General features: G+C 34.5%; 1 protein-coding gene across 6 annotated transcripts; it reads left to right on the forward strand.

Annotated features, from left to right (window-relative positions):
* Window positions 1-279,489: 279,489 nt before the first annotated feature.
* Window positions 279,490-806,557, forward strand: CCDC91 (coiled-coil domain containing 91). Of its 6 annotated transcripts, none has more exons than XM_051961141.1 (13): window positions 279,490-280,666; window positions 393,674-393,716; window positions 406,088-406,166; window positions 461,895-462,037; window positions 463,948-464,151; window positions 491,944-492,048; window positions 547,510-547,587; window positions 566,666-566,773; window positions 640,424-640,516; window positions 640,605-640,673; window positions 644,796-644,972; window positions 686,666-686,779; window positions 805,418-806,557. In XM_051961141.1, exons 2-13 carry the CDS (start codon window positions 393,687-393,689, stop codon window positions 805,562-805,564), a joined length of 1,347 nt encoding a protein of 448 aa, XP_051817101.1. In that variant the 5' UTR covers window positions 279,490-280,666; window positions 393,674-393,686; the 3' UTR covers window positions 805,565-806,557. The 6 variants fall into 6 exon arrangements, with proteins under 6 accessions (XP_051817101.1, XP_051817100.1, XP_051817103.1 ...); XM_051961140.1 differs by lacking the exon at window positions 279,490-280,666 and adding an exon at window positions 281,182-281,306; XM_051961143.1 differs by lacking the exons at window positions 279,490-280,666; window positions 644,796-644,972 and adding an exon at window positions 281,182-281,306.
* The last annotated feature ends 346,876 nt before the right edge of the window (window positions 806,558-1,153,433 follow it).

Here is a 1,153,433-nt window from a genome sequence, read left to right on the forward strand (position 1 = left end):
CCATATAAAAATGTAAGCATATTAACCTTATCAAGTCCCTTATGATTTTCCTGTCCTAATTACCTTCTTATGCCTTACCTTCTCCTGAGTCCTGTATTTGAAAGTCAAATTTTCTAGTCAACTCTGGTCTGTAGAGGACCCCAGATAGTGGGAAAGGGATACTTACAGTAAAGAGCAGAATCAATATCAATAGCAGAATGGTATAGTTAGCACTTGCGTAGTGTGCTGTGGTGATGTGGTGATGTAATGGTTCTACAATTGGCACATGCTCAGTGTGCTGTAGTGATCTAATCCTACTAAGGTATTTGAGGACTAAGAGAACTTGAAATAAGTGGACTCTATTTTTTGACCATCCTCATGGTGGCTCTCCTGCCTTCATCACTCCTCCACCTAAGACCAAGACTTGTGCAGAGATCCTCTAGAAAGTTAGTCTGGAGACTACACTGGTCTTTTCATCAAGAATGCTTGAAAATCCTCTATTTCATTGAATTTCCATTTTTCTCTGACTCCATTTTTCCTTGAAGGATTTTACTCAGTTTTGCTGGATGTATGATTCTTGGTTGTAATCCTAGCTCCTTTGCATATTCCAAGCCCTTAGATACTTTAAATATAGAAGTTGCTAAATCTTGTGTTATCCTAACTGAGGCTATTCAGAATATCAGAACAGTTTTTCGTGGAAGTTTTAAAAAATATACTCTCTAGGCTCTTTTTTTGATCATGTCTGTCAGATAATCCCATGAGTTTTAACTGATCTCTCCTGGATCAATTTTCCATGTCAGTTGTTTTCCAATGAGCTATTTAATATTGTTTTATATTTTTTCATTTCTTTGGTTTTGTTTTATTGTTTCTCATAAAGTTATTAGCTTCCATTTTCCCAATTCAAATTTTTAAAGAATTATTTTCCTCAGTGAGCTTTTGTACCTCCTTTTTCATTTGGCCAATTTTGTTTTTGAAGGCATTCTTTTCCTCATTGACCTGTTGTCCTTCCTTTGGCATCATTCTTATTTCTCTTCCCAGTTTTTCTTCTATTTCTCTTACTTTACTTTCAAGATCCTTTTTGAGCTCTTCTGTGGTCTGAAGCCAATTCATTTTCTTAGAGGCTTTGGATGTAGGAGCTTTAATTTTGTTGTCTTCTGAGTATGTGTTTTAGTCTTCCTTGTTATCATAATAACTTTATATGATCAGACTCTTTTTATGTTGTTTGCTCATTTTCCCAGTCTATTACTTGATTTTTAAAATAGGAATCTGTTTCCAGGGTGGAGGGTGCATTGCCCCAAGTTCCAGGACTTTTGTGCAGCTGTTTTCAAAAATCCTTCTAGGAATCTGTAAGTTTTCAGTTATTACAAGGTGGTATAATTCAAGAAGTATGCTTACCAACCTCTTGGTCTGTGCTCTGGTGTATGAGTGACTACAAGCACTTTTTTCTTCCCTGAAACTGTGAGGTGAGAGGAGCCCATGCTCCAATATAGCTGCAAGTGTTATTGTTTTTCCTTGCCCTGGGACTTGTGGCACGATAAAATAGGCCCCATCAGGACCCTTTTTAGTTCCTGCATGGGCAACTAACTGCAGGAGCCAGAAAAACAACATGCTGTTGCCCACTTGGTAAGATGTAGGAAGTTTAGGTAATGGTTTGGGCTTTGAAAAGAGCCTTGTTGGTCCTAAGCAGCAATTGAAGGATTACCTCTTCTGAGAGGAAACAATCCTTTACTTATAAATATCCATTACAGGCAAGTTCTTCAGACCTACCAGTTCTTTGATGCTGCTTGGTTCTTCTGTCTGCTTTTAGAAAAATAAACCCCCTTCCTTTGAGAAACAAGTCTGTTCTGAGCAATTTTTACCAATTGAACCTACTCTCCTATATTTATCATGACTGGAACACAGATCTGAGTATGGACAAAGCAACAGAGTCCTGCCTCAGGAAAGTAGTAAAGAAACCTTCTTCTGACAAGCTATTTAATCCCTTACTGTCTATTGGCTGAGACTTCCTGAAGCTCCCAACGCTGTACTGATGTAGTGGTTTTCAAGGACTTCTCTTAGTTTGCTGGGGCTGGAGCTGTATTTTAGATAATGCTCTACTCCTACACTAATGCAGTGGACCTTTCCTGCTAACTTTCTAAGCTGTCTTTGGCTTAAAAATTGTTTCACTGTCTATATGTGGGTTTTGATGCTCTAAAGTGTGTTTAAGATATTTGGAGGGGTTTCATAGAGATCTTACAGAAGTTCCTGTTTTTACTCCACCATTTTGGCTCTGCTCCTGTAAGCATTCTTTTGAGTGGCTCATTTTCTAAACAATAAATTTAAATGAGAAATATTGAATACTTCTCTATTTATTAAAAAAAGTTGAATAGTAGCCTATTGAATTGTTCTAAATCATCATTAACACAACTAACGTTTACATAGCATTTATTATGTGACAGTCATTGTGCTAAGTTATTTGAAATTGTTGTTTCATGTGATTCTCACAACTCTGAGAGGCAGGTGTTATTATTTTCCCTATCTAAAAATAAAGAAACTAAGACAAATGAGGTAAGTGATTTGGCCAAGGTAACATAGTAAGTATCTGGGGATCAGACTTTAATCCAGATCTTTCTGACACTATATCCAGTACTCTATCCACTATAATAACTAGCAACATATATATCTGAGACAGACAACATAAATTAACAATTAATTGAATCTAGTATTAAACAGAATGAAGATAACTGGGTTCAACTGTCTTCAAGAAATTGCAAAGATATTTTAATGATTCTGAGTTTCTCCCAGAAAAAATGCCCATCTTTTCAATATTATCATTCCACCTGTGTTACATGGTGGTGAGACATTGAATATATTGAATACAATGGTCTTTAAAGAATTGAAAATGAATATTAAAGGGAAAGGAAGATATTTATGGTGGGTATTAACAGGCTGTGACATATCCTGTAAGAAATAAGAAATCACAAAGAAGAATAAAAGGTGTTATCAGTTAAATTATGATGGAAAAATGTATAGGGATATATGCTGTGTTCAGGGATGTACTTCCGGTGTGAGGGATTCCAATCTCTTCTTAGGACTATTTCCCCACTTTGGGGTCTATCTGATTCACCTAATTCTCACATATGGCTTCAAGAAACTGTGCAGTGGTAACACCTCCCCATTAAATGATTTTGGTAAATGGCTAACCCATGAGGGTGATCAAGGCATCTCAAACCCTTCAGTGAGTTAAGAGGGTATTTACTTCAAGCATGTAAAGACCTCCTCTGGTAGAATAGGCAGATGAGAACAATTTATTCCAGTAATCATGAAGGTGACTGAAGCAGGAGTTGTGAACTGAAGTCACTAAGATCAACTAACACATCCCAAACCATCACCAGATGTTGAGTTTGCCTTACCACTGTACTGAGATGACTCTAGAAGACAGAGAGAGAGAGAGAGAGAGAGAGAGAGAGAGAGAGAGAGAGAGAGAGAGAGAGAGAGAGAGAGAGAGAGAGAGAGAGAGAGAGAGGGAGAGAGAAAGGCCATTGACTTCATGCAGCTCTGATTCACTTAAATAAAATTTATGTGAGGATAAAAAGACTTAACCCATACCATTTTACCATTTTTACCTATTTCAAAGTCCTGTGGCAATAGGCAAGTGATAAAGTAATAGGTATGAAAACAATGGGAATCGTAACAACTCTACTCACAGGCAGTCCAAGCCATAGAGTCATTTTCCTACTGGAAGAATCAGTAGGATTAGGAAAAGCCCTGGATGTCTTTTAAGGATTGTACTGATTACCTTCTGGCATGAGAAAGTGGCTAGAAAATGTTCTAGAAATTATCTCCCTTACCCAGTCCTGAGCTGTTTACCATAAGAAGTGGGGATCCTATTATGCTGGTGAAATACACACACACACACCCCACACACATCAAATACAAAAATTTCTGTAACAATTATTCTACTCAACATTAGTACATGGAATGTGTGTACATTTATGGACAACATGAAATCTAATTGTCCTGAAAAGTGAACAGTTCTTGTGAGAGAACCCAGCAGATAATAAGTCCATATAGCAGGAAAAAAATCACTGGCAAAACAATACCAACTTATAGAAGTCAGATCTAGACACATGTTTTTCTGGAGTGGCTGCAGCTGGCATAAATTTTGCAATCTAACCTAATCTAATCAACAAACTTGTATGTCTACCAAAAGGATTAAATGAAAGTTTCATGACAATGTGATTGCTGCATTGCAAGAAAGCACTACACCACCATTATCAATGCATATGCTCCCAACATGACAAACCCTGATGAGATCAAAGAAAATTTTTATGAAGATCTAGAGACCTCTTTCACCAATGTGCCAGAAGAAGACAAGCTTATAATTCTGGGTGACATTAATGGCAGATTCTGGATAATGAATGATGCTCTTGAGGTTTTCCCAAGTGAAACCAAGATGTTTTCTGGCTACCCTGATTTTATAGCAGGATATTTTCAACTATGATGTCAAGTGCCTTCATTGAAGATGATAGTATATTCTTCAACTTGAAAAGGCTATGAACCAAAACTAAAGCGGGAGGAGAGTTGATTCATGATTTTTTGCTTTTGGATGATTGTGTTCTCAATGTAGCCTCTGAAGTGGAGATATAACAAAGTAAGGATCAATTCTCTGATGCTTGTGTTAATTTTGAACTAATAATTAACACCAATGAAACATAACTTCTCCACAAGTCAGTATCCTACCATCCATACATGGAATCATCAGTTACAAAAAATGGAGTTTTGAATACTGTGAATAAATTCTTAGTAATGGCAGTACACTTTCCAGGAATGTTAACCTTGATAATGAAGTTAAAGCATGCATTGCCAGAGATATCTCAGTGTTTATGGAAAGAAAAATACGGTAGGAAATAGGTAATAGGCTACCTAGCAAACTGAAGGTGTACAGAACCATAGTACCAAGGCCATTGTGGTATGCCTGTGACACTAGGATAGTATGCCAGCACTATTCTAGGAAATTGAATCACTTCTATTTGAATTGTCTTAGGAAGATTCTGAAGATCACCTGGCAGAATAAGGTATTAGATACTGAGGTCTTTTCTCAAGCTAAACTGACAAGTATTAAAACTATACTGGCAGACAATGCAACTCTGATGGGCTGGCCTTATTGTTTGAATGTCAAACAAAAGTTTGTCTAAAAATTTATTTTCCAGAGAACTCATGAAAGGAAGGTGCCTACATTCCACTCAGAAGTGATAAAGACATGCTTAAGATTTCGCTAAAAAACTTTGAATTACATGATATGGGTGATGCTGACAAAGAACTACTCAGGATGGTGTGTCCACATTAAAAAAGGTGTTGGGCTCTACAGAATTGTAGTAGATCAAAAGAAATATGAAATGTGCAAATTTAGATACTTTCATCCCAAATGTTTACGTGAACTATATATGATAGCGCATTCCAAGCTTGTATCAACCAGAGTTGTACGCTATGTACCTTGAGTCTAACCTAGTAATGTCATTTTGGTCCTCTTCAAGAATGGACAACAGTCAACTAACCAACCAATTTTTTTTTTTAATTTTTTATTTAATAATTACATTATATTGACACTCGTTTCTGTTCCGATTTTTTTCCCCCTCCCTCCCTCCACCCCCTCCCCTAGATGGCAAGCAGTCCTTTATATGTTGGATATGTTGCAGTATATCCTAGATACAATATATGTTTGCAGAACCGAACAGTTCTCTTGTTGCGTAGGGAGAATTGGATTCAGAAGGTATAAATAATCCGGGAAGAAAAACAAAAATGCAGATAGTTTACATTCGTTTCCCAGTGTTCTTTCTTTGGGTGTAGCTGCTTTTGTCCGTCATTTATCAATTGAAACTCAGGTCTCTTTGTCAAAGAAATCCACTTCCATCAAAATATGTCCTCATACAATATCGTTGTCGAAGTGTATAATGATCTCCTGGTTCTGCTCATTTCACTTAGCATCAGTTCATGTAAGTCTCGCCAGTCCTCTCTGTATTCATCCTGCTTAACCAACCAATTTTTAAAAAATGAAATAGACTAGCCTTACTCTGAGAGTAAGGGATAATGGACAATCTGTGCAATTGTTTTGCTTGTATATGGCTTTTCTTTCTCTTCAAGTAAGTTATTATTAATTTATTTTTAGTATTCTTTTCTTTTAAAGTTTTGAGTTCCAAATTCTCTGCTTTTCACCCTTCCCCTGTCTATGTAGAGGGCAAACAATGTGGCATCAAACATTTAAAATCATGTAAAACATTTTCATATTAGCCATATTGCTAAGAAACAAAAAAATTAAAGAAAACAAGGAAATTATACTTCATTTTGCATTAAGAATTCATCACATCTCTCTCTAAGTAAATACCATCTTTTCATCATGTCTTTTTGTCTTGTACCATTATATTGATTAGAGTACCCAAGATATAGCATTGCTGTTAATTGCATAATGTTCTCTTCCTTCTCACTTCCCTTTGTGTCAGTTCAGATCTTGCCATTTTTTTAAACCACCCCTCTTTATTGCTTATAGCACAATAGTACTCCATCACAATCATAAATTACAACTTGTTCAGCTATTCCCCAATCAATGAGAATCCTCTTAATTTCCAATTGTTTACCACTACAAAAAAGAACACATAAATATTTTTGTATGTATAGGTCTTTTTTCCTTTTCCTTTAATTTTTTTTTAAATATACAGAACTAGTAGTGGTGAGTCAAAAGGTATCACACAAGTTTATAGCTATGGTCACATCTTTTGACCATTTGATATTTGATATTATTTTTATAAATTTGACCAGTTTGCTATATGTTTGAGAAATGAAGCATTTTTCAGATAAACTGGCTGTAAAATATTTTCATATTACTTCATTATCTGTGGCATTTTTTAGCAAAATGTATTTCCCAAGATTGTCTTTTTTAATTATGTCTATTTTTCTTTTCACTTTGAGATCCTGATTGCTACCCCTGCCTTCTTTAATAGATTCTACCTTAGCTCCTTATTTTGATTCTGTATGTGTCTATTTCATAAATGAAATCTGTAATTATTCAAAAAAATTGATCCATCTATCCAAATAGGAAAGATTACATATATTAAAATATTTTTCCATATTAGGATGTGTACAAGCATTGTCTGCTCCTTCAGCATTTTTCTCTAAATTATAAAAGCTCTTTATTGTATACCTTTTTCATGTGAAAACTTTCCCATTCTATCTCTCTTCCCCTTTCTCTCAATGTATTTCTCTCTCTTTTTTTTAATTTTTGAGTTAAGGTGCCCGATTTTTTTTTTTATTAAAACCTTTTTTTCAAAACACATGCATGGATAAGTTTTTAACATTAACCCTTGCAAAATCCTGTGTTCCAATTTCTTCCCCTTCCTTCCACTTCCTTCCCTAAATGGCAGGTAATCGAATATATGTTAAACATGGTAAAAATGTATGTTAAATCCAATGTATGCATATATATTTATACAATTATCTTGCTGCACAAGAAAAATCAAATCAAAAAGGAAAAAATGAGGAAAAAAAAATAAAATACAAGCAAATAACAACAAAAAAGTGAAAATGCTATATTGTGACCCACACTCAGTTCTCACAGACATCTCTCTGGGTGTAGATGACTCTCTTCATCACAAGATCATTTTTGGCACAAATGTTTGTGGTAGCACTTTTTGAGTGGATGCCCATCAGTTGGAGAATGCTGAATAAGTTATGGTATATGAATGTTATGGAATATTATTGTTCTATAAGAAACAATCAGCAGGATGATTTCAGAGATCCCTAGAGAGACTTAGATGAACTGATGGTAAGTGAAATGAGCAGAACCAGGAGATCATTGTATGACAATCACTTCTGATGGACATGGTTCTTTTCAACAATGAGATGATTCAGGCCAGTTCCAATGATCTTGTGATGAAGGAGCCATCTACATTTGCATTTCTCTGATCAATAGTAATTTAGAGCATCTTTTCATATGACTAGAAATAGTTTTAATGTCTTCATCTGAAAATTGTCTGTTCATATCCTATCAACTGGAAAATGGCTTGAATTCTTATAAATTTGAGTCAATTCTCTATATATTTTAGAAATGAGGCCCTTATCAGAACCTTTGAATGTAAAAATGTTTTCCCAGTTTATTGCTTCCCTTCTAATCTTGTCTGCATTAGTTTTGTTTGTATAAAACCTTTTTAACTTAATATAACTAAAATTATCTATTTTATGTTTAATAATGAATTCCATTTCTTCTTTGGTCACAAATTCCTTCCTTCTCCACAGATCTGAGAGGTAAAGTATCTTTTGTTCTCCTAATTTGCTTATAATATCACTCTTTATGTCTAAATCATGAACCCATTTTAACCTTATCTTGGTATATACTGTGTTAGGTGTTTCTGTCATACTAGTTTCCAATTTTCCCAGCAGTTTTTGTCAAATATCCCAAAATCTGAGGTCTTTGGGCTTGTCAAACACTAGATTACAATAGTCATTGACTATTTTGTCCTGTGAATCTAACCTATTCCACTTATCAACTACTTTTTTTCTTAGTCAGTGCCAAATGGTTTTGATGATCATTGCTTTGTAATATAGTTTTAGGTCTGGCATAGCTAGGCCACCTTCATTTGCATTTTTTTCATTAATTCTTTTGAAATTCTTAACCTTTCGTTCTTGCAGATGAACTTTGTTATTATTTTTTCTAGCTCTGTAAAATAATTTCTTGAGAGTTTGATTGGTGTAGAACTGAATAAGTAGATCAATTTAGGTAGTATCATCATTTTTATTATATTTGCTCAGCCTACCCATGAGCACTTGAAATTTTTCCAATTGATTAGATCTGACTTTATTTGTGTGTAAAGTGTTTTGTAGTTATGTTCACATAGTTCCTGACTTTGCCTCTGCAGGTAGACTCCTAAATATTTTATCTTATTTACAATTATTTTAAATGGATTTTTTCTTTGTATCTCTTGCTGCTGGACTTTGTAATATAGAAAAGTGCTGATGATTTATATGAATTTTTGTTAATTTGACTATTGATAATTAGACAAGTATGCTAATAGTTTTCCTATTTTCTTTTTTGAAATTGATTTGATTGATTGAAAATTGAAATTTTCCCATTTCCTATTGAGCCAGCCCTGCTTTCTTGGTAGGGAAGTGAATAGAAAAGGGAGAGAGGGGTGGCTAAAAAAAGAAATAAGAAGAAAAGGAGAGATGATAAGGTACAAAGATAGAGTGAAAAGAAAGGCTGAGAAGGAAATTAGTGAGTAAAAATAAGATTGAGGGAAATTCACAAATAGTAATTATAATTTGGAATGTGAATTAGAAAAAATAATTACAAAATTCATTTGGAAAAACAATTAAGTCAAGGAAATAAATAATTTTTAGCAAATACATGGGAGATATCTTAATGGAAGAAAGTCTTTAAAGAAGCATTTTGACTTACAGAATAAAATTAATTTTTATAGTTATAAAACAATAAATAGTTCAATTTTATACTCATTTATTTTAAAATCCCATACCCCTTTTTCATACTTTAACAAATGACATCCTTGTATTAATATAACCATCTCCCTCCTTTACTCTTATTCATGTGCTTCTGAATGGAGCTAAAATAAATTACTAACCTGAATTGATTAGGTCCAATACATATTTATTTTATGTAAGCTGAATTGGGTTCTCATTATAGCAAGTCAATGATTCTACTCCTTCCTAATTACATTGTTATCTCACTGAGGAAATAACTTACTGGTTTCATGTCTAACATCCCCTGCATCCCCAACTCTCACCTTCTCTGCTGATCATCTTGCCTCATATTTCATAGGGGAAAATTTTTTTTGAGGCCATTCACATCTGAAGTCCCCTGTTTTCATTTCTTTATCTCATATCATTAAGATGTCTTATCCTATCTCTTCCCTATCTTCTGTCTCAGATGAAATGATGATTTTAACCTCTTTCTAGGTCAATCCCTCTCCATGTATCCTTGATTTCATCCCCTCCTTTCTCTTCCATGGCTCTTTTTGATGACTTAGAAATAATTACTGAAGTTTGCATGGGAGAGCCAGCCTCCTCTTTAATCTTCATATCACTATCTTAACAGGAAATCTGAGTCCAGTTATTCTTAAATTATCTCCACGTCAGTTGTTCTAGACCTTATATGTTCTTCTAATTTTTCAATAAATCAAATAATGTTTTCAAAAATAGGACAAGATGTTGTTTTAATTCTATTATTGCATTGTTTGCTCCATGCTATCTTTCAGAAACTCTACTACTTAGCTATGAGTTTCTATTTTCTTTTCTAAGCTATTTTTTGTTGTTTAGTCATTTCAGTCACATCTAACTCTTTGTGACTCTGTTTGGGGTTTTCCTGGCAAAGATTCTGCAGCTTCTCTAGCTCCCTTTATAGTTGAAGTAACAGAGATTAAATGATTTGTTGAAAATCACACAGCTATTAAGTGCTCATTTGAACTCCAGGCCTGGTGTTCTAGCCATTGTGCACCTGTTTTTCATTTCATTTTTCCTCAAGTTTGTTGTTTTTATTTTTGTCTCTGGCCTCATTTTTTTTTCCATTTACTATACTTATTTTTCTAGCCACAGTCCTTGTATTTTTATGCTAGGGCCAGACTATATCACTTCCTACCCTCTTGGATAACTTGAATGGACAGTATTGGGTCTTATTCCCTGTGTATTTTGAATGCCATTGCCATTGTAGTCTGGATAGGACAGGCTAGCAAGAGTACAATTCATTTTTTTAAGTCTTTTTACTTTTTGCTTTTCTTCTGACAAATTTTCCTCTTCTTCAATATTTTATCTCAATTTTAAAATTGTGCTTTAAATCTAATTGTGCTTTAAATTCTGCATTGAGAGCTCTAATTTCCAAACTATGTGCATTTCTAAGGTTTCAGTTTGTATATATTTTTAAAACCATTTTAGAGTTTATTATTTTTCTATGCTCTCTGGGGATTCAATAGAATTCTTCATTTTGTAATATTTGGTAAGGGAAGTTTTACATTATTCCTTCTATTCTTAAGGTCATTTCTATTAATTTGTCATTTTTATTAATGTATCTACTTGTATATTGAATATTTGCTGAATATTTTTCTCTTAATATCTTTGGCATGTTATCCTTTTTCTGTATCATCCAAATATTCACTTTCTGACCCCTCTTGCCTTTTTTTGCTGATGGGCAGATCCCAAAAGCTAGGTTGCAAAACTTACTGAATTTCCTCTGATTGGTCTCTGTCCATGTAACCTCAGGTGAAGGGGATGAGGAGTAGATAAATGTCCCCAAATAGATTTCTAGGGCCTTTTGCATGAATTCTGTTGTAATCATGTAGGCACTTCCCTTTTAATTTTATTAATTCTCCATTCCTTTCTTTCACATTGTCAGAAATCAGTACTTTCCATTTCTTATGTTTTGGAGGAAAGGAAAGGGTATTCAGACAGAGTCACTGCAGCAGAAGGTCTCTACATAAAGGATAGATCCCAACCAGAAGGACATACGTTTTTAGTCCTCTTGATTCTTCCTCACTTTTCCTTTTTCACATGATAGGCAGAATATGACATCCTTGTAGAAAGAAGCTATGTGTGTGGGGGGTGGGGGTGGGGGAGGAACAGGACACAGGGTGGACTTATACATAGCTACTAGAGTAGCAGGCCTCTCTTTGGATCATACATTTCTGTCATTGAACTCATAGATCCTGGTGGGTGAATGGGGCTGAGTTCTCTGATGTTACTTTCCAAGTTTCTGTCATCATGGTTTCCCTCATCTGAATCCTTTAGTTCATCAGTGTCCCTCTTAAAACATATTACAATCAATGGGGAGTGGCTGAATAAGTTATGGTATATGCTATTATTATTTTATTAGAAATGAAGAATAGGATGATTTCAGAAAAGCCTGGACAGACTTACATGAACTGATGCTGAGTGAAGTTAGTAGAATCAAGAAAATGTTGTACATAGCAATAGCAAGATTGTGTGATCATCAATTATGATAGACTTAGCACTTCTCAGCAATTCAGTGATCCATGACAATTCCAATAAACTTTGGATGGAAAATGCCACTGACATTTAGAGAGAGAACTATGGAGATTAAATGTGGATCGAAGCATACTATTTTCATTTTTTTTTCTTTCTTGTGTTTTTCCCCTTTTGTTTTGATTTTTCTCTCCCAATAATGATTCATATGGAAATATGTAAAAAATAAATGTGGAAATATAACATAAAAAATTAAAAAAGAACTGATGGCATCTGAATACAGATTGAAAAATGCATCAAGAAAAATAAAATAAAACATGTTACAAAGAAATGAATACAATGATTTGCCAAACAGATCTAATAGATTCTTTAGTGGGATTGAAAAATGATAACTGATAATTCTGGACATTATATTCTCTTTAATGAAACTTTAATGCCAAAATAGCTTTCTTGTTTGTTCATTTTTAACATTCTCATAATATTGTCAATTCACATTCAGCTTTTGTAGTTCTCCTACAACAATAGTCTTCAAAATGAAGTTAGCCTGCAGGAGCCCAGCCACCAACCACAGTGGTGTGAGATGAAGATGAATCTGGTTGTCCGCTGAACTCTCCACTCGTAGCTTCTTCCTCTGAAAACTCTTTTTCTGCCACCAAATGGAAACTATTCTCCCTTGTCTCGGAGAGAGGGCTTCTGGCGTAATTCAGCTGAAATCTCCCAAAGTGCTCTGTGTCTGCACCAGAGTGCTCCTCTCCAACCAGCTGAACTCTCTTCTTTGACCAGCCAGCCAAGTGAAATATATTCTGGAATAGATCTTTCTTCACTGGCCTTATATCTTCTTATATCTTCTGAGAGAATGGGATTATGGGTTTTCTCCCATAGTGCTCTCTGGCCCAAAGAGCTTCAAGGGAGGTGTGAACTCACAAAGTTACAAAGTTTACTTTGTGAAGCTGGCATACTTGTGAACTCCAATGAGTAAAGGTGCAAACACAAGCATTGTACTAATTAGTTCTACTTAGTACCTTGTTTCAGGTTCTGGCCCAAAACATCTTCTTGTAAGATCAGATCAACTCTAATTAGTCAGCAGTTTGTAAAGATTCCAACATTAGCCTAATCAGGGATGTCAAAGAGTGGAAAGAAGATTCACATCGATCTTCCCTGCTATAGATAATTTTGATGCTTATTTATGACTCAACCAACTGCTTAACCCACTATATCTCAACAACTACTCACTTTATTCCATCCCACTACCAAATATCCTAGTTCCCTGGACATTTGTCCCTGAGGGAAATTATTAAGTTAAACCCATAGCACCTGCTAAAGGCAAAACTACTGACATTCATCTTTTCCTACACATCAGCCTATGTCTGCCATAATCACCCCTTAGAAACAGATAAGTATGCCCCCTTTCCATTTGTTTTTCATTGTGATAGAGGAAATAGAACAAAATGAACCAGCATGAATTGACTATAAAACCTAGTGAAGATCTCATAACACACATTTACCCTTTCTCAAAATTCCTTGTTTTCACTAAGGGTACACTATGTTTCAAGTCTCCCAGATTTTCAATCTCATTATTCTTAACTATTCTTTCAATAGAACCTGATCTCTTTGTAGAAAGAAGCTATGTGTGTGTGTTATATGATATATTTTTTAAAAGATAGATTTTGATGTTTTATTTTTATATCACTTATATTTTCCTCATATTTCTTATAAATTTTTTAAAAAAGAAAGCACATTCAGCAAAACTAAACAGTATACTACATGAAAAAAAAATTGACATTATATGTAATGAGGCTTTCCTTCATTCCTCTGAAAAGGAATAGGGAAAAATATCTTCTATAGAACAAAGCTTATTCTTTTTAAATTTCATAATATTTATTTTCTATTGTTTCTTTGCATTTATATTGCTATCATTACATATACTAATTTTTTTGGTTCTGCTTCCTGTACCCCAGTTCATATATATCTTTCCATTTTCTCTTCTCTTCATCATATTCATCATATTTTAGCACATAATAATGTTCCATTATGATATTCCCAAAATTTGACTAACTGTTCTCTATTTGATGGGAATCTATTTTATTTACAATTCTTTGATGGCACAAAAAAGCTGAAACCAATATTTTGATGTAGATGGAGCCTTTCTTTTTATCAGTATAGATCAAAAGGTATAGACAGTTTAGCCACTTAATTTTAAATTGCTTTCCAAAATGTTTATTAATTCACAGCTCCACCAATAACAATGTGCCTCTCTTCCTAACTCCTCTTCTAGTGACTGTGCCCATCTTTTGTCATTTGTGAATTTACTGAGTATTAGATTAAACTTTAAGGTTGTTTTGTGTAATGGGCTGAGGCTTGAGTTGTGCACTGAGGTCCCAAGCACATGAGGCTAAATAGTAATTGGACCATACTCTATTAATATATAAGCTTGGAGAAAGAATGGCCCCCACCCACTCTTTGTGCAAGTCCTGATGTGTGTATAGGAAATGACGATTTTGGTGGGTGGAGGCAGGGGAGTGGAAAGGGAAGGGGAGGAGAGACTTTTGGGATTGCCATTGCCATGGTTGGCTCGGCTCCCGTCTCTCTCTGTTAGCTGGCTTCCTGTCGCAACTGCCTATATTTGCTATCGCAATCTTTCTTGCCTATATTTGCTATCGCAATCTTTATTCACCTCTTCACTTCAATAAATATTGAAGATTTTCCCCTTAACCTGAATTCCTGACTCCGGCTGATTTTAAATACGCGGTCATTACAGTTTTGATGTGTACTTCTCTTATTATTAGATATTTTATTGTTAATAATTTGCAATTTTTCTTTTGAGAATTCTTTGTTCATATGCTTTGAATTTATCTAACAAATTATTATTATTATTAATTGCCAAATCTTCCTAAATTCAAATCCAGCCTTAGATACTTACTAGCGGTGTGAGTCTGGGCAAATTACTTAACCATTTTCCTCATTTTCCTCATCTGTAAAGTGAATTGGAAAAGGAAATGACAGAACACTGCAGTATCTTTGCCAATAAAATCCCAAATGGGGTTATAAAGAGTCAGATGTGACTGAAAAATGAAACCACAAGCATTTGACCATCCTTGATGTATTCCTAGTTACTTATTCTCTTCTCTTTGGTTCAAAAATTCTCATATCTGCACACTTAAAAGAAAGTTTGAAAATAGAATTTGGTAGCCTACTGAAAATTTTTCCCAAGGGGGAATTTTAGTGGATTTTGAATCCAATGTTGAATATATAACACTTTGTGTTTAGTTTGCAAGAAAAATTTATTTTATTGAGATTAGAAAACTTGAAAATTTACTGATCAAACTTAAACAAAAACCTCTGCTTAATTGATGGGACAGGCTGAAAGTCAAGTATCATGCTTGAGTAAGCAGAGTCAAGGATGAACATCTTTTATTTGTAACAATATATTTTTGCAAAGCTCTTTTTCAGTTAGGACAACCAATAAAACAGAATTGAAATGAACTGAAATCAAAACCAGACTTCCCCTTTCTGTATCATAAAGTTTTAAAACAAAGTTTCAAAAACTATTTATGCATTTTTCAATCACCTTGCTCTCACTAAAAATATCATAAAATTATTTTAAAATATTTTAGTAAGAACAAAAAATTGGTACTATTAATGAATCAAATACCTTGTGATTTTTATTTCATCATCTTTTAACTTAAAAAAAATTTATGATGCATCTAATTAAAAGAGTAGACTATTAGGGGCAGATAAGTGTATGGAGCAACAACTCTGAGGTCAGGAGGACTTGAGTTCAAATCTAGTCTCAGACACTTAACACTTCCTAACTATGTGACCTGGGCAAATAATTTAACCCTAATTGCCTCAGAAAAAAAAAAAAAAAAAAAAAAAGGACTGTTATGGACCAGAACTCTGAACTTGAAACAAAGGATTCTTACTAGGTGTTAAGTAAGTGGAATTGATAAAGACAATGGTAGTTCAGTACATGTACTTAGTACTTAATAAAGCTCTACAAGATTCACACCTATGATAAGAGAGCATTTAAGCTTGGACAAACTCAGCCAGAATCAGGACTAAGGAAGACAGAGACCTTGGTGGTGGTCCTGCTGCTTCCCCCCCTAGAAACCAAGACACATTCAGAAGAAGTTCAAGAAAGCTGGCCCCGGCTCCAGGCAAGGAGACAATAAAGGATTTGGAGTTTAATCCCTGGCTTCTCATGGTGATTACTGAACTGAAATGAAGGTTGCTCCCAGAGACCTCCAGGAAACCAAACCAAAGAGAACATTACAGTGGACTATTCACATAATTTGTAAATATATATTTGGAATGTGTTTAAATTTTTTATAGATGAATTCTTGATAAAAGTGATTGAAGTCCTTTGTTCTAAAACACTTAAGATCTCAGCCTCTTTTCATGTAAATTGCTTTCTACTCACTTTTCCAGCAGGAAGTAAATTCCTTGATTTCTGAGATCACTCAATTTTTTTTTCTTTGTTTCCTCAGTATAATATTTCACATATAGTAAATATAGTAAGGGCGTAATGAATATTTGTTGATATTTTAATGACCTGGAAAAAATAACAACAAAGTTCATATGGAAAAACAAAAGGTCAAGAATTTCAAGGGAATTAATGAAAAAAAAAGTCAAATGAAGGTGGCCTAGCTGTACCAGATCTAAAATTATATTATAAAGCAGGGATCACCAAAACCATTTGGTATTGGCTAAGAAATAGATTAGTTGATCAGTGGAATAGGTTAGGTTCAAAGGACAAAACAGTCAATAGCCTTAATACTCTAGTATTTGACAAACCCAAAGACCCCAGCTCACTGTTTGACAAAAATTGCTGGGAAAATTGGAAACTAGTATGGCAGAAACTAGGCATCGACCCACACTTAATACCATACACCAAGATAAGGTCAAAATGGGTTCATGACCTAAACATAAAGAATGAGACTATAAATAAATTAGAGGAAAACAGGATAGTTTACCTCTCAGACCTGTGGAAGAGGAAGGAATTTATGACCATAGAAGAACTGATCACAAAATAGAAAATTTTGATTATATCAAACTAAAAAGTTTTTGTACAAACAAATCTAATGCAGACAAGATCAGAAGGGAAGCAATAAATTGGGAACATATTTTTACAGTCAAAGGTTCTGATAAAGGACTCTTCCAAAATATATAGAGAATTGACTCTAATTTATAAGAAATCAAGCCATTCTCCAATTGATAAATGGTCAAAGGATATGAACAGACAATTCTCAGATGAAGAAATTGAAACTATTTTCATAGCCATATGAAAAGATGCTCCAAGTCATTATTAATCAGAGAAATGCAAATTAAGACAACTCTGAGATACCACTACACACCTGTCAGACTGGCTAGAATGACAAGGAAAGATAATGCTGAATGTTGGAGGGGATGTGGGAAAACAGGGACATTAATACATTATTGGTGGAATTGTGAAAACATCCAACCATTCTGGAGAGCAATTTGGAACTATGCTCAAAAAGTTATCAAACTGTGCATACCCTTTGATTCAGCAGTGTTACTACTGGGCTTATATCCCAAAGAGATCTTAAAGAAGGGAAAGGTATCTGTATGTGCAAGAATGTTTGTGGCAGCTCTCTTTGTAGTGGCCAGAAACTGGAAACTGAGTAGATACCCATCAATTGGAGAATGACTGAATAAATTGTGGTATATGAATATTATGGAATATTATTGTTTGGTAAGAAATGACCACCAGGATGATTTCAGAGAGGCCTGGAGAGACTTACACGAACTGATGCTGAGTGAAATGACCAGGGCCAGGAGATCATTATATACTTCAACAACAGTACTATATAATGATCAATTCTGATGGACCTGGCCATCTTCAGCAATGAGATGAACCAAATCAGTTCCAATGGAGCAATAATGAACTGAACCAGCTACGCCCAGCGAAAGAACTCTGGGAGATGACTAAGAATCATTACATTGAATTCCCAATCCCTATATTTTTGTCTGCCTGCATTTTGGATTTCCCTCACAGGCTAATTGTATAATATTTCAGAGTCTGATTCTTTTTGTACAGCAAAATAACAGTTTGGTCACGTATACTTATTGTGTATCTAATTTATACTTTAATATATTTAATATCTACTGGTCATCCTGCCATCTAGGGGAGGGGATGGGGGGAAGGAGGGGAAAAATTGGAACAAAAGGTTTGGCAATTGTCAATACTGTAAAATTACCTATACATATAACTTGTAAATAAAAAAGCTATTAAAATTTTTTAAAAATGTTGAATTAAATTGAATTATACCTGGATATGCTTTTTTTTTTTTAAAATAGAACTTAACATTTCTCCAAATTAAGATTCATATTGTTAAGGTTATAGGGTTGTTTTGTTTTAATTTCAAAGAAACCTGTGCATATTTTGAGGACAAGAGAACTGGACCAAAAGAGAAGGGATGATAAGAAAGAAGTATGATTCAAAGATCACAGAGGAGGTGAGATATGAGAAAATCAAGGCACAGGTGAGGAGTTAATATTTATCAAAAGAAGAACAATTTCATACTCTTAAAAAAAATATGAATGAGGATATAGACTAGGGATGAGACTTGTGATTTCACTGGATAGGGAATGCCCTGTGAAAAAACTTCCTCTATCAATATAATTCAGCATCTAGAAAACTGAAAAGCTAAAATATTGCTCAGAATCACACTGTTAGTTGACCAGTTTGTGACAGAGGCAGAACCTGAATTCAAGTCTTCCTGGTCATGACCTAAGTTCTAAATATATTATGCTATGCAAAGTAAAGGAATTGAGAGACATTTCATTTGATCTTTTCAGTTAAGGAGATAATGTCATATGCTGAAAATGAGAAGAAGTAGTCAAAAAGGAAAGATATGACAAACTGTATTACTGGGAACTTCTTCTTTCTGTTTGTTTATTATCCCCGAGAAACGTAATGGATTCTTCAGTATAAATAATTGGAAATAACTTCTTGGTCTTCACTGTTGAGGACCCTCTACCTTTTATCTTCTTATGTTATCAGCATAACTTCCTCAAAATTTGGATTTTAGGATTAGTGTTTAACCTTAGATTTATCTGAAACATTAGGGATTCTGGGTTAGGATCCTTTTTATCTCTCTTATCATATAGAGTTTTGGAAGGCTGTTCAGAGATTCAGGCCACAGATTATATCAAACTGTGCATACCCTTTGATCTAGCAGTGTTACTACTGGGCTTATATCCCAAAAAATCTACTCTAGAAAGGAGATTGCCACAGATAGTAGTTGGTCATAAATTGAATATGTTTTCCTCAATGCCTGGGGTATTCACCAGGCTTCACCTTATTAGAAATGTACCAGAGAAGCAATGAATGTCTTCACATGTTGTAAAATTCACATACCCATTTAGAACAGGGATAAATCACAGGATATGATTTTCCTTTGTATAATGTTACTACTAAGTCAATAAACATTTATTAAATACCTGCTAGGTGCAAAGCTCTGTTCTAGTCTCTGAGGAAAATCAAAAGTTTGGAAAAATGTAGTCTATGCTCTCACAAAATTTACTACCCGACAGAGTAGGAAGATGAGTCATAAACATTATTGTCTTCAATATATAATATTACATGGTAAGTTCATTAGAAAAGTGCAAAAAATTTACAAGGGAGAAGGTTATCACTTGAATGGGGAACCAGAAAAAGTCCCAGACTTTGAGTTATGCTTTATTTTGGCAATTTCCAGTCTTTTCCCAATCCTGAAGATGAATTAGAAAGTGTGAATAATTCTTGGAGTTAGAAAAAATGGTCATGATCGTTATTGCCATCAACAAGTCTTCACTGTTTTTCATTTCATTATTATATACATATAGATTATATGATAAATAAGTAAATAATCTGTTAGAAAATGTTTTTGTGAACTTAGACTTTTGAAGCATTGTTTTATCTTTATTAGCTATAGCCTGTAGGTAGAAGGAGTGGGGAGATAAGGTGGCTTCCCAAAAGAGGGCTCATGGACATGAGTCCAAGCAGATCAGTTTTAATTCTGGGGAAATTTAGCTTGTTGCCTAAAGTCATGAGAGCTTTTCTTGAATTTTCTAGCTCATTATATTCCATACTTCAGAGTCCTGGAGAAAATCTCCACAGAAAAAGCTTAAAGAATTTAAGTAGGCAATGTCTGGAAAAAGACACAATATATAAAATGAATATCAAATACAGAATAGCTATTTAATTACTCTTCCACACACACAAAAATGTTTAAGGTACAAAAGATTCATAATCATATGTTAATTAGTACTATTAGCACTTATAGAACTATAATCAAATTTTATTGTCTACTCTTCTAGAAAGCAAAGCAATTTTGAGGGACTATTATAGTTATTTCTCTTTTACCATTTCTCTTTTACAATATTTGAACAATTGACAAATCCTGATTTGGCAAGTCAGGTTTGACAGGAGGTTTCTTGTCCTTTTCTCTGAATACGCTGAAGTCAGGACCTTCCCCAAAATCTATTCTCTTTCTTATTCTTTCATAAACTTATAATGGAGTGGCCACTTCTTTCCAAAGTTGCTAGCCTTTTTATCCCAGCAAACAGTATGACTGACAGGAGGATGTTACATAACTGAAAGGACTAAGAAAAAATTTGCTTTCTCCCAAATGCAAAATTCTGCAAATTATTTGAAGAATCTATTGAAATTTTTAAAAGTCTAATTTAAAAGATCAGAACAGCCAGTTAGATTTTTAAAAATCCTAAGAGTCATCTGGTCCAAGCCTCTGAATTTATAGTTAATAAAATTAAGGCCTGGAAAGGTTTAAAAATATACAAAGTCACAAAGGTAGTAAATAGAAGAACTACATTTTGAATCCAGGTCCTCAAACTCCAAATCCAATGTGCTTTTCTTGGATGTTTATAATTATCCCACACACACTTGTATAAAACCAAGTATCAAGTTAAAAGAAAATTAGATCAATGGATTGAAAAATCAAAACATATGCTCATTTGATTTGTCCAAGGCAGAATTAATTCAACCTTTCATATTTTGTGGGAATTGTGTTTAACATCTGCAGAACAAAGCAAATGCATTTAATTCACCACAACCTCTCATTTATCGTTCAGATGTGGCCCTTCAGACCTATTATATTTGTGTTTAAAAACTTAGGAAATAAGTTATGAGAACAGAAAAATAAAAATATTAAATTTTTTTCTGGTCCAAGATAATAATTTTTTCACTTGATATAAACTTGGGTACTTTTTTGGTATAGAAATGGTATAGAATTGGAATTACATACTTTTATTCTTCATCAACCTTTGTACTTTCTAAAAACCCATTTATAGCCCAAATGACCTCCAAATTAATAATTTGAAATTATACCAATGAGTGAACAATACTAATTGGTTTAACTCCAAGATGTATTAATAATGAAGTATTTTATTTTGTACATGGGATATAAGGATCCACTGTATATTGACATTAAGCATACTAAACTAAATAAACCTTAAAACAAGTTTTTGAACTCTCTTGTTGGGTTCACCATTTCCTGGCATTTTAGTTGTCTATTATCATAACCACCATCATTAGTCTGCTTCCTTACTCTCTCATCCTTAACCTTGGGCAACTTTTCCACATTATCATACTATTTTTATTGACCTGGGAGAAATCCATCCCTTTTAATATTTAAATCAATTCAACAGATACATATCCATGAAGAACAGTTCTACAAAAAAATTTTTGCCCAATGGTTAATAAGTCATTGTTACTAAGAGAAGTAAGCTATATTTATATTGATATAGTCATATAAATGAAACCACAAAACAAAAAAGTTTTAAATAAGTAAATATCTGTATCATAATTTCTCCTCAGAGAAAGGAATAAATAAGTTATAGGAGTTGAATTCATTTTGCACCCAAGGGCAACAAGAAAAAATTATTTCATAGGGCAGCTAGATGGTGCAGTGGATAGAGCACCAGACCTGAAATCAGGTTGACCTGAGTTCAAATGTGATCTCAGACACTTACCACTTCCTGGCTGTGTGACCCTGGCAAGTCACTTAACCTCAATTACTTCAAGTAAAAAAAATAAATAAAAGAAAAATTATTTCATAAAGCACTTGATTATCTAGTCTAGAAGTATACATTGTAAGTATAAGTCAAGCCACCAATACAAAAACACCAATATTTATCACAGAGATTTTGTGGTTGTGGTTCAGCAAGATCAGAATCACAGAATTCATAGTTGCAAAGTTCATCAGTTGAAGCCATGCCTGATAAAAGAATGGAACCATACATCCAACACAACCATCCTTAGTTTTAAGATCATTGTGGAAGAAACTGTACTCTTCATTTTAGCCCAAGCCTATTGGAGACAATTGTATTAATATACCAACATTACTACTTAGAAGGGATACAAATGGGCAAAGTTCCCATTGTTAATTGGGATTCTTTTTCTTCTAAGCAATTTCCACTCACATTTTACAATTATCATGAAACAAAAGAGAAAATTTCACAGTGAAGCAAAACAAAGATACATAGTTTAAATTTAGATTTTTTTTTGCTTACTTAACAAAGAATAGTAATTGTTAATGTTTGCTTACCCTTGGAGAACATATGTTCCTGGAAACTAATTACTTCCTCTTTAATCATTCATCCCAAATACCCATCTTTCAATCTGGTAAAAGGTGAATGAAGAAACACTCATCTTAATTAGATTAATCAAAAGATGTTCCCACCCTTAGTTTGGTTTTAAAAAAACCTGGAGCCCTGGGTTTCAGGAAATTAAAATTCAACCTTCTCCTCCATCCCATACCTCTGTTTCTATTAAGTCTTTTATTCAAGAAAGATTTTATTAGATCATTAATTCAAGTGAGACAAAGGACTTAAGGTCAAGATACTATCATAATGTTATTTCTTTTAAAAAAATCACTTAAATTTTTTTTTGTTTTTCTGCCTTTTGCATTTTCAACTATATACTCCTCCTCCTACCCTCCCCCAGAAGATAACTTTTTATAATAAAGAATTTTAAAAAGGAGAAAGAAAAATTTAATAAAACTAATCAACATCAAAAAGGTTTGAAATTATATGTAGTATTTCATATCCTTGGCCATCTACTTCTGCACATTTCTCTCTTGGAGTCAAGCTTATTACTGATCATAAGTTCATAGCATGCAATTTAAATTATTTTCCTGCTTGTTTCATATATATGATTGTGTGTATTGTTTTCCTGGTTTATATCAGTTCACATATGTATTTATATTTTTCCATGTGTCTTTGTATTTCTTATAGCAAAAATATTCAGTTTTTTCAATGTACTATAATTTGTTTAGCCACTCCCCAATTGAGAAGCATTTACTTTGTTTCCAACTCTTTGTCATCTAGTCAGTCAACTAGCATTTACTAAACAACTAAAATATGCCAGGCAGTGTTCTAAGTGCTGGGGCTACAAAGGGGAAGCAAAAACTCTACCCTGCCTTCAAGGAGATCACAATCTAATGGGAAGACGGCATATACATACCTATGTACAGCCAAAAAATATATGTCTATGTAAGTAGATATAATTTTCCAGAAGACTTAGTGACAATCTAGGTTACTTTCCTTTGGTTAATTTTGAAGTGGGTTGTCATGAAAAATTCAAAGTTTACTTAAATGAAGCTAAATTTCAAATATAGATAGACAACACTCCACTTACATCAGAAGTAGTATAAAATTCATAAAGACTATCTATTGCCTTTTGAAGAGTTAATTACATTCCGTGAGGACCAAAACAAAAAGTAATGATGAGTCAAGGAGTCTTTAAATACTATTCATTTATGATAACTGGACTGCCTGAGTTAAATAATAGCCCAGATAGTCATGCTTCTAAAGAAAAAGACACTATGAACAGAAACCAAAAAACTATTGCTTAGGCAGACCCTAGTTTGGACAAAGGGTAAGATTAAACTGTAATCAGTGCCTTCTTATCTAAAAATTTCCAGAAGAAGGACTTCTGGGGGTGAGGTGAGGAAAGAAGGACAACATATACACTTAAAAATAATAGTACAGATCATCCATAAGATTATTTATACATATATACATGTATGTGTGTGTATAAATATACACACAAACCCACACCCACAAAAGCCAGAACTATATGAATTCTGACAGGTTAATTGATGATATTTTAGGAAAAATAGGATTTAGTCACACTTATTTCCTATTAATGAATTATACTTTTGGATTCATAAATATAATGTTATAGGCATATTTTAGAAAATAATTCGATTACTTACTATTCCTACTATTGTTTTTATTATTATTATTGTTATTGTTATTATTTGTGGATAGCCCTCTCAAATCACTTATAGTCTTAACACTCTAATGACTTTCTAAGACTATATAATGCAGAGAAGATATTGATCTAGAAATTTTCCTCACCCAGTAGGTCACAGTAGCAAAAAAAACTTACAAGCCCAATTCCTGTTCCTATCCCTACTATCATGACTCTATTGGTAATGTTATATTATTTTTTTCTCATTTAAAGCAGCTTAGCAAGTGACATTTTATATTATAGATAATATCAACATAGACTTGATGAAACTTCATATGTTTTTCAGGAAACTGGAAGTTCTTTAGCCTGAGGGGGAAATGTAATAACTCTTCAATAGAATAGCCTTTCATCAGAAATTATATCTCTTATTACTATATCTTGGGATATGGTATATCCAGTCACTGCCTAAAGATTTTACTGACAAAGAATGTATGTACTGCCTCATAAGGCAGCCTATTCTGTTCCTCACAGTTCCAATTATGAAGAAATTTTCTTGTATTGAGACAGAATTTGTCTCTCTGACCTTAATTTTGCCTTTGTGACCAAACAAAACAAGTGTCATTTCTCATTCATGGGACAATCCTTTACATATTTCACGATAATTGTCATGATGCCCTTAGGATTTTTGTTTTACATGCTAAGCATCCCCAATTTTCCCACTAATTTTTGATATATAGTTCTAGGTAGGTTATATCAGAGCCCAATTCTTCCACATTTACTTCAGCAGTAATCTAGAAAGATCATCAGATTGAACAGTGACCAAGAAATCTAAATGGAAATATCAACAAACTCCTTTGTCCAATCAAAGAGGAGGTCCTTCCAGAGAAACCAGCATGAAACTAGAAACCCATGGCAGTGCCCCAACTGTGAAATGTCCAGGTGGGACAGAAACTACTAAACAACTTGGAGACAAAACAATATCCTGCTAGGGGACACTTAGAAGGGGCAAAGGTCACTCATGGCCCCGATTGGGAAAATCCCAGAAGGGAGAGAAGTGGAAGAACTATGACCAAGGGAGTTCCAGTGTAGTTGAGGAGGAAAAGGAAAAGGAGAGGGGGTTGACCAAGAGGAAAACTCAGGAGATGAAAGTAATTCTACAACAACGACAAGCAGAGTTTCAGGGGGTAAAATAAATACCTTAGCCATAAGAATATAAGAGTGCCTAGGAGAAATGAAGCATTTTTATAAGAAATTATAAATTAAACCAAAAAGGAGATTGAAAAAATAGAAGAAAATGTATCAACTATCAAATAACTGATCTAGGAGATAAAATGAGATGTGAGGAAGTACAAAGCTAAGAAGCACGCATTGAACATTAGAGTAAATAGAGAGGAGAAACATATTAGAAGACTAGAAAGATAGCAAGAGGCCAACATGCAAAGGAATTATATGTCAAACAAAAGAGTTTATATTTGATCCTAGAGAGTAATAGGGAGCCTACTCAGCCTACTCACTAAGTATGGGAAGAAGTGAACCCACTCACTATGGGTGTCTAAATAGGGTTCTAGGCTGGGCTCTTCTCTCTCAATACTATTTCATTTGCTGGTTTCATCAGCTCCCAAGGATTAATTGCGTTTTCTTTAACTATTATCTGAAATATTTCTCAAATCTACTCTTCCAACCCTAACGTCTTTGCTGACTTTCAGTCACACATATCCTAGTGTTTTTCAGACATCTCTTGTAAACATATTCAACATGTTCAAAAGTGAAGTAATTATTTTTTCCCTAAAATGCTACCTCCTTCAAATTTTCTCTATTCTTCTTGAGAGCACTAGTTTTCTCAGTCTTTCCAGGTTTGTGACTTAGATTACATCCTTGCCTCTTCATTACTTCCCACTTCCTATATCTAATTTATTTCCTAGGCCTAGAGATTTTATCTTTGCATCATCTCTCAAATACATTTCATTCTCTCCTTGGATACTGCTACCACTCTGCTGCAGACCCTCATTACCTCATGCCTGAAATACTGCAATGGTTTAATGGTTGGTCTACCCGTAACAAGTCTCTACCCACTTCAGTCCACTACCATTTAGCTACCAAAATATTTTTCAAAAGTACAAGTTTGAGGGATATTAATACATTGTTGGTGGAATTGTGAACACATCCAGCCATTCTGGAGAGCAATTTGGAACTATGCTCAAAAAGTTATCAAACTGTGCATACTCTTTGATCCAGCAGGGTTACTACTGGGCTTATATCCCAAAGAGATTTTAAAGAAGGGAAAGAGACCTGTATGTACAAGGATGTTTGTGGCAGCCCTCTTTGTAATGGCCAGAAACTGGAAACTGAGAAGATGCCCATCAATTGGAGAATGGCTGAATAAATTGTGGAATATTTTTGTTTGGTAAGAAATGACCAGCAGGATGATTTCAGAGAGGCCTGGAGAAACTTACATGAACTGATGCTGAATGAAATGAGCAGGACCAGGAGATCATTATATACTTCAACAACAATATTCTATGATGATCAATTCTGATGGACATGGCCCTCTTCAACAATGAGATGAATCAAATCAGTTCCAATAGAGCAGTAATGAACTGAACCAGCTACATCCAGCTAAAGAACTCTGGGAGATGACTATGAACCATTACATAGAATTCCCAATCCCTTTATTTTTGTCTGCCTGCATCTTTGATTTCCTTCACAGGCTAATAGTACACTATTTCAAAGTCTGATTCTTTCTGTATAGCAAAATAACTGTTAAGATATGTATACTTATATTGTATTTAATTTATACTTTAATATATTTAACATGTATTGATCAACTTGCCATGGCGGGGAGAGAATGGGGGGAATGAGGGGAAAAAGTGGACAAAAGGTTTGGCAATTGTCAATGCTGTAAAATTACCCATGCATATAACTTGTAAATAAAAAGCTATAAACACACACACACACACACACACACACACACACACACACACACAAAGTACAAATTTGACTATGTATCAAATTTATATTCATGATTCCCTATCCTCTCTAGGATCAAATACAAAATGATATTTGGCATTCAAAGCCCCCCCTTTTTTTTTAACTTTGCAGGCTTCTTACACTTTTTTTTCTTTCCCACCACATACTCTGATCCACTGAATGTCTTCCTTGTTGTTCCTTAAAAAAACTTTTTCTTTGGATTCCTGGCTTTTCTTGAGCAGTCCCCCATATTTAGAATGCTAACCTTCCCTATTTTTGCCTACTGGTTTCCCTGGCTTCCTTCAAGTTCCAAACAAAATACTTCCTTCCCAATCTTTCTTAATTCTTATGCCTTCCCTCTCTTGATCATTTCCCATTTATCCTGTATGTAGTATGTTAGCAAACAAATGTTTGCTTATCTTCTCCATTGGATGACGAATTCCTGGGGGATGGGGACCACCTTTTGCCTTCTTTTATCCTTAATACTCAGCACAGTGCCTGGCACATGAGAAGCAGTTAATAAATACTTGACTGATTGATTTACTGATCAATCAGATCTTTTCTTTAGAAAGTCCCTTTGGTGACACAGTGGAGAATAGATTGGAGAAGAAAGAGGCTTGATGTAGAGAAACACATAAAGACTAGTGTGGCAATCCAAGTGAGAAGTAATGATGTTCTCAATCACTGCAAAAATTGAGAAGGGCATATCATTACTATTATACTTGTCCTGTCTGATCTCCAAACTCTTGGGGAAAAGAAGTGCCATTCCAACATACCAATCTCCCACTGCTATAATGAGAATGAAAGATAATATTTCATCCAATTTCTGGCCGTGGGGGTGGATAATATCACTGTTCCTCTGTTCTAAGTTCTCATTCTTTCACCTGAATTGCACAAGATTTACAAAGGACTTTCCTCACTATCACAATATTATGGAATTTGAAAATTTTACTAAAATTTTTATAATGATTAACTGTCCATCCCTCCATATCCCAGTGATTATGAAACCTTAGAGATCCTAACCTAAATAGCTTGATCCCTTATTCTCATTGTCCTTAATCCATCCATTTCTGAAATCACAACCTAAATCTACCCATCCCTTTCACTGTGCCTTCTGTAACGTCTTCTTTACAGGCAACAAATTTGCTTTTATCTAAAATCTTTTCCTTATCTCCTCCTTCTCCTTCTATCTGGCTGCCCATTCATGCATTTTTCCTGACTCATATTGTATTTCCATATTTCTGTCTTCCCATACCAAATCTTGTTTTTCATCCATATCATAAGTTCTAAATCCTCAAATCCTGATTTCTCTCCTAAGTCACCATCAACTTTCTTCTTTTTTACATCCTGACCCCTTTGGTGAACCAGTTCAACTTTATACTTGTCTTCTTAAGTCCCTTGCCTTCTTATCATGTGACAGCTATTACTTTGCCAAGTCACAGTCTTGAATCACTCTTGTCATCAACTGTTTTTATTCTTATACATAGACTGCTGTACAAAGGTAGAGAAAATCTCATAATTGATCTGACTAGATCCATTAGAAAATCATATTATAGAGCAGCTAAATGGTGCAGTTGATAGAGCACTATCCCTGAAGTCAGGAGGACCCGAGTTCAAATCTGACCTCAGACACTAATATTTCCTAGCTGTGTGACCTTGGGCAAGGCTCAGGAAAAAAAAAAAAGTCATATTACATAACCTCGACTGGATCCTCACTACTACTAGGCAATCCTTTTATGCCTCCATAATTAACTCATTATCTCTCCCTCCACATAATTTTTTCAAACCTTTTCCTTTCCACATTAAACTTCCCATGGCTCACCCAACTCCTTTACTTAGCCCAGAACATATACTGAAAAAATTGAGACTATTCTTCATGAGCTCACCTCTTCTCTCCTTCTTATCTCATGTCATCGAAATGTTTTCTGCCACTATCTCCTTTTTCACCTCTGTCTCACATGATAAGGTGGTTTTTGTCTTTGCTAAAGCTAATCCCTCAATTAATGAAAAAAAAAATCAAATGAAGGTGGCCTAGCTGTACCAGATCTAAAATTATATTATAAAGCAGCAGTTACTAAAACCATCTGGTATTGGCTAAGAAATAGACTAGTTGAGCAATGGAATAGGTTAGGTTCAAAGGACAAAACAGCCAATAACTTTAATAATATAGTGTTTCACAAACCCAAAGACACCAGTTTCTGGGATAAGAATGCATTATTTGACAAAAATTGCTGGGAAAATTGGAAATCAGTATGGCAGAAACTAGGCATTGACCCACACTTAACATCGTACACCATGATAAGGTCAAAATGGATTCATGACCTAGGCATAAAGAATGAGATTATAAATAAATTGGAAGAGCATGGGATAGTTTACCTGTCAGACCTGTGGAAGAGGGAAGAATTTATAATCATCAATTGGAGAATGGCTGGGTAAATTGTGGTATATGAATGTTATGGAATATTATTGTTCTGTAAGGAATGACCAGCAGGATGAATACAGAGAGGACTGGTGAGACTTACAAGAACTGATGCTGAGTGAAATGAGCAGAACCAGGAGATCATTATATACCTCAACAACGATACTGTTTGAGGACATATTCTGATGGAAGTGGATCTCTTCGATAAAGAGAGCTAATTCAGATCAAAGATGGACAGAAGCAGCTACACCCAAAGAAAGAACACTGGGAAATGAATATAAACTGCTTGCATTTTTGTTTTTCTTCCCGAGTTATTTATACCTTCTGAATTCAATTCTCCCTGTGCAACAAGAAAACTGTTCGGTTCTGCACACATATATTGTATCTAAGATATACTGTAACCCATTCAACATGTAAAGGACTGCTTGCCATCTGGGGGAAGGGGTGGAGGGAGGGAGGGGAAAAATCGGAACAGAAGTGAATGCAAGGGATAATGCTATAAAAAATTACCCTGGCATGCGTTCTATCAATAAAAAGTTATTAAATAAAAAAATAAATGAATAAATAAATAAATAAATAAATAAATTGGAAGAGCATAGGATAGTTTACTTCACAGACCTGTGGAAGAGGGAGGAATTTATGACCAAAGAAGAACTAAAGATCACTATTGACCACAAAATAGAAAATTTTGATTATATCAAATTGAAAAGTTTTTGTACAAACAAAACAAATGCAGACAAGATTAGAAGGGAAACAATAAACTGGGAAAACATTTTTACAATCAAAGGTTCTGATAAAGGCCTCATTTCCAAAATATATAGAGAATTGACTCTAATCTATAAGAAATCAAACCATTCTCCAATTGATAAATGGTCAAAGGATATGAACAGACAATTCTCAGATGAAGAAATTGAAACTATTTATAGACATATGAAAATATGCTCCAAGTCATTATTAATCAGAGAAATGCAAATTAAGACAACTCTGAGATACCACTACACACCTGTCAGATTGGCTAGAATGACAGGGAAAGATAATGGGGAATGTTGGAGGGGATGTGGGAAAACAGGGACACTGATACATTGTTGGTGGAATTGTGAACACATCCAGCCATTCTGGAGAGCAATTTGGAATTATGCTCAAAAAGTTATCAAACAGTGCATACCCTTTGATCCAGCAGTGTTTCTACTGGGCTTATAGCCCAAAGAGATACTAAAGAAAGGAAAGGGACCTGTATGTGCCAAAATGTTTGTGGCAGCCCTGTTTGTAGTGGCTAGAAGCTGGAAAATGAAAGGATGCCCATCAATTGGAGAATGGTTGAGTAAATTGTGGTATATGAATGTTATGGAATATTATTGTTCTGTAAGGAATGACCAGCAGGATGAATACAGAGAGGACTGGTGAGACTTACATGAACTGATGCTAAGTGAAACGAGCAGAACCAAGAGATCATTATATATCTCAACAACGATACTGTTTGAGGATATATTCTGATGGAAGTGGATCTCTTCGATAAAGAGAGTTAATTCAGATCAAAGATGGACAGAAGCAGCTACACCCAAAGAAAGAACACTGGGAAATGAATATAAACTGCTTGCATTTTTGTTTTTCTTCCCGGGTTATTTCTACCTTCTGAATTCAATTCTCCCTGTGCAACAAGAAAACTGTTCAGTTCTGCACACATATATTGTATCTAGGATATACTATAACGTATTCAACATGTAAAGTACTGCTTGCCATCTAGGGAAGGGGGTGGAGGGAGGGAGGGGAAAAATCGGAACAGAAGTGAATGCAAGGGATAATGCTGTAAAAAAAATTACCCTGGGTTCTGTCAATAAAAAGTTATTAAAAAAAAATAAAGCTAATCCCTCTGCATGCATATGATCTCATTCTATCCCATGGCCTCCAACAGATTGTCCCCTCCATCATCCCCATTCTCTCTCTTCTCTTCAATCTTCCTTCTCTAGTGGCTGCTTTCCTGCTGCCTTCAAATTGTAGTAAGTTTATTTATTTTTAAAACACATTGCTTTATGAGTTAGTTGGAACAACAACAACAAAAAAAATCAGAGCAAAAAGGATAAACCATGGGAGAGTAAAAAAAATGAAAAAAAGAATTGAACATAGCATGTGTTGATTTCCATTCAGTCTCATTAGTTCTTTTTCTGGATGCAGATAGCATTTTCTGTCCAAAGTCTATTGAGATTGCTTTGGATTGCTGCCTACAAATCTATTCATGTTACCCCCATCTCCAAAAACTTTTTCACTTGGTCCTTCCATCTTTGCAAACTATCATATTATATTTCTTCAATTATGGCTAAACATCTTGAGAAGGTCATCTGCAATAGTGTCTCTACTTCCTCTCCTCTCACTCTCTTCTTAACTCTCTACAATCTGAATTACAACCTCATAATTCAATAGAGACATTACTCTATTCAGTATTACTGGTAATCTTATAATTTCCAGATTCAATGTTTTTTTTTTTCTCAATTCTCAACCTTTTTGATCTCTCTGTAGTATTTGACAACAGTTGAGCACAGTTGACACAAGAGTTGAACCAAGAGAATCTTCTTGATACTCTCATCTCTGTAGGTTTTGGGACATTACTCTCTTCTGGTCCTTTTTGAGTACTTCTCAATTTTTTTTTTTTGGATCTTTATCTAGGTTATGCACACTAATTGTGGGTGTCCCATGGACACCCTACAGGGACCCACAAAAGGTCCCTGGACCTTTTTCTCTGCTCTCTCCATATTATTCCACTTGGTGATGTAATCAATTCCCATGAATTTAATTATTAATTCTGTACTAATGATTTTCAAATCTTCTCATCCAGTCCTAATCTTTCTACTTACTTATTTTGCATCTCCAACTGTCTTTCAGAAAACTCATGTGATATAATCTGAAATTGGACATCCTGTATACATCTTACATTCAACATGTCCAAAACTTAACTCATATTTCCCTTAAAACCCTCCATCCACTTCAAATCTTCCCTATTCCTAATGAAGGAAACTACCATCTTCTCAGTCTCCTAATCTTGAAAACCCGAGATCATTCTTTCATCCCCATAAATCTAGTCTATTGCCAAGGACTGTTAATTTTACCTTTGCAACATCTATCAAATATTTCTCTCCTCTGATGCTGCAACTATCTTCAGACAACCCTCGTTTCCTCATAACTGAACTATTGCAATAGTCTGCAAGTTGTTCATCTTCCCAGAAGTCCATTTGCCATTTTGGTCTTTCTTCCATTCAGCCACCAAATAATTGGTCATATTAGACTGATCCAGCCACATCACTCTTCTACTCAATAAACTCCCAGTGGCTCCCTATCACCTCCAGAATCAAATAGAAAACCTTCTGGCATTGAAAACTCTTTAAAATTAAGCCCATTCCTATCTTTGCAGTCTTTTTACACTCTATACTTCTCTCCCTTACGTACTCTTTAATCCAAGACAGTATCTTCCTTTCTCTTCCTTGAAAAAGAGACTTTAACCCTGAACTGTGGGACATTTCACTGTCTCTTCCCTCGGAAATCCCTCCTTCTTTTTACTTGTTAGACATACTTTCTTTTTCCACTTCAATCTCCTCTTAACTTTCTTGGTTCCTTTCGAATCCCAGCTTAATCCTTGCATTCTATAGGAAGTCTAATAATTGCAGGGACTTCTCTCTCTTAATTATTTAATTTTTATCTTGTATATAGCCTGTTTGTACACAGTTGTTTGTATGTTGTCTTCCCATTAGATTCTGACTGTATTTTACCTTTCTTTATATCCACAATGCTTAGCAAACTGCTTGTTACATGTTATGCCTTTAATGCATATTTATTGACTGCCTGACTGAATATCATAAAGGAAGAAATTATAAGGTTTGGCAAGTGTAGATATGTGAACTGAAAGAATGGAATTGAGGTAGGTTGTACAACTCACAAATATATGGGTTTAAATCCTGCTTCAGACACTTAAAAGTTGAGTGTCAGTTATCTTCTTTGTGTACTAGGCAATGCCCTAATTTACCTTATTATAGATGAGATATAAAATCTGTATTGATTGAGGGATTTCCAAAACTGGGAATTGTCTATACTGATGAAATCACAGATTATTTTATTTTCCTATGGGACATTTGAAAACAATGGCTAAAGAACCAAAGGAATGACAATTTAAAGAGCTATGAGATGTCATTTTGGGGAAATAACTTTATATTGTTTTTCCAATGACCCTTTATAAATATCTATAGCCTCTGGCTTTCTAAAAGATGACCTCTGCTTAAAAATATCCTTAAAAAAATAATTTCCAGACTGAAAAAGTTTGTCATTTTTTATAAACCCTTTGTGATCCAGCAATTGTGGCATAGAAAGAACACTGAGTTTATTGTAAGAAAATCTTGGTTTGGGATCCAAGTTTCATCGCTTTAATAACTATGTGAGCAGGGCCAAATTACTTAAACTCTTCTGAGCCTAGTTCCTTCATCTCTGAAATAGAATTAATTATACTATACCCCTACTTGCCTCACAGGGTTATTTTGAAGATCAAATGACAATGTATGTGAAGCACTTGTTAAGTCTCAAACAAGATGCAAATGTAAACCATTATTATTCTCAATTTTTCTGCAAACAAAAATAATCAATGAACCTGATGAAGATGGTATCGATCATAATTTGAGCTGAGGCTGATTTATCAAACAACAGAAGTGGAACAAGTCACCTATTACTGACCTGGGATAAATAATGTGTTAAAAGACTTTTTTAGACAGGGGTTCTTAACCATTTTTTATATCATAGACACCTTTAGAAAAATGGTAAAGCCTATAGACTTTTCAGAATAATGTTTTTAAATGCATTGAAAATACATAGGACTACAAAGAAAGCCAGATCTACTGACATACTGTTATCAAAATATTAAAAACAAATGCAATACAAAAACAAATTCACAGATTCCAAGTAAGAACTTCTGCTAAAAGCAAAAAGACTCCCTAACTTCTTTTTGCCCATCCCTGGTTTACCATGTCAGCCTTAATCATTCTCCTTTTCTTGAGGTTTTATCAAAATTGTTTAGCTAGGATAACAGCTAATAATTTGAGTCTGTGGGAAGAAATTAAGTGGCTTATGTTGTTCCTTGGCAATAATACATTTTAAAATGACTGAAAATGCTTGGATTAATATAATGAAAACATTCTCCTTCCTTCAGTGAATTGTGCTTGCCTCCTTGGCAAACTTCTTCCTAAGGCTGCATAATGAATCTAAGGATTTTTACTTTTAAGAACTTCATTCACTCACTCATTCATTCATTCACTTATTTTTAAAAATACGAACTGGACTATATTTTTAGGGCAACTTTCCTGTACTGAATTAGTCTCATTCTTTGAACTCCCTTTGATCTAGTGATGTTGGGGCTGCCCTCAGGGTGTGAGCTGAGCAGCTGCACCTAATTAAATAATACACAATTTGATGAAACTTATCCCATGTGATACTTTGCTTACTCATAGATTTGAGTTTAGAACCTACCACACTATACTGCACACTCTTAAAAAGAAGAGACCCAGTCATAACTGATTTGCACATTAGGTGATTATGAGAAACATGGTAATTTGGCCTGTGTAGCTGCTGCAGTTATGACTAAATTTTCCCAGATGACATGAGAAAACTGAATTACAAATAAATAGACTGGAGGCCAGGCAATCTAAGCATAATGAATTACATAAATCACAGGAGTTAAGGAATCTTGTGCTATAATTCCAGTGGCAGTTTCCCAAATGCTCTAATTCAAGACATGGTTTCTATTTTTTTGGTTACCAATTCATAGTCCATGAAATTCCTTTCAAAAATAAGTTTAAAAAAAATCAGTTAAGGAGAGTAATGTTGCATTGTCATATCAAGAGTAGACAGAAGCATTAGCACATCTCTTTGGATACTGAATGACTTAGTAGGAGAGAAATTAAACATCAAGTCTCTTATGATTAAGTCATCCATTTAATTTCAGTACAATCAGTAGGAGATAAATGTCACTGACCTACATGGGCTTCTTTGGTGACCTGAAGAAATTAGTGGCTTATTTCTTATTTCTGGTTTTATAGGGCAAAACATTAGCCATATTATAACAATAATAGTAGCTGAAATTTATGAAGTATTTGCAGAGTTTATCTGATTTGAATTATGTTAGATTTTTGAAAATGATGTAATATGATTTTGTGGTCCCCTGACCTTGGCGGTGGAGGGGTTTCTGTTCTAACAATAAATCAGTAGTTTTAAATCTTCTAGCTTTGGAATCTGCCTCAGGAAACTCCTATACCAATCTGTCTGATTCTGAGGACTTATCTTAGTCAGATAGTTTCTGGCTTCAGGAAACTCCCACAGATCCGACTCCTGTAAATAAGTGAATAAGACCACTCCTCAATTCACTGCTGACTGGTAATCTTGTCAGTAATAATCTGGTCAAGAGAATCAAATTCTGGAAATCACTCCTTTCTATAACTGAAAGCTGGATAAAGTATCTCCTTGCTCCCGTTTCTCTGCTGAATTCCCTTAATATTCAAGCCTACTTTTGTAATGGCATTTCTATTGCAATAAAGCTTTGCCCTTTGACTAGGAGATGGATTCAAGCTTGCAAATTCTTTTAAGACACCTTGCAATACCAGTCTGGGACCTCAAATTTTTGGGATCTATGTTTTCTTTTTATTTTATTCTGTGTATTTTTAAAAAAGTGTTTGGTATTCTTTTTTTTTTTTTTTCCTATTTCTGTTGTTATCCACTAATTTAATCTCCTTCCATAGAACCTTTTAAAAAATAAGTATAATGAAGCAAAACAAATACCACATTGGTCATAACTGAAAATATATGCCTCATTCAGCACCTATTATCCATTATATCTTTGCCTAGAAGTGAGTGGTATGCTCTATCATCAGGTCTCTGAAGTGCTGAATCAATTTAAAGCTCTACCCCCAGTACATTATTATGCTTGTCTTGCCAAAGTCCTTATAAAGCCACTCATTTTCCTCTTTTTTTCATCTTTGTCAATTTTTTGCATATAATTTATGTCTCAGAATTGCTTTAATTTTCCTTTCTTTGTTTACTCTAGTGATTTGGAGCTCTTCCTCCTTCCTCCCCCTCTCCCCCCCCCCCCCCCCCATTATTGTTGATTGTACTTTTTCAATTGTACATTCCCAGACTCTATTCCTTGGTCATTTATCTTTTGAAGAATTGCTTACCTGTAGATATTTGCTTCAATTTCCTATATAATTTTTATATCAAATATTTATCAGAAAAATTTCATATAAATATTTACCACTTACTAGCTATTTGAACTTGATGAATTCATTTAACCTCTCTTTTTTTTCTTTTTCCAATTTTTTTATTATAGCTTTTTATTGATAGAACATATGCATGGGTAATTTTTCAACAATGACTCTTGCAATCACTCCTGTTTCAACTTTTCCCTTCTTTCCCTCCATCTTCTCCCCTAGATGGAAGGCAGTCTCATACATTTTAAACATGTTAAAGTATATTTTAAATGCAATATATGTGTACATATTTATATAGTTCTCTTGTTGCACAAGAAAAATCATATTTAGAAAGGTAAAAATAACCTGGGAAGAAAAACAAAAATGCAAGCAGTTCACATTCATTTCCCAGTGTTCTTTCTTTGGGTGTATCTGGTTCTGTTCATCACTGATCAATTGGAACTGAATTGGATCCTCTCATTGCCGAAGATAGCCACTTCCATCAGAGTTGATCCTCATATAGTTGTTGAAGTGTATAATGATCTTCTGGTTCTGCTCATTTCACTTAGCATCAGTTCATGTAAGTCTCTCCAAGCCTCTCTGTATTCATCCTGCTGGTCATTTCTTACAGTACAATAATATTCTATACATTCATATACCGTAGTTTACCCAGCCATTTTTCAATTGATGGGCATTCATTCAATTTCCAGTTTCTAGACACTATGAAAAGGGCTGCCACAAATATTTTTGCACATACAGGTTCCTTTCCCTTCTTTAATAGCTCTTTGGGTTATAAGCCCAATAGTAACACTGCTGAATCAAAGGACATGCACACTTTGATAACTTTTTGAGCATAGTTCCAATTGTTCCAATTGCTCTCCAGAATGTTTGGATCCATTCGCAGCTCCAACAATAATGCATCAGTGTCCCAGTTTTCCCACATCCTTTCCAACATTCATCATTATCTTTTCCTGTCATTTCAGCCAATCTGACAAGTGTCAGAGTTGTCTTAATTTGCATTTCTCTGATCAATAGTGATTTGGAATACCCTTTCATATGAGTAGAAATAGTTTCAATTTCATCATCTGAAAATTGTCTGTTCATATCTTTTGACCATTTATTAATTGGAACATGGCTTGATTTCTTATAAATGAGAGTCAGTTCTCTATATATTTTGGAAAGGAGGCCTTTATCAGAACCTTTAATTGTAAAAATGTTTTCCCAGTTTATTGTGTCCCTTCTAATCTTGTTTGCATTAGTTTTGTTTGTACAAAAGTTTTTTAACTTGATATAATCAAAATGTTCTATTTTGTGATCAATAATGATCTCTGGTTCTTCTTTGGTCACAAATTCCTTTCTCCTTCACAAATCTGAGAGGTAAACTATCCTACGTTCTTCTAATTTATTTATAATTTCATTCTTTATGCCTAAATCATGAATCCATTTTGATCTTATCTTGGTGTACAGTGTTAAGTGTGAGTCTATGCCTATTTTCTGCCATACTAATTTCCCAGTTTTCCCAGCAGTTTTTGTCAAATAGTCATTTAACCTCTCTTGACCTCAGTTTCCTCATCTATGAAAAGAAGGAATTGAATGATATGGCCTTTCAGGGATTCTCAGCTCTAGTTCTATCATCCATATCTGGATGCACCATAGATTGGGAATAGAGAGGGTTTATATTGGCATATTTCCTTTCTTTTCAAATTTGTTGCTAACAAAGAGAATGAGGATAAGGATGGCTCTTATTGTAGGCTCTTATTGTCCCTTATCAACACACAGTGCTTGCTGCTATTTCACAGACTTTCAAAATCTTAATCACCTGGGAGTTTCAAAAATCTGATGTCATTCGAGTTCCACCCATCAGACACTGCCCACAGTCAGAAAATTGGAGAAGGGATTGGGTGAGTCATAAACAAACTTAATACAAACAAGCAAATAGAAACACACTTGAACAAGTTTCCCTTGGACTCTGAGAGGGTTGTTTACTTAAGTTGTGATTTTTTTTTTTGAAGATATCTAATTTTGTCAAAAGCAGAAAACCTGTCAACTCAAAAAAATGTTCTTAGTTTAGAAAGACAGATTGAAGAGAGAAAGAAGTGTGTCTGTTTTTTTTGAAACCTGAAATCTTGTGTGGGCATTTGAGAGTATTATGCCTAACGAAGACAGGAGAAACCTGCTAGGATAATTGGTTCTAAACATGCCCACACACTTAAGCAATCAGAGTGCTAATGAATCAATAAATAATCTGGGGAGAAGTGTCTCTACCACTTCCCTCACCACAGATCCACTGTGCTAGAAGCAGGAGGCACGAAAGCAAAAATGAATCAGTATCTGCTTTCAAAGAGGTATAGAGGGGGAAAAAATATATATACATATATATATATATATATATATATATATACACACACACACACACACATATATACATATATATGTATGTATGTATGTATGTATAGAGAGAGATAGACAGACAGAGACAGAGATCAAAATGAATCTTAGCTGAGAAGTCACATACTAAGAAATATCTCAGCCATACTGTAGCGACTTTGGAACCATTCAGTGCTAGTTATAAAAGGTGAGGTTCTTTTGGTTCCCTGAAAGAAAAAAAGAAACCTCTAAATATTTGCTATTGCCTATATTCTGCAAGTAGCCCAGATCAGTGGGACTTTGTCTTGAACACACCAAACACAGGAATCTCACTTATACACATTAGCTGCCATTTTGAAATAGTAAAAAACTATTCCACATCAGATTTTGAAGTTTCCAGATCAAGCATCCAAGATTATCATGAAGTGTATGTATCAGTAGACTTGGGCACTACTAACTGATTTCTAACATCTCGTATAGGATTGAATATAGTCTTATTACATAATTGCATGTAGGAATGTCAGCTTCTGATATTCTTACAGTGAGGTCACACAAGAAACATTTATTAAGTGCCTATTATGTGGCAGGCACTGTGATAAATGCTGAGGAATGAAAAAAAATGCAAGACAATTCTTGCCCTCAAAGTGTTTACAATCTAATGGGAGAGACAATATGCAAACTAATAAAAACAAAACAAAGTATATACAGGTTAAATAGGAAATAATTAACAGAGGAAAGGCACTGGAATTAAGAGGGATTGGGGAAGGCTTCCTATGTAAAATAGGATTTTCATTCGTTTGGAAAATAGGATTTTCATTCGTTTGGAAAATAGGAAGCCCAGGTGGTCAGTAATCTGGGCAAAAAAATGAAGAGAATTCTTGGCATGGAGGACAGCATAACAAGAAATGCCTGGAGTCCAAAGATTAAAATAACTGGCTCCAGGCATTCCCTCTAGTTGTCCCTCATGAATATCCCTTAATATCCCTTTGAATATCCATTAATCTTAGTCATTATCTTTGATTATACACTACACTTGTTATCAGTTGTTCAATCTGCATAAGAACAATTCATTCAAAGCTACACTTTGTGCTTTGCCTGGGTCCCTAGGTCCCTGGGCATTGAATGAGCTTTCACCTTATCTTGCTGGGAATCAGGCCTATACCTTATTTTCCAATCATTTGCAAACCATACCTCTGACTCAGTATACTCACCAATCATCCTGTTTGGATCTCTTTAGTCTGTTATATTCCCCCACTAGAATATAAACTACTTCACTCTTTCCTATTACATCTGTAATAGATGTACAAACATTATTTATTTATTTTTTAATTGAAACAATTTATTTAAAAACTATGTGTTTGAAGACTTTTGGCAATTGAAAATGGATCTAAAGCTGTATTGCTCATTCCTGTCTCTGTTTGCTCCTTGACAGTGTCAGACCAAATTGGAATCTTTTTTTTTTTTTTTTTTTTAATAATTTTAACTTTTTATTGACAGAACCCATGCCATGGTAATTTTTTACAACATTATTCCTTGTACTCACTTCTGTTCCGATTTTTTCCCCTCCCTCTCTCCACCCCCTCCCCTAGATGGCAAGCAGTCCTATATATGTTAAATATGTCACAGTATATCCCAGATACAATATATGTTTGCAGAACCGAACAGTTCTCTTGTTGCACAGGAAGAATTGGATTCAGAAGGTAAAAATAACCCGGGAAGAAAAACAAAAATGCAAACAGTTTACATTCATTTCTCAGTATTCTTTCTTTGGGTGTAGCTGCTTCTGTCCATCATTGATCAATTGGAACTGAGTTAGATTTTCTCTTTGTCAAAGCAATCCACTTCCATCAGAATACATCCTCATACGGTATTGTTGTTGAAGTATATAATGATCTCTTGGTTCTGCTCATTTCACTTAACATTAGTTCATATAAGTCTCTCCAAGCCTCTCTCTATTCATCCTGCTGGTCATTTCTTATAGAACAATAATATTCTATAACATTCATATATCACAATTTACTCAACCATTCTCCAATTGATGGGCATCCATTCATTTTCCAGTTTCTAGCCACTACAAACAGGGCTGCCACAAGCATTTTGGCACATACAGGTCCCTTTCCCTTCTTTAGTATTTCTTTGGGATATAAGCCCAGAAGTAACACCACTGGATCAAAGGGTATGGACAGTTTGATAACTTTTTGGGCATAATTCCAGATTGCTCTCCAGAATGGTTGGATTCATTCACAACTCCACCAACAATGCAGTTTTCCTGCATCCCCTCCAACATTCATCATTATTTTTTCCTGTCATCTTAGCTAATCTGACAGATGGGTAGTGGTATCTCAAAGTTGTCTTAATTTGGGGCAGCTACAAAGCTTAGATAAGACATCATCTTTGTTGTCATATAATTAGCAATTTATTGTGGGAGAGAAATAGACATAAATGACTGTAATTCAGAATGGATAATATGCCTTAGAAGTAAAAACAAAACTATCAATATAACTTTTCCAAGATTCCAGGGAAAGGATTTTTATCAACAGGGAAGGCTAAATGGAAGAGCTATCACTTGACTTGGGACTTTAAGAATGAGAGGGAATCAAAAAGTTATCAAACTGTGCAGACCCTTTGATTCAGCCCAGTAGTAACTGGGCTTATACCCCAAAGAGATACTAAAGAAGGGAAAGGGACCTGTATGTGCCAAAATGTTTGTGGCAGCCCTGTTTGTAGTGGCTAGAAACTGGAAAATGAATGGATGCCCATCAATTGGAGAATGGTTGGGTAAATTGTGGTATATGAATGTTATGGAATATTATTGTTCTGTAAGAAATGACCAGCAGGATGAATGCAGAGAGGCTTGAAGAGACTTACATGAACTAATGTTAAGTGAAATGAGCAGAACCAGGAGACCATTATATACTTCAACAACGATATTGTATGAGGATGTATTCTGATGGAAGTGGATTTCTTTGACAAAGAGATCTAACTCATTTTCAATTGATCAATGGACAGAAACAGCTACACCCAAAGAAAGAACACTGGGAAATGAATGTAAACTGTTTGCATTTTTGTTTTTCTTCCCAGGTTATTTCTACCTTCTGTATCTAAGATATACTGTGACATATTTAACATATATAGGACTGCTTGCCATCTCGGGGAGGGGGTGGAGGGAAGGAGGGGAAAAATCATAACAGAAGTGAGTGCAAGGGATAATGTTGTTAAAAAATTACCCTGGCATGGGTTCTGTCAATAAAAAGTTATTAAAAAAAAATAAAGCACTTGCATAAAAAAAAAAAAAAAAAAAAGAATGAGTGGGAATTCAACAGCCAAAGAGAGGGAAAAAGAACATTTCAAGCATAAGGAATAGTATGACTTTTCTACATCTGATGATTTAATAGCCTAAGTGCTCATAGGAGATCTGAACAATTACTACAGAAAAGGGGTCCATCTTCCTCTCACCAACTTTAGCAACAAATACTAAACAACTGCCATGTACTGATAGGTAAACCCAAGAGTCCAAGGGTAGCAGCATGCCTCAGAACACTGGTTCTGGTTCAACAGAGATGGCTGAGGAAGCAATTCCTTTGGAAAAGGTGATGGGTCATCCACCAAATGCTAATGAACTGTTTTCTATAAGAAAGGAAAGGTATCAAGGTACCCTAAGGAAGAGTCAGGAAAAGGCATGCTTGGCAAGTAAAAATCACCACCACTAACTTAATCTCTGCCTCCCCTTAGACTCTGATGGAAATAGCCCAGGACTCTGAACATGTCTCCCAGGCCACAAGCCCTAACATTGCAACTATCACTCGACTAGTCACCACAGTGACTATTCCAGATGAGTAGTCACTGGAATCACAAGGAACCACTTTCTTTGCCACCACTAATATAACATCAACTTCTGACTTACTGTCACTAATAGTCAAGTAATCTCAAGAATGGGAATGGTAGCATCTCCAGCCCAAACCTCAAAACCATCTTCCTAGGAGGCAACCTGTTGTGAATACTCAAAGTACTTGTCACTATCAAAGGTTCAATATCAGAAACCAAGATGTTTTTATCAGTAGAAATGAAATGAAATCATTATTATTTGTATTGCTATTATATCCTAATGACCATGGGACTTTTCCACCTGACTTGTAGCTGAAATCTTTCCTATTCTATCCCAACTCCCCCTTCCCTATGATAATGTGAATTTCTTAAAAGCAGGAACTGTCTCTACTTTTCTGTTTGTATTCCTAATACTTAATATAAAACTGTTTTGTGAACAGTGAGTTCTAAATAAATATTTTTTCATTCATTTGTCACATGATCAAAAGCAGAGGAACATAATTACAGGTTATATTCAGGAACAGAGACTTCATTTAGTTTGGCTAGAATATGATAAAAGAGGACAATAATAAAACAAGACTAGGAAGAAAAGTTGCCACCAGATAGTGGAAATGCCAGGCAGAAAAGCCTGACTTTATTAATGAGACATTCTAGCACCTTATAACTATCTTAATACTTTGCCATATCTACTAATATGGACAGTATGGACAATACTTTGTTCAGTTGCTGAATGGTAGCACTTATTTGTTTTATTTTTTGAATTTTAGCAAAATATTTGAGAAAAACAGTACTATGTCGATTTGGAATGCACAAACAATTGTGGAAAGGATTTTTGAAAACAATCCCTGGAAGAGACAGTGTTTATTTAGATAAGGTACTCCAAAAGTCATGCACCATTTTGGTAGCTGCTTAAAGCAGTAATTTCTATTGTACTTATGAGATCCTGAAGCAGCTGGATAGAGTTTTGTTAACATTCTACAAAATCGGAGTAATCATCTCAGCATGATATGTAAATTAGCTTGGAGTTTCATGGATGCCCTAGAAATACAGTGACTATCATGTCCCCAAACCTGTTACCAGCTATCTGAGCTATTTAGGTTCCCCTTCTGTGACCATAACACAACATGGGAAGTAAGAAGAGACTAGTCAAAGGAAAGTAGGGAGAAATACTGATCTTCAACTTGGTAATGAAAGAGCAAAGGGTGAAAAGGTATACAAGGTTCTAACTTGAAATGAATGGTGAGGAAGGGGGGACACAAATGAAACAGATGGTTTGGGGATTAAGATGAAAGTAATCTCTATGTTTTGTGTTGCTTCTTCATATTATGCTTTTCATAATGTAGATAAACTGCTTTGGATTACAATAAGAGGTCTAAATTACAGTTAGGTTGATTAGGTTAACTATGAATGGATTTAAGAGAAGGAACTTTTCCATGCATTAAACAAAGTATATATTGAATCTAGTTCTGAAGAGACTTGGTGTAGAGGACTGAAACTCTGAATGAGTATACTTGAATCTGAGAATGCAGAGCACTTAAGGCTAATTATCTATTTGATGTAAGACAATGGCTCTATTAGCATATATTTAGACAATGGCTCTCCTCACCACTGATGCTAGCTGAATGGGTGGCAGTGAGGTAATCTTGGAGGACTGGGGGAGAGAAGTCGGAGTCACTTGGCAGCAGGATGATGAGGAAAGAAGCTGGAAACTCTGGACTCTAGAATCCAGGATACATCTTTGGTAAGCTGCATGGCAGTTTGCCTGCCTCTTTCACTTCTCCCCCTAAAGACCAAGGACTTTGATGTATACTGACTCTGGCTGACCCTGAAGCCCTACAGAGTACTAGCTTGTACTTTACATTTGGCACCCAACGTGGACCAAGGACCCTAATTTCACTGAAGAAGTCCTTGTGACCTAGAAAAAATAACAACAAAGTTCATATGGAAAAACAAAAGGTCAAGAATTTCAAGGGAATTAATGAAAAAAAAAATCAAATGAAGGTAGCCTAGCTGTACCAGATCTAAAAATATATTATAAAGCAACAGCTACTAAAACCATCTGGTATTGGCTAAGAAATAGACTAGTTGATCAATAGAATAGGTTAGGTTCAAAGGACAAAACAGCCAATAACTTTAATAATATAGTGTTTGACAAACCCAAAAACCCCAGTTCTGGGGATAAGAATGCATTATTTGACAAAAATTGCTGGGAAAATTGGAAACTAGTATGGCAGAAACTAGGCATTGACCCACACTTAACACCGTATACCAAGATAAGGTCAAAATGGGTTCATAGCCTAGGCATAAAGAATAAGATTACAAATGAATTAGAGGAAAACAGGATAGTTGACCTCTCAGACCTGTGGAAGAGGAAGGAATTTATGACCAAAGAAGATCTAGAGATCATTACTGATCACAAAATAGAAAATTTTGATTATATCAAATTGAAAAGTTTTTGTACAAACAAAACTAATACAGACAAGATTAGAAGGGAAGCAATAAACTGGGAAAACATTTTTTCAAAGGTTCTGATAAAGGCCTCATATCCAAAATATGTAAAGAATTGACTCTAATTTATTAAAAATCAAGCCATTCTCCAAATGATAAATGGTCAAAGGATATGAACAGACAATTCTCAGACAAAGAAATTGAAACTATATCTAGCCATATGAAAAGATGCTCCAAGTCGTTATTAATCAGAGAAATGCAAATTAAGACAACTCTGAGATACCACTATACACCTGTCAGACTGGCTAGAATGACAGGGAAAAATAATGCAGAATGTTGGAGGGGATGTGGGAAAACAGGGACACTAACCTTGTTGGTGGAATTGTGAATACATCCAGCCATTCTGGAAAGCAATTTGGAACTATTCTCAAAAAGTTATCAAACTCTGCATACCTTTTGACCCAGCAGTGTTACTACTGGGCTTATATGCCAAAGAGATCTTAAAGAAGAGAAAGAGACCTGTATGTGCAAGAATGTTTGTGGCAGCCTTTTTTGTAGTGGCCAGAAACTGGAAATTGAATAAATGCCCATCAATTGGAGAATGGCTAAATAAATTGTGGTATATGAATAATATGGAATATTATTGTTTGGTAAGAAATGACCAAGAGGATGATTTCAGAAAGGCCTGGAAAGAGTTACATGAACTGATGCTGAATGAAATGAGAAGAACCAAGAGATCATTATGTATTTCAACAACAATACTACATGATGATCAATTCTGATGGATCTGGCCATCTTCAGCAATAAGATAAACCAAATCAGTTTTAATGAATCAGTAATGAACTGAACCAGCTACACCCAGGGAAAGAACTCTGGGAGATGACTAAGAACCATTACATCAAATTCCCAATCCCTATATTTTTGCCCTCCTACATTTTTGATTTCCTTCACAGGCTAACTGTACAATATTTCAGAGTCCAATTCTTTTTGTACAGCAAAATAATGGTTTGGACATGTATACTTATTTTGTATTTAATTTATACTCTAATATATTTAACATGTATTGGTCATCCTGCCATCTAGGGGAGGGGTAGGGGGAAGAGAGGAAAAATTGGAACAAAAAGTTTGACAATTGTCAATGCTATAAAATTACCCGTGCATATAACTTGTAAATAAAAAGCTATTGAAAAAAAAAAAAAAAAGAAGAAGTCCCTGTGACCAGGAAATAGGATGAGTATTAAAATAGGCAAACAGGGAATTTACTTTGTTAAAAACCAAATTAGTAACTTTCCTTTTCTAGCTGAAATGGGGAAGATATTAGGAAAAGATTCTCCTCCAACTCACTCCAAGGGAGTTCTATAGAAGGCATACTTAGACTAATAAAGAGACAAGGTTTGCTTGTAACTTGGAAACATTAGAATGCATGTCCCCTTGGTTCTTTAAGGAAGAAGAAATAGAGGCAGATAATTAAAAACTAGTAGAAGATCAACTATGTGAATATTGCAATGATAAAGGTCCTGATTCAGTTTCTAAGGAAACATTCTATATGTACAACATAATACAAATGGCTTTAAAGAATCCCACAAGTTCTAGAAAAAAAGAAAAGTTCTAAGGAGAACAGTCAAACAAGGAATCAGGAGGAGAAAGAGGAAGAGAAGGGGGGATGGTACTGATGAAATAGCTGAAGGGAATGGGGAACTTAAAAGGTGTGGTGATTCTCATTCTCACACCCCAGCTTCACCTCTACCTCCACCTAGCAGGCTCTTGACCTTCCCCCATCAACTTCACCTTCCTAGGTGGAGGGAGGAAGAGAAGTGGGAGGGGCAGTGACAGAACTGGCACCCCCCTCAACAAGTTTCCCCCAATGCCTCCATTGCAAAAGGCACTACTTAAAGCCAAAGAGAAAGGGTAGAATACAGTTGATTTGAGAATAGAAATGTCCCCTGTGATTGAACAGCTTGACACTTCAGGTCAAGAAAAGAGAAGATACACTCCTTTTAATCTAGAAATTGTCAAAGACCTAAAAAAGGCTTGCAGTCTTTACGGGTCTACATCATTTTATGTTAAAATGTTATTACAGAATTTGGCTTATGAAATTTTAACCACTAGTGATTGGAAATCTATAGCAAGGATATGCTTAGAACCTGGACAACACTTGTTATGGCTTTCTGATAGTGAACACTGTAGGATACAAGCCCAATGAAATAGGCAAACTGGAGTTAATATACCAGTCACCTATGACCAACTGACAGGTGTAGGTTCTTATGCAGACATTTCAGAACAGATTAATTACCCCATAGCAGCATATGAGCAAATTGCTTCTGCTGCTATCAAAGCATGTGGCTTTCTCCCAGGTAAACAAGACAGAGGAGAAGCCTTCACAAAAATAGTACAAGGTCCAAATGAACACTTTGCTGATTTTGTGGGATGTCTAGAGACAGCTGTCATACAAACTATTGGTGAAAATGCAGCAACAGAAATTATGATAAGGCAACTTGCTAAAGAAAATGCTGATGAGGTTTGTAAAAGAATTATACTAGGACTACACAAGGATGCTCCTTTAGAAGAGATCATAAGATGCTATGCCACAGTGGACACAAATACCTTTTATACCCAGACTATGATGCAGATTTCCCAAGATCCGAGCATGGGGAGACATGGTCCCTTTTGGCAAGGAACTTCCAGAGAGACTTGTCAATGCTTTCAATGTGGTAAAGTAGGGCATTTGAAAGCTCAATATTGCCATAAAGACAGAATGAGAAAACAGGGTGGGAGAACAAGACCCAAAACCCCATGTCCAAAATGCAACAGAGGCTTTCATTCAGCATCAGAATGTAGACTGTTTCGGGAAACAAGATGAGGGGCCCAGTCCCAGGGTCCAAGGCAAAAAATACTTGGGGCATGATGGCAGCTGATGCTACACCCAGAGAGTCTTTAGAAGTTCAGTACTCAGATATAACCAACCAGCCAAGAAGCAACCTAATGGGAGAAAGGGATTACAGTTGGGGAGAATAGAGTTGTATGCAGCTGGGACTACTGAGATATCGCCTGGAGAGGTGAAATCTGTTCCCCTCCAATCTATGGATTCCTTGCCTCCAGGCACAGTAAACCTGACCATTTCACTTTGTGGAGAGTATTTACAAAACAGTGTTCATCCATACACTGATGGGGGAAACTGGGAAATGTGTAGATAATATCCCAGTCACTAATACAGGTAGATAATGTGTGACTTATCAACCAGGAGAAGTCGTAGCTTCGGGTTTACTGATACAGACTCCTAATCAGCAATCTGTTGCCGATTCTGCCCAAGATCTGTTGCCCAGATTCTGACTCCAAGCAACAGAATCCAGGAATATTCTAGACAACAGCTGTGACAGCTGACTGACCTATGCTCACTATCTATATAAATGGCATACCATTAGAAGGGTTGGTAGACACAGGTATAGATCATACAATAATTAGAGGTGCCAACTGGCCGAGTCAGTGGCCAAAGATTAAGGCAGACACCTATATATCTGTCGTAGGAGGATCAATAGCAGCTGAAGTGAGTGCTACCCCTTTGAGACCAACATTTGAAGGTGAAACAGGAGTTTTTACTCCTTTTATACTTGAAAAAAATCCCCATCAATATGTGGGAAAGAGACAATTTACAACAGTTAGGATTACAAATGAGTACTTCAGATTTTTAGACAGGCCTGTTGTTGAAGGCCTCTTCAACTGTTCCTATTCAATGGAAAACTGATACACCAATGTGGATAGAATAATGGCCCTTAGCTAGTGATAAAATTCAGGCCTTATTAAATATAGTAGAGGAGTAACTTGACCAAGGACACTTACAGACTTCTCTAAGTCCTTGGAATTCCCCTGTATTTGTTGTAAGAAAGAAATCTGGAAATCTGGATGTTGACTGATTTAAGAAAAGTAAATGAACAGATGGAAACTATGGGAACTCTTCTGCCTGCCTTTCCATCTCCTATTGTTTTTATATTGTTTTTATTCTATCCCTCTGGATAAGGAGGATATGAAAAGATTTGCCTTTTCAGGGCCCAGCATTAATTTAGCTGAGCCTTATAAAAGATTCAAATGGACAGTTTTGCCACAGGGAATGAAAAGTAATCCTACTATGTGTCAAATGTATGTTGCTGCTGCTCTTACTCCAGCAAGAAAAGCATTTCCAAAAGTTAACTTGTTACATTACATGGATGATATGTTGAGGTATGCATCTGGAGGAGCAAATGTTAGAAGCCTGTCTACAAAAGACCATAGAAACACTAAGGAACTACAAATTGCAGATAGCTCCAGAAAAAATTCAAAGACATGTTCCTTTTCAATATTTAGAATATGAAGTATACCCTAAAGTGCTTACAGTACAAAAATTTTCCTTAAGAACAGAAGCTAAATACCTTAAATGACTTTCAGAAATTGATAGGAGATATCCAATGGATGTATCCAGTATTAGGCTTAATTACCTATCAATTGCAACCATTATATGACATTTTAAGGGGAGACACTGCTTTAAACTCACCACACCAGCTTACAAAAGAAGCTCAAAAGGCTTTGAGAAAAGTTGAATTGGCTTTATCCAATGTGGTTGAAAGAGTCACTCAAAAATCCTTGGAAATATCGGTTTCTGCTACAAAAGAGGCATCCACAGCAGTCCTTCATCAAGGAGACAGTGTGATAGAGTGGGTGAACCTCCTAGCACAACCAGACCAAAGCCTTACTCCTTACCCAGGGGTTGTGGCTAGTATTTTATTAAAGGCCATTAAGTGAGCAGTACCATTATCTGGGATAAGACCTGATAAAATATGCACCTTTTATACCAATGCACAAATTAATGTATGGTGTGAAACCATCCCAGAGTGGCAAATTTTATTGGCCATGGCTCCAAATTTTACACATGGGTCTCTATTAAAGATAACCAGGCTATTAGATAATTGGCAATGGAATCTTGAAAAAAAGATTTCTAAAATTCCTCTTCAAGTACCAACTATCTTTACAAATACATCCAAACATAATATGTGTGCTGTATACTCTCATGACTTAACTATAAAGAGTAGTCAGAACTCCTTTTGAGTCCACTCAGCAGAATGAATTGTACACAATCATTCTAGCTCTCACTTATTATCCAGGAGATATAAATATAATATCTGATTTGGCCTATTCAGTAAATGCAGTACAAAGAATCGCCACAGCCCAAATAAAATATGTAGCGTCTAATATATATCAGCTCTTTAAGGAACTTCAAGAGCAAGTGAGAAAGCATCCGGGTAAGAGTTATATTTTGCATGTCCACTCACATAGTGGACTTTCAGGTCTATTTTGGGAACATAATTCAAAGGCAGATAGCCTTCTAACCATGTTGACCAATACTCCTTTATTTCAGGCAGCTCAAGAATCTCATTCTAAATATCATCAGGCTGCTTGAGCTTTATGTTTGCAATTTGGGATAACAAAAGAGGAAGCTAGGAGCATAGTAAAAGCCTGTATAGTTTGCCTTCCTTTCCATGCTCCTACTCTCCCTCCAGAGAAGAACCCTAGTGGTTTGAGACCGAATGAAATTTGGCAAATGGATGTGACCCATTATAAATCTTTTGGTTGTCTGACTTTTATCCATGTTGTGGTAGACACCTTTTCAGGATTTACTTTTGCAATGCCAAAGACAAAAGAAAGGGGGAGCCATAGGTAACCCTAGAGAACTTCTAAATTTAGCTCTTTATATTATTAACGTCTTGATTTCTGATAAAGATGCACTGGCTCCAGCAGACAGGTTTTATAACCCACCAGAAGGGCAGTGTGCAGTGCGAGCAGCTCCACTGTTTTAGATAATCTTCAGGTGATGTGGAGAGATCTCTCCACATCCAGAAAGTGGTGACTGGAAGGGACCAGATAGGTTAATTGCTTAGGGGAAAGTGTTTGTTTGTATTTCTATAGATGGAGAAGGAATCAGATGGGTGCCAATGAGCCGTATTTGCCTTGTCCACTGGAGAGAGATGGAGCAGACCTTTGAAATGAAGGAAAAGACCCAAGAAACTTCGGGAGATTCCATCGCTGATTGTGCCCACCACTGAAAGAGGATGGCAGTTATGGCAATTGACTCATGGACATCAAAATTGTTAATGAGACTGATGCAGGACTTCAAAACCCTCAGGAATCAATGGAATCCCTGAGATAGCATAGAATTGTTGTAGGACCTGAAAACACTCAGGAATCATTGATTTCTCTGAGACATGATGAGACTGTTGCATAACTTCAAAATCTGCAGGAATCGTTGGATTCCCTAACACATAAAAAAATTGTTGCAGGACTTCAGAAACTTGCGGGTATTATTGGATTCCCTGACACGTGAAGCAATGGACAATAGATTGATTTTGGACTATCTTGGCTGCTAAAGGAGGCGTATGTGTGATTGTTATTTATATACCCTCCTTCTAGGACTTCTAGAAATCTTTTACAATACTATGTTGATTCATATTGTTTGTTATATCACTATTTGCATATACAATTCATGTTTGTTACACCACAATGAGCCTGTGCTGGCTATGAGGAGAGTCATCACTACCAGCCTGTGCTTTATTGCTATGTGCTTGTGTAATACCTCCCATGTTGATGGGTTTGTATATATCTATTTCTAGTAAGACCCTTCAGCGCAGAAGCTAACACTATCTGGCTTGACTCCCCACTTCCCTTTGGTGTTTTTCATCTCTCTACCTGAGAAGTCAGGGAGGGCAAGATCATTTCCTTTTTTAGTGTTTTCACCTCCCTTCCTGAGAAGTCGGGAGGGAGGAGGGGAGGGGGAGAGGGCATGATCACCTCCTATTTTGGTGTTTTCACTTCTTTTCCTGAGAAGTCAGGGAGGGCATGGTCACCTCCTTTTGGCGGGTCTCACCTCTCTGAGAGTCAGGGAGAGTGAGACCACCTGTGTTCTAAAACAAAAGAAAGTGGGAGATGTAGAGGACTGAAACTCTGAAAAGGTGTGCTCGAATCTGAGAATGCAGAGCACTTAAGGCTAATTACCTATTCAATGTAAGACAATAGCTCCATTAGCATATATTTAGAGAATGGCTCTCTTCATGACTGGAGATGGCTGAATGGGTGGCAGTGAGATAATCTTAGGAAGGATTTTAGGGCTGGGGGAGAGAAGTCAGAGTCACTGGGAGGCAGAATGATGAGGAAAGAAGTTGGAGATTCTGGACTTCAGAATCTAGGATACATCTTTGGCAAGCCACATGGCAGTTCCTTCACTTCTCACCCTAAAGATCAAAGACTTTGATTTATCCTAACTCTGGCTGATCCTGAAGTCCTCCAGGGAGCTAGCCTGTAGCAACTTGGGAGCAACAGGATATGATAGTTTGTATATAAATCCTTAACAACCCTGTTTTACTCAACAGCTAATTGGAAACCATGATCTCTCTCTCTCACACACACACACACAGACACACAGACACACACACACGATAATCAGAGGCAAGGAAGAAAGATTGTATAGACTAGAAAGGGGAGAAAGGAATGAGCAGGTATGAATACAGATAGAAAGTCAACAGTATTTAGCAACTGATAGGATACAATGAGTGAGAAAAAAGAACAAGTTAAGCAGAAATCTTAGGTTTCAAACATGGAGGTCAAATAAAGATGCCACTAACAGCAAAAATGAAGATAGAAGGAAAAGGAAGTTATTGAAATAATCTCTATCTTTCTTCTCTGTAATTACTGTTCTCTTCTCTCTAGTTGTATTGTTTTTGAGCATTAGAAATTAAATGGTAATGACTAGAAGCCAGAATAGTTTCACTAAGAATAACTCATGGCAAAGTAATCTCATTTTCTTTTTATTAGACTTCTATGACTAGTACTTTATGATGGGGGCATAACATATCCGAATTTTAGCAAAGTTTTTTTTTTTTTTTTTTTGATAACAGAGGTTTTCATGGTATTATTGTGAACAAGATGTAAAAATGGAGGATTGAATTATTGGATATCTGAATTTGTAGCTATTATTTAAAAATGCCAAATATGAAGGTAGCTAATTATTGATTGCTACAGAACTTCATTCAAAATTTGTATTAATGAGTTGGCTGAAACTTTGGAAAGCATAGTATTAAGAAAAATATATATCCAAGATGCAACATAAGAAAAGAAGGAGGGAAGGGAGGAGGGAGGGAAGGTGAGAAAAAAGGAAGAAAATAAGGAAAATCTTCCTTCACACCTTCCTTGCTTTCTTCCTTTCCTCCTTCCTTCCCTTTTTTCTTCCCTTCCTTCCTTCCTTTCTTCCTTCCTTCCTACCTACCTACCTTCCATCCTTCACTTCTTCTTTCCCTCTTTTACTCCTTTCTTTCTTTCTTCTTTCCTTCCCTCCTTCCTTCCCTCCTGCCTTCCTTCCTTCCCTCCCTCCCTCCTTTCATCCCTCCTTCACTCCTTCTTTCACTTTTTCATTCTCTTCCTTCTTTTTTCTTCCTGCCTTCTCTCCTTCCTTCGTTCTTTCTTTCCTTCCATCCTTCTGTCCTTCCTTTCTTCTTTCCTTCCTTCCTTCTTCTCTCTGTTCCTCTTTCCCTTCCTTCTTTCCTTCCCTTCCTCCTTCCTTCCCTTCTTCCTTCCCTCCTTCCCTCCCTCCTTCACGCTCTTTCCCTATTTCATTCTCTCTTTCCTTCCTTCATTTTATCCTTCCTTTCTTCTTTCTCACCTTCCTTCCTTCCCCCATTTTCCTTCTCTTCTTCCATTCTTCCTTCTTTCCCTTTTTTCATCCCCTCCCTTCTTTTTTCTTTCTGCCTTCTCTCTTTTCTTCTTCCCTTCTTCTTTCTTTCCTTGCTTCCTTTCGTCTTTCTTTCCTTCCTTCCTTCCTTCCCTTCTTCTTCCCCTCCCTCTCTCATTTCTTACTTCCCTCCCTCCTTGTTTCCTTCCATCCTTGTTTCCTTCCCTTCTTCCTTCCCTCCCTCTCTTATTTCTTACTTCCCTCCCTCCTTCTTTCCCTCCTTCCTTCCTTCCATCCTTGCTTTCTTCTCTCCTTCCTTCCTTCCCTCCCTCCTTCCTTCCTTTCCTCCTTCCTTCATTCCCTCCTTCTTTCTCTCCTTCCCTTCCTCCATGCCTTCCTTGCTTCCTTCCCTCTCTCCCTCCTTCCTTCCTTCCCTCTTTATCTTCTTCCTTCCCTCCTTCCTTCCTCCCTTTCTCCTTCTTTCCCTCCCTGTTTTACTCCTTCTTTTCCTCTTTCATTCCCTTCTTTCTTCCTTCCTTTTTTCCTTTCTTCCTTCCTTCAATCCTTCCTTCCTCCCTTTTCCTCCCCTTTTTCTTTATTTCCATCCTTTCTTTCCTCCTTCCCTCCTTCTTTGTCTCCTATTTTCCCTCCTGCTTTCCTTCCTTCTTTCTTTCCTTTCTTTCCTTCCTTCTTTCTTTCTTTCTTTCTGTGCTTCCTTCCCTCCCTCCCTCTTTTATTACTTCCCTTCTTCCTTCCCTCCCTCCTTTAATCCTCATTTCCCTCCTTTGTTTCTTTCCTTCCATCTTTGTTTCTTTCCTTCCATCTTTCTTTCTTTCTTTCTTTCTTTCTTTCTTTCTTTCTTTCTTTCTTTCTTTCTTTCTTTCTTTCTTTTCTTCTTTCTTTCTTTTCTTCTTTCTTTTCTTCTTTCTTCCATTTTCTTTCTTTCTTTCTTTCCTTCTTTCTTCCATTTTCTTTCTTTCTTTCTTTCTTTCTTTCTTTCTTTCTTTCTTTCTTTCTTTCTTTCTTTCTTTCTTTCTTTTTGTGCTTCCTTCCTTCCCTCCCTCCTTTATTACTTCCCTTCCTCCTTCACTCCTCATTTCCCTCCTTTGTTTCTTCTTTCTTTCTTTTTTTCTTTCCTTCCTTCCCTCCCTCTCTACTTTCTTACTTCCCTTCCTCCTTCTTTCCCTCCTTCCTTCCTTCCTTGCTTCCTTCTCTCCCTCTGTTCTTCCCTCCCTCCCTCCTTCCTTCCTTCTTTCCTTCCTTCCTTCCTTCCTTCCTTCATCTTTCCTCCCCTTTTTTCCTTCCTTCCTTCCCTTCTTCTTTCTCTCCTTCCCTTCCTCCTTTCTTCCTTCATGCCTTCTTTGCTTCCTTCCCTCCCTCCCTCCTTCTTTCTTTCCTCTCTCCTTCCTTCCTTTCTTCCCTCTTTCTTTCTCTTTTTCTTTTCTTCCTTCTCTCCTTCCTTCCCTTCTTCCTTCATTCCCTCATTCCTTCCATCCCTCTTTCTTTCCCTTTTTCTTTTCTTCCTTCCCTCCTTCCTTCTCTCTTTCCCTCCTTCCTTTTTTCCTTCCTTCCTTCTCTTTTTTCTTCCCTCTTTATTTTCTTCCTTCCCTCCTTCCTTCCTTTCTTTCTCCTTCCTTCTCTTCCTCCTTCCCTCCTGGTTTACGCCTTCTTTTCCTCCTCAATTCCCTCCTTTCTTCTTTTCCTACTTCCTTACTTTCTTCCTTCATTCCATCCTTCCTTTTTTCTTTCCTTCCAACCTTTGTTTCCTCCTTCCCTCCTTCTTTCTCTCCTAATTTCCCTCCTTCCTTCCTTCTTTCTTTCTTTCTTTCCTTTCTTTTTATCCTACCTTCCTTCTTTTCTTCCTTCCTTCTTTCCTTCCCTCCTACCCTCCTTCTAACTTTTTCTCCTTATTTCTTCCTTTTTTCCCTCTCTCCTTCCATCTCTCCTTTACTCCTTCTTTTCCTTTTTAATTTCCTTCCTTCTTTTTTCTTCCTGACTTCCGTCCTTTCTTCTTCCTTCCTTCTTTCTTTCTTTTCTTCCTTCCTTCTTTTCTTCTTTCCCTCCTTCCTTTCTTCTTTTTTCTGTCCTTTTTCTCCTGCATTTTTCTTCCTTGCCTTCTTCCTTTTTTCCTCCTTTTTTCTTCCATGCTTCCTTTCTTCCTTCCTTGATTCCTTCCCTCCTTCCTTCCTACCTTTTTTCTCACCTTCCTTCCCTCCCTGCTTCCTTCTCTCCTTCTTTTCTTCCTTCCTTCCTTCTTTCCTTCCTTCTCCCCTTCATTCCTTCTTTTCCTCTTTTTCCTTCCTTCCCTCCCTCCTTCCTTCCCTCATTTTTTCTTTCCCTCCCTCCTTCTTTTCCTTTATTCCTTCTTTGCTACCTTCTTTCATTCCTTCCTTCCCTCCTTCATTGTTTCCTGCCTTCCCTTCTTCCTTCCTTCTTCTTTCTCTCCTTCCCTTCCTCCTTTCTTCCTTCATGCCTTCTTTGCTTCCTTCCCTCCTCCCTTCCCACTTCCCTTTCCTTCCTTCCTCCCTCCCTCCTTCCTTTCTTCCCTCTTTCTTTCTCTTTTTTCTTTTTTCTTCCTTCTCTCCTTCCTTCCCTTCTTCCTTCATTCCCTCATTCCTTCCATCCCTCTTTCTTTCCCTTTTTCTTTTCTTCCTTCCCTCCTTCCTTCTCTCTTTCCCTCCTTCCTTTTTTCCTTCCTTCCTTCTCTTTTTTCTTCCCTCTTTATTTTCTTCCTTCCCTCCTTCCTTCCTTTCTTTCTCCTTCCTTCTCTTCCTCCTTCCCTCCTGGTTTACGCCTTCTTTTCCTCCTCAATTCCCTCCTTTCTTCTTTTCCTACTTCCTTACTTTCTTCCTTCATTCCATCCTTCCTTTTTTTCTTTCCTTCCAACCTTTGTTTCCTCCTTCCCTCCTTCTTTCTCTCCTAATTTCCCTCCTTCCTTCCTTCTTTCTTTCTTTCTTTCCTTCTTTCTTCCTTCCTTCCTTCTTTTCTTCCTTCCTTCTTTCCTTCCCTCCTACCCTCCTTCTAACTTTTTCTCCTTATTTCTTCCTTTTTTCCCTCTCTCCTTCCATCTCTCCTTTACTCCTTCTTTTCCTTTTTAATTTCCTTCCTTCTTTTTTCTTCCTGACTTCCGTCCTTTCTTCTTCCTTCCTTCTTTCTTTCTTTTCTTCCTTCCTTCTTTTCTTCTTTCCTCCTTCCTTTCTTCTTTTTTCTGTCCTTTTTCTCCTGCATTTTTCTTCCTTGCCTTCTTCCCTTTCTCCTCCTTTTTTCTTCCATGCTTCCTTTCTTCCTTCCTTGATTCCTTCCCTCCTTCCTTCCTACCTTTTTTCTCACCTTCCTTCCCTCCCTGCTTCCTTCTCTCCTTCTTTTCTTCCTTCCTTCCTTCTTTCCTTCCTTCTCCCCTTCATTCCTTCTTTTCCTCTTTTTCCTTCCTTCCCTCCCTCCTTCCTTCCCTCATTTTTTCTTTCCCTCCCTCCTTCTTTTCCTTTATTCCTTCTTTGCTACCTTCTTTCATTCCTTCCTTCCCTCCTTCATTGTTTCCTGCCTTCCCTTCTTCCTTCCTTCTTCTTTCCTCCCTTACCTTCTTTCTTCCCTTCCTCCCTCCTTTTTTCCTTCCCTTCTTCTTTCTTTTCTTCCCTCTTTCCTTCCCTCCCTTCTTCCTTTTTTTCTCTCCTTCATTCCTTCTTACTTTCTTTCTTCCTTCCCTCTTCTTCCTTCCTTCTTTTCCTCCTGCATTCCTTTCTTCCTTGCCTTCTTTTCTTTTTCCTCCCTTTTTCCTTCCATGCTTTCTTCCTTCCTTTTTTCTTCCTTCCTTCTTTTCTTCTTTCCCTCCTTCCTTTCTTCTTTTTTCTGTCCTTTTTCTCCTGCATTTTTCTTCCTTGCCTTCTTCCCTTTCTCCTCCTTTTTTCTTCCATGCTTCCTTTCTTCCTTCCTTGATTCCTTCCCTCCTTCCTTCCTACCTTTTTTCTCACCTTCCTTCCCTCCCTGCTTCCTTCTCTCCTTCTTTTCTTCCTTCCTTCCTTCTTTCCTTCCTTCTCCCCTTCATTCCTTCTTTTCCTCTTTTTCCTTCCTTCCCTCCCTCCTTCCTTCCCTCATTTTTTCTTTCCCTCCCTCCTTCTTTCCTTTATTCCTTCTTTGCTACCTTCTTTCATTCCTTCCTTCCCTCCTTCATTGTTTCCTGCCTTCCCTTCTTCCTTTCCTTCTTCTTTCCTCCCTTACCTTCTTTCTTCCCTTCCTCCCTCCCTTTTTCCTTCCCTTCTTCTTTTCTTTCTTCCCTCTTTCCTTCCCTCCCTTCTTCCTTTTTTTCTCTCCTTCATTCCTTCTTACTTTCTTTCTTCCTTCCCTCTTCTTTCCTTCCTTCTTTCCTCCTGCATTCCTTTCTTCCTTGCCTTCTTTTCTTTTTCCTCCCTTTTTCCTTCCATGCTTTCTTCCTTCCTTTTTTCCTTCCTTGCCTTCTTTCCTCCTTTCTTCCTACCTTCTTTCTCTCCCTCCTTCCCTCTCTCCTTCTTTCCTTTCTTCCTTCATTCATTTCTTCTTTCCTTTTTTCTTCCTTCCCTCCTCCCTTCCCACTTCCCTTTCCTTCCTTCCCTCCTTCCTCCCTTCTTCCCTTCTCTATTTCCCTGCCTTCCCTCCTTTCATCCCTTTTTCCTTCCCTCTTTTCTTCCTTCCCTTTCTCCTTCCTTCCTCCTTCACTCCTCCTTTCCCCCTTTCATTCCCTCCTTCCTTCTTTCCCTCCTTTGTTCCTTCCTTGATTCCTTCCTTCTTTTCCCCTCCTTTCTTCCCTCCTTCCCTCCTTCTTTCCCTCCCTCCTTCCTTCTCTCTCTCCTTCCTTTGATCCTTCCCTCCCTCCTTCACTCCTTTTTTCCCCCTTTCATTCCCTCCTTTTTTTCTTCCTTGCTTTCTTCCTTCCTTTTCCCCTCCTTCCTTCCCTCCTTCTTTCCTTTTCTCCTTCCTTCTTTCCCTCCTCCCTTCTTCTTTCCTTCTTTCCTTCCTTTCTTCCTCCTTCACTCTTTCCTTCCCTCCTTCCTTCCTTTTTTCTTCCTTCCTTCCTTCCTCCCTCCCTCTCTTTTCCATTCTTTCATTCTTTCCCTCCCTCATTTCTTTCTTCCCTCCTTCCTTTTCCTCCCTCCTTCTCTTCTTCCTTCCTTCCCTTTCTCTTTCCTTCCTTCCTTTCCTCCTTTTCCCTCTCCCTTCTTCCCTCCTTCTGTCCCTCCTTCACTTGCTCTTTCCCTTTTTCATTCCCTCTTTTTTCTTTCTTCCCTCCTTCCTTCCCTTTTTCCTTCTTCTTCCTTCCTTCTTTTCTTCCTTCCCTCCTTCTTTCCTCCTTTCTTCCCTGTGTCCTTCTTTCCTTTCCTCCCTCCTTCCCTCTCTCCTTTACTTCTTCTTTCTCTCCTTCCTGCCTTTCCTACTTCCTTCCTTCTTTCCTTTTCTCCCATCCTTCCTTCCTTCTATTCCCCCTTCCTTCCATCTTTCCTTCCTTCTCTCCCTTCTTCCCTCTTTCTTTCCATTTTCCTTCCCTTCTTCCTTTCCTTTACCCCTTTCCTCTTCCATCTTCCTTCTGTCCATCCTTCCTTTGATCCTTCATTCCTGTCTTCCTTACCTCCTTCCCACTTTCCTCTATTCTTTCCTTCCCTCCTGCTCTGCTTCCTTCCTTCTTTCCTTCCTTCCTTCCCTCTTTCCTTCTCTCCTTTCCCACCTTCCTTCCCTCCCTCCTTCCTTCTTTCCTTCCTTCCTTCCTTTCCTCCTACCTTTCTTCCTTCCCTCAATCTTTCCTTCTTTTTGACCTTCCTTCCTTTTTTCTTTCCTACTTTTCTTCCTTCCTTCCCACCTTCCTTCTCTCCTTCTTTCATTCCCTCCTAACTTCTCTCCTTCCCTCTCTCTTTCCTCTCTTTACGCCTTCCTTGCTTCCTTCTTTCCCTCCTTCTTCTTTCCTTTTTTCCCTTCCTCCTTCCTTTCCTTTTTCTTCCTTCCTTCCATCCTTTCATCCTTCCTTCCTTTTTTCTTCCTTCCATCCTTTGTTTCCTCCTTCCCTCCTTGTTTCCCTCCCTCCTTTCTTATTTCTTTCCTTTCTTTTTCCCCAACTTCCTTCCTTTCTTCTTTCCTTCCCTCCTACCTTCCCTTCTTCCTTTTTCCTTTATTTCTTCTCTCTCTTCTTCCTTCCTTTTTTCCCTCTCTCCTTCCATCTCTCCTTCACTCCTTCTTTCCCGTTTTCATTTCCTCCCTTCTTTTTTCTTCCTGCCGTCTGTCCTTTCTTGTGGTGTTCTCTTCTTTAATATAATATAATGGTTCTCTCTGGGAGGAGGTTTCTTGGGGTGGTTTTCTGGAGGCAGCCTTAGTTTCAGTTCAGAGTAATAATCACTCCAAATACAGCCAGCTGATAAAATCCAAACGTTTATTTCTTATCTCTTTCCTTGGGCCGGGTTAACTCTCTTAGAGGCCTATCTCTCTGCTTGGTTCCAAGAGCTCTTGCAGCTTGTCCTTTGCCTCTGCTTTCTTCAGCTTCCAGCCAGCACAAAGGTAGAAGATAAAATTAATCTGACTCTGCCTCCAAAAGTGGGCTTCTGTATCTCCCAGAGTGCTCTGTGGCCCTGAGAGCTTCTTGCTTATATGCTGTACACTGATTACACAACAATCATTATATTACGGGGAAACCCTTATTTGTTGTAGAATTAAATCAATTCTAAACTAGATTTAAACATTGTCTCCTCAATTCCACTTAGTACCTTGTTTAAAGTTCTGGCCCATTAACATCTGCTTGTAGAATCAGATCAATCATACTGAACCATGCTAAATTAGATAATTATTGTCTCTATCAACTCTAATGAGTTAACATTTTGTAAGGATTCCAACACTTTCTTCTTTCTTCCTTCCTTGTTTCTTTCTTTCCTTATTTCCTTCTTTACCTCCCTCCTTTCTTACTTCCCTTCCTCCTTCCTTCCTTCCTTCACTCCTCCTTTCCTTCTTTTCTTCCTTTCTTCCTTCATTGCTTGCTTCCTTCCTTCCCTTCTTTCCCTCCTTCCTTCCTTCTTTTCTTTTTTCCATCCTTCTTTTTCTCCTGCATTTTTTTCTTCCTTGCCTTCTTCCCTCTTTCCTCCCTTTTTTCCTTCCATGCTTCCTTTCTTCCTTCCTACCTTTTTTTATCTTCCTCTCCTCCCTCCTTCCTTCCTTCTTTCTTTCCTTTTTTCCTTCCTTCTCTCCTTCCTTCCTTCTTTTTCTCTTTTTCCTTCTTTCCTTCCTTCCCTCCTTTTTTCTCTCCCTCTCTTCTTCCTTCCCTCATCCCTTTCTTCCTTCCTTCTTTCATTCTTTCCTGCCTTCCCTTCTTCCTTCCTTTCCTTACCTCCTTTCTTCCCTCCCTCCCTCCTTCCTTCCTTCTTCTTTTCCTCCTTCTTTCCTTTTTTCCTTCCTTCTCTCCTTCATTCTTTCTTTTTCTCTTTTTCCTTCTTTCCTTCCTTCTCTCCTTTTTTCTCTCCCTCCCTTCTTCCTTCTCTCCTTCCTTCTTTCCCTCCTTCTTTCCTTCCTTCCTTCATTCTTTCCTGCCTTCCCTCCTTCCTTCCCTTCTTCCTTCCTTTCCTTACCTCTTTTCTTCCCTCCCTCCCTCCTTCCTTCCTTCCCTTCTTCTTTCCCTCCTTCTTTTCTTTCTTCCCTCTTCCCTTCCCTCCCTTCTTCCTTCTTTCTCTCCTTCATTCCTTCCTACTCTATTTCCCTTCTTCTTTCCTCCTCCCCCTTCTTTCCTTCCTTCCTGCCTTCCTTCCTTCTCTCCTTCCTTTCTTCCTTTTTTACATCCTTCCCTCCTTCCTTTTGTCCTTCCTTTAATCCTTCCTCCTCTCTCCCTCCCTCCCTTCCTCCCTCCTTTCTTTCTTTCATTCTTTCTTTTTTCCTTCTTTTCTTTCTTTCTCTTTCACTTTTTCTTCCTTTCTTTCCTTTCTTACTCTTTCTTCTTTTCTCTCTGTTTTTTCTTTCTTTTTTCTTTCCCTTCCTTCTGTTCTTTTTTCTTTCTTTCCATCTTTTTTTTTTCCTTGTTTTTTTTTTTTGGGGGCATTAATAAGGCCTGAGATTTTTGTATAGCTTTGTTAATTTCTCCTCTTTCATGTATCTTTTGAATGAAATCCTCAATGTGGTCATAATTATTTTGACCCCAATATCTCTTTTGGATACATTTGGTTCAATCAGACAGCTTTTTCTATGGTCTCTTTAATGAAAATATATACTTTTTTCTGTAAGTAGAGAGGTCTGTGATTCTTCAGTTGGAGGTCAACTGTGACAGTTTTATTGCCTTTAAAAATGAAAGCAATTTGTTGTTACACAACTTTATACATAGTTGCTTGTAAACCTAAAACTGAGTTGTTCCATTTTCATTTAAAAAAGAAGTGGTGCCAGCTATTTTTGTCAGTGTTTTAAAAAAATAGTTCCTAATTACCAAAACCTGCCTTTAAGGATAATATTAATGTTTTTCTTTAATTGATTAAATCATTCAAAGCTACTTCTTTCCTCAGAGTGCAGTAATTTAATCTTTTAAAAATGGCACAGCATCTTCAGTATTCTTTATCTGAAAAAATGATTGAAGGCTTGATCTTGCAATAAGACAGCATGGTGGTAGAATGGATGGAATGCTTGATCTGGAATCAGGAAGACCTGAGTTCAAATCTGATTTAAGACACATATTAGCCAGGTGATCTTGGGGAAGTCACATAGCTTCTGTTTTGCCTTGGGATCCTCATCTATAAAATGAGGGACAATAATAGCTTCTCCTTCCCATGGTTGTTATGAATATTAAATGAAATAACATATGCAAAGCATTTTGCAAGCCTTAGAGCTATGATGATGCAAATAATGTGTAGAATTTGGAGCTTCAGCCAATAAAATTTGCCACTTCAGGATATTTTCACTTTATACCTTAATTTGTGCATTGGTATATATCTTCTCAGGTTTTATTCCAGATAATTGTACTGATTGCTTAATGGTCTTTAATAAAATTCTAGCCACAAGCCCTGGGTAAGGAGTAAGGCTTTGGTCTGGTTGTGCTGGGAGGGTCACCCACTCTATCACACTGTCTCCTTGATGAAGGACTGCTGTGGATGCCTCTTTTGTAGCAGAAACTGATATTTCCAAGGATTTTTGAGTGACTCAACCACATTGAATAAAGCCAATTCAACTTTTCTCAAAGCCTCTTGAACTTCTTTTGTAAGCTGGTGTGGTGAGTTTAAAGCAGTGTCTCCCCTTAAAATGTCATGTAATGGTTGTAATTGATAGGTAGTTAAGCCTAACCCTGGACACATCCATTGGATAGCTCCTATCAATTTCTGAAAGTCATTTAAGGTATTTAGCTTCTCTGTTCTTAAGGAAAGTTTTGGTACTGTAAGCACCTTAGGATATACTTTATATCCTAAATATTGAAAAGGAGCGTGTCTTTGAATTTTTTCTGGAGCTATATGCAATTTGTAGTTCCTTAGTGTTTCTATGATCTTTTGTAGATAGGCTTCTAACATTTGCTCCTCAGGTGCACACCCCAACATTTCATCCATGTAATGTAACAAGTTAACTTTTGGAAATTCTTTTCTTGCTGGAGTAAGAGCAGCAGCAACATACATTTGACACATAGTAGGATTACTTTTCATTCCCTGTGGCAAAACTGTCCATTTGAATCTTTTATAAGGCTCAGCTAAATTAATGCTGGGCCCTGAAAAGGCAAATCTTTTCATATCCTCCTTATCCAGAGGGATAGAATAAAAACAATATAAAAACAATAGGAGATGGAAAGGCAGGCAGAAGAGTTCCCATAGTTTCCATCTGTTCATTTACTTTTCTTAAATCAGTCAACATCCAGATTTCCAGATTTCTTTCTTACAACAAATACAGGGGAATTCCAAGGACTTAGAGAAGTCTGTAAGTGTCCTTGGTCAAGTTACTCCTCTACTATATCTAATAAGGCCTGAATTTTATCACTAGCTAAGGAACATTATTCTATCCATATTGGTGTATCAGTTTTCCATTGAATAGGAACAGTTGAAGAGGCCTTCAACAACAGGCCTGTCTAAAAATCTGAAGTACTCATTTGTAATCCTAACTGTTGTAAATTGTCTCTTCCTCACAGATTGATGGGGATTTTTTCAAGTATAAAAGGAGTAAAAACTCCTGTTTCACCTTCAAATGTCGGTCTCAAAGGGGTAGCACTCACTTCAGCTGCTATTGATCCTCCTACGACAGATATATAGGTGTCTGCCTTAATAACTCAAGGGAGATGTTAGAATCCTAGTGTTAATTCAATGGAATTGATACAATGCTTATTGGTTCAAACATTAGGCGAATCCTTACAAGGTCACTAATATTGATAGAAACAATGCTTGTGTTTGCACCTTTAAGAATTCACACATTAGCTCACACATTGGAGTTCACAAGTATGGGAGATTCACAAAGTTAACTTTGTAACTTTGTGAATTCACACCTCCCATAATCCCACTCTCAGAGGAGGAGTCAACCTCTGAGAAAGTATAAAAACAGCTGAGCTCAGTTAGCAGGGTTAATTGAAAAGATTCAGAGTGGAGTGAGTCAGTTTAAAAGAAGCCACGAGTTGGAGTTGAGCTAGAGCCAGAAGGCACTTCGGAAGATTGACAGAGTGAGAGTTCAGTTTAGGAGATTGAGAAGCTAATCTGCAGTTGGGCAGAACCAAGATTCAGAGAGAGGCTGAAGCTAGCAACAAGAGCTCTCGGAACCAAAGAAAGCTAACTGGGCTATTTTGGAAGAAACAATAAAGAACGTGGTTATTACTTTGAACTGAAACTAAGGCTGCCTCCAGAAAACCTCCCCAAGAAACCTGCTCCTAGAAAACCATCATATATATTATAAAAAAGAAGAGAACACCACACTTCCCCATAGATTGATGGGGATTTTTTTCAACTACAGGAGTAAAAACTTTTGTTTCATCTTCAAATATCCACATCAAAGGGATAGCACTAACTTCAGCTGCTATTGATCTTCCTATGCCAGACATATAGGTGTCTGCCTTAATTTTTGATCAATGATTGGGCCAGCTGGAACTTCTAATGACTGTATGATCTGCACTTGTGTCTACCAACCTGTCCAGTAGTAGGCCATTTACGTAGATAGTGAGCATTGGATAGTCAGCTATAACAGCTGCAGTCTAGAATATTCTTGGATTCTATATTATTGGGAGTCAAAATCTGGGTAACTATCACCAAATTGCTTATTGGGAGTCAGTATCAGTAAACCTGGTGCTATTACATCTGGGTGATAAGTCACACATTGTCTACCTGTATTAGTGACTGGGATATTAGCTATAATAAGAATAACATCAAACATTTCTAGTATTTCTCTACTACTGAAGCTAGGGATGGGTCAAACTCAAAAGAAATGATGTTTAAATTCAAATGTAAATAGTTAAAAGTTGAACGAGATAAAATGAGATCTTTCAAGACAGTTGTGAAAATCGAGTAAGGCTTCATCTATTTCAAAGTTTGAGTAGGCCTGAAGGACTTTAAGGTCAAGGGCATACTTAGTGTCTCCTCGCTGCAAAGTGTCTCCTCCCTGCTATCTTAAGGACATACTTAAAGTGTCCCTGCAATCCCCTCCCTGTTAGCCCCCTAAGGGCATACTTAAGTCCCCTTCTTGTTATCCTTCCTATTTCAGCCAAATATGGGCAACTATGTACTTGTTGGTCAAGTTCAATTTCTTGGATAGTTCCCGCGTTTAGAATGTAAGATCCTCAGCCAATAAGGATGAGGGTCAGTGGTGGGAGGGGGAATTTGCGTTAGGGATAAAAGCACCGACCCTACCCCCTACGGTGCCTCCTCCCTTCGATTGTCTGCTCGATTGGTGGGACACGCGTTCTCGAGAACGTAAATAAACTTTGCTTTGCTTCTAGTTGTTTTATTAATGGTTTCTGACCCACACAAAGTCAAAAAGGGGAAGGTAGATGGTATAGTGAATAGAATGTGTGGGGCTGAAGTCAGGAAGATTCATCTTTCTGAGTTTAGATATTGTCTCAGATACTTATAGTTGTGTGAATCTGGGCAAGTCACTTAATGCTGTTTGTTTTTATTCGTCATCTGTAAAGCAAATTGAAGAAGGAAATGGCAACTCACTCCAGGATTTTTGCAAAGAAAGACCCAAATGCAATCATGAAGATTCTGAAATTACTGAACAACAGCAAAAATTCAGAGAGGAAAAACTTTCCAAGTTTCCTTCATTCTCTCATTTCTTTGTCTGAAAATATTTTTCTTCTTATTAGTCTTCATGAATTCTTCCCCTCTCTCCTCATTTGAATCTCTTCTTGGAAATACATGGAAAATGGAGCTAATGGATCTACCTGATTCCTCAATACAAAGTATTTTTTTACCCTATGAAGCTTTCACCATAAGAAATCCAGTGGTAATGCTGAAGTCTTATGATAGTCTTTGAAAGAAGCCAGTAAATTGAGACATCTCACCACTCTGTGGTCAAAAAATAACCAAGAATACAGTTCAGGATGTAAATCATTCTATACAAGTGGTGTGTATGTGGGTGCACACATGCGTACTGATGTTCTGTGATGTGCTGGGTGATATACTCAAATTAAAATTTTTGACCAGTGTCTGGTGATGAAGTGACTCCATGATCTGAATAGTAAAATAGGAATCTTTATAGTCATGATGCAAATGGTTCCCCTTGACTTTTGGGAGTGAGCTCTGAAACTCTTCTCTGACAGAGACCCACCCTTCAGGATAGTTAAATGATTTCATTAAGATTAACCCAGGACCACTCCCAGTAGCTGGAACTTAAGTTCTCATTCAGCTGGAGATTTGGACCTGATATTTCTATTGAGTGGATTAGCCCAGGACCACTTCCAGAAGCTGCAACTCCCAGTTATTGAGTGGCTTGAAATTCTCAAGATAAATACTTTCTGTTCAACTGGAAATCTAGGCCTGGGGGTAGTGACAACATTGAAGGAATCTCATTCAATGAAAGCTCTACCCACAGACAGCCAATACAAAGACAATTTTGAACCCCAAATCACTGCAGAAGTCTGAAATAGGATTATGTTTTGCCAAATGACTTCTCCTCTTGGCACAGCTGCCTACCAGGACTCTTGCCCACTGTGAAGACATTTTCTTCTCAGGGATAACCTTTATTATTTCTCTGACAGGACCTCTTGCCACTGAGGAGTTCGTCTTCCTAGAAAGCTAGCTTCTCAGTGCCAATAAAAATTCTTTTTGCTATTCAGACTTTTTCACGTTGGACCTGTGTGCCAATCAGAGGGGATTTTCACCTCAATTCTCTACCACTAGACACGCATCAGTCATACCTTTAACCTGCAAGTACCTTCACCTCCTTATGTCTTAATTTCCTCCTCTATGGATTGAGGATAATTATCTATCAGGGCTCTTGTGTGGAACTGCAAATAAAATAGTTGCAAAAATCTAATATCCCAAAAACACTTAATCAGAACAAGAATCACTGCTGGGGTTAATTACAACAGGCTGGTTCTCTCTACAGTTAGTTTGCTAACGCAAAAGAATGATTTGCCAATAGGACAAAATTAATTTTATATTTTTTCAAGCCACGACTGAAGAGATTATGCTGGACAATACTTTAAAATTTTTGCTATCAAACAACCTGGATTAAGGAGGATTATCCAGAACACAGGCTGCCATTGTGATCAAGCTGGCATTTGCAATACCTATTAAAATGAGAAGTCTGATTTTAGGATTTTAAAAGCAATGCTTTAGATTAAATCAGGTGAAATTTTGCAATATGGGATTTCCTTTCTCTACTTTCTTTTCCTAAAGTCTTCTCCCATGCCAATACAGATTTTTTTTTTTTTTTAAGTAAAAGCTTACAGAAAGTATCTGTTTTTCCTGTCTTCCTTCAGGCTCTCTTTCAGGCTAGAAATATTATTAATATTTTCACTGAAATTGGTATACCAATGAAGTGGTAGGCCATAGGAAACAGGGTGTTGAGTGATGGATAGAGTGGGCCCGAGGCTAAATTAGGAAGTAAACAAAAATAATTTTTGATTTTAATGAACTTCAGCCTTCTCTTCCAGTGTCTCTATGTATTCCATTCCAGATGCTCATGATCCTCTTATTGACTGGCACTTCAAACTCACCAATCCCTTTTCTACTCAGTATCATTGCAAGTTATATTCCCTCAGAACTTTCTTTAAATGAGGCTAGATGGTAGTCAGCCCTTAGGCACCAAAGCCAATTTCTCAATTAAAGAGGGAGAATATCATTTCCAGGTAGGATGGTGTGAAGACCGAGTTAGCACCCTGGATATCTTAGAATCAGCTGGAGTCAGGATAAGCAAAAATCCTTGGTCTTTATTCTTGGTCTTTAGGGTAGAAGTGAAGGGGATGGACGCAGGATCTTCATGACCTCCTTTATCCTTGTCTACTGCCAAATGACTCTGGCTTGTCTTACTCCACCCCCTAATCCCTCCCACAATTCTCTGTATACACCAAAAGATAGAACCAGCACAGAATAGTGGGAAGGGCCATTTTCCAAGCATATGCCAATAGAGTATTGTCCAATGGTAATTAGCCTTAAGTGCTCGGTTGTCCAGCTCCAGTGCAACAACTCAGAGTTTCAGCCCTCTACAGCATGGGGACAAATTGAATTGGTGTCAGTTACCAGTATTAATGCATGAAGGTAGGGATTTTACATAAAACAACTTGGCTTGGATTTAAGAAGCCTAGTCACCAAAGGATTTATTCCCTTTTTGGGTTTGTGAATTCTTTCATGTTGGACTGTGCACAGAGCAGAGGGGATTCTCTATCACTAGACATGCATCAGTCATACCTTTAACCTGCAAGTATCTTCACCTTCTTATGTCTTAATTCCCTCCTCTGTGAAATGAGGATAATTGTCTTTCAGGGCTCTTATTTTCCTGATAAACAATTAAGTTCAAGGAGACAACTAACTAGTAAAAACTTAATAATATTCAAGAATGGGTGTAGAAGGAACAGCACCTGTTATAATGTAGCCCTGGCTGGTTTTCCTTTTGGGAGGATTAACACTGGTTTGGCTTCTTTGCTGCCTCAGGCTTCAAAGGCCCACCCTATGGGGAATTTTGTTTCAAAGGTTTTATCTGAGTTTCTACTGCCTGTGGGAATGTTTCTGACCATAGTTATTCTGGTTGCTGTGGTGAATGCAGAGGTGGAAGGGAGTAGCCCTTTATAAAAATCTAAATCACTGTCTTTTTAAACTGAGGAATTGGATCCTTTTTAATCTTTGTCATTCTTAAAGCTATTTTCATTGCATTTTGTGGTTCAGCAATGCCTCAATCAATTCTACCCTTTTCCCCTGAATCCCTCCTTCACACCCCACCCCTGCTATGCTTCATTCAGGATACTCAGTGTCTTCCAATTTTACCCTTACCTGGTCTCTGTAATTGAACTCAGGATAGTCTGTATCCAGGAACATTTATGAGTCTCATTTTCTCTGAGCCCTTTTCTAGGTGAGGCTAGCTGGTAGTCAGTTCTTAGGAATTAAAGTTAGCTTCTTGGAGTAAGTAGAGATCCTATCACTGGGAGAATGTTATTCCCAGGTGTGATGAAACCAAATTAAATTGGAGTTATCTATATTACCATTATCTGTATATAAGGTCATAGGCCTATCTCAGAATAATGGGGAAATCTAAAAAGCACAAATCTACTACATTTTAAAAATTCCTTCCTTCCACCTTATCTTCCTTCATTGAGAGTCCAGTATGAGCTCTTCTTTGGTAGCAGTTTGGTAGTAGAAAGTATATTGCTTTTGGACTCATAAATGCTGACTTTGCTATTTATTAGCTATATGTCCTTGGGCAGATAGACTCAATTTCTCATCTGTATAATGGAGACAATAATACTTATACTATCTGCTACTCAGAATTATGAGAAAAGCAATAACACAAATGTGAACTACAGCATTATTTCTGGTGCATTATCTTCTACCTCCAAATCCAGTATTCTTTCCATTACCCACTTAAACTTCTCTAGACTTCAGTTTCTTAATCTATAAAATAAAGAAGTTCAACTAAATGATCTTCTAAATTCTTTTCCACTTCTAATACTGTGACCTTTATATTCTGTTGTTATGTTACTGTGAGAAATATTCACTTGAAACTACTAACGTTAGATATGTGACTTTTCACAATTCCCTTCCAAAGTGACCTTGACTAACACCAGTGATCTTTTCTGGCCCAGAAGGTATAATATTTTTCTTGTTTCTTCAGCCTTTTCCTGAACTCCCCACCCTATTTTCCTTCAGTGTTCATCTTCTCCTTCTTCCCAAATTCCCTTCCCCACATTTTCCTATCATACCTCCCTTTCCTCAGATTATTTATGCTTCACAAATATTTTCCCTCTTTTTCCACCACTCTTGCCCCACCCTCTCTGAAGGAAATAAGATTTCCATGCTGTTTTATCTTGCTGGCTGGCTCACTTGCCTCTTCCAATGCCATGAGATCCTAGAGACAGACAGTGGGTGAGGCATAATTTTCCCTGCTTCATTTTCACCATATAGTCACTGAGACAGAAATGGAACAAGAAGTCCAAATGTTGATGTGAGCTTTAGGCATCAGTAAGTCTTGGCCTGCTATTAGACACACCTTTCTTAAGTTGGTCAGATCAAATGTGTGGCCTTAGAGGGCACCCTCCATTCATACTGCAGTTACCATCTTTCTTTGCTTTTCCTGCATACCCACACATGGGCATGTGAACACATATGCATAGATGAGCATATACCTGTGTGTTCATTCCCACTTGCAAACCAGATTTGACAGTTTTTATGTATGAGGACAGCCAATGAAATGCAGTGTTTTTGACTATACTTTACCCAATAGAATCAAGGCAAGGGACATTTCATTAACAAATTAAACATATCTAAATAAAAAATAAAGAATCTTTACAAACTTGCTAAAAACAAATAATTTGTTGGGATGAATGTAATGCTCTGGGAAAAAATGCTGGTGAAACCTCAACTAATTAAGTTAGAAGGAACCCCACCTTTGGAAGGCATCTAAGGTTTACAGATCTATTGCTCCACCTTGTCCTTGAGAAATCATGGTTCTAGTCAACCAGGTGATGTACATCAAACAAGAATTCCAAGATGTTGTGAGACTAAGAGAAAATAAATGTCTTCCCGGTCCCCAGAGGACACCAGGGAAGACAGTACTATAACTTCATCCATATATACTTGTCAGAATGTGCCTTTCAAAACATGGCAGTCTGATACTGGTAATAAATTGTCCTCATCAACTTCATATCACCAACTTATTAAAAAAGTCTACTATGAAGATAGTATAGGAGCATACTCCTATTTGCTTTTTTGATAATTGGACAAGAGAAGGTTTGGAGCAAGGCATAAAAAATGTTCTTCCTTTAAATATCTGAAATGGTCTTCTATGGATGAGGGATTAAACTAACTCTGTGTAAAAACAGAGACAGGAATAGAATTAAAGGACAGAAGTTATAGAAAAGAAAGTTGAGTCTTATAAAGAAGAATGGCATAACAATTAGATATATATAAAATAAGACATTTTTTGATAGGTAAGGTAGTGATCTTGCTATTATTAGAGATAGTGAAGAAATAATTGTTGTACTAGATGAGAAATTGTATCAGCTTACTTTTTTAAGGTCCCTTTATCTCATAAATTTGATAAGCTAGTTTTTCATTGAGTATGGCTTAAATGAACACATATTATGGACAAAAAAAGCTTGCCATCATATTAATATTGGCACTGATAAAATAGACATTTTCTTGTCCCAAATTCTTTATAGGCTTAGAGCCTGACTCTTGGTTGGAGGAAAATTAATAACTTTATCCTGAAGTTGGACTGAAGTTTTCTGACCTATAAATCATGAAGTGGTTTGATTCTTGGTTGTATGGTGAGCAATCACTTACATGAATCTGGTAATGGTAAAAGATTTCCCACAGAAAATGTACAGTATACTATAATTTAGGTTCCTTGGTTCATTTTTGAGTGCTTTTAAAGGTTTGGGGTAAAGTCAGACAGATTAGGGCAGTTCTTCCTTTGATTCATTAAGTCTAGGCTAAAATTGCCTTAAACCATTAACATTAGCAGAAAATCAGGAATTGTGGCAAGATGTCCTTACCAAAAAAGGTTAAAAAAAAAAATGTGTGTCTATTGTAGACAAAAATGAATCCTACTATAACAAAGGAGTCACTTTTTTTTTTTTTAAACAGGACTGAATCATGCATGGCTAAAAGCCATTCCCCACTATAACCCCAAGCTTCCACAAAGTTGTTTAGAACTAAGAATGAAGACTAAGCATACTTTATAGAGGGACAGGAAGGAAGACTCCACATATATCTCAAAGAATCTATTTTTGAGACAGGTGGCTGGGACTAGAGGGTGCCATCTATAACCATGAAACAGAATTTACCTCTATATAAGTTATTAAAGAGTTGGTTGGCTTACATAAAAATTATAACCTTAACCTCAAATGATCTAGTAATATGGTTTTTTCATCATTTCTTATATTCATAGTCAACTTTATCTTCATGGTAATGAAGTGGAAGGGGAATACAGAAAATAATACAAAAGAAAAGAGACTAATATACAATATTCATATTGACTTTGAAAATAAAGTCAGTATAGTTGTAGTATCAAATCTAAAGAAAATTTTTGTATAATTCTATGTACAAGTAATCAATTTATAATTCATATCTATAGGCATCATATACACATAATGTGTAAATACATATAGAATGACCAAGGCATAGCTTGTTTTATACATTCATTCTATTTACCTTGAAAACAAAAACACTATATGATTGATGAGACTACAGTAATTACTATGATGATATAGATATGGTAATTTTAGAACTATCTTGTATTATCTTGGAAGGCAATGGGTATCTGCCATGGAAGGTTATTAGGTATAGACTTGAAGCTAACAGAGGGTTTCATGATCCATTTAAGGGTTATAACTAGATAACCTATAAGTTCCTTTACAATTTTATAATATTAGTTTTTTAACATCATTTGTAAAGATAGCCTGAATGTATGGATCAGCCATGCCCTTGATTATTATGTTCTAGACCTGGACTAAATTACTTCCTTTATTCACCTCATCAAAAAGTCATTTCTCTTAGACTCATCAGATGGTGTGACTAGTAGAAGCCTTTCAAAACAGTTATTAATTAATTTGATAAGATTACAGAGCAAAGGGCTTTGAAGTTAACCAAGATCCCCATTTCCTTTCTGAGAAGTTAAATTAAACTGAATTCCTTATATTCTAACTGAAACTTATGAGAGAAATCACCCCTCCTCATGAGCCATGAGTTTGATTGGCCCTTTTTTGCACTATCAGTCTATATCTTTTTCTCCATTTGTCTCTGTCTGAATTTGCCCCCTTCACTTTTTCTGTTATGCTTTCTTCTGTAGTACAACAGAGAGAAGAGGGAGAATAGGAGTGGGTTATCTTCCTGATTCTACCTCAAGAAAGCAATTGATAGCTATTTGCAGAAAAAATTCATTTTGCTCCTCTTCTCCTCCCCCTCCCCCCCCCCCCCACTTTTTTTTTTTTTTTTATTCCCAGTGGTCAGTACAGTGCCTGGAATATAGCTGTTGTTTAATAAATGTTTATTGAATTAATGCACTATCACTCCATGTGTATTTGGTACCTTGAATGCTTATATGAGGACCAGAATCCTCTTAATCATTTTAGAAATACTCTTCAGGGGGCAGCTAGGTGGTGCAGTGGATAGAGCACCAGCCCTGAAGTCAGGAGGACCTGAGTTCAACTCTGGTTTCAGAGACTTAATCTGAGCAAGTAATTTAACCCCAATTGCCTCAGGAGATGAACTACAACTATTCTAGGAGACATTTCTGGAGATACTTTGAGTAGGACCAATGCTTCAAACAGACTCAGTTCATAGGACTCAAAGTTTTTGGACCATTGATTACACTAGTGAAGTCTATTAAAAAAAAAAAAAAGCAGCTAAAAAGAACAAAATGCTTTAGTGCTTAGACAATCTTAAATTCTGCAATTTTATATTAGAACAATGGGTGGAAGTTTCAAAGGGAAATATTTAGACTTGTTGTAGGAATGTGTATGTGTAAAATCCTAACAATTAAGAGTTACCAAGATGTTGAATGAATTGTCTTGAGGAATAATAGGTTTCCCTCTTCAGCACAGGTCTTAACACAGACCCTGCATAATAACTTATTAAGTATGTTGTATTACAGCTTCTTTCTTGAGGCATTGACCACCATCAGAAGATGACTACCAAGTCTCCTTCCAACCCTGAAATTCTATGATTCTGTAATATGCTTGGTCTTTCATTCCTGTTCTTTTGTCTTTCTTCCATTTGGATGATGCACTCAGAAACACTATTGTTTCATTGTTCCTACATGCTCTGACTGCTTAGCTAAATTATTGCTAATAGCAGAGTGATAGGCTGCCAGGTATTTGGAGTGCTTTACAAGGAGCCTTTCTGACCTTTTTAGTGTATAAAGGTGCTAAGCCACAGTCATTAAGGTGAGAAGGAGAATGAAAGGAAAGCAGATGAAAGATAAAATAACAACACAAACATGTTTAATAAACTCACCGACCTTTAATTATCTAGGAAGTAAGAACTTCCTCATTATGAATGATGGAGAAAAGAATGTCTTAGGCTTATCACCTAATGATAACCCTGTTTTGGCATGAGCTCCAGGGTAGGTTTTCTGATAATGTATTGGGATCTTTATTTCAGAATTCAGACTCAGACATAGGTAAATGAAATGGAGTTATTCATAGCAAGAGTCATAAAAGGTAATTGAAAGGGCATTAGCAAGTGTGGACTTTACCTGAAAAGGGCAACACTGGTAAATTCAGATCTTGGTCTTCATTCAAATAGATGATGTAACCTCAGACAGTACAAGATCTGACATGTAGTTGAAAATGTATGCACTAAGGATTAGCATTTATTCTCCCTCCTAAATGAATTTCCCATTAAAAGTTAAACTTTTAAAAATATTCTCCTTTTCCTTCTGCTTCCCCATTACTTACTTAACATAGAGTAAATATTTTATTTGAAAAATATCAAACTTATTTCCACAAAGGATGGGAAAGGTTCTTTTGAATTTTTTAAATGAAACTCACTCCTACCTTTTGAGCTTTCACCCAAAACACTTACAAAGCTAAATATTTGAGGTTTGAATAGATCTGGTTCACTTTTTTCTCATTTTTTTCTTTGGGAACACCCCTCCATTTCAGTATATATTATTATAAATATTATTATTTCCAGGCAAAAACACAAACAAGAAATCTTGGATGAACACAATTTTGTAGACTTACATCTTTCAGAAAATCTGGATGCTGTGTTCTAGCATTGAAACACAAGAGTGCTTAAAATAGAAAGTATCAAACTGAATCAAGAAGTAGAAGCACAGTGCATATTCTCATCTGACTCAAGCTTCAAAATGGTGGCAGATATCTAAGGTTATCCTTTAGGAGGGTGTCAGAGGCCCCCCACTCCGTTTCCTTTTCAGGAATACATAGTTTATATTAGATAGGTAAAGATCCACTAAGGAAAGCAATGTTTTGCTCATTATATGCCACTAGCAAAAGGACAAAGCTGTATATCAAAGAAGGAAAAACAGAGTGTTGCCAGGTATTTTCACATGCTTATTGGCACTAGTTTCTTGTACATTTTGTTTTCATGTGATATCTAGGTTACATGAATAAAACACTGGGTGGTTTTTGTAATTTCTCAAGCAATATTTTCAGTCACAGCAACTCAACTCAACAGGAATGTATGTTTGTGAGCATTTTATGATTTTTGCTGTGGGCATAATAAAGGAAAGCATCCTTTAATCACCTTCTCTGCTTAAAAGTACTTGTTAGAATAAAGCTGTCCTTGAACTGACCCCTTGGAATCATTTTTTTTTTTTTTTGTTAAGCTCTGTAACCTTTCTGACACTGTCATTCAAAAATATTTTGTATTCCCTTCTTTTTCTATTTATCTGATTTGTTTCCAGTCCATTTTGTGGTGTTGGCTGAGTTTAGGGGTTGAGTCAAATTTTCCATACAATCCAAAACTCATTTGCTCTTTCTTTTCTTAGTGGTCTTTGAGACAAGAATAGAAGGATGAGGAAGAACTTGTAATAACCTGTCTGCAGACTACATTTGGGTCTTTTAAAAAATAAAGCTAATAACCACAAGTCTTAGTTAAAAAAATAAAGAAGTTAAAAGTAGAATTGAGAAAACACATGATGGCTACTAAATGTACAGTGAAGTTTTTAATGTTACACAAGTGAAATACTTTTTAATGATTGGAACAAACCAGAAAGAGATTTCAAGACGTGTTATATACCTAGATCTACATGGCTCAGGAGGCTAAAATTTGTATTGGGTAATAAGAAATGATCAGGTCTGCTTTTAAGAGGTTTCTTTAAGCTATAAATACAATTTAGCTATTTGCTAGGAAGTTAAAGCATGGAGTCTAACTATAGAATAAAGAAAACACCAGTAGAAACTATTGTTTCTGAAATCTTATGCCAAATCTTATTTGTTATTTAATTCTAGTCACAACCTGAATCCAATCTATCTTTTGGGCCTTAGTACACATTAATTCTCTTTATGCTATAGTATAGATGAACTAAGATTTGTTATTTCTCATGTGAAATATACTGTATTTCATTTCTGCTTCTTTACATCAGCTATATTTCCTCTTTGGAAGACATTCCCTTTTCACTTAGAATCCATAGTTTCCTTCAGCTTAACTCAGATGCTGCATTCTATATAGTTTTTCCTAATCTTCCCCAAATGTACCTTCTATTTACTTGGATAAATTTTGCATCCAGTCTGGTAAACCTTGCTAACATGAAGTCCTCTCCAGAACTCAACTTGTTGATTTGTCAAGATTTAAAGACTGAAGAAAGGCCGAGTGATTTTTAAAGAATCTTCCCTGGAAGAGAAACATAGGTAGAATTAGGACACAGCATTAGAAAGGATGTTGGGCATGCCATTGGCATTGGAGTTAAAGCAGCCATTGGGGTAAGAAAAGAAGCTCCAATTAACTGATGTTTGAGACCTAAATAAGGTTATTTTTCCTAAAGAGATCTGTGAAATAGCTTGAAGATGTGTTTGGAATAGAATTATTAAAGAGATGTTTTCTCTCTACGAAATTTCATAAAAGAAGCTCACATAACTGTTTCTCTTTCCCCTTCACCATTCTGGTTAGGGTAGGGACAGAGGGGAGGGGAAGAGGAAGGGCATATGTTAAACCCAAAGTTTTCTTATTTCTTAATATGTCAGAGAAATTGATCAATGAGAACCCAGGTCTTAGTAGTATGTACATCATGCTCTTCTGTGGTGATCCTTTTCTTCTCAAAAAGCAGCCAGGTGATAAAAGTTCAGATCTTTTATTATTTCCAATATAGCCCGGTTAGCTTAGAGGCCTATCTCTCTGCTTGGTTCCAAGAGCTCTCTCCGAATGTCTTTAAATCCAAAGGTCTGGTCCTTCAGCCTCCAGCCAGCTCCAGTCTTCATGTCATTCCAGTGAAATCTCGACTTGTAGCGTCTTCCTCTCCAGAACTCCTTCGACTGGCCCATTGGCCTATTTATCTCCTTCCAGAGAGAGGGATTATGGGTTTTCTCCCATAGTGCTCTCTGGCCCAAAGAGCTTCAAGGGAGGTATGAACTCATTGAACGCCAATGAGTAAAGGTGTGAACACAAGCCTTGTATTGATTAGTTCTACTTAGTCAGGTTCTGGCCAAAACATCTTCTTGTAAGATTAGATCAACTCTAATTAGTTAGCAGTTAGTAAGGATTCCAACATCTCCCCCTTTCTTTTGTTTTAAAACATAGGGGGTTTCTGAGGGGGTACACATAAATCCATCAATATGGGCCAGAACTTTGTAACAGATATACATGGTATACATAAATCCATCAATATGGGAGGCATTATACATAATTTACATAAGCACATAGCAATATAACACAGGCTAGTAGTAATGTAACAACATAAATCAACCTGAAAATTTACACATGTCCATAAGTCCTAGAAATAGTCCATAAGCAATCCATTGTCCATGAGTTCATGTGCCAGGAATCTAATAATTCCTGTAAGCTCTGAAGTACTGCAAAAAGTCTCATCAACAATTTTTCATCTCAGGGAACCCAATGATTTCTGAAGATTTTAAGAATCCTTTTGACAGTCTCATTGTCAGCCATCTGATTCTTTCTTCATCTGTGGAAATATAAGCAGATCCTCTTCCCCAAGCAGTTAATCTAATTCCCTTCTATTTACCAAGTTTGGGATTTCTCCTCATCATCTGGTAATTACATTGGAGTTGTTTGCATTGGATATTGTCTTGTTGTCTTAAAAGGCCTGTATTCTCCCCAACTGTAATCCTGATTGCTTTTCTGTTGGTTGATGACATCAGAGTTCTGAATTTCTAAAGTCTCTCTGGGTGTAACCGGCTAGCTCAGTCGGTAGAGCATGAGACTCTTAATCTCAGGGTCGTGGGTTCGTGCCCCACGTTGGGCGCCAAAATGTGGTGATCCTTTTCTTCTCAAAAAGCAGCCAGGTGATAAAAGTTCAGATCTTTTATTATTTCCAATATAGCCCGGTTAGCTTAGAGGCCTATCTCTCTGCTTGGTTCCAAGAGCTCTCTCCGAATGTCTTTAAATCCAAAGGTCTGGTCCTTCAGCCTCCAGCCAGCTCCAGTCTTCATGTCATTCCAGTGAAATCTCGACTTGTAGCGTCTTCCTCTCCAGAACTCCTTTGACTGGCCCATTGGCCTATTTATCTCCTTCCAGAGAGAGGGATTATGGGTTTTCTCCCATAGTGCTCTCTGGCCCAAAGAGCTTCAAGGGAGGTATGAACTCATTGAACGCCAATGAGTAAAGGTGTGAACACAAGCCTTGTATTGATTAGTTCTACTTAGTCAGGTTCTGGCCAAAACATCTTCTTGTAAGATTAGATCAACTCTAATTAGTTAGCAGTTAGTAAGGATTCCAACACTCTTCCTCATATAATACCTATATTGTTGTTTGTCTTTTGTTCTCAAAGAAGACCATGACATCAGGGAGATGATGCCATGTCATGCAAGTGAATTGGATTTAAGGGAGAGAAGGATGGGTAAGATCACCTGCCTCACTTTCCCTTCTAGAGCCATCTGGGTCTAGTGGCCAGATATAGAGCAGGAGGACTAGAGAATACCCTGGATGAAATGGGAGACGTTGGCCTTTTAAAGCTATTTTTGTAAGTCCACTTCTAGGCATTGATAAAGAAGTATACTGCTCTCCATTTTGGAGCTTGTGTGAGTATTCTATGGTTATTTTCTGTCCTTTTATGCGTGTGAGGGAAAGGGTTTTGCTTGTCTACTGAACCAAAATTGAGTATAAATACAAAGAACTTCAAACACTGAACCTCTTGCTCTTTTCATCCCTGTAAAAAGAAAGCACTACTGTAGATCTTTGGATGAAGGAAAAGCCTCTTTCATCCAAAATCACCACGAATCCCACAAACATAAAGTCTCCTAGATAAAGCTGGGATCAATCAAACCTCCTTTATGTTTTCTTTCCTTTGGTACAAGATCTTGTAAGATTTTAAAGGTCAGAAGTTTATACCAAGTTTGCCAGCAGCCAAGCCAAGCGACATGCCAGCATTGCCCTGAAGAATGACCTCTAGTATCCAGACCAGCAGTAATTCAACATTTTAACAGAAATACTCTGTTAAAAAAGCTAAAAAAGATACACCCCCTGCAAACAAGGGGGTGATTGCTCTAGTGGCTACATTCAGAAGTAAACCAGATAAGATAGACTGTCAAAATGTTTTTCAGTTTGAACCCACCCTCCTTAGGAATGAAGGTAATATAGAAAAAAAACATACCATTGATTTGAAAGGATGTGTTTATACTTTTGTGCTTGCTACATATTCTCAATAAATACCACATTTTAAAAAGCTAATGAATATTAGTCAGCCAAATTTATATTGGGGGATTAAATGCTGGATCAATCAGTGATAATGAGATGATTGATATTATAGAGAACACACTGAAATGGGAGCTTGAGTTAATAGCATCAGACAAAATCTCATTTTGTCTGATCTCTAGAGCCCTGAAAGACAGTCCTCTGGTGACCTGATTTAGTGTGTATGAGAATAGTTAGTAGCCAGTAGCATTTGAGATAATGAGTGCAGAATTTTACTATATTAAAGAATGCTTACAATTTCTGTTTAATTAGCTTGACCACCAGCTTAGATATAGATTCGATTGATTATCACTGTCTTTAGTTTCTTTGTTTTATAATTTGTGAATAGTATATTATGGAGAGAGAGAAACCAAAATAGAGAGACAAAGACAAAAACAGAGACAGTGAAACAGAAACAGAAAAGAAAGGGACACAGAGAGTTGTTATGTCTTCTTAACAAAGAGAGAATAAGAGAGAATCTTATTGTTTTATTTTATAAACTCTTCAAACCTGAGTAACAAACCACATGAATCCAGACCATCAATCCTAGATAATGTCTGAATCATAAGAAAACAATGAAAGTAGGGGAAAAGAAGCATTGTAAGCAGGAGGATGCTTCCTTTTGAGGTAATTAGCTTTGGACAATTTTACTCTCAATTTTCAATTTTACCCTCAAATTTCAATTTGGTAAAGTCATTAGCATTGAGTGAGAAACTCAAGAAAGGTATTGATTAAGGGAACTTGATGTGCTTGGACTTCTCTTCCCTTTAACAAAGATAGATTAGTACTCATTTGAGCTGACAGAATTTCTGTTTAAGGAGAAGCATATTCAACTATATAGTCTTCTCTCTATCAGTGATCAATAATTGCTTTGGAGAAGGAGTACAAGGAAGATACAAGAATGTCAACAGATCTTTAGAGTATTGGAGCCTGTCAAATTAGCCCCCCATCCCCAGTCCAAAAAAAAAAAAAAAGTCCTGACTCATGGTCATTTAAGGCTAGAGGTTAAGATCTCTAAGGAAAGTGGAGTAATAAATGGGAGTGGCTCTAAGCTGCAGACCCCAGATCCTGTAGGGATCAGATCATAAGTCGCAGAACCAGAATTCAAACAAACAGATCCTCTAATTCCAAATGTAGCATTCTTTCCACCATATCATGTTGTCTTGGACATCAACCCTTCTCCATAGAGTAGGGGCAGCATGGTACCCAAATCCAGTTTTTTTGAGAGATAAGGGGAAAAGTTTTATGACAAAATATGATCCTAGAAAATACATTTTAAAAAGTCATAGAGTCAAATACTTTTGGAGCTGGAAGGAACCTTGAAAAATTAATCCGTATAAGCCATTCACTTCACAACCTTTCACACACAAAACTGAATCATTTAGAGATTATATGATTTATCTACTCTCACACAGTTAGTGGAAAAGTCAAGACCAGAAACGAAGTCTGACAATTACTAGTTCCATGACATTTCCACACACATGATAGTCTGATTTTAAAATAGATTGAGCATGTATTGTTATATTTATCTGATCAACCATATTTAATGGTGAAGGTAGATATCAGGTAGTTAAAGGCAGCAAGAAATAAAGTATAGAAGCTAATTAGGAAACTAAATGGTGAAAAGTAGGGACTACATTTTAAAAATTATGTATGTTGATATGTGGTAATCTGCAACACATGAAATATAGCTCTCGATTGGTGTGCATTAAATTAAAAGGAAATAGAGAGTTCCTTGCAGTGTAAGCCTCAGTATTATTTCATTAGCAATCTCTTGTTTAAGTGTTCTGGAATCCAGGTTTCAGCAAAAGAAATGAAAAATCTTAACTCCTGCATGGAAGAGAGAAGCAAGGAAAAATGAAGACAAGAGAGGAGAGGAAAAGAGAACAAAAGAGAGCAGAGCAGAGGTGAGAACAAAATGAAGGTAGGGAAAAAGGAAAGGGAAAAGAAAGAAAGGGAAACAGTGAGTCAAGAAATAGGGAAGGAGTTAGGAAGCATTGGGAAAGATAGAGAGAAATGGGGAAAGAGAAAGAGAAGGAGAGAGAGAGAAAGGAAGAGGAAGAGGGAGAAGAACATGCCTGTAGTCCTCAAAGCCAGAAGAGTAACAAAGCCACCTTGAGGGGGGAGAAAAAGATTTAGAAATATGCTTGTCAGTATTATTATGTCATTACATAGTGTAGGTATAACTGGAAGTTTTAGGGATCACCTTTTTATTGATGCTGAGTTCGTTTCCCCCCTCCTCTCATTTAACTTTTTTTGTTTGTTGATTGGATTGTTGATTTTTTAAAATTATTTTTTCTAAGAAGGATTTCTTGTTCTCTTTATTAATTTTCTTCCTTTCCTGTCTATTCCAAATTTTATTCTTTGACGATATATATGAACATACACATATGAAGAGAGACAGAGACAGAGACAAAAAGACAGGGAGAAGAGAAAGGGAGAGAAAAGAGAGGGAGGGAGACAAGAGACAGACAGAGACAAAGACAGAGACAGAGTCAAGGTGGGGGGAAGGGAGGGTTTTAAAGCTTCTTTTTGATCTTTACCTACCTGAATCTTTTAAAGTACCAATTGTGAATTCCCTCTTCTAATCAATTTCTATGTTCCTGTACTCTCATATCTTTTTCTGTTATATTTTATTCTTTAGAAGTATTGATTAATGGGAAAAGTAATGAAGATAGAAATATTGTTGAATGGTAGAAATTTTCTCACCTTTTCTCACCTTCCTCACAATGATTTTCTCTCTTTCTTGTCATTCAGTGTCTTTTCTGAGTCCATATCCTTCCACCCTAAATGGTATCCATACCATTTAACCCCAGGAACTATCATTTTCCTTCTTCTGAACCAGGACATTGTCCATGGAGGTATCATACTTTCTCAAAAGTCACATTGTGTATCAGTTTTCTTTAGATTAGACTTATTTTTCCATTTTTTAATTTCTCCAACACAGGTCACATATCTTCCTCTCCCACTTCGGAAATATTTTTAAGTGGGACCTCTTACCCCCATTCAATCAAGATCTCCTTTCCTGTTTTTTTTTTTTTTTTTCTGTTATAACCCATCCCTTAGCCACTTTGCCCATTCATGAGACATGTCAGGAATTATTTTTTTTCCATTTTATTTGATTGTTTAATCCATTTTCTTTTATAGTTAAAATCGTTTGGCTTGTGTGTGTGTGTGTGTGTTTTTTCCCCTCCATTTATTACTTTCAACATTTATTTTTAAAATAATCTCTTTCCTCTATTAAGTCAGTATGTTGCTCCTGGGATAAATTTTACTTGATTAAACTATTTTTATTCTATGTGCTTGACATGGTTTTGTGACTGAATAGCAGAAGTTCTAAATCCTTAATGGAGTGAGAGATGACAAATCCTATACACAAAAGATCTCACAATATCCTATAGAAATTAATCAATGCATTCTAGTAGAATCACACTATTATAACAGACAGAATTTTTATGGACTACAAGTTTACAAACAAAATATTGTTTCAGAAAAATTACATAATAACATTTTTAATAGATCTCATTCTCCTAAATGCAATATCTAACCTACATGGAATTTTAAAATTCCAAAGTATAGAAGCAAATTAAGTCATTAAAATCACATGAAAAAAAACTGAAGAATACAATATCTGTTGTCCTGTCTTATACTGGAGTATACTAAGGAAGCTTTCAATAAGCTTACCAATGAGGAACATATATCCTATTAGCTTTATTTGGCTACAAAAACAGTTATTTTATACAATTAAACCATAATTTATAGAATATTAGTTGTAAGGGAATAATAGCAAGATTGTGATTTATACCAGGAGAGTTTGACTGAACTACAATGAAAAAGATGTATACAAGCTAGCATTAACAAGTGAAGATAACAATATGCTTCAGTAGAGTAGAGAGGTGATCACAGGTCATCAAAGGCTATAACTGACAGAGATCAAGCTCTAACAATTTTCTGTCAAGATATAAAGACTTCTAGCAACATCCTGTATTTGAAATAATCACTCAGTTTGCCACTACGTAATAAAGTCTTTGGTTTTGGCATCCATTTGAAGATTTATTCATTAAAGGAAGACAAGACAATACAATAAAAATGACAGATAATATAATAAAAAATTAATCTGCTCATTCAGTGCCATACCAAACTGCCAAGAAATTACTTTATAGAGCTAGAAAAAAATAGCAAAATGCATCTGGAAGTACAAAAAGTCAAGAATTTCAAGGGAATTAATGAAAAAATGCAAATGAAGGGGGCCTAATTGTACAACTATATTATAAAGCAGCAATTATCAAAACCATTTGGTACTGGCTAAGCAAAAGAGTAGTGAATCAATAGAATTAGGTTCAGAAGACACAGTAGTCAATGGCTATAGTAAACTAATGTTTGATAAATCCCAAAATTCAAGCTTCTAGGATAAGAATTCATTTAACAAAAATTTCTAGGAAAATTGGAAAATAGTATGGCAGAAACTAGTCATTGACCAACACTTAACACTCTATACTAAGATAAGATTAGAATTGGTTCATGATTTAGACATAAAGGCTGATACTATAAGCAAATTATATGAACAGGGATAGTCTACCTCTCAGATCTGTGAAGAAGGAAGGAATTTATGGCCAAAGAAAAACAAGAGAACATTATGAAATGCAAAATGGATAATTTTGATTACATCAATTAAAAAGGTTTTGTTTATATAAAACCAATACAGCAACATTAGAAGGGAAGCAGAAAACTGGGGAAAAGTTTTTATATCCAAGGTTTTTGATAGAAGCCTCATTTTAAAAATATAGAGAGAATTTACTTGAATTTTTAAGAATATAGGCCATTCTCCAATTGAAAAAATGGTCAAAGGATATAAACAGATAATTTTCAGATGAAGAAACTGAAGCCATTTCTGGTCATATGAAAAAAATGCTGCAAATCATTATTGATTAGAAAAATGCAAATTAAGACAACTCTAAAGTACCACTTCATACCTTTCAGATTGGCTAAGATTACAGGAAAAGATAATGATAAATGTTGGAGGGCATGTGGAAAATTGGGACATTAATACATTGTTGGGGAAGTTGTGAACTGATCCAATCATTTTATTTTATTTATGTATTTTTTTAGATAGCTTTTTATTTACAAGTTATATGCATGGGTAATTTTATAGCATTGACAATTGCCAAAACTTTTGTTCCAATTTTTCCCTTCCTTTCCCCCATCCCCTCCTCTAGATGACAGGATGACCAATACATGTTAAATATATTAAAGTAAAAATTAAATACAAAATAAATATACATGTCCAAACCATTATTTTGCTGTACAAAAAGAATCGGACTCTGAAATATTGTACAATTAGCCTGTGAAGGAAATAAAAAAAATGCAGGCAGGCAAAAATATAGGGATTGGGAATTCAATGTAATGGTTCTTAGTCATCCCCCAGAGATGGGAGCTGGTCCAGTTCATTACTGCTCCACTGGAACTGATTTGGTTCATCTCATTGCTGAAGATGGACAGGTCCATCAGAATTGATCATCATATAGTATTGTTGTTGAAGTATATAATGATCTCCTGGTCCTGCTCATTTCACTCAGCATCAATTCGTGTAAGTCTCTTCAGGTCTTTCTGAAATCCTCCTACTAGTCATTTCTTACTGACCAATAATATTCCATAGTATTCATCTACCCCAATTTATTCAGCCATTCTCCAATTGATGGGCATCTACTCAGTTTCCAATTTCTGGCCACTACAAAGAGGGTTACCACAAATATTCTTCCACACACAGGTCCCTTTCCTTTCTTTAAGATCTCTTTGGGGTATAAGGCTAGTAGAAACACTGCTAGATCAAAGGGTATGCACAGTTTGATAACTTTTTGAGCATAGTTCCAAATTGCTCTCCAGAATGGCTGTGATCCAATCATTTTAGAGAGTAATTTCGTACTATGTCCAAATGGCTATCAAATTGTACATATCTTTTGATCCAACAGTGTCTATTGAATGTATGTATTTTGAAAAAAAAATATTGTTATTTTTTTAAATGAAGACAAGAAGAGTGGAGAAAAAATATTAGGTGTAAGGGAAGATTTCAGACTTCCCACTCCAATCTCCCCCCTCCCCCATGCCATTCCAACATTCCCACTCTACCTCTCCCAGGACTAAGGAGAAACCTAAGCAAGTTTAAAAGATGAAAAGGAGGAAGCAATGGAAAGAGAAGAAATAGAACATGCTAAAGTTGTATGATTGTTATGAGCCAGAACTCTGAACTTGAAACAAAGGATTCTTACAAGGTACTAAGTCAGTGGAATTGATAGACAATAGTTATCTAATTTAGTATAGGTCAGTATGATTGATTTAATCATACAAGGAGATGTTATGGGCCAGAACTTGAAATAAGGTACTAAGTTGAACTGAGGAGACAATGGTTAAATCTAGTTTAGCATTGATTTAATCCCACAACAAATTCCTAGTGATATAATGATTGGTATATACTCAGTGTGAAATGTATAAGCTAGAAGCTCTCAGGGCCACAAGAGACACGTGCACTAGAAGCTCTCGGAGGCTGAGACAGATTCATTCCATCTTCTACCTTTATTGTGGCTGTAGACTGAAGCACAAACCTTTGGATATTCAGAGAGATTCAAAGGGCAGAGGAGGAGTCAGGAATTCAAGTTCATGGAACCAAGAAAAGAGGAAGGCCTCCAGAAAACTAGCTGAGCCCCAAGTGAAGAAGATAGGACTTTGAAAAAGACAATAAAGGATTTGGACTTTAACACCTGACTACTCTGTGGTGATTACTCAAAGTGAAATGAAGGCTGCCTCTGGAGACCCCAAGAAAACCTCAACAGAGAACATTACATTTTAGAGAGAATATTACATTTTGGTCCCAGACATGGAATAGACATGATCTTGATTTCAGTGGAAAAGTCTCTGATCCTGATTTCAGTGGAAAAGTCTCCTGGACCTAGGAAACTTTGTAAAGGGCTAAAGTAGTATTAAAGTAGTATAACACTTGAATGGGACAGATGTATAGAAAACAGCCTTCTTTTCCAATTCAAGGAAAATGTGTAGAGAGCATTGTCAGATTTATGAAAAACCAAGGTTTGATTGTAACTTGGGAGTAGATCATTGAACTTTTAGAAACAGTACAATACACATCTCCTTGGTTCTCTAAGGGAAAAGAATTGAATCCAGATGAGAGGAAATTAGTAGGAGAGCAACTAGGTCAATATTACAATCATTATGGACCTGACTCAATTTCCAAAGATACACTTTATACATATAATTTAATATAACTGGCTTTAGGAAATTATATGTTATAGAATAAGGAAAAATAAGAAAAAGCAGGAGAGGGAGAATCCAGATAAACTAGGTGAAAACGATGAAGAAACATATAAGAATGGAATTAAGAACAATTTTGAGTGCCATGCTTCACAGCAGGAGAAATTAGGTCATTCCCCATCCCCTGACCTACTTTCCTAAATTAACCCTTCATGACTGGAGGGAGAAGGAGGAGGGGGAGAGGCAGCACCTCTCAGCACCACCTATGAAGCAGCCTATGACAAGATTACAAAAGGCACTGGTTAAGGCCAAAAAAAAAAAAAAAAAAGGACAGGATATATCTGATTTAATAAATGCATACCCTGTGATTGAAGAGCTTGACTCTTCATGTTAACAAAGGAGAAGATATACTCCTTTTGATTTGGAATTGGATTCCCTGAGATGAAAAATTGTTGATAAGACTATTGCAGGACTTCAAAACTTGTGGGAATTATTGGATTCCTGGCAAATGAAGTAATGAACAATAGATTCTTTTTGGACTTTTTCTAGGATTTATGTCTATGTATAATTCCTCTTGTTGATTCATGTTATTTGTTACATCACTACTAGCCTGTGTTATATTGCTATGTGCTTATGTAATTTACATAATTATGTGTAATGCCTCCCATATTGATGGATTTATGTATACCTGTTTTAAGAGTGAGAACCCTCAGAAACCCGCTAAATCTGATTTGATTTCCCATTTCCTTTGGTGTTTTCATCTCCCTTCCTGAGATGTTAGGGAGAATGTAATCACCTCCTTTTATGGTGTTTTCACCCCTTTTTTGAGCAGTCAGGGAAGGAATCATCATCTCCTTTGCTGGGGTTCTCACCTCTTTGAGAAGTCAGGGAGGTCATGACTACCTATCTTCTAAAAACAAAAGAAAGCGGGAGATGTTATGGGCCAGAACTCTGAACTTGTAACAAAGGATTCTTACAAGGTGCTAAGTCAGTGGAATTGATAGAGACAATAGTTATCTAATTTAGCATGATTCAGTATGATTGATTTAATCATACAAGGAGATGTTATGGGCCAGAACTTGAAATAAGGTACAAAGTGGAATTGAGGAGACAATGGTTAAGTCTAGTTTAGCATTGATTTAATCCTACAACAAATAATAGTTTCCTAGTGATAAAATGATTGGTGTATACTCAGTGTGAAATATATAAGCTAGAAGCTCTCAGGGCCAGAAAAGACAAGTGCATTGTCACTCTCAGCTCTGGGAGGCTGAGACAGATTCATTCCATTTTCTACCTTTATTGTGGCTGGAGGCTAAAGCACACACCTTTGGATATTCAGAGAGATTCAGAGGGCAGAGAAGGAGTGAGGAGATCAAGAAAGGAAGGCCTCCAGAAAACTAGCTGAGCCCCAAGTGAAGGAGATAGGACTTTGAAATAGACAACAAAGGATTTGGACTTTAACACCTGGCCACTCTGTAGTGATTACTCAAAGTGAAATGAAGGCTGCCTCCAGAGACCCCAAGAAAACCTCAGCAGAGAACTTTACATTTTAGAGAGAATATTACATAAAATCAAGGTTATAGAATAAGGAAGATGAATTAGGTTCCAGAACAACTTGAGGCAAGTTTAGAGAAACTTTAGATAAGCTCTTTTTCTGAAACTGGAGAGAATTGCTGAGATTATTATGGAGTTCTTGACTTTTTTAAAAAATGGAAGGTGAGATAGACTGCTAAGAGGGAAGACTGGGATTAAAGAAAAGAAGAATTAATGGCATAAGGAAAACCAACAAAGGTTTTCTTGGTAGCAGAATGTAAAAATCCTTGAAAGCAGGAACTATTTCTTTTTCTGGTCTTTGTATTTAAAGAGTTTGGCACAATGTTCACATATCAGGCACTTCACACCTTTTCAATGAATTGATGTGGGGGATTTACACAGGCGTGCACAGAGAGTAAATAAAAAAAGATTGACGAACCAAAGGCAGGTTGAAGTTAGAGTGTGTAATGGATCATATTTGTACAGTTTTTCCTCTACTGTCTAAAAATTAGAGTGGAGAAGCAGGTTTTGGGTATAATTCATTCAGTATTAGGATTTGGCAGGAGGCTGAATCAAAGGTCTGGATGATGTGTAGGAAATAATATTTTAGAAACAGTTTGTAGTAAACATAGAACTAATTCCTCCATGAGGGAAATAAAAATAAAACAAATGAAAACAGTTTTTTACCTTTATATATACATATATATAGTCTAATATCTTCCAAAGAAAAATAAACTTCTAATATTCAAAAACAATTGCCCACAAACTGATCTCTTGATGCTAGATTTATTGGAGTGAGTGGACCATTTTCCTAACTCAGAAATGGTGGCAGGTTTTTTTTTTTTAAATATTCCTGTGATTATTTTTGTTGTGTTTTAATCTTCACTCCTCAAAAAATCTTTAAATTCAAATCTAGCCCCAACACTTACTAGTTACATGACCCTAGGTATATCATTTAAGCTCTACCTGCCTTAGTTTTCTCCTCTGCAAATTGTGGATAATAATAGTACCTATCTTGTAGGATTATTATTAGGATCAAATTAGATAATACTTCTAAAGTACTTAGCAAAATTATTGACAGGTAGTAGGTGCCTAAATGCTAATTCTTTCCCTTCTCCATCCTCCCACCTTTTAATAGAAGAAAAGATTTTTTTTTTTTTTTGCTATGCTAAGCAATGTCAAGTATAACCTTTTTTGCAATAATATACTCCCAAAATGGTCATTCAGTTTATGTTTGAAGGCCTTTGATGAATGGAGACCCACTGGATTTCAATGAATCCCATTTAACTTATATATGGTTAGGAAATATATCTGTAAAAGTGAGATTTTTCTCTTTGAAACTTCTAGTCATATTTTCTATTTTTGTTCCTTGGGAGAAACATTCACTAAGAGAACCCTGTGAATATCTGAAAACAACTATTCTGACTAATTCAATAATTATTTTCTTTAGGCTAAATATTCTCATTTCCTTTCATCAGTCCAGGGCATAGGCTTATTATATCTTCTCACAATTAGAGATGTGTCCTAGCTTATCACTTTAAAATTATTTTTAATAATAGCTTTTTATTTTTAAAATACATGCAAAGATAGTTTTCAACATTCAGCCCTGCAAAATCTTGTGCTCCAAATCTCTCTCCTTCCCTTCCCCCAATCCAACGTAGTCTAAACACATGCAATTCTTCCAAACATACTTCCACATCTAGAAGAAAAGATTCTTAAGGCTCCAGGCAAGAGAGGTTTGGAGATCATTTCAAACATATGTTTCCCTAAAAGGGCTTCTTAAATGCTTTGGCCACACCCCAAGATATCCATATTCCTCAGGTACTTTGCCATGCCCACCTCTTCTTCCTCACTTGGCAATAGGATGATCACAAATACAGTTCTGGAGGGAGAACATGTTTTCTCTACAGCAGTTCCTGGGAAGTAAAGAGTAGGGGGAAAAGCTGGGTAAGGGAGGGAAAAGAATCCCAAACCCCAAATACTGAATTTTGCAAGCCCTGCTGCCTGGAAACCTGTTTTTGTTGCCAACTCTGATTTTTTTCATAGAAAAGAATACTGTACTATGAATATATAATAATAATGATAATAATTGTGAGCCACTGTTCTAGTCATTATTTATTCCAATTTAGAAGTATATTAATACTAAGTTTGATACAAAAGTAACCAAAGAGGGAAACAACTTTATAAGCTAGAATTCTGTACAATAAGGGAAGTGAAATAGATTTAGCTCTAAGGTCTTTTCCAACTCTAAATCTATGATTCTTTTTTCTGCAATTTAGTTATGCTGCTGATTTGGGCTGACTAAGACAAAGAAAGAAGAACTTAGGTTAGTGTTTGTGGACCATAAATTGTTTTTATTTTGTCTGTATTTTGAGGCTTTTTGGCTGTTGTTGGATATATCAAAATGAAACATCTCCAGGAAAAAAAAAATCAAAGAATGATAAATTTAATGTGTTATTTCAGTTTTCTTCTAAGCCAACAAAAGTCAACCTCCCTGACTAATGTCTGATAATATAAACCTCCAAGATCGTCCCCTTTAAAGTGCTGTTTTAGGGCTCATGCCCATTTTCCCTCTTTTCATCTCAATCTCTCTGATACAATCAATATGCTGACCTCAAACTCACCTTAAGCTATTGTTTTTGTTGTTATTGTTGCATGTGTCAGTTTTTCCAGTGAAGAAAAAAATTAAAGTACATTTCACAGAACCCTCGTTTTTAGAGTTTAGAAGATTTGATTGGAATTTTGTGTCATAGGAATCCATGTTATATAGATATCCTCATACTCCTTAATCTTTTGAGGATGGTGTCACAGAATTTAAAGATAGAAAGGACCATAGAGACTATAGAGTCCATCTATTTCATTTTATAATAAGGATACTGAAAGAATAAGTGATTTGGTTGAAATCACATAGGCTTTGACACTAGTTCTTACTTTAGAGCTACAACACCTGATTGTGTTTGAAGACAGAAAATACAGAAAGGTAAAAATGTTTTAGCTACTCATAATGTCTAGTAAAATTGAATTCAGTTAAAAAGAATATATTTAATGTATAGCAATATGTTTCAGGATTTTAAAAAATTAACTAACAATTTTTGAAGAGGCAGACTGCAAATGAAGGATATAATCATAAACTTCAAATTTCATGATTTTGAAAATTGTTGATAATACCTTTTCATTTTATAGCTGAGAAAATGGTGAAGTGGAGGATCCAGAGTCCTAGTGCTAAAAAGTGCGATAGTTGGGATTTGAACCAATGTCTTCTGACTAAAACTTAATCACAACCTATCATGATGTCTCCCATCTTAAGTCTTCAGCCAGCAATCTATATAATAAGTCACCTTCCACGAATATTCCACAAAGAGGAAAAAATTCAATTGGATAGTTTTAGTGATTAGCTAGGTAGACTATTGAAAGTGGAGTCAGAAAGTCTAGAGTTAAAATCCTCCCTCAGACATTAATTCTTTATGTGATCTGGAATAAGACACTTAACCTCTCTCAACCTCAGTTTTTTCATCTATGAAATGTAGTTATAGTAGTACTTACTTTACAAGATTGTTGTGAAGATTTAGCAATGTAAAATACTTTGCAAACCTTTTTTTTTTTTTTTTTGAAAATAACATGTTGAATTTATTTTAGTTTTACTTTAAATTTTAATTGCTTAAAACTGCATTCAGACTTTTGGATCACCCTGTATTTTTTATTTATTTTATTTTATTTTTATAACTTTTTATTGACAGAGCCCATGCCTAGGTAATTTTTTTACAACATTATCCCTTGTACTCACTTCTGTTCCGACTTTTCCCCTCTCTTCCTTCATCCCCTCCCCTAGATGGCAAGCAGTCCTATACAAGTTAAATATGTCTCAGTGTATCCTAGATGCAATATATGTGTGCAGAACCGAACAGTTCTTTTGTTGCACAGAAAGAATTGGATTCAGAAGGTAAAAATAACTTGGGAAGAAAGACAAAAATGCAAGCTATACTTTGCAAACCTTAAAGTTCTGTATAAATGCTAGCTATTATTATTGATATTAATTTCTAGACTACTAGACTTATCCTGAAGTTTGACAGATCCTGCAGCATTGGACTTTTTGCTGTTCTTGCACAAAATAATCCATCTCTCTGAAAAAGACATTCCATATTCCTGATATGCTTTTTCTCTGAGCTTCTATTTCCTGGTCTCCCTGTCTTTCTTTTAAGTTACACTCAAATCTCACTTTCTGTAGGAAGTTTCCCTGTTTGCTCCCTAATCCTTATCCCTCCCAGTTATTGCTTTCCCTCTGAGATAACCATCCACCTTCTCTCTCTCTCTCTCTCTCTCTCTCTCTCTCTCTCTCTCTCTCTCTCTATTCTATCTGTCTGTCTTTTTCCTTTTACCTCTCTTTTTTATTCTTTCTCTCTGTCTTGTGTGTGTATATATATATATATATCTGTCTCTCTTTCTCTCTATGTGTATGTGTAAATGATGCTCTCTGGTCTACTTATCCAGTTTGGGAACAGTTTGAAGAGAGGGCTGATTTATTTAATCCTCCATAAAATTAGGTTTAGATTATTTATAGAGTTAGAAAAAATAATCTTTATAGCATTACAACATTTTCTAAACCTCTAGGTTTTAAAATACTCTTCAGGACAAAGGATTTTGACTATCGACCATTTTCTGGGAATATGGTAAAATGATAATAAGGTCAGAAGGTTAATCTTCCTTATAGCATTTGTTTAGCTACTAGATCACACTTCTACAGATGTCTGCATGTTTAAGATACTTACCATATATTAGTACAAAAAATGGAGATGTTTGACACTGCAGTGATATATATATATATATAATATATATATATATATATATATATATATATATATATATATTATATATATATATATATATATATATATATATATATATATATATATATATGTAAGTCTGCACAATGCTAAGTTAGTGGAAAATAGTTTTGGAACACAAAACTTAGTTTCCATGTCACAAAAATATTTCTCTCCAATATTTTAACCTGACAGCTCAAGCAAACATAATATGAGACTAGTACCTGTGGCTTTTTTTTTTTTTTTGGAGGGAAAGGTCTTTGATGCTAAATTTATAATCTTATTTAATGGATGTAACCACACATATTTTAAATTCCTATATTAATTTGAATAGCTGCCACATTTCCCTCACTAGTGAAAAGAAAGTTTAAAGTCCTCAAGTAGCATTTACAGTTTGGTTGATAAGTAAGCTCAGTATATGGAATATCAGATGGCTCATTTCAAGATTTCTCATGGGCTCTGTATTAATGATTCTTCCATTTGGGAATCTTTTCATTACATACCAAAAAAACTTTGAGTAAAAAAGGTCTGATGTGAAGGCAGGCACTAAGATGCCAGTAAGTCTCATAGCTGATTACAATCCACATCATTCCAAAAGGGGGAACTGAGAGCAAGATAGAGGATAGAGGGATAAAAACAAATTTTGGCAAAGGCAGGCTTAGAAGAAATACAATACTTTCATTAAAGTCAGCCTCTGCTCTCTGTCATAAAACTTATAATAAGTACAAGAGAATTGCATTCAATTTTGGTCAAGTATTATTCTTGGAATACATATTAGTCAGAACTGGCTTCATTAGGAGGGCCCTTTTTGAATAGGGCTGTTACTTTTCACAAAGCATGTGGACTCCTGAGACTGGGGTGAAGTCGAGTTAAGTAAGTTTACTTTGTTTCTGATCTCATCTAAATTTTAATTTAAGTCTGTATTCTTATATTTATTATACTTTGAAATATAACACATATCACGTAACACTTTCAGGTTTTTAAAGCACCTTCCTTACTGCAACTGTGAAAGGTGAACAATAAAAGCATAATTTTTTTTCATTATTATTATTTTTTTAATAACTTTTTATTGACAGAACCCATGCCAGGGTAATCTTTTACAACATTATCCCTTGCACTCACTTCTATTCTGACTTTTCCCCTCTCTCCCTCCACCCTCTATCCCCAGTTGGCAAGCAGTTCTATACATGTTAAACAGGTTATAGTATATCCTAGTTACAATATATGTGTGCAGAACCGAACAGTTCTCTTGTTGCACAGAATTGGATTCAAAAGGTATAAATAACCCGGGAAGAAAAACAAAAATGAAAGCAGTTTACATTCATTTTCCAGTGTTCTTTCTTTGGGTATGGCTACTTCTGTCCATCCTTGATCAATTGAAACTGAATTAGATCTTTTTGTTGAAGAAATCTACTTCCATCAGAATACATCCTCAAACAGTATCGTTGTTGAAGTATATAATTATCTCCTGGTTCTGCTCATTTCACTTAGCATTAGTTCATGTAAGTCTTGCCAATCCTCTCTGTATTCATCCTGCTGGTCATTTCTTACAGAACAATAATATTCCATAACGTTCATATACCACAATTTATTCAGCCATTCTCCAATTGATGGGCATCCATTCATTTTCCAGCTTCTAGCCACTACAAACAGGGCTGCCACAAACATTTTGGCACATACAGGTCCCTTTCCTTTCTTTAGTATCTTTTTGGGGTATAAGCCCAGTAGAAACACTGCTGGATCAAAGGGTATGCAAAGTTTGATAACTTTTTGAGTATAGTTCCAAATCGCTCTCCAGAATGGCTGGATGTGTTCACAATTCCACCAACAATGTATCAGCGTCCCTGTTTTCCCACATCCCCTCCAACATTCCGCATTATCTTTCCCTGTCATTCTAGCCAATCTGACAGGTGTGTAGTGATATCTCAGAGTTGTCTTAATTTGCATTTCTCTGATTAATAATGACTTGGAGCATGTTTTCATATGGCTAGAAATAGTTTCAATTTCTTTGTCTGAGTAAAAGCATAATCTTATCTCCCTATAACAGATAGAGAAAATGGGACTTGAGAAGATAAATGACTTTGCCCATTATCATAAAGTCATGAAGCATCTGAGACAGGATTCAAACCCAGGTCTCCAAACATCAAGTCTGGTGCATTTTACACTCTGCTCTACCACATTTCTTTACAAATGAACAGAGACCGAGGAAAATAAATATAAACACAAATAGAAATTGCTAGCTGTTACAGAGCATTTAAGACTTCCAGAATTGATTCATCAGTCTCCATCATAAGCAGCTATTTGTTTTTATTTCATTTTTTTCCCCAATGAGTCAACATTTTTCATTGAATCTGTAAATATATATAAATTCATTTGCCAGGGCACACTGGCATTAAATGTTTAATTTTTTTAATGTTTTCTTTCTTTCTTTAAAAATGAAAAAAAAACCCAAATAGTTTTAACATAGCTTGATTTTATGTAGTCAGAGAATAACCTTTTCTTTTTGCAAACTGAGCAGTTTGAATATCTCTTATCATTTTCTATTTTGCATTTTGATTTGACTTCTATTTAATTGTGAGGACCCAGAGACTAGTGATTTTGTTTTATTCATTTTTGTATCTTCCCTGGTACTTGCATTAGTACATTGTATATAGGGAATGGACTTGGGATCTTGTTTATATAGAGAATTTTCTCATAAGGAAGCTCTATCTATAAATGCAAGTGGGTGCCTTTTCTGCAGTTTAAAGTTTCAGAGAGTTGTCTAGAGCACTAAGAGGCAAAAGGCTTATCCAGGATCACATTACAGTTTTTTGTTTTGTTTTGTTTGTTTTGTCTTGTTTTTGCTGAGGCTAAGGTTACACAGCTAGGAAACATTAAGTGTTTGAGGTCAAGTTTGAACTCAGGTCTTTCTGACTTCAGGACTGGTGGCTTATCCACTGTGCCCTCTAACTGCCCTCACATAACAGTTTGTGTCAGATCTACTAAACCACATTGTCTCTCACTTTGCACATAGTCAGTACTTAATAAATGTTTGTTGAAGTGAATTTTGGTGGAATAATAATATGACTTTTAAGATCTTGAAGCATTTTCATATGTGCATCTCACTTTCCTTCCTACCATCAGGACAAATATTTATAACTATTTCATATAAAGGACCTAAAAGTGGCTGTCTAGATCTTCACAAACAAGCCACTCTAGGTTCAAGGTACTCTGTGAAACTGTATCCTCTCAAAACTCATAGTTCAATGCTGTCTTTATTTTTGGTCATCAGGTGTGGGTCCACACACACACACACACACACATTTGGGACAAAAAGAGCTACCCAAACTGACTATTCAGAGATCACTCATAGAAAGCAGAATTATTTATTTAGAATCTCCAGAAGTGGACCCCATCCTGGTCTGCGAGCAAAATTTCACAGCAGGATCGGGCCAGAGCCTTGAAAATGCTTACAGCTTTTATACATTTCAGACAAAGAACCTCCAAAATCCCACTCTTTATATGTTGTGATTGGTCACATAAGTCTACTGTTTCCTTAGTTGATCAGTGGAATATAGCAGACAAGGTGATGTACAGCTTCTTCGGCCACTCCCTTAGTTGGACAATGGAATGTAGTCCAGGCCTTATCTAAAATCATGTGACTCTGGAGAAGCCGAAACTGAGGCCTATAGGTTTTAGCTAACAGTCTTTGATCAATATGTACTTAATCTGTAAGTTCTTCACCTTTTCCCATACACATATCATATATATGTATATATAGTGTATATGCCTATTTTATGCTGTTAGATATATTTCATTTTGTCTATCTGTTCTCAGAATCTAACAAAATGTCTGGTACATAGTAGTCACTTAACTGCTTTTTGATTGAGATGTAGCTTATGTCTTTTAATAATACCATCTGCTTGATCTCATTGATCCCCAATGCCTTATGGTCTCCTAATGATGTATACTTTGTACTGTGTACAGTGAATTGGGACTGCTAACCTCAACAAAAATAGAACTATTTTTGGAGGAGGAGGAGGAGATATTTGTAAATGCTCAGTTTGAAATGTCACCAGGACATAGACCTATATTTTAAGAGGATATAATAGCCAGGACCTATAGATAACCTGATATCCTATAGATATCTGAGGTTATGTATGAAGTTAAAAGTCATTTCCCAATAGATAAGTTTTCAAAAGATTAAAACTTTCCAAAATAGGAAATGAAAATAACCAAGTGACCAAAGAAATATATATGAGGTTTAACATTAAACTCATTAAATAGGCAAATATAAGAAAATAGGAGGAAAAAAATCAGTGTTAGATATAATTACTTCATTCCTGATGTATCTTGTTAATTAGTCCAATAATTCTAGGAATAGATTGGATTTATGAAAGAAAAGTTATGAAACTATTTATTCCCTTTGATCTGGTTGCCATTTCTGGGTTTACACCAACAGAAAGCTAAGAAGTAAGTTCAGTTGAAGAGATTGAAAGCCAGAGTCAATCAGTCAGTTGAGGGGATTGAGAAGCCAGGAGTTGGAGTTGAGCTAGAGGCAGAAGCTGGCAGAGACAAAAGACTAGAAACAAGAGCTCTTAGAACCAAAGAAAGCTAACTGGGCTATTTTGGAAGAGACAATAAAAGATTGGATTTTAACTCCTGGCTGCATTTGAGGTGATTATTGATTGGAACTGAAACTAAGACGGCCTCGAGAAGCCCCCCAAGAAACCTGCTCCCAGAGAGAATGATTATATTTTTTAAAAAAAGAGAATACTACACTATGTACAAAATTTTTCATGGTAGCATTATTTTTTAAATAATAAAAAGCTTTAATTTTGGAATAATTGAGGAAATGCTGAATATGATTATGCTATATGACTTTCTAAAGATTTCAGAGAAGCATGGGAAAATTTGTATGAATTGATGCAGAGTAAAATAATGAGAACTAGAATAATTTATAAAATGGTTACAATAATAATGAGCTTTAAAAACTACTTTGAAATGCTCCCAAACATCAACATGCTTTTTAAAAGAGATTTTCTCCCAAATTGTCTTCTAGGGTAATGCTGTAACAAACTGAAAAGGTTTAAGAAAAGCTTTATTCCATTCTTTTGATTCACATTCTCCCAAGGATGAACCTGATCCCTATAAGTCCAAATAGAGGGCTTTTGTGTAATTTTTTTCCTTTTTTTTTTTTTTTTTTTGAATAGAGATTGAGCCATCATTCATCTCTATCATTGTTGATTTGTTTTATTTGAATACATACAAATAAACATACCACATACATATATGTATATACATATAAATGTATGCATTTAATTGTTTATTTATTTTATTTAATGCAATTTAATTATATGTATACATGTAAATGTATATACATACAAATGTGAGGTTTTTTTGTGTGTATGTATCTATATCTATATATCTTACAAGGGCTTTTTGGAAGTAGAAGTCACTGGTGAGTGAGTAATAATAGAAATTTGTTTAAAAGCACGAATAAAATATTTTAATGCATAGAAAAAAAATCAAAATGAAGCAAAAAGAGCACAAGCAAAGCAATTTTGTACTGCTGGGAAGAATTCTGTGAAGATAGAATTGTAGGTCAGAAAATTTTGAGCTTTCCAGCTTTCCCCCAAGAACAAAACAAAATTACACCTCAGGGTAAACACAAACTGGTAAAAAAACAAACTTGAGGCAACTGGGTTGCCCCAATCTTAAAACAATGAGAGAAGACTGAACACTACAGGACTGAGGTTTAACAGAGTATGAAGTGTAAACATCTCAAGGATAGCTAAGCAGAAACAGCAAGTAGGAACCTTAGGGTTCCTTGTTAACCTTGCGGTTAACAAGCTAAGTTAAAAGGTAGCCTCATTCTCAACTACAGGAACTTTCACCTCCTGGACAGAGGACAACAGGGAGAATCTGGGAAGAATGAGGGAACCTTGGCTGATAAGAAATACCAGGCCAAGCTGTGTTTCTGAGACATGACCCTGAGCAAGAAGGGACCAGTGCATGCAGTGAGTGCAGAAGCAGTGGGATAGAGATGCTGCTGCCTATGGATACTTAACAGGAATGTGGAGTTCTTGGCTTTGAATTCCAGGCCATTGGAGAGAACCAACGTGAAGCCAGAGGCACTATCTCTCCCCCTTTCCCCATGCCAGGACTAGAGGTGGTTATACTAATAAATTCTCATTAAAAAATAATGAGCAATCAAAGAAGAAACACTCCAATTATACAAACTTACTATGGGAATAGGGAAGACTGGGGTTCCTCTTCAGAGGTGGATGTTGAAATTTTAAAAAATCCTCTTCTACCCTAAAGAGTAATGCTAAATAGCTACCTTCTCAGAAAGAATTTATAGAACAAACAAACAAACAAAAAACCCTTAAAAATCAAATAAGATTGAGAAAAAACTAAAAAGAAATCATCCAAAAAAAATAATATTATAAAAAAAGTTAACCAACTAAAACAGAAGATATATAAACTTTAAAAAGAAAATTATTCTTTGAAAATTAGAATTGAGAATGAGAAAGCCAGTAAAGCTGTAAGAGACCAAGAGATAACAAAACAAAATATAAAAAATTAAAAAATAGAACAGAATATGAAACATCTTATAAGAAACACAACAGATCTGGAGAACAGATCAAGAGAAAATATAAAAACAATTGGACTACGTGAAAGCTATCACCTAAAAAAGAACTTTGAAACAATAATACAAGAAATAATCAGAGAAAATTGTTCTGGAGAATAAAAGAGGAAAGTAAAAATAGAAAAGAAATCCAACTATCACCACCTCAAAGACATCCTACAAGAAACACATAGGAACATTATTGCTAAATTTTAAAACTCCCAGACCTAAGAGAAAATTTCTACACCAAACAAACAAAAAAACAATTCAAATATGTGGGAACTACAAAAAGAATTATATAGGATTTATTAGTATAAATAATAAAAGACCACAGTTCTTGGAATATTACATGTCGACAATCAAAATAAGGAGGCCTGTGGCCAAAAATATTTTATCCAACAAAATTAAATATAATATTGAGCAACAAAATGAACATTTAATAAACTTGTAGATTTTCAGGATTTTGTTTCAAACAAATCTGAACTCAATAGAAAACTCTACATATAAGAGTCAACATCAAAGAATAATTTCAAGAGATCAAATAAGGACAAACTTTATGTTTTACATGTAAAAATGTAAACCATATGTCTAAGATTGACATCAGTAACTGGGTAATCCAAAAGAAAGATTTGGGTAGAACTGAGTATGCTCTGACTCTTAAAAAAGCAAAGCCATCTAGGAAAAGGTAAAAATAGTAATTATGCTATATGAATGAGGAAAACTTAACATTTTCACATTGGGAATGGGTTAAATAGGGAACAATGCAAATATATGCTATGAAGAATATAGCACCCTCTAAAATCTATAAGGGAAAAAGGAATAGGTTAAGGTAGAGTTAAGAAGTATATATATTTGTGTATAGATTTACAATAGTGACACAAAGTGAGTAGATTAAAGGGAAAGGGATAAAGAAAGAATTATTATATATATATTATATTATACACACACACACATACACACATACATATATATGCCCAATCTTTATATAAAAAAAAAGTCTCTGAAATGGCAGAAGGTAAGGACGCCACCATGATAGGAATAGCAGGGGACATCCTAGGGATCCTGGACTCAAATGTGGAAGAAAAACAGGTTTTACAAAACAAAACAAAAACAAACCAGGGAGTCAATTTGAACATCTGTTAAAGTGAATAGGACACCAAGAAAAGAATGCTTCAACAGAACTAAAAATTAGGTGTTTGGATGTAAATTCATCTCTTCTTCATTTACCAATCAATAGACTGATGATCTAAGAATGACAGAATTCTGGTTCTCATCTTTAACTCGGGAACCAAAGGAACATTTTAGGGGAATCAGCACCCAACCTATTCCTGAGCTGCATTTGCTGCATTAAAAGTGTTTACAGCAGAAACTTAAGTTTAATAGCCCAGGTTTTGTAGAATATGTTGTGGATCGTTCTGTGGAACATGACAAAACTTCAAAAGATGCCAAATATGAACTAGAGAAAGCCCTTGCAAACTCAAAATAAATTGTAAAAATCTTTGGAAACCAATATTATTTAAGACTGAGAGCTTATCTGAGTGAAGGCTCATACTTAGTGAAATCTGTTTCAACTACAGCCGTGTAAGGAGCAAATTGAGTTCCACAAAATTCAGTTTAGGCGACCAAACTTGATGACCAAGACATCTTCCAAAGATCTTTGGATTTTATTTGTTTTGCGAGGGGAGAGATTTGTGTTTAATGTAACAGAAAGAAAATACTTCTAGCTATAATTGCACTTCAAAAAAAAATTATCATGGTAAGTTTAAGGTAATCAGACTAACAATTATGCATTTGTTGCTGTTGTATTTTAAGTATATTGTGAAACAGGGATTTGGTGCTCTTTGCAAAAAGAAAATATTCCACATTACAGGGGATGTATATAATGTATTGTTAAATTGGTTAATGAAGAAGAGATGAAATTACGTCCAAACACCTAATTTTTAGTTCTGTTGAAGCATTCTTTTCTTGGTGTCCTATTCACTTTAACAGATGTTCAAATTGACTCGCTGGTTTTTTTTTTTTTTTTTTTTTGTTTTGTTTTGTTTTGTTTTGTTTTGTAAAACCTGGTGTTTTGTTTTGGGTTTTTTTTTTGTTGTTGTTGTTGTTGTTTCTACTTTTTTGCCCAAGCATGGAATCTGGGAGAACCTGAACCTTCATCATTGTGTAGGTTAAGAGGTCAAAAGAGCAGAGATGGATACAATATAGAACAGGCTATGGTTATGGTTAAGAGAAAATGGGAAGGAACATGAAAGTGTTCACTATGATACCAGAAAGGACCAATTGCCACAAAGTCTGGGAGCAGGAAAGGAACAAAGAAAAGCCAAGGATACAGCAGTGGTGTTTTGTTTGGTTTTTGTTGTTATAATCCCCTGTCACCAACAGAGGAGAAGAGGGGGTGTTCTGTAATTTTCTCTCTATACCCCATTTGAAGATTAAGCCCTACTCCCTTCGAAAATGTGGAAATAGATCAGGCTGCAGAAGGAGCAAAATAAATTAATATTTTCGGGGGGAGTAGAAAGTCATCTTTCCAAAAACATCACCTACCCAATCTCAACAAATCTGTTCTTTTTCCCTTCCCTAAAGTCACCATTCAACCAGATATTATTATACACACATATTGAAATGATTGTGTTTGTTGATTATCATTAAATTAATAAAATAGTAGATAATTAAGAAAAAAATTTCAGAGAAATTTGGGAAGGTGCATAAAGTGATGCAGAATAAAGAAAACAATCAAAAGAATAGCATATTAAATAACACAATACACAATACAAAAAGACAACAAAACAAGTTGAATATAACTGAGTATTGATAGTTAATTATGAAAAATAATGCCTTAAGCTTTTTTATGTTAAAAATAGGTTGAGTAATAAGGTGATGTTTATATAACTTCTGTTTCAAATTTCTCTTGTACAGACACTAGATATAATTGCTGTACCTTTAAGAGCCAAATGAAATGTTGCATAAAAGATAGTTTGTATTAATGGGTATGGTTGAAAAATGTCTTGCTATGAAGCAATTCTTTTTGTGATGTCAGAGAGAAGCTGTGTATTTTATATAAGATCCATGAGGATCTATGAAAAATATGTGAATAAGACAGTGGATAAGATGAAGTAAAATGTCTTCCTTTTCAAAAATGTTTTAAATGATGTGTCATGAATAATTATACAGAAAATATTGTGAAAAGTTTGCATGGTATATTGCATGGTATATATACTTTTTCCTATGGTTACAAAAGAGAAGAGAACAAACTCTATCTCTCTTGGCTGGGAGTAACATTCATATATTCAGTAATTTTAATGTGTATTTAATCATAAGAAATTAGGATTTTTTTTTTACTATGTAGAGAAGAGTAATAACTTTTAGAAAAAAAGAAGGTTCTCTAGTCTAATAACTGAATAATATTTATTGAACTGAGATAGAGGATTGAAGTGGAGAAAAATAACAATTTTCTTAAAGAAAAAGAAAATATCAAAACATATCCTTGAATTTCTCTAAAGCTTGAGATGATAAGAAAAAATAAATAAACAAGTCATATGAAATGGTAAAAGATGAGTGTGGTTTACCTACACTCCTACCTTGCTGCTATCAATGTTAATCATTCTCTTAGTTGAGGTTTTATTTTAGTTATTTATGAATAGTGCTGTTATAACAAGACATAGGATCCAGATCTGTGATTTCACAAGGAAACTCCCAAATGAAGAAAATCATTCTTCCAAGATAAACCATCACCTTCTTTGCAACTTATGATCACTCTTTCAATACATAGTAAGTATTTGTTAAACACCCACTCTGCCAGGTACTGTGCTGAGCACTGGGGATACAAAGAAAGACAAAAGTCAGTGAGACCTTCCTTGAGCTCACAATCTAAACAGGGTAGTCAACAAGCAAACAAATATATACAAACAGATATGTAGGATAAATAGGAAATAATTTCACCAGAGGAAAGACAAAAAAATTAAAGGAGTTGAAGGAAGTCAAAGAAGCCTGCAGGCAGAGATGACTGGGGAAAATATTTCAGACATGTAGGAACAGGTAGGAAAAAATACCCAGAACCAAAAAAAAGTGTCTTGTTTGTGGAACAATAGGGAAGCTAATGTCTCTGGATAGAAGAATTCTTAGAATATAAGCTGTATTTGTTGTTGTTGTTGTTGTTCAGAAATGCCTCTTCATGACCCTGAAAAAGTTATGTATTCTGAGTTTGTCTCAGTTTCCTCTTATGTAAAATGAACTGGAGAAGGAAATAGCAAACCATTGCAATATCTATGCCAAAACAAACAAACCAACAAACCCAGAAGGAGTCAGAGAATTGGACTGAAAATAACTATACAGCAATAACACCAATAACAATCTTGCCTAGAGTGCTTCTAGAATAAGTGATTCTTCGAGGTAATATAACAAATATGTCTAAGAAGTAGTATTTGAACGAAAATCTTCTTGACAGAGGCCAGCTCTCTATCCACAGCTTTTTGTTGCATTAAGATAAAATATTAAAATACTTTTTAATGATTAAGATGTGACTTTAGAATCATAATTTGATGGTTTCTTCCCTAATTAGAAATCTCATATTTCATTGGGTGCCAAGTAGAAAGACAACATGTACATAAACAAGAATATACAAAATAAATACAAGACCATTTGGTAGGGTAGTAGGAGCATTAGAACTTGAGAAATCAGGAAATGTTTCATATACTAAGATGATGCCAAGTAGAAAGACAACATGTACATAAACAAGAATATACAAAATAAATACAAGACCATTTGGTAGGGTAGTAGGAGCATTAGAACTTGAGAAATCAGGAAATGTTTCATATACTAAGATGATGCTTAAGTTTTGAAGGAAACCAAATATTCTCAGAAAGAGAAATAAGAAAAGATATGTAATGTTCAGGCTAGTTTTCTGGAAGTCCTGAAGAAAGGCCTTGGTCTCAGCAGGATAGACACCATAAGAATGGACAAGAATAGAGTCCAAAGTCTTTATTGTCTCTTGGACAAGAATAGAGTCCAAAGTCTTTATTGTCTCTTACACAGTCTGCCTCTGTCATAGTCTGACCCAGTCTCCCTCAACAGTCTGCCAGTCTGATTTCTGTCTGACATCCTGTCCCCAGTTCTTACATACCCTATTACAATTACAGCATTACAGCATACTGAATATGTGTGAACTAGAGAACTATTACATCACCATGCTAAGTACTAAGTATATGTAAACTAGATAACCATTGTATCATCAATTCCTCTGAGTTAACACTTTGTTTCAAGTATACTTCTTTCCAATATACTTCTCCAGAGTTCTGGCTCTCTACAGGGATAGAGTACATTCAAGACACAGCCTATAATTTACCTGTAAGATCTTTAGAAAAAAGAAGAATTTATGTATACCCTTTGATCCAGTAGAATCACTATTGGATCTATATCCCAAAGATATTATTTTAAAAAGGGAAAAGGAAGCACATATACAAAAATATTTATAGCAGCTCTTTTTGGGGTGGCAAAGAATTAGAAATTGAGGGAATGCCCATCAATTGGGAAATGACTAAATAATTTATGGTATATGAATATAATGGGATATTATTATGCTATAAAAAATGATGAGCAAGCATCTTTCTGGGAAAAAAAAAAAACACCACTAAAGATGTATATGAATTGATGCTGAGTGAAGTGAGAAGAACCAAGATAATATTGCACACAGTACCAGTGACACTGTATGATGACCAACTATGATAGACTTATCTCTTCTCAGCAATACATTGATCCCAGACTATTCCAAAAGACCCATGATAGACAATGCATCCATATCTAGAGAAAGAACTATGGAGTCTGATTGCAGATCAAAGCATACTATTTTCATTTTTTCCCCTCGAATTTTTCCCTTTTATTCTATTTCTTTTTTCTCAACTAACTAACTAACGTGGAAATGTGTTTAATATAATTGCACATGTATAACCTAAAAAGAAAAAAAAAAAAGAAATTCTATCAAAACAATACAGAAAAAAGATCATCTGTGAAAGAGCAAATCTTTATTACTTACACCTTGCTTTATTACTTTACAGCTTGTTGCATAACAAATACAATTTTTAAAAAACTTGTTTTAAAACTATTTTTTAGCTTTTTTTTTTTTTTTTTTTTTTTTATAATAAATTTTATTTTATTTAATAATAACTTCGCATTGACAGAATCCATGCCAGGATAATTTCTACACGACATTATCCCTTGCAATCACTTATGTTTCGTTTTTTCCCCTCCCTCCCTCCTCCCCCCCCCCCCCCAGGATGGCAAGCAGTCCTATATATGCTAAACATGTTGCAGTATATCCTAGATACAATACATATTTGCAGAACCAAACAGTTCTCTTGTTGCACAGGGAGAATTGGATTCAGAAGGTAAAAATAACTCGGGAAGAAAATCAAAATTGCAAATAGTTCACATTCATTTCCCAGTATTCCTTCTTTGGGTGTAGCTGTTTCTGTCCATCATTTCTCCAATGAAACTCAGTTAAGTCTCTTTGTCAGAGAAATCCACTTCCATCAGAATACATCCTCATACAATATCGTTGTCGAAGTGTATAATGATCTCCTGGTTCTGCTCATCTCACTTAGCATCAGTCCATGTAGGTCTCTCCAAGCCTCTCTGTATTCATCCTGCTGGTCATTCCTTACAGAGCAATAATATTCCATAACGTTCATATACCACAATTTACCCAGCCATTCTCCAATTGATGGGCATCCATTCATTTTCCAGTTTCTAGCCACTACAAACAGGGCTGCTACAAACATTTTGGCACATACAGGTCCCCTTCCCTTTTTTAGTATCTCTTTGGGGTATAAGCCCAATAGAAACACTGTTGGATCAAAGGGTATGCACAGTTTGATAACTTTTTGGGCATAATTCCAGATCGCTCTCCAGAATGGCTGGATTCGTTCACAACTCCACCAACAATGCATCAATGTCCCCGTTTTCCCGCATCCCCTCCAACATTCATCATTGTTTTTTCCTGTCATCTTAGCCAATCTGACAGGAGTGTAGTGATATCTCAGAGTTGTCTTAATTTGCATTTCTCTGATCAATAGTGATTTGGAACACTCTTTCATGTGAGTGGTAATAGTTTCAATTTCTTCATCTGAAAATTGTCTGTTCATATCCTTTGACCATTTATCAATTGGAGAATGGCTTGATTTTTTATAAATTTGAGTCAGTTCTCTATATATTTTGGAAATGAGGCCTTTATCAGAACCTTTAATTGTAAAGATGTTTTCCCAGTTAGTTACTTCCCTACTAATCTTGTTTGCATTCGTTCTGTTTGTACAAAGGCTTTTTAATTTGATATAATCAAAATTTTCTATTTTGTGATTGGTAATGGTCTCTAGTTCATCTTTGGTCACAAATTTCTTTCTCCTCCACAAGTCTGAGAGATAAACTATCCTATGTTCTTCTAATTTATTTATAATCTCGTTCTTTATGCCTAGGTCATGGACCCATTTTGATCTTATCTTGGTATGTGGTGTTAAGTGTGGGTCCTTGCCTAATTTCTGCCATACTAATTTCCAGTTATCCCAGCAGTTTTTATCAAATAATGAAATCTTATCCCAAAATTTAGAATCTTTGGGTTTGTCAAACACTAGATTGCTATAGTTGACTATTCTGTCTTGTGAACCTAACCTTTTCCACTGATCAACTAATCTATTTCTAAGCCAATACCAGATGGTTTTGGATTTTTTAGCTTTTAAAAAATAAAAAAAATAACATTTAATACAGTTCTGCACCCACACAGCAACTAATAGATATGAGCTAGATTATTAGACACGGAATGAGGAAAAACCTAGTTTCAAACATGGACTTGGGCATTTGTTGTATGTGTATCCTTAGGCAAATCTTAATTTTTCCATGTCCATAGTATTAATTTCCATGGTAAAATGGAAATACTAGAACTTGTTGTAAGGATCAAATAAAATAATGTATGCACAGTGTTTCACAAATTTTAAATTACTAAATAATTGTGATATACAAATGTGGGTCTTTCAATTCCCTAGGCCTTGATTTCCTCATCTATTAAAAGGGGACTTTGGACTCATCTAACAGCTGAGATTTCTTCTAAATCTACAAAACTTGATGAGCAATGGTTCCTTTTTCAGGAAAGAGGCAATGTTGTTCTGTGTAACCGGCAAAGAGGATGTAGACAAAATAACAAGAGCTTCTATTCTACTCTGTGGGCAACCACTCCAGTTCTTTTTAACTCAAAACGATTTTGAAAACTAAGTGAGACTATTTTCCAACTCCAATAAATGGTTCTGCCCCAAATTTATTCATTTCTATTCAACAAACATTTAATAATTGTCTATGAATTGCAAGATACTAAGGATACAATGAAGAAAATGAAATTTTCCTTGGAGGTGAAATTTGCCCCAGAGGTTCTTATGAAATTTAAATTTGGACAAATGATAAACCCAAATTAATAGAAGAAATCATTCCTCCTTTTTGCACAAGAGAATGTGCTCTCCCAGACATGAAAGGGAGGTCAACCATGGTAAATATTTTATGTATTCTGGACCTCATCTACTTGACCTTCTCTCACTAATGACCCTACTAATGTCCAGGTTCCACTGGGCTATATAAACAGGAAGTATGTTCTACACAGCATTGTAGAATCACTTATGAGAATGAGTTTCTTCTCAGTTGGTCTAGGATCCTGTTGATGTTCTTTATACGAGGTCCAGCAAATTGACAGCCATTAAAATTCAATGCTTTTTGTCCAAACCATTACTCCAAACTTCAAGTTATTGATTACTTCATATTCAGTCAGTCAGTAAACTAGTATTTATTAAATTCCTGCTATGTGTCGAACACTATGCTAAATGTTAGGGAGAATTGTGGGGGACCGTGTGTGGATCCCTTTTTTGTTGTTTGCTTTCATTTTGTTTTCTTTCTCAGTTTTTTTTTTTCCTTTTTGATCTGATTTTTCTTGTGTAAATGTGGAGAAGAATTGCACATATTTAACATATATTGGATTGCTTGTCATCTAGGGGAAAGAGTGGGGGGGAAGGAAGGGAAAAAATTTTGGAACAAAAAGTTTTGCAAGGATGAATGTTGAAAACGATCTTTGCTATATTTTGAAAATAAAAAAGCCTTTAAAAATAAAATTAAAAATGCTAGGAACATAAAGAAAAGCAAAAGACAGTCCCTGCTAATTATCTAATAGGAAAGACAACATGCAAACAATTAAGTATAAAGACAATTGATGTGGTGCTAACTTCTCATTGGTAGAGACCAATAATCTAATCTTGCATGACCAATGCAACTAATTTGAAGAGAGCAAGAGAGATCCAGGATCTTCAGCCTTTTAATTTCTTGTCCTTCAATATTAATCAATATATTCAATATTAAAAGAAAAGATCTTCTCTGAGAAGAATCTGACATGTAGAACTTTAATCATATTCTTATTCTCATTCTCACATTAAACTTTTATAAGGTCCTGGTTAGCTTTCTGGAGGTTTTAGGATCAGGCTTGGTTTCAGCAGAATAATCACCATGAGAATAATCAGCGATAAAGTCTAAAGTGTTTATTATCTCTTTCAATCTGTCTCCTTTACCTGGGGCCCAGGCTAGCTTTCTGAAGGCCCTCTGGAATGGGTCTCAGTTTTAGTGGAGGAGGCAGAAAAGCCACCACAAGGGTCTCTTTCTTGAAGTCTGAATTCTTCCCAAATCTCTTAGCTCTTAACTACATCATCATAGGTTCAATCTTGTAGAATAGGTGTCAACTTGTAGAACTATACTAAGAACTAAGTGTGTGTAAACTAGATAATCGCATTATCTTAATTCTTTGTTGTAAGATTAAATCAATCATAATGAATTAGAGAACTATTAATCACCATGCTAAACTAGATAACCATTTTCTCATCAGTTCCAATGAGTTAACATCTTGTTTCAAATATACTTCTCCAAAGTTCTGGCTCTCTATAGACTTTAGGGAATTTTCCTTTTTAAGTAATATCTGAGAGAAGTCCTTCATTCTGTACTATCATATACACACATTTATGTAGTCTTTCCCTATATATTCTATACATAGATAGATAGATAGATAGATAGATAGATAGACGTTCCCATATGTACCGTCTCTGATTGGTTTTGTTACTGATTTGGATAAATTACTTTCTTTCCTATTTGCTATATGTATTCATTATGGAACTGGGATGTCAAGCCTTAGATATAAAGCTTGGAATCCTCTTCCTCCCAAGAAATAGAAATTAGGAGTTTATCTTAAACCTTAAAATCTTAAAATTATATTCTGGCTTGATATCCCTTTAACCTAAGGAGAGCCTCTGGCCCCAATCTCCTATTTCCTTTTATGATAGAAATCAAAACTAACTCTTAGAGATGGAGGAGGGTGGATGTAACGGTCTGAAGAAGAACCTAGCATGGAGCAACAAGGAAGTAAAAGGGCTTTAGTGCCTGAGGCACCCAGATGGGACTTATATAGCTAGCAGGAACTGCCATGAGTGTGGCAATTCTGGCTGCATTGAGGATGCATCATTAACAGGACACATTTCCTTCTCTTATTGGCTGCGCACGTGACCTCATAGACCCAATATAAGTAATAGGGACCAGGAAATAGAAGAGTTCAGGATGTGATCCATACAATAAAGACTTTTGCTAGCAAACTTCTGTGTCTGGGTGCTCTGTTGAACAAAGAACTACTGCTCAAGGAGGCAGTGACCAGAGATGGCTGAAGACCTGGGATAAGATAAAACCGGAGACCATTGACCTGGGTGGTCACAAGTGGTAGTCCATCGTGAGGGCAGCACTTTCAGGGTCCTCAGGTCCCATAAGGGAAGTTTCAACAGACTTGTTGAGAGACAGGAAGGCAGGGAAGCATAATGGAAAGTTTACCTGTGATCAAGCCTGAGGACACAGCCATGCACGCAAGTCAAGTATAAAAGAGAGTCAGATGGGTGATTCTTTAGCAGAAAACACAAGCAAGGAGCTTGCTCCCAAACTTCAAGGCATTTATACCCTTCTTTATCATTTCTAACAGGGTAGAAAACCCTTTTCTGACCAAGATAGTGGAGATGGAAAGAATGCATTAAGAGTTGAACAACAGGAAATTTGGCTTCCACACCCATTGAGTACAGCTCAATAAGAAAAAAGGCAGGAAGATGTGGGGGAAGGGCTTAAACAGCTAGAATAAAAAGTACAAGAACTCTGCCTATAGGCTGAGTCAGAGAAGAAACAATAAGTTACTTTACAGCAGTTAGAACAAAAGGAAGTGAAAAGTTAGTGGGAGTACTAACTGAATACCATGGATTAAAATTGCTTTTAAGGAATCCCACCACTTTTAAAACTAGAAAAGATTTTAACTTGGGCAGCCAGACAAAAAAATATGAGGAGAAAAGCAAGCAGAGAGTTGATAACTTTAATCCGGGAGAGTGTAGCACCTGGGGCAGAGTTAAAGAAGTCTTTTTTTTTTTTTTTTTTTATCATTTTATTCATTTATTTTGCTTGTTACTGCTCTAGGAGATCTGCAGGGCACCACCAGTTGGGTGAGATAAAAGTTAAGTATCTTAAGTATGATGGTGAGTTGGGCAGAAAAGGAATTAAGTACATTAAGTACCTTGCTGAAGAGAAGGGATGTGGTGCTTTTCACATTCTCAAAGCTCAAATGCCCTTAGGGTATTCCCCATTTCCTGACCCTCTACTCCACCTTTATGGATTGGAGGAGGAGGAGGAGTGGGAGGGGCAATAATACCATCAGTGCCACCCATGAAGCAGTTTTGCCCTCCCTCTATGTCTTCGTTACAAGAGGTGGGGCTTGGCTCCAGGGCCCCAGGCAAAAAACACTTGGGGCTATTGGCAGCCAATTTTACATCCAGAGAGTCTTTAAAAATTCAGTATTCCAACATGATCAATCAGCTGAGAAGCAAGTTGATGGATGAAGGGGATTGCAATTAGGGAGAATAGAGCTGTATGCAACTGGGGCTACTGAGAGATACCCTGGAGAGCTGAAACCTGTCCCTGTCCAGTTTATAGACCCTTTGCCTCCATATACACTGGGCTTGACTGGGCACTTCCTGAGAGTGCTTACAAAACAATGTCTATCCATACACTGATTTAGGAAACTGGGGAATGTGTAGCTAATATCCCAGTCATTAATATAGGTAGACAATATGTGATCTATGATCCAGGAGAAGTAGTAGCATCAGGCCTCCTAATACACACTCCTGAAGTGCAATTAGATGATATTTGCCCAGATTTTGACTCCCAACAACAGAAAACAACAGGAATATTCTGGATTGTAGCTGTTACAACTTAATGTCCTATGCTTACTATCTATGTAAATAGTATACTATTGAAAGGGTTGGTAAACACAGGTGCCAATCATACAGTCATTAGAGGTGCCAGTTGGCCCAGTCATTGGCCAAAGATTACAACAAACACCCATATGTTTGGCATAGAGAATCAATAGTAGCTGAAATCACTGCTACTTTGAGATGGAAATTTGAAGACAAGACAGGAGTTTTTATTCCTTTTGTAGTTTAAAAAATCCCCATCAATCTGTAGGGAAGAGATTGTTTCTATTCTATCCCTCTGGATAAGAAGGATATGAAAAGATTTGCCTTTTCAATGTCCAGCATTAATTTAGCGGAGCCTTATAAAAGATTTGAATGGACAGTTTTGTCACAGGGAATGAAAAATAGCCCTATTATGTCAAATGTATGTGGCTGCTGCTTTTACTCCAATAAGAAAAGCATTTCCAAAAATTATATTGTTACATTACATGGATGATATCTTGGGGTGTGCACCCGAGGAGCAAATGTTAGAAGCATGTCTACGACATTAAGGAACTACCAATTGTATATAGCCCCAGAAAAAATCCAAAGACATGCTCCTTTTCAATATGAAGTATATCCTAAGGTGTTTTCAGTACAAAACCTTTCTTTAAGAACAGAGAAGTTGAACACCTTAAATGACTTTTGGAAATTGATAGGAGATATCCAATGGATATGTTAGGCTTAACTATCTATCAATTACAACCATTATATGATATGTTAAGGGGAGACGCTGCTTTAGACTTATCATGCCAGCTTACAAAAGAAGTTCAAGAGGCTTTGAGAGAAGTTGAACTGGCTTTATCCAATGTGATGGAAAGAGTCACTCAAAATGCCTTGGAAATGTCAGTTTTTGCTTCAAAAGAAGCACCCACAGCACCCTTCATCAAGGAGACAGTGTGATAGAGTGGGTGAACCTCCTAGCACAACCAGAACAAAGCCTTACTCAGTGTTTGTGGCTAGAATCTTATTAAAGGTCATTAAGAGAGTAGTACAATTATCTGGGATAAGACCTGACAAGATACACACTTTTTATAATAATGCACAAATTAATGCATGCTGTGAAACCATCCCAGAGTGGCAAATTTTATTGGATACAGCTCCAAATTTTACACACATGTCTCTCTTAAACATAACCTGGCTATTACATAATTGGCCATGGATTTTTGAAGAAAACATTTTTAAGTTTCCTCTTAAAGGACCAACTATCTTTACAGATGCATCCATCTGTATGCATACAAACATAACATTTGTGCTGTATATTCTCATGACTTAACTATAGAGTAGTCAGAACTTCCTTTCAGTCCATCAGCAGAATGAATTGTATGCAATCATTCTAGTTCTTAATTATTGTCCAAGAGATGTAAATATAATATCTGATTTGGCCTCTTCAGTAGGTGTGGTACAAAGAATTGCCACAGCCCAAATAAGACTTACAGCTTCTAATATTTATCAGCTCTTTAAGGAACTTCAAGAGCAAGTGAGAAAGCATCCAGGTAAGATTTATATTTTGCATGTCCACTCTCATAGTGGACTTCCAAGTCCTATTTTTTAAAATGAAAATTCAAAGGTAGATCGCCTTCTAACCATGTTAGCCAATACTCTTTTATTTTAGGCAGCCCAAGAATTTCATTCTAAATATCATCACACTGCTTGAACTTTACATTTGCTGTTTGGGATAACAAAAGAGAAAGCTAGGAGTATAGTAAAATCCTGTACAGCTTGCCTTCCTTTCCACACTCCTATGCTCCCTCCAGGGAAGAACCCTTGTGATTTGAGCCACAAGGAAATTTGGCAAATGAATGTGACTCATTATAAATCTTTTGGTCGTCTGTCTTTTATTCATGTTGTAGTAGACACCTTCTTAGGATTTACTTTTGCAATACCAGCAGCAAAAAAGACTCCCCAAGTAGTCACTAAATTCTTTATATAAGCTTTTGAAATTATGGGTGTACCATAAGCAATAAAGACAGACAATGGGCCGGCTTATACATCTTCTGCCTTTTGGTCCTTCTGCATTGAATTTGGCATTGCCCATTCCACTGGCAGCCCATATAACTCTATTGACCAGGCCATTGTTGAATAGGCTAATCATACCCTCAAGATGCTCCTGTATAAACAAGAAAAGGGAATATTGGGGTTTATTCAACCTTCCACCCAACTCATACAGGTTCACTTAGATGCAGCAATATATATATACAATTACCTGAAATTTTCATATTCCCTGAATCTTACCCCAGCAATGCACTTCTGGCACACACAAAAAGCACTGCTAACTAACAAACTGGCCAACAAGGACAAGAATCCTCTCTCCACAGCTGGCATCCGGAAAGGCCCAGGTTGGGTCAAAGTTTGGGGTCCCAGGTATGCTCTTATCATCCCAGATGCAGACCCAACAGCACAGGAGTGGATCCCAACCAGGAACATCCATGACTTGGGGAATCAAGAAGAGAAGGACCAGACGAGGACATCATCCCTGATGATGGCCCAGAAGGATCTACCAGATGTCAGCAGCCCTTCAGATACTGATGACAGCCATGTCCCTCCTGACCATGACACCCAAAATGAGTCTGGTTGATGTGCAATGCCTAGAGGCTGACAAAATTGTACAAGGGACTTGGGTGCTTCTCCCACGGCCTGCCACTCCTCATATGATAGGCTCGGGGGAAGCTTTGCCCTGTTTTTCCACTTGTTGGCAGTGCCTCCAAACTAGGGGGTGAAAAACCAACAGATCCACCTGCCAAAATTAGTGAGGAAGTGCTGAAGAATATGACCTTTGGCCTTACTTTGCTGGATGTTGAGGGGTATATACAATTGAAACCACAGAACCTTACCTTTTCTTGATTTTGGTCCCTTTTGGGCCCAGCTCTTACTATTTTACTTTTTGTTTGCCATTATCCTATTTTTATACACCTTGTAATCTCACTAATTAAGTGAGCTGTTGTTGATGTTATAGCCAGCCTCTGCTAAATAAAAAAAGGGAGTTGTAAGGGTTCGAAGAGGAACCTAGCATGGCACAACAAGGAAGTAAAAGGGTCTTGGTGCCTGAGGCTCCTGGATGTGACTTCTGTTGCTAGCAGGAACTGCCATGAGTGTGAAAACTCTGGCTGCATTGAGGACACATCATTAATGGGACACGTCTCCTTCTCTTTTTGGCTGTGTGGTCCCCAATATAAGTAGTGGGGACCAGGAAGTAGAGGAGTGCAGGATGTGATCTTGTACAAAAAAGACCTGTGCCCGCAAGCTCCTGTGTCTGGGTGGTCTGTTAAAAAAAGAAGTACTGCTCGATGAGGCAGTGGCCAGAGACATCGGAAGACATGGGATAAGGTAAGACTGATGACCAGTGACCTGAATGGTCACAGGTGGGGAGTAGAAGATATTGGAGATATGTATTCTGGCCTCCAGGTGGACTCTACATACAAAATCCCATACTACATATGGAGGATAGTCATATTACATATAAACAGGATAATCAACTGAAGAAAAGTACTGGCACTAAGGGGGATCAAAAAGTTCTAAAACTATAGCTTTATTACCTCACAGGAAAGAGTATAATGTACTTGACCTTGTAGGTGCTTATTAAACATTTGCTGACATAAAATGAACCACAAAACTATTTGAAATTTGAAATACAGCTTTCAGGTATATGTGTAAACATAAACCTTTCTGGGTTCTGAAGCAGCAATAGAACGAAATGCAACTTTGTTGAGAGATTTTGAGGGCTTTCTTCCAGCTCAGACTTTCTCACAAGGTTTTGGCATTTATATTTCTTTCTTAAGCCAGGAAGTGCCCAGTTGTGTATAACATTGTATAAAACCCCACATGAAAATTAACTCAACTGCTGAGGACCTCAAACTGTAGGTTGGGTTTTAATCTGAGACAAAGTTTCATTCAGGTTCTCATTTCTTTTGATCCACTTTACCCTCCCTTACTTTTCAGCAAGGAATGCAACAAGTCTGATTTTTAAATTCTCTGACACTCAGCTTGCTGAACTACCCACCCTGTCTTAATGCCTTGCTATTTTGTTCCACATAAGGACTTGAAATACACCTGAAAACATGTAGTTGAAGTAGTGAGTTGCCAAGTCATTCAGAAATCTGATCTCCGGTAGTTATGGTAGAAGGTCGGTCACACCCAGCTTGGGAAAAATATTGTCACACAGCTCTTATCAAGGTCATCTTTTTATAAGGTTTTTTCTTATTTAGTTCTGATTTTATTTCTTGGTTTTTCTGGGAAAAAATGCTGCAGCTATGTTGCTTCTACAGCCAAAAATCTGCACTTAATTGGGCACATAAAAAAATAGCAGACAGGAAGTCTATTTCCTTACAGAGAGATATTGTGGTTTATGAACTCAGTTTGAATATTGCAAAGTCAGTGCATTATATTTTTTTTATGCTGTCCCATTTGAGATGTACTTGGCAAAATCAAGCTGATTTGGCTGTCAGTCCAGAATGTGTACCAAATCAGGTAAGTGTAGCTACTTCTAATCTTAGCTAAATCTGGGTTTTTGTTTTCTTCAGTTTTTGTATTATCTTGGATGTTACTGTAACAGGATGTTTACCATATTATGAACATATTTCAAAAATTTTATGTACATTTACAAGAAAGAAAAACTCATGACCTCCTACAAATAGGACTATTTATCCTGGGAAAACATTTAAATTAAATATATAATCAGCTCACTCCTTATCCCCCAATCTTCTACTAGTAAGAGCCAGTTTTCTAATAGCTAAAAGATTTATTTATAATCTTTAATTATTCTACTGTCCTTTTTTCACTCCATCACAAGTTCATGCTTTTTTTGGTTTATGTTTTTATATGTTTATATGTTAATAACAATTAGAATCTGAATATAATAGGCACAGAACATTAGCACTGACAACGGTTTGAATTTGTATTATACTTGAGTATGAGAACTCTTTTTAACATCAAAAGAAATCTCATAGATTTCAGCATAGAGATGAATTATACTTACATTCATGCACTGTGAAAATACAAAAGCAGTATGAATTCAATAATGCTTTTAAATGAACATATATATTTTATTATTCTCCCAATTACATATCAAGACAATTTTTAGCATTCATTTTTACAAGATTTTGAGATCCAAATTTTTCTCCAACCCTTCCTCCGCTTCCCTTTTCTAAAAATAGTAGGCAATTTGATATAGCTTACATATGCACTATCATAAAACAAATTTTCATATTACTCACAGTTGTAAAAGAAGAAACAGATCATGAGGGAAAAAAAACATGAAAAAGAATAAAGTGAAAAATATTTTTCAATATGAATTCAGAATCCATCAGTTCTTTATCTGTATGTGTATCAGTCCTTTGCAATTATCTTGGATCATTGTGTTGCTGAGAAGAACTGAATCAATCATAATTGATCATCACACAATATTGCTGGTACTGTATATAATGTTTTCCAGTTCTGTTCATTTCACTTTGCATCAGTTCATATGAATCGTTCCATGTTTTTTTTTTCCCTTGAAATGTGTCTGCTTATTTCATAGTATTCCATAATGTTTGTATATCACAACTCCTTATTTAGCCATTCTCATATTGATGGGCATCCCCTCAATATCCAATTCTTTGTCATCACAAAAAGAATTGCTATAAATATTTTGATACATGTAGGTCCATTCCCCTTTTTAATGATCTCTTTGGGATACAGACTTAGTAGTGGTATTGCTGGATCAAAGGGTATTACAGTTTGATTATCCTTTGGGTATAGTTCCAAATTGTCCTCCAGAATAGTTGGATAACTTTATAACTCCACCAATGATGCATTAGTGACCCAATTGTCCCATATCTTCTCCAACATTTTTCATTTGTCATTTTTTTGTGATATTTTATCAATCTGCTAGGTGTGGGGTGCTGTTTTAATGTTGCAGTGTTGTTTTAATTTGCATTTCTCTAGTCAAAAGTGATTTAGAGCACTTTTTTTTTATAAGCCTATAGGCTTTGATTTCTTCATCTAAAAACTGCCTGATCATATCCTTTGACCATTTATCATTTGGGGAACTCAGTTCCCTACATAGTTGAGAAATGAGGCCTTTATCAGAGACACATTTTGTAAAGATTGTTTTCTAACCTTCTGCTTTTCTTCTAATCTTGGTTGCATTGGTCTTGTTTGTACAAAAGTTTTTTTTATTTTAAAACAATCAAAATTACCTATTTTTCATTTTATAATGCACTATATCTCTTATTTGGTCATTAATTTTTTCCTTCTCCATAGATCTGATAGGTAAACTAACTATTCCTTGCTCTTCTCATTTACTTTGGTGTCATCCTTTATGTCTAAATCATGTGCCCATTTTGACTTTATCTTAGTATGGTCTATACCTAATTTCTGGCATATATCCCAGTATTGCCAGAAATGTTGTCAAGTAGTGAGTTCTTATCCCCAAAGCTGTAGTCTTTGAGTTTATTAAACACTAGGCTAATATAGTTATTAACTGTGCCTTGTGTACCTAATCTATTCTGTTATAGGTCAGAACTCTGAAACAAAGATTCTTACAAGATGTTAAGTTAGTGGAATAGATGAGACAATGTTTATCTAATTTAGCATGGTGATTAATAGTTCTCTAAGTTCAGTATGATTGGTTTATTCTTACAACAAATAATGGTTTCCTAGTGATATAATGATTGATTTCTATTCAGTGTAGAGCATATGAGCTGGGAGCTGAAGCTCTCAGAGCGAAGAAGAGAGAGATTCATTTTCATCTTCATCAGCCTTGTGGTGGCTGGCCTGTCCTCCTACTTAGCTTCTCCATTAAAACCAAGTCCCCTCTGAAAGCCACAAGAAAGCAGACTGAGCACAAAGCAAAGGAGATAATAAAGGATTTGGACTTTAACATCTGGCAATTCTCATGGTCATTAATCTGCTGAAAAGAAGGTTGCTTCAAAGATCTCCAGAAAACCACCAAGAACATTACACTATTCCACCAACTCACCACTTTATTTCTTAGCCAGTACCATATAGTTTTGATGATTACTACTTTATAGTTTGAGATTTTGTATTGCTGGTATATAGTCCTTTGTCGTCTTTTTTTTTTTTTTTTAATTCCCTTGATATTCTTAACTTTCTGTTCTTCTGGATAGATTTTGTTGTTATTTTTTCTAAATCTATCAAAGAATTTTTTTTTGATAGTTTCATTGGTATGGCACTGAATAAGTAAATTAGTTTTGTCATTTTGTCATTTTTATTATATTGACTTAACCTACCAATGAATAATTGATATTTTTCTAGTTGGTTAGGTCTGATTTTTATTTGTGTGAAAAATGTTTTGTGACTGTGTTCATGTAATTTCTGAGTTTTGTCTTGTTAGCTAGAGTCCAAAGTAGTGTATATTGTCCACAGTTATTTTAAATAGAATATATCTTTCTAGCTCTTGCTTTTGGACTTTGTTGGTCATATAAAAATGCTAATGATTTAGGTGTGGTTTTTTTTGTGTGTGTCCTGAAACTTTGTTAAAATTGTTCATTATTTCAAAGTTTTTTAGTTGATTACTTAGGGTTCTTTTAGTATACCATCATATCATCTGCAAAGAATCATAGTTTTGTTTCTTCATTCCCTATTCTAATTCCTTCAATTGCTTTGTTGTCTCTTACTGATATAGCTAACATTTCAAGTACAACATTGAACAATAGTGGTGATAAAGGGCATTCTTGCTTTACTCCTGATTTTATTGAGAAGTGCTCATTAAAGATAATGTTTGCTGATGATTTTAGATAGATTCTGCTGATTATTTTAAGGAAATTTTCCTAACCACTGCAGCACCTAGCTGCCCCTAGTACACATTTCTTTATGAATCACTGAGGATTTTTTCTCAGGGAGTTCACCAATAGCTTGTTCAATTTCTTTTTCTAAGATGGGATTATTTAAGTATTCTATTTCCTCTTCTGTTAATCTGAGCAATTTATATTTTTGCAAATATTCTTCAATTTTGCTTATATTGTCAAATTTATTGGCATATGATTGAACAAAATGTTTCCTAATGATATGCTTTAATTTCTTCTTCACTGGCAGTGATTTTACCTTTTTTGATATGGATATTTGGTTTTCTTCTTCTTTTCTTAAAGTCAGATTAAGCAATGACTTGTCTGTATTGTTGGTTCTTTTTCATAAAACCAGCTCCTAGATTTATACTCAGATAATTTTTTGTTTGCTTTGTTTAGCTTTGTTTTTTACTTTCAATCTTATTGATGTCACTTTTGATTTTCAGAATTCTCAATTTGTTTCTCAGTTGGAAAATTTGAGTTTGGACTTTTTCAAGCTTTTTTTCCTTTAGTTACAAACCCAATTCATTGATCTGTTTTTTTGTTTGTTTGTTTTTGTGTTTTGTTGATGTAAGAATTCAGAGAAATAAATTTACCCTTAAGTACTACTTTGGCTGCAACTCATAAATTTTCATATGTTGTCTCATTGTTGTTATTCCCTTTAAGGATTTGTTCTTTGACCCACTTATTCTTTAGGATTAAAGCATTTAATTTCTAATTAAATTTAATCTATCTTTACACTGCCCTTTTATTTAATGTATTTTTTTTATTGCACTATGATCTGAAAATAATACATTTAATATTTTTGCTTTTCGATGTTTGATTTCAAGGTTTTTAATGTACTAATACATGGTCTATTTTGTGTAGGTGCTATGTGTTTTTGAGAGAAAGATGTATTTCTTTTTGTTCCCGTTCAGTTTTTTTCCAAAGGTCTGTCAAATACTCTACTTACCACTTTAGTTTCTTTCTTGCTTATTTTTTTGTTTGACTTTTTTCAAGTTCTGAGAGGAAATACTTAAAATTCCGGACTTGTACAGTTCCTGCAACTCACTTAACTTCTTTAACAATCTGGATGCTATATCAATTGGTATACATAAGTTTAGTATTGCTATTGCTTAGATTTTTCATACCTCTTCATGTAACATAATTTACTTCTCTCTCTCCTTTCTTCTCACACCAAGTATATTTCTCTTCATCATACTGATACAAATTGTGTATCCCTTGGCTTTTGAGGGTGAACTCTGAAACTCTCCTCTGACAGAGACCCACCCTTCAGGGCAGTTAAGGGGTTTCATTCTGTTGGAAATCTTGGGGGGGGGGGAGGGACTAGCTACACTCTCTATTGAGTTGAAAATTAGCCCAGGGCCACTCCCAGTAGCTTGAAGTTAAGTGATCTCATTCAGTTGGAGATCTGGGCCTGTTATTCCTATTGAGTAACTTGAAACTCCAAGATAAGTATCTAGGCCTGAAGGGCATTGATTTTCTTTTGTACTGGAACCAAGCCTCAGACTGTCAATAAAAGACAATTCTGAACTCCAAATCTCTGCAGAAGTCCGAACAGGACTATGCTTGCCAAGGAACCTCTCTCTCTTCTTGGCACAACTGCCTACTAGGACTCTTGCCTGCTGTGAAGATAATAACCTCTTCTCAGTGATAACCTTTTGTTATTTCTCTGACAGGACTTTGCCACTGAGGAGTCTGTCTTTCTAGCAAAACTGGCTTCTCAGTGCCAATAAACTTCTCTTTTCTGCCATTCAGATTTCAGGTTTTGTGAATTCTTTCACACTGGACCTGCACTGGCCAGAGGGGACTCTCCACTCCAACTTTCACATCTCTAGAGACCACTATACTCACATCAAAACCTTAATTATTTTTATGTCATTCTCTCAAATTCACTTTACATCCTTATCCTCTATGTCTATGAAAGTATAGAAGATGGTCTTAAAAGTCAAGAAGACCTAAAGTTCAAATCCAGTTCTGACAGTTATTAGCTTTGTGACCCAAAGATCCAGAGGTAGTCACTTTTGTCATCTATTTACTTCAGGAAAATCTCTAATTCTTATCTAATGTCATACATTAATTAACAGAATGAGCACCCTAAGCACTACCTTTTGGAGATATATATATATATACGATATCTACAGACATTCAAAGAATCTGAAAATCTCAGTTTATCAATCTTATCTTTAATTCTCTGCCTGGGTCTTCAAAGTATAAACCCAATAAGGAATTAAGTAATATATCACTGTGGCTGGCAATTTCTTAAGTTGAGAACCAATTCTCATTCTTTTCTCAGGTCTGCTAAATGTAGAGATATCAGATATAGTTCCTAAAATTTTGATCAATTGAGTTTTGTATGAGAGAGTTGCAATTGGATTGTTTTTGAATATTGGTTATAGCTGGCTCACATAGACAAATTGAATTGAACCTGCCTGATTTATACATTTCTGACTATCTAATTAACTGCTTTTACTTATAACCCAGGTTTGTGGGGGATTTGTTTATTCATTTGGCTAATTTACATGATGTACGTGGTTTTTTTTGGGAGCAAGCTGAAGAATAATCAGATGATGTTTTGGCAGCTCCAGGACAGCTGGGGTGTGGTTCTTAGGATAAGGAACTAGTCCAATCCTGTATTGAGGGTGATTGGAAGGCTAAGGAGTCTGGAGTAAGTAATAATACATCTGTATCCCCACTCTTGAAACTCTCAAATTCTCACAACAAAGGCCATTTGATTCTTCTAATCCTTACCTGTTCTGCTTACTAGGCTCCCAATACATATACTTGTAGTTTACTCTGGAATTCAGGTCCTGGGGTTTTTCTGGTTTTAGCTAGATGAAGTAGAAGGACTGAGGCTCTATAGATCCAAGATCTACTGTCAACTCAGATTTGCTGTTTCTATGGTTGCTTTTTATCCCACTTTGACATTGTACTCTGTTGCTTATAAGGTACAAACAAGCAAAGATTATCCTGAACATCAAGTCAATCATAACAACCTGCAGTGACTGCATAGAAGGATATTATTATCAATTTCTACAATTTTGAAACTGGAAGGGACTTTAGAAATAATTTATTCTTATTACTTTCCTTTTAAGATGAAGAAAGTAAAATTTAAGAGAGCAATTAAGTGATTTGTTTAATCTCACACTGATCATTTAAGGAACTTTTCCCATATGTGAAATGAAGAGTGTGTATTGCCTTCATACCTATGGCTCTAGCTGTGATAAGATTCTCTATCTCTCCATAACCAACCCAGTAGCTACACACTACAAGAAGTCCTTGACACTAGTTCCTGACCATAACCTTTGAAAGGCAGATGCCTACAAAGTAATGGGGGGAATTCTCTTCTTCCAGATCAACCTATAACCCTCTGCCTTCCTCATCCCACAAGTAGGTATAAAATAGAGTCATCCTAAATGATTTATATAGAACTAATTTTTTTGAGAAGAGTTATGGAACACAGAGAGAGTCAGCATTAATCCTGGAAGGTAGATGGAAGATTGGAGGACTTGAATAATGTCAAAGGTGTCTGATACTTCATCAAATGATACTTGATAGTCATGGATACTTCCTTGGTACACATCACAGAAGAAGTATATCAGTCACGTTGGCCTTCCTTGACTTCTGGACCTACTCTATCCTTTTGGAGTAAAATTGGATGAAACAGATATTTATCAGAAATATCCTCTCCTAGATCACTTTATAGTCCAGGTTTGACCCTTAATCCTTTCTCCAAAACTAATGAGGAATGGAATAGTTACATGGATTAGGAAAAAGTGATATTATTAATAAAAACAGCATTTAAAAGCTTCATTTAGATGGAACAAATTCTTGTTATGACACTCCCTAACTCTGGGGCATTAGTCCACAGAATGTATTTCAGATCCTGGGGAAAACAATAAGGGGCGCAGATTTACTGCACGAGTACATGAATCTTTATGCACACTAAACTATTATTTAAATTTTTCTTTAAATGCAACATGAGTAAATTTGCAAATGTATCTGAATAAATAACATTTAATACATATAATATTATTTTGCATATATAAGCATGTGTGTGTGTATGTGCTATCATGATTTATAGAATACAAGTTCAATGGTCATCTTAAGCCAATGGATACTACTAGTAAAACTGCAATCACATGAAAGGTTTTTTGAAATGTTTTTATATTTAAAGGTCATATATAAGAGAGTTGGGAATTGTTAATAAAGTTCTTTCCATAGGCCTTTCAGTGGAAGTTAGCCACAAGTGAATCAGATGACTCTGTTCTTTACTTGGTTTGACACTCCAAGGCATATGGTCGTGATGTCTGTGCTCTTATGAGTGCTTTGCAGAGGGGCTGCAAAGGGGCCAATTTCATGGCCACCATGCACCATTCAGTAATGATGATGAATATCAATCATCAGCAGCTAAGTGACTCCTTTACCCAACAATGCATGGCTGTCCTAATTAAGAACACTTTCTCCCCTCAAGATAATTACATTATTGGACACTTTCCCTTCCACCTAAGTATATCTCTCTGAGTTGCATAAATCAAGGCACTATCATTTTGTTATAACACTACATCAGGGAATATGGAAGTATAATAAATAAGCAATTCAGTCAAGATTTCTGATGTTCTCAGGTTTGTCAATTAGTTTATCTCAACAAGTGAGGTGCCAAGTGATGACCCAGTTAGGAAACTATCATGACTCCTATCACCATTTACTTTCCTTAACATCCTAGGTAGAAATCTGTAGATTTCAGCACCAATTTGCCCAGGCTAGGATTCTAATTTGATGTGACTGGGTGTCTTCTTCAAAATGATATACTTTCCAGAGCAAAGCAAGCCCTATTTCCATTCTCTTAGAAGAACTTTTACCGCTACAGATTAGTTAATCATATGATTTCAGATATTTGTTCACAATTTATTTGTCACTTTATGACTATTCCAATATTTTTTCAAGTCAAAATTACCTATGTAAGCTACATTAAAGATAAGAACTATCTTATTTTTTGTTTCTGTATCCACAATCCTCTTCATAGAGTGCTTTCGTGTTTAATGTTTATCAGATCAAATAATTAGTTTCTGTATCACATACTGCTATAATTATGAGATATAGACTAGTAAGAACACTGCACAATTCAGTAGTATCTTAGTTGATAAGTGTTCTCATGTAGTAAAACTGGTTTTTATTATTACCCACAATAGTATTTTGCTTTAAAAAGAACATATTTTCCCCCCCAAACCATTTTTCTACCTGAGCATTGGATTTCCTTATGGTTAATTTCTACATAACTGTTCTCCAATCAGTATATTATCTGGAAAAATTAGATGTTCAAAAGGTAATCTTGAAAGTCAACCTGATGCCCACAAGGCCATTTATGGGTGGACCACAAAAGCATTTCCAGATTTTTATTAAGATTCTAAATAAAAGAAATTAGTGTGATTACCTGTGAAGCAATTCAAATCTGACCAAACCACTAGAAATCACAGAATTTAATCATTTCTTTTATGATCACACTGGCAATAAATCCAGCAAGATTTCAATGGAAAGACCTTGCATCAATGAAGAAACATCCTGTTTCACTATTCTTTGAAATGAAAAGACCATAAGGAACTCATAATTAATTTGCTCATTTAATGACTTTTCCCCTCCAATTCCCAATACCAGTAGCTGGTTAGGAGGAATTTGTAGTCTAGGCAAATCTTCAACAAGAAGTCTTGGTTGGCAAATAGTTGACAAATCATTGATTGGCAGTGGGAAGTGGGAGGGAAGCAATGGTGATGTGGTCTAATGGAAATAGGAAGCAAAGTGAAAATTGAGAGAAAAACCCAACTTGCAAAAACCAGTCATAAATCAAGATAGTGTGTGGCTGCCTGGGATTGTGGCAGAAAAGATTGGTCTGGGATCTGTTAATCATTCAGCATCCCTTTACTGAATGTTCATTATGTATTAGTATTATTTCATGAGTGAGGGATATCGAAACAAAATTAAACAATCCCCACCTTGGAAAACTTTACATTTTATAGGTATAAGCAAGATGTACACATATGAGTAAAACCAGGGAGTAGATAATGAGGTCTCTGTCCTAGGAGCACAAGTGGTGAGCCTGTTTTAGGAAGTCCCTAATGATAATGATGATGATGATAATGGTGACGGTAATGATGGTGATGGTAGTGATGATGGGTGTTGTCCTTCGTTCTCAAAGAGAACCAAAATGATATCACTATGCTATAGTCAAATTACAATGTGTTCAACTGTGGCTGATCAGACTAATATAAGCTTAGAATGCTCTACTACAGATTGGGCACAAATAATCTTTGTGAATATTTAAATGGATTCTCTAAATTTGCACATCTCATGTTTCTTGTAAGCTTTGCTCAATTCAATTCAGTGTTGCTCATGCAGCACCTACTTTGATGAGCATGTCATGCTGGAATGATCTTGTGCCAGTGTCTTCCATGTCACACAATCAATTCCAAAGAAAGACTGTAGGAATGTCCTTGCATACTTTTTTTTTTTTTCTGATGACTCTGTGAGAGTTCTCATAAAAGTCTTTTTGGCAAGCATATGGTTTAGCATTCAAATAATGTGGCCAGCTCAATGGAGTTGTTATCACTGTAGCAGAATTTGAATACTTAGCAGTTTAGCTCAAGAAAGAACCTCAGTGTCTGGTATTTTACCCTGCCAGATTATCTTCAGAATCTTCCTAAGATAATTCAAGTGGAAGCTATTCAATCTCCTGGTATGGCACTGGTATATTGCCCAGGTTTCACAGGCATATAACAATGAGGTCAACATAATGACTCTGTAGAACTTCAGTTTGGTAGTCAGTCTAATACTTTCTCTCCCACACTTTCCTTCAGAGTCTGCCAAACACTTAGCTAGTCTGGCAATGTATGTGTTCATTGATTATCAATGTCTACATCCCTGGAAAATATACTATTAAGAAAAGTTAACATCCCCAGCATTCAAAATTTCCTCATCTGTTCTAACTGATGGTTCCACCTATGGCAAATTCAGCTCTTAGAAGTCTTTTTGTTGTTCTTCTCCTCTTGTCACTCAAGATATTTCCCTTAGGTATAATATATCTAAGTATAATATACCTATAAGTATAGTTTTTCTTCTGAGATTATAGAGCCTTGAATCTGCACGTTGTCCATCCTTGATTCCTGAAGCAGTTAAACAGCTGCCAGCATCTGCTATTTTGAGGACATCCCTGCTATGATGTCAGTGGGGAAAAGAAGAAACTAAAAATCCTCCAGGATCTTCAAAAACCACAAGATCTTCATTTAAGATAGTGGGAATTTGAGGTAAAAAAAAGGGAGAATAAAAATATACTGAAAGGAATTACTTTTCAGGAATTTGTTTAAATGGAATGTTCTTGCCTCTCTGTTGCCTAGCATACTAAGCCTATCATTCTAAGTAGCTTGGTTATTTTACATGGGTCTTCTTAAGTGTGTGACTAAACTTCTCATCCAATCAAAACAGACTTCCTGCAGAATGTAGAGTGGTGTGATGGAAAGTGAATGACTGAGATGTTCAATACTGTATCAGGGTTAAGGGAAGTAGAGTTGTTTTATCTCCACTTTTATACTAACAGTGGATATACAACTTTTGCTTGAAAAATTCAAGTGTGAGGGAACATATGACCTGACTTTTGGACAGTCCTAATATTTACATGAAGCATAAATCTGTTCTTCTACTTTTATTTTTTAAGAGTAATGACTGTTGGACACTGATACATTGTTGGTGGAATTGTGAACACATCCAGCCATTCTGGAGAGCAATTTGGAACTATGCTCAAAAAGTTATCAAACTGTGCAAAAGTTATCAAACCCTTTGATCCAGCAGTGTTTCTACTGGGTTTATACCCCAAAGACATACTAAAGAAAGGAAAGAGACCTGTATGTGCCAAAATGTTTGTGGCAGCCCTGTTTGTAGTGGCTAGAAGCTGGAAAATGAAAGGATGTCCATCAATTGGAGAATGGTTGAGTAAATTGTGGTATATGAATGTTATGGAATATTATTGTTCTGTAAGGAATGACCAGCAGGATGAATACAGAGAGGACTGGCGAGAATTACATGAACTGATGCTGAGTGAAATGAGCAGAACCAGGAGATCATTATATATCTCAACAACGGAACTGTTTGAGGATGTATTCTGATGGAAGTGGATCTCTTCAATAAAGAGAGCCTTAATTGATCAAAGATGGACAGAAGCAGCTACACCCAGAGAAAGAACACTGGGAAATGAATATAAACTGCTTGCATTTTTGTTTTTCTTCCTGGGTTATTTATACCTTCTGAATTCATTTCTCCCTGTGCAACAAGAAAACTGTTCGATTCTGCACACATATATTGTATCTAGGATATACTGCAACCCATTCAACATGTAAAGGACTGCTTGCCATCTGGGGGAAGGGGTGGAGGGAGGGAGGGGAAAAATTGGAACAGAAGTGAATGCAAGGGATAATGCTGTAAAAAATTACCCTGGCATGCGTTCTATCAATAAAAAGTTATTAAAAAAAAAAAAAAAAGAGTAATGACTGTTGGTTCTTTCCTCTAAGAATACACAGAACAAGTTTGCTGTTCCCTCTTTCACATGAGAACTCCTCAAAAAATTAAAGACAAACTGGATTTGTGGATCAGATTTTAAGTTCTAATCAAAAGACAAAATTAATATTCGTCTAGAAGGACATTTGAGTTAAGCTCCCCTCCCAAAAAAATAACCTACAGAATGAGATAATATATTGAATGTCATTGAATGACTTTTCCCAAATCAATATAAATTTTTTTTGGGTTATTATTATTGTAATTTGGTAAACAACTACAATTTTATCTCTTTCTAGATGCCATTTTAATAATTACCTAGTCTAAGTTTTTCTTATTTTAGGACTTAGAATAGCATTTATCTATGAACTGAATTTTCAAGTGAGAAATATCATTCTTAAATAATGAATATTTCCCAAAATTTATTGAGCACTCTCTTTATGGGTTAAGTGTTACAAAAAGAATAGATTAGAATTCAAAATTTATCTTCCTTTTCATGGCACACAAACTTAACTTTTGAATTTAAAACTACCCACAACCAGAATCTTACATCTCTTTCTATTAACCTCTGTAGACCTTCATATTTTACTTTTCTGACTCTTTGCCCTCTTTATCCTCTTCCCTGAAAGGTGCTTAATCCTTTTTTGCTGCTTTTTTCTTTACACTAAAATTACTAGATTCTAGATTTGGTCAATGATGGTCATTTGTAACTCCTTGAATCTATATGACCTCTCTTCCAAATCCTTCCCCTAACAAGACCCTCTGACAATTCAATTCTCTTGAAAAAATATTTATGAAATAACTCTGGGTGTTGGAGTGTTGGGGATCAAAGGTATGAAACAACACATAGTATATTTATCCTCAAAGAGATTCATTGTGAGAGGAGGAATAAAATGAATATACATGTAAAAGGTTTTAAGATTTTGACAGGTTTTCTCATTTAAAGGGTGAAAAGATGAAGACAAATGAGCTATGTGTATATTTAGGCAGAACTTGAAAATATAGCCCTCAGATTCAAGAAAGTTGTTGAGGGAAAGGAAAACCATAGTCTACAGCATTTAATTTGCATGTAACCAGCAGGTGAACTTTGTTGTTGAAAGTTGAGGAATAATGAATCCCAGAAATGATTTGAGATTACTGGACAAATGTACATTTGAAGTTCATAGATAAATGCTACCAGTGCCCTGAACTTGGAGTAAGGAAAATTTAAATTTGAACACAACTTCAAATTCTAATGAATTATTTGACCTTGGGTAAATCATATAATTTCAATTGACCTCGGTTTTCTCACCTATAAAATGGAAATAATAATAGTATCTACCTCCAAGAATGCTGTATAAGATTAGGAAAAATAACATATGCAAAATGGTTCGTCAAAGTGCTACATAAATAATATCATTACATTGCTTAATTATTGCTTAGCTGGGAAACATGAGGATGTGGTGAATCACCATGAGTTGGAAGTAAGATCTTTTATTGAAGAGACTCAGCTTATGTCCAAGGAAAGGGATCTACAAGAAAACTTCAGAATTTAAAGAAATAGATTAATATTTTCCTGCACTATCACCAGCTGCCAGACAAGGAACTCAAACTGGAAAAGCTCTAAAAATCACAAGTTAAGGATCTTTGCCCTTTCTGAAAGAGAATAGCACTTCCTTAAGAGGGAAGAAAAGTGATCCTGCAAAGGAATGGTCTATGTTAGCAATGGAGCAATCCAGTCTTAAATGAGTTCAGTTTGTCAATGTATCACTTTTTGATCATCCTGATTTAGCTGCAGAACCATTCAATTAATGACCTTTTGTACTTACTGCCCCTGAGAGAAAAAAAGGATATCAGGACCTTCTGGATCAGAATTATGAATTATCCTCGGCAAATATGCTCCCTATCCACAGACTTCACCATCATGGTACTTCAAATTGGTGACAATTCTCTCCAATGGAAACTATGTGCATTGGTGAATGCCTGGTTTTTGGATTAAATATCATAGTATAATTATTTTTGTTTTGTCTGTTTAGTAAATCACTCATCTTTCAAGTAAGAAATAAAAGTATGTATTATAATAAATAGAAACTGAAGTCATGGGATTTAGAGATGAAAGAGACCTTATAGATTGTCTGGTTCAAGTACCCCATTTTTCAGATAAGAAAGTTGAGGCCCAGAAAAAGGGAAATGACTTGTGGAAACCTACGCAATCAGCAAGTAGCAGAGCTGTGATTCTGAGTTTGATTTCCTGACTTCAAATCTAATATTCTCAAACCATGTTGCTTCTCAAGCAATTGGGAAACAATAATTCTTTCAGGCTCAGAACAAATCCTCATGTCTTTCATAAAGATATTTCTGATTCTTTTAAGAATAGAATTGTCCAAATGGGAAAAGATGTACAAAAATTCACTAAAAAGAAGAAGTTGTTAAAAAATAGGAGAGACTCAATGAAAAAGGAGTTATACTTCTGGTTATACTCACTAAAGAAAATAATTCCTTAAAAATTAGAATTGAGCAATGGAAACTAATGACTTTATGAGAAATCAAGAAGCTATTAAATGAAATCAAAAAATGAAAAAGTAGAAAACCATGTGAAATATCTCATTGGAAAAATAACTGACTTGGAAAATAAATCCAGGAGAGAGAATTTAAGAATTATTGAGCTACCTTAAAATCATGATTTAAAAAAAAAAAAAAAAAGACCTTGGACAACATTGTTGAAGAAATTATCAAGGAAAATTTCCCTGAGATCTTAGAACCAGAAGGTAAAATCGAAATTGAAAGAATCCACCAATCATCTACTTTAAGAGATCCCCAAATGAAAACTCCCAGGAATATTATATCCAAATTCTGAACCTCCCAGATCAAGGAGAAGTCTTTGCAAGCAGCACAAAAGAAACAGTTCTGATATTGTGGAGTCATAGTTATAATCACACAAGATTTAGCAGTTTTTACATTAAAGAATCAAAGGACTTGGAACATGATAATCCAGGAGGCAAAGAAGATATAATTATAACCAGGAATCAACTTCTCAGAAAAGCTGAATATAATCCTTCAGGATAAAAAAAAAAAAAGGAATTCAATAGAATTTCTGTGACTACCATGCTAGCACCCCTGACACCCCAGAATCAGCCGGAGTCAGGATAAGCAAAAGTCCTTAGTCTTTATTCTTGGTCTTTAGATGCAGGATTGAACAGGATGGAAGCAGAATCTCCGCGACTGCCTTCTCCCTTGTCTATGGCCAAAATGTGGCTCTGGCTAGTCTTACTCCACCCCCTAGTCCCTCCTACAATCCTCTGTATACACCAATCATTGAGCCAGCACAGGATAGTGGGAAGGACCATTTTCCAAGCATATGCTCATAGAGTATTGTCCAATCAGTAATTAGCCCTAAGTGCTTGAACTGACCTCAGTGCAACAACTCAAGAGTTTCAGCCCTCTACAAATTTCCACTTTCAAGCATTCCTTATGAAAAGACCAAGGCTTAATAGAAATTTTGACTTTTAAATACAACACCCAGAGAAGTATAAAAAGGTAAACTGGAAAGAGAATTGAAAAGATTTTCAATAAGCTTAAACTGTTTATATTCCTACATGGAACAATGATATTTATAACTCCTAAAACTTTCTCATTATTAGGGCGGTTAGAAGGAGTAACATAGATAGAAAGAGGAGATATGAGTTGAATCTGATAATATGATTATCTAAAAAAAATTAAATTAAAGGTTGAAAAAAGGTTAGGAAAAAAAGTAGAAAAGAAGACGTAGAATGGGATAAATTATGTGAGATAAAAGAGACATGAAAGAGTTTTTACAGTGGAGAAGGAAATGGATGAAGTATACAGGGGAGCACAAAAACCTTATTCTCATCAGAATTGGCTGAAGGAGGAAATAATAACACTCAATTGGATGTAGAAATCCACACAAGAAAATAAGAAAGGAAGGAAATAAGAAAGGTGAGGGGGGAGAGGGGAGAATAGATTAAGAATAGATTTGTCAGGAGCAAAACATTTTTGAGAATGGACAGAGTGAATGGAGAGTGAGAGAATAGGATAAACACAGGGAAAATAGGATAGAGGGAAATATATAGATGATAATCAATACCATGAAAAGAATTTTACAACAAATTTCTCTGATAAATACTTCATTTCTCAAACATATAGAAAATTGAGTCAAATTTATAGAAATCACTATTGATGAAAGAAATGAAAAATTAAGACCTTACATTTGCATTACATTGTCAGATTTGCTAATATGACAGAAAAGAAAAATGACAAATGTTGAGATCAATTTAGAACTATCCTCAAAAAGGACTATAAAATTAATGCATTACCTTTGACCAAGCAGTCTGTATCCCAAAGAGATTAAAAAAGAAAAGACCTATGTGCATAAAAATATTTATAACAACTTTTTTGCTGGTGGCAAAAAATTGGAAAGTGAAGGGATGTCCATCAATTGGCCGAACAAATTGTTGTATTTGATTTTGATGAAATACTATTGTTCATTAAAAAATGATAAGCAGGATACTCTCAGAAAAATATGGAAATACATGCATTGATGCAAAGTGAAATGAGAAGAACCAGGAGAACAACATACACAATAACAACAGTCTTTTTTGATGATCAATTATGCTCAGGAACACAATGATTGAAGACAATTCTGTAGAATTTATGATGAAAGATGCTGTCCATCTTCAGATAAAGAACTGGTAGAGCCTAAATGCAGGCTGAAGTTATTTTTTTTCTTTATTTTTCTTGTGATTTTCTTTTGTCTGTGTTTTTTTTTTTTTTTCACAGAATAACTGGAAATATGTTTTGCATAACAGGACATGTGTAAATCCATGTCAAATTGCTTGTCTTCTCAGTGAAGGGTAGAGGTAATGAAGGGAGTGAGAGAATTTAGAACTCAAAATTTGGAAAAAAAGTTAAAATAATTTTTGCATATAATTAGTAAAATAAAATAGTAAATAAAATTTTAAAAATAATTTATTCTCAGTGTGGTAACTGATCTTGATACTGTTTTCATCCTTGTTGAAGACTTCTGACAACACTGAAGGAAACATCATGCTAAAATGTATGGAAACAAGCACCTGCCCTGCTTCATTTCACTGCTGATCGGAAAAATGAGAGCATAGTCCATTATTGAGATAATATATACATATAAATGTATGTATGTGCACATATAAATATAATGAAACATCTACGCATATATGTAATGTACAGATCCATTTTAGCAACAGGGACACTGATCCAATTAAATAAACATGAATTAAATACCTACATGGGTAAAGTAACTGTTTTGAGTTCTGGGGATACCAAAAAAAAAAAAGTTAGACCTAGAATTCAAGGAGAGTGAAGGGACACACCATGGGGTAGCTGGGGCAAAATATTTCTTTCTTTTTTTTTTTTTTTTTAATAACTTTTTATTGATAGAACGCATGCCAGGGTAATTTTTTACAGCATTATCCCTTGCATTATTCTGTTCCAATTTTTCCCCTCCCTCCCTCCACCCCTTCCCCCAGATGGCAAGCAGTCCTTTACATGTTAAATGGGTTACAGTATATCCTAGATACAATATATGTGTGCAGAACCAAACAGTTTTCTTGTTGCACAGGGAAAATTGAATTCAGAAGGTATAAATAACCCAGGAAGAAAAACAAAAATGCAAGCAGTTTATATTCATTTCCCAGTGTTCTTTCTCTGGGTGTAGCTGTTTCTGTCCATCTTTGATCAATTAAGGCTCTCTTTATCGAAGAGATCCACTTCCATCAGAATACATCCTCAAACAGTATTGTTGTTGAGGTATATAATGATCTCCTGGGTCTGCTCATTTCACTCAGCATCAGTTCATGTAATTCTCGCCAGTCCTCTCTGTATTCATCCTGCTGGTCATTCCTTACAGAACAATAATATTCCATAACATTCATATACCATAATTTACTCAACCATTCTCCAATTGATGGACATCCTTTCATTTTCCAGCTTCTAGCCACTACAAACAGGGCTGCCACAAACATTTTGGCACATACAGGTCCCTTTCCTTTCTTTAGTATCTCTTTGGGCTATAAGCCCAGTAGAAACACTGCTGGATCAAAGGGTTTGATAACTTTTGCACAGTTTGATAATTTTTGAGCATAGTTCCAAATTGCTCTCCAGAATGGCTGGATGTGTTCACAATTCCACCAACAATGTATCAGTGTCCCTGTTTTCCCACATCCCCTCCAACATTCCCCATTATCTTTCCCTGTCATTCTAGCCAATCTGACAGGTGTGTAGTGGTATCTCAGAGTTGTCTTAATTTGCATTTCTCTGATTAATAATGATTTGGAGCATATTTTCATATGTCTATAAATAGTTTCAATTTCTTCGTCTGAGAATTGTCTGTTCATATCCTTTGACCATTTATCAATTGGAGAATGGTTTGATTTCTTATAGATTAGAGTCAATTCTCTATATATTTTGGAAATGAGGCCTTTATCAGAACCTTTGAGTGTAAAAATGTTTTCCCAGTTTATTTTTTCCCTTCTAATCTTGTTTGCATTTGTTTTGTTTGTACAAAAACTTTTCAATTTGATATAATCAAAATTTTCTATGTTGTGGTCAATAGTGATCTCTAGTTCTTCTTTGGTCATAAATTCCTCCCTCTTCCACAGGTCTGAGAGGTAAACTATCCTTTACTCTTCCAATTTATTTATAATCTCATTCTTTATGCCTAGGTCATGAACCCATTTTGACCTTATCTTGGTGTACGGTGTTAAGTGTGGGTCAACGCCTAGTTTCTGCCATACTGATTTCCAATTTTCCCAGCAATTTTTGTCAAATAATGCATTCTTGTCCCAGAAACTGGTGTCTTTGGGTTTGTCAAACACTATACTATTAAAGTTATTGGCTGTTTTGTCCTTTGAACCTAACCTATTCCATTGATCAACTAGTCTATTTCTTAGCCAATACCAGATGGTTTTAGTAACTGCTGCTTTATAATATAATTTTAGATCTGGTACAGCTAGGCCACCTTCATTTGATTTTTTTTTTCATTAATTCCCTTGAAATTCTTGACCTTTTGTTTTTCCATATGAACTTTGTTGTTATTTTTTCTAATTCATCAAAGTAGTTTTTTGGGAGTCTGATTGGTATAGCGCTAAATAAGTAGATTAATTTAGGTAGTATTGTCATCTTTATTATATTTGCTTGCCCAATCCAAGAGCATTTAATATTTTTCCAGTTGGTTAGATCAGACTTAATTTGTGTGGAAAGTGTTTTGTAGTTTTGCTCATAAAGTTTCTGATTTTCCCTTGGCAGATAGATTCCTAAATATTTTATACAATCAGTAGTTACTTTAAATGGAATTTCTTTTTGTAACTCTAACTGTTGGGTTTTGTTAGTGATATATAAGAATGCTGATGACTTATGTGGGTTTATTTTATATCCTGCAACTTTGATGAAGGTGTAGATTGTTTCTAATAACTTTTTGGTAGAATCTCTGGGGTTCTCTAAGTATACCATCATATCATCAGCAAAGAGTGATAATTTGGTTTCCTCATTGCCTATTCTTATTCCTTTAATCTCTTTCTTAACTCTTATTGCCAAAGCTAGCATTTCTAATACAATATTAAATAGTAACAGTGATAGTGGGCAACCTTGTTTTACTCCTGATCTTATTGGGAATGGTTGCAGTTTGTCCCCGTTACATGTGATACTTACTGCTGGTTTTAAATAGATGCTACTGATTATTTTAAGGAAAAGTCCATTTATTCCTATACTCTCAAGAGTTTTTAATAGGAATGGATGTTGGATTTTATCAAATGCTTTTTCTGCATCTATTGAGAGGATCATATGGTTTTTGTTAATTTGATTATTAATATGGCCAATTATATTGATAGTTTTCCTAATATTGAACCAGCCCTGCATTCCTGGTATAAATCCTACTTGATCATGATATATTATCCTGGGGATAATTTTCTGTAGTCTTTTTGCTAATATCTTATTTAAGATTTTAGCATCAATATTCATTAGGGAGATTGGTCTATAATTTTCTTTCTCTGTTTTCAACCTACCTGGTTTAGGTATCAGTACCATGTCTGTGTCATAAAAGGAGTTTGGTAGGACTCCTTCATTCCCTATTTTTTCAAATAGTTTATAAAGCATTGGGGCTAATTGTTCTTTGAATGTTTGGTAGAATTCACATGTAAATCCATCTGGTCTCGGGGATTTTTTTTTAGGGAGTTGGTTAATAGCTTGTTCTATTTCTTTTTCTGAAATGGGACTATTTAAGCAATTTACTTCCTCCTCTGATAATCTGGGAAGCCTATATTTTTGGAGGTAGTCATCCATTTCACTTAGGTTATCAAATTTATTGGCATAATGTTGGGCAAAGTAACCCCTTATTATTTCTTTAATTTCCTCTTCATCAGTGGTTAGTTCTCCTTTTTCATTTTTAAGACTGCCAATTTGATTTCCCTCTCTCCTTTTTCTAATCAGATTTACCAAAGGTTTATCAATTTTATTGGTTTTTTCATAAAACCAACTCTTAGTTTTATTTATTAGTTCAATAGTTTTTTTTACTTTCTATATTATTAATTTCTCCTTTTAATTTTAGAATTTCAAGTTTAGTAATTGATTGGGGGTTTTTAATTTGGTCTTTTTCTAACTTTTTAAGTTCCAGGCCCAATTCATTGATCTTCTCTTTTTCTATTTTATTCAAGTAAGCCTCTAAGGATATAAAATTTCCCTATTACTGCTTTGGCTGCATCCCATAAATTTTGATATGATGTCTCATTGTTGTCATTATCTTGAGTGAAATTATTGTGTCTATAATTTGCTGTTTCACCTAATCATTCTTTAAGATGAGATTATTTAGTTTCTAATTAGTTTTTGGTCTATTTACACCTAACTTTTTGTTGAATGTAGTTTTTATTGCATTGTGGTCTGAAAAGAAAGCATTTACTATTTCTGCCTTCCTGCATTTAATTTTGAGGTCTTTATTTCCTAATATATGGTCAATTTTTGTGTAGGTTCCATGAACTGCTGAGAAGAAAGTATACTCCTTTCTGTCACCATTCAGTTTTCTCCAGAGATCTATCATACCTAATTTTTCTAATATTCTATTTATCTCTTTAATTTCTTTCTTATTTGTTTTGTGATTTGATTTATCTAAATCTGAGAGTGCAAGACTGAGATCTCCCACTATTATAGTTTTGCTGTCTATTTCTTCTCGCAACTCTCTTAGCTTCTCTTTAAGGAAGTTAGATGCTATACCACTTGGTGCATATATATTTAATACTGATATTGCTTCATTGTCTATAGTACCCTTAAGCAAGATATAGTTTCCTTCCTTATCTCTTTTAATTAGATCAATCTTTGCTTTTGCTTGATCTGAGATAAGGATGGCTACCCCTGCTTTTTTGACTTCACCTGAAGCATAATAGATTCTGCTCCAGCCTTTTACCTTTAGTCTGTATGTATCTCCCTGTTTTAAATGTGTTTCCTGTAAACAACAGATTGTAGGGTTCTGACTTTTGATCCAGTCTGCTATCCGCCTCCTCTTTGTGGGAGAGTTCATCCCATTCACATTTGTGGTTAAAATAACCAATTCTGCATTTCCTGCTATCCTAATATCCCCAGATTATACTTTTCTTTTTCTTGCCCTCCTTCCCTTCTTCCCTATTGGTCCCACTAACGTCGCGCAGCTCTCTGTCTTTAGTATCCCTCCCTCCTCCCTTTGAATCCCTTTCCCTTTCTTGTACCCTTCCCTTATTACTCTTTTTCCTTCTCACTTTTCCTCTCCCACTTTTTAATGAAGTGAGAGAAGAATCTGTGTAAAACAAATATGTCAATTGTTTCCTCTTTGAGCCAACTCTGATGAGAGTAGGATTCATACAATGTTCCTCCCCCTCTCTAAGTTCCCTCATATATGATAGGTTTCTTTGCCTCATTGTCGCATGTAGTTTCCCTCTTTTTATCTCCCTTCTTCCTTTTTTCTGACACTATTCCCTTTTCATTTCTACTTCCCTTTTTTATGTTATATCTGTAAGATCAAATTATATATATGGTTTTTATGTATATTCACAACAGAAATACAGTTCTCAAGAGTCCCTTTTACCTTTTTCTACTTCTCTTGATTCCTGTTGTTGAAGATCAAATTTTTTGTTTAAGTCTGGTTTTTTCCTTAGAAACAGATGGAATTCCTCTATTTCATTAAATGTCCATCTTCTTCTGTGGGAAAAAATACTCAGCTTAGCTGGATAGTTTATTCTTGGCTGCATTCCAAGTTCTTTTGCCTTTCGGAATATCGGATTCCAGGCCCTTCGATCCTTTAATGTTGAGGCAGCCAGATCTTGCTTGACCCTTATTGTTGCATCTCGGTATTTGAACTGTTTTTTCCTGGCTGCTTGTAAAATTTTTTCTTTAGTCTGGAAATTCTGAAGTTTGGCCACAATATTCCTTGGAGTCTTTATTTTAGGGTCTTTTTCAGAAGGTGTTCGATGAATTCTTTCAACACCTATTTTCCCTTCCGGTTCTATTACTTCTGGGCAGTTCTCTTTGATGATTTCCTGTAAAATAGTATCTAGGCTCTTTTTTTCATCATAATTTTCTGGTAGTCCGATGATCCTCAGGTTATCTCTCCTAGATCTATTTTCCAGGTCTGTTGTTTTTCCAAGTAAATATTTGACATTTTTTCCAATCTTTCATTTTTTTTTTTTTTTTGGTTTTGCTTGACTGATTCTTGATGTCTCAATGAATCAGTCATTTCTATTTGTTCAGTTCTAATTTTTAGCGAGTTATTTTCTTCATTAGCTTTTTTTACTTTTTTTTGTATATGTCCAATTGAGTTGTTTTGGTCTTTGGAATTTTTTTCCATTTCACTATTTTTTTTTTTTTTTAGTGAGTCATTTTCTTTTTCCAATTCGCAAACTCTGTTTTTTACCTTTTCCAATTCACATTTCAGGAAGTTGTTTTCTTTTTCCACTTTATCAAATTTTTCTTTTAGTGAGTTATGTGTCTTTCCCCATTTCTCTTCTAGCTCTCTTTTAAGGTTTTTAATAGTCTCTTCTAGGAGAGCCTTTTGTATTGGAGACCAACAATTGTCTGGAGACTGTCTGCTATTAGTCTCTTCAGGATTGAAAAGCTGTTCTCTTTCTGTGTAGAAACTGTCAATCGTTCTTTTGATTTTTTTTTTTTACTCATTTTGTTAAAGACTGTAAAGTTTGCCTTCAGAGCCAGGAGGTTACCAGCTTCCTCTGCAGAGCAGTGAAAGGTATATGGATGGGTAGCTGTCCTGCCAGCCAGCTACAAAAAGCAGGGAGGTACTGGAGTGCTCTGGGAAAGAGTTCCCCACCCGAAAGTAACTCAGGCCTGCAGGGCTGGGCTGGGAAAGTGCCTTTCAAAGAACCTCAGCTGTGTGAGATAACGACTGCCCTGGGGTTAGACACTTAGCAGTGAGAGTTTCACTGCCCCAAGCCAAACCCTGCCCTGGGGCTATGGGTATTAGCAGCTGAGCAGTGAATGGATTTGCAGGGGCCGGAAGTGTCTGCCAGGGAAGCACAGTCAGCTGGGTAGGTTCTATTGTCCCAGGCTGAGCCCCCCACACTGCAGATTAGAGGCTGCCCAGGCTGTGCCCCACTCAGATTAGTAACAGCCCCCGCAAAAGCCCCGAACTGCCGGATGTGGCCACAGGGCTGCGGTAAAGTCTGCCTGAGTCATTTCTGGGTTTGAGAGGTTACAGCCAGATCTCATTAAGTTCTGGCGTTTTTTAGAGGACCCTCTGTTTTAGGCTTTAACTTCTCTGCCACTTTACTGCTTTGTAATCAAGGCAGAGCAGTTAGCCTATAGCAGAGTGGTCCCTCTAACTTCTCCAGCCACAGAGATCACCCCCGCCCCTGGTCTGCTCAGGACGCTAGTCTCTTGCTGCCTGTGCTAGTCTGTTCCTGGCCCCTCAGGACAAACCTTTCCTGGTGAGCTTCCGAATTGACTTCAGCTGGTAAGTTGTAGTGCTTCTCATCTTCATGAATTTAAGCAGTGAAGAGTTACTTTTGAGGCTGGATTAAATAGTTGGTTATGAGGGTAATGAGAGGAGCTTAGAGAGTAGTGTGTGTGCCTGCTCCGCCATCTTGGCTCCGCCCCCAAAATATTTCTTAGAGTTCAAACCAAGTAGAGCTGCAGATGGAAAAGATAGAATTAGTTGGAAAATCTAGATCTCTGTTCTCTATGAAGGAAAATTTTGGGAGAAGTTTAGTGCCCCATCCTTTCTATTCCTATAATCAGAGGGAAAAGGAGGCTGAAGGACTTGGAATATATTGAGTATCCAAAACCAAGTTAACCACATGATGATGAGACTTCAGGTGATTAATTTATCCTGGGAGGGGCATCATGTTCCATGAAAGCCAAACCAAGAAAAGCTACAGATGGAAACTTTTGTAGTTCTGTTCACTATTAAATATATTTTATTAGTCTTATGACATTTTTCAGAAATTGTTCCAATACTATGGTAATTGTTTAAAAATTTATATTTACATCTATAACTATAGCCTTCATTTATAGGATGTCTCATTGAGATATGGAGACAAACTTGGGTTCTCAAGCAGAACAGCAGCCAGTAGAACAAAAACTCTAGGAAATACTACAGAAAAATGTAATTTGTTTCCCATTACCTACTATACCAGGTCTAAAATGCTCTACTTAGTTTTCCTTTTCATCTCACCACTCTGACTAATTCTCGAAATTCTGTGCTGTATTCTTCATTTCACTTCACATATAGAAATATGCAACTTTAATTGGTTTGAAATTCATAGAAAAAAATTTTTTAATAATGTAGATTAAACTTAAAAGTGTGGTAGTTATTTTTCTCCCAAGAGACAGTTATTAAACAATAAGCAGCATACACCTGGATCTATTCAGCCCTCCTTTGGGAGACAAGAACCAAGAAAGAATTTAGAATGAGCAACACTCTCAATTCCACAATAAAACTAGCACATAAATCAATGTCATTTCTATTGATCATATCAGCTTCTAGTATTGAACTTTTTGACATACCTAGGACTTTGTTGACAAAAACTTTTCCTTCTGAGACTTTAGGAGCTGGGGCTATGACAGCTACAAGAGTAGTTGCCAGATTCTCCATAGAGGTTGGTTCCCAGGATGATGACTAAGGATATTGGGCTAGAAACATTGTTATTCCTAAGGTTTTTTGGTTCAGGGTCCTGGACTGCTTCCATTCGAATATGATGGTGGTCTGACTTGAATAGTACATGCTGCTTTTTATTTTTTTGTTAAGTTCACGTTGCTCTTTCAGATAGTTTTGTCCTATATGTGGCATTTGATTGACAGTTATTGGGGATGGATGGCCCATTAATCCAGTGGCATTGCCTTCCTAGGCAATGGTTGTGAAGGCTGGATCCGAAGCAATTGTGATTATTATAAGGCGCTGTCATTTTTAGGATTCTTGATCTATATAATTATCTGTGGCAGTTGACCAATCAGTAGCTGTTACTTGTGGTGATGAGGAAGGTGGGCTTCCCTTCCACAATGATCTCTTTTCAGTAATCACTGTGGAGGCTAGGTTGGACATGGATCTCGTTATTTGGGAAATTTTGCTTTTAGGCTGCAAGTCCTGGACTGTTTTCTATCAGGTTCTGATAAATGGTTTGTAATTGATTCATTACAAACAATGCTAGCTTTTGGATACACACATATACACACATGCATTAACATATTTATACATAAGTACATAAAATAATATTCAACATTTATAAAGTGCTTACTATGTGTTAGGCACTGTGTTAAGTGCTTTATACTATTTCATTTTATATTATCTCGTTGTACCTTATTTATTTTATTTATATATCTTTATTTGATAATTTATGTACATGTACATAAAATCAAATTAAGAAATGACCCTTCTATATCTCTAATTTTTTGAAAAAATAAATGAATGTTCCTTTTGTCAAAGAATTCATCTTTATATTATTATTTGGGAGTGATTGTTTTTATTTTTAATATGATTATGTTAAATATTTTTTAAATGTTGAGTTATTCTTATATCTCTGATATCAGTCCAACTTATTTAGTAATGAATATTGAGTTCAATAACCTTTTGGCTAAGATTCTATTTAAAAGTTTGGAATCAATATTCATTAAATCTTGGTGGAGTTTTTTTGTTTGTTTTATTCCTCCCTAGTTTAAGTTTCAGAAAGATATTTGTCTTACGATACTAGTTTGGTAGATTTTTCATTATAAAATATTGAGAATAATACACTTCTAACTCTATCCTCACTAGAATTGTCTTTTCTTTGGCAATTCATTTCAAATTCCATTCAATTAAATAAGTGTTTATTGTGCATAAGCTATGTGCCAGGGATTTAATTTTTTTTAATTGGATTATTTAAGATTTCCATCTTATATTTTGTTCTTAATAAAAAATCCTTCTAGACCTATGTTTTGTTGGATTCTTAGCACAACAATTTAATCTACATTGACAAAGATTTTTTATGCATCTATTTATATACTGTACTTTTGTTTAGATTTATTCATTTCAGAGAAATACTAGTCTCATACTTATATTATCATTTATGTCTTTTTTCTAAATCAATTAGCTTTTTTCTTTGTGAATTTAGATGTTATGCCATTTATTATTTTTGATAGTATTTCTGTGTTTTCCCTATTTCTTCTTTTTTTTTTTTTTAGATCAGAATAACAGTCACAAAAAACTTGTTACTGCTGTTGTTGTTGTTGATTTCTTTTAATTTTGTCCAACTCTTTGTTATCCAATTTGGAATTTTTGAGGCATAGATACTAGCCAAAACATAGATACAAAGACAAAACTAGGCAAAAGTTACTTGCCATTTCCTTCTCCAGTTCAATTTATAGATGAAAAAACTGAAATAAAAAGGGTTAAGTGACTTCCTTAGGGTTACACAGCTAGTCAGTGTTGAGAGCAGATTTGAACTAAGGATAATGAGTCTTTTTGAATTTGCAGGAACTATATTCTTTTTTTTTTTCTTTTGTTGGTGCATCTTGATTTCTTCAATCAACCTAAAGGCAAACTCTATCCTTGAAACAAATAGCTCATCTTTTGTAGAATAAAATGTTCAAACTTTCCCCAAGGCAGCTTCTCTTACACTGGAGATGACTTTCTAATTAGTAGCATAATATTTACCCCCAAAGGAGAAACAGTTGGTGATTAGAGTTTAATGACTATAGGATTAAGCATTCATTATTTTATTATTACTCATATCCTTTCAAGGAAGTATAGCAGTGACCAGTACCATGGTTTCCCTTTGTTGTTTGAGGAAAATGAGACACCCAATTTATAATCTGAGTCATTGGCTATGTTATCACACCAAATATATATATATATTATATATATATATATATTATATATATATATATTATATATATATATATATATATATATTACTAGGTTACTTTGTTTAAATTGCTCATAAGGATAATATGCTAGGCAGAGTCATTTTTATTTTATATTTTTATGAAAAATAAATTGGTCATTAGTTGTTAATTAGCAGTAAGTACTGCACCCTCTCCCACAGCACTGGTTTACAATTTGTGTTTTTATGCTCAAAAGTGATGTGAAAATGTCACATGGCTTAGTGGTTCATCTGGCATAAGTAACAGAAACTTTGAATGCTTATCTGAACTTTATCTGAACTATCCTCAGTTTCTTGGGCCAGCAAAATCGAACCTGAAATTTCATGGAAACTGGCTTTCTCTAGAAAGTTTTGGTGAGCCAGAAATACTGTAAGAGCAGTCTTTCCCATGCTCTCTTGGCAATTTCGGCTTTGGCCTCAAACAGAACCAGGAAGTTCAGAGGTGAAAGAGAATGAAAAATAATAAGATGGTAACTGATGTTTTTTTTAAAACCTCAAAAAATGTTTTAGTTCAAGATTGGGGTAAAGGTTTAGGTTGATTTTTTTTTGGACATATTCAACACGTCATATCTATAGGCTACTAAATATATAATTTATGTAATTTTGAATACATTAAGAGGGATTTGGAACAAGATGAGAGAAAGGAAAAAGGAAAAGAGGGAGGGGGAAGGGAAGAAGGAAGGAAGGAAGGAAAGAAGGGAGGGCGGGAGGAAGGAAGGAACCAATAACTATCATGTTTCTTCTATTCTTTTTTTTAAATATCTGCATGTCTTCATTTCTATTTCTATTTATATATGTTTTTATATATACACACATATATGTGTGTGTATGTATATGTACATATATACACATCAAGAATCTATTTTATGTAGCTATAAAGTAATGGAAGTTTGTGGATAATTCTGTAGACCTGCTCCAAGAAACTAGAGGACTGGAGCATGTGTGGATATTCTTCATTAGTCTATTATATGCTAGGAAATAGTCTTTTTACATTGGCCAAAGCTGTCTTTCATACCATTTTTCAAAACTCCTGTCTGAGCATTCTTAGGCTTTCTTCCTCTTTCCTTCATTTGAGTCTAGAGAAAAGATATAGTAAAATGGGAAGGGCCTGAGGGCTGTCTCCTCATTCCCTGTAAGCCATGTGACCCTAAGAAGGGAATTTTGGGGTTTGACCTTTCCCTTGCTCCTTTTTGATTCTAGATACATGGAATGGAGTCTCCAATCTGGTAGGTTGAACCGTAGGGATCCAGTAATCTAAGAATACAGGCTGGCTGTTGCTGTAAGGACAGCAGTAAAGCCCCTGGAACTCCTATCCAGACGAACTTTGAAGTTGAACTTGGTAATACTAAAGCTATTTTCATATCTACTAAAACTGTTTGCCAAATTCCCCTCCATTTCATAGACTGAGATGATATGTGTATGGAGAAATTTGATTGTGTCTTCCTAGGTGTTAGGGAAAATTTTGTATATTTATTCTTGACATAGTTCAAGGTAAACATCCCTTTATAAAAACTAATCAAGTTTAAGTAGTTAAATGAAAGTGGGTTACAAGTCACAGGAATTGAGCCTTAGTAAAAAAAAAAAAAAAAAAAAAAAAAAAAGGTTCTTTAACCTTTCTAAGACAATAGAGGTTATGAAATGTAGCATACCTGGATCTGAGAAAGTGTGATAGCAGCATAAAAAATTCACCCATAAAAAGCCAAGTCTAACTTTATATCATATCATGATCCTTCACTCAATCAATCAAAAGAGCATTGTAGATGTAAGAATATTGAGTTTATTGAGTGGTAAACTATGTATTGTCATCTTTTCACCAGACTGTAACTTATAGAAAGGTAGGAAGAAAGGGTGTCTAACAACAACAACAACAAAATAACATTATCTTACATTTGTTTAGCTAGACAGCTTACAAAATGACATAGGTATTAGTTGATTTGCATGATTATCCTTTGGGAAAGGTGATATACTAGTATTGTGGATAAGAAAAATTGAAGTGGATACTAGCTAAGTATCTAGCCTAAGATCATACAAGTAATGAAGAATAATTCATATTCTGTTTTGGTGAAAATTTGTAAACATTTTGCTGCTCAAGAAGAATATTGAGCCAAATTGAATAAAATTTTTATTGAGCACCCTTTCAGCTTGTGGAGAAAACATTGAACTTGGAATCAGGAAAATCCAGGTTCAAATCTAGCCTCTGACATTTTCTAACAGTGAGATCTTAATTTTTATGAACTAAATTTTCATTATTTATAAACTGGAGAGAACAATAATTGTAAATATTTCCTTCATTAAATTCTTATTATGATGTTCAAGATGTAGATGATCATTTAATATCCTTGTAATTAGCTTGTAGATAGCATAGATAGGCACCTGATCTGTGATCTGGCCAACCAACTCTCCAAGAAAGACTGAATCATCACCAATATGACAAAATGAGAAAAATTGTGCCAGCAACCTTGAGGTTGCTATTTCCCCTGATTGCTTTGAAGGAAGGAAAAATTAATTTCCGAATTTGATATCTTCCTTCCTTCCTAAACACAAATGAGAGTCACATTAAAATTTTTTTTAATCAAAGTAAGCAGTATAGAAATTAGAGAAGTTATATAAATGAAGATAAATAACAGAATACAGTAACAGAAATGGAGTAAACAATAGAATAGAGCAAATGAGCTCTTTGATTTGGAAGTGATATAAAATCTCAACTCAGCTGAGAAGATAATGAATAATGTGACACAGGGAGTCCATTCTTAGCAGTATTTGAGAACATAGGAATATGTTTAGGGTTAGCTTCCCTGATTTGCCAGCTCAGAGAAATCTATATTCAAAAGTTTATTGCCTCTCTCCTAGAAGTTTTTATTATTCATAGAATTGTCTTCTCCACTTATGTAGGTATAAAACACTGGTTGCTCAGGTCTCTCAGTCAATCAGAAATCTCATCTCCCCAAGTAAGGAGTACACAGCACCACAAGGCTATCACTCAGAAATTTCCTCAAACAGTGGGGGGTGAGGAGGAGGAGAGAAAGGAGTGGAAATGGGTTACATGTGTAGTTATTTACAAATTTTAAAGTTGTTCAAAAAATAAGTCATTGCTGCTGCTGCTGCTGCTGCTGCTGCTGCTGCTACTACTAATACTACTACTACCATTAATAGTTACCTTAATGGTCCATAGCTAGACTTCAAAGTTCTGCGGCCTTCCTTATTAATTAAAAACATCACTGAGGGCAAAGATTAGGCCTAACTTTTCTCAGGGACCTAGAATTTTGCTTTATATCTCAAAACATACTTGTTGACTGGCTGTTGATTCCAAAGGGTTCTTTCTCCTTCTTTTTCTGTTCCTACCAGCAAAGATACTAATTAAAAGACCAATTTTGGGGATTGTTTAAGAAAAGCAAATACCTGTCCACTAAAAACTGAGCCAAATGTCATCAATTTCAGTCAACTTCTCAATTCTTTTTTCATTTTTGAATTCATGCAAATTCATTAAGTTTTAATATCCCCAAAGAATAAACTGAAGCTAACTTTATAAATGCATAAAACATCAAAAGGGGCCAGAAGGCATTTAAAATTTTCCCATTCTAACTCAATGATCTTGAATTTTGTAGCTAAGTTAGATCATTGTAGAAGTTGGAATATAGTAGAAGACAGTTAAAATTGACAAATGTTTGTCTACAATTCCAGTACAATTTAAAGAAACAAGTGCACCAGCTTGTATTAATAAAATAATCTATAGTGGGTGAAATTAAGCTTCAGATTTTGTAATGAACTTTTGATAATGAGTGTCTGTTTTACAATGGATAGATCTGGCATTCAGGACTGTGGCATATACTTCACATACTCCTTTTGAGTGGGGTTTTTGGTGAGGTAAGGGGAAGCAGAAAAGGATGATTTCCACAAGCCAAACTTGAAAGACATTTGGAAGGAAAAGTTGAAACTAGCAAAAGAAAAAAGAAAAAAGAATGTTTGTGAATAACAGAAGAGAAATGCATAATGAATTCTGAAAAGTACTTCAGTATGCTAAGTTCTAGCAGACTACCTTTAGGCAGATTGAACTTGTGTAATTGGAACAGGGACAAAAGATAACCTAACTTGACACTGACCTTGCCAGAATTTTCGGGATAATATTTTCACTAGGATGAACTGTTCTTAAACTATTGCTGAAATTTATTTGGTGCAAACAGGCTTTCCTTCAACATCAGACATACACATCTTATGGCCACCCATTTGTTTATTGTAAAAACAGATTTAATATAGCCAATGCAAGCAAAACTCTCTTTTCCACTTGTGTTTGAATTCCCTCTGTGGCCTTCTCATACTGTGTACCCTAGCCCTGATGATGAAGTATACTAGATTGTTCCAAACCACGTTCCATATTGGTTTTGGACTCATCCTCAAAAATCTGTTGCTAAAGAGCAGCTCCTAGTGTTTCATGACCTTTTGCTATGATAGTGCTTAGTCTTTCGGATTTATATGGATTTTCCTTCTTTAGCAAAAGGAAACTCTGATTGAGTACTGTCTAAGCAGATAGCAAGCGGCAAGTGAATATATCAAAAAGTGTCATATTTTAAATCTCTCAAGAGGGACTTAAGCTGTTCCAATGTTGACAGTTATAACTGGGAACTTTTGCCTCCAGGGCAAGTAAGCAGTGCACAGTATACCCTGAGGTTTTTTTTTAGAGGAATGGTAGAGGAAGAAGTTCATTCAAACCTGTCATTTAATAGTTTCTTGTTTTAATGAATTATTCTAACTGACTGATGCTAAGCACTGTTGTTGTAAAAGAACTGTGAATCCTGGTGCCTTCATGCTAACCCCAGACAACTCCATTGTGACTTTCCCCTTGGTTTGCTCTATCCAAGTAACATTTTCATACTAATTTTTCTCCCATTTGAACGTTTACCTCTCCTATATTGCATTCTGTAAGAACTGTGCTTGATGACTGAGTTATCAGTCAAATGTATGGGAGCTAATGTGCTGAAAAGACAATAAAGTATTAATATATTACCGAGTCCTTACCCAACCTGATGCGTGAATGCTTCAACGGTATCACTCCTGGTAGTTCAGTTTCTATTTCAAGTTTAGATTTTAGTTGATTAGAAATGTTTCCTTTTACTGAATCAAAATATCCTTCTGTAATTGTCATCAAATGGTTCCAGTTATATTTTCTAAAGTTAAGCAAACAATTCTAATCAGTCTTCCATCTGATGACCCTTAAAATATTTAAGGTTATGAAAATGTTTTTCCTGAGGCTTCTTTTCTCCACACTAATCATCCCATGCCTTCAGTTCCTTTAACCAATCTATTTTTAAAAATGTATTAATTAAGTATTCATTGTGTATAGAACATCATACTAAGTGTTGTGTCATGAAGCTTCCAACTTAATGGAGTGGTATGTCACAGACACAGATATCTATAATTTAAAAAAGATTACTCCTTAATATTTCAGATGACCAGCTGCAAAATGAAATGCTATTCTGAGACTTAATATAAAAGTTGCTATGACTTGAAGAATCAAGGAAAATTTCCTGAAGGAGGTAACATTTGTGTTGTGTTTTAAAGCATGGATAGAAATTTAACAAAGAGAAGGAGGTAGGAAAACATTCTAAAAGTGTGAACAAAGACTTGATAGGGAAAAATGCAGAGTGTGTTCAGAGACAGAAAGTAGTAGTTTAGCCAGAAAAAAGAATATAGGAAAAAAATAAAGTCAAAAAGTTAGTAAGCTACCAGATTGTGAGGGATATCCAATACCAAAGAATTTGAATTTATTCAGGTGATATCTTTTTACAAAGTACTAGCCCCTTAAGCTGGTTTGCTGAAAAGGACATAAAAAAAATACTTTTGTCTGAAGAAGAAATAGATCAGCTAAGAAGAGTGCAAAGTAATGTCCTTTTCACAAGAGAATGGTTTCAATGATGAAAAGAACAGCAAAATAACTTTCATTTAATATAAACTCCTAAAAGTCCAGGTGTACACAAACAGATGTCAGCTGAGATATGAACACTCTGGGTGCTAAAAGGGGTAGAAAAATGTACTTTTATATAAATATGAGGGTTTAAATTACTGTTAAAATACATATGGTAGTTAACAGTTTGGTGGCTACAAGAGGCAGAAAAAGAACTATTATTTAATTGAAAATTATAAAATGTAAGCATGAAGAAATGGTTTTAAGAAAATGTTAAGAAAACTTGTGGTCTCTCAGCTATATGCAAATAACTGGTTTTTAAGGTTTAAATAGTTAAAACTCACAAAATGATATATCAAATAATTCTTTCAAAATTATGGAATAGTTAAATAAGAAAAGTTGGTTTTATAACAAATAGAAAATGGGCGTTCCTGAGTTTTCCATTTCCTAAAGGAAATGTGAGTCACTGAAAACCAAAAGGCTTTGATTTGAGCAATTAACTTAGATGGTGAAGAACCTGGCTGGTGTTGTCTGGAAGCAATCAGTTAGTCACCTAACATCTATTAAGCATCTACTATGTTCTAGGAAATGTGCTAAGTGCTGGGGAATACAAGAAAAGGAAAAAAAAATTTAATCTGTGCTTTCAAGTACTCAAAGTTGAATTAGCAGTGAAATAACATCCCCCCAAAATCTATGTATAAACAACATAAACACAGGATAAACTGGAGATAGTTTCAGAATAATAATAGATAATATTTATGTAGCTATTTAAAGCTTGAAGAGAATTTTGCAAATATTGTCCTATTTTTACCCTCACAACAACATTGGGAATTAGGGGCTATTATCATTGCCATTGTATAGATAAGGAAACTGAGGCAGCCAAAAAATAAGTTGTGATTTGTCCAGGATCACATAACTAGGCTGTATCTAAGTTAAATTTCAACTCAAGTTTACCTCAGGTATTTCTTGACTTTAAGACTTTTAATTACTGTGCTGTGAAAGTGCCTCAGAAGAAAGGCAGGAGCATTAAGAATGCTTATTAAAGAAGTAAAGGAGAACTTTAGCTGAGATTTGAAGAAAGCCAGGTGAGCCAAGAGGCCTCTAAAGAGTGCATTCCAGGCACATGGGCCTGTGAAAACCCTTAGAGTAGGAAGATGGATGTAGCTTGTGTGGGATATAGCTAAGAAGCCATTACCACTGGATTGAAGAGTAGACTAAGGTATAAAAGATTGGAAAGATAGAAGGGTACCAGATTATTAAGAGGCTTTTTAAAAAAGCTAAACAGAGGATTTAATATTTGATCCTGGAGGCAACAGGGAGGGTTATCGATAGAAAACATGTGACATGGTCAGACTTGCTCTTTAGGAAGACCATTTTGACAAGTTTAATGGAAGATAATTGGACTAAATACTGATTTGAGGCAGGGAGAGCAAGTAGCAGGTTATTGTAATAGTCCAGGATTGAAGTGATGTCAATCTGCACTAGAATGGCAGAATAGTGGCTTATATGAGAGATGATATGATAGTAGAAATGAGAGGAATTGGCAACTGATTGACAATGGAGGGAGACCTAAGAATGAAGAGCATAGAAGACTGGGATGTGCTATCCACAGGAATAGAGAAGTTAGATAGAGATTGGGTAGGATCTGGAGGGTAAGAAAATGAGTTAAATTGTGAATTTGTTGAGTTCACCATGTTTTTGGGACATCCAGGTAGAAATGTCCAGTAGGCAGCTGGGTATGTGAGACTGAAGGTTATAGGGAGATTAATGATAATTGTGAGAATCATAAGTATAGATATGATCATTGAACCCACTGGAACTGATGAGATCACCAGGTGAAAAAGTATAGAAAGAAAAGAGGGCCCACCACAGAGAGCTGTAGGACACATGATTTTAAAGCACGACTTGGCCGAAGATCCAGCAAAGAAAACTGAGAAGTATGGTTAGACAAAAGAATTGAGAGAGAGTAGTGTCACAAAAATCTAGAGAAAAAAATGTTTCAAAGAGGAGTGATTAACAGTGTCAAAGGTCAAAAAGGAGGTCAATAAAGATAAAGATCGAAAGGACATTGGATTTTACAATTAAGAGACCCTTAGTAAATTTGGAGAAAAAAATTTCACTTGAATTAAAAAAAAAAAAAGAGAGTGGGAAGATGGCCTTCTCAAGTTATTTAATAGTGATCAGCAGAAAAGAAGAATCCTAATGGGAATTTTCACAGAAAAGCCAGATAATGGAGCTATATGAAGAAACTAGGAGGGGGTTAATCAATTGACAAGAAAGCTTCAGTTGCTAATTCTTGATTGGATGGATACAGACTGATTTTTCAGAAGACAGCTGAATTGCTCTTTTTAATATCATCTACAATGCTAGAGAGATGAAGCCTCTCACATGAGTCTGTTATTTTCTTTTTTTCTCTCTAGTGAGAAAGAAAAAATCCAGACTTTGCAGCTGATTTGCTTTTGGATGGGCTGGTTAAGAAATGATTAAAAGATGTATTCTGTAGGGTGAAGATCTGGCTAGAGTTGTTTGCCTTGCTAAGAAAAAAAAAGAAAGAAAGAAAGAGGAAGCCCTTTGATCTCACAATTTTCTGGCTTATACTAATCAATATAACATGTCACACTTTTTCCCTATCCTTTTAAGGATCATTGTAAATTAAAATAGTCTCTCAATGCTTCATTAGTTTGAGAGTAGAAGAAAAGAGGATTTGCTCTGTAGGAGAAGCAGTTGACAGAAAAGTGGCTCTGTGTTATACAGATGTTTCTGAGTGAATAGCCACTGAGGCATGGAAGTAGCTAGGTGCTCTATTACTATGTCTCCATGTGAGTCATGTAAATATATGTTCAGTTTCCCCCATAGACATTGAATGCATTGGTGAGAGAATGGGATCCAAGTTTATGTGTGGATCATATGTGTTATATTGCTTATTATTGCTTTTGTTTTACAGTTTCAGTTGATGCATTATTATGGTAATTATTGTGGTATTTTTGTGTTATTGTTAAATTAAGAGTTATGTTTAAGATTTTAATGTTGTTACTATTGTGTTGTCTGGTTTTAGGTAAATATAGAAAGAAAAGAGATACAATACAGAGCCCTATGGGAGACATAATTTTAGAGCATGATCTGAATGAAGCTCCAGCAAAGGAAACACAGAAAAAAATGGTCAGACTGGAGAACTGAAAGAGAGTAGTATCACAAAAATTTATAGAAAAGAATGTTTCAAAGGGAAGAGGGTTATTAACAATGTCAAAGGTCACAAAGAAAGATAAATATTGAAAGGACATTGGATTTGGCAATTAAGAAACCCTTAGTAAATTGAAAGCTATATAATTAAATAAGGGCTATTTATAGAACCCTAAGAAACTTTGTCTAACCACATAGTAATAGAACCTAGACCTCCTAATGTGAAGGCAAGTTGGATTAAATAAATAAGAATCAAGAGAAGTGAGTGGCTCATGTAAGTAATTACCATGTTTCCCTGATAATAAGACCTATCCCGAAAATAAGCCCTCCTCTTACTGTGTAAGATTCTTTTAAAATAAGCCCTCCCCTGAAAATAAGCCCTATTGAGATTGCTACTGTAGTGAAGGTGATCCCTTGCGCTGCACGCTACATTACGGTACCCTCTGTATGCACCGTTTCCCCCTCCTCTCCCCCCCCCCCCGGGGTGAAACGCACACCGTGCTCTGAGCTGCATCCAATCAGAGCTGTAGCAGTGAGCGCGTCATCCTGTTCGTTCCCCAGTGATTTGCTTGCTGGTGCCATTGAAAGCAGTGCCGCGGAGGAGAGCTGAGGCAGGACAACATAAAAACCCGGTATGTAAGGGGGAGTGAGGGGGCATGATGGAGGATAAAGGGGGCATGATGGAAGATAAAAGAAGAACTCAGGGGGCATCATGCACTCAGGGAGCATGATGGGGTTAAAACATTATTGAGGGGCATGATGGAGTGAAAAGAAGGACTGATGGTCATACTTTTATTATTCTGTCTGTTTTGACCCCCAGACATGAGTACAAAAAGGAAGAAAGAAAGCAATTGTAGAGGAGTCACGTGGCAAGAATTTTGCAATTTTCTATAAAGAAAAACTTTTGGATCTTCGAATGGTCAGAAAATGGAAAGCAGATTATAATAACCTCAATCAACAGGTGGATGAGGGAAAAGGGAAAAAGCGCAGGTCTGGATCAGGTCAGCAACCCTTATATCCTGACTTGGAGATCCTCATTGGTGAATGGATTGCTGACAGGAGAGCAAAGGCTGTTGTGCGCAGGGCTGATATTCAAGCATTTGCCCTTTCAATGGCACCAGAGTTTGAAATGGTCTCAGAAGGATTCAAAGCATCACAACACTGGTTGGATGGTTTCCTTCAATGGTATGAACTGTCCCTAAGAAGATCAACAACACTGTTTAAGCTGGAAGATGCTGAAGTTATTAAACGTGCACTTGCATTCAAGTCCTTTATTGATAGGATCGACATTTCCAAGTACCAAACCTGCAATATGATTGCTATGAATGAAACTGCAGTGTTTATGGGACAAGGATCTCAAACAACAGTTCATCACAGGGGTGCAACAGCAATCTACATTCCCACCACTGGCTATGAAAATGCACGGGTCACCTGTGTTTTGGCAATTAGTTTGGATGGAAAGAAAGCCACACCTCTAATCATCAGTAAGGGCAAGAAAGATAAGATTGTATCAGGCATTTATGTTCTTGAAACTGAAAAAGCCTGGTGTACACAAGCCGTTATAAGAAAGTAGGTTGATTTAATGCTGCCACTTGTTATGCGAGGTAACCAAAGAGGTCTGATAATCTGGGATTCAGCCAACACTCACCACGCTAAAGAAATGAAGAACTTCCTTGCAGAGAGAAGAATAGATCAAGTAATGATTCCTGCAGGAATGACTGCCTATCTCCACACCCTTGATATTGCAATAAACAAGCCATTCAAGGACCATTTGCGCATGGAAGTCAATGACTACATTGAAAAAGAATGGAAAGGAATCAGCGTGGAAACTTTGTGAAGCCCTGTCTGCAAGAAGTCTTGACTGGGGTGAAGAAGTCATGGGATAAAATTACTGACAGCTGTGTCACCAAGGCACTACGAGCAGGTTACCTGGACAAGACATGTTTCATTTAAAGAGAGCTATATTGCTGGACATGACAGATTGGGTCCATTTCTTCTGAAGGAAATAGAGGCGCAAGACCTCCAGGATGGAATTCAGGGAATGGACACTTATGAGGATGTTGTTGAAGAAGATGACATAATCATTATTGAATAAAGGTACTTTTTTTGGTTCACATTTACCTGTTTATTAAAATTGCTGTCAATGTTCATTAAAATAAGCCCTCCCCTGAAAATAAGCCCTCTGGTGTTTTTCTGTCCAAAAAAATAATAAGACAGTGTCTTATTATCGGGGAAACATGGTACAATGTGAGCTCACCCTAGGCACACCACATCAGATATACTTATGTAGCATGATTTCTAAACTAAACACATCCATCACCTTCCTCTGAATCTGTTGCAGCTTGACTATGTCTCTGTAACATCCCTGTAATACAGAGCTACTATGATGAGGAAGAATATAGCTAGAATATAATTTCTTAATTTAAATAATAGATACTATTTACATGATCTTTTTAAAAATCATGTCACAGATTCATATTGATCTTAAGGCCAGAGGACCAGATCTTTTTTAACTTGCTATTATGTCTCACATCATATACATTTATAGTTGATATTTTTGAGCCCAACTACATGAATTTATACTAATCTATATTAAATATTCCCATATTAAGTTAGGCCCATTAGTCTACATTGGTGAAATTCTGTTTATACTACTCCAGTTCTGTGTCATATACAAACTTGAAAAACATGCCATCTATGCTTAAGACAGTAAGAAAAATATAACAAGAGTAACAATATTGTAAAAAACAAAATACTTTGAACAATTTAAGATTTCAGAGCAACACAATAACCAATCATTAATCTAGATGATTGATGATGAAATGCTGAAAAAGATATCCATTTTCTGACATAGACAATTGGTGAGTAAATTTTGCTTAACTATGTATATTTGTCACATAGTTCTGTTTCTATTTTTCTTTTCTTTTTCTCTCTTAAGGAATTATTCTCTTCATTGGGTTTTTGTGCCTCTTTTACCATCTGGCCCACTATTATTTTCTTCAGTATTTTTTCTGCTTCCTTTACCAAGTTGTTGGCTTTTTTCCCCCATGATTTTCTTGCATCACTTATTTCTCTTCTTAATTTTTCCTCTGCCTCTTTTATTTTTAAAAAATTCTTTTTGAACTCTTCCATAGCCTGATACCAATTCATATTTTCCTTTGAGACTTTGGATGCAAGAATTTCGACTTCATCATCTTCTGAGTGTGTTTTGATCTTCCTTGACACCATATAACTTTCTATGATCAGAATTATTTTTTTCTGTTCTTTGCTCATTTTCCAGACTATTTATAGACTTTTAACTCTATGCTCTGCTTTCTAGTGGAGGGGCACTACTTGAAGGTTCAGGTTTTTTTGTGCAACTGTTTTCAGGAGTAATTCTGGGGATCTGTAAGTGTTTGACTCTTCCAAGGTGGTGATCTAGGGAGAGGTGTGTTTACTACTCTCCTGTACTGTGAACTGGTTTGTGAATAATTGTTAGAATCCTTACAAAGAGTTAACTCACTGGAATTATAGAAATAATGCTTATATACTTAAGTTTACACCTTTGAGAGTTTACACATTAGAGTTCACAAGTTTGGGAGATTCACAAGTTACACCTCCCACAATCCCACTCTTGGAGGAGGAGTCAATTTTTGAGTTCACATCTCTAAAAGAGCAAAAAAAGGAGGAGCTGAGCTCAGTCAGGGTCAGTGGAGGAGATTGACAGAGCCAGAATTCAGTTGAGAAGATTCAGAACTGGAGATTCAGAGGGAGCTGGAGGCTGAAGCTGAAACTAAAGCTGGAAGAGACAAAGGACAAACTGCAAGAGTTCTTGGAACCAAGGAGGAAGATAGGCCTCTAAGAAAACTAACCGGGCTATTTTGAAGAAACAATAAAGGACTGAACTTTTAACAGCAGGCTGTGTTTGAGGTGATTATTGATTAGAACTGAACCTAAGGCTGCCTCCAGAAGCACCCCTCCCCTCCCCCACCAGAAAACTCCTCCCAGAGAACCATTATATTTTAGAAATGAAGAACACTACAAATAATCACAAGCATTCTTTTCAAGCCTGGAACTATGACCAAGGTTCCTGCTCCTCTGGGGCCACAATCTCTTGTGCTAAATTTTCTCCTCATATTGGGACTAAGACCCAGGATCGCAACCTAAACTAGTTAAAGGCAATGTAACCAAGTCCTGCCTTTCATACCAGCAAAGGGACCCTCATGAATCTCCTTTGGACCTATTGTCTGGGCTGAAAGATCTGGAAACCATTCAATCTCCCTGAAGCCTGCTTCTGATTTGCTGGGATTTGATCTAAACTGGCATGGCACTCTCCTCTGTTTTTGTTGCAACAAACCTTCCTTGCTGACATTCTAAGTTGCCTTGGACTCGAATATTGTTTCATTCCATATTTTTTGTGATTTTTGCCACTTTAGAATTCATTTAGAATCATTATTTAAAGGTATTTGGAAGAGTTTGGAGGAGAGCTCAGGCATTAAAATGTCTTTAATCTGCCATTTAAGTTCTACCTTTTCTTTTTTTTCTCAGTGAGAAAAGTGGTAGAAGGCAAAGAAAATAAAATTTATATAAGTATTGTAATGAGATTTTTTTTAATACCTTAATTCAAAGGAGTGTTAGAGAGGTGTTAATCTTATCAACTGGGACTTATCAACAATGTGAAGAAATTTAAAGGATATTTATGCTGATCTAAGAAAGAAGGTGGGGATAAAATCTGATGGCAGGTGGAGTCATGGTAGATGAAGAACAGCTGAGAGTGAGTTCTGTTCCACTTGGGAGAATGGTTTAACTCCAGCTTGGCTTGTTCCAGTTGCTTAGGTAAAGAGGAAAGAAGAGCAAAGATGCCATGGCTGGGGAAATCAAGCTTTGTCCATGGTTAAAGTTCAGAGGAACAATTGATTCGGACCTTAACCTGTTATGTCAAATGAATTCCCTCAGTGTCAGCATCACTGGCTATTCAGGAAAAGGGATGTTGAGCATAGTTGTTGGGAAGTTCAAGAGCCAGTAGTAGATTGTGGTGAAGTTTTCAATTCAATTTTCCTACAGAGGGCTGAGTCTTAAGGCAGTGCAAGGCTTAGGAAAGAAATCAAATTTCCCAATAAATTTAGAGGAGGAGGATTGGACTGAAAGTAGAGTGGGCCTCCTTATGAACTTAAAAGTGTCTCTTTAAGGCCTTTACAAGTAGAAGGAGAAAATGGCATGGTTAAGACTGAAATGAAGGTAGAAATTCTTTGCTAGTTTTTTCAAAATGATTCTTTCTGGGGAAGGAATAGAGATAAACATTTTTAGGCATGTTAGGACAAAATTAGTAAGGGAGACAACACTTCAGACATGGGGAGTTTAACTTTCCTCCTTAGTTTTGCTCTCCCTAGTTTTCTTAAATTTTCTACTTGATGGATTATGGAGAGTCTTAGCCATTGTGTGAGCTGGGATAGTAGGGTCTGTTGCTCTAGAAGGTCCAGTGCTCCAGTGGGAAGACAAATTTTAATAATCTGATTGAAATAGTATATTAGAGCAAAAATCAGTAGACTTGGGTTCTAACACTAAATCTGGGCTTACATTTCCTCCCAGAAAAAATGTAGGAGCAGGAAACATAGTTTCTTAAGATCTTTTTCCAGCCATAACTGTTTTTCAATTTTCAAATTTTGGGCTCCATTTAATCTTTAATTTCAGTAAAAGTTAAATGAGCCTTCCTCTGTGTTCTGGGAAAAGCAATTTTTACTCTCTGTAAAATGAGTTGATGGGCCATAAAATCCCTTGGACCTCTAATGTCAATGTGGAGGAGGGTAGCTTCTCAACCATTCCCTTGTTAATACTATCCCCAAAATATTTATCATTTTATTGTAAAAATAATTTTTATTTCCCCTCTTCCAAAATCCAATAATTAGAATTCTTAGGTGGCAAAATGAAGAAGCAAAACCACTTTTATCTTAATGTCTAGTGAAAAGCCTGGGAGTGGGGTGGGGGACAGGTGCCAATGTATGTTCCTGGCTGTAAGAATGGGATAAGATGGAATTATAATGACTTCCCTTTGGTAGTCCTGACCTCTCTATTCACAAATCATCACATATTTATCCAGAATTATCCATTAATATAAGAATCTACCAAGTACTTCTAAAGTGAAGTTGGAAGATAAGACTACTCAGCAATAGTCTTATGATAACTCAGTTCTTTTCCTTTTCTCACACAGGGTTTATACTATGCCCCTAATTGAGGATATTTTTCATTCTGCTAGCCCATGACAACAATCATAATGCTTGATGCCAGATACAAAAATTCTTACAGCTCTGCAAAAGTATTTTAGGTCTTGTGGCCAGCCTGTAAGTGAAGTAGCTCTGAAGCCAGGTTACTTTTTAGTAACCTTAAAATTATACAATGTAAATAGCTGCCTAATACTTCTTGTAAAACTATCATTGAGAAAATATCAGCACCCATTAATCTGATATCTTTATTGAAATGAATGCATTAAAAGCAATAATTACGCACCTATTATATGTCAGGTACTTTGCACCATAAATTGAGTCAGTGACTTCAGAAGTAGGTCAGATAGACAGAAAACCACAAAAACACTCCTATCATGTTTGAGAAACTTTAAAGTCCTTTTGACTTTCAAAACCAGTTAAGAGACTGAATCCTGTGAACTTAAATTTAGGAGAACAATAACAATAATTCAAATGCAGGAGAACAATAACAATAATTCAAATATAGGAGAACAAAAACAATAACTCAAATGTAGGAGAACAATAACTCAAAGTTATTCCCATGATGTACTGCAAACATTCTTCTGATATTCAATCCTCATGACAGTCCTGTAGGATGGATAGTATTTTAATTTTTATTTTATAAAGTTTACCCAAGATCACACCCAGAATCAAATCTGAATTTGTAAACAAGTCTCATTATCCTTAATCTATAATTCTCTTAAAGCTGTATGGTGCATTGGTAGGACAGAATAAAATAAACTTGGCCTTTATAAATCTAAATATCACAGATTTTGTTCAGTTACTGAGAGATCCTACCTCTATGACTGCTTATATCATTTCTTTTGCCAACACCAAGTTCACTCCAAGTGAAATAAAAAGAAAATAAATGTCAAAACAATATTCTGCATTATGACTTTCACAATCCTCTCAGTGCCTGGGACAGGAAGAGTTTAACTATTGGCTTAAGACAGGCTACAGCTGGAACTCTTCATTGCCTGAATATGAATTGTCTCCTGACACTTCCCAGGTATAAAACTTGATGTTCTCTGGCTTCTGATGGTTGCCAAAAGATTCTCTTGTTCCTGGTTCTTTGCCTGGTAGCTTGTGACCTAGCCCTTTATGAAGTTTTACTTCTTGAAAAATTGCATTATAAATTTTCCAAGAAATTCAACTTCAAGTCTTCAAACAACCCAATGGCAATAACAGTTAGCTCCATTAACTCACTTGGATTTTTCATCTCTTTTTGCATAAATATTTGGCCTTGCTATGCCTAAATGAACTTTTTAGATTTTTGTATTATTCTAATTCATCCTTTTTAAGGGGCAACAGGAATTGTCAATGCAAGAAAACAATTCAGAGAATATGCAGGCCTACAAAATAAGGAAAACTAAAACCTTTTCTCCTCCGAGTTCTCACAAGCTTCTCACCAAGGTAAAGGCTTATCTTTTTCAAAGTCATATTCTTCTAGTTAAGCTGTATAGCAGGGAGTAATGGATAGTATCCTAAAAATTAAAGTTAAGAGTTGCTTAAACATAAGAAACAAGCAGGGTAAAATACTCTATCAACTCAGAATTTCACAAGATACATAGTAGAGAGAATTTTATTAAAGAGATGAATCACAAGAATAGAATCTAGGCTGGTTATGTGGCAAATGAATGGGATAATTAAAACATAGGCTGTATGTTCTTCAGTCAGCATTCATGAAATGTCTTTTAAATTCAATTTTATTTTATTTTCAGTTCAAAATTTTCAGTTTTTCTCCATCCATTCCCCATTTATCAAGAAGACAAGAAACATAAAACTCAACAAATAAAGTCATGCAAAAAAAAAAAAAAATTCTGCAGTATCCATGCACTGGACGGGAGGAGGAGCAAAAAAAAAAAAAAAAAAAAAGAAAGAAAGAAAAACCTTCACTATGCACTCTGAATCCATCAATTATCTATCTGGAGATAGGTTTTTTCCCATCATAAATCCCTAGAATTATGAGAGATTATTATATTGATCAGATACAAAATCCTTGACAGTTTATTATCTTTACAATGCTACTGTTGCTGTAAATTTTATTCCTGGTTCTGTTTACTTGACTTTGTATCATTTCATATATAAATCTTTCCAAGTTTTTCTGAATAACTTCTTATATCATTTCTTTTTTTTTTTTAACTTAATAACATATTTTTTTTTTCAATTACATGTAAAGATAGTTTTCAATATTTTGCAAAATTTGGGGTTTCAAACTTTTCCCTCTCCTTTGTTTTCCTCTCCCCTCCCCAAGATAGCAAGTAATCTGATACAAGTTATATATGTAAAATCATTTAAAACATATTTCCATATTAGTCATGTTGTGAAAGAAAAGTCAGAACTAAAGAAGAAAAAGGGAAAAGCACAAGAAGAAAAAGGAAAAAACAAAGTAAAAATAGTATGCTTTTATCTGCATTCAGTCTTCATAGTTCTCTCTTGGGATGTGGATGTCATTTTCCATCACGAGTCTACTGGAATTGTCTTAGATCACTGTATTGTTGAGAAGTTGATCATAGTCGATCATTCTACAGTGTTGTTGTTGTGTTCTCTTGTTTCTGTGTATGATGTTCTCTTGATTCTGCTCACTTCACTCAGTTCATGTAAGTTTTTCTAGGTTTTCCTGAAATCTACCTGCTCATCATTTCTTATAGAACAATAGTATTCCATTACATGTTTATAGCATAGCTTGTTAAGCCATTTCCTACTTGGAAGATTATCCTTCTAATTTGTAATTCTTTGTTATCACAAGAAGAACTGTTATAAATATTTTAGTATATTTAGGACCTTCTTTCCTCAGTGATAACAGTAGCAGTATTTATGGGTAAAGGGACATACATAGTATAATAACTTTTGAGCCATAGTTCCAAAATGTTTTGCAGAATGGTTGGGCTAATTGACAGGTTCACCAACAGTGCATTAGCGTAAGTCTTTTCCCACATCCTCTCCAAAACATTTCATTTTGCCATTTTAGCCAATCTGAGGTGGTACCTCAGAGTTGTTTTGATTTTTCTTCTGTAATTAGTGATTAAAAATTTTTTTTTTCTCATGTGTCTACTAATAGCTTCTATTTCTCTGAAAATTGCCTGTTGATATCTTTTGAGTTTTTATCAACTGGGTAATACTTTTTCTTTATCTATTGAAAGAATTTTAGTATTTTTGTTATTTTTATTATTGATATGGTTAATCATTCATATAATTTCCCCAATATTGAATTAGTCCCAAATTTCTGGTATAAATCTAACCTGATCACAGTGAAAATCTTTGTGAAATATTGTTGTAATCTTCTTTCAATTGTCTTATTTAGAATTTTTGCCTCAAAATGGAGCCAAGATGACAGAGTAAAGGCATGAACTCATCTTAACTTTCCTAATTCTCCTTCCAAACATCTTTAGAATAATGCTTAAAATAACAGTCTAGAACAACAGAATAAAAAAATAAAAAATAAAAAAGGTTGGATGAAACACTTTTTCTAGCACAGCATAATTTAGGAGATTTACAGAAAAGCTCTGTCTCAATGGGGTAATAGCTAACTCTTTAATTCAGTAAAGACCATCGTAGAGTGCCATCAATTGGCTAGGACTTGGAATCAATTCAGCAGCAGTAGCAGCAGTGTCCAGTTCTTTAAACCCATAGCTTGTAAAGGGGTCAGACAACAGAAAAGAAAGAAATTACAGAGAACCCTGTGCTGGGATTGGGTTAAGAATCCCAACACATTGCTCATACCCAATTCCAGGTCACAGTCCCAGCTAAGAGGAGGACTAGCTCACTTGTGCTTACTTCTCAAAGAAATATAGGGATACTGATCACTGTTTAGTGATAATAATGCTTGTGATTACTCACAGACTGGAACACAGGCCAGGAAAGCAGTGACCATTCTTTTTCTTAGATCATATAACTTTTAAAGATCTGAAAACCTACAGATCTCCAGAACTAGAATTGAAAACAGCAGCAAGATAGGCCTGAATCTTAGGACAATGCACCCTCAATTACAGAAGCAGAGGCCAAGTTTATCATAACGTTCAAAGTCATGAAATAGAATGGAAAAATGAGCACAACAGCAAAAATAAAACCTGAGTACAGAAAGTTACAGGGACAAGACACAAATTCAGAAGATAAAAATCAAAACAGCTACATATAAATCTTCAAAGAAAATTGTGAATTTATTACAGGCCTAAAAAGTATTTCTAGAAGAGCTCAAAAAGGATCTTTTTAAAAAAATAGCTTTTTATTTACAAGTTATATACAAGTTATAAGTTGGTAATTTTATAGCATTGACAATTGTCAAAACTTTTGTTCCAATTTTTCCCCTCCTTCCCCTCACTCCCTCTCCTAGATGGCAGGATTACCAATACATGTTAAATATATTAAAGTATAAATTAAATACAAGTATATATGTCCAAACTGTTATTTTGCTGTACAAAAAGAATCGGACTCTGCAATAGTGTACAATTGGCCTGTGAAGAAAATAAAAAATGTGGGTGGACAAAAATATAAGGATTGGGAATTCTATGTAGTGGTTCATTGTCATCTCCCAGAGTTCTTTCCCCGGGTGTAGCTGGTTCAATTCATTACTGCTCTATTGGAACTGATTTGGTTCATCTCATCGTTGAAGAGGGCCACATACATCAGTATTGATCATCATATAGTATTGTTGTTGAAGTATATAATGACCTCCTAGTCCTGCTCATTTCATTCAGCATCAGTTCGTGTAAGTCTCTCCAGGCCTTTCTGAAATCATCTATCTGGTCATTTCTTACCAAACAATAATATTCCATAATATTCATCTACCACAATTTATTCAGCCATTCTCCAATTGATGGGCATCTACTCAGTTTCCAGTTTCTGGCCACTACAAAGAGGGCTGCCACAAACATTCTTGCACATACAGGTCCCTTTCCCTTCTTTAAGATCTCTTTGGGCTATAAGCCCAGTAGTAACACTACTGCATCAAAGGGTATGCACAGTTTGATAACTTTTTGAGCATAGTTCCAAATTGCTCTCCAGAATGTCTGGATGTGTTTACAATTTCACCAAGAATGTATTAGTGTCCCAGTTTTCGCACATCCCCTCCAATATTCCACATTATCTTTCCCTGTCATTCTAACCAATCTGACAGGTTTGTAGTGTTATCTCAGAGTTGTCTTAATTTGCATTTCTCTGACTAATAATGACTTGGAGCATCTTTTCATATGGCTAGAAATAGTTTCAATTTCTTTGTTTGAGAATTGTCTTTTCATCTCCTTTGACCATTTCTCAGTTGGAGAACGGCTTGATTTCTTATAAACTAGAGTCAATTCTTTATATATTTTGGAAATGAGGCCTTTATCAGAACCTTTGACTGTAAAAAATGCTTTCCCAGTTTAATGCTTCCCTTCTAATCTTGCTTTTCAATTTGATATAATCAAAATTTTCTATTTTGTGATCAGTAATGATCTCTAGTTCTTCTTTGGTCTTAAATTCCTTCTTCTTCCACAAGTCTGAGAGGTAAACTATTCTGTGTTCCTCTACTTTATTTATAATCTCATTCTTTATGCCTAGGTCATGAACCCATTTTGACCTTATCTTGGTGTACATTGTTAAGTGTGGGTCGATGCCTAGTTTCTGCCATACTAGTTTCCAATTTTCCCAGCAATTTTTGTCAAACGGCACGTTCTTATCCCAAAAGCAAGGGTCTTTGGGTTTGTCAAACATTAAAGTATTAAAGTTATTGACTGTTTTGTCCTTTGAACCTAATCTATTCCACTGATCAACTAATCTATTTCTTAGCCAATACCAAATGGTTTTGGTAACTGCTGCTTTATAATATAATTTTAAGTCTGGTACAGCTAAGCCACCTTCATCTGATTTTTTTTTTTTCATTAATTCCCTTGAAATTTTTGACCTCTTGTTTTTCCATATGAACTTTGTTGTTATTTTTTGTAGGTCATTATTGTCATCTTTATTATATTTGCTCACTCTATCCAAGAGCATTTAATATTTTTCCAATTGGTTAAATCAGACTTAATTTGTGTGGAAAGTGTTTTGTAGTTTTGCTCATAAAGTTTCTGATTTTTCCTTGGCAGATAGATTCCTAAGTATTTTATACTATCAGTAGTTACTTTAACAGGAATTTCACTTTGTAACTCTAACTGTTGGATTTTGTTAGTAATATATAAGAATGCTGGTGACTTATGTGGGTTTATTTTGTATCCTGCAACTTTGCTAAAGGTATGGTTTATTTCTAATAACTTTTTAGTAGAATCTCTGGGATTCTCTATGTATATCATCATATCATCTGCAAAGAGTGATAATTTGTTTCCTCATTACCTACTCTAATTACTTTAATCTCTTTTTCAACTCTTATTGCCAAAGCTAGAATTTCTAATACAATATTGAATAGTTATGGTTATAGTAATGGTTATAGTGGGCAACCTTGTTTCACTCCTGATCTTATTGGGAATGGTTGCAGTTTTTTCCCATTACATATGATGCTTACTGGTGGTTTTAAATAGATGCAATTGATTATTTTAAGGAAAAGTCCATTTATTCCTATACTCTCAAGTGTTTTTAATAGGAATGGATGTTGGATTTTAGCAAATGCTTTTTCTGCATCTATTGAGATGATCATATGATTTTTGTTAAAAAAGGATCTTAAAAAGCAAAGAGGTAAAGAAAAAATTGGGAAAAGAAATGAGTGATGTGAGAAAATTAAGAAAAGATAGTTAACAGATTGGCAAAGGAGGCACAGAAATACTTAAGCAAATAATTATTTAAAAAAAAAAACAACAACAAATTGTCCAAGTGGTAAAAGAGACATAAAAAAATCTCCTGAAGAGAAGAGCTCCTTTAAAAGTAGAATAGAACAAGTAGAAAAAGAATTACAAAAACCTAACAAAAGAAAATAATTGCTTAAAAATAAGAATTGGATAAGTAAATGCTAATGACTTCATAAGACATCAAGAAATAAAACAAAATTGAAAGAATGATAAAAATGGAAGAAAATATGAAATATCTTGTTGGAAAAACAACTGACCTGGAAAATAGATCAAGGAGACATAATTTAAGAATTGTTGGATTACCTAAGAGAAAGGATCAAAAACACATTAGTCATCATTTTCCAAAGAATCATTAAAGAAAACTATCCTGATTTCCACTAACTAGTGAATAAAATAGAAATTTATAGAATCCATTCTTCATCACCTCCTGAAAGATACCCCAAAAAGAAAACTCCCAATAATATTACAGCCAAATTCCAGAGCTCCCAAGTCAAAGAAACCATATTCAAACAACCAGAAAGAAACCAATTAAAATGTTGTGGAGCCACAATCAGGCTAACAGAAGATTTAGTAGCTTTCATATTATAGTAGAGAGCTTGGAAAGTGATATTCTGGAGGGAAAAGGAAATAGGATTACAACCAAGAATCACCTACCAGCAAACTAAGTGTAATTCTTCAGAGGGGAAAATGGATATTCGATGAAATAGAGAACTTTCAAGCATTACTGATGAAAAAATTGGAACCAAAAGATTGGAAAGTCAAAATATGACTTTCAAATACCAGAATCTAGAGAAGCATAAAAATATAAACATGAATGAGAAATCATAAAGGTTTCAATAAAGCTAAATTACTTATATTCCTACATGGGCATAATTACATTCCTATATGAGTCTAAGTTGACTACAATGGGGTGTTTTTAGAAAAATAAAATTGAGGAGTGAGAAAGAGGAATGCACTGGAATAAAAGTGAAGGGAGAAGCAGAATGAGGTAAATATTTGTCATTAAAAGAAACATGAAAAGAAAAGCTTTTATCATGAAGGGAGAAAAGAAGTGGCAATGCTTGAATCTTCAGAATTGGTTCAATGAGAAAATCATATAAACACATATTCAGGTATAGAGATCTATTTTGCTCTACAGAGAAATAGGAGGGGAGGTGGATGAAAGTAAAGTGAGAGGTGATAGAAGAAATGGTAGATTGTAGAAGGTGGGGTCAGAAGCAAAACAGATTTTTGTGGAGGAACAAGGTAAAAGGGGAGAGAAGAAGGATAAATAGAATCAAGAGAAATTCACAGTTAATAATCATAACTTTGAATGTGTATGGAATAAGCTCACCCACAAACAGGAGTGAATAGTAAAATAGACTAAAAACTAGTGTCTCACAATATGTTGTTTATCAGAAACATTCTTGAAGCAAAGACACAGAGTAAATTGCTAAAAGATATCCACAGATGATGAAATGAGAGCAACACTAAACCATAGTTCATCATTTATCATTATGTACAAGAAAGATCAAATCAAAAAGAGAAAAAATGAGAAAGAAAAAAGCAAGCAAAAAACAACAAAAAGGTGAAGATATTATTTTGTGATCCATATTCAGTCCCCATAATCCTCTTTTGGGATGCAGGTGGCTCTCTTCATCACAAGTCTATTGGAATTGTCCTGTATCATTTCATTGTTGAAATGAGCCAAATCCATTACAATTAATCATCATATACTCAATATGACTGTGTACAATGTTCTCTTGGTTCTATTTACTGCTAGCGTCAGTTCATGTAAGTCTCTCCAAGCTTTTCTGAAATAGAACAATAATATTCCATTACATTCATATATCATAACTTATTCAGCCATTCATCAATTGATGGGCATCCACTCAATTTCTAGTTTCTTGCTACTACAAAAAGGGCTGCTACAAACATTTTTGTACATGTAGGTCCTTTTCCCTTTTTGATGATCTCTTTGGGATACAGATCCAGTAGAGACACTGCTGGATCACAGTATACTGTGTGGATGCACAGTTTGATAGCCCTTTGGACATAGTTCCAAACTGCTCTCCAGAATGGTTGGATCAATTCATAATTCTACCAACAATGTATTAGTGTCCCAGTTTTCCCACATCCCCTCCAATAGTTATTATTATCTTTTCCTGTCATCTTAATCAGTCTGAGAGGTGTACAGTGGAACCTAAGAGTTGTCTTAATTTGCATTTCTCTAATCAAAAGTGATTTTGAGCATTTTTTTATATGAATAGAACTGGCTTTAATTTCTTCATCTGAAAATTGTCTGTTCGTGTACTTTGTCCATTTATCAATTAAATAATGGCTTGTATTCTTATAAATTTGAGTCAGTTCTCTAAATATTTATTAATGTAGTTAATATATTAATGTATTATTTATAATATTATTATATGATATATTTTGCTCATGTACAATGATGATCTCAGACAAAGCAAAAAAGGAGACCTAATTATTATTTTTTTTTTACTATTTTTTGCTAAAAGCTATGATAGGCAATGAATTAATATCAATACTGGACATATGTTAACTGTCAAAATTTTGACTTTAAGATCATCATTGCGCTTGATCAAAATATAATATATTATTAATTACAATATTTGATACAAATTAATATTACATAATGTATATTTGTAAATATGTATATTTAGAAATGAGAACTTTATCAAAACCCTTGAATGTGAAAATTTTCCCCACTTTTCTGCTTCCCTTCTAATCTTGGCTGCATTTGTTTCATTTGTATAAAAACTTTTTAATTTAATATAATCAAAATTGTACATTTTGCATTTCATAATGTTCTCCAATTCTTCATTGTCCATAACTTCCTTGCTTCTCCACAGATCTGAGAGATAGACTATTCCTTGTTCTTCTAATTTAGTTATAATATCACCCTTTATGTCCAAATCATGAACCATTTCAACCTTATCTTAATATAGGGTTGCACTTTGTTTTTGATGAAATTAAACACTGTCTTCTTAGAAATGGATGAATTATTTTACTGGTATATCCTTTTAAGGTTCTTATTTTTCATTTAGCAGCTTCTGAATTTCCCCATCGTGCTCATTAAACTAATCATGATCTTTGCAAGTTTTATGGCCTAGATGAATAAATGCTGTACACGAGATCTCTGAAAGTTGTCCATTCTTTTTTTGTTCCAACATTGTCAACTATTTGTGTTGACTCAACTCTCCTTCCAAATTAACTACAAAACAGTCCGTCTGCTCTAATTTATTAACAGTAATTACTTTGATAGTCATCTAGCCTTTGAGCAATATTCTCCAGATTTCTTTTATATATAACATCTAAACTTGTATTCATCTTCTTAATTTCTTTCTTCTTTCTGCTTAGATTTTTCTAGGCATCAAAAGGAGTAAATTGAGGTCACTCACTATTATGGTTTTTCGGTCTATTCCCTCTTTATTACTCATTTAACTTTGTCATTAAAAATTTTGGATGATATGCTATTCGGTTCATATATGTTCAGTAGCTTTTAGCAAAATAGCACTTGAGCAAAATAGATTCTGTTTTAACTCTGTAAGTTTCTGCTTCATGTATGTTTCTTATAGACAGCACATATTGTTAGATTCTGATTTCTAAACCATTGTTAGCCTCTTCTCTTTTATATTGAATTCATCCTATTCACATGGATGATCACAATTGCTAATTGTATCTTTCCTTCCGTCCTATTTTTTATATTTATCTTTCTCTTTTTTTACCATGTATGTTCCTCAAGTTTCTCTTTTGCTATTCTCCTTATTCTGTTACCTGTTTCTCTCCATTCTCTTAATCCTTTTTTCCTCCTATTTCTCTGTGTAAGATATATGTCTGTAACCAACTCGTTTTCTTCTGTGTTGTGTTCCTTCCTTAAATCAGTTCAGATGAGAATGTGGTTTTAAGTGTTGTCCAATCTTTCCTCTGTTGTTCTCTCCATTGTATAAGTCTTCCTTGTGTATTTATTTACATGACACAATTTTCCTATTCTTTCTTTCCCTTCTCTCCTTTCCATGCCATTACATCCTTTTTTCTTACCTCTTCCATTCTTTGGAGATTATCTTAATGTAACAGAATCACGGCCAGGACCTTTGTCTTAGTAAACTCCTCCTAAGATGATTTTGATGACATTGATGAGAGTTCTGAGGGATTACATGTATCATCTCCTCATCTGATGTGTAAATAGTTTAATCTTGTTTAGTTCTTTATGATTTCTCACTCACATTTACCTTTTATGCTTCTCTTGATTCTTCTGTTTCATTGTCATATTTTCATCATGAATGCTTAAAAGTCCTCTATTTCATTAAATTTCTACTTCCCCTTTGTATACATAGTTTTAGTGGTTATCTTATTCTTGACATGAGAGTTCTATGGTTTTCTTTAAAAAAAATTTTTGTTTTGTCCAATCTTCATTTTTCTTTGAACTTTGCTTATATATATTTTAAAGAAATTAAAAACTTCAGTGTTTGCATCTTGAAGTTCCTTATTAATATTTTAAAGATTAGATTCTTTTATTATTTGCTCTTTTTTCCAGGTTATTTCTTGATTTTAGACTTTTTGTTAGAGTTGAGAATTGTGTACATCTGAAGGAGAAAGGAAGTCTGTCCTGGGTTTCTGTCTTTTACAATCTTGCCCCTGTTTTCCCAGCTTAGTTGTGAGGCCTACAAGTTTTTGGTACTTCTGAAGTGGTATGATCCAGGAAAAAGGTCTGTTAATTGCCCTCCTGAAGAGAACTCTTGAAATTCTTAATCCAGTTTTGGTTTGTTAGATTGAGTTTCCAAAGAATGCTATTGGACTTAGACACAAATAAGTCATAGGGACATTCTACATACTCTGAGCCCCTGAACTACTGATTCCCTCTGGTTTTGGTCTCATGTCTGCTATTATTCCAGTATGGATTTATATTTGGGACTAAAGATTCCCTACTCTGGTCTTGAGCTGAGAACTACATGGAAATATTTCTGAAACTTGTTCCTTGAGTCTTATATGGGTAGGACCTCTGCCCCTAAGTGACCATCTCTACTCTGGAGCTATGATGCAGAACTGATCAATGGACAACACAACTACTAAATGATACTTGTTAGGGCTCATTTTTAGTACAGGGGTCCCCTGGGATCTCCTTCTTTCCAGCTATTCAGTCTCTTTACTACCTCCAAGTGATGACTTACTCCCCAGAATTATTGCTGCCATCATAACCTATTGCCACTCCTATGCTAAGCTAGTAGGCAGTCCCACTTTAATGTCCACAGACTTCTCCATCTTCATAAGCTGCCTTGTACTGAAAAAAAAGATTTACTGTGACTTTACTGGCTTTCTTAATCAGAATTCAGTCTGGCATGCTTTCTAGAGCATTGTGGATAAACCAAGATAAAAATGCTACCTCTCATTCTGTCATCTTAACTCTACCAACTCCCATGCAATAACAGGAGAACATAAGAAAGGCCCTGAATGTTAGGTGGACTCCACAGAGAAGATATAGAGGTGACATTGACCAATGTTACACAGGATGAAAGACTGTACATTGATTGAAATCTGCATCAGTTGAAGAAGTACCTTGATGAATAAAGACTATGAATAATCTGAAATACTAAAACATTGTGTTAAGTTCCTCATCAGTCATCTAGTGATGGAAATCTACCTCCTACACATCTCTGTGTTCTAAAGAGTCCTCTTGACTTAAAGGACCACATAATAAAAAAGAAAAAATCTAACAGCTTCATACTTAAAAATATAGTCCCTAGGGGCAGTTAGATGGTGCAGTGGATAGAGCACCAGCCCTGAACTCAGAAGGACTTGAGTTCAAATCTGGCCTCAGATACTTAACACTTCCTAACTGTGTGACTCTAGGCAAGTCACTTAACCCCAATTGCCTTAGCAATATATACATATGTATATATATATATATATATATATATATATATATATATATATATATATATAGTCCCTGGAAAAAATAGAATCCCAGATTTATGGTCCTTCCCAAGAGAAACAACAAAGGAAATAGTGAAATAGTGAAGTATAAACTTTTCTTTACATTTCCTTTACAAACCAAATAAGTCATTTACAGTATCACACACTTCAACCTGGGACATCAAACCATGGGAATTTGGTCATACAGGAACCCAGAGTGAGTCTAGTAGCCAGCCCAGCAGCAAAATCCTGAAGAGCAAGGAGTCCCTGACCCAGTGGGACTTGGGATTTAAACTTGGTGACACTGATGTTATATAGGACTTGAGATAAGTTGTGATTCAAACTCCCCTCCTCTCTTAAGTGCTTATTGTATTTGAAAGGGATAAAACTTTACTGTTATGGGCCAGAACTCTGAATCAAAGATTCTTACAAAATGTTAAGTCAGTGGAATTGATGATACAAGGGTTATCTAGTTTAGCATGGTGATTAATAGTTCTCTAAGTTCAGCATGATTGATTTAATCTTACAACAAATAATGGTTTCCTAGTGATATAATGATTGGGTTATACTCAGTGTAGAACACATAAGCTAGGAACCTCAGTCAAATTCATTCAAAGCCAGAGAAGACAAAGGACTAGAGGCTGAAGCTCAAGCCCTCAGACTCAGATTCATTCCATCTTCATCAGCACTGTAGCTGGCCTGGCCTCCTGCACTTCTCCATTGAAACCAAGTCTCTGGAAGGCTACGAGAAAACTCCATCTGAAGGCCATGAGAAAACTAGCCAAGTCCCAAGTGAAGGAGATAGGACTTTAAAGGAAATAATAAAGAATGTGGACTTTAACACCTGGCTATTCTTGTGGTAATTACTCTGCTGAAAAGAAAGCTACCCCAAAGACCTCCAGAGACTTCCAAGAAAACCGAACTAAGAACATTACACTTTACCACCTTATTGTTCCTTGTTCCCTTTGACCAGGAGTCATTTTATCAATTTTGCACCCTCCCCTTTAAAATATTAAAAGGCAACTGAACTCAGATTAAATACAATTACATTTGGTTCCAGAGCACATATGATGAAACATACATTCCTCCTCTTGGTAGAGAGCTATCTGATGTGGTGACTGTTTCATTTGGCTTTATTTAACTGTTCCTTTTTGTGAAAAAGGAGAGTGGATGGGTGAAGCTAGTGGGGAGGCAGATATTAGGAAATGTCTGCAGCATAAAAAAAACATAAACAAATCAAACCAAAAAATTCAAAGCCACTAACTATTTTGCCATTCTGTATAATTCCCTTCAAGTTTCTTTTGAATTGAATGTTCTGCTGTTTGGATTCATCTAATCTAATTTTACCCATGAATGTTCTATAACCAGTTTGGTCTGGCTAAACTCTCTGGACTTGAGAAACTTACTACAAGGAACTGAACTGTTATATTATAGCTATCCTATTACTATGTCCAAGTAATCACTATAGTATTCTTTACACTATCAATATGGTAAAAAATAAATCCACTTTGCAAAAGATGAATGTCAAAAAAACAAAACAAATGGAAGAGATCCTAGTCAGGAAGTTGATCCTCATTTCTGTCATATAATACATATATGAATAAATAAATGTATTACTTAATCTCATATTTAACAATGAATGAATGTTATCTCCTAGAATGGTTATGATTTTTATTTTCTCACTTATCTCTAAAGTCACAGTTCTAGAAGAAACGTGGCATTCAGAAAACTATTTATTTCATGTCAATAATTTCAAATCAGTTTTTAAGGCAAATAGTAAAGTAATTTTGATAGAGACTTAGAATGAATAGACTATTCAGATTTATTTCATATCTGCTTTCTGAATACATACATCTGGATCCACAATGTCTGGTCTGTCCTATATTTGGTAGCGCCTTTTCATATTCACATAGGAAGTTACTTCTGGAGGGGAATAATAATAATTCTGCTTCTATTTTCCACTTCAAGATTCTCTCATTTCTTCATTGTATCTCCCTTCACTCAGTAACCTTCTTTCATTTGAAGTTCATTCTATTCAAATTTATTAGTCAATTCAGATCTTGGTGTCAGTTATTTACTGGTTTCCAATTCTTTTCCTTCTTTTCTCAAAGAGCTCAGTATCTAGTTCAGAACTTTCCCCTTTATCCCAGCTCCAGAAAAAGCTGGGATATCAGACAACTTATGTTGCTTGTATAGAGGGTGGTCATGCCCTTGATCCCACTAACACTCACAAGTGTTTAAAATTCATTATCAAAGATTCAAAAATTGATTTATCTGATCATTACCTCCTATATTTCCATTTTTCCTACATTTATTATTTGTCCTCAGGATAATATCCAAATCTCTCTATCCTTCCATACTTCATCTCTGTCTCAAATTTACTTTCCTCCCTTTCTAATCTTGAATACATGATTAACTAGTTCAATATTACAGTCCTCAATTGAAGTTATTTTTCCCTTTTCTTATCACTATTTCTACCTTGCTAATCTTCAACTATGAGTTTTCCAGCCATTGGCCTCCTAAACTCCTACTCCCATGTTCCTGAATGGAACTGTCAGAAATTATTTAATCATGCTCAGTTCATTTAAAAAATAGATATTATTTAGTCCTAAATAGTCCCTTGCTGAAGAAAGAAAAATATTTTCGTTTTTATCTTACTACCTAGAGGCATTGTTCCTAGTCTTTTATTCTCAAGCCTTTCACATTATTCCTTCCCTTTGCCCTCTCAATATAGGATCTTGTTTCACCTTTTACTGAAGAAATTAGGCCTTTCAAGTGAGTTTTTCCTTCTCCCTTTCTCTAGATCTCAAAATCCTTTGATAGAATCCACCAATCTCTCCTCCTTTTCTTCAGTCACTAATGAAATAGTGATTGCCCCAAGGCCAAGGTCTCTATATGTAATTTTTATCTCAATCTCTTTTGTCTTTGGTGTGGATTGTTCCCATTATTATTCTCATCTCTAATCTCTAGTATTTACCTATTTTATTGGTTTCTTCCATGTAACCTTAAAAATAAAAAAATAACCTTAAAAAAAAATGAGATATCCCTCATCCTTCAAAAACTCTCTTAGTCCTGCAGTCCTGTTAAGCTGGCATCCTATATCTTTCTTGCAGAAAACTCCTACAAAAAGCTATTTGTACTTCTTGCCCACTCTTGTCATTCACTTTTCCAATCTCTGAAATTTCAATATTGAACTAATATACATAACAGAAATAGCTCTCTCTTCAAAGTTATCAATAATCTCTTGTCAAATATTATGGGCTTTTTTCTTTTTGAGTTCTGAGGATCCTTAATGCAGTTTCTTTACAGCATTAATTTTACTGAGTCTTTGTCCAAATATATCACTGATGCATGAGTTTCTTCTCAGCTCCTGACAGAGTAGGGCCCTTAAAGTGATTCCTTGTCTCAGAACCATGATGTTAGACTGGCTGACTATATATCTGATATGGATTCAATTACCACACCTTCTAATAATGGCTTGCTCTCCTGTCCTTTTAAAGCTCACAAGTTCATATACATGTGATATTTTTTTCAACTAAAAGTAGAAAAGAATGGTCATAAGAAATAGAGAAATAATAGTAGGACCATATGCTTTTGATTTTGTGCCAACTAAAAGTGGGGAAAGGCACAAGACTCTTATCAATTTATTTTCTTTCCCCAAGAACAGCAAGTCTGAAAAACTAATATATACAAGAACATTTATATATGTGTCTCAATTATGCATACCAATGCTATTAAAATGGACCATTTGATAATTTATAAAAATCTCATAGGAAAAAACATGAAAAAGAGGAATATTAAATTCTTCATATACTACAATGCAATAAAATACTGATTAATAAAAGATGGGGGACTAAATTATTTAATCCTAAAAAATGGTGGAACAAAGAACAAATTATAAAACAATAAATTATTTCATCAGAAGAACAATGAAATAATATCTCAAGACATTTGGTATGTAGCCAAAACAGTCTTAGAAAAAATTTTACATATCTAAATATTTTCATCAATAGAGAAAAAGATAAATCAAGAAATTAGGCATATAACAAAACAATGCATAAAAAATCCAAACAAATATAAAATTAAGAATTCTAAAACTCAAAGGGGAGTTAAATAAAATTGGAAATAACAAAAAACTGAATTAATAAATAAAACTCAGCCAAATTTAAGGGAAAAATAAGTTGTTGTCTAATCTAATATTTCTAAAGAAGGGGAAAGCCATATTACTAATATTAAAAATGAAAATGATGAAATTACAAGAAATTGAGGGCAAATAAATCATTAGAAACTATTTTGCTAGTTATATACAATTGATCTAATAATGTCAATTAAATAGATGAATATTTGCAAAAATATAAATTACCCAAATTAGCAGAACAAGAAATAGAGAATTTGAGAATCCTAAACTCAGGGGGGAAAAAAGAAACTGAAAAGCTATAAATTAATATCCAAAAATAATTTTAAGGTAAGACAAATTTGAGTGAATTCTACCAAACATTCAAAGAATAATTAACTCTATAATTATATGAATATATATATCAATACATGTTTACCAAAAATAAGGAAATAATAGATTCTTTCTCCTCATAGAAGGATTCAAATTCTTTTATGAGACAAGCATGTTCTTGATACATAAATCCAGGAGAAAGAAGACAGAGGGGGGAAAAACAAAACAAACCTATAGATCAATATCTATAATGAATATCATTTAAGAATATCAACAAAGATATATACTTAACAATATATGTGCAAATATAACATTTAACACATCAAATATAATTTAAAAGACTATAAACTAAGACCAATTTGAATTTATTTAGTGATGCAAGTTTAAGTCAATATTTGGAAGATTATAAACAAAATGGAACATCTTTAAAATAATAGGGGGGAAATACTGGGAAAAGTCTAGATCTGTGATTTTATTGGTACAAGGAATTCCTAAATGAGGAAACTTCTCCTAACAATGAAAACCAGTACTCTCTCTGCAACTTTTAGCCTTGGAGAATTGTCCAGAGATTTAAGAGGTTATATGACTTATTGAAGATCATATAGTAAATATGTGTCAGAGATGGGACCTGAATCTAGAAGTTACAGGTTCTAAGACTGGCTTTCACTTTATTATGACATCTTTCTTTTTTTTTTTTTTTAGTAGAAAAAAAACAACAATAAAAATACATGATTATATCAATAGATTAAGAAAACAGCTTTGACAAAATATAATACCCTTTAATACATATGCATATATGTATATATGTATATATTAAAAATATAAGAAAAATGAACCATCCCTTAACATGGCAAATTCCTCTCACTCTCTTAACTCATTACAGTCTGGCTCTTTACTACTACATTCAACCCAAACTGGTCTCTCCAAATCTCTATTATTGATTCTTTAGTTGTCCAATCTAATGGCTTTTTTTTTTTTTTTTTTGTCTTCATCCTTCTTTATCTCTCTGTGTAACCTTTGATACTGTCGGTTAATTTCTTGATATTTTTCTCTCTGAAATTTTTGTGACACTACTTTCTCTTTTTTTTTTTTCTACTTTTTTTTTTTTTTTTTAGTATTCATTAGATTTTTATTTAAGTCATACTTATAAACCAAGGTTGTCCACAGGACTCTTAGGCCATGGATATGATCTCTCTCTTTCTCTCTTCTCACACACACACACACACACACACACACACACACACACGTATGTATTTCGCATATCCTATACTGAACTCACTCTCTTGTTTTCCAATTCTTCCCACATTTCTAACCGTGCCCTTCTGCAATTCAGTAAATTCCAGTGATTCCCTAACACCTCCAAGATCAAATATAAAATCCTTTGTTTTGAAAAAGTCTCTCTTCCACATTTCCTTCCACCTCCTCTCTTCCACCCCTCATGGTTTATAATACTGTGGCACTGGGCTCCTTGCTATTTCTCACACAAAGTACCTTATCTCCAAACTCCAGGTATTTTTACTTACTACCCTCTTGTCTGGAATGCTCTTCTTCCTCATCTCTACTTCCTGACTTCCCTGGTTTCCTTTGAATCCCAGATAAAATCCTACCTTCTACAGAGAGTCTTTTCTAATCCATTTCTGATGACTTTTTGTTTTTCATTATTTCTATTTATCCTTTATATATCTTGTTCATACATAATTATATCCATATAACTGCCCTCATTCAAGGGTGTTCTAGAGCCAATTGTTAAATTTTTAGTGTGAGCATTTATACTTCAAAAATGCCAATATACTACAAATTAAGGTTTAAGGCTTAATTTACTTTTGATTGAATGTCCAAACTTAAGAAAATGTCTACAATACAGATTAAACTTAAAAGTCTGTGGATACATTTTCTCCTCTCCCCACAGACCAGTTATAAAACACTTAACAGTATTATCTTATATTGCACTATGATCATTGCTTTAAGTCACTATCAGATTATAGATAACTGCCTGATATTTGTAGGCTAATAATAATTGGCTTTTATATATATATTTAACCTTTTCAGGGTGCTTTATATCCATTGTCTTATTTAAGCCTTATTTCACTTCTGCCCCAATTAGACTATGAGCTCTTTAGGAGCATGGACTATCTTTCATATTTCTTTGTGTCACTGGAGCTTAGTATGTAGTATATGACATATAGTATTATACTTAATAGATGCTTATTAATTGAGTATTCTGTGACATAATATTGAACTAGTCACTGTTAACATACACATAGGACAACACACACACACACACACACACACACACACACACACACACAGAGGCACACACACAATAGCCTATCCTAAGAAATAGAAGAAAAAAAGGAAGACAAGATACAAATGCTAGGGGAATGACTATTATTAAAGAACAAGACAATCTAATTTAAAAGAATTAAAGAAAAATAGTTGCTAGAAAACATCATGACGAGGACTTTCCCCTTTAGTGCCCAATTTTGTTGTAAATTTGTAGCAATTTAATAAGCATTTATTCCTTTAAAAGTTTTCCTTCTTTTAAAATATAATAGTTTCTAAGAATTCATTTTGTTCTTAAACCATTTTATCCTAAATTCAAAGGTATAATTATTAAGAGGGTGCTAAGGAGGATGATCCGGAGATTTAGTATAAATGACATTTGTTAAGTCAAAATAATAGGTACCTCAAGAAAAGCTTTCTAACATATCCAGTCCTTCCAGTTCAAAGATTAGGCCTCATCTTGTATTAGGGAATATCTAAGAATTCTCCTTGGTTAATATTCATCTCACTCCCATCACCTCCTGTGGAAAGTTTTCCAGGAGTCCAAACCAATATTTAGACTATCTACACAAACTCTCTAAGGTGGTATACTATAACTTGTAAAATTAAGCTGTAGAGAAACAAAAACATATTCAGATTTCCGATAATTTTATCTTTCATTTTATGCCAATGATATAAATTCACATCCAGCTTTTGCTATAATCATATGACTCTCCCACAGCTTACCAGGCAGCCAGAAGAAACAGGAAATGTAATAAAATCCTATACTTCCATAAAATGTAATATAAAATGTGTCTTTGACTTAAGGTATCACTGATAAACTGTCTAGATTTAATATTTTTTAAAATGCTATATATGCTAAATGAATTATATTATTTGATGTCTAGCAGAAAATGTACTTCTTAAAGTTGTACTTTGTGACATAGAAATAGATATTTAATTATTCATTAATTTGTATATATTTTTATTGTACTATAACATAATTTTAACTTTAAAAAATGTTCTGACCTGTTATTTCATCAATATAGAGAACTTTTTATGTGCAAACTCCCTTCACCTATGTGAATTAAATCCTTATCTGTAGCTTATAGTCTTGAAGAATTGTCTGCATTTGATAAATTAACTTTCCCAAGATCACATAGGTAGTATGTATCAGCAGTAGAATTTCAATTGTATACTATACCATTCTGCCTTTTTTTGCTTGCTTATTTAGGTATAGGGACTAAATCAGCAGTTCTATTGATAGATAGTTCCTAGAAGAGGAAGAATCTCAAGCAGTGCAAATTGGTATTTTCTAGGCAACTAAAGTCTAAGAGAGTTGGTTAGATAACTGAGAGTTTAAGTGACTTGCTCACTGTTAACACAATTATTCTATGTCAGACGTCATACTCAAAACCAAGTCTTCCTGTACCTAAGGCCAAATCTCTTTTCACTATTCTATGATTACTTGTCCTCAAGGGAAATATACATGTTTGCATAATGTTCAATATAGTATTGCTGATATGTATTTTGGAATGACCTGTGAAATTTTATTAACAGGTACAGTATCATGTTGTTTGCATATCATTTTGACACTATATAATATGTTCTCAAGGTTTCTTTATGATGTTTTGATTAACAGTAAATTTATAATCCCTACTTAATCAAGAGTCTAAAATAAGTTGTGGTGATTTTTAATGATATACATATAAAACATAACTAAACTAAACTTTCTTTTATATTCAAAAGTGATCAGATTCTTAGAACTAGAACTTGATAAAATAGGGATGCAAAGAATTAGAGTAGGTCTACAAGAAGAGAATTAAAATGTTTAAAGAGTTAAGAGAATAGGAACAGTGTAGAAATTCAAGAAAAGAGGTGAACATTTAGAAGTCTTAGTAGTTCTTTGAAAAATTGTAGTAAAAAACCTGAATCATCATAAATATTTATTTACATTCATGTAGAGTCTTAAAGCTCATAAAAACCTTCGATACTGTCTATTCCAACCCTCTCATTTTCCACCTTTACAGGTAAGGAAATAGAGATTCAGAAAGGATAATTAACTTGTTAAATTTATACTACTCCCTAAATCCTCTGCCTAGAAAACACACATATACCCACCCACAAATCCACTTCTTTTTTCCAAATCCTTTTTTTCCCCTATGTCCTCAAGTACATAAAAATATTTTCCTGTGAGCTACTACTACCATTACTGAAACTTGCTGGTTCCTGTCAGAGAGTAAATGAGGAATGAGGTAGCTATTAGTATGGAGACAGCTAGCATTCAAAAACCACTCTCTTGCCTAAGCCATTAGAATGCACATTGGAAATACAAGTTGGTATTTTCTGTATCATAGTGTTCTTGCTTTGGTAAAAATTATTGTTTGCTACTCTTAAGAATATCTTTCTGCCATGAGGAACCTTCCTGGCTTTTGAATTTGAATGCGTAGAATATAATGACCATGTTTTTTGTACACTCTTTTTCTTCTGGCTTTCATAAACTAAATCCTTCTCCCTGTTTCTGCATCTTCCACTAGAGAAAGAACTGACAGCTATCTTAACTTTATACAGAATGGAGTTCTAGCAACCCCAAAATTGGGTTAGGTGACCTGGAATTCTTTATTTGACAATAGACTTCTTTTGCAAGGCAATCCAGGATCCATAGATTAATATTTGATATATAATTCTTTATTACTGGAATACACTCATATAGAGACTAAGCATCATTTCTGGGTTAATCAGAGAACATTTCTGAATCTCCTAATAGGAGCTTATTTGCTAGGGAACCAAATACTTCAGCACATCATTCAATTCTTTTAAATTAATTTTTATATTAAAGATTCTAAGATGATAAGTTATATAATAAACATTAAACATTAAAATAAAATAAACATTAAACATTAGTTTTTAAACATTAAAATAAATATTTCTAGAGGTCATATTTCCTTTTGTTGCTATTGTTTTTCTTGTTTATTTGTATGTTTATGTTCAAGGTTTTTGAGATGTCTTATTTCTGGAATCCTTGGTACTTTCAGCTTTTTCTATTATCTTCTTTATTATCTTTATTGCTCATTTCTTACTACTCTTCTGGTTGTGGTTTTCTCAGGGGTTGGCTCTCAAAGCATTTCAATCTCTTCCCATACTGAGCAATTCACTGTTTACCAGCCTATATCTCTGCCCCAACTGACTTTTGGATGGTCAGAACTGGCCTCAGCTGGATATTGTGCTCTTATTTTAGGCTTCATGAAATATTGCCCATGCAGAATACATGTTCCCCACATGCAGTTTCCTACCCTGGTTACCTTCCCACTCCCTCTGTTTCTTTGCTCTTTGGCCTGGCACTGGCAGTTTACCTAAAATTTAGAGCTATTGGATGTTTAGAGCTTCATACCTTTGGTTCCTCTAGGATGCCATCCCTGGCAACCTTTTACTCTGGTTGGGAATTGACCAAACTGGATGTTGCAGTTCAACAAAACTTCCCCAGCATTAAGTCAAAATCTCTTTGGCAATGGAAAAAGATAGGGAGAAACCATAGTATAGTGTTATGAGCCAGAACAAGGTGTTAGAATCCTAGTGTTAACTCAATGGAATTGATACAATACTTATTGGTTCACATCTTAGAACTAATCCTTACAAAGTGATGTCAGTTGCCTAATTTAGCATGATACTTAGCAAATTCTCTAACTCATTAATGTATTTAAGTATTCATAGGATTTCACAAGTATGGGAGATTCACAAAGTTAATTTTGTAACTTTGTGAATTCACACCTCCCTTAATCCCTCCCTCAGAGGAGGAGTTAACCTTTGGGAGATCATATATAAAGAAGCTCTTAGAGTTTCAGGTTAGTTAGTTGGGAACATTGCCAGGAGTTGGAGAGGAGCACTCTGGGAGATACAGAAGCCCACAAGCTCACTCTTGGAAGCAGAGTCAGATTCATTCCATTTTCCACCTTTTTTGCTGGCTGGAGGCTGAAAGACAAACCTTTGGATTTGGAGACATTTGGAAGAAGAGAAGCTGAAGCATTCGGAGGGAGCTCTAGGAACCAAGCAGAGAGATAGGCTACCAAGAAAACTAACCGGGCTATTTTGGAAGAAGCAATAAAAGATCTGAACTTTTAACACCTGGCTGTATTTGGAGTGATTATTACTTTCAACTGAAACTAAGGTTGCCTCCAGAAAACTTCCCCAAGAAACCTGCACCCAGAGAACCATTATATTAAAAGAAGAGAACACTATGGTATAGGGTGGATTTTGATCTAAGTCTGTATTGTGTCTTTGGGTCTGCTGGAGTAACCTCAATGCCAATAGGATGGGAGGTAAGGGAGTGGCACTCTGTGAGCTCAGAGTCAAAGAGTGTCAGTTGCTGGGTTTGGTTTCAATTACTTTGTTCTACCTTGTTTTGGATTCTTGGTATCCTAAACCATGATATTACTTTATCTTTGGTGAATAATTTCTCTTTTGAGGAGTTTTCAGTTGTTGTAAGGATCAGAAAAAAAAAAAAAGTTCAATCTACTATCTTGTTCTTCATGTGACCTGGAAGTTGAGGTGAAGCTTTATAAGGGTCTGCTTCTCTCTGCTGCCTCCTCTGCTCTGAGAGAGAAAAGCAGAAGGAGTTCTGTTGCTATGAACTCCATTCTTACTGGAAAACTCATATGTGGTTGAATCTGGCTGGGATTTGTATATCCTTAGAGATTGCCAGATTGATGAATTTTGCAGTTGTCCAACTTAAATACAACTGCTTTTCACATTAAGAGGTAACAATTTCTAAATGCCCTTTTAGGATAATTATAAATTGAAAGAGTTTTTATGTTCAAAAGAGAAGAGAGGTACATTTTCCTAGCGGAAGAGAGGTTAAGACTAATAGTCAAACAGTGAACAAAGAAACAATTTCATTTGATGCCAGTGTTCCTGGATGGGCTGATGACATTAAAGCCTACAATGCAGATTTGTGAGTTACCCTTAAGCCTAAGAGCTTTCCTCCTTCATGTGCTTCCCTACCAAGTTCTTATAAATGTGTGCCAGCTTTTCACCATAATTATTAAATGCATGGATTGAAGAATATGTCAGTTTTACATGTGTATCATGTGTTTTATTTACTGAGCTTAATATATTGGAATCTTGTTGTTGTTAAATAAATGGAGATTTTAAGATCTAAAAGTGGTCTTTTTTGTGAGTGTCTCATTTTGTAAATACTGCACAATGAATGAGTATATTACATTGTGAGTGACTATTTTTGTAAATAGAAATTATATAAGATGGGAATTCAAGAGTTAGAATGGTGAGTAGAGGAAATGTATTGCCCCTCAATAAAGTTTCTTATAAGAACTAAGAAAATCTGAACGTAATGGTATGGTGGTGCTCTATTTCTGGAATCCTAGACCTACCAATGAGTCTTTGAATGAATGAACTGATATCTACTGAGTAAGTCCCTCATAAGGGATATTTCAGATATGTTCTACAACATTGATAGGGGCTATTTTACATTACAAAACATATAACGTTGTATTATATATCACCACTTACCAATGCCCAAACACACTATCAGGTGCCACTGATGGTGTTAAATATATATTCTGCAGCTATTTGCAAAAATGTTTAGTTGTCTTATATTGCAGAATAGCAACAGAGAGAAATGGGATGAGGAAGGAAAGCAAATTCATGATAAAATAAAAATTCTAGATGCTAGAATTACATTAATTAAATCATTTAAAGCTTTCTAGTAAAATAATTCAGATGATGTTGATTTTAACCATAAGATTTATAATCAAACCTAGAGTTGAAAAGAGAAAGAATAAAGATTAGGGATCTACAGAATTTGACTAATGCTGGAAGATTAAATGAGTGAATATTTTGTCAGTTGCTAAGGAGATTCTCAAGGAGGTGCAAACACCTGAAAGGATAAAAAGGGGAGGGGGGAGAACAAAATTTCCATACTATCAGAAAGGAAAAAAGAGATCAAGACAAACGCTACAGGTGATGAAGACTGGAGACATGGTCAATGACAATTAGGGCAGCACATACTCCACAAAATAGTAGGAGGAAAAATTTTTTAAAAATAAAGCCTCTGAAAGGGACCCACATGTGCAAAAATGTTTGTGGCAGCCCTTTTTGTAGTGGCAAGAAACTGGAAACTGAGTGGATGGCTATCACTTGGAGAGTGGCTGAATAAGTTATGGTATATAAATGTTATGGAATATTATTGTTCTATAAGAAATGATCAATAGGAGATTTCAGAGAGGCCCGGAGAGACTTACATGAACTGGTGCTAAATGAAATGAGCAGAACCAGGAGATCATTATACATGGCAACAGCAAGATTGCAGATCAATTTGGATGTCCGAGGCTCTTCTGAACAATGAGATGATTCAGGCCAGTTCCAATGGTCTTGTGATGATGAGAGCCATCTACATCCAAAGAGAGAACTGTGAGAACTGAATGTGGATCAAAACATAACATTTTCACTTTTTTTGTTGTTGTTTGCTTGAATTTTATTTTCTTTCTCATTTTTCTTCCTTTTTGATCACACTTTTCTTGTGCAGCAAGATAATTATATAACTATATATGCCTATATTTAATTTACATATTTGTTTTTACCATGTTTAATATGTATTGAATTACTTGCCATCTAGGACAGGGAGTGGAGGGAATGGGGGGAAATGGGAATACAAGGTTTTGCAAAGGTCAATGTTGAAAAATTATCCATTCATATGTTTTGAAAATAAAAAACTTCAATTAAAAAAATTTAATTGGATATAGAAAGATCTGGGCTCATCTTCATAGTCATAATCATTTAATCCATGAAAGCTGATGAAATCACCAAAGTATTTCAGATTTTAGCAAAACTTTATTACTTACCTTCCATGATCATTGTGAAGATAATATGGAATAGTGTTTGTAAAGTTCATTGGAACTCTTAAAGCACCATATACATGTTAACTATTATTAAGTTTTATTATTTTAAATATCCATTGATTTTTGTCAGTTCAATAAAAAATAATTCTTGAAAATTACCACAAAAAATAAAAATGAAAATAGAACATTTCACTTTGACAATAGTGTGCTAATGATAACAATAATAGTTAGGATTTATGTAGCATTTTGTAATTTGCAAAGTGCTTTACAAATATTGTCTAATTTTAGCCTCATAATAACCATTAGGAATAGGTGCTATTATCTCCATTGCAGAGAAGGAAAAAAATGTTTCTTGCTTAGGATCATATTGCTTCTATCTTTGTGAGGAAGGGTTTGAACTCAGGTTTTTCTTATTCTGGGTTTAGCATTCTATCTCCTGTGTTATCTAACTGCCAAGTGGTCATGTGGAATGAAGCTTAAATACTAAATTCATCATTTTACTTACTTTCTTGTCCTATACATTGAGTGATATTTTAATTATTGATTACCTTGTCTTCCTGCATTTCTTTCAGTTGTATTGATCCTATTTTCCTGATAAAAAATGTGGGTGGGTATACCCAATACCAGTACAAACACAGAAAATGTTAATGAGATTTGCAAAGATTATTTATTTTGCAAAGAATTTATATCAGCAAATAGTTTTCTGTATAATATGTAGTTGATGGGCAGCTGGACAGTGTAGTGGATGGAGTGTGGGGCCTAGAATCAGGAAGACTCATGTTCCTGAGTTCAAATTTGCTCTCTGATGTTTATTGGCTGTGTGACCTTGGGCAAATGTCTGAAATCTGTTTGCCTCCTTTTCCTTATCTGTAACATGAGCTAGAAAAGAAAATAGCAAATGACTCCAATGTCTCTGCCAAGAGAACCCCAAATAGAGTCACCAAGAATTGTATATGCTTGTAAAACGACTGAACAACAACAGCAAATGTAATTTATAATTATGAATATTCATTGTAGATTAAATCAACTCATAATAGTTCATTTTAATCTCTTCTTTTCAAAATCATTATGTTGTATATTAATGGTCTTATTATTAATGTTATATTATTATGTTTACTATTGTCATTTAATTCTTATCATTTTGGTGGGATTCAGAAAGAATTTTTTTAGGACAAGTCACTATTCTGCTCTTATTCCTTTATTTTGAGTATTCTATGGATTTTTTCCATGCCTTTCTAATTAATAAGCTGAGCATTCAGAGTTTGTGTGTTTCTTTCCATTTAAGGATAAGTTATAACAATGTATTCCTGATAAGGCGCTCCATCAAAACAAAAACTTCTGAGTGAATTCTAAAATAATAGTTACTACACTTTCTAATATATAAATAGAATTGTCACTTTCTTTCCCTAATATATGAAAATGAAAAGTCAATCTTAGTTCCATTCAATAAATATCTACTGAGCATGTACTATGTTCCAAACATTGTGCTGATCCCCAAATGATATACAAAGATAAATCAGATTTAATTCCTTTCCTCTTGGATCATATAAAACAGTAAGAAAATGTGACAAATATCCAAATGATTTTAGTACAAAATATAGCATTCCAATTGCATAAGAGACATGCAAAGAAAATGCTGTATCAGTTTCTCATAAAGGAAAGAGTTAGGAGAAGGATAGAAACTAGAGATTTCATAAAAGAGGTGGCCATTTGATTTGGGCATGAAGAACAAATAAGAACCCATATTGATAATATATGGAAATTTGGGGAAAGTCAGAAAGACGTTTTTAGGGGGGAAAATGACATAACATATTCAAGGAGACAGAAAAGTGTAAAATACATTTAAAAAATGGCAAAGAGTTTATTACCAGAGTTTGTGAAGTTACAGCTATCAATGAATCAAAGACTCAATCTAGGTAATCAGCCTCAGTAATCATCAAATGTAAATTTATTTCCACTTCCATGATCTCAGACTGTGGTTCCATGAAACAGATTCATGGCTCTTCCTTGACATAATCCAATTTTAAAATATGCCACTAGAATTGTGGTCTATATGTTGATATTTGAGATTATCATGTAATTAGGAATAAAAATACAATATTTTGTTAATATATTTAATTTATTATAATTTAATTTTTTTCCTTATTTGATTTTATATTTATTCTTTTTTACTTATGTTCAATATATGTATATTTTAAATTTCAAAACCCAGTTTTGTTTCATATCTTTATATAGTCTCTGGATCTCATAGAATTGATTTCAAATGGCAATTTCCTATCTTGCCTTGCTTTTGCTACTTTGAAAACTGGAAACATGTGAAGCTAATTCAGGCCTAGGTCTTCAGCGATTTACAACATTAAATAAAGAACAGCACTGAAACAATAAACTATTTAATTAAGACAAAAATAAATAATAAAGTTACTAAAAACAGTATCAGATGTTTCTAGCAAAAATGACTAAAAAGAAGCAGATGGGTAAGAGGAGAACCAAAAGATAGTAATATCAAGAAACTCAAGGACGAAAGTGTATCCAGAAGGAAGTGAGAAGTATGAGGAATTAATAATACTAAATATTGTAACAAAAAACAAGGAGAAATAAGCTGAAGAATAGAAAAGTGCCATCAGATTTGAAAATTAAAAAGTAACTTTGGAGAGAGAAATTTCAGTTGAATGATAAAGACAAAAGCCAGATTTTAATGGGTTGAAAATGAGATGAGAAAATAGAGGTAAATTAGTAGAGACAGTTTTTTTCAAGGAGTTTGGGATAGAAAAGAGGAGAGATATAAGATGGTAGAATGGGAAGGAATCTAGGATATAGATGGGGAGAAAATTAGGATAACTGGAGATGTTTTGGACTAGAAAGTCACAACATGTGAATGACAGGTACTTTTTAATAATGATAGTAGCATCCACTTGATTGTGGTCCCCAGTACAAGAGTTAAAGTGCAGGTGGAAATGAATCCATGTAAGGATCACGCAATAAGTAATAAGATAGCCAGGGAACATGGCTGAATGTGAAGCATGGTCTGATTGATATGGCAATAGCTAGACATGAGTTTATGCTTGCTTACTCACCAACAGGGCAGCTTGGTCCATAGATGGGAGTTCCTAAACCAAATATATAAAATTGTCCAAGACATATGGATGGTCTCTAGAAGTTTAGAAGGTTCATCAGCAGGGTGAATGCTACAAAAAATTGAGTGATGAGTGATTGGATGGGATACTTGGAAGGAAGAGAGATTTCCTTCAATCTATACCCTAGATTCCTCGTAATCTCCTCCAGAATGCCATGGTCCCCTTTGAGAATGAAGGACAAACAATATATGTGAGTAGCAATAGGAGCTGCCCCACTGGGGACCCAACTGGATTTGTCTAGTTAGGAAACATAGCTTTTCTCCTGTCCTCTTTTCTCTTCTCATCTGCTCCCTTCTCCTCTTCTTTTTTCTCTTTTTTTCCCCTCTCTTTTCCTATTCTCTTCTTCCCTTTCCCCTCCTCTCACCTCCTCATTTAGGGTATAAATGCCTTAAACCCAGATCACTCTGGCCACACCCCTCTCCAAAACTAGAATAATGATGAAAAAGTAAGGGATGAAGTTTGGGGGATGTTGCATTTATAAATGGGCAGAAAATTGAGTTTATATCAGATTGATAAGGAAAGAAAAGAAGGGATTTGGTTGTTTTTTTTTTAATATTCTATTTTTAATTGATATCTTATTTTCCCCCAGTTACATGTAAAACAATTTTAAATATTTGTTTTTTAACAGTTTTGAATTTCATATTTTCTCCCTTTCTCCCTCCCTGCCCCATTGAGAAGCCACATATAGTTATGCAAAACATTTCTATAAAAGTCATATTACAAAAGAAAACATAGATCTCTTCCTCCAAAAAAAAAAACCCTCAAGAAAAATGATTTTTTAAAAGTATGCTTCAATCTGGATTTAGATGCAATCAATTCTTTCTCTGGGTATGGATAGCATTTGAGAAAAGAAGTTTTGAAGCAGCTACTATGGAGTTATAGAGAATTAATCAAGGAAAAGTAAAAGGATTGATATACAACAGTGACATAGTATTTTACAAGATAAATTTGTGTTATAACTAGGCAGCACAGTTGTATGGCATCCTCTATGTGTATTCAGCAACTCATGAATAGGAACAGAGAAGGTGAATGATGAGAATAAAACCTTGGAAAAGGAGAAGCAGTAATAGGACAAAGGGAAAAGGCACTTAAGGGCAATGTAAAGTGAACTTCATAATTATAGGGTCAAGATTTTGAAGGGAAGAAAGTAAAATCATAGGAATAATGGCAGCTTGAGGAAAGAGTATCTATTGTTTTTAAAGGAAGATTACTCTTTGCCTGAAGAGGTGACTGGGTTAATAATAAACTGCTAACAAAAATGGAGAATTGAAAAAAGGAGCAAGACTTGGGTGAAGGAAATGAAGATTTGTTCTGATTTGCCACTGGGATATCTATATAGATATAGCAAATAAAAGGTAAAGTTTTATGTCTGAAACATTAGATCTGTGAGTTATTCACATGTAAATAAAAATTCCAGCCCGTCATAGCTGAAATGTAGAGCTTTCAAGTCAAAGAAAAAAAGAATCACAAATATAGAAGGCAAGAATCCATATAAAGAAAAGATCAATGAATTGGGCATGCAACTAAAAAAAACTTAGAAAAAAGAAGAAATTAAAAATCTCAAAAGTTCAACATCTTGAAAATCAAAAAAGATTAACAAAATTGAGAGCAAGCATAAAGCACTTCAACATAGTATTAACAAGTAAAATTAAATGGTTTTTTAAATAAAAGGATCAACTATTTTGTTTAAAGAAAAAGAAAAAACAAATTACAGAATCAAAAATAACAAGAATTAATAACAAATGAAGAAGAAATAAAGGAAATTTTTATATATCATTAATTATAAAATTAAATAGTAAAATGCTGAAACTCAGAAAAATAAATTGAATGTCATAAATTAATTCCTAAAGGAATAAAAACCTGTTATTTATAAACAAACTCTACCAAATCTTCAAAGAACAATTAATTCCACTATTATGCAGTGTTTTCAAAAACAAGAAAACCAGATATTCTATCAAATTCTTTCTCTGTTACAAATACAGTTTTTGTAACTAACACAGGCCAAAAATAGGGTGTTGGGAAGATTTCAGATCAATATCCTTTATGAGCCTTAACACAAAGATTTTAAATGAAATAATAACAAAAATAGCAAAATCTCACAAAGATTATGTACAGGTAGGATGTACATCAGGAAGGCGGGGTTGGTTCAGTATTAGAAAAATAGTTACTATGGTAGATTGTATTGATAATAAGAAAATAAAAAGCACATGATTAAGCCAATTGATGGAAAAATATTTTGACAAAATACTGTACTCATTTATGTAAAAAACAACAACAACAACAATAATATGGGGTAGCTAGATGGTACAATAGAGTCAAGAGAACCTGAGTTCAAATCCAGACCCTTATCGTTTTCTAGTTATATGACCCTGGGCAATTCACTTAACCCTAATTGCACCACATACAAAAACAAAACCAAAATAAAACAAAAAACAAAACCAAACTCAAAAACCTCCAACATATCCTATATCCTGTATGTGTATGTGTGTATATATATATATATATGTGTGTGTGTGTGTGTGTGTGTGTGTGTGTGTGTGTGTGTATATAACATATCCTATAGATAATATAGAAATAAATAGATCTTTCTTTAATGTGCTAAATAGTAACTATCTAAAACCAAGAGTCAATACTACATATAATCTTATATATAGTATATAAAGTAGATAAACTAGAAGCTTTTCTAATAAAATTGAGATAAAGTAAGGATGCCCATTATGACAACTCTTATTTGATATAGAACTAGAAATGTTAGCTAAGACAATAAGAAAAGAAAAAATAAATTGACAGAATAAACATAGACAAAGAGGTAATAAAATTACTGCTTTCTAAGATGATATGATGGTTGACTTGGAAAACTCTAGAATTAATTAAAAAGTAATTTAGACAATTCACAGAGTTGCAAGATACAAAATAAATACACAGTAACATTTCTATTTATTACGAACAAAATCTAGCAGGAAGAAATAGATAAATTTCACTTAAAATAATTATGGAATATACAAAACAATTAATAGTCTACCTACCATGATATACACAGAAATTCTATGAACACAAATATAAAATACTACTTACAGAAGTAAAAATAAACCTAGATGCAAAATAATAAAATGAAAATATTATCTAAATTAATTTACCTATTCAGCTTTATACCAGTAAAAGAAACAAAAAGTTTTACTTTAATCAAAACAATGAAGATAAAATTAGAAGGCAAACAAGTAACTGAGAAAAAATATTTGCTGTACATTTCCCTGATAAAGATCTTATTTCCAAAATATATAGAGAACTAACTTAAATTTGTAAGATTAAATCCATTCCTCAATTGATTAATCTTCAAGAGATTTTGAACATTCAATTTTCTAAGGAATAAACACATTATTGATTAACTATATCAAAACAAAAAAACAGTTTGTACATGAAACCAGAACATATTAAACCATTTAAATGAATAAAATCAACTTAAAGGGGGAAGATGTAAAGATGAAAGAAATTCAGAAGCATTGAAAACAATTAGAGAATATTTAATTTAAAAGAAAAGAAATGCACATGAGAAACAGACTCTGTTAAATAGTTCAATGAAACAACCATTTATTCAATTCAGCAACATTTGTAAGTACCTTCTATATCTAAGGCAATGCACTACATATTGGGGACACATAAATATAACACAGATTCTGCTTCTCAAGAAACCTACAATCTAGGGAAAAACATGAACATAAGTAATTAGAATATAACAGAGCTAGAGAATGTGAAGGTAGGGTCCAGACAAGGTGCTTTGAGAAATTTGAGAAGGAAAATACCCATTTAGTTCTATGGAATCATGGAAGAGATAGATTTTGTGTTTTGCTCTGGAAAAAGGTTGAAAATATAAATTTAAGAGTCATCTGCATCATATTACATGTTTCTATTTTGATTTCTACACAAATAACTTGACTTTAAAATCTAACTTTTAGATATGATATGCTCCATTTGACAGATTTTTTAAAAATTTTGATTGTTAAATATGCTGCCTGTAAAGTTTTGAATACTTGTAGTATTGTGTTAGCAAAGAATGTAATATAAATTTTAAAAATAAAGTAGAAAATGTGATTAACTATTATAATGATGTTAATTTCTCATGAATAAGTAATCATAACAAATGTTTCTTAATCTGTACTCTGTGACAAATATATCCTTTATTTTAGTAAATTTGAAATTTGTCTTATGACAATTGTCTTATTCTTTTAATTCTGGAAAAAATTTACTAAATAAATATCCTATCTCAGTTCTTTATTCTATTTGCAACATACAAGTTTTACCTTTTGAGGGCCTTCTTGAATATTTTTACTTTATTTTGCTAGATTATTTTCTTTCCTCTTAAATATCATACATATAAATAAGACCTATTACCCAACTTTACTAAATGTTATGATCCTCCTAAGGACCAGTATTTATTATATTTCTTTTTATTATTTCACTCTTTAATAGATCAAAATAAATATTGCTTGACTACTTCTAAATCCCTAAGAATATGCAAAGGCAATATATTTTATGTACTGTTATATCATATAATTAATTAATTATATTGTATTATTAATATATATCATGTAATTAATAATGATTGTATAATGTAACAACAACAATATTATACATACACATACATACATAAGTATATATCTATAATATATGTATATATATATATATATGTATATGTATATATGTGTATATATGGCTATTCCACTAAGCATGTGTGGAACCTTCTGATAAAGATGTTCAGGATTCTTGCTAAAATATGTGCTTAATCAACTATCTCTGAATGGTCCTCTGATCTCCGTGGAGAAGAGTGATGGTATATCAAAGGTGATAATTACCTGAACCTAAAAGATTTGACTATTCAAGTGTGATGCTTCTGCAAATTCTCCCTTGGACTTTCTTACAGGGGCAGTGAAAGGCTTCCCTTCTACTTATATTTTGGTAGTCCAATAATAATAACTGATGTTTACCTAATGCTAAAACTTGTAAAGTATATAGTAAGTATTATGCCATCTGAATCTCAAAACAATCCTATAAAGTAGGTACTAATTGTAGATGTAATTAACCTTATTTTACAAATGAGGAAATTGAGACTCAAAGAGTTAAATGACTTATCTATGTACATAAAACTAGTGAAGGAAGTGACCTATATCAACTGGAATATTAGAAAAGGAAGATAATTATAATAAAAATTATTCATGCTGATATTTGGCCATTAACATAGTATAGATTTGAGTGGCATTTCCCCCCAAAAAAGTATATGTAGATCAGTTTCTGTTCCCAGAACTTCCGTTTTAAACTTCACCCCTTAACACAGTATTTTTCACAGAGAAGGCAAAATTTATTAATGTTTAACTTATTAACCAAATGATGTAAAACAGGTAAAGACCTTTTCAGACTTAAGGTCTCATCTGTCTCATACTTAGTCCTATATAATTTAGAGATAATAGACTAAATTACAGAATAAGACATACATTTTCAGACATACCAAATAGTCAATTTGATTTACCTGTGTAATATTAGCAGTGAACATTGGCCCCTCTGCCTGATTCATACTCCTGTCTAAGTCTCTGAAAAGTGGTATGGAACAGTTATTTATTTCACAGCTATAAAAGAAATGCTAAAAAGACATAGGAGACACAGAGTTTTCTTTGGTAAAATAAATTTCAAAAATTCTTTAACTTCTAACCACTGTTACAATCATTCAAAAGACTGATATTTAAATCTCTTTGGCTCTTGTGAGCCTACTGAATAGGCACTCTGCATTTTGCCTAGATTCTCCATAGCTCAAACTACTCCCCATCCATATCTTCTACAATTATTTTCTCCAAAAAAGAAATTTCTCTTGCCAATATCTCCACAAATTAGACTTGGGATCTGTCAAATTCACAAGGTCAACCTTGGTATGTCTAACTTGAGAAGGATATTTGAGTAAAAGGCAGACAAGGATGTTGTTTAATCAAATCCATGCGCCACCAAACTAGTGTCAGAACTAAGTTCAGCATTAAAATAGTGAGACCTCTCCCTATCCTGAGGAATCCCAGGTAATCTAAGAAGTTGTAAACTGACTAAATAGAGTAAAAATAAAGCTCCTATGCAATCAGCATGAATTTGGGAATGACCATTGTACTTTCAGCTAAGGCATCACTTAATCTCCCCAACAATAATAAATAAATAAATATGAATTATATCCAGAATTAAACAAGAGGAAAAAAGATATAATAATCTTCAGAATATTGCAAAGCTCTTTTAAGGATGTGAAACTACTACTTTCAGAAACAAAGGTCCAGCATTCTCTTGGTGTTATTTTATGCTTTTGAGACATGGAGCACAATAGTCTCCAAGAATTACAGACCAACTGTATGCAGACAGTTCTCACTTTAAGTAAATTCACATTACACCAATTTGGCTTTATGTAAAGAATTCTGAAAGAAATTCCAAAACCAAACTCCACTTGTATTATTAACTTTGCTGTACTATGCATCTTCTCTTTCCATTCCCCCTTTCCCACTCTTCTTCTTGATGCTCCCATAACCATAACCTCTCACCCATTTAATTAGAAAACAATCAAACAACTTCAAGTGAAAGTAGAAGAATAAATCTTGGAGAGATAGATACTGTTGTGACTCCCCATTGGGGTTTTTGGCTTGGGAATGACTCTGAGAGAGATGCTCTTTGCTCCATTCTGACCACTCACTCATATATCTGCCTTTTCTATCCGACATGATTCTCTTGCTTTTGTTTCTCTGTCCCTAGTTTTTACATATCCTTGAACCATGTTTCAAACTTCTCCTACCACAAGTCCAAGGTTCCTTATTTTCCTCTCCCATTCCTCTATCCCTTCCCCATCTCCATGGACAAATTCACATTATATAAAATCACTTTAGAAGTCTATGGAATGGTTTGATTACATAAAGCAAGATTTTTAGATGAATCTGAAAGTAATTTGCATAAAGATGATAACTGAATGCATATGACAATAGAATAGCTATTTCTATAACTATGTTTAAGACATAAATATGACTATATTTTAAAATTTACAAATCTTTTTACAAATATTATCTCTTTTTTTTCCAATAGTGCTGAGAGTCAGATACTATTATTATTCCAGTAGTGTCCTATGATTCAGAGATATCAAGCAGGATGAAAACAGAAAAAAAAAAATGCCATAATACTTGGCAATTAAGAGATCATTGGTCTGCAGAGAGAACAATTTTAATTATATTATTAATTTGGAATCCATATTATTATCGGTTAAGAAATGAATGAGAGGAAAAGAAACAAAGGCAAAGAGGAAGCTTGGAGAGAGAATTAGGATGGTGATTGTTGTTTTTGTTGTCGTTGTGCAGTTTGGCTAAGAAAGGAAGTAGAGTTATAAGATAATAGTTTGAAGCATTTCAATACGCAAGGCTGGTAGATTTTAATATCATTCATAGCCAAAATTGAAAACACAGAGTTCTCTGCAAATTAAAATCATGTCCTTAAAACTATAATAAAGCTACGGTACAAGATTCCCAAACTTTGGATTCATTCTATTTGACTCCGAAATGGCAGAGCCAGGATTTCTTAGAGGAAACATTTTTAAAATAAAAAGAATGAAAATCAGGGGTAAGATTTTATATTGCTTCAATATGACATGTTATTGAATAAGATTTTGATTAGAACATCATATTGAACAATTTTTTTCCTTTTGCTGACTTTGCAAAAAGATGCACTATTTCTCTCAGCAGTGTATAATTATGTTTGTTGGGAATATGCTGGCCTTCTTTAATGCTGTGACCATGAAAAAATGCTTCTTAGATATGGCTGCATAATCTTCAGAGAAAAATTAAAAAGAAAAAATCCATTTTTTCAGTTCCCTAAATAAAGGACTGCTATTTCTAGCTTTTAACATATATACAGTTACACACTTCACTTACCTAAGAGTCAATGTGCCCTATGTACTCTGAGGGCAAGGAATATATTTCTTATTTTAAAGACAATTACCTAAGATTCAAAAATGCAGAACAGATATCGATTTTTGTTAGTGAAGGAAATTTTTTCATGGGGAATATCAATAAAATTATGGGTTTGATTAAAAAAAAGTTTGAAACTTTTTGATAGTAATTCAAATTGACTCTTTGACAACCATCCAAGCAATCAGGTATTGATTTATGTATCATCCTGGTACAATACTTGATTAGGCCACTTCTTTCTTTCTACTGTCTCACGTTTGGCCATTTCATTTCTTGTTAACCTTCCATTGTAATAAATATAGACATACACATACAACCCCCATATATATGCATATGTACATATGTATATATGTGCATGTATAAATGTGTGTAGGTGTATACATAGATACACTTATGCATATATATACACACACATGTATGCATTATACATATGTATGTATATATTATATAATGTATGTATGGTATAATCTGGAGTGGGGTTAATACAGGAAAGAAGAACAGGGGAAATTTTAAATCATTCCATTTTATTAACTAAAAATTGCTCTTGGTTGGAGAGAAGGTTAAAATAATTGACTAAGATGAAGTTTGTATTTATTTTACCATTTTCATAACTATGTGGCATAAAAATTAGATGTTGTAAAGCATAAAATATTAAAAATTTAAAAGTATTCAGAATATTTTAACCCCTATCCTTTGCCCATTTTTGTTCCAGTCAAAGTATTAAAAAAAAAAAAAAACAGGCTGTTTTCTGATTCTTCATCTTCCTGAATTCAAATCTGCCCTCAATACTCACTAATTATATGATACTGGAAAAGTCACTTAACCTTATTTGCCTCAGCTTCCTCATCTGTAAAATAAGCTGGAGAAGGAAATGGCAAACTACCCTAACATCTTTGCCAAGAAAACCCAAAATGGATCCTGAAGATTTTTAGACTGACTAAAGTAATACTAATACCTCATTGTCAGAAAAACAAAACAAAACTATTCTAAATTCCTTCATGAAACACATATCTGGGTTTACTTTATAAAACATTTGCTTTTTATTATATCAATGATTAAATGAATCAAAGATTTAATCAATATCAGTATTTCTTCTATCAGTGCAATCATAACTCATTCTATAAAATTCTTGTTGAAATTCTTTCACAGATCATCCAAAGATGAGCTACCCAACGTGAAAGAAGTATTTTAAAAAAAATTTCATAAGAACAAAATATATAATCAAGATTTCTGTTATTCTTCATTCTTGCAACATATATGGCAGACCCACCTTCTATCACACATTGTCATCATTTTCTTTCTATGTGGATTCCACTCCCCCAATAATCATGGATCTCATTGAAGAGGCCTATGTGAAAACATGTCTTTATTATCTTCCACAGATACATATTTGAAATTGATTTATTGAGTTTCTTTACAATTTTTAGAGATGGAAGATGTTGTATTACAACTTTATTTTTAAAGAAACTGGGTCCCAGAGAGTGACTTACCCAAAATTGCTCAACTAGTTAGTGGCAGAATCAGATTCCCTAATCCCAATAACAAAGCTCTTTTTAATATATCACATATGTTGTACATCCTCATTGTTTTACTGACAAATCATCTTCTCTACATTGGAAAAGTAACTTGTTTTACTCTTTTCCTTTACTCGCATATATCTTATAGTCTGAATAATAGGATTAATAAATCTGTGTCACTTATATTAGAGCAAGGGATTCTTAATATTTGGGGTTTTAAAAGTTTTTGATATAGTGCCTAGTACATAGTAGTGCTATATACTTATTCTCTTTTCCTATTTCCTCCCTTTCTGCATCATGGATCTTTCTGACAATCTCTTGAAGGGGACTTGTGGATCCCTTCTCAGAATAACATTGTTGTTGTTTTATGGAGTAAAGGGGCAATGACTATGTGGTTCAGTGCACAAAGCATTGGTCTAGAGTGAGGAGGACTTGAGTTCAAATTTGACCTCAGGCACTTGACACTTAATAGTTGTATGACCCTGAGCAAGTTACTTAACCCTGTTTGCCTTGCCCTCTACCAATATGGAATAAAAATACAAAGTAAATCAATTATATTGAAATAAATTTATCAAAATATTTTTAGAAAGCAAGCTTATGGATTTCATGTTGAGAACATTGTCATTAATTCATTTTGTAACAATTAGGAATCCTCCTTTTTCTATTAAAGGCCTACTAAAGAACTTTTCTTCTCCATAGTACACAATGAGAGGATTTTTAGAAACGTGAAATACAGGAGGGATCTTTTTTCCAAAGTTGTCCACAAAATTTGAGATTTAAATTTATGCTACAGCAAAAATAACTTAGCAAAGGTGAAAAAATCTAGATATATAGTATATCCATAAAGCCTTATTTTTTGTCTCACATTACCCCATTTCATAACCCATTATGTTACCTACTTATATTAACATGCAAGAAATACATGATTACAAGGGAAAATGGATCAATCATACATACAAAAAAAGCAATTTAATAAAAAATAATTTTACAAACAGTCTTTTTTTGCTGAGTATGATTTCTTTCCTCTCATAAAGAGGTCCTTATATTCAGAGATACTTATTGTTTGGTGTCTCTTCTTTTGAAAATGTAACTTTGTTATTTTAACTAAAAGTTCCCACTGGGCTTTGAAAAATTTTTAAAAGCAGTTTTTTCTGGGGAAAATAAAATTGTCTGAGACTTTTTATGAATCTGCTGACATCTTTGAAAAGTCTACACAAATTACATAAAATCTCTTATCAGTACAGCAAGAAGAATGGAGAGTTTCTGGGAAAAGTAGAAGAAAGAACAAGAAGCTTCTCTTGTACACATGGGGATTTCCCTGAGATGTTACCATAGCTATAGGAAACAGCTAAACTGAGAGCACCTTCTTTTCCACATAATGGGGCCAGAAAATTGAAAGCTGGCTGATATAACTCTTGGATTCATTTGGCTTATGTTTGTAATAGAGAGTATGAAGGAAAAAATTAGTAGCCACTACCATAAAGAGTTGATTGTTCTGTAAATGTTTAGAACTGATTTTTAAATAAATTTGGTTCTTTTTTCCTTTTGGGAGTTCATTAAGTTTATTTTCCTAAGTTAGGGTTATTTAAGTATTTTATTTCCTGTTCTGTTAATTTGCCTGAATGGTATATGAATGTGATGTATGGTATACAGTGGGTGAAGGAGATTGTTTCAGAAAAAAACCTGGGAGACTTATTTGAATTGATGCAGAGTAAAGTAAGCAGAACCAGGAGAATGATTTATACAGCAACAATAATATCATAAGGACAATCAAATCATAAAGATTTTGAAATTGATTTACACAGTGACCAACCACAATTCCAGTGTTGCACTCAGAGTACAGATTGAAGAATCTATCCTTTTCTTTCTTTCTGACTTGACACATAATGAAAATTTGTTTGCATGACCATGCATATTTATGATGGCTGTGTTTTTCTTGCCTTCTTCCCTTGATGAGCAAGAATTTGAGACTTAAGCCCAAGTATCAGAGGTACGACTTTAATGCCAGCATGTTCTTAATTCAAGTTTAATTTGGAGATGAAATAAGACACTCATGAGTCATTGAATATTTTTAAAAAATGTTTATTTTGCCTTAATAATGCAATGATATGTAACAAGGATACAATGACATTTAGCTTTCATGGATATAATCTCCCTCATCTCCATCTAGAAATGAATCTGGTCAGTAGGTTATCAAGATATTGCAACTCATGTGGTTTTACACATTCACCAAGTCTGAGAATCCATCTGGGAACTTTTTGACAATTTTAGCTAGGAAGCTACATTGAGGAAGCTGAGATGAATCAGGCTAGGGCTAACAGGAATAAGGGTAGGGGGAAAGGGAAAGCATTCTAGCTTTATTTTCTTTTAGGTAAAAATCTTCCTATGTTGTGAATGGGAAGAAAGAAATTGCTTCAGGTAAATAACAGCCCTATCCCATTTAATCTCTCTCCTAAACTCTAGTCTCATAATACTAATGACCTATTTGTTGGACATTCCTAACTGGAAGTCACATAGGCATCTCAAACTAATATTCTTAATCCTAAATTCTTTTCTCATAATCACTTTTCCTAAGTTTCCTATATATGTAATAATAATTATGTTTAAAATCTTGGAATTATTCTCACCTTTACACTCTCTCACCAATATTTAATCCATATACACATCTTGTGGAATTTATCTCCATATCTCCCACATTCATCTCCTTTCCACTCTCCATATCACCTAATCAAGTCTTCATCATCTGTTCTTTGGAGAATTGAAATTTCAAATTCTTGTCTCAACTAACTAGAAAACCAATTTTTAAAAATCAGATGAGTATTGTAAGAATATGACCATGAAAAAGTTAGAAGTAAACTATGTATCCAGAATTTAGAATAATCATTCCACATGAAGTCAAAGGTGATCTAGTGGTCATTTTGCTCCTTTATTCAATAAACTACAATGGTTTCTTATTATCTCTGAAATCAGAAATAAGCTCCTGAAGCTCTATTTTTCCAGACTTATTACATGTCTTTTCCCCCTCTTTTATACTCTATTATCTAAAAACCAATCTATTTATTATTCCTTATATTTCATTCTAGCTCCTATCTCTGTGCTTTTCCAGACTATTCCCCATGCCAAATAGTAATCCCTATTCACTTTTACCTCTTAAAATTTATGTCTTTAAGAGAAATCCTACTAAAATAACCATAGACTATATAAAATATTTGGGAGTCTACCTGCCAAGACAAACCTAGAAACTATATGAACACAACAAAAAAACACTTTTCACATAAATAGTCAGATTTAAACAATTGGGAAAAAATATCAATTGCTCCTGAGTAGGCCAAGCTAATGTAATAAAAATGACAACTATACCTAAATTAATTTACTTATTCAATACCATATCAATCAAACTGCCAAAAATTACTTTATAGAATTAGGAAAAAATAATAACGAAACTCATCTGGAAGAACAAAAGATCAAAAATATCTAGGGAATTTATGAAAAAATTGTAGAAAAAGGTAATTTAGCCATACCAGACCAAAAACTATATTATAGCATTTCTATCTTTTTCTGAAGCCTTTGAAGTTCAACTTCACACATGAAACCTTTCCTGAACCCTGAGTTGCACACCTCCCTTCACATAAATTAGCTTGAATCTAATTAGTATGCATGTTAACTTTACTTATATGTGTACTTATATGTATACTCCTCAATCAAGTATAGGCTTCTTGAGTCTAGGAAATAATTCACTTTCTATCTATTCTGAATATGTAGCATAGTGCCTGCTAATAAATAATTTATGAGAATCATGCTATATCCCTCACTGTATGTAGTTCAGATTTTGAGAAATATTAGTTTACAAACTGTTAGAGTACTAAATTGAATCACTATTTTTAATGTATCTGTTCAAAACAGTTCTCCTGAGAAAATCATTGAATGTGTTTTAATATGTTTTAAGGATGTCAGAATATTTTAATCTGGATTTCACATGAAGTCATTATGAATGACTATATATTTCTATATATTTCTTTCTTTGACTTCAATATAGGCCAAAATACGAAGAATTAAATTTGAAACGCGGGAGTCAATTCACAGAATTCTCTCCACTTAGATTTTTTTCAAGCAGATAAAGGGAAAAAATTAACAACCAAAAAGTCCCCTGTGTTCCTTTACAAAGAGGATTTAAGAATCTTCATGTAATTTTAGCCACTCCATATGTATGCAGGGTGATTTTGTATTTTTTTGTATCAAAAAATGAACAGTGACATAAATGTAAAAACCTAAATCTCCTTGTAAATGATATAGAATGATATCTCATTGGCTTTAATAATTTGAAGATAGCAGAAAAAGAATTTTTATTTATCAAAAATTGAAAAAAAAGTAAGTATGAAGAAACTATTTCAACAATACAAAATGAGAGGCAAATCTTTGCCTCATTTGTATAAAAATGTATATAACTAAGAAGTAAGAGCTAAAACTAAAAAAAAAAAATCATTTAATTGTGGAAATTAAAGAGTGATTTTTTTAAAGGTCTGTTACTTTCATAGGGCAAATTTGATGAGTTTTTAGCCTTTAAGCAATTAAAAACATAATTGAATTAGGAAGATAAAGCTGAAGAGCGAAGAATATGATGAGAAGTTCCACCGATATGGCGGTGGTGGAGAAGGATGATAATTAGATCCATTAAGATGGTTTAAAAAGGAGCACAGAAAAAAGGTGGTAAAGTAAGAGAAAGGGCCTATGGGGCCCTGTTTTAATTATTATATTTAAAAGTGGGTGACAATTTGTCAGATATGCTATAGAAAGCATTTTTTGTTTCAGGTAAATTGGACTGGATAATCTCCGAGGTCCTTTTCAGCTCTGAGATCATGTGTTTACCATCTAGATTTACAGTGATGTATGGAGTGTTTGTTGCTATTGCTTTTCATACTGGCACACATTTGTACAAGGATTTTCTTCAACTCTAGAGCCCTCTGCTATGCCAAATTCAGTGTGTAGAAAACATAATTATGCAAACATGACTTTAATCCACATCCAGTGCATTCTCTACCAAGAGATTTGGAAGAAACCATTAATCAAACAGCAAATAATTTAATCATGACCAAATGGTAAAGTAAATGAAAAGGGAAAAATAAAATGAATACTTTCCCCACTCCCATCATACCTTCTCTAAACTAATACACAAGTACAATGTCACACAAATAGCATACCAACAAAAAAAAAGAAAACACTCCTTGGAAAACTCAAGCTCCTAAAGTGGGGAAGCTATGATCTGGTGAAGTTCTACTCTTTATTTGCAGCTGCTGTTCTGTTTTCTATCCAAAATTCTATCCAAAATTTTCCACCAAACTTTGCTGCCATCTTGTGGATGTGTCATTTGTTTTTATGCCTTCTTCATCTCTAAGATTGGAGTGGAGGGAAAAGGTGGGGTAGGGGAGAAGGAAAATTATTGATTTTTTGTGAGTTTCCCCTAGGCCTTATGCTTCAGTAATAAATCAACACATTTTTATTTATTTAATTAAACAAACCTTTTCATTTCTGTATAGATATTTAGTTTTGTACCCTAAACCTCTTTTAATGGAAAGTACCCCATTCTCATTTCAAACTGGGTAAGAGAGAGTTAATTCCTTTCAAATTTTATCATGCCCTATTAGTGCTCAAGCAATGAAGCAACTTGTGCTCAGGCCATGAAAATTGCCTTTAAATATTTATAAGCTTCAAGGAAGACTTTAGAAACATAAGAGAATGAAAGAGTACACCTGGTGATTTATGTTTTATATTCTTGCTTCTATGGCTAAAGCCTCTAATTCCTTATACTCCCCACTAGTAAAAAAGATTACAGTCCCTGCAAACCATACCAGATGCACATCAAACATCTATTAATTCCCATATAGTAGGATTATATATACATTAGAAAATTACATTTTGATAACGAACAGAAAGGTTAGATGTAATATTTAATATTATGTCCCTTTGTTATTTCACTTTTTCATATTGAGCAATTTAATGATGAAGCAAGCAGAAAAAGCATGTTTGGGGGGAAAGAGTCAAATCAACTGTTAAAAGACTTAGGATATGTTAAATGAATAGTTTGAAGCCTCATGGAAGGAATAGAAAACGAACTTAGGTTTACTAAGAATTATTAAAAACTGTGCAGGGTGATTTTATATTTTTTGTATCAAAAAATGAACAGTGACATAAATGTAAAAACCTAAATCTCCTTGTAAATGATATAGAATGATATCTTATTCGCTTTAATAGTTTGAAGATAGCAGAAAAAGAATTTTTATTTACCAAAAACTGAAAAAAAAGTGAGTATGAAGAAAAAATGAGAGGCGAATCTTTGCCTCATTTGTATATAAATGTATATAACTAAGAATTAAGAGCTAAAACTAAAAAAAATCCTTTAATTATGGAAATTAAAGAGTGATTTTTAAAAAAGATCTGTTAATTTCATAGGACAAATTTGATGAGTTTTTAGCCTTTAAGCAATTAAAAACATAATTGAGTTAGAAAGATAAAGCTGAAGAGCAAAGAATATGATGAGAAGTTCAAAGAAACAATATGGCAGTGGTGGAGAAGGATTATAATTAGATCCATTAAGATGATTTAAAAAGCAATATCTCAATTCTCTTCCACTACTCAAACAAAGATTGAGGGAAAGTACCTCACTTAATAGTGATTTACTACTCAGAAATAACAGTGGATTATTGTTCCAGACAAGCAGGGAGCTGTCCAGAGGTCAGGGGACAGTGAGGAATGAATCCAGGGAAAAAGGTTCATCCAGGATCTCTTCTACCACTTGAAGACTGGTTAAATTCTGCACATATAATAGATGCTTAAAAGCATGAGAGATAATTAATAACAATGCAACATATTTGTACCACATAGCATAAAAATTAAAGGAAAAATTAAATGAGCTAAATTATAGTAAAAGCTATAATTGGGGACCTCATTATACTTCTTTCAGACCTTGACAAATTTAATGAAAGAACTAAACAGGAACAAAATTAGGATTTTAGGAGTGTTAGATGTACTAGATCTCTGGCTTCTTTTTAATGAGAACAGAAAAGAGTATACATATCTTGGTACTGCATGGCATATTTACAAAAATCAATTATATTTTAAGACACAAAACTCCACAAAAGTACAAAAATAAGTCATATTAAACACATTCTTATTAACTATAATAAAAGCAAAAGTGTTAAAAATTAGTGACGGAAAGAATTTTTTCTTTAATAGTATTTTATTTTACCAAATACATGCAAAAATAGTTTTTAACATTCACCTTTTCAAAACCTTGTATTCCAAAATTGTCTGCCTTTCCCCTTTCTACTTCCCTCCCCTAGACAACAAGGAATCTGATATAAGTTAAACACGTGTAATTCTTTTTAACATATGAAATAATTTTTTAAAGAAATAATAGATAAATTTCACAAAATAAAATGACAGCAATGTGACAGTACAAAATTTTTGATGTAACTAGATGTTACAAGAAAATGTAACTTGAAAAATCCTTAGGGAAAAACTTGAAGAAAGAAAGCTCAATGAATTTGGACATGCAACTAAAAATACCAACAAGTAAAAAACCCAGCAAACTAAATACCCTCATTAATTAGGCTAGAAGGTCAAAAAATTAAAAAAAGATATTCTAAAAGTTGAAGGCAAAAAAACCCCATCAAATTAATCATTAAAAGCAAAAGCTAAAATAACAATAATAATAAAATAGCAAATTATTGCAAAAATTATTAGCAAATCAAATCTGATTAGCTAATTTAGTTAATCTGATTTTTTAAATGAAAGAAATAATTATTAGCATCAAAAATGAAAAAGAAGAATGCACAACAATTGAAGATGAAAGAATGGATTGCTAGACTCTTTTGCCTATCTATACAACCAATAAAACTGATGGCTTAAATGAGGTAGGTGAACAGTTACAAAAATACAAATGCTTAGATCAGCAGAAGAAGAAATAATTTAAATAGTCTAGCCTTAAAAAAGAAATGTAATAAGCCATAAATTAAATCCTAAAGAAACTCCCCCACATGACAAAATGGATGTTCCAGTTAATTTTATTAAGAATTCAAAGAATAATTAAACATGTATTTAGACAATAAACAATGTGTTAGACAAATTCTTTGAAAAATACAAGGGATCCTATCAAATTATTTCTCTTATCCAAATATTATCTTGATATCCAAATCAGAGAGAAATAGAAAATTCTAGATCAATATCTCAAATTAATATCATCTGAATAGAAAACATTTCAAATGAAATTATTTTTAAAAACACTACAGTAATATTTAAATAAGATTATACCCTAGGAACAGGTTAGATTTATGTTAGGAATACACAGTTGGTTTAATATTAAGAAAATGCTAGATATAATAGACACTATTAATAACATAAGTAATACAAATTACTTAGTTATGTTTGCAGAGGCTTACAAATCTTTTGACAAAATTTTAAGACCCATTTCTGTGAAAGATACTAAAAAATACAGAAGTAAATAACCTTTTCCCCCCTCTATGGTAAATAGTATGTATCTAAAATAAAAAATAAAAAAAGTTTATAATGGGAATAAATCAAAATCCTTCCTAATAGATTAGGGTAAAACAAAAGTGTTCATTGTAACCACTATCATTTGGCTTATTTCTAGATATGCTAATTATAGCAATGTAAAAAAGAAATCAAGGAAATAAAAGTAGAAAAATAGGAATAAAAATAATTCCTTTTGTAATGATATGATTCACTTAAAATTCTTAAAAATGAGAAAATAACAGATGAAAGAATTAAAAGGTTTATAGATAACTAGGAGATTTTGAAAGTTAAATGTTGACTTTATTTTATTCTTAAAAAGAAAAGTAAGCTCTATGTAATAGAGTTCATAATTTCCTTTACAATCCTCTACTTTCTGCTCTGTATATGGCTTGATATTTATTAAGTTCAGAATAAAAATGAAATTTTACAAAAACTAAAAGATGGAACAATAAATGGATAGAAGGCTTTAGCTATATGATTCCTGATTGGATAGAGAAAGGTTCAACATTATGGGATTATATCTTCAATTCCAGATATTTTCTTTGGCTCACCCCATGGCCTAAGAGAGCTGAATCCTCTCAGAAGTGGCTCTTACTCCTTTCTTACCCTAGTTGTAATACATGGCGGTTGTCCTTCATTCTTGAAGGGAGAAATACTATCACTATGTTAGAAGCAAGTTACAATGTGTTAGACTGATATGAGCTTGGAGTGCTTTATCACAGACTGGGCACAAATGGACATTTGCAGTGAATTCTCTAAATGTGTACATCTTGCATTTCGTTAGGGGTTCTTCAATTCTGCTTTATGCATAGAGCACAACATGTTCTTTGATGAGGGCATGGCATACTAGGCAGTCCTATGACTGCCTGGGTTGTTCTATGGTATCCAGAAAGAGCATATCCTATAAGTTTTTTGTTTCCTGACTTAGTGAAAACTGATTGTAAATTAAGATGTAGTATTTTCTCAGTGACGTTTTAAAAGTGATGGTAAGTTGAAAGGGTTTATAAATACTATATCAATCAGAAAGCAGGAAAAGATTCTGATCATTCAGATTTCTTCAAGAATCAACAGATAAGCATTTAGCAGAGAATTAGATTCAGGTTGTGCGCCACTGATCCAGATCAAGCCTGAAACCAGAGTTATTAATTCCAGTCACATGAATTTTTGTACTAAGTGTATTTCTCTATTAGGGTCCTATAAGTGTGAATCCACTTTCCTCTACAAGTATTAAATGTATTAGTGGGTATATGACCAAGGTTAATTTGGATTTGATTTAAAATGTGAGTACTTCTGATATTGTTATTATTTTGTTTTTCTTGTTAATAGTTTTCTTAGTTGCTAACTAGTTGATATCTAAATAGTTAAGATCTAAAAGTGTCATGATCATATCACATTTGTGAAAATGAAATTTGTTAGTGGGAATTCAAAAGCTAAAGTGTCTAGTTGAGGGAGAGTATACAATCCTAAAACAATTTAAATTGAATAAATGTGCTCTTTTTCTGGAAATTTAGACAATTCAATGTAAGAGCAGATTGGAATGAGTCATCTCAGAGAGTAAATAGGTGTTTAAACTTTCCACGTGAGAGACGTGAAACACTACAGAGTATATAGTGGTACTATATCACTGGTCACTATATATACAAAGTACATATACTTTATATACATTACTAATGGATCTCTGGCAAGTTATTCAACTTCCTCATCTTTAATCCCTGAGAAGTCATTTGTCAATTAGGTCATACTGGATTTAGAGTTAGCCTTAGTCTTTGTCTAAGTTCAAGTCTAGACATACACTATTATCTATGAGCAAGTCATTTTATTGTTATCTGCCTCAGTTTCCTTATTTATAAAATTCTAAAAATAGAAAATATTTTCTAGCCTTATTGTGAGAATAGAATGAAATATTACTTGTAAAGTGTTTTGCAAATATCAAAGCAGTATATAAATGCTATCTATTTTGCAAGCTATTATTGTCATCTTAATTACTGGTGTTTAATCCTGGCAATAGTAGTAAACAATAAATTGTATATCCTAGCTCTCCTCAGACCCACTGGTCTTGTCCTGAATTCATTGATTTTTGAAGTCTGTCCTATAGTTTCTGAGCTAAATACTGTATGATCACTTGGATCACTACCCAAAGTAATGTTTAGATTTAGATTGTTTAGATTATTACTGGAATGCTGATTGTCCAGGAGAAAAATGGATTCCTTCCTTTTGAAAAGGGCTCCAGTTCCATTTTCAGACTTTTTATATCCTCTTCATGCTATCCTGCTCTTATCATGATGATTCTAAACTATCTCATCACATCCCAGTCAATAGTAGAATGTTGGACAAAGATTCTTAGTAACCATCTCCTAGATTTCCTTTTACCTATTGACACTTAATTCATCTTTTTTTTAGGATCTAAAGATAATCTCTTAGTCCTAGAAGGTTTACAGGGTTCAATGATTGTATCATCTTCTTCTTTGCCTATTTTTTCTAATACTCTACATTCCCCAAAGCATGGGGTAAAAATATCTTCTGAGTCTATTATCTACTTCTCTCTACTGTGCACATCTTACAAATCAACAGCCACTGATGATGGTTTGCCTCTGGACACCATCTTTACTCTGGGTCCTAGTGAGTCCTTTGAGTAATCTAGCTAATGCTTTGATGTTAGTCATGCACCATTTCTCTCTTTTGTTTTTTCCTATCCTGAGTTCTCACTACTTATTCAAAATATTCTCCAAAATCCTCTAAAACTTCAAGTCTATGTCACTATATCACAATGATATCATTTAGTTATTTATATTTCTATTTGGGTTTTTCTTGGCAAAGATACTAGAATAGTTTTTCATTTCCTTCTCCAGCTCATTTTACAATTGTGGAGACTCAGTCAGATAGTGGTTTAGTGATTTACCTGAGGTCACAAAACTAAGTGGTATAAATCTGGATTTGAACTCAGGCCTTCCTGATTCCAGACCCAGTGCTCTATCCACTGGGTCTACCATACTACAATATCACACTCCTATTCCTATCATACTCCTATTCCTAATTCTAATTATCTGCCTAGATATAATTAAATGGTGCAGTTTTTAAAATACTGGACCAGATACTCAAAAAGCCATCAAACTGTGCATACCCTTTGACCCAGCAGTGTTACTACTGGGCTTATATGCCAAAGAGATACTAAAAAAGGGAAAGGGACCTGTATGTGCAAGAATGTTTGTGGCAGCCCTCTTTATAGTGGCCAGAAACTAGTAACTGAGTGGATGCCCATCAATTGGAGAATGGCTGAATAAATTGTGGTATATGAATATTATGGAATATTATTGTTTGGTAAGAAATGACCAGAAGGATGATTTCAGAAAGGCCCAGGGAGACTTACATGAACCAATGCTGAGTGAAATAAGTAGGACCAGAAGATCATTATATACTTCAACAATAATACTGTATGATGATCAATTCTGATGTATGTGGCCCTCTTCAACAATGAGATGAACCAAATCAGTTCCAATAGAGCAGTAATGAACTGAACCAGCTACACCCAGGGAAAGAACTCTGGAAGATGACTATGAACCACTACATAGAATTCCCAATCTCTCTATTTTTGTCCCCCTGCAGTTTTGATTTCCTTCACAGGCTAATTGTACACTATTACAAAGTCTGACTCTTTTTGTATAGCAAAATAACTGTTTGGTCATGTATACATATATTGTATTTAACTTATACTTTAACATATTTAACATATATTGGTCACCCTGCCATCTTGGGGAAGGGGTGGGGGGAAGGAAGGAAAAAGTTGGAACTAAAGGATTTGCAATTATCAATGCTGAAAAATTACCTATGCATATATCTTGTAAATAAGAAGGTATAATAAAAAAAATAATAAAATAAAATACTGGACCAGGAATCAAGAAGAATTCAAATCCAGACTCAGACATACTTTGCATGACCCCAGGTAAATCACTGAATCTCTATCTGATTGAATTTCTCAACTGTAAAATCAGGTTAATAATGGTACCTCTTCTCCCTCCTTCCCCATTCTCCATGGTTGTTGAGAATTTCAAATGAAGTCATTTTTTAAAGATTTAGCACAATGCCTGGAACATAATAGACAATTAATGAATACTTATTTCCTTCTCTATCTCTCAAGAGCCTTTGCCTCATAGGCCTGATTTGAAATTTATACAATTGATGTATTACTGACCACTAAGCACTTTAGGACTTGATTGAAACATATGTAATTCAAAATACATGCATACTATGAAGTACAAAATTTATCAAACTTTTTAAATGTATTAATTTATTAAAAGCAATATTTAACTGTTGGAATCTTTACAAAGTGTTAAGTCATTAGAGTTGATAGAGAAATAATTACCTAATTTAGCATGGTTCAGTATGATTGATCTGATCCTATGAGGAGATGTTATGGGCCAGAACTTGAAACAAGGTACTAAGTAGAACTGATAGAAACAATGCTTATGTTCACACCTTTAGAGAGCTCATATAAGCAAGAAGCAGTTAGTGCCAGAGAGCACTCTGGAAGGAAACCCATAATCCCACTCTTGGATCCCACAATCCCATAAGCATAATAGAGCTTCAGTGAGCCAGTCGAATCAGCTCAGGAGAAGCCCTCTCTCGGAGGTGCAACCAGATTCATTCATCCCACTATGGTGGCTGGCCTCCTGCACTTCCCCCACTGAGACCAAGGCTGGTCTGAAAGGCTCTTCAGAAAGCTGCCCAGCCCCAGGCAAGGAGATAAGACTCGGAAGGAGCACTCTGGGAGATTGAGAGCCAGAAGCCCTCTCTTGGAGGCAAGAGAGATTCATTCCAACTTTCTCCTTGTTGCTGGCTGGAGGCTGAAGAAAGCAGAGGCAAAGTACAACTGCAAGAGCTCTTGGAATCAAGCAGAAAAATAGGCTCTAAGAAAAACTAACTGGGCTATTTTGGAAGGAGAAAATAAACGTTTGCATTTTATCAGCTGGCTGCATTTGAGGTGATTATTACTTGAAACTGAAACTAAGGCTGCCTCCAGAAAACCTCCCCGAGAAACCTGCTCCCAGAGAGAACTATTATATTTTAAAGAAGAGAACACCATATTTAACTATTTATATCCCTTGTTTTTCAGTCATATATTGATCCCTACATAGCTGTCTACCTCATCTATCCCAAGTCTTACCTGTGGCTACAAATATTCCCTTCATCACCTTCATCAACTTCTCACTGCTTGAGTTTGATAAGTTGATAATTTGATATGGGCTGTGTAGAATTATATAAATATCCAAATGGCTTTTAGCATAAAAAAAGATTCCCCACCCTTGTCTATTAGGAATTATAGAAATTTTCCTTGGCATCCAAATACAGGGAGTTTCCCAGGGTTGTTAAGTGAGTTCTTAAATCAGAAATGTTTTTTTCTCCTCCTCTTCCTTATCCCAACTAGTTGCCTTAAGACCATGATGTAGGCTAGTGGGTGGGATGGGCTTATATTATTAAATATAGAGCCAATTGTTAAATTTTTAGTGTATTTACACCTCAGAAATGAACAATATTATAATACAAATAAGCAGAAATAGTTACAAAACATCTTGATTTATTGTTTATTAATTATCTAAATTTAGGGAAAAATTAACAATACAAATTAAACTTAAAAGTGTGTGTCCATACATTCCTTCTCTCCTCCTCTTCCCCTGGAGAGTCTGATTGTTAAACATTTACCAGCAAACCCCTATATTATTCTACAAAGCATGACTACTAGAGAAAGCTTGGGGAATGAAGTCATCACCAGACTTGAGACCTAGTGACTGGAGGCTAATAATAATGGCATTTATATTGCACTTTAAAGTTTACAAAATGCTTTACATTCATTATCTCATTTGAGTTTCATAGCATTCTTGGCTGGGGGTATCTTCATAGGCTGTGACAATATTTATTATGAAGAACATTTTTTTTAAATAATTTTTTTCTCTAGTTACATATAAAAAACAATTTTAAACATTCTTTTTTTAAAAATAAATTTTGAGTTCCGTATTTTCTCTTTCCCTATCTACCCTCAACCCTCTCTGAGATAGTAAGCAATTTGTTATAGGTTATACATGTTCAATCATGTAACCATATTAGTCATAACCCCTAATTCTGCAATGTTTTATTATGTGGTTCATGGGTATTCATGTCTAAGTATACCAACTCTTAATTTTACTCTTGTAACTTCAAGTACTGTAATTCACAGTTCTCAGCATTACCAGATCACTTGGAGAATTCTTTTGGTAATGAAAAAGATAGTTCAGTTTCTTATTAAGTATGTACAAAATTTGTCTTAGCATAAGACCTTCAGAGATTGGGAAAAAGAACAGAGTTCTGTTCTTTGGATTATCCTTCTTTTTATCATATAAACAAACCTTGGAGATTTCATTAGAGAATTGTCTTTTTTTGAATTATTTTGGCTTTTGCTTTTATTTTCTGTTGTAATGCCTGGTGGTTGCTTTTGAAAAGAACAGGAAGAAAGATGATGAAGGGAATGATTGTAGCCACAGGCAAGACTTGGGATAGACAAGCTAGACAGCCATGAAGGGAGCAATATGTAAGACTAAGAGGTAGAAGTAGTTCTAAATATTACTTTTAATAAATTCATGCATTTTAAATTATCAACAAATTATGCACTTCATAGTATGCATGTATTTTGTGGTAAATTGAGTTACATATATTTCAATATTTCAATCATTTGCTTTCAGCTGCAGTTGCCTTAACAAATGATTTCAAGGGTTTTTATGCAACCCATGAGCTGATGTTCCCCATCCCTTCACTAGACCTTCTCAAATTTGTCCAACCTCTTGATTGTAACTCTGCAACCAAAACTCAAAAATCATTTTGAAACTTTTAAGATTTATGTCATTTGAGCACATAGGCTGTCTTCTGAGAATTACCTGGACAAGAATACTAGTTGTGATACATAAAATATTTTTTGCATGTTAGATTGTCAAATCAAAAATAAATTTGAATTGCATGGCTTGCATCACCAACTAGATTGCAAGTTCCTTGAGTGAAGGGAGCCTAGTAGTCCCTATGTCACCTTAAATTTGTGACTCATTGGAGGCATTTTAAAAGTATTTAAAGGTTAATGGATGTAAGTTCTAATTTAACTTCTGCCATGAAATCTATTTTTTAGAATAATTCTTTGTTCTAGACAATATTCAATTCAGTGTCCCAAGGCCAATTCTTGTGACTCCACATGAATATCTGACAAAGATACTGGGATGCTTTGCCATTTTCTTCTCTATCTTATTTTACAAATGAGTCAAACAGGGATAAGTGACTTGCCCAGGATCATCTAGTAAGTGCTTGAGAGCAGATCTGAACTCAGTAAAATATATCTTACTGACTCCAGGCCAGGCACTCTATCTACTGCCCCCAGTGTCTCAAGTACTTACCCACAAAAGAGCCACATTTAATTGTGAGTTAATCTGACATCTATTTTCATACTTCACACCAAGTAATGACACTTACCTCCTTCCTAGACAATCTATGAGGAATAATGAGCAAGAAGTTGCAATTTACTTTAAAAGTGTAAAGTGTTATGTAAGAATTAGGTGAGGTAGGTCATTATTATATAATGTGGTTCTTGCTATAATGGTTTGGCTGTAATGTATGAAGGCCTTGGAGGCAAGCCACAGAGTGCAAACAGTATCATCAACATGCATCAGCTATAAAAGATTAATACTTACTACTTATAATCATGGGTACAGCTGAGCCCACAGGAAATACCTAACCTGCAATCTCCTCCTCAGTGTGGTCTGGCAGGACAAGTGATTCTAGTATTATAAGTATTTTATTACTCAATGGAGATGAAAAATATAACAAAAATTGGGGTGGGTGGGGGTGAGAAAGACAGTTAATGGAAAAAATCTCTCAACAATAGAAAAGTTTTCATAGCTAAGCCTGATGGGATGAGATTTGGATGAGAGAAGAATTTGGCCCCAGAAAGTGTTTTTGCTCATTTTGCTTCCTGACTTCATGGCAGGATTCAATCTTTGAAAACTTCAGTGGGAAATTCATTTTTTATTTAGAGCTATCCAAAAGCTCAGTAGGCCACCACCAGAGAGAGGAAGTTTCCTCTTAAAGAAAATCTTCAGCATAGATTGGATGACTATTAATTGTTTTGTTGTATTGGGTATTCTTTTGGGGATATGGGTTGGGCTAAATGTTCACTGAATTCACTCCCAGCTCTAAAATTCTGCGATTCTATTTGTTTGTGCCACAACAATAATAATAGAGCTAGCATTTACATAATACTTTCAGGTTTGCAATGTAATCTATATGTATGATTTCATTTGATCCTCACAACCATCTTTTGAAACCCAGGTCTTGCTGATTCTAATTTCAGAACTTTTCACACAACTTCCTTTATTATATATTCAATTGCTTTTGTATTCAGAGTGCAGTGTAGACTCTGGGCAAAGCTCTCCTAACTTAAGACTTAAACTAACAGGTTGGGTCCCCAAAACTCAGCAAATTCCTATTCTCCTAAAAATTCTATGGGTAACTCTGAAGCACTGAGGTTTCCAATTCTAGCACTCATGAGTATTCATCCAGTTGTTCTCTTAATTTTATTTGACTAGCTTATCTCCCTAATATCAATTAATTTTTACAGAGGGATATTTACTGTGAAAGATATATTACAAGGATTGAACATCTTCCCAAATAACATCTTCCCAAATCAGGGGAATACTTTTTTCCCTAGACTCACTCAATTTTTGGGAACAGTGGACTCAAATTTAAAGTGGTTGCTTTTTAACATATTTCTGACTCTTCCCCATAAGAGCAAGGGACACTTACTGACTCTAGAAGTTTTTTTCTCTCTTTTTAGTGTCCTTACCAAAGTCAAAATCATTTTGGGGTGCAATAGAGTTGATGGACAAATAATTCCCTTTTCTTTTAGAGTATGATGTCTCAATATGATTTACTGTTGGGCTGGCTCAAGCACGTTACTTCTCTAGTACTGGCTCCTCACCTGATTTAATTACTGCACTATCACCTCTAGTTATAATGTGGATTTTTGATGGCTTTCCTAACTTTTAGAAATATACACAGTTATAAACATGTCTTTTTATCTTCAATACTAATTTATTCTAGAGCAGGAAAGAATAGATGCTAAAAACAGAAGCACCATGAATTCACATACCATGTGGTGGGAGAATAAGAAAGAAAGGGCATTTAGGCATCCATTCATTTCCTACATGACTATTCTCTATCATGTTCTCCAGATTCTCATTATCAAGAAATTGATCATTCTGCGGAAGCTCATCATCCAACTCTGCATCCTATAGATTACATTAACATTGATACTCACATTTCATTCATATTCTCTGCCCATATGATTGGAGGGTAAGAGGCAGAGCAAAGAACTCCTTCCAAAGTCTTCATTTAAAGTGGGCTCCTAAGGCCAATCATGTCTTCCTTTCCCAATTAGCCTACATTCCTTTGAAATGAACTCTAGGTACTTTCCATTCCTGCCTTCTCCATCTTTTCAGCTTCTTATGTGTAGCCTTTTCCCATTAGATTATAAGCTCCTTGAGAAGGCACTATCTTTCTTTTTATATTTGTATCTCTAGCACTTAACAAATTATTATAGTGTTTATTGACTGTCTGACTAATGGCCACAGCTAGTACTTTTCTTTCCACATGGAGGCCTACAGTATTTCTTCATCCTCATTCAAATGCTACCAAGGAAGAGAGAAATTTTCATCCATTTAAACCTTTTTTATACACATTGAAAGTTTATCTACATATTGAGCTCTGGTTCAGCAGCCAATTAAAAAGTTTTATTTTGTTTTGTCAGTTCTAAGTTATGTCAACAAGAAATAGAGGAAATCTATATGTACTTCAAAGTAGAAAGGAAAAGTCCCCCCCTCACAAATTTCTAAAATCAGGCTATCTAAAGCCTTCTTATGGATTGGAATTAGACAAAGAATATAGTACATACCATTGAACAGTTCCCTCTTTATAGAAGTAAGATTTTTGTGATCACTATTGTTCATTTATGTAACAATTATAAGCATAAAAAAGTTCCATTCTTTCAAAAGTATCTTCAAAAATTTCAAAAATATCTAATTGATCAGTATTTAAAATATGCTATGAGATGACAAATTTGCTGGGATTTTTATTAGATATAGAGAAATTTAGGTTGATTTTCCAACATTAGGATGCAGTGAATGATTAAATACTGGATAAGGTAGTTTTGAATATTGAGAAAAGCTTTCCAAAAAGTGACATTTTAGTCCTTTCTGTTAATGGTCACTGAACAGAGATTTGGAGAGAACTTTGGAGGTTATTTAGCTGTTTAACTATCAATAATTTATAACTCTTTAATCTACAGCTAAGTCTGGTTACATGTTCTAAATCTGGTAAGAATATTGAAATAATGGGACAAACTTTATAACTATGCAGGTCTAAGGAAATAAATTAATCATTTATAAATTTATTAGAAATTTAAAATTCTTGAGAAAAGGGGATTCTGACAATATAAAAATCATTTATAAGCCACGCTGCCACTGCTATAATTTTTAAGCCACTAAAAAACATAGGAATCAATAAACCTTTCTTAATGTACTAAACCAAGATATTATACTATATATAATAGAGAAACAGTAAAGGTTTTTCCATTTAGATAAACAAAATTGTCCACTGCTACCACCATTATTTTATAGAATTCTGGAAATGCTGTAACAATAAAACAAGATAAGAAATTGATGGAATAAACATAGGCAAAGAAGGAAGAAGATTAGCACTATTTGCAGCTAGTATAATTGTTAAGAAACCAAAAATTCTATTGAAATTCATTTAAATAATTGATAACTTCATCCTTTAAATATATTAATAAAACTGAGAAGAAAAAAATCCATTCAAAATAAGTGTAAAATATATAAAATATCTTAATCCACCCACTAACATTCAGGACTTTTATGAAAACAACTATAAAACATAATATGTAGGAGTAAAGGAAGACTTCAGTAATTGGAGAAATTCATAATTTCTGCTAACATAATGAAAATTCTTTAAATTAACTTACAGATATACTGCCATACCATTTGAATTACCAAGAGATTGGTTTATATAATTAGTTGTTATTGAGTAGTTTCAGTCATGCTGACTCTTTGTAACCCTATTTTAGGGTTTCTTTGATAAAGATGCCCCCGTAGTTTGTCATTTCTTTCTCAAGCTCATTTTATAGATGAGGAAACTGAGGGAAATAGAATTAAGTAACTTGCCCAGTATCACATAGCTAGAAAATTAAGGCCAGATTTGAACTCGGTCTTTCTGACTACACATCTAATAACTTACCTTACAGAGATGTTGTAGGAATCAAATCTAATACCATATGAAAAGAATTTTGCAAACCTTAAAAATGCAATAGAAATTCTACTGCTATAAAAGAGGGCTTTTAGTTGAGAGTATATTAGTAAAGGTGCAAAAAAATGAAATATCTAAAATATGTAGAAGAAATGAGAAGGAAATTCAGAAGAGGATAAAGATAAGTTAGACAATTTTGTTATTACCATGTTAAATTTACTATAGACTAAAAAAAACAAACTATATGCAAGAGAAGTTCATGATTTCACATAAAATGCTCTTTTTTGTTCTTTATATATTGAATATTCATATTTGTCAATGCTTATTAGGTTATTAATTTAAAAAAAAAGAAAGAAAGAAAACAAAGAGAGCATGAGAAAATTGTCACCAGATTCACATTCCAGGAATGAAACAGACTCTGTTAGAATATTTTAAAGTATTCATTAAACAAATCAAATTATTAAGTGGAAAATGGTTCTTCCCTGTATTGTTTAATGCTCATATGGACTTGCTGAACATTTACAAATTAAGGCCAAACCATTACAGAATATTCTCTGCTGAAGAAAGGAGGTAGGGATTATTTTATACTCCTTAGCCCAGGTGCTATTCTAGCCAAAAAGGCCAACAAAACATTTAGATATTACAGAATCATAAACTCTTGGCAAGAGACCTCATCAGAAAGGGCATTAGAAACAAAACAGAAAAATATTATCTTACCCTTTTTGGACTTGGAATAGTGTGTGCAGTTCTAGTTCAATCAAGAGGGGAAAATCCTGATGCTAAGTGAAATGAGCAGAACCAGGAGATCATTATATACCTCAACAATGATACTGTTTGAGGATGTATTCTGATGGAAGTGGATCTCTTCAATAAAGAGAGCTAATTCAGTTTCAGTTGATCAAAGATGGGCAGAAGCAGCTACACCCAAAGAAAGAACACTGGGAGATGAATATAAACTGCTTGCATTTTTGTTTTTCTTCCCGGATTATTTATACCTTCTGAATTCAATTCTCCCTGTGCAACAAGAAAACTGTTCGGTTCTGCACACATATATTGTATCCAGGATATACTGTAACCTATTCAACATGTAAAGGATTGCTTGCCATCTGGGGGAGGGGGTGGAGGGAGGGAGGGGAAAAATCGGAACAGAAGTGAATGCAAGGGATAATGTTGTAAAAAAATTACCCTGGCATAAGTTCTATCAATAAAAAATTATTAAAAAAAAAGAGGGGAAAATCCTTTCCAGTACACATTTTTCAGGTAAATTAATCATAAATAAACATTTATTCATTCATTATGTATTAAGCACTATGGTAAGATCTGGGAATTAAAGATGAAATAGTTCTTGTTCTCAAGATTACATTCTATTAGGGGAAATAATAATATAAGAATATACAAAAATGCATATTTTAAAAAGACAATTTAATTTTAAGATAAGGAGAGACATTAGCAGCATTATAGAGAGACACTATTTCCATATTACTGAGAAAAAGAAAGGCCTCATGTAGAGAGGAGATAGCTCCTGAAGAAGAGACTATGCTAGACCCTAAAAGCAACAAAGATGAAAATAAAACAACTCATTTCCTGAAAGAGAGGAAAGGGTTAGGAATAGGGAGATGGCAGCATGAAGAAAAGAGGTAGACTGTGAAACATAAGGAAACTGGAGACAATCTCAAGAAGGAAATTTGAAATTGCCTTGAAGATAAATTAGTTTTTGTACAAGAGACCAAAACATTTAGGACTTCATTCGTGCCTTTGTTTATTCAACAAACATTTATCAGTGTCTAATAAACATGGGGCATTACATAAAGCACTATCAGAACCACAACAAAAAATGAGGTACTACTCCTGGGCTAATGGAATTTTCAATTTGGTAAGATGATTTTTAGAATTCAGTTTTATTTTATTTTTAATTCAGAATTCTTTCCTTCCCAATTCCCCAGCCCTTGAGGAAGCCAGAAAGATAAAATCCATTACAAATATATATGGTTAAGTGAAATAATTTCCATTGTTAGCCATGTCTCCTGCTTACTCTTTCCCCCCAAAATGCTTCAGTCTACCTACCTCTCGGGAGGTAGATAGCACCTCTTATTTCTTCATGAGTCTTCTGGAACTGTATTGATTCCATTGTGTTTTATTAGACATCCTAAGTCCTTTAAAGTTTATTTTTACAGCACTATTTTCACTGTACAAATTATTCTCCCTAGATTTTTTAAAAAAAGATCATCCCTTTCATCATTTCTTAGAGCACAATAGTATTTTATTACACACATATACCATAGCTTGTTCAGTGATTTCCCAGTTGATGGACATCCCCTCCATTTTCAATTCTTTGCCAAGACTAGTAAGATGATGATTGACAGATGATATTGATCAAAGACACCATAAAAGATATGGATAGATATGGAGATACTGGACCAAAGGATTTCTTAAAGATTGAAAGAGACGACTTTTGCAAAGAAGAGCTATTTAATGCAAGTACTACAGTTATCCCTTCCAGATTGTGACTTTCCGCATCATGGTTTCTTTCATATTGTGGGCCAGTATAAGAAATTAAATGGGATTTTGGGGGGGAATTTTACAAAACCCACAGATGACAAACACTTAATCCAAAATTTTATAATAAAGTACTGCAAATACCTCATAAAAGAAAAAGAAAAAAATTCAGACTTCTCTGGAGTGAAGGGAAGGCCAAAAATTTTACATAGATTTTTCAGATCATATAGGCATCACATACATACATCATAGGGATCCACAATGTGGAAGGGTTAACTATATTTACTATCTCTATGATCTTATATACTTGACAGCTTTTCTATATTTCAGTTTCCTTATCAGTAAAATGAGGATAACTTCTGAATGACTCCTATGATCTCTTCCAGCTCTAAACTATGATCTAACTGACACTGTTCTGAGACAATGTATAGTAACATTAAACATTTTTAACAGAAGAGGGATTATTAAGTGAAACCAGGTAACTCCATCGGGGAAGAGCATGACAACATTTTTGAGCTAGATTATAGAAAAGAAAACTATGGTCTCTTTTTCACCATGGAGAGTCCAAAGTCAGGAATGATGAAATATTCATAGGTAATTAGCAAACACTAACTTTGGTAAAATGATAGAAAAAGATAAGTGGAAGAGTTTTCCTTATTTCTAATAACCAGGGGAGGCTCAAAAAGATTACTGAGGATGAGCCAGGTTTATGAATTCTCACCAATGTAAATTCACTGAGCTGGCCTAGAACAATACTTTTTTTTTTTAAATAAGAAATTCAATTATTTGTCTATGAACTTTCTTAGCAATTGGATTTTGCACAGGTGGTGTTATCCAGTGGTTCAGCTTTTACTAAACTTGTGCAATCCATAAGGACAAACAAAGGAGTTTACTGAGCCAGAATCAGTCAGAGGTCACTACTACTGGTCTGAAATGGAAAGAAATCATATGTTTAATCTGCCTCTCCAGAATAAATTCTTCCACAAAATTTCTTTCTCCTACAAACTTCAACCAAAAAAATAAAAATAAAAATCAGAGATGGACTATCTCTTTTAGGACATAGATTATTTTTTTTTTCTTTGTATCCTTAGCATGTAGTCCAGTGCCTTACATATGATAGATTCTTAATTCATGCTGGTTGAATGAATGAATGAATGAATGAGTGAATATTTAAAATAGTCTAAATTAAATATTTTGAAAGATGTGATTTGATTAGTGTGGATACTCCTATCTTGATGCAAATTGTAGTCTCCTCTCATTTTTTCTCCTTTGAGAAATCAATGTTTTCCCAAGAATTCTCTTTAGTAGATTTACTCAATGTGCTGAATAGAAACTTTCTTCTCTTCCTTTTTTGTATCTTGGTGATATAAATGTGTTGCTTGTCTTTTCTGTCTGTCTTATTGTCATTGGCACTATATGAAAGACTCAGCTTCTTTTCTAGGCATTTATATCATCAATAATTTCTCTAAGTAAATACTTATACACAGCTGGTTACCTACTACATCCAGTATTTTCCTTCCTGTGGATTATTCAGTATTTTAATTTTGAGATTACAGCATTCCATGATGTATAGCTTCTAAAGAGCTTTTGTGGTATTTTAGATTTCAATGCAATTAGTTTGGTGTCAACTATCAAAAAAACATCTATTCCTTCATTTAACAGACATTAATTAAGTACTTACTGTGTGAAAGGCACTTTGCTAGAACTTGGGGAGATAAAGATTAGAGAAAGTATAAGCTGCACTCACAGAGTTTACAATTTAGGCAGGAAAAAAAGAGTAACACATGGCTATACTATATAATAGTACAAGATAAGTGTGTTAGGAAACAGAGCTCTTTATACCAAATAAGGGCTTAAATATTTGTTGAATTGAGTAAGAGACTTATAAAACAAAGGGCTAAGTGAAGTCTGAGAGAGGAAATCCTAACTGTTAGGAAAGATGACTTAGAGCTTAATGAAGAGGATCACATTTGAGTTAGGTTTTAAAACATAATTAGAAACTCAATGAAGAGGAGAGAAGGCATTACAAGTGTTAGTAATAAGTAAGAAATAGTATAAGAACATTAAAAGTATTTGAGTAGTAGGAAGTAGACTAATTTGTCTGGAATACAGACTACATGGAATGAATGGATAAATAAAACATTTATTAAGAACTTATGTGCAAAGCACTGGAAATATAAATAGAAAAGTCTAATAAGGAAAACAACATATATTGAAGATGTCAGCTATAAGTCAAATGAAAAGATCTCATGGATCATTTCCACTTATAAAATCATATCAGTTTCTGTTCTTAAACCATTTCACACTTGGAGAGGAGAATTTCTATTCCCAAAGTTCTTGGTTCTTGGTTCTTCAGTTAGGTCTTGGATTGTCTTCTGGTTTGAGTCTAGAAGTCAAGATGGTAGTGGAAGCACATACTGCTTCCAGTTTCTCCCTCAGGGTGCCTTTTGGCTAGGTTGGCATGCTTGCCCCGAGTTGCTTAACCCATTTTGGGAATGGCTGTCCCATTTCTCTATAGCAGCTATCTCCCCAGATTGGGGAGGGTGGGCTGTGAAGATCTGGCTAGAAGCAGAACCATCGGTTTGAAGGGTGCTGTCACCGTCCAGAATCTTGTTACTATCTACCTCTTGGTAAGAGTTGTTATGCTGTTATTAGTGTAATAAAAAAAGATGGTCTGCTTCTTCTTAATGATTTTTCCTATCATTTTCTTCAGCTAAGCTGAAAGCAGATCTGGTGGTTTACGGAATACTACTCTTGGGTTCAAGATACAAGGGAAAATGGTGATTAAGTGATGGTGTAGTGCTTCAACTTGCCTGATATATTTGCCACCTCTTTCCCCATCGGGTTGTTTCCCTCCTTCATTTAGGTTGTCTGGCTTCACTGGGAGTGCAGGGACCAGCTGTTGAGATGTTTTGATGTTTTCTGTAATTGGGCAATCAGATATCAGATTATCCCAAACAAAATATGGATCAAAGGGAATTTTCTTAATTCAGATGAAAATGACTCTTGCAAATCAATTTCAGTGGATAATTCAACAAATATTTACTAAGCCTCTACTCTATGATAAGGATGGCTTTGGATCTTTGAATACAAAGATGTATGTCATGTAGAACAGTACAGATTGATTGGAACATAGAATAAAGTTGGAAAAGGAGATAAATCTGAAAGGAATGATTAAATGTTACAAATAAGGAAGGGATGAGAGAGAGAGATTGAACTCTGTCATTTTACAAATAAGGAAACTGAGGCCTTGGGAACTTTAGTGATTTGCCTAGTCTAATGTTAAAGCACTCAGTTCTAATCATCCCAAATACAGTGCTCTTTTTACTATCTCATGATGCTGCCTTTATAATGCCCATATCAAGAGAAAATCTTTTTTGAGGGGTAAACAATGAGAAATAACTGTATATTCCTGAAGCAACTTGATGCAAGTGGTACATTTGAAAGATTTTCCTTGCAGATTGTAGAAGGGAATAAACTAAAGGAAGAAAACTAGTTAGCTCCATTTAAGAAGATATAAGGACTTGAACTAAGGGATTTGCTAGAAGTGTATAAAGATGGGGAGGGAGTTGAGAGATATTGTAAGCATAGGATTATAGAATTTGACAACTGTATGGATACTGAATAAAAAAGAATATTTTGAAATGACTAGGCAGTTCTGAGATTGGATAAGAGATAAAAGGAAGAGAAAAGTAAAAAAAAAAATTACTTTTCAACAATCATTCCTTATTCCAGTCTCCTCTAAGAATCGGTAGCAATCTTCTTCCTGAAAAGTCACATTCATCATTACTTGCTGATATATAAGCATGTATTCATTACCCTAGAACTTCCCAGAATTAAAACAAATCATTTTGTTAGTTAATTCTTGGTACTACAGTTATTTTCTATATTTCTCTTTCCTTGTTCCTTTACTACATGCAAATGCAGTATATTTCCTGTTGTGTAATTCACCCAATTTATTGTCTCCTTTCCCACAATCCCACCTCTACTGAGGTCATCAGTCTCTGAATACGACCTTGCAATCTTGCCTTCCTGTTGGTGTGTTTATTGTCATGTACAGTATCTTATAAAATCATCTTTATACATGTAGTTGCAAGTCTGCTGGAGGATTTTGCAAGGTATATAGTGACGCAAATCTATATTTTGTTCATTAGGGCAGAAATGACCCCACAGGCTTTACAATTAGTTATAACTCTTTGAATATTCCTAATAGATTAACTAATGATTAGAAAATGTTAGTCTTATTTAACCATTTAGAATTGCCAGGTAACATCATATCCCATGAATTAAATTTAGTTAAATTCAACATTTAACACCAAACATACTTTGTATGCTTTTACTTTATGATAATTCTAAAACTTTTATAACTTTTAACTTAAGAAAACTATGCCACAATACAATGACCAAAATATTAAGGAAAAAGAGGCACAACAAACAGTTTTATTCCTTTCCCTTTTCTAATTGTTCTCCAGAGCCTTCACATTTTTTTTGATTACCCCATTACTTTTGACATGTATTTTTTTTAATTAAAATAAGCTTTGGGAAATATTTGCTTATACCAAAACTGTGCTTTATCAAGCTCTTAACATACATAGTCATGCATGAGAAAAAAATGATTTGACTCACAGCATATCCCAATTCTTGTGGTAACCATCAGTTTTACCATATTTACCAATAACTGAATTTTCATAAATCCAATGAAAGCCAGCATCCAATCCACAATATCTACAGTCCCCAATGAGATAAATTTGAAATCATCTCAGCTATATGTATATATGATATTTGTCATGTTATTTTGAAGTTGGAACATAAGATTTGGGAGTAGGAAATTTTATCCTCAGCACCTATCTAATCCAATCCAAACATGAAAGGAATATAAATATCAATATCAGTACTCATTTACTAAGTACTATGCACCAGACATTTTACCAGGTACTAGGCAAACAAAGACAAGAGTGAAAAAGTTACATATAAAGTATTTGCAAGGGAATTTGAAAGGGTAAGGTACTAATAATGATTGGGAATCAGGAAAGGCACCCTCCATTTGAATACAAATTTGAAGGAAACTAGAAATTCTCAAAGTTGTAGGTGAAAAGGAAGTATATCCCAGGAAGGAGAAAGAATCAATGCAAAAGAAAAATATAGTTTGAATTTGAGTTTGAATGACATATATAAGAAATAGTAAGGAGGACAATTTGCTTCACCATAGGATATAGAAAAGGGAATCATATATTTTTTCTGAAAAGGTAAGTTGAATTGAGGTTGTATTGTGCTGTGCTTTAAATATCAAATAGAGAAGTTTATATTTGATCCTTAAAGCAGTAAATCCTTTCTAAACTTGGAAGCAACATGTCCTTCTTAAGTTGAGGTACCCAAGAGCAGAATTCAGATCATTTCCTTCTATGCTTCCTAATGAAGCCCAAGATTACATAACTTTTTTTTTACTTCCGTATTGATCACACTGCTGATATATATTGAGTTTGTTATTATTGTTGTTTGTCCTTCATGGGACTTGATGCCATGATATGCAAGTGAATTGAACTGAAGTAAGAGAAGACCATGCAAGGTTACCTCCTTCACTTTCCCCTCCGGAGCCATCTGGGTCCAGTGGCTAGATATTTCTTCCTTAAGGACCAGGCCTTAAACCAAAACCAAGTTGATTCTAATTGACCAACAGGTCCTAGGCCAAAACCCATTTAGCCATTGTTTGGGTCCTGACTTAACTGTAAATAGCAGTCATTTATACTTTAGCCAGAAACCCTGAGGGTCTTTTCTTCCTAGATTCATTCATTCATTCATTTAGTTTTTTTTTTTTTTTTTCTGGATTAGGCGAGAGAGGAGATTCTTTGCCTCAATTGCTACCTAGCTTAAATCACTGAATGGGTCTACACCTAGTCAACACCTCAGTCAAACTGAGACCTTAAAGATCTTAGCTTAAAAAAAAACAAGGTCTCCCATTTTATCCAAATACATACATACATACATACACACACACACACACACACACACACACACACACACACATATATAGTTTGCAAATTATTTAAATCTCTTCCAGCTTTGAGTTATCTGAAAATTTGGTGAGTATATTCCCTATGTCTTTATCCAAGTCATCAATAAAACATTAAATAACATAAAATCAAGCATATATCCTGAACTATACCACTGGAAATCTACTGCCATGTTAGCATAGAACCATTAATAATGCTCCTAGACTTCAATTCTTCACTTGTTTCTGAATCTAACTTTATTATCATTTAGTTCCCATTTCTTTATTTCCTCTATAATAATATGATAATTTATCAGAATTTTCCAAATTTTCCAAAATCAATTAAACTATGTTTATATATACATATATAAATATATAGCTTTATAATATATAATATATATGAAAAGACTTATTTCTTCTCATCTACTAATTTATTAATCTAATTAAAAAAGTGGAGATAAGGAATGAGATTAGTCTAACATCTATTCTTGATCAACCTATTGCTGATTCTTTGTAATCAATCAATTTCAGTTTTAGAAATTCAACCATTTGTTTAATTACCTGTGTAGTGTCTCCTACAGCAACCTTTCAATTTGAACTCACAACTAGCCCATATTCAAGATACATACAGATCTATACTTGTGTCATGCATTTTACTAGGCCTCAATCCTTAAGTGATAGACAAAGCTATATGGCCTAGATATAGGGGGAGATGTTTTGTTACTCCTTATTTATTATGCCATTGCATTAAAAGTCCTTGAGTTACTTGTATCCTGTGTCTGATTGGGGGGAAAAAGTCTTATTGCAAAAAATTCCCTAATGTAATGTTCTTTGTTAGTTTTCTGGAGGTCTTGGAGCAGCCTTCATTTCAGTTCAGTAATCACCAGGAGAACAGCCAGGTGTTGAAATCCAAATCCTTTATTATCTCCTTCATAATCTTGTCACCTTGCCTGGGGCCCGGGGCTAACTTTCTTAGAAGCCTTCTGGAGTCTTGGTTTCAGTGGAGAAGTGCAGGAGGCCAAGCCAGCCACCATGGAATGAATCTGTCTCTCCCTGACTCTGAGAGCTTGAGATCCCACCACCAGTCTGCTTGTCTTCTCTGGCTCTTTCTCTGGCTGAGGCTCCCAGCTTATATGCTCTCTTATAATTACATTATCATAGGTTGAATATTGTAGAACTATCTTAAGTACTAAGTACATGTACTGAACTAGAGAACTATTAAGCACCAGGCTAAACTAGATAACCATCATCTTATCAATTCCCCTGAGTTAGCACCTTGTAAGAATCCTTGTTTCAAGTTCAGAGTTCTGGCCCATAACATTCTAATAGTGAAATCAAATGTAGAACATAATTTTCCCTCCTTGCTTCTGATGATTTTGAAGGATGAAATGATCACAAAGGTAAATCAAAACGTTATTAGCTGTTCTGCTGTTTACAGAGGGAAACCTACAATGCCCACCATACTTCAGTGTCAGTTTTATGATCTGATTTGCAATCTTTTCATCTGAACTCGCGATATGTAATATAGTCTAATAACAAGATTACTTCCATTCTGTCTTTCATCTGTACATCTACTTTCATCTATCTTTCTTACACTAATACTCTACCATTTTCACCTTCTTTAGTTAAGAGAGTTCTTCATGTGAAGATACCTTCTTATTATATGATGTTTACAATCTTTCCCCTACCTTACTTTTACTTACTCTGTTTTTTTTTTAATAACAATATTCATTCAAACTCATTGATTTTATAAGCTTCAACCCACCTAATGTCAGTGTTCAAATAACTTTATTGACTAAATGGATACATTTAGGATTTTAAATTCCTTTTTACTTGTTGCCTAAATATCTGACATTTTTATGTAGAACTTTGAAGTCACAAATTGGGGATGATTTCTTAGATTTTGTCTCCTAGGAAGACAACTGGGTGTCTCAACTGATATTCTTCTTCTTCATTGTGTCCTTAAAAACATTATTGAAATAATTTGGTCTTTGTTTCTCACATACCCTAAACTGAGACCTGTTAGAGATCTTAACTTTAAAAGTTCAAGGTCTCTTACTGCATTCATCTCTAGTCATCCTGATCTGTACCTTGCCATTGAAACAGATGTGACTTTGCACATTCCTTCCTCACTTAGATCCAATTTACTTACATAATATCACCTCCTAATGTCATGATCCTCCTCAAGAACAAAGGACAAACAACAACTCTCTCCATATCTAACCTGAGAGATTTATATGAATGTCTGTATATGTATACTGTGCACATAGACACATAAACATGTTTATATGCCTACATTATATACATATGTGTACACATTTAATGATACAATATTTTCTTATTCTCCATTTTTTTTTTTTAGTTTAGACCCCTTTTGATTATGCAACAGAACTATCTATTATTGTTAGGTCAATAAATAGCTACTTCAGTATCCCTGAACAAGCAATCACTACCATTTCATATTTCCTCTCACTCTTATTATCAGAGAGTAAACAAATACTTATTAAACACTTGCTACATCTAAATGGACAGCTATATAGCACAGTGGATAGAATGCCAAGCTGGAAGTCACTGAGTCATCTCCTGGAGTTCAAATCTGACCTTTAATAGTTTTATGACATTGGGCAAGTTATTTACCCTTTTGTCCCAGTTTATCCTAAGCTGGAGAAAGAAATGTTAACTATCCGGGTAGCCTTTACCAAGAAAACCTCAAATGGGATCATGAATTGTCAAACATGAGTGGAGCAGCTCAACAATGAGAACAACATGCTAGACATTATATTAAGTGCTGTAGGTTTAAAAAAATGAAATCATAATTCCTGCTCTCAATCAACTCATATTTCTAATACAGGGGAGAGCACAGGCATTTATCTAGCACTTTTTATATATCAGTCACTGGACTAAGCACTTTACAAAAATCATCTCATTGGATCCTTATTATCTCATTTGACTTCCCTGGTTGGTAGGTGTAATTACTATCCTCATTCCTGCCTCAGGAAAGTGAGGTAGACAGACATTAAGTGATTTTCCCAAAGTCACACAGTTTAAACATCTGAGGTTGAATTTGAACTTAAGGGTCAATGCCCTATACACCTAGATGTCTCAAGAGATATTATGAAAATAATAATGACAAGATCTGACAATATTTTGGATATGAAAGTTGAAGGGGAGTGAGTAGATTGTGAGCCTGAGTAATTAAAAAGATGGTGGCAGCCTTGACAGTAAGAAAAGTTGAGAAATAGGAACAGGAGGAAGATGAAGATAATGAGTTCTATTTTTAATTAGTTTTTACAATAAAAAATAAAAGATTTGTCCAATCCAAAAGATACTGAAAAAGTAAAATAGTATAAAATTGGTGAATGATCCACTATATAAAATACTTAAAAAAAAAAAAAAAAGCTAAATCTAAGGTTTCAAGCTAGATGAATAAGGATAAGAATAAAGAAGTGGGAGGTGGCCAAAATAAACATTTTGATGCAATGGTAGTAAAAGCAAATTTGTATTTGCTTTGTATATTAAGACAGTGCTGCTACAATTATATCCATTAGTTTATTTCAAGTCCATACATTTGCTGGCTTTAGCCATTTGACCATGTTGCCTGTCACGAAAAGAACAAAATCATATGGGGATATTTTGTATTGTATTCATTATAAGCTCCTTGATTTGTTGTTGTAGATTAATTTACTAAATCATTACAGATGTTTCAGATTACAATACTAACAAGAAAAATATGAATAGATGCCCAAATCCTTTAATGTCTGGTGGAAATGGAAACATTCTCCCCTTTGCCTGTTCAAGTTTCAGTTATGCTTTTTTTTCAAGTAGTGACTTGAAGTGTATAGTGTTATTCAAATTATAAGCAGAAGGAAAACAAATTTTAAGTGAAGATTTGAAGAAATCCTGCTTTGAAAAGACCTGAGGAAATCTGTCAATATGAGAATATTAACACTTGAAGAATTGCCAGATTTATTATTCTTAGCTATTAACTATTATTATAATAATTGCTGTCTATTAATAAACATAAAAATATCTACAGCATACCAGGTATTGAGTGAAACTTACAAAATATTTAATTCCTATTCTCACAAGATGATATGGGAAATGCAGTTCTTTTAGAAAAGAGATTTCAGTTAAGTTCTATTTGCCTAAGAAAGATCACAACAAAGATGAAAAAGGTGTCAGATGACATAAAGATAAATCAAATGATAGAGAAACAATAATAATTTATTTTATCCAGTCTAGGACTATTAAAGACTTCCAGAAGCCTCTGCGTGCTCTATTAGGAGATACACCAAGGGGGCCTGAAATCAGTGTGATTACCAGTACTTCCGTCCTAAAGCCAGGAGGAATTTCAGATATGGCCTGTTCCAATTACAGAAGAGAACCTAGTCAAGAACCCAGTAAGCGATTACACAAAGAAATAGAGGGTTTGAAGCACTCAGAACTCTCTAGGGAGCCTAAAGCTAATTTTTCCTCTGATTTTCTGTCCTAGCCCAGCAAGGGAAAGAACTAGATCCTTGACTAAGAGGATAATAACCAGAGTAAGTTGTGGGATCCATTAGGAAGCCAGGGAAAGGCTGAGGCCTATCAGAACTATAGCAAGAGAGAAACAATACAGGAGTAAGAGAAGCTTTAGCCTAAAAGCTGTAATGGAATCACTCAGGATATGAGGAAAAATAACTTTCTTCTCCTTCCTTTATTTTTAATCATTATTTTTTCCAATTATATGTAAATAGAATTTTTTTTAATAAATAGAATTTACTTTTAATAAAAATTTTGGTTTTCTCCCTCTTTCCATCACCACTTCCTCTGTAAGACATTTATCACCTATCACCTATTTTATAAAAGTGATGTTTGTACAATCATGTAAAACAAATTTCCATATTAGTTAGATTGTGAAAGAAGGAGGCCAAAGGAAAAGAACCACAAATAAATAACAAACAAAACCAAATAAATAAATAAATGAAGTAAAAATAGTATGCTTTGATCTGCATTCAGACTCCATCAAATCTTTCTGTGCATGTGGTAGCATTTTCCATTATATGTCTTTTGGAATTGTATCAGATCATTAAGAACCAAGTCAATCATCTCACAATGTTGCTTGATATTGTATACTTTGTTTTCTTAGATCTATTCATTTTACTTTGCATCAATTCATGTAAACCTTTTTAGATTTTGCTGAAATCTACCTGCTCATCATTTCCTAGGATTTCTTAGTATTTCATTATATTAATGTAATAACTAAAATAATGTAAAATTAATGTAATATATAATATATGATTTTATTATATCAATAATATTTCATTATATAAATGTTCAGCCTTTCCCCAATTGATGGGCATTCCTTCATTTTCTAATTTTTTTGCTACCACAAAAAGAGGTACTATAAAGATTTTTGTTCATCTAAGTCCTTTTTCCTTTTTTATGACCTCTTTATGATACAGTAGTAGTGATATTGTTGGATCAAAGAATCTGCACAGTTTGAGTGCCCTTTGGACCTAGGTCCAAATAACGCTCCAAAATGGTTGGATAAGTTTATAACAGTACATTAGTGTCCCATTTTTTCCCACATTTTCTCCAACATTTATTGTTTTTCCTTTTCTGTCATATTAGTCTAATGAGTGAGTGTGTGGGGGGTGACACCCCAATGTTTTAGTTTTCACTTCTCTAATCAGTAGTGATTTAAAAGATTTCTCATATGATATACATAGCTTTGATTTATTCATCAAAACTTCCTATTCATATGATTTATTGGGGAATGACTTGTATTCTTTTTTATTATTATTATAGCTTTTTATTGACAGAACATATGCATGGGTAATTTTTCAACATTGTCCTTTGCAATCACTTCTATTCTAACTTTTCCCTTCCCTCCTTCCACCCTCTCCCCTAGATGGCAGGCAGTCTCATACATGGTATACATGTTAAAGTATATCTTAAATATAATATATGTGTATACATACATACAGTTCTCTTCTTGCACAAGAAAAATTATATTCAGAAAGGTAAAAATAACCTGGGAAGAAAAACAAAAATGCAGTAGTCCACATTCACTTCCCAGCATTCTTTCTCTGTGTGTAGCTGGTTCTATCCAACATTGATCAATTGGAACTGAATTGGATCTTCTCATTGTCGAAGATAGCCACTTCCATCAGAATATATCCTTAGTATTGTTGAAATGTACAATGATCTCCTGGTTCTGCTCATTTCACTTAGCATCAGTTCATGTAAGTCTCTCCAAACCTCTCTGTATTCATCCTGCTGGTCATTTCTTACAGAACAATAATATTCCATAACATTCATATACCACAATTTACCCAACCATTCTCCAATTGATGGGCATCCATTCAATTTTCCAGTTTCTAGCCACTACAAAAAGGGCTGCCACAAATATTTTGGCACATACAGGTCCCTTTGTCTTCTTTAATATCTCTTTGGGATATAAGCCCAGTAGTAACACTGCTGGATCAAAAGGTATGCACAGTTTGATAACTTTTTGAGCATAGTTCCAAATTCTTCTCCAGAATGATTGGATCCATTCACAACTCTACCAACAATGCATCAGTGTCTCAATTTTCCCACATCCCCTCCAACATTCATCATTATCTTTTCCTGTCATCTTAGCCAATCTGACAGGTGTGTATTCATAGCTCAGAGTTGTCTTAATTTGCATTTCTCTGATCAATAGTGATTTGGAATACCCTTTCATATGAGTAGAAATAGTTTCAATTTCATCATCTGAAAATTGTCTGTTCATATCCTTTGACCATTTATCAATTGGATAATGGCACGATTTCTTATAAATTAAAGTCAATTCTCTATATATTCTGGAAATGAACCTTTAACTTAAAAATGTTTTCCCAGTTTATTGTGTCCCTTCTAATCTTGTTTGCATTGGTTTTGTTTGTACAAAAGCTTTTTAACTTGATATAATAAAAATTTTCTATTTTTTTTAAATCAATAATAATCTCTAGTTCTTGTTTGGTGACAAATTCCTTCCTCCTCCACAAGTCTGAGAGGTAAACTATCCTATGATCTTCTAATTTATTTATAATCTCGTTCTTTATGCCTAAATCAAGAACCCATTTGGATCTTCTCTTAGTGTATAGTGTTAAATGTGGATCCATGCCTAGTTTCTGCCACACTAATTTTCAGTTTTCCCAGCAGTTTTTGTCAGATAGTGAATTCTTATCCCCAAAGTTGAGATCTTTGGGTTTGTCAAACACTAGATTGCTGTAGTTATTGACTATTTTGTCCTGTGAACCTAACCTATTCCACTGATCAACTAGAATGACTTGTATTGTTATAAAATTGACTCAGTTCTCTTTATATTTCAGAAATGATGCTTTTATCAGACATACTTCCTATAAAAACTGCTTCCGAGCTTTCTGCTTTCTTCTAATCTTGATTGCATCAATTTTGCTTATGCAAAAACTTTTAAAATTTAATATCAAAATTGTTCATTTAATATTTTGTAATGCTCTTTATCTTTTGTCTTATTATGAATTTTACCCCTTCTCACAGATTTGACAGAGAGACTATTCTTTGCTCTTCTAATTTGCTTAGAATATCACTCTTTATGTCTAAATCATGAATACATTTTGAATTTATCTTGATATATGGTGTGAAATGTTGGTCTATACCTTGTTTATGTCCCATTGTTTTCCAATTTTCCCAGCAGTTTTTTCAAAGTAGTAAGCTTTTATGCCAAAAGCTGGGTCTTTGTGTTTATCAAATAGGTTACTTTTGTCATGACTACTCTTTCTTGTGTACCTAGTCTATGTCATTGATCCACCACTCTTTTCTTAACCAGTACCAGATAGTTTTTTTTAAAATAACTTTTTATTGATAGAACTCATGCCAGGGTAATTTTTTACAACATTATCCCTTGCATTCACTTCTGTTCCGATTTTTCCCCTCCCTCCCTCCACCCCCTCCCCCAGATGGCAAGCAATCCTTTACATGTTGAATAGGTTACAGTATATCCTGGATACAATATATGTGTGCAGAACTGAACAGTTTTCTTGTTGCACAGGGAGAATTGAATTCAGAAGGTATAAATAATCTGGGAAAAAAAACAAAAATGCAAACAGTTTATATTCATTTCCCAGTGTTCTTTCTTTGGGTGTAGTTGCTTCTGCCCATCTTTGATCAATTGAAGCTGAATTAGCTCTCTTTATTGAAGAGATCCACTTCCATCAGAATACATCCTCAAACAGTATCATTGTTGAGGTATATAATGATCTCCTCAGTACCAGATAGTTTTGAAGATTACTGCTTTATAAGATAGTTTGGGATCTGGTATCATAAGGTTACATTTCTTTGTATTTTTTTTTCATTAATTCCCTTGATATTTTTTATTTTTTGTTCTTCCAGATGAATTAGTTATTGTTTGTTTTTCTATCTCTGATAATTTTTTTGGTAGTTTAATTGGTATGAACTGAATAAGTATATTAATTTAAGTAGAATTATCATTTTAAAAAATTCTATATTTTTCTTTTTTTTCTTTTTTTATTATATCTTTTTATTTGTAAGACATATGCATGGGTAATTTTTCAGCAGTGACCTTTGAAAAACCTTCTGTTCCAACTTTTATCCTCCTTCCCTCCATCCCCTCCCCTAGATGGCAGGTAGATCAATACATGTTAAATATGTTAAAGTATATGTTAAAGGCAATATATCTACACACATATTTATACAGTTATCTTGCTGCACAAGAAAAATCAGATTTAGAAGTAAGATAAAAATAATCTAAAAAGAAAAACAAAAATGCAAGCAAACAAAGAAGAATTGGAACTGATTTGGTTCATTTCATTGTTGAAAAGAACCACATCCATCAGAATATATCCTCATATAGTATTGTTGTTGAAGTGCATAATGATCTCCTGGTTCTGCTCATTTCACTCAGCATTAGTTCATGTCAGTGTCTCCAGGTCATTCTGAAATCATTCTGCTGATCATTTCTTACCGAACAATAATATTCCATATTATCATATACCACAATTTATTCAACCATTCTCCAATTAATGGGCCCCATTCAATTTCCAGTTTCTAGCCACTACAAAAAGGGTTGCCACAAACATCCTTGCACATATGGGTCCCTTTCCCTTATTTAAGATATCTTTGGGATATAAACTCAGTAGTAATACTGCTGGATCAAAGGGTATGCACAGTTTGATAACTTTTTGAGCATAGTTCCAAATTACTCTCCAGAATGGTTGGATGCAGTCACAATTCCACCAACAATGTATCAGTGTCCCAGTTTTCCCACTTCCCCTCCAATATTCATCATTATCTTTGGAATTATCATTTTTATTATATTGGTTCAACTGACCCAAGAGCAACTGATATTTTTCTAATTGACTGGCTTTATTCTTGTGAAACATGTTTTTTAATCATGCTCATATAATTCCTTGGTTTGTCTTGGCAGCTAAATCCCAGGTATTTTTTATTGTTTCCAATTATTTTAAATTAATTTTCTCTTTTTATCTTTTGTTATGGGACTTAGTTGATAATATGAAGAAATGCTGCTTTATTTATTAACTTGTTAGTTCTCTTTTCATAATTTTCTTGTCTCACACGCTTGGCTTTTCCAAATTTTTCCTCTTCTATTTTTATCTCTCTCTTTAACTCTTCAAAGACTTCTTGTTAGGTCTGTGTCAGATTAATAGGTTTTTTTTCTTTGAGGCTCACTTGAGATATTTTTGTGTTATTGTCTTTTTATGATTTTTTATCTTGATCTTCTTTGTTTTTAAAATCAAATTCTTTTTGTTATTTGTTCATTTCCCAGCCTTTTTCTTGACTTTGAACTTTATATTAAATTTGTTTCTGTTCACCTCAGGGTGTGGAGATACTGTCAGGACTTTTAGGCTTTTTTGAGCTATTGTTTTTAGAGATAGTTCTGAGGGGTCTACAACTTTTTATTGCTTTTAAGGCATAGGATCTTTGGAGTGGTGTGGTCATTTCTCACCTAGTCTTTTCTCATTTTTATCCATGAAGGACTATTATTCCCCTGAAACCTCAAGCACTAATACTCCTCTCTGCCCTAGAACTGTACCCTACAATTGATTATGGGCAATGGAATTACCAATCTTCACTATACCTGCACCCAATGCTCCAATGCTTTCCCTGTAATCTCTTTTTGACCACTGTTGGGCTGAGAGTTACCGCTGTTGCTGCTGCTGCTACTGATGATGATGATGATGATGATTACTGTTTCTACTTGTCCATATGTATGCTTCAGACAGTTTCCACCTGGTGTTACAGACCTTTCTTTTTAATCTCCTAATTTTTCTTAGTAGAATTGTCTCACATTGATCTTTAGTTTGAAGCAGGGACCCCGAAACTCAAAAACTCCTTGAAGGAGAAAATCTCCTTCAACTCTGATTCAGCCAGGGACCCCACTGAGGGAAACAAGACAAACAGTTTCCCTTTGTTATCTAGCAAAAGAATTCCAATCTATTCAAGAAACTGATTCCATTCAAATTCCAGCTCAAGCTGAAACCCAGCTAGTAGATAGCCAACTTGGGACTCCACTCACTAGCCCCCTTCAGTTTGTAGCCAAAGCTCCTATCATAAAAGAGTCAATCTAAAATCCTCTCTTTGCAGAGGTTCCAAACATGCCATGCTATGTCATGCCATGCCAAGGAGGCCTCTGCCCACTGGAATACTATTCTATAACCCAAAGAGGCCATTCTCTAGGCAATTGAGTAGGAGATGGAAGCCCAGGCTGAAGAATTCCCATAGTTTCCATCTGTTCAGTCAACATACTCCATATTCCAGATTTCTTTCTTACAACAAATACAGGGGAATTCCAAGGACTTAGAGAAGGTTGTAAGTGTCCTTGGTCAAGTTGCTCCTGTACTAAATCTAATAAGGCCTGAATTGTATTGCTACCTAAGGGCCACCGTTCTATACACACTGGTGTATCAGTTTTCCATTGGATAGGAACAGGTGAAAGTGTTGGTAGGCCTTCAACAGGAGCCCTGCCTAAAAAAACCAAAGTACTCATTTCTAATCTTAACTGTTGTAAAATGTCTCCCCCATAGGTTGATGGGGATTTTTTCAGCTATAAAAGGAGTCAAAACTCCTGTTTTGCCTTCAAAAGTCCATCTCAAAGGGGTAGTACTAACTTCAGCTGCTATTGATCCTCCTAAGCCAGACATGTAGGTGTTTGCCTTAATCTTTGGCCAGTGACTGGGCCAGTTGGCACCTCTAATGACTGTATGATCTGCACCTGTGTCTACCAATCCTTCTAATGGTATGCCATTTATATAGATAGTGAACATAGGATGGTCAGCCATCACAGCTGCTGTCCAGAATATTCCTGGATTTTGTTGCTTGGAGTCAGAATCTGGGCAACTATCATCTGATTGCTTATGAAGAATCTGTATCAGTAAACCTGATGCTACTATTTCTCCTGGTTGATAAGTCACACATTGTCTACCTGTATTAGTGACTGGGATATTATCTACACATTCCCCAGTTTCCCACATCAGTGTATGGATGGACACTGTTTTGTACGTACTCTCAGGAGGTGAAATGGTCAGGTTTACTGTGCCTGGAGGCAAGGGATCCTTAGGCTGGAGAGGAACAGATTTCACCTGTCCAAGGGGTATTTCAGTTCAAGCTGCATACAACTCTCTTCTCTCCAATTGTAATCCCTTTCTCCCATCAGGTTGCTTCCTGGCTGATTGGTCATGTCTGTGTACTGGACTTCTAGGCATTCTCTGGGTGTAGCATTGGCTGCCATCATGCTCCAGGTATTTTTTGCCTTGGGCGCTGGAGCTGGGCCCTTCATCCCATTTCCCTGAATCAATCTACATTCTGATGCCCAATGGAAGCCTCTGTTGCATTTTGGATATGGGGTTTTGGATCTTGTTCTCCCACCCTATTTTCTCACTCTGTCTCTATGCCAAAATTGAGCTTTCAGATGCCCTACTTTACCACATTGAAAGCTTTGATGAGTCTCTCTGGAAGTCCCTCGCCAAAAAGAACTCTGTTTTCCTATGTTTGGATCTTGGGAAGTCTGCATCATAGCTTGGATATAAAAAAGTATTTGTGCCCATTGTGGCACAGCGTCTTATGATCTCTTCTAAAGAAGCATCCTTGAGTAGTCCTAGTATAATTCTTTTCCAAACCTTATTAGCATTTTCTTTAGCAAGTTGCCTTATCATAATTTCTGTTGCTGCATTTTCACCAATACTTCACCAATACTGTCTGCAAACATCCCACAAAAATCAGCAAAGGGTTCATTTGGCCCTTGTGCTATTTTTGTGAAGGCCTCTCCTTTGTCCTGTTTACCTGGGATGAAACCCCATGTTTTGATAGCAGCAGTTTCCATTTGCTCATATGCTGCTATGGGGTAATTAATCTATGCTGAAATGTCTGCATAAGGACCTACACCTTTTAGTTGATCATAGGTGACTGGAGTATTCACTCCACTTTGACTATTTCATTGGGCTTCTGTCCTACAGAGCTCACTATATTTAGAAAGCCACAAGTTTTGTCCAAGTTTTAAGCATGTCCTTGCTATAGATTTCCAGTCACTAGGGGTTAAGACTTCATAAGCCAAATTCTGTTCTATTAACATAAGATGGTGTAGCCCCATAAAGAGTGCAACCCTTTTTCAGGTCTTTGAAGATTTTCAAGTTTACTTAAATCCTCATGCCCCCTGGTAATATTGCCATTAATCTGTCCTTAGTCTTCCTCTTTTTCCTCACACTTCCTCAGTTGGCTGTTCTTAAAACTTTTCTTTTTTCTATAACTTGTGGGATTCTTTAAGACCAATTGTATTATGTTGTATATATAGAATCTTTCCTTAGAAATTGAATCAGGACCTTTATCATTGTAGTATTCACATAGTTGATCTCTTATTAGTTTCCAATTATCTGCCTCTATTTCTTCTTCCTTGAAGAACCAAAGGTATAATGGGCTGAAACTGAGCAGATGCACTGAGGTTGGACAAGCAAGCACTTAAGGCTAATTACCAATTGGACAATACTCTATTAGCATTTGCTTGGAAAATGGCCTGCTCCAACATTCTGTGCTGGCTCGATCTGTTGGCCTACATAGAGAGATTTGGAGGAGGGATTAAAGGGTAGAGTAAGAAAGCAGAGTGACTCCTGACTGGATTCGTGTAGCCATTCCTCTCACGTCCACAAAGAATAAAGATAAAGGACTTTTGCTTATCCTGACTCTAACTGATTCTAAAGTATCCAGGGTGCTAACATGGTCTTCACACAAGGGAACATGCTTTCTAATGTATACAAGAGTCTACCAATCTGCTCTCAAGTTACAAGCAAACCTTGTCTCTTGATCAGCCTAAGTAGGCTTTTTATAGAGCTCCCTTGGGGCAGGGGTGGAGGTAGAGTTGGGGGTGGGGGAAAATCTTTTCCTAATATCTGACCCATTTCAGCTAGAAAAGGTTACTACAAAGTAAGTTCCCTGTTTGTCTATTAAAATACTCACCCTATTTCCTGGTCACGTGGGACTTCTTCAATGAAATTAGGGTTCTTGGGTCCTACGTTGGGCACCAAAATATAAAGTCTGTGCTAGTTCTCTGGAGGCCTCAGGAACAGCCCGAGTCAGGATAAGTAAAAATCCTTGGTTTTCAGGGAGAGAAGTGAAGGAGACAGACAAACTGCCACAAACTCACCACCAACCTCCCTTCTCCTAGTCCTGCTTCACAGTGAAGTTCTCTCACCTCTCTCACCCACCCCTTAATCCTTACCTACAATTATCTGTATACACCAAACATTGAGCCAGCACCAGTCCTTTTCACTTTTCCAGTGTTATCCTCTCTATATCCTCATCTATCTCCCTAATGAGTGCCTCTCTGTCAGGATTTCTAACCTTACTTCCCAATCCCTATAATAAATCTCTTTTATTAATCTAGATTTTTGGGTCTGTAAATTCCTTTACAGAGAATCTCTGTGCCACCAGAGGGAGTTCCCCCAAACTCCCTATTCTTGTGCCGAATCCCAAGGGAGTGTAGGGGAGCCAAACCTCTCCATTTGGTTCCCTGAACCCCAAACCTGCCACTAGACCTTATCATTTAACTCCCTGGCCACCAGAAACCATAATCTCATTTTGGTCCCCTAAATCTAGACCTTGTCATTTGGTTCCCTACTAAAGGGAACCCCAAAACCTAAACCTCATCAAGTTGGCTCTACTGCTTCAAAATTTGCTGTAAGATTTTATTTTCAAGTTGTTTGGAAGGGAATATTGAAAAAGTTCAACCAGGTTGTTGTTTCTACTCTCTTGGCTCCACTTTCAAATACCTATTTATAATTGCTAATTAGACCTAACTGACTAATAGATATTTATGGGGAGCATACCAGAAGAAAACCCATCAGCAATAGTACTAGAGAAACTCTCTGACTCCTCAAGATTAAGTCAGAGGCTTAATTAATCAATCTGTGTCTTGCAAGGAGTCAATTCAACTTAACAGTGGAATCATTAGTCCTTTTTCAACACTGATGTCCTGTTTTTTAAAAGAGAAAAGTCACTGATGCTCCATGGTTGCAAAGGAAGATACTGCCTTGGCCACATGTGTCTCATTATTATTGTACTTTAAGTTCATATCTACCTTCCTTCTTTGGATTTTTGTGAAAGAATGAGCCCCAGATTTTAGGGGAAAGTAATTTTTAATTACTGACCTCCTGTTAGTTTAATTCTGATATCTATAGAGATAATTTACATATCTATTTTTTTTTAACCCTACTCCTTCTCCTTAGACAACAACATATCCAGACCAGAACTCTTCCCTCCCCCAGACACATATACCCTTCCCTTTTCCAAACTTTCCTATTCCTTTCAAGGGTAGTATCATCATCTTAGTCTTTTTAAGATACAATGTTTAAGTTTTGTAGTGTGCTTTCTAAAGCCCTCAAGTTGGGGTGCCAAAATATACTATGCTTTCTAGAACTCCCATGCTGGGGTGCCAAAATATACTATCTCGGGACCAACCCAAATCCTTGGTCTTAGATGGAGGAGTGATGAGGCAGAGACTCATGAGGATGGTCAAAGATGGATTTTGTTTATTTCAAGGCCTCTCAGCTCCTTAATACCTTAGTACAATTACATCACTACAGCACACTGAGCATGTGCTAACTATAGTACCATTACATCACCACAACACACTGCACAAGTGCTAACTATAACCATCCTGCTATTAATATGTAAATGCCTCTTTTTACTGTAAGTATCCCTTACTTCAATGTTGGAATCTTTACAAACTGCTAACTAATTAGAGTTGATCTAATCTTACAAGAAGATGTTTTGGGCCAGAACCTGAAACAAGGTACTAAGTAGAACTAATTAATACAAGGCTTGTGTTCACACTTTTACTCATTGGAGTTCACAAGTATGGGAGTTTCACAAAGTAAACTTTGTAACTTTATGAGTTCACACCTCCCTTGAAGCTCTTTGGGCCAGAGAGCACTATGGGAGAAAACCCACAATCCCTCTCTTGAAGGAGCATAAATAGAGCTTCAATGGGCCAGTCAAAGAAGTCCTTCAGAGTGAAGAAGCTACAAGTCGAGATTTCAGCGGAATTATGCCAGAAGCCCTCTCTCTGAGGCAAGGCAAAATATTTTCCACTTGGCTGGCTGGTGGCAGAAGAAGAGTTTTCAGAGGAAGAAGCTACTAGTGGAGAGTTCAGTGGACAACCAGATTCATCTTCATCTCACACCACTGTAGTTGGTGGCTGGGCTCCTGCACTTCCCCCACTGAGACCAAGCTGGTCTGAAAGACTCACCAGAAAGCTAGCCGAGCCCCAAGTGAAGGAGACAAGAGATTCATTCCATCTCTGTGCTGGTTGGAGGCTGAAGAGAGCAGAGGCAGAGGCTAAAGGACAAAACCTTTGGATTTGGTGACATTCGGAGGGAGCTCTTGGAATCAAGCAGAGAGATAGACTCTAAGCTAACCGGGCTATATTGGAGATAATAAAAGATCTGAACTTTTATCACCTGGCTGCGTTTTGAGAAGAAAAAGCTCACAACATTTTGGCGCCCGAACAGGGACCGACAAAATCCTGATTCCAGGGAAGGCACCCAGAGAGAACTTTTATAATATTTTAAAGAAGAACAAGAACCCAACATTTGAACTCCAACACTTCAAGTAGAACACAAGTGGTCATGCCCCCCCTGACTTTTCAGGAAGAGTGAGATGTCCCAAGAGGAAATTTCCTCTGAGCTGAAGGGTTTTCACTGAGAGTTTCCCCAGGGTCTGTGGCTCTCTATAAAGTTTAATCTGAATATTTAACATTTTCTCCATCACTTTATTAATTTCAGACAATTTATTTTTTATTTTTTCCTAGTTTTTTTATTACAGTTTTTTTATTTTCAAAACATATGTGTGAATAATTTTTTAGCACTGATTCTTGCAAAACTTTGTATTCCAGATTTTTCCCTCTCTTCCCCCCACCCCCTCCCTAGAGGGCAAGTAATCTAATGTATGTAAAGCATGTTAAAAATATAACTAAATCCAATATATGTATATATATATTTATAAATTATCATTTAGCATTCATTTTAAACAAGATTTTGAGCTCCAAATTTTTCTCCTTCTCTCTGTTCCATCTCTTTTTCTTAAAATGGCAGGCAATTTGACATAGGTTATTCATGTACTATCATGTAAAATGTATTTACATGTTAGTTAGAATTGTGAAGGAAGAAACAGATCAAAGGGACAAAAGCCATACAAAAAAGAATAAAATAGGTGAAATAATTATGCTTTCTTTTGCATTAGGAGTCCAGCAATTCTTTATCTGATCATGGAGAACATTTTCCTTCATGAGTCATTTGTACTTATATTGGATCATTATATTACTGAGAAGAGCTGAGTTGTTCATAGTTGATCATCACACAATATTGTTACTATTGTGTACAATTCCTGGTTCTATTCATTATACTTTGTATCAATTTGTAAAAGCATCTCCAGGTCTTTCTGAAATCTGCCTGCTCATCATTACTTACTGCACATTTGTATTCCATTACATTCTTATACTACAGCTTATATAGCCATTCCACAATTGATGGTTATCCCTTCAACTTTTGTTATAAACATTTTTGTACATGTAGGTCCTTTCCCCTTTTTTATGATCTCTATGAGATACAGACCTAGTAGTAGTATTGCTAAGAGTAAGCACAGTTTAGTTGCTTTTTGGGCATGATTCCAATTGCTTTCCAGAATGGTTGGATCAGTTCATAGCTTCACCAACAATGTATTAATATCCCAATTTTTCCACATCCTCTCCAATATTTATCATTTCCCTATTTTTATCATATTAGCCAATCTGATAAGATATGACGTGACATTTCATAATTGTCTTAATTTGCATTTCTCTAATCAAAAATGGGATAGAACACTTGTTTATATATAATCATCCTATTCACATTCTTAGATATGATTACTAACCGCATATTTCTCTTCATTCTATTTTTCCTCCTGTTTGTCCTCTCTCTCCTTTCACCCTTTCTCTCCTCACTAGTGTTTTGCTTTTGTCTACCACCTCCCATGATCTGTACCCCCTTCTGTCAATCTTTCTCCCTCCCTTTTACTTAATTTCTTCTCTCCTACTTTCCTGTAATGATAAACTAGACTACCAAATTGAATTGATTGTATAAATTATTTTAAATAAACAATCCTGGGCATAAGAAACCTGACATAGTGCCCCTTCCATGGTCAGATTCTTTTCTTGTTTTTTGCTCTTTTTTTTTTTTTTTCCTTTTCCTTTCTTTTAAATTTGACTTCTTCCCCAGGATGGAAGAGGCAGAATGTCAGTTGTGCCTAGAGCTGCATGCCCCAGCTGTTTACTTGGTGCTATAGTCTTATTGCCTTGCAGTCCATTATAGACCCTTGTGTCTGGTGCTGAATAATGGGATAAATTGGGAATGAAGGATTGATATTGCTGGTAGCTGTAGCTTACCTGGTACTGAGTGATGGTATCTGGCATGTGGCTGGTAGGGCGTTTCTGCATTTCCTGGGGCTACATTAAGCAAAGGTGGTCTGGCTGTTGAAAGATGCCTATTTGCCCAGGGCTAGCATGCAGAGGTCCTTGGAGCTGGAGTCTTCTGATTCCTCTGGCTATGCTAAAGCACATGGTGGATTCTGTTGTTGCTTTTCATCTAATCCACCCCACTAGGCTTAAGATTTACCTCCTGAGGTGGGACTTGCTGGGATGCTTCTTTTCACAGACTGTTTCTACTGAGCCCATATCCTGTAAAGGTCAGGAACTCAGTATGATTGATTTAATCCGACAACAAGATGTTAACTCAATGGAATTGATAAGACAATGGTTATCTAGTTTAGCATGTGAGTTCTCTAGTTCAGTATGATTGATTTAATCTTACAATAAATAATGATTCCCTAGTGATATAATAATTGGTTTATACTCAGTATATTATAATGATGTAATTGTAATAGAATAAACTGGGACAAACTCAGCCAGACACAGACTTCAAGATAGAGACCTTCGAGGTGGCTCTCCTGCATTCCTCCCCTGAAACCAAGACCCATTCTGGAGGGCCTTCATAAAGCTAGACTGGGCCCCAGTCGAAAGAGACAGATTGTGAAGGAGATAATAAAGACTTTGGACTTTACCCCTTTCTATTCTTGTTGTCATCATTCTGCTGAAACCAAGGTTGGTCCCGAGACCTCCAGAAAACTAACCAGAACCTTACAGTATCCCACAGAGATCATAAAAAAGGGAAAAGAACCCATGTGCAAAAATGTTTGTAGCAGCCCTTTTGTGGTGGCAAGGAATTGGGAACTGAGTGGATGCCCATCAGTTGAGGAATGACTGAATAAGTCATGATATATGAATGTAATGGAATATTATTCTTTCACAAGAAATGATCATAAGGAACTTTTCAGAAAGGCCTGGAGAGACATACATGAATTGATTCTAAGTGAAGTGAGAACAACCAAAGAACATTGTACACAGCAACAAAAAAGACTATAATCAACTCTGATGGATTTGATTCTTTTCACCTCATTGTTGAAAATGGCCAATTCCAATACACTCGTAATGAAGAGAGCCATCTACATCCAGAAAGAGAACCAGGGGACTGAATGTGGACCACAGTATAGTATTTTCTCCTTTTTTTGTTGTTGTTTGCTTGTTTTTTTAAAAATTCTTATTTTTTCTTTTTTGATCTGATATTTCATATACAGCTTGAAAAATGTGGAAATATGTTTAGAAGAATTGCATATGTTTAACCTATATTGTATTACTTGCTGATTAATTAATTAATTAATTAAGGGGAGATAAGAAAGGAGGAAAAAAATTGGAACACAATGTTTCATAAGGGTGAATGTTGAAATCTATCTTTCATGTATTTTGAAAATAAAAATCTTTTATTAAAAATTTTAAAATAGTCTGTTTCCCTTCAAGAAAAATGTACCTTTCAAGCATTTTCTATACCTACAATATCATAATGGCATATATCTGAATGTTTGGGATTTTAAAATTTATTCAAATTTGCAGAGGAATATTAGTAGAGAGTCAATTCACAGTTGTCAAGAATGACCACACTAATTTTAATGTTTTCTGCTAAAATATATTCTACAAATTAACTTTAAAAAACATTAAACATATTTTCACCACTTTTGAAGGTCTGGTAATCACTCAAGCAAATGAAAAAAGTGTACATTTTCCAAACATGCACAAGTTGTTCCACAAATGACTAGAACAAAACTAAAAGTTGTTAGATTTCAAGCCAACACAGATGTTTGCTGCAATAGCTCAAGAACTCGACAATTGCCTACAGTAATTTGTTGCAACTCGTATTGACATTTTTATGGTTTTGATGATGCAAAGGGTCATGACATCATATATTAATGTTATTAAAGTTCTGTACATTCAGTGTGTATATCCATCAATGAAAGATTGTTACTGAAATTGACTACATAGGTGGTCATTACATTTTGCCAAATGAAACATCTGGGCACAAAGTTAATAGTTGTTCAACTTGTAAATACATTAAGTAAAAATTAACTGCCAAAAATTTGAACCAGCCTAAGTAGTAAATAAGTAACAAGATTTTTCTTATGCTGTATTTTAAGTCCCTAACAGTCTTATATTTTCAAATACTTTTACATGTTAATAATGAAAAGTATAGACTGAAACATCAAAGAAAATTATTTGGAGATTCATATAAACAAATGATAGTGTTTCCTCATGGTAGTGAAAACTGACAAGATCAATTTCTTTGAAGGATAAAAGCTATTCTGTTCACAATGTAAATGGTTAAGATTATAAATGATGCTGCCACAATGAGAAAGAACTTAAATGATTTTTCATTAGAAAATTAAGTGTTAAACAGGCAGTAGATTTGAACAGTTAATTTAACTATAAATAGAGGTCAATTGCTAGGATGCTTCCTCTCACAGACTGTCTCTACTGGGCCTGTATCCTGTATCAGTATGATTGATTTAATCCCACAAAGAAGTGTTAACTCAGTGGAATTGATAAGACAATGGTTATCTAGTTTAGCATGTGAGTTCTCTAGTTCAGTACGATTGATTTAATTTTACAACAAATAATGGTTCCCTAGTGATATGATTGGTTTATACTCAGTATACTGTAATGATGTAATTGTAATAGAGAATATAAACTGGGACAAACTCAGCCAGACACAGACTTCAAGATAGAGACCTTCGTGGTAGCTCTTCTGCATTCCTCCACTGAAACTAAGATCCATTCTGGGGGGCCTCCAGAAAGTTAACCCGGGCCCCAATTGAAGGAGACAGACTGTGCAGGAGATAATGACTTGGGACTTTATCCCTGTCTCCTACAGGCTTAATTAAACTGTAAGTGGAAAAAATCATTTCACTTGTGTAGTAGAAGTTATATTTGTTTTACATTCACCATAAATAGGGTGCTGAGGGCTATCATTTGGGGAGAAACAGGTAGCTGCCTTGCCTAAGAGCTAATGAGAGCAAGATCCTGTTCACATTCCTACTGTAGTCAGAACTGAAGTTTCCCTCTTTCTTCTTTCCCTTTTCCCCACTATCCACTTCTTCTTTCCCTAAAATAGAAACTCTGAATCAATTTGGATCCAAACAATACTCAACTGGGGCTTGGTCAGTTGGGAAACTCACTCCTCCTTCTCTTTGTTTCCTTCCTTTTCCTTCCCTGCCTCCTTCCCTCCTGTGTCCTTTTCTTCCTTCCCTTTCTCCCTTCCCTCATCCCTCCCCTCTCTCCATTCCTCCATTCCTCCCTCCTTTTTCCCCTCCTTCTTTCTTGTTCTCTTTTCCTCCTTTCCTTTCTTCCTTCCTCCTGTTCTCTCCCTTCCTCCCTCCCTTTCTCACTCCCTTGTTCGTTTTCTCCCTTTCCCTCTTCCATATTCCCTGACTTCTTCCCTTTCTCTCTCACTTCCTTTTTTCTTCCTCCTCTCCTTTCTTCCTTCTTCCTTCCCCCTGTCTTTCCTTTCCTCCCTCTCTTCCTCTCTCCCTTGCTCCTTCCCTCCCTCTTCAATGATAAAAAAAAAAAAAACAACTTTTTTAAGAGCATGACATCTATAGATGTTCTTAAAAAAATTTTTTTTGACCATTGAATCTTCCCAAGATGTCTTGGAGCTTTCAGGCTAGATTTCTTTTTTAAGGATCATGATATAAAGTAAAGCTTCTCTATATTACTGATAAAAGTGAAGACAGAACAAAATGAACTTTTGATCTTTAAAGACCTTGCTTGCCATGGAAAGAAAATAATGATTGATAGTTCTGATAATTTTTCAAGTGAAAAAAGTAGTGCTAATGACAGTGGGGCTAATAGCTCACAATGATACTGTCTTTTTCTTTCACAAAAGAAGTTTAAGTCATTTGGAAAAGAAGTGTAGCTTCATCTTTTTCAGGTTCTGGAAGTTTAGATTATGTTAGATGTAAGATGCACTTGAACTACAAGTACACAGATAAGCAATTTTTCCAAGAGGAAAAATGATAAACACAGTCAATTGAGATGGATATCAATAAATGCAAATATATAATACAATATGACAAAGCTAAAACACCAAGGGAACCCAAAACATAAGTTTGTCTTGAGGGATAGAAGATATGGGAGATCTAGAAATTCCTTGTAGCCATCTCCAGTATTGCTGGGCAATATTTTGAATTCAAACAATCTCTATTCACATGCAGTTAGATTTAAAGAGTATAATGATATTTTTCTATCAATATCAAAAAACATTTTTCACATCTTTGACTTAGAGGTTTCAGTGGAGAAACTCTTTCCAGATGAGAGCTGTAAGAAAGAAAAATTGGAACAAATTTTTTTGTTTGTATTTTTCGTTTTTTTTTTTTTTTTTTTTTTTTTTTTTTAGTGAAAACTAGAGTATTTGTTCAGAGAACCTCAGGTTTATCTTCTTATTAGCTTCCAAGATACTATTTTTTAGGGGGTGACTTTTCTCCATGGGGTAGTCAGAAGATGGATGAGCTTTCATCCCAAAGGGACCGTGATGCCAAACTGCATATTCCATGAGACCTTACGATCTCCTTAACTAAGGACAATTCAGCTACTTTGGCTCAAAGATTTTTCTCATGCCAAAAGGCTTTCTTTTTTGAATATTTTATTTTTCTCAATTTACATATGTAATATTTAACATTAATTAAAAAAATTTGAATTTCAAATTATTTTACACTATCTCTCCAACCTCCTGGAGATAGTAGGCAATTTGATACAGATTATACGTGACACAAAATAAATTTCCATATTAGTCATGTTGTAAAAGAAAATAGCAAAAAAAAAAAAAAAATCCCACCAAAAACTGAAAAATAGTTTGGTCTGATCTTCAGATTCCATCAGTCCTTCATTTGGAGATGGGTAGCATTTTTCATTATGAGTCATTTGGAATGTCTTGAATCATTAAATTGCTGAGAATACCTAAATCATTCACAATGTATCATCATACAGCATTACTGTGTTTTATGTTTATTTTATATAACAACTATATACAATGTTCTCTGGATTCTGCTCACTCACTTTTCAATAGTTCATGTAAGTTTATACAGTTTGTTTTTTAAGCACCCAGTTCATCATTTCTTTATACCATGATAGTATTCCTTCACAGTTATATACAACTTGCTCATCCAGTGCTTAATTGATAAGTATTTCCTCTATCTCTAATTCTTTGTAAACAGAAAAAGGACTGTTATAATTATTTCTATGCAAATATTTCCATTTCCCTTTTAAAAAATCTCTTGGGACATGGAGCTAGTATTGGTATTGCCAGTTCAAAGGATACAGACACTTCTTATCAAGTTTTAAGTATTAGTTCCAAATTGCTCCCCAGAATTGTTAGATCATTTCACAATGTTACCAACAGTGTATTAATCTCCCAAATTTCCCACATTCCCTTCAATATTTATCATTTTCTTTTTCTGTTATATTAGTAAAGTCTTTTAGGTATGAAGTAATGTCTCAGAGTTGTTTTAATTTACATTTCTCAGAAGAAAATTTCTTCTTTTGCTTATAGATAACTTTGATTTTTTTCATCTGAAAACTCTCTGTTTATTTCTTTTGATGATTTATCAATTGGAGTATGACTTGCATTCTTATAAATTTAACTCAGTTTCCTATGTATTAGAGAAATGTGACCTGTATGAAAGACTCTTTCATTAAAAATATTTTCCCAGATTATTTTTGCTTTTCTTCTAATGTTGGTTATTGATTTGTGTAAAACTGTTGTTGTTGTTGCTAAGGCAACGGGGGGTTAAGTGATTTGTCCAGGGACACACAGCTTGGAAGTGTTAAATGTCTGAGATCACTTTTGAACTCAGATCCTCCTCACTTCAGGGCTGGTTCTTTGTGTACTGTACCACCTATATGCCCCTAAAAACCTTTTTTAAATATAAAATGAAAATTAGACCTTTGACATCTCATAATTATCTCTATCTCTTCAATGGTCATAAATTGATTTTCTCCATAGATCTGACTCTTCCCTCTTCTACTAATTTCTTTATGGCTAAATCATGTATTCATTTGGACCTTGTCTTTAGTATGTGGTGTAAGATTTAAGTCTATATCTAGTTTCTGCCATTTTATTTTCTAGTTTTCACAGCAGTATTTATCAAATAGCAAGTTTTTCTGCTCAAGACTTGGGTATTTGGATTTATCAAACACTCAATTACTTTAGTCATTTACTAAGGTGTATTATCTACCTAATCTATTCCATTAATTTTTTCATTTGTTTTAATAAAAATAGCTTTTTATTTTTTCAAAATACATGCAAAATAGTTTTTAACATTCACCCTTGCAAAATCTTGTGTGCCAAATTTTTCTCCCTCTCTCCTCCCCTAGACAGTAAATAATCCAATATAGGTTAAACATGTGCAATTCTTCTCAACACATTTCCACATTGATTGTATTTGCTGTACAAGAAAAATCAAATGAAAAAAAGAAAAAAAGGAAGCAAATGATAATAAAAAAAGGTGAAAATATATGTTATGACCTACATTCAGTCCCCATGGTCCTCTCTCTGAATGTAGGTGGCTTTCTCCATCACAAGACTGTTGGAATTGCTCTGAATCAACTCATTGTTGAAAAGAGACAAGTTCATCACAGTTGATCATTATATAATCTTGTTGCTATATATAGTGTTCTCTTGGTTTTATTCGCTTCACTTAGCATCAGTTCATATAAGTCTCTTTAGGTCTTTCTAAAATCATACTATTATTAATTTCTTATAGAACAATAATATTCCATTACATTCATATATCATAACTTATTCAGCCATACTACAACTTTTGAGCATCCATTCACCTTGCAATTCCTTCCCACTACTAAAAAGGCTGCTGCAAATTTGCATTTCTCTAATCAATAATAATTTAGAGCATTTTTCATATGACTAGAAATGGCTTCATTTCTTTATCTGAAAATTGTCTGTTCATATCCTTTGACCATTTATAAATTGCTTATATTCTTATTTGAGTCAATTCTCTCTATATTTTATAAATGAAACCTTTATCAGAAATCTTGGATGTAAAAATGTTTCCCTAATTTTCTACTTCCCTTCTAATCTTGATTGCTTTGGTTTTGTTTGTACAAACCTTTTTTAATTTAACAAAATTAAAATTATCCATTTTGCATTTTAAAATGTTCTCTAGTTCTTCTTTGGTCATAAATTCTTTCCTTCTTCACAGATATGGGAGATGATAATAGATTATCTCTTATTCTCCTACTTTGCTTACAGTATCACTCTTTATGTCTAAATCATGAACCCATTTGATCAAGGCCTAGTTTCTGCCATACTATTTTCTAATTTTCCCAGCAATTTTCCTAACATTTGTACTTTGATCTTCTCATTCTTTAGGATTAGAAAATTTAATTTTCACTTAATTTTTAATTTGTTTCCATAGCTCTTTATTGAATGTAATTTTTAACTGTATTATGATCTGAAGAAGACAGTTAATATTTCTGCATTTGAGTGTAAAGCTATTATGCACTGAGACATGGCTAAATTTTGTGTATGTACAAACTACTATTGAGAAAAAAGATATATTCCTATTTCCATTTAATATTCTCCTGAGTTCTAGCATATCTAAATCTTTGAAAATTCTATCCACCTCCTTAACTTCTCATTTTGTTTACATTTATCTAGTTCTGAGAGAGGAAAGTTGATATTCTTCAGTAGCATAGTTTTACTCTTTATATCTTAACTTTTTTTTTTAAATTTGGATTCTATATTATTTGGTGCATATATATTTGTGCATAAATCATAGTCTATAGCATATTTTAGCAAGATATAGTTTTCTTCCTTATTACTTTTAATTAGATCTATTTTTGCTTTTATTTCATCTGAGGTCATGATTGCTACCCTTACTTTTTTTTCTCTATAACTCTATAACTGAAGCAGATTCTTTTCTGGTTCCTTATCTTTATTTTGTGTGTGCATTTCTGTTTCAAATGTGCTTCTTATAAATATATTGCAAGACTTTATTCCATTCTGCTATCTGCTTCCATTTTATAGGTTCATCTCATTCACATAACAGTTATGATTGCTAACTGAATTATCCTTCATCCTATTTTCCCTTAGTATCTGTCTGTGTCTCTGTCTCTCCTTTCAACCTTTACCTCCTAACCAGTATTTTACTTCTTATTACTACCTCTCCCATCCCAGTCTCTCATGCCTTTCCTCAGCCCCTTCCTCTTTTATCATATCTTCCTTCCTGTTCTCTTATAGGTTAAGAGACATTTCTTTTTCTGACTCATATGTTATTCCCTCTTTGAATTGATTCAGATGAGAAAAGGTATTTGACAAGTGTAATGACTTACTATTTTAGGATAAGAATTAATTATTTGGTAAAAATTGTGGGGAAAGCTGGAAAACAGTATAGAAGAAACTGGCCATGGACCATTGTTTCACACCATTTACCAAAATAAGGTACAAATGATATATGACTTACATATAGAGATTTTACAAGAAAATTAGAACATGGAACAAATTACTTATCAGACATATATAGATGAACAATTTATGAACAAAAGATAGCAAAGTTAGATGTAAAATGGATAATTCCAATCGCATTAATTTAAAAGGGCTTTTGTCTAAATAAAACAAATATAATCAAGATTAGAAGGAAAGCAGAAAATTATGTGAAGGGAGGAATTTATAGGCAGTTTATCAGATAAAGACCTCATACCTCAAATATATAAAGAACTTTGTCAAATCTACTTGAATATGAGTTATTCCCCAGCTGATAAATGGTCAAAGGACACAAACATGCTGTTTTTCAATGAAAAAAAATCAAATAATTTATGGTCACATAAAAAAAATGCCCTACATCATTATTGATTAGAGAAATGCAGAAGAAAACAACTTTAAGATATCATTTTTACATCTTCTAGATTGGATAAAATAATAGAAAGGTACAAATGTTGGAGAAGGTTTGGAAGAATTGAAAAACATTTGTTGTGAACTAATTCAATCATTGTGGAGAACAATCTGGAATTATACCTATACCCTTTAATGCAGCAGTATCACTACTTGATTTGTTTCCAAAGATGATTAAGGAAATAGGAACAAGCTTATATGTTCTAAAATGTTTATAGTTGCTCTCTTTGCAATGACAAAGAATGGAAAACTGTAGGAATACCCATCAACTGGGGAATATTTGAAAAAAATTGTCATATGTGATTATGATGGAATACTACTATGTTATAAGAAATGATAAACTCAATGATTTTAGAAAAACAGGATTTGCACAAAATAATGAAAAAAAATGAGCAGAATCAAGAGATTATATAAAGCAAATATTGTTTTAAGAATGACTTTGAGCAAGTAAGTTATACAAATATATTTATATATATTGTATTCACACATATGCAAATAATATTTCAATATTTATATTTATTTATATGTAAATTATATTCACATATATTTTTACATATATGTAAAATACAAATAGGTATGAGTATACATATATATGTATTTGTTTATATGGAGAGAAAAAGAAAAAGGAGAGAGAGAGAGGACAGAAGAGGAGTGGGGAGAGAGAGAGAGAGAGAGAGAAAGAAAATCTCTTATGACAGATATGTCTAGAGTGGGGAGGGGGAGGGAAGAAAAAAAGAAAAAAGAAATTTACATAATTTTCTTGTATATTTAAAAGAAATAGTAAGTTGTGTATAACACCTGTAGTTTCATGTGCAATCATCTTTTTATCGCACTATGTTATGAAAATGTTTGTTTTATTCTATAAATTAAAAAAATTAATTAAAACAATAAAAATATATATATTAGAACATTGAACTTGGAATCAGGAGACAGTTTTTGAATCCTATTGGAGACATTTACTAGCTAAATTATGTATGAATAATATCATTAGTATTTCAGAGCTTTAGTTACAGATTCAGAAACAAAACTAGTATTTTGAGAGAAACAGGAACTCTTTTCAAGAATGCTGACATGGATAGTGTCCCTTTAGATAAGTGTTCTGTCCTTATTAAGGGCAAAACAACTCTAAGATATTAATTGGTCTTATAGCAAAAAGCAAAAGAATACAAAAACAAACAAAATCCCAAAGAAATCAGTTTTTCTAAAGTATTAAATAATTTCCCAGAGGCCCTACCAGAGATATAATTAATGACAGCATTTATATCTCAGAAAATCCTCTAAGATTTTATATTCAAGACCAAAGATACATATTTTAAATTGTGACTGCCATTGTTCATAATTTTTTTCACAGGGAGGAGATTCCAAATATTCCCTTAGAGATTTCCTGTAGAGCAATAACTTCCTCCTGAACAGAAGAAAATACCACACCTGAACTCTAAGCAATTAAAAGATGATTCATAAAAGAGACATGGCCTAGGTTCAAGCACAAAGAGTTCTGAAATTCTACACAAATTTAGAAATTACAGGTTGTAAACGATGTAAGGAAACAAATTTTTTAAAGAAAAAGAACATAAAAGAAAGTATTTTGTAGAAATTTTTATCTTTATTAAGTGCCCCATCACATAAACATGGTAAAAATAAGTTAATATTACCTTTTTGCCTTAAACACTATTATTTTTAAATTTAGATTGTCTGGTAATTTTCTTTTAAATTAATATTATATTCCACAGTTATTAAGCTCTGATTTGCTTTAACTCTAATTTGCTTTTATTTATAAACCAGAATGTAAAGTATATAAAAACTTCTAATTCTTAGATGAAAAGCAATCATTGTGGCTACCTAAACTATTTCAGAATTTCAAAATCATAATAAATGACATTTTTATACTGTTTCAAGGTTTTCAGAAAAATGTTTCATACATTATTTTATTTTATTTTTACAACAATTTTATAGGATAAATACCACAGCTATTTTTATTCTCCATTTTATAAATGAAGAAACAGATTCATATGTGACCACTGGATGGTTCTATGTCATCCTACTAGAAAATGGCAGAGAGGATTTTAGACTAAATTTCTTCTGAGTCCAAGTCCAGCTTTCTTTCCACAGCAACTTGTCTATGTACAAAATACCTTGTTTGTTGATGATTAAAAATTTTATTCAATGTCAACAAAGTTTCTCTCATATATATCAAAATTATACATGATTCTTTGAAAGAAATAAAAGCAGAGATTATCTTGTTTGGGGGTCCCCTGATAATTAATATACAATTAACAGAACAATATGTTGTTTATAGGAAACACACCTGAAGCAGGGAGATACATGCAGGTTGAAGGTAAAAGGTTGGAGCAAAATCTACTATACTTCAGGTGAAGTCAAAAAAGCAGGGGTAGCCATCCTGATCTCAGATCAAGCTAAAGCAAAAATTGATCTAAATAAAAGAGATAAGGAAGGGCACTATATCTTGCTAAAGGGTAGCATAGATAATGAAGCAATATCAACATTAAACATATATGCACCAAGTGGTGTAGCATCTAAATTCTTAAAAGAGAAATTAAGAGAGCTGCAAGAAGAAACAGACAGGAAAACTATAATAGTGGGAGATCTCAACCTTGCACTCTCAGAATTAGATAAATTAAATCACAGAATAAATAAGAAAGACGTCAAAGAGGTAAATAGAATACTAGAAAAATTAGATATGATAGATTTCTGGAGAAAACAAAATGGAGACAGAAAGGAGTACACTTTCTTTTCAGCAGTTCATGGAACCTATACAAAAATTGACCATATATTAGGACATAAAAACCTCAAACTCAAATGCAGTAAGGCAGAAATAGTAAATGCATCTTTTTCAGACCACAATGCAATGAAAATTACATTCAACAAAAAAGCCAGGGGAAAGTAGACCAAAAAATAATTGGAAACTAAATAATCTCATACTAAAGAATGATTGGGTGAAACAGCAAATCATAGACATAATTAATAACTTCACCCAAGAAAACGATAATAATGAGACATCATACCAAAATGTATGGGATGCAGCCAAAGCGGTAATAAGGGGAAATTTCATATCTCTAGAGGCCTATTTGCATAAAATAGAGAAAGAGAAGGTCAATGAATTGGGCTTGCAATTAAAAATGCTAGAAAAGGAACAAATTAAAAAACCCCCAGTCAAACACTAAGCTTGAAATTCTAAAAATAAAAAAAGAGATCAATAAAATTGAAAGTAAAAAAACTATTGAATTAATTAATAAAACTAAGAGTTGGTTCTATGAAAAAAACAACAAAATAGACAAACCCTTAGTAAATCTGATTAAAAAAAGGAAAGAGGAAAATCAAATTGTTAGTCTTAAAAATGAAAAGGGAGAACTCACCACTAACGAAGAGGAAATTAGAGCAATAATTAGGAGTTACTTTGCCCAACTTTATGCCAATAAATTGGACAACTTAAATGAAATGGAATACCTCCAAAAATATAGCTTGCCCAAACTAATAGAGGAAGAAGTAAATATCCTAAACAGTCCCATCTCAGAAAAAGAAATAGAACAAGCTATTAACCAACTCCCTAAGAAAAAATCCCTAGGGCTAGATGGATTTACCTGTGAATTCTACCAAACATTTAAAGAACAATTAACGCCAATGCTAAATAAACTATTTGAAAAAATAGGGATTGAAGGAGTCTTACCAAACTCCTTTTACAACACAGACATGGTAATGATACCTAAACCAGGTAGGTTGAAAACAGAGAAAGAAAATTATAGACCAATTTCCCTAATGAATATTGATGCTAAAATCTTAAATAAAATATTAGCAAAAAGATTACAGAAAATCATCCCCAGGATAATACACCATGACCAAGTAGGATTTATACCAGGAATGCAGGGCTGGTTCAATATTAGGAAAACTATTAGCATAATTGACTATATCAATAACCAGCCAAACAAAAACCATATGATTATCTCAATAGATGCAGAAAAAGCATTTGATAAAATCCAACATCCATTCCTAATAAAAATACTTGAGAGCATAGGAATAAATGGACTTTTCCTTAAAAGAGTCAGGAGCATATATTTAAAACCATCAGTAAGCATCATATGCAATGGGGAAAAACTGGAACCTTTCCCAATAAGATCTGGAGTGAAGCAAGGTTGCCCACTATCACCATTATTATTTAATATTGTATTAGAAACACTAGCCTCGGCAATAAGAGTCAAGAAAGATATTAAAGGAATTAGAGTAGGCAATGAGGAAACCAAACTATCACTCTTTGCAGATGATATGATGGTATACCTAGAGAACTCCAGAGATTCTACTAAAAAGCTATTAGAAATAATTCATAACTTTAGCATAGTAGCAGGACACAAAATAAATCATAAATCCTCAGCATTTTTATACATCACCAACAAAATCCAACAGCAAGAGATACAAAGAGAAATTCCATTCAAAATAACTGTTGACAGCATAAAATATTTGGGAATCTATCTACCAAAGGAAAGTCAGGAATTATATGAGCAAAATTACAAAAAACTTTCCACACAAATAAAGTCAGACTTAAATAATTGGAAAAATATTAAGTGCTCTTGGATAAGCCGAGCGAATATAATAAAGATAACAATACTCCCTAAACTAATCTATTTATTTAGTGCTATACCAATCAGACTTCCAAGAAAATATTTTAATGATCTAGAAAAAATAACAACAAAATTCATATGGAACAATAAAAAGTCGAGAATCTCAAGGGAATTAATGAAAAAAAATCAAATGAAGGTGGCCTAGCTGTACCTGATCTAAAATTATATTATAAAGCAGCAGTCACCAAAACCATTTGGTATTGGCTAAGAAATAGATTAGTTGATCAGTGGAATAGGTTAGGTTCACAAGACAAAATAGTCAACTATAGCAATCTAGTGTTTGACAAATCCAAAGATCCTAACTTTTGGGATAAGAATTCATTGTTTGATAAAAACTGCTGGGATAACTGGAAATTAGTATGGCAGAAATTAGTCATGGACCCACACTTAACACCGTATACCAAGATAAGATTAAAATGGGTCCATGATCTAGGCATAAAGAACGAGAATATAAATAAATTAGAGGAACATAGGATAGTTTATCTCTCAGACTTGTGGAAGAGAAAGAAATTTGTGACAAAAGATGAACTAGAGACCATTACTGATCACAAAATAGAAAATTTTGATTATGTCAAATTAAAAAGCCTTTGTACAAACAAAACTAATGCAAACAAGATTAGAAGGGAAGCAACAAACTGGGAAAACATCTTCACAGTTAAAGGTTCTGATAAAGGCCTCATTTCCAAAATATATAGAAACTTGACTCAAATTTATAAGAAATCAAACCATTCTCCAATTGATAAATGGTCAAAGGATATGAACAGACAATTTTCAGATGATGAAATTGAAACTATTACCACTCATATGAAAGAGTGTTCCAAATCACTATTGATCAGAGAAATGCAAATTAAGACAACTCTGAGATACCACTACACACCTGTCAGATTGGCTAAGATGACAGGAAAAAATAATGATGAATGTTGGAGGGGATGCGGGAAAACTGGGACACTGATGCATTGTTGGTGGAGTTGTGAATGAATCCAACCATTCTGGAGAGCAATCTGGAATTATGCCCAAAAAGTTATCAAACTGTGCATACCCTTTGACCTAGCAGTGTTACTTCTGGGCTTATATCCCAACTAAAGAAGGGAAAGGGACCGGTATGTGCCAAAATGTTTGTGGCAGCCCTGTTTGTAGTGACTAGAAACTGGAAATTGAATGGATGCCCATCAATTGGAGAATGGCTGGGTAAATTGTGGTATATGAATGTTATGGAATATTATTGTTCTGTAAGAAATGACCAGCAGGATGAATACAGAGAGGCTTGGAGAGACTTACATGAACTGATGCTAAGTGAAATGAGCAGAACCAGGAGATCATTATACACTTCAACAACGATACTTTATGAGGATGTATTCTGATGGAAGTGGATTTCTTTGACAAAGAGACCTAACTCAGTTTCAATTGATAAATGATGGACAGAAGCAGCTACACCCAAAGAAAGAACACTGGGAAATGAATGTAAACTATTTGCATTTTTGTTTTTCTTCCCGGGTTATTTTTACCTTGTGAATCCAATTCTCCCTGTGCAACAAGAGAACTGTTCGGTTCTGCAAACGTATATTGTATCTAGGATATACTGCAACATATCTAACATATATAGGACTGCTTGCCATCTAGGGGAGGGGATAGAGGGAGGGAGGGGAAAAATCGGAACAAAAGCGAGTGCAAGGGATAATGTTGTAAAAAAAAAAAATTACCCTGGCATGGGTTCCGTCAATAAAAAGTTATATATAAAAAAAAAATTAAAAAAAATATACAATTAATAGAAAATGAGGTAGATCTACTGGGAGGTAAAATCTCACCACAGATGTTTGCTACTATTTGAGAAGATGCAGCACATAGTCAGACTCAGAGGGATTGCCAATAGATGGTAAAGTTCTTTAAATGCTCATGTTGGCAAATGACATTGTGTTGATTGTATTGAGACCTAGAATACTGAGGAGACCTCTCTATATGTTCCATAATCACCAGTTTGACCTAATTATTCACCTTAGAAAAACTAAATGGATGAAAAATGTTGAATGTCCATACTGTGACAGGCAATCTATCAGCAGCTATGTATATTACAAATTATGAATTTGATGAAGAATTGAATAAAAGAAGAAGAATAGGTTGAAATGCCTTTGGTAAGTCGTAAAATTCTTTTAATGACTTTTTTGAATTATTCTGAAACAAAAGCTTATTTTTAAAATTTTTATTTAATTTTATTTATCACTAGTGTTCTTTGTTTAGGTTAAACATATGCAATCCTTTTAAACATAGTTCCAGATTTTTCATACTGTACAAGAAAAATCAGACCCAAGGGGAAAAACACCACAAGAAAGAAAAAGCAAACAAACCAAAAAAAAAAAAAAAAAAAAAAAAAAAAAAAAAAAGCGGTAAAAATACTATGCTTTAATCCACAGTTCTCTCTCCGGTTGCAGATGGCACTTTCCATCCCAAGACTATTAGAATTCTTTTGAATCACCACATTGCCAAGAGCCAAATCTATCACAATTGATCATTATATAATCTTGCTGTTACTATCTATAGTGTTCTCTTAGTTCTGCTCATTTCACTCAGCATCAGTTCAGGTAAATCTTTCCAGGCTTTTCTGACATTAGCTTGTTCTTCATTTTTTACAGAACAATATTCCATTATATTCACATATTATAACTTATCCAGCCTTTCCCAACTGATGATCATCCACTCAATTTCCAATTCCTTGTCACTATTAAAAAAACTTATACAAACATTTTTATACCTGTTGATCCTTTTCCCTCTTTGGACACAAACTACTTCATCAAAGGGTATGTATAGTTTTATAGTACTTTAGGCATAGTTTTAAATTGTTCTACAGAATGTTTGGATCATTTCACAACTCATGAACAATGCAATCCCAAGCATTAGTGTTCTTCCAGTGATTTTGAATAGTTGTAAATTTGGGAATACTACAGTATTTAAAGGATTGAAGCTGAGAGTCACCCAAGCGGCAGTTGAGAAATATGAGGTAAATATGAAGATACTGTGTACCATTACAAATAATTCTGAAGAAAAAAATTCATAGATTGTATTAATGGTTTGGAAAGGCTAGTGAGGTAGAGTGGAAAGATCACTGAATTTGAAGTCTGAAGTGGCTTTGAACCCTGGCTCTGCTACTTACTACCTGAGTAATCTTGGGTAAATCTCTTTTCTGAGACTTAGGTCATTTATTAAATGAAGCTATCAGACTCAATGACTTTGAAGGTATCTTCCATCTTAAAGCCTATGATCCTATAAAAAATAGACAGGGTTAATCTTCTAGTAAGGAGTGAAGTAGTGGGAATTTCTTGAGGGAACTGATTTAATTGTGAGTGAAACAAGAAAGAGAAACACTGAAGAAAGGGATTAACAACTGACCACTACTCAAAGTAGATGATAAACCTCCAGTATCAATTCTTCCTTTAATTAAGCATTTTTTGCGATATTCCTCTACTGCATTGGTTAAGTAAAACAATTAGCTACATTAGTCAAGTAAAACAGTTAACTACATAAAAACAAGAAGAATCAGGTAGTGGGCATAATAAATAATAGGTAAATCAGTAGTCCTTTCAACTCCCACAGATAGGTTTACATATATATATGTATGTATATATATATATATATATATGTATATGTATATATACATGTGCATATATATATATATATATATATATATATATTTACAGAGAGAGAGAGAGAGAAAATATATAAAATATATATATCTTTACTTCCAACAAGACTAAGGCTTTTCCCTCTATATTTTTGGGGAAAAGTGGTTTTATTCTTATATAATGTAACATATAGTGAGGTAGATTTATAGCATAGGACCCAAATTCATTGTGATTCTGCATTTAGAAATATAGTTATGAAATGGTTCATATTGAGTTCATGTCCTGTTCATAGAAGTAAAGTTTCTGAGGTTAAATTCCCAATCCTGTATTAAGAAAACACTCTTTTCTGTGAGGCTTTCATTTTGCTCCTAAAAGCACATCTGTAAATATAAGGATTGAGTTGACCACAGTTGTTTATGAAAAATAATATAACATCCCTAAAATGTACTCTTTAAACAAATGAAATTTTGAAAAAAAGAAGTGCAAGTAAGGCTGGGGCAGTGTAGAGAAGGGTCCATTCATTTACAGTTCCTGTCTTCTATTCCAATGGTGTATCGTAATATAGAGGTGACCTTGGATGTTTATGCCTTGAGCATAAATAGGTGTAGCGCTTACTGTGTTTCAAAGACTTTGATTATGGGCTCAGAAACAATTTGCAGATCTGACCAAGATGAAACCCTAGAACTAGGGGAGGTTGTGAACTCTCTAAAGTGTAAATTAGTAGAGGGAATACTTATACCGATAAAATCACCAGTCTCTTAAAATTTTAGAGTATATATTGTCACCAGAAGCTTAAACATTCAAAATGAAACATAAACTGGAAATATGAAACAGTCAATAAAAGAATTAGTTTAACAAAAACTGTAAGACCATGTCATGTCGATTGTAGTATTTCTTAACATAGTCCTTAGGTTCCTCAACTGGTGTATATATACTTGAAATCTAACAAAATTCATATGATTGGCTATTGTCTGGTATTTGTTATATGACTACTCTTCATTTTATCACAGGAGAGGTACAATATGGGAGAAGCATAGCATTTGAAAGTTACAGGAAATTTATGTTATCCTATGATGTCACAAAATTCATTAGTACCAGAGTACCCCAGTGTGTTGGAACCACAAAGGTGCCAATTAGAGCTAAAGAATTATATAATATTTGTTATATGATTGTCTTGTCTCAACTCTGTTCTATGCGGAGAACATTAGTTGTTTACACATAGGTCAACAAATGTCAACAGTAAATAATGATCTTTACTTCTTATTGTACTAAGATAGATTCAGAGGCAGTTAGATTGTGCAGTGGATAGAGTGTTGGCCCTGAATTCAAGAGGACCTGAGTTCAAATTTGGCCTCTGACACTTAATATTTCTTAGCTGTTTCACTCTGGGTAAGTCACTTTACTTCAATTGCCTCAAGGGAAAAGATAGATTCAGAATGATTATACCAAGCCTTATTGTTTCAGTTTCTTTTAATTACTCACACAAATTTCTATTTCCAAGCACTCCAAAACATTTCATAAAAATAAATTTATACCATTGCCCTTTTATCCTTTCAGTATAGTATCCTGTACTAGGATCAACTAGAAGAGAATTCAGATGTTCTTATTCTTATAGTTTAACATGCTGAATTTACATCCATATAAACAAGTTATATGTAATATATATTCCATGGAGCTTGCTCATTACTCTCAAAGAGAAGGTTAAAAAAATACCCAATCCAATAACATTAGAAGTACTGCTTGATTTGGAAGAACCAAAAGTATATCTGGTTTTGGACAACATTAAAACTGCCATATTGCTGGGTGATATTACCCACTTATTCATAACCATCTGACCAAATGCTATCCATGGATGAATCAATAAATAAAAAAAGTACCAGAGCAGACATGAACTCACACAACTAATACTCCATGAAGTCCACCAGTAAACTAAGGTACAAAATGAGAAGATGTATTAGCTTATATAACCAAATTGATGTGCTGTTTGTCCATAGGTATCCTTTTAAAAATTATTTATTTAGAACCATCCTTTTCTTTTTAAATTTCAAGTTCCAAGTTCTCTCCCTTCCTTCCACATCCTCCTCAATCCATTGAGAAGACAAGAAATATATCAGTGATACATATGAAATTATACAAACCATATTTCCATATTTTAAAAAAACCCAAGAAAATAAGGAAACTGAGAAACTGATACATTAATTTGCACTGAGTTCATCAGTTCCTTTTTGGGAGATAGAAAGCATTTTTTCATCATGAGTTCTTTGAAATTGTCTTAGATCTATATTGATCAGAGTAGCCACAACTTTCACAATTGCTCATTGTTACAATACTGCTAATTTCTCTGCCCAGTATTTTCCTGGTTCTTTTCACTTCACCTTGAACCAGTTCATATAGGTCTTACCATATTTTTCTGAAATCATCCCCTTGTCCATAGCACAATAGAACTCCATCACATTCATATGTCACATCTTAATCAACCATTTCCCCAATCGATAAGCTATCCCCTCAATTTCCAGTTCTTTGCCACTAAAAAAAGAGCTGCTACAAATATTTGTGTATATGTAAATCCTTTCCCCCTTTAAAAAAAAAATCTCTTCCAGACACAGATCTGTTAGTGGCATGGTTGGGTCAATGGTATGCACAATTTTATAGCCTTTTAAATCTAGTTCCAAATTGTTCTCCAGAATGCATGGACCAGTTCATTATTACAGCCAACAGTTCATTAGTTTACCTATTTTCCTCATCCTCTCCAGCAGCTGTCATTTTAAATAGGTGTGAAGTGGTATCTCAGAGTTGTTTTAATTTGCCTGTTTCTAATCAATAGAGATTTAGAGCATCTTTTGAAATAACTATAGATAACTTTGATTTTTTTTCTTCTGAAAACTGCTTATTTGTATGCTTTGACCATTTAACAAATGAGGAACGGTTTTTATTTTTATAAACTTGATTCAGTTTTATATATAGTATATGTCTGAGAAATTAGGTCTTTATTATAGAAAACATTTTTGAAATTATTTCATTGTCTATGGTACCTTTCACCAAAATGTAGAGGCCCTAATTATCCCTTTTAATTAGATTTATTTTTGCTTTAGTGTTGCCTTGCTATATCTGTCCTATTTCACCCCATCAAGCTAAAGGATCTCAGATTCTCAGTTCTAGCCCTTTATTTGAATTCTATGCATGTTTTTCTATTTCAAGTGTTTCTCTGGTAAGCAAATGTTGTTGGATTATGGTGTCTAATCCATTCTGCTATCCACGTCCATTTTATGAGATAACCTAATCTATCCATAATCACGGTTATCATTACTCAGTGTGTATTTTCCTCTCTCTTGTTTTCTTCTGTTGCTTGTTTTCTCTCTCTTTTTATCCTGTCCCTCCTCAAAAGTCTATTTTGATTCTAAACATTTTCTCTGCTGAGCTTAGTCCAGTGTATCCTGAAACAAATCCTGGAACAGTGAAACCAGCAAAAAAGATGGAATAAAACAATTTTTCAACCCCAAGAAACTTGGAAGATCAACAAAAAATGTCTGTCTCACTTGAATAGAAATTCATGCCAGAAAGCACTTCAGCAAAGCAGCACCAATCCCTGACTTAGTAAATCAGTGGGAGATCCTGAGCCGATATTAGGCCCACACATGTATCTGCATAACCAGGGGAAGAGGTAGCCTCAAATTCCAAAAACTACTGTGTGCTTCAGCACAGCCCCAGGCAAATGAGGATATGCCAACTCTACCAGTGCCTAAGCAAATGCAAAGACACCAGAGCTGGGCTCCATCACTTCTTTCAGTATATCCCTAGACCAGTTATAGGACCACCACGTGCTTCATCATAGATTGGGGAAACAGGCAGAAGCTTCAAGATACATTAGATACCAGCACTGGGACTGCTCAATACCAGGTAAACTGCAAGACCTCTACAGCCCAAAGTAGCTCCAGCTCCTCCTAAAACTGCCCCTTGAGTATAGCATCGGACACTAGGGTCCTTGCTGGATCTCATAGCAACATCATTGCAATATAAGGTAAATAGCCAGGACCTAAAGCCCTAGGCATAAAAAGTCTGATGTAGTGCCTCTTCTAACTCAAAATTAGAGTTCAAATAAAAAAAAATTGGCCATAGAAAGTTATTTTGGTGATAAGGAAAATCAAGGATTGATATCAGGACCACAAAAATGGTAAATGGTCTCAAGCCCCTAAAGACTTCATGAAAGAGCTCAAAATGGAATTTAAAAATAAAATAAGCAGTAGAAAAAAAAATTGAGAAGAGAAATGAGTGATGCAAGAGAATTATTTTTAAAAAGAGTCAACAGTTTGGGAAAAGAAAACAACTGCTTAAAAAGGAAAATGGAAAAATTAAAAATTCACTAAAGAGAAGAACTCCTTTAAAAGTAGAATTGGTCACATGGAAAAGGAGGTATAAAAGCTAACTGAGGGGGAAAAAATCTCCTTAAAAGTTAGAATTAAGCAAATGGAAGCTAATGAGACATTAAGAACTAATCAAACAAATACTAAAAAATGAAAAATAAAAGAAAATGTAAAATGCCTTCTTGGAAAAAGCAACTCACTTTGAAAATGAATCCAGGGGAGACAATATCAGAATACATGGACTACCTGAAAGTCCTAATCAAAAGGATGACCTGGAAAGCATCTTTCAAGAAATTATCAAAGAAAATTGCCCTGATATACTAGAACCAGAAGGTCAAAATAGGCTTTGAAAGAATCCACTGATCATCTCAGGAAAGAGATCCCAAAATAAAAACACCAAAGAATATTAAAGCCAAAATTCAGAACTAACAGGTCACAGGAAAAAAAAAATATTCCAAGTGACCAAAGAAACCAATTTAAAAATTTGGGAGCCACAATCAGGATTTTACAGAACTTAGCAATTGCAACTTCAAAAGATTAAAAGTCACAGAACATGATGTTTTGAAAGGTAAAGGAGCTAGGACTATAACCGATAATCACCTATCTGGTAAAATTAAGCATAATACTCCTAGGGAAAAATGGTTATCCAATGAAAGAGAAGGATTTCAAGCTTTCATAAGGAAATGATCAGAATTAAACCAAAAATTTGATTTCCAATATTAAGACCCAAGAGAAATATAAACACATAAAAAGGGAGAGGAAAACATAAGGGATTCAATAATTAAACTGTTTATATCTCTACACAGAAAATGATACTTGTAATCCTTAAAATTTGTATCACTAATTGTACAACTAGAAGGAATACACATAGATAAGGAGTATGGATGTAAGGAGAATTTGAGGGAATGATATGAAAATTGTGTAAGAAAGAGGAGGTGCAGAAGGAAGAGAGAGGTAGAATGGTGTAAATTATTTCACATGAGGAATCACAAAAAACCTATTACACTAGAGGAGAAGATGTGAGAGTGAGACATGAGCATAATTTGAACCTTACTCTTATCTGTATTGGCTCAAAGAGGGAATAATATATACACAATAAGTTGAATGTAGAACTCTATCTTACATGATAGAGAAGTAAGAGGGAGCATGGGGGGAAGGAGAGACTGAAAGAAGAAAGAGCAGATCAGATAAGAACAAAACATGGGCAAGGAGGGAAAGGATGAAAGGACAAAGAAGACAAATTGGAAGAATAGGATGAAGGGAAGTATAAAGGTAATACCTGTAATAGTAGATGTGAATGAGATGAACTTACCCATATAACAAAAGTGGAGAGCAGAGTGTATCGCACACACATAAAAGAATCCTACAATATGTTGTTTATAAGAAACACACTTGAAGCAGAGAGACACACGCAGAGTAAAGGCAAAGGGCTAGAAAAGAATCTGTTATCATTCAGCTAAAGTTAAAAAAAAAAAAAAGCAGTGGTAGTAATCCTAGTCTCAGTCAAAGCAGAGGCAAAAATAAACCTAATCAAACACAATAAAGAAGGAAAGATAAAAAAGTTACCTTTTAGCAACATAAAACAATAATAATAATAAATATATTTTTATTAAGTGGTCTAGCATCCAAATTTTTAAAGGAGAAGTTAAGTAAATCACAAGAAGAAATAGCAAAACTTTACTAGTAAGGAACCTCAATTGTCCTATCTTTGAACTTGATACATCCAAACAAAAATTGAAGAAGATACTAAGGAAGTAAATAGAATATTAGAAAAGATAGATGTGATATACCTTTCTAAGAAACTGAATGGTAACAGAAATGCCTTTTCTCAGCAGCACATAGCATATGTTCTAAAATATACCATGTGTATTCCTTCTAGTTATACAATTACTTTTTAATTAAAGAATAATATTTCTGTCTTTTTACACTGATTTTGAGTGCAAAAAGACAGAAATATTCTTTTCAAATCATAATGCAATAAACATTACAGTCTACAATGGACAGTAGAAGAATAGATGAAAAATTAATTGAAAACTAAATGATTTAATCATAAAAAATAAATGGGTCAATAAAAACAAACCATAGAAATAATCAATTTCATTAAAAAGAATAACAATGAGACAACATATAAGAATTTATAGGTTGCAGCCAAAACAGTACTTAAGGGGGGAATTTATTTCTCTAAAGTCTTACATCAGATTAATGAATTTATTAATTAATTAACAGATTATTGCAACTAAAAAACCAAAAACAAAAACCTTAAAAAAGAGCATATTAATAATCCCCAACTGAGCAACAAATTGGAAATGTTGAAAATCAAAGATGAGATTAATAAGATTGAAAGTAAAAACAAATTATTAAACTAACAAATAAATCAAGAAGCTGGTTCTATGAAAAAACCAATAAGATAGATAAATAATTAGTTAGATTTTTAAAAAGAAGAAAACCAAATACAATCTGATAATTTGAGTAAAATCAATGTATACTTATGAAAACATATATTACTTAGATTATAAAAAGCCTAAAGAATCCCATTTTAGAAAAAAAAAAATGGAACAAGCAATAAACTCTCTAAGGAAAAAATCCCCAGGGTCAGAGAGGTTCATGAATGAATCCTACCAAAGATTTAAAGAACAATTAATTCCAATACTGCATAAAGTATTTGGAAAAAAGGTGAAAAAGAAGCCCACCAAAGTTCTTTTATGACACAAATATAGTCTTATATTTAATTCAGGATGATGAAAACAAGTGCCACCATGTGTGAAATACAATTATTTGATTGGCTGTTTGAATTACAAGCATCACCATGAGTTTAATCATCCAATTTCTGCTTAAAATTTAACCCCTTTGACCCACATGTGCAAAAATGTATGGCAGCCCCTTTTGATGTGGCAAAAATCTGGAGTCTGAGTGGATGCCCATTAGTTGGAGAATGGCTGAATAAATTATGGTATGTGAATGTTATAGAATATTATTGTTCTATAAGAAATAACCAACAGGATGATTTCTGAGAGGCCTAAAGAGATTTTCATGAATTGATGCTAAGTGAAGCGAGCAGAATCAGGAAATCATTGTACATGGCAATAGAAATTATATGATGATCAATTCTGATGGACTTATCTTGTTTGAACAATGAGATGATTCAGGCCTGTTCCAGTAGTCTTGTAATGATGACAGCATCTGCACCCAGAGAAAGGAGTAAAAAATGAGTATGGATCAAAACATAGTATTTTCATTCTTTTTATTGTTGTTTACTTGCATTTTGTTTTCTTTCTCATTTTTCCCTCTTTTTTTGATCTGATTTTTCTTGTGCAGCATGATAATTGTGTAATTGATGCAGAAGAATTGCATATGTTTAATATATATTGGATTATTTGCCATCTAAGGGAGGGGATGGGGGAAAGGGAAAGAAAAGATTTGGAACACAAGGTTTTACAAGGGTGAATGGTGAAAATTATCTATGCATACGTTTTGAAAATAAAAAGCTTTAATAATACATAACAAAAAAATCTAATCCCTTTAAAATATCAATGTAAATATTTTTAAAATTGTTTAAATTTATATTTAATATCTTTTTACAAAATGATTGCAGCTAGTTTTCATCTTTATGACACTGGGTGTGAACTTAATGGGCCATAATTCACGTATTGATGGATCTTGTACCTGAGTAATGCTCACCGATCAGATTGCATTTTTTTGATTGAAGAATCATTTATTTTATTGTGATGGAATCTGATATAGTAGTTTTTGTTATTTTTATGTATGAAAGCTTAGATTTTAATAAAATAAAATTGAATGAATGTTCATAATGTGAAAAAAAGTTTTTTAACATAATATTAGCAAAATGATTACTGCATTAAAATTGTTAGAGAAGTTAAGTGAGTTACAGGAATTAACAAACAGCAAACTTATAAGAGAAGAGGATCTTAACTGTCCCCTCTCACAAGTCAAAATATCCAAACCAAAAAGAAATTAAGGAGGTAAATAGAATATTAGATAAGTTGTTAGAGAAAAATGAATGTGAAAAGAAAGGATATACCTTTTTCTCAGCAGTATATGGCACCTATACAAAATTTATCTGTATTAAAGCAAAAAAAGCATAAAAAAACCAAATGCACAAAGGCAGAAACATTGTTTTCTTTTCAGAGCATAAAGCAATAAACGTTATATTCAACAAAAGGAAGTGAAATAAATTATAAATTAATTGGAAACTAAATAATCTAATCCTAAAGAGTAAATGAGTCAAAAACAAATCATAGAAACAATCAATGATTTCATTAAAGGTTATAGCAACAAAGAAACAACATACCAAAATTTATAGGATACAGCCAAAGCATTACTTTGGGGAAATTTTATTTCTCTAAATTATTACATCAATAAAATGGAAAAAAGAACAGATTGATAAACTGGGTGTGCAACTAAAACAAAAACTTGAAAAAGAACAAATTAAAAATCCTCAGCTGAGTATCAATTTGGAAACCCTGAAAATTAAAGGTAAAAGTAAAAAGATTGAAAGGGAAAAAACCCCACCACCACAACAAAATTTTTGAGCTAATAAATAAATTGGGAATTGGTGTTTTGAAAAAACAAAACAAAACAAAACAAGATAGAAGAGTCATTGGTTTATTTGATTAAAAAAATTAGGAAAACCAAAGATCCAGTATCATTAATGAAACAGGTCAAGTCACCAGTAATGAAGAAGAAATGAAATCAATCATTAGGAAAGATATTTCCCAATCATATGTCAATAAATCTGACAATCTGAACGAAATCAATGAAAATTTATGAAAATATAAATTACCCAGACTACCAAATCAGGAAATAAAATGCCTAAATAACCTAATCTTAGAGGGAAAAAAATTGAATAAGCCATTAATGAACTCTCTAAGAACAAATTTGCAGGCCCAGATGGGCTCACCAGTGTATTCTATGAAGTATTAAAATAATAGTTATTTCAATACTATATAAAATATTTGGAAAAACAGGCAAACAAGGAGTTCTACCAAACTTCTTTAGTGATATAAACATGGTGATGATACCTAAACCAGGAAGAGATGAAACAGAAAGAAAATTATAGAGCAATTTCCCTAATAAGTATTGATGCAAAAATTCTGAACAAAATGCTAGCAAGGCAATTACAGAAATATTTTTCCTGTAATTTTCCATTATGGGCAAGTGGGATTTGTACCAAGAATACAGGATTAGTTCAATAACAGAAAAACTTTTTTTTAATAATTAAATTTTTTTATTTTAATAGTACATTATATTTTCAATTACATGTAAAGATGGTTTTCAACATTCATTTTTGTAATATTTTGAGTTCCAAATTTTCCCCTTCTTTCCCCCACATTTGCAAGCATATGGGACAGATGTGTACATTCATTTTGAAATTATATTTCCATATAAGTCAGGGAAAAATCATGAGAAAAAAAGTAAAAGAAAAAAGAAAGTAAAAACAGTATGTTTCAATCCACATTTGGTCTCCATAGTTTTCTCTCTGCATGTGGATGGCATTTTACATCCAAAGGATGTAAGGCAATTGGAATTGCCTTAGATCACTGAATTTCTGAAAAGAGCTAAGTCTGTCATGGTTGATCATCACACAATTTTGCTATTTTTGTGTAAAATGTTTTCCTGGTTCTATTCTATTTACTCAGCATCAGTTCACATAACAGTCTGTTCATTATTTCTTACAGAACAATATTCCACTACATTCATATACCATAATTTATTCAACCATTCCCCAGTTGATGGGCATCTACTCATTTTCCAATTCATTGCCACTACAAAAAGAGCGATTACAAGCATTTTTGCACATGTGGTTCCTTTCCTCTCTTTTATACAGACCCAGTATTCTATATGCTATAGATGCTATATCAAAGGATATTGACAGTTTTCTAGCTGTTTGGGCATATTTCCACATTGCTTTCTAGAATGGTGGATCATTTCACAACTCCATCAACAATGCATTAGTGTCCTAGTTTTTCCACATCCCCTCCAATATTTATCATTATCTTTTCTTATATCATAACCCATCTGAAAGTCTGAGGTGATAATTCAGCATTTCTCTAACCAATAGTTAATATTAGAACAATTTTTCATATGTCTATGAATGGCTTTAATATCTTTATCTGAAAATTGTTTGTGCTCTTTGACCATTTATTAACTAGGGAATGACTTATATTATAAATATAACTCAGTTCTCCCTATATTTTAAAAATGAAACATTTATCAGAAATACTGTCTGCAAAAATTGTTTCCCAGCTTTCTGCTTCCCTTCTCATCTTGGTTGCATTAGTTTTGTTTGTGCAATGACTTTTTAATAAATAACTCAGCTCTTCCCAGCAAGACAAGTGTGTTTCAAGACAAGTACAAAGAACTCATGAAAGAAGTTGCTATCCAGTGAGATAAAGAACTGATGAATTTAGACTACAGATCAAAACATAATTTTTTTCACTTATTTTATTCTTTCTAGTGTGTTTTTTCCCTTTTGATATTTCTTCTTTCACAACTGTGACTAATATAGAAATATTTCACATGTTCGCACATGTATAGGCCATATCAAACTGTCTGCCATCTTTGGAAGAGGAGACTGCAGAGAGAGAAAAAAAAATTTGGAACTCAAAATTTTGTAAAAATAAATGTAGAAATTTTCTTTACATGTAACTAGGGAAAAAAAAAATACTTTTCAACAATAAAAAAAACCAACAAAAAAACTTGGCAAGAGAGCAAAACGGCATTCCAAAAAGTTTCTGAAGCATAAAGAACAACTTATTTTAAAATTATTATTGTTGAACACATGCCCAAATTTTATGGCACTTTGGACATATTTATATTTCATGTTCATATCTGATGATTACAAAGCCTTTGAATTAGTCAAGTATTCGTGATTTATTTAAGTATGGCAAATATATAAAATAAACACAAATATAGTCAGACCACTGTAGTATTTCATGCAGAATCTGTTCTCTATTTACAACATATTGCTTACATAATAGAAGTTAAGAATAGTGTTTTTTTTGAAATGTGAATTTTTGGGAAGGTAAAAATAACTCTTAAGTCTTTTCCCAAGTGGAATTAAATAGTGTTTCTGAGTTAAAGAAGTCCAACCAAAACATCTTATTAATTACTTGAAGTTATACAATGACATGAAACTATCTGGTCCCACAGAGAAACACTGGGAAATTTAAATTTATGGAATCTTTCTTTTATGATATGTCATTTATAATCTATGTATATAATATTATCAATTAATTAATTGATTGGTATAATCTAAAGGGATAAAAAATGTGGTGTTTTTCTTCTTTAATAATATAATGGTTCTCTGAGGGAGAGCAGGTTTCTCGGGGAGGTTTTCTGGAGGCAGCCTTAGTTTCAGTTCAAAGTAAATAATCACTCTAAATACAGCCAGCTGAAAAAATTCAAATGTTTATTTCTTATCTCTTTCCAAGCGCGGTTAGCTTTCTTAGAGGCCTCCTTTCTGCTTGGTTCCAAGAGCTCTTGCAGTTGTCCTTTGCCTCTGCTTTCTTCAGCCTCCAGCCAGCACAAAGGTGGAGGATGGAATGAATCTCTCTTGTCTCCCATAGAGGACTTCTCTCTGAACTCACTTGACGCCCCCCTCTCAGTCTTTTCAGCTGAACTCCCGACTGAGCCTCTGTCTGCTTCTTATATGTGATCTCCTCTGAGAGAGTGGGATTATGGGATCTGAGAGTGGGATTATGGGTTTCCTCCCAGAGTGCTCTCTGGCCCTAAGGGCTTCTTGCTTATATAGCTCTCTAAAGGTGTGAACACAAGCATTGTTTTTATCAGTTCTTCTTAGTATCTTGTTTCTTCTGGCCCATAACATCTCCTTATAAGATCAGATCAATCATACTGAACCATGCTAAATTAGATAATTATTGTCTCTATCAACTCTAATGACTTAACATTTTGTAAGGATTCCAACAAATTTAATGTATTGCAAAGAAAGGTAGAGTCTAAATGCTTCATGAAGAGGAATGTGGAGAGCACAGTGAACAAATGGATGAAAACAATACCTCTATTCAAGGAGAAGGCCATGGGTAAATATGTTTAAAGACTTACAAGTATTCTAAAGTTAGAGCTGAATGGGAAAAACATATATGAAGCAATTAAACTCTGTGCAGTAGCAGTCTTAATATACACCTTAAGAATGATAAAATGGACCACAAACCTTTTGGAAAGCATCCTAATAAAATCCATAAATTGTTTTTCTCAATAACCATTGAAACATCATGACCAAAATAGGAGTAGTGATTCAACTTAATCCACGCTTTTTCTTTGTTGACTATCTTTTCCTTTTTACAGCTAAGTAAATCTCCTTTTATTTGTTTATTTTTATTATAGCTTTTTATTTACAAGTTATATGCATGGGTAATTTTACAGCATTAACTATTGCCAAACCTTTTGTTCCAATTTTTCCCCTTCTTCCCCCCATCCTCTCCCCACAATGGCAGGTTGACCAATACATGTTAAATATGTTAAAAGTGTAAATTAAATACAATATAAGTATACATGTCCTAACAGTTATTTTGCTGTACAAAAAGAATCGGATTTTGAAATACTGTACTATTAGCCTGTGAAGGAAATAAAAAATGCAGGCGGACAAAAATATAGGGATTGGGAATTCTATGTAATGGTTCATATCACCTCGCAGAGTTCTTTCACTGGGCATAGCTGGTTCAATTCATTACTGCTCTATTGGAATTGATTTGGTTCTTCTCATTGCTGGAGATGGCCATGTCCATCAGAATTGATCATCATATAATATTGCTGTTGAAGTATATAATGATCTCCTGGTCCTGCTCATTTCACTCAGCATCAATTCATGTAAGTCTCTCCAGGCCTTTATGAAATCATGCTGCTGGTCATTTCTTATCGAACACTAATATTCCATAATATTCATGTACCACAATTTATTCAGCCATTCTCCAATTGATGGGCATCCACTCAGTTTCCAGTTTCTGGCCACTACAAAGAGGCCTACCACAAACATTCTTGCACATACAGGTCCCTTTCCTTTCTTTAAATAAATCTCCTTTTATTAACTTAAATGATGGGTAAATTTTTCATTTCATTTCAATTCTGATCCTGAAGCACCAGGCCAGCCTGAATCAGACCTGATCTTCATTACTCCAACAATGATCCCTCTTTTTCCAGTCTTTCTCATTTTCCAATCTATTACTTTCTTCTCAGTCTCTGCATTATTTAATATTATTAATTACTTTGGATTTTTAAGTCACTGCTTTATTTTAATTTCTCTTAATAGTCTTACTCAGTTTCTTCTTCTTCTTCTTCTTCTTCTTCTTCTTCTTCTTCTTCTTCTTCTTCTTCTTCTTTTTCTTTTGCTTATTGTTTGTTCAATTATTTCTCATTCTGGAAAAAAAAAATCAACCTTCATTAAACCCTTTTTTCCCCTCAATTTACCATCCTGTTCACAGCACTTCCTAAAAAATTGCCTAAATTAATCATTTCCAATCTTCTGTCAGTTCTCAATCCTTTCCAAGATGACATCTGATCTCATCCCTCAACTCCAATATCTTTGTCCAAATTTATCAATACCTTATTTGTCAGATCTAGTGTCCTTTTTTCAATTCTTGTCCTTTCCAATATCTGTAGCATTTAATTTTGTTAACCACTTTTGTTTTGATACTAGCTCTTTTTTAGGCTTTTGTGATATTTTTCTAACTTGGTTTCTTGCTTTAGACCATTTTTTCTTAGTTTCTTTTGCTAGTTATTTATTGCTATCACCTATATTTCAAAATGGTTATCTCATAGGCATCTCAATTTCACTATGTCCATAGTGCATTCTTTACCTTTCTCTTCCATACTATCCCCACTTCTAGCCTTATCTATCTCTTTTCACGGCATCATTACTTTCAATAACCCAGATTTAAAACAAAAATTTATCCTTGCCTTGTCATTCTTACTTAATCCACAAATAAAATTAATCGTCAAATCTTGTTATTTTCTACTTCCCCAATATCTCTTGATTCTGTTCTCTTCTTGACCAACATGGCTACTACTCTAGTTTAGACCCTCACCAGATATCATCTAAATTATTACCATTCTTAAAATTGGTCTCCATGAATCATCTTTCCTTTCCAATCCAACCTCCAAACAAGTGCCAATTTGCTTTTCCTAAAATGTAGGTCTGACAACTCAATTTCAAATCAAATAAAAGCTCATATAATTAACTTTTAAAGCCATTCACAATCTGACATCACTCCATTTTACTTCACTCTTTGGTTCAGATAAAGTGATTCATATAAGGTATTCCATTCCCCTTCTTTGTAGTTTTGCATTGCTGTCTTCCATGTCTGAATTGTATTCTCACTTTACCAGTAGAATATTTCCTTCAAAATTATGTTGTTTCTACATAAAATTTGCATTTATTTTATATATGTTTGTTTGTATACATGTTTTCTCTTTGAATATATAACCTCTTTGAAAGTAGGGACATTTTTTTTCCTTTTTGTATTCTCAGCACTTAGAATTCTAAGTTTTGCCATATAGTAGGCATTTAAATATTTTGTGTTTATGGAGGTAGAATTGACAAGATATAGCAACTAATTTCATATAAGCAATAAAGGAGAGAAAAGAGCTGAGAACAAATCTGAAGTTACTTTAGATCATCTCTCACCTGTCTCATTATTCTGTCTCATTCTCTTTTCCTATCTCATCATCTACATCATAGCCCCCAAAATGTGGGTGTTTCTTAACGTTCTGTTTTATACTCTTGTATTCTTTTCCTCTATACTTTTTTGGTGATTTCATCAGGCCTCTTGGGCTTAACTATCATTACTAAGCAGATAATTCACCAATCTATATATCTAGCTCCAATCTGTTTTCTGAGCTTCAGTCCTTAATGAACAATTGCACATCTTAAACTGGATATCTAAAACAAAACATTATCTTTCCTTGCAAATCCTGTCCTCTTCCAAATTTCTTGGTTTCTCTTGAAGACACCATCATTCTTTTATTGTCTCAGGTTCATCTCAGCATTATCCTCCATTTTTTTCTTTACTACACAATTTCCAGTCATTTGTTAAATTCTGTCATATCTATCTTCACAGATCACTGACATATGAGAATTTCTCTCCACTCACATAGCTACTACTTTGGATCAAGTCTTTGTAAATTATTGTGACAGTTTTCTAACTGCTCTTTTTGCCTTGTCTCTTCTCCCTTGAGTTTATCCAACTGTTGCCAAAATAATTTTTCTTATGCATTGATCTGACCATATGTGACTCTCCCAATCAAGTCCTATTGCCACTAGAACAAAATATAAACTTCTCTCTTTACCTTTTCAAGTCCTACACAATCTGACATTCCAGCCTCAATGGATAGTAAACCTTTCCTTAACTCCTCAGTCCAGCTGCACTGGCCCTCTTTAAATTATACACACATGACACTTCCATTTCTCATCTCTAGGACTTCAAAATGGCTACCCCCTTGGTAGTCTTGGAATGTTCTCCATTTTTATCTTTGATTCAGCCAGTCCCTTTGTTTTCTTTTAAAAATTCAATTCAGGATTCATCTCCTGCGTGAAGCCTTTCTGATCATAGCACCTTGTATACATTTGTATTTATTCACTTTATGTTTATATTGTCTGTATTTATATAAATACAACAACCCAGCTTCCAAACAAATTTGAGAGATTTTTTTTCTAACCTATTTACTGAATTGCTTTCAGAAACATTTTCACAGAGTCATTTGGGCCAAAGACACTACAGAAAGGTGGCAGAGAAAGACAGAAAGACTGGAATGGAAAGATATGTATGATAGAATGGTCTCATTGTATTCCTGGACAAGTTTGAAATTCTAGAGATTGTTGAAAATGGACCTCTTCTGGATGTGATTGTTTTTTATCCTCATGATTTGAGCAAAGTTCTTGCTCTTAGCTGAAGAGCTAGTTAATTTTTTTTAAATTTAATTTAATTTTATAATAACTTTTTATTGACAGAACTCATGCCAGGGTAATTTTTTTTTTACAACATTATCCCTTGCACTTGCTTTTGTTTCGATTTTTCCTCTCCCTCCCTCCCTTCACCCCCTCCCCTAGATGGCAAGTAGTCCTTAAGTTAAATATGTTGCAGTATATCCTAGATACAATATGTTTGCAGAACCGAACAGTTCTCTTGTTGCACAGGGAAAATTGGATTCAGAAGGTAAAAATAATCCGGGAAGAAAAACAAAAATGCAAATAGTTTACATTCATTTCCCAGTGTTCTTTCTTTGGGTGTAGCTGCTTCTGTCCATCATTTATCAATTGAAACTGAGTTAGGTCTCTTTGTCAAAGAAATCCACTTCCATCAGAATATGTCCTCATACAGTATCGTTGTTGAAGTATATAATGATCTCCCGGTTCTGCTCATTTCACTTAGCATAAGTTCATGTAAGTCTCGCCAGTCCTCTCTGTATTCATCCTGCTGGTCATTTCTTACAGAACAATAATATTCCATAACATTCATATATCACAATTTACCCAGCCATTCTCCAATTGATGGGCATCCATTCATTTTCCAGTTTCTAGCCACTACAAACAGGGCTGCCACAAACATTTTTGCACATACAGGTCCCTTTCCCTCCTTTAAGATCTCTTTGGGATATAAGCCCAGTAGTAGCACTGCTGGATCAAAGAGTGTGCACAGTTTGATAACCTTTTGGGCATAATTCCAGATTAACGAGCTAGTTAATTTTGTGTATTATTTTATTTATTCCAGTATATGCCACATCTTTCAGTTTGCTGTTTTGCATGAGAAAATGAGTATGTTTCATTTTCGCTATTTTTGATGGGCTCTTGTATAACCAGTGTTTGGTGGGATAGAGTTAAGTAGTAAATGGAAGCTAAAACTATTCATCTTTTTAAGAGAGAATAGGGAAGCAGCTTTTGTTCTGAATTTATTACTTCTACGATTACCAACATTTAAGGGGGTTGTTAGATATAATTCTAAGTTGTACCCTTTGAAAGAGCACTGAACTTTTGCTGCCTTTGTTGGGCCTATATGCTTCTTCTCCCTTTCTTCCCCCCACTCCCTCCCTCAGCTAGCAAGCTGGTCATTTCTACAGAAGTTGGGCAGATTTCAGATCATATAAAGCCTTGCTATCCATGACCTATGGTCACATAAACACACACACACACACACACACACATACACACACACACACACACATTTTTATCTTTCTCTAAGTAATTTTCTTGTGAATAGGGATTATTTAATTCTTTATGATTGTATATCCACCCTAATACATTGTCTGGCACACAGTTCAAACTTTGTCTGGTGTGTATGTAACAGAGGATTTATTGAGATTGGATAATGTAAATTTGCATTGGATCCAGGCAGAAAAATTGTATGACATCTTCCAAAGAAGTACATAGACAAGGTGATGACAGTAGTAATCTAGGGATGCATGTTGGCAGGACAAAGGGACAAAAGATTGAAAAGCCAAGGAAAAGACAAAGTTGAACTTTATTAACTAACAAAAGTGGAGTTTATGAAGGGATGAAACTGAGGCCATAACAGAGTAAAAAGATTTCATAGCTAGTTAAATCTGAGCTGCCTCAGGAAAGGGTCAGAAAGTGATGCAGGAATGTCATTTTATAGATTAGGAAATTAAGTCAGTGAGTGATCTCATAAGTAGTAGGTAGCTAAGTCCAGGTTCTAACTCAGTTCCTGGGAATGATTTCAAGTGGAGTATCCCAGCTATAGTACTACACTGATTCTCACTGGGTGGCATGGGAGAATTTTATGTGGTCTGGAATAAAGAGGGTCAAAACTAGAGTTACTTAGTTTGAAAGAAAGGAAGCCAGGGAAGAAAAAGGAAAGGAGCCAAGAGGTAATATAGTAAATTAATAAGGGAGGGATTATTCAAAAATATCTTGAGGAAATACCTCCTCCCCCCCAAAACAAAACTTTTAAGTTGTGGCCTGGAGAGCAGGGAAGGAATGATTTTAGGCCTGGACCTATTGGTATCATATGATACTTCAACATGGTGAATATTAAATTAAAAATGGGGTTGGGTTTCTCTGGCTGGATTCCCCACGGCCAGGGATAACCTAGACTAATAAGGACTGTGAGGCCAAGGAGGAGGAACATCAAGTTCTATGAACCAAGATGATATGAAGATAGGTATTGAAGATAGAGAGTAGGAAAGAGTATGGAAAGGAGTGAAAGGGGGGGTGGGGAATCGGAGGGAGCATTTAGGAATACGTGTGTTAAGGGTGGAGTTTCAACACAACATCACGTGACATGCATTGGTGCGGTGAATGACGGGTTCTGCGGAGGGCGGGCCTTGAAGGGAAAATCAACTTCCGGGAAGCAGAGGTTGATTCAAGGACCTTCATTACCCCTCCCCCCACCTCCACTACCCGTACATGGGAACAAGGAAGACAGCTCTCCCTGAAGGGGCCTAGACTGGATGCGTAGTGAAGGCTGGGGCAGGGATTGGACTAGGGTTGGGGGAGGTAAACGGCCCAGACCCCAGTGACAGCAGTGGCAGCGCTCGCGGCATCTGGGAGCAGGTAAAGAGACATTAAGCCCGGCCTTCTCGTTCCACGGGTTTCGGAAGTGAGGGGTGAGGCGGGGCCGAGGCTAGCCTAAGGGGCGGGGTGGGAGAGGACACTGAACGTAGCTCCTTCCTGGAACTCCTGCTCCAGAGCCGGGGAGAGGAAGGGGGCGTGCCCTCTTCACCTTTCTGCCTTCGCACTTTTCCCAGGGGCTGTGGCGATCTGCGGCGAACCGGGGCGGGCTGAAGGGCCGAGCCGTGTGCTCTCCGAAACGCAGGAGCGTCGCACCTCGGCGCCCTCCAGAGGCGAGCCAGCTTTTGGAGGCTCAAACGCCGTGCGCATCCTGTACTTTCCGGACTTTGCCCGATCTCATTCACACTCGCTGTGAAGCGACAGTTGTGGAACATGCCTTTCTGTGGTGTATCTCGCTTCTTGTAGTTCATGAAGTGTTACTTCGAAGTTCCCCACCCCACAAGAAAGACGTTTCTCCATTGGCCAGAAACCCTGGAGGTTTTGGAAATTTATCCAATTTTTGGTTTCGATATAAAGAATGGTAACTATTAAAAGCAGCGCCTAATGACTTTGGGCAGGATGGTGCTGCTTTTGCTGTTGCCCTTATTTCTCTGATGCAAAATGGGGCTGGCCACAGCTGTAGGTGAGTCAGCGGCCTCCAATGGAGGGACGAATTTCCTCCTCTTCCTTTTTTTGTCCCTTCCCCCTCTTAACACTGCAGATAAAGATCCTGCCTGCCTTTCCAAATATTTATTCAGGCTGCAGCTGGAAGGTGGCCTTTGGAAACAAGTTTGGTCATGGGGTGGGCTGACATTTCATCCGAAAGGCAAAGGGCAAAAAAGCAGAATGTTTAATTGAGTAAGCTGATAGGTCTTGACTGCTAACTAAATTGAATATTCCTTGCCGCTTGTGAGCTAGACACCGATTTATCCCATTTGCTAGATATGACTTCTATTTGTGAAGTCTTTATCTTGCGGCACCTGTTTATGAAAGCCAGCTGGGTCGTTAGGGATAGCCCCATATGGTACCATCTGTAGCAAAGGAAAGCCCTGGTTACAAAGTGTGATGTATTTGATGCAAGCCAGGAGTTTGCTCTGTGGGCTGAGAAGTTCTATGATTATTTTGTTTCCTGGCAACAATATAAGCCAAGTGAATAAACAGAATAGAAAGTGGTGAAAAGTTATAACATAATTTTCCCTTTTTTAAAGAAAAAAAGCTTTGAGAAGTCAGTTCAAAACTAATAAACCTTTTTTATTTATCCTTTTAGACAAAGGAAAATGAGAAATGCATCATGTTGTCCATGGCTACAATGCTAGAGTTTAGGTATTTACTGATAATTTGTGTGACCCTGGGCAAGTCACTTAGTCACTTATCCTCCTGGGCTTCAGTTATCCCCTCTGTAAAATGAGGAGGCTGGGTCAGTGATTTTAAGGTCCTTTCCTACTCTTCTGTTATCCTTTATTGTCCTTTCATATTGTTTTTCTCCCTTCATTTCACATAACTAGCAAAAAGTAGCTTAAATAAAATTAGAATTTTCTCAATCTAAAACTTGATTTAGTGTTATTAGAGATTAGTCAGTTTTCTTCATTTTACAGATGAATTCTAGAGAATCTAAATTACTTGCTCAAATTTAACCTGAGTTGAGTTTGGATCTCAACTAGGCCTTTTAAATTAGGACCAGTGCTTTTTTCAGTAAACTACAATGCCTATGATATATAGTGGTGCATATTTACATTTTGAAAATATGTAGAATTATGGCATTACTATGATTAAGTGGCTTAAGGTAATTTTTAGTTTTTCTCTGGATGGCCATTGTATTGGTGATGTGCCTTTTAGTACATAGCAAGGTTGATCTTTGGACAACAATTTGTCTGTTGCAAGAGTTAAACCTTCCAGAGCTCATACTTTGTTGACATCACTATGAACATTATGTTGTAGTGACATAATAGTAATAAGACTTTTTGTAAAGTTGATCAGGAGAAAGAATAGATTGAATCCCCTTTGGGAAGTTTCAAAGTTCCTGTAATGACTTCAAGGTTTCCATGAAAGGGAAGTGAGTATTCAGCTCACTTTGAAGAATAAAAAATAAATATTACACAGAAGGCAGTGGAAATGCAAATGATTGTTGCATGCAGACTGCAATATATAGCCTCTAAGGAATTCTAAAGAATAGGAATGTTATGGAGGAAGAAGGTGGCTTGGTCATATGATAAGAGCAAGGAATGATGAGTAGTTAGTAGTGTTCTGGTACCCTCTTGATGTCAGAAGAAATTAAGGAAAGCTTCTAGCACATTAATGAATCCATTTGGATGAACAGAAGTGAGGACTTGGACAAGAGTCACCAATTTTGAAATACATATTTGGAGAAAAGGAGAAGGGAATAAACATTTATATAGCACTTATTGTGTGCCAGCAACTCAACCAGGAGTCTTAGAATTATTTAATTTTCCTAATTATTATTGATTTCTCCTTTGAAAATTGCTCATCCATAGTCATTGGCTATTTGATTTTTTGTGGCTAGATCCTGTTCTTATAAATTTGAATTAATTCCTTTTATCTTTATAGCAATATATTGTTGGTTGTCCTTCAATCTCCAAGAGAACCATGCATGACCAGGGAGGTGTTGGTATGACATACAAGTGAATTGGATTAAAGTGAGGGAGGGCTGTGCAAAGTCATCTGCCTCATTTTCCCTTCCAATGCTATCTGAGTCCAGTGATAAGATACAGATCAGGATCACTAGAAATAGTCTCGATGCAGTGGAAGACCTTGGCCAGTTTAAGCCAAGGTCTTGAACAAGTCTCAGTTTGACTGAGGCAACTGCCCAATCAGTGATTAAAAAATATGGCAGAGTATGACCTCTTTTACCTCATTAAAAAACAAAAAAACAAACAACAATCAAAAAAAAAAATTCCCCTTCTCAGGGAGGGGAAGATCCACTGGATTTCTGGCTCAAACAAATAATTGCAATTTATGTTCACTTTGATTCAGTTGGATCCCTAACAGTTTTCAACTGGGGCTTAGCCTGGGACCTATTTATGGCCAATCTATGAGAGCCAGAGTGATTTACATTTAAGCATTGGTCTTAGCCCCTAAATTCCTACATATCTTGGGAGGTTTCAACGATCAAATGTACATTACTTTGGGCAGAGTACCCACAGGTATGAGACCCTATGTGGACAGAAGGAAGGAATGGCAATGAAGAGAGGTAGAGAGGGAAGAAAAGGTGAGAGCCAGTGTATTAACAGTGTTTCCCAAACAGTTGGGTCCCCCCTTCTAGTATTACTCAGGAGGTTCAGTTCTTTCTTCTTTCGCATTCAGAGATTTAGTTCAGGGTCTTAGCCTAGAAGTGTATGTGTGCGCGTGTATATATAGACACACACAGATAGATATATATATATATATACATATATATATATATATACATACATATATATATATACATATACATGTTTATGTATATATGTATGTGCATATTTATTTATTTTGACTAGACAAAGGAGGCCATTTTCTGTCTCACTGCTTACTTAGCCTTAATCATTTATTGTCACAGTCAAATTGAAACCTAAACTTCAATTTAAAAAGTCCAAGGTCTCCCATTGCCATCCTCAGTTCTCCTGATCTGTATGTTGCCATTGGACCTAGATGACTCTGGAGGAGTAAGTGAAACTGTTGACTTTGCATTGCCCTCCTGCACTTAAATCCAGTTCATTTGCATGTCATTCCATCACCTCCCTAATGTCATGGTCCCAAATATTTTTCTAGTTAACCTGCTTCTCTTGCATTTTTGACTCCGTTGGTTTTGTTTGTATCAACATTTTTACATTTTATCCAATCAAAATTGTTCATTTTATCTTCGGTTATTAACTGTTACCCTATTTGTAATTTTAATGTGTCTTTTCCTCCTTCTTTCTGTAATTAAATTACTTTTAATCTCATTAAATGTGGACCTTTAATCTCCAAGTCATGCAGTCACTTGGAACTTGGTTTATGATGTGAAATATTTGTATACACCTAACTTCTTCCACACTGTGCTCCATTTTTCCTTGTTGTTTTTCTTGAATAAGTGAGTTATTATGCCAGGTATTGGGTCTTTGGGTTATTGAACACTCTGCTACAACATTTGTTTGCTTCTGTATGTTATCTAATCTCTGCCATTGATCAACCTCTATATTTTTAAACCAGTATCATAATATTGTTTTAGATTAGCTATTGCTAGATTGACTTCTTTTTCACTTTTTTCATTACTTCCCTTGAGATTCTTGATTTTTTTGTTTCTCTGGTTAAATTTTCCTATTTTTTTCCCCAATTATGTATGATAAATCATTTTTTGGGCAGCTAGGTGGCACAGTTCAATAATTAGGTCCTTAACATCAGAAAGCTTTGTCAGGGTGCTTGTATTATGTAGCTGCGGAGTATCTTTGCTGTGGTGAATGGGAAATTCTTGCTTGCCATTTGTACATTGGTCATCGCAAATGTGTTTGTGTACATGTATTGTACATATATAAATGATTGTATGTGCAATATTGAAAAAACTTTCTTTGACCAACAAGCTGAAATTGATTGCTAAAGTAAAAATGATGGAAATTTTGGAGACAAGTCACTGCTTTATCTTAGGAAGCATGATGAAGAGGAGGAATGCTAGAAAGATTGTGCTGTGTTCTATAGATTTTGGGAAACCACATTTTGAAAAATACAAAGAAAGTATAGATAAGATCCAATGGTTTAAAAATTCTTAACTCAATTTACTCTCTGGACTTTTTCCCATTTCTCTCCTGGTATCTACATTCCTGACTGATGGGTCTTTGGCCTATATTGCCATTCATTTCATGTTAAATTATCTACTATGCTCTCTTTACTATTAGATAACTCTCTCTTCTGGCTTTTCCAACTTCCTTTCCCCCTTCTCCACTTCTCTCCACACTTATAATTTTCCATTTTCTATTAGAATGTAAGAGTGCTTTGCACATAATAGATGCTTAATATATAATTTTTAAAAATTGTATTGAATTAAGCTATGCTTAATATATAATTTTAAAAAATTGTATTGAATTAAGCTATTCAATTAAATTCAAATTCAATTGAATTAAGTTGTGTGACAACACAACTGTTAGAAGTACAGTTCACATCCATATTCCCTAGACTTCAAGTCTAGTCTTCTTTCTACTCTGTCCTCCTATCCCAGCTTTTTTTTTTTTTGAAGAAAAAAAAGAAAATCTGATTTTGAATATTGGTATATGAAGTGAAGAACAAAAGTAAACTTTATTGTTTTAAATCTATTTTAGCACAGATTTAGTGTCTACTGAATAACTTAGTTATTTTCCTAAGGGATATGGTTTGAAGTTTTTACTTAGTTTATTCTAGTAGACAATTAAATTTCTACGAAATTGACATCTGTCTTATCTTGAAAATGTCAAATCTTATTTTCTCCCAGTAGGCTCTCTTGACATTGGCTTTTTTCTTTCCTTCAGTCAACTATGTGGATTCTCTGTTAAAAGCAGGTTGAGGTAGTGAAGGGGCTAATTGCTTGTTGTGTTTTATCCTATGGTAAAAGGGTAGGTTCTACATAATCATTTCAAGTTATTTAATTTTAACCTTGCAGTAATCGTGGTGTATTATAAGATTCCATAAGATCTTGTGCAGCAGTTGCATGGACTGGTGCTACTGTGATATTGCAGAAGATTTTTGAATCTTTTGAGTAGTGTAGACATGGCGTTACATGAACAGCACCATAACACTGCATATGTACACATCAATAAAAGATAATAAGAGGTGACATTAAGTAAAGGTGAGATTAAGATTCATTATTTTAATTGTGAATTTAATAAATATTATAATATGATTACACCTTTCATTTATAGTTTGCTCAAATTACTCATGAGAAACAGTAAAAGAAAACCCGATGAAAACTATATCATATTAAATGGACCACCCTGATTCAAAAGAATCTCTGAAAGGAATTACTAATTGTTTCCTGTCCTATTTTTCATCTATTATTATATGGAAGAAAATGGACTTAAAGTTGGTACTAGTGTTCATAGCATAGTTAGATATTTTTATTTTTTTCATGAAAATTATTAATGAGAGGATGGAGCATAGTGAATAGAGTTAGAACTTTGGAACTAGGAACACTGCTCTGAGAATGGAAGCAAGCTTTCTTTGAGAACCACTGGGGTAAGAGAATCTTGGTATAGAGGATTATCCCTTACTCCCTCCCTCTCCATTTCTTCTTCCCTGTATCCTCTCTTCCTCCCTCCTTTCTTCTCTCCTCCTCCCTACTTTCTTCCCTCCTCCCTCCCTCCTCTCTTCCTTTATCCCTTCCTCACTCTTTCCTTCCCTCCTTCTCTCCCTCTCCTCCTTCCTTCCCTTCTCTTTCTTTCTACCTCCCTTCCTCCACTCTTCCTCTTCCTTCTTTTCTTTCCCTTTTCCTTCCCTTCCTCCTTCCCTTTCTTGTTATCTTTCTTCTCTTCTCCCCTTCTTTTAAGACAGAGAGAACAATTCTAGGAATGGATTTTTTTTTTTCTTTTTCCAGTTTGAAGTTCATTCCTGATGACTTTAGCAGTGAACTATGGTGTTTGTGGTAATAGCACCTTCCAAGGTGTCCAAAGGACATCTTCCTCCCATGGATAGGCCTTTATGAAGATCCAGTGATAGGATTGAAGATTATAGTAGGGAATATGAGTCATTATGGGCAGAACTTATAATACTTATTGTTGAACAGACAATATATTACATTTATGTTTCATAGAATTCCAGAGTAGTTCATTTATTAATTAAATATAAGTTTGTTTTTATTCATCAGTCATTTGAGTTGTGTCTGACTCTTCCTGATCCCATTTAGGATTTTTTTGGGAAAGATATAGAAGTGGTTTTGCCATTTTCCTTTCTAGCTCATGTTACATAAGAGGAAATTGAGGCAAACAGGGTTAAATGAGTTGCCAAGGTTCACACAACTAATAAGTGTCTTAAGCTGGATTTAAACTCATGAAGATGAGTCTTCCCGACTTTAGCCCAACACTCTATCCACTACATTACCTAACTGCCCAAAGATAATGTATGGGGCAACTGGAAGACTAGCCAACATTGTCTATTTTATTGTCCCTGAACACTAAGGATATGATGGGTAGCAGAGATGCTAAAATCTGCAAAAACTTGAAGATTTCTTTTATAATATGTTCTATAAACTGATAGATATCAAATTTAGGAACATATTTCTTTAGAAGTTCTGGTAATTATAACAGTATATGTTTTCTTGCAAGGAAAAGCTCCATTCCATTATGAAGTAAATGATTATGAGTATATCTTCAAAAGAATATATTCTTTGACCCAGCTCTATAACTTTTAGACTTAATACCCTGGAGAAATCAGAGAAAGTAGAAAAATTCTTACATACACACACACAAAATGTATATTTATACAAAAGTATTTATGTCAGCTCTTTTTATGAGTCAGAACTTGGAGGCTAAGGGGTTACCTACTTATTGGGGTATGGTTAAAAACACTGTGGTACATGAGTATAATGAAATATTATTGTACCACAAAAAGTAATAAAATAAATAGTTTTGGAGAAAATGGAGACCTCTGAATTGCTGCAGAGTAAAGTGAATAGATTAGGCTAACAATTTCTATGATAATAAAAACATCATAGAGAGAAGAGTCCGGAAGACTCAAGATGAAACACCTCACTCACTTCCAGCCAGAGAGATGATGGACATAAAATATATAGAAAGAACTATGTTTTTGGATCTAACTCACATGAGAATTTGTTTTACTGGACTTTGCATATTTGTGATGAATTTTATTTTAAAATTTTTATAATTTTATTTATCCTTAATTATTTAATTTTTAATTTGATTTATTTTAAAATTTATTTTATGATTTTTATTTAGTGGGGGACAGTATTAAAGAGAGACTTGGGACAGAACAGGGCCCCTCTAGGAGGAGAACAGGGGTCCTCTAGGAACAACCCACAAAGATCTAAAGAAAGACCCCAGGCCAGGGAGTTACCCTTGTGAAGTGTAAACATATCCTGGTGAGCTTCACAGAAATGGGAGTCCTGGGATGGACTGGACTGGGTGTGGCTGGAGCCTCAGCAGGAATGGCAGAAACCTCTGCCTCCTAGACAGCTTGTGGAGTTGGTGTCCAACCCGGAAGACAGTGAACTTTGGCTGATTAGGAACAGCAGGCTCAGCTATACTGTGGGGAAGTGGTCCTGGGCAAGAAGGAATGAGCATACCCAGTGAATGCAAAAGCAGAAGGGCAGGGATTTTGCTGGCTGCAGACACTTGCCAAAAGGTAGAGTTCTAGGTTTGGGGTTCTAGGTCAGAGAGGAGAGTTCAGGTGAAGCTAGAGGCACCATACCCCCATCCCATGATTCCTGTGATTCTGGATTAAAGTGAAAAATCTTTCTGGAATAGCCAATTCTATGCATCATAATTTCACATTATTTGAAGATAGGCCCATGGTCTGATGGGTAGAAAAAACAAGAATCCGAACAGTGGGAGGGGAAATGGGTTTTGGGTGGTGGGTAAACTCCTGTCTCTCCCTTTTCTAGCATCAAATATAAACTAATTTGAATTTTTTTTTAAAGGCCCATAATTTGATCCTTTGCGATATGTGTGTGTGTGTGTGTGTGTCTATATATATATGTGTGTGTGTGTGTGTGTGTGTCTATATCTATATCTATATCTATATATTCCTGTTTTCCTTCAATATTTAGCTTGGCCTTTACCTTCAACAAGACTTCTCCTGGTCATTTTTGCTAATAATGTATTCCTTCTAAGATTACGTTCTAGTTATAGTCTCTGTGTATATGTACACATACATTTATTTATATATATGTCTATAAAGTAAATTTATATATAGATACTTGCATTTTTTTATTAGAATATTAGCTTTTTGAGATCAGGGACTGTTTTTTTTTTTTGCTTTCTCTTCTGTCTCTATTACTTAGTATAGTATCAGTGACACATAGTAAACATATCGAAATACTTATAACTTCTAGATGACTAAGTGATTGCTAACCTAATCCCATATGAAGCACTCAGAAAAACTTCAGTATTTAATAAAATATTTTCCCATTATGGTTTACAAAGCTATACTCAACCACTTGTGCCTATTTATTTGTAGAGTCATGAATTCACTGTTTTATTTTCAGTGCAATAAATCTTAGGAACAGGAGAGACTTTTCCTTGTGTATTTCTTATCTCCTTTTTACTTTAATTGGCAGGGTCAGAATAAAAAGAGTAGACTAAATAACTGCTCAAAATCCAAATATTTTTGAAAACATAGAAGCTTCCAAAAGATAAGCATTAACTCCTTTTAGAACTGATATTGAGGGACAGCTAGGTGGTGCAGTGGATACAGCACTAGCCCTGAAGTTAGGAGGACCTGAGTTCAAATTTATCCTCAGGCATTTAACATTTCCTAGTGTGTGACCCGAGCAAGTCACTTTACCCCAATTGCCTCAGTGAAAAACAAAATAAAACAAAACAAAACAACAACAACAACAACAAAAAACGAAGAAGAAGAAGAATATCCAGGGCAGCTAGATGACCTTTCCCTTAAAAGCTGTTCTTTCTTCTCACATACTAAATTTTGCCATACAAACAATGAAAAAATAAAAACAAATACTTTTGCTGGCATTCATGCATTCTCATATAAAATTTACTCCAATATATAAAATTTGCATTCTTTGGAAGTCTCCATGTGTTAATTAAAGAGGGAATTTCCTTGCCTCTCAGTTTAGTGTACTGTTATTTCAAGTGTTTTCCTGTTCTGTTTAATTCATTATTTTTAGGATAATCTTCAGGAAATTGAATGGGTTGGTCTCTAGTTCTATTTGTCCAGAAACTTTTGAGTCTTAGGAGAATAATTAAATTACATATACTAGAATTCCCTTGGAGGAAATAGAACTTACTTAGTTGTTCATATTGCAAATACATGAAAATGACTAGAAGTTTATTCAAGGTGTCTGTTTGTCTTAGATCCAAACCTCCTTGTCAAACCCTGCTCAGGTTAAGACTGTTGAGATGAGATTTAGAGTCTTGACCTATAGAAACAAAAGTGACAGGGAGAGAAGGAATGACAAACCTAATCATTTTAGTCTTCAAAAAAGCATACTACCTGAAGCTTTTGAAGACTGGCTACTTTTCTTTTTCAGAAAGACAACCTAATGGCTTATGGGCTGCACCTAGATAAAGTCTGAGTGATTTCCAAACCCATTTGAACTTTTTAAGGATGAACATATACATACACATACACATGCCCACACTTTTTCATTTTTCTTCCTCCCCCCCATCCCCTTACTCAATTCTTAGAAAAATAACTTATTTTTGAAGTTTTTTGCATTTGGATTTTCAAGCATAAAGCAGGGTGATTTCTTTTTCTTTTTCTTTTTCTTTTTTTTTTTTTTTTGTATATTTCAAAATATAGAGAGAAGTCAAGAGTTTGAATACTCTCCTGTTGATCATATATCAGCCTCTATAATATGAACATGGTGAATTTTCCCAAGTTCATAGCAGTAATGGGTGTGGAGATAATTTAAAAAATTAATTGTCTAAGGGCAGCTAAGTGGCACAGGATAGAGCACCACCTGAAATCAGGTGGACCTGAGTTCAAATCTGGTCTCAGACACTTAACACTCCCTAGCTGTGTGACCCTGGGCAAGTCACTTAATCTCAATTGCCTTAGCAAAAAAAAAAAAAAAAAAAAAGAAAGAAAGAAAAAGAGAAAAGAGAAGTATTTGAGACATTTACTACTAGGATGAAGCCACTTTACAATGTCATGGAAATCAGAGCATTGGGGAACAACTAAATGGGGAACAAGATTTGTTTTTCTTAGTTGACAATCAGATTTCAGCAGTAGAGTAGACCTTTTACTAAAAATACAAACAATAAGATTCTATCATTGTATGTGTGTCTTAAAATGACAACTTTGATTCCAAAGAAATGGTATGTGATGATTGTTCTTAAAACTTAAAACTGCTTTTGGCTCAAGAAAAGGAAATGGAGAATTTTAAACTCAAAATTTCTTTTAGAACGTTTGATTTTTTATTTTTATTACTCAAAGGCTTTAGGAGTCTTTTATTAAGCATTTGCTAAATCATGTATAATTAAAAAAATTGTCTCTTTAACACCTCTCTTCTTTCTTCTTGGTTGCTTGCTGTATTTTATCTTTGACCTAGAAACCCTGGAATTTAGCTGTTGTGTTCCTGAGGGTTTTCTTTTTGGGATGTTTTTCACAAGGTATTTAGTAGGTTTTTCAGTTTCTAATGTATTCTCTGGGTCTAAGATATTGGAACAGTTTTCCTTTATAATTTGTTTAAAAAATGATGTCTCAGCCTCTTTTTTCCCCCCCTGATCATAGTGTTCAGGTATTTCAATAAATTTTAAATTGTCTTTTCCTCATTCTGTTTTCTAGGTCAGTTGTTTTCCAATGAGATGTTTCACATTTTCCCCGTTTTTTTCCCCATTATTTTGATTTTGTTTTATTGTTTCTTGATGTCTCATGGAGGTCTTCAACCTATCCAATTCTAATTTTAAAGAAATAATTTTCTTCAGTGAAATTCTAAAATTTTTTCTTTTAAAAAAGTTTTAATTTTTATTTTTTCCCAGGTACATGGAAAACAATTTTTTTCTATTTGTTTTTAAAATTTTGAGTCCCAAATTCTCCCCTTCCTCTGTATACCCCACCATTGAGAAGGCCAATGTGAAGTTATGCAAAACATTTCCATAAAACTCATATTTCAAAAGAAAACATAGATTTCTCCCCCTCTCCGAAAAAAAAAAAATCCTCAAAAAAAAGAAAGATTAAAAAAAAGTCTGCTTCAGTTGGTATTCAGACACAATCAGTTCTTTCTGAGTATGCATAGCATTTTTCATCATAAGTCCTTCACAGTAGTCTTGGATCATTGTATTACTGAGACTAATTGATCATCCCATAACTTTGCTATTACTGTGTACACAATACATTTCACTTTGCTTAAGCTCATGGAGAACTTTCTAGGTTTTTCTGAGAGTATCCTAGTCATCATTTCTTATGAAACAATAATATTCTTTCATTATCGCATACCACAATGATTCAGCCATTCCCCAATTGATGCACATCCCTTCAATTTCCAGTTCTTTGCCCTTAAAAGAGAGCTGCTATATAGTATTTTATATATATATATATAGGTTCTTTTCCTTTTTTAAAAAAAGTCTCTTTTGGGATTCATACCCAGAGGTGGTATTGCTAGGTCAAAGGATTTGCATGCTTTTATACCTCTTTGGACATAGATCTTTTGTTTTGATCATTTATCAAATGAGGATTGGCTTTTTTCCTAAATAAATTTGATTCAGTTCCCTATAGTTTGAGAATTGAGGCCTTTATCAGAGAAATCTCTTTCAGGAAGTGATTGTTGGATTCTTTCAATTTCTATTTTACCTTCTGGTCCTAGTATATCAGGTTAGTTTTCCTTTATAATTTCTTGATGATATTCAGGTTTTTTTTTTTTTTTTTTTTTTGATCATGGTTTCAGGTAGACCAATAGTTTTTTAAGTTCTCTCTCCTGGATCTATTTTCCAGATCACCTGTTTTTCCAGCGAGATATTTCACATTTCTATTTTTTCATTCCTTTGATTTTGTTTTATTGTTTTCTTGGTTTCCCAGGAAGTCATTTGTTCAATTCTGATTTTTAAGGAATTATTTTCCTCAATGATTTTTTTGGCATTTCCTTTTACATTTGACTAATTTTTCTTTTTAAAACATTCTTTTTATTGGCTTTTTATATTTCTTTTTATATCACTCTCATTTTTCTTCCTAATTTTCCCTCTGCCTCTCTCACTTGATTTTCATAATTCTTGTTGACTCTTCCGTGGTCTGAGAACAATTCTTATTTTTCTTGGAGGCTTTGGATGTAGGACCTTTGATTTTGTTTATCTAAATGTGTGTTTTGATATTCCTTATCTCCATATTAACTGTTTTATGATCATTGTCTTTTCCTGTTGTTTGCTCATTTCCTCAGCCTCATTCTTTTCTCTTAACTCTGTTACAGTAGAGCCCTGTTTCTTTTCTTTTCTTTTTTTTTAATTGAAGGTTTTTATTTTCAAAATATATGCAAAGAGAATTTTTCAACATTGATGCTTAAAAAATCTTCATGTTCTAGTTTTCCTCCCCTTCCCCCATCCCCTCCCATAGATGGCAAGTAATCCAATATATATTAAGCATGCATATTTATACAATTTATACAATTATCTTGCTGCACAAGAAAAATCAAAAAGGAAAAAAAATGAGAAAAAAAGTAAAATTTAAGCAAGCCACAACAAAAAGAATGAAAATGCTATATTGTGATCCACCCTCAGTTCCCACAGTCCTCTCTCTGGGTATAGATGGCTCTCTATCTCTATCAAGGTCATTGGAACTGGTCTAAATCATCTCATTGTAGAAGAGAGCCACGTCAATCAGAATTGCTCATAATAGAGTATTATTGTTGAAGTTTATAATGATATCCTGGTTCTGCTCATTTCACTTAGCGTCAGTTCATGTAAGTCTCTCCAGGCTTCTCTGAAATCATCCTGCTGGTCATTTCTTACAAAACAGTAATATTTCATAACATTCACCTACCACAATTTATTCAGCCATTCTCTAATTGATGGACATCCACCTGTAAAGTGTGGATGGTGTGATGCCCCTAACTTTACAGATTTTGTGCAGCTTTTTTTCAGAGATCCTTCTAGGGACCAGAATGTGAGCCAGCACTGCTACCCAGATCTCAGTATAGACAAAGCAACAGAGTCTTGTCACAGTGCCAGCAAAGAGGCCCTTACAATCCTGAGGATTCCTCTTCAATCCCTCCACCTGGGTGCTGAGATCTCTAGAAACTACTGCTGTTATTGCTATATAGTGGTTGCGATTACTGTGCTATCATAATAGCACAGTTGTTGATTCAGTGGCTCCCAAAGTCTGATCCTGGTCTGGGGCTCCCTTCACATCTTAGTACACCAAATCTTTCCTACTGAGTTGTCCTTGGCCTCTGTGGGCTGAAAGATCTGGGAATTGCTGCCAATTTAGAGATCCCATGGACTGTTCCTGGTTTCCTGGGTCCCAAACTGATCTTGTGCTCCCAACCTACCCTGATGCAACAGACCTCTCCTGCTGACCTTTCCAGCCATCTTTGTTTGGAAAATTGTTCCACTCTGTGTGTTTGTGGGTTCTGATACATTAAGGTTGTTTAGAGTCATTATTTAAAGATATTTGAAGGAGTTTGGAGGTAGTACATTGCATTGTTCTCTTCTCCCAAATATAATGTTCTCTGAGAGCAGGTTTCTTGGGGGCCTTCTGAGAGCAGCCTTCCTTTCAGTTCAAAGTAATAATCACCTCAAATGCAGCCAGGAGTTAAAGTCCAAATCCTTTGTTGTTTCCTTTTAAGTCTTGCCTTCCTGGGTCCAGTTAGCTTTCTTAAAGGCCTATCTCTCTCCTTGGTTCCTGAGAGCTCTTGCTGCTAGTCCTTTGCCTCTTCCAGCTTCAGCTTCTAGCTCTCTCTGAATCCAAAGCCTCTAGCCAGCATAAAGGTGGAAGTTGGAATGAATCTGGCTCCTCCTCCCAGAGAAGTGGTCTTGTGGCTTCTGACTTGTGAATCTCCCGAAGTCTCTAGTGGGCTTGTCCTTTAGTGGGCTCCTCCTTATATATGCTCTCTAAAGGTGTGAACTAATGTATGAATATTGTATAATATTGAACTAATGTATGAACTCTCTTAAAGTTGAGAACTCTAATGTTTGAACACTCTTAAAGATGTGAACTCTAAAAGTGTGAATGAACTAAGTACATAAGCATTGTGTCCATCAATTCCGGTGACTTAGAACCTTGTTTCAAGTTCTGCTCCATAATAGTACATGAGTGATTCCCTACCTTCTTTTCATCATCTTGACTTCACCTCCCCTACCTGTTATTCCATATCACTAATTCTCCTTTTTAAATAGTTTTTCTTCAGTCAATTTTTATGTTTCTTTTCTTTCCCATTAGGATGAATTTTTAAGATATTATTTTTTCAATATTTTCTTTGTGCCTCTTTTACAAGGTTATTATTATTATTATTTTTTCATCACTCTCCTTTCTTTCCCCAATTTTTCCTCTATCACTTTTTAAAATTCTTGCAGGAATTTTTGTTGGACTTGTGTACAATTAGCCTTTTTCCTTTAAGGCTTTACTTGTAGCTGATTTTATGTTACTGTCTTCTTCTGAGTTTATATCTTTATCTTCCCTATCACAGTAGTAGCTTTTTATGCTCATTTCTTTTCTTTCTTTTTTTTTTTTTTTGTTGTTGTTGTTTACTCGTTTTCTCTTCTTATTTCTCAACTTTAAACTTTGTTAAAATTAGACTTTGCAATTTCGAACTATGCCGAAGGGATATCAAATTGTACATACCTTTTGATCCAATAATATGTCTACTAGGCTTGTATTCCAAAGAGATCATAAAAAAGGGAAAAGGACCCACATGTGCAAAAAATGATTGTAGCAGTCCTTTTTATAGTTGCAAGAAACCTAGAAATTGATGGGATGCCCATGAGTTGGAAAATGGCTGAATATGTATACATGAATGCTATGCTGTAATATTGTTCTATATGAAATGATCAGCAAGATGATTCCAGAGAGGGCTGGCGAGACTTACATGAACTGATATTAAGTGAAATGAGTAGAACCAAGAGGATATTGTAAACAGCAACAAGAAGATTCTGTGATGATCAGCTGTGATGATCAGCTGTGGTTCTTTTCAACAATGAGGTGTTTCAGGCCAATTTCAATGTTCTTGTGATGAAGAGAGCCATCTACACGCAGAGAGCGGACTGTGGGTGGATCAGAACATAGCATTTTCACTCTTTTTGTTGTTTGCTTGCATTTTGTTTTCTTTCTCATTTTTTTCTTTTTTGATCTGATTTTTCCTGTGCAACATTATACTTGTGGAAATATGAATAGAAGAATTACATATGTTTGACATATATTGGATTATTTGCCATCTAGGGGAAGGGTAAGGAGTTTGAAGGGAAGAAAATTTAGAACACAAAGTTTTGCAAGGGAGAATGTTGAAAATTATGCATATGCTTTAAAAATAAAAAACTTTAATAATTAAAAAATTAAAATGGGCTCTGATTACCTTGGAGTAAGGGAGGCACTGTTCCAAACTTCAGGGTTTTTTGTATTGCTGTTTTCACAGGCAGTTCTGGGGATTTCTAAATTTTTGGTGCTTCCACAGTGGAGTGATTTAGGGAGAGACCTAGTCACAGCTCTTTTGGTCTGCACTCTAATCTTTAAGCCAAGAAGTACTATTATTGTTTTTTCAAGTATTGTATTACTGTTATGAGTTCAAATGTTGGAGTTCTTGTTCTTCTCAAAACACAGCCAGTTTAGCTTAGGGCCCTCCGAATATCTCCAAATCCAAAGGTTCTGTCCGTTAGCCTCTGCCTCTGCTTTCTTCTGCCACAGTGGTGTGAGGTGAAGATGAATCTGGTTGTCCACTGAACTCTCACTCGTAGCTTTATCCTCTGAAAGCTCTTAGTCTGCCACCAGCCAGCCAAAGGGAAAATGTATCCTCGAATAGCTCTCTCTCCTTATATGCGAATCTTCTGAGAAAATGTGATTATGGGTTTTCTCCCATAGTGCTCTCTGGCCCAAAGAGCTTTAAGGGAGGTGTGAACTCCCTTGAAGTTAGAAAGTTTACTTTGTGAAGCTGGCATACTTGTGAACTCCAATGAATAAAGATGTGAACACAAGCCTTGTATTAATGAGTTCTACTTAGTACCTTGTTTCAGGTTCTGGCCAAAGTCTTCTTGTAAGATTAGATCAACTCTAATTAGTTAGCAGTTAGTAAGGATTCCAACATATTACCATTTTATGTTTTTTTTTAATTCTAGGATCTAGGGTACTGCTCAGTTTAGTTTTCTTGGGACCCAATGCAGTCTGATTAATTTTACAATCTGAGCACTTGTCTTTTGCCTGAGTTCTTTGTTCCTTACTTGAATTGGGTCAGAGCAATATAAGTGTAGGCTTATCCCTGTTTGCAGTCAGTGAAACTCAGAAAAACCTCATTTCAAACTCAGTATTAGACACTTTATTGGGTATGTGGTTCTGGTTAAGTCACTTAATCTCTGCTTATCTCAGTTTCCTCATTTGTAAAATGGGGTTAATAATTGGATCTATTTTGCAAAGTTATGAGAACCAAATAAAATAAAGTGCTTAGCACTGTTTGTCATGTAGTAAGTACCATATAATTATTATTATTAAATAGGCTACTACTAGACTGAGTCACTTTCAATTAGCAAGTAATAGAATTATATGCTTCTTTTTAGTTTGGTTGAAGGCTGAATTTGAGACCCCCTTTTTGATTCTGAGTTATAAGCCATATAACTACTGCTTGCTTCTATATTTGCTCCTCATCCATTACAAATTTTTTGCCTAGAAATCATTCCTTACCCTGACAGTCATCACTCTCCTAACCTCATCTCCAAGAACATGTCCCTTCTTCACTTTGCACAGGATCTGTGACCCAGGAATAGATAGATAGCCATGTATTGGAACCTTTTTCTGTTCCTTGTACAAGATCATGACTTTTGTTCCAGATCTGTGGCCTCTTTCTTGCTGTAATATAAGGCAGACTGCCAGGCTCTTCATTCCTTGTGTTGGAAATCTTCATTATTTCTGAATAGATGGATACAATTACTTCTGGATAGATAGATATAGTTTCAAGTGTCTGTAGACTTCTAAGTATAAGCAAACCTGAGCTTGATAAATGACTGTGATTTTTTCCCCCTCAGTGTTGTGTTATTTTCTGGATCTTTGTGGCATAGTTGTGAGTGACACTTTGGGTGTACTACTGCCTTCTTTTTTCAAGTCCTGGCTGATCTTTCTATCTCTTCCATCCTTAAAAAAAATCCATTTGATTGGACCATTATCACTTGTGTCATCCAAATCATTCCTCCTCTTTTTGGCTAAACTCAATGAAAATGCCATATACAGTAGCTGCCTCCACTTTTTCTGCTCTGACTTGGGATTTTGACTAAATCATTCAACTGAAACTGTTCTCTCCAAAATTCTGATCTTGTAATTGCAAATTCTTTTTTAAAAATTAAATTTTAAAAAAATTTTATTAATATTTTCCAGATACATGCAAAAAATAGTTCTCAATATTCATCTTTGCAAAACCTTGTGTTTCATATTTTTCTCCCTCTCCTCTTCTCTTCCCCCTCCCTAAGGTAGTAAGCAATTAGATATAGGTTAAACATGTGCTAATTGCAAATTCTAATGGTCTTTTCTCAATCCTCATCCTTTAAGGATGCATAAAGACATGAAACTGCAAATTTGGTATTCCTTCCAAATATACAGTGAAGTTAACATGTAAATTTCTATTTCCCCCCCTCAGCTCCTCACCTTCTTCCATTTCTCTTGTTGAATCTTTATTTAGTGTTGTTTAGAGTTCTTTTCTGGATATTCATCCAGGTCACTTCTAATCAATATAAGTATTGTTTAAGGGTCAGTTCTGAAGCCTTTTCTATTCTTATATACTACCTCATTTGCTTATTTTATTTTCTTCTGTGGATTCACTTATCTCTGAGCAGATGATTCTTAGATCTTTTTCTTTAATGCTAATCTCTTAATTTTTCCATCACCATTTGCCATTTCAATTATATGTCCTATAGGTATCTCAAACTCATCATTTCCAAAACAAAACTCATTATCTTATCTCCTCTCCCAAATTCATTTTCTTTCTACTTTTAAGGATAGTATCATTTTTCCAGCCTGGAAGCATCAGTTTTATACTTGTCTTCTTCTCACTCATTCCTCATATCTAATCTGTTAAATTTTACAGCTTCTGGCTTCATAAAATATTTTGTATGTCTTTCTTTCTTGCTACTCATTTAGTCATTATCACCCAGCTTTCTGGTTGGTCTCCCTGCCTCAAATCTCTTTATTTACTCTAATGTATTACCCACTCAATTACCAAGTGATTTTCCTAAAGCAGCTTGACTGCACCACCTGTTTTCAACACCTCCATATCTCAATGAACTGCAGTTGGCTTTTGAATTAGATATTGTACCTTTTTACTAGCTCTCCTCCACACTCACCTTTGCTTCCTAACTTCCTTGACCTTCAAGACTTAGCTCAAATCTCAACTTTTGCTGGAGGCCTTTTTTTGGACACTGTTTCTTTGCTTTTTTTCCCCAAACTTTGTGTCCACCCATCCCCAACCTGACTCACCAACCTCCCAAGTCCCTCATGACTTCCTTGTTAGATTTCCTTGCTATACATTAATAAGTATACATTAATAAGTTATTTGCATGTTGTCCCGTTAAAAGAACATATGCTTTTTGAGGGCAGGAATTGCCTTTCTTTGTGTCTCAGCTTTTCAGAGAGTGCCTGGCATAGTAAATACTTAGTAAATTCTTGTGGATTGATTGAATATGCTAATATGTGTGTGTGTGTGTGTGTGTGTGTGTGTGTGAATATGTATATGTTTTTATATATGTATGTGTACATACATACATATTTATATTTGATTTTTTTTTTTTAAAGAGAAACTTTCTCAAGAACAGTTGTGAAAAACCATAGGATTTCCTCTTTTGCAGAAACAGTTTTTATGGAGAAGAATAGATATTTGATTACTTTCAGCATCTAAAGCTTGTTAATTACCACAAATTCTTTCCATTATGATTGTATAACTATTCTGAGGTCTGGAAGCATCCAAATCATCTTAGAGTTTTGTTTCATTGAGTTTCCACTAGGATGTCTTTTGTTTGCCTCTTGTTGGAGAATGTGGCAGCAAAGTCTGTGTTTGTTCTCCATTTTGGTAATGCATAACCTCTCTCCAAGCACAGTGAATCTTCATGTACTTTGCAGTTTAGTAACTCTGACAGGCCTTGATAGTTTATTAAAATAGTATCTTCTTTGAAAAGTCACAACACAAAATCTAGCCCAAGTTATTCTGGCTTACTTTGCCATCTTTTTGAAAATCTATGTGTAATTGATAGTCTGTTGGCTTCATAAGAGGGAAGCAACTACATCCTTATAACGATAATTACCATTGGAAATGCTGCTGATTGGCCAACATTAGAGAGGCCTGAGTTAGGGAAAACTGTAGTTTTCATTTTTTATGGTGTCTCTTGTACTTATCCACATTTAAAATAAGATAGTGTTAAGACAATGCTATTTCAGTAATTTTCAAACCCAGAAACTAGAATTGTTTGGTTATGTTTATTTTTTAAAAAATGATGCATTAAGGAAAGATAATGAAAAAAACCCCATCATTTTAAGTTTTTATTTTCTGCCTCTCATCACATCATTTCACAGTATTAGAGAACTAGAGTTCAGTATTTTTTTTAAATAACTTTTTATTGACAGAACCCATGCCACGGTATTTTTTTACAACATTATCCCTTGCACTCACTTCTGTTCTGACTTTTCCCCTCCCTCCCTCCACCCCATCCCCCAGATGGCAAGCAGTCCTTTACATGTTAAATAGGTTACAGTATATCCTAGATACAATATATGTGTGAAGAACTGAATAGTTGTCTTGTTGCACAGAGAGAATTGGATTCAGAAAGTATAAATAACCCGGGAAGAAAAACAAAAGTGCAAGCAGTTTATATTCATTTCCCAATGTTCTTTCTTTGGGTGTAGCTGCTTCTGTCCATCCTTGATCAATTGAAACTGAATTAGCTCTCTTTATTGAAGAGATCCACTTCCATCAGAATACATCCTCATACAGTATCGTTGTTGAGGTATATAATGATCTCCTGGTTCTGGTCATTTCACTTAGCATCAGTTCACATAAGTCTCTCCAAGCCTATCTGTATTCATCCTGGTGGTCATTTCTTACAGAACAATAATATTCCGTAACGTTCATATACCACAATTTACTCAACCATTCTCCAATTGATGGGCATCCATTCATTTTCCAGCTTCTAGCCACTACAAACAGGGCTGCCACAAACATTTTGGCACATACAAGTCCCTTTCCCTTCTTTAGTATCTCTTTGGGGTATAAGCCCAGTAGAAACACTGCTGGATCAAAGGGTATGTACAGTTTGATAACTTTCTGAGCATAGTTCCAAATTGTTCTGCAGAATGGCTGGATGTGTTCACAATTCGACCAACAATGTATCAGTGTCCCTGTTTTCCCACATCCCCTCCAACAGTCCACATTATCTTTCCCTGTCACTCTAGTCAATCTGACAGGTGTGTAGTGGTATCTCAGAGTTGTCTTAATTTGCATTTCTCTGATTAATAATGATTTGGAGCATATTTTCATATGTCTATAAATAGTTTCAATTTCATCCTCTGAAAATTGTCTGTTCATATCCTTTGACCATTTATCAATTGGAGAATGGCTTGATTTCTTATAAACTAGAGTCAATTCTCTATATATTTTGGAAATGAGCCTTTATCAGAACCTTTGACTGTAAAAATGTTTTCCCAGTTTATTGTTTCCCTTCTAATCTTGTCTGCATTAATTTTGTTTGTACAAAAACTTTTCAATTTGATATAATCAAAATTTTCTATTTTGTGGTCAGTAGTGATCTCTAGTTCTTCTTTGGTCATAAATTCCTTCCTTTTCCACTGGTCTGAGAGGTAAACTATCCTATGCTCTTCCAATTTATTTATAATCCCATTCTTTATGCCTAGGTCATGAACTCATTTTGACCTTATCTTGATGTATGGTGTTAAGTGTGGGTCAATGCCTAGTTTCTGCCATACTAATTTCCAATTTTCCCAGCATTTTTTGTCAAATAATGCATTCTTATCCCCTAAACTGAGGTCTTTGGGTTTGTCAAACACTAGATTATTAAAATTATTGGCTGTTTTGTCTTTTGAACCTAACCTATTCCATTGATCAACTAGCCTATTTCTTCGCCAATACCAGATTGTTTTAATAACTGCTGCTTTATAATATAATTTTAGATCTGGTATAGCTAGGCTGCCTTCATTTCATTTTTTTTTTCATTAATTCCCTTGAAATTCTTGACCTTTTGTTTTTCCATATGAACTTTGTTGTTATTTTTTCTAGGTCATCAAAATAGTTTTTTGGGAGTCTGATTGGTATAGCGCTAAATAAATAGATTAGTTTAGGTAGTATTGTCATCTTTATTATAGTTGCTCACCCAACCCAAGAGCATTTAATATTTTTCCAGTTGGTTAGATCAGATTTAATTTGTGTGGAAAGTGTTTTGTAGTTTGGTTATAAAGTTTCTGATTTTTCCTTGGCAGATAGATTCCTAAATATTTTATACAATCAGTAATTTTTAAAAATAACTTTTTATTGATAGAACCCATGCCAGGGTAATTTTTTACAACGTTATCCCTTGCATTCACTTCTGTTCCGATTTTTCCCCTTCCTGCCTCCACCTCCTCCCCCAGATGGCAAGCAATCCTTTACATGTTGAATAGGTTACAGTATATCCTGGATACAATATATGTGTGCAGAACTGAACAGTTTTCTTGTTGCACAGGGAGAATTGAATTCAGAAGGTATAAATAATCCGGGAAGAAAAACAGAAATGCAAGCAGTTTATATTCATCTCCCAGTGTTCTTTCTTTGGGTGTAGCTATTTCTGCCCATCTTTGATCAATTGAAACTGAATTAGCTCTCTTTATCGAAGAGATCCACTTCCATCAGAATACATCCTCAAACAGTATCATTGTTGCGGTATATAATGATTTCCTGGTTCTGCTCATTTCACTTAGCATCAGTTCATGTAAGTCTCGCCAGTCCTCTCTGTATTCATCCTGCTGGTCATTCCTTACAGAACAATAATATTCCATAACATTCATATACCACAATTTACTCAACCATTCTCCAATGGATGGGCATCCATTCATTTTCCAGCTTCTAGCCACTACAAACAGGGCTGCCACAAACATTTTGGCACATACAGGTCCCTTTCCCTTCTTTAGTATCTCTTTGGGCTATAAGCCCAGTAGAAACACTGCTGGATCAAAGGGTATGCACAGTTTGATAATTTTTTGAGCATAGTTCCAAATTGCTCTCCAGAATGGCTGGATGTGTTCACAATTCCACCAACAATGTATCAGTGTCCCTGTTTTCCCACATCCCCTCCAACATTCCACATTATCTTTCCCTGTCACTCTAGTCAATCTGACAGGTGTGTAGTGGTATCTCAGAGTTGTCTTAATTTGCATTTCTCTGATTAATAATGATTTGGAGCATATTTTCATATGTCTATAAATAGTTTCAATTTCATCCTCTGAAAATTGTCTGTTCACATCCTTTGACCATTTATCAATTGGAGAATGGTTTGATTTCTTATAGAGTCAATTCTCTATATATTTTGGAAATGAGGCCTTTATCAGAACCTTTGAGTGTAAAAATGTTTTCCCAGTTTATTTTTTCCCTTCTAATCTTGTTTGCATTTGTTTTGTTTGTACAAAAACTTTTCAATTTGATATAATCAAAATTTTCTATGTTGTGGTCAATAGTGATCTCTAGTTCTTCTTTGGTCATAAATTCCTCCCTCTTCCACAGGTCTGAGAGGTAAACTATCCTTTACTCTTCCAATTTATTTATAATCTCATTCTTTATGCCTAGGTCATGAACCCATTTTGACCTTATCTTGGTGTACGGTGTTAAGTGTGGGTCAACGCCTAGTTTCTGCCATACTGATTTCCAATTTTCCCAGCAATTTTTGTCAAATAATGCATTCTTGTCCCAGAAACTGGTGTCTTTGGGTTTGTCAAACACTATACTATTAAAGTTATTGGCTGTTTTGTCCTTTGAACCTAACCTATTCCATTGATCAACTAGTCTATTTCTTAGCCAATACCAGATTGTTTTAGTAACTGCTGCTTTATAATATAATTTTAGATCTGGTACAGCTAGGCCACCTTCATTTGATTTTTTTTTTTTTTTCATTAATTCCCTTGATATTCTTGACCTTTTGTTTTTCCATATGAACTTTGTTGTTATTTTTTCTAGTTCATCAAAGTAGTTTTTGGGGATTCTGATTGGTATAATGCTAAATAAATAGATTAATTTAGGTAGTATTGTCATCTTTATTATATTTGCTCGCCCAATCCAAGATCAGACTTAATTTGTGTGGAAAGTGTTTTCTAGTTTTGCTCATAAAGTTTCTGATTTTCCCTTGGCAGATAGATTCCTAAATATTTTATATAATCAGTAGTTACTTTAAATGGAATTTCTTTTTGTAACTCTAACTGTTGTGTTTTGTTAGTGATATATAAGAATGCTGATGACTTATGTGGGTTTATTTTATACCCTGCAACTTTGCTGAAGGTGTGGATTGTTTCTAATAACTTTTTAGTAGAGCCTCTGGGGTTCTCTTAAGTATACCATCATATCATCAGCAAAGAGTGATAATTTGGTTTCCTCATTGCCTATTCTTATTCCTTTAATCTCTTTCTCAACTCTTATTGCCAAAGCTAGCATTTCTAATACAATATTAAATAGTAACGGTGATAGTGGGCAACCTTGTTTCACTCCTGATCTTATTGGAAATGGTTGTAGTTTGTCCCCGTTACATATGGTACTTACTATTGGTTTTAAGTAGATGCTACTGATTATTTTAAGGAAAAGTTCATTTATTCCTATACTCTCAAGAGTTTTTAATAGGAATGGATGTTGGATTTTATCAAATGCTTTTTCTGCATCTATTGAGATGATCATATGGTTTTTGTTAATTTGATTATTAATATGGCCAATTATACGGATAGTTTTCCTAATATTGAACCAGCCCTGTATTCCTGGTATAAATCCTACTTGATCGTGGTGTATTATCCTGGGGATGATTTTCTGTAGTCTTTTTGCTAATATCTTATTTAAGATTTTAGCATCAATATTCATTAGGGAGATTGGTCTATAATTTTCTTTCTCTGTTTTCAACCTACCTGGTTTAGGTATCAGTACCATGTCTGTGTCATAAAAGAATTTGGTAGGACTCCTTCATTCCCTATTTTTTCAAATAGTTTATAAAGCATTGGGGCTAATTGTTCTTTGAATGTTTGGTAGAATTCACATGTAAATCTATCTGGTCCCAGGGATTTTTTTTAGGGAGTTGATTAATAGCTTGTTCTAGTTCTTTTTCTGAAATGGGAGTATTTAAGCAATTTAGTTCCTCCTCTGATAATCTGGGAAGCCTATATTTTTGGAGGTAGTTATCCATTTCACTTAGGTTATCAAATTTATTGGCATAAAGTTGGGCAAAGTAACCCCTTTTTATTTCTTTTTTTTTTCCATTTTAATTTTCTTTTTCTTTTTTTAAATTTTTATTTAATAATTACTTTATATTGACAGAATCCATGCCAGGGTAATTTTTTTACAACAATATCCCTTGCACTCGTTTCTGTTCCTATTTTTCCCCTCCCTTCCTCCATCCCCTCCCCTAGATGGCAAGCAGTCCTATATATGTTGGATATGTTGCAGTATATCCTAGATACAATATATGTTTGCAGAACCGAACAGTTCTCTTGTTGCACAGGGAGAATTGGATTCAGAAGGTATAAATAACCCGGGAAGAAAAACAAAAATGCAAGCAGTTTATATTCATTTCCCAGTGTTCTTTCTCTGGGTGTAGCTGCTTCTGTCCATCTTTGATCAATTAAGGCTCTCTTTATTAAAGAGGTCCACTTCCATCAGAATACATCCTCAAACAGTATCATTGTTGAGGTATATAATGATCTCCTGGTTCTGCTCATTTCACTCAGCATCAGTTCATGTAAGTCTCGCCAGTCCTCTCTGTTTTCATCCTGCTGGTCATTCCTTACAGAACAATAATATTCCATAACATTCATATACCACAATTTACTCAACCATTCTCCAATTGTTGGACATCCTTTCATTTTCCAGCTTCTAGCCACTACAAACAGGGCTGCCACAAACATTTTGGCACATACAGGTTCCTTTCCTTTCTTTAGTATCTCTTTGGGGTATAAGCCCAGTAGAAATACTGCTGGATCAAAGGGTATGCACAATTTGATAACTTTTTGGGCATAATTCCAGATTGCTCTCCAGAATGGTTGGATTCGTTCATAACTCCACCAACAATGCATCAGTGTCCCAGTTTTCCCGCATCCCCTCCAACATTCATCATTATTTTTTCCTGTCATCTTAGCCAATCTGACAGTTGTATAGTGGTATCTCAGAGTTGTCTTAATTTGCAATCAATAATGATTTGGAATACTCTTTCATATAAGTGGTAATAGTTTCAATTTCATCCTCTGAAAATTGTCTGTTCATATCCTTTGACCATTTTTCAGTTGGAGAATGGCTTGATTTCTTATAAATTTGAGTCAGTTCTCTATATATTTTGGAAATGAGGCTTTTATCAGAACCTTTAACTATGAAGATGTTTTCCCAGTTTGTTGCTTCCCTTCTAATCTTGTTTGCATTAGTTTTATTTGTACAAAGGCTTTTTAATTTGATGTAATCAAAATTTTCTATTTTGTGATCAGTAATGGTCTCTAGTTCGTCTTTGGTCACAAATTTCTTTCTCCTCCACAAGTCTGAGAGATAAACTATCCTATGTTCCTCTAATTTATTTATAATCTCGTTCTTTATGCCTAGTCATGGACCCATTTTGATCTTATCTTGGTATATGGTGTTAAGTGTGGGTCCATGCCACCCCTTTTTATTTCTTAATTTCTTCTTCTTTGGTGGAAAGTTCTCCCTTTTCATTTTTAAGACTACTAATTTGATTTTCCTCTCTCCTTTTTCTAATCAGATTTACCAAAGGTTTATCATTTTTTTTGGTTTTTTCATAAAACTAACTCTTAGTTTTATTTATTAGTTCAATAGTTTTTTTTTTTTTTTACTTTCTATATTATTAATTTCTCCTTTTAATTTTAGAATTTCAAGTTTAGTAATTGATTGGGGGTTTTTAATTTGGTCTTTTTCTAGCTTTTTAAGTTGCAGGCCCGATTCATTGATCTTTTCTTTCTCTATTTTATTCAAGTATGCCTCTAAGGATATGAAATTTCCCTTTATTACCGCTTTGGCTGCATCCCATAAATTTTGGTTTGATGTCTCACTGTTGTCATTATCTTGAGTGAAATTATTAATTGTGTTATAATTTGCTGTTTCACCCAATCATTCTTTAAGATGAGATTATTTAATTTCCAATTACTTTTTGGTCTATTTACACCTAACTTTTTGTTAAATATAGTTTTTATTGCATTGTGATCTAAAAAGAAAGCCCTTACTATTTCTGTCTTCCTGCATTTAATTTTGAGGTCTTTATGTCCTAATATATGGTCAGTTTTTGTGTAGGTTCCATGAACTGCTGAGAAGAAAGTATACTCCTTTCTATCACTATTCAGTTTTTTTACAGAGATCTACATACCTAATATTAGAAAAATTAAATAGAATTTAAATATTGGTATGTAGATCTCATATCTAATTTTTCTAATATTCTATTTTCCTCTTTAATTTCTTTCTTATTTGTTTTGTGATTTGATTTATCTAAATCTGAGAGTGCAAGATTGAGATCTCCCACTATTATAGTTTTGCTGTCTATTTCTTCTCGCAACTCTCTTAGCTTCTCCTTTAGGAAGTTAGATGCTATACCACACTTGGTGCATATATGTTTAATATTGATATTGCTTCCGTGTCTATAGTACCCTTTAGCAAGATATAGTTTCCTTCCTTCTCTCTTTTAATTAGATCAAATTTTGCTTGAGATAAGGATGGCTACCCCTGCTTTTTTGAATTCACCTGAAGCATAATAGATTGTGCTCCAGCCTTTTATCTTTACTCTGTATGTATCTCCCTGTTTTAAATGTATTTCCTGTAAACAATAATGTAGGTTTCTGACTTTTGATCCAGTCTGCTATCTGCCTCCTCTTTTTGTGAGAGTTCATCCCATTCACATTTATGGTTAAAATGACTAATTCTGTATTTCCTGCCATCCGAATATCCCCAGATTATACTTTTCTTTTTCTTGCCCTCCTTCCTTTCTTCCCTAGTATTAAACTTATTGGTCCCACTTGTGTCACGCAGCTCTCCCTCTTTAGTGTCCCTCCCTTCTCTCTTTGAATCCTTCCTTTTTCTTGTACCCTTCTCTTAATACTCTTTTTCTTTTTCCCTTTTCCTCTTCCACTTTTTAATGAAATGAGAGAAGAATCTTTGTAAAACAAATATGTCAATTATTTCCTCTTTGAGGCAACTCTGATGAGAGTAGGATTCACACAATGTTCCTCCCCCTCTCTAACTTCCCTCAGATATGATAGCTTTCCTTTGCCTCATGGTTGCATGTAGTTTCCCTCTTTTTATCTCCCCTTTTTCCTTTTTCTGACACTATCCCCTTTCCATTTCCACTTCCTGTTTTTATATCGGTAAAATCAAATTATACATATGGTTTTTATGTATATCCACAACAGAAATACAGTTCTCAAGAGTTCCCTTTACCTTTTTCTGCTTCTCTTGAGCCCTGTGGTTGGAGATCGAATTTTTTGTTTAAGCCTGTTTTTTTCCCTAGAAACAAATGGAATTCCTCCATTTCATTAAATGTCCATCTTCTTCCATGGAAAAAAATACTCAGCTTAGCTGGGTCGTTTATTCTTGGCTGCATTCCAAGTTCTTTTGCCTTTCAGAATATATGATTCCAGGCCGTTTGATCCTTTAACATTGAGGCAGCCAGATCTTGCATGACCCTTATTGTGGTTCCTCGGTATTTGAACTGTTTTTTCCTGGCTGCTTGTAAAATTTTTTCTTTTGTCTGAAAATTCTGAAGTTTGGCCACAATATTCCTCGGAGTCTTTATTTTAGGGTCTTTTTCAGAAGGTGTTCGATGAATTCTTTCAATGCCTATTTTACCTTCCGGTACTATTACTTCTAGGCAGTTCTCTTTGATGATTTCCTGTAAAATATTATCTAGGCTCTTTTTTTTCATCATAATTTTCGGGTAGTCTGATGATCCTCAGGTTATCTCTCCTAGATCTATTTTCCAGATCTGTTGTTTTTCCAAGTAAATATTTGACATTTTTTTTCCCAATCTTTCATTTTTTTGGTTTGGCTTGACTGGTTTTTGATGTCTCAATGAATCAGTCATTTCTAGTTCGTCAGTTCTGATTTTTAGTGAGTTGTTTTCTTCATTAGCTTTTTTTTTTTTTTTTTTTAACTTCTTTTTGTATATGTCCAATTCAGTTGTTTTGCTCTATGGAATTTTTTTCCATTCCACTAATTTTTTTTTTTTTTTTTTAGTGCGTTATTTTCTTTCTCCAATTCACAAATTTTGTTTCCCTGCACTTCTTGGGAGTTTTTTTTTACCTTTTCCAATTCACATTTCAGGAAGTTGTTTTCTTTTTCCACTTTATCAAATTTTTCTTTTAGTGAGTTATATGCCTTATCTGTACTCTCTTGCATAGCTTCTCTTTCCTTTCCCCATTTCTCTTCTAGTTCTTTTTTATGGTTTTTAATAGTCTCTTCTAGGAGAGCCTTTTGTATTGGAGACCAACAATTGTCTGGACACTGTCTGCTATTAGTTTCTTCAATGTTGAAAAGCTGTTCTATTTCTGTATAGAAAGTATCAATTGTTCTTTTGATTTTTTTACTCATTTTGTTAAGAGCCTCTAGGGTCTGCCTTCAGAGCCAGGAGGTTACCAGCATCCTCTGCAGAGCAGTGAAAAATGTATGGAAGGGTAGCTGTCCTGCCAGCTGGCTACAAAAAGCAGTGAGGTACTGGAGTGCTCTGGGAAAGAGTTCCCCACCCAGAAGTAACTCAGGCCTTCAGGGCTGAGCTGGGAAAGTGCCCTGCAAAGAACCCCCACTGTATGAGTTAATGACTGCCCTGGGGCAAGATGCTGAGCAGTGAGAGTTTCACTACCCCAAGCCAAAGCCTACCCTGGGGCTGTGGGTTTTAGCAGTTGAGCAGTGAATGGATTTGCAGAGACCAAGTGTCTGCCCTGGAAGCACAGTCAGCTGGGGAGGTTCTATTGCTCCAGGCCGAGCCCCCCACACTGCCGATTAGAGGCTGTACAGGCTGTGCAAAAGCCCTGAAATGCAGGATGTATTTGCTGGGGGCTGCGTTAAAGTCTGCCTGAGTCACTTCCGGGTTTGAGTGGTTACAGCCAGATCTCGTTAGGTTCTGGCGTTTTTTAGAGGACCCTCTGTTTTAGGCTTTAATTTCTCTGCCACTTTACTGCTTTGTAGTCAAGGCAGAGTAGTCAGCCCATAGCAGAGTCGTCTCTATAATTTCTCTAAACACAGAGATCACCCCCGCCCCTGGTCTGCTCAGGATGCTAGTCTCTCGCTGCCTGTGCTAGTCTGTTCCTGGCCCTTCAGGACAAACCTTTCCTGGCGAGCTTCCGGATTGACTTCGGCTGGTAAGTTGTAGTGCTTCTCATCTTCATGAATTTAAGCAGTGAAGAGCTATTTTTGAGGCTGAATCAAATAGTTGGTTATGAGGGGAAGGAGAGGAGCTTAGAGAGTCGTGTGTGCCTTCTCCGCCGTCTTGACTCTGCCCCCCCCTAGAGTTCAGTATTGATGTGGCGGATATAGACACCAGATGCTGGTAGGTACTAAACGTTAGGCTTTGGTCATGTGAAGATCATTCTCTTTGAGAAAAGGTAGGTTTATTTGGAAAAGGTTACAGACAAAATGAAGGTATACAATAGACACCAGGAATGAAATAGAATGGGAGAACATAGAAAGGAGTTTTGTCAAAAGGGCGAATTTCTTTGTGGAACTTGTCATTTACCAAGAGAAAGGGAACATCCATGAGTTTGGGACATGCCCTTAGCTGGCAGGCTTCATCCTTAAAGGAACTTAACACCCTAAAAGAGTTAGTTAAGTAGAAAGAGGAGAAGTGAGGTCAGGAGCATTGTGGAGTTAGTGGAGATATTAAGTTGCATGGGGGAGGAGTAAGGAAAGACACTGTAAGACAAAGTGTTATGGCGGACTGACTCAAAGGAGGACAAAGCATAGCATAGGCCTTAAGTAGATTTATAGGGAAATTTTTACCTCAGAGCTATGACTTGGATTTCTGACAGGATATGGCAAGGTGAGGCTGCTTGTGATCCCTACAGAGTATGGGCCTCAGGGGTTTGTTATAACTTGAATTTCTAACTGGTCGACTAATATGGGACCATGGATATAAACTAATCTCGATCAAAGTCTTCTTTTTGCCTGTCCCAGAGATCAATTTGATCAATTCTTCAATTTCTCATTGCCTACCACACTCACCATTTAGGACCTCATCAAATATTCTGTTTATTCTTGATGTCTTTAAAATGTGAGTAGATTTGAAATCAAGAGTGCAATATTTTTCTTGTTAAATTGTATATGCTTCTTAAGTTGTAAAATGAGTTATTTTGATAAATGTTATAAAATGAATAAAATATTTTGTTCATATTCTATATTAGCATTGTAAAGAAAAATGCAGTTACATTTTATATGTAAGTTCCACCATCTGGGACAGTCAGTAGGCTATATTTCCTTGATTGATTGTTGTCCTTTGTTCTTGAACAGGATCAAAATGACATCATTGTGTTGGAGATGATGTCCAGCTGTGGCTCATCAGACCAATAGTAGTTTGGAATGCTCTGTGTGTCTGTTGGACATAAATACTCCCTATGAACAAGTGGGATGGATTCTCTCTAATTTTTTAAACCTTTCTTCTGAGCCAATTCAGTTTTGTTTTGTTCATAGAGCACAGGACCTTCTCTGATGAAAGCATGCCATGGAGGACCTGTGCCAGTGTCTTCCATGTCATACAATTCATTTCTAAAGTTCTTGAAAGACTGTGTCTTTGTATCTCTTTTTTCTGATAACCTTGTGAACCCTTGCCCTGTGTTAGTTCTCCATAAAATAATTTTTTTGGCAAATATAATTTGGCTTTTGAACAATGTGGCGATGTACCAACACCATATCAAGAAACTGAATTGCTTACATTTGAATTGTCTTAGAAAAATTCTGAAGATCATCTGGCAGAATAAAATACCAGACACAGAGATCCTTTCTCAAGTAATGTAGCCGAACAGTACAGAGGGGAAATTTTTATTAAGCTTTTAAAGATGTAAAATTTCCCCTATGTACTGACTACATCCTACAAGTTTTATTATATTGTCTCATTAGTGTCATTCTCTTTGATGAAATTATTGTTTCTATGATTTGTTGTTTGACCTATTTATTTGTTAGGATTAGATTATTTAATTTCCAACTAATTTGTAGTCTCTCATGACCCTTTATTTCATGCACATACTTTTTTTTTTATTGCATTATGATCTAAAAATTGATGCATTTAATATTTCTTTTTCTTCCTGTACTCACATAACTTCCCCTCTAAGAATTTGGATGCTATTCCACTTTGTGCATATATGTTTGGTATTGATATTACTTCATTGATTATGGTACCCTGGTACTTTTTAGCAAGATGTAGTTTCCTTCCTTATCTCTTTTAATTAGATGTACTTTTGCTTTTGTTTTGTCTGCAATCTGGATTTCTAAACCTGATTTTTTTTTTTTTAAACTTCAACTGAAGCATAATAGTTTCTGTTGCAGCCTTTTGTCTTTACTCTGTGTATCTCTGCTTTAAATGTGTTTCTTGCAAGCAGTATATATAGAATTTTGTTTTTAAATCCACTGTTCTATCTCCTTCCATTTTATGGGAGAGTTCATCCTATATTCTATTCACAGTTGTGAATAACTGTGTATTTTCCTCAATCCTATTTTCCCCCTTGTTTATACATTTCCCTCCTTTCACTTTTGCCCCCTCATCATTGTTTTACTTTTAACCACAGCCTCTTTATCTGTTTTCCCTTCTGTCAGCCTTCTCTCCCTTTTCCTTTCCCCTCTTACTTTCCTTTAGGGTAAGATAAATTTCCATACCCAACTTAGTATATATATATTATTCCCTCATTAAGGCAAATCATATTGAAATTCAAACAATGTTTACCCCTCTATTTTTTTCTTTTACTGTAATGGGTCTTTTTATGCCTGTTCATATGATGTCATTTACCCTATTCTGCCCTCCCCCATTCTTCTTCTTTCAGTATAATCCTTTTTCATCTATTACAGTTTTTTAATATTTTCATATGGATGTCAACTTATCCCCCGCTATTTATGTATATAGATCCACTACCTCTTCCTCTCAACTGAGAACCTTGTCTTATATTTTACCGAAAAGATTGAGGCTATTTCCTAAGATTTTTATCTTCTCTCCTTCTCAACTCACATTTCCTAGATAACCTTGACCATTATCTTAATCTTCACTTATCTTCAGTTTCTTTTTATCTACTGGCCACTTACTAACTGCCTATAAATATACCCATATCTTTATCCTTAACTTGTTCTGGGTCTTTGGCATATATACCTGGGTTCTATTGTTTCTCGAAAATTGGCAGTTCAAGGAAAGAGGTTAAGTTGGCTTCAAGAACATTCTTCACTGAAGTTTATTGAGTATGGGGACAACATAGTCAGACCTACATTTTATAATGATCTCTTTGGCAGTTTAGTGTAGGATAGAGTGGAATGGGAAGAGTTTGTGATAAGGAAACCACAATCAGCAGACTGTCATAATAATCCAGGTGATTACAGTGTCCGAAGAGAAAAAGGGATACTTATGAAATTTGGGTTGAAGGAAAAATTAAAGACTTAACAACAGATTGTATGGGTGGGGGAGGGGAGGAGTGAGAAAAAATAGTACAGTATGACACCACAGCAATAAGCCTGAGTTGAGAAGATAAAGTGCACTTCCTAAAAAAGGAAGTAAAGGAAACAAAAAGATTTGGGGGAGAACATATTGAGTTTAGATTGGGGTACATGCTGAATTTAGGCTGTTTGTAGAACTTCCAATTAGGGATGGCCAATTGACAGTTGGAGGAATGAGATTGGAGGTAAATAGAGAGAGTGGTATGGTTATATAGATTTTAGAACCATTCACTATGAATATGATAATTGAATGATTGCAAGTTGATAGATCACTACATGAAATAATAACAGAGGGACAAGGGAAGAGTCCTCAGAACAAAGCTCTGTAGGAAATCCACAATTGATGAGTGAAGATAGATTTGATTTGGGAGAAGCAGGGATAACATTTAGAATGCAATTTATTTTTTTTTAACTTTTTTTTCCAATTACATGTAAAAACAATTAAATTTCAAAACTTTTCCCCCAAATATTTGTGCAGAAAATTCAATATTGCTTTTCAAAATTTTCAGTTCTAAATTTTCTTCTTCCTTTCCCTACTCCTTCCTTGAGAAAACAAGCAATTTGATATAGATTATAATGGCAGTCATGCAAAACATTTCCACATTAGCCTTATTGTGAAAGAAAAGACAGACCAAGAAAAATAAAAAAATAAAAAGAAGTAAAAAAGTGTGCTTTGATTTACATTCAGACTCCATCAGTTCTTTTTCTAAGGATGGATAACATTTTTAATCATAAATTCTTTGGAATTGTCTTGGATAATTGTATGACTGAGAATAGCTTAGTCATTTGATTGTTTCTCATTGCTATTTCTGTGTATAGTGTTTTCCTGGTTCTGATTTCCCAGATATTTCTGAAATCATTTTACTTGTCATTTATTATAATACAGTACTATTCTATCACAATCATATATCACAACTTGTTTTTTTAAAATAGTATTTTACTTTTTAAATAGATGCAAGGTTAGTTTTCAACATTCACCTTCCAATTTTTTTTCCCTCAGTCCCTCTATCTCTTTCATCCAAGATAGCAAGCAATCTGATACAGGTTTAAAATATGCTGTTCTTATAAACATATTTTTATATTTGTCAGACTGTATAAGAAAAATCAGATCAAAAGGGCAGAGAATCCAAGAAAGGGAAAAAAGCTAACGATAACAACAAAAAAAAGGTAAAAATACTATGCTTTGATCTACATTCAGTCTCCATAGTTCTATCTCTGGATAAAGATGGTATTTCCCAAGTGTATTGGAACTGCTTTGTTCCTCATTTCCAAATCACCTCATTGTAAAAAAGAGCCAAGTCCATCATAATTGTTACTATGTGCAGGGTTCTCTTGGTTCTGTTCACTTAACTCAGCATGAGTTTATTTTTCTGAAATCGCCTTATCATTTCTTATAGAACAATAATATTCCATTACAATCATATACCATAACTTATTTAGAAATTCCCCAACTGATGGGCATCCGTTCAATTTCTAGTTCCTGGCTTTTATAGAAAGGGCTTCTGCAAACATTTTTTGCACAGGTGAGTCCTTTTCCCTCTTTTATATATATAGGATATAGACACAGTAGAGAAATTGCTGGATCAAAGGGTATGAACAGTTTAATTACCACAACTTGGTTGTATTAAACTGCTTTGATAGGTACAGTGCCTTAGAGTTGTTCTAATAGGCTTTTCTCTAATCAGTTGTGACTTAAGAGCATTTTCCCCCCATATAACTCTAGATAGTTTTCATAGCTATCCTGTTCATATCTTTTGACCATTTATCAACTGGGAATAACTTGTATTTTTTTTTTTTTTTTTTTTTTTCTCTCTCCATCACACATTTATTGTTATTGGCCTGAATCACCTTACTGTTTTTTTTTTTTTTTTTTTTTTTATTTATTTAATAAATTTTTTTATTTAATAATTACATTATATTTACACTCATTTCTGTTCCGATTTTTTTTTCCCCTCCCTCCCTCCACCCCCTCCCCTAGATGGCAAGCAGTCCTTTATATGTTGGATATGTTGCAGTATATCCTAGATACAATATATGTTTGCAGAACCGAACAGTTCTCTTGTTGCGTAGGGAGAATTGGATTCAGAAGGTATAAATAATCCGGGAAGAGAAACAAAAATGCAGATAGTTCACATTCGTTTCCCAGTGTTCTTTCTTTGGGTGTAGCTGCTTTTGTCCGTCATTTATCAATTGAAACTCAGGTCTCTTTGTCAAAGAAATCCACTTCCATCAAAATATGTCCTCATACAATATCATTGTCGAAGTGTATAATGATCTCCTGGTTCTGCTCATTTCACTTAGCATCAGTTCATGTAGGTCTCTCCAAGCCTCTCTGTATTCATCCTGCTGGTCATTTCTTACAGAACAATAATATTCCATAACGTTCATATACCACAATTTACCCAGCCATTCTCCAATTGATGGGCATCCATTCATTTTCCAGTTTCTAGCCACTACAAACAGGGCTGCTACAAACATTTTGGCACATACAGGTCCCTTTCCCTTCTTTAGTATTTCTTTGGGATATAAGCCCAATAGAAACACTGCTGGATCAAAGGATATGCACATTTTGATAATTTTTTGGGCATAATTCCAGATTGCTCTCCAGAATGGTTGGATTCGTTCACAACTCCACCAACAATGCATTAGTGTCCCAGTTTTCCCGCATCCCCTCCAACATTCATCATTATTTTTTCCTGTCATCTTAGCCAATCTGACAGGTGTGTAGTGGTATCTCAGAGTTGTCTTAATTTGCATTTCTCTGATCAATAATGATTTGGAACACTCTTTCATATGAGTGGTAATAGTTTCAATCTCATCCTCTGAAAATTGTCTGTTCATATCCTTTGACCATTTATCAATTGGAGAATGGCTTGATTTCTTATAAATTTGAGTCAGTTCTCTATATATTTTGGAAATGAGGCCTTTATCAGAACCTTTAACTGTGAAAATGTTTTCCCAGTTTGTTGCTTCCCTTCTAATCTTGTTTGCATTAGTTTTATTTGTACAAAGGCTTTTTAATTTGATGTAATCGAAATTTTCTATTCTGTGATCAGTAATGGTCTCTAGTTCATCTTTGGTCACAAATTTCTTTCTCCTCCACAAGTCTGAGAGATAAACTATTCTATGTTCCTCTAATTTATTTATAGTCTCGTTCTTTATGCCTAGGTCATAGACCCATTTTGATCTTATCTTGGTATATGGTGTTAAGTGTGGGTCCATGCCTAACTTCTGCCATACTAATTTCCAATTATCCCAGCAGTTTTTATCAAATAACGAATTCTTTTCCCAGAAGTTAGGGGCTTTGGGTTTGTCAAACACTAGATTGCTATAGTTGACTATTCTGTCTTGTGAGCCTAGCCTTTTCCACTGATCCACTAATCTATTTCTTAGCCAATACCAAATGGTTTTGGTGACTGCTGCTTTATAATATAATTTTAGATCAGGTACAGCTAGGCCACCTTCATTTGATTTTTTTTTTCATTAATTCCCTTGAGATTCTCGACTTTTTATTGTTCCATATGAATTTTGTTGTTATTTTTTCTAGATCAATAAAATATTTTCTTGGAAGTCTGATTGGTATAGCACTAAATAAATAGATTAGTTTAGGGAGTATTGTCATCTTTATTATGTTCGCTCGGCCGATCCAAGAGCACTTAATATTTTTCCAATTATTTAAGTCTGACTTTATTTGTGTGGAGACTTTTTTATAATTTTGCTCATATAATTCCTGACTTTCCTTGGTAGATAGATTCCCAAATATTTTATGGTATCAACAGTTATTCTGAATGGAATTTCTCTTTGTATCTCTTGCTGTTGGGTTTTGTTGGTGATGTATAAAAATGCTGAGGATTTATGGGGATTTATTTTGTAGCCAGCTACTTTGCTAAAATTATGAATTATTTCCAATAGCTTTTTGGTAGAATCTCTGGGGTTCTCTAGGTATACCATCATATCATCTGCAAAGAGTGATAGTTTGGTTTCCTCATTGTCTACTCTGATTCCTTTTATATCTTTCTCGACTCTTATTGCCGAGGCTAGTGTTTCTAATACAATATTAAATAATAATGGTGATAGTGGGCAACCTTGCTTCACTCCAGATCTTACTGGGAAAGGTTCCAGTTTTTCCCCATTGCATATGATGCTTACTGATGGTTTTAAATATATGCTCCTGACTATTTTAAGGAAAAGTCCATTTATTCCTATGCTCTCAAGTGTTTTTATTAGGAATGGATGTTGGATTTTATCAAATGCTTTTTCTGCATCTATTGAGATGATCATGTGGTTTTTGTTTGTTTGGTTATTGATATAGTCAATTATGTTAATAGTTTTCCTAATATTGAACCAGCCCTGCATTCCTGGTATAAATCCTACTTGGTCATAGTGTATTATCCTGGTGACAATTTTCTGTAATCTTTTTGCTAATATTTTATTTAAGATTTTAGCATCAATATTCATTAGGGAGATTGGTCTATAATTTTCTTTCTCTGTTTTCAGCCTACCTGGTTTAGGTATCAGTACCATATCTGTGTCATAAAAGGAGTTTGGTAGGATTCCTTCAATCCCTATTTTTTCAAATAGTTTATATAACATTGGAGTTAATTGTTCTTTAAATGTTTGGTAGAATTCACATGTAAATCCATCTGGTCCTGGGGATTTTTTCTTAGGGAGTTGATTGATAGTTTGTTCTATTTCTTTTTCTGAGATGGGACTGTTTAGGATATTTACTTCTTCCTCTGTTAGTTTGGGCAAGCTGTATTTTTGGAGGTATTTTTCTATTTCATTTAAGTTGTCGAATTTATTGGCATAAAGTTGGGCAAAGTAACTCCTAATTATTGCTCTAATTTCCTCTTCGTTAGTGGTGAGTTCTCCCTTTTCATTTTTAAGACTAACAATTTGATTTTCCTCTTTCCTTTTTTTAATCAGATTTACTAAGGGTTTGTCTATTTTGTTGGTTTTTTCATAGAACCAACTCTTAGTTTTATTAATCAATTCAATAGTTTTTTTACTTTCAATTTTATTGATCTCACCTTTTACTTTTAGAATTTCAAGTTTAGTGTTTGACTGGGGGTTTTTAATTTGTTCCTTTTCTAGCATTTTTAATTGCAAACCCAATTCATTGACCTTCTCTTTCTCTATTTTATACAAATAGGCCTCTAGAGATATGAAATTTCCCCTTATTACCGCTTTGGCTGCATCCCATACATTTTGGTATGATGTCTCATTATTATCGTTTTCTTGGGTGAAGTTATTAATTATGTCTATGATTTGCTGTTTTACCCAATCATTCTTTAGTATGAGATTATTTAGTTTCCAATTATTTTTTGGTCTACTTCCCCCTGCTTTTTTGTTGAATGTAATTTTCATTGCATCGTGGTCTGAAAAGGATGCATTTACTATTTCTGCCTTACTACATTTGAGTTTGAGGTTTTTATGTCCTAATATATGGTCAATTTTTGTATAGGTTCCATGAACTGCTGAAAAGAAAGTGTATTCCCTTCTGTCTCCATTACATTTTCTCCAGAGATCTATCATATCTAGCTTTTCTAGTATTCTGTTTACCTCTTTGACTTCTTTCTTATTTATTTTCTGGTTTGATTTATCTAATTCTGAGAGTGCAAGGTTAAGATCTCCCACTATTATAGTTTTACTGTCTATTTCTTCTTGCAGCTCTCTTAGTTTCTCTTTTAAGAATTTAGATGCTACCCCACTTGGTGCATATATGTTTAATATAGATAGTGCTTCATTATCCATGCTACCCTTTAGCAAGATATAGTGTCCTTCCTTATCTCTTTTAATTAGGTCAATTTTTGCTTTAGCTTGATCTGAGATCAGGATGGCTACCCCTGCTTTTTTGACTTCACCTGAAGCATAGTAGATTTTGCTCCAACCTTTTACCTTTAACCTGCATGTATCTCCCCGCTTCAGGTGTGTTTCCTGTAAACAACATATTGTAGGATTCTGGCTTTTAATCCATTCTGCTAACCACTTCCTCTTTATGGGGGAGTTTACCCCGTTCACGTTTATGGTTAGAATGACCAATTCTGTATTACTTGCCATCTTGTTAACCCCGGTTTATGCTTTCCTCCCTTCTTTCCCCTTTCCCCCCCTTCCAAGTAATAAGCTTGTGAGCACCCCTTGCTTCTCACAGCCCTCCCTTTTTAGTGTCCCTCCCCCCGCCTTAGAGTTCCTCCCCCTATCTTACCCCTTTCCCTCCCAGTTCCCGTATTCCCTTCCGCTTAGCTTATTCCTTCCCTTTCCACTTTTCCCTTCTCACTTTTCAATGAGATGGGAGAAGTTTCACCATAGATTGAATATGTCTTAAGATTTTTCACTTAAAGCCAATTCTGAAGGCAGTAAGATACCCACTATATTCATCCCCCTCCATTCTTTCTCTCAGATATAATAGGTTTCCTATGCCTCTTCATGAGATGTACTACCCCCACTTTACCCTTTTTCTGGTACAATGTCCTTTCCACATCAATTTCTAGAACAAGGTATACATGTATTCTTTATACATCTATATAGTCAAAATATAGTTCCCAAGATTAATCTTTACCTTTTTAGATTTCTCTTGAGTTCTATATTTGTAGATCAAACTTTTTGTTAAGTTCTGGTTTTTTCATCAGAAATAGATGAAATTCGCTTACTTCGTTGAATGTCCATGTTCTTCCCTGGAAAAAGATGCTCATTCTTGCTGGGTAAGTTATTTTTGGTTGCATACCAAGTTCCTTAGCCTTTCGGAATATCATATTCCAGGCCCTTCGATCTTTTAATGTGGATGCTGCCAGATCCTGGGTGATCCTTATTGTGGCTCCTTGATACTTGAATTGGGTTTTTCTAGCCACTTGCAATATTTTTTCTTTCACCTGAGGGTTCTGGCATTTGGCCACTATATTCCTTGGTGTTTTGATTTTAGGATCCCTTTCAGTGGGTGATCGATGAATCCTTTCAATGTTTATTTTTTCCTCTGTTCCTATGACTTCTGGGCAGTTCTCTTTGATGATTTCCTGGAAGACAGTGTCCAGGCTCTTTTTTTCATCATGTTTTTCTGGGAGTCCAATGATTCTCAGATTGTCTCTCCTGGATCTGTTTTCCAGGTCTGTTGTCTTCCCCAGAAGGTATTTCACATTTTTCTCCATTGTTTGATTTTTTTGGATTTGCTTGACTGATTCTTCTTGTCTCCTCGAGTCATTCAATTCCACTTGTTCAATTCTGATTTTCAGTGAAGTATTCTCTTCACTCACTTTTTTAAAATCTTTCTCTAATTGTCCAATTGAGTTCTTTTGTTCTGTGGAATTTTTTTCCATTTCGCCAATTTTGTTTTTTAGAGAGCTGTTTTCTGTTTCCAGTTCACTAATCCTATTTTTCAAGGATTTTACTTCTTTATCCACTCTCTCTTTAACTGACTTCTCCAGGCTCTTTTCCCATTTTTCTTCTAGCTCCCTTGTGAGAGCCTTTTTAATCACTTCTATGAGGTTCATCTGTGCTGAGGAACAGATGATTTCCTCCTTTGGGGAATCACCTGGGGACTGCCTGTTTTTAGTCTCCTCAGGATTTAGAGTCTGTTCTCTATCTGTATAGAAGCTGTCAAGGGTTAAAGTCCTCTTCAGCTTCTTGCTCATTCTGTCTATTAATCAGAGATAAACTACCAAAGAAAAACAGAAAAAACTGGAGTCTTTCTTTGGGGGGGGGGGGGGGGCTGGGTGTGTTATCGAGCTTCCTCTACAGACTGCAGGTGGCAGCAGTGAGGCACTAGCAGGACTGTGCTGCGCCTGCGCTCTGAGATCCCAAAGCGTGCTGAGTCACTGAGGGGGGGGAAGGGGGGGGGCCAGGTCCTGAGAGAGTCCAGCTGTTTGCGGTTGTATTCTTCAGCCCCGGTGTTTTTAGCTTCTCTGCTGGGCTGTTGACTTGCTGCAGGTTCCAAACCTGTAGCGAAGCTCTCCCCGCACAGACAGCTACGATCACTCCCCACCCCCTCTCAGCTCTGCTCCCGTGCTCTCACTGCCGCTGCCCTCAGCCTGCGCCCGATCTAAAACCGCCCCAGCCCTCCAGTAAAGACAGACCTTTCTTGGCGGATCTCAAGGATGGCTTCTCTTGGTAACTATTTGTGGGTTTTTTTCAGTCAAGCATTGATTCAGAGGCTTGTAATGAAGTGGATAGTGAGAGAAAGCGCGGAGCTTATGCAACTGTGAGCCTCCTCTCCGCCATCTTAACCGGAAGTCCAACTTGTATTTTTTTAAGATAGATTTGATTTAGCACGCTATATATTTGAGAAATGAGGCCTTTATCAGAGGAACTTGCTGTGAATTCTTCTACAAAGGAGAGAGGGGCAGTTTTCTGCTTTCCTCTAATCTTGGCTGCATTGATTTAATTAGTGCAAAAACATTTTGTTTAATTATAGCTTTTTATTGACAAAACATATGCGTGGGTAATTTTTCAACATTGACCTTTGCAAACACTTTTGTTCCAACTTTTCCTTTCTTTCCTTCCATCCCTTCCCCTAGATGGCAGGCAGTCCCATACATGTTAAGCATGTTAAATTATATGTTAAATACAATATATTGTAAACTATATACATATTTATACAGTTATCTTGTTGCATAAGAAAAATCAGATTTAGAAAGAAGGTAAAAATAACCTGGGAAGAAAACAAAAATATAAGTAACCAACAACAGAAAGAGTGCAAATGCTATGTTGTGGTTCACACTCATTTCCCAGTGTTCTTACACTGGGTATAGCTAGTTCTATTCATCATTGATCAATTGGAAATGATTTGGACCCTCTCATTGCCGAAGATAGCCACTTCCATCAGAATTGATCCTCATATGCTATTGTTGTTGAAGTTTATAATGATCTTCTGGTTCTGCTCGTTTCACTTAGCATCAGTTCATGTAAGTCTCTCCAAACCTCTCTGTATTCATCCTGCTGGTCATTTCTTACAGAACAATAATATTCCATAACATTCATATACCATAATTTACTCACCCATTCTCCAATTGATAGGTATCCATTCAATTTCCAGTTTTTAGCCATTACGAAAAGGACTGCCGCAAACATTTTTAGTGTAAAAACATTTTAATTAATATAATAAAAATCATCTGTTCTATACACTGTAGTATTCTCAATTCCTTGTCTGATCATAAGTTCCTCTCTTATACATATATCTGACAATTTACTGTTCTTATGTTTAATTTGCTTATGATATCATCTGTTGTATTTAAATCTTGTACCTGTTTTGATTTTATCTTGGTATATCATATGAGATCTTGGTTTATATCTACTTTCTGTCAAACTACTTTCTAGCCTTTTTGTTTTGGTCAAATAGTGATTTTGTATCTTAAAAGTCTGTATATTTGCATTACTCAAACACTAGATTACTATGGTCATTTACTGATATGCATTGTGTACCTAATCTACTCCATTGGTCCATTATATTTCTTAGCTAGTACCATATTATTTTGATGATTACTACTTTGTAATAAAGCTTGAGATTTGGTACTGCTAGGCCACTTTGCTTAAATTTTTTTTCCCAGTAATTTCCTTGATATTCTTGACCTTTTGGTCTTTCACATGAATTTTGCTATTCTTTTTTCTAGCTCTATAAAATATTACTTTAGTAGTTAATTTGGCATTGAATAAATAAATTCATTTGGGTAGAAATTATTATATTGGCTTGGCACTCAGTCATGACCAATTAATATTTTTACAGTTGTTTAGATCTTACTTTATTTGTGTGAAAAGTGTTTTGTAATTGTGTTCATATAGTTCCTTTGTTTGTCTTGATAGATAATATAAAATAAAATAATTGGAATTCTGCCTATCATTATTTTAAATGTAATTTCTTCTGTCACTTGTTGCTAGATTTTGTTGGCTATATATAAAAATATTGATAACTTATTTGGATTTATTTTTTATCCTGCAACATTGCTGAAGTTGTTCCTTAGTTTTTTAGTTGATTCTCTAGGATTTTTTAAATGTAGTATTATATTATTTGCAAAGAGTGATTTTTTTCTCTTATTGCCTATTAGTTTCCTTCAATGTTTTTCTTCTCTTCTTGTTACAGGTTGCATTTCTAGTTTAGTATTGAATAATAGTGGACATCCTTGTTTCACCCTTGATTTTAATGGGAAGGCTTCTAGCTTACCCTCATTACAGATAGTACTTGTTGGAGGTTTTAAATAGATATTACTTATTGTTTAAAGGAAAGTTCCATTTATTCCCATGATTTTTAGTGTTGGTTTTTTTTTTTTTAATAGGAATGAGTATTGTATTTTGTAAAAATTAAAAAAAAAACCTTTCTGCATTTATTGAAAAAATCAAATATATATATTTTTATTATAGATGCTATTAATCATTTTAAGGAAAACTCCACTTATTCTTCTGCTCTCTAGTGTTTTTAATAGAAATGGTGGTTGGCTTTTGTTCAATACTTTTTCTGCATCTATTGATATAATCATATGATTTCTGTTTGGTTATTGATAGTCAATTATGCTAATAGTTTGCCTGATGTTGAACCAGTCCTGCATTCCTTGTATAAATTCTACTTGGACATGATATATTATCCTGGTGATAAGTGGCTGTAATTTTTTGTAAGTATTCATGCATTTCACTTAGATTTTGAGATTTATTGTCATACAGTTGGGTAAAATGGCTCCTAATTATCACTTTATAATTTCCTCTTTATTGGTATAAGTTAATATTTTTCATTTTTCATACTGGTAATTTGTTTTTTTCATTCCTTTTTCTGATCAGATTAATTAAAAGTTTATCAATTTTGTTAATTTTTTTCATAAAAGCAACTCTTAGGTTTTTTTTTTTTTTTTTGATTAGGTCAGTAGTTTTCTTACTGTTAATTTAATTAATTTTCATTAATTTTCAGAATTTCAAATTTGGCATTTAATTGGGAATTTTTAAGTTGCATGCCTAATTTTTTGATCTTCTATTTCTCTATTTTATTCATATAAACATCTACAGATATAAAATTTCCCCCAACACTGTTTTGGCTGCCTTCCATAGGTTGTGGTATGTTGCCTCATTATTGTCAATCTCTTGGATGAAAATATCACTTTTTTCTATGATTTCTTATTTCACCCACTCATTCTTAGATTATTTAGTTTCTAATTAATTTTTGATCTATTTTCTCTGGCCCTTTATTACATGATTTATTGTCATTCTGTATTTGGTTGTGAAGTTTTTATGCCCTAATACATAGTCAGTTTTTGTATAGGTTCCATGTAGTGCTGAGAAAAAAGTATATTCATTTCTGTCCCCCTTCAATTTTCTCCAAAGATCTATCATAACTAACTTTTCTTTCTTTATTTAATTTGTTTTCAAGATTTTTGAGATTTAGGTTCTTTTCCGTATCCCCACTCACAATTAAGAAAAACCATATGTGAAATTATGTAGAACATTTCCATAAAAGTCAAGTTATGAAAGAAAACATAGATCTCCCACCCTGATGAAAATAAAAACCCTCAAGAAAAATTAAATTAAAAATAAAGAGTGAGATGGAAAGAGAAAATAGAGAATGCCTCAATCTGTATTTAGACATGATCAGTTCCTTCTCTGAATATGAAAAGGATTTTTCATCATAAGTCCTTCAGAGTTGTGGATGATTTTACTTTTGAGAAAGTAATTTACAGCCGAGTATCTCAGAACATTGCTATTACTTTGTATAAAGTAGATTTCCTTTTGTTCATAGAGGACTTTCCAGAACAATAATATTCCATCAGAGAAACTTACTTTGAAAATTTTTTTTACAGTTACTTTTGCAAATTGTATTTACCCCCATTTATTCTCTCTCTCCTTTTAACCTGTCCCTCCTCAAGTGTTTTGCTACTGATCACTCCTTCCCCCAATATGTCCTCTCTTAGATCACCCACTCTTCCTTCCCATATCCCGTTCCCCTCTTATTTTCCTGTATGGTAAGATAGATTTTTATACCCCCTATTGGATATGTATGTTATTTCCTATTTGAGCCAATTCTGATGAAAGTAAGGTTCATTCACTCTTCTCCTTCTCATTCCCTCCATTATAAAAGCTTTTTTTGCCTCCTTTTTTATGGCACATAATTTGCACCATTCTATTTTTCCTTTTCCCCCAGTTCATTTCTCTGTCATCCCTTAATTTCATCATTTAAAAAAAAAAAAAGATACTATGCTTTCACATTCAACTCATATCTGTGCCTTCTGTCTTTTAAGTGCCATAATGAGATCATTCTAATGAGTTAAAAGTATACTCCTCCTATGGAGGAATGTAAACAGATAAATCTTATTAAGTCCCTTATGATACCACTTTCCTGATTACCTCCTTATGCTTCTCTAGGGTCAGATATTTGAAAACTAAATTTTCCATTCAGTTCTGGTCTTTTCATCACAAATGCTTGAAAATCCTCTGTTTCATTGAATGACTACTTTTTCCTGTGAAATACTATACTCAGTTTTGCTGGGTAGGTGATTCTTGGTTGCAATCCTCACTCCATTGCTCTCCCCATTTCTTTTTTTTTCTTTTTTTCCCTTTTATCACATTTCCATGATTCAGCTATTAAAATAACTTTAAACTATTAAAACTTAAAACTGCACTAAGACTTTTGGGATTTGCTGTATTTTTAACATCTAGAAATGTCCTGGATTCATGTATAACAACTTCAATCCTTTGATCAATCTAGTGCTCTCTATATTATACTCTATCAGGGGTCCTCAAACTTTTTAAATAGGGGGCCAGTTCACTGTTCCTCAGACTGTTGGAGGGCCGGACTATAATAAAATCAAAAACCTTGTTTTGTGGGCCTTTAAATAAAGAAACTTTGTAGCCCTGGGTGAGGGGGATAAACATCCTCAACTGCTGCATTTGGCCCGCGGGCCGTAGTTTGAGGACCTCTGCGTCCTGGGTCTATTACATAACTACATTATAGTACATTTCAAGATTTCTTTTCATAATTAATGAAACTGTGAGCTGAGCAATTGTTGGCATTAACATATAAGATAATATAACAGAACACTAAAATCACTACACACGATGCTCACTTGTTGTGGATTGGACAATATAAATCTACTCAATTTATTAAAACATGCCTTAAGAAATGAGGTTGTTGGTCACAAAGCATTTCTATTGTTAATCACTGAATTTTAATTATAAGAGACTTGGGGGTCTAGTTCAATGTGTACCTGGACAAAAATTTCATTGACATTAGGCCTGAATACTAGTCATGAAACTTTTTCTTAAAGATTTCTTATTATTAAGTTGAATATAATATTATATTTAGTTTTTGTGACTTGGATTTGAGATTTTCTGGGCAATGATGCAGGAGTGGTTTCCTTCTCCTTTCATTTTTATAGATGAGGAACTAAAGGATACAAAGTTAAGTAACTTGACTAAGCACAGCTAATGTTTGAGATCAGATCTGAATTCTGGAAGATGAGTCAGTACTGATTTCACATTTGGCATTCTACTTACTGTGCCTCCTAGTTGCCTATTTCTGCTGATAAGGAAACTTGTGCTTCCTTAGACAGGCGCATTATAGTTTTGGAGAACTGAAATTTTTATCATATTGGCATAGCCTACTCATAAGTATTAATTATTATTCCAATTATTTAAGTTCTTTATTTCTTTAAGGATACTTTTGTAAATGAATCTATAGAAATGTTTGGCTTCTTTGATAGACATATCCTTAGATATGATATTTTAGAACTTTTGTAGCTGGAGCTTTATTGAAGCTTTTTTCTCTGTTAATATTTTTACTGATTCCCTAAATATTTTTTTAAAGCATACATCAGAAAATTTGGATAGCTTTATTGCCTCTTTACCTATGTTTATTCCTTTAATTTCTTTTTCTTCTTTTATTGCTTTTGCTGGCATTCTCAGAACTATATCAGATAATAGTGGGAAAGTGGACATTGAGTCATTCACTCATTAGAAAAGATTCTGATGTTTGTCTTCATTGTATATAATAATACTTACTTTTGATTTGAGATAGATACTATTCATGATATTTTATGAAAAGGTCCCTCCTTACATGAACTGATGCTAAGTGAAATGAGCAGAACCAGGAGATCATTATACTATACAACAACAGCAAGATCACATAATGATTAATTCTGAAGGACATAGCTCTTGTCAACAATGAGGTGATTCAGACCAGTTCCAATGATCTTGTGATTAAAAGAGCCATCTGCACCCAGAGAGAGGACAGTGGGAACTGAATAGATATCACAACATGGTATTTTCACTCTTTTTGTTGTTGTTTGCTTGCATTTTGTTTTCTTTCTCATTTTTTTTTCTGTTTGATCTGATTTTTCTTGTGCAGCATGATATTTGTATAAATATATAGGGATTGCACTTGTTTGAGAGGTGGTGGAGGAAAGGGAGGGAAAAAAATTAGAACATGGTTTTGTAGGGATGAATGTCAAAAATTATCCATATATTTATATATTTTGAAAAGAAAAAGCTATATTTTTAAAAAAGGTCCCTTTCTGCTCACAGTTTTTAGAAATTTTAGAAAAATGAATGCTTTATCTCAAAGGATTTTTTTGGGGGGGTATCTGTTGATATAACCATATGGTTTGGGAAGTTTCATTTTAAAATATAATTAGTTATATTCATACTATTCATATCTACCCATAAGTGTTGTCATTAGATCCCTCTGTCATTTCCCTTACTTCCTCAATTTGTTGCCTTGATTACAGTTTTTATTTTCTCTCCAATATCTGACCTCATACTAGGGAACTTCAACATACAAGTTTATTGTCCCTCAAATACCTTCCCATTTGGTACTTTAACCTATTTACTTTCCATCATCCATCCAAACTTAGCCACACACAAAACTGTTCATATCCTTGCACTTGCTATTGTCCACAGATATATCATCTCAATATTCAAGAATTCTGAAAATTTCTTATTTGACCACAATCTGTTGGCTTTTCACCTCTCCCTCTGCCTTCCCTTCCATAACACTAATTTTCATCTGTATTGTGACCATTAATACTTTAATCCCTCAATTCTGTTTCAGGCCATCTCCCATGCATTAGCCACTCTTTCCTCTTCTTTCCATCTTAAGTTGTTGGTAAATCAGTTCAGTACTCCACTTTTCTTTTTTGAATTTCTAGCACTCTTATTATATTATTGATTATGCTATATCACTCCTTTACTGCTGCTGAATAAAAATAGAGAACACCACTCAACCATTTTGACTGTGTTCATTATAAATTTATGGTACATAAGTTTAATTTGACCCTCCCTATTGTTAGTCAAATCCTACAATGCCTCCCTTGTCAACTCATGATCGCACTCTCAGTAAGGCTCTTCTAAAACTTAATAGCTCTTCAAGTCTCCTATTCCTTTCACTTGTCCTACTTTCTGAGCTGAAAACCTTGCCTCATATTTTACAGAAAAAAATATATTGAGGCCATTCACTGTGTGTACTCCCTCTTCCCTCTTCCTCATATCACTCAGTCAGTTTTCTACTATCTCTCACATCTAATCTATTTCCAAAGCCCATTGCTTTCACTTTGACAACAATTCTCAAATATGTCCCCTTCTTTTTTCTGTTGGTGTTACCACTCTGGAACAGGCATATATTACCTCATATCTGAATTATTATTGTAGTCTGCAGGTAGATCTACTTATCTAAAGTCTCTTCCCACCCCACTCCATCCTCCCATTCAGCCACTTACAATGATTTTCTTAAAAGTAGGACTGATCATGCCACTCTATCCTACTTAAATATCAGTGGCTTTCTATTGCCTCTCGGATCAAATACAGAATATTAGTTAAATATTCAGTGCCTTCATAACCTAGCCCTTTCCTACCTTTCCAGTTTAATTATATCCTCTTGATATGTAATATTTGATATGGTGACACACTCGTCTCCTGGCTGTTACAAACAATATACTCCCATCTCTCTGCCCCCCGCCTTCTCCTTGTCTCTCATGCCTGGGAAGCTTTCCATCCTTTGCTATGATTGCTGACCTCCCAACTCAACTAAAATCCCATCCTTTATAGGAAGCCTTTTCCAGCCTTTCTTATTTCCAGTGCCTCTCCTCAGTTATTATTTATCCTGTTTTATAGCTTTCTTTGTTTGTATTTTCTTGTTTTCTCCTTCATTAGATTGTAAGCTCTTTGGGGACAATGCTTACACAGTGCTTTACACATAGATACTTAATAAATGTTTTTTTGGTTGATTAATATAAATAAGTACTTCTTTTTATAAGTGAGTAGAAAGGAGCCCCATAGAATATAATATTTTTTCTATTGTATTTCTTTTCTGCCTTTTACTCCTTTGAAAAGGCTTTAAAAATGATACATTCCCTTCCCACATCTATCTTTAGTTCTTTTTTGTTATTTCCTAACTCAATTGTTCTGCCTTCATTGAATGGGTATGAACTCTGTCCATTTTAATTAACAAAGAATACTGAATAGTACTACTTAGCATATCATTATTGGCATATTAAGGTTGTAAAAGAATATGCTGTATCAGAGCTTGACTTTTGGAACCATCCCTTTTTCTTTCTTTTAAAAATATCTCCTATCTATAGAGAAAAAGTAAGAAAAATTTTAAAATACTTTTTTTCCTGAAGACTATTATATATCACATAGGCATAATCTGGTAACCTGCTTTTTAATGTGTAATAAATAGTAAACTTTTCACTTATAAAGTGAAACAAGTATTTAAATGTCTAAATGAAGAAGGGACCCCAAAACTCTTAAAACTCCTTGAAAGACAAATTCTCCTTGAATCCTGCCAATGTGGGGGCAGCTTCATTCTGTAACAGGTGGGACTGGTTGAGTCTAGAGCTGGAGATACCAATCCTATTGAATTAAATACTCATTCAATTCTATTCAAATTCAGCTCAAGCTGAAATCCAGTTTGTAGATAAAAAGGGTCAACTTGGAACTCCACCCACTAGCCCCCACTAGCCCCCACTAATCCCCTTTAGCTTATAGCCAAAGCTTATAAAAACTGCAACTTGGAACAACTCTTTGCAGAGGACCTAAGATGCCAAGGAATCTCTCTTCCTGGCATAGCAAGCCTTTGCCCACTGGAATAATATTCTCTTCCAGTGCTGCCCTCTCTTTATCTCCCTCATCTGTTTCCCTAGCGAGACTTTGTGCCTCTCTGTCAGGATTTCTCTACTAGAAACTTTACTTCCCAATGCCAATAATAAGCCTCTTTTATCAATCTATCTTTTTCGGGTTTGTAAATTTTTTTTACAGAGAATCTCTGCGCTGCCAGAAGGAGGTTCTCCAAAACTCCCTACCCATGTGCCGAATCCCAAGGTGGGGGTGTAGGGGAGCTAAACCTCTCCATTTGGTTTCCTGAACCCTGAACCTGCCACTAGACCTTATCATTTAACTCCCTGATCACCAGGAACCCTAATCTCATTTTGGTTCCCTAAATCTAGACCTCATCATTTGGTTCCCTGACAAAAGGGAAAACTTCAACTTTATCATAAAATAATCAGTGGCAGTGTTTTTTTTTTTTTTTTTTTAAAGCACTCCTGATATGACAATATTGAATCTTATGGAAGAATACACAAGTCTATATTTAACCAGGTCATACTATAATTGAGTATGAAACATCGGGAGTAAAACTGATAAAGGATAGAATGCTGGTGGTAACTTGATTACAATAGAACTTTCTGTGAAGTTCTTTCATATTAATCCACTTTTTGTTTTCCCATTAGGTTTGAATTGCAGATCTACATTATAAAAAAGAGAGAGATATGGGTAGAAAGAAAGAAACAGTGTGTACAGTTGAAATTAGTTTTACTTGTTTGACAGATTTCAGCTTCTATTCAGAATCGCAGAGATATTTAGCCTGCAGTGTGAGCAGATTTTGTTAAGTGGGGCAAGTTTAAATTTTATCCTTCAAAAGGCAACATTTATAACTGAAGTTGACATTTTTTTAAAGTTAAAAAAAAAACCCCAACAAACTTTTCATTTCACAGAAATGTGTCATTCTGTCATCGTGATTTACTGAAGAAGGGTAGCTAGTTTTCTTTAGTAAGAGAACTTAGTGGTATAGTTGTCTGGTAGAAAGAAGAATAGGCAGGAGGCATTCCAATTATTATAGAGAATCTTTAAATATATATTTTTTCATGAGAAACCCATTTTAAATACCAGAATTTTCCAGAATGAATATTTGAGTATCTTAGAATATTTTAATGATTTTTATTCTAGTTTGTTGCTAGAAGTAAATAAAAGTGAATTTGGAAAAAGGGAAAGACATTTTGGCAAATAGTATGGTTAGGGTAATCTGCTGTAATTCAAGTTTTGTTTCTGACATACATGTGATCATAGACTTAAACTTTACAGCAGGAGGATATACATAAAAAATGCTCATCTATGAAATCACAGGTCTTTCCCTAGCTCTCCCTCCAAAAAGCCAAATTAAATTATTCGTTGAACAAAGCAAGCATAGGAATTATTTTTCTCTCCTTATAGTTGTTTTTAGGATACTGATACGAGCTTTCCCCCTGTCACCAAGAGGAATTCCTTTCAGATGTTAAATTTATTACATATTTTCAGTGGTGATTCTCTTTAAGCAAATCTACCTTTTTTCCAAATTGGTAAAGCTTGATTATTGGGAATGACTCATTAATTTGCTTGTGAACTTTTATTCTGTTATAACTCTTGGCAATAAAATTAGGATTCTTTTTAGTCATTTTGTTTCCTTTGTGTACATAAAAATATTTATTAGAAGCTATGGAAATGATACAAAGTTTTCTTAATCCTTAGGGAATGAAAAGTATTCTTGGTTATTTGAATATTTTATGTACAATTTTTGAATATTAGGATGAAATATGCATTGCATGCTTAATAAGGTTTTAATATTACAATTGTAATATACTTGTATGATTTCATTTCATGTCTTTGAGAAGTATAGCAAAGTTGATGGTGTTAGATTTGGAATTGGGTAAGATCTAGGTTTAAATCATATCTCATCCTATCTTTGAGACCATAAGAAAGCCACTGCAATTTCAAGAGCCTTAAGTTTTCTCATCTATAAAGTTAATAATAGAGATACTATGGTAGGCATTGGGGATATAATAGCCCCTCCTCTCAAGGAACTAATAATCTATTGCCACTTAATCATATAATCTTTTTTTTTTTTTAAATAACTTTTTATTGATAGAACCCATGCCAGGGTAATTTTTTACAGCATTATCCCTTGCATTCACTTCTGTTCCAATTTTTCCCCTCCCTCCATCTCCTCCCCCAGATGGCAAACAATCCTTTACATGTTGAATAGGTTACAGTATATCCTAGATACAATATATGTGTGCAGAACCGAACAGTTTTCTTGTTGCACAGGGAGAATTGAATTCAGAAGGTATAAATAATCCGGGAAGAAAAACAAAAATGCAAGCAGTTTATATTCATTTCCCAGTGTTCTTTCTTTGGTTGTAGCTGCTTCTGTCCATCTTTGCTCAATTAAAGCTCTCTTTATCGAAGAGATCCACTTCCATCAGAATACATCCTCAAACAGTATCGTTGTTGAGGTATATAATGATCTCCTGGTTCTGCTCGTTTCACTTAGCATCAGTTCATTAATCATACAATCTTTATATTTGGTTTCCTCCTTTATAGTATTCAGCTGTAGAACTCATACCACAAAGGAGGAAGCTAAATACAGATAGGTGACTTTGAACTTGTGTTTGTCCTCATTGAAGGCATCTGAAAACATTGATGAAAATATCATGCTAAAATGCATGGGAGCAACACAGCCTTGCCTCACTCCCTTGGTAATAAGGAAATAATGAGAGCATTGAATTGTTTCTTTTTGACTGCTTGCAATATATTTTCTTTTACTTGCAATTCTGGAATTTGTCTATAATATTATTGAGAGTTTTCATTTTGGGGATCTTATTCAGGAGGTAATTTGTAGATTTTTCCAATCTCTACTTTACATTTTAGTTATAGAATATTTTGATAATTTCTTGAAAGATAATTTTAGGGTCATTTTTTTATTATGGCTTTTAAGTTCAATAGTTCTTAAATTATCTTTTGTGGATCTGTTTCCCAGGTCAGTTGTTTTTCTTCTTTTTTTTTATTATAGCTTTTTATTGACAAAACATATGCATGGGTAATTTTTCAACATTGACCCTTGCAAAAACTTCTGTTCCAACTTTTTGCCTTCTTCCCTCCACCCTCCCTCCCCTAGATAGCAAGTAGTCCCATACATGTTAAATATGTTAAAGTATATGTTAAATACAATGTATGTATGCATATTTATATAGTTATCTTGCTGCACAAGAAAAACCAGATTTATAAAGAAGGTAAAAATGACCTGAGAAGAAAACAAAAGTGCAAACAAACAATAACATAAAGAGTGCAAATGCTATGTTGTGGTCCATTCACATTTCCCAGTGTTCTTTGGCTGAGTGTGGCTGGTTCTGTTTATTACGGTCACTTGGGATTGATTTGGATCCTCTCATTGTTGAAGAGAGCCACGTCCATCAGAATTGATCCGGATGAGATACCTTTTGAGTCATCTTGCAACAAGTCTTTCGGGTTGGATCTTATGTTGCTTATAAGCATGCATATATTCCATATACTGATGGTGAGTAGAGAATCATCTTTGCCAAAATTTTTGTGTGTTTTTTTAATGTTTTGACTTCAGGGTTAGATGAAGCAGACAATTTTCAGGACATCTTTTCTAATCACCTTATTTATACCAAGGGGTGAGCAGTAGTCCTTCAAAAAGGCTGCTCAGACACTTGGGAGCCTGCTAAATGCCACTGCTATTTCAGTTCATTAAAGAGACAACTTTATAGGCAGGCTGGACTGCCTGTATACTATGACTACAGTTTTCATTATATCCACACCTGCTGGTTTGTCACTTGTCTTTCACCACAGGACTTTGAGATAGGTAGAATTGATAAAATTGTATGAGGAGTATCTTGATTTACTCAAAAATAGGATTTAAGTGAGACAGAGTTCTGTGAAGTAATTGGCTTCATTTTTCCAGTCATTGAAGTTTAATGGCAAGATAAAGATGATTGATGACTTCTAATGTCTCAAGATTCTATGAATAACCTTGCTTCATTTGCTGGGGTCAGTCTTGGAGGTAGATACATATCTTATTCACCTATGGGTATGAGACCAGTTACTCTCAACCTAATTTAGCCAATCTGATAAAATAATTTACCAGTGTATGGCTGCTACTCATGCTATCTTGGAAACAGAGGTAAGAGTTGGGTGAATCAGGTGGATGGTAAAGGTAGAAAGCTGCCTTGAAAAAGGAACAGCAGCCCTCATCCCAGAAGTACTAGTCTTCCCTGAACATATCCTATATCTCTAACTAAACAAACACACAAACAAAAAATCAGCATTCCTACTTCAAAGAGAAATGTCAAATGATCAGAATTCAAAACGAATTCTTAGAAGAACTTAAGAACTTCAAAAATAAAATGAGACAAAAATATAGGAAAAAAAGAAAATACAAAAAATCAAGAAAATTTTGAAAAGAAATTCAACCAAAAAACAACCAATTGGAAGAAGAAAAAAAAAAAAAGGAAAAAATAACTTCTTGAAAAATAGAATTGGGCAGGAAGAACCTAATGAAAACAATAAGAAACAAAATCTAAAGAAGGAAAAATATGTACAATGTGAAATATCTTATTAGAAAAACAACTGTCCTGGAGACCAGATTCAGGAGAGACAATTTAAGAATTTTGCAAAGAAGCAGAGCCAAAATAAGTGTGATGGGTGGGACTCACCTGAGCTCTCTCCCAAACCTTTCCGAATACTTTAAAATCATGTCTCTAAACAAATTCTAGGGTAGCAGAATCTACAAAAAGACAGACTGAAACACTTTTCAAACCCAAAATATCTTAGAAGATTGGCAGTAAAGGTCTGTTGCACCAGGGTGAGAGTGGAGCACAGTGTAGCTCAAGGTATACCAGCATGGATCAAATCTCAGCAAACTAGGATCTGACCTTGGGACAAGTGATTCAGTAGTAGTTTCTAGACTTTAGCCCACATATGCCAGAGGCAACTCAGAAGGTCAGCAGGAAAAATTGATCACACCTAAGCTTGAGAATGGAGGCATCACAGCCAAATGCACCAGCAAACCAGGAGGAGGCTTTTGTAGAAACTCAGCCCACAGATAGTAAGAGAATCAAACGACTGATTAGAAAGAGATTATAAAGTATTTACTAGCACTGATACAGGACATTGTTACTTTACCCAGAGTTGAACCTGGCTTGCAATCCAGGGTAGTAATCCCAGGAGAATGAGGAACACTAATAAACCAGAGCTTTCAGTCAAGGGTCAGGGACCTGCCTCATAATTTCAGGGCAGGAAAAAAATATTTGTGGTCATTCACAGACCAGGGCATAGGTCAGGAGAGTAGGAAAATTTCTCCTTGGATTATGCCACCTTGGATGAACTGAAAATTTCCAGGTCCCTAGAAATATCTATGAAAACAGATGTACAAACCTCCTGAAACTTGAGACAGTGCAACATTCAGCTTAGAAACAGCCTTACTTTTCAACAAAAAGTTAAAAGTCAAATAATAACCTGAAAAAAATGAACAAAAACAGAAAAAAAATTCTGAACACAAAATTACTGTTTGAGAAGGAAAATCAAAACACATTACTGAGAAAATAAAGTCAAAGTTCCTACATTCAAAGCCTACAAGAAAAATATGAATTATTTTCAGAACATGGAAGAGCTCAAAAAGGATTTTGAAAATAAGAGTAGTGAGATAAAAAATTGAAATGAGAGTGCTGCAAAAAAAAAAAAAAAAATCATGAAAAGAATGAATCACCAGCTTGGTAAAGAAGAAAATAAGACAACAGAATAGGTCAAATGGAAAAGGATGTACAAAAACTCGCTAACGAAAAAAAATCACTAAACAAAAGAATTGATCAAATGGAAAAGATACATAAGCTCATTGGAAAAAATTAATTCCATATTATTGTTCTGTAAGAAATGACCACCAGGATGAATACAGAGAGGCTTGGAGAGACTTATATGAACTGAGCTGAGTGTGAAATGAGCAGAACCAGGAGATCATTATATATTTCAACAACAGTACTGTATGAGGATGTATTCTGATGGAAGTGGATTTCTTTGACAAAGAGATCTAACTCAGTTCCAACTGATCAATGATGGACAGAAGCAGCTGCACCCAAAGAAAGAACACTGGGAAATCAATGTAAACTGTTTGCATTTTTGTTTTTCTTCCCGGGTTATTTCTACCTTCTAAATCCGATTCTCCCTGTGCAGCAAGAGAACTGTTCAGTTCTGCACACATACATTTTATCTAGGATATACTGTGACATATTTAACATATATAGGACTGCTTGCCATCTGGGGGAGGGGGTGGAGGGAGGGAGGGGAAAAATTGGAACAGAAGTGAGTGCAAGGGATAATGTTGTAAAAAATTACCCTGGGATAGGTTCTGTCAATAAAAAGTTATTTTAAAAAAAACAAAAAAACAAAAAAAACAAAAAAAACAGATAATACAAAAAAAAAAAAAGAAAAGAAAAGAAAAGAAAAAAATTAATTCCATAAAAATTAGAATTGAGCAAATGGAAGCTAGTGATTTTATGAGAAATCAAGAAACAATAAAACTAAACCAAAAGAATGAAAAATTAGAAGAAAATGTGAAATATTGCATTGGAATAACAACTGGCCTAGAAAATAGATCCCAGAGAAGTAATTTAAAAATTATTGGACTACCTGAAAAGTATGATCAAAAAAAATCTTTCAAAAAATTATCAGGGATACCTGCCCTGATTTTCTAGAACCAGAGGATAAATTAGAAATTAAAAAAAAATCCACCAATCACCTACTCAAAGAGATCCCCAAATGAAAACTTCCAGGAATATTATAGTCAAATTCCAATGCTTACAGGTCAAAGAGAAAATATTTTAAGCAGCCAGAAAGAAACGACTCAAGTATAGTGCAACTAAAGTTAAGATAATACAAGATTTAACAGCTTCTACTTTAAAGGATTGGGAGTATTGTAATACGACATTCCAGAGAGTAAAAGAATTAGGATTGCAACCAAGAGTCAACTACCCATAAGAACTGAGTAATCATTTAATGAAACTGAGGATTTTTAAGTATTCTTATATTTGTTGTCCTTCACTGGGTTTGTGTTCTGATCTTTCCTGTCTCCATAGTAGCTCTCAATGATCAGCACTCTTTTTGCTTTTTTGCTCATTTTTAAAAGTTGAGGTCTGCTCCCCTTGTACAGGGGAGATTGTCCCAAGCTTCCTCTTCAGGACAGGTTACTTATTGATTGCACTGGGGTTGGTGCTGCAGACGTCTTCACTGTGCTCAGTAGTCTGGTCAAGTCTGGTCAAGTCTCATCTGTTATGCTGGGATTCAGAAGCTCACAATTTGCTTTCTATGATTGAGTTGGAGTTTTCATTGGTCTAGTCTACTGATCTGGCCTTCTGAACCAGGACAGAGTAATCATAATCAATGCTGCTGTATTTTGGCTGAAAATCTCCTGTTAGATTCTCTATACTGGGCTGAGTTTCCCCCTGCCCATTTAAAACAGCTTTTTCTTGAAGTCCTTACAAGATATTTTAAGCTGGAAAATTATTACACTCTGGATGTTTGTATGTTGTCACTCCTAAATCTGTTCAGAGGCCTGATCTATTGTTGATTCTGAGGGAAGTCAGGAAGAGCTTAGAAATGTTCTGTTTATCCTCTGCCATCTTAACTCTGTCTTTGGCTTTCAAGCATTCTTAATGAAAAGACTAGAGCTGAATACAAAATTTGACTTTCAGATACAAGACTCAAGAGAAGCATTAAAAGGTACAAAGAAAAATCATAAGGGACTTAATGATGTTAAATTGTTTATATTCTTACATGGGCATATGATACTTGTAACTTAAAAGAACTTTTTCATCATTAGGGCAGATAGGAGTTTATATAGACATCTTGTATTATTGTGATATGTATGATATCTAAAAAAGTAAAATTAAGAGGTGAGAGGAATGTACTTGGAGAAAAAAGGGAGAGGTTGAATGGGGTAAAAAATCTCTTATTAAAAGAGCAATTGGAAGAACTATATAGGACATGGGTATGAATTTAATAATGGATAACATGTAAAAATAATATTAAGGGGTCAGAGAAATGCATTAGGAGAAAGGGAAAGGTAGAATGTTGTAAATTATTTCATGTAAAAAAGGCAAGAAAAAACAGTAGAGAAGAGGAGGGAATAAGGGATGGTAAGTGAACCTTATTCTCTTCAAAATTGGTTCAAAGAAGGAGTAACATGCACACTCAATTGAGTATAGAAATCTACAGGAAAGTAAGAGGGGTAGAGAATAAGAGAATGAAGAGAATAAGAGAATTGAGGTGGTGATGGAAGGGAGGGCAGAGAGTGAGAGTGGCATAGTCAGAAGCAAAACACATTTGAGGAGAGACAGGGTGTATAGAGGGAGGATGGAATAAACAAGGATGTGGGAAATAGGATGGAGTTAGCAATAGTAACTGCCAAAAATTTTTCAGCAAGTTTCTTTGATTAAGGTCTCATTTCTTAAATAAGAACTTAGTCAAATTTATAAAAATAAGAGCCATTCCCCATTTGATATGTGATCAAAAGATGTGAACAATTTTTAGATGAAGTAATCAAATTTAGATGTAGCCATATAACTATTTCTATTTCTAAATGTTTATAGCAATAAATTACAGGAATAAAAGGAGAATTCTGGAAAGATATTGGTGTAGACCAGTAAATTTCAAACTTTCCAGATTTTCATCACAAATAGACCAAATTCAGGTTACAGGCTGAACATAGACTAGTGAAAGATCTAGATGACTTAGGACAGAACAGGGATCCTCTAGTTCCAACCTAACAAGATCTGCAAAAAGACCCCACTGTCAGAGGAAGACAGTTAAATTAAAAAAAACCAAAACTGCTTCTGCCTCAAAGAGTAATATTGAATGGCTACAGAGAAAATTTAGAGACCTCAAAAGAGAACTTAAAAATCAAATAGGAGAGGTTGGGGAAAAACTACCCTTCCAAAAAAAAATACCCCAAGAAAAACAAGATTATAGAAAAAAAAAGTTAACTTATTAGAAAAGGAGATAGAGTCTTAAAAGAATCTTTGAATTGAATTAGAATTAATTAGGATTAAAGTCTTAGAATTTGGAAAGAAAAGGTCAGTGAAGCTGGAAGAGAACAAGAAACAGCAAAGCAGAATATAAATAATGAAAATGTAGAACAGAATGTGAAACATAAGGAAAAACATTGATCTGAAGAACAGATCAAGAAGAGAAAATATAAGAATTGGACTACCTGGAAGTTGTGACCAAAAAAAGAATCTTCACAAAATAATGCAAGAGATGATCCAAGAGAATTGTCCTGACCTGATAGAACATGAGGGGATGGTAGAAATAGAATAAAATCTGCTGATTCCAATCTCAGATACATTGTTTGTGGAAAACACATAAAAATATTATTACCAAATTTTGAAAACCCCAGATCAAAGAGAAAATTATGCAAGAAATGAGAAAAAAACTATTCAAATATGCTGAAGCTACAATTAGAATTGTATAAGACTTAGCAGCAGCCATAATAAAAGACTGCAGGTCCTGGAATCATATGTATCAGCAATCAAAAGAATTAGGCCTGTGGCCAGAAATATCATATCTCACAAAATTATCTATAATATTAAATTTAAAAAGGACATTTAATGAACTTGCAGATTTTCAGAACATTTTTTCAACCAAACCCAAAATTAATAGAAAATTTAACATATAAGAGCCAATGTCAAAGATTAGCTTCAAGAAACTTAATATGAACTAATGTTTATGTTCTTTACACTGAAGTGTACACCATATGTTTAAGATTGACATCAGTAATTGGATAGTTCAAAAGAAAGATTGGAGAAGAGCTCAGTAAATTCTAAAACAAAACATCCTAGAGAAAGGTAAATCTAGTAATGTTATATAAATGAGGAAAGAGAAAGAATAAATACAGAGGTATATATTATGTCATAATGTGTGATATACATTAATATATGTGTTAACGAACATGGATGCAAAAATCCTAAACAAAATAATAGGAATTTACAACAATATAGTACAAAGAAGATATATTGTAATCAGGTAGGATTTATACCAGAAATGGAAGGATAGCATAACATAAGAAAAATAATGTTCTCTAATCAATATTGACTTAGAACATTTTTTTTTCACATAACCGTAAATTATTTTTATTTTTTCTTTGGAAAACTGACCATTTATCAATTAGTGAATCACTTATTCTCATATCCTGTTTTTTTTTTTTTTTTTTTTTTTAACAATTACTTTATATTGACAGAATCCATGCCAGGGTAATTTTTTTTACAACATTATCCCTTGCACTCATTTCTGTTCCGATTTTTCCCCTCCCTTCCTCCACCCCCTCCCCTAGATGGCAAGCAGTCCTATATATGTTGGATATGTTGCAGTATATCCTAGATACAATATATGTGTGCAGAACCGAACAGTTCTCTTGTTGCACAGGGAGAATTGGATTCAGAAGGTATAAATAACCCGGGAAGAAAAACAAAAATGCAGATAGTTCACATTCGTTTCCCAGTGTTCTTTCTTTGGGTGTAGCTGCTTCTGTCCGTCATTTATCAATTGAAACTCAGGTCTCTTTGTCAAAGAAATCCACTTCCATCAAAATATGTCCTCATACAATATCGTTGTTGAAGTGTATAATGATCTCCTAGTTCTGCTCATTTCACTTAGCATCAGTTCATGTAAGTCTCGCCAGTCCTCTCTGTATTCATCCTGCTGGTCATTTCTTACAGAACAATAATATTCCATAAAATTCATATGCCACAATTTACCCAGCCATTCTCCAATTGATGGGCATCCATTCATTTTCCAGTTTCTAGCCACTACAAACAGGGCTGCTACAAACATTTTGGCACATACAGGTCCCTTTCCCTTCTTTAGTATTTCTTTGGGATATAAGCCCAATAGAAACACTGCTGGGTCAAAGGGTATGCACAATTTGATAACTTTTTGGGCATAATTCCAGATTGCTCTCCAGAATGGTTGGATTCGTTCACAACTCCACCAACAATGCATTAGTGTCCCAGTTTTCCCGCATCCCCTCCAACATTCATCATTATTTTTTCCTGTCATCTTAGCCAATCTGACAGGTGTGTAGTGGTATCTCAGAGTTGTCTTAATTTGCATTTCTCTGATCAATAATGATTTGGAACACTCTTTCATATGAGTGGTAATAGTTTCAATTTCATCCTGTGAAAATTGTCTATTCATATCCTTTGACCATTTATCAATTGGAGAATGGCTTGATTTCTTATACATTTGAGTCAGTTCTCTATATATTTTGGAAATGAGGCCTTTATCAGAACCTTTAACTGTGAAGATGTTTTCCCAGTTTGTTGCTTCCCTTCTAATCTTGTTTGCATTAGTTTTATTTGTACAAAGGCTTTTTAATTTGAAGTAATCAAAATTTTCTATTTTGTGATCAGTAATGGTCTCTAGTTCATCTTTGGTCACAAATTTCTTTCTCCTCCACAAGTCTGAGAGATAAACTATCCTGTGTTCCTCTAATTTATTTATAATCTCGTTCTTTATGCCTAGGTCATGGACCCATTTTGATCTTATCTTGGTATATGGTGTTAAGTGTGGGTCCATGCCTAATTTCTGCCATAATAATTTCCAATTATCCCAGCAGTTTTTATCAAATAATGAATTCTTATCCCAAAAGTTAGGATCTTTGGGTTTGTCAAACACTAGATAGCTATAGTTGACTATTCTGTCTTGTGAACCCAACCTTTTCCACTGATCAACTAATTTATTTCTTAGCCAATACCAAATGGTTTTGGTGACTGCTGCTTTATAATATAATTTTGGATCAGGTACAGCTAGGCCACCTTCATTTGATTTTTTTTTTTTTCATTAATTCCCTTGAGATTCTCAACTTTTTATTGTTCCATATGAATTTTGTTGTTATTTTTTCTAGATCATTAAAATATTTTCTTGGAAGTCTGATTGGTATAGCACTAAATAAATAGATTAGTTTAGGGAGTATTGTCATCTTTATTATGTTCGCTCGGCCAATCCAAGAGCACTTAATATTTTTCCAATTATTTAAGTCTGACTTTATTTGTGTGGAGACTTTTTTATAATTTTGCTCATATAATTCCTGACTTTCCTTTGGTAGATAGATTCCCAAATATTTTATGGTATCAACAGTTATTCTGAATGGAATTTCTCTTTGTATCTCTTGCTGTTGGGTAATGTTGGTGATGTATAAAAATGCTGAGGATTTATGGGGATTTATTTTGTAGCCAGATACTTTGCTAAAATTATGAATTATTTCTAATAGCTTTTTAGTAGAATCTCTGGGGTTCTCTAGGTATACCATCATATCATCTGCAAAGAGTGATAGTTTGGTTTCCTCATTGCCTACTCTAATTCCTTTAATATCTTTCTCGACTCTTATTGCCGAGGCTAGTGTTTCTAATACGATATTAAATAATAATGGTGATAGTGGGCAACCTTGCTTCACTCCAGATCTTACTGGGAAAGGTTTCAGTTTTTCCCCATTGCATATGATGCTTACTGATGGTTTTAAATATATGCTCCTGACTATTTTAAGGAAAAGTCCATTTATTCCTATGCTCTCAAGTGTTTTTATTAGGAATGGATGTTGGATTTTATCAAATGCTTTTCCTGCATCTATTGAGATGATCATATGGTTTTTGTTTGATTGGTTATTGATATAGTCAATTATGCTAATAGTTTTCCTAATATTGAACCAGCCCTGCATTCCTGGTATAAATCCTACTTGGTCATAATGTATTATCCTGGGGATGATTTTCTGTAATCTTTTTGCTAATATTTTATTTAGGATTTTAGCATCAATATTCATTAGGGAGATTGGTCTATAATTTTCTTTCTCTGTTTTCAGCCTACCTGGTTTAGGTATCAGTACCATGTCTGTGTCATAAAAGGAGTTTGGTAGGACTCCTTCAATCCCTATTTTTTCAAATAGTTTATTTAGCATTGGAGTTAATTGTTCTTTAAATGTGTGGTAGAATTCACATGTAAATCCATCTGGTCCTGGGGATTTTTTCTTAGGGGGTTGATTGATAGTTTGTTCTATTTCTTTTTCTGAGATGGGACTGTTTAGGATATTTACTTCTTCCTCTGTTAGTTTGGGCAAGCTATATTTTTGGAGGTATTTTTCTATTTCATTTAAGTTGTCGAATTTATTGGCATAAAGTTGGGCAAAGTAACTCCTAATTATTGCTCTAATTTCCTCTTCGTTAGTGGCGAGTTCTCCCTTTTCATTTTTAAGACTAACAATTTGATTTTCCTCTTTCCTTTTTTTAATCAGATTTCCCAAGGGTTTGTCTATTTTGTTGGTTTTTTCATAGAACCAACTCTTAGTTTTATTAATCAATTCAATAGTTTTTTTTTTACTTTCAATTTTATTGATCTCACCTTTTATTTTTAGAATTTCAAGTTTAGTGTTTGACTGGGGGTTTTTAATTTGTTCCTTTTCTAGCATTTTTAGTTGCAAACCCAATTAATTGACCTTCTCTTTCTCTATTTTATACAAATAGGCCTCTAGAGATATGAAATTTCCCCTTATTACCGCTTTGGCTGCATCCCATACATTTTGGTATGATGTCTCATTATTATCGTTTTCTTGGGTGAAGTTATTAATTATGTCTATGATTTGCTGTTTCACCCAATCATTCTTTAGTATGAGATTATTTAGTTTCCAATTATTTTTTGGTCTACTTCCCCCTGGTTTTTTGTTGAACGTAATTTTCATTGCATCGTGGTCTGAAAAGGATGCATTTACTATTTCTGCCTTACTGCATTTGAGTTTGAGGTTTTTATGTCCTAATATATGGTCAATTTTTGTATAGGTTCCATGAACTGCTGAAAAGAAAGTGTATTCCTTTCTGTCTCCATTACATTTTCTCCAGAGATCTATCATATCTAACTTTTCTAGTATTCTATTTACCTCTTTGACTTCTTTCTTATTTATTTTGTGGTTTGATTTATCTAATTCTGAGAGTGCAAGGTTAAGATCTCCCACTATTATAGTTTTACTGTCTATTTCTTCTTGCAGCTCTCTTAATTTCTCTTTTAAGAATTTAGATGCTGCCCCACTTGGTGCATATATGTTTAATATAGATAGTGTTTCATTATCCATGCTACCCTTTAGCAAGATATAGTGCCCCTCCTTATCTCTTTTAATTAAATCAATTTTTGCTTTAGCTTGATCTGAGATCAGGATGGCTACCCCTGCTTTTTTGACTTCACCTGAGGCATAGTAGATTTTGCTCCAACCTTTTACTTTTAACCTGCATGTATCTCCCCACTTCAGGTGTGTTTCCTATAAACAACATATTGTAGGATTCTGGCTTTTAATCCATTCTGCTAACCGCTTCCTCTTTATGGGGGAGTTTACCCTGTTCACATTTATGGTTAGAATGACCAATTCTGTATTACTTGCCATCTTGTTAACCCCGGTTTATGCTTTTCTCCCTTCTTTCCCCTTTCTCCCCTTCCCAGTATTAAGCTTGTGAGCACCACTTGCTTCTCACAGCTCTCCCTTTTTAGTATCCTTCCCCCCGCCTTAGAGTTCCTCCCCCTATCTTACCCCTTTCCCTCCCAGTTCCCGTATTCCCTTCCGCTTAGCTTATTCCTTCCCTTTTCATTTTCCCTTCTCACTTTTCAATGAGGTGGGAGAAGTTTCACCATAGATTGAATATGTCTTAAGATTTTTCACTTAAAGCCACTTCTGAAGGCAGTAAGATACCCACTATATTCATCCCCCTCCATTCTTTCTCTCAGATATAATAGGTTTCCTATGCCTCTTCATGAGATGTACTACCCCCATTTTACCCTTTTTCTGGTACAATGTCCTTTCCACATCAGTTTCTAGAACAAGGTATACATGTATTCTTTATACATCTTTATAGCCGAAATATAGTTCCCAAGATTAATCTTTACCTTTTTAGATTTCTCTTGAGTTCTATATTTGTAGATCAAACTTTTTGTTTAGTTCTGGCTTTTTCATCAGAAATAGATGAAATTCGCTTACTTCGTTGAAGTAAGTACTTCATTCAAAAAATAAGTACTTCTTCCCTGGAAAAAGATGCTCATTCTCGCTGGGTAAGTTATTTTTGGTTGCATACCAAGTTCCTTAGCCTTTCGGAATATCATATTCCAGGCCCTTCGATCTTTTAATGTGGATGCTGCCAGATCCTGGGTGATCCTTATTGTGGCTCCTTGATACTTGAATTGGGTTTTTCTAGCCGCTTGCAATATTTTTTCCTTCATCTGAGGGTTCTGGCATTTGGCCACTATATTCCTTGGTGTTTTGATTTTAGGATCCCTTTCAGTGGGTGATCGATGAATCCTTTCAATGTTTATTTTTTCCTCTGTTCCTATGACTTCTGGGCAGTTCTCTTTGATAATTTCCTGGAAAATAGTGTCCAGGCTCTTTTTTTCATCATGTTTTTCTGGGAGTCCAATGATTCTCAGATTGTCTCTCCTGGATCTGTTTTCCAGGTCTGTAGTCTTCCCCAGAAGTATTTTACATATTTTCCATTGTTTGATTTTTTTTGGATTTGCTTGACTGATTTTTCTTGTCTCCTCGAGTCATTCAATTCCAATTGTTCAATTCTGATTTTCAGTGAAGTATTTTCTTCACTCACTTTTTTAAAATCTTTTTCTACTTGTCCCATTGAGTTCTTTTTTTCTGTGGAATTTTTTTCCATTTCGCCAATTTTGTTTTTTAGAGAGCTATTTTCTGTTTCCAGTTCACTAATCCTATTTTTCTATCTGTGTAGAAGCTGTCAAGGGTTAAAGTCCTCTTCAGTTTCTTGCTCATTCTGTCTAATAATCAAAGACAAACTACCAAAGAAAAAAAGAGAAAACTGGAGTCTTTCTTTGGGGGAGGGGTTCGGTGTGTTACCGAGCTTACTCTCCAGACTGCGGGGGGCAGCAGTGAGGCACTAGCCCGACTGTGCTGGGCCTGTGCTCTGAGATCCCAGAGCGCGCTGAGTCACTGTGGGGTGGGAGGGGGGCGGCCAGGTTCCGAGAGACTCCAGCTGTTTGGGGTTGTATTCTTCAGCCCCGGTGTTTTTAGCTTCTCTGCTGGGCTGCTGACTTGCTGCCGGAGCAAAGTATCCAAACCTGTAGTGAAGCTCTCCCCGCAGAGACGGCTGCGATCATTCCCCACCCCCTCTCCAGTCTGCTCCCGTGCTCTCACTGCCCCTGCCCCCCGCCTGCGCCCAGTCTAAAACCGTCCCAGCCCTCCAGTAAAGACAGACCTTTCTTGGCGAATCTCAAGGATGGTTACTCTTGGTAACTATTTGTGGGTTTTTTTTTCAGTCAAGCATTAATTCAGAGGCTTGTAATGAAATGGATAGTGAGAGAAAGCGTGGAGCTTACACAGCTGTGTGCCTCCTCTCCGCCATCTTAACTGGAAGTCCCCTCATATCCTGTTTTTAATTAAAGTCAATAATTGTTCCTGTTAAAAAATACTTGAAAGCAGAGGTATAGTTGGATTTTTCCTTATATTGATAAGTCATTTACCTAAAATCATCATCAGCTATTATTTGTAATGGGGATAAAGCTTGAGGCCTTATTAATGTGATTAGGAATTAAGAAGATGCTTATTGTCACCAGTATTATTCAACATTATATTGAAAATCCTGATAATTACAGCAAGAGAAGAAAAAGAAATCAAAGGAATCAAAATGGCTAATAACATAAGAAAACTATCTCTCTGTGGATGTTATAATAATATACTGGAAAATTCTAAAGATTCAACTAAAATTAGTTCAAGAATTAATAATTTTAGCAAAGCAGCAGCATATAAAATACATCCCAATAAATCACCAGCATTGCTATGTATCACCAACAAAACTATGTAAGGAGAAATAGTAAGGGATACTCCATTTAAAGTAACTGTAGACATTATACAGTACTAGGGATTGCACCTGCCAAAAGAAATCTAAAAACTATATGAACAAAATTATACAAAGCTTTTTATTCCAAATAAAAGCAGATTTAAATAATTGGAAAAATTTAAACAGTACACAAGTAGACAGAGCCAATATAATAAAATGGCAAATTTAAATTGTTCTATTTATTCAATGTCATTCCAATTAAATTACCAAAATTTTATTTTACTGAGGCAGAAAAACATAATAATTCATTTGGGAAAGCAAAAATTAAAAAATATCATAGGAAATCATGCAGTAGATGATCCTAATATTGTATTATAAGGCATATCAAAACTATCTGGTGCTGACAACAAAATAGAAAATTGGATTAATGGAACTGAGTAGACTACCTAGCAGCTATATAAGACAACTAAATGAGACAAATGTAAAGACTTTACTTTTTTAAAATAAGAATTCATTATTTGATAAAAATTATTGGGAAAGCTGGAAAGCTAGTCTGTCAGAAATTGAGCATAGAATAATGTTTTACACCATTTAACAAAATAAAGTGAGCATGTAAATATGAACTAGATATAAAGGAAGAAAATTATAAAAACATGGCACATAGTATCTAACAGACTTAGAGATAGGAGAAAAATTCATGAATAAATAAGAGACAAGGTGTAAAGTTAGCTAGAAAATGAATAATTTTGATTATATTAAATTAAAAAGGTTTTATGTAGATAAAATTGATGTAGCCAACATCAGTTGGAAAACAGAAAATAGGCAAAACATTTTTATGAGACAATTTCTTAGATCTTAAGCATATTAAAACTGTTGTCTGATTTATAAGAATATGAGTCAGACAACAGTTTATAAATGGTCAAAGGATATTACCAGGCAGTTTTACAATGAAGAAATAAAAAAAAAAATGTTCAGTCAATATGGATTAGAGAAATGAAAATTAAACAATTTTGAGATTTTTTATAACATGATAAAAAAGGAAAGTGACAAATGTTGGAAGGGTTACAGAAAAATTGGGACAGTAATTCTCTGTTCAAGGCACTGTTAGCCAATTTAACCATTTTAGAAGACAATTTTCAATTATGCCAGAAGAGCTATTAAATTGTTTTTAATCTTTGAACCAGAAATACGACTATTAAGTCTATTTTCCAAAATGATTAGGAAAAAAGGAAAAGAACTTCTATGTTCTAAAATATTTGTGATGGCAAAAAAAAAAAACCATCTAGAAATTACTAGAATGCTTGTAAATTGGGGAATGGCTAAACAAGTTGTGATATAAGATCACGATGGAATAGTACTGTGCTATAAGAAATAGTAAATTTATTGATTGATTTGGTCAATCTTTGATTTCCTTGGAAATGAATATATAAGTTAATAGCTTTGCAAACATGTCTGTTGCAGTGGAATATTCCTTAGTTCTTAATAACAGTTCTGGGACCTGGTCCCACAATATCATTGCGACCAGCATGTAAGCTTTGTAAGGTTATATTCTCTGGTCAACCCCAATCACCAACTTTTAAAATGCCCATTGAGGAGCAGGTTGGAGAGCTTTGGGTCCTAGAAAAGGATCCAGTAAGCATGAAGATTCTTCACCTTTCATAGAATCTGCATCATCAGTATCTTTATTTCCCCTCGTAGGAAAAACTGTTTATTGTTTCCATGATGCTCTTGAGATTACACTCCACATAATTCACCATGATGTAGAGCTTGTCCATGTTACTGCCCACAACAATCTCCCATTCAGTGACAAGGTTTGGGTGCTGAGCTTTTAATATGGTATTAATTTCTCTAGGGAAATAATCAGGAAGGCTTCATTCTCCTTTTCCATTTTCAACCATTTCAGAGGCATAATTTCATCTGTCTTTTTATTTGGGGAGCTTCATTGGGAGATAATGCTGGAGAGTTGAGATTTAATCTGCTTCCTTGGTATTGGATTGCATCTCCTTCTCCACTTCTCTGTCTCTCCCAAATCTCAGTCAAAATTTGTGACAAGTCTCTTTCCATTCTCTTGCTCTTCTCTTCCTCTTCACTCATTTGTTCATCAGATTTGCTCAGACATTTCATCAGAATTACTTTTTTCTTCCTCTTCTGATTCCTCACTGTTGCTCTCTTTCTCCTCAGAGCTTTCCTGATGAAGACTCAGCTGAGTTGGTCTTCTTGCTCTTGAAAATATCTTGTAGTTGGGGCAGCGAGGTGGTGCAGTGGATAGAGTACCAGCCCAGAAGTTAGGAGGACCTGAGTTCAAATTTGGTCTTAGATACTTAACACTTCTAGCAGTGTGATGCTGGGCAAGTCACTTAACCCCAATTGCCTCAGCCAAAAAAAAAAAAGAAAAAGAAAAAAGAAAATGTCTTGTAAATCAGAAAGGGGATCCCTGAATTCCCATTTCTTGGCTTTCTGCCTTTCCCTTCAGAAGTCTTTTTGTTCTGTTTTATGAGCAGAGTGGACACTCTTCTGGTGTTTTGCTCTTTGTGTTTCTTCTTCAAAGTGTTTCCCATTCCTTTTCTTCCCCTTTTTCTTCTGCTGTCCTCTCATCTTCCATTCTGATTGTCTTTAGTTCTAGCTACTCAAGATGATAACTTTTCATTTTGAATCTTCTGAATCCATTTTCTTCCTTTTCTGCTTTCCCTATTCTCACCAAGCTTTACCCTGCCCCTCAGATCCTTTTTTCACAGCTCAAATTCTCATTCCTCTTTCATCCTTGCATGCTTCATTCTGCTGAATGATGGGGATGCCCATCTTTCTCATTCTTTTTCTCATCTTTTATGTAATGAACTTTTTTCCTTTTATGACATTTGCTGGGGTGGTTTGATAGTTAAGGAGTCACCTTCACCCCTCTTTCATAGAATCTGATTCTCTATAAGGTGAATTCCTGATTATTTTCAACATGAGAAATTATACCTGTCCATAAGTCCTAGAAATAGTCCAAAAGGAATCTGTTGTCCATTAGTTCATGTGCCAGGCATCCAATAATTCCTGCAAGTTTTGAAGTCCTGCAGTAGTCTCATCAACAATTTTTCATCTAAGGGAATCCAATGATTCCTGCTGGTTTTCAAGTCCTGCAACAGTCTTATCTTGGTGTTAGGGAATCTAATGATTCCTTCAGATTTTGTTCTTAGGTCTTCTCCTTTGTTTCCAGATTTTTCTCTTTTTCTGTCTCTCTCTGATGGACAAGGCGAATACGGCTCGTTGGCACCCATTTGATTCCTTCTCCATTTGTAGAGATACAAGCAAATCATTTCCCCCAAGCAGTTGACCTATCTGGTCCCTTCCATTCATCACTTTCTGGATCTCTCCGTGTTACCTGGCCATTTTCTATGGATATTGGAACTGCTTGCACTGGACACTGCCCTTCTGGGGGTAAAACCTGTCTGATGAAGCCAGTTCATTTTTGTCAAAAATCAAGAAGTTAGTAGTGTAAAGAGCTAAATTTAGAAGTTCTCTAGGATTACCTATGGATCCCCTTTTCTTTTTGTTTTGTTGTTGATATCTGTTTCTCCTCTCTACTATTGCAGATCCGTGAGGACTAATTTTGAATCAGTGGTGTGAATTGAATGCCAGTGGTGTGTAAAATCTTATACTGTGCATAAAAGTGTGCAAAATGTTTAGAAGTACTTGCAGGTCCATTATTGCTTGTGTCACATTCATAATTGCAAATGGAATCAGTGACCACTTAGGCTGTCTCTTTTGCTGCTGGTATTGCAAAAGCAAATCTTGAAAAAGTGTCTACCACAACATGGATAAAAGATCGATGATCAGAAGGTTTATAATAGATCACATCCATTTGCCAGATTTTACTGGATCTCAAACCATGAGGTTTCTTCTCTGGAGGGAGCGTAGGAGCATGGAAAAGAAAGGCAAGCTGTACAGGCTTTTACTATGCTCCTAGCTTCCTCTCTTGTTATTCCAAATTGTAAACATAAAGTTCGAGCAGCCTGATGATATTTAGAATGAGATTCTTGTGCTGCCTGAAATAAAGGAGTATTAACCAACATGGTTAGAAGGCTATCTGCCTTTGAATTTCCCTAAAAAATAGAACCTGGAAGTCCACTATGAGAGTGGACATGGTAAAATGTAATACTTGGACATTTTCTCATTTGCTTTTGAAGTTCCTTAAAGAGCTAATATATATTAGAAGCTACAAATTTTATTTGGGCTGTAGCAATTCTTCGTACCACACCTACCAAATAGGCCAAATCAGATATTATATTTATATCTTCTGGATAATAAGTGAGAGCTAGAATGATTGCATACAATTCATTCTACTGAGTGGACTGAAAAGGAGTTCTGATTACTCTCTTTATAGTTAAGTCACGAAAGTATACAGCACAAACATTATGTTTGGATGCATCTGTAAAGATAGTTGGTCCTTTAAGAGGAATTTTAGAAACCTGTTCTTCAAGAATCCATTGCCAGTTATGTAATAGTCTGGTTATCTTTAATTGAGACCCCATGTGTAAAATTTGGAGCTGTAGTCAACAAAATTTGCCATTCTGGGATGGTTTCACAGCATACATTAATTTGTGCATTTAGTTTAAAAGGTATATATCTTGTCAGGTCTTATCCCAGATAATTGTACTGCTTGCTTAATGACCTTTAAAAAAGCACTGGGTAAGGAGTAAGGCTTTGTTCTGGTTGTGCTGGGAGGTTCATCTACTCTTATCACACTGTCTCCTTGATGAAGAACTGCTGTGGTGCCTCTTTTGTAGTAGAAACTGATATTTCCAAGGGTTTTTGAGTGACTCTTTCAACCATATTGGATAAAGCCAGTTCAACTTCTCTCAAAGCCTCTTGAGTTTCTTTTGTAAGCTGGCATGGTTTAAAGCACTGTCTCCCCTTAAAATGTCATACAGTGGTTGCAAATGATAGGTAATCAAGACTAACATTGGACACATCTATTGGATATTTCCTATCAATTTCTGAAAGTCATTTAAGGTGATTAGCTTCTCTGTTCTTTGGGAAAGTTTTTGTACTGTCAGGACCTTAGGATATACTTCATATACTAAATATTGAAAAGGCATGTCTTTGAATTTTTTCTGGCGCTATATGCAATTTGTAGTTCCTTAATGTTTCTGTCGTCTTTTGTAGACATGCTTCTAACATTTGTTCCTCAGGTGCACATCCCAATATATCATCCATGTAATGTAATAACATTACTTTTGGAAATGTTTTTCTTACTAGAGGAAGAGTAGCAGCAACATACATTTGACACATAGTAGGGCTGTTTTTCATTCCCTGTTACAAATCAGTCCATTCATATCTTTTATAAGGCTCAGCTAAGTTAATGCTGGGCACTGAAAAGGCAAATCTTTTCATATCCTCCTTACCTAGAAAGAATCCTTAATGTCTATAACCCAAAGAGGCTATTGAGGCAATTGAGTAGGAGATGGAAGTCCAGGCTGAAGAGTTCCTAGAGTTTCCATCTGTTCATTTACTTGTCTTAAATCAGTCAGCATCCTCCATTTCCCAGATTTCTTTCTTATAACAAATACTGAGGAATTCCAATGACTTAGAGAAGATTGTTAAGTGTCCTTGGTCAAGTTGCTCCTGTACTATATCTAATAAAGCCTGAATTTTATCTTTGGTTAAGGGCCACTGTTCTATCCACACTGGTATATCAGTTTTCTATTGGATAGGAGCAGGTGAGAACATTGGCAGGCCTTCAATAGCAGCCCTGCCTAAAAAAAAAGAAGTACTCATTTTTAATCCTAATTGTTGTAAAATGTCTCTCCCCACAGATTGAAGGGGATTTTTTCTACTATAAAAGGATTAAAAACTACTGTTCTCGCCTTCAAAAGTCCATCTTAAAGGGGTAGCACTAACTTCAGCTGCTTGTGATCCTCCTATGCCAGACGTATTGGTGTCTGCCTTAATCTTTGGCCAGTGACTGGGCCAGTTGGCATCTCTAATGACTGTACAATCTGCATCTGTGTCTACCAATCCTTCTAATGGTATGCCATTTATATAGATAGTGAACATAGGATGGTCAGCTGTCATAAATGCTGTCCAGAATATTCCTGGATTTTGTTGCTTGGAGTCAGAATCTGGGCAACGATTGCTTATTAGGAGTCTATATCAGTAAACCTGATGCTACTACTTCTCCTGGTGGATAAGTCACACATTGTTTACCTGTATTATTGATTGGGATATTATCTACACATTCTCCAATTTCCCACATCATTGTATAGATGAACACTGTAAGTATTTTCAGAAGGTGAAATGGTCAACCCTACTATACCTGGAGGTAAGGGATCTATAGGCTGGAGAGGAACAAATTTCACCTGTCCAGGGGATTTCTCAGTTGTTCAAGCTGCATACAGTTCTATTCTCCCCAATTGTAATTCCTTTCTCCCATGAGGTTGCTTCCTGGCTGATTGATTGTGTAATCCCTTTCTCCCATCAAATTGTTTTCTGGCTGATTGGTCATGTCTGGGTATTGAACTTGTAGACACTCTCTGGGTGTAGCATTGGTTGCTATCATGCCCCAAGTATTTTTTGCTTTGGGCCCTGGGTCTGGGCCACTCATCCCGTTTCCCTGAATTAGTCTACATTCTGGTGCCCAATGGAAACCTCTGTTGTATTTTGGACATGGGGTTTTTGGTCTTGTTCTTTCTCCCTATTTTCTCACTCTATTTCTATGCCAATATTGAGCTTTCAGATGCCCTGCTTTACCACATTAAAAGCTTTGATGAGTCTCTCTGGAAGTCCCTTACCAAAAGGGACCCTGTCTTCCCATGTCTTCTGTGCGGTAAACACCCTCCCCGCCTCCGCCTGCTCGTTTCTTCAACTAATCATTATAAAGCATAGTCTCTCTAGTCTTCTCACTATCTAAGTGACATATTTCTCTACCTTCTCCATCCTATCAATGTCCTATCTAAAATAAGATACCCAGAATGGAACACACTATTCCAGATGTCAACTGATTAGAATAGAGAACAGAACTAATATCCCTTATTTTAGAAACTATGGTTTCATGCAAACTTTTTGGATACTATATCACACTAATATTGATTTATATCCAGCTTGCAGTCAACTAAAAATTCCCAGATATTTTTCCATATATAAACTGCTCTTTAGCTTTGCTATTGACGTGGATGGACTTTGTAAAAAAATTAATCACTGAAACTATGTATGTCCCCTTTGATCTGCAAAAGAATAGAGATAAGGATCTCCCAGGATCTGGAGAGTCTGGAAAGAAGGTACATCCTCCAGATAGAGATAAGCTGTATCATTCAAAGGCAAATCAACCCCCATTGATCCTTTGGAGAGTCACATCATCATTCAGGAAACTCGAAAACCTTTTAAAGGGGTTTTCATTCAATTGAGAGATCATGGTCTGATCATCAGTTAAAACTGCCCCCAGATTTGCTCATAAAATAGGTTTTTGCCAACTCATTCTTTGTAAATTTCTTCATTAAGAAATATGCCCACCTCACTGTGAAGCCAAGATGGTGGAGACAGCACAGGTTTCTCTCTGACCTTCTGTACAATACTCACACTAATTATGTAATCCAGCCTCTGAATTAGCTCTGGACTGACAAAACCCACAAATATTGGGAGTGCAACAAATTATCAGCAGAAGATAAGTCCAACCAATTGGGTATAAACGCCAGTGCAGGGTCCTGCAGTGGTGCAGTCTCTGTATAACGGTGCAGACTCCGTGTGGCAGAGAATCTTCAGGAGGAAACAGACCAGAAAAGGTCTGTTTCAATCAGAACACAAACAGCTGACCACAAACACCAGCGCAGACAGCACAGAGTCTGAGGTATTGCTAAGGTATTGCCTCGGAACAGTGATGGCAGAGAATCTACGGGGAGGAATCTACAGGAATCTACGGCAGTTTTGGCCACTCTGCCCTGGTTGCAAGACAGAGAACTTATAAAATATTCAACACAAACACAAAAAATCAATAGTGAACCCTAAAATGCCAGAATCTCATAAAACCTGGCCATACCCACCCCGCACAGGGAGTGAATCAACATTTTTGACCTAGCACAGTTGCGGCTGCTTGGAAAACCTCCTCCTATATTTTAGCTTTAAAAAAAAAAAAAAAAAAAAAAAAAAAAAGTAAAAAAAGTAAAGAGGACTCTGATGAGAGAAAGCTTTTATGGTGAAAGAGAAGATCACATTTCAAACCTTGAGGAGATTAAAAACAAGATTGTTTCTAGATGAAGCCCCAAAAGGCAATATAATCGTGTTCGCATCACAAAAGACTCTCCTAGAAGAAATTAAAAAGGATCTTAAAAAAGAACTAGAAGAAAAATAGGAAAAAGAAATGAGGAAATTTGCAAGAGGGTTTAGAAAAGGCAACACAAAAACTAAAGAAAATTCACTACAAAATAGACTTAGTGAAATGGAAAAAGCATATCACTCATTAAAAGATACGTTGGATAAAATGGAAAAAGAAGGCAACTCAGAAAAAAAAGAATTTTTGAAACAGAAAAAAAAAAAAAAAAACTCCTTAAAAAAAGAATTTGTGAAATGAAAAAAAATTCCATAGGACAAAACAACTCATTTAAAAATTCAATTGGTATGGAATATTATTGTTCTGTAAGAAATGACCAGCAGCATGATTTCTGAAAGGCCTGGAGAGACTTACACGAACTGATGCTGAGTGAAATGAGCAGGAGATCATTATATACTTTAATAACAATACTATATGATGATCAATTCTGATGTATGTGGCCCTCTTCAACAACAAGAAGAACCAAATCAGTTCCAATAGAGCAGTAATGAACTGAACTAGCTCTGCCTAGGGAAAGAACTTTGGGAGATGACTCTGAACCACTACATAGAATTCCCAATCTCTCTATTTTTGTCTGCCTGCTTTTTTGATTTCCTTCAACGGCTAATTGTACACTATTTCAAAGTCCAATTCTTTTTGTACAGCAAAATAACTGTTTGGACATGTATACATATGTTGTATTTAACTTATACTTCAACATATTTAACATATATTGGTCAGCCTGCTATCTAGGGGAAGGGGCGGGAGTAAAGAGGGGAAAAGTTGGAACAAAAGTTTTACAATTGTCAATGCTGAAAAATTACCCATACATATGTCTTGTAAATAAAAAGCTATAATAATAATAAAAAGAAAGTTCAACTACAACGAATGTGCAATTAATATATAAATTTCCATTAATACTGGTGATATAGAACTTGGTTAGAAAGATAGAATTTCCCCCCCAAAAAGTTCAAAATATCAGTCATGACCATATAGTAAAAGAACTTATTTTCTAAAAACCAGTTGTGTAATGTCAGGGGCTGAGACCTAGTCACAGGGAACCTTAACAGAGACTGCCTCTTCCAGCTTCCCCGAGCCGGACGGGGCTTTGGACGTCTCCGGCCCTCCTCGTGGAGACAGGAGGAGGGAAATACCAGACAGAGAACCGAGGTGGATAGATGCAGTGATGTTTATTGGTGTTACAAGTCAGCGGTGTCTCCCCCAAGCCATCCCGAGTCCATTCCTTTTATAGTCCTTTTCCCTCCATCTGTAATTCATCTATTGGGGCAGGGACTCCTCCCCAATCCCTCCCCGAAGGAGGAGTCCATTCTTTCTGTGCCTCCCCTGCACTGGCCAGGTTCCACCACTTCAGCGTGGTAATCAAAGAATCCTGGGTTAGGGTGGGTCCTGGCACAAAGGAGTCCTCGACTCACTTCAGGAGGTTCAGGTCCAGGGCCCCCAACAATTCCCCCTTTTTGTTTAATAATAGGTCAATAATCCAATTCAAGGGCTGGTGGAAGGCCTGTCTTAGGCTATGTGGCCTGTATCCATATCCAGTACCTAAATAACTAGGTCCTCAGGGCCAGGAAAAGGCAGGGCCCCTGTCTTAGGCTATGTGGGCTGCATCCGTCCCAGCACCTCAGCAAAACCTGCTGGGGTGTGCATCTGGAGAACAGACCCACAATAATCCCGTCATTGGGTGTCCCTGCAGCCATAAGGTATGATGTTCCTGGATCATGGGACCACAATATTCCCGTCATTGGCTCTTCCACAGCAATAACCTGAAAATTATAAATGAGATTGTGTTTCCCAGAAATGTCTCCACACCCTTAAATACTATGGAGACTAGAGTTTGTGGAAATATCCTTCACCACTAGGGAAGGAGCTACTAAAGTGGAAGTAAAGATGGTTCTGTTTCTCTTTTCCTTCCCTCCATCTCAGCTTCAGTGATTGATGATGGCATTTGCTGGATTTCTCTGACATTTCGTAACGGGATCCATTTCTTTTCTCCTTCTCCATTCTCTGTCTCTCTGTAGAGACACAAAGATATCCCCTGCCCCTCACAAGGACCTTGTGAGGGCCATTCCAATTTCCTTTCTCGTCTTTCCACCACACAGCACTGCCCTCCAGGCAAGTCTGTGGGTGTAATCCATTGTCTTGTTTTATATAATTGTCATTTTTAATTGGGGAAATAGTATAAAATTTCATGGCTGGTGTTGTACCATCCTCTCTGACTTGTAGATAGTTCAGAGTAAATACTGCTTTGGCTACTTGTGCTCTAGTCAGTCGTCCAGCTATTCCTCCTTTTTGTTTAATGAGCATGTTTTTTAAAGATTGATTAGTACGCTCCACTACTGCTTGTCCTGTAGGGTTATAAGGAATACCTGTAATATGATAGATGACAAATTCATTTAGGAAGGCCTTAAAGCCTCGAGAAGTATATGCAGGGCCATTATCAGTCTTTAGAGTAAGAGGTACTCCAACAACTGCAAAACATTCTAACATATGTTGTATTACACTTTTTGTGGCCTCACTGCTCTGTAGAGTTGCCATTATAAAGCCAGAAAATGTAGGTTCCTTTCTAGTAAGGAGTAGACTTTGGACTTGTTTAAACAGTTCCTTAATAGAGGATCTTGACATATCCAACTCAGCATCAGCTATGCGTTGAAGAGCATTAGCACAATGTAGACTGTCAGTGATTAAATTAAAGGGTTCATGAGGCAATAGCCTCAATGCAAAACAAATGGCTGCTAGCTCATTCTTTGAGCAGAGCTAGTACTTTCCTTTCAGGGATATACACAGCAGCTCTATTGGCTTTAGTGGCATCTGTAAACACATTTACACCATCTACTGGGTATTGTGAAAGAGAACTTCTAGGTTATGGGCATCTCTTTCCATCCCCGAATGATGGGGGGAAGAGGTGAAGAAGTGAATGTATGGGTGATATATATCACAGCCCAAGTTTCATATTCTTGAGCTAACTCTCTAAGGACCTCTAGAGGAGTTGATGAATAAATGATTGGACGTTTCCCAAAAAGTTGTATACACCTTTCACTAGTTTTCATTATTATTGCTGCTTGTGATTCTTGGCGGTCTCTTAAACATTTCTTTACTTTGTTTCCATTTACCCACTCTAAAGCTCCGCATGATTGAAAAAGGACAGCAATCATTCCTTCACTATCAAGTATAGTTAACCCTATAGGTTCTTTTATATCCACACGTGTAAGGGTTTGTGAAGTTCTCTGTGCTATGATGTCCAGGACCTTTAAAGCATCCTTAGACCATTCTCGGGGTGAATTTAAATTTGGGTCCCCTTTAAGAATTGCATAGAGGGGTTTCATCTCCTGATCTGTTATAGGAATTGAGGTTCTTATCCACTGAATTGAACCTATCAATCTTTGGAAGTCATTAAGTGTCTTTATCTTCTCTAAGGTCATTCTGGGAATTTGCTTAGATACTTGATTCCCATCGATTCTATAGCCTAAATACTGAAAATTCAATCCTCTCTGAATCTTTTCTGGTGCCACCTGAAGATGATTATTATTTAATGCTATAATAGTTTGTTCTAATATTTCATCTATAATCTTTTGTTGAGGATGTGAGATCAATACATCATCTATGTAATGGATTATTTTTGCTGTAAAATATTTCTCCCTAATAGGGTCAAGAATAGCAGCTACATGTATTTGACACAAGGTAGGGCTATTAGCCATTCCTTGAGGGAGCACTTTAAATTGATAACGCTCTGTGGGGGATTCCAGATTAATAGAAGGAACAGAAAATGCAAATTTTTCACAGTCATCTAAATGCAAAGGAATTGAGAAAAAACAGTCCGCTAGATCTATTATAACAATTTTCCATCCCCTTGGGATGGCAACAGGTGAGGGTAAGCCAGGTTGAAGTGCATCAAATGGCACTATTACCTCATTCACCTTCCTTAAATCTATTAACATTTTCTATTTCCCTGACTTCTTTTTGATGACAAACACTGGAGAATTATAGGGGCTTGTTGATGGTTCAATATGTTTCTCCTTTAATAAATTTTGAACTATCTCGTGGAGGGCTTGTAACTTCTGTTTTGTTAGGGGCCACTGGTCCACCCATATAGGTTGATTATGTTTCCATTTCAAGGGGATAGCCCTCGCTTCCCAGGTGGCCCCAATCAGTTTAAATGATGACCTTCAGTACTTAGTTGTGCCCCCATACTATTCAAGATATCTCGTCCCCATAGATTTACAGGAAGCCCAGTCACACAGAGTGGTTTGAAAACACCCTGTCTATTCTCATACTCCCATCTTAAATATCTTGGAGTTGTATATGCAGCCTGGAGACCACCCACTCCAACTATTGGCTGAGGCTTCCGTCTCTTTTCCCATTCTAAAGGCCAATCTTCCTCTCTTATTACTGAAACATCTGCTCCAGTATCTAACATACCTTCTAAATGATGTCCTTCTATCCCTAATATAATCATGGGACGGTCTGCTGTGATTTGTTGTGCCCAATTTATTAAAGTTCTAGGAGTTGTCTTTACATAATTCTTATCTATCCATGGAAGTGGAATGGCCTTTGCCATTTCCCTTTCAATTGGCCATGCATGAGGATTCATAATCCAGATATCTTTTTCCCCAGGATTTAGTAATTGACTATGTACAATAATAGAAGGAAAATACTCAGACCCGATAACTAAACGAGGGTAGTTTTCTTCAATTACTTTTACAGTGACCGTGCTCCATGGGGAGAGCTTGATCAGGGGTTCGTTTAATACGATTATCTCTCCTCTTGCTTGGTTCGAAAAAGTTCTGCTTGGGGGTGGAATTTGCCGGGATGGCTCATCCCCCCTTGGCCTCCCAGTCTCCTGTTTCCCGCCATCTGTCGCTGTTCTGACCTGCAATATTTGGTAATATGTCCTGGTTTTCCACAGGAACGACACTGTATTCCCTTTTTTGGCTGTCTGCAAGCTGACTTATAATGACCTGACTTCCTGCAATTAAAGCATTTCCTCTCATAGGTTGATTTTTGCATTCCTTTCACAAGGTTGGTCATTGTCTCAGTGAGCATAGTTATAGGATCCTTCTCTGGAATATCTAATAATTTATCAATCAATTCCTCAAGGGTAGGGCTGGATGGAAGGGCAGCTAAAACTGTTTTGTATTCAGGGCGGAGGCCCTCTTTAATCAATTGTAAAGTTAATTGAGGACTGGTCCCAGTTCTTCCAAATGTACTTTCTACTGTCTCCTGTACTCTAGATATAAACTGTAGAGGCTTCTCACTAGGTTTCTGTTTAAGTCCTGAAATTTTATTTGTCCCGTTTTGAACACCCATTTTTTCAAGGGCTCTAGTGTGAACTATCTGCACAGCTCTCAGCACTTGATCATTAAATTGGAGCTGGGCTTCAGGAGTAATCCAATTCCCCTGTCCTGTAATCATATTTATGGCCTCTTCAGCATTAGCTATATTCATTTCCTCCACATATGCTCTCGCACACCTTTGTGCATAGGCCTTGAAGGCAACAAATTCTGCTGGGCCTAAAACTGTCTGCATGATTTCTGCATAATCATAAGGAAGCCATGGTGCAACTGTAACAGAGGCAGAAATACACTTCTTTACATAAGTAGAACCTGCCCCATATTTTTTTACAGCTTCCTTCATATCCTTCAAAAATTTATATGGCAACGGCCGATGAGCGGGTACGCGAGTCCCATCATTTAAAACTTGTGTAAACACTGGGAACGCTCCAGGTTTTAAACCCCATTCATCTAGATCCACATTCTCCCCTTCCTTTAGGGCTGCTCTCAAACTTGTGGTTAATACACTTTGGTATGTACTTCTTTTTGTTTGAGGGGGTCGCGTAGTGACAAGGTTTTGTCTTTCTCGTTTCTCACTTCCTAATTCTCTAGTTTGCATACTTATGGCTTTTTGTTTACATCCCTCATTGCCTAATTCGCTAGAAAAGTTTTTATGTAGGCTAAAGGGTGTGTCTTTGTTTACTTGTTCTTCCTCAGGTTCCTCGTGAAACTTTTCATTTCCTGCCTTTCTTAAACTACCCCACGGGTACATTAGCGAGGGATCACAGGTGAAATCATTCTCATCCTCACTATCCATACCACAAAGGGAATCACCTGCCTGGGTCTCTAAAGAGTTTGCAAGCAGTGGGTGTGTAGGATGCAAAACCGCACCCACTACCGTATATATCACAAAATCTTGTTTAGAAAAATAAGATGGGTCTTTTTTATGGTAGGAGGCCATCTGCTGGCCAACCACTCCCCATCAGTCGGGGTCTAAACTGGTGTGCTCTAACCAAGGGCTGACTTGAAATATTTTTCTGACCCATTCCTTACAAGCTCCTATATTGATCTCTACCCCATTATTCTGACACAATTCATACAATTGACAGGTGAGTACGCCTGCTTCCTGCGGCTCAATACCGGCTTTCTCTTGTTTCTGTCCCATACTTCTGCCTTCTAGTTGAACTATTCTCTGTGTTCGTTCAACTAGGCTGTCTGGTCTTCTCAATTACTGACCAGCAGCAATATGAGGTGAAAGAGCGCAGCACTTACCACTTCCTGGTTCCACGGTGAGTAGACTCTTGGTCCGACTTCGTCTTTCAAGTTCAAGTCCCACGTTCGGGGCGCCATTTGTCAGGGGCCCGAGACCTAGTCACAGAGAACCTTAATAGAGAGTGCCTCTTCCAGCTTCCCCGAGCCGGATGGGGCTTCGGACGTCTCCGGCCCTCCTTGTGGAGACGGGAGGAGGGAAATACCAGACAGAGAACCGAGGTGGATAGATGCAGTGATGTTTATTGGTGTTACAAGTCAGTGGTGTCTCCCCCAAGTCATCCTGAGTCCATTCCTTTTATAGTCCTTTTCCCTCCACCTGTAATTCATCTATCGGGGCAGGGACTTCTCCCCAATCCCTCCCCGAAGGAGGAGCCCATCCTTTCTGTGCCTCCCCTGCCACGGGCCAGGTTCCACCACTTCAGCGTGGTAATCAAGGAATCCTGGGTTAGGGTGGGTCCTGGCACAAAGGAGTCCTCAACTCACTTCAGGAGGTTCAAGTCCAGGGCCCCCAACAGTGTAAAAATCTTTTTCAACTTTAAATAAAATGGGAGTCTTTCAAGAAACTTTCCCCCATACTTTTAAATTTTATTGATTAATGACATTCTATAAAACCTTCAAAATTCAGAGGAATTTAGATATATGTTGAATTTCAAATAAAATACTGAGTCAGTAGAAATAGAAGAAATGTGGTATGTGATTTAGAAAATAGTAAACTGAAATAGGATTGTTGTATATTTTTTCCTAAATTCTATGCTCTCAGCACCATATGATTGTGTGTAATGTTTTAAGATAGTTATCATATATCCTGACCTGGTAAAACCATGCGAAATGGCTAGTATAGGAACTGTTACTAATACAGTGATTGCAGTTTCTTTTTATTGTAGGACTATCATATAGTTACTGGACTAGAGAATATTTGATTTAAATAAATAACTATTGATTGAGTGTCTATTATAGGATGCACAGAGTTGTGGACAATAATGTTTGCACTAACTACCGCACTGTTTTTGGGTTTTTTAAATTAAAATACTTGAAAATGTTAAAAAAAAAATTTAAAAATGCAATTGGACAAATACAAAAAGTAAAAAAAAAAGTAAATGAAGAAAATAATTCACTAAAAATCAGAACTGAACAAATAGAAATGAATGATTCCATCAGACAATAAGAATCAGTCAAGCAAAACCGAAAAATGAAAATAGAAAACAATGTAAAATACCTAATTGGGAAAACAACTCACATGGAAAACAGATGTAGGAGAGACAATCTAAGGATTAATGGACTCCCTGAAATACATGAAGAAAAAAAGCCTAGACGCTTTCTTTTAGGAAATCATCAAAGAGAACTGCCCAGAAATCATAGAAATAAAAGGTAAAATGAACACTGAAAGAATTCACCCAATGCTTCCTAAAACATATCCCAAAATTAAATTCTCAAAGAATATTGTGGCTAAAGTTGAGAACCATCAGACCAAGGAAAAAATATTGCAGGCAGCCAGAAAGAAACAATTCAAATACCGAGAAGCCACAATAAGTATTACTCAGGGCCTAGCAGCTTCCACTTTAAAGGACTGAAGGGCCTGGAATCTGATATTTTGAAAGGCAAAGGAGCTTGGAATGTAGCCAAGAATAAATTACCCTGCTAAAGTGAGCATCTTTCAAGGAAGAAGATGAACATTCAATGAAACTGGTGAATTCCATTTATTTTTAATGAAAAGACCAGAGCTAAACAAAAAATTTGAACTGGCTTGCATCACCTTTATGTTGAAAAGAGCCAAGTCCATCTGAATGTATCATCATATAATCTTGTTGTTACCATGTTGTCTCTTGCTTCTACTCACTTCACTAAGCATCAGATCATGTAAATCTCTCTAGGTCTCTCTGAAATCATCCTGCTTATTGTTTCTTATATAGAACAATAATCCACAACATCCATTGTGTTGTTCTACAACTGATGGGCATCTACTCAGTTCCCAGTTTCTTGTCACTACAGAAAGGTACAAATATTTTTGCACATGAGGGTCCTTTTCCCTTTTTTTAATGATCTCTTTGGGATATAGACCTGTAGAGACACTGCTGGATCAAAGGCTATGCACAGTTCCATAGCCTTTTGGACATAGTTCCAGTTTGCTTTCCACAATGATTGCATCAGTTCACAGCTCCACCAACAATGTATTCGTGTCCCAGTTTTCTCACATCCTCTCCAACATTCATTATATTTTTCTGTCATCTTAGCCAATCTGAGGAGTAGTATCTAAGAGTTGTCTTAATTTGCATTTCTCTGATCAATGGTCAATCTTTATTTTTCAGTAGGCTGTGGTGTTGGCCTGTCCTTTAAAAAACACACCATAAAAAACTTATCTAACTCTCATCTCTCCTTCTGTGCTGGGGAAAAACCCCAATAATTCATATTTTATATTTAATGTCTTTTCATCATTCTTCAAACCCTATTAATTTTGCTCATGTCTCCTGTTCTAAGTTTAGTTTATCTTAAAGTTAATAAATTTCAAGTAAAATGAACACTTCCTATGTCTAGTAGAGCAGAAAAAATTATATATGAATTGTGAATCTCTGTTATGTACAGTTTGTTTTTCATTGGATGTGTTAAAATCAGTTGTACTAAGGCTGGAGCAGAATCTATTATGCTTCAGGTGAAGTCAAAAAAGCAGGGGTAGCCATCTTTATCTCAAATTAAGCAAAAGCAAAAATTGAATCAGTTGTACTTTATAAGCTACTCTTGTTTTCGGTGATTTTTTCTGAATCCATTTCCCTTTCTTCTTTAATATGACTTTATAAAAAATGCTTTAATAAATGTCCAAAATATATGTCTTATTCTGTGATTTGAATTCATCAGCTTTTTGTCACAAGATAGGTTTTGCCTCAGTGTTCTGGAATCATTTTTGGGTATTTATTGATCAGACTTTAGTATTTCAAAGATGTTTGTCTTTACAGTATTGTCATCGTATAAATTCTTCACTCTTATTTATTTCACTTCTTCCTGATAATCCTTTTATGTCTTTCTTTCATAATTTTTGATGGCATAATAATATTCCTTTAATTCATTTAGTATAATTTAGTTATTTATTTTCCAATTGATGGGCACTTCCATAGTTTCTAATTCCTTGACACCCCTCCCCCCAAAAAAAGAGCTGGTATAGATATTTTTGTACAAAATAAATTTTTCTTCTTTTATTTTGGTTTTTCTTTAATTTCTTTCAATTAAAAATATCTATTTTCTCTTCCCCTCCTCCTATTGAGGTGAAAAAAAGAAAAGCTAAACCCGTGTGACAAATATACATAGTAAAGAAAACCAGGTTTCTGAATTGTCTAGGTCCTACAATATATGTCCCACTCTTTACCCTGAATGTACTTTGTCATGAGGTAAATGACATGCTGGAATTGTGTTTGGTTATTGTACTGATCTTAATTTTTAAATATCTTAAGTATGTCATAATATTGAACTATTTTTAAGCATTTTAAGTCATTTTAATCTATTTTATTATACAAATTATTTTTCTGGTTCACTTTGCTTTTGCTTCCTAAATTCATTGCAGTCATAGATTGCAATTTTAAAATTTTTAAAATTCTCTTAAATTAAAAAAAAATCTCTCCCTTTCATTTTATCTTATAGCCCAATAGTATTTCATTTCATTCATGTACTACAATTTTTCAACTATTCTCCAATTGATTTGTACCCCTTTAGTTTTTAGTTATTTGTCTCTTCAAAAAGCTGCTGTAGTACAGGAGACTTTGGATGAATAGCAGTAGCACCAAACAGGCTTAGCATTTGCCAAAACTTATTACTATTTAGTAGCTGAGGAAATAGAACTAATGCTATTGGGAAATACTCTGGCCATATGGTCTCCATTGTCCTTTATTTGTTAGCAACAGAGTGAGGCGGTTCTGCATTTGGAACTCGCTAGATGGGAAGCCCACATTCTTCTGAAAATGTTATTGATATTTGAAATATGTTAACTGTGTCAATGGAATTGTCCTCTCTTTCTTTAAATCTTCATACACATGCTGGTAAGGGCAGAGAACCTTACCACAGCTTGGAAGATTTGCATGCTTCAGTCAAAATTAAATTCAAATATTCATCATGTTTTGCTTCACAACTTCTAAAGTTTAAATGATGTCTTTGAATTCTTTGAGAGTGAACTCCTATTTCCACATTATCTGCTTCTTTAGCATCTTCACTTTCTTCCAATACTGTTAATTTAAATAAAGATCTTCAATAAGTTCTGCTGACTACAAGTTGAGCAATTCCTGGATGTTGTCATTTTCTAGTTTATAAAAACCAAGTTTTTTTTTTTTTAAAGTTTACTTTTTCTTCTATAATAGTCTGCTCTTGAGAGGAATGATCTTTCCTCCGTGCACAATATGCAGTTGTAGTTATTTTTTGCCAAGTATGGTTAATATTTCTTATTGTGACTTTGATGGTTTTTCAGATGTCACTTAAGGAAATTGCATTGTCACCTGTAGTTTTAACAATTGCTGTTTGAAAAGCTTTTCTTATATAGTAGGCTTTAAGTGTTTAATGGCTTATTTAAAAAAATCATGGATTGCAATAAAGATGTGTTTGGTGACAAAAACAGACTTATGTTCTCATGTAATTAATGAACTGTAATTGGATAATCTAGGGCATTATTTAAAATCAGTAATGCTTTAAGTGTGATTTAAGTATTATCTTTGTGATATTTTTCAACAGCAGAACTAAAATAACTTGAAAATTAGTCTTTTGAAAACAGCTTTAGTAACTTATGCTTTTCTGTTTGACTAATAAAGAATTAGAAGAAATCGATGGTTGTGGTATCTCAGTGTGAAGATTTCAAAACCAGTTAACAAGCATTGGTTTTCATTTAATTCCATTTATCAGTAGAATTATAATAGAGGCATAAAGGTGTTAAATGATTCTTAGACACTTTAAATATAGGTTGAATTTTTTCTTTGGTAGAAATGTAAGTTTTCCAAAATAAGTCTGTTTATTCTACATTAAAAAAAAAATTGATTAGTTTTCAAAATTTCAGATTATTTAACTACAAATGAAGCTATCCAACTGACCCAAATTCCTCTTCTATACTGGGTGCCTCTCAGGCAGTTTTAGTATTATGCAATTAAACTAGAATTTTAAGTGATCAAACTAAGTAATGTTTGTAAGTTAAATTACTTTACTCTCCACCTTCATTTCCATTTTCTTTCACTACCTTAAATATACTTAAAGCTTTTGTCTACATGACTACTCTTCTAAGAGGAATACATTTTTTAATTACAGTCATTAGTCTTTGTTACTGTTGTTGTGTTTGAAATAGTTTTGTAAAAAATTTTACTAAATTGTTTGTAGAGGAGCCCACACTTGAACCATATTTCAGCTGATAAGCACTTTTGCCAAGAGGGCAACTAGAATGAAACAAAAGCTCATCAGAAGTTTTGGGTGTGATAACCCAAAACAAGAACAAGACAGGAAGAAAACCTTGAGAAAATCTAGAGAGAAAATAGTATCTAGAAAAACGTGATTGACAATATTAAAACTGCAGAGAAGTAAAAAAGGATGAGGAATAAGAAAAAAAGGCTATTGGATTTAGAAATTAAGAACTGATCATCAACTTTGGACAATTGAGATTTCAGGTCAGTCAAAACATAAGTAGTCATATTAATATTTGCCAAATTCCCATTTTCTTTTTTGTCATCTTTGACAATCTGATGGATATTAAGTGGAACCTGAGATCTGCTGTAATAGTCATTTTTCTAGTTATTTGTCATTGGGAGTGTTTTTCATGTAGTTGTTGATATTTTAAACTATCCTTTGCCCATTTACCTAATGGGGTATGATATTTGTTCTTAAATTTTTGAATCTGCTCCTTATGCATGTTAAAGGTGATAGCTTTATCCAGAAGTTTTTTTTTTTTCCTCCAAAGGTTTTTTTCCTTCTATTTTAACTGCTTTGTTTCTTATTTCAACTGCATTGGTTCTATTCCTCTACTCACTTCCCCCAATTTTAATTTTATGTATCAATATTTTCCATTTTGTCTTTTGGGATCCTTGGGATCTTTTGGAACCCTTGTCTGATCATGAACTCTTCTCTGTTTTGACAGGTAATTTCTTTCTTACATCTTTAATTTGATTATGGTATAACCTTTTATATCTTTATATTCATTTGGAACTTATCTTGATATATGGTGTGAGGAAATTCTTTACACTAATTTCTACCACATTATTTTGCAGTTTTCTTATTTTTAAAAACACCGAGTCCTTATTCCAATAGTTGTTGCTGTTATGTTCATTTGCTTCTCTGTTTTATGTGCCTAATCACTTCTTCTGGTTTACTTCTTTATTTAAGAAATTTTTTTTCTACTTTTTTAGGAGAATTTTTTAGGCTAATTGTGTTATAGCATTGAATATGTAAATTTATTTTGATAATTTCACTTTATTATGTTTTCTGCCAATCACCCTCATGTTCACTTAGTTAAACTAGCCTTTATTTCTTGTAAATAGTGTTTTGAATTTGAATTCATATATATTTCCTCTTTTTGTCTTGGATGTAGAATTCTAAGTACATTTTACTTTGTTATGGCCAAGTTGAAAGGAAGACCTGAAGTTTAAAATGTGACTTAAATCATGAGTTTTTATGGCAGAATTTAAATTTGCATTGAAGAAATTAGGGAAAACCATCTGACTATACATACATACACACACACACACACACACACACACTCTCTCTCTTTATGAACATGAAATAGAGGTTATATCTTGATTTAAGGGATTAGATCTGGTTAGTGTTGGAAGAACTATAGACAGAGATTCACAGTATTGTTTGAGAGGTAGCAACAACAACAGAAAAAAATGCCAAAGACAAAGATCAAGAAAGAAAAACAACTGTCTGATGGGACTTTGTAACTCTCTCAGAAAAGAAGAAAAGGGAAAAGCAAAAGGAAAAGACAGACCCATCTGAATGCAGAATTCCAGAGAATAGCAAGGAGTGATAAGATGATCTCAAATGAGAATGCAAAGAAATAGAAGAAAATAATAGAATGGGAAAGAGGAGATCTCTTTCAAAAAAATTAGAAATATCAATGGAATGTTTCATGCAAGAATAAAGACAAAAATATAGGAAGTTAATAGCAGTATAAAAAATTAAGGATGAATTGCAAATACACACACACACACACACACACACAAGAACTATACAAGAAAAATCATAACATCATTCCACTATAATATAATTATTGATCTACAAGCCAGGAATCCTGGACAATGAAATCAAGTGAGCCTTAGGAAAAATAGTTAATATTAAGGCTAGTGGATCTGATGGAATTATAGCTAAGTTATTAAAAACCCTAAAGATGATGCTGATTAAGAATGCTACATTCAATATGCCAGCAAATTTGAAAACCCCAATTGCCATTGATTTGGAAAAGATCAGTTTACATTCCAATGCCTAAAAAAGGATAATGCCAAGGAATTTTCAAAGTACTAAATAGTTGCACTCATTTTACATTATACTTAAGATTTTGCAGTCCAGCCTTCAACAATATCTGAACTGAAAATTTTTATAAGTCAGATTTTCAGAGGCAGAGGAACAAGAGACCAAATTGCCATTATTTGCTGGACTATGAAGAAAACAAGGGATTTCTAAAAGAAATCCACTTCTGCTTCTTTGACTAAACTAAAGCTTTTGACTGTGTGGATTATCCCCAAATGTAACAAGTCCTCAAAGATTGGTAATATCAGATTACCTTGCATGTTTCCAAAGGAACTAATATGTGGATCAGTAAGAAACAGTTAAAAACAAATGTGGAACCCACCCCACCATCAACCTGTCCTCCCTTCACCCTTCCTCTTCTATTATTTCTGCCCTCCTTTCTATCTAGCTTCTCCCTTTTCTTTCTCCTTTTTTATTTCCTATTTTCTTGGAGCATACTATAAATTTCTAAATGAATGTTATGCCCTTCTAATCTAAAACTGATGATATTAAGCTTCAGATAATACTCATCCCTCTCCCTCCTTTCTCTCTATTGTAATAGAATTTTTGTGCCTCTTCATGTGATCTAATTTGTCCCGTTTTACCTCATCTTTCCTCTTCTCCAGTACAATCCTTTTCCCACCCTTTAATATCTTTTTTTTAATATTATCACAGCAGAGTCCATTCATATCCATACTTTCCATCCATGTATATACCCCCTTAACTGCCCCAATAACAGATAAAGTTCTCAAGAGTTACAGATATCATTTTCTCATTTAGGGCTGTAAACAGTTTAACCTTTAAATAATATGTTTCCCCCTGTTTACCTTTCTATAATTTTTTGAGTTCTATTTTGAACATTAAATTTTCTGTTTAGTTCTGGTTTTTTCAATAGAAATGATTAAAGACATTGAAGAGCTATCTCCTCCCCTGAAAGATGATGATGTTCTTGCTTGCTGGGTAGTTGATTCTTAGTTGTAATCCCAGGTCCTTTGCCTTCCAGAATGTGGTCTTCCAGGCCCTCTGACCTTTTATTGCAGAAGTTGTCATATCTTGCGTAATCCTGACTGTTGCTTCTTGATACTTGAATTGCTTTTGTCTGGCAGCTTGTAGTATTTGTTCCTTGAGATTATCATTTTAGAGTTTTGCAATAATGTTCCTTTGGATTTTCTTAGGGAACTCTCTTTTGAGGTAATTGATAGATTTTTTCAATGATTATTTTTCTCTCTGGCTCTAATATATCAGAGCAGTTTTCCTTGATAATCTCTTAAATAATACTCTCACGCTTTTTTTTTTTTTTTTTTTCTTTTTTTCTTTTTTTTTTTGATCGTGGCCTTCAGGTAAAGCAATAAATTTTAAATTATCTCTTGTGGATCTATTTTCCAGATTGACTATTATTCCAATGAACTATTTTACATTTTCTTCCATTTTAAAAAATTCTTTCTAACTTGTTTGACTGATTCTTGATGCTTCATAGAGTCATTATCTTCCAATTGCCTGGTTCTAGTTTTTAATATGTGATTTTCTTCAGTTAGTCTTTGTATTTCTTTTGATTCAATTTGATTAATTCTACTTTTCAAAATATATTTGTCTTCAGTGGATTTTGTTTTTTGTTTTTTACATTTGACTTAATTTTTTTTAAGGAACTGATTTCTTTAGTGGATTTTTTTTTTTTTTTAATTTGTGCAATTGTATTTTTTAAGGAATTGTTTTCTTCATTTTTTTTTTTTTTTTTTTTTGTTGTTGTTGTTGCTTGGTGTCACAATCTGGTCAACTATCACCAGATTGCTTATTAGGAGTCTATATCAGTAAATCTGATGCTACTGCTTCTCCTAGTTGATAAGTCACACATGTCTTACTATATTAGTGACTGGGATATTATCTACACCAGGGGTCCTCAAACTTTTTAAATAGGGGGCCACTTCACTGTCCCTCAGATTGTTGGAGAGCCAGACTATAGTAAAAATAAAACCTTTGTTTTGTGGGCCTTTAAATAAACTTAATAGCCCTGGGTAAGGGGGATAAACATCCTCAGCTGCCGCATCTGTCCCACGGCCGTAGTTTGAGGACTCCTGATCTACACATTCCCCAATTTCTCACATCAGTGTATGGATGAGCACTGTTTTGTAAGTATTCTCAGAAGGTAAAATGGTCAAGCCTATTATGCCTAGAGGCAAGGGATCCATAAGCGGTAGAGGAACAGATTTCACCTCTCCAGGGAGTATATCTCAGTATTCCCAGCTGCATACAACTCTATTCTCCCCAATTGTAACTCCTTTCTCTCATCAGGTTGCTTCCTGGCTGATTGATTATATAATCCCTTTCTCCCATTAGATTGCTTCTTAGCTGATTGGTCATGTCTGAGTACTGAATTTCTAAAGACTCTCTGGGTATAGCATTGGCTGCCATTATGCCCCAAGTAGTTTTTGTTTTGGGCCCTGAATCTGCCCCCCTTCACTCCTCAATCCCGTTTCCTTGAATCATTCTATATTCTGATGCCCAATGGAAGCCTCTGTTGCATTTTGGACATGGGGTCTCACTTTGTCTTTATGCCAATATTGAGCTTTCAAATGCCCTACATTACCACATTGAAAGCATTGACAAGTCTCTCTGGAAGTATCTTCCCAAAGGGACCCTGTCTTCCCATGTTCGGATCTTGGGAAATCTGCATCATAGCCAGGGTATAAAAGTTATTTGTGCCCACTGTGGCACAGAGTCTTATGATTTCTTCTAAAGAAGCATCCTTGTATAGTCCTAGTATAATTGTTCCACAAACCTCATTAGCATTTTCTTTCACAAGTTGTCTTATCATAATTTCTGTTGCTGCATTTTCACCAATAGTTCGTGTGACAGCTATCTACAAACAGCCCACAAAATCAGCAAAGGGTTCATTTGGATCTTGCTCTATTTTCGTGAAGGCTTCCCCTCTCTCTCTCCTTCCTGGAACGGTGCCCCATGCTTTGATAGCAGCAGCAGCAATTTGCTCATATGCTGTTATAGGGTAGTTAATTTGTGCTGAAGTGTCTGCATAAAGACCTATACCTGTTAGTTGGTCACAGGTGATTTGTGTTATGGGCCAAGAACTCTGTACTTGAAATAAGAATTCTTATAAGGTGCTAACTCAGTGGAATTGATGAGACAATGGTTATCTAGTTTAGCATGGCGATCAATAGTTCTCTAGTTCAGTATGATTGATTTAATCTTACAACAAATCCTGGTTCCCTAGTGATATAATAATTGGCTTATACTCGGTGTGATGAATAGATTTAAGTATAATAAAGCATATAAGTTAGGACAACCTCAGCCAGATTCAGAGTCAGAGAAGACAAGAGGACTGGAGGTGGGAGCTCAAGCTCTTGGAGCCAAGCAGAGACAGATTCAATCCATTGTCCACCTTTGTGGTGACTAGAGCCTGGAGCACAAGTCCTCAGACTCAGATTCATTTCCTTCTTTATCAGCCTCGTAGTGGCTGGCCTGTCCTCCTGCTCCCCCTACTCAGACCAAGGCCAGTCTGAAGGCTTCCAGAAAGCTGTCCAGCCCTAGCCAAGGAGAATAAAGAATTTGGACTTTAACACCTGGCTATTCTTGTGGTGATTATTTTACAGAAAAGAAGGCTGCTCCAAGACCTCCAGAAAACTGTCAAAGAATAACATTTGTATATTAACTCCAGTTTGCCTACTTAGTTGGGCTTGTATCCTACAGAGTTCACTATACTCAGAAAGCCACAATAAGTTTTGTCCAGGTTCTAAACATGTTCTTACTATTGATTTCCAATCACTAAGGTTAAAATTTCATAAGCCAAATTCTCTAATAACATCTTAACATAAGATGATGTAGCTCCATAAAAAGATCTTTTTCAGATCTTTGATAATTTCTAGATTGAAAGTAGTGTATCTTCTTTTGTCTTGATCTGAAGAGTTAAGCGGTTCAATTACAGGATAAATTTCTATTCTCAAATCAGCTATGTTCTGCTTTTTCTCTTTGACGTGAAGTAGTGCCTTTTGCAATTGAGACATAAGAGGGAATAGTTGCTGTGGGGGGGAGGTGCTGGTAGTTTCACTGCCCTTTCCACTCCTCCTCCCTCTACCTAGGAAGGTGAAATTGATAGGGAAGGGTCAAGAGCCTGCTTAGGTGTAGGTGGAGATGAAGCTGAGCTGTGAAAGTAAGAATCACCACACCCTTTAAATTCACTCAACTCCCCAAGCCTTTTGGGTATTTTATCAGTACCATCCCCCTTTTCTTCCTTTTCCTCCTCACTCTTCCTTGTCTGGCTATTCTCCTTAAAACTTTTCTTTTCTTTTCTTTTTTAAAAAATAACTTGTGAGAGTCTTTAAGGCCAATTGTATTATGTTGTATATATAGAATGTTTCCTTAGACATTGAATCAGGACCATTATCATTATAATATTCACTTAGGTGCTCTCCTACTAGTTTCCAATTATCTATCCTATATCTTCTTCCTTGAAGAACCAAGGGGACATGGATTTTAATGTTTCTAAAAATCCACCAATGCGCTCCCAAGTTACAAGCAAACCTTGCCTCTTTATTAACCTAAGTATGCTTTCTATAGAGCTCCCTTGGGATGGGGCAGAATCTTTTCCTAATATCTGCTCCTTTTCAGCTAGAAAACAAAAGTTACTAGTTTAGCACTTAACAGAGTTCCCTGTTTTCTATTTTAATACTCACCCTATATTCTGGTCACAAGGACTTCACTGAAATTACGGTCCTTAGTCTACATTGGATGCCAATTGTAATGTCCAGCCTAGCACCCTGGAGGGCCTTGGGATCAGTCAGTGTCAGCATTAATCAAAGTTCTTAGTCTTTAGGGGGAGAAGTAAAGGAGGCAGGCAAGCTGCCCTCGGCTCGCCAAAGAGGTATCCTGGATTCTGCAGTTTGGAGTCTCCAGCCTCTCTCCTCTTCATTCTGCCACCAAGTGACTTTCACTTCTCTCCCACAATCCTTGCCTACAATTATCTCACCATCACAATTCAATAAGTGCCAATGGTGAAGAGAGCCATCACATCACCATTTTATCTAAATATATATATAGAGCCATTATCTCACATTGAATAGGTAATTAGCCTTAAGAGTTCTGCTGTCTGATTCAAGCATACCTTTTCAGAGTTTCAGCCCTCTACAGAAATGGAAATTTATTGTTACATATTTTGAATCCTCCTTGATTTTCTGCTGGGCATATGACAAATTTTTAAAAAATTATCAGATGTGACTGACTATCTTAATAACAAAATTATAGGACTTCCGGTTAAGATGGCGGAGAGGAGGCTCACAGCTGCATAAGCTCCGCGGTTTCTCTCACTATCCACTTCATTACAAGCCTCTGAATTAATGCTTGACTGAAAAAAACCCCACAAATAGTTACCAAGAGAAACCATCCTTGAGATTCGCCAAGAAAGGTCTGTCTTTACTGGAGGGCTGGGACGGTTTTAGATCGGGCGCAGGCTGAGGGCAGCGGCAGTGAGAGCACAGGAGCAGACTGGAGAGGAGGTGGGGAGTGATTGCAGCCGTCTCTGCGGGGAGAGCTTCGCTACAGGTTTGGATACTTTGCTCCAGCAGCAAGTCAGCAGCCCAGCAGAGAAGCTAAAAACACTGGGGTTGAAGAACACAACCCCAAAAAGCTGGAGTCTCTTGGGACCTGGCCGCTCCCCCTTTCCCCCACAACAGTGACTCAGCACGCTTTGGGATCTCAGAGGGCACAAGCAACATAGTCCTGCTAGTGCCTCACTACTGCCCCCTGCAGTCTGTAGAGGAAGCTTGATAACATACCCAGCCCCTCCCCCAAAGAAAGACTCCAGTTTTTTCTGTTTTTCTTTGGTAGTTTGTCTCTGATTATTAGACAGAATGAGCAAGAAGCTGAAGAGGAGTTTAACCCTTGACAGCTTCTATACAGATAGAGAGCACACTCTAAATCCTGAGGAGACTAAAAACAGACTGTCTCCAGGTGAATCCCCAAAGGAGGAGATCATCTGTTCCTCAGCACATATGAACCTCATAGAAGTGATTAAAAAGGCTCTCACAAGGGAGCTAGAAGAAAAATGGGGAAAGCAGAGTGAGGCTTGGCAAAAGCAGAGTGAGGCTTGGGAAAAGGAGAGGGAGGCTTGGCAAAAGAGCCTGGAGAAAGTTAAAGAGAGAGTGGATAAAGAAGTAAAATCCTTGAAAAATAGGATTAGTGAACTGGAAACAGAAAACAGCTCGCTAAAAAACAAAATTGGCGAAATGGAAAAAAATTCCACAGAACAAAAGAACTCAATTGGACAATTAGAAAAAGATTTTAAAAAAGTGAGTGAAGAAAATACTTCATTGAAAATCAGAATTGAACAAGTGGAATTGAATGACTCGAGGAGACAAGAAGAATCAGTCAAGCAAATCCAAAAAAATCAAACAATGGAGAAAAATGTGAAATACCTTCTGGGGAAGACAACAGACCTGGAAAACAGATCCAGGAGAGACAATCTGAGAATCATTGGACTTCCAGAAAAACATGATGAAAAAAAGAGCCTGGACACTATTTTCCAGGAAATTATCAAAGAGAACTGCCCAGAAGTCATAGGAACAGAGGAAAAAATAAACATTGAAAGGATTCATCGATCACCCACTGAAAGGGATCCTAAAATCAAAACACCAAGGAATATAGTGGCCAAATGCCAGAACCCTCAGATGAAGGAAAAAATATTGCAAGCGGCTAGAAAAACCCAATTCAAGTATCAAGGAGCCACAATAAGGATCACCCAGGATCTGGCAGCATCCACATTAAAAGATCGAAGGGCCTGGAATATGATATTCCGAAAGGCTAAGGAACTTGGTATGCAACCAAAAATAACGTACCCAGCGAGAATGAGCATCTTTTTCCAGGGAAGAAGATGGACATTCAACGAAGTAAGCGAATTTCATCTATTTCTGATGAAAAAACCAGAACTTAACAAAAAGTTTGATCTACAAATATAGAACTCAAGAGAAATCTAAAAAGGTAAAGATTAATCTTGGGAACTATATTTCGGCTATAAAGATGTATAAAGAATACATGTATACCTTGTTCTAGAAATTGATGTGGAAAGGACATTGCATCAGAAAAAGGGTAAAGTGGGGGTAGTACATCTCATGAAGAGGCATAGGAAACCTATTATATCTGAGAGAAAGAATGGAGGGGGATGAATATAGTGGGTATCTTACTGCCTTCAGAATTGGCTTTAAGTGAAAAATCTTAAGACATATTCAATCTATGGTGAAACTTCTCCCACCTCATTGAAAAGTGAGAAGGGAAAAGTGAAAAGGGAAGGAATAAGCTAAGCGGAAAGGAATACGGGAACTGGGAGGGAAAGGGATAAGATAGGGGGAGGAACTCTAAGGCAGGGGGAGGGATACTAAAAAGGGAGAGCTGTGAGAAGCAAGTGGTGCTCACAAGCTTAATACTGGGAAGGGGGGAAAGGGGAAAGAAGGGAGAAAAGCATAAACCGGGGTTAACAAGATGGCAAGTAATACAGAATTGGTCATTCTAACCATAAACGTGAACGGGGTAAACTCCCCCATAAAGAGGAAGCGGTTAGCAGAATGGATTAAAAGCCAGAATCCTACAATATGTTGTTTATAGGAAACACACCTGAAGCGGGGAGATACATGCAGGTTAAAGGTAAAAGGTTGGAGCAAAATCTACTATGCTTCAGGTGAAGTCAAAAAAGCAGGGGTAGCCATCCTGATCTCAGATCAAGCTAAAGCAAAAATTTATCTAATTAAAAGAGATAAGGAAGGGTACTGTATCTTGCTAAAGGGTAGCATGGATAATGAAGCACTATCTATATTAAACATATATGCACCAAGTGGGGTAGCATATATTCTTAAAAGAGAAACTAAGAGAGCTGCAAGAAGAAATAGACAGTAAAACTATAATAGTGGGAGATCTTAACCTTGCACTCTCAGAATTAGATAAATCAAACCACAAAATAAATAAGAAAGAAGTCAAAGAGGTAAATAGAATACTAGAAAAGTTAGATATGATAGATCTCTGGAGAAAATGTAATGGAGACAGAAAGGAATACACTTTCTTTTCAGCAGTTCATGGAACCTATACAAAAATTGACCATATATTAGGACATAAAAACCTCAAACTCAAATGCAGTAAGGCAGAAATAGTAAATGCATCCTTTTCAGACCACGATGCAATGAAAATTATATTCAACAAAAAGCCAGGGGGGAAGTAGACCAAAAAATAATTGGAAACTAAATAATCTCATACTAAAGAATGATTGGGTGAAACAGCAAATCATAGACATAATTAATAACTTCACCCAAGAAAACAATAATAATGAGACATCATACCAAAATGTATGGGATGCAGCCAAAGCGGTAATAAGGGGAAATTTCATATCTCTAGAGGCCTATTTGTATAAAATAGAGAAAGAGAAGGTCAATGAATTGGGTTTGCAACTAAAAATGCTAGAAAAGGAACAAATTAAAAACCCCCAGTCAAACACTAAACTTGAAATTCTAAAAATAAAAGGTGAGATCAATAAAATTGAAAGTAAAAAAAAAAAACTATTGAATTGATTAATAAAACTAAGAGTTGGTTCTATGAAAAAACCAACAAAATAGACAAACCCTTGGGAAATCTGATTAAAAAAAGGAAAGAGGAAAATCAAATTGTTAGTCTAAAAAATGAAAAGGGAGAACTCGCCACTAACGAAGAGGAAATTAGAGCAATAATTAGGAGTTACTTTGCCCAACTTTATGCCAATAAATTCGACAACTTAAATGAAATAGAAAAATACCTCCAAAAATATAGCTTGCCCAAACTAACAGAGGAAGAAGTAAATATCGTAAACAGTCCCATCTCAGAAAAAGAAATAGAACAAACTATCAATCAACTCCCTAAGAAAAAATCCCCAGGACCAGATGGATTTACATGTGAATTCTACCAAACATTTAAAGAACAATTAACTCCAATGTTATATAAACTATTTGAAAAAATAGGGATGGAAGGAGTCCTACCAAACTCCTTTTATGACACAGACATGGTACTGATACCTAAACCAGGTAGGCTGAAAACAGAGAAAGAAAATTATAGACCAATCTCCCTAATGAATATTGATGCTAAAATCTTAAATAAAATATTAGCAAAAAGATTACAGAAAATCGTCACCAGGATAATACAGTATGACCAAGTAGGATTTATACCAGGAATGCAGGGCTGGTTCAATATTAGGAAAACTATTAGCATAATTGACTATATCAATAACCAACCAAACAAAAACCATATGATCATCTCAATAGTTGCAGAAAAAGCATTTGATAAAATCCAACATCCATTCCTAATAAAAACACTTGAGAGCATAGGAATAAATGGACTTTTCCTTAAAATAGTCAGGAGCATATATTTAAAACCATCAGTAAGCATCATATGCAATGGGGAAAAACTGGAACCTTTCCCAGTAAGATCTGGAGTGAAGCAAGGTTGCCCACTATCACCATTATTATTTAATATCGTATTAGAAACACTAGCCTCGGCAATAAGAGTCGAGAAAGAAATTAAAGGAATTAGAGTAGGCAATGAGGAAACCAAACTATCACTCTTTGCAGATGATATGATGGTATACCTAGAGAACCCCAGAGATTCTACTAAAAAGCTATTGGAAATAATTCATAATTTTAGCAAAGTAGCTGGCTACAAAATAAATCCCCATAAATCCTCAGCATTTTTATACACCACCAACAAAACCCAACAGCAAGAGATACAAAGAGAAATTCCATTCAGAATAACTGTTGATACCATAAAATATTTGGGAATCTATCTACCAAAGGAAAGTCAGGAATTATATGAGCAAAATTATAAAAAAGTCTCCACACAAATAAAGTCACACTTAAATAATTGGAAAAATATTAAGTGCTCTTGGATTGGTCGAGCGAACATAATAAAGATGACAATACTCCCTAAACTAATCTATTTATTTAGTGCTATACCAATCAGACTTCCAAGAAAATATTTTATTGATCTAGAAAAAATAACAACAAAATTCAATAAAAAGTCGAGAATCTCAAGGGAATTAATGAAAAAAAAAATCAAATGAAGGTGGCCTAGCTGTACCTGATCTAAAATTATATTATAAAGCAGCAGTCACCAAAACCATTTGGTATTGGCTAAGAAATAGATTAGCGGATCAGTGGAAAAGGCTAGGTTCACAAGACAGAATAGTCAACTATAGCAATCTAGTGTTTGACAAACCCAAAGCCCCTAACTTCTGGGAAAAGTATTCATTATTTGATAAAAACTGCTGGGATAATTGGAAATTAGTATGGCAGAAATTAGGCATGGACCCACACTTAACACCATATACCAAGATAAGATCAAAATGGGTCTATGACCTAGGCATAAAGAACGAGATTATAAATAAATTAGAGGAACATAGAATAGTTTATCTCTCAGACTTGTGGAGGAGAAAGAAATTTGTGACCAAAGATGAACTAGAGACCATTACTGATCACAAAATAGAAAATATTCCCTTAAATACCTCAGTATGATCACATCATTATAGCACACTGAGTATGCACAACCATTACATCTCCATAGAGAATCATTGTGTCACAATGAGTAAGTACTTAATTGTAAGCATTGCCCTTGATTCAAGTATACCTTTTCAGAGTTCCGGTCCTCTACACTCTCCCATAGTGAAATTTACCTATGAAAATGTTAAAATGATTTGTTAAGCTCTTTATCCATTATAATAGATCATAATTTGTTCATGATTGTATTAACTAATTTTGTCATCCTGTTGCTTGACATTTCATTGCTAGTGTTTTATGCAAAAGAAATATTTATATTTATTTATTTTTATTTTTATTCCAAAGACCTGAATTTTGGTTATTTATTTGAGTTATTGCTAATATTCTTTTTTAAAATTTTTTTAAATTATAGTTTTTTATTTGCAAAACATATACATAAGTAATTTTTCAACATTAACCCTTGCAAAACCTTCTGTTCTAACTTTTCCTCTCCTTCTCCTTTCCTCCTCCTACCCCCTCCCCTAGGTAGCAAGTAGTCCAATACATTTTAAATATGTTAAAATAGATATTAAATACAATATATGCCTATAGAAATATTTATAAAAGAACTCCTGTCAACCCTATTCTACTGACCCTAAAGACCAATTTATACTGAAATTTAGACAAGACAGGAAAATACAGTCTAATTGTTCTCCTGAGCAAGAGCACATGTTCTCCAGAGCAAGAGCAAAAGCAATACTGAAAGTTGCTAAGAATCCAGTTTGTAAAGTCTTTTAGAGGAAGCAACAAAATAACCACTGATGCTGAGTGTAACAAAATAATCACTCTCTTACACATTCTCTTTTCTGATAACAGTTTAATAATGTAGATATGGATTATGTCATTGTACCACTAAATGCCACTGTTAATAGAAGCAGCTTTGGTTTTACATGGTTAACTGGCAGAAATATCTCACTTCTGAATGTGGACTAGGTCATAAAAGGATCTTGGTCAATAGAAAAGAAGTAGAGTTAATGTGTAGAGATAAATAGTGGCTATATTCTTTTGTATACTCCCTGTTATTAGTAACATCTTTTATTTAAAGTTGATTTTTTATTTAAAAATATGGTATTCTGGGACTATATGTTCTCAACTCATATCTTTTTGTTTTGCTTTGGTTTGCTAAGGCAATTGGGGTTAAGTGACTTGCCCAAGGATCACACAGCTAGAAAGTGTTAAGTGTCTGAGGTCAGATTTGAACTCAGGTTTTCCTGACTTCAGGGCTAGTGCTTTATCTACTGTACCACCTATGTGCCCCATCGACTCATATCTTAATAGGTTGTGTGTGTATGTATTTTGTATTATGCTCATAAATATATTGGCTAAGCTATTTGGAGCTTACAGCTACAACCAGTTTTTTCCCCAAAAAACTTACGTAATTTGCTATTCTAGTTATGTTTAATTGAGAAATGACTAAGAAGGCTGTTCTGGATTGAACAGCTGGAATGAAGCACATGATAGTAAATTATACCACTCCATTGAATATGCCAATTTTCCTTAATAGTTTTCGAACTCTCCCATAGTTGTGGTTTTTTAACTTTTTGTAATATGTTTTTCTTACAAAAAAATGGTCTTCTTCCTGATTTCATAAAACAATTATACAAATAATTCTCTTATCTTTAAACATGTTTCTGCCGTCCTTAAATAACCATACTCTTTTCCACTTAGCTAAACTCTTTGAAAAAGCTGTTTGTGGAGGACTTTAGGCCAAGATGGCGGAGAGGAGGCACACCTCTGCTTAAGCTCCGTGTTTTCTCTCAGAATTTAATTCATGACAATCCTTGGAATTAGTGCTTGACTGAAACCCCCCCCCCCAAAAAAAAAAAATTACCAAGGGAAGACATCCTTGAAATTTGCCAGGAAAAGTCTTTTTTTTGCTCGAAGGCGAGGATCATTTTAGATCGGGAGCAGGCTGAGGGCAGGCAGCAAATTTATTATTGTTCTGTAAGAAATGACCAGCAGGATGAATATAGAGAGGTTTGGAGAGACTTACATGAACTGATGCGGAGTGAAATGAGTAGAACCAGGAGATCATTATACACTTCAACAACAGTGCTGTATGAGGATGTATTCTGATGGAAGTGGATATCTTTGACAAAGAGAATATCCAACTCAGTTTCAGTTGATCAATGGTGGACAGAAGCAACTACACCCAAAGAAAGAACACTGGGAAATGAATGTAAACTGCTTGCATTAGAGGCCTATTTGTCTAAAATAGAGAAAGAGAAGCTCAATGAATTGGGATTGCAACTAAAAATGCTAGATTGGGTGAAACAGCAAATCATAGACATAGATGCAGCCAAAGCGGTAATAAGGGGAAATTTCATATCTCTAGAGGCCTATTTGTATAAAATAGAGAAAGAGAAAATTGGGTTTGCAACTAAAAATGCTAGAAAAGGAACAAATTAAAAACCCCCAGTCAAACACTAAACTTGAAATTCTAAAAATAAAAGGAGAGATCAATAAAATTGAAAGTAAAAAAACTATTAAATTGATTAATAAAACTAAGAGTTGGTTCTATGAAAAAAACAACAAAATAGACAAACCCTTAGTAAATCTGATTAAAAAAAGGAAAGAGGAAAATCAAATTGTTAGTCTTAAAAATGAAAAGGGAGAACTCGCCACTAACGAAGAGGAAATTAGAACAATAATTAGGAGTTACTTTGCCCAACTTTATGCCAATAAATTTGACAACTTAAATGAAATAGAAGAATACCTCCAAAAATATAGCTTGCCCAAACTAACAGAGGAAGAAGTAAATATCCTAAAGAGTCCCATCTCAGAAAAAGAAATAGAACAAACTATCAATCAACTCCCTAAGAAAAATCCCCAGGACCAGATGGATTTACATGTGAATTCTAACAAACATTTAAAGAACAATTAACTCCAATGCTAAATAAACTATTTGAAAAAATAGGGATTGAAGGAGTCCTACCAAACTCCTTTTATGGTACAGACATGGTATTGATACCTAAACCAGGTAGGTTGAAAACAGAGAAAGAAAATTATAGACCAATCTCCCTAATGAATATTGACGCTAAAATCTTAAATAAAATATTAGCAAAAAGATTACAGAAAATCATCCCCAGTATAATATATTATGACCAAGTAGGATTTATACCAGGAATGCAGGGCTGGTTCAACATTAGGAAAACTATTAGCATAATTAACTATATCAATAACCAACCAAAGAAAAACCATATGATCATCTCAATAGATGCAGAAAAAGCATTTGATAAAATCCAACATCCATTCCTAATAAAAACACTTGAGAGCATAGGAATAAATGGACTTTTCCTTAAAATAGTCAGAAGCATATATTTAAAACCATCAGTAAGCATCATATGCAATGGGGAAAAACTGGAACTTTTCCCAGTAAGATCTGGAGTGAAGCAAGGTTGCCCATTATCACCATTATTATTTAATATCATATTAGAAACACTAGCCTCGGCAATAAGAGTCGAGAAAGAAATTAAAGGAATTAGAGTAGGCAATGAGGAAACCAAACTATCACTCTTTGCAGATGATATGATGGTATACCTAGAGAACCCCAGAGATTCTACTAAAAAGCTATTAGAAATAATTCATAATTTTAGCAAAGTAGCTGGCTACAAAATAAATCCCCATAAATCCTCAGCATTTTTATACATCACTACCAAAACCCAACAGCAAGAGATACAAAGAGAAATTCCATTCAGAATAACTGTTGATAGTATAAAATATTTGGGAATCTATCTACCAAAGGAAAGTCAGGAATTATATGAGCAAAATTATAAAAAAGTCTCCACACAAATTAAGTCAGACTTAAATAATTGGAAAAATATTAAGTGCTCTTGGATCGGCCGAGCGAACATAATAAAGATGACAATACTCCCTAAACTAATCTATTTATTTAGTGCTATACCAATTAGACTTCCAAGAAAATATTTTAATGATCTAGAAAAAATAACAACAAAATTCATATGGAACAATAAAAAGTCGAGAATCTCAAGGGAATTAATGAAAAAAAAATCAAATGAAGGTGGCCTAGCTGTACCTGATCTAAAATTATATTATAAAGCAGCAGTCACCAAAACCATTTGGTATTGGCTAAGAAATAGATTAGTGGATCAGTGGAAAAGGTTAGATTCACAAGACAGAATAGTCAACTATAGCAATCTAGTGTTTGACAAACCCAAAGCCCCTAACTTCTGGGATAAGAATTCATTATTTGATAAAAACTGCTGGGATAATTGGAAATTAGTATGGCAGAAATTAGGCATAGACCCACACTTAACACCATATACCAAGATAAGATCAAAATGGGTCTATGACCTAGGCATAAAGAACGAGATTATAAATAAATTAGAGGAACATAGGATAGTTTATCTCTCAGACTTGTGGAGGAGAAAGAAATTTGTGACCAAAGATGAACTACAGACTATTACTGATCACAAAATAGAAAATTTTGATTACATCAAATTAAAAAGTCTTTGTACAAATAAAACTAATGCAAACAAGATTAGAAGGGAAGCAACAAAGTGGGAAAACATCTTCACAGTTAAAGGTTCTGATAAAGGCCTCATTTCCAAAATATATAGAGAACTGACTCAAATTTATAAGAAATCAAGCCATTCTCCAATTGATAAATGGTCAAAGGATATGAACAGACAATTTTCAGAGGATGAAATTGAAACTATTATCACTCATATGAAAGAGTGTTCCAAATCATTATTGATCAGAGAAATGCAAATTAAGACAACTCAGAGATACCACTACACACCTGTCAGATTGGCTAAGATGACAGGAAAAAATAATGATGAATGTTGAAGGGGATGCGGGAAAACTGGGACACTAATACATTGTTGGTCGAGTTTTGAGCGAATCTAGCCATTCTGGAGAGCAATCTGGAATTATGCCCAAAAAGTTATCAAATTGTGCATACCCTTTGACCCAGAAGTGTTTCTATTGGGCTTATATCCCAAAGAAATACTAAAGAAGGGAAAGGGACCTGTATGTGCCAAAATGTTTGTAGCAGCCCTGTTTGTAGTGGCTAGAAACTGGAAAATGAATGGATGCCCATCAATTGGAGAATGGCTGGGTAAATTGTGGTATATGAATGTTATGGAATATTATTGTTCTGTAAGAAATGACCTGCAGGATGAATACAGAGAGGACTGGCGAGACTTACATGAACTGATGCTAAGTGAAATGAGCAGAACCAGGAGATCATTATATACTTAGATAATGATATTGTATGAGGACATATTTTGATGGAAGTGGATTTCTTTGACAAAGAGACCTAACTGAGTTTCAATTGATAAAAGACAGGTAGATGCAGCTACACCCAAAGAAAGAACACTGGGAAACGAATGTGAACTATCTGCATTTTTGTTTTTCTTCCCGGCTTATTTATACCTTCTGAATGCAATTCTCCCTGTGCAACAAGAGAACTGTTCGGTTCTGTAAACATATATTGTATCTAGGATATACTTCAACATATCCAACATATAAAGGACTGCTTGCCATCTAGGGGAGGGGGTGGAGGGAAGGAGGGGAAAAATCGGAACAGAAACGAGTGCAAGGGATAATGTTGTAAACAAATTACCCTGGCATGGATTCTGTCAATATAGTTATTTTTAAATAAAAATTAAAAAAAAAAAAAAGAATGTATAATAAACTTTGCTTTGCTGCTAAAAAAAAATTAAAAAAAAAGATTTTTTGGATAGATGAATCCATTGAATTTTTTTTTTTATGTCAAAAAGTTTCTAAAGTATTACTATTTCATTTTTGTTTTTTAAAGCACTTTGTAAGGTTTTTAGTACAGATGAGTGCCTCTGTTAAGTGCTTGTATGTGGTTTTGGATGTTTAGCTTTTAATATGATTATGTTGATTATTTTTAGTGTTAAACCATCTATGCATCCTTGATATAAATCCAACTTTGTAGTAATGGATGACTTCTTGAATAAATTGCTTTAGTCTTTATCATTTTTTTTTTTGTTGTTAAAATAATATAGTGAGGCACTATTCATTATTTATATTGCCTATACTTTTCCTTCTGTGTTTTATTTTCCCCTGCTTTTAAAATTTTGACTATATATCATAAAATGATTCTGATAGAATTCTTTCTCAATTATTGAGAATAATTTTTGAAATATTATTAATTGTTCTTTAAATTTTCAAAAAATTCTTCCTTGAATCCATCAGGTCAAGGATTGTTCATAAAGTAGAACAGAATTGATCAATGCTGTATCTGGAGGTAGATTGCATTTTTCATTATGAATTCTTTGGAATTGTCTTAGATCATTGTGTGTTTAGAGTAGCTAAATCATAGTTGATCATTGTTATAATCTTGCTCTTTCTGTGTTCAGTATTTTCTTTCTGCTCATTGCTTTTGCATCAGATCATACATAACAGTCTTTTAGCAAAAATAAAAATTTCTTCAGGTCTGATTTTCTTATAAAAATGTTTCAAATGTCCCTTTATGTATTTTGTATTTTTTAAATAAATAAAAATGTGCTTTTTTTCCCTTCCATGCCAATCTCCTCCCAGCTTAGAATAAAATAAAACCAGAACCCCTCTTGTAAACATGAAGAGTCTAGGAAAGCAGTTTTCAATTTGGCTATGTCCAAAATATGTCTTATTCTACACACTGATGTTTATTAGGAAGTAGATGGAATATTTCATTCTTAGCCCTTTTATTAGCTCATCAAATTTGTAAAATCTTTCATAGTTGTTTGTCTATACCATATTATTATCATTGCATAAATTTCTCTTCATTCTGATATTTCAGTCTCCATTAGTTCATATAAAGCTTCTCAAGTTTCTCTGAAACCATCTCTTCCTTTTTAATTTTTTACAGCATAGTAGTATTTAGCCATATTATATACTATAACTCATTCAACTATTTCACAACTTATGAGCAGCCCCTAAGATGATTCAATTCTTTGCCACTTTGAAAAAAAGCATATATATATATATATTAGATGGTGTTAAAGTGCCAGCTGCTTCCTTGCTTCCTCTTCTCTTGTTGTCTAATTGTGTATCCTGGTTATGTAAGATAAAATTTCCTTACTTTTTTTTTCCCCCTCTCCCTTTGTATTTCTTGTAACTTCTTTTTCCATTCTTAAGATCATAAAAAATATAAAGATAAAATAGTCCCTGACAAATCTTGTTTGATTGTGATTTCTGGTGATGATGTAGTTCACATAGAGAAAGCATATATTGTCTCCTTGTATTTCAATGTAAGCAATTTATCCTTTACTATTCATAAATAGAAAGACTGAATTCCTTGATGGCAAGGAAAGTTTCTAGCGAAGGAGTCCTGGCAGAGAGGTAGAGAATTTTTAGCAGAGAAATCCCGACAAGAGAGGTATAAAGTCTTGTTAGGGAAATAGGTGAGTAAGATAAAGAGAGGGTAACACTGAAAGAAAATATCATTTCAGCAAGCAGAGGATTGCTGCTATGCACATCATGGCATATTAAATTCTCTGCAAGGATTGAGCCCCAAGTTGACTCATTTTATCTACAAGCTGGGGTTTGCTTTTAATGGGGGATTGTCAGTGCAGCTTAAGCTGGAATTTGAATAGAGAATATTAGAATTGAATGAGTGTTTTTCAACTAATCTCCAATTCTGTGGGATTAGAATCTGCAACTCCAATTCAGCTAGTCCTGTTTAGATAAGGGAATGAAGCTGTTTGTCATGTTGCCCTGGGGCAGGGTCTTTTATAGAGGCCAGGATTCAAGGAAAATCCTTCAAGGAGTTTTAGAGAGTGAGTGTTAATTTTTTTTTTCTCCTTTATCTGTTTTTGCTATAAGATATTTTACTTTTTCTTTTCATTTTGCAGGCTTTAGAATTAGTATTAATGTTTCTTGTTGTCTCCTAGAGTCATTGGTATTTATCTGACCCACTCTAATTTTCAGACAGTTTGTTGTTTGGTCAAGGTTTTGTACTCATTTCAAAATGTTAATTCTCTTTCTATTTCTTTCTTCCTTAGTTCTCATTTCTTTTCTAATTTTTTCCTTCAAGTTCTCTCATTTCATCTATAGAACCATTTTTTTTTTTTTTAAACTCTGACTTCATCTTTTTGAGGAATTTTGTTAAATTTGTGACCTAGCTATGTTTTTCTTTGAGGGTTTTTTGTTGTTGTCAATGTTATGAAATCATTCTCTTCCTTTGGTTTATATCTTGAGCATCCCTGTTATTATAGTGTTTATGGTGGGTTTCTTTTTTTGTTTGTTTATTCATTTTTTCAATCTACTTAACTGTCTTGGACTTTATCTTAGGACAGGGCGCTAAGTACTGGAGAGAATGTCTAGGCTGTTTGTAATGCAGTTTTTTGTTTTTTGCTTTTGTTGGGGAGGTATTAAGAATTGTGGCTTTTTGTTTCTTTTTTCTTTTTTTGGGAACTTTCCTTTCATTAAAAAGTTGATGTATTTTATGTCAGTTATGATAAAATTATTCAACAATTTTGATTATTGCTTCATATTAAATCCTAAGGGAGGGTATCTTATGCTTGTAAATTGGAAGTGGGTCTCAATCTACAATTTGCCTTGTTTTAGGCAGAAGACTAAAAATATGATTACTCTTATGGTATTGCATCCTTTGTTACATAGCAATATACAAAGTTATACACAAGTATTTCCTATCCTTTTTAAAAACAATGATAACTGATAATATTATTTGGTTAACTTGCTATGGAAAATTATATTGGAGCAAGAGGAAGTAGTTTCTTCTGGTAAATGTTTAATAGAATAGAATGTTAGTTTTTCTAACAAAATAGTTGAAAATCAGCAACATTTATTAAATAGCCCCTAATAGAAGGCTGTATTTAGACTTGATTTTATAAGGGCTCTTGCCTTGTGGGAGTTCAGAAGGTATTGTTGCTTTCTTGATCTTGCCTCCTTAGACAATATTTCTTGGTTGCCATAGCATAGAAAGAAGTTGGAATTCTCTTTTCCTGTTGAGTTTTTAATGGGTCCATTTGGAATACTTATGGTTGAATTGCATTACTTATTTTGAGAGAAGTAAAATTAATTTCTCCTCCAGTTTTTTCTCTTCCCATAATTTTTTTAAAGTTTGATTAACTTTGAATTTAGGTCCTTAAAGATTATATATATTTATATAATACAAGAACACCAGTTCTTGAAAGGACTTAAACTGATGACAGTTTTTCACATGGGAATCAAATGTGAAATTTTTCTTAACTTTTTTTTAAAGAAATAAAGCTTTTGATTCATGTTTTTTGATAAAGTTTTCCTTTCATTGATGATTAGTGGTACTTTTACATATTAAATGCTCAGTGAATATTTATTGAGTGACTGGTAAGTTAATACAAAGGACTACCTTGGGAAGTGGGTTAAGGTCAAATTGACCCTGCATTATATAGCTGATGACTTTTTTTTTTGGCAATACTCCCACTCTTCATTCACAGGAGTACGCATGTGTGTGCACACCCACACATGACTAGGACTAAGAAACCTTTTTAAAGTAAGAAAATTATTTATTATGAGGTTTTATTTTGGCCTAGAGAAATTGTAGATGTTAGACATTATGACATTGACATTGAATTTCTAAATAAGTTTAATCCTTCCTGCACATTATAGCATATGCAAGTTTTATGGTGATGATAGTTATCATGTCCCCATTTTTTTTTTTTAATGTTCTTCTCAAAAACGGAAATTACCAAAGATTTCAGGAATAAAAAACAGACAAACTCAAAGACCTTAAACATAAGCAGAGTTATAAATAGTGAAAAACAAAGGACTGTTTCCCTTCATTTATTTATTTATTCATTCATTCATTCATTCATTCATTTATTTATTTATTCATTCATCCATTTATTTATTTATTTATTTATTCATTCGTTCATTCATTTATTTATTTAATTTATTCTATTTATTCATAGATGCCTGAACTGGTATGTTAAATCCAAAGGCCATATTACCTGCTGTTAATGTTTTCCTTGCTACTGTGTGTGTGTGTGTGTGTGTGTGTGTGTGTGTTTGTGTGTATGTGAAAGGCATTTTTAGTGAATGTTTTAATAAAATGAATATGCTATAGTTTCTCTGAAGCCTTATATGCACTGGAATGAGCACTGTATTTGGACCAGGTTCCATTCTGCTTCTGCTACTTCTTAATCTATCATTTTATGATGTAAATACACTGATGACAATTGAAAATATAATGGATTTTTGGCAGTAGTCAAAAATCATATTATTTGTACAACAATGTTTTTGAAGCACGTGAATATATATTTGGCCATATTTTTAAATGGCCAAAGCAGGAATTTTTAACTTGATGTCTGTGAACTTTCAAAAAAAATTATTTTTATCATTTTGACAAGGAGTCTATCACTTCCTTAACTGACAGAGAAGATTCTTCCATGACAAAATATTTAAGAATTTCTATTATGAAGATTCCTTTGAAGGAGTAATTAGAAAGGAAGATATAAATATTTGAATTTTAATATATATGTTGTTATGATGTGGGAAATATCAATGATTACTATTATGTTCTTTTCGTCAGGCCAAATTAGTTTTGCTCAGATGATGGGATTATGTTTTTATCTCACAGCCAAGGGAGCTGAAAAAATTGTCACACATGTGTTTTATTTTTCCTTGTGGATATTTTACAGATCACTTATTGAAGTGTGAATTAACAAAACACACAGAAACAATACGATAAGAATTCCATTCTGTTGAAACTGTATTAGTTTGAATGCAGCATTCAGAGGAACTAAAAAATAGTTTTTAAAATTTTTTCTGGAGGTTCATGGGATGCATGTGGAAAAGACAAATTGAATTTTTCTATTTTGACTTGGTTACATGTCACTATTCATACCAATTTTCTGCCATAATTTATTCATAAAATTTAATCATATACAAATTTCTGTTTGCAACTCAAAATTAATATGAATTCCATTTTAAAGAAACCCCTATAAAAAGTTTCTGTAAGTCTGGTTTGTATATGTTTTAAAAAAATGCAGTATGAGGATGTTTTGTTTGGCTTTTTTGGAGACATGCTTTTTTTCTTTCATCAAATTGTTAAATTTTGGATAATAGGATAATGGTATCATATGTCTCAGATGCTCTTGGAAAATGTTTTTCACCACTTTTCAATTTTTGCCCCTTAATAGTTTGTGAGTTTTAAGTTGCAATTAGAGATAGGGAATAGAACTGTGATTTCATTGGTGCAAAGACACCTCAGAAATTCCTCATTTCCTCTGTGGATACAGATAGGCACCATTTCATCTTAGAGAATTCCATAGAGCACTTGAGGTTTTAGTGATTTGCCCAGGGTCACAAAATCATTGTGTGTGAAAGGTGGCACTTGAACTTATATCTTCTTTACTTCTGGGACAGCTTTTTATTTACTTTTATACATTGACTTTTATTAGTAATGTTAATTTAACCATATAACCAAAACATAGAAAGAGGAGTATTTTAAAGAAATATTTTATAGAAATAACCTCTGGAATCTCTGTTTTTCTGATTTTACTGTTTTTGATTTTTTTGGACTTTAACAGGGAAGTTGCGCAGAATAACTCGCATTAAATTTATTCTAGCTGGTGTTAGGTATTAGATATTCTACAATTGATTGAGGCACATTCTTAGCTCAGTACTGTTTAAGATATTGTCCATTTTTTAGTAGCTGGAAAAATGAATTGGTTGACATTGACCAACACTTGTGGATAGTGAGTATCAACTATAGATTAGTCCAAATTCATGGGCCAACAGCAGTCATCTATCACTTTGTATATTTTCCCAATTTTCTTGAGGACATGTAAATAGGTACTCCTCTCAGTATTCCTTGAGAGAAAGTTTTTTCTGCCAGTTTTTTTAGCTTAAGTGTGTGTGTTAATATTGGATTACTTGTCTTTTTTTTTTTTTTTAAAACCCATTTAATGATATACTTAGGATAAGTAAGTACATATGCTATCCATCTGCCTATCTATCTATTGGCATGCATTAATAGGGACACCCATAAAAAGAAGAATTTGGAGCATTTTTGGCGTGTTTCTCTTATCCTTATTTTCCCATGAGTAGTATATCATGTCTTGATTTATCTTGATCAGCCTAATAACTTGCTCCGTATTTTTCCAAAAGTGCAGAACAGTTTCAGCTAAAAATACACATATCAAAATCCTCCAACTATTGTGGCCTTAGCTCAAAAATGCTGATCAATTTTGAAAATCTAAATTAACTCCGGCCATGAAATTTTAGGGAAGAACCTTTTGTGGTTAGGACATATTTCCAAAAAATTTACCACAGTCCTGTTCTTAGCTGGAGTTTATGCTGATGTTGCCAGATAACTAAGAAATAGATGCAAAAAGCAGGAAGCATTATTGAATTGAATTCCAGTGCCAATTTGGGAAAAGCAAATTAAAATGTAAAATAATATTTTTCCATTCTTGACTTCTTAGCATAAAACTTCAAAATATATGACTGCCAAAGAAGGTACAGAAAAGTCTAATTCTGCCAGGAAGTTAAAGCCTATTATTATTTTTTTCTTTTAAAATTAAAAATTTTTTATCAGTCTGAGGAAAGAGAAATTGCCCACAGCTATCACAGAAAAGTAGGTTTAAGTTTTAAATCAAAATATGTATATATTCTTGTAAGAAAATTATATTTTGTTTTACTGTATTCTTTTGTTTTCTAGGTACTACTTAAAAATGGATGATGATGATTTTGGTGGTTTTGAGGTATGTAATATTTTTATTTATCTGATACTTTTATTTATCTTTTTTTTTTTATCTGATACACACACACACACGCACACACACAAATAAACCAATGTGACTTTATCTGTAGGAAGATTTATTTGATAAATGTATTATGTAGCATTTTAAGTTAGTTCATTTGTGTTTAGTTTTGAAATATGAAATCAAAACTTTAAAAAAATCCTTTTTTTTTTTTTTTTTTTTTTTTTTGCTGAGGCAAGTTGGGGTTAAGTGACTTGCCCAGGGTCACACAGCTAAGCAGTATAAGTGTCTGAGGTCAGAGTTGAACTTAGGACCTCCTGATTTTGGTGTTGGTGCTCTATCCATTGCTCCACCTAATTGGCCCAAAAATCCATTCTTAAAACAACGACAACAACAACAAAACAATTCTCTGCAGCTCCTAACCAATAAATTTTTATTGAACATTTTGTGTTTCACATAGGAAAGTTTAGGCAGAGTTAATTAAGTGCTCTCAGTGGGTCAGTTATAAAATAGCTTGTTGAAAAATTGTCAGCAGATAATTTTATTGGACTACATCTCCATTAGGAAATACTTGTAACATTAAAGATGGGTGTTAAAGATCTTGCCACGTGTTTTCATGGTTACACTTGTAATGAGGTATGCTAGTATATCATATACAAGGCCTTTTTGTGTTTATAAGAGCTAATTAGTATGCTTGTGTTGTTAGAGGTTATTTTCAGGTTTTAGTTTGATGTTCTCTAAATGGAAAGTGTTAGCTGAATAGGCTCTTCTTCCTTTAATTCTTTTCAGTGTGTGTTCATTTTATTGAAATGTTTTATAACTCAGTTATTTTTATGATGCCAGTGTAGTCTTACAGAAAATTTCTTGTTTAGGGCAAGATGCCTGAATCTTAATCCTGGCACCACTAATGTGTGATTTTTGTGAAAGCTCATTAACTTAAGAATTTTGGTTTAAAAGGAGATTTATAAAATAGAGAGTATAATTTCTAGGATTGATTTGTTAAATAAGATATCATTATCCATGAAGTTCTCTGAATAATTTTAAAGGAAGATGTGAGGTTTTAAATATACCTGTGATAAAAAATGTTTTATAGTAAATTTTAAGTTGTAAATGTGAAAAGTTTTGAATTATTTACTATACTTTTTCATTTTAAGATATTATTAATACATTTGGAAACTTGACTTATTCATCACAATTTTTTGTTTTTCTGAAAATTCTAAATTTTCTTGTAAATAATAAAGCTAGTTTGATTCAGAAAAATAAATATAATCTTCAATGTTGTATTTTTTTGGGTAATTGATTTTTCTTTATTCAAGTGAAATGTAACAGTTAGAATTGTCATTTCTTTCCATTTTGAGGAAAGAAATTATGTTTAAAATATCATCTGATATGATTTATTGTTTGGAAGTTGTTATTTATTTGAATTTTGCATCCCAGAATAGTCTTATTTTATTGAAACAATACTTACTATATTTTATCAATAATCAAAAAGTGGCTAGTTTTTTTCCTGAGTAACAGTTTTAATTTCATGTTCTACATTTTCTAAAGAAAATGTCTTTGTTTTTTACATTCTATTAGTAAAAAAGTTTGAATACATATCTCTAGTGTAATACATTTATTTAATTACAAATTACATTTGTGCTTCTATGTGAATATATTATGTACATTATGAATCATATATAAAATTTAAAAATAAGCATTTGAAATTAATTTTGATTTTTAAACTAAAATTTGTACTTTTGGCTAAATTTCCAAGTGCTATGATTTAATATGCTTTTTTGAAAACCTTGATTTAATAATTCATCAGTTATTGATTAAAATCTGATTCTAAGTTCAGTGTATTTTACAACTTGTTTTAATAATTATTGTATAACTCCAATAGTTCATGTTTGAAATTGTAATGAAAGGAGATACAGTTAACAAAAGGAAGTTTATTCATTTATTTCAAGGGAAAGATATTTAACAATAATAATATATCATTGTGTCCATTGAGATAGCTTCCCTGCCTTTATGTTGCCAGTGCTGGTGTGATAAAGACAACTGCTAAATCCTTGTGACCTGAATTTTTTTATACTCATATAATCTAGAAGTTACCAATAATTGCCTTAAATGTAGTTCCATGAACCATTTAAGGCATGAGAACAGTTTTATGTTCATTTAATGAAAAATCAACCTAACATTCATAGACTCTATAGGGCCTAAGGTCTATATCTTCCCCTTATAGACCAAGTTTCTTCTAGATTTCTTCTACTAGATTTCAGTACTGTTATTGCACAACTCTAACCTTGTGATATTCCTGGCATAGGCAGCACTGGAGAAGGAAAAGGAAACCTAAAACAAAAAATCATGCATAGCATCCCCTTCATAAAACAAAACAAATAACCTACCAGCCTTCTGAAGGAATGACGTAATATAGAAAGAAACCAAAGACTTGAAATCCCAGGTTTTGCCTCCTCTCTTTAGGACTGAACTCAGATCTTTAGGACTGAAATCAGTTTCCATTGATTCTTGTAATGCAAAATGGCAGTATACAGAAACAGCAATATTGGGATCACAGTGCAAGTGATATTTCATATCATTGATATGATATTTCATGATACATATTTCATATATAGTCTCCAGCCTGCATCCTGAGACTGAGTCATCGTCATTAAGATAGTGATAGGGTGGTAGAGCCACATTGGCAGAGTAAAACCAGAAAACTACTTGAGCTCTCCCAGTTTCCCTGGAAAACAATATGAAACTAAGTCTCTGAATAGAGTCTAGAATGACAGAGCTTATGAAGAAACAGAATAAAGCAATTTTCTAGGTTAAGATAGATTGGAAAGACTTCAAGAAAGATCAGTCTTGTTGGAGTGACAAGGGTGTGTAGCCTATCTCAGATGATGTCTGGGAAAGCCAGTAAGAGAGTCTTAATCACAGCATGGATCAATTACTGAGACCCTCTGTCCTGGGTCCACAGAACAGTAATAGAGCAAATCAGTAGGGCAGTGTCCAATCCCAATGCAGAAGGCAAATTGCCAGCATGGGGAACCAGGTTAAAAAAGATTGGCCTATTCCCCAGCACTGTGAGTAAATCACCAAACACAGGGCCCCCTGTGCTCAAAGCTTCACAAGATGCTTGAGACAGTATCCCCTATGCCCCAGGAATAGAATTAAACTTTAAAAGTTATGAAATATTGGGGTAGAGGGAATAAATAGAAAGAAAATGAGCAAGAAACAAAAAAGAACCTTGACTATAGAAAACTACTATATTGACAGGGAAGACCAAAACACCAATTAATAAAAGGACAAAATGCCTGCATGTGAAACCTCAAAGGGCTGTGAATTAGTCTCAAGCCCAAAGTGCCTTCTTTGAGGAGCGCATAAAGAATTTTAAAAGTCAAATAAGAGAGAGAAAAGAAAAATTGGGAAAAGAAATGAGGTATTTAAGAATGAATCAACAGCTTGAAAAATGAAAACAATTCCTTAAAAAACACAAATTGACCAAATGCAAAAATAAAAAAATTCCCTGAAGAAAATAGCATCCTTAAAAGTTGAATTAATCAACTTTTGGAAAATGAGAAACAAAATTTTGGAGAAAATTATACATTAAAAACTAGAATTGGGTCAATGGAGACTAATGACTCTGTGAAACAATAAGAACCAAACTAAAAAGAATGAAAAAAAAAAGCTGTAAAATAACTCATTGGAAAAACAACTGACTTGGAAAATAGATCCAGGAGAGACAATTTAAAAATTATTAAACTTCGTGAAAGCTACAACCAAAGTAAGAGGTTGGACAGTTTTCTTTAAAAAATCATCAAAGAAAAGTGCTCTGATATACTAGAACCTGAGGGCAAAATAGTAATTGAAAGAATCCATTGTCCATCTTCTGAGAGAGATCCCACAAGAAAAACTTTAAGAAATATTGTAGCAAAATTCCAGATCCATAAGGTCAAGGAGAAGATATTGCAAGCTTCCAGAAAGAAACAATTCAAGTATAGAAGAGTGACAGTCAGGATTACCCAGAATTTGGCATAAAAAAATTGGAGGGTCTAGAATACCATTTTCTGGAGGGCAAAGGAGCTTGAATTACAACTAAAAATCAACTACTCAGTGAGAAATTGAGTACTTTTAATTATTTCTAATGAAAAAATCAAAAGTAAACAGTAAGTTTGAAATTCCAATACAAGACTCAAAAGAAGCATAAAAAGGCAAATAGGAAAGAAAGATTAAAAAATCACATTATTCAAAGTTTAATCTGTTTACATCCCTATATGGGAAGATGAGAGTAGTAACTTTTTTTTCCCCCCAGACAAATGAATGATGTATTATTATTTGGTTATTTGGTGACTGCTTATGTAACCATAAAATAGATAATTCTAAAATGTGCCAAATTTGAGATGGCAGAAAATTATCATTAATATTTTTGTAACCAAAACAAATTTTTTGTGATCAAACAAAAATAGAGAACTTTATGAAGTACAAAATGAATAATTTTGACTACATTAAATTAAAAAGTCTTTGCATAAACAAAACCAATATAGCCAAGATAAAAAGGCAAGCAGAAAGTTGAGAAAAAAAAAATTTTTTTACAGCCAGTGTTTATGATGCTGTCTTCTTTTCTCAAATGTATAAAGAAATGACTCAAATTTATAAGAATGCAAGCCATTCTTCAATTGATAAGTGGTCAAAGGATATGGACATTCAATTTTCAGACAAAATTAAAGCCATTTCTAATAAGATTAAAAATATGCTCTAAATCAGTATTGATAGAGAAATGCAAATTAAGACAACTCTGAGGTACTACCTCATATCTCTTAGATTGGCTGAAATGATAGGAAAATATGATAATGAATGTTGGAATGGATGTGGGAAAGCTGGGCATTAATGTATTGTTCTGGTGAAGTTGTGAACTGATCCAGCCATCCTGGAGAGCAATCTGGAACTATGCCCCCAAAACTAAAATGGTGCATACTTAGACCCAGCAGTGTCTCTATTGGGCCTATATTCCAAAGAGATCATAAAAGAAGGAAAAAGACTCATATGTACTGAAATGTTTACAGCAATTTACATGTGTGGTGGCAAAAAATTTGAAAATGAGTGAATGATTATCAATTGGAGAATGGCTAAGTTGTTGTACAGTATATGAAAGTAATGGAATATTATTTTCTTTAAGAAATAATGAACAGGCTGATTTCATAAAAGCCATTAAAGACTCACATGAACTGATGCTGAGTGAAGAGAGCAGAACCAGTAAAACATTGTATATAGAAACAGCAACATTGGATGATGATCATCTATGATAACCGTAGCTCTTTCCAGAAACTCAGTGATTCTGGGCAATTTCAACAAACTTTGGATGGAAAATAGCATCCATATCCAGAGAGAAAACTGTAGAGATTGAATGCCATTGAAAGCATATTATTTTTACCTTTTTTTTTTCTTTTTTTTTTCTTTTCTGGTTTTCCCTTTTGTTATGATTTTTCTTTCTCATCATGGCTCAAATGTAAATTTATGAAACAAAAAAAAATTATTAAAAAAAGATAGCCAGAGGGTAAATTATTCTGTTTGAATATAGCCTGTTGTGGTGCCCAGATGAGCATTGAGAATCGTCCACTCATTTAATAAAAAAGAAGTTTCACATTAGTATCTCTTTTAGGAGATATGAAGAAATTATTCAGTCAGACTTATTAGCCAAGTGGCTAGTCAGTATTTAATTAAATATCATCTGCATTCATAGTGACCTTTAAAAAAATAAAAATACTTGAAGATGACAGATGGCAGGAACTCGCCCAACTTCTCCCCAAACTGCTCCAAATTCCTTTAAAATAATGACTCTAAATAAATTTTAAAGCATCAACCCCCCCAAAAAGACAGAGCAGAACCTTTTCCAGCTGAAGGCAACTTAAAAACTCAGCAAAAAAAGCCTGTAATACCAGGGTGGGAGTCCCTGGGCAGGACATGGTCAGTGTAGCCTGTACCCAGCCCTAGCCCCAGTGCCAGCTTAACCCGACCTCTAAATCAGCATCAGTGCTCTTGGCTTCTGGACCTCTCAGCCCAGAGACAAGAAAGAGGACCTGGGAGATCAGCAGAAAACGTCTGTGAACCTAGAGTATGTCCCAAGCATGCAATTTCAATGCAGGCCTTCACTGGCCCCAGCCCCATCCCCAGCCCAGATATCAGCATCTGCAGTGAGGTAGAAACTCTGAATCAGCAGCAGTGCTGCAGGCTTCTGGACCTCTCAGCCCGGGGATACTAGAGAGAACTCAAAAGGTCAGTGAAGAAGGTCTATGATAACAGGATTGGGAGTCTGATGTGCAGTCCCAGTGCAGTCCAGGAATCCTGGTTAGCACACTGGATCTTACAGCTACAGGTGTGGGGACACATCTAATAGCTCCAGGGCAGAAAAGAGTGCTTGGTCAAATTCCTCCTAAAAAAATCTGTGAAAACAGCTGCAGAAAACTCCTGAAACTTGGGACAATACACCCTCCATCTTGGAAACAGAGGCTTACTTTAATAAAGAGTTAAAAGCAGAGTGACAGGGTAGCAAAATGAGCAGAAAACAAGAAAAAGTTAATTTTTTTAAACTGAAAAGTTAATTTTTTAACTGAAAGTTAATTATTGTGACAAGGAGGATCAAAACACACACTCAGAAGATGATAACAAAATTGAAGCTCCTACAACCAAAGACTCCAATAAAAAATAAGAATTGGACTCTTGAAAGAGTTCAGAAAGGACTTTGAAATTCAAATGTGTGTGTGTGTGTGTGTGTGTGTGTGTGTGTGTGTGTGTGTGTGTGAGAGAGAGAGAGAGAGAGAGAGAGAGAGAGAGAGAGAGAGAAAATTAGGGAAAGAATTGAGAGAGGTGCAGAAGGAAATACAAAAATCTAATTAGGAGAAGACTGCCTTAAAAAGCAAAATTGGCCAATTGCAAAAGCTCATTGAGGAAAATAATTCCTTAAAAAATAGAATTGAGCAAATGGAAGCTAATGACTTTATGAGAAATCAAGATACAATAAAGTAAAATAAAAAAAAATGAAAAAATGTGAAATATCTCATTGGAAAAACAACTGACCTGGAAAATAGATCCAGGAAAGATAATTTAAAAATTACTGGTCTACCTAAAAAGTTACGATAAAAAAAAAAAAAAAAAAGAGAGCCTGGACATCATCTTTCAAGAAATTTTTAAGGAAAACATTCCTCATATTCTAGGACCAGAAGGTAAAATAGAAATCGAAAAGAACACACCAATCATATCCTGAAAAAGATCCCAAAATAAAAACTCCCAGGAATATCATAGACAAATTCTGGAACTCCCAAGTCAAGGAGAAAATACTGCAAGTATCCAGAAAGAAACAGTTCAAGTATAGTGGAGCCACAGTCGGGATAACACAAGATTTAGCAGCTTCTACATTAAAGGACCTGAGGCTTCGAAAAGGATGTTCCAGAGAACAATGGAGCTATGATTGCAACCAAGAATTACCTATCTAATATAGCTGAATATAATCTTTCAGAGGAATGACTCTGTATAGAGTCATTCAATGAGACAGGGCTTTTAAGCATTTATGATTAAAAGACCAGAGCTAATAGAAAACTTGATTTTCAAATACAGGAATCTAGAGAAATAGAAGGAGTTATTCAGAAAATTGATATCATAAGGGACTTAATAAGGTTTATCTGTTTACATTCCTACATGGGACGATGATACTTGAGATTTATTACAAAGTTCTCATTATTATGGCAGTTAGAAGGAATATATATAGATAGAGGGCATGGGTGTAAATTGAATATGAAGGGATATTATCTTTAAAAAATGATGAAATTAAGGGGTGAGAGAGATATGTATTGGAAATGGTGCAAGTTATCTGCCATAAAAAAAGAGGCAAGAAAAAGCTTTATGGTGTAGAGGAAGAGGAAGAGGAGAGGGTTTGTGAGTGAACCTTACCCTAATCAGAATTGGTTCAAATAGGAAATAACATATATACTTGTGGTGATCTTTTTCTTCTTTAATATAATAATAATAATGGTTCTTCTCTGGGAGAGAGCAGGTTTCTTGGGGGAGGTTTTCTGGGGGCAGCCTTAGTATCAGTTCAGATCAATAATTACCCCAAATGCAGCCAGCTGGTAAAAATACAAATGTTTATTTCTCCTTCCAAGTTTTGTCTCTCTCCTTGGGCTAGATTCTTAGAGGCCTTTCTCTCTCCTTGGTTCTAAGAGCTCCCTCCGAATGTCTCCAAATCCAAAGGTTCTGTCCTTCAGCCTCTGCCTCTGCTTTCTTCAGCCTCCAGCCAGCACAAAGTTGGAATGAATCTCTCGTCTCCTTCACTTGGGGCTCGGCTAGCTTTCTGGCAAGTCTTTCATACCAGCTTGGTCTCAGTGGGGGAAGTGCAGGAGCCCAGCCACCACAGTGGTGTGAGATAAAGTGAATCTGATTGTGCCTCTGAGAGAGCCTTCTCAATCTTCCGCTGAACTCTCGACTTGTAGCTTCTTCCTCTGAAAACTCTTCTCTCCATGTAATTTGGCTGAATTCTGTCTGAGAGCCTCTATCTGTATCTTATATATGAGAGAGAGGAATTGTGGGATATGAGAGAGAGGGATTATGGGTTTTCTCCCATAGTGCTCTCTGGCCCCAAGAGCTTCAAGGGAGGTATGAATTCACAGAGTTACATAGTTAACTTTGTGAATCTCCCATACTTGTGAACTCCAATGAGTAAAGGTGTGAACACAAGCATTGTATCAATTAGTTCTACTTAGTACCTTGTTTCAGGTTCTAGCCCAAAACATCTTCTTATAAGATCAGATTGATAATCTTTCAACTCTAATTTAGAGTTAGCAGTTTGTAAAGATTCCAAATATACTCAATAGGGGTACAGAAATCTATCTTACCCAGCAGAAGAATAGGAAGGGTATGGCATATGGAAAGGAGGGAGGGTGATAAAAGATAGGTCATATTGGGGGAGGGAATGGTCAATAGGAAAGCACTTTATTTTTGTGAAGAAATACAACCATTTTAATTTAAAGCATTCATGCATAAGTCTTTATGGATACTTACAGAATCTTGAAAATAAAGACAATTTCCCCCCATTCTACATATTATTATATTTGAAATTTTTATAATTCATATATATATACATATGAGTATAAACTATACAGTATTTACAAACTAGAATTGGAAAATTTCAGCTATAAGTCACTTTTGGAAATTCCATTATATAAAATTTTCTCTACAAATGATGGAAAGATGAAACACATGATTTATAGGCAAGCCTTCCAAAGTTTTTTGTTCCACTTTTCAAAACTAAGTGGAACTCTTTCATAGATGAGCAGTATATCAATAAGAGACATAAGTTGAAGGTAAAGGAGTACACACAAAAAAACAAGATGCAAAAATATATAAATAGATATTATACTAGAGACAATGAAAACAATGAAAATTATCTCACTGGCAAAGATAACTCCAGTTAAGCAACAACTGATGTTTTTGAAGAACATGAAGACAATCCTAAAATCTTCAGAATGTCAGAGAGATGCAAAATATGAGAATTAAAAAGAAACAGACACAACAGATTCATCCACAAGCAGTTTGTATCTTACCAAAAAAATCTATCATTTCTAGAATGCCTTTTAAAGTAGCAGCAGAAGGCACGGCCTTCTGCTTTTTCCAGTAAAGTTATATATGTTTGGGTTTTCCAAATAGTGCTCAAGAATTAACAGCAAAAATGCAGTCTTTTCAATTTTTACAGTCAAGATTACTTTAGTAAGGAGTATTTGTTGGCTGGAAATAAAATGGCTGATAGGTGGATCATACCTATTGATGAAGGAAAGCTTGGAAGAGAAGAATTTTACAGGGCTGTCTGTAATACTCCTGGTGTTGATCCAAAACTTATTATTAAAATCTGGGTATATAACCATATAAATGAATTATATGGAAGCTAGCAGTCATGGAATTTACCTTTGCTTAGGAATTTGCTAGTAGGGACTTAACTCCAGAACAGGTGCTTATTCAACTGTGATACACATATGACATAGGAATTGATAAGAGCAGAAAATCAGCTTTTAAAAATATAATGGAAAGAAATGAAAAAGCTGCAAAAATACTGGTGCATTGTATTTCTGAAATAATTTCATCAGGCCCAAATATGTTTATAGCTTCCAACAGTAAGAATAGTGAGGCGGACACCAAAAAGGAATCAGCAATTATAGAAGTTACATATGAGTGGGATGCAATCAAGGCATTGTTAGACACTCCTCTCTTACACAGGGATAAATTGACTTTTGGGCAGAAGATTATAATTCATGGAACAGAATAGGCTTTCTGGAGCTATGAACACCTCTTAAAGCTTCACCACCTCTTAATGTTAAAGCTTTCAGTTAATATACCCTTGAGTTTGGAGATGGAATATTTTACATGAGAAACAGCAGAGATCAGTGTCACTGAAGCATGTGGAGAAGAATAAGATCAAAGAATATTGGTCAGGTGGTAAGGAGTCAAGTTATGATGTGTGTTAAGAAGTCAAAAAGAAACTTTTATATTTGATCTTGGAGATAATAAGAAACTATTAGAATTTATTGAATGGGGATGGGGGTGGAAAGGAACATGGTTAAATCTGCGCTTTAGGAAGATCACTTTCTTTTCTTTAGGCTTTCAGGGGCACTGCTCTCTCCCAGTTTTCCTGCTTATCTGATTGCTTCTTCTGTGTCCTAATCCAGTTTATATTCTTTTCATTGTAGTCCTCTCACAGGGCTCTGTTGTGGTCCCTCTTTTATTTTTTCAGTGTAATACTTCACTTGGATATTTCATGAGCTAACATGAATTGAATTATATCGCTATACCAACAATTCTCCTATCTACCTATCTTGCCCTAATTTTGATTTCCAATCTCACGTATCCAACTTTTATACATCTTAAATGGATGGCTTCCCATAACCTTAATCTCCAGTTGTCTCATGGCTGTTGAGGGCACCACCATTTTCCCAGACTAAAAAACTAGGTATCATCTTCAGTTCCTCACTGTCTTTCATCACTCTCCCCATTCCAGCCCCCAAACCAATCTGATGTCAAGGCCTATTGATTTTGGCATTGCAACACATCTTAATTATGCCTTCTTTGGTTCCCTGACACTGTCACCACTTTGGTCCAGAACTTCATCATCTCATGCTTAGCTTATTGGAGTCATCTAATGGCTCTGACTGGTTCAACTATATTCTAGTCATCCTCCATTCCACAATGTGTGTGTGTGTGTGTGTGTGTGTGTGTGTGTGTGTGTGTGTGTAATTTTTGGCAAGGTAGTTGGGGTTAAGTGACACAACTACTAAATGTTGTGACTGAAGCTGGATTTGAACTTGGGTCCGCCTGACTCCAGGGCCAGTGCTCTATCCACTGCGCCATTTAATTGTCCCTACATTTTCTTAAAGTCCGTGTCTGACCATGTCATCTTCTGCTCATTAAACTCCAGTGACTCTTGCATCTAAAATCAAATATAAAATTCTGTTTGGTAGTCAAAACTCTTCATGATCTAGTCTCCTCCTTCTGGTTCAGTCTGATTATGCTTCCCATCATATATTTTTCAGTTCAGTGACATTGGCCTTCTTTTTATTCCACAAATAAGACTCGATGTCTTAGGTCCAGGCATTTTCTCTGGCTGTCCCACATTTCTGGAATTATATCCTTTCTTAAGTCTACTAGTTGACTTTACTGACTCCCTTAAAGCCCAACAAAATCCTATCTTCTACAGGAAACCTTTCCAAGTCCTGCTAATTTTAGTACCTTCAGTCTGTTAATTATTCCTATTTATCTTGTATATAGCTTGTTTGTTAAATATTTGTTTGCATATTTCTTATCTCATTACATTGTTAGCTCCTTGAGGTTAGTGTCTCTCTCTTTCTCTTTTTTGGATGAAGGGTTAAGTAACTTGCCCAGGGTCACATAGTGACTGAGGCTAGATTTGAACTTGGGTCCTCCTGATATCAGGGCTGGTGCTTTATCCATTGTGCCATCTAGCTACCCCAACCCATCTTCTCAAATTGATCCTCATTTAGATTGATCAAATTAAAAAATTTCTTCTAGAGATTTTTTATATTTTATAGATGTTTAAAAAATATTTCCCTGAATTATTTGTAGTTAGAGCTACATGGGACATTTTGGTTCACATATCAACTCCATTTAGATGAAAAGCCAAATTGGAGTTTTAAAGATGCAAATTCACTGGCAAGGAGAGCTAAAGATAAAGTTAAGAAGTTGAAAATTGAATCTGTCAGTAGAGTTTTAAAATATATTTGAGAATTTGATAGAGTGGTAAAGAATAAAGATAGAAATTTGCACTTCAATGAGATCTATTGTTTCTCTCTTTTTAAAATTTTTTATAATAATTTAGTTTTCTGTTCTAGGCAGCAGAGACTTTTGAATGTGGAAGTGGTGAAACCCACACTACCTCTCCTGCTATTCCTTGGGCAGCATTTCCAACAGGTACTGGCTTTTAATAATTGGCACTGTCTTCCATTTCATGTTTCAGTATATATACACACATTGCTCTGTGTGTGTTTGTGTGTGTTTATATATATATATATATATATATATATATAAAGAAAATTATTATTTTTTGTATTTTCTGTATCTCATTGAGATACTTGTTCATCTTGTGTAACAAATACGTTGTGTTGCTTAAAGATTTGATTCTAAAAATTACAAAATGAATATTAAATAAATCTTGAGGTTTTTTTGCAACTTTTTTCCCTCTCTTTTTTAAAATTTATTTTTTTATTATAGCTTTTTATTGACAAAACATATGCATGGGTAATTTTTCAACATTGACCCTTGCAAAAACTTCTGTTCCAACTTTTCCCCTCCTTCCCTCCACCCCTTCCTCTAGATGGCATGCAGTCCCATACATATTAAATATGTTAAAGTATGTGCTAACTACAATATATGTATATGTGTTTATACAGTTGTCTTGCTACACAAGAAAAATCGGATTTAGAAAGAAGGTAAAAATAACTTGGGAAGAAAAACAAAAATGCAAGCAAACAATAACAGGAAGAATGGAAATGCTATGTTGTGGTCCACACTCATTTCCCAGTCTTCTTTCGCAGGGTGTAGCTGGTTCTGTTCTTCACTGATAATTGGGACTGATTTGGATCCTCTCATTGCTAAAGAGAGCCACATCCATCAGAATTGATCCTCATCTAGTATTATTGTTGAAGTGTGTAATGATCTGGTTCTGCTCATTTCATATAGTATCAGTTCATGTAAATCTCTCCGAGCCTCTTTGTATTCATCTTGCTGGTCATTTCTTACAGAACAATAATATTCCATAACATTCATATGTCACAATTTATTCAGCCATTCTCCAATTGATGGGCATCCATTCAATTTCCAGTTTCTAGCCACTAGAGAAAGGGCTGCCACAAACATTTTTGCACATACAGGTCCCTTTCCCTTCTTTAATATCTCATTGGGATATAGTAGCACTGCTGGATCAAAAGGAATGCACAGTTTGACAACTTTTTGAGCATAGTTCCAAATTGCTCTCCAGAAGGGTTGGATCTGTTCACAGCTCCACCAATATTGCATCAGTGTCCCAGTTTCCTCACATCCCCACCAACAGTCATCACTATCTTTTCCTGTCATCTTATCCAATCTGAGAGTTGTGTAGTGGTATCTCAGAGTTGTCTTAATTTGCATTTCTCTAATCAATAAGATTTGGAACACCTTTTTATATGGGTAGAAATAGTTTCAATTTCATCATCTGAAAATTGTCTGTTCATATCCTTTGACCATTTATCAATTGGAGAATGGCTTGATTTTTTATAAATTAGAATCAATTCTCTAAATATTTTGGAAATGAGACCTTTATCAAAACTTTTAACTGTAAACATGTTTTCCCAGTTTATTGCTTCCCTTCTAATCTTGTCTGCATTAGTACAAAAGCTTTTTAATTTGATATTATCAAAATTTTCTATTTTGTGATCAATGATGATCTCTAGTTCTTCTTTGGTCACAAATTCCTTTCTCCTCCACAGATATGAAAGGTAAACTATTCATAGTTTATTTATTTATAATCTAATTTATTTATAATCTCATTCTTTATGCCTAGATCATGAACCCATTTTGATCTTATCTTGGTGTATGGTGTTAAGTGTGGGTTAGTGCTTAGTTTCTGCCATACTAATTTTCAATTTTCCCAGTAGTTTTTGTCAAATAGTGAATTCTTATCCCAAAATTTGAGGTCTTTGGATTTGTCAAACACTAGATTGCTATAGTTATTGACTATTTTTTCCTGTAAAGCTAACCTATTCACTGATCATCTAGTGTATTTCTTAGCCAATACTAAATGGTTTTGGTGATTGCTGCTTTATAATATAGTTTTAGATCAGGTACAGCTAGGTCACCTTCATTTGATAAATCTTGAGTTCTATGCAATCTATAACTGGACTGAGTTTTAGAAATTAAATGTCTCAAATAATTTTTCATAATTTATTCACTCTAGTGGTAAGAGAATCTCTATTCCTTAGAATAAAGAGATTCTCCATTGTCAACATTACAAACATGAATTATATTTCAAGTTTGGAAAATGATTATTAAAATATTAAAAATTGGAACAATGAAAATGAAAATATACTTGTTTAAAAAAATCAAACATAAAATTAATTCCATTAGGATAAAGATCTAAAATATGTCAGCTAATTTTTATACTATAACTTAGTATAAAGTAGGTGCTTATAAATTATTATTGTTTGGTTTTTAAAAATTATCTTTATATAATATTTTTAAGGCAGCCAAGTCAGCAAAAAAAGAGAGAAATTTAATATAGAAAATTTCCCTCATCAAGGGTGGAGGTTATTTTCCCTCAAAGGAATAGAAACTCCTTGGGCACAGGGAGTGACTTTTATAATCAGGAAAGGTGCCCTGATATTTGAAAAGAATCTTTTGTTCTTTGCCCCTATCCCTCCTCAGTCACCTCCCCTCTTGTAGAATGTAAACTCCTTGGGAGCTGGGCCTGGCTATGTAATAAAGGGTAGTCATGTCTTGCAACTTCTGTAGCATCAGATTAATGAGGAATTAGGCAAGGGACTTGTGCCTTCAGGATAGCAAATAAAATGCTGCCTTTAGAATTTCAAAACTGTGTGTCTATTCATCTAGGCACCCGTTCTTGCAAGACCCATTTCCTATTCCAGCATTCACGAAAGAAAAGAAGGAAGGAAGGAAAAAAAAAAGAAATAAAGAGAGAAAGAAAGAGAGAGAGAGGCAGGGAGGGAGGGAAAGAGGAAGGAGGGAAGGAGGAAGGAAGGAAGAAAGAAGAAAGAAAATTTTCCTCCTCACATTTTTGCTTAAAATACTTTTAAAATCTGATAACTTTTAAGGACTATCCATTCAACAAATTTTTATTGTCAATGTTCAAGGTTTTGTAGTAGATATGGGGATTATCAAATTTGACTTGTAGGAAACAAAAGAGGATTGCTTCTAGTTAAGTATAATATAAAGCTATCATGTGGTTAATGTCATAAGAATAATGTGACCATTGAGGAGGGGGAGGTCACTGGAACTTTGTTTTCGCTAAGATGATGTGTTTGGAGATGTATGAATTATTTAATTTGCTTATAATTAATGTAGCTAAGTGGCAGAGTAGTTAGAGTGCCAGCCCTGGAATCAGGAGACTCTACCTGTCTGATCTTAGCTAAATCATGTAATACTCTTTACTTCAGTTCCTTATGTATGAAATGAATTGGAGAAAGAAATAGCAAACCACCCCAATATCATTGCCTAGAAAACCCCAAATGACTCAACAATAACAAAAATGGTTGGTATAGGAGAATTGCCATTAAAAAAAAGTTCCCAAACAAGAAAACTGGAATGACACTTCAAAGCTATTTTATGTATGGTCTTAAATTTCAAACTTAATAGTTTCTATGTCATTTGATAGATAAGAAAGAGCCATTAAGAGTTTTTAAATTTGGGAATGAAATATTTAAAGTTGCATTTTAGGCAGATTAATTGTGTGCCAGATTGAAGGAATAGTACTGAATGAAGGCTCTTTCCATAATCTTGGTAGGAAGAGTCAATGAGTGTCTAAAGCAGCCTTGCAACTTTGAAAAAAAAAAAAGAATCAGAATGATAGAAAATTTGAAGAATCAGTTGGATTTGATGATTGAAATATAAGAAATAGAATATAGGAGAAGCTTACGTGTATAGAATTGTATAAAGCTTTTAATGTTTTCTCATTTAATACTGACAACAATCATTTGAGATTGATAATACTGATGATTACTAATATGAAACCCTAAAACTTTTGGTTTTGGAGTCTGCCTTGGGAAATTCCTTTGACCAGTCTGTCTGATTCGGAATAGACTACTTCTCAACTTATGATCTGGTCAGTGATAATCAAATTTTGGAGACCACTCTCATTCATCTGGAGATTATTCCTTCGCTCCTACCCTTGAGCCACAGAATTTGCATATCTATGATCAAAAATTGTATAAAAAAATCTCCTTTGCTTCTTTTTCTGTACTGAATTCCCTTACAATTCAGTCTGTTTTGTAATGGAGTTATATTGCAATAAAGCTTTGCTCTGTGAAATATGGATTCAAGCCGTCAACTTCTTTTGAGACACCTTTTGAGATTCCAGGACCTTTAATCTTTTAATGTGGATGCTGCTAGATCCTGAGTAATCCTTATTGTGACTCCTTGGTATTTGAATTGTTTTTTGTGGCTGCTTGTAGTATTTTTTCCTTGGTCTGATTGTTCTGAAATTTAGCCACAATATTTCTTTGAGTTTTAATTTTGGGATCTCTTTCAGAACATGAATTCTTTCAGTGTCTATTTTACCTTCTGTTTCTACATATTTGGGCAGTTCTCTTTAATGATTTCCTGAAAAATAGTGTCTAGGCTCTTTTTTTTCCATTATGATTTTCAGGGAGTCCAGTAATTCTTAGATTATCTCTCCTAGATGTATTTTCCAGGTCTGTTGTTTTCCCAAGTAGGTATTTAATTTTTTTCTCAATTTTTTTCTCAATTTTTTTCTTTTTTGGTTTTGTTTGACTGATTCTTGGTGTCTCCTCGATCCATTCAATTCCATTTGTTCAATTCTGATATTTAATGAATTATTTTCTTTATTTACTTTTTTATTTCTTTTTGTAATTGTCCACTTGAGTTTTTGAATGACTTGTTTTGTTCTATGGAATTTTTTTCCATTCACCAATTTTTTTTTTTTAAGGAGTTATTTTCTTTTCCCTCTTCACAAATTCTGTTTTTCAGGGAATTGTTTTCTTTTTCTACTCTTTTTTTTTAAATGAGTTGTATGTCTTATCCAGATCCTCTTGCAAAGCTTTCCTTTCCTTTTCCCATTTTTCTTCTAGTTCTCTTTTAAGATTATTTTAAATTTCTTCTATGAGATTCTTATGTGGTGGGGACTAGATCATATCCACATTTGGGTTTTCATCTAGAGGCAAACTGTTTTTAGTCTCCTCAGAGTTTGAAATCTGCTCTCTTTCAGTATAAAAGCTATTTATAGTTAGAGCCTGCTTTACCTTTTTACTCATTAAAAAAAAAAAAAAAAAAAAAAAAAAAAAAACAAATACAAAAAACACTGCAGTCTGCTGATGGGGGGTAGAAAGGTATTTCCAAGCTGTCTCTACAGACAACAGAAAGTGGCAATGAAGTGGCAGTGGGGTAGCAGTGGCTGCTCTGGGATTAGTGGTTTCAAGCTGAGATTGTGCTGAGTCTCTCCCAGTGCTGGGTGGGTGTGGCCAGATCCCAAGAGACTCTAGCATTTTGGGGTTATAGTCTTTATCCTTTGTGTTTATAGCTTCTGATCTACTGATCTACTGGCTTGCTGCCAGAGCAAAGTGTCTGACACTGGTAAAGTTCTCCCCCCAGATTTTCTGCTGGGGGAGACTACACCCGCCCCATTCCTGTCTGCTCAGTGTGAGCTGTTATTTATGCTCTAACTGCTTATCTGCCTGAATCTGTGCCTGGCCTAACCCTATTTCATCCCCACACGAGCGAGGAACATTTTCTGTTGAAATTCCAGATTATCTTCTGTTGGTAATGTGTTATACTCATAATACTTGTGGGTTCTGACAGTCAAGCACTAATTTAGAGACTGAGTTTCAGGAAAATAATTTGAGAGTAGAGGACAGCTCATAAATACTCATGTCTTCTCTGCCATCTTGGCTCCGCTCCCTTTTCTTACCTCTTTTATTTTTATTTTGTTTTTGCTTTAAAAGACAAACTTTCACATTCTATCTATAAAAATGAAGGTTTTTCTTTTCAGTAGTGGGTGAAGGGTAGTTTGTGATGGAATGGGGGGAATTCTTGATTTACTGGGTTGTTTTTTAGTTTTTATTTTATTTTTTTGCAGTTCATCCTAGGTTTTAGACATTTAAGAAAATTTTTGAATGTGAGGTAAATGTTTTCCTAAGTTATTTTCTTGAATGGGAATAGGCAGAAGAGCAGATTACATGCCTAGAAAAAGCCGTTTTCTTTTTCTCTTAAATCATAATCATAAGATTTAGATAAGATCGTAAGAATGATGCAGATCATTTTTATCTAAACATCTTCTAGATTCTAGAGTAGGAAATAGACTTTTCCAACAGAGAAATCAAATTATTTTTGTCAAATACTGAAAATTTTTTGATTATATAGAAATCTGCTGAATCTTTTCATGTTGATCTTCAACAATTTTCTTTTTCTTCCATTTTTAGAATTAATTGCAAGAATCCGCCAAAAAGAATGCCTACTATAAAACTTAACTGATTTTTAATTGAGACTAGTGAATTGTAGATGTTTTAATGTTAAAATCAAAGATATACATATAATTTTATTGATGCCTTTTATTTTCAAAATACATGCAGGAATAACTTTTCCATAGTGACCCTTATGTTCCAGTTTTTCTCCCCTTCCTCTCACCCTGTCCTAAGTGGCAAGTAATCCAATATGTTAAATATGGTAAAAATATATGTTAAATACAATATAGGCATTTATATTTATGCAATTACCTTGCTGCACAAGAAAAATCAGATCCAAAAGGAAAAAAAATGAGAAAAAAAATAAATTTCAAGTAAATGACAATAAAAAGAGTGAAAATTCTATGTTGTGATCCATCGTCAGTTCGCTCTGTTCTTTCTTTGGGTGTAGGTGGCTGTCATTTCATTAAGATGAACTCAGACCTTCCTCATTGCAGGTCTAGTGCTCTATCCACTGTTCCACCTAACTACTTCCTAATTTATATAATTCAAGTTTAACAGCATGTGTGTATAATCTGAGGTAAATTGGGGAAACTAATGCCTTTTCTAACATTGCAACTTATGCCTTGAAAATAATAAGATATAAACATTTTGTGAGCAAGAACTTTGACTTTGCTAAATATATGTGATGTTTTTGTCCAATTTCACTGGAATTTTCTTATGTAAGATAAACCTAAAGTAGAGCCAACTTTTGGTATAAAAACAGTACAAACAAAAGATTGTAAGAATAATTTTTTTTGTGCACTTGCTAGTTGTGTTTCTTTAGGTAACTTATTTTGCCTCCGAGCCTGTTTCCTCATATGAGAAATGTGAATAGTTTGTATACTTGCTCCAAAATGTTCTTGATGGAATCAAAGTGAGGCAGTGAATAAGTACTATGTAAATGTAATGTATCAGACTATTCAATATATTTTTCCATCTCATAGAGGCAAAATGATAAAGCATTTATACTTCTGGTCTTGAGTTAAAATCCTAAGTTCTCCCTAGGATTTGTATATTAAATCAAATGCAGGTTGCTATGTGATTGTTGAATGTAATTCCTATTTCTGATTTCCTTTTTTTTGGTTGTTTATATATGTGTGTATGTATATTCCCAGTTACATGTAAAACAGTTTAACATTTGTTTTTAAAACTTTAAGTTCAGATTCTCTGCCTTCTTCTCTCTTCCCCTTGAGAAAGGACATGTGAAGCTATGCAAAACATTTCTAATAAAAATCATGTTGTAAAAGAAAACATAAATCTTTCCCCCCCAAAAAAAAATCTTAAGAAAAATAAAGTTTAAAAAAAAAAAGTATGTTTCAATCTGTATTCACAAAGATCAGTTCTTTATTTGGGTATGGATAGCACTTTTCAATATTCACAGCTGATTATCCCCAAATATTCCTTATGATGCCAAATATATTTCATTTTGTGTGAGCTCATGAAGGACATTCCAGGTTTTTCTGAGAGTATTCTGCTCATCATTTCTTCCCTTCCCCTTCCCCTTCCCCCTCCCCCTCCCCCTCCCCTTCCCCTTCCCCCTCCCCTTCCCCTTCCCCTTCCCCCTCCCCCTCCCCTTCCCCCTCCCCCTCCCCCTTCCTCTTCCCCTTCTCCTTCCCCTTACCCCTCCCCCTCCCCTTCCCCTTCCCCCTCCCCTTCCCCCTCCCCCTCCCCTTCCCCTTCCCCCTCCCCTTCCCCTTCCCCTTCCCCCTCCCCTTCCCCTTCCCCCTCCCCTTCCCCTTCCCCTTCCCCCTCCCCCTCCCCTTCCCCTTCCCCCTCCCCCTCCCCTTCCCCTTCCCCTTCCCCCTCCCCCTCCCCTTCCCCTTCCCCTTCCCCCTCCCCTTCCCCCTCCCTTTCCCCTTCCCCTTCCCCTTCCCCTTCCCCTTCCCCTTCCCCTTCCCCTTCCCCTTCCCCTTCCCCTTCCCCTTTCCTTTCCTTTCCTTTCCTTAAATGTCAATTTTTTATTTGATTTTCTACTTGAAATTTGAATCCATCTGGCTCTGGAGATTATTTCTTACGGCTGTCATTAAAGGCTTGTTCAATTTATTTTTCTAAAATGGAGTATTTAATTTATTTCTTCTGTTAATCTGGGCAATATATATATGTGTGTGTGTGTGTGTGTGTGTGTGTGTGTGTGTGTGTGTGTGTGTATATGTGTGTGTGTGTGTGTGTGTGTGTGTGTGTATATATATATATATATATATAAATTTTAAAAAATTTCTTTTTTTATAGCCTTTGATTTACAACACATATGCATGACTACTCTTTCAACATTGATCCTTGCAAAAGCTTCTGTTCCAAATTATCCCCTCCTTCCTCTGACCCCCTCCCCTAGATGTCTGGTAGTCCAGTATATGTGAAATATGTTAAAATATATATTAAATCCAATATATGTATACATATTTATACATTTATACAGTTATCTTGATGCATAGGAAAAATCAGATCTAGAAAGAAAAAAAAAAAAACAACCTGAGAAGGAAAACAAAAATGCAAGCTAACAATAATAGAAAAAGTGAAAATGCTATGGTGTGATCCACACTCACTTCCCATAGTCCTCTCTCTGGGTGTAGATGGTTCTCTTCATCACTGTACAAGTGGAACTGGTCTGAATCATCTCAATGTTCAAGAGAGCCACAACTATCAGAATTGATCTACATATAGTCTTCTTGTTACTGTGTATAATGCTCTCCTGGTTCTGCTCATTCACTTTGCATCATTTCATGTTGGTCTCTCCAAGCTTCTCTGAAATCATCCTGCTGATCGTTTCTTACAGAACAATAATATTCCATAGAATTCACATACCATAATTTATTCAGCCATTCTTTAATTGATGGACATCCACTCAGTTTACAGTTTTTTAATACTATGAAAAGGTTTGCCACAAATATTTTTGCACATGTGGGTCCCTTTCCCTCTTTTAAAATCTCTTTGGGATATAATCCCAATAGAAACATTGCTGGATGAAAGGGTATGCAGTTTAATAACTTTTTGAGCATAGTTCCAAACTGCTTTCCAGAATGGTTGGCTCCGTTCACAGTTCCACCAACAATGTATCAGTGTTCCAGTTTTCCCACATCCCTTTCAGCATTCATCATTATCTTATCCTGTCATCTTAGCCAATCTGACAGGTATGTAATGATAAGCAAAGGTGCAGGATACAAAATAAATCCATATAATTCATCAGCATTTTTATACATTACTAACAAAATCCAACAGCAAGAAATACAAAGAGAAATTCCACTTAAAATAACTATCGATAGTATAAAATATTTGGGAATCCATTTACCAAGGCAAAGTCAGGAACTATATGAGCAAAACTACAAAACACTTTCCAGAGGGGTGGAGCAAAGATGGTGGAGAGGACACTCGTCTATCTAAGTTTTCCCTTACCCTCAGACTACTTTTTTTATGAAACTGCCTCAGAATTAGTGCTTGACTGTCAAAACCTACGAATATTGGGAGTACAACACATTATCAACAGAAGATAATCTAAAATTTTGTCATAAATGGTCTGTTTTTGCTCGTGGTCAGGGATTAAAAGTCAGAATCCTGCAATATGTTATTTACAGGAAACACACTTGAAGCAGGGCAATACATAAAGAGTAAAAGTAAAAGGCTGGAGCGGAATCTACTATGCTTCAGGTGAAGTCAAAAAAGCAGGGGTAGCCATCCTGATCTCAGATCAAGCAAATGCAAAAATTAATCTAATTAAATGAGACAAGGAAGGGCACTATATCTTGCTAAAAGGTAGCATAGATAATGAAGCAATATCAGTATTAAACATATATGCACCAAGTGGTATAGCATCTAAATTCTTAAAGGAGAAGTTAATAGAGCTGCAACAAGAAATAGAAAGGAAAATTATAATAGTGGGAGATCGCAACCTTGCACTCTCAGAAATAGATAAATCAAACCACAAAATAAATAAGAAAGAAGTTAAAGAAGTAAATAGAACACTAGAAAAGTTAGATATGATAGATCTTTGGAGAAAACTAAATGGAGAAAGAAAGGATTACACTTTCTTTTCAGCAGTCCATGGAACCTATACAAAAATTGACCATATATTAGGATGTGAAGACCTCATATTTAAATGCATAAAGGCAGAAATATCAAAATGTATTCTTTTCAGATCATGATGCAATAAAAATTACATTCAATAAAAGCCAGGGGAAAATAGACCAAAAAGTAATTGGAAACTAAATAATGTGATCCTAAAGAATGATTGGATGAAACAACAAATCATAGACACAGTAATTTCATCCAAGACAATGACAGTAATGAGACAACATACCAAAATATGTGGGATATGCAGTAATGAGGGGAAAATTTATATCTCTAGAGCCTACTTACATAGAGAAAGAGAAAATCAATGAATTAGTCTTGCAACTTAAAAAAGCTAGAAAAATAGTAAATTAAAAACCCCCAAACACTAAACTTGAAATTGTAAAAATAAATGGAGAAATTAAGAAATTTGAAAGTGAAAAAAAATAAATTGAATAAAGAAAATTCAGAGTTGGTTCTATGAAAAAACCAACAAAATAGATAAATTTGATTTAAAAAAGGAAAGAGGAATATCAAATTGTTAGTCTTAAAAATGGAAAGGGGAGAACTTTCCACTAAGGAAGAGGAAATTAGAGCAATAATTAGAGTTACTTTGCCCAAGTTTATGCCAATTAATTCGATAGCTTAAATGAAATGGATGAATACCTTCAAAAATATAGCTTGCCCAGATTAAGAAAGGAAGAAGTAAATTGGTTAAACAGTCCCATTTTAGAAAAAGAAATAAAACAAGCCTTTAATCAACTCCCTAAGGAAAAATTCCCAGGACCAGATGTATTTACATGTGAATTCTACCAGACCTTTAAAGAACAATTTACTCTAATGCTATATAAATTATTTGAAAAAATAGGGAATGAAGGACTTCTACCAAATTCCTTTTATGACACAGACATGGTACTGATACCTAAACAGGTAGGACAAAAACAGAGAAAGAAAATTATAGACCAATCTTTCTAATGAACATTGATGCAAAAATCTTAAATAAAATACAAGCAAAAATATTACAGAAAACCATCTCCAGGATAATGTACCATGACCAAGTAGGATTTATACCAGGAATGCAGGACTGGTTTAATATTAGGAAAACTATTAGCATAATTGACTATCAATAACCAAAATTAATCATATTAACAATAATGATTAACCAATTTAACCAAATTAACAAAAATCTCAATAGATGCAGAAAACCATTTGATAAAATCGACCACCCATTCCTATTAAAAACACTAGACAGTATAGGAATAACTGGACTTTTTCTTAAAATTGTAATATGTATTTAAAACCATCAGTAAGCATCATATGTATTGGTGATAAATTGGAACCATTTCTAATAAAATCAGGAGTGAAACATGGCTGCCCACTGTCACCATTACAATAATAATTGTATTATTATACAATTGTATTAGAAATGATAGCTTTGGCAATAAGAGATGAAAAAGATATTAAAGGAATTAGAGTAGGCAATGAGGAAACCAAATTATCACTCTGCAGATGATATGATGGTATACTTAGAGAATGCCAGAAATTCTAACAAAAAGCAATTAGAAACAATCCACAACTTTAGCAAAGTTGCAGCATACAAAATAAATCCACATAAATCATCAGCATTTTTATACATCACTAACAGAATTGAACAGCAAGAGATACAAAGAGAAATTCCATTTAAAATAACTGTCGGTAGTATAAAATATTAGGAATCTATCTACTAAGGTAGTCAGGAACTATATGAACAAAGCTACAAAGCACTTTCCACACAAATAAAATCAGATCTAAGCAATTGGAAAAATATGAAATGCTCTTGGGTAGGTTGAGCGAATGTAATAAAGATGACAATACTCCCTAAACTAATCTATTTATTTAGTGCTACACTAGTCAGACTTCCCAGAAACTAATTTAATGGCATAGAAAAAATAACAAAATTCATATGGAAGAACAAAAGGTCAAGAATTTCAAAGGAACTAATGAAAAATAAATCAAATGAAGGTGACCTAGCTGTACCTGGTCTAAAATTATATTATAATGCAGTGGGCACCAAAACCATTTGGTATTGGCTAAAAAATAGACTAATTGATCAGTGGAATAGGTTATGTTCACAGACAAAATAGTCAATTACCATAACAATCTAGTGTTTAACAAACTCAAAGACTTCAACTTTTAGAATAAGAATTCATTATTTGACAAAAAAACTAGGCATGGCCTCGCACTTAACACCTTGCACCAAGATAAAATCAAAATGGGTTCATGATTTAGGCATAAAGAATAAGATTATACATAAATTAAAATAACGTAGGATCGTTTACCTCTCAGACTTGTGGAGGAGAAAGGAATTTGTGATCATAGAAGAACTAGCGAGCATTATTAATCACAAAATAGAAAATTTTGATTATATCAAGTTAAAAAGCAGTGGTCACCAAAACCATTTGGTATTGCTTATGATTTTAAATAGATTCTAGTGATATTTTAAGGAAAAGTTCATTTATTCCTATACTCTCTAGTGTTTTCATTCTACCTGGTTTAGGTGTCAGTACTATGTCTGTATCATAAAAAGAGTTTGGTAGAAGTCCTTCATTCCCTATTTTTTCAAATAGTTTATATAGTATTGAAGTTAATTGTTCTTTAAATGTTTGGTAGAATTCAGATGTAAATCTATCTGGTTCTGGGGATTTTTTCTTTGGGAGTTGATTAATAGCTTGTTTTATTTCTTTTTCTAAAATGGAACTGTTTAAGTAATTTATTTCCTCTTCTGTTAATCTGGGCCATCTATATTTTTGTAGATTTTACTCCATTTCATTTAATTTAGGTTGTCAAATTTATTGGCATAAAGTTGGGCAAAATAACTCCTGATAATTGCTCTAGTTTCCTCTTCATTGTTGGATAGTTCTCCCTTTAAATTTTTGAGATTAACAATTTGATTTTCCTGTTTCCTTTTTTTAATTAAATTAAGTAAAGGTTTATATATTTATTGATTTTTTTTTTTTGTAAAACCAACTCTTAGTTTTATTTATTAATTAAATAGTTTTTTTAAATTTTAATTTTATTGATCTCTCCATTTAATTTTTAGAATTTCAAGTTTGATATTTGGTTGGGGGTTTTTAATTAATTCTTTTTCAAGCTTTTTTTAGTTGCAAGCCCAATTTATTGATCTTCTCTTTCTCTATTTTCGCAAGTAAGCTCTACAAATATAAAATTTCCCCTTATTACTGCTTTGGCTGCATCCCACAAATTTTGGTATTTTGTCTCATTATTGTAAATTTTTATTGCATCATGATCTGAAAAAAATATATTTACTATTTCTACCTTTCTGCATTTGATTTTGAGGTCTTCATGTTCCAATTTATGGTCAATTTTTGTATAGGTTTCATGAACTCTTGAGAAGAAAGGATACTACTTTTTGTCTCCATTCAGTTTTCTCCAATGGTTTTCTAGTATTCTATTTACCTCTTTAACCTCTTTCTTATTTATTTTATAGTTTGATTTATCTAATTCTGAGAGAGCAAGACTGAGATCTCCCACTATTATAGTTTTGCTGTCTATTTCTTTTTGCAACGCTCTTAACTTCTTTAGAAACTTAGATGGTATACCACTTGGTGCATATATGTTTAATATTGATATGGCTTCATTTCTATGCTACCCTTTAGCAAGATATAATTTCCTTATCTCTTGTAATTAGATCAATTTTTGCTTTTGACTGATCTGAGAAAAGATTGGCTACCCTGCTTTTTTTAAACTTCATCTTAAGCATCGATTCTGCTCCAGCTTTTTACCTTTACTCTCTGTGTATCACTCTGCTTTAAATGTGTTTCTTGTAAACAACATATTTTAGGATTCTGGCTTTTAAGCTAGTCTGCTATCCACTTAGGTTTTATGAGAGAGTCTGCCAAATTCACATTTACAGTTAAAACTACAAATTCTGTATTTCCTGTCATCTTATCAACCCCAGATCATACTTTTCTCTTTCTTTTTCCCCTTTCCCTCCTCTCCAGTATTTTGGACTTGCCTCAAGCAGTCCTCCCCTTTAGAGACCCTCTTCCTTTCTTATACCTTCCCCCTACTATTTCCCTTTTCCCTTCTATTTAGACTATCACTTTCCTTTGCCTCTTTCCCCTCCCACCTTTCTATAAGATGAGAGATGTTTCTCGGTGGAACCAGATATATCTAATATTCTTTCTTTGGGCCAATTCTGATAGGAGTAAGATTCACACAATATTCATCACCCTCCCTTCTTTCCTTCAGTTATAATATGTTTTCTTTGCCTCTTTCTGAGATGTAATTTCCCTCATTTTACCTCTGCTTCCCCCACCCTCCCCTTTTTTTTTTCTTTACAATCCCCTTTCTATCTCTAGTTTCCTTTTTATTTTATAATGGTAAAATCAGATTATATATATAATGTATACCCATAATAGAAGTACAGTTCTCAAGAGTTAACTTTTTGTGCCTTTCTTGAGTTTTATATTTGGAGGTCAAATTTTTTGTTTTGCTCTGGTCTTTTTATCAAAAATACGTGTAATTCCCCCAAAGAGATACTAAAGAAGGGAAAGAGACCTGTATGTGCCAAAATGTTTCTAGTGGCTAGAAACTGGAAAATGAATGGATGCCCATCAATTGGAGAATGGTTGGGTAAATTGTGGTATATTATTAATGTTATGGAATATTATTTTTCTGTAAGAAATGATCAGCAAGATGAATACAGAGAGGCTTAGTGAGACTTTACATGAACTGTGTGCTAAGTTAAATGAGCAGAACTAGGAGATCATTATATACCTCAACTATATATATATACTGTATGAGGATGTATTCTGATGGAAGTGGATTTCTTCAACAAGATCTAATTCAGTTCCACTTGATCAAAGATGGACAGAAGCAGCTACACCCAAAGAAAGAACACTGGGAAATGAATGCAAACTGTATTTTTTTTCCTTCCTGGGTTATTTCTACCTTCTGAATCCAATTCTTCACGTGCAACAAGAGAAAAAAAATATGTTCGTTTTTGCACACATATATTGTATCTAGGATATACTGTGACATATTTAACATGTATAGGACTGCTTGCCATCTGGGGGAGGGAGTAGAGGGAGGGAAGGGAAAAGTTGAAATAGAAGTGAGTGCAAGGGATAATATTGTAAAAAATTACCCAGGCATGGGTTCTGTCAATAAAAAGTTATAATTATTAAAAAAAATAAAAATACATGGAATTCACTAGTTTTATTAAATGTTCATCTTCTTCCCTGAAAGAAAATGCTCAGCTTAGCTAGGTAATTTATTCTTAGTTTCATTCCAAGATCTTTCACCTTTCAGAATAGGCCCTTCGATCCTTTAACGTGGAAGGTGCTAGGTCCTGAGTAATCCTTATTGTGGCTCCTTGATATTTGAATTGTTTCTTTCTTGCTGCTTTTAAAATATATATACAATATATATATTTGGTACAATAGTTCTCAAATTTAGCCATGATATTTCTTGGGGTTAATTTTGGGGTCTCTTTTAGGTGGCGTTTGGTGAATTCTTTCTGTGGTCATATTATTTTCTGTTTCTATGATATCCAGGTAGTTCTCTTTAATGATTACCTGAAAGATAATGTCTCGACTCTTTTTTTCATCATGTATTTCAATGAGTCCGATAATCCTTAGATTTTCTCTTGTTGATCTATTTTCCAGGTAGGTTGTTTTCCTCATTAGATATTTTACATTTTTTCCATTTTTTTTTCTTGGTTTTGCTTGTCTGATTCTTGCTGTCTTGAGTCATTCATTTCCCTTTGTTCAATTCTGAATTTTAGTGTATTATTTTTTTCATTTACTCTTTTAATTCTTTTTGTATTTGTCCAATTGAATTTGTGAATGAGTTGTTTTGTGCTATGGAATTTTTTTTTCCATTTCACAAATTCTGTTTTTTAAGGAGTTATTTTCTTTTCACACTTCACAATTTTTTTTTAAAAGAATTTATTTTCTTTTTCTGTTAAAAAAAAAATTGTTTTTCTGGGAGTTCCTTTCCTTTCCCAATTGATCACATCTACCTTTTAATGAATTAAATGCTTTTTTTCCATTTCACTACGTCTATTTTGTGTTGCCCTTTCCAAACTCTCTTTCAAAGCTTTCATTTCCTTTCCCTGTTTTTCTTCTAGCTCTCTTTTAAGATCCTTTTAAAATTCTTCTAGGAGAACCTTGTGTAATGGAGACCAGGTTTTGTCACCTTTTGGAGCTGTATCTGGAGACAATCTGCCTTTAGTCTCCTCAGGATTTGAAATATTTTCTTCTCTTTTGCCATAAAAGCTTCAATTGTTAGAGTCCTCTTTACTCTTTTACTTTTTTTTTTTTTTTTTTTTTTTTTTTTTGTTAAGTTAAGATCTCCCTTTATTGCGGGAAGGTTTTCTAAGTAACTGCATCTGCCCTGGGTCAGTGCTGATTCGCTCTTGGTATTGGTTCTGCCACATGGAGTCTACAATGACAGTGGAGTCAGGAATCCTCTGGGACTCTGAGTAGTCTGCACTCGAGTTTGTGGTCAGCTGCCCAAGCCTCGCTGTGTGTCTTCCGTTTCTGAGGGAAACAGACCTTCTCTGGTCTGCTTCTTCCTGCAAACTCTCTGGCCCAAGGAGGTCACATTTTCATACTGTGACTGCTCTGCCCCCAGGGCTGTGCTCTGTCTGCACTGAGTTTGTGGTTAGCTGTCTGTTTCTTCCCTTAAATTCCCTGCCCCGGGACTCTGAGCTGTCTGTCCTGGTGTTTGTACTGGCTGCCCTGGCTTCCTCCCTTCCGTTTCCAATTGAAACAGACCTTTTTTGGTGACCTTTGAAATTACCTTCTGTTGATAATTTTTTTGCACTCCCAATATTTGTGACTTCTGCTGGTCCAGAGCTAATTCAGAGGCTGGATTTTGTAATTATTGTGAAGGATACAAAGAAAGTCTCTGCCATCTTGGCTTTGCCCCTGGAAGTCCTTAATTATAATTCTCTCATGTTCTTCTGGGTGCATGACAATGTTTTTATTTTTTCTTTCTGTTGTTTCATTTTCCCTTTATGTTTACAATAAATAAAAATTTTACCCCCTTCCTCTCCCAAAAAAGAAATTTTTTGACGACTAAACAACTTGTCCAGAAATATAAAGTTACTTGTTCTTTTAGACAGGATTCACGTTCAAGGCCAGTTTTCTACTCTTGTGCTCCACATCTTATATTATTAATAATAACTCATTATAATTAGTATTTTAAAAACAAGTGTCTTCTTTCCTCCAAATTTTGGAAGAATCTTGAATATAGAAATAATGTTTGTATGCATTTTTAAATTTACTAACAAATTAGATAATATTCATAAAGTACCTGGTATAGTGCCTAGCACACAAGTACATATAAAGATTTAACAAATATTTGTTTTCTTCATCCCCACAGTGAGTTCTCAATGTTTGTTGCTGATGATGTTGATAAAGTAGACCATTCCCCAAAACTCTTTTGATCTTTTTATATTCTTTTAAAGTTGAGAAACATTAATCTTCATATTATAAATTAAAAGAATACAGACTTAAACTCTATACAATACATATTAGTGATTTAGAGATGGTTTTTAAGTAGATTCCTCTTACTATATTCCTCTATATTGTTATTACAATTTAAAACTTATTCTTCTCTTATTGATGCCCATTTTAGACAGGATGGAAATGAATTTTAAAAATAAAGCTGTTACCATAGAAAGAACACAATACTTTTTTCCTCCTCTTTCATATTCATTCATTCATTACTTTGCATCAGCAGGAAAAGAAATTAGGGTAACTTTTAGTTACTGTGTTTCTGGCAAAGTAAAATAATGTCCATTTCTCTATCTCTCTTTCCTCTTTCCTCACAGTTGTAAACATAGTCCAACTGGGTAGGATATGGGCAGGAAAACATTCCAGATTTTGCAAATTGTGTAGTATCAAGGCAATTTTAGATTAACTAAGCCATCATTTTTAATTTTTTGCTTTACTAAATTTGAATAACAAAAAGCAAGAACAAAAGCACCAAAAAATGAAAACCACAATTTGTGTGGGAAATTTCTTGACCTTTTCTTTTCTTTTCTTTCTTTCTTTTTTTTTAATTGTTATTGTTATTCCTTTTTTTTTAAATTTAATTTAATTTAATTTTATTTTATTTAATAATAACTTTATATTGACAGAATCCATGCCAGGGTATTTTTTTTTTTACAACATTATCCCTTGCAATCATTTCTGTTCCGATTTTTCTCCTCCCTTCCTCCATCCTCTGCCCTAGATGACAAGCAGTCATATGTTAGTCATATGTTAGATATATTGTATCTAGGATATACTGTAACATATGTTTGCAGAACTGAACAGTTCTCTTGTTGCACAGGGAGAATTGGATTTAGAAGGTAAAAATAACCCGGGAAGAAAAACAAAAATGCAGATAGTTCACATTCATTTCCCAGTGTTCTTTCTTTGGGTATAGCTGCTTCTGTCCATCATTTATCAATTGAAACTCAGGTCTCTTTGTTAAAGAAATCCACTTCCATCAGAATACATCTTCATACAATATCGTTGTCGAAGTGTATAATGATCTCCTGGTTCTGCTCATTTCACTTAGCATCAGTTCATGTAAGTCTCGCCAGTCCTCTCTGTATTCATCCTGCTGGTCATTTCTTACAGAACAATAATATTCCATTACATTCATATACCTCAATTTACCCAGCCATTCTCCAATTGATGGGCATCCATTCATTTTCCAGTTTCTAGCCACTACAAACAGGGCTGCTACAAACATTTTGGCACATACAGGTCCCTTTCCCTTCTTTATTATTTCTTTAGGATATAAGCCCAATAGAAACACTGCTGGATCAAAGGGTATGCGCAATTTGATAACTTTTTGGGCATAATTCCAGATTTCTCTTTAGAATGGTTGGATTCATTCACTACTCCACCAACAATGCATCAGTGTCCCAGTTTTCCTGCATCCCCTCCAACATTCATCATTATTTTTTCTGTCATCTTAGCCAATCTGACAGGTGTGTAGTGGTATCTCAGAGTTGTCTTAATTTGCATTTCTCTGATCAATAATGATTTGGAACACACTTTCATATGAGTTGTAATAGTTTCAATTTCATCATCTGAAAATTGTCTGTTCATATCTTTTGACCATTTATCAATTGGAGAATGGCTTGATTTCTTATAAATTTGAGTCAGTTCTCTATATATTTTGGAAATGAGGCCTTTATCAGAATCTTTAACTGTGAAGATGTTTTCCCAGTTTGTTGCTTCCCTTCTACTCTTGTTTGCATTAGTTTTATTTGTACAAAGGCTTTTTAGTTTGATGTAATCAAAATTTTCTATTTTGTGATCAGTAATAGTCTCTAGTTCGTCTTTGGTCACAAATTTCTTTCTCCTCCACAAGTCTGAGAGATAAACTATCCTATATTTCTCTAATTTATTTATAGTCTCGTTCTTTATGCCTAGGTCATGGACCCATTTTGATCTTATCTTGGTATATGGTGTTAATTGTGGGTACATGCCTAATTTCTGCCATACTAATTTCCAATTATCCCAGCAGTTTTTATCAAATAATGAATTCTTATCTCAAAAGTTAGGATCTTTGGGTTTATCAAACACTAGATAGCTATAGTTGACTATTCTGTCTTGTGAACCCAACCTTTTCCACTGATCAACTAATTTATTTCTTAGCCAATACCAAATGGTTTTGGTGACTGCTGCTTTATAATATAATTTTAGATCAGATACAGCTAGGACACCTTCATTTGATTTTTTTTTTTCATTAATTCCCTTGAGATTCTCGACTTTTTATTGTTCCATATGAATTTTGTTGTTATTTTTTCTAGATCATTAAAATATTTTCTTGGAAGTCTGATTGGTATAGCACTAAATAAATAGATTAGTTTAGGGAGTATTGTCATCTTTATTATATTCGCTCGGCCTATCCAAGAGCACTTAATATTTTTCCAATTATTTAAGTCTGACTTTATTTGTGTGGAGACTTTTTTGTAATTTTGCTCATATAATTCCTGACTTAACTTTGGTAGATAGATTCCCAAATATTTTATGGTATCAACAGTTATTCTGAATGGAACGTCTCTTTGTATCTCTTGTTGTTGGGTTTTATTGGTAATGTATAAAAATGCTGAGGATTTCTGGGGATTTATTTTGTATCTAGCTACTTTGGTAGTTTGGTTTCCTCATTGCCTACTATAATTCCTTTAATATCTTTCTCGACTCTTATTGCCAAGGCTAATGTTTCTAATGCGATATTAAATAATAATGGTGATAGTGGGCAACCTTGCTTCACTCGATATCTTACTGGGAAAGGTTCCAGTTTTTCCCCATTGCATATGATGCTTACTGATGGTTTTAAATATATGCTCCTGACTATTTTAAGGAAGAGTCCATTTATTCCTATGCTCTCAAGTGTTTTTATTAGGAATGGATGTTGGATTTTATCAAATGCTTTTTCTGCATCTATTGAGATGATCATATGGTTTTTGTTTGTTTGGTTATTGATATAGTCAATTATGTTAATAGTTTTCCTAATATTGAACCAGCCCTGCATTCCTGGTATATTTATACTACTTGGTCATTGTGTATTATCCTGGGGATGATTTTTTGTAATCTTTTTGCTAATATTTTATTTAAGATTTTTAGCATCAATATTCATTAGGGAAATTGGTCTATAATTTTCTTTCTCTGTTTTCAGCCTTCCTGGTTTAGGTATCAGTACCATGTCTATGTCATAAAAGGAATTTGGTAGGACTCCTTCAATCCCTATTTTTTCAAAAAGTTTATTTAGCATTGGAATTAATTATTCTTTAAATGCTTGATAGAATTCACATGTAAATCCATCTGGTCCTGGGGATTTTTTCTTAGGGAGTTGATTGATAGTTTGTTCTATTTCTTTTTCTGAGTTGGGACTGTTTAGGATATTTACTTCTTCCTCTGTTAATTTGGACAAGCTATATTTTTGAAGGTATTCTTCTATTTCATTTAAGCCGTCTAATTTATTGGCATAAAGTTGGGCAGAGTAACTCCTAATTATTGCTCTAATTTCCTCTTCATTAGTGGCGAGTTCTCCCTTTTCATTTTTAAGATTAACTATTTGATTTTCCTCTTTCCTTTTTTTAATCAGATTTACTAAGGGTTTGTCTATTTAGTTGTTTTTTTCATAGAACCAACTCTTAGTTTTAATAATTAATTTAATAGTTTTTTTTACTTTCAGTTTTATTGATCTCTCCTTTTATTTTTAGAATTCCAAGTTTAGTGTTTGACTGGGGGTTTTTAATTTGTTCCTTTTCTAGCATTTTTAGTTGCAAGCCCAATTCATTGACCTTCTCTTTCTCTATTTTATGCAAATAGGCCTCTAGAGATATGAAATTTCAACTTATTACCGCTTTGGCTGCATCCCATACATTTTGGTATGATGTCTCATTATTATTGTTTTCTTGGGTGAAGTTATTAATTATGTCTATGATTTGCTGTTTCACTCAATCATTCTTTACTATGAGATTATTTAGTTTCCAATTATTTTTTGGTCTACTTTCCCCTGGCTTTTTGTTGACTGTAATTTTCATTGTATTGTGGTCTGAAAAGGATGCATTTACTATTTCTGCCTTACTGCTTTTGAGTTTGAGGTTTTTATGTCCTAATATATGGTCAATTTTTGTATAGGTTCCATGAATTGCTGAAAAGAAAATGAACTCCTTTCTGTTTCCATTACATTTTCTCCAGAGATCTATCATATCTAACTTTTCTAGTATTCTATTTACCTCTTTGACTTCTTTCTTATTTATTTTGTGGTTTGATTGATCTAATTCTGAGAGTGCAAGGTTGAGATCTCCCACTATTATAGTTTTGCTGTCTATTTCTTCTTGCAGCTCTCTTAATTTCTCTTTTAAGAATTTAGATGCTACACCACTTGGTGCATATATGTTTAGTATAGATAGTGTTTCATTATCCATTCTCCCCTTTAGCAAGATATAGTGCCCTTCCTTATCTCTTTTAATTAGATCAATTTTTGCTTTAGGTTGATCTGAGATTAGGATGGCTACCCCTGCTTTTTTGACTTCACCTGAAGCATAGTAGATTTTGCTCCAACCTTTTACCTTTAACCTGCATGTATCTCCCCGCTTCGGGTGTGTTTTCTGTAAACAACATATTGTAGGATTCTGGCTTTTAATCCATTCTGCTAACCGCTTCCTCTTTATGGGGGAGTTTACCCCGTTCACATTTATGGTTAAAATGACCAATTCTGTATTACTTGCCATCTTGTTAATCCCTGTTTATGCTTTTCTCCCTTCTTTCCCCCTTACCCCCCTTCCCAGTATTAAGCTTGTGAGCACCACTTGCTTCTCATAGCCCTCCCTTTTTAGTATCCCTCCCCCCGCCTTAGAGTTCCTCCCCCTATCTAACCCTTTCCCTCCCAGTTTCTATATTCCCTTCCGCTTAGCTTATTTTTTCCCTTTTCACTTTTCCCTTCTCACTTTTCAATGAGGTGGGAGAAGTTTCACCATAGATTGAATATGTCTTAAGATTTTTCACTTAAAGCCAATTCTGAAGGCAGTAAGATACCCACTATATTCATCCCCCTCCATTCTTTCTCTCAGATATAATAGGTTTCCTATGCCTCTTCATGAGATATACTACCCCCACTTTACCCTTTTTCTGGTACAATGTCCTTTCCACATCAGTTTCTAAAACAAGGTATACATGTATTCTTTATACATCTTTATAGCCAAAATATAGTTCCCAAGATTAATCTTTACCTTTTTAGATTTCTCTTGAGTTCTATATTTGTAGATCAAACTTTTTGTTAAGTTCTGGCTTTTTCATCAGAAATAGATGAAATTTGCTTACTTCGTTGAATGTCCATCTTCTTCCCTGGAAAAAGATGCTCATTCTCGCTGGGTAAGTTATTTTTGGTTGCATACCAAGTTCCTTAGCCTTTTGGAATATCATATTCCAGGCCCTTCGATCCTTTAATATGGATGCTGCTAGATCCTGGGTGATCCTTATGGTGGCTCCTTGATACTTGAATTGGGTTTTTCTAGCCGCTTGCAGTATTTTTTTCCTTCGTCTGAGGGTTTTGGCATTTGGCCACTATATTTCTTGGTGTTTTGATTTTAGGATCCCTTTCAGTAGGTGATCGATGAATTCTTTTAATGTCTATTTTACCCTCTGTTTCTATGACTTCTGGGCAGTTCTCTTTGATAATTTCCTGGAAAATAGTGTCCAGGCTCTTTTTTTCATCATGCTTTTCTGGGAGTCCAATGATTCTCAGATTGTCTCTCCTGGATCTGTTTTCCAGGTCTGTTGTCTTCCCCAGAAGGTATTTCACATTCTTTTCCATTGTTTGATTTTTTTGGATTTGCTTGACTTATTCTTGTCTCCTCGAGTCATTCAATTCCAATTGTTCAATTCTGATTTTCAATGAAGTATTTTCTTCACTCACTTTTAAAAAATCTTTTTCTAATTGTCCCATTGAGTTCTTTTGTTCTGTGGAATTTTTTTCTATTTCGCCAATTTTGTTTTTTAGAGACCTATTTTCTGTTTCCAGTTCACTAATCCTATTTTTCAAGGATTTTATTTCTTTATCCAGTCTCTCTTTAAATGAGTGGGATGACTTCTCCAGGCTCTTTTGCCAAGCCTCCCTCTCCTTTTCCCATTTTTCTTCTAGCTCCCTTGTGAGAGCCTTTTTAATTTCCTCCATGAGATTCATCTGTGCTGAGGAACAGATGATCTCCTCCTTTGAAGATTCACCTGGAGAGTGTCTGTTTTTAGTCTCCTCAGGGTTTAGAATCTGCTCTCTATCTGTATAGAAGCTGTCAAGCGTTAAAGTCCTCTTCAGTTTCTTGCTCATTCTGTCTAATAATCAAAGACAAACTAGCAAAGAAACAAAAGGAAAAAACCCTGAATGGAGGCTGCTTTCTTTGGGGGAGGGGCTGGGTGGTGTTACTGAGGTTCCTCTACAAACTGTGGGGGCAGCAGTGAGGCACTAGCAGGACTGTGCTGCGCCTGTGCTCTGAGATCCGAGAGTGTGCTGAGACAGTGTGGGAGAGGGATGGCCAGGTCCCGAGAGACTCCAGCTGTTTGGGGTTGTATTCTTCACCCCCGGTGTTTTTAGCTTCTCTGCTGGGCTCCTGACTTGCTGCTGGAGCAAAGTATCCAATCCTGTAGCAAAGCTCTCCCCGCAGAGATTGCTGCGATCACTCCCCACCCCCTCTCCGATCTGTTCCCATGCTCTCACTGCCGCTGCCCTCAGCCTGTGCCAGATCTAAAACCATCCCCACCCTGGAGCAAAAACAGACCTTTCCTGGCAAATCTCAAGGATGGCTTCTCTTGGTAAGTATTTGCGGGGTTTTTTCAGTCAAGCAGTATTCCATAGGCTTGTAATTAAATGGATCGTGAGAGAAAGCTTGGAGCTACACAGCTGTGTGCCTCCTCTCCACCATCTTGGCCGGAAGTCCCCTGACCTTTTCTTGAAATGTATTTTTTATTTTTTTATTTTTACTGTTGAACTTTTCTTTAGGAATGTCTCATTGCATTTATTCATTTTTCAAAATCTATATATTTTGATTTTTGGGGAATTCAGCACTTTAATTGCTCTATTTTTACTTTATTAGGATTAAAAGAAATTTAGTAATGTCATTGTGCTAACAGTGACTGTCACATTTATAAATACCTGAATTCCTAGATCTCAAGATTTTCAGGCAAAATTATGGCAGTTTCATTTTATGAAATGTATATTTAATAGATGAGAACATTTATATCAATGAGTTCCTTCTAGCAATCTTTGAATACAGTACATAGAAATTTTTTTTTCAGATAATAGCGCATTATATTTCTAGACTGAACTATGTAGGTAGTATAGTTTTTGAATTGAATGATTATTTCATATTTTTTTACTGCTTGAAATTCAAGGTATAAGGAAAAGCTTTGAATGTTCTTTTCCAATATATTCCTTAGTTTGTTGTAATGGGTATATGAAGCACAGTACAATACATTGACTAACAAAAGGAAAAACAAATGGTCTATATAGAGACTGATCCAAATTATATCTTTCAGAACCTTTTATAAAGAGAGCAAACAAAACTTCCTGTCAAATTGGCACAAAAAAATAGAGATATCAAAGGGTAATGGGAATTGGACCAACAGATGTTGAATCAAATAATTTAGATGTAGTTCCTTTACATCTGGAGTTATTTGCATACAAAGCCCAATAGGAAAATTCTAACATTTTTCTTAAGACTTTGGCAGAAGGAAGCCTGGAAGACAGATGGCTTTTTGATTTGATGGTTCAGTTTTTTCACTGTCTTTTCTCTTGACCAGAAAACCTAGGACAACAGTTGGTCATCTTATTAATATATCATGTCATTTTATTAATATACCATGATTAGTTTATGTTAGTAGTGATTTTCCATTAACATGTTGCATCTTAGATATAGCTTAGATTTTGATCTCAACACATGAGAAATTGCTGCTTTTAGAATTATATTTTTCAGAATAACTGATCTTCATATATTCTAACTAGGTTTTATTAGTCAAATCAAAAATTCTATTAATCATATATATTTTAATGACCTATATTTTAGTGAAAGATTTTAAAAAAGTATACTTTGTTATATAAATTATACCAGAGAATGAGAACACCAAAAAGAAATGCTTCATTTTCTTATTTATAAAATTCAGATTCAATTTGAATGATTTTGTTTTCAGTACTTAGTGTATATTTGACTTATTATTTATCCAAAGATATATCATATTTCAAAATTCGGTTTGATGGAAAGAGTATTGGCCTGGAAGTCAAGGTGACTTGTGTTTGGGTCTTGGTTCTTTTATTAGTTTAACTATAGGCAAATCACTTAATCTATCTGGGTCTTATTTTTCTCATCTGTAAAACATGAAGAATTAGACTACATATTGTTCCATTTTAAAATTACCATTTTAGTGCAGTATAAATGATTTTTGATTCTTTCCTCTTCCTTAACAACATATCCCATTAGTTGCTAACTTTTGTCAGTTCTGTCTCTGTAACATCTCCCTTTCTCTCCTTCACACAGCTTCTGCACTAGTTTTAATCCTCATTTCCTGTCTTTTGTCAAACTATGACAATCTCCTAACACATCTCTGATTATAGGCTCTCCCCTTGCCAATGTCTTCCACAAAGTTGCTAGAATAATAGTCTTAAAATATAGATTGGATCATGTAAAGTCTTCTATCTGCTAACAAATATTCCGTGGCTCCCTATTGCCTAGGTTAAATACAGAATTTATATACAACCCATCACCAGAATGTAGGCAGATTAGCATTAGCATGTTAGATAAAAATGCTTTTGAGTCATAACATTTGATTTTACAGTTTTAGAAGGCTTTAAAAAAAAAAAAATTAGGATTCTAGAGGCAGCTAGGTGGTACATGGATAGAGCACCAGCCCTGAAGTCAGGAGGACCCAAATTCAAATTTGTCCTCAGACATTTAATACTTCCTGCCTGCATGACCCTAGGTAAGTCACTTAATCCCACTTGCCTCAGGGGGGATAAAGAATTTTAAAGTAATATATTATTTGATTTCAGATTTGGTTTAGTAAATCCCTGAATCAGGAACTAAAAGTTTGTCTCTATTATAAAAGCATTGTACTTAATAAAGCCACACAAACTAATTATAGCTATAAAACCTCACATAAATTTGTCTTGTTAAGCCCATACATGCCTTCCTTAAATACATTCTGTTTTTGTCTTGGCTTGTGTGATTCTCTTGGCCTACAAGTATACATTGTATGTTTACCTTTGTTGTCAAGTATCACTAAGGTTACACAACAGTCATTTTCAGTTGCCAAGCATTGTTACAAATATATAAAACATTTCAGTTATAAAGTATTGTTTTTAAATTCAGATTTAGAAGATAAAAAGTAGGCTTTGTAAACATGGGAAGAAAATTGATGAATAAGTAGTAACTCATAAGATTGCTTAGTTAGTCAAGAGAAACTTCCACAAATTTATAAAATAAGTGACACAGATGTTATTTAAAATGTTTTAAAATGAGAATAGTAGAATATTTTGGAAGATTAGTGGGGAGAAATTTTGTACTTCAGATAGATTTTTGAATTTTTTTCATTTAAATTTACTTCCTGTTTACAGAATGATCATGAGCTCGCTATCATTCTTCATACATGAAAAATTGTATGTAATTTGTTCTTTAATCTGATGTCAGAATTCTGAGTCAGATGATATGTGAGTAAAAAACTATTTCAGTTTGGCTGACCAACACTCCATTAACAATAGACTGAAACCAAACATTAAATAAATATTGGTCTTTTAAAAATTAAGACAACTAAATTAGCTGATCTTTTTTCTCTAATTATTTTCTTTGCATCATATGAACATAGCCAAAGTTACATTTAAGAAGAAATTTCACTTACAGTGAAAATCATTCATTTTTCAAGAAAAACAGCTCAAGCCCATCTCATGTGCTCATTATCTTAAAACAAGAACCATGGAAGAACTTTTTTCAGTATCCTTTCTTTTCATCTATAGGGTAAAATGGTGGTAGCTAAAAAAGCTAGAACAGTTTTAGAATTGACTAATATAAGAAAATAGAACAAAAAATAAACAAAACATTCCTTCTATTTTTCTTTAATTAATGAGGTTGCTTACAATAAAATCTTGTAGCATCGAGTCAGAAAACCTGAGTTCAAGTCTCACTTCCTGCCACTGACCATGTCCTTTTGCCTCTCCTGATCTGTTTCCTCTTCTTTGAAGTTAGAAGATTGGATTAGATATAGATAGTCTCTCTCTAATACTTTCTAAATCTAAATATTTGTGAAACTACAATATATGGTTTTACAAATAATATTATCTGTTTTTGATAGATTTTATAAAATTGATTTGAAAGAGAATCAATCTAAAAGACAACTTGGGGAAATTTTGGGGTCATGTAATCAAAAAATGGAGGACTACACATTTTCTTAGAACTGTTTTGATCTCTCAAAACTTCTCTAAATTAGAAATTATATGCCAGAGATGAAGGAACTTTGGCTATCTACATGAATTGAGACACCTGTAATATAAAAGAAGGTCAAACAAACAAATCTATGAACTGAGCAACGTGGATTTTACTCAGGAGCCCTCTTTCATTTTTTATGTCCCATCTAATTAATGATGCAATACATATGCTCTCAATAAAATCCACCCCATACCCAGGACTTTTCCCTTGTGCCTAGCTTATATTGTATTGGATTTAATTGTTCTTTGAATGTTTGATAAAATTTACTTGTGAATGCACCTGTCTCTGGAGGTTTTTTCATAGGGAATTCATTAATGTCTTGTTCAATTTCTTTTTCTAAAATGGGACTAATTTCTTTTCTTTTAATCTGGGCAATTTATATTTTTGTAAATATTCACCCATTTTAATTATACATAAATCAGTATCTATTCATTAGAGAACTCAAAGGTTTTCAGAAGAATTACAGAATATTCATTATGTGAAAGAATGGTCTGTGTCATTAATAATTAGAGAAATGCCAGTCAAATCAGGCCTAAGATTTCACCACACACCACACAAAATGGCAATAGTTAATATTGGAGCCATTATTGAATATATTGTTTGTGAAATTGTGAAATACTTCAACCTTTTAGAAAAGATGTTTTGAATTATGCAAATAAAATCATTAAAATATCCATATCTTTGAACCAGGGACTCCATTTCTAAGCTTCTCCTCTTAGGAAGCTATTGACAAGAATAAAATCCCCATAAACACTAAAATATTTATAGAATTACTTTTTATAATATAAAAAAAGTTGGAAACAGGTAAGTATATTGTAGAATGGTTATATAAATTATGGTGCATAAATATAATGAATATTATTTATTGTATTATAAGAAAGATAAATATGGTGACTATAGAAAAGCATAGAAAGATCCACATATAGTGATGCAGAGTAAAGTAAGAATTCCTCCCCCCTCCTGAATATATGACATTGCAACAACAATTTATTTTTTTCCACATAAAAAATTTTTCTTTTTCCCAGTTACACTTAAAGAAGTTGTTTTTTTTTTGCTTATACATGTACATTTATTTGATGAACAGGGTGAAACAGGAGAGACAGACAGATAGACACACACACACACACACACATACAAGAATAAAAGAATAAGCTAGGAGAAAGTAGGATAGGGGAAAATATAGTTAGTAATCAACTTTGGAAAAAAATATTGACGTGTCTTTAATAAAGATGTCACTTGTCACATATGTGGAAAATGAAGTCAAATTTATAAAAAGAGCTATTTATCCAATGATAAAGATAAAGACAAGATAAGATAAGAGCAGGTACTTTTCAAAGCTACCTATAGCCATATGAAAAATGCTCTAATTTATTACTGATTAGAGAAATTTAAGTTAAAACAATTCTGACGTGTTGTCTCATAAATTTCAGATTGGTTAATATGATAGAAAATTAAAATGACAAATATTGGAGAGGATGCAAGAAAACCAAGATCTTTAATGCCCTATTAGTGGATATGTGAACTGATTCAACCATTTTGTTTTATTTTCTCCAGTCACATGTATAACATTTTTTTATATTTGTTTTTAAAATTTGAGTTCCAGATTCTTTTTCTTCCTCCCCAGTACTGCCCCACCCCCAATGAGAAGGCACATGTGAAATTATGCAAAACAATTCTTTTCACGTTTTAATATTTTAATTTTTGATTTAAGCATTCTGAAGAGTAATTTGTAACTATGCCCAAAGGGCTATAAAACCATACCTACCCGTTTGTCCAGCTTTGCCATTACTAAGTCTGTATCACAACAAGATAAAAAACAGAAAAGGACCTATTTGCATAAAAATATTTATGACATCTCTTTTCTCATGGCAGAAAAATTGGGAAGCAAGGGGGGATGTCCATCAATTGGGAAATGACTGACAAAGTTGTAATATTTGATTGTGATGTAATACTACTGTACTAAGAAGAATGACAAGCAGGATACTCTGAGAAAAATCTGGTAAAAACTTGTACAGATATAAAGGGAAATAAACAGAACCCAGGAGTATTGTACACAGTAACATCAGTATTGAATGATGATCAACTCTAACTCTGAATGACCTAACTTTTTTCAGCAATATAAGGATCCAAAAAAAATTCTGAAGGACTTATGATGAAATATATTGTCCATCCCCAGAGAAAGAAAAGATGGTGTCTGAATGTAGATTGAAGTCTTTTTCTTCCTTCCTTTCTTTTTTTTTTTAATTAAGACTTCTCCTTATTTATTTATTTATCTATTTATCTATCCATCTATTTATTTATTTATTTATTTACTTACTTACTTACTTACTTACATTAAAACTTTTTATTTACAAAGCAGATGCATGGGTAATTTCTCCAGCATTGACCTTCACATAATTTTGTGTTCCAAAATTTTACCTCTTTTTCCCACCCCCCTCCCCCAGGTGGCAGGTAGTCCCATACATCTTAAATATGTTAAAATATATGTTAAATCCAATATATGTGTACATATTTATGTAGTTATCTTGCTGTACAATAAAACTCGGATCTAGAAAGAAAAAGGGAAAAAAACTAAGAAGGAAAACAAAATCCAAGGAAACATCAACAGAAAACATAAAAATGCTATGTTGTGGTCCACATTCAATTCTTACAGGCCTCTCTCTGGATGTATATGGCTGCCTTCATCACTGAACAATTGGAACTGGTTTGAATCATTTCATTGTTGAAGAGAGCCATGTCCATCAGAATGGATCTCGTATAGTTTTGTTCTTGCCATGTATAATGATTCCTGGTTCTGCTCATTTTACTTTGCATCAGTTCATGTAAGTCTCTCCAGGCCTCCCTGAAATCACCCTGTCGGTCATTTCTTACAGAACAATAATAATCCATAACATCTATGTGCCATAATTTATTCAGCCATTCTCCAATTGATGGGCATCCATTTAGTTTCCAGCTTCTATCCACTACAAACAGGGCTGCCACAAACATTTTTGCATATGTGAGTTCCTTTCCCTTCTTTAAGATTTCTATGGGTATAAGCCCAGTAGAAACACTGCTGAGTCCAAAGGGTATGCACAGTTTGACAGCTTTTTAAGTATAGTTCCAAATTGCCCCCCAGAATGGTTAGATCTTTTCATTAGTTCCACTAACAATGTATCAGTGTCCCAGTTTTCCCACAAACCCTCCAACATTTGTCATTGTCTTTTCCTGTCATCTTAGCCAATCTGAAAGGTGTATAGTGGTATCTCAGAGTTGTCTTAATTTGCATTTCTCTGATCAGTAGTGATTTGGAGCATTTTTTCATATAACTAGAAATAGTTTCAATTTCTTCATCCATTGGCCATTTATCAATTGAAGAATGGCTTAAATTTGAATTAATTCTCTAAATATTTTAGAAATGAGGCCTTTATCAGAACCTTTGAATGTAAAAATGTTTTCCCAGTTTATTGCTTCCCTTTTAATCTTGTCTGCATTAGTTTTGTTTATACAAAAACTTTTAACTATAGTAAAATCAAAATTATCTATTTTGTTATCAATAATGATCTCTAGTTCTTTTTTGATCACAAATTCCTTCCTTCTCCACAGATCTGAGAGGTAAACTAATCTGTGTTCTTCTAATTTGTTTATAATATTATTATTTATGTCTAGATCATGAACCCATTTTGACTTTATCTTGGAATATGATGTTAGGTGTAGGCCAGTGCTTAGTTTCTTCCATACTAGTTTCTAATTTTCCCAGAAGTTCTTGTCAAATATTGAAATCTTATCTCAAAAGCTGGGGTCTTTGGGTTTGTCAAACACTAGATTGCTATAGTCATTGACTGTTTTGTTCTGTGAATCTCATCTGTTCCACTGGTCAACTACTCTGTTTCTTATCCAGTACCAAATGGTTTTAATGACTGCTGCTTTGTAATATAGTTTTAGATCTGGTACAGCTAGGCTACCCTCGTTTGCTTTTTTTTTTTTTTTTTCCCCATTAATTCCCTTGAAATTCTTGACTTTTTGTTCTTCCAGGTAAATTTTGTTGTTATTTCTAGGTCAGTAAATTAGTTTATTGGGAGTTTGATTGGTATAACACTAAAGAAATATATTAGTTTAGGTAGTATTGTCATCTTTATTATATTCACTGCTCGACCTGTCCAAGAGCACTTGATATTTTTCCAGATACTTAGATCTGACTTTGTGTGGAAAGTGTTTTGTAGTTTTGCTCATATAGTTCCTGAGAGGGAAAGCCCTTTGCAGATAGATTCCCAAATATTTTACACTATTGACAGTTATTTTAAATGGAATTTCTCTTTGTATCTCTTGCTGTTGGATTTTGTTAGTGATGTATAAAAACGCTGATAATTTATATGGATTTATTTTGTATCTTGAAATTTTGCTAAAGTTGTGGATTATTTCTAATAGTTTTTAAAGTTGATTCTCTGGGGTTCTCTAAGTATACTATCATATCATTTGCAAAGATTGATAATTTGATTTCCTCATTACCTCTCTAATTCCCTTTAATCTTTTTTTCTTCTTTTATTGCCAAAGCTAGCATTTCTAATGCAATATTGAATACTAATGGTGATAATGGACAACCTTGTTTCACTGATTTTACTGGGAAAGTTCCCTTTTATTCCCATTACATATGGTGTTTGCTGATAGTTTTAAATAGATGCTACTGAGTGTTTTAAGGAAAAGTCCACTTATATTCTCTAGTGTTTTTAATAGGAATGGATTTTAGATTTCATCAAATACTTTTTTCTGCATCTATTTAGATAATCATATGGTTTTTGTTAATTTGGTTATTAATATAGTCAGTTATTCTAATAATTTTCCTAATATTGAACCAGCCCTTCATTCCTGGTATAAATCCCATTTGGTCATGATGTATTATCCTGGGGAAGATTTTCTGTAATCTTTTTACTAATATTTTATTTAAGATTTTTGCATCAATAATCATTAGGAAAATTAAATTGGTCTTTAATTTTCTTTCTCTGTTTTTGTCATACCTAGTTTAGATCTCAGATGTCTGTGTCATAAAAGGAATTTAGTAGGACTCCTTCATTCCCTGTTTTTTCATATAGTTTATATAACATTAGAGTTAATTGTTCTTTAAATGTTTGGTAGAATTCACATGTAAATCCATCTGGTCCTGGGGATTTTTTCTTAGGGAGTTGTTAATAGCTTGTTCTATTTATTTTTTCTAAAATGGGACTAGTTAAGTCATTTATTTCTTCCTCTATTAATGTGCACAATTTATTTTTGTATTATTTCACAATATACATGTAAAATGTATATTTTTGTATTCCATTTCACTTAGGTTATCAAATTTATTGGCATAAAGTTGAGCAAAGTAATTCCTAATTATTGTTCTAATTTCTTCTTCATTGGTGGAAAGTTCTCCCTTTTCATTTTTAAGACTATATTTGATTTACTTCTTTCCTTTTTCTAATCAAATTTACTAAAGATTTACCTATTTTGTTGGTTTTTTCATAAAACCAACTCTTTATTTTATTTATTAATTCAATAGTTTTTTTTTTACTTTCAATTTTATTAATCTCTTCTTTTAATTTTAGGATTTCAAGTTTGGTATTTGTGGGGGTTTTAAATTTGCTCTCTTTCTAGCTTAAAAATTTTTAGTCGCAAGCCCAATTCATTGAATTTTCTCTTTTTCTATTTTATTCAAGTAAGTATCTAGAGTTATAAAATTTCCTACTTTGACTGCATCCCACAAATTTTAGTATGTTTTCTTATTATTGTCATTCTTTTGGATGAATTGTTTATTTGTGTCTTATGATTTACTATTTCAACAATTCATTCTTTAGGGATGAGATTATTTAGTTTCGATTTACTTTTTGGTCCATTTTCTCCTGACCTTATATTGTATATGACTTTTATTACATCATGATCTGAGAAAAAAATGCATTTACTATTTCTGCCTTTTTGCATTAGATTTTGAGGTTTTTATGCACTAATACATGGTCAATTTTTGTATAAGTTCCATGGACCACTGAGAAAAAAGTAAACTCCTTTCTGTCCTTATTTAATTTTCTCCAAAGTTCTATTCTAACATTTTGTTTACCTCCTTAACTTCTTTCTTATTTATTTTTTCATTTTATTTATCTAGTTTTTAGAGAGCTAGGTGGAGAGCCCCGACTAGTATAGTTTTGCTGTCTATTTCTTGTTGCATCTCTCTTAACTTCTGTAGGAATTTCCAAGCTATACTACTTGGTGCATATATGTTTAGTATTTATATTGGTTCATTACCTATGTTACCCTTTAGTAAGATCTAGTTTCCTTCATTATCTCTTTCAATTAGATCTGTCTTTGCTTTTACTTAATCTGAGATCAGAATTGCTACCCCTGATTTTTTTTCCTCTCACTGGAATTATAATATATTTTGCTTCAGCTCTTCACCTTCACCTTCACTCTGTACGTATCATTAGGTTTTAAATGTGTTTCTTGTAAACAACATATTGTAAGGTTCTAGCTTTTAATCCAGCTATTTGGATTCCATTTTATGGGGGACTTCATCCCATTCATGTTCATAATTAAAATAACTAACCCTGTATTTTCTGCCATCTTATTTACCCTAGGTTATGCTTTTCTTTTACTTATCCCCTTTCTCTCCTCCCCACTATTTTGCTTTTGTTGACCACCTCCCTCAAACAATCCTTCCCCTTTAGAGCCCCTCCTCCTTTTTATTTTTTAATTTTTTTAAGTGTAACGTTTTATTGACAGAATATATGCCTGGGTAATTTTTTACAGCATTATCCCTTGAACTCACTTCTGTTCCAACTTTTCCCTTCTCTTCCCCCACCCCCTCTCCTATTTGGCAAGCAGTTTTATAGATGTTAAATATGTCACAGTATTTCCTATATGTGTGCAGAACCGAACAAGTTCTCTTGCTGCACAGGGAGAATTGGATTCAGAAGGTATAAATAACCCGAGAAGAAAAACAAAAATGCAAGCAGTTTATATTCATTTCCCAGTGTACTTTCTTTGGGTGTAGCTGCTTCTGTCCTTCCTTGATCAATTGAAACTGAGTTAGATCTCTTTGTCAAAGAGATCCACTTCCATCAGAATACATCCTCATACAGTATCATTGTTGAGGTATATAATGATCTCCTGGTTCTGCTCATTTCACTCAGCATCAGTTCATGTAAGTCTCGCCAGTCCTCTCTGTAGTCATCCTGCTGGTCATTCCTTACAGAACAGTAATATTCCATAACATTCATATACCACAATTTACTCAACCATTCTCCAATTGATGGGCATCCATTTATTTTCCAATTTCTAGTCACTACAAAGAGGGCTGCCACAAACATTTTGGCACATACAGGTCCCTTTCCCTTCTTTAGTATCTCTTTGGGGTATAAGCCCAGTAGAAACACTGATGGATCAAAGGGTATGCACAGTTTGATAACTTTTTGAGCATAGTTCCAAATTGCTCTCGAGAATGGCTGGATGTGTTCACAATTCCACCAACGATGTATCAGTGTCCCTGTTTTCCCACAGCCCCTCCACACATTCCGTATTATCTTTCCCTCTCATTCTAGCCAATCTGACAGGTGTATAGTGGTATCTCAGAGTTGTCTTAATTTGCATTTCTCTGAATAATAATGATTTGGAGCATATTTTCATATGTCCAAATATGTTTCAATTTCTTCGTCTGAGAATTGTCTGTTTATCTCCTTTGACCATTTATCAATTGGAGAATGACTTGATTTCTTATAAATTAGAGTCAATTTCTATATATTTTGGAAATGAGGCCTTTATCAGAACGTTTGACTGTAAAAATGTTTTCCCAGTTTATTGTTTCCCTTCTAATAATGCAGTTTTGTTTGTACAAAACCTTTTCAATTTGATATAATCAAAATTTTCTATTTTGTGGTTAATAGTGATCTCTAGTTCTTCTTTGGTCATAAATTCCTCCCTCTTCCACAGATCTGAGAGGTAAACTATCCTATGCTCTTCCAATTTATTTATAATCTCATTCTTTATGCCTAGGTCATGAACCCATTTTGACCTTATCTTGGTGTACGGTGTTAAGTGTGGGTCAATGCCTAGTTTCTGCCATACTAATTTCCAATTTTCCCAGCAATTTTTGTCCAATAATGCATTCTTATCCCCAAAACTGGGGTCTTTGGGTTTGTCAAACACTAGATTTTTAAAGTTATTGGCTGTTTTATCTTTTGAACCTAACCTATTCCATTGATCAACTAGTCTATTTCTTAGCCAATACCAGATGGTTTTAGTAACCACTGCTTTATAATATAATTTTAGATCTGGTACAGCTAGGCCACCTTCATTTCATTTTTTTTCATTAATTCCCTTGAAATTCTTGACCTTTTGTTTTTCCATATGAACTTTGTTGTTATTTTTTCTAGGTCATCAAAATAGTTTTTTGGGAGTCTGATTAGTATAGCGCTAAATAAATAGATTAGATAGTATTGTCATTTTTATTATATTTGCTCACCCAATCTAAGAGCATTTAATATTTTTCCAGTTGGTTAGATCAGACTTAATTTGTATGGAAAGTGTTTTGTAGTTTTGCTCATAAAGTTTCTGATTTTCCCTTGACAGATAGATTCCTAAATATTTTATACAGTCAGTAGTTACTTTAAATGGAATTTCTTTTTGTAACTCTAACTGTTGGGTTTTGTTAGTGATATATAAGAATGCTGATCACTTATGTGGGTTGATTTTGTATCCTGCAACTTTGCTAAAGGTGTGGATTGTTTCTAATAACTTTTTAGTAGAATCTCTGGGGTTCTCTAAGTATACCATCATATCATCAGCAAAGAGTGATAATTTGGTTTCCTCATTGCCTATTCTTATTCCTTTAATCTCTTTCTCAACTCTTATTGCCAAAGAGCATTTCTAATACAATATTAAATAGTAATGGTGATAGTGGGCAACCTTGTTTTACTCCTGATCTTATTGGGAATGGTTGCAGTTTGTCCCCCTTACATATGATGCTTACTGCTGGTTTTAAATGGATGCTACTGATTATTTTAAGGAAAAGCCCATTTATTCCTATACTCTCAAGAGTTTTTAATAGGAATGGATGTTGGATTTTATCAAATGCTTTTTCTGTATCTATTGAGATGATCATATGGTTTTTTATTAATTTGATTATTAATATGGCCAATTATGCTGATAGTTTTCCTAATATTGAACCAGCCCTGCATTCCTGGTACTTGATCGTGGTGTATTATCCTGAGGATGATTTTCTGTAGTCTTTTTGCTAATATCTTATTTAAGATTTTAGCATCAATATTCATTAGGGAGATTGGTTTATAATTTTCTTTCTCTGTTTTCAGCCTACCTGGTTTAGGTATCAGTACCATGTCTGTGTCATAAAAGGAATTTGATAGGACTCCTTCATTCCCTATTTTTTCAAATAGTTTATAAAGCATTGGGGCTAATTGTTCTTTGAATGTTTGATAGAATTCACATGAAAATCCATCTGGTCCCGGGGATTTTTTTTTTAGGGAGTTGATTAATAGCTTGTTCTATTTCTATTATTAAAGCTTTTTATTTTCAAGACATATAATATACGTGGATATTTTTTCAACAGTAATCCTTGCCAAAAATAGCATTTTCCAAAGAAAGTTATGTTTAGTTTTTATTGTATGAATAAGAAAATTATATATATATATATATATATATATATATAAATAATATTTAGTTCTTTAGTATGAAATAAGTGCTAAGAATTTTAGACTAGAATTTGATACTTATCTGTATGAAAACACTTAGAAATTTTTAGATCCTATTGCATAACTTTTATTTCTTCCCTTCTTTTTCTCTTAAAAGTATAGGGTATAATAGCATTAGATGAACATTCTTTGTTTTGTAAGTTGAGTTGAAATTGTGGTATTTTATTAGCTGAATTGAAAAAAATATGCAGTCTGATCTTTTATAGTTAATTATTCAACATCTCATAAATGTATATTATTTATTACAGCATAGAAAATTGCTTTGTTTCAAGTTGCCTTATTTAAGACAATTAGTTGTCTGGGTTGGAAATACTTTTAAAAATGGGTTTTCCTCCCTTGAGTTCTCAGGGTGGGCTAAACATTAATAAATGGTGCCATGTTTATTTTTTTTAACTCATATTTTGTAATGGGCATTGGCACTCTCATCAAAAGATCCCAAAGAGCTACTTTTTAATAGATTTCATTTGTTAGGAAGATTTTTGTAGAAGACATAAAAAGTGTAAATAACATACATATATTTAGTCCTTTATTCTTGTAGGATACCTTATGAAATAGTATTTATTAAATATTTCAAGAATCTGGAATTTTAGGGGGTGGTTTTCCTTAATCCATCTTTGCTGAATGCAGCTCCTTTTTATTTTAGTTGACTTTAAGTCAACTCTCTGGCTTTGTGGGCCCTGTTAGAACTTCTATTCTGATGGCAATTATCTATATATAACAATAAGACCTCAGAGAAGGGTTTTAGTAAGAGGTTATAAATTAAAAATTCACTGTTTACAGTGATTGTGATTTTTCTGACTAAGGTTATAATATTGACTATTCTTTTGCAAGCACACATAGACCAACATGAAGTAATGAAAAGAAACTTGAGTTCTCTTTTCATTTTTACTCCTAAGTAGCTGTGGCTTCTTGTTATTCAGGCATAGACTCTTTGTGACTCTATTTGGGGCATTCTTGTTAAAGATGCTGGAGTGATTTGCCATTTTCTTTTCCAACTCATTTTACAGATGAGGAACTGAGACAAACAGGTGACTTGGCCAGAGTCACATAGCTAGTAACTAGCTGAAGTCAAATTTGAACTCAAGAAGATGAATCTTCCTGATACTGTGCTATCTAGTTGCCCTTTGTATTTTTTGGTAAGGCTGAGGTTCCTTATAGTTTTAATATTGTGTGATATTCATGGGTCCATTGGTTATTGGTAAAATTTCATTTATTATGACTAGGCATGTTTGAAGTGTTTCCATTTTCTTTGTTTAATAAAAATGGCATGTATACCATCTTTTATTCCCACTATATATGTATAATGTTCTCTTCTTTGAAGTGCAGTTATGATGAAACTTTTCTATATTTCTGTGTCTCAAAAAGGATATAAAATTGCTTAGCCAAATCTGGTTAACATGCTTGTTTTCTTGTAGCCTTTTGTCAAAAGACTATGAGATTGAAAAATAGCACCTGGAAAACACATTTTAAGGCATTCTTGTTAAAGATGCTGGAATGATTTGCCATTTTCTTTTCCAACTCATTTTACAGATGAGGAACTGAGACAAACAGGTGACTTGGCCAGAGTCACATAGCTAGTAACTAGCTGAAGTCAAATTTGAACTCAAGAAGATGAATCTTCCTGATACTGTGCTATGTAGTTGCATTTTATCATTTTCAGAATTATTTCTGCCTTTTCATTTTGGACTGAGATAATATGCTCTTGCATGTATTAGCTCTGATAATATGGCCATTCAGACATCTCTCAGCCATTTTTTAAAAAGCAAATTCCCCATGATCCATGTCTTCTATAGTTCATATTTTAAATTTCTTAGGAAGCTTTTCTTAATTGGTTCTTCCTGTTCTCCAATCCAAGGATCTCAAAACTCTTTTTGTCACATCCCTATCAGCATAAATAATTTTATGTGCGCAAATACACACATCTATATCTATTTATGAATTATGTATAGATAATATTATTGTATCTATTTATTCTACATACATATTAAAATACACAAAATAATAAAAATGTTAAAATATGATATAAAGATTAAACAATTATTTTTTCTTTTTATGAAGTAACTTAATTGATGAACAATATAATTTTGATTTCATAGTTTGAAAGCAAATGTGATTGAATATATTTCATTTTGGGGGAAAATTACTATGAATGATTAGGGAAGATCTGTAAATAAAAATTGCTTGTTAGTAAGCATTCAGTTAATTTCATTAGTATAGTTATCCAAAAATTTGCATCTCTTTTTAAAAATACTTTTTCAGTGCAAAATACAAAATATAACAATTAGATAAATTGTGATAGTCAATGAACATTTCAACAAATTGTTTCTCAGTGACTGCATTCCATCCAAGTGAAATGTTTTTGATTTCTAATAAATAGAAAGTTTTCAATATAAATCCATTTTTTTCTTTATGAATTTTAAATGGAAGTTTAAGTTCTACTTCTTTTGTATTTGAATTATTGGGTTGATAAAAGGAGAAGAAAAAGAACATTTATTTATAGAAGGAAAAATGACAAGCCACTTGTGAAGAAAACATTCTCACAGGAAACAAAAAATGTGAGGAGACATATAAACTGTTGAAATGACTGGAAAGAGAACTTCACCTTGGTTGATTATCCTGAGATGACTTCTTTGAGGAGGAAAGTTTTGTAAAGAACTCTATGGGAGACTGTAGTCCATCAACTCATTTACATGTAATTTTAAAAAAAAAAGAATTCTGGAACTTCTAACTGATACAATTATAAATCTTGTTAACTTGGAACTACGGAAACATGATACATACAAGAGGTTTTATTTTGTAAGGGAAATATGAGTAACCACCAAAGAGTCTTTATTTTCAGGCTTTAGAGATAGTTTAAAAAGATAGCAGATTGGAGTTAAGAAACTAGCAAGAGAAGCAACTTTGAAAATAAGCTTTAGACTGAAATGGGCCAAAGAATATAGAAGGCTTCTTGCTGAAACAGCTACCAACTTGCCTGCTAATTTGCTTATTGGAAAAGTTATTGCTTTGATGATTGACTAGAGAAAGACAGAAGTAGCTGCTCTAAGTTCATTGGCTGAGAGTGAATTCAGATGATTTATCAAGGGTTTTTAAATTTTTACTCTCCAGTGTCATGTTATGCTTGAGAGAGGGAAGTCTCTCAAAGGTGCTCTTTTGCATTCTACTAAGTTTTTTTTGACAGAGACAAAGTAAGGGAAAAAAAGTATTTTTTTTGTTTTGTTTTGTTTTGTTTTTTAAATCTGTTTTGCTAACAGGAGGCTTGGAATTGATTTGACAAAGCATAATCCCTTGATTTTTGCAGACCTGAAGAACTTAGCAGTTGTCTGACATAAGGAACCTCTTGTACCTGAAAGACGTAATAGATTTTTTGGTGCTTTGTTGAATGTGATTTGGGGGGGGGGGAGGGAATTGTTTTACCTCTTTGGGAAAGGAAAAAAACAGAGATTGGACTTGTGTTGGAATCTTTACAAACTGTCAAGTCATTAGAGTTGATAGAGACAATACTTATCTAATTTAGCATGGTTCAGTATCATTGATCTGATCTTACAAGGAGATGTTTTGGGCCAGAACCTGAAACAAGATACTAAGTAGAATTAACTGATGCAATGCTTGTGTTCACACCTTTAGAGAGCTCATATAAGCAAGAAGTATTTAAGTACTCATTGGAGTTCACAAGTATGGGAGAGTCACAAAGTAAACTTTGTAACTTTGTGAATTCACACCTCTCTTAAAGCTCTTAGGGCCAGAGAGCACTCTGGGAGAAAACCCATAATCCCATTCTCTCAGAAGAGATCATATAAAAGCCCAGTCAAGGGAGTTCAGCTGAATTAGATTGGAGAGGAGCATTCTGGGACAGATACAGAGTACTCTGGGAGGAAACCCATAATCCCGTGTGTGTGTGTGTGTGTGTGTGTGTGTGTGTGTGTGTGTATACAGGAGCATAAATAGAGCTTCAGTGATATATAAAGAAGCATAAATAGAGCTTCAATGAGCCAGTCAAGGGAGTTCAGCTGAATTGGAGGCTGAAGAAAGCAGAGGCAGAAACAAAGGACAAAGCTGCAAGAGCTCTTGGAACCAAGCAGAGAGATAGGCCTCTAAGAAAAATTAATGGGGCTCTTTTGGAAGAAGCAATAAAAGATCTGAACTTTTAGCACCTGGCTGCATTTGGGTGATTATTACTTTTAACTGAAACTAAGGCTGACTCCAGAAAACCTCCCCAAGAAGAATCATTATATTATTTTAAAAGAAGAAAATCACAACATTTTGGCGCCCAACGTGGTGCTGACACCCCCCCCCCTCCCCCCAGTTGATTTCAGTGGAAAAGCTCCAATCCTAATTTCAGTGGAAAAGCCTCTGATCCTGGTTCCAGGGGAAAATACTCTTCAACCCACAAATTAGGGTGAGTACAACAAAGAAATTTTGTTAAAAGAGTTAAAATAGAATTTCAGCTAACATGGGGCAGATATTTAGAAAACACCTTCTGTTTCTGTTCAAGTAAAATGTTTAGAGAGCATTGTTAAGGTTTTGGAAAGCCAAGGTTTGATTATAATTTTGGAGCAGATCACTGAACTTTTAGAAACTGTTAAGAACATATGTCCTTGTTTCTCTCTGGAAAAAGAATTAGATTTAGACGAGTGGAAATTAGTAGGAGAGGATCTTTGTCAATTCTATAATAAAATGGATTTAACTCAATGTCCAAAGGCATACTTAATACATATAATTTAATACAACTGGCTTTAGGAAATTTTTTAACTATTAAAATAAGGAAAAAGAAAAAAAACAGCAGGAGGGAGAGGTGCCAACTAAACTAGGTGAAAAGCAGGTAGAATCAGATAAGAATGGAGTTAAGTACAATTCTGAGGGTGATACTTCACAGCAGGAGGAATTAGATCATTCCACATTTCATGACCCTCCCCCCTCAATTAACCCTTCATGGGGGGGAGGGAGAGAGGCAAAAACACAATCTGAATCTCCTGTGAAGCAGAATATGACAAGTTTAGAAGAGGCATTAATTAAAGCAAAAAATGAAGGAGAAGATATATTGGAGTTTATAAATGCATATCCTGTGATTGAAAAACTTGAGTCTTCAGGTCAAAAAGAGAGAAAATACACTCCTTTTAATTTGGTAAAAATTAAAGATTTGAAAAAGGATTGCACTCTTTATGGGGCTACATCCTCTTATGTTAAGCTGTTACTAGATAATTTGTCTTATGAAATCTTAACCCTGAATGATTGGATATCCATAGCAAAGACATGTCTAGAACCTGGACAAAATTTGTTGTGGCTTCTGGAGTTTCATGAATTATGTCGGATGCAAGCCCAATGCAATAGGCAAACAGGAGCTAATGTATAAATAGCTTTTGACCAACTAGCTGGTGAAGGTCAGTATGCAAAGAATTCAGAACAGATTTATTATCCCATAACAGTGTATAAGCAAATTTCTAAGGCTGCAATAAAACCTTCTTTTTGTGCTGTTTTGTTGGAATCTTTACAAACTGCTAACTCATTAGAGTTGATAGATGATTCCACTGAAATCTCCCAAAGTGCTCTGTGTCTGCACCAGAGTGTTCTTCTTCAATCCAGCCGAACTCCTTTCTGCCACCAGCCTGCCAAGTGGAAAATATTCTGGAATAGATCTCTCTTCACTGGCCTTCTATCTGACTCTTCTGAGAGAATGGGATTATGGGTTTTCTCCCATAGTGCTCTCTGGCCCAAAGAGCTTCAAGGGAAGTGTGAATTCACAAAGTTACAAAGTTTACTTTGTGAATCTGGCATACTTGTAAACTCCGATGAGTAAAGGTGTAAACACAAGCATTGTACCAATTAGTCCTACTTAGTACCTTGTTTCAGGTTCTGGCCCAAAACATCTTCTTGTAAGATCAGATCAACTCTAATTAGTTAGCAGTTTGTAAAGATTCCAACAGTGTTTTCACTCCTTTTTTGAGCAGTCAGGGAAGGTGTGATCACCTTTTTTGGGGGGGTTCTCACCTCCTTGAGAAGTCAGGGAGGTCATGACCACCCTATATTCTGAAACAAAAGAAAGTGGAATGTTCGGCTATTTTGGAGGAAGCAATAAGAGATTTGAACTTTTAGCATCTGGCTGCATTTGGGTGATTATTACTTTTAACTGAAACTAAGGCTGACTCCAGAAAACCTCCCCAAGAAGAGAGAACCATTATATTATTTTAAAAGAAGAAAATCACAACAGACTTGTAGTCAACCAAGCAGTCAATAAGCATTTGTTGAATGAATTCAACTTTTAAGCAACTATATACAAATAAGATATAGAGTATTAATTGGAAAATCATAGAGGGAAGGAACTTGTATGAGTGATGAGAAAAAGATTCTTGTGGATTTTAGTTTAGACTTGAAGCTAGGAAGCCAGGAGGCAAAGAAGAGAAGAAAGAAAATTCCAGCTACAGGGATAACCAGTGAAAATGCAGTGAGTCAAAAAGAAGAATCAAGAATAAAGTAAGGTGCCAGAGATAAAAGAAGAATTATGGATAGGTCCTGGCATGTGGATCTAGTAGTTTGTGATTATGGCAGTACCATTCATGGTATCAGCAAAATTTTAAAAAGAAAGGTAGTGAGATTCATTGCTAAAATTGTCAATTTTCAGATGTGGCAAAAGAGCCAATTAGAAATATCTTATATGCAGATGAAGAAACTGGGTTAGTACAGTATTTATAGAACCAATGAGAGAGTAGAGCTTGATATATGAATATGAATTATATGAATTAGATTATAAGTGAAACTTTGTGAATAGATAAGCTCCCTGAAGGGAATACTATATTATATGTAAGGCAAAAGATCAACAACAGAGAACGATGATGGTATTACATTGATGATGACAATGATGATGATGATGATTTCGCTATATATTTATAATTCTCTATTTAGAAATTTTCCTTTATCAGAGATCTTGGACATAAAAAAATTCCCTCAGTTTTCTGCTTCCCTTTTAGTGTTGACTGCATTGGTTTTTTTTTTTTTTTTGTACAAAACCTCTTTTAATTTAATATAATCAAAATTATCCATTTTGCATTTCATAATGTTCTCTAGTTCTTCTTTGGCCATAAATTCCTCCCTTCTCCACAAATCTGAGAGGTAGACTGTTCCTTGTTCTCATAATTTACTTATAGTATGTTTAAATCACGAACACATTTCAACTTTATCTTGGTACAGAGTGTTAGGCTTTGATCAATGCTAAATTTATGCCATACTATTTTTCAATTTTCCCAGCAATTTTTGTATAATAATGATTTCTTATCCCAGATTCTGGAGTCTTTGGGATTATCAAATACTAGATTATTGTAGTCATTGATTATGGTATCTTGTGAACCCAACCTAGTCCACTGATCTACTACTTTATTCCTTTGCTACTACCAAATGGTTTTGATGTCCACCGCTTTATAATATAGTTTTTGGTCTGGTATAGCTAGGTCACCTTTGTTTTGCATATTTTTTTTTTCACTAAATCCCTTGAAATTCCTGATCTTCTAAGTGATTTTTGTTAATATTTTTTTCTAATTTTAGCAAATAATTTCTTGGCAGTTTAATTGATATGGCCCTAAGTAGCTTAATTTAGGTAAAATTGTTATTTTCATTATATTAGCTCAACTTACCTGCTCACAGGGATTCTTCTAATTGTTTAGATCTAACTTTATTTATGTAAAGGGTTTTGTAATTGTGTTCATATAGTTCCTGACTGTGTCTTGGCAGGTATACTCCCAAATATTTTGTATTTTACAATACAGTTATTTTAGATGGAATTTGCTGCTGGACTTTGTTGGTAACATATAGAAATGCCAATGGTTTGTATGGATTGATTTTGTATCTTGCAGTTAATACCATCATATCTTCTGCAAAGAGTGATAATTTTGTTCCTCATTGCCTACTCTAGTTCCTTCAATTTCTGTTTCTTCTCTTCTTATTAAAGGTAATATTTGTAATATAATATTCAATAGTAATGGTAATAGTGGGCAACCTTGTTTCGCCCCTGACCTTACTGGGAATGCTTCTCTCTTATCTCCATTGCATATGATGTTTGCTGTTGGTTTTAGATAGGTGCTCTTATCATTTAAAGGAAAACTCAATTTATTCCTCTGTTCTCTGTTGTTTTAAATAATTTTAATAAAAATTTTTATTATAACTTTAATTTGATAACACCCATTTGGATATTGTATTTTGTGAAATTTTTTTCCTGCATCTTCAACAAACATTTTTAAAGCATTCACTAAGTCCTTACTTGCTAAAACATTTTATTGAAATGCACTTTCAGGGATTGCTATTTTGCCACTTTGGGACAGGTTGAGAGCCACTTGGCCTATATAGGGACCCAAAAGGGACTAAGATTTAGCAGGCCAAAATAATAACCTTTTTTCTTAATGCAGTTGTATGATACTATGTCCAGCATGAGATTAGTTATCCTTATTGGCAATGTACCAACTTTCTAATCTTTGCTATTTTTGTAATGGCCACAAAGTGGTTGTTTAACGCATGAAATTTCTGATGAGTGCTGACATGGCCATAAACAACACTTTGCTGTGGGAGGCCTAGACAAAATATCTCCATTGGTTCTCATTCCAAAGGGATGATTGTCTAAGTCCTATGCTTTCCATGTCTCAGACCACTTGGCCAGGCCCATAGTCATTTCATCGGAATTAGTTTACTCCTTCATTGTGTAACTATTCCTCAAAGATCTTAAATATCAGTTCCACAGCTTAGATCACTTGTGACAAGTAGTTCTATGCTAAATTTCTGACATATTACTTTCCAGTTTTCCTAGCAATTTTTATCAAATAGTGAGCTCTTATCCCAGAAGCTGGATCCTTGTGTTTTTCAAACAATAGATTACTATAGTCATTGATTATTTTGTCATGCATCTAATCTATTCCATTGATTAACTGTTCTATTTTTTAGCCAGTACTAGATGGTTTTGTTGATTGCTGCTTTATAATAGAGGTTTAGATATGGTACTGCTAGATCAACAATCTTTGCATTTATTTTTATTATAGCTTTTTATTTATAAAACATATGCATGGGTAATTTTTCAACATTGCCCCTTGCAAAACCTTCTATTCCAACTTTTCCTTCCCCCCACCACATGTAGTATAATACATGCTAAATTTGTTAAATTTATTTGTTAAATCCAATATATGTATACAGATTTATACAGTTATCAAAAACAATCAGATCTAGAAAGAAAGATAAAAACCTCGGAAGGAAAACAAAAATGCAAGCAAACAATAACTGAAAGAGTGGAAATGTTATGTTGTGGTCTATCCTCATCTCCCATAGTTCTTTATCTGGGTATAGTTGATTCTCTTCATTACTGAACAATTGAAACTGGTTTGAATCAACTCATTGTTGAAAAGAGCCACATCCATTAGAGTTGATCATGTTTTAATCTTGCTGTTGCTGTGTATAATAATTTCATGGTTCTGCTTACTTCACTTGGCATCAGTTCATATAAGTCTCTCTAGGCCTCTCCGAAATCATCCTTACACAATAATAATATTCCATAACATTTATATACCACAATTTATTCAGCCATTCTTCAATTGATAGGCATCATGCAGTTTCTAGCCATTACAAAAAGGGCTGCCAAAACATTTTTATTCACGTGGGTCCCTTTCCTTTCTTTAAGATCTTTTTGGGATAGTAGTAACACTGTTGGATCAAATGGTATGCACAGTTTGTTAACTTTTTGAGTATAGTTCCAAATTATTCTCCAGAATGGTTGGATTTCTTCACAATTCCACCAAAAATGTGTCAGGGCCCCAGTTTTCCCACATCCCCCCCAACATTCATCATTATCTTTTCCTGTCATCTTAGGCAATCTGAGAGGTGTGTACTTATATCTCTTAATTTGTCTTTCTCTGATTAATAATGATTTGGAGCACCTTTTCATATGACTAGAAATAGTTTCAGTTTCTTCATCTTAAAATTGTCTGTTCATAGCCTTTTCCATTTCATATTTTAGGTAGTTGTGGAGAATGGCTTGATTTCTTATAAACTTGAGTCAATTTCTATATATTTTGGAAATGAGGCCTTTATCAGAACCTTTAACTGCAAATATGTTTTCCCAGTTTATTGCTTCCCTTTTAATTTTGTCTGCATTAGGTTTGTTTGTACAAAATATTTTTAACTCAGTATAATCAAATTTTTCTATTTTGTGATCAATAATGATCTCTAGTTCTTCTTTGGTCACAAATCCCTTCCTCCTCCACCAGTTTGAGAGGTAAACTATATTATGTTCTTCTAATTTATTTATAATCTCATTCTTTATGTCTAGATCATGAACCCATTTTCACCTTATCTAGGCCCTTTTTTTCATCACGATTTTCAGGGAGTCCAATAATCCTTAAATTATCTCTCCTAGATCTATTTTCCAGGTCTGTTGTTTTCCCAAGTAGGTTTTTAACATGTTTTTCTATTTTTTCTTTCTTTTCTTTTTTCTTTTCTTTTCTTTTCTTTCTTTTTTTTTTTTTTTTTTTTTTTGGTTTTGCTTGTCTGATTCTTGATGTCTCATAATTCATTTCCATTTATTCAGTTCTTATTTTTAATGAATTATTTTCTTTATTTAATTTAAATTGTTCTTGTATTTGTCCAATTGAGTTTTTTATTGAGTTGTTTTGTTCTTTGAAATTTTTTTCAGTTTCAAAATTTTTTTTAAGTAATTTTCTTTTTCCATTTCACAAATTCTGTTTTCCTGGGAGTTCTTTACCTTTTCCATTTCATATTTTAGGTAGTTCTTTTCTTTTTCCATTTTTTCAACTCTTTCTTTTAATGAGTTATATACCTTTTCCAAACCCTCTTTCTCCTTTCCTTTCCTCATTTTTCTTATAGCTCTCTTTTAAGATCCTTTTTAATTTCTTCTAGGAGAGCCTTGTATGGTGGGGACCAGGTTATATCATCCTTTGGGTCTTCATCTGGAGAGTCTGCTTTTAGTCTCCTTGGGGTTTGAAATCTGTTTTTCTCTTTTACTATAGAAGCTGTCTATAGTTAGATCTTGCTTTGCCTTTTTACTCATTTTTAGAAAAAAAAAGTTAGGATCTGCTTTTAGAGCAGGAAGTTCCAAGCCTCCTCTGCATGCAGCAGGAAGCAGGAGCAGAGAAGCAGCAGCTGTGCTGGGATTGTGCTGAGTCACTTCCAGTGTTGAGGGGCTGTGGCCAAGTCCCATGAAACTTTGGTACTTTTGGGTTCACTCTTCACCTTTTGTGTTTCTGTTGGATGTTTTATAACTTTTCTGCTGATCTACTGGCTTGCAACCAGGGAGTAGCAAACGCTGTTGTAGAGCCCTCCACAACTCACTGCAGGGAGTTTGAACTACCTTTCAGACACCAAGCCTTCTCTACTTCCCCCCTCGCTCCTCCTCCACCCCCTATCCCTCTCTGTTCACCTTGTGCTGGCCTCAGTGCTCTGTCTAATGAAAACAGACCTTTTCTGGGGTCTTTGAAATTATTCTCTGCTGGTAATTTGCTGCACTCCCAATATTTGTGGATTCTGCCAGTCCAACACTATTTCAGAGGCTGAATTTTGTAATTAATGTGAGGGTAGTAGCAAAACTCAGAAAGAAGTGTCTCTTCCCCACCATCTTGGCTCCACCCCCTCCTTTGCATTAAAAAAAATAATTCTCTTGATGTTCTTGACCTTTTCTATTTCCAGATGAATTTTGTTATTATTTTTTTTTTCTACTCTAACCTAACTTTTTGTCAGTTTGATCAGGTATAGCCCTATTTGAATAAGTAGACTAATTTAGGTACAATTATTATTTTTTATTAAATTAGTTCTACATACTCATGAGCATTTGATATATTTCCAATCATTTAGTTACTTATTTGTGTAAAAAATGTTTTATGATTTTGTTCATATAGTTCCTGGATTTGTCTTGGGAAATAGATACCAAAATATTTTATTTTGTCTTCAATTACTTTAAATAGGATTTCTCTTTCTCTTGCTGCTGTTTGTTAGTAACATAGAAATGCTAATCATTTTCCTGGATTTATTTTATATAAAACTTTGGTAAAGTTGTTAATTGTTTCAAGTCTTGCTACTCTAGGATTTAGATGATACTCTTAGGATTCTCTAAGTATTCTATCATAATATCTTCAAAGAATGACAGTTTTATTTCCTCATTGTTGATTCCAAATCCTTCTATTTTTCTTTTCTTATCAGTAGAGCCAACATTTTTTAATATAATATTAATAATAGTGCTCCTAATGTACATCTTTGTCTCATCCCTTATGTTAGAGAATGCTTCTAGCTTTTCCATATTACACATAATGCTTGCTGATGGTACTTACTATTTTAAATAAAAGTCCCTTTATTTCTGTGCTCTTTAGAATTTTCAATAGTAATGGATGCTGTATTTTATCAAAAGCTCTTTCTTTTCTTTTTTTCTGCATCTATTGAGATTATCATATGATTTCTGTTAATTTTATTATTAACGCAATCAATTATTCCAATTATTTTCCTTATATTGAACTATCTCTTCATTCCTGGTAAAAATTCTCACTTGGTCAGAGTATAAGTATAGTATTTCTGCTGAGAAGTTGTTGTAATCTGTTTGCCATTGTTTTATTTAAAATTTTTGCATCAATATTCATTTAGGTAAATTGGTGCATAATTTTCTTTCTCTGTTTTGGCTCTTTGATATGGAGTTATCAATACCATATTTATATAACAGAAGCAATTTGGCAGGTCTCCTTGTTTGCCTATTTTTCCAAATATTTATATATTATTTGAATTAATTATTCTTTAAATGTTTGGTAGAATTCACTTGTAAATCCATCTGATCCTAGAGAGTCATTCTTAAGAAGTTAATTGATGAAAGTATTAGCATCGAAAATGAAGAGTGAATTTACCACCAATGAAGAAATTAAAGCATTAATAAAGATAAGTTTTTACAGAAATATTAATTGCCTAAATTAATAGAAGAAAAATGCTAATACTTTCATTTTTCTTTTATTTTTATAATCAAATTAATCAGATATTTATCTATTTTGTTGATTGTTTTTATTAATTAGTTCAATAGCATTTTTAGAACTTTTAATTTGATATTTAATTGGAGATTTTTAGTTGGTGTTTTTAGCTTTTAAAAAGTTACATGCCAAAAATCATTGATCTCTTCTTTCTGTTTTATTCATTTAAATATTTAAAGATAAATAATTTACCATAAGAAGTAATTTGCTTGCATCTCATAAGTTTTGGTATGTTGTCTTGTCATCCTCTTAGATAAAATGTTTGATTGTTTCTCTGATTTATTGTTTGATCTACTCCTTTTTTTTAGATTAGATTGTTTAATTTTTTTTTTCCCCCTTGGCAAATATAGTGGTTTGCCATTTCCTTCCTTTTTTTCCCCCTTAGCTTATTAAGTTTTCATACACATTGCTTTATGAATCATGTTGGGAGAGAAAAATCAGAGCAAAAGGAAAAAAATCATGTGAGGAAAAAAAAAACAGAAAATAAAGAACATATATGTGCTTCTGTTTTATGGAAGAGTTCCTCTCATTTACATTCACAGTTATGATTACCAGCTCTATATTTTCCTCTTTCATATTTTTTCCTCTTAATATACTTTTATTTTCCCTTTCCACCCTATCCTTAGTAGTGTTTTTTTTTTTTTTGATCCAACCTGCCTACTACCTTACTCTCTATCACCCTTTTACCTTTTTCCCCTAGTATTTCTGACTTCCTTTTTCTTTCTTCTTTTTCCTTTTCTTTATAGGATTAGATGAATTTCTTTACTTAACTGAATTATTAAATTCCCTCTTTGAGCTAAAACTGATCAGATCAAGCTTCATTCAATGCTCATCCCAGGACTTTCTTTCCCTCAATTGCAATTAAGTCTTTGTATCCCTCTTTATGTGATCTAACTTGTCCTATTGTACCTTTGCTTTCCTCTTCCCCCAAAATAGTACTTTTTCCTCCCCTTAGTGTTTTTTTTTAATATCATCACATCAGAGTCCATTCACAGTCACATGCTCTATCCATGTGATGCCCCCCTCTTCTGCCCTAGTAATAGATACAGTGCTCAAGAATTACAAATATCATTTTGCCATCTAGGAATATAAATCATTTAAGTGATATATTATTCATATTAATATGTTATGCATTTTTTCATAATTATAACTTTTTATTGACAGAACCCATGCCTGGGTAATTTTTTACAACATTATCCCTTGCACTCACTTCTGTTCCAACTTTTCCTCTCTCTCCCTCCATCCTCTCCCCCAGATGGCAAGCAATCCTATACATGTTAAATATGTCACAGTATATCCTAGATACAATATATGTGTGCAGAACTGAACAGTTCTCTTATTGCACAGGAAGAATTGGATTCAGAAGGTAAAAATAACCCAGGAAGAAAATGCAAAAGTTTATATTCATTTCCCAGTGTTCTTTCTTTGGTTTTGCTGCTTTTGTCCATCATTAATCAAATGAAAGTGAGTTAGATTTCTTTGTCGAAGAAATCCACTTCCTTCAGAATACATCTCCATACAGTATCGTTGTTGAAGTATATAATGATCTCCTGGTTCCGCTCATTTCAGTTAGCATCAGTTCATGTAAGTCTCTCCAAGCCTCTCTGTATTCATCCTGCTGGTCATTCCTTACAAAGCAATAATATTCCATAACATTCATATACCACAATTTACTCAACCATTCTCCAATTGATGGGCATCCATTCATTTTCCAGTTTCTAGCCACTACAAACAGGGCTGCCACAAACATTTTGGCACATTAGGTCTCTTTCCCTTCTTTAGTATCTCTTTGGGATATAAGCCTAGTAGTAGCACTACTGGATCAAAGGCTATGCACAGTTTGATATATTATGTATTTTATATAACAACATATATTTAATATAATATATAAAATAAAATAATAAAAAAAAATTTCTTCTGTTTACCTTTCTGGGCTTTTCTTAAGTTCTGTTTTTGTAGATTGAATTTTCTGTTTAGTTCTTGTTTTTTCAATAGAAATAGAGAGTCTCTTACTTCATTGAAAATCCATTGCCTTTCCTGAAAGATGATGCTGAGTCTTTTTGGGTAATAATTTATGGTTGTAACTCTAAGTCTTATGCCTTCTGAAATATGATATTCCAAGATCTCTGAGCCTTATTGTAGAAGCTTCCAGCTCCCGTGTAATGCTGTTGCTCCTTGATATTTGAATTGTTTTTGTCTGGCAGCTTGCAGAATTTTTTTTCCTTGAAATTGTAATTCTGGAGTTTTGCAGCAATGTTCCTTGGAGTTTTTCTTTGTGGGAAAACCATTGTCCTAAGCTTTCTGTGCAGGTTTGAGTCTTGGCTTTGAACACAGGATACTTTGTGTTTGCAGTGGGTAACTTTGCTTGCTCTTTTCAAGAAACAGCCTGGATTCCCAAATTTTGCCTTCTGAGCTGGGACTGGAAGCTGCCCCACTGATCTGCTCCTGTACTGAGCAAGGACTGAGGGTTTTAGTTGCTATTTTGTTCTGATTAAGACCCTCTCTCTGACTTTCCCAGAGTCTGTCTGAACTGGGCTGAATACCCTTTTCTTCTTAGTGAGCTTTCTTGAAGTTTTTCCACTCTATCTTGAGCTGAAGAGTGGGTTTCATTCCATCTGGTTCAGAGAATTAATTTAATTTGATTTTCAGGGGAAACTAGGAGAGGTGGAGCAGCTTTCTGGGTTTAATCTGGCATTTTGGCTCTACCTCCATAAGTAGATTTCCCTCTTTTATGATTTCATGTCATCTAACTGCTGGATCAAAAGATAGGCAGACAGTTTTTAGCCCTTTGGACATATTTCCAAATTGCTTTTCAGAGTGACTGAATCATTAATAACTCTACCAACAATGTATTAGTGTCCCAATTTTACTACATCTCCTCCAACAGTTATCATTTATCATTATCTTTTACTCTCATTTTAGTTAGTCTGATAGATATGAGTGGGTATCTCAGTGTTGCTTTAATTTGCATTTTTCTAATTATGATTTAAAGCATTCTAAAAAATATGACCATAGCTTTACTTTCTTCATTTGAAAACTGGCTCTTCATATCCTTTTACCATTTATCAATTGGGGAATGACTAGTATTTTTATCCATTTTGAAACCATTTTGTTATCTGTATATTTTAGAAATGAGATTTTTATCAAAAATACTGACTGCTAAAATTTCAAGCTTTCTGCTTCCCTTCTAATCTTGGCTGCATTGGTTTTGTTTGTACAAAATCTTTTTAATTTAATATAATCAAAATTATCCATTTTTGTTCATAATTTTCTCTATTTCTTGTTTGGACGTAAATTTCTCATATCTCCAAAGATCTGACAAGCAAACTATCCCTTGCTGTCTTAAATTGTTGAAAGCTTTATCTTTTATGTCTAAAGCAGGAACACATTTGAATCTTATGTTTGCATAAAATGGGATTTATTCATCTATGCCCAGTTTCTGCCATACTATTTTCTAATTTTCTCAAAAGTTTTTGTCAAATGATGAATTCTTATCCTAGGAGCTAGAGTCTTTGGATTTAACAATAGAATACTATAGTCATTGTCTCTTGTGTCATATATAGCTAACCTATTTCACTCATCCACTATTCTATTTGGCACTGTACCAAATGTTTTTGATGATTGTCAATTTTTTATTGACGCTTTCCTTTGCATTTTTAATTAATTTACTTCATATTCTTGGCTTTTTGTTCTTCCAGATAAATTTTGATAGTTTTTTCTAGTTGTATAAAATAAGTTTTTGGTTATTTGATATGGCACTGAATAAATTAATTTAGATAGAATTATCTTTTTTCTGTTAGGTGGAACTACTCATGAGCATTTTACATTTGTCCAATTGTTTGGATCTGACTTTATTTTAGTGAAATATATTTTGTAATTGTGTTCATATAAGTTCTGGCATTGTCTTGGCAAGTAGCCTCTCAGACATTTTATATTATCCATAGTTATTTTAAATGGGATTTCTCTGTGTGCTAGCCTTTGTTTGTAATATATAGACATGTTGATATATTTTATATCTTGCAACTAAGCTAAAGTTCATTTTTTCCAATAGGTTTTTAATTGATTCTCTAGGATTCTTTTAAGTATACTATCTTATTGTCTGCAAAGAGTGATAGTTTTGTTTCCTAATTGTAATTCCTATCATTTCTTTTTTTATTGCTAAATTTCTAGTTAATATTAAATAATAGCAATAATAATTGGTATCCTTATTTCATCTCTGGTCTCATTGCATATAATACAAGAGTAAAAAAAGTAGAGCCTGAAAACATACAATTTTCTATGAGTTTTAATATTGAAAGGGAGGAGAGTTATAAGAGAGTAATAACTAGAAGACTGTCTCTTATTTGAATGAGTAGGTGTTGGGTAAGGATCCATTAAATAAAGATCAAACAAAGGGGTGCTGATATAATGATTGATAGAACAAGTTCTTGGAAAAGATGGAAGATCAGTGTTATTATATTTATTTTTATATATAATTTGAAAGAAAATGGTCTTCATCCTCTGAAACAGAGGGAAATAGAAATTTTCAAAAATGCTATGTTGGATTTTATATTTTTAATTTTCATTAATTATGTTTCATTCTGGTTTTCATTCTGAAATTTCAAGTATGTTTTTAAGAACATTTTTTACATGTATCAGAAAATAATCCTAATTGACCATGTTCAGCATGTATTGCATATTATTTTTTAACATATTAATATGTTTTGTTTTGTTTCTTGGTAATTTTTAAATTTTATTTTTATTAGTATCTGGAGTCCACATCCCCCCACCTGTTTCTCCTGAGAGTCTTCTGGAGCAGTCTTCGTCTTCAGCTCATCTTATCTCTTCTAAGCCCATCATTTCATCACAGGATAGTACTCTGATTGTTCCACAAACCACCAACAATATTGTAAGTCCAGCCAGATCTAAAGATCAGATTTTTGACAGAAATCTATATTGCTACCTAAAAATCATTATGTGTGTGTGTGTGTGTGTGTGTGTGTGTGTGTGTGTGTGTGTGTGTGTGTGTGAAAATAAGAGATAATCTGGCTTTACCAGCCAACTGGTAGCTGGTAATTAAAGTAGTATTTTTTTTTTTTTTTTTAAGAAATAGACTATTTATATAGTGGGCAGGTAGGTGTTCAGGAAGACTTCAGTTCATATCCAGCCTCAGACACTAGCTCTGTGATACTGTGCAAAATACTTAATTTTTTTTACCTCAGTTTACTCATCTGTAAAACGAATGGGCAGTGAGATAGTGCAGTGAATTGAGTGTTGAGCTTGAGTCAGGAAGTGAAGAAAGCTCAGGGCTGAGGCAACTCCTTTAACCTTCTAGAGCCATAGTATATCATTTATAAAATAGGAAAAATATTTTCCTTATTACTACAGAACTATTGTAATGATAATGTGAAATAATGAGGACAAAAAGCATTTCACCCTCTTAGATCTGAAGTTGCCTTTAAGCATCAGGATGCACAGTGAATAGAGTACTGAACCTGAACTCAGGGAGAATCATTTGGCTGAGTTCAAAGCCAGTCTGAAGCATTTGTTAGCTATGTTACCATAGACAAGTCACTTAAACTTGTTTGCCTCAGATTCCTCATCTGCAAAATGAACTGGAAAAAAAGATGGCTTACTGCTCTGATATCTTTTCCAAGAAAACCTCAATTAGAGTCATGAAAAGTCAGATACAAGTGAAATGAATGAATAACAAAAACAAATTTTTATCAGTTATTCTACTTCTAAATTGCATGTGTTAAAGTTGAATAGATCACAATCTATAGTAGACTAAAATATTTCCATAGTATCAAAATTAAGTAATAGGATGACATTTTATTATAGGAAAAAATAATCTTTTGTTAGGGGACACAATCTGAAAATGAAAGGTAGCTGACATTGCATTTAAAGAGGCTCAGATTCTGGAATACTAAGGTTCAACTTTTATCTACAACACCTATACTGGACAAATTATTTAACTTAATTATTTCTCCAAGGAACTTTCTAAGATTGTTAAATTGGGGAGTGAGCTGTAACAATGCTAATGTTAGTATAGGAAGTTTCCTGATAGTTCTCTATGTGGTTAACAAGAAATCATGCAATTTTAGTTTTCATTGCATTTTTAAGAATGATGTTCAAAAATTTTGCTTGCTTAAAAAAATTTCAAGTATTAAAAATAATTTGAAGAACAATTCTGAATCTTCAGCTGCATATAAATTAGCATCTTTTCCAAGGATTGTCATAGGATGGATATGCTTAGTGCTCAGACCATTCATTTGAATTTTTTTGCATGTGAAACTTGTATAAATAGCTAAAGAAATCCAAATGAGAAAGTATATAAGATGAGTGTGAATTTCCATAGTGTTAATAGATGATCTAAAAACATTTGTTTCTGTCCTTAGATGCCCATCATCATTTTGAAAATCATTTTGAAATCATGATATATGCCTTTCAGTGTGATTCGATTAGCTTCAAAGAAACAAGCACATAGAGATTTTTGTAGAAACACTGAAGAGCGGTAGTGTTGTTTGACCAAAATGTGACCATAAATGTATTGTTTTTTCCAAGTACTTTACCTTGCCTAGTAGAAATTTATAAAATTTCTTTGATGCATTGTAAATCAATCAATAAATACTTTAGAGGAAATTTTGTCCCATTCTAAAAGATGAGCTTATTTTAATACTTCATCCTTTACTGATTTATTTAAAGGTTTAAATAATTTTACAATCTTTGCTAAAGTGTGGTTCTAGTACCTTTGAGATATTTTTATTTACTGGCATATTGTAACCTCTTCTCCTTTGATTTTTTCCCCACATGGATTAGGTTCAGCCATCAACAAAAACTATTGATCATTCAGTTTTTCCATTGCATTTAACTGATGAAAAAACTCATGAAATAATTTCAGTTGTGGATGATAGTGCTGAGGATCACCAAGCTATTGAGTTAAATATTGAACTTCGACAAAAAGTTGCAAGCTTGAAGGTTAAACTTAAAGCTTCTGAAGAAGAAAAACAGAGAATTAAAAAGGTATGGCATTTTGCTGCATAAGCTTTTGAAACTTGTTGAAAGGAACCCTACCATTATTAAAAACTTATTAGAGGAAACTAATATTCTAATACCATGAACATATTTTTGCCCATTGAAATGAAAAGGAAAAACTTAGATAAATCATTTGTAAAATGAAAAAAGCTCAGTGCACAATAAGTTGTTAAATTTTGTTGAATTCTTAACTTGTGATTTGTTATATATGTAACTACATATAGATTTACATATACATATAAGCACACATATAATTATACATAAGTATGCATGTTATATATAATTATGTATGTAAAACTATATGTAGTTTGTTATATAATTATGTGTGTGAAACTATATGTAGTTACATATTAGATACATACATATATACACATAAATCTATTTGAATGTACATATGTGCATACATACATATATGTACATACATATGCACACATACACACATGCACATACAAATATACATGTATAGTAGTGATATTCAAAGAAAAGTAGTACTTTTGGTGTGAAGGCTGCTCAGTCCTTTTCAGAGCTTTCTCTACTTTTGGTGTTCACCTGATTCGTTGAACTTTTATCTATGGCTCTAAAAATTTGTAAAATGGGCAGTGGCCACACCCAAGAAAATCGTTTTGGCATTGAGGGAAAACAAGGGGTTTCAAACTTATTGGTAAATTAATATCCCAAATATATAAAGATTTCCTGCAATGGAATAGGTGATTGAGAACACTTTGTTCTAGCCACCATGAAGGTTGATGAAGTAGATGCTGTGGAATGGTTCAAGCTTGGTTAGTCATTAAAGACACCAGGGTCATCTGCCAAATGCTAAACTAGTCATCTTGACTTGCTCATGACTCTGAAAGAGAGAGACTGATGCCTTCACATAATTCTGCCTCAAATCCAATTTATGCACAAGTTAAAACACATCCTCCAGATGTTTCTGAAATCAGCTTCCTCATCACTTCTTATAGTATTCCATTACTTCCATATACCATAATTTATTCAGCCATTATGCAGTTGATGGCCATCTAGTCAATTTCCAATTTCTTACCATCACAAAAAGAGTTGTTACACACATTTTTGCAGTTATGGGTTCATTTCCCTCTTTTATGATCTCTTTGGGATACAGACTTAGTAGTGGCACTGCTTGGATGAAATGGTAGGCACAATTTTATAACCCTTTGGACATAGTTCTATATTGCTCTTCAGAATGGTTGGATCAGTTTATAACTCTACCAATAATGTATTAGTGTTCCAGTTTTTCCATATCCCCTTCAACATTAATCATTATATTTTGCTGTCATCTTGGTCAGGCTAATATAAATTTTTTATATAAATTTTAGAAAAGAGACCTTTATCAGAAACATTGTGTGTAAAAATTGTTTTCCAGCTTTGCCAGTAATTTTTGTCAAATAGTGAGTTCTTATCTCAGAGGCTGGAGTTTGGGGTTTATCAAAGAGATTATTATAATCATTAACTTATAATCATTATTAATGATAATATTAATAATAATCATTATTATAATCATAAGTTATATATAGTTATATAAGACAAAGTGGAATGTCTTATATAACTATATATGTATAAAACTTACAGAACTAATGCACTACTCTATTTCTTAGGCAGTATCAAATGATTTTGATGACTGCCATTTCATACAACAGTTTTAGGTCTGGAACAGGTAGGCCACTATACTTTGTATTTTTTTTCCTCATTATTTCCCTTGATATTCCTGACCTTTTGTTTTTCCAAATGTATTGTGTTACTACAAAATAATTTTTTTAACAATTTGATTAGGATGACACTGAAAAAGTAGCTTGATTTAGGTAGATTTATCATTTTTATTACATTAGCTCAGCCTACTTATGAGCAATTGATATTTTTCTAATTGCTTCTGACTGTGTGAAAAGTGTTTTGTAATTGTGTTTATATAGTTCCTGGGTTTGTCTTGGAAGATAAATTCCTAAATATTTTATCTATAGTTATTTTAAATGGAATTTCTCTTCCTATCTCTTTCTGCTGGACTTTGTTGGTAACATAATAGAAAAATTGATGATTTATGTTGGTCTATTTTACATCCTGCAACTTTGCTAAAGTTATTAGTTATTTCAAATAAGTTTTAGTTGATTCTCCAGGATTTTCTAAGTATACTATTATATCATATGCAAATAGTGATGGTTTTATTTACTCATTGCCCAGTGAAATTGCTTTAGTTTCCTTTTTTCCCTCTCATTGCTAAAGGCAATAATTTCTAGCACAATATTAAATAATAGTGGTGATAGTGGTCATTCTTGTTTCACTCCTAATTTTGTTGAGAATGATTCTAGATTATTCCCATTACATATAATGCTAACTGATGGTTTTATATAGATAATGCTTGTCATTTTAATGAAAAATCCATTTATTCCTATGCTCTCCAGGGTTTTTTTTTTTTAATAGGAATGGGTGTTTTTTTTTTTTTTTTTTTTTTTTTTTTGTTAAAAGCTTTTTCTGCATCTATTGATATAATCATATGGTTTCTGTTAGCTTTGTTATTGGTATGGTCAATTATGTCATTAGTTTTCCTGTTATTGAACCAGTTCTGCATTCCTGGTATAAATCCCAAATGTTCCTTGTTTATTATTTTAGTTTATTATTATTATTATTATTATTATTATTATTATTAGTTACTATAATCTATATGTTAAAATTTTATTTAAAATTTTTACCTTGATATTCATTGGGAAAATTAGTCAATGATTTTCTTTCTCTGTTTTGTCCTTCTCTGGTTTAGGTAACAACATTATATCTGTGGCTTAAAAAGAATTTGGTAGAACTACTTCACCTATGTTTCCACATAGTTTATAAAGTATTAGATTTAATTGTTCTTTAAATGTTTGGTAGAATTCACTTGTAAACCTATCTGGCCCTAATGATTTTTTTCTTAGAGAATTCATTGATGGCTTGTTCAATTTCTTTTTCTATTTTTTACTTTTTTTAAAAAAATAACTTTTTAATAGAAAAAGAAAGAAAAACAAACAGATCAACAAAAAACATTGTCATGTGCCAGCAGAATATCAGGGTGGATTCAAGTTAATACCAATAAATTTCCACTTCAAGAAAGCATGTAGAGGGGACAAAGCCAAGATGGTGCAGAATAGACACATCTTTATCTGACCTCCACTTAACATCACTCAGATTAACACCACATCAAGCCTCTGAGCTGGTTTTGGAGTGATCAAACCCACAAATATTTGGATTATAATAAATTTCTGGAAGAAGATACTTTGGAATAACTTCAGGAAAGGTCTGTTTCAGTCAGGAAGGGGAAGAGGGGAGCACAGGTACAGTTTAAGGAACCTAGGACAGGGAGCCAGGGCTTTATGGCATCCCACACTAAGGAATCTACTGGGAGGCTCTTAGGGTACTCTGTCCTAGTTGGCAGATCGGCAGATTAGCTGTAAGATACCCAAATTACAAAACGGAAATAGTGAGCGCTGAACCCCAGAAAAACATAAGACCTGGCCACACCTACCTAGCACTAGAAGTCAGTTAGCAGCCCTAGCCCCAGGGCAACCTTAAAATGGCTATTACCGCTTTGCCTTAAAAGCAGACCTCAATCTAAAAAAAAAAAAAAAAAAAAAAAAAAAAGCAGTAAAGTAAAAAGACTATGGATAGATACCATATAAATGACCATAGATAGTTTTTAATGGAGAAAGAGAACAGACCTCAAACCCTGAGGATCCTAAAGCCTTATCATCTTCAGATGAAGTCCCAAAGGGTGATATGAGTTGGTCCCCATTTCACAAGACTCTCTTGGAAGAATTGAAAAAGATTCTTAAAAGAGAGAAGAAAAATGGGGAAAAGAAATGAGATCTTGCCAAAAGAGTTTGGAAAAGGAAAAATAAATTATCTGAAGAAAACTCCTTAAAAAATTGATTTAATGAAATGGAAAAAGCAACTAATTCCTTACTAAATAGATTTGACAAAATGGAAAATGCAAATAACTCCTTACAAAATAGATATGAAAAAGAAACCAATTCATTGAAAAAACAATCTGTGAATGGAAAAAAATGCAGTGAACAAAACACCTTATTTAAAAAGTTCAATTGGCCAAATGCAAAAGGAGATTAAAAACTAACTGAAAAAAATAATTCACTAAAAATTAGAATTAAAAAATGGAAGTGAATGACTCAGTGAGACTTCAAGAACCAGTCAAACAAAACCAAAAGCATGAAAAAGTAAAAGAAAATGTAAAATACCCCATTGGAAAAAACAACTGACTTGGAAAATACAAGAGACAATTTAAGAATTATTGGACTTTCTGAAAACCATGAAAAAAAAAAAGAGCCTAGACATCATCTTTCAGGAAATCATCAAGGAAAACTGATGTCCAAGAACCAGAGGGTAAAAAAAAAAAAATTGAAAGAATTCAGTGATCACTTCCTGAACGAGTCCCCAAATGAAAAGTCTAAGAAACATCATAGCTAAATTTCAGAATTATCAAATTAAGGAAAAAATATTGCAAGCAGCCAGAAGGAAATAACCCAAACATTGAAGTGCTTCAATCAGGATTACCCAGGATTTAGCAGCTTCTACTTTAAAGGATCGAAAGGCATGGAATCTAATATTCTGAAAGCCAATGGAAATTGATTTGTAGCCTAGAATCAATTAACCAGCAAAATTGAGCATTATCTTTCAGAGGAAGAATTGGAAATTCAATGAAACAGATGAAACAGGTAAATTTCATTTATTTCTGATGAAAAGAGCAGGACTGAATAGAAAATTTGATCTTCAAATGCAGAACTCAAGAGAAGCATAAAAAAGTAAAATGAAAGAAAACAATTTAACTTTCTTTAAAAGAAATTCAATTAAATTTAAACACCAAGAAATATTGTGGCTAAATTCCAGAATTATCAGACCAAGGAAAAAATACTATAAGCAGCCAGAAAATTAAATTCAAATACTGAGGAGCCACAATAAGGATCATTCAGGATCTAGCAGCTTCCACATTAAAGAATCGAAGGGCCTGGAATCTGATATTCTGAAAGGCAAAGGAAATTGGAATGTAGCCAAGAGATAGAAGAGACATAAGTTAAAAAGCTTATATTCCTATATGGGAAGGTGATATGTTTAACTCTTGAGATATGTATCTCGGTTATGAGTGTACTTAGAGGATGCAGGTATAATTTGATTTTATTGTGATGACATAAACAAGAAATTAGAGTAGGAAAAGTGATTCTGTTGGTAGAAGAGGAAGGTGAAATTAAATTCGATTAAATTATATCTTATAAAGAGGCAAAAAAAAAAAAACCCTATTACAATTAAGGGAAAGAATAGAGGGGGATAAACGTTGTGTGAATCTTACTTTCCTCAGAGTTGGCTCAAAGGGGAGAATATCAGACACTTCACAGAGATACATTTCTCACCTTATAGGAAAGTGGGCAGAGAAAGGAGAAAGGAAAGGAGGAGGCTAATATAAAGGGGAACAGAAGTAGATAAGGAAAGGGATAAGAAAAGTGGAAGGGCTGAAAAAGGAGAGGGCTGTTTGAGCTAGAAGGTGGTCAGAAGCAAACTACTGAGGAGGAGGAAAAGGGAGGAAAGAAAGAGAAAAGTATAACTGGGGAAAAACAAGATGGCAGGAAATACAGAGTAAGTAATTTTATCTATCAGTGTGAATGAGATGAACTCTCCCATAAAACTGAAGCCAATAGCAGACTGGATTAAAATCCAGAATCCTACAATTTGATATTTACAAGAAAAATTTAAAACAGAGTGTTTTATTCAGAGTTAAGGTAAAAGGCTGAAGCAGAATTTATTATGCTCCAACTAAAGTAAGAAAAGCAGGGGTGGCGATCCAGATCTCAAATCAAGAATTCAGAAACTGAATCCAGTTTCAGTGTGGTGGTGCGACCTCCGTGGGGCAGAGAGTTGGCAGAAGGAAACAGACCAGAGAAGGTCGGCTTCAATTGGAAGCGAGAGAGAGACAGCGAGGCCCGGGCAACTGACCACAAACACCAGCATAGACAGCACAGAGCCCAGGACATTGCTAATGACTCCACATGGTAGAGCCAGTACCGAGAGTGAATCAGCACTTGAACCAACAGCTGCAGTTGCTTGGAAAACCTCTCCCTCCCTAGAGGCAGACCTTAATTTAACTTTTAAAAATTTGAGTAAAAAGTAGAGAGGCAACACAGAATAGACATAGTGAAATGGAAAAAGCACATAACTCATTAAAAGATAGATTTGATAAACTGGAAAAAGAGAGCAACTCTCAGAATTTGTGAAACAGAAAAAGAAAATAACTTCCTAAAAAACAGAATTTGTGAAATGGAAAAAACAATTCCATAGAACAAACAACTCATTCAAAAATTCAATTGGACAAATACAAAAAGAAGGTTAAAAAAAAAAAAGCAAATGAAGAAAATAAGACACTAAAATTCAGAATTAAACAAATGGAAATGAATGAGTCACTAAGGCAACAAGAATCAGTCAACCAAAACAAAAAAGTGAAAAAATAGAAAAAAAATGTAAAATAAACAACCAATCTAGAAAATAGATCTAAAAGAGACACTCTTAAGGATTATTGGATTCCCTGAAATACATGATGAAAAAAAAGAGCCTAGACACTATTTTTCAGGAAATCATCAAAGAGAACTGCCCAGATGTCATAGAAACAGAAAGTAAAATAGACATTGAAAGAATTCATCAATGACCTACAGAAAGAGATCCCATTAAAATTCCAAGAAATATTGTGGCTAAATTCCAGAATTATCAGACCAAGGAGAAACTACTACAAGCAGCCAGAAAAAAAAAAATACTGAGGAGCCACAATAAGGATCACTCAGGATCTAGCAGCTTCCACATTAAAGAATCGAAGGGCCTGGAATCTGATATTCTGAAAGGCAAAGGAAATTGGAATGCAGCCAAGAATTTCTTACCCAGGCAAATTGAGCATTTTCTTCCAGAGAAGAAGATGGACATTTAATGAAACTGATGAATTCCCTGTACTTTTGATGAAAAGACCAGAGCTAAATAAAAAATTTGGCCTCCAAATATAGAACCCAAGAGAAGCACAAAAAAGTAAAAAGAATTCTGTTATGGGTATAACATAAAGAGTTCATGTATATATAATTTACTTTACTGTTATAAAAAAGGATCTAGAGGTGGAAAGGAAATTGTACCAAAAAAAGAGAAAAGTGGAGGTAAAAAGAGGGAAACTACATCTTATGAAGAGGCAAAGGAAATCTGTTATATCTGAGGGAGAGAAAAAAGAGGGATGATCATAGTGTGAATCTTACTCTCATCAGAATTGGCTCAAAAAGAAAATATTAAACATATTCAGTTTACAGAGAAACTTCTCCCACTTCGTTGAAAAGTGGGAAAGGAAAAGCAAAAAGGGAAGTAGTAAGCTAAATAGAAGGGAATACAGAAATTGAAAGGGAAAGGTTTAAGAAAAGGGGAGGGACTCTAAGGGGGAGTGAGGGATCCTAAAGAGGGAGGGCTGCATGAGGCAAGTGGTGCTTATAAGTTTAATACTGGGGAAGGGGTGAGGGGAAAAAGGAGAGAGAAAAGCATAATATGGGGTTAACATGATGGCAGGAAATACAGAATTAGTAATCTTAATCACAAATGTGAATGGGATAAACTCCCCCATAAAGCCGTGGCGGATAGCAGACTGGATTAAAAGCCAGAATCCTACAATATGTTGTTTACAGGAAACACACCTAAAGCAGTGTGATACATACAGAGTAAAGGTAAAAGGCTGGAGCAGAATCTACTATGCTTTAGGTGAAGTTAAAAAAGCAGGGGTTGCCATCCTGATCTCAGATCAAGCAAAAGCAAAAATTGATCTAATTAAAAGAGATAAAGGAAGGAAACTATATCTTGCTAAAGGGCAGCATAGATAATGAACCAATATCATTAATGTACTAAACATATATGCACCAAATGGTATAGCATCTAACTTCCTAAAGGAGAAGTTAAGAGAACTGCAAGAATGTTAGAATCATTACAAGCTGTTAAGTCATTAGAATTGATAGAGACAATAATTATCTAATTTAGTATGGTTTAGTGTGATTGATCTGATCTTACAAGGAGATGTTATGGGCCAGAACTTGAAACAAGGTAGTAAGTGGAACTGATAGAAACAATGCTTGTGTTCACACCTTTAGAGAGCTCACATAAGCAAGAAGCTCTTAGGGCCAAAGAGCACTCTGGGAGGAAACCCACAATCCCACTCTCTCGGAGGAGGAGTCAATCTTTAACACTGAGCATAAAAAGAGCTTCTGTGAATCAGTCAGAATCAGTTCAGAAGAAGCCACGAGTCAGAGTTGAGCTAGAGGCAAAAGACTAGCAACGAGAGCTCTTGGAACCAAGGAAAACTGAGGCCTCTAAGAAAGCTACCCGGGCCCAAGGACAAAGCTGGAAGAGCTCTTGGAGAAATAAACGTTTGGATTTTATCAGCTGGCTGCATTTGGAGTGATTATCACTTTGAACTAAGGCTGCTTCCAGAAAACCTCCCCAAGAAACCTGCTCTCAGAGAGAACGATTATATTTTATAAAAAAGAAAAAGAACACCACACAAGAAAAAATAGACAGCAAAACTATAATAGTGAGAGATCTCAACCTTGCACTTTCAGAATTAGATAAATCAAACCACAAAATAAATTAAAAAGAAGTTAAAGAGGTAAATAGGGTATGATATATCTTTGGAGAAAACTAAATGGAGACAGAAAGGAATACACTTTATTCTCAGCAGTTCATGGAACTTGTACAAAAACTGACCATATTATATTAGGACATAAAGAACTGAAATTCAAATGCAGAAAGGCAGCAATAGTGAATGCATCCTTTTGAGATCACAATGCAGTGACAATTACATTCAACAAAAAGCCAGGAAAAAATAGACTAAAAAGTAATTGGAAACTAAATAATCTCATCCTATAGAATGAATGGGTGAAACAGCAAATCATAGACACAATTATTTCACCCAAGAGATGACAATAATGAGACGTTATAACAAAATGTGTGGGATGCAGCCAAAGTGGTAATAAGGGGAATTTTATATTTCTGGAGGCTTATTTGCATAAAATAGAGAAAGAGATAATCAGTGAATTAGGATTGCATGTAAAAAAGCTAGAAAAATAGCAAATTAACCCCCCCCCCCCACCAATCAAACACTAAACTTGAAGTTCTAAAATAAAAGGAGAGATTAATAAAATTAAAGGTCAAAAAAACTATTGAATTACTAAATAAAATGAAGAGTTGGTTCTATGAAAAAACTAACAAAAAAGATAAATCCTTGATAAATTTGATTTAAGAAAGGAAAGAGGAAAATCAAATTGTTAGTCTTAAAAATGAAAAGGGAGAACTTTCCACTAATGAAAAGGAAATTAGAGCAATAATTAGGAGTTACTTTGCCCAACTTTATGCCAATAAATTTGATAACTTAAATGAAATGAATGAATACCTTCAAAGATATAGCTTGCCTTAAGAGAGGAAGAAGTAAATTGGTTAAACAGTCCCATTTTAGAAAAAGAAATAAAACAAACTATTAATGAACTCCCTAAGAAAAAAATCCCCAGAACCAGATGGAGTTACATGTGAATTCTACCAAACATTTAAGGAGCAATTAACTTCAATGCTATATAAACTTTTTGAAAACATAGGAAATGAAGAAGTCCTACCAAATTCCTTTTATGACACAGACATGGTACTGATACCTAAACCAGAGAGGACAAAACAGAAAAAAAAAAAATTATAGACCAATCTCCCTAATGAAAATCTTAAATAAAATACTAGCAAAAAAATTACAGAAAATCCTCCCCAGGATAATACACCATGACCAAGTAAGATTTATACCAGGAATGCAGGGCAAGTTTAATATTAAGAAAACTATTAACATAATTGAGTATATCAATAACCAAGTTAACAAAAAACATATAAACATTTCAATAGATGCAGAAAAAGCATTTGATAAAATCCCATTCCTATTAAAAACATTAGAGAATATAGGAATAAATGAACTTTTCCTTAAAATAGTAGCATCTATTTAAAACCATAAGTAAGCATCTTATATAATGGTGATAAACTGGAGCCATTCCCAGTAAAATCAGGAGTGAAATAAGGTTGATCACTATCACCATTATTATTCAATATTGTGTTAGAAAGGCTAGCTTCAGCAATAAGAAATGAAATAGAGATTAAAGGAATTAGAATAGGTAATGAGAAAACCAAATTATCACTCTTTGCAGAAGATATGATGGAATACTTAGAGAATCCTAAAGAATCAACTTAAAAAACTATTAGAAATAATCCACAACTTTAGCAAAGACTTTGCATGATGCAAAATAAATCCACATAAATCATTAGCATTTTTATACATCATTAACAAAATTTAAGAGCAAAAGATATAAAGAGAAATTCCATTTAAAATAACTCTCAATAGTATAAAATATTTGCGAACTTATCTGCCAAGGGAAAGTCAGGAATTGTATGAGCAAAACTACAAAACATTTTCCACACAAAGTCAGATCTAAACAATTTGAAAAATATTAAGTGCTCTTGGATAGGTTGTGTGAATATAATAAGGATGACAATACTCTCTAAACTAATCTATTTATTTAGTGCTATACCAATCAGACTACTAAGAAACTATTTTAATGACCTAGCAAAAATAACAACAACATTCATCTGGAAGAACAAAAAGTCAAGAGTTTCAAGGGGACTAATGAAAAAAAAAAATCAACTGAAGGTCGCCTAGCTGTACCTGATCTAAAACTATATTATAAAGCAGCGGTCACCAAAACCATTTGCTATTGGCTAAAAAATAGACTAGTTGATCAGTGGAATAGGTTAGGTTCACAGGACAAATTAGTCAATAACTATAGCAATCTTAGTGTTTGACAAACCCAAAGACCTCAACTTTTGAGATAAGAATGCGCTATTTGACAAAAACTACTGGGAAAATTGTTAATTAGTCTGGCAGAAACTAGGCATTGACCTATGCTTAAACACTGTATACCAAGATAAGATCAAAATGGATTCATGATCTAGGCATAAGGAATGGGATTATAAATAAAATAGAAGAACATAAGATAATTTATCTCTTAAATCTGTGGAGGAGGAAGGAATTTGTCACCAAAGAAGAAATAGAGATCATCATTGATCACAAAATAGAATATTTTGATTATATCAAGTTAAAAAGCTTTTGTCCAAACAAAACTAATGTAGAGAATATTAGAAGGGTAGCAATAAATTGGGAAAACATGTTTACAATTAAAGATTCTGATAAAGGCCTCATTTCCAAAATATATAGAGAATTGATTCTAATTTTAAGAAATCAAGCCATTCTCCAATTGATTAATGGTCAAAAGATATGAACAGACAATTTTCTGATGACAAAGTTGAAAGTATTTTTACCCATATGAAAAGGTGGTCCAAATCTCATTGATCAGAGAAATGCAAATTAAGACAACTCTGAGATACTACTATATGCCACTCAGATTGGCTAAGATGTCAGAAGATAATAATGAATGTTGGAGGGCATGTGGGGAACCTGGGACACTGATGCCTTATTGGTGGAGTTTTGAACGGATCCAACCATTCTGGAGAGCAATTTGGAACTATGCTCAAAAAGCTGTCAAACTGTTCATACCCTTTGATCCAGCAGTATTACTACTGGGCTTATGTCCCAAAGAGATCTTAGAGAAGGGAAAGGGACTTGTGTGTGCCAAAATGTTTGTAGCAGCCCTTTTTGTAGTAGCTAACAACTGGAAATTGAATGGATGCCCATCAATTGGAAAATGGCTGGGTAAATTGTGGTATATGAATGTTACAGAATGTTATTGTTCTGTAAAAAATGGCCAGCAGGATGAATACAGAGAGGTTTTGAGAGACTTACATGAACTGTGTGCTAAGTGAAATGAGCAGAACCAGGATATCATTATATACTTCAACAACAATACCATATGAGGATCAATTCTGATGGAAGTGGCTATCTTCTACAATGAGAGGATCCCAATCAGTTCCAATTGATCAGTCATGAACATAATCAGCTACACTCAGAGAAAGAACACTGGGAAATGAGTGTGGACCACAACAGAGCATATACACTCTTTCTCTTATTGTTTGCTTGCATTTTTGTTTTTCTTCCCATGTTATTTTTCTAAATCCGATTTTTCTTGTGTAGCTAGACAACTATATAAATATGTATTCATATATTGTAATTAGGATGTACTTTAACATATTTAACCTGTGGAGGACTACCTGCCACCTAGGGGAGGGTGTGAAAGGAAGGAGGGGAAAAATTGGAACAGAAGTTTTTGCAAGGGTCAATGTTGAAAAATTACTCATGCTTATGTTTTGTCAATAGAATGCTATGATAAAAATGAAAAAAGAAAAAAAAAGAAATGCAAGGTACAGCTTTTAAAAAGTTTTATATACAGTAAAGACAGTCTCCAATTGCCAAAAAAACAAAACAAAATAGTAGAGTGTATAGAAATAAATGGACTTCTACTTCAAATAGTCAGTAGCATCTATTTAAAACCATCAGTAAGCATTATATATAGTAGTGATAAAATGGAACCATTTCCAATAAGATCAGTGGTGAAACAAGGTTGTCCACCATCACCATTACTATTCAGTATTGTATTAGAAATGCTAACCTTGGCAATAAGAGAAGAAAAACAGCTTTAAAAAATTAGAATGCGTAATTAGGAAAACAAATTATTACTTTCTGCAGATGATATGATGGTATACTTGGAGAATGCTAAAGAATCTACTTAAAAAACTATTAGAAATAATTCACAACTTTAGCAAAGTTGCAGGAGACAAAATAAATCCACAAAAATTATCTGCATTTTTATGCATCACTAATATATTTAGGTTATCAGCAAGAGATACAAAGAGAAATTCCATTTAAAATATCTGTTGATAGTATAAAATATTTGGGAATCTATCTGCCAAGGGAAAGTCAGGATTATATAAGCAAAACTACAAAACATTTTTCACACAAATAAAGTCAGATCTAAGCAATTGGAAAAATATCAAGTGCTTTTGGATAGGCTGAGCATTGAATATAGTAAGATGACAGTACTACTTAAGCTACTTATTTAGTGCTATACCGATCAAAACTCCCAAAAAACTATCTTACTGAACTAGAAATAATAACAACAAAATTCATCTGGAAGAAAAAAAGGTGAAGAATTTCAGGGGAATTAATAAAAAAAAAAAATCAAATGAAGGTGGCCTAGCTGTACCACATCTAAAACTACCTTATAAAGCAGCTGTCATTAAAACCATTTGGTACTGAATAAGAAACAGAGTAGTTGATCAGCAGAATAGATTAAATTCACAGAATAAAACAGTTAATGACTACAATAATCTAATGTTTAACAAACCCAAAGATCCCAGCTTTTGGGATAAGAATTCAATATTTGACAAGAACCTCTGGGGAAATTGGAAACTAATATAACAGAAACTAGGCATTGACCCACACCTAACACCATATACCAAGATAAGGTTAAAATGGGTTCATGATCTTGACATAAAGAATGATATAAACAATTTAGATGAACATAGGATAGTTTACCTTTCAGATTTATGGAGGAAGAAGGAATTTGTGACCAAGCAAGAACTAGAGATCATTATTGCTCAAAAAATAGATAATTTCGATTATATTAAATTAAAAAGGTTTTTGTACAAACAAAAGTAATGCAGACAAGATTGGAAGAGAAGCAATAAATTGGGAAAACATTTTTAGATTCAAAAGATTCTGATAAAGTCCTCATTTCTAAACTATGTAGAGAACTCAAATTTACAGGAATTCAAGACATTCTCCAATTGATAAATGGTCAGAAGATATGAACAGATGAAGAAATTGAAACCATTTGTAGTCATATGAAAAGGTGCTCCAAATCACTATTGATCAGAGAAATGTAAATTAAGAAAATTCTGAAGTACTATTATACACCTCTTAGATTGGCTATGATGACAGGAAAAGATAATCATGAATGTTGGAGATGATGTGGGAAAACTAGGACACTGATACATTGCTCATGGAATTGTAAACAGATACAGCCATTCTGGAGAGCAGTTTGGAACTATGCTCAAAAAGCTATCAAACTGTACATACCATTTGACCCAGCAGTGTTTCTACCGGATTTATATGCCAAAGATATCTTAAAGGAAGGAAAAGGACCCACATGTGCAAAAATGTTTGTGGCAGCGCTTTTTGTAGTGGCAAGAAACTAGAAACTGAATGGATGCCCATCAATTGGAGAATTCTTGATTAAATTATGGTACATGAATGTTATGGAATATTATTTATTTATTTATTTTTAATTTTTATGTAATAATTACTTTATATTGACAGAATCCATGGCAGGGTAATTTTTTTTTACAACATTATCCCTTGCACTCGTTTCTGTTCCGATTTTTTCCCTCTCCCTCCCTCCACCCCCTCCCCTAGATGGCAAGCAGTCCTTTATATGTTGGATATGTTGCAGTATATCCTAGATACAATATATGTTTGCAGAACCGAACAGTTCTCTTGTTGCACAGGGAGAATTGCATTCAGAAGGTATAAATAACCCGGGAAGAAAAACAAAAATGCAGATAGTTCACATTCGTTTCCCAGTGTTCGTTCTTTGGGTGTAGCTGCTTTTGTCCGTCATTTATCAATTGAAACTCAGTTAGGTCTCTTTGTCAAAGAAATCCACTTCCATCAAAATATGTCCTCATACAATATCATTGTCGAAGTGTATAATGATCTCCTGGTTCTGCTCATTTCACTTAGCATCAGTTCATGTAAGTCTCGCCAGTCCTCTCTGTATTCATCCTGCTGGTCATTTCTTACAGAAAAATAATATTCCATAACATTCATATACCACAATTTACCCAGCCATTCTCCAATTGATGGGCATCCATTCATTTTCCAGTTTCTAGCCACTACAAATAGGGCTGCTACAAACATTTTGGCACATACAGGTCCCTTTCCCTTCTTTAGTATTTCTTTGGGATATAAGCCCAATAGAAACACTGCTGGATCAAAGGGTATGCACAATTTGATAATTTTTTGGGCATAATTCCAGATTGCTCTCCAGAATGGTTGGATTCGTTCACAGTTCCACCAACAATGCATTAGTGTACCAGTTTTCCCGCATCCCCTCCAACATTCATCATTATTTTTTCCTGTCATCTTAGCCAATCTGACAGGTGTGTAGTGGTATCTCAGAGTTGTCTTAATTTGCATTTCTCTGATCAATAATGATTTGGAACACTCTTTCATATGAGTGGTAATAGTTTCAATTTCATCCTCTGAAAATTGTCTGTTCATATCCTTTGACCATTTATCAATTGGAGAATGGCTTGATTTCTTATAAATTTGAGTCAGTTCTTTATATATTTTGGAAATGAGGCCTTTATCAGAACCTTTAACTGTGAAGATGTTTTCCCAGTTTGTTTGCATTAGTTTTGTTTGTACAAAGGCTTTTTAATTTGATGTACTCAAATTTTTCTATTTTGTGATCAGTAATGGTCTCTAGTTCATCTTTGGTCACAAATTTCTTTCTCCTCCACAAGTCTGAGAGATAAACTATTCTATGTTCCTCTAATTTATTTATAATCTCATTCTTTATACCTAGGTCATGGACCCATTTTGATCTTATCTTGGTATATGGTGTTAAGTGTGGGTCCATGCCTAATTTCTGCCATATTAATTTCCAATTATCCCAGCAGTTTTTATCAAATAATGAATTCTTTTCCCAGAAGTTAGGGGCTTTGGGTTTGTCAAACACTAGATTTCTATAGTTGACTATTCTGTCTTGTGAACCTAACCTTTTCCACTGATCCACTAATCTATGTCTTAGCCAATACCAAATGGTTTTGGTGACTGCTGCTTTATAATATAATTTTAGATCAGGTACAGCTAGGCCCCCTTCATTTGATTTTTTTTTTTCATTAATTCCCTTGAGATTCTCGACTTTTTATTGTTCCATATGAATTTTGTTGTTATTTTTTCTAGATCATTAAAATATTTTCTTGGAAGTCTGATTGGTATAGCACTAAATAAATAGATTAGTTTAGGGAGTATTGTCATCTTTATTATGTTCGTTCGGCCGATCCAAGAGCACTTAATATTTTTCCAATTATTTAAGTCTGACTTAATTTGTGTGGAGACTTTTTTATAATTTTGCTCATATAATTCCTGACTTTCCTTTGGTAGATAGATTCCCAAATATTTTATGCTATCAACAGTTATTCTGAATGGAATTTCTCTTTGTATCTCTTGCTGTTGGGTTTTGTTGGTGATGTATAAAAATGCTGAGGATTTATGGGGATTTATTTTGTAGCCAGCTACTTTGCTAAAATTATGAATTATTTCTAATAGCTTTTTAGTAGAATCTCTGGGGTTCTCTAGGTATACCATCATATCATCTGCAAAGAGTGATAGTTTGGTTTCTTCATTGCCTACTCTAATTCCTTTAATATCTTTCTCGACTCTTATTGCCGAGGCTAGTGTTTCTAATACGATATTAGATAATAATGGTGATAATGGGCAACCTTGCTTCACTCCAGATCTTACTGGGAAAGGTTCCAGTTTTTCCGCATTGCATATGATGCTTACTGATGGTTTTAAATATATGCTCCTGACTATTTTAAGGAAAAGTCCATTTATTCCTATGCTCTCAAGTGTTTTTTATTAGGAATGGATGTTGGATTTTATCAAATGCTTTTTCTGCATCTATTGAGATGATCATATGGTTTTTGTTTGTTTGGTTATTGATATAGTCAATTATGCTAATAGTTTTCCTAATATTGAACCAGCCCTGCATTCCTGGTATAAATCCTACTTGGTTATAGTGTATTATCCTGGGGATGATTTTCTGTAATCTTTTTGCTAATATTTTATTTAAGATTTTAGTATCAATATTCATTAGGGAGATTGGCCTATAATTTTCTTTCTCTGTTTTCAGCCTACCTGGTTTAGGTATCAGTACCATGTCTGTGTCATAAAAGGAGTTTGGTAGGACTCCTTCAATACCTATTTTTTCAAATAGTTTATTTAGCATTGGAGTTAATTGTTCTTTAAATGTTTGTTAGAATTCACATGTAAATCCATCTGGTCCTGGGGATTTTTTCTTAGGGAGTTGATTGATAGTTTGTTCTATTTCTTTTTCTGAGATGGGACTGTTTAGGATATTTACTTATCCTAATTTGGGCAAGCTATATTTTTGGAGGTATTTTTCTATTTCATTTAAGTTGTCGAATTTATTGGCATAAAGTTGGGCAAAGTAACTCCTAATTATTGCTCTAATTTCCTCCTCGTTAGTGGCGAATTCTCCCTTTTCATTTTTAAGACTAACAATTTGATTTTCCTCTTTCCTTTTTTTAATCAGGTTTACTAAGGGTTTGTCTATTTTGTTGGTTTTTTCATAGAACCAACTCTTAGTTTTATTAATCAATTCAATAGTTTTTTTACTTTCAATCTTATTGATCTCTCCTTTTATTTTTAGAATTTCAAGTTTAGTGTTTGACTGGGGGTTTTTAATTTGTTCCTTTTCTAGCATTTTTAGTTGCAAACCCAATTTTCTCTTTCTCTATTTTATACAAATAGGCCTCTAGAGATATGAAATTTCCCCTTATTACCGCTTTGGCTGCATCCCATACATTTTGGTATGATGTCTCATTATTATCGTTTTCTTGGGTGAAGTTATTAATTATGTCTATGATTTGCTGTTTCACCCAATCATTCTTTAGTATGAGATTATTTAGTTTCCAATTGTTTTTTGGTCTACTTCCCCCTGGTTTTTTGTTGAATGTAATTTTCATTGCATCGTGGTCTGAAAAGGATGCATTTACTATTTCTGCCTTACTGCATTTGAGTTTGAGGTTTTTATGTCCTAATATATGGTCAGTTTTTGTTTAGGTTCCATGAACTACTGAAAAGAAAATGTATTCCTTTCTGTCTCCATTACATTTTCTCCAGAGATCTATCATATCTAACTTTTCTAGTATTCTATTTACCTCTTTGACTTCTTTCTTATTTATTTTGTGGTTTGATTTATCTAATTCTGAGAGTGCAAAGTTAAGATCTCCCACTATTATAGTTTTATTGTCTATTTCTTCTTGCAGCTCTCTTAATTTCTCTTTTAAGAATTTAGATACTACCCCACTTGGTGCACATATGTTTAATATAGATAGTGCTTCATTATCCATGCTACCCTTTAGCAAGATATAGTGCCCTTCCTTATCTCTTTTAATTAGATCATTTTTTGCTTTAGGTTCATCTGAGATCAGGATGGCTACCCCTGCTTTTTTGACTTCACCTGAAGCATAGTAGATTTTGCTCCAACCTTTTACCTTTAACCTGCATGTATCTCCCCGCTTCAGGTGTGTTTCCTGTAAACAACATATTGTAGGATTCTGGCTTTTAATCCATTCTGCTAACCACTTCCTCTTTATGGGGGAGTTTACCCCATTCACATTTATGGTTAGAATGACCAATTCTGTATTGCTTGCCATCTTGTTAACCCCGGTTTATGCTTTTCTCCCTTCTTTCCCCTTTCCCCCTTTCCAGTATTAAGCTTGTGAGCACCACTTGCTTCTCACAGCTCTCCCTATTTAGTATCCCTCCCCCCATCTTAGAGTTCCTCCTCCTATCTTACCCCTTTCCCTCCCAGTTTCCGTATTCCCTTCCTCTTAGCTTATTCCTTCCCTTTTCACTTTTCCCTTCTCACTTTTCAATGAGGTGGGAGAAGTTTCACCATAGATTGAATATGTCTTAAGATTTTTCACTTAAAGCCAATTCTGAAGGCAGTAAGATACCCACTATATTCATCCCCCCCCATTCTTTCTCTCAGATATAATAGGTTTCCTATGCCTCTTCATGAGATGTACTATCCCCACTTTACCCTTTTTCTGGTACAATGTCCTTTCCACATCAATTTCTAGAACAAGGTATACATGTATTCTTTATACATCTCTATAGTCGAAATATAGTTCCCAAGATTAATCTTTACCTTTTTAGATTTCTCTTGAGTTCTATATTTGTAGATCAAACTTTTTGTTAAGTTCTGGCTTTTTCATCAGAAATAGATGAAATTCGCTTACTTCATTGAATGTCCATCTTCTTCCCTGGAAAAAGATGCTCATTCTTGCTGGGTAAGATATTTTTGGTTGCATACCAAGTTCCTTAGCCTTTCGGAATATCATATTCCAGGCCCTTCGATCTTTTAATGTGGATGCTGCCAGATCCTGGGTGATCCTTATTGTGGCTCCTTGATACTTGAATTGGGTTTTTCTAGCCGCTTGCAATATTTTTTCCTTCGTCTGAGGGTTCTGGCATTTGGCCACTATATTCCTTGGTGTTTTGATTTTAGGATCCCTTTCAGTGGGTGATCGATGAATCCTTTCAATGTTTATTTTTTCCTCTGTTCCTATGACTTCTGGGCAGTTCTCTTTGATAATTTCCTGGAAAATAGTGTCCAGACTCTTTTTTTCATCATTCTTTTCTGGGAGTCCAATGATTCTCAGATTGTCTCTCCTGGATCTGTTTTCCAGGTCTGTTGTCTCCCCCAGAAGGTATTTTACATTCTTTTCCATTGTTTGATTTTTTTGGATTTGCTTGACTCATTGAGTCATTCAATTCCAATTGTTCAATTCTGATTTTCAGTGAAGTATTTTCTTCACTCACTTTTTAAAAATCTTTTTCTAATTGTCCCATTGAGTTCTTTTGTTCTGTGGAATTTTTTTCCATTTCGCCAATTTTGTTTTTTAGAGAGCTATTTTCTGTTTCCAGTTCACCAATCCTATTTTTCAAGTATTTCACTTCTTTATCCACTCTATCTTTAACTGACTTCTCCAGGCTCTTTTGCCAAGCCTCCCTCTCCTTTTCCCAAGCCTCCCTCTCCTTTTGCCAAGCCTCACTCTGCTTACCCATTTTTCTTCTAGCTCCCTTGTGAGAGCCTTTTTAATTACTTCTATGAGGTTCATCTGTGCTGGGGAACAGATGATCTCCTCCTTTGGGGATTCACCTGGAGACAGTCTGTTTTTAGTCTCCTCAGGATTTAGAGTCTGCTCTCTATCTGTAGAGAAGCTGTCAAGGGTTAAAGTCCTCTTCAGTTTCTTGCTCATTCTGTCTAATAATCAAAGACAAACTAGCAAAGAAAAACAGAAAAAACTGGAGTCTTTCTTTGGGGGAGGGGCTGGGTTGTGTTACCGAGCTTCCTCTCCAGACTGCGGGGGGGCAGCAGTGAGGCACTAGCCCTACTGTGCTGCGCCTGCTCTCTGAGATCCCAGAGCGTGCTGAGTCACTTGGGGAGGGTGGGGGCTGCCAGGTCCCGAGAGACTCCAGCTGTTTGGGGTTGTATTCTTCACTCCCGGTGTTTTTAGCTTCTCTGCTGGGCTGCTGACTTGATGCTGGAGCAAAGTATCCAGTCCTGTAGCGAAGCTCTCCCTGCAGAGACGGCTGCGATCACTCCCCACCCCCTCTCCAGTCTGCTCCTGTGCTCTCACTGCCGCTGCCCGTCGCCTGCGCCCGATCTAAAACCGTCCCAGCCCTCCAGTGAAGTCAGACCTTTCTTGGCGAATCTCAAGGATGGCTTCTCTTGTTAACTATTTGTGGGTTTGTTTTTTTTTTTTTTTTTCAGTCAAGCATTAATTCAGAGGCTTGCAATGAAATGGATAGTGAGAGAAAGCGTGGAGCTACACACTTGTGTGCCTCCTCTCCGCCATCTTAACCGGAAGTCCCCATGGAATATTATTTTTGTGTAAGAAAAAATCCAGCAGCATAATTTCATAGAGGCCTGGAAAGACTTATATGATGTGATACAAAATGAAATGAGCAGAACCAGGAGATAATTATACACAGCAGCAATAAGACTATACAGTGATCAATGATGGACGTGGCTCTCTTCAATGATGAGATGATTCAAACCAATTCCACTTGCTCAGTGATGAAGAGAGCCATCTACACCCAAAGAGAGGATTGTGGGACCTGAGTGAGGAGTACAACATAGGATTCTCACTGTTTCTGTTGTTATTTGCTTACATTTTCTTTTTTTAACCAGTTTTTTTCCCTTCTTGATCTGATTTTTTTTTTTTGTACAGCAAGATAACTGTATAAATATGTATACATACTTTAGACTTAACATATATTTTAACATGTTTTGACTACGTGCCATCTGCGGGGGAGGAGTTGGGGAAAGGAGAGGATAATTTGGAACAGAAGGCTTTGCAAGGGTCAGTGTTGAAAAATTACCCATGTATATGTTTTGTAAATGAAAACTTTTTAATAATAAAAAGGTGATGTTATAAGCACAGTAGAAGAACAAAGGATAGTTTATCTCTTAGATCTGTGGAGAAGGGATGGCTTTGTGGCAAATTAAGTACTGTAGTTCATTATATACAAAACACAAAATAGATAATTTTTATTATATTAAGTTAAAAAGGTTTTGCACAAACAAAACTGATGCAGACAAGTTTAGAAGGAAAGCAATAAACTGGGAAAATATTTTTACATTCAAGGATTTTAATTTCTAAAATATATAGAAAATTCCATCAGATTTATAAAAATTAAAAAATCAAATTTATAAAAATTGATGGAAATCAATTTTTCCAGTTGATATATGGTCAAAGCATATGAACAAAAAAACTTCAGATAAAGAAACTGAAACCATTTCTAGCCATATGAAAAGGTGCTCTAAATCAGTATTGATCAGAGAAATGTAAATTAAGAAAATTCTGAAGTACTACTACTCACCTTTCACGTTGGCTAAGATGACAGGAAATGATAATGATGAATGTTGGAGAATTAATGTTTTCTTTTCTAAAATATAATCTTTCTCTGGGAGCAGGTTTCTTGGGGAGCTTTTGGAGGCAGCCTTAGTTTCAGTTCAGTGTAATAATCACCTAAAATGCAGCCAGGTGTTAAAATCCATTCCTTTATTGTCTTTTGTAAAATAGCCCTTTTAGCTTTCTTAGAGATTTATCTGTCTCCTTGGTTCCAAGACCTCTCATTACTATTCTTTTGTCTCTGCCAGCTTCAGCCTCCAGTTCTCTCTGAATTCTTTGTTTTACCCAACTGAATCCTGGCTTCTCAATTTCCCAGAGTGTGAACTTAACAGTTGACTCCTCCTCCTCCGAGAGTGGAATTGTGGGCTTCTGACTTGTGAATCTTCTCCACTCCTCTTTGATTTTTGCATCTTGTAGAACTCCAATGAGTACTAAATAAATTTGTGAGCTAGAGAACTGTTAAGTACCATGCTAAATTAGATAACTGACTTAGCACCTTGTAAGAATTCTAACAGGAAGGAATGTGGGAATATTGGGATACTGATATAATGTTAGTGGCACTGTTAACTGATACAACCGTTCTGGAGCACAATTTGGAACTAACCCAAAAGGCTATCAAAATGTGCGTACCTCTATTCTAGCACTGTCTTTACTGATCTGTATTCTAAAGAGATCAAAAAGGGGAAAAGATTCACATGTACAAAAATGTTTATATAGCCCTTTTTGTAGTGGCAAGAAACTGGAAATTGAGTGCAGGCCCATTTGTTGGAGAATGGCTAAGTAAATTGTGGTATGTGAATATTATGGAATGTTATTGTTCTATAAGACATAATCAGCAGCATGATTTCAGAGAGGGCTGGAGAGACTAACATGAACTTATTCTAAGTGAAATGAGCAGAAACAGAAGATCATATACACAGCAACAAGAAGATTATACAATGATCAATTCTGATGGATGTGGCTTTTTTCAACAATGCAATGATTCAGACCAGTTCCAATTATTTTGTGATGAAGAAAGTCATCTACACCCAAAAAGAGGACTGGGGGAACTGAGGGTGGATCACAACATAGCATCTTCACTCTTTTTGCTGTTGTTTTATTACATTTTGTTTTCTTTCTCATTTTTTTCCTTTTTGATCTGATTTTTCTTGTGCAATAAGATAAATGTATAAATGTGTTTGTGTATATAATATATATATGTATGTATATATAATATGCTATTTAACATATATTTTACCATGTTTAACATATATTGGATTACTTTTCATCTGGGGGTTTTTGCAGGGGTCAGTATTAAAAAATTATCCATACATATATTTTGAAAATTAAAAAATAAACTTTAATCAAAAAGCATATATAATAATTGTATTCATGACTGTCCATCTTCCTTTACTTCCTTTTGTTTTATTCTTTTGTTCTTTGCTGTGCATTTTTTATTTTATTCTTTTTTTCCTCTTTCATGTCCCTTACCTCCTCCACACAGGCTACAGTTTAGGAGGCATATACATATACTTATATATGTATGTGAAGACCGCTTTAGCACCCTGGATACCTTAGAATTAGCTGGAGTCAGGATAAGCAAAAGCCATTAGTCTTTATTCTTGGTCTTTAGAGGTAGGATTGAATTGTATGGAAGCAGAATCTTTGCAACCTTCTTCTTCCTCATCTACTGCCAAAATGACTCTGGCTAGTCTTACTCCATCCCCTAGTCCCTCCTACAATCCTCTGTATATACCAATCATCAAGCCAGCACAAGATAGTGGGAAGGGCCATTTTCCAAGCATATGCCCATAGAGTATTGCCCAATCGATTGTTAGCCTCAAGTGCTTGGCTGTCCTGACCTCAGCGCATCGACTCACAAGTTTCAGTTCTCTACATATGTATATGAATATATTTAGGTATACATATACATATGGAGATCTGCATATACTTACATGCACATATACATATATACATACATATTCTTACATGGACTCACACATGCATTTACACATATGTAGACGTGTAACTAAAATCTTAATATGGCTGAGATATAATGTAGATTCCTTTCTTGATTGAATCTTTGAATTTGTCTTTGAGATCAATATTTGCTAGCCCTACTTTATTTTCTAATGAGTTTTATTCTTAATTCTTGTTATTATGTTTGTATATACCTTTTATTTCATATCTCTGCTTAACTGCTACATTTTAGTTCTACTACTTTTATTGCTTTGCTGTTGCTTAACTTCTTCCCACTCATTGATCTCTTCCTTTTCTTTTACCCCAATTTTTTCTCTCCCCATTTATCCCATTCCAATTAATCTACATAGCTTATTTCCCTCCCATTAATCTACATTCCCTTCCATACTCCACCTTATAATGTTTTCTTCACACTTATTTCAATTGTAAATTTTGAAGGGTAATATATTCTTCATGGTATATAAATACATTGTTCTCTATTTAATCCATTTCAGATGAGAGTAGGTTTTCAGATGTCCCCATCTTTTTTCTCTATCCAATATCTCAGTATTATTTCTTCTTCTGAAGCTCATTTTTATAGCATAATTGCTATTCTTATCTTTTCCTAGGCAGTTTTGCTTTTTTTAGAGTCAGGTCATATCTGCCCTACTCTTTATTTTGAACTATCAATTACTGATGTCATATTGTTTATACTTCTTCCTATAAAACATAAACAATTTGTCCTTTTTATTGATTCCCTTAAAATTATTCTTTAATGTTTGCTCTTATATGCTAAATTTCTCTGTTGAGTTCAGATTTGGTTGAGAGAAAATCCTGAAAATCTGTGAGTTCATTAAATGTCTATTTTTGTTGTTTTTCAATGTCATGGTTAATTTTGCTGAATAAGATCTTTGGCTACAGATCTGGTATTTTGAATCTGCTGATAAATTTTGTATAATTCTAATTGCATCTCCAGAATATTTAAATTTTTATTTGTTTGTTGGTATCTTGTAAAATTTCTTTTTCATCTGAGGATTTTGAAGTTTAGCAATAATGTGTTTTCCTTGTAGGGTCTCTTTAAGGTGGTGTTTAGTGGAGTTTTTCAGTTTCTATTTTCCCCTCGTGTTGTAATTACTTCAAGACAATTATTTTTGATTATTGCTTGCATTATTTTGTCAAGGTTCCTTTTTTGGTCATAGCTCTGAATAATCCAATTATTTTTATATTTTCTCTAACTGAGCTGTTCTCCAGATCTGTTGTTTCTTATATAATTATTAACATTCTGTTCTACTTTTTACATTCTTTGTTTTGTTTTTTTAGTTTCATAGCTTTATTGGCCTCTCCTTGACCAATTCTAATTTTCAAAGAATTGTTTTCTTCTTTAGGACTCCAGATTTACTTTTCTAGTTGGTTGACTTTCTTTTCATGAACTTCTTGTTTTTCTTGAATGATTTCTCTCTCTCTTTTTTCTCTCTCTTTCTCTGTCTCTCTCCCCACTTCTCTCCTCCCTCCATATCTTCCATCCTTCCTTCCATCTGTCCTTTCATTTGTCCATCCTTCTTTTCCCCTCAATTTCTTTCATTTGATTTTAAAAATATTTATTAAATTCTTCAGTAAATTCTTACTCTTTGTATTAGTCAATGCTTCATTTATTTATTTATTTATTTTACTTTTTTACTTCACTTTCTTTGTCTGAAGATGAACACTAGTTTTTCTTGTTCCCATAGCAAGTTTCTTTGATTGTTTTTTTTTTTTTTCCTTTGCTCATTGAAAAAAAATAATGAGAACTTATTAGTGTAACCATCTTTATTCCTGGTGTGAGATGGAAGGAAGAAGATAATTTTTTAAAAATTTAATTAGAACTTATTATTGTAACCATCTTTATTCCTGGTGTGAGGTGGAAAGAAGGAGAAAATTTGTATGTTAAAATTTTTTAAAAGTGAATGTTAAAAATAAATAAATCTCAACAGTGCTGAATATGGAAAATAACAATTTATTGATTATCCAACAATACATGTTAAATGGTTAAAAAATGCAGAAATACGAAGATGGCAGAGAGGAGGCACACAGCTGTGTAAGCTCCACGCTTTCTCTCACTATCCATTTCATTACAAGCCTCTGAATTAATGCTTGACTGAAAAAAAACCCACAAAGAGTTACCAAGAGAAGCCATCCTTGAGATTCGCCAAGAAAGGTCTGTCTTTACTGGAGGGCTGGGATGGTTTAGATCGGGCGCAGGCGGTGGGCAGTGGCAGTGAGAGCACGGGAGCAGACTGGAGAGGGGGTGGGGAGTGATCGCAGCCATATTTGCGGGGAGAGCTTCGCTACAGGTTTGGATACTTTGCTCCAGCAGCAAGTCAGCAGCCCAGCAGAGAAGCTAAAAACACCGTGGGTGAAGAATACAACCCCAAACAGCTGGAGTCTCTTGGGACCTGGCCGCCCCCATTTCCCCCCCCACAGTGACTCAGCACGCTTTGGGATCTCAGAGCGCAGGCGCAGTACAGTCCTGCTAGTGCCTCACTGCTGCCCCCCGCAGTCTGGAGAGGAAGCTCGGTAACACCACCCAGCCCCTCCCCCAAAGAAAGACTCCAGTTTTTTCTGTTTTTCTTTGCTAGTTTGTCTTTGATTATTAGACAGAATGAGCAAGAAACTGAAGAGGACTTTAACCCTTGACAGCTTCTACACAGATAGAGAGCAGACTCTAAATCCTGAGGAGACTAAAAACAGACAGTCTCCAGGTGAATCCCCAAAGGAGGAGATCATCTGTTCCTCAGCACAGATGAACCTCATGGAGGAAATTAAAAAGGCTCTCACAAGGGAGCTAGAAGAAAAATGGGAGGTTTGGCAAAAGAGCCTGGAGAAATCATTTAAAGAGAAACTGGATAAAGAAATAAAATCCTTGAAACATAGGATTGGTGAACTGGAAACAGAAAACAGCTCTCTAAAAAACAAAATTGGCGAAATGGAAAAAAATTCCACAGAACAAAAGAACTCAATGGGACAATTAGAAAAAGATTTTAAAAAAGTGAGTGAAGAAAATACTTCACTGAAAATCAGAATTGAACAATTGGAATTGAATGACTCGAGGAGACAAGAAGAATCAGTCAAGCAAATCCAAAAAAATTAAACAATGGAAAAGAATGTAAAATACCTTCTGGGGAAGACAACAGACCTGGAAAACAGATCCAGGAGAGACAATCTGAGAATCATTGGACTCCCAGAAAAGAATGATGAGAAAAAGAGCCTGGACACTATTTTCCAGGAAATTATCAAAGAGAACTGCCCAGAAGTCATAGGAACAGAGGAAAAAATAAACATTGAAAGGATTCATCGATCACCCACTGAAAGGGATCCTAAAATCAAAACACCAAGGAATATAGTGGTCAAATGCCAGAACCCTCAGACGAAGGAAAAAATATTGCAAGCGGCTAGAAAAACCCAATTCAAGTATCAAGGAGCCACAATAAGGATCACCCAGGATCTGGCAGCATCCACATTAAAGGATCGAAGGGCCTGGAATATGATATTCCGAAAGGCTAAGGAACTTGGTATGCAACCAAAAATAACTTACCCAGCGAGAATGAGCATCTTTTTCCAGGGAAGAAGATGGACATTCAGCGAAGTAAGCGAATTTCATCTATTTCTGATGAAAAAGCCAGAACTTAACAAAAAGTTTGATCTACAAACATAGAACTCAAGAGAAATCTAAAAAGGTAAAGATTAATCTTGGGAACTATATTTCGGCTATAAAGATGTATAAAGAATACATGTATACCTTGTTTTAGAAACTGATGTGGAAAGGACATTGTACCAAAAAATGCAGAAATACTACAATAAATAGTGGCCATGTCCAGGGTCATGTCTAGGAAAATTACAATATCTTTTTATTTCTGAATATAAAAGTCCTTTGTAAATACAGGGACATCCAGAACTCTTGTAAATGTATAGAATCAGTATAATTAGTTTTCTACATTTAACGTATGTATAATATTCTGCAATTCTTAGCAAAAAAAAATTAGCTGAGAGTCAATTTTGACACTGTAAATTCTGGTACTCTTTTCTTTTTTCCTTTAGGAGTTAGAAACATTGTTGGAAAAGCATAGAGTTCTAGAAAAAGGCATCCTAAAAGAAAAAGAAGATGAAGTAATTTTTCTTCAGGATAAATACAAAATACTTCAGGTAAACTTTCTTTTTCACAGTTAACCAGAATCATTTTAATGAAGGCAGTCTGTAAATATTGAGAATGAATATTCAATTAATGTGCTCTAACCAAGTTTCCATCAGTAAGTATTTGTAAATTTTTTAAATGGCTATTTAAATAGCTTAATTTAGTATGAAATCTTGATGACCATTAGCTAGAGAGTCGGGCATTGTTGGAACCAAAAAGATGGAAGGAATTGGTTAGAAAAAATTGTGTTTTGATTCAGTAATATAATTTTCAATAACTCAATAATATCAATAATTTAATTCAACATTAATAATAATAATAAAGTTTTTTATTATTTCACTAGTCACAAGTTGACATTTAATATAATAATGCATTTTCTAAGCCTTTTTGATAAGGTTTATCATCAATAATGATAAATTATTATCAAAAATAGTCTTGCCCTTAAAAGAACTTGATTTTTTTCAGAGGAAACACTACATACATTTAAAATGAAATGAAATGAAATGTATACACACTAAATCCTTCCTTTTTCTGAGCATCCCTATTATGATGAGAACACTGTTATCCTCCTAGTCTCCCAGTGCCATTTTGAACTTTTCACTCTCATTTATTCCACAAATACAACTTATTGTCAAATCTTGTCATTTTTGTCATAATTAAAATAACTAATATAAAGTTTTTGGGATTCTACTTGCTAAAAAGCAAAACAACAACAACAACAAAAAAAAAAAAAACAGGAACTATATGAACACACTTATAAAAACAGTTTCCATACAAATAAAGTTATATGTAAGCAGTTGGAAAAAATCAATTGCTTATGGGTAGGCTGGGAAAATTGGAAAACAATGAAGTAGAAACTAGGCAGTGACCAAGATCGAGGACCCTATACTAAGACAATATTGGAATAGGTTCATGATTTAGATGTAAAGGGTAATAATATAAGCAAACTAGAAGAACAAGGAATCCTTTACTTAGTAGCTCTTTGGAGAAGAGAGGAATTATTATTATTTTTTAAACAAAGAACTAAAAACATTATGAAATACAAAATGGAAATTTTGACTACATTAAATTAAAAAAGTTTTTGCACAAACAAAACCAAAAGCAAAGATTATAAGGGAAACAGCTGGGAAATAATTTTTCAGCCAGTGTTTCTGATAAAGGACTTGTTTCTAATATATAGAGAAAATATGTCAAATTGATAAGAATACCAGTCATTCCTCAATTGATAATTGGTCCAAGGATATGACCAGACAATTTTCATATGAAGAAATTAAAGCTATTTATTATCACATAATAATTTCAATAGATGCAGAAGAACCTTTTGACAAAATACAGTACCCATTCCCTTTCTAAATCAATATTGATTAGAGAAACACCAATGAAGAGAACACTGAGATACTACTCCACATCTCTCAGATTGGCTAAAATGACAGCAAAAATAATGATAAATGTTGGAGGGAATACAGGAAAATTGGGACACTAATGCATTATTGGTGCAATCATTCTAGAAAGCAATTTGGAACTATGATCAAAGGGCTATTCAATTGTCTATACCTTTTGATTCAGCAGTGTACTGCATCCATATCCCAAAGAAATTATAAAAGAAGAAAAAGGACTCATATATATATATATATATATATATATATATATATATATATATATATATAATATTTTATTTTAAATATTTTATTTAATAATAACTTTATATACAGAATCCATGCCAGGGTAATTTTTTTTACAACATTATCCCTTGCACTCATTTCTGTTCCGATTTTTCCCCTCCCCTAGATGGCAAGCAGTCCTATATATGTTAGATATGTTACAGTATATCCTATATACAACATATGTTTGCAGAACCGAACAGTTCTCTTGTTGCACAGGGAGAATTGGATTCAGAAGGTATAAATAACCCGGGAAGAAAAACAAAAATGCAGATAGTTCACATTCGTTTCCCAGTGTTCTTTCTTTGGGTGTAGCTGCTTCTGTCCATCATTTATCAGTTGAAACTGAGTTAGGTCTCTTTGTCAAAGAAATCCACTTCCATCAGAATCCATCCTCATACAATATCGTTGTCGAAGTGTATAATGATCTCCTGGTTCTGCTCATTTCACTTAGCATCAGTTCACGTAAGTCTCTCCAAGCCTCTCTGTACTCATCCTGCTGGTCATTTCTTATAGAACAATAATATTCCATAACATTCATATACCACAATTTACCCAGCCATTCTCCAATTGATGGGCATCCATTCATTTTCCAGTTTCTAGCCACTATAAACAGGGCTGCCACAAACATTTTGGCACATACAGGTCCCTTTCCCTTCTTTAGTATTTCTTTGGGATATAAGCCCAATAGAAACACTGCTGGATCAAAGGGTATGCACCATTTGATAACTTTTTGGGCATAATTCCCGATTGGTCTCCAGAATGGTTGGATTCGTTCACAACTTCACCAACAGTGCATCAGTGTCCCAGTTTTCCCAAATCCCCTCCAACATTCATCATTATTTTTTCCTGTCATCTTAGCCAATCTGATAGGTATGTAGTGGTATCTAAGAGTTGTCTTAACTTGCATTTCTCTGATCAATAATGATTTGGAACACTCTTTCATATGAGTGGTAATAGTTTCAATTTCATCCTCTGAAAATTGTCTGTTCATATCCTTTGACCATTTATCAATTGGAGAATGGCTTGATTTCTTATAAATTTGAGTCAGTTCTCTATATATTTTGGAAATGAGGCTTTATCAGAACCTTTAACTGTGAGGATGTTTTCCCAGTTTGTTGCTTCCCTTCTAATCTTGTTTGCATTAGTTTTGTTTGTACAAAGGCTTTTTAATTTGATGTAATCAAAATTTTCTATTTTGTGATTAGTAATGGTCTCTAGTTCATTTTTGGTCACAAATTTCTTTCTCCTCCACAAGTCTGAGAGATAAACTATCCTATGTTCCTCTAATTTATTTATAATCTCGTTCTTTATGCTTAGGTCATGGACCCATTTTGATCTTATCTTGGTATATGGTGTTAAGTGTGGGTCCATGCCTAATTTCTGCCATACTAATTTCCAGTTATCCCAGCAGTTTTTATCAAATGAATTCTTATCCCAAAAGTTAGGATCTTTGGGTTTGTCAAACACTAGATAGCTATCGTTGACTATTCTGTCTTGTGAACCTAACCTTTTCCACTGATCAACTAATCTATTTCTTAGCCAATACCAAATGGTTTTGGTGACTGCTGCTTTATAATATAATTTTAGATCAGGTACAGCTAGGCCACCTTCATTTGATTTTTTTTTTCATTAATTCCCTTGAGATTCTTGACTTTTTATTGTTCCATATGAATTTTGTTGTTATTTTTTCTAGATCATTAAAATATTTTCTTGGAAGTCTGATTGGTATAGCACTAAATAAATAGATTAGTTTAGGGAGTATTGTCATCTTTATTATATTTGCTCGGCCTATCCAAGAGCACTTAATATTTTTCCAATTATTTAAGTCTGACTTTATTTGTGTGGAGACTTTTTTGTAATTTTGCTCATATAATTCCTGACTTTCCTTTGGTAGATAGATTCCCAAATATTTTATGCTATCAACAGTTATTCTGAATGGAATTTCTCTTTGTATCTCTTGCTGTTGGATTTTGTTGGTGATGTATAAAAATACTGAGGATTTATGGGGATTTATTTTGTAGCCAGCTACTTTGCTAAAATTATGAATTATTTCTAATAGCTTTTTAGTAGAATCTGAAGTAAGTTAATTTTAGTAAGCAGAAGCTCTAAACATGCTATCTGAAAAGTAAAAATAAATATACAAAAAATAAAAAGGGATATCAAAGAAATTATATTATGTTATATAGGTACCAAAGTGGTTTCCTGCAGATTGCCAGATTATTCCTCTTTCTTCCCCAATGAATTTGATACTTGGTTTACAATTTTTCTTTCCTCCTCAACTTTTGCCCTCATACTAGGGAACCCCTACATTCTTCCCCATCTCTTAGTATTCACTGTCTTATGTCACTGTCATTTCTTTCACCTCTGTTTCTTTTTTCTTTTTTTTAATTTTTATTTAATAATTACTTTATATTGACACTCGTTTCTGTTCCGATTTTTTTTTCCCTCCCTCCCTCCACCCCCTCCCCTAGATGGCAAGCAGTCCTTTATATGTTGGAAATCTTGCATCACCTCTGTTTCACATGATGAAATGACCTTAGCAATTCCATTCCATGCCATCTCCTCTAACAGATTGTCTTTCTATCATCTACAGCCTTTCACTTTCAATCTTTTTCTTTCTTTAGTCTCATTTCTTACTGCCTGTAAACATGCCCACCTCTTCTCTATTCTTAAAAAACCCTCACTTGTTTCCTCTCTCCCTTTTACCTGTCATTAAATATCTCTTCTGCTCTGAAGCTAACCTTCTTGAAAAAGCTGTCTACAATAGATACCTCCAAATTTGTGCCTTAACTTTCTCTCCTCTTATTCTCCTTTCAGTCTGGCTGAAAGATCAGAATCTTATCATTGCAGTGAAATTGCACCGGCAATTTTGCCGGTGATCTCTTGTCAAATCTAGTAAAATTTTCTCAGTCTTCATTTTCTTTGACCTCTCTGAAATCTTTCGAACTGTCTAGAACTCTCTTTTCCTTGATTCTCTATTCCCTATAGATTTTTGCAACACCAATTTCTCTTGGTTTTCCTCCTTCCTATCTGACCACCCCTATTTGACTGCTATTTTCTTTGTAGGATCTTCAGCTCATGCCCTCTATAAGGATAGATATTTCAGAGTTCTGTCCTGGGTCCTAATCTTTCTCTTAGATTAACTTCACTTGGTGATCTCATCAACTCCTATGCCTTTAATTTTCATCTTATTGTAGATGATTCTCAAATCTACCTTTCCTGTACCAGTTTTTGCTAACCTTCAGTTTCACATCTCCAGTACCTTTCAAACTAGATGTCCAGTGGCTATCTTCAACTCAACATGTCTATAATCAAACCTCTCTACCGAAGCTCCACTCCCTCCCTGTATGATCCCATTTTGAGTTTTCTTGCCAGAGACAATAATTTGTTATTTCCTCCTTCAGCTCATTTTACAGATGAGAAAGTGAGGCAGAAAGGGTTGTGACTTTTCCAGGATTACACAGCCATACATCTAGATTTGAACTTGGATCTTCTTGACTCGAAGTACAGCATCTTTACCTCTTGCACTATCTAGATGCCCCTTTCTCTCTTCACTATTATTATACATAAAAATACCATCTTTCCAGTCATTTAGGCTTAAATGTAGGAGTCATACTGGATTCCTCACTATCTTTTACCCTTCTCCCCATATGCAAGGCCTGTAGATTTAATTTTTATAACACCTCTGGTATATGACTCTTTATATTCTCAGACTAAGCTTTTCCTTTCATTCTTATCCAACTTCTATTCATGCATTAAACTGATTTTCCTAAAATACAAGTCTAAGTCTCTCTCTTTAACTCCACCTGTGACTTCCCTGGCTTCCTTTAAATTCTAATTAGAATTACTCCTTTTATAGGAAGCCTTCTTCATCCTTAATTCTCATGCCTTCACTCTCTTGTTTCTTATTTATCTTATATGTAGCTTGCTTTATATGTATATGTATTTGCATCTTGTCTCCCTCATAAGATTGTAGAATAGGTGTTTTCTTCTTTTTGTATCCCTAATGCTAAGATGTGTGCCTGACACATAGTAGATTCTTAATAAGTGTTTATTGGGATTTGTTGGAATCTTTACAAATTGTTAAGTCATTAGAGTTGATAGAGACAATAATTATCTAATTTAGCATGGTTCAGTATGATTAATCTGATCCTACAAGGAGATGTTATGGGCTGGAAGAAATAAGGTACTGAGAAACAATGCTTATGTTCACACCTTTATTCATTGGAGTTCATACGTTTGGGAGATTTCAGGGTTTAGTATGAGATATCCGAATTCACACCTCCCTTAATCCCTGCCTCCAGAAGGAGGAGTCAGACTTTGGGAGATCATATATAAAGAGGCTTTTTGCTTCGGATGAGTGAGTTACTTCGGAACATTCCCAGGGGCCACAGAAGAGCACTCTGGGAGGAAGCCCATAAGCCCTTTCTTGGAGGCAAGAGAGATTCATTCCAACTTGGTGCTGGCTGGAGGCTGAAGAAAGCAGAGGCAAAGGACAACTGCAAGAGCTCTTGGAACCAAGCAGAAAGATAGGCCTCTAAAAAAAAATTAACCGGGCTATATTTTGGAAGGAGAAAATAAACATTTGCATTTTATCAGCTGGCTGCATTTGGGTGATTGTTACTTTTAAATGAAACTAAGGCTGCCTCCAGAAAACCTCCCCAGGACACCTGCTCCCAGAGAGAACCATTATATTTTAAAGAAGAACACCACAGGGATTAAGATTAAATGTAACAACATGTATTAGATCCCTGATATTGCTGTTCCTACCATATTGCATCACTAGATCATCTAAGATGTTCCAAATAGGCTTTTGTGGTTTGTATCAGAGTATCTAGTTGTTCCCTTGCTTGACCATTAAATCCCTTTTTCAATTTGCCTATTTTTCCCCAGCTTCTGTTCCATTGGATATTATAACCCCTTTTATTTGAGAGGTAGGGTAGAGAAAGCTTCACAGTCAAGGTCATTTGCTTCATGGAGTTTTTCCACTTCAAGGTTACATAGTTTTTCAGGGGAAATAGCATACTCACATATGTGTGTGTATTTGTATGCATATATGTATGCATGTATACACATAAAGTAAAATGCAAGGTATTTTGGGGAAAGGAGATATCAGAATTTAAAGGAATTGAAGGCATCATTTAGAAGGTAGCACTTGATATAAGCTGTGGATAAAATTCAGAATTCCAAGGAAGACAGAAATAGAAGAAAAAGTAGAATGGTGAAAAATAATTTTATCAAATAGTATCAATAAAAGACTGATTGTAAAATAAAAAAAATGACATAAATACATAAAGCCCAGACTATTTAACATTATATGGAGTTTTGTTTTAATATTAAACATTGTATATAATAGTTGAGCTGAAAAGTTAGTGTACCCACAACTTAAGAAAGGGCTTAGGTTGTGGGATCTGCTGTACAGTGAAGATATATCTTATTCTCCCTCCTTTTCCTGTTTTGTTTAGAGTATTTTAATCAAATTAAAGGAAAAAAGTGAATCAGGTTGTAGGAGTTGACTGTTAAAGAGATTTATCTATACTTCATCTAACACTGGCACTTTTATGTCAGTTTCTTTTATCTTCCTTTTCTGACTTCCATAAAAATAAGGTCAATACCTGTGAACACATATTCACAGTCAGTCAGAGTCCAGATGTTAGTTGTCTCTAATCAAAAAATTGATTAAGTTGATGATTAAGTTGTTTCCTGGGATGGCTGATTAGTGATTAATATCAGTATCTAGATTGGGCATTCTTAGAATAAGTCTCTTAATGATGAGCTATTATGCTTTTAAATATACTTCTATTTACTATTGATTAAGATTGTTTAAGAATGATTAAGAAGTTTACTTAATCTGTGTTAAAGTCTGATTTGGTATAAATATTGCACAAGATCATTTTATGTGAATATACATGAGTATATATATATATATATATATATAATTTACTGACTTTGGGTTTATTTACCTAAGTTCAAATAGAATCCATTAAAATGTAAGCATTTGCTGAAGAAAAAATAAACTGGAATAAGAAAAACAATGGCAAAAGAAATAGTAAAATTGGGAGTTATAAAAATAAATAAGAAATTTATATTCAGTATAAAAAATTTAAACTTTTGTAGAAAGTTTAGTGTGTTGGAGTCAATCTCAAATATGTTTGGCATTTTCTGCTATAAATATTTCAAGTATTGTCATCAGGAAAAGATTTAGAAAAAAAGGTCATAGGAAATCTTTTCTTTTTATAAAATAAGGGCTATTTGCTTCATTTAAATGGTTTACCTAAGACTTCACAATTTTCTACTTTTTTTTTTTTTTTTTTTAGCAAATTTAAAAGAAATGTTATCTGTATGTATACTTTTTACATCAGGATAGATCTCTTTCATTCTTTTATTTTGGATAATTTTTGTTTTCATTCTTCCATAAATGTTACATAAACTATCTATATTTAATGCATTGACAATCTTTTTCTCAGTCATTTGACATGAGTTTTAATGCAGTTTACCTTTTCTTTAATTAAATGATTACATATCTTTTTTTCTAATCTTGCATTTTTGGACTATTTTTAATTAAATTTCTTGTACATATATTACTGTTGGTAATATCATATAAAAAGGTTGTACTCTAAACTAAAAGGAGCCAAATACTGGAGTAAACAATAAATTGCCATAACGCTCCCATATTCACCTCCAAAGAATCATAAGATAGCACCTCAAAAGAAATCTTGGAAAAGCAGAACCACCAAAAATATAGGGTGAAACAATCTTTTTGCCCAGTAAAGTTGGAAGATTGATAAAAGGTCTGACTCAGTTTTAAAAGAGAACACAATCCAGTACCCAGAACATCCAGAGCAACCAATAGCAAGCCCCACTTTAGCAATCCAGTGGGAGTCCATTCTGATTGCATTTGCCAATATCAGGACCCTCTTTGTATCTCAGCATAGTAATAGAACAGGCAGACTTCTGGGAGAACCACCATGTGCTTCAGAGTAATCCCAAGTAAAGGGGCAATCTCCAGCTGCTAAACTTCATGTGCTTTAACATAACATATAGAGACAAACAAGTAAACAACAACCCTATAGGTATCTAAGCAACAGACAGCCACCAACTTGGCATAGCCCTGGGCAAATAGGTAGCCTACAGCAAGCAGACCCACTACTTGCTTCAGTGTAGCCCCAAAGAAGCACAAAAGGAGCCACGGGTACCTACCAGATACCAGCACTAGAGTTCTGCCTCAATATCAGAAGTAAGCTGAAAGACTTTTTTTTTTTTGGGTGGAAATTTTTTTTTTTTAAATTTTATAATAACTTTTTGTTGACAGAACCCATGCCAGAGTAATTTTTTTACAATATTATCCCTTGCACTTGCTTCTGTTCCGATTTTTCCCCTCCCTCCCTCTACCCCCTCCCCTAGATGGCAAGCAGTCCTATATATGTTAAATTTGTTGCAGTATATCCTAGATACAATATATGTTTGCAGAACCGAACAGTTCTCTTGTTGCACAGGGAGAATTGGATTCAGAAGGTATAAATAACCCGGGAAGAAAAACAAAAATGCAAATAGTTTACATTCATTTCCCAGTGTTCTTTCTTTGGGTGTACCTGCTTCTGTCCATCATTTATCAATTGAAACTGAGTTAGGTCTCTTTGTCAAAGAAATCCACTTCCATCAGAATACATCCTCAAACAGTATCATTGTTGAAGTGTATAATGATCTTCTGGTTCTGCTCATTTCACTTAGCATCAGTTCATGTAAGTCTCTCCAAGCCTCTCTGTATTCATCTTGCTGGTCATTTCTTACAGAACAATAATATTCATAGCATTCATATACCACAATTTACACAGCCATTCTCCAATTGATGGGCATCCATTCAATTTCCAGTTTCTAGCCACTACAAACAGGACTGCCACAAATATTTTGGCACATACAGGTCCCTTTCCCTTCTTTAGTATTTCTTTGGGATATAAGCCTAGAAGTAACACTGCTGGATCAAAAGGTATGCACAATTTGATAACTTTTTGGGCATAATTCCAGATTGCTCTCCAGAATGGTTGGATTCGTTCACAACTCCACCAACAATGCATCAGTGTCCCAGCTTTCCTGCATCCCCTCCAACATTCATCATTATTTTTTCCTGTCATCTTAGCCCATCTGATAGGTGTGTAGTGGTATCTCAGAGTTGTCTTAATTTGCATTTCTCTGATCAATAATGATTTGGAACACTCTTTCATATGAGTGGTAATAGTTTCTTCATCATCTGAAAATTGTCTGTTCATATCCTTTGACCATTTATCAATTGGAGAATGGCTTGATTTCTTATAAATTAGAGTTAATTCTCTATATATTTTGGAAATGAGGCCTTTATCAGAAGATATAAAGATCAGAAGATCTTTTAACTGTGAAGATGTTTTCCCAGTTTGTTGCTTCCCTTCTAATCTTGTTTGCATTAGTTTTGTTTGTACAAAGGCCTTTTAATTTGATATAATCAAAATTTTCTATTTTGTGACCAGTAATGATCTCTAGTCCATCTTTGGTCACAAACTTCTTTCTCCTCCACAAGTCTGAGAGATAAACTATTCTATATTCCTCTAATTTATTTATAATCTTGTTCTTTATGCCTAGATCATGGACCCATTTTGATCTTATCTTGGTATACGGTGTTAAGTATGGGTCCATGCAAGCTGAAAGACTCTTACAGCCTCCAGTACTACCAGCCACCTCTCCACCACACCCTCTCAGTGCAGTATCAGAGAAGAGGGTCTCCTGGGAGACTCAGGACTGTATCAGTGCAGCATCAGATAACCAGTTGGAGCCTGCAGCTCCTGGCACAAGAAGTCTGATACAGTGCCTCTTCTAACTTGGAAATAGAGCTCAAGTATAGACAGGGAAAATACTTTCTTTTTAAAAAAAAAAAAAAAGAGCAAAAAACAACCAAAGGAAAAACAATCTGACCATAGAAAATTATTATGGTGACAGGGAAGATCAAGACAAACTCAGAGGAGGACAATATGTTATGTCGCAATATCTATGTATAAAATCCAAGACAAAAACATAACGTCATCTCAAGCTCAGAAAGAACTTACTGGAATAGCTCCAAAAAAGATTAAAATCATATTAGAGAAGTAGAAGAAAAACATGGGGAAGAATGATAGTGATTCAAGAGAATCATGAAAAAAAAATAATCAACAACAGTTTGTTAAAAAACAAAAACAAAAACAAAACAAATGCTTAAAAAGTAGAATTGACCAAATGGAAAAAGAGATTTAAAAATCTACTGTAGAAAACAACTCCTTAAAGGTCAAAATCAGGCAAGTAGAAAAAATGACTCTATGAGACATCAAGAATCAATCAAATATATTCAACAGAGTTAAACAAAAAATAGAAGAAAATGTAATTTACCTTACCGGAAAAACAATTAAACCTAGAAAGTAAATCAGAAGAGCCAGTGTCAGAATCTTTGGCTCACCTAAAAGCCATAATGAAAAAGAGGACATGGACATATCTTTCAAGAAATTATCAAAGAAAACTTTTCTGGTATCCTGGAACTATGGGGTAAAATAGGCATTGAAAGAATCCACCATTCACCTCAGGAAAGTGATACTAAAATAAAAACTCCAAGTAATATAATAGTCAAATTTCAGAACTATCAGGTCAAGGAAAAAATACAAGTGGCCAGAAAAAAAAATTCAAATATCATTGAGTCACAATCAGGATTACATAAGGTTTAGCAGCTGCAACATTATAGAACTGAAGGTCAGGGAATATGATGTTCTGGAAGGCAAAGGTTCTAGGATTATAACCAATTATCACACAGCAAAATTAAACATAAGACATCAAGGGAAAAATATAATCGTTCAATGAAATAGGAGGATTTCAAGCTTTCATAAGAGAACATCAGAACTATGCCAGAAATTTGACTTCCAATATCAGAAATCTAAAAAGGGAAAAGAAAGCATAAGGAATTCAATGGAACTGAATAAGGAACTGCTTATATCTTTGTATGGGAAGATAGTACTTTTAATTCTTAAAAATTTTACCACTAATAGTGCAACTGGAAGGAATGTACAAAGAGAGTACAAGTAAAATTGAAATTGAGGGAATGACATGTTAGAGACTTTCCTTCTGAGAATTGCCATGTATGCCATGTCATCTGGTAGAGTGGACTCAGAAAGTAAAGAAGGGCTTGGCCTCTGAGGTAGGAAGTTGTGTCTTACAGGTGTTTCCTTGAGAAGAAGAGGGGTATGTCCTCTTGCTACATTTTTACTTAGGACACAGCACTAACTCTCTTGTGTGGGTCTACCTACACAGTGCTGAGTGAGCTAGGCACAGGGTAATCCCAGAGGAGAGTAAATATAAATGGCCAGCTTTGCCATAGGCTAAGAGAAGGATGTGGAAAGAAGTGAGAGAGGGGCAGAGATGTAGAGAGATTCAGGGATGCAGAAAGAGAGCCACAGAGACATACACACACTTGCTCTTGCTTCCTGCTAACAACCCCTGCTGAGATTACCAATAAAGAAAGGCTGTTTGGCACTTTAATATCGGTCTCATCTCCATGTCTATCTGGGGAAGATTGGTATGTATGGCCCTGGAAATCAGTAATCTCAGAGGGAGAGGTTACAATGACCAAAAAAAATAAAATAAAATAAAATAAAATAAAGAAGGGAGAAGTAAAATAGGGTAAATTATTTCACATGAGGAGGTGTGAAGAGACTACAATGGAAGGAAAAATGAAAGAATGGGTGGTGCACAGTGAATCTCACTTTCATTTGCATTGGCTCAGAAGGGTATATGATATACACCATCAGTTGAATATAGAAATTTATTTTATCCAATAGGAAACTAGGAAGGAAGGAGATTATATAAAAAAAGGATGAGGCCTGATACAAGAGAAGGCAGACTGAGGGTGGAGGGGTAGCAGACAGAATCAAAACACAGGTAAGGAGGGAGAGGGGGAAGGGACCAAACAAATAGGGGAATAGACAGAAGCAAAAACCAGAACCAATATGTTGTTTACGAGAATCATGCTTGAAACATAGAGACAATCATACAGTAAAAAGGTAAGGGGCTATAGCAGAATCTACTAGGCTTCAGCTGAACTTAAAAAAAAAAAAGACAAACCAAACAGGGTAGCAGTCCTGATCTCAGACAAAATAAAAGCAAAATAGATCTAATGAAAAGGTATAAGAAAGGAAATTAAGGAAAGGAAAATCTTGTTGTCATATATAATGATTTCCTGATTCTATTCATTTTACTTAGCATCAGTTCATGTAGGTCTCTCCAAGTATCTCTGAAATCATCCTGCTGGTTGTTTTTTACAGAACAATAATATTCCATAACATTCATATGCTGTAATTTGTGGTTTTCTTGCTATGTGATAGTGTTTTGCAAGCCTTTCTCTGTGAAGATGCCTGGATGCCCCCTGGATGCCCCAGAATCAGCTGAAGTCAGGATAAGCAAAAATCCTTGGTCTTTATTCTTGGTCTTTAGGGGTAGAAGTGAAGGGGATGGACGCAGAATCTCTACAACCTTTCTTCTCTTCCTCTACTGCCAAAGTGACTTTGGCTTGTCTTACTCCACCTCCTAATCTCTCCTACCATTCTCTGTATACACCAAGATTGAGCCAGCACAGAATAGTGGGAAGAGCCATTTTTCAAGCATATGCTAATCTCTATTGTCCACTCAGTAATTAGCCTTAAATGCTCTGTTGTCTGACTCCAGTGCATCAACTCACAAATTTCAGTTCTTTACATTTCTCCAATAGTAGGTCCTCTTAAAGCTTCCATTTTGTGGAATTGCACAGGCTTGCTTGTTCTTATTCTCCTCTTCTACTTTGTTCTTGACGTTTGATGTCCTTATAAAGCAATAATCAAAATTATTTGGTACTGACTAAGAAATAGAGTAGTTGATCAATGGAATAGATTATGTTCACAAGACAAAATCGTCAGTGATTATAGTAATCTAGTGTTTGATAAATCCAAAGACTCCAGCTTCTGGGTTAAGAACTCAGTGGACAGAGTGCTGAACCTGAAATCAGAAGGACCTTGTTCAAATCTGGCCTCAGACATTTAACACTTGTTAGCTGTGTGAGCATGGGCAAATCGTTAACCCCAATTGCCTCAGAAAAATAAATTAAAACCATTTGTAGTCATATGAAAAAATGCTCTAACTGTTGATTAGGGAAATGCAAAGTAAAACAACTCTGAGATATTACTTCACACTTCTTAGATTGGCTAAAATGACAGGAGAAAATAATGATAAATGTTGGAGGGGATGTGGGAAAATTGAGACAATAATACATTGTTAGTGGAGTTGTGAATTGATCCAACCATTCTGGAAAGCAGTTTGGAACTACATCTAAAGGGCTATCAATCTATACATCCCTTTAATCTTCTTTTTGATCTGTATTCCAAAGAGATCATCAGAAAGGGAAAAGGATCCCACATGTGCATAAATATTTGTAGCAGTCCTTTTTGCAGTGTCAGGGAACTGGAAAATGAATGGATACTCATCAATTGGAGCTGAATGAAGTATGGTATATGAATGTTATGGAATATTATTATTCTGTAAAAAATGATCAGCAGGATGATTTCAGAGAGGCCTGGAGAAATGTATATGAACTGATTCTAAGTGAAGTGTGAGTAGAACCAAGAGAATATTGTATATAGCAACAACAAGATTATGTGACGATCAACTGTGATGGACATGGCTCTTTTCAACAATGAGATGATTCAGGCCAATTCCAATAGACTTTTGATGAAGAGAACCATCTGCATCCAGAAAGAGGACTATATAGTTTCACCTTTTTTGTTGTTTGCTTGATTATTTTTTCTTTCTCATTTTCTTCCCTTTTTGATCTGATTTTCCTTGTGCAGCATGAGAAAAATGGAAATATTTTATAGAAAAATTGCACATGTTTAACATATATTGGATTACTTGCTGTCCAGCGAAGGGGCATGGGGGCAAGAGCGGGAGAAAATTTTGGAACACAAGGTTTTGCAAGGGTGAATGTTGAAAACTATCTTTGTATATATTTTGAAAAATTAAAAAAAAAATGGGCCCCTTTCTCTCTCCTTCCACCAAACTTCTTAGCTTCTTTTTGTATGGTTACTTCTCCCTCTAGAATATAAACTCTGAGGGCAGACATGTCTTTTTCCTTCATTTGTATACCCAGTACTTAAATATTTATTTCCTTTTTGTGTCCTGTATTTTTGCTCTTATAAATGTTCTGCAGCAGCATTTTTTTTTCCCCTGATTCCTGTAACATTTCAATTCATTAAGCAAATTAAATGTGTGTAAAGGTATGAGGTAATAATAATAGCAAACCAAAATTAAATAATTTGTGCCCTCAGGAAACTTAAATTCTATTGTCTTTTTATTGTGAAATATATAAACTGTCCATTTACCTGTCCCATTCACTATCTGATTAGCTAATTGCCTTTTCTAGTCATTTAAGTTTGTTATTACAGCTTATACTTTATTATTATTATTATTATTAACAATTTGCTGCTTGTATTAAAAATGTATCTTTCTATTGCATTTGTTTTGTCAGCTAAAGTTTTGGTTTTTCTGAGATCTTTGACATAGTATGATAGATGATCTAATTTACTCTTAATTTATAGATGAAAAAAACTGAAATTTAGGGAAATTATTGCCCACTGTCTCCACAGGTACTAAATGACAGAACCATAATTTGAGCTCAAGTTATTTCTACATCCCACTTCCTAGCCATATGAACCAAAACTCTGATGATTTTTGCTGTTGTTGTGGTTGTTATGGAAGTTACCCTGAATTTATAAAGGCAATCTGAAAAGAAGGAAAGTTGGTGAGATGTATTATGTAAAAATGCTTTGATGCCAGTTGTCTAAGACCAGACTAATTAAATTGAAAAAGCTCATTATCAGGTTAGCCGTGGGAGATGAATAAATACATTTATAAATACATGTATAAAAAATACAATTATAAAGTAATTTTTACTCACAGTATTTCACCTGTCCCTGAAATATTGAAGGAAATAATTAAATCAACTAAGATTTTTTTGACAATAAACCAGTAATTATTTTAGCAAAATGATCATGTATTTTTGACTATGTTAATTATAAATGTGAACTATGTATTTCATTTGGATCCAGATGAGAAAATTGAATATTAGAGGTTGTGAAATTAATGTAATCTTTAACTCCCTCTTCCTTTTATTCATAGACTAGAATAAAATCTTTAACTTTATTTGCTTTATAAATTTCATGATTTTTAAATTCATTCTACAATATTAAGAAAAAGTTTTTTATATACGTTCAAAAGAATCTTCAAAACACTAGATTATCACTTCAATAATACATTCAGATTTGATTCTTGATTTACTTTGAAACACAAAGCCATATATTGGTTATAATTTCAATAATAGGTAAATATTTGCTTAATGGTAGATTTATAGTCATCTGGGCTTTATTGCAATCAAAGTTATTATCATGTGGTAATTACTGAATTAAAAATTTTAAACTAAGCTAAGAATTAGTGTTTGTTGTGTTGTGACTTTCAGATAAAATAGCTAATTTACTTATTATCTCAAAAGTCTCAAAAACAATTATAATCTTAATCTCAAGAACACATATTTACCTTGATATTTTAAATTAACATTGATGTTTTGTTTGTGTACTCCCCCAAATTTAAAAATTTAAAAATCTATTTTCATTCAAAAACAAAATGGCTAGTACCATGAAGTCATCACTAATTTTTTTGCTTTCCAATTTTTGGCTTCTTAGTCTGTTAGAAATGTAGTACTTAGTAAACAAAGATAATTTGGTGTTTTTCAAGATTTAAAATCACACATTTTAAATTAGATCCATTGAATTATTCTCTCTAAAGATACAATAAAATACATAGAAATGAAGTAACTTAGTTTCACAAAGTTTTTTTCAAAGTTTTTAAAAGAAGTTATGTATGGGATGGGTACCTTTTACCCAAACTGACTTCTCAGAGGCATCTTCAAATACAAATAGAAAACATTTATCTGGTCCTTGAAAGGAGAGGTCCAAGTACTCCAGCTGAGCAGACATAGAGCCCTCCAGTTCCCATCTTTCAGCATTGTGCGTGTCCTAATAAGCCAGAAATGGTGGATTTGGTTAAATCACATTGAACATTGGACTGAAAAGGAAGTAACCATTGATCAGTGGTCAGCATACTTTGCCTGTGGGTCACCTGACTTAGTAAAGTTTAGGCCTAGGGTCTACTCCACTTTCTAATTTATCTAATTATCCACTTATCTAATCTCATAGACTTTTTGAGAAATCTTCACCTGGTCCCATTTAGTCCCTCCTCTTTTTCATGCATTTGGAGATTTCTCACATCAGTCCTAATACATTGCTTCTACTAGGACATCCTTGTTATCTAGGCCTTCAGGCTCTTCCCTCTCTTCAGTATTAACTGTAACTAAGTCTCTACCATTTAGACTTGTACATCAGTGAAAGCTTTCAAGAACCACTTTAACTAAGAAATCTTGAACTTTTCTAATGATTAAATGCATAAGCAAGGGGGGATAGGATAATGCTGCTTAAAGCAATGAGCAGGAATCAGAGACCCCCACTTCCACCAGTTCCCACTGTCTGTCTTTGAAACTGTCATCGCAGACCAACAGATTAGCATCTGGCAGTCAGTTATCTGCAGAACTATAGCACTGTCAAGACCTGATGGCCTCAGGGCCATTATCCCATCCTTCCCATTTTAAGCAGTCTAGACCCAAATTCATTTGGGACAAAGTGAAAGAGAACTCATCCTCTGGACCTGCTTCAGGCTGATAAGAGATGTAGAACTGGCACTGTCTGGTGGGGTGCAGACTGAGGAGGAGAGACAAGTGACTTGTAGATGGCATCAGCAGCATTTGGTGGGGAGGTGGTGCTGAATGTCAGAATCAGTTATCAGGTGATTTCAGGTTGAAAAAGTAGTTGGAATTGCTTGGCTTGGAGTCTGAAAGAAACAAATCTCAAAAGTAGATGAAAAATGCAAGGACCAAATATGAGCAAAAGAAAAAATAAACAAAAGTGAAGTTAATATAATTATAATAACCAGAAACCCCACCCAAAGGAAGACTTGGGGCTGGGGAAGGAGGGGAGGGAGTGAGATTGTCATGAATGCCTCTCATACTCTATGTACATAGTTTTTCCTAGGATAAATACCAAGGAATTTTTTCCCCAAATTCCTGCTTTTGTTTCTTCACAGGATTAGGGGCAATGAGTGACCTTAAGTGAATATGATCCCCTTTAGCAAAACCTCTAGAGTCTTTTCAGTCTTACAAAGGAAAGGTTTTACCCAGTTAGTTCTGGTGCTAACAAAACCGAAAGCAATTTGAAGCCCCTGCAAGGAGGCATATGTGTAGGCCTTTTAAACAATCCTTTCAGAATTTACATGCCTGGGAGTTATATGAGGGAATGCAGGAGTTGGGGAATTAAAGGTGCCATGGTTAGGAGTAAAGAGGTAGCAGCACAGGCAGCTGAATCTGCAGGTTTTTTTTTTTTTTTTTGCCTCACATGAATCCTCCTTCCTTTATAAAACAACAGAAACCTCTCTAGGTCTCTAGGTCTAGCTTGCCGTAATTGTCCCCCTGCATACTTAATGGGGGATTATTTTGTTGTCAAAAATCCCCTTTCTTTCCATATAGCCCTCAAGAGCATGCAAAATATGCAAGGCCTATTTGGAATCAGTATAGGTATTCACTCTCATTCAGTTCCCCAGTTCTAAAGCTCTGATATGCTCTGAACTGGTATGGCCAGCATATCCAAAGATTGGCCCAAGATAAGCTTAGAAGCTTCCTTAATTAGGGCTGTGGCAGTTAGCTCTAAGACAGGAGGGTCCCCCCAAAAGACATCAAGTTTCTTTGAGAAGCAGGGAGTCTGGGATCAAGGTCCTGCTCCTGCCTTCCATCAGTATACAGTAAAAAAGGCTTTAGGTAGGGCTAAGGCTGGGGCAAGAAATTAGTTTAGCTTTTGGCTTGATCAGGCCCAATAAGATTGTCTGTTTCCTCTTTTAGTGAGCAAAAATGAGGTGGAGATGGCCCAAATACTTAGGCAAAGTGGGTCTTCAGACAAAGAAATTCTCTCTCCAGGAAGCTAACAAGTTAATATATAGGAGCAGCCAGAGAAGCCTCCAGGGCTGGGTTGCAGACTTGTATTGTGTGTCATATTTTCCACAGACCATTTGTTCTGATTTCAGAAATTTACTGTAAAATGAAAAAGACCGGGAACCAAATGATGCAGTCTAGATTTTGGGGTTCCTTGGTGAGGGAACCAAATGATGAGATTAGAGTTCTTGGTGGTCAGAGAGTTAAATGAGAAGGTTCGTGGTAGGATTGGGGTTTAGGGAACCAAATGAGGTTTGGCTCCCTGGTGCATGGGTAGGGAATTTTGGGAATCCCCCTTCTGATGGTGCAAAGATCCTTCATAAAGGAATTTACGAACCTGAAAAGCTAGACTGATTAAAAAGTTTATTGGAGAAGTCCTGGCATAGAAGCAAAGTTTCCAGTACAGAAATCCTGACAGAGATATAAAGTCTTATTAGGGAAATAGGTGAGGAAAAAGAGAAAGTAATGCTGAAAGAGAATATCATCCCAATGGTCAGATTCCTTGGCATATTAGGCCCTCTGCAAGGAGAGGGTTTAAGATTGCTCTTTTATAATAGAAGCTTTTGGCTACAAGCTGAGAGTAGTTCTTGGTAGAGTTGGATACAGCTTAAGGTGAATTTGAATAGAATTGAATGAGTCTCTTTAATTCGATAGGAAGCTTAACCAGAGTTATCAATGGTGGTGGTGCCCATCTCTTAGGATCTTTTACAGAGGTCAGGATTCAAGGAGAATCTGTCCTTCAAGGAGTTTTAGAGACTTTCGGGGCTCCCTTCGATATAATCAGTCAAAACAATTTTATCAGGACTTCAATCTGAGAGTATCTACATGACAGGATAAAGCTGTAATCAATCAATCATACAGTAACAATTCCATCTCATAGGCAAACTCAGGAATAATCAGGTGGGAAGCAAAGAAACAGAATTGGGAAACTGAGTCAGAAGGATCCTACCTTAAGCAGAGGCTAAGGTTGTCCTCCCAGATTCAGGAAGGCATCCCTCTGAGTAACTTAATGACATTTCTCTGGAATGGTGGAATTAATGACAAAACAATAGTAGCTGCAGTCCCAAGAGATTTCATCTCAATAGGAAGTTTCACCAATTAGGTCTATATATTAAAAAAAAAAAAACATCTTACAAACCATTGTGTATAACTTTTTAAATACACCCACATAACACACTCAAAACTAGTGCAGGGATGCCAGGTAAAAATTCTGCTCTAAGTATTTCATTTTTTTTTTTTAATTTTTAAAAATTATTATAGCTTTTTATTCACAAGATATATGCGTGGGTAATTTTTCAGCACTTACAATTGCAAAAGCTTTTGTTCCAACTTTTACCCTCCTTCCTCCCACCCTCTCTCCCAAATGTCAGGTCAATAAATAATGTTATATATGTTAAAGTATAAATTAAACACAATATATGTATATATGTCTAAACAGTTATTTTGCTGTACAAAGAAAATTGGACCTTGAAATAGTGTACAATTGGCCTATGAAGGAAATAAAAAAATGTGGGTGAACAAAAATAGAGGAATTGGGAATTCTATGTAGTGGTTCATAGTCATCTCCCAGAGTTCTTTCACTGGGTGCAGCTGCTTCAATTCATTGCTACTCTATTGGAAGTGATTTGGTTCATCTCATTGCTGAAGATGGCCACATACATCAGAATTGATCATCACATAGTATTGTTGTTGAGGTATATAATGATCTCCTGGTTCTGCTCATTTCACTTAGCATCAGTTCATGTAAGTCCCTCCAGGCCTTTCTGAAATCATCCTGCTGGTCATTTCTTACCGAACAATAATATTCCATAATATTCATATACCACAATTTATTCAGCCATTTTCCAATTGATGGGCATCCACTCAGTTTCCAGTTTCTGGCCAGTACAGAGAGGGCTGCCACAAACATTCTTGCACATACAGATCCCTTTCCCTTCTTTAAAATCTCTTTGGATATAAGCCCAGTAGCAACACTGCTGAGTTAAAGAGTATGCACAGTTTGATAGCTTTTTGAGCACAGTTCCAAACTGCTCTCCAATATGGCTGGATGTATTCACAATTCCAACAACAATGTATCAGTATCCCTGTTTTCCCACATCCCCTCCAACATTCTGTATTATCTTTCCCTGTCATTGTAGTCAGTCTGACAGGTGTGTAGTGGTATCTCAGAGTTGTCTTAATTTACATTTCTCTGATTAATAATGACTTGGAACATCTTTTCATATGGCTAGAAATAGTTTCAATTTCTTCATCTGAGAATTGTCTGTTTATATCCTTTGACCATTTATCAATTGGAGAATGGCTTGATTTCTTATAAATTAGAGTCAATTCTCTATATATTTTGGAAATGAGTCCTTTATCAGAACCTTTAACTGTAAAAATGTTTTCCCAGTTTATTGCTTCCCTTCTAATCTTGTCTGCATTAGTTTTGTTTATACAAAAACTTTTCAATTTGACATAATCAAAAATTTCTATTTTGTGATCAATAATGAGCTCTAGTTCTTCTTTGGTTATCAATTCCTTCCTCTTCCATAGGTCTGAGAGGTAAACTATCCTATATTCTTCCAATTTATTTATAATCTCATTCTTTATGCCTAGGTCATGAACCCATTTTGACCTTATCTTGGTGTACAGTGTTAAGTATGGGCCAATGCCTAGTTTCTGCCATACTAATTTCTCATTTTCCCAGCAGTTTTTGTCAAACAGTGAATTCTTATCCCAAAAGCTGGGGTCTTTGGGTTTGTCAAACACTAGATTATTAAAGGTATTGACTATTTTGTCCTTTGAACCTAATCTATTCCACTGACCAACTAGTCTTTTTTTAGCCGAATGGTTTTGATCACCACTGCTTTATGATATAATTTTCGACCTGGTACAGCGAGGCAACCTTCATTTGATTTTTTTTTTTCATTAATTCCCTTGAAATTCTTGACCTTTTGTTTTTCCATATGAACTTTGTTGTTATTTTTTCTAGGTCATTAAAATAGTTTTTTGGGAGCCTGATTGGTATAGCAGTAAATAAATAGATTAGTTTAGGTAGTATTGCCATCTTTATTAATTTGCTCGCCCTATCCAAGAGCATTTAATATTTTTCCAATTGGTTAAATCAGACTTAATTTGTGTGGAAAGTGTTTATAGTTTTGCTCATATAGTTTCTAATTTTCCCTTGGCAGATGGATTCCTAAATATTTTATACTATTGGTAGTTACTTTAAATGGAATTTCTCTTTGTAACTCTACCTGTTGGATTTTGTTAGTGATATATAGGAATGCTGATGATTTATGTGGGTTTATTTTGTATCTTGCAACTTTGCTAAAGGTGTGGATTATTTCTAATAGCTTTTTAGTAGAATCTCTGGGGTTCTCTAAGTATACCATCATACCATCAGCAAAGAGTGATAGTTTGGTTTCCTCATTACCTACACTAATTCTTTTAATCTCTTTCTCAACTCTTATTGCCAAAGCTAGCATTTCTAATACAATATTGAATAGTAATGGTGAAAGTGGGCAACCTTGTTTCACTCCTGATCTTACTGGGAATGGTTGCAGTTTATCCCCATTATGTATGATGCTTACTGATGGTTTTAAATAGATGCTACTGATTATTTTAATTTATTCCTATACCCTCAAGTTTTTTCAGCATCTGTTGAGATAATCATATTTTTTTGTTAATTTATTTATTGATATCAATTATACTAATAATTTTCCTAATATTGAACCAGCCCGGCATTCCTGGTATAAATCCTACTTGGTCATGGTGTACTATCCTGGAGATGATTTTCTGTAGTCTTTTTGCTAATATCTTATTTAAGATTTTAGCATCAATATTCATTAGGGAGATTGGTCTATAATTTTCTTTCTCTGTTTTCAGCCTACCTGGTTTAGGTATCAGTACCATATCTTTGTCATAAAAGGAATTTAGTAGGACTCCTTCATTCCCTATTTTTTTCAAATAGTTTATTTGGGCCTAATTGTTCTTCAAATGTTTGGTAGAACTCACATGTAAATCTATCTGGTCCTGGGGATTTTTTCTTAGGGAGTTGATTAATAGCTTGTTCTTTTTCTTTTTCTGAAATGGGATTATTTAAGCAATTTACTTCCTCCTCTCTGCTCTAGGTATTTCAAGAAAGCTATAGATAATATTTGTTACCATATTCATTAAACAAAGATACCATTATACACTTAAATATTAAATAATTTGCTGAAGGCAGATGCAGACTGAAATAGCCCAGGCAATAAAATTCAAGACAGCCATGGTAGTTCATAATTTAGGGACAATTTATTGGGACGGACCTCTGATAGGTGGATTTCGATAGGGTTCCGTGTCAAACTGAAGTAGGGATAGCCTTAAAAGCATTCTTGCTCACTCTTGCTGTCACATTTTGATATTAAACAATGACTGGACTTTACAGGACGAAAGATACAATGGCAGATCTTTAACATAGTTTATAGGTTAGGGTTATGGAACAGATACTCCTCGTTGTTGATCAGGCACTTTGAAGTGCAAAACACCTCCTTTAATCTAGTTGGGCAGACAGTTCCCTGCGAGCCTGAGGCCCTTTAACCTAACACTAAAGGAGGGGAGGGGAGGCCATTCCTTTGTCCATTTCACTCCCCACTTTTTATGTTCATAGTTATGACTCATCTGGGGCCAACTAGGAATAAGCCATCTTAAGAGCAAAATGTTCCAGGGTCTGTATGTGATCCTGAATGTAAGAGATGAGGCACTTTCTTATGCCAGGAGCTATGAGGAGGAGGAGAAGGAACAAGAAAACTGGACTTGTAACTTCCGAGGAGGATGGTTAGCCAGTCATAGAATGACCGATTGAAGCCTTATGACTGGTCTCCCGATCATCTAACTACTTGCACAGGGAATCAAGAGATTCCCTAATGACACCCAACCAATTTGCATAGAAGCAACAAGATTCGCCAGTGCCATGCTCAGACCCCTTGCTTCATGAACAGCGGATCTAACCCACAGCGGTTCTGTAACACAACTTCTGCCAGGGAGTCCACTGACTTTCTTAGCTGAGTAATGAGACTCTCTAGGCTCTCTAGAGTCCTAATGTCTGCATTGACCTGAGAGCTAAAAAGGCAAATGTAATGCTGGAGAAACTGAGGCAAGATAGAGATCAGAGAGCTCCCAGCATTCTATCAATGGGGGAGTTTGATTGACTGGAGAGAACTCTCGTCTCAAAGTATCCAGTGGTGAATGTGAGTTCTCAATGACATACACACATGGCTCAACTACAGGCGTGGACGAGGCAGGGGCAGCGTGGTAGGAGATACTGGACATTCTGATAGGAACCAGGAAGTCTGAACTCCCCCTTATCTTGAATCTCACATTAACAATTTATAACCTTAGAGCAAGTGGTCCTCAGTCCTTAATGAACCAAAAGGGGGTTTTGCAACTAAGGGGATCGAGGCAGAACATTTAAGGAAACTTGAGATAGAACATTTAGAGAAACTGAGGCAAAATCAATTAGAGAAACTGAGTCAGAACAGTTAAAGGGAATTGTGGCCCAACACTAGAAAAATGCAAGGACAAGTCTCTCCCTGATAACCCCAGAGTTAACAGCAGTACAAAGGCTCCCTGTTTCAAGCATGTCAGGTTCTCTATAGATGAGGCACCATCTCAGGCACAGAATCCAGTTTGAGATGGACAGTTCACTGTGAATTAGGTGGTCTGCTGTCATTTGTGCACTAATTCAGTTTCTGCTTACAGAGCAGCAGGGCTCAAGGGCTCAAGGCACATTCAGAGGGGCAACCCTCTCCAGGGGAGAAGGGTGAGTCTTAGAGTAGCTTCACCTGTCCCTGCTCAGAGGAACAGACAGGGCTGCAGAAAGGATCAGATTGCAGAGCACATTATGCACAGTTAGACCATCAAGACAGGCAAACCGCGAACTTTTAGATGCCTCATATCAAACTCCATGGTCCTTTGAGATTGCTGAAGTACTAATTAAGGAACTGGGGTTACAGGACTGGAGAAACAGATCAGAGAGATGGACAGTCTCAGGACAGGTGTCTGATTTCTAAAACTTTTCTAAGAAAATAATTCCCAAAATTGAGTCTGCCAGGGCAATTTTAACAGAATAAGGGTTTCCAAAGGTAAAGCATAATCGAAATTCAATTTGAACTAGTGAGATAGGGGGTTGGGCAGAAATGCCTAAGGCAAAGATAAAAAGGCAAAGCAAAAGCTCCTGCTAAGGGTTCCCATTCTTTTAAGTATTTTGAGGGAAAATATACCAGTTTCCCCAATGTTCTATCCCTTCCTCCCCCTCCCCCCTTTTTTTTTCTCAAGGAAAGGAATTATCAAATTACCATTCCACATATAAATCCCAAGAGTGAATCAAAATCCCTATACATGACAGACTAGTACAGCAGCATTTCCTAAAAATCCCTCAAACATAACAGCAATAATTACACAGTTTTAACAAATCCTATTCCAAATTTTAAACACACAGTAATAGATGGTCCAGGCAAGGTTTAACAGGGTCCAGTCCATGGTCTCAATTAAAAACTGTTCCAGGGTAAGAAATGGCAGGAGGTTTTCATTCCATGCATAGTGTAGCTGTACCACACAAACAATAAAAGCTGATCAAGGTCCCAGAAGCAAGTCAATATCTGTAATTTGACCAAAATCTAGAACAAAAAAACACAAATCTAACAAATAAAGATTAGATCAGTCTCAGATAGAAAGATTCGGTTCACCAGACTGCTGCAAAATATGAGGAGGCCAAAATAGATTGGCCAGCAGCTTCCCCTGTGAAGAGATGAGTTTGCTTTACAAGACATATTGTAGTTTCAAGTCTTAACAGCAGTTAATTGTCCTTTTATCATGTAGAAACCTTAAAAAACAAGACACAACTATCCAGTAACAGACAGATGACCAAGCTAAATACTTAGTTGCCCAAGCATTTAGGATGCAATGATTACATATAATCAGAATGAAAATAGCTAGATAGGACATAATTGAATTGAATTAACAATTTCCATTGACCATTGCTCTGAACATAGAGATCAGTTACAGGAGGAAAAATCGCAACATAACTATAACATAACATAAGTGGTCAAAATTCAACCTTCAGCACATACATAATAAAATAGCTTTAACCCAGTTTTATTCTAATCAATTGTCCCACTGTCAGAGGGTGGAGCCTTATAACTCCCAAATAGCATTAACTAATTAACAATAAGCCCAAGGAATTTTACCTCCAATAACAGATTTCATTAATCAAATTTCTGATAAATCCTAAACAGATATTTACCATAACCTTATAGCGATAACAGTAAGAAATCTGTCCCACAGGAAAACTATAATAGTGGGAGATCTCAACCTTGCACTCTCAGAATTAGATAAATCAAACCACAAAATAAATAAGAAAGAAGTCAAAGAGGTAAATAGAATACTAGAAAAATTAGATATGATAGATCTCTGGAGAAAACGAAATGGAGACAGAAAGGAGTGCACTTTCTTTTCAGCAGTTCATGGAACCTATACAAAAATTGACCATATATTAGGACATAAAAACCTCAAATTCAAATGCAGTAAGGCAGAAATAGTAAATGCATCCTTTTCAGACCACGATGCAATGAAAATTACATTCAACAAAAAGCCAGGGGGAAATAGACCAAAAAATAATTGGAAACTAAATAATCTCATATTAAAGAATGATTGGGTGAAACAGCAAATCATAGACATAATTAATAACTTCACCCAAGAAAATGATAATAATGAGACATCATACCAAAATGTATGGGATGCAGCCAGAGCGGTAATAAGGGGAAATTTCATCTCTCTAGAGGCCTGTTTGCATAAAATAGAGAAAGAGAAGGTCAATGAATTGGGCTTGCAACTAAAAATGCTAGAAAAGGAACAAATTAAAAAACCCCAGTCAAACACTAAGCTTGAACTTCTAAAAATAAAAGGAGAGATCAATAAAATTGAAAGTAAAAAAACTATTGAATTAATTAACAAAACTAAGAGTTGGTTCTATGAAAAAACCAACAAAATAGACAAACCCTTAGTAAATCTGATTAAAAAAAGGAAAGAGGAAAATCAAATTGTTAGTCTTAAAAAGGAAAAGGGAGAACTTGCCACTAATGAAGAGGAAATTAGAGCAATAATTAGGAGTTATTTTGCCCAACTTTATGCCAATAAATTTGACAACTTAAATGAAATAGAATACCTCCAAAAATACAGCTTGCCCAAACTAACAGAGGAAGAAATAAATATCCTAAAGAGTCCCATCTCAGAAAAAGAAATAGAACAAACTATCAATCAACTCCCTAAGAAAAAATCCCCAGGACCAGATGGATTTACATGTGAATTCTACCAAACACTTAAAGAACAATTAACTCCAATGCTAAATAAACTATTTGAAAAAATAGGGATTGAAGGAGTCCTACCAAACTCCTTTTACGACACAGACATGGTACTGATACCTAAACCAGGTAGGTTGAAAACAGAGAAAGAAAATTATAGACCAATCTTCCTAATGAATATTGATGCTAAAATCTTAAATAAAATATTAGCAAAAAGAATACAGAAAATCATCCCCAGGATAATACACCATGACCAAGTAGGATTTATACCAGGAATGCAGGGCTGGTTCAATATTAGGAAAACTATTAGCATAATTGACTATATCAATAACCAAACAAACAAAAAACATATGATCATCTCAATAGATGCAGAAAAAGCATTTGATAAAATCCAACATCCATTCCTAATAAAAACACTTGAGAGCATAGGAATAAATGGACTTTTCCTTAAAATAGTCAGGAGCATATATTTAAAACCATCAGTAAGCATCATATGCAATGGGGAAAAACTGGAATCTTTCCCAGTAAGATCTGGAGTGAAGCAAGGTTGCCCACTATCACCATTATTATTCAACATCGTATTAGAAACACTAGCTTCGGCAATAAGAGTCGAGAAAGATATTAAAGGAATTAAGAGTAGGCAATGAGGAAACCAAACTATCATTCCTTGCAGATGATATGATGGTATACCTAGAGAAGCCCAGAGATTCTACTAAAAAGCTATTAGAAATAATTCATAATTTTATTTTATTTTTTTTAATTTAATTTTTATTTAATAATTACTTTATATTGACACTCGTTTCTGTTCCGATTTTTTTTTCCCTCCCTCCCTCCCTCCGCCCCCTCCCCTAGATGGCAAGCAGTCCTTTATATGTTGGATACGTTGCAGTATATCCTAGATACAATATATGTTTGCAGAACTGAACAGTTCTCTTGTTGCATAGGGAGAATTGGATTCAGAAGGTATAAATAACCTGGGAAGAAAAACAAAAATGCAGATAGTTCACATTCGTTTCCCAGTGTTCTTTCTTTGGGTGTAGCTGCTTTTGTCCGTCATTTATCAATTGAAACTCAGGTCTCTTTGTCAAAGAAATCCACTTCCATCAATATATGTCCTCATACAATATCGTTGTCGAAGTGTATAATGATCTCCTGGTTCTGCTCATTTCACTTAGCATCAGTTCATGTAAGTCTCGCCAGTCCTCTCTGTATTCATCCTGCTGGTCATTCTAACAGAACAATAATATTCCATAACATTCATATACCACAATTTACCCAGCCATTCTCCAATTGATGGGCATCCATTCATTTTCCAGTTTCTAGCCACTACAAACAGGGCTGCTACAAACATTTTGGCACATACAGGTCCCTTTCCCTTCTTTAGTATTTCTTTGGGATATAAGCCCAATAGAAACACTGCTGGATCAAAGGGTATGCACAATTTGATAATTTTTTGGGCATAATTCCAGATTGCTCTCCAGCATGGTTGGATTCGTTCACAACTCCACCAACAATGCATTAGTGTCCCAGTTTTCCCGCATCCCCTCCAACATTCATCATTATTTTTTCCTGTCATCTTAGCCAATCTGACAGGTGTGTAGTGGTATCTCAGAGTTGTCTTAATTTGCATTTCTCTGATCAATAATGATTTGGAACACTCTTTCATATGAGTGGTAATGGTTTCAATTTCATCCTCTGAAAATTGTCTGTTCATATCCTTTGACCATTTATCAATTGGAGAATGGCTTGATTTCTTATAAATTTGAGTCATTTCTCTATATATTTTGGAAATGAGGCTTTTATCAGAACCTTTAACTGTGAAAATGTTTTCCCAGTTTGTTGCTTCCCTTCTAATCTTGTTTGCATTAGTTTTATTTGTACAAAGGCTTTTTAATTTGATGTAATCAAAATTTTCTATTTTGTGATCAGTAATGGTCTCTAGTCTATCTTTGGTCACAAATTTCTTCTCCTCCACAAGTCTGAGAGATAAACTATTCTATGTTCCTCTAGTTTATTTATAATCTCGTTCTTTATGCCTAGGTCATAGACCCATTTTGATCTTATCTTGGTATATGGTGTTAAGTGTGGGTCCATGCCTAATTTCTGCCATACTAATTTCCAATTATCCCAGCAGTTTTTATCAAATAATGAATTCTTTTCCCAGAAGTTAGGGGCTTTGGGTTTGTCAAACACTAGATTGCTATAGTTGACTATTCTGTCTTGTGAACCTAGCCTTTTCCACTGATCCACTAATCTATTTCTTAGCCAATACCAAATGGTTTTGGTGACTGCTGCTTTATAATATAATTTTAGATCAGGTACAGCTAGGCCACCTTCATTTGATTTTTTTTTCATTAATTCCCTTGAGATTCTCGACTTTTTATTGTTCCATATGAATTTTGTTGTTATTTTTTCTAGATCAATAAAATATTTTCTTGGAAGTCTGATTGGTATAGCACTAAATAAATAGATTAGTTTAGGGAGTATTGTCATCTTTATTATGTTTGCTCGGCCGATCCAAGAGCACTTAATATTTTTCCAATTATTTAAGTCTGACTTTATTTGTGTGGAGACTTTTTTATAATTTTGCTCATATAATTCCTGACTTTCCTTTGGTAGATAGATTCCCAAATATTTTATGGTATCAACAGTTATTCTGAATGGGATTTCTCTTTGTATCTCTTGCTGTTGGGTTTTGTTGGTGATGTATAAAAATGCTGAGGATTTATGGGGATTTATTTTGTAGCCAGCTACTTTGCTAAAATTATGAATTATTTCCAATAGCTTTTTAGTAGAATCTCTGGGGTTCTCTAGGTATACCATCATATCATCTGGAAAGAGTGATAGTTTGGTTTCATCATTGCCTACTCTTAATTCCTTTAATATCTTTCTCGACTCTTATTGCCGAGGCTAGTGTGTCTAATACGATATTAAATAATAATGGTGATAGTGGCCAACCTTGCTTCACTCCAGATCTTACTGGGAAAGGTTCCAGTTTTTCCCCATTGCATATGATGCTTACTGATGGTTTTAAATATATACTCCTGAGTATTTTAAGGAAAAGTCCATTTATTCCTATGCTCTCAAGTGTTTTTATTAGGAATGGATGTTGGATTTTATCAAATGCTTTTTCTGCATCTATTGAGATGATCATATGTTTTTTGTTTGTTTGGTTATTGATATAGTCAATTATGCTAATAGTTTTCCTAATATTGAACCAGCCCTGCATTCCTGGTATAAATCCTACTTGGTCATAGTGTATTATCCTGGTGACGATTTTCTGTAATCTTTTTGCTAATATTTTATTTAAGATTTTAGCATCAATATTCATTAGGGAGATTGGTCTATAATTTTCTTTCTCTGTTTTCACCCTACCTGGTTTAGGTATCAGTACCATGTCTGTGTCATAGAAGGAGTTTGGTAGGACTCCTTCAATCCCTATTTTTTCAAATAGTTTATATAACATTGGAGTTAATTGTTCTTTAAATGTTTGGTAGAATTCACATGTAAATCCATCTGGTCCTGGGGATTTTTTCTTAGGGAGTTGATTGATAGTTTGTTCTATTTCTTTTTCTGAGATGGGACTGTTTAGGATATTTACTTCTTCCTCTGTTAGTTTGGGCAAGCTATATTTTTGGAGGTATTTTTCTATTTCATTTAAGTTGTCGAATTTATTGGCATAAAGTTGGGCAAAGTAACTCCTAATTATTGCTCTAATTTCCTCTTCGTTAGTGGCGAGCTCTTCCTTTTCATTTTTAAGACTAACAATTTGATTTTCCTCTTTCCTTTTTTTAATCAGATTTACTAAGGGTTTGTCTATTTTGTTGGTTTTTTCATAGAACCAACTCTTAGTTTTATTAATTAATTCAATAGTATTTTTACTTTCAATTTTATTGATCTCTCCTTTTATTTTTAGAATTTCAAGTTTAGTGTTTGACTGGGGGTTTTTAATTTGTTCCTTTTCTAGCATTTTTAGTTGCAAACCCAATTCATTGACCTTCTCTTTCTCTACTTTATACAAATAGGCCTCTAGAGATATGAAATTTCCCCTTATTACCGCTTTGGCTGCATCCCATACATTTTGGTATGATGTCTCATTATTATCGTTTTCTTGGGTGAAGTTATTAATTATGTCTATGATTTGCTGTTTCACCCAATCATTCTTTAGTATGAGATTATTTAGTTTCCAATTATTTTTTGGTCTACTTCCCCCTGGTTTTTTGTTGAATGTAATTTTCATTGCATCGTGGTCTGAAAAGGATGCATTTACTATTTCTGCCTTACTGCATTTGAGTTTGAGGTTTTTATGTCCTAATATATGGTCAATTTTTGTATAGGTTCCATGAACTGCTGAAAAGAAAGTGTATTCCTTTCTGTCTCCATTACATTTTCTCCAGAGATCTATCATATCTAACTTTTCTAGTATTCTATTTACCTCTTTGACTTCTTTCTTATTTATTTTGTGGTTTGATTTATCTAATTCTGAGAGTGCAAGGTTAAGATCTCCCACTATTATAGTTTTACTGTCTATTTCTTCTTGCAGCTCTCTTAGTTTCTCTTTTAAGAATTTAGATGCTACCCCACTTGGTGCATATATATTTAATATAGATAGTGCTTCATTATCCATGCTACCCTTTAGCAAGATATAGTGCCCTTCCTTATCTCTTTTAATTAGATCAATTTTTGCTTTAGCTTGATCTGAGATCAGGATGGCTACCCCTGCTTTTTTGACTTCACCTGAAGCATAGTAGATTTTGCTCCAACCTTTTACCTTTAACCTGCATGTATCTCCCCGCTTCAGGTGTGTTTCTTGTAAACAGCATATTGTAGGATTCTGGCTTTTAATCCATTCTGCTAACCGCTTCCTCTTTATGGGGGAGTTTACCCCGTTCATGTTTATGGTTAGAATGACCAATTCTGTATTACTTGCCATCTTGTTAACCCCGGTTTATGCTTTTCTCCCTTCTTTCCCCTTTCCTCCCCCTTCCCAGTATTAAGCTTCTGAGCACCACTTGCTTCTCACAGCCCTCCCTTTTTAGTATCCCTCCCCCCGCCTTAGAGTTCCTCCCCCTATCTTACCCCTTTCCCTCCCAGTTCCCGTATTCCCTTCTGCTTAGCTTATTCCTTCCCTTTTCACTTTTCCCTTCTCACTTTTCAATGAGGTGGGAGAAGTTTCACCATAGATTGAATATGTCTTAAGATTTTTCACTTAAAGCCAATTCTGAAGGCAGTAAGATACCCACTATATTCATCCCCCTCCATTCTTTCTCTCAGATATAATAGGTTTCCTAGGCCTCTTCATGAGATGTACTACCCCCACTTTACCCTTTTTCTGATACAATGTCCTTTCCACGTCAATTTCTAGAACAAGGTATACATGTATTCTTTATACATCTACATAGTCAAAATATAGTTCCCAAGATTAATCTTTACCTTTTTAGATTTCTCTTGAGTTCTATATTTGTAGATCGAACTTTTTGTTAAGTTCTGGTTTTTTCATCAGAAATAGATGAAATTCGCTTACTTCGTTGAATGTCCATCTTCTTCCCTGGAAAAAGATGCTCATTCTCGCTGGGTAAGTTATTTTTGGTTGCATACCAAGTTCCTTAGCCTTTCGGAATATCATATTCCAGGCCCTTCGATCTTTTAATGTGGATGCTGCCAGATCCTGGGTGATCCTTATTGTGGCTCCTTGATACTTGAATTGGGTTTTTCTAGCCGCTTGCAATATTTTTTCCTTCATCTGAGGGTTCTGGCATTTGGCCACTATATTCCTTGGTGTTTTGATTTTAGGATCCCTTTCAGTGGGTGATCGATGAATCCTTTCAATGTTTACTTTTTCCTCTGTTCCTATGACTTCTGGGCAGTTCTCTTTGATAATTTCCTGGAAAATAGTGTCCAGGCTCTTTTTTTCATCATGTTTTTCTGGAAGTCCAATGATTCTCAGATTGTCTCTCCTGGATCTGTTTTCCAGGTCTGTTGTCTTCCCCAGAAGGTATTTCACATTTTTCTCCATTGTTTGATTTTTTTGGATTTGCTTGACTGATTCTTCTTGTCTCCTCGAGTCATTCAATTCCACTTGTTCAATTCTGATTTTTAGTGAAGTATTTTCTTCACTCACTTTTTTAAAATCTTTTTCTAATTGTCCAATTGATTTCTTTTGTTCTGTGGAATTTTTTTCCATTTCGCCAATTTTGTTTTTTAGAGAGCTGTTTTCTGTTTCCAGTTCACTAATCCTATTTTTCAAGGATTTTACTTCTTTATCCACTCTCTGTTTAACTGACTTCTCCAGGCTCTTTTGCCAAGCCTCACTCTGCTTTTCCCATTTTTCTTCTAGCTCCCTTGTGAGAGCCTTTTTAATTACTTCTATGAGGTTCATCTGTGCTGAGGAACAGATGATCTCCTCCTTTGGGGATTCACCTGGGGACTGTCTGTTTTTAGTCTCCTCAGGATTTAGAGTCTGCTCTCTATCTGTATAGAAGCTGTCAAGGGTTAAAGTCCTCTTCAGCTTCTTGCTCATTCTGTCTAATAATCAGAGACAAACTAGCAAAGAAAAACAGAAAAAACTGGAGTCTTTCATTGGGGGAGGGGCTGGGTATGTTATCGAGCTTCCTCTACAGACTGCAGGAGGCAGCAATGAGATACTAGCAGGACTGTGTTGCGCGTGCGCTCTGAGATCCCAAAGCGTGCTGAGTCACTGTGGCGGGGGGGGGGGAAGGGGGGTGGCCAGGTCCCGAGAGACTCCAGCTGTTTGGGGTTGTATTCTTCAGCCCCGGTGTTTTTAGCTTCTCTGCTGGGCTGCTGACTTGCTGCAGGAGCAAAGTATCCAAACCTGTAGCGAAGCTCTCCCCGCAGAGACGGCTGCGATCACTCCCCACCCCCTCTCCAGTCTGCTCCTGTGCTCTCACTGCCGCTGCCCTCAGCCTGCGCCCGATCTAAAACCATCCCAGCCCTCCAGTAAAGACAGACCTTTTTTGGCGGATCTCAAGGATGGCTTCTCTTGGTAACTATATGTAGGTTTTTTTCAGTCAAGCATTAATTCAGAGGCTTGTAATGAAGTGGATAGTGAGAGAAAGCGTGGAGCTTATGCAGCAGTGAGCCTCCTCTCTGCCATCTTAACCGGAAGTCCATAATTCATAATTTTAGCAAAGTAGCTGGATACAAAATAAATCCCCATAAATCTTCAGCATTTTTATACCAACAAAATCTAACAGCAAGAGATACAAAGAGAAATTCCATTCAAAATAACTGTTGACAGCATAAAATATTTGGGAATCTATCTACCAAAGGAAAGTCAGGAATTATATGAGCAAAATTACAAAAAACTTTCCACACAAATAAAGTCATACTTAAATAATTGGAAAAATATTAAGTGCTCTTGGATAGGCCAAGTTAATATAATAAAGATGACAATACTCCCTAAACTAATCTATTTATTTACTGCTATACCAATCAGACTTCCAAGAAAATATTTTAATAAAGATCTAGAAAAAATAACAACAAAATTCATATGGAACAATAAAAAGTCAAGAATCTCAAGGGAATTAATGAAAAAAAAATCAAATGAAGGTGGCCTAGCTGTACCTGATCTAAAATTATATTATAAAGCAGCAGTCACCAAAACCATTTGGTATTGGCTAAGAAATAGATTAGTTGATCAGTGGAAAAGGTTAGGTTCACAAGACAGAATAGTCAACTATAGCTATCTAGTGTTTGACAAACCCAAAGATCCTAACTATTGGGATAAGAATTCATTATTTGATAAAAACTGCTGGGATAACTGGAAATTAGTATGGCAGAAATTAGGCATGGACTCACACTTAACACCATATACTAAGATAAGATCAAAATGGGTCCATGACCTAGGCATAAAGAATGAGATTATAAATAAATCAGAGGAACATAGGATAGTTTATCTCTCAGACTTGTGCAGGAGAAAGAAATTTGTGACCAAAGATGAACTAGAGACCATTACTGATCACAAAATAGAAAATTTTGATTATATCAAATTAAAAAGCCTTTGTACAAAATAAACTAATGCAAACAAGATTAGAAGGGAAGCAACAAACTGGGAAAACATCTTCACAGTTAAAGGTTCTGATAAAGGCCTCATTTCCAAAATATATAGAGAACTGACTCAAATTTATAAGAAATCAAGCCATTCTCCGATTGATAAATGGTCAAAGGATATGAACCGACAATTTTCAGAGGATGAAATTGAAACTATTACCACTCATATGAAAGAGTGTTCCAAATAATTATTGATCAGAGAAATGCAAATTAAGACAACTCTGAGATACCACTACACACCTGTCAGATTGGCTAAGATGACAGGAAAAAATAATGATGAATGTTGGAGGGGAGGCGGGAAAATTGGGACACTGATGCATTGTTGGTGGAGTTGTGAACGAATCCAACCATTCTGGAGAGCAATCTGGAATTATGCCCAAAAAGTTATCAAATGGTGCATACCCTTTGATCCAGCAGTGTTTCTATTGGGCTTATATCCCAAAGAAATACTAAAGAAGGGAAAGGGACCTATATGTGCCAAAATGTTTGTGGCAGCCCTGTTTGTATTGGCTAGAAACTGGAAATTGAACGGATGCCCATCAATTGGAGAATGGCTGGGTAAATTGTGGTATATGAATGTTATGGAATATTATTATTCTGTAAGAAATGACCAGCAGGATGAATACAGAGAGGCTTGGAGAGACTTATATGAACTGATGCTAAGTGAAATGAGCAGAACCAGGAGATCACTTTACACTTCAACAACGATATTGCATGAGGATGTATTCTGATGCAAGTGGATTTCCTTGGAAAGACTCAGTTTCAATTGATAAATGATGGACAGAAGCAGCTACACCCAAAGAAAGAACACTGGGAAACGAATGTGAACTATTTGCATTTTTCTTTTTCTTTCCGAGTTGTTTTTATCTTCTGAATCCAGTTCTCCCTGTGCAACAAGAGAACTGCTCGGTTCTGCAAACATATATTGTATCTAGGATATACTACAACATATCTTACATATATAGGACTGCTTGCCATCTTGGGGAGGGGATGGAGGGAGGGAGGTGAAAAATCGGAACAGAAGCGAGAGCAAGGGATAATGTTGTAAAAAAATTATCCTGGCATGGATTCTGTCAATATAAAGTTATTATAAAATAAAATAAAATATTAAAAAAAAAGAAACAAATAGTCAGTCAGTTAAACTAAAAGTAAACCTGTCCTGAAAATCACAGTTTGCTGCCCTCGCAGTAATTAGATTAAAAAAAATGGCTGGAACACACGTAGAGGGCTGAGGGGAGGAGAGGACTTCACGTGGCCACTCTTTTCCCACTCCTGCACCCCTGGGCAAAAGATTCCCTCAGGTTCCCCACTCATTTTTGCATGAATGATAAGATTTCATACATTTTTCTATGTTGGCTCTCCATTTTGCAGAATGAGTAATCTGATACATATTTGTCCAGGGCCACCCAGATAATTAGTTTCTCCATCAACATTTGAATTCCAGTCTTCCTGACTGTGCTAATTGCCTTTAGGCAATGTGACCCAAAGCAAGTCGTTTATAATTTTTCTTTTTCTTTTTTTTCTTTTTTCCGATTCTTTCTCAAGATTTAGCCCATCAGTGTATTTACTTTCTCCCAATATCAAGTTTCTTCCCAAATCTAACAGTGTCCCAACTTTTTGCAACGACTTTCCTAACAGTGGAGAGTGGGTGAGTTGAATCTTTACCTTGGAAGACAAAAGGATTCTTTCCCGTTTCTCCCTCCCCCACCTCTTGTTTCTGCTCCCAAAAGACTCTTTCTAAAACCTTGAAAACCTTTAATTGCTCCTACAAGTCAATCCTTCCTAAATAACCCGCATTCCTCTTTCCTTTTCCCTTCAAAACCTATAAGATTCACACTATAGTGAATAGCTCAAAACTCCACAAAACCCACACATGTCCAGCAGAGTTGGATTTAAAGTATAACTTATGTTAACAAGTAAACTGAATCAAACCAAACTTTTTACAAAAGTTCTTTTATTTTTTTCTGCCTGAGTGTTGTCTGACAGCAATTAGCATCTCTCTCTTATTTGTCCAGGCAGCTTTTATGGCCCAGCCCAGGCTAAGTTTGAATTTTGTTTCTTTTTTTCTCTTTAGTAATAAAGGAATCAATATTTAAACAAATTCCAAAATCTTATACTCAGAATATACTCAGAATAGCATGCAAAGGCCATAGCAAAATTATATTTCCTATAATTTCAGAACCATCCCAATATTCCTAATCAAATGTTTTCTTCCTGCCTGAGTTTCGATCAGATTTTATTGCCCTATACTCTATGTAGCAGGCTCTAAAAACTGCTTTAAGGGAAAAACTTTCCTGTCAGTTTAAAAATAGCCAAATTCCATTTACTTACAAATTAGCACAACAGGTTAAAAAGTTTAAAATCACAAGCAAATTTTCAAATAACCAATTCCCAAATTTCTTAATCATTGTTTTTTAAATTTAAGAAAGCTTTTAAATCAGCAAAATAGACTAGGGACTTTTTCCAGGACCTCTGCCCATGGAGAGAAGTTTGTTACACCTTGAAAATTCTTTCCTTTTTTGTGGCAGCCTTGTTTGTAGTGGCTAGAAACTGGAAATTGAATGGATGCCCATCAATTGGAGAATGGCTGGGTAAATTGTGGTATATGAATGTTATGGAATATTATTGTTTTGTTAGAATGACCAGCAGGATGAAGACAGAGAGGCTTGGAGAGACTTACATGAACTGATGCTAAGTGAAATGAGCAGAACCAGGAGATCATTATATACTTTGACAACGATATTGTATGAGGACATATTTTGATGGAAGTGGATTTCTTTGACAAAGAAACCTAACTGAGTTTCAATTGATAAATGACGGACAAAAGCAGCTACACCCAAAGAAAGAACACTGGGAAACGATTGTGAACTATCTGCATTTTTGTTTTTCTTCCCGGGTTATTTATACCTTCTGAATCCAATTCTCCCTGTGCAACAAGAGAACTGTTCGGTTCTGCAAACATATATTTTATCTAGGATATACTGCAACATATCCAACATATAACGGACTGCTTGCCATCTAGGGGAGGGGGTGGAGGGAGGGAGGGGAAAAAAATCGGAACAGAAACGAGTGCAAGGGATAATGTTGTAAAAAAAATTACCCTGGCATGGATTCTGTCAATATAAAGTAATTATTAAATAAAAATTAAAAAAAAAAAAAAAGACAAAGAGACCTAACTGAGTTTCAATTGATAAATGATGGACAGAAGCAGCTACACCCAAAGAAAGAACACTGGGAAACGAATGTGAACTATTTGCATTTTTGTTTTCCTTCCTGGGTTATTTTTATCTTCTAAATCCAATTCTCCCTGTGCAACAAGAGAACTGTTCAGTTCTGCAAACATATATTGTATCTAGGATATATTGCAACATATCTAAGGGAGGGAAGGAGGGAGGAAGGGAAAAATCGGAACAGAAGCGTAGAGTGCAAAGGATAATGGTGTAAAAAAATTACCCTGGCATGGGTTCTGTCAATATAAAGTTATTATAAAATAAAATAAAATTAAATTTAAAAAAAAAGAACAAAAATTCTTCCCTTCCAGAATCCAAAGGGAGTTTCTGTAAACTTCCAAGCCCGTTTAGTGTATTTCTCTGCCTTCACAGAGAATGCTTAGATATTCCAATCAAACTTCTTTTCTTTAAATGTTAGCACACTGTTCTTCTATATATATATATATTTTAACTTTCCAAACTTTCAAATCCCTTTCAATCTATTTTTAAAAATTTCTTCCCTTTTCTCCCTTCTCCCTCTTTTCTCCACAAGGGTGCTGCAGTCAGCCAGAGACAGAGAGGGAGAGAGAAAGATTTTTCAAACTTACTTCAAACAATTCAGCTTGATTTTTTCTAAGCCTGCAACACAGAGGCTGAATTCTTATCTCTTATAAGCTTGGTAACTTTTAACACAGAACAAAATACTAAGCAAACAAACATACACACACAGACACATGCAGAGCTCTATTTTCACCTTTTACATTTAAAAAAAAAAATTCTGTTGCTTTTGCTTACAAATTAGTGCAACAAATTATAAGTTAGAAATCACAATTTTATACTAAGCACAGTTGCAACGTTATTTTTAAAAATTTTAACAAAGCTTTTCAACCAACAAAACAGACAGACAAATCACACAGATTATACACAGGGCAAAGACCACATCCAACAGAACAGACAGACTAGTCTCAGCCAACAGAACCAGATCAGGACCCTCACATGGCATCTCATGGAGGATCAGCAAGGGTGTCCGTCAACGCCAACCCTTGCCACAGATACAGGAGTACTCACCAGACCAGACACGTGGCTGAAAAAATGATCAGGCAGCTGCAGGAGCCCCTCAAAATCTTATTAACTACAACTGGCTTTTGGAATGCTTTATGCCAATTTTGGACCAAATTCAAAATTTGGGTGTCACTCTACCTGGTCCGCAGAAAAGAGATTACTAAATACTAGAGGCCGAGGAAAGTTTCTTGGTGGCCCCCCCCTTAGGATCCATAACCTCTTTCGCCCTCTAGGGAGAGGGACTGGCCATCAGATCGAGCCAAAGGCTTATCTTGGTGGGACTTCCAAGTGAAATAGCTCAGGCAATAAAATTCAAGACAGCCATGAAAGTTCATAATTTAGAGACAATTTATTTTACCGGACTAAAGTCAGGATGGACCTCTGGTACGTGGATTTTGATAGGGTTCTGTGTCACACTGAAGTAGGGATGGCCTTAATAAGCATTCTTCCTCACTCTTGCTGTCACATTTTGACATTCAACAGTGACTCGACATTACAGGAGGAAAGATACAGTGGCAAATGTTAACATAGTTTATAGGTCAGGGTTATGGAACTGATACCCCTCATTTTTCATCAGGCATTTTGAAGTGCAAAACACCTCCTTTAATCTAGCTGAGCAGCCATTTCTCTGCAAGCCTGAAGCCCTTTGACCTAACACTGAGGGAGGGGGAGAACAGTCCTTTGTCCATTTCAGAGACTTTGGTAGAAATAATCATTTTCAGAGAATTTGCAGTTCTAACAAGGCTCTTAAAAGTTTTTTGCATTACTAAGCATCAAAAATATTCTCACCTTAAAGTAGCTATAATCTTGAAAAATGAAAACAAATAATCAGCCATTAACACCATCTAAATGTAAGCTATTCCTTTAAACAATAAAAGCAATTAATGCATTCAACCAGGAAGGGGGAGTGAGCTCCAGTGAATGGGTTGTTCTTGTTTATTCTCTCACTTCTAAGAAGCACCCATACCTAAATGGGCAGCGAGGGAAAGGGTTAGTTAAATCTTCTCCTTATAGCTAACTCTTTTAGGGTGACAAGCCCCACCCCCCAGGACCCAACCCATTACCCAAGGACATGCCCTAATTTCATGGGGTATCTCCTTTCCCCTGGCAAATGGCAAGTTTCACTAGGAACTTGCCCCTTTCCATAATAAATCTGCCTTTTGAATAATGGCCAATGTGATTTCCCCACATGACCAAACCCCAATTTTGGTGCCTATACTTATCTGCTGTCTACATAATCCACATAATACCTAACAGTTCTACATTTCAATATTATGATAATAACCCCAAATAATTTAATTAGTAATTTCACAATTTTCATAAATGATAACCAAATAAACATCACATATACTATCACAAAAATTGATAGGAATTTCATATAATTTATGGTTATTTCCAATTTTAATGGAGATACCAATTAAAAAGTTATTTCAAAAATCAATACTTTACCTTGTGATACTATAACTAGATGTTCCATTCAAACTATCCATTGCTTTTGCAATTCAATCTTTCTTGTTCCTTTTTCTTTAAATCATCTTTTTTTTTTTTAACTTTTAGATTATAACCTAATATAGCTAATATCTAAATAACTTTGGACTAAATTTCATAAAACATATACATATAAAATTTTAAAGCATAGCTCTTAATTTTTACAAATTACCTAATATACATTTTAGAAAGCAACATATTTCATCTAATTAGGGGATACAAACATGTGACCCCATAATGCTACCAGAACTTTGTTTTAATAACCAATTTTTAAAAAACTTAATATCCAGTAGTGTTTTAGTATTTGCACACAAATTTCTAAGATCTTGTGCTTAAAGTAAACAAACTCATAATTCTAGTACATACCATTTAATAGTGATTATATCATATAATTGTAAGAAATTCATCATATAAAATTTACAACTCATCTTGATATCTGAGATGGCCTTTTTAAACTCAACATTTCTGATGTAATAGCCAGTCATTGTAAATTGTTCCTACTTAACAGAGGTGTACATTATCAGTAAACTCATTTATTCATTGGGACCTATGTAACTCAAACAAGTTATTTTTTCAGGGATAATAACCTTGCAAAATAGTTTTAAGAAGCTTAACAAGTTTATAATTTAAGAAGAATTCTAGAAAAAAACTCCATTTTCTGTCAGTTTACATTCTTTGATTGACATCAGCTTTCTTTGTTCTCTTTTACCTCCCCCCATTCAGAGCTGCATAATCTCAAATCTCCAAACTTTTAAAATGCAAACCTAATGAAGATTATAAGGTTTTACTCTTTTTTTTCCCTCTGTGAATCAGAAAAGGTTTGTGGACTAGGCTGTTTGTTTTAAAAGCAGCGGAGTACATTTCTGTCCTCCTCCTGCCCCCAAGTCAGTGCAAAAGGATTACAATTTATATAAAAACTGCTTTTAGTATCACATATCAAATAACAAATTTCACTGAACTAATTGAGTATAATTTCTTTTTCTCATTGTCACCCCTTCATCCATGTATCCTTGGCAGCAGAGAATGAGAGAAGAGGGAAGAAAGATAAAGAGACTCTCTACTCTATGAATTATCCTCCTTGTGGAGATCTTAATTTAGTTGAATTTGCTTCCAAATTACAAAACACACAAAATTCATTTATCTCAACATTGATATTATATGTTGGTCACATCTAAAAACCCATTTTAAATGACCAAATATAAAGCAATTAAATCCAATAAAGAAGTTAATACTCATATAGAATTTGTTTTATGCTAAGCACTTTTCAAATCTTGAAATGACCAATTGCCAAAATCCCCAAAAGTGAGGCTTTTTTTTTTTTTTAAACAAAATCTAGCTCACAGAACAGACATGACACAGACATTCTGCACAAAGACACAAACATAGACAAAAATTACATGGGAGAGAACTATCCCTTCCCCACACAAGACGGCAACATCTCATCAAGTGCACACTCTGATGATATTTTAGATTTTTTTTTTTTTTTTTTGCTCCAAAGATTTGGTTTGGACTGCTCCTTCCCCATTTCCTTCTGGGGAGAGCAGCTCCAATCTCATGGCTTGAGGTCCTGTAATACACAGAGTCGAACTTTTGGCTCAGAACTCGAAGTCTGGAGGGGTCAACTCCCCATCGTGCAGTCATTCAGGGTGCCCCTGGCTCTGTGATGTTTATCAGGACTACTTTCTGGCTTGCTATGCGGCACCCCTTAACCTTGGATCATCAAGCCTTGATGATCTGAAGATTCCCTTCTGCCTAAGCACAGCCCAAGGAACATGCAGTACCCTCTCCTTTGAGAGCTCCAATCTCTGGACTACTCCTTCCCTTTTACTCCTGAATTATGTGCACACAAGTTACCTGACTGGCCACTTGCCCTTGGACTTCTTCTGAGACTTCTGCTTCTATTTCCATTTGAGCATCTCTCTTCAGGCCTGTACTTCACAAAAAGAGAGCTTGAGAGTCTGATCTCAAGTTTGGTTAGAGAAAACCCAAGCTGGCACCTTGTGTCAGAACCCAAGCCATCTCTTTGGGAAGTCAAAGATTCTGGATGAGACCCAATTAACTGTGTGGGATAGGTGCTAGGTCCCCTTACCCAAATTGGCTACTCAGAGGCATCTTCAGATACAAATGGAAGCATTTATTTGGTCCTTGCAAGGAGAGCCCCAAGTACACCTGAGCAGACATAGAGCCCTTCAGCTCCTATCTCGCAGCATTGTGCCTGGCTTAGTGAGCTGGAAATAGTGAATTTGGTTAAATAAGAAAAGCTTTGGGTTCATTGGATGGACTGAAAGGGAGGTAACCATTGAACAATGGCCAGCAATGTTGTCTACTTTCTGTAGGTCATGTGACTTCCTGAAGCTTAGGCCTAGGGTCTGACCCACTTCATCTCATAGACTTTGTGACATTTCCACCTGGTCCCATTCAGTTATATTCTTAGGGAAAACAAATTGTACTTTCATTATAATATACATCAGCACAAAATGAACTTTATTAGTTGGCCCTTACTGTTAAGCATTTAGTTGTAGAAGCACCAAAAGAACTTTATCCTAAAACTTCTGCTGTCTAATGAACTCTGTAACTACAATTTAGAGTATCACTTTCCTCTCAGCTCTCCCCAGCTTACAACCTGGATATCATTCTCTTCTCCTCACATCCAGTTTGTTGCTGCTGAGCATGGAATCTTATATCTTTGATAGTACATCTAGGTAGTTGAGAGTGCATTTTCTAGAGAAATCCTGAATTTTTAAATCTAAACTATTCTCTGAGGCAGGCAGAAAGTAGTAGTACTGATTATGTTGGCCTTTTAATCTTAATTGGATAAGTCACACACCCTTGGTTGAAGTCTGATAGAATTAGCTAAATTATTTGCAGACAAAACCATTAATACCTCACTGTTACTTGTGGTGTTCTCTTCTTTAAAATATAATGGTTCTCTCTGAGCAGGTTTCTGGGGGAGGTTTTCTGGAGGCAGCCTTAGTCTTGGTTCAAAGTAATAATCACGTCAAACACAGTCAGCTGATAAAATCCAAACGTTTATTTTCTCCTTCCAAGTCTTGGGCCCGGTTAGCTTTCTTCAAGGCCTATCTCTCTGCTTGGTTCCAAGAGCTTTTGCAGCTTGTCCTTTGCCTCTGCTTTCTTCAGCCTCCAGCCAGACCAAAGGTGGAAGATGGAATGAATCTGACTCCGCCTCCAAGAGTGGGCTTGTGGGCTTGTGGGCTTCTGTATCTCCCAGAGTGCTCTCTGGCCCTGAGAGCTTCTTGCTTATATGCTGTTCACTGAGTACACACTAATCATTATATCACTGGAAAACCATTATTTGTTGTAGGATTAAATCAATGCTAAACCAGATTTAAACATTGTCTCCTCAATTCCACTTAGTACCTTACTTCAAGTTCTGGCCCATAACATCTCCTCGTAGGATTAGATCAATCATACTGAACCATGCTAAATTAGATAACTGTTGTCTCTATCAACTCTAATGAGTTAACACTTTGTAAGGATTCCAACAGTTACTGTATCCAATCAGGAAGCCTATTTTTTTCTTATATAACCCTTATCTGTATCAGCTTTCCTTGTTAAAATCTCTTATGGATTTAGCCCACTTAGTAGTATAATAAAATTTGGCCTCTTGATTTGGAGAAGGTCTAAACCTACAAATTCTTCTGAGACTCTTTGTCCAAACAACCCCAATAGACTTTTGAGGTCCAAATCCCTGAACCCCAATATTTCCAAGTGTCAATTTTACCTTTATGCTATCTCTTATATACTCCCCTTTCTCTCCTTTAACATTGACACTATACTGATATAAGCCAGTTTTTCCTTATGCAATGATTTTAAAAATAGCTTGCTATTGTTCTGCCTATCAAAAGTTTCTCCTCATTCCAGTCTATTCTTCACTCAGCCACCAAAGTGATTTTCCAAATTACAGGTCTGACATCATTGTCCTTTTCCCTCAGCATATTCCATTGACACCTTTTTACCTCTAAGATTAAATATAAAATTTTTCCACTCCCCTGCCTCCACCCACCAAAATTGTCATTTCCTATACAACACATCAGGACTTGCACAAAGAGTGGGCGGGGGCCATTCTTTCTCCAAGCTTATATATTAATAGAGTATGGTCTAATTACTATTTAGCCTCATGTGCTTGGGACCTCAGTGCATCAACTCAAGCCTCAGCCCATTACAAAAATTCTCTATTTTTAACCCAGCCTTCCCTCCCTTCCCCTTTCTAGTCACCTCCTTTTTCCTCATGAACTCTTTGATTTTATTTCTTGAGCAGCCTTAACTGAACTGTGGCCATTTTCATGTCCACCCCTCATTTATGAAATGTTTTTCTTATTCATTTCTGCCTCCTGGCTTTCCTGATTGTATTCATAGTACCAGCATATATTGTACCTTTTACCAAAACTCTTCTCTGCCCTTTCCTCTATTGTGTATTTCCTGTGTTTCATACGTGTGTGTGTGTGTGTGTGTGTGTAGCTTGTATTTGTATCTAGTTTTTAGCATGGGGTATTTGCCTTATTAGATTGTGAGCTCCTGGAGAGCAGTGTCTGTGTTTTTACCTGTTTTCGTATAGCTAATGTTGTGCACCATGACTATCACATATTAGGCCTTAGTAAATGTTTACTGAGTACTATATGACCCAAGGAATGGATACTACTTGACAATTCAATCTAGACTTGAAATGTAGGGTTATTATATCAAGATATTTCTTACTAAAATAAAAAAGGAGTGGGTGGTTGAGAGTTGCGGGGGGAGGGTTAATGGGGAGGAAATGTGGTTCTTATTTAATTTCAGGAAAGAATAATATTTATATTTTCTGTTTTCATGGCACTGGACTCTAGAGTTCTGAAGCAGAAATGGTATTCTTTGGTTGGATTGGCTGATTTAGTTGATATAATTCTTATATGTTTTGTCTAACTCTGGATGATTCAGTTTAAGCATGACAACTGCTGCCCTCTGCTTTTACTTTGATTTACCACATAACTGTTAAAAAGTGATTTTAGGATTTTATTTAAAGAAATGCAATTACAAAGATTTTCCATTTCCATAGCTCTTTTTCAAAAGAGAAACTTTTCCTTTTTTACCCTAACTATATAATTGATGTGGCGTGATCTTTGCTTTGAAACATAGATTTACATTTTGTGTCTTTTTTTCCCCTTCTCCAATTTTGGTTGCTGAGCTATTCTTTTAAGGGAAATTAAAGGCTATAGGTCTTTGTGAACTTCATTTGATGAGTTTTTATTTAGGAAATAACTTTGTAGTTTATTTCATCTTCATTTACCTCTTTATGTCAACAATCTCCTGATGGTAGCAAAAAATAGAGTAAAGTATGTTCTGATTTAGAGAAATGATTTCACTTTTAGTGATTTTTTAGTATCTTTACTAAAGGTCTTTACAAAGGTCTTTAGTATAAAGACCTTTCAATTTAAAATTTTTATATCTGTTTCATATCATTTCTGAAATAAATCAAATCATCAAGATTGATTCTGATGATTACAATGGGAAATTAAATTGTGGAGAAACGTATTTTCACTCCTAAATTGCAGTGTGGATAAAATTTTTCATGACTTAAGTCAAGCATAGTTTTAGCTATTTATTAATATTGATATAGAGATCTCATTATAGGTATGCAGATAATTTAAAAAAACAATAGACTGTATATACCCTAAATAAAATATACCCAGTCCATAATACTTGGCTGTTTAGAGGAAAAACAGATTAATCATATATCTGGAGAATGTTGGATTGGATAAATCATTGAAAAATTACCAGGAAGATGGATTTGATCTGATAGAAGAAGAGAAATTGTGTTCCGAGGAAAGAGGCTGGCTGGGTACAAGCACTTATTAATTATTTACCTTGGTCTATGTATTGTGATAAATACTGAAAGTATCTGCCCTCAAGAAGTTTATATTTGAATGATAATACTAGTTAATTGGAGAAGAGAAGTATCATTGTGGATACAGTCAGAAAGACTCTTTTTGATGAGCTCAAATCTGGCCTCAGACATTTGTTAGCTGTTGGACCCTGGGCAAGTCACTAATTTTGTTTGTTCCTTAACTGTAAAATGAACTGATTAAGGAAATGGCAAACCACCCCAGTATGTTTGCTAAGAAAACCCCCCAAATGATGACATGATTGAAATGACTGAACAAAAATTGAGAAAGAAAAAAAGAGAAAGGGAACTTATAAAGGAAAAGACATAAGGCCCCCATGATAGAATTGATGGTGAAATCACAAGAGTCAGAAGAACAGCTTAGGAGAATAATAAGTTATTCTAAGCCAAAATAAAAACGGAACTTTTCAATGGGAAAAGAAAGATAAGAAGGCTCATCAAGGAAGCAAAGAAAATATTAGACATTCATTAACATAAGTTCTATTATTATTACATCATCTATATGTTGTCCAATAGCAATGTATGCCATGTATTTAAGATTGCCATCAATAAATAGAAAGCTCAAAAAAAAGATTGGGGCAGAGTTGAATATGATCTGATTGTAAAAACCAATACTATCTACAAAAAAGTAAAAATACCAATTATATTATACAAACAAGGGGAAGGGAAAGAACCAATATGGAGGTAGGCTTTAGAGAGTTGAGGAGGGCTCATAGTTTGGAAAACTTCCTCACTACAAGAATGGGTTAAATAAGGAACACTGTGTGTGTGTATGTGTGTGTGTGAACTATGAAGAGTATAGAACTTTTCAAAATCTATTAAAAAATAAAGGGGCACAGAATGGGATAAGATTGACTATAGAATTATGTATAAATTTATGGCAATTGGACAAGGTATGTAGATTAATGGGCAAAGTATAAAAGAAAAGTTATGGTTTAGAAGGATGTGTAGAATAATGGTAGTGGGACAAGATGTGTAAATTAATTGGAAGGGAATAAAGAAAGGGGAAAGGGTAGGGGAGAAGATAAGGGAAGGATCTACAGACAGGGAAGAAGTTAAGTAAGAGCAAGCCAAATTAAGGAGCAGAATTAAAGTAGAAGCGTTAGCAGGGATAGAAAATAAGAGATATATACAAACACTACAAAAAGGATCAGGAGTAAGTCATATTAGAAAAAAACAGTAGGGCTAGTAATAATCTGATGATTTGTCCATGTTGAGTTCTTTGACACTAATTTTTGATGCTGGTATGTTAAATTTCCTATTAAGTTCAGGTTCAGAGGAGACAAGGTCCTGAAAATCTGTGAGTTCCTTGAATGTCCATTTTTTTCATTTCATATTGTGGATAATTTTGCTGATATTTTTGGTCACAGGCCTACTTCTTTTGATTGCCTGTATATATTTTTCCAGGATCTGTGGTCTTTTATTTATTTATTTTTTATTAAGTAAAGCTTTTTATTTACAAAGCATGTGCATGGGTAATTTTTCCAATGTTGACCTTATATGACCTTTTGTTGCAAATTTTCCCCTTCTTCTCCTCACTCCCTCCCCCACTGCCAAGTAGTCCAATACATGTTAAATATGTTGAAATACATGTTAGATCCAATATGTGTCTACATATTTATACAGTTATCTGGTTGTGCAAGAAAAATCAGATCAAGAAGGAAAAGAAAAAGTGAGAAAAAAATGTAGGCAAATAACCACAGAGAGTGAGAATGCTATGTTGTGTTCCACTCTGTTCCCATGGTTCTCTTTCTGGGTGTAGATGGTTCTCTTCATCACTACATGAATGGAACTGATTTGAATCATCTCAACATTGAAGGGAGCTACGTCCATCAGAGTTGATCATCATATAGATTTATTGTTGCTGTGTATAATGATCTCCTGGTTCTGCTCATATCACTTTGCATCATTTCATACAGGTCTCTCTATGCTTCTCTGAATTCATCCTGCTGGTTGTTTCTTACAGAACAATAGTATTTCATAGCATTCATATATGATAATTTATTCAGCCATTCTCCAATTGATGGGTATCCACTCAGTTTCCAGTTTCCAGCCACTACAAAGAGGACTGCCACAAATATTTTTGCACATGTGGGTCCCTTTCCCTCTTTTAAGATCTCTTTGGGATATAATTCCGGTAGAAACACTGCTGGATCAAAGGGTCACTGGATCACAGTTTGAAAACTTATTGAGCATAGTTCCCAACTGCTTTCCAGAATGTCTAGATTCGTTCACAGTTCCACCAACAATGTATCAGTGTCCCAGTTTTCCTACATCCTCTCCAACCTTCTGCATTATCTTTCCCTGTCATTCTAGCCAATCTGACAGTTGTGTAATGTTATTTCAGAGTTGTCTTGATATGCATTTCTCTGATCAATAGTGATTTGGAACACCTTTTCATATGGCTACAAATAGTTTCAATTTCTCTATCTGAAAACTGTCTGTTCATATCCTTAAACCATTTAGCAATTGGAGAATGGCTTGATTTCTTATAAATTTGAGTCAATTCTCTATATATTTGAGAAATGAAACCTGTATCAGATGCTTCGGATATAAAAATGTTTTCCCAGTTTATTGTTTCCCTTCTAATCTTGTCTGCATTAGTTTTGTTTGTACAAAAACTTTTTAACTTAATATAATCAAAATTATCTATTTTATGATCAATAATCTCTAGTTCTTCTTTAGTCATAAATTCCTTATTCTGCCACAAATCTGAGAAACTATACTATGTTCTTCTAATTTGTTTATAGTATCATTCTTTATGTCTAGATGATGAACTCATTTCGACCTAGTCTTGGTATGGTATTAGGTTTGGGTCTATACCTACTTTCTGTCATACTAGTTTCCACTTTTCCCAGCAGTTTTTGTGAAATAATGAATTCTTATCCCAAAAGATGGGACTTTTTGGTTTGCCAAATACTCTAGTATTTGTTATAGTCATTGGCTATTTTGTTCAGTGAGCCTAACCTATTCCACTGATCAGTTAGTCGTTTCTTAGCCAATACCAAACGGTTGTGATGACCAATGCTTTATAATATAGTTTTAGATCTGGTACAGCTAGGCCACCTTCATTTGCTTTTCATTAATTCCTTTGAAATTCTTGACCATCTTCCAGGTGAATTTTGTTGTTATTTTTTCTAGTTAAGCAAATTAATTTCTTGGGAGTTTGATTAGTATACCACTAAATAAATAGATTAGTTTAGTAAGTATTGTCATCTTTATTATATTTGCTCCATCTATCCATGAGCACTTGATATTTTTCCAATTGCTTAGATCTGACTTTATTTGTGTGGAAAGTGTTTTGTAGTTTTGCTCATATAGTTCCTGACTTTCCCTTGGCCGATAAATTCCCAAAATTTTATATTATCAACAGTTATTTTAAATGAAATTTCTCTTTGTATCTCTTGCTGTTGGATTTTGTTAGTAATGTATAAGAATACTGATGATTTATGTGGATTTATTTTGTATCCTGCAACTTTGCTAAAGGTGTGGATTATTTCTAATAGCTTCTTAATTGATTCTCTAGGGTTCTTTAAGTATACCATCATATTATCTGCAAAGAGTAATAATTTGGTTTCCTTATTATCTACTCTAATTCATTTAATCTCTTTTTCATCACTTATTGCCAAAGCTAACATTTCTACTATTGAATAAAATGGAAATAGTGGGCAACCTTGTTTCACCCCTGATATTATTGAAAATGGCTTTAGTTTATCCCCATTGCATATATTACTTGCTAATGGTATTTAAAGGAAAAGTCCATTTATTTCTATACTCTCTGGTGTTTTTAATAGGAATGGGTATTGGGTTTTTATCAAATGCCTTTTCTGCATCTATTGAGATGATCATTATGTTTTTTGTTAATTTGGTTATTGATATAGTCAATTATGCTAATAGTTTTCCTAATATTGAACCAGCCTTGCATTCCTGTTATAAATCCTATTTAGTTGTGGTGTATTATCTTGGGGATGATTATATGTTAATCTCTTTGCTAATATTTTGTTTAAGTTTTTAGCAACATGGGAAAATTGGAAATTAGTATGGCAGAAACTAGGCATTGACCCACACTTAACACTGTATGCCAAGATAAGGTCAAAATGGGTTCATGACCTAGGCATAAAGAATGAGATTATAAATGAATTGGAAAAGCATAGGATAGTTTCCCTCTCAGACCTGTGGAAGAAGGAGGAATTTATGACCAAAGAAGAACTAGAGATCACTATTGACCACAAAATAGAAAATTTTGATTATATCAAATTGAAAAGTTTTTGTACTAACAAAACAAATGCAGACAAGATTAGAAGGGGAACAATAAACTGAGAAAACATTATTACAGTCAAAGGTTCTAATAAAGGCCTCATTTCCAAAATATATAGAGAATTGACTCTAATTTATAAGAAATCAAGCCATTCTCCAATTGATAAATGGTCAAAGGATATGAATAGACAAATCTCAGACGAAGAAATTGAAACTATTTATAGACATATGAAAATATGCTCCAAAGGTTCTAATAAAGGCCTCATTTCCAAAATATATAGAGAATTGACTCTAATTTATAAGAAATCAAGCCATTCTCCAATTGATAAATGGTCAAAGGATATGAATAGACAAATCTCAGATGAAGAAATTGAAACTATTTATAGACATATGAAAATATGCTCCAAATCATTATTAATCAGATAAATGCAAATTAAGACAACTCTGAGATACCACTATACACCTGTCAGATTGGCTAAGATGACAGGAAAAAATGATGAATGTTGGAGGGGGTGTGGGAAAACTGGGACCCTGATGCATTGTTGGTGGAGTTGTGAACATATCCAGCCATTCTGGAGAGCAATCTGGAATTATGCCCAAAAAGTTATCAAACTGTGCATACCTTTTGATCCAGCTGTGTTTCTACTGGGCTTATACCCCAAAGAGATACTAAAGAAGGGAAAAGGACCTGTATGTGCCAAAATGTTTGTGGCAGCCCTGTTTGTAGTGGCTAGAAGCTGGAAAATGAATGGATGCCCATCAATTGGAGAATGGTTGAGTAAATTGTGGTATATGAACGTTATGGAATATTATTGTTCTGTAAGGAATGATCAGTGGGATGAATACAGAGAGGACTGGCGAGACTTACATGAACTGATGCTAAGTGAAATGAGCAGAACCAGGAAATCATTATATACCTCAACAATGATACTGTTTGAGGATGTATTCTGATGGAAGTAGATCTCTTCGATAAAGAGAGCTAATTCAGTTTCTTTTTTTTTTTTTAATTTTTATTTAATAATTACTTTATATTGACAGAATCCATGCCAGGGTGATTTTTTTTTACAACATTATCCCTTACACTCGTTTCTGTTCCGATTTTTCCCCTCTTTCCCTCCACCCCCACCCCTAGATGGCAAGCAGTTTTAGATATGTTAGATATGTTACAGTATATCCTAGATACAATATATGTTTGCAGAAACGAACAGTTCTCTTGTTGCACAGGGAGAATTGGATTCAGAAGGTATAAATAACCCGGGAAGAAAAACAAACATGCAGATAGCTCACATTCGTTTCCCAGTATTCTTTCTTTGGGTGTAGCTGCTTCTGTCCATCATTTATCAATTGAAACTCAGTTAGGTCTCTTTGTCAAAGAAATCCACTTCCATCAAAATATGTCCTCATACAATATCGTTGTCGAAGTGTATAATGATCTCCTGGTTCTGCTCATTTCACTTAGCATCAGTTCATGTAAGTCTCGCCAGTCCTCTCTGTATTCATCCTGCTTGTCATTTCTTACAGAACAATAATATTCCATAACATTCATATACCACAATTTACCCAGCCATTCTCCAATTGATGGGCATCCGTTCAATTTCCAGTTTCTAGCCACTACAAACAGGGCTGCCACAAACATTTTGGCACATACAGGTCCCTTTCCCTTCTTTAGTATCTCTTTGGGGTACAAGCCCAGTAGAAACACTGCTGGATCAAAGGGTATGCACAGTTTGATAACTTTTTGAGCATAGTTCCAAATTGCTCTCCAGATCCAAATTGCTCTCCAGTTTGCTCTCTGGAGAGCAATTTGGAACTATGCTCAAAAAGTTATCAAACTGTGCATACCCTTTGATCCAGCAGTGTTTCTACTGGGCTTGTACCCCAAAGAGATACTAAAGAAGGGAAAGGGACCTGTATGTGCCAAAATGTTTGTGGCAGCCCTGTTTGTAGTGGCTAGAAGCTGGAAAATGAACGGATGCCCATCAATTGGAGAATGGTTGAGTAAATTGTGGCATATGAACGTTATGGAATATTACTGTTCTGTAAGGAATGACCAGCAGGATGACTACAGAGAGGACTGGCGAGACTTACATGAACTGATGCTGAGTGAAATGAGCAGAACCAGGAGATCATTATATACCTTAACAACGAAACTGTTTGAGGATGTATTCTGATGGAAGTGGATCTCTTCGATAAAGAGAGCCTTAATTGATCAAAGATGGACAGAAGCAGCTACACCCAGAGAAAGAACACTGGGAAATGAATATAAACTGCTTGCATTTTTGTTTTTCTTCCCGGGTTATTTATACCTTCTGAATTCAATTCTCCCTGTGCAACAAGAAAACTGTTCGGTTCTGCACACATATATTGTATCTAGGATATACTGCAACCCATTCAACATGTAAAGGACTGCTTGCCGTCGGGGGGAGAGGGTGGAGGGAGGGAGAGGAAAAATCGGAACAGAAGTGAATGCAAGGGATAATGCTGTAAAAAATTACCCTGGCATGCGTTCTATCAATAAAAAGTTATTAAAAAAAAAAAAAAGAAAGAAAGAAAAAGAAAAAAGAAAAAAAGAAAAAGAAATATAAAAAAAAAAAAAAGAAGAATGGCTGGATGTGTTCACCATTCCACTAAAAATGTATCAGTGTCCCTGTTTTCCCACATCCCCTCCAACATTCCGCATTATCTTTCCCTGTCATTCTAGCCTATCTGACAGGTGTGTAGTAGTATCTCAGAGTTGTCTTATCTAATTCTTTTTCTAAAATGGGACAATTTAAGCAATTTACTTCCTCCTCTATTAATCTCGGAAGCCTATATTTTTGAAATGGATGACTACCATTTCACTTAGGTTATCAAATTTATTGGCATATAGTTGGGCAAAGTAACTCCTAATTATTTCTACTTCATTGGTGGAAATTTCTCCCTTTTCATTTTTAAGATTAACAATTTGATTTCTCAGATTTACCAAAGATTTATCTATTTTATTGGTTTTTTCATAAAACCAACTCTTAGTTTTATTTATTAATTCAAGTTTTTTTTTTTTTTACTTTTAATTTTATCAATTTCCCCATTTTAATTTTAGAATTTCAAGTTTTGTATTTGATTGGAGGATTTTAATTTGGTCTTTTTTTAGCTTTTTCTAACTTTTTAAGTTGCAAGCCCAATTCATTCATCTTATCTTTCCCTATTTTATTCAAGTAAGCCTCTAAAGATATTAAATTTCCCCTTATTACCGCTTTAGCTGTATTCCACAAATTTTGGTATGTGTCTCATTGTTGTCATTCTCCTGGGTGAAATTATTAATTGTGTCTATGATTTGCTGTTTCTCCCAATCATTCTTTAGAATGAGATTATTTAGTTTGCAATTGCTTTTTGGTCTATTTATCCCTAGCTTTTTGCTGAATATAGTTTTTATTGCATCATAATCTGAAAAGAATGCATTTATTATTTCTGCCTTTCTGCATTTGATTTTGAGGTCTTTATGTCCTAATATATGATCAATTTTTTATAGGTTCCATGAACTGCTGAGAAGAAAGTATACTCCTTTCTGTCTCCAGTTTTCTCCAAAAATCTATCATATCTAAATTTCCTAATATGCCATTTACCTTTTAACTTTTTTCTTATTTGTTTTGTGGTTTGATTTATCTAGTTCTGAGGTAACAAGGTTGAGAACTCTATAAAAGGTATTATTGGTTCTCTTTTGGTATGTATAGGATCTTGTTATTGATGATCTTGCTTTCCCAAAATTTGTTAATTAATTCTGGTTGAATTGCTTAAGAATCTTGATATAAAATTCTTCTATTTTTTTGTTTTCAGTCACTCGAAAAAAAATTATATCTTTTAACTGTAGAGAAAGTTAGATACTGCTATAGGTTAAAAGACCCCGTTTGAAATTTTATGGTTTATTGAGTTCGCATTTTGTTAGCTAATCTTCCTTTAAATTTTTTTGACTTTTAAGTTCCAAAAGTAAAAACATTCATTTAGTGAACTCAATGATTTATTAAAGACTCTAGTGTCACATGTATATGATTTGTTTATACACTATTTTGTTCAGTTATTTTCAGTTGTATCCAACCCTTTGTGATCCCTTTTGGCGTTTTCTTGTCAAAGACACTAGAGTGGTTTACCTTTTTGTCTCTAACTCATTTCACAGGTGAGAAAACTGAGGCAGAGAGGATTATGGGATTAGCCTAGGGTCACACAACTAGTCAGTATCTGAAGCTGGATTTGAAATCCAGAATTCTAATGCCAGAATTCTAGGCCACAGAGACATTTAGCTGAACTGTCATACACATTGAATATTTAATGGACAATTTAATTCAGTAGTGGCAATCTGAAAAGAAACAAAATATACAAGACAAAAAAAAAGAAGTCAAAATTTGAACTCTTCTTTTCTTTCAGGAACAACATAAGCGCCAATTGGAAGATATGAAGAAAGCTGGCCATGAGACTTTGAGCATTATTACAGAGGAATATAAGGTAAAGGTTATAAGCTTGCTAATTTCTGTGCCTTATAAATGCTTGTTGACTTGATATGAAAATAATTTTACTACTGTATTTGTATATAATTTTCCCTTTGTATCATAATAGTCATATCCTTTTGGTTCTGCTTAATCTGAATATAGTAATACTATATATGTATGTATACATACATACATACTACATATGTGTGTGTTCAATTATTTCTGTTATGTCCAGTTCTTTATACTCCCATTTGGAGTTTTCTTGGCAAAGATATTGTAGTGGTTTCATTTCCTTTTTCAGCTCATTTTATATATGAAGAAATTGAGGCAAACAAGGTTAAATAGTTTTCCCAGGGTCACCTAGCTAATAAATTTCTGAATATGCTTTTGAACTCATTTTTTCTGACTCCAGGCTTTGCACTCTACCCACTATACCATCTGACTTCCCTCTTTCCCTAAATACTTTATATTTATTTGTATTTATTCATTGTAAATTTTTATGTACTGATATGTGGGTTTATCTCCATACTTTGATCTTTTTCTCATAGAATTTAGTATAATGCCTATCATACAATAGTCAAATAAAATGATTGTTAATGTATTGATTGATGTCTAACTCAGGGCATTTGTAAGTAATTCATCTGCAAGTATATGTACATGTATATGTATGTGTCTGTATATAATATATATTTGCAGATGCATTATTATATGTGTTTTTTTATGTATGCACACATATGTTTGTGTATTTATGTGTGTGTTTGGTAAGTGTTCCATGTGGCCTCTCAGGGAAGCAAATGTTCTTTAAGATTATATTAAGACTAAAAGATAATTTTAGAATTATTGTATTATCTGAATGCCATGATTAAAAAAAAAAAAAAGAGCCTGGATAGCATCTTTCAAGAAATTATCAAGGAAAATTGCCCTAACAACCTAGAATAGAGGATAAAATAGTTATTGAAAGAATATGCCAATTACCTCCTGTAAGAGATCCCAAAATGAAAATTCCAAGAAATATGATAGAATTCCAGAACTCTCAGGTCAGGGAGAAAATATTGGAAGGAGTTAGAAACAATTCACATGTCAAGGAATTACAGTCAAAATTACACAGGATTTAGCAGCTTCTACGTTAAAAAATCTTGAGGGCTTGGAATGTGATATTCTGAAAAGCAAAAGAGCTTGGAACAAGTCAAGAATCAACTACCCAACATAAGTGAGCATACTTTTTCAGAGGAAGAAATGGACATTCAGTAAAATAGGGGACTTTTAAGATTTTCATGATAAAAAGATCAGTGTTGAAGCATAAAAAAAGATAAACAAGAAAGAAAAAACAAACACGTTACTCAACATGTTCAAACAAACATGACAATTTGTCAATTTGTCTACTCAAGAAGATTTGCTTTGATTGATATTGCTTACATCTCTACATGGAGAAGTTAGGAGTATATATGAACAAAGAATGCAGGTATAACTTGACTTTGATATAATTTTAGAAAAAATTAAATGGCTAGAAGATTATACAGGGAGACAAAGAAAGAAGGAGGCAGAATGGGGTGAATTATATCACATGAAGAGCATTCAAGAATTGTTACAGTAGAAGGAAAGAAGAGAAACATCGTTTGAATCTTATTCTTATCAGATTCCTGAAACAAGATAACATGCACACTCAGGTGTAGAAATCTAGCTTACAGAATAGGAAAGTAGGAGGAGATGGGGGATAAAATGGGGTGGCAATTGATAGAAAGGAGAGTGTAGTGAGGGAAGTAGTGGTCAGAAGCAAAATTCTGGTGAGGAAAGGCAGGGTGAAAAAAGAGAGAAAAGTGTAAACAGAGGAAAAATGGGATTGAGGGAAATACAGACTTAGTATTCATAACATAATGAATACGAATAGGATTCACTCTCCTACAAAATAGAAACAGATTGAAGAGTGTATCAGAAACCAGACTCTAGAACATGTCTTTTACCAGTAACACATTTTAAGTAGAGAAACACCGAGAGAAAAGATAAAAGAGTATTATCCTTCAACTGAAGTTAAAAAAAAAAAAAAAAAGCAGGGGTAGAAATCATATCTCAAAGCAAAAGTAGATATAATTGAAACACAAAAGAAAGCAAACTACATCTTACTGAAAAGTACCATAGATAACAAAGTAACATTAATAAAAAAAATATACTAAACATATATATATATATACACACATATATATAATATAACAAATATATACTAAACATATATGTAAAACATAAAACATATGTGTGTATAAATAATACTAAACATATATGCTATAGGATCTACATTTTTAATGGAGAAGTTAAATGAATTACAGGAGAAAATAGGAGATACTAAGGGGAGAGGACCTCAACTTTCTCATCACAGAACTAGATAAATCTAACTAAAAAATAAACAGGAAAGAAATTAAGATGGTGAATAGAATTTTAGACAAGTTAGATATGATAGATCCTAGAGAAAACTGAATGGGGATAGAAAGAAATATATTATTTTCTCATTGATACAATGCACTCACAGTAAAACTGACCATGTATTAAGGCATAAAAACCTTACAATCAAATTGTAGAAAGAAAGAAATATTCAATGCATCCCTGTTCAGATCATGAAAAAGTAAAAATTATATTTAGTAAAGGTCTATAGAAAAAATAGATTAAAAATTAATTGGAAACGAATCTAATTTTAAAAAGTAGGTGAATATCAAATTATAGAAACAATTGATAATTTCATCAGAGAATGACAATAATTAATTGACATAACAAAACAAAACAAAAAAATGAATAATCTCCCCATATAGAGAAAAAAAGAAAACAAAACAGAAATACCATATCATGCTGAAACACTTGCATTCGTAAAAAATTAAAAAGTCAGCTCCACTCTTTGGAGTTCTATTTCAGGAATCTGTTCAACAAAGTACACTGACCTCTTTGAAAGGGCATAGAGTTTTGTGTTTCTGCTAGTTTCTTTACATATTTTGTGATTTTAGAATTTAAAAAATGATAGCATGTCTGGTTGATTTGGGACTTTTACATGGGATATTATGAACAGATTATATTAAGGGGGAAGAAAGTTCCATCCTAAGAAGCAGTGTTATAGCATCTGAGGAGAATGGCCTATCTTTATGGCAATTTTACAGAATATTGAAGCAACTGGATATGAGGCATAAAAGACCCTATTACTGCACTTAATTTTAGAAAGGGTTTAATTTTACTTTGTTACCAGTGGCACAATAATCAATTTTCATTGGGAAAACTTTGTGGTATTTGAGGTAGCATCTCTTATGTTACTAGAATCCCTTAACAACAAGGCCAGAAGGAACTCTTTCTTCTCTTCTGAAGATTGTTCCTCAGACTCAAAAGCACTTTATATCATGGCTAGACTATAGTGACTTTCCATGTTTAGGCATATACCCATAATTGACATTTTTTGAATTATAAAATATCCTTGTACTATAATTCAAACACATAGAAAAATCTGAGAATCCTTGAAATCTCAAGGTACTGAGATTTTTTGGGGGGAGCTGAGGCAATAGGGTAAGTGTCTTACCCAAGATCACGCAACTAGGAAGTGTAAAGAGTCTGAGGCCATATTTGAATTCAGGTCCTCCTGACTTTAGGGCTGGTGCTCTATCCACTGTGCCATCTAGCTGCCCAAGGTACTGAGATTTTTAACCAGCATCCTCATGACCTTTCTTGATTCTAATTAAGAAAAAACAAAGGACAAATCTCTGAATTTTAAATTCAATATCCTTGAGATTTTATATGACTACTGCTTTCCTAGTTATCTGAAGAGCATTGGGACCAAATCCATCAGCACCACTCCCCCAAATATTTGAGAGTTTAGCTGTTAAGAAACATGAACTTTCTTCTCAAGGATTGAACTCACAGTGTCTGCAGGTCTTCTAATTTCTGCCTGCTTAGACAGAAGTAGACTGAATTTGATCTTTTCTGGAATTAATAAAAACACAAAAGACAGAGCATATTCTTCTCTGAAATAATGACTTGTCTTCTATGACATCATCCAATTTTCTTTAAAAATACACTCCTTTGGCAAGGACAAGCTTTTATAGTGGAAAGGAAGATGAGGAGAGAGGGAGAGTCGGTAAACCTTATCCTCATCAGCATTGTCTAAAAGAGGAAATAACATACATACTCAATACAGATACACGAAAATAGGAGGAGAATGGAATATGGGAAGGAGATAGGGTTATAGAATAAAGGGTATATTGGAGGAAGAAGTGGTCAGTAACAAAATAGAATAAATGGGGGAAATGCAGTTATCAGTAGTAAGTGTGAAAAGGATTTTGAGCAAGTTTCTCTGTTAAAATCTCATTTGTCAAAATAAAGGAAACTGAGTCAAATTTATGAAAAATAAGAGCCATTCTCCATTTGGTAAATGATCAAAAATACTAACTATGTTCAAAGTCTAGAAAAAATCATGCCTTTCCTTTGACCTAACAATACCACTACTTGGCACGAATCTCAAAAGATGTTAAAAAAAGAGAGAGAGAGAGAGAGAGAGAGAGAGAGAGAGAGAGAGGAGAGAGAGAGAGAGAGAGGAGAAGAAGAAGAAGGAGGAGGAGGAGGAGAAGGAGGAAGAGGAGGAAGAGGAGAAGGAGGAGGAAGAGGAGGATTCTGGGAAGATGGTGGAGTAGTTTAGTAAATTTCAAGCTTTCTAGATTTCCTCCACAAATATAACAGATTTGCACCTCAGGGCAAACATAGATCGGTGAAAAATCAAGAAGACTTGGAGCAAAACAGAGGTCCTCCTAAGTACACTCTAAGAAGATTTGAACAAAGTCCCTGGACTGGGGAATAACCTGTGTGATGTGCAAACACCTTTGAGTTAGCTCCTCAGAAATGTCAATAGGGAGCCCTGGATCTAGCTGGGTTTGGCTGGAGCCTCTGTAGGAACCACAGAAACTTTCACCTCCCGGACTGCTTGAGGAGTTAGAAGACTTGAGTAAAACTTGTTTGATTAGAAATACCAGGTTCAGCTGTGCTATGGCAATGTGGCCCTGGTGAGAAAGAACCAGCATGCCTGGTGAGTACAGAAGCTGTGGGCCAGGGACACTGCTGGCTGCAGGTGTTTGCTGGAGGGTAGGGCTTTTGGTTTGGAATTCTTGGTCAGACAGGAAAGCTGAAATGAAGCGAGAGCCACCATCTCGCCATCCCATGATTAGAGCTGCTTTCACTAATACCTTTTTTTTTTTTTTTTTTAATGAACTAGCCAATAAGAAAGAACCCAATCATAGAAATTTACTATGGGCACAGGGAAGACTAGGCTTTATCTTCAGAGGGAGACACTGAAATTAAAAAAAAAAAAAAAAAAAAAAAAGCTTCAACTCTATAGAGTAATGTAAAATAGTTCTCTGCCTAGAGAGAATTTATAGAAGAAATCAAAAAAGAATTTAAAAGTCAAATGAGAGAAATTGAGGAAAAACTAAAAAAAAAAAATCATCCAAGAAAAAATAAAATCATCAAAAAGTTTTGATGAAATCAACTAGAAAAGGAGATAGAGTCTCAAAGATGAAAAGAATTGTTTGAAAATTAGAATTGGGGAAGAGGAAGGCAATGAAGCTATGAGAGACCAAGAAATAACAACAGATTATAAAGAAATGTGACACATAAGAAAAACAACAGATTAAGAATAGAAAATATAAGAATAATGGAACTGCTTGAAAATTGTGAACAAAGAATCTTGTCAAAATAATGCAAGAAATAATAGAAGAAAATTGTCCTGGAATGATAGAATATGAGGGAAAAGTAGAAATAGAAAAAAAATCTGCCCAACACCACCTCAATGAGATACCTATGTATTATTCACATAGGAATATTATTGCCAAATTTCAAATTCAAATAGAAAATTCTGCAAGAAACAAACAAAAAATCAATATGCTGGAGTTACTATTAGAATTGTACAGGATTGGGGCACCTGGATAGAGCTGCAGTGGATAGAGCACCAGCCCTGAAGTCAGGAAGATCTGAATTCAGATCTGGCCTCAGACACTTAAACACTTCCTAGGTGCATGACCTTGGGCAAGTCACTTAACCCCGAATGCCTCAGCAAAAAAAAAAAAAAAAAAAGATTGTACAAGGACTTAGCAGCAGCCACAATAAAAGATATATCTACTGATATGATCAAAAGAACTAGGCCTGTGGCTAAAGATATCATACCCAGCAAAATTATCTATTATATTGAATGAGGGAAAAAAATGGACATTCAACAAACTTGCAGATTTTCAGGACTTTTTATCAACCAAACCCAAACTTAACAGAAAATTTAACAATAAGAGCCAATATCAATGATCAATTTCAAGAACTCAATATAGACAAGTTGTTTAAACATGGACAAATTACTTACTTTTTTTTTTATATGGGAAGTGTATATTATATGTTTAAGATTCACATTAACAATAGTGTACTTAAAAGAAAGATTGGCAGAATTCAGGTAAAATAGTAATTATGTTATAGAAATGAGGTTCAGAAAAAGAATTGTAATGTTCTTCTTGGTTCAGTTTTCTTGGTGTCTTTGGGAGCAGCCTTCATTTCAATTCAGTAATCCCACACTAGTAACCAGGGGTTAAACTCCAAATATTTTATTATCTCTGCCTGAGGCCTGGGCCAGCTTTCTTGAGTTCTCCTGAATGTGTCTTGGTTTCTGTCAGAAAGGCAGGAGGACCACCACCACTGTCTCTGTCTTCCCTAGTTCTCATTCTGGCTGAGTTTACCCAAGCTTATATGCTTTCTTATCATAGGTGTGAATCTTGTAGAACTATAGTAAGTACTAAGTACCATTGTCTTTATCAATTCCACTGACTTAACACCTTGTAAGAATCCTTGTTTCAGAGTTTCATCACATACATATATATGTATATGATGACCGTGTTAGCACCCTGAATACTCTAAAATCAGCCAGAGTTAGGATAAGCAAAAATCCTTGGTCTTTATTCTTGGTTGAAATGAGAGGAATGGACACAGGAATCTCCTCTTCTTCACTCCACCAGGAGTCACACTTGCTTTTCTTATTCCACCCTCTAATCCTTCCTCCAAATCTCTCTATACACCAACAGATCAAGCCAGCACAGAATAGTGAGGTGAGCCATTTTCCAAGCATATGCTAATAGAATATTGTCCAATAAGTAATTACCCTTAAGTGCTCTGCTGTCTAAGTACATCTGCTCAGTTTTAGCCCATTATATAATATATATATGTATATTTTATATATATGCATATATATAAAATATACATATACATGCGCGCACACACACACACACCACACATATACATACATATACATATACACACACATCATAAAAAGTATAGCATCCTCCAATATCTATAAAGAAATAATGGGGGAGAGATGGTTACATGGGGAAGGTGAGGGAAGAAGCCAAGGGAGGGATCCTTGAACAGATCCTGAAATTTGTCCTCTAAGGTAGCCCAGTGAAAGTAGTCTCTTTCCCCAGCCATTTTCTTCATCTTTTTTCCATGTATAGTTTTATTGCCTTTTGGACAGAATTCTAAGTTGCTTTTTACAATATTAACTGATTTAGAATCAGTTTATAACTCTACCCACAATGTTCCTCAATTTTCATATATCTCCTCCAGCATTTATCATTTTCTTCTGTAGGGCCTGAACTCTGAAAGGGTGTACTTGAATCTAAGACAGCAGGGTACTTGTAGTTAAGTACCTACTCTGTCTTCTCTAAGCAATGCTTGATGTAATATAATGATGTGGTCAATCTAGTTGGCATATACTTAGGGTCATGTGGTGCGCATGCCCCGTGTGGTGTGGTAATGTAGTTGGGTTGGGGTATTTAAGGGAATCCCAGAAACAGAGAGCTCTCTTAGCTGCAGTGATTTCAGTCACAGAAGACTTCAGGCTCCAGATTCCAGAGTCCAGACTTTGACCAGCCATGTGGCTGCTTTCCTGCCTCTTTCACTTCATTCCCCCCACTAAGCCCAAGACTTCAGCTGATCCTGAGACCTACCAGAAAGCCAACCTGGACATTACACTCTTCTGTTAAATTAATCAATCTGATAGATGTGAGATGGTACCTCTGAGTGTGTATTTCTCTAATAGGTACTTATAGTATAAACAGTTTTTTATATAACTGTAGATGGTATTGATTTCATTTTTATCTGAAAATTTTCATCTGAAAATTCATATCCTTTGACCATTTATTAGTCAGGGAATAACTTGTATTCTTATAAGTTTGACTCAGTTTTCTATGTATTTGAGAAAAGAAGACTTTATTAGAAATACTGACGATAAAAAATTGTTTCACAGCTTTCTGCTTTACATTTAATATTTGTTACATTGGTTTTATTTGTGCAAAACCTTTTAAATTTAATATAACCAGAATTACCCATTTTATATCTCACAAGATTCTCTAACTTTTATTTATTCATAAATTCTTCCCTTCTTTATAAATCTGACAGTAGATTAATCCTTGCTCCTTTAATTTGCTTATGGTTTTATCTTATATATTTAAGTTGTACCCATTTTGAACTTATCTTGACATGCGGTGTAAAATTTTGGTTTATACCTAGTTCCAGCTATACCATTTCCAATCTTCCCAGTAGTATTTTTCAAAAAATGACTTCTTGTCCAAGAAGCTGGGGCCTTCAAGTTTATCAGAACTATCTGGCTGGATTCTTTGAGACAATGGTCTCGTTCAGCTCTGCGACCAACCATGGATCCATTTGTTCCCAGTATATCTCTCCATTTAATAAACTATTAAATTGGTCTCTTAAAAAAAAAAAAAAAAAGAAAAGAAAAAAAAAGAACTATCTTACTGTAGTCATTTATTACTATGTGTTATGTACCAAGTTTATTCAATGAATGTATTGCTCTCTTAGTACTAGTTATGATGATTAATGCTTTTACATTAATATTTAAGATCTGATAAATGACTAGTCCACCTTTTTTTTTTTTTTTTGCATTTTTTCCCATTGATTTTCTTTACATTATTGAATTTTTGTTTTTTCAGATGAGTTTTGTTATAGAGCTAGAAAAAATTCATCTGGAAGAAAAAATAACACCTTTAGCAAAGCTGCAGGATATAAAATAAACCCACATAAAGCACTAGCTTTATGTCCAGCAGCAAGAGATTAAAAAAGAAATTCAGTTTAAACAAACAAACAAACAAACAACATATACAATATAAAATACTTGGGAGTCCCCTGCCAAGACAAATACATGAACTATATGAAAAGAAATACAAAGCTTTTTTCACATTGTTTTTGTGGGTTTATTTTATATCCTGCAAATCTGTTAAAGTTGTTAATTATTTCAAATAGTTTTTACTTGATTTTCTGGGATTCACTAAGTATACCATCATAATATTTAGTCTTGTTTCCTCATTACTTATTGTGATTCCTTTAATTTCTTTTTCTTCTTTTAATGCTATAGCTAGCATTTTTTTTCAATATTGAAAAATAGTGGTGAGAATGGCCATCCTAGTTTCATACCCTCACTTTATTGGGGAGGCTTATTTCCATTAAGATAGTGTTTGCTGATGGTTATAGGTAGATACTTCCTCTAATTTTAAGGAAAGTACTCTTCATTTCTGTCCTCTCTAATGTTTTTTAGAAGGAGTAAGTGCTGTGTTTTGTCAAAAAGCTTTTTCAGCATCTATTGAAATAATCATATGATTTTTATTGGTGTAATTATTGATATGGGCATTTATGCTGATGGTTTTCCTAATACAGAACCAGCCCTGCATTCCTGGGAAATTATAAATTATAAATTTGACTCAGTTCTTTATATATTTGATAAATGAAGCATTTGATGGGGACATACGCTGTTATAGCATATAATCTTTGTGATATATTGTAATTTCCTTGCTATTATTTTATTTTAAATTTGCATAAATATGAATTAGGGAAATTGTTCTATAATTTTCTTTCACTGTTTTTGTTCTTTTGTTGTGAGAGAAATTTCATACTACTCTTTCTTTGCTCATTTTCCTAAAGAGTTTATATAGTATTGAAATTAGTTGTTCTTTAAATGTATAATAAAATTCACACATATAACTCGGGAATTTTTTTCTTAGGGAGTTTTTCAATGTCTTTTTCTCTAAAATGGATTATTTAAGTATTCGATTTCATTTTCTCTTAATCTGGGCAATTTATATTTTTGAAGATTTTTTTTTTTTTTGCTTAAATTGTCACATTTATTTGTATATAAGTTGCTAAAATATTTCCTAATGTTTGCTTTAATTTCTCTTCATTGGTGGGGAGTTGATGCTTTTCATTTTTGATACTGGTAATTTGATTTTCTTTTTTTTAAATCAAATTTGTCAGTTATTATGCTTAATGTTTTTTTTTCCTAAAACCAGCTCCTAATTTTAAATATTAGGTAAAAAAATTTTAGTTGTGATTCCCTTTTTTTTTTTACTTTAATTGGGGGACTTCCGGGGCGGAGCCAAGATGGCGGAGCAGGCACACACTACTCTCTAAGCTCCTCTCATTACCCTCATAACCAAATATTTAATCCAGCCTCAAAAATAACTCTTCACTGCTTAAATTCATGAAGATAAGAAGCACTACAACTTACCAGCCAATCCAGAAGCTCGCCAGGAAAGGTTTGTCCTGAGGGGCCAGGAACAGACTAGCACAGGCAGCAAGAGGCTAGCGTCCTGAGCAGACTAGGGGCAGGGGTGATCTCTGTGGCTGGAGAAGTTAGAGGGACCACTCTGCTATAGGCTAACTGCTCTACCTTGATTACAAAGCAGTAAACTGGCAGAGAAGTTAAAGCCTAAAACAGAGGGTCCTCTAAAAAACACCAGAACCTAACGAGATCTGGCTGTAACCCCTCAAACCCGGAAGTGACTCAGGCAGGCTTTACCGCAGGCCTGTGGCCACATCTGGCAGTTCGAGGCTTTTGCGGGGGCAGTTACTAATCTGCACGACAGTGGGGCACAGCCTGGGCAGTCTTTAATTGGCAGAGTGGGGGGCTCGGCCTGGGGCAATAGAACTTCCCCAGCAGACTGTGCTTCCCCTGGCAGACACTTCCTGTCCCTGCAAATCCATTCACTGCTCAGCTGTTAATACTCACAGCCCCAGGGCAGGGTTTGGCTTGGGAAGTGAAACTCTCACTGCTAAGTGTCTAGCTCCAGGGCAGTCATTATCTCACACAGCTGAGGTTCTTTGAAAGGCACTTTCCCAGCCCAGCCCTGCAGGCCTGAGTTACTTTCTAGTGGGGAACTCTTTCCCAGAGCATTCCAGTACCTCGCTGCTTTTTGTAGCCTGTCAACAGGACAGCTACCCCGTCCATATACCTTTCACTGGTCTGCAGAGGAAGCTGGTAACCTCCTGGCTCTGAAGGCAGACCTTACAGGCTTTAACAAAATGAGTACAAAAATCAAAAGAACGATTGATAGTTTCTACCCAGAAAGAGAACAGCTCTTCAACCCTGAAGAGACTAATAGCAGTCTCCAGACGATTGTTGGTCTCTAATACAAAAGGCTCTCCTAGAAGAGACTATTCAAAACCTTAAAAGAGAGTTAGAAGAAAAATGGGGAAAGGAAAGAGAAGCTATGCAAAAGAGTACAGAAAAGGCAAATAACTCATTAAAAGAAAAATTTGATAAAGTGGAAAAAGAAAACAACTTCCTGAAATGTGAATTGGAAAAGGTAAAAAACAAAGTTTGCGAATTGGAAAAAGAAAATGACTCACTAAAAAAAAAAATTAGTGAAATGGAAAAAAATTTCATAGAGCAAAACAACTCAATTGGACATATATAAAAAGAAGTAAAAAAAAAGCTAATGAAGAAAATAACTCACTAAAAATTAGAACTGAACAAATAGAAATGACTGATTCATTGAGACATCAAGAATCAGTCAAGCAAAACCAAAAAAATGAAAGATTGGAAAAAAATGTCAAATATTTACTGGGAAAAACAACAGACCTGGAAAATAGATCTAGGAGAGATAACCTGAGGATCATCGGATTACCCGAAAATTATGATGAAAAAAAGAGCCTAGATACTATTTTACAGGAAATCATCAAAGAGAACTGCCCAGAAGTAATAGAACCAGAAGGGAAAATAGGCGTTGAAAGAATTCATCGAACACCTTCTGAAAAAGACCCTAAAATAAAGACTCCAAGGAATATTGTGGCTAAACTTCAGAATTTCCAGACTAAAGAAAAAATTTTACAAGCAGCCAGGAAAAAACAGTTCAAATACCGAGATGCAACAATAAGGGTCACGCAAGATCTGGCTGCCTCAACATTAAAGGATCGAAGGGCCTGGAATCAGATATTCCGAAAGGCAAAAGAAGTTGGAATGCAGCCAAGAATAAACTATCCAGCTAAGCTGAGTATTTTTTTTCCACGGAAGAAGATGGATATTTAATGAAATAGAGGAATTCCATCTGTTTCTAAGGAAAAAACCAGACTTAAACAAAAAATTTGATCTTCAACAACAGGAATCAAGAGAAGTAGAAAAAGGTAAAAGGAACTTTTGAGAACTGTATTTCTGTTGTGAATATACATAAAAATCATATGTATTTGATTTTACCGATATAACATAAAAAAGGGAAGTAGAAATGGAAAGGGGATAGTGCCAGAAAAAGGGAAGAAGGGAGATAAAAAGAGGGAAACTACATGCGACAATGAGGCAGAGGAAACCTATCATATATGAGGGAACTTAGAGAGAGGGAGGAACATTGTGTGAATCCTACTCTCATCAGAGTTGGCTCAAAGAGGAAACAATTGACATATTTGTTTTACAGAGATTCTTCTCTCACTTCATTAAAAAGTGGGAGAGGAAAAGGGAGAAGGAAAAAGAGTACTAAGGGAAGGGTACAAGAAAGGGGAAGGGATTCCAAGGGAGGAGGGAAGGATACTAAAGAGGGAGAGCTGTGCGACGTTAGTGGAAACAATAGGGAAGAAGGGAAGGAGGGCAAGAAAAAGAAAAGTATAATCTGGGGATATTAGGATGGCAGGAAATGCAGAATTGGTTATTTTAACCGCAAATGTGAATGGGATGAACTCTCCCATAAAGAGGAGGTGGATAGCAGACTGGATCAAAAGTCAGAACCCTACAATCTGTTGTTTACAGGAAACACATTTAAAACAGGGAGATACATATAGACTAAAGGTGAAAGGCTGGAGCAGAATCTATTATGCTTCAGGTGAAGTCAAAAAAGCAGGGGTAGCCATCCTTATCTCAGATCAAGCAAAAGCAAAGATTGATCTAATTAAAAGAGATAAGGAAGGAAACTATATCTTGCTTAAGGGTACTATAGACAATGAAGCAATATCAGTATTAAACATATATGCACCAAGTGGTATTGCATCTAACTTCCTTAAAGAGAAGCTAAGAGAGTTGCGCGAAGAAATAGACAGCAACACTATAATAGTGGGAGATCTCAATCTTGCACTCTCAGATTTAGATAAATCAAATCACAAAACAAATAAGAAAGAAATTAAAGAGATAAATAGAATATTAGAAAAATTAGGTATGATAGATCTCTGGAAAAAACTGAATGGTGACAGAAAGGAGTATCCTTTCTTCTCAGCAGTTCATGGAACCTACACAAAAATTGACCATATATTAGGACATAAAGACCTCAAAATTAAATGCAGGAAGGCAGAAATAGTAAATGCTTTTTTTTCAGAACACAACGCAATAAAAACTACATTTAACAAAAAGTTAGGTGTAAATAGACCAAAAAGTAATTGGAAACTAAATAATCTCATCTTAAAGAATGATTGGGTGAAACAGCAAATTATAGACACAATTAATAATTTCACTCAAGATAATGACAACAATGAGACATCATATCAAAATTTATGGGATGCAGCCAAAGCAGTAATAAGGGGAAATTTTATATCCTTAGAGGCTTACTTGAATAAAATAGAAAAAGAGAAGATCAATGAATTGGGCCTGGAACTTAAAAAGTTAGAAAAAGACCAAATTAAAAACCCCCAATCAATTACTAAACTTGAAGTTCTAAAATTAAAAGGAGAAATTAATAATATAGAAAGTAAAAAAAAAAACTATTGAACTAATAAATAAAACTAAGAATTGGTTTTATGAAAAAACCAATAAAATTGATAAACCTTTGGTAAATATGATTAGAAAAAGGAAAGAGGGAAATCAAATTGGCAGTCTTAAAAATGAACAAGGAGAACTTACCACTGATGAAGAGGAAATTAAAGAAATAATGAGGGGTTACTTTGCCCAACTTTATGCCAATAAATTTGATAACCTAAGTGAAATGGATCTCTACTTCCAAAAATATAGGCTTCCCAGATTATCAGAGGAGGAAGTAAATTGCTTAAATAGTCCCATTTCAGAAAAAGAAATAGAACAAGCTATTAATCAACTCCCTAAAAAAAAATCCCCGGGACCAGATGGATTTACATGTGAATTCTACCAAACATTCAAAGAACAATTAGCCCCAATGCTTTATAAACTATTTGAAAAAATAGGGAATGAAGGAGTCCTACCAAACTCCTTTTATGACACAGACATGGTACTGATACCTAAACCAGGTAGGTTGAAAACAGAGAAAGAAAATTATAGACCAATCTCCCTAATGAATATTGATGCTAAAATCTTAAATAAGATATTAGCAAAAAGACTACAGAAAATCATCCCCAGGATAATACATCATGATCAAGTAGGATTTATACCAGGAATGCAGGGCTGGTTCAATATTACGAAAACTGTCAATATAATTGGCCATATTAATAATCAAATTAACAAAAACCATATGATCCTCTCAATAGATGCAGAAAAAGCATTTGATAAAATCCAACATCCATTCCTATTAAAAACTCTTGAGAGTATAGGAATAAATGGACTTTTCCTTAAAATAATCAGTAGAATCTATTTTAAACCAGCAGTAAGCATTATATGTAACGGGGACAAACTGCAACCATTCCCAATAAGATCAGGAGTAAAACAAGGTTGCCCACTATCACCGTTACTATTTAATATTGTATTAGAAATGCTAGCTTTGGCAATAAGAGTTGAGAAAGAGATTAAAGGAATAAGAATAGGCAATGAGGAAACCAAATTATCACTCTTTGCTGATGATATGATGGTATACTTAGAAAACCCCAGAGATTCTACCAAAAAGTTATTAGAAACAATCTACACCTTCAGCAAAGTTGCAGGATATAAAATAAACCCACATAAGTCATCAGCATTCTTATATATCACTAACAAAACCCAACAGTTAGAGATACAAAAAGAAATTCCATTTAAAGTAACTACTGATTGCATAAAATATTTAGGAATCTATCTGCCAAGGGAAAATCAGAAACTTTATGAGCAAAACTACAAAACACTTTCCACACAAATTAAGTCTGATCTAACCAACTGGAAAAATATAAATGCTCTTGGATTGGGCGAGCAAATATAATAAAGATGACAATACTACCTAAATTAATCTACTTATTTAGCGCTATACCAATCAGACTCCCAAAAAACTACTTTGATGAATTAGAAAAAATAACAAAGTTCATATGGAAAAACAAAAGGTCAAGAATTTCAAGGGAATTAATGAAAAAAAAAAATGAAATGAAGGTGGCCCAGCTGTACCAGATCTAAAATTATATTATAAAGCAGCAGTTACTAAAACCATCTGGTATTGCCTAAGAAATAGACTAGTTGATCAATGGAATAAGTTAGGTTCAAAGGACAAAACAGCCAATAACTTTAATAATATAGTGTTTGACAAACCCAAAGACACCAGTTTCTGGGATAAGAATGCATTATTTGACAAAAATTGCTGGGAAAATTGGAAATTAGTATGGCAGAAACTAGGCATTGACCCACACTTAACACCGTACACCAAGATAAGGTCAAAATGGGTTCATGACCTAGGCATAAAGAATGAGATTATAAATAAATTGGAAGAGCATAGGATAGTTTACCTGTCAGACCTGTGGAAGAGGGAGGAATTTATGACCAAAGAAGAACTAGAGATCACTATTGACCACAACATAGAAAATTTTGATTATATCAAATTGAAAAGTTTTTGTACAAACAAAACAAATGCAAACAAGATTAGAAGGGAAACAATAAACTGGGAAAACATTTTTACAATCAAAGGTTCTGATAAAGGCCTCATTTCCAAAATATATAGAGAACTGACCCTAATCTATAAGAAATCAAACCATTCTCCAATTGATAAATGGTCAAAGGATATGAACAGACAATTCTCAGACGAAGAAATTGAAACTATTTATAGACATATGAAAATATGCTCCAAATCATTATTAATCAGAGAAATGCAAATTAAGATAACTCTGAGATACCACTACACACCTGTCAGATTGGCTAGAATGACAGGGAAAGATAATGGGGAATGTTGGAGGGGATGTGGGAAAACAGGGACACTGATACATTGTTGGTGGAATTGTGAACACATCCAGCCATTCTGGAGAGCAATTTGGAACTATGCTCAAAAAGTTATCAAGCTGTGCATACCCTTTGATCCAGCAGTGTTTCTACTGGGCTTATACCCCAAAGAGATACTAAAGAAAGGAAAGGGACCTGTATGTGCCAAAATGTTTGTGGCAGCCCTGTTTGTAGTGGCTAGAAGCTGGAAAATGAAAAGATATCCATCAATTGGAGAATGGTTGAGTAAATTGTGGTATATGAACGTTATGGAATATTATTGTTCTGTAAGGGACGACCAGCAGGATGAATACAGAGAGGACTGGCGAGACTTACATGAACTGATGCTGAGTGAAATGAGCAGAATCAGGAGATCATTATATACCTCAACAATGATACTGTTTGAGGATGTATTCTGATGGAAGTGGACCTCTTTGATAAAGAGAGCCTTAATTGATCAAAGATGGACAGAAGCAGCTACACCCAAAGAAAGAACACTGGAAATGAATATAAACTGCTTGCATTTTTGTTTTTCCTCCCGGGTTATTTATACCTTCTGAATTCAATTCTCCCTGTGCAACAAGAAAACTGTTTGGTTCTGCACACATATATTATATCTAGGATATACTGCAACCCATTCAACATGTAAAGGACTCTTGCCATCTGGGGGGAAGGGGTGGAGGGAGGGAGGGGAAAAATTGGAACAGAAATGAATGCAAGGGATAATGCTGTAAAAAATTACCCTGGCATGCGTTCTATCAATAAAAAATTATTAAAAAAAAAAAAAACAACACTTTAATTGGGGATATTTAATTTGTGCTTTTTCTAACTTTTTTAATTGCATACCTGTTCCATTGATCTATTCTTTCTCTGTTTTATTGATGCATTTTAGACATACAGATTTTCCCTTAAATATTACTTTGACTGCACCCCAGAAATTTTGATCTATTGTCTTATTGTTATCATTATCTTTAATAAAATTAATTTTTGATTGGTTTTATAATTTGTTCCTTGACTCATTCATTCTTTTGGATTAGATTAAGTTTCCATTATTTTTCATTTTATCTTTTCACTACCTTTTTATTGATTATAATTTTTATTTTATTATGATCTGAAAAGGATCTTTTTTCTTTTATTGTGAAGTTTTTAATGCCCAATATGTGGTCTTTTGTGTGTGTGTTCATTTATAGTTGAAGAAACTGAGGCAAATAGGGTTAGCCCAGCTAGTAAGTGTCTGAGGCCAAATTTGAATTCAGGAAGATAGTCTTCCTGATTCCCAGCACACTTGTCCATTGTGCCATCTATACATTCTGCACTTTATATATATACCCTACACTTTAATTAATCTTTAACCAAAGTTTCATTTTTCTTCTGTTTCCCCTACTCCCTCTCAACTTTTGAAATGACTGTTGCTGAATTAGCAGGTCAATAATATCAGAAAGAGTTAAGCTTGAAAAAAAAAAGTTAATGCCTTACAACATGAGAAACTGCTTTAGAAATACTGAAAATAATTGTCTTCCTTCCCCTCCCCCCCATTTTAAAGTGAGTTTTAATGTGTGTTGATTCCCATTAAGCAATTCTGTTGTCAAAACAAAGATTATTTAAGATTTGGCCCATTTTCCATGTCTGCTTGAATGTGCAAGAGATCTGTTTTTTATAAGACTTACATGTCTTTTTCTTTCAGCTTAATTTTGTAATTGAGTAGTTTATTACCCAAACATGGTTTTAAAAATAGTTTATTTTCTATTGTACATGTATATGTTCAGCTCATATTTGAGATTAAAATACATACACATGGATGTTTGTACGTGCACACATGCATACATATACATAAACACACATATATACATATTTAAACAATGCAATATAACACTGGGAACAAAGTGTAAATAATACATATGGTAGAGGAATAATGAAGATTTTATCTGAACTGAGGAAGTAGATGGGTGCAGCATCTTGAAATGCTAAATTGATTCTTTTTATTTAGTGTTGTTTTTAATATAATAGATTGATACTTTAATGTTTACACTGCTAGATCTCATCTGTCTGATGTACTTGATTTTATTATTTCTTTTATGAATAGTTTCTTGAGGTCCTTGGCTTGTGCTCTTTGATTTCTATGATCAGGGGTGTAAATTTCCTGGGGGGTAGAGTTTTTATGTTTAAAATTGCTCAGAGTTTCCATCTGCTTTTATTTGATTTGTGGTCTTGAAGATCATGCTTGGCCCATGGGATATTACAGCGTGCCGAGAGGATGTGGAGTTTTGTCAGCCAGTGAAATATGTCTGGATTTTTTCTTTTTCTTTCTTTTTTTTTTTATTCTTTTTTCTTTTTCTTTTTCTTTTTTTTTTTTTTTAAGCAGCTTTCATATGCTTCTCATCCTGTGTGGTCCCCACAAACCTGAATTTATATTTTACAAAATTGGCTACCCTCTTTATCTTCCTCTATGACTTAGTCTTTTCTAAAGAGAAGATGTGTGAAGAAGATATGTGAGCCAAAAAATTAGAATCCTGGCTCCAAGAGCATTTATAGCCAAGAAAGTGAAAAGAGTGTTATGTGTGATGTGCTGCAAGACATTAAACTGTCTGTCTTTTAAGTGCCCTGAATCTACAATTTCTGATATGCACAAATATTGAAGTGACTTTTCAGTGTGTCACAGTTTTCTCATACCAGCAGGGGACTTTAAATGTCTTCCCTGTTCAAATTCCCTTTTTCCCCTTGTTTTCAGGCATTACTACAGACTACAGTTAAGCAGCAAGAAGAATCTATTGGAAAACAGTATGTCTCTGCCATTGAAAAACAAGCTCGCAAATGTGAGGAGTTGCTTAATGCTCAGGTAACAAAAATTCACAGCCCCTTATACACATATTGTTATTTTCCTTTCTCTCTCCTCTTCTTCCTTGGCACTTTCCCTACCCCAACACACACATACTTGATTCTGTGTCAATTTATAGGCATCTGTTTTTGAGACATGTTCTTAGATTATTTTTCATGGTTTTCTTTTGAGAAAATAAATTCTAAGTTAAATTGGGTATTTTTCATGATATACTTAAAGTAATTTTCAGTATCCTAAATAATATATATGAATTAAAATAATGTGTAATGATCCTGATTGCTAACTTTTGGTATTTGCTAACTTGCATAAAGAAGACATGGGAAAAAAAGTTAAAGACAACTAAGTAATTTTTACAATTTTTCCCCCTTTTACATAGGATTGTATTTAGAAACTAGAATTACTAAGTACAGAAACTATTATTTTTTTGGCATCTGATTCTCAGTTATTTTTTTTTTTTTACATAATTGCATATTGTTCATCTTGACTTAATATTTTTTTGAAGTTTAAAGTACAATTGACTACATTTATCATATAAGCTAAACAGCTTTTATAAATATGTACTAATCATTGTGTATAATATAAGTCTCATGGCAGTTTGGCGTAAAGTGTGATGAAAATTGTCAGGGTTCAATAGAATAACTTCTTTTTAGTGTGTAATCTTAAAGAACAAGCAAAAGACTGGGGTCAGTGAACACTTCCTTGTTCAAAGAAATATGAAAGTGAAGTTTCCTAGGAATTGGTTAAACCTGTTCACATATGATATTGTCTTAACATTCCTGAGTAATCTGAAACACAACAAAATCTCCACCTTTGAAGGTGCTGTTCACTTCTTGAAGGGTAAAATGACAAACTAACAGGGTTAAACTACAAATATTTATCAAATGAGGGGACAAAAAAATTATAGATCAGTTACAGCCCAGACAAGAATAACATAACACTGTAATTAATTGATCTATTAATGTAATTAGAGATTATATTATCACTATAGTTAGTAATATATGTAAGTTGTTATAAAATTATTAGGTATGTTTTGAATGTACACTTCTGTAAGGGTCGATGACTCTTCACCCTGTTAATGGAAAATGTCTGGGAGCAACCATCTTCACAATTTGTTTGAGACAAGTATGAAATGGCCTGTAAATGGGTTAGAATGAGAATAATGGAATTAATGGATTTTGAATTGAAAGAAATCTTAGAATCATACCTAATAAACTCATCATTTCAATTAGACAATAGCAAATGAGAATCCATTAAAACATTTGGAATAAAAAATATTTAGCATATGTATCCTGAAAAGAAAAATCTAAGGGGGGAAATATCATTTCTCACTTCTGATATTTCCATATTGCATATGGAAAAAAAAGTTGAGACATTTTGCATAGTCAGTGAGGATATAAATAGGACAAATAGGTATATTAGTTATTATTGGTAGTAGGAATAGTAGTAGTAGTAGTAGTAATGGTAGTAGTAGTTTTTACTAAGAGGAATACTAACATTTAAAATTATTTCCAGTGCCCATCAGGTGGAGAATGATTAAATAAACTATGGTATATGAATGTTATGAAATATTATTGTTCTATAAGAAATGATAAGCAGCAAGATTTGAGAGAGACCTGGAGAGACTTGTATAAATTGATGCTAAGTGAAATGAACAGAACCAGGAGATTATTGTACACAGCAACAGCTATATCATACAATGATCAATTTTGTTGGACATGGCTCTTTAACAATGAGATGATTCAAAAAAAAAAAAAAAAAAAACCAATGAGATGATTCAGGCCAGTTCCAATGGTCTTGTGATCAAAAGAGAGAGGACTGTGGAAACTGAGTGTGGTTCACAACATAGCATTTTCACTCTTTCTGTTGTTGTTTGCTTGCATTTTATTTTCTTCATCATTTTCTTTTCTGGTTTGATTTGCTTTTTCTTGTAAAGCAAGATAATTGTATAAATATGTATACATATATTGGATTTAACATATATTTCTACCATGTTTAACATATATTTTATTTTCAAAAAAAAACATATATTGGACTACTTGCCATCTAGAGGAAGGAGGTGCAAGAAGGGGGGTGGAGGAGGAAACTGGAACACAAGGTTTTGCAAGGGGCTTATGTTGCAGAATTATCTATGCATATGTTTTGAAAAACAAAAACCTTTAATAAAAAAATTGTTCCCAATGGCTTGCCTCAGAAATTAGTGAATTGACTTTCACTGGAAGTCTTAAATAGAAACTGAATAATCACTGGCTCTGAATGTTATAGAGGAAGTTCCATCTACTGTTATATACTTCTATTTACTAAAATTTGAAAAGAAAGGCATAGAGAAGCTAATCATTTATGGTCAATTTGTTTCACTTAACTGTGTCAAATCCAGTTAAACCAACAATAATTTGTTGTGTGAGGCACTCTGCAAAGCATTAGGGATACAAAGAAAAGAAAAGCAAAAATAGTCCCTGCTCTCAAAGAATTCTTATTCTAATTGGGGGGACCACATCCAAATAGCTATGTACAAATAAGACAGTACCCAATCATTGTTCAGTCATGTATGACTTTTAGTGACCCCATTTGGGATTTTCTTGTCAAAGATACTGGTTTGGTTTGTCATTTCCTTCTCCAGGTCATTGTACATTTGAAGAAACTGAGGCAAAGAAGGTCAAATGACTTGCTCAGGGTCACACACCCAGTAACTGTGTGAGGCCAGATTTGAACTCATTTCCTTCTCCAGGTCATTGTACATTTGAAGAAACTGAGGCAAAGAAGGTCAAATGACTTGCTCAGGGTCACACACCCAGTAACTGTGTGAGGCCAGATTTGAACTCAGAAAAAGGAATCTCATGACCTCTCTTCCACTCAACCACTGTGCCACCTAATTTCAGAGGAAAGGTCATTAGTCTGAAGGAGAATCAGGAAAGACTTTTTTTTAAAATTATTAAAGCTTTTTATTTTCAACATATGTATGGATAATTTTCAACATTCACTTTTGAAAAATCTTGTGTTCCAATTTTTTTGCCTCCCTTCCCCTCACTGTTTCCCTTAGAGACAGTAATCCAATATAAATTAAACATATACAATTTTTTCTATACATATTTCTACAAATATCATGTGGCACAAGAAAAATCAGATCAAAAAGGAAAAAAAAATGAGAAAGAAAACAAAATACAAGCAAGCAACAACAAAAAGAGTGAAAACACCATGTTGTGATCCAGTCTGTCCCCACAGTCCTCTCTCTGGGTGCCGATGACTCTCTTCATCACAGGATCATTGGAACTGGCCTGAATCATCTAATTGTTCAAAAGAGCCATGTCCACCAAAATTGATCCTAGTATAGTCTTGCTGTTGCCATAATGATCTCCTGGTTTTGCTCACTTCACTTAGCATCAGTTCATGCCTCTCTGAAATCATCTGTTGATCATTTCTTATAGAACAGTTATATTTCATAACATTCATATACCATAACTTATTCAGCCATTCTTTAACTGATGGGTCTCCACTCAGTTTCAAGTTCCTTGACACTACAAAAAGAGCTACCACAAACATTTTTGCACATGTAAGTCCCTTTTCTTTCTTTATGATCTCTTTGGGATACAAGCCTAATAGAAACACTGCTGGATGAAAAGGTATGCACAATTTAATAACCTTTAGGGTGTACTTCCAAATTGTTCTCCATAATGGTTGAATCAGTTGACAACTCCACCAACAATGTATTAATGTCCCAATTTTCTCTTATCTTTTCCTGTCATCTAGACAATGTGAGCAGTGTGTAGTGGTACCTCAGCGTTGTCTTCATTTGTATTTCTCTGATCACTAATGATTTAGAGCATCTTTTCATATGACTAGAAATAATTTCAATATCTTCATCTGAAAATTGTTCATGTCCTTTGACCAGTTATTATTTGGAGAATGGCTTGATTTCATATACATTTGAGTTAACTCTATGTATTTTAAAAATGAAGCCTTTACTAGAACCCTTGAATGTAATTTTTTTTCCATTTTATTGCTTGCCTTCTAATCTTATCTGCATTGGTTTTATTTGTACAAAAACTTGTTAATATAATCAAAATTATCCATTTTGTATTCAATAATGTTACCCAGTTCTTCTTTGGCCACAAATTACTTCCTTTTTCACCTATCTGAGAGATAAACTTTCCTTTGTTCTTCTAATTTGCTTATGACATCACTCTTTATAATCATAAACTCATTTCAACCTTATCTTAGTATAGGGTGTTAGGTGTCGTTCAATGCCTAATTTCTGCCATACTAATTTACAATTTTCCCAGCAGTTTTCATCAGATATTGAGTTCTTATCCCAAAAGCTGAGATCTTTAGTTTTGTCAGAAACTAAATTACTATAGTCACTAACTGGGAACACCAGGCCCAACTATGCTGTTGAGAGGCAGCCGTAGGTGAAAACGAACAAATACCTGGTGAATGCAGAAGAAATGGGGCAGGGATACTGCTGGCTGTGGGCATTTGCAGGAAGATAGATCTCTTGGTTTGGCATTCCTAGTCAGAATGGAGAACTGAAGGGAAATTTGAGGCACCATCCCCCACACTATAATTAGAGGTGCTTACATTAAAATCTGTTATTTTTTTTAAAAAGCCAACAAAGAACCCCACCATTAAAACATTTTTTTAAAATAACTTTTTATTGATAGAACTCATGCCAGGGTAATTTTTTTACAGCATTATCCCTTGCATTCACTTCTGTTCCGATTTTTTCTCTCCCTCTCTCCATCCCTTCCCCCAGATGGCAAGCAATCCTTTACATGTTGAATAGGTTACAGTATATCCTGGATACAATATATGTGTGCAGAACCGAACAGTTTTCTTGTTGCACAGGGAGAATTGAATTCAGAAGGTATAAATAATCCGGGAAGAAAAACAAAAATGCAAGCAGTTTATATTCATCTCCCAGTGTTCTTTCTTTGGGTGTAGCTGCTTCTGCCCATCTTTGATCAATTGAAACCCACCATTAAAACATTATGGAAAAGGGAAAACTGGAGCTCATCTTCAGAGGAGGACACTTTAGTTAAAAAAATAAAATAAGCTTCTACCTCAGAGAATAATAGTGAAGTGGCTCCCTACCCAGAGAGAATTTATAGAAGAAATCAAAAAATAATTTAAAACTGAAATGAGAGACAAAGAGGGAAAATTAAAAATAAAAAAAAAAGCATCCAAGAAAAACAAGATTATGAGATGTGATGACCGTGTATTTAAAATCAGCCAGAGTCAGAAATTCAGGTTAAGGGAAAAATCTTCAATTCTCAGTAGAGGTGAAGAAGGATTGCGATAGCAATATGGGCAGCTACGACAGGAAGCCAGCTAGCTGAGGGGGATCGGAGGTCAAGGGTGGTCATGATAGCAATGCAAGCGGCTGTGTTAAGACACCAGCCAGCAATCTCTCTTTCCGCTTCCTTTTCCACTCCCCTGCTTCCATCCACCAAAATCGTCATTTCCTATGCAACACATCAGGGCTTGCACAAAGAGTGGGCAGGGCCATTCTTTCTCCAAGTATATATATTAATAGAGTATGGTCCAATTACTATTTAGCCTCACTTGTGCGTGGGACCTCAGTGCATCAACTCAAGCCTCAGCCCATTACAATGAGAAAAAAGTTAAACACTAGGAAATGAGGTAAAAGATGAAAATAATTCTCTGAAAATTAGATTTGGGCAAGCCAATGAAACTATGAGAGACCAAGGAATAACAAAACAGATTATAAAGAATGAGAAAATAGAACAGAATGTAAAACATCTTATAAGAAAAATGACAGATGTGGAGAAGCAATCAAGAAGAGAAAATATAAGAATAATTGAATTGCCAGAAATTTGTGACCCAAAAGAGAACCTTGACACACTAATGTAGGAAATTATCCCAGAAAATTGTCCTGGAGTAATAGAACATGAGGAGAAAGTAGAAATAGGAAAAAATCCACTGATCACCACCTTAAAGAGATCCTTTGTGGAAAACACACAGGAATATTATTGCCTAACTTTGAGACCCCCAGATTAAAGAGAAAATTTTTCAAGAAACAAGAAATAAGCAATTCAAATATACTGGTGCTACAATTAGAATTGCACAAGACTTAGCAGCAGCTACAATAAAAGACCACATATCCTGGAATCATATCTACCAAAAATAAAACACACACACACACACACACACAAAAAAAAAAAAACTGTGACCAAAAATATCATATCCATCAAAATTACTTATAATTTTGAATGAGAAAAAATGGACCTTCAATGAACTTGCAGATTTTCAGGACTTCCTATCAACCAAACCCGAACTTAACAGAAAATTTGACATATAACAGCCAATATCAAAGATCAGTTTTAAAAAAACTTAACATGAACAAACTGCTTAAATATGGACAAACTAAGTTTTTAAATGGGAAATGTATACTATATGTTTAAGATTCACATGAATAGTGTAGTTCAAAAGAAAGATTGGCAGAGTTAAGGTAAAAATAATAATCATGTTAAGTAAATGAAGTGCAGAATAGACACAGGCATTAGAAGAGGGAGGAAGGTTCATAATTTTGAAAACCTATTCATTGGGAATAGGTTCAATAGGCAATACTACATATATACCATGAAGAGTATAGCATTCTCCAAAATGTACATATAAATAAATAAGGGAGTAGAGTGGGGCAGATGGGGAAACAAAAAGTGAGGGGGAAGAAGATAAGGGAGGGAACATTGGGTAGAGGGACATTAAGTAATAGCAAGGCAAATTATGGAGCAGAATTAAAGACTCAGCAAGGATAGAAAAAGAGTGTGTGTGTGTGTGTGTGTGTGTGTGTGTGTGTGTGTGTGTAACTATATCTTTTCTGAATTGTAGCTTGCTTGGGGTTATGGAGAGGGAGGGGTGAAAGGGGAAAAAAGAATAAAGTAAATGAGGTGTGCAGCAGCAAACCAAAGAACAATCTACAAGAAAGTAAAGAAAAAATGGACATTTATGAATGTAACTTCTTCTACTAATCTATATGTTTTCTTGATCTGGTAATTTTTTGTTATATATTTTGAATCCTCCCTGATGTTCTGCTGGGTACATGCCAATATTATTTTTCATTTTGCTTTGTTTTGTATTCCTTTTGTTTTTTTTTCTTACTGTTTTTTCAGATAAAATAAATTTTTATAAAACATAAAACCTGAAGAGAAACATAGGGAAAAAGAGATTTAATAACATAAGAGATTCAGAAACATAAGGGGATTCAGTAGGGCTAAACTATTTACGATGCTACCTGGAAAGATACTTACAATTTTAAAGAACTGTATCACTAATGTACACTATTCAACTGTCTCCTCTCAGAACTTCAGAAATCTAACAAAAACAAACAACATCAAACAAACGAAATAAAAGAGAGACTAAAGTAAACAGACTCTTAGAAAGACTAGACTTAGAAAGAAATGACGTCACTTTGGAGAAAACTGAGTGGGAACAGGAAAAAATAACCCTTTTTTTCAGCAGTAAATGGAACCTATGTAAAAATTATCCATGTGTTAGGCAGAAAAATTTCATAATCAAATGCAGAAAAGCAAAAGTTATTATTAAGTGCATGAAATAAAAATTACATTCAGCAAAATAGAAAGTTATATTAAAAATTAATTGAAATTAAACCAATTCCAAAGAATAAGTGATTCAAAGAACAAATCATAGAAACAACAATTTCATCAATGAGAATGACAGTAATGTGTCAACATACAAAAATTTATGGAATGTAGCCAGAAGAGTACTAAGGGAAATTTTTTTTCTTAAAATTCTTGGAGCACCAAAATAGAGAAGGAACAGATGAATGAATTGGGCAACAATTTAAAAACTCTAGAAGAACCAATTAAAAATCCCCAATTGAGCACCAGATTGGAAATCCAGGGGGAAAAAAGATGAGATTAATAAAACTGGAAAAAAAGAAAAGAAACTATTGAAGAAATAAATTCATGCAATTAGTAGTAAATATCTGGCCCAATTATTTGCCAATAGATCTGAAAATCTGAGTGAAATTGATGTATGGTTAGCAAAAAATAAATTACCCAGGTTAATAGATGAGGAAATAGAATTCCAAAATAACCCCATCTTAGAAAAAGGAATTAAACAAACCATCACTCCACTCCCTAAAAAAAAATCCCAAGGTTCAAGTGGATATTCAATTGAATTCTACCAATCATTTGAAATATTTCATTCCACTATTATGTAAACTATTTGAAAATTTTAAAAAGGTAAAGAATTTTACCAGATTCTTTTTATGATGTTAATATGTTGCTGATAGTATGTATGTACTAAAAAAGAGAAGGAAAACTCTAGACCAATTTCTTCTCAGTATATTGATTTTGTTCTCTCAATATTTTTCTCCAATTATATATATTTTTCAACCCTCATCTTTGTAAGATTTTGAGTTCCAAATTTTTTCTCTCTCTTCTTACCTGCCTCCTTCAGATAGCAAGCAATCTGATATGGGTTATACATATATAGTCATTGTAAACATGAAATGAAAAATCAGAACAAAAGGGAAAAACTATGAGAAAGCAAAAGAAAAAAACAACGAAAAAGTAAAAATAGTATGTTTTGATCTGCATTCAGGCTGGAGTTTTCTCTCTTTATGCAGATGACATGTTCCATCCTAAATCTATTGGAATTGTCTTGGGTCATTGAATTGCTGAGAAGAGGTAAATCTATAAAGTTGATCATCATATAATCTTGCTTTTCTTTGTACATTATTATCCTGGTTTCACTCACTTCACTCAGCATCCATTCATGTAAGTCTTTCAGTCTTTTCTGAAAGAAGCCTGATCATTATTTCTTATGGAAAAGATATTTCATTACATTCATATATCATAACTTATGCAGCCATTCCTTAATTAGTGAGCATCCACTCAATTTCCAAGTCCCTGCCACCACAAAAAGAATTGCTACAAACATATTTGCACATGTAAATCCTTTTCCTTCTTTTATTATCTCTTTGGAATACATATCTAGTAGTGACACTGCTAGATCCAATGCACAGTTTGATAGTCCTTTGGGCATAGTTCCAAATTGCTCTCCAGAATGTTTAGATCATTTCACAATTCCACCAACAATGCCTGAGTGTCCTAGTTTTCCCACATCTACTCCTACATTTATCATTATCTTTGCTGTTTTTCCTAGCCAGTCTGAGAGGAGCAATGTGGTACCTTAGTTGTTTTAATTTGTAAGCCCTATCTCAGTAAACCATTAGAGATTCTGGACCTCTTTGTGGAGGAGGGAGCAAATGCCATAATCAGAAACCCTCTTGTCTCTTGGCTTAATTAGGGGAGCCCAAAGACTCGAGCTCCAGAAAACATCTCATATTTAGCTCCAGAAAACATCTCTCTCTCTCTCTCTCTCTCTCTCTCTCTCTCTCTCTCTCTCTCTCTCTTTTCTCTCTCTCTCTCTCTCTCTCTCTCTCTCTTTTTCTCTCTCTCTCTTTCTCTCTCTCTCTCTTACACACACACACATACATACATATATACAGAGAGAGAAAGAGCAAGTGAGAGAGAGAAAGAACCAGTGAGCCTTAGGATAGTCAAGTGTCTTACAAAGGCAAGATCTGCACAAGCTTCTTTGTTTCTTTGTGTTTCTTTCTTTTTTTCTCTCTCCCTCTTTCTTTCTGAATTTCTTGATATTCATGCTAAGTAGTAGTGTTATTAGGTCAGAGGTCATGAATTTATAGTCCTTTGGACATAGATAATAACTTTTGATCATTTTTCAATTGGAGAATGGCTCTGTGATTCAGTTTCCTCTTTGAGAAATGAAGTCTTATTGGAGAAATTTGCTTCAAAATTATTTTTACAATTATTATTGCTAACTGTATTTTTCCCCTGTTATTCTCTCTCTTTTTTCACTCTGTCCCTCCTCAAATGTTTTGCCTTCAGCTGGAAAATGTTCTACTTCATCTTTTTGGGTGTTCCAATGCTCTAAAATTTGTTTAGAGTCATTATTTAAAGGAATTTTAATGGTTTGAGGGACAGGTTGGGCAAGTTCCTGCATTTGCTCTGCTGTTTTGGCTCTAGCTCCAGCTTAGCAAAATTAAATATAATATTTCAAGGGGAAAAATGGTTATTCAATGAAATAGAAGGATTTCAAGTTTTCATAAGGAGAAGATAAGAACTAAATCCGAAGTTTGACTTCCAGTATCAAGACACAAGAGAAGTCTAAACAAGTTAAAAGGTAAAGAAAAACAAAAGGGATTCAATAAAGCTAAACTGTTTACATTGCTACATGTGAAGATAATGCTTGAAATTCTTAAATATATAGAGCTATAGAAGATGGGATGAGTGAGTAAATTGATGGTGAATTTCAGGGAATAACAAAAAATTGAGCAATAAAAAAGTATACTTGCTGCAGAAGAAAGAGTTAGAAAGGAGGGGAAGATGGGAAGATGGAAGTTAAATATTACTTGTAACTTATTTTCATCTGAATTGGTTCAAAGAGAGAATAATATATACAGTCAGTTGAATATGTAAATCTGTCTTAACTGAAAGGGAAATACATGGGAAGTGATTTAGGGGAGTGGATACTTACCAAAGGAAGGGCAGATCAAGGGTGATGCTAAGACAGAAGCACAACACTATTGAGGAGGGAAAGGGTGAAAGGAAAGAGGACAAGCGAGGACTATAAGGAGGAAGAATAGGATGGAGGGAATTTCGGGCATAAAGCATAACTGTGAGTATGAATGGGATGAACTATTACAGAAAACAGAAGTGGATACCAATATTAGACAATATGTTATTTAGAAATACACACCATAAAGGTAAAAGACTGAAGGAGAATTTTTCAGCTGAAGTAAAAACAGTTGTAGTGATTCTGATCTCAGATCAAGCAACAGCAAAAATATATCTAATTAAAAGAGATAAAGAAGGAAACTACATCTTGCTAAAAAGTATCATAAATAGTGAATCAGTACTAAACGTATATGTAGCAATATTATAGCCTTCAGATTCTTAAAAGAGAATCCAAATGAGTTATAGGAATAAACAGATATCAAAACTATACTGGTGGAGAACTTCAACTGCCACCTCTTAGAACTTGATAAATCCAACCAAAATTAAACAGAAATAAATAAAGTAAGAGAAACCATAAGAAAATGTTCTAAAAAGAAGAAAAAGTAGAAATAGAAAAGATCCTTGAGAAAAACCTATAGGAATGTCATACCAAAATTCCAAAACCCCCAGATCAGTGAGAAAATCTTCTGAGCAACAAGAAAAGTACAATTCAAATATGATGGAGCTATAATTAGAATCACATAAGACTTAGCAGAGCTACACTAAAGATCACAAATTTTAAAACAATATATATTGAAGAGCAAAAGAACTGGAGTTGCCACTGAAAATATTATAACCATAAAGTTAAGCGTAATCCTGAATGTTTAAAAAAAAAAAAAAAAGACATCCAATTAATTGCTAGACTTTTAGTATTTTGATGCAAAAAGATCTGAACTTAATGGAAAATTTAATATATAAGACCCAAGAGAAATATAAGGGAAACATCAAAGACTGATTACAAGAGACTAAATAAGGACTAACTATTTAATGTACATAGAAATATAAACTGTGTCTTAAGATTTCTCATTAGTGCTTCCTTTCTAATCTTGTGTGCATTGGTTTTGTTTGTGCAAAAACTTTTTTATCTTAATATAATCAAAATTATTGATTTTGCATTCCATAATGTAGTCTAATTCTTTGGTTACAAATTCCTTCCTTCTCTACAGATCTGAGGTAAAAACTATCCTTTGTTCCTTTATTTGCTTATATTATCACTTTTTATGTCTAAATCATGAACCCATTTCGACCTTATCTTGATATAAGGTATTAGGTATTGGTCAATAATTAGTTTCTGCCATACTAATTTCTTATTTTCCCAGCAATTTTTCTCACACAGTGAGTTCTTATCCCAGAAGTTGGGGTCTTTGTGTTTATCTACTATTCTACTAAAAAGCTATTAGAAATAATCCACCAAAAAACCAAATGGTTTTGGTGACTGCTACTTTATAATAGAGTTTTAGATTTGGTACAGCTAGGCCACCTTCATTTGATTTTTTTTTTTTTTTCATTAGTTCCCTTGAAAGTCTTGACCTTTTGTTCTTCATGATGAATTTTGTTATTATTTTTTCTAGGTCATTAAAATAGCTTTTTAAGAGTCTGATTGGTATAGCACTTGTGGTGTTCTTTTTCTTCTTTAAAATATAATATGATGGTTCTCTCTGGGAGAAAGCAGGTTTCTCGGGGATGTTTTCTGGAGGCAGCCTTAGTTTCAGTTAAAAGTAATAATCACCCAAAATATAGCCAGGTGTTAAAAGTTCAGATCTTTTATTGCCTCCAAAATAGCCTGGTTAGCTTAGAGGCCTATCTCTGCTTGGTTCCAAGAGCTCCCTCCGAATGTCTCCAAATCCAAAGATTTCTCCTTCAGCCTCTTGGTTCCAAGAGCTCCCTCTGAATGTCTCCAGATCCAAAGGTTTGTCCTTCCACCCAGCCAACACAAAGGTGAATCTGTCTTGCCTCTGACAGAGGGCTTCTGGCTCTCAAGAGGGCTTCTGGCTGAACTCACTTGATGCTCCCCTCTCAATCTAAATTCAACTGAACTCCCCTAACTGGGCCTCTGCTTTCTTCTTATATATCAGAGAATGGGATTACGGGTTTTCACCCATATTGCCAGAGAGCAATCAAGGGAGCTTCAAGGGAGGTGTGAATTCGGATATCTCATACTAAACCCTGAAATCTCCCAAATGTGTGAACTCCAATGAGTAAAGGTGTGAACACAAGCATTGTTTCTATTAGTTCTACTTAGTACTTTGTTTCTTCTGGCTCATAACATCAACTTATAGGAGTAAATCAATCATACTGAACCATGCTAAATTAGATAATTATTGTCTCTATCAACTCTAATGACTTAAAAGTTTGTAAAGATTCCAACAAGCATTAAATAAATAGATGAGTTTAGGTAGTATTGTCAGCTTTATTATATTTGCTCATCCTATCCAAGAGCATTTAATGTTTTTCCAATTGGTTAGAGCTGACTTTATTTGTGTGGAAAATTTTTTGCAGTTTTGCTCATATAGTTCCTGACTTTCCCTTGGTAGATAGATTCCCAAATATTTTATACTATCAGCAGTTACTTTAAATGGAATTTCTCTTTGTAACTCTAACTGTTGGATTTTGTTAGTGATATGTAAGAATGCTGATGACTTATGTGGGTTTATTTTATATCCTGCAACTTTGCTAAAGGTGTGGATTATTTCTAATACCTTTTTAGTAGAATCTCTGGGGTTCTCTAAGTATACCATCATCTCATCTGCAAAGAGTGATAATTTGGTTTCCTCATTACCTCCTCTAATTCCTTTAATCTCTTTCTCAACTCTTATTGCTGAAGTTAGCATTTCTAATACAATATTGAATAGTAATGGTGATAGTGGGCAACCTTGTTTCACTCCTGATTTTATTGGGATTGGTTCCAGTTTATCCTTATTACATACAATGCTTACTGATGGTTTTAAATAGATGCTATTGATTATTTTAAAGAAAAGTTCATTTATTCCTATATTCTCTAGTGTTTTTAATAGGAATGGGTTTTGGATTTTATCAAATGCTTTTTCTGCATTTATTGAGATGATCATATGGTTTTTGTTAATTTGGTTATTGATATGGTCACTTATGCTAATAGGTTTCCTAATGTTGAACCAGCTTTGTATTCCAGTCTAAATCCTACTTAGCTATGGTGTATTATCCTGGGGATCACTTTCTGTAATCTTTTTGCTAATATTTTATTTAAGATTTTAGCATCAATATTCATTAGGGAGATTGGTCTATAATTTTCTTTCTCTGTTTTCAGCCTACCTGGTTTAGGTATCAGTACCATGTCTGTGGCATAAAAGGAATTTGGTAGGAGTCCTTCATTCCCTATTTTTTTCAAATAATTTCTATAACATTAGAGTTAATTGTTCTTTAAATGTTTGGTAGAATTCACATGTAAAACCATCTGGTCCTGGGCCTTTTTTCTTAGGGCATTGATTAACAGCTTGTTCTATTTCTTTTTCTAAAATAAGACTATGTAACCAGTCTACTTTCTCTTCTGTTAATCTGGGAAGTCTATATTTTTGAAGGTAGTCATCCATTTCACTTAATTTATCAAATTTATTGGCTTAAAGTTGAGCAAACTAATTCCCATTTATTTCTCTATAATTTCCTGTTCATGGTGGAAAGTTCTCTTTTTTCATTTTTAAGACTAACAATTTGATTTCCCTCTTTCCTTTTTCTAATCAGATTTACCAAAGGTTTATCTATTTTATTGTTTTTTTTTAATAAAACCAACTCTTAGTTTTATTAATTCAGTATTTTCTTTTTTACTTTCAATTTTATCAATTTCTCCTTTTAATTTTAGAATTTCAAGTTTAATATTTGATTGGGAGTTTTTAATTTGTTTGTTTTTTCTAGCTTTTTAAGTTGCAAGCCCAATTCATTTATCTTCTTTTTATTTTATTCAAGTAAGCCTCTAAAGTATCAAATTTCCGCTTATTACCGCTTTGGCTGCATCCCACAAATTTTGGTATGTTTTCTCATTGTTGTCATTCTCTTGGGTGAAATTATTAATTGTATCTGTGATTTGTTGTTTTACCCATTCTTTAGGATGTGATTATTTGGTTTCCAATTACTTTTTGGTCCATTTAGCCCGAGCTTTTTGTTGAATATAGTTTTTATTTCATCATGATCTGAAAAGAATGCATTTACTATTTCTGCCTTTCTGCATTTAATTTTGAGGACTTTATGTCCTAATATATGATCAATTTTTGTACAGGTTCCATGAACTGCTGAGAAGAAAGTGTACTCTTTTCTGTTTCCATTCAGTTTTCTCCAAAGATCTATCATACCTAACTTTTCTAATATTCTATTTACTTCTTTAACTTTTTTCTTATTTGTTTTGTGGTTTGATTTATCTAATTCTGAGAGTGCAAGGTTGAGATCTCCCACTATTATAATTTTGCTGTCTATTTCTTCTCACAACTCTCTTAACTTTTCCTTTAGGAAGTTAGATGCTATACTACTTGGTGCACATATATTTAGTATTGATAGTGCTTCATTGTCTATGCTATCCTTTCGTAAGATATAATTCCCTTCCTTTTCTTTTTTAAATAGATCAGTTTTTACTTTTGCTCAATCTGAGATGGCTACTCCTGCTTTTTTGACTTTACCTGAAGCATAATAGAATCTGCTCCATTTGCTCATTTTTTTTTTTCAAAATTTGAGGCCTGCTTTTGGGGCAAAAGGGAGATTGTCCGAGCTTCCTCTACAGGCAAAGTGGCTGTGCTGGGTCAGTCCAGTGCAGGATGGGTGTGACCAGATCCTGTGATATGATATTCTGGGGTGTAGGGGCTCACTATTTCCCTCTTGTACTTAAATTGGAACTAATCTGCTGACCTACTGGCTTGCAACCAGGACAGAGTATCCAACACTGCTCTAGATTCCTCCTGGTACATTCCCCAGCACGTGAACACCACTCCACCCTGGCTTTCTGCACTGCTTACACTTGGGTGCCTGTGCTCGGCCCACTTTTCTCTCTGCCAGATTAAGACACCTTTTCTTAAGATCTTCCAAATTATCTTCTGCTAGAAATTTATTACACTCCAAATATTTGTGAGTTCTGTCACTCCAAAACTAGTTCAGAGGCTTGATTTGCTGTTAATTTGAGGGACATTAGGGAAAGCTCAGAAAAAGATGTGTCTCTTAACCATTTTGGGTCTGTCACCTTGTTTTTATTTTTTTCTCATTTTTCACTTTTTGATTTGATTTTTCTTGTGCAACACGATAAATGTGGAAATGTGTTTAAAAGAATTGCATATAGTTCAACTTATATTAAATTATTTGCTGCCTAGGGGAAAGGAATGAGGATAAGTCACAGAGAAAAGTTTGGAACATAAAGTTTTGCAATGTTGAAAACTATCTTTGCATGGATTTTGAAAATGAAAAGCTTTTATTTGAAAAATAAGAGACTTGCCCCATAGTTCTAGCAACTTTCTACTTATAAAACAAAGCCAGTAATTTATATGTGCAGTATAGCTTCAAAATAAGTTTTTCTTCTGTGAGTTGGGGAATGTAAATCTCACTATGACAGTAGGAGTCTGAAAGAGACAATATAGATTGTCAGTGTTAGTAAACTATCAGAACAGAGTTGCCCTAATAACAATACTACATTAAATTCTCTTTCAAGAGGAGCTGATGAATTACTTAAATGTTTTTATATGTCTATATTTATTGATGGTCATCTATGATTCTGTTAAATCTATTTTCTGTGGGTTGAAAGAAAGGGTTTCCTATTCATATGTTTTGCTCTCTTGATTGCTCTTATGAGAGCTTATGAGGAATCTTAATAAGTCAAATGTAAGCTATTTATAAAAACAATTCAATGTAATTTCAGGTGGGAACAATAAGGCAAGGAGTAAATATTATCCCCTTGGGGATGGCAGTTTTCAACATCTGAAGATTTGTAGAATTAATTAAATACTAAATAATTAAGAAAACATCATTTAAAAGATTACTCATAAAACTTATATTGTTTAACAAACTTTAAAAACATGTAAAACTCTTGTCCCAAATGTTTATATCATAATACTAGATATTGTTGCTATAACTTTAAAAATCAGTTAAGAATTCAAATGGGATCTTAAGGAGACGAAAAGAAGTTTTGATGGAGATTATGTGAGGGAAAGGTGAGGAAAAACAATTTTCTTATCAAAATATTTAACTGGGCTGATATAAAGAAATATAATATAGGTAATTCTATGAGAATCTGAGGGACTAGTGAGTATAGAGTTTCACAGGACTCTCATAATTACATAAGCCAAAAGAAATTGAGAAAGAGTATTAGAAAGATCCTTCAGACTTTAATCATTAATTTATGACCAAACAAGAGCTAAAGAATATTATTAAGTGCAAAATAGATCATTTTGATTGCATTGACATTTGCAGAGGCAAAACCAGTATAACCAAGATTAGAAGGAAAGCAGAAGGATAGAAAAGTTTGTTTGTTTGTTTGTTTGTTTTAACCACCAGTGCTTTGATAAAGTCTTCCTTTCTCATATTTAGAGACCTGAGTAAAATCTAGAAGAATACTAGTCATTCCCTAATTGATAAGTGGTCAGAGGATATGAACAGGCAGATTTCAGATGAGAAAATTAAATCTACAACCCTATTGATTAAAGGGAAGTATATTAAAAGAAATCTAAAGTACCACCTCATTCCTATCAGATTGGCTAATATGACAAAAAAGAAAATGATAAATGTTGGAGAAGATATGGGAAAGTAATGCATTGATGGTGGATTTGTGAATTGATCCAACCATTCTGGAGAGCAATTTGAAAGTAGGCTCAAAAAGTAAGCAAACTGTTCATACTTTTTGATCTGGCATTATCACCTCTAGATCTGTATCCACAAAAATATAACAAAGGGAGAAGGACCTGCAAGCACAAAAATATTATTAGTAGCTCTGTTTGTTGTGGCAAAGAATCGAAAATTGAGGGAATGATGAGCAGGTAGATTTCAGAAAAATCTGAAAAGACTTACATAAACTAATTCTATGTGAAGTGCTGCTCTTTTCAGCAATACAATGATCCAAGACAATTCCAAAACACTCATGATGAAAAATGCTGCAAATCAAAGCATACTATTTTAATGGTTTTTTCCCCATGATTTTCTCTTTTTGTTCTGTTTCATCTTTCACATCACAACAAATATGGGAATATTTTAAACATAATTTCACATGTATGAATAACTTTGAGGTTGTTTGCTGTGTTGAGGAGGGAGAAAGAGAGAGAAAAATTTAGAATTCAAAATCTTATTTAAAAATGAATGTTGGGGAGAGCTGAGTGGCACAATGGTTAGAGCATCAGCCCTGAAGTCAGGAGGACCTGAGTTCAAATCTGGTCTCAGAGACTTAACACTTCCTAGCTGTGTGACCCTAGGCAAGTCACTTAACCTAAATTGTCTTAGCAAAAAAAAAGAAAAAAAAGAAAAGTATTGTTGTGTAAGGGTCAAAGAGAGGCCAGGCATGCACAGTTAGGATATAACACAGGCCTATATGGCCTGGAGATCCTGGATGTGATTGACTATGAGTACATAGGGATTACCTTCGTGGGTGGAATCTCCAGCCACAGCGGGAACCCTGAACACTCTGAAATTGCTTCAGGAATGGGAAGTGTCTTTGTCTCTGATTGACTGTGCCTGAGAACTCATGGGACCAATATAAGCTCAATGGGGGAGGAGTCCGACCCTTTTCACCTGGAGCTCTGCCAAATAGAAGAGAGTGTAGGAGGTCTTAGAGTAGGATATAACCCACGTACGTGAATAAAGTTCCTAAATTTGCCTGCAAAAACTCTCTGGTGCTCTGTTGTGCTTTAACTGTGTCCCTATAAGACAGCTGCTGCCAGAGGATTTCTGATGACCTTAGGAAGAGGAAAGCTTTATATTAATATTTACCAGAGATTACTCTGATGCCCTGGGAATTAGGAGAGACTGGCAATAGCAAATGCAATGATAGGTGTTGCGATGTTGGAAACTATCATTACATGTAATTATAAAAAATAAAATATTGTTTACAACAAAATAAAAAGAATTAACCAGTATCTCTAGTGGAAAAATAGAATAAAATCATATAAGTGATGATAAAGTCATCTAAAAAGAATTGAGCTTCTGATATACTGATGATATTCTGGTGAGGTGATTCTGGCTGTGATGTATTATATTTAATATGTAGGTCTTTTATTTTTATTACTTATTCTACTTATTAATATACAATACAAATTCATTAATGCTAATTTCCATTAGAGTATAGAAAAATAAATGACTTTGGGGAAAAGTTTTCTCATATTAATTATTATATAATGAACTCAAGTGAAATTTGAGCTAATCAAATTAATTAAGAGATCACAAGTTCCCTAATGAGAAACAAATTATCATAACATGTTCTAGGATCATTATAGAAGTCACAAGTAAAAATTAAATATGTGTACTGAATTAAGTGGCAGAATGTAGTTGGGTGACTCACTGGTAAGATTGGATAGACCTCAGACCCCATAGAATCCTGCTCCATGTGGGACGGACTCTCTTTCTCTGTGTCTCTCTCTCTCTCTCTCTGTCTCTCTGTCTCTCAATAGTATCTAGATAAGTATCTATCTATGAATCTATTTAGATTCATATCTAAAGACGTGCATACATATTTGTAGATATCTATTTGTTGCTTTCTGTCTGTCTATGTATTCTATGTATCTGTCTTTGGCCTGAATAAACTTCATAATTTCCAAATCTGAATTGAATTTGATATAAATGATGAGAATATATTTCTGGTCTAGGTATGCTACATAGTTCTTCCTCTGCAATGCATTTAATCACACTTGGTTTTCTACATAAGTATCAATTCATTACAATTATAGACCATGAGGGTATTTTAAGGAATTTCCTGCATTTGCTTAGAGGAAAATCCATTTGATAGATTACAATAAGAGCTATTCTCCTTCTGTTTAGTCAGAATAGGAAAACATTGTGGTCTTGGTAACCAGTAGAAACAGAAAAGCAGACCTGATTATAGTAAGAGAGAAGAAACAAAGTCCAGTAATATGCTGTTGAATTGTGTACTAAAATGACATTCCATACATAGAAGTGAGCAATAAGTCTGTTTTTAACTTGAGCAGGTGATTGAATATAATATTTCTTCCTTTTCCTGTCCACACAATATCAGAGAAGATAAAATTAAAAGCAGTAAAAATTATTTTTGTTATCAGTCAAACTAACAATTTCTAAACTTTGATCAAGTTGAAGAGAAGAAAAATGTTTGGGAATAGAAAGAAAAACAGAAATTGAGTTTAATGGAATTTTGGATGTGAATGTGATCTGTGATAACTATTACTCTACATTCTTTCAAAATTATGCACTCATTAATAGAATGGCCTATCCCAATACAGCCACATCTTTAGTATAGGGTATAATGAGTAGTTATATATTCTTGGTGGAAAAAGCATTTTAGTGTCAATTAAATTATTTCTATTAAACTACCTATCATATCAATATTAAATTTAATTTATCTTATAAAAATATGACTCAATATAACTTTTAGAAAGTTTTTCACAGTTAAACATTGTACACTATTTCTTTTACTATGTATAAGGGTTCTTTTGATCTTTGATTCTGTATCAGTTGATGTAAGTTTTTCCAGGATTTTCTGAAGAAAATTTCTGTTTCTATAGCACAATATTATTCCATTATCATAATGTACTACAGCTTATTCAACCGTTCCCCAATTGATGAGCAATATTTTGCCACCACAAAAAGAATTGCTATAAATATTTTTATACAAATAGATCCTTTCCATTTAAAAAGTATCCTTCATATACAAACTAAGTAAATATTTATACCAGCTCTTTTTTGTAGTAGCAAAGAATTGGAAACTGAGTGGATATCCATCACTTAGAAAATGACTGGATAAGTTATGGCATGTGAATATAATGGAATATTATTGTTCTAGAAAAAATGGTCAGCAGAATGAGTTCAGAAAGTTCTGGAGAATCTTACATGAATTGATGTTAAGTGAAATGAGTTAGAACCAAGAGAATATTACACGTAGCACCAATAAGATTATATGATGATCAACTGTGATGGACATGGTTCTTCTCAGCAATGAGAGGATTCAGGCCAATTTCAATAGACTTGTGAGCCATCTGCATCTATAGTGACTGAATGTGTATCACAGTATAGTATTTTTACCTTTTTTTGTTGTTGTTTACTTGCTTTTTTCTTTCTCATTTTCTCCCTTTTTGATCTGATTTTTCTTATGCAGCATGATAAATGTGGAACTATTTTATATAAGAATTGCACATATTTAATATATATTGGATTGCATGCTGTTGAGGGGAGGAGGGATGGGAAAAAGAGAGAGAAAATTTAGAGCACAGGATTCTGTAGGGGTGAATATTGAGAACAATCATATTTATTTTGAAAATAAAAAGCTATTATTAAAATTTTTTAAAATATAAAATAAGGCCATGCACAGATTTATAACTCCTTGAGTATACTTACAAATTCCTCTGCAGAGCAGTTCATGATTCTACCAACATTTAATGTTTCACAATTTTCCATATCTCCTCAAATATTTATTATTTTTCTTTTCTGTCTTGCCATTCTAATAGGTCTTAATAATAGGTCTTAAACAACCCCAAAGTTGTTTTAATCTGCAGTTTCCTAATCAATATTGACTTAGAGGATTTTTATGTGACTATACCAGCTTGTTTTCTTGTGAAAAGTTCCTTACTTATCCTTTGCATATTTATCAATTGGGGAATTACTCATACTCTTTTAAAAAATAATAGTTTGCCAATTCTGAGATACCATTTCCCACGTCCCAAATTGGCTAAGATGACAGGAAAGGATAATGATAAATGTTGGAGGGGATATGGGAAAACTGGTATACTAGTGCTTGTTAGTGAAGTTGTGAAATGATCCAGCCTTTCTGAAGAGTAATTTGGAACTATGGCCAAACTTGCTATGAAACTGTGTATATACCTTTGGTCCAGTAGTGTCTCTGCTGGGTCTAATAATTTTTATTGTATTAAGTTAAAAAAATTTTGTACAAACAAAACTAATGAAGACAAGATTAGAAGGGAAGCAATAAACTGGCAAAACATTTTTACATCCAAAGGATCTGATAAAGGTCTTATTTCTAAAATTATATATAGAGAATTGACTCAAAATTTATAATAGTTCAAGCCATTCTTCAATTGATAAATGGTCAAAGGATTTGAATAGACAATTTTCAGATGAAGAAATTGAAATTATTTGTACCATATGAAAAGATGCTCCAAATCACTATGGATCAGAGAAATGCAAATCAAGACAACTTTGAGATATCACTACACACCTATCAGATTGGCTAAAATGACAGGAAAAGATAAAGACAATGTTGGAGGGTATGTGGGAAAACTGGGACACTGATATATTGTTGGTGGAAGTATGAATGGATCCAATCATTTTGGAGAGCAATTTGGAACTATCCTCAAAAAGTTATCAAACTGTGCATACCCTTTGATCCAGCAATGTTTCTATTGGAATTATATCCCAAAGAGATCTTAAAAGAGAGAAAGGGACCTACACATGCAAAAATGCTGTGGTAGCCCTTTTTATAGTGGTAAGTGGAAACTGGGTGGATACCCATCAATTGGAGAATGGCTGAATAAAATATGATATACGAGTGTCATGGAATACTATTGTTTTGTAAGAAACGACCAGCAGAATGATTTTAGAGAAGTTTGGGGAGACCTACATGAACTGATGCAAAGTGAAATAAGAAGAACTAGGAGATCATTATACATGGCAACAACAAGACTGTATGATGATCAGTTCTGATAGATGTGGCTTTCTTCAACATTGAGATGATTTGGACCAGTTCCATTTGTACAGTGATGAAGCGAGAGAACCATGGAAATAGAGGGTGGAACACAGCATAGCATTCTCATTCTCTCTGTTATTATTTGCTTGCATTTTGTTTCTTTTTTCTCAGTTTTTCTTTTTCTTCCTTCTTGATCTGATTTTTCTTGCACAACTGGATGGCTGTGTAAATATGTATACACATATTAGATCTGGCATGTATTTCAGCGTATTTGGCATATATTGGACTGTCTGCTGGGTGGGAGAGAGGATGGGGGGAAAAAGAGAAGAATTTGTGGCATGGAGTTATGCAGGGGTCAATGTTGGAAAAATTACCCATGCATATGCTTTGTAAATAAAAATCTTTAATAAGAAAGTGCTTTATTAGATTTCCTAGTGAAATAACACATGCCAATCACAATGAATTTATTTTGTCCTCGCATACCAAAGGAAAAAATTATAATTATTATTATGTTATCCTGAATAGAAAATCCACAAAACAAAACAAATGGAAAAAAATTTGCTTGCCCTGAAAGTGGGCTAATCTATTGTAATTTTATCAACATTCCTGGGATCTCAATCTGGATTTCACTTATAAACTGATTTTCAAAGATGATCCATGACCACTTTAAATGTAATTTTATTTTTACTTCAAAATAAGCGTCAATATCAAAACCATTCTCTAGTGGTTCAAAATAGAAAAGAATATCAATCAACAGACTTAACAAAGAAGAATAAAAAAATTAATCCATAATGAAGGTTTTAACCTACCTGAAAACAAATTACCAAGGAAAAAAATCCATATGTGATAAATATTGTTGAAAAGCCTATAAAACAATCTGTAAAAATCAAATTTATATCTTATGCCATATTCCACAATAAATTCAAAATATATTTTTTATATATAATGTTATATTATATATAGCTTGTTTATTAGGGATTATGTAATTTTTAAAATAAAATAGAAATCTGTCTTATAATTAAGGAGCAAATTCTTAACCAAACAAAAGTTTTACTTAAAAAAGATAAAACAGATAATTTTGACAATATGAAAATTTGAGAGTTTTTAAATAAGTAACATCAGAGCATCTAGGATAAGAAAGGAAATGATCAACTAGACAAAAATATTGGCATCAAAAATCTCTGATAAGAATTTGATATCCAAGATACATTGACAGTGAATAGAAATACAAAAGTCATTTCGCAATTAGATGTGTAATCAAAAGTTATGACTAAAGTTCTCAAAAGAATTGGCAAGTATTAACAACTACATTAAAGTGTGTTCTAAATCATTAATAATTGAGTCCTTTTTATTTATTGTTTTCCTAGGATTTTTTTAGTATCAACTTGCTCAGTTCATCAATCTTCACTTTCTTTCTTTTATTGACATAAGCATTTATAGATATAATTTTTCCCTAAGTACTACCTTGATTGTATCTCCAAAAATGTTATTGTGTTATCTCATTGTCTTTTAATGAAATTATTCATGATTTTCATGATTTACTCTTTGACTTACCTATTCATTGGATCAGGTTATTTAATATCCAATTTTAAATTAGTTTCACTTTGTTTTTTTTTAAAGTAAATTATTAAATATAATTTTTATTGGATTATGGTCAGGAAACTTTAAAAAGAAATAAATATAATTGTTTTTCTTTCTTTTTCAAGGAGAGGAAGTACAGGGGAGATAAAATCAAATTTAGTTACTTGAAAAGAATAACATTTTTAAAGTATTTAAGATTTTCCAGTCTTTCTCAAGATATTGATCCCCAAATCCATATTCATCTATAATCACAAAATTTAATGACAAATCAGCTTTTTTTTTGAAGACCTTCAACAAGTTTAGAATCCATACTCAGTTGGTAAGTAGCTTTTACAATCTAATATGGAATTATTTTTATTCACCTTTTAGTTTCTATCATCATTCAAGAACTTGTTCTACTGTTAAGTAACAGCTGTAGTAATTTAGTACTTACTTTTCTATCTTGTGTAAATCTTACCCACAACTATTTCCCAATGTGGTTTTAGTTCTAGAGAGTGGTTGATGTTGATATCCAGCTCCTGCAAACCATATGATTGGTGTGGTTTAAACTGTAACCTTGTTAAAGCCGTGGTCAAGTTGCACTTAAGAATTATTTAATGAATTACTCAAATGTTCATGTACAGTTTTTAGGTGACTACTCCTTTTTTTTTTTTTTCCCATCACAGTTAAAAAAATTTACAAATTGTCATTTTGTTTTAAATTTACATTTAGAAACAGACCCATATTATTAGTTAAGTATCCATTCTCAGTTCAATTGTAAGTAGCACCTTCTGCTTTCCTACTTATTAGTTACAGAATTTCAAACAAGAGATTTCTGTTGAACTCAAGGACAAGCCTCAGTATCTCGTAAATGTCTTGGAAATTCAAGAAGTATATTACTGGAATGTTTGCTTTTTTAGTTGAGAAATAGTTTTGTTCTATTCTGGTTTATATCACCAAATATTTTTATCTTTCAAGTTACTTAAAGGGTACTTGTTTATATTCTTAATTAATTCAGTTACATATAACAATCTGAAACATGAATCCTTTTTATCATTCTCATCAAATGTTACCATAACTGTGCTCATATTTAATGAAATTAATATGGTTAGAAACTTTTATCTTAGATGAAGTCACATTTTATCGATTTTCATAAAATGTAGGGAAACTTAATAGAAGCAGACTGAGAACATAGAGGGCGGGGCACTGAGAAGGAAGTACCATTAGATTTTTTATCTAAATGTAACAATGCCCTAATAATATAAACATTCACCATTATTTTTAATCAGTCATTTAATCAAGTCATACGTGATTTGTAGAAGTGCCATAATTAATGAGATAATTAGCAATTCTGTTTCCCAGGATTTAATTCTCCTTATCAGTGCAGTTTTCCAATTATTTTCCTTAGATTTATAGCCCAAACATATCTAATATATATAGGACTGCTTGCCATCTAGGGGAGGGAGTGGAGGGAGGGAGGGGAAAAGTCGGAACAGAAACGAGTGCAAGGGATAATGTTGTAAAAAAAAAATTACCCTGGCATGGATTCTGTCAATATAAAGTTATTATTAAATAAAATATTTTTAAAAAATAGATTTATAGCCCAATAGAATAGAGAAGTAGAATAAATACTATGATCAGCTATGAGTATCATGTAAAATATGCATAAAGGTCTACTTTTTTCATAAGTAAAATGAAATAAACAATACTTTAACTCAAAGCTCTTGTGAGGAAAAGTATTTTGTAATCTGTAAGGCTCTGTTTAAATATGAGACAGTAGTAGTAGCAAGCGTATCAGTAATAGCAGGAGTTTTTCAATAATATGATGTGCTCTGATAAAATTGCTGGATAGGATCTTATATTTTTTACATTGTCACACTTTACATATACCATGTTAATTAATGAAGTTTTTCATCTTCCTTCTTTCTGTAAATACCTAATAATATTAGGACATTATGGTTATTAACATCCTTTCTTTCATAAAATCATATGGAACTGGAAGAGAACATTAAGTGAAAATCTAATATATTAAAGGCAGTTCGTGAGATCTAGCAACTGTCTACTTTATATTTACACAGTTAACTATAATTTTTTTTAAGGGACATAGTTTCCCAGTATATGACTAATTTCCTGTGATGCAGAAGATAAAAGAAAACAAAAACCTGCTTATTTCAGTTGAAAATTATGAGATTTGATTTTTCACATGATATAGACAAAATAATCGGCTGTATGACCAATTTTCATCTGGTAACTTTTATTTCAATTTAATAAACATTTATTAAGCACCTACTATGTATCAAACAGTGTGCTAAGCATCTTTCATTTCTATATATCTTAAATGCTTTTTTGTTGCCATTTTCTTTGTTTTTTTATTTACTTTAAAAGAAAATTCTTTAATAAATTCTTCAATAGAAAATTCTTACATTAAGTATCTCATAAAAGCCTCATTTCAAAAATAAATAACTGAGTCAGATTTAAAATAATATAACTATAAATAGTGCTGCCTTTATTAAAATTCCTGCCCAAATCGCTATCTCCTTAAATTGAAACTTCCCCATCCACTCCCTTGGAACTAATAAATATATTTAAGCAAAGAAAATTCCCATAGTGACCATGGCCAAAAACTTTTGTCTTATTCTGCATATTTACATTAAAACCTCTGTCAGGAGGTAGGTAACATTATCATTTAACCTCTGTTAGTAATTAGTAATACTAGTAGTATTGCTATGTCAAAGAATATGGCAGTTTTATGATACTTTAGGCACAATTCCAAATTGCTCTGCAGTATGGTTGGATCAATTCACAACTCCACTAATAATGCATTAATGTCCCAGTTTTCTCACATTTCCTCCAACATTTATCATTTTCTTTTCTATTACATTTGCCAATTTGACAGATGTGAGGTGGTATCTCAGAGTTATTTTAATTCATATTTCTCCAATAATGATTTACAATAATCTTTTTATATGACTTTCATATGACATACTTTTGCTTGAAAACTGCCTCTTCATATTCTTGACCATTTACCAATTGGGAAATGAATTATATTATTTTAAATTTGACTCAGTTATTTATTTGTGAAATGAGGCTTTTATGAAATACTTAATGTAAGAATTTCCCCCCTTCTCCTTTCCTTCTAATTTCTGTTACATTGGCTTTGATTGTGCAAAACTTTAAAAAATTCATACAATCAAGATTATCTACTTTATATTTCATAGTGCTCTCTATAAATTCTTTGGTACTAAATTCTTCCATTATCCTCAGATTCAGTAGGTTTATGGTATAATAGCCTTTTCTCTATGTAATGTGATATGTCAGTTTCTACCATATTCTTTGCCAGTTTTCCCAGCCGTTTTTGTCACAAAGTGAGTTTTTTAATCCAGAAACTGGAGTCTTTGAGTTTATCAAACACTAAATTACTATAATCATTTACTAACATGTATTGTGTATGTAATCTATTCTGTTCATCTACCACTCAGGAGGACCTGAGTGCAAACCTAGTCTCAGAAATTTACCAGCTTTGTGACTTTGGGCAAGTTACTTAACCCAAGTCTGAACCTCATTTTTCTTATTTTAAAAGGTGAGGGTGCCAATAGTAGTACCCACCTTCAAGATTTTTATGAGAATAAAATGAGACAATATTTATAAAGCACTTTGAAAACCATAAACCATTATAAAATGCTAGATATTATAAAAATAAAAACAATCAAAATAATTCTTGTTATATCTTGTCAGAATTATTTGATCAGATAACACATTTGGGAGAAGCTGGGTTTCAATTCTAAATTATATGAACAAAGTGTACATTAAGAGTGATCTTAATTTATGTCCCCATCTCAAAAGATGGCATCCTTACAATGCAAAGTTTTCTCCAAAAGGCAAAGAACAGAAGACAATGGGTGATGAGATAACTAAAAGAGATAACAGGAAATGTTACTTTTAAAATTATTTATAGTTAAGTTTGAAATGAAACATAGGCTTTCTCTTCCAAAATCTACTATAATCTAATTTATAAATAATTTCTACCTTGAACTTTTAAAATAAAGTGTACATATAATATGAAAATATTTAAAATAATTTTAAGCACATCTTTGCTTAACTACTTTTTCTTAAGTTTGTACCTTTGGAACAAAGGAGTTGTACAATTACAAGATAATTTTTACACAGATAGAGTCATATACATAACCAACTGGAAAAATACTAATCCCTCATGTAATATAATATATTGTAATACAATAAAAATGAAAAATTTACCAAAATTGACTTGCTTAATCAGTGATGTGCTAATCAAACTAACAATAATTGTTTTATAAAGCTAGGGGAAAAATAATGAAATTAGTCTGGAAGAACAAAAGGTTAAGGATATCAGAGGAATAAGTCAAAAAAATATGAAAGAAGGGTGGCATAGCTATTATCAGATCACAAACTGTATTATAAAGTGATAAATCATCAAAAAAATAATATTGTACTGATAAGATGTAGAGTGGTAGATGAGCAGAATAGATTACGTACACAATACATGTTAGTAAATGATTATAGTAATTTAGTCTCCTTTCCTTCTAATTTCTGTTACATTGGCTTTGATTGTGCAAAACTTTAAAAATTTCATACAATCAAGATTATCTACTTTATATTTCATAGTGCTCTCTATAAATTCTTTGGTACTAAATTCTTCCATTATCCTCAGATTCAATAGGTCTCTTTTCTTTTTTCCATACCATGTTCATGTAAGGGAAATTTTTATAATACCCTCTTTCTTTCATCATCTTTTTTTTTTTTTTTTTATCTAGCTATGTCAAGCATACTTTCTTTTCCATTAAGTATCTTTGCAGCTACTGACAATTCTTCTTCATTTTCTACTTGCATATTTTTCTTGCTCATTCAGTGGAAAAATATTAACCAAGTAAATTTCATATTCTTAATGTGTTATCTGATCAAATAATTCTGACAAGATATAACAAGAATTATTTTGATTGTTTTTATTTTTATAATATCTAGCATTTTATAATGGTTTATGGTTTTCAAAGTGCTTTATAAATATTGTCTCATTTTATTCTCACAAAAATCCTGAAGGTGGGTACTACTATTGGCACCCTCACTTTTAAAATAAGAAAAATGAGGTTCAGACTTGGGTTAAGTAACTTGCCCAAAGTCACAAAGCTGGTAAATTTCTGAGACTAGGTTTGCACTCAGGTCCTCCTGACTTCAGGTGCAGTGCAGATCTTCTGAACCATCTCCCTTCCTCACAAGTTATTCAGTTTTCTTGTTCTCTTTGGATTTTTCTCTATTCTGCGCTTTCTTATTGATTTATAAAGACTGAGTTTCCTAATTAGCATAGTCCATTTTTATAATCTTGATTAACTCCTTTGTATCTATTGAGTAGTATTTCACTTACATTGAGAAAGATGTGCTGCTGGATCCATATTTAATTGGATGTTTTCTAAGGATGCTTTAGCTTGATTATCTTTTAGGGCTTGTGCTTTAGTTATACAAGGAGTTAATTAAAGAACTTAATCAAGTTCATAACTTTTCATATGCCATCCTCTCTTTCATTTTTATTGGTACATAATTATCCACAGACTTTAATTCAGAAATAGAAGGATTTTTTTTCCTATTTGTTTATTTTTAAAGCTTTTTTTTTTTTTAAACATATGCACGGATAATTTTTCAACATTGACCCTTGCATAGCCTTTTGTTTCACAGTTTCCCCTTCTTCTCCCCATTCTCTACCCTAGATGGCAAGCAATCCAATATATGTTAAAATATATGTTAAATCTAATATGTGTAAACATATTTATACAATTCTTTTGCTGAACAAGAAAAATCAGATCAAAAAGGAAAGAAAATGAGTAAGAAAACAAAATGTAAGCAAACAACATCACATAGAGTCTGAATGTTATGTTGTGATCCACATTCAGTTCCCACAGTCCTTTATCTGGGTGTTGATGGCTCTCTTCATAACATGATCATTGGACCTGGCACCAGTCATCTCATTGTTAGAAGGAGTCTTATATCGATGTCATGTACAAGGATCCCCTGGTTCTACTCATTTCATTTAGCATCAGTTCATGTAAATCTCTCCAGGTATCTCTAAAATCATCATCCTGATAGTTTCTTATAGAACAATAATATTCTATCACATTTATATACCATAATTTATTCAGCCATTCTCCAACTGATGGACATCCATTCAGTTTCCAATTTCTTGCCACTATGAAAAAGGTTACTACAAACATTTTTGCACATGTAGGTCCTTTTCATTCTTTTAAGGTCTCTTTGGGATAAAGACCCAATAGAAACATTGCTGGATTAAAGGTTATATACAATTTGATAACTCTGTGAGCATAGTTCCCAATTGCTCTCCAGAATGGTTGGACCCATTCACAACTCCATCAACAATGTGTTAGTGTCCCAGTTTTCCAACATGCCCTCCAATATTCATCATTATTTTCTCCTGTCAACTTAGCCAATCTGAGAGTTGTTTAATGCTGTCTCACAGTTATCTTAATTTACATTTCTCTGATCAGTAGTGATTTAGAGCAACTTTTCATTTGAATAGAAATGGCTTTAATTTCTTCATCTGAAAATTGTTCATATCCTTTGACCATTTATCAATTGGAGAATGTCTTGAATTCTTATAAATTTGAGTTAATTCTCGATATATTTTAGAAATGAACCCTTAAATGTAAAAATATTTTCCAAATTTATTGCTTCCCTTCTAATCTTGTTTGCATTAGGGTTTTTTTTTTTTTTTTGTACAAAACCTTTTTGACTTACTGTAATCAAAATTATTTATTTGGTATTCAATTATGAGTTCCAGTTCTTCTTTGAACACAGACATAAATTCCTTACTTCTTCACAGATCTGAAAGGTAACTATCATTTGTTCTTCTAATTTACTTATAATCTCACTCTTTATGTCTAAATCATGAAGCCATTTTGACTTTATCTTGGTATATAGTGTTAAATGTGGGTCAATGACTAGTTTCTGCCAGACTAGTTTTCAATTTTCCCAGCAGTTTTTGTCAAATAATGAGTTCTTATCCCCAAAGCTGGGGTCTTTGGGTTTGTCCAAACACTAGATTGCTAAAGTTATTGACTATTTTGTTCAGTGATCCTAAACTTTTCCACTGATTGACTATTCTATTTCTTAGCCAGTACCAAATGTTTTTGATGGCTGCTACTTTATTATATAGTTTTAGGTCTGGCACAGCTAGTCTACTTTCATTAGCATTTTTTTCATTAATTCCCTTGAAATTCTTGACCTTTTGTTCTTTCAGATGAACTTTGTTGTTATTTGTTCTAGATCTGTAAATTAATTTCTTAGGAGTTTAATTGGTATGGCACCAAATAAACAGATTAATTTGGGTATTATTGTCATTTTTATTCATATTCATATTTATTCATAATCTCTTTTTCATCCCTCATTGCCGAAGCTATCATTTCTAATACAATATTGTATAATAATACAATTACTATTGTAATGGTGATAGTGGGCTGCCATGTTTCACTCCTGATTTTATTAGGAATGGTTCCAATTTATCACCAATACATATGATGCTTACTGATGGTTTTAAATAGATGTTACTGACTATTTTAAGGAAAAGTCCAGTTATTCCTATACTGTCTCATGTTTTTAATAGGAATGGGAGTTGAATTTTATCAAATGCTTTTTCTGCATCTATTGAGATAATCATATGGTTTTTGTTAATTTGGTTATTGATATAGTCAATTATGCTAATAATTTTCGTAATATTGAACCAGCCTGGTATAAATCCTACTTGGTCATGATGTATTATCCTGGGCATGATTTTCTGTAATCTTTTTACTAATATTTTATTTAAGATTTTTGCATCAATAATCATTAAGGAAATTAAATTGATCTATAATTTTCTTTCTCTGTTTTCATTATACCTGGTTTAGATCTCAGATGTCTGTCATAAAAGGAATTTAGTAGGACTCTTTCATTCTCTCTTTTTTCAAATAGTTTATATAGCATTGGAGTTAATTGTCCTTTAAATGTTTGGTAGAATTCACATGTAAATCCATCTGGTCCTGGGGATTTTTTCTTAGGGAGCTGATAAATAGCTTGTTTTATTTCTTTTTCTAAAATGGGACTGTTTAAGCAATTTACTTCTTCCTCTGTTAATCTGGGCATTTCACTAAGATTATGAAATTTATTGACAAAAAGTTGAGCAAGTAATTCCTAATTATTGCTCTAATTTCCTCTTCTTTAGTGGAAAGTTCTCCTTTTTCATTTTTAAGACTAACAATTTGATTTTCCTCTTTCCTTTTTCTAATGAAATTTATCAAAGGTTTATCTATTTTGTTGGTTTTTTCATAGAACCAACTTTTAGTTTTATTTATTAGTTCAGTAGTTTTTTTTTACTTTCAATTTTATTAATCTCTCCTTTTATATTTAGAATTTCAAGTTTAGTGTTTGATTGGGGGTCTTTAATTTGCTCTTTTTCTAGCTATTTTAGATGCAAGCCTAATTCAATGATATTCTCTTTCTCTATTTTATGCAAATAAGTCTCTAGAGATATAAAATCTTCCCTTATTACTGCTTTGAATTCATCTCACAAATTTTGATATGTTGTCTCTTGGGGGAAATTATTAATTGTGTCTATGATTTGCTGTTTCACCCAATCATTCTTTAGGATGAGATTATTTAGTTTCCAATTAATTTTTAGTCAATTTTCCCTGGCCTTTTATTGAATGTAGTTTTTATTGTATCATGATCTGAAAAGAATTCATTTATTATTTCTGCCTTTCTGTATTTGAATTTGAGGGGTTTTTTTGTCCTAATATATGGTCAGTTTTTGTGTAGATTCCATGAAATAAGTGTATTCCTTTCTGTCTGCATTTGGTTTTTTCCAAAGATCTATCATATCTAACTTTTCTCTCTTTAACTTCTTTCTTATTTATTTTGTGCATTGATTTATCTAGTTCTGAGAGAGCAAGGTTGAGATCTCCCACTATTATAGTTTTGCTGACTATTTCTTCTTGCAGCTCTCTTAACTTCTCCTTTAGGAATTTAGATGTTATACCAGTTGGTGTATATATGTTTAGCATTGATATTGCTTCATTGTCTATGCTGCCCTTTAGCAAGATATAGTGCCCTTCCTTATCTCTTTTAATTTAAACCAACTTTTGCTTTTGCTTGATCTGAGATCAGGATGGCTACCCTTGCTTTTTTTACTTTACCTGAAGCATAGTGGATTCTGCTCAGGCCTTTTATCTTTACTCTGTATGTATCAGCTTGCTTTAAACCTGTTTTCTGTAAACAATGTATTGTAGGATTCTGGCTTTTAATCCAGTCTGCCATCTGCCTCCACTTTATGAGAGAATTCACCCTATTCACATTTATAATTAAAACTAATATTTTTTTTTATTTCCTGCTACCTTATTGTCCCCAGATTATGCTTTTCTCTCCTTTTTTTAAGCCTCTTACCCCCTTCCCCAGTACTAAACTTATGGGCCTCACTTACCTCCTGCAGCCCTCTCCTTTTTGAATCCCTTCCTCCCAAATTTATGACCAAAGAAGAACTAGAGATCATTATTGATCACAAAATAGAAAAATTTGATTATATCAAATTGAAAAATTTTTGTACAAACAAAACTAATGCAGACAAGATTAGAAGGGAAGAGATAAACTGGGAAAACATTTGAACGGTCAAAGGTTCTAATAAAGGCCTCATTTCCAAAATATAGAGAGAATTGATTCTAATTTAAAGAAATCAAGCCATTCTCCAACTGATAAATGGTCAAAGGATATGAAGAGACAATTATCAGACGAAGAAATTGAAACTATTTCTAGCCATATGAAAAGATGCTCCAAGTCATTATTAATCAGAGAAATGCAAATTAAGACAAATCTAGGATACCACTATACACCTATCAGATTGACTAGAATGACAGGGAAAGATAATGTGCAATGTTGGCGGGGATGTGGGAAAACTGGGAAACTGATACATTGTTGGTGGAATTCTGAATACATCCAGCAATTCTGGAGAGCAATTTGGAACTATGCTCAAAGCTATTAAACTGTGCATACCCTTTGACTCAGCAGTGTTACTACTGGGCTTATATCCCAAAGAGATTTTAAAGAAGGGAAAGGGACCTGTATGTGCAAAAATGTTTGTGGCAGCCCTCTTTGTAGTGGCCAGAAACTAGAAACTAAGTGGATGCCCATCAATTGGAGAATGGCTGAATAAATTGTGGTATATGGATATTATGGAATATTATTGTTCTGTAAGAAATGATCAGCAGGATGATTTCAGAAAGACCTGGAAAGACTTACATGAACTGATGCTGAGTGAAATGAGCAGGACCAGGAGATAATTATATACTTCAACAACAGTACTATATGATGATCAATTCTGATGGACATGGCCCTCTTCAACAATGAGATGAACCAAATCAGTTCCAATAGAGCAGTAATGAACTGAACCAGTTACCCCCAGGGAAAGGTCTCTGGAAGATGACTATGAACCACTACATAGAATTCCCAATCCCTCTATTTTTGATTGCCTGCATGTTTGATTTCCTTCACAGGCTAACTGTACACTATTTCAAAGTCCGATTCTTTTTATATAGTAAAATAACTGTATGGACGTGTATACATATATTTTAACTTATACTTTAACATATTCAATATGTATTGGTCAACCTGCCATCGGGGTAAGGGATGGGAAAGGGTGAAGGAGGGAAAAAGTTGGAACAAAAGGATTTGCAACTGTCAATGCTGAACAATTACCTATGCATATGTCTTGTAAATAAAAAGCTATAATAAAAAATAGAATCCCCTTCACTCCCTTAGTGTCCCTCCCCCTTTCTAAACCTTTCCCTACTAATTCTGTATTCCCTTCTATTTAGCTTACTCCCCTTTTTGCATTTCCCCTCCCATTTTTAATGAGATAGAAGTTTCTCTGTAAACCAACTATGTCTGATATTTTCTCTTTTTGAGCCAAATCTGATAAGGGTAAGATTCACACAATGTTCATCCCACTTCTTTCTTTCCCTCAGATATGTTTCTTTTGCCTCTTCGTGAGATGTAGTTTCCATCTTTTTACCTCCACCTTTCCCTTTTTCTGGTATACTCTCCTTTCTATCTCTAATACCTTTTAACTGTAAAATCAAATTATACAGATTCTCTGTATGTATACCCATAACAGAAATACAGTTACAATTCTCAAGAGTTCTTTTTACCTTTTTATGCTTCTCTTGTGTCTTATATTTGGAGATCAGATTTTTTGTTTCTTCTGGTTTTTTCATCAGAAATAAATGGAATTCACCTGTTCCATTGAATGTCCATCTTCTTCCTTGAAAGAAAATGCTCAGTTTAGCTGGTAATTTATTCTTGGCTGCATTCCAAGTTCCTTTGCCTTTTGGAATATCAGATTCCAGGCCCTTAGATCCTTTAGCTGCTAGATCCTGAGTAATTCCCCTTGTCAGGGGTTTGGTGAAAGAATTTGCACACTTGGTTTGTAGAGAGATAAGAGAAATGAAGTTTCTGTTGATAAGCTAATTTTATGGCTGAAGAGGTACAATTGAGAAGCTGTAGGGTGGGATAGTTCCCATCATTGAGTTCTTCAGCTTACTGACCAATGTGGCACTCTCAAGGTCTGATAGCCTTAGGGTTTCTTAGGAATTGCTACATGCTCACACCTCATCATTAACCTTTTAGACAACGGAAAACCAATTTCATTTGGGACAAAGGGTCATCTTCTGGAGTTGCTTCAGGCTGACAAGGGGTGTAGAGATCTGGCCCTACTTAACTGAGACCAGACTGGGGAGGGTAGATGGTAGACTTGGAAATGGTAGGAACAGCATCTAGGGGGTGTTGAGTCTTAGGATTAGGTAGCTGGAAGGTCTGGGGATGATGGCAGAGTGAAGTCAGGAAGCTGCTTGAGCTCTCCCTGTTTTCCTTGAAAACCACATGAAGCCAATCTTCTGAACAGAATATGATGAAATGAAACCACTCTCCAGCTCTTAATCACAACAAATCAGCAACTAAGATTCTCAGTCCTAGCTCAAGAGAAAGGCAAATCAGGGGGCAGATTTTCCAGTCTGGGCTCAGAAGGCAAACTCAAGGAAACCAGGCTGTTTTCTGAAAAGGAACAGACCTTTGCCCTGTGCTTAAAGCCAAGACTCAGACCTGCACAGGAAGCTTGGGACAAGGAAGCTACTATGGTGCCAGTGTAGATCAAAATACAAACTCAGACAAGGACAGAATGTTCACAGAGAAAATCTCAAAGAGTGAGATAAATTGTTCTTAAGACCAAAGAAGCTTTTTGGAAATGCTTATAAAAGACTTCAAAAGGCAAATGAGAGAGGTAGAAGAAAAAAATGAGAAAAGAAATGAGAGGTATACATGAGAGAGTAATCAGTTTGGAAAAGGAAGGAAAAATTGTTAGAAGAAAACAACTCCTTAAAAAGTAGAATAAATCAAATGGAAAAAGATACAATAGATAACTGAAGAAAATCACACATTAAAAACTAGAACAGGGCAAATGGAATCTAATGACTTTGTGAGACAAAAAAAAAAAAATCAATCAAATTAAAAAGAATGAAAAATGGAAGAAAATGTGAAATGCCTCATTGACAAAATAGCTGACCTAGAAAACAGATCCTAAAGAGACAATTTTAAAAATTATTAGCCTACCTGAAGGCCATGACCAAATAAGAGCCTGGACAGCATTCTACAAGAGGTCATTAAGGAAAACTGCCCCAATATTCTAGAAAAGGGGGCGGGGATACTTATTGGAAAAATCTATCAGTCATCTCTGCAAAGAGATCCTACAGTAAGGAAAACCCTAAGGAACATTGTTGTAAAACTCCAAAACTATAATCTCAAAGAAAAATATACTGCAAGCTGCCAGAAAACAAACAAACAAGCAAAAACAATTCAGATATCAGGGAACAACAGTAAGGATTATCCAGGATCCAGCAGCTTTTACAGTGAAGGATTGGAGGTCCTGGACTATCTTATTCAGAAAAGCAAATGATATGGGGTTAAACCAAGAATTAACTACTCAGAGAGACTCAGCATCATCTTTTAAGGGGAGAAAATGATTCTTAAATGAAATAAGAGACTTTCAGTTATTTCTATTAAAAAAGCCAGAACTAAACAGGAAATTTAATTTACAAACACAAGACTCAAAAGAACCATAAAAAGGTAAACAGGGAAATATATACATACATACGTGTGTGTGTGTGTGTGTGTGTGTGTGTGTGTAGAGGGTCACAGTCAGTGGGGAAGCTTTGGATAAGGTATAAGACCCTTCAGCCCAGAGGGAATCTGCTAACACTGTTTGGTTTGGCTCCCCATCTCCCCTGAGGGCTCTTGGCCTTCCTGAGAAGTCATGGGGAGGTGACAACCTGTGTTGAGATTGAAGCAGAGTGGCAAACTACATACTAATAGCAAGTTGTTTATGTGGTCCCATGTGCACAATGTTACAGACTCCATTTTTCCACCATCTTCTGGAGTCCCACCTCATCACTTCTCCAGTAGGAAGCTATATTTAATCACCCCCAGTATGGGAGCTTTAGAAAGCAATGGTACATTTTTTTCACCTCAATTTGAGGTCTCTAGAAGAAAGGACACACATATATATATATTTAAAGGTTAAACTTTACATCCCTAGATAAGAAAATAATATCTGTAACTCTTGCAAAGTATAGCGGATACAGGTACAGACAAAGGGAAGCATCACATGGATTGAGGGTGTGGTTTGTGAATGAACTCTGGTGTGATGATATCAAAGAAAAAGACAGTAAAGGGTGAGAAAAAGTCTGTACTGGAAAAAGAGGAAAGGGGAGGTATAATGGGATAATTAGTTCACATGAAGAACTGCCAAGGCGTGTTACAATCTAGGGAAAGAAGGAAGGGGAAGAAGCATTGTCTAAAGCTTGATCTTATCAGTTTTGGCTCTAAGAGAAAATAACTTAATCATTCAGTTGAGTATAAAATTTTATCTAATCATAAAAAAAGTAGGAGGGGAAGAGGAAAACAAAAAGAAAGAACAGAAGAAGGGAGGGCAGAAACACTAGGGGAAAAGGTAAGAGAAGGAAGGAAAGGTTGATAGAAGATAAGGTAGTAGGTGAAGTGGGTTAAAGAAAGACACTAGTAAAAAATATACCAACTAAGGAGAGGGTGGACAAAGAGAATAAAATTATATAGAGGGGAGAAAATAGGATGAAGGGAAATACAGAGCTGGTAATCATAATGTTAATGTGAATGGGATGAGCTCTCCTATAAGCAGAAGTAAATAGCAATAGATTAAAAAACAGAATCCTAAGAATTCATTATTCGATAAAAACTGCTGGGATAAGTGGAAATTAGTATGGAAGAAATTAGGCATGGACCCACACTTAACACCATATACCAAGATAAGATCGAAATGGGTCCATGACTTAGGCATAAAGAATGAAATTATAAATAAATTGGAGGAACATAGGATAGTTTATCTCTCATACTTGTGGAGGAAAAGAAATTTGTGACCAAAGATGAACTAGAGACTATTACCGATCACAAAATAGAAAATTTTGATTATATCAAATTAAAAAGCCTTTGTACAAACAAAACTAATGCAAACAAGATTAGAATGGAAGCAACAAACTGGGAAAACATCTTCACAGTTAAAGTTTCTGATAAAGGCCTCATTTCCAAAATATATAGAGAACTGACTCAAATTTATAAGAAATCAAGCCATTCTCCAATTGATAAATGGTCAAAGGATATGAACAGACAATTTTCAGATGATGAAATTGAAACTATTACCACTCATATGAAAGAGTGTTCCAAATAATTATTGAACAGAGAAATGCAAATTAAGACAACTCTGAGATACCACTACACACCTGTCAGATTGGCTAAGATGACAGGAAAAAATAATGATGAATGTTGGAGGGGATGCGGGAAAACTGGGACACTGATGCATTGTTGGTGGAACTGTGAACGAATCCAACCATTCTGGAGAGCAATCTGGAATTATGCCCAAAAAGTTATCAAATTGTGCATACCCTTTGACCCAGCAGTGTTTCTATTGGGCTTATATCCCAAAAAAATACTAAAGAAGGGAAAGGGACCTGTATGTGCCAAAATGTTTGTTGGGAGCCCTGTTTGTAGTGGCTAGAAACTGGAAATTGGACGGATGCCCATCAATTGGAGAATGGCTGGGTAAATTGTGGTATATGAATGTTATGGAATATTATTGTTCTGTAAGAAATGACCAGCAGCAAAGGATATGAACAGACAATTTTCAGAGGACGAAATTGAAACTATTACCACTCATATGAAAGAGTGTTCCAAATCATTATTGATCAGAGAAATGCAAATTAAGACAACTCTGAGATACCACTACACACCTGTCAGATTGGCTAAGATGACAGGAAAAAATAATGATGAATGTTGGAGGGGTGCGGGAAAACTGGGACACTAATGCATTGTTGGTGGAGTTGTGAACGAATCCAACCATTCTGGAGAGCAATCTGTAATTATGCCCAAAAAGTTACCAAATTGTGCATACCCTTTGACCCAGCAGTGTTTCTATTGGGCTTATATCCCAAAGAAATACTAAAGAAGGGAAAGGGACCTGTATGTGCCAAAATGTTTGTAGCAACCCTGTTTGTAGTGGCTAGAAAGTGGAAAATGAATGGATGCCCATCAATTGGAGAATGGCTGGGTAAATTGTGGTATATGAATGTTATGGAATATTATTGTTCTGTAAGAAATGACCAGTAGGATGAATACAGAGAGGACTGGCGAGATTTACATGAACTGATGCTGAGTGAAATGAGCAGAACCAGGAGATCATTATACACTTCGACAACGATATTGTATGAGGACATATTTTGATGGAAGTGGATTTCTTTGACAAAGAGACCTGAGTTTCAATTGATAAATGACGGACAAAAGCAGCTACACCCAAAGAAAGAACACTGGGAAACGAATGTGAACTATCTGCATTTTTGTTTTTCTTCCCGGGATATTTATACCTTCTGAATCCAATTCTCCCTGTGCAACAATAGAACTGTTTGGTTCTGCAAACATATATTGTATCTAGGATATACTGCAACATATCCAACATATATATAGGACTGCTTGTCATCTAGGGGAGGGGGTGGAGGGAGGGAGGGGAAAAATCGGAACAGAAATGAGTGCAAGGGATAATGTTGTAAAAAAATTACCCTGACATGGATTCTGTCAATATAAAGTAATTATTAAATAAAAATTAAAAAAAAAAAAAAAAAAGAAATGACCAGCAGGATGAATACAGAGAGGCCTGGAGAGACTTACATGAACTGATGCTAAGTGAAATGAGCAGAACCAGGAGATCACTTTACACTTCGACAACAATATTGTATGAGGATGTATTCTGATGGAAGTGGATTTCTTTGACAAAGACTCAATTTCAATTGATAAATGATGGACAGAAGCAGCTACACCCTAAGAAAGAACACTGGGAAACGAATGTGAACTATTTGCATTTTTGTTTTTCTTTCCGAGTTGTTTTTTACCTTCTGAATCCAATTCTCCCTGTGCAACAAGAGAACTTCTCGGTTCTGCACACATATATTGTATCTAGGATATGCTACAACATATTTAACATATATAGGACTGCTTGCCCTCTAGGGGAGGGGGTGGAGGGAGGGAGGGGAAAAATCGGAACAGAAGCGAGTACAAGGGATAATGTTGTAAAAAAAAAAAAAAAATTACCCTGGCATGGATTCTGTCAATATAAAGTTATTATAAAATAAAATAAAATATTAAAAAAAAAACAGAATCCTACAATGTCTTGGTGACAAGAAGCACACTTGACACAGAGAGACCCATATATGGATAAAAGTAAGAGGCTGGAACAGAATTTATTATGCTGAAGTAAAAAAAAAAAAAAAACAGGGATAACAATTCTGATCTCAGATTAAGCAAAAGTAAAAATAGATCTTATTAAAAAAGATAAGGAAGTAAAGTATATCTTGGTCATGGGTACCATAAATAATGAATTAGTAATACTACTAAATGTGTATGCATGAAGTAATAGAGCAGGCAAATTCCTACAGAAGATTTTAAACCCAGTTATAAGAAGAAATAGACAGCAAAAATACAAGTGGGGGACCTCAACCTTCCCCTCTCAGAAGCAGACAAATCTAATCACAAAATAAACAAGAAAGAAACTAGGGAGTATAATAAGATTCAAGAGAATCAAGATAAGTTACACCTCTGGAGAAAACTTAAATAGGAACAGAAAGGAATATATGTTTTTCTCAGCAGTACATTGCATCTACACAAAAATTGACTATGTATTAGGGCATAAAATCCCCACAATCAAATGCAAAAAGGTAGAAATAGTAAATGTTTCCTTTTCAGACCACAGTGCAATAAAAATTATATTCAATAAAGAGCCAGGGAAAGATAGACTGAAAACCAATTGGAAATTAAATAATCTCATTCTAAAGAACGAGTAGGTCAAACAACAAATCACTGAAACAATCCATAATTTCATCTGAGAAAATGACAATAACGAGACAACATACCAAAATCTATGCGATGTAGCCAAAGCAGTTTTTAGGGGAAATTTTATATCTCTAAATAGCAACATAAATAAAATAGAGAAAAAGGAAATCAATGAATTAGAACAAATATAAAACCCCCAATTAAATGCTAAATTCGAAATTATGAAACTCAAAAAAGAAATTAATAAAGCAATCTTTATTTATTAATATAATAAATAATAATAATAATAAATTAATAAAAATAAAAGAATAATAAAATAGTTGGTTTTATAAAAAAAACAAACAGATAAACCTTTGGTAATTTGAACAGAAAAAGAAAAAAAAAACCAAATTATCAACATCAAAAATGAAAGGAGAGAACTTACCACCATTAAAAAACAGATTAAGAAATAATTAGGAGATATTTGTCCCTACTCTATAGCAGCAAGTCTGACGATCTAACTGAAATGGATGAATATTTACAAAAATATAAATTGCCCAGGTTAACAGAAGAGGAAATAAAATACTTAAATTGCCCCTTTTCAGAAAAAGAAATTGAAAAACTCATCAATGAACTCCCTAAGAAAAAAAAATCTCCAGGACCAGATGGATTCACAAGTGAATTGTCCAAAACATTTAAAGAACAATGAATTTTAATAAGATGTAAAATATTTGGAAAAATAGGTAAAGAAGGAAGACTGCAAAATTTCTTCTATGACAAAAAGATGGCACTAATACCTAAACTAGAGAAAGAAACAGAGAGAAAATTACAGACCAATTTTCCTAATGAATATTTATGCAAAAAATTTAAATAAAATATTAGCAAGGAGATTATAGCAACTTATCTGTAGGATAATGCACTATGATCAAGTGGGATTTATACCAGGAATGCAGGCCTGGTTCAATATCAGAAAAATTATTACCATAATCGACTATATCAATGACAAAATCAACAGAAATCATATGATAATCTGAAAAATGCAGAAAAAGCTTTTGACATAATACAACAACCATTCCTATTAAAAACACTAGAAAGCAAAGGATTAAAGGGAGCTTTCCTTAAAATAATAAGCAGTTTCTATCTAAAACCTACAGCTAGCATTATTTGTAATGGAGAGAATCTGGATGTGTATCCAATAAGATCAGTGGTGAAACAAGAATGTCCATTTTTATCACTACTATCCAACATTGTACTAGAAATGTTGGCTTTAGCAATAAGAAAAGAAAAACAAGGGTTCTAATAAAGGCTTCATTTGTAAAATATATAGAGAATTGACTCAAATTTATAAGAATTCAAGCTATTCTCCAAATGATAAATGGTTAAGGGATATGAACAGTTTTCAGACGAAGAAATTGAAACCATTTGTAATCATTTAAAAAGGTACTCTAAATGTTGATCAGAGAAATGAAAGTTAAGACACTGTGATGTATTACTACATACCTCTCAGATTGGCTAAGATCACAGGGAAAAGACAAGGACAAATATTGGAGGAGAAATGGCAAAACTGGGACACTAATACATTGTTGATGTAGTTGTGAACTGATCCAACTATTCTGGAGAGCAATTTGGAACTATGACTAAAGGGCTATTAAAATGTGCATACCCTTTGATCCAGCGGTATTTCTCCTAGGCTTATATCCTAAAGAGATCATAAAAGAGAGAAAGGACCCGCATGTATAGAAATGTTTGTGGCAGCCCTTTTTGTAGTGGCAAAAAATTGGAAACTGAGTGGATGCCCATCAGTTGTAGAATGGTTGGATAAGTTATGCTATATGAATTATAGAATATTGTTCTATAAGAAATGATCAGCAGATTCTGAGATGTGTGGCGAGACTTACAGAAACTGATGTGAAGTGAAATGAACAGAACCAGAAAATCACTGTACATGGCAAAAACAAGATTATACAATGATCAATTCTCATGGACGTGGGTCTTTTCAGCAAAGAGATGATTGAGCAATGATCTTGTGATGGATCTCAAAATAGAATTTTCATTCTTTTTGCTGTTAGCTTGAATTTTGTTTTCTTTCTCATTTTTTCCTTTTTGATCTGATTTTTTTTGTGTAGCATAATTGTATAAATATGTATACATATATTCATATATTGGATGTAATTATATTTTTAACATGTTTAGCATATATTGAATTACTTGCCATCTAGGGAAGGGAATGGGAGAAGGGAGGGAAAAATTTAGAACACAAGTTTTTCAAGGATCAGTGCTGAAAAATTATCCATGCATGTATTTTGAAAATAAAAAGATAAAATAAAAATAATAAAAGAAAAAGAAATAAAGAAATTACAATAGGCAATGAGGACATAAAACTATTACTCTTTTTCAGATGATATGGTGATATACTTAGAGAATCCTAGAAAATCATCCAAAAATCTAATAAATCAAATCCACACAAATCATCAGCATTTTTGTATATTACTGACAAAGTCCATCAGCAAGAGATAGAAAGAGAAATTCCATTTCAAATTACTGTAGATAAAATAAAGTACTTGGGGATCTACCTGCCAAAACAAAACCAAGAACTATATGAACATAATGATAAAATATTTTACATACAAATGAAATCAGATCTAAACATTTGGAAAAATTTAAATTGTTCATTCATGCCTAGGTAGCGCTAATATAATAAAAAATGGCAATTCTACCCAAATTTGTCTACTTTTTCAGTGCTATACCAATCAAAGTGCTAAGACATTATTTTATAGAGCTAGAAAAAAAGTAATCACAAAATTCATCAGGTACAACAAAAGGTCAAGAATATCAAGAAAATTAATGGGGGAAAAAAATAGAAAGAATAGTGGCTTAGTAGTACCAAACAAAACTATATTATAAAGCAGCAGTCATCAAATCCATTTGGTACTGGCTAAGAAATAGTGGTGGATTAGTGGAATAGATTAGATATACAATATTACACAATAATCAGGGTTTATAGCAATTTAGTTTTTGATAACGCCCCAAACTGCAGCTTCTGGAATAAGAATTCAATATTTGACAAAAATTGCTGGGAAAATTAGCATAGACCTATATATCATATCCCATACCAAAATAAGGTCAAAATGGATACATGATTTGGGCATAAAGGATGATACCATAAATATATTAGGAGAACAAGGGATAATTTACTTCTTAGATCTTTGGAGAAGGGAGAAATTTATGACCAAAGAAGAACTACAGAATTATGAAAGACAAAATGGACAAATTTGATTATATGAAACTACAAAGTTTTTGCACAAGCAAAAGCAACAGAAATAAGATTAAAAGGGAAGTACAAAGCTGGAGGAAAAACTATTTATAGCAAGTATTTCTAACAAAGGTCTCATTTCTAAAATATATAAAGAGGTGTCAATTTTATAAAAATACAAGTCATTCCCCAATTGATGTGGTCAAAGGATATGAACAGACAATTTTCAGATAATGAAATTAAAGCCATTTATAGTTATATGAAAAAATGCTCTTAATCACTATTGATTAGAGAAATGAAAATTAAAACAACTCTGAGGTCCCACCTCACACCTCTTAGATTGGCTAAGATGACAGGAAAGAATAATGATAGATGTTGGAGGGCATGTGGGAAAACTGGGACTCTAAGGCATTGTTGGTAAGATTGTGAAATGATCCAACCATTCTGGAGAGCAATTTAAAACTATGCCAAAAGAGCTGTCAAACTGTGCATTCTTTTTGATCCAGCAGTGCCGTTACTGGGTCTGTATCCCAAAGAAATCATAAAGGAGGGAAAAGGACCCACATGTGCAAAAATATTTGTAGCAGCTCTTTTTGTAGTAGCAAAGAATTGGAAAAGGAGTAGATCCCCCTCATTTAGAGAATGGCTGAACAAGTTGTGGTACATGAAGGTAATGGAATATTACTGTTTTATAAAAAAAAAAAAAATGAACAAACTGATGTGGAAAGGCCTAGAAACATTTACATTAAATGATGCTTAGCAAATCAAGTAGAACCAGGTGTACACAATAACAACAAGAATGTGTGATATTAATTATGAAAGGCTTGGTTCTTCTCAATAGTTCACTGGTCCAAAGCAATCCCAATAGACTTTGGACAGAAAATGCTTTGTGTAACCCAAGAAAGAACTAAATCAACACATACTTTTAAAAAAAAACTTCTTTAATTTCTCCCATATTTTTTCTCATTTGCTCTGATTTTTCTCTCCCAACATAATTCATAAAACAATGTATATCAAAAATAAAAATAAAAAAAAGAATTAGGTAGCTGGTGGTATTCAGGTTGGGAAATACATGTCCTGGAGTCTGAGAGGTACAAAGTTCACAAGTAGTGAGGGAGAAAACAAATAACTTGGAGAAAGTGGAGTATAATAATAAAAACAGATAAATTCAATCTTCTGTGTTCAGTATGTTTTTAGTGTTTCCATGAGTCCTGTAGAACAGTAATTTCAGGTCCTCTTTGTATTCACAGAAATATCCAGGAAGATCTGAGGGAAAAGAGATAACAAAAGTAGCACTTTTAATTCTAGAAACATGAGTCCAGCTGGGAAGGTCTTTAAGTTTAACTGAAATTGGAGTTGTCAGAATGACCCTTTATAGTCCTTTCTATCTGAAACCTAAGGATCTGTATCTTGGGCCTTCCAAGATTTCAAGTATACTATGTCCCCCAGATTTATAGGGGTGATAGTCTGGGCATGAGTATCTGTGAGTATAGGGAGATGTTTATTTACGTATTCAGAAAGAGCCTTCCAGGCTGGACCAAGCTGTGTGGCAAACTGAGTGATCAGATGCTGTTTTGGATCTACAAAAATGTCAGAGGTTAAAAAGGGCCACCCATATGGAAGTTCAAAGGGGCTCAGCTTAATGTTCTTCTGAGGTGCAATAAGGACTCTTAAGTAATTCAAGAAGGGATTCTTCATTCAATCATCCAGGCACAGTTTAGTAAGGACTCACTTCAGTGTTTAATTCATTTTCTCCACCTTTCTGGAAGACTGAGAATGCCAGGCAGAATAGAGATAAGTAATTTTAAATGCCTCAGCCATAATTTGGTTTAGTTGAGAAGTGAATGCTGGGTCATTGTTACTCTTTAAAGAGCTGGGCAGGACAAAATGAGCTATGATTTATTTTACTAAACACTTGAATACCTCCTGGGTTTTTTCAAAATTCTACAAGGAAAGCACTCTATCCAATTAGTAAAGGTGAAAACAAAAACCCAAAGTATTTTGAAGCCCCTGCAAGAGAAAATATGTGTAAAATCTATGTGCCAGTCCTCCCTTGAGTTTGAACTCCTTCTCTGGATGGGGAATTTGAGGGAAGGAGTTGACAAACCTCTTCAGGATTTACTTGGGCACAAACTGAGCAGGCCTGGCAGACTTGTTTAATTGTTTCTCTCAGCTTGTGAACAATGAAAGTAAAACCTACAAGGGACTGAAGGGCATTTTTCCCCCAAGTGAGTAGCTAGGTATAGGCCAAAAAGAAATTTCCATTAGCTTACCTCTGGGATTAGAAGTTGCCCTTAAGGTGCTTGAAACCACCCAAAAGGAGAAAGGATATATCCTCTTTCTTTACCAAGGGTCTGTTTCTGAGAGCTATATGAGGGAGTGTAGAAATCTGGGAATTGGGGAATCAAAGATGTCCTAAGGGACACCTGGGTAGCAATATGGGCTAAATCTGCAAGCCTGTTTCCCTTGGCCTGAAGTGAATCTTTCTTCTGATGTCCTTTACAAAACATAACAGAAACCTCTCTAGATTCAAGGATAGCTTGCCATAATTGTAGAACCTCCTCTGCATACTTAATGGAGGAATGTTAGGCTATCAAAAATCCTCTTTCTTTCCATATTATCCCATGAACATGCAAAACATGAAATGCATATTTGGAATATAAATGTTCACAAAGATGTTCACTCTCATCAGATTAGGGCAATATGTTTGACCTTCTGAGCAGAGATCCCAGGAGAGAGTGGCTTAGCCTCTGAGGTACTATTAAGGCTCACTATAGAGTAACTTGGTTCCTTCATTTAAATTCAGTGGGACTAATACTGGGGAAGAGGTCAATTTAGCTTTCTTTGCGGTAGGCTCAAGTAGTGACGAGATCTCCTGCTCCCTCTCCTCCATGAGTGAAGGGGAGGTGAATGTTAATTCAAAACCCAAATACTTAACAGAAGGACAGGCTATGTGTGTTTTAGACAAAGAAAGTTTATAGCCTTGGGAGCCTAATAAGTTAAAAATTTTTATAGCAGCAGCCAGAGAAGCTTCTCAAGTTGGGCTGTAGTCAGAATGTTATACCGAATGAGGTGTTATGGAGCAACTCCAGCTTTCTTAAATTTTTATCCAGTGCCTCTCCAAATATACCCAGAGATGTGAGAATAGAGGAAAGTTCCTAAGTTTTCCTTCAATTCCCATCATGTTATGAGAGGAGGGGTGAGTGGAATTAGAGTAGCAAGGCAGAACAGAAAATGAGGATCCCATAAAGTCAAAGAGAAATTCAGTGGACTTACCTGCCACATTCTAAGTTAATCTGAGTTGAGCCATTGTGATGGAGTAAGGGGTAGCCTAGCCAAACCCCAAGTACTGCTTCTCCTCTGAGGAAATTGGAGGACAGGTCATTGGAAAGAGAGGCCCCAACCCAACTGCAGGCAACTTTTCTACCTGCGCCTCTTCTGTTGGCAATTAAGGCATGGATCTGGGGGGTTTGCTACAAGGATAATTGCAAGACCAATGTCCCTGGCTATGACATTTGAGGCAGGAATTCCCATGGTTCCCAAATATGGCAGCAGCTAACATTTGAGCCTGTTTTCTGATTCTTGCTCTGACTCTATGTTTGTTCTCCTCTACCTCAGTTTGATCCCTGTTACTGAAAACTCTAAAAGTTGTTTCCAACAGCTGTGTCTGGAGAATTTGAGGAGCCATGGCTAACTTCTGCAGCTATCTCCAAATGTCTGGGGAAAACTAATAACATTTATGCTGAGGATAGTGATCCCCTCTGGAGAAGTGGAATCCAGGTTACAGTATTTTTTTAGAACCTCTACAAGGAGTCCCTGAAAGAAGAAAGAATTTTCCTCAGCTCCTTGGGTAACTTAAGTTTTTCATAATTAACCTGTTTCTTAATTCCTTTTTTCATGCCTTCAATGAGACAGATTAGGAAATGATTCTTTCTTTTCCTGTCTCTGCTTCCCTCCTGATAGTCCCACCTAGGGTAGCAATAGCCCCTGGGGATATTTACCAGAGGAGGAAGAAGACTCAGCCATATAATCTCCAAACTTTTGGACTAGATCCCAGATTTTCTTTTTCTCCTGTATGGTGCAGCAAGAGGAGATAATCATGTTAGTATCTCCCCAGGTAAGATCAAATTGGAAGGAGATGGCTTTCAAGCCTTCAATATGTCTAGTGGGGTTCTCAGAGTATTGGACAAGTTTTCCCTTAATCTGGGAAAGATCCAATATTGAAAAAGTCACATGGACTTCCGGTTAAGATGGCGGAGAGGAGGCGAACAGCTGCATAAGCTCCACGCTTTCTCTCACTATCCATTTCATTACAAGCCTCTGAATTAATGCTTGACTGAAAAAAAACCCACAAATAGTTACCAAGAGAAGCCATCCTTGAGATTCGCCAAGAAAGGTCTGTCTTTACTGGAGGGCTGGGATGGTTTTAGATCGGGCGCAGGCGGCGGGCAGCGGCAGTGAGAGCACGGGAGCAGACTGGAGAGGGGGTGGGGAGTGATCGCAGCCGTCTCTGCGGGGAGAGCTTCGCTACAGGTTTGGATACTTTGCTCCGGCAGCAAGTCAGCAGCCCAGCAGAGAAGCTAAAAACACCGGGGCTGAAGAATACAACCCCAAACAGCTGGAGTCTCTCGGGACCTGGCTGCCCCCCCCTTCTCCCCCCACAGTGACTCAGCAGGCTCTGGGATCTCAGAGCGCAGGCGCAACACAGTCGGGCTAGTGCCTCACTGCTGCCCCCCGCAGTCTGGAGAGGAAGCTCGATAAGATACCCAGCTCCTCCCCCAAAGAAAGACTCCAGTTTTTTCTGTTTTTCTTTGCTAGTTTGTCTCTGATTATTAGACAGAATGAGCAAGAAGCTGAAGAGGACTTTAACCCTTGACAGCTTCTATACAGATAGAGAGCAGACTCTAAATCCTGAGGAGACTAAAAACAGACAGTCCCCAGGTGAATTCCCAAAGGAGGAGATCATCTGTTCCTCAGCACAGATGAACCTCATAGAAGTAATTAAAGAGGCTCTCACAAGGGAGCTAGAAGAAACATGGGGAAAGCAGAGTGAGGCTTGGCAAAAGGAGAGGGAGGCTTGGCAAAAGAGCCTGGAGAAAGTTAGAGAGTGGATAAAGAAGTAAAATCCTTGAAAAATAGGATTAGTGAACTGGAAACAGAAAACAACTCTCTAAAAAACAAAATTGGCGAAATGGAAAAAATTCCACAAAACAAAAGAACTCAATGGGACAATTAGAAAAAGATTTTAAAAAAGTGAGTGAAGAAAATACTTCACTGAAAATCAGAATTGAACAAGTGGAATTGAATGACTCGAGGAGACAAGAAGAATCAGTCAAGCAAATCCAAAAAAATCAAACAATGGAGAAAAATGTGAAATACCTTCTGGGGAAGACAACAGACCTGGAAAACAGATCCAGGAGAGACAATCTGAGAATCATTGGACTTCCAGAAAAACATGATGAAAAAAAGAGCCTGGACACTATTTTCCAGGAAATTATCAAAGAGAACTGCCCAGAAGTCATAGGAACAGAGGAAAAAATAAACATTGAAAGGATTCATCGATCACCCACTGAAAGGGATCCTAAAATCAAAACACCAAGGAATATAGTGGCCAAATGCCAGAACCCTCAGACGAAGGAAAAAATATTGCAAGCGGCTAGAAAAACCCAATTCAAGTATCAAGGAGCCACAATAAGGATCACCCAGGATCTGGCAGCATCCACATTAAAAGATCGAAGGGCCTGGAATATGATATTCCGAAAGGCTAAGGAACTTAGTATGCAACCAAAAATAACTTACCCAGCGAGAATGAGCATCTTTTTCCAGGGAAGAAGATGGACATTCAACGAAGTAAGCGAATTTCATCTATTTCTGATGAAAAAACCAGAACTTAACAAAAAGTTCGATCTACAAATATAGAACTCAAGAGAAATCTAAAAAGGTAAAGATTAATCTTGGGAACTATATTTTGACTATGTAGACGTATAAAGAATACATGTATACCTTGTTCTAAAAATTGACGTGGAAAGGACATTGTACCAGAAAAAGGGTAAAGTGGGGGTAGTACATCTCATGAAGAGGCATAGGAAACCTATTATATCTGAGAGAAAGAATGGAGGGGGATGAATATAGTGGGTATCTTACTGCCTTCAGAATTGGCTTTAAGTGAAAAATCTTAAGACATATTCAATCTATGGTGAAACTTCTCCCACCTCATTGAAAAGTGAGAAGGGAAAAGTGAAAAGGGAAGGAATAAGCTAAGCGGAAGGGAATACGGGAACTGGGAGGGAAAGGGGTAAGATAGGGGGAGGAACTCTAAGGCGGGGGGAGGGATACTAAAAAGGAAGGGCTGTGAGAAGCAAGTGGTGCTCACAAGCTTAATACTGGGAAGGGGAGGAAAGGGGAAAGAAGGGAGAAAAGCATAAACCGGGGTTAACAAGATGGCAAGTAATACAGAATTGGTCATTCTAACCATAAACATGAACGGGGTAAACACCCCCATAAAGAGGAAGCGGTTAGCAGAATGGATTAAAAGCCAGAATCCCCCTCCCCTAGATGGCAAGCAGTCCTTTATATGTTGGATATGTTGCAGTATATCCCAGATACAATATATGTTTGCAGAACCGAACAGTTCTCTTGTTGCATAGGGAGAATTGGATTCAGAAGGTATAAATAACCCGGGAAGAAAAACAAAAATGCAGATAGTTCACATTCGTTTCCCAGTGTTCTTTCTTTGGGTGTAGCTGCTTTTGTCCATCGTTTATCAATTGAAACTCAGGTCTCTTTGTCAAAGAAATCCACTTCCATCAAAATATGTCCTCATACAATATCGTTGTCGAAGTGTATAATGATCTCCTGGTTCTGCTCATTTCACTTAGCATCAGTTCATGTAAGTCTCGCCAGTCCTCTCTGTATTCATCCTGCTGGTCATTTCTTACAGAACAATAATATTCCATAACATTCATATACCACAATTTACCCAGCCATTCTCCAATTGATGGGCATCCATTCATTTTCCAGTTTCTAGCCACTACAAACAGGGCTGCTACAAACATTTTGGCACATACAGGTCCCTTTCCCTTCTTTAGTATTTCTTTGGGATATAAGCCCAATAGAAACACTGCTGGATCAAAGGGTATGCACAATTTGATAATTTTTTGGGCATAATTCCAGTTTGCTCTCCAGAATGGTTGGATTCGTTCACAACTCCACCAACAATGCATTAGTGTCCCAGTTTTCCCGCATCCCCTCCAACATTCATCATTATTTTTTCCTGTCATCTTAGCCAATCTGACAGGTGTGTAGTGGTATCTCAGAGTTGTCTTCATTTGCATTTCTCTGATCAATAATGATTTGGAACACTCTTTCATATGAGTGGTAATGGTTTCAATTTCATCCTCTGAAAATTGTCTGTTCATATCCTTTGACCATTTATCAATTGGAGAATGGCTTGATTTCTTATAAATTTGAGTCAGTTCTCTATATATTTTGGAAATGAGGCCTTTATCAGAACCTTTAACTGTGAAAATGTTTTCCCAGTTTGTTGCTTCCCTTCTAATCTTGTTTGCATTAGTTTTATTTGTACAAAGGCTTTTTAATTTGATGTAATCAAAATTTTCTTATTTTGTGATCAGTAATGGTCTCTAGTTCATCTTTGGTCACAAATTTCTTTCTCCTCCACAAGTCTGAGAGATAAACTATTCTATGTTCCTCTAATTTATTTATAATCTCGTTCTTTATGCCTAGGTCATAGACCCATTTTGATCTTATCTTGGTATATGGTGTTAAGTGTGGGTCCATGCCTAATTTCTGCCATACTAATTTCCAATTATCCCAGCAGTTTTTATCAAATAATGAATTCTTTTCCCAGAAGTTAGGAGCTTTGGGTTTGTCAAACACTAGATTGCTATAGTTGACTATTCTGTCTTGTGAACCTAGCCTTTTCCACTGATCCACTAATCTATTTCTTAGCCAATACCAAATGGTTTGGATGCTTACTGATGGTTTTAAATATATGCTCCTGACTATTTTAAGGAAAAGTCCATTTATTCCTATGCTCTCAAGTGTTTTTATTAGGAATGGATGTTGGATTTTATCAAATGCTTTTTCTGCATCTATTGAGATGATCATATGGTTTTTGTTTGTTTGGTTATTGATATAGTCAATTATGCTAATAGTTTTCCTAATATTGAACCAGCCCTGCATTCCTGGTATAAATCCTACTTGGTCATAGTGTATTATCCTGGTGACGATTTTCTGTAATCTTTTTGCTAATATTTTATTTAAGATTTTAGCATCAATATTCATTAGGGAGATTGGTCTATAATTTTCTTTCTCTGTTTTCAGCCTACCTGGTTTAGGTATCAGTACCATGTCTGTGTCATAAAAGGAGTTTGGTAGGACTACTTCAATCCCTATTTTTTCAAATAGTTTATATAACATTGGAGTTAATTGTTCTTTAAATGTTTGGTAGAATTCACATGTGAATCCATCTGGTCCTGGGGATTTTTTCTTAGGGAGTTGATTGATAGTTTGTTCTATTTCTTTTTCTGAGATGGGACTGTTTAGGATATTTACTTCTTCCTCTGTTAGTTTGGGCAAGCTATATTTTTAGAGGTATTTTTCTATTTCATTTAAGTTGTCGAATTTATTGGCATAAAGTTGGGCAAAGTAACTCCTAATTATTGCTCTAATTTCCTCTTCGTTACTGGTGAGTTCTCCCTTTTCATTTTTAAGACTAACAATTTGATTTTCCTCTTTCCTTTTTTTAATCAGATTTACTAAGGGTTTGTCTATTTTGTTGGTTTTTTCATAGAACCAACTCTTAGTTTTATTAATTAATTCAATAGTTTTTTTACTTTCAATTTTATTGATCTCACCTTTTATTTTTAGAATTTCAAGTTTTATGTTTGACTGGGGGTTTTTAATTTGTTCCTTTTCTAACATTTTTAGTTGCAAACCCAATTCATTGACCTTCTCTTTCTCTACTTTATACAAATAGGCCTCTAGAGATATGAAATTTCCCCTTATTACCGCTTTGGCTGCATCCCATACATTTTGGTATGATGTCTCATTATTGTTGTTTTCTTGGGTGAAGTTATTAATTATGTCTATGATTTGCTGTTTCACCCAATCATTCTTTAGTATGAGATTATTTAGTTTCCAATTATTTTTTGGTCTACTTCCCCCTGGTTTTTTGTTGAATGTAATTTTCATTGCATCGTGGTCTGAAAAGGATGCATTTACTATTTCTGCCTTACTGCATTTGAGTTTGAGGTTTTTATGTCCTAATATATGGTCAATTTTTGTATAGGTTCCATGAACTGCTGAAAAGAAAGTGTATTCCTTTCTGTCTCCATTACATTTTCTCCAGAGATCTATCATATCTAACTTTTCTAGTATTCTATTTACCTCTTTGACTTCTTTCTTATTTATTTTGTGGTTTGATTTATCTAATTCTGAGAGTGCAAGGTTAAGATCTCCCACTATTATAGTTTTACTGTCTATTTCTTCTTGCAGCTCTCTTAGTTTCTCTTTTAAGAATTTAGATGCTACCCCACTAGGTGCATATATGTTTAATATAGATAGTGCTTCATTATCCATGCTATCCTTTAGCAAGATATAGTGCCCTTCCTTATCTCTTTTAATTAGATCAATTTTTGCTTTGGCTTGATCTGAGATCAGGATGGCTACCCCTGCTTTTTTGACTTCACCTGAAGCATAGTAGATTTTGCTCCAACCTTTTACCTTTAACCTGCATGTATCTCCCCGCTTCAGGTGTGTTTCCTGTAAACAACATATTGTAGGATTCTGGCTTTTAATCCATTCTGCTAACCGCTTCCTCTTTATGGGGGTGTTTACCCCGTTCATGTTTATGGTTAGAATGACCAATTCTGTATTACTTGCCATCTTGTTAACCCCGGTTTATGCTTTTCTCCCTTCTTTCCCCTTTCCTCCCCTTCCCAGTATTAAGCTTGTGAGCACCACTTGCTTCTCACAGCCCTTCCTTTTTAGTATCCCTCCCCCCGCCTTAGAGTTCCTCCCCCTATCTTACCCCTTTCCCTCCCAGTTCCCGTATTCCCTTCCGCTTAGCTTATTCCTTCCCTTTTCACTTTTCCCTTCTCACTTTTCAATGAGGTGGGAGAAGTTTCACCATAGATTGAATATGTCTTAAGATTTTTCACTTAAAGCCAATTCTGAAGGCAGTAAGATACCCACTATATTCATCCCCCTCCATTCTTTCTCTCAGATATAATAGGTTTCCTATGCCTCTTCATGAGATGTACTACCCCCACTTTACCCTTTTTCTGGTACAATGTCCTTTCCACGTCAATTTTTAGAACAAGGTATACATGTATTCTTTATACGTCTACATAGTCAAAATATAGTTCCCAAGATTAATCTTTACCTTTTTAGATTTCTCTTGAGTTCTATATTTGTAGATCGAACTTTTTGTTAAGTTCTGGTTTTTTCATCAGAAATAGATGAAATTCGCTTACTTCGTTGAATGTCCATCTTCTTCCCTGGAAAAAGATGCTCATTCTCGCTGGGTAAGTTATTTTTGGTTGCATACTAAGTTCCTTAGCCTTTCGGAATATCATATTCCAGGCCCTTCGATCTTTTAATGTGGATGCTGCCAGATCCTGGGTGATCCTTATTGTGGCTCCTTGATACTTGAATTGGGTTTTTCTAGCCGCTTGCAATATTTTTTCCTTCGTCTGAGGGTTCTGGCATTTGGCCACTATATTCCTTGGTGTTTTGATTTTAGGATCCCTTTCAGTGGGTGATCGATGAATCCTTTCAATGTTTATTTTTTCCTCTGTTCCTATGACTTCTGGGCAGTTCTCTTTGATAATTTCCTGGAAAATAGTGTCCAGGCTCTTTTTTTCATCATGTTTTTCTGGAAGTCCAATGATTCTCAGATTGTCTCTCCTGGATCTGTTTTCCAGGTCTGTTGTCTTCCCCAGAAGGTATTTCACATTCTTTTCCATTGTTTGATTTTTTTGGATTTGCTTGACTGATTCTTCTTGTCTCCTCGAGTCATTCAATTCCACTTGTTCAATTCTGATTTTCAGTGAAGTATTTTCTTCACTCACTTTTTAAAAATCTTTTTCTAATTGTCCCATTGAGTTCTTTTGTTCTGTGGAATTTTTTTCCATTTCGCCAATTTTGTTTTCCAGGTCACCAATCCTATTTTTCAAGGATTTTACTTCTTTATCCATTCTCTCTTTAACTTTCTCCAGGCTCTTTCGCCAAGCCTCCCTCTCCTTTTCCCAAGCTTCCCTCTCCTTTTGCCAAGCCTCACTCTACTTTCCGCATTTTTCTTCTAGCTCCCTTGTGAGAGCCTTTTTAATCACTTCTATGAGGTTCATCTGTGCTGAGGAACAGATGATCTCCTCCTTTGGGGATTCACCTGGAGACTGTCTGTTTTTAGTCTCCTCAGGATTTAGGGTCTGCTCTCTATCTGTATAGAAGCTGTCAAGGGTTAAAGTCCTCTTCAGTTTCTTGCCCATTCTGTCTAATAATCAAAGACAAACTAGCAAAGAAAAACAGAAAAAACTGGAGTCTTTCTTTTTTTTGGGGGGGGGCTATGTTACCGAGCTTCCTCTACAGACTGCAGGGGGCAGCAGTGAGGCACTAGCAGGACTGTGTTGCCCCTGTGCTCTGAGATCCCAGAGCGTGCTGAGTCACTGTGGGGGGGGAAGGGGAGAGCGGCCAGGTCCCGAGAGACTCCAGCTGTTTGGGGTTGTATTCTTCACCCCCGGTGTTTTTAGCTTCTCTACTGGGCTGCTGACTTGCTGCTGGAGCAAAGTATCCAGTCCTGTAGCGAAGCTCTCCCCGCAGAGACGGCTGCAATCTCTCCCCACCCCCTCTCCAGTCTGCTCCCGTGGTCTCACTGCCACTGCCCGCCGCCTGCGCCCGATCTAAAACTGTCCCAGCCCTCAAGTAAAGACAGACCTTTCTTGGCGAATCTCAAGGATGGCTTCTCTTGGTAACTAATTGTGTTTTTTTTTTTTTTTTCAGTCAAGCATTAATTCAGAGGCTTGTAATGAAATGGATAGTGAGAGAAAGCGTGGAGCTTATGCAGCTGTGTGCCTCCTCTCCACCATCTTAACCGGAAGTCCAGAAAGACCTTAGTTGATGGAAGCTTATTATATTGGTTATCGTGGTAGGGGTTGGGAAGCCTGAGCTTGGAGGCCCAAGCAAGTCAGAATGTGGGCTGGAATAACCCGAGCAGATCAGAACCAGTAGAGGCTGGGAAAGCCCAAGTTGGCTCAGTCCTATGCGAGCAGATCTCCTATTGGAATTCAAAGGGGTGCTTTTGACCAAGATTTGTGAATCAAAGTCCCTGGCATCCTGGACTAAAATGCCTCAGCCAGGCATGGGAATCTGAAAGGAATCACAGCTCAATCTGAAAGGAATCACAGCTCAATCTGAAAGGAATCACAAATCAATAGGAAATAGTTTCTTAAAGGGACCACAACCCACTTCATAGTCATGTAGAACTATAAATAGTTTAACTTTATTGAATCTTTTATGGTTTCTCTTTCCTGTTTATCTTTTTATGCTTCTCTTGAGTCTCGTATTGAAAGACAAATTTTATATTCAATTCAGGTATTTTTATCAGGAATACTTGGAAATCTTCTATTTCATTAAACATCCATTCTTTTCCCCCTGAAGAATTATACTGTTTTATTAGGTAGGCAATTCTTAGTTGTGATCTAGATCATTTGCACTCTGGAATATTATATTCAAAGCCTTCTCTAATGTAGAAATTACTAAATCATATGATTCTGACTGTGACTCTACAATCTGGGAGCTCTGGAATTCAGCTATATTAATCCTGGAAGTTTTTATTTTTGGGAATTATCAAGAACTGATCAGTGGTTTTGTTGTTGTTGTTGTTGTTGTTGTTGTTTTCTATTTTCAATTTCTATTTTGCTCTCTAGTTCTAGGATGCCTGGATAGCTTTCCTTAATAATTTCTTGTAATATGATATCTGACTCTAATTTGGCTTTTGGATAACTTAATAATTCTTAAATTACTTATCTTAGATCTATGTTCTAGATCAGTTTTATTTTTCCAATGAGATAGTTCACATTTTATTTTTCAATTTATTTTGAGCTTTTGACTTTATTGTTTCTTAATGTGTCATGGAGGCTTTACTTCTATTTGCATAATTCAAATTTTTAAAGAAATTTTTTTTAGGGAGCTGTTATATCTTTTTACATGTGATCAATTAATTCTACTTTTTAACAAGTTCTATTTTTAAAAAATTATTTAAAAAATATATGCAGTTTTCAACATTCACCCATGCAAAACCTTGTGTTCCAAACTTTTCTCCCTTCCTTCCTTCTACCCCCTCCTTTAGACAGTAATTAATTCAATATAGGTTAAACACGTGCAATTCTTCTAAACATATATCCACATTTATCAAGTTGCACAAGAAAAATCAGATCAACCAATTTTTCTTGTGCAGCAAGATAACTGTATAAATATGTATACATATATTGCATTTAACATATTTAACATGTATTAGACTACCTGCCATCTAGGAGAAGGGGTAAGGGGAAGGAGGGGAAAATTTGGAACAGACGGTTGAAACAATTATTCATGTATATGTTTTGTAAATAAAAAGATATAATTATAAAAAAAGAAAAAGAAAAATCAGATAAAAAGGAAAAGAATGAGAAAGGAAAAAAAATGCAAACAGCAACAAAAAAGGTGAAAATGCTATGTTGTGATCCACACTCAGTTCCCACAGTCCTTTCTGTGAATGTAGATGGCTCTCTTCATCATAAGAACATTGGAACAGGTCTGAATCACCTCATTGGTTGAAGATAGCCACATCCATCAGACCTGATCATCACATCATTACATAATCTTGTTGGTGCTGTGTACAATGTATTTCTACCAGCTTCACTTAGCATCAGTTCATGTAAGTCTGGCTATAACGTTCAGGCTAGCTCTCTGGAGGTCCTCCGAATGTGCCTTGGTTTCAGGAGAATAATCACTACAAGAATTGTCAGGAATAAAGTCCAAAGTCTTTATTTTCTCCTTCATAGTCTGTCTTCTTCACCTAGGGCCAGGGGACCTTCACATGGGCCTTGGTCTCAGTGGAGAAGTGAAGGAAACAGGACAGCTACCACAAGGGTCTTTATCTTCAAGTCTGGCCTCCAGTCCTATTTCTTCTATATCTCCCAGTATGATTTCCCTCCCAGATCTCTTAGCTCTTATATACTGTATTATAAATACATCATCATAGGTGTCAATGTTATAGAATAGGTGTCAACTTGTAGAACTATACGAAGTACATGTAAACTAGATAACCATTGTTTTCATTCTAGTGAGTTAGTATTTTGTTGTTAAATTACTTGTTTCAAGTACACTTGGCCCTCTACATCTCTCCAAGCCTTTCTGAAATCATCCTGCTGATTGTTTCTTTTAGAACAATAACATTCATGTAGCATAACTTATTCAGCTATTCTCCAACTGATGGGCATCCACTCAATTTCCAGTTTCTTGGCACTACGGAAAGGGCTGCCACAAACATTTTTGCACCTGTGGGCCCCTTTCCCTCCTTTAAGATTTCTTTGGGATATAAGCCCAGTAGTAACCCTGCTAAGTCAAAGGGTATGCCCGGTTTGATAGCACTTTGGATATAGTTTCAAATTGCTCTCCAGAGTGGTTGGATCAGTTCACAACTCCACTAACAATGTATTAGTGTTCCAGTTTTCCCACATCCTCTCCAACATTAGTCATTATCTTTTCCTGTCATCTTAGCCAATCTGAGAAGTATATAGTGGTAACTTAGAATTGTCTTAATTTGCATTTCTCTAATCAATAGTGATTTAAAGCACTTCTTCATATGACTACAAATGGTTCTAATTTCTTTATCTGAAAATTGTCTATTCATATCCTTTAATCCTTTATCAATTGGAGAATGGCTTGTATTCTTATAAATTTGAGTCAATTCTCAGTATCTTTTAGCAATGAAGATTTTATCAGAACTCTTGGATATAAAATTTTAAGAATTTCTTTAGTGATTTTTGTACCTCTTTTTCCATTTATCTAATTCTCCTTTTGAAAGTATTCTTCTCTTCAGTGTACTTGTTCCTTAAAAAAAAAAAATTTGGACTATTATTTTTTCAAGATATTACTTTTTAAAAAAATTTATTTTTGTACTTTTGTCCAACTCTGGACTCTTTCTTGTGTCACTTTCATTATTTCTCCATTTTTCCTGTGCCTCTCTGATTTTTAAAATCTTTTTTTAAATCTCTTCTGGAACCAGAGGGTAAAATAAAAGTTGAAAGAATGTACTGATCACCTCTTTAAAGAGATCCCTGAGTTCCCAGATCAAGGAGGAAATTTTCTACCAGCCAGAAAGAAACAGTTTAAATATCATGGAATCACAATCAGGATAGCACAAGAATTAACAGCTTATTAAGAAAAATAAATGAATTATATTATTCATTATACCCCATTGCCTTGATAAATGAGATGAGGGGAAAATTGCAGGGTTTTTTAATTTAATGACATTCTTATAGAATGGTTTAGGAAGAGTGAGTTTTTGAAGTCAAAACCTTAAAAAAAAAAAGGTCATTTTTTTTTTCTCTGCAAGTAGTTCCTTCAAATGAAAAACATTTGAGACAGAATCAAATATAAATACAGAGATCTTGTAGTTTTACTTTATTCCTGTAAAATAAAAATAAAAATAAATGTACTTTCCTGGAATGTGAGTCACAAGAGATACTGTAAAAAAAATCTAATCATAATCATAACTGAATAAAATATTTATATATTATGTTTTTGTCTAAAAAATCATGGCAATTTGAATTCAGGTATGTGATTATGAATTTACCTCCAATTTCACAAGGTTCAAATTGTTGAAAATTAGCTAAAAAGTAAACTCAATGTGAACTTTTCCTTTTGACTACCAGAAATTTCAAGTACTGAAAAATAATTATAATTGATTATCTGGACATTTTAAAATACTATACACTTTCAAGGACAGTGATGTTTGGGGGTAAAGTGCTGAACTTGGAACAAATCAAAAAAAATTATGAAATAAGCTGTTTATATGCTAAACATTGTGGAGTAGTATGAATACAAAGAAAACATAAGGCAATCTTTGCTCTATTAAGTAGCCTACATGTTATCAATAGAGACAATATTTATATATATATACAAAGATATTCAGAATAAATATAAAATAAATAAGGAGACAGGGAACTTGCAGTTAGGCGGATTCGGAAACTTTCTTTTAGAAGGTGGTCTTTGAATTGCTTCTTGAAAGAAATGAATTCTTCAAAGTGGAAAGAGGAGATTGTGTATTATAGATAAAGATAGTAGAAAGATAAAGATTGTCTCTATTGATAACATGTAGGCTACTTAATAGAGCAAAGATTGCCTTATGTTTTCTTTGTATTCATACTACTCCACAATGTTTAGCATATAAACAGCTTATTTCATAATTTTTTTTGATTTGTTCCAAGTTCATGAAGAAGTTCCCAAACAATATAGGTACTGAGAAAAAGGGGAGCAAACAATACTGAATCCACTACTTAAACACAGCCCTTGAAACCTATTTCCTTGCTCTCTGTATGATGATCTAGACTGAAGGAAGATGTTTAAAATGTCAGCACTAAGTAGATTCAATCTTGAGGCATAATATGTTTCTTATTGATGAGTTTCCTGAGGGAAGAAAGACATGAAGGAGAAAACAAAAGAGGTCTAAAAACAACATGGGTGGTGAAAAATGGAGAGTTTCTCTTCTTTTTCTTTTTTTTTAATGCTTAGTAGGGAACAGAAGAAAGACTAGAAAATTAAATGAGCAGGATAGCTTTTTAAAATAGCATCTTGAATTTATTCAGCATTTAAGTGAAGCAAGCTGTATACAATAAAAATCTATAATCTCCTGGGAAATTCTCCTAATTTTTTATGCTTTACTATATATATGAAAATGTTCACTTTATTTGGTGCTTATTAAATTCAGATTTTTTCCTTTTAAACTGACCTATGAGTTTTTTTTTTTCAGCTTTGGTGTTTTCATCAGGAATCCCAAAAGTCCTCATTTTCATTAAATATCTCCTTGCCTCTTGAAAGATTATGCTCATTTTCACTGCTTAGGTGAAAATCTTGGTTGTAAATCTAGATATTTTGTCCTCCGGATTATTATATTCCAAGAACTCTGACTTTTTAATTTAGAAGCTGTTAATTCTTGTGCTATCCTGATTGTGATTCCATGATATTTAAACTGTTTCTTTCTGGCTGGTAGAAAATTTCCTCCTTGATCTGGGAGCTCTGGGATCTCTTTAAAGAGGTGATCAGTAGATTCTTTCAACTTTTATTTTACCCTCTGGTTCCAGAAGAGATTAAAAAAAAAAGATTTTAAAAATCAGAGAGGCACAAGAAAAATGGAGAAATAATGAAAGTGACACAAGAAAGAGTCCAGAGTTGGACAAAAGTACAAAAATAAATTTTTAAAAAAAGTAATATCTTGAAAAAATAATAGTCCAAATTTTTTATTATATAATGAATACCGAGCTGGTTTTAGGGCCAGAAAGACCTGGATTGTTATCTCATTATTGATTCTTATTAAATTCGCTCAAAATTTAGCTCATTGCTATAGATAGACTGACACCCCAAAAGGCATTCCAAAAGGTCACTCTAATGTATGCTTCACAACTATCAAACTTAGAAGGTTGAATGTTCCAATCTTTACATAAAAAGGAAAACAAATATAGAGGACAATGACTTGAAGTTCTTTTTTGGGGCCACATGGCCTCAGAGAGGGTTAAGATTCCATGACTTCTTCACTTACATTGTCTTTTGTTGGACAATGAAGAAGTTTCCAAGGGAAGTAAATAGAGGAAGTAGCAGAAGTCAAGATGCCTTCACCATTATTGTCTCTTTAGCCAATTAAAGAGCCTTTTCTCCACATATCTCACTAACTGGAACCAGTTTAAAACATCTGTAGTCTTGCCAGGATCCTTTCCTTACTTATCATTATAACTCTCTCAGAAAAGAGCTCCCAACCTCTGTATCTGAAAATGGAACCAGACCCCCATTACAGCTAATTAATAAACAAACAAAAAAAATTACCCCACATTCATTTGCTATCATTGTTTCCATGTTTATTAATTACACTAATTAGTACTTTTGTAGAAATTATTAAAAAATTTTATTTTCACTGAATGCCTAATTATTTTCTTTAATATTTAGGTTTAGTTTTGCATCTCCAGTCTCCATTGTTTTTCAGAATATAATATTTCAATTTTTCGTTTGATTTCATGTAAGCACAGAGTAATTTTATATGATTCTTAGTAAGTCTTGGAATTTTAAGGTTTTATTTTCCTTGATGTCTGCAAAATTTGTTCTTTGATGTTATGAAAATAAAAAGCTTTAAGAAAAGATTTATTTTGGCAAGTTAATATTCAGTTTTCTCTTATAGCTCTCTGAAATCTTGTGATCTATATTGCACAATATATCTTCAGTTTTCTGGACAGTTTTTCATAAAGTGTGGTATTAAGGTTTCTTTTTTATGATATTTTTCTATAAGATGTTTTATCCTTTTTTTCCCTATTATACTTGAAAGATCAATGTCTTATTTTGTAGACTTCTCACTTTCATTTTGATTGCTTTTTTGAACTATTCTTGATTTCTTGGAACTATTTGTTTTTTCAGAAGTCATTGCAAAATTTGTTGCAATACCATCATTTCCCTTGGTGAATAGTTATTCCTTTTTTATTTGTTGGTATTCTTATTAGAAAATATTTGTCCTTTTAGTTGACTCATGTCTTCAGATTTTTGTTCATTTCTTCTCAAATCTGCTTTAAAAAACCCAACTTATCCCTAGCCATCACTGCTAACTTTTGCATAGTTTTCTTATTAGAATTGTACTCTTCCCCCACTAGTATTTTTACAATTGCATGTGAAAACAGTTTGCAACATTCATTTTTTTAAGATTTTGAGTAACAAATTTTTCATCCTCTTTACCATTTCCCACCTCTTTCTTAAGATAATCAAGCAATCTGATATAAGCTATACACTTACAATCTTGTTAAACATATTTCCACTTTGGTCATGTTGTGAAAGTAGACTGAGAACAAAGGGGAAAAAAAGTGGACTGTGTTGGTTCAGTAATAGGACTGATTGGAAAAAAACAAAAACAAAAACAGGATCTTACAGAAAAGATTAAATAGAAATAAAGTCCCTAGTCCATTGTGGTTAATAGGGATTTCTGAGACTCCTTCATACCATTGAAAAGATCAACCACCAAGCAACTAATACCCTTGGAAATTCAATAATGAATTTTGATTAGTCAAATCAAAAAGAATTTGTTAAAACACTCACCCTGTGCTAGGACTGCCCCTCCTAAGTCCTGAGGATACAAAGAAAAATAAAGAAATCTCTGATCTCACAGAACTCATATTGTAATAAGGAAAACAACATGCAAATAACTATACATAAAAATATATATTGAGGGTAAATTGAAGGTAATGACTAATGAAAAGCACTAATTTGAAGGAAATAGTCTGAGATATAATGGAAGCCAGAAATTACAGATGAGGAAATTGAATATTCCAGGCACAGGGAAAAATGCATTGATTTACAAGATAAAATTTCTTGCACAAGAAAGTGCAAGACTAGTGTATCTGGTTAATGGCATACATTGAGTAGAGTAAAATTTAAGAATATTGGAAAGGAAGCCACAGTGAGGAAGGTTTGACAATTCAAACAAAAGATATTTGTGGAGGGCCACAGACAGTGGAAGAACTCTGGGTGAGGTATAAGCCCAGAAGGAACCTGCTGACAATGTCTGATCTGGCTCTCATCTCCCCTTGGGGAATTCTCAGCTTTCCTGAGAAGTCAGAGGGCAGAATAACCCGTATTCTACTTGAAGCAGAGATACTTGCAGTAAAAATGTATTTACGTAATAATAGCAAGGTGCTCATAGTTAGCACATGCTCAGTGTGCTATAGTGATGTAATTGTATATTTGACTATCCAAAAGTGGATCGTCTCTTCACTTCTCTACTGAGACCAAGGACACAGGCTGGTTCCTGAGATCCTCCAGAGAGGTAGTCCAGATGGTAATTTGGTGCCCAATGTGGGGCCCTAGAAAGTAGGGTACAAAGCAGCTTAACTGACAAGAACAGTGCAAGTTCATTTGAAAAGTCCCCATGACCCAGGAATAGGGTAAGTTCAAAGGGTGTGGTGCTTCTCACTTTCATAGCTGAGTTTCACTTCTGCCTATACCTCAGCATGCACCCTTAGAGTATTCTCAGTATTTCCCTCAACTCTACCTTTGTGGGTGGGAGAAGGAGGAGTGGAACAGGCAATGACACAATTGGCACTGCCCATGCAGCACTTTTGCCCACTCCCTATGTCCTCATTACAAGAGGAATTAATTAAAGCAAAGGAGGGAAGGATAAGATAAGTCTGGTTTGAGAATAGAAGCATACCCTGTGATTGAAGAGCCTGCCTCAGGTCAAGTCTGAAAAAGACATGCTCCTTTGAATTTGGAAAGATTAATCAAAGATCTGAAAAAGGCTTTCACTCTTTATGGATCTATATCATCTTATGTTAAGATGCTTTTAGAGAACTTGGCTTATGAAATTTTCACCCCTAATGACTAGAAATCTATAGTTTTAACTATGCTTAGAACCTGGATTGAAGGTATGCCAGTGATGTGTGAAATTTATATTTGATTGTTGAAATAAATGCCATTGAAATTTATTGAGTAGGATAATGACATAGTTATACTTTTGCTTTAGAAATATCACTGGCCTCCTTCATTAAAAGTCCCCATGACCCAGGAATAGGGTAAGTATAAAGACAGGCAAGAGGGAAGATTTTTCTAGTCACTTTTGTTTTTCAGCCAAGATGAGGTAAGTACTAACAAAAGAGGCTCCCTCTTGAGGGAAATATGAAGCATGCTTACTTAGATGAATAGAGAAGCAAGGTTTGTTGGTCATTCAGAAGCAGATCATTGAGTTCTCAGATACAGAGGAGAGTTTGGAGCCAGAGATGTGGAAGGTAATGGGAGAAGGTGTGGTGCTTCTCACTTTCATAGCTGAGGAATGATTCCTGCTGTTTTGAAGTTCTGCAACAGTCTTATCAACAATTTTTGATGTTCATGAGTCAATTTCCATACACATTGGATTAACAGTCATGCTTTTTCAGTGGCAAATGTAGTCAGAGATGGAACTACCCGATGTTTTTTGAGCTTTCTCCATTGTTTCGAGCTTTTTCTCTTTTTCTGTCTCTCTCTCTGATGGACAAGGTGAATATGACTTGCTGGCACCCATCTGTTTCCTTCTCCATCTGTAGAGATATAAGCAAACCCTCTCCCCCGAGCAGTTAACCTATCTAGTCTCTTCCATTCACCATTTTCTGGATCTCTCCACATCACCTGGCGATTATATTGGAGCTGCTTTCACTGGGCACTGCCCTTCTGTCAGGTTATAAAACCTGTATTCTCCCCAATTGTAATCCTTTTTCCCCATCAGATTACTTCTCAACTGATTGATCGTGTCTGAGTACTGAACTTCTAAAGAGTCTGTGGTTGTAACCTTGGCTGTCATCATGCCCTACTTGTTTTTTTTGCCTGGGGCCCTGGAGCTGGGCCCCACCTCTCATTTCCCTGAGTCAATCTTCATTCTGATGCCCAATGGAAGTCTCTATTGCATTTTGAGCATAGGGTTTTGGGTCTTGTTCTCTCACTCTGTCTTCTTTATCTTTTTGCCAACATTGAGCTTTCAGATGCCCTACTTTATCACATTGAAAGCATTGATGAGTCTCTCTGGAAATCCCTTGCCAAGAGGAACCACGTCTTCCCACGTTCTGCATCATGACATGGATATAAAAGGCATTTTTGCCCACTGTGGCACAGCGTCTTATGATCTCTTCTGAAACAGTATCTTTGTGTAGGCCTAGTACAATTCTTCTACAAACCTCATTAGCATTTTCTCTAACAAGTTGTTAATTTCTGTTGCTGCATTTTTACCAATAGTTTGTATGACAGCTGTCTGCAGACATCCCACAAAATCAGCAAAGGGTTCATTTGGACCTTGCTCTATTTTTCTAAAGGCTTCCCCTATATCTTGTTTTCCTGGGAGGATGCCCCATGCTTTGATAGTAGTAGCAGTTTGCTCATATGCTATCAAAGGGTAATTAATCTGCACTAAAATGTCTGCATAATGATTTATACCTGTTATTTGATCAAAGATGACTGATATATTAATTCCAGTTTTCCTATTTTGTTGGTTTTATATCCTACATAGTTCACTATACTCAAAAAGCCACAACAAGTTTTGTCCAGGTTCTAAACATGTCCTTGCTATAGATTTCCAATAACTAGGAGTTAAAATTTCAAAAGCCAAATTCTCTAATACCATCTTATCATAAAACAATGTAGCCCCATAAAGAGTGCCAGCCTTTTTAAGATCTTTGATAATTTTCAGATAAAAATGAGTATATCTTCTCCTGGCTTGATCTGAAGAATCAAATTCTTCAGTCCCAGGGTATGCTTTTATTCTTAAATCAGATATATCTTGTCCTTCACTTTTAGCTTTAAAGCTTTTTTAGCCCTTTGTAATCATGTCATGATGGGTGGACAAAGCTGCTTCATGAGTAGTGCTGATTGTGTCATTGCCCTTCCTCCCCCTCTTCCTCCCTCTACCCATGAAGGGGAAATTGAAGGAGGGTAATGAGATGGGGAATGCCCTAATAATAGTTCCTGTTTTGAAGCACCACATTCCTTAATGTAATCAGCATTGTACTTAATTCCTTTTCTAATTCTTCATGCTTTTCAGCTATTTTGTCAGTACCATCCCCCTCCTCCTCATTTTTCTTTTTCCTTATCCTAAAACTTATGTAATTCCTTAAAACCAATTGTATTAAGTTATATGTATAGAATTGTGCATACCCTTTGATCCAGCAGTATTTCTACTAGGATTATATCCCAATGAGATCCTAAAGGAGGGAAAAGGACCCACATACACAAAAATGTTTGTGGCAGCCCTCTTTCTAGTGTCAAGAAATTGGAAACTGAGTGGATGCCCATTAATTGGAGAATGGCTGAATAAATTTTGGTGTATGAGTGCTATGAAATACCATTGTTCTGAAAGAAATGACCACCAGGGTGATTTTAGAGAGGCTTGAAGAGACTTATATGAACTGATGCTAAGTGAAATGAGCAAAACTAGGAGATGATTACATATGGCAACAACAAGATTATTCAGTGATCAATTATGAAGGAAGTGGCTCTCTTCAATATTGATTGATTGAAGCCTCACTTGTGCAGTGAGGAAGAGAGCCATTTACACCCAGTGAGAGAACTGTGGGAACAGAGTGTGGAACACAATGTAGCATTCTCACTCACGATGTTGTTATTTGCTTTCGTTGTATTTTCTTTCTCAGTTTTTTTTCTTCCTTCTTGATCTGATTTTTCTTGTGCAACAAGATAATTATATATATATATATATATTTTGGATCTAACATGTATTTCAACATATTTAACATGTATTGGACTACCTGCCAGCTAGGGGAGGGGATAGGGGGAATGAGGGGAAAATTTGCCACAAAAAATTTTGCAAGGGTCAATATTGGAAAAATTACCAAAATATAAAAAAATATGCTTTATAAATAAAAAGCTTCAATTAAAAAAAAAAAAAGATCACTGGCAACTGAATGGAGGATGAACTTAAATGAATTGGAATGGAATAAGCATTTATTAAATATCTTGGTATGTGCTAAATGTTGTTCTAAGGACTTTACAATTTACAACTTTACTGGGTCACACAAGTATCTGAGATTGTATTTGAACACAAATATTCTTGACCCAAGGCCTTGTGCTCTCTCCAGGAAGCTTACTTTAGGAATTCATCTTATCTAAATACCATCCAAGCACTGCAGTTTACTCTCTGAAACTCATATTCACCTTGGCCTTATTGTAAATACTGTTCATTCCAAAAACTAAAATTCTTGAAGACTAGTTAAGATTACTTTCCATAAAAATTTTTCAGTATTCATATTTCATTGATGTAGTAGAATAAATTTAAACTGAGCAAGATTTTTTGATTTTTGTTTTTGTTTGTTTGTTTTAAATAGACAAGCATCAGCATTACTTGTTTTGTCAATAGCCTGGACAAAAACAACTTAACTCAAACTTTGAATTGAATTCACAACATTTAAATAGCAATTTATGGGTATATAACTTTTTTCTAATTATAGTCTTATTTTACCCAAAAATAGTTCTACAATATTATGCTTGAAGGCAAAATAATCAACAAAAGTGAACATTGTTCTTCTCCTTGGAACTCTTTATGGATATTTGTGCCTAAGAATCACAGTAGTCACATAGCTAGTATTTATATAGTACTTTAAGTTTTGAAAATTGCTTTATGTGTTATTTCGTTTGATCCTCTTAATAACACTGTCAGATAAATGCTATTATTATTTTCATTTTACAGATGAAGAAATTAAGATTGTAAGAAATTAAGTTACAAGCCTAAGGTCACACAGCTTCTTAGTTTCTAAATAGGTTTGAATTCAGATCTTCATTACTATTGTTCTATCTACACTGCCATTTAACCTGCTTAAGTGAATGGAATTCTGTACATTCTGTCTCAACAATGATGTTGTGAGGCAAGTGTGAAGGTCATATAAATGTAAGTTATTATCTTCAATCCCAGTCTTGACAGATTTAAGATTTGTGTATAAGATTTAAATGCCTTAACTCCCTTTTGAATATTCTATAGTTTTATGGTCTATTAGCATCCTTTTGATGAAATACAATGTGAATACAATATTGCTGCATTTCAGAAAAGCTATTCTCCTATCCTCAAATGTGTTCTTGAAAATCCATCATCCCTATGTAGTTTCTCTTGGGACACACACACACACACACACACACACACACACACACACACACACATTTGCATATATATAATATCCATATAAAATAATACCTGCATATATTCTGCAGGCTCAACATCCAAGAAACAATGCTGCAGAGCTATTTTAGAATGTATTAGTCATATATATGTTTGTTATTTTTAAAAGAAACCATTTATACCTTACATTTCTGTTTGCTGATAACAGAATAAATTAGGGAATATAGTATGTCTTAAATTTTAAACATCATAACATAAAAAGAAGTACCTTTCTAATCTATTATTAGAGCTTAAGGAAATAATTTTGTACTTTAATTTTATTGATCACTTTTATATTTATAGTACAATAATTTCTCATTATAGGGTCCCTACCAACGCAGAAGCTTTCCTTATAGCAAAGAATAATCAAACAAAAGTAACCAATACATTAATATCATTTGATAGTATATGAAGCATTCTGTCCCCATAATCTCTCTGTTTCTCTTCTCTGGAATAACATGGAGTTGTAAATTCCTTAAGACAAATTTCATCTACTTCAAATTCCAGTCCTATTAAATGAATGTATATTACTTATTCTGTTGATGTCACTGTTAGGCATGGTGAAGAATATAAAGAACATGATCTGTGTCCTCAAAAACCATAGTTAAGAGAAACAAAACAAAAATATGGAAAAGGAAATCACTAGCATTAGAATCATCAGAAAAGACGTCTTTTAAAATGTTGCAGTTTTAGCTGAGACTAGAAGGAATCTGGAGAATCAAGAGATAGAAATAAGGAGCAAGAGATTTCCAACCATGAGGACAGTCAGTAAAATGGAGTATCTTATGCAAACAATAGTAAGAAGCCTATAGAGAGGGGGAGAAGAGGAAAAGGGTAGGGGGAGAGAACAAGCAAGTTTTTCACTTTAGAAAGATTAATTTGTTTCCTTCAAAGTCTGTTTAAACAATATCTTTTATATGAAGCTTTTTGTTATCTTTTCAATTACCATGTATTTATTTAGAATATATGCATATATAATATATAGGTGTATATATGTGTATATAACTATATATATATTTATATGTTTATCTATTGCTAGATATAATATCAATATAGATATAAATTGTTCCTTCCTCTCAGAAATTACATTCCATTTACTGTGTATATATTTTCAATACACATAGTTATTTATGTTATTTTCTCCATTAAAATGCATATTTCTTCTTTTGAGGTTAAGTTTTTGGGGTTTTTTTTTTTGTTTTGTTTTGTTTTGCCTTTCTTTGTATTCCCAGCAGTCAGTACAGTATTTTACACAGAGTAAGTCCCTAATAAATACTTCTTGATTGATTAAAGAAATATTCAGAAAGCTTACAGCACTGATTTAAGTGGAGCATCCTCTATTCACCTCCATATTTGCTATGTTGTCATTCTTATTCAGAAGGATGTTTTGACTCACATGGCATTAAAGAGTCATACTACATAGGAGAATTTCTTTTTCGGGTACTGGAGTAAGTAAGTAATTAAGTCCTATGCTGGATCTCTAACATTTTATAACCTTAAGCTTCTGGACCAACTAAGTTTTGAAGGTACTGTTTTTGTTTTTCTTTGTTTTTCTTTAATTGAAAAACTAGCTTAACCTGAATGGATAAGATATTGCTTCTATTCAAGGAATTTTGTTTTAGAGCACCAATATTTAAAAGGCATGCTTTTTTCCTTTAATGGCTATCCTAGTTCATTATGTACTATATCATCCCTAAAGGTCTTGCACCCTCCTCATGCCCTACCACATATCAACAATAAAAATGTAAACAATACTATAACATGACAAGTCAGTGCATATTAATTACTCAATGAATGGTATAGAAATAAATATTACAGGAGCTCAGAAGAAAGAGAAATCAGATCCATCTTAGAGCCAGGGAAGGCTTGATAGAAGAATTACAATTTGAACAAGGTCCTAGAAGATAAAGGTTAGAGAATAATATTTCTCCACTTACCTGAACAGAAGTGTGATAGTTAAAAAAATACAAAGGACATCAGAGTATGGACAATAAGTGAATAAATAAGTTTGACTTGAGCAGAAATTTCTTTTGGGAAAGAGAATATGGGAAAAGGCAGGTTACCCATTTCCACTTAGTAATGACCTCGTTCAAATGGTGGGAACTAGCTATATGTGGCTTAAGTCTAATTCTTATTCAGGAAACCTTTGATGCACAGTTATTTGCCTAATACAGTACTGGACATTAAAGGATGTCAAAGAAATCTTAAGAAACAGCCCATGTTCTTAAAAGCTCACTAATTTTGTCCGGGAAGCAAGATTTAGACTCAAAACTAGATAATAATGAAGCAAATAGTATAATCAAATGATCAATTGGGTGGTTAGGACAAGAAATATTAAAGGAATTAAGGAAAGGTAAATAATGACTGAGCAGGACTAGTTCAAAAATGTAGTTACATCCCAAAAATGTTTGGGGGATATAAGAACTGAGTTGAACCATGACAGATAAAATTTATCTATGTGGAAAATTTGAGGAAAGGAGTATTTTTAGAGTATATCTTAGAAAGTAATGCTATAAAGGAGGAGAAGAATATAGCATACCAATTTGAGCATGTTGCAGAGGGAAGAGAGCTGGGCTTGCACTCAAAGAACATTATTTAGCAACCTGATTTAGTCCTTTACTACTTGCATTGCCTTTAAATGTGGAGTTTGGCTTCTATGATTCTGTCTAGCTTTAAATCTATGACCCTATAGTAAGACATGTTAGTGAGAATTATAAGAATAATAGAGAGAAGTAGACTCTTAAATAGAAATTCTGGCACTTGGGACAAATTCAGTGAGAGATAGAGTAATAAACTAATTCAAGAACAGTAATATTGGGTTTGCCTATCCTTCAGAGGGTCTAGCCCTGGCTCCCATAACATGTCTAGCATATCACCCCCAGCTTATTCCTGATCTCTGGAAATTAGAAAGTTCCAACTACTGACTGAGGTATAATGTTGAGGTTCCCTAGAAGTAATGTGGATTTGTGTTCCCTAGGGTATTGGAATAAAAGCTAATGGTCTAAGCTCTATTAACTCTAATATCAAGTAGCCTTGGATATTACATAGTATTATCTTGACCTCTTGTGATTTTACTTAATGTGTCTGTGGTAAAAAGAAAAATATTGTGCTGCAAAAGCTGTAATTAATAGAATATTTACTCCCATTCAGCAATATTCTCCACTATGAAAAGTATTTGATTTAAGGATGATACTTATCTTTCATATGTTTTATTTATTAACAGCATTTGATCATTTCTTTTGCTATCAGCTTAAAATCCTAATTCATTTTAGTTATTTATCTTTCTTAGTTTGATTTGAAAAGAAATTTTCTCTTCTGTTCCCATTTTATTCATCTCTCTCTTTTTTAAAAAAAAAATTATTTTGCTGAGGGCAGTTGGGATTAAGTGACTTGCCCAGGGTCACACAGCTAGCAAGTATTAAGTCTCTGAGATCAGATTTGAACTCAGACTGGTGCTGTATCCACTGCACCACTTAGCTACCCCTTCATCTCATTTTAATATGGAATTGTTCCCTTTTGGGAGATCTCGTATCATACTTTGGTTTGATGAAGTAAGAAATATACCATGAAGTACTTGAGAAAGGTGGCAGTGGTTGGCTGTTAAAGTTCTATTTAGATGAACTTCACAGTATATAAATTTATATCTATATTTCAAGTCAATAACAATACCAGGTATAATAATACCTAACATTTATATAGTACTTTACTGTGCACCAGGCACTCCTAAGGATGTTACAATTATAATTCTTTTTGATCCCACAATATCTCTTGAAAGAAGAAACTACTTTTTATCTCTATTTGGATAAGGATAAGAAAACTGAAATAAACAGGTTAAATAACTTGCCCAGAATCACATAGTTAATAAGGGTCTGAGACTAGATTTGAACTCTAATGTCTTCCTGACTTCAGATGTGGTAATGTAACAATTTTACCACTTTGCAGCTTTATTACATGTCAAGTTAGAAGCATTCTGTGTGGCAATTTGAGTTCAGCAACTTTCCGCCTTTCTTTTAGTTCTCTCCTCCTTTCTTCTAAATTACTTGCATCATATTCAAAATAATTTAATTATCTTTCCTTAAAGCATCAGAGGCTTCTTGATATGCTTGATGTAGAAAAGGAACAGCTAACAGAAAAAATAAAAGAAGCTTTGACTCGACAGTCTCAAGATCAGAAGGTAAGATTCCAAGTACCACTGGGGGAAATAGTCCTCATTTCCTGAAATAATAGATCTAATATCTTTTGAACCATTTTGTGATTTGCAGGAATTATTGGGAAAGTATTTGACAGAAGAAATGCAAAGAAATAAAGATGCATTAGCAACTGCAGCAAAGGTATTTCCATATATTGGTTTCTTTATAAATGGGTGAAATTTAAGAAAGGTGAGTTGGTTTATTTTGCAATTTATCTATTGATGTAATAGCTGCAGAAAGAGGGTTTCCTTCCTCATTTCTCCCTATGTTTATTTTAATTCAACAAATATTTAAATGTCCATGTGCAAAACCCCAATCCTTATAAATGCAAAGGCATTTTGGAGTATCTTTTATACCTCTAGGACTATCTGCCCAGGTATATAACATGTAAACAAAAAAGTAAACATGAGATAGGTTGAAGAAGAAGAGTGCCTTAATAGCTAGGGTATAAAGAAAGACTTTGGATACAGTGTGGTAGTTGAAATAAACCTGGAAGGAAAACTAACAATTCTAAGAAGCTAATTCTAAAAATTAGATGGATTCAATTGAATAACCAGAATGAGAGAACAGTCATTAATAGTTCAATGTAGTGTATACTTATTTTGTATTTAATTTATACTTTAACATATTTAACATGTATTGGTCAACCTGCCATCTAGGAGAGGGGGTGGGGAGGAGGGGAAAAATTGGAACAAAAGGTTTGGCAATTGTCAATGCTGTAAAATTACCCATGCATATAACTTGTAAATAAAAAGCTATTTTAAAAAATAGTTCAATGTAGGCCTTGGAAGGCAAGATAGCAGAGAAGGGACAGGGATTCACCTACTCTCTAAAAATGATTTTATGTAATGCTCTAGAACAAATTCTGGAGCAGTAGAGCTACAGAAGGACAGAGTTAGGCAATTTTCCAATTCAAGACAACTAGGAGGTTTTGAAGAAAAAATCTACTACACCTCAGTGAGAGCTATAATCCAGCACAGGTTATGCCACCACAAACCAGGTTCCAATAAATAAGAAGAAGCCCTTGGGAATGACTGAATAAGTGGCAATAGTGGTAGTTTCTGGACATCTGAGATCACAGACATTAAGGGAGTCAAACAATTAGTAAAAAGGAGATTACAGGAATCCTTTTGCTGGCACTGGGGGTAGAATTCTGTTCCATTGCCCATTTTTGAATCTGGATCATAGTCCTGGGCCTCAGATCTAAGGCAAGAAGGAGTGTTAGCATATCAGTCTACAAGCAAGGGAAAGGGAGACATTTATCACAGTTCCAGGGTAGAAAAAGTGCTTATGTTGCTCACAGAACTGTGTATGATACAGGAGAATAATAAACACATGTCTTTCTATATTATAACATCTTGGAAGAAGTGAAAACTTACAGGTCTCTAAAATTGCCTCTGAAAACAGATTCTGAAGCAGTACCCTTTCCACTCCAATAGCAGAGCCCCATTTTATCAGAATTAAAAGTCAGGAAATAGGAAAATAAGCAAAGAGCACAAAAATTCCTAACTATAGAAAATTACTGTAGTGACAGAAAAAGATCAAAATACAAATTTAGAAGAAGACAACAAAGTCAGAACTCCTATATCCAAAGATTCAAAGAAAAAAAATTGATTGACCCAAGGCCATGGAAGAGCTCAAAAAGAATTTTTAAAATAGAGTAAGAGAGGAAGAGGAAAAACTGGGAAGAGAAATGAAAGTGCTGCAAGAAAATCATGCAAAATGAGTCAGTAGCTTGGTAGAGGAGACAGAAAAAAAAATTTAAAAAACAATATCTTAAAAAACAGAATAGGCCAAATTGGCAAAATAAAATAATAAAAGATGAAAAAATCCAATGAAGAGAAGAATGTTTGGAAAATGTATTGGAAAGTGCTACCTCATCCAGATAGAGAATTATAGAGACTTTTGTTTGTTTGTTTTTTCTTATATTTTATTTTTACATTTTAATCTGATTTTTCTTATGCAGCATGATGAATATGGAAATATGTTTAGAAATTGAACATATTTAATCTATATTAGGTTGCTTGCTGTCTTTGGTAGTGAAAGAGAGAGAGAAAAATTTGGAACAAAAGGTTTTGCAAAGGTGAATATTGAAAACTATCTTTGCATGTATTTATAAAAATAAAATACTATAAGGAATGAAGAAAGAAAAGCAGGATTGGCCAAATGGAAAAAAAAAAAAAGATATACAAAAATTCATTGAAGAGATCTCCTTAAAAAGCAAAATTGGTCATATGAATTTGATGTACAGAAATTTTGTGAAAAGAAGAATCCCATAAAATATAGAATTAGCTAAAGGCAAAAAGGAGATACAAAAGTTCAATAAAGAAAGTGATTATTTAAAAATTAGAATCAGGCAAATAAAAGCTAATGACTCCAAGAGACATCAAGAAATAATAAAACAAAAACAAAAGAATGAAAAAAAATAGAAGAAAATGTAAAATATCTCATTGGAAAAACAACTGATCTGGAAAATAGACCTGGGAGAGATAATTTAAAAATTATTGGACTGAAAGCCACAATCACAAAAAGAGTTTAGACATCACATCTCTTTAAAGCAATTATTAAGGAAAATTGCCCTTATGTCCTAGAACTAGAAAATAGAAATTGAAAAAAAAAATCTACTGATTACCTTCTGAATTAAATCCCCAAATGAAAATTCCCAGGAATATTATGCCAAATTCCAGAGCTCTCCCAGGTCAAGGAGAAAATATTGCAATTGGCCAAAAAAAAAAATCATTTATTGTGAGGTCAGTCAAAATAACACAACATTTAGCAGTTTCTAAACTAAAGGATCTTAGGTCTCTAAATATATGATATTTCAGATTCTTACAACCAAGAATCATACCCAGCAAAACTGAGTATAATCCACTAGGGGAAAAAGATATTCAATGAATTAGAGGACTTTCAAGCATTCCTAATGAAAGAATCACAGCTGAATGGAAAATTTAACTTTTGAATACTAGATACAAAACAAAAGCTAAACAGGAAAAAGAAATCATAAGGAATTCTTATTTTCTAACATTGGGAAAATGATATTTGTAATTCTGAAAAACTTTCTCATTATTTGGGTAGTTAGAAGGAATATACAAAGAGAACATAAGTATGAGTTGAATATGATGAGATGATTATTAAAAAAAATTTAAAGAAGTGAGAAAGAAGAATGCACTGAAAAGGAAGAGACAGAATGGGGTAAATTATCTGACATTAAAGAGATAATGAAAACAATATTCATGGTAATTTCAATGTAAATGGAAAGAACCATAACCATAAGACAACAAAGATTGAATTTTGCAAAATTGCAAAGAATAAACATGATTCCAAAGAAGAAAATTAAGGATATACCCTTAGTCTTTTGTAGAGGAAAGGGTCTGTGGATGTGGTACATTGCATATATTTTCAGACTTTTTTCTATCTCTTGATTGTTTTTGCTGATTTTTTTTCTTAGAAAATGTTTATTATGTGAAATAATTCTCTGGGAATTAGAGGAAGAGGGATACTAGAATAAATTCTTATGGTGTAAAAACAATGTAATATCAATACAATTTTATTTTAAAACTATGCTGTAAAAGTTTTTCCATTGTTGACTATTTTATACCGAACTATTGGTCTTTCATCTGAGATTTTTATTCTTGAAAAGGACCATGACATTAGAGAGATGATCCCATGACATACACATGAATCAGATTTAAATGAGGGAGGGTTATGCATGTCACCAGGCTCACTCTCTCCATTAGAGTTTTCTGAATCCAGTGGCAAGATAGAGATCAGGACAGCTAGAGATGGCCCTGGATACAGGGAGAGACCTTGGTCTTTTTAAGCTTAGTCTCAGTTTGATTAAGGCAATGCCCAATTAGTGATTAATAATAAGTAAGTGCAAGTCTTATCTGATCTTAGAAGATAATCAGGGTCAGACTTGGTTAGTATTTGGATGGGAGACTGCTGGGGAATACCACTGGGTGCTGTAGCTGCCACTAATCATTTGTAGGAAGCCTCAATTAATGGAAATGTATCTCAGAAACCCAAGAAATTGAGTTGAATATACTTATGGAATGAATATAGATGTGACACTACAGTGCTGACTACAGATACAATTTTAGTTTTACAAAGCCTGCACACAAAACAGAATTAGGTGTAAACCTAATAAAAATAGAGAGTAGAGTCTATCTGTGATAATATTCTTATTTAGTAAACAACTATCTTCAAAAAAATTCTTTTTTGATCCTTGTTTTTAATATTATTGCTTTCATTATTGTTTCAAAGATTGAGAAAGAAACAATGAAGGATGCAATTTTAAAAACAGTAGAAGAAGAAAGAAAAAACTTGAAAATAATTCATGCTGAGGAGAAGGAAATTTGGAAAGCTGAACATGATAAAGATCAAGAAAAAATATCTCAGGCAATCCAAGAAGCTTTACAAGAACAAAGAAAAATAAGTCAGGTCAGTAGGCAGCTTTATGGAAATCGAACTTCTTTTGTCTTATTTATTTCAATTAATACTATTCTATCATCTTTTAAAAGCACATCAGTTGAAATACTAATTTCAGAAATGGTAATTAATAATAGTAATTATTGTTCAGTCAGTCAGTCATATCTGACTCTTTATGACGCCCTAGACCATATAGCACCAAAATCTCTTTCTATCCTCCTTTTTCTCTGAAAGTCTGCCCAGGCTTATGTTCATCATTTCCATGATACTCTCTATTTATCACATCCTCTTACATCCATTTCTTCTTTTGCCTTCAATCTTTTCCAGTGAATACTGTCTTTTTATTATATGACCAAATTAAAAAATGATAATAGATGTCAATTTTATCATTCCTTCTATAAATAATTTTTATTTTTCTGCTTTTGAATATCACAAATTTGAATTAACTATCTTCTTTTATTTACTTTCCCGCTAGTTTTTATGCAAGTTATAGAAATCACAGCATCCCATTTAGTTTACCTAGCCTTCATATTTTGAAGAGTTCCTGGGAAGAGTTGAAATTCTATTCCCAAGGTCACAAAGTTGGTAGGAAGCTCAGCAGGATTTCCCATTACACCATTGTGTTCACTCTCAGATGCTCTTTCTAGATTTCATGAGCCAAGTCTATCTCATCATGTTAGTAATCTCAGTTAGTAATCTTCTTGTGTACTTCATTGGATTTATCTCATCAGTTTAGGAACTCTATTGTTACAGGTAATTTATATATGTATATAGTTTTAACATATTTAATATAATAATATAATATATAAAATATAATTTTTATAATTTTTAAAATAATCTTTATATTTTTTTTCATCCCATGAGATACTTGTCCACTGAAATGGGCTACCTATAACCATAGGTATAGAAGAAGAAATGAAAATCAGGTCCTAATTATCATAATAATTAAATTGAAAGGGAATCTAAGAAAAGGGATAAATGCCTTATGCCTGCTGCTGTTTTATAATCTATTTCATTCTATTTCTTTGCATCTCCTTACCTCATTGTATTATTTCTTATAGTACTTCATAGAAACTGCCTTTGAATATCTTAAGAGATTTTGTGGCATCTAGATGGCATAGGGAATAGATGTCCAGACCTGAATAGAGTATCAGATTTCTCTTCCTGAGTTCAAATCTGGAAATTATCTGTTTCTTTACTTGTCAAATGAACTATAGAAGGAAATGGCAAACTACTCTTTACTTTGCCAAGAAAACTCTAAAATTGGGTCACAAAGAGTTAGACACAACTGAAAACAGCTGAACAACAACAAACTCAGAAAGAGGAGTAAAAAGATAAATAGGAAGAAGAAAACCCTGTGATTTCTGAATTCTGGAGACCTTTAGTTTGTGAAATTTGCCATGTAAGGAAAGGGGAAGATAATTTGAAACTTGACTGAGATTTTTGGTGGGGAAAAAATGGAATTACAAGAGTACAACCTATGGTATGATATCCTATATTTCTAATTTTTAAACTTCTATTATTAAAAGATAAAAGGATGATGTAATTTTCATGCTATAAGAATGATAACTAGCCCAATACATTTCTCCTTCCCCCCCTTATTTTGCCTATAGTTTCTAATCATTTTCTGATGTTAACTATGATGAACATCAACAAACACATGTTGATCTCCTACTGTAAGAAAATTAATTTGGCCCATTTTATTTATTAGAACATATTTCTAAAGATGTCATTCATTCTACCTATTTTAGGTTAAACTTGACCTAAAACCAGGCATATGTTTCAGACTCAATGGCTAATTTTTGGTGATTTATATAGAACATGCAAAATAATAGAAATACCTTTAATTAAAAGAATACACACTCAAATTAAAAGGCTTTAGAAGGCTACTCTTTCCTACCGCCAACATAACAACAACAACTATTCAGCTAGGCCAAGTTCATGCTTCCAAACTGATTTTTCCTATATATAGTTCTATTTTATTCCCTTGCTCAAAAAAAAAAAAAAAAGTTACTGCTTCCCTGTGTAGTCTGTCAAATAAAATACTTTATTCAGGGTTTTCTACCATCTAACTACACTTTACCTTTCCATTTTTTAACATATTAATTTCAGCTTCAAAGAATTAGGAGGACTTTAACAGGGTGGTGCTACCAATTGAGGCCCTGTAGCATAGCTTCAGAAGCACCTGGATTCTGAAGGTAGAACCCTGGTACAAATCTTAGCTCTGCTCATTACTCTTCTTAACTCAAAGCACAAGTCAGTTATCTTCTCTTGGTGTCAATTTCCTGGTCTATACAGATTAGATTGGGTGATCTAAAAGCCCCATTTCAGTTCTAAATTATTTGACTTATCCTCTTTAAAGATCTCATCATGAGTGGTGAGGAATTTCCTGAGGCAACCCATTCTTTTCACTTTTAGACAACTCTGATTGTTTGTAACTTTTTATTAATGTTGAACTGGAATTTGTTGTTATTAAATCCTCCCTTCTTCCCCACCTCACTTCTAGCTATGCCTTCTATGGCTAAAGTTCCTAATTTTATCACTGATAGCACTTTATACAATGTACAGTACATAGTAAATACTAATAATGTTTATTGACAGATCTAATAAATAAATGTATATGTGCATTATAATCATTAAAGATTGTCTCAATTGATTATTAGTGATCCATTGCCTTCTGTGAAAATTCATCAATGAAAATTCTTCCTTACTTTTGATATTATTTGCAGTCTGTTTTCTGGGAAAGCAAAAGGACCAGTCTCCAAATGAATACTCTTCTCTCCATGAAACAGAATAAAATGGAGGTTATTACCTCCCTTTCTTGAGTCCACTGGTGAAGGAATATTAACCAAATCCATGTGGTCTATATAGCAGCTATACGATCCTAGGAAATCTTTCTAGACAGCCACACATGTATTTAGTAATTAATGGTATCAGATTTCTTGTATAAATGTAACATGTCTTTATACTTAACATGTACTTTTTTCTGGATCTTAAACTCTGAAAAATCCATGACTACTGAGCATAACCTAATTCTAGTAGTCTTTGCTTGATAGTAATACGTAGTTAATATTAATTGCAATAAAAATCAGCTTTTTTATATCAGCTATGCATATTTTGATGGTATGAAAAATTTCCTATTCCTCTTGAATATCTCATATAATCATTGATATAAATTGGAAACATTAACTTTGACAAAGATGCATCAGATATATTTCTTCACCAAGAAAATATCAGACACTTTGCAAAGCTCAGGACAATAAGATATTAGTAAATCCAGTGACTGTTTTTTTCAGTATAATATGTCAGAGTTTTTCATCTTTAAACATATGCTATCCAGGTGGATACTGGGATTCGTACAAGAAACCTTTGTATTCACTGTGTGTGTGTGTGTGTGTGTGTGTGTGTGTGTGCATGCGTGCACATGTATGTGTGTGTGTCCTATGTAGAAATGCTGCTTGAGGTCAGAGCAATCCATTTTGTAGCATTTAAGTGGAGCACTTATTTACGTAATAGCAAAGCTTGTCTAGAATTTGAAAAGTGTTTGAAGAGTCAAAGTTTGAATGCAGACATAAAGCATGCTTACAAAACTTTTGGAATTCTGAGATATGGTCCTAGTACTAAGGTATTCATTTTAAAGTTCAATTCAGACTTATTCCTATCTAATGACCTATCTAGAGTATTCAGGTAGATAAATAAGCATACTGTAATGATTTTCTAGATTATGTATTGGAAATTTGACTGGTGTTAAATTATAAACTAGACACAAATTTTGTATTTGAAGACAACCAAAAGACTAGAACAGAAATACTAGAGAAAACTAGACAGAAATCAAGATGACAAAAACTTTAGCATGAAGTCTGGTATAATATGATTAAAAGTATACCAGTTTTCATTGTTTTTAATCTGACCTGTGATTTCATTTGTGTAGGGACCTTCCAGTGAGGAATTTCTTTTTTCAGGTCATAGTGGGGGAATACTAAGAGGTTATAGTATTTACCCAGTGTTGTACAATTAGTGTGTGAGAGTCAGGACTTGAATGTCTTGTTTCTAACACTTTTCCTCCATCTGCTAAAGGAGCAAGAACAAATGGTAATTACTAAGTTCTAACTCTAACCCTATAATTGTTTTCTGTGTCCCATATTTCTAATTTTTAAACTTCTATTATTAAACTCTAATCCTATAATTGTTTTCTTTGTCAGTTAACTACACATTTTCTCATACTCATAAACTAAGAATCTGTGATATTCTGCCCAGTTTAATTCACATTTGGTGAAATAAAGAAATCATAACCTTTAGATGAATGGATTGATAGATATATTTGCTTCTACAGAAAGCTTTTCTAACTTTCACCTGTCTTTGTTTTCTCCCTTTCTGTTTTGTTGTGCTTCTGAAGCTCATATGCAAAACAGAATTCACTATCTTTTCTCCTAAGCTATCTCTTCTGAGCCTTCCTTATTATAATACTAACATATAATATAATAGTATTCACTAGCATATTATTATTTTATAATGTTATTGTTATTATTATCATTCTATTCCTTAAAGTTTGTAACCTTGGTATTATACTTGACCCTTCTTCGATTTTCACTCTACATATCTAATCAGTTGTCAAACCTTGTTCCTTTCTCCATAATGTCTTTGTACATGGTCTATTCTCTATTCAGTCACTCAGTCAAGAATTTATTAGTCCGATTTGTAAGTTGCCTACCTAGACTAGTATTATAGCCTCCTATTTGTCTCCCTGTATCAAGTGTTTTCACTTGAATTCATCTTCCATGTAGTGCCAAAGTAATTTTTCCTAACTCTTAAATCTAACCACGTCTGATCATACTCATTTATCCTAATAAACTTCTGTACATACTATTGCCTTTAGAATGAAATATTAATTGTTTGACATTAAAAATTCAGCATAACCCAATGATACATTATTTGTGGAGTTGTGATCTGGAGAGTAATTTGGAACTATGTTCAAAAAGCTATCAAACTGCATATCCTTTGGTCCAGTGGTATCTCTACTGGGTTTGTACCCGAAAAAGATCATAAAAAAGGGAAAATGACCTACATGTGTAAAAATGTTTGCAGCAGTTCCTTTTGTAGTAGCAAGAAACTGGAAACTAAATGGATATCCATCAGTTGGGAAATCACTGAATAAATTATGGTAATGAATGTTATGGAATATTATTGTTCTATAAGAAACAATCAGCAGCATGATTTCAGAGAGGCCTAGAGAGAATTAAATGAACTGATGCTAAGTGAAGTGAGCAGAACTAAGACAATATTGTATACAGCAATAACAAGATTATGTGATGATCAATTCTTGATTTTCAACAATGAGGTGATTCAGGCCAATTCCAATATACTTCTGATGGACAGAGCCATCTGCATCTAGAAAGAAGACGGTGAGGAGTAAACATGGATTACAACATAGTATTTTCACCTTTATTGTTGTTTACTTACTTTTTTTTCTTTCTCATTTTTTCCTTTTTGATCTGATTTTTCTTGTGTAGCATGATAATTGTGGAAATATATACAGAAGAAATACACATGTTGAACCTATATTGGACTACTTGCTGTCTGGGGAAGGGGGAGGGAGAAAAATTTGGAACACAAGGTTTTGCAAGGGTGAATATTGAGAAATTTTAAAAAATCACCTTCTTAGGAAAAACAAGTAGATTGGACAAGTAGAGCAATACCAAGACTTTTGATTTTCATTGTTTTGAAACTAAAGAATATTCTAGAGATTAGGAACTTTTTCTGCTCTTTTTTTTTAATTGAACATCCTACTAAAATGAAACAAAAATGTTTATTGATATTGAAAACTGAAGTAAGATTTGAGGTATAAAATTAAAAAAAAGTCATCACAACCTAACATTTTCATACCCTTCCAGTCTTATGTACAAGCTTTATTCTCCTTGGAGCATTACATCCAGCCATACTAATACTTTTTTGTTCCTCACATGATAATTGATATCCAATCTCCATGCCTTTCTACAATGGCTATCTTCCATAACTGAATGTTCTCCCTATCCTCATCTTTTGTAAATGTAGTTTACTTAAATAAAGTAATACCTTCTATAAGAAACTTTTTCTGGTCCCTTATTTACAAGTGTTTTCCCCTCCCTAACTATCTTGTATCTATCTTTGGCAGCTAAGTGCTGTCGTAGTTTGAGTGCCAGGCCTGGCTGGAATTAGGAAGATTCATTTTCTGAATTCAAATCTGTCCTGAGACATTTCCTGAAAAAGTCTTTTAACCTTCTGTGCCTCAGCATCCTCATCCTTAAAATTATCTAGAGAAGGAAAAGTAAAATTACTTAACTACTTTTGGCATGAAAACTCCAAGTGGGGTCAGGCAGAGTCAAACATGATTGAATGTGATTGAATGACTGATCAAAAAGAAAATTTCTATCAAGGTACATAAATACCTTGTGAATAAGGGGCCCTTTGCTTTTGTATTTGATAAGCTTTTAATAGATACTTGTTAATTTGACTGACTTCCAGATTAATTTCAGTAAAAGAAACTAAAGGAAGCTACCCATGAAAGGGTAGCTTGGAAATCTCTTTTCATATCTCTGTATTTGAATTCCACTTGATATTTATTTAATTAATTATTTTTTGTTGTTGTTGTGATGCAGCCTGCGATTAAATGATTTGCCCAGAGTCACACACCTAGTGTCAACTGTCTGAAATTAGATTTGAACTCAATTCTTCCTGACTCCAGATCTGGTGACCTATACCCTGTGCTACCTAATTGCCTCAATTTCCACTTGATATTTATAATTCTGTTATATTCACCTTTAAGTTTTTTAGTGTGTCATTATTATTTTTCTTCTAAATTGCTGTGATTACTGTGTATATTATTTTCTTGACCCTGCTGGTTCTTACATCAATTCATGTAGATCTTTCCATGCTTCTCTGTATTCATTATTTATCATTTCGTGTAGCACATTACACTTTTGTATATCAGCATTCATTTGGTTTTTGCTTAGTTGATAAGCATCTACTTTTGTTTCTAATTCTTAACTATTCCAGAAATTACTGTTATACATATTTTGTAGCATATGGAGAAGTTTTTTTCTTATCAATAGCTTTATTGTGATATAATTTCAATAATGAAGTCTCTGGTTCAAAGGGCATAGATATTTTAGTCACTTTATATTGCAATGCAGGAGCCATCTGCTAGTCGTTACTGGAGGTTTAATTCAGACCTGTAGAATGGATCTCTTCATGTGAGAGGATGATGATGATATAAGGACATTGAGAGGCAATTGCATTCTCTGATTTCTCCATTGAGAGACAGTTGCATTATCTGACCTCTCTCCTTTTCCCTCTGCCTCCAATTTATTTCATTCCCAATCCACAAGGAACACCTGCGAAGTCTGCCTTGTAACTCATTCAAGTGTTATGGTTCACAGCTGTGGAGGCTCTCGGAGCTGCCCCTTCACTTAGGCATGGTCCTTAACAATTATTCCCCATTTTTTGTTTTATGAGACTGTGATTATTTCCTCCCACACAGCATAATCAGTAAGTTTGTTATCTGAGTCCACATGCTAGAGAATTATCAGCAGAAGATCATTCAAAGATTGCCAAAAAAGGACTGTTTCAATTGGAAATGGGAGAGAGGCAGCCAGGGCAACCAGTAAAAGCCCAGCATAGATAGCTCCTCTCCTCTCCCAAGTAAGAGAATTTAAGGGAGGAAATAGACCTGAAAAGATCTATTTCCATCAGAAACAGAAGAGAGGCTGCGAAGCACAAACAGCTGATCAAAAACGTCAGTGCAGATAGAGCAAGGTTCCAGGGCAGAAAGTCTCAGTGTGGCAGTGTAACTTCTGCTGGACAGAGAGTTTGCGGGAGAAAGTGGACCATAGAAGGTCTGCTTCAATTGGAAGTGGGAGAGAGAGAGAGACAGAGAGAGAGAGACAGAGAGACAGAGAGAGAGAGAGAGAGAGAGAGAGAGAGAAAGGCCTGGGCAGCTGACCACAAACACAAGCACAGACTGTTCAGATTCCAGGAGCAGTACAGTCTCAGGGTGCCTGAGCAGACTCTGACCACAAACAAGAGGGCAGACAGCACAGAGCCCTGGGGCATTGCTAATGATTCTACATGGCAGAGCCAGCACCAGGAGTGAATCAGCACTAAGCAACACAGCTACTGTTGCTTGGAAAACTTCTCCCGCTCTTAAGGCAGATCTTAATTAAAAAAAAAAAAAAAAAAAAAAAAAAAAAGAATAAAAAAGTAAAGAGGACTCTAACAATTGACAGCTTTTATGACAAAAAAGAATAGATTTCAAACCCTGAGGAGACTAAAGGCAGATTGTCTCCAGATGAAACTCCAAGGAGTGAAATAATCTGGTCCCCATCACACAAGGCTCTCCTAGAAGAACTTAAAAAGGATCTTAAAAGAGAGCTAGAGAAAAAATGGGGAAAGGAAATGAAAACCTTGCAAGAGAGTCTGGAAAAGGCAACAGAAAATAGACATAGTGAAATAGAAAAAGCATATAACTCATTAAAAGACAGATTTGATAAACTGGAAATAGAAAGTAACTCCCAGAAAGCAGAATTTGTGAAACAGAAAAAGAAAATAACTTCTTAAAAAACAAAATTTGTGAAATGGAAAAATAAAATAACTCCTCTAAAAAATGGAATTTGTGAAATGGAAAAAAATTCCATAGGACAAAACAACTCATTGAAAAATTCAATTGGGCAAATGCAAAAAGAAGTAAAAAAGAAAGAAAGAAAGAAAGAAAGAAAGAAAATGAAGAAAATAACACTAAAATTCAGAATTGAACAAATGGAAAAAATGATTCAATAAGGCAACAAAAATCAATCAATCAAAACCAAAAAAATGAAAAAAACAAAAAAAAACAGAAAAAATGTAAAATACCTAATATGGAAAACAACCAATCTGGAAAATAGATCTGGAAGATCTGAAATACATGATGAAAAAAAGAGCCTAGACATTATTTTTCAGGAAATCATCAAAGAGAACTGCCCAGATATCATAGAAACAGAAGGTAAAATAGACATTGAAAGAATTCATTGATCATCTAAAGAAAGAGATCACAAAATTGAAACTCCAAGAAATATTGTGGGTAAATTCCAGAACTATTAGACCAAGGAAAAAATACTACAAGCAGCCAGAAAAAAAAACAACAAAAAACAAATCAAATACCAAGGAATCACAATAAGGATCACTCAGCACCCAGAAGCTTCCACCTTAAAGGATCGAAGGACTTGGAATTTGAAATTCTGAAAAGCAAAGGAACTTGGTATGCAGCCAAGAATAACTTAACCAGGCAAACTGAGCATTTTCTTCCAGGGAAGAAGATGGACATTTAATGAAATAGGTGAATTCCATATATTTCTGATGAAAAAACCCAGAGCTAAACAAAAAGTTTGAACTCCAAATGTAGGATTCAAGACAATCATAAAAAGGTTAAAAAGAACTCGAGAACTGCATTTCTGTTAAGGGTATACATAAAGAGTACATGTATAATTTGGTTTACTGTTATAATATTAAAAAAAAAAAAAACAAAACAATCTAGAGGTAGAAAGGAAACTGTACCAGAAAAAGGGAAAGGTGGAGGTATTATATCTCACAAAGAAGCAAAGGAAACCTATTATATCTGAGGGAAAGAAGGGAGGGAGATGAACATAGTGTGAATCTTTACTCTCATCAGAATTGGCTCAAAAGAAAATATTAGACATATTCGATTTACAGAAAAAGTTCTCCCTCCTCATTGAAAAATGGGAGGGTAAAAGCAAAAAGGGAAAGAGTAAATTAAATAGAAGGGAATACAAAAATTGTAAGGGAAAGTTTTAAGAAAATGAAAGGGATGCTGGGGGCGGGGGGAGAATCCTAAAGAAGGAGGGCTGTGTAAAGCAAGTGGTGCTCACAAGTTTAATACTGGAGAAGGGGGAGTGGGGTAAAGGGAGTAAGAAAAAGAAAAGCATAATCTGGAGTTAACAAGATTGCAGGAAATACAGAATATACAGAAATACAGAAGCCGTTCTCCAATTGATAAATGGTCAAAGGATATGAACACTTTTCAGATGATGAAATTGAAACTATTACCCATATGAAAGGGTATTCCAAATCACTATTGATCAGAGAAATGTAAATTAAGACAACTCTGAGATACCACTACACACCTGTCAGATTGGCTAAGATGACAGGAAAAAATAACAATGAATGTTATAGGGAATGTGGGAAAACAGGGACACTGATGCATTGTTGGTGGAATTGTTAATGAATCCAGCCATTCTGGAGAGCAATCTGGAATTATGCCCAAAAAGTTATCAAACTGTGCATAACTTTTGATTCAGCAATATTATTATGGGGCTTATATCTCAAAGAGATACTAAAAAAGGGAAAGGGACCTGTATATGCCAAAATGTTTATTACAGCCCTTTTTGTAGTGAGTAGAAATTGGAAAATGAATGGATGCCCATCACTTGGAGAATGTTGTGTAAATTGTGTATATGAATGTTAGGGAATATTATTGTTCTGTAAGAAATGACCAGCAGGATGAAGACAGAGAGGCTTGGAAAGACTTACATGAACTGATGCGAAGTGAAATGAGCAGAACCAGGAGATCATTAATATACTTCAACAACAGTACTATGTAAGGATGTATTCTGATGGAAGTGGATATTTTGGACAGAGAGAAGATCTGATTCAGTTCCAATTGATCAATGATGGACAGAATCAGCTACACCCAGAGAAGGAACTCTGTGAAATGAGTGTGAACTATGTGCATTTTTTGTTTTTCTTCCCAGATTATTTTTACTTTCTGAATCTGATTCTTCTTGGGCAACAAGAGAACTGTACAGTTCTGCACACATATATCTAGGATATACTATAATATATTTAACATGTATAAGACTGCCTGCCATCTGGGGGAAGTGGGGGTGGATGGAAGGTAAAAGTCAGAACAGAAGTGAGTGCAAGGGATAATGTTGTAAAAAAACAATTACCCATGCCTATGTTCTGTAAACAAAAAGTTATAATAATAAAAAAAGTGATCAAAAAATATAGGTTGCCTAGATTAATAGAGGAAGAAGTAAAATGGATAACTAGTCCCATTTTAGAAAAAAAAAAAATAGAAAAAGCTATTAATCTACTCCCTAAGAAAAAATTCCCAGGAACAGATGGATGTACATGTGAATTCTACCAAACATTTAAAGAACAATTAATGCTATGCTATATAAACGATTTGAAAAAATAAGGAATGAAGGAGTCCTACCAAATTCCTTTTATGACACAGACATGGTACTGATACCTAAACCAGGTAGATGGAAAACAGAGAAAGAAAATAATAGACCAATCTCCCTAATGAACATTGATGCAAAAATCTTAAATAAAATATTAGCAAAAAGATTACAGAAAATCATCCCCAGGATAATACACAATGACCAAGTAGGATTTAGACCAGGAATGCATGGCTGGTTCAATATTAGGGAAATTATTAACAATTGACTATATCAATAACCAAATTAACAAAAACCATATGATCATCTCAGTAGATGCGAAAAAAAACATTTGATGAAATCCAACACTCATCCTATTAAAAACACTAGAGAGTATAGGAATAAAGGACTTTTCACTAAAATAGTCAGTAGCATCTATTTAAAACCATCAGTAAGCATCATATGTAATAATGATAAACTGGAACCATTCTCAGTAAGATCAGGAGTGAAACAAGATTGCCCACTTTCACCATTACTATTCCATATTGTGTTAGAAATGCTGAATTCGGCAATAAAAGATGAAAAAGAGATTAAAGGAAACATAATAGGTAAGGAGGAAATCGAATTATCCCTCTTTGCAGGTGATATCATGGTATACTTAGAGAACACCAGAGATTCTACTAAAAAGATATTAGAAATAATCCACACCTTTAGCAAATTTGCAAGATACAAAATAAATCCACATAAATCATCAGCATTTTTATACATCCCTAACAAAATCCAACAGCAAGAGATATAAAGAGAAATTCCATTTAAAATAACTGTTAATAGTATAAAATATTTGGGAATCTTATCTGCCAAGGGAAAGTCAGGAATTATATGAGCAAAACTACAAAACTTTCCATACAAATAAAGTCAGATCTAAACAATTGGAAAGTGCTTTTGGATAGGTTAACAGAATATAAAGATGACAATACTTCCTAAACTAATCTATTTATTTAGTGCTATGCCAATCAGACTCCCCAAAAAGCTAGAAAAAATAATAACAAAATTCATATGGAAGAACAAAGGTCAAGAATTTCAAGGGAACTAATGAGAAAAAAAAATTAAATGAAGGTGGCCTAGCTGTACCTGATCTAAAACTATATTATAAAGCAGCGGTGGTCACCAAAACCATTTGGTATTGGCTAAGAAATAGACTTAGTTATTCAGTGGAATAGGTTAGGTTCACAGGACAAAATTGTCAATAAATATAGCAATCCTAGTGTTTGACAAACCCAAAGACCCCAACTTTTGGGATAAGAATGCACTATTTGATGAAATCTGCTGGGAAAATAGAAAATTAGTATGGCAGAAACTAGGCCATTGACCTACACTTAACACCATACACCAAATTAAGATCAAAATGGGTTCACGATCTAGGCATAAAGATTGAGATCATAAATAAATTAGAAGAACATAGGATAGTTTACCTCTCAGACCTGTGGAGGAAAAAGGAATTTGTGACCAAAAAAAGAACTAGAATTTATTATTGATCACAAAACAGAAGGAAGCAATAAACTGGGAAAACAGCTTTACAGATAAAGGTTCTGATACAGGCCTCATTTCCAAAATATATAGAGAAAAGACTCTCATTTATAAGAAATCAAGCCACTCTCCAATTGATAAATGGTCAAAGGATATGAATAGACAATTTTCAGATGATGAAATTGAAACTATTTCTACCCATATGAAAAGATGTTCCAAATCATTATTCATCAGAGAAATGCAAATTAAGACAACTCTGAGATACCATTATACACCTGTCAGATTGGCTAAGATGACAGGAAAAAATAATGAGGAATATTGGAAGGGGGTGCAGGAAAACTGGGACACTGATGCATTATTGGTAGAGTTGTGAACAGATCCAACCATTCTGGAGAGCAATTTGTAACTATACTAAAAAAAAAAAAAATTGTCAAACTGTGCATACCCTTTGTTCCAGCAGTGTTACTACTTGGCTTATATCCCAAAGAGATATTAAAGAAGGGAAAGGGACCTATGCATGCAAAAATGTTTGTGGCAGCCCTTTTTGTAGTGGGTAGAAACTTGAAAATGAACGGATATCCATCAATTGCAGAATGGCTAAGTAAATTGTAGTATATGGACATTATGGAATATTATTGTTATGTAAGAAATGACTAGCAGGATGAATACAGAGATGCTTGGAGAGACTTACATGAACTGATGTTAAATGAAATTAGCAGAACTATGAGATCATTATACAATTTAATAACAACATTATGTGAGGATTAGTTTTCATGGAAGTGACTATCTTCAACAATGAGAGGATCCAAATCAGTTCCAATTGATCAGTAATGAACAGAATCAGCTATACCCAGTGAAAGAACATTGGGAAATGAGTGTGAACCACAATATAGCATTTCCACTCTTTCTGTTATTGTTTGCTTGCATTTTTGTTTTTCTTCATAGGTTATTTTTTACCTTCTTTCTAAATCTGATTTTTCTTGTGTAGCAAGACAGCTACATAAATATGTGTACATATATTGTATTTAACATGTACTGTAACATATTTAATATGGATGAGACTTCCTGCCATCTAGGGGAGAGGGTGGGAAGGAGGGGAAAAGTTAAAACGAAAGTTTTTGCAAGGGTCAATGTTAAAAACTTACCCATGCATATGTTTTGTCAATAAAAAGCTATAATAAAGAAACTTAAAAATAAAGTAAAAAAATAAAATGTTGCATTTTAAAACTTCACGAACAAAATATTAATGTATCTTTATTCCATAACTCTTCCACACACATTGACTATTACCATTTTTTGTCATTTTTGCCAATTTTCAAACTATGAAATGGAATCCCAGAGTTGTTTTGATTTGCATTTCTCTTATTAGTGATTATATCCAGTTTCTTGCCACTACAAAAATGGTTACTACAAACATTTTTGTTCATATGGGTCCTATTCTCTTTGGGGTCCTCTGCATCTTTGGGGATACAGACCCAGTAGAGATACTATGGATCAAAGCATACGCACAGTTTGATAGCCCTTTGGCCATAGTTCCAAATTGCTCTCCAGAATGATTGAATCAAATCACAACTCCACCAGCAATGTATTAGTGTCCTAGTTTTTCTACATATCTTCCAACATTTACCTGTCATCTTAGCCAATCTGAGAGATGTGTACTTGTACCTCAGACTTGTCATAGTATATATGCTTTTATGGCCCTTTGGGCATAGTTCCATATTTCTCTATAGAATAGTTGAATACTTCAGCATCAGTATGAGTGTCTCAATTTTTCCACATTCCCACCAACATTTGTCATTTTCTCTTTCCAGTATTACATCCAATCTGATAGGTGTAAAATAGGTTGTTTTGATATGCATTTTTCTGATTAGAGAAATTAGTGATAATTTGGAGCATTTTTCATCTGGCTGAAATTATTTTGATTTTTTTCATCTGAAAATGGCCTCTTCTGTCTTCTTTGCCAATCTAATAATTATGTAGTAGTGCTTTAGAACTGTTTTAATTTGTATTTCTCTAATCAGTAGTGAATTAGAGTATTTTTTCTTATGCCTATAGATAACTATGATTATTCTATCATAAAACTTCATATCTTTTGATCTTTTATCAATTGGGGAATGTTTCATGTTTAGAGATTTTACATGGTTCCTTATATATTTGAGATATGAGATTTTTCTCTGAATAACTACAAAATTTTTGCTATTGATTTTTTCAAACAGTTTGATTCTAAGTTTAAGAACTTCTCTTTAAAAGGAGTATTTGCTTTTTCTCCTTTAAAAAATTTTTTATGTAAAACTCTTTATTTTCAAAACATATGCAGATAGTTTTTAACATTCAGCCTTGCAAAACTTTATGTTTCAAATTTTTTTTCTCCTTCCTTTCCTCCTGTTCCCTCCCCTAGAAGGCAAGTAATGCATTACATGTTAAACATGTGCAATTCTTCTATACATTGCTATTCTATATATACATTTCCACAATTGTTATACTGCACAAGAAAAATCAGATCAAAAAGGAAAAAAAATGAGAATGAAAACAAAATGCAAACATATAACAGCAAAAAAGTGAAAATACTGTTTTATGATCCACACTTAGTTACCACAGTCTTCTCTCTGGGTGTAAATGACTCTCTTCATCACAAGGTAGTTTTCATGAATCATCTTATTGTTGAGAAGAGCCACATCCATGAGAACTGATCATCACATAATTCTCTTGTTGCTGTGTACAATGTTCTCTTGCTTCTACTCACTTCACTTTAGCATCAGTTTATATATGTCTCTCCAGTCCTCTCTGAAATCATCTGCTGATTCCTTCTTATAGAGCAATACTATTGCATAACATTCATATACCATAACTTATTCAGTCATTCACCAACTGATGGGCATTCACTCAGTTTTCAATTCTTACCACAACAAAAAGGACTGCCACAAACATTTTTATATGTGTTGGTCCTTTTTTCCTTTTTTTATGATTTCTTTGGGATACTGACTCAGTAGAGACACTTTTGCTATTGATTTTTTAGGATTTATTTTGCAAATTTCAACTCTACTGTGTATGTTGTCTCTGTATTTTTGATGATTCTTTAGAGTTTGCCAAGTAAGCCATCATATTATCAGCAAATAGGGATAATTTCCTTATTATCTACCTTTATTCTTTTAATTACTTTCTCTTGTCTTACTATTATTGCAAGCATTTCCACCACTATAGCATAATAGTGTGAAAAGTGGGCATGCTTGCTTCTCTCCTGTATGTATTGGAAAAGGTTCCAGCATATCCCCATTGCCTAGGATGCTTTTTATTTTAGATAGATTTTTTATGATATTAAAAAAGTCCCTCTGTGATTATTCACTTATAAGACTGTTAGCATAAAAAGAGTATTGAACTTTGTCAAAAGCTTTTTTTCATATATTGAAATGATCATGTGGTTTTGGTTGTCTTCATTTTTAATATGATTAATTATAGTAATTGGTTTTTAATTATAGTGATTGTTTTTCTAATGTTGAAGTAGCCTTGCCACCCTGTTATATTCCATTTGATCATAATGAGTGATTTCTTAGATAAATCAATGTAATCTATTCGATAAGATTTTGTTTAAAATTTTTGTCAATATTTATTAATGATATTGGCTTATAAGTTTTCTTTCTTTGTTTTATTTTGCCCTGTTTTAGGCTAGACTTGTCTCATAAAAGGATAAAAAGAGTTCTTTGTTTTTGAGAATAATTTGTCAACTATGCGTAGTAATTATTCTTTCACAATATGATAGAATTCTCCTGTGAATCCAGAAAATTTTCAGCTAGTTCTAATATCTGTGGTAAGAGAGGTTGCTGAGCTCTTTTCATGACTGCTCATCCACCTTTAGTATTCACTTTTCACTCCACTCAAAATTGTAGATCCAAGAAATTATAGGGGGAGGCAGGGAAGGAGACAAGATGACAAAGGGAGGGACTCACCAAGCTTTCTCTCAGACCTCTCTAAATACCTTTAAATAATGATTAAACAGATTTTGGAGGGTCAGAAACCCAAAAAATGGAGTGAAACAATTTTCCAACTCAGGACACCTTGAAGAGTCAACAAGAAAGATCTATTCCACCACAGTGAAAGTGCAGTTCAGGCCTTGCCAGCACATCCCTGGCCCCAGTAAACCAGGAATAGGCCTCAAGGTTGCTGGTTCAGTAGCAACAGTGATGGTTTCCAAACTTGTCAGATTACAGACACAAAAAACAACTTAGCAGGAGAAGTTTGTTGCACCTGGGTGAAAGTGGAGCCACATGCCAGCACAGTTCTAGCAAACCAGGAACAGGCCTTGAGGAATCACTGAATCAGGAACAGCAGTGGCATTTCCAGAACTCTCAGCTCACAGTCAGAAAGGGGATTAAAGAACTGGTCACAAGGAGATTACAGGTATCTCTTTGCAAACACTAAGGCAAGATTTTGTTGCTTTGCTTATATTTGGTTCTGGGTCAGTCCTGGGTGGTAGTTCCAGGTTGAGGAGGAGCCCTAGCACACCAGAGTTTGCAAAGCACAATGGAGTGTGGACCTGTCTCCCAGTGTTAGGACAGAAGGGAATAATTGTGGGCAATGAAGGATCTGAGCACAAGCCAGGAGAGTAAAATAACACACTTCTCTTTAGGTCATACCACATTGGAAGAATAGAAAACATATAAATCCCTAGACGCATCTCTGAAAACAACTGCACAAAACTCCTGAATCCTGGGAATCCTCCATCCTTGGAAACCAAGACCTTCTTCCCGAAGAATTAAAAGCCAAGTAAAAGGCTGGGAAAAGGAGAGAATAGAAGAAAAAAATTCTGATAATAGAAAGTTACTATGTTATCTGCTGGTAAAGTCAAAGTCCCTACATCAAAAACTCTGAAAAAAATATTGAATTGATCTCAGGCCTTTAGCATTCACTTTTCATTCAACTCAAAATTGTAGGTACAAGAAACTGTAGTGGGAGGCAGGGTAGAAGACAAGATGGCAGAGAAGACCATGGAAGAGCTCAAAAAGCATTTTAAAAATCAGGTAAGAGCAATAGAAGAAAAATTGGGAAGAGAAAATTACAAATTAAAAAAAAAAATAGGTCAATTAGTAAAGGAAGAACAAAAAGCCAATAAAGTGAAAAAATGCCTTAAAAAGTAGAATTGGTCAAATAGAAAAAAAAAATCCACTGAAGAAAATAACTTTAAAAATAGAATCAGACAAATGGGAAAGAAGATATAAAATATCGCTATAGAAAATAACATTGAAAATAAGAATTGAGCAAATGGAAGCATATGACTTTATGATAAATCAATTAACAATAAAACAGAACCAAAAGAATGGAAAAAGTAAAACACAATGAAATCTTCATTGGAAAAACAACTGACTTGGAAAATAGATCTAAGAGAGATGACTTTAAAATTATTGGACAATCTGAAAACCAAAACACTTAGACATCATCTTTCAAGAAATTATCAGAGAAAAATTGATGTGATATTCTAGAACCAGAGGGTAAAATAGAAGTCAAAAGAATTCACCAATCACTCTCTGAAACAGGTCCCAAAATGAAAATCCCCAGCATGATTATAGCCAAATTCCAGAGCTCCTAAGTCAATGAGAAAATATTGGAAGTATCCAGAAGTAAACAATTAAAGCATCTTGAAGGTATAGTCAGGATAACAAAATATTTAACAGCTTTTAAATTAAAGGATCAGAGAGTTTGGAATATGATATTCCAAAGAGCAAAGGAGCTAAGATTGCGACCAAGAACCTGTTCAAAATAGATTATAATCCTTCAAAGAGGAAAATAAGCATTCACGATATAGAGGAGTTTGAAGTATTGCTCATGAAAAGACCAGAGCTGAATCGAAAATTAGACTTTCAAATAAAAGGGTGAAGAGAAACATAAAAAAGTAAACACAACAGAAATCATAAGGAACTTAATAAGGTGTAAAACTATTTACACTTTTTGATGGGAAGATGTATTTGTAACTTAAGAACTTTTTATTATTAGGGTAATTAGAAGGAATATATATTGAAGAAACAGATGTTAGTTGAATTCAGAGGGATGATGTCTAAATATAAAATTCAAGAGTGAGAAAAGAATGTACTGGGAAAAAGGGAAAGGGAGGGATAGAATGGAGCAAATTATCACATATAAGAGGCAAGAAAAAGTTTTTACAATGGAGAAAAGGAAGGAGGGAAAGGGGGGGTAAGTGAATCTTACTCCTATCAGAATTGGTTCAAAGAGGGAATAATATACACATTCAATTTAGTATAGAAATCAATCTTACCTCTTAGAGGATAATAGGAAGGGAAGGAAAAAGGGGAGAGGGGATGATAGAAGGGAGGGGGAATATTTAGGAAGGGGATAATCAGAAGCAAAATAGACCTAGTAGTATTGGTAGATCAAAGGTTTTGATAAAAAAGTAAACAGGACAGAAATCATAAGGAACTTAATAAGGTTGAACTATTTACATTCTTACATGGAAAGATGTTCTAAAACTTTTTCATTATTAACATAGTTAGAAGAATTATATATTGAAGAAGAGGTGTTAGTTGAATTCAAAGGGATCATGTCTAAAAAGATAAAATTCAAGAGAAAGGAATGTGCTGGGAAAAAGGAAAATACCACTACTAGCTCTGTATTCTAAAAGAGATAAAAACTAGGAAAAAAAATCTATATTTATAGCAGCTCTTTTCTGGAGTTAGAGAATTAGAAATTGATAGGATGACTATCAGTTGGGTAATGGCAGAAGTGTAGAATAGGCTACTGTTTCAGTTGAACTCCTTCTTCTAACCATTTTCTTTTACTCATTTCAGGAAGCTATCTCTGCTCTTAAGAGTGTTTAATGTGCAATGTGCACATTAATTTTCTTGGCTAAAATCTTGACCTTAACTTGGGAAAGAGGGAGGAAGAAAATAAGATGATCTAAAGTTTAAAGTCAATACATGGATAGTCATTGTAAACTTAAGGAAAGGGTAGTTTATTCTGGAGAAGTCAAAGATACATGTTATATTTACTTCTAGATCAGGATATCTGTTGCACTAATATAGTCATCAATTGATGGGGTAGATGTTGAAAGAAAAAGAAATATCTCGTGATTGTAAAAGATATTACTCAGAACTTGAATAAGTTTTTTGTTTGCCTTTAGTTCATGTATTAAGATTAGTCATAATGATGATGGTGGATCAGCAAACATTTCTCCAACTATAAATAAGAAAATAGTCTTTTGGGTTTTTTCATTCTTCAGGTTTTTTTATTCCATTAATCTAGTCTTCTTTGATCATCCTTGTTAAGTAAAGGAAAGTGTATGTGATTGACACCAGCCTGGAAAGAGAAATGCTAGTCATTACTTTTATTGTGCTGGCAAAGTCCTGTTAAAAAAAGCTTCCAAGCTATACAGATACTGAAACTGTTTGATCTTGGAAACTTTTCATGATAATTCATATTCACAACCACTATAATTTTAGGATTATGCTTTTTCAAAACAAACCCACAAGCAGGACAATCAGTGGTTACATTTTCTATATGAAATTTAGTATCATTTCTATATGAAATTTTTATATAAAAAGAAAGATCATCCAGTATATCAGCAAAGAAATGATATATGCATTTCATTTCATCCAAAGAAACCAAATGATTTCAAATCTTTAATGTTATGCCTTTGCTGAAATCATTTATTTTGGTGGATATGAAGGAAGAACACTAGCGAAGAAAACAATTGACCTACTTTTGATTCCTAGCTTCATAATTTACTAACTATATAACCATAAGCAAATCACTTTATGTCCTGTTTACCTGCGCTGCATATTTTATAAAATTGTGTGGACAATACTTCACACTATAAACTAGTACCTAAATAGGAACTACTATTATGTTCTTTATCTAGTTTTGAATGTGTGTGTGTGTCTTTGTATTTATACTTATTTACTAATCCAACAAAAATTTTATCATAGCCTATAAGTAATTTAAAATCAGAAAAGCTTTAGAGATCATTTAATCAAATTTTCTTATTTTATCATTGCATAAATTTTAGTCCCAGAAAAATGAAGTGATATTTGGCTAGGAGAAAATCTGAAAATATTAGTCCCAATAGTTTTTCCAGTGTTATAAAGAATCATGCTTCAAGTAACATGAATATTGTCACTGGACAGTCATTGTAAAACACGGTTATTTTTTTAAAGTGAAATTGAGGTTTATTGTGGGGCAGAGCCAAGAAGGCAGAGGAAAGACAGGAAAGCAGGAAAGGCTGCTCCAAATTTCTTTAAATAAGCACTCTAAACAAATTTTAGAATATCAGAACACCCCAAAAGATGGAGTAGAACATTTTCCACCTGAAAACAACTTAGAAGGTCAAGAGAAAAGGTCTGTGACACGAAGATGGGAGTCCAGGACCCAATCCCAGCATAGTCCCAGTGCATCCCCAACCCCCACCCTGTCACTGGCCCCAGCAACAATGAGGTGAAACCCCAGAATCAGCAGCAGTGAGGGAGGTTTCTGGACCTCTGGGGACCTGGGGGACACCAGGGAGGACTTGGAAGAAGGTCAGCAAAGAGAGTCTGTGGCAATGGGATGGGGGAACAAAGTGCAATCCCAGTGCAGGCCATGCCAGCACAAGCCCAACTCCAGCCCAAGGTCAGCAAAGCAAGACTGTTGCTTTAGCACACTAGATCTCACTGATACAACTGAACTCCTAACAGTCTCAGAACATGAAAAAGTACTTGTGGTCAGGTCCCTAGAAAGATTTCTGAAAACAACTGCACAAAATCCCTGAAACTTGAGAACAGTGGAAACAGAGCCCTACTTTAATAAAGAGTTAAAAGCCAAGTAATAGGATAGGAAGATGAGTAGACAAAAGAAAAAGTTTCTGACCATTGAAGGCTATTATGATGACAAGGAAGATTCAAAACACCCTAAGAAAATGATAACAAAGTCAAAGTTTCTATATTCAAAATCTCCAAGAAAAATAAAAATTGAATTCAGGTCATGGAAGAGTTCAAAGGGGATTTTGAAAATCAAGTAAGTAAGATAGAGAAAAAAATAGGACAAGAATGAGAGTAGTGCAAATGGAAATACAAAAAAAAAAAAAAAAATCCAAAACAAAACAAACAAAAAAAACAACTAATGAGGAGAAAAATGCCTTAAAAAGCAAAATTGGTCATTTGGGAAAGGAGGTACAAAAGCTCATTGAGCAAAATAATTCCTTAAAAATTAGAATTGAGCGAATGGAAGCTAATAATTTTATGCAAAATCAGCATACAATAAAGCAAATTCAAAAAAATTAAAAATAGAAAAATTGTGAAATATCTCATTGGAAAAACAACTGACCTGGAAAATAGATCCAGGAGATATCACTTAAAAATTATTGGTAAAAGTCATGATCAAAAAGAGAACCTGGACATCATCTTCCAAGAAATTGTCAAGGAAAACTGTGCTGGTATTCCAGAACCAGATCATGAAATAGAAATCAAAAGAATCCACCAATCACCTCCTCAAAGAGATCCCAAAATGAAAATTTCCAAGAATATCATTGCCAAATTCTAGAACTCCCAAATCAAGGAGAAAATATTGCAAGCATCCAGAAAGAAAATTCAATTCTACTAGAGTCACAGTCAAGATAACGCAAGATTTAACGATTTCTATTTAAAGGACCAGAGAACTTGGAATATGATATTCTGGAGAGCAGCAGACCTAGGATTACAACCAAGATTCACCAATCCAGCAAAAATGAATATAATCCTGCAGAGAAAAAGGGTGTGGGGGGGCATTCAGTGAAAGAGAGGGTTTTCAAGTATTCATGATGAAAAGACAGTTTAGTGGAAAATTTGATTTTTAAATATAGTATTCTGGAGAAGCATAAGAAGGTAATCAGAAAAATTATATCATAAGGATCTTAATAATGTTTATTTACATTCCTACATGGGAGGATGATATTCATTAGAACTTTCTCATTATTATGGAAGTTAGAAAGAGTATATGAATATACATACATGTGTATATATACATATATATATATATATATATATATAGAGAGAGAGAGAGAGAGAGAGAGAGAGAGAGAGAGAGAGAGAACAGAGACAGAAGTAAAGTTGAGTTGAATATGAAGGGATAAATATCTAAAAAATGATGAAATTAAAAGGTAAGAGAGAAATGTATTTAAAGAAAGAGAAAGGAAGGGGTGCTATAAATTATCTGCCACAAAAAAAGACAAGAAAAAGTTTTTACAGTGGAAGGAGAGAGAGGGAAGAAAGGGTGAGTTAGTGAATCTTATTCTCATCAGAATTGGCTCATAGAAGAAATAACATATATACTCAATATGGGTATAGAAATTTACCTTACCCTGTAGGAAAATCAAAGGAGAATGGAATGTGGCAATGGAAGAAGATAATAAAAGAGAGAGCATATTGGAGGGAGGGAGTGCTCAGTAGCAAAACACTTTTGAGGAGAGACAGGATGAAAAGAAAGAGAGAATAAATGAGGGGACAGGATGAAAAGAAAGAATAAATGAGGTAAATATAATTAGTATTAGTAATTGTATAAAGAATTTTGAACAAAGTTTCTCTGATAAGGCCTCATTTTTTTAAACTTATTTTTTTTGTAAACTATTATATAGATGGAAGAAAGAATAGCTTTTTAGATTAATAAAATATTAGAGTATAAACACAACTTATGTAGGCTTGCTGAAAGCGTCTTTGATACAATTCTGTTAGTGGGCAGTGATTTTGATCTCTATGTTTTGAAAGCCTTTCATTTTGTGAGGCTTGGAGATTGAGTATTTAGTGTAGCAGCATAAATTAAAAGTAATATTACTCTTGGTTTTTAATGATTCGATGTTCAATCCAGGTGAATGTGTAGGTTTATTCTGTGATAACAGTCTGGTTCCAATAGAATGTATTGATGGAGCTCTCCAGGCAATTTCAGTCTTCCTGTAATATGTGGATAATTTTATAACTGTAGCAATGTTTTGGGGAGGTATTACTGTTAACTTGCATTAGATGTGTTGAAAGTCTGGATTTTTCTTCTCTAATTTCCACTGAAGCCTCATTTCTTAAAGGGAACTATGTCAACTTTATAAAAAAAAAAACGAGAGCCATGTTCCAATTGAAAAAATGATCAAAAGATATGATCTGTGCTTAAAGGATTGTAAATTCATGCTTATCCTTTGACCTAAGAATACCATTCCTGTATGGTTTTGAATACTAAAAGAGACACGAATACCTAAAAAGATTTTTTAAAAAGAAAATATGAATGACTTATATATACAAAAAATATCCAAAGCAGCTATCTTCTCAAGGCAAAAAAAAAAAAAAAGGAAATTGAGGATAAGTCCATTAATTGGGAAGTCTTGATTCCCTGGGGTAGGTCTTTTGCAAAGGGAAGGATTCAAGGAGACTTGCTCCCTCAAGGAGTTTCTACCTTATACTCCCCCTTCCCAAGTCAGAGAAAGAGAGGGGAGGGGAGCATTTCAGGGCTCCCCTTGTCAATTATACAATTGAATTTTTTTTTTTTCGTATCTTGGCTTTTCTTTGAATTAGACTTTGGAAGTACTTTGCTCACAACTAAACTTAAACACAGGTGAATTCAGGCTTAAGTAAATTAAATCTTTCTTAGGAATCCTCAGTGACTCAGCCAAATCAAAAAGATGTGGTAAATCATCTAGAATAAAAGTTAAATAGAAGTTAAACATCAGGGCTAGCCAAGAAAGAAAGTTGATTTTAATTCAAGAAGATAATGAGATGAATAGGAAAATTTTCAGTAGTCAGCCAATAACTCATGATGTGTTTGCATTTGTTTCAATAGCATATAATACCCATGTAACTAGTAAGATGGTAGTTTAGTAAATTTCTTCAATCTCAAAAGAAATTTCACATTAGTTGCAGAATAATTAGAACTAAATACAGAAAATATGAGCACCAAAGAGCCAAGTATGGTAGAAATATTATAAATTAACATTAGAGATTACTTGGTATGCCCTCTCCTGCACTTGTCTCTGTTTGCTGAGCAGTAGTGGGCTTCTGTTAAGGCTAAGCCCTAGGGTAGAGGTCTTGAGTAGAGGTAGTAACTGCCTAAATATCACTATCAAGCTTTTCCAGTCCCACAAGAAATAGCAAATATTGATTTAACCTATTCATGTAAAAGAAAGATAATGGACAGAGAATATGGGTAAGCTAAAAATGTCCGAGTAAAGGTGGATGACACAGGCATAAGGGAAAGGCAACTGGAAAAAATAGTGACCTTGAGGGCAGAGAATTAGCCAGTGATTGAACTTCTCCTTACTGCACCCCATCCCAAAGGAATCAATTGTTGCTTTTTCTGCCAAGCCCAGTGAAATAAAGAAAGCAAGTAGAACATTTCTGCAGGCTGAAAAGTACTGCCTGGGACCCTATCCTTACTTCCTTTACAATAAGACATCCTAGGCCTTCCACTCTCACCCTTTAAGAAACTGTAGGTAGTGATTATGCCTAGAAGGAAGAATTGAGGAAAGAATCAATCAGGATGAAAATGTATTCTCCATAGCTGTGTCAGGAATCATGAAAAGATTGGGATTAGTCCCCCACCCCAGGAATTCTCACCAAAGGAACCTAAACAACTCTGTGTCCTTCAAGGCAAAAACAAGGAAGCATCAGAAACCTTGTGTGTCAGCCTTGGGAGGGCTACAGCCTCTCCAAAATCAAGGTCCTACTTAGTGGGGACTTCCGGTTAAGATGGCGGAGAGGAGGCTCACAACTGCATAAGCTCCACGCTTTCTCTCACTATCCACTTCATTACAAGCCTCTGAATCAATGCTTGACTGAAAAAAAACCCACAAATAGTTACCAAGAGAAGCCATCCTTGAGATTCGCCAAGAAAGGTCTGTCTTTACTGGAGGGCTGGGACGGTTTTAGATCGGGCGCAGGCTGAGGGCAGCGGCAGTGAGAGCACGGGAGCAGACTGGAGAGGGGGTGGGGAGTGATCGCAGCCGTCTCTGCAGGGAGAGCTTCGCTACAGGTTTGGATACTTTGCTCTGGCAGCAAGTCAGCAGCCCAGCAGAGAAGCTAAAAACACCGGGGCTGAAGAATACAACCCCAAACAGCTGGAGTCTCTCGGGACCTGGCCGCCCCCCCCTTCCCCGCCCACAGTGACTCAGCACGCTCTGGGACCTCAGAGCGCAGGCGCACACAGTCCTGCTAGTGCCTCACTGCTGCCCCCCGCAGTCTGGAGAGGAAGCTCGATAACACACCCAGCCTCCCCCAAAGAAAGACTCCAGTTTTTTCTGTTTTTCTTTGGTAGTTTGTCTCTGATTATTAGACAGAATGAGCAAGAAGCTGAAGAGGACTTTAACCCTTGACAGCTTCTATACAGATAGAGAGCAGACTCTAAATCCTGAGGAGACTAAAAACAGGCAGTCCCCAGGTGAATCCCCAAAGGAGGAGATCATCTGTCCCTCAGCACAGATGAACCTCATAGAAGTGATTAAAAAGGCTCTCACAAGGGAGCTAGAAGAAAAATGGGGAAAGCAGAGTGAGGCTTGGCAAAAGGAGAGGGAAGCTTGGGAAAAGGAGAGGGAGGCTTGGCAAAAGAGCCTGGAGAAAGTTAAAGAGAGAGTGGATAAAGAAGTAAAATCCTTGAAAAATAGGATTAGTGAACTGGAAACAGAAAACAGCTCTCTAAAAAACAAAATTGGCGAAATGGAAAAAAATTCCACAGAACAAAAGAACTCAATTGGACAATTAGATAAAGATCTTAAAAAAGTGAGTGAAGAAAATACTTCACTGAAAATCAGAATTGAACAAGTGGAATTGAATGACTCGAGGAGACAAGAAGAATTAGTCAAGCAAATCCAAAAAAATCAAACAATGGAGAAAAATGTGAAATACCTTCTGGGGAAGACAACAGACCTGGAAAACAGATCCAGGAGAGACAATCTGAGAATCATTGGACTTCCAGAAAAACATGATGAAAAAAAGAGCCTGGACACTATTTTCCAGGAAATTATCAAAGAGAACTGCCCAGAAGTCATAGGAACAGAGGAAAAAATAAACATTGAAAGGATTCATCGATCACCCACTGAAAGGGATCCTAAAATCAAAACACCAAGGAATATAGTGGCCAAATGCCAGAACCCTCAGATGAAGGAAAAAATATTGCAAGCGGCTAGAAAAACCCAATTCAAGTATCAAGGAGCCACAATGAGGATCACCCAGGATCTGGCAGCATCCACATTAAAAGATCGAAGGGCCTGGAATATGATATTCCGAAAGGCTAAGGAACTTGGTATGCAACCAAAAATAACTTACCCAGCAAGAATGAGCATCTTTTTCCAGGGAAGAAGATGGACATTCAACGAAGTAAGCGAATTTCATCTATTTCTGATGAAAAAACCAGAACTTAACAAAAAGTTTGATCTACAAATATAGAACTCAAGAGAAATCTAAAAAGGTAAAGATTAATCTTGGGAACTATATTTTGACTATATAGATGTATAAAGAATACATGTATACCTTGTTCTAGAAATTGATGTGGAAAGGACATTGTACCAGAAAAAGGGTAAAGTGGGGATAGTACATCTCATGAAGAGGCATAGGAAACCTATTATATCTGAGAGAAAGAATGAAGGGGGATGAATATAGTGGGTATCTTACTGCCTTCAGAATTGGCTTTAAGTGAAAAATCTTAAGACATATTCAATCTATGGTGAAACTTCTCCCATCTCATTGAAAAGTGAGAAGGGAAAAGTGAAAAGGGAAGGAATAAGCTAAGCGGAAGGGAATACGGGAACTGGGAGGGAAAGGGGTAAGATAGGGGGAGGAACTCTAAGGCTGGGGGAGGGATACTAAAAAGGGAGGGCTGTGAGAAGCAAGTGGTGCTCACAAGCTTAATACTGGGAAGGGGGGGAAAGGGGAAAGAAGGGAGAAAAGCATAAACCGGGGTTAACAAGATGGCAAGTAATACAGAATTGGTCATTCTGACCATAAACGTGAACGGGGTAAACTCCCCCATAAAGAGGAAGCGGTTAGCAGAATGGATTAAAAGCCAGAATCCTACAATATGTTGTTTACAGGAAACACATCTGAAGCGGGGAGATATATGCAGGTTAAAGGTAAAAGGTTGGAGCAAAATCTACTATGCTTCAGGTGAAGTCAAAAAAGCAGGGGTAGCCATCCTGATCTCAGATCAAGCTAAAGCAAAAATTGATCTAATTAAAAGAGATAAGGAAGGACACTATATCTTGCTAAAGGGTAGCATGGATAATGAAGCACTATCTATATTAAACATGTATGCACCAAGTGGTGTAGCATCTAAATTCTTAAAAGAGAAACTAAGAGAGCTGCAAGAAGAAATAGACAGTAAAACTATAATAGTGGGAGAAACCTTGCACTCTCAGAATTAGATAAATCAAACCACAAAATAAATAAGAAAGAAGTCAAAGAGGTAAATAGAATACTAGAAAAGTTAGATATGATAGATCTCTGGAAAAAATGTAATGGAGACAGAAAGGAATACACTTTCTTTTCAGCAGTTCATGGAACCTATACAAAAATTGACCATATATTAGGACATAAAAACCTCAAACTCAAATGTAGTAAGGCAGAAATAGTAAATGCATCCTTTTCAGACCACGATGCAATGAAAATTACATTCAACAAAAAACCAGGGGGAAGTAGACCAAAAAATAATTGGAAACTAAATAATCTCATACTAAAGAATGATTGGGTGAAACAGCAAATCATAGACATAATTAATAACTTCACCCAAGAAAACGATAATAATGAGACATCATACCAAAATGTATGGGATGCAGCCAAAGCGGTAATAAGGGGAAATTTCATATCTCTAGAGGCCTATTTATATAAAATAGAGAAAGAGAAGGTCAATGAATTGGGTTTGCAATTAAAAATGCTAGAAAAGGAACAAATTAAAAACCCCCAGTCAAACACTAAACTTGAAATTCTAAAAATAAAAGGTGAGATCAATAAAATTGAAAGTAAAAAAACTATTGAATTGATTAATAAAACTAAGAGTTGGTTCTATGAAAAAACCAACAAAATAGACAAACCCTTAGTAAATCTGATTAAAAAAAGGAAAGAGGAAAATCAAATTGTTAGTCTTAAAAATGAAAAGGGAGAACTCACCACTAACGAAGAGGAAATTAGAGCAATAATTAGGAGTTACTTTGCCCAACTTTATGCCAATAAATTCGACAACTTAAATGAAATAGAAAAATACCTCCAAAAATACAGCTTGCCCAAACTAACAGAGGAAGAAGTAAATATCCTAAACAATCCCATCTCAGAAAAAGAAATAGAACAAACTATCAATCAACTCCCTAAGAAAAAATCCCCAGGACCAGATGGATTTACATGTGAATTCTACCAAACATTTAAAGAACAATTAACTCCAATGTTATATAAACTATTTGAAAAAATAGGGATTGAAGGAGTCCTACCAAACTCCTTTTATGACACAGACATGGTACTGATACCTAAACCAGGTAGGCTGAAAACAGAGAAAGAAAATTATAGACCAATCTCCCTAATGAATATTGATGCTAAAATCTTAAATAAAATATTAGCAAAAAGATTACAGAAAATCGTCACCAGGATAATACACTATGACCAAGTAGGATTTATACCAGGAATGCAGGGCTGGTTCAATATTAGGAAAACTATTAGCATAATTGACTATATCAATAACCAAACAAACAAAAACCATATGATCATCTCAATAGATGCAGAAAAAGCATTTGATAAAATCCAATATCCATTCCTAATAAAAACACTTGAGAGCATAGGAATAAATGGACTTTTCCTTAAAATAGTCAGGAGCATATATTTAAAACCATCAGTAAGCATCATATGCAATGGGGAAAAACTGGAACCTTTCCCAGTAAGATCTGGAGTGAAGCAAGGTTGCCCACTATCACCATTATTATTTAATATGGTATTAGAAACACTAGCCTCAGCAATAAGAGTCGAGAAAGATATTAAAGGAATTAGAGTAGGCAATGAGGAAACCAAACTATCACTCTTTGCAGATGATATGATGGTATACCTAGAGAACCCCAGAGATTCTACCAAAAAGCTATTGGAAATAATTCATAATTTTAGCAAAGTAGCTGGCTACAAAATAAATCCCCATAAATCCTCAGCATTTTTATACATCACCAACAAAACCCAACAGCAAGAGATACAAAGAGAAATTCCATTCAGAATAACTGTTGGTACCATAAAATATTTGGGAATCTATCTACCAAAGGAAAGTCAGGAATTATATGAGCAAAATTATAAAAAAGTCTCCACACAAATAAAGTCAGACTTAAATAATTGGAAAAATATTAAGTGCTCTTGGATCGGCCGAGCGAACATAATAAAGATGACAATACTCCCTAAACTAATCTATTTATTTAGTGCTATACCAATCAGACTTCCAAGAAAATATTTTATTGATCTAGAAAAAATAACAACAAAATTCATATGGAACAATAAAAAGTCGAGAATCTCAAGGGAATTAATGAAAAAAAAATCAAATGAAGGTGGCCTAGCTGTACCTGATCTAAAATTATATTATAAAGCAGCAGTCACCAAAACCATTTGGTATTGGCTAAGAAATAGATTAGTGGATCAGTGGAAAAGGTTAGGTTCACAAGACAGAATAGTCAACTATAGCAATCTAGTGTTTGACAAACCCAAAGCCCCTAACTTCTGGGAAAAGAATTCATTATTTGATAAAAACTGCTGGGATAATTGGAAATTAGTATGGCAGAAATTAGGCATGGACCCACACTTAACACCATATACCAAGATAAGATCAAAATGGGTCTATGACCTAGGCATAAAGAACGAGATTATAAATAAATTAGAGGAACATAGAATAGTTTATCTCTCAGACTTGTGGAGGAGAAAGAAATTTGTGACCAAAGATGAACTAGAGACCATTACTGATCACAAAATAGAAAATTTCGATTACATCAAATTAAAAAGCCTTTGTACAAATAAAACTAATGCAAACAAGATTAGAAGGGAAGCAACAAACTGGGAAAACATTTTCACAGTTAAAGGTTCTGATAAAGGCCTCATTTCCAAAATATATAGAGAACTGACTCAAATTTACAAGAAATCAAGCCATTCTCCAATTGATAAATGGTCAAAGGATATGAACAGACAATTTTCAGAGGATGAAATTGAAACTATTACCACTCATATGAAAGAGTGTTCCAAATCATTATTTATCAGAGAAATGCAAATTAAGACAACTCTGAGATACCACTACACACCTGTCAGATTGGCTAAGATGACAGGAAAAAATAATGATGAATGTTGGAGGGGATGCGGGAAAACTGGGACACTAATGCATTGTTGGTGGAGTTGTGAACGAATCCAACCATTCTGGAGAGCAATCTGGAATTATGCCCAAAAAATTATCAAACTGTGCATACCCTTTGATCCAGCAGTGTTTCTATTGGGCTTATATCCCAAAGAAATACTAAAGAAGGGAAAGGGACCTGTATGTGCCAAAATGTTTTTAGCAGCCCTGTTTGTAGTGGCCAGAAACTGGAAAATGAATGGATGCCCATCAATTGGAGAATGGCTGGGTAAATTGTGGTATATGAATGTTATGGAATATTATTGTTCTGTAAGAAATGACCAGCAGGATGAATACAGAGAGGACTGGCGAGACTTACATGAACTGATGCTAAGTGAAATGAGCAGAACCAGGAGATCATTATACACTTCGACAACGATATTGTATGAGGACATATTTTGATGGAAGTGGATTTCTTTGACAAAGAGACCTGAGTTTCAATTGATAAATGACGGACAAAAGCAGCTACACCCAAAGAAATAACACTGGGAAACGAATGTGAACTATCTGCATTTTTGTTTTTCTTCCCGGGTTATTTATACCTTCTGAATCCAATTCTCCCTATGCAACAAGAGAACTGTTCGGTTCTGCAAACATATATTGTATCTAGGATATACTGCAACATATCCAACATATAAAGGACTGCTTGCCATCTAGGGGAGGGGGTGGAGGGAGGGAGGGGAAAAAAATCGGAACAGAAACGAGTGTTAATATAAAGTAATTATTAAATAAAAAAAAAAAAAAAAAAAAAGATTAATTGGCCCCTCCCTGGGCTCTATCAATCAATAGTCAAAAAAAAAAAAAAAAAAAAAAAAAAAGGTCCTACTTAGTGATTAATGGTGAATATAACAAAATGAACAAAAAATAAAAGAAAAAACCTCAGTAAAAGTTCAACATACAATCACTTTTTGCAAACCATATTCTCTATATCGACATTACCATCACCCTGACAAAAGAGTTTTATCACCTCACGTTTGGTCCATTACAATAGCCGTCTGGTGCATTTACATGTCCCAAATCTGTTTCCACTATAATCTCTCCTCCATTAAGTCACCAGAATGATTTTGCTAAAGCACAGGTCTGATTGTGTTACCCCATTTGATAAACTCCAGCAGCTCCTCATCACCTCTGAAATCACTTTGGTAGTCAAAGCACTTCATAACCCAAATCCCCTTCTACCTTTCCAGTTTCTCACTCCCCATCATTTACACTTTAATTTAGTGACATTGGTCTCTGTGCTCTTTTACAAATGAGATAATCCAGCTCTCAGTGGAGACATTTTCACTGACTTTCCCCATGCTTGGAATGTTCTCCATGTTCCCTAGCTTCCTTCAAGTCTCAATTAAAATTTTATCTTCTATAGGAAGACTTTATTTTTTAATTCTAGTGCCTTGCCTATTATCATTTTGTTCTATTTATTCCATATAAAGCTTGGTTGTACATATGTGCTTGCTTTTTGTCTCCCCAATTAGATTAAGATCTCTTAAAGGCCTCTTTTTGTACACTCATTGCTCAGCACAATGTCTGGCACATAGTGGATACTTAATAAATAAGAATAGTCCCTCTACCCCTTCCAACAAAATAGATATGCAAGTTCCTGGACAAACTTTAAGCTTAAGTGGGGGAAAATTGAGTTATCACGCTTTTAAGAGACAGAATGATCATAGAGAAGGGAAAGGTCACAGGTTTCATGATTTGAGTTACATGTTAACTCTTTAACAGAAATAATTCTGACATTGTATCTCCCACTGTTAGTCATCGAATAAATATTGCTTTCTAGTTGTCAGGCACTATGCTAAGCAAAGAAAAGATGCCTAGCTCTGCAGCATAAATGAATTTCCTAGAGGCATGATGAAGAAGGTGATTGAGAATTGAGAAAAGGAGTAACCTGGATCACTCCTTAAATGGAAACTTTGGAAGGGACTCTTTTATCTTCTTTCCAAGCAGAGGGTAGAGAGGGTAGAGAAGATGAGGCACAATGGAAGACAATGAAGAAAAACCAAATGAGAAAGATTTAAAATTAAATAATTTTAGAATTTTACATTTTAAAAATTAAATCTTATTCTTCAGAAACTTTAACCTCAAGTGGGGCAAGAGAATAAAGAAGGAACAAGCAAAAGTATGATGTTTGAATAAAAGAATAAAGAAAAAAGAGAGAAAAAGAATAAAAAGAATAAACCCAGAAGAATAGAGGATTAAAGAGAATGATAAAACAAAAGAAAACAAAATTGTTAAAAGATAAAAGATTGGAGGACTGAAGGAGAAGATAGATTTTTAACTAGGTGGGATAAAAACAAAATAATTATTTCAACAAATTATTAAGGAAGAATATTTCCCCAAGCCATATGGAGATAGACCACACCCTTTTTCAGAATTCAGAGTCACCAGAGAAAAGTTTTGGGACTTTGGGGGCATTGGGGAACATAGAGACCCATCTAAAGAGAAACTGAGGCTGACTCCATAGCATTGGGATTTTGGGGAGGGCTTTGCGCCCCCTCTTAAGGAGGAAGGGAGCAAAAAGAAAGAAATACAAAAGAAATAAATGGAGTAAAAAACTTAAAGCCTAAAAATGCTAAACTTAAACATAAATGCATTAAAAATCTAATAAAATCAATGGGAAAGCCAAAAACTATTAATGTGAACATGAACACAACTGAATGAGACCAGGTAAAGTTTTCTCAAAAAATCTATGAGATGGAGTAGGTCAGACTAGGCCTAAGTCACGTGATCCCTATTCCCTGAGGTCTGCAGAGCTGGAAGATAAAGCCTGGGCCCAGATTACAGAAAATCACATGGTCTCTAGGCCTAGAGGTCTCTAAAACTCAGGCTAGGTCAGTGACACGAAGTGATGGGACTCACAGGAAGCAGCCAATATTGGTGACCGTTGGTCAATAATAGTTACTTCCTTTTTAGTCCATCCAATGAAAAGACTTGGGTCTTTTGCTATTTAACCAGTTTTACTACTTCCTGCTGGTCAGGTCTAGCACATATTGGGAGTGTGCTCTGAGGTGTGCTTGGGCCTCTCCCTGCAGAAGCTAAATAAATGCTATCTTTGTACTGAAGATGGCTCTGATTAGTTAATTTGGGGAAAGGGGTCTAGCACCCAACCCATGGACAACTAAAAACTAAAGACTAAAAGAGTCAAATGGAGTTTGGAACAAATTTTTCTATACTTTAAGTGAGTTGAGAAAAGCACAATTGTGTTATCAGTGTGAGAAATGGATAGGCATTTGGTTTCCACAGTTAGGAAAATTAAATTGGAGAATTGAAACTTAAATTAGAAAAGTGAAACCCACAAGGACATGAAGGAATAATTAAGGGTGAAGGTTATCTTCTCCCAAAAGTATGTAAGCTCTTTGAGAGCAGGGACTGATTTTTATAATGAAGGATGGTGGCCTGAAATTTGAAGAGAATCTTTTGTTTTTGCCTTTTGGCTCTCTACTGTTAGCTTCCCCTTCTAGAATGTAAGCTCTTTTTGGGGAGGGACTTGTTATGTAGTGAGGGGTAGAGATTCATGGCATATAACTTTTGTAACATACAATTAATGGGGAATCAAGGGAAAGACTCGTGCTTCAGGATAGGAAATAAAATGCTGCCTTTGGAGTTTCAAAGGTGTGACTATTCATCAAAGCACCCATTCTTGCAAGAATGTAAAATAAATCTTTCCTACATTCATCAGTGAATCAGTGGAGTTCTTGGTAAGATATTTTGTTTTTTTATGGTAGCTCTGTCCAGGATCCAGATATTATGAGTTTGGAGTGTCCCTGTTGAAACACAAGGAAATACATCCCATTGATTTCAGCAGTTTCATGGCTCAGCTTGGGCTTTCCCTCCTAGACTATCTAAGATCCCAGGACCACATTATTAAATAAGTCACTGATGAATGCAGGAATCACTAAGAAAACTTAAAGTAAGTTCTACAGCAGCCAGGCAAACTGTGCATAGGCCAATGGTAAGATCGTGGACTATCTAGTATTTCCTTTGGTGACTGGGGTCATCTTATGGGGTCTGAGGTATCAGGTTAGTAAGATGGGGAATTTATGGTGCCAAGGTGTGGGAACTTCTGAGACATACCTCTCATATAGTCCTGGAAAAGAGGGGATGTCAGAAAATGTAGAGTTAAGTAAATATTAGTGATCTGGGTTTACCAGAGTGTGGAGATCTCCATGCTGGGATGCAGGAAGAATCTGCACAAGAGAAATTTACACAAAACTCTATTAAAGAAATGGCATCAAACTTAATAAATCCTAAAGCAAAGAGATATAATATAGTGGAGTACCCAAGATCCAAAAATATCTCAGCAAAATGGAATGCTATGCCAAATCTAATACAATGGAATTTCACTGGGAAAAATGTAAAACCTTGGTTTTAGGAATCAACTGTACAAGTATAGGCTGGGGGAGGTATGACTAGGCAATAGTTTGTGTAACAAATAGCTTAAGTTTTTAGTAGACTGCAAGTTCAGTATTAGTCAACAGTCTGACATAGTGATAGAAAAACCTAGTAGGTTCTTAGGCTACATTAATAGACAAATATTGATATGAAATCAATATGAAAGAGGTTTTTGTCTCTTCTACTTTGCTCTCCTTAGACCACATCTGGACTTATTGTGTAGATAAAATAATTGGGTCCTGGGAAAAGTATTAACTATAATTATTTTCAGAAGAGCAGGGCCATGTTAGTAAGAGGACAGCAGACCACACCATATGAGGATCTTTTGAAACCTGGGGGAAGAGGAAACATAACAGCTATTTTTAAGTACATCTAGAGCTATTTCATACAAGCATACAATCAGGACTCCACTTTAAAAGGATCAAAAGGCCTGGAATATGATATTCTGAAGGACAAAAGAACTTGGATTGCAGCTAGTAATCAACTATATCCAGCCAAATTAAGCATTATATTTTAGGAGAAAAGAATGACATTTAATGAAATAGATAAATTTCATTTCTTTCTGATGAAAAGAGCAGAGCTGAACAGAAAATTCAGAATTCAAGAGAAGCATAAAAAGGTAAAAAGGAAAGAAAAAAATAACCATTTCTTTTAAATGAATGGGATGAATCCTCACATAAAACTGGCAGATAGCAAACTGAATTAAAAATGAGAATTCTACAATATGTTGTTTACAAGAAACAAATTTAAAGTAGAGTTATATATACAGAGGAGAATCAATTATGCTTCAGTTGAAATTAAAAAAGCAGAGGTAGTGAACCTGATCTCAGATCAAGCAAAAGCAAAAATCTAATTAAAAGAGATAAGAAAGGAAACCACATTTTGCTAAAGGGTACTATAGATAATGAAGTAATATCAATATATTACACCAAGTGGTATAGCATCAAAATTCCTAGAGGAGAAATTAAAAGCTTCAAGAAAAATTAGACAGCAAAACAATAACTTAACTTTGCTCTATCAAATCCATAGAAAGTGAAGCATAGAAAAAATAAGAAAGGAGTTAAGGAGGGAAATAAAATTTTAGAAAAGTTAGGTACAATAGACATTTGGAGAAAATTGAATTGAGTAAGAAATGAATATACTTTTTTCTTGAAAGTACATAGAACCTACACAAAATTTGACCATGCAGTAAATCATAAAAACATCAAAATGCATATTGATGCAGATTATGATGGAATAAAATTTACATGTAATAAAGAGCCAGAGAAAAACAGATAAAAAATTAATTTGAAACTAAATAACCTAATCCTAAAAAATGAGTGGATGAGTCTGAACAAATCATAGACATAATAAATAATTTCATACAAGAGAATGACAATAATGAGAAAATATACCAAAATTTATGGGGTGCCATGTGGCCAAAGCAGTTCTTAGGGGAAGTTTTATATCTTTAAATATAAATTAACAGATTAACAAAGGAGGAAGTAAATTACTTAATTAGTCCCATTTTAGAAAACAATTGAACAAGCTATTAATCAACTCTCTAAAAAAAAAAAATCTCTAGAGCTGGATGGATTTACATGTGAATTCTACCAACTATTTAAACAACAATTCTGATACTATGCAAACTATTTGGAAAAAAAAAATATGAAAAGAAAGAGTCTTACCAAATTCCTTTTATGACAAAAATATTGTGCTGATACCCAAACCAGATAGGCTTAAAACAGAAGAAAATTGTAGACCAATTTCCCTAATGAATATTGATGCAAAAATCTTAAATAAAATATTAGCAAAGAGATTACAGCAAGTTATCACCATGACCAAGTAGGATTTATAGCAGAAATGCAGGGCTAGTTTAATATTAAGAAAACTATTAGCATCAATAACCAAACTAACAAATCATTTGATTATATGCAGAAAATCATATAGGTGCAGAAAAATCATTGGACAAAATGCAATATCCGTTCTATTAAAAACACTAGAGAGCAGAGGAATAAATGAAGTTTTCCTTAAAATGACCAGTATCATCTAACTAAAACCATCAGCAAGTGTCATATATAATGGGGATAAGCTTAGAACCATTCCCAGTAAGATCAGGGGTGAAATAAGGTTGCCCATTACCATCATTACTATTCAATATTGTATTAAATGTTAACTTTAGCAATAAGAAGAGAAAAAGAAATTAAAGGAATTAAAGTAGGTAAGAAGGAAACCAAATTATTATTCTTTGCAAATATGATGGTATACTTTGAGAATCTTAGAGAATCAACTAAAAAACTACTAGAAATAATTCACAACTTTAGCAAAGTTGCAGGATACAAAAGAAATCCATATAAATCATCAGCATGTTTATGTTACCTACAAATTCCAGCAGCAAAAGTTACAAATAGGAATTCTATTTGTAACAACTGTAGATAATATAAAACATTTGGGAATCTACTTGCCAAGTCAAAGTCAGGAACTATATGAATACAATTACAAAACACTTTCTACACAAATAAAGTCGGATCTAATCAACTGAAAAATATCAATTGCTAAGCGAATATAATAAAAATGACAATGCTACCTAAATTAATCTACTTATTTAGTGCTATACCAAACTCCCAAGAAATTATTTTATAGAGCTAGAAAAAATAATAACAAAGTTCATCTAGAAGAACAAAAAGTCAAGAATTTCAATGGAATTAATGAAAAAATGCAAATGAAGGTTGGTCAAGCTATACTGTATCTGAAACTATATTATAAAGCAGCGATCACCAAAACCATTTGGTACTAAGAATAGTCGATCAGTGGAATAGATTAGGTTCACAGAACAAAGTAGTCAGTGACTATAGTAATCTAGTATTTGACAAATCTAAAGATCTCAGATTTGGGGATAAGAACTCACTATTTGACAAAAATACTAATTGGAAGTTAGTATGGCAGAAATTAGGCATTGGCCCACACCTAACATCCTTTACCAGGATAATGTCTAAATGGGTTCATGATTTAGACATTAAAGAGTGATAATACAAGCAAATTAGAAGAACAAAGGATAATCTTCCTCTTAGATCTGTGAAGGAAAAAAAAAAAAAAGGAAATTTGTGGCCAAAGAAGAAATAGAGTACCTTATGGAATGCAAAATGGATAATTTTTGTATAAGTAAAACCAATATAGCAATAACCTGAAAAAATTTACATTCAAGGGTTCTGATAAAAGCCTCATTTCTAAAATATATAGAGAATTGACTCAAATTTATAAGAATTCAAGCTATTCTCCAATTGATAAGTGGTTAAAGGGTATGAACAGACAATTTTCAGATGAAGAAATTAAATTTATTTCTAGTCTCTTGAAACAATGCTCTAAATCACTATTGAATCAGAGAAATGCAAATTAAAATAACTCTGAGGTACCACTACACACCTCTCAGATTGGGCAAAATAAGAGGAAAAAAAATGATGAATTTTGGAGGGGTTTGTGGGAAACCTAGGACACTAATACATAGTTGGTGGAGTTGTGAACTGATTCAACAATTCTGGAGATCAATTTGGAACCCTGCCAAAAGGGCTATTAAACTGTGCATTACTTAGATTAGTTAATCAGTGAAATAGGTTAAGTTCACAAGACAAAATAGTCAATAACTATAGCAATTTAGTGTTTGACAAACCCAAAGATCCCAGCTTTTGGGATAAAAATTCATTATTTGACAAAAACTGTTGGGAAAACTGGAAATTAATATGGCAGAAATTAGGCATCAACCCACATTTAACACCATATATCAACATAAGATCAAAATGGGTTCATGATTTAAGCAAAAAGAATGAGATCATAAGTAAATTAGAGAAACATAGGATAGTTTACCTCTCAGACTTGTGGAGGAGGAAGGAATTTGTGACCAAAGAAGAACCAGAGATTATTATTGATCACAAAATAGAAAATTTTGATTACATCAAATTAAAAAGCATTTGTACAAACAAAATTAAAAGGGAAGCAACAAACTGGGAAAACATTTTTACACTTAAAAGTTCTGATAAAGGTCTCATTTCCAAAATATATAGAGAATTGACTCTAATTTATAAGAAATAAAGCCACTCTCCAATTGATAAATGGTCAAAGGATATGAACAAACAATTTTCAAATGATGAAATTGAAACTATTTCAACCAGAAGCAGCTACACCCAAAGAAAGAACACTGGGAAATGAATATAAACTGCTTGCATTTTTGTTTTTCTTCCTGGGTTATTTCTACCTTCTGAATTCAATTCTCCCTGTGCAACAAGAAAACTGTTCAGTTCTGCACACATATCTAGTATATACTGTAACCTATTCAACATGTAAAGGACTGCTTGCCATCTAGGGGAGGGTGTGGAGGGAGGGAGGGGAAAAATCGGAACAGAAGTGAATGCAAGAAATAATGCTGTAAAAAAAAATTACCCTGGCATGGGTTCTATCAGTAAAAAGTTATTAAGAAAAAAAAAGAAACTATTTCCACTTATATGAAAGTGTTCCAAATCACTATTGATCAAAGAAATGCAAATTAAGACAACTCTGAGATACCACTACACACCTGTCAGATTGGCTAAGATGACAGGAAAAAATAATGATGAATGTTGGAGGGGATGCGGGAAAACTGGAACATTGATGCATTGTTGGTAGAGTTGTGAATGAATCCAACCATTCTGGAGAGCAATCTGGAATTATGCCCAAAAAGTTATCAAACTATGCATACCCTTTGATCCAACAGTGCTACTACTGGACTTATATCCCAAAGAAATACTAAAGAAGGAAAAGGGACCCGTATGTGCCAAAATGTTTGTGGCAGCCCTTTTTGTGGTGGCTAGAAGCTGGAAAATGAGTGGATGCCCATCAATTGGAGAATGGTTGGGTAAATTGTGGTATATGAATGTTATGGAATATTATTGTTCTGTAAGAAATGACCAGCAGGATGAATACAGAGGGGCTTGGAGAGACTTACATGAACTGATGCTGAGTGAAATGAGCAGGACCAGGAGAGCATTATACACTTCAACAACGATACTGTATGAAGATGTATTTTGATGGAAGTGGATATCTTTGACAAAGAGAAGATCCAACTTAGTTCTAATTGATCAATGATAGACAGAAACAGCTACATCCAGAGAAGGAACACTGGGAAATGAGTGTAAACTGTTTGGATTTTTGTTTTTCTTCACAGATTATTTTTACCTGCTGAATCCAATTCTCCCTGTGCAACAAGAGAACTGTTCAGTTCTGCACACATATGTTGTATCTAGTATACACTATAACATATTTAACATGTATAAGACTGCCTGCCATCTAGCGGAGGGGGTGGAGGGAGGGAGGGGAAAAATCGGAACAGAAGTGAATGCAAGGGATAATGTTGTAAAAAATTACCCTGGCATGAGTTCTGTCAATAAAAACCTATTTCTTCTATTTACCCTTCTCTTATGTTGATAGTGTACAATACCGGAAGACAATCAATCACTAAAATAGCAAAGGAAAAATTACTTTAAAAATAATTCGAATCTGTGAGGATCAGAAAAAGAAAACAATAAACAAACAATTTTTTGTACTTATTGAGAAAACTGAATTCTGGCATACTTCTTAAGACTGACTAAGATGTATTTAAGATCTAAGCAGTTCTACAATCTTTAAGTGTTTTTAAGTGGTTTTTTTAGTGACTATGAAGTTTAAGTTATACATGTTGCTTCACTTTTTTCACATTATTTTTGTCATCTAAAACCCTTCAAAATCTGGCCCCAATGTACTTTTTCAGCATTAATATACATTATTCTCTTTTCCTATGCTTAGGTCCTTTCAAACTGAATTTTCTAATATTCCTCACACATGATGACCTGTTATGCCTGGGATATATTCCCTCCTCATCAGCACTTTTTAAACTAAGTTCAAACATTGTCTTTTATATAAAACCTTTGTTATCCACCCCAACTACTAGTACCTTACTTTCAAAATTATAAAGCTAATTTTTTCCCCTGAAGCAGTGAGGGGGACTTGCCCAAGGTCACACAGCTAGGAGATGTTAAGTGTCTGAGGCTAGATTTGACTCAGCTCCTCCCGACTTCAGGGCTGGTGCTCTACCCATTATGCCACCTAGCTGCCCTTTGCTAACTTATTTTTGCATATATTCTGTTCATACTTATTTATGTATATGTCTCTCCTGTTAGAATGGAAAACTCTTTGAGATCAAGGATTCTTATATTTGTATTCCTAGCACCTAAATTATAGTAGAACTTAATAAGTACTTTTCAATTGATGGATGGATGAATATATTCCCTACAGGAAACCCTCAGGGCAGCTATGGCAGAGGAGCGGAAGCAAAGTGAAAGGGCTGTGGAAGAAGCTGTGAAAAGAACAAAAGAAGAACTGATGGAATATGTTAAGGAACAAAAGAGGGTAAGGGAGCAATGTGCTCTGATAGATAATCATTCCTGGAAGTTTAGATTTGTGCTTCCACAATATAATCAATTTTAAAAATAAGTTTTCATGATGAATTCAAACATTTGCTCACATATTGGAAAATGAGAATAAGAACATTATTACTCTAACCTAGAAAATTTCTACTATTTTTCATATATAATGATATATTTTAGGTATTATGTTTTCAAAAATAAATTCTTTCAAAAGCCAATAAAAGGATAATTGTCAGAACCAAACTCAATAGATATTTATTTAAAGCCTATGGTGTATCAAGCATTTATGCTAATCACTAATAGTTGAACAATTTGATACCCTACTCCTAAAATTCATTTTTATTTTTGGCTAAAGTGTCAAAGTCCCAGAGAAATCACTTTGGTTTGTTAAGCCTTTTCTATAGTCATTTATTTATTATTTTATATTTTATTATTATAGTTATGTAGAAATATAACATTTTTCCCCTTTGTCAAAGGAAGGTTTATTTAGGAGAAGAATTTATAGAGGAAAATAGGAGGTAAAAGAGACACCAGGAATGGCAAATATGAAATAAATTTGGGAGAGCATATAGTTAGAAAGGAATTGAATTTGGAAGAATTCATTAAAGGAATATGCCATGAGGCCTAAGCATGCCATTGACTGGCATGTTAGAGCCATAGAGGAGTTTTGCAAACTAATCAGAGTTAATTAGAGTAAGGATAAAGGCTCCATTAAAGGGAAGGCCCTATGAAGAGGGAGAGAGAATAACCTCATAGTGGGTTTAGTCCTTGAAGAGAACTTTGCAGAGATCTTCATCATAACTAGATCTTTTGTAAGAATTACATCCTTGGGGTTTTTCAATTGCAAACACATGAACTCAAGAGAGAGGGTCAGAGAGCTAGATAGAATGTATCTGGCAAACCAGATCTCAGATCTGTCTAAAGATATGCCAATCGAGATAGTTTGAGAAAGCTAACTTCCTTTTTCTATGCAATTACAGTTGATAGAGTTTATGATTGTCTCTTAACTTATGGTAATAAAACAGTCTGGGAGAGCTAAATTCTATCAAAGTTGTCTCAAAGGTCATTGTGAATATCTTTAAAGATGCCAACTAGATTGGAGATAGGATGGATGAATTAACAATAGACTCTGACTTCACATTATTCTATATGAACAGCATTTGGGGTTCTTCCTGACAGGAGAAGAGAGTAAGTCACATCACTATTATTCCCTTCTTTTTTGAGGGGAGAGTACTTAAAATGAAGTCTTAATTCTAAGTTGTATTCTGTGTTAGAAGGTGAGCTCCTCAGGGTATCTTTTGCCTTTCTTTATATTCCCAGTGTTCAATACAGTGCCTGGCATATCAGTCATTTTCAGTCATGTCTGACTGACTATTAACAACCCCATTTAGGGTTTTCTTGGCAAAGATACTGGAGTAGTTTGCCATTTCCTTGTCTAGCTCATTTAACAGATAAGGAAACTGAGACAGAGTTAAGTGACTTGCCTAGTTAGTGTCTGAAACTGGATTTGAGCAGGAAAATGGATCTTCCTGATTCCAGCACTCTGTGCCACTTAGCTACCTACCTGGCCCATAGTAGGCATTTGATAAATGATAAATGATCTCACAAGGGAAATTTGGGAATCTCTGCTGTCATTACCTAAGGTTTACTCTCATTCCTCCTTTGTGAATACTGGAACTATAGCAGGGAATTGGCAAAACAATTCATAATTCTTTGGTAAAGCTCTTTGGATTATTGCACAAGTGAGTAAGATAATTGCTTTTTCAGAGAAAAAAATGCTCAAATGTAATTCCTTCTGTGGAGGCTTACTGAAAATAACCTCAGCACAGCTAAAATAGCAGACAAGACAACAGAGATGACATGAACCTTGTGTCCACATGATTTTGGTCACCTCTCCTGAGTCTTTATTTTGAAAGTTGTTTCACACAGCTTAAAGGTTGTGTGTAATCAATATATGTAATATGTTTAAAAAAAACACTCTAAAGATTTTATATATTGATATGTTTGGTGTTTACAACAATATGTTTACAACAGTTCAGTCTTTATAATGGTCTAATGACAAGACATTTCCCAAATATTTTGATGTACCTAGACAAACTAATGCTAAGTCTAGGGAATGGAGAGTACTGTGCCTATTTCATGTTCTGTATCCAAGTATACAATTTGAACTAGATAGTCAGTCAATAAACATTTGTCAAGCATGGTGCTGAGCACTGGGAATAAAAAGAAAGCCAAAAGATAGATCCTTCTCTCCAGGAACTCACAATATAATAGGAGAGACAACATAGGAACAGATGTGACAAACAAGCTATGTACAGAATAAATATGAAATAGTCAAGAGAGGAAAGGTATTGCATTTAAGGGAAGGTCCCTGCAGAGACTGTTTTTAATAAGAAGAGAGAGACTCCCTCTTCTCAGCTAATTAAATCCTCTACTCCAATGTTACTAGGAATGAGTTTTATTTATAGATCAAGCTTAGGACCCAAAAAGGTATTCAACATAAAATATGAATTGGATATAAAATAGGTAATTTGTTCCTACAATCCCAGGAAAGGCTGCACATTAAAGATTTACAAAGGCATATTAAAATAATTCAATTTCAACTTGTAACTACTGTTATAATTTATGAGAAGGCTGAAATTTAACCTTATCAGATTATGCAACAGTTTATAAGACTATTCATTAAGCTTTCCTTTGGCTTCTTATTATAGAAACAACTCTTGGCATATTTCTGCTAGTAAAACAGCATGGCTTGGGCCAATCTTTGTGTCAGTGACTTTCCTCTCTGATACAGAAACCTTATCACCTGATACTTCCACTGTCTCAACCAATTGGTCTTCTCACTGAACCAGGACTTGTCGGGACTTCTTGAACTCTCTCTAAGTCCTGATCATATCCATCTCTGGATAAAAATGACAGTAATAACTGACAATGGTGGCATCAAAAAAGAGGAACAAGGAGGGGAAGGATAAGAAGAAGGAGAAAAGGGGAGGGAAGGAGTAGAAAAAGGAAAAAGGAGGGGGAGAAAGAAGAAGAAGAATAAGAACAAGAAGACTAGGTTTGCCAAAATAGACATGTTCTTTAGCTGCAAAATGTTCATGGCTACATAGAGATTGAGGTGCAGAGTAAGGCTAGCTTTTTTCCCCCTGAACTTCACACTTAGAAAATCACTTCAAACAGACCTGCACAAATTTGCAGACAGAAATGAGAGGGTTGGGCTCTTTGCACATTTATTGACTCATCAGTTCTCTATATTCTCAGACAATGAAGGGAGTCTTAAACTTTTACTGTAAACCCATGGGTCACATATGTCCAAAAGCAAACTGCCCAAAGTTTCCATGTGAAAACTTTTTATGTTTCTCTTGAGCTCTGTATTAGATCAGATTTTCTGTTCGGCTCTGGCCTTTTCATCATAAATAAACGAAATTCACCTGTTTCAATGAATGTCTATCTTTTCCCCTGAAAGATAATGCTTAATTTTGCTGCATGGTTGATTCTTGGCTGCAATCCCAAGTTCCTTTGCCTTTCAGAATATCATTTTCCAGACCCTTTGATCCTTTAAACTGGAAGCTGCTAGGTCCTAGGTAATCCTTATTGTGGCTCCTTGATATTTGAATTATTTCTTTCTGGCTACTTGCAATATTTTCTCCTTGATCTGATAATTCTGAAATTTAGTTATGATATTCCTTGAAATTTTCATTTGGTGATCTTTTTCAGGAAGTGATAAGTGAATTCTTTCTGTGGCTATTTTGCCCTTTCATTATTGTGGTGTTTTTGTTCAAAATATATATAATGGTTTTCTCTGGGAGCAGGTTTCTTGGGGAAGTTTTCTGGAGGCAGCCTTAGTTTCAGTTAAAAGTAATAATCACCCAAATGCAGCCAGGTACTAAAAGTTCTGATCTTTTATTGCCTCCAATATAGCCTGGTTAGTTTTCTTAGAGGCCTCTCTCTCTCCTTGGTTCTAAGAGCTCTTGCAGCTTTGTCCTTTGTTTCTGCCTCTGCTTTCTTCAGCCTACAGCCGGCACCAAGATAAAAGTTGTAATGAATCTTTCTTGCCTCCGAGAGAGGTGTGAACACAAACATTGTTTCTCAGTTCCACTTAATACCTTGTTTCTTCTGGCCCATAATATCTCCTTGTAAGATCAGATCAATCATACTAAATTAGATAATTATTGTCTCTATCAACTGTAATGACTTAATAGTTTGTAAAGATTCCAACAATTATGGTTTTCAGGAAGTCCAATAATGAGATTGTCTCTTCTAGATCTGTTTTCCAGGTCAGTTGTTTTCCTTCTATTTTTCATTTTTTTTAATTGGACTGATTCTTGATGTCTCATTGAATCATTCACTTCCATTTGTTCAGTGCTAATATTTAGTGAATTATTTTGTTCAGTTAGCTTTTTTATCTTCTTTTGCATTTGGCTAGTTGAACTTTTAAATGAATTGTTTTGTTTATTGGATTTTTTTCTTTTTCACAAATTCTGTTTTTCTTTTTTTGTTGTTTTTTGTTTTTTAATTATAGCTTTTTATTTACAAGATATGTATATGAGCAATTTTTCAGCATTGACAATTGCAAAACCTTTTGTTCTAACTTTTCCCTTCCTTCCCCCCATGCCTTCCCCTTGATGGCAGGTTGACGACCAATGCATGTTAAATATGTTAAAGTATAAGTTAAATACAATATATGTATACATGTCCATACAGTTATTTTGCTGTACAAAAATAATCGGTCTTTGAAATACTGTACAATTAGCCTGTGAAGGAAATAAAAAATGCAATCTGACAAAAATAGAGCAATTGGGAATTCTATGAAATGGTTCGAAGTCATCTCCCAGAGGTCTTTCGTTAAGTGTATCTGGTTCAATTCATTAATGCTCTACTGGTTCAATTCATCTCCTTGCTGAAGAGGAGCACATCCATCAGAATTGATCATCATATAATATTATTGTTGAAGTATATAATGAACTCCTGGTCCTGCTCATTTCACTCAGCATCAGTTCATGTTAAGTCTCTCCAGGCCTTTCTGAAATCATCCTGCTGGTCATTTCTTACGGAACAATAATATTCCATAATATTCATATACCACAATTTATTCAGCCATTCTCCAATTGATGTGCATCCACTCAATTTCCAGTTTCTGGCCACTACAAACAGGGCTGCCACAAACATTCTTGCACATACAGGTCCCTTTCCCTTCTTTAAAATCTCTTTGGGATAGAAGCCAAGTAGTAACACTGCTGGATCAAAGGGTATGCACAGTTTGATGACTTTTTGAGCATAGTTCCAAATCGTTCTCCAGAATGGCTGGATGTATTCACAATTCCACCAACAATGTATCAGTGTCGCAGTTTTCCTATATCCCTTCCAACATTCTGCATTACCTTTCCCTGTCATTCTAGCCAATCTGACAGGTGTGTAGTGGTATCTCAGAGTTGTCTTAATTTGCATTTCTCTGATTAATAATGACTTGGATCCTTTCATGTGGTAAAAATAATTTCAATTTCTTCATCTGAGAATTGTCTGTTCATATCCTATGGTGTTCTTCTTCTTTAATATAACATAATGGTTCTCTCTAGGAGCAGGTTTCTTGGGGCCATTTTCTGGAGGCAGCTTTAGTTTCAGTTAAAAGTAATAATCACTCCCAAATGCAGCCTGCTGATAAAATGCAAACGTTTATTTTCTCCTTCCAAAATAGCCCAGTTAGTTTTCTTAGTGGCCTATCTTTCTGCTTGATTCCAAAAGCTCTTGCAGTTTTCCTTTGCCTCTGCTTTCTCCAGCCTGGAGCCAGCACAAAGGTGGAAGATGGAATGAATCTCTCTTGCCTCCAAGAGAGGGCTTCTGGCTCTCAATCTCCCAGAGTGCTCCTTCTGAGTCTTGTCTCTTTGCCTGAGGCTGGGCAGCTTTCTGGAGAGCCTTTCAGACCAGCCTTGGTCTCGGTGGGGGAAGAGCAGGAGGCCAGTCACAGTGGGGTGAATGAATCTGGTTGCACCTCCGAGAGAGGGCTTCTCCTGAACTAACTCAACTGGCTCACTGAAGCTCTATTTATGCTCCTTCTCTGAGAGTGGGATTGTGAGATCCAAAAGTGGGATTATGGGTTTCCTCCCAAAGTGCTCTCTGGCCCTAAGAGCTTCTGCTTATATGAGCTCTCTAAAGGTGTGAACACAAGCATCGTTTCTATCAGTTCTACTTAGTACCTTGTTTCATGTTTTGGCCCATAACATCTCCTCGTAGGATCAGATCAATCATACTGAACCATGCTAAATTAGATAATTATTGTCTCTATCAGCTCTAATGACTTAACACAATATCATTTGACCATTTATCAATTAGAGAATGGCTTGGTTTCTTATAAATTAGAGTCAATTCTCTATATATTTTGGGAATAAGGCCTTTATCAGAACCTTTGACTGTAAAAATGTTTTCCCAATTTATCGCTTCCCTTCTAATCTTGTCTGCATTAGTTTTGTTTGTACAAAAACTTTTCAATTTGATATAATCAGAATTTTCTATTTTGTGGTCAGTAATGATCTTTAGTTCTTCTTTGGTCATCAATTCCTTCTTCTTCCACAAGTCTGAGAGGTAAACTATTCTATATTCTTCTAATTTATTTATAATCTCATTCTTTATGCCTAGGTCATGAACCCATTTTGACCTTATCTTGGTGTACGGTGTTAAGTGTGGGTCAATGCCAAGTTTCTGCCATACTAATTTCCAATTTTCCCAGCAATTTTTGTCAAATAGTGAGTTCTTATCCCAAAAGCTGGGGTCTCTGGGTTTGTCAAACACTACAGTATTAAAGTTATTGACTGTTTTGTCCTTTGAACCTAACCTATTCCACTGATCAACTAGTCTATTTCTTAGCCAATACCAAATGGTTTTGGTGACTGCTGCTTTATAATATAGTTTTAAATCAGGTACAGCTAGGCTACCTTCTTTTGATTTTTTTTTTTCATTAGTTCCCTTGAAACTCTTGATCTTTTGTACTTCCAAATGGATGTTGTTCTTATTTTTTCTAGGTCATTAAAATAGTTTTTGGGGAGTCTAATTGGTATAGCGCTAAATAAATAGATAGTTTAGGTAGTATTGTAATCTTTATTATATTTGCTCATCCTATGCAAGAGCAACAAATTCTGTTTTTCAACATGTTGCTTTCTTTTTCCGTTTGGTCAAATTCTGTGCTTTGGTCTTTTCATTGAATCTACTTTTTAAGGAGCTATTTGCTTTTTCCATTTCTCTATTTATATTTATTTTAAAGGTGTTTTCTTCAGATTATTTCTGCAAACTCTCCTGCAAAGTTCACATTTTCTTTCCCCATTTTTCTTCTAACTCTCTTTTAATATCCTTTTTCAAGTTCTTCCAAGAGAGTCTTATGATATAGAGACCAACTGATATCACCCTTTGGGGATTCATCTGGAGATGATTTTCCTTTATTGGGCTCAGGATTTGAGAACTATTCTTCTCTGTCTCTCTAAAAGCTATCTATTGTCAGGTGTTTTTTTTTGCTTTTTGCCTTTTTTAAAGGTTGAATTCTGCTTTAGAGCAAAGGGGAGATTATCCCAAGCTTCCTCTACAGGGGACAGGGGCTTTATGCTGTCCTGTGACTGGTGCTGCTGACTTGCTTCCTGTACTGGAGGGGAGGGGTGGCCAAGTCCTGTGTTATTCTGGGGTTCAGGTGCTCCCTATTTGTCTTTTGTTAGTTGCATTGTATGTCTCACAATTAGTCTGCTGGTCTACTGGCTTCTGAACAAGGACAGAACAACTCTACTCTGTTTTGGCTAAGAGCCTCCCAGTAGATTCCCTAATGCAGGACACTATACCACTCTGGGTCCCTGCGCAGCACCTGTGCTGTGCTGCCTCCCCATGCCTGATTGAAACAGATCTTTTCTGAAGTTCTTCCAAAATATCTTCTGCTAGAAATTTGTTGCATTCCAACATTTGTGTATTCTGTCACTCCAAAACCAGTTCAGAGGTTTGATCTGGTGTTAATCTGAGGGAAACTAGGAAGAGTTCAAAGTCTACTCTCTGCCATCTTGGCTCCACCTCAAAATGTAACATTTCTAAAACATTATTTTAGCTTCTATTTTTGACTCGGTTCTCATAATTCTGGTGTTTGTGTTGTTCATATCATGAACATTCTTCAGGTATTCATTTGTTATATTTCTCTATCCAACATATGATTCAAAATGTGCTTCACAATATTGACATAACTGCTTAAACCTTCAAAATGAGGTATTTTGGTCCTTAGTTTTATATGGAGTGGGCAACATTACTATTGGCAAATAAATTCTCAAACTTAATTTTCTCTTCTTTATAATTTTTCTTTTATGTACTAAAATAGATTGTTTTAAAAAGAAATATGCTTTTTCCCCAAATAAAATACAATATTGTTAGATGCCAAAAGAATTTAATTATCTACTCACGTTCTATTCTAGATTTTCATCTAGGAAAACCAGCCATTTGAGTCAGAAACTGCCCATAAGAAAATTTCACAAACAGTATCCAAACCTAATTGGTGACTAAGAATAATTAATAAATGGAAAATGTGTGGCATCATCCTTTGTTTCACTAGTAACTGATAGAATTGAAAATACAGTAGAGAACTAGTGAAAACTTGTATTTCCACATTAGTATTTGTTAGTTCGCCAAGGAGTAGAATTAGATATGCTGCAAATGGAAATGCTGTTCAACTACACCTAGACTTTGGTTTCTACAACAGAGGACATGTTTATAAAGGAAAAAAAAAACTATTAAGTAATTTCTATAACTAAATTAGCCACCCACAAAGCACTCTGTATGAGGTAAACCACTGTACATCTCATCTCAAAGCATTTCACATGTGGGTCCCTTTCCCTCCTTTAAGATCTCTTTGGGATATAAGCCGAGAAAGAGATTCTTCACAGAGGCAAATGGATTTAAGTGACTTCCCCAGGGTCCCACAGCTAGGAAGTGGTAAGTGTGGAACTAGATTTGAACTCAGGTCCTCCTGATTTCAGGGCTGGTGCTCAATCTTCAAAGCATTTTAAAAACAATTCTTACTCACGATAGGACACTTAACCTTTTAAATAAAATATCTGGTGAAATGCTCAGAAAATTATGTTTTCTCAGGAAACATTTAATTGTATCTCTAACAGTAAGAGATTATTTGAAGTAATCTCGTTTAAATTTAATACTGTAGCAATAGTATCATGTGTATTTTTCACAATAGCACATATAAATTCCACGAAGAAAGAATTTATATTTATCATTCTTTTTGGAGGAGCATCTTTGAAATATATATATATATTTCAGAGAGACAGAAACAGAGAAAGGGAGTTTAAAAAACCGAACTGGATATTTTACAGCACACTCTGGATAGCAGATAATCCACATGTTTTTTTTAGATTCATGTATCAGATTAAAAAAAAAAAAAAAGACCTATAAAATTTGTGTTAATTCCTCGTCAAAGGAAAAACATGGTTTCCACAAAGAGGTAGTCTACAATGGGAGTGAGAAATGCCTTTTTTATAGAGGGTAGCTGATCACTTGTAGTGGGTTAATTTAATCTTCCATGTAACAGATAACTTGCAACTCAATAAATTCACCAGTGTTCACTAACAGTATTCTGGTACCTGCAAAAGTGATTCTTTTCAGTCAAGTGAATCTGGAGAAAAACAACTTACATGGATTAAAATTAAAATTTATTAAAATACTTTCTTCTTTAAAATTAACAATGTGAATTCTAAGAGTTGGATAAGCTACTATTTCCACCATGTTTATATTGGACTATTTGCCATATAGGGGAGGGCATTGGGGAAGGTAGGAAAAATTGGAACACAAGGTTTTGCAAGGGCTAATGTTGAAGAATAATCCACGCATATGTTTTGAAAAATAAAAAGCTTTAATAAAAAAAGATTATAGAAGAAATTTCAAAAAAAATTATCTTTTTGATAAGATTGTATCCTCTCCCACATTAAGAGCTACCTCTTAGTGGTGGAATCTCCTCAATTTTTATTTTTCTTCTTTTATACTTAAAAGTGAAAATACCAACAAAATCTAAAGTAACTTATCTTTCTAAACACTCAAGCTAAGTTTCTTAAAACACTACAAAGTTAAAAATGGAACCAAGAACCATCATCCAAAAGCAGGTAGGAGGAAGAGGAAAATAAAGAGGAAGAGGAAATAGTAATAGTAGTAGTAGTAGTGGTGGTAGTAGTAGTAGTAGTAGTAGTAGTAATAGCAGTAGTAGTAGTTATAGTGATAATCATTGTCATAGTAATATAATAAAGACTGAAATCACAAGTTTTTAAAAATTGATTTCCAGTTGACTGACACAGTCAGTGTCAGAATTACTCTTTCTCTTAGGTAAAAGCCTAAAAATTATATTTAAAAAATATGATTATAGTTTCTTTGATCTAGGAATCATTAATCTGTTTTATTTACTATATATGTCTGCTATATTAATATAAATAAATAAATCCCATTCAATTAAGTTAATTTCAGACTGTACAAAATCTTAATAAAGAACTGAATAAAAAGTATGTTATTGATGTCTTCAATATAGATAGATAGTTAGACAGATAGATGGCATACACAAATGGCATAAAGCAATGCCACAAGAAAGGCCTAGCATTGAGAGGAACTGTGAAGGGCTTCTCAACAGAAGTTGGAATTAAGGTGAGACTTGGAAGAAACCAGAAAGTAAAGACAAAGAGGGAGAGCATCTTAGGGATAGGAAACACCCAACAAAAACAGATGACCTTTTTGTAAAATGAAAAACAAGGAGATCAGCATAACTGAACCTCAGAGAATTTGGAGAGGAGTAAAGTCTAAGAATACTAGAAAGATAAGAAATGGTCAGGTTATGAAGGTCAAAAGCCAGCCAAAGATTTTATTTAATCCTTCAGGTAATAGGGAGCCATTAGGATTTATTAAAAAGGGAGATGACATAGTCAAATCTGCACTTTAAGAAGATCATTTTGATAGCAGAGGAGAAGGTAGGCTTGGAATGGGGAGAAGCAAGGGGAAAGTAGACCAAGCAGTAGGTTATTTTAGTAATCTAGATATGAGGTGATGGGAACCTATATTAAGGTAGTTACAATATCAGAGGGTAGAAAGAGGCATATACAAGATAGCTTGTAATGACAGGACTTAGCAACTGGAATTAGGATGTTAAGAGAGAGGAAATAGTCAAGAATGACACCTAGATTGCAAGTCTAGGTGCTCGATCCACTGTGCCATCTAGCTGCCCTGGAAGGTCAATTTCAAGTGAATAATGAGTTCAGAAATCAGACTGAAGAGGCTTAAGGAAAAATTAGGGGAGAGAAGCAGATAATGCCAATATTAGTTACTTCAAGTTTAACCATGAAAAAAGAGTGGGGAAATAGGATGATGACTACAAGAAGATTGGAGATATGTGAGCATATTTGTAGACAGTAGAAAAGCATCCATTAAAGAAATACTAAAAATAAGTTGAGAATTCTGGAGAGCAATCTGGAACTATGCCCAAAGGGCTATAAATCTATACATATACTTTAACCCAGCAGTGCCATTATTGGGTCTGTATCCCAAGGAAATCATAAAAGAAGGAAAGAGACCCACATGTACAAAAATGTTTGTAGCAGCTCTTTTTTGTAGTAGCAAAGAATTGGAAAATGAGTTGAGATGCCCATCAATTGGAGAATGGCTGAACAAGTTGTGGTATATGAAGGTATGTTATTATTCTATAAAAAATTATGAACAAGCTGAGTTTAGGAAGGCCTGGGAAGGTTTACATGAACTGATACTGAGTGAACCAAAAATACATTGTACACAATAACACCAATAATGTGTGATAATCTATGAAAGACTTGGTTCTTCTCATTGGTTCAATGGTAAAGCAATCCCAATAGACATAGAATTTGGACAGAAAATGCCATCTTCATCCAGAAAAAGAAGTAAGGAGATTGAATATAAATCAACACATGTTATGTTCACCTTTTTTCTGTTTTTTTTTTTAATCTCTCCCATGGTTTTTCCCTTTTGCTTTAATTTTTCTCTCCCAACATGATTCATAAAACAATGTGTGTTTAAAACTAATTAATTAATCTAATCCTCATTCTCTCACTTGTTTTCTTTCTTGATTCAGGGATTCAACTTTGATTAAGTCAATGAAAAAAGGTTTGTAATTCTTTAAGGCACCGGAGATAAATGCTATAGTTTCAACCTCACTTGTACATAAATAAAGAACAAAAATAGCAAGAATAACCAAAAAATAGATGTCAAGAACAAGGTAGTTTGAATACAAAGAGAAAAAATTTAAAAAATATATTTAGAATGTAGTATTTTAGAGAAAAATAAAAAATTACTTCATTTAGAATGAAGTATTTGATTGTCATCTTAAAATGAAAAAGCAATTCTGTGAGTAGTGAATGAGTTCTAGCAACAGGAAATGGTTAGTATAAAGAAAGTAAGATGAGAGGTAGAATGTGATATATTAAGAATCATCGGTCAGTCAACAAGCATTTCTTAAGTGCTTTTTATTTGCAAAAACTGGATTAAGTTCTGGGGATAAAAAGAAAGGCAGAAAATGAAACAAAAACAAAACAAAAAACCAAAGCCTTTTCTTCAAGAAATATCCAGTCTATGGAATCTTAGAAATGTGAAGTAAATTATTAAAGATCCATAGAGCTAAGTAAAAAAATGTCTGGACTTCAGCTCTAGGTCTTCTGGCTCAAAGCCTTCTAAATTGCCTTGTGAATGCTTGTTCTGTACATAAATGAATAGAAACCTGATGTTATTCCAGGCTTCTTCTTATCTTACTATTCTAAGTTGTGTTCCTGTTTAAAAAAAAAAAATCAAGTGATTCCTGTATGACTTAAAATTCAGAGTTTTGCTTTTGGCTCTGGCAAAAAAAAAAAATGTAAGAAAGCTAAAAGGACAGTCATGAGATTGGCAAAAATGACAAAAGACAAAAATTTTTAAAGTTGGGAGGACCTCTGAGAAGATAGGCACAATAATGTGCTATTGATATATCTATAAACTGATTAAACCATTCTGGAAAAGAATTTAGATTTAGATTTTTATATTATGTATATATCCTTTGGTCCTAGAATGCTACTACTAGACATATTTCCTAAGAAGGAAAAGACATAAAGAACATTTATATTATAGCATCTTGATCAATTCCGATGTATGTGGCTCTTTTCAACAATGCGGGTGATTCAGGCTAGTTCCAATGATCTTGTGATGAAGAGAGCCATCTGCACCCAGAGAGAGGACTATGAAGAATGAATGTGGAGCACAATATAGTATATTCACTTTTTTGTTGTTGTCTGTTTTGAAAATAAAAAGCTTTAATAATGTTAAAAAAAATCCATTCTAAAGGGGAAGTTGACATATAAATAGCCAGATGTGTATGAAACATAAAAGAATAAATGTAAGCTGAAAGGGGAAAAGAGTAGAGGTATTGTGAAAGTCTTCATGCAGCAAGGAAGATCAGAGTTGGGATCAGAATGGTCTAAGTTGAATCTTAAAGAAACCCAGAGAATTTAAGACTTGAAAGTAATGGAGGACAGTGCTCCAAGGTTGAGGATACAAACAAGAGAAAGGCAAGGAGATGCAGTGACATATTCAAACAACTTCAATTAGGTCAGTAAAACAGTTATTGTAGGGTACATGGAAGTATAAGTATAAAGTATAAGGAAGCTTAAAACATTAGCAAGGGGCCAGGTTGTAAAGAGATTTACATTCCAAACAGAGTTTATATGTGATCTTAGATGCGATTGGAGCTCCTGCAGCTTATTGTATGGGAGGGTGACATGGCCAGAAGAAAATTATCTTGACAGTTGAGTAAAAGAGGGGAAGAGTCTTAAGGTAAAGAGACCATTTTAAAAGCTATTAATGAGACAGAACCAAGGTGGCAGAGTAGCAGGAAAAAAAGGTATAGCTAAGCCACACACTCTTTTCTTCCCACTCTCCCTCCAAAACAACTTCCTCTAAATACATCTAAAACAATTCATTGAATTTGAATCCTCATGGACAAATGCAAGGAAGGAAAAATAGTCAGACATTTTCCATTCCGAAGTCTGTAGAAACTTGGGATTGTAATCTGGCCAGGATCACAGAGGCTGTATACCAGAATAAGAAGCACTCCTAGACTATACAGGACATTGTGTTGACCACACAGGGAATACAAATAGGTGCCAATTAAAAGCTATGTCAGTCACTATTTAGTATCCAAGCAATTACTTAGTAATCCAGGGCAAACAGGAGACTTCTATTTTTAGGTTGTATACTTCAAGGATCTTACTTATACACCACACAAGGAGCAAGTCCAGAAGTATGTAGCAGCAGAGTGATTTAGCACCTGGTAGCACAACAAGATCTCAGTTCTAACTTCTAGTCCAGTCTGAATCCTGCAGAGGAATAATCAAGGCAGATTGACAGGGGCTGAATCCAGTTTCAGTTTACTATTACATCAAACAAATTCAGAATTTCTGAAGCTCAGACAGAAGTGGCAAAGATCAAACTTTGCTCAAAGTTATATTATTTTGGGAGTACTAAAATTTTACAGAACCCTAGCAGTAGCTGAGAGACTAAAATACCCCAAAACTCAAGAACAAAACTAGCCCAAATATTCCCTGGGGAATACACACACACACACACACACACACACACACACACACATACACACACACACACACATATCTATACAGAGACTGACTCTATAATAAAATATGAAGCCAAAACATTTGATGGAAGAATGAATAAATAAGAAACAAATCCCATAATAATAAGCTATTTTGGTGACAGGGGTACTCAAGACATAAATCTAGAAGAACAGAAAGATTTCAAAATCTCTACAATAGAATACTTAAAGAAAAACATCTCGTGGGAACAAATTCAAATAGAATTTCTGGAAAAGATGAAACAAGACTGAGTTTAAAAAATTTAAATAAAAACAAAATAATAACAATAAAATAATAAAAACTTGAGGAAAAATCGGAAAAGACATGAAAGGAAGAATTGGAAAGGGAATTAACAGTTTGGAATATAAGGTACAAATCTTACTTAAACAACAAACTTAAATACAAGGCATTGAAATAGAGAAAGGAAGAGAGTATATATCTTGCAAGATTGATGGTCTGGGAAAGAACTGGGATTTGAAGATTATGTAGGTTAGATTAAAGATAAAAGGGTCAAAGACTATAACTGTATTATGCTATGATCAGATAAAGGAATTTTGGAATTCTTAAACAGGGAAGTGGAATTGTTAGATGGTTGAGATGGAGAAGAAAATTGGTCAGAAATGGAGTAGAATGAGGAATTGGGATGTTTGAGTAATGAGAAATGGGTATCAATGTGAAAATATGTCAGAAAGATAAGAGAGAAGATCATTGAACTTATTAAAGAAGGAATGAGAATAGCTTAAACATCTAGCGATAATAGTCACCAGATTCTGGATTAGGTGTTAAGTTTGTATTGTATAAGCCTAAGGAAGAAAAGTTTTTTAGTTAGAGGAAGCGTCTAAAAATGTCAATTAGGAATCAAAGTATTCTGATTCTCCTGCCATTATGATCAGGCTAGTTTGGCTGTATCATAAAGTGTGGGAGGAATAATATGAAATAAGACTAAATAAGTTAGGGGTAGATTACAAAGGGCATCTTGGAGAGAATTGTAAATTAAACGAATATATAGAAAAGGAGAATAACATAGGATCAGATTTCCACTTCAGGAAAATCACTTTGAGTAGTAATTAGGATAAACTACAGCAATGAAAAATTTTGAATCAGGAAGATATATTAGAAAGCAATTGCAGTTATCTATACAAGTGAGAAGTGATGGTGGCCTATTCAATGCCTACTTGATCTAGCAAAGAGCTTACATTTTTACATTGCACAGGAAGTACATGTAATTTTAAAATATTATTTTATGGCAATTTTTTAGGTTTTATGAAGTTAGGGAAATCATTTGTTGTTCAATTGTTTTTTCAGTTGTGTCTAACACTTTGTGATCCATTTGGAGTTTTCTTGGCAAAAATTATAGAACGGTTTGCCATTTCCTTTTCCATCTCATTTTATAGATGAGGAAACTGAGGCAAATAGGATTAAGTAATCTGTCCATGATCATGCAGCTAATAAGTGTCTGCGGCTAGATTTGAGTTCAAGAAAAAGCATCTTCCCATCTCCAGGCCTAGCACTCTATCCATTGTGCAACTCACTTGCCATTTGGAAAATCTATTCTACTGCAATATCTGTCATGTCAAGAGATAGAGGAAGAATTATTAATAATGATAAAACTTTTATTTTTATAAAAATAATGTTTTTACTGGCATAGTGTCACACACCTATAATCCCTACTATTAAAGAGAAGTTAAGGCTGGCAGATTTCTTGACCTCAGGAATTCTGACTTTCACTGGATTAAAAGCTAATTGGATGTCTAAAATGTCTGTCATCACATGATGATAGGTGTGTTGAGAGAGAAGAACCAAGTTTCCTAAAGAAGTATGAACCTCAAGTCAGAAATAGAGCACGTCAAAGCTTTCATGCTTATCAGGCCTAGGTCCCTAGGTAGTACAGGGAATGCCAGACTTAAAAATAAAAATGAAAACTTTGCTTGTATGTTAAATGAATGAATGGGAAAGTATTTATTAAATACTTAGTCATGCAAAGCACTTATTAAGCTGAGATTGCTACTCCCCCCCAAAAAAAAATCGTTTCCCTCAAGTACTTTCAGTTCTCAGGTGGAGAACAGTACATAAAAGAGAATAGTGACCAGAAAGGGATACTCTGGACCAGAAAGTTATGAAGACAATGATTAGAGTGGTAGAGTAAATAGAAATACACCATTCAGCAACAGTGGTCAAGCTGACTTGATGTTCATGGTTCTAGAAATAATGAAGGCAAATAGAAAGTTAAGGAGAAAAATGGAGAAAGAATGGGGATAGCCAGCAAAATAAGATGGAAAAACCCAAAGAGTCAGAAATTAAGTCAATCTAGTCTGTGCTTTTCCTGAAATAGTGTTGCAAAAAGATCAGGAATCAACTGCAGCCTGAAATATCCCCCAAATCAAAGTTTCTCCAAGATGAAAGGTGGCTGGTAAAGAGAAAGAAAGGGTTGCAGAATAGAGTGAAGAGACAAATCTTTGCCAAACCATTTTAATTTCAAATCCCATTATATGCTTTCAGTCACCAAAGGACAACTCTTTCCCTTCCAAGTTCTAGATTCTTATTCATTTCCTTGTTTTCAGCTTATCAAACACAAAGTTTTCAAAGATGAACCCGCCCCCTCTCCCCACCTCCCCCTCCCCCGCCCCATACACATTGCTTTTGCTATTCAATACCGGCAAATATTTGTTGAGATTCACTGTGCCTAACTCTATTTTAAACTTTCTTATTTTCAATCTTTTAAAAATTCTGTTTTTCTTAATTCTTCAGTCAACAAAAACTTATTAAGCTCTTGTAGTGTTTGAGGCACATTAGAATCATCCATTTAGAACTAGTTGAAAGAGTACTTTTTCTCTAAAGGTTTATCATCACTGTAATGTAATAATTAAAATCCCTGAATAGCTATAATGAAGAAGAATTCATATTTATCACCAGATTTGTTATCAGTAATAATACATTGGGGGCTACCTTGAGCTTTATTTGATTTCAGATAAAGGAGACAAGTTGTCTACATCCTTTAAGATATCCTCTGGGAAGAAGAATTTCAGATTTAATGACCTTTGGATTAGAACAAAGTGTTCCAGCCCTTCCCGGCAAATTAAAGTTACTATACTTAAGCTAGCTATGAGGGAGGAAGCATGAATAACATCTAGCAAGTGACAACTACTCACAGCTAAGTAGTAATTCCTAAAAAATAAAAGTTTATCCAAATGTAATAAAAGATGTGGTTTTTTTTTTTCCCTCTTAAAAATCAGAACTTTGGCTGGTATTTTCCAATTCACTTCCAGCAAAGTAACAAAGTTCTTCTCCCACCTTAATAATATAAGGTTATTCAGATTTCCTTCTCCAAATGGATATAAAATTATTTTTCAAAGAAAACAATTTTTGAAGGCTTTGGAATCAAATTATCACATGCTGTTAATTTTTAAAATCCCCCCCACCCCCGTGCTTTATATTATAAATCAGTTATCTGATTTTTCTGTTGACACTTCTTTTGTAGTACTAATCTGTCTTGTATGATCAAGTTACTAATTCATGACTTTAAAATTTGGAATAAAGAATTTCAAATAGTATGCTTTTTTCAAAAATCTTTGAAGAGCTTATTCTTTCCTGGTATAAAGAGGTTGTAATATTATTTTTTATATTTTACTTATGCAGTTTACCACAGTGGTAAAGTATCATGATTTTAAGATGTTTTATTTGTAACCATAATGTTATAAATAGTTTTCTTGAAGGTCTCTGAGGCAGCTTTCTTTTCAGCAGAGTATTCACCACAAGAATAACCAGGTATTAAAGTCCGAAAGTCTTTATTTTCTCCTTCGAAGTCCTATCTCCTTCACTTGGGGCTCAGCTAATTTTCTGGAGGGCCTTCAGATGGGACTTGGTCTCACTGGAGGAAATTCAGGAAGCCAGGCCAGCTACCACAAGACTGATGCAGATGGAATTGAATTTCATCCAGTCCTTGCTGGCTGGCTATGATACCATTATCATAGGTATGAATCTTGTGGAACTATATTAAGTACTAAGTATATTTATTGAACTAGAGAACTATTAAACACCATGCTAAACTAGATAACCATTGTTTTTATCGATTCTATTGACTTAATCCCTTGTAAGAATCCTTGATTCAGAGTTCTGTCCCATAACATCTCCTGCTTTCTTTTGTTTAGATCATAAGTGGTCATACCCTCCCTGACTTCTCAAGGAGGTGAGAACTCCAAAAAGGAGGTGGTCACACCTTCCCTTTTTTAAAGTCCTTATCTTTTATTATCTCTTTCAAAGTCTTATCTCCTTTCCTGGGGCCTGGTTAGCTTTCTTAAAGGCCTTCTGAAGTCTTTGTTTCAGTGGAGAAGTGCAGGAGGCCAGGCCAGCCACCAGGAGTCTGACTGAAGATGGAATTGAATTTCTCTCTGCAATTCCCCTTGCTTATATGCAACACACTGAGTATAACCAATCATTATATCACTAGGAAACCATTATTTGTTGTAAGATTAAAGCAATCATACTGAAGTTAGAGAACTATTAAGCACCATGCTAAACTAGATAACCATTGTCTTTATCAATTCCACTGACTTAACACCTTGTTAGATTCCTTGTTTTAGAGTTCTGTGCCATAACAGTAACCAATATGATTATTTCACAAAATATATTATCTCAATCATAAAATTGTCCAAAGTCCTTGCCATATAAATGATATTAGACAAAATGTATGTGTATAAAAACACAGAACATGAAAAATGCAAAGTGAGAGGATAAGGAAATCTTTAAAATATGATGTGAACGACTTGATTTCATGCTTTAAAAATAACTAAAATCCAAAATGAATAATTGAGCATAAATGTTCTTAAAATCTGTTGAGGTTAGAGTAACCTCCTTGTTGTTGCTCAGAAGACAGACGAGAGAGATAAAATAATTACCAAAAACATATTAATATGAAAAGCAATTAATTGATTTAAAATATCAAGCAAGATCTTTTATAATAGAATATCATCATTTAAATTTCAAAATTTTTGCCTTCAAAATATATACTAATTACATTTCTATTTATTCAAGGAAGTTTTTTTTAAACAAGACTAAATGTTTATATATATTTATAATAAATAATGGATAACTGTATTGTTTATTGCAAGTTTAAACTCTTGACATTGGTGGGAATGATAAAATCTCAATTATGTAAACTTTATCTCAAAATAACTTGGGCTTTGTATTTATCTGTAGTTGAAAGATTTCTATAACTTAATCATTTTCTGCATTGCAGAAAAAAATTAGACAAAATCTGGGAACTGAGTTCAGTAAAAGATAGTCAAACTGGATTGTTTAAAAGAATTCTCACCTATTATGCCAGGGTCTACAACCAAACAGGTACCTTAACCAGTTTTAAAGAATGTTTTTTACTTTTTCTAAGTACTTATAGGGATTTGATCAAGTCACTCATACCCATATGCAAATATTTGTTGAGTAATTATGTACAAAACACTATAATAACAATTAAAACTAGGAGCTGAATATTGCAAACTTCATTTTCTTTTCTGCTTTTCTGACTAGTAGAAATAATAGCTTATTAAAACTGCTGTTCTGGGTTAAATGAACTATTGGAAAATGATATTAAAATTTAATAAGTATGAAACTTTGGTGTGTTACAGAATGAAGTAGAAATGTCAATAAAACAAAGATAAGAAGTTTGGATCTAAGTATATATGTATGTATGTGTATGTATTTTTGTATATATATAATATATACATAAATAAAATTCATGAATGTATGTATATACTTACAAATATAAATATGTATGTTTGTGTGTATAGTCTACAATTCTTAAAACATCTGAAAGATATAAAGACATTTAATGACTACAGAAAATACAGATATAATGACTGGCTGAGAAAAGGGCAAAATAGAAGTTATCAATAATTATGGTTTTCTCATCTCTATAAAGTCTTCATGAGAACTTTTACATATTAAGGCATTCACTAAAAAAAAAAAATTAGAAAGGAACAGACAGGATTTTGCAAACAATATTGTATAGTAGACCACATCTTCAAACTCACAGAACTGAATTAGAGTTGCAGGATATGTAAGATCTCATATTATTGGTTGATTTTTAAAAAGCATTAGTTTTTCCCATTTGATTATTAATCTTTTAAGTGACAATGATACAATTTAAGAGAATACAATATTAAAAAAAAAAAAAAACTTGACACAGTCAGCATATAATCCACAAATAGAAGGATTGGGAAGATTTGCCACTTGTAGGAAAATCTTCTCATAATTGGCCTCTGTGGAGCATGCTCTCGATAGCAATAAAAATGTTTAGGAAGCCTTGTCTTCCTGTTTCATCCTTGTGGTGATCTTCTTCTTTTCAAAACACAGCTGGTATGGCTTAGAGCTCTCTGAATGTCTCCAAATCCAAAGGTTCTGTCCTTTAGCCTCTGCCTCTGCTTTCCTCTGCCTCCAGCCAGCACAAAGATGGAATGAATCTCTTGTCTCCTTCACTTGGGGCTCGGCTAGCTTTCAGGTGAGTCTTTCAGACCAGCTGGGTCTCAGTGGGGGGAGTAAAGGAACTCAGCCACCAACTACAGTGGTGTGAGATGAAGATGAATCTGGTTGTGCCTCTGAGAGAGCCTTCTCAAACTTCCGCTGAACTCTCGACTCGTAGCTTCTTCCTCTGAAAACTCTTCTTCCGCTACCACCCAGCCAAGTGGAAAATATTCTGCAATAGATCTCTCTTGCCTTGGAGAGAGGGCTTCTGGCGTAATTCCGCTGAAATCTCCCAAAGTGCTCTGTGTCTGTACCAGAGTGCTCTTCTCCAATCCAGCTGAACTCTCTTCTGCGACCAGCGAGCCAAATGGAAAATATTCTTCAATAGCTCTCTCTTCACTGGCCTTACATCTCTTCTGAGAGAATGGGATAATGGGTTTTTTCCCATAGTGCTCTCTGGCCCAAAGAGCTTCAAGGGAGGTGTGAACTCACAAAGTTACAAAGTTTACTTTGTGAAGCTGGCATACTTGTGAACTCCGATGAGTAAAGGTGTAAACACAAGCATTGTCTACTTAGTACCTTGTTTCAGGTTCTAGCCCAAAACATCAACTCTAATGAGTTAGCAGTTTGTAAGGATTCCAACACATCCTTCCACTTATTTTTATCAATAAGAATGTCATTGGACAAATTTTTCTATTGTTGTATCTTTCAATAATCATAGAATCTAAATACAGTACTTTGTTGGGAAAAATCAACTATATGAAGAACTCCTATTGTCCAGACTATGATATGCAGTTAAATGAATGACTTTTAGGGCAGATCCATCATTATATAAATCTTGAACAAATGGTGAATGAAATGAGGCCAGAGTTGATGGAAAGAAGAAGTCTAGATATATTTGGAAATATTTATTGTTTGTTCATTAACCAGTATTTTAACCAGTTATACTTTGTAGAGGATTCTGAACGTTCAGTAACTTTCCATTTTCTATCAGCAATTCAGCTTGATTTTGACTCCACTGGACATTAGGCCCCTCTAGTAGGTATGATCTTCCCATCAACCTCCATTTTCCAGCTTCTTTTTATGTATTGTCTAAACTTCTTGAAGGCAAAACTATCTTTCTTATTTTTCTTTTCTTATCCTCAGTGTTTAGCATATTGCCTTATAGATAGTAAGCACTTAATAAAAGTTTATTGAACTGAAAATAATCCCAAATTTCTCCATGAAAAAAAAAATTAACACTACTTTTCTTCTGGTGATTCTACATGACAGCAAATGTCTTTGAATATCAAAAATATGTCACCCAAAGATCACATAGTACTTGTCAGTAAACTTTAGTTATTTATAGTGATAAAATATAGATTCAAAACAATGAAAAATATGCCAAGTATAATTTGAAAAGTCAGGCTACTAATTTATCAAGTTCTAACAAGTATATAGCAAACCCATGTTCTACATTCATACCCATCCAACCTTAAGAGACCTAGTAAAAGTACCCCAGTATATTGGTATATCCCCCAATGGAGAATTTATGAGGAAACTTGTTACACAGAATGAAGCAACTTGGAGGATTTGTGATTTACACCATTGGATGAAATAAACATTTTGTTAAAATCATAGATCCTTTAAAATAACAAAGAGTAACTAAAGTCTTAAATATTTTCCTCCCATAGTAGCTATTATAGCCTTCAAATTATATTGTCAATAATGAGAAAGAATAATTCTGTATATACTGCACATAAATATTTCATTCCACTCTGACATTTAGGCACACTCTCCTCTTCCCATTTCTTATAAGCCACTCTCTTACATACTTCTTCCCTAACAGTCAGTGAACACTGGAGTACCATTGTGAATCAGACAATGTGCTAAGCTAGAATAACCTAATCCACCCGAGAATTTGTAGGCTTTGTCATATGATCTGTCATTCCTTCTCTAAGACCTCTGGACCTTTTCATCTGTCTTGCAGTTAAACTCTTAGATATAAACCCAGTAGTGCCACTGCTAGGTCAAAAGGTATACACAGTTTTATAGCCTTTTGGGCAAAGTTCCAAATTGTTCTCCAGAATGGTTGGATCATTTCACAACTCCATTGTAAAGTTCAGACTAGCTTTCTGGAGGACCTCAGGATTAGCCTGGGTCCTTGGTCTTAGTGGAGGAATGAAGGAGGCAGTAGGGCCACATGGCTGGTAAAAGATGGATTCTGGAATGTGGCATCTTCTCTTGTGTCTGTGGCCGAGAGCTGTGACCGAGAGCTGACCGAGAGAGCATTCCCAGTTGTCCCAGCCCTTAAATATTTCAGTTCAATTACATCACTATACCACACTGAGCATGTACAACCATTACATCACCATAGAGAACCAATATCTCACATTGAATAGGTACTTGATTATAAGCACCATGCTGACTTAGATTTAAGTATACCTTTTCAGAGTTCCAGCTCTCTACATCTCCCACTTTCTTTTGTTTTAGAACACAAGTGGTCATGTGTTATGGGCCAGAACTCTGAACTTGAAACAAGGATTCTTACAAAGGGCTAATTCAGTGGAATTGATGATACAGTGGTTATCTAGTTTAGCATGGTGCTTAATAGTTCTCTAAGTTCAATATGATTGATTTAATCTTACAACAAATAATGATTTCCTAGTGATATAATGATTAGTTTATACTCAGTGTAGAGCATATAAGCTAGGAGCCTCAGCCAGATTCATTCAGAGCTAGGGAAGACAAGTGGACTGGAGACTGAAGCACAAGCCTTGAACTCAGATTCATTCATCCCATCTCACACCCTGTGGTGGCAGGCCTGTCCTCCTGCATATTTTCTTCCCTGAAACTAAGACTCTGGAAGGCCTTTAAGAAAGCTAACAGAGTCTCAGGCAAAGAGGCAATAAAAATTTTGGACTTTGGACTTTAACACCTGGCTATCGTTGTGATGATTAATCTACTGAAACAAAGGCTACTCCAAGATCTCCAAAAAACTGAACTAAGAACATTACAATCATGCCTTTTATGTCCTGCTTTCTAGAGCCCCCAAAGGGAGACAAAATGTATCATTGCTTTCTAGAGCCCCCACACTGGAGTGATTACTATACCTTCCTAGTAGAGAAGTGATGAGGTGGAACTCCCAAGGATGGTGGAAAAATGGAGTCCTTTTATTTCAAGGACTTTCCCTTTTATATAATGTAACATAAACAACACTGTGCACATGGGACAACATAAACAACTTGCTATTGTACGTAGTTTGCCACCTGGTATCACTCTTCTACTTGGAATCACTCTGCTTCAATCACAACACAGGTTATCACCACCCCCGGACTGCTCAGGAAGGCCAAAAGCCCTTAGGGGAATTGGGGAGCTGAAACAGACATTGTTAGAAAGTTCCCTCTGGGCTGAAAGGTCTTATACTTTACCCAGAGTTTCCCCACTGACTGTGACCTTCTACACACACCCTCCCTGACACCAAAAAGGGGATGATCACACCCTTCCTGACTTCTCAGGAAGGGAGATGAAAATACCAAAGGGAAATGGAGAGTCAAACCAGATATTGTTAATGGCTTTCCTCTGGGCTGAAATTGAAATAGGTATACATAAATCCATCAGAGGTATATCCATGGGAGGTATTACACAAGCACATAGTAGAATAACTCAGGCTCTAGTAGTGATGTAACAAACATGAATGTACATAGTGATATAACAAATAATATGACTATACCTATCCATAAGTCGTAGAAAGAGGGTATATAAATAACAATCACACGTACACCTCCCTCAGTAGCCAAGAGATAGTGCAAAACTAATCTATTGCCCATTACTTCATGTGTCAGGGAATCAATGATTCCTGCAAGTTTTGAAGTCCTGTATCAGTCTTATCATGTCTCAGAGAATCCAATGATTCCTACTGATTTTCAAGTCCAGCAACAATCTTAAAGTCCTGCAGCAGACTTATTAACAATTTTTAATGTTCATGAGTCAAGTGCAAGAACTGCCGTGCTCTTTCAGTGGTGGACACAGTCACCAATGGAACCATCTGTTGTTTCTTGGGTCTTCTTGGTTTCAAGGGTCTTCTCTATCTCTCTCTGTTGGACAAAAGGAAATATGGCTCATTAGCACCCATCTGATTCCTTCTCCATCTATAGAGATACAAGCAAACCCTCTTCCCCAAGCAGTTAGCCTATCTGGTCCCTTCCATTCACCAATTTCTGGATCTCTCCATATCACCTGACGATTATCTAAAGATAGAGAAGAGCTCACACTGGACACTGCCCTTCCGGTGGGTTATAAACCTCTCTGCTGGAGCCAGGGCTTTATCAAAAATCAAATAATCAATGGTATAAAGAGCTAAATTTAAAAGTTCTCTAGGGTTACCTGTGGCTCTCCCTTTCTTTTGTTTTTGGAGGAGCGTCTTGATGTCTCTGTTTCTCCTCTCTATTATTGCCTGTCCTTGAGGATTAAAAAGTATGCCAGTGGTGTGTAAAATCTGATACTGTGTGCAAAAGTGTGCAAAATGTTTAGAAGTATATGCAGGTCCAATATCTGTTTTTATTGCTTATGGCACACCCATGATTGCAAAAGCTTGTATAAGATGTTCAGTGACCACTCAGGCTGTCTCTTTTGCTGCTGATATTGCAAAAGTAAATCCTGAAAAGATGCCTACTACAACATAGATAAAAACAATCAAAATATTTATAATGGGTCACATCCATTGGTCAAATTTCATTGGGTTTCAAACCATGAGGGTTCTTCCATGGAGGAAGCATAGGAACATGGAAAGGAAGGCAAGCTGTACAGCCTTTTACTATGCTCCTATAGTCCTCTTTTAAACAGCCTGATAATATTTAGAATAAGATTCTTGGGCTGCCTGAAATAAGGGAATATTGACCAACATAGTTATTAGACTCTCTGCCTTTGAATTTCCATTAAAAAAAAAAAAGATGACCTTGAAATCCACTATGATAGTGGACATGCAAGATCTAAATCTTACCTGGATGTTTTCTCACTTGCTCTTGAAGTAGAGGCTACAAATTTTATTTGAGTTATGGCAGTTCTTTGTACCATACCTGCTGAATAAGCTGAATCAGATATTATATTTACATCTCCTGGATATAAGTAAGATCAAGCATGATTGCATACAATTCATTCTGCTAAGTGGACTGAAAAGGAGTTCTGACTACTCTCTTTATAGTTAAGTCATGAGAATATACAGCATAAATGTTATGTTTGGATGCATCTGTAAAGATAGTTGATTCTTTAAAAGGAACCTTAGAATCCTTTTCTTCAAAAATCCATTGGGATATCTTTAATGGAGACCTATGTGCAAAATCTGGAGCTGTGGCCAATAAAATTTTTCATTCTGGGATGATATCACAGCATACATTAATTTTGTGCATTGGTATAAAAAGTATATATCTTGTCAGGTCTTATCACAGACACTTGTACTACTCGCCTAATGGCCTTTAATAAAATTCTAGCCAGAAGCACTGGGTAAGGAATAAATAAGGCTTTGTTCTGGTTGTGCTGGGAGGTTCACCCACTCTATCACACTGTGTCCTTTATGAATTCTGCTGTGGGTGCCTTTTTTGTAGCAAAAACTGACATTTCCAAAGGTTTGTGAGTAACTCTTTGAACCAATTGGATAAAGCCAGTTCAACTTCTCTTATGGCCACTTGAGCTTTTGTAAGCTGGCGGGGTGAGTTTGAAGCAGTGTTTCCCCTTAAAATGTCATATAATGGTTGCAATTGATAGTTAGACCTAACATTGGACACATCCATTGATTATTTCCTATCAGTTTTTGAAAGTTCAACTTCTTTGTTCTTAAGGAAAGTTTTTGTACTGTAAGCACATTAGAATATACTTCATATCCTAAATATTGAAAAGGAGCATGCCTTTGAATTTTTCTGGAGCTATATGCAATTTGTAGTTCCTTAATATTTCTATGGTCTTTTGTAGACATGCTTCTAACATTTGTTCCTCAGGTGCACATCCCAAGATAGCATCCATGTAGTGTACATACATAACTTTTGGAAATGCTTTTCATACAGGAGTAAGAGAAGCACCAACATACATTTGACACATAGTAGGGCTATTTTTCATTCCCTGTGGCAAAACTGTCCATTCATATCTTTTATAAGGCTCAGCTAAATTAATGTTGGGTACTGAAAATGCAAATCTTTTCATATCCTCTTTATCTAAAGGGATAGAAGAGAAACAATCCTTAATATCTATAACCCAAAGAAGCCATTCTCTAGGCAATTGAGTAAGAGATGGAAGTCCAGACTGAAGAGTTCCCAGAGTCTCCATCAATCAACATCCTCCATTTTCCATATTTCTTTCTTACAACAAATAATGGGGAATTCCAAGTACTTAGAGAAGGTTGTAAGTGTCCTTGGTCAAGTTGCTCCTGTACTATATCTAATAAGGTTTAGATTTTTTCATTTGATAAAGGCCACTATTCCACCCACACTGGTGGTTTTTTCCATTGAATGAGAACAGGTGAGAGTGCAGACAGACCTTCCCTTCAACAGCAGCCCTGCCTGAAAAGCCAAAGTAATCAATTATAATCCTAACTGTTGTAAGATGTCTCTTCACCATAGATAGATGAGTTTTTCAACTACAAAAGGAGTAAAAACTCCTGCTTCATCTTCAAATATCCATCTCAAAAGGGTAGCCTTAATTTTCACTGCTATTGATCCTCCTGTGCCAGACAAATGGGTGTCTGCCTTAATCTTTGGCCAATGACTGGGCCAATTGTCAGCTCTAATGAGTGTAAGATCTACTCCTATGTCTATCAACCCTTTCAATGGTATGCCATTTACATAGATAGTGAGTTTTGGACAATCAGCTGTAATAGCTGTAGTCCAGAATATTCCTGGATTCTGTTGTTAGGAGGAAAGACCTGGACAAATATCACCAAATTGCCTATTAGGAGTCTGTATCAGTAAACCTGATGCTACTACTTACTTGTCTTGGGTGATGTCACACATTGTCTACCTGTATTAGTGACTAGAATATTAGCTACTCATTCCCCAGTTTCCCAAATCAGCATATGGATGGACACTGTTCTGTAAGCACTCTCAGGAGGTGAAATGGTCAAGCTTACTATGCCTGGAGGCAAAGGATCAATAGCCCAGACAGGGACTGATCATTCTTCTCCAGAGGATATCTCAGTAGTCCTAGCTGCATATAACTTTATTCTCCCCAATTGTAATCCCTTTCTCCCATCAGGTTGCTTCTTGGCTGATTGATCATGTTGGAGTCCTGAATTTCTAAAGACTCTCTGGGTGTCACACCATCTTTATGCCAACATTGAGCTTTCAAATACCCTACTTTACCACCTTTAAAACATGGTTGAGTCTCTCTGGAAGTCCCTTGCCAAAAGGGACACTGTCTTCCCATGTTCAGATCTTGAGAAGTCTGCATCATAGCCTGGTTATAAAAGATATTTGTGCCTACTGTGGCACAGCTTCTTATGATATCATCTAAAGGATCATCTTTGTGTAGTCCTAGTATAATTCTTTTACAAACCTCATTAGCATTTTCATTAGCAAGTTGTCTTATAATTTCTGTTGCTACATTTTCACCAAGAGTTCCTATAACATCTGTCTGCAGACATCCCACAAAATCAGCAAAGGGTTCATTTGGACCTTGTTCTATTTTCATGAAAGCTTCCCCTCTATCTTGTCTTCCTGGGAAAGTGCCCCATGCTTTGATAGCTGCAGAAGCAATTTGTTCATATGTTGTCAAAGAGTCTGTCTGCATAATGACCTACACCTGTTAGTTGGTCAGTTGGTCAGAAGTGACTGGTATTTTAACTCCAGATTGTCTTTTTCATTGGGCTTGTATTCTACAGAGTTCACTATACTCAGAAAGCCACAACAAGTTTTGTACAGGTTCTAAACATGTCCTTGCTATAGATTTCCAATCATTAGGAGTTAAAATTTCAAAAGCCAACATCTTAACATAAGATGATGTAGCCTCATAAAGAGTGTAAGGCTTTATCAGATCTTTGATAATTTCCAAATTAAATGGAGTATATTTTCTATTTTCTTGACCTGAAGAATCAAACTCTTCAATCACAGGATATGCTTCTGTTTTTAAATCAGAAGTATCCTGTCCTTCATTTTTGCCTTTAATTAATGCCCTTTGTAATTATATCATAGGGGGTGGACAAAGTTGCTGCATGGGTGGTGCTGGTGGTCTTCTGCACAGAGCCCCAGGGCATTGCTGACTCCACATGGCAGACCCAACACCAGGAGTGAATCAACACTGGCCCAACACAGCTGCAGTTGCTTGGAAATATTCTCCTACCCTAAAGGCAAACCTTAATGTAACTTTAAAATAATTAATTGAAAAATTAAGAGGAGTCTTAACAATTGACTGCTTTTATGGCAAAAGAGAAGAACCAATTTCAAACCCTGAAGAGACTAAAGGCAGATTGTTTTCAGATGAAGCTCCAAAAGGTGAAATAACCTTGTCCCCATCACGCAAGGCTCTCCTAGAAGAACTTAAAAAGGATCTTAAAAGAGAGCTAGAAGAAAATTGAGGAAAGAAAATGAAAGCTTTGCAAGAGATTTTGGAAAAGGCATAACAAAATATATATAGTGAAATGGAAAAAATATATAAATCATTAAAAGCTAGATTTAATAAACTGGAAAAAGAAAGCAACTTCCAGAAAAACCAACTTTGTGAAACAGAAAAAGAAAATAACTCCTTAAAAAAACAGAATTTGTGAGACGGAAAAAATTCCATAGAACAAAATAACTCATTCAAAAAAAAAAAAAAACAATTAGACAAATACAAAAAGAAGTTTAAAAAAAGTACATGAAGAAAATAACACACTAAAATTCAGAATTGAATAAATGGAAATGAATGACGCAATAAGACAACAAAAATCAGTCAAGCAAAACCAAAAAAGATAAAAAAAGTAAAATACCTAATGGGGAAAACAACCAACGAGAAAAATAGATTTGACAGAGACAATCTAAGTATTATTGGATTCCCTGAAATACATGATGAAAAAAAAAAAAGTGCTTAAACACTAACTAATCATCAAAGAGAACTGCCTGGATAGCCTAGAAACAGAAGGTAAAATGACCATTAAAAGAATTCACCAAACAGTTCCTGAAAGAGAACTCAAAATTAAAACCCCAAGGAATATCATGGCTACATTTGAGAACTATCAGACCAAGGAAAAACTATTACAAGCAGCCAGAAAGAAACAATTCAAATACTGAGGAGCCACAATAAGTATTATTCAGGACCTAGCAAATTCCACTTTAAAGAATCAAAGGGCCTGGCATCTGATATTTCAAAAGGCGAAGGATCTTAGAATGCAACCAAGAATAAATTACCCTGCTAAACTGAGTATTTTCTTTCAGGGAAGAAGATGGACATTCAATGAAACTGGTAAATTCCATGTATTTTTTGATGAAAAGACCAGAGCTAAAAAAAAAAAAAATGATCTCCAAATATAGAACTCAAAAAAAGCACCAAAAGGTCAAAAGAAAAAAAAAAAAAACCTCTTGAAAACTGTATTTCTGTTATGAGTATACATTGAGAATACATGTATAATCTGATTTTAATGTCATAATATAAAAAAGAACCTAGAGATGGAAAGGGGATTGTAACAGAAAAAAAAGGAGATAAGTGGAGGTAAAATGAGGGAACTTACATCTCAGGAAGAGGCATTTCTGTTATGAGTATACATTGAGAATACATGTATAATCTGATTTTACTGTCATAATATAAAAAAGAACCTAGAGATGGAAAGGGGATTGTAACAGAAAAAAAAGGAGATATGTGGAGGTAAAATGAGGGAAATTACATCTCAGGAAGAGGCAAAGAAAATCTATTATAACTGAGGGAATGAAAGGAGGGTGATGAATATTGTGTGAATCTTACTCATCAGATTTGGCCAAAAGAAAGAATATTAGATATTTTTGGTTTCACTGAGAAACATCTATCATCTTATAGAAAAGTGGTAGGGGAAAGGGGAAAATGAAAGGGGTACACTAAATAGAAGGGGAAAGAAAAATAGTAGGGGAATGGTATAAGAAAAGGGGGGAGAGTCTCTAAAGCGGAAGGACTTCTTGAAGCAAGTAGTGCTCATAAGTAAAATACTGGGGAGGAGAGAAAGAGGAAAAGGAAAGAGAAAAGTGTAATTTGGGGATAATAAGATGGCAGGAAATAGAGAATTAGTAGATTTAATTGTAAATGTGAATGGGATGAACTCTCCCATAAAACATAAGTGTATAGCAGACTGGATCAAAAGCCAGAATCATACCATATGTTGTTTACAAGAAATATATTTAAAGCAGAGTGATACAGAGTAAAGGTAAAAAGGTGGAGTGGTATCTATTCTGCTTCAGGTGAAGTAAAAAAAGCAAGGCTAGCCATCCTCATCTTAGACCAAGCAAAAGCAAAAATGGATCTGATTAAGAGATAATGAAGGAAACTAAATCTTGCTAAAGGGTAGCATTGATAATTAAGCAATATCAATATTAAACATATATGCACCAAGTGGTGTAGCATCTAAATTCCTTAAGAAATTAAGAGTTACAAAAAAAATAGATAGAAAACTATAATAGTGGGAGATCTCAACCTTGATTTCTCAGAACTAGATAAATCAAACCATAAAATAAGAAAGAAATTAAAGCGGTAAATACTAGACAAATTAGATATGATAGATCTTTGGAGAAAATTAAATGGAGACAAAAAGGAGTACACTTTGTTCTGGGCAATTCATGGAACCTATACAAAAACTGACCATATATTAGGGCATAAATACCTCAAAATCAAATGCAGAAATAGTAAATGCATTTTTTTCAGGTCACAATGCAATAAAAATTACATTCTTAAAGGATCAGGGAAAAATAGACCAAAAAGACATTGGAAACTAAATAATCTCATCCTAAAGAACGAATGGGTGAAAGAGCAAATCATAGACACAATCGATAATTTCATCCAAGAGAATGACAATATATCAAAATTTGTATGATGCAGCCAAAGTGGTAATAAGGGGAAATTTTATATTTCTAGAGGCTTACTTCCATAAAATAGAAAAAGAGACTATCAGTAATTTGGGATTGCAACTAAAAAAGCTAGAAAAAGAACAACTTAAAAACCCCCAATCAAATACCAAACTTGAAATTCTAAAAATAAAAGGAGAGATCAATAAAATTGAAACTAAAAAATTTATTTTGAATTAATAAATCAAATTAAGATTTGGTTTTATGAAAAATCCAACAAAATAGGTAAACCTTTAGTAAATTTGATAAGAAAAAGGAAAGAGGAAAATCAAATTGTTAGTCTCAAAAATGAAAAGAGAGAACTATCCACCAATGAAGAGGAAACTAGAGCAATTATCAGGAGTTACTTTGCCCAACCTTATGCCAATAAATTTGACAACCTACGTGAAATAGAGGAATATCTACAAAAATATAGATTGCCCAGATTAACAGACAAAATAAATTACTTAAATAGTTCCATTTTACAAAAAAAAATAGATAGAAAACTATAATAGTGGGAGATCTCAACCTTGATTTCTCAGAACTAGATAAATCAAACCATAAAATAAGAAAGAAATTAAAGCGGTAAATACTAGACAAATTAGATATGATAGATCTTTGGAGAAAATTAAATGGAGACAAAAAGGAGTACACTTTGTTCTGGGCAATTCATGGAACCTATACAAAAACTGACCATATATTAGGGCATAAATACCTCAAAATCAAATGCAGAAATAGTAAATGCATTTTTTTCAGGTCACAATGCAATAAAAATTACATTCTTAAAGGATCAGGGAAAAATAGACCAAAAAGACATTGGAAACTAAATAATCTCATCCTAAAGAACGAATGGGTGAAAGAGCAAATCATAGACACAATCGATAATTTCATCCAAGAGAATGACAATATATCAAAATTTGTATGATGCAGCCAAAGTGGTAATAAGGGGAAATTTTATATTTCTAGAGGCTTACTTCCATAAAATAGAAAAAGAGACTATCAGTAATTTGGGATTGCAACTAAAAAAGCTAGAAAAAGAACAACTTAAAAACCCCCAATCAAATACCAAACTTGAAATTCTAAAAATAAAAGGAGAGATCAATAAAATTGAAACTAAAAAATTTATTTTGAATTAATAAATCAAATTAAGATTTGGTTTTATGAAAAATCCAACAAAATAGGTAAACCTTTAGTAAATTTGATAAGAAAAAGGAAAGAGGAAAATCAAATTGTTAGTCTCAAAAATGAAAAGAGAGAACTATCCACCAATGAAGAGGAAACTAGAGCAATTATCAGGAGTTACTTTGCCCAACCTTATGCCAATAAATTTGACAACCTACGTGAAATAGAGGAATATCTACAAAAATATAGATTGCCCAGATTAACAGACAAAATAAATTACTTAAATAGTTCCATTTTACAAAAAAAAATAGAACAAGCTATTAATCAACTCCCTAAGAAAAGACCCACAGGACTAGATGAATTTACATGTGAATTCAACCAAACATTTAAAGAACAATTAACTCCAATTCTAGATAAACTATTTGAAAAAAATACAGAATGAAGGATTCCTTCCAAACTCCTTTTATGATGCAGACATGGTACTGATACCTAAATCAGGACAAAAACAGAGAGAGAAAATTATAGCCCAATCTCCCTAATGAATATTGATGCAAAAATCTTTAAAAAAATTAGCAAAAATTCAGTTTCAATAGATCAAGGATGGACAGAAGCAGCTACACCCAAAGAAAGAACACTGGGAAATGAATATAAACTGCTTGCATTTTTGTTTTTCTTCCCAGTTATTTATACCTTCTGAATCCAATTCTCCCTGTGCAACAAGAAAACTGTTTTGTTTCTGCACACATATATTGTATCTAGGATATACTGTAACCTATTCAACATGTAAAGGACTGCTTGCCATCTGGGGGAGGGGGTGGAGGGAAGGAGGGGAAAAATCAAAACAGAAGTAAGTGCAAGGATAATGCTGTAAAAAATTACCCTGGCATGGGTTCTATCAATAAAAAGTTATTAAAAAAAATATTACAAAGAGATTATAGATACTCATCCCCAGGATAATACACCATGACCAAGTAGAATTTATACCAGGAATGCAGGTATGGTTCAATATTAAGAAAACTATTAGCATAATTGATTATATCAATAATCAAATTAATAAAAATCATGTGATCATCTCAATAGATACAGAAAAAAGCATCTGATAAAATCCAACATCCATTCCTAATAAAAACACTTAAGAGGATAGGAATAAATGGACTTTTCCTTAAAATAGTCAGGAGCATATATTTTTTAAAATATATATCATATGTAATGGGGATAAACTGGAACCATTCCCAGTAAGATCAGGGGTAAAACAAGTTTGCCCATTGTCACCATTGCTATTCAGTATTGTATTAGAAATGCTTGTCTTGACAATAAGAGAAGAAAAAGAGATTAAAGGAATTAAAGTAGGTAATGAGGAAACCAGATTATCACTCTTTGCAGAGTATACTTAGAGAACCCAGAGAATCAACCAAAAAGCTATTAGAAATAATCCACAACTTTAGCAAAGTTGCAGGATACAAATTAAGTCCATATAAATCATCAGCATTCTTATTTATCACTAACAAAATCCAACAACAAGACATACAAAGAGAAATCCCATTTAAAATAACTGTTGTTAATATAAAATATTTGGGAATTTATCCACCAAGGGAAAGTCAGGAACTATATTAGCAAAACTACAAAACACTTTTCACACAAATAAAATCAGTTCTAAACAATTGGAAAAATATCAAGTGCTATTGGATAGGTTGAGGAAATATAATAAAGATGTCAATGCTCCCTAAACTAATCTATTTATTTACTGCTATACCAATCAAACTCCCAAGAAACTACTGAACTAGAAAAAAATAACAAAATTCATCTGGAAGAACAAAAGGTCAAGAATTTCAAAGGAATTAATGAAGAAAAAAGCAAATGAAGGTAGCCTAGCTGTACCAGATCTAAAACTATATTATAAAGCAGCGGTCATCAAAACTATTTGAAACTGGCTAAGAAATAGACTAGTTGGTCAATTGATTAGGTTAGTCTTACAGAACAAAATATCCAATGACTGTAACGACCAAGTATTTGACAAACCAAAAAGCCCCATCTTTTGGGATAAGAATTCACTATTTGATAAATACTGCTGGGAAAATTGGAAATTAGTATGGCAGAAAGTAAGAATAGACCCACACTTAACACCATATACCAAGATAAGTTGAAATGGGTTCATGATCTAGACATAAAGAATGATACTATAAACAAATTAGAAGAACATAGGATAGTTTACCTCTCAGATTTGTGGAGGAGGAAGGAATTTGTGACCAAAGCAAAACTAGAGATCATTTATCATACTAATGCAGACAAGATTAGATGGGAAGCAATAAACTGGGGAAACATGTTTACAGTTAAAGGTTCTGATAAAGGCCTCATTTCCAAAATATGTAGAGAATTGACTCAAATTTATAATAGTTCAAGTCATTCTCCAATTGATAAATAGTCAGAGGATATGAACAGACAATTTTCAGATGAAGAAATTGGAACTATTTGTTGTAACTACATGAAAAGGTACTCTAAATCACTATTGATCAGAGAAATCAAGTCAAGACAAATCTGAGATACTACTACACACTTCTCAGATTGGCTAAGATGATAGTAAACGATAATGATGAATGTTGGAGGGGATGTGGGAAAACAGACAGTGATATATTGTTGGTGAAAGTATGAATGGATCTAACCATTCTGGAGAGGAGTTTGGAACTATGCTCAAAAAGTTATCAAAGTGTGGATACTCTTTGATCCAGCAATGTTTCTTTTGGGATTATATTCCAAATAGATGTTAAATAAGGGAAAGGGACCCAATGTGCAAAAAATGTTTGTGGCAGCCCTTTTCATAGTGGCAAGAAATTGGAAACTGAGCGAATGCCCATCAATTGGAGAATGTCTGAATAAATTATGGTATATGAATACTATTGGAATACTATTGTTCTGTAAGAAACGACCAGCAGGATGATTTCAGGGAGGCTTGGAGAGATATACATGAACTGATACTAAGTAAAATGAGCAAAAACTAGGAGATTATTATACACAGCAACAATGAGACTATATGATGATCAATTCTGATGGATGTGGCTCTTTTCAACATTGAGATTATTCAGACCAGTTCCACTTGTGCAGTGATAGAGAGAACCATCTACACTCAGAGAAAGAACCATAGGAATAGAGGGTGGAACACAGCATAGCATTCTCACTCTCTCTGATATTATTTGCTTGTATTTTGTTTCTTTTTTCTCAGTTTTTCTTTTTGTTACTTCTTGATCTGATTTTTCTTGCACAACCAGATGGCTGTGTGAATATAAATATACAAATTGGATCTGGCATGTATTTTGGCATATTTGGCATATATTGGACTGCCTGCCATGTGGGGGAAGGGATTGATGGAAGGAGGAGAAAATTTGTGGCAGGGAGTTATGCAGGATCAATATTGGAAAAATTACCCATGAATAAAAAGCTTTAATAAAAAAAAGAAAAGAAAGAAATTGAGGGAGGATGGTCAAGAGATGGGGAATGCCCTAATGGCACCTGTTTGGGTGTAATTGAACTGTGAAAATGAGAAGCGCCATACCCCTTAAATTCATCAGTGCTGTTTTTTCTAATTCTTCCTGCTTTTCAGCAGCTTTGCAGTACCATTTCCCTCCTCATCTTTCCTTTCACACTACCTTGTCTGTCTATTCTCCTTAGAACTTTTCCTTTTTTTTTTTTTTTAAGAACTTATGGGATTCTTTAAAGCCAATTGTATTATATTGTATATAAGGAATGTTTCCTCAGGAATTGAATCAGGACCCTTAGCTTCATAACATTCAATTAGTTGCTCTCCCACTAGTTCCCATATCTAATTTTTCTTCCTTAGATAGCCAAGGAGATGGGCACTCTAATATAATTGAACCTAGAGATCTGCTTCAATAAGTAACCAACAAACTTTGCTTCTTTATTAACCTAACTTTGCATTCTGCATATATCCCTTGGGGTAGAGGAGTCTCTTTTCTTAGTCTTTGCCCTGTTTCACCTAAAAAATGAAAGTGATTAGTTTAGCCCTTACCAAAGTTACCTCTTGTCTATTTTTATACTCACCCTATTTCTGGGTCACAGGATTCTTCTTTATTGAGCTTAAAATTGCGTCAGTCGAACTGCTTTGTGTCCTGTTTTGCAAGGCCCTGTGTTTCTAGGGCCCCATGTTTGGCCCTAGAATGTAATGTCCATTCTAACTTTCTGAAGTCCTTGGTCTTAGTGGAGGAATGAGGGAGTCAGGAGGGCCACATAGCTGGTCAAAAATGGAGTCTAGAATCTGGCATCTTCTCCTTCTGCCTGTGGCTGAGAGAGCATTCCCAGTCCTTAAATACTTCAGTATTATTACATCACTACACCACATTGTAGAACCTCCCAGCAAGCTAACAGTGACTGAATCCAGCAGTAGTCTACAATCAACCACACACAAGTCAACTACCTCACACCTGGATCATAACCAAACAGCAGGACATAACAGAAGTTCAAACCAGACTTCACCCTCTCTACCACCAGAAGTGAGCAGAGCCAACATTGCCATAAAGGCCAAAGTCAAGAAGTAGATTGGATTAGTGAGCAAATTAAAAAAAAAAAAAAAAAAAAAAAAAAAAAAAAGCCTGACCACATCAAGTACTCTGATGACAGGGAAGCTCAAAACACAAATCCTGAAGAAAACAATGACTTGAAATCAGCTACAAAAGCTTTTAAAAATTGCAATTTAAATGCAAACCTAATAAGATTTCCTAGAAGAGTTAAAGAATGAGGTAAAAAGAACCAAAAAAAATTCAAAAACTAAATAAGAATGGTAGAAGAAAATTGGAAAAAGACATAAAAGCTATACAAGACAGCTATGAAAAAAATTACTCAAGAAAATGACTCCTTATTTTTAACGTTTATAGATCTGGTCAAAATTTCATGAGATAGAAAAAGATTTTAAAAATAGAATAAAATGTGAAATATTTCATAGGAAAAACAACTGATCTGGAAAAAAGTTTGAAGAGAGATACTTTACATATAGTATCATTGTTGCTGATTTTAATCATAATTAGGAAAGTTTTTTTTTTAATTCTTTATAAAAATGCTAACCTCACATAATAAATTTATGGTTTTGTATAACATCCAGTTACAATAATGACAACTTTTTAAATCTGTGGGGATCAATATAATGGCACTTGTGTCCCTCCTCTTTGTTTTTGTGGGGTTTATTTTGACCAATGAAAATGCCTGGAGCTAAAAGATGTAATGTCTTATTCAAAAATCAAAGAGACCACTTGTAGGAATATATAAAAAAATGTAGCCAAAGTACATAGGGATTAAGTGAAGTAGAAGATATAAAAATGTTATGAGCCAGAACTTGAAACAAGGTGATAACTCAATGGAATTGATAGAAACAGTGCTTAAGTTAATACCTTTGAGAGTTCCCACATTAGCTCACACATTAGTTCAAACATATGGGAGATTTCAGGATTATGATATCCAAATTCACACCTCCCATAATCCCACTCTCAGAGGAGGAGTCAACCTTTGTATTTACACCTCTAAAAGAGCATAAAAACAGCTGAGCTCAGGGGGAGAGTCAGTTGAAAAGATTGAGAGGGGAACATCAGTTGGAGCTTGAGAAGCCATGAGTTGAGCTAAAGGCAGAAGCTGGAAGAGCTAAAAGACAAAGTGCAAGAATTCTTGAACCAAGGGGGGAGATAGGTGTGCAAGAAAGCTACCCGGGCCCAAGGAAAGAGACATGATTTGGAAGGAGAAAATAAACGTTTGAATTTTAATAGCTGGCTGCATTTGAGGTGATTATTGATTGAACTGAAACTAAGGCTGCCTCCAGAAAACCTCCCCAAGAAACCTGCTCCCAAAGAACCATCATACATTATAGAAAAGAAGAAGAATACCACCTAAAAAGACTGGAAAAGTAAGAGGGTGTAGCTTATGAAGGGCTTTGCATGCTAAAGAATTTTACATTTGATCCTGGAAGTGACAGGCAGACACTGGAATTTATTAAGTGGAGTGCAGGGGGGGGGGGGGAGAGGCCAGTGACATGGTTGGACTTGTTCTTTAGGAAAACCACTTGATTAGTTCAATAGAAGATGAACTGGAATGAGGAGAGGCTTGTGGTGGAAAAACCAGTAGACTCTTGCAATAATAGCCCAGGTGTGAGGAGATGAAAGCCTATATAGAAAGTGGGGGAAATTTTGTGAAGATAAAATTTACAGACCTAAGGTACAGATTAGGGAATAAGAGATAGTGAAGAGTTAAAAATAATACATAGGCTGTGAACCTGGGGATCCAGGAGAGTAGGTAGTGTTTTCTTCTACAGTAATAAGTACATTTAAAAGAGAGAAGAGTTTGTGGAGCCTTACAAATTGACGTTACAATAAGAATGTGAAGTGATTTGTAATGTGACATTAGATATATTCAAAACATTATAAAGTATATATTTCTATATGTTTGCTACTCATTCCATTTATCAATAAATTATATTCATATATACATATTCACCAATTTTATTGTTTAATTATAAGTAAAAAAGTTGATAAAGAAATTTTCTTTAATTAAAAAATATTTAATGAGCTGGAATGAGGACTTTGGCTAATTAAATGATGAGACTGATGACCATTTTGTTCATGAGAAACAAATTATCACAACATATCCCCTGGATAGCAATAGACTTCAAGAAGATAAAAGTTAACTGATAGCCATGAGTCAAGGGGCAGGCTGAGTTTGGAGTGCCCACAAGCGATGTTTGTCATACTGTTAACCTTCATTTAAATGAGAGGTTTCATCTCTTGGTACATCTGCTTTACTAGAATTTACCATAACCTCCAGTGTCAAGATAGCCAGTTGGTAGCAGATGGTAGAAGCCAGAACACCCTTTTGGTCATCTGCTTATTGTATTTATATACAGTACTTGATTTATTGAATAGTTTATTTTGTAAGATATCCATTTTTAAAGTTTGAAGATATCAATTTCTTTTTTGTTTCATTTCTTAATCAAAAACAGCAACTTAACTTGTTGTTAAGAGTGTCTTGGAAGCACCACCAAAATCTTGTTTTTAATGGATACTTTTCTTCTCCTATGAAAACAGGAAAAAACTTTTCATTCTGTTAGTTGCTGAATCACTTGCACTGGAGTGACCTCTCCATGTTTCTGAACTCCTGGACATACTGGGTATTCAGTCCTTAAAGGAAAAACAAACTGCTAGTCTGTCTTCAGTTGAGAAAATGGATGATTTTTCACATATTATCATCATATGAATTTTTAATACAGTCCATTGTTTTGTGGTATATTAGGCATCTGATTTAGCCTATGAGTGACATTTCAAAGACTTGATATTTTTTATGACTACTAAGTAGTAGTGTTTGACTGTGTGTCATGGAATATTAAATGGAATATTAAAGTACTCAAAGTGAATATTACCAAGTAGACTAATACTAAAAAGAAGTAACTTTGAAGAAGCAGTTAAGTAAAAGGTGTCATCAGAGATATATACTATTGAAAACATGGGTTGACCATGTGTTAAGATTGAAAATAAGTTCTGAGTCTTGTGGACTTAATGTTGGAAGAGAGCAAAGAAAGGATCCACTCAACAATTGAGTGTATCCCTTGTGAATTCATAAGAGGAACTGAAAAGAATTACACAGGAGAGTTAGACATGAATCAATCAACAAGGATTTTATTAGGTACCTACTAAAGACCAGGCATCATCCTACTTCCTGTAATGGGATATAAAAACAAATGTTTCTACCTCTGACCATCTATAATCAAATAAGAGAGAGTATGGACATATTTAAGTACATTTTCATATATACATGAATATAAACATAATATATCTGAAATGTACAACTTAGTGTTGAGGAAAATATTAAAGATTTGGTAAGTGATTAGCTTTTTGGATAAAATCAAAGATGACACTGAGATTGTGAATATGACTAAACAGAAGAAAATAACAGAAATAGGAAAGTTTGAAAGATTAATGACTTTGACTGAAAATGTAATGCATTCTAGGATTTAAGATACCTATTGGAACATTTCATTCAAAATGTCTAGTGAACAGCTTGTAGTACATGACTGGGATTCAGTAAAGAGCATGGGACTAGATATATAAATCTGAGGGTCAGCCACATGCACATGCAACTCATGGAAAATGAATGTATTATGAATTGATGAAAAGTGAACATCCACATCAATGAGCTAAGAAATCCATCTGAATATTTGAATATTTGGTATTTAAGATATTAGTCCAAGTGTTTACCCATTTGTTGGGGAATGGCTGAATAAGTTATGGTATATGAATGTTATGGAATATTATTATTCTTTTAAGAAATGAATGACAAGATGATTTCAGAAAGACCTAGAGAGACTTACAAGAACTGATGCTAAGTGAAGTAAGTAGAACCAAGAGAACAGCAACAAGATTATATGATGATCTACTCTAGTGGATGTGCCTCTTTTCAACAATGAAGTGATTCAGGCCAGTTACAATAGATTTGCTATTGTAGGGAGAAAACCAGCTGCATCTAGAAGGAGGATGTGGGGACTGAATGTAGATCATAATATAGTATTCTCATCGTTATTGCTGTTTATTTGTTTTTTGTTTCTTTCTCATTTTTTCCCTTTTTGAACTGGCTTTTCTTGTGCATCATGATAAATATGGAAATATATATATAGAAGAATTGCACATTTGGCATGTATTGGATTGCTTGCTATGTAGGAAAAGCGGTTGAGGGGAAGAGAGGTAGAAGGATTTGGAGTAATTTGAAAGTAAAGAGCTATTGTATTTTAAATAAAAATAATTTACTCCTAAAATTTAGTTATTTCTTCCCCACTTTATATCTATTACTCTGATGATTCAACTCCCCTGAACAAAATTTCTTTCCAAGGAGGAATACATAACCTCTAATCACATCATCGTATTACTAGCTCAAAATGTAATTGGCCCCAGCTCCCTCAGCTTCCTCTTTTCTGCCTAGAGGCCTGGAGGACAGAGTGCCAAATTCTTTCCACTGCCTTCCTTTATAGAGGACAGAAACTCTTGGTTCATTCCATTTTACACTTGCTGCTATGCCTGGTTTCAACTTCATGGAATAAAATATCTCCATGCCAGGTGAAACCCTGAGGTCCCATTATCTCTCCTACTGTATGCTTAGTAAATGTTTATTGGAATGGATAGACAAGAAGTTTCTCTTTGAAATTAGGCCTTATCATTCTCCAAATATGCATATGGTCCTAAAGCTCTTCTCTGTTGTTTCTTATGACTATTCTCATTTTGCATTCTTTCCTTCATTTTCCTTCTTTTCCCATCACTTCTGGCTTTCACTGACACTTCATACTTTCTCTTCATCATTCTGCTAATCCATGCTTCTACTTTTCCTTCACTTTGCAGTTTTTCCTTCCATTTATTTCCTACTTACCTTACTACTGGTAAATTGATTTTTAGCAAGAACTAGTTAATATTATTTATTAAACTGCTATAAAGAGAAGCATTAATAAGAATTGACCAAAGATGCTTTTTAGAAGAGGTAGTATTCATTAGACTTGGTATTTTCTCCATTCATAAGTTGTATAGACAGCTCTTGTTCATGATTATTGTTATTGTTATTCCCAAAGATCTAGAAAAGTTAATGAAATGTGTTTCCAGTGTACAGTTCTTGTAATGATCCTTCAGAATCAGATAATATAGTAAGCATTCAAAGAGAGACAGCACTGCAGAGCCCCCAAGTTCAGATTAGTCATCTTGTGCAGTATAGGAGAATAGCTAACAGCTAATGTTTGTGTAGTACTTACTTTGTGGCAGGCACCCATGCAAAGCTCTTTACAATTATTATTTCATTTGATTGCTACAACAACCCTGAGAGGTAGATGGTGTTATTATTCCCTTCTTACAGATGAAGAAACTGAAGCAAACAAGAGATCAGTAAGTTGCCCAGGGTCATACAGTGTCTAGGGCCAGATTTAAACTCAGGTCATCTTGACTCCAGATCTATCACTCTTTTTAAAAATTTATTTAAAATATTTTTGGGATAAATGCATTTGATACTTCTCTGACTTAGCGAATGTATACTCCTTCCCCCCTTAAAATATAAAGGAATATAAAGTATAGTGCAGAGATCACTTGACTTTTTGTTTTAAATATGGTAAATATATGACCCTAGCATACAGGACTTATTTTTTTAAACTTCAAGTTTCATAAAATGGAGCAAAAAATACTTACAATCCCTGACTCACTAAGATATTATGAGAAAAGTACTTTGAAGTGCTATGTATATCTACATATAAGTATCATTATCATTAACTCATCATAATTATCATTGCTCAGAGTCATCATTAGGAAATTTTAAAAAATATCCCTAATAAAAATGCTAATTGTACGTAGATTTATAGTTTTATGTATGTAATACCCCATTATAGTAAAGCTGAGGTGTAGGAAGAGGCAACATAATGACACGTGTTTTCTTCTTTGGCTTTTTGAAGTTTATTTTATTTTATTTTATTTTATTTTTTGTGGGGGGTTGGTAATTATTTTTTTAATTTAAATTTTATTTTATTTAATAATAATTTTGTATTGACAGAATCCATGCCAGGGTAATTTTTTATATTATCCCTTGCACTCGCTTATGTTTCGATTTTTCCCCTCCCTCCCTCCACCCCCCCCAAGATGGCAAGCAGTCCTATATATGTTAAATATGTTGCAGTATATCCTAGATACAATACATATTTGCAGAACCGAACAGTTCTCCTGTTGCACAGGGAGAATTGGATTCAGAAGGTAAAAATAACTCGGGAAGAAAATCAAAAATGCAAATAGTTCACATTTGTTTCCCAGTGTTCCTTCTTTGGGTTTAGCTGTTTCTGTCCATCATTTATCCATTGAAACTCAGTAAGCTCTCTTTGTCATAGAAATCAACTTCCATCAGAATACATCCTCATACAATATCATTGTCGAAGCGTATAATGATCTCCTGGTTCTGCTCATCTCACTTAGCATCAGTCCATGTAGGCTCTCCAAGCCTACATGGTCATTCCTTACAGAGCAATAATATTCCATAACATTCATATACCACAATTTACCCAGCCATTCTCCAATTGATGGGCATCCATTCAATTTCCAGTTTCTAGCCACTACAAACAGGGCTGCCACAAACATTTTGGCACATACAGGTCCCTTTCCCTTCTTTAGTATTTCTTTGGGATATAAGCCCAATAGAAACACTGCTGGATCAAAGGATATGCACCATTTGATAACTTTTTGGGCATAATTCCAGATTGCTCTCCAGAATGGTTGGATTCGTTCACAACTCCACCAACAATGCATCAGTGTCCCAGTTTTCCTGCCTCCCCTCCAACATTCATCATTATTTTTTCCTGTCATCTTAGCCAATCTGACAGGTGTGTAGTGGTATCTCAGAGTTGTCTTAATTTGCATTTCTCTGATCAACAGTGATTTGGAACACTCTTTCATGTGAGTGGTAATAGTTTCAATTTCATCATCTGAAAATTGTCTGTTCATATCCTTTGACCATTTATCAATTGGAGAATTGCTTGATTTTTATAAATTTGAGTCAATTCTCTATATATTTTGGAAATGAGACCTTTATCAGAACCTTTAATTGTAAAGATGTTTTCCCAGTTTGTTGCTTCCCTACTAATCTTGTTTGCATTCATTCTGTTTGTACAAAGGCTTTTTAATTTGATATAATCAAAATTTTCTATTTTGTGATCAGTAATGGTCTCTAGTTCATCTTTGGTCACAAATTTCTTTCTCCTCCACAAGTCTGAGAGATAAACTATCCTATGTTCCTCTAATTTATTTATAATCTCGTTCTTTATGCCTAGGTCATGGACCCATTTTGATCTTATCTTGGTATATGGTGTTAAGTGTGGGTCCTTGCCTAATTTCTGCCATACTAATTTCCAGTTATCCCAGCAGTTTTTATCAAATAATGAAATCTTATCCCAAAAGTTAGAATCTTTGGGTTTGTCAAACACTAGATTGCTATAGTTGACTATTCTGTCTTGTGAACCTAACCTTTTCCACTGATCAACTAATCTATTTCTTAGCCAATACCAAATGGTTTTGGTGACTGCTGCTTTATAATATAATTTTATATCAGGTACAGCTAGACCACCTTCATTTGATTTTTTTTTCATTAATTCCCATGAGATTCTCGACTTTTTATTGTTCCATATGAATTTTGTTGTTATTTTTTCTAGATCATTAAAATATTTTCTTGGAAGTCTGATTGGTATAGCACTAAATAAATAGATTAGTTTAGGGAATATTGTCATCTTTATTATATTCGCTCGGCCTATCTAAGAGCACTTAATATTTTTCCAATTATTTAAGTCTGACTTTATTTGTGTGGAAAGTTTTTTGTAATTTTGCTCAAATAATTCCTGACTTTCCTTTGGTAGGTAGATTCCCAAATATTTTATGCTATCAACAGTTATTTTGAATAGAATTTCTCTTTGTATCTCTTGCTCTTGGATTTTGTTGGTGGTGTATAAAAATGCTGAGGATTTATGGGGATTTATTTTGTATCCTGCTACTTAGCTAAAATTATGAATTATTTCTAATAGTAGAATCTCTGGGGTTCTCTAGGTATACCATCATATCATCTGCAAAGAGTGATAGTTTGGTTTCCTCATTGCCTACTCTAATTCCTTTAATCTCTTTCTCAACTCTTATTGCAGAGGCTAGTGTTTCTAATACAATATTGAATAATTAAAGTGATAGTGGGCAACCTTGCTTCACTCCAGATCTTACTGGGAAAAGTTCCAGTTTTTCCCCATTGCATATGATGCTTACTGAAGGTTTTAAATATATGCTCCTGACTATTTTAAGGAAAAGTCCTTTTATTCCTATGCTCTCAAGTGTTTTTATTAGGAATGGCTGTTGGATTTTATCAAATGCTTTTTCTGCATCTATTGAGATGATCATATGGTTTTTGTTTGGTTGGTTATTGATATAATCAATTATGTTAATAGTTTTCCTAATATTGAACCAGCCCTGCATTCCTGGTATAAATCCTACTTGGTCATAGTGTATTATCCTGGTGACGATTTTCTGTAATCTTTTTGCTAATATTTTATTTAAGATTTTAGCATCAATATTCATTAGGGAGATTGGTCTATAATTTTCTTTCTCTGTTTTCAGCCTACCTGGTTTAGGTATCAGTACCATGTCTGTGTCATAAAAGGAGTTTGGTAGGACTCCTTCAATCCCTATTTTTTCAAATAGTTTATTTAGCATTGGAGTTAATTGATCTTTAAATGTTTGATAGAATTCAGATGTAAATCCATCTGGTCCTGGGGATTTTTTCTTAGGGAGTCGATTGATAGTTTGTTCTATTTCTTTTTCTGAGATGGGAGTGTTTAGGATATTTACTTCTTCCTCTGTTAGTTTAGGCAAGCTATATTTTTGGAGGTATTCTTCTATTTCATTTAAGTTGTCGAATTTATTGGCATAAAGTTGGGCAAAGTAACTCCTAATTATTGCTCTAATTTCCTCTTCGTTAGCGGTGAGTTCTCCCTTTTCATTTTTAAGACTAACAATTTGATTTTCCTCTTTCCTTTTTTTAATCAGATTTACTAAGGGTTTGTCTATTTTGTTGGTTTTTTCATAGAACCAACTCTTAGTTTTATTAATTAATTCAATAGTTTTTTTTTTACTTTCAATATTATTGATCTCTCCTTTTATTTTTAGAATTTCAAGTTTAGTGTTTGACTGGGGGTTTTTAAATTGTTCCTTTTCTAGCATTTTTAGTTGCAAGCCCAATTCATTGACCTTCTCTTTCTCTATTTTATACAAATAGGCCTCTAGAGATATGAAATTTCCCCTTATTACCGCTTTGGCTGCATCCCATACATTTTGGTATGATGTCTATTATTATTGTTTTCTTGGATGAAGTTATTAATTATGTCTATAATTTGCTGTTTCACTCAATCATTCTTTAGTATGAGATTATTTAGTTTCCAATTATTTTTTGGTCTACTTTCCCGTGGCTTTTTATTGAATGTAATTTTCAATGCATCGTGGTCTGAAAAGGATGCATTTACTATTACTGCCTTACTGCATTTGAGTTTGAGGTTTTTATGTCCTAATATATGGTCAATTTTTGTATAAGTTCCATGAACTGCTGAAAAGAGGGTGTACTCCTTTCTGTCCTCATTACATTTTCTCCAGAGATCTATCATATCTAATTTTTTTAGTATTCTATTTATCTCTATGACTTCTTTCTTATTTATTTTGTGGTTTGATTTCTCTAATTCTGAGAGTGCAAGGTTGAGATCTCCCACTATTATAGTTTTGCTGTCTATTTCTTCTTGCAGCTCTCTTAATTTCTCTTTTAAGAATTTAGATGCTACACTACTTGGTGCATATATGTTTAATATAGATACTGCTTCATTATTCATTCTACCCTTTAGCAATATATAGTGCCCTTCCTTATCTCTTTTGATTAGATCAATTTTTGCTTTAGCTTGATCTGAGATCAGGATGGCTACCCCCGCTTTTTTGACTTCACCTGAAGCATAATAGATTTTGCTCCAACCTTTTACCTTTAACCTGCATGTATCTCCCCGCTTCGGGTGTGCTTCCTGTAAACAACATATTGTAGGATTCTGGCTTTTAATCCATTCTGCTAACCGCTTCCTCTTTATGGAGGAGTTTACCCTTTCACATTTATGGTTAAAATGACCAATTCTGTATTACTTGCCATCTTGTTAACCCCGGTTTATGCTTTTCTCCCTTCTTACCCCCTTACCTCCCTTCCCACTATTAAGCTTGTGAGCATCACTTGTTTCTCACAGTCCTCCCTTTTTTAGTATCCCTTCCCCCCTCCCTGAGACTTCCTCCCCCTATCTTATCCCTTTCCCTCCCAGTTACCGTATTCTGTTCCACTTAGCTTATTCTTTCCCTTTTCACTTTTCCCTTCTCACTTTTCAATGAGGTGGGAGAAGTTTCACCATAGATTGAATATGTCTAAAATTTTTCTCTTAAAGCCAATTCTGAAAGCAGTAAAATACTTACTATATTAATCCCTCTCCATTCTTTCTCTCAGATATAATAGGTTTTCTTTGCCTCTTCATGAAATGTAGTACCCCCACTTTCCCCTTTTTCTGGTACAATGTCCTTTCCACGTCTAGTTTCTAGAATAAGGTATATCTGTATTCTTTATACATCTTTATAGCCGAAATATAGTTCTCAAGATTAATCTTTACCTTTTTAGATTTCTCTTGAGTTCTGTACTTGAAGATCAAATTTTTTGTTAAGTTCTGGCTTTTTCATCAAAAATAGGTGAAATTCGCTTACTTCGTTGAATGTCCATCTTCTTCCCTGGAAAAAGATGCTCATTCTCGCTGGGTAAGTTATTTTTGGTTGCATACCAAGTTCCTTAGCCTTTCGGAATATCATATTCCAGGCCCTTCGATCCTTTAATGTGGATGCTGCCAGATCCTGGCAGCTCCTTGATACTTGAATTGGGTTTTTCTAGCTGCTTGCAGTATTTTTTCCTTCGTCTGAGGGTTCTGGCATTTGGCCCCTATATTTCTTGGTGTTTTGATTTTAGGTTCCCTTTCAGTAGGGTATCGATGAATTCTTTCAATGTCTCTTTTACCCTCTGTTTCTATGACTTCTGGGCAGTTCTCGTTGATAATTTCCTGGAAAATAGTGTCCAGGCTCTTTTTTTCATCATACATTTCTGGGAGTCTGATGATTCTCAGGTTGTCTCTCCTGGATCTGTTTTCCAGGTCTGTTGTCTTCCCCAGAAGGTATTTCACATTCTTTTCCATTGTTTGATTTTTTTGGATTTGCTTGACTGATTCTTCTTGTCTCCTCGAGTCATTCAATTCCATTTGTTCGACCCTGATTTTTAGTGAAGTATTTTCTTCACTCACTTTTTAAAAATCTTTTTCTAATTGTCCAATTGAGTTCTTTTGTTCTGTGGAATTTTTTTCCATTTCGCCAATTTTGTTTTTTAGAGAACTATTTTCTGTTTCCAGTTCACCAATCCTATTTTTCAAGGATTTGATTTCTTTATCCACTCTCTCTTTAACTGAGTGGGATGACTTCTCCAGACTCTTTTGCCAAGCCTCCCTCTCCTTTTCCCATTTTTCTTCTAGCTCTCTTGTGAGAGCCTTTTTAATTTCCTCCATGAGATTCATCTGTGCTGAGGAACATATAATCTCCTCCTTTGGGGATTCACCTGGGACTGTTTGTTTTTAGTCTCCTCAGGATTTGGAGTCTGCTCTTTATCTGTATAGAAGCTGTCAAGAGTTAAAGTCTTTTTCAGTTTCTTGCTCATTCTGTCTAATAATCAAAGACAAACTATCAAAGAAAGAGAAGAAAAAACCCTTGAATGGAGGCTGCTTTCTTTGGGGGAGGGGCTGGGTGGTGTTACCGAGCTTCCTCTACAGACTGTGGGGGTAGCAGTGAGGCACTAGCCCGACTGTGCTGCCCCTGCGCTCTGAGACTTCGAGAGCGTGCTGAGACACTGTGGGGGAGGGGTGGCCAGGTCCCGAGAGACTCCAGCTGTTTGGTTGTATTCTTCACCCCCAGTGTTTTTAGCTTCTCTGCTGGGCTGCTGACTTGCTGCCGGAGCAAAGTATCCAATCCTGTAGCAAAGCTCTCCCCGCAGAGACTGCTGCGATCACTCCCCATCCCCTCTTCGCTCTGCTCGGCTCTGAGCTGCCTTCCGTGCTCTCGCTGCTGCTGCTGCCCACAGCCTGCTTCCGATCTAAAAACCGTCCCTGCCCTCGCGCAAAAACAGACCTTTCCTGACCAGTCTCAAGGATGGTTTCTCTTGGTAACTAATTGTATGTTTTTTTTCAGCCGAGCATTAATTCAGAGGCATGAAATGAAATGGATAGTGAGAGAAAAACGTGGAGGTTACACAGTTGTGTGCCTCCTCTCCGCCGGAAGTCCCTTGAAGTTTATTTTAGAGAAAAAGTTCTGAATTCTGACAATTAATTCTAAGTCTCCAGTAATGAAAATTTCTAACACTTAATACAAGTTGCACTCCCAACCTAACCTTACATCTATATTTATTTATCTCTAGCTGGCTTTTTGTGAGAAATTCAAAGCTTTTAGATTACAAAAAAGCAGATTGTGTTGTAGTATCTGTGAGTAGGTGGGCACCAGGAGAAGAAGTTGAGAAAAGAGCTGACCTTATTTTTATTTAATATTTTCCTTCAGTTACATTCAAAACTTATTTTACATTTGTTTTTAATTTTTTTGAAGTTATGCAAAACATTTCCATAAAAGTCAAGTTGTGGAAAAAAACATAGATTTCCTACCCTAATGAAAATAAATTCCCTCTAAAAAAATTAAAAAGAAAAAAAAAGAGACACAAGAGACAGAGAGAAAGAAAATGCTTAAATCTGTATTCATATACAATTCTTTCTCTGGGTATGGATAGGATTTTCATCATAAGTTCTTCAGAGTAGTCATAGATGATTATACTATTGAGAATAACAAAGTCATTTACAGTATACAGTACATCTGTGTACTGTACATTTCACTTTGATTAAATCCATGGAGGACTTTCCAGGCTTGTTTATTTGTTTGTTTTTTTTCTGAGAGCACCCTGCTCATTATTTGTCATAGAATAATAATATTTCACCACAAACACATACCACAGTTTATTGAGCCATTCCCCAATTGATGGCCATCCCATCAATTTCCAATTTTTTTTTTTTTGCCCTGAGAAGAGAGCTGCTGTGAATATTTTTTGTCCATATAGGTCATTTTCCTCCCCCTTTCCTCTCCCCCCCCCCACTGAATTTCTTTTGTTATTCATGCCTAGTAATGGTGTTCTTAGATCAAAGGATATGCATGAATTTATGACCCTTTGGACACAAGTCAAATTTTTTTGTCCTTTTTCAATTGAGACATAGCTCTTATTTTTTATAAAAATGACTCAGTTCCCTCTATGTTTGAGAAATGAGGCCATATCAGTGAAACTTGCTCTGGAATTATTATTATTATTATTTTTTTACAATTGCTATTGCTAACTGTATTTCCCCCAATTTATTCTCTCTTCTTTCCTCCTGTTCCTCCTCAAGTGTTTTGGTACTGACCACTCCCTCCCCTAATATGTCTTCTCTTTTATCACCTTCTTTTGTTCCCATATCCCATACTCCTTCAATTTTTCTCCAGGATAAGAAAGATTTCTATGCCCCTGCTGAGTATGTATATTATTTTTTCTCTGAGCCAGTTCTGATGAGAGTAAGATTCATTCATTTCCTCTTTCTTCCCTCTCTCCCCTTCTACTGTAAATTTTTTTTTAAATGAGAGATAATTTGCATTATTCAACTTATCCTTTTCTCTTTCTTCCAGTACATTCCTCTCTAACACCTTAATTTCATCATTTTTTTAAAAAAAGATATTATCCTTTCATAGTCATCTCACGTCTGTGCGCTCTGCCTATATATATACTCCTTCTAAATACCATAATAACGAGAAAGTTCTAATGCGTTACAAGTATCACCTTCCCTACATCCTACAAGTAGGGATGTAGACTGATAAATCTATTAAGTCCCTTAATATCACTTTCCTTGTTACCTTCTTGTGCTTCTGAGTTGTATATTTGAAAATCAAATTTTCCATTCAGTTCTATCTTTTCATCAGGAAAGCTTGAAAATTCTCTATTTCATTGAATACCTCTTTTCCTCTCAAGGATTATACTTAGTTTTGCTGACTAGGTGATTCTTCATTGTAATCCTAACTCCATTGCTCTCCAGAATATCATATTCTAAGCCCTCAGGTCCTTTAATGTAGAAGCTGCTAACTTTTGTGTAACCTGACTATGCCTGCACTATATTTTAATTATTTCTTTCTGGACGCTTGCAATATTTTCTCCTTGAGCAGGAAGTTGCAGAATTTGGCCATAATAATCCTGGGAGTTTTTATTTTGGGATCATTTTCAGGAAGTGATTGATGGATATTTTCAAGTTCCATTTTACCCTCTGGTTACAGAATATCAGGACTGTTTTCCTTGATAATTTTTTGAAAGATGATGTTCAGGCTGTTTTTTTGATCATGACTTTCAGGTAGATCATGGCTTTTTTTTTCCTCTGAGGCAATTGGGGTTAAGTGACTTGCCCGGGGTCACACAGCTAGGAGGTGTTAAGTGTCTGAGACAAGATTTGAATTCAGATCCACCCAACTTCAGGGCTGGTGTACTATCCTGTGCCTTATCTCTCCTGGATCTATTTTCCAGTTCAGTTATTTCAGGTCAGATATTTCACATTGTTTTTTTTTTTTTTTTTAATTTCTTTTGTTTTTGTTGTATTGTCTCTTAATTTCTCATAAAGTCATTGGCTTCCATTTGCTCAATTCTGTTTTTTAAAGAATTATTTTCTTTGGTGAACTTTTGTACTTTCTTTACCAATTGGCCTTTTTCCTTTTTTTCTCATTAGCTTTTTGCATTTCCTTTTGCACCACTCTCAATTCTTTTCCTAATTTTTTCCTTTATCTCTCTTAATTGATTTTCAAAATACTTTTTGAACTCTTCCATGGCCTGAGCCCAATTCTTACTTTTCTTGGAGGCTTTGGATGTAGGAATTTTGACTTTATTATCATCTCCTGAATGTGTGTTTTGTTCTTCCTTGTCACCATAATAACTTTCAATGATCAGAATCTTTTTGTTATCTGCTCATTTTCCTAGCCAATTACTTAGCTTTTAACTCTTTATTAAGGTAGGACTCTGTTTCCAGGGCAAAAGGTGCACTGTCCCAAGTTTCAGGGGTTTTGTGCAGCTGTTTTCAGAGCTACTTCTAAGAACCTAGGAACTCTTTTCTGCCCTGGAGCTGCTAATAGGATCCCTATCTCTGCTTCTATAGAAGCTGTGAGATCTAGTATGCTAAAACAACATGGTCCTACTTTGCTGACAGGGCCACTGGGGTTGGGATTGGGGCTATGCTTGGCACTGGGACTGCACACCGGACTCCCACTCCATTGCCACACACCCTCTCCACTGACCTTCCAAGTCCTCCCAGGTATCCCTGAGCCAAGAGGTTCAGAAGTCTCCAGCACTACTGCCAATTCAGAGGTCCTGCCTTGCTAAAGCTGGGTTTGGGGCCTGGGGCCCGCACATGCTATTCCGAGATTGTGCTGGATTCCCACCCTGGTTCCACAACCTTTTCTGCTGACCTTCCAACTCCTGTTTGTCTCTGAGCTGAGAAGTCTGAAAGCCACCAGTCCCACTGCTGATTCAGAGGTCAGGCCAGGGCTGGACCAGGCTGGGACTGGAGCTGGGCTGGTATTTCCTGCACTGGGACTGTATGCCAGACTCCCACCCTCCTGTCACAGACCTTTTCTCTGAGCTTCTAAGTTGCTTTGGGCTGGAAAATGTTTTACTCCATCTTTTGGCATATTCTGATGATCTAAAATTTGTTTAGAGTCATTATTTAAAAGCATTTATAGTGGTTTAGAAGACAAGTTTGGCAGGTTCCTGCTTTTACTCCATCATCTTGGCTTCACCTTTCAAAACTGATCTTTCCTTTATGACTTCCTTCAGGCTGAGTCCTTCTCTCCAACATACCTATAAAACCAGTGGTTTTTCTTGTTTTCACCTTTCTCTGTTGAAGTTAAGTCTTCCCTTGATTCCTCAAAGGTGTGCTGATATGCTTCTTCAACCTCTCAAATACACATTTTGTATCACTATAACCTCCCCTGCCCCAAACTCCCTCATACCCCCTTTGTTTCTGAGATATCTTCTCCTTTTTATACATATTACTTAGGACATGACTCAGTGTTTTTGATTAATTCAGGGACATATACAAGCCTTGATTATGCTCAGTTCTGATTGTGTGATTCATTAAAAACTTCACTCTCACCTAGGCAATACAATTAAACCAAAATCCGGTTGGTTCACACTTTCCCCATCCACTACTTCACATCCTCACAGGGAACTACAAGGAAATCCAACAGTATTCAAGGCCATTTTATATTTTTGCCAATTTTGTTAACCACCATAAGCAAAAAATGCCAACATAACCTACCTGAGATGAGCCTAAGGTGGTGCTCAAATAATAGAAACATAAGCTTTTTATGCTTGTCAATCTTTGAGGATTTTTTCTTTGTTAGCATAGAATTCAAGAATAAGGATTGTAACCATGCTGTGATAAGGAAGTATTAGTAAGATTAGTAAGATGAACTCATGGATATTTTTAAAAGTATGATTTTCTAAGGGTTCTGTATTCAATTAAGAGAAATAGAAGAATACTATACTCTCTTATTTATGACTGTACAAATAGAGAAGAGAGGAAATAAAGATTGAGAGGATCATTTCTTTTTCTCTTATCAAAGTTGTCAAATAATTAGAACATTGCAAAAGAAATCAAGCTGGTACAATCCTACTTTTAAATTAATTTCATTCCTACCTCATTCCTTCCTAATCTGGAATACTCCAAGTTTATTAGGAGCATTTTTTTTAACATTACAGTGACTAATAAAAGTGATACTTTTTTTTTAACATAGAATCTTTTCTTGTAAAAATGAAGTATAACTAAATAAAACAAAACAAAATAAAGCAAAAAGATTCTACCCTACGGACCATGTCTTCTAAATATGCCACAATATGCACCAATAGTCTTTCATCGAAGTTGGCTAATGTATTCCTTCACCATAGCTCTTATTTCATTACTTTTTTAAAATTTAATTTTTTGTTCTGTATTTGACAAACATCAACTGGCTATATAAATTTCCTTATTCAGTGTCACAATGATCAAACAGAACTTGAAAAGATTGAAACAAAAGGGCCAAGAATACCATGAGAATCATTGAAAAAAAAAGTGAAGGAAGATAGTCTAGCAGTACCACTTCTCAAATTCTACTAAAAAAGTAATAATCATCATAAAAATCTATTATTGGCTAAGAAATAGAGTGGTGGATAAGTGGAATAGATGAGGTACACAATACAATAGTAAATGACCATAGTAATCTTATATTTGATAAACATAAAGATCCAAAATTCTGGAATATGAACTCAACATTTGAAAAAAATTGCTGGAAAAAGAATTTGACCAATTTGGCTGAAACTAGGTATAGATCAGCTCTTCCCCTGTATACCAAGATAAGGTCAAAGTGGCTATGTAATTTAGACATAGAGGGTAATAACATAAGCAAATTAGGAGACCATAGAATATTTGACTGTCATAGTTATGGATAAAGGAAGAATTTATGACTAAATGAGAGATTAAAAAGCAATACAGGAAATAATATTGATAATTTTGATTAATTATACCTAAAAGTTTTTGCACAAACAAAACCAATCCAATCAATATTAGAAAAAAAGTAGAAAACTGAAGGGGGGAAGAGGAATTTTACAGCAAGTTTCTCTGATAAAGGCCTCATTTCTCAAATAGTCAAATGTTTTCAAAATAAGTTTCATTCCCCAGTTGGTAAATAGAGAATATGAAGCAGCAGTTTTTAGAAGAAGAAATTAAAGGTATTTTTAATTTTTTTAAAAAATGTTCTGAATCAATATTGATGAGAGAGCAAATCAAAACAATGTTGAGATATACTACCTCATACCTATCAAATTGACTAATAAGACAGAAAAGAAAAATTATAAACGTTAGAGGGAATATGGGGGAAATGGAACACTCTGTTGGAGTTCTGGAAAACAATATGAAACACAATACCCAAAGGGGTTATAAAATGGTCTATATTCTTTTACCCCTAATACTAGGTCTATATCCCAAAGAAAATTTTTAAAAATGAAAAGGACTTATATGTATGAAAATATTTATAAAAGCTCTTTTTTATTCTGGTAAAGAGTTAGAAATTGAGGGAATGTCCATCAATTAAGGAATGGTTAAACAAATTGTAGTATATGATTGTGAAGGAATACTATTATAAGAATGACAGGTAGGATGGCTTCAGAAAAACTGTAAAGTTTACATGAATTGATGTAAAGTGAAATAAGCAGAACCAGGAAAACGTTGTATCCAGTTAGAACAATATTGTGTAACTGTTATTCTTGGTAATACAATGGCTCAAAACAATTTCAAAGAACTTTTATAATAAATGCTATCCAACACCAGAGAAAAAACAGATTCAGTCTGAATGAAGATCAAATAATACTTTTTTCAAACTTTCTTTATCCTTATAATTTTTTTGTGGGGTGATCCTGTGTTTTTTTTGCTAACATAGAACTTTTTTTTGATTGCACATGTATGATCTCTATCACATTGTTTGCCTCTTGCAAGGCAGAAAGGCAGAGAATTTGAAACTCAAAATTTTAAAAACTGTTAAAAAATATTTTTACATGTAATTAGAAAAATACAAAAAAATAAAAGAAAATATATTTTAGTACCAAGAAATGAAAGAAATAGACTACTCAGAATTTTCACAGCTGCATATTATGCTATTAAATATATTTTCTGTGGTGGAGTCAAGACAGCAGAGTCAGGAACTGATTTGAGCTGTCCCCCAAATTCTTCCAAATTCCTTTAAATAATGATTCTAAACAAATTTTAGAGCATCAGAAACCACAAAAAGACAGAGTATAATAATTTTCCAGCTGAAGATAACTTAGGTCAGAAGAAAAGGTCTGTTGCTCCAAGGTGGGAATCCAGCATTTTCTAAACACAGGCCATACCAGTACAATGCCAACCCCAGTCCTGTTGCCAGCAGAGCAAGAGTTGGCATTAGGGTCTCTAAATCAGTGGCAATACTGGCAGTTTCCAGACCTCTCAGCCCAGAAACACCAAAGACAATTGGGAAGAGCAGCAGGAAAGATTCATTATACAAGTCCTGAAAAGGACTTGGGAATCCAGTCCTTATTAGTATTTTGCTACTGAAGACTGCTTCCCTCACTCTGCCCTCTTTTCTATCAGCCCCTCCCTATTCTTTCCCATTTCCCTCCTAATTTTGCCCTTCTTTCTGCACTCCCTTCTTGCTATCCCCCTCCTTTTTCTTTTTTTCTTTCTTTTCTTACTTCCCTATAGGGTAAGATAAATTTTTATACCCAAATGTGTATATATGTATGTATGTTATTCCTTCTTTGAGCCACATTTGATGAAAGTAATGTTTAAACAATGCTCACACCTCTCCACCTTTCTCTTTATTGTAATATGTCTTTTGTCCTTCTTCATGTGATATAATTCACACCATTCTGCCTCCCCATTTCCTCTTCTTCCAGCACAGTCCTCTTTTTAACTTCTTAATTTTTTTTAATATTTCACTACAAAGTAGCTCCATACTCTCTATATATGCCCCATATAATTGTCCTAATAGAAAAATAATTCTCAAAAGTTATTGGTATCAACTTTCTGTGTAAATAGTTTAACCTTATTGAATTACATTTTTTCCTTTTTTATATTTTTAAGCTTCTCTTGAATTTTGTATTTGAAGATCACATTTTTTTCAGCTCTACTCTTTTCATAAGAATTGATTCAAAGTCCTCTATTTCACTCAGTGATCATTTTTCCCTTGAAGAATTAAAAGCAGAATGTGATTACTGGTTATAATCCTAACTTTTTTGCCTTCCAAAATATTATATTCCAAGACCTGCTACTAATTCCAATATAATCCTGACTATGACTCCATTATATTTAGATTGCTTCTTTCTAATAATTCTGGAATTTAATTACAATATTCCTTAGTGCTTTCATATTGAGATATCATTCAGGAAATTAATGATGGATGCATTCAATGATTATTTTACCCTTTGGTTTTAGGATATCAGTAAAGTTTTCCAAAATAATTTCTTGTGAGTTACAAACCAACCTCTTTTTCTTAATCATGATTTTCAGGTAGTCCAATACTTCTTAAATTATCTCTTCTGGATCTATTTTTCAGATTATTGGGTTTTTACAATGAGATGTTTTATATTTTCTTCCATTTTTTTCATTTTTTTGAATTTGACTTATTTTTGATTTCTCTAGAGTCATTACACTTTCACTTGCCAAATTCTAATTTCTAAGGAATTATTTGCAGTGGATCACAGATAGTGGGAGAACTTTGGAAAAGGTATACTTGAAACAAAGATACTTACAGCAGAGTGTGTACTCAGTGTGACTGATGATATAATGGTTCTCTAGTTCACATATACTTAGTGAGATGTGATATGGTGATATGATGGTTCTATAGTTAGCACATGTTCAGTGTGCTGTAGTGATATAATTGTACTAAGGTATTTAAGGGCTGAGAGGACTTGAAATAAAGGGACTTTATCTTTGATCATCTTTGTGGTGGCTCTCCTGCCTTTATCGCTCCTCCACCTAAGACCAAGGCTCATCTAGAGATCCTCCAGAAAGCTAGTCCGGACACTACAATTATTATATTCAATTAGCTTTTAAGTACCTCCTATTCTATTTAGCCAATTTTCCTTTTAAAGGAATTATTTCTAAAGTGAATTTTTTTTTCATTTAGTCAATTTTTTAAGGAATTATTTTCTTCAGACAATTTTTATTCTTCCTTTTCCAAGCTGTTGACTTTCTTGCATACTTCTCATTTCTTTTCCCAATTTTTCTTCTTTCTTATTTAACATTTAAAATCCTTTTTGAGCTCTTCTGAGAAGGCTTTTTGGTTTTGACATCAATACTTATTTCCTTTGAGATTTCTCACATAGGTATTTTGACAGTTTTATCTTTTTCTGAGTTTATGTTTTGATTTTCTTAATCATCATAGTAACTTGATATGGTCAAAGTTCTTTTTTTGTTTCTTGCTTCCCTCTATCCCTATTTCATGACTTTTTAAAGTATAATTCTGTTCCTGGGACACAGGAGCTCTATTCTAAGCTTCTTGTGCTGGGGATGTGAGGGTCTAGTAACTTTTTAACATTAGGGCTTCAACTGCTAGTGGCTTGCTCACTGCACTGGGGTAACCCACCCTAGCCATGCCTGTTCTTATTTGTTTTCCTAGCCTAAAAATTTGCATCACAACTAGCCTGTTCTGTCACTTGTCTGCTGAGCTATGACCAAGGGACACTCCATTGCTGATTTGTGCTGTGCCTAAGAGCCTCCCAGTGACTTGTCTGGACACCATCTGTGTTGGGCTGTACTTCCTTTTTACCCAAATGAAGCATACCTTTCCTGAATTCCTTTCAAGTTTTCATAAACCAGAAATTTGTTTTGTTCCTCTTTGCACATATTGTCACTTAGGATCTTTTAAAAAGCTTGACTTAACATTGTTTCCAAGGGAAAATGAGGGGAGTGCAAGTAACTTCCTGGTTTCTTTCTACAGCCTTGGCTCCACCCAATTCCAGTCAATTATCAAAGTGATTTTCCTAACACATGGGTCTGAGCATGTATGTCATCACTCGACCCCATTATTCAATATACTCTAGTAGTCCCCTATTACTTTTTTACCTTTAGGCTCAAATATAAAATTCTATTTGACATTCAGGGTCCTTCATAACTTCCCTCACTTCCCTTACACACTTTTTCAGTTTTCACTATACACCACCATACTCTATTATTAATAACTGTTTTTACTGTTCCTCAAACAAACTACCACATCTTCAAATTGGGTATTTTCACCAACTACTTCCCATGTTTGGAATGTTCTCTCTCCTCATTCTTACTTCCTGATTCTTGCCACAAAGTGGGTTTTTTTTTCTTTGTTTCTGAGATAAACAGACTTTTGAGTATAAATCATACTTCTGAGATAAATCATATTTTTTCTCTGTAGTTACTTCTGTGTTTAAGATCTAAAATTAAAATAACCAGTTTTGAAAGGCCGTAAAATATACATTTCTTAGACTTTTTCCCATTTTAATTCTGCCTTGTTTTACTTCACATTCTGTGTTTTAAAGTGACTTAAAACCCAAAAGGGTGCCGTTACAATTCTTGTTCCCAAGTGTTTAACTTGGCATCTGATGCAAGGTTTCAATTTCAAATTAAAGTGCCAGTGGCTAAAGCTAAAAAAAAGAATGTGAGCAAACTTGAGATTTAATTTCAGAAAGAATGTTTATATTTTCCCAGGGGCCACATTAATGATAGTCCCAACCTTAAATGTTACCACCAACACTTTTTGACAATCTGATTTTCTCTGTCTTTTAAAAGTACAATATCCTCTTATATGTTTTTCTTTAAGATACTCTCCCTACTGTCTCTCAGACTTGTGGGGGAGAGAGAATTTAAGCAACAATGTCCCATTATGAACTTTGTTTGGATTTTTTGTATGTTTGAATAGAGGAAAACATTGTTTTTAACAAAGTTCCATGAAATATTTTTGTACAGAGATTTTTTGAATGTAAAAATTGGCTTGTTGCCTATATTATTTCTGTCAAGTATTTCTACTAGTTTGCTTTAAGTTTTATCATTGAAAACTTGTCCTCTTCAGAACATCAAAAAGAATTTTAGTTTTGATTCAGTTTGACTAGACACTAGAAACCTAGAGATTGATTTGGGCGCATGACCCTCATAATAAGGATGAAATTATAAGTGTTTAGGTCAGTGCGAGGACCCCAGGAGAGTCGAGGTCAGAAGGAGTTCTTTAGCTCAGTTTCCTGCTCATTCAGCTGGGTCTGTTTTGTGGTTTTAATAGGATTAGAGAAACATTTATATTGAGGCTTTAGGAACATTTTCACACTGCTCTTTTACTCTACTCAAAGACCAGCATAAACCCAAAGGATTAAGTGTGGGATTTATGTAGAGTTATAGTGTAAAATGAATGCATACACCTGGCTTTCTCTGTTTTCTCCCTGCTGAGCAAGATATCCATAACCACATATAGAAAAAGACATAGAAAGGTAAGGAGAGATTTTGCAGTGTTATATAATATGGTGCCTTCTTTAATGAACAGAAATCTCCCTACCTTTTAGCTATTTTTCAGAGGAAAAACAAAACTATTTTTCTAAATGTTATATTGAGAAAGTTAACCTCTGGAAAAATGACTGGCCAAACCGAATATAGATGTGTTATCATGAAACATTAACAAATAGCAAATGACAGTAAATAATGAATATATACTCCTAAATAGACAACTGACAGAAATCAAAACAGACTTTTATTAAGTAGTCTGATTACCATTTAACAGCCTTGTTATGCATGTGATAGTTTGCATGTGTGCAGAGAATTTGGATATGCTGAAAAAATTGTTGCTTGCTCACATGAAGCCACTATCTTTTCTAAACAGGTAACACAGAGAAGAAAACACTAAATTAAGTAAACAAATAGCTGTTTGTTTAAACAGGCAAAATTGGTACTCTAAGGAGCTTTAAGAACAGTTCTGTTTGAGCTAAAGTGAGCTTTATGCAAGCTTTTGCGGGCATTTGACTTTGAAAGATTTTGCCCATTCTGATAGATTAGCCAAAAGATGGGGACTGAATGCAGAGATAAAGAAATAAGAGTAATAATGGAACATTTGTGAGCATTAAATTTGAAAGAAGTTTAAGTGTCATAGAATCATAAAAACTTAGAATTTAAAAGGAACATCAATGTTTTCCAAGTTATTCCTTCATAGTCATTCTTCAGTGTGGTCAATGGGAAGTTATCCAATCTCTTCTTGAAAGCCCCAAATGATAAGTAAGACATTTATTTTATTTAGGGAAAACTATTCAGTTTCTGGAAAATATTAATCTTAAACTATTTTTTCTTATATCAACCTGAAATCTGCTTGTATTTACCTGTTATTTCTAATTCTTACCTCTAGAATCAAGCAGAATAAATCCAATCCTTTTTTCACATATTTGAAGATAAATATTAAGTTTTACTAAATTTTCCCTTTTTCAGATTAAATATATGCAGATCTTTGTATCTTCATTCCATCCACCATCTTAGCTGTCTTTTTCTGTGTACACCTCAGTTCATCAATAGCTATCTTAAAACATAGGGCCCAACATTCCAGATACTGCTTGATCTTTGCAAAGCATAATGAGCTTCAGACCCTTCATAGTCAGGACCCTATGCCTTTTTAGGCATTTAAAGTTTGCCCTTTTGGTGCCATTACCATATTCACCACTGTTGAGCTTATAGGCCTCCAAAACCCTTGTTTTAATGCTGACAAACCTATCCTTCTCTAGTTGTACTTTCTTTACATTTAGAAACTCTAGCAGTGAAGCTTTTGATCATTTTGATCCATCATTTACTTAACATATTGAGAAATTCTTAGATCCAGATTTGATTGTCCAGCAGATTAACTATCCTTTAAAGCTTTGTGTCATCTGTAGATATGATAAATAAATTACCTTTATTTCAGTCATTTAAGTAATCATAGATCCATGATATATTCTAACAGCTATAAGTGTTGTTTTAGTTAATAGGATTCGAAAGAATTTATAGTTCAAGTAGTACATGATAATGAAACCCAGATAAAGGAAACCAGTTAAGAAAGTTCAAGTGGCTTGCAAAAGATCTCAGATTAGTAAATGTCAAAAGTGATATTTGGATCCAAATAAAGGGCTTTTTCCAGTGTGCCATGCCTCCTCCTGAGTTAACATAAGTAATTACTTCTTCTTTAATATACCCACAGATTTCTTGAGTGAATTAATAGTTCTCTCTTTAAAAACAAAACAAAACAACAAAAACAACAACAAAAAAAAACAAAAACAAAAACAAAAACAAAAACAAAGAAAACATAGGAGCCAAAGGTGGGTAGTAGTAACTATATCGTTAATCTCGTGAGACTATTCTTGACTAAACTGTTTTGGCTCTTAGGAAACACTCTAGCTATCCTTTTAGGAATATGTTCTAAAGTTTTTACAGAAGTTATGGTTAAGTTCACCAGCCTATATTATTTGAAAATGCTATCTTTTCCCTATGAGGTTATGCAGGAAAAGGGATCAGAAAGTCTGTTTCTAGGCCTGTTACACCTCTCAAATTCATCAAAACATTCTTGAAAATTATAAAGATGTAGTCATATGTTTGTCTGGTCTATCAGTTCCTAGAAATGTGTTGATGACATCATTGAGGTTACTAGTTGTTAAACAGTAGTTTAACAACTTTGGTTATATCTTTTCCAATTCAAATCATTGTCTCTGAGAGAGACAGAAACAAAATAAGAACAGAATGTTTCTACTTTATCTTTTGCATCTGTTATCTTTATCTCATCCTTACTTCCAACCAAAAGACCTTGTTTTATTTGATCTTTCTCTTGCCACCAAAAGTTTTTGTTGTTGTTCTTAACATTCATTACCAACTCTAGCTGATTCTAAGCTTCAAAGGTGCTGGTACAGCCATGCTACTTTTTTGTGTGCATCATTAATCATCTGCCTTTTCTTCCATCTTCTTTTATCCATGACTTTTTAGAAATCAAATTTGATTAGTAAGTAATCTAATGCATTCATTTGCATATTATTTTTAAACTTTATTCCCTCTTGGGATTAGTTTTTAATTATGTCATTAAAACTTAATTCTTGAGAATTTTCCATCCCTTTTAAATGAGCTTTTCCTAAAGAATTTTAGGCCATATGATATTACCTCATTTTGCTTTGAAATCATTCTCCCAACATTATATGTCAGTCTATGTCTGATATTTTTTGCATCATATGTGACATGCTCTATGATTGCTTGGTCACTTCTTCTCACCCCACAAATTTTTTATAATTTATATCAAAACTAGTTTTATTTTCTTTTTGATCAGGTTTGGAAAATCAATTCATTCAATTTCTTCTTTCAGACATTAAATTGTAATTAAAACAAAACAAAAAATTATTAATAGCTTGGCTTTTAATGAATAAATGCCAAAAATGTGCAGATGTTTGTAATCCTTTATTATTACCATATTATGCTACTGTGACAATTTTTTCAATTTAATTTAATTTCTTTTAATTAATGAAAATTCATCTTTTCTCTCTCTACGTTCTCATTCCTATTGAATAAAAACAAAAGAACAAGGGGCAGAGCCATAATAGCAGAGAAAAGGTCCACCTGAGCTGTCCCCCAAATCTAAATCTTTAAAGATTTAAATTTAAAGACTTAAATAATATCTCAAAACAAATTCTGGAGTGGCAGAACACACAAAAGACAGGGTGAAGTAATTTTTAAGCCCAAGAAAACTTAGAAGGTTGACAGGAGAAGTCAGGTGTATCAGGGTAAGAGTGGAATGGAGTCAAGCACCAGTCTTGTCCCAGCAAACCAACAGCAGGCTGACTGGCAACTGAATGAATGGAGGCAGTGGTGGTTTCTGGACCTCGAGGGCTTAGAGGTCTTACGGGGCGATCAAACAACTGATCAGAAGGAGTTTCTAAAGGTCCTTTTGCTGGTACTTGGGACAGGACTCACATGGCTAATGAATGTCTAAAGACAGGATTTAAACTCAGATCTTCCTGATTCCACACCTGGCACGCTATCCACTGCACCACTCAGCAAACTCTATAAACTCTGGTGATGATAGTTCAGAGGGGACACACATACCATCTTCTCATAATTGAATGTAGGCAGTTTATCCTTTTTTAGTCTTTCATAATTGTTCATTCATTCTACCCTTTTATGCTTCTCTTCACTCCTGTGTTTGTACTACAGTGTCTCCATAACTGTTTCCATTTGTGTCATCGTTATTTTGTTTTTTGTTTTTGTTTTTGTTTTTTTCCTAATCAAGAATGTTTGTAAATCTTGTGTTTTTGTAAGGCTCTATTTTTCCTCTATAGCATTTTTCTGGGTAAATTATTCTTGGCTGCAAGCCCATATCCTTTGCCTTCTGAAATTTTTATTCCGTTTTCTCTACCCTGGGATACTGGAGGCTGCTGAATCATGTGTGATCCTGACTGTGGTTCCTTCATGCTTTGAATATTTTCTTTCTGGCTGCTTGCATTATTTTGTTTTTAACTGAAAAGTTCTGACTTTTGGATATGTTGTTCCTAGGAGTTTTCATTTTGAGATTTATTTCAGAAGTTGAATAATGGATTGTTTCTATTTTCACTTTGCTCTTTGGTTTTAAGAGATCTGGGTATCCTTAAGATTTCGTGAAATAGGATATATAGGTTCTTTTTTTTTTTTTTTTTGATCATAGCATCGATATAGTCCAATAATTCTTAATTTTTTTTCTCTTCAATCTCTTTTCCATGTTAATTGTTTTTTCTGTGAGATGCTTTACATTTTCTTCTATTTTTTTGAACTTTTGACATTTATTTTAATATTTCTTGTTGCTGCATTGCCATCACTGACTTCTGTTTGGTCCATTTTAGTTTTCAGGGAGTTTGCTACTTGGATAATTTTTTTTCTTGTGCAGAGCTGTTCATTTTGTTTTCAATTATTTTTTATTATATCTCTCAGTTCTTTTCCAAAGTTTTCCTCAAGTGTTCTTATTCTATTTATAAAAAACTGTATTTTGCTTGTTTTTTAAACTCTGGCTTCATTTCTTCTAGCAATTATTGAACTTTTGCCCAAATTGTGTTTTCTCTGAAGTTTTGTTTGTAGATGTTTGAAGTCATTCTTTTCTGCATTTGTGCTTTGAGTATCCTTATCACCATGATAGTTCATCATGATAGGGTTCTTTTTAAATTTTTCAAAATTTTAAGCCTACTTCCTGATTTCACACTCAGCTATAGGGTTGAGCCCTGGATAGACTTCTAAAGGAAAGATTTTAGATGGTTTTGTTGCTACTTTCTTAAAGTACTGTATGTCATGCTATTCTAGAATCTGGGATAGTCGGGATATCTGCAAGCTTTCAGTCCTTCCAGTGTGGAGCAGAGCAAAGTCAGACTCCCACACCATACCCTACCTACCTACCCAGACTGAGCTCTGCAACTTCCTGACTTGGATTTTGGTTTGAATAAGAATGGACTGTTTTGGGATTTTTTCCTTTATTAGTCTTTTTTGGCTAAAAGTGGCAGAATTGTAAGGTCTCTTTTAGTCTGGGGTACCCATCCTGGTTATTGCTCTGTTGGCATGAGACTCTGCTTTATACCTGAGATTTGAGTGACACCACTGTTGCTGATGGCTTATGAACTTTTCTCTTCTCTATATACACTTCAGTCTTTCCTACCTAGGAATGCCACTAGTCACAGGTGATAGGTCTCCTCACTGTGTCCTGGATCTGCAACCAGGGCTTGGTAGTGGGTGACAAAGATGCTAATTGACACCTGTCCCTATAGATCTGGTGGTACATCGCAAGTTGATAATGTTTTCTTTTGTATACATTTGAAATGCTTCTTAGTGATCTCTCTAAGTCATTCAGGGTCAATATTTGTTTTGAACTTTCTGTAGTGCTCACCCTTTACCAAATATGTTCAAAGTCGTCATTTAATTTTTGATGGCTATGGATATGCTACTCTGAATATCAGCTGTCTCCTGGTTTCATGCATACAGCTTCAGTTTCTTCCACTGCATGAACATAAAGAGTATTCTAATGATGGAACTTAAAGTATCAAGAATCACTTCCTTAATTTTTGGTTCATGTTACATCAATTAACTGTTCAAATTGTTAGTCATACCCTAGATTACTGACATAAGGAAGGCTTGTTCAAAGAACTTAGGTTTATATATGCATTTGACATGCTACCTACTAGAAGTCTTCTTGGTATCATTATAGTTCCAAAATCCTATGATACTCTAGGCAAAGCAACTGTATCTACATTAGTCTTCTCAGATGCATGAATAAAGCTGAAATTAGAGTTAACTGGTGCTATAAAAAAAATAACCCTTGGGCTCTACACTAATCAAAATATAAATTAATTGATGATTGTTAGTCCTTGGGGTTTTGCTTTATGTACATGATTTTTTAACCAATTGTTGATTGCTCACTTCAGTGTCAAAATTATCAAGTTTGTGGACTGATTCTCATTGTCAGTCAAATTTCTGCTAGGGTATGCAGTTTTTCTCTGATGATCATAATTCTCTTCCCAAACCTTCCAGGTAGGCAAATATACATTTGCCAAATATAGAAAGGGTTTGTTTGGCTCAACATAAGCTAAGTTGAGTATTAATGTTGAATAATAATGTTGAAAATTATCCATGCATATGTTTTGAAAATAAATTTATTGAATCTTTTAATATTATTATTATAGCTTTTTATTTACAAGATATATACCATGGGTGATTTTTCAGCATTGACAATTGCAAAATATTTTGTTCCAATTTTTCCCCTCCTTGCCCCTACCCCCAGACAGTAGGTAGACCCCAATACATGTTAAATATGTTAAAGTATATATTAAATTACACACACCCCCACACACACCCCCACACGCACACACACACGTCCATGACGTTATTTTGCTTCACAAGAAGAATTGGATTTTGAAATAATGTATAATTAACCTGTAAAGGAAATCAGAAATTCAGGTGGGCAAAAATAGAGGGATGGGGAATTCTATGTAGTGGTTCACACTCATTTCCCAGAGTTCTTTCGCTGGGTGTAGCTGGTTCTATTCATTACTATTCATTGGAACTGATTTGGTTCATCTCATTGTTGAAGAGAGCCATGTCCATCATCATATAGTATAGTTGTTGAAGTATATAATGTTCTCCTGGTCCTGCTCATTTCACTCAGCATCAGTTCATGTAGTCTCTCCAGGCCTTTCTGAAATCATCCTGCTTGTCATTCCTTACAAAACAATAATATTCCATAACATTCATAATACCACACTTTATTCAGCCATTCTCCAATTGACGGGCATCCACTCAGTTTCTAGTTTCTGGCCACTACAAAGAGGGCTGCCACAAACATTCTGGCACATACATGTCCCTTTCCCTACTTTAAGATCTCTTTGGGATATAAGCCCAGTAGTAACATTGCTGGATCAAAGGGTATGGACTGTTTGATAATTTTTTGAGCATAGTTCCAAATCACTCTCCAGAATCGCTAGATGTATTTACAATTCCACCAACAATGTATCAATGCCCCAGTTTTCCCACATCTCCTCTAACATTCCACATTATCTTTCCCTGGTTCTATTCATTACTATTCATTGGAACTGATTTGGTTCATCTCATTGTTGAAGAGAGCCATGTCCATCATCATATAGTATAGTTGTTGAAGTATATAATGTTCTCCTGGTCCTGCTCATTTCACTCAGCATCAGTTCATGTAGTTTCTCCAGGCCTTTCTGAAATCATCCTGCTTGTCATTCCTTACAAAACAATAATAATTGTTAGAATGAATAATATTTTCATTCTAGCCAATCTGACAGGTATAAAGTAGGGAAAGGGACATGGATGTGCCAGAATGTTTGTGGCAGCCCTCTTGGTAGTGGCCAGAAACTAGAAACTTGAGTGGATTCTCAATTGGAGAATGGCTGAATAAAGTGTGGTATATGAATGTTATGGAATATTATTGTTGTGTAAGAAATGACCAGCAGGATGATTTCAGAAAGGCCTGGAGAGACTACATGAACTGACGCTAAGTGAAACAGAGTTGTCTTAATTTGCATTTCTCTGATTAATAATGACTTGGAGCATCTTTTCATATGGCTAGAAATAGTTTCAGTTTCATCATCTGAGAATAGTGTCTTCATATCTTGATTTCTTATAAATTTGAGTCAATTCTCAATATATTTTGGAAATGAGGCCTTTATCAGAACCTTTGATTGTAAAAATCTTTTCCCAGTTTATTGCTTCCCTTCTAATCTTGTCTGCATTAATTTTGTTTATACAAAAACTTTTCAATTTGATATAATCAAAATTTCCTACTTTGTGATCAATAATGATTTCTAGTTCTTCCTTCCTCCTCCACAGGTATGAGAGGTAAACTATTCTATGTTCTTCTAATTTATTTATAATCTCATTCTTCATGCCTAGATCATGAACACATTTTGACCTTATCTTGGTGTACAGTGTTAAGTGTGGTTCAATGCCTAGATTCTGACAAACTAATTTCCAATTTTCCCAGCAGTTTTTGTCAAACAGTGAATTCTTATCCCAAAAGCTGGGGTCTTTGGGTTTGTCAAAAATTAGATTATTAAAGTTATTGACTATTTTGTGCTTTGAACCTAACCTATTCCACTGATCAACTAGTATATTTCTTAGCCAATACCAGATGGTTTTGGTAACAACTTATTGAATTTTTAAAGACTTTTCTTTCTTTTTTTTTTGAAGGCATTGTTGGTTAAATTTTACATTTCTTGGTCTCTTCAATAATAATCATTTAATAATTTATCAATAACAGCATAATAATTTTGTGACATTAGCTATCAAATCCCAGAAAGGTTCTTAAGCCAATAAGATCACAAAATATTTATATGTGATAATAAAGATATTGAATACCTCAATTACTTAAATAAAAAAATTTAATCTTTGGAAAAAAGTAGTGAGGATACACCTTAAAAACAAAACACTGAGGGGGAAAAAGATATAAACAAAAAATTTTAAATCTATGTTATCTTTCTGTGCATGAGAATTTCTCCCTGGATCTAAGTTATACTGATCAGTGACTTAATCAAGACAAATTGACATAACTCAGTATATGAAGACTTCAGACTCCCAGACCTCTTTCACATCCTAACTAATTATCCACATGCAGTTACGTTCTTACCCTGCAACAGTTCTCTACTAATTATCTACATCCAGCTACCTCCTCACTATGCAACTGCTATTTCTGTATCACTAGATTTCCTGAAACCATGCCTTAGATTATTTACTTATCTCAGCTTTGAAATCAATTCACAAGCATTTATTAAGCTAAGTCCTATGTTCAGTGCTCCAAAAACAAATAGGTGAATTGTTTTCTGACTTTTAAGAATTTTATATACAATAAACAAAAACATCATGTGTTTCCCTATTTACAAAATATATGAAAAATTAATAAAATGTAATTTTCAAGGATAAGGCTTTAGCAGTTTAAGGAGGATCAAAATAAGTTTCACAGAGAATCTGAAATCTGAACTGAGTTTTAAAGAAAACATGAAATTACAGAAGATAGAGATGAGCATGACATGCATTCTAGCCAGTACAAATGCACTAAAATTAGGATAATAGGATATTGTGTGTAAGGAGCAACAAAAGAAAAGTATAGTCTGGTTTGACTGCAGACTCTAGGAAGGAGGCTACTTTATAACTAGGTAGGAGTGCTAAGTTGGTACTGGGATGTGGTAAAACTTTATTTATTATTAAAGCTTTTTCATTTTCAAAACATACGCATTGGTAATTTTCAATATTCACCCTTGCAAAACCTTGTGTTCCAAATTTTTCCTTCCCTTTCCCCTACCCTCTCTCCTAGAGGGCAAATAATCCAATATATGTTAAAAATGTGCAATTCTTCTATACATATTTCCACAATTATCATGCTGCACAAGAAAAATCAAATCAAAAAGGGAAAAAAAATTTGAAAGAAGAAAAAATGCAAACAAACAGCAACAAAAGGAGTGAAAATTGACACTTAATTCCCACAGTCCTCTCTCATGTGTAGCTAGCTCTCATCATCTCAAGATCATTGGAACTGGCCTGAATCATCTCTTTGTTGAAAAGAGCCATGTCCATCAGAGTTGATCATTGTATATTCTTCTTGTTCCTGTGTACAATTATCACTTCATTTAGCATCAATTCATGTAAGTCTCTCCAGGCTTCTCTGAAATCATCCTGCTGATTGGTTCTTATAGAACAATAATATTCCATAACATTCATATACCATAACTATTCAGTCATTCTCCACGTGATAGCATCCACTCACTTTCCAGTTTCTTCCCACTACAAAAAGGACTGCCACAAACATTTTTGTACATGTGGGTCCCTTTCCCTCCTTTATTTCTTTGGAATACAGGCCCAATAGAAACACTGCTGGATGAGTATGCACAGCTTGAAAATCCTTTGAGCATAGTTCCAAATTGCTCTCCAAAATGATTGGGTCAGTTCACAACTCCATCAAAAATTTATTAGTATCCCAGTTTCCCCACAACCCCTACAACATTCATCATCATCTTTTCCTGTCATCTTATCAATCTGAGCAGTATGTGATGGCACATCAGAATTGTCTTAATTTGCATTTCTCTGATCACTAGTAATTTAGAGCACATTTTTATATGAATAGAAATGGTTTCAATTTCTCCATCTGAAAATATGTTGCATTCTTGGGAGTTTGACTGGTATAGCACTGAATAAGTAGATTAATTTAGGTAGAATTGTCATTTTTATCATATTAGCTCAGCTACCCATGAGCACTTGATATTTTCCCAAATGATTAGATCTAACTTTCTTTGTAATTCTGTACTTCGTTGGTAATATATAAAAATGCTGATTATGTATGTGGATTTGTTTTGTATCTTGCAACTTTGCTATTATGGTGAATTGTTTCTAATGGTTTTTCAGTTGATTCTCTAGGATTTTCTAAGTATACCATAGTATCATCTTCAAAGAGTGAATTTGGTTTTCTCATCACCTATTCTAATTCCTTTATTTTCTTTTTTTTCTCATTGCCAAAGCTAACATTTCAAATATGATATTGAATAGTTATGGTGATAGTGGGCAACCTTGTTTCACTCCTGATTTTATTGGGAAAGGTTCCAGTTTATCCCCATTACATATGATGCTTACTGTAGGTTTTAAATAAATGCTTTAAGTAAAAGTCCATTTATTCCTATACTATCTGGTGTTTTTAATAGAAATGGGTGTTGTTGTTTTTTTATCAAATGCTTTTTCTGTATCTATTAGATGTTCATATGGTTTTTGTTAATTTGGTTATTGATATGGTCAATTACATTAATAGTTTATTGGGAATGTTATAAACTATATTATAAAGCAGTGGTCACCAAAGCCATTTGGTATTGGCTAAGAAATAGATTAGTTGATTAGTAGAATAGGTTAGATTTGCAGAACAAAATAGCCAATAACTATAGCAATCTGTAGTTTGACAAACCCAAAGATCCCAAATTTTGGGATAAGAATTCATTATTTGATAAAAAACAAAAACAAAAACAAAAAAAACAAAAAAAAAAACTGCTGGGAAAACTGGAAATTAGTATGGCAGAAACTAAACATGGAGGACCCACACTTAAAAACGTATACCAAGAGAAGATCAAAATGAGTTCACGATTTAGGCATAAAAAATGAGATTATATTTAAATAAATTAGAAGAATATAGGGTAGTTTACCTCTCAGACCTGTGAAGGAGGAAAGAATTTGTGACCAAAGAAGAACTAGAATTTATTACTGATCACAAAATAGAACATTTTGATTATATCAAATTAAAATGCTTTTGTACAAACAAAACTAGACCAGACAAGATTAGAAAGGATGCAATAAACTGGGAAAACATTTTTACTGTTAAAGGTTCTGATAAAAGCCTCATTTCCAAAATATATAGAGAATTGACTCTAATTTATAAGAAACTAAGCCATTCTCCAATTGATAAATGGTCAAAGGATATGAACATTCAATTTTCAGATGATGAAATTGAAACTATTTCCACTCATATGAAAGAGTGTTCCAAATCACTATTGATCAGAGAAATGCAAATTAAGACAACTCTGAGATACCATTACATACCTGTCAGATTGGCTAAGATGACAGGAAAAGATGATGAATGTTGGAGAGGATGTGGGAAAACTGGGACACTGATGCATTGTTGGTGGAGTTGTGAATGGATCCAACCACTCTAGAGAGCAATTTGGAATTATTCTCAAAAAGTTATAAACTGTGCATATCCTTTGATCTAGCAGTGTTACTACTGGAATTATATCCCAAAGAGATATTAAAGAAGGGAAAGGGACCTGCATGTGCAAAAATGTTTGTGGCAGCCCTTTTTGTGTGGCTAGAAACTGGAAATTGAATGGATGCCCATCATTTGGAGAATGGCTAAGTAAATTGTGGTATATGAATTTTATGGAATATTATTGTCTGTAAGAAATGACCAGCAGGATGAATACAGAGAGGCTTGGAGAGACTTACATGAACTGATGTTGAGTGAAATGAGCAGAACCAGGAGATCATCATATACTTCAACAACGATACTGTATGAAGATGTATTCTGATGGAAGTGGATTTCTTTGACAAAGAGAAGATCTAAATCAGTTCCAATTGATCAATGATGGACAGAAGTAGCTACACCCAAAGAAAGAACACCGGGAAATGAATGTAAACTATTTGCATTTTTGTTTTTCTTCCCGGATTATTTTTACCTTCTGAATCCATTTCTCCCTGTGCAACAAGAGAACTTTCAGTTCTGCATACATATATTGTATCTAGATATACTGCAATATATTTAACATATATAGGACTGCTTGCCATGTAGAGGAGGGGGTGAAGGAAGGGAGAGGAAAAATCAGAACAGAAGTGAGTGCAAGGGATGATGTTGTAAAAAATTACCCTGGCATGGGTTCTGTCAATAAAAAATTATTATAAAACAAACAAACAAATAAATAAATAAAATTTAAAAAAAGAAATTATTTTGACTAGTATAAATATCCAAAACAGAAATATGACATATGTAGAAAGATGCTTGCTGCATCCAGAGAAAAAAATTTATAAATAGAAGCATGTATAGAATTATTTTACAGCTATAAATGGATGGATACATGTGTGTATGTGTCTATACCTATTTGTATATAATGATAGCCATATGTGGTTGGTGACAGAAGGGAAAAGAAGAAATTTACATGATATTTTATTATATATTTTAAAAGAGTAGCAAGTTGTATATAAAAGATCTGCAGTTTCATATATAATCATCTTTTTTATTATACTGTATTAATTAAATTTTGTTTTATTCCAAGAATTAAAAACAAAATAATTTTAAAACAAAAAAGAAAGGAAGGAAGGAAGGAAAAGAAAGAAAGAAAGGGACAAATGCTAGACATGCTATGGAGATTGAAAGAAGATTTGGCAGTTGTTTGGACATGTGAAAGGAGAGAGAATAAGAAGTGTAAGATAACATCAAGATTGTAAACCTGAGTGAAGGAGAGTAGAGTGCTGAAGTTTGAAAGAAGGGTGGCTTTAAGGAGAAAAGATAATGAGTTCTTCTCTCTGTATTTATTGAGTTTGAGATATCTATGTAGCATCCATTTTGAACTGTTCAATTCGTAATTGAAGGCTTGTTACTTTTAAAGCTCAGGCTAAAATCAAGTCTTTACAATACATCTGTGTATATTTGCAGATCATTTGCATAGAGATGATATGATTAAACCCATAGAAAATGAAGAGGTCATCAAGTTCAAGAGCCTGCAGAGAAAATAGGGTATAGGAAATGGATGGTTTTAGATTAATATGGATGATTAACCAGTAAAGATAACTGAAGAGAAGCAGTCAGACAAGTTAGAGAACAACAAAAAAAAAATCAGTGTTACGAAAACTTAAGAGATATAGTATTTATTAGAGAATGTTCAGCAGTGTCAAATGTTGTAGAGATATTGAGGATGAAGATTAAGAAATTTCTATCAGTTTCGCTGACTGATTTTTCTTGATTTTTTTTTTATAATGGCCAATATGGAAATCTGTTTTGTGTAACATCATATCTCACACAATAGCATCTCACTCTAAGGAAAAAAAAGGAAGGAAGGGAAAAGAAAGAAAGAAAAGTAAGTTTTTTTAAAAGTTCACTTTAATCTGGAGCGTTCATTAGTTGTCTTTCTTGAAATGGATAATATTTTTTATTATGAGTCCTTTGAAATTGGTTTGCATCATTGTCTTGTCAGAGTAGCTAAGTCTTTCATAGTTGATCATCCTTACAGTGTTAATGTTACTATATATAATGTCCTAGTTCTTCTCATATCACTTTGCATCAGTTCATGTAAGCTTTTTCAGATTTTCCTGCTTGTCATTCCTTATAGCACAGCAGTATTTCATCACAATCATGTACCACAGCTTATTCAGACATTCCCCAATTGATGGTCATTTTTCTCTATTTCTTATTCTTTGCTATCACAAAAAAAAAGAGCTGCTACAAATATTTATATAGGTAAAGGTGCTTTTTCTTTTTTTTCTTGTTATTTAATCTCTTTGGAATACAGCCTAGTAGTACAGCAACCTCAGTTTCTGAATCAAAGGGTATGTCCCATGTTATGGTCCCTCTGAGCCTAGTTACTAATTGCTCTCCAAAATAGTTACATCAGTTGAAATTCCATCAATTGCTTTATTGTTCCAATTTTCCCAAATCCCCTCCAATATTTACCATTTAGACTTTACTTCATATTAGCCATTAGCCAATCTGATAGTTGTAAGGTGGTATTTCAGAGTTGTTTTGCCTTTGTAATTCTTTAATCAAGTTCAGTGATTTTAAAATTTTGTTCTCAATCTATTTTCCATGTCGGTTTTTAAACGAGATATTTCACATTGTCTTCATTTTTTCAACATTTGACTTTTTCTCTTTTCTCAATGTTTAATACACTCATTAGCTTCTATTTGGCCAATTCTAATTTTTAAGGTGTACTTTTCTTCAGAAAAAAATTTTGTATCTCTTTTTCCAAACTATTCATTATATTTTTACATGTTTCTTCCCTAACTTTTGTTTCTTTTCCCATTTTTTCTTTACTGCTAAGTTTGATTGTTAAGGTAATTTTTAGGTCTTAAAAACTTTTCTCTTGCATTTCTAGGAGTTCTTCTTGGAATATCCAAGCTACATTTTTCTTTGATGCAAACAAAAGAGATAAAAACTAATTGTTAATGACATTAGTTTATTTAGAAAATCCTAGGAAATAAAAATAATTGAAATAATAAATATCTTCAATAAAGTTGCAGGATATAAAATAACAGACAAAATATTAGTAGCAGTTCTGAAATAACATCAAAAACCTAAAAGGCAATAATAGAAAGAAAAATACTATTAAAATAACTACAAAATATAGAAAACATTTAGGCATTAGTATACCAAAGCATGCTCATTACAAAAGTGTAATTACAAAGTACTCCCTAAAGAAATAAAGACCAACTGAAATAGCTGGAGGAATATTCAGACTCATGAATAGGTGATGCCATTTTAATAAAAATTATAACTGTCAAATTTAGCATATGCTTTTAATGATATATCAATCAAATTGTCAATGAACTCAAAATAATAAAATTAATTTGGAAAATATATCTAGAATATCAAGGAAAATAAAAACAGGAATGAAAAATAAATACTAAAACTGAAATTGTATTGTGAAATAGCAATTTTCAAAAATATTTCATATGAATTGAAAAATGTAGAAGAAGGCACTTCCTTGACTGAGTTGTGCTTTCTAAATCAATGGAGGTACAATGCACAGAACTTGAGACCTTGGGCTAGCTAGCCCCACTGATTCTGAGTTTCTTTATCAGGAAAATGAAATTGATGTGAGTAAATCAATCAATAAATATTTATTTTTTATTTCATTAAGCATTAGCCATGTTGCAATAGAAAACAAAACAAGAAAAATTATGTGTTTTTTAAAAGTACCTTTTAATCTTTATCCAAATTGAATCCATTGATTGTCTTCCCAGAGATGGATAGCTCATTTCATCATGGGTCCTTTGGAATTGCCTTGAATCATTAATCAAAGTAGCTTACAATATTATTATTACTATGTACAATGTTGTCTAGGTTTTGCTCACTTCACTTTGATTTAGTTCATGTAACGCTTTCCAGTTTGTTTTTTTCCTTCTGAAACTATCCTCCTTGTCATTTCTTGTAACACTACTATTCCATCATAATCATGTACTATAACTTGAAATTCCCCAATTGATGGACATCCTCTCAATGTCCAATTCTTTCCCACCACAAAAAGAGTTGCTATAAATATTTTTGTACAAATAGGTTTTTCTTTTCTCTTTTCTTTAATCTCTTTTGGATACAGACCAAATGGCTCAAAAACTGGCTCAAAGGTGATGCACAGATTTATAGTGCTTTGAGCATAGTTTCAAACTGATGTCCCCAAATGCTTGAACTAGTTCACAACCCCACCAATAGTGTATTAATGTCATATTAGCCAATATGATAGGTGTGCAGTGATTACTTGAGTTGTGAAAGCATTCTACTTCACTATTTGAATTTTTATTTCTTCTGAAAATTCTGTTACTTTCCTTTGACCATTTATCAAAGCTATTGAAAAATAGCTCTTTTTAAAATAAATTTGACTGAAATGTCTATATATTTAAGAAATTAAACCTTTATCAGAAATCCATGTTACCAAAAAAAAAAAAAATCCTGCTTTCCTGGTTTCCTTCTCATTTGGGTTGCATTTGTTTTGTTTGTGCAAAATCTTTTTATTTTTATAAAAATCAGCAATATCTAATTTATTTTCCAGGAGTTCATCTATCTATTGTTTGATCATAAATTCTTTCCTTATGCATAGATCTGGCAGGCACATTTTTCTATGCTCCCCTATTTTACTTATATTATCATTTGTATCTAAATCATTTATCTATTTTGATTTTACCTTGATATATTTTTGAGATGTTGGTCTTTACCTTTCTTCCAAGCTGCTTTTCGGTTTTTCCAGTAGTTTTTGTCAAATGTTGAGTTCTTACCCCAAGTTTGGATCTTTGTTTTTATCAAATACTAGATTACTATGGTCATTTACTACTGCGTATTATTTGCCTAATCCATTCCACTGATCTTCCACTTATTTTGTTAGCCAGGAACAGATTATTTTGATGACTACAGCTTTGTAATATAGTTTTAAATCTTTAACTGCTAAGCTACCTACCTTAACATTTTTCCCCCATTGATTCCCTTGATACACTTGACCTTTTGTTCTTTCAAATGAATTTTGTTATTAGCTCTATAAATTAATTTTTTGGTAGTTTGCTATGTATGGTACTGTATAAGTAAATTAACTTAGTGTCTTGTTGCTTGTAGGTAGCATAGAAAAATGCTAATGGTTTATATGGGTTTATTTTATATCCTGCCATTTTGCTAAAGTTGTTCATTGTTGCACTTAGTTTTCCAGTTCTCTCTCTAGGAATGTCTAAGTATGCCATTTTTTGCAAAGAATGATAATTTGTTTCCTCATTATTTATCCTTAATTCCTAATTTTTTCTTGGCTTGCTTCTATAGTTGGCTTTTCTGGTACAATAATGAACAATAGTGGTGATAAAGGACCACTACTTCACTCCTGATCTTATTGGAAAGGCTTTGAATTTATCCCTATTATAGATAATGCTTGCTAATAGTTTTAGATAGATACTATTTATTATTTTAAGGAAAACTCCATTTATTCTTATGCTTTCTAGTGTTTTTAACAGAAATGAGTGTTGTATTTTGGCAAAGATTTTTTTTTGCATTTATTGATATGTGATTTTTGTTATCTTTTCCTAATATTGAACCAGTCCTTCATTCCTTACTATAAATCTTACTTTGTCATTTTGTAAAACCTTTGTAATATATTGCCATAAAATACTGAGTGTTTTATTAAAAATGTTTACATTAAGGGGCATTCTGAGAAAATGACAAAGTAGGTCAGATTTTTCCAAGCTCTTCAGATTTCCTCTACAAACAGTTGTAATGCTGGAGAAACTGAGGTAGGAGAGAGATTAGAGAGTTTTTAATATTTTATTAATGGGAGAGTAAGATTGACTGGACAGAACTCTCGTCTCAAATTATCCAGTCAGACAGAGATAAAGATATACTGGGACCAAGGAATCCATGTTGGTCCCAGGGCTGGAGGAGACTGTCATCCCAAAGAATCCAGTTTCCAGCATACAGCCGCCAGCGCCAGCCTCCAGCAATAAATGGAGGAACCCCAACTTCTTAAACACCTTTTCTCTAAACAAAGGAAGGGGTAAGAAGTGAGGGAAAACCTCTATCAGGATAGGGAGGCCATAAATCCTAGAAAACCCAGAGACAGGATATCTGAATACAAAGAAGTATTCAGATATTGTGGGTTATCTTGGAATATTTTAGAGGGATATTGTAAATCCTTGAGGATAGAAAAGAGTCAGGAGGCCTACTCTCTTGTTTATCTTGCTAATTTATAACCTTTGAACAAATAGTCCTCAGTCTTCCTGGGTCAGAGGGGGATTTACAACTAAAAGGATTGAAACAGAACAGTTAAGGAAACTGAGACAAGGGAAACTTGTACAGGGAAACTGAGTCAGGACAGTTAAAGAGAACTGTGGCATAACACAGTCTGAAAATCTCCATGAAGTGAATGTAAAGCAGAAAAAATAAAAGGGTTAAACATTTGTTCTCCTAAGACAACTTGTGAGGACCTCAGAAAAGACAGGACCTTCAATGGCTAAGTTTTGGCCTGAGGCACCTGCAAGCTGATTCCACTGAATCAACAAACAGTAGGCCATGGAACAATTCTGTCAGGAAACAGACTAAGCTTCAAGAAATTTCACCTTAACTTTTACCTTACTCACTGCCTCAAGAAATTTCACTATTTAGGAATAAACAAGAGAGAGCAAAGTCATGTGTAAAATGGATAATTTTGATTATATTAAGTTAAAAAAAAGTTTGTTCAAATAAAACTAATGATCAAAAGGAAAGCAGAAAATTGGGGGTGGGGTGGGAGAGAGACTGTTTCTCAGATAAACGTTTCATATCTCATAAATAAAAATAATTGATATTAATTAAATAGCTTTTCTCTATTAATAAATATTTATTAGGCTATTACTATGTGCCAGACTTTGTACTAAGTGCTGGTATTACAAAAAGAAGCAAAAGATAGCACCGTCCCTTGGGAAAGGTACTTCTCTTGGGCTTACAGTTTAATGAGGGAGACAGCATGCAAAGGAATATATTCAAAACAAGCTATAAACAAGATAAATAGGAAATACTTTATGAAGAATTAAAAGCGATTGGGGTAGATTTCCAGAAGAAAAAAAAAAAAGAAGGAATTTCAATTGGGGCTTAAAGGAAGTCAGGGAGATGAGTAATTGGAAGGAAACTGGGAAAGCATTCCAGGCATGGAAGACAGCTAACGAAAATGATCACAGCCAGATGATGTAGAGTCTTGTTTAAGGGAAAACAAAGAAGCTAATGTCATTGGATTGAAGACTACATGATAGGGGATAAAAATGTAATAAGATTGGAAGGGTAGTAGGATGCTATGTTATGAAGGGCTTTGAATGCCAAATATAAGGATTTGCATTTGATCTTGGAAGCAAAAAGAAGCTTTTGGATTTTATTGAGTAGCAGGAATGATATGGTAAAACCTGTGCTTTAGGAAAATCACTTTAGTAGCTAAATGGAAGACAGGGATTGAAATGGGAAGAGAATCAAGACAGACAAACCTACAAACACTAGTCCAAGCGTGAGAGGATATGTACTTATACTAGTATGTTATTAAGGAGGCATTTCAAGAGATGTTGCAACAGTGAAATTGATAAGCCTTGGCAAAGGATTAGATCTAGGGGATAAAAAATAATGAGAAGTTGAGGATTACTCCTACCTTGTGAACCTGATGGACTAGGAAGATAGTATTGCTCTCCACAATAAGTAATAGGAAATGCAAGAGATGAAAAGGGTTCAGGAGTAAAGGTAATGAATGCTTCTTTAAACATTTTGAGTTTTAGATGTCTACTGGACATCCTGTAGTCATGGAATTTGAAGTCTGAAGAGAATTTGGAGCAAGATAGGTAGATTTGAATGTCATAAGTGTAGAGATTGTAATTAAATCTATGGGGGATGAGATCACCAAGGGAAGTAGTAAAGAGAAAGAAGAGAGGAATGTCCAAGACAGAACTCTAAGTGACACCTAAAGTTATCTGGAAAAGTGAAATGACCTGAGACACTAGCTATTAAGTAAAAATGTATTAGTTCCAGGTGTTGAGATATTCCACTTTTTGAGGGAAGAATTCATTCTGCTTCTCATAACCATTTCAACAGGTGTTGTTGCCATTTTTAGTTGCATAACACACCCAATTTTAGCTTCCATAATTGAAAGCAAGCCTCCCTCCCCTATTTATAAGAAGAAAAGATAGTGTTTTCTTACATTCCTAAGACAACAAGGATTTTGAGAGGACTGACATAGAGTTTTCTTGCTTACTTCTCTAAGTGGAACAAATCTGTTTTCAAGATGTGCCAGACATTTCGTATTATTATTTTTTTCAGACTTCTGTGGTCAAGTGCAGCTCATAAAATTCTAATGGATGAAGAAAGATAGTATTATTTATTTTAGGTAGAAAAATCTATTCACACAAAAGTACCATTTTATTACATAATTATTTATCCCACCTTTACATACTAATAGTTTCCTAATAGGATTTAGATATGAATTCAATCTGAGAAGTAATTATTCTTATCTACTCAATCAATGTTATCAATAATTTGTCTGTATAATTGTATAGAAATTAATGTCCAGGCTTTATGGGACCACAAAATCAAATTTGCATACACATGTTATGTATACATATATATTCATGCAAGTAGAATTCCTTTCTCCTTTTTTATATAGTATTTTATTTTTCCCTACTTACATGTTAAGAAAAATTTTTACAAGATTTTGAGTTCCACATTTGTCTCCTTCCCTCCCTCACCTTTCCTCTTTTGAAGATGGTAGACAATTTGATATAGTTTGCTATCATGTAAAACATATTGCCATATTAGTCACAATTGTGAAAGATCAAAAGGAGGAAAAAACCATGAAAAAGAATAAAGTAAAAAAAAATTCTTCAATATGCATTCAGAGTCCATCATTTCTTTATCTTTCTATGGACAGCGTTTTCCTTCATGAGTTCTTTATACTCAGGTCACTGTGTTGCTAAGAATATCTGGGTCATTGACAGTTGGTCATCACACAATGTGATACTACATTGTTTTTCTGGTTCTTCTGATTTCACTCTATAAGAGTTCCTACAGATCTTTACTGATTTTTCTTTCACCTACCTGTTTATCATTTCTTTTTGCATAATACTATTCTATTACATTCATATAACACAACTTATTCAACTATTCTTCAATTGATGAGCATCCCCTCAATTTCTAATATTTTGCTACCATAAAAAGGATTATTCTAAGTATTTTTACATATGTAGGCCCTTTTCCCTTTTAAAAATCTCTTTGGGATACAGATCTAGTAGTTCCCTTTAGGCATAGTTCCAAACTGCTGTCCATTAGTTGTATCAATTCACAACTCCACCAGCTGTGCTTTAGTGCCCCAGTCTTTCCACATCCTCTCTGACACTTGTCACTTTCCTTTTTTTTTTTTTTGTCATATTGACCAATTTGAGAGGTGTGATGTAGTATTTTAGAAGTGTTTTAATTTGCATTTCTCGAATCAAAAGTCATTTAGAGCACTATATATGCCTATAGCTAGCTTTAATTTCTTCATTTTGAAAACTGCTAGTTTATATGCTTTGACCATTTATAAATGGGGAATGGTTTATATTCTTATACATTTAACTCAATTCTTTATATATTTGAGAAATAAAGCCTTTATCAGAGATACTTGCTATAAAGACAGTTCCCCAGCTTTCTACTTTCCTTCTGATCTTGCTTGCACTGTTTTTGTTTGTACAGAAGCTTTTAAATTTAATATTATCAAAATTATCTATTCTGAATTTTATAATGCTATTTCTTATTTGATAATGATTCTTTTCTTTCCATAAATCAACGGGTAGACTATTCCTTGCTTTTCTAATCTGCTTATGGTTTCACCCTTTATGTCTAAATTATCTACTCATTTTGAATTGATCTTGGTAATATGGTGTTAAATGTTGATCTATGTCAACCTAATTTCTGTCCTACTGTTACCCAATTTTCACAACAGTTTTTGTCAAATAGTTCTTATCACAAAAGCTAGGGTTCTAATATTCTATTATCTTAGTTTCTTGTTTATTTTGGGTGGATAAGTTTAGTTTTGTTATCTATTTCTTCCTGTAATTCACTTAACTTCTCCTTTAAGAATTTGGATATTATACCACTTGATGCATATATGTTTGGTATTTATATTGCTTCATTGTGCTGGTACCTTTTAGTAAGATTTAGTTTCTTTGCTTATCTTATTTAGTTAGGTCTTTTTTTTTTTTTTTCATCTAAGACCAGGATTGCTATCCCTACTTTTTTTTATTTTTATTTTGTTTTACTTCAGTGGAAGCATAATAGATTCTACTGCAGCCCCTTATGTTTACTCTGTGTGTGTCTCTTATTTCAAGTATGTTTCCTGCAAGCAACATATTGTAAGAATCTGGTTTTTCATCCACTCTGCTATCTACTTCCATTTTATGGGAGAGTTCATCTCATTCACATTCATGGTTTTGATTACTACCTGTATATTTTTTCAGCTCCTTTTTTGAGCTATTCCATGAGTTCTTTCTAAGCTAGAGATTACTTCCTATTTTTCACTGGGGTTTTTCCCACAGGTATTTTGATAGCGTTGTCTTCTGAGTTTGTGTCTTAGTTGTCCCTGTCACCATTGTAGCTTTCTATGTTTTTGTTGTTGTTTTCTCTCCCTTCTTCTGTCTCTTTCTCCTTCCTTTCTTCTTTCCCTCTCCCTTTCTCTTTCCTTTTTTTCCCCTCTCTCCCTCCCTCTGGCCTTCTCTCTCCTGACTTCTCTCTCTCTCTCTTTCGTTTTTTTTCTTTTAAATTTGAGTTCAGTTCCCTAATAGAAGGAGTACTATCTTAGACTTCCTGTGTCAAAGACTACAGGACCCTGGCTATTTCCTTGATGAGACCTGTGTCTGATGCTGGTTGAGGCAGTGCATTGAGTTGTGGCTGGTAGTAATAGCAGTCTTAAAGGTCTGGTAGCCTACCCAGTACTGAACTGGAGTTCTAATGTTGGGGTCTGCTGTGTGTTGAGGCCAGGTGGGGTGTTTCTGTATTTCTTTGGGGCTACCCTAAGGCCAATGGAGCATACCTAGTTACCATGGCTATGTTAAGTAACCAGTATGTTTGGCTATTGGAGATTGTCTGATTGCCTGGTGCTACACCAGAGAAAGTAGAACTGGGGTTTGCAAGGTCTCCTGATTTTGCCAAGGCACAGAAGTGGGGGTGGGGCTAGTGTTGCTATTCAGCTGCTCCAGCACTCTGGGACTCAGGAATTTCTGATGATTTGCTGTAGTGAAACTTGCTGTCAGAAATCTTAGGGAGCTTTCTATCTTGGATTATATTCCCTGCTCATCTCTTTACCCAAGTAAGAAGACTCACATGGATCTTGGGCTAAAAGATTGTTTTACCCTTTCTCTTTTTGGTTCTGCTTCTCCAGAACCTGTCTTGGGGTGCTATTTTATGGTAGCCAGAGTATGAACATGGGAGGGTTATAGTGATTAACTGCTTACTCTGCCATCTTGGCTCTCAGAAGTCTTATTTCTTCTCTTACTCATTATCTAAAGAAGAAAGTAGTCTGTTGTTTTCTCATCTGCTCTGGAGATTTAAAGGTTCTTTAAAGTGTGTCATAATTATCTGAAAAATGAATTAGATAAAATAAATTATATTTAAAGTAGTTATTGATATTAAAATCTTCTGAGGAATTTTTTTTAGTAGTCACAGGAAATGTCCAGAATTCACTGAATAGGGAGAAGATAATTGTATAGTGAACTTTTCAACTACAGGGTTTGTCATGACTATAACAATCCACTCTGGGATTGTTGTGATAATTAAGACATTTTTCCTAATATCATTTAATCCATTGCTCTTGGTTATTTCCCCTGGGGCCAAACATAACAAGTTTAATTTGTCCTTCATTTAAGAGCTAGTCAAACATTTGAAGAAAACTGTCATATCTAAGCTAAACATATCTAATTATTCTCAAATGACATGGATTCAAGGCTCTTTATCCTGGTAGCTTTCCTCGGGACAATTCATAGCTTTTCAGTGTTTTTCTTAAAACATGACACTCAGAATTGAACAGCAGATGAAGTGTGATGAAGACGTGACACCATAAGATTATCACCTCCCTAGTCCTAGAAACTATGCCCTTTGGGGTGATGGTATTCTGGTTCAGAAGTCAAGGAACAGCAGACTAGCTGTGAGACCTCCACCACAATAGAAGGCAAAGAGGGATCCCCTAAACCCCAAACATAACAAGGGAGACTTAGCCATGCCCACCCAGCATGGGAAGAAATCTTGCAACATTGGTTTCAGGGCAGCATGAAACCACTGTTGCCTGTAGAGGAAGTTTAGAATAAATGTCCCCTTTGCCCTAAGAGCAGACTTCAACCTTTAAAAATGAGCAAAAAGCAAAAAGAGCTCTGAACATAGATAGCTATTATGGAGACAGGGAAGAACAGACCTCAAACCATGAGGAAAATAAAGGCAAAACACCTCTACATGAAGCTTCAAAGAGTGATATGAGTTGGTCTCTAATTCAAACTACTCTCTTGGAAGAATTCAAAAAAAGATCTTAAAGGAGAGTTAGAAGAAAAATGGGGAAAGGAAATGAGAGCTCTAGAAATGGAAACACAGAAAATGTCTCAAGAAAACTATTCCTTAAAAAATAGATTTGGCAAAATGGAAAAAGAAAACAGCCCCCTGAAAATATGGTATTAGAGAAAACAACTGCCTAAAAATAGAATTGATGAAACAACTTATTTAAAAGTTTAATTGGCCAAATGCAAAAGGAGGTTAAAAAATAGCTAACTGAAGAAAATCACTGAAAATTATAATTGAACAAGTGGAAGTAAATAACTCAATGAGACATCAAGAATCAGTCAAACAAAACCAAAAAAAAAAAAATAGAGGAAATGTAAAATACCTCATTGGAAAAACAACTGATCTGGAAAATAAGTCCAGGAGAGACAATCTAAGAAATTTTGAATTACCTGAAAACCATAATGAAAAAAAGATCCTAGACAACATCTTTCCAAAAAAAAAAAATCAAAGAAAACAGTCCTGAAGTTCTAACTGTTGAATGAATTCACCAATCTTCTCCTGAAAGAGACACCAAAATGAAACCTCCAAGGAATATTATAGCTGAATTCCAGAATTAATATATCAAGTTAAAAATACCATGAGCAGCCAGAAATAAACAATTCAGATATCAAGGAGCCACAATCAGCATTATCCAGGACCTAGAAGCTTCCACTTTAAAGGAGCAAAGGGCCTGGAATATGATATTCCAGAGGGCAAACAAGTTTGGACTGCAGCCAAGAATCAATTATCCATCAAAATTAAGCATTAATTTTCAGGGAAAAGATGGACATTCAATCAATGGAGATTATAAATTATTTTTTTAATTTAATTTTTATTTAATAATTACTTTATATTGACACTCGTTTCTGTTCCGATTTTTTTTTTCCCTCCCTCCCTCCACCCCCTCCCCTAGATGGCAAGCAGTCCTTTATATGTTGGATATGTTGCAGTATATCCTAGATACAATATATGTTTGCAGAACCGAACAGTACTCTTGTTGCATAGGGAGAATTGGATTCAGAAGGTATAAATAACCCGGGAAGAAAAACAAAAATGCAGATAGTTCACATTCGTTTCCCAGTGTTCTTTCTTTGGGTGTAGCTGCTTTTGTCCGTCATTTATCAATTGAAACTCAATTAGGTCTCTTTGTCAAAGAAATCCACTTCCATCAAAATATGTCCTCATACAATATCGTTGTCGAAGTGTATAATGATCTCCTGGTTCTGCTCATTTCACTTAGCATCAGTTCATGTAAGTCTCGCCAGTCCTCTCTGTATTCATCCTGCTGGTCATTTCTTACAGAACAATAATATTCCATAACATTCATATACCACAATTTACCCAGCCATTCTCCAATTGATGGGCATCCATTCTTTTTCCAGTTTCTAGCCACTACAAATAGGGCTGCTACAAACATTTTGGCACATAGAGGTCCCTTTCCCTTCTTTAGTATTTCTTTGGGATATAAGCCCAATAGAAACACTGCTGGATCAAAGGGTATGCACAATTTGATAATTTTTGGGCATAATTCCAGATTGCTCTCCAGAATGGTTGGATTCGTTCACAACTCCACCAACAATGCATTAGTGTCCCAGTTTTCCCGCATCCCCTCCAACATTCATCATTATTTTTTCCTGTCATCTTAGCCAATCTGACAGGTGTGTAGTGGTATCTCAGAGTTGTCTTAATTTGCATTTCTCTGATCAATAATGATTTGGAACACTTTCATATGAGTGGTAATAGTTTCAATTTCATCCTCTGAAAATTGTCTGTTCATATCCTTTGACCATTTATCAATTGGAGAATGGCTTGATTTCTTATAAATTTGAGTCAGTTCTCTATATATTTTGGAAATGAGGCCTTTATCAGAACCTTTAACTGTGAAAATGTTTTCCCAGTTTGTTGCTTCCCTTCTAATCTTGTTTGCATTAGTTTTATTTGTACAAAGGCTTTTTAATTTGATGTAATCAAAATTTTCTATTTTGTGATCAGTAATGGTCTCTAGTTCATCTTTGGTCACAAATTTCTTTCTCCTCCACAAGTCTGAGAGATAAACTATTTTATGTTCCTCTAATTTATTTATAATCTCATTCTTTATGCCTAGGTCATAGACCCATTTTGATCTTATCTTGGTATATGGTGTTAAGTGTGGGTCCATGCCTAATTTCTGCCATACTAATTTCCAATTATCCCAGCAGTTCTTATCAAATAATGAATTCTTTTCCCAGAAGTTAGGGGATTTGGGTTTGTCAAACACTAGATTGCTATAGTTGACTATTCTGTCTTGTGAACCTGATCCTTTTCCACTTTCCACTGATCCACTAATCTATTTCTTAGCCAATACCAAATGGTTTTGGTGACTGCTGCTTTATAATATAATTTTAGATCAGGTACAGCTAGGACACCTTCATTTGATTTTTTTTTTCATTAATTCCCTTGAGATTCTCGACTTTTTGTTGTTCCATATGAATTTTGTTATTATTTTTTCTAGATCAATAAAATATTTTCTTGGAAGTCTGATTGGTATAGCACTAAATAAATAGATTAGTTTAGGGAGTATTGTCATCTTTATTATGTTCGCTCGGCTGATCCAAGAGTACTTAATATTTTTCCAATTATTTAAGTCTGACTTTATTTGTGTGGAGACTTTTTTATAATTTTGCTCATATAATTCCTGACTTTCCTTTGGTAGATAGATTCCCAAATATTTTATGGTATCAACAGTTATTCTGAATGGAATTTCTCTTTGTATCTCTTGCTGTTAGGTTTTGTTGGTGGTGTTATAAATTATTTTTGAATGAAAAGACCAGAGCTGAACAGAAAATTTGATCTTCAAATATAGCATTCAAAGAAAGCATAAAAAGATAAAAAGAGAAGTAAAAAAAAAAACCCTTTTTTTAATGTTTAAAATGTTTACATCCATATATGGGAAAATAATATTTTTAACTCCTGAGAACTGTATCTTTGTTAGAGATATATTTAGAAGGTATAGGTATAATTTGATTTTATTGTGATGATATAAAAAAGAAAGTAGGGATGGAAAAGAGATTTGTACTGGGAGAAGAGGAAAAGAGAGATAAAACGGGGTAAATTATATCATACAAACAGGTAACACCTATTACAATTAAAAGGAAGAAGGGAGGAGGATGAGCATTGTTTGAATCTTAAGCTTGTTGGATTTAGCTCAAAGAGAGGATATCAAACATATTTAATTTGATAGAGAAACTTGTCTCACCCTGTAGTAAAATAGGAGGGCAAAGGGGAAAGGAAAGGGGGGAGGCTAATAGATGGGAAGAAGAGAAGCAGAAGGGGGAAAGGTATAAGAAAAAGGGAGGGGCTGTAAAAGATGAGGGCTGAATGAGGGAGGGTCTAATCAGAATCAAAACCCTGGAAAGGAAGGGAAAAAAAAGAAAAGAGAAAAATGTAACCTGAGGAAAATAAGATGGTATGAAATACAGAGTTATTAATTTTAACTATGAATGTGAATGGGATGAGTTCTCCCATAAAACAGAAGCAGATAGCAGACTGGATTAAAAGCTAGAATCCTACAATTTGTTGTTTACAAGAAACACATTTAAATTAGAGCGATATATACAGAGTAAAGGCAAAATGTAAACAGCAGAATCTATTATGCTTCTATTGAATTAAAAAAAAAGCAGGCATAGCAATCTTAATCTCAGATCAAGCAAAAGCAAATATAGATCTAATTAAAAGGGGTAAGGAGAAAACTACATCTTATTAAAGGGTACCATAGATAATGAAGTAATATCAATACCAAACATATATGCACCATGTATAGCACCCATATTACTAGAGCACAAGTTTAAAAAGCTGCAAGAAGAAATAGAGAGCAAAACTATACTAGTGGGGGATCTCGACCTTGCTCTCTCAGAATTAGATAAATTGAATGACAAAATAAATAAGAAAAAAGTTAAGGAGGTAAATTAAATTTTAGAAAATTAATTGATAGACCTTTAGAGAAAATTGAATGGGGACAGAAAGGAATATACTTTTTTCTTAGCAGTACATGGAACCTACACAAAAATTGACCATGTATTAGGGCATAAAATCCTCAAAATTAAATACAGAAAGTCAGAAATAGTAAATGCATCTTTTAAAGAATGTGATTCAATGAATATTACATGTTGTAAAGAGCTAGGGGAAAATAGACCAACAATTAATTGGAAACTAAATAATCAAATCCTAAACAATGAGTAGTAAAATAATGATAATTTCATCCAAGAGAGTGACAATGATGAGACAACATACCAAAAACTGTAAGATGTATCCAAAGTTGTTCATAGCTGAATTTTTATGTCTTTAGATGTTTACTTGCCTAAAATAGAGAAAGAGGAGATAATGAATCGAACATGTCCATACAAAAGCTAGAAAAAGAACAAATTAAACCCTGCCAATTAAATACCAAATTTGAAATTCTGAAAATAAAAGGGAAGATTTAAAAAAATTGAAAGTAAGAATACTATTGAACTTATAACAAAACCAAGGGTTGGTTTTATGAAAAAAAAAACACTAATAAAATAGAAAAACCTTTAATTAATTTGGTTAGAAAAAGGAAAGAAGAAAATCAAATTGCTAGTATCAAAAATGAAAAGGTGAATTTTCCACCAATGAAGAGGAAATTAGAACAATAATTAGGAGTTATTTTGCCCAATTTTATGCCAATAAATCTGATAATCTAAATGAAATGGATGAATACTTGCAAAAATATAGAATGCCCAGATTAATAGAGGAGGAAATAGATTACTTAAATAACTTACTATTTAAGTAATTTTAGAAAAAAAAAGAAATTGAACAAACTATTAATCAATTCCCTATGAAAAATTCTCCAGAGCTAGATGAATTTGCAAGTGAATTCTACCAAACCTTTAAAGAACAATTAATTTGAATACTATGCAAACAATTTGGAAAAATAGGAAAAGAAGGGCTCCTACTAAAATGCTTTTATGACACAGATGTGGTGCTGATCCTAAACTAAGTAGCGTAAAAAATAAGCATATACCAATTTCCCTAATGAATATTGATGCAAAAGACTCAAATAAAATATTAATTAAGAGACTACAACAAGTTATCAACAGGATAATATATCATGACCAAGTAGGATTTATACCAGGAATGCAGGGCTGGTTCAATATTGGAAAAACTATATAGTATAATTGACAGTATCAATAACCAAACTAACATAAATCTTGTGATTATCTCAATAGATGCAGAAAAAGCATTTGATGTCCAACACCCATTTCTATTAAAATCACTGGAGAACTTAGGAATGAAATTTTCCTTATAATGATAAGTACCATCTATTTAAAACCATCAGCAAGCATCATATGTAATGAGGATAAACTGGAATAATTCTCAATAAGATCAGGATAAAACAAGATTGCCCACTATTACAATTACTATTCAATATTCTATTAGAAATGTTAGCTTTAGCAATAAGAGAAGAAAAAAATAAAGGAATTATATTAAGTAGTGAGGAAACCAAATTATCACCCTTTGCAGATGATATGATTGTATATTTGAGAATCCTAGAGAATCAACTAAAAAACTACTAGAAACAATTCACAACTTTAGCAGAGTTGCAGTATACAAAATAAATCCACATAAATCATCATTATTTCTACATGTTACCAATAAAGTTCAGTAGCAAGAGCTACAAAGAGAAATTCACTTTAAAATAATTATGGACAAAATAATATATTTGGAAATCTACCTGACAAAACAAAGTCAAGGGAAAATTTTTTTATATTCACAGGTTCTGATAAAGGCCTCATTTCTAAAATATATAGAGAATAGACTCAAATATATAAGAATTCTAGCCATTCTCCAATTGATAAATGGTCAAAGAACATGAACACAGTTTTCGGATGAAGAAATTAAAATTATTTCTAGTCATATGAAAAAATGCTTTAAATCACTGTTGATCAGAGAAATGCAAATTAAGACAACTCTGAGGTATCACTACACACCTCTCAGATTGACTAAGATGGCAGGAAAAGATAATGATGAATATTGAAGGGGATGTGGGAAAACTAGAACACTAAAACATTTTTGGTAGAGTTGTGAATTGATTTAACCATTCTGGAGAGCAATTTGGAACTATGCCCAAACAAGATTACAAGGGAAGCAATAAAATGGGGAAAAATTTTTACATCCACAGGTTAGAACCTAATAAAGGCTTCAATTCTAAAATATATAGAGAATCATCTTTGAAAGTGTTAAACCCAACAGATTTTTTCAGTGAATTATAAATTAATGAAAAGGTTTTCAATTCCAATGACCTAGCATTTTCAATTAAATGAGCTTTAAAAATATAGCCAGTGCAGAAATAGTTTTACTTACCACTTCATTGAACATCCCTGTGGTTCATTTGCTAGTTCTTTGCTTGTTTAAGTAAATAGGGTTGGATTTAAGATAGGATAGCTGTGTGCTTATCTTCATACAAGAAATGTCATAGTATTTCTTACTAGAAATAATGGTTAGATTGCAACCTGTACAAAGAAGGAAATATACAATCAATGAGATCTCAGATTCATTGAAGGATGGCTTCATATAAGAGTTCATAGTTGACATTGGTTCATCCTTCCCAGATGATTTACTAGTGTAAGCCTTCTGTTTCACAATAGAAGTGATTAAGGATAAAAACATAAATGATTCAGAAAGAAAATCTCCTCGCCCTAAGACTGCTTTAAAAGAAATAACACTCAGTCTTTAGTTCCTGCCACTAAGGTCTTTATGCCAATTATTCATTTCTTCTTCAAAAGCATCTGTAATTCATCTTGTGTATACTGAGAAGTTACACAGCTTCTTTATATGTTTACATTTCAGAACTAGCTAAATAAGATAGGCTTGAAATGTACTTTGAAGTTGAAAAGTACATTCATAGGGTGAATCAGAAATGTAGATTTTGAACAGAATGGCTTCACGGCAAATGAATGATGGCCTGAGAATGTTCTGGTGAAGAGGTTAGTTCTGAGTTCTCTGAAATGCAGTGTTGAGGTGACTGACCCTAGTTCAAACCACTGTTGAGACTATATTGGATCCTTGAGGGTAGTATTATTCTAGCCATGTATTTTATGGGACATAGTTGCATAAAATAGGGTTCAAAGTCTGTCTTTGAGGTTAACTTACAATACTGATTTTGTTATGTTTTTTGAGAGGGAAGATTTAATATCTAAATTTTAGCTCTTTTGTGCAGGCAGGGGTTCTTTAGCTTCAGGTAAACCTTTGGATCCCTTCTCAGAATAATGGTGTTAAATTCACAGAATAAAATATATCAGATTACAAAGGAAAACCAAAATTAGTAAAAATAAAGATGTAATTCTTCCACATACAAATTCATAAGCCACTGAAATCATCCCTCCTTGAGGGCCTATTGACTCCAAGTTAATAATTTCTGCTATCAAGGAAAATTCTTATAATACCTCTATGCATTTATATGAAAAAAAATTGAAAAAAATCTCCCAATGTAAAAACCGTTAATGATAAAGGATCCTGTCATAAAAGGTGGAATATGGAAGCCTCCCTTTGTGTATCAGAGACTGGCTCATGCATGGTATTAATTTAACTATATCATTTTCATCTAGTTAATCAGTGGTTAAAATTCAAGTAGAATTTGTAAATATAAAACAAAATCATATGATATGAACACTTATTTTTAAAACATTAAGATGCTTAAGTATCCCAACAAAATATCATTCTTCTATGATTGGGTCTTTTCTCTTTGCCCATGATATTATGGTGATTAACCTAATAGCTAACACATAAAACTTCAAAATTACACTTCCCCCTAAAACAATATCATTATAAATATTTTTGTGTATTAGGATAAAAGTGAAAAATGGGCCAGCTCCTTCAATCTACATATATGAAGTATATATGTATGTTGGGAGAAAGTGGACACTTTTTATATAGCATCTACTATATGCTAACTACTTATTTCATTTAAAACAAAAAATTTTCTTAGATTTTTTTCTGTTGTCATTGGGATTAGGAGACCTGAGAGTATCTCAAGAAGAAAAAGTAGAGCTATGTTTATGATACATCAGAGAAGAATTTCCAACCTATTGGTTGTCACAATGAACCTATTATTCTTTTGTATCTGCTTATTTAAAAAAAGAATTAAAAAAAGAAAGATAGGAAAGGAAAATAAAACAAAACATTGTCATGTGCCAGCAGAATATCAGGGAGCATTTATCATATATAACAATAAATATAACAAGAAATTATATTCATGAGTGTCCATTTTTCTTTGCTTCCATTTGTGTTGTTCTTTTATTTTCTGCTGCACACATGTTTTACTTCATTCTTTTTCCTCCTTTCATCCCTCTTACCTTTCTTCAGCAAGCTATAGTTAAGCACAGATATATTTAACAGATAAATAAATACATATACACACAGAGAATACATGTATACAGAGAAACCCACACATATGTACACACGCAGACATATACACACACACACATACATATACACTCACACCCATTCACAGACGCAGACACACACACACACACACACACACACATATATGTATATGTATATGTGTGTGTATATATATATATATATATATATATATATATATATATATATATATATATATATATATTCACTACTACTCCTTGTTGTAGTATTTGTGTATATCTCTTTTTTCCTATTCTGCTAACTCTTCTGCTTTAATTCTGCTCCTTAATTTGCCTTGCTATTGGTTAACCTCCCCCTGCCCATGGATCCCTTCCTCATCTTTCTCTACCTTTTATTTCCCTGTCTACCTATCCCTCCCCCTTTAGAGATTTTGGAGGGTGTTTTATCCTTAATGGTATATATGTCGTGCTGCCTATTTAACCTGTTCCCAATATGAGTAAGTTTTCAGAATTAAAATTCTTCCACTTCTCTTTAATGCTTTTGTATCTATTCTTCCTCTGTACCTCATTTATATAAATTTTTTTAAAGCTATTTAATTACTGATGTCAGTCTTAAAGATACGGTATACATTTCCATGTAAAGAATATAAACAATTTGTCCAAATTAAGTTCCTTGAAATTAATCTTAGATATTGACTTTTATATGTTAAATTTTCTATTGAGTTCTGGTTTGGTTGAAAGAAAGTTTTGAAAATCTGCAAGTTCATTGAATGTCCTTTTTTTCACCAAATATTATGAATAATTTTGCTGCATATGATATTTTTGGCCATAGGCCTAGTTCTTTTGATGACCAATATTTATGATTCCTGGACCTGAGGTCATTTTCTGTGGCTACTCATAAGTTCTGTACAATTCTAATTGTAGCTCCAGCATATTTGAATTATTTTTTTTTCTTGTTTCTTACAAAAGTTTTTCATTGATGTGAGGGTTTCAAAATTTGGCAATAATATTCCTGTATGTTTTCACAAAAGATGTCATTGAGGTTGTGATTGGTGGATTTTTTATATTTCTACTTTCTCCTCCTGTTCTACCACTCCAAGGCAATTTTCTTGCATTATTTCTTACATTGTTGTCTCAAGGTTTTTTTGGTCATAGCGTTCGGTCTAATTATTCTTATATTTTCTTTTCTCTATCTGTTCTCCCATTCTGTTGTTTTTCTTATGCTTCATATTCTGTTCTATTTCTTCCTTCTTTGTATTCTGTTTTGTTGTTTCTTGATGTCTTATAGCTTCACTAGCTTCCCCTTGCCTAAACTTAATTTTCAAAGAGTTATTTTCATCTTTAAGACTATCTACTTTTCTAGTTGGATAACATTTTTTTTTTCATAATCTTATTTTTCTTTGCATGGTTTGTTTTTGTTTTGGTTTGGTTTCTTATAGTTTTTCCTCAATGTCTCTCATTTGCTTTTTAAATTTTTTTTGAATTCTTCTGTAAATTCTCTCTGGGCAGGGGGCCATTTAACATTACTTTTTGAAGTAGAAAGAAGCATTTTTTTTTTACTTTGGTGTCCTCCTCTGAACCTGGTCTTCCCTTTCTCATAGTAAGTTTATATGATCCAGTTCTTTCTTCTTTGCTGGTTCATTTTTTTTTTTTTAATGAGAAAGATTAATGTAAGCACCTCAAATAAGGTATAGTGAGGGTGGGGGTTAGTGGTTCTAGCTTCACTTCAGTTCTTCCTTCTGACCTGAAATCCCAAACCTCCCTTCTGCAAGTGCCTGCAGCCAGCAATGGCCCTGATCCACCACTTAATGTGCTGGTTTCTCCTCACTCAGAGAGCCAGGCCTCCATAGCACCTGGGCCTGCCATTCCTAATCAGCAGAAGTTCTCTCAGTCTTCTTGGACTCAAATCCCCAACTCCATATACAGTCTCACAGGTGCAAATTTTCTGAGGCTCCAGCCAAACCCAGCCAGCCCTAGGGATCCCTACTTGGTGTTTTTGCAGAGATAGCCTGGTGTTTGCACTTCATACTAGTTAATTCTTAGGCTAGAGTCTTTATCCTTATCTTGTTGGGTTGTGCCAGGAGTATCCCTGTTCTGCCCCAAGTCTTCTTGATTTTTTTACCAGTCTACATTCCCCAAGGCACAAATCTGCTTGATTTGTGGGAGAAATATGGAGAGCTTGAAATTTACTGATCTATCCCGCCATTTTCCTATAATCCTCCTTAATAATATTTTAAAACATAGAAGTTCATATCAACTTTGTATACATCAGCTTGATGTCTTCATCTGCTATCCTCACTGCTGCAAAATGTTCAGATTCTGGATTCCAAACTAGATTGCTATTTATACAAAACCTATTGTGAGTAATTGAATTTCTTCCCTTCTGAACACACTCTCTCTAATGACTAATAAAAATGTTTTTAATTAGTTGATTCCCTTGTCTAGGCTTTGTTATATATAATTTATATTTCTGATGGATTGATTCAGTGAAGAAGTTGGAGTGACAACCTCAGTGGCCAGACTTCCATGTGCTTCAACTTAGCCCTGGTTTAATAGACAGACATCAGTGGCCAGACTAAATGGGATTTAAGTGACAGAGGGCTGTACAAGGTCGCCTGCCTCATTTTCCCCTTCAGAGCCATCTGGGTTCAGTGCCAAGATGTAGATCAGGATGATGGGAGATGACCCTGGATTAAATGCCCTGAGGCAATTACCTGCTGTGTGACTCTGGGCAAGTCACTTAAACTGTTTGCTTCAATTTCTACATCTGTAAAATAGGGATAATAATAGTACTTATCTCCTAGGGTTGTGGCCAGACTACCACGTGCTTCAGTGTATCCCAAGGGAAATACAGAAACACCCCACAAGCCTTAGTACAAACAAGACACCACCACTAGGACCTTAGTTTAGCATTACTTAAGCTACTTAAGATCCCTAAGGTCTCCAGCAGTGTCAGCCACCCTGCCTCCACTCACTTAGCACAGCATTAGACATGAAGATTCCATGTAGATCTCAAGGTGAAATCAATGCAGCACCAGGTAAACAAGCAGGGCCTACAATACCTGGCAGAAGAGCTCTTGAGATAGTATACCTTCTAACCTGGAAGTAGAGTTCAAATTTAAAAGAAATGAAAAAAGCCAGAAAAGTTGGGGGAGGACAAGATAAAAAGAATATGACTTTCAAAAATCATTATAGTGACAACAAAAATCAATACACAAACTCAGAAGAGAACAACAATGTTAGAATACCTATGGGCAAAACCCCAAAGAAAAATAGTCTCAAACCCAGAAAGAATTCATATAATATCTCCAAAAGAAGCTGAAAAACCATGAAAGAGAGGTAGAGGAAAGATGGGGGAAAGAAATGTGAATGATGCAAGAGAATTAGGGGGTAGAAAGCCAATAATTTGTAAAACTTCTTAAAAAGTAGAACTGGCCAAATGGAAAAAGGAGATACAAAAATTCATTGAAGAAAACAACTCCTTAAAGAGTTCAGTTGGCCAAATGGAAAAGAAAGTACAAAAACTAATTAAGGAAAATAGCACTTTAAAAGTTAGAATCTGGCAAGTGGAAGCCAATGACTCTGTGAGACATCAAGAATCAATCAAATAAATTCAAAGGAATGGAAAAAATGGATGAAAATGTAAAATATCTCATGGGAAATATAATGGATCTGAAAAATAGATCCAGGATAGACAATTTCAGGATCATTGGACTACCTGAAAGCCACAATCAAAAGGATGAACTGCACAGCATCTTCCTAGAAATTATCAAGGAAAATTGTCCTGAAGCCCTGGAACCAGAGAGCAAAATAACATTGAAAGAAACCACTTATAACCTCAGGAAAGAGATTCCCAAATAAAAACTCCAAGGAACATAACAGCCACATTTCAGAACCATTAGGACAAGAAAAAAATAATATAAGAGGCCAGAAATAAATTCAAATACTGAGGAAGTCACAATCAGGATTACACAGGACTTAGAAGCTACAAAATTAAAAGATCAAAGATCAAAGATCTTGTTGTGAAACAAGATATTCTGGAAGGCAAAGGAGCTAAGAGTACAACCAAGGGTCACTCACCCAGGAAAATGAAGCATAATACTTCAAAGGCAAAAATGGTCAGATTTTCATAAGGAGAAAACCAGAATTAAATAAAAAATTCTACCTCCAATATCAAGACCGAAGAGAAGCATAAATAAATAAATAATAAAGGAAAAGAATATAAGAGATTAAATACAACTTAACTTCTATTATGGGAAAATGATACAATTCTTAAACATTGTATTAATTATATATATTATTAATATGTAATAATATATACTAATTATATATATTCTTAAACATATATATTATAATTAGAAGGAATACATAGACAGAAGGTATGGGTATAAGGTGAATTTGAGAAAATGACAAAAATACTTAAGGAATGAGAAAGAAGAATGCATTGGATGCAGAAGGAAGGGAGAGGTACAATGGGGTAAATTATTTCATGTGAAGAGACACAAAAAACCCATTACAATGAAAGAGTAGATGGGGAAAGTGGGTAATGGGCATCACTTCAACCTTACTCTCATCAGTATTGGCTCAAAGAGAGAATAATACATATAATCAGTTAAAATAGAAATTTATCTTACTAGACAGTGAAGTAGGAGGGGAGGAGATTAAGAAAAAGGAGGGAGGAACTGAAAGAAGAGAAGGCATATCAGGGGAGGCAGCAGGCAAACAAAACATTGGTGAGAAGGCTGCAAGGAGATAGAGGATAAACAAAAGGAAAAACAGCATGGATGGAAATACATCATTAGTACTCATAACTGAATGTGAGTGGAATGAGGTCTCTCATAAAATGGAAGTGAATAGTAGAGTGGATCTAAAATTAGAATCCTACAATCTGTTGTTTACAAGAAACATACTTGAAACAGAAACACACACAGAGTAAAAGTAAGGGGCTGGAAATTAAAGAAGATAATTTAGCAATAGCAGATCTCAAACTATATTGGATAGCAGTAATCTTCAAAACTCTTTGGTACTGGCTAAGGGAGAGAATGGATCAGTGTAATAGATTAGAAATACAAGGCACAGTAGTCAATGACTATGGTAAACTAATGTGTGATAAATCCAAAGATTTTTGGATTTTTAATTTTGGATTTTTTTATCCTTTGGGATAAAATCTCACTACTTGATAAAAATTGCTTGGAAAACAATAGGACACACAGTAGATACTGACCAACATCCAACACCTCATATACCAAGATAAAATGAAAATGGATGTATTATTTATACACAAAGTGGGAAAAAGCACAAGCACATTTAAAGAGCAAGGCATAGTCTACCCATCTGATCTATGAGGAAGGGAAGAATTCATGACCAAACAAGACAGAGAATATTATGAAGTGTAAAATAAGTAAACTTGATTACATTAACATAATAAGCTTTTGAGGCAGTTAGGTGGCACAGTAGATAGAGCACCAGCCCTGAAGTCAGGAGGACCTGAGTTCTGATCTGGTCTCAGACACTTAACATTTCCTAACTATGTGACACCAAACTGTGTCACTTAACCCCAATTGCCTCAGCAAAAAAAGATAATAATAATAATAATAATAATAATAATAATAATAATAATAACAACAAGTATTTGTACAAACAAAAATAATACAACTAAGATCAGAAGGAAAGCAGAAGTCTGGAGAACAATTTTTATAGCAAATGTCTCTAATAAAGGCCTGATTCTCAAATATAAAAAGAACTAAGTCAAATGTGTAAGAATTCAAGCCAGAAAAAAAAGAGGGTTTCTTACATGCTTTCCCATCGCATCCCAATTCCTTCTCATGTCTCTCATTCACTCTGGCTCTCTGAATTTCTCTTCCTTTTCTTTTTGAGCCTCTGTCCCTCCTCTTTCTACCTGGGTCTCTGGAGCTGTGTGAATACTAAAGTGCTTTCCCACCCCGAGACTTTTTCCTGAGGGAGGGGCTTTATTCCTCTTCTCTTTATCCTCCTTCTTGATTGCTAGGAGGTGGGTGTTTTATTGCAGCCCTAACTGGCCACTCCCACCATTCCTTCAGCCTGGACCCCTGGGTCCCTAGTCCTGGGAGTATGATGTCCTCTTACCTCAAGTCACTCCCAACCCATTACTCAATTAATGCTTTGGCCCTGGCAGCACCTGCCTTGGAGATATCCTTGGCACATCCATACCTGACTATTCAGGGATGCCACAGAAGCAATGCCAAGGGTGGACCACATTCACTCATGCTCAACTTGACATCCTAGAAGGCCTTTTTTCTAAGACTTGGTATCCTGATATTTTCATGTAAGAGAATGTGGTGGGCAAAGTCAACATCCCAGAATCCCGAGTCTAGGTATAGTTTAAGAACCGCCAGTCAAAGTGTTTCCAACAGCAGCAGTAGCCAGAAAGTGGGGGGACTCCAAGGCCGGGCCCATGAAGAAGGAGGGTATCTCTCCACCCTGAGGTAGAACAGACCCTGGGCTAGAAACACCAGACCTACAGCCCCGCAGCTTTCAGTGCTCTTCTTTGCCATATGGGAGTTCCACCTTTTTGGGTGGTCTAAACTGCAGCCCCTCTCTTTCACTGATGGGGTCCTAGCTGAATGAACCTGGTTCTTCCCTCAGCCGCCTCCCTGCCCCTGGCATGGAACCCCACTTGGTCTAATCTTCAGCCTCCTATCAGGTCAGAGATTTGGGGCTGGGGTTTTGGGCTTCAGCCCTGTGGACTGCCTGGATTATAAAGACCCTAGCAGCACCTGAAAGTTTAATTTTAACACAAAACCTGATTGCCTGTATTACAAGGATTAAGGTTCACGGAAATTCGGGAGACCTAAATACTTTTCTTTTCTATACCAAAGATTCCTTCTTTCTGAACCAAGAGATAGTTTGTAGAAAGAAAAAAAAAAGGAAAACCTCAAATTTGAGTTCAGGATTTTGTCACCTTTGTAACCTTAAAAAATTATCTTTCTGGGTCTCCCTATACTTTTTTTCGGGGGGGGGGGGAATGACTTCCAAGGTCATTACTAGCAGCTTATAATAGAAACAAAAGGTCTGTGTGGTTTTGGCCAGAGACAAGTAATTCAGTTTTAACTCTTATCTCAGTGGGGTCTCAGAAATCCTACCGTACTACAATTTAGAAGAACAGAAATTCAAAAATAAAGGGGACTACCCCCCAAAGGAGTTAAATGACCAATTAAAAGCTCCCCCAGACACGTAGGAAAAGACTTGATTTTCATGGAACATTGGACAAGGCACCTCTTCATGGCAATGGAAGAAATGTGTTTGGGACCAGCACCCTGTCGATATCCAGGGATTCAAATTACACCATTGATAGCACATGTAACCATGGGCAAAATCCAAAGTCCTTCCACTTCTAAAATGGCAAAACTACATGAAATGATCATACTGAGAAAAAACAAACCTGTAAAAACTTTAAGTATGTAGAATCCTTCAAAGAAACCTTCCCAACCTGCAAAAGGGGCCACAGAAACTCACTCCAAAATTTAAAGAGGCTGGCATTGTTGTGGGCAGCCCTAACATGAAAACATCACCTAATCTTAGCCTCCAGTGGAATTGTACATGGTCCAAGAACTGGTCAGGGAGAATTTAAGGGCAGCACAGTCCAACTGTGCTGGGGCCCTTAAGATAGTTGGAAAACATTAAGGAAGCTGAGCCCTGCTTGCTTAGCCAAAAGTTTTTGGAGGCTGTTGAGGTGTTGTTGGGGTTAAGTTGGGGTTAAGCCCAGCATCACATAGCTAGTCTGATTTGAACTTAGCCTCCTGACTCCATGGCCAGTGCTCTATCTACTCCACCACCCAGATGTGTTGTTTTTTTAAATGTTGGAAAAAGTTAAGTTCCTGGATTAGCTTGGAATAGTGGGAAATCCCTGCAGGGCCATGAAGTTATACTTTTGCTTCATCCCACATTGTTGTCACTGGGGAAATCTGTTAGAAGTATTGTCTGCTAAATTAATGTTTCAGTCATTACTAAATTTATTCTTTTGCTTAGGGGGGATCTGCAAGTGCATTTTGGGACTGGGAAAAGGGAAATGAAGAAATCAGGTTTAGTAGCAAGAGTCCCAGGGTGGTTTTGGATCTGGAACATTACTGTTCATCTTGACTCTCTTATTAACTATGTCCAGACAAGGACTTCAGTTTCTCTGTGCAATGGAAGATTTGGACAAGATGATCCCTGACAGTATTTATTAAGCATCCACATCTATTAGGCTAGTTGACTCAGTGGATAGAGTGCTGGGTCTGTAGTCAGAAAATTTCATCTACCCGAGTTCAAATTTAGCCTCAGACAATTACCAGCTATGTGATCCTGAGACAAGTCACTTAATCCTGTTCACCTCAATTTCTTTTTCTGTAAAACAAGCTAGAGAAGGAAATGGCAAAGTATCTTTGCCAGGAAAATCTAAATGGGGTCACAGAGTCAGATATGACTGAAAAAAAAAAAAAAGTTGTGCCAGGCCCTGAACTAACAGCTAAAGTTATAAAGAAAAGCCAAAAATAGGCCTGCCCTAATTAATTGGGGATACAACATAGAAACCACAATTTACAAACAAATCGTAGATCAGTAGGGAATTGATCATCAGAAGGAAGGCACTAGGAAAAAGAATTGAGAAAGGGTTTCTTGTAGAAAGTGAGATTTTAGCAAAGTCCCAGAGGAAGCCTTAAGATGGGGGTCCAAGAGCTGTGAATATGGATCTTTAAGAAATATCAAGAAGTCCAATGTGGAAAATGGTAAAAGGGCACTGGAAGAAACTGAGAGGTTGGGTCGTTGAAAGTCAAAAGGATAGTTTGAGAATTTTCCCTGATGCATGGGACCTTTGAGTCAAGGTAACTGAAGGCTCAGTTTACTCAACTGCAAAATGGATTGCAGCAGACCTCAAAGTTTCCTTCCAGTTTATGTCCCCATGAATGTAAATGGTTCTCTTAGAAATATCTTTTACAGATTGGGTGGTGGTATATTTCCAGTTATTTGTGAAAAGTCAGCAAATTCCCACCTTTTTCCAAGTTGCCCCTTTTCATGGACCCCTTCTTGGGGAGTCCTGAGCTGAGAGCATGTTCTCACCTATTCATTACCAGAGCCCCACTCTTCCTCACCAAACCTCTACTCCATTCTTACCATGTAGATAATTTTATGAGTGGACTTTTCCTCCCATGAATTTTATCCATTTCAATAAAAACTTAAAAAAATAATTCAAGTCATTCCTCAATTAATAAATGGTGAAAGGATATGAACAGATAGTTTTCAAATGAAGGAATCAAAGCTAGCCATAGGCATAAGGAGAAGTGCTCTAAATGACTTTTGATCAGAGAAATGCAAATTAAAAAACTGTGGAACTCCTTTACATCCTTTAGATTGGCTAATGATAAAAAAAGAAAAATAATTAATGTTGGAGAGAATGTGGGAAAATTGGGACATTATTGCATGATTGGAGGAGTTATGAACTGATATAGTCATTCGGGAAAGCAAATTGGAACTATACCCAAAGAACAACCAACCTGTGCATACCCTTTAATCTAGCCAGTATTAAATCTATATCATAAAGAGATCAAAAACAAGGGAAAAGTAACTACATGTGCAAAAATATTTATAGCAGCCCTTTTCATAGAAGAAAAGTGTTAGAAACTGAAGAGATGCCCATCAATTGTGGAATGGCTGAACAAGAATGGCGTATGAGAGGAATGGAATCAATTTCAATAAGAAATGATGAACAAGTAGATTTCAGAAAGAATCTGGAGAGTTGTGAACTGATGCAAAATTAAGTGAGCAGAACCCAGAAACATTATGTACAGTATCAGCAACATTTTGTGATGACCAACTGTCAATAACTCAGCTATTCTCAGAAACACAATGATCCGAGTATAAAGGACTCACAAAGGAAAATAAATGCTATCCATATCAAAATAAGAACTGATAAACTCTGAAAATGCAGAATGAAACTTAAAATAAAATAATTTAATTATTTTTCATGGTTTTTTTTCCTTTGATCTGTTTTTTCTTTTACAACAGTAACTAATATGATCATATATTTTACATGATACCACATATTATATATATTAAATTGCCTAACAATTCAGGAAAAGGGAAAGAGGAAGAAAAAAATGGAGCTCCAAATCTTGTAAAAAACGAATACCAAAATATTATCTTAGCATATTAATTGAGAAAGAATAAAATGCTATTTGAAAAATAAAATCAAGAAGTTGGAGTGACCCTCATCATTTAACTTGAAATAAGTAATAAAAAAGCAACAGCAGTTTTTGTTTAAATTTCTCTTTATTTAAAATTTAAGAAAAAATTGGCATGTGAACTTGAGAGGATTCAAAATATGTAACAAATTTTCATTTCAACAAAACATTTAGTAATAGAACACATTTTATTCAGAATTGTACATCTTTTCTTTGCTTCCTTGTAAGTTTTTTTTTTTTTTTTGGTGGTTGTTCCCTGCTATATACTTTTTATTTTATTCTTTTCCCCCTTTCTTCCCTCCCACATCTTTTAGACAGTTTACAGTTAAGCACCTATACATTCATATATTTATGATTACATACATTATATATATACACATACATATGCACACACACATATGCATTATCTCTTGTTTCCTATTCTTGCTAATTCTTCTACTTCACTTTTACTGGCTAGCTTACTTTGCTATTATTTTATATACTCCCCACCCTAAAGATCCCTCCCTTATGCTCTTCCTCTACCCTTTCCTTCTCCCTTTATCCCTTTTCTATTAATCTATACACCTGATCCCACTTCCATTAATCTCTGTACTTTTCTATGACCTGCCTTATCCTATTCCCTCCTACTTTTATTTCTTTATATATTTTAGAAGATGAAAGTTCTTTTGATTGCCCAATTAGTGTAGCTACTGATAGGTCCTATATTATTTTAATTGTTAGCTCCAATATGTTTGAATTTTTTTGTTGTTTCTTGTAAAATTTTGTCTTTGATCTAGGGACTTCAAAATTTAGTAGTGTTGTTCCTGCATGTTTTCCTTGTAAGATCTCTTTCAAATGGTAATCGGTGGATCTTTTCTCTTTTTACTTTCCCCTCTTGTTCTATTACTTCATGATAATTTTCTTTAATTAATTTTTTCTATTAAATTTATTTATATTTAATACAAGTGGCTTTGTGTTGTAAGAGAAAAATCAGAGTAAAAGGGAAAAACTATGGGAGAGATTAAAAGAAAAACAACACCAGAAAAAAAAAAGTGAACATAGCATGTGTGAATTTATGTTCAGTCTCCTTGGTTCTTTTTCCTGTATGCAGATGGCATTTTTTGTCCAAAATCTATTGGGATTGCTTTGGATCACTGAAGCACTGAGAAGAACCAAGTTTTTTATAGTTGATCATCACACATTCTTGCTGTATGTATTCCTGGTTCTGCTTGTTTAGCTCAGCATTAGTTTGTGTAAATCTTTCCAGGCCTTTCTAAAATCAACTTGTTCATTAATGTTTTATAGAACAGTAAAATTCTGTTACCTTCACATACCACAACTTGTTCAGCCATTCCCCATTTGATGGACATCTCTACCCATTTTTCAATTCTTTGCTACCACAAAAAAAGCTGCTACAAACATTTTTGCACATGTAGGTCCTTTTTATGATTTTTTTTTGATTAATGATTTCCTTGGCTATAAACCCAGTAATAATGTAAGAACCCTGGAAAGGTAGGGGAATGGGGAGAGTTAGATTATGACAGAATTGAAAGTTAGAAATTTTGGTAGCCAATCCTGGAGGTAATAGGAAGCCACTAAAGTTTATTGAATGAGGAATAGCATAGTTGGACCTTTGACCATTGTGTTAAAGAACAAAAAATATTGAAACCAATATATGAAAAGATTCATCTACTGAATGTTTCTTCTTCGTATATGATATTTTACATAGCAGAATTTCAGGAGACAGAAAGAAATAATTCTTAATCAACATTTTCATTTAAAAATTTTTCTTAAAATTTTTTATTGATTTTGAAATTTTTTATTTGATGAGCATTATTACTTCATTATCCTTCCCATTGTGGTACAGCAAATAAAATGCTAAAACACAGAAACAGAAAGGGTTTCCTTTATTTTACTTTTTTCTGTTTTTTTTTTTGTAGCCCTCAATATGGCAGCTGCATTCTACCCCTTTCTCTTTCTCTATACACTAGATCATTTATTTCACCTCATTCATTTTGACAGGTCAGAATGGTATCCTCATAGAAACAACTGGCCACAACAATTGCTATGCAATTAAAAATTTTTTTTCCTCAGGGTACTAGGAGTAATCCTGTGTTTGACAAGGGATAGAATAGACTCTGCTATTGTATCTCCTCTGCCTCTACCATCTTCCTTCTCATTTGCACAAAATCAATCATAATGATGCTTACTCTTAAACATGAAACATTTACTAAAGAAGGTGAAATGTAGGAATGATCTTAACCTTTACTGAACACATGAAGAGTAAAAATAATAAATATATAGTCTATCCATAAACTTAGGTTATACTCTCTCACCAATGTGCACAGTATCCATGGGAAAGGGAAACACAGATCACAGTTCTGGATAGTAAACTGGGTCTCTTTTAGGATAATAAGTTTCATAATAAAATAGAAACTGTTAAAATTCAGGTATACATCCAGGACATCACTCTGATGAGCTGGCTACAAAAAGAGAAATCCAATATCATTTTAAGAGAATGGTCTCAAATGTTCTACCTCACAGACATGATCTTATATGCCATGCATGGAAAGACCCACCAAATCTGTACCATGAGTCATCTTTTGGGCAAAACAACTCTTCTGCTATTTACTCCCTTTCTGGTCGACACAGCTCTCCTACAGGACAAATTCATGTCTCTGCTGCTTTTAAACCACTGAGGAAGTGACAGTTTACTTTAGTACATAGTTGTCTTGGTGAAGCTGCTGAGAAACTGTTTTGGTATGGGAATCCTGCTTTATCTAGTCAGCTTTTAGTAAAACTATACTTATATAGCAAAGTACTTGCAAAGCCTGTATTTTCTAAATATCTCTCTTGACCTTCAAATAAAACATTATTGTGGGTGAACCTCTGAGAAGTTTTCCCTTTCTCAAGCTACAAATTAGGTTAAATAGCAATTCTGCCTTTCTCTATCCAAGCACTCTTAGCAAAGCAGTGCCTTTCTTCTAGTCAGCACAACTACCAGCAGAGCAGCTGCAAATCCTGCCTATCAACTTTCATCAGCTCCTGTCAAAACCTCTATTGCATCTTATATAAGCAGCTACTCTCAATATTCCTTGTTTCTTTGTTCTCTAGAATTCAGTTTTCTTTCTCACCTCTGTCTGTAGCAAATTGTCTCCTACCCTATCCTCTTATCCTCATCTTTCTATTCCATTCCATTCCATTCTCCTCATTTATTCCAAATCAGGGCTTCCTCAAAACCAGGGCCCCATCTTTGTATCTGCCTTCAGATAGATTCATTTTCACTACTTTTATTGGAGGTGGATGCACAACTTTCTATTAGGAAAGTCTGTCTTTCCTCAACATTTTATCTAAGCTGTTTCTTCTTAAGCTGATTTTATTTGTGTTTCTTCATAAGTGTTCTTTCTCTGCCCCTCAGCAACAAAATGGCTACATGAAAGAGATTGTACATAAAATGCAATTGTACAAAAAATAAAATTTGTGTTTTTTTTTTTGCTTTAGTCAGGACATACTGATATAAATGTAAGTGCAAATCTAATATGAATAACAGATGGATAATGATCAGCCAGCAGTGATCTTTCTTTTCACTAAGTGATTATGAAATTTAAAGTCTGCAAGAATCAATGGATTTCTGCTGAACCTTTGTAGGAGCCAATAAATTGAAACCATTAAAGATTTATTAAAATCAAAGAAAAATGAAAGCAAAGAGATTTATAAAACTCAGGACCCCAATTTTCAACTTTTTAAAGGAATCCCTAAGAACTGTATAACAGCTGAAGCAATATGAAATAAAGATGAAAGCAAAGTATTTTACATTTACTCCATTACTAAAGAAAAATAAATATCAAATTTGAAAATATGACACAGTTGTTATTAAAAATTTGACAGTGTTGTGTCATAAAGTATTAATCTTTGATGCACACCATCAAATGAAGAATTAAGTTCCACATTACCAAGTAAAAAAATAATGGAATAATTTGCCAAAGCCTGTATTGCCTCAATAAAGGATAATAAGGTCATGCATAATAAAACAGAAATTGCTGAAATTCAGGTACCTGCCAAGAACATCACTCTTGGCTGACTTTTAGAGAATGGTCCCAAATATTCTACCTCACAGACATGATCTTATATGCCATGCATGACAAGACCCACCAAATTAGATACTCAGCTCTGTCCAGATTCATATCTTCTTCCTCAAAGGGTGTGCTCAGAATTTCAAGCTTGCATTTATTTTTTTGATAGAATTTTATCTTCACACAATTCTGTGAAGAAATATGGACATATGAAGTAATCTTTAGAAGCTGCCTAAACCACTGCCAGAATGATTCCTAACATAGCAAGGAAAGTAATTGATATGTTTTATTAAAAGATTAATCAAAATTTCCCTATCCTTTGGGCTTTAAATTTTTTAAACAAGTGAACTACATTTTTTATTAAAAAAACAAACTACATATTTATTAAAAATAGACAATTCGGTCATGATAATGCAAAACATATATGGTATGTATGTATGTATGTGTGTGTATACACAGACACACACACACATATACACACACACACACACATACATACCATATATGGTATCACATGCACATTCTTTTTTTTTAATTAAAGATTTTATTTATAAATTAAAGATTTATGTATAAAACATATACATGGTTAATTTTTCTAACAGTGACCCAAGCAAACCTTTTGTTCCAAATTTTCCCCTCGTTCCCCCCACCCACCCACCCTCTCTCCTACTAGCAGGTAGTCCAGTACATGTTAAATATGTTAAAATACATGCTAAATCCAATATATGTATAAATATTTATAGAGTTATCTTGCTGCACAAGCAAAATCAGATCAAGAAGGAAGAAAAAGAAAAACTGAAAAAGAAAACAAAATGCAAGCAAATAACAGAGAGAGTGAGAATGCTATGTTGTGTTCCACACTCTGTTCCCATGGTTCTCTTCTGGCTGTAGCTGGCTGTCTTCATCACTGAACAAGTGGAGTTCGTTTGAATCATCTCATTGTTGAAGAGAGCCACGTCCATCAGAATTGATCATGGTATAGTCTTAGTTGCTGTGTATAATGATTTCACTTAACATCAGTTCATCTAGGTCTCTCCAATTCTTTCTGAAATCATCCTGCTGGTCATATCTTATAAAACAATAATATTCCATAACATTCATATAGCATATCTTATTCAACCATTCTCCAGTGGATGCACTGGGGTCAGACAACTGAGCACTTAAGGCTAATTACCAATTGGACAATACTCTATTAGCATATGCTTGGAAAATGGACCTTCCCACTATTCTGTGCTGGTTTGATCTTTTGGTGTATACAGAGAATTGTGGGAAGGATTAGGGGATGGAATAAGACAAGCCAGAGTCACTTTGGGGGTAGAAGAAGAGAAGGAAGGTCATGGAGATCCTGTGTCCATTCCCTACACTTCTACCCCTAAAGACCGAGGATAAAGACCAAGGACTTTTCCTTATCCTGACTCCAGCTGATTCTAAGGTATCAAGGGTGCTAACTCGGTCTTCACAATTATCATTTCCTGTCATCTTAGCCAATCTGATAGGTGTGTAGTGGCATCTCAGAGTTGCCTTAATATGCATTTCTATGATCAATAGTGATTTGGAGCACCTTTGCATGTGGCTACAACAAATAGTTTCAATTTCTTCATCTGAAATTGTCTGTTCATATCCTTTGACCATTTATCAATTGGAGAATGACTTGAACTATTATAAACATGAGTCAATTCTCTCTATATTTTAGGAATGAGGCCTTTATCAGATCTTTTGGGTGTAAAACTGTTTTCCCAGTTTATTGCTTCCCTTCTAATCTTGTCCGCATTAGTTTTGTTTGTACAAAAAGTTTTTAACTTAATATATTCAAAATTATTTGTTTTGTGATCAATTATGATCTCTAATTCTTCTTTGGTCACAAATTCCTTCCTCCTCCATAAATCTGAGAGGTAAACTATCCTTTGGTCTTTTAATTTGTTTATAAAATCATTCTTTATGTCTAAATCATGAACCCATTTTGACTTTATCTTGGTATACAGTGTTAGGTGTGAATCCATGCATACTTTCTGCCATACTAGTTTCCAATTTTTCCAGCAGTTTTTTGTCAAATAGTGACTTCTTATCTCAAAAGCTGGGGTCTTTGGGTTTGTCAAACATTAGATTGCTATAGTTATTGACTATTTTGTACTGTGAACCTAACCTATTCCACTGATCAACTAATCTATTTCTTAGACAATAACAAATGGTTTTGGTAACTATTGCTTTATAATATAATTTTAGATCAGGTACAGCTAGGTCACCTTCATTTGATTTTTTTTTTCATTAGTTCCCTTGAAATTCTTCACCTTTTGTTATTCCATATGAACTTTGTTGTTATTTTTTCTAGGTCATTAAAATAGTTTTTTGAGAGTCTGATTGGCATAGCACTAAATAAATAGATTAGCTTAGGTAGTATTGTCATTTTTATTATATTTTCTTGCCCTATCTAAGAGCATTTAATATTTTTCCAATTGGTTAAATCTGACTTTATTTATGTGGAAAGTGTTTTGTAGTTTTGCTCATCTGGTTCCTGACTTTCTCTTGGCAGATAGATTCCCAAATATTTTATACCGTTGACAGTTATATTAAATGGAATTTCTCTTCGTATCTCTTGCTGTTGGATTTTGTTAATGATGTACAAGAATGCTGATGATTTATGTGGATTTATTTTGTATCCTGCAATTTTGCTAAACTTGTGGATTGCTTCTAATAGTTTTTTTTTTTTTACTTCATTCTCTAGGATTCTCTAAATATACCATCATATCATCTGCAAAGAGTGATAATCTGGTTTCCTGATTCCTATTCTAATTCCTTTAATCTCTTTTTCTTCTCTTTTTGCCAAAGCTAGCATTTCTAAAATAATACTGAATAGTAATGGTGATAGTGGGCAACCTAGTTTCACCCCTGATCTTATTGGGAATGGTTCCATTTTATCCCCATTATATAGGATGCTTACTGATGGTTTTGAATAGATGCTTCTGACTGTTTTAAAGAAAAGTCCATTTATTCCTATATTCTCTAGTGTTTTTAATAGGAATGGTTGTTGTATTTTATCAAATGCTTTTTCTGCATCTATTGAGGTGATCATATAGTATTTGTTAGTTTGGTTATTGATATGGTCAATTATGCTAATAGTTTTCCTAATATTGAACCAGCCCTGCGTTCCTGTTATAAATCCTACTTGGCTGTGGAGTATTATCCTGGGGATGATTTTTTGTAATTTCTGTGCTAATATTTTGTTTAAGATTTTTGTATCAATATTCATTAGGAGGATTGATGTATAATTTTCTTTCTCTATGTCATACCTGGTTTAGGTATCAATACCATGTCTGTGTCATAAAAGGAATTTGGGAGGAGTCCTTCATTCCCTATTTTTTCAAGTACTTTTTATAGTCTTGAGTTAATTGTTCTTTAAATGTTTGGTAGAATTCACATGTAAATCCATTTGGTCCTGGGGATTTTTTCTTAGGGAGTTGATTAATAGCTTGTTCTATTTCTTTTTCTAAAATGAAAGTATTTAAGTAATTTATTTCCTCTTCTGTTAATCTGGGCAATCTATGTTTTTGTAAGTATTTCTCCATTTCACTTAGATTGTCAAATTTATTGGCATAAAGTTGGATAAAGTAACTCATAATTATTGCTCTAATTTCCTCTTCATTGGTGGATAGTTCTCCCTTTTCATTTTTGAGACTAACAATTTGATTTTTCTTTTTCCTTTTTCTAATCAAATTAACTTAAGGTTTATCTATTTTGTTGGTTTTTTCATTAAACCAACTCTTAGTTTTATTTATTAATTCAATAGCTTTTTTTTTTACTTTTAATTTTATTAATCTCTCTTATTTTTAGAATTTAAAAATTGGTAATTTGATTGGGGGTTTTTAACTTGTTCTTTTTCTAGCTTTTCTTTAGTTGCAGCCTAATTCATTGATCTTCTCTTTCTCTATTTCATGAAAGTAAATATCTAGAGATATAAAATTTCCCCTTATTGCCACTTTGGTTGCATACCACAAATTTTGGTGTATTTTCTCATTATTTTCATTCTTTTGGATGAAATTATTGATTGTGTCTATGATTTGCTGTTTCACCCATTCATTTTTTAGGATGAGATTTTTTAGTCTTTTTGGTCTATTTCCCCCTGTCTTTTTATTGAATGTAATTTATTACACCATGATATGAAAAAAATGCATTTACTATTTCTCTCTTTCTGCATTTGATTTTGAGGTCTTTATGTCCTCATATATGGTCAGTTTTTGTATAGGTTCCATGAACTACCAAAAAGAAAGTGTATTGCTTTCTGTCTCCTTTCAATTTTCTCCAAAGATCTATCATATCTAGCTTTTCTAGCATTCTATTTACCTCTTTAACTTCTTTCTTATTTATTTTGTGGTTTGATTTATCTAGTACTGAGAGAGCAAGGTTGAGATCTCCCACTATTAAAGTTTTGCTGTCTATTTCTTCTTGCTGCTCTTTTAACTTCTTCTTTAGGAATTTAGATTCTACACCACTTGGTGCATATATTTTAATATATTCATATTATTAATATAATAATTCATATTATTAATATAATATATAATATATCAATATATTAATATATATTCATTATCTAGGGTACCCTTTAGCAAGATATAGTTTCCTTCTTTTTCTCTTTTAGTTGGATAAATTTTTGCTTTTACTTGATCTGAGATCAGGATGGCTATCCCAGTTTTTTAAACTTCACTTGAGGTCTAGTAGATTCTGCTCCAGCCTTTTACTTTTACTCTGTATGTATTGCTCTGCTTTAAATATGTTTCTTGCATATAACATATTGTAGGATTCTGGGTTTTAATCCAGTCTGCTATCTACTTACACTTTATGGGAGAGTTATGGGAGAATGTGTGTACATTCACATTTACAGTTAAAACTACTGATTCTGTATTTCCTGCCATCTTATTAACCCCAAATTATACTTTTCTCTTTCCTTTTTCTCCTTTACCTCCTCCTCAGTATGTCATTTATGAGGACTACTGTGGTGTTCTTTTTCTTCTTTAAAATAATATAAAGGTTCTCTCTGGGAGAGAGGGCAGGTTGGTTTCTCAGGGAGATTTTCTGGAGGCAGCCTTAGTATCAGTTCAGATCAATAATTACCCCAAATGCAGCAGGTGATAAAAGTTCAGATTTTTTATTGTCTCCAATATAGCCCAGTTAGCTTAGAGGCCTATCTGTCTGCTTGATTCCAAGAGCTCTTGAAGATTATCCTTTGCTTCTGTCTCTGCTTTCTTCAGCCTCCAATTCAGCTCCAAGTTGAATCTGTCTTGCCTCTGAGAGAGGGCTTCTGGCGTAATTCAGCTCAAATCTGTCCGAGAGCCTCTGTCTGTTTCTTTTATATGAGAGAGAGGAATTGTGGGATATGAGAGAGAGGGATTATGGGTTTTCTCCCATAGTACTCTCTGGCCCTAAAAGCTTCAAGGGAGGTGTGAATTCACAAAGTTACACAATTAATTTTGTGAATCTCCCATACTTGTGAACTCCAATGAGTAAAGGTGTGAACACAAGCATTGTATCAATTAGTTCTACCTTGTTTCAGGTTCTGGCCCAAAACATCTTCTTGTAAGATCGGATAAATAATCTATCAACTCTAATGAGTTAGCAGTTTGTGAAGATTCCAACATCCTACTTGTCTCAAACACTCCTCCTCCTTTAGAGACCCTCCCCTTTTGTTATACCTTTCTCCTACTATTTCTGTTTTCTCTTCTATTTAGCCTACCCCTTTTCTTTTCCCTTTTCTTCTCTTACTTTTCTATAGGAAAATTCCCTCAATTATCATAGATTTTCTTTGCCTCTTCCTGAGATGTAATTTCTCTCATTTTTACCTCCATTCCTCTTTTTTTTCTGTCACAATCCCCTTTCCACTTCTAATTTCTTTTTTATATTATAACAGTAAAATCAGATTATACATGTACTCTCTATGTATACCCATAACAGTAATACAGTTCTCAAGTTTTTTTTTTTTTTTTTTTTTTTTTTTTACCTTTTTATGCTTCCCTTGAGTTCTATATTTGGAGTTCAAATTTTTTGTTTAGCTCTGGTCTTTTCATCAAAAATACATGGAATTCAGCAGTTTCATTGAATGTCCATCTTCTTCCCTGAAAGAAAATGCTCAGTTTAGCAGGGTAATTTATTCTTGGCTGCATTCCAAATTCCTTTGCCTTTTAGAATATCAGATTCCAGGTCCTTCAATCCTTTAAGTGGAAGCTGCTAGGTCCTGCATAATCCTTATTGTGGCTCCTTGGTACTTGAATTGTTTCTTTCTGGCTGCTTATAATATTTTTCCTTGGTCCAATAGTTGTGAAAGTTAGGCACAATATTCCTTAGAGTTTTGATTTTGAGGTCTTTTTCAGGAGGTGTACAGTGAAATCTTTCAATGGTTATTTTACCTTCTGATTCTATGATATCTGGGCAGTTCTCTTTGATGACTTCCTGAAAAATAATGTCTAGGCTCTTTTTTCATGTATTTCCAATAATCCTTAGATTGTCTCTTCTAGATCTATTTTCCAGATTGCTTGTTTCCCATTTAGTATTTTACATTTTTCCTAGTTTTTCATTTTTTTGGTTTTGTTTGACTGATTCTTGTTGTTTCTTTGAGTCATTCATTTCCATTTGTTCAATTCTGAATTTTAGTGAATTGTTTTCTTCATTTACTTTTTTTTTTTTTTTTTACTTTTTGTATTTATCCAATTGAAATTTTAAATGAGTTGTTTTGTTCTATGGATTTTTTTTTATTTCCCAAATTCTGGTTTTTTAGGTGTTATTTTTTTCCCATTTCACAAATTCTGCTTTTTAAGGAACTTTTTTTCTTTTTCTGTTCCATAAATTCTGTTTTTCTGGGAGTTGCTTTCTTTTTCTGTTTTATCAAATCTATTTTTTAATGAGTTATATGCCTTTTCTAAACCCTCTTGCCAAGTTTTCATTTCTTTTCCCTATTTTTCTTCTAGCTCTCTTTATAGATCCTTTTAAATTTCTTCTAGGAGAGCCTTAGGTGATGGGGATCAGGTTATATCACCTTTTGGAGCTTCATCTGGAGACAATCTGTTTTTAGTCTCCTCAGGGTTTGAAATCTCTTCTCTTTCACCATAAAAGCTGTCTATCATCAGAGTTCTGTTTACTTTTTTACTCATTAAAAAAAACAAAAACTTAAGGTCTGCTTTTAGGACAGGGGAGGTTTTTCAAGATTCCTCTATAAGCAGCAGCTTCCTTTATAAGCAGCCACAGCTGCACTGTGTACTGACACACTCCAGGTGCTGGGTGGGTGTGGCCAGGTCTCATGAGATTCTGGCCAGGGTTCACTATTGACCTTTTGTGCTTATGTTGGATGTTTTATAACTTCTCTGCTTATATACTGGCTTGCAACTAGGACAGATTGGCCAACACTATTGTAGATACATATAGATTCATTTCCGTATATTCTCCCCAACATGGAGTCCACACTGCCTTGCAGAGTCCACATGACCTATGAAGTCTGCACTTCCCCGGGATTCTGTGCTGTCTGTGCTGGTGACTGTGCTCAGCTGCTTCTGCTTAGTTGCCACCTGTTTCCATTTGGAACAGACCATTTCTGGCAATCTTCGAAATTATCTTCTGCTGGCAATTTGTTGAATTTTCAATATTTGTGGATTCTGCTGATCTAGAGCTAATTAGTCCTAGGGTTGTAGGAGAAGGCCAGAAAGAAATGTATGTCCTCTCTGCCACCTTGGCTCTGTCCCCGGAAGACCTGGGCTTTAATTTTTAAAACTGCAGTATATGAACTACATAAGTTTAGGTTAAATAAATATACTAACAGCAATTGGTCAAATTCTTGGAGATTCCTTAAAACTGTGAATTTAGTCTAAATTTTCCAAAATTCTTTACCTAACATCTAAAAACCAGCATTCCAGCAGTTCTTTCAAAACCTATTTTAAAAGGAAATGTCATAATGATTCTTCTGAATTTCAACAATATTCAAGGAAATTAAAGCCAGCTTTTTTTTTTAACTGTTTTACTGTTTACTGTCAGCTTTCCAACTATCCATAAAGGAAGGTCTGCATAGATATTTTGTATATTTTTGGAGGTCACCATGTCTGCCAGGTTCACCATATGTGACTACATACAGAATTATATAGTATTCTGCAAAGCAGGATTTGACATTAGCTAATCCCAATAGTTTTCAAATAAAAATATAGTCATGAGATTCCTTTAACTTATGTAAACTCTAAAAAATCACTTATGTTCCAACACTAATTCAACATTATATGCCTGTTTCTGGCACTTGAAATATATGTATATTTTTAAAAACATGAAATTTGAGCTCTATATCTCATTTTTTGAGGTCTGATGCTAAAGTTCATATTGAGCATATATATATATTATTTCTCAACTGATCTTGTCATATATATAACTATTATTTCTCAACTGATCTTGTCATATCACCATCCAAACCCACTCTTCCTAATTTTTTTATTCTTGCTAATGGTACTAACATTTTTTCAGATTCAAAACTTCAGCATCAACTTCCTTTCTCTTGTCTTACATTCAGGCATTTATTGTCTTGCCAATTTTATCTCTTCGAATCTCACATTCATTTCTTCCCTTTCATTTCTCTTACTACCACTCTGATTTTCTCATTACTTCTCACTTGAATTGCAGCCATAGCCTCCTATATATGGCAATGAAATGTTTACCTTCCTCGCCTCCCATCTCTTACCATCCCTATTTTCTTTCAAGGCTCAGCTTAAATATCACCTTCTGGAGGAAGCCTTCTTAGTCCCCTCCTGATCATTTGAACCTTACATGTTGTCTTCTCAATTAGGATGTAAATTCATTGGTATCAGAAACTAGGCTTTTTCAAGATTCTGCTGTAATTTATATCCCTAGGGCTTAGCATAGTTCCAGGTACATCATAAACACTTAACAAATGACTATTGATTGGTTAATTAAACAGAATCCCTATTTCTACTCATTATCTGAGTCCACCAATGTGTGCTGCAACCTAATCCTGATCATATAACTCCTTTGCTCAAAATTTTAAACTAATGGTTAATAAGGGGAGGGTGGTAAGAAAATGATATGCTCTTCAATATATAAAAAACTAAAGTTTGCATTCCTTGGCCAAGACCTCCCTCTTTATGGCACTAATTTACTTTTCTATTCTCATCTCCCACTACCACATTTATATACTCTAGGCATGAACTTCTGTTCAACTATACTATTTGTTCTTCCCTTGACAAGCTTTCAAGCCTCTATTAATAAGTTTACATTTCCTCTGTATGTTTACTTGCCAAAAATCCTCCCTTTTCCTCAAGGTGCATCTAAACTGTTACAAAACTCCTCTACTTACTCGGAAACTTCTTGTACTTTATTCATACCTTTTATTTAGTATTATCAAATTATGTTCATACCTAATTTTCCCTCTTCAGTTTTCAGGTCTTTAAGGGCAGGGCCTGTGTTTTATCCATCTACGTATCTCTACTAAAGATTAACATAATTAATTTCCTGCTTATGATAGATGCTCAATTTTAAAAAAAATGACCTATAAGGACAATCATTAAAAAAAAAAGCCTGCACTAAGTTAAAAATATAAAAACTCATAGAATATTAGATTTAGAAGGGACTTTTCAACATAAGTAGCTTGTCAAACATTTTAATTATTTTCATAGCCTATTATAATGTCCATATGAAACTATCACATTGATGCCTGTAAACTTTTCTGTTGTAATCCTAGTTATGTCTTCTAGCATACCACACTTCTGAAAAACAAAAAAGTTACACACACACACACACACACACACACACACACACACACACACGCTTTCCTCCTCTAGTTATTAAAATCTTAATTTTTTTTTCTTAACAGTATTCTCAGCAATTGAGAAAACTGCCCCAGTCTTATATGCTATGTTGTGTACAATGTGAATTATGTTATATCGCATGGTAATCGGGTATTCTATTGGGGGTTAGACAAAAGGTTCTTTTAAGTTCCTTTCTATTTGAAAGGCATAGAGGATTACAGCCTTTGTACATGCCATGTACAGCCATGAAGATGTGGGTTCAAGTTCCATTTCTGAGACATTGCTGATTCATGAACCTGGGCAAGTCAATCGCTTAGGGTTCTAAACAACATTCAGAAAAAATTCAAACTTCCTTTGGTAGCTTCCTCATTCTGAAGTTCCCTACTTAATAATTATATCACACACTCACCAACTCAAAATGTTGGAGTTCAAATGTTGGAGTTCTTATTCTTCTCAAAACTCAGCCGGTTTAGCATAGAGCCCTCCGAATATCTCCAAATCCAAAGGTTCTGGTCTTTCAGCCTCTGCCTCTGTTTTCTTCTGCCTCCAACCAGCACAGAGATGGAATGAATCTCTTGTTTCCTTCACTTGTTACTTGAATCATTTATTACTTTATTATTACAATATTACATATTATTACTTTATTAATTCTCATTGTAGGTTCTCAAGCAAAATAAAATAATGTGTTATATTTACAACTTATGCTCCATCCTACTTCTGTGTCTCTCCTCTAAAAGGGAAGGAAATAATGTTGTATTTATTTAAAAAAAAAGTTATCACTTTAAGAAGTTTATTAACTTATAATTTACTTGTTCTTATATCATTTAAAATAGCCAAACCAGATAAATGGCATAATTTTAATTAAATTTAATGCATTATTCAGAATAATAGAAAGTAAAATTCCTAGTTTTTCTATTAAAATGCATTTCCTTTCAAACTGTTTATTTCAAATGTTCTAAGTGGCATTGTTTTCTCTTTTTAAACAAAATCCATAGCTTGATCAAGTGATTCGTCAGAGAAACCTGTCAACTTTGGAACTCTTTCTTTCTTGTGCCCAGAAACAATTGAATTCTTTAATCTCTGAAGAACCAGCTTCAACAGAAGAAGAACAGGAAAAGTTGACCAGCACTGACAGGGACTAGATCATTGGGGTCTTAATTTACATTCTGTGAATTACAAAGATGCTTTTTCTTTTGCTTTTAAAATATTAGGGATTATAATACAAGTTTAAGGATAAGATAAAACAATATTTAAAAGAATGGCAGTGATCTGGTTTGTTTTGTTTTCTTATTTGCTTTCCTTTTAAGCATATGGCATTTAAAGTAATTAAAAATACCACATGATCAAAACTTAAACTTATGTGGCAAAATTTATAGCCTCCAGTGGCCTGTTATTGGCAAGTTTGGCAAAAGTAATGAATATCATAACTTATTGCCTCAATATGGCTTTTTACAAGATGCTAGCATATGATTATATAATTTATTTCTTCTTTTAGCATAGGAAGAGGCCCAAGTTTCGGTATTATGTAGTTACCTCCTTGGAATTTGGATATAAAGATCTGAGTTTTCCTGACCATTTTTTCAGTTATTTAATGATACTTTTTGCCAGTGAATAGAAAATAAATAACAAGAAAGGAAAAGAGAAAATTTAAGAATTTTATATTAATTTTACTGTCCTGTTGAAGCACATGCTGAAAGGAAAAGAACATAGTGTATGTATGTATGTATATATCTATATATATGATGTGTATACATATACATGTATATATGTGTCTATATATACATATATGTTCTTCAAAAATCATTATGAAACAATTAAATTGCTTTTTTATATAAAAATTGAACCTTGCACTTGATTTAATGAAAGAATTTTAGGATTTCAAGTTCTAATTGAGGCAGAAGGAATAGTTTTCCCATAATTCTGAATGTGCTTAATTTATGATGAGTACCTCAAATGTAATAGATTTGTGCCTCTGTTGATAGGTGTTTTTCACATTTTTCAATGTTCACACAGAAGTTTAATTTTTTTCTGTCATTGGATTTATATAAATGTTTATCTTACTATATCTGTGATGCTTCAGCTTTCATATGTCCTGAACTTTCTTACAGCAATAAAAATATCTCCTGGAATATTAAGATTATATGATTAATTCCTCTATGTATTTATATACTTCTAGCCAGAGCCTCCAGGGTATGTTTGTGTGGTGTTTATTTTAAATGATTAAAAAATTATTCAGGTTCTCTTTTGCAAGTTCAAGTAAAGACCTGAGTATAGCTGATGAGCCTAAAGGCTAAACAGACTTCATCCATCCATCTATCATATTCCAAGAAAGAGAAAGGGATCATAAAGACAGGGGGCACCTCATTAAAATCTCCTGCTTTCTGGGCTACTATATTCTGTGTGCACATATAAATTAGGGTTTGAGGCTGCAATAAATTAGGTCTTCATCTCTTTTTCATCTATTATAATATTTTTTTAAGTTTTCCTATGCCAGTTTAAAAAAAAGTAAATTGGAAAAAGTTTACTGATGACAAGACAGCAATAGTGTGTTGGCACATAGTGGAAACTGAAAGGGGAGGGAAAGGCAAGGGGATGCTTTCTGATGAGATCTCTATTCTTATGAAATGGTAGTCAGGGCCAGAGTGACCCAAAGAGTCCTTGCCAGACTGGCTTTTTATTGGTCACATACTCAGTTCCCAGAGTTTTACCTTCAATCACTTCTCTGAAATGTGGACTTTTTCATAATCTCTCATACAGTTGCAGCCAAAATTGGATTGCAACAATATACTTTCCCTAAATCTATCCTTGAGGATTGTTCAGAAATATCAGCTGGGCATAGTAAGACTTAGGTGATATGATGAAAGAGTGTTGTATTTTGAAATGTTATATATCATTCAAAGTCTAGACAGTGAAATTTAACACTCAGCATTGATCTTGTTTAAAGCTAAGAATATTTATATAAATAGTTATAAAACATTTGTGAAAGTCTAAGAAAAAATGCTGGAAAAAGGCAGATAGCTTCTATTTTTATGTTTACATTCTAATGAAGGACCCAGCTACTACATCTCTAATAGAGTCTATTACCAAGAAAAAGGAAGCTAATCTTTTCTCTTTTTTTTTTTTCCTTTTTGTTTTGCTGAGGCAATTGGGTTTAAGTGACTTGCCCAGGATCACACAGCTGGGAAGTGTTAAGTGTCTGAGGCCAGATTTGAATTCAGATCTTCCTGACTTCAGGACTGGTACTCTATCCACTGTGCCACCTACTTGCCCTTAAGCTAATCTTTTCTAAATCCATATAGTAGATAGTAGAATTTAGTCATTTTACAGACTAGAAAACAGTTTCAGAAAATGTGTGTCTTGCTCAAGGTAGTAAGTTACAAAACAGATTTAAACCCAGAGACTTCTGCTTCTAAAAACAATCTTGCCACTTACTAGTTCTTCATAATTATCAGGATTATAGTAAGCGTGTGTGACAAAGATATATAAACCTCTGAAAAAAATATGAGTAGAATTAGTTGGGTTTCCATTTTCGAAGAGGATTCATCTTATAATTAGGTTGTCAAGTGTGATAAGGAGTATAACAATGGTAGAGGATCTCAGTTCTCTCACATATAATCCAGTAATTTTAAAAGGTATAAAATTGAGTAATGACCAAACAATATAAAAAACATCTACTTCAAGACTACCTCAAAATAGAAGCTGGAACCAGTTAGCATAAGGAAATACAGATAAACAAACAAAAAGCACACTAGAACTTTGCCCAGATATTTTAATGAGCATCAGAAACCTGTAGCACTCTTTTTCCAAAGGTACAAAGTCTGGATTTGGAAGTTAAAGATGAAGAGGGGATCAAAACTCAGTAGTATTCTGATAACTTAAGCACAAACACAGGGGCATTACTTAAGTTTGGTAACCTCAGGAAATTCAAAAGGCCAAAGTACTCTTAGCTGAGATATTGCAGAGGGACAAGATGACTTCAGTGTTCTGACACAGGACAATCCATAGATATCTAAAACTTTCCCAGGCTCTGAGCACTGATCCTGACACACCAGGGCAATTGGAAACTAGTGGCATAAGCCTAGGAAATTGAGATGAGAACCAAACAGTGCCCAACTACTCTACTGGAGTTCAAGAGGAGGCAGAAGCTAGCCTTGAAACAAAGTCTCAGATTAAGAACAGAAGCTAGAGATATGATTAAACAAAGTATCAAACACTATGAGTAAATATTTTGGGTCAAGAAATAGCCAAGAAATAAATCCAGAAAAAAAGAATATGGTTCCAGGACTTCTGCAAACAGATCCTTGATAGCAATGAATGGAGGTGAGAGGGCCATTACTTTACTAAAAGGAACTTAAGAGACCATGGAAGAGAGAAAGTAATAGGTGAAATAATTAAATAATTTAATTATTAAATTAAATTTATGTTAATTCAATTTATAATTTAATAATGTAAATTATTATATATAATATAAATAATTCTAGAAAAAAAAGAAAAACAAATAAATAGTTGGAAATTCTTACATAAACAACAGACTTCCTTAAAATTAGAGAAAAGCTAAAAAGCAAATGATGGTGACCTAGCTATACCAGACCTAAAACTATATTATAAAGCAGAGGTCATCAAGATCATTTGATAGTAGCTAAGAAATGAGTAGTCAAGACATAGTAGTCAATAACTATAGTAATCTAGTGTTTGACAAACATAAAGACCCCAACTTCTGGGATAAAAACTCACTATTTGACAAAAATTGCTGGGAAAATTGGAAAATACTATGACAGAAATTAGACACTGAATAACATCTAATATCCTATACTGTTGGAATCCTTACAAAGTGTTAACACATTAGAGTTGATAGGAACAATAATATCTAATTTAGCATGGTTCAGTATAATTGATCTGATCTTACAAGGAGATGTTATGGGCCAGAACTTGAAACAAAGTACTAAGTGGAACTGATAGAAACAATGCTTGTGTTCACACCTTTAGAGAGCTCATATAAGTAAGAAACTCTTAGGGCCAAAGAGCACTCTGGGAGATACAGAAGCCCACAATCCCACTCTCTCAGAGGAGGAGTCAACCTTTTACACCCAGCATAAATAGAGCTTCAGTGAGCCAGTCAAGGTCAGTTCAGAAGAAGCCCACTCTCAGAGGTGGAGTCAGATTCATTCCAACTTTCACTTTGGTGCTGGCTGGAGATATTTGGAAGAAGAGAAGCCGAAGCTGTTAGAGGCAAAAGATTAGTGGCAAGAGCTCTTGGAACCAAGCAGAGAGATAGGCCTCCAAGAAAACTAACCAGACTATTTTGGAGGAAGCAATAAAAGATCTGAACTTTTAACAGCTGGCTGCATTTGGAGTGATTATACTCTGAACCAAAACTAAGGCTGCCTCCAGAAAACCTCCCCAAGAAACTTGATCCCAGAGAGAACCTAATATAATTATTATAAAGAAGAGAACACCACACTATACCAAGATAAATGTAGAGGGCTGAAACTCCAAAAAGGTATGCTTGAATCAGACAACTGAGCACATAAGGCTAATTTTCTATTTGTTGTGAGATAATGACTCTGTTAGCATATATTTGGATAATAACTCTCCTCACCATTGGATGCTTGCTGAATATTTGATGTTAAGATAATCGCAGGCAAGGATTGGAGGTGGGGGGAGGGGGGGAGGCCAGAGTCAATTGGCAGCAGGAAAAGGAGTAGAGAGGCTGGAAACTCCAGACTCCAGGATCCAGAATACATCTTTGGCAAGTCGAGTGGCAGCTTCCCTGCCTCCTTCACTTCTCCCCCTAAAGATCAAGGACTTTGATTTATCCTGACTCTGGCTAACCCAGAAGCCCTCCAGTGAGCTAGCCCGTAGTTTACATTTGGCAACCAATGTGGACCAAGGACCCTAATTTCCCTGAAGAAGTTCCTGTGACCAGGATATAGGGTGAGTATTAAAATAGACAAACAGGGAACTTACTTTGTTAAAAGCTAAACTAGTAACTTTCCTTTTCTAGCTGAAATGGGGCAGATATTAGGAAAGATTCTCCCCCACCCCAAGGGAGCTCTATAGAAAGCATACTTAGACTAATAAAGAGGCAAGATTTGCTTGTAACTTGGGAGCAGATTGGTGGACCCTTGGATACATTAGAATGCATGTCCCCTTGGTTCTTCAAGGAATAAGAAATAGAGGAAGATAACTGGAAACTAGTGGAGATCATCTATGTGACTATTACACTGATAAAGGTCCTGATTCAATTTCTAAGGAAACATTCTATATTTACAACATAATACAATTGACCTTAAAGAATCCCACAAGTTCTAGAAAAAAGAAATGTTTTAAGAACAGCCAGATAAGAAAACGTGAGGAGAAAGAGGAAGAGAAGGGAGAGGCTAATGAAAATATCACCAAAAGGCATAGGGAATTAAATGAACTTAAAGTGCCTGGTGATTGTCACTCTCACAGCCCAGTTTCACCTCTGCCTATACCCAAGCAGGCTCTTGACCCTGCCCAATCAACTTCACCTTCTTCCATGGAGGGAAGAGGAGGAGTGGGAGAAGCAGTGATATCACCAGCACCTCTCCCCCCAGCAATAACTCCTCCCATGACTCGGCTGCAAAAGGAACTACTTAAAACCAAAGAGGAAGGACAGAATACACCTGATTTGAGAATAGAAATTTATTCTGTGATTGAACAGCTTAACTCTTCAGGTCAAGAAAGGAGAAGATACACACTCCTTTTAATCTAGAAATTATCAAAGACCTGAAAAAGGCTTGCACTCTTTATGGTGCTACATCATCTTATGTTAAGATGTTATTACAGAATTTGGCTTATGAAATTTCAACTCCTAGTGACTGGAAATCATAGCAAGGACATGCTTAGAACCTGGACAAAACATGTTATGGCTTTCTGAATATAGTGAACTCTATAGGATACAAGCCCAACAAAATAGGCAAATTAGAGTTAATACACCAATCACCTGTGACCAACTAACAGGTGTAGGTTCTTATGTAGACACTTCAGCACAGATTAATTACCCCATAGCAGCATATGAGCAAATTGCTTTTGCTGCTATCAAAGCACGGGGCTTTCTCCCAGGTAACCAAGACAGAAGAGAAGCCTTCACGAAAATAGCACAAGTTCCAAAGGAACCCTTTGCTGATTTTGTGGGACATCTACAGACAGCTGTTATACGAACTATTGGTGAAAATGCAGCAACAGAAATTATGATAAGGCAACTTGCTAAAAATGCTAATGAGGCTTGTAGAAGAATTATACTAAGACTACCCAAGGATGCTACTTTAGAGGACATCATAAGATGCTGTGCCACAGTGGGCACAAATACCTTTTATAGCCAGGCTATGATGCAGACTTCCCAAGATCCAAACATGGGAAGACAGGGTTCATTTTGGCAAGGGACATCCAGAGAGACTTGTCAGTGCTTTCAATATGGTAAAGTAGGGAATTTTAAAGCTCAATGTTGGCATAAAGACAGAGTGAGAAAACATGGTAGGAGAACAAGACCCAAAACCCCATGTCCAAAATGTAAAAGAGGCTTCCATAGAGCATCAGAATGTAGACTGATTCAGGGAAACAAGATGAGGGGCCCAACCCCAGGGCCCAAGGCAAAAAATACTTGGTGCATGATGGCAGCCAATGCTACATCCAGAGAGTCTTTAGAAGTTCAGTATTAAGATATGACCGATCCAGCCAAGAAGTAATCTGATGGGAGAAAGTTATTACAATCGGAGAGAATAGAATTGTATGCAGCTGGGAATACTGAGATACCCCCTGGAGAGGTGAAATCTGTTCCTCTCCAGCCTATGGATTCCTTGCCTCAAGGCACATTATACTTGACCATTTCATCTCCTGAGAGTACTTACAAAACAGTGTCCATCCATACACTGATGTGGGAAACTGGGGAATGTATAGATAATATCCCAGTCACGAATACAGGTAGACAATGTGGGACTTATCAACCAAGAGAAGTAGTAGCATCAGGTTTACCGATACAGAGTCCTAATAGGAAATCTGGTTGCCCAGATTCTGACTCTAAGCAACAGAATCCAGGAATATTCTGGACATTATCTGTGACAGTTGACTGTCCTATGCTCATTATCTATATAAATGGCATACCATTAGAAGGATTGGTAGACACAAGTGCATATTGTACCGTCATTAGAGGTGCCAATTGGCCCAGTCACTGGCCAAAGATTATGGCAGACACCTACATGTCTGGAATAGGAGGATCAATAGCAGCTGAAGTTAGTGCTACCACTTTGAGATGGACATTTGAAGGTGAAACAAGAGTTTTTATTCCTTTTATACTTGAAAAAAATCCCCATCAATCTGTGGGGAAGAGACATTTTACAACAGTTAAGATTACAAATGAGTACTTTGGGTTTTTAGACAGGCCTGTTGTTGAAGGCCTCTTCAACTGTTCCTATTCAATGGAAAACTGATACACCAGTATGGATAGAATAATGGCCCTTAGCTAGTAATAAAATTCAGGCCTTATTAAATATAGTACAAGAGCAACTTGATCAAGGACACTTACAACATTCTCTAAGTCCTTGGAATTCCCCAGTATTTGTTGTAAGAAAGAAATCTGGAAAATGGAGGACACTGACTGATTTAAGAAAAGTAAATTAACAGATCGAAACTATGGGAACTCTTCAGTCTGGACTTCCATCTCCTACTCAGTTGCCTAAAGAATGGCTTCTTTGGGTTATAGACATTAAGGATTGTTTCTATTCTATCCCTCTGAATTAGAAGGATATGAATAGATTTGCCTTTTTAGTGCTGAGCATTAATTTAACTGAGCCTTATACAAGATATGTATGGACAGTTTTGCTACAGGGAATGAAAAATAGCCTTACTATATGTCAAATGTATGTTGCTGCTTCTCTTACTCCAGTGAGAAAAGCATTTCCAAAAATAATGTTATAACATTACATAGATGATATATAGGGATATGCACCTGAGGAACAAATGTTAGAAGCATGGCTACAAAAGACCATAGAAACAAATTGCATATAGCTCCAGAAAAAAATTCAAAGACATTCTCCTTTTCAATATTTAGGATGTGAAGTATACCCTAAGGTGCTTATAGTACAAAAACTTTCCTTAAGAAAAGAGAAGCTAAACAACTTAAATGGCTTTCAGAAATTGACAGATGTCCAATGGATGCATCCATTGACTACCTATCAATTGCAACCATTATATGACATTTTAAGGGGAGACACTGTTTTAAACTTAAAACTTTTAAAGAATTTCCACAGCCCAAATAAAATTTGTAGCTTCTAATATATCTTCAAGAACAAGTGAGAAAGCATCCAAGTAAGATTTATATTTTGCATGTCCTCTCACATAGTGGACTTCCAGGTCCTACTTTTGATGATAATTCAGAGGCAGATAGCCTTGTAACCATGTTGGCCAATATTCCTTTATTTCAGGCAGCCCACGAATCTCATCAATATCATCAGGCTGCTTGAGTTTTATGTTTGCAATTTGGGATAACAAAAGAGGAAGCTAGGAACAAAGTAAAAGCCTGCACAGCTTGCCTGCCTTTCCGTGCTCTTATGCTCCCTCCAGGGAAGAACCCTTATGGTTTGAGACACAGTGAAATCTGGCAAATGGATGTGACCCATTATAAATCTTTTGATCGTCTGTCGTTTATCCATGTTGTAGTAGCCATCTTTTCAGGATTCACTTTTGCAATACCAGCAGCAAAAAATCACTGAATTCCTTATGCAAGCATTTGCAATTATGGGTGTGCCACAAGCAATAAAAAACATATAATGTACCTGCATATATTTCTAAACATTTTGCACACTTTTGTGCACAGTATGAGGATTTTATACACTTCTGGCATGCCCTTTAATCCTCAAGGACAGGCAATAGTAGAAAGGAGAAACAGAGACATGAAGAAGCTCCTCCAAAAACAAAAGAAAGGAGGAGCCTCAGGTAATCTTAGAGCTCTTCTAAAGAGCTGTATAACTGTATAACAGTTAACTTCTTGATTTTGATAAAGATGCACTGGCTCCATGCGACAGGTTTTATAACCCACTGAAGGGCAGTGTCCTTTTCGAGCAGCTCCCACTACCTTTAGATAATTGCTAGGTGATGTATAGAGATCCAGAAAGTGGTGAATGGAAGGGGCCAGATAGGTTAACTGCTTTGGGGAGAGGGTTTGCTTGTATTTCTACAGATGGAAAAGGAATCAGATGGGTGCCAATGATCCATATTCACCTTGTCCATCAAAAAGAGATGGAGCAAACCCTTGAAATGAAGAAGACTCAAGAAACATCAGGTGGGTCCATCTCTGATTGTGCCCACCATTGAAAGAGCATGGCAGTTATGGCAATTGACTCATGGACATCAAAAATTGATATTGAGACTGATGCAGGACTTGAAAACTCTCAGGAATCATTGGATTCTCTGAGACATGATAAAATTGTTATAGGACTTGAAAACCCTCAGGAATCATTGGATTTTTTGAGAAATGATAAGACTGTTGCAGGACTTCAAAATCTGCAGGAATTATTGGGTTCCCTAACACATAAAAAGACTGTTGCAGGGGACTTCCGGTTAAGATGGTGGAGAGGAGGCTCACAGCTGCATAAGCTCCGCGCTTTCTCTCACTATCCACTTCATTACAAGCCTCTGAATTAATGCTTGACTGAAAAAAACCCACATATAGCCATCCTTGAGATTCGCCAAGAAAGATCTGTCTTTACTGGAGGGCTGGGATGGTTTTAGATCGGGCGCAGGTTGAGGGTAGCGACAGTGAGAGCACGGGAGCAGACGGGAGAGGAGGTGGGGAGTGATCGCAGCCGTCTCTGCGGGGAGAGCTTCACTACAGGTTTGGATACTTTGCTCCGGCAACAAGTCAGAAGCCCAGCAGAGAAGCTAAAAACACCAGGGCTGAAGAATACAACCCCAAACAGCTGGAGTCTCTCGGGACCTGACCACCCCCCACCCCCAACCCCACCCCCACCCCACAGTGACTCAGCACGCTCTGGGATCTCAGAGCACAGGGGCAACACAGTCCTGCTAGTGCCTCACTGCTGCCCCCCGCAGTCTGGAGAGGAAGCTCGGTAACACCACCCAGCCCCTCCCCCAAAGAAAGACTCCAGTTTTTTCTGTTTTTCTTTGCTAGTTTGTCTCTGATTATTAGACAGAATGAGCAAGAAGCTGAAGAGGACTTTAACCCTTGACAACTTCTATACAGATAGAGAGCAGACTCTAAATCCTGAGGAGACTAAAAACAGACAGTCTCCAGGTGAATCCCCAAAGGAAGAGATCATCTGTTCCTCAGCACAGATGAACCTCATAGAAGTAATTAAAAAAGCTCTCACAAGGGAGCTAGAAGAAAAATGGGAAAAGCAGAGTGAGGCTTGGCAAAAGAGCCTGGAGAAGTCAGTTAAAGAGAGAGTGGATAAAAAAGTAAAATCCTTGAAAAATAGGATTGGTGAACTGGAAACAGAAAATAGCTCTCTAAAAAACAAAATTGGCGAAATGGAAAAAAATTCCACAGAACAAAAGAACTCAATTGGACAATTAGAAAAAGATCTTAAAAAAGTGAGCGAAGAAAATACTTCAGTGAAAATCAGGGTCGAACAAATGGAATTGAATGACTCGAGGAGACAAGAAGAATCAGTCAAGCAAATCCAAAAAAATCAAACAATGGAAAAGAATGTGAAATACCTTCTGGGGAAGACAACAGACCTGGAAAACAGATCCAGGAGAGACAATCTGAGAATCATTGGACTCCCAGAAAAGAATGATGAAAAAAAGATCCTGGATACTATTTTCCAGGAAATTATCAAAGAGAACTGCCCAGAAGTCATAGGAACAGAGGAAAAAATAAAGATTGAAAGGATTCATCGATCACCCACTGAAAGGGATCCTAAAATCAAAACACCAAGGAATATAGTGGCCAAATACCAGAACCCTCAGATGAAGGAAAAAATATTGCAAGCGGCTAGAAAAACCCAATTCAAGTATCAAGGAGCCACAATAAGGATCACCCAGGATCTGGCAGCATCCACATTAAAAGATCGAAGGGCCTGGAATATGATATTCCGAAAGGCTAAGGAACTTGGTATGCAACCAAAAATAACTTACCCAGCAAGAATGAGCATCTTTTTCCAGGGAAGAAGATGGACATTCAACGAAGTAAGCAAATTTCATCTATTTCTGATGAAAAAGCCAGAACTTAACAAAAAGTTTGATCTACAAATATAGAACTCAAGAGAAATCTAAAAAGGTAAAGATTAATCTTGGGAACTATATTTTGACTATATAGATGTATAAAGAATACATGTATACCTTGTTCTAGAAATTGATGTGGAAAGGACATTGTACCAGAAAAAGGGTAAAGTGGGGATAGTACATCTCATGAAGAGGCATAGGAAACCTATTATATCTGAGAGAAAGAAGGGAGGGGGATGAATATAGTGGGTATCTTACTGCCTTCAGAATTGGCTTTAAGTGAAAAATCTTAAGACATATTCAATCTATGGTGAAACTTCTCCCACCTCATTGAAAAATGAGAAGGGAAAAGTGAAAAGGGAAGGAATAAGCTAAGCGGAAGGGAATATGGGAACTGGAAGGGAAAGGGGTAAGATAGGGGGAGGAACTCTAAGGCTGGGGGAGGGATACTAAAAAGGGAAGGCTGTGAGAAGCAAGTGGTGCTCACAAGCTTAATACTGGGAAGGGGGGGAAAGGGGAGAGAAGGGAGAAAAGCATAAACCGGGGTTAACAAGATGGCAAGCAATACAGAATTGGTCATTTTAACCATAAATGTGAACGGGGTAAACTCCCCCATAAAGAGGAAGCGGTTAGCAGAATGGATTAAAAGCCAGAATCCTACAATATGTTGTTTACAGGAAACACACCTGAAGCGGGGAGATACATGCAGGTTAAAGGTAAAAGGTTGGAGCAAAATCTACTATGCTTCAGGTGAAGTCAAAAAAGCAGGGGTAGCCATCCTGATCTCAGATCAAGCTAAAGCAAAAATTGATCTAATTAAAAGAGATAAGGAAGGGCACTATATCTTGCTAAAGGGTAGCATGGATAATGAAGCACTATCTATATTAAACATATATGCACCAAGTGGGGTAACATCTAAATACTTAAAAGAGAAACTAAGAGAGCTGCAAGAAGAAATAGACAGTAAAACTATAATAGTGGGAGATCTTAACCTTGCACTCTCAGAATTAGATAAATCAAACCACAAAATAAATAAGAAAGAAGTCAAAGAGGTAAATAGAATACTAGAAAAGTTAGATATGATAGATCTCTGGAGAAAATGTAATGGAGACAGAAAGGAATACACTTTCTTTTCAGCAGTTCATGGAACCTATACAAAAATTGACCATATATTAGGACGTAAAAACCTCAAACTCAAATGCAGTAAGGCAGAAATAGTAAATGCATCCTTTTCAGACCACGATGCAATGAAAATTACATTCAACAAAAAGCCAGGGGAAAGTAGACCAAAAAATAATTGAAAACTAACTAATCTCATACTAAAGAATGATTGGGTGAAACAGCAAATCATAGACATAATTAATAACTTCACCCAAGAAAACGATAATAATGAGACATCATACCAAAATGTATGGGATGCAGCCAAAGCGGTAATAAGGGGAAATTTCATATCTCTAGAGGTCTATTTGTATAAAATAGAGAAAGAGAAGATCAATGAATTGGGTTTGCAACTAAAAATGCTAGAAAAGGAACAAATTAAAAACCCCCAGTCAAACACTAAACTTGAAATTCTAAAAATAAAAGGAGAGATCAATAAAATTGAAAGTAAAAAAACTATTGAATTGATTAATAAAACTAAGAGTTGGTTCTATGAAAAAACCAACAAAATAGACAAACCCTTAGTAAATCTGATTAAAAAAAGGAAAGAGGAAAATCAAATTGTTAGTCTTAAAAATGAAAAGGGAGAACTCACCAGTAACAAAGAGGAAATTAGAGCAATAATTAGGAGTTACTTTGCTCAACTTTATGCCAATAAATTCGACAACTTGAATGAAATAGAAAAATACCTCCAAAAATATAGCTTGCCCAAACTAACAGAGGAAGAAGTAAATATCCTAAACAGTCCCATCTCAGAAAAAGAAATAGAACAAACTATCAATCAACTCCCTAAGAAAAAATCCCCAGGACCAAATGGATTTACATGTGAATTCTACCAAACATTTAAAGAACAATTAACTCCAATGCTAAATAAACTATTTGAAAAAATAGGGATTGAAGGAGTCCTAACAAACTCCTTTTATGACACAGACATGGTACTGATACCTAAACTAGGTAGGCTGAAAACAGAGAAAGAAAATTATAGACCAATCTCCCTAATGAATATTGATGCTAAAATCTTAAATAAAATATTAGCAAAAAGATTACAGAAAATCATCCCCAGGATAATACACTGTGACCAAGTAGGATTTATACCAGGAATGCAGGGCTGGTTCAATATTAGGAAAACTATTAGCATAATTGACTATATCAATAACCAAACAAACAAAAACCATATGATCATCTCAATAGATGCAGAAAAAGCATTTGATAAAATCCAACATCCATTCCTAATAAAAACAGTTGAGAGCATAGGAATAAATGGACTTTTCCTTAAAATAGTCAGGAGCATATATTTAAAACCATCAGTAAGCATCATATGCAATGGAGAAAAACTGGAACCTTTCCCAGTAAGATCTGGAGTGAAGCAAGGTTGCCCACTGTCACCATTATTATTTAATATCGTATTAGAAACACTAGCCTCAGCAATAAGAGTCGAGAAAAATATTAAAGGAATTAGAGTAGGCATTGAAGAAACCAAACTATCACTCTTTGCAGATGATATGATGGTATACCTAGAGAACCCCAGAGATTCTACTAAAAAGCTATTAGAAATAATTCATAATTTTAGCAAAGTAGCTGGCTACAAAATAAATCCCCATAAATCCTCAGCATTTTTATACATCTCCAACAAAACTCAACAGCAAGAGATACAAAGAGAAATTCCATTCAGAATAACTGCTGATACCATAAAATATTTGGGAATCTATCTACCAAAGGAAAGTCAGGAATTATATGAGCAAAATTATAAAAAAGTCTCCACACAAATAAAGTCAGACTTAAATAATTGGAAAAATATTAAGTGCTCTTGGATCGGCCGAGCGAACATAATAAAGATGACAATACTCCCTAAACTAATCTATTTATTTAGTGCTATACCAATCAGACTTCCAAGAAAATATTTTAATGATCTAGAAAAAAATAACAACAAAATTCATATGGAACAATAAAAAGTCGAGAATCTCAAGGGAATTAATGAAAAAAAAATCAAATGAAGGTGGCCTAGCTGTACCTGATCTTAAATTATATTATAAAGCAGCAGTCACCAAAACCATTTGGTATTGGCTAAGAAATAGATTAGTGGATCAGTGGAAAAGGTTAGGTTCACAAGACAGAATAATCAATTATAGCAATCTAGTGTTTGACAAACCCAAAGCCCCTAACTTCTGGGAAAAGAATTCATTTTTTGATAAAAACTGCTGGGATAATTGGAAATTAGTATGGCAGAAATTAGGCATGGATCCACACTTAACACCATATACCAAGATAAGATCAAAATGGGTCCATGACCTAGGCATAAAGAACGAGATTATAAATAAATTAGAGGAACATAGAATAGTTTATCTCTCAGACTTGTGGAGGAGAAAGAAATTTGTGACTAAAGATGAACTAGAGACCATTACTGATCACAAAATAGAAAATTTTGATTACATAAAATTAAAAAGCCTTTGTACAAACAAAACTAATGCAAACAAGATTAGAAGGGAAGCAACAAACTGGGAAAACATCTTCACAGTTAAAGGTTCTGATAAAGGCCTCATTTCTAAAATATATAGAGAACTGACTCAAATTTATAAGAAATCAAGCCATTCTCCAATTGATAAATGGTCAAAGGATATGAACAGACAATCTTCAGAGGATGAAATTGAAACTATCGCCACTCATATGAAAGAGTGTTCCAAATCATTATTGATCAGAGAAATGCAAATTAAGACAACTCTGAGATACCACTACACACCTGTCAGATTGGCTAAGATGACAGGAAAAAATAATGATGAATGTTGGAGGGGATGCGGGAAAACTGGGACACTAATGCATTGTTGGTGGAGTTGTGAACAAATCCAACCATTCTGGAGAGCAATCTGGAATTATGCCCAAAAAATTATCAAATTGTGCATACCCTTTGATCTAGCAGTGTTTCTATTGGGCTTATATCCCAAAGAAATACTAAAGAAGGAAAAGGGACCTGTATGTGCCAAAATGTTTGTAGCAGCCCTATTTGTAGTGGCTAGAAACTGGAAAAGGAATGGATGCCCATCAATTGGAGAATGGCTGGGTAAATTGTGGTATATGAATGTTATGGAATATTATTGTTCTGTAAGAAATGACCAGCAGGATGAATACAGAGAGGACTGGCAAGACTTACATGAACTGATGCTAAGTGAAATGAGCAGAACCAGGAGATCATTATACACTTCGACAACGATATTGTATGAGGACATATTTTGATGGAAGTGGATTTCTTTGACAAAGAGACCTAAGTTTCAATTGATAAATGATGGACAAAAGCAGCTACACCCAAAGAACGAACACTGGGAAACGAATGTGAACTATCTGCATTTTAGTTTTTTTCCCGGGTTATTTATACCTTCTGAATCCAATTCTCCCTATGCAACAAGAGTACTGTTCGGTTCTGCAAACATATATTGTATCTAGGATATACTGCAACATATCCAACATATAAAGGACTGCTTGCCATCTAGGGGAGGGGATGGAGGGAGGGAGGGGAAAAAAAATCGGAAAAGAAACGAGTGCAAGGGATAATGTTGTCAATATAAAGTAATCATTAAATAAAAAATAAAAATTTAAAAAAATTTAAAAAAAAAAAAAAGAGAGAGAGAGAAAAAAAAAAGACTGTTGCATAACTTCAAAAACTTGCAGGGATCATTGGATTCCCTGACACGTGACGCAATGAACAATAGATTGGTTTTGGACTATCTCTTGGTTGCTGAAGGAGGCGTATGTTTGATTGTTATGTACATATCCGCCTTCTAGGACTTCTGGAAATCTTTTACAATACCATGTTGATTCATATTGTTTGTTATATCACTACTTGCATGTACAATTCATGTTTGTTACACTACATTGAGCCTGTGCCAGCTGTGGGGAGAATCATCACTCCTAGTCTGTGCTATATTGCTATGTGCTTGTGTAATATCTTCCATGCTGATGGGTTTGTTTATACTGTTTCTAGTAAGACCCTTCAGCCCAGAAACCTGCTAACAATATCTGGCTTAACTCCCCACTTCCCTTTGGTGTTTTTCATCTCTCTTCCTAAGAAGTCAAGGAGGGCATGATCAGCTCCTTTTTAGTGCTTTCACCTCCCTTCCTGAGAAGTCAGAGGGTGCACGATCACCCCTTTTTTAAGTGTTTTCACCCCCTTTCCTGAGAAGTCAGGGAGGATGTGATTACCTCCTTTTTGGGATTCTCACCTCCCTGAGAAGTCAGGGAGGGCATGACCACCTGTGTTCAAAAACAAAAGAAAGCCAGAGAGGTTGAAGGCTGAAACTCCACACAGGTATGCTTGAATCAGACAACAGAGCATGTATGGCTAATTACATATTTGGTGTGAGATAATGACTTTATTAGCATATATTTGGATAAATGGCTCTTCTCACCATTGGTGCTTGCTGAATGTTTGGTATTAAGATAATTGTTGGCAAGGATTGGAGGGAGGAGGAGGGGAACAGAGGCCAGAGTCATTTGGCAGCAGGACAAGGAGGAGAAAGGCTCTAGACTCCAGACTCCAGGATCCAGGGTACATCTTTGGCAAACCGAGTGGCAGCTTGCCTGGCTACTTCACTTCTCCGCCTAAAGACCAAGGATTTTGATTTATCCTGACTCTGGCTGACCTTGAAACCCTCTAGGGAGCTAACTCGTACTTTACAGATAAGGTCAAAATGGGTCCATGATTTAGACATAAAGATTGATATTATAAGCAAATTAGAAGAACAAAGAATAGTCTATCTCTCAGCTCTGTGGGAAGGAATTTGGGGTCAAAGAAGAAATAAACTACATTATAAAATACAAAATGGATAATTTTGATTATATTAAATTAAAATTTTTTGTACACACAAAACCAATGCAGACAAGATTAGAGGGAAGCAGAAAACTGGGGAAAACATTTTATATCCAAGGGTTCTGACAAAGGATTCATTTCTAAAATATATATAGAATTGACTAAAATTTAGAAGAATACAAGCCATTCTCCAACTGATAAATGGTCAAAGAATATGAACAGACAATTTTCAGATGAAGAAATTGAAATTGTTTCTAATCATATGAAAAGTGCTCTAAATCACTTTTGATCAGAGAACTGCTAATTAAGGCAACTGTGAAGTACCACACATCTCAGATTGGCTAAGATGACAGGAATAGATAATCATAAATGTTGGCTAGGAGGTGGAAAACTAGATCACTAATACATTGTTGGTGGAATTGTGAACTGATCCAACCATTATGCAGAGCAATTTGGAATTATGCTAGAAAGGCTATCAAACTGTGCATCCTTCTGGTCCAGCAGTGTCTCTACTGGGTTTGTATCCCAAAGAGATCATTAAAAAAGGAAAATGATCCACATGTGCAAAAATGTTTTAACATTTTTGTAGTGATAAGGGACTAGAAACTGATTGGATATTCTATAAGAAATGTTCAGCAGGATGATTTTGGAAAAGCCTGGAGAGATTTTCATGAACATCAGTTCATGCCAAGTGAAATGAATAGAACTAAGAGAACATTGTGTATAGCAACAACACGATTATATGATGATTAATTTTGTTGAACATGGCTCTTTTCACAATGAGGTGATTCAGGCCAATTCCAATAGACTTGCAATGGAGAAAATCATCTGCATCCAGAGGAAGGACTATGGGGACTGAATGTGGATCACAACATAGTATTTTCACTTTTTTGTTGTTTGTTTTATTTTTGTTTTCTTTCTCATTTTCTTTCCTTTTTAAACTGATTCTTCTTGTGCAGCATGATGATTGTTCAAATATATATAGAATGTATAGAAAAATACGTTTAACATATATTAGATTATTTGCTATTTAAGAGAAGGGGTGGAGGAAGGAAGAGAGAAAATTTTGGAACACAAGGTTTTGCAAGGTTGTATTTTGTATTTTGAATTTATTTTGAAAATAAAAAGCTAAAAAAAATAGACCATATAAGAATAATTGATCTGCAAAACAGGTCAGAAAAGGTAATTTACAATTGATCTAACTCCCTAAAAAAAAACTATGATCAAAACAAAATTGTAGATACCATATTTTAATTTATCAATACTATTAGAATCAGTGATCAAGGTAAAAAAGTAGAAAAAAGACCAAAAAATTTACCTTTTTCTAATAGGTTTGTTCTCAGAGAAGATTTAAAGCAGGGAAGGTAAATGATATAAATACAAAAAAAATTTTCAACAAAAATTTATTTTAATTATTTACCACCTGTGTCTAGAAATAAACCACAAAAGGAAAAATACAGGAATATCATCCAAAATCCAGAGCTTCCAAGTCAAAGAAAAACTTCTACAAGTATATATAAAGAAAAAAATTAAGTTTTAAGAAACATAGAATCACTTAAGATAACAGCAGCTACTTTCTGAGTGAGCTAATCCTGGAAAACTATGCCCAAAAAGGCCAAAAAAAAGTTTTAATAACCAAGAATAACTAATCTTTCAACATAATAGCTTTCTTTTAAAAGTTAAAAAGCTTATATCCCTATATGGCAAGATGATATGTTTAACTCTTGAAATGGGTATATTTAGAGGGTGTAGCTATAATTTGATTTTATTGGCATGATTTAAAAAAGAAATTAGAGGAGGAATGGTGATTCTGTTGGAAGAAGGGGAAATGGAGTTAAAATGGGATAAATTGCATCTTATGAGGAAGAAAAAAAAAAAAAAAAAAAAAAAAAAAAAAAAACCTTGGTAAAGGGAAGGGGAATAGGCATTGTGAAAATCTTACTTTCATCAGATTTGGCTCAAAGAGAAAAAAATCAGATACATTTAGCTTCATAGAGAAGCTTGTTTCATCCTATAAGGAAATAGGAGGGGAACAGGGAAAGGAAAGGGGGAGCCTAATAGAAGGGAGAAGAGAAGTAGAAGGGGAAAGGTATAAAAAGGGGGACTGCAAAAAGGGAGGGAAGAGATGATCAATGACAAAACACTGGGGAGAAGGGAAAGGGGGAAAGGGAAAATAAAAATATAACTGGAGTAAAACAAAATAGCAGGAAATACAGAGACAGTAATTTCATCTGTGAATGTGAATGGAAGGAACTCTCCCATAAAACAGAAGTCGAAAATGATCTAATTAAAAGGCAGAAGGAAGGAAACTACATCTTGCTAAAGGGTACCATAATGAAGTAATATCAGTACTACACATATATGGACCAAATGATATAGCATCCAGATTCCTAGAGGAGAAATTAAGAGAGCAGCAAGAAGAATTAGATAGCAAAACTATACTAGTGTGGGATCTCAACTTGTACTCCACTCAACTTAGAGAGCACTCTAAGAACTAGATAAATCGAACCACAAAATAAATAAGAAAGAAGTTAAGAAAGTAAATAGAATCCTAGAAGAGTTAGGGATGATAGACCTTTGGAGAAAATTTAATGGAAACAGGAATATATATTTTTTCTTAGCAGTATATGGAGCCTATACAAAAATTGACCATGTATTAAGCCATAAAAACCTCAAAATCAAATGCAGAAATAGTGAACACATTTTTTCAAATCGTAATGCCATAAAAATTATGTGCAATAAAAGGCCAAATAGACCAAAAATTAATTGGAAACAAAATAATCTAATTCTAAAGAATGAGTGATTAAAACAACAAATCATAGACACAATAATATTATCCAAGAGAATGACAACAATGAGACAACATACCAAAATTTGTGGGATGCAGCCAAAGTTTTTATTAGAGGAAATTTTATATCTTTAAATGCTTTACTTTCATAAAATAGAGAAAGAGAAGAGCAATGATTTGGGCTTGCAATAAAAAAGCTAGAAAATGAACAAATAAAAAAAACCCAATTAAATACCAAATTTAAAATTCTTAAAACTAAAGGGGAGATTAATAAAATTGAAAGTAAGAAAATTATTGAAATAATAAATAAAACTAATAGCTAGTTAAACCAAGGTTATGAAAAAACCAACAAAGTAGATAAAGCTTTAGTTAATATGATAGAAAAAGGAAAGAAGAAAATCAAATTGTTAGTCTCAAAAATGAAAAGGAAGAGCCTTCCACCAATGAAGAGGAAATAAAAGTAATAATTGGAGTTATTTTGTACAATCATATATGTCGATGACATGATAAGCTAAGAAAATAGTCACAAAAAAAAAAAAAACAAACTTCAGCTTTGAAATGGGAATCATAAGGCGAACCATAAGAATCATAAGATATAAAACCAAGGATTTGGAGTACTGGCAATTACAAAGAGAAAAGAGTGGAGTGGAATCCGATTCTTTCAATATAGATCCCTTGTGCTTATCACAGTCTTTCTCTTTCACTATCTCTTTTCTAAAAAGGGACACACATACACACTTTTTATACAAAAAGGGAGAAAAATAAGATATAATGCATAAAAATGCACTATTAAAATCATAATTATGAACATGAATAGAATTAACTCATCCATAATATGGAAGAAGATAGAAGAATAGATTAAGAAACAGAGTCAGACATGCATGAAGCATAAAAAATTATGCAAAGTTAAAATGAGAGTCTATAATATCAGATGAATTAAAGAAAAAAAAAGAACAGCAATCATGATCTCAGAAAAGACAACAATAAAAATAGAATAAGACACCAGAAATGAGGAATAGCAATATTTATTAAACATTTACTAAATACAATAGCATTCAAAGAACTAAAGAAGAAATTAAATTGAAGGGAAAAACAGAAAAATATAATAGTTTAGAATTATACCCTTTTTAGAGTTTAACACATTTAATAAAAAGATGAAAAAGAAAGAAACTGGACAATTTTTTAAAAGTTAGATATGATAGCTCTCTGAAGACTTCTGAGAGAGAATAGTAAGAATATGCATACTTCTTAGCTATGCATAGAACCTAATAATTGTTTGTTTCTTCCAACCTTTCTTACCACAGCAGAAGATCAGCATACTTTTTCAAGCATGAACAGTTCATTGCTAACTTGGAGGGAAAACTAAGCCAACACATGCAGCAACTGTGGAACAGAAAAGGAGTGGATGACTTTCAGACATTTAGTGTATAACATTGTTTTAACTCATTTCAGTCTGCACACTGGCAAGCATCAAGATGGTATAATGAAAATGATAGGGAAATTCTGAAGGTGCTAAACAAAAAATCAAAATTCCATAGGCTTTATTCGAAGGCAGAATTTAACTCCATCAAAAGTAAAATGCAGTGAAACTCAGATAGATGCAGAATTTTTGGTTCAGTAAGAAAGCAGTCAGTTTTGTTTATTGTAACAATCCAAAGTGCTTTTATGATATGCTGAAGGCTACTTATGGACCAAAGACCTCTGGTTTATCTCAATTGTTTAGTGCTGATGAAGCCACATTGATTGGTGATAAGGATTATTTTGCTCAAACTATGGTAGAGCTCAGCTTATACTGATTTGATCAGCCACGGTGGGACACAACTATCTTGGTCCCAAAATAGTGATGCCAGTTTGATCCTCTTAGAGAACAAAGGACAACTCTAATTATATGACAGGAAAAGGATATTGAATAAGCATGAGAAGGCAGAGATGAGGAAGCAAAGAATTCCAGTGTGGGGCACAAGCAGTGAAAATGTCCAAAGTCAAGGGGTGGAGCCAAGATGACTGAGAGTAAATAGTTCTTTGTTTTAGCTCTTCTGGCTTCCCTCAGGTCAGCACCAGATCAAACCTTTGAATTGGTTTTGGAGTGAAAGAACCCACAAATTTTTGGAGCACAACAAATTTGTAGTAGAAGGTATTTTAGAAGAGCTTTAGGAGGAGATCTGTTTCAATTGGGCATTGAATTGTAGCAAAGAATTAGAAAAGGAGTGTCTGCCTATAAATTGGGGAATGACTAAGCAATCTGTGGTACATGAAGATAACGAAATATTTTTGTTTTATTGAAAATGATGAACATACTGATTAGAGAAAGGCATGAAAAGATTTAGAGGAACTGATGCTGAGTGAAACAATTAGAACCAGGAATACATGTAACACAATAATAGCCAAGAATGTATGAAGTTCAACTATGAAAAGCTTGTTTCTTCTCAGCAGTTCAATAACCCAAGGGAATTCCAATAGACTTTGGACAGAAAATGCCATCTACATACAGAAAAAGATCTAAGGAGACTAAATGTAAATCAACATACTATGTTCACTTCTTTTTTGAGGTTGTTGTTTTTATTTATCTCTCCCATGGTTTTTCTCTTTTGCTCTGATTTTTCTCTCCCAAAATGGTTCATAAAGCAATGATAATACAATAAAAAAAAAATAAATACACTTACTACATAATTTTTTTAAAATATAAAAATAAAATTATTCAATTGGCCAAATGCAAAGAGAGATAAAAAAGCTAGCTAAAGAAAATAAGTAAATGAAACTTATAATTGAATAAATGAAAGGAAATGACTCAATGAGACATCAAAACTCAGTCAAACAAAACTCCCCCCAAAATGAAAAAAAAATAGAAAAAAAAGTAAAATACCATATTGGAAAAACACCTGACTTGGAAAATAGATCTAGGAGAGACAATCTAAGAATTATTGGATTTCCTGAAAATTATAATGAAAATTCTAGGCTCTAAAGAGCCTAGAAAAAATCTTTTAGGAAATCATCAAGGAAAACTGCCGAGATATTGTAGCATTCAAGGGTATAATAGCCATTGAAAGAATTCATCAATCACCTCCTGAAAAAGAACTCAAAATGAAAATTCCAAGGCATATTGTAGCTAAATTTCAGAATTATCAGACCAAGGAGAAAATATTTCAAGGAGCCAGAAAGAAACAATTCAAATATCAAAGAGCCACAGTCAGCATTTCCCAGAACTTAGCAGCATCCAGAAGAAGAAAGAGGAGGTAAAATGGGGGTAAATTACATCACATGAAGACAGACAAAAAACTTATTACAACTGAGGGAAAGAAAGGAGGGGGATAAGCATTGTGGGAACTTTAATCTCATTGGATTTGGTTCAAAGGTAGAATATCAGACATATTTAATTCACAGAGAAACTTGTCTCACCGTATAGGAAAGTAGGATGGGAAAAGGGGAAAGGAAAGAGGTAGACTAATAGAAGAGAGAAGAGAAGTAGGAGTAAGGTATGAGAATGGGGGAGGGGCTGTAAAAAGTGGGGGACTGTTTCAGAGAGGTGGTGGTCAGAGGCAAAATACTGGGGAAGAGGGAAAGGAGGAAAGAAAAGAGAACAGTATAACTTGGGGAAAATAAGATGACTGGAAATATAGTAATTTTTACTGTGAATTTGAATGAGATGAATTCCCCCATAAAATGGATAGCAGACTGGATTAAAAGTCAGAATCCTATAATATGTTTTGTTTTGTTTTTTTTTTTTACAAGAAACACATTTAAAGTAGAATGATTCATACAGAGTAAAGGTAAAAGGCTTGAGCAGAATCTATTATGCTTTGAAGTAAAAAAAAAAAAAAAAAAAAAAAAAAGGGCAGAGGTAGCAATCCTGATCTCAGATTTAGCAAAAGCAAAAATCAATCTAATTAAAAGAGATGAGGAAGGAAACTAGTTCTTCTTAAGGGTACCATAGATAATGAAGTAATATCTATACTAAACATATATGCATGAAGTAATAAAACATCCAAGTTCCTAGAGGAGAAGTTAAGAGAGCCGCCAGAAGAATTAGACAGCAAGACTATACTAGTGAGAAATCTCAACCTTAGATAAATAAATTAGAAAGAAGTTAAAGAGACAAATAGAATTTTGGAAAAGTTAGGTATTATAGAGTTTTGGAAAAACTTAATGAAGATAAAAAGGAATATCTTTTTCTCGACAGTACATGGAATTTACATAAATATTGACTATGTATTAGGGCATTAAAAACTTCAAAATCAAATGCAGAAAGGCAGAAATAGTAAATGCATTTTTTCAGATCATGATGCAATAGCAATTATATGCAATAAAGGGCCAGGGAAAAATAGATAAATTAATTAGAATCTGATCTTAAATCTGATCTTAAAGAAACATCAAATCATAGACACAATTGTCCAGATTAACAGGAGAGGAAACAAATTACTTAAATAGTCCCATTTCAGAAAAAGAAATTGAACAAGCTATTAATCAACTCCCTAAGAAAAATTTCCCAGGGCCAGATGGATTTACATGTGAATTCTACCAAACATTTAAAGAACAATTAATTCCAATACTGTGCAAACTATTTGAAAGATAGGGAAAGAAAGAGTCCTTTCAAATTCCTTTTATGACACAGACATGGTGCTGATACTTAAACCAGGTATGATCAAAACAGAGAAAAATAATAATAGACCAATTTCCCTAATGAATATTGATAGGAAAATCTTAAATAAAATCATAAAGGATTACAGCAAATTATCCCCAGAATAATACACCATGATCAAATAGGATTTATACCAGGAATGCAGGCTAGTTCAATATTAGGAAAATTATTGCCATATTTGACTCCATAGATGCAGAAAAATCATTTGACAAAATCCAAGACCCAGAGAGCATAGGAATGAATGAAGTTTTCCTTTAAAAGATCAATAGCATCTATTTAAAATCATCAGCAAGCATTATATGTCATGGAGATAAACTAGAACCATTCTCAATAAGATCTGAAGTGAAACAAAGTTGCCCACTATCATCATTACTATTCAATATTATATTAAAAATGCAAGCTTTGGCAATAAGAGAAGAAAAATAAATTAAAGGAATTAGAGTAGGCAATATGGAAACCAAATTATCACTCTTTGCAGAAGATGTAATAGTATATACTTTAAGAATCCTAGGTAATCAACTAAAAAAACTACTAGAAACAATTCACAACTTTAGCAAAGTTTCAAGATACAAAATAAATCCACATAAATCATCAGCGTTGCTATATGGTATCAACAAAGTCCAGCAGCAAGAGATACAAAGAGAAATTCCATTTAAAATAATTATAGATAAAAAAATATATATATTTAGGAGTCTACCTGCTAAAGCAAAGTCAGAAACTATATGAACATTTAAAAAAACTTTTGACCCAAATAAAGTCAGATTTAATCAATTGGAAAAATATTAAGTATTCATAGGTAGGTCAAGCTAATATAATGAAAATGGCAATACTACCTAAATTAATTTATTTATTCAGTGCCATACCAATTAAATTCCCAAGAAATTATTTACAAAACTAGAAAAAAATAATAACAAAGTTTATTTGAAAGAACAAAAGATCAAGAATTTCAAGGGAATTAATGAAAAAAATGAAAATAAAGATAGCCTAATTGTATCAGAGCTAAAATTGTAAAGCATCAATCATCAAAACCATTTGGTACTGGCTTAGAAATAGAGTTGTCTGTGGAATTGATAAGACAATGATTATCTAGTTTAGCATGGTGATTAATAGTTCTCTAGTTCAGTATGATTGATTTAATCTTAATAATTCAAATAATGGTTCCCTAGTGATATAACAATTAGCTTATACTCAGTATGATGAATGAATTTAATTGTAATAAAGCATATAAGCTGGGGCAAACTCAGCCACAGAGATTCCCTCCATCTAACACCATCTTGGTGGCTGGCCTGTCCTCTTGCATGTCCTTCACTGAGACCAAGCTAGCCGGGGCCCTGGACAATAAAGAATTTGGACACCTGATTATTCTCGTGGTGATTGATCTGCTGAAATGAAGGCTGGTCCAGAGAACTCCAGAAAATCAACCAGAACACTACATTTTGGCATCCAAATGTGGGACTAAAGATTTAAGTCCAGACTGACATGATCCTGAGTTCAGTGATGAAAAAGTCTCTGTGACCCAGAAATTAGGGTAAGTACAAAAATAAAGAAGAAGAAAACTTTGTTAAGGGCTAAATTAGTATTTCAACTGAAATGAGTCTAATGTTTAGAAAGGAGTCTTTTCCACCTCAAGGAAAATGTATATAAAGCATGGTTAGACTGATAAAAAAACAACAAAAAAAAACCCAAAGATTTGATTGTAACTTGGAAGCAGATCATTGAACTCTTCGAAATATTAAAATACATATTTCCTTGGTTCTCTAAGGAAAAAGAATTTGATCCAGACAAGTGAAAATTAGTAGGAGAGCAATTAAGTGAATATTACAATGATAATGGTCCTGATTCAATTCCTAAAAAACATTCTATACATATAACAATACAATTGGCTTTAGGAAATTACATAAGTTATAGAATAAGGAAAAAGAAGAAAGTGCAGGAGGGGGAGGATACTGACAAATTAGGTGAAAAGCACGAAGAATTAGATAAGAAAAAAGTTAAGTACAATTCTGATGAAATTAAGGAGTGTGGTGCTTCACAGCAGGAGCCATTAGGGCATTCCCCAACCCCTGACCTACCCCTCTTAATTAACCCTTCATGGGTGGAGGGAGAAGGAAGAGGGGGAGGGACAGTGACACAATAAGTACCCTTTATGAAGCAGCCTATGACAAGATTACAAAAAGCATTCGTTAAAGCTAAAAAAAGGACAAGTTATATCTGATTTAATAAATCCATAACCTGTCATTCAAGAGTTGGACTTTTCATGTCAAGAAAGGAGAAGATACACTTTTTTAAATCTGGAAATTATTAAAGATTTTGAAAAAAGGTTGCACTCTTTATGGGGCTACATCATCTTATGTTAAGATGATATTAGAGAATCTAGCTTATGAAATTTTAACCCCTACTGATTATAAATCTATAGCAAAGACATGTTTAGAACCTGGACAAAACTTGTGGCTTTCTGAGTATAGTGAACTATGTAGAATACAAGCCTAACGAAATAGACAAACTGGAGTTAATATACAAATCCCTTTTGATCAACTAGCAGATAAAGGTCAGTATGCAGATGCTTTAGCACACATTAATTATCCTTTGATAGCATATGAGCAAATTACCACTGCTGCTATAAAAGCATGAGACAAGCAAGCAAGATAGAGGGGAAGCATTCACAAAAATAGAGCAAGGTCCAAATGAACCCTTTGCTGATTTTGTGGGACATCTGCAAACAGCTGTCATATGAACGATTGGAGAAAATGCTGCAATAGGAATAACGATTAAACAACTTGCTAGAGAAAATGCTAATGAGATTTGTAGAAGAATTATTCTGGGACTACACAAGGATACTCCTTTAGAGGAGATCATAAGACTCTGTGCCACAGTGGGCACAAATGCTTTTTATACCCAGGCTATGATGCAGAACATGGGAAGACAGGGTTCCTCTTGGCAAGAGACTTCCAGAGAGACTTGTCAATGCTTTCAGTGTGGTAAAGTAGGGCATCTGAAAGCTCAATGTTGGCATAGAGATAGATTGAGAAACCTGGATGGGAGAACAAGACCCAAAATGCAACAGAGGCTTCCACTGGGCCTCAGAATGTAGATTGACCCAGGGAAATGAGAGGAGGGGCCCAGCTCCAAGATCTCAAACTAAAAACAAGTGGGGCATGATGGCAGCCAAGGTTACATCCAGAGAGTCTTTAGAAGTTCAGTACTCTGATATGATCAATCAGCAGAGAAGCAATCAAATGGGAGAAAAGAATTACAATTGGGGAGAATACAGACTTTTTAACCCAACAGAAGGGCAGTGTCCAGTGCAAGCAGCTTCAATGTAATTGCCAGATGATGTGAAGAGATCCAGAAAATGGTGAATGGAAAAGCCTAAATAGATTAACTGCTTGGGAGAGAGGGTTTGCTTGTATCTCTACAGATGGAGAAGGAATCAGATGGATGGCAATGAGCACCTTGAGAGAGACACAAAAAATAGGAAAACCACAAAACAAAGGAGAAGACTTAAGAAATATCTGACACTGAAAGAGCATGGCTGATACTGAGACTGTTACAGAACTTCAAAACCCACAGGAATCACTGGATTCCCTAAGATAAAAAAAGTATTGATAAGACTGTTGCAGAACTTTAAAACCATCAGGAATCATTGAATTCCTTAACATATGATAAAACTGATACAGGACTTCAAAATCTGCAGAAATCATTGGATTTCTCTAACACATGCTGAGGCTATTGCAGGATTTCAAAACTTGCAGGAATGATTGGATTCCCCAACACATGAAGTAATGAACCATAGACTGGTTTGGGACTCTTTCTAGGACTTATGGACATGTATAATTCTTCATTTTGATTCATGTTATTTGTAATACCTCCCATGTTGATGGATTTATGTATGCCAGTTTCAAGTAAAACCTTTCAGAAACCCGCTAATCTGGTTTGATTTCCCATTTCCCTTTGGTGTTTTCATCTCCCTTCCTGAGACGTCAAGGAGGATGTGACCACCTCCTTTTTTTGTGTTTTCAAAAACCCTTTTCTGAGAAATCTGGAAGCATGTGATCACCTCCTTTTTGAGATTCTCACCTCCCTGAGAAGTGAGGGAGGAAGTGATGATATATGTTCTAAAACAAAAGAGAGTGGGAGATGTTATGGGCCAGAACTCTGTACTTGAAACAAAGATTCTTACAAGGTGCTAACTCAGTAGAATTGATGAGACAATGGTTAACTAGTTTAGCATGGTGATTAATAGTTCTCTAGTTCAGTATGATTGATTTAATCTTACAACAAATAATGGTTCCCTAGTGATATAATGATTGGCTTATACTCAGTATGATGAATGAATTTAACTGTAATAGAGCATATAAGCTGGGACAAGCTCAGCCACAGAGATTCACTCCATCTAGCACCACCTTGGTGGCTGGCCTGTCTTCTTGCATGTCCTCCATTGAGACCAAGCTAGCCAGGGCCACAGGTAAGGAGACAATGAAGAATTTGGACTTTAACACCTGGTTATTCTCGTGGTGATTAATCTGCTGAAATGAAGGCTGGTCCAGAGATTTCCAAAAACCAACCAGAACACTACAGTAGTCCATCAGTAGAATAAGTAGGTTCATAAAATACAATAGTCAATGACTATAGTAATCTAGTGTTTGATAAACCCAAAGACTCCAGCTTCTGGGACAAGAACTCGCTATTTGACAAAAATTTGTGAGCAGAACCAAGAGAACATTGTACAAAGCAACAGAAGGATTATATGATGATTAATTCTTTAATTTTTTTTTAATTTAATTATTTACTTATTTTTGGTAAGGCAATTGGGATTAAGTGCCTTGTCTAGGGTCACATAGCTAGGAAGTGTTAAGTATCTGAGGTCTGATTTGAATTCAGGTCCTCCTGACTTTAGAGCGGGTACTCTATCCACAGCACCATATGATGATCAATTCTGATGGACATGGTTCTTTTCACTTATGAGCACCATTTGCCTCAAGAAGCCCTCCCTCTTTAGGATTCCTCTCTCCCCCTTAGAGTCCCTCCCCTTTTCTTACACCTTTCCTTTCAATTTCTGTATTCCCTTCTATTTATCCTACCCCTTCCCTTTTTGCTTTTCCCCTCCCACTTTTCAATGAGGTGGGAGAAGTTTTTCTCTAAACCATATATATCTAATATTTTTCTTTGAGCCAATTTTGATGAGAGTAAGATTCACACTATGATCATCCTCCCTTCTTTCCCTCAGATATAATAGGTTTCCTTTGCCTCTTCATGAGATATAATTTCCCCTCTTTACCTCCACTTTTCCCTTTTTCTGGTACAATTTCCTTTCCACCTCTAGATCCTTTATTAATATTATAACAGTAAGCCAAATTATACATGTACTCTATGTATACCCATAACAGAAATACAGTTCTTAAGAGTTCTTTTTACCTTTTTATGCTTCTCTTGAGTCCTTTATTTGGAGGTCAAACTTTTTGTTTAACTCTGTTGTATGTATGTATATATATATATATATATATATATATATATTTGGTCAGAAATAAATGAAATTCACCTTGTTCCCTCAAAGAAAATGCTCAGTTTGGTTCGGTAAGTTATCCTTGGCTGCATTACAAGTTACTTTGTCTTTCAGAATATCAGATTCCAGTACTTTGGATCCTTTAATATGGAAGCTGCTAGATCCTGAGTGATCCTTATTGTGGCTCCTCAGTATTTGAATTGTTTTTTCTGGCTGCTTGTAGGATTTTTTCCTTGGTATGATTGTTCTGGAATTCAGTCACAATATTTCTTGAAGTTTTAATTTTGGGATCTCTTTCTGTAGGTGATCAATGAATTCTTTTAATGTCTATTTCACCTTCTGTTTCTATGATATCTGGGCAGTTCTCTTTGATGATTTCTTGAAAAATAGTGTCTAGGCTCTTTTTCTAATCACGTATTTCAGGGAGTCCAATAATCCTTAGATTGTCTCTCCTAGATCTATTTTCCAGGTTCGGTTGTTTTCCCCATTAGATATTTTACATTTTTTCTAATTTTTTGGTTTTGCTTGACTGATTCTTGTTGCCTTATTGAATCATTTGTTTCCATTTGTTCAATTATGAATTTTAGAATTCTAAGTCCAGGACCCTGCTCTGTCTGTGCTGGCATTTGTAGTCAGCTTTTTGTGCTTTGCTGCCTCTCTCCTTCTTCTGCCAAAACAGATCTTTTCTGGTCTGTTTCCTCCTGCAAATTCTCTGCCCTAGGACTCTGAGCTATCTGCACTGGCATTTGAACTGATTGCCCTGGCTGTCTTCCTTCCATTTCCAATTGAACCAGACTTTTTTGGCCATCTTTGAAATTATCTTCTGCTGATAATTTGTTGTACTCCCAAGACTTGTAGGTTCTGCTTGTCCAGAGCTAATTAAGAGGCTGGATTTCATAATTATTGTGAGGGTTGCAAAGAAGGTCAGAGAAAAACATGTGTCATCTCTGCCATCTTGGTTTCATCCCCGACATGGTTTTTTTAAACAGCAAGGTGATTCAGACAAGTTCCAATGGTTTTGTGATGAAAAGAGCCATCTACACCCAGAGAGAGGACTGTGAGAACTGAGTGAGGATCACAACATAATATTTGCACTTTTTTGTTGTTGTTTGCTTGCTTTTTGTTTTCTTTCTCATTTTTAATCTGATTTTTCTTGTGCAGCATGTAATTATGGAAACAGAAAAATTACACATGTTTAACATATATTGGATTACTTGCTGTCTAAGGGAGTGGGTGGAGGGAATGGAGGGAGAAAATATTTGAAAAACAAGGTTTTTCAAGGGTGAAAGTTGAAAACTATCTTTGCATATGTTTTGAAAATAAAAAGCTTTAATAAAAAAAAAAGAAAATGCCCAAAGTCAGAAAGTGGGATGTCATGTACAAAGTAGAATAAATAGGCCCGTATCTGTTAATATCAGAATATATGGAAGAGTATAAATATAACAGTTTGAAAGGTAGAGTGGGGTCAGTCTACAGAGGACTTTATAAATAAAAACAAATTCTTATTTCAAAGGCAATAGGGAGCCAAAGCAGCTTATTATTATTATTATTATATTTACTCCTTCACTTAAGGAAGATTACTTTGACATCTGGATAATGTCGAAGAAAGGAAACACTTGAGAGAAGAACACCAATCAGCAAGCTAATTATGACAATCCTAATGTAAGGTGATGAGGGTCTGTAGCAGGATAGTTACAGTGTCAAAGGAAAGAAGGGGGTATATACAAAACATATAATAAAGATAGATACTAGGCTTGACAATTGATTGGATATAAAGAATAAAAGAGAGAAGTTGATAATAACATGTATATTCAGAGCTTTGGATAGTATCCAAGATGATAATATGTAAGTTAAAAAGAGGGGAGAGTTTGAGAGGAAAGATAATGAATTCAATTTCTGACATATTGAGTTTAAGATGCCTATGAAACAATCAGCTGGAGAAGCCCAGTAAGTAGGTTTTGCTGAGGGTTTTTTTTTTTTTTTCAAAAAACAAAACAAAATAAAAAACTTGTTTCTTATGGAAATTACTCTCTTCAAATAGGACTGCTCCCAACAGGACTGGTATATTTATGAGGCATAGTGAATTGGTTCACTTTAGTGCTTTAAAAAAAAAAAAAACTTCTATCATCTTCTTATTCTACATATAAACCAGGATTCTTGGTTTTGAATTGGATTGTCACTGAGAAATTAAAATAATATATATATGAAGCAAAGTTCCAAATATGGATCAAGGAAACTCACTGGATTACTCTAGTGACAATATAGAGACACATGGTGTGCTACATCATATTGCAAAAGAGAAATTCTAGAGAAGTTATCTAATGAATATCATCAGATAAATGCATGACCAGGAAAGATGATAAGTCAATTATGTAGTGAGAGCAAAGATGACAGAATGACAACTAGATTGATCTTATTCTATACTGATATCCAAACAATGACAAGAGATTTAGAGGCAGGTTCTTAGTATTTTGATAATATGAATTGTATAAAATAAATAGGAAGAAGTAAAATAGAGTCAAACAAGATGTGTGGTGGTTTGCACAAATCTACAAATAGTACCCACAATGATAGATGAAATCAGATTTGTCAAAGTATCTTTGCAGCTTTAACCTGGTTTTGCCCCTCAGGCTAAATAGTATAATTCTAATCTCTTATCTGTATGACAACTCTTCCTTCAAGGTGACAGAGTGGATGTGTTGGAACTGGAATCAGAAAGAATTTAATTCAAATCTAGCCTCATAGTCTCATTAGCTACTAAATGACCTTAGGCAAGTAACTTGAGCTCAGTTTGCCTAAGTTTCCTCAATTGTAAAATGTGATTAAAAAGAGCAAATATGTCTCAAGATTGTTATGAGAATCAAATGAGATAATATTTGTAAATCACTTGTAAATCTTACTTGACAGAGTAGGCACTTGAGTCTATTTATTGTGTTGTTATTGTTACATACTGAAGAACTATAATGATCTCACTCTGTCTATCTTTATTCAAACTAAACATGCCTGGTTTGTTTACCCCAGCCTCGTATGCCATGAAGAGATTTTTTACCATTCTGTTTGCCTTTCTGAAAACTTTCTACTTTATCAATATTCTACTTAAACCACAAAGCTCAGAAATGAGCACCAATCTCCAGATGAGGTCAGAAGAATGAGGAGTACAGTAGGATTATCATCTCCCTATTCCTAGAAGCCTGATTTCTCAATGCAACCCAAGATCATATTGGCTTTTTTTTTATTTTCACATCACAGTTAAAAGCTGATTGTCCATTAAAATCTTTTGTAAAAAATTGCTATTTAGCCATGCTTCAGCTATTTTATATGAATAAACATGATTTTGTACCCTTCTAGAATCTTCTATTTATCTCTATTGGAATTACCTCATGTTAGATTCATGTCAATGCTTTTACCGTTCAAGATCTTTTGAGATTCTAATTGTCATCTAGGGTATTAGCCATCTTTCCCAACTATGTGATACTCCAAATTTGGTGAATATGCCATCTATGCCTTATCCAAATTATCAATCAAAATATTAAATGGCACAGGACCAAGAACAGATCTCTGTGCTACTCCACTTCAGACTTCCTGCCATGATGACAGAGAATCATTAAGCAGCAATTTTAATCTAGTCATCTAATCAATACTGAAATCATCTAGTTGTGGCATCATCTGTTTCTAAATTTCCCTATCTTCTCCAGAAAAATACATAAAGTATTCTATTCATTACTTGTTAAAAATCTAAGTAATCTAACAAATTTCTGTCATCTACTAATTCAAGAATCCCATAATCTTATATAAAAAGAGAATGAGGTTAGTTAAGCATGAGGTTTTTGATGAAGCTCTTGGTGAAGCTTTACTTTGTAATCACCAATTCTCACTGTTATATTTGTAACTATCCATTCTAGAAATTTCACAGCAATGACCTATACTTTTTTCACAGCTCTTTGACCTTTATAGATTTGGTTCTCCTTTAAAAAAAATCAGGGCAGTATTTACCATTTTCCAAAATTGTGCTACTTTTTTTTATTTTCCATGACCTTCCAAATATCACTGATCAAATACGGCAAATATGCTGGTGTGGGAAGGAGCAATACAGATAAGCTATCCCTAATAACTACTTTAAAAAAGACTACTAGATAGAGTAGTGATTAGGAGATTCAAGTAAAAAATCATTTTTCTTGCTTGAAACATTTTCAGCAAAAGAAAACAGCTCTGAGGAAGGGAGTTAGCCAAAAAAAGTGTCATACAAAGCCTTCCAGTTTTGGCTATGCATCAGGGCAAGAGATTTCCTATATCTATTAGGAATAGGCCCAGTTCTATGCAAGAAACAGGAACAGGAACAGGAACAAGACTCATCTGGTATCTCTGCTCCTCATAATCTAGAGCTCAGTGGCAGATCCAGTGTGAAATGAGGACCTATTCTAGGAAAGGATGAATTGTGACTGTGTCAAGGGTAGTTGGGAGCCTGAACGCGTTAACTGGGCCAGGAACAGGAACAAAAATTAATGGCAATTTTAAGGCTCTGTGCCTGAATTGAGGTCTCAAATTCAGCTCCACCCTGGACCTGTGATTGATAAATGGGATGCGGAGATCAGACCAGGAATGATCCTGCAGTTCTATTTTTCTAAATCTGTACTTTTCCAACTATATAATAGAAGACTGAGACCAAAAGTAGTCTAACAAAAAGAAAACCTACTTTTTCCACCCAATCCCAAACTATAGTCAGGAACTTACAAAATTTGCATATCTTAAACCAGGTAGAAAGTAATTAGACTAATTTGTATGTGATGTCTTTTGATTCCTTGATACCTCTCAACAGTAATATTTTCATAACCTCAATATGAGTTCCATCTCAAATCTTCAAATACCTTGAAGAACACAGCACTTATTACCCAGAAGGAGGAATAAAGAGAATGTGAATTAGTGCCAAACATGGCCCAGATATTGCCTTCAAAAGTGTACAAATCCTGGCCTGGATATAAAAATTCTAATTCAGGAAGCAAGAAAGGAAAAATGAGTAAATACAAGAAGAGCAAACACAAAGAATTATCTAAGATACAGAATATCTAAGATACAGAAGTGAATGCCACAAAAGAACTGCAAATAAGTTTTAAGGAAAATATACCTTGGATACATGTTACACTAGAATTCCTGGAAGAAATAATGTAAGCTGAAGGAGAAGGATTGGGAAATAGACTTTTATGACATAGAGGACTTCCAAATATTTCTGATGAAAAGACAAAAAGTGAATAGAAGTTTTGGAATATAAAGAGAGGAGTCAAGAGAAACATGAAAAGGGAAATACAAGGGAGCAATTAAAAGGGACTAAATGTGGATGAAATCTTTTAATTCTAAATGGTAGAGATGTTGCAAATATCTCCTCAGAATAATAATGTCAGGGTGGAAAAGAAAGTTAAATAAAACAGAAGATCTGGATATAGTTCTGTTGTGTAATCTTAAAAGATAAGAGGAAAGGGGAGGAAAGATAAATATTTTTATTTATCACAATGGATTCTCCTCACATAATCAAAATGTGCAAGTAGATCATAAAAACACAGAGGAAGGTGTGGAGGGAGCTTCTTTTCATCTAAACTGATCAAAATAGTACAGAACACACACACACAACACACACACACACACACACACACACACACACACACACACACACCCTTAATCAGGAAACAAAAAGGAATAGAGAGTATTAAGAGGGAGAGCATGTTCATAGAGGGATTGGTCATAAGCAAAACAAAATCTAATCTTGGAATAAGTTTCATGAAGAGTCATTTAAAAGGAAAGAAAGAAAGACTATTAGAATATGGTTGAGATATGAGAAAGGGAAAGAGAAAAGAGGCAGGGAATCAGAAACAGATTATATTTTGAATAGAGATTTGTGACTAAACTCCCTTCTCTCTTACTTTTTCTTTGTAAAAAGGAATAAGGAAAAAAAGAGGAAAAAGTATTAGAATAGGATAGAAGAAAATATATAAATTTTGAAGATGACTGTGAATGTGAAATGGATGACCTGACTCAAAAAAGAGAAGAGGATAGTAGGATGGATTAGAAAGCAGAATCTAAAAACATGTTTTTAAATAAGAATCAGACTTGAAACATTAAAATCTATACAAGATTAAAATAAAGCCCTTGAGCAGAATCTATTATGTTTCAATTAAACTTAAAGAAGGACAAAGAATAGTGATCATGATCTCAGATAAAGCAATAGCAAAAAGAGACTTGATTAAAACACAAATGGAGAAACTATGTTAAGCTGAAGACAAGGAAATGAAACAAATATCTAATATGTATTCACTAAATGGTGTAATATGTAAATATTTAAAAGAACATGTAAATGAGTATGAACCACTACTTACAATTCCTAATCACTCTATTTTTGTCCGTCTGCATTTTTTATTTCCTTCACAGGTTAATTGTACACTATTTCAAAGTCCAATTCTTTTTGTACAGCAAAATAACTGTATGAACATGTATACATATATTGTATTTAACTTATACTTTAACATATTTAACATGTATTGGTCAATCTGCCACATGGGGGAGGGGGTGGGAGGAAGAAGGGGAAAAATCAGAACAAAAAGCAATTGTCAGTGCTGAAAAATTACCCATGCATATATCTTGTAAATAAAATAGTTATAATAAAAAAGTAAACATTGAAACAACAACAACAACAACAAAAGACTATTTAAGTGAGTTACTAGACAAAATAGCAAAATTATAGTAGTGAAGGGAATTCCATGATACTCCTTTCAAACATAGACAAATAGAAGAAAAAAATAAACAGAAAAGTTACAAAATTGTGAGTATCAGGTTACCCAGAAATACATCCAAGTCTATAGCTAAAATATCAAAAAAAAAAAAAAAAAAAAAAACCAGAAAAAAGAGCTATCTGTATGAAATACCTAATGGTAATAGTAGTTTGTGTATTTGTGTTTCTTCTCTCTCCCTCTCTCATGCTCATACATGTGTGTGTGTGTGTGTGTGTGTGTGTGTGTGTTTGTATTTGGTGATGATGGTGGTGGTAGTGGTAGTAAAGAATTGGAATTTAGAAGACACTTACTTTTTGGAGAATGGTTAAATAAACTCAACTCTCACCATAGTTTTTGTTAAAACTACTTTCCTTCCCACCATCCCACACCCTTTTAGCTAAAAATCTTGCCTGATATTTTATTGAAAAAATTGAAGCCATTTGCTGAAATCTCCCTCCTTTCCTTCATATCATATCACCAAGAAGTCTTTTGATTGTTATTTCTGCTTTCACCCCTGATTCATAATAGGATGGCCTTTTTCCTTGCCAAGTCAATCTCTCTACATATATGGCTGACCCTATTCCATTCTGTCTTTTCTAATAGTTTCCCCTTATTATGATTCCCCACTTGCTCTCTTACATTCAGTCTCTCTGAGTTTACTGACTGCTTTCCTGCTGTCCATAAACATTTCCTTTTCTCTTCTCCTTAAAAAACATCACTGAATCCATTCATTTCCACTCCTTGAAGTCATCTATAGTAAATGCTTCAGTTTTCTTTCCTCTCACTCTCTTCCAATATAATAATTCAGCTGACTGGGAAAGTAACAAACAATAAAACAATTGAGTGATGTTAATTTTTTTAAAAAACAACATTATTTTGTGCATACCTTTAGATCCAGCAGTGTTACTATTGGGCTTATATCCCTAAGAGATATTTATGAAGAGAAAGGGACCCATATGTGCAAAAATGTTTGTGGCAGCCCTTTTCATAGTGGCTAGAAACTGGAAATTGAATGGATGCCCATCAATTGGAGAATGGTTGGGTAAATTGTGGTATATGAATGTTATGGAATATTATTGTTCTATAAGAAATGACCAGCAGGATGAATACAGAAAGGCTTAAAGAGACATGCATGAACTAAGTAAAATGAGCAAAACCAGGAGGAGATCATTATACACTTCAACAACAATACTATATGATGATCAATTCTGATGGACGTGGCTCTCTTCAACAATGAGAGGATCTAGGGATCCAAAATGGCAGAGCACGCACACACGACTCTCTAAGGTCCTCTCATTACCCTCATAACCAACTATTTAATCCAGCCTCAAAAATAACTCTTCACTGCTTAAATTCATGAAGATAAGAAGCACTACAACTTATCAGCCAATCCGGAAGCTTGCCAGGAAATGTTTGTCCTGAGGGGCCAGGAACAGACTAGCACAGGCAGCGAAAGGCTAGCGTCCTGTGCAGACCAGGGGCGGGGGTGATCTCTGAGGCTAGAGAAGTTATAGGGACCACTCTGCTATAAGCTAACTGCTCTGCCTTGATTACAAAGCAGTAAACTGGCAGAGAAATTAATGCCTGAAACAAAGGGTTCTCTAAAAAACGCCAGAACCTAACGAGATCTGGCTGTAACCCCTCAAACCCGGAAGTGACTCAGGCAGACTTGACCACAGCCCTTCGGCCACATCCTGCAGTTCGGGGCTTTTGCCGGGGCAGTTACAAATCTGCACAGCAGGGGGCACAGCCTGGGCAGCCTCTGATTGGCAGAGTGGGGGGCTCATCCTGGAGCAATAGAACCTCCCCAGCTGACTGTGCTTCGGGGCAGACACTTCCGGTCCCTGCAAATCCATTCACTGCTCAACTGCTAATACCCACAGCCCCAGGGCAGGGTTTGGCTTGGGGCAGTGAAACTCTCACTGCTAAGTGTCTAGCCCCAGGGCAGTCATTATCTCACATAGCAGGGGTTCTTTGCAGGGCACTTTCCCAGCCCAGCCCTGCAGGGCTGAGTTACTCCCAGGTGGGGAACTCTTTCCCAGAGCATTCCAGTACCTTGCTGCTTTTTGTAGCTGGCTGGCAGGACAGCTACCCATCCATATACCTTTCACTGCTCTGCAGAGGAAGCTGGTAACCTCCTGGCTCTGAAGGCAAACTTTACAGTCTTTAACAAAATGAGTAAAAAAATCAAAAGAACGATTGATAGTTTCTACACAGAAAAAGAACAGCTTTTCAACCCTGAAGAGACTAATAGCAGACAATCTCCAGACAATTATTGGTCTCCAGTACAAAAGGCTCTCCTATAAGAGACTATTAAAAACCTTAAAAGAGAACTAGAAGAGAAATGGGGAAAGGAAAGAGAAGCTATGCAAGAGAGCAACAACTTCCTAAAATGTGAATTGGAAAAGATAAAAAACTCCCAAGAAGTGCAGGGAAACAGAATTTGTGAATTGGAAAAAGAAAATAACTCACTAAAAAAAAATTAGTGAAATGGAAAAAAATTCCATAGAGCAAAACAACTCAATTGGACATATACAAAAAGAAGTAAAAAAAGCTAATGAAGAAAATAACTCACTAAAAATCAGAACTGAACAAATAGAAATGACTGATTCATTGAGACATCAAGAATCAGTCCAGCAAAACCAAAAAAATGAAAGATTGGAAAAAAATGTCAAATATTTACTTGGAAAAACAACAGAACTGGAAAATAGATCTAGGAGAGATAACCTGAGGATCATTGGACTACCAGAAAATTATGATGAAAAAAAGAGCCTAGATACTATTTTACAGGAAATCATCAAACAGAACTGCCCAGAAGTAATAGAACCAGAAGGGAAAATAGGCATTGAAAGAATTCATCGAACACCTTCTGAAAAAGACCCTAAAATAAAGACTCCCAGGAATATTGGGGCCAAACTTCAGAATTTCCAGACTAAAGAAAAAATTTTACAAGCAGCCAGGAAGAAACAGTTCAAATACCGAGGTGCCACAATAAGGGTCATGCAAGAACTGGCTGCCTCAACATTAAAGAATCGAAGGGCCTGGAATCAGATATTCCAAAAGACAAAAGAACTTGGAATGCAGCCAAGAATAAACTACCCAGCTAAGCTGAGTAGTTTTTTTCCACGGAAGAAGATGGACATTTAGTGAAACAGAAGAATTCCATCTGTTTCTAAGGAAAAAACCAGACTTAAACAAAAAAATTGATCTCCAACAACAGGAATCAAGAGAAGTAGAAAAAGGAGAAACTAGACAACATAGTAAAGTAAGAGAATACAGTTCAACCCAACTCCTCCTACAACTACTTCAACAAAGATGAAAAATTGAAGGATACACTGAAAGACTCAAGTGTTTCATTCAAGTCCTCTATCTTCAGAGTCAATGTTCTTTTCACTTGCCATTGTGCTTCCCGTGGTCATGCACACTGTAACATGCCCTTGACTCCTGTGCCTCCAAATCCTGTATTTGGAGTGACCAAATAAATGTCTCCTCCCCCCACTCACAAAAAAAAAAAAAAAAAAAAAAAAAAGAGATAGAGCACAGGACTTGGAGTCAAGAAGAACTGAATTCAAATCTAGCCTCACATCCTGCCTAGCCCTGGACAAGTCATTTTACCTCTGACAAAGTGGATCCATTGGATCCACTAGGGAAGATCTCTGCCAAGAAAAGGTCAAATGGGGACAACAAGGGCTGGACAAGGCTGTCACAACTGAGCAACAACCAGAGAGAAGTTTTCCTGATGCTGGCCAAAATGTCCTTATTAATATGCCTATTAGCAACCTTTGTGTTATATATGTTTATTTTAATATGTGCCTATTAACACTTTTATGCTATATATTATGTGTTCATTTTAATATGTGCCTATTAACAATCTTTGTGTTATGTTATATATTAATTTTAATGTGTGCCTATTAACAATTTTGTATTATCTTAATTTTCAACATATGCCTATTAAAAATTTTTGTTTTATAAAAATTAAAAAGAAAAGAAAATGACTCACTAAAAAAAAAATTAGTGAAATGGAAAAAAAATTCCATAGAGCAAAACAACTCAATTGGACATATACAAAAAGAAGTAAAAAAAGCTAATGAAGAAAATAACTCACTAAAAATTAGAACTGAACAAATAGAAATGACTGATTCATTGAGACATCAAGAATCAGTCAAGCAAAACCAAAAAAATGAAAGATTGGAAAAAATGTCAAATATTTACTTGGAAAAACAACAGACCTGGAAAATAGATCTAGGAGAGATAACTTGAGGATCATTGGACTACCAGAAAATTATGATGAAAAAAAGAGCCTAGATACTATTTTACAGGAAATCATCAAACAGAACTGCCCAGAAGTAATAGAACCGGAACTAATTAGAGTTGATCTAATCTTACAAGAAGATGTTTTGGGCAGATTCTGAAACAAGGCTTGTATTTACACTTTTACTCATTGGAGTTCACAAGTATGCCAGCTTCACAAAGTAAACTTTGTAACTTTGTGAGTTCACACCTCCCTTGAAGCTCTTTGTGCCAGAGAGCACTATGGGAGAAAACCCATAATCCCATTCTCTCAGAAGACTCAGATATAAAGCCAGTGAAGAGAGAGCTATTCCAGAATATATTTTCCACTTGGCTGGCTGGTCACAGAAGAGAGTTCAGCTGGACTGGAGAGGAGCAATCTGGTGCAGACAGAGAGCACTGTGAGAGGTTTCAGCGGAATTACGCCAAAAGCCCTCTCTCCAAGGCAAGAGAGAATATTTTCCATTTGGCTGGCTGGTGGCAGAAGAAGAGTTTTCAGAGGATAAAGCTAGGAGTAGAGAGTTCAGTGGACAACCAGATTCATCTTCATCTCACCCCACTGTAGTTGGTGACTGGGCTCCTGCACTTCCCCCACTGAGACCAAGCTGGTCTGAAAGACTCACCAGAAAGCTAGCCGAGCCCCAAGTGAAAGGAAACAAGAGATTCATTCCATCTCTGTGCTGGTTGGAGGCAGAAGATAGCAGAGGCAGAGGCTAAAGGACAGAACCTTTGGATTTGGAGACATTCGGAGGGCTCTAAGCTAAACCGGCTGTGTTTTGAGAAGAACAAGAACGCCAACATTTGAACTCACAACATTTTGGCGTCCAATGTGGGGCTGACAGATCCCTCAGTGGATTTCAGTGGAAAAGCTCCAATCCTGATCCAGTGGAAAAGTCTTCTTGACCCAGAAATTAGAGTGAGTACAACAAAGAAATTTTGTTAAAAGAGTTAAAGTAGAATTTCAGCTAAGATGGGACAGATATTTAGAAAACAGCCTGTTTCTGTTCAAGGAAAATGTTTAGAGAGCATTGTCAAAGTTATGAAAAGCCAAGGTTTAATTATAAGTTTACAGCAAATCACTGAACTTTTACAAATTGTAAAGGACATATGTCCTTGTTTCTCTCTGGAAAAGGAATTAGATCTAAATGAATGGAAATTGGTAGGAGAGGATCTTTGTCAATTCTATAATAAAAATGGGCCTAACTCAATAATTAATACATAAAATGTAATACAATTGGCTAAAAGAAGTTATTTAAGTGATAGAATGATGAAAAGGAAAGCACAGGAGGAAGAAGTGCCAACTTTACTAGGTGAAAAGGAGGACGAATCAGATGAGAATGGTGTTAATTACAATTCTGAGTGTGATACTTCACAGCAGGAGGAATTAGATGATTCCACATCTCATGACCCTCCCCCCTCAATTAACCCTTCATAGGTGGAACAAGGGGGAGGGAGAGAGACAGAAACACAGTCAGTTTCTCCTGTAAAGCAGAATTTGACAAGATTAGAAAAAGCATTAATTAAAGCAAAAAATGAAGAAGATATATCTGATTTTATAAATGCATATCCTGTGATTGAAAGGATTGACTCTTCAGGTCAAAAAGAGAGAAGATACACTCCTTTTAATTTGGGAAAAATTAAAGATTTGAAAAAGGATTGCACTCTTTATGGGGCTACATCATCTTATGTGAAGATGTTACTGGATAATTTGTCTTATGAAATCTTAACCCCGAATGATTAAAAATTCATAGCGAGAACATGTCTAGAACTGGGACAAAATTTATTGTGGCTTTCGGAGTTTCATGAATTATGTAGGATTCAAGCCCAATGCAATAGGCAAACAGGAGCTATTGTACAAATTACTTTTGACCAACTAGCTGGTGAAGGTCAGTATGCAGAGAGTTCAGAACAGATTTATTATCACATAACAGTGTATGAGCAAATTTTTAAGGCTGCAATAAAAGCTTGGAATTCTCTCCCTGGACAGAAAGATGGAAATAATACTTTCACAAAAATTGAGCAATGTCCCAATGAACCTTTTGCAGATTTTGTGGGATGTTTACAAACATCTGTAATAAGAACCATTGGAGATAATGCTGCCACAGAAATAATGACTAGACATTTGGCTAAGGAAAATGCCAATGAGGTTTGCAAAAGAATTATATGGGGGCTAAACAAAGATGCTCCTTTGGAGGAGATCATAAGACGCTGTGCCACAGTGGGCACAAATGCTTATTATACCCAAACTATGATGAATATGGGAAGACAGGGTCCCTCTTGGCAAGGGACTTCTAGAGAAATTCGTCGATGTTTTCAGTGTGGAAAAGTTGGACATCTAAGAGCCCAATGTAGATACAGAGATAAAATGAGAAGGCAGGGTGAGAGAAAACCCAAAACCCCATGTCCAAAATGTAACCGAGGCTTTCACTGAGCCTCTAAAGGTATATTGATCCAGAGAAATGAGAGGCAGAGCCCAGCTCCAAAGTATCAATCAAAGGACAGGTGGGGCATGATAGCAACTGAGGTTACACCCAGAGAGACTTTAGAAATTCAGGTCTCTGATGTCATCAACCAACAGAAAAGCAATCAGGATTACGGTTGGGAAGAATACAGGCCTTTTAAGACAACAAGGCAATATCCAGTGCAAACAGCTCCAATGTAATTACCAGATGAGGAGGAGAAATCCCAAATTTGGTAAATAGAAGGGAATTAGATAGGTTAACTGCTTGGGGAAGAGGATCTGCTTATATTTCCACAGATAGAGAAAGAATCAGATGGCTGACTATGAGACTGTTAAAAGGACTTTTAAAAACTTTAGGAATCATTGGATTTCCTAACACAAGATGAAACTGTTTCAGTTCGTGAAAAACTAGCAAGAATCATTGGATTCCTTAAGATGAAAAATTGTTGATGAGACTTTTGCAGTACTTCAGAGCTTACAGGAATTATTAGATTCCTGGCACATGAACTAATGGACAATGGATTCCTTATGGACTATTTCTAGGACTTATGGACATGTGTAAATTTTCAGGATGATTCATGTTATTTGTTACATTACTACTAGCCTGTTATATTGCTATGTGCTTATGTAAATTATGTATTATGCCTCCCATATTGATGGATTTATGTATAGCATGTATATCTGTTTCAAAGTTCTGCCCCATATTGATGGATTTATATGTACCTGTTTCAAGTGAGCCCCTTCAGAAACCCACTAATCTGATTTGACTTCCTATTTCCTTTGGTATTTTCATCTCCTTTCCTGAGGTGTCAGGGGAGGTGTGATGACCTTTTTTGGGGGGTTCTCACCTCTTTGAGAAGTCAGGGAGGTCATGACCACCCTATGTTCTAAAACAAAAGGAAGGGGGAGATGTTGGAATCTTTACAAACTGCTAACTAATTAGAGTTGATCTAATCTTACAAGAAGATGTTTGGGGCAGAACCTGAAACAAGGCTTGTGTTTACACCTTTACTCATTGGCGTTCACAAGTATGCCAGCTTCACAAAGTAAACTTTGTAACTTTGTGAGTTCACACCTCCCTTGAAGCTCTTTGGGCCAGAGAGCACTATGGGAGAAAACCCATAATCCCATTCTCTCAGAAGACTCAGATATAAAGCCAGTGAAGAGAGAGCTATTCCAGAATATATTCCACTTGGCTGGCTGGTCGCAGAAGAGAGTTCAGCTGCATTGGAGAGGAGCACTCTGGTGCAGACACAGAGTACTTTGGGAGAATTCAGCGGAATTAAGCCAGAAGCCCTCTCTCCAAGGCAAGGCAAGACAGAATATATATTCCACTTGGCTGGCTGGTTGCTGAAGAGAGTTCAGCTAGATTGGAGAGGAGCACTCTGGTGCAGACACAGAGCACTTTGGGAGATTTCACCAGAATGACATGAAGAGTGGAGCTGGCTGGAGGCTGAAGAAAGCAGAGGCAGAGGCTGAAGGACAAAACCTTTGGATTTGGCGACATTCGGAGGGAGCTCTTGGAACCAAGCAGAGAGATAGGCCTCTAAGCTAACCAGGCTATATTAGAGACAATAAAAGATCTGAACTTTTATCACCTGGCTGAATTTTGAGAAGAAAAAGCTCACCACAGAACACCTTCTGAAAAAAACCCTAAAATAAAGACTCCAAGGAATATTGTGGCCAAACTTCAGAATTTCCAGACTAAAGAAAAAAATTTACAAGCAGCCAGGAAAAAACAGTTCAAATACCGAGATGCAACAATAAGGGTCACGCAAGATCTGGCTGCCTCAACATTAAAGGATCGAAGGGCCTGGAATCAGATATTTCGAAAGGCAAAAGAACTTGGAATGCAGCCAAGAATAAACTATCCAGCTAAGCTGAGTATTTTTTTCCACGGAAGAAGATGGACATTTAATGAAATAGAGGAATTCCATCTGTTTCTAAGGAAAAAACCAGACTTAAACAAAAAATTTGATCTTCAACAACAGGAATCAAGAGAAGTAGAAAAAGGTAAAAAGAACTCTTGAGAACTGTATTTCTGTTGTGAATATACATAAAAACCATATGTATAATTTGATTTTTACCAATATAACATAAAAAAGGGAAGTAGAAATGGAAAGGGGATAGCGTCAGAAAAAGGGAAGAAGGGAGATAAAAAGAGGGAAACTACATGCGACAATGAAGCAAAGGAAACCTATCATATATGAGGGAACTTAGAGAGAGGGAGGAACATTGTGTGAATCCTACTCTCATCAGAGCTGGCTCAAAGAGGAAACAATTGACATATTTGTTTTACACAGATTCTTCTCTCACTTCATTAAAAAGTGGGAGAGGAAAAGGGAAAAGGAAAAAGAGTAATGAGGGAAGGGTACAAGAAAGGGGAAGGGATTCAAAGGGAGGAGGGAGGGATACTAAAGAGGGAGAGCTGTGCGACGTTAGTGGGACCAATAAGTTTAATACTAGGGAAGAAGGGAAGGAGGGCAAGAAAAAGAAAAGTATAATTTGGGGATATTAGGATGGCAGGAAATGCAGAATTGGTTATTTTAGCCATAAATGTGAATGGGATGAACTCTCCCATAAAGAGGAGGCAGATAGCAGACTGGATCAAAACTCAGAACCCTACAATCTGTTGTTTACAGGAAACACATTTAAAACAGGGAGATACATACAGACTAAAGGTAAAAGGCTGGAGCAGAATCTATTAAGCTTCAGGTGAAGTCAAAAAAGCAGGGGTAGCCATCCTTATCTCAGATCAAGCAAAAGCAAAGATTGATCTAATTAAAAGAGATAAGGAAGGAAACTATATCTTGCTTAAGGATACTATAGACAATGAAGCAATATCAGTATTAAACATATATGCACCAAGTGGTATAGCATCTAACTTCCTTAAAGAGAAGCTAAGAGAGTTGCGAGAAGAAATAGACAGCAAAACTATAATAGTGGGAGATCTCAGTCTTGCACTCTCAGATTTAGATAAATTAAATCACAAAACAAATAAGAAAGAAATTAAAGAGGTAAGTAGAATATTAGAAAAATTAGGTATGATAGATCTCTGGAGAAAACTGAATGGTGACAGAAAGGAGTATACTTTCTTCTCAGCAGTTCATGGAACCTACACAAAAATTGACCATATATTAGGTCATAAAGACCTCAAAATTAAATGCAGGAAGGCAGAAATAGTAAATGCTTTCTTTTCAGACCACAATGCAATAAAAACTACATTCAACAAAAAGTTAGGTGTAAATAGACCAAAAAGTAATTGGAAACTAAATAATCTCATCTTAAAGAATGATTGGGTGAAACAGCAAATTATAGACACAATTAATAATTTCACTCAAGATAATGACAACAATGAGACATCATATCAAAATTTATGGGATGCAGCCAAAGCAGTAATAAGGGGAAATTTTATATCCTTAAAGGCTTTACTTCTATAAAATTGAAAAAGAGAAGATCAATGAATTGGGCCTGGAACTTAAAAAGTTAGAAAAAGACCAAATTAAAAAACCCCCAATCAATTACTAAACTTGAAATTCTAAAATTAAAAGGAGAAATTAATATATAGAAAGTAAAAAAACTATTGAACTAATAAATAAAACTAAGAGTTAGTTTTATGAAAAAACCAATAAAATTGATAAATCTTTGGTAAATCTGATTAGAAAAAGGAGAGAGGGAAATCAAATTGGCAGTCTTAAAAATGAAAAAGGAGAACTTACCACTGATGAAGAGGAAATTAAAGAAATAATAAGGGGTTACTTTGCCCAACTTTATGCCAATAAATTTGATAACCTAAGCGAAATGGATGACTACCTCCACAAATATAGGCTTCCCAGATTATCAGAGGAGGAAGTAAATTGCTTAAATAGTCCCATTTCAGAAAAAGAAATAGAACAAGCTATTAATCAACGCCCTAAAAAAAAAAATCCCCAGGACCAGATGGATTTACATGTGAATTCTACCAAACATTCAAAGAACAATTAGCCCCAATACTTTATAAACTATTTGAAAAAATAGGTAATGAAGGAGTCCTACCAAACTCCTTTTATGACACAGACATGGTACTGATACCTAAACCAAGTAGGTTGAAAACGGAGAAAGAAAATTATAGACCAATCTCCCTAATGAATATTGATGCTAAAATCTTAAATAAGATATTTGCAAAAAGACTACAGAAAATCATCCCCAGGATAATACATCATGATCAAGTAGGATTTATACCAGGAATGCAGTGCTGGTTCAATATTAGGAAAACTATCAATATAATTGGCCATATTAATAATCAAATCAACAAAAATCATATGATCATCTCAATAGATGCAGAAAAAGCATTTGATAAAATCCAACATCCATTCCTATTAAAAACTCTTGAGAGTATAGGAATAAGTGGACTTTTCCTTAAAATAATCAGTAGCATCTATTTAAAACCATCAGTAAGCATTATATGTAACGGGGACAAACTGCAACCATTCCCAATAAGATCAGGAGTAAAACAAGGTTGCCCACTATCACCATTACTATTTAATATTGTATTAGAAATGCTAGCTTTGGCAATAAGAGTTGAGAAAGAGATTAAAGGAATAAGAATAGGCAATGAGGAAACCAAATTATCACTCTTTGCTGATGATATGATGGTATACTTAGAGAATCCCAGAGATTCTACCAAAAAGTTATTAGAAACAATCTACACCTTTAGCAAAGTTGCAGGATAGAAAATCAACCCACATAAGTCATCAGCATTCTTATATATCACTAACAAAACCCAACAGTTAGAGTTACGAAAAGAAATTCCATTTAAAGTAACTACTGATTGTATAAAATATTTAGGTATCTATCTGCCAAGGGAAAATCAGAAACTTTATGAGCAAAACTACAAAACACTTTCCACACAAATTAAGTCTGATCTAACCAACTGGAAAAATATTAAATGCTCTTGGATTGGGTGAGCAAATATAATAAAAATGACAATACTACCTAAATTAATCTACTTATTTAGCGCTATACCAATCAGACTCCCAAAAAACTACTTTGATGAATTAGAAAAAATAACAACAAAGTTCATATGGAAAAACAAAAGGTCAAGAATTTCAAGGGAATTAATGAAAAAAAAATCCAATCCTCGCTGTACCAGATCTAAAATTATATTATAAAGCAGCAGTTACTAAAACCATCTGGTATTGGCTAAGAAATAGACTAGTTGATCAATGGAATAGGTTAGGTTCAAAGGACAAAACAGCCAATAACTTTAAAAATATAGTGTTTGACAAACCCAAAGACACCAGTTTCTGGGATAAGAATGCATAATTTGACAAAAATTGCTGGGAAAATTGGAAATCAGTATGGCAGAAACTAGGCATTGACCCACACTTAACACCGTACACCAAGATAAGGTCAAAATGGGTTCATGACCTAGGCATAAAGAATGAGATTATAAATAAATTGGAAGAGCATAGGATAGTTTACCTCGCAGACCTGTGGAAGAGGGAGGAATTTATGGCCAAAGAAGAACTAGAGATCACTATTGACCACAACATAGAAAATTTTGATTATATCAAATTGAAAAGTTTTTGTACAAACAAAACAAATGCAAACAAGATTAGAAGGGAAACAATAAACTGGAAAAACATTTTTACAATCAAAGGTTCTGATAAAGGCCTCATTTCCAAAATATATAGAGAATTGACTCTAATCTATAAGAAATCAAACCATTCTCCAATTGATAAATGGTCAAAGGATATGAACAGACAATTCTCAGACAAAGAAATTGAAACTATTTATAGACAGATGAAAATATGCTCCAAATCATTATTAATCAGAGAAATGCAAATTAAGACAACTCTGAGATACCACTACACACCTGTCAGATTGGCTAGAGTGACAGGGAAAGATAATGTGGAATGCTGGAGGGGATGTGGGAAAACAGGGACACTGATACATTGTTGGTGGAATTGTGAACACATCCAGCCATTCTGGAGAGCAATTTGGAACTATGCTCAAAAAGTTATCAAACTGTGCATACCCTTTGATCCAGCAGTGTTTCTACTGGGCTTATACCCCAAAGAGATACTAAAGAAAGGAAAGGGACCTGTATGTGCCAAAATGTTTGTCACAGCCCTGTTTGTAGTGGCTAGAAGCTGGAAAATGAAAGGATGTCCATCAATTGGAGAATGGTTGAGTAAATTGTGGTATATGAATGTTATGGAATATTATTATTCTGTAAGGAATGGCCAGCAGGATGAATACAGAGAGGACTGGCGAGACTTACATGAACTGATGCTGAGTGAAATGAGCAGAACCAGGAGATCATTATATACCTCAACAACGATACTGTTTGAGAGTGTATTCTGATGGAAGTGGATCCTTTCGATAAAGAGAGCCTTAATTGATCAAAGATGGACAGAAGCAGCTACACCCAGAGAAAGAACACTGGGAAATGAATATAAACTGCTTTCATTTTTGTTTTTCTTCCCGGGTTATTTATACCTTCTGAATTCAATTCTCCCTGTGCAACAAGAAAACTGTTTGGTTCTGCACACATATATTGTATCTAGGCTATACTGCAACCCATTCAACATGTAAAGGACTGCTTGCCATCTGGGGGAAGGGGTGGAGGAAGGGAGGGGAAAAATCTGAACAGAAGTGAATGCAAGGAATAATGCTGTAAAAAATTACCCTGGCATGCGTTCTATCAATAAAGTTATTAAAAAAAAAACCAATGAGAGGATCCAAATCAGTTCTAATTGATCTGAAATGAACAGAACTAGCTACACCCAGAGAAAGAACACTGGGAAATGTGGGAGTTTGCTCCACAACATAACATTTCTACTCTTTCTGTTATTGTTTGCTTACATTTTTGTTTTTTCTTCTCAGGTTATTTTTACCTTCTTTCTAGATCCGATCTTTCTTGAGCAACAAGATAACTATAAATATGTATACATATATTGTATTTACCATATACGTTAACATATTTAACATGTATGGGACTACCTGTCATCTAGGGGATGGGGTGGAAGGAAGGAGGGGGAAAGTTGAAACAGAAGTTTTTGCAAAGGTCAGTGTTGAAAAATTACCCATGCATGTTTTGTATATAAAAAACCATAATAAAAAAAGAAATAAAAGTTTTATCTATCCAAAAAGGCATTATTTTTATTATTTTTACTTGATTAATACAAATATTATTCATTCCACTTTTCTCTACCAATATCTATCCACCAATTACCCAATATAAGAGGGAAAAAGTAAACTCTCTTGTGCCAAATGAACATTTCTGAATAAAACATTTACTCTTTGGCCATGTCTAAAATGTATATTGCATTCTCCATCTTGCCATTACTTCTGTAATATTCAATATTATTCTCCTTTACTCCTTCCAGAGAGCCAATCCATTCAACAAATAATATTTTTAAAGAAAAAAGAAAACTCAGCAAAATTGATTGATACACTTAAAAAAATATTAAAATGTGCCATACATCCATATACTCTGAACCTCTGCAAAAGAATGGTTTGAGTGTTTTTAAATACCTCTTTTTTTTTTTAGCTCCATGCTTGTTATTTACAATTTTGTAAAATTCACTTTGGATTTTTTGGTGTTATTTTAATTACATTTTTATAGTCATTCATCATACTGTTTGTTACTGTGCAATAATATTGTTACAATCATGTATCACAATTTGTTTAATCAGTTAATGAGCATTTACTTTATTTCCAGTTTTTTGCTAATACCAAAAAAAATGCTACTATAAATATTTTAGTGTCTATAAAGAGCTTTCTGGTATCAGTGATCTCCTTGGGATATGTGCCTAGTAATTTGGGTTAAAGGGTATGGATATTTTAATAATTATTTGCATAACTTGAAATTGCTTTCAAAATTGGTTATATTGATTCACAATTCCATCAACAATGTATTAGTAGTCCTATTTAACTCTAACAGTATTTCTGTCTTTTCCCATCTTTGACAGTTTGCTGAGTGTGTACTGAACACTTAGGGATGTTCATTTAATTATCTAAAGTATTCTTTCACAGTGTTATTAATAATTTGAAATACCTTGGAAAACTGTTCATGTCCTTTGATCACTTATCTATTGGGGGATGGCTTTGATTATAATTATAAAACACACACACACACATATATAATATATGCATACATATATACATATATACAAACATGTGCATGTTCATATATCATTACACTCATGTAAAAATGTGTGTGTGTGTATGTGTGTGTATATACAGAGCAGCTAGGTGGTACAATAGATAGAGCACGAGGCCTACAGTCAAGAGGACTGGAGTTCAAAGCTTCAGACACTTAATTAGTTAGGTGAACCTTAGGCAAATTAGTCCTGTTCACCTAAGTTATACCATCTACAAAAACAATCCAGAGAAGGAAATGGCGTATCATGCCAGTATCTTTGCCAAGAAAGTTCCCCAAAATGAGGTGACAAAGAGTTGGACATGACTGAAAATGACTAAACCACAAGAAACATATGAGTACAGCAAGCTAGTAGATAGATTGATAGATATAATAGATTGATAAATAGATAGACAGATATTATTTGTCTCTATATCTTTGTTTCCAAACCCCATCTGAAAAATTTATTACATAAATTTTTATTTCCCATTCAACCATCATCAATTTCATTTGTGCAGAAACTTTTCAATTTCATGTAAACAAAAGTGTGTATTATACTTTTTGTTATTGCTTCCATCTCTTGTTGGATTGTATTACCTTGCCAAAGCCTGTGGATTGGTGGATGCTGAGTGAACCCATTCAATATTAAGGATTAGTCTTCTCCACTATTAATTTGTCATGTTGTCACCTCATTAGACTTCTTGGTGCCTTGGCTGCTGGAGACAGTTGCAATTACTTTACCACTTAAGCATAGTTCTTAATTTGAGAAATTCTGAGTTAGTGAGGATACAGAAAAATGTTTATTCTTCCATCTTCTTGGTCATTCAATCTTGTAATGACTAAGCTCATCTTTTAATAAAAATCATTAACACCAACAGAACAAATTATAACTTAAGATGATAATCAGAAATGCCATATCATATCACATTTTAAACATTTGCCCAATGAGTAATTTCAATGTGCTTATCTGAGATATCTGCTCACTGGTATTTTTATCTATAATAAATCTGACCTATTATTTTCCCCTCTTCTTTTCCCCCCTCAAGTTTCAGAGGAAAACTATTGAATTATTGTCTGCTATAATTCAGATATGAGATCAGATTAAGGATTTAGCCTGAAATCAAACTAAAAGCAGAGAAAAAGACTGGAAACTACTTTCTTATAAACAAAAGCCACTCAGTACGAAAGCTCTACAAACATATAAACAGTATTCTAGTCCCCTGTGCCACACAGCATGATTTTTCATGTTATCTTTGCCAGCTAATTTAGCTGAGTTCCATGGCAATGTTGTTTTTATGAACTTCTGAGGACAATTTGAGCATAGTTCTGCATGTAATGTCAAATCCACTTTAGGCTTGACAAATGGCAAAATGGCAAACTAGCTACACACAGATTATTAGTGCTAGAAGCTCCCTCCAAAGATTATTGAAAATAGTATCTCTAGCCAGATGTTTGTATTTGAATTCCTAAAACATGTCCAGGCAAGGATATTCTCCACCATCATGGAACTTTTTGTTTTCCAAGAAAGATTAAGATTCCGACAAGCTTATTTCACAAAATTCTATAAAATTCCTTCTTCAAGGATCTAAGACTCATTTTAAAGGGCTATTCTAATATCATTGCTTATCCTTCTATGAGTTAGGAACAAGTTCTATTTCAGAAAATTGAATACTTCCATACTTTAATGTATCTCATATCATTGAGTGCAGAAAATAACCAATGTCTTTCTATCCCAGGCACTTTTTGTTTCCAGCCATGTGTTGCCTGAGAGGGAGAACTATCACACTAGAACTTCTTGCCATTTTTTTCCCTTTGATTCTTTTGATTTATGCTATATTCCTTGAAACTATAGCAATTTCAGGTCGAGAGAGAGAATACTCTCCCTTCCTCTTAGTCCTGCTTTAGCTATATTCCATTATTTTGGGTAAGTCATCTCATTTGTTATCTTCATAAAATAATTATTTATTGTTTTTATTATTTTTCTGTGACTAATTCATTATTCAAGATGTTAATCAATCAGTCAGCCAACAAATATTCATAAATTATGTCTGATTACCAAACAATATTAAATTCTAGGGATACAAAGAAAGACAAAATAAAATACCTGCAATCAAAAAGAATAGATTTTAATGGACATAGCATGTAAATTCACTATACACACATACATGTGTATTAATAGTATCTTGTATTCCCAATTACATGTAAGGATAGTTTTCAACATTTATTTTTTGTAAGAATTTGAGTTCCAAAAGTTTTCTTCTTCCCTCCCTTTTTTCCTACCTCTCCAAGACAGCAAGCAATCTGATATGTTATACAAGTACAATCACTTTAAACATATTTTCATATTTTGTGAAAGAAAAAGCAGAGCAAAAGGGAAAAACCATGATAAAGAAAAAGCAAACCAAAAAAAATGATCTACATAGTTCTCTTTTTGGATGTAGGTGGTATTTTCCATTCCAAGTCTATTGGAATTGGAAGAGCCAAATATATCATAATTGATCATCACATAATCTTACTGTTACTATGTACAGTATTCTCCTGGTTCCACTTGCTTCATTCATTTAAATCTTTCCAGGTTTTTCTGAAATCAGCCTGTTCATTTCTTATAAAACAATATTATTTCATTCCATAACAATACTTATTCAGCTATTCTCCAATTGATGAGCATCCATGCATTTTCCAAATCTTGCCCTGCAAAAAGAGCTGCTACAATCATTTTTGCACATATAGGTCTTTCCCCCTCTTTTATGATGTCTTCAGGATATAGAACCTGTAGTGGCAATGGTATATCCAAGAATGTGCACAGATTTATAGCCTTTTGAGCATAGTTCCAAATTGCTCTCCAGAGTGGCTAGATCAGTCACAACCTCACTAACAATGTTTTAGTGTCCCAGTTTTCCCACATCCCTTCCAAACCCTATCATTATCTTTTTCTTTCATTTTATTCAATCTGATAGTTGAAGATAAGCACATATATCTTTTATACACATTGAATATGTATATGTATGTATGTGTATTTGTTTATATGTTTATGTATGTGTATAAATTTTGTTTAAGATTGTAAAGTAATATTATTGTTCTATAAAAAATGATGGATGCTATCAGATAAACTTGGAAAGATCTTTATAAGCTCAAGCAAAGTGAAATGTACTGTGTACATAGTAACAGCAAAACTGGAATAATCAGCTGTGAATGACTTTGCTATTCCCAGCAATTTAATGATCCAAGATTATTTTGAAGGACTTATGATGAAAAATGCTAACCAGATTCAGAGAAAAACCTGTGTCTGAATACATACTGAATCCTACTTCTTCTTCTTCTTCTTCTTCTTCTTCTTCTTCTTCTTCTTCTTCTTTTTTTTTTTTTTTTTTTACTTTTTTCCTTGAGGGATTTTTTTTTGGAGGGGGAAAACTGTTTTCTTTTGCAACATGACTTTTATGGAAATGTTTTGCACAGCTTCACATGGTCCTTCTCAATGTGGTGGGAGGAGGGGGTCTGGGAAAGAAGGAAGAGAATTAGTAACTCAATTTCAAAAAACAAATGTAAAAAATCTTTCACATATAACTGGGAAAATAAAAAAATAATAAAATGTTTAAAAAAGAATATATGCCAACAAAGTTTTAAATACTTAATAGGGAACTTTAGATTTTATATATTTTCCCCAAAAGAGCCATTGAGCATAGAGGTGACATAATCAGACTTAACTTTACAGGAAAATCACTTTGGTAGCTTAGTGCAGGATGACTTGTAAAGAAAAGCTAATACAGTAATTTGGATAAGATATGATAAAGGTTTCAATTTGAGATATAGTTATGTGAGCAGAAAGAAGATGATACAGAGAAAAGATGTTGTGAAGATAAAATGACAAGACATAGGAATTATGGGATGAATTCTCATTCTCATTCAATAGAATGAATTCTCATTCTCATGAGAAGTTGAAAAAGACACCAAAGGTATGAGCCTAAGTGACTTTGAGGATGGAGTATTCTTCACAATAATAAGGAAGTTAGAAAGACAGGAGTATTGACTGGGGTGGGAGGAGTAGGGTGATAATGATTTCTCTTTTGGATATACTGAATTTTTATATGCTTTTATCTGATTTAATATATTGAAGAGACAGTTATGCTTCTAAAGTGTGAGTTTAAACTATCAATAAGTTCCTATTATGTGCCAGATATGTGTTCAACACCACAGATACAGAGAAAAGCAAAAGATGGTTTCTTGGATTGTAAATTCTACATCCTATCTTTGGAGGTTATAATCTACAAGTTAAGTTATATTCTCCCATCAATGAATCCAAACACATCAAAGGAAGCTGAAAAGCAGGAGTGGGAGAAGTTATCTAGCTCCAGAATAAATAACATGGTAGTAAATGAAAAACAGGATTATTACAAGTAGCTAGTGCCCTTCAACTAAATAGTCTTTTTTCTGTGTGATGCTGGGCAATGCAGAAACCTAGCTTTAAGAAAAGCAGTTTCAGTTGAGTATGTTGAAAGCCAAATTTCAAAGGGTTGAGGAATGAGTAAGACGATAGCAGAAAAAGCAGTGAAATATTCTAACCTTTAGAACAGAAGAGCCTAGTGAAGTATTTTTGAAGATAAGGATTTTTTAAGTAAAGATTTTTGATGTTGTTTGAAGGGAATAGGAAAGAAACCTCTAGATTGGGAGTTGAAGTTTCAAAAGAGAGACAGAGAATGAGTATGCAATTTCCTAAAGAAGATGGGAGGAGATGGGATCAAGTATACATGTAAAGTTTAAGGGAACTGAAAAGAGACATTATCAGCATGAGGCTAAAAGTGTATAGGTTCTAAAAGAGCTTGTCTCTGCTTCAGCATTCTGACAGCTATACAAAAGGGATCCTGCTTGTCAAGAGAACAGAAGGGAGAGAAGCAATTTTCCTCAGCAGATGATGCATATTGTAGACTGTTCTCTAAAGATACAAGAATAACAGAATTTTGCTATCCAAAATTGTGAGTTGCCTCTTTAACATGATTTTCCTAAAGTATGTGTGTCTCTGCTATGATTGTGTGTGTGTGTGTGTGTGTGTGTGTGTGTGTGTGTGTACTATTTCTCATGGACAATTCATGGTGAGAGAGAATAACTTAGCTTATAATTTGATTTTTGTATGTACTTGCCATCTATTATGTACATGTTACAATTATTTTCACTTTTGTCTTGTTTAATACATGTTTCATCTTTAAGAGTCAATTTTGCTATAACTGATTTTGCAAAACTGAGACGTTTATGGTGAGGGGCTCAAAAGCCACAAACACAAGCATAGGAATATATGCTCTCAACTGCCCTCAGAAGAGTTATCCCCTTGGACTCTGAGAGAGATTTTGAATTGTAAGCATGTGGTCATGGACATGACTGGTCTCCATTATAAGAAAATAAAAAAAAAATTCAGATATGTCAGATTTGGGGCAGGTTAGTTTTGAATGATAGGGTCAGATAATTTAAGGTTGTGATTTCAATATCAGCTAGCATGCACACAGGTGAAAATGATATGGTGTATAAGAGAAAGTCAGGAAATTATTAGCTGTGTATCTTGGGCAGAAAGTGAGAGGTAGAAGAGACATCTAGATAATTGTAGTGCTTCATCACTACTATAATATGCATATTATAATTGCATAAATGTATTGTAATGTATTGCTTGATCATTTTCTTTTCATTTGGTATTTTGTATATTTTGATAATAGCATTGCTTCTGATTTTGCTTGTATTGTATTATTCATACATTTTCTCCACCATTCTTCCCCACTCTGTTTTCTAGATTTCCTTACATTGGCATATTTTCTTAGAATGCTATAATAGTATGGTATACTATTCTATTGACTCATCATTTACTTAATTTGAACATTTTGAATAAATATACCCAACTACAACTATGGTACAAGTCAGCAGTAAGACCTGGACCTCCTGCACAAGGCAGCCAAAAGCAGACCTTGCAGAATTCAAACTAGCACAGGCTTCTAAAGGCCCTAAGACAATGGAATCTGTGGCCACAACTTAATTCCCCATTAAACATGAAGTAAAAAGACTTTCGGCCAAGATGGTGGAGAGGATGCACACATCTACTTAAACTCCACGTTTTCTCTCAGAATTTATTTCATGGCAAGCCTCAGAATCAGTGCTTGACTGAAAAAAATTTAAATAATTACTAAGAGACATCCTTAAAATTCGCCAGAAAAGGTCTGTTTTTGCTCGAGGGTGGGGAAGATCAAGTGAAGGCTGAGGGCAGGTAGCAGCAACTCACAGCTGAGCAGGCTGGAGTGGGATGGGGTGTGAGCTCAGCTATATCTGCGGGCTTTACCACAGTGTTGGATACTTTTCCCTGGCAGCAAGCCAGTAGACAAGCAGAGAAGCTAAAAGTGCAGGGGGTAAAGACTGTAACCTCGAAAAGCTAGGGTCTTTTGGGACCTGGCCACAGAGTGTCTCAGCACGCTCTCAGAATCTCAAAGCCCAGGCACAGCACAGCCATTGCTGTCTTGCCAGTGCCTCACTGCTGCCTCCTGCAGTCTGTAGAGAAAGCTTAGTAATACCATCCAGCCCCCTAACCCCTCCAAAAGGCAGACCATTTGTTTTTCTTTAACTCTTCTTTGACAAAATGAGCAAAAAATTTAAACGGACCCTAACCATTGTTAGCTTCTATATAGATAGAGAACAGACTTTAAAGCCTGAGGAGACTAAAAACAGACTGTGTCTAGATGAATCTCTAAAGGGGCACATGATCTGGTCCTCAACACAGATGACTCTCATATAAGAAATTAAAAAGACTCTCACATGAGAGGTAGAAGAAAAGTGGGAAAAGGAAAGGGAAGCTTGGCAAGAGAGTCTGGATAAGTCATCTCACTCATTTAAAGATAAAGTGGATAAAGAAATCAAATCCTTGAAAAACAATTAGTGAACTGAAAAAAGAAAATAGCTCTCTAAAAAATAAAATTGGCAAAATGGAAAAATATTTCATAGAACAAAACAACTCATTTAAAAACTCAACTGGACAATTAAAAAAAGATATAAAAAAAGTGAGTGAAGAAAATATCTTAGTTGAAAATCAGAATCAAACAAATGGAATTGAATGACTCAAGGAGACACCAAAAATCAGTAAAGCAAAACAAAAGAGAAAGAAAAAAAGAAACAATGGGAAAAAATGTCAAATACCTTCTTGGGAAAGCAACAGACCTGGAAAATAGATCTAAGAGAGACAATCTGAGAATGATTGGACTCCCTGAAAAATATGATGAAAAAACGAGCCTGGACACTATTTTCCAGGAAATTATCAAAGAGAACTACCCTGCAGTTATAGAAACAGAGGGTAAAATAGAAATTGAAACAATTCATCGATCACTTACTGAAAGGGATCCTAAAATCAAAACACAAAGAAATATAGTGGCCAAAGTCCAGAACTATCAGATGAAGGAAAAAATACTGCAAGCTGCTAGAAAAAAATCAATCCAAATATAGAGGAGCCACAATAAGGATTATTCAAGACCTAGCAGCGTCCACAGGTTCGAAGGGCTTGAAATATAATATTCTGAAAGGCTAAGGAACTTGGTATGCAATCAAAAATAACTTACCCAGCCAAAATGAGCATCTTTTTCCAGGGAAGAATGAAATTAAATGAAATAAGTGAATTTCACCTATTTTTGATGAAAAAACCAGAACTAAACAAAAAGTTTGATTTGTGCAAGAGAAACCTAAAAAAGGTAAAAAGAAATCTTGGGAACTATATTTCTACTATAAAGATATATAAAGAATACATGTATACCTTGTTCTAGAAACTAAAGGTGAAAAAAAGGAGTAAGATAGGGGGAGGAACTTTAAGGTGAGGAGAGGGATACTAAAAAGGGAGGCTTGTGAGAAGCAAGTGGTGTTCACAAGTTTAATACTGGGGAGGGGGATAAGGAGGAAGAAAGGGAGAAAAGTATAAACAGGGGTTAACAAGATGGCAAGTAATACAGAATTGGTCATTTTAACCATAAATGTGAATGGGATAAACTCCCCCATAAAGAGGAAGCGGTTAGCAGAATGGATTAAAAGCCAGAATCCTACAATATGATGTTTACATGAAACACACCTGAAGCGGGGAGATACATACAGAGTAAAGGTAAAAGGTTGGAGCAGAATCTACTATGCTTCAGGTGAAGTCAAAAAAGCAAGGGTAGCCATCCTGATCTCAGAACAAGCTAAAGCAAAAACTGATCTAATTAAAAGAGATAAGGAAGGGCACTATATCTTGCTAAAGGGTAGCATAGATGATGAAGGAATATCAATATTAAACATATATGTACCAAGTGGTGTAGCATTTAAATTCTTAAAAGAGAAATTAAGAGAGCTGAAAGAAGAAATAGACAGCAAAACTATAATAGTGGGAGATCTCAACCTTGCACTCTCAGAATTAGATAAATCAAACCACAAAATGAATAAGAAAGAAGTCAAAAAAGTAAATAGAATGCTAGAAAAGTTAGATATGATAGATCTTTGGAGAAAATGAAATGGAGACAAGTACACTTGATTCTCAGCAATTCATGGAACCTATAAAAAAAATTGATCATGTATTAGGACATAAAAACCTCAAACTCAAATGTAGTAAGGGAGAAATAGTAAATGCATTCTTTTAAGACCATAATGTAATGAAAATTACATTCAATAAAAAGCCAGGGAAAATGGGTAAAAAAAAAAAAAAGGAAACTAAATAATCTCATACTAAAGAATGATTGGGTGAAACAGCAAATCATAGACATAATTAATAATTTCACCCAAGGAAATGATAATAATGAGATGTCATACCAAAATGTGTGCGATGCAGCCAAAGTGGTAATAAGGGGAAATTTCATATCTCTAGAGGCTTACTTGCATGAAAGAAAGAAAGAGAAGGTCAATGAATTGGGCTTGCAACTAAAAGTGCTAGAAAAGGAACAAATTAAAACCCCCCAGTCAAACACTAAATTTGAAATTCTAAAAATAAAAGGAGAGATCAATAAAATTGAAAGTAAATAAAACTAATTAATTAATAAAACTAAGAGTTGGTTCTATGAAAAAACCAACAAAATAGACAAACCGTTAGTAAATCCGAATTAAAAAAGGAAAGAGGAAAATCAAATTGTTAGTCTTAAAAAATGAAAAGGGAGAACTCGCCACTAATGAAGAGAAAATTAGAGCAATAATTAGGAGTTACTTTGCCCAACTTTATGCCAATGGTTCTGATAACTTAAATGAAATGGAAGAATACCTTTAAAAATATAGCTTTCCCAGATTAACAGAGGAAGAAGTAAATAAAATAAACAGTCCCATTTTAGAAAAAAAAAATATGACAAGCTATTAACCAACTCCCTAAGAAAAAATCCCAGGACCAGATGGATTTACATGTGAATTCTACCAAACATTTAAAGAACAATTAACTCGAATGCTATATAAAGTATTTGAAAAAATAGGGATTGAAGGAATCCTACCAAATTTCTTTTATGACAGAGACATGGTACTGATACCTAAACCAGAAAGGTTGAAAATAGAGAAAAAAATTATAGATCAATCTTCCTAATGAATATTGATGCTAAAATCTTAAATAAAATATTAGCAAAAAGATTACTGAAAATCATCCCTAGGATATACACTAAGAACAAGTAGGTTTTACACCAGAAATGCAGAGCTGCTTCACTATTAGGAAAACTATTAGCATCATTGACTATATCAATAACCAAATTAACAAAAACCATATGATCATCTCAATAGATACAGAAAAAGCATTTGATAAAATCCAACATCCATTCCTAATAAAAACACTTGAGAGGATAGGAATAAATGGACTTTTCCTTAAAATAGGAGCATCTATTTAAAACCATCAGTAAGCATCATATGCAATGGGGAAAAATTGGAACCTTTCCCAGTAAGATCAGAAGTGAAACAAGATTGCCCACTAGCACCATTATTATTCAATATTGTAATGGAAACGCTAGCCTCAGCAACAAGAATCGAGAAAGAGATTAAAGAAATTAGAGTAGGTAATGAGGAAACCAAATCATCCCTCTTTGCAGATCATATGATGGTATACTAGAGAACCTCAGAGATTCTACTAAAAAGCTATTTGAAACAATTCATAACTTAGCAAAGTTGCAGGATACAAAATAAATCCACATAAATCCTCAGCATTTTTATACATCACCAAAAAAGTCCAACAGCAAGAGATACAAAGAGAAATTCCCTTCAAAATAACCCTCAATAGCATAAAATATTTGGGAATCTATCTACCAAATGAAAGTCACAAATCATATGAGCAAAATTACAAAACACTTTCCACACAAATAAAGTCAGATTTAAATAATTGGAAAAATATTAAGTGCTCTTGGATAGGCTGAGCAAATATAACAAAAACGACAATACTCCCTAAACTAATTATTTATTTAGTTCTATACCAATCAGACTCCCAAGAAACTATTTTAATGATGTAGAAAAAAACAAAAATTCATATGGAAGAAAAAAAGATTGAGAATGTCAAGGGAATTAATGAAAAAAAAAAAAAAAACGAAATGAAGGTGGCCTAGCTGTACCTGATCTAAAACTGTATTATAAAGCAGCACTCACCAAAACCATTTGGTAATGGCTAAGAAATAGATTAGTTGATCCGTGGAATAGGGTAGGTTCACAAGACAAAATAAATAATAACTATAGGAATTTAGTATTTGGTAAATTCAAAGATCCCAACTTTTGGGATAAGAATTCATTATTGGGAAAACTGGAAATTAAAATGGCAGAAATTAGGCATGGACCCACACTTAACACCATACACCAAGATAAGATCAAAATGGATCTATGATTTAGGCAGCAAGAGTGAGATTATAAATAAATTAGAGAAACATAGGATAGTTTACCTCTCAGACTTGGGAGGAGGAAGGAATTTGTGACCAATGATGAACTAGAGATCATTATTGATCACAAAAAAGAAAATTTTGATTATATCAAATTAAGAAACCTTTGTACAAACAAAATTAATGCAAACAAGATTAGAAGAGAAGCAACAAAATGGGGAAACATTTTCACAGTTAAAGGTTCTGATAAAGGCCTGATTTCCAAAATATATAGAGAACGGATTCTAATTTACAAGAAATCATGCCATTCTCTAATTGATAAATGGTCAAAGGATGTGAATAGACAATTTTCAGATGAAATTGAAACTATTTCTACTCATATGAAAGAGTGTTCCAAATCACTATCGATCAGAGAAATACAAATTAAGACAACTCTGAGATACTACTATACACCTGTCAGATTGGCTAAGATGACAGGAAAAATAATGTTGAATGTTTGAGGAGATGCAGGAAAACTGGGACACTGATTCATTGTTGGTGGAGTTGTGAACAAATCCAACCATTCTGGAGAGCAATCTGGAATTATGTCCCAAAAGTTATCAAACTGTGCATACCCTTTGATCCAGCAGTGCTACTACTGGGCTTGTATCCCAAAGAGATACTAAAGAAGGGAAAGGGACCTGTACATGCAAGAATGTTTGTGGCAGCCCTGTTTGTAGTGGCTAGAAACTAGAAAATGAATGGATGCCCATCAATTGAAGAATGGTTGGGTAAATTGTGGTATATGAATGTTATGGAATATTATTGTTCTGTAAGAAATGACCAGCAGGATGAATACAGAGAGGCTTGGAGAGACTTACATGAACTGATGCTAAGTGAAATGAGCAAAACCAGGAGATCATTATATACTTCAACAACGATACTGTATGAGGATGTATTCTGATGGAAGTGAATTTCTTTGACAAAGAGATCTAATTTCGTTTCCATTGATCAATGATGGACAGAAGCAGCTACATTCAAAGAAAGAAACTGGGAAATGAATGTAAAGTGTTTGCATTTTTCTTTTTCTTCTCAGGTTATTTTTACCTTCTGAATCCAACTCTTCCTGTACATCAAGAGAACCATTCGGTTCTGCACACATATACTGTATCTAGGAAATACTGTGACATATTTAACATGTATAGGATTGCTTGCCATCTGGGGGAGGAGGTGGAGGGAGGGAGAGGAAAAGTCGCAACAGAAGTGAATGCAAGGGATAATGTTGTAAAAAATTACCCAGATATGGGCTCTGTCAATAAAAAGTTATAATTATTTAAAAAATAAACATGAAGTAAGAAATTCTTTTTTTTAATTTTTATTTAATAATTACTTTATATTGACAGAATGCATGCCAGGGTAATTTTTTTTACAACATTATCCCTTGCACTCATTTCTGTTCCGATTTTTTTCCCCTCTCTCTCCACCCCTTCCCCTATATGGCAAGCAGTCCTTTATATGTTGGATATGTTGCAGTATATCCTAGATACAATATATGTTTGCAGAACCGAACAGTTCTCTTGTTGCATAGAGAGAATTGGATTCAGAAGGTATAAATAACCCAGGAAGAAAAACAAAAGTGCAGATAGTTCACATTTGTTTCCTAGTGTTCTTTCTTTGGGTGTAGCTGCTTTTGTCTGTCATTTATCAATTGAAACTCAGTTAGGTCTCTTTGTCAAAGAAATCCACTTCCATCAAAATATGTCCTCATACAATATCATTGTCGAAGTGTATAATGATCTCCTGGTTCTGCTCATTTCACTTAGCATCAGTTCATGTAAGTCTCACCAGTCCTCTCTGTATTCATCCTGCTGGTCATTTCTTTTTTTTTTTTTTTAGTGTGTATATATATATACATATATATATATATTTTAATTTTTATTTAATAATTACTTTATATTGACACTCATTTCTGTTCCGATTTTTTTTTCCCTCCCTCCCTCCACCCCCTCCCCTAGATGGCAAGCAGTCTTTTATATGTTGGATATGTTGCAGTATATCCTAGATACAATATATGTTTGCAGAACCGAACAGTTCTCTTGTTGCATAGGGAGAATTGGTTTCAGAAGGTATAAATAACCCGGGAAGAAAAACAAAAATGCAGATAGTTCACATTTGTTTCCCAGTGTTCTTTCTTTGGGTGTAGCTGCTTTTGTCCATCATTTATCAATTGAAACTCAGGTCTCTTTGTCAAAGAAATCCACTTCCATCAAAACATGTCCTCATACAATATCGTTGTCGAAGTGTATAATGATCTCCTGGTTCTGCTCATTTCACTTAGCATCAGTTCATGTAAGTCTCGCCAGTCCTCTCTGTATTCATCCTGCTGGTCATTTCTTACAGAACAATAATATTCCATAACATTCATATACCACAATTTACCCAGCCATTCTCCAATTGATGGGCATCCATTCATTTTCCAGTTTCTAGCCACTACAAACAGGGCTGCCACAAACATTTTGGCACATACAGGTCCCTTTCCCTTCTTTAGTATTTCTTTGGGATATAAGCCCAATAGAAACACTGCTGGATCAAAGGGTATGCACAATTTGATAATTTTTTGGGCATAATTCCAGATTGCTCTCCAGAATGGTTGGATTCGTTCACAACTCCACCAACAATGCATTAGTGTCCCAGTTTTCCCGCATCCCCTCCAACATTCATCATTATTTTTTCCTGTCATCTTAGCCAATCTGACAGGTGTGTAGTGGTATCTCAGATTTGTCTTAATTTGCATTTCTCTGATCAATAATGATTTGGAACACTCTTTCATATGAGTGGTAATAGTTACAATTTCATCCTCTGAAAATTGTCTGTTCATATCCTTTGACCATTTATCAATTGGAGAATGGCTTGATTTCTTATAAATTTGAGTCAGTTCTCTATATATTTTGGAAATGAGGCCTTTATCAGAACCTTTAACTGTGAAAATGTTTTCCCAGTTTGTTGCTTCCCTTCTAATCTTGTTTGCATTAGTTTTGTTTGTATAAAGGCTTTTTAATTTGATGTAATCAAAATTTTCTATTTTGTGATCAGTAATGGTCTCTAGTTCATCTTTGGTCACAAATTTCTTTCTCCTCCACAAGTCTGAGAGATAAACTATTCTATGTTCCTCTAATTTATTTATAATCTCGTTCTTTATGCCTAGGTCATGGACCCATTTTGATCTTATCTTGGTATATGGTGTTAAGTGTGGGTCCATGCCTAATTTCTGCCATACTAATTTCTAATTATCCCAGCAGTTTTTAATCAAATAATGAATTCTTTTCCCAGAAGTTAGGGGCTTTGGGTTTGTCAAACACTAGATTGCTATAGTTGACTATTCTGTCTTGTGAACCTAACCTTTTCCACTGATTCACTAATCTATTTCTTAGCCAACACCAAATGGTTTTGCTGACTGCTGCTTTATAATATAATTTTAGATCAAGTACAGCTAGGCCATCTTGATTTGATTTTTTTTTTCATTAATTCCCTTGAAATTCTCACCTTTTTATTGTTCCATATGAATTTTGTTGTTATTTTTTTCTAGATCATTAAAATATTTTCTTGGAAGTCTGATTGGTATAGCACTAAATAAATAGATTAGTTTAGGGAGTATTGTCATCTTTATGATGTTTCCTCGGCCGATCCAAGAGCACTTAATATTTTTCCAATTATTTAAGTCTGACTTAATTTGTGTGGAGACTTTTTTATAATTTTGCTCATATAATTCCTGACTTTCCTTTGGTAGATAGATTCCCAAATATTTTATGGTATCAACAGTTATTCTGAATGGGATTTCTCTTTGTATCTCTTGCTGTTGGGTTTTGTTGGTGATGTATAAAAATGCTGAGGATTTATGGGGATTTATTTTGTAGCCAGCTACTTTGCTAAAATTATGAATTATTTCTAATAGCTTTTTAGTAGAATCTCTGGGGTTCTCTAGGTATACCATCATATCATCTGCAAAGAGTGATAGTTTGGTTTCTTCATTGCCTATTCTAATTCCTTTAATATCTTTCTCGACTCTTATTGCCGAGGCTAGTGTTTCTAATACGATATTAAATAATTTTTTTAATTTTTTATTTAATAATTACATTAAATTGACACTCGTTTCTGTTCCGATTTTTTTTTCCCCTCCCTCCCTCCACCCCCTCCCCTAGATGGCAAGCAGTCCTTTATATGTTGGATATGTTGCAGTATATCCTAGATACAATATATGTTTGCAGAACCGAACAGTTCTCTTGTTGCGTAGGGAGAATTGGATTCAGAAGGTATAAATAATCCGGGAAGAAAAACAAAAATGCAGATAGTTTACAGTCGTTTCCCAGTGTTCTTTCTTTGGGTGTAGCTGCTTCTGTCCGTCATTTATCAATTGAAACTCAGGTCTCTTTGTCAAAGAAATCCACTTCCATCAAAATATGTCCTCATACAATATCGTTGTCGAAGTGTATAATGATCTCCTGGTTCTGCTCATTTCACTTAGCATCAGTTCATGTAAGTCTCGCCAGTCCTCTCTGTATTCATCCTGCTGGTCATTTCTTACAGAACAATAATATTCCATAACATTCATATACCACAATTTACCCAGCCATTCTCCAATTGATGGGCATCCATTCATTTTCCAGTTTCTAGCCACTACAAACAGGGCTGCCACAAACATTTTGGCACATACAGGTCCCTTTCCCTTCTTTAGTATTTCTTTGGGATATAAGCCCAATAGAAACACTGCTGGATCAAAGGGTATGCACAATTTGATAATTTTTTGGGCATAATTCCAGATTGCTCTCCAGAATGGTTGGATTCGTTCACAACTCCACCAACAATGCATTAGTGTCCCAGTTTTCCCGCATCCCCTCCAACATTCATCATTATTTTTTCCTGTCATCTTAGCCAATCTGACAGGTGTGTAGTGGTATCTCAGATTTGTCTTAATTTGCATTTCTCTGATCAATAATGATTTGGAACACTCTTTCATATGAGTGGTAATAGTTACAATTTCATCCTCTGAAAATTGTCTGTTCATATCCTTTGACCATTTATCAATTGGAGAATGGCTTGATTTCTTATAAATTTGAGTCAGTTCTCTATATATTTTGGAAATGAGGCCTTTATCAGAACCTTTAACTGTGAAAATGTTTTCCCAGTTTGTTGCTTCCCTTCTAATCTTGTTTGCATTAGTTTTGTTTGTATAAAGGCTTTTTAATTTGATGTAATCAAAATTTTCTATTTTGTGATCAGTAATGGTCTCTAGTTCATCTTTGGTCACAAATTTCTTTCTCCTCCACAAGTCTGAGAGATAAACTATTCTATGTTCCTCTAATTTATTTATAATCTCGTTCTTTATGCCTAGGTCATGGACCCATTTTGATCTTATCTTGGTATATGGTGTTAAGTGTGGGTCCATGCCTAATTTCTGCCATACTAATTTCTAATTATCCCAGCAGTTTTTAATCAAATAATGAATTCTTTTCCCAGAAGTTAGGGGCTTTGGGTTTGTCAAACACTAGATTGCTATAGTTGACTATTCTGTCTTGTGAACCTAACCTTTTCCACTGATTCACTAATCTATTTCTTAGCCAACACCAAATGGTTTTGCTGACTGCTGCTTTATAATATAATTTTAGATCAAGTACAGCTAGGCCATCTTGATTTGATTTTTTTTTTCATTAATTCCCTTGAAATTCTCACCTTTTTATTGTTCCATATGAATTTTGTTGTTATTTTTTTCTAGATCATTAAAATATTTTCTTGGAAGTCTGATTGGTATAGCACTAAATAAATAGATTAGTTTAGGGAGTATTGTCATCTTTATGATGTTTCCTCGGCCGATCCAAGAGCACTTAATATTTTTCCAATTATTTAAGTCTGACTTAATTTGTGTGGAGACTTTTTTATAATTTTGCTCATATAATTCCTGACTTTCCTTTGGTAGATAGATTCCCAAATATTTTATGGTATCAACAGTTATTCTGAATGGGATTTCTCTTTGTATCTCTTGCTGTTGGGTTTTGTTGGTGATGTATAAAAATGCTGAGGATTTATGGGGATTTATTTTGTAGCCAGCTACTTTGCTAAAATTATGAATTATTTCTAATAGCTTTTTAGTAGAATCTCTGGGGTTCTCTAGGTATACCATCATATCATCTGCAAAGAGTGATAGTTTGGTTTCTTCATTGCCTATTCTAATTCCTTTAATATCTTTCTCGACTCTTATTGCCGAGGCTAGTGTTTCTAATACGATATTAAATAATAATAGTGATAGAGGGCAACCTTGCTTCACTCCAGAGCCTACTGGGAAAGGTTCCAGTTTTTCCCCATTGCATATGATGCTTACTGATGGTTTTAAATATATGCTCCTGACTATTTTAAGGAAAAGTCCATTTATTCCTATGCTCTCAAGTGTTTTTATTAGGAATGGATGTTGGATTGTATCAAATGCTTTTTCTGCATCTATTGAGATGATCATATGGTTTTTGTTTGTTTGGTTATTAATATAGTCAATTATGCTAATAGTTTTCCTAATATTGAACCAGCCCTGCATTCCTGGTATAAATCCTACTTGGTCATAGTGTATTATCCTGGAGATGATATTCTGTAATCTTTTTGCTAATATTTTATTTAAGATTTTAGCATCAACATTCATTAGGGAGATTGGTCCATAATTTTCTTTCTCTGTTTTCAGCCTACCTGGTTTAGGTATCAGTACCATGTCTATGTCATAAAAGGAGTTTGGTAGGACTCCTTCAATCCCTATTTTTTCAAATAGTTTATTTAGCATTGGAGTTAATTGTTCTTTAAATGTTTGGTAGAATTCACATGTAAATCCATCTGGTCCTGGGGATTTTTTCTTAGGGAGCTGATTGATAGTTTGTTCTATTTCTTTTTCTGAGATGGGACTGTTTAGGATATTTACTTCTTCTTCTGTTAGTTTGGGCAAGCTATATTTTTGGAGGTATTTTTCTATTTCATTTAAGTTGTCGAATTTATTGGCATAAAGTTGAGCAAAGTAACTCCTAATTATTGCTCTAATTTCCTCTTTATTAGTGGCGAGTTCTCCCTTTTCATTTTTAAGACTAACAATTTGATTTTCCTCTTTCCTTTTTTAAATCAGATTTACTAAGAGTTTGTCTATTTTGTTGGTTTTTTCATAGAACCAACTCTTAGTTTTATTAATCAATTCAATAGTTTTTTTTACTTTCAATTTTATTGATCTCACCTTTTATTTTTAGAATTTCAAGTTTAGTGTTTGACTGGGGGTTTTTAATTTGTTCCTTTTCTAGCATTTTTAGTTGCAAGCCCAATTCATTGACCTTCTCTTTCTCTATTTTATGCAAATAGCCCTCTAGAGATATGAAATTTCCCTTTATTACCGCTTTGACTGCATCCCATACATTTTGGTATGATGTCTCATTATTATCGTTTTCTTGGGTGAAGTTATTAATTATGTCTATGATTTGCTGTTTCACCCAATCATTCTTTAGTATGAGATTAGTTAGTTTCCAATTATTTTTTGGTCTACTTTCCCCTGGCTTTTTGTTGAATGTAATTTTCATTTCATCGTGGTCTGAAAAGGATGCATTTACTATTTCTGCCTTACTGCATTTGAGTTTGAGGTTTTTATGTCCTAATATATGGTCAATTTTTGTATAGGTTCCATGAACTGCTGAAAAGAAAGTGTATTCCTCTCTGTCTCCATTACGTTTTCTCCAGAGATCTATCATATCTAATTTTTCTAGTATTCTATTTACCTCTTTGACTTCTTTCTTATTTATTTTGTGGTTTGATTTATCTAATTCTGAGAGTGCAAGGTTAAGATCTCCCACTATTATAGTTTTACTGTCTATTTCTTCTTGCAGCTCTCTTAATTTCTCTTTTAAAAATTTAGATGCTACACCACTTGGTGCATATATGTTTAATATAGATAGTGCTTCATTATCCATGCTACCCTTTAGCAAGATATAGTGCCCTTCCTTATCTCTTTTAATTAGATCAATTTTTGCTTTAGCTTGATCTGAGATCAGGATGGCTACCCCTGCTTTTTTGACTTCACCTGAAGCATAGTAGATTTTGCTCCAACCTTTTACCTTTAACCTGCATGTATCTCCCCGCTTCAGGTGTGTTTCCTGTAAACAACATATTGTAGGATTCTGGCTTTTAATCCATTCTGCTAACCGCTTCCTCTTTATGGGGGAGTTTACCCCATTCACATTTATGGTTAGAATGAGCAATTCTGTATTACTTGCCATCTTGTTAACCCCGGTTTATGCTTTTCTCCCTTCTTTCCCCTTTCCCCCCTTTCCAGTATTAAGCTTGTGAGCACCACTTGCTTCTCACAGCCTTCCCTTTTTAGTATCCCTCCCCCTGCCTTAGAGTTCCTCCTCCTATCTTACCCCTTTCCCTCCCAGTTTCCGTATTCCCTTCCTCTTAGCTTATTCCTTCCCTTTTCACTTTTCCCTTTTCACTTTTCAATGAGGTGGGAGAAGTTTCACCATAGATTGAATATGTCTTAAGATTTTTCACTTAAAGCCAATTCTGAAGGCAGTAAGATACCCACGATTTTCATCCCCCTCCATTCTTTCTCTCAGATATAATAGGTTTCCTATGCCTCTTCATGAGATGTAGTACCCCCACTTTACCCTTTTTCTGGTACAATGTCTTTTCCACATCAATTTCTAGAACAAGGTATACATGTATTCTTTATACATCTATATAGTCGAAATATAGTTCCCAAGATTAATCTTTACCTTTTTAGATTTCTCTTGAGTTCTATATTTGTAGATCATACTTTTTGTTAAGTTCTGTTTTTTTCATCAGAAATAGATGAAATTCACTTACTTCGTTGAATGTCCATCTTCTTCCCTGGAAAAAGATGCTCATTCTAGCTGGGTAAGTTATTTTTGTTTGCATACCAAGTTCCTTAGCCTTTCGGAATATCATATTCCAGGCCCTTCGATCTTTTAATGTGGATGCTGCCAGATCCTGGGTGATCGTTATTGTGGCTCCTCTATATTTGAACTGGGTTTTTGTAGCCACTTGCAGTATTTTTTTCCTTCGTCTGAGGGTTCTGGCATTTGGCCACTATATTTCTTGGTGTTTTGATTTTAGGATCCCTTTCAGTGGGTGATCAATGAATCCTTTCAAAGTTTTTTGTTTTTTTTTTTTTCTTCTGTTCCTATGACTTCTGGGCAGTTCTCTTTGATAATTTCCTGGAAAATAATGTCCAGGATCTTTTTTTCATCATTCTTTTCTGGGAGTCCAATGATTCTCAGATTGTCTCTCCTGGATCTGTTTTCCAGGTCTGTTGTCTTCCCCAGAAGGTATTTCACATTCTTTTCCATTGTTTGATTTTTTTGGATTTGCTTGACTGATTCTTCTTGTCTCCTCGAGTCATTCAATTCCAATTGTTCAATTCTGATTTTCAGTGAAGTATTTTCTTCACTCACTTTTTAAAAATATTTTTCTAATTTTCCCATTGAGTTCTTTTGTTCTGTGGAATTTTTTTCCATTCTGCCAATTTTGTTTTTTAGAGAGCTATTTTCTGTTTCCAGTTCACCAATCCTATTTTTCAAGGATTTTACTTCTTTATCCACTCTCTCTTTAACTGACTTCTCCAGGCTCTTTTGCCAAGCCTTCCTCTCCTTTTCCCAAGCTTCCCTCTCCTTTTGCCAAGCCTCACTCTGCTTTTCCCATTTTTCTTCTAGCTCCCTTGTGAGAGCCTTTTTAATTACTTCTATGAGGTTCATTTGTGCTGGGGAACAGATGATCTCCTCCTTTGGGGATTCACCTGGAGACAGTCTGTTTTTAGTCTCCTCAGGATTTAGAGTCTGCTCTCTATCTGTATAGAAGCTGTCAAGGATTAAAGTCCTCTTCAGTTTCTTGCTCATTCTGTCTAATAATCAAAGACAAACTAGCAAAGAAAAACAGAAAACACTGGAGTCTTTCTTTGGGGTAGAGGCTGGGTGGTGTTACCGAGCTTCCTCTACAGCCTGCTGGTGGCAGCAGTGAGGCACTAGCCCTACTGTGCTGCGCCTGCGCTCTGAGATCCCAGAGCGTGCTGAGTCACTGTGGGGGGGGGGGGGGAGGGCGTGGCCAGGTCCCGAGAGATTCCAGCTGTTTGGGGTTGTATTCTTCAGCCCCGGTGTTTTTAGCTTCTCTGCTGGGCTGCTGACTTGCTGCCGGAGCAAAGTATCCAGTCCTGTAGCGAAGCTCTCCCCGAGAGCCGGCTGCGATCACTCCCCACCCCCTCTCCAGTCTGCTCCCGTGTTCTCACTGCCTGCGCCCGATCTAAAACCGTCCAAGCCCTCCAGTAAAGACAGACCTTTCTTGGCCAATCTCAAGAATGGCTTCTCTTGGTAACTATTTGTGGTTTTTTTCAGTCAAGCATTAATTCAGAGGCTTGTAATGAAATGGATAGTGAGAGAAAGCGTGGAGCTACACAGCTGTGTGCCTCCTCTCTGCCATCTTAACCGGAAGAACCGAAGTAAGAAATTCTGAAAAGCAAAAGTGATATTAATAAAACTGAAAGTGAAAAACTGTTTGTGGCAGCCCTTTTTGTAGTGGCAAGAAACTGGAAACTGAGTGGATGCCCATCAATTTAAGTTATGGTCTATGAATGTTATGGAATATTGTTGTTCTATAAGAAACAATTAGTGGGATGATTTCAGAGAGGCCTGGAGAGACTTACATAAATTGACAATAAATGAAATGAGTAGAACCAGGAGATCATTGTAGATGGAAATAACAAGATTAGATGATGATCAATTCTGATGTGTGGCTTTTTTCCAACAATGAAATGATTCAGAGCAGTTCCAATAATCTTGTGATGAAGAGAGCCATCTACACCCAGAAAGAAGACTATAGGAACTTAGTATGGATTACAGCATAGCATTTTCATTCTTTTTTGTTGTAGTTTGCTTGCATTTTATTTTCTTTCTCATTTTATTCCTTTTAAATTTTTCTTGTGCAGCAAGAAAATTGTATGAATGTGTATGTACATCTTGGATTTAACATATATTTTTATCATGTTTAACATATATTGGATTACTTGCTATCTGGAGAAGAGATGGGGGAGGAGGGTAAAATTGGAACACAGGGTTTTGCAAGGGTTAATGTTTAAAAATTATCCTTGTATATGTTTTGAAAATTAAAAGGCTTTAAATAAAAAATAATTTTTTTTAAAAAGAGGGAAAAATTGCCCAAATTAACATAAGAGAAAGTAGAACGGATAAATAAGTCAATGTTAGGAAAGGAAATTGAACCATCAGTGAGCTCCCTAAGAAAAACATCCCCAGGTCCAGAGGGATTCACACATGGATTCTACCAAACATTTCAAGAACAGTTAATTCCAATACTATATAAACTAGAAAATAGACAAAGAAGGAATTCTACAAAATTCCTATAATGATACAAATTTGGTGATAATACCTGAACTAGGAAGAGCAAAAATACAAAAATAAAACTACAAATCAATTACCCTAATGGGTATTGATGGAAAAATTTTAAAATAAAATAATAACAAGGATTTTATAGCATCACATCTCAAAAAAGAATAGAATATTGGGAATTTAGCAATGGTTCACTCAGAAAAATTATCAGCATAATTAATTATATTAATAAGAAAACCAGCAAACATTGTATGATTGTCTCAACTGATGAAAAACTTTTGACAAAATACAATACTCATTGCTAATAAAAAATGATTAAAAAGCAAAAGAATAAATTGAGCTTTTCTTAAAATATTTAATCTAAAATCAACAGTAAGTATTATCTGTATCAAGGATAAGTTATAAATCTTCCCCATAAGACTCAGAGGTGGAGGATATCCATTATCAACAACATTATTTACTATAGTACTATTAATATATCCCTAGTAATAAGACAAGAAAAATAAATTGAAAGAATTAGAATAAGCAATGAGGAAATAAAACTATCATTATTTGCAGATGATATAATATTTGGAGAATCTGAGAGAATCAACTAAAAAAGTCTAGTTGAAATAACAACATTGCAGAAGTTGCAGGATGTAAAATAAACCTACATAAATTACTATTTTTATATATTACCAAGAAAATGCAGCAACAATCAATAGAAAGAAAAATTCCATTATAAATAACAACTGTAGGCAGTATAAAATATGTGAGTCTACCTACTAAAGCAAAACCAGGAATTATAGGAACAAAATTACAAAACATTTCACACAAAGTCATAGCTAAACAATTAGAAAAAATGTTAATTGTTCAACATAATAAAATGACAGTTTTTCCTAAGTTAATATACTTATTTAGTGTCATGCCAATGAAACTGTCAAAAAAATTTAGAGCTAGAAAAAAAGTAACAGATTTCATATAGAAGAAGAAAAGATCAAGAATATCAAGAGAATTCATGTAAAAAATGAGAAGGAAGGCCAGCTGGCTGCATCAGATTTCACACTATATTCCCCCCAAAAATAATCACTAAGACAATCTAGTAGTACTGGCTAAGAATAAAAGTTAAACAGATCAGATATACAACACATAGTAGAAAATGATTATAATAATCTTGTATTTGATAAAGACTGATCCACACTTTCAAGAACTTAGCTGTCCAATATTACTGGAAAAACTGCAAAGCAGCTTGACAGAAACTAGGTATAAGACCAACATCTCATACTACATGTCCAGATAAGGTCAAAATGGGTAGAAGATATAGACATATCATAAGCAAGTTAGTGAAGTGTGGAATAGTTTACTTGGCAGATCTATGAATAACACAAGTACTCATTATCAAACAAGATACAGAGAACATTATGAGATGTGAAGTGAATAAATGTAATTTCATTAAATTAGAAGGATTTTATACAGACAAAACCAATATAATTAAGGTCAGAAGAAAAGCAGAAAGGGGGGGATGCAGTTTTATGGCAAATGCCCCTGATAAAAAGCTTTATATCTCAAATATATAAAGAATTAAATCAAATTTATAAGAATATGAGTCATTCCCCAATTGATATATAATCAAAAGTTATGAAGAGGCAGTTTTATATGGAGAAATCAAAACTGTCCATAGTCATATGAAAAAATACTCCAGATCACTATTAATTAGATAAATTAGATAAAATAATTCTTAGGTACCACTTCACCTTTACTAGAATGACTAATATGACAGAAAAGTAAAATGACAAATGTTGAAAAGGAGGGGAAAAATATTGGACACTAACACATTGTTAGTAAGTTGTAAACTGATCCAACCATTCTATAAAGCAATTTGGAACTATGCTCTAAGGTCTATAGAATTGTTCATACCCTTTGACCCCGCAATATTACTACTAGATCTACATTTTAAAGTCATAAAAGCTGGGGAAGGGGAGAGTGGGATGGATTGTGGAGGGGGAAGGAAGGAGCAGAATACCTATTAATTCAAAAAGATTTATAGCAGCTCTTTTTTGGTAGTAAAAATTTGGAAATTGAGGGACTGCCTATCAATTTGGGAATTGCTGAACAAGTTGTAATGTGCGATTTTATATACTATTGTGCTATAAGAAATGATGAGCAGAATACTTTCAGAATAACCTGGAAAGACTTATATGAATAAAGCAAAGTATAACAGAATCAGGAGAACATTCTACACAATGACAACACAATATAGTACAATGATTAACTGTGAATGTCTTATGTATTCTCTGTATTGGAAAGATCCAAGACAATTAAAATGCTATCCATTTCTAGAAAAAGAACTGATGGAATCTGCATCAAAGCATACTGTTTTTTTCCCCAAATTTATGTATTTTTTTTGTCTGTATTTTCTTTCACAAAATGACTAATGTGGACATCATTTTACATGACTGCATATATATAGAGATCTCTCTCTCTCTCTCTCTCTCTCTCTCTCTCTCTCTCTATATATATATATATATATATATATATATATATATATATATATATATCCTTGATCAAATTGCTTGCCTTCTCAATGAAGAGGAAGGGAAAGGAATGTAGGAAATACCTTGGAATACAAAATTGTAAAAATAAATAAAAAGAACTGAGATTAAAATTTTAATATAATTGGAAAATATTAAACTTTAATAAATTGTGTTTATTATATTATGATAATATATTAGTAATATTCTTCCCCAATTACATTTGCATGTAAATACATTTTATATTCATATTTAAAATTTTGAGTTCCAATTCCCTCCCTCTCTCCCTACTCCCTTCATTGAGAATGCAAAAAATTTGATGTAGATTATATAAATATAGCCATGAAAAACATATTTCCATATCAGTTGTGTTGTAAAAGAAAGCAAAGATAATATATATGTACATATATATATATACATATATAATATAAAAAGGTAATATGTCATATAAAATAATAATAATTAATAATAAATTAAAGTGTTGCCTCCAGCATTGATTTTTGTGTGTGTTATTATTTGTCACTCTTTCTAATCTCATCTTGTTAAGTGTTGTTGCCAATTTGTCCAAATGTGGTGGTCATTGTTGCTTGAAAATAAATCACTGAAGAAACACTGAGAAATCTATTCCCCTTGAATTCATTTTCCTCCTGATTTCATTTATAAATCAATTTCTTCACATGATTTTACTTGTTTGGGACTCACAATTTGTTTTTTGTTTTTTCTCAAAATGTTTGTAGGCTAGTCTGCCCAGTTTTTCATACACCATAAAGTTTTGAAAATTCAAATTCAATTTCTATACTAGAGAGTATAGAAACTTTATGGCTAGACAGCCATGCCATGTCTGACCTATTGGTAAAACAAATAAGTATTTTCAAGAGAAGAGAAGGGAAAGGAATTAGCATTTATTAAGCATCTACTATGTTCCCTGGCATTGTGCTAATTGCTTTTACTACTTTTGTTTGTTACTTGCAACATTTTCTTTCCATTTTCTTTCTTCATTTAAATTTTGAATTTTTTTTTGAACTTTTGTTCATACAGTTGGTAGTCTGGTTAATCTCAGAGAATTGATTCTGAAATGAATGACAATCTTTAACTAGTGGGTTAACAGGAGTTAAGAGACCAAATCCTCTTAAAATATAACTAATTTTATTTTTGATATTTTTATTTAGTATTTGCCACAGACAACAGCTACTAAATCTTTTCTCGAATAAAGTATTTAAGAAGTTCAGGGGTGAGGCTTATGTGAACTTTATAAATTTTTGCCTCATACTTTTCAGTTCTGAAATAATCTATCATAAATCTTACCTGTGTTTTCTATTCCCATACATGCATATAAAATAATAGCAAATTGCAAATATCTTTTTACTTCCATTCAAGTTGTTCTCAATTGAAACTGACACATTACTATCTGAAGTTGCTATTCAAGTGTGAATTAAGGCTCAGAAAAGGTAAATACACATTGAAGTAAAAAAACCAATGAGTTTTCACAGTATTTTAAGGTAAGTTCCTATTTATTTTCAAAATACTAAGTTTATCTAATTAAGTTTTTAATCGACATGTCACAATTTACTCTTTTTCTTTTCTTTTGGTTATTTTGTGTTGCAACGAATCACCTGTTAATTGAGAAAAATGAAATTATCTAAGAGTTTGTGATTCAATGCTTGAAAAATAAGGTAAGTATTTTTCAAAGCCATACTCTTGTCTTTTTTCTTTGATAATTCCATGACATTTTCTCTTTACACAATATAAATATTTAGGTATGCTCATGTCCTAAGTTTGAGAATTTCAACTGTTGTTTTCATGTCAAGCATGATAATAGGAGCTTTTTGCTAGAATTTTACTAAGATAACTTCTTGTGTCTATACATTTAAAATTTTGTAAACCTTGAAATTACATCCCATCTTTAAATCTTCTTGGTGTGGTTGGGGGAGAGCAGGAAGGAGGAAAGCAAGCAAGAGGAAGGAGAAAGAGATAAAAAAACAAGAGAGACAGAGAGACAGAGAGAGAGAAAGTGAGAGAAATCCCTTTCACAGATAGATCAGAAGATCATAGAAATTAGAACTGGGAGAATTTCAATAGCTAACCTATATCCATATCTGAAAGAGAATCCACATTATAAATAACAGACCCAACAAGTAATCAGTTAGAATCTTCTCCAGTGACATGAATCTACTCCCTCTTGAAATAGTTTGTCCTTTTTAAAAAATAACTAATTATTAGATAGTTTTCTTTTTCCCTGACATCAAGACTAAATTATCTCTTTGTAACTTCTCCCATTTCTGTCCTCTGGATAAAACAGCCGCAATGACTGAATGGTTGCAGCCTCAGTCAAACTGAGATATGTTGAAGACCTTAGTTTAGAAAGGCCAAGATTTCCCATTTCATCCAGGGGAATCTCTAGTCTTCTTGATCTGTATCTTGCCACTGTATCCAGATAACTCTGGAAAGGAAAGTGAGGTGGACAATAACCTTACACAGCCCTCCCTAACTTAAATCAAATTTATTTGCATGTCATGGCCTCATGTTCACATTTTTCATAAGCAACACTTAAACCCAGGTTTTCCAGACTCCATAGCTAATCCTCTAGTTATTGCTAAGGGTTACTTTTTTGATACATCTTGAATTCAACATATCCAAAAGAGAGCTCATTAACTCAACTCCATTTCTATCTTTGTATGTCTGTGCATGTAAGTCACTAAATTTTCTACTTTCATTCATTCTTCAAATTCCAAAACTTAAATAGAATAATTTGATAATTAGTATCAATATAGTCCATGAGGCATAATCCCATACATAATAAATGGCATCCAGATCATTTTGAAAGTTTATATTTAATTTTTACTTTCTAATCCTTAGTAATTTTATTTTGAAATCATCTTTCTAAATATTTATTTCTTATTGCTTATCTTGATATTACTTTTACTCTATGAATTTGTACAATTTGATTTTTAGTCAACACTCATTTATTAAACACCTATTATGTGCCTAGCACTGTGCTAAGCACTGGAAATGCAAAGGAGCAAAAAACAGTCTCTGGTCTCAAAGAGCTCTAATGGGGAAGACAACATGCAACAAAGATATATGCAGGGTATAGTAAAAGTAGTCTCAAGAAAATCACTAAGATTAAGGAGGATTGGAAGAGGTTTCTTGAAGAAGGTTTCTTCCTCCAGTGAAAGGAAACCAGAAAAGCCAAGAGTCAGAAATGAGAAAAGAGAAAATGACTGGAAAACATAATTTGTTTCTAGCTCACAGAGAAGGAAGGAGGCCAGTGTTACTGGATTGCAAAATCTATGGAGGGAAGTAAGAAAGCTAAAAAAGATAGGATCAGGTAAGGCTATATAGAGTTTTTAAATCTAAACAGAAAATTTTGTCCTTGATCCTGAAGAGAATAGGAAAATCATTTGAGTTTATTGTATAGGAGGGTGATATGAACAAACCTATATTTTAGGAAGGTCAGCAAAATGGGGAATGGACTGGAAATGGGAGAAACTCAAGGCAAAGATACCAACCAGCAACCTCTTGCTGCTGGGTCCAGATCAAAGTTGTAGCAGTCACAGGAAACACAGGATCATACATGAGAAGCCATGTGCTAAAGTTAAAATGACAGGATTTGACAACTTATTAGATGTTGGGGGTTAAAGAAAATGAAAAGTTAAGAATTACACCTAGATTACAACTTTTAGTGACTGAAAGGATGGTGGTACCTTTGACAGTATTAGGAAAATTGGGAAGATTAGGAAAGATAATGAGTTCAGTTTTCTGCGTGTTAAGAGATATCTAAAACCTGGAGGTGAGGGACCTGTAGGTCAAGAGAAAGGTGAGGGCTGAAAAAGTAATTTTAAGACTCTAAAGCATAGAAATATTAATTGAATCCCTGGAAACTGATGAGATCTCAGAGTGAAATATTAGAAAGGGAGAAGAAAAGAGATAATACGTGATGGATACTCATCCTTAGTGGGTATGATTAAGATGGAAATCTAATAAAAGTCATGGAGAAGAAGCAGCCAGACAGGTAGAAAGAGAACCGAGAGAGAAGGATAATGACAAACTAGAGAGAAGAGAGCATCAAAGAAAAATGGGTAATCAGCTCTATCAAAGGCTCCAGAAGATTAAGAATTGAAAAAAGGCCAATAGATCTGGCAATTAAGAGATCATTGATATCTTGGGAAAAAACAGTTTCAATTGAATGATGAGGTTGGGAGCTAGATTGTAAAAAGTTAAGAGTGAAAGGAAAGGAATTAGAACAGATTTATTGTGAATGCTCTTCTTAAAAAGTTTAGACACAAAATGGAATAAGTAAGATAATAAATAATGGGTATGAAAGGATCAAATTATGGTTTTGTGAGGATAGGAAAAACATAGGCATGTTTGTAAGCAATAATGAAACAATATGGATGATAGATCTTGAAATCTATTGAACATAAGAGGGATAGAATGGAATTATAAAGTTTTTCTCCCGTGTGGTTTGAGATGAAAAGTATCTACTCAAATGGATATCTTATATCTTCATTTTGGAACCAATGCCAATGACAATCCTTTTTTGCCTTTCTGATCTGTGTTCCCAAAGTTTACCACAAATTCAATCACTGAGATGGAAGCTTATTCTCTTTTCCCTCAGAGTACTCAGACTGTCCACACATAATCCCCTTCTTTTATCATATATCTAGCTCATCTCTTCTTATTATGACAAAATTCTTTGATTATATCATTTATTCCTATTCTTCTTTGGATTTTTTTCATTTTGGAGGCTCTTTGTTGTAGCCTACCAATACCCATGTGCCTCTCCATGGCATGTTAGTTCTTTAGAGACAGTAGTGTTTGTGTTTCACTTTATATAAAAATACTGATAAATGTTAGTATTGAAAAGATGGACCTTTAGTTTTTGGCAAAGTTGGAGCCAATAAAAAGATTTCGTAATTTCCTGAAATACTCTTCTAATAGAATATGTATGTATGTGTATGTATGTGTTTCCCCTTCTTCTCCCACTTTCATCCCTCTAAATTCCAACTCAAATGTTACCTCTGTCATAAAGTTTTCTTTGATACCCTATTTTAATAATAACTTCCCTCTTTGACTTCATTATATCTTCTTCATTGTACTACTTTAAACTCTTTAAAGTGTCATTTAATACTGAATATTATAACTATTTGTGTATCTTATCTTTATATTTTTATTTCTTTCCTATGCTCCTGTCTCTTCTTGAACTTTGTCTATAAAGCTCCAGAAACCTTTTTACCCTGTAAGTTCTATCCCTGTACTTCATTTAAAAATACTCTCTCCTATAGCTTTTCCCTCTGATAGACTGGTTCCTCTCAGAACCTTTATTTAAAGGAGGACACCCAGGTCAACCATATCTTCTTTTCTCTCCAGACTACTCCTGCCTCTGAAATTTCTCTATTATTCCCCAACATGGAATACTTTCATTTCACCCCTTCTCCAATTTTTTTCTTTCTCTTATATGTTATCTTCCTTCATTAAAATGTAAACTCGTTGAAAGCACGAATTATCTTTCTTTGTGTTTGTATTTGAATTCTCAGCAATTAGGGCAATGCTCCCTACATAGCAATTATTTAATAAATATTTATCAATTTGACTTATATTGTAAACTTCTCGAGGACAACACCATGTTCTAATAATTATTTGTGTATGTATGCAATATGTTACTATACACTTAGAAGACATTTAATAAGTATTTGTCAAATGAGTGAAGGATTGCCTTATTTAAAGTGAGAGAAATGATTATTTATCTCTTGTATTAATAACTTATTATTGAATCAGGATCACAGTTTTTCCCCCTTTTCTACTTCCTTATCTGGAAATCAACCAGTATGGGAAATCTTGGGCAAAGACTTATTCAAACAGAGATCTGATAGAGAATAAAAGAAATTCTATCTTTAGACTAATAGATGGACTCATGCTCATTGTATTTACTCAGGTCTGGGAAAATACTGATTCCTCCTTTTGTTGGACAAGTAATATAGAAATTTATTAGTTTCTTTGACCAAACCTTAGGTGATACAAGTCACATACTCCAAGACTGTCAGTGAAATACTCATTTTCTTATTAAAAGTTAATCAATTAGAATTGATTGCCATCCTTGGGAATATTCTCATCACTGTGAATGTCCTTGACATTTGAAAGTACCACTGACCTCTTATTTATTAATAAGCATGTTAGCATTAATAAAATATGACACTAGATGAGTCACTTAACCCTGTTTGCCACCATTTCCTTATCTGTAAAATGAGCTAGAAAAGTAATCCAGTACCTTTGCTAAGAAAAGACAGTCATAAATGATGGAACAATATATTTCACTAGTTCAGATAAGGTAGTATGTGAATACAGTGTCAGTCCTGAAGTCAGGAAGAATCATCTCTACTCCAACATCTTTGCCAAGAAAACACTAAATGATGTCACAGAGTCACTAAAAATGATGACACATGAGTGAAAGATAATTGAACAAATTTGAATTGTACAAGATGACCTTTGCCCAGCCACATCTTAATTTCAGGCCCTTTTATTACCTAGGAACTTGGGAAGTTCATTTAACCTACTAGGTGATCGGATATGTATACAGGTCCTTTATGTTTCCTATGTATGGCAATGGTATTTAAGAGAAATGGTGGCAACTTCTTTACTTTTTGCCTTTTTCAAAAAAAGCCATTCTCAAAAAAGTTCCTGAAACAAATATTCTAATAGACAGGTACTTTTATTTTTATTTTTTTCCAAACACTTTTCAGAAGATTAGATCAAAAGCAGACTTTAGAAAGGACAACATAAAAGTAAACTTTGAGAATCCGTTCTGTAAAGAGGAAGACTTTGAATATCAAAGCATAACTTTAAAAATTTAAAATTCATACATTTTACTAAGTATGAAAAGGCAAAATAATTTCACAAACAAACACATATTGGATCAGATCTCTGATTTCATTAAAATAGGGAAATACCTATGAGAAATTTCCCTCCACCAATGAAGAGCAAGATGTGCTCTACAATATATAATATCGACTAGTAGTTTGTAGTGAGGTTATTTGCCCAGGGTCATATGTTCTCCTGTATTATGTCAGGGGCAAGTAGTAAATTCAATTCAAGTTGATCAATTCAAGGTTGATCCTAAGACCAAATCTCTAACTACAATGCCACATTACTTTTTTATTACTATTATAGCTTTTTATTGACAGAACATATGTATGGATAATTTTTACAACATTGTCCCTTGTATTTACTTCTGTTCCAACTATTCCCTTCCCTCCCTTCATCACTCTCCCCTAGGTGGCAGGCAGTCTCATACATGTTAAACATGTTAAAATATATCTTAGATACAATACATGTGTGCAGATCTGTAAAGTTCTCTTATTGCACAAGAAAAATTGGATTCAGAAGGTAAAAATAAACTGGAAAGAAAAACAAAAATGTAAGTTGTCCATATTCATTTCCCAGTGTTCCTTCTTTGGGTGTAGCTGATTCTATCCATCATTGATCAATTGGAACTGAATTGAATCTTCTCTTTGTCAAAGATATCCACTTCCATCAGAATACATCTGTATTGTTGCTGAAGTGAATAGAGATCTCCTGGTTCTTCTCATTTCATTTAGCATCAGTTAATGTAAGTCTCTCCAAACCTCTCTGTATTCATCTTGCTGGTCATTTCTTACAGAACAATAATATTCCATAACATTCATGTACCACAATTTACCCAATCATTCTCCAACTGATGGGTATCCATTCATTTTCCAGTTTCTAGACACTACAAACAGGGCTGCCACAAACATTTTGGCACATACAGGTCCCTTCCCAACTGTAATATCTCTTTAGGACATAAGCCTAGTAGTAACACTACTGGATCAAAGGGTATGCACAGTTTGATAACTTTTTGAGCATAGTTTCAAATTGCTCTCGAGAATGGCTGAATCCATTCACAACTCCACTAACAATGCATCAGTGTCCCAGTTTTCCCACATCCCCTCCAACATTCATCTTAGCCAATCTGACAGGTATGTAGTGGTATCTCAGAGTTGTCTTAATTTGCATTTCTCTGATCAATAGTGATTTGGAACACTTTCATATGAGTGGAAATAGTTTCAATTTCGTCATCTGAAAATTGAATGTTCATATCCTTTGACCATTTATCAATTGGAGAAGGGTCTGATTTCTTGTAAATCAGAGTCAATTATGTATTTTGGAAATGAGGCCTTTATCAGAACCTTTAATTGTAAAAATGTTTTCCCAGTTTATTGCTTCCCTTCTAATCTTCTTTGCATTAGTTTTGTTTGTACAAAAGCTTTTTAATTTGATATAATCAACATTTTCTATTTTGTGATCAGAAATGATCTCTAGTTCTTCTTTGGTCACAAATTCCTTCTCCTCCACAAGTCTGAGAGTTAAACTATCCTAAGTTCCTCTAATTTATTTATAATCTCGTTCTTTATGCCTAAATCATAAACCCATTTTGATCTTATCTTGGTGTATGGTATTAAGTTTCTGCCATACTTATTTCTAGTTTCCCCAGCAGTTTTTATCAAAAAGTGAATTCTTATTCCAAAAGTTGGGATCATTGAGTTTGTCAAATAATAGATTGTTATAGTTACTGTGAACTTGTCCTGTGAACCTAATCTATTCCACTGATTGACTAGTCTATTTCTTAACCAACACCAAATGGTTTTGGTGACTGCTGCTTTATAATGTAGTTTTAGATTAGGTACAGCTAGGCCGCCTTCATTTGATTTTTTTTTTCATTAGTTCCCTTGAAATTCTTGACATTTTGTTCTTCCAGATAATTTTTGTTGTTATTTTTTCTAGATCATTAAAATAGTTTCTTGGGAGTCTGATTGGTATAGCACTAAATAAATAGATTAGTTTAGGTAGTATTGTCATCTTTTTATATTTGCTCGACCTATCCAAGAGCACTTAATATTTTTCCAATTGTTTAAATCTGACTTTATTAGTGTAGAAAATGTTTTGTAGTTTTGCTCATATAATTCCTGATTTTACTTTGGTAGATAGATTCCCAAATATTTTATGCTATCAACAGCTATTTTGAATAAAATTTCTCTTTGTATCTCTTGCTGTTGGATTTTGTTGGTGAAGTATAAAAATGCTGAGGATTTATGGGGATTTATTTTGTATCCTATAACTTTGCTAAAGTTGTGGATTATTTCTAATAGCTTTTTAATAGAATCTCTGGGGTTCTTTAAGTATACCATCATATATCATTGACAAAGAGTGATGATTTGGTTTCCTCATTACCTACTCTAATTCCTTTAATCTCTTTCTCAACTCTTGTTGAACCTAGCATTTCTAATACAATATTGAATAGTAATAGTAATAGTGGGCAGCCTTGTTTCACTCCTGATCATATTGGGAATGGTCCAGTTTATCCCCATTACATATGATGCTTACTGATGATTTTAAATAGATGCTCCTGACTACTTTAAGGAAAAATCCATTTATTCCTATACTCTCAAGTATTTTTATTAGGAATAGATGTTGGATTTTATCAAATGTTTTTCTGCATCTATTGAGAGGATCATATGGTTTTTATTAATTTGGTTATTGATATTAATTATGCTAATAGTTTTCCTAATATTGAACCAGCTCTGCAATTCTGGTATAAATCCTACTTGGTCATGGTGTACTATCCTGGGATGATTTTCTGTAATCTTTTTACTAATATTTTATTTAAGATATTCACATCAATATTCATTAGAGAGATTGGTCTATAATTTTCTTTCTCGTTTTCATTGTATCTGGTTTAGGTATCAGTACCATGTCTGTGTCATAAAAGGAATTTGGTAGGACTCCTTCGATCCCTATTTCTTCAAATAGTTTATATAACATTGGAGTTAATTGTTCTTTAAATGTTTGGTAGAATTCACATGTAAATCCATTTCATCCTGGGGATTTTTGGGAGGGAGTTAATTAATAGCTTGTCCTATTTCTTTTTCTGGAATGGGACTGTTTAACGAATTTACTTCTTCCTCTATTAATCTGGGCAAGCTGTATTTTTGAAGGTATTCTTCCATTTCATTTAAGTTATCGGATCTATTAGCATAAAGTTAGGCAAAGTAACTCCTAATTATTGGTCTAATTTCCTCTTTGTTAGTGGCAAGTACTCCCTTTTCATTTTTAAGACTAACAATTAAAATATTCTCTTTCCTTTTTTTACTCAAATTTACTAAGGGTTTATCTATTTTGCTGTTGTTGTTGTTGTTTTTTTTTTCATAAAGCCAACTCTTAGTTTTATATATTAATTTAATAGTTTTTTAACTTTCAATTTTATTAATCTCTCCTTTTATTTTTAGAATTTCAAGTTTAGTGTTTGACTGGGGTTTTTTAATTTGTTCCTTTTCTAGCTTTTTTAGTTGTAATCTCATTCATTGAACTTCTTTTTCTCTATTTTATGCAAATAGGCCTTCAGAGATATAAAATTTCCCCTTATTACCTCTTTGGCTGCATCCCAACATTTTGGTATGGAGTCTCATTACTATCTTTTTCTTGAGTGAAATTATTAATTATGTCTATGATTTGCCATTTCACCCAATCATTCTTTGGGATGAGATTACTTAGTTTCCAATTATTTTTTGATCTATTTTCCCCTGGCTTTTTATTTTATTTCTATTTATTTTATTTTATTTATTTATTTTTTTAATAACTGTTTATTGACAGAACCAATGCGAGGGTAATTTTTTACAGCATTATCCCTTGTACTCACTTCTGTTCCAATTTTTCCCCTCCCTCCCTCCACCTCCTCCCCCAGATGGCAAGCAGTCCTTTACATGTTGAATAGGTTACAGTATATCCTAGATACAATATATGTGTGCAGAACCAAACAGTTTTCTTATTGCACAGGGAGAATTGGATTCAGAAGGTATAAATAACCTTGGAAGAAAAACAAAAATTCAAGCAGTTTATATTCATTTCCCAGTGTTCTTTCTTTGGGAGTAGCTGCTTCTGTCCATCCTTGGTCAATTGAAACTGAATTAGCTCTCTTTATCGAAGAGATCCACTTCCATCAGAATACATCCTCAAACAGTATCGTTGTTGAGGTATATAATGATCTCCTGGTTCTGCTCATTTCACTTAGCATCAGTTCATGTAAGTCTCACCAGTCCTCTCTATATTCATCCCGCTGGTCATTCCTTATAGAACAATAATATTTCATAATGTTCATATACCACAATTTACTCAACCATTTTCCAATTGATGGGCATCCATTCATTTTCCAGCTTCTAGCCACTACAAACATGGCTGCCACAAACATTTTGGCACATGCAGGTCCCTTTCCCTTCTTTAGTATCTCTTTGGGGTATAAGCCCAGTAGAAACACTGCTGGATCAAAGGGTATGCACAGTTTGATAACTTTTTGAGCATAGTTCCAAATTGCTCTCCAGCATGGCTGGATGTGTTCACAATTCCACCAACAATGTATCAGTGTCCCTGTTTTCCCACATCCCCTCCAGCATTCCACATTATCTTTCCCTGTCACTCTAGCCAATCTGACAGGTGTGTAGTGGTATCTCAGAGTTGTCTTAATTTGCATTTCTCTGATTAATAATGATTTGGAGCATATTTTCATATGTCTATAAATAGTTTCAATTTCTTTGTCTGAGAATTGTCTATTCATATCCTTTGACCATTTATCAATTGGAGAATGGTTTGGTTTCTTATAAATTAGAGTCAATTCTCTATATATTTTGGAAATGAGGCCTTTATCAGAACCTTTGATTGTAAAAATGTTTTCCCAGTTTATTGTTTCCCTTCTAATCTTGTCTGAATTTGTTTTGTTTGTACAAAAACTTTTTAATTTGATATAATAAAAATTTTCTATTTTGTGGTCAGTAGTGATCTCTAGTTCTTCTTTGGACATAAATTCCTTCCTTTTCCACTGGTCTGAGAGGTAAACTATCCTATGCTCTTCCAATTTATTTATAATCCCATTCTTTATGCCTAGGTCATGAACCCATTTTGACCTTATCTTGGTGTATGGTGTTAAGTGTGGGTCAATGCCTAGTTTCTGCCATACTAATTTCCAATTTTCCCAGCAATTTTTGTCAAATAATGCATTCTTATCCCAGAAATCGGGGTCTTTGGGTTTGTCAAACACTATATTATTAAAGTTATTGGCTGTTTTGTCCTTTGAACCTAACCTATTCCATTGATCAACTAGTCTATTTCTTAGCCAATACCAGATGGTTTTAGTAACTGCTGCTTTATAATATAATTTTAGATCTGGTACAGCTAGGCCACCTTCATTTCATTTTTTTTCACTAATTCACTTAAAATTCTTGACCTTTTGTTTTTCCATATGAACTTTGTTGTTATTTTTTCTAATTCATCAAAGTGGTTTTTTGGGAGTCTGATTGGTATAGTGCTAAATAAATAGATTAATTTAGGTAGTATTGTCATCTTTACTATATTTGCTCACCCAATCCAAGAGCATTTAATATTTTTCCAGTTGGTTAGATCAGACTTAATTTGTGTGGAAAGTGTTTTGTAGTTTTGCTCATAAAGTTTCTGATTTTCCCTTGGCAGATAGATTCTTAAATATTTTATACAATCAGTAGTTACTTTAAATGGAATTTCTTTTTGTAATCTAACTGTTGGGTTTTGTTAGTGATATATAAGAATGCTAATGACTTATGTGGGTTGATTTTCTATCCTGCAACTTTGCTAAAGGTGTGGATTGTTTCTAATAACTTTTTAGTAGAGTATCTGGGGTTCTCTAAGTATACCATCATATCATCAGCAAAGAGTGATAATTTGGTTTCCTCATTGCCTATTCTTATTCCTTTAATCTCTTTCTCAACTCTTGTTGAACCTAGCATTTCTAATACAATATTGAATAGTAATAGTAATAGTGGGCAACCTTGTTTCACTCCTGATCTTATTGGGAATGGTTGCAGTTTGTCCCTGTTACATATGGTGCTTACTGCTGGTTTTAAAGAGATGCTACTGATTATTTTAAGGAAAAATCCATTTATTCCTATACTCTCAAGAGTTTTTTAATAGGAATGGATGTTGGATTTTATCAAATGCTTTTTCTGCATCTATTGAGATAATCATATGTTTTTTGTTAATTTGATTATTAATATGGCCAATTATACTGATAGTTTTCCTATTATTGAACCAGCCCTGCATTCCTGGTATAAATCCTACTTGATTGTGGTGTATTATTCTGGGGATGATTTTCTGTAGTCTTTTTGCTAATATCTTATTTAAGATTTTAGCATCAATATTCATTAGGGAGATTGGTCTATAATTTTCTTTCTCTGTTTTCGACCTACCTGGTTTAGGTATCAGTACCATGTCTGTGTCATAAAAGGAATTTGGTAGGACTCCTTCAATCCCTATTTTTTCAAATAGTTTATAAAGCATTGGTGTTAATTGTTCTTTGAATTTTGGTAGAATTCACATGTGAATCCATCTTGTCCTGGGGATTTTTTTTTAGGGAGTTGATTGATAGCTTGTTCTATTCCTTTTTCTGAAATGGGACTATTTAAGCAATTTACTTCCTCCTCTGATAATCTGGGAAGCCTATATTTTTGGAGTAGTCATCCATTTCGCTTAGATTATCAAATTTATTGGCATAAAGTTGGGCAAAGTAACCCCTTATTATTTCTTTAATTTCCTCTTCATCAGTGGAAAGTTCTCCTTTTTCATTTTTAAGACTGCTAATTTGATTTCCCTCTCTCCTTTTTCTAGTCAGATTTACCAAAGGTTTATCAATTTTATTGGTTTTTTCATTAAACCAACTCTTAGTTTTATTCATTAGTTCAATAGTTTTTTTTTTTTTTTACTTTCTATATTGTTAATTTTCCCTTTTAACTTTAGAATTTCAAGTTTAGCAATCGATTGGGGGTTTTTAATTTGGTCTTTTTCTAACTTTTTAAGTTGCCATTTAAGTTACAATTCATTGATCTTCTCTTTTTCTATTTTATTCAAGTAAGCCTCTAAGGATATAAAATTTCCCCTTATTACTGCTTTGGCTGCATCCCATAAATTTTGATATGATGTCTCATCATTGTCATTGTCTTGAGTGAAATTATTAATTGTGTCTATAATTTGCTGTTTCACCTAATCATTCTTTAAGATGAGATTATTTAGTTTCCAATTACTTTTTTGGTCTATTTACACCTAACTTTTTGTTGAATGTAGTTTTTATTGCATTGTGATCTGAAAAGAAAACATTTACTATTTCTGCTTTTCTCCATTTAATTTTGAGGTCTTTATGTCCTAATATATGGTCAGTTTTTGTGTAGGTTCCACGAACTGCTGAGAAGAAAGTATACTCCTTTCTGTCACCATTCAATTTTCTCTAGAGATCTATCATACCTAATTTTTCTAATATTCTATTTACCTCTTTAATTTCTTTCTTATTTGTTTTGTGATTTGATTTATCTAAATCTGAGAGTGCAAGATTGAGATCTCCCACTATTATAGTTTTGCTGTCTATTTCCTCTCATAATTCTCTTAACTTCTCCTTTAGGAAGTTAGATGCTATACCACTTGGTGCATATATGTTTAATACTGATATTGCTTCATTGTCTATAGTACCCTTAAGCAAGATATAGTTTCCTTCCTTATCTCTTTTAATAGATCAATCTTTGCTTTTGCTTGATCTGAGATAAGGATGGCTACCCCTGCTTTTTTGACTTCACCTGAAGCTTAATAGATTCTGCTCCAGCCTTTTACCTTTACTCTGTATGTATCTCCCTGTTTTAAATGTGTTTCCTGTAAACAACATATTGTAGGGTTCTGACTTTTAGTCCAGTCTGCTATCCATCTCCTCTTTATGGGAGAGTTCATCCCATTCACATTTATGGTTAAAATTACTAATTCTGTATTTCCTGCCATCCTAATATCCCCAAATTATACTTTTCTTTTTCTTGCCCTCCTTCCCTTCTTCCCTAGTATTAAACTTATTGGTCCCACTAACGTCGCACAGCTCTCCCTCTTTAGTATCCCTCCCTCCTCCCTTTGAATTTCTTCCCCTTTCTTGTACCCTTCTCTTATTACTTTTTTCTTCTCCCTTTTCCTCTCCCACTTTTTAATGAAGTGAGAGAAGAATCTCTGTAAAACAAATATGTCAATTGTTTCCTCTTTGAGCCACCTCTGATGAGAGTAGGATTCACACAATGTTCCTCCCCCTCTCTAAGTTCCCTCAGATATGATAGGTTTCCTTTGCCTCATTGTTGCATGTAGTTTCCCTCTTTTTATCTCCCCTCTTCCCTTTTTCTGACACTATCCCCTTTCCATTTCCACTTCCCTTTTTTATGTTATATCAGCAAAATCAAATTATACATATGTTTTTTTTTTGTATATCCATAACAGAAATACAGTTCTCAAGAGTTCCTTTGACATTTTTCTACTTCTCTTGATTCCTGTTGTTGGAGATCAAATTATTTGTTTAAGTCTGGTTTTTTCCTTAGAAACAGATGAAATTCCTCTATTTCATTAAATGTCCACCTTCTTCTGTGGAAAAAACTACTCAGCTTAGCTGGGTAGTTTATTCTTGGTTGCATTCCAAGTTCTTTTGCCTTTTGGAATATCTGATTCCAGGCCCTTCGATCCTTTAATGTTGAGGCAGCCAGATCTTGCGTGACCCTTATTGTGGCATCTCGGTATTTGAACTGTTTTTTCCTGGCTGCTTGTAAAATTTTTTCTTTAGTCTGAAAATTCTGAAGTTTGGCCACAATATTCCTTGGAGTCTTTATTTTAGGGTCTTTTTCAGAAGGTGAATTTTTTCGATGAATTTTTTCAATGCCTATTTTACCTTCTGTTTCTATTACTTCTGGGCATCTCTGATGATTTCCTGTAAAATAGTATCTAGGCTCTTTTTTTCATCATAATTTTCGGGTAGTCCTCAGGTTATCTCTCTTAGATCTATTTTCCAGGTCTGTTTTTTTTCCAAGTAAATATTTGATATTTTTTTTCCAATCTTTCATTTTTTTTGGCTTTGCTTGACTGATTCTTGATATCTCAATGAATCAGTTCAGTTCTGATTTTTAGTGAGTTATTTTCTTCATTAGCTTTTTTTACTTCTTTTTGTATCTGTCCAATTGAGTTGTTTTGCTCTATGGAATTTTTTTCCATTTCACTATTTTTTTTTTTTTTTTGGTTAGTGAGTTATTTTCTTTTTCCAATTCACAAATTCTGTTTCCCTGCACTTCTTGGGAGTTTTTTACCTTTTCTAATTCACATTTTAGGAAGTTGTTGCTCTCTTGCATAGCTTCTTAAGGTTTTTAATAGTGTCCTCTAGGAAAGCCTTTTGTATTGGGGACCAATAATTGTCTGGAGACTGTCTGCTATTAGTTACTTCAGGGTTTAAAAGCTGTTCTCTTTCTGCATAGAAACTACCAATCATTCTTTTGATTTTATTACTCATTTTGTTAAAGCCTGTAAGGTCTGCCTTCAGAGCCAGGAGGTTACCAGCTTCCTCTGCAGAGCAGTGAAAGGTATATGGACGGGTAGCTGTCCTGCCAGCTGGCTACAAAAATCAGGGAGGTACTGGAGTGCTCTGGGAAACAGTTCTCCACCTGGGAGTAACTCAGGCCTGCAGGGTGGAGCTGGGAAAGTGCCCAGCTGTGTGAGATAACACTATCCTGGAGTTAGACACTGAGCAGTGAGAGTTTCACTTCCCAAGCCAAATCCCATCTTGGGGCTGTGGGTATTAGCAGTTGAGTAGTGAATGGGTTTGCAGGGACTGAAAGTGTCTGCCCAGGAAGCACAATCTGCTGGGGAAGTTCTATTGTCCCGGCGGAGCCCCTCACTGTGTAGATTAGAGACTGCCCAGGCTGTGCCCCGCTTCCATGCAAATTTGTAACTGCCCCCGCAAAGCTCCGAACTGCAGGATGAAGCTGCAGGGCTGCGTTAAAGTCTGCCTGAGTCACTTCCTTGTTTGAGGGGTTACAGCCAGATCTTGTTAGGTTCTGGTGTTTTTTAGAGTACCCTCTGTTTCAGGCTTTAATCTCTCTGCCAGTTTACTGCTTTGTAATCAAGGCAGAGCACTCAGACTATAGCAGAGTTGTCTCTATAACTTCTCTAGCCACAGAGATCATCCCTGCCCCTGGTCTGCTCAGGACACTAGTCTCTCGCTGCCTGTGCTAGTCTGTTCCTGGCCCCTCAGGACAAACCTTTCCTGGTGATCTTCCAGATTGACTTCACTGGTAAATTGTAGTGCTTCTAATCTTCATGAATTTAAGCAGTGAGGAGCTATTTTTCAGGCTGGATTAAATAGTTGTTATGAGGGGAATGAGAGGAGCTTAGAGAGTCATGTGTGCCTTCTCCACCATCTTGGCTCCGCCCCACCTGGCTTTTTATTAAATGTAACTTTTATTTCATCATGATCTGAAAAGGTTGCATTTATTATTTCTGCCTTTCTGCATTTAAATTTGAGGTTTTTATGTCCTAATATATAGTCAATTTTTGTATAGGTTCCATGAACTACCGAGAAGAAAGTGTACTCCTTTCTGTCTCCATTTAGTTTTCTCCAAATATCTATCATATGTCACCTTTCTAGTGTTCTATTTACCTCTTTAACTTCTTTTTCTTTATTCTGTGGTTTGATTTAAATAGTTCTAAGAGTGCAAGGTTGAGATCTCTCATTATTATATTTTTGCTATCTATTTCTTCTTACAACTCTCTTAACTTCTTTAGAATTTCCATATTATACCACTTGGTGCATATATGTTTAGTACTGATATTGCTTCATTATCTATGCTACCCTTTAGCAAAATATAGTGCTCTTATCTCTTTTAGTTAGATCAATTTTTGCTTTTGCTTGATCTGAGATCAGGATGGCTATCCTTGCTTTTTTGAAGCATAATAGATTCTGCTCCAGCCTTTTACCTTTACTTTGTGTGTATCACCCTGCTTCAAGTGTGTTTCCTGTACACTTTCTGTATCCCGAGAGATCCCAGTGTTTCAGGATTGAAGTCTTTACTCCCTTTGTTTGTAGCTTCTCTGCTAATCTACTGGCTTGCTGCCAGGGCAAAGAAGTTCACACTGGGTAAACTGCAAGTTTTCAGAGGGCTGTGACTACACCCTGCCCCCTCCAGTCTGCTCAGTGTGAGCTGCCTTCTGTGCTCTCACTGACTGCCTGCAGTCTATGCCTGGTCTAATCATCTTTGCCCTTGAGCAAAAACAGACCTTTCCTGGCGAATTTTGAGCATATCTTCTGTTGGTAATGTATTCGTGGACTTTTTCAGTCAAGCACTAATTCCAAGGCCATATCATGAAAAGAAGTATTCTGAGGCCAAGAAAGAGCTTAGATAAATGCATGTGTCCTCTCTGACATCTTGTCCCACCACATTGCTTCTTAATACATTTATGTTTTTTTTTTTTAACAAGATGCTACCTTTCTAGAAATGATATAAAATATGTTGAGAAATCTAATTTTATTTTATAATTGAGGAAACTAAAACCTGGAGAGGTTGAATGACTTGGCTGAGGCTACATATTTGAATTAAGATATTATGACTCCAAGTCAAGTACCCTTTCCAATCCTCAGTGCAACTTCTCATAGGCATTTAGTGTATTGGCACTTCTCTGTGCCTAAAGACCTGAAATGGAAAATAGTAGAAGAAGATATAGAAATAAGAAATAGATTAGGCAACAGGGCCAATTTTGGCATCAGTAACTAACTTTTTGTATACCATTTTTGGGACCATTTAAGTTAAGTATCATCTTGTTTTGTAGTTTGGAAATTTGAGTTATACAGAAATTAAGCCAATTGCCAAAGATCATACAGTTAGTCAATGGCAGAACAAGGAATGCACCAATGCCTCCAAGTCCTGTCCTTTTCCCAGTTAATTCTACTCTCTTTTCTCTGTGTTTATGGACTTCAAACTAGTTTTGTGTTCACAAAAAAGATTTCATGTCTGACCAAGTTAATTTGGATTAATGTGAACAGTACTTTGGGCAACCACATGGGTATTTGAAGGCATGTTTTTTTTTTTTTTCCTGGTATAATTGCAACCTGCTGTACTTTAATTACAATGACCTTTCTGAAGCTCTAGCTTTCTTCCATTTACATGAATTTTAGTATTTTCTTCCTCTGTGCCTTTAGCACTCAAATTCTAAACTTGTATTAACTTAGAATTTGCTAGAAATATAGATGTTTGTTAATAAAGAGTTCCAACTAAAATGCTGTGAAAGAAGATCACTGACATAGGTACAACTAAGGATTAGCTGCAAATGCTGCCAGCTATGTCTAAAATGAAAATACTACATAGCAGCATTCTCCAAAACATTTGGAATTGATTTCCAGAAACAGAACAATGTGGTCTGAATAAAAGTCATAATTTTGATTACCATGTACTATCTGCATGTTACAAAACTTCATAAATGTTCCAGACAAACAGATGAGAAGAAAAAAGTAGTTTTGCTGCATGGTATGACTACATAGTAACAAAGCATCTTGCTACTTTGACCAAATTATTTCATCAACATCTAGTTATGAAAAAGGTATAAGGGATAGAACTTTCTTCTGTTACATACAGAGAAGACATATGGTTATTTTTTTAGGCAGGGATGTCTTTGCTAGATCAAAATATTGGTGAATTTGATTTAAGCCAAGCATGTGTCAAGCTAAATACTTGTAAAAAACTCCAGTAAATCTGAATGCCTCTTAATTAGTAATAATGTTACTTATGCCAATATATGCTATTATTTCAGAAATGACAAGATTTTCATGTGATAATGAAAGTCTGGGCAGGTAGTAAAGGAGACCTACATAGAATTCTATAGCAAGTCTTGGAAAAATGTAAACCTTTATCAATATTATAAATAATAATAATAATAATACTGGGTCCTGGTCACTGAATATTGTGTGCAATCTGAGTTGTCAAGTTTGTGGTCTCTAATGCAAGAACTATATTAAAATGTAATTGGGAAATGTTTTTAAAAATAAATAAAAATGCAACATAATTTTCAAGGGTTTTTTTTTTTTTTGGTGATATTTGAGTTTCAACCTGTTTTTCTCCCTCCTTCTGGCCCTGAAGTAGAGAAATATTTAACATAGGTATATATGTAAAATTATATAATACATAGTTCTGTATATCAGTTATTTCTCTGGAAGTCAATAGCATTTTTCTTCATAGGTCCTTTGTAGTTGATCTGAACATATAGCTCATATATCTGAATATACCTCAGAATGGCTGGAAGTCACATTTGCTCTTTGAACAATCTTGCTGTTACATATGATATATCACATTCTCTTGGTTCTGTTCATTTCACTTTTCATTATTTAATGAAAATCTTTATATGTTTTCCTAAAAATCAATTTGCATAGCATTAATTTCTCATAATATAGTAGTATTCCATCACAATTATATATCACAATTTATTTAGTCATTCCATAACTGAAAGTCTTCCCCTCAATTTTCAGTTTGTTGTTACTACAAAGAGAACTGCTATACGTATTTTAGAACATATAGGTTTTTTTCCCCATTTTTTCCTAGTCATCTTAGGAAACAGACCTAATAGTATTTTGCTGAGTCAAAAGGTATACATAAGTTAAATCTTTGGAAAATATTTCTGGCTTGTTCTCCAAAATGATTGGATCAGTTAACATTTCATACTATATTAATGTCCCAATTTTCCCACATCTCCTCCAACATTTTCCTTTTCTATCATATTTGTCAATCTGATTGGTGTGAAATGGTCTAAAAGTTGTTTTAATTCACATTTCTTTAATCAATAGTAGTAGCTAAGTGGTTCAGTGGAAAGAGTGCTGGGAAATCAGGAAGAATTGAACTCAAATGTAGCCTTAGAAACTTACTAATGTTTGACCCATGTAAGTCATTTAACCTCTGTCTTAATCTATGGGGAAAGGAAAAAGCAAATCACTCCGATATCTTTGCTAAGAAAATCCCAAATGGGCTCACAAAGTATCAAATGCATTTGAAATGTCAAAACAACAAAAAACCAATAATAATTTGGAGCATTTTTCCATGTTACTATATATATATATACATATATATAGCTTTTATTTTTTCTTTTAAAAACTGTTCATATCACTTGACTATCAATTAAGCAATGAATCATATTCTTATGTGACAAAATTCTCTATATATTTGAGATATCTAAGGAAGTATCTATTAAAAATCCCCCAATTTTCTGCTTTCCTTACTTTTTTAAATTAAAGCTTTTCATTTTCAAAATATATACATGGATAATTTCTGATATTCACCCTTACAAAACCCTGTGTCCTAATTTTTTCCCCTCCTTTCCCTCTACCTCCTTCCTCAGTCGACAAGTGATGTTAAACGTGTGCAATTCCTTTACACATATTTCCACAAATATCATGATGCACAAGAAAAATCAGATTAAAAAGGGGAAAAAAAGAAAGAGAAAATTCAAACAAACAAAAAAAAGAATGAAAATACTATGTTGTAGTACACATTCAGTTCCCACTGTACTTTCTCTGGGTGCAGATGACTCTCTTCATCACAAGATCAGTGGAACTGGTCTGAATCCCTTCATTGGTGACAAGGGCCATGTCTATTAGAATTGATTGTCATATAATATTGTTGTTGGCATGTACAATGATCTCCTGGTTCTGCTCATTTCACTTAGCATCAGTTCATGTAGATCTCTCTGGGCCTCTCTGAAATCATCCTACTGATCATTTCTTATAAAACAATAATATTCCATAACATTCATATACCATAACTTGTTCAGCCATTCTCCAACTAATAGGCATTCACTCAGTTTCTAGTTTCTTGCCACTACAAAAAGGGCTGCCACAAATATTTTTGCACATGTAGTTCCCTTTCTTTCTTTTGATCTCTTCAGAATACAAACTTAGTAGAAACACTGCTGGATCAAAGGTATGCACAGTTTGATAACTTTTTGAGCTGAGTTTCAAATTGCTCTTCTGAATGGTTGGATTTGTTCATAGTTCTAGCAACAATGTATCAGTGTCCCAATTTTCCCATATCCCATCCAACATTCATCATTATCTTTTCTTGTCATTTTAGCCAATGTGTGTAATGGCATCTCAGAGTTGTCTTAATTTGCATTTCTCTGAAAAATAATGATTTAGAGCACCTTTTTCATATGACTAGAAATGGTTTTCATTTCTTCATCTGAAAATTGCCTGTTCATATCCTTTAACCATTTATCAATTTGGAGAATGGCTTGAATTCTTATACATTTGAATCAATTCTCTTTTCATTTTAGAAATGAGGACTTTGGGAACTGAGTGTGGATCATAATATGGCAATTTCACTTTTTTGTTATTGTTTGCTTCCATTTTATTATTTTTCTCATTTTTTTCTCATTGATTTGATTTTTCTTGTGCAGCAAGATAATTGTATAACAATATATGCATATGTTGGATTTAACATTGTATTTTTACCATTTTTAACATATATTGGATTACTTGCCATTAGGGGAGGGAATGGAAAGAAAGGGGAAAGTTAAGACACAAGGTTTTGCAAGGGTTTTTTTTTTTTTTTTGCATATTAAAATTTTTTTGAAAATTTTGAAAATTAAAAAGCTTTAATGAAAAAATAATAATAATAAATGAAAAATGAGGCTTTTATTGGAACCCTTGAATGTAAATTTTTTACCCAGTTTATTGCTTCCTTACAGAAATCATATGATAATCTCAATAGATACTTAGAAAATATTTGCTAAAATCCAGCACCCATTCCTATGAAAAACACTAGCAAGTATAAGGATAAATTGAGTTTTCCTTAAATTGATCACTAGCATCTACTTAAAGCCATCAGCAAGCATAACTTGTAATGGGGATACATTAGAACCATTCCTAATAAGTTCAGGGGTGAAACAAGGTTGCCCACACTCACCATAACTATTCAATATTATATTAGAAATGTAAAAGAAGAAAAAAGAGATTAAAGGAATTAGAATTTTTCTAGAATTAGAAAAAACCAAATTATATCAATTGTGTCTGATGATTTGTTCTATCACCCACTCATTCTTTAGGATGAGATTATTTAGTTTTCATTTGATTTTTGGTCTATTTCCAATTTATTATTTCTCCCTTTCTGCATTTGATTTTGAGGGTTTTATGCCCTAATACATGGTCAATTTTTGTATAGGTTCTATGAACCACCGAGAAAAAAGTATACACCTTTCTGTCCCCATTCAATTTTCTCCAAAGATCTATTATACTTAACTTTTCTAAAATTATATTTGCCTCCTTAACTTTTTTCTTATGTATTTTGTGGTTTGATTATCTGGTTCTGAAAGAGCAAGGTTGAGATCTCCCACTAGTATACTTTTGCTGACTATTTCTTCTTGAAGATCTCTTAACTTCTCCTCTAAGAATTTGGATGTTATACTATTCACTGAATATATGTTTAGTATTGATATTATTTCATGATCTATGGTACCTTTTAGAAGGATGTAGTTTCCTTCCTTTCCTTTCTAAAAGAGCTTCTTTTAATTAGATCTATTTTTGCTTTTGTTTGATCTGATATCAGGATCACTACTCCTGCTTCATCCCATTCACATTCACAACAAAATGATTAATTCTCTATTTCCTGCCATCTTATTTAACCCATGTTATGTTTTTCTCTTTCCTTTCTCCTTTTCCCTCCTCCTCAGTATTTTGTTTCTGACCACCACCTCCTTCAAACAGCCCTGCCCTTTTAATCTTCTCCTCCTTTCTTATAAACCTTTCCCCCTACTACTTCTGTTTTCCTTTCTATTAGCCTCCTTCTTTTATTTCCTCTTTCCCCTCCCACTTCTCCATAGGGTGAGACAAGTTTCTCTGTGAAATGTCTGATATGAATATGTCTGATAAGAATATGAAACTTTCAGGTTGAGGCACAATAGAAAATAATCTACTTGAAGGTTTGGGCCTATTCTTATCTGAAGAGCACAGGATGGGCTAGCTGCCTCCAAAGATCTTTGCTTAGGCCCAGGCTTCTAGAATAATCATTCCTCCAATGCTTTAAGAAGCCCCATTCTGCTACTCAGCATAGAGTCTGGGGCTTTGAAATAGGAGAATCTCAACAAATTGCATAGCTTAATTTGGGATCATCATAGCTTGAAATACATTTTTTTGCCTCAAAGAATGTGTTTGTTATACAGCCAGGTATAGGCTTTAAAAAATATGATATAAGAAAGCATATACTAGATGCCAAATGAATGTTACTATAATTAAATAGATGTTGTACAAATTCATAAGAGGATATTTATTAAAGACTGGAGTGGGTGAGGAAGTCATCACCGAAACTCAAGTAGGGGTAGAACTTTGGAAGGAAGATGGAGGACATTCCAGAAAGGGAAAATATGTGAAAAAAGGCAGAAACCAAAATTACATAGAGATTTCAGAAATGAATGAGCAGAAACTTGGCTTGAGTACTAAGATGCATACACCAACACTCTTTCTATTACTCTTCATTATAGTTGCAACAGAAAAAAGGGAAGATATTAGGGTTAAGAGGGTTCATTGATTTAGCATTTGTTGATTAGTAATTTTCTGCCTTTTCAGAGTAATAACAACATGATCTTTCATGTTAAAAGATGATGTTACTGACTTGCCATTGGTTAGGCGTGCACTTAGAATAGTTTTCCCAGAAGGAGCAATAGATTTATACTGATGCATTTGGCCACATAGCATAGTTTTACAAATGAAGCAACAGGTCCATGGAGGTTAAGTGATTTGACCAAGTTAATACAACAAAGCCAAGACAAGAGCTGGGACACAGCCAATAGCAAAGCTAGAAGAAGAATTTGGATGGCCTCCATCCCAGTTAGAGTATGCTGCATTGGGAGTCTGAGATACATTGAGAAACAAGAAGAGATTGGGAGCTAAGGGTGGGCCTGGGCTTAAATCTTCTTCCACTGATTTTTTGAGCAACTTTGAACAAATCACTTACTTTTGGTGAGACTCAGTGCCCTCATTTGTAAAATGAGGATCTGTAAGAATTCAGTTCTATAGTCCCAAAATTTTAGAATAAAAAGGACTTTAGGAAATTATCTGGTCCAGTTCCTAGAACAAGGATGCCATTATTCCCCTTTGTATTTTTGTTTTACAAATGAAGTGCTCAAAAACCAGAGCTATAATAATGAGGAGGAACTAGAACCTATGGCTCCTGTTCCCCTGATATAATTTAACCAGCCTTCTGAAGCTATCAACTTGACTGTTCATCCTTTCATAGGAAAATTACCTATTACAATACAAAAATGTTGTAATAGGAAGACCCAGAGGGACTTCCTGAATCCAATATTTTCCTTCTTCAATTCATCCTATATACCTCTGCCATTTCTCACTCATATAGAATAATATTATCAAGATTTTCATGTTATATTTTATTTAAAATGATTGTCGCACAACCAAATTTTCAGCTTAATTTTATTGCCATATGTACCATTTTCCTCAACCATTTACATACTATATAGCTAAAATAGAGTGCCTGAATCATCTATCCATGGGACAACCTCTGCCCAACCATCCTGGATAATCATTATTCAGCTTTTGGAAGGTTATTACTTAACTGCTTAAGATTTTGTTTATAAGTTTAAGTATATGATTTAGTTGATCTTTTTGCGCTCTTTCCCTATGTTCATTGAGGAGTACCCCTTGTCACATTTGGAATCCATAAAACAGGTCTATCATATTCAAATTATTTTGTGAGTCTATATAGTCATTTATGACTTGTCCCTTCTCTCTTCTTCCCAATGTGCTTACCTTTTTCTCTAATCCAAAGATATTCAATCAAACAAAATAGTAAGAAAAATTAAAGGAAACTATCAGCCCTTTCACCACTCTCTTCCCCAAAAATGCATCAAAAAACAAAACAAAACAAAAAAATAATAAAAGTAGGACATATACTTCCACAAATTGGTATGCCATATGTGGAAATGCTGGTTATGCATAAAGATGGTAAATTAAAGTAATACAAATATGGACTTTACATGACCAGGACAAATATATGGAAGGGTGTGCTAAGTGTCTCATACAGTGGGATTTTTATCTTGTCTTAGTCGAGTGCTATTCCTTTGGATTTATATGAAATATTGAGTGGTGCAGATTTTCTTTTGTAAATCTGTCAATGAACATTTATTAAGTGCCCATTATGAGCTAAGCTAAACATTGGGAATATAAAAATAGGAAACAGACAATCCTTGAACTCAAGGGACCTACATTCTATTGGGAGATACAAGAAGTGAACAAATATGTACAAACAAGATTTGTAGAAGATAAAGAGGAAATTATTAAAAGGGGGAAAGCACAAAAATTTAGAGGGATTGGGAAAGCTTTCCTATAGAAGAAAAGATTTTATTTGGTCTTAAAGGAAGCCAGCAAAGTTTGGTAAAGATAAAGGGGATAAGCTTTCCAGGTATGGATGATAGCCAGAGATAGTTCTCAGAATGGAGAGGTGGAGTGTCTTGTTTATGGAACAGCTAGTAGGTCAGTTCACTGGATAGAACATTTTGCATAATAAGACTGGAAAGATAGGAGGGGACTAGGTTATAAGGGTCTTTGAATGCCAAGTAAAGGATTTTGTATTTGATCTTGGAGGTGATAAGAAGCCATTGGAATTTATTGAGTAATTATATGGTTAAATATGTGCTTTAAGAAAATCACTTTTGCAGCTGAATGGAGATTGGATTGGAGTGGGGAGATTTGGAATAGACAGACCCATTAGCTGGCTATTACAATAGTTTAGGTGTGAGGTGATGAGGACCTAGATTAGAGTAGTATGAAAGTCACAGTATAGAAGGGAACATATTCAAAAGATATTGAAAAGAAAATTGACAAGTCTTGATAACAGATTGAACATATATGTGTGATTGGGAGGGAGGAGTAGAAGAGTGATAAGTTTGAGAGACAGTTGAGAAGGACACCTAAGTTTTAAGCTTGAGAGATTGGGAGGATGGCATTGCCTTCTATAAGGAAGGTTAGGGGAGAGGGAAAATATGGAGATAACTAATCCTATTTTGGACATGTTATATTTAAGATGTCCATTAGATATCTAGTTGGAGATTTCTGAAAGGTAGATGATCTTGGAAATCTTATAGGTCAGCATTGAGGTGAAGCACACATAGATTTGAAATTAATCTTTATGATTTTATTGTTAGAGATTAACATTATTGGGATTTATATCTTTTATATAATAATGTATTATCATTATTATAAATATGTTAAACCAATAGGAGATGATAAGATGAAATAAGTATAAGTGAAGATAAGTGAAGTAATATAAAAGGGACAAAAAGAACCCAGGACAAAATTCTATAAAATATTTATGGTTAAAGGGCATGATTTGGATGAGGAACCAGCAAAAGTGACTAATATCAGATAGGGCAAACAGCAGAGAATAGTTTCCTAAAAATCTAGAGAGAGAAGTATCTTTTACCAGCTTTGGCTCAGCAACTGCGACCAGCATATCACCAGTTATCTAGTGGCTAGACTCTCTCCTTGATAAAGCAGAAGAGGAAGCCAGGGTCTCAGACGCACCTAAAAAGTTGCATTAATGTTAAAAGAAAGGAGGGACTTCTGAGATAGAAATAGGGAGTAGGAGGGCATACAATAGAAAGAAAGATGAAATAGCATCAATTCAAGGTGTCACATTTTAAGAATGATATTAATATCTAAAGGAACAAAGCAGAATAAAGAAGAAGGTAAGGGGCTTTGAGACCATGCCATTGATAAGAAATGTTAAAAAGCACAAAATCACTGACAAATGTCTTGAGGCATTACATGAAAGGTTTCCCTCCAAGTTGATACTGAACTCCCTTTTGGCTTTAGCCATACAAAAACTATCTGAAGTATCATAAAGAAAGAAACGTTAGAATTGTATAGAATTATACTATCATTTAGCCCACATCTTTTGATATTGTTTACATGGATGGCATGAAAGAATGTGACAATGAATTCTAGAGAAATCATTTTTACCACATTTTAATGATCTAGCAGAGACTAACAATCCTGATCTTTTAGAAATGCTTCAGCCAATTCCATTAAAAAATGTTTATGAAAACAACAACCATGATTCATTTTCTATGTACTCTTTGAAATAAAGGAATTGGGTCTGAGACTGCAAAGGCTTTCTCAATACTTAAAGCCCAATAATAAACAGGATTGAAATAAATATAAATTTCCATCCATTCTTGTCTTTGGACCTAAACACCTTTGATATTTTATGAGATGAAGGAGGAAAATGTGTCACCCCAATGGGAAAAGTGAGGCATCATAATAAAAAAGTAATTCTTGTTATTTACTGAAGCCCTACCTTAGAGTCATCTTATCGCTAAACCAGTTCAGTCTCTGATGTGGTATAATTTCCAAGAATGTCTGCCAAGTGAATACAGCTCTCAGTCTCTCCACCCTTCTTCATCCCCACCCTGCCTCTAGGAAAAGCAAGCTAAACAGATGTTAGGGAACATTCAGTTTGTTGCCTTTGTATTTAAAAAGAGCTGTATGATTCCATTGTACTCCACTATCAGGGCAGAAATTCCAAGAGTAGGAATCATCATCTGAGTCACTTTGAAGTGAGTGTTTGGGTTAGAAGCTTATGCTACAATCCCAGTCCTGACTAGATTTCTGTATGATTCTCTACAGGATAAAGATCTTCCGTTTATTTTCAATAAGTGCCACTCTGACCATGTGATTCCCCTACTCAATCAACTCCATTGCCTACCTTTTGTCACCAGAATGAAATATAAACTTATCTTTTTAGTTTTTAAATCCCTTCACTAATAAGTCCTAACCTATATTTCCAATTTCATTGTATATTGCTCCCTCTCTCACATTCTGCATTCCATCCAAATTGGCCCTAAGCATAATCTTTCCCTGATTATTCCAACTGCTAACCACTTACTTCCCAAACTACCTTGTATTTAGCTTTGTAGCATAGTGGATAAAGCCACTTGGAGTTAGAAAAATTTAAATTGAAATCTGGTCTCAGACTCTAGGTTGTATGATTCTGGGCACCTTGGTTTATCTCCTTTTCTTCATCAGTAAAATGGAAATAATAAAAGCATCTATCTCTCACAGTTGTTGTGAACATAAAATAAGGTAGCTATAAGGTATTTTTTCAAATTACAAAGCACTATGTAAATGTTATTATTATTATTTTTTACAATTATTTTTCCAGAGGCAGCTAGTTGATGTAGTGGATAGAGCAAAGTCAGAATGACCTGAATTCAAATCTGGCCTCAGACACTTAACACTTCCTAGCTGTGTGACCTTGGAGAAGTCACTTAACCTCAATTGTCTCAGGAAAAAAAGAACACTTTTTTCTCCCCGAAGGCTACATTTTGAATCTTGTCCATGAACTAAAACATTGCAAATTCAGGGAAGTGGGAAGAGTATCTTCCAAGAGTTTAAAGGCAAATACATTGCGTAGGCAGTGGTGATACTGATGTGGCCAGGGTAGTTCAAAATAAACATATGACAAATTCACAATATCCATTATCTCTGGCCAAAAATAGATTTATTTAGGGGAATAAGTTACAGACAAAACAAAAAAGCGAAAGAGGCATCAGAAAGTAGCAGGTATGAAATAGATTTGGGAGAGCATATAGTTAGCAAGGAGAAAAGACAAATTCTCCAAGAGAACTCAAAACTAACTAGGAGAAAGAAAGTACTTTGTGAGGGGGGCAACTAGGAAGTACAGTGGATTAAAGCATCAGTCCTCAAGTCAGGAGGATCTGAGTTCAAATTTAGCCTCAGACACTCAATACTTCCGAGTTATATGACCCTTGGCAAGTCACTTAACTTCAATTACCTCAGTCAAAAAAAAAGAAAATACTTTCTGAGGTATTAATAAGCCATTGACTGGGAGGTTATTCTGACCAGAGTTAGCTAGAGTAAGAAAGGTGCCATTAGAGGGAAGGTAATATGAGGAGGGAGAGAATAACCTTTTAGTGGTTTTAGTACAGAAGAGAATTCAGCAAAGATCTTCATCATAAGTCTTTTATAGAGAAAAACTAGCTTAGGATTTTTCAGGGAGAATAGAGAAGTAAAGACCTAGAATCAAGAAGAAAGAGTTAGAACCAGATAGCAACTCAGAAAGAGGGATCAGGATTCAGATGGAAGGTACCTGCCTAAGGATATGCTAATCAATATCTCAAAAGATTGTTTGGGGGACTTCCGGTTAAGATGGCGGAGAGGAGGCTCATAGCTGCATAAGCTCCACGCTTTCTCTCACTATCCATTTCATTACAAGCCTCTGAATCAATGCTTGACTGAAAAAAACCCACAAATAGTTACCAAGAGAAGCCATCCTTGAGATCCGCCAAGAAAGGTCTGTCTTTACTGGAGGGCTGGGGCGGTTTTAGATCGGGCGCAGGCGGCGGGCAGTGGCAGTGAGGGCACAGGAGCAGACTGGAGAGGGGGTGGAGAGTGATCGTAGCCGTCTCTGCGGGGAGAGCTTCGCTACAGGTTTGGATACTTTCCTCCGGCAGCAAGTCAACAGCCCAGCAGAGAAGCTAAAAACACCGGGGCTGAAGAATACAACCCCAAACAGCTGGAGTCTCTCAGGACCTGGCCGCCCTCCCCCTTCCCCCCCCTCAGTGACTCAGCACGCTTTGGGATCTCAGAGCGCAGGCGCAACACAGTCCTGCTAGTGCCTCACTGCTTCCCCCTGCAGTCTGTAGAGGAAGCTCGATAACACACCCAGCCCCCCCCCTCCCCCCCAAAGAAAGACTCCAGTTTTTTCTGTTTTTCTTTGGTAGTTTGTTGTGGTGAGCTTTTTCTTCCCAATATAGCCCAGTTAGCTTAGAGGCCTATCTCTCTGCTTGGTTCCAAGAGCTCTCTCCAAATGTCTTTAAATCCAAAGGTCTGGTCCTTCAGCCTCTGCCTCAGTTTTCTTCAGCCTCCCTTTCTTCAGCCTCCAGCCAGCTCCAACTCTTCATGTCATTCCGCTGAAATCTTGACTTGTAGCGTCTTCCTCTCTCCAACACTTCTTCTGCCACCAGCCAGCCAAGTGGAAAATATTCTGCCTTGCCTCGGAGAGAGGGCTTCTGGCGTAACTCTACTGAAATCTGACCGAGAGCTTCTGTCTGTTTCTTTTATCCAAGAGGGAGGAATTGTGGGATACGAGAGAGAGGGATTATGGGTTTTCTCCCATAGTGCTCTCTGGCCCAATGAGCTTCAAGGGAGGTGTGAACTCATTGAACTTAGTTCTACTTAGTTAGCAGTTAGTAAGGATTCCAACATCTCCCCCTTTCTTTTGTTTTAAAACATAGGGGGTTCCTGAGGGGGTACACATAAATCCATCAATATGGGCCAGAACTTTGTAACAGATATACATGGTATACATAAATCCATCAATATGGGAATGTAACAAATAACATGAATCAACATGAAAATTTAACTACTGCAAAAGTCTCATCAACAATCTTTCATCTCAAGAAATCCAATGATTCTTGCAATTGCTTAAAATACATAAGCACATAGTAATATAACACAGGCTAGTAGTAATGTAACAACATAAATCGACCTGAAAATTTACAAATGTCCATAAGTCCTAGAAATAGTCCATAAGGAATCCATTGTTCATTAGTTCATGCGCCAGGAATCTAATAATTCCTGTAAGCTCTGAAGTACTGCAAAAAGTCTCATCAACAATTTTCATCTCAGGGAATCCAGTGATTCTTGCTGGTTTTTCAGGAACTGAAAGCTGAAGATTTTAAAGTTCTTTTGACAGTCTCATTGTTAGCCATCTGATTCCTTTTCACCTGTGGAAATATAAGCAGATCCTCTTCCCCAAGCAGTTAACCTATCTAATTCTCTTCTGTTACCACTTTTGGGATTTCTCCTCATCATCTGGTAATTACATTGGAGCTGTTTGCATTGGATATTGTCTTGTTGTCTTAAAAGGCCTGTATTCTTCCCAACTGTAATCCTGATTGCTTTTCTGTTGGTTGATGACATCAGAGTTCTGAATTTCTAAAGTCTCTCTGGGTGTAACCTCAGCTGCTATCATGCCCCACCTATCCTTTGATTGATACTTTAGAGCTGGGCCCTGCCTCTCATTCCTCTGGGTCAATATACATTTAGAGGCCCAGTGAAAGCCTCGGTTACATTTTGGACATGGGGTTTTGGGTTTTCTCTCACCCTGTCTTCTCACTCTATCTCCATATCTACAATGAGCTCTCAAATGTCCAATTTTTCGACGAGTTTCTCTAGAATTCCTCTGCCAAGAAGGACCTTGTCTTTCCATGTTCATCATAGTTTGGGCATAATAAGCATTTATGTCCACTGTGGCACAGCGTCTAATGATTTCTTCTAAAGGAGCATTTTTGTCTAGCCCCCATATAATTCTCTTGCAAATCTCATTGGCATTTTCCTTAGCCAAATGTCTAGTCATTATTTCTGTTGCTGCATTGTCTCCAATGGTTCTTATTACAGCTGTTTGCAGACGTCCCACAAAATCTGCAAAAGGTTCATTGGGACCTTGCTCTATTTTTGTGAAAGCATTATTTCCATCTTTCTGTCCAGGGAGAGAATTCCAAGCTTTTATTGCAGCCTTAGAAATTTGCTCATACACTGTTATGGGATAATAAATCTGTTCTGAACTCTCTGCATACTGACCTTCTCCAGTTAGTTGGTCAAAAGCAACTTGTACAACAGCTCCTGTTTGCCTATTGCGTTGGGCTTGAATCCTACATAATTCATGAAACTCTGAAAGCCACAATAAATTTTGTCCCGGTTCTAGACAAGTTTTTGTTATGGATTTCCAGTCATTCGGGGTTAGGATTTCATAAGACAAATATCTAGTAACATCTTCACATAAGATGATGTAGCCCCATAAAGAGTGCAACCCTTTTTCAAATCTTTAATTTTTTCCAAATTAAAAGGAGTGTATCTTCTCCTTTTTTGACCTGAGGAGTTGAGCTCTTCAATCACAGGATATGCATTTATAAAATCAGATATATCTTCTCCTTCATTTTTTGCTTTAATTAATGCTTTTTCTAATCTTGTCAAATTCTGCTTTACAGGAGAAGCTGACTGTGTTTCTGTCTCTCTCCCTCCCCCTTGTTCTACCCATGAAGGGTTAATTGCGGGGGGAGGGTCATGAGATGTGGAATCACCTAATTCCTCCTTCTGTGAAGTATCATACTCAGAATTGTAATTAACTCCATTCTCATCTGATTCGTCCTCCTTTTCACCTAGTAAAGTTGGCAATTCTTCCTCCTGTACTTTCCTTTTCATCATTCTATCACTTAAATAACTTCTTATAGCCAATTGTATTACATTATATGTATTAATTATTGAGTTAGGCCCATTTTTATCATAGAATTGACAAAGATCCTCTCCAACCAATTTCCATTCATTTAGATCTAATTCCTTATCAAGAGAGAAACAAGGACATATGTCCTTTACAATTTGTAAAAGTTCAGTGATTTGCTGTAAACTTATAATTAAACCTTGGCTTTCCATAATTTTAACAATGCTCTCTAAACATTTTCCTTGAACAGAAACAGACTGTTTTCTAAATATCTGTCCCATCTTAGATGAAATTCTACTTTAACTCTTCTAACAAAATTTCTTTGTTGCACTCACCCTAATTTCTGGGTTGAAGTTTTTTCCACTGGATCAGGATCGGAGCTTTTCCACTGAAATCCATTGAGGGGTCTGTTTGTCCCTGTTCGGGCGCCAGAATGTGGTGAGCTTTTTCTTCCCAATATAGCCCAGTTAGCTTAGAGGCCTATCTCTCTGCTTGGTTCCAAGAGCTCTCTCCAAATGTCTTTAAATCCAAAGGTCTGGTCCTTCAGCCTCTGCCTCAGTTTTCTTCAGCCTCCCTTTCTTCAGCCTCCAGCCAGCTCCAACTCTTCATGTCATTCCGCTGAAATCTTGACTTGTAGCGTCTTCCTCTCTCCAACACTTCTTCTGCCACCAGCCAGCCAAGTGGAAAATATTCTGCCTTGCCTCGGAGAGAGGGCTTCTGGCGTAACTCTACTGAAATCTGACCGAGAGCTTCTGTCTGTTTCTTTTATCCAAGAGGGAGGAATTGTGGGATACGAGAGAGAGGGATTATGGGTTTTCTCCCATAGTGCTCTCTGGCCCAACGAGCTTCAAGGGAGGTGTGAACTCATTGAACTTAGTTCTACTTAGTTAGCAGTTAGTAAGGATTCCAACAGTTTGTCTCTGATTAATAGACAGAATGAGCAAGAAGCTGAAGAGGACTTTAACCCTTGACAGCTTCTATACAGATAGAGAGCAGACTCTAAATCCTGAGGAGACTAAAAACAGGCAGTCCCCAGGTGAATCCCCAAAGGAGGAAATCGTCTGTTCCTCAGGACAGATGAACCTCATAGAAGTGATTAAAAAGGCTCTCACAAGGGAGCTAGAAGAAAAATGGGGAAAGCAGAGTGAGGCTTGGGAAAAGGAGAGGGAGGCTTGGCAAAAGAGCCTGGAGAAAGTTAAAGAGAGAGTGGATAAAGAAGTAAAATCCTTGAAAAATAGGATTAGTGAACTGGAAACAGAAAACAGCTCTCTAAAAAACAAAATTGGCGAAATGGAAAAAAATTCCACAGAACAAAAGAACTCAATTGGACAATTAGAAAAAGATTTTAAAAAAGTGAGTGAAGAGAATACTTCACTGAAAATCAGAATTGAACAAGTGGAATTGAATGACTCGAGGAGACAAGAAGAATCAGTCAAGCAAATCCAAAAAAATCAAACAATGGAGAAAAATGTGAAATACCTTCTGGGGAAGACAACAGACCTGGAAAACAGATCCAGGAGAGACAATCTGAGAATCATTGGACTCCCAGAAAAACATGATGAAAAAAAGAGCCTGGACACTATTTTCCAGGAAATTATCAAAGAGAACTGCCCAGAAGTCATAGGAACAGAGGAAAAAATAAACATTGAAAGGATTCATCGATCACCCACTGAAAGGGATCCTAAAATCAAAACACCAAGGAATATAGTGGCCAAATGCCAGAACCCTCAGATGAAAGAAAAAATATTGCAAGCGGCTAGAAAAACCCAATTCAAGTATCAAGGAGCCACAATAAGGATCACCCAGGATCTGGCAGCATCCACATTAAAAGATCGAAGGGCCTGGAATATGATATTCCGAAAGGCTAAGGAACTTGGTATGCAACCAAAAATAACTTACCCAGCGAGAATGAGCATCTTTTTCCAGGGAAGAAGATGGACATTCAACGAAGTAAGCGAATTTCATCTATTTCTGATGAAAAAACCAGAACTTAACAAAAAGTTTGATCTACAAATATAGAACTCAAGAGAAATCTAAAAAGGTAAAGATTAATCTTGGGAACTATATTTTGACTATATAGATGTATAAAGAATACATGTATACCTTGTTCTAGAAATTGATGTGGAAAGGACATTGTACCAGAAAAAGGGGAAAGTGGGGGTAGTATATCTCATGAAGAGGCATAGGAAACCTATTATATCTGAGAGAAAGAATGGAGGGGGATGAATATAGTGGGTATCTTACTGCCTTCAGAATTGGCTTTAAGTGAAAAATCTTAAGACATATTCAATCTATGGTGAAACTTCTCCCATCTCATTGAAAAGTGAGAAGGGAAAAGTGGAAAGGGAAGGAATAAGCTAAGCGGAAGGGAATACGGGAACTGGGAGGGAAAGGGGTAAGATAGGGGGAGGAACTCTAAGGCGGGGGGAGGGATACTAAAAAGGGAGGGCTGTGAGAAGCAAGGGGTGCTCACAAGCTTAATACTTGGAAGGGGGGGAAGGGGAAAGAAGGGAGGAAAGCATAAACCGGGGTTAACAAGATGGCAAGTAATACAGAATTGGTCATTCTAACCATAAACGTGAACGGGGTAAACTCCCCCATAAAGAGGAAGCGGTTAGCAGATTAAAAGCCAGAATCCTACAATATGTTGTTTACAGGAAACACACCTGAAGCGGGGAGATACATGCAGGTTAAAGCTAAAAGGTTGGAGCAAAATCTACTATGCTTCAGGTGAAGTCAAAAAAGCAGGGGTAGCCATCCTGATCTCAGATCAAGCTAAAGCAAAAATTGACCTAATTAAAAGAGATAAGGAAGGACACTATATCTTGCTAAAGGGTAGCATGGATAATGAAGCACTATCTATATTAAACATATATGCACCAAGTGGGGTAGCATCTAAATTCTTAAAAGAGAAACTAAGAGAGCTGCAAGAAGAAATAGACAGTAAAACTATAATAGTGGGAGGTTTTAACCTTGCACTCTCAGAATTAGATAAATCAAACCACAAAATAAATAAGAAAGAAGTCAAAGAGGTAAATAGAATACTAGAAAAGTTAGATATGATAGATCTCTGGAGAAAATGTAATGGAGACAGAAAGGAATACACTTTCTTTTCAGCAGTTCATGGAACCTATACAAAAATTGACCATATATTAGGACATAAAAACCTCAAACTCAAATGTAGTAAGGCAGAAATAGTAAATGCATCCTTTTCAGACCACGATGCAATGAAAATTACATTCAACAAAAAAGCAGGGGGAAGTAGACCAAAAAATAATTGGAAACTAAATAATCTCATACTAAAGAATGATTGGGTGAAACAGCAAATCATAGACATAATTAATAACTTCACCCAAGAAAACGATAATAATGAGACATCATACCAAAATGTATGGGATGCAGCCAAAGCGGTAATAAGGGGAAATTTCATATCTCTAGAGGCCTATTTGTATAAAATAGAGAAAGAGAAGGTCAATGAATTGGGTTTGCAATTAAAAATGCTAGAAAAGGAACAAATTAAAAACCCCCAGTCAAACACTAAACTTGAAATTCTAAAAGTAAAAGGTGAGATCAATAAAATTGAAAGTAAAAAAACTATTGAATTGATTAATAAAACTAAGAGTTGGTTCTATGAAAAAACCAACAAAATAGACAAACCCTTAGTAAATCTGATTAAAAAAAGGAAAGAGGAAAATCAAATTGTTAGTCTTAAAAATGAAAAGGGAGAACTCACCACTAACGAAGAGGAAATTAGAGCAATAATTAGGAGTTACTTTGCCCAACTTTATGCCAATAAATTCGACAACTTAAATGAAATAGAAAAATACCTCCAAAAATACAGCTTGCCCAAACTAACAGAGGAAGAAGTAAATATCCTAAACAGTCCCATCTCAGAAAAAGAAATAGAACAAACTATCAATCAACTCCCTAAGAAAAAATCCCCAGGACCAGATGGATTGACATGTGAATTCTACCAAACATTTAAAGAACAATTAACTCCAATGTTATATAAACTATTTGAAAAAATAGGGATTGAAGGAGTCCTACCAAACTCCTTTTATGACACAGATATGGTACTGATACCTAAACCAGGTAGGCTGAAAACAGAGAAAGAAAATTATAGACCAATCTCCCTAATGAATATTGATGCTAAAATCTTATTTTTTTTTTATAATAAATTTTATTTTATTTAATAATAACTTCGCATTGACAGAATCCATGCCAGGATAATTTCTACACGACATTATCCCTTGCAATCACTTATGTTTCGTTTTTTTCCCCCTCCCTCCCTCCTCCCCCCCCCCCCCCAGGATGGCAAGCAGTCCTATATATGCTAAACATGTTGCAGTATATCCTAGATACAATACATATTTGCAGAACCAAACAGTTCTCTTGTTGCACAGGGAGAATTGGATTCAGAAGGTAAAAATAACTCGGGAAGAAAATCAAAAATGCAAATAGTTCACATTCATTTCCCAGTATTCCTTCTTTGGGTGTAGCTGTTTCTGTCCATCATTTCTCCAATGAAACTCAGTTAAGTCTCTTTGTCAGAGAAATCCACTTCCATCAGAATACATCCTCATACAATATCGTTGTCGAAGTGTATAATGATCTCCTGGTTCTGCTCATCTCACTTAGCATCAGTCCATGTAGGTCTCTCCAAGCCTCTCTGTATTCATCCTGCTGGTCATTCCTTACAGAGCAATAATATTCCATAACATTCATATACCACAATTTACCCAGCCATTCTCCAATTGATGGGCATCCATTCATTTTCCAGTTTCTAGCCACTACAAACAGGGCTGCTACAAACATTTTGGCACATACAGGTCCCCTTCCCTTTTTTAGTATCTCTTTGGGGTATAAGCCCAATAGAAACACTGTTGGATCAAAGGGTATGCACAGTTTGATAACTTTTTGGGCATAATTCCAGATCGCTCTCCAGAATGGCTGGATTCGTTCACAACTCCACCAACAATGCATCAATGTCCCCGTTTTCCCGCATCCCCTCCAACATTCATCATTGTTTTTTCCTGTCATCTTAGCCAATCTGACAGGAGTGTAGTGATATCTCAGAGTTGTCTTAATTTGCATTTCTCTGATCAATAGTGATTTGGAACACTCTTTCATGTGAGTGGTAATAGTTTCAATTTCTTCATCTGAAAATTGTCTGTTCATATCCTTTGACCATTTATCAATTGGAGAATGGCTTGATTTTTTATAAATTTGAGTCAGTTCTCTATATATTTTGGAAATGAGGCCTTTATCAGAACCTTTAATTGTAAAGATGTTTTCCCAGTTAGTTACTTCCCTACTAATCTTGTTTGCATTCGTTCTGTTTGTACAAAGGCTTTTTAATTTGATATAATCAAAATTTTCTATTTTGTGATTGGTAATGGTCTCTAGTTCATCTTTGGTCACAAATTTCTTTCTCCTCCACAAGTCTGAGAGATAAACTATCCTATGTTCCTCTAATTTATTTATAATCTCGTTCTTTATGCCTAGGTCATGGACCCATTTTGATCTTATCTTGGTATGTGGTGTTAAGTGTGGGTCCTTGCCTAATTTCTGCCATACTAATTTCCAGTTATCCCAGCAGTTTTTATCAAATAATGAAATCTTATCCCAAAATTTAGAATCTTTGGGTTTGTCAAACACTAGATTGCTATAGTTGACTATTCTGTCTTGTGAACCTAACCTTTTCCACTGATCAACTAATCTATTTCTAAGCCAATACCAGATGGTTTTGGTGACTGCTGCTTTATAATATAATTTTAGATCAGGTACAGCTAGACCACCTTCATTTGATTTTTTTTTCATTAATTCCCTTGAGATTCTCGACTTTTTATTGTTCCATATGAATTTTGTTGTTATTTTTTCTAAATCATTAAAATATTTTCTTGGAAGTCTGATTGGTATAGCACTAAATAAATAGATTAGTTTAGGGAGTATTGTCATCTTTATTATATTTGCTCGGCCTATCCAAGAGCACTTAATATTTTTCCAATTATTTAAGTCTGACTTTATTTGTGTGAAAACTTTTTTGTAATTTTGCTCATATAATTCCTGACTTTCCTTTGGTAGGTAGATTCCCAAATATTTTATGCTATCAACAGTTATTTTGAATGGAATTTCTCTTTGTATCTCTTGCTCTTGGATTTTGTTGGTGGTGTATAAGAATGCTGAGGATTTATGGGGATTTATTTTGTATCCTGCTACTTTGCTAAAATTATGAATTATTTCTAATAGCTTTTTAGTAGAATCTCTGGGGTTTTCTAGGTATACCATCATATCATCTGCAAAGAGTGATAGTTTGGTTTCCTCATTGCCTACTCTAATTCCTTTAATCTCTTTCTCGACTCTTATTGCAGAGGCCAGTGTTTCTAATACAATATTGAATAATAATGGTGATAGTGGGCAACCTTGCTTCACTCCAGATCTTACCGGGAAAGGTTCCAGTTTTTCCCCATTGCATATGATGCTTACTGAAGGTTTAAAATATATGCTCCTAACTATTTTAAGGAAAAGTCCTTTTATTCCTATGCTCTCAAGTGTTTTTATTAGGAATGGCTGTTGGATTTTATCAAATGCTTTTTCTGCATCTATTGAAATGATCATATGGTTTTTGTTTGGTTGGTTGTTGATATAGTCAATTATGTTAATAGTTTTCCTAATATTGAACCAGCCCTGCATTCCTGGTATAAATCCTACTTGGTCATAGTGTATTATCCTGGGGATGATTTTCTGTAATCTTTTTGCTAATATTTTATTTAAGATTTTAGCATCAATATTCATTAGGGAGATTGGTCTATAATTTTCTTTCTCTGTTTTCAGCCTACCTGGTTTAGGTATCAGTACCATATCTGTGTCATAAAAGGAGTTTGGTAGGACTCCTTCAATCCCTACTTCTTCAAATAGTTTATTTAGCATTGGAGTTAATTGATCTTTAAATGTTTGATAGAATTCAGATGTAAATCCATCTGGTCCTGGGGTTTTTTTCTTAGGGAGTTGATTGATAGTTTGTTCTATTTCTTTTTCTGAGATAGGAGTGTTTAGGATATTTACTTCTTCCTCTGTTAGTTTAGGTAAGCTATATTTTTGGAGGTATTCTTCTATTTCATTTAAGTTGTCGAATTTATTGGCGTAAAGTTGGGCAAAGTAACTCCTAATTATTGTTCTAATTTCCTCTTCGTTAGTGGTGAGTTCTCCCTTTTCATTTTTAAGACTAACAATTTGATTTTCCTCTTTCCTTTTTTTAATCAGATTTACTAAGGGTTTGTCTATTTTGTTGGTTTTTTCATAGAACCAACTCTTAGTTTTATTAATCAATTCAATAGTTTTTTTACTTTCAATTTTATTGATCTCTCCTTTTATTTTTTGAATTTCAAGTTTAGTGTTTGATTGGGGGTTTTTAATTTGTTCCTTTTCTAGCATTTTTAGTTGCAAGCCCAATTCATTGACCTTCTCTTTCTCTATTTTATACAAATAGGCCTCTAGAGATATGAGATTTCCCCTTATTACCGCTTTGGCTGCATCCCATACATTTTGGTATGATGTCTCATTATTATCATTTTCTTGGATGAAGTTATTAATTATGTCTATAATTTGCTGTTTCACCCAATCATTCTTTAGTATGAGATTATTTAGTTTCCAATTATTTTTTGGTCTACTTTCCTGTGGCTTTTTATTGAATGTAATTTTCAATGCATCATGGTCTGAAAAGGATGCATTCACTATTTCTGCCTTACTGCATTTGAGTTTGAGGTTTTTATGTCCTAATATATGATCAATTTTTGTATAAGTTCCATGAACTGCTGAAAAGAAGGTGTACTCCTTTCTGTCCCCATTACATTTTCTCCAGAGATCTATCATATTTAATTTTTCTAGTATTCTATTTATCTCTTTGACTTCTTTCTTATTTATTTTGTGGTTTGATTTATCTAATTCTGAGAGTGCAAGGTTGAGATCTCCCACTATTATAGTTTTACTGTCTATTTCTTCTTGCAGCTCTCTTAATTTCTCTTTTAGGAATTTAGATGCTACACTACTTGGTGCATATATATTTAATATAGATACTTCTTCATTATTCATTCTACCCTTTAGCAAGATATAGTGCCCTTCCTTATCTCTTTTGATTAGATCAATTTTTGCTTTAGCTTGATCTGAGATCAGGATGGCTACCCCTGCTTTTTTGGCTTCACCTGAAGCATAGTAGATTTTGCTCCAACCTTTTACCTTTAACCTGCATGTATCACCCCGCTTCAGGTGTGTTTCCTGTATACAACATATTGTAGGATTCTGGCTTTTAATCCATTCTGCTAACCGCTTCCTCTTTATAGAGGAGTTTACCCCGTTCACATTTATGGTTAAAATGACCAATTCTGTATTACTTGCCATCTTGTTAACCCCGGTTTATGCTTTTCTCCCTTCTTACTCCCTTACCCCCTCCCTTACCCCCTTCCCAGTATTAAGCTTGTGAGCTCCCCTTGCTTCTCACAGCCCTCCCTTTTTCAGTATCCCTCCCCCCCCTTAGAATTCCCCCCCCCAACTTACCCCTTTCCCTCCCAGTTACCGTATTCCCTTCCACTTAGCTTATTCCTTCCTTTTTCACTTTTCCCTTCTCACTTTTCAATGAGGTGGGAGAAGTTTCACCATAGATTGAATATGTCTAAAATTCTTCTCTTACTGCCAATTCTGAAAGCAGTAAAATACTCACTATTTTCATTCCTCTCCATTCTTTCTCTCAGATTTACTAGGTTTTCTTTGCCTCTTCATGAAATGTAGTACCCCCACTTTCCCTTTTTTCTAGTACAATGTCCTTTCCACAACTAGTTTCTAGAACAAGGTATACATGTATTCTTTATACATCTTTACAGCCGAAATATAGTTCCCAAGATTAATCTTTACCTTTTTAGATTTCTCTTGAGTTCTGTGCTTGTAGATCAAATTTTTTGTTAAGTTCTGGCTTTTTCATCAGAAATAGATGAAATTCGCTTATTTCGTTGAATGTCCATCTTCTTCCTGGAAAAAGATGCTCAATCTCGCTGGGTAAGTTATTTTTGGTTGCATACCAAGTTCCTTAGCCTTTCGGAATATCATATTCCAGGCCCTTCGATCCTTTAATGTGGATGCTGCCAGATCCTGGGTGATCCTTATTGTGGCTCCTTGATACTTGAATTGGGTTTTTCTAGCCGCTTGCAGTATTTTTTCCTTTGCCTGAGGGTTCTGGCATTTGGCCACTATATTCCTTGGTGTTTTGATTTTAGGATCCCTTTCAGTAGGGGATCGATGAATTCTTTCAATGTCTATTTTACCTTCTGTTTCTATGACTTCTGGGCAGTTCTCTTTGATAATTTCCTGGAAGATAGTGTTCAGGCTTTTTTTTTCATCATACTTTTCTGGAAGTCCGATGATTCTCAGGTTGTCTCTCCTGGATCTGTTTTCCAGGTCTGTTGTCTTCCCCAGAAGGTATTTCACATCCTTTTCCATTGTTTGATTTTTTTGGATTTGCTTGACTGATTCTTCTTGTCTCCTCGAGTCATTCAATTCCAATTGTTCGACCCTGATTTTCAGTGAGGTATTTTCTTCACTCACTTTTTTAAGATCTTTTTCTAATTGTCCAATTGAGTTCTTTTGTTCTGTGGAATTTTTTTCCATTTCGCCAATTTTGTTTTTTAGAGAGCTGTTTTCTGTTTCCAGTTCACTAATCCTATTTTTCAAGGATTTGGTTTCTTTATCCACTCTCTCTTTAACTGACTTCTCCAGGCTCTTTTGCCAAGCCTCCCTCTCCTTTTGCAGAGCCTCCCTCTCCTTTTCCCATTTTTCTTCTAGCTCCCTTGTGAGAGCCTTTTTAATTTCCTCCATGAGATTCATCTGTGCTGAGGGACATAAGGTCTCTTCCTTCGGGGATTCACCTGGGGACTGTTTGTTTTTAGTCTCCTCAGGGTTTGGAGTCTGCTCTTTATCTGTATAAAAGCTGTCCAGGGTTAAATTCTTTTTCAGTTTCTTGCTCATTCTGTCTATTTATCAAAGACAAACTATCAAAGAAACAGAAGGAAAAAAAAACCCTTGAATGGAGGCTGCTTTCTTTGGGGGAGGGGCAGGGTATTCGTGAGGCACAGGTCCTACTGTGCTATGGCGCCTGCGCACTGAGATCCGAGCGCTCTGAGATCCGAGCGGGCTAAGACACTGTGGGGGAGGGGTGGCCAGGTCCCGAGAAACTCCAGCTGTTTGGGATTGTATTCTTCACCCCCGGTGTTTTTAGCTTCTCTGCTGGGCTGCTGACTTGCTCCTATAGCAAAGCTCTCACCGCAGAGACGGCTGCGATCGCGTCCTACCCCCTCTCCGCTCCACCCGGTTCTGAGCTGCTATCTGTGCTCTGGTTGCCGCTGCTGCCCGCAGACTGCTTCCAAATACCGTCCCCGCCCTCGCGCAAAAACAGACCTTTCTTGATGAGTCTCAAGGATGGTTTCTCTTGGTAAGTAATTGTATGGTTTTTTCTCAGTCGAGCATTAATTCAGAGGCATGAAATGAAATGAATAGTGAGAGAAAAACACGGAGATTACACAGAAGTGTATTTCCTCTCCGCCATCTTGGCCGGAAGTCCTACGATGCTAAAATCTTAAATAAAATATTAGCAAAAAGATTACAGAAAATTGTCACCAGGATAATACACTATGACCAAGTAGGATTTATACCAGGAATGCAGGGCTGGTTCAATATTAGGAAAACTATTAGCATAATTGACTATATCAATAACCAAACAAACAAAAACCACATGATCATCTCAATAGATGCAGAAAAAGCATTTGATAAAATCCAACATCCATTCCTAATAAAAACACTTGAGAGCATAGGAATAAATGGACTTTTCCTTAAAATAGTCAGGAGCATATATTTAAAACCATCAGTAAGCATCATATGCAATGGGGAAAAACTGGAACCTTTCCCAGTAAGATCTGGAGTGAAGCAAGGTTGCCCACTATCACCATTATTATTTAATATCGTATTAGAAACACTAGCCTTGGCAATAAGAGTCGAGAAAGATATAAAAGGAATTAGAGTAGGCAATGAGGAAACCAAACTATCACTCTTTGCAGATGATATGATGGTATACCTAGAGAACCCCAGAGATTCTACCAAAAAGCTATTGGAAATAATTCATAATTTTAGCAAAGTAGCTGGCTACAAAATAAATCCCCATAAATCCTCAGCATTTTTATACATCACCAACAAAACCCAACAGCAAGAGATACAAAGAGAAATTCCATTCAGAATAACTGTTGATACCATAAAATATTTGGGAATCTATCTACCAAAGGAAAGTCAGGAATTTATATGAGCAAAATTATAAAAAAGTCTCCACACAAATAAAGTCAGACTTAAATAATTGGAAAAATATTAAGTGCTCTTGGATCGGCCGAGCAAACATAATAAAGATGACAATACTCCCTAAACTAATCTATTTATTTAGTGCTATACCAATCAGACTTCCAAGAAAATATTTTATTGATCTAGAAAAAATAACAACAAAATTCATATGGAACAATAAAAAGTCGAGAATCTCAAGGGAATTAATGAAAAAAAAAATCAAATGAAGGTGGCCTAGCTGTACCTGATCTAAAATTATATTATAAAGCAGCAGTCACCAAAACCATTTGGTATTGGCTAAGAAATAGATTAGTGGATCAGTGGAAAAGGCTAGGCTCACAAGACAGAATAGTCAACTATAGCAATCTAGTGTTTGACAAACCCAAAGCCCCTAACTTCTGGGAAAAGAATTCATTATTTGATAAAAACTGCTGGGATAATTGGAAATTAGTATGGCAGAAATTAGGCATTGACCCAAACTTAACACCATATACCAAGATAAGATCAAAATGGGTCTATGACCTAGGCATAAAGAACGAGACTATAAATAAATTAGAGGAACATAGAATAGTTTATCTCTCAGACTTGTGGAGGAGAAAGAAATTTGTGACCAAAGATGAACTAGAGACCATTACTGATCACAGAATAGAAAATTTTGATTACATCAAATTAAAAAGCCTTTGTACAAATAAAACTAATGCAAACAAGTTTAGAAGGGAAGCAACAAACTGGGAAAACATTTTCACAGTTAAAGGTTCTGATAAAGGCCTCATTTCCAAAATATATAGAGAACTGACTCAAATTTATAAGAAATCAAGCCATTCTCCAATTGATAAATGATCAAAGGATATGAACAGACAATTTTCAGAGGATGAAATTGAAACTATTACCACTCATATGAAAGAGTGTTCCAAATCATTATTGATCAGAGAAATGCAAATTAAGACAACTCTGAGATACCACTACACACCTGTCAGATTGGCTAAGATGACAGGAAAAAATAATGATGAATGTTGGAGGGGATGCGGGAAAACTGGGACACTAATGCATTGTTGGTGGAGTTGTTAAAGAATCCAACCATTCTGGAGAGCAATCTGGAATTATGCCCAAAAAATTATCAAATTGTGCATACCCTTTGATCCAGCAGTGTTTCTATTGGGCTTATATCCCAAAGAAATACTAAAGAAGGGAAAGGGACCTGTATGTGCCAAAATGTTTGTAGCAGCCCTGTTTATAGTGGCTAGAAACTGGAAAATGAATGGATGCCCATCAATTGGAGAATAGCTGGGTAAATTGTGGTATATGAATGTTATGGAATATTATTGTTCTGTAAGAAATGACCAGCAGGATGAATACAGAGAGGACTGGCGAGACTTACATGAACTGATGCTAAGTGAAATGAGCAGAACCAGGAGATCATTATACACTTCGACAACGATATTGTATGAGGACATATTTTGATGGAAGTGGATTTCTTTGACAAAGAGACCTGAGTTTCAATTGATAAATGACGGACAAAAGCAGCTACACCCAAAGAAAGAACACTGGGAAACGAATGTAAACTATCTGCATTTTTGTTTTTCTTCCCGGATTATTTATACCTTCTGAATCCAATTCTCCCTACGCAACAAGAGAACTGTTCGGTTCTGCAAACATATATTGTATCTAGGATATACTGCAACATATCCAACATATAAAGGACTGCTTGCCATCTAGGGGAGGGGGTGGAGGGAGGGAGGGGGAAAAAATCGGAACAGAAACGAGTGTCAATATAATGTAATTATTAAATAAAAAATTTAAAAAAAAAAAAAAAAAGATTGTTTGAAGATACCCAGGGGTTGGGAGATGTACAATGAGGATTGATAAAGAGTTCTTTCCTAAATGGTCTGGAAATTATCTGATAATAGAATTATTTAATAATAGCTTCTTCCTGACAGGGGAAGAGAATAAGTCACATCAGTGCTATAAGATTTTAAACTTATATTTCATTGTAATCCTTTGGCTTAAGAATAGTGCCATGTGGAGGCAAACAGACTGGGCCTCCAATTGGTTAATTATTTGAATGATAGTGATTTTCTGTAAGTTGTAGAAGCAAAGGAATGATAGCATCTATCCATATGCAACTAGCTGTTACCACAGTTACAGAGGTATTTAATAAGAGCTACTAGTATTGCATCAATAGTGAAACAGGCCTAACAGAAGAAACCACAGTTCTTGCTTATGATCTTTTAGTATACCTGAATAAAACATGATCCAATACTAATTATTAGTATAGAGGAGTTCAAATTGCATGGGGAAATTTATTATCTTTATTTCTTACTAACCTCTAAGACAAATTTTGTGTCTTTAGTTGTTTTTTTAAAAAACATTATTCTATAAAGGATGCCATAGGCGTCAATAATCCGTTCAATTGGTCTATGGCATAAAAAATGTTTAGATGCCTTGATGTAGATTGTAAATGCTATAGGTCAGAAAAATTAAAGATCAATTAAGGTTGGAATAGTTGGGAAATATTTGATGTGTAAGATGATTTGTATCAAGGTAGACTACAAGTATATTAATGAATCTTGTTCTGAATCTCAATACAAGAATCAAATGACTAGTCAGAAGCATCTGTTTCACACAGTAGCCTAGCACTCCAAATTTATTGCAACTCTCTTAACTTCTCCTTTAGTAATTAACTTTCCCCTTTTGGAATTTAGATGCTATATCACTTGGTACATATATTTTAGTATTGATATTGCTTCATTACTATGCTACCCTTTAGCAAGATATAGTGTCCTTCCTTGTAAAGGGCTGAAACTCCAAAAATGTATGCTTGAATTAGACAAACTATTTGACAATGACTCTATTAGCATATGTTTGGAAAAATGGCTCTTTTCACCATTGTTGCTGGCTCAATGTTTGATGTTAAGATAATCATAGGCAAGGATTAGAGGATGGGGTGAGAGAGGTGAGAATTCACTTGGGCTGCAGGGTGAGGCGGGGAAAGGTGGAGATTCTGGACTCCAGAATCAAGAAGAGATCTTTGGCAAAATTCCTGGCAGTTTGCCTGCTTCTCCCCCTAAAGACCAAAGACTTTTACTTATTCTGACTCTGGCTGATCCTGAGGCTTTCAGGGAGCTAGCCTAGATTTAACATTTTGGCACCCAATATGAGAACCAAGGACCCTAATTTCACTGAACAAGTCCCTATGACCAGGAAATACAGTGAGTGTTTTAGTAGACAAACAGAGGATTTACTTTGTTAAGAGCTGAACTTTTTCTAACTGAAATGGGTCAGATATTAGGAAAAAATTCTCCAGCACCCCCAATCCCACCCCCACCCCTGGGCAGAGGGGGCTCTTTAGAAACCATACTTAGGTTGATGAAGAGACAAGGTTTGCTTGTAACTTGGGAGCTGATTGGTGGACTCTTGGATACATTAGAATGTACATCCTTTTGGTTCTTCAAGGAAGAAGAAATAGAGGCAGATAATTGGAAACTAGTAGATCAACTATGTGACTATTATAATGATAAAGGTGCTAATTCAATTTCTAAGGAAACATTCTGTATGTACAATTTAATACAACTGGCCTTAACGAATCCTGCAAGTTCTAAGAAAAAGAAAAGTTTTAAGAACAGCCACTTCAGGAAGTGTGAGGAGAAAGAGGATGAGAATGGAGAGATTAATGGAAATATCACCAGAGGGCATGAGGACATAAGTGAATTTGAAGGGCATACTGATTCTCACTCTCACAGTCTAGCTTCAGCTCTGTCTATACCAGAGTAGGCTGTTGACCCTCCCCATTAACTTCACCTTCCTGGGTGGAGGGAGGAGGAAGAGTGGGAATGGCAGTGATATTGCCAGCACTCCCCTTTTCCCCCCAGAAATCACTCCCTCCTATGACTAGATTACAAAGGGCACTACTTAAAGCCATAGAAGAAGAGCAGAAAACAGCTGATTTGAGAATAGAAATGTAACCTGTGACTGAACAACTTGATTCTTCAGGTCAAGAAACCAGAAGATACACTTCTTTTGATCTAGAAATCATCAAAGGCCTAAAAAAAGGCTTTCACTCTTTATGGCACTACATCATCTTATGTTAAGATGTTATTACATAATTTGGCTTATGAAATTTTAACCCCTAGTGATTAGAACCTGGACAAAACTTGTTGTGGCTTTCTGAATATAGTGAACTCTGTAGGTATTGGAATCCTTAAAAAGTGTTAAGTCATTAGAATTGATAGAGACAATAATTATCTAATTTAGCTTGGTTCAGTATGATTGATCTGATCCTACAAGGAGATGTTATGGGCCAGAATTTGAAACAAGGTACTAAGTGGAACTGAGGAGACAATGTTTAAATCTAGTTTAGCATTGATTTAATCCTACAACAAATAATGGTTTTCTAGTGATATAATGATTGATGTGTACTCAATGTATATAGCATATAAGCAAGAAACTCTCAGGGCCAAAGAGCAACTCTGGGAGATACAGAAGCCCATTCTCGGAGGCGGAGACAGAGTCATACCATATTCCACCTTTGTGGAAAGCTCTTAAGCTCTCAGCTCTTACAGCTTGTCTTTTAGCTCTTCCAGCTTCTGTCTCTTGGAATCAAGGAAGGAGAAAATAAACCTTTGGATTTTATCAGCTGCCTGTATTTGAGGTGCTTATTACTTGGAACCAAAACTAAGGCTGCCTCTAAAAAACCTCCCCAAGAAACCTGCTCCCACAGAGAACCATCATATATTATACAAAAGAAGAGAACACCATGTGTAGGATACAAGCTCCAGTGAAGTAGGCAAACTGGAGTTAATACTCCAATCACCTACAACCAACTAACTAGTGTAGGTTCTTATGGAGACACTTCAGCACAGATTAATTACCCCATTGCAGCATATAAGCAAATTGCTTCTGCTGCTATCAAAACATGGGGTTTTATCCCAGGTAAACAGAACAGAGGGGAGGCCTTCACAAAAATAGCACAACGGCCAAATGAACCCTTTGATGATTTTGTGGGATGTCTGCAGACAGTGTCATATGACCTACCGGTGAAAATTCAGCAACAGAAATTATAATAAGGCAACTTGCTAAAGAAAATTCTAATGAGGTTTGTAAAAGAATTATACTAGGACTACACAAGGATGCTTCTTTAGAAGAGATCATAAGACGCTGTGCCATTGTGGACACAAATACCTGTGATGACTGGGTATTTTAAAATCAGCCGGAGTCAGGAATTCAGGTTAAGGGAAAATCTTCAATCTTTATTCTTTTTGAGGTGAAGAGGGATTGTGATAGCAATGTGAGCAACTGCAACCAGAAGCCAGCCAGCAATCACTCTCTGCCTCTGTTTCTCCCCTCAGCCTCCACCCACCAAAATCGTCATTTCCTATACAATACATCAGGACTTGCACAAAGAGTGGGAAAGGGGCCATTCTTTCTCCAGGCATATATATTAATAGAGTATGGTCCAATTACTATTTAGCCTCACATGCTTAGGACCTCAGTGCATCAACTCGAGCTTCAGCCCATTACAAATACCTTTTATACCCAGGCTATGATGCAGATTTCCCAAGATCTGAACATGGGAAGACAGGGTCCCTTTAGACAAGGGACTTCCAGAGAGACTCGTCAGTGCTTTCAATGTGGTAAAATAGGGCATCTAAAATCTCAATTTTGACATAGGGACAGAGTGAGAAAACAGGGTGGGAGAACAAGACCCAAAACCCCATGTCCAAAATGCAACAGAGACTTCCATTGGGCATCAGAATGTAGATTGATTCAGGGAAACGGGATGGGGGCCCAGGCCAAGAGCCCAAAGAAAAAAATACTTGGGGTATGATGGCAGCCAATGCTACACCCAGAGAGAGCTTAGAAGTCCAGTATCCAGATATGACCAATCAGCCAAGAAGCCATCTGATGGGAGAAAGGGATTATACAATCAATCAGCCAGGAAGCAATCTGATGGGAGAAAGGGATTACAATTAGAGAGAATACAGTTGTATGCAGCTGGGAATACTGAGATACCCTCTGGAGAAGTGAAATCTCTTCCTCTCCAGTCTATGGATCCCTTGCTTCCAGGCACAGTAGGCTTCACCATTTCACCTGCTAAGAGTACTTACAAAACAGTGTCCATCCATATACTGATGTGGAAAACTGGGGAACATGTAAATAATATCCCAATCACCAATACAGGTGGACAATGTGTGATTTATTAATCAGGAGAAGTAGTAGCATCAGGTTTACTGATACAGACTCCTAATAAGTATTATGGTGATAGTTGCTCAGATTCTGACTCTAAGCAAGAGAATCCAGGAATATTCTAGACTGCAGCAGTTACAGCTGACAGTCCTATGCTCATTATCTATATAAATGGCATACCATTAGAAGGATTAGTAGACACAGGTGCACATCATACGGTTATTAGAGGTGCCAACTGGCCCATTCACTGTCCAAAGATTAAAGCAGACACTTACATGTCTGGTGTAGGAGGATCAATAGCAGCTGAAATTAATGCTACCCCTTTGAGATGGAATTTGAAGGTGAAACAGAAGTTTTTACTCCACAACAATTAGGATTGCAAATGAGTACTTCAGTCTTTTAGGCAGGGCTGCTGTTGAAGGCCTGCCAACACTTTCACCTGTTCCTATTCAATGGAAAACTGATACACCAGTGTGAATAGAACACTGGCCCTTGACTTCCGGTTAAGATGGCGGAGAGGAGGCACACAGCTGCATAAGTTCCACGCTTTCTCTCACTATCCATTTCATTACAAGCCTCTGAATTAATGCTTGACTGAAAAAAAACCCACAAATAGTTACCAAGAGAAGCCATCCTTGAGATTCGCCAAGAAAGGTCTGTCTTTACTGGAGGGCTGGGACGGTTTTAGATCGGGTGCAGGCAGCGGGCAGCGGCAGTGAGAGCACAGGAGCAGACTGGAGAGGGGCTGGGGAGTGATCGCAGCCGTCTCTGCGGGGAGAGCTTCGCTACAGGTTTGGATACTTTGCTCCGGCAGCAAGTCAGCAGCCCAGCAGAGAAGCTAAAAACACCGGGGCTGAAGAACACAACCCCAAAGAGCTGGAGTCTCTTGGGACCTGGCCGCTCCCCCTTTCCCCCACAACAGTGACTCAGCACGCTTTGGGATCTCAGAGGGCACAAGCAACATAGTCCTGCTAGTGCCTCACTACTGCCCCCTGCAGTCTGTAGAGGAAGCTTGATAACATACCCAGCCCCTCCCCCAAAGAAAGACTCCAGTTTTTTCTGTTTTTCTTTGGTAGTTTGTCTCTGATTTTTAGACAGAATGAGCAATGAAGAGGAGTTTAACCCTTGACAGCTTCTATACAGATAGAGAGCACACTCTAAATCCTGAGGAGACTAAAAACAGACTGTCTCCAGGTGAATCCCCAAAGGAGGAGATCATCTGTTTCTCAGCACAGATGAACCTCATAGAAGTAATTTAAAAGGCTCTCACAAGGGAGCTAGAAGAAAAATGGGGAAAGCAGAGTGAGGCTTGGCAAAAGCAGAGTGAGGCTTGGGAAAAGGAGAGGGAGGCTTGGCAAAAGAGCCTGGAGAAAGTTAAAGAGAGAGTGGATAAAGAAGTAAAATCCTTGAAAAATAGGATTAGTGAACTGGAAACAGAAAACAGCTCACTAAAAAACAAAATTGGCGAAATGGAAAAAAATTCCACAGAACAAAAGAACTCAATTGGACAATTAGAAAAAGATTTTAAAAAAGTGAGTGAAGAAAATACTTCACTGAAAATCAGAATTGAACAAGTGGAATTGAATGACTCGAGGAGACAAGAAGAATCAGTCAAGCAAATCCAAAAAAATCAAACAATGGAGAAAAATGTGAAATACCTTCTGGGGAAGACAACAGACCTGGAAAACAGATCCAGGAGAGACAATCTGAGAATCATTGGACTCCCAGAAAAACATGATGAAAAAAAGAGCCTGGACACTGTCTTCCAGGAAATTATCAAAGAGAACTGCCCAGAAGTCATAGGAACAGAGGAAAAAATAAACATTGAAAGGATTCATCGATCACCCACTGAAAGGGATCCTAAAATCAAAACACCAAGGAATATAGTGGCCAAATGCCAGAACCCTCAGATGAAGGAAAAAATATTGCAAGCGGCTAGAAAAACCCAATTCAAGTATCAAGGAGCCACAATAAGGATCACCCAGGATCTGGCAGCATCCACATTAAAAGATCGAAGGGCCTGGAATATGATATTCCGAAAGGCTAAGGAACTTGGTATGCAACCAAAAATAACTTACCCAGCGAGAATGAGCATCTTTTTCCAGGGAAGAAGATGGACATTCAACGAAGTAAGCGAATTTCATCTATTTCTGATGAAAAAAACAGAACTTAACAAAAAGTTTGATCTACAAATATAGAACTCAAGAGAAATCTAAAAAGGTAAAGATTAATCTTGGGAACTATATTTTGACTATATAGATGTACAAAGAATACATGTATACCTTGTTCTAGAAATTGATGTTGAAAGGACATTGTATCAGAAAAAGGGTAAAGTGGGAGTAGTACATCTCATGAAGAGGCATAGGAAACCTATTATATCTGAGAGAAAGAATGGAGGGGGATGAATATAGTGGGTATCTTACTGCCTTCAGAATTGGCTTTAAGTGAAAAATCTTAAGACATATTCAATCTATGGTGAAACTTCTCCCACCTCATTGAAAAGTGAGAAGGGAAAAGTGAAAAGGGAAGGAATAAGCTAAGCGGAAAGGAATACGGGAACTGGGAGGGAAAGGGGTAAGATAGGGGGAGGAACTCTAAGGCGGGGGGAGGGATACTAAAAAGGGAGGGCTGTGAGAAGCAAGTGGTGCTCACAAGCTTAATACTGGGAAGGGGGGGAAAGAGGAAAGAAGGGAGAAAAGCATAAACCGGGGTTAACAAGATGGCAAGCAATACAGAATTGGTCATTTTAACCATAAATGTGAACAGGGTAAACTCCCCCATAAAGAGGAAGCGGTTAGCAGAATGGATTAAAAGCCAGAATCCTACAATATGTTGTTTACAGGAAACACACCTGAAGCGGGGAGATACATGCAGGTTAAAGGTAAAAGGTTGGAACAAAATCTACTATGCTTCAGGTGAAGTCAAAAAAGCAGGAGTAGCCATCCTGATCTCAGATCAAGCTAAAGCAAAAATTGATCTAATTAAAAGAGATAAGGAAGGGCACTATATCTTGCTAAAGGGTAGCATGGATAATGAAGCACTATCTATATTAAACATATATGCACCAAGTGGGGTAGCATCTAAATTCTTAAAAGAGAAACTAAGAGAGCTGCAAGAAGAAATAGACAGTAAAACTATAATAGTGGGAGATCTTAACCTTGCACTCTCAGAATTAGATAAATCAAACCACAAAATAAATAAGAAAGAAGTCAAAGAGGTAAATAGAATACTAGAAAAGTTAGATATGATAGATCTCTGGAGAAAATGTAATGGAGACAGAAAGGAATACACTTTCTTTTCAGCAGTTCATGGAACCTATATAAAAATTGACCATATATTAGGACATAAAAACCTCAAACTCAAATGCAGTAAGGCAGAAATAGTAAATGCATCCTTTTCAGTCCACGATGCAATGAAAATTACATTCAACAAAAAACCAGGGGGAAGTAGACCAAAAAATAATTGGAAACTAAATAATCTCACACTAAAGAATGATTAGGTGAAACAGCAAATCATAGACATAATTAATAACTTCACCCAAGAAAACGATAATAATGAGACATCATACCAAAATGTATGAGATGCAGCCAAAGCGATAATAAGGGGAAATTTCATATCTCTAGAGGCCTATTTGTATAAAATAGAGAAAGAGAAGGTCAATGAATTGGGTTTGCTATTAAAAATGCTAGAAAAGGAACAAATTAAAAACCCCCAGTCAAACACTAAACTTGAAATTCTAAAAATAAAAGGTGAGATCAATAAAATTGAAAGTAAAAAAACTATTGAATTGATTAATAAAACTAAGAGTTGGTTCTATGAAAAAACCAACAAAATAGACAAACCCTTAGTAAATCTGATTAAAAAAAGGAAAGAGGAAAATCAAATTGTTAGTCTTAAAAATGAAAAGGGAGAACTCACTACTAATGAAGAGGAAATTAGAGCAATAATTAGGAGTTACTTTGCCCAACTTTATGCCAAATAAATTCGACAACTTAAATGAAATAGAAAAATACCTCCAAAAATATAGCTTGCCCAAACTAACAGAGGAAGAAGTAAATATCCTAAACTGTCCCATCTCAGAAAAAGAAATAGAACAAACTATCAATCAACTCCCTAAGAAAAAATCCCCAGGACCAGATGGATTGACATGTGAATTCTACCAAACATTTAAAGAACAATTAACTCCAATGTTATATAAACTATTTGAAAAAATAGGGATTGAAGGAGTCTACCAAACTCCTTTTATGACACAGATATGGTACTGATACCTAAACCAGGTAGGCTGAAAACAGAGAAAGAAAATTATAGACCAATCTCCCTAATGAATATTGATGCTAAAATCTTAAATAAAATATTAGCAAAAAGATTACAGAAAATCGTCACCAGGATAATACACTATGACCAAGTAGGATTTATACCAGGAATGCAGGGCTGGTTCAATATTAGGAAAACTATTAGCATAATTGACTATATCAATAACCAAACAGACAAAAACCATATGATCATCTCAATAGATGAAGAAAAAGCATTTGATAAAATCCAACTTCCATTCCTAATAAAAACACTTGAGAGCATAGGAATAAATGGACTTTTCCTTAAAATAGTCAGGAGCATATATTTAAAACCATCAGTAAGCATCATATGCAATGGGGAAAAACTGGAACCTTTCCCAGTAAGATCTGGAGTGAAGCAAGGTTGCCTCGGCAATAAGAGTCGAGAAAGATATTAAAGGAATTAGAGTAGGCAATGAGGAAACCAAACTATCACTCTTTGCAGATGATATGATGGTATACCTAGAGAACCCCAGAGATTCTACTAAAAAGCTATTGGAAATAATTCATAATTTTAGCAAAGTAGCTGGCTACAAAATAAATCCCCATAAATCCTCAGCATTTTTATACATCACCAACAAAACCCAACAGCAAGAGATACAAAGAGAAATTCCATTCAGAATAACTGTTGATACCATAAAATATTTGGGAATCTATCTACCAAAGGAAAGTCAGGAATTATATGAGCAAAATTATAAAAAAAGTCTCCACACAAATAAAGTCAGACTTAAATAATTGGAAAAATATTAAGTGCTCTTGGATCGGCCGAGCGAACATAGTAAAGATGACAATACTCCCTAAACTAATCTATTTATTTAGTGCTATACCAATCAGACTTCCAAGAAAATATTTTATTGATCTAGAAAAAATAACAACAAAATTCATATGGAACAATAAAAAGTCGAGAATCTCAAGAGAATTAATGAAAAAAAATCAAATGAAGGTGGCCTAGGTGTACCTGATCTAAAATTATATTATAAAGCAGCAGTCACCAAAACCATTTGGTATTGGCTAAGAAATAGATTAGTGGATCAGTGGAAAAGGCTAGGTTCACAAGACAGAATAGTCAACTATAGCAATCTAGTGTTTGACAAACCCAAAGCCCCTAACTTCTGGGAAAAGAATTCATTATTTGATAAAAACTGCTGGGATAATTGGAAATTAGTATGGCAGAAATTAGGCATGGACCCACACTTAACACCATATACCAAGATAAGATCAAAATGGGTCTATGACCTAGGCATAAAGAACGAGATTAGAACAGTGGCCCTTAACCAAATATAAAATTCAGGCCTTATTAAATATAGTACAGGAGCAATGACCTTCTCTAAGTTCCTGGAATTCCCCAGTATTTGTTGCAAGAAAGAAATCTGGAAAATGGAGGATACTGACTGATTTAAGAAAAGTAAATTAACAGATCAAAACTATGGGAACTCTTCAGTCTGGACTTCCATCTCCTACTCAGTTGCCTATGGCTTCTTTGGGTTATAGACATTAAGGATTGTTTCTATTCTATCCCTCTGAATTAGGAGGATGAAAAGATTTGCCTTTTCAGTGCCCAGCATTAACTTAGCTGAACCTTATGATATGAATGGACAGTTTTGCCACAGGGAATGAAAAATAGCCCTACTATGTGTCAAACATATATTGCTGCTGCTCTTACTCCAGTAAGAAAAGCATTTCCAAAAGTAATGTTATAACATTACATGGATGATATATTGGGATGTGCACCTGAGGAATAAATGTTAGATTCATGTCTACAAAAGACCATAGAAACAAATTGCATATAGCTCCAGAAAAAAATTCAAAGGCATGTTCATTTTCAATATTTAAGATATGAAGTATACCCTAAGTGCTTTCTTTAAGAACAGAGAATTTGAACACCTTAAATGACTTTCAAAAATTGATAGGAAATATCAAATGGATGTCTCTAGTGTTAGTCTTAACTACTTATCAATTACAACCATTATATAATATTTTAAGGAGAGACACTGCTCACCACACCAGCTTACAAACCAAGTTCAAGAAGCTTTGAGGAAAGTTGAACTGGCTTTATCCAATGTGGTTAAGAGAGTCATTCAAAAACCTTTGGAAATATCAGTTTGTGCTACAAAAGTTCTTCATCAAGGAAACAGTGTGATAGAATGGGCGTACCTCCCAGCAGAACCAGAAAAAAGCCTTACTCTTTACTTAGTGCTTGTGGCTAGAATTTTATTAAAGGCCACTAAGTGAACAGTACAATTATCTGAGATAAGACCTGATAAGATATACACCTTTTATACTAATGCACAAATTAATGTATGCTGTGAAACCATCCCAGAACAGCAAATTTTATTGGCCATGGCCCCAAATTTTACACACATGTCTCCATTAAAGATAACCAGACTATTACATAATTGGTGATGGATTCTTGAAGAAAAGGTTTCTAAAGTTCTTCTTAAAGGAACTATTTTTATAGATGCATCCAAACATAATATTTGTGCTATATACTCTCATGACTTAACTATAAAAAGAGTAGTCAGAACTTCTTTTTAGTCCATTCAGCAGAATGAATTCTATGCAATCATTCTAGATCTTACTTATTATCCAGGAGATATAAATATAGCACCTGATTCAGGCCTATTCAGTAGGTGGGGTACAAAGAATTGCCATAGCACAAATAAAATTTGTAGCTTCCAATATATATATCAGCTCTTTAAGGAACTTCAAGAGCAAGTGAGAAAGCATCCAGGTAAGATTTATATCTTGCATGTCCACTCACATAGTGGATTTCCAAGTACCATTTTTGATGGTAATTCAAAGGCAGATAGCCTTCTAACATGTTGGCTAATATGCCTTTATTTCAGGCAGCCCACAAATCTCATTCTAAATATCATCAGGCTGTTCCAGCTTTACGTTTGCAATTTGGGATAACAAAATAGGAAGCTAGGAGCATAGTAAAAGCCTGTACAGCTTGCCTTCCTTTCCATGCTCCTATGCTCCCTCCAGAGAAGAATCCTTTTGGTTTGAGACCAAATGAAATTTGGTACATGGATGTGACCCATTATACATCTTTTGGTTGTCTGTCTTTTATCCATGTTGTAGTAGACACATTTTCAGGATTCACTTTGGCAATACCAGCAGGAAAAGAGACAGCCTAAGTGGTCACTGAATTCCAGCATTTGCAATTATGGGTGTGCCACAAGCAATAAAAACAGATAATATACCTGCATATACTTCCAAACATTTAGCACATTTTTGTGCACAATATCAGATTTTACACACCACTGGCATACCCTTTAATCCTCAAGGACAGGGTATAGTAGAGAGTAGAAACAGAGACATTAAGATCCTCCAAAAACAAAAGAAAGGGGGAGCCACAGGTAACCCTAGAGAACTTCTAAATCTAGCTCTTTATACTATTAACTTCTTGATTTTTGACAAAGATGCACTGGCTCCGGCAGACAGGTTTTATAATCCACTGGAAGGGCAGTGTACAGTGCGAATACCTCCACTATCTTTAGATAATTGCCAGGTGATGTGGAGAGATCCAAAAAGTAATGAATAGAAGGGGCCAGATAGGTTAACTGCTTGGGGGAGAGAGTTTGCTTGTATCTCTACAGATGGAAAAGGAATCAGATGGATGCCAACAAGCTGTATTCGCCTTGTCCATCAGAGAAAGATGAAGCAGATCCTTGAAATGAAGGAGAAGACCCAAGAAACATCACGTGGTTCCATTGCTGACTGTGCCCACCACTGAAAGAGCATGGCAATTATGGCAATTGACTCATGGACATCAAAAATTGTTAATGAAAGTGATCCAGGACTTCAAAACCCTCAGGAATCATTGGATTGCTGAGACATGATAAGACTGTTGTAGGCCTTGAAAACCCTCAGAAATCATTGGATTTCCTGAGAAATGATAAGACTTGCAAGACTTCAAAATCTGCAGGAATCATTGCATTCCCTAACACATAAAAAGACTGTTGCAGGACTACAAAAACTTGCATGGATCATTGGATTTGCAGCTACAAGGGCTATGTTGGGATCAACAACTGCCGCTGTGCTTGGATCATGCTGAGTCATTCTGGGTGCTGGGTGGGTGTGACCATATCCTGAGAGAGTCTAGCCTTTTGGCGTCATAGTCTGTACCCACTGTGTTTATAGCTTCTCTGGTGATCCACTGGTGAAGCCAGTAGGCTTGCTGCCAGGATAAAGTAGCTCACACTGTGGTAAAGTTCTTGCAAATTTTCTGCCAGCAGAGACCATACCCTGGCCGCCTCTGGTCTGCTCAGTGTGAGCTGTTTCCCATGCTTTCGCTGCCAAGTTGCCTGAGTCTGTGCCTGGCCTAGCTGTCTCTGCGTGTTTGCAAAAACAGACCTTTTCTGGCAAATTTTGAGATTATTCGTTGGCAATGTGTTGTACTCCCAATATTCATGGGTTCTGACAGTCAAGCACTAATTCTGAAGCTGCATTTTATTAAAATAGATTGAGGGAAAAGGAGAGTTTAGGAAAATGCCTGTGTCCTCTCCACCATCTTGGCTCCACACCCCCTTGAAAGTTATTTTCTACCACATAAGCACTCTAGAAATCACTCTAGGGGTGGCAGATCCTGGTTTAGTCACATTAGCTATTTAGTGATTTTACACATCATCATCATCACTGTCATTTATAAACATCATCATCATTAGAATGATTTTGGATAAGTAACTTAGGCTATTTAGATATCATTTAAGGACTGGCATACTGTTTTGATCATCCTAGGTGATTAGTGATTTTCTGTGTTTTTTTTTTTTAATAAAAGCTTTTTATTTTCTTTTACATATATATATGTAAACAATCTAGTAGTTACTTTAAATGTAATTTCTCTTTGTAACTCTAACTGTTGGGTTTTGTTAATGATGTATAAGAATGCTGATTACTTATGTGGGTTTATTGTGTATCCTGCAACTTTGCTGAAGGTGTGGATTGTTTCTAATAACTTTTTAGTAGAGTCTCTGGGGTTCTCTAAGTATACAATCATATCATCAGCAAAGAATGATAATTTGTTTTCCTCATTGCCTATTCTTATTCCTTTAATCTCGTTCTCAACTCTTATTGCCAAAGCTAGCATTTCTAATACAATATTAAGTAGTAATGGTGATAGTGGGCAACCTTGTTTCACTCCTGATCTTATTGGGAATGGTTGCAGTTTGTCCCTGTTACATATGATGCTTACTGCTGGTTTTAAATAGATGCTACTGATTATTTTAAGGAAAAGTCCATTTATTCTTTACTCTCAAGAGTTTTTAATAGGAATAGATGTTGGATTTTATCAAAATCTTTTTCTGCATCTATTGAGATGATCATATGGTTTTTGTTAATTTGATTAATAATATGGCCAATTATACTGATAGTTTTCCTAACATTGAACCAGCCCTGCATTCCTGGTATAAATCCTACTTGATCGAGGTGTATTATGATTTTCTGTAGTCTTTTTGCTAATATCTTATTTAAGATTTTAGCATCAATATTCATTAGGCAGATTGGTCTAAAATTTTCTTTCTCTATTTTCAACCTACCTGGTTTAGGTATCAGTACCATGTCTGTGTCATAAAAGGAATTTGGTAGGACTCCTTCATTCCCTATTTTTTCAAATAGTTTATAAAGTATTGGGGTTAATTGTTCTTTGAATGTTTGGGAGAATTCACATGTAAATCCATCTGGTCTCAGGGATTTTGTTTTTTAGGGAGTTGATTAATAGCTTCTTCTATTTCTTTTTCTGCAATGGGACTATTTAAGCAATTTACTTCCTCTTCTGATAATCTGGGAAGCCTATATTTTTGGAGGTAGTCATCCATTTCACTTAGGTTATCAAATTTATTGGCATAAAGTTGGGCAAAGTAACCCATTATTATTTCTTTAATTTCCTCTTCATTGGTGGAAAGTTCTCCCTTTTCATTTTTAAGACTACTAATTTGATTTCCCTCTCTCCTTTTTCTAATCAGATTTACCTAAAGGTTTATCAATTTTATTGTTTTTTTCATAAAACCAATTCTTAGTTTTATTTATTAGTACAATAGTTTTTTTACTTTCTATATTATTAATTTCTCCTTTTAATTTTAGAATTTCAAGTTTAGCAATTGATTTGGGGTTTTTAATTTGATCTTTTTCTAACTTTTTTAAGTTGCAGGCCCAATTCATTGATCTTCTCTTTCTCTATTTTATTCAAGTAAGCCTCTAACGATATAAAATTTCCCCTTATTACTGCTTTGGCTGCATCCCATAAATTTTGGTATGATGTCTCACTGTTGTCATTATCTTGAATGAAATTATTAATTGTGTCTATAATTTGCTGTTTCACCCAATCATTCTTTAAGATGAGATTATTTAGTTTCCAATTACTTTTTGTTCTATTTATACTTAACTTTTTGTTGAATGTAGTTTTTATTGCATTGTGATCTAAAAAGAAAGCATTTACTATTTTTGCCTTCCTGCATTTAATTTTGAGGTCTTTATGTCCTAATGTATGGTCAAGTTTTGTGTAGGTTCCATGAACTGCTGAGAAGAAAGTATACTCCTTTCTGTCACCATTCAATTTTCTCTAGAGATCTAGCATACCTAATTTTTCTAATATTCTATTTACCTCTTTAATTTCTTTCTTATTTGTTTTGTGATTTGATTTATCTAAATCTGAGAGTGCAAGATTGAGATCTCCCACTATTATAGTTTTGCTGTCTATTTCTTCTCACAATTCTCTTAACTTCTCCTTTAGGAAGTTAGATGCTATACCACTTGGTGCATATATGTTTAATACTGATATTGCTTCATTGTCTATTGTACCCTTAAGCAAGATATAGTTTCCTTCCTTATCTCTTTTAATTAGATCAATCTTTGCTTTTGCTTGATCTGAGATAAGGATGGCTACCCCTGCTTTTTTGACTTCACCTGAAGCATAAGCATTCTGCTCCAGCCTTTTACCTTTACTCTGTATGTATCTCCCTGTTTTAAATGTGTTTCCTGTAAACAACATATTGTAGGGTTCTGACTTTTAGTCCAGTCTGCTATCCATCTCCTCTTTATGGGAGAGTTCATCCCATTCACATTTACGGTTAAAATTACTAATTCTGTATCTCCTGCCATCCTAATATCCCTAAATTATACTTTTCTTTTTTTTGCCCTCCTTCCCTTCTTCCCTAGTATTAAACTTATTGGTCCCACTTGCGTTACACAGCTCTCCCTCTTTAGTATCCCTCTCTCTTCCCTTTGAATCCCTTCCCCTTTCTTGTACCCTTCCCTAATTACTCTTTTTCCTTTTCCCTTTTTCTCTCCCACTTTTTAATGAAGTGAAAGAAGAATGTCTGTAAAATAAATATGTCAATTGTTTCCTCTTTGAGCCACCTCTGATGAGAGTAGGATTCACACAATGTTCCTCCCCCTCTCTAAGTTCCCTCAGATATGATAGGTTTCCTTTGCCTCATTGTCGCATATAGTTTTCTTTTTTTTTTTATCTCCCCTTTTCCCTTTTTCTGACATTATCCCCTTTCCATTTCTATTTCCTTTTTTATATTATATCGGTAGAATAAAATTATACACATAGTTTTTATGTATATCCACAACAGAAATACAGTTCTCAAGAGTTCCTTTGACCTTTTTCTGCTTCTCTTGAATTCTGTTGTTGGAGATCAAATTTTTTGTTTAAGTCTTTTTTTTTTCTTACAAACAAATGGAATTCCTCTATTTCATTAAATGTCCTTCTTCTTCCATGAAAAACAATACTCAGCTTCGCTGGGTAGTTTATTCTTGGCTTCATTCCAAGCTCTTTTGCCTTTTGGAAAATTTGATTCCAGGCTCTTTGATCCTTTAATGTTGAGGCAGCCAGATCTTGCGTGACCCTTATTGTGGCATCTCGGTATTTGAACTGTTTTTTCCTGGCTGCTTGTAAAATTTTTTCTTTAGTCTGAAAATTCTGAAGTTTGGTCACAATATTCCTGGGAGTCTTTATTTTAGGGTCTTTTTCAGAAGGTGTTCGATGAATTTTTTCAATGCCTATTTTACCTTCCTATTCTATTACTTCTGGCTGTTCTCTTTGATGATTTTCTTTAAAATAGTATCTAGGCTCTTTTTTTCATCATAATTTTTGGGTAGTCTAATGATCCTCAGGTTATCTCTCCTAGATCTATTTTCCAGGTCTGTTGTTTTTCCAAGGAAATATTTGACTTTTTTTTCCCCCAATCTTTCATTGTTTTGGTTTTGCCTGACTGATTCTTGATATCTCAATGAATCAGTCATTTCTATTTGTTCAGTTCTGATTTTTAGTGAGTTATTTTCTTCATTAGCTTTTTTTACTTCTTTTTGTATATGTTTCCATTTCACTAATTTTTTTTTTTTTGTTTTTTTTTTTAGTGAGTTATTTTCTTTTTCCAGTTCATAAATTCTGTTTCCCTGCACTTCTTGGGAGTTTTTTTTTTATTTTTTTATTTATTTTTATTTTATTTTTTTACCTTTTCCAATTCACATTTCAGGAAGTTGTTTTCTTCTTCCACTTTATCAAATTTTTCTTTTAGTGAGTTATGTGCCTTTTCTGTACTCTCTTCCATAGCTTCTCCTTCCTTTTCCCATTTCTCTTCTAGCTCTCTTTTAAGGTTTTTAATAGTCTCCTCTAGGAGAGCCTTTTGTATTGGGGACCAATAATTGTCTGGAGACTGTCTGCTATTAGTTTCTTCAGGGTTGAAAAGCTGTTCTCTTTCTGTATAGAAACTATCAATCGTTCTTTTGATTTTATTACTCATTTTGTTAGAGCCTGTAGGGTCTGCCTTCAGAGCCAGGAAGTTACCAGCTTCCTCTGCAGAGCAGTGAAAGGTGTATGAAGTGGTAGCTCTCCTGCCAGCCAGCAGGGAGGTACTGGAGTGCTCTGGGAAAGAGTTTCCCACCTGGGAGTAACTCAGGCCTGCAGGGTGGAGCTGGGAAAGTGCCCCTGCAAAGAACATCCGCTGTGTGAGATAATGACTGCCCTGGGGCTAGAGGCTGAGTAGTGAGAGTTTCACTTCCCAAGCCAAATCCTGTTCTGGGGATGTGGGTATTAGCAGTTGAGCAGTGAATGGATTTGCAGGGACCGGAAGTGTCTGCCCGGGAAACACAATCTGCTGGGGGAAGTTCTATTGCCCCAGGCCCAGCCCCACACTCTGCCGATTAGAGGCTGCCCAGGCTGTGCCCCACTGCCGTGCAGATTTGTAACTGCCCTGGCAAATGCCCCAAACTGCAGGATGTGGCTGCAGGGCTGTGTTAAAGTCTGCCTGAGTCACTTCCGGGTTTGAGGGGTTACAGCCAGATCTCGTTAGATTCTGGCGTTTTTAGCATCCCCTCTGTTTCAGGCTTTAATCTCTCTGCCAGTTTACTGCTTTGTTGTCAAGGCAGATCATTTAGCCCATAGCAGAGTTGTCTCTATAACTTCTCTACCCACAGAGATCACCCCGCCCCTGGTCTGCTCAGGATGCTAGTCTCTTGCTGCCTGTGCTAGTCTGTTCCTGGCCCCTCAGGACAAACCTTTCCTGGTGAGCTTCCAGATTGACTTTGGCTGGTAAATTGTAGTGCTTCTAATCTTCATGAATTTAAGCAGTGAAGAGCTGTTTTTGAGGCTGAATTAAATAGTTGGTTATGAGGGGAAGGAGAGGAGCTTAGAGAGTCGTGTGTGCCTTCTCCGCCATCTTGGCTCTGCCCCCAGAAGTCCCAAGACTACTTTTTTCTGACCTAATGACAATGCACAATATTTGTCTTTGTTTTTGCATTGGTATAAAATGTTCTCCAAGATCTCCTCACTTCACTATGCATCAATTTGTATTATCAGGTTTTGGGAATGAGTCTAATCAGTAAAAGAGGGGAAAATTTCACCAAGGGAAGTTTTATATTTAGGATTGCTAGTGCTAGGAGACAAACGAGCTTGAAAAGTTGATTACCTCATGTGTCTTCAGTTCAGGGGATCCAGGTTTGAACTTGCTTCTCAAGATTCTGTTTATGTATTGAGACTCTACTCTTGCTTTACAAAACTCCCAGATGAAGAGTTCCTTAACTCTTGTGGCATATATTCTAGTGTTTATAATTTAACAATTACTTATTTGGCTCTCTGCAGAATTGGATAACCTTAAGTTATATTGTGAAGTGAAAGGGAGTTGGGAACTCAAGCTTATACATTCAAGGAATGATTCCCTTCCCATTTATTCAAGTTTCTGGCAAAGCAGAAATCAGAGAAAGTATTTCTATATATCATTATCTATGTATCTGCACATGTATGTGTGTGTGTGTGTGTGTGTGTGTGTGTATGCTTATATACATATATCCATGTGTGTGCAAATGTATATATATGTAAATCTGTCTGTTAGAAGGCTGGTAGATTATATAATGGATAGAATGTTGGACCTGAAGTCAGACTCCAAGTTTCTGTTAGAAGTTCATAAAAAACAAAGATAATAAATTACCCTCTACAAATTGAACTCCATAGCTATATTAATAATTAGTATTGATCATGTTTTGTTTAGTCACATTGCCTGATTAGTGCTCTTCTACATCATCATCATTGTCATTTATATCTTCCTGAGTTCAAATCTGGCCTCAAGAACTAGCTATGTGACCCTGGGCAAATCACTTAATCTTATTTGCCTCAGATTCCTCATGTGTAAAATAAGTTAGAGAAGAAAATAGTAAAGCATTACAGTATCTTTGCCAAGAAAACCCCAAAGAGTATCACAAAGAATTGGACACATTTGAAAACAATTGAAGAACAACAACAATCTATTATGTATACTTACTTTGACTATTTTTTGCTATTGGTCTAGATCAAAGTAAATATGTATATATGCATGCTTATATATGCATATCTATCCATTCATAAATATACATGTATATTCACATTTGTACATTTACACATACACTCTCTCTGATTTTTTAAAATCTGTTTCTGAAGGTTAGAGGGAACTACTGGATTTATTTTTCAGTAGTAGAGTAAAATGATAAGACCTAAACTTTAGAAAAATTATTTTAGTGATTGAACTGGAGGATGAATTAAAGTAAGGAAAAACTGGAACAGGCAAGCTTCCTTGTAGCTTATCTATCAGCAACTCAACAATTTGGTTATCAGAGGCCATTTGCATTAGCTAGCAAAGGTTTTCCTGATAACAAAATGCATGCCCTTAATCAGACGTGGATTCTTGGCTTTGAAATTGACCATTACTTGAGAAGCTCAAAGACATATATTTATGTTTAAAAAATGCACAGAACTTACTAATAACAATCCATTGACATATTTGGGCCAATGGCAACTTGGATAACTAACTATAGATGTTACCAAAATTTTAAAATTTGCTCTAAGTACAATGAAAAAATTAACATATTTTGGGAAAATAAGTACCAGCAGTTTCTGTCATAAGAGGAGAATTCAGAATAAATAACTTAGAAGTTTTGATTTCATGGAGATTAAAGAAATTAAAGAGAGATTAGGTAATTATAGGGATGATGAATCTGAAAATGACACTCTTGAGCAGTCACAAAAGGAGTATAGAAAAGGAAGAGAATGAGACATATACTTTCTGGAACGACGCACAAAAAATGAAAAAAAAAATAGGAATAGTTAAGGGAAATGAGATAAATGCAGAATCCATTTGACTGAGAAAAAAGAAGAGGGGTGAAGGAAATTATGTAACTATATAAAAACAAAAAAAAACAAGAACTAATAGACAAAACCCCAAAAGGAAGGGGATAACAAAGAGAGAACTTTGGGAGGGAGGAAAAAAGAATCAATGGAAATAGAGCCATCTTTTTTTTTTTTTTAAAGAAGGAACATAGTATTGTATATATAGCAGAAGATAGAAAAATCATAGTTTGATTAAAAAAACAATATTAGACAAATGGAAGAAAATGTAAATCTAATTTTCATAATAAGTAAATGTGAACATATTAAACAATTCAATTAAAAGAAAAAAGCAATAGGTAAGAAAATAAAATCCTAATTTGTTGCTTGTGGTAAGCACATTTAAAAAACATTTTTCCATTAAGTACTTGGGATCCAAAATATATAAACTATATCTATCTATCTGTCTATCTATCTATCTAGCTTGCCATTATCCCAAATGTAAGTAATATATGAACAAATTGTTATCAAAAGAACATGAAAGAATTCTCAAAGTTAATAATAATAAAAGAAGTGCAAATTAAATCAACCTGTACTTTCACTTTATACCCTGCAAATTAGGAAAAAAAATAGACATATTCAAAGTTGGAGAAGGTGTGGAATAGTATGTATATTAATACACTGTTGATTGAGCTGCTAAATGGTAGAACCACTTTGGAAAGCAATTTGGAATTATGCAAATATAGGAATTAAAATATCTATATTCTTTGAACTTTACTGGGCTTATGCCACAAAGAAACCATCAATAAGAAAAATGTCTTTATACGTACCAAAACATTTATAACAGTATTTTTTTATTATCACAAAGAATTGGAAACAGAGGAGATATTCATTCTTTGTGTAATTGCTAAACAAATTGTGGTATATGAATGTAAAGGAATATATGTATAATGAATATAGAAACACTCGGAAAGATCTATATAATGCAGAGAATAGTAATCAGACCAACACAATAACTACAACAATGTTGATGGAAAGAATAACTATATACCAAAAAAATCAAAGATGGACTTGCAAAATTATAAAGATGACCGAAATCAAAGGACACTCCAAATTCATCTCTTGTGGTGGTTGTTACACATTGTATAGTTTTGGACTTTTTTCCTTTTTTTCTCCATTTTTAACCTAATATTTACTTTCCCCCCAATTACATGTAAAAACAATTTTGACATTTATTTTTAAAACTTTGAGTTCCAGATTCTTTCCCTTCCATCACACAAACCCTCTCATTCAGAAGGCAAGCAACAGATATATGTGTATAGGCCTGCAAAACATTTCCATAATAGTCATGTTATGAAAGAAAAAAGAAAAGATTCCCCCCAAAAAATCCTCAAGAAAAATAATTTTTAAAAAGTATGTTTCAATCTGTATTTAGACATCACCAGTCCTTTTTCTGGGTATGGACAACACTTTTTCATCATAAGCCCTTCAAAGTTGCCTTGTATTATTATATTCCTAAGAATGGCGAAGTCATTCACAACTGATCATCTTACAATATTGCTGCTACTTTGTATACAGTACATTTCACTTTGCATCAGTTTGTAGAAGTCCTTCCAGGTTTTCCTGAGAGCATCCTGATCATTATTATTATTTTTTAAATAGCACAATAGTATTTCAGTAAAACTTGTTTAGATATTGCCCAATCAATGAGCATTCCCACAATGTACAATTCTTTGGCCCCAGAAAAGAACTGCTAAATTATTTATGCACACGTAAGTCCTTTTCCTTTTTAGTTTTTGGTTTGAGATACAAACCTAGTACTGATATTGCTAGTTTGAAGGGTATGTATATATTATTTTATAGTCTTTTGAGTTCTACAGAATGGTTGAATTAATGGTAGCTCCACCAACAATGCATTAATGTCTTGTTTTTCCCACATCCTCTCCAACAATTGTCATTTTGATAAATTTCTGTCCTATTAACTAATCTAGTAGGTATGAGGTAGTAACTCAGAATTATTTTAACATGAATTTCTTCAATCAGTAATTAGAGCATTTTTTCCCATAGGGCTATAAACAATTTTAATTACTTCATCTGAAAACTATTCATATCTTTTGATCATTTATAAATTAGTGAATGACACTTTTATAAACATATTTATAAAAATAAATATATAAAATGTATATTTTATAAGCTTATTTTTATAAACATAGAGAGACTCGAGTTCCTTTATGTATGAGAAATGAAGTAGATAGCTAGTAGTAGATAAGTCCATGCTAACTCTAAATCAGAAACAAAGTGTAACAGAGGATGATTGGAGCAAATTTCAAGATTTTTGACAAGGCCACTTATTATATTTGTAGCCTTCTATCCATCATACCACAACTTATAGAACTGCATAATATCTCTGCATGTTACATAACTAGTCAAAAGATCATAAACCATTCATGTAGGAAGTAGTATAACCAAGTTTTGAATTTGGTCCTCTGATGCCAATTTTGAGCTTTTTTGCTTCTATACTATATTGGTACTTAAGACTCAGAACTAAAAAATTCCCAGGAAGCCAGTGAAGTCCATGTGAGGGGCCTGGCCATAGCCTTGCGCCTTTGGTCATCTGATACAAAATTGTACTATGCCTTTGAAGTATTACCTTAAATCACATCTAACTGAATAAAAAGGAGGGACCAGCAGCCCAAATAAAGCAATCCTCTATGAAATGATAACCCATGCTCAATTTTTGCATATGCCAAACAATTGTTAGCATTGTAAAGTTATTTAATAATAGTAGATTCAAAGATGCTAAAGGATAGGGCATCCAGTGACAGAGGATTTGAAGGTAGTTTCTGTTCTTTAGAGTCACAAGAAATAGATGATCATAGCTAATCAACAGTAATTAGGATCTAGAGCAGAAGCTAGAATTTAGACATTTTTTCAAATATTTTTTCTTTTCTTCTTATTTAATATTTTATTTTTCCACAATTACATGCAAAAATAATTTTTAACATTTGGTTCTTAAATTTCTGGGTTTTAAATTCCCTCCCTTTCTTCCCATTCTTTTCAATGATGAGGCAAACAATTTTATATAGGTTATAGATGTTCAGTCACACAAGACACATTTCTATCTTAGTCTTGAGGGGAAAAAAAACAAGCCTAAAAAAAGTAAAAAAGTTTTCTGAATTCAGATTCAATAATTTTTCTCTGGAGATGCATAACACTTTTTATCATAAGTCCTTAGGCATTGTCTTGGATTGCTGAAAGTAGGCAAGGCATTCACAGTTAATCATGATAAAAATATTGCTGTTGCTGTGTACATTGTCCTCCTGTTCTGCTCACTTCACTTTGCATGAATTCAGATAAGTCCATCATTTCTTATAGCTCAATAGTATTTCCTCATAATCACATTCCACCACTTATTCAGACATTTCTCTAATTGATAGGCATCATCTCAATTTCTAATTCTATGCTACCACTAAAAGAGTTTGCTATCAGTTTTTTTTTTTTTTTTTTTTTAGTATATGTAGGACCATTCTCTCCTTTTTGTCTATTTCTGATACAGACTTAGTGGTATTGTTGGGTAAAAGGATATGAATGATTTTATTTCCCTTCGCATATATTTTCAAATTCCTCTTCAGAATGATTGAATCAATTCACATAAATCTACCAACAATGCATTAGTGTCACAATTGCCTCACATCCCCTCCAAAATTTGCCATTTTCCTTTTCTATCATACTAGCCAATCTGATAGATCAGAGGGGGAGACTTCAGAGTTGTTTTAATTTACATTTTTCTAATTAATATAGACATATAACATTTTTCATATAAATATAGATAACTGATTACTTTTATCTGGAAATTACTTATTCATATTCTTTGACCATTTATCAATTAAAAAATGACTTTTTTTAAAAATAAATTTGACTTATTTCTCTATATGTTTCAGAAATGAAGTCTACCAAAGATACTTATAAATTTTTTTTCTTTTACAGGTATATTAACTGTGTATTTCTTTTTATCTGATTTCCTCCTATGTATCCTATTTTTTTTCTCATTTCTTGTTATCCACCCTCAAAAGTGTTTTGTTTCTAACTCTTGTCTCCCCGAGTCTTACCTCCTTTTATCAGTCCCTCTTCTTATTGCCCTCCCCTACTTCTTTTTTATGGGTTAAGATAGTCTTACCTAGTGTGTATGTTATTCCCTCTTTGAGCTAAGTTCACATTCAAATTCTCCTGTGTACCTCCCCTCTACTGTAGAAGTTCTTTTGTGTCTCTTTTAAGTTAGATAATTTTTCCTATTGTATCGCTACTTTCTCCTTCTCTTAGTGTATTCCTTTTTTTCCACCTCTTAATTTTATTTTTTAAACTATCATCCCATCATGATCAACTCACACTCATATCTTCCATCTATCTAGTCTCATTCTAACTGTCCTAACAGTCATAAAGTTCTTAGGAGTTACAAGTATCATCTTCCTAAGCAGGAATATAATGAGGTTAACCTTAATGAATTCCCTATGATTTCTCTTTCTTGTTAACTTTTGATCTTTCTCTTGAGTGTTCTGTTTGAAAGTTAAGCTTTCTATGAAGCTCTAGTTTTTTCACCAGGAATGTTGAAAGTTTCATTGAATATCCATTTATTTTTCTTGGAAGGGTAATACTCAGTTTTGCTGGATAGGTAATATTTAATTGTTATTCTGACTTCTGTACTTCAGAATATCATATTCTGAGTCCTCTGATACTTTGTTATAGAAGCTGCTAAATCTTGTTATTCAGACTATGGCTCCATAGTATTTTCATTATTTCTTTCTGATTTCTTGTAATATTTCCTTCTTGATCTGGGAATTCTGGAATGTGAATCCTATTCCTAGGATTTTTCATTTTGGTATCTCTTTCAGGAGATGATTGATGGAGCCTTTAAATTTCTATTTTACCCAATACTTCCAAAATATCAAAACAGTTTTCCTTCACAATTTCTTAAAAGATGATGTTTAGACACTTTTTTTTGGTTGTGGCTCTCATGTAGTCCAATAATCCTTAAATTATAACTCCTGGATCTGTTTTCCAGATCAATTGTTTTTGCAATGGTATATTTCATATTGCTTTCTCATTTTAATTCATTTGATTTTGTTTTATTACTTTTTGATGTCTTAGGAATCATTAACATTCATTTGACCAATTTTTAAAAAGCACTTCACTGAGTCTTTACTGAACTTTTGTACTTTCTTTGCCTTTTTTGCTACTTTTTAAGGAAATCTTCTTTTCAATGGATTTTTATGTAGCTTTTCCCATTTGGCCAATACTCCTTAAAAAATGTTCTTGCCTTCATTTGGCCTACTTAATTTTTTCAGAGAGTTATTTTCCTGAGTATTTTTGAGTGTCTTTCTTACCAAGCTGTTGACTCTTATCAAATATATATACATATATATATTTAAAGCAGAGTGATACATACAGAGTAAAGGTAAAAGGCTGAAGCAGAATTTGTTATGCTTCAGGGAAAGTAAAAAAAAAGAAAAAGAAAAAGTAGTTATCCTGATCTCAGATTAAGCAAAAGCAAAAATAGATCTAATTAAAATAGATAAGAAAAGAAACTATATCTTGCTAAAGGGTACCTTACAAAGTGTTAAGTCACTTATCTAATTTAGATGGTAATTAGTAAGTTCTCTAGCTCATTAATATATTTAAGTACTCACTGGAGTTCACACTTTGAGGAGATTCACAAGTCAGGATTCAGTATGAGATTCATAAGTTACACCTCCCACAATCCCACTCTCTCAGAGGAGAAGTCAACCTTTGAGTTCACATCTCTAAAAGAGCATATAAAAGGATGTGCCTCAGTGAGGAGTCAGTTTTGAGAGATGGAGAAAGCAGGAGTCAGTGGAGGAGATTGAGATTCAGAACTGGATAGTTAGAGAGAGCTGGAGGCTGAAGCTGACAGAGGCAAAGGACAACCTGGAAGAGTTCTTGGAACCAAGAAGGGAGATAGGCTTCTACGAAAACTAACCGGGCTATTTTGGAAGAGACAATAAAGGATTTGAACTTTTAACAGCTGGCTGCATTTGAGGTGATTATTACTCTGAACTGAAACTAAGGCTGTCTCCAGAAGCCCTTAAAAAAACTTGCTCCCAGAGAACCATCATATTTTAGAGAAGAAGAGAACACTACAATATATAATGAAGCAATATCAATACTAAACATATATATATACCAAGTAGTATAGCATCCAAATTCCTAGAGGAGAAGTTAAAAGAGCTGCAAGAAGAAATAGACAGCAAAACTATACTAGTGGGGGGTAGGTCTCAAACTTTCTCTCTCAGAACTAGATAAATCAAATCACAAAATAAGAAAGAAGTGAAAGAGGTAAACAGAATGTTAGAAAGGTTAGGTATAATAGATCTTGGGAGAAAATTGAATGGAGACAGAAAGGAGTTTACATTTTTCCCAGTAATTTATAAAACCTATATAATACAAAACATATGCATAGATAATTTTTCAACATTGTTCCAACTTTTCCTCTCCTTCCTTGCACCCCCTCCCCTAGATGACAGGTAGTCCAATACATGTTAAATATGTTAAAGTATATGTTAAATACAATATATGTATAGATATTTATACAGTTATCTTGCTGCACAAGAAAAATCAGATCTAGAAAGTTAAAAAAAAACCTGAGAAGAAAAACAAGAATGCAAACAATAACAGAAAGAGCAAAAATGCTATGTTGTGGTCCATCCTCATTTCCCATAATTCTCTCTCTGGGTGTAGCTCATTCTCTTCATTATTGAACAATTGGAATTGGTTTGAATCATCTCATTGATGAAGAGCCACGCCCATCAGAATTGAGCATCACCTAGTATTGTTGTTGAAGTATATAATGATCTCATAGTTTGTTTATTTCACTTAGCTTCAGTTAAGTCTCTTCAAGCCTCTCTGAAATCATCCTGCTGATCATTTCTTATAGAACAATAATATTCTATAACATTCATATACCATAATTTATTCAGCCATTCTCCAAATGACAGACATCCATTCAATTTCCAGTTTCTAGCCACTACAAAAAGGGCTGCCACAAATATTTTTGCACATGTGGATTTCTTTCCCTTCATTAAGATCTCTTTGGGATATAAGCTGAGTAGTAACACTGCTGGATCAAGGGGTATGCACAATTTGATAACTTTTTAAGTTCCAACTTGTTCTGTAGAATGGTTGGATCTGTACACAACTTCATGTATCAGTGTCCCAGCCTTCCCATGTCCCCTTCAATATTCATCATTATCTTTTCCTTTCATCTTAGCCAATTTGAGAGGTGTGTAGCGGTATCTCAGAATTGTCTTAATTTACATTTCTCTGATAAATAATGATTTGGAGTACTTTTTCAAATGACTAGAAATAGTTTCAATTTTTTCATCTGAAAATTGTCTTTTCATATCCTTTGACCATTTATCAATTGGAGAATGGCTTGATTTCTTTATTTTTATTTTTTTATTTTTATTTTTTAATAATAGCTTTTTATTTACAAGTTATATGCATGGGTAATTTTACAGCATTTATAGTTGCAAAACCTTTTGTTCCAATTTTTCCCCTCCTTCCCCCCACCCTCTCTCCCAGATGGCAGGTAGACCAATACATGTTGAATACGTTAAAGTATAAATTAAATACAAAATAAATATATGTGTCCAAACAGTTATTTTGCTGTACAAAATGAATTGGACTCTGAAATAGTGTACAATTTGCCTGTGAAGGAAATCAAAAATGCAGGTGGAGAAAAATATAGGGATTGAGAATTCTATGTAATGGTTCTTAGTCATCTCTCAGAGTTCTTTTGTTGGGTCTAGCTGGTTCAGTTCATTACTGCTCCATTGGAACTAATTTGGTTCATCTCATTGCTGAAGATGGCCAGGTCGGTCAGAATTGATCATCATATAGTATTGTTGTTGAAGTATATAATGATCTCCTCGTCCTGTTCATTTCACTCAATGGCTTGATTTCTTATAAATTAAAGTCAATTCTCTACATATTTTGGAAATGAGGCCTTTATCAGAACTTTTGACTGTAAAAATGTTTTCCCAATTTATTGCTTCCCTTCTGATCTTATCTGCATTAGTTTTGTTTGTACAAAAATTTAACTTAATATAATCAAAATTTTCTATTTTGTGACCAATAATGACCTCTAGTTCTTCTTTGGTCACAAATTCCTTTCTTCTTCACAGAACGTATACAAAAATTGACTTTACATTAGAGCATAAAACCTTAAAATCAAATGCAGAAAGGCAGAAATAGTAAATACATTTTTCCAGTTCATAATGCAATAAAAATTACATGCAATAAAAGGCCAAGGAAAAATAGACCAAAAATTAAATGGAAACTAAATAATTTAATCCTAAACAATGAATGGGTGAAATGACATAGACACAACCAGCAACTTCATCCAAGAGAATGATGATAATGAGACAACATATCAAAATTTGTGGAATGCAGCCAAAGTGGTAATAAGGGAAAATTTTATATCTTTAGATGATTACTTGCATAAAATAGAGAAAGAGAAGATCAATGAATTGGACTTACAATTAAAAAAGCTAGGAAAAAAACAAATTTTAAACCCTCAAATACCAAATTTGAAATTGTGAAAATAAAAGAGCAGATTAATAATATTGAAAATAAGAAAACTATTTAATAAATAAATAAAACTGAGTTGGTTTAATTAAAAAAAAAACAACAAAATAGATAAACCTTTAGTTAATTTGATTAGAAAAGGTAAAGAAGAAAATAAAATTGTTAATCTCCAAAATATAAAAAAAGAACTTTCCACCAATGAAGAGGAAATTAGAGTAATACGTAGGAGTTATTTTGCCCAATTATATGCAAATAAGTATGATAATCTAAATGAAATGGAGAAAAAAATCTACAAAAATATAGATTTTCCAAGTTAACAAAAGAGAAAATAAATTATTTAAATAATTCCATTCTAGGAAAAGAAATAGAACAAGCTATTAGTCAATTCCCTAAGAAAAAATATCCAGAGCCAGATGGATTTACATGAGAATTCTACCAAACATTCAAAGAACAATTAATTCCAATACTATATAAATTATTTGAAAAATTAGGGAAAGAAGGAGTCCTACTAAATTCTTTTTATGACACAAATATGATGCTGATAGCTAAACTAGGTTGAGTGGAAACAGAGAATGAAAATTGTAGACCAATTTCTCTAATGAACATTAGCAAAAAGATTACAGAAAGCCATTCCCAGGATAATACTCCATGACCAAGTAAGATTTATACCAGGAATGCAGGGCTGGTTCAATATTAGGAAAACTATTAGCACAATGGACTATATCAATAACCAAACTAACAAAAATCATATGATTATATCAATAGATTCAGAAAAAAAACATTTGATAAAATCCACCATCCATTTCTATTAAAAACTGAGTGTAGGATTAAATGGACTTTTCCTTAAAATGATCAGTAGCATCAGCAAGCATCATATGCAATGTGGACAAAATAGAACGATTCCCAATAAGATCAGGAATGAAACAAGGCTATCCACTATCACCATTACTATACAGTATTGTATTAGAAATGTTAGCTTTGACAATAAGAGAAGAAAAATAGATTAAAGAAATTAAAGTAGGTCATGGGGAAATCAAATTATCACTCTTTGCAGATGATATGATGGTATTCTTAAAGAACCCTAGACAATCAACTAAAAAACTACTAGAAACAATTCCAATTTTAGCAAAATTTCAGGATACAAAATAAATCCACATACATTATCAGCATTTTAATATTTTTATTTTATATTTATTATTATTTTATATTTACTTATATTTATTTTGTATTACAAACAATGTCCAGCAGCAAGAGATATAAAAAGAAATTCCATTCAAAATAACAGTCAATGGTATAAAGTATTTGGGAATCTATCTGCCAATGGAAAGTCAAGAATAATACAAATACAACTACAAAATACTTTCCACACAAATAAAATAAGATATAATCATTTGGAAAATTACCAAGTGTTCATGTGTAGGCTGAGCAAATATAATAAAAATGATAATACTAACTAGCTCGTTCTAATTATTTAATGCCATACAAATGAAACTCAAGAAATTATTTTACAGATCTAGAAAATAAAATAACAAAATTCATCTGGAAGTATAAAAAGGCAAGAATTTCAAGGGAATTAATAAAAAAAATTGCCAATGATAGTGGTCTGTGCCAGACCTAAAAATATAATTATAAAGCATCAGTCATCAAAATCATTTGGTACTGGATAAGAAATAGAACAGTCTATCAATGGAATATGTTAGGTTAATAGGATAAAATAGTCAATAACTGTAGCAATCTAGTGCTGAACAAATCCAAAGACCCCAGCTTTTGGGATAAGAACTCAGTATTTGACAAAAACTGCTGGTAAAATTGAAAACTCATATAGCAGAAATTAGGCATTGATCCACACCTAACATCATATATCAAGATAAGGTCAAAATGGGTTTATGATTTAGACATAGTGATATTATAAGCAAATTAGAAGAATATAGGATAGTTTACCTCTCAAATCTGTGAAGAAGGAAGGAATTTGTGACCAAAGAAGAACTGAAATTCATAATTGAGATAGGTAATTTTGATTATATCAAGCTAAAAAGTTTTTTAATTTAAACAAAAGTAATGCAGACAAGACTGCAAGGGAAGCAATGAATTGGGAAAACATTTTTGCATGTAAGGGTTCTGATAAAGGCCTCATTTCTAAAATATGTAGAGAACTGACTCAAATTTATAAGAATTCAAGCCATTCTCCAATTGACAAATGTTCAAAGGAGGGGGCAGCTAGGTGGTGCATTGGATAGAGCACCAGACCTGAAGTCAGGAGTACTGAGTTCAAATCAGGCCTCAGACACTTAACACTTCCTAGGTGTGTGACCCTGGGCAAGACACTTAACCCCATTTGCCTCAGGGGAAAAAAAAGACAAATAGTCAAAGGATATAAACAGACAATTTTCAGATGAAGAAATTAAAATCATTTCTAGTCATAGATTTCTATTGATCAGAAAAATGGAAATTAAGACAACAAGTGAGATATCACTATACACATCTCAGATTGGCTAAAATGACAGGGAAAGATAATGACAAATGCTGGAGGGGATGTGGAAAAACTGGGACACCAATTACACTGTTGATGGAATTGTGAATGGATCCAACCATTGTGGAGAGCAATTTGGAACTAAGCTCAAAAATTATCAAATTGTGCATACCCTTTAATACAATAGTGTTTCTAATGGGTTTATATCCCAAAGAGATCTTAAAGGAGAGAAAGGGACTCCCATGTGCAAAAATGTTTGTGGCAGTCCTTTTTGTAGTGGCAAAAAGCTGGAAATTGAGTGGATGCTTATCAATTGTAAGATGGCTGAATAAGTTATGGTATATGAATGGTATAAAATATTATTGTTTCATAAGAAACAATAAGCAGGATGATTTCAGAGAGACTTACATGAACTGATGCTAAGTGAAATGAGCAGAACCAAGAGATCATTGTACACGGCAACAGCAATATTGTATGATGATCTGTTCTAATAGATGTGACTCTTTCCAACAATGAGATGATTGAGGCCAGTTCCAATTATCTTGTGATGAAGACAGCTATCTACATCCAGAGAGAGGACTGTGGGAACTGAGTATGGAACACAATATAACATTCTCGTCTTTTTTATTGTTGTTCAGTTGCATTTTGTTTTCTTACTCACTTTCTTTCCTTTTTGATTTGATTTTGTGCAGCAAGATAATGGTATAAAAATGATTACATATGTTAGATTTAACATATATTTTAACACGGATAACATATATTGGATTGCTTGCCATCTATGTGAGGGGGAGGGGGAAAGGTGGGAAAAATTTGGACCACAAGGCTATGCAAGTGTCAATGTTGAAAAATTATCTGCCAATATGTTTTAAAAATAAAAATCCTTAATAAAAATTAAATAAAAAAATAAGTTGGACTATGGTCCCGTTGAGGAGAAGGTATTTTCCCAAGCTTTAGATTTTTTTGTGCAGCTGTTTTCTTTTTTTTTAAATAAAGCTTTTTATTTTAAAAAAGATATGCATGGATAACTTGACAACATTGACCCTTGCACAGCCTTGTGTTTCAGATTGTCTCCTCCTTTCCCCCATCCCCTCTCCTAGATGGCAAGCAATCCAATATATGTTAAACATGTTAAATTATATGTTAAATCCAATATGTATAAACATTTATATGATTCTCTTGTTGCACAAAAAAATCAGATTAAAAAAAGGAAAGTAAATTAGTAAGAAAACAAAATGCAGGCAAACAATAACAAAGAGAGTGAGAATGTTATGTTGTAATCCACATTCAGTTCCTACAGTCTTCTCTCTGGGTGTAGATGGCTCTCTTCATCACAAGATCATTGCAACTGGTGATGCAGTTGCAATCATCTTATTGTTAGAAAGAGTGACAATCATCAGAATTGATCATAACATTACATTAATGTTGCCATGTACAATGATCTCCTGGTTCTGCTCATTTTCACTTAGCATCAGTTCATGTAAGTCTGTCCAGGCCTTTCTGAAATCATCCTCCAGATCATTTCTTGAAGAACAATCATATTCCAAATATAACATTCATATACTATAACTTATTCAACCATTCTCCAATTGATGGACATCCACTCAGTTTCCAGTTTCTTTCCACTACAAAAAGGGCTGCCACAAATATTTTTGCACATGTAGGTCCCTTCCTTCTTTTAAGATCTCTTTGGAATATAGGCCCAGTAGAAACACTGCTGGGTAAAAGGGAATGCACAGTTTGATAACTTTTTTAACATAGTTTCAAATTGCTCTCCAGAATGGCTGGATTGGTTCACAACTCCACCAATAATGTATTAGTTTCCCAGTTTTCCCAAATTTGCCTCAACATTCATCCTTGTCTTTTCCTATCATCTTAACCAATCTGAGAGGGGTGTAGTGTTATCTCAGATATCACTATTAATTTGCATTACTCTGATCAATAATGACTTAGAACACCTTCTCATATGATTAGAAATAGTTTGAATTTCATCTGAAAATTGTCTGTACTTATCCTTTGACCATTTTTCAATTGGAGAATGGCTTAGATTCTTATAAATTTGAGTCAAATTTATATTTCATAATATTTTATATATTGCTCTATATATTTTAGAAATGAGGCCTTTAGATACGAACAGACAATCCTCAGATGAAGAAATTGAAACTCTTTCTAGCCACAGGAAAAGATGCTCCAAGTCATTATTAATCAGAGAAATACAAATCAAGACAACTCTGAAATAGCACTACACACCTCATATTGGCTAGAATGACAGGGAAAGATAATACGGGATGTTGAAGGGGATGTGGGGAAACTGGGACACTGATACATTGTTGGTTGAATTGTGAATACATTCAGTCATTCTGGAGAGCGATTTGGAACTATGCCCAAAAAGTCATCAAACTGTGCATACCCTTTGATCCAGCAGTGTTACTACCAGGCTTATATCCCAAAGAGATATTAAAGAAGGGAAAGGGACCTGTATGTGCAAGAATGTTTGTGGCAGCCCTCTTTGTAGTGACCAGAAACTGGAAATTGAGTGGATGCCCATCAATTGGAGAATGGCTGAATAAATTGTGATATATGAATATTATGGAATATTATTGTTCTGTAAAAAATGACCAACAGGATGATTTCAGAAAGGCCTGGAGAGACTTACATAAACTGATGCTAAGTGAAATGAGCAGGACCAAGAGATCAATATATACTTCAACAGCAATACTATATGATGATCAATTCTTTTTTTTTTTAATAACTTTTTATTGATAGAACTCATGCCAGGGTAATTTTTTTTACAACATTATCCCTTGCATTCACTTCTGTTTCGATTTTTCCCCTCCCTCCCTCCACCCCCTCCCCCAGATGGCAAGCAATCCTTTACATGTTGAATAGGTTACAGTATATCCTGGATACAATATACATGTGCAGAACCGAACAGTTTTCTTGTTGCACAGCGAGAATTGAATTCAGAAGGTATAAATAATCTGGGAAGAAAAACAAAAATGCAAGCAGTTTATATTCATCTCCCAGTGTTCTTTCTTTGGGTGTAGCTGCTTCTGCCCATCTTTGATCAATTGAAACTGAATTAGCTCTCTTTATCCAAGAGATCCACTTCCATCAGAATACATCCTCATACAGTATCATTGTTGAGGTATATAATGATCTCCTGGTTCTGCTCATTTCACTTAGCATCAGTTCATGTAAGTCTCGCCAGTCCTCTCTGTATTCATCCTGCTCGTCATTCCTTACAGAACAATAATATTCCATAACATTCATATACCACAATTTACTCAACCATTCTCCAATTGATGGGCATCCATTCATTTTCCAGCTTCTAGCACTACAAACAGGGCTGCCACAAACATTTTGGCACATACAGGTCCCTTTCCCTTCTTTACTATCTCTTTGGGGTATAAGCCCAGTAGAAACACTGCTGGATCAAAGGGTATGCACAGTTTGATAACTTTTTGAGCATAGTTCCAAATCACTCTCCAGAATGGCTGGATGTGTTCACAATTCCACCAACAATGTATCAGTGTCCCTGTTTTCCCACATCCCCTTCAACATTCCACATTATCTTTCCCTGTCACTCTAGCCAATCTGACAGGTGTGTAGTGGTATCTCAGAGTTGTCTTAATTTGCATTTCTCTGATTAATAATGATTTGGAGCATATTTTCATATGTCTATAAATAGTTTCAATTTCTTTGTCTGAGAATTGTCTGTTCATATGATGATCAATTCTGATGGATGTGGCCCACTTCAACAATGAGATGAACCATATCAGATCCAATAGAGCAGTAATGAATTGAACCAGTTACAGTCAGTGAAAGAATTCTGGGAAATGAGTATGAATCACTACATAAAATTCCCAATCCCTCTATTTTTGTCCACTTGCATTTTTATTTCCTTCACAGGTTAATTATACACTATTTCAAAGTCCAATTCTTTTTATACAGCAAAATAACTGTATGGACATGTATACATATATTGTATTTAACATATGCTGTAACATATTTAACAGGTATTGGTCTACCTGCCATCTGGGGGAGGAAATGGGGGGAAGGAGAGGAAAAATTGTAACAAAAAGTTTTGCAACTGTCAATGCTGAAAAATCACCCATGCATATATCTTGTAAATAAAAAGCAATAATAATGAAAAAAAAGAAATGAGATCTTTAACAGAATCCTAAAATATAAAAATGATTTCCCAATTTATTGCTTCCCTTTTGATCTTGTCTGTATTAATTTTGTTTGTACAAATTCTCTATCTGGTTTTCAATTAGGAGTTTTAGTTCCTCTTTGGACACAAATTCCCTCCTTCTCCACAGAAACGAGAGGTAAGCTATCCTATGTTCTTCTAATTTGCATATAATATCACTCTTTATGTCTAAATCATGAACCTACTTAGAGCTTATCTTGGTATGTTGTATTAGGTGTGGGGTGAGCCCTCATTTCTTCCATACTAGTTTCCAATTTTCCCAGCAGTTTTTCTCAAATACTGAGTTCTTATCCCAAAAGCTGGGGTCTTTGGGTTTGTCAAACACTCAACTGCTATAGTTATACCTATTTTGTCCTGTGATCCTACCTATTCCACTGATTGATTACTTTATTCTTTAGCCAGTACTAAATGGTTTTGATGAATACTGCTTTATAGTAGTTTCAGGTCTAGTACAGCTAGGCCACCTTCATTAGCATTTTTTTTCATTAATTCCCTTGGAATTCTTGACCTTTTGTTCTTCCAGATGAACTTTGTTAATGTTTTTTCTAGATCTGTAAAATAATTTCTTGGGAGTTTGAGTTGTATGGCACTAAATAAGTAGATTAATTTAGGTAGTATTGTCATTTTTATTATATTTGCTCAGCCTACCCATGAGCACTTGATATTTTTCCAATTGATTAGATCGGATTTAATTTGTGTGGAAAGTGTTTTGTAGTTGTTGCTTGTATAGTTCCTGACTCTCCCTTGGCAGATAGATTCCCAACTATTTTATACTATTGATTGTAATTTTGAAAGGAATTTTTTTTTGTCTTTTTTGTTGCTGGACATTGGTGGTAATATATAAAAATGCTGATGATTTATGTGGATTTATTTTGCAACTTTGCTAAAGTTGTGAATTGTTTCAAGTAGTTTTTTAGTTGATTCTCTAGGGTTGTCTAAGTATACCATCATATTATCTGCAAAGAGTGATAATTTGGTTTTCTCATGACCTACTCTAATTCCTTTAATCTGTTTTTCTTCTCTTATTACCAAAGCTAGCATTTCTAATAAATATTGAATAGTAATGGTGATAGTAGGCAGCCTTGTTTCATTCCTGATCTTATTGGGAATGATTCTAGTTTTTCCCCATTACTTATGATACTTGCTGATGGTTTTAAATAGATGCTACTGATTTTGTGCAGCTATTTTCAAAGCTGGGTCTAGGAATTTGTAGGCTTTCAGTTTTCCCAGGGTCGTATGATCTAAGGAAAGGTGTGTTTACTACTCTCCTGACCTATTCTATGGTCTGTGAATAACCACAAGCACTCCTTTCCACCTTGCAACTGTGACCAAAGTTCTCAGTTCTAAAGCATTGCAATTACTTTTTTTATTCCAAAACTTTGATTCAGGACTGCAGCCTAGAGCTAAGTATGGGTTTTACCACAGAATATTGCACCCATGGGTAGAAAAGAGACCTTTGCAATATTTTTCTAACCAATTGATGCCCTTACCATCTGTGGACTGAGAGTTTTGGAAAAAGGTACTGCTGTTGCCTTCAAAACCTGTTGCTGATTTCTTGTGGTATGACCTTAGTATAGCTTGTGTTGTATGCTTCACTGTCACCCCAGAGTAACAGACCTTTTCTGCTGACTTTCTTTTTCTGGAAAAATTTTCATTCCATCCTTCTGTGGGTTTTATCACTTCAGAATTTGAAGCATTATTTAAAATCATTAGGAAAGAAATCAGGAAGAGGTCAAATGAATCCCTTCTTTTTCCTTTCCATTTTGTCTCTACCCTCCCGAATCTTTTTCAAAAACAAAGTTCATCATTGTAACTGCAGTTTTCATGTTAGTTTTATAATCCTCCATTTTACATAGTTGTAGTCATTATGTGTGCTACTTAAAAAAAAATCTTTTTGTAATTTACTTTACATATTTTTATTTTGACCCCCAAGGCTTTGTACATTGTTTGGCACATGGTAGGCACTTAATAAATTTTTATTGACTTAATTTACATTAATTTTCTCATGTTTCACTGTTTTTTTTTTAATTTGCTTTTTTTCTAACAGTGCAATTCAGTAGTATTTTATTAAATCCAGGTACTAAAATTTGTTTAACCATTCCTCATTTGATGAACACCTAAATTTTTTTCAGTTCTTTACAACTGCAAAGGGTACTTCAAATTTATTCACTTGAGGTTGTATTTGTTCATTTAAGGTCTCAAATTACTTTAAAAGGACATCTGTTACCATACTAAAATGCATCATGGATTCTGAAGCAAATGGTCTTGTTGAACAAATCAAGATAAAAATGGATCTTTTAAACCTTTGCTCTCTTGTCTGTAATATAGGAAGAATTTTAAGCTCACATCATCCTTTTTTAGAAGGGATCCTCTCCACTGATAGCTCTGGAATGTATTCAGTCTTTTATGGCTTACACAGTGACAGCAACATCATAACTATGCTAATGTGTATCAGAAGTGGAATGTATTCACATGCTAGATTACACTGTCATCATGCTGTTCCACTTGATGTTAAAAACAGAATTTCTCAGATTCTTTCCATTATCCTACATGAGGAATGTAATATATATAAGAAAACTAAAAAAGTAAACATTTTTGTGATAATCTAAATTTTTCCAATGGAATTTTAAACAATTTGACAGTTAGATCTTATTAAAAAGTGGCATAAAACAAATACTTTGTAGCCAAAAAAATGTCCAGGAAATATTATAGATGCTGTTTGTAGTCATACAGCAACAGGATTTCTGATTCTTAGAAGGAATTTGGATTTATTTAAAATTCTGTGATCATTTTTCTGTTCCTTTACAGTATTAAAGCACCTGTGTGCTTTAATGTGTGTGCTCTGCCAAATTACACAAAAGTTTCTAATAATTTCTTTTTTTAAAAATCTAAACATTTATGCCCAAATCTTCAGCAACTCCCTGCTTCAGAAAAAGATAAATATCCAGTACATTATGCCTATCTTGAAGCAAAAGCAGTTTTATGTTTAAAAAAAGGATGTATTTGAGATTAATTAAAACATGTGTATTTTCATCAAAGAGTTCACATCTTATTTCATTTGCATTGTTAATGACTGATTTCACCCAACAATAAAATTTGAAGATTCTATAACATCTTTGTAAATGGGAATCTGATTCTTTTTCTTGAATTCGGTCAAATTTATGTCAAATTCTGTCTTTGAGCAACCATTTTAAATGAACAAACTTGCAGCAGGGGAATTCCCAGTGGGAATGGCAGTATGGTGGAAATTTATCCAAAAGGATAGTCTTTCTACTGTCCTTTTAAAATATACAATATACAATAAATATACAATATTTAAGATCCCATATGAATATGTATACTGCCCAAAGGAGTCTTGCAGTCAGGAAAACCTGAGTTCATGCTGTGTCCCTTAACATACTTGGTGGACAAGTCATTTAACCTCTCAGTGTCCTCAAATAATTCTCTAATGCTATAAGTTACAGCAAAATTGCTGATTGGCCTTGGTAGATGGAGTTTTCAATTGGAAGTTCTTTTGATTAATGAAATTTTACATCTAGACCAAAAAAAAAGAAAAGAAAAAAAGACGATGTATGAAAGTTCAGGGCCAAAAAGTGTTGAGTATACTGAGCCTATGAAACTTAATGGAATTGCCCAGACTCAGAAGATAGATAGATAGACAGTTAGAAAGATAGACAGACAGACAGAAAGATAGAAAATATTTCTAAAGCACAGTTAAAAATTTGTATCTAGAATAAAATTAAAAGTTCTCAGCCAGATATTTAGGGAGGTTTCATGGTCTTCTCCCCCTCCTCCCCAATTTAGCTTTCTAACATTATTTTATATTATTCCCTTTTTCAAAATTTATTGTTCCCTTAAGTTCACATCCCATCTCCCTCCCTCATGCATTATCCCAACATGCCCCAGGAATGTACTCCCACATCTTTCTTCCTCAAAATCCTAATTTTTCTTCAAGACATTAAATTTCCATTTCCTTTGTGAAGTTCCCAATCCACTCAATCTGTCAAATCAACTAGATTATTGTGTGCCATGCTGTGGGAATACAAAGGCAAAAACAAAGACAGAAACAATTGCTACTCTCAAATAGCTTACATTATGTGGAGTAATATCTTTCATAGTTATTAATGTTTCCTTCCCAAATTATCTTTTTTCCCTTAATTTATCTGTGAACTACATTGCTTATCTGCACCTTCTCTCCTCTCCTATAATACCAATGGAATGTAAATTACGTGAAATAAGCCATTTAAAAATTGTTATCCCCATATAAATGCTTACTGTCCTTATTGATACTGGTTACATTGGTGAGAGAGTATGACTAAGGCCATATGCATAGGCCATGAAATTTTAATTACTCCTACTATTGAATGTTTATGTTATATTGATTACTGTTGATTTCTTCTTGTTAAATAAATATTTTTGTTTAATATATAATGGTGTTATTATGGTGAATGAGTAGTTTTAGGAAAGCAAATGGAAGTATACCAGTGAGCCTTGGTTAATTAAGGAGAATAAATGTATTTCCCCAACAACATTAAGGTAACACAGGTTACCTTAGAACCTTCAATTTGAATATAACCTTTTAGTCTTACTGTGAAGGTTTAGACTTCTCCTGGAAGTAAAACAAAATTGGGGTTGCTTGAAAGACAGCCCTTGAATGTTCTGGTGAATTTTATCTTTCTCCACTGGGACCTATGCATGCATCTAGCTTTATAGTATAATCCTAAGAATTTGGACTTTACACAGAAGCAAAAAAAAAAAAAAATTGGGGTTGCTTTAATGATAACCACTTTCTCCTAAGATCTGTCCTATTTGAATGACTCGCAATAATAGTAGAAGGCAATCTAGATTTTTGCTTAGTTATTTACTGTTTCTTTAGCTTTGGAGTAATATGTTAGATCTTTTTTTTTTTCTCTTAGGAGGCTGGGACTATCCAGAAACTTCCTTTCTATATCTAGATAGCTCTCTCTTAGGATTTTCTTTTTCTTTATTATGGCTTTTTATTGACAGAACATATGCATGGGTAATTTTTCAACATTGATCCTTGCAATGTCTCCTTTTCCAACTTTTCCCTTCCTTTCCTCCACCTTCTCCCCTAGATGGCAGGCAGTCTCAAACATCTTAAACATGTTAAAGTATATCTAAAAAACAATATATGTGTACATATTTATATAGTTGTTTTGTTGCACAAGAAAAATAAGATTAAAAAAGGTAAAAATAACCTGGGAAGAAAAACAAAAATGCAAGCACTCCACACTCATTTCCCAGTGATCTTTTGCTGGGTGTAGCTGGTTCTGTTCATCACTGATCAATTGGATCTGAATTGGATCCTGTCAATGCTAAAGATAGCCACTTCCATTAGAGTTGATCCTCATATAGTATTGTTGTTGAAGTATATAATGATCTCCTGGTTCTGCTCATTTCACTTAGCATCAATTCATGGAAGTCCCTCAAGCTTCTCTGTATTCATCCTGCTGGTCATTCCTTACAGAACAATAGTATTCCATAATATTCATATACCATAATTTATTCAGCCATTCTCCAATTGATGGGCATCCATTCAATTTTCAGTTTCTAGCCACTATAAAAAGGGCTGCCACAAACATTTTTGCACATACAGGTCCCTTTCCCTTCCTTAATGTCTCTTTGGGATATAAGCCTGACAATAACACTGCTGGATCAAAGGGTATGCACAGTTTGATAACTTTTTGAGCATAATTACAAATTGTTCTCCAGAATGGTTGGGTCTGTTCACAATTCCACTAACAATGCATCAGTGTCCCAGTTTTCCCGCATCCCCTCCAACAATTGTCATTGTCTTTTTCTGTCATTTTAGTCAATCTGACACGTATGTACTGGTATCTCCGAGTTGTCTTAATTTGCATTACTCTGGCCAATAATTGTGGTGTTCTCTTCTTTAATATATAATGGTTCTCTGGGGGAAAGCAGGTTTCTCAGGGAGATTTTCTGGAGGCATCCTTAGTTTCAGTTTCAAGTAATAATCACTCCAAATGCAGCCAGCTGATAAAATGCAAACATTTATTTTCTCCTTTCAAAATAGTCCCATTAGTTTTTCTTACAGGCCTATCTCTCTGCTTGGTTCCAAGAGCTCTTGCAGTCATCCTTTGCCTCTGCTTTCTTCAGCCTCCAGTCAGCACAAAGGTGGAAGATGAAATGAATCTGTCTTGCCTCTAAGAGAGGGTTTCTGGCTCTCAATCTCCCAGAGTGCTCTGTGTCTGTCCCAGAGTGCTTCTGTGTCTGCTCCCCTATCTGTCAATCTTCAGAACTAACTAACTTGAAGCTCTAAGAGCTTCTTTATATATGATCTCTCAAAGGTTGACTCCTCTGAGAGAGTGGGATTATGGGTTTCTGACTTATGACTCTCCCAAAAGTGTGAACTCCAATGAGTACTTAAATGCATTAGAGAATTTGCTAAGTACCATGCTAAATTAGATAATTACTGTCTATCAACCCTAATGAGTTAACATTTTGTAAGGATTTCAACATCTCCCCCTTTCTTTTGATTTAGAACATAGGTGGTCATGACCTTCCTGACTTCTCAAGGAGGTGAGAACCCCAAAAAGAAGGTAATCACACTTTCCCTGACTGCTCAAAACACCATAAAAAGAAGGTGGTCACACCCTCCCTGACATCTCAGGAAGGAAGATGAAAACATCAAAGGAAATGGGAAGTCCAAACAGATTAGCAGGTTTCTGAAGGGGCTCACTCTTAAAACAGGTACACATAAATCCATCAATATGGGAGGCACTACATTCATCAATATGGGAGGTATTACACTTAATGACATAAGCACATAGCAATATAACACAAGCTAGTAGTAATATAACAAATAACATGAATCAACATGAGAATTTACACATGTCCATAAGTCCTAGATAGAATCTATTGTCCATTAGTTCATGTGCCAGGAATCCAATAATTCCTGCAAGCTTTGAAATACTGCAATAATCTCATCAACAATTTTTCATCTCAAAAAATCCAATGATTCTTGCTGGGTTTTGTTAATCTTGTGTTAAGGAATCCAATTATTAATGAAGATTTTAAAGTTCTTTTAACAGTCTCATGGTCAGCTGTGCTCTTTCAGTGTCAGATGTTTCTTAAATCTTCTTTGTTTTGAGACTTTTCTCTCTTTCTGTTTCTCTCTGATGGACAAGGCGAATACAGCTCATTGGCACCCATCTGGTTCCTTCTCCTCCTGTAGAGATACAAGCAAACCCTCTTGCCCAAGCAGTTAACCTATTTAATTCCCTTCTATTTACCACTTTGGGGATTTCTCCTCATTATCTGGCAATTACATTGGAGCTGTTTGCACTGGATACTGCCTTGTTGGGTTAAAAGGCCTGTATTGGGACTTCCGGCCAAGATGGCGAAGAGGAGGCACTCAGCTATGTAAGTTCCACGTTTCCTTTCAGAGTTCATCTCATGACAAGCCTCTGAATTAATGCTTGACTGAAAAAAAACCCACAAATAGTTATCAAGAAAAGACATCCTTGAAATTCGCCAGGAAAGGTCTGTTTTTGCTCGAGGGTGGGCATGGTTTTAGATTGGGTACAGGCTGAAGGCAGAGAGGCTGTGAGAGTGCTCACAACCGAGCAGAGAAGAGTGGGGTGAGGTGTGACCTCAGCTGTCTCTGCATGGAGAGCTTTGCTACAGGATTGGATACTTTGCCCTGGCAGCAAATCAGTAACCCAGCAGAGAAGCTAAAAACACCGGGGTTGAAGAATACAACCCCAAACAGGAGTCTCTCCAAGACCTGGCCACCCCTCCCCCACAATGTCTCAGTATGTTCTCAGAGTCACAGAGTGCAGGCACAGCACAGCCATCGCTGTCCTACTAGTGCCTCGCTGCTTCCCCCTAGAGTCTGTAGAGGAAGCTTGGTAACACCACCCAGCCGCTGCCCCCAAAAAAGCAGATTCATTTGGTTTTTTTTTTTCTTTCTTTTTTTTTTTTTTTGCTAGTTTGTCTTTGATTCTTCTCTGACAAAATGAGCAAAAAATTAAAAAGGACCTTAACCACTCACAGCTTCTATATGGATAGAGAGCAGACTCTAAACACTGAGAAGACTAAAAACAGACTGTCTGCAGGTGAAAACCCAAAGGAGGAGATCATCTGTTCCTCAGCACAAATGAATCTCACATAAGAAATTAAAAAGGCTCTCACAAGAAAGCTAGAAGAAAAATGGGAAAAGGAGAGGGAGGCTTGGCAAGAGAGTCTGGAGTCATCCCACTCATTTAAAGACAGAGTGGATAAAGAAATCAAATCCTTGAAAAATAGGATTAGTGAACTGGAAACAGAAAATAACTCTCTAAAAAATAAAATTGGTGAAATGGAAAAAAAAATTCCATAGAACAAAAAAACTCAATTGGACAATTAGAAAAAGATATTTAAAAAGTGAATGAAGAAAATACTTCATTGAAAATAAGAATCGAACAAATGAAATTGAATGAAAAGGCAATCGAGGAGACAGCAAGAATCAGTCAAGCAAAACCAAAAAAATCAAACAACGGAAAAAAAAATGTGAAATACCTTCTTGGGCAAACAACAGACCTGGAAAATAGATCCAGGAGAGACAATCTGAGAAGTATTGGACTCCCAGAAAAATATGATGAAAAAAAGAGCCTGGACACTATTTTCCAGGAAATTATCGAAGACAGCTGCCCAGAAGCCATAGACACAGAGGGTAAAATAGACATTGAAAGAATTCATTCATCACCTACTGAAAGGGATCCTAAAATCAAATCACCAAGAAATATAGCTGCAAGTGCCTAGAAAAACCCAATTCAAATATAGAGGAGCCACAATAAGGATTACCCAGGCTCTAGCAGCATCCACATTAAAAGATCGAAGAGACTGGAATATGGTATTCCGAAAGGCTAAGGAACTCAGTATGCAACCAAATATAACTTGCCCAGCCGGAATGACCATCTTTTTCCAGGGAAGAAGATGGGCATTCAACAAAATAAATGAGTTTCACCTATTTTTGATGGAAAAAAAAAAAGAACTTAACAAAAAAATTGATCTACAAATATAGAACTCAAGAGAAACCTAAAAAGGTAAAAAGAAATCTTGGGAACTATATTTCTCCTATAAAGGTGTGTTAAGAATACATGTATACCTTGTTTTAGAAAGTAGAGGTAGAAAGGACATTGTACCGAAAAAGGGAAAAGTGGGGGTACTTCATCTCATGAAGAGGCAAAGGAAACCTATTATATCTGAGAGAAAAAATGGAGGGTCATGAATATAGTGGGTACCTTACTCCCATCAGAATTGGTTTTATGAGAACAATTTTAGACATATTCAATTTATGGTGAAACTTCTCCCACCTCATTGAAAAGTGAGAAGGGAAAAGTGAAAAGAGAAGGAATAAGCTAAGCAGAAGGGAATACAGAAACTGTGAGGGAAAGGAGTAAGACAGGGAGAGGAATTCTAAGGCAGGGGGAGGGATATTAAAAAGGGAGGGCTGTGAGAAGCAAGTGGTGCTCACAAGTTTAATACTGGCAAAGGGGGTAAGAGGGAAGGAGGGGAGAAAAGCATAAACAGGGGTTAACAAGATGGCAAGCCATATAGAATTGGTAATTTTAACCATAAATGTGAATGGGGTAAACTCCCCCATAAAGAGGAAGTGGTTAGCAGAATGGATTAAAAGCAAGAATCCTACAATATGTTGTTTACAGGAAACACACCTGAAGCAGGAAGATACATGCAGAGTATAGGTAAAAAGTTGGAGCAGAATCTACTATGCTTCAGGTGAAGACAAAAAAGCAGAGGTAGCCATCCTGATCTCAGATCAAGCAAAAGCAAAAACTGATCTAATTAAAAGAGATAAGGAAGGGCACTATATCCTGCTAAAGGGTAGCATAGATAATGAAGCAATATCAATATTAAACATATATGCACCAAGTGGTGTAGCATTTAAATTCTTTTTTAAAAAATTTTTATAATAAGTTTTTATTGACAGCACCCATGCCAGGGTAACTTTTTTTTACAACATTATCCCTTGTGCTCGCTTCTGTTCCGATTTTTTCCTCTCCCTCCTTCCCCCCCTCCCCTAGATGGCAAGCAGTCCTATATATGTTAAATATGTTGCAGTATATCCTAGATACAATATATGTTTGCAGAACCGAACAGTTCTCTTGTTGCACAGAGAGAATTGGATTGAGAAGGTAAAAATAACCCGGGAAGAAAAACAAAAATGCAAATAGTTCACATTCATTTCCCCGTGTTCTTTCTTGGATGTAGCTGCTTCTGTCCATCATTTATCAATTGAAACTGAGTTAGGTCTCTTTGTCAATGAAATCCACTTCCATCAGAATACATCCTCATACAATATCATTGTTGAAGTGTATAATAATCTCCTGGTTCTGCTCATTTCACTTAGCATCAGTTCATGTAAGTCTCTCCAAGCCTCACTGTCTTCATCCTGAAGGTCATTTCTTACAGAACAATAATATTCCATAACATTCATATACCACAATTTACCCAGCCATTCTCCAATTGATGGGCATCCGTTCAATTTCCTGTTTCTAGCCACTACAAACAGGGCTGCCACAAACATTTTGGCACATACAGGTCCCTTTCCCTTCTTTAGTATTTCTTTGGGATATAAGCCCAGATGTGACACTGCTGGATCAAATGGTATGCACAGCTTGATAACTTTTGGGGCATAATTCCAGATTGCTCTCCAGAATGGTTGGATTCGTTCACAACACCATCAACAATGTATCAGTGTCCCAGTTTTCCCGCATCCCTTCCAACATTCATCATTATTTTTTCCTGTCATCTTAGCCAATCTGACAGGTGTGTAATGGTATCTCAGAGTTGTCTTAATTTGCATTTCTCTGATCAATAGTGATTTGGAACACTCTTTCATATGAGTGGTAATAGTTTCAATTTCATCATCTGAAAATTGTCTGTTCATATCCTTTGACCATTTATCAATTGGAGAATGGCTTGATTTCTTATAAATTTCAGTCAGTTCTCTATATATTTTGGAAATGAGGCCTTTATCAGAACCTTTAACTGTAAAGATGTTTTACCAGTTTGTTGCTTCCCTACTAATCTTGTTTGCATTTGTTCTGTTTGTACAAAGGCTTTTTAATTTGATATAATCAAAATTTTCTATTTGGTGATTAGTAATGATTTCTAGTTCATCTTTGGTCACAAATTTCTTTCTCCTCCACAAGTCTGAGAGATAAACTATCCTATGTTCCTCTAATTTATTTATAATCTCATTCTTTATGCCTAGGTCATGGACCCATTTTGATCTTATCTTGGTATATGGTGTTAAGTGTGGGTCCATGCCTAATTTCTGTCATACTAATTTCTAGTTATCCCAGCAGTTTTTATCAAATAATGAATTCTTATCCCAAAAGTTAGGATCTTTGGGTTTGTCAAACACTAGATTGCTATAGTTGACTATTCTGTCTTGTGAACCTAACCTTTTCCACTGATCAACTAATCTATTTCTTAGCCAATACCAAATGGTTTTGCTGACTGCTGCTTTATAATATAATTTTAGATCAGGTACAGCTAGACCACCTTCATTTGATTTTTTTTGTCATTAATTCCCTTGAGATTCTTTACTTTTTATTGTTCCATATGAATTTTGTTGTGATTATTTTCTAGATCATTAAAATATTTTCTTGGAAGTCTGATTGGTATAGCACTAAATAAATAGATTAGTTTAGGGAGTATTGTCATCTTTATTATGTTCGCTCGGCCTATCCAAGAGCACTTAATATTTTTCCAATTATTTAAGTCTGACTTTATTTGTGTGGAAACTTTTTTGTAATTTTGCTCAAATAATTCCTGACTTTCCTTTGGTAGGTAGATCCCCAAATATTTTATGCTATCAACAGTTATTTTGAATGGAATTTCTCTTTGTATCTCTTGCTCTTGGATTTTATTGGTGGTGTATAAAAATGCTGAGGATTTATGGGGATTTATTTTGTATCCTGCTACTTTGCTAAAATTATGAATTATTTCTAATAGCTTTTTAGTAGAATCTCTGGGGTTCTCTAGGTATACTATCATATCATCTGCAAAGAGTGATAGTTTGGTTTCCTCATTGCCTACTCTAATTCCTTTAATATCTTTCTCGACTCTTATTGCCGAGGCTAGTGTTTCTAATACAATATTGAATAATAATGGTGATAGTGGGCAACCTTGCTTCACTCCAGATCTTACTGGGAAAGGTTCCAGTTTTTCCCCATTGCATATGATGCTTACTGAAGGTTTTAAATATATGCTCCTGACTATTTTAAGGAAAAATCCTTTTATTCCTATGTTCTCAAATGTTTTTATTAGGAATGGCTGTTGGATTTTATCAAATGCTTTTTCTGCATCTATTGAGATGATCATATGGTTTTTGTTTGGTTGGTTATTGATATAGTCAATTATGTTATTAGTTTTCCTAATATTGAACCAGCCCTGCATTCCTGGTATAAATCCTACTTGGTCATAGTGTATTATCCTGGGGATGATTTTCTGTAATCTTTTTGCTAATATTTTATTTAAGATTTTAGCATCAATATTCATTAGGGAGATTGGTCTATAATTTTCTTTCTCTGTTTTCAACCTACTTGGTTTAGGTATCAATACCATGTCTGTGTCCTAAAAGGAGTTTGGTAGGACTCCTTCAATCCTTATTTTTTCAAATAGCTTATTTAGCATTGGAGTTAATTGTTCTTGAAATGTTTGGTAGAAGTCACATGTAAATCCATAACCATATGGAGATTTTTTCTTAGGGAGTTGGTTAATAGCTTGTTCTATTTCTTTTTCTGAGATGGGACTGTTTAGGATATTTACTTTCTCCTCTTTAGTTTGGGTAAGCTATATTTTTGGAGATATTCTATTTCATTTAAGTTGTCGAATTTATTGGCATAAAGTTGGGCAAAGTAACTCCTACTTATTGCTTTAATTTCCTCTTCGTTAGTGCTCAGTTCTCCCTTTTCATTTTTAACACTAATAATTTGATTTTCATCTTTCCTTTTTTAAATTGGATTTGCTAAGGGTTTGTCTATTTTGTTGGTTTTTTCATAGAACCAACTCTTAGTTTTATTAATTAATTCAATAATTTTTTTTTACTTTCAATTTTATTAATCTCTCCTTTTAGTTTTAGAATTTCGAGTTTATTGTTTGACTGGGGGTTTTTAATTTTTCCTTTTCTAGCATTTTTAGTTGCAAGTCCAATTCATTGACCTTCTCTTTCTCTATTTTATGCAAATAGGCCTCTAGAGATATGAAATTTCCCCTTATTGCTGCTTTCGCTGCATCCCACACATTTTGGTATGATGTCTCATTATTATCATTTTCTTGGGTGAAGTTATTAATTATGTCTATGATTTGCTGTTTCACCGAATCATTCCTTAATATGAGATTATTTAGTTCCAATTATTTTTTGGTCTACTTTCCCGTGGCTTTTTGTTGAATGTAATTTTCATTGCATTGTGGTCTGAAAAGGATGCATTTACTATTTCTGCCTTACTGCATTTGAGCTTGAGGTTTTTATGTCCTAATATATGGTCAATTTTTGTATAGGTTCCATGAACTGCTGAAAAGAAAGTGTATTCCTTTCTGTCTCCATTACATTTTCTCCAGAGATCTATCATATCTAACTTTTCTAGTATTGTATTTACCTCTTTGACTTCTTTCTTATTTATTTTGTGGTTTGATTTCTCTAATTCTGAGAGTGCAAGGTTAAGATCTCCCACTATTATAGTTTTGCTGTCTATTCCTTCTTGCAGCTCTCTTAATTTCTTTTTTAAGAATTTACATGCTACATCACTTGGTACATATATGTTTAATATTGATATTGCTTCATTATCTATGCTACCCTTTAGCAAGATATAGTGCCCTTCCTTATCTCTTTTAATTAGATCAATTTTTGCTTTAGCTTGATCTGAGATCAGGATGGCTACCCCTGCTTTTTTGACTTCACCTGAAGCATAGTAGATTTGGTCGAACCTTTTATCTTTAACCTGCATATATCTCCCTGCTTCAGGTGTTTTTCCTGTAAAGAACATATTGTAGGATTTTGGCTTTTAATCCATTCTGCTAACCGCTTCCTTTTTATGGGGGAGTTTACCCCGTTCACATTCATGCTTAAAATGTCCAATTCTGTATTACTTGCCATCTTGTTAACCCCGGTTTATGCTTTTCTCCCTTCTTACTCCCTTACCCCCCTTCCCAGTATTAAGCTTGTGAGCACCACTTGCTTCTCACAGCCCTCCCTTTTTTTTAGTATCCCTCCCCCCCCTAGAGTTCATCCCCCTATCTTACCCCTTTCCTTCCCAGTTACTGTATTCCCTTCCACTTAGCTTATTCCTTCCCTTTTCACTTTTCCCTTCTCACTTTTCAATGAGGTGGGAGAAGTTTCACCATAGATTGAATATGTCTAAAATTTTTCTCTTAAAGCCAATTCTGAAAGCAATAAAATACTCACTATATTCATCCCTCTCCATCCTTTCTCTCAGATATAATAGGTTTTCTTTGCCTCTTCGTGAGATGTAGTACCCCCACTTTCCCCTTTTTCTGGTACAATGTCCTTTCCACATCTAGTTTATAGAACAAGGTATATATGTAGTCTTTATACATCTTTATAGCCGAAATATAGTTCCCAAGATTAATTTTTACCTTTTTAGATTTCTCTTGAGTTCTGTACTTGTAGATCAAACTTTTTGTTAAGTTCTGTTTTTTTCATCAAAAATAGGTGAAATTTGCTTATTTCATTGAATGTCCATCTTATTCCCTGGAAAAAGATGCTCATTCTAGCTGGGTTAAGTTATTTTTGGTTGCATACCAAGTTCCTTAACCTTTCAGAATACCATATTCCAGTCACTTTGATCTTTTAATGTGGATGCTGCTAGATCCTGGGTGATCGTTATTGTGGCTCCTCTATATTTGAACTGGGTTTTTGTAGCCACTTGCAGTATTTTTTCCTTCGTCTGAGGGTTCTAGCATTTGGCCACTATATTCCTTAGTGTTTTGATTTTAAGATCCCTTTCAGTAGGTGATGGATGAATTATTTCAATGTCTATTTTACCCTCTGTTTCTGTGACTCTTGGGCAGTTCTCTTTGATAATTTCCTGGAAAATAGTGTCCAGGCTCTTTTTTTCAATCATACTTTTCTGGGAGTCCAATAATTCTCAAATTGTCTCTCATGGATCTATTTTCCAGGTCTGTTGTTTGCTCAAGAAGGTATTTCACATTCTTTTACATTGTTTGATTTTTTTTGGTTTTCCTTATCTGATTCTTGTTGTCTCCTCAAATCATTCAATTCCATTTGTTTGATTCTGATTTTCAATGAAGTATTTTCTTCACTCACTTTTTTAATATCTTTTTCTAATTGTCCAATTGAGTTGTTTTGTTCTATGGAATTTTTTTCCATTTCACCAATTTTGTTTTTTAGAGAGCTATTTTCTGTTTCCAGTTCACTAATCCTATTTTTCAAGGATTTGATTTCTTTATCTAATCTGTCTTTAAATGAGTGGGATGACTTCTTCAGACTCTCTTGCTAAGACTCCCTCTCCTTTTCCCATTTTTCTTCTAGCTCTCTTGTGAGAGCCTTTTTAATTTCTTCTATGAGATTCATCTGTGCTGAGGGACAGATAATCTCCTCCTTTGGGGATTCACTTGGAGACAGTCTGTTTTTATTCTCTTCAGGGTTTAGAGTCTGCTCTCTATCCATATAAAAGCTGTCAACGGTTAAGGTCCTTTTCAATTTTTTGCACATTTTGTCAGAGAAGAATCAAAGACAAACAAGCAAAGAAAAAAAAGAAAAAAACCCTAAATGGAATCTGCTTTTTTGGGGGGAAGGGCTGGGTGGTGTTATAGAGCTTCCTCTACAGACTGCCAGGGCAGCAGCAAGGCACTAGCAGGACTATGCTGCACCTGCACTCTGAGACTCCTAGAGTGTGCTGAGACAATGTGAGGGAGGGGTGGCCAGGTCCCGAGAGACTCTAGCTATTCGGGGTTGTATTCTTCACCCCCCCCCCAATGTTTTTAGCTTCTCTGCTGGGCTACTGACTTGCTGCCGGGGCAAAATATCCAAAGCTCTCCCCACAGAGATGGCTGAGATCACACCCCACCTCGCTCAGGTCTGCTCAGCTGTGAGCTGCCTGCTGCACTCTCGCTGCCACTGCCTGCCTGCAGCCTGTGCCCGATCTAAAACCGTCCCCGCCCTCAAGCAAAAACAGACCTTTCCTGGTAAATTTCAATGATGTCTTCTCTTGGTAACTATTTGTGGGTTTTTTTTTTTCAGTCAAGCATTAATTCAGAGGCTTGTATTGAAATGGATACTGAGATAAAACTCAGAGCTTACACAGCTGAGTGTCTCCTCTCCACCATCTTGGCCGGAAGTCCCAAACCACTGATAATCATTTAATCAAGTGCCAGCATCTAAATTCTTAAAAGAGAAATTAAGAGAGCTGCAAAAAGAGATAGATAGCAAAACTATAATGGGGGAGATCTCAACCTTGCACTCTCAGAATTAGATAAATCAAACCACAAAATAAATAAGAAAGAAGTCAAAGAGGTAAATAGAATACTAGAAAAGTTAGATCTCTGAAGAAAATGAAATGGAGACAGAAAGGAGTACACTTTCTTTTCAGCAATTCATGGAACCTATACAAAAATTGACCATATATGACATAAAAATCTCAGACTCAAATGCATTAAGGCAGAAATAGTAAATGCAATGAAACTTACATTCAACAAAAAGCCAGGGGAAAGTAGACCAAAAAATAATTGGAAACTAAATAATCTCATACTAAAGTATGATTGGGTGAAGCAGCAAATCATAGACATAATTAGTAACTTCACCCAAGAAAACAACAATAATGAGACATCATACCAAAATGTGTGGGATGCAGCAAAAGCAGCAATAAGGGGAAATTTTATATCTCTAGAGGCTCACTTGCATGAAATAGAGAAAGAGAAGGTCAATGAATTGGTCTTGCTACTAAAAATGCTAGAAAAGGAACAAATTAAAAACTCCCAGTCAAACACTAAACTTGAAAATCTAAAAATAAAAAAAGAGATCAATAAAATTGAAAGTAAAAAAAAAAACTATTGAATTAATTTAAAAAACTAAGAGTTAGTTCTATGAAAAAACCAACAAAATAGACAAACCCTTAGTAAATCCAATTTAAAAAAGGAAAGATGTTAATCAAATTGTTAGTGTTAAAAATGAAAAGGGAGAACTTGCCACTAATGAAGAGAAAATTAGAGCAATAATTAGGAATTAATTTGCCCAACTTTATGCCAATAAATTCGACAACTTAAGTGAAATGGAAGAACACCTTCAAAAATATAGCTTTCCCAGATTAACAGAGGAAAAAATAAATAAAATAAACAGTTCCATCTTAGAAAAAGAAATAGAACAAACTATTATCCAACTCCCTAAGAAAAAATCCCCAGGACCAGATGGATTTACATGTGAATTTTATCAACCATTTAAAGGAGAATTAACTCCAATGCTATATAAACTATTTGAAAAAATAGGGATTGAAAGAGTCCTACAAAACTCCTTTTATGACACAGATATGGTATTGATACCTAAACAAGGTACACTGAAAGCAGAAAGAAAATTATAGACCAATCTCCCTAATGAATATTGATGCTAAAATCTTAAATAAAATATTAGCAAAAAGATTACAGAAAATCATCCCCAGGATAATACACTATGACCAAGTAGGATTTATACCAGGAATGCAGGGCTGGTTCAATATTAGGAAAACTATTAGCATAATCGACTCTATCAATAACCAAACAAACAAAAACCATATGATCATCTCAATAGATGCAGAAAAAGCATTTGACAAAATCCAACAGCCATTCCTAATAAATACACTTGAGAGTATAGGAATAAATGGACTTTTCCTTAAAATAATCAAGAGCATATATTTAAAACTATCAGTAAGAATCACATGCAATGGGGAAAAACTGGAACTTTTCCCAGTAAGATCTGGAGTGAAGCAAGTTGCCCACTGTCACGATTATTATTGTATATTGTATTAGAAGCACTAGCCTCAGCAATAAGAGTCGAGAAAGAAATTAAAGGAATTAGAGTAGGCAATGAGGAAACCAAACTATCACTCTTTGCAGATGATATGATGGTATACCTAGAGAACCCCAGAGATTCTACTAAAAAGCTATTAGAAATAATCCATAACTTTAGCAAAGTTGCAGGCTACAAAATAAATCCCCATAAATCTTCAGCATTTTTATACATCACCAACAAAATCCAACAGCAAGAGATACAAAGAGAAATTCCATGCAAAATAACTGTTGATAGCATAAATTATTTGGGAATTTATCTACCAAAGGAAAGTCAGGAATTATATGAGCAAAATTACAAAACACTTTCCACACAAATAAAGTCAGTCTTAAATAATTGGAAAAATAGGCCGAGCGAATATAATAAAGATGACAATATTCCCTAAATTAATCTATTTATTTAGTGCTATATCAGTCTTCCAAGAAAATATTTTAATGATCTAGAAAAAATAACAACAAAATTCATATCGAATGATAAAAGGACGAGAATCTCAAGGGGATTAATGAAACAAAAAAATGAAATGAAGGTGGCCTAGCTATACCTGATCTAAAATTATATTATAAAGCAGCAGTCACCAAAACCATTTGGTATTGGCTAAGAAATAGATTAGTTGATCAGGGGAATCAGTTAGGTTCACAAGACAGATTGGTCAACTATAGCAATCTAGTGTTTGACAAACCCAAAGATCCTAACTTTTGGGATAAGAATTCATTATTTGACAAAAACTGCTGGGATAACTGGGAATTAGTATGGCAGAAATTAGCCATGGACCCACACTTGACATTGTATACCAAGGTAATATCAAAATGGGTCCATGATTTAGGCATAAAGAACGAGATTATAAATAAATTAGAGGAACATAGGATAGTTTATCTCTCAGACTTGTGGAGGAGGAAGAAATTTGTGACCAAAGATGAACTAGAGACCATTTTTGATCACAAAATAGAAAATTTTGATTACATCAAATTAAACAAAACTAATGCAAACAAGATTAGAAGGGAAGCAACAAACTGGGAAAATATCTTCACAGTTAAAGGTTCTGATAAAGGCCTCATTTCCAAAATATATAGAGAATTCGCTCTAATTTATAAGGAATGAAGCCATTCTCCAATTGATAAATGGTCAAAGGATATGAACAGATAATTTTCAGATGATGAAATTGAAACTATTACCACTCATATGAAAGAGTGTTCCAAATCACTATTGATCAGAGAAATGCAAATTAAGACAACTCTGAGATACCACTACATATCTGTCAGATTGGCTAAGATGACAGAAAAAAATATATATATATATTGGAGGGAAAGTGGGGAAACTGGGACACTGATGCATTGTTGGTGGAGTTGTGAATAAATTCAGCCATTCTGGAGAGCAATCTGGAATTATGCCCAAAGAGTTTGCATACCCTTTGATCCAGCAGTTCTACTACTGGGCTTATACCCCAAAGAGATACTAAAGAAGGGAAAGGGACCTATATGTGCCAAAATCTTTGTGGCAACCCTGTTTGTAGTGGCTAGAACCTGGAAAATGAATGGATGCCCATCATTTGGAGAATGGTTGAATAAATTGTGGTATATGAATGTTATGGAATATTATTTTTCTGTAAAACATGATCAGCAGGATGAATACAGATAGGATTGGGGATACTTACATTACCTGATGCTAAGTGAAATGAGCAGAACCAGGAGATCATTATATACCTCAACAATGATACTGTATAAGGATGTATTCTGATGGAAGTGGATTTTTTCTACAAAGAGATCTAACTCAGTTTCAATTGATCAATGATAGGCAGAAGCAGCTATAGCCAAAGAAAAAACACTGGGAAATGAATCTAAACAATTTGCATTTTTGTTTTCCTTTCTGGGTTATTTCTACCATCTGTATCTAGGATATACTGTGGCATATTTAACATGTATAGGACTGCTTACCATCTAGGGAAGGGGGTGGAGGGAGGGAGGGGAAAATCAGAACATAAGTGAATGCAAGGGATAATGTAAAAAATTACCCTGGCATGGGTTCTGTCAATAAAAAAATTATTAAAAAAAATAAAAGGCCTGTATTTTCCTCAACTGTAATCTCTTTCTGCTATCTGACTATTTTTGGCTAATTGATCACATCAGAATCCTGACCTTGCAAAGACTCTCTGGGTGTAACCTCAGCTGCCATCATGCCCCACCTATCTTTTGATTCATATCTTGGAGCTGCACCCTGCCTCTCATTTCGCTGGGTCAATCTAGAGTCTGAGGCCCAGTGGAAGTCTCAGTTGCATTTTGGACCTGGGGTTTTGGGTTTTTTCTCACCCTGTCTTCTCATTCTATCTCTGTATCTGCATTGGGCTCTCAAATGTCCAATTGGAAGAACTTTAAAACAGATCTGTTTCAAATGGACGAGGGGACAGTGTGCCAAGCCCAGACTCCAGCACAGGGAAACTGGGGCAAGGAGCTGGGGCTGGGAATCAGAGCATTTTGGCATCCATGCACCTGGGAATCTTTTGTGAGCCTCTTAGGCTACTCTGTCCTGGTTGCAAGCAGGTAGTTTGGCAGATTTGCTACAAAAGGCAAATTGTAAACCACTGAGTCCAGAAAGAATGCTGGATCTAGCTGGGATTACTCAGCCCCAGAAATCAATCAGTAGATCTGCTCCAGGAGCTATCACTCCTTTGCATTTAGCAGACCTCAAGCCTTTTAAAAAATGAGTTTAAAACCAAAAAGAACTCTCATCATAGACAGCTTTTATAAAAAGAAAAAAAGAACAGACCTCAGATCCTGAGGTTCCTAAAGGCAAAGCAACTTCAGATGAAGCCCGAAAGGGAGACATGACATGATGCCCATTTCACAATGCATTCTTGCAAGATTGCGTAAAGGATTTTAAAAAGAAAGTTAGATCTATTTATTTAGCGCTATACCAATCAGATGCCCAAAAAACTATTTTAATGATCTAGAAAAAATAACAAAGTTCGTATGGAAAAACAAAAGGTCAAAAATTTCAAGGGAATTAATGAAAAAAAAAATCAAATGAAGGTGGCCTAGCTGTACCAGATCTAAAATTATATTATAAAGCAATGGTTACTAAAACCATCTGGTATTGGCTAAGAAATAGACTAGTTGATCAATGGAATAGGTTAGGTTCAAAGGACAAAAGAGCCAATAACTTTAATAATCTAGTGTTTGACAAACCCAAAGACCCCAGTTTTGGCAATAAGAATGCATTATTTGATAAAAATTGCTGGGAAAATCGGAAATTAGTATGACAGAAACTAGGCATTGACCCACACTTTACACCGAACACCAAGATAAGGTCAAAATGGGTTCATGACCTAGGCATAAAGAATGAGATTATAAATAAATTGGAAGAGCATAGGATAGTTTACCTCTCAGACCTGTGGAAGAGAAAGGAATTTATGACCAAAGAAGAACTAGAGAATTTTGATTATATCAAATTAAAAAGTTTTTGTACAAACAAAACTAATACAGACAAGATTAGAAGGGAAACAATAAACTGGGAAAACATTTTAACAGTAAAAGATTCTGATAAAGGCCTCATTTCCAAAATATATAGAGAATTGACTCTAATTTATGAGAAATCAAACCATTCTCCAATTGGTAAATGGTCAAAGGATATGAACAGACAATTCTCAGATGAAGAAATTGAAACTATTTCTAACCATATGAAAATATGCTCCAAGTCATTATTAATCAGAGAAATGCAAATTAAGACAACTCTGAGATACCACTACACACCTGTCAGATTGGCTAGAATGACAGGGAAAGATAATGCAGAATGTTGGAAGGGATGTGGGAAAACAAGGACACTGATACATTGTTGGTGGAATTGTGAATACATCCAGCCATTCTGGAGAGCAATTTGGAACTATGCTCAAAAAGTTTTCAAACAGTGCATACCCTTTGATCCAGCAGTGTTTCTACTGGGCTTATACCCCAAAGAGATACTAGAGAAGGGAAAGGGATCTGTATGTGCCAAAATGTTTGTGGCAGCCCTTGTTTGTAGTGACTAGAAACTGGAAAATAAATGGATGCCCATCAATTGGAGAATGGTTGGGTAAATTGTGGTATATAAATGTTGTGGAATATTATTGTTCTGTAAGAAATGACCAGCAGAATGAATACAGAGAGGCTTGGAAAGACTTACATGAACTGATGCTAAGTGAAATGAGCAGAACCAGGAGATCATTATATATAGCAATGATACTGTATGAGGATGTATTCTGATGGAAGTGATCTCTTCGACAAAGAGATCTAACTCAGTTTCAATTGATCAATGATGGGCAGAAGCAGCTATAGCCAACGAAAGAACACTGGGAAATGAATCTAAACCATTTGCATTTTTGTTTTCCTTCCTGGGTTATTTCTACCGTCTGTATCTAGGATATACTGTCGCATATTTAACATGTATGGGACTGCTTGCCATCTGGGGGAGGGGATGGAGGGAGGGAGGGGAAAAATCGGAACAGAAGTGAGTGTAAGGGATAATGTTGTAAAAAAATTACCCAGGCATGGGCTCTGTCAATAAAAAGTTATTAAAAAAAAAAGAAAGTTTAAAGAAAAATGGGGAAATGAAATGAGATCATTGCAAGAAGGAATGAAAAAAGCATATAATGCCCTACAAAAGAGTTACAAAAAAGACACCAATTCACAGAAAAACAAAATTTGTGAAATGGGAAAAGAATGCAATGAACAAGAAAGTTCAAATGGACAATTACAAAAGGAACTAAAAAAGTTAACAAGAAAATAAATACACCAAAAATTAGAATTGAACAAATGGAAGTGGATGACTCGATAAGACTTCAAAAATCAGTCAAACAAATAAAAATGAAAAAATAAAAGAAAATATAAAATATCTCTTAGGAAAAACAACTGACCTGGAAAATAGATTTAGGAGAGACAATCTAAGGATTATTGGACTTCCTGAAAGCCATGATGAAAAAAAAAAAAGAACCTAGACATAATCTTACAGAAAATCATAAAAGAAAACTGCCTTGATATTTTAGAATCAGAAGCAAAATAGACATCGAAAGAATTCACTGATCACCTACTGAAAGAGACCCCAAAAATTAAATCCCCAAGGAATATTGTGGCTAAATTTCAGAACTCTGGTACCAAGAAAAAAATATTGAAAGCAGTCAGAAAGAAACAATTTAAATAACAAAGAGCCATAATTAGGATTATGCAGAATCTAGCAGGTTCCACCTTAAAGGATCAAAGGGCCTGGAATTTGACATTCTGAAAGGCAAAGGAACTTGGATTATAGCCAAGAATAAGCTATCTAGCTAAAATGAGCACTATCTTTCAGGGAAGAAGATGGATATTCAATGATATAGGTGAATTTCACCTATTTCTAATGAACAGATCAAAAGTGAACAAAAAATTTGATGTCCAAACACAGAACTCAAGAGAAGCATAAAAAAGTTAAAAGGTAAAGAAGTCTTGAGTACCATATTTCTGTTATGGGTATATGTAGAGAATGCGAGTAGACTTTGAATTTATTATGATAATATGAAAAAGAAACTAGAGATAGAAAGAGGAAAAAAGGAGGAAAAATAAATTACATCTCATGAAAAGGTAAAGAAAACTTATTATAACTTAGGGAAAGATAGAAGGGGGATGAGCATTGTGTGAATTATACTCTCATCAGATTTGGCTGTTAGAGAGATATCAGACATATTTGGTTTCACACAGAAACTTGTCTCACCTTATTGTGAAGTGGGAGGGAAAGAGAGAAAAGAAGGGAAAACAGAAGTATTAGGGGAAAGGTATACAAAAGGAGAGGTTCTCAAGGGGGAGAACTGTTTGAGGGAGATGGTTTTCAAAAGCAAAATACTGGGGAGGAGAAAAGGAGGAAAGGAAAGAGAAAAGCATAACTTAAGGTAAATAAGCTTGCAGGAAATACAGAATTAGTTATTTTAACTGTGAATGTGAATGGGATGAATGCTACCATAAAACAGAAGCAGATAGTAGATAAATAGAACCACAAAATAAATCAGAGAGAAGTTAAGGAGGTAAACAAAATGTTAGAAAAGAAATATATGATAAATCTATGGAGAAAACTGAATGGAAACAGAAAGGAGTTAATTTTTTTCTCAGTACTTTGTGGAACCTATACAAAAATTGACCATGTGTTAGGGGATAAAAACATTAAAATCAAATGCAGAAAGCAGAAATAATAAATGCATTTTTTTCAGATCATAATGCAATAAAAATCACATGCAATATAAGGCCAGGAGAAAATAGACCAAATAGTTAATTGAAAATTAAATAATATAATCCTAAAAAATGAATGGATGAAACAGCAAATCATAGACAGAATCAATAACTTCATCCAAGAGAATGACAATAATAAGACAATATACCAAAATTTGTGGGATGCAGCCAAAGTGGTAATAAAGGGAAATTTTATATCTCTAGATGCTTATTTGCATAAAATAGAGAAATTATCAGTGAACTGGGCTTAAAACTAAAAAAGCTAGAAAAAGAACAAATTTTAAACCCTCAATTAAATACCAAATTTGAAATTCTAAAAATAAAAAGTAAGATTAATAAAAATGAAAACAAGAAAACTTGAATTAATAAGTAAAACTAATAGTTTGGTTTTATGAAAAAAACAATAAAATAGATAAACCTTTAGTTAATTTGATTAGAAAAAGTAAAGAAGAAAATCAAATGGTTAGTCTCCAGAATGAAAAAGGAGAACTTTCCACTAATGGAGAGGAAATTAGAGCAATAAGTAGGAGTTATTTTGCCCAACTATATGTGAATAAGTATAATAATCTAAATAAAATGGAGGAATATCTACAAAAATAGAGATTGCCCAGGTTAACAGAAGAGGAAATAAATTATTAAAATAGTTTTAGAAAAAGAAATAGAACAAGCTATTAGTCAACTCGCTAAGAAAAATTTCCCAGCGCCAGATGGATTTACATGTAAATTCTACCAAACATTCAAAGAACAATTAATTCCAATACTATATAAATTATTTGAAAAAATAGGGAAAGGAGTTCTGCCAAATTCCTTTTATGACACAGAAATGATTCTGATAGCTAAACCAGGTAGGGTGGAAACAGACAAAGAAAATTATAGACCAATTTCTCTAATGAGTATTGATGCAAAAGTCTTAAATAAAATATTAGCAAAGAGATTAGAGAAAGTCATTCCCAAGATAATATACTATGCAGGATACAAAATAAGTCCACATAAATCATCAATATTTTTATATATTACCACCATGTCCAGCAGCAAGAAATACAAAAAGAAATTTCATTCAATATAAGTCACTAGTACAAAATATTTGGGAATCTATGTGCCAAGGGAAAGTCAGGAATTATACGAACAAAATAAAAATGACATTATTACCTAAATCAATCTACTTATTTAGTGCCATACCAATCAAACTCCCAATAAATTATTTTACAGATCTAGAAAAAATAGTACCAAAATTCATCTGGAAAAATAAAAGGTCAAGAATTCCAAGGAAATTAATGAAAAAACAAAAAGCACTAATGAAGGTGGCCTCGCTGTGCCAGATCTGAAACTATATTATTAAGCAGTGCTCACCAAAACCAGTTAGTACTGGCTAAGCAATAGAATAGTCAATCAGTGGTTAGGATTACTGGTCAAAATACGTAATAACTATAGCAATCTAGTATTTAGGGATAAGAATTCAGTATTTGAGAAAAACTGCTGGAAAAAAATGGAAGAAATGAGGGCACACCCCATACCTAACACCACATCCCATGATAAGCTCTAACTGCATTCATGATTTAGACATAAAGAGTGATGTCATAAGGACATTAGAGGAACATAGGATAGTTCACTTTTCAGATCTGTGGAGAAGTAAGGAATTTGTGTCCAAAGAATAATTAGAACGCCTAGTTGAACACCAGATAGAGAATTTTGATTATATTAAGTTAAAAAGTTTTTGTAGAAACAAAATTAATGCAGACAAGATCAGAAGGGAAGCAATGAATTAGTAAATCAATTTTACATTTTATGGTTCTAATAAAGGTCTCATTTCTAAAATATATAGAGCATTGACTCAAATTTATAAGAATCCAAGCCGTTTTCCAATTAATAAATGGTCAAAAGATTTGAACAAACAATTTTCAGATGAAGATATTAAAACTATTTCTAATCCTATGAGAAGGTGCTCTAAATTACTATTGATCAGGAAAAGGCAAATTAAGAGAACTCTGAGATACCACTACATGCCGCTCAGTTTAGTTAAAATAATAGGAAAAGAAAAGGATGAATAATGGAGGGGATGTGGGACAACTGAGACACTAATACATTGTTGGTGGAGTTGTGAACTGATTCAGCCATTCTGTGGAGCAATTTGGAACTATTTTCAAAAAATATCAGACTATTCATTTCCTTTGATCCAGCAGTGTTTCTATTGGGCCTATATCCCAAAGAGATCTTAAAGGAAGGAAAGGAACCCACAAAAATATTTGTGGCAGCCCTTTTCGTAGTGGCAAGAAACTGGAAACTGAATGGAGAATTGCTGAATAAGTTATGGTATATGAATGTTATGGAATATTACTGTTCTATAAGAAATGATAGGGAGGATTATTTTAGAAAGCCCTGGAGAGATTTGGATGAACAGATGCTGACTGAAGTGAGCAAAACCAGGAGATCATTGTACATGGCAACATGAATATAATGTTATGATCAATTCTGATGATTGTCTCTTTCTAACAATAAGATGATTGATCCCAGTTGCAATGATCTTGTGATAAAGAAGCCATCTACACACAGAGAGAGAACTAAAGGAATTGAATGTGGATCACAACATAACATTCTCATTCTTTTTGTTGTTTGCTTGCATTTTGTTTTCTTACTAATTAACTTTCTTTTTTTTTTAAATCTGATTTCTCTTGTGCAGTAAGAGAATTGTATGAATATATTTATACATATTGGATTTAACATACATTTTTAATGTTTAACATATATTGAATTGCTTGCCCTCTAGGGGAGGTGGTGGGAGAAAGAGGAGAAAATCTGAAACACAAGGCTCAAGGGACAATGTTGTCAAATCTACATGTGCATATGTTTTGAAAATATAAAGCTTTATTAAAAAAAAAAGATGCCCTAGTAGGCAATGACTGGAAATAATAATAAATATTAACTTTTATATGGAAAAAAAGTTAAAAAGAATATTATTATAATGAGACCTTTTTTTGTTAGAACCCAGTCAAATGATACTGGATTAGCTTCTACTTAGTTTCTGACTATTCTGAATGTTGTCCCATATCTTTTGATCCAGCAGTGTTTCTACTGGGCTTATATCACAAAAAGATCTTAAAGGAGAGAAAGGGACCCACATGTGCAAAAATGTTTGTGGCAGACCTTTTTGTAGTGACAAGGAACTGGAAACTGAGTGAATGCCCATCAGTTGGAAAATGGTTGATTTCAGAGAGGCTTGGGGATATTTGCATGAACTGATCCTGAGTAAAATGAGTGGAACTGGGAGAACATTATACATAATAACATCAATATTATAGGACAATTACTTCTGATGAAGTAATTTTAAACAATGAGATGATTCAGACCAGTTCCACTGATCTTATGATGAAGAGAACCAACTATACCCAGAGAGAGGACTAAGGGAATTGAATGTGGATCACAACATAACATTCTCACTCTTTTTATTGCTGTTCTCTTGGATTTTGTTTTCTTACTCATTTTCTTTCCTTTTTGATCTGATTTTTCTTGTTCAGCAAGAGAATTGTATAAATATGTTTACACATATTGGATTTAACTTATATTTTAACATGTATAACATATTCTGGATTGCTTGCCATCTAAGGGAAGGGGGTGGAGGAAAGGAGGAGAAAATTTGAAACATAAGGCTATGCAAGGGTCAATGTTTGAAAAATTATCCACACATATGTTTTGAAAATAAAAAGTTTTCATTAAAAAAAAATTTGAGAGCTTAAAAGAACTGGATAAGAAATTATTATTTCCAACTAAATATAAAAGAAGTTCGAACGTGGTATTTAATTTATAGACTATTTTGCTGCTGAAAATAAATGGGGAGAGAACCAAATCTATGTGAAGTTTGAAGCAAATCTGTAGCTAGCACCAGGTTAAACAAAGCAACTAGTCCAAAAGTTATTCATTTGACAAGTATTTGTTAATTGTCTTAACACTTTGAGGAGGGCATAAACATCAGATAAAACATGATCCTTTTGAATTAAGTTATAATTCAATAGGTATGTAAGACAGAAACACAAATAACTAACTGTAATACATGCTTTTATGATTAATATACTGGGGAGTTATAAAAGAAATATCCAAGGGGAAATATCCTTATAGACAAACTTGATAGAGAAGATAGCATTTGAGTTAGTTTTAAAAGTTTTATCAACAGACAAAATGGAACAAGAAGGATCATAGGAGCATAAATAGAGCTAGAAGAAACCTTAGAAGTCCTCAAGTGTACCCTCCTACATTTTACTTATAAGGAAACTGAGTCATGGAGAGGTGATGGGAGAAGCCCAAGATCATGTGGAGATGAACAGCATTTTTTCATTATCAGTCCTTTGGATGTTTTGTATTAATCAAGTATTAATCAAGTCTTTCACAATTCAACATCATTATGACTACTGTTAATGTATATAATGATCTGGTTCTGCTCACTTCACTCTGCACCATATAGTTCTTGCTTAATTTTGTTTTTTCTGAAACCACACCTCTCATCATTTCTTATAGCACTCTCTTAGCACCTATAGCACTCATAGCATTTAGTAGCTTCTCACAGTCATGTGTCACAACTTCTACAGCCATTCCCCAATTGATGAGCTTATCCTTACCTTGCAATTCTTTGCTACTACCAAAAAAAAAAAAAACTGCTACAAATATTTTTGTACTTATAGGTCCTTTTCCTTTTTCTTTGATCTCTTTGGGCTACAGACATAGTAGCAATATTGCCATATCAAATAATATGCTTGGTTTTAGGGTTCTTTGAGCGCATACTTGCCCTACAGAATGTTTGGACCAGTTTACAATTCTACTAACAATTCATCAATGCACCTATTTTCCCTTATCCCCTCTAACATATGTCATTTATAATAGGTGTGAGGTGGTACCTCCTAGTGTTTTAATTTGCTTTTCTGTAATCACTAGTGATTTAGAGCATTTTTTCATATAGGTAGATACCTTCGATTTCTGCATTTGAAAAGTATCTATTCATATTCTTTGGTCATTTATCAATTCAGGAAGGCTCTTATTTTACTAAATTTGACTCAGTTCCTTCCCTATATTTATTTAAGAAATGAGATCTTTATCAGAGAAATTTGTTGTAAATTTTTTTGATATTACCTCATTGTCTATGGTATCTTTCAGCAAAATGTAGTTTGCCCTTACCATCTCTTTCAACTACATCTAATTTTGCTTTTTCTTTGTCTGTGAACATAATTGCTACACCACTTCATTTTAGCTGAAGCATAACAGATTCTGTTCTAGCCCTTCATTTCAATTTTTTGTGTCTTTCTGTCCCAAGCGTGACTCTTGTTTGCAACATATACAATTTTCTTTCTTTCTTTTTTTTTTTTTTGATTTTTATATGGGAATGTTTTACATGATTTCACATTTGTAATATGTTTCCTTCTCAATGTGTGTATGTGAAGATTGAGGAAGAAAAATCTGGAAGTCAAAATTTAAAAAGAAAAAATTACAATATGCAATTATTTTGCAATTTCTGTTATATGCTTGCATTCTATGGTTAGTTCAATTCATTCATATTCTCAATTATGATTACTAATTGTATATTTATTTCTATTCCACTTTATTTATCCACTTTCCCTTTTATGTTCTCCCTTATCTCTTATTCCCTTTTCCACTTGTCACCCTATTAGGCAAGATAAATTTCTATATCCCAATGAATGTATCTATATATTTTTCATCTAAAAAAAAAAGCAAGAACTCATTCTGATGAGACTGAGGTTAAAGCACTGCCTGATTTATGCCCCCATGCCCAATTTTCTTCTCCACTGTAAAAGCTCTTCCTTACATGTCTCCTTTATGTGAGAAAATTTGCCCTATTTTACTTCTCCTTTTATTCCTTTTCCCAGAGTATCCTCCTTTCTCATCTCTACATTATTTTTTATAAAGATCATCCAACATAACTTACTCACACCCATGCCCTCTCTCTATAGAAACTCTTTCTGACTGCTCTAACAAGGATAATATTCTTAGGAGTTACATGTATCATCTTCCATGTGAGAATATAAATTCTATTTAGTACCTTATGATCATAGTTTACCTTTTTAATACTTCTCTTGAGTCTTCTGTTTGAATGACACTAAATTATAAAATTGAGCAGGGAAGAGGGATATGGATTTTACATTTATACTTATTTCCGAAACCAGTACCTTTTTAGGTCTGTTTCTGAATACTCAAAAACATTAAATGACAGGAGCATAAGAAAAGAGACCTGAGCTATAACCCTGTCCTTTCTCATTAAATCTTTAAAAGCTTAAAGTAGTTTTCATTCAGAAGCTTTGCTTCTAGGCAAAGTGCCCCCCACCCTGCCTTGAAGTGGCTGCTTCTGGAGCTATTATTAGGAAATAATTGCTTAACATTTTCTAAAGGTAATTAGCTTTGCCTTTGAAACCAAAAAAATCCCTAGATTGAAGAGTATGATGAAAGTTATCCTTCCAAGTAATTTAGGCTCATCAACCAATGCCAGCCATTAGGAACTTCAGTCTTTCTAACTCAAGAGCATTGTAGGAGAAAAGCAATTGTAATATTTTCAAGTGGAAAACCCCCCAGCCCCTGAGATTTTATGTTGTCTGTCTCAATCTCTTCAGCATAGTCTTGTATAAGCAGCAGCCAGGACAGAGCAATTCTGAGGCTTACTACTGTTATGCCACAGTTCTCTTTTATTGTCCTGACTCAGTTTCTCTGCTTCTCAGTCCTGCAAAACCTCTCTTCCCTCCTTATCAGAATACTTGATAAGGATAAAAGATCTTATATTTTGAAATATGAAAATGCCTCTCCCCATTCCAAGCTATCATGTCAGACACCATATTATCAAGATGCCTCTCCCCATGCTGGGGTGCCTCCCCCTATTATGTCATCTCATCTCTGGAGGCTCATCCCACCCTGTCAGAGTCCTGTTCCTGCTCTCAGCACTTTGACTCCATCTCTGCCTCAGTCTACCCCTTGAGTCTGAGCCATGTGTATATAGGTCTTTGAGAATTCACATTGTTTGTTGGATTCTTGGAGATGATAGTCTCATTCAGCCCTGGGACCAAACCATGGACCCCTTTGGTCCCAGTAAATCTTTGACATTTAATAAATTATTAAATACTCTCTAATCTCTATCTTGCCTCAGTTTCTCCAGGATTACACTACAATCCATGAACAGTGCAGAAATGATTCTGGAGAAACAGTTAAATACTATGACGGGAAACTACTGACAAGATTAATGTCCATAGATTGCCTGGCCTTCAAACTAGCAATAAATTATGAACGACCAAATTCTGTCAAATGTAATTTAGTGCCTAATATAGTTAAATGTCCAAATCAGAGAATTCTTTTCTAGCTTCTTTATGTACCTACAAAAATTCTCTGTGTATTTTGAGTTAAAATAAACATAATCCTTGACAAGAAAGAGATTTGGGGCATTTGGTTCAGTTTTACCATGAGCACTTGCCATTAGTATAACACTTGGTAATTTGATATTAAGTGATTAAACAAAGATTCACATTTCATAAATCCTGGAAGTTGAAAGAATGACTTCAGGTAGGATTATTGCTAAACTAGCTCTGATCGAAAGAGCTCCAATATTGTTTTTCCCCTTTTATTTTCCCTATCATTAAATCAGAGATTATTTCCCTAAATAAGCATCTAATTGAAAGGGTTGATAGAATTTTTATGCCAGCAAAACCACTTCATTTGCTGTTCCTTTTCCAAGTTTGAACTACTGAACTAGCCTGATTCAAACTTGATCCATAACAAAATAGGAAAAGAGTCCTTACTATTCTGGGGGCTACATGGGAAGTAAGTTAACTATAGGGCTTTTGTCATTCTAATGATATGTTAAGATTTCAAGGTGACCCTGAAACAGGCACAAAAAAAAAAAGGAAGAGCCAACCAAGAAATTGTCTGTTTTTTTTTTTTGTTTGTTTGTTTGTTTTTTGGTTGAGGCAATTGAGGTTAAGTGACTTGCACAGGGTCACACAGCAATTGTTTACTATTGTAAGAGTCTTATGCTTAGGTTGCAGCAGGGAAACAACAACAGCATCCCTAAACCCAACCCAAAACTCCAGGACTTTCCTGCCTTTTGAGACACCAGAGTTGCATGCATTTTAAATTTTGTTTACTGGATGTATGTTCTCATCTGATGAAGGTATTAAGGCAGACCATTATTTAAGTAGAATAGGTTAATTGGCTGATTGACTCACCACTTTACATTACAACATTACAAATTTATAATTGTGATCTTTTGATATGATTTCTACATTTTAAAGAACGGTTCATTTGTTTTCTTTTTTTTATACATACTTGTGTGTGTGTGTGTGTGTGTGTGTGTGTGTGTGTCTGTGTGTGTGTGTATGGTTTGGTGTATGTATTTATATTTTGCATCTCTGTATACATCAGCTGTCTCAATTAAAATCCTACCTAGCTAAATGAGCATCTACTATATTACCTAGCAAGTCAAAACATTTCAAGTGATTTCCTTTTGGCAATGGGTCCCCAGCAGGACATTGAAGCATTTAGTCACTAAGTCATTCATTATTTTTGGTGGATAGAGCCTTTTGAAATACAGCTTACTGTTAGTGACTATTTAAGAACTGTTGAAACTCAAATCTCTGATGTTGTTTCATTTTCTCTGGGGGCAGAAGATTGGAACAAGACAGTTTATTGTAGAGAAGGCTCTCTCATCAGCTATTCCCAGTAATTAGGAACAAAAAAGATATTGGAATGCCTTTGTTTTTCCAGGGTTGGGGTGAAAAATGCATTTTAAATAGGTACTTTCCTCTAAGCAAGCCTGGTCTTGAGCTCAATTCATCCATAATAGTTTTAACTCTTTACTAAGTTGAGCACAAAATACCTCCTAGATTCCTATTCTAATGAATAGAGGGATAGTGATAGAAGTAGGATATTTATACTGAAGTAAAATCATCTTGAAGAATATTTTTGACTGTATTTTTCTAGATAAGACAAGGAAGGAAGGAGCTAGCGTATCACAGGGCAGAAAGAACATTCTATCTAGTGTAAAGGGAGTTAGATAGAGTTAAATATTAGCTCCTTTTACTATTACTATGCTTTTCTGGATTTGGTCTCCTCATTTTAAAATGAGGATGTGGGATTTAATGATTGTTACTTTCCTGCACTAAATTCTATGATTTTTTATGGTTTTCAAAGTAATATTGTTGTGAGAACTAAAGGTAATAAGTTAAACTATGTGTAAATCAGTCCATTGAATTCAAATAGAAACAGAAGCCACTAATCTATGACTCTAAAAACTATACATTACCATTATCTATTAGTTTTGTTAAGCGTTTCCTAATTCCACTTTTGGTGGGATTCTTCTCTGAAAGAGGAAGTTGAAGGGATAGTGAGAAAAAATATGGTACTATAAATAACAAAATACAGTACTAAAACATTTTAAATAAAAATTTTAAAATAAAAAAGCACTTTATCAATGTAGAGAGTTCCTAGATGCCAAAATTACCCTTAACAAAGACAATTGTTAACTTATGAAGGATATAGACTCTTAAATTGCCTGTGGTACTGAGATATTAAATGACTTACCTACGTACACATTGTGTGAGACAGTGAACCCAAATTAAAATCAGAGACTCTCCGAGTAAGAAAAATAAAAAGGGATTTATTACTATATTGTGAGAAAGGGCAACTCCTAAAAGATAAGGCATCAATAGAAGAGTGCAAAGTACAAAATATAAACACAGCATTATATAGACTGTAACCAGAAGCCCCCATTCACTCTCTGTTCTTTTCTCTCATTGGTTGGAGAATTCTAATTTACCCAGAGACTAAACATCAACCCCAGAGCACACTTTACCATATTAAATACTTGAATGCTAATTTAACAGGTGGAAGGAGAGACAGGAAGGAAATATTTGTTTATCTCAGATAATCAAGCACCTGCAGCTTTTAAAGCCATATCTTTATGAGACGTTTTCACTCAGTTTATCCCACTCAGTCTCTCATCTGTATTTATTAACCTTTGACAACCTCTCAGACCATTCTTGATACATTTCTTCAACCATTTTGTCCTCAGTCTCCAGTCCCTCTGTGTTTGGTTTGTCTTTTTTCTACTGGAGTACTGCTTGGTCTGCTAACAAATCCAGTGCCTTTCTAGTCTGGTTAATAATTATTTCAAGCATGGCCTGGAATCTAATGAGACTAGTTAGCATACAAATTGGGGTTCTATACCCCTAAATCCTATCTAGGTGTCACCAATCACCTCAATCATTGTATCCCTAGTAACTGAAGTAGATAGCCTTTCACAAATAAAAATGTCTATCATGAAAGTCAGCAACAACAAAAATGCTAAAAGAAACTGATAGACATCCTTCTAGCAACAGACAGATGATTAGGCCAAATACTTACTTACTTATTTAGGATCTAAAGACCACATATTGTCAGATAGGAAACTGCAAGATCTTACATACTTGAATTGTGCTTATAGCTTCTACTGTATATTTGCCCTAATTATAAAAATTTGATATAGGAGGGAAAAGTAGGGATATGATTATAATAAAAAAAAACTGGTCCTTCAAGCCTCAGCCTGACAGCACACACATGACAAAAAAAAACATCTTTAGCTAATTGTATGCAATAATAATTCCACCTTATAGCCAGGCTCAGGAATAATCAGCTGGGTCCTTATTCAAAGGAACACCATTGGGAAACGGAGTCAGAAAGATCCCATCTTAATCAGAGGCCAAGGTTGTCCTTCCAATTCTTGCACAGATACTAATCTCCACTTATAACAATTGAGGATCATATTTCTCTGAATAGCTTGTGGCATATACCTTTAAGATGATGGATTATACTGTCTTGATGATCTATCAGACAATATTTGAATTCAAAATTCAAATAATGTCAGCTAAAGTCTCAAGAGATTTTATCTCAAATAATAAGCCTCATTAATCAAAGCTTAATGTGAATTTAGCTCTCAAGAATCACATATCCTAAATAAATATTGACTATGATCTTACATTGATAACAATAAGAGATTCATCAAAACATTTAGGTATTAATCATTTTCAATGGGACAAAGACATAGACCATTGTTCTCAGAATCTCCCTAAGTAAAGGGAACAGCTTTAAAATTACTTAGGATTACTCTTCCTGCAACTCACTTAATTGGATGCTAATCTACTTGGTGCGCATATGTTTAGTATTGATATTATTTCCATATCTCTGGTGTTATTTAACAAAAATTCAATTTCCTTCCTTATCACTTTTAACAGATCTATGTTTGCTTTTGCTTGGTCTGAGATCAAGATCACTACTCCTGCTTTTTTTTTTATTTTTAATTTTTTTAAACAACAGCTGAAGAATAATATATTCTGTCCAACTCTTTTTTTGTGTCTATTTCTAAGCTCCAAATGTGTTTCTTGTAAACACTATATTTGTAGTATTCTGTCTTTTAATCCATTCTACTATCCACTTGTGTTTCATGGGAAGGTTTATCCCACACACATTAACAGTTATGATTTCTATCTCTGTATTTCCCTCCAACCTCTTTTTCCTCATTTGTATTTTTCTCTTTCCTTTCACTATTTCCCTTCTCACCAATGTTTTTCTTCTGATTCCCACTTTCCTTAATATGCCTTCCCTTTTATCATTTCCCTTTCCTATCACAGTAGCTAATTTAATAGGATGATATGGTACCTCAAAGTTATTTTAGTTTTCATATTTGTTAGCTATAGTGACTTAGTTTTGATTTTTTTTTCATTTGAAAAGTGCATGATCACATCAATTGGGGAATGACTTATATTTTTATAGATTTCACTCTGTTTTCTATATATTTAAGAAATGAAGCCTTTATCAGAGTCCTTTGTTATAAAAATCTCCCCTGCTGCTTTCCTTTTAATCTTGATTGCATCGTTATTGTATGTGCACAAGCTTTTAATTCAATGTTATCAAAATCTTCCATTTCATATCTCATAAATGCTTTCTATTTCATTTTAGCATAAGTGATCTACTTATCCATAGATCTGAGAAGTAAACTATTCTATGCTTTCTTAGTTTCTTATAGTATCATCTTAATATATGGTGTGAGATGTTGGTTTATACATAGCTTTTGCTAAATTGTTTTCTAGTTTTAGTAGTAGTTGTTGCCAAATAGTGAGTTCTTTTCTCAAAACACTAATTATTTACCACTGTGTATTATTATGTACTTAAAATATTACACTGATCCTAATTACTTAGCCAGTACCAGATTGTTTTTAACATTACCACTTTATGGTGTGAGTTGAAATCTGGTGTGGCTAGATTACCTTCCTTCATGGTTTTTTTTTTCCCCCCACTAGTTCCCTTGATATTTTTGACCTTTTGTTTTTCCAGATGAATTTTGTTATAATTTTCCTAGCTCTTTAAGATTTTTTTTTTTGTAGTTTGATTGGTATGACAGTGAATAAGTAAATTAATTTAATTAATTCTCATTTTTATGATGTTGGTTCTGCCTATGCACAAACAATAAATATTTTTACAATTATTCATATTCGACATTATATGCTTTATAAATGTATTTATACAATTCTTGGATTTGTCTTAGCAGATAAACTTCCAAGTATTTTATATTGTCTATTTTTATTTTAAATGGAATTTCTCTATCTCTGTCTGTTGGTAGTATATAGAAGTGCTCATGATTTATGTAGATTTATTTTATGTTCTGCAACTTTGCTAAAGTTGTTAATTATTGCAAGTATTTTTTTGATTGATTATCTAGACTATGTTCCCCCCCACCTCCCCACCCCCCACCCCCCCACCTCTCCCCACTCCCCCCTCCCCACCCCCCACCCCTTCCCACTCTTCTCCTCCCCCCTCTCCCCCCCTCCCCCCTCTCCCTCTTCCCCCCTTTCCCCCCCCCCAGACATTTGGGGTTAAGTGATTTGCCCAGGGTCACACAGATGAAAAGTATTAAGTGTCTGAGGCCAGATTTGAACTCAGGTCCTCCTGACTTCAGGGCCAGCACTCTATCCATTGTGCCATCTAACTGCGCCTAGACTATGCTTTTTTAAGAGGGAAAGACAGACAGGATGTAAGAATGACAAAGGTAAAGTCTGGCACAGAGTGTTAGACTGATCACAAATTTATCTCCTCCAAACTAAATATCCATATTCAATAAAAGCAGTAACCTTAAGGCAAAATGACTATCAGAAAACTTGATGTCAGCAGATTAGAGTGTCTCTCTGAGTGGGAGCAGTTCCTTGGTAACTTAGAGGGTAACATGGTTGGCAACAGTAGAGCAGAATAGTTGAACAGAAAGGGAGTGGGCAGTATTCAGAATTTTGGTATACAGCACTGTATTTATCCCTCTGGCTTTTTCAATAATAAGACAACATGTATATCCATTGCCTCTTCATTGGGGGTGAATTCATTTTTTTAAAACTTCTCAATATTGATAATTTAATTTTCTTCTTTCTTTTTAAATACCAAATTAATCAATGGTTTGTTTTATTGCTTTTTTAAATCACAAGTTCAATTTTTATTTTGATTTATTAAGTTCAATTATTTTCTTAATTTCAATTTTATTAATCTTTTCTTTCATTTGTTTAAGTGGAGATTTTTAATTTCTCCACTTTCTCTTCCATCACTCTTTCCTTCTCTTACCTCACCTCCTCTTCTACTTTACTACAGGGTGAAATAAATATCTATACCTATACTGAGTATGTACATATGTACATGTATATTTGAAGGTTATATAGTTATCTTGACTATTTTACTTTGTTACTTACTGCTTACAATATTTTCTCTTTGACCTGGGAGCTTTGGAATTTGAATATAATATATCTGGGAATTTTCATTTTGGGATCTCTTTCCAAAGTGATTGGGTTTATTCTTTTGATTTCTACATTTCACTCTGGATCTAAGATATATGGGACATTTTTCTTTATATCTACTGGGTCTTTATTTTTCCCATGTTTTTAGTTTTTTCCCCTTGGAATGTCAGTTCAATTAATTTAACATTTAAAACCTTGTGAATAATGCATTTATGGTGTAAATTAAGATTTTATCTTTACATGTATTTTCTGCTAATTTACTAATTTATTTATTTATTTACATTTTAGGTGTTATGGGTTATATAATCAATTTTTATTATTGCTTGTCATAATAGTATAGATGTGCTTATATCCTTACTGATGGAACATTTACAAGACACTCTCCTGAACAGATTTTAGAACTAGCAAGAAATATCCTATCCAACTCTTTCTATGGTGAATTTCCAGAAAGTAAATTTATTGGTGTAAATACTTTTATTGCAATATGTGAGAGAAAGAATATTCTTCATTCTATTCAAGTGATGATGAGCTCATCAATGAAGCTTCCTTTTACAACTGACAATCTAAAAGATAATAAGAAATGTGATCTCAACAGATCAAAACTGATGACAATAGAAATGAAAAACCACAGTGTCTTAGAGATACAGATGATTCTTCTTGATAATGGGTTACTGTTTCTCAAGTAGTACAAGGAAATTAGCAACAGATAAACATTGTTACTTTTTGTCTGGCTCCACTGAATATTCTACTACCTATTTTATCCAGGAAAGGATGAATTTTATTTAGTGAATCATTGCTTAGAATCATTCACTAATGTACAAATCCTGAAGTTCAATGAGTAGTAACAGGCAACTTTAACTGGTCCACTATATTAGATGAATCAGTAAAGCTTATAGATTTTACTTACACTTGTAGTATTATCAGTAGAAGAAATCTAACCATAAATATGTGAAATATATTTATACCTCATATACTTTGTTCTGAAATTATGTCATGTAATCAATCCCCAAATATAATTAAATATATAAAGCTTTGGCCTGAAAACTGAAAGAAAGCACAATCCATCTCAGGTTAATTTTCTTTTTTTCTAGCATTCTCACTATTTTATCGAAAACAGAAGACATTTATTCCTAAAGTAGAACTAACAGTTGATGAGCAATTGTTGCTTTGCAATATACAATGTATCTTTATTTAACATATATCAAACAAGTTGGATAACTTTGGCTCAAAATTTTGGTTGGCAATAGACATAAAAACAAATATTTGTTCAACAGATCCCATTTCTTAGAAAACAACATCATTAGAAGCAATGATACCAAGATACCTACAGATGTAATGTTTAATCTCATGAATCCACTTTCCCACAGAAGCTATAATGATACCTTCTTGAGATTTGGAAAGCCAAAATGAAGCATTAGTTTAGGACTATTCATTAAAAACCATAGAGAACTTCAGAAATGAGTCCTTTTAGTAAGTATAAGGCTACAATATAAGACTCTGATCTTAGAATCTTTAGAGAAGCCCATAGTAACCAGAATAAAAGATCCAAATCTATAAATCTTAGGAGTACTATACGTTCAAAGATTCATATTTGAGCAGAAAATAACCTAAAGCAAAACCTGGATACCCAGATAACCAAACACAGCTAGGCAAGAAAGAGAAACTGCCTTGACTAGTTAATATCTTTTGAGTGAATTCTCAGGTCTAGTTTTAGTAGGGAATTGAAAGTCCCTCTTCTTTAACAGTTTAAACAAACTGGAAGCAAATATTTGTATATTCTCTGAATTGGGTAGCAGGATCTGTCCATTGCAAGTTGTCATATTTTCTCCAGAAGTAGGTTTGTCAGCCTCTTACTTTTGAGCTAGCAAGAAGAAAAGAAAGCTCTGAAAATGGGACTCCCATTGCCCACAATGCCATCATATAAATAATCATATTATTTTTATTGTTTTTGTGATTAATATGGTATTTTATAGTTTTAATAATAATAATGATCACTAATACCAGGCACTGGACTAAGTGATTTACAAATTTTATCTCATTTGATCTCACAATAACCCTGAGAGGGAGGTACCATTATTAACCACATTTTTCAGATTGAGAAACTGAAACAAAGGTTAAGAGATTTTTTCATGGTCACATAGCTAGTCAAAATCTGAAGCAGGATTTCAACCCAGGTCTTCCTAACTCCAGACTTAGCACTGCATCTTAGCACTTTGCTACCTTTATGATATTAATCTAAAAAATGTCATACTATGAAATATTTTCAACATATTTCTATTTCTATTTAATGTATTTATATTAGTCTTTGCTAATATTTCATTCAATATTTTACACATCTTTTAGATATATTGAGGTATAATTTCTCTGCTTTCTCTCTCCATAAATTGGATAATGTTTTAGGTATTGTTGTAAAATGAACAGGTCAGTTGGATGGTACTAGATCTAGAGTAAAGAAGAACTGAGTTCAAAGCTGACCTCAGACACTAGTTATATGACCCTTGGGCAAGTCCTCATTTTATCCTATTTGCCTTAATTTCTCATTTGTAAAATGAGTTGAAAAAGGAAATGACAAATTATTCCAATATCTTTGTCAAAACAAAACAAAATAAAACAAAACAAAACCCCAACAACCAAACAATCCAGATGAGTAATAAAGAAACAGACTTGACTGAATGATGTAGCAACAATTAAAATCAGCATCCTCTTCATTCAGATTTAATGATGAGATGAGACATTCAAATGTCACTGAACATTTAACAAAGGTGGAGCTTATTTTGTCAAAACAAAGAAAGGCTATTTAACAAAGATATGATAGCACTTGGCTTTTCTAGATACACATTTCCCCTTTTCCCTACCTTGAAAAATTTCTGGTCAATCAGTCATCAGAATATGGTCATGTATGATCTCATGTACCCCTCAAGTCTGAAAGGCAATGATTATATAAGGTTGGAATCTTAAATGCTAAAAAGTTGTGTTAGAAAAGCTGAGATCAATCAGATTGTGTGTTGAGAGGAAGCTGTGTCAGGGTAAGGAAGACTGCATCAAGAAATTGCCAGTCCTACCACATACCACCTTCCCTTGATGGCAAGGACTAAAGGATCTTCTAGAAGACCTTCAACCATGGAAATAAGTGAATAGTCCTTTAGTGTTAGGCAGTACTAAAAGAGGAAAAGGGTGAAACGGGTTAAAAAAAAAAACGAAACCAAAAAACACAAAAGCCCTAATTCTTTTCTTTTTCCTTCAGAAAGACTAAATCTCACAGTTGTTACAGGTGATGCATGATTACAACATATTTGAAATTAATAGTGGGTAACTTAAATCAAAGTGGTGATGAACCAGAGAAGCACCAGGGACACCAGAGGCTCAGCACAAGTGTTGACACCTCCAGCATAGTTACAGATTTCTTCTACTATGAGATAGTGATGGTGAGCAATAGTAGCTCCAGAAACATCAAGGCCTCTGTAAAATATATATCTGACATAGTCAACAATTCTTCGTCCCGCATCAAAGTTATCTGTAGTAAAGTAACTAAGAAATCATAAGCCTCTTATTCACAAACCATATCAGGAAATAAATTAATACTAAGACTCTTCCTGTATTACAATCAACTAAGTATTCTTGAGCTCATGTGTCAAAATTCCTCCTTGAGAGGGGAATCTAACATTAGGGGAATGTTATAAAATCTTTGGCCCCTTAGATGCTTCTCCAAGGAAGGACTGCTCCTTTCTTCCTTGGTGTTTAAATAAGGACCCTATCTCATCCTCATCCAATGACTCAAATTTACCATCAAATCAATCAAGGAATCTCCTGTTTTCCAGATTATAGACCTACCATATTTTTATAGCAACAATTTCATCTCTTCTATGTTACTTGAAAGCAAGATGTCTCCCAGCAATTTCACCCTTTCATCCTACAAGCTTTTTTGGGGAAGAATTCTTTGAATTATCTCAAAGTGTGCCAATTGAGAGGGCCCTGTGCTACTTCACCAGGAGCCCTCTGAAGGGGGGATGACTTTTAGGTTAAAGTAGGGCCAGAGAGGATCAGGCAGAATTAGGCTCAAAAGGAATTCATTTTTATCAGATAAATTTTTTCTGGAGACTGGATCGAAGGCAAAGGAGCCTTTCTCCTTTTGGGAAAAGCATTAATTTGTCACAGATGTAGCATCTGGGAAGCTGGATGCTTGACTTGAGCAGTCACATGCATAATGTTGCAAGTGGTTATCTGTCGAGGCAATGCTCTTGTTTTGAGATGAGAAGCTTCCATTTTTCCAATTGGGGATAGAATGAGGTCATTTGGGTTATGAATAGTTGTTTCATCTTTGATGAAGGAAAGCTACCAGTGAAGGATGTTATCAGAATTCAAATGTCCAAATTGACATCAGACCTACTCTTCTCTGCTACTCTTATATCAGTTCCAATCTGATTATTTACTATATGTCTCTAATATGTTTCCTTTTTAGCATATCTTCTTAGAATGGTAGTCATCAACAAAATTCCTTTATTCATTCTGATCCCAAGTGGAGAGCTTTTGATTGTCCACTTTAACACATATCCCATTAGCAGATTAGTTACTGTTGAAGTCTATTTGTGTCTGCCTCTTTTGTAGAATATGGAAACAGGATAACAAGGCAAAATGATGTTTGTCCCTCAGAAATCAGACCTTATAGGTTGGAACCCACTAAGACTACAGTGGGTTTCAGGGTCTGGATTAGAAACTTCAGTCCCTAGCATGGTTACCACCAGTTTCAGAAAGCACCCAAGCAAGCATGACTTCAAATGTATAATTTCATTTAAAAATATTAAGCCTCCTGTTCTCTACCCATCTTGTTAGAGGGGCCATTTTGCATCATACAATCCATAATAGGCAGATTTGGGGAAAAGAAGATTGTATGATTCTGTGCTATTTGTTCAGTAGCAACTAAAGCCTCACAAGAGATAAAGGAAATATTTTTCCAAAACAGTATAGTGAGTGACTGCTCTAGAGAACTTGGATCTTCAGATGACTAAGTGCTAATTCTGACTACACTTTGGTGCCTACCAAAGGTTCCATCTAACTTGATCTTTATTGACAGAGTCCTCCAAAAAATGGACTTTGCAGGGTTTTAAGGGCCCAGGGTAAAAAACTGTGGGGCATCCTGCTTCATACTGTCTAGGGTCATAGCCTGTTCTGGGTCTCACTGGAAATATACTGACTTGTGAAAGTCTCAGTAAATGGGAGTCATCAATATATCCAGGCATGGCTTGTAGATTTTCCAAACTCTAAAGATTCCAATAATTTTCTCTGTCTTAGAGTGTGTGGAAGCTAGTGTCAGTATCTTCCTTAGGGCTTTCTTCATTCATTATATTTTTCAGTATTTTAGTGAGTGGGCTGGAATCTGAAATTTCTCAAGCTTGATTTCTTACCTCTTTTCTCATATGGAACACCATCTGATCTAGGGCCCTTGTACCAGTGGTTTCATCTGGCCCAATCGATATTATGTCATAAATTATAATGGTATATAGTTAAAACCTTTAAAAAACAGTTTCTTTTAGTTCTCTGCCTATTGTAATGTGATAGTATGAAGGCTATGTGGGTAGTCATAGGGAAGGATGGTCAAATTATATTGGACTCTTTCCTACTTTCAAGCAAACTGTTCCTGACTAGTTTCAGCTATGGAAACAGAGGAGAGAAGCATTGGCAAAGTTGATAATCCTATACTACTTACTCTAAGTCTTGGCCACATAGTCTACAACATTGATGAGGTAAGAAACAATTGTAGAGATATATCTGATGACATTGTTAAGCTCCCTGAGATTCATAACAAACTTCCAGGAGCCATTTGACTTTTCTCACAAGTAACATAAGGTTGTAAGGAGATGTGACATAAAGTCCTCTTTCTTCATCTCCATCATAAAGTTCAAGTAACTTTATAGGTTTTCATTTGGCCCTACCCCAAGTAATATCTCTAGAGATTAATGAAAAGGTACAGCACAAATACTGAGCTCATAACACCCCTTTCTTCCATGGATTGTCCTCTATAGATTCTCTTAAATGATCCACATGAAGCAAGGCTTTTGGAAATGAGGCTGAAAACTGATAACTGAAAAGCACTAAGATCCATAGTTTTATGAGGACATCAAGAAATGACCATCAGTCATCATGAATTCCAGGAATACTTTCTGAAATTCTCCCAATACACTAGCATTTGTAATGTGTTCCCATTTAAACTACAAATTCTAATTCCTAATTTGTTCCTTTAAAAAGCTAGCCTTAAATGTAAGTGGAAAAGAAAGTTTACCATATTTTGGAAAAATTTCAACCAACTTTGATGGAGTTGGATTTGCATTGATGCTGAAAAGTCGACCACATTTCTTTCCCTCATACATTCTAAAAAGTCACAGGAGAAAATGTACTTTTCTAATTAAAACAATAGTAACAGATTGAGTCCTTTCTCAGATTTTGACATATTTAATCATGAAAAGATAAAATGTAGGATAAATATTAGTAGGAGTAGCAACATCCTTAAAAGAGAAGGTCTCTCTTTAGGAAAAGCAAGCCAGTACTGACATTGGGAAAGATAGAAGTAAAAGAGTACCAAAAGGAAATATAGCCAAATTCTGGATTTGTCTACATCCAATTTCTGCAAAGTGTCATATCCACAGCTATAACGTTGATTTTTAAAAATCATATAATTTTAATAAATGGACCTCCAAAATGCTTATTAGGATGAAAAATACATAATTACTTGTAAATTGAAGCCAGTGTGCTTTTTAGTACTCCTCTTTTTGTCAATAGCAAAGGGCAGGGGAAAGAAAAGATCTTGTTCAGATCTCTTTTAACCCTTTTGCCATTTTATCCTGAAGGGGACCTTGAAAGCTTCCAAAGGTCTCTTTGATTGATGTGGCTCCTAAATCATGGATGATCCTCACTGTGGCATCTTAATGGGTTAATTATTTCTGTCTGGCTGCTTGTATTATTATTTTCTTTGACCTGAGAGTTTTGAATTTTGGTTTTGATGTTTCTAGGAGTTTTTATATTGGTGTTTATTTCTGGAGGTGACCAGGGAATTCTTTTTTTCTTCACTTTGCCTTCTGGTTCTAAAAGGTTTGAATAATTTTCTCTTAAGATTTCTTGAGGGGCAGCTAGTTGGTGTAGTGGATAGAGCACTAGCCTTGAAGTCAGGAGGATTTGAGTTCAAATATGGACTCAGACACTTAACACTTCCTGGCTGTGTGACCTTGGGCTAGTCACTTAACCCCAATTGCCTTAGGGGAAAAAAGATTTCATATTTAGGAATTTTTTTAAAAAGCACCTAAGTGACACAATAGCTAAAGCTCTGAGTCTAAGTCAGGAGGACCTGAGTTAAAATGCAGCCTTAGATACTTCTTATCTGTTTGACCCTGGGCAAACCCCTCAAGTATCTTTTTTTTTTTTTATTATTCTTTTCTTTTAAATAACTTTTTATTGATAGAACGCATGCCAGGGTAATTTTTTACAGCATTATCCCTTGCATTCACTTCTGTTCCTATTTTTCCCCTCCCTCTCTCTTTGTAACCCCTCAAGTATCTTTACCAAGAAAACCTCAGAACAGCATGGTCTATGGAGTCATAAAGAGTGAAATGTAACTGATAAACTGAACAAGCAACAATAAGACTTGAACTTTTGTTGTTGTTATTGTTGATAGTGTTCAGATAGTGTAATGGTTCTTACATTTTGTCAGTTCTTGCTATGGAATATCTTACATATTCTTCTTTTTTAGTCTTTTGACTTTTTGTTATCTCATGGATTCATTAGTTTCTATTTGCTTCATTCTAATTTTCAGGGAGTGTGTTGCATGGGCACATTTTTGGTATCTCTTGTATCAATTAATTTTCTTTAAAATTCTTTCTTCCATAGTTCTCATTTCTTTTCCATTTTTTTCCTCAAGCATTATTATACCATTTGTAAAAACATTTTAAAACTCTTTAAACAACAACAACAATAACAACTCTTGCTCAGGGATTCTAGACGAGTTTGTGTCCAAGGTGAGTATTTTTCCCCCTGGGGCTTTTCATGAATACATTATGACATGTGGTCCTTTTTTGGTGTATCCATTCTTCTAGTCTACTTCCTGATTTCAGACTTGATATTTGGTTTGGGTTCTAGATTGGGTCTGCTGCTTGATTATTGTGGTAGAAAAGATTGGTATTGAGTCTTATGGTATTCCAGGACCTCAGAGATAGGTTGGAGATCTGCAAGCTTCCACTACTCCCTGAATGGATAAATCCAAGGCAAAGTTTGACTGCTACTTCTTTGATCTGAACTCTGCAAGTATCAAGCCTGATTTTCAAAACAACAATAAAATGCTTCTGGCCTGAGTCCCTATCAGTCAGCTATGACATTTTTCTAGTTCAGAGTGACAGCAGGGTGCTCTCTGATCTTTGATTTCAGACATGGTCATACTTTTATAGGCTGGGTTGCAAATGATAGCTCACCAAAATATTGTTCATGAACTTTTTTCTTTCTTTTTATACCACCTCAGTCCTCATTACTTAAAAATGCCATCTTTCCCTCCATCTCTGCACAGATTCCCTTCTTAGTCCTCCTTGGACTAAGATAGTAGAAAACAAAGCTGCCACTTGGCGCTTGTCCCTATCATAGTACCCCATTATCTGAAGGGGATCCTTACTGGGTTTAGGATCTTCTCTTGCTCTTGTGTACAACTCTTCCTTACATGCTGCAGTGTTCCACCTGTGGCATATGCCTACCCCAACAAAATCCCCAGTATCAGGAGGCAATTCTGATTTTTTTCCTATACTGACTAGGGCCAGATAAAGTATCACTGTAATGTTTTTGTTTTTCTGAATTTTGCCATCAGGTTTGCCATCAGTGACTTTTGTATTTCTTTTTGGAGAAATTGTGGATGGGAGCTCACCTGCATTGCTTCCTGCTACTTCACAGTCTTGGCTCCAGATCTAAGATGTTAGTAGATATATCCTAGGAGTTAGTAGATATTTTAACAAATTTGGGAGCAATGCATCTATTGGTAAGTCATTGAATGATTTCACAGGTGCTTACAAATTGAAACATAACCAGAAAAAGGGGACAAGACAGGCCAATTTGTATTAAAACCCACCAAGCCCTTACATTCTGATAGGCAGATGTGAATATGCACGAAGACTTGATCAATTGCCTCATATATGTACCAGCATTAGGCTATGACAAATTAACTGTTAATAAGTGTGTTTTTCAGTGTGTATTTTTAATTTCTATTAAAATCAGATTGCAATAGAAATTAAAACCACACACACATACTGAAAACATATACATATGTTTTAAATGAAAAGGTGGCATAGAATTTCTTATGTCAATTGAATTTTTAAAGCAGATATGAAGAGTAGTGAAAATGGACATAGTGAAAAGAAATTAACAGCAAATTTATAGTACATTTAAAGTCACTAATGAAATAATATCAGTATGAAGTAGACATGCACTGAATAGAATTCTAATTACCTAAAGAAAAAGCTTATGGAACTAAAGGGAGAAATATATTATAAAACTATAATTATTGAAGACTCTAATGTGTCTCATAGATAAGATATAAATAAACAATAAATAAGACTCTGGCAGAATGAATTCCAGTAGTTTACCACAGACTATCTATTGAATCATTTGAGTTCCTCTAATATAGTATTTTCAGTAATATTTTATTTTTCCAAAAACATGTGAAGGTAGTTTTCAACATAAATTTTTGTAAAACTTTGTGTTCAAATTTTTTCTCCCTTCTTCCCTTATCTCTCCCCCTCCCAAAGATAGCAAACAATATAACATAGATTAAATATCAATATAGCATTATCACCAAAACTAAACAGATTGAGATATGCCATGAATTTTTTTAGGGTTGATCACTCATACCTTGTCTATCAGATGAGCCACCATATAATCTAGATCCTTGTGGTCTCATCCTGCTCAATCAACCTTACTTCATCATTATAGTAATGAATGTTAATGCCCTAAGAAGCAAGGCAACTTTCTGGTCTCTGCCCACTCAGTTCATATGTACCTAAATAAGAATCATAAATAAATACTAAAATCTCTCCAAGTAAATATAAACCTCTTGACTAGTCTCACCTATCAAGATGGGATGGCAAGGGAAATAAAAAAAACAAAAACAAAAACAAAAAAAATTTGCCTGTGATGTTGGAATCTTTACAAACTGCTAATTAGAGTTGATCTGATCTTACAAGAAGATGTTTTGGGCCAGAACCTGAAACAAGGTACTAAGTAGAACTAATTAGTACAATGCTTATGTTTACACCTTTACTCATTGGAGTTCACAAGTATGCCAGCTTCACAAAGTAAACTTTGTAACTTTGTGAATTCACACCTCCTTTAAAGCTCTTAGGCCGCGAGAGAGCACTATGGGAGAAAACCCATAATCCCTCTCTCTCATATCCCACAATTCCTTCCTCTTGTATAAAAGAAACAGACAGAGGCTCTCGATCAGATTTCAGCGAAATTACGCCAGAAGCCCTCTCTCCGAGGCTGGCTGGTGGCGGAAGAAAGAGTTTTCAGAGGAAGAAGCTACGAGTCGAGAGTTCAGTGGACAACCAGATTCATCTTCATCTCATAGCACTGTAGTTGGTGGCTGGGCTCCTGCACTCCCCCCCCCCCCATTGAGACCAAGCTGGTCTGAAAGACCCCCCAGAAAGCTAGCCGAGCTCCAAGTGAAGGAGACAAGAGATTCATTCCATCTTTGTGCTGACTGGAGGCAGAAGAAAGCAGAGGCAGAGGCTGAAGGACAAAACCCTTGGATTTGGAGATATTCAAAGGGCTCTAAGCTAAACTGGGCTATATTAGAGACAATAAAAGATCTGAACTTTTATCACCTGGCTGCGTTTTGAGGTGATTATTACTTTCAACTGATACTAAAGCTGCCTCCAAGAAAACCTCCCCGAGAAACCTGCACCTCTCCCCCAGAGAGAACTATTCTACTTATTTTAAAAGAAGAAGAACACAACACTGTGGTAATTACCTTATAGAGTTGTGGTTAAACTCAGATGAGAAAATGTTTACAAAGGCTTTCATAAACTTTAAACTGAAAATGATGATTGTCCTAGCAACTGATTACATATATCTTATACAACTCAACTGGGCTTGGGTTACTTGATCAGAAAAGATACATCAATAAGCATAAAAACTTTATTCAATTATCCACCTTCTGTACAAGTTATAGAGGATTAATTTAATGATAGTATACATAATGTATTCTAATCACCTCCTCCAACATCTTTGAAGCACACAGTTTATTGAAAGCAGGGAAGAAAAGGAACATTGATGGCTTTTATTCAACATATATTTTTTTAAAAACCTCAAATCAATTCTACAATATTTACTCTTGTATTTTTCTCATTTATACACTCTTCTTTTGCTTTGGAAAGACAAAAAAAAACAAAAAAAAAAAAACAAGAAAAGATGCTCTCCATAATAGTCCCTTAAGTCTTTTTCTTATTTGAAACTGTGATTTCATTGTTTACAGAGGCCTCTGAGAGAAATATATTTTGTCTTAATAGGAGCAGATGGAAGGCTAATAAAAGAAGCTTTAATTAAGTGGCATTATTTCACAGTCATTAGAGGGCTAGAATTGGCAACAGGAATGGCTTAGATTCAGATCTTTCTCTTACAAGTATTGACTATATGATCTTGGGTAATTCCTGGACTTTCCTGAGCCTTTGTTTTCTCATTTGTAAAAATGAAAATAACAGTGACTGTAGTATCTAACTCAGAGAATTATGATAAAGCTCAAACGAGAAAATGTTTACAAATGGCTTCATAAACTTTAACATGAAAATGATGGTGATGGTTGTCCTAATAGTTGATTACTTGGTGTGACCTGGAAATATCAGGAAAGGGGAGAACTAGTTCATTTTCTCTGCCAAGATTATTCTTATGCCTCATTTCTCACTCTTTCTTGGCTTAGTTTTGCAAGGGTTTTTTTTTTTTTTTGAAGTTTTTTGTTTTTGGTGTAAATATCCTTGTGTTTTTCTTCTCTTTTCTTTTTTCTTCCTTCCTTTCTTTCTTTTTTCTATCTTTCTTTCTTTCTTTTTTTCTTACTTTCTTAACTCCCTAGATATATTTGAAAACTGCTAGAAGAAATTGTAATAGCTGCCAGGTCATTCTTCCCCTAGAATCAAAGGTGCACAAGCCAGAAATCTAAAAAAAAAAAAGAATGTCTTAAATATGATATTCAATACTGTCTTGCCTCTAAACAACACTTCTCATGAATTGTAGGAATTAAGGAAGTACAGTATTTGAAAAAGTCTACATTCTAATTATATGTGTCACTGATACTTGAATGAAAGTTGTTATCAAAAACTATGACACAGATACTTAAATAATTCTACACCTCATGATTCCCTGATACAGAGAATAGTGTCAGGGAGAGTATAAGCAAGGTATGAAAGAAGGATTGTACAAGTAAACATCACATTATCATCTGTGAAACATTTTTGCAGAATAGATTTCAATTTGTGGATTGTTGCAAAATAGGGACAGAGTGATATTATTAACAAATGATATTTATCTTACTTTACCTTACTTTTGTCTTTGATTTTCCAGCATTTAGAATATATTGTATTTTGCATATCATTAAAATTAGTTAAATGTGAGTATAATAGATTAATAGATTATCAGCACTAGGGGAAACTTAAGAGATCATGGGATTTAGGACAAAAAAGATATTTAGAAATCCAAACCTTCTCCTTTTACACATGAAGAAACTGAAGCCCAGAGAGGTTAAAACTCACTAAATTTGAAGTAATGAATAGAACTTTTCAGTTAGGGTGTTTTTTTTTTTTTTTGTCATTTGTGGTCTTATATTCATTGATCCATATAATATTTCCTTTTATGTTGCATGGTATTATTAACCATGCATTTTTAAAAAAAAACACAGAGAAGGTAATCCATTTCCCTAAGGCCACAGTAAAACAGTAACCAAGCCAGACAAGAATATGAAGTTTTTTACTCCATATTCAAAATGCATTTCTCACTAGGCCATTCAGTTTCCCTTTGAAAAATTTACAAACATTTGTAAGGCTATTTTTTCTTGATTTAACAAAACATTTCATCACTGCTATTTATGTTAACTTCTTGAAAATTCTGGGAATGAATTAGTTTCCTTGCAAATACTTTTTTATTTATCATCTGCCCATAATGATTTATTATTTTAGGACTTCTCATGAATGCTGGGCTGCTGACATTGTTTTCTGAATCAAGTTTATTTAAAAGGAAAGAAAAGAGAATTAATTATTTTCTTATAGCTCCATGTATTTATATAATTATGTATATATACTAATAAAATATATATGTAAGTTCATATATCATATATATGTACAGTATATGATATAGGAATATATGTATGTATATATGTAGATACATGGTGGCCCAAAAGTCTTAGTGTAGTTTTAAGCTTTTATAGCTTAAAACTGCATTAAGATGCCCTTAAGACTTTAATAATTAAAATGCCCCCAACACTTTTGGACTATCCTGTAAAGTAAAAAAGACAGTTTTTTCCATCATTGTGGGGAATGCCCAGGATGAAAATTCCTACCATTATATAGCATTGACTAACATGTTACCCTGCTTGTTATTGTTTATAGGAAGGGTCCAGGTAGAGGACAAGTTAAGTGATTTTTCCATAATATGTGTCAAAGGCAAAAGTTGAACCCAGGTCTTATGAACTCCATCACCTGTCCTCTATCTGTTGTATCATACCTTTTTACACACACATATAGATAAATCCAATAATACATATATGTGTATATGTGTGTGTGGCTAAATCTATATCCTTTTTTGTTTACTTTTGATAATGAGAAGCCCAACATATAAAGACCAGGACTAGGAAAATCCTATACTAAGAGATAAATAACCTTTATGTACTTGTATTTCAATGTGCTATCTTTTGATATTGAACTTCAGGATCCCTTAGATAGACACTGTACTGAAATGAAATGAGCAGAATCAGGAAGTCATTATACATGGCAACTAACAAGATGATCAATTCTGATGGACTTGGCTCTCTTCAACAATGAGATGATTCAAGCCAGTTCCAATTGTTCAATGTTGAAGAGAGCCATCTACAACCAGAGAGAGGACAGTGGGAAATGAATGTAGCTCACAACATAGCATTCTCGCTCTTTTTGTTGTTATTTGTTTGCATTTTATTTTGCTTCTCTTTTTCTTTCTTTTTATTTTTAATGGTTTGATTTGATTTTTCTTGTGCAGCACGATAATTGTATAAATATGTATGCATATATAGGATTTAACATATATTTCTACCATGTATAGCATGTATTGGAGTACTTGCCATTCATGGGAGGGTATGGGAGAAAGGGGGGAAATTGGAACACAAGGTTTTGCAAGAACTAATGTTAAAGACTTGTCAATGCATATATTTTGAAAAATAAAAAAAAGCTTTAATGAAAAAGAAAAAAAATCATTTTCTTAAAATTAGAATGGGCAAATGGAGGCTAATGACTCCAGAGATATCAAGAAACAATAAAACAAAAACAAAAGAAAGGGAAAATAAAAGAAAACATGAAATTTCTTATTAGAAAAGCTAATGACCTGGAAAAAATAAATTCAGGAAAGATAATTTAAGAATTATGATTTAAGAATTACCTGAAAGAATAAAAAAAAAAAAGAAACATATATATCACATTTCAAGAAATTTTCTTCTTTCTTTTTTTTTAAATTAAAGCTATTTATTTACAAAACATATGTATGGGTAATTTTTTAACATTGACAATTCAACATTGACATTCAACAGTGACTATAAATAAAAGTCAGCATAAAGCTGTTGTCTTCCTAAGACAATATATGAGCACCCTAGGAAAGACCTGACCATCAGGAGCAGAGGTCTAGCCTAAGTGAAATACAAACACCTCCAGATCCTTTTTGGAATCAAAAAACAATAATCTTTGGGTTGCTGAAGTTGGGAGGCAGTCTCAGGTTTAGAAATTTTCATCTCAGGTTCAGTGTAGGGATCTGATTGTTGTGTAAAATATTTAAAAACTTTCCACTGTTGCTAAGATTAAGAATTAGTGATGAAGATTAAGAACTGCTCAAGAAATATGATTGCAGAAAGCCAAGGAAAGGGAGAATGTTGTGAATGAGGAAGGGGTCAACAGTGTCAAATATTGCATATTAAAAGTAAAAAAAGATACACTATGTGGCATTAAGGAGGTTACTGGTGACATGTACAAAAACAATTTCAATTCCACATTAGGAACTGGAATCCACATTACTTGGAGCTCAAGATTGGAGCTGATGTAGTGGAAGCAGGCAATTGAGAAGACTCATTTAGTGGTGAAAGAAGAGATGTAAGTGAAAGGAAGAAGAACTTGTAGGATGAAAGTTCCCAGTGCAGAGAATGGAATCGGCACTAACTTAAGTGCCAGTTGGAGAGTAAGAATCTGCAAGACAAAATGAAATTTGTGACTGTAGCTTTCTGAGCAAACTCATGGAGTTAAATAGATGATATAGTCTCAATATATTAGTATACCTGGAAATTTGCAGTCTCTCTTGCCCATGGATATATTAAGTGCCATCATCAGTATCAGTAGAATATGAATAATAGCAATATTTGGTTTTATATGCAGAGGAAATTTTCATTTATTCAGATTCAAAAGGGAAAACAAACATTTAAAAGCAATTATTGGAAACTTATTCCATAACTACTGCTCACTTCACATGACGATGAGTAAATGTACGTGTCAACTTTTCTTTTTCATTATTATTAGTAAATGAGCTGCTTCATTTGTGAGTCAGTTGTGTTCAGTGTGTTCAGATTGGAGGAGAATATTCTTTACAGAGCATGCTTATGGCAGAACAGACATACCTTGTCCCCTTAAGTGTAGATAGCCAAAAAGTTTTGCCTAAAAGCTTTTATAAAGGAAACTTGGTAAGAGAGAGCTTAAATGGAGGGAAGAAGACCTGAAACAAGGGCCAAGCTAGATAAAGATTATGTGGGAAAAACAGGAGACTATTTTAATTTTGAAAATGCTGTTTGTTTTAGCAAAATGATAGCTTCAGTAGAAAGAGACAAATATCTTTACAAGTTGATCCAGAGTTAGTTAGGCTATATAATAGTAACAACAGTAACAGTACAGATCAACTTTATCAAAGATTGAACCATGATCAGAAATATGTAGTTAAATAGCTCTCCAAAAATAAGTATTAATGACCCACTTTTAAGTTCACACTTCATTATTAGCATTTCCTTCATTACTTTCTTGAGTCTAGACAATCAACAAAACAATAAATTAAGCCCTGATTTATAGCAGTTGATGATTTCTGAGATATATATGTTTACACTGAAAATTTAACACTCAGATCTAATGAGCTTGTTTATGCTGGCTTCAGCACATCCCTACATAATTCATGTAATAGAGGATGAAATAAGGGAAATAGCAATAGTAAAGTAAGAGTGTGGCAAAAAAAAAAGTTGATGGCTCTTGTGAAAGCCTGAAAAGGAACCTAAAACACTGACAAAGGAGGCTTTGATAATAACTCTGATTGGTTTAGTACCCAACTCAATTCCTACTAATGTAAGAAATAGATAGGGTGGCATGAGGTTATGGACATTTGCCAAAGGGTTAGAAGAACAATTGGAGCTCTTTTATATTTTAGTATGGTATGAAGGCTAAATATGTAAGAACAAAATTTAAAAAACAATATTTCATTTTGTGAGAAATATTTCAGTGCAGATGATACTGACCACTAAAATAGCCAAGCCAGAAGGGCTAATGAAATAGGATAAAGACATGAATCCTGTCATTATGTACCAATATTACATCAGAACAAAATTGGGAACAGATCTCATCAGGTATAAGCAAAGAAGATATTATGCTTTTCTTTCTTGACACTCTTAGCTCCAAAAGACAAAAGGGAAGCATACAAAATGTCTTAATCTGTAAATCTAAATTATATAGAAAAAGAGAAGATATTGAGAAGCTCTTCAAATCAAAAGAAGAAAAAAGTTGGAAACTATGAGGTCATTGAAAAAAAACTTTCACTTAATGTAATCTCTAGAAATCACACACAATCACAAAATGGATGACAAACATAGTTCTAATTTCTCAAATTATTTGGAAAAGGAGATAGACGTAGCTTAGAGTAGAATTCTAAAGATCTCTTTTATGAATTTGCCTTAATCTAAATAGTAAATCATTATATAAAAACAGATTATTTTGAAAAAAACATTCTCAGTATTTGACGGGAAGTGAGTAATTTGTTATCATTTCAGCTAATATTAATCCATTTGCATTAATGTTTTATAACATTTATATAGCCTTTGTTGGTTATAATTATTTTTTGATTTATTTCTGTAACTGTGGCTTATGCATGTACCAGAAAAAATAAAATGACAAATCTAGTAAAAAGGTAAAACTACTTGATTTTCACATGTACAAGAGATAAACCATACACTATACAACTCTAACACCATAATTTTCTTAGTTCAGATTTGATTTGGAGCACTTATATAGTACTTATAAGTAAGGTACCTGTGTCAAATGAAATATTTATCTCATTTGATCTTCAGAACAACCCTACATCAATGTTATTATTATTATTATTATTTTCCTATTTAACAATTGAGGAAATTGAGACAAATAGAAGCTAAATCACTTGCTCTAATTCAAATAGTTATTAAGTGTTTGAGGCTGAATTTTAGCTCAGGTCTTCCTGAATTCAGACCTAGCTCTCTATATACAGTATCACTTAGCTGCTTCAATGAACAGTTGGAAAATGAACAGCAAGGCACTGCAACAAAGACACAGTGACACTTTATCTTCAGATAGACTTGGCCTCCATCTCTGCCTCACAAAAACGCATCTGATCTGCAGATCATAAGGATATGGGGGTCACAAGTAGTCACCAATCTGAGATGCCTATACTCTATGTGACTGGGACTTTTTACGACTTTAGATGATGAAGTTACATAAGAGAAGTAAAGAACAACTAGTTTCTTGGAACAAATGTGTCTATTTTTGAGGAAAAGTTCCAATCCTGGTGCAGGAAAGACAGGTGAAAGGCCTGTTGAAAAAGAAGGGAAAGCTATGTTGTGGTCTATCTCAAAATGAAAATTTTTCTCTATTTGAAACAAACCACTAATATATCATCAATACTGCTTGTTAAGAGCAACTAGGATAAAAAACATGATATTTTTCAATGAGACAATTTAAGTCCACATGCTATCAGATTTTGTCTAAGGCCCTACCAACTGTGGGTGTCCCTTAAGCCTGAGTTCATGCAAAGGCCTTTTTCTCTTTTCTCTCTATTCTCTCCTACTTAGTAGACTCATTAGCTCCCAAGGATTGAAATATCATTTTATACTGATGATTTCCAGATCTATTTATTGAACCCCAGGTTTTCTTCTGGCTGCCACTACTATATCACCAGACATATATTTGATATTTTAAATTGTATGTCTTGTAGACATCTTAAAGTCAAGTCCAAAAGAGAACTCATTATATTTTCCCCCAAACTCATTTCTCTTCCTAACTTTCATATTACCATTGAGGACAATACCATCTTTTCAGTTATGAATGTTGATATGATCCTTAATTCCTCCTCTTATGATTTATTTCTATATAACAACTCTCACACGTTTCTCTATTTCTCCACTCACAAAACCACCACCCTAGTTTGAGCCCTTACCGTTTTTTGTCTGGACCAAAATAATATTTTAATTGGACTCTTACTCAAACCTCTCCCCATTCCAAATTATCTTTCACAAATTAGCCAAAATGAACTTTCTTAATTTTTAGTTTAACCATGTGATCTTACTCACAACCCACCAATAAATTCTAATGGCTTCCAGTTAACTCTAGGAAAAATATAAACTTTGTTGCTTTGACATTTGGTTGGTAGATAAATGAATAGATAGGTAGATAAATAAATAGGTATATAAAAATAGGTAGATAAATAAGAGCTTTTGTAAAGTACTAACTATTTTTCAGGCACTATGTTCAGTGTTGAGAATACAAATGAAAGCAAATAATACAAGTCCTTAGAAGCTTGTATAAAATGGAAAATGGCAAAATATGTTGATGCTCTGCCCATTTCCATTTTTTCTAATTCTCTGGCTGAATACCATTGTTCTACAATATATAGACTACTACTTGAATCAGAACATGTTTCCATTTCCCTGTACTACCTATTTCTCTGCATGAGGGTCAAGGGGTAGATTGACTTCTGTTGCTTGTTGATACAGAATGGTGGGTAAAAGGAAAGTGAAAAGTGAGCCAGCAGAGATTACAGCAGAAACATGGGAATTAATTTGCATCCTTGTGTACAAATTGGTGGTTTTAGTTGTGGTGTCCTACTAGAATGTAGGGGCCAGCAGGAGTGGGTGGTTATGTGAATTCAGTAGGGCTTGCTGAGGAAGTGTGTTCAGAATTAGCCTTCTCTGCTGTTAGTCTTTGAGAAAACTTATCATAATAAATTCAATTGTTTCTGTTGTGAATGTCAGAAATTCCACTATCATTATTATTGCTTTCTTGAATCATTCATGAATATTCTGCTGTGGCTCCATGTTTTCTACAGGGCTCTACATGGGAAGATACAGATTAAAAAAAGTAACATTTGTAATATAGCATCTGTTGCTACTTTCCCAACTGTAATTTGCCTTGGCATATTGGGTGCTCAGAGCTCAACTTTGTCACTCAGTAACCTATCAATCCTATTCCTGAGGAACTGTGAGTATTAATTTTTTAATGAGTTCTATAGTTTCTCTATCATGCAAATTTAACAATTAATACTTCCCTCAACACAAATTAACCAGTTAATATCAATTCATTTTTACATAAAGATATGACTATGATTACACATGCAAGTGTCAGAATTGGTTTTGGCATGAAGAACTAAGAGAAATTTTAATCTATGCTTTTGGAAGTATATTATGAATCATGAGTACTTAAAATAAAAATTTCTGAAATATAAAAAAGACTAATCCTATCATTCTCAGGCTATTATAGAAAGTTCTACATCTTCTTCCAAAAAAAAGGAAGAAAATTGATTAATAATCTTCATAAGAATGAGAAGAACTAAAGAGGGATGGTGGTAATATTTCACTGTTTAGCTGTTCTGATAAGCAAGGTTGTCAAGGCTGTTACTTTTCCTGGCTTCAACCTTATCATGGCTTGGCTTACTTCTTCTGAGAAATTCCCTTGAGTGTAATTTTCTAAGCATTCCCTTACTCCTTATAAAAGGGTAGTTTTCCTTTCAAATCATGGTATAGGACAGCTCTCATCTCTCAGCAACAATCAGCTATTCACAGATTCTCCCAATTAAAGTGCTGACTCATTGCCTAGAGAAAAAGATGACACTATCTATGTCTCTAATATCTGTTTTGAGAAGTTGTAAAATGAATCAATATTTCTTTTTCAATATTAATAAGTTTTCCAGACAGAAAAAATACATTGGCAATATATTCCACAGCTTATCAATCTATTCTTATATCCTTTCATGCACTCCCTTATTGTTTGTGCTGTATTAGAACAATGATCTATGTAGTTAACTATGAAATGGAACCATATTTGTCATAATCACAGTCTTAAAGTGCAAGTAAGAAGAAAAGCAAATAAACTTTTAAGAAATATCTATAACTTTCAGGAAATAGGGACAATCTCTCTCATAAGAGCAAAAAAATGGGGTAGTTAGAGGTATAATTTTTTAAAGAATATAGTCTACATATTCAGGAGGGAGGATGGTTCAGTGACAGTCAATTCTAACATCCCTCATCTTTGATCTGTCCAAACACTGCTCTTCCTGTAATCTGGCAGTGAGGATGTTATAGAGTGTATGGGATGTACCTCTGCTCCATAACTCCTTGATCAATAACCCAAAGTATAAAGCAGGAAGGAAACACAGCCTTTCCAAAAGTACTTAGTAGTATGTTGGAGGAGATTCCACTCAACATCCAAGAAAACCAGTTAAGTGCTTATACTTAGATGGTTTATATTTTTATATGATTTTTGTGCTGGTTACATGAAGTCCCAGCACATTTCTTTACCTTTTTGACAAGATCCATATCCTCTTTTAAAAGCCGTTATTACCATCTACACAGGAAAAAATAAGAGGTAGAAGAGGAAGAAGCAGCATAATATATTGAAAAAAAACACTGATTTTGCATGAGAAGAAATTAACTTAAACTCCATTTCTGCCACTTATACACTGATCTTGGAAAATACACATAATTTCTTTGGATCTCTTAATTTATAAAAATGAAATGTGTTTCCCTAGACAACCTCTCATCTCTCTTCCAGTTCTAAATAAATAACCCTATGATTCTACTAATGCCTATTATCCAGATTATATTGGTCAAACATTGCAAATGAACAATATGAAATTGCAAGATTATTTTGATGACTCCAAATTTTTTCTTGAAAACAAGGTCAATCTCTTTAATTACTAACATTTTACCAGTGATATTGTGTGGCTATATGTCATTAAAAACTCTAGTCTCTGGGGATTTAAGTTAAATATCATTCTTTTTTTTTATTTTATTTATTTTTTTATTTTTTAATAACTTTTTATTGATAGAACCCATGCCAGGGTAATTTTTTACAGCATTATCCCCTGCATTCACTTCTGTTCCGATTTTTCCCCTCCCTCTCTCTACCCCCTCCCCCAGATGGCAAGCGGTCCTTTACATGTTGAATAGGTTACAGTATATCCGAGATACCATATATGTGTGCAGAACCGAACAGTTTTCTTGTTGCACAGGGAGAATTGAATTCACATGGTATAAATAACCCAGGAAGAAAAATAAAAATGCAAGCAGTTTATATTCATTTCCCAGTGTTCTTTCTTTGGGTGTAGCTGCTTCTGTCCATCTTTGATCAATTGAAACTGAATTAGCTTTCTTTATCGAAGAGATCCACTTCCATCAGAATACATCCTCAAACAGTATCATTGTTGAGGTATATAATGATCTCCTGGTTCTGCTCATTTCACTTAGCATCAGTTCATGTAAGTCTCACCAGTCCTCTCTGTATTCATCCTGCTGGTCATTCTTTACAGAACAATAATATTCCATAACATTCATATACCACAATTTGCTCAACCATTCTCCAATTGATGGGCATCCATTCATTTTCCAGCTTCTAGCCACTACAAACAGGGCTGCCACAAACATTTTGGCACATACAGGTCCCTTTCTCTTCTTTAGTATCTCTTTGGGGTAAAAGCCTAGTAGAAACATTGCTGGATCAAAGGGTATGCACAGTTTGATAACTTTTTGAGCATAGTTCCAAATTGCTCTCCAGAATGGCTGGATGTGTTCAAAATTCTACCAATAATGTAACAGTGTCCCTGTTTTCCCACATCCCCTCCAACATTCCACATAATCTTTCCCTGTCACTCTAGCCAATCTGAAGGTGTGTAGTGGTATCTCAGAGTTGTCTTAATTTGCATTTCTCTGATTAATAATGATTTGGAGCATATTTTCATATGTCTATAAATAGTTTCAATTTCTTCGTCTGAGAATTGTCTGTCATATCCTTTGACCATTTATCAATTGGAAAATGGTTTGGTTTCTTATAAATTAGAGTCAATTCTCTATATATTTTGGAAATGAGGTCTTTATCAGAACCTTTGACTGTAAAAATGTTTTCCCAGTTTATTGTTTCCCTTCTAATCTTGTCTGCATTTGTTTTGTTTGTACAAAAACTTTTCAATTTGATATAATCAAAATTTTCTATTTTGTGGTCAATAGTGATTTCTAGTTCTTCTTTGGTCATAAATTCCTCCCTCTTCCACACATCTGAGAGGTAAACTATCCTATGCTCTTCCAATTTATTTATAATCTCATTCTTTATGCCTAGGTCATGAACCCATTTTGACCTTATCTTGGTGTACGGTGTTAAGTGTGGGTCAATGCCTAGTTTCTGCCATACTGATTTCCAATTTTCCCAGCAATTTTTGTCAAATAATGCATTCTTATCCCAGAAATTGGGGTCTTTGGGTTTGTCAAACACTTGATTATTAAAGTTATTGGCTGTTTTGTCCTTTGAACCTAACCTATTCCATTGATCAACTAGTCTATTTCTTAGCCAGTACCAGATGGTTTTAGTAACTGCTGCTTTATAAAATAATTTTAGATCTGGTACAGCGAGGGCACCTTCATTTGATTTTTTTTTTCATTAGTTCTCTTGAAATTCTTGACCTTTTGTTTTTCCATATGAACTTTGTTGTTATTTTTTATAGTTCATCAAAGTAGTTTTTTTGGGAGTCTGGTATAGCACTAAATAAATAGATTAATTTAGGTAGTATTGTCATCTTTATTATATTTGCTCACCCAATCCAAGAGCATTTAATATTTTTCTAGTTGGTTAGATCAGACTTAATTTGTGTGGAAAGTGTTTTGTAATTTTGCTCATAAAGTGTCTGATTTTCCCCTGGCAGATAGATTCCTAAATATTTTATACAATCAGTAGTTACTTAAGTTAAATATCATTCAAAGAGAAATGAATATGGTGGGTTTAAGCACACTCCATCACATTACAGACCAGCAATTATAAAACCATAAAAATAAAGTATGATATCAAAGAACTGTGTGATCCCCAAAAGAAGATAAACTGATGATATTTCTCCAATGAATACTCTGTATGTTCTTTGTAATGTTCTGACTGGAGGGCCTTCAGATCAGCCTTGGTCTCAGCAGAATAATCACCACAAGAATAGTCAGGAATAAAGTCCAAAGTCTTTATTGTCTCCTTCAGTCTCCTAGTCTATGTCAGCAATCTCAGCCAGTCAGGCAGACAGCAGTCTATACATCTCAATGTAATGCCCTTCTTTCTAGAGCCCTCAAATTGGGCTGACAAAATGTATCATTGCTTTCTTGAGCCCCCAAACCAGGGTGGATTAAAATATAGTGTCAAGACTAGCCACCAAGAGACTTCTATTCTGTGGCTGATTTTGTCCCCAGTTTATATACTTTATTACAATTAAATTAATTCATCATAATGAAGCTAATCATTATATCATTAGGGAACCATTATTTGTTGTAAGATTAAACCAATCATACTGAACTAGAGAATCATCATGCTAAACTAGATAACCTTTGTCTTATCAATTCCACTGAGTTAACACCTTGTTGTAAGAATCCTTGCCTCAAGTATATTTCTCCAGAGTTCTGGCCCATTACAGTTCTTCTAGTAGCCTAGAAATATAAAGAAAAATAAGTCCCCTACATGTTGGATGGACTCCTTTGGGAAGTTATGGGAGGAAATAAATAAAAACCACACACAGGAAAAGCAGGTAAAAATCACATAAGAAAAGGAAGGAGATATCATGGAATCATTGGATTATCAATCTAGAGCTCACATGAAACACAGAGCTCATCTAATACAACACATTCATTTTTACAGAAGACACAGAGACCCAGGTAGATAAAATCATTTTTTCATCATCACCCAGTCCATCAGTGAAATTATTGATCTATTTACATTTTACATTAATTGAGCTTCCCCAGTGTTCTGCACCTAGTGCATTGCACAAGGGAGGCATTTAATGTTTATTTGAGTGGAATGATGTATGAAATTGAAGCTTCTTTAATGATTTTATTATTCCAATAATCCCTATTTCACATTATTTTTCATGACCTTTTTTCTTAGGTCACAGAAACAAGGGGGGAGAACTATTACACCTATCCCTACATCAATGAACTTATTTTGTTAAGGGATTCATTCTTTTGAGATGCACTAGAAAGGGCAAAGAAATCCAAATGAAACTGATAGGATTTCTATTTGGGCAGAGAAAGAAGAAGCAAGCAATAACGTTGCTATTATGATAGAGTAAAAAAAAATGGATTTGCATGCACTATTTTTTCTTCCTGTCAAAATGCATGTAATTTTTTTCTTTCATGGGAATGAGGAGGGTTTTTTTTCTTTGTGTACTGCATGTGGGTATAATGAGTAAATGTTAACTTTGTGCCTTGTTTGGGTCCATTAAAAGTTATACACCATAGTGATGTATAAACAAGAGGTGACCAACTAGCCATGGCCAAGGGAGGTTTGAAGAAACACAGAGAAATGGTATATTATGTGCCAAAATATAATTTGGGGGTTTTAATTTCCACATTACACTTTTAAGGAATTTAATGCCTCCTTAAGAAATGATCATCTCAATCACAGATAAATGTATTGGTTATTTTATTGAACTGTTTTCCTCCCTCTGGGAGGGATAGAGAGATGAATACACTGAAATACATTGAAAGTGATGAAAAAATGAAAATGTAAATAAATTTTCCTTAAGAAAAAGAAACATTAAGGGATATATTTGTTGAAAAAAATAATTATATTTTTTTAAAAAGGAGAAATGACTCAGTTCATTGTGACTGTTAAGTATATTTAAAGATTGGTGGCTCAGGGTTAGCCCTTTGCAACAAAGTACTCTGATATTTTTCAAAGAGCAAAAGCACTTTTCATTTGCCTGCCCCAGTGTAGCTCCTTGAAGTGAGAGCAAAGTGTGGTAAGTCAGTCCTGGAAGAACTGGCAAGCCCCAGAGGACACCACGCCCCTAAGTACATGTTGTTTGTTGAAGAGCAAGTTTGGTTACTAGAAATATGAGGTAAGGAGGTAGAGGTATACAGTCTAGGATAGAGAAGGAAATTTTTTTTCAGAACAATTTAAAAAAAGAAACATAAAGAAAACAAATGTTTGTGTCATCTCTGATGTCTGCCTTAGTAATGTATTTGGTATAAACTGACTGACTATAGTGCTCCTAAAGAGACTTTAAGGTTGATAGAATTTTAAATTCAAAATACACCTTCCTGGTAGGAATTAACATGTCTTTGAAAACTAGTTATAGACACATTTTGAATCCCTCTTTCTCCTTACTAGGCTACTAGAACATTCTATTGGTTGTTAAATTGTTTTCCTGTGAAACTATTGGGGGCACAGTAGGTACCTCTGTGATGTTTATGAGACTTAACAAATTTATTTATCCAGAAGTTATTTTTAGGTAAAAATTCCATCTTGTCACAGTCATGAGGCACTCTAAATTTTAAATTTAAGATTAATCATTGTAAATGCTGTTAAACTTGCTCTGTATTTATTTTGAAAGTAGCATATGATCCTCCCTCACTCTCCACATTCTTCTCAGAATGAATGGCAAATAGTTATAAGCTGAAAGCTGAAAATATAGAGATCCAGTTGGCTAATCAAAATAAATCAATGGATCCTTGCTCAAGTCTCAGCATGTAACTGGCATAAATTTCAGTACAATTGACTGACATTTATTTAAACCTCCCTTCTTCCTTTTCTCCAGCTCTTGCTGTGGAGCAATTTCTCCCCCTTGCTGGTTCTCCTCTCTTGACAATCTGTGCCAAGATCCCCTGATTATGCCTTAGATTTAGGGCATCTCAGTTTCAAAGCTATGCATACCTTCACTACCAAAGCTATACATACCACCCCTCCCCTTTTTTTAAACCAACACCACTTTCCAGATGGATCTGCTCTCTCAGGACCTTTCTCAAAAAAAGTTGTTCCCTATCTACTCTATTTTTGAATTACTTTCCCCTTTAACTCCAATACCTGGAGTTTACTTATTTGAAATAATTGCGTTCTTGTTCTCTTTGTCTTCTAATACTGTTTCATCTAATAATCCTGAAGTTCAGAAGACCATTAAGTTCTTCTTCAAAGAGGGGGCACCTTTTTTTGTCACAGCAAAACATTTAATTCAAATAAATAATCACTTAAGTACCAAATGTACCAAATACTGGTACATGTGCCAGTCACTATTCTAGGCATTAAGAATATAAAGATTTGAAAACCAACAGAATTCCTTCTGTTAAAGAACTTATAAATCTAAGAAGGAAGAATAAGACAATTACACAAATATGTATGGTGTTAAATAGGCTTTGATAAGGGCAAAAGAAAGGTCCAGAAAAGTGTAATAAGAAGTGTTAGAAAAGAAAAATACATTTTAGCTGAGGAAACTGAGGAAGGTTTCATAAAATGGCACCTAATCACTGAAATCTAAGAAAGATTTAAATAGCTAGAGATATGGAAAAAAATGTGTTTCAGGACCCGGAATGGTAAAACTATGGATCAGCAGTGGCAGAAGAAAGGACATAAAGAATTAAAGACTAATCAGTAGTAAACTAATTTACTTCCTATGATGGGAAAATCAATTTGTCAGCTATATGTCAGATGTACCAGAGTCAAGAGAAATTTGAGACAGGAAGTCCACTTAGGCCTTTGCAATAATTCATCTAACAAAAGATTAGAGTTTGAGCTACAGTGATGGCTTTATCTGTGGTAAATAAAGTAGCATTTTGAAGAATAGGTGAAGAGAGAAATGCCATGCTTATTAAATAATGCTTCTTATATATGGAATGTGTAAAGGACTGAAACTCTTGAGTCATTGCACTGATGTCAGTTCAAGCACTTAGGGCTAATTACTGGTTGGACAATATTCTATGGGCATATGCTTGGAAAATGGTCCTTCTTATTATCTTGTGATGGCTGTATACAGAGGTTGGTGTATGATTGTAGGAGGATTGTAGGAGGGACTAGAGGATAGAGTAAGACAAGCCAGAGTCACTTTAGCGGTAGACAAGGAAGAGGACGATTGCGGAGATTCTGCTTCCATCCTGTTCACTTCTATCCCTAAAGACCAAGAATAAAGACTAAGGACTTTTGTTTATCCTAACTTCAGCTGATTCTGGGGTGTCCTGGGTGCTAGCATGGTTGTCACAGCAATGAGTGGAAGTAAGTATTTGAAGATGATCCTGAATTAATAAAGTTAGCCTTGAAATAGAAAAGTTCAAAAAAGACAGTGTAATGAAGTCTGTGGGGCAAATCACAATCTATTTCTATGTAATAATTCCATTTAATGTAAAATTAAAATATGGAGGTAGAGTTCTTTGAAAAGTTCATTGCCTGTTTTTTTTTTTTATTATTATTATTTTCTGTTTCTGTTTTTTTTTTTTTTTTTTTTTTTTTTTTTTTTTTTTTTTTTTTTTTTTTTTAGGGATACTTTCAAAAATCATGAGTGATATGAGGGACAGGAAACAGATAAACAAATTTCCCCCAATTTTAAGCAAACATCTACCACAATAGGATTTGAGTCTGGGTTAGGGTTTATAACTGCTTTGAGGGAATGATGGCAGAAACAAAAGATAAAAACTTTTTGTTAATTGACCAATGGGAGGAAAGTGATAAGAATATAGTAGTGTTGTTCTGAAATGAATGATGGATAAAAATGGTTATTAAAGACAAATGTCATGATTTATTATGGGGAATAGGATGAAACCTATCACTCCCTTTCTTTATCATAAATCTCTTGAAATCATGCTATGACCTTCTTGTTGATTGACATTCCCATGTGACAAACCACTAGAGAATTAAGTCACTGTGCATGAGGCAGATAAATTTGGGAGTTTGAGGAGGATAAGTTGGTGTGGGAAGAGAATGGAGATGAGGAAATCAAATAGTTTTGATCTTAATGGAGGCTTGAACTAAGTTGGAAGTAATATAAATGGATAGAAAAGCATAAGTATTGCAAAGTTAGAAACAATAAATCTTGAGAACCAAATTGCTTTAAGGAATAAGAGAAAAGGAGGAGTCTAAGATGCTGATGCCTTGAATTATCAATAAAAAGGGAAAATCAAGAAAGGGAACAAGTTATTTGTTAAAACAAGACAATTTCAATTTTGGATAGGCTGGCCAGTGAGGTTGAGATGCTAGCAGGTTAGAGGCACATGAGGACAGCTAGTAGTTGAAAATATAAGATGAGTTCAAGGCAATGATGGTATATGTATATATGTATAAAAAGTCATTTGTATAAAAAGTTAATTGAATAGATGATAATGGTTGGGATCACCAAGGAAGAGCATGGAGAGAGAGGAAAGAGAAATGAGAACAAATCATTTGAGTCACCTAAAATTAGGGGTAAGAAGGAAGAAGTTAAAACAATTAAAAAGTAAAAGGGTGGTCACATTAAAAAAAAAGAATCATGGTCATAGCATCAAAGGAATCAAGAGGTAGGGGAGAACATCTAAAAGCATTAAGCCTTTAACCCGAATCAAAGAAGAGAACTGAGAAAAAGACATTGGATTTGGTAATTGAATGGTCAGTGCTCACAGAGAGAGCAATTTCAAAATCATGGTGAAGAAAAAAGCAATGGTAGGGACTAAAGTTGAATTACAAGGTGCTGAAAAGTGAGATAATTGTCTTTGGTGGTGATTGATATATTTATGAAAATGTGTCTAAGAAGATTCATATATAAACAACAGTCTTTCTATATTTAGCACATGTAACATTATATCATCTATATCTATATCTATATATTCATTCATTCATATATTTGTTCGTTTGTTCATTTATTTATATATTCATCACTAAAATCCAGTGACCTACAGAACTGGTTCTGGTGCACATGTTCATGCTAATTTCCTTTTTTATTTTTATATATTTTGTTGTTCCTATTTAAATATCTTACTCATCCCTTTCTTCTTTCTGATTGAATCTGTTCTTTTCTCCATTTGTTTACTAGCTACAGATAGCTAATCATGTTCTTTAGGAGATATACCATTTCATCTTGCCTATCAAAATCATTTAATGTAGTGAGAAAGTTACTTCTGCATTCAAGTTATTAATAAAGAAGTTGTATCATTCACTGCCAAACGGCTCTAGAATCATCTCTATCGAAAATAAGAACATTAAATAGTCCCATTTTAGAAAAAGAAATTGAATAAGCCATCAAGAAATTGAATAGCTCAAGCCATTCTGCAATTGATAAATGGTCACAGGATATGAACAGACAATTTTTGGATGGAGAAATTGAAACCATTTCTAGTCATATGAAAAAGTGCTCTCAATTACCATTGATCATAGAAATGCAAATTAAGACAACCCTGAGATACCACTACACTTCTCAAATTGGCTAAGATGACAGGAAAAAATAATGATTAATGTTGGAGGGGACGTGGGAAAACTGGGATACTAATACATTGTTGGTGGAACTGTGAACAGATCCAACCATTCTGGAGAACAATTTGGAACTATGCCCAAAGAGTTATCAAATTGTACATACCCTTTGACCCAGAAGTGTCTACGAGTCTTATATCCTAAAGAGATTTTAAAGGATGGAAAGGGACCCACGTGCAAAAATGTTTGTGACAGCTCTTTTTGTAGTGGCAAGAAACTGGAAATTGAATGGATGCCCATTAATTGGAAAATGGCTGAATAAGTTATAGTTTATGAATGTTATGGAATATTATTATTGTTCTGTAAGAAATGATGAGCAGGATGATTTCAGAAAGGCCTGGAGAGTCTTACATGAACTGATGCTAAGTGAAATGAGCAGAACCAGGATATCGTTAAAGATGGAAACAACAAGATTATATGATGATCAATTCTGATGGACTTGGTTTTTTTCAGCAATGAAAGGATTCAGGTCAGTTCCAATGATTTGGTGATGAAGATAACTATTTACACCCAGAGAGATCACTGTGGGAACTGAGTATGTATCACAACATAGCATTTTCATTTTTGTTGTTGTTGTTTGCTTGCATTTTATTGTGTTTCTTATATTTTTTTCTACTTTGATTTAGTTTTTCTGGTGTGGCAAGATAATTATATAAATATGTATGCATATATTAGATTTAACATATATTTCTACTATGTTTAACATATATTGGATTGTAACATCTGTGCTAGCTTTCTTGAGAATCTTTGGATGGGCCTTGGTCTTAGCAGGAGAGTCATGACAAGGATGGTCAGGAATAGAGTCTGGAGTCTGGAGTCTGAGATTAAGCTCAAGCATACATTCACTCTCACATTCTCATTGTCATCTCCATTCCTCTCAGTCCTTAAATACCTTAGTACAATTACATCACCACAACACACTGATCATGTGCAACTATAGAACCATTACATTACCATATCACACTAAGTACAAGTATATGTGAACTAGAGAACCATAATCTCATCAATCACATTGAGTAAACACCCTGCTGTAAGTATCTTTGCTTCAAATATACTTTTCTCAGAGTTCTCCAATATCTATGGTTCTCTACATTTTCTGCTTTCTTTTGTTTTAGAACACAGGTGGTCACACCCTCTCTGACTTCTCAGGAAGGGAGGTGAGAACACCAAAGGGAAATGGGGAATCAAGATATTTTAGCAGGTTTCTTCTGGGCTGAAGGATCTTACTTGAAACAGGTATACATAAATTTATCAGCATGGGAGATATCACACAAGCACATAGAAATATAACATAGGCTAGTAGTGATGTAACAAATAATACAAATCAACATAAGGAATTATACATGTCCATAAGTCATGGAAGGAGGGGCTATAAATAACAATCACACATACAAGTTCTTCCGCAGCCAAGAGATAGTCCAAAACCAATCTATCGTCCATTATTTCATATGTCAGGGAATCCAATGATTCCTGCAAATTTTGAAGTCCTGAAACAACAGTCTCATCAACAATTTTTGATGTTCATGATTCAATTGTCTTACACATTGGGTTAACACCATGCTTTTTCAGTGGCACATGTAGTCAGAGATGGAACCACCAGATGTTGGGTCTTTTCTTTGTTTCAAGGATCTTCTCTTTTTGTGCTTCTCTGATGGACAAGGCAAATACAGCTCATAGGCAGCCATCTGATTCTTTTTCCATATATACGGATACAAGCAAACCCTCTCCCCTAAGCAGTTAACCTATCTGGTCCATTCCATTCACCACTTTCTGGATTTCTCCAAATCACCTGGTGATTATCTAAAGATGTAATGCACTGCTTGCACTGGACACTGCCCTTTCAGTGGGTTATAAAACTTGTTTCCCAGAGCCAATGCATCTTTATCAAAAATCAAAAAATTAATAGTATAAAGAGCTAAATTTAAAAGTTATCTAGGGTTACCTGTGGCTCCCCCTTTCTTTTGTTTTTGGAGGAGCGTCTTAATGTCTCTGTTTCTCCTCTCTACTATTGCCTGTCCTTGAGGACTAAAAGATATACCAGTGATGTGTAAAATCTTATACTGTGCACAAAAGTGTGCAAAATGTTTAGAAGTATATGTAGGTCCATTATCTGTTTTTATTGCTTGTGGCACATCCATAATTGTAAAAGCTTGTATAAGGAATTCAGTGACTACTTGGGTTGTCTCTTTTGCTGCTGGTATTGCAAAAGTAAATCCTGAAGAGGTGTCTACTGCAACATGGATAAAAGACAAAGATTTATAATGTGTCACATTCATTTCCCAAATTTTATTTGGTCTCAAACCACAAAGGTTTTTCCCTGGAGGGAGCATAGGAGCATAGAAAGGAAGACAAGCTGTACAGACTTTTACAATGCTCCTAGCTTCTTCTTTTGTTATACCAAATTGCAAACTTAAAGCTCCTGCAGCCTGATGATATTTAGAAGGAGATTCTTGGCTGCCTGAAATAAAGGAGTATTGGCTAACATGATTAGAAGGTGATCTGCCTTTGAATTTTCATAAAAAAAGAGGATCTGGAAGTCCACTAAGAGAGTGGACAGGCAAGATATAAATCTTACTTGGATGCTTCTCTTGAAATTCCTTAAAGAACTGATATATATTAGAGGCTACAAATTTTATTTGAGCTGTGGCAACTCTTTATACCACACCTACTGAATAGGCCGAATCAGATATTATATTTACATCTTTTGAATAATAAGTAAGAGCTAGCATGATTGCATACAATTCAGTGGACTGAAAAGGACTTCTGACTACTCTCTATAGTTAAGTCATTAGAGTATATAGCACAAATGTTGTGTTTGGATACATCTGTAAAGATAGTTGGTCCTTTAAGAGGAAACTTAGAAACCTTTTCTTCAAAATTTCATTGCCAGGATATCTTTAATGGAGACCCATGTATAAAATTTGGAGCTGTGGGCCAATAAAATTTGCCACTCTAGGATGGTTTTACAGCATACATTAATTTGTGTGTTGGTATAAAAGGCACATATCTTGTCAAGTCTTATCCCAGATAATAATACTACTCCCTTAATGGCCTTTAATACAATTCCAGCCACAAGCATTGGGTAAGGCTTTATTCTGGTTGTGTTGGGAGTTTCACCCACTCTATCACACTGTGTCCTTGATGAAGGACTGCTGTGGGTGCCTCTTTTGTAGCAAAAACTGATATTTCCAAGGGTTTTTGAATAACTCAACCCCATTGGATAAAGCCAGTTCAACTTCTCTTAAAGCCTCTTGAGCTTCTTTTGTAAACTGGCCTAGTGAGTTGAAAGCACTGTCTCCCCTTAAAATGCCACATAACAGTTGTAATTGATAGGGAGGTAAGCCTAACACTGGACACATCCATTGGATATCTCCTATCGATTTCTGAAAGTCATTTAAGGTGGTTAACTTCTCTGTTCTTAAAGAGTTCTTAAAGAAAGTTTTTGTACTGTAAGCATCTTAAGATATATTTCATATCCTAAATATTGAAAAGGAGCATGTCTGATTTTTTTCTGGAGCTATATGCAATTTGTAGTTTCTTAGTCTTTCTATGGTCTTTTGTAGACGTGCTTCTAACATTTGCTCTTCATGTGCACACTGCAAGATATCATCCATTTAATGTAACAACATAACTTTTGGAAATGCTTTTCTTACTGGAGTAAAAGCAGCCACATACATTTGACATATAGTAGGGCTATTTTTCATTCCCTGTGGCAAAACTGTCCATTCATATCTTTTATAAGGCTCAGCTAAATTAACACTAAGCACCAAAAAGACAAATCTTTTCATATCCTTCTCATTCAAAAGGATAGGATAGAAACAATCCTTAATGTCTATAACCCAAAAAGGCCATTCTCTAGGCAATTGAGTAGGAGATGGAAATTTAGGCTGAAGAGTTCCCAGAATTTCTATCTCTTCATTTACTTTTCTTAAATCAGTCAACCTCCTTCATTTTCCAGATTTCTTTTCTTTCTTTTTTTTTTTTTTTAAACAATTACAGGTGAATTTCAAGGACTTAGAGAAGGTTGTAAGTGTCCTTGGTCAAATTGCTCCTGTATTATATCTAATAAAGGCCTGCATTTTTTCACTTGATAAGGGTCACTGTTCTATCCACACTGGTGTATCTGTTTTCCATTAAATGGGAGTAGGTGAGAGTGCAGGCAGACCTTCAACAGAAAAAAGCCCTGCCTAAAAAGCTGAAGTATTCAATTGTAATCCTAACTTTTGTAAGATGTCTCTTCCCCATAGATTGATGGGGATTTTATTTATTGTAAAAGGAGTAAAAACTCCTGTTTTACCTTCAAATTTCCATCTCAAAGAAGTAGCAGTAGTTTCTTTTTTTTTAATTTTTTTACAACATTATCCCTTGCACTCATTTCTGTTCCGATTTTTCCCCTCCCTCTTTCCACGCCCTCCCCTAGATGGCAAGCAGTCCTATATATGTTAGATATGTTGCAGTATATCCTAGATACAATATATGTTTGCAGAACCCAACATTTCTCTTGTTGCACAGGGAGAATTGGATTCAGAAGGTAAAAATAACCCAGGAAGAAAAACAAAGATGCAGATAGTTCACATTTGTTTCCTAGTGTTCTTTCTTTGGGTGTAGCTGCTTTTGTCCATCATTTATCAATTGAAACTCAGTTAGGTCTCTTTGTCAAAGAAGTCCACTTCCATCAGAATACATCCTCATACAATATCGTTGTCGAAGTATATAATGATCTCCTGGTTCTGCTCATTTCACTTAGCATCAGTTCATGTAAGTCTCACCAAGCCTCTCTGTATTCATCCTGCTGGTCATTTCTTACAGAACAATAATATTCCATAACATTCATATACCACAATTTACCCAGCCATTCTCCAATTGATGGGCATCCATTCAATTTCCAGTTTCTAGCTGAAGTAGCAGTAGTTTCAACTGCTATTGATCCTTGATACCAGACATATAGGTGTCTGCCTTCTTTAGCCAATGACTATGCCAATTGTCACCTCTAGTGATTGTACAATCTGCACCTATGTCTACCAATCCTTTCAACGGTATGCCATTTACATATATAGTGAGCATAGGAAAGTCAGCTGCAACAGCTGCAATCCAGAATATTCCTGGATTTTGTTGCTGGGAGTCAAAATCTGGGTAAATATCATCAAATTGCCTATTAGGAGTGTTTATCAGTAAACCTGATGCTATTACTTCTCCTGGATATGTCACACATTGTCTACCTGTATTAGTGACTGGTATATTAGCTACACATTCCCCAGTTTCCCAAATCAATATACAGGTAAACATAGTTTTTTGTAAGCACTCTTAGGAGTTGAAATGGTCAAGCCTACTGTGTGTGGAGGCAAGGGATCTAGAGGCTGGACAGGAACAGATTTCACCTCTCCAAGGTATATCTCAGTAGTCCCAGCTGCATACAACTCTATTCTCCCCAATTGTAATCCCTTTCTCTCATCAGGTTGCTTTTCAGCTATTGATCATGTTTAAGTACTGAACTTCTAAAGATTCTCTGGGTGTAATATCTGCTGCCATCATCACCCAAGTGTTTTTTGCGTGCGACCCTGGAGCCAAAGCCCACTTTCTGTTTCCCCGAGTCAATCTACATTTTGATGCCCAATGGAAGCCTTTGTTGCATTTTGGACATAGGGTTTTGGGTCTTGTTCTCTCACCCTGTTTTTTTCACTCTATCTTTATGCCAACATTGAGCTTTCAAATGCCCTTCTTTACCACATTGAAAGCATTGACGAGTCTCTCTGGAAATCACTTGTCAAAAGGGACCTTTCTTCCTATGTTCAGATCTTGAAAAGTCTGCATCATAGCCTGAGTATAAAAGGTATTTGTGCCCACTGTAGTCTTATGGTTTTCTCTAAAGGAGCATCCTTTCATAGTCCTAATATAATTCTTCTACAATTTTCATTAGCATTTTCTCTAGCAAATTGTCTTATCATAATTTCTGTTGCTAAATTTTCACCAGTAGTTCATACAAAAGGTAGGCATCTGCAGACATGCTACAAAATTAGCAAAGGGTTCATTTGGACCTTGCACTATGTTTGTGAAGGCTTCCCCTCTATCTTGTCTTCCTGGGAGGGTGCCCCATGCTTTTATAGCCACAGCAGCGATTTACTCATATGCTGCTATAGGGTAATTGATCTGCTCTAAATTATCTGCAGGACCTATACTTGTTAGTTGATCAAAGGTGATTGGTATATTAACTCCACATTGCCTGCTTCTTTGAGCTTTTATTCTACACAGTTCACTATACTCAGAAACCACAACAAATTTTGTCCATGTTCTAAACATGTCTTTGATATAGATCTCCAATCACTAGGCATTAAAATCTCATAAGCCAAATTTTCTAATACTATCTTAATTTAGATGATGCAAACCCATAAAGAGTGCAAGCCTTTTTCAGATCTTTGATAATTTCCAGATTAAAAGGAGTGTATCTTCTTTCTTGCCCTGATGAGTAAAATGCTTCAATCACAGAGTATGTTTCTATTCTCAAAACAGGTGTATCTTGTCCTTCCTCTTTAGGTTTAAATAATGCCTTTTCTAATTGTGTCATAGGGGTTGGACAAAACTGCTGCATAGGTGGTGCTGATGTCACTGCCCTTCCCATTCCTCCTCACTCCACCCACAAATGCGAAATTGAGGGAGCAGGGTCAGGAAATGGGGAATGTCCTAAGGACACTTTCTTGGGAATGTCCAAGAAGAAAGGGGCTGAGTGTCTTTACATCCAGAGCCTCACATCTAAGGGTCCCACATCTAGAGCCCCACATTGGGTGCCAAAATGTAATGTCTGGGCTAGCTTTCTTGAGGATCTCAGTGAAACTGAACTGTGAAAGTGAGAAGCACCACTCTTAAAGCTCATCAGTACTCTACTTAACTCCTTTACCCAATTCTCTATGCATTTCAGCTCCTTTGTCAGTACCATTTCCCTCCTTCTCTTTCTCCTCACACTTCCTTGTCTGGCTGTCCACATTAAAATTTTTCCTTGTTTTAGAACTTGTGGGATTCTTTAAAGTCAATTGTATTATGTTGTATATAAGGAATGTTTCTTCAGGAATTGAAGCAGGACCCTTAGCTTTGTAATATTCAATTAATTGCTCTTCCACTAGTTTCCATGTATCTGGCTCTAATTTTCTTCCTTAGAGAGCCAAGGACACGTGCACTCTAATATATTTAAGAGTCCAATGACCTGCTTCCAAGTTACCAACAAACCTGCTTCTTTATTAAGCTAACTATGCATGCTACACCCCCGCCCCCACCTTGGGGTGGGGAAGGCTCTTTTCTTAGTATTTGCCCCATTTCTTTTTTTTATTATTATTATAGCTTTTAATTACAAGATATATGCATGGGTAATTTTTCAGCATTAACAATTGCCAAACCTTTTGTTCCAATTTTTCCCTTCCTTTCCCCCACCCCCTTCCCCATATGGTAGGTTAACCAATACATGTTAAATATGTTAAAGTATATGTTAAGTACAACATATATATATATACATGTCCATACAATTATTTTGCTGTACAAAAAGAATCGGATTTTGAAATAGCATACAATTAACTGTAAAGGAAATCAAAAATGCAGGCAGACAAAAATAGAGGGATTGGGAATTCTATGTAGTAGTTCATACTCATTTCCCATAGTTCTTTCACTGGTTGTAGCTGGTTCAATTCATTACTGCTCTATTGGAACTAATTGGTTCATCTCATTGTTGAAGATGGCCACGTCCATCAGAATTGATCATCATATAGTATTGTTGTTGAAGTATATGATGATCTCCTGCTTCTGCTCGTTTCACTCAGCATCAGTTCATGTAAGTCTCTTCAGGCCTTTCTGAAATCATCCTGCTTGTAATTTCTTATAGAACAATAATATTCCATAATATTAATATACCACAATTTATTCAGCCATGCTAAATTGATAGGCATCCATTCAGTTTCCAGTTTCTGGCCACTACAAAGAGGGCTGCCATAAACATTCTTGCACATACAAGTCCCTTTCCCTTCTTTAAGATCTCTTTGGGATATAAGCCCAGTAGTAACACTGCTGGAGGAAAGGGTATGCACAGTTTGATAACTTTTTGAGCATAGTTCCTAATCGCTCTCCAGAATGTATTTGCCCCATTTCAACTGAAAAATGAAAGTGACTAGTTTAGCCCTTACCAAAGTTTTCTGCTTATCTAGCTTTGTACTCATGCTATTTATGGGTCACAGGGACTTTTCCACTGAGTTTATTATCTCGTATCAAACTGCTGAGTGTCTTTATATCCAGAGCCTCACGTCTAAGGGTCCCATATCTAGGGCCCCACATTGGATGCCAAAATGTAATGTCTGGGCTAGCTTTCTTGAGGATATGTGGACGGGCCTTGGTCTTAACAGGAGAGTCACTATGGGGATCTTCAGGGATAGAGTCTAGAGTCTGGAGTCTGAGACTGAGCTTGAGCATACACTCATTCTCGCATTCTCATTGTCATCTCCAGTCCCCTCAGTCCTTAAATACCTTAGTACAATTACATCACTATAGCATACTGAGCATGTGCCAACTGTAGAACCATTATATCACCACATCACACTAAGTACTAAGTATATGTGAACTAGAGAACCATTATCTCATCAATCACACTGAATAAACACACTGCTGTATCTTTGCTTCAAGTATACTTTTCTCAAAGTTCCCCAATATCTACGATACTCTACATTGAACTACTTGCCATCTAGGGGAGGGAGTGGTGGGAAGGGAATGGAAATCGGAACACATGGTTTTGCAAGGGCTAATGTTGAAGAATTGTCCATGCATATGCTTTGGGAAAAAAAAAAAGCTTTAATAAAAAAAAAAAAAAGAAGCTGAATATCCCTAAGAAAAAGTCTTCAGGGCCTAATGGATTACAAATGAATTCCATGAAACATTTAAAGAACAATTAATTATAATACTATATACACTATTTAGAAAAATAGGTTAAGAAAGAGTCCTACCAATTCCTTTTATTATATTTATATAGTGCTTATACTTAAAGTAGGAAGGGCCAAAATAGACAAAATTATAGCCCAATTTCTCTAATGAATATTGATGCAAAAATTTTACATAAAATATTAGCAAAGAGATTACAGGAACTTATCACCAAAATGACACACTATTGATGCAGTTCAATATCAGGAAAAGTATCAGCATAATTGACCACATAAATAACTAAGCTAACAGAAATTATCTCAATAAATGCAGAAAAAATATTTCACAAAATACAATATCCATATCAATTAAAAACAACAGAGACCATAGGAATAAATGGAGTTTTCCTGTAAATGATAGGTGGCAAGCATGGGGATAAGGCAGAAATATTCCCCATTGGGAATTATTAGAACAGGGTTGAAACAAGGTTGCCCATTATCGCCACCATTATTCAATATGATACTAGAAATGTTAGCTTTAGCAATAAGAGAATAAAAAGAAATTGAAGGAATTACAATAGATAATGAGGAAACAAAACTATCACTCTTTATAGATGATATGGTGATCTATTTAGAATATCTTAGAGAACGAAGTAAAAAACTACTAGAAAAAATTCTGCACAACAGCAGAATAAAAAATAAACCTATATAAATCATCAGTGTTTCTATGTATTACCGACAAAGCTCAGGAGTAACAGTTAGAAAGAGAAATTCCATTTAAAATAACTATACACAATATAAAATATTTAGGAGACTACTTTTCAAGACAAAGCCAGGAACTATATGAACACAATCATAGAACACTTTTGACACAAATAAAGTTATATCTAAACAACTGGAAAATATCAATTGCTCATGAATAGGCCCAGTTAATAAAATAAAAATGATAATTATATCCCAAATACCTACTTATTCAATGCCAAATCAATCTAACTGCCAAACATTACTTTCTAGAGCTAGAAAAATAATAATAAAATCCATCTGGAAGAACAAGGATATGAAGGAAATTAATGAAAAAAATGTGAAGGAAAGTGGTCTAACTATATCAGAGCTAAAATGATATAAAGTGGCAGTCAAAAAACCATCTGGTACTGGCTAAAAAATATTGTGGTGGATTAGTGGAGTAGATTAGATTATACAACAGTCAATGCTAGTTTTTAATAAAATCAGCCTTCAGTTTCTGGGATAAGAACTCATTGAGAAAAATTATTGGGAAAATTGGAAAATCGTATGGCAGAAACTAGGCTTTGATCAACATCTCATCCACTATACCAAAATAAGATTGAAATGGGTTTATGATTTAAACATGAAGGAGTGATACTATAAAAAATTAGGAGAGAAAAGAATAACCTATCTGTCAGATCTTAAGAGAAGAAAGAATTTATATTATGAAATGCAAAATCTGTAATTTTGATAACATTTAATTTTAAAAATGTTTGCACAAACAAAACCAAATATCCAAGGTTAGAAGATAAACTTATGTTGTTTTTTTGCTTTTTTTTCTTTCTCATCTTTTTCCTTTTTGAACTTATTTTTCTTGTGCATTTATCAAAATGTGGCAATCTATTTAGAAGAATTGCACATGTTTAACCTATACTGGATTATTTGATATCTTGGAGTGGTGGGGAAGGGAAGGAAGGAAAAGATTTGAAATATAAGGCTTTGCAAGAGTGAATGTTGAAAATTATCTTTGCATGAATTTTGAAAATAAAAAAGCTATTATCAAAACAAAAAAGGAAAGGAAAAAAAGAAAAGAAGGGATACAGAAAGCAGGGCAACAATTTTTACAGCCAATGTTTCTGAAAAAGACCTAATTTCTAAAATACATAGTGAACTTAAATTTAGAAGAATACAGGTCATTCCCCAATTGATAAATGGTCAAAAGGATATACAAACAATTTTCAAATGAAAAAATTAAAATCATTTCTAGTCATGGGAAAAAAATGCTTTAGATCACTATTGATCAGAGAAATATGAATGAAAAAAACACTGAGATACCACTCCACACTTCTCAGTTTGGCTAAGATGACATAATGACAAATGTTGGGGGTGAATGTGGGAAACTAGGACGCTAATGCATTGTTAGTGGAGTTGTTAACTAATCTGACCATTCCACGGGGCAATTTGGTCTTATGCCCAAAAGGCTGGAAAATTGCATATACCCTTTGCTTAAGCAGTGTTACTACTGAGGCTGTATCCCAAAGAAATCATAAAAGAAGGAAAAGGACCCACATATGTAAAAATGTTTGTAGCAGTCTTTTTTGTAATGGCAAGGAACTGGAAATTTAGTGGATGCCCATATGTTGAGGAATGGCTGAAAAAGTTATGGTATATGAATGTAATCAAATATTATTATTCCATAGGAAATGATGAACAGACTGATTTCAGAAAAGCCTAGAAAGACTTACATGAACTGTTGCTAAGTGAAGTAAATAGTACCAAGAAACTTTTGTATATAATAACAAGATTATGTGATTATCAACTGTGATGAACTTTGCTCTTTTTAACTATGGAGACTGAATATGGATTGAAGCAAAATATTTTCACCTTTTTTGTTTGTTTGCTTTTTTTTTCTCATAGTTCATTCTGTTTTGATCTGATTTTTTCTTGCACAACATGATACATATGGAAACATATATAACCTATATATATCAGATTGCTTGATGTCTTGGGGAAGGAAAGAAGGGAAGGAGAAAAATTTGGAACACAAAGAATCACAAAAATTAATGTTGAAAACTTTACATGTATTTGAAAAAAATCCTATTAAAAATCAAAATGTTGAATAGAAGGGATCTCTGAAGAACTTCTGGTCTAACTTTCCCTTGGAACATAAAACCCTCTCTGCTTCACACCTGACAAGTGGTCATCCAGTCTCTGTTTTATAATCTCCATTGGCTGAAAATTAACTTCTTTATTCTACCATTGGTAAGCTATGATTTTTATAATTTTTTTTCTAAAATGAAATCTGTTGCATTATAATTATAATATTTTCTGCAATTACTTTTGCCTTTAAAAATTTGTAAAAGCTTTTTTAAAGATCGATCATCACAACAACATTTTGAGGTAAATACTATGAGTATCATTATTTCCATTATTACTTTTGGATAAGGGAAATGATGCTTATTAAGAAAAGATAATTTGTCCATGCTCACACAGCTAGTAAAAATCAGACATGTCATTCAAACTAACATCTCCCTTTACTCTATATCAAATGCCTTTCTCACTATTTTATTATACTAAGCTACTAATGTAGCACCTGGGTCCTCGATATAGTAGAGATAGGGCTTGGAATTAGGAATGCTTGACTTCAAATCTGGCCTCAGAAATTTCACAGTTGTGTGATCCTGGATAAGTTGTTTAACTTTCTCAGTTTCTTCATCTGTAAAATGGGGTTTATATTAGCACCTTCTTCTAAAGATTGATGATAGAATAAAATAAAACAATAAAATGAAATAAAAGTATTTAGCCACTCAATAAGTACTTATAAAAATTGAAAACTTTTTGTCTTTTAGCGTCATCTATGATTTGATATTGGGATAAGTAAAGTAAACCTGAGATCTTACTATAGAATATAAGTATGACCCCATAGGTCTTAACTGAGACTTCAAAGGAAGAAATTGGAGGAATATGGCAATAGAAGGGCATATGGTACATAGTTCAAAGTGCACTTATTACATATACTGGGGATTGGAGCAACAAATATTATATGTAATTTGTTTTTTACATTTAGCTTCACTAACCAAATTCTTGATCCTTACCCATTTGAACTTTTATCATTGAATTCTTAACCGCCAGCATTTCTCCACTTGTAAAAAAATCTAAATGCTGAAGCTAAATAATATACCCACTTATAGATTTCATTATCTCACAGTCACAACTGCAATGCTCTTTACACTAATTTATTTATAGCATGGAGACTTGCTTTTCTAATCATGACTTAATTTTTTTTCACTTAAAAGAATTTTTATGGCTTCAAATATCTTTATACAAATTATAGATGAGTAATGAAATGACTGAAATTTTGTTGCAAAAAAGGGAATAATAGCCACTATTAATAGTGGTATCTTGCAGAAGAATCATATAAAAGTGTCCAGTAAAGTGTCAGTCCATCTATGAAGTTGAGTTGGCAAGAAAATTATAAATTTGGTGCTTGGGAGATGGCCTGAGATGCTTGCTTTTATGGGATTTGTTTCTTCCTAAAAGTACATGGTAGTGTCCAAGGACAGGTAGTCAGCTGATGCTGAAGTTGAAGGAAATGGTCATTACAATCAAATAGTGAAAGAGGATCCTTTGGAGTTGCAGCTCATGGCATCCACTGAAGGATGGATGAAGGAGCATCTGGCAGAATCCAGGGAAGTATCCAGTAGAATGTATCAAAGGCTTAAATTGCCCTTCCTTGTGTTGGCAATTCAGTAGACAAAGAAGGAGAAAGAGAGAGAGAGACAGACAGACAGACACACACACACAAAGAGACAGAGAGATAGAGAGAAAGAGACAGAGAAAAAGAGAGAAGAGAGAGAGACAGAGAGAAAGAGACAGAGTAAAAGAGAGAGAAGAAAGAGAGAGACAGAGAGACAGAAAGAGAGAAAGAGACAGAGAAAAAGAGAGAGAAGAGAGAGAGAAAAAAAGAGAGAGAGGGGAGAGAGAGAGAGAGATTGAGAAAATGCGTACATTTACATAAAGAAATTAAATAAAAGGTTATTTGTGAGGGAGGACATAGAGGACAGGGAGACAGCAAAGTGTCAAGAAAAGCATCATACAGAAGATGCTTGCCTGAGTTGCGACTTAAATGGAGAGGGAATTTCTGAAGTGAAGACAGAGAAATATGGGATATGGCCATTATAAAGTCACAGGATATGGAATGGCATATGTGAGGGACAGAGAAAACAGTTTGGACTGAAGTACATGGGAGGTAGAGTAAGAGTAATGAGGTTAGAAAGATAAATTGTAAATAAAAAATGTAAGATGGTTTTATTTAGGAGTGATTAAAAATACATTTTAAAAAAATTTTGTTATCATAGTTATCTCAATTATCCTCCCCCCCCATTCCCTCTCAGTTTATATAATAGAGGAAAGAAATCAGCACAAGTGCTCAATATATTTAAAAATTATGGAGACATATACAATGTGTAACACTTCTAGTCTTTCCACAATGGTAGGTAGGAAGCATCTATGCATATCTTTTTGTACTAATCATGTTTGATCTTTATAATTTTATTAAATCTAGCTTTGATTTTTGTGGTAATTGTTCTTTTTACCTATAATGGTTACCTTGTATTATATTTTCTTGACTCTGCTAACGTCATTCTAGAACAGTTCTTTTGGATCTTTCCAAACTTCCCTTTACTATATTATTCTTGCTTGATGTTTGTGTATGTTGGGGGGAGAAGGGGTGGCCATGACTGAGATCAATCTATCAATGTGTGGGGAATTGGCAATATCACAATTTGTGTATTGATAGTAATCTTCTAATTTTTTTAGAATTGGAAACTCATCTTATCTCACCTATCTTTCCATAAGAATAGTTTATTATTGTTTTATATTTATCCACTGGCAAATATTAAACTCTTAATATCATAGAATCATATAATCTTAGATCTATATTTAAAACTGGAGAGCAATTTGAAGGTTCAAAGTTCAAGTTCCTTATTTTACCTATGAAGAAATGAAAGAAAAGACTAAGAAGTGGAATATCTTATTCAACAAAATCCAAATAGAGCCAAAGTGTGAAGCCTCTTCCTCTTACTTTCCTAAATTTTTTTATAACTTAGATTATTTTCTCAAGGTTATTATTTGAATCATTCCAATTTGAATCATTACTTGTCTCTTTTGATCTTTATGAAGTGAATTAAATCCTTCAAGTTGTTAATTCTTGCTTCAGCCTTGATTGTCAAATACTTTTTGTGATAATGAAAAAATAAAATCTTGGACTAACTCAAAGAATGTTTTGTTGGGACAAATATTTGTAATATCTAAAATGTTAATAGATATTTCTGGTATTATATTTTATCCATCCTGCTTCCTGTGCATTCTTGAGTGTTGGAGTTCAAATGTTGGAGTTCTTGTTCTTCTCAAAACACAGTCAGTTTAGCTTAGAGCCCTCCAAATATCTCCAAAGGTTCTGTCCTTTAGCCTCTGCCTCTGCTTTCTTCAGCCTCTAACCAGCACAGAGATGGAATGAATCTCTTGTCTCCTTCACTTGGGGCTCGGCTAGCTTTCTGGTGAGTCTTTCAGACTAGCTTGGTCTCAGTGGGGGAAGTGCAGGAGCCCAGCCACCAACTACAGTGGTGTGAGATGAAGATGAATCTGGTTGTCCACCGAACTCTCCATTCGTAGCTTTATCCTCTGAAAACTCTTCTGCCACCAACCAGCCAAATGGAAAATATTCTCTCTTGCCTCAGAGAGAGGGCTTCTGGCGTAATTCCGCTGAAATCTCTCAAAGTGCTCTGTGTCTGCACCAGAGTGCTCCTCTCCAATCTAGCTGAACTCTCTTCTGCGACCAGCCAGCCAAGTGGAATATATTCTGGAATAGCTCTCTCTTCACTGGCCTTATATCTGAATCTTCTGAGAGAGTGGGATTATGGGTTTTCTCCCATAGTGCTCTCTGGCCCAAAGAGCTTCAAGGGAGGTGTGAACTCACAAAGTTACAAAGTTTACTTTGTGAAGCTGGCATACTTGTGAACTCCAATGAGTAAAGGTGCAAACACAAGCATTGTACTAATTAGTTCTACTTAGAACCTTGTTTCAGGTTCTGGCCCAAAACATCTTCTTGTAAGATTAGATCAACTCTAATTAGTTAGCAGTTTGTAAAGATTCCAACACTTGAGAATTTGCTATTTGTTAAAGACTTCTATCTATGTACATTTATAGTATAAATGTTATACTAATATGATAGTTCATAGTCACAGAACGCCACTTTACCTGCCTGGTTCCCTGTCTAAAAACTTGGAAATTTTTGTATCTTATTAGTTGACTGAAAGTCTGAAATTGATCAATAGGTTTTACTGATTATAAATGCCAAGTGCTGATGATTATCAAAGTATTTAATGTACTGGGCTTGGAATTTCAGAGTAAGATGTACAGATATTCTCTCCAGAAAATAAGCATTCCATAATATTTCTTAATCTCAATAAAATACTTAAAGTGAATAATTATGTTATCATTTATTGCTAGTTGTTTTGAAGGAGCTCAACTTTCAGCCTCATGCTAATCATGCATTGGAGGTAATTTAATCCAAAAAATTTACTTCTTTTCCATGCCTTTTTGCTGAACTTTACAGGTATACAAATATTTACATAAATGTATCTAAATACATGGGAAAATGGGTATAATTGCGAAGATACTGACTACTCTTATAATTCTCAGTCAATCCAGAATGTATTTTAAAATTGGGAGAGGATAAAAGTGATAAAAATATTAGAGTTTTCAGAAAGCAGCTCTGTTCCACTCGTAAAAATTATATTTCTGAGGGCAACTTGGAGATCATGTCACTGTGTAGTGGTTTGAGGGAGGTGTTAAGATATGCCTTTCTCTTTATAGTTGTTTTTGTCCTTTATTATCATCATTCATCAGGTCTTTCTGGATCAAATATAACATTTTCCATATTTTTTCTGGCCTTGTAGTCTAGTACTACTCAACAGCAGCAACCTGTTGATCCTGGACTATTAACTACTACTGGCTGGTATATATGGCTACAGAGTGACTCAACTGTGGCCGACAGATGGAATTGTTTCAATGTACACCTAAGGAGACCCTCAGTAAAGCAAACATTGATTCTGGAGTGGTGATTTTGTTTTTTCTTTATTCCTGCTTATAGGCAGGAATCTATAAATAAAATTCCCATATTCTGGCACCTCACCCTTACTAAATTAACCAATTTAAAGCTGAGATAAACTTTATGTCTTGTTAGACATTATAGAAAACTGAAACCTTTTTACAGGAGCCAACCTTAATGGTAGTGCTATTGAATAATAATGAGTAGAGTCTCTGAGATAGAACTGAAGTTTGTGGTTGGCCTCTTGATTCCTGCTGGTTCATTGGGTTTATCCTGCCTCAGTGGACCAACTCCAAATATAAAAAATCATGTTGATGTGAGCTTTGTCCTGATATAACTTGTTTGCTCAATTTATTTGGAAAATTTTAGTAACTGCATTCCCAAAAGCCTTTGCTGTTGAATTTCCCATAAGTGAAGCTTACTCAAGAATGTTTAGTCTTAACAGCATGTGGTTTCCCTTTCCTGAATAATATTTTGAAGAGAGACATACAGTATAGTAAATTTTACTTTCAGGTAACCTGGGGCTACCTCAGAATGCCTCTGCTGAATGCTTAAAAACAGTGGATGACAATGGCAAGATAGACTCTATAATACAAACACAGATAAAATTAGAATATTTAGGGATTGAGTTTGTGGTAGTACAAGTAATTTTAAGATAGAGTTTTAGACAGAGTGATTTGTAATAATTATTTTATTTTGCTTTTTAAAAACTTTAAACTTAAATACAAAATAGGAAAAGAAAAAAATCATTGCCATGTACAAAGAAGAACATGAGAGGATTCAAAATATAAAGCAATAAATTTACATTTCAAGAAAGCCTATGTAATAAATACTACACATTGTGATCCAAGTTGTCCATCTTTTCTTTGCTTCCTTGTAGGTTTTCTTTGTTCTCTTCTTTGTACTTTGTACTTTATTCTTTTTTCTCCCTTCCTCCCTCTCTTCCCCATTCCTTCTTGGTTTCCCTCATATTTTACATATATACACACAAACACACACATATACATATGTATATATACACACAAACATATGCATACATATATCTATAATCATATGCATACATACACATATACATTCATATGTATATATGTAAGAATAAACTATGTTCAGCATCTGTTTCTCCTAAGGTAGATAACATGTTCCTTCATATGTCCAAGTCTTTCCATAGTTTTCTAACCCAATTCATCATTTCCTACCACAGCAATATTCTAACTTTGTATTTTCTAGTTATTTTAAATAGTCTAAAATAATATTGATTAACATAGCTAACATATCATGTAGTTTGTCTATTTTTCTTTTTCATTAATCTATTTTAGCTTTAACTTTTTTTCTGAAATCATGATTACTAATTATGCTTTTCTCACATAATAAATTCTACTGCTGATTTTCTTTTGTTTTCTCTTATTTCCTATCCTTCCTGATTCCTCTACTTTATTTCTAGCCTCTACCTTGCCCTCCTATTACTTAACCTAATCTGTCCTTCAAAGATTCCCCCTTTATGCTCTCCTCCTACCTTTTCCATTACTCTCATTTTTTTATCTGAATTTAGAATTTATAGATTTCCAAATATATATGTCATTCCCTTTTTAACCCATTCCCATTAATCTGTATAATTTATTCCACTTCCATTAATCTACATATCCTTCTATACCCCCATTATCCAATTGCCTCACACTTTTATTTTTTTTTAATTTAGACTTTTATTTCCTTCTAAATGTATATGTTGTTTTCTCTCTAATCCAGATCTGATGCAAGTATAGGTTTATGCTAAAAATTCTTCCCTTATCCTTTTCCTTCTTCTTAATCCCTTAGCCTTCTTTCTCTCTGAATTTAAAATACTTTTATGTCTTTCTAGATATATATGTATTTTCCTCTCTTTTACTCATTCCCAATTAGAGTTTTAGAACTACCAGCCCTCTTTCCCCATCTGATTTTTCTGCATTAGTTCTTCCTTTATTTTACCTCTTTAATATATGATAATTACTCTTTTCATTTCTTCCTACATGGTTTTGTGTTTTAGAATGACATCATACTTAGCTCTACCCCAGGTCAATATGGTGTTTGCTGTTCAACAACTCCAGGAGAAATGCCAGGAGCAGAACAGAGGTCTATGCACAATATTTATAAGATCTGATCAAGCCCTTTGAAACTGCCAGTCGTGAGGATTTTTGGAAAATTTTATCAAAATTTGGTTGCTTGGAGAAATTCATTAGCCTTGTGTGTCAATTTCACAATATCATGCTTACCCAGATTCTGTATAATGAACAATGCTCTTGCGTTTTCCTAGTGATCAATGAAATGGAGCCAGCTATGTACTTGCTCCCATGATTTCAAGCGTATTATTTTCAGTCAAGTTACTAAATGCTTTTAATGAAAATGAACACAGCCTTAAGGCCAACTATTGTTGGTAAATGTGCTGATTGTAAATTCTTCAAATTGAAAAGGCTCTAAGTCAAGACCAACATGGAGGGAGTTTTAATGCATGATTTTTTGTTCGCAGATGATTGTGCACTCAATGCAGCCTCTGAAGATGAGATGCTACAAAGTATGAATCAATTCTCTGCTGTTGTGTGCTAATTTTGTCATAACAGTTAATAGCAAGAAAATATAATGATCCATTATCCAGTAGCACTTTATCCATATGTGGAATCATTGGTTACAGCAAAAACAGAAGTTTGAATACTGTAAATAAATTCACTTACTTTGACTGTATATTTTCTAGGGTTGTACACATTGATAATGAGGTTAATGTACGCATTGCCAGAGCTAGCTCAGTTTTTGGGAGGCTGTGAAGAAAAATGTGGGATAAAAGAGGTAATACACTGACAGCCAAATCGAAGGTCAACAGAGTTGATACTCTGAAACTTGGACTATACAACGGCATTATGCCAGGAAATTGAATTGCTTTCATTTGAATTGTCTTAGGAAGACTCTGAAGATCACCTAGCAGGATAATATATCAGACACTGAGATCTTTTCTTGAACTAAATAGAAAATGACTATTTTATGGAGAACTCACACAGTGGTTAGAAAAATCAATTCAAGGACACTTTAAAAGTTTCTCTTAAGAACTCTGGAATTTATTGCATTACATGGAAGACACTGACCATAGGACTACCCAACATAGTATGTCCCCATCAAAGAATGCATTGTGCTCTATGAGTAAAGCTGAATATAAGTAGTTCAGAAGAAATGTGAGATGTGCAAATTTGGAGAATCCACATCAAATGTTCATATTTAGGCCTGATCTGTGACAGAACACTCTGAGCTTGTCTGATCAGCCAGTCAAATACATTGTAATTTGACTCTAACACAGTGATATTATATTGGTCTTCTTCAAGAGGGAAGAACATTATGTGCCTATTATGTCACTGTGTTAGGTAATGGTGAAAGATCAGGACAAAAAAGTCCCTGTCCTCAAGGACTTTATCTTCTATCTAGGAAAATAAAACATATACATATAAATGTAACATTGTCCAAACATCCCTGAAGGATTAATGCTAAATATTATGTGTACAAAGTTCTCCCTTATTTGTAGTCCTTCATTCAAAGCCTGGATATCAATTTGTTATATAAAATGGCAGAGGATATCCTTAGTCATATATAGATGGAACTAGTAGGCTTAGGTCTCTTTTAACTCTGTTATTTTAAGATAAGGGCTTTACAAAAATTTTTAGGTTTCTGAAATAATTTACAATAATATTTTCCTATATTATTAAGGAACCACAATAATAACAGCAAACGTTTATTAAACATTTGTCATATTCTAGGCTATATACTATCTGTTCTCAAGGATCTTACATTCTAATAAAAGAAAAATAATATGCACAAAGATAAGTAAATACAAATATATATTTGTGCACATATATGCATGTGTATGTATATATGTATTGTGTATATATTATAATGTGTGTATATATATATATATATATATATATATATATATATATATATATATATATATTCTTCTCTGGATAATCCATAAACTATGAAATGCCAAGGGTGTACCCTGGACACTGTTAGTGAAATTTTAATGTGCTTGTTATTTTGGGATAATATAACAGACTTGAGCTAGTCCCTTATTCCCCCACTCTAATATGTTTGAAGGGAAGAGACTTTACTAAAGTTGTGTCAAACTGCACTGGATATTAAATTATTCAGTAATGTATAGCATTGACCTTTGACTTTGATTGTGTCTTTCCATTTGCTGACTGTTTGATTAGAGCCATGAAATTATTACTTTTTATTTTTAATAGTATTTTATTTTTGCTCCCAATTACATGTCATGACAATTTTTAGCATTTATTTTTATAAGATTTTGAGTTCCAAAATTTTCTCCTTCCTTTCCTCCCCCCCCCCCCTTCCTATAATGGTCATCAATTTGATATACTTGTGCTTATATACTTGATATACTTTACTTAGTCAAGTAAAAAAAGTCCACATTAGTCAAATGAAAGAAGAAACATATTAAAAGACAAAAACACAAACAATAAAATAAATTGAAAAAACTATACTTTGATCTGCATTCAAAGTCCATCAGTTCTTTATCTGGATTTTGTGTGTGTGTGTGTGTGTGTGTCTGTGTGTGTGTGTGAGTTCTTTGTACAAATATTGATTATTGTATTGCTGAGAAGAGCTAAAAATCATTCAATCCTCAACCATATAATTAGAGGCCAGGATCCCAGCTCTGACCTCACTCCTCCAGCATGTAATTAGAGTAGAAAGGCACCTTCAACTTGTCCTCAGCAGCAGTCATTCTTATTACATATACAAAATCAACACAAAATAATGGGAATAGCCAGGAAAGCCTCAATGTAAAAGATGGCACTTAAGCTAAATTTTGAAAGGATCTAGGGATTCTAAGATATGGAAGCAAGGAGGCAGATCATTCTACACCTGGAGAACATTTGGTGCAAAAGAATGAAAGTAAGAGGGCAAAACTTGTTAATGGGTAATATAAAAGACATCACCACTTCTTTGGTTGTAATATAAACTGTAGCAGGAGACAGTATGTGAAGATCTAGAAAGATTATCAGTAGCAAAACTGTGGATACAAAAGAGTTTTTTGGTATTTTTTTTTTTTGATTCTAGAAGTGTTTGAGTGTCACTGATATATCTTGGTCGATGATTTAAATTAGAACTTCAAAAATTAAGACAATGTCTTAATATATTTTTAAAAAGATATCTGAAATTCTTCTTGTTTGAGGTGACGGAGGTAATATTTGGCAGAAGCATGACTTTGGACTTTGGATAGTGTGTATAAAAGACTTATGAAGAATTCTGAAGATTCCCCTTCCCTCCAATTTCCTTTCAATCAATAGATAGTAATAATGATAGCTAACATTTATATATCACTATAAGCTTTGCAAAGAATTATATATTTATTATGTATGCATATACAAAGTATATATGTATATATATTTGCACATATATACATATTCATATATACCCATGCATACATATGTGTATATATGTTCAGTCATTTCACTTGTGTTCAATTCATAGCATTATTTTGAGGTTTTCTTGGCAAATATAGTAGAATGGCTTTCTATTTCCTTCTCCAGTTCATTTTTACAGATGAGCAAACAGGGATAAGTAACAGCTCTTAAAGCTATTAATCTGAACTCACAAAAATGAGTCTTGCTGACTCGAGGGCTGGTGCTCTATCCATTTCACACACACACACACACACACACACACACACACATAACACAGAAACACATGAACATAGAACAGGGACAATGTTGTCCCAAGTTCTATCAGACTTATGGAAAGATGAATAAGAAGTATGAATTGCATTATACCTTTAATCCTGTTCTTCATTCTTATTATGTCCTTTAATCCTTTCAACTCTCAATTCTTTCTTAGACCATCGCTCCTAAAATGGCCATGTTCTTCTCTTTGCTCCAGACGGGCCGCTTGGTAAATTAATACCATACTATGATAGCTTCGTCTCTTGATTCCTCTTGTCCACTTATCTTATTGCTCATCATGCCTTACTAAATCTCAGCCCTTGAACATTCTGATCATCCACTGATTTCACTGCTAATTCATGAAACTGGGAAAAAAATCATTCTGATTGGGTTCCCTACAACTTTATTGTTAAATAATCTTAACTGGATTCTAACTGCAGCAATGTAATTATTTACATCTCATTAATTGATTTATTTTCTCACTTTATGAAACAGCTTTTCCATTTTTTCCCCACTAACTCCTCAAATTCCCCATGTATCTCCCTTTCCTCTTATTTCACGGGAACAACAACAACAACAACAGGGACCATCCATCCAAGACCTTCTTTCTTCTCATCTCAGTCCCTCTGCCACTATCTTACAAAAAGAAGTGGTTTTTTTTGTTTTTTTGTTTTTTACTTTACTAAGGCAAACTTCTCCACATGTAGAAGTAATCCCATTTTTTCCATTCTCTTCAGCTGATTACACTCTTTTTTCATCTTTATTCTCTGTCACTTAAATTCAATCTTTCTACTAAAAATACTAGAGATTGAGGAATTTGTTGGTTGTCTATAGAACTAGAGGAGTCAAAATATGAGGAGTATACAAAAGTATTCTTATGCCCTTCCCTCAGTTCTCTTTCTTTTTTCCTCCTTTCTGCATGGCATCTAGTAGTTCTCATGGTCACAAGTAGGCTCACAGATGCTGAACTAGAACCAAGCAAGGAATGGTATTCATGTTCTGAATAAACTCCAAGGGAGAGCAAATATTAGTATATTCCAAAATCTGAGCATTTATTAATCAGTCCTTTCCCTCACATGCTCTTATTTCATATCCAATTGAATTAGTGGCTATATATTCAAACATTTGTTCTATGTGGAGATATGTGGAGATCTATGTGGAGATAAAATTTATTTTAACTAAATAATTCCAATAACTAATGAAAACTGTTTACCTCCAAAGGTTAATTATAATGTAATTGGAAACAGAGGAATCTCAGATATAAAAATAGTCCCCAGACTTTGAAAATAGTGAGAAATTCTTGAATTCCTAGTGTTTGATTTTCTATATAGTAAAAATTACCTATTATCATTACCTTTGAAAAAGCATAGTGATATAGTGGATAAAAGGCAAGCATTTGTATACAAAAAGCTGGATTCAAGTCTGACCTGTTATATACTAGCTGTGTGCTAGTGGAATAAATCCCATGCTTACAGTGTTTCAAACAATGTTCTAAAATTTAAAAGTACAAACTTTTAGTGGTGAATCGGTGGAATAGATTGAGTATACAAGACAAAGAGGTACACAACTACAGTAATGTACTATTTGATAAACCCAACAACTCCAGCTTCTGGGATAAGAATTCACTTTTTAACAAAAACTTCTGAGAAAATTGGAAAATAGTGTGACAAAAACTAGGCATTGACCAGCTTCTAACACCCTATACCAAGATAAGGTCAAAGTGGGTAGATTTAGGCATAAATTTTATGATATTATGAGTTTATGATATTAAAAGCAAATAAAAGAGCAAGGAATAATCTACCTGTCAAATCCAGAGAGAAGGAAATAATTTATGACCCAAAAAAGGACAAACATTATGAAATGCACAATTGATGGCTTTGATCACATTAAATTAAAAAGGTTTTGCACAAATAAAATCAATGCAACCGAGATTAGAAGGAAACCAGATGGGAAACAATTTTTACTACCAGTGTTTCTGATACCAGTGTTGCTCAAATATATAGAAAAAGGAATTAAATTAATAAGAATTCAAGTTGTTCTACAATTGGTTAAAAAATATGAATAAGCAGTTTTCAGATGAAGAAATTAAAAACATGAAAAAATGCTCTAAATCACTATTGTTTAAAGAAATGAAAACCAAAGCATGAGATAATACTTCATACCTGTCAGAATGGTTAATATGACAGAAAAGAAAAATAATTAATGTTGTAGATGTGGAAAATTAGAACACTAATGCATTATTGGTAAAATGATGAATTGATGCAACCATTTGAATTATACCCAAAGATCTAAAAATGGAAAAAAAGAGCTTTAGGTACAAAAACATTTAAAATAGTCCCTTTCATAGTGGCAAAGTAAAATGAGTTGTGGTGTATGAATATAATGGAATACTATTTGTTCTATAGGCAATGATGAATGATTTCAGAAAAACATGGAAATACATGAAGATGAAACGAGCAGAAGCAGATTTACATTGCATAGTACATAGAATAATTGTACTGTAACATTGTACAATTATCAATTATGACAGACTCAGATGTCCTCAGCAATGTGGTGATCCAAGACAATTTCAAGGAAATTATGATAATAAATGCTGACCACATCCAAAGAAGGAACTATGGAGCCTAAATGTAGATTGAAATATATAATTTTTACTTTGTTGTTGAATTATGTATTTTAATAATATAATCTTCAGTGGACCTATGCTAAAAGGCAGAAGATAAATCACTTTTGATCAAGTTATTTGATGTCTGTAGACCCAGGTTGTCTCAATTATAAGAGAGAAATGAAAACACTTCTGTGCCTGAAGATAAGTGATTTAATCATAATACCTTGAGGCTGTTTCTAGCTTTAAAATAACATGAGCAAACCAAATTGAAACTTTCCCTGTATTCCTGAAGTAAGGCTGGTTTTGGGAAAAAAAATTTAAATTATTTCATGTATAGGTATATATAATATATTATTACATATTATTACACTATACATATAAATATACTTTAGTTTCCAGAAATAGTTTAAAAGATTATGCATAAATATATCTTGAAAATGGTATAACATTCTTCAAATGTAAGGTGTTATCAATTTGGATAAATCACTTATTATTCCAAGGCTGCATTAATTTGCAATTGCTGCAATTTAATCCCTGCAGTGAACATTTAGTGACTATTTCCTTTTTATGAAGCACTAAAGGGAAGGAAAGAAGGAAGAAATGGAGGAAGCACTTAACAAGCGTGCGACAGATTCAGGTCTAAGGACTTTACCAATTATCTCATTACAAATTAGCCTCACAACAACTCTGAGAAATAAATGTTTTTATTATCACCATTTTATAGCTGAATAACCAGAAATGTATGAGACTAGATTCGAGGAACACAAATGTGAATAAGAAAGAGTTTCTGACTTTGAATACTTTGCAATATTAAGGGAGAGAGAGTTATACAAGATCTTTGATCAACGTGCAGGCATGGGTTGGACAGTGTCTGACTTCTGAGGTCATCTCCATCTGGGAAATTTTGTAATTCTTTGATACAATCTATGACACTTATTTTAATATCCCTGTTCCTCTATTTCCTCATCTGTAAAATGAAGAGCCTGGATTAGTTCAATTTTACTTTTCTTTCTAAAATGAATTTCTTTGACGTATAGAAACATTTAAGATAGTACTTTGCAGCATGTATAGGATTTCATTCGGTTGAATTGTTGGGGCTGCAGATAGGTAATTATGACTTCATTTTAAAATGGATAAAATAAAATCAGCCTATTCAGTTTATTAGTTGATAAAGATTACTGAATTATTTTGTAAATCTAAATGCCAAGAAGTAGTCAAAGTGTCCTCTGGGAAATATAATAAAATAATTTATTTTAGATGGCACAAAGTATATGCTTACTCTTTCAAAAATGAAACTGAATTTAAACTGAAAAATAAAAGGTAGAATATCAATTGATATTTCAAAATGACATTCAATTCTACAGATATTTTCTTCCTTACAAAAAGAAAATATCATAGGACTTAAATTCCTATTTTTTATTGATAGCTTAGCTTGTCTTTTATCCAATGTGATCAATAGTTTAGATAAATATTAAAAACATGGCTAAAATACACAATGAAATTCTATTATTATTAACTTCCAGATCAGAATGCACATGGACTTTGTGTAAGAAATAATCTAATTTTCAGAATTATGAAATCTGGAGTTATTCTGATATGTTTATATCTTGCAATGGAATTAATAGATGGAAAGACAGATGTCATTTTAAGAAATCTGCTTTTTATATTTATATACCCATTGTAGGTTCAGCATTGGATTTTTCTTCTCATATTTTCCTTTCCAAAATCTTTTCTCATTTCTGTGTTTACATTCCAATTACTTACATTGCATGCCCAAGACAATGAACTTATTTTCCCTTTAATCTAGGTAAAATATGCAAGTGAATTAGGGATCTAGTAATAAATTACTACTGGAATATCCAGAGATATTTCAAGGTCTTATAAAAATACTTAATAAATTCAGAAAATGTTTCAGTTCAATGCTCAGTTATGACATCAGTATAATGAGAAAAACTTTAGAATATGAACTTCTATTTTTAAAAGAATGTATAAAGAAAATAGCATTATTCTTCACATATAGATAAGACTTCTTAATACAAACCATAATATGAAGCTACAAGAATGTATTTGTTCAGTTTATACTGTATGTAATTAAAGATCAGCTTAGCTAAAGTTTGAAAAACTTTATATCAATTTGGCTACAGACTGGTAAATTTTTTGACCATAAAAATTTATCTTATGTCTATGGGCCCTATCTACATTTATTTATTTATTTGTTTGTTTTTTAAAATTAATTTATTTTTTGTACACATTGCTTTATGAATCATGTTGAGAGAGAAAAATCAGAGCAAAAGGGAAAAACCATAGGAGAGATTAAAAAAAAAAACAGAAAAAGATAAATGAACATAACATATTGATTTACATTCAGTCTTCATAGTTCTTTTTTCTGGATGCAGATAGCATTTTCTGTCCAAAGTCTATTGGGACTGTTGCTTTGGATAGCTGAACCACTGAGAAGAAACCAGTCTTTAATAACTGATCATCACATATTCTTGCTGTTATTGTGTGAAATGTATTCCTGATTCTGTTTCACTTTGCAATAGTTCATGTAAATCTTTCTAGGCCTTCCTATAATGAGCTTTTTCATCATTTTTTAAAAACGAATTGAACAGTAGTATTCCATTATCTTCATATACCACAACTTGTTCAGTCATTTTCCAATGGATGGGAAGATATCTACTCATGTTCCAATTTTTTGCTACCACAAAAAGAGATGTTATAAACATTTTTGCACATGTGGGTTCTTTTCCCTTCTTTATGATTTCCTTGGGATACAGAGCCAGTTATGGCACTTTTTGGTCAAGGAATATGCACAGTTTTATGATCCTTTGGGCATAGTTCCAAATTGCTCTCCAGAGTGGTTGGATTATTTTTACAATCCATTAAACAATGCATTTTCCCACATCCCCTTCAACACCTATCATTATCTTTTCCTGTCATCTTAGTCATCTGAGATGTGTTTTAATTTATATTTCTCTAATTAATATGATTTAGAGCACTTTTCCATATAATTATAGATGGCTTTAAATTCATCATCTGAAAAATTGTTCATATCCTTTGACCATTTATTAATTGGGGAAAGACTTGTATGCTTACAAATATGATACCATTCTTTATATATTTTAGAAATGAAACCTTTCTCAGAAATACTGGCTGTAAAATTTTTCTTCCATTTACTTCACTTTTAATTATGTTTCTGTTGCCTTTGTGTAAAACCTTTTAAATTGTAATCAAAGGTGTCCATTTTGCCTTTCATAATGTTCTCTAGTTCTTGCCATAAATTCCTTGTTCTCCAAAAATCTGATAGATAAATTATCATTTGCTATCCTAATTTGCTTATGTAAACGCCCTTTTTGCCCAAATCATTTATTTCTTTTTACCTTATTTTGGTGTGAGGTGTGAGATGTAGGTCTCTACTGAGTTTCTCATATTATTTTCCAGGTTTCCTAGCAATTTTTGTCAAATAGTAAATTCTTATTCCAGAAGCTGGAGTTTGGGTTTTTTTCCAAATACTAGATTACTATAGGTCTTGATTGTTGTATCATATGTAGCTAATCTATTCCATTGATTCACTACTTTATTTCTTAGCCAGTACCAAATGGTTTTGATGACTGCTGCTTTATAATATAGTATTAGAGTTGATACTGCTAAGCCACCATCTCTTGTATTTTTTCATTGATTCATTGATATTCTTGATCTTTTGTTCTTCCAATAAATTTTGGATTTTTTTTTAGTTCTGTAAAATATTTTTTAGCAGTTGGTTTTGCATGGAACTGAACAAGTAGCCCAATTTAGGCAAAATTGTCATTTTTATTATATATATTAACTTGGGAGCAACTGATTATTTTTCCAATTGCTTAGATCTGACTTTATGTGTGTTCCTATAGTTCCTGGGTTTGCTTTGGCAAGTAGACCTCCAAGAATTTTATCTTGTCTATAGTTATTTTAAATGGAATTTCTCTTTCTATCTCTTGCTGATGGGATTTGTTAGTAATATAGGAATGTTGATGATTTGTGTGGATTTATTTTATATCCTGCAATGTTGTCAAAGCGATGAACTGTTTCAAGTAGTTTTTTGGATGATTTTCTAGGATTCATTAAGTATATCATCATATCATATACAAAGATAGTTTTATTTTCTTATTGCCTATTCAAATTCTTTTAATTTCTTTTTCTTTTCTCATTGCTAAAGCCAAGATTTCTAGTACAATGTTGAATAATAGTACTGATAATTGACATCCTTATTTCACCTCTAATCTTATTGGAAATGCACCCAGCTTTTCTCCATTACAAATAATGCTTACTGTTGGTTTTAGATAAATATTGCTTATTATTTTAAGGAAAGCTCCTTCTATATTTATTTATAATGCAATTTGCTGTATTAGGAATGGAGAAAAAATACAATGATAATTAAAATCAATAGAGATAAAATCAATAGTACCAATGTGGTTGAATGAGGAAGGAACCCTCTGAAGCCCTCCCAAATTCCCCTTCAAGCAACTAGAAAACTAGCTTATTCTTAGGTAGTTGATTAATAGTTTGTTCTATTTCTTTTTCTAAAATGGAACTATTTAAGTAATTTATTTCCTCTTATATTAATCTGGGCAATCTATATTTTTGTAGGTATTTCTTTCTTTCACTTAGATTTCAAATTTATTGACAAAGTTGGACAAAATAATTCCTAATTATTGCTCTAATTTTCTCTTCATTGGCAGAAAGTTCTCTCTTTTCATTTTTGAGACTAACAATTAGATTTTCTTTCCTTTTTCTAATCAAATTAACTAAAACCAACTCTTAATTTTATTTATTAATTCAATAGTATTTTTTTACTTTCAATTTTATTAATCTCTCCTTTTAATTTTTAGAATTTCAAGCTTGGTATTCGATTGAAGGTTTTTAATTTATTCTTTTTCCAGCTTTTTTTAGTTTTAAGAGGAATTCATTGATCTTCTCTTTCTCTTTTTTTATGCAAGTAAGCATCTAGGGATATAAAATTTCCTTTTATAACCACTTTGGCTGTGTCTCACAAATTTTGGTATGTTATCTCATTATTGTCATTTTCTTGAATAAAATTATTAATTGTGTCTTTGATTTGCTGTTTCACTCATTCATTCTATAGGATGAGATTATTTAATTTCCAATTACTTTTTGGTCTATTTTCCTCTGGTCTTTTATTGAATGTAATTTTTATTGCATCTTGATCTAAAAAATGCATTTACAATTTCTGTCTTTCTGCTTTAAATTTTGAGGTTTTTATGTTCTAATATATGATCAGTTTTTGTATAGGTAACATGAACTGCCAAGAAGAAAGTCAACTCCTTTTTGTCTCCATTCAATTTTTTCCAAAGATCTACCATATCTAATTTTTCTAGTATTCTATTTACCTCCTTGACATCTTTCTTATTTATTTTGTGGTTTGATTTATCCAGTTCTGAGAGAGCAAGTTTGAGATCTCCCACTATGATAATTTTGCTATCTATTTCTTCTTGCAGCTCTCTTAAGTTCTCCTTTATGAATTTCCATGCTATACCACTTGATGCATACACAGACATGTATTTAGTATTCATATTACTTCATTATTTATGGTATCCTTTAAGAAGATATAGTTTCCTTCGTTATCTCTTTTAATTAGATAAATTTTTGCTTTTGCTTGATCTGAGATCAAGATGGCTACCCCTGAGTTTTTTACTTCACCTGCAGCATAATAGATTCTGCTCCAGCCTTTTACCTTTTCTCTGTAATTATCACTTGTAATGGGCTGAGGCTTGAGTTGATGCACTGAGGTCCCAAGCACATGAGGCTAAATAGTAATTGGACCATACTCTATTAATATATAAGCTTGGAGAAAGAATGGCCCCCGCCCACTCTTTGTGCAAGTCCTGATGTGTTGTATAGGAAATGATGATTTTGGGGGGTGGAGGCAGGGGAGTGGAAAAGGAAGGGGAGGAGAGACTTCTGGGATTGCCATTGCCACGGTTTGCTCAGCCCTCCCTGGGTGCACCATTGGCTGCCAGCATGCCTTGGGCCCTGGGGCTGGGCCCCTCATCCCGTTTCCCTGAATCTGTCTACATTCTGAGGCCCAATGGAAGCCTCTGTTGCATTTTGGACATGGGGTAGTGGATCTTGTTCTCCCACCTTGTTTTCCCATTCTATCTCTATACCAACATTGAGCTTTCAGATGCCCTACTTTTCCACACTGAAAGCATCTACGAGTCTCTCTGGAAGTCCCTTGCCAAGAGGGACTCTGTCTTCCCATGTTTGGATTTTGGGAAGTCTGTACCATAACCTGGGTATAAAAGGCATCTGTGCCCACTGTGGCACGGCATCTTATGATCTCCTCTAAAGGAGCATCCTTGCGCAGTCCTAGTATAATTCTTCTGCAAACCTCATTAGCATTTTCCTTAGCAAGTTGCCTTATCAAAATGTCTGTTATTGGATTTTCTCCATTTGTTCTTGTGATAGCTGTCTGCAAACGTCCCACAAAGTCAGCAAAGGGTTCATTTGGCTCTTGTGTTATTTTTGTGAAGGCCCTCCCCTTGTCGTCTTTATTGTGAAGAGAAGCCCACACTTTGATAGCATTAGCAGCAATTTGCTCATAAGCTGCTATAGAATAATTAATTTGTGCTGCGACATCTGCATAAGGACCGACACCTGTAAGTAGATCATAGGTGATTGCAGCATAAACTCCACTTTGACTATTTTGCTGGGCTTGTATCCTACAGAGCTCACTGTATTCAGAAAGCCACAAGTAGTTTTGTCCAGGTTCTAGGCATATCTTTGCTATAGATTTCCAGTCATCAGGGGTCAAGACTTCAAAAGCCAAATTTTGTAATAGCATCTTAACATAAGCTGATGTAGCCCCATAAAGAGTGTAAGCTTTTTTCAGCTCTTTGAGGATATCTATATCAAAAGGAGAGTATCTTCTACTTTCTTGACCTGAAGAATTAAACTGTTGAATAACCGGAAAAATGTGGTGTTGGAATTCCAATACATCTCTCCCTTCTTCTTTGGCCTTAATTAGTCCCTTTTGCAATCTACTCAAAGGAGCAGCTGGATGCTGGGGGGGGGGAGGTGCTGGATGCTGGGGGGGAGGTGCTGGTGCTGTCACTGCCCCCCCCACTACCCCTCCTCCCTCCATCCCCGAGGGTGGAGTTGATGGAGGAAAGTCAATTACCTGCTCCTCAGGTGCGGCTGAAGCTGCCTCAGATTCACCCCGCCCTTGAGCCTCATTTAAGTCTTCATGCCCTGTGGGGATATGGCCATTAATCTGTTCTTTGTCTTCCTCCTTTATCTCAGGCTTCCGCATTTGGCTATTAGAGTTTTTTCCTTTTCTCCTAGAACTTATACAGTATTTTAAGGCCAACAGTATCGTATTGTATAAATAGAATGCCTCGAAGGGAACTGACTGAGGACCGTTTTCAATGTTATAATTGGAGAGCTGTTGACCAACCAATGCCCAGTTACCTAGAGAGATTTGCTCTTCCTCTAAGAACCCAGGGGAGGTGCGTTTTAATATACCCAGAAATTTAGCTGCGTGTTCCCAAGTTACAAGTAGCCCTTCCTCTTCTATCAGTTCACGCAGGCTTTCTATAGCACCACTCCTGGGTGGGGCTGGGGGTGGGGGGGTTGGGTTGGGGGATGGAGAATCTTTATCTAGGATCTGTCCCATTTCAGCCAAAAAGTTACTAGTTTAGTCTTTAAGAAAATAAGTTCCCTGTTTGTCTTATACTCACCTAAGTTCCTGGTCACTGGAGACTTCTTCAGTGAAAGTAGGGTCCTTGGTTCCCACGCTTGGGCACCAAATGTAATGACCGCGCATTTAAAATCAGCCGGAGTCAGAAATTCAGGTTAAGGGAAAAATCTTCAATATTTATTGAAGTGAAGAGGTGAATAAAGATTGCGATATATAGGCAAGATATATATAGGCAAGAAAGATTGCGATAGCAATAAGGGCACTTGCGACGGGAAGCCAGCTAACAGAGAGCGATCCGAGCCGAGCAAACCGTGGCAATAGCCATCCCAAAAGTCTCTCCTCCCCTTCTTTTTCCACTACCCTGCCTCCACCCACCAAAATCGTCATTTCCTATACAACACATCAGGACTTGCACAAAGAGTGGGCGGGGGCCATTCTTTCTCCAAGCTTATATATTAATAGAGTATGGTCCAATTACTATTTAGCCTCATGTGCTTGGGACCTCAGTGCATCAACTCAAGCCTCAGTCCGTTACAATCACTCTGCTTTAAATGGGTTTCTTGTAATGGCTTTTTTTTTTTTAAATTTTTATTTAATAATTACTTTATATTGACACTCGTTTCTGTTCCAATTTTTTTTCCCTTCCTCCCTCCACCCCCTCCCCTAGATGGCAAGCAGTCCTTTATATGTTGGATATGTTGCAGTATATCCTAGATACAATATATGTTTGCAGAACCGAACAGTTCTCTTGTTGCATAGGGAGAATTGGATTCAGAAGGTATAAATAACCCGGGAAGAAAAACAAAAATGCAGATAGTTCACATTCGTTTCCCAGTGTTCTTTCTTTGGGTGTAGCTGCTTTTGTCTGTCATTTATCAATTGAAACTCAGGTCTCTTTGTCAAAGAAATCCACTTCCATCAAAATATGTCCTCATACAATATCGTTGTCGAAGTGTATAATGATCTCCTGGTTCTGCTCATCTCACTTAGCATCAGTTCATGTAAGTCTCGCCAGTCCTCTCTGTATTCATCCTGCTGGTCATTTCTTACAGAACAATAATATTCCATAACATTCATATACCACAATTTACCCAGCCATTCTCCAATTGATGGGCATCCATTCATTTTCCAGTTTCTAGCCACTACAAACAGGGCTGCTACAAACATTTTGGCACATACAGGTCCCTTTCCCTTCTTTAGTATTTCTTTGGGATATAAGCCCAATAGAAACACTGCTGGATCAAAGGGTATGCACAATTTGATAATTTTTTGGGCATAATTCCAGATTGTTCTCCAGAATGGTTGGATTCGTTCACAACTCCACCAACAATGCAATAGTGTCCCAGTTTTCCCACATCCCCTCCAACATTCATCATTATTTTTTCCTGTCATCTTAGCCAATCTGACAGGTGTGTAGTGGTATCTCAGAGTTGTCTTAATTTGCATTTCTCTGATCAATAATGATTTGGAACACTCTTTCATATGAGTGGTAATAGTTTCAATTTCATCCTCTGAAAATTGTCTGTTCATATCCTTTGACCATTTATCAATTGGAGAATGGCTTGATTTCTTATAAATTTGAGTCAGTTCTCTATATATTTTGGAAATGAGGCCTTTATCAGAACCTTTAACTGTGAAAATGTTTTCCCAGTTTGTTGCTTCCCTTCTAATCTTGTTTGCATTAGTTTTATTTGTACAAAGGCTTTTTAATTTGATGTAATCGAAATTTTCTATTTTGTGATCAGTAATGATCTCTAGTTCATCTTTGGTCACAAATTTCTTTCTCCTCCACAAGTCTGAGAGATAAACTATTCTATGTTCCTCTAATTTATTTATAATCTTGTTCTTTATGCCTAGGTCACAGACCCATTTTGATCTTATCTTGGTATATGGTGTTAAGTGTGGGTCCATGCCTAATTTCTGCCATACTAATTTCCAATTATCCCAGCAGTTTTTATCAAATAATGAATTCTTTTCCCAGAAGTTAGGGGCTTTGGGTTTATCAAACACTAGATTGCTATAATTGACTATTCTGTCTTGTGAACCTAGCCTTTTCCACTGATCCACTAATCTATTTCTTAGCCAATACCAAATGGTTTTGGTGACTGCTGCTTTATAATATAATTTTAGATCAGGTACAGCTAGGCCACCTTCATTTGATTTTTTTTTCATTAACTCCCTTGAGATTCTCGACTTTTTATTGTTCCATATGAATTTTGTTGTTATTTTTTCGAGATCAATAAAATATTTTCTTGGAAGTCTGATTGGTATAGCACTAAATAAATAGATTAGTTTAGGGAGTATTGTCATCTTTATTATGTTCGCTCGGCCGATCCAAGAGCACTTAATATTTTTCCAATTATTTAAGTCTGACTTTATTTGTGTGGAGACTTTTTTATAGTTTTGCTCATATAATTCCTGACTTTCCTTTGGTAGATAGATTCCCAAATATTTTATGGTATCAACAGTTATTCTGAATGGAATTTCTCTTTGTATCTCTTGCTGTTGGGTTTTGTTGGTGATGTATAAAAATGCTGAGGATTTATGGGGATTTATTTTGTAGCCAGCTACTTTGCTAAAATTATGAATTATTTCCAATAGCTTTTTAGTAGAATCTCTGGGGTTCTCTAGGTATACCATCATATCATCTGCAAAGAGTGATAGTTTGGTTTCCTCATTGACTACTCTAATTCCTTTAATTTCTTTCTCGACTCTTATTGCCGAGGCTAGTGTTTCTAATACGATATTAAATAATAATGGTGATAGTGGGCAACCTTGCTTCACTCCAGATCTTACTGGGAAAGGTTCCAGTTTTTCCCCATTGCATATGATGCTTACTGATGGTTTTAAATATATGCTCCTGACTATTTTAAGGAAAAGTCCATTTATTCCTATGCTCTCAAGTGTTTTTATTAGGAATGGATGTTGGATTTTATCAAATGCTTTTTCTGCATCTATTGAGATGATCATATGGTTTTTGTTTGTTTGGTTATTGATATAGTCAATTATGCTAATAGTTTTCCTAATATTGAACCAGCCCTGCATTCCTGGTATAAATCCTACTTGGTCATAGTGTATTATCCTGGTGATGATTTTCTGTAATCTTTTTGCTAATATTTTATTTAAGATTTTAGCATCAATATTCATTAGGGAGATTGGTCTATAATTTTCTTTCTCTGTTTTCAGCCTACCTGGTTTAGGTATCGGTACCATGTCTGTGTCATAAAAGGAGTTTGGTAGGACTCCTTCAATCCCTATTTTTTCAAATAGTTTATATAACATTGGAGTTAATTGTTCTTTAAATGTTTGGTAGAATTCACATGTAAATCCATCTGGTCCTGGGGATTTTTTCTTAGGGAGTTGATTGATAGTTTGTTCTATTTCTTTTTCTGAGATGGGACTGTTTAGGATATTTACTTCTTCCTCTGTTAGTTTGGGCAAGCTATATTTTTGGAGGTATTTTTCTATTTCATTTAAGTTGTCGAATTTATTGGCATAAAGTTGGGCAAAGTAACTCCTAATTATTGCTCTAATTTCCTCTTCATTAGTGGCAAGTTCTCCCTTTTCATTTTTAAGACTAACAATTTGATTTTCCTCTTTCCTTTTTTTAATCAGATTTACTAAGGGTTTGTCTATTTTGTTGGTTTTTTCATAGAACCAACTCTTAGTTTTATTAATCAATTCAATAGTTTTTTTACTTTCAATTTTATTGATCTCACCTTTTATTTTTAGAATTTCAAGTTTAGTGTTTGACTGGGGGTTTTTAATTTGTTCCTTTTCTAGCATTTTTAGTTGCAAACCCAATTCATTGACCTTCTCTTTCTCTATTTTATACAAATAGGCCTCTAGAGATATGAAATTTCCCCTTATTACCGCTTTGGCTGCATCCCATACATTTTGGTATGATGTCTCATTATTATCGTTTTCTTGGGTGAAGTTATTAATTATGTCTATGATTTGCTGTTTCACCCAATCATTCTTTAGTATGAGATTATTTAGTTTCCAATTATTTTTTGGTCTACTTCCCCCTGGTTTTTTGTTGAATGTAATTTTCATTGCATCGTGGTCTGAAAAGGATGCATTTACTATTTCTGCCTTACTGCATTTGAGTTTGAGGTTTTTATGTCCTAATATATGGTCAATTTTTGTATAGGTTCGATGAACTGCTGAAAAGAAAGTGTATTCCTTTCTGTCTCCATTACATTTTCTCCAGAGATCTATCATATCTAACTTTTCTAGTATTCTATTTACCTCTTTGACTTCTTTCTTATTTATTTTGTGGTTTGATTTATCTAATTCTGAGAGTGCAAGGTTTCTCCCACTATTATAGTTTTACTGTCTATTTCTTCTTGCAGCTCTCTTAGTTTCTCTTTTAAGAATTTAGATGCTACACCACTTGGTGCATACATGTTTAATATAGATAGTGCTTCATTATCCATGCTACCCTTTAGCAAGATATAGTGTCCTTCCTTATCTCTTTTAATTAGATCAATTTTTGCTTTAGCTTGATCTGAGATCAGGATGGCTACCCCTGCTTTTTTGACTTCACCTGAAGCATAGTAGATTTTGCTCCAACCTTTTACCTTTAACCTGCATATATCTCCCCGCTTCAGATGTGTTTCCTGTAAACAACATATTGTAGGATTCTGGCTTTTAATCCATTCTGCTAACCGCTTCCTCTTTATGGGGGAGTTTACCCCATTCACATTTATGGTTAGAATGACCAATTCTGTATTACTTGCCATCTTGTTAACCCCAGTTTATGCTTTTCTCCCTTCTTTCCCCTTTCCCCCCCTTCCCAGTATTAAGCTTGTGAGCACCACTTGCTTCTCACAGCACTCCCTTTTTAGTATCCCTCCCCCCGCCTTAGAGTTCCTCCCCCTATCTTACCCCTTTCCCTCCCAGTTCCCGTATTCCCTTCTGCTTAGCTTATTCCTTCCCTTTTCACTTTTCCCTTCTCACTTTTCAATGAGGTGGGAGAAGTTTCACCATAGATTGAATATGTCTTAAGATTTTTCACTTAAAGCCAATTCTGAAGGCAGTAAGATACCCACTATATTCATCCCCCTCCATTCTTTCTCTCAGATATAATAGGTTTCCTATGCCTCTTCATGAGATGTACTATCCCCACTTTACCCTTTTTCTGGTACAATGTCCTTTCCACATCAATTTCTAGAACAAGGTATACATGTATTCTTTATACATCTATATAGTCAAAATATAGTTCCCAAGATTAATCTTTACCTTTTTAGATTTCTCTTGAGTTCTATATTTGTAGATCAAACTTTTTGTTAAGTTCTGGTTTTTTCATCAGAAATAGATGAAATTCGCTTACTTCGTTGAATGTCCATCTTCTTCCCTGGAAAAAGATGCTCATTCTCGCTGGGTAAGTTATTTTTGGTTGCATACCAAGTTCCTTAGCCTTTCGGAATATCATATTCCAGGCCCTTCGATCTTTTAATGTGGATGCTGCCAGATCCTGGGTGATCCTTATTGTGGCTCCTTGATACTTGAATTGGGTTTTTCTAGCCGCTTGCAATATTTTTTCCTTCATCTGAGGGTTCTGGCATTTGGCCACTATATTCCTTGGTGTTTTGATTTTAGGATCCCTTTCAGTGGGTGATCGATGAATCCTTTCAATGTTTATTTTTTCCTCTGTTCCTATGACTTCTGGGCAGTTCTCTTTGATAATTTCCTGGAAAATAGTGTCCAGGCTCTTTTTTTCATCATGTTTTTCTGGAAGTCCAATGATTCTCAGATTGTCTCTCCTGGATCTGTTTTCCAGGTCTGTTGTCTTCCCCAGAAGGTATTTCACATTTTTCTCCATTGTTTGATTTTTTTGGATTTGCTTGACTGATTCTTCTTGTCTCCTCGAGTCATTCAATTCCACTTGTTCAAGTCTGATTTTCAGTGAAGTATTCTCTTCACTCACTTTTTTAAAATCTTTTTCTAATTGTCCAATTGAGTTCTTTTGTTCTGTGGAATTTTTTTCCATTTCGCCAATTTTGTTTTCCAGTTCACCAATCCTATTTTTCAAGGATTTTACTTCTTTATCCACTCTCTCTTTAACTTTCTCCAGGCTCTTTTGCCAAGCCTCCCTCTCCTTTTCCCAAGCTTCCCTCTCCTTTTGCCAAGCCTCACTCTGCTTTCCCCATTTTTCTTCTAGCTCCCTTGTGAGAGCCTTTTTAATCACTTCTATGAGGTTCATCTGTGCTGAGGAACAGATGATCTCCTCTTTTGGGGATTCACCTGGGGACTGCCTGTTTTTAGTCTCCTCAGGATTTAGAGTCTGCTCTCTATCTGTGTAGAAGCTGTCAAGGGTTAAAGTCCTCTTCAGCTTCTTGCTCATTCTGTCTATTAATCAGAGACAAACTACCAAAGAAAAACAGAAAAAACTGGAGTCTTTCTTTGGGGGAGGGGTTGGGTATGTTATCGAGCTTCCTCTACAGACTGCAGGAGGCAGCAGTGAGGCACTAGCAGGACTGTGTTGCACGTGCGCTCTGAGATCCCAAAGCGTGCTGAGTCACTGTGGGGGGGGAAAGGGGGAGGGGTCAGGTCCCGAGAGACTCCAGCTGTTTGGGGTTGTATTCTTCACCCCCGGTGTTTTTAGCTTCTCTGCTGGGCTGCTGACTTGCTACTGGAGCAAAGTATCCAAACCTGTAGCGAAGTTCTCCCCGCAGAGATGGCTGCGATCACTCCCCACCCCCTCTCCAGTCTGCTCCCGTGCTCTCACTGCCGCTGCCCTCAGCCTGCGCCCGATCCAAAACCGTCCCAGCCCTCAAGTAAAGACAGACCTTTCTTGGAGGATCTCAAGGATGGCTTCTCTTGGTAACTATATGTGGGTTTTTTTCAGTCAAGCATTGATTCAGAGGCTTGTAATGAAGTGGATAGTGAGAGAAAGCGTGGAGCTTATGCAGCTGTGAGCCTCCTCTCCGCCATCTTAACCTTGTAAAGGCTTTTAATCCATTCTGCTATCCACTTCTGCTTTTTGGGAGCATTCACATTTAGGGTTAGAACTACTAATTCTGTATTTCTTGACATCTTATTATCCCCAGATTATACTTTTCTCTTTCCTTTTCCCCTTTCCCTTCTCCCCAGTATTTAACTTATGTCTACCACTTGCCTTAAGCAGCCCTCTCCCATTAGAGTCCCTCCTCCTTTCTTATACCTTTCCCATCTTATTTCTGGTTTCTCTTTTATTTAGCCTACCTCTTCCCTTTTCGCCTTTCCACTCCCACTTTTCAATATGGTGAGAGCTGTAAAATAAATAATTTAATATTTTCTCTTTGAGCCAAATCTGATGAGAGTAACATTCACACAATATTCTTTCCCCTCTCTTCTTTCCCTCAAATATAATAGGTTTCCTTTGATTCTTTGTGAGTAGTAATTTCCCTCATTTTACCTCCACTTTTCCCTTTTTCTGGTATTTTCCCCTTTCCACCTGTAGTTCCTTTTTATATTAAAACTGTAAAATCAAATTATACATGCATTCTCTATATATACCCATAACAGAAATACAGTTCTCAAGAGTTCTTTTTACCATTTTATGCTTCTCTTGAGTCCTATATTTGGAGGTCTGATTTGTTTAGCTCTGGTCTCTTCATCAGAAATAAATGAAATTTACCTATTTCATTAAATACCCATCTTATTCCTTGAAAGAATATTCTGAATTGAGCAAGGTAGTTTATTCTTGACTTCATTCCAAGTTCCTTTGCCTTTCAGAATATCTGATTCTTAGCCCTTCGATCCTTTAAGGTGGAAATTGCTAGATTCTGGATGATTGTTACTATGGCTCCTCAGTATTTACATTTTTTTTTTCTGGTTGCTTATAATATTTTTTTGGTCCAATAGTTCTGAAATGTAGCCATAATTTTCCTTGGTGTTTTATTCTTTCCTTCAGGAGGTGTTCAGTGAATTCTTTCAATGATTATTTTACCTTCTATTTCTATGAAATCAGGGCAGTTCTCTTTGATGTTTTCCTGAAGAATAGTGTCTAGGTTCTTTTTTTATCATGGTTTTCAGGGAGTCCAAAATCCTTAGATTGTCTTTCCTAGATATATTTACCAGGTCAGTTGTTTTCCCAAATTGGGTATTTTACATTTTTTTTCAATTTTTTCAATTTTTTGGTTTTGCTTAATTAATTTTTGATATCTCATTGAGTCATTCATTTACATTTGTTTAGTTCTGATTTTTCATGAATTATTTTTTTTTTCATTTAATTTTAAACTTCTTTTTGTATTTGTCCAATTTAGTTTTTAAATGAATTGTTTTGTTCTATGAAATTTTTTTCCATTTCACAAATTCTGTCTGTTATTTGCTTTTTCCATTTCACAGATTCTGTTTTCCTGGGAGTTGCTTTCTTGTTTCATTTTATGAACTCTATTTTTTAAGGAGTTATATACTTTTTTCATTTCATTGTCTATTTTGTAATGAATTTTCTTCAGATGATTTCTGTGTTTCCTTTTCCAAACGTTCTTATAAAGTTCCCATTTCCTGTAATGGGCTGAGCTTGAGTTGATGCACTAAGGTCCCAAGCACATGAGGCTAAATAGTAATTGGACCATACTCTATTAATATATATGCTTGGAGAAAGAATGGCCCCCTCCCACTCTTTGTGCAAGTCCTGATGTGTTGTATAGGAAATGACGTTTTTGGTGGGTGAAGGCAGGGGAGTGGAAAGGGAAGTGGAAAGAGAGACTGGTGTCTTGTCACAGCTGCTCACATTGCTATTGCGAGCCCCCTTCACCTGCCATCCCCCTTCACCTCTGCTGGCTGACTTCCTGTCGCAGCTGCCCATATTGCTATTGCAATCCCCCTTCACTTCAAAAATAATAAAGATTGAAGATTTTTCCCTTAACCTGAATTCCTGACTCCAGCTGATTTTAAATATGCAGTCATCACAATTTCCTTTTCCCATTTTTCTTCCAGCTCTCTTTTAAGATCTTCTATAATTTCTTCCAGGAGAGTTTTGTGTGATGGGAACCAATTTATATTACTTTTTGAGGCTTCATCTGGAGACAATCTGCTTTTTACCTCTTCAGGGTTTGAAATATTTTCTTGTCTTTTATCATAAAACTAATCTATGGTCAGAGTTCTTTTTTCTTTTTTATTTGTTTTTTTAAAGTTGTGATCTGCTTTTAGGATAAGGGAGATTGTCCAAGATTCCTCTACAAGCAACAACAGCTGCTCTGATGGACTTCAGGTGCTGGGTGGTATTTTGGAGTTCTTTATGTTTTATGTTTGTGTTGGATATATTATAACTTCTCTGCTGATCTGCTGGATTGCATCCAGGACAGAGCAGCCAACACTGCTGTTTATTTCTCTCTGTAGATTCTCTGATGCATGGAACCCAAACCACCCTTAGTCTATGCATGCCCTGCCTGCACTGGCATCTGTAAAATGAATGTGGACTACTTGTATTTTTGTTTTTTTCCCCCAGTATATTTTTACCTTCTGAATATAATTTTTCTTGTGCAACAAGAGAACTGTATGGATCTGCACACATATATTGTATCTAAGATATACTTTAACATGTTTAACATGTATGAGATTGCCTGCCATCTAGGGGGTGGAGGGAGGGAAGGGAAAAGTTGGAACAGAAGTGAGTGCAAGGGACAATGTTGTAAAAATTACTCATGCATATGTTCTGTAAATAAAAAGTTATAATAATAATAAAAACAAGATAAACAAATAAATAAATTTAAAAATGCAAACAGTTTACACTCATTTCCCGATGTTTCTTCTTTGGGGTAGCTGATTCTGTCCATCATTGATCAATTGGAACTGAATTAGATCTTCTCTTTGTCAAAGATATCCACTTCCATCAGAATACATCCTCATACAGTATCGTTGTTGCAGTATATGATGATCTCCTGGTTCTGTTCATTTCACTCAGTATCAGTTCATGTAAGTCTCTCCAAGTGTCTCTGTATTCATACTGCTGGTCATTTCTTACAAAAGAATAATATTCCATAACACTCATATAGCACAATTTACCAAACCATTCTCTAACTGATGGGCATCCACTTAGTTTCCAGTTTGTAGTTTCTACACAAAGAGCTGCCACAAACATTTTGGCACATATAAGTCTCTTTCCCTTCTTTAGTATCTCTTTGGGATATAAGCTCAGTACTAATACTGCTGGATCAAAAGGTATCCACAGTTTGATAACTTTTTGGGCACAATTCCAGATTGCTCTCCAGAATGGTTGGATTCATTCACAACTCCACCAACAAAGCATCAGTGTCCCAGTTTTCCTACATCCCCTCCAACATTCCGCAATATCTTTCCCTGTTATTCTAGCCAATCTGACAGGTGGGTAGTGATATCTTGTTAGAATCCTAGTGTTAACCCAATAGAATTGATACAATGCTTGTGTTCACACCTTTAGAGAGCTCATATAAGCAAGAAGTATTTAAGTACTCATTGGAGTTCATACACTTTTTCCAAGTACACATGGAGTTCATTCACTTTTGGGAGATTCATAAGTCAGTATTCAGTTATGAGATTTACAAGTCAGAAACCCATAATCCCACTCTCAGATCCCATAATCCCACTCTTGGAGGCACAACCAGATACCTTCATCCCATCTCACACTACAGTGGTGGCTGGCCTCCTGCACTTCCCTTACTGAGACCAAGGCTGGTCTGAAAGGCTTTCCCGAAAGCTGCCCAGCCCCAGGCAAGGAGATAAGACTTGGAAGGAGCATTCTGGGAAACTGAGAGACAGAATCTCTTTCTCGGAGGCAAGAGAGATTCATTCCATCTTCCACCTTTGTGCTGGCTGGAAGCTGAAGGAAGCAGAGGCAGAAGCAAAGGACAAAGCTGCAAGAGATCTTAAAACCAAGGAGAGAGAGAGGCCATCAAGAAAATTAACCAGTCTTGGAAAGAGATAAGAAATAAGTATTTGAACTTTTATCACCTGGCTGCATTTGAGGTAATTATTACTTGAAACTGAAACTTAGGCTGCCTCCAGAATACCTCCCTGAGAAACCTGCTCCCAGAGAACCATTATATAAAAGAAGAGAACACCACAGTATCTCAGAATTGTCTTAATTTGTATTTCTCTGATTGACATGGAGTGTCATTTCATGTGGCTAGAAATAGTTTCAATTTCATCATCTGAAAATTTTCTGTTCATATCCTTTGACCATTTATCAATTGGAGAATGGCTTGATTTCTCATAAATTAGAGTCAATTCTATATATTTTGGAAATGAGGCCTTTATCAGAGCCTTTAACTGTAAAAATGTTTTCCCAGTTTGTTGCTTCCCTTCTAATCTTGTTTCCATTAGTTTTGTTTGTATAAAGGCCTTTTAATTTGATATAATCAAAACTTCCTATTTTGTGATCAATAATGATCTCTAGTTCTTCTTTGGTCACACATTCCTTCCTCCTCCAAAGTCTGAGAGCTAAACTATCCTATGTTCTTCTAATTTATTTATGATCTAATTCTTTATGCCTAAATCATGGATCCATTTTTGATCTAATCTTGGTATATAGTGTTAAGTGTGGATCCATGCCTAATTTCTGCCATATTACTTTCCAGTTTTCCCAGCAGTTTTTGACAAATAATGAATTCTTTTCCCAAAAGTTGGGATCTTTGTGTTTGTCAAACACTAGATTGCTATAATTATTATTTTGTCTTGTGAACCTAACCTATTCCACTGATGTTTTTCTTAGCCAATACCAAATGATTTTGGTGACTGCTACATTATAATACAATTTTAGATCAGATACAACTAGGCCACCTTTATTTGATTTTTTTTTCATTAATTCCCTTGAAATTCTCAACTTTTCATTCTTCCATATGAATTTTGTTGTTATTTTTTTCTAGGTCATTAAAATAGTTTCTTGGAAGTCTGATTGGTATAGCACTAAATAAATAGATTAGTTTAGGGAGTATTGTCATCTTTATTATATTCACTCAGCCTATCCAAGAGCACTTAATATTTTCCCAATTATTTAAATCTGACTTTATTTGTGTGGAAAGTGTTTTGTAATTTTGCTCATATAATTCCTAACTTTCCTTTGGTAGATAGATTCCCAAATATTTTATGCTGTCGACAGTTATTTTGAATGGAACTTCTCTTTGTATCTCTTGCTGTTGGGTTTTGTTGATGATGTATAAAAATGCTGAGGATTTATGAGGATTTATTTTGTATCCTGCAACTTTGCTAAAGTTGTGAATTATTTCTAATAGCTTTTTAGTAGAATCTCTGGGGTTCTCTAAGTATACCATCATATCATCTGCAAAGAGTGATAGTTTGGTTTCCTCATTGCCTACTCTAATTTCTTTAATCTCTTTCTCGACTCTTACTGCCGAGGCTAGCATTTCTAATACAATATTGAATAATACTGGTGATAGTGGGCAACCTTGCTTCACTCCAGATCTTACTGGGAAAGGTTCCAGTTTTTCCCCATTGCATATGATGCTTACTGACAGTTTTAAATATATGCTCCTGACTATTTTAAGGAAAAGTCCATTAATTCCTATACCCTCAAATGTTTTTATTAGGAATAGATGTTGGATTTTATCAAATGCTTTTTCTGCATCTATTGAGATGATCATATGGTTTTTGTTTGGTTGGTTATTGATATAGTCAATTATGTTATTAGTTTTCCTAATATTGAACCAGCCCTGCATTCCTGGTATAAATCCTACTTGGTCATAGTGTATTATCCTGGGGATGATTTTCTGTAATCTGTTTGCTAATATTTTATTTAAGATTTTTGCATCAATGTTCATTAAGGAGATTGGTCTATTAATTTCTTTCTCTGTTTTGAACCTACCTGGTTTAGGTTTCAGTACACAGATATGTGTGTGTCATAAAAGGAGTTTGGTAGGACTCCTTCAATCCCTACTTTTTTCAAATAGTTTATATAGCATAACAATTTGATTTTTCTCTTTCCTTTTTTTTTAAATCAGATTTACTGTTTGTCTATTTTGTTGGTTTTTTTCATAGAACCAACTCTTAGTTTTATTAATTCAATATTTTTTTTTACTTTCAATTTTATTGATCTCTCCTTTTATTTTTAGAATTTCAAGTTTAGTGTTTGACTGGGGTTTTTTAATTTGTTCCTTTTCTAGCTTTTTTAGCTGTAATCTCATTCATTGACCTTCTCTTTCTCTATTTTATGCAAGTAGGCCTCTAGAGATATGAAATTTCCCCTTATTACCACTTTGATTGCATCCCACACGTTTTGGTATGATGTCTCATTATTGTCATTTCTTGGGTGAAGTTATTAATTATGTCTATGATTTGCTGTTTCACCCAATCATTCTTTAGTATGAGATTATTTAGTTTCCAGTTATTTTTGGTCTACTTTCCCCTGGTTTTTTGTTGAATGTAATTTTCATTGCATCATGGTCTGAAAAGGATGCATTTACTATTTCTGTCTTATTGCATTTGAGTTTGAGGTTTTTATTTCCTAATATATGGTCGATTTTTGTATTGGTTCCATGAACTGCTGAAGAAAAAGTGTACTCCTTTCTGTCTCCATTTCGTTTTCTCCAGAGGTCTATTATATCTAACTTTTCTAGTATTGTATTTATCTCTTTGACTTCTTTCTTATTTATTTTGTGGTTTGATTTATCTAATTCTGAGAGTGCAAGGTTGAGATCTCCCACTATTATAGTTTTGTTGTCCATTTCTTCTTGTGGCTCTCTTAATTTCTTTTAAGAATTTATATGCTACACAACTTGATGCATATATGTTTAATATTGATATTGCTTCATTATCTATGCTACATTTTAGCAAGATATAGTGCCCTTTCTTATCACTTTTAATTAGATCAATTTTTGCTTTTGTTTGATCTGAGATCAGGATGGCTACCCCTGCTTTTTTGACATCACCTGAAGCATAGTAGATTCTGCTCCAACCTTTTACCTTTACTCTGTATGTATCTCCCTCCTTCAGGTATGTTTCCTGCAAACAACATATTGTAGGATTGTGGCTTTTAATACATTCTTCTCACTGCTTCCTCTTTATGGGGGAGTTTATCTTGTTCACATTTATAGTTAAAATGACTAATTCTGTATTATTTTCCATCTTGTTAACCCCTGTTTATGCTTTTCTCCCTTCTTTCCCTCTTATTCCCTTCCCCAGTATTAAACTTGTGAGCACCACTTGCTTCTCACAGCCCTCCTTTTTAGCATCCCTCCCCGTGCCTTAGAGTTCCTCCCTCTATCTTACTCCTTTTCCTCACAGTTTCCATATTCCCTTCCACTTAGCTTAGTTCTTCCCTTTTCACTTTTCCCTTCCCACTTTTCAACAAAGTGGGAGAAGTTTCACCATAAATTGAATATGTCTAAAATTTTTCTCTTAAAGCCAATTCTGATGGGAGTAAGATACCCACTATATTCACCCCCCTCCATTCTTTCTCTCAGATATAATAGGTTTCCTTTGCCTCTTCATGAGATGTAGTAGTATTTGTATTTTATATGTATTTATATGTATAGTAGTATTTTATATGTAGTAGTGAGAGTTACCCTTTTTCTGGTACAATATCCTTTTCACCTCTAGTTTCTAGAACAAGGTATACATGTATTCTTTATACATCTTTATAGCCGAAATATAGTTCCCAAGATTTCTTTTTACCTTTTTAGTTTTCTCTTGAGTTCTATATTTGTAGATCAAATTTTTTGTTAAGTTCTGTTTTTTTCATCAAAAATAGGTGAAATTCGTTTATTTCATTGAATATCCATCTTCTTTCCTGGAAAAAGATGCTCATTCTGGCTGGGTAAGTTATTTTTGGTTGAATACAGAGTTCCTTAGCCTTTCAGAATATCATATTCTAGGCCTTTTGATCTTTTAATGTAGATGCTGCTAGATCCTGGGTAATCCTTATTGTGGCTCCTCTATATATGAATTGGGTTTTTCTAGCTGCTTGCTGTATTTTTTCCTTCGTCTGAGTATTCTGGCATTTGACCCATATATTTCTTGGTGTTTTGATTTTAGGATCCCTTTCAGTAGGTGATTGATGAATTCTTTCAATGTCTATTTTACTTGCTGTTTCTATGAGTTCTGGGCAGTTCTCTTTGATAATTTCCTGGAAAACAGTGTCCAGGCTCTTTTTTTCATCATATTTTTCTGGGAGTCCAATAATTCTCAGATTGTCTCTCCTGGATCTATTTTCCAGGTCTGTTGTTTTCCCAAGAAGGTATTTCACATTTTTTCCCATTGTTTGACTTTTTTGGATTTGCTTGACTGATTCTTCTTGTCTCCTCAAGTCATTCAATTCCATTTGTTCGATTCTGATTTTCAATGAAGTATTTTCTTCACTCACTTTTTTTATATCTTTTTCTAATTGTCTACTTGAGTTTTTAAGTGAGTTGTTTTGTACTATGGAATTTTTTTCCATTTCACCAATTTTATTTTTAGAGAGCTATTTTCTGTTTCCAGTTCACTAATTCTATTTTTCAACAGTTTGATTTCTTTATCCACTCTGTCTTTAAATGAGTGGGATGACTTATCCAGACTCTCTTGCCAAGCCTCCCTCTCCTTTTCCCATTTTTCTTCTAGCTTTTTTGTGAGAGCCTTTTAAATTTCTTCTATAAGATTCATCTATGCTGAGGAACAGGTGATCTCCTCCTTTGGGGATTCACCTGGAGACAGTCTGTTTTTAGTCTCCTCAGCATTTAGAGACTGCTCTCTATCCATAACAGAAGCTGTCAATTGTTAAGGTCCATTTCAAATTTTTTTTGCTCATTTTGTAAAAGAAAAAAAAAAAACAAAAGGAATCTGCTTTTGGGGTGGGGGAGGGCTGGGTGGTGTTACTGAGCTTCCTCTACAGACTGCAGGGGGCAGCAGTGAGGCACTAACAGGACTAGCGATGGTTGTGCTAGGCCTGTGCTCTGAGATTCTGAGAGCGTGCTGAGACACTGTGGGGAAGGGGTGGCCAGATCCCGAGAGACTCCAGCTGTTCGGAGTCGTATTCTTCACCCCCTGTGTTTTTAGCTTCTCTGCTTGTCTGCTGGCTTGCTGCTGGGGCAAAGTATCCAATCCTGTAGCAAAGCTCTCCCCGCAGAGAGGGCTGAGATCACACTCCACTCCGCTCCAGTCTGCTTGGCTATGAGCTTCCTGCCATGCTCTCACTGCTGCTGCCTGTCCTCAGCCTGCACCCAATGTAAAACCTTCCCTGCCCTCAAGCAAAAACAGACCTTTCCTAGCGAATTTCAAGGATGTCTTCTCTTTGTAACTATTTGTGGGTTTTTTTTTCAGTCAATTATTATTTTAGAGGCCTGTAATGAAATGAATTCTGAGAGAAAACATGGAGCTTAGACAGCTGTGAGCCTCCTCTCCGCCATCTTGGCCCAAAGTCCTGTTTTTTTTCATCTTTCATCTTCAAGGATTTACATCATCCAGTAGTTAGCTGAATGAGATATTATAAGAACCAAAACTTTCAATAAATAAATAAATAGGATAGAATAAAAAAAATTGCAAATATGTTACCTAAAAAAAAGAAATTGAAGTTTGCAAATAAAACATTCTACCACCATGAAGCAAGATGTAGCCCATGTGGAGTACTTATACTTATACTTAAAGTAATAGATAATTTTGCTCTCTGGACCCAACTCTGTCTGATAATTAAGAATCTATCTGTGAGTTGAGAATGACTAGGCAAAGTCATAAGATTGCATTTTTCTAGCCAGAAGGAACCATTAAGTCCAACTCATTCATTTTGCAGAGAAGTAACAGAAACAGAAAGATTAAGGGACTTCCCTATGTTCATACAGCTAATAAGAGTTTATAATGAGATTTGATGTCAGACTTTCTTGACTTCAAGACCAATGCAATGCTCCTGTACAATACTAAATCTCAGGTTTTGACAAGTCTCACAGATTGGTGAGTTCAGTCCAGATTTAATGGCTAAATTCAAAAAAAGTAATTATTAATGGTTCAATGTCAATTTGGAAGAAGTAGCTGATGGATCTTTCAGGGATTTGTTTGTCCGTTTTCTCTTTACCATTTTTATTATTTATGTAAACACATGATATTATCAAAGTTTCATGTGACACAGAGATGGGAAAAATGACTAATACAACGAATTATAATTACAATTCAACAATCATTTGGGAGACTAAAATATGAGACCCAATATAATAAGATGAAAATTAGGAGAGAAACAGTTGGTTTTAAAAATGAATCAAACAATCTCATATATATAACATAAGGGCTAGACATCTAAAATAATGGGATGAGCCAAGAGTGATATAACAGTCAAGAAAGCTAATGCATGTAATAAGAAATGGATACATAAAGTCCAGGTCTGCACAAGTGACAGCTTTTTGTCCTCTGTTCTGGACACGTGACATCCAGTATACCTTGTTTAGTTCTTAGCATTTTTGGCAATGACATTGACAGAAGTAAAAAGGATTCAAAAGGTGGACAACCAGGATTGTTGTTGAAGATGATGAAGAGTTTTAAGATTTTATTTTATAAAGATTACTTAAAACACCTAGGAATATTTAGATTTGGAGTCATATTTAGATGATTAGAGTCATGAAAAGTGTCTCCAAATATTTAAAGAATTGCTATGTGGAAAAGAGATACTATTCTAAATGGTAGCCAAAAGTACAAATAAAGCATAGAAGTTAAAAAAAAATAGGTATTAGAGCTATACGAAAAATGAAATGGCTTTTCTCCCAAGGCTTTGATTTTCACTTCACTTGAAATTTTCAAAAAGTAGTTGGTCACTTTTCAGATATAATGAAGAAGAATTCTTGCTCCACTTCATAAAGGTATATTTTTAAAGATGCAATAGAGGAACCATCTTCTACATGAAGCCTTTGCTAAGCTCTTCAACTCCCAATGCCTTTCCTTGCAACTACTTTGTATTCATAACTACCTTGTATGCTATTCTCTATTTGTATTCATTAAGTATATATTGATGATGTGCATATTTTTATATGTAGTTTATTGTTTTTTTATATAAATTCATTCCAAATAAGGATGATTTTATTGACTGAATCTAGCATTTAGTATAGTGCTCGACTTTGTTGCTGTTTTTCAGTTGTATCCAACTTTTTATGTGATTTTCATGGCAATGATACTGGAGCAGATGCAACTTTCTTCTACATCTAAATTTGCAGATGAGGAAACTAAAGCAAACAGAGATTGAGTGGCTTATCCAGGATGATACACCTAATAAGTGTCTGAAGCCAAATTTAAATTCAAGAAGATAAATCTTCCAGATGAATCTTCCTGACTCTAGGCCCAGATCTCTATTCTCTGTACCACCTAGCTACCTCATGTTTCAGTTCCTGACATGTGGTAAATGTCCTAATAACTACTTGTTAATTGATTAAGATACAAATTATACTACATGACCTCAGAGATTCCCTGCAACTGATAATCTGTAATTCTATAATAGCTGCATCAATGCTCATTCTGCACATCAGTCAGATTAATGAAGTCTTATTCCCTGGTTTTCTTGAGATGCTCTTTACTTGTATTATTAGAATTTTGCATAGCACTTAAAACAGAGTAAGAGTTTTATAAATCATTTATGTAATTTAATGAGTCGAAAGTTCATGCTTTGTTAGTTTGCTGTTGAATTTTATAGATGGAATTGATCTACAGTTTCTTCTATGATTAGTGTTAATATTTTAAAACCAGCCTGCACATGGGTTCTTAGCTGCCAGTACCATAAAAGAAGGCTCATTGTTGCAGAGAACAAAATCATTTTTACCTTGAGAGGGTTTCTTTCTGGATTGAATTGATTTATGTGGGTGGGAAGTTTCCGCTGTTGTTTCCTGTCCAGACTACTTTGGGAATAAATAAAATATGAAGCTTTGCTGTTGTGCCAACACTTTCTGCATTAAGTCAAAACTCTACAATAGGGCCAGATGATGAGAAATTGCAATGTCTTTCACAACAAAAAGATGTGTTTTTTTGGTTTGGTTTGTTTTGTTTTGTTGCTGATGTATGCTTAATTATTTTTTTTCCCTTCTCTGGGAATTGGTCGAGATCATTCCCAGACAAATAATGCTTTGATATTGGAGTTGGCTTCATCTGCTGTTTTGAAGATGTGACAATTTTAGTCCTAAAATGAAAGAGACAGGCTTCATAAGCCAGAATGCACAAGGGAAATCCACTTTCCTTGGAAAGTTTGGCATCTTCTTAACTTGGCACTTACACACAGTTCTATAAAAGGTCTGTTTTCCATTTTCACACTGAGTGAAGATAGCTTGGAAGGGAGTGAAGTGAAAAATATGTGCCATTGTTGTATACTGTCAATGTATTGACATCATGTACATCTCTTCAAATATGGTTAGGTGCATAACTTTATTTACTTTTTTAAAACTAAGGACTAAGAAATCCTAATAGTTTAGAATGTTTATTCTAAGTTACAGATATTATAATTTAAAGTACACTATTAGTTAAGATACATTGTAAGAACAAAATGTATCATAATATGATACATTTGGCAACTTGCTCACCAAGCCAAACATAAGTAAATTAGCAATCTAATTACATAAGTAAAACAAGTAAAAATGCACATCCAGACTATTTTCTCTTCCTATTAATTCCTGTTCTATTAGTGTGTGTGTGTGTGTGTGTGTGTGTATGTGTATATATATATATATATATATATTATATATATATATATATATACATACATACATATATATATATATAGATAGATAGATAGATAGATAGATAGATAGATATAGACATACATTAATAAAATAAAATTAAATATATATGCCAGGAGTTAATATCAATGCTATTTTCAGCCTATGTTAAGGCTGAAAATGTTGAAAATCTTGAAAAATATATTTTTATAAGTTCTTTGCTATGGATACTGACATTTTGGACAAATGAGGCAGCTTTGTGAGATATAGGACATAGAGTACTAGGCTTGCAATCGGGAAGTTGAGTTCAGATCTGGCCTCAGATACTACAGAAGCATTCTTTATATAAGGGTAGAAAGATCTGAGTAACTGGAGCAATATTAATCCCTTAAGGATAGGAGATTATAGAAAAGAGAGTGAACAACACAACTTTGCTTGGTTTATCACTGTTTCCAAAGCATTTTGAAATTATTTCAACTCTTCTGAAAATTTTAGAAGGGCTGACATTAACTTTTCATGATTATTTAACTCCAACTCAATATAATAAAGAATTACCACACTATTTATTTAATTTATTAATCAGTTCTATGCCCATTAAACTACCAAAAACTATTACATAGGATACTAATCCTAGTCTCTTACTTCATCAGTACCCTCTTCTCCTGGAGCTCCTCACATTCAGAATTTCTATTTAAGGAGAGCACCTAGACTAGCAATCTTTTTAGAAACTCTCTATCATGCCTCTGATACAAGTTTCTTCTCCTACCTTTTTTCATCTTTCTTTTGTACCTTTGTGGGTTACCTTCTGGAAATTTTTTTCTTTTTCATATTTCTAATCCAAGTGCTTAACGCAGTTACAAGAAAGGAGTAGGTGTTTGATATATGTTTCTTGATTAACTAGAACAAAAGTTACCTTTAATAAGAAATAAAGAAAAATGTGGAAAGAAAGTGGTCATATCAGTACTAGATAACAAATTTTGATACAAAATGATTTGAGAGGATTAAGGAATAGAGAAATTGAATCTTTTAAAAAATGAATTAACTAACTAGATTGATTTTGTTAGTGCCTTATATACATAACCTCAAAGGAAAATAGCATAATGACTGTCCATTGACACTTATGAGACAACAGATTTCCTTGTGAGGAAATTATGTTCCTTATGAGACAACAGTCCTTTCTCCTGAATTATTCTTCTCTGAGCACTGGAGTATCAGATTTATCGCTGGTCACAGAATGCTGACACTCTGCAGCTTCCAGCACTCATCAGTGTTAGTCTAACTGATCATCTTGAGAGGTTTGATTACCCTGAAGTTTTTTCATGGGAGTCTTCTTTTCTATCAGACTATAATACAGATCCTTGAAGGGCTATGTATGTTTCCTCCCTGACTGTAATGGAAGGCTATCCTGTGTTGGAATCACCCATTAACATTTTTCTTAAATTTTGTGCAATTCTGGTGTTAAAACCAATCTTATTGGATTTTTTTATTGTAAAGGCTGTACTGGCTCCCTGGAGGCCTCAGGATCAGCCATAGTCAGGATAAGCAAAAGTCCTTGGTCTTCAGGGGGAGAAGTGAAGGAGACAGACAAACTGCCACAAGCTCACCACCAATCTCCCTTCTCCTGGTCCTGCTGCAAAGTGAAGTCCTTTCTCCTCTTGCACCCCACCCCTTAATTCTTACCAACAATTATCTGTATACACCAAACATTGAGCAAGCATGTAACAGTGAAAAGGGCCATTTTTCCAAATATATGCTAATAGAATCATTGTCCAATAAATAATTAGCCTTAAGTGCTTGGTTGTCTGATTCAAGCACACCTTTTAAGAATTTCAGTCCTTTTCACTGATGATTATTTGATCTGATGCAGTTTCCCAAGTTTTTTTTTTTTTTTTTTGAGTATGTATGTGGGAACTGAATGATCTGTCTTCCATTCAAACAGTAATCTCAGTAGCAAATCCCTCTTGACCAGCACATGTGGTCTTTAAACTCAAAAATTAAAATGATATAAGGTAGAGTCAAAATTATAGGGAGGATTCTGGAGATATGGTGAAATAGGTCAGAAAATTTTAAGCACTTTAGGTTTTCCCCACAAACAGATCAAATTTGTACCTAAAAGTGAACATAGACTGTCAACAAACAAAGAAAGGTTGGGGCAGAACAAGGCTTCTCCTGGGACAACCTGAGAAAACCCCAAGAAAGATCTCACAACAGATTTTAACCAGTACTAAGTGCAAACATCTCCAGGCTAGCTCCAAAGAAACAGCAAGTGGGAAAACATGGGGCTACCTGCCTTTGACTGGAACCTCAACCAAAAGTACAAGAACTTTCACCTCCTATTCAATGAGGGAAATTGGGGTCTGAGTCCAAGAAGACTGAGGGAACCTCTGCTGAATAAGAATGTCAGGCCCAATTGTGCAGCTGATATATGTCTCTAAGTGAGAAGGAACATATATGTGTGGAGCACATATGGAGCAGAGATGCTGCTGACTATGGGCACTTGCAAGAGGGTAGTACTTTTGGTTTGTAGTTCCAGATTGGAGAGGAGAGCTAATGTAAAGATAAAGATACCATCTCCCCAAATTCAGGATTAAAAATACACTAATACTTGTCATTAAAAAAAAAAAGAAGAAGGCACCCAACCATAGAAACTTACTGTGAGAATAGGGAAGATCAGGGTTCATCTTCAGAAAAGAACCGTGAAGTTTAAAAAAGCTTCTTCTACCCCAAAGAGCCCAGAAACAATTTATAGAAGAACTCAAAAAAAGACTTTAAAGATCAAATGAGAGAAATTGAGGAAAAACTGAAACTAAAAATAGAACCATCTAAGAAAAACAAGAAGATTGTGGGAAAAAGTTAATCAACTAGAAAAGGAGATACAAAGTCTTAAAAAAGAAAATATTTTTTTGAAAATTAGAATTGAGCAAAAGGAAGCCACTGAAGCTATAAAAGACCAATATCTAACTAAGCAAAACACAAAGAATAAAAAAATAGAACAGAATGTGAAATATCTTATAGGGAAAACAACAGATCTAGAGAACAGATCATGAAGAGAAAAATAAGAATATTTGGACTACAAAATATATAGAGTATTGACTCTAATTTATAAGACATCAAGCCATTCTCCAATTGATAAATGGTCAAAGGATATGAATAGACAATTTTTGGATGAAGAAATGGAAACTTTGTAGCCATATGAAAAAAGATTCCAAATCATTATTAATCAGAGAAATGCAAATTAAGACAACTTTGAGATACCAATACACACTTCTCAGATTGGCTAGTATGACAGGAAAAGATAATGCTGAATGTTGGAGGGGATGTGGGAAAACTGGAACACTGATACATTGTTGGTGGAATTGGGAAAGCATCCAATCATACTGGAGAGCAACTTGGAACTATGCTCAAAAAGTTATTAAACTGTACAGACCCTTTGATCCAGCAGTGTTACTACTGGGCTTATATTTCAAAGAGATTTTAAGGAAGGGAAAGGGACCTATATGTATAAACATGGTTGTGGCAGCCCTTTTTGTAGTGGCTAGAAACTGAAAATTGATTGGATGCCTATCAATTGGAGAATGGCTGAATAAGTTGTGGTATATGAATGTTAATAGAATATTATTGTTCTGTAAGAAATGACCAATAGGATGATTTCAAAAAGGCTTGGAGAGACATGAACTGATGCTGAGTGAAAAGAGCAGGACTAGGAGATCATTATATATTTCAATAACAATACTATATGATGATCATTTCTGATGGACCTGGCATCTTCAGCAATGAGATGAACCAAATCAGTTCCAATGGAGCAGTAATGAACTGAACCAACTACATCCAGTGAAAGAACTCTGGGAGATGACTAAGAACCATTACATTGAATTCACAATCCCTATATTTTTGCCCACCTGCATTTTTTTTATTTCCTTCACAGGCTAATTGTACAATATTTCAGAGTCCAATTCTTTTTGTACAACAAAATAACAGTTTGGACATGCATACTTATTTTGTATTTAATTTATACTTTAATATATTTAACATGTATTGGTCATCCTGCCATCTAGGGGAGGGGGCGAGGGGAAGGAGGGGAAAAATTGGAACAAAAGGTTGGCGATTGTCAATGCTGTAAATTTATCCATGCATATAACTTGTAAATAAAAAAGCTATTAAAAATTAAAAAAAAGAAAAAAGAAATGACCAGCAGGATGACTTCAGAAAGACCTGGAGAGACTTATATGAACTGATGCTGGGTAAAATGAACAGAACCAGGAGATCAGTATATATTTCAACAACAATACAATATGATGATCAATTCTGATGGATGTGGCTCTCTTCAACAATGAGATGAACCAAATCAGTCCCATTTTTTCAATAATGAAGAGAACCAGCTATATCCAGCAAAAGAACTGTGAATAATGAATGTGCAGCTATACCCAGCAAAAGAACTGTGAGAAATGAATGTGAACCACTACACTTCTTCTGTTTTTGTCTACTTGCATTTTTGATTTCCTTCTTAGGTTATTTTTACCTTATTTCTAAATCTGATTTTTCTTGTGCAGCAAAATAACTCTATGGATATGTGGAAAAGTTGGAAAAGAAGGTTTTGCAAGAGTCAGTGCTGAAAAATTACCCATGCATATATAATTTTTAAAATTATTATTATAACTTTTTATTGACAGAACATATGCTTGGGTAATTTTTACAACATTGTCCCTTGCACTCATTTCTGTTCCAACTTTTCCCTTCCCTTCCTCTACCCCCTAGATGGCAGGCAGTCTCATATATATTAAACATGTTAAAGTATATCTTAGATACAATATATGTGTGCAGATCCATACAATTCTCTTGTTGCACAAGAAGAAATAGACTCAGAAGGTAAAAATAACCTGGAGGAAAAAAAAACAAAAATACAAGTAGTCCACATTCATTTTCCAGTGTTTCTTCTCTGGGTGTCCATCATCGGGATCAATCGGGAATGAATTAGATCTTCTCTTTGTCGAAGATATCCACTTCCATCAGAATACATCCTCATACAATATTGTTGTTGAAGTGTATAATGATTTCCTGGTTCTGCTCATTTCACTCAGTATCAGTTCATGCAAGTCTCTCCAAGTCTCTCTGTAATTCATCCTGCTGGTCATTTCTTACAAAAGAATAATATTCCATAACATTCATATACCACAATTTACCCAACCATTCTCCAAATGATGGGCATCCATTAAATTTCCAGTTTCTAGACACTACAAAAAGGGCTGCCACAAACATTTTAGCACATACAGGTCTCTTTCCCTTCTTTAGTATTTCTTTGGGATGTAAGCCCAGTAGTAGCACTGTTGGATCAAAGAGTATGCACAGTTTGATACTTGTTGGGCACAATTCCAGATTGCTCTCCAGAATGGTTGGATTCGTTCACAACTCCACCAACAATGCATCAGTGTCCCAGTTTTCCCACATCCCCTCCAAAATTCATCACTATCTTTTCCTGTCATCTTAGCCAATCTGACAAGTTTGTAGTGATATCTCAGAGTTGTCTTACTTTGCATTTCTCTGATCAATAATGATTTGGAACAGCCTTTCATATGAGTAGAAATAATTTCAATTTCATCATCTGAAAATTGTCTGTTCATATCCTTTGACCACTTATCAATTGGAGAATGGTCTGATTTCTTATAAGTCAGAGTCAGTTCTCTATATATTTTGGAAATGATGCCAGAAACGCTGGAAAGAACGAACTCTGTCATAGTTGATCATTTCACAATCTTGCTGTTACTGTGTACAATGTATTCCTAGTTCTATTTGTTTCATTCAGCATCAGTTCATGTAATTCTTTCTAGGACTTTCTAAAACCAGCTTGCTTATTATTTAATATTGAAAATAATATTCCATTGCTCTCATATACTGTAACTTATTCATCCATTGCCCAACTGATGGACATCTGCTTATTTTCCAATTCCTTGCCATCATAAAAAGAGCTGCTGCAAACTTTTTTATACATGTGGGTGGGTCCTTTTCCTTTCTTTATGATTTCTTTGGGATACAGACCCAGTAGTGGCACTGCTAATTCAGTTTTATAGTCCTTTGGGCATAGTTCCAAATTGCTCTCCAAAATGAGTGGATCATTCCAAAATGAGTGGGATACATTAGTGTCCCAGTTTTCTCACACCACCTCTAACATTTATCAGTATCATTTAATGTAGCTAATCTGAGAGGGGTGAGGTAATACCTCAGAGTTGTTTTAATTTGCATTTCTCTGATCAATAGTGATTTAGAACATTTTTTCATATGACTATAGATAGCTTCAATTTATTCATCTGAAAATTATCTGCTCATATCCTTTGATCATTTCTCAACTAAGGAATGATTTGAATTCTCATCAATTTCCCACAGTTCTTTATGTATTTTAGAAATTAGGTCTTTATCAGAAACAATGGCTATAATTTTTTTTTTCCTCCAGCTTTGTTCTTCTTTTCTAACCTTGACTATGTAGATTTTAATTGAATGTAATTAAAGTTGTTCATTTTGCATTTCATAATGTTCCCTAGTTTTTCTATGACCATAAATTTCTCCCTTCTCCAAAGATCTGATAGGTAAACTATACTTTGCTCTCTTAATTTGCTTATAGTATCACCAAAATCATGTATCCATTTTGACCTTATTTTGGTATAGGGTGTGAGTTGTAGGTCTATGCCATGTTTCTAACACATTATTTTTCAATTTCCCCCAAATTTTTGTGAAATAGTGAGTTCTTACCCCAGAAGCTGAAGTGAGTAATTGATATTTTTCCAATTATTTAGATCTGACTTTATGTGTGTGAAAAGTTGTGTTTATATGGTTCCTAGGTTTGTTTTGACAAGTAGACACTCAAGTATTTTATTTTGTCTATAGTTATTTTAAATCAAATTTCTCTATATTTTGCTTCTAGACATTATTAATTACACATAGAAATCTATATTAAGTAAGTTGTTTTTTAATTATACTGTTTTATTTACGGAACATATGCATGGGTAATTTTTTACAACATTATCCCTTGCACTCACTTCTGTTATGACTTTTCCCTTTCCTCCCTCCCCTCTTTTTCTAGATGGCAGGCAGTCTTATACATGTTAAATATGTTATAGTATATCCTCAATAAAATATATGTGTGCAGAACCATACAGTTTTCTTGTTGCATAAGAAGAATTGGATTCAGAAGGTAAAAATAAACTGGAAATAAAATAAAAAATGCAAGTAGTCCACATTCATTTCCCAGTGTTCCTTCTCTGGGTAGCTGATTCTGTCCATCATTGATCAATTGTAACTGAATTAGATCTTCTCTTTGTCGAAGATATCCACTTCCATCAGAATACATCCTCGTACAGTATTGTTGTTGAAGTATATAATGATCTTCTGGTTCTGCTCAATTCACTCAGCATCAGTTCATGTAAATCTTTCCAAGCCTCTCTGTATTCATCCTGCTGGTCATTTCTTATAGAACAATAATATTTGAGAACATTCATAAACCACAATTTACCCAATCATTCTCCAATTGATGGGCATCCATTCATTTTCCAGTTTGTAGTCACTACACAAAGAGCTGCCACAAACATTTTGACACATAAAAGTCCCTTTCCCTTTTTTAGTATTTCTTTGGGATATAAGCCCCACTGCTGGAACAAAGGGTATGCACAGTTTGATAACTTTTGGGGCACAATTCCCCACTGCTCTCCAGAATGGTTGGATTCATTCACAACTCCACCAACATAACATCGTTGTCCCAGTTTTCCCACATCCTCTCCAAAATTCATTATTATTTTTTCCTGTCATCTTAGCCAATCTGATAGATGTGTAGTGGTATCTCAGAATTGTATTAATTTGCATTTCTCTGATCAATAGTGATTTGGAACACCCTTTCTTATGAGTATACTCAAAATAGTTTCAATTTCATCACCTAAAAATTGTCTTTTCATATCCTTTGACCATTTATCAATGGGAGAAATGGCTTCATTTCTTATAAATTAGAGTCAATTCGCTATATATTTTGGAAATGAGGTCTTTATCAGAACCTTTAACTGTAAAACTTTTTCCAGTTTATCACTCCGTTTCTAGTCTTGTTTGCATTAGATTTGTTTGTACAAATTTTCTATTTTGTGATCAATAATGATATCTATTTCTTCTTTGGCCACAAATTCCTTCCTCCTCCACAAGTCTGAGAGGTAAGCTATATTATGTTCCTTTAATTTACCTATAATCTCATTCTTTATGCTTAAATCATGGATCCCTTTTAATCTTATCTTGGTGTACAGTGTTAAGTGTGGGACTATGACTATTTTCTGCCATACTAATTTCCAGGTTTCCCAGCAGTTTTTGAGTGAATTCTTATCCCAAAAGTTGGGATCTTTGGGTTTCTCAAACACTGGATTGCTATAGTTATTAATTGTTTTGTCCTGTGAATCTAACCTATTCCACTGATCAACTAATCTATATCTTAGCCAAATGTTTTGGTCACTGCTGCTTTATAATATCCTTCCACTTTTGTTTGATTTTTTTTTCATTAATTCTCTTGAAATTCTTGACCTTTTGTTCTATCATATAAATTTTGTTGTTATTTTTTCTAGGCCATTAAAATAGTTTTTTGGTAGTCTGATTGGTATAGCATTAAATAAATAATTTGGGGAATATTTTCATCTTTATTATATTCACTTGGCCTATCCTAGAGCACTTGATATTTTTCCAATTATTTAAATCTGACTTTATTTGTGTGGAAAGTGTTTTGCAATTTTGTTCATATAATTCCTGATTTTCCTTTTCTCCTTTCTGAATATAGTGAGCTCTGTAGGATACAAGCCCAACAAAATAGTCAAAGTGGAGTTCATACTGCAATCACCTGTGACCTACTAACAGGTGCAGGTCCTTATGCAGATGTCGCAGCACAAATTAGTTATTCTGTAGCAGCATATCAGCAAATTGCTGATAATGCTATCAAAGCGTGGGCTTCTCTTCACAATAAAGACGACAAGGGGGGGGCCTTCACAAAAATAACACAAGGGCCAAATGAACCCTTTGCTGACTTTGTGGGATGCTTGCAGACAGCTATCACAAGAACAAATGGAGAAAATGCAGTAACAGACATTTTGATAAGGCAACTTGCTAAGGAAAATGCTAATGAGGTTTGCAGAAGAATTATACTAGGACTGCACAAGGATGCTCCTTTAGAGGAGCTCATAAGACGCTGTGCCACAGTAGGCACAGGTGCCTTTTATAGCCAAACTATGATGCAGACTTCCCAAAATCCAAACATGAGAAGACAGAGTCCCTCCTGGCAAGGGACTTCCAGAGAGACTCGTAGATGCTTTCAGTGTGGAAAAGTAGGAAATCTGAAAGCTCAATGTTGATATAGAGATAGAATGGGAAAACAAGGTGGGAGAACAAGACCTCAAACCCCATGTCCAAAATGCAACAGAGGCTTCCATTGGGCCTCAGAATGCAGACAGATTCAGGGAAACAGGATGAGGGGCCCAATGCTGAGGATTTTTGTGGATTTATTTTGTATCCTTCAACTTTGCTAAAGTTGTGAATAATTTCTAATAGCTTTTTACTAGAATGTCTGGGGTTCTCTAAGTATACCATATATTATCTGCAGAGTGATAATTTGAGTTTCCTCATTACCTACTCTAATTCCTTTAAACTCTTTCTCAACTCTTCTTGCCGAGACTAGAGTTTCTAATACAATATTGAATAATAATGATGATAGTGGGCAACCTTTTTTCACTTCTGATCTTACTGGGAATGCTTCCAGTTTACCCCCATTACATATGATTTTTATTGATGATTTTAAATAGATGCTCCTGATTTTTTTTTTTTAAGGAAAAGTCCATTTATTCCCATACTCTCAAGCATTTTTTTTAGGAATGGATTTTGGATTTTATCAAATGCTTTTTCTGCATCTATTGAGGTGATTATATGGTTTTTGTTAATTTGGTTATTAATATAGTTAATTATGCTAATAGTTTTCTTAATATTGAATTAGCCCTGCATTCCTGGTATAAATCCTACTTGGTCATAGTGTATTATTCTGCGATAATTTTCTATAATCTTTTTGCTAATATTTTATTTAAGATTTTAGCATCAATATACATTAGGGAATTAATCTATAATTTTCTTTCTCTGTTTTCAACCTATTTGGTTTAGATATCAGTACCATGTATATATCATAAAAGGAATTTCATAGGACTCCTTCAATCCCTTTTTTTTTCAAATACTTTATATAGCATTGGAGTTAATTGTTCTTTAAATGTTTGATAGAATTCACATGTAAATCCATCTGGTTCTAGAGATTTTTTTCTTAGAGAGTTGATTAATAGCTTGTTTTTTTTTTTTTTCTAAGATGGGACTGTTTAAGCAATTTACTTTTTCCTCTGTTAATCTGGGCAAGCTATCTTTTTGAAGGTATTCTTCCATTTCATTTGAGTTATCCAATATATAGTATATAAATTTTATAGGCATAAAGTTGGACAAAGGAGCTCCTAATTATTGTTCTAATTTCTTCTTCATTAATGGTGAGTTCTCGCTTTTCATTTTTAAAACTAACAATTTGATTTTCCTCTTTACTTTTTTTAAAATCAGATTTACTAAGGGTTTATCTATTTTGTTGATTTTTTTCACAAAACCAACTCTTAGCTTTATTAATTAATTCACTAGTTTTTACTATCAATTTTATTAATTTCTTCTTTTATTTTTAAAATTTCAAGTTTAGTGTTTGACTGGGTTTTTTAATTCATTATTTTCTAATATTTTTAGTTGCAAGCCCAATTCATTGATCTTCTCTTTCTCTATTTTATGCAAGTAGGCTTCCAGAGATACAAAATTTCCCCTCATTACCGCTTTGGCTGCATCCCACACAATTTGGTATGATGTCTCATTATTGTCATTTTCTTGGGTGAAGTTATTAATTATGTTTGTCATTTGTTGTTTCACCCAATCATTCTTTTGTATGAGATTATTCAGTTTCCAATTAATTTTTGGTCTATTTTCCCCTGGTTTTTTATTGAATGTAATTTTCATTGCATTGTGATCTGAAAAGGATGCATTTACTATCTCTGCCTTTCTGCATTTGAATTTGAGGTTTTTATATCCTAATATATGGTCAATTTTTGTATAGCTTCCATGAATTGCTGAGAATAAAGTGTACTTTTTTCTGTCTCCATTTAGTTTTCTCTAAAGATCTATCATACCTAACTTTTCTAGTATTCTATTTACATCTTTGACTTCTTTCTTATTTATTTTGTGGTTTAATTTATCTAATTCTGTGGGTGTAAGGTTGAAATCTTCCAGTATTATAGTTTTGCTGTCTATTGCTTCTTGCAGCTCTCTTAATTTCTCTTTTAAGGATTTAGATGCTACACCTCTTGATACATATATGTTTAATATTGATATTGCTTCATTATCTATGCTATCTTTAGCAAGATATAGTGCCCTTCCTTATCTCTTTTCATTAGATCAATTTTTGCTTTTGCTTGATCTGAGATCAGGATGGCTACCCCTGCTTTTTTTTACTTCACTTAGGCATGGTAGTTCTGCTTCAACTTTTTACCTTTACTGTTTATTTATCTCCCAGCTTCAAGTGTATTTCCTGTAAACAAGATATTGTAGATTTTGGCTTTTAATCCAGTCTGCTATTCGCCTGTGCTTTATGGGAGAGTTTACCCCATTCACATTTATGGTTAAAACTACTAATTCTGCTTCTTCCGGTTAAGATGGCGGAGAGGAGGCACACAGCTACATAAGCTCCATGCTTTCTCTCACTATCCATTTCATTACAAGCCTCTGAATTAATGCTTGACTGAAAAAAAAACCCACAAATAGTTACCAAGAGAAGCCATCGTTGAGATTCGCCAAGAAAGGTCTGTCTTTACTGGAGGGCTGGGACAGTTTTAGATCGGGCGCAGGCGGCGGGCAGCGGCAGTGAGAGCATGGGAGCAGACTGGAGAGGGGGTGGGGAGTGATCGCAGCCATCTCTGCGGGGAGAGCTTTGCTACAGGTTTGGATACTTTGCTCCGGCAGCAAGTCAGCAGCCCAGCAGAGAAGCTAAAAACACCGGGGCTGAAGAATACAACCCCAAACAGCTGGAGTCTCTCGGGACCTGGCCGCCCTCCCCCCTTCTCCCCCCCACAGTGACTCAGCACGCTCTGGGATCTCAGAGCACAGGCGCACACAGTCCTGCTAGTGCCTCACTGGGGCCCCCTGCAGTCTGTAGAGGAAGCTCGATAACATACCCAGCCCCTCCCCCAAAGAAAGACTCCAGTTTTTTCTGTTTTTCTTTGGTAGTTTGTCTTTGATTATTAGACAGAATGAGCAAGAAGCTGAAGAGGACTTTAACCCTTGACAGCTTCTATACAGATAGAGAGCAGACTCTAAATCCTGAGGAGACTAAAAACAGACAGTCCCCAGGTGAATCCCCAAAGGAGGAGATCATCTGTTCCTCAGCACAGATGAACCTCATAGAAGTGATTAAAAAGGCTCTCACAAGGGAGCTAGAAGAAAAATGCGGAAAGTAGAGTGAGGCTTGGCAAAAGGAGAGGGAAGCTTGGGAAAAGGAGAGGGAGGCTTGGCAAAAGAGCCTGGAGAAAGTTAAAGAGAGAGTGGATAAAAAAGTAAAATCCTTGAAAAATAGGATTGGTGAACTGGAAAACAAAATTGGCGAAATGGGAAAGAATTCCACAGAACAAAAGAACTCAATGGGACAATTAGAAAAAAATTTTTAAAAAGTGAGTGAAGAAAATACTTCACTGAAAATCAGAATTGAACAAGTGGAATTGAATGACTCGAGGAGACAAGAAGAATCAGTCAAGCAAATCCAAAAAAATCAAACAATGGAAAAGAATGTGAAATACCTTCTGAAGAAGACAACAGACCTGGAAAACAGATCCAGGAGAGACAATCTGAGAATCATTGGACTTCCAGAAAAACATGATGAAAAAAAGAGCCTGGACACTATTTTCCAGGAAATTATCAAAGAGAACTGCCCAGAAGTCATAGGAACAGAGGAAAAAATAAACATTGAAAGGATTCATCGATCACCCACTGAAAGGGATCCTAAAATCAAAACACCAAGGAATATAGTGGCCAAATGCCAGAACCCTCAGATGAAGGAAAAAATATTGCAAGCGGCTAGAAAAACCCAATTCAAGTATCAAGGAGCCACAATAAGGATCACCCAGGATCTGGCAGCATCCACATTAAAAGATCGAAGGGCCTGGAATATGATATTCCAAAAGGCTAAGGAATTTGGTATGCAACCAAAAATAACTTACCCAGCGAGAATGAGCATCTTTTTCCAGGGAAGAAGATGGATATTCAACGAAGTAAGCGAATTTCATCTATTTCTGATGAAAAAACCAGAACTTAACAAAAAGTTTGATCTACAAATATAGAACTCAAGAGAAATCTAAAAAGGTAAAGATTAATCTTGGGAACTATATTTCGACTATATAGATGTATAAAGAATACATGTATACCTTGTTCTAGAAATTGATGTGGAAAGGACATTGTACCAGAAAAAGGGTAAAGTGGGGGTACTACATCTCATGAAGAGGCATAGGAAACCTATTATATCTGAGAGAAAGAATGGAGGGGGATGAATATAGTGGGTATCTTACTGCCTTCAGAATTGGCTTTAAGTGAAAAATCTTAAGACATATTCAATCTATGGTGAAACTTCTCCCACCTCATTGAAAAGTGAGAAGGGAAAAAGTGAAAAGGGAAGGAATAAGCTAAGCGGAAGGGAATACGGGAACTGGGAGGGAAAGGGGTAAGATAGGGGGAGGAACTCTAAGGCGGGGAGAGGGATACTAAAAAGGGAGGGCTGTGAGAAGCAAGTGGTGCTCACAAGCTTAATACTGGGAAGGGGGGAAAGGGGAAAGAAGGGAGAAAAGCATAAACCGGGGTTAACAAGATGGCAAGTAATACAGAATTGGTCATTCTAACCATAAACATGAACGGGGTAAACTCCCCCATAAAGAGGAAGCAGTTAGCAGAATGGATTAAAAGCCAGAATCCTACAATATGTTGTTTACAGGAAACACACCTGAAGCGGGGAGATACATGCAGGTTAAAGGTAAAAGGTTGGAGCAAAATCTACTATGCTTCAGGTGAAGTCAAAAAAGCAGGGGTAGCCATCCTGATCTCAGATCAAGCTAAAGCAAAAATTGATCTAATTAAAAGAGATAAGGAAGGGCACTATATCTTGCTAAAGGGTAGCATGGATAATGAAGCACTATCTATATTAAACATATATGCACCAAGTGGGGTAGCATCTAAATTCTTAAAAGAGAAACTAAGAGAGCTGCAAGAAGAAATAGACAGTAAAACTATAATAGTGGGAGATCTTAACCTTGCACTCTCAGAATTAGATAAATCAAACCACAAAATAAATAAGAAAGAAGTCAAAGAGGTAAATAGAATACTAGAAAAGTTAGATATGATAGATCTCTGGAGAAAATGTAATGGAGACAGAAAGGAATACACTTTCTTTTCAGCAGTTCATCAAACCTATACAAAAATTGACCATATATTAGGACATAAAAACCTCAAACTCAAATGCAGTAAGGCAGAAATAGTAAATGCATCCTTTTCAGACCACGATGCAATGAAAATTACATTCAACAAAAAACCAGGGGGAAGTAGACCAAAAAATAATTGGAAACTAAATAATCTCATACTAAAGAATGATTGGGTGAAACAGCAAATCATAGACATAATTAATAACTTCACCCAAGAAAACGATAATAATGAGACATCATACCAAAATGTATGGGATGCAGCCAAAGCGGTAATAAGGGGAAATTTCATATCTCTAGAGGCCTATTTGTATAAAATAGAGAAAGAGAAGGTCAATGAATTGGGTTTGCAACTAAAAATGCTAGAAAAGGAACAAATTAAAAACCCCCAGTCAAACACTAAACTTGAAATTCTAAAAATAAAAGGTGAGATCAATAAAATTGAAAGTAAAAAAACTATTGAACTGATTAATAAAACTAAGAGTTGGTTCTATGACAAAACCAACAAAATAGACAAACCCCTAGTAAATCTGATTAAAAAAAGGAAAGAGGAAAATCAAATTGTTAGTCTTAAAAATGAAAAGGGAGAACTCACCACTAACGAAGAAGAAATTAGAGCAATAATTAGGAGTTACTTTGCCCAACTTTATGCCAATAAATTCGACAACTTAAATGAAATAGAAAAATACCTCCAAAAATATAGCTTGCCCAAACTAACAGAGAAAGAAGTAAATATCCTAAACAGTCCCATCTCAGAAAAAGAAATAGAACAAACTATCAATCAACTCCCTAAGAAAAAATCCCCAGGACCAGATGGATTTACATGTGAATTCTACCAAACATTTAAAGAACAATTAACTCCAATGTTATATAAACTATTTGAAAAAATAGGGATTGATGGAGTCCTACCAAACTCCTTTTATGACACAGACATGGTACTGATACCTAAACCAGGTAGGCTGAAAACAGAGAAAGAAAATTATAGACCAATCTCCCTAATGAATATTGATGCTAAAATCTTAAATAAAATATTAGCAAAAAGATTACAGAAAATCATCCCCAGGATAATACATTATGACCAAGTAGGATTTATACCTGGAATGCAGGGCTGGTTCAATATTAGGAAAACTATTAGCATAATTGACTGTATCAATAACCAAACAAACAAAAACCATATGATCATCTCAATAGATGCAGAAAAAGCATTTGATAAAATCCAACATCCATTCCTAATAAAAACAATTGAGAGCATAGGAATAAATGGACTTTTCCTTAAAATAGTCAGGAGCATATATTTAAAACCATCAGTAAGCATCATATGCAATGGGGAAAAACTGGAACCTTTCCCAGTAAGATCTGGAGTGAAGCAAGGTTGCCCACTATCACCATTATTATTTAATATCGTATTAGAAACACTAGCCTCGGCAATAAGAGTCGAGAAAGATATTAAAGGAATTAGAGTAGGCAATGAGGAAACCAAACTATCACTCTTTGCAGATGATATGATGGTATACCTAGAGAACCCCAGAGATTCTACTAAAAAGCTATTAGAAATAATTCATAATTTTAGCAAAGTAGCTGGCTACAAAATAAATCCCCATAAATCCTCAGCATTTTTATACATCACCAACAAAACCCAACAGCAAGAGATACAAAGAGAAATTCCATTCAGAATAACTGTTGATACCATAAAATATTTGGGAATCTATCTACCAAAGGAAAGTCAGGAATTATATGAGCAAAATTATAAAAAAGTCTCCACACAAATAAAGTCAGACTTAAATAATTGGAAAAATATTAAGTGCTCTTGGATCGGCCGAGCGAACATAATAAAGATGACAATACTCCCTAAACTAATCTATTTATTTAGTGCTATACCAATCAGACTTCCAAGAAAATATTTTATTGATCTAGAAAAAATAACAACAAAATTCATATGGAACAATAAAAAGTCGAGAATCTCAAGGGAATTAATGAAAAAAAAAATCAAATGAAGGTGCCCTAGCTGTACCTGATCTAAAATTATATTACCAATTTGGTATTGGCTAAGAAATAGATTAGTGGATCAGTGGAAAAGGTTAGGTTCACAAGCCAGAATAGTCAACTATAGCAATCTAGTGTTTGACAAACCCAAAGCCCCTAACTTCTGGGATAAGAATTCATTATTTGATAAAAACTGCTGGGATAATTGGAAATTAGTATGGCAGAAATTAGGCATGGACCCACACTTAACACCATATACCAAGATAAGATCAAAATGGGTCCATGACCTAGGCATAAAGAACAAGATTATAAATAAATTAGAGGAACACAGGATAGTTTATCTCTCAGACTTGTGGAGGAGAAAGAAATTTGTGACCAAAGATGAACTAGAGACCATTACTGATCACAAAATAGAAAATTTCGATTACTTCAAATTAAAAAACCTTTGTACAAACAAAACTAATGCAAACAAGATTAGAAGGGAAGCAACAAACTGGGAAAACATCTTCACAGTTAAAGGTTCTGATAAAGGCCTCATTTCCAAAATATATAGAGAACTGACTCAAATTTATAAGAAATCAAGCCATTCTCCAATTGATAAATGGTCAAAGGATATGAACAGACAATTTTCAGAGGATGAAATTGAAACTATTACCACTCATATGAAAGAGTGTTCCAAATCATTATTGATCAGAGAAATGCAAATTAAGACAACTCTGAGATACCACTACACACCTGTCAGATTGGCTAAGATGACAGGAAAAAATAATGATGAATGTTGGAGGGGATGCGGGAAAACTGGGACACTGATGCATTGTTGGTGGAGTTGTGAACGAATCTAACCATTCTGGAGAACAATCTGGAATTATGCCCCAAAAGTTATCAAATTGTGCATACCCTTTGACCCAGCAGTGTTTCTATTGGGCTTATATCCCAAAGAAATACTAAAGAAAGGAAAAGGGACCTGTATGTGCCAAAATGTTTGTAGCAGCCCTATTTGTAGTGGCTAGAAACTGGAAAATAAATGGATGCCCATCAATTGGAGAATGGCTGGGTAAATTGTGGTATATGAATGTTATGGAATATTATTGTTCTGTAAGAAATGACCAGCAGGATGAATACAGAGAGGTTTGGAGAGACTTACATGAACTGATGCTAAGTGAAATGAGCAGAACTAGGAGATCATTATACACTTCGACAACGATATTGTATGAGGACATATTTTGATGGAAGTGGATTTCTTTGACAAAGAGACCTGAGTTTCAATTGATAAATGACGGACAGAAGCAGCTACACCCAAAGAAAGAACACGGGGAAACAAATGTGAACTATCTGCATTTTTGTTTTTCTTCCCGGCTTATTTATACCTTCTGAATCCAATTCTCCCTGTGCAACAAGAGAACTGTTCAGTTCTGCAAACATATATTTTATCTAGGATATACTGCAACATATCCAACATATATAGGACTGATTGCCATCTAGGGGAGGGGGTGGAGGGAGGGAGGGGAAAATTCAGAACAGAAATGAGTGCAAGGGATAATGTTGTAAAAAAATTACCCTGGCATGGATTCTGTCAATATAAAGTAATTATTAAATAAAATTTTTTTTAAAAAAAGAAAGGTTAGATATTAAAGACCTCTGGAGAAGTTGAATGGAAAAAGAAAAGAGTATGCTTTTTCATATATATATATATATATATATATATATATATATATATAGGGGTGTGTGTGTGTGTGTGTGTGTGTGTGTTATCTTCACACAAATTATCCATCTATCAGAACATAATAAGACCAAAATATATATATGATTTAAATAGAAAAGGTGATATAAATGAATTAGAAAAGCATAAAAACTTTTACCTGTCAGATCTAAGGATAAAGGAAGAATTTATAGGACTAAAACAAGTGTTAGAGAGGATCAAAGAAAGGAAAATTGATGATTTTGATTACATGAATATAATTTTCTTAGTGTGTTTTCTGGAGGTCTTTGCGGCAGCCTTCTTTTCAGCAGATTAATCATCACAAGAAGAGGCAGGTGTTAAAGTCCAAATCCTTTATTATCCCTTTCATAATCTAGTTTTCTTGCCTGAGGCCCATTTAGCTTTCTTGAGAGCCTTTCAGTTCAGCCTTGGTCTCAGTGGGGGAAGTGCAGGAGGCCAGGCCAGCCACCACAAGAAGAGCCACCAAGAGCCTAACTGAAGATGGAATGAATCTCTCTCCTTGGCTCCAAGAGCTTGAGCTCTGGCCTCCAGTGATCTGTCTTCTCTGGCTCTGAGTGAATCTGGCTCTGATTCTGGCTTATAGGCTCTACATTGAATATAAACCAATCATTATATCACTAGGAAACCATTATTTGTTGAAAGATTAAATCAGTCATAAATAAATAGACTAAATAACTATTGTCTTTATCAATTCCACTGACTTAACACCTTATAAGAATCCTTGAAATTACATGTTTTTGCAAAATCAAAACAAAGGTAGCCAAAATTAGTAGAAAAGTAGGAAACTAGCAATTTTTAACAGATTTTTCTGATAAATGTCTCTTTTCTCAAATATATAATAAACTTAGTCAAATTAATAAAGTATTTCCCAACTAATAAATGATCAAAGGATATGAATACTCAGTTTTCAAAAGAAGAAATTAAAACTATATGAATTACTTTATAGATGAATTAGACCCAAGTGAAAAATACTCTACATTACTATTTGAGATTTGTGTTTATGATATATATATATACATATATATTATATATATATATATATTATATATATATATATATATATATATATATATATATATATATAATATATATATATATATATATATATATGGTATAATTGTGAAGTACCATCTCAGAAATATCAAATTCACTAACATAACAGAAAAGGAAAATGGTAAATGCTGAATGGGAAAATCAGGTACTCATGTACTGTTGGAGTTGTGAGTTGGTCCAGCCTTCTAGAGAACAATTTTAAACTATGCCTAAAACTATAAAACTTCACATATTCTTTGGTTTAGCATTAGCAATATTAATTTGTATCTCAAAGAGATCAAAGAAAAAGAAAAAGGACCCATATGTAAAAAATTTTTATGTCATATTTTTATGGTGGGAAAGTTTTGGAAATTGATGGAATTGGGGAATAGTTGAATATACTCTGACATATGATTGTAATGGAATACTACTGTCTATGAAAAATGACAAGCAACTATGATAGAGCTTTTTTTCAACAAGGAGGTTATTCAAAGCAATTGCAATAGACTAGTAATGAAAAAAACTATCCACATCGAGAGAGAATTATGGAGATTGAATGTGTAACAAAGCACAGTATTTTCACCTTTTTTGTTGTTGTTGTTGTTGTTGTTTGCTTGCTTGTTATTTTTAATTTCTTGTGTTTTTTTCTTTTCCTTTTGATCTGATTTTTCCTGCACGACATGATGAATATAGAAATATGTTTAGAAGAACTGATCATTTACAACCTATATTGGATTGCTTAATGTCTAGCGAAGGGGGGGAGGAGAGAAAGAGGAAGAAAAATTTTGCAAAGCAGAATAATGAAAGCATCTTTGCATGTATTTGGAAAAATAAAATAATATTGAATAAAAGTAAATAAATAAAAATTACATTTCAGAAAAATAAATGCAGTCAGCTTATAATGGGCTTGGAACTCTTGAGTCAATGCACTGAGGTCAGGACAGCTGAGCACTTAAGGCTAACTACTGATTGGACAATACTCTATGGGCATATGCTTGGAAAATGGCCCTTCCCATTATCCTGTGCTGGCTCGATGATTGGTGTATACAGATAATTGTAGGAGGGACTAGAGTGTAGATTAAAACTATTCAGAGTCACTATTCAGTAGATGAGGGAGAAGGAAGGTTGTGGAGATTCTGCTTCCATCCAATTCAATCCTACCTCTAAAGACCAAGAATAAACACTAAGGACTTTTGCTTATCCTGACTCCAGCTGATTCTAAGGTATCCAGGGTGCTAATGTGGTCATCACATCAGCTGAACAAAAGTAAATAAATAAGAGAAATAATGATCAGGATAATTTCAGAAAAACCTAAAATTTAATTGATGCATAAGCCATTAAACAAAATCAGAAGATCATTGTACGCAGCAATAGCAATATTGTAATGATGATTAAGTGTGAAAGACTTTGCTACTCTGATCAATATATTTATCCAAGAGAAGGAATTATGATTAAAATGTGTTCAACTTCCAGAAAGAAAATTGATGAATTCAGTGTAACAACAAATTCTTCATGGTTTTCTCAAAAATCTATGGAGCAGTTCCAGTATTTTTCAGAATGCATCAGAACAAAGAACTAGGTACAGCTTTTTAATGTAGTTTTGTACAGCTTGTTTTTAAAATGTATATTAAGTTTATTATAAGAACAGAACAATTGCCCTGCTTCTCCTTGATTACTTCTGAATTTTATCTCTCTTCTGTGCATTATTTTAAAATGTCATTGATTTACTTTTCTTTCCCTTCTATTTTAAAATTAAAACTCAAAGTAGGAATCAAAAAGTTTAATAAGAGTAGAGAATAAGAGAATAATAAGAAGAGCAGGACTATATGTATGTGTTCTATATATTCAATGAAATAGATAACCAACTTAACTTTTATAAATTTAAATAAATCAATTCATTTCTTCAATCAAAAATAAAGGAAATGGAATAAAATTTTAAGAAACTTTTTTTTACATGAATTGAGTGAAGCAAACAGAACCAGGAATCACGGCAATTATGTGTGATTGTTAACTATGAAATACTTGATTCTTCTCAGTGGTTCAGTGTTTGAAAGGCAATCCCAATAGACTTTGGATAGAAAACGTCATCTGCAACCAGAAAAAGAACTATGAAGATTGAATACAAATCAACACATGCTATGTTTACTTATTTTTTTCTGTTTTTCTCCTCTCCCATGGTTTTTCACTTTTGCTCTAATTTTTCTCTGCCAAGATGATTCATAAAACAATGTGTATTAAAAATCAATCAATTATTTATTTATTTTAAATTATTTTAAAAATTTAAAAGAAAAATTTTTTTGCTGCATACAAGAAATATATTTAAAAGATATATATGCTTTCAATGAAGATATTGACTCATGATTTTAACAATAATTGATATTGATATTCAAAAAAGACAATCAAGGAAACATTATACTTAAAGACAAAATACATGCATGAAATAGCTTCAGCTGGTAACTTCTTTTTAAATGATATGTGACTTGTACAACATCAATAGTAATATAATTATAGTAGGAAACTTTAATATCCTTTCCTTTCAGCTATGGGTATTCTCTTTGGTCCCTGCTTTACCTACTGAACCCCCGAACTTCCCTTAAGTCCTAAATCAACCTTCTACAGGAAGACTTTCCCAGCTCCTCTTATCACTTCCCCTCTATTCATTATTTCCTATTTGTCCTGAATCTAATTTTCTTTGTGTATATTTGTTTAAATGGCATCTTTTCCTTAAGATTGTGCTTCTTTTTGTATCACCAGAACTTCAATATAGTGCCTGAAACATTTGTTGTTATTGTTCGGTTGTTGCATTTTTTCCCAACTCTTCCTGATCCCATTTGAGCTTTCCTTTGGCAAACTTACTACAATAGTTTGCCATTTCCTTCTCTAGCTCATTTTACAGATATAGAAACTGAAGCAAACAAAGTTAAGTGACTTGTCCAGGCTAGTCAGTGTCTGAAACTCAAGAAGGTGTGTTATGAGCCAGAACTTGAAACAAGGTGTTAACTCACTGGAATTGATAGAAACACCTTTGAGAGTTCACACATTAGTTTATAAGTTTGGGAGATTTCAGGATTCAGTATGAGATTCACAAGTTTACACCTCCCACAATCCCACTCTCTCAGAGGAGGAATCAACCTTTGGGTTCACACCTTTAACAGATTATATATATAAGGAGCTCCAGGAGTCAGTTGAGAGGAGTAGAATCAAGATTCAGAGAGAGCTGGAGGCTGAAGCTGGCAGACAAGCTGCAAGAGTTCTTGGAACCAAGGAGGGAGATAGGCCTCTAAGAAAACTAACCAGGCTATTTTGAAGGAGACAATAAAGGATTTAAACTTTTAACACCTGGCTCCATTTGAGGTGATTATTACATGGAACTGAAACTAAGACTGCTTCCAGAAGCCTCCCCCAGAAACCTGCTCCCAGAGAACGATTATGATTTTGAAAAGAAAAGAACACCACAAAGGTGAATCTTACTTCCTCCAGGAATGTTGCTTTATCCACTGTACCACCTATCAGCCCTGCTTAGCACATAGTAGGCACTTATTTATTAAGTGTGTATTAATATGTATATCATATATATTAATATGTATGTTATATATAATATGTAATTTGTGTATTTATTCTAGAGAGCACATATATTTATGGAGTTATAAAGTTATAAAATTATAAAGACATAAAATTCATGCTTAAATTACATATGAATATACATATTTATACACCCACATATTTATGCATATTTATAAACATATATGTATAAATATATATACATATATAACACATATTTATATATGTACATACATATATAATTTGTGTATGTTATACAGAGAAATATATTTGTGAAGTTATATAGAAATAAAATGTATATTTAAATCATATAGGTATTTATATATAGGTACTTATATATGGGTGTATGTATGTATGTATGTATAATGGGAGGGAAAACATAATTTCCAGATTTATGGAATTGCAGAATTTCTGGATTTAAAGGGCCCTCAGAGGCCATTCTAACAAGCATCTGTTTCTTCTAAAACACACCAATAAGCAGTACACTTGCAGGAGCCAGTTTCTTTCCCTGTTACACTTCCCTGGTCATCTCTATTTTCACACCAATAGTGGTTTTAAAAAATCCTTTCTATTTTTGTAAAATTGATTAAAGTACAACACTGGAATTTGATATTTGATTCCTACATACCAGTCATTCATTTCCTTTTTAAGATATAACAAAATTCTGGGCACTAATAAACCAGTCACTCAAATGGATGAGCCAAGTGTTTTGGTTAAAACAAAAATGTAGTTCATCCTTTGCCTCATAGTGAAACTGAACCTGAATCTTGTTTGAGGTTCAAGAAGTTGAGTTAACTCTCCCTCAAAATCTTGTTTTTGAGCTTCTCTACCCTTCCTGCTTTTGGTTGAGAGCAGAAACCAAAATTCCACAAGAAAAGCAATTCTTGTATTTCCAGCCCTTCAAAGCCTAAGAGTTGCTGCCAATTTCATGAAAAAAAGTCCCCCTACTAATTTCTAGCCCCATAGTTTCTTATATTCAAATAAATGTTGTTCAAATTTGCTGAATAATCAAGAGAGTTATTTTAGGAAAACCTTGAAAATTCTTCAGCGAAGTGAGTAGGAAACAAGATGACATCAAATGGTGTATTTCTGCAAGTTCACCTGAAAAATTCATATTAACTTTTCCAATGCTCTTGATTGACTGACATAAAAAGAGAAATTTCCTAACATTTCAAAGAAAAAAATTGAAACTTACATGGCAAAAACTGTAAATGAGTTTTGATATTTTACAAACTATTCTCAAGGGTGATATTATTACATTTAAACTATTTTAAATTTATGATTTCAAAGCCAATTTAAAACAACTTTGTTTTTTATAGCTTTAGAGATGTATGGAAAATAACCTTTTGTGGTATTATGAGGTCTCAGTCACGCAGTTTCATACATTTCTACTGCTTTCTTGAATACAATTATCATGGCAAAGATTTAGAAATAGACTACTTGCTTCTATCTTCAATGTGAACTTGAGAGGAAGTTAAGTTAATGAAATGTAATTATCTAATTCTAGCTTTAGTATGGTCCCTAGGAAGGAAGGAAACAAGCATTTATTAAGCTCTTACTATGTGTAGTAGGTACTGTGATAAATATTTTACAAATATTTAATCATTTGATCCTGGAAAGTAGGTGCTATTATTTTCATTTTATCATTCAAAAAATTTGAGCAGAGAGCTTAAGTGGCTTTTCCAAAGTCATACAACTTATGTCTCAGACTAGATTTGAACTCAGATTTTTCTGACTTTAAGCCATCTTTCTAATGTACTAGCTAGTTCCCTCCAGAATCTTTCCCTTCTAAATATTGGCCAACTACTATTGAGGAGTTATCTGAATTATACAGCATTTTTTAGTTATAAAAATAATTTTAAAAATTGTCTAACAAAGTATCCTTTTCTATTATAAGGTGATAAATAGAAGTAAAGGCAGTTCCATTCTCTGTAACCCATAATCACCTCAACAACATTATAAGGCCAAAGCAATCTGGATTCAAGGAACTTGTCTATATCCTCTAGAGTACAGTGTTGAATTCGTACTCAGAAGAATAACTCTGAGTTTTAACAATATCCAAAAGCAAAAAGGATAGATTTTTTTTTCTGTCAAAGTTTATGTCCCACTAATACATTGCTGGTGGAGTTGCAAACTGATTCAACCATTCTGGAAAGCAATTTGGGGCTATTAAACTAAACATACCCTTTGATACAGTAGTGTTTCTACTGGGCTTGTATCCCAAAGAGATTATAAAGGGAAAGGGACCCTACATGTGCAAAAATATTTGTGGCAGCCTTTTTTTTTTATAGTAGCAAGAAACAGGAAACTGAATGGGTGCCCATCAGTTGGAGAATTGCTGAATAAGTTATGGTATATGAATATTATGGAATATTATTGTTTTACAAGAAATGATCAGCAGAATGATTTCTGATGCTAAGTGAAATGAACAGGAGCAGGAGATCATTATACATGGCAACAGCAAGATATACAGTGATCAATTCTGAAGGATGCATGTCTCTTCAACAATGAGATGATTCAAGCCAATTCCAATTGTCTTATGATGAAAAGAGCAATCTGCACCCAGAGAGAGGACTGTGGGAACTAGAGAGTGGATCACCATATAGTATTTTCACTCTTTTTGTTTTGTTTGTTTGCATTTTGTTTTCTTTCTCATTTCTTTTTTGGTCTGATTTTTCTTGTGCATCATGATGTTTGTATAAAGAAGAATTGCACATGTTTAACATATATTGGATTACTTGCCGTCTAGAGGATGGAGTAGGGGAAAGGGAGGGAAGAATTTGGAAAACAAGATTTTTCAATGGTGAATATTGAAAACTATCAATTCATATGTTTTAAAAATAAAAAGCTTTAATCTAAAAAATAAAACAAATTTTTGCATCATATTCATTAGGGGAAAAATATTATGTGCCTATATCCTAGATTTTCCTCACTTTTCCTTATTCTTTGATATTTCTTCCTATCACTTTGTTCACTTTTGGTCATAGATTTACATCTGGAAGTAACATTTAGCCCAAAATTTTCATTTTATAGATAAGGAAACTGAGGCATAAGGAGGTTAAATGGCTTGCCGGTTTTCACATGAGATAAAGATGATATGCTCCAAGTCCAGCCATGACTTTTTCTATTATACCAGATAGCTTCTATAGCAAAACACCAAAACAACTTGTCTACAAGAAGGCACAGAAAAGATGGAAACGTAATATTAATTCATAACATTTGAATTTGCAATTATTTTGAACTATACAAATCTTTTGTCATCTCTGCCAACCTGTAGAATGTAGGTTGAAACCTTGGATTTGTTTTGATTTGCACTTCTCTTATTAGTAATTTATAGTGGTATTTCATGTGGTTTTTATTAATATGCAGCTTTTAAAAGAACTATTTGTTCATTGTATTTGACCACCTACTAATTGAGGAATGGCTTATAGTCTACTACATTTCTGATAACTTCTTATATAGCTTAGATTTTTATCATATAATAAATGGTTTTATATATATGCTTTATATATTTATGTAAATTTTATTTATTATTTGGAACATAAGGAATATAATGAACTTTCCTGTATTCAAAGGAGAAGAGAAAATGAGAATTATATAGGAATCCAAAATATTACATATAGCTTCATTTTACTTTTAAGTGCAATAACATCAACAAGACTTTCAAAGATGCTTTATTTTGTAGCTTTTTGAACTTCTTTCTATTCTCTTCTGTAATTAAAAAAAATGCATCAATAACACTTTTTTCTTCCTGCTTTCCTTACTTTCCCCCTTCTTTTCCTTTTTTTTCTCCTGCTCTCCATTCTCAGTCTTTTTCTCCTTCCTTTAACTAACCTATTATTTGGCATTTTTCTATGCCAACTATCCTAAAATAAGGGAAAAAGGAAAAATTATAATAAACATATATTTAAAAATTTCATATTATCTATCTATCTATCTTTCATTCTGTCCTTGAGTTCATCCTCTCACTTGGAGTGTGAGTAGCATGAATTTTTATTAATATTTTAAAATCACATTTGGTGATTTTATTATCAGAATTAAGTGATTCAGAATTTTTTTATTTCCTATGTTGTTATAGTATATATTTTTCTCTTTTTTTCACTTAGTTCTATATCACTTCATAGAAGTCCTCCTAGGATTCTATGAAACTTTCACTTTTATTACAGTGCAATAACATTCTAGTCATATATATCATAATTTATTCATCCATTCTTAACTGATGGGCATCACCTTAGTTTCTTTAACATAAAAATTGTTATATATATTTTTGTTCATATAGGATATTTTATTTTTCTGTCTTTAGGGTATAAGCTTTTGATAAGCCAAAGGTCATACATATTATTGGCAGAGTTACAAATTGTTTCTAGAAAAGAAAACTCATAGATCTACCAATAATGCACCAGTATGTCCATCTTCCAGAAAAGCCTCCGGTGATTGTCATTTTTCTTTTCTGTCATCCTTGCCAATCTGATACATACAAGATGGAATTCAGGATATCTGATGTTTTTAATTGATAGTTATTTAGTACATTTCTTCAGATGCCTATTGGTAGCTTAGATTTCTGTCCTTGAAAACTGCCTGCTCATACCTTTTGGTCACTCATCTATTGGAGAATTAGGGTTTCTATGTCTTGGAAATGAGATTTTTATCATGGAAACTTGCTGCAAGGATTTCATTTAATTATTTTTCTTATACTCTTAAACGCCTTTGATTGAAAACATTTTAAATTTCATATAATAAAAATTATTTGTTTCATCTTCTGTAATTATCTCTTCTGAGTTTACTCGCATATTTGTGAAAAAAAATTATTAGTTGAAAAACTTATTTATTTATGAGACCACTTATATTTGGAATTTTGAACTTATCCCTTGTCCATTTTGAATTTAACTTGAGATATAATATATTGACTATACCTAATTTATTCCTGACTGCTTTCTAATTTTCCCACCATTTTTTAAACCCAGTCATTAGAGTCTTTGAGTTTCTCTATACAGTGGTATGTTGGTATTAGGTACTAGTGTTAATTAGTTCCAGAAGGCAATACAAATGTGAAAATGACAAATACTGAACACATTTTTCTTATAAAGAGTACCCAAGCATCCTTCTCCATCCAATTTCCCAAAGGGGAGAGTGGGGCTGCTAACTGCGGGAAAAACAAACCAGCACATCCTAGCACAGTTCCTTCCTTCTTGATTCAACTCATTTTCTGAGAAAAACCTCAGTCTTAATAAACTTCCTCCACTACATGCTGTTAAGGTTCTTAGTAGGGGCAAGCTAGGATGTGGAAGAGAAAGCTATGGTCTTATGCCCTCAGCTAAGCAGGGATGAGGGCTGCTAGAAGTCCTGGATCCTCCTCCTCATCCTTGATCACATCTACCATGGCAATTTCTACTTCGGCTATGACAGCTGCTGCTTATGCCAAGCGCTTGCTGCTTCTCCTCATGCTGAGCAGGCCAGTCACTTCATGTCCCTTTCAGTATTTCTGTTTTGGGAGCCAAGACACTATATGCTTCAGCCATGTAGTCCTGTAGGAAATGCCCATGGGACAGCCTATTGATCTGCATAATCTCAGCATCATGGACCGATGGGATCTGACAGTCCTGCATACCATTGCCTTCACTGGGGAGGAACTATCCATGTCTGAGAGCAATAGTATTGGTGGCAGGGGTTGAGTAGTACACCTGGCCAATCTCATATTCCTACTGCTTACCCAACCAAATATGATGAATACAGACAAGTGTTAAGTGCTGAAGAATTTTCTCACTGAAATGCTTCAAATACCAAATTCTGAGTTTTAAACCACATGAGTACTGAGGTACTACTATATTCTGTATCTAAAATGTTCCATATATGGTCTTTTCTATTTTTAAAACAATATAACACTTTTCATGATCACTGCTTCGTAATATATCTTGGAATCCATAACTGCTAAACTCATTTCTTCCTTGCCTTTCAAAATTCATTATTATTTTCCTTGAGATTCTTGGCATTTTGTACCTTCAGATGAATTTGCCCTTATTTTTCCTGGCTTAGTAAAGTAATCACTTGGTAGTTTGACTACCATGGAACAAAGGACTCCATCTTCCAATTTCATGCATTTACACTGGCTGTCCTCCATTCCTGGAAAGCTCTCCATCATCTCTTCCCTTTCTTCAAGTTTCAGATAAAATCCCATATACTGCAAAAAGAAAAAAAAAACCTTTCCCAATCCTTCTTAATTTAATGCCTTCTCTGTGTTGAATATTCCCTATTTATCATGTAATAGATTGTAAGTAATTGTTAGTATATCATTTTCCCCATTAAACTGTGAAATCTTGGAGGGCAGGATTGAGTCTCTGTGTGCATGTGTGTGTATCTCCCTGTTTCTCTCTCTCTCTCTGTCTCTGTCTCTCTATCTTTCTCTCTTTGTGTCTCTCTCTGTCTCTTTCTTCTCTCTCTCTCTCTCTCTCTCTCTCTCTCTCTCTCTCTCTCTCTCCCCCCTCCATCCCACTTCTTTTATTCTCTCTCTTCTCCTCACTATCTCCTCTTTTGTTCTTTTTAAAATCTGTAGTGTTCAGCATAGTGCCTCTCTTAGTATATTAGGTACTTTAAAATTAGGTATTTAAAACTGACTGACTAAATAAGTAAAGTAATTTAGGTGATCTTATCACTTTTTATTATTAATGGGCTTATACATTAATAACTTTTATTTGTCCATTTACTTAAGGATTCATATTTACTTTTTCTAGGGAGAAAGAAGAGAAGAGAGGTTAGTTTTTAACCTTAGGGCTATTTCCCCCAAACTGATCATGTTAAAGTCTGCAACTGTGTGAATTACGACAAAATGTGACAAGTTCTAAAAGAGATTGGTGTACTAGCTTACTTGTCTTTTGACACTTAAAACCAAGCATGGAACAACTAATTGGCTTAAGACTGGAAAATGAACATAAGATTCTATATTGTCACCTTATTTATTTAAGTTATATGCAAAATATTTTATGCAAAATGCCAGGCTGGACAAATCAAAACTCAGAATTAAGGTTTCTGGGAGAAATATCAATAATCTTAGATATGCAGGTGATACTACTCTAATAGCAGAAAGCAAAGAAGAATTTAACAAGTCTTTTGCTGAGGGTAAAAGAAGAAAGGATAAAAATTGGTTTGAAGCTTAACAAAAACAAAACAAATAATCAAGCAAATAAACAAAACCCTAAGAGCTTTACAATTGATCCCACTACTTCCTGGCAAATAAAGGGAGAAGAAATAGAAGCATTGTCAGATTTTATCTTCTTGGCTCTAAAAGCACTACAGATGATGACTGCAGTCACAAAATTAAAATGCACTTTCTCCTTGAAAAGAAAGTTATGGCAAAACTGGACACCATTCTAAAAAGCAGAGGCATCATCTTGTCAACAAAAGTTCATATAATCAAAGTTATGGTCCTTCCAGTAGCAATGTGCATGATTGTGAGAGTTGAACAAAGGAAAGCTGAGGCCATAGAATCAATGCTTTTAAATTGTCATTCTGGAGAAGACTTTGGATAGCAAGGAGATCAAATCAGTCAATATTTAAAAGAAATTAATTCATACTATTCACTAGAAGATCAAAAACCAAAGCTGAAATTTGGTTACATGATAAGAAGACAGAATTAATTGGAAAAGATCCTGAAATTGGGAAAGATTGAAGACAAAAGGAAAAAAAAGACAGTAAAGGATGAGATGAGTAGCTAGTGACATAGACACAATGAACATGAACTTGGACACTTCATGATCTATTGAAGGAGAGAAGGAACTAGTGTGCTATAGTTTGGAGCCAGACATTTCTAAACAAGGGCAACAAATAACATGTGATCTGATCCCAGTCAAAAGGCAATGGTTTTCCATCCTCTTTCCTCTTCATTATGTGTTTGCAAAGAAAAGAAGGAAATAAAAAAGCATTTATACTTACTATATGGCAAGCACTATCCTAAATGCTTTGCAGGTGTTGGGGAATAGTTGCTATTATACTTTTAAAATCCTTATTTTATTTTTAAGGAAACTGAGGCAGAAAGAGATTAAGTGATTGATCAGAGATCATCCAAGTACTAAGTAGGAAGTCTGGATTTTAACCCCCCAGCACTCTATCCACTTCACTACATATTGAGGAGAGTCAGTGTTTATTTTTTATTGTGGGACAAATATTGAACAGGAAATGATTGTGTTGTTAACCTATTTGAAATTGACTTCTCAAAATGCACCCTTTGCCCAAGCTTGCAAGTCAGCATTTGTTCTTGCCAGGGTCATGAAATGTTGGTGAACAAGAAGTACTGAAAATGCACTTTAAGGACTAGAGTTTAGTGATAACTCATAGGGATTTTACCTTGTTTGTATTCTCTCTTCTTTATTCTAAAGATTCAGCTGTTCTTATTTCTATATCTAGTACATGAGACCTTTTAGATTTTAGAGAATTAAAATTTTCTAAAGAAAGTGCTTAATACATCATTCTGAATGTCCCATGACCAGAAACTTCATAAGATGAAATTAAAAAATTTCAATTACAAGTACATGCTTTAGAATTGTCTCATAGAAAGACCTCCAAATCTGAAAGGAAATTCAAACAATACCAAGTTATTCTTCAGGAACAAAATTTTATAGAAGAGTAGCATATTCTCAAAAGGAAAAGAAGTTTAACCTCAATCCAATATGAAATACTAGGAAAATTTGTACCCACCATCAACCAAGAGATGTATATTTTGCAAAATAGAGGCATTTTGCTGCATCATGTGAGTGAAAAAATTTTTCATCAAAACTCCCAGCAATAGAGAAGTAATTAAATACTATTCTTTAAAAAAAATCAATAACAACATATATTATCTCATGCATATAGATTATTAATTTTTGAAGGAAAAAAAGTTTGATCTAAAGGGCAAACAAAATATCTAAGAGGAACCATTAAGAAATAAAGGGGATAATAAGCAAAACTTAGAGAATAAAAGAAGATAGAAAGTCTAGCACACCACAAAATAAATCTCTTAAAACTGAATCTATGTTTTTTGGAGGAGTTTCAGAGTGGGAAGCTGACTAAATGAGAAGAGAGAAAGGAGGTAAAAGAGATAGAAATGGAAAACAAATTAACACTGGCACAAGAGATATAAAACCTTGTCCAAAAAATAAACCATATGAAAATCAGAGTAAACCAAATAGAAGCCAGTAACTCCATGAGATAACAATAAAGATTAAAACAAAGTCAAAAGATTGTAAAAATAGAAGGTAGAATAGATACAAAAATAAAACTCAACAAGAAACATCTAAAAATAAAGATATCTAGAATCAAAATGAGAAGAAATAAGAATAATTTTGCTTCACTTGAATTCAAAAGAAGCAGGACTTGGAAATGTGCTATCAAAGTAAAACAAAAGGGGCAGAGCCAAGATGGAGGAGTGTAGGCAGGAGGATATTGCCTAAGCTCTTCCCAGCTTCCCTCATAATCAACTTTAGATCAAACTTCTGAAAGGATTTTTGAAATGACAGAACCCACAAATATTCAGTGTGTAATAATGTTACAGCTTAAGTTACTTTGGAAGGAGTTCAGGAAGAGTCTGTCTCAATTGGATAGAAAGAAATACAGCCCAGTGCAGGTGTGGCAAGGAAAATCCCAGTGAGAAGAGGCCTGGCAAGAGGAATCTGGCAGGGAGATCTTAGCCAAAATACAGCAGTGTTGGTTACTCTGTCTTGGTTCAGGAATCTAGTTGATAAGCAAACTAGCTGTGAGACCACCAATGCAGGACCTGCAAAAGACAAATTGTGAGCTCCCAACTTGAGCACAACAGGCAGGAGTTGGCCAGGCTCATCCAGTGCAGTGGAAAAGCCTGCGGCACCACCAGCCCCAGCACAGTCAGTAAGGAAATCTCTGTTGCCTTCCAAAGGAAGCTTAGAACAATCTCTCTTATGCCAAGAAATATACATCAAATTTTAAAAATGAACAAAAAGTCAAAAAGAGCTCTGGCCATAGAGAGTTATCATGGAGGCAGGAAAGATCAGAACACAAATCCAGAAGAAGACAACAAAGCCTAAATGACTTCAGGTAAAGCCTCAAAGCTAGATATAAACTAGTCTAACACTGAAAAGGCTCTCTTGGAAAATTTCAAAAAAGAATCTTAAAAGAAATAAGAAACATGGAGAAAGGAGAGCTATGGAAGAGAGTTATGATAATATGGAAAAAAAAAAAAAACAACAGCTTGATTTAAGGAAACAACTCCTTAAAAATAAATTGGTGAAATGGAAAAAATGTATACACTGAAGAAAATAACTTGTTAAAAATAAATTTGGTGAAATGGTAAAAGAAAACAATGCCTTAAAAAAATAAAATTGGCAAAATGGAAAAAAATCCACTGAATAAAACAACTACTTTAAAATTACAATTGACCAAATGCAAAAAGAAATAAAAAGCTAACTGAAGAAAATAATTAACTAAAAATGAGAATTGGACAAATGGAAGTGAATGACTCAATAAAACATCAAGAATCAGTCAAACAAAATTTTTGAAATGAAAAAAAAATAGAAGAAAAATACCTCATTAGAAAATCAACTGATTTTGAAAATAAGTCCAGGAGAGACAATCTCTCAGGTACTGGACTACCTGAAAGCCATGATGAAAAAAAGAATCTGGACAACATCTTTCAAGAACCCATCCAGGAAAACTTCCCTGATATCCTAGAACCAGACAGTAAAATAGTCATTGAAAGAGTCCACCAATCACTTCCTGAAAGAGACCCCAAAATGAAAAGTCCAATGAATATAGTAGCTAAATTCCAGAATTATCAAATCAAGGAGAAAATACGGCAAGCAGCCGAAAGGATACAGTTTAAATATCAAGAAACCCTAATCAGGATTACCCAAGACCTAAAAGCTTCTATATTAAAGGATCAGAGGGAATGGAAAGGAGCTTAGAATACAAACAAGAATCAACTACCCAGCAAAACTGAGCATTGTCTTTTAGGGGAAAAGGTGAATTCAATGAAGTAGAGGATTTTCAATCATTCCTGATGAAAAGACCAGAACTGAATAGAAAATTTCCTCCAAATACAAGACTGAAGAGCAACATAAAAGGGCTAATGAAAGAATTGTTCTTAAAGGTTAAAATGTTTACACCCTACATGGCAAAATGATATGTGTAACTCTTGAGAACTATATCTTTGTCAGGAAAGTTAGAAGGGGCATACTTAAAGGGTATAAATATAAGTTATTTTCAATGTGACAATATAAAAATAAATTAAGAGTAGAAAATAAGTTTTACTAAAATAAGAAGAAAGGGGAGACAAAATGGGGTGAATTGTGTCACATGAGGAGACACAAGAAACCTATTACAGCTGAGGGAAAGAAGGGAGGGGGATGAGCATTGTTTGAACATTAATCTCATTAGTTTTGACTCAAAGAGGGACTAACATACATACTTAATTTGATATAGAAATTCATCTCACCTATAGGGAAATATTATGCTTCAGCCAAAATTTTACAAAAAGCAGGCGTAGCAATCCTGATTTCAGATCAAGTAAGGGCAAAGATAGGTCTAATTAAAAGACATAAGGAAGGAAAATGCATCTTGCTAAAGAGTACCATAGATAATGAAGTAATAGCAATACTAAACATATATGCATCAAATGGCATAGCGTCCAAGTTCCTAGAGGAGAAGTTAAGAGAACTGCAAGAAGAAATAGACAGCAAAACTATACTAGTGAGGGATCTTAACCTTGCTCTATCAGAATTAGAAAAATTGAACCATAAAAATAAATAAGAAAAAAGTTGAGTTAAATAGAATTTTAGAAAATTTAGAAAATATCTAATGATAGACCTTTGGAGAAAATTGAATGAGACAGAAAGGAATGTACTTTTTTTCCCCTGGTGGCAAATGGAACTTACACAAAAATTGACCATGTATTAGGGCATAAAAACTTCAAAATCAAATGCAGAAAAGCAGAATAGTAATTGCATCTTTTTCAGATCATGATGCAATAAAAAATACATTTAACAATATAGAGAATTGACGCTAATTTATAAGAAATCAAGCAATTCTCCAATTGATAAATGGTCAAAGGATATGAACAATTTTCAGATGATGAAATAGAAACTATTTCCACTCGTATGAAAGAGTGTTCCAAATCACTATTGATCAGAGAAATGCAAATTAAGATAACTCTGTGAGATACCACTACACACCTGTCAGATTAGCTAAGATGACAGGAAAAAATAATGATGAATGTTGGAGGGAATGCGGGAAAACTGGGACACTGATGCATTGTTGGTGGAGTTGTGAACGAATCCAACTATTCTGGAGAGCAATCTGGAATTATGCCCCAAAAGTTATCAAACTGTGAATACCCTTTGATCCAGCAGTGGTACTACTGGGCTTATACCCCAAAGAGATACTAAAGAAGGGAAAGGGACCTGTCTGTGCCAAAATGTTTGTGGCAGCCCTGTTTGTAGTGGCTAGAAACTGGAAAATGAATGGATGCCCATCAATTGGAGAATGGTTGGGTAAATTATGGTATATGAATGTTATGGAATATTATTGTTCTGTAAGAAATGACCAGCAGGATGAATACAGAGAGGCTTGGAGAGACTTACATGAACTGATAAATGCTAAGTGAAATGAACAGTATCAGGAAATCATTATATACTTCAACAATGATACTGTATGAGGAAGTATTCTGACAGAAGTGGATTTCTTCCACAAAGAGAAGATCTAACTCAGTTTTAATTGATCAATGATGGACAGAAGCAGCTACACCCAAAGAAAGAACACTGGGAAATGAATGTAAACTGTTTGCATTTTTGTTTTTCTTCCCGGGTTATTTTTACCTTCTGAATCCAATTCTTCCTATACAACAAGAGAACTGTTTGGTTCTGCACACACATATTGTATCTAGGATATACTGCGACATATTTAACATATATAGGACTGCTTGCCATCTGGGGGAGGGGGTAGAAGGAGGGAGGGAAAAAGTCGGGACAAAAGTGAGTGCAAGGGATAATGTTGTAAAGACATTTTTTTTCAAAATTAAAAAAAAATTAAAAGAGTTATAAAAAAATACATTTAACAAAGGGCTAGGGAAAAACAGACCAAAAATTGATTGGAAACTAAATAAACTAATCCTAAAGAAAGAGTGGGTGAATAACAAATCAGTGACACAATTGATAATTTTATCCAAGAGTACAACATTAATGAGACAGCACACTAAAATTTATGGGATGCAGCCAAAACAGTTCTTGGGAGAAATTTTATATTTCTAGATGATTACTTGCATAAAATAGAGAAAGAGAGGATCGTTGAATTGGGCATGCAATTGAAAAAGCTAGAAAACGATTAGTAAAATTAAAAATAAAACTATTGAATATTTGAGTGATTTTTAGCAGTAACTAGCAATTGAAATTGACAGTCTGGCATCTTTTTTTTTTTTTTTTTTTTTTTTTTTTTTTTTATCATGCACGGAAATTTCCTTACATGCAATAAGGCTTAGAGGATTTAACTTAGGGCTGGAAAGGTAGATGGTCATTGTATTTGTCATTGTAAATAATTAATAAATATATGAATTGGTGAGTAAAGCAACATAATTACAATTTTCTAAAAAAAATTTGAAAATTTCTGCTATTATTTTTTAAAAGATGGTAATTTGGGTATAACTGAGCAATGTCAAAATCTCTAGCAACATTGTCCTTAGTGTCCACCCTTTTGGGGAAATCCCCATATACTTTGTTATTACACTAACAAAATGAAAAAGGACTAGAGAATATGTCTTTGCTCTTTACTGAAACAAAACAAAACAAAAAGATTTGGAAGTCTTACCTATCCACATGCATACTTTATCCTTTGAAGGGAATACATATATCTGTTTTGTTTTTTGTTTTTTTTTTTGCTTTTGGGGGAAATATTTATCTTTTTAATAATATTCCATAAATTTTTTAGGTATTCAAATTATGCAAGGTAAATAATTCAACAGTCAGCATAAGTGCCAATAAAAAGAAGGAAAAGAAATAAAATAAGATTTCAATATGTATTCAATGAGTTCATATTTTGACCACCAGGGCAGATCTAGAACTTAAATGTTTTAAATTGACACAGCTTTAGCCTAGGATTTTTACCTTTCTTTTGCTTGCTTGGATAACAGAAAAACTATTTTCAATTTACTATTAGAGTGGCTTTTTTTCTAGTTTTTTAAAAATGGAAATGTCGGAGCACTTTGTCCAATAGAAGATATTTACCTTCACGATGAAATTTAGATTGAGAAATAGTTTTTGAATAAAATGTTGATGTATTCTATGATTTGTCATTAGCAGAGACAATATCCTTTGTTTTAGTATTTTAGTATTTAGTATTTTGGCAGTTTCAGTATTTTAGCAAGAATTTTTCTGTTTTCCTTACATGAGAAGAACTGAATTGAATAATTTACTTTTTTAAAAATTCCAAATGAAAGGTTTTGTGCAATGGTTTTGTTCTTTGCAAATATTAGCCACAATTGGTTTTCATATAAACTCTTACCAAGATAATTCTATGTTCTATTTACTGAGCACTTAAAGCATACAGTAAATATTGTTGCTAAAGCTCAATCACAAAAATGACCAGTCTCCCAAATAAAACCAAAGAAATTGCCATTTAACATATGATTTTAAAAGAAAGACTACCCCCATTACTAATAAGAGAAATACAAATAAAACAAGTCAGATTCCCAGTAAATAAGAAAAAATAACAAAAGAAACAAATATTCTATGTTGCTAGATTTTCTGGGAGAAAATGGGCACACTAAAGGGCTTTTGGTTTAGTTTCAAATTTATCTAATCATTCTAGAAGGCATCTTAGAGTTATATTAAGAAATAGACTAAAATATCCATAATACAGTTTATTTATAGTGGTATTTTTTACCACTGTATTAGCAAAGAACTGGTAGCAAAGCAGATATCCACCAATAGAGAAATGGTTAAAAATGTTATATAGTACATGAATCTAAAAGAACATCCTTGTGCCTTAAGACATGAACTGATGAATATAAGAGAAGTATGAAAAGAATTATATGCACCACTGCAAAATGAAGTGAGGTAAGCAAAAAAATGTTATGCACAATGACTCTAGGAATGGGGATAACAATAACAAAGCAACAAAAACTGATTGTCAGCAAAAGAACCATGCTTGACTCTAAAGAAAAGATATGAGAAGGCAATTCCTGTATAGATATTAGGAGCTAAAAATATGGAATCTATTAATATTGCTTAACTGGTTTTTTCTACTCTTTTTTATTCTTTGTCATTAGAAATGATTAGAAAGGAGAAAGAATACATTAAGTAATGTAGGTGAAGAAAATAATATCAGTTAAATAATTTTTTAGGTGTACTTCTTAGGGAGCTTATTTCTTGTGCTTCTTAAGGATCTCTTCTAGATTTGTAGTATCTTTTCTGTCTTGCTGCCATCAGGAAGAACCAGGTAAGTAAGGAGTTATTGAAAGTGAAGAAGAAACATGGTATTACTAAAGGAGCATTGGACTTGGATTTTTCTATTATGGATTCTTTGGCTACTTGAAAAAGTACTCTATTTTTTTTTTTGTATGTGGAACCTTTCTTTTTATTAATCACCTCCTTGGAGAATATCCATAAGAGAAGAATATCTGGGTCAAAATATATGAGCATTTAATCAAACTCTGTAAACACCATGAATAAATCAACTCACTTCTCTGTATCTCCTAGGTGCCCCCCTCTTTTCTTTTTGCAGATATGAGGAACTCAACTGAAATAATAAAACTTTTACAAGTGTGGAAGATTGCATATAACTCTTCTTTTCTCCTTTTTGTTTTTTGTAATAAGGAATTGTTCTTTAGAAATACAGAAGGTTGTATTGGGAAATGTATGTAATAAAAGGAAACAAAATATATTGATAATATAGGCTTTAAATAAATCTTGAATATTCCTAATTTGTCATTTAAAAAGTTGCATCAAAATGTTCTTACAAAGTTTTGTGATAGTCAACTGCAAGAGGCATTAGGACTCCTGTGACATAATTTTAGCTGGTTTTAGGCCATTTAATTTAACTCAGATATCAGTAAGAATCAGATCAGTGAATCAATCAGTCAAAAGCATTTATTAAAAATATAGTAGGTCCTACTAGGACCTGGGGCTGCAAAGGCAAGAAAATGAAACAGTCCTAACTCGTGAGAAGCTTATATTCTACTGAGGGAGACAACAATTCCATATATGTTTTTTTTGTGTGTATTTATACATATAAATACACATTATAGAATAAGTATTAAAAATGCAAGATAAAGAAGTGAACTAGCATGGGAATCAGAGTTAGAAAAGCATGCACACATTGACCCTTGAAAGAACTGAGGCATTCTGTGACATGGAGATGATGAGAGAATGCATACCAAACTCAGGGAATGGTCAGTGAAAAATTAAAGAAATAAGAACTGGAGAACCATATGTAAAAAGTAGAAATAATACCAGAGTGTGGGAGGGAAGAAATGGATAATGATGCTAGAAAAAAATCATTGTCTATTCAGGTCCAACTCTTCATGATACCATGGACCATGTTGTCTATGGCATTTTCTTGGTAAAGATATTAGAGTGGTTTACATTGTCATGTGACTTGCTTAGTATCACACATCTAGAAAGTTTCTGAAACCAAATTTGAATTGGGATCTTCTCAAATCCAGACCCAGAATTCTATCCACTGAATCATCTATTTGCCCATAAGTCATTTATTTTTCCCAGTGGAAATTTAAAAAAAATACAGTATTTTGTTCTGGTCCTTAAAAAATGAGGTTAAGAGGTTTTTTGAACTATTGGGGAAACAAATCTATGGTTTAAAAAGAAACTTTATGCATAACAAACTCAGAGACAAAGAGAAAAAGCTTCTAGAAAGACAGAATGAGATAGAACACAAGTATAGTATGTATGCTATCAGGGAAAACTGTTGTTGGAGCATTAAAAAGGTAAAGAGAAAAAATTTAAACTCATTTTGGAAATAAACATTTATAAAAAGTATATGTAATTTTTAACTAATCAGTATGAATATAATAATTTATAGAGCAATAATGCTTTAAGATCTATCATAAAGAAAAATCTAGAAAATATCTATCTAGAAAAATAGAAATAAAGATAGAAGGATTTAAAAATAGATAAGCCTTCATTGTAATAGAGGTATATAACATGCAAAAGGAAGTTGAGAAGACAAAAAATGCATATAGGTGGGAGGAATACTTATATGAGGGCAAGATGGAAAACTCAAAGCTGCCAATAATGGAGCAAAGAAAAAAAATGAAAATAGATGTCTTAAGCATTTAATGAAATCATGGTTATAGGCAAAAATTCATAGACCAGGGAAAGGGTGAATCACTAGGGTAATAATATTGTTGTTGAAAAGATGGCTTTTTTTATTCCTTCTTTGAACTAATATAGATGAGCGTTAGGTTCAAATGATGCTTATTGCCCATCTTCCCCTTGATTATAATAGTCCTTTTATGCCTCTTAGTGTGAAATAATTTATATCATTCTACCTCTTTTTTCCTACTGCACCCAGTGTACTCCTTTTTCTTCTCCTATTTTTTGTGTCATTTTCATTTAATTTACCTTTTACCCATATATTGTGTCTATGCATATTCCTTCCAGCTGTACATTTAGTGATAAAATTATTAGGAATTGTAAAATTCATTTTCTTGTGTATGCATGTAAGCAGTTTAGCTCTACTGAATCTCTTATATTTTCTTTCTCCTTTTTACCTGTTTTACTTATTTACCTTCTCTTGGGTCTTGATATTGAAGGATTTTTGATATTTGATTTTTTATTTAATTCCAGTCTTCTGGAAGCTTGAAATCCTTCTAGTTCATTGAATTAACATTTCCCCCTTGAAGTATTAGGCTTAATCTCACTAAAGAGGTGGTATTTGGTTGTAGTACTTGCTCCTTTTTCTCCTCCTTTAATGTTGCAGTTGCCCAGTCCTATGCAATCTTGTGATTCCCTGATATTTGAATTGCTTCTTTGTGACCACTGTATTTTTTCCCTTGACATGAAACTTCTGAAATTTGGCTATAATTTCCTTGGAGTTTTTATTATGGGATCTCTTTCCTGAGGTATACTGGAGTGATTTCCTTATCCACCTCATTGTACAGATGGTATCCTCCTAGGAATTGTTTCCTAGGTATTTTTTTAGCAGGTGTACAGATGAGGAAACGGAGGTAAACAGGGTCAAGGAACTTCCTTAAGGTCACAGGACTATTAAGTGTTTGAGGTCAGATTTGAACTCAGGAAGACAAATCATTTTGGTTTCAGGTCTAACACTCTATTCACTGATCCACCTCCCTGCCCATCAGATTACATGATTAAAGCAAAGAGTCACATATGGAGTTTAACAGGTGACAGCATATTGGAAGACAGTTTCTTCTAATTTAGTGAGGTAAATCTTCTTTTAACTAAGCTCTCTATGTATTTATGAATTGTAGCTTAGACAAGTAAGACACTTTGTGCATTTGACTTTTCTTCTTTGCCTCATAGCTTCTTAGCATGTTCTGCATGTAGGTAGGCCCTGATCACTGTAGATAATGAATGCCTCATTATTCACATTTGCACTGAATATTTCTACTGTGCAATTGCCATATTTTACCCAATTATAAATTTAAATACTCATCAGTTATTGCTTGTTTTTGTTTTTAGTTGTTTCTAAGACTCATTTTGATGGAAGTCTATATTGTATACTGTACTGTTTTGGTGTGTTGTGCAAAGTTAATTTGCCATTATACCATTTTTACAATTTTCTTTTTAAGGGGAAACCTCTAAATTATATCCCCAAAACTACTGACTGACCTTAAGAGATGTGCGAAAACATAGTATGATTAAATATTTTATGAGGAATTCATAAACCAGAGTAATATGGGAGGAAATCTAAGGACTAAAGATCTTTGTAAAGAGAGGTGTTCCTTATAGAGTAAAGCAATGAGATACTCCTTAAATCTAGGTTAAAAAAAAGTTATTGCAATGAAATGAATATTCTTGGTCAAAAAATGATTCTTTTAAAGTAATGGTTTTCTCTTCTGAGTTGTCAGGTATGTGTTTTGAGAAGGTGTTAAGAAGGTATCATTTTAAATTATTTGGCAACTGTCAAAAGTACTCTCAAATAATTTGGACTGGCGTCTAAAAGGGAGTGTTTTCTTCTGTGTAGGTAAGCATGGAAAAATAAATGAAAAGCTTAACAGTAATACCACAGAGTATATCTTCAAGCCCACATCAGATACAAGAAAGAATTGCTAAGGTGGGGGGAAAATCCAGTATGGATGTTGCTGACTGTGATTTTTGTAATGTGTTTGAATGGTTTGGAGTTGTAGAACAAGGCTGCAGTTGTCAGGGTATGAGGTCTTGCTGCTTCAGAGGTGTCAAATTTTTACTCCTCAGCTGGAAGAAACAGCATTTTGGTGCCAGGAGACTGTAGTCTTTGGCACATGTCTTATCCACTGCTGGCACATGTGACTTGCACTGTGAAGGAATTTTTGGTGGTGTTTAAAAAACAATTTTCTGATTTCTGATTTCAAGGCAGGAGTGTGTTGTACATTCTGTCATCAAATATGAAAAACACCAGTAGGGGGTGAATAATGAAGGACAGTAATGAGATACAGAGTCTTTCATCCTTGGGTGGTATATGAAGTGAGCCCAGGTTTTGTGGCATGACCAAATTTTTATTCTCAGGACCTCAATGTGGTTGGAGCAGTAATGAGTTTGTGTTCTCATATTGTTTATTATGGACAAATGTTCAGATCCTGGAAAACTCATATGATCAACTCACAGATTTAGAGCTGAGAAAGTTTTTATATATCATCTTGTCAAATCTCATTTTAAAGTGGAGAAATTAACTTCTATGACAATGAAGTGACTTGCCTAAGATCCCACAGCTGTTAGTACTTGATCCAAATCTTTTCATCCAAATTCAGGGCTTTTCACCACTCTCCACTCCCCTCCAACCAATATCATTTTGTTTCATCATGTCCCTAACAATCCCACAAATCTCATCACGTCAGCCTTCACATTGGTTTACAAATAAACAATTTTTTTCCCAACTCTAAGCCTTTATTAATACTGTTATCATTTCCATTCACCTATCCATCTTTCTTCCTACTACAAAGACCTGATTTCTCTTTTCTGTACCCTTTCAAATCCTTTTTACATTTGAATGTCCAGATCCTCTCTTGATTTCATGAGATCATCATATAGGCAAGCTGCCTTCCACTTATGTAGGTCTCTCTGTTTCCTCTAGCATTTATTGCCCATATCTCCTTTCTATTACTTAAAATCACACACTGCCCTTGTAGAATCATAGCCTAATTGTTGTCACAAGACAAGTTGTATTATTTTTATTTTCATTCAAACATTCATTTACACTTATGGGAACCCCAAAGTATCTTCAGAATTATGTATTTTATTTCAAATATAATTATTTAAAAATTTTATGACATGCCCAGAAGAAATCAAACCATGCATACGCTTTGATCCAACAAAACCAATACTAGGTCTATATCCCAAAGAAATGGTTGAAAAAGGGAAAAGAATTTCATGTACAAATAAATTTATGGCAGCTCTTTTTGTGGTGACAAAGAATTCAAAATTGAGGGGATGTCCATCAATTGGAGGTTGGCTAAACAAGTTATGATATATGAATATAATGGAATACTATTTTACTATAGGAAATGAAAAACAAGTAATATATATTGTCCTAAAAATAATGAGCAGGCTGATTTCAGAAAAATGTGGAAAGGCTTACATGCACTGATACTGAGTGAAGTGAGAAGAACCCTCAGAACATTGTATACATTATCAGCAATATCGTGCAATGATCAACTATGACTGATTCAGTTCTTCTCAGGAATATGACAATTCCAAACGACTCATGATGGAAAATGCTATCCATGTTCAGAGAAAGAATTGATGAAATCTGAATACAGATTGAAGCATACTATTTTCATTACTTTTTTCATTTTTTTTCCTTTTTGTTTTTTTTCTTTTACAACATGATTAATATAGATATATGTTTAACATGACTATATATATATATATGTATGTGTGTGTGTATATATATTTGTGTGTGTGTGTATATATATATATATATATATATATATATATATATATATAGTATATCAAATTGTTCCCATTTAGAAAAGGGATGGGGAAGGAATAGAGGGAGAAAATCTGGAATTCAAAATTTTATAGAAAAAGCAATGTTAAATATTGTCTTTACATGTAACTTAAAAAATAAAATACTACCTACTGGGGAAAACAAATAAATGAAAACAGATATATGCGATATATGTGGATGAATAACAGTTGTATATACTGTTGAACAAAACAGGGCTGAATGAATGAAGGTAATGGTGTCAAAGTCCTCAAGATCCGAAGAAAAGTTGGTAATAGTCACCTGCTAAGAATCTATTAAACATCTTTTGTCAGCCATTGCATACTATGAGAACTCAAATATGGAGACTAATACAGAATTTATTTAAAGCAGTGGTTTCAAACTCCAATAAAATTGAGCCATTAAACTTTACATAAGGACTACATATTTTGGTCAATTATTTTTATTTCAATAGCATTTTACTTTTCCAATTACATGTAAAGCTTTCTAGGCTTTTCTGAAATCAGCCTGCTCATCATCATCTTTTATAGAACAAAAGTACTGCATTACTTTCAAATACCACAATTCATTCAGCCAACCCCCAATTTATGGGCCTTCACTCAATTTCCAATACCTTGTATGGTCTACATATTGATGTAGAAAACCACATCTGTATTTTATTGATTTTTATTTATTGCTAAATATTTCCTAATTACAACTTAATTTGGCTTGGGCAGCCCTTGAGGGTACTGTGGGATGTATGCATGTCTGAAAGCTCTGTTTTAAAAAATCATCAAGTTTGCATGCTGAGTTCAGCTTCCCAGAATATTCTATGCTCCTTGTGAAGAGGTTCTTGAAATCTGTAAGGGTTTGTACCTGTGGGAACTAGGGTTCCATGAGGTCCATGAAGTCACCTCCTTCCTGGGTTCTCAAGGCCAGTGTGGCATGATGATTATATCAGATATTTTGGTTTCATATTGAACTTTCTATCTATCTCACAGCTATTTTCTCCTAATATATCCCCAGCAAAATCCCCTACTTTGGGAATTTGTCTAAATGGACACTGTTGGGAATAGAATGGATTACTTAGGTTTTAGAAAAGTTTTATTAATATCGTGGAACTTTCCAAAATTTGATTTAAGTAAAGCTGATTAGACTCAATTCTAAGGAAAATGAAAGGATTCTCAAATTATTATGTAAATCATATATAAAAAATTATTTTCTTCACACAAAAGACAATGTCAAAACCACTGATAAAATATTTAAGGTTTCATATAACTACTATCATACATTTTTAGAATGCTGGGAAAATACCAAAACAAGAAGCATTTTGTGGAATTTCTCAATTGTCATCTTACTCATGACTGAACTTAAAAATACATTTTTTCTAAATAACTTTAAAAAATTAAATGTCACATCTTGAATACTGATAATTCCCTAAATAATACACAAAAGTCTATCTCCACTGGTTTCTTTTGAGATGAATGTGACACTCTGAAATTTTTAAAGGGTATGACAACAGAATACATGCTCTGGCATTTATTTTTTTATGATTGAAAAATCTGAGAGTGTGGGCTCAGTGCCCCTTTTTTTTATATATATATTGCAGAAGGAATAGCCTAGCTGAGTGTAGAAAAGCTCATTTAGTTTAAGCTACTAGAGGATGAATTGTTTATCAGCAGTGCCCTGAGAAAGAAACAAAAATATTAAATGATCTTCCATATCATAATCCTCTTTTGTCTCTGCAATGTAAGGAGAGAAAGGCTGAAAAAAATTACATCATTTTAAAGATTATCTATAATTATTTATAAATTTGAGGCTGAATTAGCCTATTAATAGAGGAACTGAACTATAGCAATGGTACTCTTACTAAAAATGAAAAGAGAAGATATAAGTATATTTGAACTATAGAGAAATAACTCACACATTCTTCTTGCAGAGGGAAATAAAGAAGTTGACAGATTTGGTTTTATTGTTTACCCAATGGTAATAAATAATAGTATCATTTCAAGTTATGTTGATTATAATGAACATAAGCCAAAACATTACCATGTTAATTACATGTCAACATGTCTTGCAGATTATGAGGAGGTAGAAAACTTTTGTGAAAAACTCATGAATACCTTCCAAAATGAAATAGCTTATATATTCTAAACATAGTGACTTCAAGGTAAAGATGACCATAAAGGAGGCCAATGAAAAACTTGACTCAGGATGAAGAAACATAAAGAGTGCAATTTTGTACATTCCACAGATACTTTGTACCATTTTAGATGAGAATTCAATGTCAAGCACTAAACAATAGTCTCCCCTAATTTTTTTCCTAAGCCAACAATTAGCCCATTATATTCATATTATATTCATTATTGTCCACTCTGAAAAATGAAGATGAATTTTCAGAACTTCACAAAGATAATTTTGCTTTTACTTCAATCTTTCCTTGTCTGAAGACAGCACAAAATCTAGATTTCTTGCCTAGGTTAGGCTTGAGTTTGGTTTTCTTTAGTCCTTCAGCTACCATATAATTTGGTGGTTGTCATATTCACCTCTCAGAAGTTTTGTGGTATTGGGGATGTAACTAAAATAACTTCCTATTGGGTAGCTGGCTTTCAACACTGAATTTATTTTGGTTATATTTGTAAATTCATTTTTTAACATATTTCCTTATGAATCATGTTGGGAGAGAAAAAATCAGAACAAAAGGGAAAACCACAAAAGAAAAAGAAAACAGAAGGAAAAGAAAAAAAAGTGAGCATAACATGTATTAATTTACATTTAGTCTTCATAGTTCTCTCCCTGGATGCAAATGGTGTTTTCCATACAAAGTTTATTAAGATTGGCTTAGATTACTGAAACACTGGAAAGAAGCAACTCTGTCATAGTTGATCATTTCACAAGCTTGCTGTTACTGTATACAATTTAGTCCTACTTCTGTTTATTTCATTCATCATCAGTTCATGTAAATCTTTCTAGGACTTTCTAAAATCAGCTTATTATTTTATAATGAAAAATAATATTCCATTGCTCTCATATACTATATCTTATTCATCCATTGCCCAATTGATGGACATCTACTTATTTTCCAATTCCTTGCCATCATAAAAAGAGCTGCAAACATTTTTACACATATGGGTGGGTCCTTTTCCTTCCTTTATGATTTCTTTGGGATACAGACCCAGTAATGGCACTGCTGGTTCAAAGAGTACACCCAGTTTTATAGCCCTTTGGACATAGTTCCAAATTGCTCTCCAAAATGATTGGATCATTTCACAACTTCATCAACAATACATTAGTGTCCCAGTTTTCTCACATCACCTCTAACATTTATCACTATCTTTTAATATCATGTTAGCTAATCTGAGAGAGGTGAGATAGTACCTCAGAATTGTTTTCATTTGCATTTCTCTGATCAACAGTGATTTAGAACATTTTTTCATATGACTATAGACAGCTTCAATTTATTCATTGAAAATTATCTGCTCATATCCTTTGATCATTTCTTAACTAGGGAATGAATTGAATTCTTATCAATTTGACACAGTTCTTTATGTATTTTAGAAATGAGGCCTTTATTAGAAACACTTGCTATAATTTTTTTTCTCCAGCTTTATACTTCTTTTCTAATCTTGACTGTGTCGATTTTAATTTAATGTTATTAAAGTTATTCATTTTGCATTTCATAATGTTCCCTAGTTTTTCTATGACCATAAATTTCTCCCTTCTCCAAAAATCTGATAGGTAAACTATACTTTGCTCTCCTAATTGCTTCTTGTATTAACCTTAATACCTAAATCATGTAGCCATTTTGACCTTATGTTGATATGGGGTGTGAGTTGTAGATCTATGCCATGTTTCTAACACATTATTTTTCAGTTTCCTCCAAATTTTTGTGAAATAGTGAGTTCTTATCCCAGAAACTGAAGTTTGGGGGTTTATCAAATATGAGATTACATAATCATCACTTATTGTGTCATAATAATATATTACACTAATCTACCATTATATTTATTAGCCAGTACCATATATTTTTGAACACTGCTGGGCTGCAATCCTTTGTAATTTTTTCATTAATTCCTTTGATATTGTTGAGCTTTAGTTTTTCCAAATGCATTTTATTATTATTTTAAAATAATAAAATAAAATTTACATAAAATAAGTTGTGGGCAGTTTGATTGGTATAGCACTAACAAATTACATAAATTTAGGTAGATTTGTTATATTTATTATATTAGTTTACCTTACCCATGAGTAATTGATATTTTTCCAATTATTTAGATCTGACTTTATGTGTGTGAAAAGTATTCTGTAATTGTGTTCATATGGTTCCTAGGTTTGTCTTGACAAGTAGATACTCAAGTATTTTATTTTGTCTATAGTTATTTTAAATGAAATTTCTCTATATTTTGCTTCTAGACTTTATTAATTACACATAGAAATCTATATTAAGTAAATTGTTTTTTTAATTATACTGTTTTATTTATGGAACATATGCATGGGTAATTTTTTACAACATTATCCTTTGCACTCACTTCTGTTATGACTTTTCCCTTTCCTCCCTTCACCCCTTTTTCTAGATGGCAGGCAGTCTCATACATGTTAAATATGTTATAGTATATCCTCGATAAAATATATGTGTGCAGAACCATACAGTTCTCTTGTTGCATAAGAAGAATTAGATTCAGAAGGTAAAAATAAACTGGGAATAAAATAAAAAATGCGAGTAGTCCACATTCATTTCCCAGTGTTCCTTCTCTGGGTAGCTGATTCTGTCCATCATTGATCAATTGTAACTGAATTAGATCTTCTCTTTGTCAAAGATATCCACTTCCATCAGAATGATGGATCCATCATCCATCCATGAGGATGTCCTCATACAGTATTGTTGTTGAAGTATATAATGATCTTCTGGTTCTGCTCAATTCACTCAGCATCAGTTCATGTAAATCTTTCCAAGCCTCTCTGTATTCATCCTGCTGGTCATTTCTTATAGAACAATAATATTTGAGAGCATTCATAAACCACAATTTACCCAATCATTCTCCAATTGATGGGCATCCATTCATTTTCCAGTTTGTAGTCACTACACAAAGAGCTGCCACAAACATTTTGACACATAAAAAGTCCCTTTCCCTTCTTTAGTATTTCTTTGGGATATAAGCCCCACTTCTGGGTATGCACAGTTTGATAACTTTTGGGGCACAATTTCCCATTGCTCTCCAGAATGGTTGGATTCATTCACAACTCCACCAACATAGCATCAGTGTCCCAATTTTCCTGCATCCTCTCCAAAATTCATTATTATTTTTTCCTGTCATCTTAGCCAATCTGACAGGTGTATAGTATACTGTATCTCAGAATTGTCTTAATTTGCATTTTTCTGATCAATAGTGATTTGGAACACCCTTTCATATGAGTATACTCTAAATAGTTTCAATTTCATCACCTGAAAATTGTCTTTTCATATCCTTTGACCATTTATCAATGGGAGAATGACCTCATTACTTATAAATTAGTCAATTCGCTATATATTTTGGAAATGAAGTCTTTAACAAACCTTTAACTGTAAAAATGTTTTCCCAATTTGTTGCTCCCCTTCTAATCTTGTTTGCATTAGTTTTGTTTGTACAAAGGCTGTTTAACTTGATATAATTAAAATTTTCTATTTTAAGATCAATAATGATCTCTAGTTCTTCTTTGGTCACAAATTCCTTCCTCCTCCACAAGTCTGAGAGGTAAACTGTCCCATATTACTCTAATTTATTTATAATCTCATTCTTTATGCCTACATCATAGACCCCTTTTGATCTTAGCTTGGTGTACAGGGTTAAGTGTGGGACCATGCCTATTTTCTGCCAATACTAATTTCCAATTTTCCCAGCAGTTTTTGAGTAGGTCTTTGGGTTTCTCAAACACTAGTTTGTTATAGTTATTAATTATTTTGTCCTGTGAACCTAACCTCTTCCACTGATTAACTAATCTATTTCTTAGCCAATACCAAATGTTTTGGTCACTGCTGCTTTATAATATAGTTTTAGATCAGATACAGCTAGTCCACCTTCATTTGATTTTTTTCATTAATTCCCTTGAAATTCCTATCCTTTTATTCTTTCATATAAATTTTGTTGTTATTTTTCTAAGTCACTAAAATAATTTCGTGGGAGTCTGATTGGTATAGCATTAAATAAATAGATTAGTTTAGGGAATTTTGTCATCTTTACTTTTTCACTCAGCCTATCCCAGAGCACTTAATATTTTTCCAATTATTTAAATCTGACTTTATTTATATGGAAAGTGTTTTGTAATTTTGTTCATATAATTCCTGACTTTCCTTTGGTAGCTAGAATCCCAAATATTTTATGCTATCAAGAATTATTTTGCATGGAATTTCTCTTTGTATCACTTCCTGTTGGGTTTTGTTGGTGATGTATAAAAATGCAGAAGATTTATGTGGATTTATTTTGTATCCAGCAATTTTGCTAAAGTTATGATTTCTAATAGTTTTTTTTTCCTAGAATGTCTGGGGTTCTCTAAGTATACCGTCATATTATCTGGAAAGAGTGATAATTTGGTTTAGCATCAGATCATGTAATTCTCTCCAGGCCTCTCTGAAATCATCCTGGTGATAGTTTCCTATAGAACAATTGTTGGAATCTTTACAAACTGTTGTCATTAGAGTTGAGAGACAATAATTATCTAATTTAGCATAGTTCAGTATCACTGATCTGATCTTACAAGATGTTTTGGGCCAGAACCTGAAACAAAGTACTAAGTAGAACTAATTGATACAATGCTTGTGTTCATACTAGTACTCATTGGAGTTCACAAGTATGGGAGATTCACAAAGTAAACTTTGTAACTTTGTGAATTCACACCTCCCTTGAAGCTCTTAGCTAGAGAGCACTCTGGGAGAAAACCCATAATCCCAATATCTCAGAAGAGTCATATATAAGCCCAGTCAAGAGAGTTCAGCTGAATTAGATTGGAGAGAAGCACACTGGGACAGACAGAGAGCACTCTAGGAGATTGAGAGCCAGAAGCCCTCTCTTTGAAGCAAGAGAGATTCATTCCATTTTCCACTTGGCTGGTTGGAGGCTGGAGAAAGCAGAGGCAGAAGCAAAGGACAAAGCCGCAAGAGCTCTTAGAACCAAGCAGAGAGATAGGCCTCAACTAACCGGGCTATTTTGGAAGGAGAAAATAAATGTTTGCATTTTTACCAGCTGGCTGCATTTGGGTGATTATTACCTTTGACTGAAACTAAGGCTGCCTCCAGAAAACCTCCCCGAGAAATCTGCTCTCTCCCAGAGAGAACCATCTTATATTTTAAAGAAGAAAAACACCACAAACAATAATATTCACATATAATTTATTCAGCCATTCTTCAATTGATAGGCATCCATTCAGTTTCCAGTTTCTAATCACTACAAAAAGGGCTGCCACAAACATTTTTGCACTTGTGGGTCCCTTTTCCCTTCTTTAAGATCTCTTTGTCACCCATTCGTTCTTTAGGATAAGATTATTTCATTTCCAGTGTCTTTTTGATCTATTTTCCCCTGACCTTTTATTGAATGTAATTTTTATTATATTGTAATGTGAAAACAGTTCATTTACTATTTCTGCCTTTCTGCCTTTGATTTTGAAGTCTTCATGTCCTGAAATATGGTCAATTTTTGAATAGGTTCCACGAACTGCTGAGAAGAAAGTGTACTCCTTTCTGTCTCCATTCAATTTTCTCCAAAAATCTATAATATCTAGCTTTTCTAGTATTCTATTTACCTCTTTAACTTCTTTATTAATTATTTTGTGGTTTGATTTATCTAGTTCTGAGAGTGCAAAGTTGCGATCTCCCACTATTATAGTTTTGCTGTCTATTTCTTCTTGCAACTCTCTTAACTTCTTTTTTAGGAATTTAGATGCTATACCACTTGATGCATATATGTCTAATATTGATATTGCTTCATTATTTATGGTACTCATTAGCAAGATATAGTTTCCTTCCTTATTTATCTCTTTTAATTAGATCAATTTTTGCTTTTGCTTGATCTGAGATCGGGATGGCTACCCCTGCATTTTTTTTTAATTCAACTGAAGTGTTAGGGGCAATGAAGCACTGCTCTCTCTTTGAGATGTGCCACAGAGCATGTATGCCCATCAGCTGATAGGGCTGGCCCAGGAAGTAAAAAGGAGCTTGGCCTCTGAGGCAGGAGATTTTGTCTGCCTGGAGTTAAAGGAACTGCTAATAGGATTGTGAAATGACAGAGGGTGTGTCCTCTTGCTAGAGCTCCTCCTTGAATAGAGCATTAACTTTAGAAGCCTCCTTTCTGGGGCTTTGCCTATGCAATTCTGAGTGGGCTGGACAAGGGCAATCCCAGAAGAGAGACAGCATAAATAATCAGAGCAGAACTTAAGCAGAACTCTCTTGTTTTTGAGCTCTTGCTCTCTAGTGCTCCTGTCCTCTTGTGCTCTTGCTTCATACTATCCTCACTGAGAGGATGGACTGAATAAAGACAGAATGGTTGCCACCTCCTGATCAGTCTCTCTCTGTATGATCTGGGTTAAAACCCAAAGACTGCCAAATTGGCCTAGCCGTGCTACCAATAAGTGGACAGATAGTGTAGCCTTAAGGGATGCTATACTAAAGCATAATAGATTCTTCTCCACCGTTTGCCTTTACTCTGTATGTATCACTCTCCTTTAAATGTGTTTCTTGTAAACAACATATTGTAGGATTCTGGCTTTTAATCCAGTCTATTTTCTGCTTATGTTTTATGGGAGAGTTCACTCCATTCACATTTACAGGTAAAACTACTAATTCTATATTTCCTGCCATCTTGTAATCCCCAGATTATACTTTTCTCTTTTCTTTTCCCTTTTCCCTCCTTCCCAGTATTTTACTTATGAGTACTACTTGCCCCAAGCAGTCCTCCCCCTTTAGAGATCCTTCCCTTTTCTTATACCTTTACCCTACTATTTCTATTTTCCATTCTATTTAGCTATCCCTTCCTTTTTCCCTTTCCCCTCCCACTTTTCTGTAGGGTGAGAAAAGTTTCTCAGTGAAACCATATATATCTAACATTCTTTCTTTGAGCCAAATCTGAAGAGAGTAAGATTCACACAATATTCATCACCCTTCCTTCTTTCCTTCGATTATAATAGATTTTCCTTGCCTCTTCCTGAGATTTTACCATCATTTTACCTCCACTTTTCCATTTTTTATGGTACAATTCCCTTTCCACTTCTAGTTTCTTTTTTATATTATAACAGTAAAATCACATTATATAAGTGCTCACTATGTATATCCATAATAAAACTACATGTCTCAAGAGTATGTTTTCTTTTTACCTTTTTATGCTTCTCTTGAGTTCTATATTTGGAGGTCATTTTTTTTTTGTTTAACTCTGGTCTTTTCATCAAAAATAAATGGAATTCACCAGTTTTATTGAATGTCCATCTTCTACCCTGAAAGAAAATGTCCAGTTTAACAGGGTAATTTATACTTGGCTGCATTCCAAGTTCCTTCACTTTTTGGAATATCAGATTCCAGGCCCTTCTATCCTTTAAGGTAGAAGCTGGTAGGTACTGCATAATCTGTATTGGCTCCTTGGTATTTGAATTGTTTCTTTCTGACTGCTTATAATATTTTTTCTTTGGTCCAATAGTTCTGAAATTTAGCCATGACATCTTTTTTTTTTTTTTTTTTTTTTTTGAAGTCTCTTTCAGGAGGTGTTTGGTGAATATTTCTAATAGCCACTTTACCTTGCTATCTGGGCAGTTCTCTTTGATGATTTTCTGAAAAATAGTGTCTAGGCTCTTTTTTCATCATGTATTTCAGGGAGTCTAATGATGCTTAAATCATCCCTCCTAAGATGTATTTTCCTAAATGTATCAGTTGTTTTCCCAATTAGGTATTTTACGTTTTTTCTATTTTTTTTTTTTTTTTTTTTTTTTTTTTTTTTTGCTTGACTGATTCTTGTTGTCTCATTGAGGCATTAATTTCCATTTGTTCGGTTCTGAATTTTAGCAAATTATTTTCTTCATTTTCTTTTTTTTTTTTTAAACTTCTTTTTGTATTTGTCCAATGGAATTTTTTAATGAGTTGTTTTGTTCTACAGAATTTTTTTCCATTTCACAAATTCTGTTTTTAAGGAGTTATTTCTTTTTCTGTTTCACAAATTCTGTTTTTCTGGGAATTGTTTTTTTTTTTTTTTCCATTTTATCAAATCTATCTTTTAATGAGTTATATGCCTTTTCCCAACCTTCTTGCAAAGTTTTCATTTTCTTTCCCCATTTTTCTTTTAGCTCTGTTTTAATATCCTTTTTAATTTCTTCTAGGAGAGCCTTGTGTGATGGGGACCAAGTTATATCAACTTTTGGGACTTCATCTGGATACAATCAGCCTTTAGCCTCCTCAGAATATGAAAGCTATTCTTCTTTTTCATCATCTATGTCTATGTCATATGTCTATGATCAGAGTTCTCTTTATTTTTTTACTCATTAAAAAAAAAAAGTTATGGTCTATTTTTAGGATACGGGAGGTTTACCAACCTTCCTCTACAAGCAGTGGCTTCCTGTATGAGCAACTGCACTTGCATTGGGTCAGTGCTGACTCAGTCATGATGCTGAGTGGACATGGCTATGTCCTGTGAGACACTGGCATTTTCGAGTTTTGGATGCTTTATAACCTCTCTGCTGATCTACTGGCTTATAGCCTGGCAGAGTGGCCAACACAGTTGTAGATTCCTGTAGATTCCTCCCTGTAGATTCTTGATCCCCCAGACTCTGCACTACCCTGGGACTCTGTGCTGTCTGCTTTGGCCCTTGTGCTCAGATGCTTGTGCTTGACTGCCTCCCTCCTGTTTCCAATTGAAATAGATATTTTTGGGGGATGTAGCCAAGATGGTAGAGAGGGCACACACATCTAATCTAAGCTCTTCTTTACCCTCAGACTACTTTTTATGAAACAGTCTCAGAATTAGTGCCAGACTGTCAAAACCCACAAATACTGGGAATACTGCACTTTACCAACAAAAGATAATCTTGAAATTCACCAGAAAAGGTCTGTTTTTGCCCATGGGAGGGGCCATGGAGCTAGGCCAGGGACAATATCAGCCAAGTAGGTAGTGAGAGCATGGAAAACAGCTCATACTGAACAGACCAGAGCGGGATGGGGTGTGGTCTCAGCTAATGGAAAATTTGCAGGGAGAGCTTTACCACAGTGTTGGCTACTCTGCCCTGGCAGCAAGCTAGTAGATCAATAGAGAAACTATAAACACAAAGGTAAAGACATAATCTCCAAATGCTAGAGTTTCTCTGGAAACATCCATCCAGCACCAAGAGGGATTCAGCATGATCTCAATGCGTAACCACTGATCACAGAGCAGATGCTGACCATGGCATAGATGCTAATTTCAGTGCAGAAGCTGATCCCAGCACAGCCATTGCTATCCCACTATTGTTTCCCTACTACTTCCTGTTGTCTATTGAGGAAGCTTGGTAACACCACACTGCCCCAAAAGCAGACTGCAGTTTTTTTGTTTTTTTGTTTTTTTTCTTCAAAATGAGTAAAAAGGCAAAGTGGGCTCTAATTGTAGATAGCTTCTATACTGAGAGAGATCAGACTTCAAACCCTGACCTTTTACTCTCCCTAAAAGCAAATTGTCTCTAGATGAACCCCCAAATGGTGATATAACCTGGTCCCCATCACACAAGGCTCTCATAGAAGAAATTAAAAAGGCTTTTAAAAGAAAGCTAGAAGAAAAATAAGGAATGGAAAGGGAAGCTTTGCAAGAGGGGCTGGATAAGTAATGTTACTCATGAAAAGATAGAGTGGATAAAGAAAACAATGCCCTGAAAAACAGAAATAGTGAGTTGGAAAAATAAAATAGCTCCCTAAAAAATAAAATTGGTGAAATGGAAAAAATTCCATAGAATAAAACAACTCATTTAACAACTCAATTGGACAATTACTGTTAGAATCCTTACAAAGTGATAAGTGAATTGCCTAAATTAGCATGGTACTTAGCAAATTCTCTAGCTCACTAATGTATTTAAGTACTCATTGGAGTTCACACTTGGGAGATTCACAAATCAGTATTCAGTATGAGATTCACAAGTCAGAAACCCACAATCCCACTTTCTCAGAGGAGGAGTCAATCTTTGAATTCACACCTCTAAAAGAAAAAAAAAAAACAAGTGAAGTAAGTCAGTTCAGAAGAAGCCCTCTCTCAGAGGCAGAACCAGATTCATTCACTTCATCTCACACCACCGTGGTGGCTGGCCTTCTGTACTCCCCCCACTGAGACCAAGCCTGGTCTGAAAGGCTCTCTAGAAAGCTGCCCAGCCCCAGGCAAGAAGACAAGACTCAGAAGGAGAAAATAAATGTTTGGATTTTATCAGCTGGCTGTATTTGAGGTGATTATTACTCTGAACTGAAACTAAGGCTGCCTCCAGAAAACCTCCCCAAGAAACTTGCTCCCAGAGAGAACCATCATATATTATAAAAAAGAAGAGAAGACCACAAACTACAAAAAGAAATAAAAAAGGAAATGAAGAAAATAATTCATTAAAAATCAGAATTGATGAATGGATGCCCATCAATTAGAGAATGGCTGAATAAATTGTGGTATAAGAATGTTATGGAATATTATTGTTTTCTAAGAAATGACCAGTAGGATGATTTCAGAAAGGCCTGGAGAGACTTACATGAACTGATGCTGAGTGAAATGAAGCAGGAGATCATTATATACTTCAACAACAATACTATATGATGATCAATTCTGATGAATGTGGCTCTCTTCAACAATGAGATGAACCAAATCAGTTCTATTTGTTCAGTAATAAAAAGAACCAGCTACACCCAGTGAAAGAAATGGGAAATGAGTGTGAACCACAACATAGCATTTCCACTCACTCTGTTTTTGTCTGCTTTCATTTTTTATTTCCTCCTCAGGTTAATTTTACCTCATTTCTAAGTCCGATTTTTCTTGTGCAGCAAAATACTGTATAGATATATATTCATATATTGTATTTGACATATACTTTAACATATTTAACATATATTGGTCTGCCTGCCATCTAGGGGAGAGGCTGGGGGGTAAGAGGGGAAAAGTTGGAACAAAAGATTTTGCAAGGGTCAATGCTGAAAAATTAGCCATGCATGTATCTTGTAAATAAAAACCTATAATTAAAAAAAAAGAAAAAAATCAGAATTGAACAAATGGAACTGAATGACTGGAGGAGACACCAAGAATCAGTCAAGCAAAACCAAAAAAAAAAATTAAAAATAGGGAAAAAATGGTAAATATCCAATGGGAAAGCAACAGATCTGGAATGAAATAGGTGAATTCCATCTATTTCTGATGAAAAAACCAGAACTAAAGAAAAAGTTTGGCCTCCAAATATAGGACTCATAGTAAAAAAAGTAAAAAAAAAAAACTTGGGAACTATATTTCTGTTATGAGTATACATAAAGAGTACATGTATAATTTGGTTTTACTATTATAAAAAAAAGAATCTAGAGGTGGAAAGGAAATCGTACCAGGAAAAGGAAAAAGTGGAGGTATTACATCTCATGAGGAGTCAAAGGAAACCTATTATATCCAAGGGAAAGAAGAGTGGGGAATGAACATAGTGTGATATTACTCTCATCAGAATTGGCTCAAAGAGGAAATATTAGACATATTCGATTTACAGAGAAACTCCTCCTACTTCATTGAAAAGTGAGAGGGAAGAAGCGAAAAGGGAAGGAGTAGCAAGAGATACAAAGAGAAATTCCATTTAAAATAACTGTTGATAGTATAAAATATTTGGGAATTTATCTGCCAAAGGAAAATCAGGAACTATATAAGCAAAACTACAAAACACTTTCCACACAAATAAAGTCAGATCTAACCAGTTGGAAAAATATTAAGTGCTCATGGGTATGCCAAGTATATATAATAAAGATGACAATACTACCTAAACTAATCTATTTATTTAGTGTTATACCAATCAGACTCCCAAGAAACTATTTTAGTGACCTAGAACAAATAACAACAAACTTCTTCTGGAAGAACAAAAGGTCAAGAATTTCAAGGGAACTAATGAAAAAAAAAATCAAATGAAGGTGGACTAGTGGTGCTTGATCTAAAATTATATTATAAAGCAGCCGTCACCAAAACCATTTGGTATTGGCTAAGAAATAGACTAGTTGATCAATGGAGTAGGTTAGGTTCACAGGACAAAATAGTCAATAACTATAGCAATCTAGTGTTTGACAAATCCAAAGACCCAAACTTTTGGGATAAGAATTCTTTATTTGACAAAAACTGCTGGGAAAATTGGAAATTAGTATGGCAGAAACTAGGCATGGACCCACACTTAACACCATACACCAAGATAAGGTGAAAATGGGTTCATGACTTAGGCATAAAGAATGAAGTTATAAATAAATGACAAGAACATAGGATAATTTACCTCTCAGACTTGTGGAGGAAGAAGGAATTTATGACCAAAGAAGAACTAGAGATCATTATTGACCACAAGATAGAAAATTTTGATTATACCATGTTAAAAAAATTTTTGTACAAACAAAACTAATGCAGCCAAGATTAGAAGTGAAGCAATAAACTGGGAAAACATTTTTTACAGTTAAAGATTCTGATAAAGGCCTCATTTTCAAAATATATAGAGAATTGGCTATAATTTATAAGAAATCAAGCCATTCTCCAATTGATAAATGGTCAAAGGATATGAACAGACAATTTTCAGATGAAGAAATTGAAACTATTTCTAGTCATATGAAAAGGTGTTCCAAATCATTATTGATCAGAGAAGTGCAAGATAAGACAATTCTGAGATACCACTACACACCTGTCAGATTGGCTAAGATGACAGGAAAACATAATGATGAATGTTGGCAGGGATATGGGAAAACTGAGACACTGATGCATTGTTGGTGAAGTTGTGAATGTATTCAACTATTCTGGAGAACAATTTGGAAGTATACTCAAAAATGTATCTAAATTCTTTGTTTCAGAAGTGTTACTATGGGGTATAACTTTGGGGTATAACCCAAAGAGATTTTCAGGAAGGAAAAAGGACCCCTATGTGCAAAAATGTTTGTGGCAGCCCTTTTTGTAGTGGCTAGAAACTGGAAATTGAATGGATGCCCATCAATTGGAGAATGGCTGAGTAAATATATATGTACACCTATATGGATGTTGTGGAATATTGTTGTTTTATAGGAAATGACCAGCAGAATGAATACAGAGAAGCTTGGAGAGACTTACATGAACTGATGCTAAGTGAAATGAGCAGAACCAGGAGATCATTATACACTTCAACAACAATATTATATGAGGATCTCTAATGGAAGTGGCTGTCTTTGGCAATGAGAGGATCCAATTCAATTACAATTGATCAGTGATGAACCGAACCAGCTACAGCCAGTGAAAGAACACTGGGAAATGAGTGTGGAGCACAACATAGCATTTACACTCTTTCTGTTGTTTGCTTGCATTTTTGTTTTTCTTCCCAGGTTATTTTTACATTTTAAATCAGATTTTTCTTGTGCAACAAGAGAACCGTATAAATATGTATACATATATTGTATTTAAGATATACTTTAACATGTTTAACATGTATAAGACTTCCTGCCATCTAGGGGAGGTGGTGTAAGGAAGGAAGGAAAAAGTTGGAAAAAAAAAGTTTTTGGAAGGGTCAATGTTGAAAAATTGCCATACATATGTTTTGTCAATAAAAAGCTATAGTAAAAAAATTAAAAAATTAAAATAAAAATGCAATGATTAAAAAAAGAAATAGATGTTTTCTGGTGCTCTTTCAAATGATCTTCTGCTGATACTTTGTTGCACTTACAATATTTGTGGATTCTGCTGGTCTAGTGCTAATTCAGAGAGCTGGATTTGCTAATTCATCTGAGGATTGTAGGGGAAGGTCAGAAAGAAAATGGGTACTCTCCACCATGTTGGCTCTGTCCCCAGAAGTCACTGCTGATATCAAGTAAGCTTTATGAGGACACTAAATCTAAAAGAGATTAAGAGACATGACAAATGTCATATAATTAGCAATTGCCAATATCAGGACCTAAGTCACTTCCCACCAAAAACTATTACCAAAACAGAATTTAACTAAGACAGTTACAAAAATAGAATGAGGAAATAAAAGATAAAACTTTATCTTCTAGGACAAAACTGAGATATGGAGACTAAAAACTTTAATTTAAAAGCTAAAACTTGGAATTTTTGATCTATTCTTTTATTTTTTCAGTCCAAGCTCTCCAGATTTCTTCATAAACAAAACAAAATTGAGTCTCAGACTGAACATAGGTGGTAGAAAACAAATAAGACTAAGTGCAAAATAGGGACCCTTCTGGGACAACTTTATAAGAAATGCTCCAGACAAGCTTTAACTGGTGTGAAATGTAAACATCTCCAGGTTATCTCAGCTTAAACAGCAAAGAAGGGGTTCTGGGGCTAGTTGGATTCTGAGGTAGCCTCAATCCAAACCATAGGAACTTTCAACTCCCAGTCATCCTGGGGAGTCCAGGAAGACTGAGGGAACCCAGCTGATTAGAAATGACAGATTCAACTGTGCTGCAAAGAGATGACCCTAGGTGAGAAGGAACAAGCACACCTGATGAGTACAGAAGGTGGGGACAGGGATGCTGTTGTCTGTGGGCACTTTCAAGAGAGTGGAGTTTTTGATTTGAGGTTCCAAATCAAAAGAGAAAGCTAAAATGATTCTAAAGGCATTATCCCCCAATTCCAGGATTAGGGATGCTTACACTAAGAAGTTCTCATTTAAAAAATGAGCAGGAATGGGGCAGCTAGGTGGCATAGTGGATAGAACCTCAACCCTGAAGTCAGGTGGACCTGAGTTCAAATTTGACCTCAGATACTTTACTTCCTAGCTATGTGACCCTGGGAAAGAAGTCACTCCACTCCAATTGCCTCAGCAAAAAAAAAAAAAAAAAAAAAAGCAGGAAAAGGAAAAAGAATCCAACCATAGAAATTTAGTGTAAGAATCAGGAAGATTGGGGTTCATCTTTAGAATAGGACATTGAAGTAGTGAAGTAGTGACTACCTGGGCTACCTGCTCAGAAAGAATTTATAGACGAACACAAAAAAGACTTTAAAATTCAAATGAAAAAGATTGAGGAAAAACTAACAGTGAATTAAGAAAAGATGAAAAAAGAAAGAGAAAGAAAGAAATAAAGGGAGGAAGGAAGAAAAAATTATCTTAGAAAAACAAGATAAAGCCAACCAACTGGAAAAGGAGATCCAGAATCTTAAAAAAGAAAATGATTCATTGTAAATTAGAATTGGGCAAATGGAAGCCAATAAAGTTATAAGAGACCAAGAAATAACAAAACAAAATATAAAGAATGAAAAAATAGAAGAGAATGTGAAAACTTTTATAAGGAAAATTACAGATCTGGAGAATAAGAGAATAGGTCAATAAAAGAAAACAGAATGATTGGACTACCTGAAAGCTGTGACCAACAAAAAAAAAAATCTTGACACAATAATATAAGAAATAATCAAAGAAAATTGTCCTGAAGTAATAGAAGGTGTGGAGAAAGTAAAAAAAGAAAAAAAAATACAACAATCACCACTTCAAAGAGATTCTACAAAGAAAACATATAAGAATATTATTGTTAAATTTCAAAACCCTCAACACACACACACACACAAATTATGGAAAACAATAACAACAACAAAAAAATTCATATATTCTGGAGCAATAATTTGAATTGTACAAGATTTCTCACCAGCTATAATAAAAGACTGTTGGTCCTGGAATATTGTATATTGACAATCAGAAGAACTAGGCGTGCAAACAAAAAATATCATATCCAGCAAAACTAAACATAATATTGAATGGGGGAAAAGTGGACATTCAGTGAACTTGCAGGTTTTCAAGATTTTGTTTAAATCTGAATTCAATAGAAAATTTACCACACAAGAGAAACTATCAAAGATTAATTTTGAGGAACTCAACAAGAACAAATTATTTATGTTTTATATGTGGAAATATAAAACATATGTCTAAGGCTGATATCATTGCCTGGATACTTCAAAAGAAAAATTGGGGAAGAGTCTGAGATCTGACTCTATAAAGCAAAAATATCTAGGGAAAGGTAAAAATAGCAATTATACTACATGAATGAGATGCAGAGGTAAAAGTGACACAAATAGATTAGATGGGGAAGAAGAAGGGCCTGAAGTTCTGAAAAACAGAGAGAGACATAGAGAGAGAGTCAGAGAAGATACAATTGTTTATGTTATATGTAATATATATCATATATAATATATACAAATGTTTATATTAATGTGGAAAATTGTCTAAATTCACACAGATATAGGATTTGGAAGGGTGTTCTTTTGGTTCTATTCGTGAAACTTCTTAAAGACAATCTAGATTATTCACCTTTTTCTATGAAATTTTGGGCCCCATTAATCATATACAGATAGTGTCTAGGAGACAGGCTAATGAATATGTACTGATAAATACTATGAGGAAGGAAAGAGAAGAAAATAATTTTATCTATTATTATTTTTATTATGTATTGTCATGCATTATGCCAAATTGTATTTTTTAAACAAATATGTCATTTGAGCCTTACAACTATGAGATGGGTGCTATTATCATTGCCATTTTACTGTTGAGGACATTGAGGCAAAGAAGTCAAATAGCAAATAAATATTTGAGTAGATTTGAATTCAGATCCTTCTGACTTCAAGATAGTCCATCCAACATTATGAGCATACCTCCTGCTTCAGATTGACTATATAGGTGCTTGGGGGCTTACTCTCAGGTATGTGGTGATCCAATGCTAAAAAAAAAAATGTGCTATTTCAGTATAGTATGGAAAACCCTGAGTGGTCTTTATTATACCACAATTCTCAATGAGAGTGAACACAGGCCAGTATAGGCCATGCCAGCATAGCCCTGGCTTTAGCAAACCAGAAGCAGGCCTGGGAGCCACTGAATTAGCAGTGACAGCTTCCAGAGCTGTCAGCCCATGGATGGTAAGTGGATTAACAAGTATATTACAGGGGTCTCTTTGTTCATCTATTGCTCTCAAAAAAAGACCAGTCTTCCTGAATAGTTAATCTTTTTTTTTCCTGGTCATACATTTCCTAGATATGCTTTACCCAAATTTAAATCTGGGTTACAGTCCTGAGGGACAATCCCAGGATGGAAGAGGAGCACTAGCACATCAGAGCTTACAGCTGCAGTAGATCATGGTCCTTCCTCACAGGTCCAGGGCTGAAAAGAATGCTTGTGATCACTCACAGGCCAGTACAAAGGCTACAAGAGTAACACCTCTCCTTAAAATATACCATCTTGGAAGAACTAAAAATTTACAGGTCTCTACAAGTATCTCTGAAAAGAGAGTCACAAAATCCCCAAAGCACAGGCCCTTTACCCTGGAAGCAGAGTTCTATTTTAACAAAGAATTAAAAATCAAATAATAGGCTGGGAAAATGAGCAAAAAATAAAAATGAGAATGTAGGTCTAGAGTTTCTTGGTATCATTCAATTCAAGCTGAAAGATGTGAAAGAATGAGTTTCCAACAAAGCCTCCAGCAATCTTTGTAAAGTATGGCCACTAATTAGAGGATTAGTCAATTTCTTATCATTTTAACATTGGACATGTACTAGGAAATATTTAGACAGTACAAAGACTAAAAGAAATGTGAAGTACATACTTAAAACTACTGAAAACTTTTAATAGGCTGCTGAACTTTCATGATGTGCTTCCCCTTAGATTTTAATACTTAATCTTATTTTAGAATTTGTTTGTCAAATATATACTTGTGAATCTTTATAATTTTAGCATTTGTGAATGTGTATGTATGTGTATAGGATAAAAATATCTACTTTGCATTATATATTGAGTATTTTTTGAGGAAACATTAACCTAATTTGTATGTAAAATAGTCTCTAGGATGTTGGAGCAAGAGTGAAGTTAATGATCAAAAGAATGTACTAACATGGAACCTACCGTATCATTAAAGACCACGTTCTCCAGGACTAGATCTAGTCCAAAATCCATACTTGGGTACAAAATATGGAATCTAATGCCCACTCCCTGAGCCCCAGTTGAAATTTTCCAGAGACTTTAAGATTTAATTCTCAAATTCTTATGTGGCAGAAAATGTGAGATCTCCACATAATTGGAGAGACTAAATCATGTTATTCCTATATCATTTTGTCCTCCTCTAAAAATTACAAGATTTCTGATGGAAATGTGTCACAAATTCTACTTGTCCTCTATCTCTTACTGAATTCTCCTATAATCCATTCTTTGTAGTTCAGTATGACATTTTTTTTCAATTTAACATTTTTCTTCACTTCTTTGACATTATTCTTTAGCAATTTTGAGTTATAAATTCTATTCCTTGCTCCCTATACTTCCATCTCCCTGAGATGGTAAGCAATCAAATATATGTTATAAATATACAATTTATGTAAAGCATTTCCATATTATTTTTTGGTAGAAAAGATTAGAATTTTTAAAAAATTTAAGTGAAAAATAGCATGATTCAGTCTGTATTCAAACAATGTTAGTTCTTTCTCTGTAGACAGATAAGTTTCATCATTAGTCCTTTGGGATTGAATAATAGTTTCTATTTTTAGCAAAATAGAAAGTCATTCACATTTCTTCATTGCTGTTACTGTGTAAAATATTCTCCTGCTTCTGTTCACTTCACTATGCATTAGTTCATGTAAATCTTTCCAGGTTTTTCTGAATCATCCTGATTAACATTTCTCATAGCACAATAATATTTTATTATAATCATAAACCACAGCCTGTTAGCCATTCCCCAATTCGTGGATATTCTTTTGACCTCTAATTATTAGGCACCAGAAAAAGAGTTGCTGTAAGTAATTTTGTACGATAAATCTTTTCTTCTTTTTGGAAGAATTTTTTGGGGTTATAGACTTAGCAGTGGTATTACTGAATATGCTAGATATGCTGGCATGAAAATTTTATAGGTCTTTGGGTACAGTTCCAAATTGTTATCCACCATGGTTGGATCAATTCACAACTTCATCAATAATGCATTAGCATTCCAGTTTTCCCAAATCTCCTCCAATTTCAACATTTTTATTTTTTGTCACATTAGCCAATATGTTAGGTTTCAGGTGGTACCTCAGAATTGAAAAACCTTTTAAACCAACAGCATGATCTTGAAATGACTATTTGTCTCTTCTGGAGTAAGGCAAATAAGAGTGATTGCTGCATTATTTTGAGCCATAACAAGATGACCAAATTTATTACTGCAAACTTTTACTTAAAATTAATCATTTAATTTTTATGATCTCTCAAACATTTTCATAAGAAGGATGATATACAAGAAATAATTGCAGCTGTCTTCACAGGCTAAGGTTCTAAGAATTCTAAGGAAGTAGCATTCTGATAAACTAATATCAGAGAAGGCCAACTCAATCACTCAGACCCTCATTCCTACCACTTCTCATACTCTGGTTGGGCTACACAGCAGTACACAGCAGGCTTATGGTCTGGCATCCATTTAGGGATTCACTTACTGCTATTGCTACACAGTCTGACAGCAACTTTTCCCTGCTTATTTGTTCTCACTTTAACTTTCTGAGGCAAGAAGCAATGGAACTCAACTCTTTTCCAAACCTTGTATATAAACACACTATGCCAAAGAAGTAAAGGATAGTAGCCATTTGTTTGACCTTTGAATTCATTCACAGTGACAAATCTCATCAAAGAAACAAAAGTGGAAATGCACTGAACTTAAAGGCAATGCAGGAAAGAACCAAGAAAAAAAATGATGCATACATAAGCTAAACATTAATCTTGAATATAGGATGCATATACACATCTTAAGTATTATAGGTCCCCCAGAGCAACATAATACATTAAAAAACCTGAACCCTGTAATTCAAGAAAATTTCCTTGAATGCAGAAAAAAGTGTCAATTAAAATCACTTTTGGAAAATATGAAGCCAGAAATTTATACATACAAAGTTTCATCTTTTTTCATTGTTTATTTCAGGAAGTACAAGAATTCAATTATTATCACTATCCAGTGTTAAAAAATGGCTTTGGAAAAGACTGGTCTTTGGGAACCAGACACAACTTCATTAATAATAGTATGCAAATAACCATAAAATTGAGTAATATCACTTATGTAGATGACAACTATTTTTTATATTGCAAACTAGTCAGGCAGGATTTAACATTCTTTGAATTTCAAAGAAGTAGAGAAAAAGTCTCAGTATATGTTTTTAAATATAGAGCTTTTAGATTTGATTCAGAAATTTGAAAAAAACGTCCCCAAAATTTAAAAAAAAGCAGTATTTTAAAACTTCATTAAGATGAAACCATGAAAGGGAGAAAATTGTATTCACATATCCTTTACCCAGTTTACATGACATTAAACACTCTTTTTATGTTTGTAGCACTAGTACTTCTGACATTATTTTTTTATTTTTAATAAGTTTTTTAATTTCAAAAATTAACATGCAAAAATGGTTATCAACATTGACCCTTGCAAAACCCTGTGATACACATTTTTCTTCCTTTCTCTCTCCATCCCTTCTCCTAGACAGCAAGTAATTGATTATAGGTTAAACATGTGCACTCCTTTTAAACATATTTCCATATTTATCATGCTTCACAAGAAAAAAATCAAATCAAAAAGGAAAAAAATGAGAAAGAAAAAATCAGACAAACAACAGCAAAAAAGGTGAGAATACTATATTATCGTCCACATTCAGTCCCCATAGCTCTCTCCTTAGATTCAGGTGGCTCTCTCCAACACGTCTATTGGAATTGGCCTGAATTACCTCATTGTTGAAAGGAGCCAAATCCATCACAGTTGATCATCACATAATCTTGTTGCTGTATACAATGTTCTCTTGGTTTTACTCATTTCACTTAGTATCAATTCATGTAAGTCTCTCCATGGCTTTCTGAAATCAGTCTGCTGATCTTTTCTTATAGAACAATAATATTCCATTATATTCATACACTATAACTTATTCCATCATTTCCCAGCTGATGGGCATCCACTCAGTTTTTAGTTCCTTGCCTCTACTAAAAGGGCAGCTATAAAAATTTTTGCACATGCACGAATTTCCCCCTTCTTTATGATCTCTTTGGGATACAGACTCAGTAGATATTTTTCTGGATCAAAGAGTATACACAATTTTATAGCCCAAATTGCTCTCCAGAATGGTTGGATCAGTTCACAACTCCAACATGTAGTAGTGTCCCATTTTCCCTACATCCCCTCCAACATTTATCATTATTTTTTTCCTGTCATAGCCAATCTGAGAGATATATAGTGGTATTTTAGAATTGTCTTAATTTTCATTTATCTAGTCAATAGTATAAATACTCTTTATGTATTAATATTGAGTATATGAGTCTTCTTTTTAGATAAAATAATTATCCATAAAGAACATAACTTTACTGTAGTCATTGCTTATAACCTGAAATTGAGAGGTATTTTTACTCTTGAAATAAAATGTTTTTCCATGATCAAATGCATTTCCAGATTTTATAACTTTAAAAAATTCACACTACTATTATACTATTTATATTCCCCATGTTCCGAAAACTGAGTCTGAACAGAGATACTATCATGAAAAGTCAGTATTTTAAAACCACTAAGGTATAGAAATTTAGCACCTTGTAAAGTCTTTGGAGTAATAATAATAATATAAAAAAAAAAAAACAACAACCCCAAAGTTACGTTAAGAGAGTTAAAATTAAGAGAGCCAAAGTTATGCTCTCTGAGAGAGTATAAGTGCACAAATTATGTCATATTTCTTAGTACTAAAAATGTTTGCTATATAAGTGTTCTAAAATGAAAGATGAGGTCATTATTGGCTGCCATGGATTTTATATATATCTATATATGCATATATATGTTTATATATGTGTGTATATATGCATATATTTATATGTTTTAGAAGATGGCCAAGAAAATTTGATTCAGCTAGACCTTGAAGGATCAACATGATTCCTCTAAGTCCAAATTCAGTATACTAAATGTATTCTGACACCTAGTTCACTAAAAAATAAAGCTAAAATATCATCATGCAATAGATAGAATTTATATAATGCTAGTTATTTAAATTTAGTTTACTTGTGAGATTTATGATATTACAAATCTCAAAATGAATGATCTGGGACTAGTCACACTTATGAATAAATTTATGATAATCTAAGATCTTCAAAAGATATATAATCTTATCCTTATCTTGCTCTCTTCCAAACCTCCCTATATCCAGTAGCAGTATAAATAGAAAAAAGGGGCAATCCAAGAAATCTTAAAAAGGAAGAATTTTCTCATTGCCTGACTTAATGATGTACTAGATAGAGGAATGAAGAAGACAGAAGAATCAGAGATAATCACAATTTTGAGTCTGAACTATCTGAAAAATAGTGCTGCTATCACTAGGTGAGATGGGCCAGATCTCTGAAACAAATATTCTTACAAGGTGTTAAGTCAGCAGAATTGATGATACAATGGTTATCTAGTTTAGCATGGTGATTAATAGTTCTCTAAGTTCAGTATGATTGATTTAATCTTACAAAAAATAATGATTTCCTAGTGATATAATGATTGGTTTATACTCAGTATAGAGCATATAAGTTAGGAGCCTCAGCCAGATTCATTCAGAACTAGAGAAAACAAGTAGATTGGAAGGAAGAGCTTCCTTGACTCCTCAAAAAAGGAATGAAAACACCAAAAAAATGAGGTGATCACACCCTCCCTGACATCTCAGGAAGGGAGATGAAAATCAAAGGGAAATGGGGAATCAAAACAGATTAGTGGGTTTCTGAAGGGTCTCACTTGAAATAGGTATACATAAATCCATCAACATGGGAGGCATTACAAACAAACAACATGAATCAACATGAAGAAATATATATGTCCATAAATCCTAGAAATAGTCCAAAAACAATCTATTGTCCATTACTTCATGTGCCAGGAATCCAATAGTTTCTGCAAGTTTTTAATTCCTGCCATAGTCTCAGCTTGTTTTAGGGAATCCAATGATTCCTGATGGTTTTGAAGTTCTATAACAGTGTTATTAACAATTTTTTATCTCAGGAAATCCAACATTCCTGCTGGTTTTAAAGTTCTGTAATAGTCTTATTATCAGCCATGCTCTTTCAGTGTCAGATTTTTTTTAGGTCTTCTCCTTTGTTTCAAAGTTTTTCTCTTTTTCAGTCTCTCTGCAGGTGCTTGTTGGCACCCATCTAATTCCTTCTCCATCTGTAGATATACAAGCAAACCCTTTCCCCCAAGCAGTTAACCTATCTAGTCCCTTCCATTCACCACTTTCTAAATCTTCCCTCATCACCTGGTAATTACATTGGAGCTGTTTGCACTGGACACTGCTCTTCTGTCGAGTTAAAAA

Source organism: Antechinus flavipes, chromosome 5 (genome assembly GCF_016432865.1).
Source record: "Antechinus flavipes isolate AdamAnt ecotype Samford, QLD, Australia chromosome 5, AdamAnt_v2, whole genome shotgun sequence".
Lineage (NCBI taxonomy): Eukaryota > Metazoa > Chordata > Mammalia > Dasyuromorphia > Dasyuridae > Antechinus > Antechinus flavipes.

What these genes read in the sequence shown, in the direction of transcription:
- CCDC91 (XM_051961140.1), top strand. Translation starts at nt 281,278, where the DNA reads ATGCAAAATGGGGCTGGCCACAGCTGTAG. An exon ending in ATAAATACAAAATACTTCAG is followed by an intron (nt 492,049 to 547,509) that starts GTAAACTTTCTT and finishes CTTTTCTTTCAG; the next exon opens with GAACAACATAAGCGCCAATT. An exon ending in AACAAAGAAAAATAAGTCAG is followed by an intron (nt 644,973 to 686,665) that starts GTCAGTAGGCAG and finishes TATTCCCTACAG; the next exon opens with GAAACCCTCAGGGCAGCTAT.